This window comes from Dermacentor variabilis, chromosome 9, assembly GCF_050947875.1.
Source record: "Dermacentor variabilis isolate Ectoservices chromosome 9, ASM5094787v1, whole genome shotgun sequence".
Lineage (NCBI taxonomy): Eukaryota > Metazoa > Arthropoda > Arachnida > Ixodida > Ixodidae > Dermacentor > Dermacentor variabilis.
Genome location: NC_134576.1, coordinates 3,707,855 through 4,861,287, shown reverse-complemented (window position 1 = coordinate 4,861,287; position 1,153,433 = coordinate 3,707,855). Strand labels below are relative to the sequence as shown.

Below are 1,153,433 nucleotides of genomic sequence, written 5' to 3'. Positions count from 1 at the left end.
TATTTTCACAAGCTCTTTGTGGCTCGTCTTTCAAATCTTGCACAGAGCCTGCTCCTCATAGACTCTTCTCATGGAGCAGTTTTCTCCAGAGGAATGAGATGGCGCTACCGGTGGCACACTGCATATTGCCTTAGGCGAAAGCTTGCAAAAGCACAGAAATGCGAAGCCATTACCACTTCTGCACTACTACTGTGCGATCAGCTGTCAGAAATGCAACAGGGTGATTGCTAATGCACTGCGCTCCTTTCACGCTGCAAAATGTGGAATGGAATAGGGAAGACCTGTGCAGTAGTTGGCTGCAAGAATAGTGACTGGCATATAAAAGAATGGAATGAATCTGTGTGGCCAAGTTCACGAACCGCTGCTACACAAGGACTACCTATGTTGCCGGATCTTCACGATGCAGAGCTTTCCTCGAGGATAAAAAAATTCAATTATCTGCCAACATTGCATTTCTAACCTCTGGAAAAAGGACTTCAAGCCCGTAACATCGACAAGAACGAGTACCGCTTGTTACACAGTGACAAAAGAGTAGCACCATTGCCAGGCATAGCAAGTTCCTCGCACATCATCTATACACACACACACCCCAACACCCACAATCAGACGCGCGCCCACTCTATCGCCCACATATCAAAAATAAGCAAATGGAATCAACGAGCTGAAGCGTCTGTGACAACACCAACAACGCATGAATGTTCGAAGCTGAACGCGTCACGATGGTCCACAGGGTATCAACAAGTGACTAGCGATTATGCGTCTTTGCTACAAGCTATTACAAAGTACAGAATATCTAGGTCCCAAGCCTTGTTAGATACAGGACCGTTTCCTGAGCCTACTTCGAGTTCACCAGATCACATCGAACTGCACCACAGCTAAATAAGGAGCGCAGAAGCACGGATATCACATTCCTGAGGCGTGGCACGTGCAAACAAGTTGGCGGCCCCCACTTCGTGTGCCGCAGGTGGAGCTATTCACTGCTTGACTCTTCCCGAAAGTGAAGCGAGAGCCTGGCACTGTTGCGGGTAAAGTAGGTCCCGAAGCAAGACGGCTGTAATGCGCCGTGAAAACCTGGCAGCGTCACCCCCATCCATCTATTGTGACGGCACATTGCAAGTCAGCAAGGCAAGACCGCAGGGAGAAGTAAGCCCTTGCCAATTGGCCGAAAATGGCATCACCTGAGCGCGCTCTCCCATTGGCCAAACGTGACGTGTCTTCGAGACACCGAACGGCTTAAAAGATGCAGACCGGGAGCAGCAGAGAGCATTCCTAGAGGATTCCTTGATTCTTCTCTTTCAAGCTTTTTGCTGCGGGCCGCAGCGTCCGAGTTGCTGCCGGCCCGTAATGACTTTAAGACTGTTAATTGACTCTCACTGTAAATAATGTAAATAAACCTCCCAAGTTTTTCATCCCGACGTCCTCATCAACTCCTACAGCCTTAATTGTGCATGGAATGAACAAATCTACTGCAACTGATCCCTCCCGTGAGTGATCAGGCAGAAGAACAATGAGATAGCGACCACATTGAGGATGTTACTGAGACAGAAACATGAAAAGCCACTACTTCAAAGTGATTCGCACATAAAAACCAAGACCGAAAGACACTGTAATCCTGATTTAATTCAGAAGCTAAACGTTTGGACAAATTTGGAATACACCTATAGCCCCACTTCTAGTACAAGCACCATATACCCTGCTTGTAACATTTTGACAAGGCTTAATAGTGTAGAAAAAGAAATGTTCAAAGAATGGGCGACTGTAGAGAAGAGAAGGAGGATGAGGTGGGCCCTCGGTGTTGGAGTCAGTCTTTCGCATCTTTAATATTGTTCTGGTGCCAAAAACCCTGTGCAGACACGTCTTGTTCTCTTTGCATAAGTTGAGGGGCTCTCTACTCTGTCACAAGGGACGAGGAACAATAAACGCAGACGTGAAGATTGACTCCCGTGTAAGTCAGCTGCAAGATAGCATGCAATTTTATCTAATGGACCGGCTGAAGGCCAAATGAGCAGCCTGATGAGCGTAAAACACAAATATAATTCAGCAAGCCAGGTCTCTTTTGAATGCGCTCGATGTTCACCTCCCCAGGCTTAAAGGTATGCGTGACCGTCTTTCTTCAAGCAACGACATGCTCTCAAAAGTTGATGACGAGATCGAGGATCACATACCAGATGATGAGTTGGGAGTGGAATATGCGACTACTATTGAGGCTGCCTAGGTGCGTTTCCACAGGTTGTACCAGTGGTATGGACTGGGGCCAGCCGTGTCATGGTTTGCCTGCAGTTCATTGGCCGCCTCCCCCCTCTTCAGTCGCTGCTCCTGGCAACGAAAGGTTCAAGGTACTAGACATGAACTGGACTGCCAACTGGTCTCCCATGGGTGTCAGCCAGCTTGTGTACCAAAGGGGACATTTTAGTCTCCACTTGGTATGGGCCCAACCATTTGGCCGACAGAGAGGCAGAGATGCCCTTGCCAGCATTGCTGAAGACATGGTTGTGTCTGAGGAAGAAATCACCAACAACGTAGTGCACATCCTGATGTGATTGGGCCTTCTGTCTAGCTCACGCTTTTGCCAGGTTGTAACGAGCCAAGTCTAGGGCCACATTCAAACTTGAGCGCAGTTCCGCCGTATAGCCGGAAGAGCTGGCTTTCGTGGCATGCACCCTGCTGCTGGTCTTTAGAACGCCGTCCATGGGGTTTAGCAGCTTTCTCCCGATGTTGAAGAAATTGAGCGTCAGACGATTCACCATGGACTGCAAGGGGAAGCCTATCTCGTTAAAACAGACATCTTGATCGCTGTGTTGCCAGGCAAAGACCGCGAGCAAGGGCTTGAAGCTCTGGTTATTCCGCTCTGTTGTGTTAGCCTGTGGATGATACATGGTTGCCTTGTGGTGGTTAATGCCAAAATCTGCACACGCATTCACGAACACCTTGGCCATGAATTAGGATGCATTTTCCGATATCAGCTCCACTGGAAAACTGAAGCGGTTAAAGACCTCAGTAAACTTGTCACAGATGGTGCATGCTGTTAGCTTCCGAAGGGGAAAAAGTTCAACCCATTTCATGAAGTGATCCGTGACAGCAAGGAGAAAAATGTAGCCTTGCCGGCTTCCAGGAAAGGAACCCATAATGTTACAGACCGTGACTTGCCAGAGTAGCTGGATGTCGATTGGCTGCATGAGCCCGAGGGGTTTACCTGCATGAGACTTCACACATTTGCACATGTGGCACAAGTAGGCGCAGTGAAGAGCATCACACTTCATGCCTGGCCAGATAGCGGAGCAGGATAACTTTTAAGGCCACTGGCATGCCAGGCCAACCGTGAGTCAGGGAAATAGCTCAGTGTGGCTTTCCTTAGACCGTGGGGTATCACCACCTTGAAAGACTCCTAGGGAGCCTCCTTGATGGGATATAGCGCTGTGGAACTCCATCAACGTCAAGCAGATATATATCCAATGGGCCCGCAACAATACCAGCTCCGTTACACTCTGCGCCGACAGCAATACCAGCTGTGTGTGCGCACCTGGCGGCTTTGCTTCCCGTCTTCTTTTGGGAGCTCTGCTCCTTTAGCTCATCAACGATTTGTCGGCAAAATGGATGGCTCTGCTCAAGTAGATACAAATCAAATGTGCCCTCGATCCAGCTGCAACGCACTCTATGCCAACACAACAGCAATGCGAGCTGTCCATGTGCACCTGGCGGCTTTGCTGCCCCGCTCCTCTTTGGAGCTCGGCTCACTGAGTCCGTCAATGATTTTTTGACAAAGTGGATTGCTCTGCTGTGCCTTTAGTAGATCTTGCCTGCTGAAGACGGCACCAGAGGACGGGGTCCACCAGGTAACCGTTTGTGCCCGAGACTGGCAATACGGGGATCGCTTCGCCGTAGAGGGTCGCGTCGTTCGAGCCATTGGAAACGCAGGCTCCGGTCTCTACTGAGTGCATGGGGTTTGCGCCTTTCAAGTCATGGGAGACAAAAGCTCTAATTTTTACTTGGTGCACATGCTCATGGGAGTGGCGGACCAAAGGGCTAGATGCTGAAATGGGTGCACCCGACAAGGTGTCCACCACCATATTTAAACCCTCTTACTGGAAGCACACAACAGAGTTGTCCCACTGCAGTGTCAACACCCAGTGCACGAGGCAGCACAATGGCTCGCGCAAGCACTTAAGGAGGATTGCACATCTCCATGACAAATGACACTCCTTCACCTAAGCAAACTTCCAGAGAGAAAACAGGACAGTAAGCGGCAGTAGGTCCATTCAATGAGTGCCTGACCCCATGGGGTCAGTAAATGGCAGAGCTAGGTTGCCTCTCCGACAGGCACGTGAGCCTTCACACGACCAAAGAACAAATCGATGGCAGAGCAGGGTGGCTCATGCAAGTCAAAAATGTTACTCAGCTGTGCGTGAGGCAAGCGGTAGGCGGAAAGTGCAGCGACATTGTCGACAAAGCGGGGCGGCTCATGCTCGACCTAGTCTGCTAGCTCTGCTCAGGACAAGGAGAGGCCATCAAGCGGTTTCACACCAACAGCGAGGTAGGGAGGCTCAGCTGCAGTGCACTGGACATCGACCTGCGCTCGGGACAAAGACAGGCTAGTGAGCGAGCTCACGCCCATGGCAGAACGGGAAGGCTGCACCACAGCGTGTACATCTGAGAAAGGCGTTCGAGACAAAGGTAGGCCACTGAGCGTAATCGTGCCAGCATCTAAGTGAATGACAGTTGGCGGAAAGGCCAGCGAGTATATTCGTGCCGGCATCTAAGCAGGTGGCTCCAATGCAGTACAATAAAGAAATTCAACATGAGGGGACACTCAATGAAACTGGCAACAGGAAATACGTCACATTAGTATTAATGCTGTCCGTTAGCTGCCCCAAGCATCGGAAAAAAAGAATATGAAATGACGTTAACAGACATTGCATTATCTTTTTTAATATTTCCCGCTAAAACTAAAAAGCTTTGAGTATAAATGAACTTACACTTTGAGACTTATTTTTCTTGCGTTACTTAGCAACAAGCTAACATGCCAGATGTGCCTGATTCATGCGTCATGCGCCAGACATGCCACCGGCGCAAACGAGGCTGACTGCACATGTGAAGTTCGCCTGTCCGACACCTCACTTCTATTTTTTTTATTTAACATGCTTTGTTGGCCACCCGGTGTTTTCTTGTGCTTCTTCTGCACTTCGACAGCACCACTGCACTACTGAACTACGGAAAAGTGACAAATTTTGTTAGACAGTCTGCAATACATTTTAAGCAATTTTAGGCTGATGGCACAGAACTGAGACTTGTTACACAGTTAGCAAAAAACAGCTCGGCCATTATGGTGCAGTTAATTTGAGTTAATGACTAATACTAGATGTTTGCAACACTTTCTATGGGCCCCAATATTATGGTAACTTATTTCAGCAGTTTCTGGGCACTCTCCTCGCAACTGGCTTTGTGACACAGTTAGCAAAAAGCAGCTCGGCCGTGTGATGCAGATTCGCATGTACTGAATCTTACTGGGACAAATTCGTTATGCTTTCACTGACTCCCCAACATTATTGTAATTAATTTCGTTATGTTTTGGGATACCTTTGAGGTACACTCGCAGCACTTGGCGTTCTGATGCAGTTAGTTTGGCGTGTACTGAATCTTATTGGGACAAGTGGCCGAGCGACAACATACTGACATGTTTGCTTGTTTATCTTTCTTGAGTGACCACAATTTCACCATCTAACAAAAGTTAAATGTTATTGCTCAATGCAGGATATGCCTGCATCTATAGAAGTTTCTCGAATGTTATCGATGGTTCTATCCATTGTCTGTTGCCACTGCACATTGTGCAATCTGATTGTGTGCACGACACAAATTACGTAGTACTGGAAGAAACATGGGCACCAATGATTATTCTGGAGCCTTCAATGACTCATGCATAAAAGCCGGCACGTTTGCCCCACAGATCATATTTTCTACAATAGCCGACTGCGTTCGCCACTATTGTTGCGCTTTGAGTGTAACTTGCTTTTGTGGGCACAGGTTCGCCCAATAAAAAGCTAGTTTCGTCAATCACAGTTCTGCAACTGTTTTCTCCATCACTACAACATGACATCTAGTGCTGGTGCTTTTGCGCTCAAGTATCAGACGGCCCTGTAAACCCTACACACCGAAGAAAACACCAGCATTGCACCAGACCATCAAGCAAGCCGCAGGCTACAAAACTGGCCCCCAGAGAATAGACTTTTACCTAAGATGACAGCAAAGATAATGGCCTCATCAACAACCACAATGGCAGCCCCAGCATCGGCCGTCATGCTGCAACAGCCCAGGCAGCCATCGACCTTCCACGGGTCATCATTTGAAGACCCAGAAAACTTGCTGGAAACGTATGAAAGGGTCACTACATTTAGCAGATCATGGTCAAGCACGTACAAATAAGGACAAAGTGAGGAGTAGACAACACAAGCGCTTACTTCCAACTGATTGTGTATTTACAATATTGCACCATATGAGCACTTTCCTTCATGACGTCACAAGACCGAAATGCCGACATCAGGTGGCCATGCTCAGAAACTTAGTTTCTTTGGACGACCGAAAAACAGAAGGTATGCTGACACACGACACACCCGCCTTTCTAATGCAATCTTCTTCAATTACCTTCCTAACATCCTGGTTCTTATTTCTGGCTACTATCTTAAGCATGTTGAACAAGGGTTTACACAGCTTCTTGTTCTTTATTCCACAGTCATGACCAAGCACAGAAAGATTTCCATCGTGGTAATGCTCCTATGTTCTAGAAGTCTTTCATTCAGACACCTTCCAGTCTGACTGATATAGCTGGAACCACACTATTTGTGCGTGCTTGACCGTGATCTGCTATGCGTAACCAACTAGCCCAAAAGTTGGTGCTCTTGAGCTACATTTCAAAACTGGAACAGCAGCTGCGCCATGTCTTCTCATTGGAAAATGTAGCCAGGATGTGGTTTGAGAATCGAGAAGCCACCTTAACAATGTGGGACCTATTTCTCCATGACTTCCTACCAACCTTCACAAGCACCATTGCAAAGAGTGAGCGCAAGCTGTGCTGGAAACCCAAGGGCAACTGCCCAACGAGACCATCGCCATCTTCGCAAAAGAGATGACTTGCCTCTTCCGACACATCGACCCAGAAGTGTCTAAGGAGAAAAGACTCAGTTTCCTGATCTGCAGCATAAAACAAGAACTTTTCACTGGTCTGATCTGCAACCTCCCGAAGACTGTAGCTGCATTTTTGACAGAGGCAACGACGACCGAGAAGATGCTGGAAATGCAGAAATGAAGTGCGGCAAGATTTATGTTGGCCAAACTGGCAGGTGCCTCAATGACTGCTTGTGCAAGCACCAAAACAACGAGTACAATACGGTGCAGGGTCATCTCGGCATTCATTGCTGGGATTGCAAGGGCACCCCCCTCCTTCATCAGTGCGTGTTCTTGGCAAGGCATAGGTCACAGTTAACCCGAGAAATAACAGAAGCCGAGTACATTCACAATCTAGGTGACTACTGCGTAAGCGCCCCTTCCATTGCTCTGTCACGATAAAGTGAGATTATCTGGCCGAGCGCAGGGAAATCATGGGCACATGAAGTGATCTGACTTACCATATTTATTCAAATGTAGGCCGATGATTTTTTTCAAATAATCATATTCCAAACTCTAGGGTCGGCTTATATTTGAGGATTTTAAATGACGCGCCTGTTTTTCATTGAAACTGCTAAATATGGTGCATAGCCAGCACCATCTAGAAAAGTCAGTATCGCAGCCGCTACTAGCCGTGCCAGTAGCCAACCGTACACAAGCGAGGTCGTCATTTTGACCAGTGTCGTGTCGGCCGTATCGGTTTGCGGCGTAGCATTATTGCGATGGCACCAAGCAGGAGATGCCACAACAGTGCTGCTTTTAAGCAAAAATTGTGATAGCCACAGAGGCATCGTCGAACCTTCAAGCCGGGCGGAACTTCGGCATCGACGAGAAAAAGGTCCGTCATTGGAGGGGACAACGACAGCAGCTTCTTGCGTGCACCGCAACAAGGATGGCATTTAGCGGACCAAAGAAAGGTTGCCACCACGAAGTGGAGACTGTTTTGGCCGACTTTGTTCGGACGCAGAGAGCAGCCGCCCTTCCAGTGACAACACAAGTGCGCCGAGCAAAGGCTACGGAACTTTCGAGGGAGTGAGGCCTAACGCCAAAGGATTTCAAAGCCATCCGGGGCTGGCTTCAGAAATTCATGAAGCGCTTTGGCTTCAGCCTCCGACGTCGCACTTCATTCACCCAGAAGCTGCCAAGCGATTTTGAAGAAAAGCTGATAGCTTTTCAGCGCTACGTGCTGCGAAAGAGAGAAGTGGCAGGCTACAACCTTGGGCAAATTGGCAACGCGGACCAGATGGCTGTGTATTTTGATATGCCAGTGGCGTACACCGTGAATGAAAAGGGTGCCAAGGAGGTGAAGGTGTGCTTTGTGGGCTACGAGAAGCAGCGTGCAACTGCAATGATGTGCTGCACAGCTGATGGACATAAACTCCCTCCTTATATGATATGTAAAAGAAAGACACTGCCTGCTCGAGAAACTTTCCCAAGAAATGTTATTGTGCGGGCAAATGAAAACGGGTGGATGACGGGTGCTATGGTGGAAGAGTGGGTTAAGATTGTGTGGCGACGGTGTCCAGGAGCCCTTTTGACAAAGAACTCGCTCCTTGTCGTTGACTCTGTGGGGAGCACACGCGCCCATCTTCCCCCGCGCCGTCTCATCGAGAGCCGGCATAGACAGGGGAGAGGCGCACTATGCCCTCTCCCGATTCTCCCTCGCTCTCGTGACGCGCTCGCCCTTCCTCCACGACTCGCGGGCAGGTAGCTGACGGGCGAGGAGGACATTCCCCTCGCCCAGGTAAAAAGGTACAAAACAGCGCGACCGAGGGAGACCCTCTCTCTCTGAGGCCGGACCCCTAACCTGCCGGACTGGAGTACCTGCCGCAACCCGTGAGTGACCACGTTGCCTGACTATCCCGGGCAACGAGGCCAGCCTATTTATTACTATTACAGAGAGGACGTCCCTCTGCCAGTGTTCTTTATTGCCGGTAGCAATAAGCGTTCTTACAGTTGACGCCGCTGGTTGCCTTATTCGTTCGACCCTGACGTAGCCGCGATTTAGCCGCACGCAGAGTGGAACCCCCACAACTCTTACCGTGGGCACTTGACCAACAACGTGAAGGTTGCGTTCGCCCAAGCGAACACGGACCTCGCTGACTGGGTGGCATGACGGGCCAGTTGCAGCCACTTGGTGTCTGCATCAACAAACCTTTCAAGGATCGTCTGTGGAAATATTACATGGACTGGTTGACTGACGAAGGCCGCATGCTAATGGCAAGGGGCCACATCAAACGTGCATCGCTATCGCAGCTGGCGGGCTGGGTAACTGCAGCGTGGGACGACATCCCAGGTACTTTGATCGTGCACAACTTTAAAAAGTGCAGCAATCTAATGTGCTTGACGGTACCGACGATAGTGCACTGTTTGAAGGTGACAGTGACAAGGAACACAGCGATGAGTGTAGCAGCGACGATGACGTTGAATGAGCTCTGCATGTTCATTCAATAAAAACTGTTTGCATTTTGCAAACGCTGTCCTCGCTTTTTTTGTTCGGCCTACATTCGAGGTAATATATTATTTTTTTGTTGGCTTCGGACTTTAGGGGGTCGGCTTAGAATCGGGGTTGGCCTACATTCGAGGTAATATATTATTTTTTTGTTGGCTTCGGACTTTAGGGGGCCGGCTTAGAATCGGGGTTGGCCTAGATTCGAGTAAATATGGTATCTATGATGTGCTGGTTCTGCATATCCCCCCTTTTTCTGTGTGTTTTCCTGTTTGCCACGCATATATATTGCGACACGCTGACGAAGAAGATGTTTTAATCATCGTCGGAAGAAGGTGATGTTCTGTTTTTCGCGCGCTGTCCACCATCCTGTCAGTTGCTATAATTATTGTAAATATTCTATAAATACACGTCTGACTGTTTTTAACCCCGTAACACTTTTGGTGGAGGTTGTGGGATCATTATCAAGATGGCTTTACGCAGCGGGCGCTCCTTGGCTGCATCTACAATGCCAGCTCAAGGCGAGGATGCTTCGGGCCCGTCGGCACCCATGCCCACCATCATTCTAGCACAACCCCGTGACCCAGGAACCTTTTCTGGCACTGACGACACCGATGTTGAAGACTGGCTTCAACTATCTGAATGGGTGAGTGCCAGCAACTACTGGAACCTGACCATCATGCTCGCTAATCTGATATTTTACCTCGTGGGCACGGCACGCATCTGGTTTCAGACCCACAAGGAGGAACTTACCAGCTGGGACATTTGTAAACAGAAACTCAAAGATTTGTTTGGCAAGCCTGTTGGACATCAGCGCGCCACCCAAAAAGACCTCGCTTCGCGTGTCCAGACGTGCACTGAATCCTATCTCACGTACATCCAGGACGTGCTCGCTCTGTGCCAAAAAGTGGATCCGAACATGTCCGAACCTGATAAGGTTGCCCATGTCATTAAGGGCATAGCAGATGATGCCTTCCATCTCCTTGTCTTGAAGAATTCTTCCACTGTGCAAGCCATCATTACCATATGCCGGCGGTTTGAAGAAGCCAAGAGTCGCCGCATTGCCCAGCCATTTCCCTGCCTTCCCAACACGGCTGCTACGTCCACCTGCGAAGACCTCCGCAGTCCACCAACACCCAACTGCTCTGATGACATCCTCCATGTCATCCGACGGGAAATAGAAGCCGCATCTCCTGTCACGACCGCAACCCATGACCCCGGCAATTGCCAGGCGACCGTCTCATTGCTACAGTCCATCGTGCACCAAGAATTGGCCAACGTTGGCTTGACCAACGTCTGCTCAGTTAATCGGCCTGACTACACTCCGTCCAGCACTGTCATACGCACCCACAACCCGAATGCCCCAACGCGGTATCGCAACCCGGCTGAATGGCGTACTCCAGACAACAGGCTTACATGCTTCACTTGTGGCCGTATCGGCCATATTTCACGTCACTGCTGGTCTTCGTGGAATTCGACCCCCTGGTCTCACCACCCCCATTCCACGGTCCTCATGCTGCTACTTGGTTCGCCCCGCAAACGCAGCCAGCAAATTCTAGCGACACTTCTCTTCCTACCTGCTCCAGCTGCTCTCCTTCGCCACGTCGCCGCTTCTCCCGATCACCCCCATCTCGCCCATCACTGTCCCCTAGCTCCTTCTGGTGCACCCTTCCGGAAGACTAATGGGTGCAGCACTTGGAGGTGATGCTGCAAAACCGACCCGACGCAAAAATCCTCTTTTGACCTTGCCCACACATCGGAACCTCATTAACGTGAACATGGATGGTGTAGCTGTTATGGCTCTGATTGACACTGGCGCGCACGTATCTGTGATGAATGCTCCTCTTCGGAATTGTCTCAAGAAAGTCCTCACTCCTGTTCCTTCGCCTGTGGTCCAAGTCGCCGACGGTGAAACACCAGCCGTTATTGGCATCTGTCCAGCTCGCGTGAGTGTCGCCGGACATCATACTTCTGTTTTATTTTATGTACTAGAGCACTGGCCCTCACGACCTCATCCTGGGCCTTGACTTTCTGTTTACACATTCCGCTTTGATAGACTGTTTTGCTGGTGTTGTGCAACTTGCTCTACCTGCTGCTATTGACCCTCCCAATATTGCTCCGATACGGCTATGTTCCACAGAGCATATTTGCCTCCCTCACCGTGCCGTTACCTACATAGGTGTCTCCCCCGTTCCACCTGTACCAGACTGTGACTACATCGTATCTCCTAATCCGCATGTCCTGCTCTCGCATAACGTCACTTTTCCTCACACCGTCGTTACCATTTTGGACAACACGTCCTGCCTTCCGCTTGTGAACTTTGGACTTTGTACACAAGTACTCCCGCGCAGAATATCCCTGGCGCAAATAGCGCCAGCCAGAGACTACCGCATTTCGGCTTTAACTTGTGACTGCTCCTCGTGTTCAACTCTTGCTTCGCCCCCTGTCCCTTCAGACTTGAATGCCCTAACAAAAATGATTGCTCCCGACCTTCCTCCCCAGCGTGCTCAAGAACTACGTTGCCTCCTTGCCTCATAATAGAACATATTCGACCTTGGAGAATGCCCTCTAGGACAAACATCTGTCGTAAAACATCGAATAAACACCGGTGATGCGAGCCCGATCCATCTGCGACCCTACCGCTTCTTGCCTACTGAGCGACATATCATCGAACACGAAGTTGACAAGATGCTTTCTCGAGACATCATCGAACCTTCTTGCAGCCCACGGGACTTCCCTGTTGTACTAGTGAAAAAGAAGGACAACAGTTGGCGATTTTGCATCGATTATCGACACCTCAACAAGGTAACAAAGAAAGACGTCTATCCGCTACCACACATTAACAATGACCTGGATGGCCTGCATGAAGCACAATATTTTCCGACCATCGACCTTCGCTCCGGCTACTGGCAAATTGCCATCGATGGCATGGACCGCGAGAAGACAGCTTTTATTGCTCCCAATGGCCTGTATCAGTTCAAAGTGATGCCTTTCGGTTTATGTAATGCCCCGGCCACATTTGAACGAATGATGGACGTCCTCCTACACGGTTTCAAGTGGTCCATCTGCCTCTGTTACCTGGATAACGTGATCGTTTTTTTCTCCGACTTTTGCGACACACCTCGAACGCCTGTCGACGATCCTATCTGTTTTCCGTCAGGCAGGCTACAACTAAATATGTCCAAGTGCCACTTCAGTCGTCGTTAAATTTCTGTGCTTGGGCATCTCATTGATTCTTCTGGTGTACACCCTGATCACGATAGAATACGGTCAGTCAAAGACTTTCTCGTGCCAACGTGTGCCAAGCATGTTTGCAGCTTCTTGGGCCTTTGCTCCTACTTCCGTCGGTTTGTCCGAAATTTCGCAAACATTGTGCGCCCGCTCAATCAGCTCCTCAAAAAAGACGCTGCATTCATTTAGAGTCCTGAGCAAGCTGGTGCTTTCACAGAGCTGATTGGGCTGCTTACGTCCCCACCCATTCTCACTCACTTTGATGCGTCAGCTCCAAGAGAAGTCCGTACCGATGCCAGTGGCCACGGTATTGGAGCTATCTTGGCACAGAAACAACAAGGGCGAGAATGTGTTATTGCCTACGCCAGCCGCCTTCTTTCCTCTGCGGAGAGCAATTATTCTATCACCGAACGCGAGTGTCTGGCTCTCGTTTGGGCAGTGGGTAAATTCCGCCCCTATTTGTACAGCTGCCAATTCACAGTCATCACTGATCACCACGCTCTGTGTTGGCTATCGTCCCTCAAAGATCCTTCAGGGTGCCTTGGCCGCTGGGCTCTGCGCCTCCAAGAATATAACTATGCAGTTGTATACAAGACCGGTCGGTTACATCAAGATGCGGACTGCTTGTCGCGCCATCCTGTTGACCCTCCTGATGTTTCTGCGGCCGGAATACCTGTCATCGTTCTCTCTCTGGCTACTTTTCGTGACATTGGAGCCGAACAACGTCGGGACGCCTCCTTGCAACACCTTATTCAACGGCTCACTTCAACTACGCCTGATCCTTCCCTTCGCACGCTTGAACTTCAAGATGGTATATTGTACCACTCTAACATGCACCCGAATGGCCCTGCCCGACTCTTCGTTATGCCTGAGCATCTGCATCAGACAGTTCTCGCCCATCTTCATGATGTACCGACTGCAGGTCCCCTTGGCGTGTCACGGACTTATGACCGCGTTCGTCGGCGCTTCTTTTGGCCTGGTCTATACCGTGACATCTGCCATTATGTCGCTGCATGTGATCTTTATCAACGACGCAAAAAGCCGACCACACTCCCTGCTGGTCGCCTTCAACCACTTGACGTACCATCAGAATTATTCTTTCGTGTAGGTGTTGATCTTTTAGGCCCTTTTCCTATGTCTGCTTCGGGAAACAAGTGGATTGCTGTAGCAACAGACTGCGCCACTCAATATGCAATCACACGGGCTCTTCCGACAAGCTGTGCAACCGATGTCGCCAACTTCGTCCTAGAAAACGTCATCCTTCGCTACGGCGCCCCTCGACAGCTCCTCACCGACCGCTACTTTTTAAAGTTCTCAATGACATTCTACACTCGTGTGCAACTAAACACAAACTTGCTACTGCTTACCATCCACAAACGAACGGTCTAACCGAGCGCCTGTCCATGTATGTCTCCGATGACCATCGCAACTGGGACGTTGCGCTGCTGTTCGTTACTTTCACCTATAATTCGTCTCGCCATGATACCGCCGGCTTCTCTCCATTCTTCCTCTTGTTTGGCCACGACCCTACGCTACCTTTTGACACCATTCTGCCTGCTAGCCTGAATTCCACGTCCGAGTATGCCCATGAAGCCATACTCAAAGTTCAAGAAGCACGCCATATTACCCGACGTTGACTTGTGGAGTCGCAGGACAATCAGCGGTGCTTATATGATGCCTGCCATCGTGACGTCCATTACACACCGGGCGCCATGGTTCTCCTTTGGTCCCCATCGCGATGCGTTGGCCTTTTGGAGAAGTTACTTTCACGCTACTCCGGCCCTTACTGTGCCTTGCGTCAAGTAACTCACGTCACGTACGAAATCGCCCCTCTTGAGCCAACCATGGCTCAGTATTGCTCCGACGTGGTCCACGTTGCGCGTCTTAAGTTGTATCACTCGCCCGCCTCCCAACCAGCACTGAGCCGGTGCTTCAGATGCCGGGGGTCATGTGACACGGTGACGAAGAAGATGTTTTAATCATCGTCGGAAGAAGACGATGTTCTATTCTTCGTGCGCTGTCTACCATCTTGTCAGCTGCTTTAATTATAGTAAATATTCTGTAAATACACATCTGACTGCTTTTAACCCCGTAACAATACTATGCTCGTCCGCAAATAAAGGTCAGTCAGAAATTAGCGCATTTTACTCGTTTCTGTCCTTCCTTTCCTACTTTCGTGCGCTATGCAAACACTGCCATTATGAACCATCACGAACTCGCCGAAGCCTCTACCCTAATATGCAAAACAATATTTTGATAAAGAATGCAGTTGTCTACAAATAGTCAAATATTTCCTGTGGTTTTTGCTGGTAGCTAGTTAATTTTAAGCTTAGAAATAAAGTAGGAGCCTGAATGTTTCCTTGGGGTTCCCCCGGCCAATGGCTGTCCTGGAAATCCCATCAACTGTGGCAGTTGCCTAGTGTGCCTAGGATAACCTCAGGTTAATTTTGAGCGTGTGTCATTTTGGTATTTAGACGTTATAGGAATACTGCGTGTAGAGGCGAAACATGCAAAAGTGGTGATTGGGCAGCATTACAAACAAAAGCAAGTTGCTTTTGCGTACTTGGCGCAGTAAATACCCGACTCATCCTAAACAATACCATACATAAAATCCTAAACAATACCATACATAAAATATGACAAAAACATCCAATTTCCAAGCATTCCCGCATTCCCGGGCCTTATTTCCTGCACATTAAGAGCACAAATACATGGGCAACTGCATGTTTCCAAAACAACTTGGCCTCAGTCAACGCGATGGTATGCTATGTACACAGAGATGGCCACAACAGAGGCTCTCAGTGAGACCATGCTAGATGCTCGCAGAATGCCTTCTACTCGCACTAAAGACAAATGCATGGGTGCAAAGCCTGCTTTCCGTCATTCAGAATACAGAACTTTCGAGTTACGAGATCCTGCTTTTTGAGCTCCTTGGCATTACCTTTTGTGCGTTCTGCCAGTGCAAGCAACACGCTCCCACGTTATCACTCTTGGCAATTGCTCGTCGCGTTTTTGACAACTGTGACTACCGAAAGAAGGTATAGCGCCACATTGTAGTGATGATAAAGAAAACAGTCGCAAAACTGTGAATGGCAAAACTAACTTTTTATTGGGTGAACCTGGGCCCACAAAAGCAAGTTACACTCAAAATATGGCAATAGCAGCGAACACAGTTGGCGATCGGCGAAGATTTGATCTGTGGGGCAAGCACGTCAGCTATTACACACGAGTCAGCAAAGGTTCCAGAATAATCGCTGGTGCCTGCATGTCTTCCGAAAAGTACAACACAATTCGCGTCGTGCATATAATCAGATTATACAAGGTTCGATGGCAACAGACAACAGATAGAACCATCAGTACCATTTGGGAAACTTCCATAGATGCAGGCACAGCAAGGTTTAACCTTTTTTAGCTGGTAAAATAGCGGTAACCAGAGAAAAATAAGCAAGCACATGTGTGAATGCCCCCTTCTTAAAAAGCGTCGTCCTGATGCTATAAACATAAAAGGACAGTGAAAAAACAAAAGCACGCTTAGCAAATAAAAAATAAAAAATAAACATAGTCCCAAGGTTTGTCAGCGCTGGTAGAATGGCTTAAGTCGCACAAAATGAATTACTTCAGGTCCTGAGCAGCCCAGCTGTGACAGTGAAATGTCATTTAGTGCGACCTCATGGTCCAGTGTGCCAATTCATTGGATGAACTTGTAGGGTCTGAAGTAGCATCGCAGAGGTTTCTCACTAAGACCTCGTCGGCATATTGGGGTCCAAACCCAAACACCGGGCTGGTACTCCACGTATCCTTGTTGAAGATTGTAGTGCTCGCTGTCGGCCCTCTGCTGATTCTTGATGCGCAGGCAGACAAGCTGTCGTGCTTCTTCGGCACATTGTAGATGGGCAGCGACGTTGAGATTTCCTTGAATGGAAATCTTGAACCAGCTTGAATGGCATAATCTGCGTTGTTTCTTGCACGGCCGTGTAGGAGATGCCCACGGGCTTTTCAATGGCTGGATAATGCACGTATTATTTAACGCATGTATTAACGCATGTATTATTTGGGACCCACACACTAAGAAAAACATTGATGCTCTAGAAATGATTCAACATAAATCCATTCGGTTGATCTTTTCTCGATACCGCATGACGGAATCCCCAACCTTTATGATGCAACAAAATAATATCCAGGAACTTAAGCTACGTCGCCAAATTCTGAGATTAAAGTTTCTTTTTCACTTGAAAAACAACCATCTCGCATTAGACCCTGCTCCGCACATCCAACCTCTGATGCCACGACTGACTCGAAATCATCATGCTGAATCGATAACACCATTTAGAACATGTACTAACAAATTCAAGTTTTCATTTTTTCCACGAACGATTACAGACTATAACGCTTTGCCGCCATGTATGCTTCAGAAACAGTGACTCATTCGATGCATTAACGTCATAATGTGAAGCGCTTTTCTTTTGTTTTTTTTCTTGCAAAGGACTGTTTTTCCTAAAGTTGCCATGTTTATAATTGTTTTCATGACCATAAGGTGCACATTAATGTGCCATGTTTTTTCCCTCTCTTTATGACCTGTGATGATTTCTGTTTGATGTTTTTACCAGTGCTTGCATAAACCATTTTGATACCCCTCCTGCAAGGGCCCTAGCTTGGGCCTGCAGTATTTTGTAAATAAATGAAAAAGAAAAATATGTGCACCATTTCATAGACTTGTTGCGTTATAGCTTCATGTTTTCGCGTTGAAACTCTGTAAGGGCTCTGGTGGAGTGGTAGAGTGGATTCTTTGGTTATTATGCGATCTCGTGACTGGTCTATGTCAAATACACAATGATGTCGAAAACCAGCCTTTGTACCATTGAGGCAAACCTTTAAGCCTGCTTACTCACAGGAAGACTTGGATTTATGTTGAAGACTGGTTCCCAAACTTTGACCACCGAGGTAGGTCTGACAGAACCCGAGAGGATAAACGAATTGCTGGTTTCGACAATTTCCTTAATGTATGCGATCGTAGTGCCCTTGTTCAGGTGCTTGAACTCCTGGATGAAGATTGTCAGCATCATTTTTGCTTTTCCTCCATGCATTCGAGCTATCCCTTTAGCGACAAAAATTTAATGATCGAGCAGTAGACGTTGGTGACCCTCGTTGATGACTTGTACGTCGGCGGATGTTTTGATGTCGATGGAAATGACAGTGCTGGAGCAAAGTGGGATGCTGACTTGGTTTTTCAAGTACTCTCAAGGCACGCTGACTGGAAGTCCTCTCCAGTGGTATCGCTTGGTCTGTGGACAGCATTATCGAATTCGACTTTAGGTAAATGACTGCGCCATGTTGATTCAGAAAGCTCATGCTGAGAATCACTGTGCGTGGGCACTCTTGAAGGATAACGAAGGTCACAGTGTAAGTCCGCTCATGTACTGTAACTTTTGCTGTGCAGTTTTCAGTCGGTGTTATAAGGTGTCCTCCAGCTGCCTGGATATGAGGGCTGTCCCATGTAGTCTTCAATTTTTTCAGTTTGGCAGTGAAGTGTTCACTGATGACGGAGTGGTCAGCTCCTGTGTCTACTAGAGCGGTGACGGTGTGGCCGTCGAGAAGCACATCGAGGTCGGTGGTTCTTCGTCTTGCATTGTAATTGGGTCGTGGCGTCGCATCATGGCTGCATCGCATTGTTCTGTAGCTGGTGTGCCTCGTCCTCAGGTATTCTTTTGTCACAGTATCATTAGTTTTGAAGCGTTGTGGGGATGGTAACCTGCCATTCCAACGTCGTCGATATATATCTTGAAGCAGCGGTGGCGGCAGCAGAGGAACTTTGGTATTTCGACGTACAGCAACCGCACATCTACCAGTAGCTGCTTTTAGTTTTCCGAATATGTGTTGCAGCAATGTAGTCAGCAATATCACGAAGCCGTTTGCCAATCTGTGGACGCGGTGCGTTGATGGCGAAGCCTCGCAGTCCCAAGTCGCAGTATGGGCACCGGTGGTAGATGTAGCCCGCTTCTATGCAGTGGTAGTGGAGCGGGCGGTGGTCTGGAGCATACCATATATCCGTCTTTCTTGGGTAGCTGCGCTGGGCGACAGGAGGGCGAGCTGGCAGCTGCAGCGGCGAATGAGTGAACTGCAGTGTTACCGGGCCCTGGCACGGGCGCGGAGGGGGAGCGAGACAGCGCGCTATGGTGGCGTAAGTCATCACTTCCAAATGAGGCCATGGCAATTCGGGATCTCCAAGTGACTGCTGAATCTCCACTCAGATAATGTCAACAATGGATGCTACTTGAGGCTTCATCGAAGGGAACATCCTGCGCTGTTCTTTGCATGTGACGGTTCTAATGGTCTCTCGAAGCTCGTCTGAGCCTAGTGCTTGAATTTCGCTCTTCAGAGGAAACACTTGGCGGTTGTATTGGCAGATGCACATTTCCAGCATCTTCCCAGTCATCGTTGCCTCTGTCAAAAACTCAGCTACGGTCTTCGAGAGGTTGCGGATCAGTCCGGTGAAAAGTTCTTGCTTTACGCCGCGGATAAGAAAACTGAATTTTTTATCCTCGAACATTCCTGGGTCGACGTGTCCAAAGAGACAAGTTCTGTGAAGAAGACGATGGTCTCATTGGGTAGTTGCCCTCGGGTTTCCAGCAGAGCTTGCACTCACTCTTTGAACATGATGCTTGCGAAGGTCGGTAGGAAGTCGTGGCAAAATAGGTCCCACGTTGTGAAGGTGGTTTCTCAATTCTCAAACCAAGTCCTGGAAGCGTCTTCCTCTCCTAGGATGTTGCCAAGGTCCTTCAATACCCTTTTCATTCTCATCCCAGAAAGTTTCATATACGGACAGAAAGTGGCACCAGAGGTGCTGGCGTAAGTAGAAGGTGAAAAATCTGCCAAGCCAGATGGTCGGGCAGCACAATCAGGCAAATATTTCACAAGCACCTCTCCCACATTTATTCCAGCATGTTTGTAGCGTGAACATGCAACGGGGCTTTTGGCAAAATAATTTCATGTGCAATGAATTTGTGCTTAAATTACACACGGCACCGTTTTATGATTGACGTCACCCCCAGCCCCCCAGTGGCCTTCTTTGCATAAACTGTTTCATTCGGCTGTCTCCATTTGCACTTTGTCGAGTTAGTTAGTTGGGCAAGACAGTTATATTTTGTTACCTAGTTGTGTGCCATTAATTGATTAGTTAGTAAGATAATTACATTTGCTTAGTTATTAGTGAATATTTTGTTATTTCAGTTAGACAACTTAGTTAACCAGTTAGTTAGCTTTCTTAGTTTGATTGGTTAATTAGTTTTGTTAGTTACCTTATTTATTTAGTAAGTTTAGCAGTGTATTATTTAATAATTATTATATATTTACTTTATTGGTTGAGTTGGTTTTGTTACTGAAATTTGTTATGTTACTTATTACTGAGTTTAGTTAGTTAATGTAGTTAGTTATTAGTTTGATAAATAGTTTATTAATTAACAAGTAGTTGGTAATTAGTTTATTAATAAATTTGTTAGCTTTGTTAGTTTAGTAATTACATATTTGTTAGGCTATTTGACCAGTTCATAAGCTCCGTTGCTTTGAAATGCAGTTATTTTATGTGCAATTACATAAAAGTGGGACGTGAACTGGCTTTGTACTGATGGTTTCTAATGATGGACCAGTCCAAATGCACAATTTGAATTATGAATTAAGCTGCTGTTGCAAATGCAGTTGAACTGGAAAATGAAACAAAGCATTGTAGTTGTCTTGAAATTGTTTGCATTCAAGTTTCTGAACACTGTACAGAAACAGGGTGGTGATCTACATGGTACGTCGACAATATTCACCCTCCGATACAGGCAGTCGACCCTTGTGCAACAGCGAGCGTATGTACAAAACCCCTGACGCATCTGTTCAGCTCCAGTCCACTTATGCCAGTTGCACAATGCGTCCACTACGGCCACTACGTGAAGCTCTCCCATAGCACTGTGCGGAAGTTTCATGACCAGATAAAAAGGACCCTGCTGTCGCTAAGCATGGCTAGTGACCATAGTAGGAGTTATGCGTTGAACAAACACTAGTGCAAAAGGGGAATGAGAAAGATATGGAATTTGAACTCTAGCTATTTTATGGTGGTACACTTGTACGGATGAGTGTGATGGTCGAAGCATGTGCACATTCTGTGTGAACAATTTCCATCACTCTTGTATTTTACAATCTAAACTAAAAACATGTGTTCTGCCTACACATGATGCCCTCAATAGTACAATACGTAGTCCTTAACTGCTTCGATTGTACATGCAGAGTGGATATAGATGCTAGCCTTTAGACAAAATGAAGCAAAGCCGGCAAACCCAACCAGTTTCGCTACTCATTTACTTTAAGCTTCTTTATAACGTCTTCCCCGGGCATCCAATTTCTTGCGGGTCTCTAGAGCACTTTTTGTGATTGGTTAGACCGCAAACATAGCTCACTTGTCATGATCCTGCAAGTCACTTATAAGTAACTTGTCTAATCAGTACAAGTGACTGCTAAAATATGATTAAGTTAGAGTACTAGTTACCGACTCCGAAAAATATTTGCAAGTTACCAAGGTGCTCACAGAAGTAATTAAAGGGATACTAAGGAGGAACGTTAAAGCAGGTCACATCAATAAAGTATTCAGGTGAAACAGTATTTATTTTGCAGCTATAGGTTGAATATTAGAAGAGCAAATGAAGGTTGATATATGCGCTTTTTCAATGCCAGTACATCAGTGTGACTTCATAGACTTTAAAGCACATTCATGTAGTATGCGGCCCAGTAAGAGTTTGCTTCGAAATCTGCAGAGCTCAGTCTCTTTGAAAGTAACATGCCATGCATTTTTACCGACAAAAACTTGACTGGGCAGGTGTTGTCAAAATCCTTGATGTCATGGCTTCGTTAAGGTGCGAGCGGGTGAGAGTCACCACCTATGTATCATTTTTGGAAATTTCTCACCTACCCTCCTCACCAGCTATCTTGATGATACGGGCAATTCACAAGCACAGATTAAATACTTTTAGAGTCCCTCTAAGTTAGAGCACCTTGAGTACACTATTCAAGTTTCCTGCAAGCATGCAACCTACCATGCTGTTCATACATGCACATTATCTGCCATTTCCACAGTGCCATGAATTGTTTCTTGCTTTCCAACGAGAGGCTTCTATTTCATTTTTTAATCATAACCTTTGCTTTGGCTTGGTATTTGGTGTGTGTGTGTGTGTGTGTGCCCTGTTTACTGTTCGTGAGGGTGTTTGAATGACACCTTTGTGCAGTGCTGTACATATATGGTCGTGACGAAACATTTGAATAAACCATGCCTTTAGGAACAAAACATTACCTAGCATTGCACTGGAAGTGCCGCAACCTTTTGTGACTTCCAGAAAAAATTCTTATTGTACTGCCACCCCTTGCTTTCTGCCAAAACTGATTTTTTTGCTTCGCTCTATCATGGCTGTTAACGCGGTAGTTTGGGAGTAATTCCTGCTTCACCTAGTTTGCTGCTGCATGCTCATGCCTCCGCTTGTGCACTTTGTAATCAGCATTCGAGCGCATGTTGTTTCTAGTTACGGGCATTGGGAAAGTGATGTCTATTTTGCTACTCAGCGTTACCGTGGCTTTTCCACCGGTTACTTCATTTACAGACAGGCAGTTGCAAACTGGCGATGCTGCTGCGTGCATGTTTATTTTTTTAGAGAGGCATGAAAACCGATGGAACCATGTCTAACGATCTAACAGTTGCTACTGCAAGTTTTTCACTTACTTTGTGTTTCCCACGCATCTGAGCATACTTGCAGGTGCTCACATGGCATGCCTTGCTATGGCCACATGTACTGCCTTATTCTCTAACGATTAACTTCAGTTTTCATTCTTCGGGCACTTTGTATTGGTTTTGGCGTGGCTTGGAGGCCACTGCAGCTGTCTTTGCCGAGTCCACACCCTCGGCACAATACATAAATATAAAAAATGAAATTTAATGTTTCAAAGTACGGGTGCTAGTTGTGTCAAACCTACATAGAACATAAAACTAAGTTCCGTGAATTCTATTACATCTGTAAAAAAAAAAGAACAATTGTGCTAGTATTTTCATGTATTCAACAATAAACTGCACACTTTAAAATTTACGTTGCTTTATTGGCACCTAAAAAATTCTTTGCTTGGTTTTTCTCGAAACAAACTGTCCTGAAGAATTTAAATCTGCAATAAACAACAATGTGGCCCTGGGAGAGCGCATGTGATGCTCAAAGGGTTAGCCAATCTATCTTGAAATATAAAACTATGCACGAGCTGGAAAAGCACCGTGTGCCAGTCTTTAGCTTGTGCACATGGTAGAGGTCACTTGAAAGTAAATTCCTAGTTTGGACACAACCTTTGCAGTGGCAGCAATTACTGCAATGCATGCAGGGTGCATGGCTCACCCAGGCCTCCTCCATTGGGGGGCAAGTGATCCGCCAGTGGCTGCCTTTGAACAGCAGGCCTCCGTCGCTGGTCTGCCGACCTCTGACGTCGCCCGCGCTCTGAAACAGCAGTAAGGACAGTGGCACAACTTACCCTTCATTTAAAGCTGCGACCATCCCACGACTCCCGCTTCATGATTTGTCATGAGTGTTTATTTGTGAAGCACTTCTATTGAAGTAAGTGCATATTACAAATGGCCTTCCTGTGTGATATCCTGTGAGTGTGGCAAAGTGTACTTGCTCAAACTGACACGACAGCTTGCCCGGCACAAGGACTACACAAGCCTTGCTAAGTGCTAGGTGATATACTTGCAGTGTGCCTAGCTGTTGACACAACTACGCAAACCTGCATCGCCATCAGTTGCGCCTCGTTTCTGCTACTGGCCCTCTATATAAGCTGAAGATGCTGCACGGGGGAGTCTCCAGAAGAGTTCCAGGTCCAACAAGGACACAAGAGTGCAGTTGAAACAGCACTTAAAGATGTTTTGAGGGTAGCTGACAAACTCAAATTTAAAGGAATGGAACAACCTGCCTTTGTCACAGAACACTGTATGCATGTGAAAATTGATAATGCACAATGAATTGCAACCACACATCTTCTAGCAAAATGTCTACAAGCACGTACAACAAACAAGGTAAGTCTCCTTGGTCTAAAGAGCAAAGCACTCCTAGCAGGCAGCCTTATAAGCCATAAATATTTTTATATACTATGTCATTTATTGGGGCACATTTCAAATTGTAGAAACAACATGCTGCTTGCAAGTAAAAGGATTGAGAAAGCATGATAAACATATATTTTAATTTGAGTACTAAAGTTGGTCTAGAAATGCCATATGCCAGGGCCGGTGGTTCATCTAGGTGGTGTTGGCTAATCGCATGCCTCTCTTTCTCTTTTTTTTTTGTGTGCACGCGAATGGGGTTGCGCCGGAGGAGTTTGCGGTGTACAGATGACCAATGGATGGATAGACGAATCAGCTAGCCATATAGAGTTTTGCTGTAAAACACACACACACACACACACACAAAAAAAGGATCGGTTACTAGCGCAATCCACAGTTGCATGGTCATGCTTTATATGTTGTTGATTCAGTGATGGCACTGCTTGGAATATGTCACCCTTGAAACCACTTGAACCTGGACAACGGGTCTGGTTCAGATTGAACAATGAATGGAAATTGGGAAATATCATGTCATTTAGTCAACAGCCACGTTCGTTCATTGTTGAGGGTACTGACAGAGGCTGATATCACAGGAACCACCTAGGAGCCGCACACCTGAGTCCCGTGGACCCGGAACCTTCTTCTCAAAGGAATGTGGAAGACCTAAGACGGACGAGACTTTTCAGCTGGCACATGCACCCTGCAGCCCCAGAAGCTCTCTGCCAGCACCGGCCTACATCCGATCTGGAAGTATCCTCCAGACAGGATGGACTTGTAAAACAAAACAAAAAAGGGGGTGTTATGAATAGCAGGAGCCACTGCCCCCTATGTGCCACTGAAGTTGTGGAGGTGACTAGACTGGTGACACTGGGCAGCTTTTGGAATAATAATACAACACAACATGTCTGCCTGAAGTACTTTTCCCTTACATCCCTTACATCAGTGTTGCACCTCCACGATAAATTACTTTCTTAATGAATTTAAATTCAAATTTTCAAGTTGTTATGTTGACAGAGACTAGGTACCACAACACTAGCAATCGGATGCATTTTGACGGCTATAAAGCCTACTTTTTGGATCGGCCAAACAGGTGTAGTGGTGGTGTTGGCGTCCACTTCAATAGAAGCCATAAATGTGACTTGGTCTCTGAGTTCTGTGTAACCACTCATGATTACGAAAGCTTGATGCCAATTCAAAAATAATATCCATGGTATAATGGCCACCTGAGAGAAATACTGTCTGCTTTAATAATTTCTTTGAGCATTTCTTGAACTACGTTTCGTCTAACGGTTTGAGAGTCACCTGTGGTAGAGACTTTAACTTTGATACGTTGGGAACCAGAACAGCTAATGAATATAATTTGCTCTACTGGGTTTGTGAACGTAATTAACACACCAACGTGCACCACATTACCTTCTTGTCTTGACTCTGTTATCACAAATATTGAAACCAATGCAATGATGGAAGCAGCAGTTTGGAGCAGAAGAACCACACATGGAGCAGCACGGGAAGCAATTCATCGAGTATAGTCTTTTCCAAGCCAACGGGGAGAAAAAACGAGAAATAACAAGACTGGGCCTTAGGCGTTTGAAGTGTGTTATGTTGTGGATAGTTTGATAGTGAAGCGTAGACGGTACTTTTTTTATGTCTAAATTTTTCACCCCGTTAGCTTCGAAAAGACTATGCTCGATGAATTGCTTCCTGTGCTGCTCCACGTGTGGTTCTTGTTTGCTCATTTGATATTTTGTGCCAGACATGATTCCTGAGTGGTCGATAGATTGCTGTATTTTACTTTTAAAGTTTCGTGTGTGATTCGGTTTGATCGGCCTACATAAGGCAGACTTGTTGCGGAAATAAACTTAGTTGTGAGCGGCGCCGGTCCTGTCGTTTGTGTTCTTCTTGAGTTCAGGTCTTCTGCGCCTTGCCTTTACTAATTCAAGCTCTCTATATAAGTTAATACTTTCTGAAACATTGCATTCAATATATATTACACTAAGATGCAAGTATTTTTCTTGAAGTTGCTGTTCCATTTTATTGTTATAATATACGAGCATTACGATAAGTGTAAACTTAACCTTAATTCACAGCAAAGCAAAACGTCGTATCAGAAAAGATTGCCGTTAAAGATGTTGAACTAACCAGTAAAGTGCTCGCGGATTACTTCAACAGCCACTTTGTAAATGTAGGTATACAGGTGCGACAACTCACAGTCAACAGTCCGGTAACAGTTATATCAACAAACCATTCCTCAGATAGTATTTTCCTTGCGCCAACCAATGAACAAGAAATTTGGACTACTTTCATGAACCTAAATACAGCAGAGCACAAGAGATTGATAATATTCAGATTACATCCTAGATATTATAAGTCCTAATATTCAATATAATAATTGAGTCGGGAGTATTCCCTGACGATATGAAGAAAAGTAGGATAACAATAATATTTAAGGGAGGTAATAAAAATAATGTGTCCAACCACAGACCGAGATCAATAATAGTAATTTTTTCAAAAGCTTTGGGAAAATAATTTTCTCTTATATGTCAAAATTTTTCGATTTACAAGATGGACTGGGCACGGTGGCACTGAAAGAATGCGGTTAAACACTCTGCTGTTCTTTGTGCAGTTCTGCCTCCTGCGCACTGCATACTGCCTGGAGCACAACGTGGTCACGGCGGCTACGTACGAGCACGGTGATCTCATCTGCCATCAACCTGCTGATCAGCTTCTGTTGTCACCCATCAGACCACCTCATCATACAACGACAGCAAGCACAGAGGGTGCCACGCAGCTTCCGCAAGTGGCAACACCGTGCGGAACCAGCCACCCATTGGAATACGCGACCACTGGGCACGGTGGCACCGAAAGAATGCTGTTAAACCCTCTGCTGTTTTTTGTGCAGGTGAGAAAGGATTACGGCAAGTGTTACCGTTCAAGTGATCCGTTTAAAGGATTACGGCAAGTGTTACCGTTCAAGTGATCCGTTTCTACTAGTGCTGCCGTGCCCATGGCTGTGTTGCTTGCTTGATGTTTTTTGCCTCCAGAAGTTACTGCTTTTAGGAGGGGACATTGAAACTAACCCCGGGCCTGAAGTTTCTCAAATCTTGAAACAACTTAAAGAAATCGCAGCTGATATTAAGGATATCAAAGAAAACCGCCTGGTAGAAATTGAAAAAAAGGTAGACGCTTTATCGAAACTTGAAGATAAGGTCACTTTATGCCAAAATTGGCTTTCACATATTAATGAAGTTGTTCTGACCCCTGAAAAGAAAATAGACGAATTGGAGAACCACAGTAGAAGATCTAATTTGACTATTTTTGGCTTAACAGAACCAGAGAGTGAAAACGGCGGATCATTGGAAGCAGCCGTAAATAAACGTATCTCCCAAGAACTTCTCAAACTGAACCCGATAGCTATTGAACGAATACATAGATTAGGTCGTCCGTCCACAAATAAGAAACGACCTGTCATCTTGAGATTGTTCTATACAAGAGACAAAGCGTTAATTTTTAAACAATGCCACAAGCTGAAGAACACTACTATATCAATAAGTGAAGACTATTCACGAAAAGTTCGAGAAGTTAGGAGGAAGCTGGTGGGCAAGTGCGAAAGAAAACCGCGACAAGGGTGATAAAGTTTCCTTAGCTTTTTACAAATTATACATCAGTAGGACAGCTTATATTTGGAGCGAGGAAGCAAATGAAAGAATTCCTGTTGTAAAAAACGACGCAGAAAAACCATACCGCCCAACAACCCGTCGTCATGCGCAAGCGCAGAAATAGGCACGAGAGTTGCCGATGATCCAGACAATGTTTCAGAACTTTCGTGTTTAGAAATCTTCGAACCTACCATCCACAGAAATTCAGTTTCAGCCAAGGATAAACGTCTGCATATCATGAATTTTAATGCTCGTAGCGTGGTGAACAAGATAGATTCCCTAGAAATTAACTTGCTACAACACGATCCGCACATCGCAGTCATAATGGAACCCTGGTTGCACAGCGATATAACAAATGAACTTGTTTTTCCACTACATTACAAAGTATTTCGTAAGGATAGACTATGCAGAGGCGGAGGTATAGTGGTTCAAGTTAAAGATCAAATCGGAGCCACGCTTATCGATGATACTCCCGAACTAGAGTACCTATGCATCAGGTTATCGTGCTGGGGTCAATGCTTTGTGTTGTTTGCATTTTATAGACCACCTGATGCTACATCTGAGTACTTGAATAAACTTAAAGAGCACATGTCTCTCTACCAAAATAAGAAAATTTTTCTGATCGGTAATCTTAATTTGCCTGGTCTCAATTGGGAGCTCCTCCAAGCAAACAATAAGGCCAATGCAAATGCTAACATTATTTTTGACATTATGCTCACACATGATCTTATTCAAGTGGTTAATTAACCCACGCGTGTGCAAGGGTCATCACGTTCTATATTAGATGTTATTTTTTTAAATGGAACCTTTTCCGAAAATACTGTGTCAATCAAAGATGGCTTATCTGACCATTACCTTATTGCACTTTCCTTGCCCATTGTCAAAACTACTGTTCTTAAAACTGCCAATACCAAATCTTTTAAAGATTACACCAGAGCGGATGATGCCAGCATAGTCAACTACATGGAAACTTGTCTTACGCGCTTTGCAGATAGTGGTAGTGATGTGTCTGCACTTTGGACCGCGTTTACTACAATGTGCAGGCATTGCATAGATACATTCATACCCACTAAAACTAAGAAAGTCAACAAAAGTACGCCTTGGTTGACGCGTGGAATAGTACAACTAAAGTGCAAAATCAAACAAATAAAAAAGAAGCATCCACGCACAGTTGTTATCACGGAACTCCAAAAAAAGCTGTGATGCGCTGTGCGCGATTAAAAAAATTTTTATTTTTCCACAACATTGCCCAACTTTATAAAAAACGCACCAGATAAATTTTGGGGATACCTTGGCAATAGCAAGAAGACTATTACGGAAATTGCAGTTAATGGAACCATCCTTAACGACTTGAATGCCATCGCACAACATTTTAACACTTATTTTCACAGTATATTCTCCTGTGCACGATCAAGCCCACCTTTGAGTTCTGTAGTGTTTGAAGAGCATGAAACAAACTTTATATCTTACCATGGCGTTGTGTCTATGTTACTCAAGTTAAAAACCAAAACAACCCCTGGCCCTGACAACCTCCCGAATGTGTTTCTTAGGCGATACGCCGAAACTGTTGCCAAATTCTTAGTTGTATTATTCAGAGCATCTTTGTTATGCGCGAAAGTGCCTGAAGATTGGAAGATGGCTCGAGTTGTTCCGGTCTTTAAGAAAGGCGATCGATTATTGCTCGAGAATTGCCGCCCCATATCATTAACGTCATCTTGCTGCAAACTTTTCGAGCACATAATCGCAACTCACATTAATGTAGATAAACACCCCATATTAACAAGTGCTCAACATGGCTTCAGAAAAGGTTGTTCCACTACCACACAATTAGTAACAATAATTGATTCAATTATTGCCAAAGCTTTGGATGCCAACGGTCAAATTGATGCAGTGTTTTTGGACTTCAGTAAAGCATTCGATAGGGTAATTCACAGAAAGCTAATTTTAAAATTAAGGAACATTAACCTTCCGGACATCATAATTACCTGGATTACAGACTATTTGGATAATCACCAACAGTATGCTTCAGTTGACGATCACAACTCGGGATATCTGCCAGTCACTTCAGGTGTTCCCCAGGGCAGTGTCCTGGGTCCATTGCTCTTTCTTTTATATATTAATGACATTTTTATCGTAGGTCAAACCAGGAACACAAATAAGGCTGTTTGCAGATGACTGTGTTGTATTCCGTACTATTAAGTCCGCGGATGATTAGAAGGAACTTAACTCTAGCTTGAATAATATATTTTGTGGTGCGAAGAATGGGGCATGGCTGCAAACATAGATAAAACTGTCTCTCTTCGCATAATGCATAAAAAGAATCCCCTGGAATACACATATCAAATGGGATCTGTTTCATTAAAGCAAGTTGAGAGTTACAAGTACCTTGGCGTAACGTTCACTAATAAATTTTCTTGGAACTTTCACACTGACAACACATGTTCTTCCGCCTTTCGAAGCTAACCTATCTGCGACACAAACTAAGAAATGCTCCCTCAAACGTTAAGCTAGTACTCACTTACCTAACCTAAATCTGGCCAAAACCTGAATATGCTTGCGTTGCATGGGATCCCTATACTAAAGTCAATGTTAAGAAACTTGAGAGAATACAGAGAAAGTCTATTCGTTTTATTTATTCTAAGTTCAGAAGTTTGGATTCCCCGTCAGAGTTGATGTTGGCTAACGACATTCCTTCGCTTGAACAAAGAAGACAGAAACACAGGCTAGACTTTTTACATAATCTGATTAATCACAAATTGGCTCTGTACCCTTCACTATATGTAAGTCATCTCTCCACTATAGTCGGATACAACTTTAGAAAAAAGAGGGCGTTTACTCCTCCGAGGCAGATGCACACGAACATCCACCAATGGGCGCGCACTCTGGACCGACGTCATGCGCCAGACAGCCGGTGACCCCGCCGTCGGAGAAGATGGCCGCCCAGGCTTTGAAGTGGGCGAAGTCGCGTCAGCTGTGCGCGTTAACGCCTCGTCACGGTGAATTCCCAAACTGTTTGTGATTGTCTCTCATGCCGGAAATATTACTGCGAGCTTACGATGCGGCATTTGTGCCACGTGCGTTTATTCCAACCCATGATCCGGCGAAGAAACACTGCAGCGAGCATCGCTGACGCTGCACTACGCTTTGCCTGAAAACAGGATCCCACGGCGACCGCTGCAAGCACACATCCTGCCTGTTTGTTCCATGTCCGTTTTATTTCGCTCCCAAGTGAAGTTACGACGAGAAAAGTTTGCCAAAGTCTGGTGCCTACTGTCAGCGGCGGGTGTGTTTGTGTACTGTGTCGCTGCGTTTCTCGTCGGACGGGGTGAAGTGATGGAGCAAAACCATTCTCAGGAGAAATGGGAAAAGCGTACGCGCGTGAAACAAACCTACGAGCGTCTCAACACAAAATATTTGCAAAAGAAGCTTTCAACGCAAAGATTTGTCGCCGTCAACTTAGCGTGAACGATCGTTTTCAGCAGTGAGATGGCCGAGCGTCTAACGGTGGTGCTCGTGCGTTGTGTGGCACCGTCGATTGATTGCTTTCCACCAGTGCTCACCGCGTGCTCAAGCTGTAGAATGCGTGCTGTGGCACAGTCACGCATAAGTTGTGTTGCCAGCGCTCGATATGGTTTCCCACAAGATAGCTTTGCGCTGCTTTTAAATTCTTGTGATATGTTGCAATTAAAAATTCCCAAGACAGTGTTAAGAGAACGGTTAAAAAAAAAACATACGAGAAGGTAGGCACAGCAGCTTGTGAACCTGCTCCTATAATACCTCTACCCAGGTCTGTTTGTAAATGTGTGTATATTTTCTTGCGTTTGTCAATTTTTTCCCCACATTTCTTTATATTTGATTTTTTCTTAGTTTTCACATTTGTGTGTCTGATTCCATGCATGTTTGCGCATACTCTTATTTCTGTCCTTTTATTTTATATTAGCATTTGCTTTTGCTAGTTTTCTTTCAGCAAAGTCTTTACACACTTTCATTAACGAATCTCATTCAAAGCACTAACTCCTGTACACCGCAGGGCTGGCCTCTTCCATCTCATTAAAACCTTTCTCACCGGTCTACCTCATCTTCTCAATCTGCCTACTCGCTGTGTTTTCTGTCCTTCCTTCTTGTGTTGTTGCTTCAATGTGATTAACCAACTTGCTCAAAACAAATTTTGATCATCTGTGAAAACAGAAAGGTTTAGAGATACATTTTCTTAAAAGCGTCATGTGGGTTGCACAGCAACGTTGCCTCTTACCTCTGTTCATGTTTATGCATCAGTACATGTGGCAGCTCGCCAGAAGTGCACATGAAAGGCTGCATATTGCGAAGCAACATTTCTATGCTGTTGCATTTTTGATGCATTCAGTCTTAGTAAACAGATGGTTTCGCTGCCCATCACATATGATGGTAAAAGTTTTCAACACGAATAACATTGTGCAGTGGGGAGTCATTTCCTGTCTGACGCTTTCGTCGTTGCAAAGACATTTTTCTGTGAATGGAGCCCAGCGAAGCAGTGCACTGAGAGCTTTTGCTACTTTCACCATTTATTACTTCACAAACGTAATTGTCTGAACCTGGCTGTCCATCACTATCCCAATGGCTTGTGAATTAAATAATTGCCTCAATAAAACAAATTCAACTTCACTCAGCATTTTTTAGGACAAACAATGCTAGCAGAGCTATTCAGAGTGAATAATTGTGCTTACATTGGTGTTACTTGCCCGGTCAGATAAACAAATACAACAATGGCTGTGGCATGACTGTGATTTGATGTGCAGACTGCTAATGGTGCCTTTGAAGCGTGCCCTCGACTACTGCTATTAATAGTTACCCGAATGAGTATTTTGGGCCTAACTAAGCTAATGATGTTTGATAATTGTTCTTATTCGCAAAACTTGCCTGGGCCAGGTAACCAAAATAAGCAATGCCATCACATGAATGTGTTTTTGCACGCAAGCTGCCAACAGTGGCTGTCATTTTCGCATTGATTGCTGCCGTTTCACCAGCAGTGGCGACATGCAGACTGCTAATGGTGCCTTTCAAGCTTGCCCTCGAGTACTTCTATGAATGGCTACCCGAATGAGCATTTTGGGCCTCATTAAGCTAATGATGCTTGATAATTGTCTTATTTGCATTACTTGCCTGGGTCAGATTATAAGGTTAAACATTGCCACCATATGAACGTGCTTTTTCATGCAAGCTGCCAACACTGGCTGTCATTTTCGCGTTGATTGCTGCCGTTTCACCAACAGTGGCGATAGCATGACTGCGCTTTGACATGCAGGCTGCTAATGGTGCCTTTCAAGCGTGCCCTCGACTACACTCTAAGAAAAGTTTACACCCTTTGGAGTGCCCCTTCTGCCACACAACAATAATCGTCATCTGCTTTGATGCGTTCCCTTTCTTTAACGCTGCGAGCCCGGTACTTTCCAGTAACGAACGGCATGCGCGTTATCAGCATGATAGCATTGCTGACAGAAAAGTAGCGGGCGCAGCGTTTTCAAGAAAGGAAATGCATCAAGGCAGATGACGATTATTGTTGTGTGGCAGAAAAGGCACTCCAAAGGGTGTAAACTTTTCTTAGAGTGTACTGCTATGAATGGCTACCCGAATGAGTATTTTGGGCCTCACTAAGTTAATGATGCTTGATAATTGTTGTCTTCGCATTACTTGCCTGGGCCAAATAACCAAAATAAACAATGCAAACACATGAATGTGCTTTCGCGTGCAGGCTGCTAAGAGTGGCTGTCAATTTCACGTTGACTACTGCTTTTTCGTGTGAAGCTGAATAATGTCTGCCAGAACGAGCATTTTGGGCCCTACATATTTATTCAGGGTTAATAATTGTATTTGCATTCAGATTTTCCAGCATTTCAGCACGTTTCCATGCCAATACTTATATTGAGCACGATCTGTGCAGGATGTTGCTTTTTCAGAATTGAGCTTCCATTAAAAGGAATGTGTCACCAAATGAACTGCTTATTTATTTGAGAGGTCACGGGAGAATGCTTGGCTGCTGCGAACCCACCGGCAAAATTTGGGTAGCCCTAATAAGGGCTGTTCTTTCATTAATAAGAAGCTGTTATGCTTCATTGAGTGGCTCAATGCCGGACAGCTCGCAGTCGGAGTCGCTTTCTTCACTGTCATCTTCACCCAGCTGGATGATGATCGGTTGGATGTGGTCACTCCCAGATGTATCAAGCCTGAACTTTGCCTCCAGGTCCATCACGTGGTGAATGTTCTTCCTCCAGTCTTCTGCCGTTACATGCTTGATTTTTTCCCTCAAGACGTCTTCGACCGTGGACAGCTTGAAATCTCCGTTGTCTGCAGCGATGCCATTTTTCACCTTTGTCCACACGAGCTCAATAAGATTAAATTCGCAGTGGTACAGTGGGAGCCTGAGTACAATGCAACCGGCCCTTTCAGCTGCATTACCTAGGATGTAGCTCAGAAAGCGTGGCTTTACAGACGCTACCAACTCAAGCAGCTGCTTTTTAACCATCCTTTCACTGTAGGTGATGTTTTTGCTTTTGAGCCACTCCTGTATTTCTTCCTTCTTCCAAGCTGTCGTCGGCAATTTCTCTTCTCGCCGAGAATGGTAAGGTGCATTGTCCAAAACAATGACGATACCAGCAGGCAACTTTTGCAGAACGTTATTAAACCATCCCTCGAAGCGATTGCCGTCCGTTTCTTCGTGGTAGCCGTCCGTTTCTTCGTGGTATTTGCCCATTTTTTGGCCTCGGAATATATCTAAGCACCCGTCGACGAAGCCATCCTTGCTGCCGATGTGCGTCACAATCAGGAGCTGGCCTTTCCCAGAAGGTTGTTTCAAACCCGTCGACAGGCTATTTGCTCTAGCATATAGGCATCCACGCTTCTGCACCACGGTGTCTGTCCACACCGATCGACCGAGTGTGTCCCGCCGTCACCCATGTCTCGTCCAGGAAAAAGATCTTTCGGCCTTCCGCCCGGTGGCGCTCCACGTCACGAAGGTAGCGATTCCGCCATTCAGCTATGTCATCCCGGTCGATAAGCAGCTAATTGCGGCTCCTCTTCTCGTGCCTGAATCCGATCTCGACAAGCAGACGACGCACAGTACACCACCTCAGTGGTGAGAGATCCATACGCTTCGAGAACTCGTTAGTTATCTTCTCGACCGTCGCTATCTCGTTGCGGCGAAAGAAATCGTGCACACATGACCTCAGCGCGCACAACGTGAAGCTGTCATACTTCGTGCTGCGTCTTCTTTTCTCCGCATTTCGTGGGCGCTTTCGCGAGGGCGTCGACAGTTTGCCACCCGAAATATGTGATGCTTTGTCCTCCCTCCTCACCTTGAACACTGTGCTTTCGCTGACACTGAGCATCTCGGTGACAAACTTGGTTGCAGCCTCCACGCTGTGTTCAGGCTCCCTGTTACACCAATACGTGTAGCAGTGGAAGATCATATTGCGTGAATCGCTGTTCAGGATGTGGCCACTCTTGTTCTTGTCGAGGATCCTTGGTGGTGTGGACATCGAGGCTACACAAGGCTCGTTCGGCAACAAAGAATCGCATTCCGATGTCACCTTGTTGGGCTCCATGTCGGAAAACTCGCACGGAATGCCTTGCGCGAATTGGCGAGCTTTCAGGCTCACAAAAAAAAAAGGAAATAATTTGTGAAACAAAACCAAAAAATATAAATTTTATGCTATTTAACACCATGAGTGTTTACTTAATACGATGAATGAAGCATTTTTGTACCTTTCCTGCCTCGAGTATTCACGACCCAGGTGTGTAATGGTTGCGATAAATGCATTGTTTTATATAAGTACTTGTCCAATAGCAACTGATTCATTTTAAGCTAGGAGAAAGAGTAGTGAATGTGCCGTGTACATGTAAACAAGCGCAAAAGCCATGCAGAGCTGCTCTTTCTACTTTTGTCACTTGCAATGAAGCAAAAGAGCAGATGACAGGAAGCGTTGTGGAAGGCACAGGGTTATTTTTTTGTCATGATCCGGCATGTGCTGTAGCACATGAGAGCTCTACTAAACCAGTCATCAAAATACAGAAGTCTTTGTTTATACTGAGAATTGCGCATTTCAGAAGCACGATTTTTTGAGCGGGATTATTTTAGTCGCAGAGGCAATCGGCTGTCGTGCTTTGGTTGTTTGGGCAGGGCCAGCGGGGCCTCCCCTTTTTTCTAAAGTTGTATCCGACTATAGGTATACACGACACCATCGTCCGGATACACTGACACCTATCTATGCTAGGACAGACAGCTATAAGTTCTCCTTCTTTCCCCGGACTATTTCTGAATGGAATTTGCTGCCCGTCCCTTACAGCATGTGACTGTGTGTTATGTAAGTTTTTATTGTCTTTTTTTTTTTTGTATAGAATGTGTTCTTCCTGTTGAATAAGCGGGGCAGGTCCTCGGCTCTCAAACTCCCTTGTTTTTGATGTGCAGTTCCCTTGCCTTTGATGTGCAATTCCCTTGCCTTTTATTTACATCGTTCTGTTTACATCATTAATTGATTTAAGTATTGTGTTGTGATCTTTTTCACTAAATATTTCTGTAAGCAATATATCATTGTAAAGTCTATATATTTTATTAATGTATACGAACGTATCTTGTATGTCTAGTACTCAATGCCTGCCTGTCCTGCAAGGACTACAATGTGGTCTGCAGTATGTACTAAATCAATAAATAATAATAACTAATTCCCAATTAGGTTTCAGAAAAGGAAAGTCAACTGAGACAGCATTACTGACAATTAAAGAAATTGTACTCCAAGATGTCTATAAAAATTTCTTGACCGCAGGCCTTCTTGTAGATTTCAGCAAGGCTCCCGAAACCCTGCAGTGTATACACGGTTTTCGTGGTACACCACTGGCCTTGATGAGATCTTGCTTATGTAAGTTATTACGTGTTCGTTTCGATAATTACATGTCATCCTCTTTACCTGTTTTAAGTGACATCTCGCAAGGGAGCATATTAGGTCTGTTATTGTTTAACATCTATATTGACGACATTGTTAATATTGATAATACCACAAAATTTGTGATATACATAGATGACACTAGTATGCTTCTATCAAGCCTAGACAAAGGCAATTACTAGGTGCAATACGTTTCTGTAAAAATGATTTCTTAGGTTCCAGGGATGAATCACAATTAACACAAAGAAACCAAAACGTATAATTTTTCAAGCCATAAATAAAGAATTTCTTCTAACACAGCCATTTGCATACGCCAGTCAGGAAATCAAAATTGCCAATGAACACAAAATTGTTGGCATCACTTTTTCTTCTTGCCTGAGTTGGGACTAGCATGTCTCCAATGTGTGTAAAAAAGCTGTCTCTACAGTTGGCGTACTTGCTCGCTGTCGGTGTCTCCTCCTGATGTGACTTAGGATAGGGGCCCTTTTCAGACACAACCTAAATTATTGCAATCTCATGTTGCAAACTACGACTTAAGTGAACACTGCGAAACTTGACATTTTACAAAACAAGATTATTCGTCGTATAGCTAATTTTGGTTATATGTCGTCAACAAGACCTGCATTAAATAAGCAGGGCATTTCCACCGTTGGACACATGTATGCGTTTCATATTTTGTGTTCGTTTTATTTTGCCTCAGATGTTTCTAAGCAGTTTTTTAACAAAAAAGCATGCTTAATGCCTATTAACAAAGAGAAAATCAGACATCCACCAGTTCGCAGCAATTGCTACAAAGGAAACCCATAAGGGCACCTCGAAAGAAAAGCCTCACAGGTAAAGAAAAAGTCGTCCTGGTCCGGGACTCGAACCCGGGACCACCGCCTTTCCGGGGCAGCCGCTCTACCATCTGAGCGAACCAGACGGCTAGCAGATGGCAGGGCGAAGTCAAATTTGTCAACAACTCGAGGCAACGGCAACAGTTTTACGTACTAGTTCTGCGGAAGCCCACAAGATGGAGAGAAGTAATTAATAAACGGAAAATCAGACATCCACCAATTCGTAGCAATTGCTACAAAGGGAACCCATATGGGTTCCTTGAAAGAAAAGCCTTACAGGTCAAGAAAAATTCGTCCTGGTCTGGGACTTGAACCTGGGACCACCGCCTTTCTGGGTTCGAGTCCCAGACCGGGACAAATTTTTCTTTCTTTGTGAGGCTTTTCTTTCGAGGAACCCGTATGGGTTTCCCTTGTAGCAATTGCTACGAACTGGTGGATGTCTGATTTTCCCTTCATTAATTACTTGTCTCCACCTTGCGGGCTTCTGCAGAACTATTACGTTAACGCCTATTGTGCCTACCACGTGTACTAGAAACAGTCATGTTCCAATGTTTCCGAAATAATTATAACACCAAATATTGGACTACAACTTACCAAGCATATTAGAAGCATGCCACAAATTTCTCATTGCAAGAACTACATATGTACTTGTAAACACAGGGTATTACTATTGCTGTATTTGTGTTCTAACATATTTGAAGTGCTTTTGGCCTGGTACGTACTCATTTCTCTGTTTGTTACTTTACTTCATTTGTACAATATTTGAAAATTATGTCGTACTAGAAGTGTTTTTCTAATGTGTAAACACAGCACAAATCAATGTATATAGCGCTCAGTATATTTGTTGTGTTTTGAATTTATGTACAACAATGTCTGCTGTTCTTGCCATCTATTCATAGTAGCTTTTAGCCAGCAAACCTCTTCAGGTTTTGCTTTTTAGGAAATAAAGCAAACTGAATTGAAAAGGTATAATACTATAAAAGTTCTGGCACAAAGCTTTGTTAGTGTAATTCAAATGTAAAAGAACATATTATGGGCCCAAAGCAGGGATGGCAATCAAGTACTAGGCCACTTGCAAAATAGTGCATGACCTTGTCCATACTGTACGCAGCTATGCTTGAACTATTCAATAGAAGATTCGGTTGGGAAACAACGCTTGCTGGTACCTGGGCTGAAAGTTCAAAAAGTTTCTTTTTGATGATTGCCTTACTTTCCAGTGTCTTTTTTTCTGGTTAATTGTTTTTCTGTGTCAAGTAATGATTGAATGACACACCAATCCTTTCCGGTCCACAAATAACATGTAGATGCTGTTTTTTTGTTATAACAATTTGCAAAACTTAAATTTTGCTGTGTTGCCTAGCTGTTTTGCATTTGTGTGCCAACCAAAAGCTCTCCTCCCTCTTAGGGCAGAAGAAGTGCCAGCACAAATGCTCTCCTAGAATTCCTCTAAGAACTTCTTATTCTCACAGTTCCCTAACCCACGTCTAGCTGCCAAAAGGAAATGTTGCCATACGAGTGCCTCTGCTACTGCCAAACACAACAAGAGTAGAGGAATTTGGAGGGTATAAGGCCAAGTATGCAATGTTTAAGCATGCATTATTGTAATGCAGAGAATGACTGACAGCAGTGACCAACTGCGCTCCTTGAGAAAGGATGGGCTAACTCAAGTGAATGACCACGCTCTCGCTCTGGCTCTCGCTCGAGAAGACGATGACGTCATCGAGGTAGAAGAGACATGTGGACCATTTTAAACCTCGGAGCAAGGAGTCCATCATACGCTCAAAGGTGGCAGGGGCATTGCATTATCCAAACAGCATTACTTTAAATTGGTATAGGCCATCAGGTGTGATGAACGTGGTTTTTTCTCTGTCCATATCGTCAACAGCAATCTGCCAGTATTCAGAACGAAGATCAATAGAAGAGAAATAGCTGGAACCGTGGAGGCAGTCAAGGGCGTCGCCTATACATGGGAGCGGGTAGACATCCTTCTTAGTAATGTTGTTCAGATGACGGTAGTCTACACAGAAGCACCACGTGCCATCCTTCTTCTTAACCAACACTACAGGTGATGCCCAGGGACTCGAAGAAGGCTCAATGATGTTCTTGTCTAGCATTTTGTTCACTTCACTTTGAATTACTTGGCGTTTTGACACAGAAACTCAATACTGTTGTCGGTGAATAGGAGTAGCATCGCCAGTAAGAATCCGATGCTTGACCGCGAGCGTCTGGCCTAAAGGGCGATCGTCGAAGTAGAAAATATCTCTGTAGGATGATAATACTTGGTAAAGGTCTTCAGTCTGTGCAGAATACAGGTCCGTCGCAACCATTTTTTGTATCTTGGTATCGGCGGCCGAGGCTGGCATGATGGGCCTGCTAAGCTCGCAAGAAGCATCGGTCGATAAAGTTGCCACGTGATGGTCGCCGAGACAATCAACGTTGGCAAGGCAAATACCTTGCGGTAGAATTTGCTTTGCCAATCCAAAGTTAAAGATAGGCATGAAAGTGCGGTTCGCAGTAATAGTAAGTATACTGTGAGGCACGATAACGTCATACTGTAGTGGAATTTCGGGCAGAGGAGTGACGGGGTACTCGCCATCAGGGACTGGTGGGGAAGACAAGAGTTCAATATAGGCTATTGATTTTGGCGGCACGCGAATAAAGCCGGTGGGGCGCAGGCGGCACTGGGGTGCGTCAGAAGGTTCTGCGAGAATCGGCAACTCAAGGCGAAGGGTACTGGCAGAGCAGTCAATAAGAGCAGAATGCGTGGAGAGAAAATCGAGGCCGAGAGTGAGGTCGTGGGGGCAATGAGCAATCATGGTGAAGAGGACAGGAGTGTGGCGGCCGGCGATGCTAACACGTGCCGTACACATGCCGATGATAGGCACAGTACCGCCATCCGCAACGCGGGCGACGCATGCCAACGCTGGGGTGAGGAGCTCGTTCAGTCGTCATCGGAAGGCAGCACTCATAATAGAAAGATGTGCCCCTGTATCAATGAGTTCCGTGACAGGATAGCCATCAACATCAACGTCAAGAAGGTTTTGGTTCGTGTTTAACGTGAGCAGAGGATTTGAAGGCAGTGTCGACAACACAGCTTCACCTCCAGAAGCTGCAGTGCCTAGTTTTCTGGCTGGGCCCGGGAGGTGATAGACGGCGAAGAGAAGCGGCAGGGTTGGGGCGAACGAAACTGATGGTGTCGAGGTGAGGGCGAGCGGCTGTAGCGAAGGTTCGGAGCAGGGGCATCAGCGGCAGTGGGTTCATGGCGGGTGGCATAGGGAACAGAAGGTCCAAAGGTGCGGGAATAAGTGGCGGCGTATGTCCGAGGAGGCGGTGGCCATCGGTTGCGGCAGTGACGAGCGTCGTGGCCGATGCGACCGCAGTGGAAGCAGATTGGTCTGTCATCAGGGGTACGCCATGCGGACGGGTTGCAGCGAGAGGTGGTAGAAAAGGACTGTCGGGGACGAGGAGGGCCGGTAGAGAACTGGGGAATGCTGGGTTGAGATGTTGAACACACGGAGTTCAGACCCACGTTCTCAAATTCCTGTCTGACTACGGCCTGAATCATGGCAATCATGGTTGGTGGCGGATCGGGAGGCGTCGTGGAGAAAGCCAGCGAAGAGGCGGCCTCGAGCTCGCGGCGAACAATACGGGTAACGTCTTCACAGGTGGTGGCCTGGCGGTCGACCCTCACGTGTTGACGTAGCAGCGGTGTTGGGTAGCCACGTGATGTGGTGTGATACGGCGGCTCTTGGCTTGTTCGAGGCGACGGAATTCTTTAATGATGGCGTCGATTGTCAAGACGTTGCCAAAAACAAGCAAACTGAAAGCGTCGTCGGCGATGCCTTTTAGAACATGTGACACTTTTATTTGATTCAGACATAGCATCATCAGCTTTGCGGCATAGAGCCAAGACGTCGAAGATGTATGAAACGTACGGCTCTGTAGATGTCTGAACACGAGACGCAAGAGCCTTTTTCACAGCAACCTTGCGGGCAATGGGGTCACCGAACAGTTCCCGTAGCTTTTCTTTGAAAGTGTCCCAACTGCTTATCTCGTCGTCATGCGTCTGGTACCACACGCGTGGGGTGCCGCCAAGATAAAAGATGACATTGGCGAGCATAATGGTTGGGTCCCACCTGTTATTAGCGCTGGCATGTTCAAATAGCTTGATCCATTCGTCAACGTACTGTCCCTCCAGGCCAGAGAACCCACCAGGGTTGCGATGTTGGGCAACCGTGACGATTGGAGCAGTCGAACCAGCCGAAGCCGCTGCAGAGGCGGGCTGTTCACCGGAAGGCATGGTGACAAGCTCGATGTGCCGACCACTCCGGAGTTCCGTGGCGAGGACGGGGATCGCTGACCTCCACAAGAATGTTACGTATAGAAAGATACAGACGAAAGAGGCTATTTACAGGCTATTTACACTGGACTGGAGCCAGAGCACCAGGCTGACATTCACTCGCGCCAAGGGCACCGACCCACTTCGTCGTCGTTCTTGCGGCGGCTCGTCCCTTGAGCATCGCTCGATGATATCGTAATAATATCAAGGAAACTGAACAATGATTGTTATTTTGAAAAGTTCAGTATTCTGAAGTTCTTAGTACTGAAATATTTTTACACTGAAACTATAAGAAGTGAGCAGGGAATTTCTGAAAAGTTTGTTAATGTGGTGGTCCTAGCAACGAGATTGCCCTGTAACTAGCTTGCTTGTGATGAGTGTGATGAAAGCATAACTTGGTCCAGGGGCGTTAACGAGAGCTGGTGTGAGGCAGGCATAGTGCCGGAACGGCATGGCGGGGAAGACGACAGTGCGCTACCGGGAGAGGGCGAGAGTGGGCAGCGAGACAATGTGCCTGCGTCGTGATGATTTTGCCAGACTTGTATGTTACAGACTTGTATGTTACAGACTTGTATGTCAAGTCATACAACTTCACCACTTATAACGTAACTGTTTATAGTGCATAACTGGCTACAACGTGGCCTTTTCTGACTCCCGTTTACCCTCCCATAGAACTCCATATATACGCATACCACTTGCAGTGTAGATGTGCGTGATGAAATACCGTTTATAATGTGGCTTCTGTGGAAAAAACCTGCCGACAAGCTCGGTACCAAGCATGTCTTTCAACGAGGTGCGCTGGCCAATGGGAGATGTGCGGGTATGCTCTGTGTGCAGCTAGGGCTGAAGGTGAGCTCCAGATCTAGCCACACACAGTCGTTGTGTAGTACTCCCCAACTCGTAGCGCGTGTAAAAAAAATGTACTTGCTTGTTTGTTTATGTGCATTTCCTTTATGCGCATTTGTGAGCTTCCACGGTTCGAACCACTGCGCGCACATACAAACTTGGTTGGCATTCTTAGTAGTCTCTACAGCAGATCAACCGAGGAAACCAACTCCTTTTTGTGTTCAGGCTGGATGCCATCCTTTGAGGCATGGCCCAATATTTTTGCAAGAAATGTGCATTTTTTGTGTTGATCTGGAGACCAGCATATGCAAGGCACTGGACATTTTCATGTAATCATTGAAGATGCTGGTGAAAGGTATGGAATATAGACAACCTGCGAAATAAACAGGAAAAGATGACATTATCATCCAGATAACGAGATAACGAAGGCAGGTCTTCCATTTTAGTCCAAAAGAACACTGTCTATCATGCACTCAAATGTGGCTGGACCGTTACAACGGCCAAAAGGCAACACATTAAATTCATACAGTCCATCTAGTGTAGCGAATGCGCTCTTTGTCAGTCTCGTTTATCAAAATTTGTCAATATTCTGATCGAAGATCAAGGCTGGAGAAATACTCCACCCCCTGTAGTGTGTCCAAAGTGTCATCAATTTGAGGTACAGGATATAAGTCCTTGTGTTTGATCTTATTTAGTTCTCGATAATTGACACAAAAGCAAACGGGACCATCATTTTTCTTTACCAGAACCACAGGTGAAGCCCAGGGGCTAGATGAAGGCCTTATTTTCTTTTGTGCAAGCATGTCAGCAACCTGTTATTCAATGATCTTCCATTTGGACAGCGATACACAATAAGGGCGGCATCGTTTAATGGCAGAACAAACGGTTTCGATGCGGTATGTGGCCACGGAAGTATGGCTCAACACAGGGGAACAGCTATCAAAACAGGCTTTGTGCTTCACCAAGAGAGCCAGTAAGGTTCTCTTGGCTGTTAGGTCAGAACCGATGACGGCTTGGGGAGGGAAAGAATCATGCAAACCTGCGGTTGGTGGTGGCGAAGAAGAAGGACAAAGTATGACGACAGACATAGGTTGAGGGTTGCCGAGGGTTGCCACAGTCATCCCTCATGATAACTGGATGAGAGAAGTGGCGATGAGAATTCCGCGAGAAATACAGCGGGAAAAAGGGGTGACTAGAGCATCTCCATCAGCAATCTGACTGGACGCTATGGCTACAACGTCTTCATGACCACGCCACAGGACGTAGTCTACAGCGACAGCAAAGTTCAAGAATCAAGGTGAAGGGTCTGTAATAGGTGGAAGCATTGTATCCGTGATATGTACAACTTTCTCTGTACATGAAGGCTGAAGCAGAATGTAGGGTGTCCCAGCCCAGGATAAGTTCTTGCATACACATGGGAAGGACAATTTACTCAATGTGTGCGCAAATGCCGTCGATGAAAACACGAGCAGCAGTACACTGACCATTGGAGTGGATGAATACATTCTTAGTAGGTGTGTGCGAATATTTGAAGTTTCGAATATTTTTCTAATAGTGTTTGCTATCAATTTGATTCACACCAGAGTCTTGCTATTTGAAGTTCCAGAAAATAAACCTAACGGTTTCATTCCCTGAAAGTCAAATCGCAGTGTTTTTAAATGATGTGCACAAACCCGGTTCTCCTCACAAACTTCTACCTATCGTAAAGGTTAATGGCCACCACTGCCCCCTGATGCTATTTTAGACAAGGTAGCTTGATGAGTGCCCATAGACTATAGAGTGCAGCATAAAAGTGCAAAACAGAGCATCTGCTTAAACCGTATTTACCGTATTTTTGTACATATAACTTGCGACTGCATACAATCTGCACCCCAGATTACAACAGCCAGGAAAAAAAAAATATTCCAACATATAATCCATGGCAGTAACTGTGTACAACACTGCTCAAATCTCTGTATGAACAGCCTCCATTCACGAATGCACACCTCGCCTACGTCATCGTACCTTCAGCCAGCGGCTCTGTTTCCCCATTCTTTGGCGATGCTGACAAAGCGGACGAATAAGTTACATGATATGTGACGCAGATAGGATGACTTCGTAGCTAACACTCTTATGACAGTAGATGACAGCGTGGATGGAGAAGCCCTCGCATCAGCAATGGCAACGGCGATGGAGCAAACAGGACTGAGCCGAAAATCCCAATGGTGATTTGGCTCATCGCTGTATCATGAAGTACTTTGAGCAGACTGAGGGAGTGCCAGGGGAACGGGTGATGTACGAGTTTGCCAACGCTGTGTGCACTATTCGTTAACTACTCAACACAAAATGGCTACCCATAAAACAGAGGAGAATGGATGATTGTGAAAGAGGGGAGAAGGGAGCTTCCACACGCAGGGGTGGGGAAGAGTGAAGTTCCCTAGGCAATAACGAATCTTTGAATGGCGGAGAACCTTGCCTTGAGGCATAGTTTCACAGCAGTGAGTACCATGCTGCCGTGAAACCACACCTCAAGGTGAAATTCGCATATAATCTGTACCCCGACTTTGCTGTTAAATTTTTCGAAATTTTGGTCCTGGTTATAAGCGTAAAAATACAGTAATCGAATGCAATGTGCACACAATCTTCGAGAGTTCGAAATAAAAATGCGCCTGAATGTAATATTACTAGATATTTTTAAACTATGGCATGTCCTTGTGTTGACAATCAGAGAAAAAAGGAAAGACAAGCCCAATACATTGACATAGAATGCTTTTTGGCCGTGTTTTGCAGTGCATGTTGTTGGTAATTTGACTTGGAAGTACTAAAAAAAATATTCTATTCAATTCACACTAAAACTTCAATAATCGAATTCACATCGCACTAAACATTTTGCTATTTGCACAGCATTATTTATTATCGTCGTGCAGTATAGGACCAAGATAAGGCGTTTTTACTGTCCAGAGCTGCGAACACAGATCGCTACAAAGAACAGAAACGGCGGCACTGGTATCAACGACAGCTGACACGGGAACACCTTTAACAGTTACTTACATAAAGCATGCTTGCTGGGGAACAGGAGGAACTTGTGATGACCGACAGGAAGCAGTTTTCCCTCCAAAAACTGCAACAGTTAGTTTTCTGAGTGCTGGTCTGCAAGTTTGGCGAAGTGGTGATGTAGAGCGCTGATAGTGCGACAGAGAACGATGCCTGGCTGAACGGGAACTATGAGGTAGATTGAGGACAGCTGGATGAGACGGAGAATGCTGTTGAGGGAATGAGTACGGTCCGGGATAGGTGTCAGGTCGGTGGGTACGGTCTCTCTCATACTGAGCATAGCCTTGCCTGTCATTCTGCTGGCAAAGGCGGCTGAAACGAGATATATGGCCGGAAACCAGATGAGGTGAATGCCATTGAATGTCATAGGATGGCGCAGCAAGTGCTGTGGTACCCATAGAAGCCAAATAGTCTGTTAAGAACGGCCCGATGACATGCAAGTTTTGCCTGCCAGTTGCACCAACGGGCGTCATCTTTTCCTGGAGCGCCGCCGCAAACCTCTAGCCCCGGCGTCACCTCGTCGCCATTGTAACTAAACGGCCTCGTCATGATTGGGACTGAATGAGTTCGACGAAGCAGGCTCTGTGCCGCAACACAACACCACCAACCGGGTCGGCCACGAGCGGGGGAGTTGCCGTAGGAACATCGTCGGGGACGCCTTCCCACGCGCCGACCAAGACGCAGGGCAATGGCTACCCGGGCGCGCTACCCGGGTCAGCTCCGAGTTCTACGAAGCCCCTCTGACGTCGGCTCTGGACCGTGCACCTGTGTGTGCGCGTGTGTGTGTGTAAGCCGTCCCGGTGAGAGGCGGCCTGTTTACAATGACTGGACGAACGTTTCCGTCCCCTTGGAATCAAGGGGGGACCGAGTGTTTATAAGCCGCTGTTATGCGGATGCTCGACACTTTTCTTAAGCAGTCATGTTGGACTGAGACACTCTCTCAAGCAGTCATGTTAGACTGACGTACTTTCTCTCGAAGTCATGCTAGACTAATGAACTGCATGTAAATACTGTAAATAAACCCATATTCCTCGTTCTCGATGAGCAGTCGTTCCCTTCATCAACGTCCTCACCATGGATAAGTTGGACGACGGCATGGGCCAGCTACTTTCTAATTCATGGCGGACTCTAATCTTGACAACGGATCACGAGCGGTGGGATTGAGCCCCAATCCTGACAACTGGCTGACAGCGGTGAGATGGACTTTGCGACGTGGTTCTGTGTCTGCGGTGAGTGCTTGGTTCTTGCTTTGACTCCAGGAAAAAATGACGCCCGTTGGCGCAACTGGCAGGCAAAACTTGCACGTCATCAGGCCGTTCATGCTAAGTCGTATGTAACATCAGTAGGCACAGAGGTCATGGAAGGAGTTGGTAGCTGTGATGTGTGAATTCAATTTGGAGCTTTCCGTCTGTATGCAAGCTTTTGGCAATCTATCCATTAAGCGCAAAAACAAATTTGGCAAAAGCGTTCTCAGTAGTTGCCAGCATGTCGCCTGTGAAGCTAATCTCAGCTTCTGGTCACCATGCTAGCCAGTGACCTCACACACAATCACCGAAGCAGTTTACTGGTTCAGACATATCGAAAGTCACCTTGCCACGACGACCTGCTGCCTGCCACCATGTCAGCTGGCAGGGAATTTTTGTCACAGCCATACGACTAATCAAGGTCTAACAAGCAGTGCTTCATCAGTACTCAGTGGCAAAAGTTGCTGTTTGTTGCCAAGTCTAACAACATTTTAGTAGTGGCCGTACAACGTTCTTATGCAGTGAAATCACCACACCAGGAAAAGTGGGGGATAAGCGACAAATTGAACAGCAGGAAAATTCTTCAGAGCCGCCACGACTGTGCCAATGTGTGCGCTATGTTTGAAAAATTGACCGAGATACCATACATTGTCTGAAACTTCGGTCACTGTTTTATATTGGTAATACAGGAGAAAAGTGCAGTGTGGTTCGGCACCAACATGATCGCTCACTGCCAACTTAAAAGCAAGCCTGTCCCATAGCCTAAGCATCATGCATATGTCAGGGTGGAAGGTATTGAATATAGACAACAGCACACGAAAGAAACAGCAGTACGATCCAAACATAATTGGAGAGGCTTGACTCAGTCCACAGTGGAACTAATGCAGCCACTGTTCCATGCCATTCAACTTTCGGTGGTGCGGTAAAATGGCGCTTGAGACCTTAGTTCGCTTTTTGAAAGCGCAAGCAACCCATTTGGCACAGAGTGGGTGCAGAATTCTCATATTTTGCTGAAATGTACCACGATGTAGCAGGGTTCGCCTCTTGGTGCAGTGCCGAACTGCACTGAGTCACTGTAAATTAAATATTAAACTCCAACACAGATTCTTAAAAGTTTACCTCTTTGGTAGTCACACTTCTTTAGCTATATCTGATATACAGTCGACTTCCGTTAATTCGATCCCGAGAGGACCGACGAAACTGGTTGAGTTACCTAACAGGCCGAATTAAGTAAGACAAAACAAGTTATGCATGGCTCTGCTATTGCAAACACCGGAGCCCAGCGGAGCTGGGGGAAAACGAGTAAAGTAGTGCCAAACCGCACACAAGACACGCGAGTGCCGGCAACGCGTCCCTACGGCGTCTACTACGGCGTCCGCGATATGTGTGGCCAACGTCGTAGTAGCCACCACGGTTGTTTCCACTCTGCACAGAGCAGCAGGCAAGGAGGAAATTGAGGCCCCCAGCAGCTGCCGTACAAGAGCACCCCTCCTCCCTCGCACGCCCCCGGAGAGAGCACGCATTCAGGCCAGGTTCGTCGCTCGCGTGCACGCCGCTCCTTCTTCCCCGCTGGGCTCCACCCACCCTCGCCGTGTTGCTATGCTGCACGATGCTGTTTTTATATCCTGCTTTCACTCTCTCTCAGCTGTCTCTCCCCCAGCTCGGTGAAGCTGCAGATGTCAAGAGAAACCCAGCGAGGTTCTAACAGATCCACTGTAAAACGCCAAAACACGTCGTTGATTCACTTGGCAGTAATTGCATGTATTTGCTTTTAAAGTTAGCTTCGCCACAATATAGACATGTTGTGCGGTGAAGCATGTTAGACAACAAAAGAGCAACTTTACGGGAGATTGCACATGTTCCTTAATTTACACACGCACATACGCCATCTCCTGTCAGAGTATGAGCACAGAGACGCCTAACAAGCCTACTGGCAGGCCTTCAGAGTACAGATAGACTCTCCACTCTTTTGTTGGCCCTAAACGTCCTCTCAACTTGCGAAGTTTTTCATCTTACTGCCTTCCTTTTCACTAGCTTTCCTCAAACGATAAATGGTCTTGTATACAAGGCATGCATAATGGACGAAATGAGGGCTCAAATCGCCACGGAAACATCAGGAACAGCTATGAATGGCTGCCACTATGCTTATAGAGCATCTAAGTGCCTGTGCTGTGACCGGAGACAGTGCATCGTGTGTATAATTAAAGGGACACTAAAGGTTAATATTAAGTCAACGTGGACTGTTGAAATACCATCCCAGAAACCTCGAAACGCTTGTTTCGTGCGAAGAAGAGCCTTATTTTAATAGAAAATGCGTTCTGAAGCGTTCGTGTAGCTCTAGCGCAGTTCAAATCACCCGCCCTTCGATCAAGGAGTATTGACGTCATGGTCTCATAGTGACGTTGCGCCGTCGGTGAGTAAAGCGGCTCCCGCAGATGGCGCTACGGCTTTTCTGCACAAAACGCAAACGTGCGGCCAGATAGAGCCAGGACAGAGCCGAAAGCAGCGCGAAAGTGGAACTATGGTGGCTAGCGGAAGGGAAAGCGCACAACGATAAGCTGGTTCTTTATTTTATGACGCCAACTTCGACGCTCGTTCCAATGGATGACCCTGACAACGATACATTAGCTCGCAATGCTGGGCTCGAGTTCAGCGATTTAAGCACTGATGAATGTGACCTGCTGTTGAGGGCTCGCGCTGCCGGTGTTGTTGCGTACTACTACGACGACGGTTGCTTTGAAAGGCACTTCACGCGACTTCAGTAAGTCGGTGTTGAACTCGTAATCCTCTGGACGAAAGTGCAGCGAGCACACTACGTGATTTTTCAGCTCTTTGCCAGCGTGCTGTGGCAGAGGTACGGCACTTAACCACTTCGAACGGAGAGGTTCACTCGTTGGCACACAGTGATAAGTAACATTGGATTCGCCGCTGCAACTGCCCTTGGTAAGTTCCGCGGACCGTTCGCGCATCCCACGACATCACATGGACGTCGCATTCTCGCTGCTTGTTCCAAATGCAAGTTTCGCGAGCCAGCAGGACAACCGCAGCACGACGCGATAAAGAAACAACTGAAACTCCAAAGCGCGCGCGGCGCAAAGTCGAGCGCGCAGAGTCGAGCGAAAACAAAACCTTTCGATCGCCCATACTACTCAAGGGTAACGTCAAAATGTTATTTTTCTTAGAATCGAATAGAAGTAGACAAGTAGCATTTTCTTCCATCTTATAATCTAATGAAATGATCTTTTTAATACGAGTAGTTGAGTATAGTGACATAAATTATGATGAGGAGTGCTTTCGTCATCGGGCTAGTACCGGAATGTCACTGGGGGGTCTCAAATCGTGTCATGCATTTACCTCAATTTCTCGGTTACTAAAGCTCTGTTCGCGTTTATATTGACGCCTTAGACGTTCTAGAGCATTGTTTTATCACTTTAACTTGACTTTCTGGTAACCTTTAGTATTCCTTTAAGGAACGCATACTAAGCCCCGTGACAATGGCCCCGTTTTATTCTTGGTATGCTTCACCGAAAAACACAACTGTATTGTGGCGAAGCTGATTAGTCAAGCTGAAATTATCTGGCTAAGGCCAATTTTGAGATGGAAATAACAGAAGTTTGGGCCCATAAAAATGTGCGGGAGCCTGTAGGAACTTTTGGTCAGAATTGGATTAACTGAAAAATCGAATTACTGCAGTTGAACTAACAGTAGTCTACTGTATATAGCATGTTATTGTAACCATCATGATGTATTCAATGAATGATACTAAGTCTTCATGAAAGGACCATTGTAATGAAAGAGATAAAACACAGAACCAATAATGAAGGAAGATGGGGCAAAGACAGTATAACAGATGTAAGCTTTGTAATAGCCCCAGCAATGGCACGCTGGCCTAGGTCCCATCCACGGTGCAAGAATAGACAGGTCTCTCAACAACTCCGTCTGCGAAGCCCTGTTCGTGCTTCCTGCTGCTGGCAGCAAGGGTGCTACAATGCGTTGGAATCGCTGGAAGTGGAACATAACCCATAACCGATACAAATCTTGCATTGGCAACTGCCACCAGACTGACTTTGATGGAAGCACAGCAACCGTAGCTTCACAAGACGATGCCACAAACCACAAGAGAGCCATCACAGCAAGTGCATGAGGCGTGTATGCCCCGCTGGGGCCAAGGTTGATCAGCCAGCGGGCGGTGCCGGCTGCTGGGAGCATGAAGAAGTTTGTTAGCCTAGAGTTCATTTATTGTTTGAACAATCTCTTCTAATTTGCTAAGTTCGTTCAATAAATTGTTCTTTGTTCACATCAATTTCTGCTGCTTCTTCATGGTGAGGACTACTTTGGACCCTGCAAGTATTGAGGTCATCATTTTCTGTTGTCTGCTAGTGCCGTGAGGTGCTGTGTTTATGTATTTCCTTCAGCATATTTTGCTGCAGATGTCCTTGTAATGCACAAAGTTACTCTTCCTGAGCACTACTAGCACTTTCTGCTTGTGTATTACCATTACCCATGCTATTTACGGTAGAAAACTGAAAATGCAGGTGAAAATCACCTACAGGAGCCTCTGTTGGATCTTGATTTGCTCTACAGTCACCAATCATCACACAATGCCTTAGGTGGTGCCTTTCTCGAAGTTTTCCTGGTGCCTGTACATGTCAAGCTGTGCTTGCGTTGTCGCTGCCTTGATTATGCATCAAAGTGAGCTCTGTGGCATTGAAGCCATAGGTGCGCATTTGTTTTCAGATGTATGCTAACCCTCAGATTATCTCATATATGGGTATGGCTCCAACGAGCAGTAGTTTGTTTGCCTCTTCCGAGATTGTTGTGCTCAAAAACATTGTTTTCATGTTATTCGAGCTATCGCATGCATCATGCAAGTGACATTGGTGTCACCTGACACTGGTTGTCACCGAAACTTGTGTAATCTGATTGCATGTATGCACGACACAAATTGTGTAGTACTTTCTGGAAGACATGCGGGCACCAGCAATTACTCTTAAACCTTCAATGATTCAAGTATAAAAGCCAACCCGCTTGACCCACTGATCAGATTTTTGCCGATTGCCGGCTGTGTTCGCTGCTATCGTTGTTCTTTGAGTGTAGCCTGTTTCTGAGAGCACAGGTTCACCCAATAAAACACTAGTTCCATAATTCAGAGTTATGCAGCTTCCTTCACCGTCCCTACTACGTCACACCTGGTGGAGGTGCTTTGTGTTCATGTACCGAACAGGGTGTCTACCAAGTTGACATTTCCAAATTCCCCGAGTTTTCCAGGTTTTCCCTGAGTGCCTTTGAAAAATTCCCTGAGTGACACAGAACTTCATTTTATGTCAAGGCGTGTTGACACCATGTTGCCCAATGCTGCCACTCTCTAGTAAGTGTGTTAAAAAAAAGGAGACGCAATACAGTTTGAATAGTAAGGACTAATGTTTATTTTATTCAAACAGAAAACAGAAGGGTGGAGCTAGTAAAATGCTCAGCAAATAAAATATATTTAAAAAATGGTAAAAACCATTGCAAATCAAGTCGTACATCCTCAAATACAAATAAAAAGGAGGTGCATACAGAAAAAAATATTTCCGAATATGAGCAATTTCTATAAACTCCTAGCAAGCTCATGGGTATGAGGCCTGAACTTTGTCACAAGTGAGATTCTCTCTCAACAGTTGGTAAGCAAACCTCAACTGTCCTAACATACTCTCAGCCCACACACAACAATTCAGTGTTGTGTTTCACTGCTTTAAAGAGTTTATTTTGGTTTGGATGAGGGACACCTGCATCTCGGCTGATGCCAAAATGCAGGTGTTCTATTCTTTTTGAGGTCAAGCTCCTTCATAGAAGTTGCAGCACACTTTCTTTCCCATTCATTCCTCAATGCATAGGTAGTTTCTGTTCTCATCCTCCTTCCACTGGACATTCGTCCCATGGACCATTTGAAGCTCCCTCTTGGTCCAATTTTTTGTACTCCCTAGGGGCCGCGAAAACATCCGAAAAATGAGGCAGTTAGAAAAAAATGAATGCATGTTTTTTACTGCCCTTAAAGGGCCCTTCACCAGGCCACATATAAATTTCGGTTATATGCTGGAAGTTGTCATGCAACAGTACGCTCCCTCTAGTGTACTGCTGCAAAAATTTTTCAAACTGGTTCATTAATAGCCGAGATAGAAATATTTCAGTGCCACAAACCCATGATTTCAGGAGGCGAGGACCACTGCCAAGAGACACTCTTTCCACTTGCCTCGTCTAGCCTCCGCAAGCAAAATCCTTTCCCTGCATTCTCCCATACCGGAGTTCGAAGATCCCGTGACGCATGTGTCACGGGCTCGCCTTCCTTATTTTTCTCTATTTTTTTTCCTGTGCAGTGCACTTCTACTGACGGCGTCGCGCACGAGCTGTTGCATTTGTCTCGTTTCACGCAGCATGCAAAATCACATGCTGCGCACGAGAACACCTGACTAGCGGTACCGGCCAGTGCTACGTGAATACTGAGGAAGACACAAGCGGATCATAAAGCATGATCGCAAGCTTGAACGTTGTAGGAAATGACATACTTTCATTGTGTGCACGTGCAACTGCATGACGTGGGAACATGCAGACGAAATGGAAGTACAGCTCTCTTGCAGCAGTGTGAAGTAAAACAGGAACACGCAGACATCCTGTTTGTGTGTTTTATTATTTTTCGAAACTATATATCGTCTATTGAAGCAACAGATTACACAAATAACGGATGTTGCCTTGAATAATTCTCGAAGTCACGTGTCACTATGAGCGACGTCACAGCAGTGCGATGTCTGTAGGCGTACTTGTGCAATTATGTCCACTCTCCGACTGGGTGTAGGGCGCCCGCGAGGAGAAGGGCAGATGGCATTCGGCTTGAAATTTCAGCTCTTTCCGCGGCGCGTAGCGATGTAATACTTAGCAGACACGGTTGTTTGCGCGCATAGTACGCACGGCGCTTGTCGGCTCAAAATGGCCAGACCAGGTGAGGGGTCCTTTATGGGCTCAAATCGCTGCAGGCACATCCGAAAAAGTTCAGAAGGCCTGCCAGTGCACTAATTAGGTATGCGTGCTCGTACTGTGACAGGAGATGGCGGGTGCACACGTGTATAATTAAGGAATACTTACTGTGTCCCATGGCAATTGCCCCCGCACGACGCTTGTTATGCTTCACCGCAATACTTCCGCGTATGCTTCACCACCTAACACGGGTGTATGGAGGCGAAGCTTACTTTCAGAAACCATCATTGTGCAACGCGCCGTGCTTTCCGGGCTTCGAAACAAATCGCGAGGACCACGAAGAAGGAATGGGTGCTGTTGCTGACAACGGCGAATTCTTTCAATGAAAAACACGGCACAGAACGGCAAGAAGAATAATAGCGAATGTCGAAGCAGCTAGGCCTAGCGTTGCCGCGGTGTTGGCTACGGCTGCCAGCAGATACGCGTGCGAGAGCCCCGGTTCGAGACGGCAAGGTAATCAAAATGGCGGCGATGGTGGTGGCTTTAATTAATGCTGTTTCGGACCGGTGGTCACGGCAAAAAGTCCGAAAACTCGGACGGAAAAGGGTTCTCGCGTCCTAAATTTCAGACGTTTTCATACATTGACTCTATGGGGGACATCGTGGTGCCGCGAAGCCGTCCGAATTATCAGGCGTCAGAAAACCCTTTCCTTGAGGGCACACTGGCAACTCCTCCAGCGGATTACACGGCGTCAAAGAGGTTTCGTTCCAATTCCTCTCTTTTACTCGAGCCAGCATTAGGGCGACTTTCGTTCCATTTCAACAAAATTACTGCTTATTTCCCTGATAGAAGCACAAACTCCCCGAGTTTTCCCTGAGTATTTCCACACCATTCAAAATCCCTGAAAATTCCCGGTTTTCCCGGTTGGTAGACACCCTGGACAGACTCTCACACAAAACCATGATACAAACCCCAACCCGGAAGGCAATGCTAATGTCGCCAAGGACCAGTTAGGTAGCCGTATGTTACAAGGACTGCCCCCGGAACGCAGACTTTTGCCTGAGATGACCGGGAAGATCGTCGCCAAGTCAACAACAATCGCAGCTTCAGCGTCCCCCATCGTGCTTCAACAACCTTTGGAGCCACCTGCCTTCCATGGAGCTTCATCAGAAGATCCAGAAACCTGGATTGAGGCTTTCGGAGGGATCTCAGCCTTTAATAACTGGACCTCTGAGGACAAGCTGCGCCACATGTACTTTTCGTTGGAAGATGCTGTGAGGACATGGTTTGAGAACTGGGAGTCCACCCTTACAACTTGGGACCTGTTCTGCAGTAACTTCCTGAGAACTTTCACAAGCGTTGTTTGGAAAGAAAGCGCTGAAGTTCTATTGGAAGCCCAAGTGCACCTACCAAATGAGAATGCTGCCGTTTTACAAAAGAAATAAGCAGTCTATTTTGCCACGCCGACCCTGAAATATCCGAGGAGATGAAAGTTCGCCTACTCATGCGTGCCGTGAAGCAAGAACTTTTTGTGGGAATGATACGAAACCTACCGAAGACCGTTGAAGCATATTTTCGCGAGGCCACCACTATCGATAAAACTCTGGAATTGCTTAGAACGACCTTTGCAAAGCTGAATTGCAGAGCCGGCAATTCAAATGCTGCACTATCTCAGCAAACTGCGCCGAGGTTCAATCACGGGGCACCGATGACCTGCATGAGACCATCAGAGTGGTCGTGCGGGACGAGCTTCAAAAGTTGCTCCCTCCGTCACAGCCTCAAGTGGCTTCGATTGCCGATGCCATATGTGAGGATATCCAATAGCCACTCGGACTCCCTAAATCGCCGCAGTCTCAGCCGGAAGCAATGACAAACGCTGCCGTAGCCCGCCGTCACGTTCCCCCTTTGTAGCCATGCCAGGGCCCGGCAACGCCGCAGTTTCGTCGTCCACCGCCGCCGCCGCCAGCACGCCAACTCGTCACCCCATGCAGCATTTCAGACTGACATTTGGTGCGCCCCTGACCACCAGCCACTCTGCTATCACTGCGGAGAAGCAGGCCACGTCTACTGCCGATGCCCACACCGTGAGATGGGCGTACGAAGGTTTGCCATCAACGCACCACGTCTGCAGCTTGGTGAGAGGACACATGACATTGCCGACAACCTCGCCGCCACTCAGTGGAGCCCTCGATGACAGTCCGATTCGCCGTCACCAGAACGCTACTTGTCGCTGCAGCACCAACCGTACAGAGGACCGGCCTGTGGCAGGTCCTGTGTATGGTTTCCTGTGCTTTGTCAAGAAATTTTCATGCATCGCTAAGCCACTGACAGATTTAACTAAATGTGATATCGAGTTCAAGTGGGAAAGCACAGTTGTCACCGGTGCTTGCGCCCTTCGAAGAGGATGCCAATACAGAAATCCACACTAATGCCAGTAGCCTAGGTCTTGGTGGCATCCTAGTCCAGAGGAAAGATGGACTTGAACGAGTGATAGCCTACGCTAGCCGGTCACTGTCAAAAGTGGAAGGCAATTATTCTACGACCGAAAGGAATGCCTCGCCAACATTTCGGCTACAGCAAAATTCCACCCTTACCTATATGGCAAGCCATTCAACGTCATCAGTGACCATCACACGTGTTGGCAAGCAAAATTGAAAGACCCTTCAGAGCGCCTAGTGTGTTGGAGGCTCAAAAGGCAAGAATATGACATAACTTTAATCTACATGTCTGGACGAAAACACTCTGATGCCGACTGCCTATCACGCGCACCCACTGACCCGCCGCCACAAGATGATGAGGATGATGATGCCTTCCTTGGAACAATAAGCGTGGAAGACTTTGCTGAACCTCGTTGACTATTTGGAAGGAAACACCGACGTTGTCCCTAGGGCATTTAAGGGAGTATTGTGTTCGTTCTCACTTCAAAACAACCTACTCGTAAATAGAACTTCTCACCAGTCCGCCCAAACAACTTTCTTGTTCCCTCAATGCTGCGTCCATAAGCACTGCACGCCCTACATGACCATGCGATCGCTAGACATCTCGGATTCTCCTGGATGCTATCTAGGATACAGGATACTGGCCATGCCTGATCGCTGACGTCGCCTGTTACGTCAAGACATGCCGAGAGTGCCAGCAATACAAGACACGACCGACAAGGCCGGCGGGATTACTACAGCAGACCTGTGTCATGGCTACTGACTACCTTACCCGCTACACCGAAACGCAAGCTCTGCCTAAAGGTAGTGTTGCCGAAGTCGCTAAATTCTTTGTCGAGGACGTACTGCTGCGACATGGCACCTCAGAAGTCCTCATCACCGACAGAGGAAAGGCCTTTACTGCAGAGTTCACCCAAACAACTTTGCAACACAGCCAGACAAGTCACAGGAGGACAACTGCCTACCACCCACAGATGAATGGTCTTGCGGAGCATCTCAACGACTTTCACCAACATGCTCGCTATGTACGTCGATGACGAACACAAGATGTGGGATGCCGTCCTGCCATACCTAACCTTCGCATATAACATGGCGGTGCAAGGAACAATGGAGACCACACTGTTGAAGCTGGTTTGCAGTAGGAACCATACAACGACTCTCGATGCCATGCTGCTGCATGTCACTGACGAAGAGACTCCTGACATCGCCACCTATCTCCAGCGCACATAAGAAGCTTGACAGCTCGCCTGCCTGCGCATCAAGAACCAGCAGAGGACCGACAGCCGACACTACAACCTTCGACGATGCTACGTTGAGTACCAGCCTGGTGACAGTGTTTAGGTCTGGACTCTAATATGCCCGCAAGTACTTAGCGAGAAACTGTTATGCCGCTATTTCGGACCCTACACAATCATCCGACACATTGGCACACTGAATAGTTAAATGTGGTTTAGGGACGCAAAAACGGCTAAGGCTATGCTGCACCAAACACAGTGTTTTATAAAACTATTTAAGAGGAGAAAGGCTGTGTTAATGTATATTTTGTGTAAAAAGCCAGTGTCGTCTAGGAATTTACGCACGTCAGGTAATGGGACTATCGAATCATCTCCTAAAATTAAAGCAGGATGTCAAGGTATGTGCAGTTGATATAGGTTGTGCACAAGGTTCTTTGCACTTCCATATGTGTGCATGTGAATAATATATGCATAACTGTTAGTGGTTCTTGGCATTTCTCACATGTTGGTACGTCTTATTTTGTAAGTAAATAATTGTGTGTGAGGTGCGTGTGCCCAATGTGTAGTCGGCATAGAACCACTACTGGTAGTTACACAACTTCCACTCACCAAGTACGGGTTTAGTGAGATGTTGCTTGTTACCTGTACAATGGTCCCATTCATGTTGCCACTTTGACATTAAGGCCCTCCTAATTGCACGAATACCATCTTTATATGGAAGTGTTGTGCTTATTATGTCTTTGTACGCTGCCATTGATGCACATCTATCAGCTGCTTTGTTACCCGGTATCCTAACATGGCTTGGTACCAGCAGAAACGAATTGATCTCCCGTATTTGTCAAGCGCGACCATGTGTAGTATATCCCCTAGCACGGGTTCATACTCAGATTTCATATGTAGAGCTTTCAGTGTACTTAAGGAATCAGTGTATATGACTGTGCTTTTGTGTTTGCCCGTGATAATACCTTTAACTACAACACGTACAGCATAAACTTCAGCAGCGAAAACAGAGGAATGTTTGGTAGACAAATATTTGTTTCCCAAATTTTAGTTACGGCCCCTACACCCACGTGTTCTTTTTGTTTTAGAGCCATCAGTGTAGAATTTCATGTTGTTTTGATATTAGTCCTGAAGAGCATGAAATTCTTGTATAACGTGTTCGTGTGGGGTGTCTCTTTTCTTTAAATGTGTTAATGTCCAGTTCCATAACTATGTGAAATCGTACCACGGGGGAAATCGCTGTGGTTTTTTGGCAACCTGGAGAGCTTCCAGAGAGATGTCATACTCCCAACAATATTCCTCATATCGCAGGACAAGCGGCCTAGTTATGTTCGGTTTATTTGTGTAGTGTAAGCATCAGTCCCATTGTGCGATGATGCAGCATATGTGTTGTGGTGAGGACTGAACTTTGGGCACATAGAAAAAAGTGCGTAATGCACTGCACTGCTGTAAGGGAGGTTCATTACACTCAACGTATAAACTTGGGACAGGTGATGTTCGGTAGGCCCCATTTGCCAGTCGCAGCCCCAAGTTATGTACTCGATCAAGTCGTCGAATACTGTCTGGCTGAGCCATAAACCATGCAGCCGTAGTCTAGAATGCTGTGCACAAGAGACCGGTAGATACGTAAAAGACACGTTCGGTCGGAACCCTGATGCTTATGAGATAAAAATTTTGGGATATTTAACGCTTTATTTCCCTTAATTTTTAGTGCTTTTATGTGAGCTAGGAAGTTTAGTTTGGTGTCAAAGGTTACTCCTAAAAACTTATGGTCTTGTTTCACTGGCAGTATGGCATCATTCAATCTTAGGACTGGATCGCTGTGTAGCCCTCGTTTCTGAGAGAACAAAACAGCAACTGTTTTCTGTGTGGAGAAACGGAAACCATTTTTGTTAGCCCATTGTGTAAGTTTATTTATTGTGACTTGAAGCTGCCTTTCACAGGTTGGCAAATCTGAAGCACGGCAAGCCACTTGGAGATTGTCTACGTATACAGGATGCATAAAGACAACGGTATAATCTTATTAACTGAGTTCATTTTTACTATAAAGAGTGTTGTGCTGAGAACACAGCCTTGTGGAACGCCATTTTCCTGTGTAAATGTACGAGAATGTACTGAACCCAGATGCACCTGAAATGTTCTATTAGACATAAAATCAGCAAGGCAGTTAAGCATTTTACCATGGATGCAGAGGTCAGCCAGGTCTATTAAAATTCTATATCTCCACATGGTATACAGGCTTTTTCTAAGTTGAAGAAAACTGCAAGACAGTGTTGCAAATGTCATGTTCTAGACGGACAAGATGGTCAGTAGTTGAGCAACCCTTTTTATATCCACACTGGTGGATATAAGGTTTCTTGATTCTAAAATAAACGAGTCTTATATGAATAATTCCAAACAGCTTGTGAGGTCAATGGGTCTGTAGCTGCTTGCAGATGTTGGGGATTTACCGGCTTTTAGAAATGGAACTACAATTGTCTTTTTCCACTCTTCCAGCATTACACCAGATTCGAAGAAGACGTTGAAAAATTTTAGGAGAGCATCTACAGATGCTAGAGATAGATGAACCAGCATGGCGTAGTGAATATGGTCGTGACCTGGTGCTGTTCTTTTCCCTGCAGAAAGGACTTGTTGTGTGAGGGGGGAATTGTACAGTTCCTTTGACACGCCAGTAGTGGTCAGCTTCTGTTTTTCAGCAGACTGTTAGTACTTTAAAAATTCCTTTGTATATTTCACTGAACTGGATAAACCATAAGAATGTTCGCCAAGTATATCTGCCTGTTCTTGTGTGCCTCGACTTGTAAGTAACAGTATTGTGTAAGATAAGTAATTTCCCCGAAACTTTCCAACCTGTTCCCACATTCGTTTAGACATGACTGAACTGTTTATTGAAGATACATATTTTTTCCATGATGATTTTTCTGCCTGCCTTCGGATAAATCGTGCTTTGGCTTTGGCCTGTTTAAAGCATAAGAGGTTGGTATAGGTGGAGTGTCTTTGTAAGATTCCCCAGGCCCTATTTTGAAGCTTTTTTGCTTTTGTACACTCAGGAGTCCACCAGGGATAGATATTTTTGCACACAAGGCCAGATGGCTGCGGTATTGCCTTTTCTGCTGCTGAAATTAAAACTGCCATAAAATTCTCATTAATTTCATTTACGCTGAGTTCACTTGAAAATACTTCCTTGAGTTTTGCATGTTTCACGAAAAAGCGGCCAGTTGGCAAGATGTATTTTCCAGTGACGAGGTTTAAAATTTGTAATGGGCAGTGATGATGCGTGTTTGATGACAGCAGGTAGATTATCGCTGCCATATGAGGTGTTCAGGACTTCCCATTTAAAACCACTAAATATACATGGTGAGGAAAAGGCTAAATCTAGGCAACTAAAATTCCGTGAAGTAGGCGAGAAATAGGTTGGCATACCTGAGTTTAAAAGACACATGTTATTAGATAAAACAAAATCTTCAATAAGCTGCCCTCGTTGGTCAGTTTTATCACTGTGCTAAAGAGTAGAGTGAGCATTAAAGTCTCCCACTAAAAGAAAAGGCTCCAGCAACTGGTCAATTGAATTTTCCAGGTCTCAAGTAGCAAAATGGGTATGGGGAGGAATGTACAAGGAACAGATGGTGACAGTCTTAAATGATAAAATGGTGCCAGCTACAGCCTTGTATGGAGTATTTAGTAGAACGTTCCGTGTGGGGCATTTCGCCTTGAACAACAATAGCGACACCTTCCGATAGATGGCTGGAGTGCTCGCAGTCCTTTCGTACGACAGTAAAACTTTTAAGAAGACGTGTATTTTTGGGGCTAAGTTCGTTTCTTGAAGGCAGAATGCTACTGGTGATAACCTATTTATGATGTCTTTGATGTCACCTAGATTGTGAATTAGGCCTCTGCAATATCAATGACCAATCAGCTTACTGTCCGTTGCCTACAAAGTATTTACTAAGGCAATCGCAAATAGAATGAGGAACACCTTAGACTTCTGTCAACCAAAGGACCAGGCAGGATTCCGTAAAGGCTACTCAACCATAGACCATATTCACACTATCAATCAGGTGATAGAGAAATGTGCGGAATATAACCAACCCTTATATATAGCTTTCATTGATTACGAGAAAGCGTTTGATTCAGTCGAAACCTCAGCAGTCATAGAGGCATTACGGAATTAGGGTGTAGACAAGCCGTATGTAAAAATACTAAAAGATATTCACACGTGCACTTGCCTATCTTTATCGGGCGACCATGTTTCACCACCTAACAAATGTTATCGATGCTTCTATCCACTGTCTGTTGTCGCCGAAACTCGTGTTATCTCATTTCATCACGTGACGCGAACGGTGTAGAACTTTGTGGAAGACACGCGGGTCCCAGCGATTAGTATGGAACATTCGACGATTGCTGTATAAAAGCCAACGCGCTTGACCCGCTGATCAGATTTTCGCCGATCGCCGAGTGTGTTCGCCGCTATCGTTGTTCTTTTGAGTGTAGCCTGCTTTTGAGGGCACAAGTTCGCCCAATAAAATGCGTTTCTATAATCACAGTTTTGCTGCCTTCTTCACCGTCACTACTACGTGACATCTAGTGGAGGTGCTTTAGGTTCAGGTACTGGACGCCCCCGACAAGCCGTAATCCAAGCCCGGACCGCAATGACAACACCAACGTCATCTCAGAACATCGAGCAAGCTATCGGCTACAGCAGATGCCCCCGCAACACGGAATCCTACCACAGACGACCAAGAAGATCGTCCAGAGATGACCAAGAAGACAGCCCTAATGGAAGCCACAGCGGCCCCAATAATTCTGCAGCAGCCCAGGGAGCCACCGACGTCCTGCGGTTCCACATTTGAGGACCCGGAAAGATGGCTAGACGTATGAGAGGGTAGCTACGTTTAACAGTTGGGACAGCGACGACAAGCTGCGACATGTCTACTTCACATCGGAAGACGCCGCCAGGACTTGGTTCGAGAATCGAGAAGCCACCTTAATGACATGTGACCTGTTCCTAAGCGGCTTCTTGCAAACATTTACAAGTGTCATGTGAAAAGAGCGAGCCCAAGCTCTACTAGAAACCAGAGTGCAGCTGCCAAATGAGACGATCGCGATCTTAGCGGAGGAGATGGCCCGTCTTTTCCAGCACGCCGATCCGGAAATGTCGGAGGAGAAAGAAGTCCGCTTCCTGATGTGGGGCATCAAGCAAGAACTTTTCCCTGGACTTATTCACAACCTGCCGAAGACCATAGCTCAGTTTTCTGCAGAGGCATCGACGATGGAGAAAACTCTAGAAATGCGCACCAGGCAATATAACCGCCAGGTGTTCATGCCGCAGTACGCCTTCCAAGACGACCTTCCAGAGACCATCAGGGCCATTGTGCGTGAAGAACTGCGCAAGGTCTTGTTTTTGTCACAGCCTCAAGTGGCCTCGATCGCCAACATCGTGAAAGATGAGGTTCAGTGATCGCTTGGAGTTCCTGAGGTGCAACCTCAATTACCGCAGCCCCAGCCAGAAGCGATGACCTTCGCCGCTGTCGCACGCCGTCAAGGGCCCCTTTCGCGACCGCGCCAGGTCCCTGTAATGCCGCAATTCCATCGTCCGCCACTACCGCCGCCAGCACGCCCACCCGTAGCCCTGCGCACCTACATGAGGAAGACAGACATTTGGCGAGCCCCCAACCACCGCCCGCTCTGCTATCACTGCAGAGAAGCCGGCCATGTGTACCACCGATGCCCACACCGCGACTTGGGGCTGAGAGTGTTCACAGTCAACGCGCCGCATCCACTGCTTGGGGAGCGCCCACGTGACATCACCAACTACCTAGCCGCCACTCAGTGGAACACTCGACGACCGTCCCGTTCGCCGTCACCAGGCCACTACCTGTCGCTGCAACGACGATCGTACGCTGGCCTAGCTTTGGGCCAGTTCGTCAGCCCATATCCGGAAAACTAAAAGCAGCAACCGATGGAGGTGCGGTTGCTGTTCGTCGAACTAACGAAGATCCTCCGGTGCCGCTGAAGACACCGAAAAGACTATCTCGACGACATAACAACGATGACACACCACCGCCTCGACGAAGTCTGGCAGCAAAGAACACGCTGATGAAAGACGACCTGACGACGCGATGTTCCAGCCACAGGTCTATGCGACGCAGCCGTGATCTGACACCAAGACCTAACTGTAACGCAAGACAAAGAACCACCGACCTCGACTTACTTCTCGACGGCCACGCAGTCACTGCCTTAGTCGACACAGGGGCCGATTACTCCGCAATGAGTGGACACATCGCCGCCCAGTTGAGGAAGGTTAAGACTGCATGGGAGGGCCCCAAATTCAGACCGCTGGAGGACACCTCATTACGCCGACTGGAATCTGCACGGCAAGAATGACCGTTCATGACTGGACTTACCCTGCCACCTTCGTTATCCTCCAACAGTGTTCACAAGACGTCATTCTTCGCATGGATTTCCTGAACCAACACGGCACAATCATCGACCTGAAGTCAAAGTCAATAACGCTGTCGGAAGGTCAAGCTATACTGCCGGAGAGCCCTCATAGTCACCACGCATTGGGTGTGCTCGAAGATCAACTGAGCATCCTGCTTCGCTCCAGCATTGTTATTTCGGTCGACACCGAAACACCCGCTGACGTAGAAGGCGTCATCGAAGGCGACCAACGTCTACTGCTCGACCGTGAAATTTGCGTCCCAAGAGGGATCGCTCGACTGCGCAGAGGAAACACGAAAGTGTTGCTGACAAACTTCAGCCAGGAGTTCAAGCACATCAACAAGGGCACGGCGATCGCATACATAGAGGAAATTCTGGAGACCAGCAATGCGTTGATTCTGCCGCATCTTCCCCGACGACCGTAGTTCCCGAGCACGACTTTGACATAAATCCAAGTCTCCCCGTGATTAACCCTTTACTGCACCTTGTTGCATTTACGCAACATTCTGATGAACGGCGTTAAAAACCGAAGCAAGGTCAGTTTGGAGCTTCCTGTACACGTTGTTGCATATCCGCAACATTGGTTTGTAAAACGTGGCACTTTGTGTTGCAATCTGTGCCAATTCTTTGCATCTTCTACCAAAACAAACGCGGCGGAGGCTGCGCGCGTCCACGAGCAGTGATATAGGTAAGTTTTACAAATTGTAAATGTATTTCTCCATAAGATAAAGCGCAAAAAAATTGTTACGCTATGCTCCACATCCTTCTGACTCTGTAGGTTCAAAAAAACATTGTAATTTCGGAATAGTTTGTTCCTGGCGACAGAACGTTGCTATGTTGCACAAATGCAACAACGTGTACATGGTTTATTTTCTTCGGAATAGTGAAATGGCTCCGAAACGCTGGTATGGCCCAGCAATTCCTCCTGATAGTGAAGGCAGTGACTATTCAATTAGTCACGACAGCCACGAGTGTAAGTCCATTTCGATTCAATATGTGGACAAGATGTTCTCTGGTCAAATTTCCTTTTTTATTTTCAAACGTGCGCTGTGCCTCCGCACGTTGCCGTGTCACGTCGTCACGGGCACAGCTTTACGTCTGTGCTTCGATGTTCTGCATTTTGACAATAACCCGAAAACACTGCATTGTTTCCTGGCTGGACGGGAATCTGCATGACGTACTGCACGAAGTGTGGGAACCACCTGTGCTGCACAAGCATGTAGAAGTGCTTCTCTTTGTTCCACAGTAAATCATAGGTGCACCAATGATTGTCTCGTGCAAATAAGCATCTGAGTATGAATCGCACTAAATCTATCTTTTACTTTCAACTTCTTCTTTATTTGCACATTGTTGCAAATATGCAACATACCCTTTTTCTGCAAATTGAAACCACAGACATTCGCTAAAGTAAGTTTCCATGAGAGTACAGGTACTATTATGCTGCCCTACAACTCCATGAATAATATTTTGAGGAAACAAAACATTGTGCAGTAATGGGTTAAGCAGCAACAGCTCAGAAGTCTGCATCGATGATGAAGAAGTCTGCATCGATGAAGACTGCTTTTCGACGTAATTAAGAATTCGACAAACACCAGTTGCAAAGCATCCCATAATAACCGAAGGGTGCGCTCGACCACTCCGCAGAGCCTTCACCGAGTTTCGACGCGAGAACGCGAAGCTATAAGACAACAAGTCGACGAAATGCTACACGGCGACATCATCCAGCTGTCGAAAAGCCCATGGATGTCTCCTGTTGTTTTAGTGAAGAAAAAGGATGGAACCCTACATTTCTGCGTCGATCATCGTCGACTAAACAAGATCACGAAGAAGGACGTACACCCTCTTCCACATATAGACGACGCATTGGATCGGCTCTGCAACGCTAAATACTTCTCGTCGATGGACCTCAAGTCTGGCTACCAGCAAATAGAAGTCAACGAGAGAGATCGCGAAAAGACCGCCTTCATCATGCGAGACGGCCTCTATGAGTTCAAGGTTATGCCACTGGGACTCTGCTCAGCGCTTGCAACGTTCCAGCGCATGATGGACACGGTTTTAGGGGGATTGAAGTGGCAGACCTGTCTTGTTTACTTAGAGGACGTCGTCATCTTCGCCGGAAATTTCGACGATCACCTTAGGCGGCTTGCGACAGTACTCGAGGCCATCAAAACATCAGGGCTCACTCTGAAGCCGGAAAAATGCCGCTTCGCTTACGATGAGCTTCTGTCCCTAGGCCACGTCATTAGCAAATCCGGAGTATGCCCCGACCCACAGAGTTCGCAAAGTTCCCGCAGCCCATCGACAAGAAGGCAGTGCGTAGATTCCATGGCATGTGTGCCTACTACAGGTGCTTTGTCAAGAACTTCTCACAAATCACTGAGCCGCTAACGCATCTAACCAAATCTGATGTCGAGTTCAAGTGGTAAACGCCACAGGCCGACACATTTCAAGAACTAAAACACATGCAGTCGCCGCCGGCACTTGCACATTTCGACGAAGACGACGATACCGAGATCCACACTGACGCTAATAGCCTTGGCCTCGGTGCCGTCCTAGTCCAGAAGAAAGACGGCCATGAACGGGTGATATCTTATGCTAGCCGGTCACTGTCAAAAGCGGAAGGCAATTATTCTAGGACTGAAAAGGAATGCCTCACCATCATTTGGGCAACAGCAAAATTCTGCCCTTACCTAGAGGGCAGGCCATTCAAAGTCGTCAGCGAACATCACACGTTGTGTTGGCTAGCTAACTTCAGCTAGCTAACTGAAGAACCCTTCAGGATGGCTGGTGAGGTGGAGCCTCAGAGTGCAAGAATATGACGTCACGGTAATCTACAAGTCCAGATGAAACCACTCTGATGCCAACTGCCTATCACGCGCCCCCATCGATCCCCCGCCGCAAGATGACGAGGATGACAACGCCTTCCTCGGAATAATAAGCACAGAAGACTTCACTAAACAGCAACGAGCAGACCCAGAGCTAAAGATATCGTCGAGTATTTGGAAGGGAACACCGATGTAGTCCCTAGGGCATTTAAGTGCGGATTGTCTTCGTTCACGTTACAAAACAACCTGCTCGTAAAGAACTTCTCACCAATCCGCGCCAGCTACCTTCTTGTTGTTCTGTCAGCGCTACGTCCAGAAGTACTGCACGCCCTATATGACGATGCAACCGCTGGGCACCTCGGATTCTCCCGAACGCTGTTGAGGGTACAGGAAAGGTATTACTGGCCGCATCTGACCGCCGACGTCGCCCGTTATGTCAAGACGTGCCGAGACTGTCAGCGACGCAAGACACCACTGACAAGGCCAGTAGGATTACTACAGCCGATCAAACCTCCTTGCCGACCATTTTAGCAGATCGGGATGGATTTGTTGGGACAATTTCGAGCGTCAACTCAACATCCGGAAATACGAGGATCATCGTGGCGATGGACTATGTCACCTGCTTCGCTGAAACTAAAGCTCTACCGAAAGGCAGCGCAGCCTAAGTGGCGAAATTTTTCATCGAGAACATCCTGCTGCGACATGGTGCTCCAGAAGTCCTCATCACCCACAGAGGAACAGCCTTTACAGCAGAGCTCACCCAAGCCCTTCTGCAATACAGCTATACAAGCCACAGGAGGACAACTGCCTACCACCCGCAGACGAATGGTCTCACGGAGCACCTGAACAAGACCCTCGCCGTCATGCTAGCAATGACCGTCGACGTTGAGCACAAGACAGGGGACGCGGTCCTGCCGTACGTAACCTTTGCTTACAACACGGCGATGCAAGAAACAACAGAGATCACGTCATTTAAGGTGGTTAACGGCTAGGAATCCGACGACGACACTCGACGCCACGCTGCCACACGTCATTGACGAAGAGAATGTTGACGCCGCTAGCTATCTCCAGCGTGCCGACGAAGCCCAACAGCTTGCCCGCCTACGGATCAAGAACCAGCAGTGTATCGACAGCGGACACTACATCCTGCGATGACGCTTCGTCGAGTACCAGCCCGGTGATGGTGTTTGGGTGTGGACCCCGACAAGCCGACGAGGACTCAGTGAGAAACTACTGCGATGCTATTTCAGACCCTACAAGATCATTCGACGTATTGGCACAGTGGACTATGAGGTCGTGCCAGACGGCATTTCGCATTCACAGCGGCGCCGCGAACGACCTGACATTGTCTGCGTGGTGCATCTTAAACCCTTTTACACACGGTGAAGAATTTCCTTGTTTTGTTGTTTCTTTGCTACGGGTGTTTTTCTTTAATACTTTCGTTTGTTTGCAGCATCGAGTCTAAGCTTTATTTAAGAGGGGGGTATTGACACGTGCACTTGCCTATCTTTATCGGGCGACCACGTTTCACCGCCTACAAATCTTATTGCACAGCGCGGGACGCGCCTGCATGTATCAGAAGTTTCTGGAATGTTATCGATGCTTCTATCCGCTGTGTGTTGTCACCGAACCTTGTGTTATCTGATTTCATCGCACGATGCGAATGGTGTACAACTTTGTGGAAGACATGCGGGTGGCAGCGATTAGTCTGGAACATTCCACGACTGCTGTGGAAAAGCCGACGTGCTTGACCCGCTGATCAAATGTTCGACGATCGCCGAGTGTGTTCGCCACTATCGTTGTTCTTTTCAGTGTAGCCTGCTTTTCAGGGCACAAGTTTGCCCAATAAAACGCTAGTTTCTATTATCACAGTTTTGCTGGCTTCTTCACCTTCACTATTACGTGACAATAGCTATAGCGTCTCCACAGCCACCGTAGTCCTCCATAAAGAAAGCAACAAAATCCCAATCAAGAACGGTGTCAGGCAGGGAGATACGATCTCTCCAATGCTATTCACAGCATGTTTTCAGGACGTAGTCAGAGACCTGGATTGGGAAGAATTGGGGATAAGAGTTAATGGAGATTAACTTAGTAAGTTGCGATTCGCTGATGATATTGCCTTGCTTAGTAACTCAGGGGACCACCTGCAATGCATGCTCACTGACCTGGAGAGGCAAAGCAGAAGGGTGGGTCTAAAAATTAATCTGTAGAAAACTAAAGTAATGTTTAACAGTCTCGGAAGAGAAAAGCAGTTTACGATAGGTAGCGAGGCACTGGAAGTGGTAAGGGAATACATCTACTTAGGGCAGGTAGTGACCGTGGATCTGGATCGTGAGACTGAAATAATCAGAAGAATAAGAATGGGCTGGGGTGCATTTGGCAGCCATTCTCAGATCATGAACAGCAGGTTGCCATTATCCCTCAAGAGAAAAATGTATAACAGCTGTGTCTTACCAGTACTCACGTACGGGGCAGAAACCTGGAGGCTTACGAAAAGGGTTCTACTTAAATTGAGGACGACGCAACGAGCTATGGAGAGAAGAATGATGGGTGTAACGTTAAGGGATAAGAAAAGAGCAAATTTGGTGACGGAACAAACGCGAGTTATTGACATCTTAGTTGAAATCAAGAAAAAGAAATGGGCATGGGCGGGACATGTAATGAGGAGGGAAGATAACCGATGGTCAGTAAGAGTTACAGATTGGATTCCAAGGGAAGGGAAGCGTAGCAGGGGGCGGCAGAAAGTTAAGTGGATGGATGAGATTAACAAGTTTGCAGGGACAACATGGCCACAATTAGTACATGATCGGGGTAGTTGGTGAAGTATGGGAGAGGCCTTTGCCCTGCAGTGGGCATAACCAGGCTGATGATGATGATGAATTTCAACGAATTATGAAAGCCATTTTGTTGGAATTGAAAAAAAAAATTACTTATGCATGTGAGCTTACAAGTTGTAGGTGACATGTATTAAAAAGTTGATTACTCGCACTAAGGGCGGTAACCGTTCAGGTTACCTGTCCCTTTCTCGGCGCAGTTACAAGATGTTTCTCCTTCTTGGAGCGCTCCATGGAGCATGGCTCTTTTGACCGGGGTTTTCAGATTGAACTCCATCGCCTTTTCTAAGGCGCTGGATGATCAAGAGCCAGGTGCCGAGACGTGCGTCTCGGGCCATGGGGTTCGGTTCAACTTCGGGCCTGTGGCACTGCAGTCTGGGCATCAAAGACGTCACCGATACTTGCAAGTTCAGTGATTTTCTCGACTTGGTCTTTCTTTGTCATTTCAAGGAGGAGGTCTCCGCTTGCCATCTTTGATGGTTTGTAGCCTGATCCGATCATGTTTGATAAGCATTTGGATACTAAGAAACTAAGCATTTGGATACCTTCACTGTGAAAGGCATAGAATTTTGGCAAGGTGTCATGGTTTGGCTTCAATAGGAACTGGAATGTTGCTTTGGTGTGTCCTCATTGTTGAGGGCGATCTTGGAGGGGTGAAATGAGTTTGCCATGTAAACACTGGAAAATTCAGCAGCGATGGTAGCCACCCACCACCAAGCCCAACTAGGGGACGCTACTAGGTTTTGGAATATTACCTGCAGACGCCAGCCATGCATCGCCGCTATAACCTAATATATATATATATATATATATATATATATATATATATATATATATATATATATATATATATATCCTCTTCTTCGCACATTACCGACTGTGACAATATATATATATATATATATATATATATATTGTCACAGTCGGTAATGTGCGAAGAAGAGGACTATGATGGTGGCCTGAGAGACGACGAGGAAGAGGGTAGTTTTTTATCGCTGATTTACGCTTGTTGGCCCAGCCATTAAAAGCCATCTGTACATAGACGCACGCTTCTTCCTTCACGTAACATCATTGGTGGACGTGAGGGGCAATCACTTGTGCAAGCCGGAGCTCCGCAGCAGACGTAACCCGGCCACCATGCCATCCGAAGGAGAGAGTTCAACCACGGCCTTGTTGTCGCCACCGACGGTCATCCTAGCCCAGCCTCGCGACTCTGGCATGTTTTCCGAAATCAACAATGTTGACGCTGATGACTGATTGTAGAATTACAAATGGGTCAGCGCACATAACAGGTGGGATAACACGCTTATGCTGGCCAATATAATATTCTACCTTAAGAAAACGGCACGGGTCTGGTTCGAAACACACGAAGAAGAGATTACGAGTTGGGACCAGTGCAAGCAGAAGCTTAGAGATTTGTTCGGCAAGCCCGTCGGCCTCCAATGTGCTGAGAAGAAGGACCTTGGGACCCGTGTACAGACGCCCACTGAATCTTACGTCGCGTACATCCAGGACGTCCTTGCCCTTTGCCGCAAAGTGGATAACAATATCGCAGAGGCAGACAAGGTCAGCCACGTTTTAAAAGGCATCGCGGACGACGCGTTTAACCTGCTTGTTTACAAGACCGTAACAACGGTCAATGAGATCATTAACGAATGTCGCCGCTTTGAAGACGCGAAGAGTCGCCGCATAGTTCAACAGTTTACGCGGCTACCTAATACCGCAGCTTCATCGATGTGCGAAGAAATTTGTCCAACGTGTGAGCCCACCTCCTGCGAGAACGTTGTACGTATCGTTCGGCGAGAAATCGAAGCAGCGTCTCCTGCCACGCCAGTGACGCAGAGCTTTGACGATTCCAGGCCGCTTGTGTCTCTCATTCAGTTGATAATTCACCAAGAACTTGCCAATGTGGGTCTTCCGTCCATCTGCACTGACTTTGCTTCGTCTGCTGCCTCTGCCCCTGTTCACCGGAGCCAATACGGTCCATATCCGGGCTATCGCAACCCGGCCGAATGGCGCACACATGACGATAGACCCATCTGCTTTTACTGTGGACGTGTGGGACACATCTCTCGCCACTGTCAAAGTTCCTGGCCAGCCCACTCTCGACCAAGCTTTCCCGCCTACCGCCGCTCCCCACTGAATCCTCTCCCGCCATCACTCTCCACCGAGGTTGAAGACGCTCCTGACAACGCTCGAGCCACCGTGACCAGCCACTCGCCACCACCACATAGTCGCCGCTCCCGTTCGCCCCAGCATCGTTGCTCTCCATCCCCAGCTTACCGTCACCGCTCTCTGATGGGAGATTAACTGGGGCAGCTCCTGGAGGTGACGCTGCTCTAGAACCCCAGCCTGAAATTCCTCTGTTGACCCTGCCTACTAATCGGAACCTTCTGGACGTGGATGGTTTGCCCATTACAGCACTTATCGACACTGGAGCCCAAATTTCCATCATGAGTGCGGAGCTTTGAATGCGCTTGAAGAAAGTACTAACTCCTGCTCCGACTCGACTGCTCCAGGTCGCCGACGGTGCAACTCCGGCTGTGCTTGGAATGTGTACTGCTCGTGTCAGTGTTGCCAGTCGCCACACGTCCGTTTTGTTTAGTGTGCTCGAACCTGGCTCTCACAATGTGATCCTCGGACTCGACTTTCTGGCCACCCATTCTGCTCTGATTGACTGTTCCGCCGGCGTTGTACAACTTGACCTACCCCTACCTGTTTCCGTTGACCTTCCTGCTCAAGCTCCAACTCAGCTTTGTTCTACGGATTTTATACGCCTGCCATCTCTTGCAGCAACCTGCATCCCTGTCTTAGCCTTCCCACCTGTAGCGTACGTGACGCCGGAACTTTCGACGCATCCGAGAGAAGGTCGAGCAGAGACAGTCCAGGGATCATTACGCTCTGCAGCAACGATAGTGTCAACGTCCAGAGAGGATAATGTGCACTCGCAGGAGGAGTCGTGACTAGCCTTCATGGGAAGCGGCGATTGGGATGGCCCATCAGTGTCGGAGTGCTTTCGCCTAGAACGGTAAACCACGCGGATGTCATATTCTTGGATTCACAATTCACAATTCGATGTGAGGTATGCAAGCAGGAATATATCGGACAAACAGAGACCCCTTTTCGCCTGCGGTTCAACAATCACCGCGCGCACGTGAAAAGTCTGCATATCCATGCAGACATGCATATCCGGAGGCACGTCAGCCGCTCCGGACTCTCATTAATTCCTTTAGCGTATGTTCCAAATTTATGGATGAAAAGAGATTCTCTCTGCTTGCGTGCACAGGTGTGTTGGAAACCAGATTGGAAAAGCACAACGCTCATGCATTCAAAGGAGTGATCTGGCAGCCGAACGTGCCTGGAGAAGGGTAAATTCGGGAGACTTTTCACATGCGCGCGGTGATTGTTGAACCGCAGGCGAAAAGGGGTCTCTGTTTGTCCGATATATTCCTGCTTACATACCTCACATCAAATTTTGTACACGATGTTACTGGAATCACAGTCAAGATTTGCATTAGTTTTATATACGAAGGACGAGTTCGATGCCTCAGCCGTGTCTGTTGTTGTCATGTGACGGCATACCTTGCAACGACGTTTTCCACACGGTCGACAGCCCTTGGGCGTGTTTGACTTCTGTGTCCTCGGCCTGACTAACAAATCCCTTAAATTTTTGTTTCTTCTATACACAACCCGAGGCAGCTGCTTGAAGATAGTAGCGAGTCGGATGCTCTGTTTCGTGATATTGAAATGGCGGTTGAGAATGGCATTGACCCACGGAGCACTGGTAGTGTCTGTGGGGACCAAGTTCGGATCTGATTGTGTATTGGTATTGCTTACCCTTTCTCCCATTATATGTGCTCGATCTAAGCTGCGGGCGCGTTCAATGGCATCGTCTACTATTTTTGGAGGATATTCTTGGCATATGAGAGCAGATTTCAGTTCCTCTGCGTGTCGCTCAAATTGCGCAGATTCGGAACAGACTCTTCTGTATCTGTGGGCCTGGGAGTAGGGAATGCTTGTTTTGCAGTGATGAGGGTGGCTACTATAGAAATGAAGATATTTCTGACGATCTGTCGGCTTTTTGTACAGGGACGTGGAAATGCGACCGCCACTCAGTGACAGAGTGACGTCGAGGAAGTGAATACTATTTTGGGAGAAGTGCGTAAAGCAGATTGACGGGTGCAGAGAATTGAAATTGGAAATGAAGTCCAAGAGGCTTTGTTCATTGTCGGCCCACACAAAGAAAATATCATCCAGGAATTGCTTATAAAGTATAGGTTTTACAGCCGAGTTTGAGAGGAAGGACATTTCTAAAGATGCCATAAAGATATTTGCATAATTTGGAGCCATCTTCATTCCCATGGCAGTTCCGCTGATTTGCAGATAATGCTTGTCCTCAAACTCAAAGTGATTATATTTCAGTACTAGATTCAGAATGGTCTCAACTGGACCTTTATCTAATTGCATAGGTTGGCTGGAGCCAGCGTAAGCTGAAACTGCGTAAGCTATGCCCTTGGTGTGAGGTACGTTGGTGTACAAAAATGCGACATCCATAGTGACCAAGTAACCCCCTGCCGGTACCGTCAGGTTTGATACCTCCCGAAGGAAGTGATTCGCGTCTTTAATGTACGAGTGGAATGAAGTTGGGATGTCCTTAATGAGACTGTCAATAGAGTTGGATATTTTCTCAGTCACTGTTCCATTACTGGAAACGATAGGCCGACCGGGATTGTTTATTTTGTGAATTTCGGGTAGTAGGTAGAGACGGCCGGGGTTTCTTGGTATCAATGCTTCGAACGTCTTATCGGTTATCTGCCCTGCCTTGTGCAAGTGGTTAGGGCGTCCTTTGTTTCGAAGAGTCTGTTCCGAATCTGCGCAATTTGAGCGACATGTGGAGGAACTGAAATCTGCTCCGATATGCCAAGAATATCCTCCAAAAATAGTAGACGATGCCAGTCGATGCCAATAGTAGACGATGCCGCTACTCCCCGACCCCTTCACTTTCCGACTTACGTCTGCGACTGCGACTGCCGATATCCCCAAGGTGGTTCAGTCTGGAGGTGCCGCCTATGCGAAGCAGAGGCCGAAAAGGTGTGTTGCCTCCGCTGGGGGGCCTTAAAGGTACAAACACCCAGCATCGGCTCCACCCCCAGGATCCCCCTTTCCTGAGACAAGGCTAAGCCGTGCATGGCTACACGCTGGAGGGTCCAATCCTCGTGTGGACGCCCCTACAAGGAATGGCGCACTAGACTATCAAGTCTTGCCAGATGGCATTTTGGAATCACAGCAGCGCCGCGCATGACCTGAAGTTATCCACATGGTGCATTTCAAGTCTTTCTATGCCCACTGATGGACTTAGAGACTTAATTTCTTTGTTATTTTGTTATTGCAGCTTTTTCTTGATTGTGCGTGGTGTTGTTTTCGCTTGCGTGTTAGTAGCATCGGGACGATGCTTTTTAAGAGGAGGGCATTGTCACATGTACTTGTTTATCAGCGTTTTCACCGTCTAAGAAATGTTATTACGTAGTGCAGGACACGCCTGCATGTATCGGAAGTTTCTCGAATGTTCTCAATGGTCCTAGCCACTGTGTGTTGTCACCGAACCTTGTGTAATCTTATTGCATGCATGCGCGACGCGAATTGGGTAGTACAGTAGAACGTTGTTCATACGTTTTAGAAAAACCAAGAGAAAAAACGCACTAACCAGGAAAATGTACAATCCGAAGTAACTAAAAATTTGACAGACTCAACTATTGTTGACATCTACAGAATGCGAAGCGTCGCATGGATCATCGCATCATGAGACGCCGACGCGTGTGGAGCTGGTAGTGCTCCGGCGCCCCGAGACGTGTTTTGTTGTTTTCCTATTGCGTGGTGTTTTAAGAAGGCGACAGGAAATTAAAACGAAATTGAGCTGGTGTGTGATGCTGGATGCCGCCGAAGCGAAACGTGGTGCCCACATTGTGCCACCTGCAGCAGGGAACAGCAGCGCATTTGGATTGTCGCCTACTGAAAGCGTGCAGTACACTACCAATGGCACCATGCATCACGCACTGTAGAACAGATAGGTGAAGGTGCTTATCGCAATATGTTTGTCGGCTATAGCTGTGAATGCAGTGCGCGACGACCCGGCCAGAGATTCGCTGGTACCGGAATAAGAAACTGTGCGTGCCTCGCATCTCTTCTTGTTCAATGGGATCTAGCGACCGGAAAATGTACACGATCGCAGTCTGCAGCAAGGAACAGTGGTGCATTTCAGATATCACCTATTAAAATCGTGTGCTATGCTCGTACCGAAATGAGAAACTGAGTGAGCGTCAGCATTTTCACGTGAGGCGGGCGGGTATTGCAGTGAAGCTGCGGCAGCGGGCAGCTATACACTGTTCTCCATTGCGCACTCCTCGCAGATTTTTTTGTTTATATGGGATCTAGCGGCTGGAAAACGTATCATACGATCGCAGTTTGGCGACGTGCTGAACGCTGGTGCCGAAAAACAGTGTTTTGTGGGAACGTATAACCAGTGTGAGTGTAACCCTATTGGGTAATTTTATGTCTTCTCGATTGCGAACGTTGGCACCAGGAAAGCATACGTAACAGAAACGTATCAACGAGTTTCTACTGTACTTTCTGGAAGACACACAGGCACCAGCGATTAGTCCGGAACCTTCGATGCCCCTAGTATAAAAGCCGACTGCACTTGACCTGCTGATCAAATTTTCAACGATTGCCGACTGTGTTCGTCGCTATCATTGTTCTTTGAGTGTAGCCTGTCTTTGAGGGCACAGGTTCGCCCAATAAAACGCTACTTTTGTCATCCAGAGTTTTGCTGATATCTTTACTGTCTCTACTTAGTGACACAAGCTTTAACCTGTCGCATTGGGAAATGTAACAATTATGGAAAACTAACCAGTCACTTTGGAAAAAGATCTTGTCATAAGTAACAGTAACTCAATTGCTAATGGCACACTGTTTTGCTGCACTTGGCAGAATGCAGTCCCTGGCATTGTGTGGAGAACTTGAAGAATAGAGCAGCTGCTCTTTTATTACAACAGTGCATTTTGGCGCATTCATACAACTTGGTCATTTGAGTAAGCATACCTGATGGATAGTCACCTCTTTCTCATGCACTTCCTCTGCAAAAAAGACTTCAAGCAGGAAAGCATAAGCACAGCCTCAATATAATTGAGAAATGCTATTTAAAGAGCAATTTGCCAGTGTGACCATAAATCGCTTGGAAACTGCTCTGTGCTTCATCCCATGTGCAACCACGAAGCCTATTTAACTATAGTTTTCACACTCACCCCGCTTGATGAGGTCCCTGCCCTCGTTGACGAGGTCACCCGTGAGCTCGTCGTCAGTGATGAACTGCTCAAAGCCGAGGCAGTGCAGCAGTCGGCTTCCCAGGTGCCACCAGGTGGCCAGGCATAGCACGCAGATAAGTGTCGGAAAGTACAGGTTGAAGCCTCGTGCCACAATCGGAATCAGATCCAGGTGGCCCATGATCTGCAGTGCACCGCGTGATCAAAACTTAAATATTTTTTTACAATAAATATTGTGAGATAAGCACTTGGTATTTCAATGATGTTGGCAGCAACAACCTGATGGGGGAATCAAAATAATTTACCCTTTTTTTATGAGCCTGCCAGCTCATGCATTATGGGTTCGTCTTTGTGAATTATGAGCCCAGTTAAACCTCAATACAGTCGAATTCCTATAATTTGATCTGACGGGATCAATGAAATTGATCAAGTTTCAGCAGGTCGAATTAAACAAGATGGGGAAAAGAAACATACCACTGATTCATTTGCAGTATTTGCCTGATTCTAACATGCCTCCAAATCGAAGGTGTACCTATTTTCTATGAGTTCAAAGTTCAAAAATTAATAGTAACATTTCACTGACTAGGTTATTTATGCTTGCACATAAAATAACCTAGAAAGGACATTGCAGCTCCTAAACACAGTAGAAATGTAACAAGCATCCGATTTTTTTCGCTACGAGGATCCAGGTAATCAGAAAGGGGTAAAACCATCAAGCTTTACCTTCATAGAATACAAATTTATTTACCCCTAGTGTCTAAAACAGCACTTTAGTGCTGTCTTTGAACGATAATGCGTTCTCTGCATGGCCCATTGTTGTTCTTTGGAAATCTCCTGGGCATGCCTTTCGCTGGTCTTCTTGTGCCCATTCCCAGCATTTGCCAGCGACTTAAAGGTCAACTTGCGCTGCGTTGCTGCTTCGTTGTTCTCTCGATCGCCAGAAGAACCTGGTACATCCATAGTGCACACAATTCATAGTAACTGCGAGAGGAGGCGAACCAAGCACGCCTCCGCCTACCCTTCCTCTCTGTGATCGCCTGCCTCCTTACTGCTTCCCGCTCCACCGCATGCTCCTCTGTACATTCCTTAGCATGCGCTTCTCCTCTCCGCTTCCAGGCACCCTCCTCCCAGCTTGACGGTCTCCGATATAATCTCACTATTTTCACTGACAGGGTATATACGCTTGCACGTAAAATAACCTAGAAAGGACATTGCCGCTCCTAAATACACTAGAAATGTAACGTGCAACCAATTTTTCTTTGCTAGAAGGAACCTGGTAATAAAAAAAGGATGAAACCAGCAAACTTTACCTTCATAAAATACAAATTTATTTACACCTAATGTCCCAAACAGCACTTTACTGCTGTCTATGAACCATAATGCGTCCTCTGCATGGCCCATTGTGCGTTTGATATTCTGGATTTATTAAATGACTCTGCAACTGTTGCAAACGGGTTGGTGGCCCGCACTTAGGTTAACCACTTTGATAGTTCGTCTTGTGAGGCATGCAATTATCTGGAATGTCATAGAAAATGTGACGAGACTTGTTCCGGCTAGCTTAGCATGTTATGTTGAATTAGGTTTTGTAACTGAAGACTGAAAACGGCATGTTGTCGTGTCATGTGAGAACTTCATCTGTCACTATCTCGTGATGGTGATGACGTTGGCTAAGCTGGCTCTGAAGGTAGACTGTCGGGGTTTTTTGTTGGACTGCACTGCGATGAAAATTTTCGGTGCAATATTCTTGGAAAACAAGAAAAGGCCCATTAAAAATAGGTAGCCATTGTAATCATTCATTGTGAGCTACTGTTCTTGCTTTAAAATTTTCTTAGGGCCGATCAAAACTTGGAAAGAGATATGTGTTCAATGCATTTACTGTCCCCTAACCTCAGCCGAGACAGACACTGCCACTAAAGGGGTCGCCAGTGGAGTCACCATAAATGGGTAGAGTGTGTGCATGCTGACCGGTCAAGTTCAAATCATCTGTTGAAGGCCAATAGAACTGAAATAATGAAAGGGCATGCACAAGCATCCGCCAGGACCTTCCGTCAGGGTCAAATTAACCTAAAAATAGAACTAACCGGAACTAATCGAAGTATACTGTATAATGAAATCTTCAATGTTACGCAGTATTTACCTTTTGCTAACTTTATACCTATAGAAAAATGTGTATTTCTACCCTCAATACAGTCGAATCCGGATATATCGAATTCGACCGGGATCGGAAAATAGTTCGATATAATGAAAATTTGATTACAGATATAGGCCAAAAAAGCACTCGCGATCATAATTAATTGTGACTTACCAATTGAAACAGCAGCGAATCGCATAGCATGTGCACACAATATGAAAGTGATTTATATCACGGGAAAAAATCGCTAATTTTGGGCTGCTTTTTCCTCTAGGAAATGAAGTTGAAAACACTAGACTCAATTTTTTCAAGACTGAACAGGTGCGAGAGCCCAGTGCCTTCCATTTCACCGCAACAGCGCCGATTCAGGCTGAACGCTGACACCAGTTCAGTGGCTGTGCACGGATGCGTTTCTTCGAAAACACAGTTGCCCTCGTTGTCGCTGGAATCACCGTCTTGAACGCCAGCTATTCCGGTCACAATGTTCTCATCAACGAGGTTGGCTACCGCTTGAACTTCGCTGTCAGCATTAATGAAGTCATCAACAGTCACTTTGGATGGGACGGCGGCGGGAAAATTGGATAAGTCGCAAAATGCGTCCTCCAAGCACTCATTGTCATCTAAAGCTTCCGGGAATTCATCTCCGGCCACTTCAAGGCCTGCCTTGCCAAAACAGTTGGCGACTGTGGCCTGCTTCATGTCGCCCCAAGTGCCGGTAATCATCTGGATCGCACCGAGCAGGTCAATCCTGGGATCGGTTCCCATGCGGAGGTTTACGAGGAGCCGTTGAATAAGTCACTTTTGATAGCCTACCTTGAATGCCCTTACGATACCCTGGTCGAGGGGCTGCAGTCTCGCTCTGGTGTTCGGCGGGAGAAACTTCAGTTCGATGTGCTGCAGCTTGCAAGCCATTTGATGGGCCGAAAAGTTGTCTACCAGAAGGCAAACTCGGCGGCCCAACTTGCCCAACTCAGCGTCTCAAGCGTGCAGCCATTCAACAAAAAGTTGACGTGTCAACCAGGCCTTCCTATTACAGCCGTAGCAGACGGGAAGCTGTTTACAGTTCTTGAAGCAGCGCGGTGACTTGCTCTTCCCGATCACAAATGGCCGTAGCTTGCACGAGCCGTCCATGTTGGCTGCAAGCAGCACCAACACACGCACTTTGCTCATTTTATCGCCGTGACATGAGGTTCCACGAAGAGCGAGTGTCTTATTCGGCAACATTTACCAAAAGAGACCAGTTTCGTCTGCATTGAAGATTTCTGCAGGCGAAAACTTCGCAGTGATCTTCAGCCACTCCTCAGAAAGCCACTGCTGCATCTCCTGGCTGCTAACAGCCCCACTTTCGCCTGAAATGGCCTTTCCTACAATGCCATGGCGGTTTTTGAACCGTTGCAGCCACCCAGTGCCACTGCAAAAGTTCTCTTCGCCAAGAGCCGTAGCAAACCATATGGCCTTTTCGATTGACATCGGGCCATCCAAGGGAATATTTTTCGCACGGATTTCAAGAAACCATGTATAGAGTGCCTTCTCCACTTTGTCAAAAGCAGCAGGGCGCACATGACACACTCCTGAGCGACTTTCCTCACCTGCTTTAAGCTTGATGTCCTGCTTGCTTTTTAAACACATACTTAAAGTACACCGCGGAATGCCGAATGCGTCTGCCACGGAGGACTTTTCTCGAAACGCCGGATTACCTCAAACTTTCTTGCAAAGTCCAGATTCTTCCTCTTTTTTATGTCAGATGCCTTTTATGGCGGATGCCATAGCTCACTAGATGACCGCAATCATACATGCTACACACGGCACGTTGAAACACAGGTACACACAAGTAAACACGCGATGCGCATATGGAGCAGTCCGAGCGAAGCCTGTTCATAGAATAAAGAACCTACGTTCGAGCGGCAGTCAACGGGGTTGCGAAGGAATGATAAAGGGAAAAGAAAGAAGAGAGCGGGGAAAAAGATCGGCGGAATATGCTGTCGAAGGCGCTGTGGGCGCAATTGCTGCTTCGCTATGCTTCGTTTTTTGAGCCCTCTCTGGCAGCAACTGTGCCGACCCCTGACTCTCTCTTCCTTTCCCCAGGAAGCACGGCTTGGAAACATCGCCGCGTCTCCATGACGCGCACTCTCTTCGTTGAGCTCCATTGGCCTTGCCCAATGCAACCGTCGGCGGTACAGGAGGAGCGACAGAGTTCACGCCGGTGGGGCACAAGAGCGGGGGAAAGGCTCTGCGTTTCCGTCGCTAGGGCACGGCCGCGCATGTGCAAAGGCGGAGCCTGCTGACTGACTGCGGAAATGTTTTCCCCTGAGGACCGGACACGAATGTCTTTGAGAAAAGCGCACCTTCCAGGGGCGCGGTGCGGCGCCGCGTTTGATATATCGAATGTCCGATGAAAATGGAATTCGATATACTACGCAATTGTCCTATACTTTTACATAGTATTTTCAAGGGGGTAATCTGTCTGTTCGATATAGCCAATAATTCGAAATATGTGGGTTCGATATATCCGCGTTCGACTGCATAACGAAGTGTGTTTATCCACAATATACATATAGTTGACTCTCACTACAATGGACCCTGATAACCCGAGAAAAAACAACCATTTTATCCAAAGTCCGTAATATCTGAAATACGTCACTTCCAAAACTTTCTTCACGACGTCTAATAACTTCACTGCAAAAAGTGAGTAACAAACATTCAAAGTAAAAAACAAAACAAAAAATTGCAGTTTCGTCCGAAAGGCAAAGCAGCGATAGCAAATTAAGCAAGACAAGCATGGCAACAGCAGCGAGCTTAGTGCTGTCTGTCACTTCAACGCCAACTAAACGTCGAAAGCACAGCACATATGAAGCTACCACCACTGGGTGCACTTTGTCCACATCACAGATCTCTTTTAAGATATGGTGCCCACGTGGGCGAGCACTTTGTCCACAATGCAGATTGCTTTCAAGATACAGTGGCCGCGCTGTAAGCGGCAGCCACTGAAGTTGAACCCCTCTCTCTCTCACCTCCCTCCCCCCCCCCCCCTCCTCCGTGCCTCGAGCGCAAAAGACGACGGCGTGTTTTCGCAACGCCTTCCTCTCTCGTGCCTGCGATATTGAGTTGCAATTATCGGATGACCCTCGCAAGTCAGTTGTCTGCCCATGTCAACAAGGCAAAAGAATGTTTTATGCGTCCGATTTGGAAAAAATTGCCACTAATTTAGTCCGCTGTCGCTGATAGTCCGTTGTAGCATGGTCCGTTAAAAGTGAGCTTCGTTTCAGTAATAAAATAGGCAGAACTAAGGCTGCAATATGGTCCGGTATATCTGAAAGTCTGTTGTACCTGGGTTTGTTGTAACGAGCATAGACTGTACATATAATGAAATCTCACTACTGCCACAAAGAAAGACAGCGGCACCATTGGTCAAGTGGTTGAATTACATGTGGTCGTCTGCGAACACACCTTTCCAACTGCATACCACACGACAGACAGCAGCTGCCGAAGGGGAGAAGCAGTGGCAAATTTAGCTGGTCATGGCCTCAAAAATGCACCTCCAGATTTTCAAGACAATAAGCTGGCAAATGTAGTGCTGATCAGGGGCACTAGGGGGCCTATGTATCAGTGCATTGTCTGCGCATCTTATCATGGACTCTACAAAGCATCGCTGCATATTCCTGGTGTGCCTTGCGTCCGATTCGGTACTTTTGTTCTTGGCAAGTGACAACCAAGACTAGCTGTAGGGAAGGTAGTACAGTTAAACCTTGTTAAACCATTGTTGGCCGGAGCTTGGAAAAAGTACGTACTAAACGGTAGTACTGTTTAACTGAAATAGCATGAGATCGACCACTTACCTGTCAAAAACGGAACTCAGAGAGAGTGCATGAAAGGAGAAAAAACATGCAGTATTTATTCACTTCGCGTGACAGAAGTGCTATTTTCATTTGATGCCGCGGCGGCCTGGCAGCGACGATAGCGGCCTCAAACTTACTGAAGCTGCGAGGCAGCTTTTCAGCCAGCCCCTCTCTTCTCGGCAAACACTCGCATGGCAGATTGCTCGTTGGAGTTACGTATTCTACGTGCACGCACGCAGTAGCGCTGCAGAAGTCGCGGGGCATCTTTTTCATTGCGGGGCGCTGTTCTCGTTGCGACGATTGCATTCATGAGGCTGACGTAACGCGCAGCTTCTGCCACTGTCAGGCCTGAATCGCCCGTGCTGTCGCTTTCCATGTCGTCCTCATCACTGTTGCTAGCTGACACTTCGGCAACAACAGAGGCAACGATGGCAAAAAGTCGAACCTCGTAGCTGACGTCTCTTCGCGGTCGCAGAAGCGCTGCTGAGCAACTTCTTTGCATTCCAAATGCCACACACCGTAGTTAGTCAACAGCAGATCCCTGTCGCGTGCCAGTGCTGACTTCTTCGTGTCACGTTCGATAGCACGAAAAATGTCTAATTTTTCTTCTATGCTGAGCATCCGCCGTCTTTAGCTTCAGCATGACACGAGTCCTGGCTTACATAACGCGACAATGCTCTCTGGCACGCCACCGAAATGATATTGATGTTGATGTGGCTTCATGCGCCATCGCACAGGACGCTTGGAGGCCGTTGTTCTCATCTCTGAGGCTTGTTGTTCTGCCGGGCCGCATGATGGAGATGACACACCACCGTTGTGGCGCGACAAAAAGTGGAAACACTACGTGTTAACCGATCTATATGCAATAAGCTGGTACGGTTTATGCGGATTTAAAACACATTATGTTCAAAGCTGCCGAGTCGGGAATATGGCTTTATACTTTTAAAATGACACTACTGTTTAATCGGGTACAGTTTAACGAGGTTTTACTGTACTAAACTGGTACTGTACTGGTAGCGATCTTGCAAGCAGCACATTGAGTCTGTTACGCACTCACGCTATGAGGCACAACCACAGGCAACTTTTGATAATAACATCATCACCAGTGAGAACACAAAGAGGCTTTTAACGATGTGTTCCAAGAAACAACTACTCCCGTAAGGACAGCTGCATTCAAATATTCAGATTCAAGTAAAGATTACTTTCTTAAAGGTAAGTGTAACTGCTCTTAAAGGTAACTGATCTTAACGTTCAAGTGAAGCTCTTTAGTTCTTAACTGAAGACATCATTCAAAATCTGTGTCCACATACAGTAATCCCTCGTTATAACAAAATCAGCAGGATGGCAAAAAATTCTTTATAAGCGGTAATTCGATATAAGCGAGCACAAGAAAAAGCTAAAGCAGTCGAGCTTTAATTGTGATACAACTACGAGGAAGTCAAAATACAATATATTCTGTGAAGCAAAACTTATTCAGGTGCAAAAAAGGCAGTGAGCTTTGGCTGTTTCAAGTTCTTACCAGGCGTGAGCAACCCCTGCTCTAATTTTACCAAGCATTCAGGCTGTCTACCAAGTTGGCATTTCAAATTCCCTGAGTTTTCCAGGTTTTCACTGAGTGCCGTTGCAAAATTGTCAGAGTGATGCAAAACCATGTGCTATGTCAAAACGAGCTTAAACCATATTGCCTGATGCAGTCACTCTCTAGTAAGCATATGAAAAAAGTTTAAAAAAAAAACGACATAATCACCTTTGAATAATAAGGAGTAGTGCTTATGTTATTCAAAAAGAATATAGGAGGGAGGGGTTAGTAAAATGCACAGCAAATAAAATGCCTTCGAAAAAAAAATGCAAATAGAGTCGGACATTCTCAAATACGAATAAAAAGGAGATGCATACAGAAGCAAATATTTTCGAATGTGAGCTATTTCTATCGACTGATAGAAAGCTCAGTGGTATGAGGGCCGAACTATGTCACAATTCAGATTGTCTCTCAACAGCTCCTAAGTCAACCTCAACTGTCCTGACATACTCTCAGCCTGCGCACGACGCCTCAGGGTTGTGTTTCACTGCTTTAAAGAGTTTATTTTTGTTTGGATGAGAGACATCTACATCTCGGCATCAGGCAACACTGCTTTTTGAGCTCAAGCTCCTTCCAAACGGCGGCAGCACGCTTCCTTTCCCGTTCATTCCTCAGTGTGAAGGTCCTTACTGTTCTTGTCCTCCTTCTGACACTCGTTCACCCCACAGACCATTTGAAGCATCTTCTTGGTCAGTTGCACAGTCCACGTACGATTTTTTGAACCCAGTAGGGGCCGCAAAAACGTACGAAAAATCGGCCAGTTGGAAAAAATAAATGCATGTCATTTCCTTTAAAGGCTCAAACCACCACAGGCACATTCGAAAACGCTTTTAAGGCCTATCAGTACATGTATTAGGCATATTGGTGCTCGTACTGCGACAGGAAATACGCGTGCACGCGTATATCATTCAGGAACACATACTGTGTCAATAGCCCCTTCCCACGCTTGTTATGATTCACTGCAACACTTTTGCATATCCTTCACTAAGTAAAAGTTATGTACAAAGGCGAAGCTGACTTTCAGAAACCGACATTATGCAATGTGCTGTGCTTTATATGCTTCTAAGCCAACCGCGAGGACCAAAAAGGCGGAGTCCGTGTGATTGCTGACAGCTGCGAATTCTTTCAATAAAAAACATGGCACCCAATGGCAAAAAGCTTCATAGCGAACGTCGAAGCAGCTAGGCCTAGCATTGCCGCAGTGGTGGCTACGGCTGCTGGCGGATCTGCGTGCAAGAGCGGCGATTCAAGGCGGCTACATAACAAAAATGGCAACGGTGGTGGGTTTGATTAATGTCGTTTCGGACCTGCGGTCACTGCAAAACGTCGGGAAAATCGGACGGCGCAGAGTTGTTGCGCCTGAAATTTCAGACGTTCTGATACATTGACTCTATGGGGTAAGTGGTGGTGCCGCGAAGTCGTCCAAATTATCAGGAATCTGGAAAATTGGTCGTTGACTGTACACTGGCAACTCCTCCAGCCGACGACAGGGCATCAAAGACGATTAATTACAATTCCTGTTTGTTATTCGAGCCAGCATTACCGCGACTTTCAACCCTTTCAATAAAATTTCAGCTAATTTTCCCTGATAGAGAGACAAATTCCCTGAGTTTTTCCAGACCACCCAAAATCTCTGAGAATTCCCGGTTTTCCCAGTCGGTAGACACCCTGGCATAGCATGAGGTCGTGGTCACCGCCCATGCATTCAACCTTATTTCGCAGCAGGCATAGGTACTTCCATGTCTGTACCATAGTTGGCATTTCACGTGGCTCTTTGTCCTCACCGGGGCCACCAACTGCCAATTAGTATCTCTGCATCCGTTGCTGGGGCGACCAAGGGATCAGCAGCATCGGCCAATGCGAATGTCTCGAAGTTGCCTTCTACCTGGAAGTCCAGTCGTCATCAGGCTGGCCATCGTCAGGGTCACTGACGACGGTGCGGAAAAAGCCGGAGTGCGCAAAGGAGTTGGCGACCTTCGAAGGTGCGAGTTCTTTCCATGAAAACTACAGCAAATGGATTGCACCAAGCAAATGAATGTTGTATCTCTTGCTGGCGTCATACGATGTTAGCATGCGCTGCAAAAAAGCTTGTGGTACAGCTTCCGGGTAGTCTAATGATGTTCTGATCCATCGGTTGCAGTACCATGGTTGTGTCTGCAGGCAAAAATTCCACAGCGATCGCATTGAGGTAGTCGTTCTTCCCGTCGCTCAGACAATTGTTAATTATGAAAAGCACTTGCCGATTCTTTACGTTGAACCGTCTATCTGTGCACATAGTCTTGAAAAATAGCAGAAGTCATCCATGCTCACTTGTTACTTCTGTAGATGTATTCCTCGGGAATAGTTGCATTTTGGAAGCACCGTGGCTTCTCCACCTTCCACAGTATCAACAAGGGAAGCTACCTAGTCATCGCGTATTGCATTGGCACCAAACTGCACTGTGACACGCTCCTTGCTGTTTTCCTCCGGATGAGGACCTGCCAGAGGTAGTGAACGTGTGATTCGGTAGTATCTTGAAGAAAAATGCGTCATCTAGGTTGTAGATATCTTTGTCTTCATACTTTTCAAGTAAAGCGTGGAGCCGATGTTGGCACCATACGTCTACAGGGTCACAGTTCACTGCTGCGCTTTTGCCAACGATCAACTTCGACGTTACACCGTGTCGTTTCCTGAACCGCTTAAGCCAGCCGTTTCTGCACTTGAAATCTTTGTGGCCCCTTTGGAGGGCGAAAGCTTCGGCTTTTGCAGTAAGTGCAGGTCCATGTACGGGGAGATTTGCACTCCTGGCATTCTTCAACCACTCTAGAAATGCACCTTCCACTTTGGGGTATTTTGAAACACGATTCCTTTTTCTTTTTGCTGAGAAACTCTTTCCAAACCCATCCAGCACAGCTTCCTTGTTTTTCAATACAGTTGATAAAGTAGACGGCGGTATGTCGAATTCCTTCGCGATGTCAGTTTTCTGCCGGCCGCCTCTTTCCATTTCTTTTATCAGCAGAACTTTCTGCACCAATGTCAGACACTTTTGCATGAAAACTGACAGAGCCATTTATCACTGTAAACCACAAAATCACACACGAGGTATGCCTAGCAAAGCACTCCGAATGACACACAATCACATGGCCTGCAGCACAGATCCAAATGCATGCGCTGTTGGTGCGAAAGTGACTGAACGCGGTGGCCAACGCAGAAGGCAGATGCTTAAAAATGTCGTCAAGGCATCTTGCTTTCCTCGTCAGTGCACGCTGGTGATGGAGGGCTTGGCATCGGCTTCACGTATAGCGGAAGAAAGTCGATTGGAGTCGTGGAAACCAAGAAGCAGGAACTGCAGAAGGTGGAAGATTACGGCAGGCCAGAAGAGGGCAGCTTTGGAGGAGCAGTGATGTCAAAATTGGCAGCGAGGAGGTGAGGAGTTGACATGAAGGAGAGTGAGAGGAGTGACCAGCGTCCAAACGGCTTGCGGGCTGGAGAGCAAATGAGGTGGTGAAGGCTGTGGCCAAACTTTTATCGGGGGGTGCAGAGACTATAGAAGACTATGAGAGTACTGCGCTTGAGTCTGAGGTTGTGTTTCTTGTGCTCAAAAAACGATTAGCCGCTCCTTGTCGGTACGCAGCGCGATGGCGAAAACTGAACAGTTTTGCAGTAAGGGCTTTGCATGATCACTGGGCAATATTTTTCTGAGGTGTGCAGCCGTGAAGTTTGCAAAACAAGTTTTTGGCGCACCATTTTCGACGACACTGTGCTAACTGTATGGTTAGGGTGTCGGTGTTCAAACACCGTCACGTCTGCGCCATTGACAAATGTCTAGCAACAAAATTCGATGACCCTACCACGCATTTAGACCATTTGTCTAAAGTCGGATGGCATGAATTGAGCATGACCGACTCGAGAAAATTGTCGGGGAAACACCAGCGTGCATTGACCCGCCATGATGACAGCCTGACTTGCCGCTGGTTCCACTCAGATTTTTCATGTTTTCGGCGAGATAGTGGTCGATTTTCACCGTGAAAAGTGTAACGAAGCTAGAGGCGGTGTTTTAGTTCGATGCGGTATGATTATGGCGAGCGGAGAGCAAATTTCTAGACCGGCTTCCCCAAAGTCGTCTTTCCTATTTGTTAACGCAGCTCCTCTTGTCGAACATGGCACTTAGAATTGGAGGGGCACTCCTTTTGTGTATTTTGGCATGTTTTAGCACCAGAAGTGCTCTTTAGAGTGTTAAAACTTTGCTCATCGAGTGCACCCCATGGAATGCTATGGTGCAAGACTGCCCATGGTGTTTTGCCAACTTTTTGGCATCAAAGAGGCTGCGGTTTTCTAGCATCGCAAAGCATCAGGAAAACTTTCTTTTCGTGTGGATTCTATCACAGGAAACACCAGCAATGTGATTGTGACCGAGATTAACGGTTCGGGTGTGCTGCACCGTGGAATTTGACAGCTCCCGTTTGCTCCGCTGTAAATAGCTGGGAGCACTCGGCCCTCGCTTCATCGGCAGTATTAACTCGACACTGCATGCGGGAAAGGGTCGCTGCCGCTTGGGGGTGGCGATGCCTCCGCTCGCCACTTAGCTCTTAGCGGGTCAAGCTCTTCGTACGCTTCGAGTAATGCTTTAAAATGCATGCGTTTGGGTCAGGACTGGAAGAAATTTCGAATAAAGCGATATTTCGATTAAAGCGATTTCGTTATAACGAAGGATTACCGTGCATTTTTCATCAGAAATTTCTGGATACAAGTGATCTCTTCCTCTACCCCACTGATGAGGCAATGGTAGAAAAACAAACATCTATGACTGCATTTGCTAAATTAGCATTACCTTCACAGCCCATATGATTGAACCGCATTAAAACCCTTTAAATATACAAATTTTTAAACTAACAATATTGTAGATTGCTCGAACTTGGTTCTACGAACAGCATTTTAGGCTACTGTGAGCAAAACGCAAAAATGTGGAATGTAAAAGAAAGAAGCAACCAGTCTTTCTTCATTCATTTCCACAATTTCTTAATTGCAAGAAGAAATTTTGTTTTTGCAGAGGCCTTCAATACTGGTTGGAAAACTTAGGCCAAGTTTGAGATATGGACAGCAGCTGCCGCTAAGGGCGCCACTGCAAATGAGGAGGCTACCATTATTGGCTTGCTTTGGCAGTTTAGGCCCAATCGCATTAGGCCGGCATGATGGCAATTTCAGTCTGCTGACATCCAGTGACAGCCGTGTTACGCCAACAGCCGTGTCAGCAGGTTTGAAATTGTCGGCAGACAAGTCACATGATTTTGTTGCAGCACTGCAATGACGCAATGACCGATGTGGCTGTTGAGAAATTTTTGCTGCTGATTTCTACAAGTGCTGCTGGCTTTTCTTTCTTTACTTTTTCTCCACAATACATTTAGCATATTTGTGGCACTGAACAGTTAGAGTGCTCAGAACTTTTCATGTGTAAATAGCCATTTATCAAAGCAGAGCATTTGTTCACACTGGCACTTACAGCCACAGTTGGTTGCTCACTGCAAGCACTGCTAAAACCAAGCAAAGCTGACACAAAATAATCATGAAATATTGCAAGACATGGTGATTTGCAAATACGAGCACCATCACACTAGCTGAGGCAAGCTGCATGATATGAGTGATGGGCGGATTCAGGGTGGATTCAGGGCGGCTCATCTCTGAAAACTTAGATAGGGTGCTGTTATTGATAGCTGGTTCTCACTTCATCGTGCATGAAGTATGTTCGATGAACTTTTATTAAATAAAACTTCGCGCACATAAGTACTCAGTTAGAGAGCACCCTCTTTGAAAACACTCACACAAGTGAGTGAGGCGCGCTAGAGTATGGTGGAGGCTGTTGCCTGTTTGGCATAAGAGACAAACAAACATGTCAGCATAAAAATATCACAAACTCCTATATGAACAATACATACAAAGCTATACTCAACTTCCATTAATTCGACCATGATGAGACCAATTAAACTGATGTAGTTACCTGGCGGGTCAAATTACACAAGATGCAGAAAGAATACCGAAGCACACAATTTAGTTGGCAGTAGGTATTTCCTTGAGTTTAAGATGCCTCCAAATGAAATGTGCTCCAAGTTTGCATGTGTCTAGAGTAGAAAGCTAATGCAGAAATGACTTAAAACTACTAACCAAAGTAGAAATCTAATGTGCATCTGATTTCGTAGAATGGCAGCCAGTTTCCCAGACAGCTTTGCCTCAGGGTATTTAAGGTCAGCTTTGCCACAATACATGCAGTGTTGCACGGTAAAGCGTGTGAACGCTGCGAAGGTGGCTTTGGTTTTACAGTGAATTCTTGTTAAGACAAACGCGGTTAAGCCAAATTCTTACATATAATGAACACCATGGAAACATTTGTTTGGTCTTCCATAGACTCAATGCAAAAAAAAAAAAAAAATGCTTAAGACGAACCGCCTCAGACGTGCTTTTGGTTAAGACGAACATTCGAAGTGACTGCCACTGCTACCCATCCCGGAGGCTATGGTGCATCGATGCGCTGCGCCTGGGGGTGTGCGCATCCAGGCACCCTACTGGAGGCCTGCAATGCACATTGTCCGTGAACTGAGGCGAAAACAAGAGGAGGAAACAACAGGATGAAACAAAAAGAGACAGTGACATTTCACTTCGTGAATGCAGGTGACGCACAAGCACATGGGTGCTGTAGCGCATACGAAGCTATCGGCCCTCGGTGCGCCTAGACTGTCTGCATCGCAGATCTTATTCAAGACTTCAGCTCGCGCGGCTTCACCATACGCAGCAGCTGCCAGAGTAGAATGCCCCCTAGTCAACATCTGCTCACTAACTAGCTTAACAAGCATGATGTCAGTGCACACATGCAAACATGAACACATCACACTCGATGACCGCGGACGCTCACTGCCATAACGCTGACGTAAGAAATCATGGCAGCAGCAGCAAGCGAAGTGACCTTCGTGCTGTCTATCGCTTTAACGTAAACTAGGAGGCGAGAACGCAGCGCATGCAGAGCTACGAGCCATCGACCCACCTAGACTGCACCCCCGAAGAAGATCGCGTTCAATATAACGCCTGCGTGACCGTGAGCAGCTAAAGTACAACACCCCCCTCCCTCCCCTCCTGGTGCCATGCGCGCGATTGAAGAGGGCGTGCTCCCCCCCCCCCCCCCCGCTCCCTTCCTCCTTTGCGCACATGAGGTTGAGCTGCCATCACCGGCTCACCGTCGCATGCTTTCACTCACACACATAGCATACGGTGCGCGAGGAGGATGTTATCACGAGATGAACTCAGTACGTCCTTATTGCAAACGAAACCTGTAGCAATTGCCAGAGGACGTCAACCCAGTGTGCGTCCGCCTACCTTCCTCTTCCAGGACGCTTCACTTCGTTTCTCCTTCCCTACTTCGCTCAATGTCAGCTGGACTTTCATCTAGGTTGCGCTGCATTGCTGCGCGCTCTGTGCACTCCTTCATCTTCGTACTTTTGCTAGCTCAAAGCCTGCACTGTTGACCTGTGAGGTGGCAGAGGCCTGCTTTAGCTCCCTGGTGAAGTTTTTCCAGCAGAACAAAGGCCCAGAATGATTTTTAGGATCATTAGGTGAGATGACATTGTTTGTGCCAGCTCGCCGATTTGCACAGAAGCGCCAAATGTCCATCACAGACTGGATGAAACCAAGAAAGAGTTCCCCTTGAAAACAGTTTAGTTTTCTATTAACTTAAGCTAAATAAATGCTTTTTATGTCATTTTCCCCCCGTTTTAACTCTACTTCATCTAGCATTTTGAAGTAAGATATTTGGATGTTGCCAATTATTCTATTCTATTGACATCCCCGTAAGGAGCCTGGTGGTGGTCTCGTGCGGACGATGCCCTCTCGGTGAGCGCATATTTCCCCCCTCATCTTTTAAGAGATTCAATACATACAAGCATTTGTCTCGCAAACCAGATTTATTTCAAGGGAATTTTCCACGTCTCAATTATTTCTCTCGTCGTATTCGAGTGCTCATTGCCGTGTTATAGTTTGTTAACGAAGCTTCCCCTCAAGTCTAAATATTGTAAGGCAGTTTGTCGTGTGCGTATCATGGCCACGCATGCTTATATCGCCTTTCCGTTTCTCTACCACGGTTGCGCCTTAAAACCACGGCGCTGCAAGTTTGCTTTCTTTTCCTTCCCTCTTCTCCACCCTTAAACTGGCTCTCTTAACTACTACACGCAGAGGCAAGAAACAGCGTGCGCTTTAGATCCTATAGATGAGATGAATATTTACAATTATTATTAGGGTTATAATTATATTCGAGTGCTGATTGCCGTGTTATAGTTTGTTAACGAAGCTTCCCCTCAAGTCTAAATATTGTAAGGCAGTTTGTCGTGTGCGTATCATGGCCACGCATGCTTATATCGCCTTTCCGTTTCTCTACCACGGTTGCGCTTTAAAACCACGGCGCTGCAAGTTTGCTTTCCTTTCCTTCCCTCTTCTCCGCCCTTAAACTGGCTCTCTTAACTACTACACGCAGAGACAAAGAAACAGCACGCGCATGCGATCGCATAGATGAGATGAATACATATATATAGAAAAGCATCAGTCATAGCTCTCGAAGTATAATATAATATAATATAGAATAGCTCTCGAAGATAGCTATTCCGGCGGCTAGCTTCCCACGCTATGCGTGCCGTCCTCGCACCTGTTAAAGCTTTTCCTAGACGCTAGAACTATACTATTCCTACGCAACCTTGAGCGATCGGAAAGCGCGTTTTCCACGCCTGGCCGGCGGAGAGGGGAGGCTTCGTTCCGGCCGCGAAGCTCTCCACATCCCCGTAAGGAGCCTGGTGGTGGTCTCGTGCGGACGATGCCCTCTCGGTGAGCGCATATTTCCCCCCTCATCTTTTTAGAGATTCAATACATACAAGCATTTGTCTCGCAAACCAGATTTATTTCAAGGGAATTTTCCACGTCTCAATTATTTCTCTCGTCGTATTCGAGTGCTCATTGCCGTGTTATAGTTTGTTAACGAAGCTTCCCCTCAAGTCTAAATATTGTAAGGCAGTTTGTCGTGTGCGTATCATGGCCACGCATGCTTATATCGCCTTTCCGTTTCTCTACCACGGTTGCGCCTTAAAACCACGGCGCTGCAAGTTTGCTTTCTTTTCCTTCCCTCTTCTCCGCCCTTAAACTGGCTCTCTTAACTACTACACGCAGAGGCAAGAAACAGCGCGCGCTTTAGATCCTATAGATGAGATGAATATTTACAATTATTATTAGGGTTATAATTATATTCGAGTGCTGATTGCCGTGTTATAGTTTGTTAACGAAACTACCCCTCAATTCTAAATATTGTAAGGCAGTTTGTCGTGTGCGTATCATGGCCACGCATGCTTATATCGCCTTTCCGTTTCTCTACCACGGTTGCGCTTTAAAACCACAGCCCTGCAAGTTTGCTTTCCTTTCCTTCCCTCTTCTCCGCCCTTAAACTGGCTCTCTTAACTACTACACGCAGAGACAAAGAAACAGCACGCGCATGCGATCGCATAGATGAGATGAATACATATATATAGAAAAGCATCAGTCATAGCTCTCGAAGTATAATATAATATAATATAGAATAGCTCTCGAAGATAGCTATTCCGGCGGCTAGCTTCCCACGCTATGCGTGCCGTCCTCGCACCTGTTAAAGCTTTTCCTAGACGCTAGAACTATACTATTCCTATACTATTCCTATACAACACCAGCCCCTTTCCACATAAGTATGAGGCTCGGAGCAGGAGCTATAGCGCTTGAAAGTAACCGCTGGCTTGACGAACCAACCGACTGAGCTACCTTTCCGGGCAACATTGAAGGATCACGAGTTCAAATCACATGTTATGTTCCTTTTTTTTTTCTTTCTTTTAAGGTATTTTCCTTCCTTTTTATCACTGCACGGAAACCCTCCTAAAAAAAAAAAAATTATATATCCTCAATTATGTGTGGCCACACATGTGCAGGTCATAAATACCAGGTTCTCTAGCCGAGTGCCATCCATGCGGTATAACCGAGCTCAGATTGGTCCACCTTGACTGATCAAATACGGCGCCACTGTAGAATAAATGAGGCGTAAAACTCCTGCGGGACCCGCCGTGGTTGCTCAGTGGTCATGGTGTTAGACTGCTGAGCACGAGGTCGCGGGATCGGACCCCGGCCACGGCGGCCGCATTTCGATGGGGGCGAAATGCGAAAACACCCGTGTACTTAGAATTAGGTGCACGTTAAAGAACCCCAGGTGGTCGAAATTTTCGGAGTCCTCCACTACGGCGTGCATAATCAGAAAGTGGTTTTTGTCACGCAAAACACCATAATTCAATTTTTAATTTAACTCCTGCGGGGACGGTAGAGTATCCGTCTCCAGTGCAAGAGGACCGTGATTCAAATCCCGGTGCCGCGAAATTCTCAATTCTCCTCCGGGAAATACAAAAAAAAAAAGAAAGAAAAAACCGTGTGTTGAGAAAATTGCACAAACAGGCCTGGAGTGCGGCCTGATCCCGGTGACCAGAACCGGTAACGCACTCTCTCACCAGAGCAGGATTGGCCACCCTGGTGAAGTACTTGGCCACAACCTCCTATATGAATACAACAATCAAACCCCGGCCCTCAGTCCCCAGCAGCCGCGAAGCAACTGACCACGGCGGCGGTCAGATCTGTAACGCTGCAGAGGGTGCTAAGAATACCTGGCTCCGGACAGGCCGCCATTGGAATCTGAACCTGGCAACGTTTAACGTTAGAACGCTATCTAGTGAGGCGAGTCTAGCAGTGTTATTGGAGGAATTAGAGGGTAGTAAATGGGATATAATAGGGCTCAGTGAGGTTAGGAGGACAAAAGAAGCATATACAGTGCTAAAAAGCGGGCATGTACTGTGTTACCGGGGCTTAGCGGAGAGACGAGAACTAGGAGTCGGATTCCTGATTAATAAGGAAATAGCTGGTAACATACAGGAATTCTATAGCATTAACGAGAGGGTGGCAGGTCTTGTTGTGAAACTTAATAAGAGGTACAAATTGAAGGTGGTACAAGTCTATGCCCCTACATGCAGTCATGATGACCAGGAAGTCGAAAGCTTTTATGAAGACGTGGAATCGGCGATGGGTAAAGTCAAAACAAGATACACTATACTGATGGGCGACTTCAATGCCAGGGTAGGCAAGAAGCAGGCTGGAGACAAGTCAGTGGGGGAATATGGCATAGGCTCTAGGAATAGCAGAGGAGAATTAGTGGGGGAATATGGCATAGGCTCTAGGAATAGCAGAGGAGAATTATTAGTAGAGTTTGCAGAACAGAATAATATGCGGATAATGAACACCTTTTTCCGCAAGCGGGTTAGTCGAATGTGGACGTGGAGGAGCCCGAATGGTGAGACTAGAAATGAATTCGACTTCATACTCTGCACGAACCCTGGCATCATACAAGATGTAGACGTACTCGGCAAGGTACGCTGCAGTGACCATAGGATGGTAAGAACTCGAATTAGCCTAGACTTGAGGAGGGAACGGAAGAAACTGGTACACAAGAAGCCAATCAATGAATTAGCGGTAAGAGGGAAACTAGAGGAATTCCGGATCAAGCTACAGAACAGGTATTCGGCTTTAACTCAGGAAGAGGACCTTAGTGTTGAAGCAATGAACGACTATCTCATGGGAACCATTAAGGAGTGCGCAATAGAAGTCGGTGGTAACTCCGTTAGACAGGAAACCAGTAAGCTATCGCAGGAGACGAAAGATCTGATCAAGAAACGCCAATGTATGAAAGCCTCTAACCCTACAGCTAGAATAGAACTGGCAGAACTTTCTAAGTTAATCAACAAGCGTAAGACAGCGGACATCAGGAACTATAATATGGATAGAATTGAACAGGCTCTCAGGAACGGAGGAAGCCTAAAAACAGTGAAGAAGAAACTATGAATAGGCAAGAATCAGATGTGTGCGTTAAGAGACAAAGCCGGCAATATCGTTACTAATATGGATGAGATAGTTCAAGTGGCTGAGGAGTTCTATAGAGATTTATACAGTACCAGTGGCACCCACGACGATAGTGGAAGAGAGAATAGCCTAGAGGAATTCGAAATCCCACAGGTAACGCCAGATGAAATAAAGAAAGCCTTAGGAGCTATGCAAAGGGGGAAGGCAGCCGGGGAGGATCAGGTAACAGCAGATTTGTTGAAGGATGGTGGTCAGATTGTTCTAGAGAAACTGGCCACCCTGTATACGCAATGCCTCATAACCTCGAGCGTACCGGAATCTTGGAAGAACACTAACATAATCCTAATCCATAAGAAAGGGGACGCCAAAGACTTGAAAAATTATAGACCGATCAGCTTACTGTCCGTTGCCTACAAAGTATTTACTAAGGCAATCGCAAATAGAATCAGGAACACCTTAGACTTCTGTCAACCAAAGGACCAGGCAGGATTCCGTAAAGGCTACTCAACAATAGACCATATTCACACTATCAATCAAGGGATAGAGAAATGTGCAGAATATAACCAACCGTTATATATAGCTTTCATTGATTACGAGAAAGCGTTTGATTCAGTCGAAACCTCAGCAGTCATGGAGGCATTACGGAATCAGGGTGTAGATGAGCCATATGTAAAGATACTGGAAGATATCTATAGCGGCTCCACAGCTACCGTAGTCCTCCACAAAGAAAGCAACAAAATCCCTATAAAGAAAGGCGTCAGACAGGGAGATACGATATCTCCAATGCTATTCACAGCATGTTTACAGGAGGTATTCAGAGGCCTGGAGTGGGAAGAATTGGGGATAAAAGTTGATGGAGAATACCTTAGCAACTTGCGATTCACTGATGATATTGCCTTGCTTAGTAACTCAGGAGACCAATTGCAATGCATGCTCACTGACCTGGAGAGGCAAAGCAGAAGGGTGGGTCTGAAAATTAATCTGCAGAAAACTAAAGTAATGTTTAACAGGCTCGGAAGAGAACAGCAGTTTACGATAGGTAGCGAAGCACTGGAAGGGGTAAGGGACTACATCTACTTAGGGCAGGTAGTGACCACGGATCCGGATCATGAGACTGAAATAACCAGAAGAATAAGAATGGGCTGGGGTGCGTTTGGCAGGCATTCTCAAATCATGAACAGCAGGTTGCCACTATCCCTCAAAAGGAAAGTGTATAACAGCTGTGTGTTACCAGTACTCACATATGGGGCAGAAACCTGGAGACTTACGAAAAGGGTTCTGCTGAAATTGAGGACGACGCAACGAGCTATGGAAAGAAGAATGATGGGTGTGACGTTAAGGGATAAGAAAAGAGCAGATTGGGTGAGGCAACAAACGCGGGTAAACGACATCTTAGTTGAAATCAAGAAAAAGAAATGGGCATGGGCCGGACATGTAATGAGGAGGGAAGATAACCGATGGTCACTAAGGGTTACGGACTGGATTCCAAGGGAAGGGATGCGTAGCAGGGGGCGGCAGAAAGTTAGGTGGGCGGATGACATTAAGACGTTTGCAGGGACAACATGGCCACAATTAGTACATGACCGGGGTAGTTGGAGAAGTATGGGAGAGGCCTTTGCCCTGCAGTGGGCGTAACTAGGCTGATGATGATGATGATGATGAATTATTCTATTCTTCTGATAGGATGAACTTCTGATAAAACGAACAAATTTTCATGGTCCCTTCAAGTTCCTCTCAAAGGGAGCCTACTGTATATCCACTTGTACCGTGCAGGCAACCTTCAACCATATTTCCTTTGGAAAGAGAAGGTGCCCGTTACAATCTGGTAAATACCATAATCACACATTGTGAGCTACCATTATTGCTTTAAGATCTTCCTAGCGCAGGCCAAAAATAGTCGTTTTTGATGGGAGATGATGTGTGCTAACACATTCACTGTCCGAGCTTGATCTTTGGTCAGGTTCATAGGCACACATTAGGGCATGCATGCAGACTGGTCAAGTTTAAATTATAGGAAAATGACAATTTTAGCATTGAAATAATGAGCAAGGTACTGGCCGGTACCTTCGGTCAGGATCGAGTTAACCAAAAAATCTAATTAACCGGCATCGAATTTACAGAATTCTATTGCACAAATATATGTAGTCACATTTCGTTCATGGAAGCGCTGGCAAGTGCGATCAACAGCCTTTGATTGACAACGACGATAAACCTACGTTGGCTCTGTGCAGTGCCGCCACTTCCCACTACTTGTGTGTTCACCATACAACACTTCAAATCACTTCGGCCAAAACAAAACTAGAAAACTAGTTTTCTTCATTGCAACTGTTTATCTTTTAGTTCAGATTTGTAGGTGGTGGGTGCACGAACTCTGCTGAGCTAGGCCTAAGATTTGCTGAACAAGATTGACACAGCCTGAAACTCGATTTGAAGGACTGGCAAGGGCTGACAACTGTGCATTTCAGCTTCAGTAGCCCATTCCTACTTACTTTATATAAGGCATCCTGTTAGCCAACAGTTAAAAAAAAGAAAACACGGTCTCACAACCGAAACCATAGGTCTCATAATCATATCTTGCACCATCTCTCTCTCTTTTTTTCCTTTCTTTCTTTCTTTCTTTAACAGCTTGGCTAACATTAGCTGAAACACTTAGTATATATAAATGTACAGGTGCTGCAGCAATCACATCTGTGCAATGCTAACTTAGTGGTTGATTTTATTAATGTTTCGTCCGTTCCTCTGTAGCCGGAATGACCCTGCTGCGGACAACAGGTCTTCAGCATTGCTGTGCCTGAGGACCATTCAAGCTCCTATGCACACAAAGAAAGAGTGCATAAAGCTGCTACAGATGAACACACCACAAGTCAGCTGCTGGGCAGCTTGCCAAGTGCTGCCGTGTGGTCACTGTTGGTAGTCCATGAAGCTCTCGAGACAAAGTAGTTTCATGACCAGTATCAAAGGACTCTACTTGTACTGCGGATGTAATGAAGCCACCTCACGCCATGTCTGCACTTTGGTAGCTCATGCGAGAGATCCACGTGGCAGAGGCATGCAAAACTCACTACTGTGTGATTTTGGGCCCACGGTGTTCATGCCGAGTGTTTTAACATGATATCGTTAAGGAGACGGTGTCGCAGAAAATTCGGCATTGGCATCCCACATCGGTGTCGGATGTCGTTTTGTCGAAAAGATTTTCGAACCACCTATGCCTAGGCTCTCCAAGTGAGGCAAGGAATTTACTGAATTAAATAAATTTCTCAAGCTAAAATATGTGAAAAAATTGTACTATGACTTACACACAACCTACAGGGATGATATCTCTTGGATTGTAATTTGACTATACAAGAGAACATATTTCTGTTACGCGAAAACTCAAAGAAACCCCTTTTCCAGCGTTTCTACGATTCACAGACTAGCCGTGGCATTTGCCATTTGCATGCGCTGGCGTGCAAATGTTTTGGGGGTCACAGAGCGGTGCACCCGATTCCTTGCAGTACCTCCAGTTCCATCGCATCGCAGCCCACGCAAGAGGCCACATTTCTACCAGAAAGCCCGCCTTCGCGCATAGAGTTTACAGCCAGCATTTCCCGGCAAACATTACGTTTATATACATTCCAGTTGCCAAGAAGCGTGAGAAGCAGTCAGGGACCTTTGAATGCTACCATGTTCCACTGCTAAAGGCAAAGCTTAAGCGTCCTCCAAATTTTTTTCATTCGTGTTCACGAGGGAGGTTTGTAACAAATGAGCAGGAATCAACTACCGTAAAATTCCGAGCAAACGCCCCCACCCATGCATGCTCTTATCACGCACCACACCCAGGCAACACTGGCTTGGCACATCCACTTAATGAAAAGAAGTTTCCGTGGCTTCTAAAATTTTTTTTTTTAAGTGCGTCCCTATTACTGAAACGGAAACTCGCCGCACGCCATTTGGAGTTCGCAGACCATTGGCCAAGAGTGGTCTTGCTGGCAAAAGGCAAGATCTGCCTGTCAGACAGCACAGAGAATCTCCCTGTGGCAAAGCGACGTGGGTACTCAGCGGCAGAGGAGTGGTTGCGGCTAAGCTCACCACCGCTGATCGCTCGCCACCAATATCGTTGCTAGGTGTTTTCCAGCTCACTTTGAATCTGTAGCAGATGGCACTTCAGAACAAACCGCCGATGCTCCCAGGCAGCAATGTTTTGTTACCACTGTTGCTGCTTTACCCTCTCTTTGCAATAATTTCACACAGAGAAGAAAACATGCTGATACCTGCAGCGTCACCAGCTGCGATGCGAACATGGCAAAGCCGCGGTGCGCTGTCCGCCGTCGGTAGCCATGCACTGCAGCTGAGCTTGACTTTAAGAGCGACGAACAGCACTAACAAATCTTTGGCTTAATAAAGTTCATGTTAAATAAAATTTTTAATTTATGCCCACTGCATATTTCTTTTTGCAGGAAATTTTTGTTGTCGCCATCTTGAATTTTGGCGGCATTCTGAGATAGCACTCCTCCCCACATACTTTGCCAGTAATTTGGACTTGCTTGAGGGGGGGTGTTTGTTCGGAATTTCACGGTAGGAAATTTTGCAATGAAGGCCACTTTTGAATTTTGCAGCCTGGTTGATTCTCGTTGCCGACTGATGAGGATATTGGTTGCACATATTGCAATGGAGTCACAGGGTGCATTCATACGTGACTTACGGTATGGGTGCATCAGTGTCAATACGGTGTAGTTTTGATATAAACTGGCTTCCTACTGCACTGTTGTTTACAAGATCCCCTGTGAGGATTGCGATACCACATACATTGCAGAGAAGGGCAACTTTACACAGTGGCTGCACCAACACCAGACTGATGTGGATAAGAGCATGCAGCAACGACGTGAACACAATATAGACTGGATGTACTCTAGTCTAATTGCCCAGGAAATAAACTGGAACTCACACCTGCACCCTGAAGATACAATCAACAGGACACACGCTCACTAGAAATGAAGGAACCCTCCCCCCCGTCTCATGCGTGGTGTTTGCGTCACATGCTAGAACCTACTTAAACAGGCACTTCCATTTTATTGCCCCATTGTGAATAAGGCTTTCGTACGGAAGCCAGAACATCTTGCTATTAAAGCTTTATTTGCTCAGTGTGAGTCTTTTTTTGTCACATTTCATCTTGACCAGACGGGTTTGCATACGTCAATCCCACATCACTCAATGCAGTTTCCAACTGCAAGTACAGTAGAATCTCAATGATACAATTACAGTTGATCCGAATTTCGCAATGATATGCATTTAAAAATGCTTCAGACGCGCTACGTTATATAGAATATGCTGTGATTCAGGTTTACACAAACGGTTTCTCAAGCCTTCGTAGATGATACAAGTGCACCAATGACTGGTGCACATGAGCAGGGTGACCCGGCTGGTCTCGGAGATGGAGCATAGCCGCTCTGGCTAATGCACGGCTGCTGGCCCTTTTTGCACCCCCTTTCCTTCCCCTACAGTCTTTGCTGTTCGAGCGGCAGCGGCCCTCCTTTCCTCCTTTTCACACTCACCTCCCTTCACCTTCCCGTCGCCGCCACTAGCTGTGTAGCATACAAAGTGCACTTGGCATGAAACCTGAAAATCCAGGGGGAGACATGCGCCTGACAAGTCTACGTCATCCATTTCACGCTAGCTTGTCTTCTCACCCCCCCCCCCCCCTTTTATTGCTACGCCGCACTTTCACACAGGCGATCCAATCGGAAAGAGAAAGCCAAACTGCCATTGCCATTACGGGCTGTTGCGTGCTGCTGCATGTGTCTGTTTAGTTACAGTGTACCGGAACATGGAGAGTATCTGTAACGGCTGCACTTTCAATGCAATGAAAGTGACGTCAAAAGAACATAACACAGTTGGGGGTGCTGTGATAGGTAGCACACATGGCACCATGGTGCAGAGGTAGAATGTCTGCTTCTCATGCAAAACACTGAGGTTCAAATCTTATGAAGAAGTAGTGTTTTTCTCTCTCTTTTTTTAATACTTCATGGGTTAATGTTTTTATTTTTTATATTGTTGCGTAATACAGTACTTGCTTCCGTTGCTATGCAATGCAACAAAAAGTCAAGCATAACTTGTAGAAACAATAACAAAATACAGTTTTTTTTTTTTTTTTAACGGAGAAGGAGAATTTTTCCAGTGCCACCGCACGGGGGATCAACAAAACTACTCTAATCGAAGCATGGCCTTTGAGACTTGCATGCATATGAAAAGCTGCCGACGCCGGCCCGACAGGCTCCGCTCGCTTTGCTGGTTGTACATGCTTTCTGAAGCTGTCGACACAAAAGGGAAACGGACAGTAGCCAACGTTTAGCGACTGCAAAACGGTGCAGGTTCAAATACCGCCGAAGAAGCGATATTGTGCCGGTGCTTTCATTCTTGCTAATTATTGTAAACAGAACTGTTGACATGGTAATATGTATCAACGAAGTTCATGTGAATGAGATGTGCCCAGTGTAATTCATTAATTAACAGTATGGGGTAGCTCTCTTGAACAACCTTCTTTACTGACATAGTATTTTGACTTTTCAAAATATTTGCCGGAGTGCATGCTTCATGCATATCATCAGTGATGGGGGACCTCTCCTGTGGTGCATTCAGTGCATGAATACACATGATGTGACATCACACATGTGCTGTTGCTAATGAAAGTGCTGCCGCAGATGCAGGAAGGAAACATACGAAGCGTTCTAAGCAGAGAGACTAGAACTTGAATATATTAGGGGACAGTCAGGCATGGATGAAGAAGATAAGCGAGCAGAAAGCAGGCTGGCTACAAGCCATCTGCAGCCACTGGACACGAGGATAATTCAGAACGTGAAGCATCACTTGACATGACTTTTAGTAAGGCATCCCCTGGCAAAAATTGATCGCAAAGTGAGAATCTGTGGATCAGTCTACTAGATGCATTGCATTTCTTGGCCATGTCTTGGGACCATGTAACCTCGGACACAATCACAAACTGTTTTCACAAGTGTGGATTTTGCATGGGAATGGATGCTGCTCCGATGGGAGATAATGAAGAGCCTGATGAGGACTTGGTGAACGAAGGCTGGGAGAGTCTGGAAACTCAAGCTTTCACTCAAGTCTTTGTCACCGCTGATGACAACGTTGCAACCTGCGTGTTAAGGTCCATTTAAGGCTTGGTCGATTAAGTAAATTAAATGGAGATTGACAGGGATGGTGAAGACGCCAAATGTGTGTGAACAACTGCCGTCCACTGTCAGAAACCCCTCACGCTCTCTATGTTCTGCACTGCACTGCAAGTGCCGGCAGCCTGAGCGACAAAACTGCTGCATGATTTTATGCCTTTCAGGCGGGTCTTGTCAGCGACATCGAGGGCAGGAAGGTGCAAATAAACATTACGGACTTTTTTGGCCGGAAGTAGTGGCGCCCAATAAAGTTTGTGTTCATTTTTGTGTTCAGCTTGGCTTGTTTTGGCTCATACGAATGCAGGATGATACAAATATTTTGGCATGCTCCCAAGAAATTTGTATCATTAAGATTCTACTGTATGACGTAATGCAAGCTCATATGCACCATAGGCAACCTGAAGCTGACTCCAATAACCAAGTGGCATGGAATCACACACTCATTATCCCATTTAAATAACAAAAAAATGTATGCCCTTTATTGTCCCTCATGTCCACCTAATATACTTTCATCAATGGACAGAGGGGGCAGGCCTGACCACCCCTGGTGTCCCATGCCACTCGGTTGCAGCTATTTCTACTCGCAAAAGAGTGTTTAAATAGAAAATGGTAACCTCGGTGTAGGCGGTCTCGACACGGTGTGCCTCGGAGGATACGTGCGTGTCCAGGTGCAGCAGGCCAAGAAAGTTCAGGCAGAGTGGTGGCGTGAGCCGGCACAGCAGCATGCCCGCAAAGACCAGGCTGTAGGCATCCGTCAGGTGATGCGGTGCCAGGTAGTAATAGTTGAGAACCCGCACCCGGAACACGGTGTAGTAGGCGCACACGCACAGGTAGCCCAGGGTCACAATGCTCATCAACTGCACACAGGTCGTCAGAGTGTGCAGATCTCTTTGTTGGCATTTCTTGAAATGTCCGCATAAAAAATGAAATTTATGAACTGCCTTATACAGCTTCACTGTCTTTCATGTACGAGTTAGTCAGATTTGCATACATCTGCTAAAAGTTAATATTTCTTTTACAGCATTCTCTTTAAAAAAAGACAACAACAGAGCGCAGAGACTCATTCGACACAACTTTTTTTCTTGTCTGAAAAACTGACCATTGCAGAATAAACAAAATTTGAAGTGGAAAGGTGCTGTTTACACCAGTAAAATATCCAAGTGCCCACTCTTCAACATTGTATCTACTCAAACAACCTCACGATGAACTTGAGTCCTCAGTGCAGCTGATCCTCTCGGCCATCGCCAGTGGCAAGCTTATCAACTTAACGCTCACTCTGGTCTTAAAAAGACCCTCAACCAACAATCGCGGATACCACATCCTACTTTGAACATCTCAGCCAAATTCATGCACTGTGCATGGGGCTCACAAGTGGAGTCACCTTATTTTCAAAGCCTCTCTTTTCGATGGAACCCTTCTCCTCACTTTTTTCGGGACTGCCCTATTTCATCATATAGTAAATTCCCATACACGGCTGCTATTGGCCAATAGCTGACATCAATAGAAAAGCGTGAGCTAACTACTGTCTGCTCCCGTGTGGCCCTGCCCACCCACGCAAGAATGAAACTTTGGTCGCATGGCTTATAGCGGTGTCGTAGTCATTGGCTCTCGGTAATTTCGATTAGTCTTGAGCACTCAGCTGGCCTTGAGCTGCGCGAAGCTTAAGCACAGACCAAACGTGTACGCCATGCTTGCCATGGCTCACAGTGAGCAGCGGTTAGCATTTACAAAGGACGTGCGCCAGTGCGCGTTCACTCACGGCTGCTCCTGGCTAGGCGGGCTTCACATGGAGCTTTGTACTGAGTGCTAGAAAGTGTGCGACCTGAAATTTCCTACCATCCATGTAGAACAAACCCGGTCTGCACCACGTAGCACAGCCAGGCTGGAGCACTCCAGCCCTGCACGTAGCCACACGTAGCGTCTGCTGCACAGTGTAAGTACTGCGACTGCCGCGGCCTGCTGCGGTGTGCCCACTCGCCGTAACACCATAGGCAGCCACTCTACTGCCAATGGTGCTCCTTTGGGATGGAGGACATTGGGGGCAAATGGGAAAGGTAAATGTTGCTCTTGAAGTATCTAAGTTCGTACTAGACCTTCTTGAAAAATTATTGAAATATATTCCTAGGGGGTATCATATTCATTCAAAGACATTTTTGAGGCCTCAAAGAAATGTGGTTCAGGGCCCTTAAGTGAGGCATCACTGCACATATGTAATGGTGCAAGAACCACATCAATAAGAAAGCAGCTGAAAGTTAGTCTCTGCTGTCGTACGTTTCTTCTAAACAGCACCACAAAATGACACGAGAACGAAATGACACTAAGGACACAAGCACCATTCGTTCCGTGTTCGTGTTTTTCTGCGACACCATTTCAAAGAAATGAGGCCTTATCAACTTACCCAATTGTCAGTTTTGGTGTGGTAACTACACCAAAGCAGTTGGTAGCTTTTCATCACACTATTAAAAAGTAGACTGCTCACAGTTGGGTGTCCAATTCCAAGCTGCACCTGCAAGTGCTCTGGAATGGTTCTTTACTGGTGCTGACCTCAATGGCAAGGTAGTCGTGCCGCCGCTCAGCCGCCCGGTGGAACAGCCCAAAGAGGGACACCATGGGCGAGCGAATGAAAAAGGTCATCTCGCTCCACACAACCACCACACTCCACACACCCAGCAGGAGGGACAGCGCCCGCAGGCACACACTGCGCACCCGGCACAGCCAGTACCATTCTGCAATAGGGACCAAGATTCTTCATCGCAACTGGCACGGCCGCCTACAAATCTGCACTTTCAACCACGTAAGAGCGACTGTGATATTCCACTGATGCAAAGTGTTGCTGACAGTTTATTCATGTGATTACAGTAAAACATTGTTCATTTGACTCCCGCTGAGTGGGGGTCGAATTTGATCAGTGAAAAACGGCTGGAATGCCGGAATGCTTCATGTCTAGTTGTCTTTTTAGTCCTTTTATTGCATTTGCCACTGCGCATCGCAATGTGTTATTTGAATGCCTTTAGAACTGCACAGTCGCTATCCGTGGTCCCGTCGATGGCAACCACAGTTTCATCGACAGTGGCTGCGCCTAACATTAACTCCAAGTCATTTTGACTTGGAGTACGCATTGGACAAGTGCGTTTCAGAGCAGAGAGTTAGCATCTGTGATCGTGCCACTCGCAACCGTGGTTTCGTCCACAGCGGTTGCGGCAAGTAGTAGTTTCATTTTGACTGAGTGTGCATTCGCTGCATGCCTTCAGAACTGCTAAGTCCGCATTTGTGAGTGCAGTGTCGATAGCGACCACGGTTTCGTCTGCAGCGGTTGCGGCAAACAGTAGTTTCGTTTTGACTTGGTGCGCATCAGCTGCATGCCTTCAGAGTTGCGTGGTCACCATCCATCCATGACTGCATCAATAGCGACCCCGGTTTCATTTACAGTGGTTGCAACGAGCAACAGTTTAGTTTTGACTCAGTGCTATGCATAGGCAATACCGAAGTCTACATTACACTATACCGAAGCATGAAATCAATCGGCCACATTGCGACGGACGGATAATCTGTTGCCGACTAGCTCACTGGTGAAAAAATTACAGGGCTGTGTGTGCAGTAGCAAAAAGCATGCCTTGGGTAAAGGTGTGGGTCTTGCGGCAGGGTCACAATGCAAAAGAAGCTGCTGTGACTGCTTATCAGTCATGAGACGACCAGACCTGCAGCTTCCAAACTGCTTCTGTGCAAAAGGGATTTGCTGATTTGTTTCATTCATTCATTCATTCATTTTATTTCAGCATTATGATACATTATAGCATGTACAAAATGCTGGGGGCACAGACTAAATGCCAAAAGCTTGACGGGGTCTGTACCCGATAATTGCACTTTGACAAGGGCAACAGAAATTGTTCGTATGCGACAAGCTTATAATGCCAAAACTATACATCCGAAAAATATAAAACTAAAAGTGTTGAAATTAACAATAAAAAGGAAATATTTTACTTTGATGCACATCAAAATTTACTAAAACTTGGCAAAACTTTCCAGTACAAAATCAAAACTCAACAGCAGCAGCATTACAGAAAACAATGCTGGTTGTTTAAAAGAGTAGGCAATGTATATGCGATCATTTGTTGGCCATAGTATGGGTCCGTGGTGTACACGAAAAAGTGATTCCGCATGTATCATCAACATGCACACTTTCAGTCAAATTAGCAAGTTTTTTCAAGCACAGATTGTTTGTTTTAATGTCTTGTTAGTAGCATGTCATTAGTAAAGAATCGTACAAGTCGACAACAGGTATTACGTTTAGGTTTTTACAGATGGGCCCTGTGTGTGCGTTATACAGAGCATTGACAATCAAATGGACAGCCCTTTTCTGTAATCTAGAAAGCCTCAGAATGTTGCAAATTGTGGTGGTTCCTCAGACAAGGTAGCAATAGCACAGTTTTGAAAGGAAAAGTTTATTATACAACAACAGTTTTACTTTCTCAGGCAAAAGAAAACATGTGCGCGATAATATACCAAATGTGCGAGAAAGGCTGGAACAAACAGAATCAGACTGCAAATCCCAGGACATGTTTTCATTAAAGAGTACACCAAGATATTTCACAGCAGGAACCACCTCAATTTTTGATGTACCAAGAAAAAGCACTAAATCAAAGTTGACTTTCTTGTTTTGAACTCTAAATAGAACCACTTTTATTTTTGATGTATTTGTAGTTAGCGAGTTGTTCAAACACTAGGTATGCAATTTCGCAAGTACTTTATTTGCTCTGGTTTGAATTTCCAATAAATCTGATCCTAAAAAGAAAAACAAGCTAGTATAGTAGAGTAGAGGCCCTAGCATGCTTCCCTGCGGTACTCTGCTGTTTAGGGATCGAAAGCTTGATTTATAGTTATTAAGTTGTACCTGCTGCTGGCGATCACTCAAGTAGCTTTGCATAAGCGTAAAAAGTGCTCCACGTAATCCGTAATGCTCTAGCTTTGTGTTGATCGTGTTGATGTATTTGTTTGCTGTTCTCTTGGTAACCTTGATAATTCACAACATTTCGTTAATTCAGGCATTTTCTTTTGGTCCAATGAAATTTAAATTAACGAGGTTATCCAAATTAACGGCAAGGATTTGATGGTAGGCCTTCACTAAAACTATCTTGCTGAATATTACCGTAGCTGCTAGTTGGCAGTAAAGTTATGAATGTGAGGGAGTGGACAGTGATCAGGAAGGTGCAAGCATTGAGCACACGGTAGTTGCCGCACCAATCCCATAGGTCTCGTTTTGGTACCATGTGGAGAGCTGAGGACCAACTGCTCAATGAAGGACGGGTGATACCCAGTCGCAGCATGTGGTCGAATTCTCTCCTTGCTACGGCGAGGTGGTCAGCAGCGAGGCGTCTAGGTTGACAGAACACTGGGGGGCTTGTGGTGACATGATGCGTGACATTGCGACGTACCGGCATCTAGAGATTAGAAGGTTTTGTGATGGCTGGGAAGTCTGATAGAATTGAAGGGAACGCAGATGACGGTATTTGTGGTACCGTTCTAGTGGTTGATGGCATAGGCATGAGGATGCCTAGTATAGTACATTCTAATCGTAGTGTCCACAAGGTGGGGAGTGCGGAGGTTAACACTAAGGGCGAAGTAGGTCAGAAAATGTGTGTCCAAGGTGGCCATACATATGTCTGAAACAATGAACCCCCATCGGAAAGTGCTTCGGAGAGCCTAGTCGATTGTGAGAGAGTGCTGGCCATATGTGATGATAGAAGAGCTGTTGGCTGCTTGAAGGGGCGCATATTTTTTTGGCACATTGACAGTCTAGTCACGCGGGAGGAACGATGCTGACCTCTGAACCTGTGTCCACGAGGAAGTATTGTACGGCAATCCTGTCAGGCACGTAAAGCAGATGGCTTGTCGTACGACAAGAGTCGCCAGGCCCCATCAGTGACTGTGGCATGTTTCCCTGTAAGAGGAAGGGCACCAACGTGTGCTGGTAACAAATTTGTTGTTATACGAGCAGTATGTACCACGATGAGGGCCAGAACTGCAGCTGGACCGAGGAGGGAATCCAGAACGGCAACCGCGATCGTGCTGGTGACAGTGGACCGTAGTGAAGTAATGATCTCAGCAAGTTTGCCGATCATTTGCTCAAGGCGAGACTGCTGATCTTCAAGGTGCGACAGCGAAATGGTCATTGTTGCCACAGTACCTCTTGCTGAATAATCAGCAATGCTGTCGGCTATCTCGCCAAGATTGTCAAGGGACATGTTTTCTGGTGTGATAGCCAAGGCGACCACCAGCTTCTGCGGCAGGCGCTGAAGGAACAGTTCACACAACAGTGGGCTGTTTGCACCCAGTCTACAGCCACTGAGAAGCCGCCTCATAAGATCTAGAGTTTCCAACGATCGCCGGTCGCCGAGCTCCTCTTCGTTGAGAAGCTGCTGGAGGCACCTGCGCACAGACCGGGTTTGCATTGTAGCAACATCGCTTTGAAGTGGTGATGGGGTGGTGTTGGGGGTGCATCCACATCTTGTAACTCCTCAACCACCTCTGCAGATAGTGCCAAGACAGCGCAGAGGAACCTTGCATGCTGTGAGGTAATGTACCGAAGGTCGACGATGGCCTCCACCTGAGTAAACTAGGCTACAGGATATCGTGGCCAAAAGGACGGCAGGTGAATCTGGACCGTGGCAAGGCCCTCTGTGCTGGTCGTCAGTCTCCTGTTTGTGGCCTCGTCCATGATAACGTGCTCACCATACAATCATGTCCAGGCCACCACAATGTAGGGACCGAGGTTAAGTCAGTGAGCGAGAGACCTGATAACCATTTGGACAGATGGCAGGAGAAGAAGCTTTTTTTTTATTCTTCCCTTTCTTGTAACCTTGCAGCTCACAGCACGAGACACGCGCTGAAGTGAGCCATATATAAAAGGCGGCCAAGGAGGATGACGATGGCTGCTAGAGACAACAACCAGAATTAATTTCATCACCTTTTTTGTAAAGTTTGCTTTGGTGTATTAGTTGCAAAAGCTTCAAATAATACAACTGCTCTGCCCATAATATAGTATGCTTTGTAATGAGGGGATCGAGGTGCCTTCCCGCGTGTCATTCCTCAGCTCGTGCACTGTGCTTAACTTGAGCTCAGGGAACTATCGCCACAATGGCAACATAGCAGACACTGATAGCACGCCGGAGCTAATTCCCCATGCAAACCATGCTTCTCCCTCCTGATGTCGAGTCACTGGACCTCTCTGATTATCAGTCCCTGACAGTCCTCGACTGCTTTGGAAGCTCCCTGCCAGAATTGCGTTCGGTTTTTGCGGACTGTCGCGCAGACCCTCGGAGCTGTCAGCAGATTTTTGGTCAGACCAGTGCAAGCAGCTAGCAGACGACAGTTGTCTGAAAAAGATATGCAGGGTGTTTGCCACTACCCAGACAACACAAGACATCCTGCGGATGTTTTGGTGCTGTCAATGGAGGTATGGTGCTGTCAATGGAGGTATGGTGCTGTCAATGGAGACGTCGACAGCACCATGCCCACAATGAATTTTAAGCACATCTACAGCCAGATTCATCACAAACCTAACTTGACATATATCCAAGCAACATCCTCAGCAGGATTTCTCGGGACGTTGCTTCCAGGTGCGTTTACTTGGGGAGCTTTATGTTTGCCCAAATGAATTTGAGTACAGTTAAACCTTGATATAACGAACTTCAATATAATGAAATTCTCAATATAACGAAGTATTTAACTTTCAATCACCTCTTCTCTGTAGAACACCATATATTTAGAACCTCAATATAACAAATTGTGTTTGTACCCGACTTCAATGTAATGAAATTTCCCTGCCACCGCAAAGGAATGCCAAGACAATAAATGGAAACTTTTGTGGAGACAGACGGTCAAATGATTAAATTACAAGTGGCTGCTTGCAAATGCACCTCCCAAATCGCACACAGCGTGGCAAGAGCAACCGCTGAAGTGGAGCCACATCATGTTCCGTGTAAAGTCTAAGTGTGATAAGATCCTATCGCGCCCCGTGTACTTTAGGTGCGAGTGAAAGTGTGCGAGGATGAGATAGGAAAGACGGTAGCTTCACAAATGCTGCCGCACCGCGAGAGCATAGGTAAAGAGGGGGAGGGGAGCAAGCTCGCGATAACATGATGAAGCACGCGCAACGGGGAAGGGGGGTGAAGTGGGGGTAGGGTGGTGCATGTCTCGGCCATGGTTGCGCATGGTTGTAAGCGTGGCTGAGTGCATATGCAGCGGCGTACGCTTCGTTAGAGGTAATCTGCCGCATGTGCAAGACTGGGCATGCCGATACTGCGTGGCACCATGTAATCTGTCTTACCACGCTTTTAGTATTGGAGGTTGCATAATCTCAAGTTTCGGTGACTCGATGGAGAGAGAGGCAGACGAAGCATTCGCTTCCCGCTGCCGGCACTTTTCCTGACAGCGTCGTCCCAGTGTGGGCGACGCTATCAGCTGCAGGGCCATCATCATCATCATCATCATCATCATCATCATCAGCCTGGTTACGCCCACTGCAGGGCAAAGCTTCTCCCATACTTCGCCAACAACCCCGGTCATGTTCTAATTGTGGCCATGTCGTCCCTGCAAACTTCTTAATCTCATCCGCCCACCTAACTTTCTGCCGCCCCCTGCTACGCTTTCCTTCCCTTAGAATCCAGTCCGTAACCCTTAATGACCATTGGTTATCTTCTCTCCTCATTACATGTCCTGCCCATGCCCATGCAGGGCCATAGTGTACGCAAAAGCGTGGCTGACTTCGCTTAATTCGTACTGTCAAAAAGACAGCGTCGACATATCTGGCGTGAAAACATATAATTCGTCGTGGACTACCAATTTATCAAAATGAATTGTTTTCTCATACAAATTACCTTTCTTCAATTGCCTGATAATTTCTGCAAAGTTCTGCGGCTCCTTTCCATGTAAGGAAAGGTTGAAAGGTCGAATTTCAATAGAACGAAATTTTGATATAACAAAGCAAATTGTCTATTTTACTGACTTCATTATATAGAGATTTACCTGCATAACCAAAACAAAATACAAATGGCACATTGAAAAAAAAACGCTTATTTTGTTTTAAACACTATTATTATTATTGTAATGTTTACATGCTATAGCCACTTGTATGCCGCAACTGCAGTTTGTGATGTTGGCAACTTTGCTTGGTTCTGACAATCATGTCACAAAAGTGAACAAAGAGCGCCCGGAGCAAGCAGCTGCACCTTTTTCAGTTGAGTCAAACTGTGTGTCAGTGCATCGTCGCTTTCGTGATACAACACTGGTGAGGAGAGTGAAATTGGTGCCTAGATAACGGAATGCTATCACTGGGAGTACATCGCATATTCACCGTCAGAGCCAACTGAAGGAAAAGGACAACACCGCCCACTGGAAAGTCTGATGGGCACCGCCACAGAAGGCTACATCGAGCCATTCGGTTTATCTCGGCCGGAGGACTGGGAGGTTTACACTCAATGATTTGAGTCTTTTTAGGAAGCCCACAACATAAAAATGACAACAAGCAAAAGTTCACCTTCCTGAGCTGATACGGTCCCTTGACATTCCATTTAGCCAAAGCCCCCGTGGCAACACCACAGTTGAAGAACACCATGCTCCCAATGAAATTGCCTGCCCTGCAAGAGCATGTTGCCCCGAAACCACCCGAACTGGCAAGACATTACGATTTTCTTCGCTGAAACTAGGCACTGGAGGAGTCGGCTGCCGGTTACCTTGCGGCCCTCCGGAAGTCAGTGAAGCACTGCAATTTCACAGCCATCGACAACGCATTGCGGGACCGTGTTGTGTTTGTCCTATACAACGAAAAGGTCAAGAGGTGACTGTTAGCTAAGAAGGAGGTGACCCTCGCCAGCGCCATGGATGAGCCAGTCCCGGCAAGAGTTGTGGATCAGGAGGTTGACCTTCTGCCCCGCTCTAGCACTGCCGCAACACGAATGGAACTAGTGCACCAAGTGGGATGGAAGTGTTTATCTTCAAAAACAAACAATTTGCGTTGGTTCCTGTATTGCACCAATTTTAAGTGACCTTTATCTTGCTCCTGTAAACAGGATACTGGATGCCAAATTAGAAAACTCAAATGTAAAAAAGGTGTACAGGTACGTTGACGACTACCTTGTGCTTCTCAATCCAAGTCCTAGCGGGGAGGTTTGTCTTGATGTCACCCAAGTGCTAGATCTTTTCAACAAGTGTTTACAACCGCTCACTGTTACGCATGAAACGCCACAGGATGGTACCATGCGATTTCTCGATATAAGAATGTTTTTTGAGGGACACCAGGTGTGCTGGGCATACGAACCAAGGGCGAACAAACCGCTATTGCCATTTTCATCGGGCCACTCTAAGTTGGTTAAGAGGAGGATCGCAAAGTCAACCCTAATGAATGCGCTTCGCCGCTCATGTCCTCACAAGTGTTTGTCCAGTTTTCTGGCGCAAGTGGATCGCCTTAAACAGGCCGGTTTCCCGCAGCATATCATCCCAGCTGTAGCCGAAGGTCTCCTTAAGACTGCAAAACGCAGGCGACAGGATGAGCAGTTTACATCACCGGAAAATGTGCGAGTGAAGCAGAAACGCGCAATCATACAGTACATCCACACTATCTCGCACAGACTGAAGAAGATTGGCAATAACGCAAATGTAAGCGTCATCTTTTCAGCGCCAATCAAGCTGTCCAACTTGTGCAAGGCCAGCTACTGTGGTTCTGAGAAGCCCAGTTGCTGGACAAATCACAAGGAATGCTACGTTCATTGTGAGAACAGTATCGTGTATGAACTGCCCCTGTCGTGCGGCAAAAAATACATCGGCCAAACGGGAAGGTGCATAAATGACAGGTTGCGTGAACACACAAATAATGTGCGAACTGGAGGATTGGGGCATCTGGCTTTTCACTGTAGAAAGCATGGGTGCAGTCCCATTTATAAACAGTGCATGGTGATATTGACACGTGTAATATTTAACGGGCGACCACGTTTTCGCCGCCTAAGAAATGTTATCACACAGCGCGGGGCGCGTCTGCATGTATCCGAAGTTTCTGGAAAGTTATCGATGCTTCTATCCGCTGTCTGTTGTTGCCGAACATTGTGTTATCCGATTTCATCGCGTGATTCGAATGTTGTAGAACTTTGCGGAAGGCATGCGGGTCCCAACGATTAGGCTGGAACGTTCGATGACTACTCTATAAAAGCCGACGCACTTGACCCGCTGATCAGATTTTTGACGATCGCCGACCGTGTTCGCCACTATAGTTGTGTTATAAGTGTAGCCTGTTTTTGTGGGCACAGGTTCGCCCAATAAAAGTTAGTTTTGTCTTTCGCAGTATTTGCTACTGTGTTCTTCAACGTCACCACCACGTGACGTCTGGTGGAGGTGCTTTTCGTTCATGTACCGGACGCCCCCGACAAGCCGTGATCCAAGCCCGGACCACAAAGAGAACAGCAACGTAGTCCCGCAGCATCGAGCAAGCCGCCGTCTTCAACAGCTGCCTCCGGAGCACGGACTTCTACCTGAGAAGACTAAGAAGATTGTGGACAAGGCAACCCCAATGGCAGCCCCAGCGTCCCCCATCGTGCTGCAGCAGCCCAGGGAATCTCCGACGTTCCGCGGATCAACATTCGAGGACCCGGAAACCTGGCTCGAGACGTATGAGAGGGTCGCGACGTTTGACAGTTGGGACAGCGACGACAAGCTGCGGCATGTCTATTTCGCACTGGAAGACGCCGCCAGGACCTGGTTCGAGAACCGAGAAGCCACCTTAACGACGTGGGACCTGTTCCGAAGCAGCTTCTTGCAAACGTTTACAAGCGTCGTGCGAAAAGAGCGAGCCCAAGCACTACTAGAAACCAGAGTGCAGCTGCCAAACGAGATGATCGCGATCTTCACGGAGGAGATGGCCCGTCTTTTCCGGCACGCCAACCCGGAAATGTCAGAGGAGAAAAAAGACCGCTTCCTGATGCGGGGCGTCAAGCAAGAACTTTTCGCAGGACTTATTCGCAACCCGCCGAAGACCGTAGCTGAGTTTTCTGCAGAGGCATTGACGATCGAGAAAACTCTGGAGATGCGCACCTGGCAATATAACCGCCAGGGGCTCACGCTGCAGTACGCCATCCAAGGACTGGATTCCGGCGACCTTCAGGAGACCATCAGGGCCATTGTGCGCGAAGAACTGCGTAAGGTCCTGCCTTCGTCGCAGCCTCAAGTGGCCTCGATCGCCAACATCGTGAAAGATGAGGTTCAGCGATCGCTTGGAGTTCCTGACGTGCAACTTCAATTACCGCAGCCCCAGCCAGAAGCGATGACCTTAGCCGCTGTCGCACGCTGTCAAGGGCCCCTTTCGCGACCGCGCCAGGGCCCTGCAACGACGCAATTCCGTCGTCCGCTGCCGCTGCCGCCGCCGCCAGCACGCCCACCCATCGCCCAGCGCACCTACGCGAGGAAGACGGACATTTGGCGAGCCCGTGACCACCGCCCGCTCTGCTATCACTGCGGAGAAGACGGCCATGTGTATCGCCGATGCCCCTACCGGGAGATGGGACTGCGAGGTTTCGCCGTCAACGCTCCGCGACCGCAGCAAGGTGAACGCCCTCGCGATATCGCCGACTATCTCGCCGCTACTCAGTGGAGCTCTCGACGACCGTCGTGTTCGCCATCACCAGGCCGCTACCACTCGCCGCAGCGCCGACCATACACTGGCCCAGCCTGGGGCTGGTCAGCGAGCCCATATCCGGAAAACTAAAAGCAGCAACCGATGGAGGTGCGGTTGCTGTTCGTCGAACTGACGAAGATCCTCTGCTGCCGACGAAGACGACAAAGAAACCATCTCGACGACCTAATGACGACATGCCGCCGTCCCGACGAAGTCAGGAAGCCAAGACTACACCGACGAAAGACGGCTTGACGACGCGACGTTCCAGCTTCAGTTCAACACGACGCAGCCGTGATCCGACGCCAAGACCCAACTGCAACACCAGACAAAGAACCACCGACCTCGACTTACTTCTCGACGGCCACGCAGTCACTGCCTTAGTCGACACAGGGGCCGATTACTCCGCAATGAGTGGACACATCGCCGCCCAGTTGAGGAAGGTTAAGACTGCATGGGAGGGCCCCAAATTCAGACCGCTGGAGGACACCTCATTACGCCGACTGGAATCTGCACGGCAAGAATGACCGTTCATGACTGGACTTACCCTGCCACCTTCGTTATCCTCCAACAGTGTTCACGAGACGTCATTCTCGGCATGGACTTCCTGAACCATCACGGCGCAATAATAGACCTGAAGTCAAAATCGATAACGCTATCGGAAGATCAAGCGATACTGCCGGAGAGCTTTCGCAGTCACCATGCCTTGAGTGTTCTCGAAGATCAAGTGAGCATCCCGCCTCGCTCGAGCATTGTTATTTCGGTCGGCACCGAAACACCCGTTGACGTAGAAGGCGTCATCGAAGGCGACCAAGGTCTACTGCTAGACCGTGAAATTTTCATCGCAAGAGGGATCGCTCGACTGCATCGTGGGAAAACTGAAATGTTGCTGACAAACTTCAGCCAAGAGTTCAAGCACATCAACAAGGGCACGACGATCGCGTATATCTAGGAAATTCTAGAAAGCAGTAATGCGTTTGTCCTCTCGGATTCCGCCGCATCTACCCAGACGACGATGGTTCCCGAACCAGACTACGACATTTATCCAAGTCTCCTCGTGATTAAGCAACAGCAGCTCAGAAGTCTGCTCCGACGATACAAAGGCTGCTTTTCGACGTCATCGAGGATTCGACAAACACCAGTCACCAAGCATCGCATAATCACCGAGGAGTGCACTCGACCACTCTGCCAGAGCCCTTACCGAGTTTCGTCGCGAGAACGTGAGGCTATAAGGCACCAAGTGGACGAAATGCTGCGCAACGACATCATCCAGCCGTCAAAAAGCCCGTGGGCATCCCCTGTTGTCCTGGTAAAGAAAAAGGATGGAACCCTACATTTCTGCGTCGATTATCGTCGTCTGAACAAGATCACGAAGAAGGACGTATACCCCCTCCCACGAATAGACGACGCATTGGATCGGCTGTGCAACGCTAAATACTTCTCGTCGATGGACCTCAAGTCTGGCTATTGGCAAATAGAAGTCGACGAAAGAGATCGCGAAAAGACGGCCTTCAACGGCCTCTACGAGTTCAAGGTTATACCATTCGGACTGTGCTTGGCGCCTGCAACGTTCCAGCGCGTCATGGACACGGTGTTAGCAGGATTGAAGTGGCATACCTGTCTCGTTTATTTGGATGACGTCGTCGTCTTCACTAGAAACTTCGACGATCACTTCAGGCGGCTTGCGACAGTACTAGAGGCCATCAAGTCATCGGGGCTTACTCTGAAGCCGGAAAAATGCTGCTTCGCTTACGATGAGCTTCTGTTCCTAGGCCACGTAATCAGCAAATCTGGTGTCCGGCCAGACCCACAAAAGACAGCTGCCATCGCACAGTTCCCGCAACCCATCAACAAGAAGGCAGTGCGTAGATTCCTTGGCATGTGTGCCTACTACAGGCGCTTCGTCAAGAACTTTTGACGCATCGCCGAGCCTTTGACACGCCTAACTAAATGTGATGTTGACTTCAAGTGGGACACCTCGCAGGCCGACGCATTTGAAGAACTCAAACGACGCATGCAGTCGCCGCCGGTACTTGCGCACTTCGACGAGTACGCCGATACAGAAATCCATACTGACGCCAGTAGCGTAGGCCTCGGTGCCGTTCTAGTCCAGAGAAGAAACGGAGTCAAACAGGTGATAGCTTACGCTAGCCGGTCGCTGTCAAAAGCGGAAGGCAACTACTCTACGACCGAAAAGGAATGCCTCGCCATCGTTTGGGCTACAGCTAAATTTCGCCCTTATCTTTATGGCAGGCCATTCGAAGTCGTCAGTGACCATCACGCATTGTGTTGGCTAGCGAATATAAAAGATCCTTCAGGACGTCTATCGCGGTGGAGCCTCAGACTACAAGAATACGACATCACTGTAATCTACAAGTCTGGACGAAAACACTCCGATGTCGATTGCGTATCACGCGCACCCATTGACCCGCCGCCGCAAGATGACGAGAATGACGACACCTTCCTTGGAATTATAAGCGCAGAGGACTTCGCTGAACAGCAACGGGCAGACCCAGAGCTAACAGGCCTCGTCGAATATTTGGAAGGGCACCCCGACGTTGTCTCCAGGGCATTTCAGCGCGGATTATCTTCCTTCATACTTCAAAACAATCTACTCGTGAAGAAGAACTTCTCACCAGTCCGTGCCAATTACCTTCTTGTTGTCCCGTCAGGACTTCGTCCAGAAGTATTGCATGCCCTACATGACGATCCGACCGCTGGACACCTAGGATTTTCCCGGACACTATCGAGGATACAAGAAAAGTATTATTGGCCGCGCCTGACCGCCGACGTCGCCCGTTATGTCAGAACATGCCGAGACTGTCAGCGACGCAAGACACCGCCGACAAGGCCAGCTGGATTACTGCAGCCAATCGAGCCTCCTTGCCGACCATTCCAGCAGCTCGGGATGGACTTGCTGGGACCCCTTCCGACGTCAATAACCGGAAATAAGTGGATCGTCGTGGCGACGGACTACCTCACTTGCTTCGCTGAAACAAAAGCACTGCCGAACGGTAGCGCAGCCGAAGTGGCGAAATTCTTTGTCGAAAACATCCTGCTGTGACATGGCGCCCCAGAAGTCCTCATCACCGACAGAGGAACGGCCTTTGCAGCGGAGCTCACTCAAGCCATTCTGAAATACAGTCAGACAAGGGACAGGAGGACAACGACCTACCACCCGCAGACGAATGGTCTAACGGAGCGGCTGAATAAGACCCTCACCGACATGCTAGCGATGTACGTCGACGTCGAACACAAAACCTGGGATGCCGTCCTGCCATACGTAACATTCGCTTACAACACGGCGGTGCAAGAAACAACACAGATCACGCCGTTCAAGCTGGTCTACGGCAGGAACCCGACGACGACGCTCGACGCCATGCTGCCACACGTCACTGACGAGGAGATCCTTGACGTCACTACCTACCTCCAGCGCGCCGAAGAAGCCCGACAGCTCACCCGCCTGCGGATCAAGAACCAGCAGAGGACCGACAGCCGACACTACAACCTCCGACGACGCTTCGTCGAGTACCAGCCCAACGACCGTGTTTGGGTGTGGACTCCGATACGCCGACGAGGACTCAGTGAAAAACTACTGCGATGATATTTCGGACCCTACAAGGTCATCCGACGTATTGGCGCACTGGACTATGAGGTCGTGCCGGACGGCTTTTCGCATTCACAGTGACGCCGCGCACGATCTGAAGTGGTCCACGTGGTGCGTCTTAAACCCTTTTACGGACGCAGACGAACTTTCTTATTTTGTTGTTTTCTTTGCTAGGAGTGCTTTTCTTTTATTACTTTCGTTTGTTTGCAGCATCGGGTCGATGCTTCTTAAGAGGGGGGCATTGACACGTGTAATATTTAACGGGCGACCACGTTTTGGCCGCCTAACAAATGTTATCGCACAGTGCGGGACGCGTCTGCATGTATCCAAAGTTTCTGGAAAGTTATCGATGCTTCTACCCGCTGTCTGTTGTCGCGGAACCTTGTGTTATCTGATTTCATCGTGTGATTCTAATGTTGTAGAACTTTGTGGAAGGCATGCGGGTCCCAACCATTAGTCTGGAACATTCGATGACTGCTCTATAAAAGCCGACGCACTTGACCCGCTGATCAGATTTTCGCCGATCGCCGACCTTGTTCGCCACTATAGTTGTGCTATAAGTGTAGCCTGTTTTTGTGGGCACAGGTTTGCCCAATAAAAGTTAGTTTTGTCTTTCAGAGTATTTCCTACTGTGTTCTTCAACGTCACCACCACGTGACAATATGAAGAAGCCCCGCGCAAACAACACGTGAGATTATTGAAGCGGCGAAGATCGCTAGTTTGGGGAGCGCTTGTGTTAGCGCGCCTTCAATTGATCTTTCAAAAAAAGAATTCGATTTTTTAAACATGACACAGAGGGTGGCCTGATGGAGAGGACATTTTAATCTTGCAATCACAAAAAAATTTTTTGGCTATGCATGGTCATTCTTTCATCTTTCATATCATCTTATCTTTCCATTACACGTCTCGTTGCTGTCTCATTTGATTAGAAATCAGTACATATGCACGTGCGCACGATGGTGTGTTACCTATATATATGTGCACCGCTTCGTGGAATAAAACAATTGTTGGAAGTTAGCGCTGTGTCCGCGTCTTGCCACTCTTTCGTCCCTTTTCGTGCGCTAAAAAACCACAGTAAATAATGAATTGCCTTCTATTTACAGTGTCAAACACCAGATCCTTGGAAAATGTTCTTACATCACCCTAATATGGTCCTCCAATTATATACCTGGTATATATATTCTCAATATCTGATTGGGACAAATGGACTTGATCAGCAGCCTTTTAGTATTACTGCCGGACATCCTTAGCATGTATGAATGTCCTGATGCTGACATCCCAGAGACTTCCTGAGGATGCCTTTGCCTTGTCTGGGATATATATAAACATATTGTGAAAGATGCAGTGTGCTTCTGTATACATTGAGCATTCCTGACGGCACAATACTGTGCAGTCAGCTATCCCGTCTATTACACAATTGCTTTGATAGCCATCATGCAAGCTTTTCATGAGCCGAGAAAATACTGTAGCTTCAGTCTTCACATTTCCTTTAGTGACAAACACAGCGATCAAGCGCACAACCTTCGTTTTCTTGATATGTTTCAGTAGATATGTCATGTGAATACGCTTGCAACCTTCCATTTGCCCCAAGTGTCGTTCAGTGTGCCATCTACAGCATTGGAGCCACCCCGCTTAGATGCTGGAACGAATACCTTTGCTGCCCTCCCTTTGTACCGAGCGTCATTCACTGTGCCATGTGCAGCGTCAAAGCCACCCCACTTATATGACAGCATGAATACGCTTGCTACGCATGAATACCCCAAGCGTCGTTCTGTGTGCCATGTGCAGCGTCGCAGCCACCTCGTTTAGATGCCGGCACGAATACCCTTGCTGGCCTTCCTTTTCCCAAGCTGTGTTCAGTGTGCCATGTGCAGTGTCAAAGCCACTCCACTTATATGGCAGCATGAATACGCTTGCTGGCTTTCCTTTGCCCCGAGCATCGTTCAGTGTTCCATGTGCAACATCGGAGCAACCGTGCTTAAATGCCGGCACGAATACCCTTGCTGGCCTCCCTTTTTCCCAAGCTGTGTTCAGTATGATATGTGCAGCGTCAAAGCCACCCCACTTATATGGCAGCATGAAAATGCTTGCTGGCCTCCCTCTGTACCGAGCGTCGTTCACTGTGCCATGTGCAGCGTCAAAGCCACCCCACTTATATGGCAGCATGAATATGCTTGTTAGCTTCTCTTACCCTGAGCGTAGTTCAGTGTGCCATGTGCAGCGTCGGAGCCACCTCGCTTAGATGCCGGCACGAATACCCTTGCTGGCCTATCTTTATTCCCAAGCTGTGTTCACTATGGCATGTGCAACGTCAAAGCCACCCCACTTATATGGCAGCATGAATATGCTTGCTGGCATCTCATTACCCCAAGCGTCATTCACTGTGTCATGTGCAGCATCAAAGCCACCCCACTTATATGGCAGCATGAATACGCTTGCTACGCATGAATACCCCAAGCGTCGTTCTGTGTGCCATGTGCAGCGTCGCAGCCACCTCGTTTAGATGCCGGCACGAATACCCTTGCTGGCCTTCCTTTTCCCAAGCTGTGTTCAGTGTGCCATGTGCAGCGTCAAAGCCACCCCACTTATATGGCAGCATGAATACACTTGCTGGCTTCCCTTTGCCCCGAGCATCGTTCAGTGCGCCATGTGCAACATCGGACCAACCGTGCTTAAATGCCGGCACGAATACCCTCGCTGGCCTCCCTTTGTCCCTAGTGTTCACTGTTTCGCTTGCAGCGTCGGAGCCATCCCGCTTAGATGCCAGCACGAATACACTTGCTGGCCTCCCTTTGTCCCGACAGGGGTTCAGTGTGCCATCTGCAGCGTCAGAGCCACCTCGTTTAGATGCAGGCATGAGTACGCTTACTGGCCTCGCTTTGTCCCGAGGGTCGTTCACTGCCATATGCAGCATCCAAGCCATCCCGCTTAGATGCCGGCACAAATACCCTCGCTGGCCTTTCTCTTTCCTGAGCGTCGTTCACTGTGCCATGTGCAGTGTCAGAGCCACTTTACCCTGCCGGTTCATTAGGGGGCGTTTGCTCCAAGCACAGGCCAGTGTTGGAACGGAGCCACCCTGCTAAGGTGGCGGCACAAACTCACTCAGTGGCCTCTGTATGTGCAGAGCGCAGTTCAGTGCCCAAGGTGTTGCAACGCAACCACCCTGCTTAGATGCTGGCATGCATACGCTTACAGGCCTACTGTTTTCCCACATGGTTTTCTTGGACGAATGTGCCGTGGTGCAGCCTTCCTTCTCTACTATAGGCACAAGCTCGCTCACTGGCTTGTCTCTGTCCCGATTGCAGTTCGCCAATGACAGCTGAGCGTCCCTGCCTTGCTGCTGGTGCAAATCACTCACTGGTCTCTCCTTGTCCCAAGCACCACTGGCAGACAATTTCAAATGCGAGCCACCCCGTTTAGCCAACAATTGTGCCGCATTTTCCGACCACGACGTGCCTCGTACGCAGCTGAGCAACATTTGCAGTGCGTGAGCCACTTCGCTTTGCCACTGCTCCGTTCGTTGGTCGTGTGAGTTCTTGTGCACTTGCTGCAGAGGCAACTGAACTCCACTCCAAGCTGTTTACTGGCCCTTTAGGTTCAGGAGTACATTTGAAGGGGAAAGGTGAAACCACCGAGCATAGTCTGGAGCAAACGCCACTGCATACCGCAGCAGCACCGCTTCCGCAGCAGCACAGCTTCTCCAAGTTCTGACGAAAGGGGTGCACACGCAGCCTAGTGCTCTAAGTGAAGACCTCCAGTTCCTTCAGCCAGGCATGCCAAGCTGCCAACACATACCTCTCCCGAAGTACAACAGTTATTCGGACAACATGAGTGCTATGAAGCAACTTGGAACACTTCACCGATATCAACAGGCAATGTGGCTGAACAACAGCATGATGCTAGGCACTGTATTGCCCATCTTACTGACAGCCAAAACAGTATGGTGGCACTGACTTGTCAGCTATGAAGCTCCTTCGATGGAGGAGTTTATGATGCTCCTGTGCAGCAAATTCCTCCTTCTCGACTATGAGCCCTGCATGCATTGTGAGCTAGAGCTTTGGACCCAGCAACCTGATGAATCTCTGCTCTAGTATGTCAGGGCTATGCAAGAGCTCTATCTTCTTGCTGACACAAGCAGTGTGGTGCGAGCGGTGTGAGCTCGGGCTGGCTTGCATCACCACACTTTTGAGCCTAAGGCTACATCGCCCACCGGGACCCAACAAAGCACACAGTTTTCTGAGCGTTTCAATGGTGACAGGGCTCATTGCAATGGCAGTGGTACCTTGCTGAGCAGCACATGGCATCCAAAACCAAAACTGACCCTCAAAGTTCCCATAATGCCCTTGGTGCCATGACACTGACTTCTTTGATGTCATCCATTAAAGAGAGGCTCACGAAAGTTGCAGACCTTCATGAAAAGCCAGCTTTCTGAACAGCTTCCTTGGGGCTTCAGTGTAACAGTGGAAAAGGCATTTGGAAAAGGCATTTGAGGCTACATAAAAATGCCAAGTGCAAATATACAATCAAGCCACCTGTCATGGTCACTGCACCTTCACCATAATAACAGCCACGCCAGGGATTCAAGCGTTGCAACTATTCTATGGAAAAGGATGGTTCCTATCATGCGTTTGCGCGCGGCCCTTTTTTGAAGGCCTCACCTACGGTGGGTCCACACCAGGAACCTAGCAGGGTTGGTGAGCGCAATCGGCGTTCCCCACGGCCAGCCTCTGCGGTGCGTGCCACGTCCTCCAGGTACAGGGCCTGCTCCACCAGCAGTCGCCACTGGCAGCTGGTGCGGTTATCGTGCTGCAGAGCTCGGATCACCTGCAACAGTGGACCAGTCAGGACAATGCAGATCAAGCAACCAAACATTAAAAAAAAATTATTTATTCTTCAAGTTGCAGTGTTGAAAACTTGTAGATATATGTAATGTTAAGTGCCTACTTTAAATATGGTGTCCATTTTTGTCTATCCCATTTGGCTCTAGTTTGATGCAACTTTCCTTCAATGAATTTTATGGAAAGATTTGCAAAAAAATTAGTTTTTTTACACATCTTCCCACAAAGTTAATTAAAGGAAACTTTGATAACATTATGCTTGATACACAGTGCTTCCTGAATGCATTGAAAAAAGAGAATTGTTCTTCTCATTCACTAACAACAAATGATACACACAAAGCATTTCCCGTATTTGCTCACATTGATTTCTTGGGCTGACACTGTTAGTGCCTGTCCGTGCATACATCTGCTTACACTGTATGCCTTATTAATGTTGACACAATTCTCTTAAAAACAAGTGCAAGGAGACCCCTTCATCTGACATTTATCTGGATTACTGAAAAATTACTACAAGCAATGCACACAAAAAAGCACAAAGAAAAGAACAACAAACTAAAAAACAGCCAATTAACACAAACTTCGCTACACACTACAAGGAGCATCCCCACTATCTTTCTGAAGAATTGAAAAAAGGAAAGCAACAACATAAAAGCAAATACAAATCTCTATAACAAATAGAATGGGAAATGGTAAACACTTTCAGAAATATCTACAAGCTTGAACAATAGCGATATTTCTAGTATAATGCATGATAGAAAATTATACAGTCATACCCAGAATCTGCTATGTATTCAGCGAGTAGCAACACCTAAACCTCTGCAAATCTTCACTTATACATCTTCTGCATTCTTTTCTTCTTGTTCGAAACTACTCTAAATGGAACCATCATCATGCAGAGTTACATACAAAGTAACTACTGCTGGTCTGAATAATAAACATGCAAGCCATACAAAATTACTTGCTCGACTATCATCTGATATTTCTTGCTTACGTTGTCAACCTGTCAGTCTTTTCACGAAGCGTTCAAGTAATTACTTTCTACTGCAGCTGCCGGGCCCACATTGCTGCCTTTCCATTGTTGTTCAGTGTTGTGATGTTATTCGCTCTTTATTGTTGCTGGCGGGTGACATCGAAACTAACCCTGGACCTGATAGTCAAGCCATACTAAAGGAACTTAAAGAGCCTATCCGCAGGTCAATCGCAACTGATCACCGACATTCAAGGCCTCAAGTCTCAGTTACTAACAACTGACAAAGCAATATCCGATCTGAGCGTGCGCATGACGAACCTGGAGACCCACTACCAAAACCTAATCCCCTTGCGTTCTGATATAGAAAGCGTGAAGAGTGATGCTGCCCGTGCAGCACACACAATTCAGAGGCTGGAAGCGCGTCTTGATGATGCCGAGAATCATTCTCGGCGCAACAATCTAATTTTTTATGGTATTGATGAATCTTCAGGGTCAGAGTCGTTCGCGCAATCGGAGCACATAATCATTGACCACTGTCGCAAACATATGAGCATCACTCTTGACCCAAAAGAAATCGAGCGCGCGCACCGCTTGGGCAATCGTGCAGCTAATCGTAACCGCCCCATAATAGTGAAGTTCACCTTTCATAAAACAAAAGATCTTGTTCTCTCTAACGGCCCTAAATTTAAAGGAACAAACTTCAGCGTTGGCGAGGATTTTACGCGTCCTGTTCAATTGGCCCGCAGACACCTTCTATCATTCGCAAAAAGCAAATCAGCACCTTACTCCCTGCGCTTTAAAACTCTGTTTATGGGTAATAAGCGCTATGTTTTCGATGAACGCACACAGAGTGTGAAAGAATTGCAATAGCAGCCAACTCGACGCGGGAAACGCCCTACGGTATCGACACGAGTTAACCTCTACCTTTCCGTAATCTTTGCCAACGCACGCAGCTTCCTTCCTAAACGCGATATTCTGTCTAACCTCGTGTTGTCGTCTAACAGTAATTTGCTGATAATAACTGAAACCTGGCTCACTGACGATATTACTGATACTGAGGTTCTTGCTGACTTGCCGAATTTCTGCCTTTTCCGGAAAGACCGCGAAATCTCACGAGGTGGTGGTGTGCTAATCGCCGCGCATCACCATTTATCGTGCACGCTTGCAACCTTTGAGACTGACTTGGAAATAATATGGCTAATCTGCCGCGCTTCACCACAGACTGTTCTCTTGGGCGTTTGTTACAGACCACCACATAACACTCCTGATTTTTCGCATAAACTTAATAACATCTTGAGCAAACTTAGGGAAAAACACCCTAATGCAGAAATCCTGCTTTTCGGTGACTTTAATTTTCCGCAAATCAACTGGACTAACAATAGTGCTTTAATCATAGGCAATGAAGCTGCTAAAGAATTTGTTAATGTGTGTCTTAATTTCAGTCTAACTCAACTTGTGCTAGAGCCTACGCGGGTTACAAAAGACACATCTAATGTGCTCGACCTTATACTAAGCAGCCATCCTGACAGTCTATCATCCATAACTTACCTCCGTGAGGTAAGTGATCATAAAGTAATCCATGCCACCTTCAACTTTCAACCCATGCGACAACCAAAATCTAACAAAACTATATGCCTGTATGATAAAGGGAACTACGAAGCTATTAATTACGAGTTACGTGACTTCTTTTCTACTTTTGAGACATTATTCCATATGCGCTCGCCTCAAGAAAACTGGACACTATTTAAAAATAAAATTAATGAACTCGTAAACAAACATATACCAAGAATAACTATGCACACTAATCAAAATAAGCCATGGTTCACCAGAGATTTAAAGAAGCTTGAAAACCAAAAGAAACGTCGCTTCCGGCTAGCCACGCGTCTTGGAAGCACCGAGGCTTGGTCAAGATACTACACGGCAGAGAACGCCTACCTGAGTGCCCTTCGCACTGCTAAAAAATCTTTTTATAACGTCGACCTGCCCAAGCTACTTACTCAAAATCCTCGGCAGTTCTGGCGCATTTTAAATCCCAAAGAAGCTCGTACCATCAACGTGACGAATGCAGCAGGCGACACCGCCACGGACGCCGAGTGCACCGATATATTCAACACAGCATTTTTTTCCGTGTTTACAAAAGAAACTACCACTCCAGACTCTCCCCTACCTACTAACATAACATCACATATGCCACCCATTGTATTTTCGGTAGATGGTATACTATCAATCATTGAAAAAAACAAATTATGTACTTCTTCTGGTGTAGACGAAATTAACTCAAAGATCCTAATGAATACTAAGCATATATCCGCGGCATGTTTCACTCTGTTGTTCACGCAATCATTGTCTACAGGTACTTTACCGGATGATTGGAAAGTGGGAAAGGTCGTTCCAGTATTCAAAGCAGGTAACAAAGACTCCCCCTTAAACTACCGCCCCATTTCATTAACTAGTGTTCCTTGCAAAATCATGGAACATGTCATATACTCGCATATCATGAACTTTTTAGACTCTGAAAACTTCTTTCATCCTTCACAACATGGTTTTCGTAAAGGGCTTTCATGTGAAACACAACTAGCTATCTTCCTTAATGATCTCCACGTTAATCTTGATAACAACGTTCAAACCGATGCAATCTTTCTAGACTACTCTAAAGCTTTTGACACAGTGCCTCATAACCGCTTGCTAATAAAATTATCTAGATTGAACTTGGATCCTCTTGTAGTACAATGGATAAAAGAATTCCTTACTAATCGTTCCCAGTTCGTCTTTGTCAATAACGTCTCCTCCGAACCCCTCCCTGTCACTTCAGGTGTCCCTCAAGGCTCAGTCTTAGGACCGCTTCTTTTCCTAATATACATTAACGATCTTCCGCTGCATGTATCTTGTCCTATTCGTATGTTCGCTGACGACTGTGTGATTTATCGTACTGTGACTAACATCTCTGACCAAGCATCTCTCCAGAATGACCTTAATAACGTGCAGGAATGGTGCAACCATTGGCAAATGGCCTTGAACCCTAACAAGTGCAAATTTATTTCAATTTCCCGCCGTCGTAATCCTTATCTGTCTACTTACACAATTGCAAACGTCCCACTAGAATCAGTTCTAACCTATAAGTACTTAGGCGTAACCCTGTCCCACGACCTTTCCTGGATTGCGCATGCTACTAACGTAATCTCGTCAGCAAACAAGTCCCTTGGGTTCATGAGGCGTCATCTTCGTCATGCTCCACAGCACGTCAAACTACTCGCATACAAATCATTTGTCAGGCCACAACTGGAATATGCCGCCGCCATCTGGAACCCTCATCAAACATATATCATCAATGCACTCGAGTCGGTTCAGAATCGTGCGACTAGATTCATCCATTCTTCATATTCATATAACATCAGCGTTTCACACTTAAAGGCACAATCTAGCTTGGCATCTCTTGCTTTTCGTCGTCGCATTGCCACGCTCTCTCTTTATCACAAATTTTTTTACAGCTTACTAAGCCGCCTGCCTTACGTCACGCCATCATCTTCACGCATGTCACAGCGCACCAGCCATCAACTCCAAGTTTCTCGTCCTCGAACACGAACTGTCACTTTTCAATCATCATTTTTTCCTCGAGCTGCCAAGGACTGGAACGACCTACCCATTAATGTCGCTGCCATCACATGTCATTCACAATTTCTAGAAACTGTTGAAACTTGTATTTCAATGTAACACCTGCCTTTTCCTATGTTCACATGTTAACCACCCCTTATGTAATACCCCGAATGGGGTCTTTAAGGTAATAAAATGAAATGAAATGAACCTATATTTAAGCATGCAATTTTTTAGCATGAGTCCAAACGAGCGAGGGTGACCTCCGTGTTAAAAAAAAAAAAGGGGACCATTCCCTTATAACACATTACAGGCCCACTTCATAAGAAGCGAACAAACACTGACACCAAGGACAACATAGGGGAAATTACTTGTGCTTAATAAATGAAATAAAAAAACGATAAATTAATAGAAATTAAAGTGGATGAGAAAACAACTTGCCGCAGGTGGGAACCGAACCCACAACCTTCGTATGCCGCAGGTGGGTTCGGTTCCCGCCTGCGACAAGTTGTTTTTTCATCTACTTTAATTTCCATTAATTTATCATTTCTTTATTTCATTTATTAAGCACAAGTAATTTCCCCTATGTTGTCCTTGGTGTCAGTGTTTATTCGCTTCTTATGATATGACTAATAAAAATAGGGCCCCTCGGTCAACCCCCTTTCTTCCCATTTATTACAGACCCACTAGTATTTTATGATTCTTTAGTAATTAAAACATTGTTTGAAACATACACAAATTTAATACTCTTACACCATGTCAATATACAGCTTTCAATAAGAGTATTCAACCGACTTGGTGCTAATATCACTCATTGATCAGCTAGAATTTGCTAATATTGAAGGGAAATATAATATTCACTCTTGTACAGACTCGAGATTAAAAAGATATGCTACTTCAAAACAGCTAAGCATTGGAGAAATGCTCAGGAATGGGGAGAAAGTAAGACATAGTTTAACATACCTAGCAGAAGTTCGTAGTGTCAAGTTTGTCTACTTCAACAATCATTTGCCAACCACGGCAGAACCTCATTCACATGTTTTGAAAAAAAAAAAAATGCAAGATACAGTAAAAGCTCGTTAATTCAAATTCTGCAGGGATGTTACAAAAATTCTAATTATACAAAATTCGAACCAATGAAAGTTAGAGAAAAAAATTGCCCGGTCAAGGCGTATATATTGTCCTACATAGCGTGAGCCCACACACTCACTACTTCGCATTGGTGAGAACAATGTCTATAGTTCAAAACACTGCTGCAGCCAACGTAACTGGACATGGCCAATGTGGTCCGATGTGCCCGACGTCGAGATGGCTGTTGCTCCATCCGCGCGTTCGTTGCGTTGACTGCACCGAACCACAGTGCATGGCGTGGAGAAGAAAGTTGCCTACGCCACTTCGCCGACGGTCACAGACAGTGGTTCAAAGTCTTCAAAGTGGCACGCGGGTTGAGGATCGTTTTGCCTAGCTCTGAAGAGAGCAGCCGACGGCATGTGTGTCTAAGTCTAGAGGGGAGAGCATTTCAGCTGGCGCAGCGCAAGTGGCATAGCGTGACTGGCCGCAAACGATGTGCAGCGAAAACGTTGGGCTATAAACGCACCTTTGTGCCGCAGGAACAAGAGCTGTGCTCTAAAATGCACTCGCAAAATGCACCACAACCTGCAGCAACATTGGTCTCTGTCGTATATTTGTGGCTGCACCGGCTGCATGCTGCTGAGTTCCACTATACATAGAAACGGCGCCCACACAATGCTGGGATACATGTAATAGCCACGAATCTCAAAGGCTATGCTTTTTGGTACTGCAAGTGCCAATAAACATCATGGCCGCCACGTTTCAGACATTACCTGGTGCCAGTTCTCGGCAAAACACCACGCAGAGAAAGAACATAGCATCCAAGATATAACAAAAAGATGCAAGGATGTATAGAAAAAAAGAGAAAAAAAACATGCAATGTTGCATCCGCATTTTTATCTTTAAAGTCTTGAGAGAGGGGGAGAAGTGACCTGAAACAGGGGCGTTAACATGGCTGGCAAGGAACAAATGCATCTCTCTCCAGCCAGACCTAAACAAAGGGCTGTAGATGGAAAGAGCAAAGCGGCGTCGCCCACGCGGTGATGCCAGCACAGTCGACGGGCTTTCGTGCACTAGCACTCTCCCCAGCACTCGCAATCTCAGTGGCGGTGTGCATTTCAGTGTGAATTAGCCGGATGCATTGCACACTGCTTTCAATACATTGTTGGACGGACCGCGGTGGCTACTTCGAATTATCCGAAATTTCAAATTAGCGAGCTGTGAATTAATGAGATTTTACTGTAAAACACATTGGCTGGGAAAATGTATGATCAGAAGTCACTTAAAAATTTGGCAGTAGAAGACGCCAACACGCACCGATCTGGTGGGGCCCAAGATGACACGTGTTGTAGTTTTTGTGGCTATGCCAAGCGCTTAAGTTTGCATTCCTCGTGGGTCAGCAGCTTCTAAGGGCAGAACATGTTGGTGGGATGTGTTAACTTGCTCACTTGGTGAGGACTGTTGGTAGCAAGAAATGCCAACATCTGCCAAGCTTCCAAGTGACCCGAGATGCATGTTTGTGCTCTAAGACGGCGATGGGAAACCAAAATGAAATAGAGTTGGCAGGTAACACCATGATGCCACTAGAGTGGAAGATGACGCTCACTTTGTGCCACCTGCAGCAGAAAATGGCAGCACACCTGGGTTATCCCCTCAGAGCTTGCAGTATGCTTCTAATGGCACCACACCTAACTTATTGTGAAACAGATAGGCGAAGATGCTTATCAAAATAGGTTGGTGGCTACAGTTGTGAATGCCGACGTGCTATGACCCATGAGGACATTTGTTGGTACCAGAATAGGGGTCTGAACCTCAAGTTTGCAGACAGACGCAAGCACCACTCCTTCCTCCAGTGGAGAGCTGTGTGCCCTATCTGATGTCACTGGAAGCGTGAGGCACTCGTGATACCCACTATGCTTGCAAAATGGCTCCTCGTGTCACTGCTGCTTTGCGAAGGTTTGGCAGTTGGGTAGCCAAGGTGCCTGACACTGTTGCGTTGTGAACTGCCAAAACAGTGATAAAAATGTAATGTAAAAGAATAGACAGTTGGGCGAGCTGGTACGGTAACATGATCTTGAATGTAGCGCGAAGTGACACAGACAGATACTAGAAGCAGACACATAGCGCTCGTTCTGTCAGCTTCTAGTCTCTGTCTGTGTCACTTTGCACTTAAATTCAATATCAAGGGACAAAAACACCCAGGGCCTGCAGCTGCCTGTCATGTTTGAGTTTCCCAGGTAAATGGTATGAAAAGGAATGCAGGCATGTTTGAATAACTGCCGTTCACAGAATCAAGTAAAGTTAGAATGCGAAAGTTTGCTGTTTTACTTAATGCTATTATTCATGGCAGCGTTGTTCGTTCCCATTGTAACTGAGTTGTGACGAGAATATTGATGCAGCTCTGCTTTGACATGCTTCGAGTGACACATTGAGCGTTGGCTGATTTGTGCATGCACTGTGCTTTATCATGCTTGTTTGACAGTGTGCTTTTGATTGGTAACATTCGTATAGTGGCAAGCTTCAAACAGTTGAGTGCTTTAACACAGGTGTATAATTATGTAGCCTACTTCTAAAAAATATACAGACCATACTGTGTAGCACCTTGACTCCATGAGTTGGCTGATTCAAGAAACAAGGACTTGGCCAGAACTACTTTCCAAGGCGAGAGATGTTTTGATCGTCACCCTGTCAAGTGAAGCTCAATGCTGCATCAGCAGTGGTGCAGACGCCATGACCAAGTGTGAGCTGGATTCTTCTTGTCAGCCTATTCCTAGAGCAGCTAGTTACCTGAAAGCCAGCTCTTTGCATTTGTTACCCTCCAACAAAGAAGGAGGACGAGAAGGAGTTTGTATTGAGAGAAAGCACACAAGGCTTTGCTGTCCCGTTTTTGACATTCATAAGCAGGTCTTCCTGTCAAAAGTTAAAAGCGATGCTAAGAGGCTTTGGAACAAATTTAACCTGTTGAGGCTTGCTAAAAGCACAGGGGAGTGTAAGAACACTGCTTTAGAAATACTCTTTAGCATTTAAGCCAACAAGCTAAATTGCCCTCTAAGAGTCATAGTATCTGAAAAAGACACTTGTCAAAAGCATCTAGTCCTTTTCCTGCAAGATAAGCTGAACCTTCTGGAGGTTGACAATCCTTTTAAGGTCAAGAATTCCATGGAGGTAGTCTAGTTTCCTAGTAGGCATTCTGACAAGGGTCCAAAAACGCTTTCTGTTATCAAGAATCTTGCTAAAGTGCACTGATACAAGCATCGACAGGTTTGGGTCCATCGCATTTCAGAATGCAACAGGCATTCCAGTTGCAAGCTTTCTGCAGCTAATTTCACTTCACCTAGGTTGCACTTATTTACAAAGAGATGGGTGCTTCTACCTACAGAAAAGTGGCGTCTATATTGGGATCCTGCCTAGCCCCCATCTTAAGTGAATTATTTTTAAGCCAGGCTGACACACGCCTTTACAATTGGCTACAATAGTGCTCGTCCTGTCTCCTTCTAGTCTGTGTCACTTCGTGCTTAAGGCACGTTCAACAAAAGTAAAAGAGCTGGCGGTTATCATAAGGGGAGGCAACAAATCTAAGAAAATGGCTGCAGGATCTTGTTGGTAGGTCTAATTTGTTATAGCGCAGGTCATAGGAAACTACAACCTTGAATGTTATTTTGGCTGTGCTAAAATAAGTTAGAGTGCCACAAGGTGTGGTGTGGAAAAACTGGCAGGAGACTTCTCATCATGTACTCTGTCACTTGGTGACACTTCTTGAAGAATGTGCCGTCATTGCCATCGCTAAGAAAGAAAGGCACTCACGATTGGCGGTCATCTAAGCAATACTGTCCCCGGCAGACTTCAAAACTGCATGTGTGTTTCAAGGTGCATAATTTCCTCAATGAGAATTGACAATCCTTTTTGGAGAGCTCTTTGGGAGAATGGAATCTGCGCTTGTGTACACAAGGACAAGAAACAAAAAGCTGACGACGACAGCTTGGCAGGATTTCTGCCTTATTGGTGGTGGTATTCGAAACTTGGACTACTTGATTCAAATATGTTGTTATTCGATTTGATTCAAAAGACACTCATCAGAAATACCGGAGCCCCCCAATATTGCTGTGGGTGATATTTTAAAGTCAGCTTTGCCAAAGTGCAGCAGTTTTATGCAGCAAACTATATAACATGTATTGCGGTGAAGCATATAAAAACAATGATGATGATGATGATTTATTGGCATCACCTTTGCAACGGGGCAGTAACAAATGGTCACCTAGACTGCTTGATTTAACCAGGTATGCTGTACATGTTTTTCATTCTAGCATTTTTGTATACATCTAAATAATGTTTCTTTCTCTTCTCAAAATTTTATCTACCTTGTACCGCACGCTACCTGTGCCTGTAATGGATCCGACTGCATCAATCTCTTCCCTGCTTTTCTTTTTTTCTTAATGCGATAGTGTTAGGCGCCCCGTCTCCCAGAAAATCTAGCATCGACGTGTCCATGAGTGAAAATTCCCAAATACATTCAGGTACAGTAAAACCTTGTTATAACAAACTTGAAGGTGGGGGTCGTAATTACTTCGTTATAACCATTAGTTCATTATAGCCACTATCCATTTCTATCCAGAATTGGCAAGCAAGAGGATGTACTCACCACCAAATCTCCCAGCAGCCCGCCATGCGACAAAGAAAACGGCCGTCGCATGGAGAAAAACAAGCGAAAAAAAAGACAGCAAGTAATTGATACTTTATTCACGCCAAACACCTTATCATTGATTGATCAACAGAAAAAAAGCTGAAAAAAGTCCTTGATAGATCTTTGCCGCATCTTCTTCAGGCGAATGATGAATTTTTCAGCTGCAGCCGCTATTTCTAGCCTGTCCTCGTCGTCATCGTGAGTGCCAAAGAAGCGGCGCAGTAGGTCTGCCGCATCCAGCACTTGTGCGGGCATGCGCAGTACCGTCGCCCCTAGCTCTTGCGTACGCGTTCGTATATCAGACGCGCCAATATTAGGCTTCGGGCTGTCGTCGACACATTCGTCACTGTTGTCATTAGGCACCCCCATCACTGTGCGCACAATTTCCACTTCCACTAGCTCTTCCGTCATCATTGCGTCAGCATCGGCACTGATGTACATGCAGAAGGTGTTGCAGTCGGGCACAACGCCGGCTACAAGGAGAGCGCCCCACGACGCTAGGGCTTGGTCGCCCGCAGCACCCTCCCCCCCCCCCCCCATTGGCGGCAACACCGAGATCTTCACTGTAACCGCCGCTGCTGATGCCAAATGAGGCATGCCAGAAGCAATTGGCGATGGTGCTTGCTGCTACAGCCACCCAAGCGGCCTGTAGCATCTCGATCGCCATGTACAAGTTGATCGTGGACTAGAGCTTCATGCTCATATTGGTCGATCATACGCTTGCGGTAGCCTGACTTAAAGTTCATGATAACTCCTTGGTCAAGGGGTTACACAATCAGTGCAGTTTGGCGGCAAGAAGCATAGCTCAATGTTTTTGAGTCCAGTGGCAATGTGATGGGTTGCGCAGTTGTCCAGTACAAGGCATATCTTCCGGTTCAGCTTGCCCAGCCGCTCGTCCCACTCCCACAGCCATTGTGCGAAAATTTCTCTCGTCATCCAAGCCTTAAGGTAGGACACATAACTCACTTGGGGCTTCCATTTGCCTTTGAAGCATAGTGGTGATGCACTTTTGCCAACCACGAGGTCCGGCACCTTTTCTGACCCATCCATGTTGGTACAAAGAGAAACACAGTTACGCGGACCTTGCTCTGCTTACCGCCTCGGCAGCGTTCACCTTTGAGAACCAAGGTTTTTTGCTGCAGCATCTGGTAGAACAGGGCTGTCTCGTCTGCGCTGAACAAATCCTTGGCACTGTATTTTTCTAGCAGCTGTCCAACGTTTGTCTCCACCCACGCTGTGGTGACACGGCATATGAGCTTGACACGTATGCATGTCGGAAGGAAGAGTCGACGAGCCGCGCTCCAGGTGACGAAAGGAAAAGTCCCCTATTTATTGTGCTGGCCGATAATATACACTCTGGGGGCGTCACATGTTACAAGTAGCTTGGCACTCGCAGTGGTCGTCCAGCTATCTGTCGTGACGTTACACGCCGCACACAGGCAGGCGATAACAGCACATCCCTCTTTTTCAAGCACAGGAACATTCGCGCATACATGGTAGAGAATATATGTTATACCAGAAAAAACAAAACAGCAAACTACTCAAAGTCAAGTCGTATGGATTTCTTCATCACACAGGAACATTCGGAAATTCAAGATAGAGCACATATTTTGTACTAGAAAAACACTAAACACCAAAGCACTACTCATCAAAGCCCAGTCGGATGGGCTTCTTCACCAGTCTACCAAACCGTGTTACAGTGCGAGTGGGGTCACCACTGGCCACAGCGCGAGTTGGAGGCCCCGCTGAATCTGTTGCAGTCGCGCCATCTGGGCTATGAGCCAATTGTGCCGCGCTTGGCTGCTCCGCGGTTTGTGGAAATTCGTAAGTTTCCATGTGCGCCCTTTTTTTTTTGTGAGACGGTTAAGCATTCTCCTGTTTTGGCGGCGGTAAACGCCGTCGTCTGTTCGCACTACATATGACTGCGGTTTCGGTGCTCGTGCGAGGACTGTGGCGTTGGATTGCATGTCTGTCATCCAGACCAAGTCACCTGCTTCTAGCTTGGGAAGCCATCTGGCCCGATGGCGTCGGTTGTAGTAGCGGCATTGCTGCCGTCTCACCGTCTGGTCTCTGGCCACGACTTTCGAGCTGCTTTTTCCCGGATTTCGATGACGTGGTAGCATTGGGACTCTTGTCCTCAGTCGCCTACCCATAAGTATTTCTGCAGGACTGACCCCAAGAATGCCAGGCGTCGCCCTGTAAGCCAACAATGCCAGATAAGGGTCTTTAGAGTTTAGAAGGAGGTGCTTAACCGTCTGAACCATTCGCTCTACTTCTCCGTTGCCCTGTGGGTGCCTCGGACTCACGGTGACATGGCGAAACCCGTAGGACATAGCGAACTGTTCAAACTCAGTTGCCACGAACTGAGGACTGTTGTCGGTCACCACGCACTCAGGGATTCCATGCCTAGAAAAAATACTTTTCAGTCAATCAATGACCATTCCAGACTTTGTGGAAGGAAGAATGGCTACCTCAGGGTAACGTGAAAGATAATGCACGGAGACAAGATATGCCTGGCTGTTGATTACGCACAGATCTACTCCCACTCTCTCCCAAGGAAACGATGGTGTTGCGGTTGCTATCATGGGCTCGGCTAGTTGCTGGGCATGTTGTGCGCAAACAGTGCACTGATTCACGAACTGTGCCAGATCGGGGCTCAATCCTGGCCACCAGACAGAACCTTTAGCAACATTACGACAACGCACGATACCCTGGTGCCCATCATGTAGTTTACACAGCACTTCCGTTCTTAGAGACTGTGGGATTACAAGCCTTGTTCCTTTCAACAAGAGACCATCAATTATGCTAAGGCATGCTCTATCTTGCCAGTAAGGCATGAGGAAAGAAGGAAAATTCGGTTTCCTTGGCCAATTGGTTTTACACAGTCTGCGCAGGTGTTTGCAAACGGGATCATTAATTTGACATTCTCTCATTCTGGATAAAAAAGTGACCGTTTTCTGCGTTTGAAAAAGAACAGCTCCCAGTCCGAAAGAGGATGCGTCCGCTGAAAGGATGGTAGGAAGTGTGCATCGTACATGGCCATACACTGCGCAGAACAAATGAGCTCTTTCAGCTCGTTCAGCGCTTTTGCTTGGTCACAACTCCAGACCCATTCGCTATCTTTGTGCAAAAGAGCACGCATCGGAGCTGTAGTTTGCACCAGGCGAGGCAAAAAGCGACCTAGGTGATTGGCCATGCCGAGCAAGCTTCTCAGTTCGGTGACATTTTTCGGTGCATTTAGATTCTTAATAGTGCTGACCTTCGCTGAATCAGGCTCAATTCCGTTCTCATTCAGAAAATGGCCCAAAAATCTCAGTTTATTAACGCCAAACAGGCACTTCTCTTTGTTCAGAGTCACGTTTGCGCTAGCTAGGCGTGACATAACATCAGCTAAACGTTCGTCATGCTGGGCTTTCGTATTACCAAACACTAAAATGTCATCCATGACATTGACAACACCTGGCAGGCCACATAGGATTTCGAACATCCTTTTCTGGATATACTCGGAAGCGGACGTAATTCCGAACGGTAGTCTGGTAAAACAGCACCTCCCGAATGGAGTCAAGAACGTAGTTAGTTCTTCAGAGTCCCTACTTAGTCGGACTTGATGGAACGCCGAGAAGGCGTCAAGCTTCGAAAACTATTTCGCACCCGCCAGAGAGCCTAATGCTTGATCAATCGTAGGTAGCGTGAAGCGTTCACAAACGACGCACTTATTTAAATTTGTGAGGTCGACGCATACTCTCAGTTCCCCCGACTGTTTCGTTACCAGGACTATTCATGCGCACCAATCCGTGGGGCCGTCTACCTTTCTAATTATTCCCATGCGCACGAGTCTCTCGATTTCGTGCTTTAGCCTTTCCATGAGCGGAATTGGCACTCGCCGCGGAGCGGTTATGGCATGTGGAATTGCGCCTGGTTGTAGCCTGATTGTGTATTCTCCTGGGATGGTGCCTAGACTACGACTGATGCACGGAAAAAGTGTCTCATACGGTTGCTTGTCTGCAGTAAGCGAGTCGGTAAATTTAACGATACCTAAAGCCTCTAAGGCTGGCAGCCCGAGAAGTACATCGCGAAGAGGGCTAACGACATAGCACTTTTGTCGGACAGTCCTCTGTTTCTACGCAATCTCTGCGACAAATTTGCCTAGCACATTGAGCTTGTTCCCGCCAGCCCACTGTAGTACCTCGTCTGCGTTATCCAGGTGGGTGGGCAATCCTGGAAATGTAGAAGGTAGAACCAACACTTCTGCACCCGAATCAACTTTAGCAAGGATAGGCACAGAGTATATCAGAACCTGCACATAGCGCACTTTCCCAGCCACGTCAATCGCACCAATGAAAGTTTCTCCAGTACCACGTTCGACAGCCAAGACGCGTACCTTTCTTTGCACTGACCCAACTTTCTTAAGAAAGGCTTTCGCAATATGTCCTTTGTTACCACAGTAGTGGCACTTGGAAGCTTTGGCTGGGCACGTCGACCTCGGGTGCGCGTCGCCGACGCAGTAGGGGCACCGTCCCTCTTTGCGCTGCGGGCGTTTCTGGTGGCCCACGGCCTCCACGATGGTGCCTTGGTCCTGAAGTTCTGGCGGGCTCCCAATGTGGACATCCTCCGGTCGAAGGCTCTGCTGACGCACGGTTTCCTTGAGGCGAGCCTTGGCCAGCGCCGTAGCCAATGTCAGCTGGGGATCCATCTGCAAGGCCTCGGATAGTTGCACGTCCCGGATAGTTGCACGACAAACCTGGCCCGGATGAGTCTCTTCTTCATATCCCCAAAGTCGCAGCAGTCTGCCAGCACGTGAAGTACGGTTGCAAACTTATCCATCGACTCTTCTGGCCGTTGCTGGCGTCTGTGAAAGCAGGCACTTTCATAAACAATGTTCTGCTCTTTGACAAAATGACTGTCGAACTTCTGCTTGACGACATCATAACTTTTTGCTTCATCGTCGGTCAGCTCAAATGTAGCAAAGACTTTGCGGGCTTGGCGTCCCATTGTGTAAAGTAGCGTGCGTACCTGGGCCTCTCCCGAACGTTCGTTGAGAGCTGTGGCGAAGCGGTAGTCATCGAAGTGGTCGATCCACGTCGGCCACTCTGACGTTTTGTCAAAGTCCAGCGGTGGTGGCTGCTGAAGCCCGGGGATTACCGTTGCAGGCTTGTTTGCCATTTACTGGAAATGCTGCCGTCCACGGCTTCAGCGAGATAGTTGACCACCGCCCACTTCTGACACCATGTGGTGACACGGCATACGAGCGTGACGCGTATGCGTGTCGGGAGGAACAGTCGACGAGCCGCGCTTCAGGTGACGAAAGGAAAAGTCCCCTGTTTATTGTGCTGGCCGATAATATACACTCTGGGGGCGTCACGTGTTAGAAGTAGCTTGGCACTCGCAGTGGTCGTCCAGCTATCTGTCTTGACGTTACACGCCGCACACACGCAGGTGATAACGGCACACATGCCACCGCAGCTTCGCGGTCGACAGACTGCGCTTCCCCGCTGACAGCCCTGCCGACTATGGCGTGGCACTCCTTGAAACGCTGCAGCCAGCCGACACTCGCCACAAAATCATTGTGCCCCATGATGCACGCGAAGCCCCTCGCTTTGCGCTGCGACAGTGCCCCACTCACAGGAGTGTCGGTTGCTCTTGCATCTAAAAACCACTTGAAGACCGCCTTCTCTCCAGCTTCGAAAGCGGGGGTATGGTGACTAAAGGCATAGTGGGGGCTCGCAGCATCTTTCTGTCGCCTTTTACGCTACATGCGACAGCACTGGTGACAGCTTCTTTGCTGCTCAAAATCGTCGACAGTGTGCTCAACGCTATGCCAAAATCTTCGACCACTTTTTCTTCTTCACGCTGGACTCAACGGCTTTCAGCACAGCCACGTTCTGCTCGATTGATGTCGATTTGCGCTTCCGTTTGCCGTCGTCCATCTCTTTTCTGGCTACACTGGAAGCATAGTGCGCAAAGGATGATCCACTCTATATATATATATATATATATATATATATATATATATATATATATATATATATATATATTATAGATGGATTATATTATAATATAAACCGTCTGTGAGCCTCGGACAATCCGTCTGGTCCTGATCATTTCCCACCAGCCGTCGCAAACGAAGCGTAGCTAGGCGCAGCTGCCTCGCTTATTGGGACGTTGTGGGAGGCAGTTCGTAGGGCCATAGGAGCGTTGCGCAGCGAAGAGATGGCAGTGACTGACGTGCGCCGCTGACGCTGTGAGCGAGTCAATTGAAGGTGGCTTTGTGTTTCGGCTTGGGAAGTGCGCACCGTAATCCACTGATACCGAGCCGGCGCTTTGGCAACCGAACACCGCCCGCTCTTGCGCGGTCGCTGCCACGGAGGAGAGAGACGGGGGGGGGGGGGGGAGGGGGGGGCAGGGTACACACAGTGGCGAATGGAGGCTATGCATTTCGGCTTGGACAGCAGCACATCATCGAGATCAGCTGCCACCGAGCCAGCACTCTGATTGCCGCTGCACATGGGTGGCATTGGAGGAGCAGCGAAGAGAGTAAGGCTCGTGCTGTGCGCGAGAGATGGCGCCAGAAGCTCGCGCAGCTAGAGCAGCGCGCTGGCCCTGGCTGCGGAGCTGGTTATGGCGAGGCACAATGGCGCCGCGAAACGCAGGAACGGGTGCCAAAGAGCTGCGCTCTAAAAAAAGGTTCGCTATACCCATTGAGAGGAAATTTTAGCTTCGTTATAATGAAGTTTTCAATATATGGGCATCTATTGGAATTTCAAGGGGAATCAGACTGCTTTGTTATATCCATTAGTTCGTTATATCCTGTTTTGTTATAACAAGGTTTTACTGTATATGCCACGCCTTGCTATGTGATGTGCAGCATATGTGGGTTATATTGCCACACCATTCTATCACTAAAGTTGCTCATACCTTGTCTTACATTCTTGACAAAGTTATTCCTTGGAATTTTGAGAATCACAGCCCACAAACAAATGTAATGAAACAAAAGACTGACAGCACTTACCTTTTATGTCAAATCTTCTCATACTGAAACACTAAAAGTGCGAAACAACAACAGAAGCTTGAAAATGATGTAATTTTTTTTCCACAGCTGTGCACAGCCTCCAAGATCGGCCCACGCAAGAGGCTGCATCTCTACCAGAAAACTCACTTTCGTGCATAGCGTTCAACGCCAACGTTTCCCAGTAAACATTAATACATAAGCTGCAGTTGCTGGGAAACATAAGAAGCAGTCAGGGATCTTTGAATGCTATCGCATTCCACTCTTGGAGGCAAAGCTTAAGTGTCCTCCAAATACATCTCTTGCTTCTCTCAATTGCTGACCGGTTGATGCTTCTGTTCACTTTAAATCCAAGCACTTCTGGAATGTGTATGTTACCTACAGGTCTCAGTGAATGAATCCCTTCACAGTCCATTAGGATGTGCTGACTGGTCTCCACATTTTTTCTGCAGGATAGACACGCTTCATCTGATTAACTCTTTCGGGACCGCCCAAAAGAAGGCAATTCTGATACTTGCTAGAAAATATTTTTTTATTCAATGAAATTTTTGCACTATCTTGTTGACATATGCATCAAAATGAAGCTAAGTGATTGGACTTTTATTGTAGAAAAATTGAAATAACTAAATAGTATACATAACAGAAAAAAAATCTCAAAATGCAAATTTTTTCTTCACGTAAACAAAAGAAGTTGGAAATTGTTGCATATGAAAGTAAAAAGCAGCACTAAAAAAATTCCAGGATATACAAAATGTGCTAAAATACCTCTATGACAACTTTGAGGCAAAAAAACTTTGCAGGCTTATGTACATTCTTTTTGTGTGTGTGATTTCTCACACCACTGTTCACCCCTCACTTCTGTGCACCCTCTCTGTGCCACTCAAGGAAGCAGTTCCGCGAAGCATTGAAGCACAAATGTGCGTTGCAGTCACTGCAGAAAACAGTAGTCTTGACCTCATTCTTGGTTTGTCGATAGCAAAGTTTACAATTTTTGCGTCTCTCCACTTTTTGGGGCTTGTGAAGTGGAGGCTTTGCAGGTGGTGGTGGAGGAGCACGAGTTTGCTTGGCTCCTTCAAGATGAAGAAGCTGTTGCACCAGTTCCTCCCTGAAAGCTAAATGGTCAAAGGAAGCATTTCTGGCCAGCTCAGGGACGTCTGGATGTAATTTCCTATATTCTTGGAATAGTATGAAACTATTCACGCATGCTATGTCGATGCAGTGGAAGAAGAGAGTCTTCCACCAGCGGACACTGCGCATCAGTACATTGTAGTAGCCAATCATTTGATCTGATTTGTCTACTCCAATCATTCCAGAATTGTATTCGTGAATTAGCAAAGGCTTTGGGATAGAAATTTGGGTCCAGGTACTTCCACTTCTTTGTCTTCTTTTTGCAGTGACTGTCTCGTTGGCTGTGTGCATCGTGCTCATCATGTTCACTATGCGTCGGTCTTTCCATTGAAGATAGAGAATTTCTTGGTCACGCAACCATCTAATTTCACCTCGTTGAGCTTTCTTTTCCCAGTGCGTGTCTTTCAATTCAACAGGGAATCCGCGGCGGTCTTTTCGCGTAGTGCCGCAAGCCAATGTTTTCCGATCGAGGAGGTGACTGAACAGGTGTGTCGAGGTGTAAAAATTATCCATAAAAATTTTGTAGCCCTGATCAAAGTGTTCTGCACACAGCTGGCAAACTACATCGAAAGCCAACCCGTGGGGCCCTGGCTGCTCGCGCTTGCCTGTGTATACAGCAAACTGTACTGTATACCCGGTGACCGGGTCTGCAAGAACCCAAAGCTTATAGCCCCACTTGGTCACTTTATCCTTGATGTACTGCCGTATCCCTGATCTCCCTTTCGACTTCACCATACGCTCATCCACAGAGAGGTCTCGATGAGGCTGAAATAGCTTTGCCGACACTTTATTCATGTGCTGCAGAAGCCACCACATGAAGCGAAGCTTTCCTTTTGACATCTGAGTTACATCGTCCAAGTCGGCGACATGTAGCATCGCAAGCAGTGCTATGAAGCGACGCCGCGGCATAATTCGTGGTGGCAGCAGACCACTATAGATGCTTCCCACATTCCAGTAAAGCTTGATTCGCGGTGCTTTCAAGATGCCCATGTAGATTATGAGGCCAATGAACTTTCTCATTTCACTTGTAGTGACCTCTTCCCAAGACCCATCGGGACGGGCATGAGTGGGCTTCTCCAAGATCTTCGTGTAGGCATATTTATTGGTGTTCTCGCAAACAGTCTGGATAACATCGGCCGAGAAAAAAAGGAAAAAGAAGTCCAGGGCGGTGAGGAATCTCTTTGTGGTGCTTCGGAGTGCCACACCCACATCTTCGGTCAGATGCACACCAGGTTCCCGCTTGGGAGAAAACTGAATACGCTTCTGCCGCAGGGACAGGACGTCGTTCCCGTAGGTTGTGGAAACCCTACCAAACACAGAAAAAAATTGAGAACATATAGTGATCCCGCGTAAATACTCAAGATCGGGCGGAAAGCGAAACTAAATACTCACCTTCGGACACTAGTTGACGGTCCAGGTGATTGCAACGCTGAATCACTCTCTGAACTGAAATCGGAGCTCGAGAATTCATCTTCGGACTCTTCGCTACTCGTTGTATCAGAAAAATCCGCAGTTGAAGCAGCTGAATCGCGCGACAGACGCTTCTTTCTTCGCGCGGCCTGACGTGATGTCGACGCCATGCTTCTCAATCTCCGCCGCCGCCGCGCCCAAGATTAAAATCTCTCCTACGTCGCCGCCTGCCGCGAGAGAGGCGAATTGCACAAAAACAACAACTAGAGATGTGGAACAACCCCACTAGATGGCGACACGGGTTCCACCGCGAAAATTTCGCGTTTGAGAGCGCGCGCAATTCGATCGTGCATTTTTGCACGATATCCGGACCGCGGTCCCGAAAGAGTTAAGAGAAAAATGAGACATCCACCCTATCGTAGCAAGTGCTGTAAAGGAAACCCATATGGGTTCCTCGAAAGAAAAGCTTTTCCTTCGAGGAAACCGTATGGGTTTCCTTTGTAGCAATTGCTACGATTGGATGAATGTCTCATTTTCCCCTTAATTAATTACTTCTCTCCACCTTGTGGGTTTCCGCAAAACTATCACGTCACACTCTTGCCTTTGCTTCGAGTTGTTGACAAATTTGACTTTGCCCTGCCATCTGCTAGCCGCCTGGTTAGCTCAGATGGTAGAGCAGCTGCCCTGGAAAGGCAGTGGTCCCGGGTTCGAGTTCCAGACCAGGATGAATTTTTCTTCAACTGCGAAGCTTTTCTTTCGAGGAACCCGTATGGGTTTCCTTTGTAGCAAGTGCTACGATTGGGTGGATGTCTCATTTTCCCCTTAATTAATTACTTCTCTCAACCTTATGAGTTTCCGCAGAACCATTACGTCAAACTCATGCTTCATCTAGTTGCAAATATTTGTTCCAGTATGTGTTTGTCCCAAGGCAACCAGCCTGAGCCTCAAATAGCAAGGCACTGCCCTTTGTTGAGGAGGCTTGTGGATACTTTCCAACATGACTATGATTGCTTCAAGGAAGTGGCTAAAGCATGTTGGCGACGTAGCTGGTTTGGATTCATGATAACACAGTGCTGCGTGTCTCCTGTCGCACTGCACTGTGTTAACATGCTTCAAGAACCTAGAAAGCACTGAAAATATGAAGAAACCACATGCTTGCTGCAAGGAGCTAGAACAAACAATCCATGTCCAACAGGCGCATGCTCAAATTTGTGAACTCACGGCTTTTCTGTAAAGCATCAGTACCATAGTGGCTAATATTTATGACACCAAATCTGCAGAATATTTTCTAGTGTGGTATAACTTGGAGAAGTTGGAAACTAGGAGCATGACCCATATTTTGTATATTTCAGATTTTTTTACTCACAGTAGTTCTAGTAAAAATCTAAAATAATTCATTTTATTCATGGTTTTCACATACTCTTTAAAATTTTATGTAAGACTTCTTTAAAAACTCTCTAAGCAATTCTTTTCTTGTTTATTTCCTCACAAACTACCAAAAATTAGTCTACAATTTCATGCAGCATGGTATATGTTGGGAATAGTATCGACATGTGTACTTGTTTATCTTTTTCGGGGACCGTTCTTCACCATTTAACAAATGCTATCACTTAGCGTGGAACATGTCCGCATGTATTGGAAGTTTTTCTAATGTTACTGATGTTTCTACCCATTGTGTATTGTCACCGAACTTTGTGTAATCTGATTGCAAGTGCGAAGTGAATTGTGTAGAATTTTCTGGAATACATGCGGGCACCAACGATTACTCTGGAACCTTCGATGACTCATGTATAAAAGCTGATGCACTTGACTGGCAGAGCACATTTGCGCTGACCGCTGACTGTGTTCGCCACTATTGTAGTTCTTTGAGCGTAGGCTGCTTTTGAGGGCATAGGTTCACCCAATGAAACACTACTTTCGTAATTTACAGTTTTGCTACATTGTTCATCGTCACTACAACGTGACAATATGTCTTGAAATAAAACCTTTTAACATAACAGCATCTAAATTCAGCCCATTCTAGGTGGTAAAGAAAGAGCTAATAGTTTGGGCCACGTAAGCTAGGACACCCTGTACACAAGTGCAGCTCATCACTCGAGGATATGGTTCCAAATCACATACACATATACATATACACATTTTCCTAGTGTTCACTGATATGCAGATCATTCAACTTCTCTACATCATGTGTGCCACAAATGTCGGCCCAGCACGCCACATGCAGGGCCCAGCAGCGGCGGCGGCAGCCGGGAGGTACCTGCTGGTGCAGCCGAACGAGGGTGCGCTCCGTGACCACCGAGCCTGACAGGATGTCCACCTCGGCGTTGACTCGCTGCCGGGAATGGCCACTGACCTTGGTACCCTCAGGAAGCTGCAGAGACAACAATAAACTTATGCACATGCTGTTGCGAAGGCCGGCTCGGCAATGATAACACCATCAGTAGGCGAACCAATGATGTTAGCATTATGAAACATCGTTCCAGCGCATAAATGAACAAGGATGAGAAGAGAAAGACAACACGAACGCCAGTTTCAATGATGTTGTCTTTGAGACGCTAGTGCATCTGATGTACTTGGTGATATGACTAGTTCTAGTCGTGCTCCTAAACCAAGTCTTTATCTCGCTTTATCTCACAGTGTGATAAGGCCCCTTCTTGCTCCTCTTACTTAGTCACAGGGGGCACAATAAAGTCTGGCCAAAAATGGATGTCAATCACTCTTTCTTTAAACCTAGTAAGATCAAATGAAACACAAAGGCTTGACAAATTAACTGCTGTTATTTAACTGCTGTTATTGAGTGCACTTTTGGCATGCTCATTGCTGAACTACTGGGACATGTTCATGGGAGTGGCACTAGTAAGGTACTGTTTCTCATATCAGGAAGAGGTCGAAAGGCTGGTGTGGAGTGATATTGGGGAGGAGCGAGCTACTGCAACACTCTTGGCTTGTCATGAATAATAGCATCATGCTGAAAAGAATGTGGCAACATTACCGTTGTTACAGTTGCTGCAGAATGAAACCCAGCAAATAGTCCATTGCCACATCGTCATGTGCACCTAAAAACAACCTAATTGTGTGAAAAGTGTCTAGCACATTCTGCTGGTTCATCGTCTTCTCTACATGGTTTTCGTCTCTGTCTTAATGTCATCTGTTTTGCACTCGCTGTTTATGATGGTATGGCAATGACGGCTTGCCATAATGGCTTTGTCAATCGTTTTCTTGTGTCTTCATCGCTGCTAATGAAGTTGTTGATACTGACATCATCTGGAAACAGTGTTGTTGGCAGCACTATGTGTGCCCCCATGTGTCTGTCAGCAATAGCAGCACTGACATGATCTGCATCTTTAGGCAAATCTTGTCTAGTAATGTCAGATCTGTACATGTGCCTTCTGGGTGGCACCATAATTTGCATGCGTGAAGCAGTTCTCAATTATAGTGGCAGTTCACGCTGCAGCCACCATCTCAAGCTCCGTAAATAAGCCCCCATCATTGGGATGCATTCCTTGGCAATGTCCATTATCTTCCTGCCTTTTCATGGTTCTGATGATAATGGCCATCTTGTCCTCAAGCATCAAGAACTTTAGCTTTTTGACTGGCGGAGATATTATGGCAGGCTAGCCACGTAAGGAGCAAGTTGCCGATCACTTTGGTTATGCTGAACACCAGAGAACAGTGGGGACAGCTTTAGCACCGGCCGAGTCGCAGAGTATTGTGTTGCATGTCATCATAGGTCTGTGAAGATGTGGCCGTGCCATTTGAAATGAGTGATGAACAGCAAACAAGATGCTAGCCATGGTCAGGCCATACTCACTTTATTTATTCGTTTAGTGACTCTAGGTTCAGCTAGTGTCTTCAAATAATGGCCTTTGCCATTCCTGCTTTCGTAGAACCTGTGCATTTAATACAAACTTAAGTGCTGTTTGGAAGTTATATTTTGTTTGAGTCTACAGTGGCTGGCTTGAGAACCCCAATTTAAATCACAGTTTTTCTCTCACTCTCTTAAGCACCTAGCATATTTCACCAGGACGTTTTTTTCTGTGTAATTATTGCACCCCCCCACTTTACATCGATTTTACATGAAAAAGAGGTGCTTGCATTATGTGAATGAATACAATATGAGTTGTTTTTTTGCTTTTCAGATACTTCTGCTTCTACAGTTATTTATCTCTTGTATGCAGAGGTGCTTAGTTCAAGGAAATCTTTCATGTCTCAATAATTCCTCTTGTCGTATTCGAATGCTGATTGCCATGTTATTGGTTGTTCACGAAACTTTTCTCAAATCTCTCATTATATTAAGGAAGTTTGTTGCGTGCGTAACATGGCCATGCACGTTTATATCTCCTTCCGTTTCTTTACCGTGGGTGCGCTTTAAAACCACGGCGCTGCAATTATGCTTCAGAAATTTTTTTCATTGTTTTTTCTCCTCCCTTAAGCTCGTTCTCTTAACTACTGCACACAGAAACAAAGCAACAGTGCTCGCATTCAATCCCGTAGATGAGATGGAAAAAACAAAATATATATATACATACACACACAGAGATCACCAGTCATAGGACTCATAGTACAGCCCCCTGTGCCATTCTCTTTCGAAAGGAGTCATATTAGAGTTATTACAATTAGGTAAAGGTATTTTGCTCTCGTGAGCAGCAATCCTTAAGATAGTTACTCGGGCTAGCTTCCCACGCTAAGCGTGCCGCACTCGCAGCGCACCTGCTTAAACTTTTCCTAGTCTCCAGAGTCGCTCGAGTCCGCTCGATTCAAACTACACAATGTCCGCGCATCCTTAGGCGATAGGAATGCACGTGATCTGCGCCTGGCTGGCTGAAAAAGGGGCTTTGTTCCAGCCACAGAGCTTCATGCCTCAGTAAGGTGCCTGGTGTAGTCTCGTGCGGATGCCATCCTCTCAGTGAGCACAGAGAATATCTTGCATTCCCTCATCTTTTAAGATGTTCCATACTTAAAAGCATTTCTCTCGCAAACCAGACTTAGTTCAAGGAAATTTTCCATATCTCAATAATTCCTCTTGTCGTATTCGAATGCTGATTGCCATGTTATCGGTTGTTAACGAAACTTTTTCTCAAATCTCTAACGTTATTAAAGAAGTTTATCGCGCGCATGTGCCTTCCAACTACTCGGACTCAGCAAAAATCGACCATATCAGACAACATCAGCCTCTTTCCACATAAGTACAAGGCCCTGGACAGGAGCTATGGCGCTTCAATGTAACTTGGAGCCTGACGGACCAACCGATTGAGCTATCTCTCAAAGCAACATCCAAGGCTCACGAGTTCAAATCCCCTTCTCTCTTCCTTATTTTTGTTTTCCTTCTTCTTTTTCTTCCCCGCTTTTTAATATTTCTTTTCTTTTAGTTTATCACTGCACCGGACCCCTCAAAAAAAAAAAAAAAAATCTCCTCTATTATGTATGGTCACACATACAGGTCACAAATACCAGGTTTCTCCAGTTGAGTGGCATCTGTGCGGTTTAACCGAGCTCAGATTGGTCCACCTTGACTGATCAAAGAAGGAACCACTGCAGGTTAAATGAGGCGTACTACTCCTGCGGTGGCGGTAGAGTATCCACCTCGCGTGCAAGAGGACCGTGGTTCGAATCCCGGTGCCGCGTAATTTTCCACTGGAAAAAAAAGACTGTTGAGGAAATTGCATAAACAGGCCTGGAGTGCAGCATAATCCCGGTGACCAGAACCGCTAACGCCCTCTCTCACCAGAGCAGGATTGGCCACCCTGGTACAGTACTTGGCCACAACCTCCTATACGAATACAACAATCAAACCCCGGCCCTCACTCCCCAGCAGCCGCAAAGCAACTGACCACGGCGGTGGTCAGACCTGTGATGCAGCAGAGGGTGCTAAGAATCCCTGGCTCTGGACAGGCCGCCATTGGAATTTGAACCTGGCAACGTTTAACGTTAGAACGTTATCTAGTGAGGCGAGTCTAGCAGTGTTATTGGAGGAATTAGAGGGTAGTAAATGGGATATAATAGGGCTCAGTGAGGTTAGGAGGACAAATGAAACATATACAGTGCTAAAAAGCGGGCACTACCTGTGCTACCGGGGCTTAGCGGAGAATCGAGAACTAGGAGTCGGATTCCTGATTAATAAGAATATAGCTGGTAACATCCACAAATTCTATAGCATTAACGAGAGAGTGACAGGTCTTGTTGTGAAACCTAATAAGAGGTACGAATTGAAGGTAGTACAGGTCTTCACCCCTACATCCAGTCATGATGACCAGGAAGTCGAAAGCTTTTGTGAAGACGTGGAATCGGCGATGGATAAAGACAAAACAAAATACACTATACTGATGGGCGAATTCAATGTCAGCGTAGGCAAGAAGCAGGCTGGAGACAAGTCAGTGGGGGAATATGGCATAGGCTCTAGGAATAGCAGGGCAGAGTTATTAGTAGAATTTGCAGAACAGAATAATATGCAAATAATGAATACCTTCTTCTGCAAGCGGGTTAGCCGAAAGTGGACGTGGAGGAGCACAAATGGCGAGACTAGAAATGAAATGGACTTAATACTCTGCGCTAACCCTGGCATCATACAAGATGTCGACGTGCTCAGCAAGGTGTGCTGCAGTGACCATGGGATGGTAAGAACTCGAGTTAGCCTAGACTTGAGGAGGGAATGGAAGAAACTGGTACCTCAGAAGCCAATCAATGAGTTAGCGGTAAGAGGGAAACCAGAGGAATTCCGGATCAAGCTACAGAACAGGTATTCGGCTTTAACTCAGGAAGAGGACCTTAGTATTGAAGCAATTAACGACAATCTTGTGGGAATCGTCAAGGAGTGCGCAATAGAAGTGGCTGGTAACTCCGTTCGACAGGATACCAGAAAGCTATCGCAGGAGACGAAAGATCTCATCAAGAAACGCCAATGTATAAAAGCCTCTAACCCTACAACTAGAATAGAACTGGCAGAACTTTCTAAGTTAATCAACAAGCGTAAGACAGCTGACATGAGGAACTATAATATGGATAGAATTGAACAGGCTCTCAGGAACGGAGGAAGCCTAAAAACAGTGAAGAAGAAACTAGGAAGAAAAAAAACTAGGAAGAAGAAAAAACTAGGAATAGGCAAGAACCAGTGTACAATATGGATGAGATAGTTCAAGTGGCTGAGGAGTTCTATAGAGATTTATACAGTACCAGTAGCACCCACGACGTTAATGTGAGAGAGAATAGTCTAGAGGAATTCGAAATCCCACAAGTAACGCCAGAAGAAGTAAAGAAAGCCTTGGGAGCTATGCAAAAGGGGAAGGCAGCTGGGGAGGATCAGGTAACAGCAGATTTGTTGAAGGATGGTGGGAACATTGTTATAGAAAGACTGGCCACCCTATATACACTATGCCTCATGACCTCGAGTGTGCCGGAATATTGGGAGAACGCTAACATAATTCTAATCCATAAGAAAGGGGACGCCAAAGACTTGAAAAAATTATAGACCGATCAGCTTACTGTCTGTTGCCTACAAAGTATTTACTAAAGTAATCACAAATAGAATCAGGAACACCTTAGACTTCTGTCAACCAAAGGGCCAGGCAGGATTTCGTAAAGGCTACTCAACAATAGACCATATTCACACTATCAATCAGGTGATAGAGAAATGTGCGGAATATAACCAACCCTTATATATAGCTTTCATTGATTACGAAAAAGCGCTTGATTCAGTCGAAACCTCAGCAGTCATGGATGCATTACGGAATCAGGGTGTAGATGAGCCATATGTAACAATATTGAAAGCTATCTATAGCGGCTCCACAGCCACCGTAGTCCTCCATAAATAAAGCAACAAAATCCCAATAAAGAAAGGCGTCAGGCAGGGAGATACGATCTATCCAACGCTATTCACAGTGCGTTTACAGGAGGTATTCAGGGACTTGGAGTATGTAGAATTGGGGATAAAAGTTGGTGGAGAATACCTTAGCAACTTGAGATTCGCTGATGATATTTCCTTGCTTAGTAACTCAGGAGACCAAATGCAATGCATGCTCACTGACCTGGAGAGGCAAAGCAGAAGGGTGGGTCTGAAAATTAATCTGCAGAAAACTAAAGTAATGTTTAACAGTCTCGGAAAAGAACAGCAGTTTACGATAGGTAGCGAGGCACTGGAAGTGGTAAGGGAACACATCTACTTAGGGCAGGTAGTGACCACGGATCCGGATCATGAGACTGAAATAACCAGAAGAATAAGAATAGGCTGGGGTGCATTTGGCAGGCATTCTGAAATCATGAACAGCAGGTTGCCACTATCCCTCAAGAGAAAAGTGTATAACAGCTGTCTTACCAGTACTGACGTATGCGGCAGAAACCTGGAGGCTTACGAAAAGAGTTCTGCTGAAATTGAGGACGACGCAACGAGCTATGGAAAGAAGAATGATGGGTGTGACATTAAGGGAAAAGAAAAGAGCAGATTGGGTGTGGGAACAAATGCGGGTTAATGACATCTTAGTTGAAATCAAGAAAAAGAAATGGGCATGGGCAGGACATGTAATGAGGAGGGAACAAAACCGATGGTCATTAAGGGTTACGGACTGAATACCAAGGGAAGGGAAGCGTAGCAGGGGGCGGCAGAAAGTTAGGTGGGCGAATGATATTAAGAAGTGTGCAGGACAACATGGCCACAATTAGTACATGACCGAGGTAGTTGGAGAAGTATGGGAGAGGCCTTTGGCCTGCAGTGGGCGTAACCAGGTCGATGATGATGATGATCAGTGAAAAAATGTGAAGCACAGTTTTGTACACACAGGAGATGATCTGCAAAACACCGCAGAAAAGCAGCACTTGATCAAAAGGCCACACTTTTGAGCATTGCTGCTGTATTTATAGCAGTGCTTTTTGTGTCTGCTAGTGCTAAAACTATGGATAATCAACTCGACTTCCAAGCTTGCCATTATGGCACACTCTCTCCGATTCATAGAGCTTTCAGCTTTCATACTGGATACTGCAGAAGGCAGTCGACGCAGTGCAGTCATATTTCAAAGAATGGGCCAATCTCCTCAGCCTCCAGAAAATAATGGGCTTCTTAGAAAGCTTGGCATTCTGAGAACTCTATTTCCAGCATGGTAGCACAGTCGGACTCTTATATGGCAAATGGTACCACTGCCAATATGTGGTACTACCAGATCTGCCACCATGTTTGGGTTCTCAGCAGTATAACTTGCTCCCTTGCATAGTGAGGAATGTTTTGTTACGTGATTCTACTTTTCTCTTTAATAACCTCACAGTGATTTTCTTTGTCTACGTGTCGAGCATGAAGTCGACGTCCATGAATATAGTCATAGCTGCGTTATTCCATCAATTTGGCAGCACCTGCAGGCCCACAACAAGGAAACGGTGCATTCTATTAGGAAAAAAAAAAAAAGAAAAGAGTAGACTCATGTTCTATATGATAAGACCGCAGTTTTGATTTTGCTTGAGGAACTGTTGTGAACAGATGGAGAAGGATAACTACATGCACAGGCCATGTAAAACGAGGTTCCATTAAAGGAGTTGCACAGAGCAACTGTAACCGGCAGATCCACTTTATTCCTGACAGTATGGTGCCGTGAAACCCGGGACGGAGATTGCCGTCTACATGACCGATCAATGACCAACTATGCTGTCAGTGTGGCATCATCTGAAGTGCCACTACCCGAGTCACTGCCACCGCAACTGAAGCCTTAGAAGAAATGAAACTGACGACTACCAACTTGCAAGTGCTCTCAAACGAACTCGATGGTAAAGACCACTGCCTCACTGAAATCAATGCCAAAGTCAACGATCTTGTGACTGACAATGATGAATACAAAGCTGAACCCACCGAGGTACTTTATTACCATGAGAAGATCTGTCACGCCATTTTCCAGGTTTGTTTTCATCTTCATACCTGCGCCAAGAATGGATCCCTACCAACTGTCGCCAGCCCTATGTGAGGATAGCAGGCAGTACATCCAGTCTGCAACCTGGTAAGCAGGTGAATGTCAGTGCAAACGCTAGACCACCGACAGGATGTGTACAACAACCAAAGCTCCAGATAGAGGCAAGGGTACAGCGCCAGTTCATCCTGAACAACGATAAGGTGATCGCTGAAGAAGAGATCACAAGAAGAAGAGATGAAAAGTTCCAGCTGCCCAAAAACTCCCCAAAACTGCCTAAAGTGGACTTGAAAAATCTTGCAGAGCTTGAGAAAGAAGCCACATAACAGTTCAATGATCTGCACGAAGCAGCCGACATCAAGGTTCCCGATAGAATGCACAAGCGGGAAGACATCCTGTACCTATGGACAATGTCTACATTATACATGGTCACATGCAAGCCACTGAGCCTAAACCAAGGAGATCAAATACAACATAGCGAACCAAATCGCTATCGCTCTTGCTCCTCTCATGACTGCCACAACAGTGTGGAGGCTGATGATCACTCACTAAGCAGCTTTTGAAACCACAGCCCCCAAGTACAACTTACCAACAGCGTCGAGGCCTTCCAAAGCATTCGTATTTGATGACAAAAGGTACTCCAGCTGCCTCAACAGCTGCCACAAGGATGGCTATGTTACCGGTAAAAAGGACTACCATTTGCGGCCTCATTCAGAATTCACGTTGCCACAGAGTGAGTGCTACTTCTCCACGGAGAGAAAGACAACCACAATCCAGTCATACGTGGCAGGGCTGATGTCTTCCACCAAAGGGCTCACACTCATTGACTGACCACACTGTTTCCCATCGAGTACACCTGGGAATCTGCCATTCAGAGATGCCCACCGACTCCACGTTCGATGACATTAGAGAAAGCTGACCGAAAGTGTACAATGGCATTATGAAACATCATTCCAGCGCACAATTGAACATGGACTAGAAGAGAAAGACAACACAAATGCCAGACTTCAACTAAATTTTATTCACGGAAAACAGACCTTTATGTACACTGGGGTAGGGGGGGAAGCGGGGGGGCACCATTAGTGCACCAGACCACACAGAAAAATTTTCTTTGGTACAGGCGACAATCATCACAGGCGTCGAAACCAAAAGAAAAAGTGAAAAGCATGCAGATAAAAGTGAAACGGTGAAAAAAGGTGATAAAACCTTTTTCCCCATCATTCAAGCACAATCTTGCTCACCTCACGACTTACCTAGCTGAATCGACACACACGTTTGCCCTGAGATATGCCGACGATTACTTTGTGGTGATGAATGCGACTGATGCCGAGGATAGAGGTAGTAGTATGATCAACATTTTCGATATTTTTGCTAGCAACGCCTTTGTAATGAAGTTCTCGCAAGAACAGCCGCAGGATGGTCGAATCCAGTACCACGATGCCTGTCTTATTTTTCAAGAAGCAAGCGTGTGTGCTGGCAGTACAAGCCACGGTCAAATAAACAAATTCTTAATTATCAATCGGCCCACTCCAAGCTCGTAAAAATAGCTATAGCAAAAAACTGCATCCGCTCTGCTCTATAGAAGTCCGGTCTGCTCTATAGAAGTCCTGCGAACATCAAGTTCACGAGAGCGTCGACGTTGAGCTAAGGCGTCTGGAGAAGGCTGGGTACCATGGAGAAATCATGGCCTCTGCGGTAGAGAGCCAAATTCGAGAGGTAAAAGCTGGTGGGAGGCGCACACCAGCCCATTCTTATTCTTCTGATTATTTCAGTCTCATGATCCGGATCCGTGGTCACTACCTGCCCTAAGTAGATGTAATGCCTTACCACTTCCAGTGCCTCGCTACCTATCGGAAACTGCTGTTCTCTTCCGAGACTGTTAAACATTGCTTTAGTTTTCTCCAGGTTAATTTTTACACCCCCCTTTCTGCTTTGCCTCTTTAGGTCAGTGAGCATGCATTGCAATTGGTCCCCTGAGTTACTAAGCAAGGCAATATCATCAGCGAATCACAAGTTACTAAGGTATTCTCCATTACCTCTTATCCCCAATTCTTCCCAATCCAGGTCTCTATATATCTCCTGTAAACATGCCGTGAATAGCATTGGAGAGGTCGCATCTCCCTGCCTGACGCCTTTGTTTATTGGGATTTTGTTGCTTTCTTTATGGAGGACTATGGTGGCTGTGGAGCTGCTATAGATGTCTTTCAGTATTTTTACATACGGCTCATCTACACCCTGATTCCGTAATGCCTCCATGACTGCTGAGGTTTCGGCTGAATCAAACGCTTTCTCGAAATCAATGAAAGCTATATATAAGGGTTGGTTATATTCCGCACATTTCTCTATCACCTGATTGATAGTGTGAATATGGTCTATTGTTGAGTATACTTTACGGAATCCTGCCTGGTCCTTTTGTTGACAGAAGTCTAAGGTGTTCCTGATTCTATTTGCGATTACCTTGGTAACTACTTTGTAGGCAACGGACAGTTAAGCTGATCGGTCTACAATTTTTCAAGTCCTTGGCATCCCCTTTCTTATGGATTAGGATCATGTTAGCGTTCTTCCAAGATTCCAGTACGCTCAAAGTCATGAGGCATTGCATATACAGGGTGGCCAGTTTTTCTAGAACAACCTGCCTACCATCCTTCAACAAATCTGCTGTTACCTGTTTCTCCACAGCTGCCTTCCCCCTTTGCATATCTCCCAAGGCTTTCCTTACTTCTTCTGGCGTTACTTGTGGGATTCCAAATTCCTCTAGACTATTTTCTCTTCCATTATCGTCGTGGGTGCCACTGGTACTGCATAAATCTCTATAGAACTCCTCAGCCACTTGAACTATCTCACCCATATTAGTAGTGATATTGCCGGCTTTGTCTCTTAACGCATACATCTGATTCTTGCCTATTCCTAGTTTCTTCTTCACTGCTTTTAGGCTTCCTCCGTTCCTTAGAGCATGTTCAATTCTGTCCATATTATACTTCCCTAAGTCAGCTGTCTTATGTTTGTTGATTAACTTTGAAAGTTCTGCCAGTTCTATTCTAGCTGTAGGGTTATAGTCTTTCATACATTGGTGTTTCTTGACGAGATTTTTCGTCTCCTGCAATAGCTTACTGGCATCCTGTCTAACGGAGTTACCACTGACTTCAATTGCACCCTCCTTAATGATGCCCATAAGAATGGCGTTCATTGGTTTAACTCTAAGGTCCTCTTCCTGCCGAAAATTTTCCTATCGTTTAGTTTATTACACTCTGGAAAAGATCGTGGAATAAAAAAGAACACGGTAAAGAATTTTTCCTTGTGTGGACGAAGCTTGACAGACGGTGCGTTCTTAAAGCCGAATAACTGTTCTGTAGCTTGATCTGGAACTCCTCTATCTTCCCTCTTACTGCTAACTCATTGATCGGCTTTTTATGTACCAGTTTCTTCCGCTCCCTCCTCAAATCTAGGCTAATTCAAGTTCTTACCGTCCTATGGTCACTGCAACGCACCTTGCCGAGCACGTCCACATCCTGCATGATGCCAGGGTTAGCGCAGAGTATAAAGTCTATTTCATTTCTAGTCTCACCATTCGGGCTCCTCCACGTCCACTTTTGGCTATCCCGCTTGCGGAAGAAGGTATTCATTATCCTCAAATTATTTTGTTCTGCTAATTCTACTACAGTGAAAGCTCGTTAATTCGAAGATTAATAAGTCGAATTTATGGATAATTCGAACTTTACGATTTGGTCTGGACAAGCTCCACAGAAGTCTATGCATAAAAAAGCCTGTTAATTCGAACGCGAGAAGGTTCCGCCACGGATAATTCGAACTACGCGCCATAGTGCTAGCAGCTTGGTGCCTGGCACACGGCCAGAGAAACGGGCATACTGCCTAGACACAATGCTGGGTTGCCTCTGGAATGGAGAGAACGGAGAGAGAAGGCAAAATCGGGAAAAATATAACCGGCGTGGTGTCGGCCAGAAGGCAGCGGCGGCTGCCTTCTCTCCTTTCTACGTTGACCTCCGAGACTTCTTGCCCGTCACGAATCTCGGGGGTTTGCAAATCTTCTTTGCTGACTATGTCGACGTGGACGAGGGTGCAGTGGTGTGTGGTGCGCTGAAAGATGGAGACACAATTTCTCAGTTCAGAAGCGCTGAACCTGTCGCTGCCAGTGACGACGAGGAAGAGGAAGACGAAGCGCCAGTGTGGCCCTCCGCTGTGGAGGTCATGGCTGGATTGAATGCTGCCCCTCTCTTCTTCAGTTTTGAAGAAGGCGAAGAGGAGGCCTTCCGCCCCATTCGCTCGTTAGAGCAAAAAGTGCTAGCTGTCGCCTTCAAGGAAAAAAGGCAGACTACAATCACGGACGTTTTCAAGCATTAAATTTCTGACATGCCCTACTGCTTCCAAATCGCAATGTACTGTTGTTCTCTTTCACTTTTGTTAGTTCGAACTTTCGTTAATTCGAACTAAAGCGGTTTCCCCTTGCGGTCCGAATTAACGAGCTTTTACTGTAATAACTCTCCCCTGCTATTCCTAGAGCCTATGCCATATTCCTCCACTGATTTGTCTCCAGCCTGCTTCTTGCCTACGCTGACATTGAAGTCGCCCATCAGCATAGTGTATTTTGTTTTGACTTTACCCATTGCCGATTCCAAGTCTTCATAGAAGCTTTCGACTTCCTGGTTATCATGACTGGATTTAGGGGCGTAGACCTGTACGACCTTCAATTTGTACCTCCTATTAAGTTTCACAACAAGACTTGCCACCCTCTTGTTAATGCTATAGAATTCCTGTATGTTACCAGCTATATCCTTATTAATCAGGAATCCAACGCCTAGTTCTCGTCTCTAGCACAGGACGTGCCCGCTTTTTAGCACTGTATATGTTTCTTTTGTCCTCGTAACTTCACTGAGCCCTTTATACCCCATTTACTGCCCTCTAATTCCTCCAATAGCACTGCTAGATTTGCCTCACTAGATAACGTTCTAGCATTAAACTTTGCCAGGTTCAGATTCTAATGGCGGCCTGTCCGGAACCAGGGATTCTTAGCACCCTCTGCTGCGTTGTAGGTCTGACCGCCGCCATGGTCAGTTGCTTCGCAGCTGCTGGGGACCGAGGGCCAGGATTTGATTGTTGTATTCATATAGGAGGTTGTGGCCAAGTACTTTACCAGGGCGGCCAATCCTGCTCTGGTGAAGGAGTGCGTTACCGATTCTGGTCACTGGGATCAGGCCGCACTCCAGGCCTGTTTATGCAATTTTCTCAACATGCGGATCTTTTTTTTTAAATATCCGGTGGAAAATTGCGTGGCACTGGGATTCAAACGACGGTCCTCTTGCACACGAGGTGGATGCTCTACCTCTACTCCACCGCTGCACCCTGCACCGCTGCACGCGATGAATGTGCTGCCTAGTAAATGAATCCAAGAAGAAGCCAGCCTGCAATATAAAACACACCGAAGCCCGTGTGGAATGTGACGATGTTGTGTATAGTATTCCTCTCGCCTGTGGGAAATGCTATATTGGCCAAACCGGGCGCTGTCTGAATGAGCGCCTGCTAGAGCATCGCAGGAATGCTAGTCCACTAAGTGGCGCTGGTCATTTAGCCGACCACATTTGCCGTTGCTCGCACAAGCCAGCATGCAAGGCGTTTTTCGAACGAACACGTGTGTTGCACAAATTCAGCAATCAGAAAAACTGGGAAATTGTTGAAGCCTTTTCTATCTTTCATGAAAACGATTAATACTGTGTCAGTGCTCCTTCTGTTGTGCTTGGGAAAAAAGAACTTGATTTATCTTAGGGCAAACGCGTGTGTCGATTCAGCTAGGTAAGGCAAGATTGTACTTGAGTGATGGGGAAAAAGGTTCTATCACCTTTTTTCCCCGTTTATTTTCCCCTTTTATTTTCATTCTTTTCACATTTTCTTTTGGTTTTGACGCCTATGATGATTGTCGCCTGTACCAAAGAAAGTTTTTTTGGGTGGTCCGGTGCACTAACAGCGCCCCCCCCTTATCTCCCTGCTTCCCCCTCCCCCTATGTACATAAATCCGTTTTCCGTAAATAAAATTTAGTTGAAGTCCGGCGTTTGTGTTTTCCTTCTCTCCTAGTCCGTGTTCAATTGTGCGCTGGAACGATGTTTCATAATGCCAATCACAACCAACTAGCCCAGCTGTCCATACTTAATGTAAAACAGCTCCGGTACTGTCATGATGTACCGCATACTACCGCACTGATCTACCAGCAGATGCCTTCGTGGCGCCTACATCGACAACCAGGACGACCTGCGCTTCATAAACAGGTCCAAGAAGTAAACGAAAAAAATTTATACGATGGCTCCTCCAGTTGCCTGCGTGCCATTGCATGATTTCAGGCCTTCTGTTCCAGCTTGGTGGTTCACCAGCAGCAACTGCCATCACCCCCACAGCTTGTGCATTAGGCTGTTGTTGACCCGGAATGTGGTGACTAAAAGGCTATGATTCGCGCCGATTCAACCACCACCAGCCAGAGAAATTTATACACAGGAAGGGGTTAAGCAAGTTTGTCCAGGATGATGAGAGTCGCAGGATGATGAGAGTCGCAGAAGTTTAGAAAATGACTAGACGCTGCCGTCTTCATTGACCATCTTGCTTGCGGGTGGCTCGTGAACAGAAGGAGAAATGTGCGATAACCACATGCACAGGCCAGGAAAAACTGAGTTTCAAATTAAATGAGTCGCACTGAGCAACTGTAACCGAGGGAAGCACAATGGCTACCATGCAGGAACCTCAGCTTGATCGTGCAAGAACTTTGTTATCACGATGAACAAATTTTTTCACGGATGTCATCATGACACTGTCACATAATCACGACTGAGGAAGAATAAATTGTTGAGGTTCTTGGTCTTGCATTGCTGGTAATCAGTGCAGCAAAAAGGCAATGCACATAGGAAGAGAGTGCCTGCCTTTGTCTTCTCTTCCTGTGTTCCTTGTCTTTTTTGTTGAGCTGATTTTTCTTATCAGAACTACTGAGGACTTCGAAATTTGGAGCAAATTGGATAAATCGGAATCTTCAATTTCTTTACATATTTATTGGATTAATCTGTACATGCCACTTATCACGCCATACTGTGGTGTGCCACCATATGCACAATAATCCTACCTTGGCCAGGATGACATCCATGTGGCGTTGCAGATGGCCCGAGCTGAGGCTGCTTGACACTTGCTGGATTTCCTGCATTGTTACAAGCCTCATTGTTACTCAAGGATGGCCACTGTGGCCACCACAATGCAATGCAATATTAACAACAAGGTATTGCTGTCAAGGTATGAAAGGGCACCTTCTTCTCGGATATGCTTTCATTCCCAATAGGTTCTCATGAAGGTTCAGCCTAGAATCCAAAATCTTTGCTACCTTCTTGAACTTAGCCCTGGAGATGATCTAGATGCCAAGGAACACGAGGTGTATGCATGAATGAAACATGGCACTATGCAACACACCTATGAAACACTCAGTCTTCAACATGGCATGGTCCAAAGACATTGCTGCATAAACAATGCTTTCCTGCCCATGTAAGGAAATGAAACCATTATTTTGAAACACAATGTGTTCCAACCATGTTTACAACTTCTCACATATCCTTTCGTCAGTGGGAGACTCACCTCTCTCTTTTGTCCTTCACTTGATCAAAGCAAACTCACAGGCACTCGTGCCAACACAATTCCCTCCAACATAGTCATCATCGAGGGGTATTACAAAGAACACACACAGGCTGTGCATTCCTCCTTGGAACTATGCTGAATGCAATGAAAAAAACAAATCAGTATGAAAATCCACAATATGCACACTGAAGTAATACAGTCAACTTTCATCAATTCAACCGACAGAATTGAAAAAAAAAAAACTGATTGAATTAAACAAGGGGCAGAAAAATACAAATGCTCAAATGCACCACTGGTTCATTTGGCAGTACAGTTAACCTCAATATAAAAAAAAAGAAATGTGAACTTTATTTCATTATATTGAAATTTCCCTGCATTCAAATTCTACCTTTTATGCAAAATACAGTCGGGAGCCGTTTCTCTTTTAAACAGAAGTAGCTGTAAAGATGTCCAAATAATCAGGCAATCTAAGAAAACAAATTTAGATACTAAAAGAGAAAGTAAATTCTGCTGAACTTGAGTGTCAGCAAGTACTTTAACGATTTATTTCATAATTCAGGAGTGTCCCCAACCAAAAAAATGGATTTGTTAGACCCCATGTTTTGGAACCCACTTGGCTGGTTCTTTACGGTTCAATGACAAATGGTGGCAGGGTGCAGCTTTTAAATGTCCTTTCCTCAAGTCAGTCAAGTCGTACAGACAAGGCAAAAGCAAAAGAAAAGGCTATTACAGTGGAACCCCAATTATACAAAATTCTTGGGGCCACGCGAAAATGTAGTATAATCCGACTAGCAAAAAAACTGCGTCATAATATGCAGTTTCATGCGACGGAGTTGCGAAGAGCTTCAATTTATATTATGGGCTAATGCTCTACAGGACTCAAAAATCAAATTCGCCAGGAATTTAAATGTGAATATAATACTGCAGTTGAATTAGGAAGGAACAGCGCCAACTAAGATGATCATGAGAGGGAGAACGGCACAGGACAAGGCGCTTGTCCTGTGTCATTCTCCCTCTCGTGATCGTCTTAGTTGGCACTGTTCTTTCTTAATTCAAGTACACACCATCTAGCCCAAATGAATGTTGTCCTAATACTGCAGTGCAGCTGCCAATCACACTTTATTGGATGAATTTAGCAATTCGTTCCCGTCAGCATGCCAAAACATTCTTTTTTTACCTAGACACTTTAAACAAAAGATCGCTGCTTTCTTATAAACTTTCTGTTAGGCACAGAGCAAAAGCTACCTTTTGAACATAGCAATGTCCGCAAGGAGGATTACCTGCTGCCTCTGAATGACGTTGATGCTATGCTACAGGCACGGCAGCATCTGTAGCCTCATCTGAGGTGTGAGCCCGAGGCAACGCCTCCTCACAAATCCTATCTCATACAACAACCCACACGAAATCAGAAACCCAATAATGGACACATCTTGGGTGCTCGTGTGTAGATACAAAGCTCTGAATTGCATGCACGAACAATAAGCATATCCGATATGATCTGCGTGCCTTCCGGTGCCTAGTCAATGATTCAATGTGTGCTTTCCACAAGCGCTGGATCCATGGCTTTAGCTTTACTGTCGCAAGACTCGACTTGTTGGAGCACACGGCCAACAGTACTGTTGGCGCTTGGCAAACATAATGACTTTACGTTTTTAGCGCACAAAAAGGGACGAGAGACAGAGGTACGACACGGACACAGCATTAACTTACAACAATTGTTTTATTCTATGAAGCAGTACACATATACATAGGTCTAACAGACAACAGGGTACACATGTGCATATGTACTGGTTTCTAATCAAATGAGACAGCAACGAGACATGTGTAATGGAAAGTTAAGATGATACCGAAGATGAAAAAGCGAACATGCACAGGCAAAAAATTTATTTTGTAAGGTCTCCTTAAGACCGCGAAACGTGGGTGACAGGATGAGCAGTTCACTTCACCGGAAATTGCGCGAGTGAAGCAGAAACGCGCAATAATACCGTATATCCATGATATCTCGCACAGACTGAAGAAGGTTGGCAATAACGCAAATGTAAGCGTCATCTTTCCAGCGCCAATCAAGATGTCCAACTAGGTCAGCTACTGTGGTTCTGAGAAGCCCAGTTGCCGGACAAATCACAAGGAAGGCTATGTTCTTTGTGAGAACAATATTGTGTATGAACTGCCCCTGTCATGCAGCAAAAAATACATCGGCCAAAGGGAAGGTGCGTAAATAATAGGTTGCATGAACACGCAAATAATGTGCGAACTGGAGGAGTGGCGCATCTGGCTTTTCACTGCAGAAAGCATGGGTGCAGTCCCTTTTATAATCAGTGCACTGTGATAGGAAGAAGCACAACGCAAACAACAAGTGAGATTATTGAAGCAGCGAATATCACTAGTTTGGGGAACGCTTGTGTTAGCGTGCCTTCAATCGGTCTTTCAAAAAAATAATTCAATTTTTTAAACGTGTGACAGAGGGTGGCTTGATGGAGATGGGCATTTTAATCTTGCAATTACAAAAAAAATGTTTTGCCTAAGCATGGTTGCTTTTTCATCTTTGATATCATAGTAACTTTCCATTACACATGTCTCATTGCTGTCTCATTTGATTAGAAACCAGTACATATGCGCATGTGTATGCTGTTGTCTGTTAGACCTATGTATATGTGTACTGCTTCACAGAATAAAACAATTGTTGGAAGTTAGCACTGTGTCCGCATCGTACCTCTGTCTCTCGTCCCTTTTTGTGCGCTAAAAACCTAAAAGTTATGGAATACCAACATGCCCAAACCTACACTCTTTCAAACATAGTGAGCCTGGCACAGCGCCAAAGGTGCTGTCGTTCATACACACAGATGCGGAGTCAAGAATCTTGTGAAAGTATCCCCAAGGGAGACCGCCGCAGAACACTACTCCTGGCCCCTGCTTTCGAACTTTGCATCGTGTCTATACTACAATGTACAGATGACAGGGCCACAAAGAAAAAGCCACTAATTCGGCTTGACTTGGTCTATGTTCCTAATTGGTTTCTGGCAACATGTAACAGTATGTGCATAAATACAAAACATGAACACAGGTATCAGTAAAACAGTATAAATATAAACAATGTGTGGACAAAATGGGACAATTTATACAATGTTACTTTTGCACAGTAGCAATAACACTGAAGTGAATGCTGAATTATGCACATCATATAACTTAAAGAAGAAACAGAAAAACAATGAAACGTAGACAGCATAAATCACTTTTCATTTAAGGGTAACATTCACAGAAATACAAGATTACCTAAGTCACTGTGCAGCTGCAGCTTAAAAATGCATGTTCATCGGAAAAAACACACAAACAAAAGCACTAAAGACTACCTGGGAATAAAAACATGAACAAGTTTTGGCACCTAATTCAAATGATAATAAACATGCCGATTAATGAAGAAAGTAATGTACAGATGGCAGTGCATGGCACTGCATTTAATTCCTATAGTTTGTTCATGAATGGCATGTTCATGAACATGCCAAGTTCCTCTGTGCCGTGTACTGCAAGTGCTTGTATTTACGTTAGCCTCGACAAGTACTCAAGAAAAATTTGTGCTGCTTTTTCTTTCTGTTTAAAGACGTTTCAGTAAAATTGTATTCTAGAATGATTTTATCAGCATTATATCTAATTCATTATATTAATATATCCCCCTTTGCATAACTCCCAAGGCATTCTTTACGGAAGAAGTAAAGAAAGCCTTGGAAGCTATGCAAAGGGGAAGGCAGCTGGGGAGGATCAGGTAACAGCAGATTTGTTGAAGGATGGTGGGCAGATTGTTCTAGAAAAACTGGCCACCCTATATACCCAATGCCTCATGCCCTTGAGCGTGCCGGAATCTTGGAAGAACGCTAGCATAATCCTAATCCATAAGAAAGGGGATGCCAAAGACTTGAAAAATTATAGACCGATCAGCTTACTTCCGTTGCCTACAATGTATTTACTAAGGTAATCGCAAACCGAATCAGGAACACATTAGACTTATGTCAACCAAAGGACCAGGCAGGATTCTATAAAGGATACTCAACACTAGACCATATTCACACCATCAATCAGGTGATAGAGAAATGTGCAGAATATAACCAACCCTTATATGTAGCTTTCATTGATTAAGAGAAAGCGTTTGATTCAGCCGGAACCTCAGCAGTCATGGAGGCATTACGGAATCAGTGTGTAGAAGAGCCGTATGTAGAAATACTGAAAGACATTTATAGCAGCTCCACAGCCACCATAGTCCTCCATAAAGAAAGCAACAAAATCCCAATAAACAAAGGCGTCAGGCAGGGATATGCGACCTCTCCAATGCTATTCACGGCATGTTTACAGGAGATATATAGAGACCTGGATTGGGAAGAATTGGGGATAAGAGGTAATGGAGAATACCTTAGTAACTTGTGATTCGCTGATGATATTGCCTTGCTTAGTAACTCAGGGGACCAATTGCAATGCATGCTCACTGACCTAAAGAGGCAAAGCAGACAGGGGGGTGTAAAAATTAACCTGGAGAAAACTAAAGCAATGTTTAACAGTCTCGGAAGAGAACAGCAGTTTACGATAGGTAGCGAGGCACTGGAAGTGGTAAGGCATTACATCTACTTAGGGCAGGTAGTGACTGCGGATCCGGATCATGAGACTGAAATAATCAGAAAAATAAGAATGAGCTGGGGTGCGTTTGGCAGGCATTCTCAGATCTTGAACAGCAGGTTGCCATTATCCCTGAAGAGAAAAGTGTATAACCAGCTGTGTCTTACCAGTACTCAGGTACGGGGAAAAAACCTGCAGGCTTAGGAAAAGGGTTTTTCTTAAATCGAGGACAACGCAACAAGCTATGGAAAGAAGAATGATAGGTGTAACGTTAAGGGATAAGAAAAGAGCAGATTGGGTGAGGGAACAAAAGCAAGTTAATGACATCTTAGTTGAAATCATGAAAAAGAAATGGGCATGGGCAGGACATGTAATGAGGAGGGAAGATAAACGATGGTCATTATGGGTTACGGACTATATTCCAAGGGAAGGGAAGCGTAGCAGGGGACGGCAGAAAGTTAGGTGGGTGGATGAGATTAAGAAGTTTGCAGAGACAACATGGCCACAATTAGTACATGGTTGGGGTAGTTGGAGAAGTATGGAAGAGGCCTTTACCCTGCAGTGGGCGTAACCAGGCTGCTGCTGCTGCCGATGATCCAATTGACAAAAAGGAGGATTAGTAGGCGTGTCAAATGAAGAGTTTGAACTTGCACGGACAGCTTTCTTTTGAAATAAAAATAGAATGTTGATGTTATATCTGGTCATGTTGCCCCATACGAGATGACAAAAGTTGACATGAAATAAAAAAAGACAATCACAAAGTAGGAGCTTCACTCTTAATGGTAAAAGGAAGCGCAACCTTATTGGTATTCCAACAACTCATGCAAGTTTGTTAGCAATAATGTCAACATGGTCATTCTACAACATATTCTCTTGAAAAATTACAGGTAAACTTTTAAGTGATGATATGATGTCTACCAAAGAAGTATCCATTTTAATATGTCCATTGACGTTCTGCTCTTTGTTCGTTGACTGAAAAACCACGCCTTTTGTTTTGGTAATAGTAATGCCTAATGAGTTTAATCAGCTCCACTTGTATATTTGCGCTAGTATATCATAAGCAATATTTGACAAGTCTTTGAGGTTTTTATAAGTTATAAATAAACCACTGTCGCAGGCATGGATAAGAAATTGTGCCATGGTATTGATATACAGGTTAAACAATAGTGGACTTAGTAGGCTTCCTTGAAGAACCCCAGCGAATACAGTAGAACCTCATTGATACATTCCCGCTACGTGCATTTTCCCGGTGCCGACGTTCGCAATCGAGAACACAAGAAATTACCCTGTTTAGTTACGCTTATTTTCGACTGTATAACAGCTGTGTCTTACCAGTACTCACGTATGGGGCAGAAACCTGGAGGCTTAAGAAAAGGGTTCTACTTAAATTGAGGACGACGCAACGAGCTATAGAAAGAAGAATAATAGGTGTAACGTTAAGGGATAAGAAAAGAGCAGATTGGGTGAGGGAACAAACACGAGTTAATGACATCTTAGTTGAAATCAAGAAAAAGAAGTGGGCATGGGCAGGACATGTAATGAGGAGGGAAGATAACCGATGGTCATTAAGGGTTACGGACTGGATTCCAAGGGAAGGGAAGCGTAGCAGGGGACGGCAGAAAGTTAGGTGGGCAGATGACATTAAGAAGATTGCAGGGACAACATGGCCACAATTAGTACAATAGTTGGAGAGGCCTTTGCCCTGTGGTAAGCGTAACCAGGCTATTGATGATCATGATGATTTTTGACTGGTTCATACGTTTCCGGGAAACACGATTTTTTGGCCCCAACATTCATTACGTTGCCAAACTGCGATCATATGATACATTTTCTGGCTGCTAGATTTCATGCAAACAAGAAAATGCACAAGGCGTGCGCGATTGAGAACAGTATACAGCTGCCTGCCACGGCAGCTTCACCGCAATACTTGCCCATCCGTCTCAAGTGAAAACGCCGGCGCACACTCAGTTTCGAATTTCGGTACCAGCAAATCTTCTCTGGGATCATCGCACGCGGCATTCACAGCTACCACTGCCAATCCTATTGCGATAAGCATATTCGCCTATCACAGCGCATGGTGCCGTCAAAAGCATAGTGCACGCTTTTACCAGGCGATAACCAAAACGCGCCGCCGTTCCCTGCTACAGACTGTGATCATATACATTTTCCAGCCGCTAGATCCCAAGTGAACAAGAAAAGGTGGAGGCGCATGTGATCGAGAACAGTATATAGACTGTTTTTTCATGGGCACCACCATATTGTCATGGGTAAAAAACTATTTACATAATGTATTTACAAGGCACATATAAACAGCAGCCGAAAATCCCGAGAGGCTGTTGCCACTTCGTTGTGTTCACCGTCGACGACCTTGTCCTCTTTTTCCACCACAATACGACCCCCGGCAGAAAAATCTGTCCCGGTGCTTCAGATGGGGCTGTCGGTAAGGGCATAGCAAGGTTTCAGCCGAAAGACATGTACGATGTCAGGTGGTGTGGAACCGCGTGGCATGACGGAGTTCATGGGGACTATCACATAAGTGACATTGGTCACTTGACGTAGAACACAGTAAGGGCCTTTGTAGCACGGAAGGAGTTTCTAGGAGAGCGCCACTCGGTGGCAAGCAGACCAAAGTAGCCCGAGAGAGCCTGGTGAAAAATATGCGTCATGGTGGTGGCGATTGTAAGCATACCGTTGAGATTCCTGCAATGCTGACAGACGAGTATGGACAAGTTGGCGCACATGGTCAGCATGGGCAATGGCCTTGGACTCGGTCCTTGAATCCTGTATCAAAGGGAGTGAAGTGTACAATGGTAAGACAGGGTCACGACCAAAGAGCAAGTAAAAGGGGGAATACCCAGCAGTATCATGACGTGATGAATTATAGGCGAAAATGACATAAGGGAGAGCCACATCTCAGTCCTTGTGGTCGGGTGAAACGTATTTCGATAGCATATCAGTAATGGTCCGATTAAGTCACTCAGTGAGGCCGTTGGTCTGGGGATGATGAGAGGTAGCCATTTTGTGCTTGGTAGAATATGAGCGTAGGATATCAGCGATGACTTGGGAGAGGAAAGTGTAGCCTTGGTCAGTGAGAAGCTGTACTAAAGTAAGACGCCCTGTACTAAAATAATATCCCGGAGTAGGAAATCTGCAACGTTGGTTGCGCAGCTCATGGGGAGTGGAGTGATGGCATAGCGTGTCGCGTAATCAGTAGCGACAGTGATCCACCTGTTGCCGGAGCTGAACTCGGGGAAAGGGCCAATGAGGTCCAAACCCATGTGAAAGAATGGCTCAGGTGGAATCTCGATCGGCTGCAAGTACCCGGCAGGAGGCGTTGCTGGCTTTTTGCGATGTTGACAGGGCTTGCAAGCAGCTACATAGCGCCATATGGAGAATGCGAGGCCGGGCCAGTAGAAGCGGTGGCGCACGTGGACGTAAGTGCGAGCAAACCCAAGGTGTCTGGCAGTTGGGGTGTCATAAAGCGCCTGAAGCACGGTAGAGCGGAGGTGTTGAGGAAATACAAGAAGAAGGGCAGGACCGTCAGGACGAAAACTGCATCGGTACAATATCCCATCGTTGAGGACAAACCACCTTAACGATGGATCAGTAGGAGCAGATTCCATTTGGTCAATGAGGGTCCTCAAAGTAGCGTCATGACATTGCTCGTTGGCCAAGTCCAAAAGCTGGCGGGAAATGGAAAGAACATTTGCAAAAGCTTCCATGTCGGCATTGGCATGCGTGCGTATAGGATAACGGGACAAGCAGTCGGCGTCCCTGTGTAGGCGACCAGACCTATACACCACCGAACAGGAATACTCTTGTAGCCGCAAAGCCCATCGCCCAAGCCTCCCTGTGGGATCTTTTAAGGACGAAAGCCAATAGAGGGCGTTGCGGTCTAGTACAATAGAAAAGGGCCTGCCGTATAAATAGGGGAGGAATTTCGCCACTGCCCACTAAACAGCCAAACATTTGCGCTCATTAACAGAGTAGTTCTGCTCCGCAGGTGACAAAAGACAGCTAGCGTACGCAATGACGTGTTCATGGCCGTGTTCCACTTGTGCCAAGATGGAACCGATTCCGTGGCCACTGGCATCGGTGTTCACCTCTGTAGGGGCTGATGTAGCGAAGTGCCCTAGAATCAGCGGGGTGGTGAGCATGGTGGTAAGGTGAGAAAAGGCGGTGGCCTGAGAGGATCCCCATGAAAACGGCACACTTTTCTTCAGATCTGTGAGAGGGCGCCCTATGGTGGCAAAATTTTTAACAAAGTGGCAGAAGTAATAGCAAAGGCCCACGAAACTTCGGACATCTTTTGCAGACCGTAGAACAGGGAACTCTTTCACGGCGCGAATATTCTCTGGGTCCAGTCGGATGCCAGTCGCATTGACGACAAGTCCAAGAACAGTAATCTCACGGTGGCCGAAGTTACATTTTTTGAAGTTCTGCTGTAGACCGGCCTTGCGAGAAATGGCAAGTACAGCTGAAAGGCGCCCAATGTGTGTACTGAATGAGGGCAAGAACACAATAACATCATCTAGGTAGCAGAGACAAGTCGACCACTTGAATCCTTGGAGTAATGAGTCCATCATATGCTCAAAGGTAGCCGGAGCATTGCATAGCCCAAAAGGCATAACTTTGAAGTGGTAAAGACCATCAGGCATTATAAGGGCAGTCTTTTCATGATCTAGATCATCGACAGCGATTTGCCAATATCCAGACCGTAGGTCGATGGACGAAAAATACTGTTCCCCCTATAGGCAATTGAGGGCATTATCGATACGAGGTAGTGGGTAGACATCCTTCTTCGTGATGCGGTTGAGGTGGCCGTAATCGACGCTGTATCTCCACACGCCAGTCTTCTTTTTGACGAGCACGACAGGCGACGCCCAGGAACTTGACGTGGGCTTTAGTACATGGGTGAACAACCGGCAAAGAATGTTTGTGACTGTGATCGGTTGGTAGCTTTGGAGAAACTCTGTCTTGCCTCCTTGCTTAAGGATAAACGTTATGCAACCGTGCCGCCATACCATTGGGATCTATGCGCCTCCAAGGATGCCAGTCAGCAGTGCAGCAAGTTGTTCCCTTGCATCAGGCCCCAAGCTCTTCATTAAACGTGCTGGCATACTGTCAGGCCCAACAGCTGTGTGTGCGCTAAGGTGCACCAGAACACAATCCACCATCCGCTTGCTGACCTCCCAGCGTAGCTCTGTTGACCCCCAACTGCTACCGAGTGGAGGGGCTGCAGGCAGTGGGTTCCCACAGTCCCTATCTTCAGCGTTTTGTACGAAAGGGGCACCATACATAAGGGTCACGTGCTGAGTGAGGTGCCCCTTGAAACCTGTGATTGGCTGGCCAGTTACCGCATTCTTGAGCTGTATATATGACACCTCTTCTCTCCTGTAGAGTGACCTCACATATCAAAAAAACTTATGGGCTGATGGCTTGCCCTCCTCTAGCAAAGCCTACATGAGCTGCAGGTCACGCTGAGCGACCTTGGACTGCAGCAATGCTTGAACCTTTTGTTTAAGATACAGATATTGCGCCCACGTCACTGTACAAGCGACTGTACACACCATTTTGATGGCTTTGTGGTGCTCCCGATTAGTCTCACGTCTTGCCTGCCATTCCTCCTCTACCTCACCATACCACTATGAATTTGTAATTGCACATGTTGACCGTATATGATGAACCATATGGCCCTGCATAACAGACAACAGGGCAGACACATATTCCTCATAGGTAGTGGCCTGCAGCCTTTTTTCACTGGCCTCAAAGTTCGTGACGACCACCTCAATGGCCCGGCTTGGCAAGTATAGGTGGGATTTCTGCCGTCTTTTGCTGTTAGGGCCACGGCGGCCTGAGTGACTAAAGTCAAGCCTTAGTTGATTGTGGTGACTACCGAGGCTATATGTGCCTTCCTCCTCTATCATGCATCTATGTAGGCAGATTCCAAGGCGGTGTGAGAGAAGGGCATAGTCGATGGCTGTGCTGCTGCCACAAGCACACCACGTAAACTGTCCTTCACAGTGTGGTTCAAGATTCGCAATCACAATGTCTAAATCCTCAGCTAACTGCAGAAGGAGCTTGCCGTTTGCATTAGTACGAACGTCTAGTTCACTGAGGTGCCCGTTAAAGTCACCAATAATTATGAGCTCCTTGCCGCCCTGAAGCCTTTGTGCGTCATTGCAGACACACTCTATAAGCTGCACATTTTCTTCATTGAGACCTTGCACAGACAGGTACACAACACACAATGCAGTGGTCATGCCAAGCACGTCCCCGGCTACCTAAAGGTGGTCTCTGCAGCCCCCCCCCCCCCCATCCAGGCGTTGGCATTGAAGTGATGCCACAACGAACCAACCCCTCCCCCTTTGAGACCTTGGGTAGATATGTTCTGGCCCACCCCACACCACTCTGAATGTATTGGGTGCTCTTCAAGGTCCCACAGGTGAGTTTCTGCCACTGCATAGAAAGAAAACATCTCTACACTGACAGCACAGTATAATTCCACCCACTTTTGCTCCCAGGAAACCCCGCTGAGGTCTAAGAACCCCAATCTGAAGCACTGCCAGTATTTCCTTTTACAGGTGTGTTACCTGACCAGCCCTGTGTGCTTGGCTGAACACCGGGCACGTTGCTGGTAGGTTGGTAGGCTGTATTGCCCTGTAGTGCCGTGACCTTTACGTTGGGAGCTGTGTGATAGTTATAAAGTGTGTTCTCTGAGGCTTGCCATGTGGGTCTTATTGCACTGCCTGGTATCCCTGCTAAGTCATGTGTTGGCGCACCAGGTCGCCAACCATGCGGGCCAGGTCGAATCCCACGTTGGGCGGCGGCATTGCACGAGTTGGGGGAAGTGATTGAGGCATTGCCAAAGGTGGCATGTGGGATACTGGATGAGGCAGCATGGCCTGGCCTGTCGGGCACACCATCGACAGGCTCAGGGAGGGTTGGTTCCCAGTTCAGCAACTGAGGCCAGTGCATTGGCCTGGTGGTTGGCACTGGGAAGCACTTGAAACTGTGGCTGCAGCTCGTCCGATTTTGTTCCGGCGTAGGAAGAGCAACTAGCATGTTCCCCATGTACAGAGAACTCTGCTGCAGGCTTGAGGGAACCAATCTGGGAGCCTGGGGGTCGAGGCACTGTGATGGCTACTTTCCTAGTTGGACATTTTCTTTTCGTGGGGTGGTGAGGTTGAGAGCTTCACTCTTTTTCTTCTTCCCCAAGTACTAAAAAATGATGTGCTGCTCTCCTGATGTGACCGGAAACTTGATGGCCGGTCACATGTAATGGCAAGGTAGTGAACTCCGTCCCACACAAAATGTCCCTCTCCTTCCTGCACTTGTGTGTTGTCCGGGAACTTTGCACTAACAGAGGTACACAGCTTTCTAATTTCTGAGTTCAGCATGACTGCTCGTGTTTGTGCCTCCTTGCCCCACGTGGCCACCTCTGGCACTGAGCAAAAGATCAGCACTGGTGCGTATGCGGCCACAATTTCTTGCATGGCTGCAGCAACAACATGGGGTTGGGCTCTCTTAAGCACATCAGCCGTGCCTACATGCAGGACCAATAAAGGGAGGTTCTGACTTAATTGGCTGTTGTGGCGAAGCAGCAATCGGTGTGCATACTTGACTGTAGCGTGTCTCGCCGAGCAGGTCTTCATGCTCCCCTTCACGCCCAGTATACATTGAAGTGCCTCCGCCACTCGGGGAACATTGCCGTCACTCAGCAGCAATACCTCAAGGGGTGCGTCCGCCTGGATGGGGTCCTTGCATTGCTTGCAGCTGCCTTTCTTTCTGACATCACTGCTGTCATCAGTTGTGACATAGGCCCCGGAGATGGAGGTGTTGTTCCTGGACGGTTTACCACATTTCAATTCAGTAAGGTCTTCCTGTGAAGACAGGCTCACTTGCTGACTTACACACGGAGAAAAACTCATCCCCTTCATTATCTCGGCATCCCTAGGTGTCTCTTTTGATTAAAATTGCACTTGGATGCCTTTGGTATGCCGCTGAGGAACATTCTCCACTTGTTTCAGCGAACTAGATTTTTTGCCTCCAGTCGATCATGGCATGTTAGCTTGCATTCTAGGGGCTTCCTCCAAGGAAGAAACTGGCCTTTTCATCCCTTGCATGCCTTCACTTGGGTTTGACGTCTCCGCATCAATCTGCAGTGGCTGCTCTACAATCCGCAGAACTACAGCTCACACCAGCCGCAGCGTATCTGGAGTGCCGCCACCTATGTTTCTACGTGGTGCAGTTTCTCCTGTAGGTTTTCCACCCTTACTCTAAGCACGGCCACTTCCGATTCCGCAGCCTGTACGCTCACGTGCAAGCTGTCCACCCGAACGCACGGCTTGCACATGAAACCGTCCACCGCGTTCGCTGCTTCCACATCCTCGAAACTTGTTTTATCGAAATAGAGCTACCTATCACACCTGTCGAAGCACACCAGTGACTCATCCGCTTGCTTCCTTCTTCTTTTAAGCTTTGCCATCGCATTTGGAGCTGCTTGAACTTCGTGACGCAACACCAATGCCACCTCGCACTCACCACCTCAACCACCACCAAATGGGGACAGGTGTGTGAGCTGCGTGAGGCCTAGCAGTCATGCGTGCTCCACTGCACCACCCATTGACGACTTGTTGACCGCGCAATGATGGGCGCAGAGATTACGCTGACTTACTGACTCTCCATGAAGGGACTACTGACTACACCAAAATAGTCGCACAAAACCATCGCACTAACAGCATGGACACTGTGTACAGCATGTTCACAGACGTCAGCGAATACAAGTTAGCATGTTGCGTACACAGTGGCACCATCGATCGGCAGTTGGCATGCTGGCTTGGGCAAGCACTCCGTCTTGTGTTAGGTACACGCTCAACGCTGGTTTTTGATTATTGTTTTCGTGCTCGCGCAGTCTTAGTGTGGTGTGGCTTCTTCTACGCGGAAAACGGCTTTGCGAGACGTACTGAAGTGGTTAAAGTCAGCATGCCCAGACTGTCTGCTGGCGTTGAGACAGATGGAGCACACAGCGCGATGTGTGTGCAGGTGCTTGAGCCTACAGTCAGCCTGGGAGATCACTTGTGTATTTCTGAAAATTCCATTGTCTAATGTGACCTTATATCTGCATTCTCCTTTAGTTATAAGCTGCTGTTTAGGAGAAATGAAACATACGCGATGATCGCAACACTGTGGGTACCGTTCTTCTACGGTAAAAGTTGTGCTGTTATACTGCGAGAACCATTCAAACTGATAGCTGTAGATTACATTGCGTGACTACTTGGTTCAGTGGATGCCATCTGCACCCATGAATAATATAGTTTTGGTCAGCAATAACAGCATACGTTACAGTGTGAATTACACTTGTCCGGCAAAGCAACACTTTACTAACTGTGTGAGCGGCCTAAGCAGATGTAAATGCTGGATTACAGATATCTTTGCTTTATATAGCGCATGATCCAAGCATGCGACATCAATGTTTATAGATCTATAAAGGTTGTGCGGCATGACCATGCGAAGTCTTATTGTGCATTAGCCTGTTTTCTCTCTTTCTCTTTTCTTTTAAGAAAGAGGATAACTGATTTTTTTTTTTCCAGTTTTGTTTGTCCCATTCTCTATGATGCACTCGCACGTATTACAGAAATTTTTTTCTCACAAATAGCCGTCACATTCTTGTTATGCAATCTCTCTTGGATATTAGGGCTTTACAGGACAAAAAAAGCAATGCCGAAGCCCATAGCTTATATACGTATTATGCAGGTTCACCAACCGCAGCGATCGATGCGCTGAGCAGTGCCATCGGGCTCATACAGGAGGCTAGTGTGGACATATCATAGTGATTTCAGGTCTACTAGACTTGAAATGTGTGTGAACAATGCTGGTGTATCACAAATATTTGATAGTGCCTGGCGCTTAGACGTTTTGGAGTTGCCTTTGGTTAGTTGTACATGAGTATGCGGTCTTATGTTTTAGTTCCTGCGCCAAGCGATCACATTGTGAGCAGATTTTCCATTTCCTGGCAATGCACAGATGCCAGTTCTCTTTGTTGAATCAAAACAGATACACTCAAAATAGTTCACAACATGTACACACACCACGGCTGTGTCATAAGTAAGAGGCATGCGGTGCAGAAAGGAAGAAGAGGACGATGTGCATGTATCGATCTGAACGGCATAAGCCCTCGAGGCGCGTGACCCGAGCTGTGATCAAGGGAGAAGTGGCACCGAGCTGGGATTATCGACGTGGCTCTGGTTCAAGAAGGTTGTAGCATCAGCATCGCACTGCTGACGGGAGCCAATGAGGTCTGGTCAAGTCCACAATGCTGGCGGTTCAGGGTGTGGCTGTCGACCTCGGTGACATTCGAGTGAGGCTCCTTGGACCTGCTACAGCCTCTCACGGTAGTGCTGGGCACTCCAGGAAGGATCCTCTTTCAGAGGCAGACCAGTACGCACGATTGTCCTCGGGGCATCTCGTTGGCGCTCGAAGAAGTAGCGGCGGAACCCTGAGTTAGGCCTAACCGGTGAGGCAGTGGTGCCATGTCCCCGATGGAGTTCAGGATGCCGGCACCAGAGACGGACGAGTTGACTGACCAGCACCAAGGCAGCAACGTTTACAGAGTCGGCGAGAACACCGACTATGATTATGATCCGATACGCCACGGACTCGGAAGATACGTGCGACAACAAATTAAAATTTAAGCAAGTAAGAACGGTCCTTTCTAGTAGTGTCGCAGCAATAGGCTAGGGTGGCCTGACTTTTGTGTAGCAAATGCCAAGGACCAAAGTAGCCGGTAGTAAGGACATGTTTAGTGATTATTAAGTAGGTTGCATAAGTGTTTGTATTTCTTCATTGTGTTTTAGTTTGAGTGAGTTTTATTTTGAATTTAGGGTAGAGTGTATTTAAAATCTGTTTGCGGTGCTGCTCTGTGCCTTCCAACCCCCCATCTCTCGTAACACCCGCGCGCCCCCGAGATTGTGACACACGACAGGCTGATGGTGTGCATCACATGTTTGCACCCCCAAGAAATATTTCCGCATATTGTAGTTAGTGATGCATCGAAACATTCCCAGACGACCTTGTAGAACGGTTATTGCGTAAATTTCATGAAGTACGTGCCAAAACAGCTCCAAATCGTTCCGCAGCACACGACACCAACACTTTCATGGAGCGCTGTGCTGGATCGTACAAGCCAGAGAGGAGGAAAGGCTCGGCACACGCCCTTTCCTCCTCACCCGATGAAAAGGTCTCTAGCCGCCCATCTCACACGAAAACGACGACGGGCACAGTTTTTTATTCTGGTACCAGCAAATAACCGCCCTGGTCGTCGCATGTCGCACACACAGCTCTCGCCAACAAACCTACTGCAATAAGCATCTTCACCTGTCTGTTTTACAGCGTGTGGCACGTAGTGCCATTGGTAGCATACTACACGCTCTTAGTAGACGACAATCCAAATGCGCCACTATTCCCTGCTGCAGGTGGTGCGATGTGGGCATTATGTTTTGCTTTGGCAGCATCCAACATGGCCCACTAGCTCGATTTCTTAGTTTCCCGTCGCCTCCTTAAAACACCACACCATAGGAAAACAACAAAACACATATCAGGCTGCTAGAGCACCACCAGCTTGATGCACACGGCATCTCGTGCTGCAGCAACTGGCGCGACACTTCACATTACGTAGATTTCACAATAGTTGAGTCTGTCAAATTTTTTAGTTACTTCAGATAGTACATTTTCCTGATTAGCACATTTTTTTCTCGCAGTTTATTCCAAAACGTATGAATGATGTTTACTGTAAAGGCAAAGCACAGTGGTTACCTATGACGACGGTCTGATAGCTATACTGCAAATAACTTCGAATTAAGTTCACGAATGTTCCCCTAAAGCCATATATGTAAAGTTTTCTTTGTAGGGTACTGTGATTATTAGTATCAAAAGCCATCGAAAAATAAGTAAAGACGCCGAGAGTAACTAAATTGTCTTCAAAGCCTCGCAGAATTATTTCTTTCTTGCATAAACTACTTCCGTTACACAACCTTTTCTAAACCCTAATTCATCATCAGTCTGTTTTATGTCCACTGCAGGATGAAGGCCTCTCCCTGCGATCTCCAATTGCCCCTGTCCTGCGCCAACCGATTCCAACTAGCGCCTGCGAATTTCCTAATTTCATCACTCCGCCTAGTCTTTTGTTGTCTTCAATTGCGTTTTCCTTCTCTTGGTACCCATTGTGTAACCCTAATGGGCAACGGTTATTTAACCGGTGCATTACATGACCTGCCCAGCTCCATTTTTTCCTCTTGATGTCAATTAGAATATCGTCTATACCCGTTTGCTCTCTGATCCGAACCCTAACTGGTAATGCGTAATTACATTGTGCATTTTACAAAAACAGGTTATTTATGTATTAATCAGCTTCTCAAGACATTTAGAAACAATGGACAGGATCAATATTGGCCTGTAATTTGAGAGCTTGTTTTTGTTGCCAGGCTTGAAAAGTGCTGTTACTATCGCTATTTGCAATCGCTGAGGAAATATACTATTAGTCAAAGAAAGATTGCACACAAGCTCCAAGAGAGGACAGATTAAGTCTAGCACATGCTTTGCTGGGCAAATTCGCAACTCATCAATATCGCAACTTTTACTATTTCGAAGGCTAAAAACGTGTTGCAGATTTCACGAGGGTTAGTGGGGCTTATGAATGTACTTTCGACGATGTTTCGATTTATGTATTCTGTGCAATGAGGACTGTAGGAACTATTCACAAGGGGTGTGACTGAAGATCATTGTTCGTTTCGTGTCATGCGATTGGCCTGGACTGCACTGACGGGTGCGGCTGATGATATCGGCACCACCTAGGCCAATCATGAGAGATGAAACTGAACGCAAACTGAATGTGCATTTTAAACAACGATCTTCGATTGCGCCCCAGTGACATAATATAACTGTTAAAATTGTCAGCCAATGCCATGTCTGATCTTGGCTCATTATTTATGTCTAATTGTTCTATATTCTCTGGCTGATTGTTTACACGAATTACACTGTTTTGCTTTTTACAGGTGATACCGATTCACATTATCATTTTGACATGAAATACTTTCTCAAAATATTGCACTTTCACTACCCTTCGAATACCTTTAACTTCATTCCGGAATTTTTTGAACTCTGCTAAATATGTTGCATCTCTTTAGACTAGGAATTGTCTGTAAAGAGCATCTTCTCGTTTTATCAGTTTTGACGTACTGTCAGTAATCCAAGGATTGCATGCTTTATGGCTTTTTTGTATTGTGTTTAAATGACTGTGTAGGCGCTCTTAAAAATGAAAAAAAGAAAAGAACTCAAACGCTTTGTCACAGCCTTTTTCGTTATACACAAGATGCTAGTTTATGTGCAATATCTCGTTGCGAAATTTTTTCCAGTGTGAATGGGTAATTATCTCAAAATGTAAATTGTTGATCTTTAGAAAGACGAGAGTGAAATACAGATGATTTAGCAAGTAGCAAAATGGGTACATGGTCGCTGATGTGAGCAGTGATGACGCCTGATTAAATGTTTCATGCGTCAAAATTTGTAATGAAAACATACAGTAAACTTTCGCAGTTACCTTGAATACGAGTAGGAGCAGTAATTGTATTAATGCAAGCATTTGATTCAAACACTGGGAATGCAATGGAGAGGCATTCTCGTCTCAGCACTGAGGACGCATTCTCGGACAATCACTTTCAGTGTACACTGATTGGTTGGTTGAATAAAACTGCTAAAATCATACAATGTGCCATGTACTTCGTTATGCGAATGATTGTTCGAGAAAACGTCCACAGTTCACTCCGATCACAACTGATAAGGAGAAAACATGAATGACCCATGTACCGAGAGCAGGTACTGCTGAGAGAAATTATTATTATTATTTGATATAAAGACACACATACATGCACACTGAGGGAAATAGGGAAGGAGCAGGCTGGCAACTGTCACGAAGAGTCGTGCAAAGCCTGCCTACCCTTTAGGAAGGAAGGGATAGAAAAGCTGGTTGAAGATAAGGACAAGGTAAAGAAGAAATAAACAGCAAGATGACAGGCCACAAAGACGAAAGTAAAGCAAGGGATACATAATCAGCACTGGATTAAAGGGGGGGGCTAAGGGGGCTGCAGCCCAGGGTCTCACCTCGGACAGTAGGCGAAGGGGGCCCATTTACTCTAACCTGCTTAGTATATGGAACCATAGGCAACGGAATTTCGAGCGACATGTATGAAGCGAGAGAACCAGAATGAGCAGACGGGGTCCCCCACCTAATGTAACAGCATGCGTTTAGCCTGATCATTTGGGGAGAGCATGTTGAGCCGCAAAAACGGCAATCCCCCGCCACCTAGGTGGGGCCCTCTTTCTTACGAAGCAAGGTGCATTTGCTTGGAAGAGTTTTCGTGGTTTCCTGTCAGTCTATCTGTCCAGTGCTGTCTGGAGAGGAGGAGCAAGGGAGAAACACCTAAAACATGTAATGTGGGATGAAGACCTAAATCTTCGTTGCCCCTCGTTACCACCACGCCACCCTCCACCTCTCAAATAGTTCCGCCGCTGTCCTTCTCATAGAAAGGATGTGCTATAGGGTGTGCACAGTACCCAACAGTGCCTCCCAGTCGACTTTTCTTTACCGTAACGGTAATTTGGGCGGGGGAGGATGAGTCCAATAGCAGATGATGATGAGTCTGATGGCAGAGTCTAGGCAGGAACGGAAAGAAGACGTCACACGTGCTTTTGTCCACGTGCCGTGGGGCATGGAATGTTCACTGTTCGGGCTGGGTTGTGGAACAGTGAAGGGGGAAGTTGGAGAGCTGGACACAAAGGCCTGTCTCCAGGGCCCATTCCTGTCTAGTGGCTGCACACCCTCACGCATGGTCGACGGAAAAAGTAGGTCAGACTGGCTGCCGAACTTTCCAGAAAGAAGTAGGAACAGATGACTCAGAGGCGACGAAGGACACGTAACTTCACCCGCGCTAGGAGTCGCCCTCTCCTCTTTGTTCGCATGCTTGGCGTTGACGGGGCGAAAAAAAAATCGAGAACCTCTCAGAACAGACAATTGCTCCTAGCCAATAGGAAGACGAGACCGGAACGGGAGGAGTGAGTTTGTACGGAGAAGGAGGGAATTTGTACAAGGGACTCTATGCATATGTGAACGCTTGCTTTGGTGCTAGTAACAGACAGACGCGGCGCGCGTCTAAAAAAGGAAATTGATCGTGGGCTGCGATTGAGCCCAAAGCCGCCAGTTAAGCTTGCATAAGCCCGCCTGCTGAGAAACTCCCGGGGGACGCACCACTCTCGGCCAGCCACGAACCATTCAGGCAGTGTGCGCCAGTCATAGGGACGGCCACCGTTGGACACCTGCAGTCGCGTCTGACTGACGAAGTGGCCGATGAACAATTAGCATCCATTCATGCGAAAATGCTCGGTTGGAAGCATCAAAGTGGTGTGTCTAAATGAAAGGCGAAGTTAGAAAGAGAAGAGCGTGAAAAGAAGCTACCGAAGATGACAAAGTACCTACTGAATGCAGCTTCTGCGGAGCAGTATGATCGCTCTACCCAGAGTCCGTGTCAAACTCCCAATAGTACCGACTGTGCTTCTGTGGAGGACTTGCCAACTCTATCACCACAGTTTCCTGGCAAGAAGCAAGGTTTGACTCATCTTGGTTGTCTGGATCGTGTGAAAATGGTGCCAACCTCGGTCGTCTATATTTCTGAGCAACCGATGCTAACCGGGCCCTGTCCTGTTCCTGAGTCAGCAACGTCTATGCTACTCGGCCGGGCCCCTGCCACAGAGGTACAGGTCACCGGTCCGCCTCGCCCGATTTCTACTACTGCTGATCAACAGGTGCCAAACCTCCCCGATGGGCCTCCTTCTACTGACGAGCGCCAGGAAACAACACTCCAAGAACCGACTCACTTGTTTCCTGTTGGTTTGGCTTCAAATAATCACGTTCCCACCCACAAAGTGTGTCTCGAGAGGACAAATGAGACGGCTTCTCGTTGCGGCAACAGAGAAGTACAGACACTCCCGCAGCAAGAGGTACGTTGCGAGATTCTCTAAAGTGACCCTGCTAAGTGGCCGGACGTTACTACTGACAGCTTTCGGAGTGTATGCCTTGAGAAAGGGCCATAATATTTTCAAAATCAGGGAGAAAATTTTCCATGTTCCGAAACGCAATACAAAACTCAGAAACGCTATATGTCACCTCATCTTTTCGTGCGAAAGGCTGTAAATGTTGTGGCGTACGAGCGACACTGGTTAATGTAGTCGGAGTCCAAAGGTTCCGTTTACTGTTTCATGTGCAAACTATTTTCGATTTCAAGCAACCCCAGTGCTTTCACCACGCATGGCTTTTCTGATTGGAAAAGAGCAGAAGAAAAGGTTTGCGCACATTAAAATAGCGTCGAGCACCGGAACTATGTGGCAGCATGGCTCGCCCGCTCTAACTCGAGCAGCACAGTTGACAAGCAGCTGTCACTGAGACCACTTACTGGACAGAGGTGTTGAAGCATGAAGTCGTTGTAGTTAAGTTTCTAGCTGAGCGCAACCTAGCGTTTAGGGGCAGTGAGGAGATTTTTGGTTCACCGAGAAATGGCTATTATATGGGAGTGCTTGAGGCCATTGCCAAGTCTGATCCCTTTCTAGAGGAGCACATCAAACGCTACGGGAACAAAGGAAAAGGTCCCCCATCGTATCTGTCAAAAACTATTGGTGATGAATTTATCGACAATATGGCAAAGGCTGTCAAGGAACGTCTCGTTGACGAAGTGAAGCGCGCAAAATGCTTCTCTTTAATTGTTCATTCAACTCCAGACCTTACTCACGTTGATCAGCTGTCAGTTGTTTTACGGTACTATATAAATGACAGTGGACGAACGCTTTCTTGGATTTGTTCCAATTGAATCGCATACCGGATCGTATCTTTTCGATAGCATGATGTCCCTCTTGACAACCAATGGCATCTCAATTGATGACTGTAGGGGCCAAGCTTTATGTTAATGTGAGTAATATGTCAGGAAAATACAAAGGACTGCAAGCTCAAATCAAACACCTGAACGAATTGGCAGTCTACGTCCCGTGTGCTGGTCATTCACTGAACTTAGTTGGCGCGTGTAGCGTTGACAGTTGCCTTGAGGCAGTCAAATTTTTCACTGTAATTCAGAGACTGTGTGTGTTCTTTGCTGCCTCACCTAAGCGATGAAGGTATCTTTTGGAGAGCATGGGCGGAACTGGCTGGCAGCTTGTTTTGAAAAGTCTCTCCGAGACCAGGTGGTCAAGACACGCTGAATAATGTAAGCCCATTCTGAAAAATTTCAATGCAGTCTTGTGTTGCCTTGAAGCTATATCAAAGAACGAGGAAGAAAACGGTGACACAAGGAACGAAGTGCACTCTCTCTTCAAGAAAATGACAAAACTAGAGACTGCATTCATGGCGATTTTCTGGAGTGAAATCATGGAGCGCTTTGACAAAAGGAGCGTAGCACTTCAGAAACCAGGTCTAGACATTTCAACTGCTTTAGACCTGGTGTGCTCGCTAGAAGGCTTTGTTAATTCTTTGCGACTTCTCTTTGATACCTTCAAAGAGAGCACGCACGCTAAGTACCAATCAATATTATTAGGATGAGGGCAAACGCATCGTCTTGAGTAAGCACCCGGACGGAAAAAGGGATAGTGCGCTACAAGGTAGAAAAAGTTTATCGTAGAGACTTACAATGTTGCTTTGCGAGTACGAAAGGCTGCCTACACTGAACTCTGCGGAAGGTTCGGATTCTTAAAATTGCTGACAGAAGTTGGGAGCGAGGCCTCTCTGGCACAGTAGGCTGAGAAGTTGGTGAAAACCTACAAAAATGTTTGTTTGAGCCTCCTTGACGACAAGGTGAACTCACTTGCTATCATGTCCATTGAAAGTGACCTTCTCCGTGACCTATCCTTCGAACAGACTATATCTGATTTCACCAAAGCGAAGGCGCGAAGATGCCATTATAAAAAAGGTCTGTTTGCGCTATACATGAATAGTTTCAATAAGTTCGTTGTGTCGCCTCCCAGCCTCCACGTTGCCAATGAAACGCTGAGCAGTATAATTCAAGATATGCAAACTTCGTTGTTCATCTCTTGTTTGTTCTTCTTGTGATATTAGGCATGCTTATAACAAACTGTAGTTTTGTTGTTTTTGATAGTGTCACGTTTATTTGGTGTCCTTTTTGCTTGTCTTACCTTTAATAAAATATTTTCAAATAATGTTTTGTAATTACAGTTGGTAATTTTCATCTGTATTCTAGTGCATTTTTATGGTGTTTGTATTGCCTTAAGTATTGTATATATCTATTGCATATTTATAGAGTAACAAGTATAACGATTACTGCAGTCTGATGCTTCAATTTTAATAAAGAATGTTTCGGATAGAACCATGCGTCTCCTGACGAGATTAAACTTAGTAATGCAAACAAAGCCTAGCTTCAGAAGGATCGACATCTGAGCTGTGTTGTCTTTTCTACTTTCTTGTTCATCTTGAGTGCACTATACTTTTTCTTAAAGCTTAGCTTTTGCTGAAAACAGAATGCAGATTAATCACAAAGTGAACATATGTGTTGGTGTTTACAACAGCATGCGTTTCAAGCAAGTTTCGTTGTTTCCCTAAAATAATAACAACAATAATAATCCCATTTATCGCACTTCGTTCTTTTTAATCTGGTGGAATTAAAATGAAACATGGCATACTTCCAGTAGCGTAGCAGGCAATGGGGGGGTTACAGTATAGGGAAAGGGAGCCTGCATGCGCATTAGCCCCCCCCCCCCCCCGTGCCTCCATATTTCTTAATCCCCCCCCCCCAAAAAAAAACATGCAAATTGCATTTATTACAGAAGGATAAGAAGGATGTGTGGGAGGCGGCACAAAGAGGTAGCCAGTGTGGCCACTGTTTCTTTAGGCCGGCCGGCCATGGTGCCGTGGCCACTCAGAACGAGCGTGCTAACGTGTTCTATTCCTGCGCTACATGCATGTGAGCTGTCTTGTTCTTCATCGGCTCTGGAGGCAATACTCACGCCACTACAGGGCCCGCCTCCTAGTGCAAAGCGCACCTGCCTGCCCCGCACTGGCAAGAGTAGGCATCGCTGTGTTCACGCTGAGTGATTTAGGATGACGGATTCCTCTATGGAATTCCTTTGGGACAGTGTTCGTCTAACTTTGCTTCCCAAAAGGAAGCATTTCTCCCAGAACAATGTGTTGGTCCTTGGTGACCACATTCAACCCAACAGTAGTTGGCCCTTTGAGCTCTGGTGGACTATTTTGTTCAAAACAATTTGGACTCTTACAGTCTGACAAGGAAAATTTCTTTGTTCTGTCTGATGTGCAGTTTGCTGAAAAAGCTGCGAGTGCTGTTAAAAAAATTTCAACCCAGTTTCAATCAATCCTGCTGGTGTTAAAAAACAGGCTTTAACTCTCTTACTAGAGGTTGGCTTTGAGCGTCTCGCCTCATCCGTTAAAAAGGCAAAAGAGGACATATTCAATTTTTTCTTTGCTGAAAAAAACAAACTGAACATCCCTTTCCGCAGAATTGTTGCTGAATGCCATACCTGGCAACATGTAGTTTCCAGTCACTTCCAAAAGCACCTTCCTTCACTATATATAAAAGGTCCCTTTTATGATCCCTAGTTCTAATCACGTAACTGATTACCTGTTTTCTCGGAACCCTGGCTCTTGTTCAGCAGGAAGCTTTGATGTAGAGGACCTCTTTTACACTATACCTCATGACAAACTTATGATGTCCGTAAAATATTGCATTACTGAATGTAATGATGAACTTGCTTTTAGGAACAAGTGTGGTGTCACAGTGGAGGCTTTCTTAGAACTTCTAAATTTCTATCTCAAAGCCACATTTGTTACTTGGTATGGCGATCTAGATATTCAAAAGTCTGGCATCTGCATCGGTGATATATTCCTGTCTGTCGCCGATCGTGCTATTGAATGTGAAGTGCAAGGATTGGTGAAAAAGATTTTTCGCTACATTTATGATTTTCTTATCTTCTCTACTAATCCTTGCACTTCCCACCTTAGCGCACGATGAAGCTTTTCAAACAACATGCTTTGCTCTATCATGGAAGTGTGGATTGCCTAAGGGTGGTTGTATTCGATTTTCAGATTTATGTTTGTATTTTAAGATGCAACATGCCTGCTGGTGTTTCTCGCTGCAATTGGGAAAATCGCCTTGGAGTTCAGGCCAGCCCAAGATAGCCAAAAATAGTATTGCCTATAATTCTCTAAGTTCTGCCTTACGCAAATCTTGCTACCATTAAATGGAGCACAGCTTTCAAGAACAGTTAGCCCACCTAAGGAACGCTGGCTTCCCGGTTTGAACATTACTGTGCATTTCTTTTAGGCTGCCGAAATATTTGAAAGTGTCCCCATCTTGATTTAGTTCACACACGAGTCCCACCAATAGGCCAAAGAAATTAGCAGTAATCTCATACGTTCATGGGCTTTCACATCAGCATAAGGTCACCAAGTGTTTTGACGTAAATGTTTTTACAGCAAAGGGAAAATTCAGAGGAGCCTGAGCCACTGTAGATGAGATAAGAAAAGGTCAGTCACGGAGACACCTGTGTTTGGTCAATCATCGTAATAGTTTTTTGTTAGTGGTGCCTGTGGTGTTTTTTATAACATCCCACTATCATGTGGAAAAATGTATACTGGACAGACCGGCGCCTGCCTTAACAAAAGGTTATGCAGCACAACAAGAATTTAAAGGGCACCCCTTCATAGCCTCTGTAAGCTCATTGTCATTCATGTGGCTGTAAACTAGTTTTTGTAAAAATACATGTCATCTGCATGCACATGGATCAGACAGCATGTGAAATCATTGAAGCTCTCCACATGAAGAAAAACCATGAACATTGCATTTCTATCTATCTATCAACCTGTACAATTGTGAAATCAGTCTCCTCGAAATATGTGGCAAATACCTGTAGCGTGAGGGAGGGCGTGCATTTTTTGTATTTATCCCTTCCTGTGCACAATAAACCAATCAGTTGTTAGTTCAGCACGTGTCCTGTGTATTTATCGGTTTTGTGCTGCTGTCTTTTTGCGCTGCTTTTACGATGAAGAGCACCTAAAAAAGATTATTCAAATAAGAGCGATTTCGAAAATGAAACTCCTATTTTTGCAAAAACATTGTTCATTTTCTATTTATAACCTTCTGGCTGTTTTACAAGGTTCTATTTAAATTCTACACTACTCACTTAAAAACTATTCCACACTAATAATATTAACTCTTTCCTTACCATGCCACTAGGCATCGATCACCGGCGATCGATGTTTTTGAGCGGCTTTTAAAGAAAATCCGCCGCGCTCATAGACTCATAGTATCATCTCGGTGATTGTACACAAACTAGAGTTGTCACTTCTGCGCGGTTCACATCTTTATCATGTGGCAGAGGTCTTTAAAGAGCACACGAGCTCATAGGTTCAGGTACACTTGGGCGGCAGGATGGTGTCGAAATCTAGAACCACGCACGCTTGAAAGAGAGCAGTTTCGCTTGAGCCCGACAATGCTAGAAGCGATCTTTTGGACTCTTCAAGCTGTGATGACTCGGACATTGATGTTCGTGTCATGAGAGTTTAGTTCTAAGAAGGAAACTTCAGCACACCAGCCAGAAACATCCGCCGTTATCCGCCGGTAAATTTCGTTTCCAGCTTTTCTTTTGTTTATTGATATCTAGGCTAGTTAAATTGCCCTGTTAGTCTCCAAACTATGAATTTCTTTATTTATAGTGTGTCCACTTCATTTGGACAAGATGTGCTGTCACCAACTCAAATAAGTGTAGAGTTTTGACCCCAGCGAGATCCAGGCATTGACCTCGGGATTACGCTTCATAGAGGCTCGAAGCAGCTGACAAGAGCTCTCAATTTTTTTCGCCTGTTCTTTACGGTGGAGTCATTTATGCTATATGTGTTAACACCACAAATATGCATGGATGCATATACTTGACAAACTAACGTACAGTGAGAAAGATGGCTCGTGGAAAGAAGTAACCCCAGCGGAAATTAGGAAGTTCATTGGTCTCCTGCTGTACATGGAAATACTGGAACTGCTGCAACGGCATTTGTATTGGAGTATGGCCAAATTGTGTTCTGGATATCTCATCCCAAATATTATGTCAAGGTGATGTTTCACCGCGCTCCTTGCCATGCTGCATGTTTCTGAGCCAGAAACCAACAACGGCACTACCACACAGAAACTGAACAAGGTGTTCTGGCTTCTTCAGCACATCAATGACTGCTCCACGACATTTTTCCAGCCATATTGTGAAATTTCAAGGGACAAAAGAATGGTGAAATTGAAAGCGTGGTCTGGAATTTGGCAATACATTAAGGACAAAGTTGCCACATGGGGCTATCAATTATGGGTTCTTTCTGACCTGAAAACCGACTACACAATCCAGTTCATAGTGTATACAGGGAAGTATGAAAAACCTAGTGCCAATGGGCGGACATTTGATGTGGCGACTAAGCTTTGTGACAAATACCTTGACCATGGGTACATCATCTATATGGACCATCTACACCTCGACCTCTCTTCTTGTGCGCCTTTTAAAATGCAAGACATGTGGAACAACTTGAAAAGATCCCTGGGGATTGCCCACAGAACTGAAAGGCGTCGACAGGAAAGCTAAAAGGGGAGACATCCGCTGGCTGACAGACAAGGGAGTCCTGTACTTTCAATGGAAGAACTGACGTGTTAAGCATGCGGTTAGCACTGCACACACTGCTAACTCGCACATGCTTGCCAGAGAAAAGAAGGATGGGAAGTGTCAACAAATCTCCACAAAAAAACGACAACTCATTGACAAATATAACAAGAGTGCTTGGAGTTGATAAATCAGACCAGCTGATTGGCTCATACAATGTTTTGAAGAAATGCTAAGAGATATCTCAAAGATATAGTAAAAACGGCGGAAGAACTCTATACTGACCTGTACAGTACCCAAAGCAGCCACGATACCTTCACTCGAAGTAGTAATGAACAGGTTACAGAGGCTCCTTCTATAACTAGCAATGAAGCTAGAAGGGCCTTGCAAGACATTAAATGGGGAAAAGCAGCAGGAGAACATGGACTGCCAGTTGATTTATTCAAAGATAGAGGAGACATAACGCTTGAAAACTAGTGGCCTTTTATACAAACTGTCTATCTACTTCAAGGGTCCTAGAAAACTGGAAGAATGGCAACATTATACTAGTCTACAAAAAGGGAGAAGTTAAAGAATTAAAAAATTATAGGCCCATTAGCTGACTTCCAGTATTACATCAAATATTGACCCAGATAATCTCCAATAGAATAAGGGCAACACTGGACTTTAGTCAACAAAGGCAACAGGCTGGCTTCAGGAAGGGATACTCTACAATGGATCACATCCATGTCATCAATCAGGTAATCAAGAAATCCACAGAGTACAATCAGCCTCTCTATATGGCTTTCATAGATTACAAAAAGGCATTTGATTCAGTAGATATACCAGCAGTCGTAGAGCCATAATGTAATTAAGGAGCACAGGACGCTTACATAAATATCTTAGAAAGTATGTACAGAGATTCCACAGCTACCTTAATTCCCCACAAGAAAAGTAGGAAGACACCTAGAAAGAAAGGGGTCAGACATGGAGACACAATCTCTCCAGTGCTATTCACTGCGTGCTTGGAATTGGGCGCGGCAGAGGCACAGCGGCACGGCAGGGGCACAGCCGCTCACGAATCCTTTCCAGTTTTTCGTTCAGGCCGTGCTACATCTGCCCGACACCCCCAGCCACCAAGACATGCTGCGGCCTTTCAGCGGCTGAGACGACGGAATACTATATCTTAAGGCCTACCAGTCCACAGTGATGCGACATCAGTGACATGCTCCCAGACATGCGCACATGGGCACCGTTACTTGCCGAATTTTCCTCACCGTCATCAGTTACACCACAGTTTTGGCAGCATAAAAGTCCAGCCACTTTGCGGATTCCGGCCAGTGGTCGCGGCAGGGGCACAGCGACAATGCCACTCACGAATCCTTTCCTATTTTTCGTTCAGGTGAGAGACTATCGCCTAGCGTATACCTACCGCAGCGACAATGTTTGCCTCTTGCTTCTGCCATGCCCACGGTCATTGAGTAATATGCTTACTACGATTTACGATTGCTTTGTGAACCTACTGCCTACCTGTGGTGACGTAGACTAACCTGGCACCGTCTACTGCAGAGATGCTTCAGACCCTAATTGATGATGTTCGTGAACATAAACACACTGCGCAAGCTACTAACAGCAAGATTAACGAAACAAGTATGAAGCTATTTTCAGTTGACAAGAAGGCTAACGATATTTCTGCTACGGTGACTAATTACATGAGCAAAGTTTACGAGCTTCAGTCAGAAGTCGAAAAACTGGCTTTGAAAGTAGACGACTTGCAGAATAGGAGTAGAAGAGAGAACTTGATTGTATATGCCATAAAATAATCGTCCAAAGAAAATTGGCAACAGCTCGAAATGGTCGTGTCTAAAAGCATTCTGGCTGACACTCTAGAGGTTCCAAACGTGGCTATCGAGCGTATTCATAGAATTGGCCGCCCAGCCGAGGGCAGGTGCCGACCCGTCATATTCAAACTTATGGATGGCAGAGATAAGGCCAATATATTGAAGAATTGTAACAAACTGAGAGGCACAGCCTATAGCATATAGGAAGATTTCTCACCGCGGGTACAATCAATCTGAAAGAAGCTCTGGGCTGCTGCTGCTGAACACAGGAAGAAAGGTGCCAAGGTCATTCTGTCATTCGACAAAATCAATATTAATGGTAAACTGCTTCAATGGGATGACACTCAAGATAAAATAGTCCCGCTAGCTTCACAATGACGGCCTAACTATAACTTCGGAAAAAAGAGTCCACTTATGAGCTGCAATTTAGGCCATAAAGACACAGTTCAAAGCGAGTTCTCTGTTCTGAACATTAATGCCCGCAGCATCCTGAATAAAACTGATGACTTCGAAGGTCTTTTAACGTATGAGCCCGATGTTGCAGTGCTCACCGAAACGTACCTCCATAACATATCTGATAAGGATGTCATACCTCATTCGCACGAAATTATCCGCCATGACTGCAGTTCTAGAGGGGGTGGGGTAGCCATTGTGATAAAGAAAGGAACAGATTATACGCTTGTACCACACCATACTAGCAAAGAATGGTCTGGGTCAGACTTCATACTTGCAAACACTGCATCTTTATTGGCACTGTTTACAGGCCACCAAATTCAGATCTAGGTATGCTTGAGACGCTGTATGACTTTTTGAATGAGCACGCAAAACGATATGCACATGTGATTTTGTGTGGTGATTTTAACTTACCAAAAATCAACTGGAAATCCTTGAATGTCTCATCGTCATGCCGGCATTCTGATTTGCTACTCGATATTGCTTTTTCTTTTAATTTGAAGCAGATTGTGGTTGAACCATCGTGGGTTACTGCTACGACGGGCTCACTTCTAGACCTTGTATTTGTGTCTGATGCTATTGAAAGGCTGGGTTTCACGGTTGATATTATGCCTGGTATATCCGACCAAGATTTAGTGCTTTTCAAAACCAATATTGCACGACCAATCACACGCCAAGCAACAAAACAATTTTATGATTTCAATAACACTGAAGACTAGAGTATTTTAGATCTTCTTGAACAAGAATACGAGAATTTTTTTGCAAGGTACAGTGAAGGCCACACAAGTCCGAATGAATTGTGGTTGGATTTTAACAGTACGGTACTAAGTGTATTCATCGGTACGTCCCGCTGAGGAAAAAGAAAATTCATAGCCACAGTCCATGGATTACATGAGAAATAATTCACCTAAAATGTCGCGTAAGCAGACTTTCCCGTAACATCTCGAGGGTTTCACACAGTACTGTGGCCTCACTTCGTAGAGAGCTAAGAAATAAAATAAGGCAATCAAAATTCCAATTCATTATTGTAAAACTACACAACTTCCTCATTAATGACCCGCGAAAATTCTGGACTCATCTAACTCAAAAAAGGACCCCATACATAAATTGACAATAAATTATGTGGACGTTAGTGACAGACAACAAATAGCGGCAACATTCAACGAATATTTTTCTTCTGTGTTCCTGCATGGTGGTGGTCCGTCTACCGATTTCAGATCAACCAGCTTCCAGGTACCTGATCTTAGCATAAGCGAAGAAGGCATTTTTTCCGCCCTTCTACACCTGAATACAACGAAATCATCTGGACCAGATGATATTCCGAACACGTTTCTTTCCAGATACGCGGAATGGTGTTCAAAATTCCTCTTTATTATATTCCGTACTGGTCTACGAGAGGGTGACGTTCCCAGGGATTAGAAGCTGGCTAAGGTTATTCCTGTGCACAAATCTGGTACTAAGCTCCATGTCGCTAACTACAGGCCAATTAGCTTGTTGTGCACCGCAGGTAAAGTGATGGAACACTTTGTTTTCAAACACATCGCCTCATTCTTGGAAGACAATAATTTTTCTGAAGCTCAACATGGATTTCGTTGCGGGTTATCTAGTGTGACACAGTTAATTCACACTACCAACGATTTCTGTAAAACCCTTGACAAAGCAGGACAAATAGATGCCATTTTTCTGGACTTTGAAAAAGCCTTCGATCGCATACTGCATAGTAAACTTTTGCTAAAACTTAGACACATCTTACAGAATCAACAAATTTTACAGTGGCTTGATTCATACTTATCTCACCGGCAACAGTTCGTCCAGATATCCAGTTCAAGCTCACCCATCGCTCCAGTATACTCAGGAGTGCCACAGGGCTCAGTCCTTGGGCTGCTTCTTTTTCTTATATATTTACATGACCTAAAGCTTCACTCTCCTGTGCGGGCCCATTTTTTTGCAGACGACTGCGTAATTTATCATACAATTCTTACCGAAGGTGACCAGCTCATTCTAAATAACTACTTGTGTGCTGTTAGTAATTGGTGCCAAAACTGGTCGATGACATTAAATGTCACGAAATGCAAACAAATGACCTTAACCCGAAAGAAAGATCCACTGAAGTATTCTTACAAAATTAATAGCGCTTCTCTAGAACCAGTCGAACAATTTAAGTATCTTGGCGTAACGATCAGCTCGAACCTAAGTTGGAGCCCCCACATTAAAAACATAGTTTCAGTGGCATCCAAAAGACTATGGCTAATAAGGCACCGCGTAAAACATGCAACCACTAAAACAAAACTTGTAGCTTATACTTCGCTTGTGCGTCCCCTACTGGAATATGCTGATGTGATCTGGGATCCGCATACTAAAACGAATGTAAAAAGTATTGAGCGAGTTCAGAGAAAAGGCACTGCGATTTATACACCACGCCTACGGAAGACAGGTATCGATATCTGATCTTCTTATCTGCTGCGGTTTTCCCACCTTGGAACCTCGTCGAAAAATGCACTGTCTGAATATGTTATTTGCAATCATTAATAATCATACCAAAATAGAATTCCACACTTACATGCAGTACAACAGAACCTGACAGACTTGGCACAAACACGACAAAACAATTATAATGCCTCAGTGCAGAACCAACACATACAAGCTGTCCTCCTTTCCAAGAACGATAGCAGACTGGAACAAGTTACCCTATGATGTGGCCACCTTATCATCACGCGATGCATTTTTTTCAGCAGTCAGTTCTAGCCAATAAGCTTTGTGTGCTTGGGCTTTTATTTTTTATTTTTTGATGCTTCTTTTTCGGATTTGAATGTAACGCGTTTGCGTCTGGTTTTGTTTGTTCCTGATTTGCTTCACAGTAACCTTACTGTGTGCCTATGTGGTTCTCTGTTGTAACTGTTACTTTCTTCATGGACCATTAATATGTAAAACGTCATGTACCCACTCCTGCCCTGGCTACCAAAAGGCGGCCGGCAGTATTGAATAAATAAATACAAAATAAATAATAAAAAGTATTCAAGATATTAATCTGGGAAGGCTTAGGAGTAAGGATCGACGGCGAATATCTCAGCAACCTTCAGTTTGCTGATGACATTGTTCTATTCAGCAACACTGCAAACGAGTTGTAACAAATAATTGAGGACAGAGAGAGTGTAAGAGTGGGGTTGAAGATTAATATGCAGAAGACAAAGGTCAATAGCTGGGCAAGGTACTACAGTCTGTAGTACGTTTACCTAGGTCAATTACTCACAGGGGACTCCGATTATGACAAGAAAATTTACAGGAAAATAAAAATGGGTTCGAGTGCATTCGGCAGCCATTGTCAAATCCTGACTGGAAGCTTACCATTATCATTAGAAAGAAAGGTTTACAATCCATGCATTCTACCGGTGCTGACATAGTATGGGGCAGAAACTTGGAGATTGACAAAGATGGTCGAAAACAAGTTAAGGACAATGTGAAGAGCGATGGAACGAAGAATGTTAGGCGTAATGTTAAGAAACAGGAAGAGAGTGGTGTGGATCAGAGAGCAAAGAGGGATAGCTGATATTCTAATTCGCATTAAGAGAAAGAAATGGAGCTGGGCAGGTCATGTAATGTGTAGGTTAGATAACCGGTAGACATTTAGGGTTACAGAATGGATGCCCAGACAAGGGAAGTGCAGTCGAGGATGGCAGAAGACTAGGTTGGGTGATGAAATTTAGAGATCCGCAGGTGCTAACTGGAATTGGTTAGTGCCAGACAGGGTTAATTGGAGATTGCAGGGAGAGGCCTTTGTCCTGCAGTGGATATAAACAAGGCTGATGATGAATACTTTGGCTACGCTATGGATTGGCCATTCAGCTAGCTTCAGCTTCAACCAGTTTACGGCTGGGTGCAACAATGACATTCATGGAGAAAATTACATAAAATGCACCTATTAATGTTTCTCATGGCATTTCTTAAACATTTGCTCTCTACATAACTTTTTATTGTATTATGATTGGCAAGAAAACTGTTTCACTGCAGCTGTCACTATCGCGACATTTAATGTCATTAAATATGTACATGTAGCAGCGACCGAAATATAATGGCATTAAGAAACTTAAGGTCTTATACTTTGAATGGCATTAACCTTACCTGTGTGGCACAGGCATGAAAAAATGAACAATTGAAATGAAATTTGGTGAGGGCCAATCTTACAAACAAAATAACGAAAATTTGCGCCAACAGAAATGCATGGGTGCCAGTTGGGACACAATTAGCTTAAGAATCTAATTTGCCAGATTCAAAATAACAAAAGTCGAAGGTATGTAAAGCTCACATTTTGAGATGATCACTAAGCAGCTGTTTAAACTTCCGAGGGTCATATTCATAGAGAACTCTGGTACAATGTTCCACTCTGAGATGATTGATTAGTGATTGAAAAAAGATTGATTAGTGTGAAGAGATCAAATACTTACCCACAATCTAGGCACACGCTACAAGATAAGCAAACAGAAAAATGCATTTAAAAACAATGCCTAGTGCAGTGTATTCTGGGAATCACTAAAATGACTTGTATGTAAGTAGAATCTTGATCACACATTTCCGTTACGTATGTTTTTCCGGCGCCAACGTTCACAACCAAGAACACAAAAGATGACCAATAGAGTTACGCTCCTTTTTTACCGGTTCATACATCTCCAGAAAACAAGATTTTCTGGCACCAATGTTCAGTACGTCGCCAAGCTGCGATAGGATGATACGTTTTCCGGCCGCTATATCCCATGTAAAGAAAATGCACTAGGCGCGCGCGATTGAGAACAGTATATACCTGCCTGCCATGGCAGCTTCACCACAATGCTTGCCCACTTGTCTCACGTGAAAGCGCTGCTGCGCACTCAGTTTCTCATTTCAGTACCAGCAAATCTTCGGGGTTGTCGCACGTGGCATTCACAGTGATTACTGCCAAGCCTATTGCGACAACCATTTTTGTTGATCCGTTTCACAACGCGTGATGCCGTCGGAAGCATAGCGCAAGCTTTTAACAGGCGATAACCAAAACGTGCCGCCGTTCCCTGTTGCAGACTGCGACTGTGTATGGTTTCCGGACACTAGATCCATGTGAACAAGACATGGTACACGCCATCGAGAACAGTATTTAGCCGCCTGTCTCCCGTGAAAAGGACAATGCGCACATTTCTTATTCCGGTACCAGCAAATCTCTGCCTGGGACGTCGCTCGCCGCATTCACAGCTCTTGCTGCCAAACCTATTGCGATAAGCATATTCACCTATCTGTTTTACAGTGGCACGATAAGGGCATCACGTTTCGCCTCGGCCGCATCCCGCATCACCCACCATCTTGATTTTGATTTGGTTTCCAGTCGCCCTCTTAACACCACTCAATAGGAAAACAACAAAATGTGTCTTGGGCCACCGGAGCACCACCAGCTCGACACGAGTTGGCATCTCATGCCGCGCGACGCTTCGCATTACGTCGATGTCAACAATAGTTGAGTCTGACAAATTTTTTAGTTATTCAAATCGTATGTTTTCCCGGTTAGCACATTCTTTCTTGTATTTTTTTCCAAATGTATGGGCGAGGCTCTACTGTATATATGGCAATTTTCACTCACGGGATGCCAACAGTGGTTGGATAGTGGGATTAGTTTCGGTACTATTGGCAATAAAGCGCCGCCATGACACAGGTATCCAAAGAAAAATTCAGTAACTTTCGCATATGTGGCTTTATCTTTTCAACTTACATAGCAATAAAGTAACGTGATGCAATTTTTAGTGGAAATAAAATGGGTTTTCGGCTATTTTCTTTTTCAGCATCCTATATCTTTATTTAGTTGTTTCATTTGTAGTGCCAATAAGTGGCACTTTCGCCCTTATTGCTTCGGCTGCCGTTCTGTTCTACTGCTCCTGGTGCTTTCTGCATAGGTGCACACTTTTGCCTTCGACTGCGTGCTGCGAGGCTTCGCTTCTGTGTCAGCCAGTGTTTCAGCGATGTACGAAAAACAGAAGAACAGACACACGAAGTTCCGCATGGCTCCATGATGGGCCAATACGGGGAAGTACAGAAGGGCCACTTTTATTTTTTGCTTTCAAGAAAATGAAAGTTAAGCATGCTTTTTATGGAGTCGTTATGTAGGAAATAGCCGCCAACTTTATCGAAACAGCTATAAGACAAAAGGAAGGGTATTCCGTACACAGTAAATTTGTCTGTGGTTTGTAAATACATTGAACTTACCTATCGACAGCAGCTGCTGAACCGAGTGAGTGCTAGTAAACCCGCTGATGAAAATTGCTTTGCTGTTTGCTTCATGGAAGAATAAAAAACTGATAATTTATCGTTGGTGAAGATGTTAGAATGGTTGCCGCACAGACAAGGGGGTCATGTTAGAGGACATTGTGTTTGCCTGTTCTTGGTTAGTTGTGCCTAAAGCTACATAAGGTGTGGAAACCAATTGAAGGAGCGCTGCGCTGGCATAAAAACGACTGCAAGCTCTATTTTTGTGTTGTCTGCTATGGTGCTGGGCGCATTTTATGTTATGCAGCGAAATGTTGAGTGCAGAGAAAAAGAAACAGAAAGAAAGAAAGAAAAGAAAAAAAAACATCTGCTTGTGTATTCTTCTGTATTGGATATTGCGGTGTCGCAGCGCGAAGGGACACTAGCACGATAGCAACAAACTCGGACACGTGAATGCTGCCATGGGCTACTGACGACTGACTATCTTTATCGCACAGTGTCCTTGTATGTTACAGATCACAGCACCATCTCTGCTAGCATCACACAACCAATACAATAGATACACAATACACAATAGATATTTATTTGCGATGTGCGATGTTCACTGTCGTTAACTGACAACTAAGTGGACGAGCAGATTTTCCTGAGAACGAGCAAATTTACCTTCATGTCAAGGCGCACTATCGATCAGTACGCACAAACGTACTTATGTCGGCACTTAGTGAGCCACATGCTCTGGTGTTGCTGCACTTTTGTTCCCCCTAAGCAACACAATTTCTTCTAGAGTAGGAAATGCTCACAGACTGTTGATCAGTGGCTTACAACATTTGGGAGCTAGTCTTCCTGTAATAGGCTTCTGTAGAATGAGAAAGACAGGGGCTAAACAAAAAGGTTGAACAAGCTCATCTGCCAGTGCCTTATCGACAAGTGAAGAAATATATGGATCAAGATAATTTAGTTGTAGAAATTGATCAGTATTTTCAGACAGCTGTTGTAAAAGCAGTATTACCAAACCTGTTACTTCAATATTGTAGTAGTTAAAATAAGAATATGGATTGTTAAATGTTTGTGCCAAATTTTTATCATAACTTACACAACAATATATAATAAGAATTCACGTACATGAATCGAAAGTACCGTGTTGCAGAAACAGTCCTGAAATTTGTTCCTGCAATTGCGTTCTGTGTAAGCATGTGACTTATTACCTCCATTTTTTCCAGACCACACGCCCACCACGGACAACGCCATCTTCGCCGACTCTCTGTCTCATTTGTGTTTGGGTATGCCAAATGTGCTGGTTTCAGCCTTTCAACCCGCTTAAAGATAACTTCATTCATTTGCATTGGTGTGATTTTTACATGCAAAGCAAAATGCCATGACTTTGCTATTTAAAAAGTGTAAGAAGCTTTGTTATGTATATGTGCCTTTAGAATGTGCCGTTTGTACTGTGGATACGAGATAGTCAGGACTGCAATATTCTTTTGTGTATTGCACTTCTTGATGTACCAAAGTTGCTAATAAATATGTAAAATAAAGAACAATTCACTGCCTGTTATTGTCCTGACGAAATGCAATAGATAAGCACATGCCAAGGCATGTGGGCTCGTGTATCGTAACGGAGGAAAAATTTTAGGAAACAGTGATGCGCTGCTGGCATTTATTCAACACATGAACAACTACACATGCAAAAAAAAATTGCTGTTACAAAAAGAAAGAGGCTGAAAATGACAGCTGTTAGAACAAAACAGATTGAAGCAGTAAACGCAACTCATGCTAGTTTCTGCTTGCGTCTGCCGAGAAAATCACGCACTTGTCGAGCCCATTGCAGATGACAAGTGGGATGGCGGTCTCTCCCTCGTGTATCAACAAAACCATTGTCATAACAGCAAGCTTTATTATCTTTTTTTCCTCAGAATAATGGCCTACCAAGCACAAGGGGCAAAAGTGGCGCTCATGACACAATTCCCATTTACCTGGGAGGTATGCTAGCTGACACAGCTATGACGCCAACACCAGATTTTCTGCGACATTGAGACTTTAATGTAATCACATTTTAGAACTACTGATGTGCTGAAAAAAAAAGCATGACAGCTTGTTAACAGTACCCCTAACTGACGATCACTTGCGTAAAGATTGGTGCAACATTTGTGGTGCGAAAGTGTTGTCACGGTCACAGCGGCTTCTTTTTAAAATTTTATTCAATGGGGTTCCTTTCTCGTAAAAAGAAAGTCTTCATGAATCATAGGCTGTTTGAAATACTGTTATCGGTTATTTGTCAACATTATCTTTATATCTAAAGCTAAAGCTAAAGCTAAATCTTTAAATTTAGCTAATTCAATGTGTTCATGCACAATGAATGAGAAATATTCAAAGTGCACCATGAACAACACCCATCAAGGTACAGTGAATGCCGTTTGCATAATACCCTCTGTTAATTTTAAATTTTTGGCGACCTTCAGTCAAGATAGCAGAATACTGCAGAATAAATGTGAAGTGACAAAGTGGTCATTGCATGTTGACCAGTCTATCACATCACTTGCCAAGAAGAAGGTCTAAGATATTCTGGAAAACAATAATGTTCGCTGGCTTTCCAGTCTGCGTCATCAACCAATATTTTTCAGAAACTCTATTGTTCAGGCTTATTCACGGTTCCGCCACAAACCCCATGTATAACATCAACCAATATTTCGGGCACCTAACAATGATTTATTACAATTTCTGGACTCAATCTGCGCCAGTTGCATCGTGAGCATTGTTGCCGCAAATGCAGTTTCGGAGGTTTGCGGTTTTGCCTAACATTTCATTATGACCACAATTTGGGCACTAAGGTTGACTAAGTACGAAACATAACATCCCTGGCATGCACTCTGCGGAGGCAAGAGCCTGATTTTGTGCGGTGTGACTGGGAAGAAAATAATGTAGCCCGAGTGCAAATTTGAAAGACGATTGAGCTTGCCATTGGATATTTGTGACAAAGAAGTTTCACAAAAGCAAGCAGGTCATTTATCGGCGTGTTACATTATCATCCCGAAAAACCAAACCTGGCACAGGTATGAAATATTTAGAATGTCACACACATGGTGTTCGCCCGTTAATCGATGCAGTTGTACCAATAGAGTGCAAAATCAATGTCTAAAATGAATAACGAAACTGATGAGCTACATGCTGAGCAGACTGTATGACCTTACTTAATGATTAGTTACTTTATAGACTATCGGAGGTTATGACAATGGCGGCTTCTTAATTTATAAAAAGAAATGTACACAAGGCAGCACCTTGATGTTTCCTCACATGGTGCGATTAGGCAGTGAAGTGAACAAGGGATGGCAGCGCCAGCACTTCCATCGCACAAGCGGATACCTCTGGCACGTGAAACGCTGTCAGTGATATTCGGTCACTTCTCAGCCAGCTGAGTGGGACTGAGTCACTTGCGTTTCACGCTAAAGCAATAACGCAGCCTTGAACGTGCCCTCATCACCACTGGTAGGTCGCACATGTTGTCTCGAGGTAGAAAACAAGCATGTTGGTGCGAATATACGATGACTCATTGCATTCTCCGGGGACACGCATCCCAGCTAATGAAGCAGAGGATGGCTTGTACGCAGAAGATAATGGAATAATCACATGCTTTGATCTAGATGCTCTATTTTTACTGAGAAAGAAAACTGTTTTGCTTTATCAAGAACTTTAGGTTCAGTGCTTTCATTTCGGTCTCTTGGGCAAAACGCCAAGCTTGCGTCACATTAAGGAAGGAGCACGGAGCCACCAGCACCATTTTGTAAGCGTCGCGCCTATGTCACGCCTCAAAGAAAATGATGGAATGTGCAGAATAGAGCCCCTAGTTACAATTATGCCACCAAACACACCCACATTCCAAAGACACAACGCTGAAACAGTTTTCTCAGGCTTTGATTGCAGGGCTAAGTGCTAGCCAACGCATTTCTATGGCCATGTGGCTGCCACTGAACATGCACACCCTGCTAAGTTTGGCAAATTCATTCAAAATTCGTCTTTTGGCACAAGTTGGTGTGGCTCAATGGTTTGGCGCAAAAGGGCGCAATCGGAGCAGCACTTCCACGCCTGCTGTTGTGCATGCGGAAACACAGCTGTCACGAGCGCCCTCTACATGGCTAGATACAAGAAGCAGACGAACAACCAACACAGGCCTAGCGTGCCTTGAGACGCCGTTTTGTGGTGGCTGTGATCATGCTATTTTTGTGAGAATGCTGGCTGGCTGTGTTGCATATTACTGCACGTATTGCTTTACTGGCAAACATGGTATTAGTTTATTTCAGTTTTCGTCCAAGAAGAGGTATCCGGCAATGAAAGTAGCATAGATAAGCAACACAGGAGCCATGGCTGCATGCAGCTTGTGCTGCTTCACAGAGCCTATTCTCGATGCACTACTGGGGGCTACTGAAGTGACAGATGCCAGTGCCACAAGGCTATTTCAGCTTGCAAGCTTCAGGACGCTGTTAAATGCAGCTGCCTTTTGCCAGCAAGAACATGCAACAGCACTCAGCTTGTCTGTTGTGCACTCTTCACTGCACCAGACATTAAGAACCAGCTGACTGAAGCATCCATATTGGCACATTTGCTCTCCCTGCATGACTCAATAACCTAAAATATAAGTAGCACTTGGTAAGCTTACACCAATACTGAATACGTAGACGTTACAAAAGCTACACAAGGTTCCTGTCTTCAATCACTTTTTGCCATAATGAAGAGTGCAGCACATGGCTGCCACAGCAGAACCAGACACAAGCACGGAAATGAAACTCAATTTCCAACCATTACACGCAGAGCACTGGAGCTCTGTTTGTTGTAAGACAGGTGGAGCTCAATATATTTTGAAGATATACCGAAACACAGGACAAAACAATAATAGCAAAGGGAAGAGAAATGCAGCCATAATGAAACAGAGCTATGGGGATATAAGAGGTACAAGGTGCTCCGGGGTATGTGGAAAAGTCAAATGGTCCCAGCACTTACATTTGCTAATACAGTTGTTTGCTTGAAGTCAGGGATACAATCGGGACTCCATGGCAACCAAAGGTCAGTGGGACACCTAGCACTGCGAAGACTGCAAATGAAGCTGTGCATGGTGATACGGGCTGGATAAGTTTTGAAGTGAGGGAAGCACTCAGTAACATTGATATTGAAGAACGACTGAGGAATATGAAAGAAATTAAATGGGTTGTAAGAGTGCTTACGTATTTGTACAGGAAAACCACCGACTCACAGAGCAGGAAAAGAGCTAGGAAGCTAACCAGCAATTATTCGACCAGTACAGTAAGCAACATGGCAAAAAAAGGATGTCAAATGCCAAGTCAGAGAAGCTGAGACAATCTCATGGGTGGCAGCAATGGAAAAGAAACCAGCTATGAGTAACTACCTAAGAGGAAAAACAATAACAGGAAAGAAACAACTTATGATAATTCAAAGGCGAGCTCTTTACTTTTTGAGGTGAGATCAGGATCCCTTAGAGAGTGTAGTTATAAAGCAAGGTACACCAAAGAAAAAGCATATGCTTGCTGCTGTAAAGCTAGGGAAACGATGGAACAGTTATTAGAATGTGAAGATATCCACTCACAGCTGTCGGTTTAGGCTCCTCTAGCCTCCTCGAAGCCCACGAAGAAAGGAAAAAACCAAGGAGAAGCCCTACCACCTTCGCACGCTTAGAGAAAAGTGTGGAGGAAGGTGGTATTTTTACGCTGTAGTGGCCATGTTGTCAGGGCACAATGGCGGTTTTGTTATGGCGGTGTGTGCTCATGTGTGTGCTGCCCTGTAGTTATCCTACCATGGCAAAGGTGTCGTCAAGGCAAGGTGTCGTATGTGCAGGATTGCGCTAGTCTCTGTTTGGTTCCGCTGTTTTATCTAGACCATGCTCTCCCAGTTGTTGTGGCCAGGTGGGACTGGAAGAAGTAAAAAGCATGGAACAAGCATGCATGCATGCAAGGCTGCACATCACGTACCACGCCATGGGTGAAGTACTAGCTGGGAGTGTATTTCCCATTTTCGATGGATTCATGCTAACGTGTCATCACGGACTGAAACTGCTGTGCTTCAGAATATGTATGATCAATGCCTTGCAGGTCGGTGACAGCTGTGCAGCATTACTGTTTTTAACAGCAGATGTGCATTTGTGGCATGTAAAACAGCCATGTGGAATGGCAGGAAAGAAGTGGCTGCTGTGACTCATCAAGGTTCCTCTGCACTGCAGATATCGGTGTACTTTACGGGTGCAGGGAAGCAAACCTTGGCGGATACAAGGCTCAACAGAAAAACGCAAGCCTGTGCGCGTATCAAATGGTTGATGTCGCATGTAGATCCAGTCAATGTGCTAGCCACATGCATAAGTGCTTACATAAGTGCTTACAAAGTTTACCACAAAGCTTTGTTTACGTGAATATACCACAGGCTGCAGTGGCTGTACTTAAACACGTAACGGCGTTCTTCTATGCTGGCCTGTTCGTCAGCATGCTGTGGCTCGTCACACCTCCGCTGTGAGCGGCCACCCAAAAACTTGTCAAATAAAGCAAAATGATTCCTATGAAGCCACAACCAGCATACATGTCTGTTCTCACAAACGGCAGATGGGCTAGCCACAGGTCGTGAGGTGAGTAAAGTGCGCTGCCAGTCATCGCCTGTGGATTCTTGCAGAGCAGTAAGAATGCAAAGATTTATTTTCAGAACATGTAGAGTTTATTATGAACTCGTTTCAATGCTAGAGCACGATACTTGGACAAAATGACTTTAGTAATGGTATCGCAGTGGTATACACTGCAATTGAATCCATCGGTTGGATCATTACGGAGTGCACACGTCCGTGCAGCCTGGACTGGTTGTGCACCGAAGGCGAGAAGTGGAAACAAGAGAGGGAAATTTGCCCCGACAAGATTACGGAGTGATGACAACTTCTGGCATCACTGACCTTCACAATGAGTGATGCCAGGGCTTCCCCTTAGTTTTCCTTCCTCCATGTTGAAGCCCTTGGGCTCACGGATGGCAGGGGGAAAGTAAACATGTTCTCAATGAAGATTCCTAAGAGGCAATTGGAGGTTTGGTGGCAGAAAAGTAGGAGACCACAAAAAACAAAGGCTTCCAAAAACTAAATTCCCAATAGTCGTTCGGAAAGTTAAATGCTGGGAATTATTTGTTCTTTTGTTTGTTTTTGTTTTAGAGATAGGTGTAGGGCATTATGCAAAATAAGAACAAGAGCTTGGTGGCACTACCTACTGCCCCGTTGCAACACTCAAAGCATCCGTCCGTCCGTCTGTCCTGCTAGCTATCGTCAATTACAGACAACCAATTTTTCAGATCCCTGATAATTCAGACGCTTTCGCGGTATCACCATGTATGGCATAGAGGCAATGTATAGGCAGGTTGCGGACGTAGTTCCCGCACCTACTAGGGCACCCCTCGCGGCAGCGAGCGCGGAACCGGCAGGATACGACCGGCCCACTTGCGTTCGGAAAGCCTGTCTGTGCACTGTTTCGCGCGTAGCTGTTGCCTTTTCTGAGCAATGCCGAAGTGCAACTCGAGCTGTTGCATAGTGGACTGCAACAGCACGTGCACCAACTCACGAGGAACAAAGTTTTACAGGTTTCCAAGCTGACCGCATGAAGCAGAACGGCGTCAACACTGGATAGCGCTCGTCCGTCAGCATAAGCTGTTTTATGTTCCAGCGTTATGCCAAGTGCGATAACGCTGAATTCTTTGCTTTTACAGCAATGATGGCAGCAACGGGACACCTGCAGTGCGTACCAGGATATGCAGCAAACAAAGTAGTTTGTTTCCACACTGTACCGCAGTAAAGCTGTGGAACTCTTTCCCAATCCTCTCCCATTCAAACAGCGCTAGGGCTTGCTGAGAGATTTGCGGAGGGGTTGCAGCTGGCTAAGCTGGCGTACACCCTTCTGCGCCCAGCTATCAACAAAGGGGCGAGTTGAGATCACCAAAATTTTTGACGACGTGGTTTATTGGAACCTCCTTTGCACGCACTGAAAAATCGCAACATAAAAGTATCGCACTTCCAGTAACTTGGGCGAAAATATTTTCCCCGCATAGTCTAATGCAACTGGTAAGTTCCTCACCTTTATTTGTGTTTGGGGGGAGCAACGTTAGAATACCTCGGATAGGTTTTACGAGTCATTCGTACACCCCACGTTCTTGGATGAGATGTTTTGGATTCGCATTTGCCGTCCTGTATGTACAGAGAAACTACCGCGGCGTCCTTGTACTTCCCTGCGAAGCCAGCACGGCAATCGCAGCTCCCCGCTAGGATTTCTCTGCTGTCACCGATCTTCAAGAATCAATGTCACCTATAATTTCATGCATCCACACCGTAGATAACCAAGTAACTTACGCTGAGCTTCACGCATCTCGCTGGTGCATTATGTTTCATTTGTGGAATACACCTAGCAGTCACTTCGATCAGTGCGAGTTCAACACTTTCCTCACGTCATAGACGTGCCCCACTTCAAATAGACAACTTTCTTTCTCTAAATTCTATTCACAAAAAAAGCTGTCAAGATCTAGTGATTCCCGAAACCCAGTTAAAATTAATATCGGCACGCTGTTTCGCGCCATCGCTACCATTTGACAGGGCGCCAAACACGAAAAGCGCGAGCTGCTGACGCCGTGAGTAATCCTACCGCATTCGCGCAACTATTCGTCAGATGGCGCTAGGGGTCGGAAAGGCCGCCTAGCACTTGCAACGTGCCCATAAGAGTGTATGAAATTTCCTAAGCAAACACCCTTTGCCGTCCGATTTTCCAGATTTCTTGCCGTGGCCACAGGTCTGAAACAGCATTATTAAAAGCCACTGCCACCACCATTTTCATTATAGCACGATCTCAAACCGGCGCTCTTGCACGCCAATCAGCTGGCTGCCACAGCCACCGCCGCGGCAACGCTAGGCCTAGCTGCTTTGACATTCACTTCCAAGCTTCCTGTTGCTCAGTGCCATGTTTTTCATTGAAAAAATATTGCAGTCAGCAACGGTGCCAACTCCACCTTTGTAATTCTCGCCGATGGCTTCGAAGCGCGGAAATCACGGAGCATTGCATAATGCCTGTTCCCAGCAGCTAGTTTCGTCGCAATAGAGCGGTGTTATGCGGTCAAGCAAACACGATGTATTGAGGTAAAACATACCTAAAGTGTAAAGGGATAACTGTCACAAGGCACAAAATGTATTCCTTAATTATACATGCGCACACCCACCATCTCCTGCCACAGTAAGGGCACTGATATGCCTTATATTTATTTCTTTATTTACAGAGTACCTACATTGCTATAAAGGCATTACATAGGGGGGAACAAAATATAACCAGTAACACAGAAAAGCTTTTGGACAGATATACTCACAAACAGAAGCACTACAATAGCATTTAGAGAAAGACATACAAGTAATGTGAAACAAACAGGTTTCAATATATATAACAATATGTTTGCTTTACAAGAGCGCTGTCACAGCATATAATAGAATAGTTCGTTATTTCACACATTTACTATATCATTTGATAAACTGTTCCATTGTCTTTATTTATTTGGGGAAAAAAGAGTAGTAAAAAGTGTTCTGCAGTTATAGGCTGAGATCTTTTTGTTATCATATGTAATCTGGTTCCAGAAGATAGTTATAGCGATTGATACCTGTCTGACAGTTCTATATTCGGTGCAATAGTTTGAGCCTTAACTTCTGCCTACGTATATATAGCAGATCCCATCCTAAAGTGGCCTTCATTTTGGAAATGCTAGAGTACGGGCTGTAATTATTACAAACAAACCTTACTGCTTGGTTCTGTAGTTTTTCCAGTCTATTAATGAGGTAATCTTGATAGTGATCCCATATTACACAAGCATAATCAAGTATTGTTCTGACATGCAAGTAGTATAAACTTTAACTTTGTGCATTGCCTGTTTAAAATTTCTGCGCATAAAATGTAAAATCCTACTAGCTTTTGCTATGACAGTGTCAATCTGTTTATGCCAAGTCAGTGATTCGGTGAAATAGATTCACAGATACTCGTATTCCGATTGTATGTTGATAAGCATGCCATTGATGTTATATCGGTGCTGAAATTTGAATAATTTTCTGGAAAAACTTACGCTACTGCACTTTTTTATATTTAAACTTATGTTCCATTTTTTACACCAGATCGCTAACTTATCTAAATCTGTTTGCAATGTACCTACATCATTTTCAGTAGTAATTTCTCTGTAAATCACACAGTCATCAGCAATATATGTACCAGCAGGCCTTCAGAGCTATTTCGGATGTGCCTGTGATGACTTGAACTCTTGGGGACAGTAAAAGACATGCAATTGTTTTTTTTTGGCCTGCCGCGATATATCGGATGTTCTCACGATCACGAGGAAGTCTGAAAAATTGGACGACATTGACTGTAAGTCTAACTTCGCTCGTAAAGCGAAATCATTTAATACTGAAATAATTCTATGAATATAAAGTCTTTCAGGGCCCCTTTAAGCAGGCATATGCATATGCTGCAAGGTGGTGCACTATTTCCACAGCAAGGCACCCACAAACAAGGACCAGAGAAAACCAGACGTCTGTACATTAGAATGACAGCAAGCTGAGCTAGTTGATAAGGATTCATTATGCAAAAAGGTGAGGTGTGCAGACAGGACACAAGAGAAGCGGACAGCGTTTGTGTTGTCCACTTCTCTTGTATCCTGTCTGCATGCCTCACCTTTTTTGCCTAATGTCTGTACATTTATTTCAGTTCTTCTGGCCATTAATGCATACCAACTTGCCTAGGTTTCAGTTCTCGTTCAGCATGGTGCAATATCAACATGGATAGCTGGGCAAGCTGCCTAGTGTGAGACAAACTTGTAGAAAGGAAGCACAGGCTACGCCTAGGTAAATGCATCGTCACTGTCATCCTACATGAGTGCTGACCTGCAGGAGGTCGTCGAGGCGCTCCTGTGCCTCGGCTCGTTCGAGGCTGAGCTTGGCCGCCCGAAAGTAGGTGTGGCACAAGGTGTGTCCAGGCTGGGCCCGGTGCCAGAGGCCCCGTGGAACCTCCACCAGGCCATGGCCCAGCAGCAGCACCAGCAGGAACAGGCCCCACGTGTTGCTGGCACTCACACACACCACCTTCAGCTTGGCCCTAGTGGGGGAGAAGCCTTTCATAACAAAAAGACAACAGGGCGGAGAAGACAGTACCAAGCGTAATACTCACGCATCCAGGTTCATGCCTGGCTGCAGAGCAAGGTAGACAAGCAGCACACCAAAGATGAGCAGGTAGCTACCATAGTAGATGGCATTCTCAATCAGGGCACGCCGCAGTTTGCCGGCCATGGTGAACTCACCCGCCGTAGAGTACGACTGCATCAGAGGCAGGATCAACCTGCAACATGACCACATGGCCTCAGCAAAACTCCAGTGAGGAGTTCAGAGGCGACCTCATGAAATGAAACCTCTCACAGGATGACCCAAATCAAACTGGGATGGAAGCAGTGGACATAAGCTTTGTTAAGTCTGGATGGCTCATCAGCTAAGAGGGTTAATGTTGAAAATCCTGTCCTCAAAGCCTATGAAAGGCTGATACCAAATCTAACACAGGTGTGAAATCTACAGTCTGACATCTGGCTAGGTGGTGACCATGGCACAGCTGTGTAAAATAACGGCCACCAACCATGTAAAGGAGTTTAAAAGTAAGAAGAAAGGGCCCTGCAGCTTACACAAGGAAGACTTGTACACATGTATGATCGCTCGATGCCATGGCAAATGCTCGTCAAAAAGGCTCTTGTGTGGGAAGCTGAAACATCTTCAAGTTCTCTCTTTCTTAAACTACCAGTGGTTGTGTTTATACACAGCTGTGCCAATAGAAGTGTGAAAATACTTTAGTAATACCATGCATACACTGTTTGATTTTTTTTGCAGGCGACAAGACTTTGCCTGTGATCACTGTTATTGCTTTTGCAAGGAAGGTGTTTATTGACTGAGTTACTTATTACAGAAAACCTGAAGCACCACAAAGTCATTATTACAGGGTAATAAACAGAAATACAGGTAATAAAAAAAAGAAATGAAAAACCGCTAGTTTGGCTCAAAGTATATTATACAATGATATGATGTAAGCACAAGAATTCATGTGAATACACAAACACTAAGCAAAAAAAAGGAAAAAAAGGAGTATATGTGAGCACTACACGGCTAGTAAGTACACCTGTATATGCACTAAGAAAGCTACAAAGATCACTGAAACAAGAAATTTAGTTAATTTTAAATTGTATGGCATTCTGTAATGACTTGCAGCAACCTATTTAACACTGTAACAGTATGTGGAAAAAAAAGCTTTTAATGTGTTTATTTAACATGTTAACTGAGAACCATGGTATTCATTACTCACCCCTCATGTAATGTCTCTCTGAGACCCTTGAGGTATGAACAAACAAACAAACAAACAAACAAACAAACAAACAAATAAATAAACACATTGCTGTAGTAAAGGTACTCGTGAGCCTTCATGGAATGATCAATGGGCAGATGCAAATGTGATGGAAACGAATAAAGGTTTTATCTATTCCAACTCCGCCATTTATGCATCCACTTGTCGCCAATTTGAGAAAGCGACAGGCATGGCTCTAATGGGATTGCAAACAAAACGCAAATAATATTGAACAATGGTCAATCTTAATTAACACTGGGTGGTGCTCTGGGCTTTACAATGATGCATGCACTACTGTATTTACTTGCATAATGATCGCACTCGCGTAATGATCACACCCCTGAATTCTGTCGTCAAAGTTCGATTTTTTTTACTTCCTGTGTCATGATCGCACCCCGAACTTGCCACAGCGTTATGTCGTGTGCCAAGTCTAGCTAATAATGATCGCGCTTACCATCTGTCGAATGCTACGCGAACGACTCTTCAAGACAAACCAAGTGGTCTGCATGCACCAAACATTCTTAAGTAGATGCCTCATTTCATTACTTTCATCACTTTCCGCACTTCCATGACTAAAAAAAAAAAGCAGCAACCAAACTTGCCTTTATTATGTGTGTAGGCTTTATAATGGTTGTGGTCAACAACAACAAAAAAGGCGCCTTTCGATTCTTCTCATCTGCACTCGTGGGCATGCAACAAATCGCGAGCGGCAACAATAGTAGCCACGTTTACGCTGATACGTGAAAAGTGTACCCTATTCATACGCCGACGCTTGTAACACAACTAAAATATTCACCCACCCTTAGCGGAAACATGCCATATTAGGACAGTAGTGAAGTCAGATGCCGCAGTTTCCACAGCATAGAGTTTCTCACTATAATACCTAGAGGGAAATCTGGTGCCACTGCCTATGGGAGTTTCTTAGGGGGCGCCGTGCCGTCATGACAATGACGGTATATGTGTCTGCAAGGCTCGTGTTGGCTGGTGTTGTAAGAGGCTTCGTCTATACCACAGATATGGCTACACAAAGAACGCGTTCCTAAAGTAAAATCTGCATAAGATGTTTCCATTCACGCATATTGCATCTTCCAGTATACTCTCCTACAATGCATAGCCAAGCGAAGAAAAGCGAGAACAGACAACAAATTGTTCCAAAGCAAGCACAAATTTTGTCGCCTGTCCTCCAACTTTAGTGGCCCGCTGATACTTTTTACGTTTCATATACTTGTACATGCGATAACAAGTTCTCATAGTTAAACAAAACATGTTTTTGTGTGACAATAAAACTAACACAGCTTTTTACGTGCAGTTTTAGTAGAAAATGAATAATTGTGACAGACGGAACGGTGCTTGTCTGGCTCTGCGAGAACGATGCTAATCCGAAGTCACAATATACCGGCATTCCCATGCATACTACAGCGCAGCAGCGACAGATTTCCCTCTAGGTAATATATTGAGAAACTCTATGTTCCGCAGCATGCCGGCCATGTGTTTCTATGTCACTGGCAGTTAAGCGCGCCCATCTGTTTCTGTCCCCTCAAAGTGGACATGGCTATGTTATTGCCGCAAACTTGCCAATATTAACAATATTATTCCCTACTGATACGGAAGAAACTGTTTCAATGTAAGTAATGTACTCACGAGAAGAAAAATAAATCGCGTTCGGCTTGCTCCGCTGGCCGCCATTCTTGTTTTGGTGTCCCACAGCAAAACGCGGGACGAAAAAAAATTTTTTTTCTTTTTGTGGGAAATTTAACCCACGCAATGATCGCACCCGATTTTGCGTTAATTTTTCTGACAAAAAAGTGCGATCATTATGCGAGTAAATACGGTATATAGATACCGGTCGGGCTTGACAGAGCGATTATATTATTTTATTTATTTTACTTTATGCATACTGCATGTCGCTAGAATAGCAGCTTGGGTTTGTTGGTTTTCCATCAACAGCACAATACGTAGACGGGACACAAGACGAGAAGACGGCACCACGAGCACTGAATTTCAACAAAGTACATATGAACTAAACACGGCTTCTTATACATTTGGCCACACGTATCACAGACACATCATTGCACATCCTGTGAAAGACGCACTTTTTCACACTCAAGATAATGATTGCACGTGCAAAAGCTCAAGTTCTTTTTTTATGAGTAACAAGGACGGTGTGCTCACACATTGGTCACGAAGGTAATGAACTTAGCACATTCTTACCCCGTTTTCAGTCTGACTTCAATCAAAGATCTATCCATGATAGCTGGCACTTGTTTCACCCTTTACTGCACCTTGTTGCATTTACAGACCATTCTGATGAACGGCGTTGAAAACTGAAGCAAAGTCAGTTTGGAGCTGCCTGTACACGTTGCATTTCCGCAACATTGGTATGTAAAACGCGCCACCTTGTGCTGCAATCTGTGCTCATCCTTCGCATCTTCTACTAAAACAAACGTGGCAGAGGCTGCGCGCGTCCACGAGTAGTGATATAGGTAAGTTTTACACATTGTAAATGTATTTCTCCATAAGACAAAGCACAAAAAAAAATTCTTATGCTATGCTCCACATCCTTCTCACTCTGTAGATTCAAAAAAACATTGTCATTTCGGAATAGTTTGTTCCTGGCGACAGAATGTTGCTATGTTGCACAAATGCAACAATGTGTACATGGTTTATTTTCTTCGGAAAAGTGAAATGGCTCCAAAACGCTGGTATGGCCAAGCAATTCCTCCTGATAGTGAAGGCAGTGACCTTTCAATTAGTCACGACAACCACGAGTGTAAGTCCGTTTCAATTCAATATGTGGACAAGATGCTTTTTGGTCAAATTTTCTTTTTTGTTTTCAAAAGTGCGCTGTGCATCTGCACGTTGCCGTGTCATGTTGTCACGGGCACAGCCTTACTTCGATGTGCTTCTATATTCTAAATTTTGACACTAACTCGAAAATCTGCATTGTTTCCTGGCTGTACGAGAACCTGCACGACATACTGCACGAAGTGTGGGAACCACCTGTGCTGCACAAGCATGTACAAGTGTTTCATTTTGTTCCACACTAAATCATAGGTGCACCAATGATTGTCACATGCAAATAAGCATCTGAGTATGAATCACACTAAGTCTATCTTTCACTTTCAACTTCTTTTTTATTTGCACATTGTTGCAAATATGCAACATACCCTTTTCTGCAAATTGGAACTACATAAATTCGCTAAAGTAAGTTTCCATGGGAGAACAGGTACTGTTATGTTTTCCTACAACTCCATGAACAATATTTTAAGGAAGCAAAAAAGTGTGCAGTAAAGGGTTAAGACAAAAATTGAAGGTTTGGTTGACAGGTTTATTCCAAGCATAAATATAAGAACTAATCCCCTAAACTCTTGGTTCACAAGTACACTCAAACGTCTTGAAAACAAAAAGAAGCATCTTTTCCGTTCAGCCAAGTTGCGGCCTAGTCAGAACGCTTGGGACAAGTATTACGCAGCTGAAAAAACGTACCTACAAAACGTGCGAGAAGCCAAACACTCTTTCTTTCATTATGACCTGCCTAACATGTTGTCTACTAACCCCCGTAGAGTTCTGGCAAGTGATTAATTTCCAGAATACATGCACAATTTCCCTCACCGATGCATCAGGTGAAGGCATCTACGAATCCGAATGCGCCAACATTTTCAACGCAACTTTTTCATCCGCGTTTACTAATGAAACCGATCTGTCTGTTTCTCTAAACCCCGCAATTATTCAGGAGACAATGCCTGCACTTGTATTTTCTTCAGAGGGGATTTTGTCCCTAATAGAAAACTTAAAGCTTTCATCCTCTGCTGGCATTGACAACATAAACGCTAAGATACTGCAGAACACCAAAGATACATGTTCATCTCTGTTGTGCTTGTTATTCACTCAGTCACTCCTCACAGGCCAACTGCCCAAAAATTGGAAACAAGGGAAGGTCGTTCCAGTCTACAAATCAGGTAACAAGAACTCACCTCTAAATTTGCGTCCCATTTCTCTAACTAGTATTCCCTGCAAAAGCATGGAACACGTCATCTACACTCACGTCATGGCATTTCTCGACTCGAATAACTTTTTCAAATTTGCCCAGCACGGGTTTCGCCGCGGTTACTCCTGCGAGACTCAGCTTGCCGCTTTCTTACACAATCTGAACTCTAACCTTGATTCTAATCTTCAGTCTGACGTAATATTTTTAGATTTTGCTAAAGCCTTTGATAAAGTACTCCATAAACGCCTTCTGATAAAGCTTTCCCATTTAAATTTTCACCCTAATATTTATTTATACAATACTGCAGGCCCCAAATGGGGGCCCAAGCAGGAGGGGCAGAATACATAAATATTTACACATGCACATATATATACACATACACACATGAACAGGAAATACAAAGGCAATGCAACATATGTCAGAAGAAAACAAAATGAAGGCGTTGACTAATAAGATTAAAAGAAGGTACACTGAAGGAAGACAACTTGACAAACATTAGAACAGTACCATACGCATATACGACCACCTGCCACCATTATTGAGAGAGGGAAAAGAAGAACAAGTACTAAAGTTGAACGAGCGACCATTGCAAGATACTAAAAATAATAGAATAAGGAAGATGTGGAAAGTATCAAACAAAATTTATGTGTAAAAAAAAAAGAAAAAGAAAACAGTAACAAGGCTTTCCGACATGGCAATACCCCTAGTATTAAAGACACATGCGTTCAATAGAATCGGTGTTTATCAGTTGTAATAACGGCAGGCTGTTTACGAAAAACAGTTTGTCTTAAAAAGTGCATATAAATTAAAGGGTAGTCGAATATCGATTCAAAATGATTACTCGTGCAGCACACTAAGGAAACATAAACTCTTGTGGGATAGTGCTAAAAGTGAAAGAGGACAAGGCAAGAAAGTTCGCTTAATTAATGATAAGATCCATGTTAACAATGAGCTTTTCACATGGGATGACAGTAAGAAATTGAAGATCAAAATTGACGGCCATGTAAATACCTCGAAAAATGATTGACTTGCTTCCGCTGACACTTCCCCTGGTGCTAAAGAACTGGGAATTTTAAACATCAATGCCCGCAGTGTCGTTAATAAATCGGAAAGCCTTGAGGTAACTATTATGGGTTACAATACCCGTATAGTTGTGATAACAGAAACATGATTGCCTGACAATATTGAAGATGCTGTTGTGTTTCCTCCATTTTATCAAGCATATCACTGTGACAGGTGTACTAGAGGGGGCGGGGTAGCAGTTTTGGTAAAAGAACCTACCGTATTTACTCACATGATGATCGCACTTTTTTGTCAAGACAATTGACGTAAATTCATGGGTGCGATCATTATGCAGGTTAAATCTCCCGCGCAATGATCTTTTTTCCATCCCGCATTTGCTGCGGGATGACAACAGGTCAACAAATAGGCAGTTGCCGCTGTGTGTAGTGTGGGACACCAAAACAAAAATGGCAGTCGGCAGAGCAAGCCGAACGCGCCGAACACGATTTTTTTTTCTTCTTGTGAGTACATTACGTGCATTGAAACAGTTTCTTCTGTCTCAGTAATGAATAATATCGTTAATATCAGCAAGTTTGTGCCAATAACGTAGCCACGTCCACTTTGAGGGGACAGGGACAGATGGGCGTGCTTAGCTGCCAGTGACATAGAAACACATGGCAGGCATGCTGCAGAAACTGCAGCATCTGTCTTCAATACTATCCTAATAAGGCACGTTTCCGCTAAGGGTGGGTGAATATCTTAGGTGTGTAACAAGCGTCGGCGTATGAATAGGGTACACTTCTAACGTATCAGTGTAAACGTGGCTACTACCGTTGCTGCTTGCGTTTCGTGCCCACGACTGCAGATAAGAACAATAGGAAGGCACCTTTTTTGTTGTTGTTGACCACAACCATTATGAAGCCTACACATAATAAAGGAAAGTTTGGTTGTACCTCTTTTTGTCATGGAAGTGCGGAAAGTGATGAAAGTAATGAAATGGGGCATCTACTTAAGAATGTTTGGTGCAGACCGCTTGGTTTGTCTTGAAGAGTTGTTTGCGTAGCATTCGACAGATTGTAAGCGCGATCATTATTAGCTAGACTTGGCACACGACATATCGCTACAGAGAGTTCGGGGTGCGATCATTACACAGGAAATAAAAAAATTGAATTTTGACGACAAAATTCAGGGTTGTGATCATTGTGCGAGTGCAATCATTATGCAAGTAAATACGGTATGTCCACTACTCTGTTATGTCAGGCCGATAACTTGGAATCTGTTACAATGTTGAAGTCGTTACACTAAATTCTTTATCCCATTTTCAGGTGCAACTACATTCATGACTCAGCCGTACATAGTTTACTTGCTCCTTTTTTCATGCATTCTGTTCTTTTGCCATGTTGAATTCTAGTGTAGGCATGATTGCTTGAACTGTATATTTGTATGAATGTTCTTGTATGTTCCCATCCTGCTAAGATCTTGTAGAAGATTGCAGTATCTATAAATAAATAAATTAATAAATAAATAAATAAATAAATAAATAAAAATAAAGCTTACTTGCTGGGATAAATCATTTTTGCTATTTGCGGTTTATCGACCACCTGACTCACCCCCAGAATTTTATTGTGACCTTTTTGAACACATGATTTCATTCACAAGCGATAAAGTACGACTTATAGACAACTTTAACCTACCAGATATTGATTGGGAGAATGCGTTTCTCTGCACCGGGATTATTTCACACTTAGGTTACTTGCATGACTTCATTCTGTTTCACAATTTACAACAGGTTGTAAAACAGCCAACGCGCACCTATGGTACGTCAGCAACCATACTTGACCTCGTTTTCGTAAGTCGTTCATTAGAAAACTTTTTTGTTTCGGTTGAACCTGGAATTTCTGATCACCATCTGGTATATTTTTTGTTTTTTGGAAGTGCTTAACACCAAAAAATGTAAAACAACCACTGTTACATATTTTTCTCATGCCTGAGACGAAAGTGTCTTGGATTATTTTGAACAATGCCTTGATAACCTTCACAGTAACAATGCTACTGTGCTTTGGGATAAATTTAAAGAAATTATCACTCACTGCCTTAGCAACCTTATTCCTAATAAAACTAAAGAGCTTCCAAGACTACTCCCTGGATAACGAGAGAGATTTTGCACCTTAGAAGAAAAGTCAAGCGCTTAAGACGAAGATGTGTCTCACGTGTTTCAATTCACAAAATCTAAAATAAACTAAACCAAGAAGTACGGCAAGCTAAGCTCTGGTATTTTCACCATACATTGCCAAATTTCATTCGAACGGCACCCCAAAAATTTTGGGCTTTTCTAAACACAAAAACCAAGTCAATTGACCAAATTGTTCACGAGGCCACGTCACTGCCGAAAAACAATGTATCGCGAAGCACTTCAATAATTATTTTCCGAGTGTTTTTTTTTTTTTTTTCAAATTTCGATGGTGGTATAAACCTTAACCGCATGTCATGTAACTCGACCTCTGATATTGTTTCACAACCGGGTGTAGTGTCGATGCTGCTGTACCTCAAAGATAAATCATCTCCAGGACCAGACAACATACCGAATGCTTTTCTGCGCAGATATTCTGAAGCGTTAGCCCCTTTTCTTGTTGTTATCTTCTGTTCCTCGTTATCTTCGGCTAATCTTCCTACAGACTGGCTAACTGCACGTGTCGTTCCCATACCGAAAAAAAAGGTGACAGAACCCTAGTAACTAGTTATCGTCCGACATCATTAACTTCGTCATGTTGCAAGTTAGTTGAACATATAATAGCTAATGAAATAACCAAATTCCTAAGTGAACTAAAGTACTTTCTCCACATCAGCATGGTTTCTGGAAGGGTTTCTCTACTGTGACACAATTAAGCACAATTATTCACAACTTTGCAAGTGCTTTTGACAAGTAAAGCCAAATTGAAGTGATATTTTTTTTACTTTAAGAAAACGCTTGACCTTGTTCCTCACAAGAAACTTATAGAAAAACTACAGTCGATAGACCTTCCAGTCTATATTATTAACTGGGTGGCAGCTTATCTGTCTATTCACAAGCAGTTCGTTTCAATTCACAATTACTCTTCTAACGAACTTGCAGTAACCTCTGGAGTACCTCAAGGTAGCGTGCTAGGACCTTTACTATTTCTGATATACATAAACGACATCACTAACTAAATTTCTCATCCTGTTCAAGTTAGACTATTTGCTGATGATTGTGTGTTGTTTAACGAGGTTACATGCCACGAAGATCAATTATTGCTTAACTCTGACCTTCAAAACATTCTTTCCTGGTGCAGTCGGTGGGGCATGGAAATGAACAGAGAAAAGACTGTTTACATGTCCATAACAAAAAAAACACAAATAAAATGTCGTTTGTCGATAACCTCGACTCTGAACCACTGACCAAAGTCAGCCGGTATAAATATCTTTGAATCACAATAACCAGTGACCTCAGCTGAAATAGCCACATTTCTAACGTATGTAACTCGTCTTTCTGGAAGCTCAAACTAAAGCACGCTCCTTCTGGTACTAGATTAGTGGCTTACACTACACTCATCCGACAGAGACTAGAATATGCATGTATTGTGTGGGATCCCTATAAGAAAATTAACATTAACGCTTTAGAGATGGTCCGACGTAAAGCTGTCAGGTTTATTTTTTCTAAATATTGACTGAGTGACTCTCCTACTAGCCTAATGAATCAACGTAATATTCAAACGCTACAACTACACAGAAAAATACGACTGAAATTTCTTGCTTAAAAACAACTGTTTGTCCCTCCACTCACAGGCTCATGTTAAACCACATACAGCGCACCAAACACGGCATCGTCACACTGATTCTTTAACACCTTATAAACCCGAACTAACCTCTAAGTTTTTCTTCTTCCCGCGCACTGTAACAGATTCGAAATATACTGAAGTTGATTGAAGAATTCTTGATTAATCGTTCACAATTCGTCACCATTAATAATAGGAATTCTAATTCAGTCTGTAACATCAGGCGTCCCGCAGGGATTCGTGCTTGGCTACTTTTCCTAATACACGTAAATGATTTACCGTTAAACGTAACATCTACCATATGTATGTTCACGGACGATTGTGTGATATATCGTGCTATTACTTCCACCGCTGACCAATCTTCTCTTCAAAGTGATCTTAATGCTGTCCAGGACTGGTGGAACGAGTGGCTAATGGAACCTAACCTACGTAAGTGTAAATATTTGTCCATTTATCGTCGCCGCAATTCTCTCGTATTTCCTTACGTAATCTCTGAAGTTCCAGTAGAACTAGTTCATTCGTACAAGTATTTAGGAGAAACACTTTTGAGCGATCTTTCCTGGAATTCTCATGTCACTAACCTAATACCATCCAATTTTTCTAAATAGAATGAACCAACTTGCCCAACAATGCATCCTGCTAATATCATCCGCGAACAAGACGTTAGGATTTCTAAAACGCCATGTACATCATGCTGCTCAACGAGTAAAATTATTAGCCTACAAATAATTTGTCAGGTCAAAACTAGAATTTGCAATGCCTATTTGGAATCCTAATCAAGCATACCTAATTAATTATCTTGAATCTATACAAAATCGCGCAGCTCGATTCATCCACTCATCATATTTCTTTGATATCAGCATTACCTCCTTAAAAACTGCATCTGCATTATCCTCCTTATCGCTCCGTCATCGCATTGCCAGCCTATCTTTATTTCAAAATTTTTTCATAGCCCTATGTGCATCGCACCTTATATCCTTCCCCCTACACGCATATCTCACCGCACCAACCATCAGCTACGGGTTGCCCGTCAACAGCTCAAGCACTGTCATGTTTTGAAATTCTTTTTTTCCTCGCACAGCTGTAGGCTGGAACGGCCTTACCAAAAACGTTGCTGTCATTATGTGCCCATCAAAGTTCGTCAAAAATGTAAAAAACTTCCTGTTATTGTGACTATGTATTTTTATTCTTGCCACCCCTTATGCAACACTCCATTTATTGGGTCCTTTAAGGTAATAAAATGAAATGAAATGAAAAAGTCTGGCAATGTTGGCTGCCTCACCCGAACCAGCTTCTGAACCTGATCTCCCGAACCAGCTGGTCATTGTGTTTTTCAGCACCTCACAGAGTCTGAATTCTGCAGCACAAGCTCTAGAGGGGGTAATCCCTGACGTGGTACCAAGATTCCTGTTTACCTGCTCAACGTTAGCTTAATGTTCTTTTAGTCTTGTGTTTGTGCATCTTCCAGTTTGCCCTATATACTTGACCAATGTGACCAATGTGTTAGCATGCTGTCCTTGTTACTAACAAAAAAAAAAAAAGAACTTGGTCTTTTGCACAAACATTCATTATCTTGAGTGCAAAAAAGTGCATGTTTCACATGATATGTGATGCCGTGTTTGTGACACGTGGGCAAAGGTATAAGAAGCATTATGCAAAAAAGAGGTGAGGCGTGCAGACAGGACACAAGAGTAGAGAAGTGGACAACACGAATATTGTGTTGAATTGGTACTCTCTTTTTTGCATAATGAGTCCTTACCAACTAGCTCAGCTGTCTGTCGTATAAGAAGCCATGTTTCTTTCAAATAAACGTTGTTGAACATCAGCGCTTGTAGTGTCGTCTTCTCGTCTTGTGTCGAGTTTACGTTTTGCGCTGCTAACACCAGGATACTGCATGTGGTTCAAGCAGAAGGGGCCTTCAAATGTATAGATTACAACAAAAAGTCAACCAAACATTCAAAAGAAAAGCAGTAAGTAAAACAACAAATAGTACAAGCCAGTATATTTAGCAGCCACGAAAGTGACACTTCAGTTAGTGCACAAGATCATTAGCATCAAAGATGCAGTTAATATGTCCCACTGCACCACTACAAAATCATGGTCCTGTTATGTAGTTAGGGATCGAAGTTTCGGTGCCCCCCCCCCCAATATACTGATTGTACTTTCATCTATCTGTGGCAACAGCATGACAACGATAGAGATGCGGACTGACCCGATCGTAGGCAAGCGTATGTGTGCTCAGCAACGCGTTGACAAACTTGGGCTTTATTTTTGGACGATTAATTTCAGGGATACTTTCTAGTTTCAGCATTTTGCTCGACTGGCACCAAACACGTCGACAGACGATAGCGTTCCTGGCAGCACAGTGCCACGAATGCCATTGCTCGTAGACATCGACGCATCGGACATTGGTGATGCAAAACCCGGAGAAAGCCAACATATCCCCATAGGTATCCCCGAATATGGTAATCTGACAATGCGGCACTTTTTTTAGTCACTCGTAGAATGAAGTCACTTGTTTTCTGGCAAAGTTGGATATATTGGGCTTCTAATTATTTGGACTCTTAGGTGGTCACTGGCGAGCCGGAAGTATCAGTTGGTGATGTATAGATAACGTGAAGTTCGATTTGTTAAGCTGCTTACCATGTCTGCAGACCACTGCAGCCACAGACATATTACACAGTTGCTAATTTTGGTGCACTCAGGTGAAAAATCGTGTTTCTTTTTTTATCAGGATAGTGCAGGAAATCTCATTTGACAAAATTTGGCATATTTGGCACAAGTGTGGGAGCACTGCATTAGGCTGTAACATCGTTCTGTTGGCGTAAACCACCTTGAAGCAAAAGCAACTGTTTGGCGTTCATCAGAGAGTTGCTCTGGCAGCCAAAAGAGCTTGCATTATAGAAACCATGGCCTTGTATGCCGAATTGTACCGTTCCACATAAAACACAGCAAATGCTTCAGGTTTTCCGAGTTCTGAATGGGGCACCACATCCAATGCAGGTATTTGCAAGGCAGTGCATGAATTCGAGAACTTGTCTCTGAGATCTGTATAAGGGAATGTCCGATATGATTAATGATTTTTATGTATATGTGCAGTGCAAAAATACAAATGACAAGGAATAGATGACACATTTACAAATAGTTATAAACACTTAGGTCATGTCATGCATACCAGATATGCAAGGGTGCCAAGAAAACAAGCCATTTAAAAATTCTGTCGCTTATTGATGCAGTGAAATGGACATTTGGCTAACACATGAGGCAGAATCTATGTGCATGTGATATGCCTCGACTATCTCTCCGCTTGTTTGATTTCCATTTTTGAACAGCACTGTGGCTCGGTGAACCAGGGGGTTGCATTAGCAGCACCTGCAATGTGCAGCCAGATTTGACCTAGAATTCCTGACAGCAGTGTTGTGCTCTCCAAGATGAACATTAAAGCACCGTCCAGTCTGCCTATAGTGGACTTTGCTGCACGATAGCGATATTGTGTATACCATCCCTACTGAACACGTGTGGCGTGTGCTTGATCCAACATGAAGTTGTCGACGCCTGCCAAAGTTTGTTGACCAGACTGCACATTCTACTTAATTGATTTCTCCCTGAAAAGACCTGATATTTATTAGCAATTTTTTTTAGTCCACGCCCCATAAAGTGTGCATATGGAATAACGGCTAACTTCTTTTTTTTTTTTTTTTTGCTTCTGCTGTTGAGGGAGATCGCCTTTCTTTAAATTCTTTATAAGCCCTTAACAAATAGACATGACAGTGGATTTAGGAAAAACGGTTTTCTCTAGCCATCTTAGCTGTCACGAGAAACTGAAATTGACAACATGATGACAAGACTCTGAGAGCGCAACCTAAACACAATGCAGCTGCGCCTCTTTTTACTGAGTTTGAGTGCGCCAACGAGTAATTCAATATGGGTTTGTACATTCTAGGGTTGTACTGCCAATAAATGTGGTGGGCGGTGAACTTTAACTTCAAGTCTAAAATTTACAGGGTCTCTTAAGGTCTCTCTTAAGAGGTGAACGGTGAGGCTACAAGGTAAATATACCTGGTAGCGAAGCTTCCATAGGAGCCCATACGTTCAAAACATGGCGGTCCATAGGCGGTTCATGGGGCTTAAGCCATCTGTATGTGGTGGGAACACTTCCGGCGGAAGAAAAAATAATGTGACGCCATGTCCCTTAAAAGCAGAAGTGACGTCATTTTGTTTTCGAAGGCGCAAAATTTGTTTTGTTGTCCTGCCTTTGGAGCTATATATTGGAAGCCTCACATTGCATTGCTGTGTAAAAAGTTGAGCAAGGCTTGTTTTATGCTGTATAAATGCCGTTATTACTTCGACACTGCCACTCTGAGAACAATTTGCTTTAGCATATTCCATAGCCATCTATCCTACTGTATTGCATCTTGGGGTAATACGTATGTTTCATACGTTGAACCTATCATATTTCTTCAAAAAAGGGCCTTGCGATTTATGACTTTTTCGGACTACAATGCTAAATCAATGCCGCTGTTTCAAAGTTTAAATATACTGCCTTTTAATTTATTACTGAATCTTAAAACTATATTGCATACTCATAATAGCATAACCACTAACTGTCCTTTGAGCGTATCACATTTTTTACATTCCAGAAGCAATACACGCAGCGCACTTAAGGGAAATTTTCTCTTGCCAAAAATGCATAATGTATATGGAAGACGAAGGTTAAGCAACACTGGAGCACTCCTATGGAACAGCTTACCAACAGAAGTGAAACAAGCAAAATTTTTTTCACTATCAGTGAAAACCCATTATCACTTACTACTATTATCTGCATAGTTTTCATCTGGATTGTGTACACATGTTTACCCTTTTCACTTGCAGTGTATAATTTACTAAATACAAATTCCTTTCTGTCGGTTTCTCGTAGCTAATACACGTACCCTGCCTTGTGTTCTAATTGAATGTTTATGTATATACGACTTACTTATACTTCTTCGTATTGATGTTAAGATTGTGAATTAATAACTAGCATGGATCCCAACTAGCCTTGAGCTAGGGATCCAGATGTCCTGTACAACATTTCCTGTGTACTTTCCATTTTGAATAAACTTCAATTTCAATTTCAATTTCAATTTCAAATGCCCCGTCATTCGACTTGATCGGCGTTTCGAGCTTTCAGCGTAAAAAGCGATGCAGGAAAAGGCCAGCCGTACGGTTGTCGAAATCGCACCCCTGCACAGAACATACTTTCTTTGGAGGCCGACGAAAGCTTTAGGTGTAGAGTGCTGATCCTATTGTCAGATGCCAAGCCCGTCGGCCAGCACAGTCGCACGAAAACAACTACACAATTATCTGGCGGTCGTAACTCACTACTTTTGACTGAACAGATTAAGAAGCGATGAAGCTACCCGCGTCACCAAATTCAGACAAACTTCGACAAGCAAGAAAGCACAAACTGTGAGGGGGGCGTATTTCAAGAGGTGAGCTTTACGAGTGCGCCTTTCTGCGCATTTAAAGACGTGCATTGCATTGCGAGTGATAATGGCGTCACGCCCCCTGTAGCGATGGGCGCTGAAAAGAAATGCATTTATTAATAATAATAAAATTAAATAAACTTGTATTTTCTTAACTCATCACGAGTATATAAAATTGACTAGGAATTTTATTTTGGTTGAATGAGTCTAACTGTGTCTCGCTTGAATTAAAAAACGCATTTTTCTTTCCCAATGTTTGTTCCCTCCAAACATAGTCGCGCTTCAATCGCTGCTCCCATAACCCCCCATGCTGATGTCGGTGACAATCTGTACTGAACCGCTTTTCGCCCGAAGCTTCGCGACCTATTTGAATCGACCTTGGAGGCTATTTCAGTCACTGTTAGTCATTACTGGTCATTACTAAGAATTTTTATCTATTTGTAATGAATTGTCGTCGTTACAAGTTGTCGTTAGTCATATTGGTCATTTCGTAGTCATTACTAAGCATCACATCATTATTAGTCATTACTGCTCACTACTAAGCATATTTAGTCATTTGCAATCAATTGTGGTCATTACAAGTTGTCATTAGACATGCTGGTCATATCGTAGTCATCAGTAGTCATTACAAGTCATTTCAGTCATTACTGGTCATTACTATGCATTTTTAGTAATTTCTAATCAATTGTAGTCGTTACAAGTTGTCATTAAACATATTAGTCATTTCATAGTCATTACTAGTCATTACAAGTCATTTCAGTCATTATTAGTCATTACTGCTCACTAGTAAGCATTTTTAGTCATTTGTAATCAGTTGTGGTCATTACAAGCCATCTTTAGATATATTGGTCATTTCAGTCATTAGTAGTCATTACAAGTCATTAGTAGTCATTATTAGTCATTACTAGTCATTATTGACATCTACCAATCTCTAGTATAACATTATCATTCACTAACTGTCACTATCAATCATTCCTCATTTTTAATCTGTCTTCATATGGCGTGATGATGCTTCGGCGAACACTTCGGTGGCCACGTTCGCTGACACAAAATTCATCATGAGCCTAGAAAGGCTTTCGCCTTATAACTGGATTTCATTGTTAGATGGCAATTCATAGGTAAAGCCCAGACCCCATCCCCATCAGTAAAGGCGGAATGAATATTATTCCCTTCCTTTGGACCAATTTGCGAGCTAACTAAGCACTGCACATACATGTATATGTAAAAATGTTAACCTACCAACTCGCCCCATTTGCTGTGTTATGATTCATGAGCCCTAGCAGGCAATAAACCATTTGGCACCTTCACAGGGTGGCATATCCAGGACTGCTGTGACCTTTCCTGGGTCTGAAAAGATGCCTTGAGCTCTAATGATAACGTCCAAAACTTGAAAAAGGGACTCTGTTAGTTAATTTGTCTTGGCTGTTGAGTTAATTTGAGTGCAGTATCGCTCACAGGGCACAGCACACAAAAACACAACATACTGAAGAGAGTGGAAGACAGCAGCAGCACAGTGCCCTGGCAGTATCACTGTGCACCGCAACGGGCCCACTTTTGAGCAACCAGGCCACACCCACTCACCAGGTCAAGGCCTGGGACGTCCAGTAGACAACACGCCAGAGGCTCTGCAGGACCCCTTCTGGGACAAAGCTCCAGGGCCGCACACAGGCTGCTGAAAAAAAGCAGAAGGCTACACTATTTGGAATGGAAAGATGGGAGCTGCTTGCACAGAGAGGTGGTGAGAAAACAGAAGGACACAATGGCCAAACTTGGGGCAGCAAGAGCGTAAGGCAAGGTTGCTGCTAGTGCCATCTGGGGTGCTTCTATACAAAACCATCCTACCCCCCTAGGCACCAATCTTTGTGCTGTGTCCATTCTGAATAACTGTCACCTGTGGTTTCAATTGCTGGTATGAGACAATGATAAATTGTGTTCTTTTATGGAGCAGCAACTGCCATGTAAGACCGGTATTCTTACCAGTTTAAAACATCAAAAAATGAAAGTGGAGGATTTGTCACTTAATTGTAATGGTAATAAATACTTGTCTAAAATTGATACCTAGTATACAGGGTCCATTATTAAAGTAATGCACCTGGTTTTATTATGACGTGACTATCCATGGCAGCGCGATAATACCAGTCGGGAAATATGCCGAGTGTTCTGCCCTGCCAACGCAGCCGGTCGCCTGTTTACTTTGAGCAGTGTGAGCAGATAACACGGCGAGATGGAGCATGCGCTTGAACAGCGATACGCTATCAAGTTTTGTGTGAAGCTTGAAAAGAATGCAACTGAAATATTTCAAATGTTTCAAGAGGCCTTCAAAGATCACTGCATTTCAAGGTCACAGTCAGGGAGGTGGCACAAAGTGTTCAAGGAGTGCCGAGAGGAGATGACCGAAGAACCCCGTTCTGGACGCTCTACAATGATCAGAACTGACGAAAATGTGGATCGTGTGTGCGAAGTTTGCATTCTGACCGTCAATTGAGCATCCAGCAAATTGCTGACACCCAACATGTGCCCACATTTGCGGTACATGGGATAGTGACCAAGGATCTGCAAATGTGCAAGGTCTGCACGAAGCTTGTGTCGAAAGTGTTGACTGAAGACCAGAAAGAACTTCGAGTTTTGCGCTGTCAATAATTGTTGCATTTGATTCAGAATGAGCCGGACTTTCTTATATCTATCATAAGTGGAGACGAATACTGAATGTTCGAGTACGACCCAGAATCGAAAAGGCAGAGCAGCGAGTGGCACACAAAATGGTATGAGACAATGATGAATTGTGTTCTTTTATGTCACGACAGCTGCCATATAAGACTGGTATTCTTACCAGTTTAAAGGGACACTAAAGGTTAATGTTAAGTCAATGTGGACTGTTGAAATACCATCCCAGAAACCTCGAAATGCTTGTTTCATGCGAAGAAGAGTTATTTTAAGAGAAAATTCATTCTGAAGCGTCTGCATGCCTCTAGTGCAGTTCCAATAGCCCGTCCTATGATCGAGGAGTGGTGACGTCATGGTCTCATAGCAACGTTCGCCATCGATGAATAAAACGGCGACACGGCTTTTCTGCGCAAAACGCAAACGCGCGGCCAGAAACAGAGCCAAGACAGAGCTGACAGCAGCACGAAAGCGTAACTATGGTGGCTAGCAGAAGGGAAAGCGCATGACGATAAGCAGGTTCTTTATTTTATGACGCCAACTTCGACGCTCATTGCAATGGACGACCCTGACAACGGCACATTGGCTCGCAATGCTGGGCTCGACTTCAGTGATTTAAGCATTGATGAACATGACCTGCTGCTGAGGGCTCGCGCTGCCGGCATCGTTGCGTACTACTACGACGGCGACCTGCTTTGAAAGGCACTCCACACGACTTCAGTAAGTCGGCGTTGAACTCGTAATCCTCTGGACGAAAGTGCAGCAAGCACACTACATGATTTTTTGGCTCTTTGCCAGGGCGCTGTGGCAGAGGTACGGCACTTAACCACTTCGAACGGAGAGGTTCATTCGCTGGCACACAGTGATAAGTAATGTTGGATTCGCCGCTGCAACTGCCCTTGACCAAGTTTCACGGACCGTTCGCGCATCTCACGACATCACATGGACGTGGCATTCTTGCTGCTCGTTCCAAATGTAAGTTTTGCGAGCCAGCAGTACCACCACAGCACGACGCGATAACAAAACAACTGAAACTCTAAAGTGCGCGCGGCACAAAGTCGAGCGAAAGCAAAACCTTTCGATCACCCATACTACTCAAGGGTAACGTCAATGTTTTTTTCTTAGAATCGAATAGAAGTAGACGAGCAGCATTCTCTTCCGTCTTGTAATCTAATGAAATGATCTTTTTAATACTAGTAGTTGACTACTAGTGACATAAATTATGATGAGGAGTGCCCTAATCATCGGGCTAGTACCGGAATGTCGCTGGGGAGTCTCAAATCGTGTCATGCATTTACCTCAATTTCTTGGTTATTAAAGCTCTGTTCGCGATTATATTGACGCCTTAGACATTCTAGAGCATTGCTTTATCACTTTAACTTGACTTCACAGTAACCTTTAGTGTCCCTTTAAAACATAAAAAAAATGAAAGTGGAGGATTTGTCACTTAATTGTAATGGTAACAAATACTTGTGTAAAATTGATACCTGGGTATACCTGATACCGCCCCAAGAAAGTACGAATGAGCACGTATCGCACCAAAAATATGCTCATTGTCTTATTTGACACCCGAGGAATCGTCCATTTTGAGTTTGTACCGCAGGGAGAAACTGTCAACTCAGCCTTTTGCTTGGAGATGATCAAGAGATTGAAACGCCGGGTCGTGCACGTGAGGGCTGACATCAAAGGCACGGTCAAGCTCCACCATGACAATGCCCCCAGCCACATATCGTTCATCATTACTAACTTCCTGGCCCGGAGCAACACCTCGGTTGTCCCCCATCCCCTTACAGTCCCAACTCAGCTCTGTGCAACCCTTTTTGTTTTCCCGACTAAAGAGAGCGCTGAAAAGAAAGCATTAGGAGAACATGGAAAACATCCAAAAGCATGTTGCAGCACTCCTCAGAGACATTCCCGTCCCGACTAAAGAGAGCGCTGAAAAGAAAGCATTAGGAGAACATGGAAAACATCCAAAAGCATGTTGCAGCACTCCTCAGAGACATTCCCGTCGAGGACTTTCAGGGTGCTTCCAGGCGTGGCAGACACGTCTCCGCAAGTGTATTGATGCAGGGGGAGAGTATTTTGAAGAATTTTGACTATTTGTACAGGTCCAGTCAATAAATCTATTTTTACCAGAAAATGTGCATTACCTTCATGATGGACCCTGTAGTTGCATATACCTAATTACGTCAACGATGGACAATTCAGCCTCCACAAGGAACGTAAGTAAGTCGGAACTATCGAATGTCCAAAAAAAAATGAATGTATCCAAAAAAATATAATTTTATTTATGTTTTAAGACCCCTGTGCAAGGAATAAGTGGTCGATTCATTGCTGCACACACTTCTGCTTATGTGCATCCCTGTAAGCTTGTATCTCTGCCAGTTTTGTGCTGTTGCTGTACGACCATGCAAGGACTGCAAAGGCTTCAGTCAGATCCGCGTGTGAAGACTCCAGAGCACACAGCACATCATCATCAGTCGCTGTTTGACGGTGGGAGAACTTGCTCAATTACTTTGACATCATTCAGTTTGGCACACGAAAACACCGTGCTGTTGACGTGTGCAGTCTTCAAATGTAACAGTGGCAAAAATTGGTAACAGTGGCAAAAATTGGCACATGGCAGCCTAGCAAGCCATCAATGATGTCTGCATTTGAGCTTATTGTGGTAGGCGGCAGTTGAGGCTCTTCAGTTGCGGAGTTGGGCTCATTTGGACTGCGAGGGCACCTGCATTGGTGCCATTTGACATGGCCTGTCTATAAGTTCACAAGAAAGACTTCTTGGAGCCAGCAGAGCGGTGACTGGAATGCAAACTAAACCAGCAAGCACAGAATGTCGGTACGCTGTCTGAAAGGCACTTGTCAAACAGAATGGCGAGAGTAGGCAATGTGCGGGCAATTATTGTAGGAAACTATGTGCGGCACGGGGCACCAGCACATCAAAATTAGATTTAACCGCTCTTTCTGTGCATGTGTGAGTAGCAGTGGTTGTGAGAGAGAAATGTGGTGACTTTCTGTCCTTGAGATTTACCTTCGCATAAGCACTATGGGGGAGAACACTGTTTGCTCCGTTCATCTCTAGCTGAGGTGCCAGCACAGAATCGACAGAATTGGTGGTTGGCACAACAAAGAAGCCATGTCCAAGGTGAGTTTGTTGTGTTTTGTTGCAATGGTAGCATATTAAATTTTGATAGTCACAGGGGGATATGTTTGGAAGTGCGGTGTGTTCTCGGAGAAATTTAATTGCAAAGCATTACATCATGCATCATTGTTCATTAGTGCTGCTGAGCATACCGCACACTTCAGGAGATTTGTGGGAACAGAAACAGTTTACGACTTCAACTGTTTGTATGTGAAAGTAAGAAAACTGAACATCGCTAAGCACTTTAATAACTGTAGATCATTGTGACAGCTGTACAGCAACACTGGCAAAGCATTACACCGTGCTGATGCCTAGATGAATTGAATCATATTTTGTATCCTGAACATCAAAGTACGAAAAGTGGATGTTGCCATACAATACTTCATAGCCGCATGTAGGCCCTTGTCAAAGCTGTAGAGAAACACTGATATAGACCCTTGGAAATGCTGTACAGAAACACTGATCGACTACATGGTACAGATTCATAGTTATTCTGAGGTGCGTGTGCACTTGTATATAATTAAGGAACAGGAACCTAATTGGCCATTACAATCTTTTATACAGAGCATGCTAGGTGGGTGAGACAAGCGCTCAAATCACCACAGCCATGTCCGAAATATCTCAGAAAGCCTTCCGGCACATTTGCTGTCTGGGTTTGCATTGCGATAGGAGATGCGGCGGCGAGCGTCAGGAGTGTCACTCGTGACATTGGTCCCGTTGTGTTGTTGGTGTGCTTCACTGCATTACAATGCGTATGCTTGACCGCTAAACACCGATGCATTGCAGCGAAGCTGACAGTATGGAACCGGCATTACGCAGCTTTCGAGCCTTCTTAGTGACTGTGGATAGAAAACACATACACTTTCAGGAGGTTTTCGTCGACCTTTACACCTCTTTATTGAGTGAAAAAGATCATGCACGCCTGTGTCCGTGAGTTAAAGGATCGATAAAAACTCTGGGAATTACTTGCAGTGCATAAAAAAAAGAAAACTTAATTCATGCAAGTATGCATGCTCCTGTAAAAAAACTGCAGTTCAGTGGAGACCCTATGGAGCTGGATCCAGCTTTATGTAAAAACAGATGTCTTATGAGCCACAAAGTAGGAGTTGAAAAGAACACTCTAACGCTGACATTACACCTCATTGTAAGTGCTTAATTTGTGGTTAGCCAGTGAAAAAGGCATTGCACTAAACATTCAGCCTTAATACGCAGCGCTTATGTGGCAAACAGGAGCGCGAAAGGTGAGAACGATGTTTTGAGATGAGGCAGCACTACCTTCACCTGTGTATTGAAATCATGTTTATTATTTGTGTAACGTCAGTGCAGACCCTAGCAAAAAATCTGGTAGGATAAACTGATAAAAATTCTATCAGTTTTTTCTATTGCATTATGAAACGATACAACTGATGCACTGATAAAGTTCCTTTTAGTTCTATTCTGGACGTATCTGTGCTATTCCGCTTGTACAAGCCTGCTAGTGTATTCTCTTTATTAATGTAATAGTGTATTCGTATTACTTTGCCAGATATGTAGTCTATCAGTATCTGTGTGTGTTGTATAGGTGTAATGTGCTTCAAGAAGAAGCAAGCTTCCCCGATTGCATAAAAAATGAGTCAGAAATAATGTATTTACATTATCACAAAAGAAAATATATATAAATAAAATATGAAGCCCAGGATTTGCAAAGGAAAGATTATTGGAACAAACCTAAACAACAAATATACACCATACAACAGCTTAAAAAGAATAAAAATGTGATCACATTTAAAAGAGAAAAGATGTTTACATTGGTTCACGACAAACTAGCCTCTTTAAACAGGAGGTTATTGGCAATCAAGCTACCGAATTGGTTCACATGTACACCATGAAGATTATCAGACTTCACAATCACGAAAGCTAGTGAATGGAAGTGGTGGGTTCTTCATTATTCATTACCATGCCTTCTTGGCTGTTTGCCAGATAAGCATGTCAGACATTTCAGTTTGCTTGTGGAGGGCATCTATATACTTCTACTGTCACTTCATATGACATAATGAGATCATCTGATCTCTCAGAGTTTGTTGTGAGAACACAGTCTTTGTATGGTTTGGGTGCAATGACATACAATGTACACCAAATTCTGCACCTTCCTAATAGTGTGGCTAAACTAGGACCTCTTTGGTCGCATTCTTCATTTGTACTTGAAGGCAGAAACTGACTTCTTGTGAAACTGGTCAGCAGAGCTAATGGTGTTCCTTTATAAACATTGGAATGTTATGTACTTGCTCGAAAGAGACAGGCAGCTAAAGCTAGTTTAAATCTTTCACCAGAAGCATTCAGTTTTCTTGGTGTGCAGGAGAGGAGAGCTGGTCAGCAGACAGTTTTGTTAGGAACTGGAAAGCTGTGCCTGAACTTGGATAAAAGTGAAAAACAGGCTGTAGTCCACCCGTGGCTGTGACTCAACAAGTGTCACTGAATATTACCGAATGGTCATTAACCAAGGAACATTCTACTTTCTCCAGTACAATCGGACTACAAAGACTAATAACAGTGCATTTGTCAGCTCCCCAGGTGCGCTTTTTCTCATTTGTAGAATTCTTACTGGAGTGAATTCTTGTATAATTCTGCAATGCCAGAAACAATTTCCTGCTGAAATTCTCCATGCAAAGCACCTTTCAGTCTGCATTAGAAGAGAGGAGCCACTAGCTTATGTAACACCCAGTGAAGTTATGCGCCTTTGTGTGTTTATGAAAATAGACAATATTTTTGTATTGACAATACCAAACCTTTATGAAAGAGCCTAATTCCCATGCTCAAGACATGGTAACGATGAACAGTATGTCTTTAGCCATGGTACACAAATGTCTGGTAAAAGGTTTGCTTTCAAATACAGAAGTTGGTAACAGTGCACCACGCTTTACGGCATTCTGTAAGAATCAGCTTTTTGATGTCTGAATATATTAAGCAAGCCAGAGCCATCAAAATTCTAGAGCTTTTATTTTTCTTGCGATAGTTTCTTGTTTTCCGAATGAACCAGCTAGCCCAATTTTCCGCTCTTCATTATTGTACTCTTGTTGAGCAAGTAAGTGCTTGGGAAATTGCATGGTCCACATGTTGGCAATAGTGATGCAGCTGCTGATGAACAGTCGTGGTAGCCAAAACATGACAATATTTTACAAGACTTATGCATGGTTTTGGGTCGGTGTCCTTACATGTAGCGAAGGACCCTACTTAACCAAGTGACTGCCTTGAGTGGGTGATCCCAGTGAACAAACAGTGCTTCATTAGCAGATGGGGAAGAGGTAAAGCTTCTCAGTCTGTATGCAGAGGCTTGTAAAGCAGCTGAATCATGCCTTAAGTATGCAGTTGTGCTACTTGATACAAGAGCATCACTTTCACACCATGCATCTGTATTTCTCAATTTATTTCCTCTTTTGACTCAATGCAGCTGGTGCAAGTTTATCCATTAACTGTGGCAGCATGACCAAGACACTGTCTTTTTTATGAGTGAAAAAAAGCAAACTCTAAAATTTTATTTTAACAGTGTATTACGGTTTGAATCAAAGACTCCAAACACTATATATGAAGCCTGTTGCTGATACATCTTTTTTGCTGTTGTGTGCTGAAGGCTACACAGGTTAAACTGCTCTTACACATTTCGACGTGCGGTGGTTGATCTAGCACCTAGTGCAGAATTGTGTCTTCTGATTTTGCAATATGTGAGCTTGATGTTTGGCTGTTTTTGTCCATGAATATGCGGTTTTAGAAATGGTAAATCCATGTTCTTACTTGAAAAAGTTCTCAGATCTGTACTCACTTTTGCTTAAATAATATTGCTGTATTGTCGTTCTGATGTGTTACTGTAGATCTTGTACTAATAGCGATGCTTGTCCTGTTTCCTTGCTTCCTGTCAGTGTGCCATGCCAGTTTGTTCTTTTTGCACAAGCTCACTTGTGTTCTGTCACATATCACAACGCTTTTGGGACAAATGCAAATGTGCATGATCTGGAGAAAATAGCTTCATATGAAGTTGGAATCTGATAAAAACATTTCTTTCTTCCCACACACAATTTCAGAATGGAATGCATTATCTGCCATATTTGTTGACTGTCCAACAGTTTATTCCTTTTTTTTCTGCACTTTGTAAATAAACCATAGTGTTCATCCCTCGTTTTTACCAGTCAAATCATGATTGTCAAAAGGTTTCTTTTATGTTGTTTGTTATGCAGGTTCTTGTTCAGTGTCTGTTATCCTGTTTTATCTTATTTCATACTTGTTTTTTTGTTCCAAATGCCTACTCCTGCCTAAGGCCTGGTAACAAGGCTGGCAGTACTTGTAACATAAATAAATAAATAAATAAATAAATAAATAAAATAAACACGTGTCAATTAGACATGGCGTTCTATGCAGCATACGTAAGCACAAATGGGCATGGTGATGTTGGTACTTCAGTCTTGTGTTTTTTCCTCTAATTTGTTTGTTTAAATGTGACTAAAGTTGCTTGCTTATTGTTTAGATAATGGAGTGTAAAATAAACTCTAGTCATGTTGGCAGTCATGTCGCTTGGGTCTTGTCCTTGTTCCTTTGTGGATGCATGTGTTAGCGCTGTTATAATTTTCAACTCAAGTATGCACCAACTAGCCCAGAAAGAAGTTTTAATGAAATCACGTTGGTAGTGTCTAATTTATGGCATTCACAAACTTAGCCTGACAAGTTAGAGCTGCAGTTAGTATCCACAGTCTTAAAAGTGCTTTGTTTTGCCTTTGTAAGTAAACTTTATTGCAACAGTAATCCTGTTTTTGGATATGCATTAAATGTTAAACATCCATCTCGCAAAATTTGTAAATGCAATTTTGTATTAAAAGAACTGGAACAGGCCTGCTACAAAAATGGACTGATACTTTTCTCATGCAACTTCCCCAATGTAGTTTCACAGACAAACTAACACTGCTGTGCTTTGAAAACGTGTGCTTTAATTTATGTTGAAACATGTTTAGGGGAATATATCTGCATACAAGCCGTAAAAAGTTTTGATAATTTCACAGTTTACACAGTTCATTTTTATTATTTATTAATGACATGACGCACAACATTACAGTTCCCATCAGACTCTTCGCAGATGATTGCGTATTATATAACAGTATCGAATCACCCGCCGATCAGACGGATTTAAATTCAAAATTTGCAAAAGGTAAAACACTGGTGTGACAGCAGGCAAATGGTTCTGAACTCTGACAAAACAGTTTACATGTCTATCACAAGAAAACGAGGTATTATTGATTATGATTATTTCATTGATGGTGTCGTGCTAAAAAGAGTGTCAGCATTTAAATACTTGGGTTTAAAGCTTACCTCAGATTTGCTTTGGAATGAACACATTGATTACCTATCTACCAAGGCCCAGAAAGCCTTGTGGTCGCTTAGAAGAAATCTGTATAATGCTACCCCTGATGTAAAATGCCTGGCATATAAAACATTGATTCGACCAGTTATGGAGTATGTGAAAATTGTGTGCGACCCATACACTTCGTCTAATCCCTCTAAGCTGGATAAAATTCAGCAGCTTGCTGCATGGTTTATTTTTAACAAATATCATCGTTCCCACTCTCCTACCCAGTTATGTGAGCTTGCTGAACTTCCTTCTCTAGAGTCTAGAACTGAGTATGACCATTTGAAGTTTCTTTTTCTTATTATTCATGGCCATGTTAAAATTGATAAAGATGACTATCTTCACTTCTCTCCTAGTAACTATTTTCGCCATCGCCACAGTATGTATATCCCTCCTCCAATTACTCGCAATGATTGTTTTAAATACAGCTTCTTTCCAAGAGCACTAAAACAATGGAATCTATTATCAGACTCAATAGTAAGGACGTCATCTTTACGCGATTTTCTTGAAAATGTCAAAAGCACATGCGTACGCACACATAACTTGGCCTAATGGTTGTACTGTACACCTGGGTATTGTATTACATGCTGTATTTGCCATGGTGCTACTATCAGTGCATTCCCCAAAATGTACTTTATTTTTCTTTATCGTGTAAATATATTTTTGATTCTATTGTGACCTACCACTCCTGTAATAGCCCAAAGTTGGGCTGACAGTATCAATAAATGAAAATGAAAAAAAAATTTGAACTCTAATACCCCAACTGTTTTTGTTATTCTGTTCACGTGGCAGGCAATATGTTCGGGGTTGTATATTCAGTTCATTTTAAGAACATCTCTTCAGGCATGTGGGCACCAGGGTGTGTGCTATTTCTAACATGCTTTATCAGTGCCTCAATTAGATTTCAGTATGTTGTATGATCTTTATCTGGGTTTAAAAGACTGATACATCATCCTATTTGGTCTTGTAGGCAGCACAGTGAGATCTGTCTACTGCCTACCAGTCTGGTAAAGAGTTCTATGGGTCAGGTAGGAATATATATCATTCATAGAAGGATCTGTACAACCTATAAATATTCCTAACAGGCTTGTAGAAATTTCTATCAGTTTTTTTGCTAGGACTCACTTTCTTAAATCTAACGTTTACTGCAGCTTATAGCTTCTGTCAGTGAGTGTGCTTCTTTACGAAAAAAAAAACCTTTGAGCTATCAAATGATGTTGCCATTTTGTAGTTCCACAAGTTTTCCTCTGATCGTTTAGTATTTTTCTAAATCTGGAATATCTGGCAGAATGCATGTGTATCAGAGTTTGTCCTCCATCAGATTTCATGGTACATTTCACACTGAGATAGCCGATACACTTCCAGGATAATAGGATAATACATGTAGTTCAGCAAACATGGGCAATGCAAATTCGGCTATTTTTATGAGACACCTAACTTCTTGCTCTTGCTACTGGTGCATTCTCCATCAGCTACTGCATTTGTTTCTGTGCACATGTATCTCTGTGCACTGGCAAGGGCCAGAATAATTCATGCGGCACTCACAGTTGCCACAAACACTTGGTGCGTCGCAGACCAGTGCGAGTAAAAGTAGGACATGATGGCAATTGCTTTCTTTCATTCCATATAGCCCTGTGCTTGGCAGGCATATTTCCACTGCATAAAAGCACTTAGCCAAAGCAGTGAAGTTGGCATGCGAGTTCCTGGTGTTAGTTCCTCCTGACGTTAGATTTAAGAAAGTGAGTCCTAGCAAAAAAACTGATAGAAATTTCTACAAGCCTGTTAGGAATATTTATAGGTTGTACAGATCCTTCTATGAATGATATATATTCCTACCTGACCCATAGAACTCTTTACCAGACTGGTAGGCAGTAGACAGATCTCACTGTGCTGCCTACAAGACCAAATAGGATGATGTATCAGTCTTTTAAACCCAGATAAAGATCATACAACATACTGAAATCTTATGTGCCAATAAAGCTGGAAGCAGTCTCCCTGCCTAGTGTAACATTATGGGTAACATACTATTTTTCAGTATTCTTCATTACTGTAGAAAAGTGAATTTCTCCACATTGCAGAATAATCCTAGACCTTTGCTTTGATAGGTCGCTGTGTAAAAGCAAAAGCTCTTTAACCAAAAAACATTTATCGCACAAATGTTAACGAGCTTAAATAGACAATGCAGTGTACTTGATTTTTACAATGCTCAACCCCATTGATGGTATGCTTGCACTATAACATGCACTAACTGAACAGCACACCCAAGCGAGGAAATGGCTAGCACACCAGTCATGTCAAGTTTCGCGCTACTTGAAAACTTGGAACACTTTATGCATGGGATGGCTGGTGGCATCCCAACTCATCATATCGTCCTTGAAATGGCAACAACGATTCTATACAAGAAGAGCAGATTGATTTGACTGCGGTGCTTTAGATGCGCCTATCTTCAAGCACACAGATGTCTTTGTACGTCGCCTGTGTTGATATGAAGCCACTGCAGCTGGTGAGCAATGTGCATGCACATGGCACTCGCTTCGTCCCTTTGGGAAGCCATCCTATTGCACAATGTAGTGAAGTGAAGGCCTTTAAAGCAGTATCTGTATTTGGGTTTTTATTTACCTTTTACCTACTGTTGCTAACAGAAATAGAGTCTTCTGGTAAGCCAGATGCCTGTGAACATTGCAAGACAGTGTCAGGCAACCTTCCACAATCCTCAGCATAAAACTGTAGAAAACTGCTTTCTGGTTTGCATACATGAAATCAACGGGAAAGCAGGCTGGACAGACTTAAGGCCTTTTTGATATGTCATAAAAACTGTGTGAGCTTTCAATAAATTTTCCAGTGGGCAGTACAGTGCACATCCTGTTGTGTGTGTTTTCGATGATTGCTCTCTTCGTCTTCTTCACGCTGCTTCAAGTTTTACTCGTTCACTGAAGTGGCGGCACAAACCCTGTGGCCCATGCCCACTAATGCAAATTGGTGTTAGACGTATTTTTATTTACTAATTCATTTGAGTACCTTAAGGACCTATTAGGGCATTACATAGGGGGGACAAAAAAGGTCAAATGTAAGTGCAATGTGTCCAATGCAAATAATACAGGAAGACCTCCATTAGGAGCAATAAAAAAATCGATTTAGACGTCGGACAGAAACAAAGACAACAGAAAAAAGAGAAAAGAAAGAAAGAAAAGAGAAACAGTTCATACATTATTTGGTAGCATGAAAAACACATAAGAACTTAAAATAAAACACGATGGAGACTACCAGTACCAATGAGAACACAAGTTTAAAGATACAATTGAATGACAATTTAGTTAAACAAGCTAAAGAAATACATATAAGATGAAATGGAATAAATGTTATACAATACCAAGCAGATGAAAACACTGTTTAGGTAAATATTCAAGCATATGTAGGTCCAGACAGGTTGATACAGTCTAAAAAGCCGAGCAGTGCTGCATGAAATTATGATTCCATAAGCGACACAATGTTTGAAGGTAGCAAGTCCCATTCGGAAATATATAAAACTAGAGGCGAAGTGTGGTAAGCATTAGTCCTGGCAAATATAGGTTTTAGATTATGAACACGGTCTGCACAGGTAGGGATGTGGGGAGCGGGAAGAATATGGGCTCGAGTGAATGCAATGTTGCTATGGTAAAGACTATGGAAGAATGACAACCATGATAATTTCTTGTGCATGACTAGAGAAAGGAGATTGAGTGATTTCTTTAGGGCAGACACACCTTGATATCGAGAGTATGAAGATAAGATAAACCGCAGAGCTTTATTTTGGACTGATTCGAATAGATTCGTAAGATTAGAGTGATGGGCGTGCCAAATTATGGACGCGCATTCTAAAGAGGGCCTGAGAGAACTGTATGCGTGAAGTCTGGTATTTGTGTCCAATATGTGTAAATGCCGTTTCAGGTAACCAAGTTTTGTACATGCTATTGTGGTAATGTGTTCAATGTGAGCATTCCAGCTTAAATTGGAGGTAAACGGAACACCCAAGTACTTGATTGAAGATACTGAGTCAACAGTAATACCGCGTGTTGTATACTGGTCAGATGTATGCAGAGTAATCGAAGCAAATTTAACATGTTTCATTTTGGCTTTGTTAATTTGCATTTGCTATGTATAATTTCTATCTGCCAAAACTAACCAGTCAGTTAGCTTTGTTAAATCAGACTGCAGCACAGAGGTGTCGGCAGGGCAGGCTATTTCATTATAACGCAGCTTAGATGATTAGTCTTTACCACATCATTAACATTCTTTGAATGTTCCCATACGTGATCATTGAGGCACCTTCCCGTCAAACCAATGTATTCTTTCCCAGAGTCTAAAGGAATACGGTACACCACTCCTTCCATGCACGAAACAAACGCTAATCTGGTAAAGACTAGTCATCTAGCCACACACTGCTCGCGTTGTGGCTGTAAACCCTCGTTCGACAAAACAAAAGTGATAACTAAGAACAGAGATAGAGTCACTAGGGAGATCGTCAAGGCATTTCAATGATTAGAAATGATAAATCTGTAAGTTTCCCACCTGTGTCACTGTCAAAAAAGGAAATCATGCTTCTGCTGCGGTAGCGGCCTGTAGTGACTGATTATGCCGGAAAGAAATCTATGTTGCGATATTGGCCTGTTGTAGGATGGTATATATATGTGGTATATATGTGGATGGTATATATGCAGGCTGGAGACAAGTCAGTGGGGGAATATGGCATAGGCTCTAGGAATAGCAGGGGAGAATTATTAGTAGACTTTGCAGAACAGAATAATATGCGGATAATGAATACCTTCTTCCGCAAGCGGGACAGCCGAAAGTGGACGTGGAGGAACCCAAACGGCGAGACTAGAAATGAAATAGACCTCATACTCTGCGCTAACCCTGGCATCTTAGAAGATGTGGACGTGCTCAGCAAGGTGCGCTGCAGTGACCATAGGATGGTAAGAACTCGAATTAGCCTAGACCTGAGGAGGGAACGGAAGAAACTGGTACATAAGAAGCCGATCAATGAGTTAGCGGTAAGAGGGAAAATAGAGGAATTCCAGATCAAGCTACAGAACAGGTATTCGGCTTTAACTCAGGAAGAGGACCTTAGTGTTGAAGCAATGAACGACATTCTTGTGGGCATCATTAAGGAGTGTGCAATAGAAGTCGGTGGTAACTCCGTCAGACAGGATACCAGTAAGCTATCACAGGAGACGAAAGATGTGATCAAGAAATGCCAATGTATGAAAGCCTCATATGCTACAGCTAGAACAGAACTGGCAGAACTTTCCAAGCTAATCAACAAGCGTAAGACAGCTGACATAAGGAAGTATAATATAAATAGACTTGAACATGCTCTCAGGAACAGAGGAAGCCTAAAAGCAGTGAAGAAGAAACTAGGAATAGGCAAGAATCAGCTGTATGCGTTAAGAGACAAAGCCAGCAATATCATTACTGATATGGATGAGATAGTTCAAGTGGCTGAGGAGATCTATAGAGATTTATACAGTAACAGTGGCACCCACGACAATAATGGAAGAGAGAATAGTCTAGAGAAATTTGGAATCCCACAAGTAACGCCGGAAGAAGTAAAGAAAGCCTTGGGAGCTATGCAAAGGGGGAAGGCAGCTGGGGAGGATCAGGTAACAGCAAATTTGTTGAAGGATACCGTATTTACACGATTGTAAGTCGACCGCTTTTTTAAAATTTGAAAGTCTGAAGTTGGGGGGTCGACTTACAATCGAAACCAAAACATGGCCCCGCCAAAAAAAGCCATACCAACGAGAGCTACAACGTAGTTACAATTTTGTGTTTGCTCTATGGCCCTACCCGTATCTTTTCGCTATCCTGCGTGTTTGTTCGCTTTTCGGAAGGGTTTTTCAACATTTTTGAGAGTCTTACAGTGCATGCAATACTCATGGGGGGGTGTCGATAGTTGATAAAAGAGCCGCTGTTCCCATTTGCGGCGGCACCCTCAGAACGGCGGCGCTTGCGGGGAGTATCGGTAGTTCATGGAAGAGCAGACACCGCTCGCGGGTTTCTTTCTCTGTTTAAAGGCATTGGTATTGGTTTGACTAACTTCTTGACGCGCTCCACTTCGGCTACGTGCTACTTCTACGCTTCCCCAGTCGTCATGAGTGCTGCAGGCCCACTAATCTTTCGGCACTCGTTCAAAGCAGCGTTCAAGAGGGCTGCCATCCTTTACGCCGAAGAAACAAATCACTGCGCAGCGGGCCACAATTTCGATGTTTCTAAACGGGTGGTGCGAGAGTGGCGACTGCAGCGAAGCAAAATTTTCACCTATGTGACGGCAAGTGAGAAATTTCCCACGTGCCGAAGTATGGACGCTTTCCGGAGCTGTAGGCTAAGCTTGCGGCGTACGTCGCTGAAATGCATGATCGGTCCCTGCCAGTGAAGTGCGACGTGGTCATGAAATAAGCCCGGACCTCCGCCTTAATTTTAAGGTTCTGCTCCGCCGTGAGTACAACGAGTGGCTGGCGGCAGAAGACTGCGAAATTACGCCAACCGGACCTGTCAAAAGAGCCTCCCTGACGGCTGCATGTGGTTGGGTGCATTTGGCGTGGGCTGCTGTTCTGCAAGATGTCCTGGTGCGGTCGTTTGCCAAATTTGAAATTTCGCTGAACCACGACGCGCTGTGGGACCGCAGCAACGATGACGATGGCAGCACTAGTGAAGACGAGTAGTCCAATGACATACTAATAAATTTTCGTTATCGAATGCGCCCTCGTTTTTTTTTTTTTTTTTTCGGTCAAGCGATATGGGGGGTCGACTTACATTCGAGTCGACTTACAATCGTGTAAATACGGTAGTGGGCAGATTGTTCTAGAAAAACTGGCTGTTGTGTATACGGGGCGCTGTCAATTATATCAAGTGTATATAAGCCGTTGCCATCAGAATAAAGTCAGTTCCGTGGTTCCCCGCCAATGCATAGTCTTGTCTTATCAGTTGGCGCTTCGCGTCACAACAATCTGGCGCAGTCGGCGAAGCTAGCGAGCTAGCGACGAACTGTTTTCCCTTACCTGGCTCTGTGCTGTTCCAAGGGGCATCACCTACGAGATGGCAGCGTATGGACTACCGCCATTAACGCCTTTCCTGGAGACTCCTGGAGATGCGACAATTCCATGGGAGCAGTGGCGCGATGATTTCACAAATTTTTCTGAAGCGATGGGGATGGACGCGCAACCGCCACTACGGAAAAAGGCCATTCTGCTGCAATGTCTTGGGGTCGAGGGACGCCGTGTTTTTCGCACATTGGGCCCAAAGCCGGCACGAACGTCAGACACGACAAAAGCCGGGCCGGAGACAAGCAAACCAGCAGTTAAAGACAGTACGGAGGCAAGTGAAGGGGATAGTTACACGGAGGCGTTGGGCCTATTGCAGCGGCAGTTCTCAAGCACCGTCAACGTACTGGTCGAGCAACGTCGATTCACGTTACGTCGGCAACTGCCGAATGAGCCGATACGAGAGTAAATCAGTGCTCTCCGACAGTTAGCAAAGACGTGCGACTTCGGGCAATTCTTGGAAGCGGCTCTACGAGACAGGGTTGTTGACGGAGTACGGAGCACTGAGTTGCGACAGAAATTGCCTGTGAAGGGCTCACAACTTACGCTCGCAGAGGCAGTGGAAATGCTACAGACGTACGAGCAGGCAGCGGAGGGGGCTGCGATCTATGACCAAGGGTCGTCACAAACGAACATAGTGCAGCATGTATCTCAAGGCAGAAGCCCAGAGAGCGACGCGGCAATGACGCCGGTGTGCAAGTGTTACCGGTGCGGCTCTACAAGGCACCTAGCTAATTCACAGGAATGCAAAGCACGGGGGAAACAGAATGGGACATTTTCGAGCGGTCTGTGGCATGTCGGCGGAGCGGGACGTGCGGACGGTCCGAAACGACGGTGCTAGCGAGGAGGACGTGCTCACTGTGCTGGCGGTCAGACAAGTGGAACGAAGGACTTTGGTCGTTGACGTTGTTATTGAGAACGAGCCACTTCAGTTGCTGGTAGATACTGAGTCGTCGGTGTCTATTTTGCCAGACCACGTTTATCGAGCCAAGTTCGCCAACAGCTATCCTTTGACTGCGGCTTCAGCGACGCTGTGGGATTTTTCACACAAGAAAATTCCGGTCTTGGGATGGTTCACAGACAGAGTTGTATGCGGGAACAACTCAGCTTGCCTTCGATTTTACGTTGTTCCCCAAGGCATGGCATTACTAGGACTGGATGGGGTCCACCAGCTACAGTTGCACATCATCGGTTCTACACTGGAGTGTTTGCAAATCACGGTCAGCCCCCAGTCGCTTCCTCCTGAATTATGTGAGTTTTTCTTTCTTTTCGCTGATAAGTTGGGATTAGCGAAAAACTTCGTACATTCTGTGAAGCGGCGTGCAGATGTAAAACCAGTAGCAGTGAAGGTTCGACGTTTGCCCCTGACGTTGCGAGAGAAGGTAGCGGCTGAACTGGCAAGATTATTGGATGCAGGCATTATAGAAAAGGTCAGTGCTGCAGAATGGGTGTCTCCTATAGTGGTTGTGCAGAATAAGGATGGAACTATTCGTCTATGTGTCGATTTGCGCGAGCCGAACAAAGCAGTAGTCATTGATGGATTCCCTTTGCTGCACACGGAGGAACTGTTGCATGCGCTGAGCGGAGCAGCATGGTTCTCGAAACTGGATCTTGCAGCAGCCTACCATCAAGTAGAATTAGACGAAGAGAGTCGCGAATTAACGACGTTTATTACGCACGAAGGCTTATTTAGGTTCCGCAGAGTGTGTTTTGGCCTCGCATCGGCACCAGCCGCGTTTCAGCGAATGATGCAAGAAATCTTGAAAGGCTGCAAGGGCGTGTTGTTTTATATCGACGACATCATAGTCTTTGGAAAGACTAAGAACGAGCAAAACCGTAACCTTCGCGAGGTATTGCATCGGATCGCTGAGGCGGGGCTGCAGCTAAATCAGAAATGCTTGTTCGCTGTCAAGGAACTCTCCTTTTTGGGTCATCGTGTGAGTGCAAGTGGTCTTGCCCCACTCAAGTCAAAGGTGGATGCTGTGATTAAAGCACAAATGCCTGCCGATGTAGTCTCACTGCGGTCTCTCCTTGGGCTCGTAGGCTATTACTTACATTTTCTTCCCAATTATGCAGAGGTGGTGGAGCCGCTGCGACGATTTCTTCGTAAAGGACAGAAGTTCGTGTGGGATCAGAGCACCGAGGAGAGCTTTTGCAGGATCAAGGAGATGCTGTCATCATGCGGGGTGGTGGCTATGTTCAACGAGTCTTTGCCTGTACAAGTGACCACTGACGCCTCGGCATATGGACTGGGAGCTGTGCTACAGCAGGTAGTCGACGGAGAAGTACGTACAGTGGCATTCGCTTCGAGGACACTAACTCCTACAGAACGCAAGTACTCTACTGGGGAACGAGAGGCGCTGGCATGTTTATGGGCTTGCGAACACTGGCACGTTTATCTGTGGGGCCGCAGGTTTGTCTTACGAACTGATCATCAGGCTTTGGTGACACTGCTGTCCACAAATGGGGTTGGAAGACGCCCACTGCGTATTGAACGCTGGTGTGCTAGACTTTTGAGATACAACTTCACTGTGCAGTACACAAAGGGGAACACCAATGTCGTTGCGGATGAACTTTCTAGGTTACCTTTGACCTCTTCAGAGGACGAACCGGTGGAGGAAGTAGTTGCTGTGGTTTCCAGCATGATCACTAAGAATGAGTTGCAAGCAGAAACAGCTGAGGATTCATTACTAAATGAGGTGGCACAGCATGTTACGTCCAGATGGCCGGAAAAGGGCTGTTTAGCTGGAAAATTAAGGTTGTTTTTTCGTATAAAAGAAGAGCTGTCAGTGATAGACGGGCTACTGTTTTGGGCGGAACGGGTCGTTCCCCCATTGACACTCACTTCCAGGCTGGTCATGATGGCACATGAATCGCATCCAGGCATTGTAAGGACCAAACAACGGTTAAGGGAACAGCACTGGTGGCCCGGAATGGACAGGGATGTTGAATCACTGGTCAGGAATTGTGCTATCTGCAAAGCATCAGATAAATCTGCAAAAACCGTAATGGCCCCATTGGAGCCAGTAAAGTGGCCCGAGAAGCCGTGGGAAAAGCTGGGAATCAACATCGTTGGGCCGATGGAGCGAGCCCCTCCGGAGTGCACGTTTGCAATCACTATTATTGATTACCACAGCAAGTGGCCCGAGGTGGCATTTATGTCCAAAATCACTGCACAGGCAGTAGTGAAAGTGCTTTTGGAACTTTTTGCGAGAGAAGGGTACCCGAAAAGCATTGTGACTGACAATGGGCGTCAGTTTATGTCTACATGTTTTGAGCAGTTTTTACGAGATCGGGGAATCCAGCATTGCGTTACCACATTGTATTACCCGCAATGCAATGGTCAGATTGAGAGGTTCAACCGCGTTCTCAAGGAATATATTCAGGTTACAGCATTGGAACGAAGACCACTGAAGGAGGCAATCTGGGACTACCTGGGTGTTTACAGGGCCACCCCACATGCAATTACAGGAGCTTCACCGGCTTACCTACTGCATGGAAGAAGACCCAGAACAAGATTTGATGTTGTTGGCCTCCCAGAAAGGGAATTTTTCGAGGAGCCGCGTGCCGCCATGGAAAAGTTGAAACAGCGCGTTAAGGAGCAGCAACAACGAACAAAAAAAGTACACCGATGAAAAACGAGGTGCCAGAGCGTCTACCATTGAGCCAGGAGATTTCGTAAAAATAAAGCAAGGCGGACCAAAGACAAAACACAAGTTTTCTTTGCCGATCCAGGTGAAGAGACGAGTGGGCACGAATTCCTTTTTGCTGGCAAACGGTACGAAATGGAACGCACCAAAATTAACAGTAATTGGTAAAGTTGGGACAGGACAGGCACAAGCACTAGCTGACGCGGTTACAGCGCAACGCAGTGCGGCCTCAGGGTTTTCCTGCGACCTTGATCTTCACATAGCGAAGATGGCGGAGCAAAATACCCCTACTACCGTCGAGAATCAATCTGAAATGGTGCCATCAGAAGACATCCAGAGAAGCGCCAGCCATTCTGACGGTGCACAGCCCACAGTAACGGAGTCTATTCTAGAGATTCCCGATCAGCAGGACAATTCTCGATCGCAATTGGCCACAACCACAGCACCATCTCGCACCAGGCCGGAACGAACAAGAAGAGTGCCAGCGCGATATCAAGACTACGAGCTTACCTGACAGTAAGAACGTCGTTCGTGTCATGTGAAGTGAGTGCGCGAAAGTGGATTGATTTTATTTCCTTTCTTTTTTTTAATGAGGGGGAATGTGTTGTGTATAGGGGGCGCTGTCGATACTGAAAAATACTGAAAGATATCTATAGCGGCTCCACAGCCACCATAGTCCTCCATAAGCAAAGCAACAAAATCCCAATAAAGAAAGGCGTCAGGCAGGGAGATACGATCTCTCCAATGCTATTCACAGCGTGTTTACAGGAGGTATTCAGAGACCTGGATTGGGAAGAATTGGGGATAAAAGTTGAAAGATATCTATAGCGGCTCCACAGCCACCATAGTCCTCCATAAGCAAAGCAACAAAATCCCAATAAAGAAAGGCGTCAGGCAGGGAGATATGATCTCTCCAATGCTATTCACAGCGTTTTTACAGGAGGTATTCAGAGACCTGGATTGGGGAGAATTGGGGATAAAAGTTGATGGAGAATACCTTAGTAACTTGCGATTCGCTGATGATATTGCCTTGCTTAGTAACTCAGGGGACCAATTGCAATGCATGCTCACTGACCTGGAGAGGCAAAGCAGAAGAGTGAGTCTAAAAATTAATCTGCAGAAAACTAAAGTAATGTTTAACAGTCTCGGAAGAGAACAGCAATTTATAATAGGTAGCGAGGCACTGGAAGTGGTAAGGGAATACATCTACTAAGGGCAGGTAGTGACCGCGGATACAGATCATGAGACTGAAATAATCAGAAGAATAAGAATGGGCTGGGTGCGTTTGGCAGGCATTCTTAGATCATGAAAAGCAGACTGCCATTATCCTTCAAGAGAAAAGTGTATAACAGCTGTGTCTTACCAGTACTCACGTACGGTGCAGAAACCCGGAGGCTTACGAAAAGGGTTCTACTTAAATTGAGGACGACGCAATGACCTATGGAAAGAAGAATGATGGGTAACGTTAAGGGATAAGAAGAGCAGATTGGGTGAGGGAACAAACGCGAGTTAATGACATCTCAGTTGAAATCAAGAAAATGAAATGGGCATAGGCAGGACATGTAATGAGGAGGGAAGATAACCGATGGTCATTAAGGGTTATGGACTGGATTCCAAGGGAAGAGAAGCGTAGCAGGGGGCGGCAGAAAGTTAGGTGGGCGGATGAGATTAAGAAGTTTGCAGGGACAACTTGGCCACAATTATTACATGACCGGGGTAGTTAGAAAGGTATGGGAGAGGCCTTTGCCCTGCAGTAGGCGTAACCAGGCTCATGATGATGATGATGATGATGATGATGATGATGATGATGATGATGATGTATGTGGTAACCATGTGCAATAAAAATTCAGTTGTTAGTAGCACTGTATCTTAGTTTCCTTCTCTTGTCCTCGTGCTTCCTTGCACTTTGCCTCAAGTTATTAATCATATTATGAGAAGCCAACAAACAGACACATTAAAAAATAGGGGATAATACTTGTACTTACTAATTGAATTAAAGAAAATTTTAAATTAATGGCAATGAAAGTGGATGAAATAAAACAACTTGCTGCAGGTAGGGAAAGATCCCACGTTTTCACATTAAGCAAAGATTTCCTTGGTGTCTTTGTTTGCTGGCTTCTCAAGATATGATTAATAAAAATCTGGCCCCTTGGTGAACCCCCTTTCTTCTCGTTCTTACATAATGAGGGTCTCGAATCCAGCAACATTAATGCCTTCAGGTAGCATGTGCGAGTTTATTGACCTCGCCCAGAAAGATCACGTATTCATGACACCTGCGGCAGAAAGGATGTCCTACATCCGCCGCCAAGGTTTGTGAATGGTGGCACTAGCTAACACTGCTAAGGTTAGTTCCAGTAGTAACACATAAATACCCAAGAAAGTGGATGGGGAAAACTTGCCACAGTAGCTCAGTTAGTCAGACAGGGTGTCTACCAAGTTGACATTTCCAAATTCCCTGAGTTTTACAGGTTTTCCCTGAGTGCCTTTGCAAAATTCCCTGAGTAACGCAGAACTACGTTTTATGTCAAGACGAGCTGAAACCATGTCGCCCGATGCTGTCACTCTCTAGCAAGCATATGAAAAGCAAACTGAAAAAAAAAAAAAACTTAATCCAGTTCAAACACTAAGGAGTAGTGTTTATGTTATTCAAAAAGAAATTAGAAGGGAGGGGTTAGTAAAATGCACAGCAAATAAAATGTCTTCGAAAAAAATCACGAATCGAGTCGGACATTCTCAAATACAAATAGAAAGGAGATGAATACAGAAGCAAATATTTTTGAATACGAGCTATTTCTATCAACTGATAGTAAGCTCAGTGGTATGAGGTCCGAACTTTGTCACAATTGAGATTCTCTCTCAACAGCTCGTAAGTCAACCTCAACTGTCCTGACATACTCTCAGCCCATTCACGACACCTCAGTGTTGTGTTTCATTGCTTTAAAGAGTTTGTTTTGGTTTGGGTGAGGGACACCTGCATCTCGGCATAAGCCAACACTTTGTGTTTTGAGCTCAAGCTCCTTCAAAACAGCGGCAGCAAGCTTCCTTTCCCGTTCATTCCTCAATGCGTAGGTCCTTTTTGCTCTTGTTCTTCTTCGGCCACTTGTTTTCCCCACGAATCAATTGAAGCATCTTCTTGGTCAGTTACACAGTCCACGTCCGATTTTTCAAACTCCCTAGGGGCCAAGAAAACATCCGAAAAATTGACCAGTTGGAAAAGATAAATGCAAGTCATTTACTGCCCTTAAGGACTCAAACCACCCCAGGCACATTCGAAAATGCTGTGATGGCCTGTCGGTACATGTATTAGGCATATCAGTACTCGTACTGCGACAGGAGATACCAGGTGCACGCGTGTATAATTAAGGAATATTTACTGTGTCTCGTGGCAATAGCCCCTTCCCACGAGTTGTAATGCTTCACTGCAATACTTCTGAATATGCTTCACATTTCTGTACAGAGGCAAAGCTAACTCCCGGGAACTGGCATTATGCAACGCACCGTGCTTTCCAAGCTTCTAAGCCAATCACGAGGACCACAAAGGCAGAGTCAGTGCCATTGCTGACAGCAGCGAATTCTTTCAATGGAAAACACAGCACCCAATGGCAAGAATCTTAATAGGAAATGTCGAAGCAGCTAGGTCTAGCGTTACCGCAGTGATGGCTACGGGTGCCAGCGGATCTGCATGCGAGAGCGCCGGTTCGAGGCGGCGAGGTAATCAAAACGGCAGCAGTAGAGGCTTTGATTATTGCCCTTTCGGACCTGCGGTCACAGCAAAAAGTGCCGGAAAATCGGAGGGCGAAGGAATCTTGCGTCCGAAATTTCAGAAGTTCTGATACATTGACTCTATGGGGTGCAAGGTGGTGCTGCGAAGCTGTGCCAATTGTTGGGCATCCGGAAAGTCGATCGTTGACTGTACACTTTTATTCCTGGTTTTCCCGGTTTTTCCGGTTGGTAGACACCGTGGTCAGAGCATCGCACACATAATGCGAATACGTGAGATTGTTCTCCACCTGTGGCAAGTTCTTTTTTCATCCACTTTCACTGCCATTTATCATTTTATTTATTTCAATTAGTAAGTACAAGTAATTTCCCCTATGTTTTCTTTGGTGTCATTGTTTGTTGGCTTCTCATGATATCATTAATAAATATCAAACCACCTTTCTTCTTTCTCATTCCAGAATAATTCCCAGACAGGCACCGTGCTGTACACAGAGCCAAATCGTGCACTTTTCTGGTCGTGTGCCTTCCTTTGATACGCGTCTTGTGGTAAAGCAAGTGGCCCTTACACACACAGCAATAAAGCTTAGTAAGCTTCACACACTTGCACATTCATTTAACCCTTTCAGGGTCAATACTGCAAATATACAATGCTGCAAACACGTCCAAAAGGGTAGATGCCGTATATCTACAGCGCCATTTGTACATTATGGGAACTGCGCCATCATCATCATCGGAGCCACCGGCATCATCGGCACTCTGGCATCGGAGCCAGCAGTCGAAGAAGTACAGGACAAAGTGACTCGTGGGCGCGAGCAGTGGCTCGAGGGTCAGCTGGGCGTTCTTGGGTGTGGCCGGCCAAGACTGGGGCTTGCTGGCGTGGACTGAAGGACTGCGTCGTTCCCACATTGACGCTCGCAACGTGGGGCCCCAGCTGCATTCCAGGTCGGACCATGATTGTGGGGAAGGCAGGAAGCACCCGTTCCATGGCCAGTAGCGACGCCTGCCTGGCCTGGTGTGTGACCCGCGGTGCGAGCTGAAACTCCGGCGTTCACTGAGGAATGTTTCCGTCGGCTCCTTCTCTGTCACTGTCATTGTGTCTGGCATAGGGCACGGGACCGTTGGCGGTAAGGGAGCCGCCAAAGAATGCAAATGCAAGCTGTCCAAGAAAATGGCTTGGAAAAACCGCTCGTCAAGTAGCGAAGCCGAGAACAAGAGTGGCGCGTCGCCCTCATCTGAGCCTGACGAGGGCGAAGGCTCGGAATCTGGCGGCGGTTTCTTGGCACGGGCCAGTGGCAACGGCAGCAAAGATGACAGTGATAATGATTCTGAAGAAGAGGAGTTCAATGACGACTACAACGAGAACCTCATGGGACTTGAGTCAGTTGCCAATGGTAGTGGAAACACCACCGTTCGAGCGACAATGATCAACATCTGTGATCTTTCCCTCCTGTTAACTGCAGGGTGCAGTGCCGCATGGTCTCTGTGCAGTAGAATGGCAGCAAGCGGGCGGCAGCTACTTCCAGCGGCCTGCTGCGTGCACTCATCAGGACGAGATCGAGGCGGAAGATTGGACCAGGCGTGCCTCCGGGAATGGTTTAGGGCCTTCTGGTTCCTGCAAGGCCTGGACAACTTGGAGGCTTTACCACCTGGTCTGTTGCATCTTCGCGAAGTGTACGTCCGGGAAGCCGGCCACGTTTAAGGCCTTCGAGTTCTTGGAAGGCCTTGGTGACTTGGACGTTGCCTGCTCCGCCAATCCTCGTTGGCTGCAGTGGTCTGCAAAGTTGGCCTGCCAGCGGGGTTGCAGTGCTGCCGCTGCAAGCCGTCGTGGGCCATTTCCAATATCGCCTTCACAGAGGGAGGGGCAGTATGGGAACTCCGCCATCATCATTATCGGAGCCACAAGCATCATTGGAACTCCATCAGAGCCAGCAGTCAAAGAAGTAGAGGATGAAGTGACTTGTGGGCGTGAACGGTGGTTCGAGGGTCGGCTGGGCGCTCTTGGGCACGTCCGGCCAGGACTGGGGCCTGCTGGCGTGGACAGAGGGACCGTGCCATTCTAACAATGCTTAAAAAGTGCACCAATTTCCTAACTTTTTCTTTCCTGGCATGTTCTGCCACTATGTGGGAATACAGGGAATTTTTTTCTTGTGCCTCCCTCTCTTGGTTTTCGCTACATGGTTTGTTACATACATTCGTTACATGGTTTGTTACATGTTACATCTGCATACTACCGCTTGCACGTTGGCAAGCGCGCGGGCGGGCAGCGGTTAGTTTGGGTTTTGTTCCATGGGTGGTTTGAGCTTCTTGCACTCGCACAATTGATGGCGGCTGTTTGTTACTCACTCATTTATTGCTCACAGGGGTGTGCATACGAAGGATGCCGCATGCGTTTCCTTCCTTGGAGACTCGCGAAAACTGCTTACCTCTGGTTGGCAATAAGATGAAGACTAGTGGAAGTTTGTCCCACGTTTCGCTTTTCTGACGGGCACATAGCCACACAGTTTTCTTGAGTGCGCTCACCTATGCAGTTCGATTACATTATACGCCTAGTGCACCGCCTATAGAGGCACCACTGATAGCCACCTAGCAGGTGCTTCCAACAGTACGCGTGGGAGCAATAGCAGACAACCCTTTGCAGCAAGGACGGCCGAAGTCTGTGGTTGCGATTTCCTTTGTTCGGATGCCAGACTGCTTCTTCTGCGGTGACAGCTGTAGAGAAGATGCTGACCTGTGTGGGAGCGGGTATGAACAGAATGTTACCGGTGTTTGGGAGAACATGGTCCACATACGTGCCAGGTGCATCCCGCAGACAAATGCCATGAACCCCATCTACATGAAGTGGAGCTCATGTTAACTAGCTGATGAATTTTGTTGAGTAATGCGATGTTTCGATCATCTTTTTTTAATTCTACCCTTGCCGTAATGCTGCTTCTGTACCTCAATAGCAAGCATCCGTCATTAGTGCAGACTTATATCAAACAAATCCGCATGGTGCGATGTCTGCATATGCCATTGTGATTTTTCTGCTGATGAATGTATGTGACATTGCTGTATAAGTGCAGTCAAAGTCGCCTCAAGAAGAGTAATTGCGAATTTATTGATGGAAGCACGTACACTAGTCAACGAAGTCACCATACGCACGGGTTAATAAAAGCGCGTGTTAGCGCTGTACCGCCGATGCAATTTCGCTGCATACTCCGATGAACTGCCGTTCCCACTGCAATTTTTGCAATTTTATATTCCCCAAGGGAGCTGCTTGGAAACGTACAAAGCTAAAGTCTGACTAACTTTTCAGTACTTTCTTTTTAATGTTACTAGAGAGAGGTGCCCCATGATATATTTAAAGGCAGAGCAGCACCATCAAAGTAGAGGAGCGCCAACGGCAAGGCCGGGTTTAGTTCTCTGCGGCATAAGCACAATAAGAAAGAATTCAGTTGAGTACGAAAGTCCCATGCAAGAAGGGACTACGTTGTGAAACAAGCAAATCACTTGGCGTGTTAAGTCTGCTCAGACAGCATCGAGGTGTGATGACTTCCCAAATGTGACGCGAACTTTTCAGCGAAAAATGGAACAAAAATGCCATAAGCAGCAACTACATGTATTGGCAATTCTCGCCCTGAACTACCTACTTTTTAAACATATTTCCCAACCAAAATATCTAAGATGTGCTCGGGCAAAAAGAATAAAGCTGTTAAGGAAGCACTTGCTTGGTCTCATTCCGATAAGACACAGCATGATTTATACCCTTTACAAATGAGGCAGGTTGAAAACCTTGCAGCTCAAAAGAATCAAGCAACTAGCAACAGTTAAACATGTGCGAAGCCATGCATAAAATAGATGTAAACACATGAAGTGCGCAACAGCTGGTGCAAGGGCTTACCAGCCCACATAAAACCAACAATTTCAGTTCTTACAAATTTCAGTAGCTTTAACATACAACGCAATGCGCTCGTGCAGTTGTGCTGCCTAGCTAGCGCAAAACGGTAAAGAAGTGGAGAACAATATAAGCAGCAAACGGTATTTTGAACTTTAGTGAAATGCCTTTAAACCACATGTTGCCCTGCAGATGAACTTCATCGCTTAAGCGTCTATGATCGAGTGTAAAAACACACCGACGTGACAAAGGAAAGGATGAGAACAAGAAATTTCCCGCTGAAGCGACGATCCATTGCTACCATTGCTCCCGCTGATGAGGCTTTGTGGGGAATGATCAGAACCATATCGCCAGCACGTTTTCGCCGGTATTTGAGCCCCCCTTCCCCCCCCACCCCCCTGCAACAATTCTTATTCGACATTTCTTGAAGCTTTGGCCATCCCACACATGCGAAAGGTGCTGCCTATTTTGCTCTGAAAACATGAATAAGACAGAGAAGCACTATCAATGACAAAACTACGGTGCAAAGCTGGCTCCTCTCCCGTGTGTTCTGCGCAAGGCTGACACCAGTGGCGCGTCCATCAGCACGCACTACGCATATAGACGTAAATATTAGTGAAAGAGCAGGAACATTTGAGACTTGCGAAATATTCTCATGTGCACATTTTCTAAGCCTTGAACTATGTGTATAACAATGCATCAAATTTTTAATTCTTATAGGTTTATTTCTTTTTTTTATTGTTGTTATTCATCAATAAACGGCACATATATACCTACGCAAAATATTTTTTTTTCTCACTTTACAGTCACTCTAGAAAAATTACAGTAAATATTTTTTCGAAATAGGTCCTTTTGAAGAATTCAAACCTGCAGTAAAGAAATTGACCCTGAAAGGGTTAATGATGGTCCTTTTCAGGAAGAAGCGCACTGCAGGACCAGCTGATGAGAAAATTGTGTAATAAGGAAAGGCAGTAATTGCAATACCATGCTTTGACAGCAATCAAAAAGGCAAATCTCATGAGTGCTTTCCAGAAATTGTACCCACCGTCTGTGAGCCCGGGTCAGAATGACAGCTGCAGAAGTTTACACAATTGACAATGGCGCACTGCTTATGATCTTTGCCCTAATAATTGCTCTTAGCGATCGCCAAAGCAAAGATCATTTATCATTTTTTTAAATATGCTCTTCACGTACTAAGTGATGCTAATTGCTTTTTAACAATAAAGATCATAAGTAAAAGATGCTTAATGTTTCTTTTTCTTTTTTACACGTAACAATGTTATAATCGTGCAACAGAAATTTCTGTGATACCGTTGTCTTCTTGAAGTTATGGGATCTGGTAAGACATGCGACTGCTTTGTACGAAGCCATCGAGATCACGTGCGAAAACATCACACCCGTATTCCCATGTTTCTGAGGCAGACTAACACAAAGAATTGATCGTTTGCATACAGATGCATATACCAAAAATATGAATTGCACTCAGCACCCAAGCAATGTTATGAGTGTGCTTCGCATAGGAAAGAAATAAACGAACAGTATCCTTTTAGTTTAGCACATTGCTAAGCAGGGTGGCTTCTTCTGAATTGAACAGGCATATACATTAATGTGGGTGTTGCAGAAGATCTTGCTGCTAATGTGTGAGACCTATTTCGCCTTTGTAACTGTATTCTACGTCCACATTTTATTTGAAGCTCTAAAATAACAGGCACAGCAGATGCTGGTGCTCCTTCCACAAAAAAAGATATGTCGGACAGTTTCTGCAATATGGCACTGTAGTAGCATTTTCCAACCAGTCCACCCACTGCTGAGTAACACACAGTGCCAACGCCACAGGCAATGAATGAGAGAGTGAGGCGCGCGACGCAACTGAGCACCGTAAGCAAAGAAAGAGGCAACACACAGCGGTGCGGCGACGCAACTGCAAAAAGACACTTTCTAACACGTGGGGGCCCCGCTCTCAACAGGCGCAGATGCTGCGCCAGACCATTGCAACCACTCGCCTCATTTGGGAGAAGGGTTCCTAAAAACTCACCTTGGTGGAGAGGGGTGCTGTTGCTCATTGTTCCATTATTAGGCACTTGGCTGGCATCGTGCAGGCACTGCCGGTAGGCCGCCTGCACAGAAGAGCATTGGGGAGCGCCTCTGGGGATCTTCCAGGTTGTTGATAGGCACGGCAATTTACATAGGCCGTTGCCCTTTCTTAATTCTCAGAATGCAAACAAACAATGCTTTCCTATCCCACTCCATGTTTGTCCTTTCCTCTGAGGTTGAAGTAATCCCCACCCAATATAGACAAATGTGCCTTGCCCGATTCTCCAGATGTCCTTCCTTATGGAATACCAACATACACCAAACCCTCGGCGAAAGGGCAGGATGACAGGCATCGTTTAGACACCGTGCTTCATCTCTTAAGCACAAAAAAAATTACAATGGGGCTTATCGCAACCCAAAGTGGGCAATAAGAGGCACCACAACTGGAATTAATTTCCATCAACCAGGCTTCTTTAGCATTTCCTCAATCTAATGCATACAATATTTGAAGTAGTAACTTAGCGCAAATAAAACCATGGAAACAAGAAAAACAGACAAGGCAACCCGCTACTTCATCAGCAGAATACCAATGGCACAGCAGGGAGTAGAAAAGAATCAAGCCCTTCTATTTTTTTTCTAAACCTTCAGCTTTTCATGGCTGTTTAGGAAGGTTACCCAAATAAGCCTTCCTCAATCTTCTTGTGCGACACTTATTCTGCATCATGCCAAAAAAAAGCAGAGCCTGAAGAAGGCATTCACCTGCCTATGGGTCATTTCATGACAAATCAACAAGCGTTTTTTTCGACCACCGCAGATATAGTTGAAGAAGTTTCCACATATTCATTGAAGTTCAAAACGCATTCTCCCCGTTTATTTTTCTTCCTAAAAATTTTCAAGCATTATGGCGAAAATTTATTGTTCTTGGCCAGCTGAGTCAGAAGGACTCCATCAACATTTTCTTTTTTCAGAGGCACATTGTATGATCCAGTCATTCATCAAATGGCGTGTGTGGCAAGACAATAAAGTGATGTGACCGCCAAAATAACCAATATTTCAAATATCTGAACACACTGAGTGCTTTTGGCATCGGCAAAAGACGGGGAAATAGCGAAGTTTGAATTTTTTTCTTGGAATGCCAGAAAACCCAGAAGCCACAAATTAAATATGGAATGGTAGCCCAGTTTACATAGTATAGCCAAAGAATATTTGAACCTTTGAAGGTTCTGCCGATCACCTGAAAAATAACTCTAAAGTTATGATTTTTTGCAGAAAGCTTCATGTTCATGGATCAAGAACGCAGCTTTGGTGGTCGGCTTAAACATATATGTGATATATCATTAGATAGCTCTACCTGTCTACTATTCCTGTGAGAAGTTACAAATATGTATTATTTGTAACTGTAAATATGTAATATGTAAATAGTAATATGTAATATGTATATGTAAATAGTATATGTGACATTTTCGGCGGAGGCACTCTGCTAGTTGAGGAGGGTATTTCAGATCACCAATTAATTTTCCACTCATGGATTAAAGACACTGATAGGCAAAAAAAATGCTTCTGTGATAAAAGTTATCAAGGATTTTGCTCGGGTGGATGATGTGGCCATAATAGACTATTTGGATACTCATCTATCATCTATGCGGTCCTATAAGTAATATAGAGGCAGCATGGAAGCGCCTTCAAATTGTTATTCACCACTGTATCGAAAATTTTTTGCCACTAAATGTGCTCCATCAGCGTGTATTAAATCCATGGATCACCTGAGAAATAATTCAGAGTAAAAGAAAATTAAAACGATGGAGGAAGAAACGTAAAACAGAATCCGAGCAGTTCAGACACCTTAAAGACTATTTGTTATGGAAAGTTAGGCAAGCTAGGAATATTTTTTTCAACAACAGCCTTGCGGAGTTCATTAAAAACGATCCTTCTAAGTTCTGGCGCTACTTAGGGAACACAAAAGTCAAAAGTGTCCAAATTGAATGTCGATGGTGTCATTCAGACAGATCCTTCTAGCATAGCGGAGACTTTTAACGAGTACTTTCAAAGTGTATTTTCTGAGTATGAAGAATATGAGCCACGAACCACCGCATCGGACCTCCCACAGGGCATTCGGGTAACGCGTGAAGGGGTTTTGGCGTTGATTTTAAATGTTGATACGCGTAAAGCTACTGGGCCGGACAGTGTCCCGAACCTATTTTTGAGGCGATATGCCGAACAAATTTCTTGGTACCTAACAGAGCTCTTTAACTTTTCACTAGAAATGGGCAAAATACCTGATGATTGGCGTCTGGCGCGAGCAGTTCCCATACACAAAAAGGGCAGCCGTCTTCTGCCTTTTAACTACCGCCCTGTCTCAATGACCAGTCAATGCTGTAGGATGCTAGAGCATGTGATTGCTAAAACATAAAGTTTTATCGGTTCATCAGCACGGGTTCAGAAAGGGTATGTCTACAGTTACACAGATGGTATCGACATTGCATAATTTGTTTAGTGTTCTTGACATGACTGGCCAAGTAGATGTATTGTTTATGGACTTTTGCAAGGCATTTGGCAAGGTACCGCATAATAAATTATTGTTTAGGTTGGAGAGCATTGGACTTCCACTCTTTGTTGTTAGGTGGATTTCCGCATACCTTAATCATAGGCAACAGCTTGTACAAGTGCAGGATTTTTCTTCCAGTGTGCTGCCAGTTACCTCGGGGGTTCCACAGGGGAGTGTGTTAGGGCCATTGTTGTTCTTAATTTATATAAATGATTTAACGAAGGTAATACCAAAGGATGTCTCAATCAGATTATTTGCTGATGATTGTGTGGTTTTTAAAACAATCTCGAATGCAAATGACCCTGCCTCTTTACAAGCAACTGTTCTGGCAATTCACAACTGGTGTGAGAACTGGGGCATGGAACTGAATAGGGGAAAAACTGTTCTTCTACGTGTAAAAAGGAAAAAATGTCCGAGTACCTTCACTTACCACATTAACGGCAGCACTATAAAGGAGGTTGATAAATATAAGTACCTAGGGGTAACTCTTACCAGTAATCTTTCATGGGGTGTGCACATTTCAGACATCTGTGCGTCGGCTTTTCAAAAGCTATGTTTCCTTAAGAGGAAACTTAGAAATGCTCCTGTAAGTGTTCGGCTTCTAGCTTATAACGCATGTGTTAGGTCGAAGTTAGAGTACGCGTCTGCGCTGTGGGACCCATATGTTAAGAAAGATATAATAAAACTTGAGGGTGTTCAAAGAAAGGCTGTATGGTTTATATTCGGAAAATATAGAAGGATGGATTCACCATCGTCTCTGATGAACCGTAATAACATTACAACATTGGAGATACGTAGAAAAATAAACAGACTTTTGTTACTTCACAATTTTATGTCCAGAAAAATCGCCCTATCTGAATCAAGTTATGTTCAACCTACTGCTACTAGGAAAACAAGGCACACAGCAGAACATTCACTGAGACCTATTTTTGCGAAAACTAATTTCTACAAATACAGTTTTTTCCCTAGAACAGTTAAAGAGTGGACTGAGTTGCCACCAAGTGTTATCAAGGCCGAAGACTTTTCAGCAGAACTTGAACGTTTCTTTTGTGAGCAATATATACTTGCAATTGCATAAATGTAGGTATTTGCTGCTGGTTTAGTTCTGTTCTGTCTGTTTTGGTTCTTTTTGTTTTGTTGAAAATTGCTTCTTCATTGTGTTAGCGCTGTTGCTTTTGCCCCTTTTGCTGTTTGCGAATTTATTGCTGCTATTTATTGTTTGTCATTCCGAAAATGCCCCTCCTGCTAGGGCCAAAGAATTGGCCTGCAGTATGGTTAAATAAATAAATAAATAAATTTCTTAACCATGAAAAGTAACACATCCGCCCGCAAGGTCTTATGGAACTTCTTATGATATGAACTTCTTATGATATGACTAATAAAAATCGAGCCCCTCAGTTAACCCCCTCTCTTCTCGTTCATTACATAATGAGGGTCTCGAATTCGGCAACACTGATGCCTTCAGGTAGCATGTGTGGGTTTATTGACCGGTTGCCTTGGTAGACCGGATGCTCAATTGTCAGAGCATAGCACGCGAAACGCGAAGGTTGTGGGTTCGTTCCCATACTGCAGCAAGTTGTGTTTTCATACACTTTCATTTCCATTAATTCACCGTTTCTTTATTTCATTTATTAAGCACAAGTAATTCATTCACTCATTCATTTCTTTATACTGTCAGCCCTCTTAGGGCTATTACGGGTGTCGAGAATAAAAACAACAAAAAGAAACATGGAATGCGACCAAGTTGCAAGCTTTGACTCACAAAGGTTGTCTTAGAATGGAAAAGACGCACGAAATAAACCATACATGGGAAAATAATAAAGAAACCATTCACAATTTGGCACAGCGTCGTCATATACACAATTAAAGTCACACATGTAAAAATAAATGCATACATATTGGGCAATTCACTACGTGTTATTACAAGAAATTGTGCTTTTAAGACTTTCCAAAAAGGCAGTTATTTCCCCTATGTTGTCCTTAGTGTCAGTGTTTGTTGGCTTCTTATGATATGACTAATAAAAATCGGGCCCCTCGGTTATCCCCCTTTCTTCCCGTTCATTACATAACGAGGGTCTCAAATTCGGCAACATTGATGCCTTCAGGTAGAATGTGTGGGTTTATTTATTGGTTGGTTTCACCCATAAAGATCACTCTCTCATGACACCTGTGGCAGAAAGGGTGTTCCACATCTGCTGCCAAGATCTGAGTGGTGGCGCTGGCTAACACTCCCTTTTTCTAGGAAACAAATACTCAAGAAAGTGGGTGAGGAAACGGCGCTGCGGTAGGTCAACTGGTAGAGCATTGCGCGCGAAATGTGAAGGTTGCGGGATCGTTCCCCACCTGTGGCAAGTTGTTTTTTCACCCACTTTCATTTCCATTAATTTATCATTTCTTTATGTCATTTATTAAGCACAAGTAATTTCCCCTATGTTGTCCTTGGTGTCAGTGTTTGTTGGCTTCTTATGACATGGATCATATGATGTGTCTTCGGAAAAAAAAAATGTTGACGGATGCCTTCTGGTTCAGCTGGGCAAGGAATAAATTTTCACCAAAATGCTAGAAAATTTCTGGGAAGAAAAACGGGGCGAATGAGTTTCAAACTTCCACAAACACAAAAATTTTTTCAGGTATATCTGTGACGATCGCAAAAAGACGCTGATTGATTTGGCATGAAATGTGGCAGTTTTGTAATCCCTCACTTAGCCACCGATGCTTCTGTTCACCACCGTGGTGCAGTGAGTCAATGCAGCTCCCAAGTGACCCCAACTGTGCTGGCATGTGCTGAAACAGCCTGTCGGGACGCTTCACAACACAGGCGTATCCTCACAACATCAAAATCCAATCGCAACTTAGTTGCCTGCACCAGGCACACAAAGCCGAGATGTTCTTAATGACATCACCACTGTCGAGAAAGCTATGAAGCATCATAACTGCAAAAGAGTGTGTCTGAAGGCATGATAGTTGAGCATACCACCCCCCCCCCCAAAAAAAAAAAAAAAGCTTGTTTTATTGCTGTGCCTAACAGGTTTTTGAGCCGAACCTATAAATTTTGTTTTTTGAATTTTCTGTTCAGAATAAACATGTTTTCATTGTCATCATTATACCTCACAGATAACAACATTGACGTAGCCCTCAAACTTGCAAGGCAGAGAAAGTGCAAATGACAACTGGGTACATTTGGTTGTCTTTGGAGACGATTTCAATCACCCTGAGTCACTTGCGTCTTGATTGGAAATAAGCATCTTTCCGGTAACAACATTGATTTTCGATTGAAATGCAACTTGAACAAGGTGAAACAGTGGTTATGGGGAACAGAAAAAACATTCCAATTACTAGCAGTATGCACAGTGACACATTCCTTGGCACCCACATGATGTTGAGAGTCGCCATCTTGGATGTCGGTAAACATCATCGTTATCATAGCTGTCCCCCACGAGCACTGCCATGCCACTGTTTTTTTTTTTTTTGTACCACAGTCTCATTGCCAATGTGTTGTCGTCATGCCATTTATTACTTTGGTAAAGCCTTTCTTGTGTGCCCGAGCCAAAGAATGTTTGCTAGTCTTATCACTGCTGCTCAAAGTAAAACAAAATGTTGGAAAATGTGAGTGTGTATGTATGCACGGCTTTTGCACCCTGTGGTGGGCCAACATTGTTGCACTACAGCTTATGGTACGGAAAGGCAGGCATGCAAAGACAAACTGAAAGTACTTGTTACTCGCACCTGCCTTCCACAAACAGCAACTTCAACTTATTACAGCTCAGACCACATAATGCTTATAATGCTGGACCGGATAAAATAGTGTGATTCCCAACTCCCATTTATCTTCCCAAATAACTCAACGTACACTCTTACAGTGCAACTGATAATGATGATGTCTGGTGTCTAACAGCGCAAGGACAAGCTATAGCCAAGAGTGGCATGACATATTGTAAGGAATTGTATGTGTATTATGTACAAAATGATAAAATGAATCGCAAATGATGGTAGATGTAACGTGGCTGCAAAGAGGCATAAAGATGGGTTGCTATAAACAGCATAAAATATGTAAGCATCAAAATAATGGCAATGCCTCATGATGTGAGCTATGAGCATAAAAGTTTCGACACAAACATGTAATAAAATGTACACAAGCACTACAGCCTCCACAGCACTCTTAAAGTTACGAGCTGAGAGGCACGTGCTGTAAAACTTATTTCACTGTGGCTACAGCCTCGACGTCAAGGCTGTACTACACATGACCTGGCCAAATTATTTCTAAAATGTTAACTTCATCTAAAAAGCTAAAAACAGTTTTCAATTCAATGCATGCAACATTCAATGCAACATGCACTGAATGTTATTGACGACTGGTGTCAAAAATGGGGCATGCAACTAAATACTCAGAAAACAGTACTACTTCGTATCACCAGGAAACTAAATCCGAGCCAGTTCTGTTATACCCTTAGAAACAATAGCATCTCGATTGTAGGTAAATATAAGTACTTAGGTGTCACCCTCACAAGCAACTTAACTTGGTCAACCCACATTTCTGACATCTGCACATCTGCACTACGTAAGTTATGGTTTCTTTAAAGAAAGCTGAAATTCGCACCCTCGCAAACAAAGCTATTAGCTTATAATACGTGTGTTCGTTCTAAGCTTGAGTATGCTTCTATCATTTGGGATCCCTATTCAAAGAAAGATATCATGCAACTTGAACGTATTGAAAGAAAGGCTGTTAGGTTTATATTTGGCAAATATCGTAGACTTGATTCCCCATCCAACCTAATGCAATTAAACTGTATTTCTACGCTAGAAGCCTGCAGAAAATTTAGTCGCCTTTCATTTCTTTATAATTGTATGTTTGGTAACATAAATATAGATCTGCCTGACAGTATAAAACCCTTAACAACACGACGCACACGCCATGGCCATGAATTTGCACTAACCCCAATCTTTGCCCGATCAAAAGCTTTCAAATTCAGTTATTTTCCAAGAACTGTGGAAGAATGGAATTCTTTGCCGTCTGATATTTTTGGTTCCAATAATTTTCTCGCTGAGTTGAAGTGTTACCTTCTCTCTTAAGCTTTATTTTTTTCTTTCTTTCTTGCTTGCTTTTTTGTTGTCTGCTGCTTTGCACATTCATGTTGGATGTAACCCACACCTGCTTGGGCCACCACATTGGCCTGCAGTATTTTGAAATAAATGAATAAATAAAATAAAATTCATAAAGCTGTTCGTTGCTAAAAAAGAATACTGGGTGAAGTGGAATGTGCTGACGATACACAGAATGAAATGCAGAAAAAAAGAAGGAGGACATGGAGAAGTGTAAGGCTGCCACCACACCTTCGACAAGAGAGAGGATCTTTTCCAGTCAGTGGGTAAGAGTGAGTGCCGAAGGTACCACCCATTTTTAATCGACAGAGGACCACTTCTTCGTATTGTGCTGTTTTCGCCGATATCCAGTACCCTAATTTAGCTTTGATCAAATGCAGTTTATTGATAGCTGGGTATCCCACTATTTCTGCCAGTGCTTCTTCAACTTGTGCCGGAAGTATGGTTTGAAGTCTGCTGCTGGAACGGATATTTGTTTTGGTGTTGCTAAAAGCTACTGAATTAATGTTATCATCAGCAGCTTCATTGCCTTTAATGACACTGTGGCTAGCTACCCAGTAAAGGATGATGACTTTTAATGCGATAGCGTTAAGGGCCCTGTGTCGCAGAAAATCCAGTGTCGGCGTCAGACATCTTGCATCCAGCATCAGACATCGCCTCAGCAAAAGAAATTTCAAACTGAATTTCAAACCACGCATACCCACCCAGTCTTCAACCACCAACACTGCTCACACCTTGTCATTCATTCTTTATTACGCATACCTTGTCTTTCATTTTTTTTACAAACTTATTTCTCAGAATCTTGAGAACAGCAGCCCATAAACAAATGTAATGAGGAAAAAAAACACCAACAGCACATATGTTTTATGTTAGCTCTTCTCAGACTGAAATATTAGAAGTACGAAACAATAACAGGAAATTGACCCACACAAGAGGCCGTATTTCTACCAGAAAGCTTGCCTTCGTGCATAGTGTTCGCCGCCAGCATTTTTCAGTAAACATTATGGTTACATAAGCTGCAGTTGCTGGTAAGCATGAAAAGTAGTAAGGGACCTTTATATGCTATTGCATTCCACTTTCACAGGCGAAGCTTAAGCATCCTCCAAATTTTTTATCCATATAAGCAAAGTATATAGCAAGTCATATGCTTTGTTAAAGACTGTTTAGTAGGTAGAGCGGCTGCCCCGGGAAGGCGGTGGTAGCGGGTTCGAGTCCCGGACCAGGACAAACTTTTCTTCAACTGTGAGGCTTTTCTTTCGAGAACCCATATGGGTTTCCTTTGTAGCAATTGCTACAATTGGGTGGATGTCGCGATTTCCCTTAATTAATTACTTCTCTCTGCCTTGCGGGTTCCCACAGAACTATTATGTCAAACTCTTGCCTTTGCTTCAAGTTGTTGACAAATTCAACTTTGCCCTGCCATCTGCTAGCCGCCTGGTTAGCTCAGATGGTAGAGCGGCTGCCCTGCAAAGGCAGTGGTCCCGGGTTCGAGTCCCAGACCATGATGAAGTTTTGTTCAACTGCGAGGCTTTTCTTTCGAGGAACCCGTATGGGTTTCTTTTGTAGCAATTGCTACAATTCAGTGGATGTCTCAATTTCCCTTAGTGTTTTTATGTTTTTGTAAACTCACAAGGGCCGACTACAGTCGAACCCACTTATAACAATATTCAAGTGCCACGAAAGTTTCATTGTTATAACCGATAATTGTTATAAACAGGTTGCATGAAAAAAAAAATCAAAATGGGGGATGGCATAGCTGTTTCAAAAAAAACTATAATGGTGGGGAGGCCAGTTCTCCCCACCACCTTCCTCCACCTGGCTTCTGATTGTGTTGACTCGTTTAACTGTTTAACTTTGCTTCCAGCACGCTTTGATCGTGTGTTGCTCATACGTCGCGGCTGTCAGAGTTCAAAAATGGCACTGCTATAACAACTGCAAGGAGCTTTCCCAGATGCCAAGTGACATAAGAGCTCCACCGAGGCATAGCTTTGGTGGCCCCAAAAGGCACCTTTTAAAGAATGCGGGAAGGTTGCTGGGGCAGCATGTCATCTTCAGAAATCAAGAGCGAACGCTGGGACGTGATCACCACAAACACCTTGCCCCATACTTCCCATTGGTTTCCGCAGAATGTGGCGTGGCGCTGCCCCCCGGGCAAATCACATCAGTATAGGAAGGACTGGATTGATTGTGATTGTGAAGAAAAAAACGTTTACATGCCTCCTAGAAACACAGGTTTAGTTTGACTTTCGTTTCTATGATCTCTTTCTCATTTTTCCACAAGGGGCAATGGGCTGCTGAAGTGCAGATGTGAGAAGAGTGTTTATTTGAATTGCACTTAGCACAAGTAGCATGCCCTCTGCAGCTTTTCAATCCATACCCGAAACGCTGACACTGGAAGCTTCGAAGCGGGTTCAGGATGTATGGTCTGACACAAAGCTTACTGCAACCAGTTTCGATTGATTCAGGTAGGTTGCTAGTTCCAAAAGTAATAATTATGTGCTTAGTAGATATTTTCTTGTCATCTTACCTTAATGTTGGTCTTTGCCCTTTGACTATGTTCTGGTCTTGCCATCCTTCCAGTAGTTCGCTTTCACCGAGTTCGAGGTCATCTTCTGAGATGACACCGCACACTATGTTCATTGATCTGCGTGGGCCCACTGAAACAGAAATGTCTCCAAACACTACTGGTTTCGAGAGTTCGTAGATCGCTTGTAATTCATGAGGATGGTGTCGAGGTTGAGTAATGTCAGCTTAATGCAGTCAATGGAGACGCTGTCCTGGCATCCATTGAGCAGCCGGACAAAGTGCTTGAGGTAGCGCTTGATGACCTTGAAGCGTCCGTCGTAAGATGGTTGTAGTGACGTTTGAACTGTGTCGTGTCGCACGAAGACGTGTGCAATCATGGAGAGCACGACTGATAAAGGATGGTCGTGAATCGTGAATGTTGCCAGGATTGAATAGGAGATACGTCTCCCATGGCAACTTTGAGGCGACTGGCAGAATCGGCAACATTGAACATTAGTACCGGCGAAGGGTGAGAAAAATTGTCCAGGAAGGCTTAAGGCTATGTTGACCAACCTGGTCAACAAACTGTTGAAATGTTTGTGTGGCGCTTCATAGATTGAATGGCATATGTAGGTTCCCTTGAAACCAGCGATAATGAAATCCCGTGACTACGAAATTCTCGTGACAACAAAAGACTTTCGTATACTCAGCGAACGCCCATAGGATTCAATGCATTTGGTACCTCTCGACAACAAAGTGTCACTGTACTACAAACCTGCATCAACGAAATTTGCCAGAACGTAACCCCACATATTACCTACTCATGCAAGGCTAGCAGCCTTCAAAATGTGCTCAAATGCAATTGCTTGGCACTAAAATTGCATAAAATACCACCACATTACACTCGCATGGCCACTATCATTTTTGCTTACAAAAACAAACAAGCACCAGAAGCGATCACACAGGAAACACGTCATAGCCGCCATCTTGTTTGGTGATCGTCCGGAGCGGCAGCATGGATAGGGTGGCTAGAATTGGGAGGTGTGAAAAGTGGCCGTGGAAACCTGTGCCCAATGCATGCTGGTATGCAAGGAGTGCTGTACACAAGGCCACCCACCCCTTGCGTACAGCAAGGGGCGCACAAGATATGTTGACTGGGTTGGAAGGTAACCAAAGATCAGTAGGCCGGTTGGCTTTGGGAGCCCGCGGTAAAACTACAAATGAGGCAGTGCAGGGTGACGTGGGTTGGGCCTCTTTTGAAATCAAAGAAGCACAGAGTAAAATTAGTTTTGAAGAAAGACTCAGGAACATGGATGAAAATAAATGAGCAGCTAAAGTGCACAAGTATCTGTACTTCAAAAGCTCGGGCACAGAACGGAGGAAGAGGTCAAGAAAGCTAGCAACCAAGTACAAGGTAATTGACACTGTAAATACACAACCAGGAGTCATCAGGAAAAAATTGAGAGAAACAGAGACAATTAATTCAATGATGGAACAGCCATATCACCTTTCAGCGCAAGTCCTGGAGCAGGCAAAAGGTCAATTTAGCACAGCAGCAAGCACTAATGGTGCAGGGCCCACCACACATGTGCTTACCATACAATGCAAATTTTAACTGATATACTTGATATTTTGTGGTGACAGGCTTGCACGACGCTTATCCTACAAGCACGATCAGGAAAGTATGCGATGTTCCTCCCCACTGTGACACACAAAGGGCACTACAGCCTGGTTCATAGACACAGCAAGGCCCATCTAAATAGGCTGCGAAGCTTGGAACGAAGAACGTGCTAAAACCTATCACCAAAGGTATCAGTTAGTGGTGCACAATTGAAGTGCAACTAACTAGGTGATGGGGGACAAACATCGAAAGTTGAAAACCTACGTAACAAAAACGCTAAAAAATTTTGAATCAGATTACTGCCATTTTTTCATTTCATTGCATTTTTATTTCCCTGTAGGGGGTCTGACATCAGGGGTGGGGTTAACATGAGAAAGCAAAACATTTTTTTTCGTGATGACAGGTGGGATGTAACTTTTTCTAGGAAGGTTGATGGACAGGTGATGGCTGCAATTTCATGGGGAAGGTCATTCCAGTCGCTTGCTATTCGGAGGAAAAATGACTTGGAAAATGTAGTCGTATGGGCACGTTGGCGTGAAACTTTCAACGGATGACCAATTCGGTGAGGCGTGTGTGATGGTGGTGCGCAGATGTATGGCTGCTGTTTGAGCTGGGAATAATAAAATTTGTGAAATGGGCACAGGCTAGAAATACGGCGACGGAGGGAAAGACTGTATAATTGGGACTGTAGCTTGACAGATTAAACACTAATATATGAGTATGAGCGGTGAATGACACGGGCGGCTCTATTTCGCACAACTTCTAATGAGTCAATGAGGTATGCTTGCTGTGGATTCCAGATGGCGGATGCATACTCAAGTTTTGGCCTGATTAATGATTTATAAGCAAGTAACTTTACATTTTGAGGGGCGTCGTGAAGATGATGTTTAAGAAAGCCTAGTTTTTTATTTGCAGATGATATTAGCTCGCGCTATGTCATTGCTGATAGTGATGCCGAGGTAAGTATAGGACGGGACAAGTTCAACAGGAGAATCGGAAATCTTATAAGTAAATAAATGCGGGTTGTGATGACGATGAAGAGACATGAGCTTGCACTTATTGGGATTAAGTGTCATCAACCAGTGATTGCACCATGATTGAATGCAGTTAAGATTGTCCTGGAGGGATTCTTGATCAGCGGTATTAGTAATAGGGGCATAAATAATGCAATCGTCGGCGAACAGACGGACACGACATGATAAATTTTGTGGCAGAGCATTAATATAAATAAAGAATAGGAGAGGGCCAAGGACAGTTCCCTGAGGAACGCCCGATGTTAGCGGTAGACAGTTAGAGGAGTAGTTGTTAATAGTAACGGACTGTGAACGATGTGTGAGGAATTATTTTAATCATGCAATAATTTCTCGATGAAAGTTTAGTCTGGAAAGTTTTAAGAGTAGACGTTGATGAGGTACCTTATCGAATGCTTTGGCAAAGTCTAAAAAGATGGCATCAGTTTGTAAGTTAGCATCAAGGTTGGAATGAAGATTGTGAAGAAAAATGGCGAGCTGTGTCTCGCACGATAAGCCTTTACTAAATCCATGTTGGGATGGAGTGAAAAAATTTATGGAGTCCAGATGCTGCATTATCTGGGAGTAGATGACGCATTCCATGAGCTTACAAGGGATGCTAGTCAGGGAAATGGGGCGATAGTTGAGTGGAGAGTCTCTGTTACCTGATTTGAAAACAGGAATGAGCTTCCCCATCTTCCAGTCTTCTGGGATGATACCTGTGGCGAGTGACTCAAAAAACAAGCATAAAAACTTGGATGAAATGTCCTTAGCGCTTTTGAGAAACTTTGTGTTAATTTTGTCGGTTCCGGCTGACGATGAAATTTTCAATTTGTTGATTGTGCACGAAATGCCATTTGGATGAAAAATGATGGCTGGCATTGCCAGTTCAGAAATGGAGGGTAGTGAAAGGAATGTATCTTCAGGTTCTTTCATGAATACTAATGAAAGGGCAGTATTAAAGATATTGGCAGACTGAGCACCACTAACAGAGTCGCCGTTATCGCTAGCAAGGGTGATGTTGTGCGATTGCTGGGGATTTCTCCCGTTCCAAAATTTTCTCAGGTTAGTTATCATACTGGGTAAGTCGTCGTGAAGAAACGTTTCACGCTGTTCACTGTTGCCAAGCACGCATCTTCAGCGCTGTAGTATTTTTCCCATGCAGAAGAGCTGGGTCTAAGTTTAGCTGCATGGTACAGCCGCTGCTTCTTATTTTTTAGTCTTTTGAATGTTTTGTTGAACCAAGGATTTTGGGAATCAGAGTTGAGAGTGCACTTTGGGAATATATCTGCTCGTTAGATCACTAATTTTGCGTTTGAGATTGACCAGTTTTCGTCGACTGTATGCTGATGGAAGTGAAGTTCAAAAGTGGATAAGAGGTAGTTTAATTCAATATTTATTGCTACGTAGTCGGACTTATAGTAAAGCTTTATTGTTTTTTTGGACACTTTCCTTTGAAGGGAGTAAGTTAAATGAGGCGTGAATAACTTTATGGTCACTGATTTCCCTCAGGTAAGTAATACGAGCTAGGGTCTCAGGATGACTAGTTAGAATGAGATCAAGAATGTTTTGTGAAGTCTCTGTGACGCGTGCTGGCTCAGTTATTAGCTGTGAAAGATTAAAATTGAGACATACGTCAACAAATTCTCGAGGCTTCTGAGAAACGGTAACGTGAGGTTGGTGCCAGTTTATAGAAGGGTAGTTAGTCACCGAATAGAACAATTCGTGCGCTTGGATACATACTTGTTAACTGTAGAAAAAGCACTGTTAAACTCACGGGGGACGTTAGGGCTATTATGTGGCTGTCGATAGCAGACGCCAATTAGTGTTGTTATTGGCGCAGTGCGGCAAATGAGTTACATAATTTCAAGGTGAGATGTGATATTGACAAGTGAGAATGGTAGTTCATGATTAACGGTGACTAAAACACCCCCTCCCTCGAGAACCCTCGTGGTCATTGCGAAAGAGGCGAAAATTTGGCAAATCATGCAGAACTTCAGAATTGCTGATGTTTTCCTTGAGCCATGTTTTCATTAGTACAAGTATGTTGCTTCTGGATGACGATACAAGGTTAGATGCAAGGTCTCGTTTGGGAAAGAAGCTGTGTATATTTGGGAAAATGACGAGATGGATGGATGGACGGACGGACGGATGGATGGATGGATGGATGGATGGATGTTATGAGCGTCCTCTTCAAAACAACACGGTGAGTTGCACCACCAAGCTCTTGCTATTATACTGCAAAATGTCCTACCTAGGTTTAAAAAATACGAAAAAAAAAACACGATGAATTCCAATAACCAAATTTTCTGATTCTCTATTGCGAACTGTGCTTTTGTACGTCTTCATTTTTTGTCGTTTCCCTACGTTTCATCCACCAATTCTTCAAATCGCCTCTTACTAATCCTTATTGCGGACATGTTTACTCTTCCGCTGCTATCGTTGAACCCAAGGGCTTCAAGGAGGCCAGTGGTGCCTAAATCGACCGCTGGGTAGACGTCTTCACATTCTAATAAAACATGCTCCATAGTTTCCCTAGCTTTATCGCAACAAGCACATGCTTCTGCTTCCTTCTTATATCTCGATTTATAAGTGCATGTTCTAAGGCATCCTGATCTCCCTTCGAAAAGTAATGAGCTTCCCTTTGAGTTATAAATTGTTTCTTTCCTGATTTCGTTTTTTCCTCTTAAGTAGTTACTCATGGCAGGTTTCTTTTCCATTGCCACCACCCATGAGATTATCTCAGCTTCTCTGACTTTCCGCTTGACGTTCTTTGTTGCAGTGTCACTGACCATATTTAACAGAGAGAGGTGGGCTAGTTGGTGGTCAATACTGGAATGCATTATGTAACCGCACAAACGACAACGGACAAAGAAGGAAACACACAGTTCTTGTCCTGTGTGTTTCCTTCTTCATCCATTGTCGTTTGCGCGGTTACATAATGCATTTCAATTACTCACCATACAGGCCGCATATACTTGCTGCTTAAGCTTCCTAGTTCTTTTCCTCGACTGTGAATCAATGTTATTCCTGTACAAATACCTGAACACTCTCCCAGCCCATTTACTTTATTCTATATTCATCAGTCATTCTCCATAATTATTTTACTGTGAGCTTCCCTCAGTCGAAAACTTGTCCAGACCATATCACCCTGCACAGCTTCATTTGTTGCCTTCCCGTGGGGGCCCAATGCTGACCTTTGGTTGCTATAGAGGCCTGATTGTAACCCTGATTTGAAGCAAACAACAGCATTTCTAAATGTAGGTCCTGGAACTATTACACCTTTCAACATTCCCAGGAGCACCTCGTACTTAGTGTATCCCCATAGCACTCTGTATTTCATTATGGTCACATTTCTTTTCCCCTTTACTGTTACTGTTTTTTCTTGTGTTTCTATATATCTATTGCCTTTGTTTATCTATAAAACAAGGTATTCATATTCTTTTAAGCGAGGCATTTCCTGGTTCTTTATTGTCACTGTCTGTTTGCTGTTTTCATTGAATACCATAACACTTGATTGTATGACGCTAAATTTCGAACCTAACTTATCGCCTTCCTGTCCATGGATATTAGCCAGACGGTGCGTATCACTTTGCTTGTTAGCTAGCAACATAATGTCCGCATAAAACAAACCCCGAAGCTGCTGCTCTACTACTGTACCCGCCTGTTTGTATGAGAGATTAAACTCGATATTACTTCCTTCTAGTGCTTTCTCCATCCTCACCATGAACATCAAAAACAGAAGTGGGGATAAAAAGCACCCCTGCCTCAGTTTCTTGTTGATATCAACTTTCTCTTCACTCCTCATCCCTTCCCATTCAAAGCAAATGGTATTTTCTAGGTAAGTCTCTCTCAAAAGCTGTAGACAATCGTAGCATAAGCCTTCCCCTTCCAGAATATCCCACAAAATGTTGTGGTCTACGTTGTCATACGCACCTGTAATGTCTAAAAAGGCCACATATAATGGTCTGCTTTCTACTCTTGATATTTCAATACTGTAAGTAAGAACAAATAAGTTATCATCCAAGCATTAACCTATTCTGAAAGCCATACTGAAGTTCTCCCAAAATTCCATTATTCTCTGTCCATGCTTGCAGTTTCGAATTAATCGCCTGCATTTCTAACCTGTATATTACCAATGTAATGGTCAACAATCTCTACAAGTGATTTCTATCTTTCTCCCGCTTACCTTTATAAGTTAACTTCATTCTATTTTCTTGCCAACTGTTTGGCATTCTTCTATCTTTTAAAGCTTTTCCACTGCTTTCACCAGAGCTTCCTTACTTTTTGGTCCTAGTTCATTAATCAACCTAATGGGAACCTCGTCTAGCCCTGTGGCTGTGCGCTTAGAAATTTTCTCTTCGGCTTTTTTCTACTTGAAGTTTGTCAGCCCTAGCTCCTTTTCCAGCTGGTTCTCTTTCATGCTCTTTTTTTCTTCAAATACAACCTCATCATTGCCTTGGAAAGATTCAGCTGTTATTTTTGTATGTAATTTAATGCCGCATTCCCTTCCAGTTTGTTTTCATCTTCGTCTGAGATATGTTGTATTTTTCCAGACTTCCTACCTAATAATTTTATGTGGTTCCAAAATATTCTACGTGCGGCCTTCTTTTTCTCACGTATTTCTGACAACCAACGTTCATTTCACCTTTTATCTTTGCACTAGTATTCAAACCGTAAATTTTTTTCTCCCGGTATATTTCAAATTTTCTGGCTACTTCATCCTGCGGCAACTGTGTTTTTTTTGTTTCCAATCTTGAAGCTGCGAAACTTCAGCAGTAAATCGAGGATGTTGGGGTTCAAATTCGGCCCTGTCCACAAGACGTCATTGAGTGAAGGCGAGTCAGAAGCAAGAGAAGAGGCGTCGAATACCACTCATACTTTAGTCATAGTTCTGTCGCATTGCACTACTGCTCGATGTGGCGTAGTACATGATATGTTCACTTGTACTGTCCGTTGTGACCTTCTCAGCAAGTCTTTGTTACATGTTCCTATGGGTGGGCAGCGCAACCCAGACGAAGGACGTCTTTGTTACAGTAGTTCCTAATGGCAGTGTCATATTCCTTCTGAAACTCTGGTTTTCTATGTAGCGTTCTATGTGAGGACTCCAACCTCTTTAACGTGACACCCTGGTTATTTTTAAGCTGGGAACAATTGCTGTGCCATGGCAGTTCAACTTGATAGCGACCGTTGTTTCTAATAGTTGATTCTACGAAGTTCTTCAAGATGTATTCGTCGTCTTTCGAGAGTCTCTATCCGTTAGTCAGTCCCAGATGTTCTACTTCCCAGAAAGACCTCAGTTCCTAGGAAACATTGGCTTCCGTTAGGCATACGTTAAAATTCCTTATGGTTTCCGGCTTGTAGAACTTCGGTGGATATCTGGTGCCTCCATGAAGTGTCCATCTTATGATAGTTTCGATGGCCGTCAAGGAGTCGTCGAGTCAATGAATTCTTCCACTGACAAGCTGCCAGTAATAGTCTGTACCTGAAGCATGCTTATTCCAGGCTCAGGCGAGACGTAAACTGCGTTGACGTCAGCCAAACGTATGTTCTTGCTTTTCAACTTTGCAAATACATTTGTCTCTGTCAATGCTGACAAGTCAAGCCCTTCCGCGTACGCGTACTCCAGCATGAACACTTTAGCAGGTTCTGGAACAGCATCAGGCACCTCTGGCAGGGGCAGGCGGCTCAGGGTATCAGCATGTCCCAGGTCCTTTGCCGGACGGTAAACCAGCTGGTAACTGTAACCTGCCAGCCACAAGGCCCAGCGTACCAGTCGAGGTGATGCCTGCGCAGGAATTGCCTTGTCAGGCCCCAGCAGCTCCAATCGCAGCTTGTGATCCGTGACCATCTCGAACTTCCGGCCCCAAAGATACTGGTGGAAGCGTTCGACACCAAACATGAGGGCCAAGCCTTCTTTGTCCAGCTGGCTGTAGCGTTGCTCTGCAGCATGAAGCCGACGTGAAGCAAACGACACAGGGTGTTCAAGGCCCGCCCTGTCCCTGTGTGCCAGGATGGCTCCCATGCCGTACGGCGACGCATCTACGGTAAGGACGACAGGCTTGGCAGGATCGAAGTGCACCACCACTGGAGCCTTGGTGATTGGCTCCTTGCTGTGCTCGAAGGCCCGCTCCTGCTCCTTCTTCCAGACACATTGCTGACCATCTCGAAGCAGAAGATGAGCGGCTGTAGATGCTGCAACAGGTTCGGCAGAAAACTCCTGCAGAAATTGATGAGACCAAGGTAGCTCTGAAGCTCCTTCTTGCTCGGGCCTTAGGCGCCTTTGAGCACAGCATCAAATTTGCGGAGAGCCGGGGCAAGGCCAGCCTGGGAAATGACATGTCCCAAGTACTCAACACTGGGAGCCAGGAAAACGCACTTTTCCAGCTTGAGCTTGAGACCAGCGTCCTGCAGCCATGCCAGGAAGTTGTGCAGGTTTTGCAGGTGGTCCCCGTCGTCGCTGCCAGTAACCAGGATGTCATCCAAGTAAACCGCCACATGCCTCATGCCCTTGAAGATTTTGTCCATCTCCCTCTGAAATATGGCTACGGCTGAGGCCATGCTGAACGGTAAGCACGTGTACTGGAAAAGCCCCAAAGTTGTCGATATTGTGACATACTTCCGGGAAGCATCCAGGCGCACCAGCTGCTGGTAAGCATCTCTGAGGTCGGGCTTGGTAAACTTCTGTCCACCAGACAACGCTGACCAGAGATCTTCTGAGGGGCAACAGGTACTTCTCGATGGTAGCGACAGGGTTGATGGTAACCTTAACATCCTCGCAGATTCTGAAACTGCCATCCCGCTTGAGGACTGGTACAATGGGAGCGGCCCATTCAGTCATCTTGACGGGCACCAGGATGCCCTCTCACTGTAACCGTTGCAGCTCCTGGGAGACCCCGTCCTTCAGTGCGAACGGCAGTGGGCGAGGCTTGAAAAAACAAGGCTGACCTCCCTCAGGTACATAGATGCCAGCCGTCTTGCCGGCGTATGTGCCCACCCTGGCTGAAACAGGGACTTGAACTTGGCCAGGAGGTTGGGGACGTCTTTGACCACATGCACGCTGGCTTCTTTATACTCTGGCAGACGAACGCCCAGTGCATGAATCCAGTTTCGGCCCAGCAGCGTCGGCGAGGACCCCCTTGGGGACGGCGCCGACCCCAAGGGAAGGGTTGCCTCCCTGTCGCCAAAGCGAACGCTGACCTGTGCCTGACCCTGGACCTGGGAGAGCTGCCAAGACTAGCTGCACAGCATCACGCCCAAAGCCTCGACAGCCACGCCGGGGAAAGTACTCCTGAAGAGTTTCCCGGCCATGACCAACACACTGGCCCCTATGTCCAGCTCCATCGAAACGGGGTGCCTGTAGATTTCGACGGTCAGCATGTACGGCGGCACAGACAACGGTACAAGGCCCGTGTGCCGCATGTAAAAAATCGGCGGGTCCTCAGCCACGTCATGGAGCCTAGCTGTGGAAGAACTTGAGCCTGCTGCCGCACGCCCCCACCACATGCTCTTGCGACAGCTACCCTGGCCGCGGGCTTGTGTGGTAACTGGGCTTGAACCAGGCTGCTGCTGCTGTTTGCTGTTCGCCCTCCCCCTTCAGCATACATGTGCCAGGTGCCCAGTTTTCCCGCATGTGAAGCATTGTGCTTGAGAGAACAGGCACTGTGAGGGGGAATGGGCACCACCACAGCGACCGCAGGTACTGCCCTTTGTCGCCAACTCGTTGACCGACGCTTCCGCTGACGGTGAGCCAGTTGCACGGGCAATCTCGCCGGCGTCCTTGGCGGCAGCTTCCATTGCCAGCGCTTCCTTCACAGTGTCGTCCAGCCAGGGGTCGGGAAGCCCCAGGAGTTGCGTCTGCATGGCGGGGTTGTTGATGCCGCAGACGAAACGGTCCCGGAGCAGCGAGTCCAGCTGGTCCGCGAAAACGCAGGCACTCGCTAACCCTTGTAGCGCAGCAACGAACTGCTTGAGGGTCTGTCCTTCCCGGCGGCTCCGGTTGTTGAAGTGGAAATGCACCATTAGTGTGGGCAGCGCTGGGTTGAAATGTGAGCGCAGTATGGCAAGCAGCTCACCCAGCGTCTTAACATGTGGCATGGCTGGCTTGAGAAGGCCAAGCAGGAGATTGAAGATGCAGGTCCTGCAGCTGGCCACGAAAATGTCCCGCTGTTTGGCCTTGGGTGTGTCGTTTGCCCGGAAGAACATGTGGACTTGTTCCTCATAAATTGGCCAGAAGGACCCATCTTCCTCGAACGACTCGATCCTTCCATACAGCGGCACGGCAGCAGCAACGGGGGGCAGCATGGGACGATATGTGGGTATCCGTCACCAGTGTCACCGTCCGCCCGGGTTCGTGAACGAGGGAGGGCTCGAGGCACCCTCCATTAGACAGATGCTGTGCAGCGTGGTGGTGACGAACGATGACTGAGTGCCAAGCAGCTGTGCTCGTCGGTGTTAATTGGGTGCAGTGCCCAATGTTGCCTACCGAGCATGGCAGGCCACCGAGCCTGACGGGCCAACGAAGATTATGCCCGAGGGGGTGTCACATGCTTGTTACGGAAACAGTTGTCTGCATTTCTGTATTCTATTGATTCCATTTTGGGTCACACATTGTGGTGATATGTCGCCCCTTGCATTTCGCACAGCTTAGTCCCTTCAAGCTTCGGCATTCCTTAGCTTTGCGAAATTGTCTAGCGGAGGGGAAACAGCATCCTAATTTGCGTAGTTTCTCTTTTTTGTCATCTAATGTTAGTTCCGTTGGGCCGACATCCACCGAGTGATCTTTGTCTCCGCATAGCATACAACTCTCTTTAGTCAGTTTCACGATTAACATAGATGCAGAACCTTGGAAATGCTCATTAGATTGTCATTTTGCGGCTGAGGCTTGTTCTCCCTTGTCAGAAGTCATCATTATAGCCTGTTCCTGGCTTCTTACTTCAACGCTGAAGAAGTCTAGAAGAACAGACATTTCATTTAGCCTGTCACTAGTAATGCCTGTATTTGTCGAAGACAAGATGCGCTGAGTATAACAGAGTGCCATTTCTTGCGGAAGATCTTGTATTATAGCAGTTTTCAAAAGCACTCCATATTCTTTCTCTTCAACGCCAAGGTTATGCAGGGATCTCACGCAAGTCTGCACTTCTTCATGCAACCTTTGAAGCCCTTTGAAATCTTTGCAAGAACGAACTTTACGTAGGTTTAGAAGATGACGCATGTGGTCGTTAACAATCACCGACTTCTGACCGAATCTTTCTTTGAGAAGTTCTATAGCTGTGCTATAGCTTTCGTTAGTTGTCGACAGGCCGCTGATGACACCTTGCACTTTACCTATCAAGTAGCTCAGAAGATAGTTATATTTACCTACGTCTGTGATATATCAGTTCTGGTGAACGGTAGACTCATATTTATCCCAAAATTCTGGCCATTTAATGGGGTCACCATGAAACTTTGGCACATCGAGCTTAGGTAGCTTAATGTGTGCGCATGCTTAATGAAAGTCATTGTGAGATGCCTGCGTAGTTATTTGCAGAGCGGATAAAATGCGTTCGGTGCGGGATTTCAGGAGGAAGATAGATTCTTGATACTGTCCGACGCTTTGAAGCTCATGCTCAAGGTTGTCATTGGTAACATGGTCTTCTACTTGATTATCAAGGTCCGTAAGCATAGTTTCTTTTATCTTCAATAGGTTAAGATGGTCGGTCAGCTCACCAGATGGTGCTGGTTCCATCTGCATAAGAGTTGTCATGTCGTTGATGATCCTGGTGACCGCCGCTCGAACGGTAGCCCGCTTCCGTTGTAGTCTTTCCATGTCGTCCCGTCGGGAATCGGAGGCCTCATAATGACGTGGATCATTCTGCAATCCTGTCGCAGTGCCGTCACGTTGATCGCGTCGGTCAGTTGTCCTCTTCAGGAAGCTCACTTCATCATCAGGGGTCTTCTATTGTAGATCTGAAATCCTGGTCACGGCACCATGTCACTGAAAACCAGGAAGCGAGGTCGAAGTAGAGAACGTCTTGTTTATTTGACACTTGCAAAAACAACTAAAAGAAATTCAGGTGTGCGCTCGTGTCCACGCTCGCTTCTAACTTCGTCTTCTTTTCTTCTTTTTCGGAACATAACATTTTACAGCGCTCCTTGTTCTCTTTCCCAACTGTATATCCCCTTTTCGAAATGATGCGTTTATGGTGCCTCCCTATGCTGCTATACCCTTCCTCGTCAATGACCATTTCTCTCCAACTTATCATAATTTCTTCTGTCATCAGACAGTAATCAATGGTTGATTGCCGGTTTCCCACTTCCCACGTGATCTGCCCTTCACACTTAGGCCCTGTATTCACGATAACAAGGTCATGTTGCTCACAAAGGCCTAGCATTGACTTCCCGTTGTTGTCGGCATAGCCATCTAAATCCTGTATGCGGGCACTCATGTCACCTAATAGGATAATTTCAGCCCCATTCCCGAAACTCTTAATATCAGTGCTTATGCATTCCACTAACTCTTTATTCTTCTCTGTGCAATTATTTCTGGTTCACAAATACGTAACGCCCAGCCAAGTTCTTTTCCCATTCATTGTACCTGATAACCCAACATGCTCTTGACATTTTGAATTTTTTCTTTTCCATTTGGCTCCCTGATGGATGAGCTTTCCGACTCTCCCTCTCTTTCTTTCCGATTTAGTTTTGTTGCACCCTTCCAAAACATAATTCTCAATCCCTGGCGGCTCTTCCTAGTCTTTAAGGTGCGTTTCTGTAACTGCATATACCCCTATTTGTTCTTTATTTAACTTCTCGTCAATTTCTGCCCACTTTTCCTTTCTTTTGCCGCCCTCCATGTTTATGTAGCCTATTGCATGGCGAGCTCTTTTTCTTGCTTTCCTCCTGTTTCTGTTATTGATGGCGATGCTGTTCTGAGATTCCCCTAGGGGACCTTCTTCATTACTACCTGGTCTCCTCAGTGCCCATGGGCTCCCTAAAAAAATCAACCGTGCAGCCAGCAAATCACGAGCAGACTTCTTATCCAAACCTGTAATTGAAGTGGATCCTGTCTCGTTCAAAACCACCACACTTTCTCACTTTCCTGTTTACTTCTACAACCTTGAAACCTTTATCTCAGCTCATTGTCCATATAGCCTCATTAGCAGCCACTACAGCTCCTTGTAAGTGACTGTCATGAACAAGCACCTCCAGCACCGTGCACACCACAATTTGAACCTGAGGGGACAGCTCACGCAAGTCGTCTACCCCGTTCGCCAAGTGCTGGGCTAGTTCTGTCCCTTTTTTGTTTAGGATGTCATTTAGCCCACTTGCTACTACGACGAAATTGCGCCCGTGGGCATTTTGCGGAAGCTTTGCTTTTGCTTGCTCTATGACAGCACCTAATGTCCATGGAAATGTACCTACTGCCACTCTTTTGTGACCTTTCACCCTCTCCACAATTGCCTCTGAACACCTAGCCAGGTTTGAGTCGCCAGTGATATCCACCCTTTCACTTTCTCCTACTGCCGCCTCTCTCTCCCTGCTTCCCTTTGTCATCCTTTTCTGTGTGATTTGGACTTGACAAGGGGCATTGACCCCTGCGTTCTGCTTTTTCTTTGCGGCTGCATCAAGTTAGGTGCAGCTCTTTGCCACTAACCCCTCCCCACGTTGCGCACATTCCATGTGCTTTGTTGACACTCCCTCTTCTGTCACATCGGCAGACTGAGTTCTATTGTGATGACCATTCTCGTTCACGATGGCGGCGCTGTTCAGCTTTCTTTAAAACTGATGGTGGAGCTAAAAGACCTCGGCTATTTGAAGTCTTTCGACCACCTTCCATGCATCACGCTCCATATTTATCTAATTTTTGAGTTCTTTGACCTGTTTCACAAGCTCATGCTGGAAATCCTCCATTTTCTTTAGCCTAGCATCGACATCACAGTGTCTGCCGATTGACTCAATTTTTTCTCCATTCTCATCCTTTCCCTCGTCTACCTCTAAGGACCCCTCGCACATTGCACTGCACGCTTTGCTGTCTTTCTTGCCATGCGTTGCACTTAGCTTTTTCTAATGCAAACACCGAAGCTTTCAGAGCACATGCCTTCCAGCAAAAGCCAATACGCTCAGTATCTAAACTCTTAACATGTTGCAAAGTAATTATCAACAATGTTTTAGAAGCAATGAATGATGCACACAGTTAACCCTTTGAGGGTCGATTTTTTTTGCCATATGCAGCCGCCCAGGGTAAATTTTTTTATTGCAGATTTCAGTTCTTCTGAGGGACCCATTTCAAAAAAAGTTTACCATAATTTTTCTAGGGTGACCTTAAAGTGAGAAAAAATATTTTTTGTTGGTATATATGTACTCTTTATTCATGAATAACAACAATAAAAAAAGAAAATAAGCTTATAAAAATTTTAAATTTGAGGCATATTATAGTTCAAGGCTAAGAATATGCGCATACGAAAACATTTCGCAAGTCTCAAATGTTCCTGCTCTTACACTAATATTTATTTCCATAGCGTAATCGAACTGCATGGTTGAGTGAACTCAAGAAAACTGTGTGGTTGTGTGCCCATCAAAAAAGCAAAACGTGTGGCAAACTTCCTCTAATCTTCATCTTATCTGAATCAACACGGCAAGCTGGGCGAGTTGGTGATTGAACATGTTCCTGCGCTCATATTGCGTACTTCTTCTCATCTTTCGTCCGGGTTGTGCTGCCCAACCATAGGAACATGTTCATCTTATCGCCAACCAGAGGCAATTAGATATCGCGAGTCTCCCAAAAGAAAGAAGAGAAAATGAAACGCATGCACGGCGGCATCCTTCCTATTCACCCCTGTGAGCACTAAATGGGCAACGAACAGGCGGCCACCCTTTGAGCAATTACTAACGAGATAGCCATCAGTTTTGCAAGCTCCAGAAGCCAAAACCGCCTCCCGCCCATGCGTGTGCCAATGCGCAAGCGGCAGTATATAGATGCACCAAAGCAAACCAACTCTAAAACAAACCGTGCAATGAGAACCAAGAAAGGGAGGGCGAGAAAAAAATTCCCTGTATTCCCACATAGTGGCAGCACATGTCAGAAAAGAGAAAGTTAGCAAATTGGCGCATGTTTTAAACGTACAGACAGTGCCGTAAATATACAGCATTGACCATTTTGGACTTTTTTGCGACGCTGTATATTTATGTCATTGACCTCAAAAGGTTAAGGTACAAGACGTATTCGCATGTGTACAGCCACACGGCCACGCTCTCAATATCCTACCAAAGCAATATTCCTGATACCAATGCACACACAGTAAAACCACTAATAGCTATTAGTCTTGCCACTTCCATACTACTATTTAAAGGCTATAAAAATTTGACATCTCACACAGTTGCACATGCTGAAGCACGTGGTGCAAAAGGACACTCCGACTATCATGCAAAACCAAATACACACAAAACACACCAGTGCACTGAAAATAAAAGATAAAAATAAAGCTAGCCAGTTAATACTTATATGCTAAAATAATTACTACCAAATCAAAAACAGGAACAAGCTCAAAGCATGCACAAAAACTTATGTTTTCGTTGCTGCTACGGAGCACTGAAAAAACACATCCGTTCGCCACAAACATCCCTAACACATCTTTTTGCAAAATAGTGAGTGCCATCTGGCACACAATAGGTGAAGCTGCAGCACTCTGTGTGCGAGAGTATGTAGCTAGAAAGTAAGTTTCGTTTCTCGGCTTCTGCCTGGCCTCTGCCGTGGGAACCCCAGGTGTTCACTGCAGCAAGAATAATTGAAGATGCCTATTAGGCCGCTCATCTCTCGAGCATGCAGAATGGACGGTGTAGGGCTGGCTGCATGATTGTTTTGTACATACTTTTGCAGTGCCGCGAGTTGCCCATGTGTTTTGTGAATAGAGAGGTGTCCACTCCACAGCGTGTCGGGCAGCAACCGTTTCTGTTTCTGAGGGGTCGGACAGCCCGCGTGGTGTCGGGTGACGAGCCGCGGCACGCGCCGCGGGGGGGCACGGTGCGGATGCGGAAAACGGATTCGGAGAACGGGCTCTTACACGCGATGTGTTGACATTCCGCCGATGGTCACAATAGGTCCACGCAGACAAACCTCGAGTGGGACGGCGGTATACGCGACGTTGTGGCGCCGGCTCCTGAGTCCCCTGCTGGTTAGAGATGCAGCCGAGGTTTAGGGGCACTTAGCAATGTGGACCACGTGTTGCGCGTACGGAGCGGGGGTCCACGCCCCTACGCATCCGGGCGGCAGCCACGTGCATCTTGTTCTGAGCGCTGAGGAGAGCCCGCTTGGTGTCGAGTTACAACTTGCAGTGCGTGCCGTAGAGAGAGGCGCAGTGCGCACGCGGAGGCCGCGTTCGAAGAACGTCGTTTAAGAACACAGAGTCCGGATGCCACCAGCGGTCATTATTTTCCTACGAGGAAAGACCTTGATGGGGACTGCGGTACGCGGTGTTGGGACACCAGCGCCCGAGCCCCCAGCTGGCTAGAAACGCCACTGAGGTGCGAGATGGCCTCAATAAATCGTGCGTGCCTGGCGTGTTTGCCGAGGCTGTCACTGACCACGTGTAAATAGGAGAGGGAAGCGAAGCTGTGGGAAGAGGGAAAACAGGGTTGTTTTCCAATACATTTACTTTTGAGAGTAAGCCCATCCCATTGGGTTGTGGCTTAAGAAACTGTCAACCCTCATTGGCAACTGCTTCCGTGGGATGGGCTAACAACCCTACCACCCATTTTCTTTGTCTCTTCCAACTATAACAATCGAGACGAGGTGCTTGGTCCTCAGTCTAGGCTGTAATCCCTAAACCTGGTAGAACAGTAAGACTCCGTACGATGCAACGCTAGTCTGGGCCGTAACCACTTAGTGGTAGAACAGTGAGACTCGGTTGGTCGTATGTAGTGACAGTTGTCCTAGGCTCTAACTTAAGAAAAAGTAGAAGAGTAAGGCACTGTTTACTTGTATGTTTTGCATCAGTGTTCTTTTGCTAACTCTGTATTTGGCTATGTAAATATTTCCGTTGCAATATATCTTCAAGTCTTGTTACCTCCAACCTGCCTCCTGCTTCATCAACGCCGATAATCACCTCGAAGAGACTTTGGTCGACTTCAAGGAGAAAAGAACACAAAACTTAACTATGCCGTCACTCCATTCCAGTTTACGTACATGACATGAACCTCAGACTTCTCGAAGTGTACCATTCAAACAGATCGCGTGTGGCAGTATCCATTTGTGGCAAGAATAACTGAAGACGCCATCACCCCTTTCCAGTTTTCGTAAATTACATGAACCTCAGACTTCTCGAAGCGTACCATTCAAACAGATCGCTTGTGACAGTATCCACTATTCGCCAAGCTCATCAAGGCTCTGCACTCAAGCAACAAGATTACGTTAAAAATATTGTATATTCGGGGAGTGCCGATGCCAGCACAGGACTGATGCAAGCGACATGCACTCCTTCAAAAAATAGCGGATAGACTGCCGATGTGTCCCCGAGTGTCCACACTTGGTTTCGCAGACTGGCCATGAACAGCGACCACCGTGCAAGGCAGCTCGCCTTATATGCTCTATGTTGCTGACAGAGTATATAGAGAGAACCAACTATACATTCATTATACAGTCGCCAACCATTTATTCGCACCACACGGAGACTGCGGAAATGTCCGAATAAACAGGTGTCCGAAAAAGCAGATTAAGAAAAAAAATGAAAAATTTATTTATTTCCACGCACTTCTTTGGGCTGGCAGTAGGCTTGAAGAAATCGTGAATGTGCCGTTGCACGTTGTTCTGTTTACGCGCAATTATAAGCCTGAATCTCGGAGAGGGTCTTATGGTCACTATAGGCGGCTGAAAGCACAGTCACTGCTTGTACTAGCTCCACATGTGATGGCAGTGTAGCACATGGTGCGTCATCTTCTGACTCTGAGTCATTGTCCGGCTGTGCAGCAGAAACCTGACGAATGATCTCGCCGTCATCGAGTTCTGCGCATGTCAGTACAGCATGTCAGCACCTGTGAAACTGTCAAATGAGACAGTGTCCGGAATCGCAATGCAACCGCTGCGCAGGTCCCCGCAGAACATTTTCAGCGTCAGTAGAGAGCACATCGGAAGGTGACAAATCATAGGCCTCCCAGCACCCGCTTGCCGGCATTCCCCAGCGCAGTCTGCGCGGTCAGTGTCTGCGCCATTAGACACTTGCCGTGATGTTTCCGTATGCCGCGTTGGATCACGGCAACCTACAGCACACAAAGCGAACACCACCATGCCATCACGCCGACACCAGTCGCACAAACGAAAAACGTAGCCTACTTGCAGTGTCATGCACGAAGAAACAAACAAATCAGCTGCTGGATTGTCTTGACATGGCTTACTAAGCTGAGACCGGAACTGCTGTAACAACTCTATTGAACCAGGTAGAAACGATGATGATGTGCGGGAATTTCCAGTAGCGCCACTTCGTGGGGCAGCAAGGAGGCTCCGTTCAAAACAAAAATGACACTCAGCTAGTCGAACCATGCACCGGTCAGAGTCGGTGCACGGTTCTCTCGATCGAGTTGGCTCAAGGAGTGTCCGAAAAATCAGACGAGAGGTTCCAAGGTGTCCGAACTTTCGGCAATTGTTATAAATTATGGTCTATGGGGAGAATGGCAGTGCCGCGAAGCAGATGGAATAATAGAGCATGTCCGAATTTTTGGAGTCCGGAAAATCAGTCGGCGACTGTACATGCAGGAAACAAGTTTATTTGAACTTTGCAGTGAAAAGCAATCTACAGAACACAGGGCTTAACCCGCTTGGCTTTCTTTTCGTTCTCCTTTTGGTTGACTCCCTCCAAAAAGAACTAAACCTGTGTTAGCCAATAAAAGCGTACAAGAGATCGTGTTAGTGCAACAGCATGCTCACTGCAGCCGGCCTCTGATGCCTGCCCCATCTTTTGCCACATGTCTACAATAGACTTGGCATGAAGGTGAGCTGTGCTAAAAAAAAATTGGTTAGCTTGTTCTCAAGCATCTGAGTCAAGCCATGTAGAGTGCGTAATTCATAAAGGAGTCCACCAAGGTCCTACTGCAGAGACGCATCCACTGGCAGAATTGTGGGCCCACTGTCTTTGGTGATGAGGCAGGCTGTCTTGCATCGTTCACAATTGATGCACAGAATTCGCTTCCTTGCCACATGGCCCGCTATGTGATAGACTAGTGGACTTGGAAGTACGGAATGAGCACGGATGCTGATCAAATTTTCTCTGATCACACAGGTTAGTGACAAGCATTTAGTCTCTTCAGTTAGAGACAACGTAACATTAACGGTGCTCTCAAGCCCACAAAGCTGTGTTGCTATTTTGCGGGATTGTTTTAATGTTGTCCGCTTAATGTTACAAACATCCGGAGACGTGGAACAAAATCCAGGCCTGGACTCTGATTTGGATGAATGTTCGCAGTGGGAACTAATGAAACGCATTCTAAGAGAAGAAAAGGAAACGAACAAAACACTGAAACAACTGTCTTCAAATATCAAGCACGTGGAGACAATATTTGCAGATTCGCAAGAAAGAATGACAGTTATTGAGAATGAAAGGGGATTATGGAAAGAATGCGAAGACAATATAGTACACTGCGAGGAATCTTGTAAATCTACCATGACGCAAGTAGAATTTCTGGCATCGAAGGTCGATGATTTATAAAATAAAAGTGGGCAGAATAACCTAGTAATTTATGGATTAAGTGACAGCTCTGATGAAGATGTTAAAACACTTGAAGCAAAAGTGCGAGACAGTATGATTAAGAATATCCTAGGAATCGAAATTAACTCAATTGAACGAGTTCACAGAATCGCTACAAAGCAAAGCCAAAGGACACGCCCCGTTATTATCAGGTTAACTTCGCTGAGAAAAACAAAATATTACCAAGCTGCTTCAACCTGAAAAACGCCCATATTTCAATATCTGATGATTTCTCGAAGAAAGTAAGCGACACACATGCTAAATTATGGCGTTCTGCATAAGTGACAAGGCGAAAGGGGAAAAGGTATCGCTGGCATTGGATACACTAAAAATAAATGGCAAAACCTTTATATGGAATGAATGTGAGGACCAAAGAATTGAACTATTAAACCGATAACTGCACACGCTGGCCGAGCAGCTCATGATGGCACGTGACGACAACAACGTACTGAATGTATCGGAGTGTTATCGCTGAATGCGCGCAGCATAGTCAATAAGTTCAGCCTACTTGAAAGCATAGTTGCAGCCCATCAACCGCACATCATAGTCATCACGGATACCTGGCTTCATGAAAGCGTCCAGGATTCCAAAGTGTTTCCACCTTTTTATCAGCTCATACGGAAAGGCAGAGAATCGCTGGGGGAGGTGTAGCAGTCGCAATTAAATCTAACATAAAATTAACAGTTTTAAACAGCGTACCTGACCATGAAAACGTATGGTGTAAACTTACATTTAATGGAAAAAGCATATTTCTGGGTGGTGTGTACCAACCTCCGAATGCGCTCCCCGAATACCTAGACGTTATGCACGATTACATTGCACAACACACTAACTCACATTCCAATATTATCATCACAGGTGATTTAAATTTACCAGGAATCAATTGGACTAATCTTTCGCACAACAGCTCTGATGCAAAAAGTGCTGAATCACTATTGTTTATGTCATTTACTTTCTTTCTAAACCAGCTAGTTTCCGAACCGGCTAGAATAGCTGGTCCGTCATGTTCTGTGCTTGATCTGATGTTTGTAAGCAGCCTATTACAAAATAACACATTAAACATTGAAAATGGCATTTCGGACCATAAAATCATTGTATTCTCCTGCCCAATTTTAGGAAACCATGAACATGTTAAGCCATTGATTGCTGTTATCGGGGATTACTCAAGAGCGGATGACAATGCTACCTCAGAATGTTTGAATGCGTGCTTTCTACAGTTTTCATTACTTCATGACGTAAATGAATTATGGTTACGTTTTAAGCATATTTACATTTTTGTGAAGAACACTACATTCCCTCCAGAAAGAAACAGGTGAACAGAGAATATCCTTGGGTATCGCACGAAATAATACATTTAAAACGAAAAATTAAAAAGAAGCGCAGAAAGGAAACCACAAATGACCTTCAGAATCTCATACGCTTGCTACAAGATAAGATCTAAACGGTTAAGGATCATTTTATCAATGTTACTCTGCCTTCTTACATGAGGAATAAGCCACAAAAATTGTGGCGCTACCTATCGAGGGAGCGGCAGACCGTATTGCAAATTACAGTTTCAAACGAAACAGATGTTCCGCCTGACGTCATAGCAAGCAAATTTAATGAATTTTATCAATCTGTATTTAACAGAACTACCTTTAACGGCCCACTATATCAGTTCAACAATCCAATGCCTGAAATAGATATCGACCAAGAAGAAATTTTTCGACTCTTGCAAAAACTGGATGTAAAAAAAATGTGGCCCTGATCTTATATCAAACGCATTTTTGCAAAAATATGCAGTTTGCACGTCAAAATACTTATACGTAATTTACAGGTCATCTTTGAAAATTTCAGTGATACCTGACAACTGGCAAAGGGCCAAAGCAATACCTGTGCACAAATCTGGCTCTAAACTCAACGTAAGTACCTATAGACCTGTTTCATTAACATGTGCATCCAGTAAACTGTTCGAACATATTATTTATAAGGCCATAATATTGCACGTAGAGAATAATAACCTACTATACAGCTGGCAAAATGGATTCCGTTCAGGTCTAAGTACTATTACTCAGTTAGCTGAGATAAACCATGATATAGCTACAGCAATAGAAGCCAAATAGATGCCATTTTAGACTTTTCAGAAGCCTTTGATGTTGTTCCTCATCCAGATCTCATTACTAAACTAACTGCCATTGGTGTACACGAGAAAACATATCAGGGTCAAGAACTATTTTGAAAACAGAAAGCAATGTGTAGCTGTGAATTATATTATGTCTGATTATATCAACATTTTTTCTGGTGTTCCACAAGGCTCGGTTCTTGCCCCCCTCCTATTTCTGATATACATCAACGATATTCGGTTTTGCACTCAGCCGCCTATTCAAATGCGCCTATTCGCTGATGAATGCGTAGTGTACACAATGGTGAATACCAGAGAGGATCAGGTAAAACTAAATGATTCGTAAGCCGCTATACAAAATTAGTGCAACAAATAGGGGATGAAACTGAATGCAACAAAAACTACCAGTATCTCCTTCACACACAAGAAAAATGCGCTTCAGTTTACGTACACAATAAACAATATACCACTAAGAAAATTCGATGAGGTCCCATATTTCGGGGTCACTCTTACAACGAAATTAAATTGGGAAACTCATAAATAACATATATGACAAGGCGACAGGTAAACTACATTTCTAGAGAAGAAAACTTAGAAACACACCTCCTAGTGTTAAATTAAATGCATAGAGACCCTCATTAGACAGCATTAGAGTATGCTGACATTATTTGGGCCCCGCACCAGAACTATTTAACTGACAAACTAGAGCGCATACTGTTACGGTTGGCATCTGGCACTACGTGCAGAAAGGAATTTCACCGACCTTCTCTCACCATGCCTCGTCGAAATGAGGCATGACTTCTGCTACAGTTGGCGTCCTGCACCTCCTGCAGAAAGGACTTTCTGACACCCAACCTTTTTTGTCGAAATGAGGCGTGACTTCTGCCACGGTTGGCGTCCCACACCGCATGCAGAGAGGACTTTCTCTCACTTGACCTTTAGCCACCAGGCCTCATCGAAATGAAGCGTGACTTTCTAATTCACCATGACCATTTCGAGTGTCTGCCGGTCTGGCAGAAGCCCGGCAGTGTTTACAGGCCTCTTTTGTGTGTGTGTGTGTGTGTGCGACTTTAGAGGGACGGTCAAACTCTACAGGAGAACTTCCATGAACCAGCAACGCGCAAAAGAGACGGACAAGCATCTACAATTCCAGGAAGCGGGACGTCCTCCTTCTTGCAGCAGGCTCGGTATAACCAGAGGAGGAGGTGCCCTCTTTTTGTGCCGGTCACACGACGTCGACGGAAGCAAGATCCCTCCCACAATTGTAGAGAGCCTATTTAAGGGGCTTCGAAATGTACTTTTGATCATTTCATTCTCTTATCATCTTTCATCGACCTTTGAATAAACCGTGCAAGTTTCGCAGTATAAATCGTGTCGTCCTTGCCCGGTCGCCATGGTCTACCGGGTGCCTGCAGCCCGCCGACAATGCCACGCTACCCAACAGTAACGTCGGTCGAGCTTCGATAGGCAGGCTTCGTTACTGCTCGGCAGCAGTATGATACGCTATACCCTGTAGTACGCAACAAACTGACTGGCAGCGATTGAGATACGCAACCCTGGAGACCCCAACTTGGACCACAACTACGAGATCGTAGCCTCTTCGTCCTGGTGACAACGTTCGGAAGGAAGGAGTCTGGATTTATGACTGCATAAGGTGAGTGCACGGCTTTTCTTCACTAAGATATCACTTGGCTTTACGTATTTTTTGGAAAGTAGAGTGTAGTGATTTTCTTTAACCATTGACGGAAGTTTTGAGTATGTCAAGGTTGTTATAGAGTAAAGGGTCAGCATCACTAAGGGCAGCCATGAACTTGAAGGCACTAAAGAAGCCGGAATTGTTGAGCTTGGCCAGAGAGTTGGGCCTCCAAATTGCCGAATCAAAGAAAAAGCCAGAGATCATTGCGGTGATCGAAGCGACCGGGGCAGACGACAATGAACTGAAGCAATGCCTAGAGAGCATTGCAGAGGAAGAGCGTAAGCGCCTAGAAAAAGAAGAAAACGCAGAGCACGAGCGGGCAGCATGTGAGGCCAAAGAGCGCAAGTGTGCTGCACATGCGGCCAAGGAGCGCGACCTTGAAATGAAGCACCGAAAGATTGAGCTCCTGAAAGCTCAAAATACTGGAAGACCTAGCACAGAGGCACGTGAAAGCGAGCGCAGAATGACAGCATTGATAGCACCCTACGCAGTAGGAGGGGACATAGGTCTTTTTCTGGTACAGTTTGAGTGCACGTGTGAGAAGGCAAAATTCGCGAGAAACACGTGGCCACAACGCTTGCTTACGTTGCTGCCACGTGAGGTAGCTGATATCATTGCCCACATGGGGAAAGAAGAAGCAGAGGATTTCGATGAAGTCAAAGCGAAGCTGCTTAAAAAGTACAGATTGTCAGCGGAAGCATTACGGCAAAAATTCAAGGAAGTCGAGAAGACCAAAAGTGAGTCATATTCAGATTTTGCATACACCTTGGAGGTAAACCTGAAGGAATGGCTCAGAGAAGAGGGTGCACTCGGCAATTCCGAAAAGACAATGCAGTGCGTTGCTTTGGAATAGTTCTACCGCCGGCTGCCAGTAAACATAAAGTATTGTGTTCAGGATAGGCCATACGTAAACGCTATCACGAGAGCGGCCGATCTCGCTGAGGAGTACATAACTCACCGTGAGGACGAAGGCAACGAAGCTCCTAAGAAGGAGATCAATAAACACAGACCCAACAAGCCAAGTGATGGCCAAAGTCAAGTCGGTATAAAACAATGGAAAGGTCAGATTCAGTGAAAAGTAGTGACGAGGACAGCGAGGGAGAGAAGGAACCACCCGAGCGGAGTGCAGAAAGGCAGAAGGAAAAAACTTTCGAGGCAAAGAAACCAGTAGTTTGCTACAACTGCCAGCAAACGGGACATATCTCCGTGGGGTGCAGAAATCCCAAACTAGTACTGATGTCACTAAATAGTAACGAGGAAAATCTGAAATTGCTAGAACCATACATTCGAGACCTCGTGGTAAACGGCAAACTGTGTAGAGTGCTTTGCGACTCAGCAGCCACAATGGACATAGTGCATCTGTCGTACGTAGAGGAAGGCCAATTCACAGGAGAATGTGCTTCGATAAGGCTGTAGAGGCCTCCAGTGTTTGTCTCCCTGTGGCCAAAATTCGTATCGAAGGCCCTTTTGGAGTACTGGAAACTGAAGCCACCGTCTTGGCACACTTCCCACCGCACTATCCATATTTGTTTTCTAACAAACCAGAGGATATGCTATGACGCAAGGGAATCGGGTTTAGTGAGGGAACAGTGCAAGCCCTAACTCGTTCCAAGGCAGGGGAGCTCGCGGCCAAGGCAGCGTATGAATGTCCAGTGGAGGAGGAAACAGGTTTGACGGAGGATTCGTCAACCAGCACCAAACAGGACAGCCCTATAGGGGATAATGCAGAAAGTGCACCAGATAAGGAATAGGTCAGGCAAGCACCGGAGCTTGAAATGTCTCAAGAGGCAGAATGCAGGACTAAGTTGCTGAACGTAAGCCCTGCCACAATGTTTGCTGAGCAGGAAATGCGTAAGGCACAAAGCAATACTAAGCATTACTATGACAGGATGGCTTGCATGTGACGCTTTGAAGTTGGGGAAAAGGTAATGATCCTGAAAACCTACCGGCAGAGGGAAGCCATTGTGAACATGTCCCTTAACCAACCTGAGGAGATGCCTGTCGACTTTTAAGAGTTAAGTGCAGTGACGGAGGCAAAAGACATTCACGAGACCTTTGACAAGTTAGTAGAACAGGCGAAGTTGAATCCCAATCAAAGGGCCGAACTGAGAGAACTCATGTTTGAATTTAAAGACATATTTTCAGACATACCGGGCAGGACCACTGCGATCGTTCACGACAACGAGTTAATCTCATCGGACCCAGTTCATTCGAAAGCTTATCGCGTTTCACCTCGTCAGCGTGAAGTCATGGCCGCTGAAATAAACAAGATGTTAGAGCTAGGTGTAATCGAGCCAGGAGAGAGTGATTATACCTTGCATCTTATCTTAGTTGAGGTCTCAGGAAAGGAGCCGCGATCATGTATCGACTACTGCAGGCTCAATTCAATCACAAAGGACCAGACTTATCTAATACCGCACATCGAGGAAAGGCTTGAGAAAGTGAGCAGTGCTAATTTCATCTCTACACTCGATTTAGTCAGAGGGTACTGGCAAGTTCCGTTGACTGAGAAGGCAAGCTGGCTTGCGGCATTTATTTCCCCGAAGGGAACCTTTCATCTGAAAGTCCTGAGCTTTGGATTGAAGAATGCGCCATATTGCTTCTCTAGCCTTATGGACCAGGTGCTACGAGGAATGGAGGACTTTGCACTTCTCTATCTCGATGACATAGCAATCTTTTCCTTATCATGGACGGACCATATGCAACACCTGCGAACCGTGCTGTGTTGTCTACGAGAGGCCAACTTAACTGTTAAGGCTCCCAAATGCCAATTAGGGCGGACGGAGGTAGCTTATCTAGGTCATGTAATAGGGCAAAGCCATCGTCGGCCTTCCGAGGTTAAACTGACCACAATAGACAACTTCCTGCAACCACGCACCAAGCGGGACATCAGATCATTCCTTGGCTTGGCGGGTTATTACCAAAGATATATCCCGTGGTATTCTGAGATTGCGAGTTCTCTAACGGATGCTCTCAGAAAAACAGAACCACAAACGGTAAAGTAGGATGATGCATAAGGCTTTTAGTATGCTGAAGAACGCCCTAACGAGTCAGCCAGTGTTGAACACGCCTGACAACTCTAAGCCATTCATTCTTCAGTGTGATGCCAGCGACAGGGGTATGGGGGCGGTGCTCTGTCAAAAGAGAGATGATGAGAACGAACGCCCTGTACTGTACACCAGTAGAAAGCTTTCAGTTCGTGAGGAAGCATACAGTGCATCAGAAAGGGAATGCACCTGCGTAGTATGGGCGGTGCAGAATCTAGCTTGCTATATCGGTGGTTCAAGGTTCACCATAGGGACTGACCACTGTCCCCTCACATGGCTGCAGTCCATGCCTACGAAAAACGGTCGTCTTTTGCGCTGGAGCTTGGCTCTTCAACAGTACACCTTCGATATTCGCTACATGAAGGGTAAGCTTAATGGCAATGCTGACGGTTTGAGTCGTTGCCCTTAGAGTAATGAAAGCCTCATGCTCACCCAGGTTTCCGTGGCATTTTTACGTTCGTTCTTAAGTTTTTTTTAAGTGTAGTCGATTGTTAGCTGATCTTAATAACAATGTCTCAACGCTCTCAAGAAATGGCTGTTTTTAGTGTTCAGGGGGAGAAGACGCACGTAAGGAATGGGAAAGGTGTAGTGGGTTTTCTTTTTTTTTAAAGCCTGGTGTGTCTAAGAGGATGATGGCCTTGTGCTCGCTGCTTTGTGGTTGTGGTTCCGGCACTGTTCTGGAGTGATTGCTTGCCCATGCAGGAGACGAAAAGTTGCGAGCCCTGCTTGCAAAACCAATTTCACCAGACCGGACCAGGGAGGAAAGTCCCAAGAGCCCCACGAGGACTGACAACTCCCAGGAATCTACCAGCTACGAACTAAGGGTTTGTCACTTCCAAGGGAATTCTGCTACTTAAACGCCAATCCCTCGCAAAGCGGCTGCTGGCCCCTACACGTCGGGATCTTCCTCCCCCGCTGGAGATGCTGTTACGGTTGGCGTCTGGCACCACATACAGAAAGGAATTTCACCCGACCTCTCACCATGCCTCGTCGAAATGACGCGTGACTTCTGCTACAGTTGCCGTCCGCACCTCAGGTAGAAAGGACTTTCTCTGACCCGACCTTCTTCGTCGAAATGACGCGTGACTTCTGCCACGGTTGGCGTCCTGCACCTCGTGCAGAAAAGACTCTCTCACCCGACCTTCACCCACAAGGCCTCGTCGAAATGAAGCGCGACTTCCTAAATCGCCATGACCATTTCGAGTGTCTGCCGGTCTGGCAGAAGCCCTGCGGTGTTTACAGGCCTCTTGGGTGTGTGTGTGTGTGTGTGCGACTTTAGATGGACCCTTTCCTCAAACGGTCAAACTCTACAGAAGAACTTCCACGAACCAGCAACGCGCAAAACAGACGGACAAGCGCCTACAATTCAAGGAGGCGGGACGCCCTCCTCCTTGCAGCAGACTCGATATAACCAGAGGGGGAAGGGCCCTCTCTCTGTGCCGATCACATGACGTCAACGGAAGAAGATCCCTCCCACGATTGTAGAGAGCTTATTTAAGGGGCTCTGAAATGTACTTTTGATCACTTCATTCTCTTCTCATCTTTCATCGACCTTTGAATAAACCGTGCAAGCTTCGCACTAGAAATTGTGTCGTCTTTGCCCGGTCGCCGTGGTCTACCGGGTGCCTGCAGCCCGCCGAAAACGCCACGCTACCCAACAGTAACGTCGGTCGAGCTTCGATAGGCAGGCCTCGCTACAACCCGGCCGCAGTACGATACGCTACCCTGGAGTACGCAACAATACAGATTTTAGCATTGAGATTTATATGTTTACAATATTCGCGTTAACATTAACGCAAGTTCATGTCATCTTAGTTGAAATCAAGAAAAAGAAATGGGCATGGGCAGGATATGTAATAAGGAGGAAAGATAACAGATTGTCATTAAGGTTTACGGACTGGATTCCAAGGGAAGGGATACTAGCAGAAGCAGCAGAAAGTTATGTGGGCGGATGAGATTAAGAAGTTTGCAGGGACGACATGGTCACAATTATTACATGACCGGGGAAGTTGGAGAAGTATGGAAGAGGCCTTTGTCCTGCAGTGGGCGTAACCAGGCTGATGATGATGAATATTCACGTCAAACAAGTATTACGAGCCTGCGCATCAAGGCTAACGTTCAACCACTGGCTCACCATAGAATGATTTCCAGACTAAAATTTCTATACTTGCTTTATCACGGCTCCTATCGAATACCACAAGCAACATACATTAGAGCGCCATTCAGACTTTCGGTTGAACGAATCATAATAGATCAATACGCCACCATCCCAGCCATAATAACACTCACAGGTACTCTTTATTCCCACACGCCATTTCCCATTGGATCATGCTACCCTCTAGGGCCATAAATTGCTCATCTGCCAACGCATTTATTGACAGTATTGAGAATCTGGAATCCGAATAGTGAAGTTACTGTATTTCAAATGCAGCCTCTGTCGATGCATACTTATGGTAAACATTGTTTTTCCTGCTTCACGAATCGCTCATTTAAGCAGAGTGTATGTATTTATTGAGTATATTCATTTTTGTGTGTGCAAATGCTCTTTGTTTTGGATAAAGTAGTTTCACTTTCTTCTTTTTTTTGTACTGTATTCCATGTTGTAACCACTCCTGCATGGGCTCGACAAGGGCTCGCAGTATTGTGAAATAAAAAAATAAATACTAGGCGGGCATCACTCTCTTCAGCGACTAGGAAACATGGTCCACAGACATTTCCACTACATCTGACGGGACATTTGAGTTGTCCCCAGCCTCGGACTGCTCATCGCTCTCAGGAAGCAGCTGCTCTACAAACGTTAGGGTCTCCAGTACACCATCAGACACGTTAACGTCTTTCGGACTTCTCGCCAGGCTGCAAATGCATGAGCCACGTAAAATGAAAACCATATAAAAGATAAAGAAAAAACGACGCAGCAGCACCCCTGTGACAATGATGCATTATCCTATGGGGAATCTGCAAGGACGATGGCGGTACGGCTCAGCACCCCTGCAGCAGTGCCCCTAACAGCAACACGCCAAGGGACTCTGTCTGGCAAGCAACCTGTCGCGCTTTTCACACGTCCCTACTAGCCACCCTAGCATGGAGGAAGGAAAAAAACTGAGGAGATGCCCTACCCCCTCTGAGCACTAGGAGAAAAGTGAAGAGGATGTCACGCTGTATTTCCTCCACCTTTGTTTTGCGTTCTTTTACTGTAGCGGCCATGTTCTTGGGCCACAATGCTGGCTTTGTTATGGTTGTGTGTGCCCACACATTGCTCCGTAGGTTTAGTACTGTGGCAAAGGCGTAGTGTGCGCAGGATTGCATTAGTCTCCGTGTTTTGTTCCGCTGTGTTATATAGACTGCTCTCCCAGTTGTTGTGGCCAGGTGGGACTCAAAGTAAAAAGCGTGAAATAAGTACATATGCAACACCGTACGCCACATACGGTACCTTGAACGAAGGACGACATGTGGATATATTTCCTGTCTTCGGTAGACTCATGCTAACGTGTCACCACAGAATGAAACTGCTGTGCATCAAATTATGTACGATAAATATCAAGCATGTCATTGACAGCTGTTCATTGTTCCTGCTTTTGACAGTGGATGATGCAAATGTGGCACGAAAATGGCCATGTGGAAGGATGAAAAGGAAGCAGCTGCTGTGATTAATAAAGGGATGAACCCTCTTTACTGCAGTAATCTTATCTGTGCTCCAGCTGCGCAGGGAAGTGAAGGTTGGTGGATGCAGTGCAAGAGTGAACAAGGCTAAACAAAAGAAAGCATGTCTGCACGCACATCAAACGGTTGATGGCATGCACATACTTATGTCATCATCATCATCATCAGCCTGGTTACGCCCACTGCAGGGCAAAGGCCTCTCCCATACTTCTTCAACAACCCCGGTCATGTACTAATTGTGGCCATGCCATGCCTGCAAACTTCTTAATCTCATCCACCCACCTAACTTTCTGCCGCCCCCTGCTACGCTTCCCTTCCCTTGGCATCCAGTCCGTAACCCTTAATGACCATCGGTTATCTTCCCTCCTCATTACATGTCCTGCCCATGCCCATTTCTTTTTCTTGATTTCAACTAAGATGTCATTAACTCGCGTTTTTTCCCTTCCCCAATCTGCTCTTTTCTTATCCCTTAACGTTACACCTATCATTCTTCTTTCCATAGCTCGTTGCGTCGTCCTCAATTTGAGTAGAACCCTTTTCGTAAGCCTCCAGGTTTCTGCCCCGTAGGTGAGTACTGGTAAGACACAGCTATTATATACTTTTCTCTTGAGGGATAATGGCAACCTGCTGTTCATGATCTGAGAATGCCTGCCAAATGCACCCCAGCCGATTCTTATTCTTCTGATTATTTCCGTCTCATGATCCGGATCTGCCGTCACTACCTGCCCTAAGTAGATGTATTCCCTTACGACTTCCAGTGCCTCGCTGCCTATTGTAAATTGCTGTTCTCTTCCGAGACTGTTAAGCATTACTTTAGTTTTCTGCAGATTAATTTTTAGACCCACTCTTCTGCTTTGCCTCTCCAGGTCAGTGAGCATGCATCGCAATTGGTCCCCTGAGTTACTAAGCAAGGCAATATCATCAGCGAATCGCAAGTTACTAAGGTATTCTCCATTAACTTTTATCCCAAATTCTTCCCAATCCAGGTCTCTGAATACCTCCTGTAAACACGCTGTGAATAGCATTGGAGATATTGTATCTCCCTGCCTGACGCCTTTCTTTATTGGGATTTTGTTGCTTGCTTTATGGAGGACTACGGTGGCTGTGGAGCCGCTATAGATATCTTTAAGTATTTTTACATACGGCTCCTCTACACCCTGATTCCGTAATGCCTCTATGACTGCTGAGGTTTCGACAGAATCAAACGCTTTCTCGTAATCAATGAAAGCTATATATAAGGGTTGGTTATATTCCGCACATTTCTCTATCACCTGATTGATAGTGTGAATATGATCTATTGTTGAGTAGCCTTTACGGAATCCTGCCTGGTCCTTTGCTTGACAGAAGTCTAAGGTGTTCCTGATTCTATTAGCGATTACCTTAGTAAATAGTTTGTAGGCAACGGACAGTAAGTTGATCGGTCTATAATTTTTGAAGTCTTTGGCGTCCCCTTTCTTATGGATTAGGATTATGTTAGCGTTCTTCTAAGATTCCAGTACGCTCGAGGTCATGAGGCATTGCGTATACAGGGTGGCCAGTTTCTCTAGAACAATCTGTCCACCATCCTTCAACAAATCTGTTGTTACCTGATCTTCCCCAGCTGCCTTCCCCCTTTGCATATCTCCCAAGGCTTTCTTTACTTCTTCCGGCGTTACCTTTGGGATTTCGAATTCCTCTGGACTAATTTCTCTTCCATTATCGTCGAGGGTGCCATTGGTACTGTATAAATCTCTATAGAAATCCTCAGCCACTTGAACTATCTCATCCATATTAGTAATGATATTGCCAGCTTTGTCTCTTAACGCATACACCTGATTCTTGCCAATTGCTAGTTTCTTCTTCACTGTTTTTAGGCTTCCTCCGTTCCTGAGAGCATGTTCAATTCTATCCATATTATACTACATACTTATGGTCAATGGTCAATGCACTAGCCCCACACATATTGACGCGTGTATTCTATGCAGACAACGACAACAATTGGAGCACCAACGGACTGCACCTAGTGGGTCAGAGTGAGATTGGGTGATGACGAAGAAGACGTGTCTCTGCTCTGTCTGTTTTTGAACATATTGTCCTGTTTTTGAACATATTGTCCTGTTGTTCATGAAGAGCGTTTCACTGTGTTCTGTCCGCATTGTACCGCGACACTGGTGGAGGTGCTGGGTACTGACCACGTCTGATGTGTCGGAGTCCTTCTGGGAGTCGTTCATCTAGCCCGGACGCACTGTCACCAGTTACGACACCCGTGCATCGCTTTAGTCGTCGACGGCTAGGCCTCGCCCCAGAGTTCTCCACTCTTCAACCACCTCTTTCCAGGAGCTGCACACATCTTGAAATGGCCAAAGCCAGTTCACCACAAGCACACCAAAGCAGTCGGTTTTCCAGTCCACAACAGGTAACCGTTCTGCATCCGTTGGTTCCCAATCGCTATCGCGGTGCAGTCTTCGAAGACATTGAAGACTGGCTGGACAAGTATGAACGCGTTGCACAGATTAATCAGTGGACTGAGCAGCAAAAGCTTTCCCACGTCTAATTTGCCCTGGATGACAGTGGCCATACTTGGTTCGAGAACCGCGAAGGTAGCCTCACGAGCTCGCATGACTTTCGGCAGAAGATCACGGATACCTTTGCGAGTACCGACCGACGCGAGTGCACCCAGCAAATGATGGAGCTACATATGCAATAACCTAATGAGTCGGTCACAATGTTCGCCGAGGACATGGCCCGCCTCTTTTGTAGAGCCGACCCGAACATGACCGAAGATAGGAAGTTGCGCTACCTCATGCGAGGTGTAAAAGAGCAGTTGTTCGCAGGGCTTGTGTGCAATCCACCAGTCAGTGTCGCTGAGTTTATCAAAGAGGCTACGGCTACTGAGCGGGCCCTTCATCAAAGATGCAGGCAATACGATCAACTGTCCACCAGCACTACAATCAATGGCGCCGCAGTGACTGCCGAGTATCAGAACTCTTTGTGTGAGTTGGTAAGAGAGCTCATCCGAGAGGAAATTCAAAATATTCTGATACCAACATATTCTGATACCAACACTAGACAGACCCGTCGCATCAATCGCCGAAGTAGTGTGTGACGAAATTCGGCAGGTGTTCCCGGCAACCGATCTTCAAGACCACCAGCGACCCCTGAGTTACGCCGCTGCTGTCCGATATCCACCACCGGTTGCAACCACATCGCCGTACCACCAGCTTCCTACAGCCACTCCTTGGTCGCCGCCACAAGAGGAGGCTTCGAAGCGTGCAGCCGTTATGCCGCTTCAGTCATACCGCCAGCTGTCGTTCGCCGTGTCTTGGTCACCGCCACAAAACGACGCTACGGGACGGCCGCAACTTCGGAGAACCGACGTATGGCACACTGGTCGATAGGAGCCCACTCTGTTTTCACTGCGGAGGTGCCGGCCATATTTCGTGTCATTGCTGGCATCGTGACACATCATTTTGACCTCTTCGTCTGTGGTCCTATGGTCGACGTGCAAATTACGACGCCATGCTACGCCGCGATGACGCTGCTTTTCAGAGCCCCAATAACGCACCCGAGTGATGAATCTGTGCTCAATAATCAGTCCGATTTTGGCCGTCGGTCGCGCTCTCCAACCCCTCCACGTCAGATGGCTTCATCTACTGCACATACTTTTGTGGAGCTCCGAGGACGAAGGTCGCCCAACCCCCGTCGAGGAAAGTGAAGGCGGCGATCTCTGGGGGCAAGGTTGCAGGCCCGCTGCAAGACACTAAAAAGCCCCCAACATTCTCGCTAGAGAATGACGTGAAGCCGATAAACACTGAAGAAATTGTGAGCGCCAACATTGATGTTTTCGTGGATGGGCAGCCGGTGAAAGCGTTAGTCGACACTAGTGCCGACTTCTCTATAATGAGACAGGAACTCATCCTCCGCCTGAAGAAAGTAAAGATGCCATGGACGGGACTTCACATAAGGACAGCAGGCAGCCAATTACTGATGCCTACTGGAAGATGTACTGCTAGAGTAAACATCGGGGATTCTTCTTTCGTGGCCGCTTTCATCGTCCTTTCTGTATGCTGCAAAGATTTGATTATTGGAATGGACTTCCTAAAAGAATATGGCACCGTAATTAACATCCCGGACTGCATGGTGATGTTTTATAAGAGCTCCGGATTAGGTCACTGTTTATCGCCGCAACACAACTCCTTTCGTCTAACAGAAGACGACGACGTCATCCCCCTCGATCGTGTGCTCTTGTTTCGGTAGCATGTGACATACCGTTTCATTGCGAAGGAGTTGCCAACCAAATAACCACATTGTTGTTTACTCACGGTATCTCGGTCACACGAGGAATCGTGAATGTCACCGACGGGCGCACAAACCTGTTGCTAACAAATTTTAGCACAGAGCGAAGGCACCTACCCACTAGCACGGCTGTGGCTTATTTTGACGGCGTTGTGGATGTTCGTGGCTGCTGTTCACTACTCGAAGAAGCGCCTACACAAGAACCAGCTTCTGTACTTGACGTTAGCACTGCTTCGTCGCAGCACGAAAGAGAGCGGCTTCTTACAATATTGGCCAAATTCAACGACTGCTTTGCGTTGACGTCCAGCATCGGTCGGATGCCTCTAACAAAGCACCGAATAATTACAGAGGATACGGCAAGACCAATTCTCAAAATCCATATCGTGTGGCTCCTAGAGAACATGAAGCCACACAAATTACAAAAATGCTTGAAGATGACGTGATCCAACCATCGAGTCCCTGGGCATCTCCTGTAGTTCTGGTCAAGGAAAAAAAGACGGCAGCTTGCGTTTCTGTGTGGACTACCGAAAGCTAAATAAAGTGACAAAGAAAGGCGTATACCTGCTTCCCCGTATAGATGATTGACTCGACAGGCTTCGACAGGCACGTTACTTTTCTTCAATGGACTTAAAAAGCAGATATTGGCAAATCGAAGTAGACGCGAGAGACTATGAAAAAACTGCTTTCGTGATGCCAGATGGCCTGTACGAATTTAAAGTCTTGCCTTTCGGCTTGTGTTCTGCCCCTGCTACTTTCCAACGCCTCATGGATACTGCACTTTCGGGTCTGAAGTGGAAAACCTGCTTAGTGTATCTCGACGACGTCATCGTGTTCTACGCAACGTTTGAAGAGCACCTCGAACAGCTTGAAGCGGTTCTGCAGTCCATACGGTCCGCCGGCCTCACCCTGAAGCCGCAGAAGTGTCACTTTGGCTTCGCGGAACTGCAGTTTCTCGGTCAACGTTGTCAGCCAGGCAGGTGTCCGGCCAGATCCTGAAAAAATTGCAGCCGTCGCAATTTCCCGTACCGTCCGATAAAAAGGCTGTCAGGCGCTTTCTCGGCCTCTGTGCCTATTACCGGCGGTTTATTGCAGACTTTGCGCACATTGTGTCACCATTAATTCACCTGACGAGAGACAACGTTGCTTTTGTATGGGGCAACGAAGAGCAAGGTGCATTCAACGACTTGCGGCAACGTCTCTAGACATCTCCAGTGCTTGTTCACTTTGATGAGAGCACTCCTACATTGCTCCACACTGATGCCAGCAATGTTGGCTTGGGAGCTGTTCTTGTGCAGCGGCAAGAGGACTCAGAAAGAGTGCTTGCCTATGCAAGTAGCACAATCTCACGTACAGAGGCTAATTACTCCACAACCGAGAAAGAATGCCTCGCCGTGGTATGGACGGTTACGAAATTTCAGCCATATTTGTATGGCCGCCACTTCAGTTATCGGCGACCACCGTTCACTATGTTGGTTGACAAACCTTAAAGATCTTTCTGGATGACTGGTGCGTTGGAGCCTAAGGCTGCAAGAGTTTGACATGACTGTCACATACAAGTCGAGGAAACGACATATGGATGCTGACTGCTTGTCTCGATCGCCGATAGAGTCACCTGCTCCGCCCGAAGAAGAAGACTCAGCATTTCTTTGTGTTATGGACACATCCGCCATCGCACAACAACAACGGGACGACCCTGAGTTGCTTGAACTAATCAATTACAGTGGAACCCCGTTCATACGTTTTTCACCGGACCGGGGGAAAAAAACGTAACAGCCGGGTAAACGCAACAGTGAGGAAAGCTCCGAAAATTAATGAAAAAAGTGCAGCTTCAACTATAGACAATTTATTTCCACAGAGTGCGCTTAGGAGTTAAAGAATTCCAGAATGGTGGCTTGCCGTTTCTTTCGCTTGCTAGAAACCACCACATGTTTCTCAATAGCCTGGAAGGCCGCATTGCTGTCAGCGTCGCTGTGAGGTGCGACGTACCTGCAGAAAAGGTCCAGAGCCGCGACGGCTTCCCCAAAGCTAGGATTTGGCAACTCCCCGGCATCATGCGGCTCGTGCTCCTCGTCATCACCGCGCCACGGCAATGGCAATGAACGAAGGAACATCCGCGGGAAATTTTGTCCTATTTGGCATGGTCATGCTAACGTGCTAACGATTGTTTAGTATTGCTGCGGTTCTGCGGAGTATTGCTGCGGTTGCGCACGGCGCGGGGTGGTTTCGCAAGAAAAGTAAACAAGAGAGGAGAGCTGGCCCGATAGGCGGAGCAACGCCAACTTCTGGCTTTACTTTAGCTTCACAAAGAGTGACGTGTGGGCCTCTCCGCCTCCCCCAAATTTCTTTCCTCCGTGAGTCGACCCGTCCAAAAACCACGCGATGACTGTAATCACAGTGATGATAGTGAGAGCATTTTTCACGAATGGCCACTTAGTGGCGGCCTCTCGAACTGGCATGCGGCTTCTTGAAGCCAGTTTTATAGCCAAGCCCGGCCAAGCCTGGCTAAAACTCGTCAAAAGCCAAAATGGCGGTTGGAGCGCGTTGCCTACTTTAGCCCAGGATGGTTCGGGGTGCTAAGTTGCGACGTATCATGCAGGAGCGTTTTCAAAGCTACTACGTAACAGCGGGGTTCCTTATACATTGGATCCTATGGAAGCTACGCCGGGACCGGATGAAAACGACATAGCAGCCGGGAAAACGCAGCAGTGAGGAACGTAACAGCGAGGTTCTACTGTACTTGGAGGGAAGATCTGCGAAACCACCTAAAGTTTTCGCAAGAGGACTGTTGTCGTTTTGTTTACGGTCCAAGGTCCTTTACAAAAAAAGCTTTTCTTCGACTGGGTCCCCCTATCTGCTTGTCATTCCTGCAGCTCTTCGTACGGAAGTACTTCAAACTTGCTACGAGGTGACTTCTGGTCACTTGGGCTACACGCGAACATTAGCCAGAGTGCAGCAAAGGTACTACTGGCCGAGACTAAGCACCGCCTTGAAACATCACGTTCGCACTTGTCTCGACTGCCAGAGGCACAATTAGCCTCCGACGAAAACAGCCGGCCTCCTACAACTCGTCCAGGTCCCTCAAAGACCATTTGATCAAATTGGAATGGATACTTTGGGCCCACTTTCTACTTCTACAGCAGGGAATCACTTTTTTGTCGTCGCAACCGACTATCTCACACGTTACGCTGAAACAAAGGCAATCCAGAGCAGCCCAGCAGCCGAGGTAGCGCGCTTTTCATTGAGCATGTGGTGTTGAAACACGGCGCGCCAACTGTGGTAATAACAGACCGAGGAACCGCATTTACGGCTGCACATTTAGATCATGTCTTGCTACTAAGTGTAACGGCTCATCGGAAGTCAAGCGCCTACCATCCACACACCAACGGATTAACAGAACGCCTAAACAAAACAATTGCAGACATGCTCTCTGTGTACGTGGACGTTGAACAGAAAAATTGGGACGACATCCTACTTTACATCTCCTTTGCATATAACACGGTGAAACAAGAGACGCGCATGACTCTGTTCACCCTTGTTCATGGACTGGATGCACGAACGATGCTGGATGCGATGCTTCCACTCGACTTTGACGACACTGATACGGACGCCGATGTGTTTACGCAACGCGCAGAAGAAGCTCGGCAGCTCACACGCTTCCGATCTGCCAGCAGCAAGACTGCGACGCCGGCGGCTATGATCTTCACCGTAGAATAGTTATCTATGAAGTCAGCGACAGAGTGTGGGTTTAGACACCCATACGGAAACGAGGCCTCTCCGAGAAACTGTTAAGGCGATACTTCGGACCATATCGGGTATTGCGGCGACTCAGTGATGTTACCTACGAGGTCGTTCCCGATAATTCCAACTGTACACAGCGCTGCACACATCGTCCTGAACTTGTGCACGTTGTCCGCATGAAGCCGTATGTGAGCGAATGACTATGCTAGCGGCCTTTACTTCCGCAAGTGACATTTCTTGTCTAGCATCGAGACGATGCTCTCATAGGGAGGGACAAATGACGTGTGTATTCTATGTAGACGACGACGACGATGGGAGCACTAACGGACTCCGCCTAGTGGGTCAGAGTGAGATTTGGTGATGACGAAGATGACGTGTCTCTGCTCTGTCTGTTTTTGAACAGATTGTCCTGTTGTTCGTGAAGAGCGTCTCACTGTGTTCTGTCCGCGTTGTACCGCGACAATATGCACTTATTGTTCGGTGCTGCCACAGCTTTGTTTCTGTGAAGCTTCACTTGCCGTGAGAACAAGACACCTCAGGTAGCAGTTGGTGTATTTAAAGGCGTAATGACGTTCTCCTCTGCCGGACTGTTTGTTAGCACGCTGTGGCTCGTCACACCTCCGCTGCAACTAGCTGCCCAAAACGTGTTGAATAAAGCAAAACGATTCCAATGGAGACACGACTAGCATATGTGTTTGTTCTCATAAATTGCGGATGGGCTAGCCATAGGTTCTATCACGATGGAACACACCACGATTGGACCATTGGTGAGATTGCTATGGCGTGCAACAACGACGGTCTGCACACAAGCATGCAACCGCGCAAGCTTATGCGCAGCCCGGCATGGTTGCACCTGCATGTGGTTGTGCACCAAACACAAGAAATATAAACAAGAGAAGAGAAATTGGCCGAACACAATGGCGGAGTAACGCCGACTTCAAGCATCACTTAGGGTCATAAAGAGTGACAACAGGCCCCCTCGTTATGTTTCACTTCCTACATGAGTGGCAGCATGTTGCTATGTACATGTGACGATGGTTTTTGCATACCAAGTGCAGTGCGTAATGTGCACCTTGGCAGGAAAAATGCGGCAAAAACAAAGAAATCCCAGTCCCACTGACGTGGAATTGTTGATGGTGCTTGAGATGGCAGTCGCAGCATAGGACTTTGATTGAGCGATCGTCCAGGAATAGGAATTCCTTGCTTCAAGAACGCTGGTTTTGGTGCCACCCGACAGGCATCACGTGCAGACTTGGCACCGGATGTAGATTTGCACGAAAAAGTCGTAATCTCTATGCACAGCCTTCAGGTATACGATACGATTATGGTCTGTAATGAAGAAGAGCACAAGGACAAGGCCAGCCAGATCGTCTGTTCCGTGCCTGCAGTGCAACCAGTGGGCCAGCCGGATCGCCATTGCTTAGCACGAGCGTGAGCCGTTTGGGCAACCAGCTGCTGTTCCTGCTCTGCCTGACCTGCCTTCTCGATTACGAACAGCACTACCCACTGAACTGTTCAAAATACCCCACTACAGGTCTATAATATGATTTATGGTCTACTGAGCAATATGAACTGCAATGTGAATGTGAACAGGCCGCCATTGGAATCTGAACCTGGCAATGTTTAACGCTAGAACGTTATCTAGTGAGGCGAGTCTAGCCGTGCTATTGGAGGAATTAGAGGGCAATAAATAGGATATAATAGGGCTCAGTGAAGTTATGAGAACAAAAGACGCATCTACAGTGCTAAAAAGCGGACACGTCGTGTGCTACCGGGGCTTAGCGGAGAGATGAGAACCAAGAGTCAGATTCCTGATTAATAAGGATATGAATGGTAACATGCAGGAATTCTATAGCATTAACAAGAGGGCGGCAGGTCTTGTTGTGAAACTTAATAACAGGTACAAATTGAAGGTCGTACAGGTCTACGCCCCTACATCCAGTCATGAGGACCAGGAAGTCGAAAGCTTCTATGAAGACGTGGAATCGGCGATGGGCAAAGTCAAAACAAAATACACTATACTGATGGGCGACTTCAATGCCAGGGTAGGCAAGAAGCAGGCTGGAGACAAGGCAGCGGGGGCATATGGCATAGGCACTAGGAATAGCAGGGGAGAGTTATTAGTACAGTTTCCGGAACAGAATAATATGAGCACAATTAATACCTTCTTCCGCAAGTGGGATAGCCGAAAGTGGACGTGGAGGAGCTCGAATGGGGAGACTAGAAATGAAATAAACTACATACTCTAACCCTGGCATCATACAAGACGTGGACGTGCTCAGCAAGGTGCGCTGCAGTGATCATAGGATGGTAAGAGCTTGATTTAGCCTAGACTCGAGGAGGGAACGGAAGAATCTGGTACATAAGAAGCCGATCAATGAGTTAGCGATAAGAGGGAAAATCGAGAATTCTGGATCAAGCTACAGAACAGGCATTCGGCTGTAACTCAGGAAGAGGAGATTAGTGCTGAAACAATGAACGACAACCTTACGGGCATCATTAAGGAGTGTGCAATAGAAGTCGGTGGTAACTACTTTAGACAGGATACCAGTAAGTTATCGCAGGAGACTAAATCTGATCAAGAAACGCCAATGTATGAAAACCTCTAACCCTACAGCTAGAATAGAACTGGCAGAACTTTCCAAGTTAATCAACAAGTGTAAGACAGCTGACATAAGGAAGTATAATATGGATAGACTTGAACATGCTCTCAGGAACAGAGGAAGCCTAAAAGCAGTAAAAAACTACGAATTGGCAAGAATCAGATCTATGCGTTAAGAGACAAAGCCGGCGATATCATTACTATTTGGATGAGATAGTTCAAGTGGCTGAGGAGTTCTATAGAGATCTATACAGTACCACTGGCACCCACGACGATAATGGAAGAGAGAATAGTGTAGAGGAATTTGAAATCCCACAAGTAACGCCGGAAGCAGTAAAGAAAGCCTTGGGAGCTATGTAAAGGGGAAAGGCAGCTGGGGAGGATAAGGTAACAGCAGATTTGTTGAAGCATGGTGGGCAGATTGTTCTAGAAAAACTGGCCACCTTGTATACGCAATGCCTCATGACCTCGTGCGTACCGGAATCTTGGAAGAATGCTAACATAATCCTAATCCATAAGAAAAGGGACGGCAAAGACTTGAAAAATTATAGACCGATCAGCTAACTGTCCGTTGCCTACAAAGCATTTACCAAGGTAATCGCAAATAGAATCAGGAACACCTTAAACTTCTGTCAACCAAAGGACCAGGCAAGATTCCGTAAAGGCTACTCAATAATAGATCATATTCACACTATCAATCAAATGATAGAGAAATGTGCAGAATATAACCAACCCTTATATTAGCTTTCATTGATTACGAGAAAGCGTTTGATTCAGTCGAAACCTCAGCATGAAGGAAAAGAATAGTCATAAAACACAAAGGACAAGCGGAGAGGTTCACACCACAATGGCCAGTCATTGTGATGTGAACCTCTCCTGTTCTCCTTTGTGTTTTTTGACTGGTTTTTTCCTTCAAGTATGTACCAAGTCACCTAGATTTCACCCCTTCTGCAAACCTCAGCAGTCATGGAGGCATTACGGAATCAGGGTGTAGCCGAGCTGTATGCAAAAATACTGAAAGGTATCTATAGCGACTCCACAGCCACCGTTGTCCTCCATAAAGAAACCAACAAAATCAAAATAAAGAAAGGCGTCAGGAGATACGATCTCTCCAATGCTATTCACAGCATATTTACAGGAGGTATTCAGAGACCTGGATTGGGAAGAATTGGGGATAAGAGTTAATGGAGAATACCTTTGTAACTTGTGATTCGCCGATGATATTACCTTGCTTAGTAACTCAGGGGACCAATTGCAATGCATGCTCACTGACCCGGAGAGACAAAGCAGAAGGGTGGGTCTAAAAATTAATCTGTAGAAAACTAAAGTAATGTTTAACAGTTTTGGAAGAGAACAGCGGTTTACGATAGGTAGCGAGGACTGGAAGTGGTAAGGGGTAGGTAGTGACAGCGGATCCGGATCATGAGACTCAAAAACAGAAGGATAAGAATGGGCTGGGGTGCATTTGGCAGACATTCTCAGATCATGAACGGCAGGTTGCCATTATCCCTCAAGAGAAAAGTGTATAACAGCTTTGTCTTACCACTACTCACGTACAGGGCAGAAACCTGGAGGCTTATGAAAAGGGTTCTACTTAAATTGAGGAGGACGCAATGAGCTATGGAAAGAAGAATGATGGGTGTAACGTTAGGGATAAGAAATGAGCAGATTGGGTGAGGGAACAAACGCGAGGTAATGACATCTTAGTTGAAATCAAGAAAAAGAAATGGGGCATGGGCTGGACATGTGGACAGGCGGGAAGATAACCGGTGGTCATTAAGGTTTACGGACTGGATTCCAAGGGAAGGGAAGCGTAGCAGGGGGCGGCAGAAAGTTAGGTGGGCGGATGAGATTAAGAAGTTTGCAGAGACAACATAGTCACAATTAGTACATGACCGGGGTAAATGGAGAAGTATGGGAGAGGCCTTTAGTAAAACCTCGTTAAACCGTACCCGCTTAAAGAGTAGTTTCGTTTTAAAAGTAGTAAAGTAAATCCCTGACTCAGCAGCCATGGAACATAATGTGTTTTGCATCCGCATAAACCGTACCAGCTTATTGCGTACGTGTCGGGTAACACGTACTGTTTCTACTTTTTGTCGCGCAAATACGGCAATGCGTCGTCTCCATCGGGCGGCCCAGCAGAACAAGAAGCCTCAGAGATCAGAAAAACGGCCTTCAATTGCTCTGTGCGTTTGCGCGTGAAGCCAAATCAACATCAACATCATTTCAGCACCGTGGCAGAGAGCGCTGTGGCAGCGTGCAAGCGAGGACTCGCGTCATGCCGAAGCTCGGATGAAAAAGACGGCGGATGCTCAGCATAAAAAAAAAATTAGACATTGTCCGTGCTATCGAACGTGACACGAAGAAGTCGGCACTGGCACATGACAGGGATCTGCTGTTGACTATGATGTGTGGCATTTGGAATGAGAAGTTGCTAGGCAACCTCGCTGTGACCGCGAAGAGATGTCGATTACGAGGTTCAACTTTTCGCCATCGTTGCCTCTGTTGTTGCTGAAGTGTCGACTAGAGACAGTGACGAGGACGACACGAAAAGCGACAGCACGGGCAATTCAGGCCCGACAGTGGAAGAAGCTGCTAGTTATGTCAGCCTCATGAATGCAATCGTCGTTTACGAGAACAGCACCCGGCAATGAAAAAGGCGCCCCGGGACTTCTGCAGCCCTACCGTATGCATGCCTGAAGAATACGTAATGCCAGCGAGGAATCTGCCATGCGAGTGTTTGCGAAGAAGAGTGGGCTGGCTGAAAAGCTGGAAAACAGCTTCAGTAAGTTTGAGGCCACTGTCGTCATGCTAGGCCGCCGCGGCATCAAACGAAAATAACACTTTTGTCATGCCAAGTGAATAAGTACTGCATGTTTTTTTCCCCTTTCATCACACTCTCCAAGTTCCATGTTCTATTTTCGACACGTAAGTGGGCGATCTCATGCTATTCCGGTTAAACAGTACTACCGTTTAGTACGTACTTTTTTCGAGCTCCAGCTAACTACGGTTTACTGAGGTTTCACTGTGTCCCATTTAGTGGTTGCACTAGGTGCAAATCCAACTCTTTCGGTGTTGCCAGCTCTTCCGGTGTTGACACTCCCAAGGACAAGAGAATGAATGGTCCTGGCTTGCGGTCCCATACAGTAAAGAAGTGTCCGTACCTGGGCCTCGTTGCTGGAACTGTGGAGGCCAGCCACGAAAGCGCAATCCTTGAACGTCAAAATACACGTTGGCCATTCTTCTGGGTTTGAAAACGTGAAGTTCTCCGGTGGGCACAGACCCGATGCACCAGCGTGAATGATGTGCATTTTTGGTTCAGTGGTTTAAGTAGGGGTAGATTCCATGTCAGGCATGTCAGCATTAACGGCGGGACCCCACTCCTGACACCACGTTCTGCACAGGAGCCGAGGGACAAGGAGGACTAACGGCAAGGTGGAAACCAAAACAATGTTTATTCCCACTCTCCAAAGCCCCTTATAAACAAGGTCCTTTCAGATTGTAGCGCCACCTTATATACACAGGTGGCGACCTCTACTTCTAGTACTGTCTGAAGCCGCCTCAGCTGATCTTTGAAATTCATGGCAAAGACTACAACGTCATCCAAGTAGACAAGAAGCTTGCCACTTCAGTCCTGCCAAACCTGTGTCCATATCACGTGCTGGAATGCTGCAGGTGCAGAACGAAGTTCGAATAGCATCACTTTGAACTCGAAGAGGCCATCTGGTGTAATAAACGTTGTCTTCTCTCGATCCCTTTCGTCGATATCGTCAATTTGCCAGTAACCAGTCTTAAGGTCCACTGACGAAAAGTACTCAGCATTGTAGGGTGGTCTAATGCGTCGTCTATTCGTGGGAGGGGCTTACATCCTTCTTAGTGATTTTGTTCAAGCGGCGATAATTGATGAAAAAGTGCAGATTTCCATCCTTCTTTACTGAGACCACAGGAGATGTCCACAGGCTTTTCAATGGCTGGATTATGTTGTCGCGCAGCATTTTGTCAACTTGTTCCCTTATAGCTTCAAGTTCTCACATCGGCACTCGGTAAGGGCTCTGGAGTAGTGCTCGAGCGCACTCTTCGGTTATTCGATGCTTTGTGACTGGTGTTTGCCGAATCTTCGATGACGTCGAAAAGCACTCTTTGTATCGTCGGAGAAGACTTTCAAACTGTTGTTGCTTCCTCATGGGGAGACCTAGATTTATTTCGAGGACTGGTTCAGGAACTATGATCACCGAGGTAGATGCAGCAGAATTGAAGAGGACAAATGCATCGCTGGTTTCCATAATTTCCTCGAGGTATGCAATCGCCGTGCCCTGGTTGACATACTTGAACGCCTCGCTGAATTTGGTCAGCATCACTTTCACTTTTCCTCCATGCAGTCGAGCGATCCCTCTTGCAAAGCAAATCCCTATTGGACGCTCCGGTTAGAAGGTGTGACCGCAGATTTCCTTGACCTAGGGATCTAGGGAGGACCAAAGGGGTTTAGGCGGACTGCTGGAGTGTGCGAGTGTGCTCTGATGTGTGCTTGTCAGAAAGATGTGGCCTTCTGACCTGTAGCTCATGCTATGAGAATGATGTACTGTACTCCGTGCTCTGGCTAGTACGATACCCCTTATTCTATGTAAGGTTTGCAATTCCAATGTAAATAAAACCCCTGTTCCATTCCTCACCCTCTCGACCTCGTAATCTTCCCAAAAGAAGCAACCCTCGTCAAGCAAACTTGGACGAGGGTGTGGGCTCGCTTAGCCTCCGTGCAATGCCCTGGTAGCGTAGGCCAGCTGCCCATTATGAGACGCACAAGTGGCATAGGCTAGAGAGCAGCCCTCTGTGTCATGCCAGACTGCAAGGCCACGACTCCCAGCTCCTACACCATGCAGGCTTAACTTTCTTCAACTGGGTTGCGATGGGTACACTCATGACTGAGTAGTCGGCTCCTGTGTCTACTAAGGTGGTGACAGCGTGGCCGTCGAGAAGCACATAGAGGTTGGTGGCTCTGTCTTGCATTAACACGGCAAGCTGGGCAAGTTGGTGATTGAACATGTTCCTATGGGTGGGCAGCGCAACCCGGACAAAAGACAAGAGGAAGTATACGATACGAGAGCAGACTAATAACTGGTTTATTTTTTTCAAACAAGGGAATAAAATATACAGAAAATGTAAACACATGTGAAGTGACGCTTACAAGGGTGAAAGGGTGCTAGCCTATCTTGCCACTCAAAAACTCAGTTTCCTTATCCTGCAGAGTGATAGAAGTCTGGCTGACGCATGCACCTGAGTTTACATGCATGAAGTAGGCTTCCACAAATTCGCGGATGATTTGATTCATATTTTTATACAATATTTTCGTTTATTCAAACACAGGTTTGCATAAGCAAACTCTACAATGCGCGGCCAGGTTGGAACCTGTTGTGTTCCTGATCGCACCTTGGTGCTCCCTAAGGCGGATGTTAAGGCAGCGTCCCACCTGCCCGAAGTACTTTTTTCCGCACAAAAGTGGAATGACGTAGACCACTCCCACCAAGCATGCCACAAGCTGCCCCCAGTGCAAGTGCCCCAAGTGTGCCGCGTCAAACACATGTGGCAGCTTGTGGCATGCTCGGTGGAAGTGGTCTACGTCAAAGAACAACGATAGCGGCAAATAGTCAGCTATCATTGAAAATCTGATCTGCCGGTCAAGCGCGTCGGCTTTTACAGATGAGTCATCGAAGTTTCCAGAGTAATTGCTGGTGCCCACGAATCTTCCAGAAAGTACTACACAATTTGCATCCCGTATATAATCAGATTACACAAGCTTTGGTGACAACAGATAATACATAGAACCATCAATACCATTCCAGTACATTTCCATCATGCAGGAGCATCTTGCGTTGAGCGATAACTTTAAGTTGTTAGTGGGTGAAATGCAGTCACTGAGAAAAGGATAAATAAGTACACGTGTCAGCATTGTTTCTTTCTTTTGCTCCTTAATCATGTCAGACAAGTGCTGAAGGGCAGGGACACAGACAGGCACAAACTTTCAACTAATCTTATTTAAGTCACAGTCATCAATACGTACATCTAAGAATATTGTCACAGCCTAGTAGGAGATGGGAAAGCCGGTGTAGAGGACATCTTATATGCCACATCCTATACGGTCGCTGCAAGTAGGTGCCAGGCGATGAAAACGATGCTGAAGTAGCGCACAAGTAGAAAAACAGAGACAACAACGACGTCACGTTGACTGCTCTGATAAAGTGCTTTCATACGTCCTCTACACCGGCTTTCCCATCTCCTACTAGGCTGTGACACTGGCGGAAGTGCTGGGTAGGATTGCCTCATGCTTGGCTCCCCTTCGCAGAGCCATATGTCGAACGCGGAATCACCTTCGTCCTGTTCACTCCTGTCCACCAGTGTCACAGCCTAGTAGGAGATGGGAAAGCCGGTGTAGAGAACGTATGAAAGCACTTTATCAGAGCTGTCAAAGCGACGTCGTTGTCGTCTCCGTTTTTCTATTCGCATGCTACTTCAGCATCGTTTTCATCACCTGGCACATAACCGCGGCGACCATATAGGATGTGGCAATATTGTTATGGGAAGAAGCATACGTGTATTTACAGATAGCTTTTAATGACTGAGCCAACATGCGTAGCAAAGCGATCGCCAAAATCTTCTTCATTGTCTCTAAGGCCATAACTCATGTCCTCTTCTTCCAACATTACAAACATTACAACACTCTCACACAGGTGCAATAAGACAGCACCACATTCAGTAAAAAACACACACACGCGCCACTAAAATATAAGCAAAATGATTGCATCACTGCAACATGCCATGCAAAAACCTCTCCTCACTACCAAACAAAGACATAATTGCACAGTTGAACCCACTCATAACAAGGGTCACGAAAATTTCATTGTTTTAACCAGGTTGCATGAAAAGATCAAGATAGGGAGATGGCAGAGCTGTTCTGAGAAAACTATAATGGCAGGGAGGCCAGCGCCCCTCTCCACCACCTTCCTACATGCAGCTGCTGATTGCGTTCACTCATTTTCATTTCATTTCATTTATTGATACTGTGAATCCCATCAGGGATTGTAACAGGAAGGGCTGTATGTCATACATAGGAACATGGTATAAGGTGTTACTTACTAAATCTCATACAATAAAAAACTTGGGCATATAACAATTTGATTACGTGATTATACAAGAGAATAAATAGAATGGAGATGTTATGACAACGATAATTGCAGTTACAGAAACCAGTTACAGGGTCAGTATTGAGGTAATAACAATCACGCAACAATCAAGGTTACAATAATGCCAACAAGAAAAGAAATGTATTGCATCACCGCCGTAATTATAGTCAAGCACAAACCCCGTTAAAATAACAAGGCAATAAGAAACTACGTAAATAATGTGAAGAATTATTGCTGCAAAGCGTATAGTTGATCCGCAATCAGGGTACCAAACGTATCTAAGGATGAGCTGTCAGTGATACTTGTGTTAAGATTATTCCATTCTCATGTCGCCCTTGGAAAAAATGAGTATTTGAAAATATCAGTGCCGAATGAAAATTCGCTTAATGTGTGTGTGTGTTTATGACGAGTTAATCTATTCGAGGACGTTGATAAGTATTTCATGATAGGCAGTTTAAGTTGATTGTGTACTAACTGATACATCATTTTTAGTCTAGCAAGCTTGGCTCTGTTATGCATGGTTAGAAGTTCTGCCCGTTTCAGTAATGCTGTTGGTGAGTCTGTGATGGAGTGTTTATTATATATGTATCTCAGCGCTTTTCGCTGTACCCCTTCAAGTTTTTTAATCAGCTTGTTAGTAAACGGGAACCAAACGGTGTTGGCGTACTCTAGAACCGGTCTTATAAGTGTTTTATATGCGATTAACTTTGTTTCAGATGGTGCTAGTTTAAGGCGTCTGTTAATGAAGAATAGCTGTCTTATTGTGGTTGATGTGATATTGTTAACGTGAGAATCCCACCTGAAGTCAGATGTTAGTGTCACACCAAGGTACTTATGCTCATGAACAGATGCAAGAGGAATGTTGTTAAGGGTGTACTGGAACGCTGATGTATGTTTTTTTTTCTGGTTATAGATAATAGAACGGACTTTTTTAGATTGATATCCATCTGCCAGTACTTGCACCACTGGAAAACTGCTGTTATGGCGTTATTTAAAGTTCTATGGTCATCAAGGCAGTTAATTTCCTGGAAAAGAACGCAGTCATCTGCAAAACGTTTGATATTCTGTGAAGCATATGCTGGTAAGTCATTAAAAAAGATTAAGAATAATACTGGGGCTAAGACACTTCCTTGGGGTACTCCTGATGTAACGTTAGTTGTCGCGGACCTCTCGTTGTTAATTTCAACAAATTGTGTGCGATTACTAAGATAGTTTTTAATCCAATCAAGGATAGGGCCGCTTCCCAAGGTTAGTTCTAGTTTTGCAAGAAGTTTAGTGTGTGACACGCGGTCAAATGCCTTCGAAAAGTCTAAAAATATGAGGTCTATTTGTTTCTGGTTATCAATGCTCTTGGATATGTCATGTGCTAATTCAATTAATTGCGTAATAGTAGAAAGGCCTTTACGAAAGACGTGCTGACAAGGGGTTAGGATATCATTTACTTCTAGATAAGCATTTACGTGTTTTAAAATAATATGTTCTAATAACTTGCATACTGTACTGGTTAATGATATGGGTCTGTAGTTTGAAGGATCACATTTATTTCCTGATTTGTGTATTGGTGTTATTTTGGCAGTTTTCCATTCCGTAGGAAGGGCGCAGGTGGATAATGATTTGTTAAAAAGGAGGATTAGAAATTTTGCCATCCACTCGGCATATCGATGAAGGAATATGTTAGGGATGTTATCTGGCCCTGGTCCTTTTTTTGTGTCGAGATTTAGTAAAAGATTTAGTACTCCTGTTTCTGTTATAGTTAATGGTTCCATCTTCACACCAGTGCCGGAGGTTATTCCTGGTAGTTCTCCGTTATCAGATGTAAAAATAGAGCAGAAATAATTATTCAAAGAAGTCGCAGCGTTTTTGTTATCCGCAGGAGATGTCGTTCTTTTATCTCGTTTTTTAGGGTTTAAATAACGCCAGAATTTTTCGGGAGCATTCTTTATAAAGTTAGGAAGTGTGTTTGTAAAATAGTGTGATTTGGCCTTCTTAATTTTTGTTTTCAAATTGTCCACGGCGTAAGTTAATTGTTGAGCAGTTCATTGTGAGGGATGGGATTTTTTGTTTCTTCCGATTCGGCGAACTTTCCTTTTTGCATGAATAACGGTCCGAGTTATCCAGGGGTTATGCTTATGAGTTTTCTTAGTTTTCAAGGGGACGTAGTTACTGATGCAATATGACACAACGGACTTAAATTCGTGCCATAAAATTTCTATGTCAGTGTTTCTATCATGTGCGAGTTGATTGAATGACGATAGATGAAATGACAGTGTATCAATGATGCTTGTATCATCAGCTCTGCTGTAGTCTTTATACATTTTTGTTGGTTGTGAAGAGGGTAGCGAATCTTGATACGGCACCTCACACAATACTAGTTTGTGATCTGACAAGCCGGTTGAGACTTCGAATTTAGCGTTATGGGTGGGAAAATGATTGCCTAAAAATACTAGGTCTAAAATGTTAGAACAGGATCCTTGTACACGCGTGGGTTCAGTTATTATCTGGGTTAGGTTAAAAGAGAGCATAATGTCGAAAAGAATATCTGCGCAAGGTGAACGGTGATGCAGTGTGTGCCAGTTGATATCAGGGAGATTAAAGTCGCCTAGTAATATGAGTTTGGTCCCCTTCACATGCTGCTGCATATACACGTGCAATGATTGCAATACATTCAAATCAGTAGAAGAACTACGGTAAATGCATCGAACAATGAAAGTGGTATTGGCAAAGCAAAGTTTGCAAAATACAGCTTCAACCCCCTCAACGTCAGGCAACTTAACGTACGGAATTTCCCTTTTTATCAAAATAGCAACGCCACCGCCTCGTGTTGGCCGATCTTTGCGAATAATGACGTAGTTTGGGGGAGTAATTTCAAAGTCTTTGACGTCTTTGGTTAGCCAAGTCTCTGTTATGCCTATAAATTCCGGTTGGAAAGCTATTAACATTGATTCGAGGGGTCCGAGCTTACTACTAACACTTCGAGCGTTAATATTACCGAACGTTATTTTGGATGTTGGGGACGGCGGGGACGCAAGGTTCGCGTACCGACGTCCTGGTTTTTTGTATCGCTTGAAGTGGACGTAATGGAGGTCACCTCATTATTTTTCTCGTCCCAAGAATAAAGGCAACTATTAATCTTTAGTTTGTCGTAGACCAGGGCCACTTTATCACCGGATTCCTTCCTTGCTTTTCCATACTGCCATAGCTTCTTCCTAATATCTCGAACTCGCGGTGAAAAGTCTTCGCTGATGGCGTAAACAGTATCCTTGAGTTTTTGACAGTTACGCAAAATTTTTGTTTTGTCTCGGAAGTCTAGGAGCTTAAAGATTATTGGTCTTGTTTTGTTTGCCATTGGTTTGCCTAGTCTGTGGATGCGTTCTATTGCTACTGGTTCTAACTTCAAAGTATGCCTAATGACCTTTTCATTCACTGCGCGTTCCAGAGATTCGGTATTTTCTTTTGTGTCTTCCTGCATACCATACACAATAGGGTTCGACCTTCTGGATCGATTCTCTAGATCGTCTAGCCTTAATTCCAAGGACGACACAGTTTTTTGAAGGCTAGCGATTTGTTTAGTGCAAGCTGAAACATTGTCTTCAAGGCCCGATAGACGTTCTAGTTTTTTATCTATCGATGTCAGTCGTTCTTCCTTTATTGTCTTTATGTCAGCGGCGATTTGGGTTAACTGTTCGGCAAGGCCCGAAAGGTCAGGCCCGGGATTTGTCTCCACATCTCCGGCAAGCAATAACAACTTTGCAAGGTACACCATGTCATACAGAGAATCGAGAAGCACCGTAGGGCACGGCAGCACGACGAGATAGCGCTCACTAGAGCGAAAACATTTTCCAAAACGCCTTCTTACCTGCACAAAGAAGACAAGCGGGTGAGCCATCTGCATGCAAGCCCTGCTGCCGTGCCCTTTGGGATGTGCTGGGTTGTCGCTGGCTTTTATGCTCCGGGTAAGGTGAGGGGCCGTGCTGGATGGCTTCAAGAAGGTTCTTCCGCTGGAGGTAGACGATAACGGGTCCCCTTCCGCAAATGGTAGGAAAGGAAACGACGAAAAGGTGTCGTTCTGAAGCACATGCGCGTCGAGAATCACGAAAGGCTGATTTGGTTCTTGATGTCCCGCTGGTATCAGCAGCAGGCTGGCGATAGTCTGCATAAAGAAGACAAGCAGGTGAGCCATCTGCGTGCAAGCCCTGCTGCCGTGCCCTTTGGGATGTGCTGGGTCGTCACCAGCTTTTATGCTCCGGGTAAGGTGAGGGGCCATGCTGGATGGCTTCAAGAAGGTTCTTCCGCTGGAGGTAGACGATGACGGGTCCCCTTCCGCAAATGGTAGGAAAGGAAACGACGAAAAGGTGTCGTTCTGAAGCACATGCGCATCGAGAATCGGGAAAGGCTGATTTGGTTCTTGGTGTCCCACTGGTATCAGCAGCAGGCTGGCGATAGTCTGCATAAAGAAGACAAGCGGGTGAGCCATCTGCGTGCAAGCCCTGCTGCCGTGCCCTTTGGCATGTGCTGGGTCATCGCCGGCTTTTATGCTCCGGGTAAGATGAGGGGCCGTGCTGGATGGCTTCAAGAAGGTTCTTCCACTGGAGGTAGACGATGACGGGTTCCCTTCCGCAAATGGTAGGAAAGTAGCTGCTTCGGCGGTCAGTCATCGTTTATCACCACCTCGCTGCGGAGTGTCTGTCTGACGGAGGGTGCCTCGAGCCCTCCCTTGTTCCCGAACCCGAACGGGTCGTCACACTGGCGACAAATTTCCACGGTTAGGGGGCGAAACACTGCCCGCCATAGCTGCCGCCATGCTGCTGTACAGAAGGCTCGAGCCATTCGAGGGAGATGGGTCTACGAGGAACAAGTCCACGTGTTCTTCTGGGCAAATGACGCACCTAAGGCCAAATGGCGGGACATTTTCCTGGCCAGCTGCGGGACCCGCGTCTTCAGTCTCCTACTCAACCTTCTCAAGCCACCCACGCAGCATGTTAAGACGCTGGGCAAGCTGCTCGCCATACTGCGCTCGCATTTCAACCCAGCACCGTCCACACTAATGGAGCATTTCCGCTTCAACAACCGGACCCGCCGAGAAGGAGAGACCCTTGGGCAGTTCGTTGCTGCGCTACGAGGGTTACAAAGAGCCTGCATTTTCGGGGACCTGCTGGAGCCGCTGCTCCGGGAGCGTTTTGTCGGCGGCATCAACAACCACGCCATGCAGACGTGACTCCTGGAGCTTCCCGACCCCTTGCTGGACGACACCATGAAGGCAGCGCTGGCAATGGAAGCTGCCGCCAAGGACGCCGGCGAGATTGCCCGTGCAACTGGCTCACCGTCGGCGGAAGCGGCGGTCAACAAGTTGGCGACAAAGGGCAGTACCTGCGGTCGCTCTGGTGGTGCCCACTCCCCCTCACAGTGCCAGTTCTCTCAAGCACAATGCTTCACGTGTGGGAAAACTGGGCACCTGGCACATGTATTCCGAAGGGGGAGGACGAACAGCAAACAGCAGCAGCAGCAGCCTGGTTCAAGCCGAGGTACCACATTAGCCTGCAGCCAGGGTACCCGTTGCAAGGGTATGCGGCGGGGGCGTGCGGCAGCAGCCTCAAGTTCTTCCACGGCCAGGCTCCACGTCGTGGCTGAGGACCTACGGATTTGCCGCCGGGGGTAGTGCTACGGAATAGTATTTCCTATGACGAAGAGCCGAGCAGTAAGAAGACGACGACGACGATTGGAAGCTAACGCGGGCTGTTACCTTTTGGCCAACTGCGGCGTATTGCCTTGTAAATATACTTGTAAATAGCTTTTCGTCGGTGTCTTCCTACGTAACAATATTATACTTCCTTATGTCAGCTGTCTTACACTTGTTGATTAACTTGGAAAGTTCTGCCAGTTCTATTCTAGCTGTAGGGCATGAGGCTTTCATACATTGGCGTTTCTTGATCAGATATTTAGTCTCCTGCATTAGCTTACTGGTATCCTGTCTAACGTAGTTACCACCGACTTCTATTGCACACTCCTTAATGATGCCGGTAAGGTTGTCGGTCATTGTTTCAGCACTAAGCTCCTCTTCCTGAGTTACAGCCAAATGCCTGTTCTGTAGCTTGATCCGGAATTCTCGATTTTTCCTCTTATCGTTAACTCATTGACCGGCTTCATATGTACCAGATTCTTCCGTTCCCTCCTCAAGTCGAGGCTAAATCAAGTTCTTACCATCCTATGATCACTGCAGCGCACCTTGCTGAGCACGTCCACATCTTGTATGATGCCAGGGTTAGCGCAGAGTATGTAGTCTAAGGAACACCTTAGACTTCTGTCAAGCAAAGGACCAGGCAGGATTCCGTAAAGGCTACTCAACAATAGATCATATTCACACTATCAATCAGGTGATAGAGAAATGTGCAGAATATAACCAACCCTTATATATAGCTTTCATTGATTACGAGAAAGCGTTTGATTCTGTCGAAACCTCAGCAGTCATAGAGGCATTACGGAATCAGGGTGTAGAGGAGCCGTATGTAAAAATACTTAAAGATATCTATAGCGGCTCCACAGCCACCGTAGTCCTCCATAAAGCAAGCAACAAAATCCCAATAAAGAAAGGCGTCAGGCAGGGAGATACAATATCTCCAATGCTATTCACAGCGTGTTTAAAGGAGGTATTCAGAGACCTGGATTGGGAAGAATTGGGGATAAAAGTTAATGGAGAATACCTTAGCAACTTGCGATTCGCTGATGATATTGCCTTGCTTAGTAACTCAGGGGACCAATTGCAATGCATGCTCACTGACCTGGAGAGGCAAAGCAGAAGAGTGGGTCTAAAAATTAATCTGCAGAAAACTAAAGTAATGCTTAACAGTCTCGGAAGAGAACAGCAATTTACAATAGGCAGCGAGGCACTGGAAGTCGTAAGGGAATACATCTACTTAGGGCAGGTAGTGACGGCGGATCCGGATCATGAGACGGAAATAATCAGAAGAATAAGAATCGGCTGGGGTGCATTTGGCAGGCATTCTCAGATCATGAACAGCAGGTTGCCATTATCCCTCAAGAGAAAAGTATATAATAGCTGTGTCTTACCAGTACTCACCTACGGGGCAGAAACCTGGAGGCTTACGAAAAGGGTTCTACTCAAATTGAGGACGACGCAACGAGCTATGGAAAGAAGAATGATAGGTGTAACGTTAAGGGATAAGAAAAGAGCAGATTGGGGAAGGGAAAAAACGCGAGTTAATGACATCTTAGTTGAAATCAAGAAAAAGAAATGGGCATGGGCAGGACATGTAATGAGGAGGGAAGATAACCGATGGTCATTAAGGGTTACGGACTAGATCCCAAAGGAAGGGAAGCGTAGCAGGGGGCAGCAGAAAGTTAGGTGGGCGGATGAGATTAAGAAGTTTGCAGGCATGGCATGGCCACAATTAGTACATGACCGGGGTTGTTGGAGAAGTATGGGAGAGGCCTTTGCCCTGCAGTGGGCGTAACCAGGCTGATGATGATGATGATGATGATGATGTAGTTTATTTCATTTCTAGTCTCCCCATTCGGGCTCCTCCACGTCCACTTTCGTCTATCCCGCTTGCAGAAGAAGGTATTCATTATCCGCACATTATTCTGTTCTGCAAACTCTACTAATAACTCTCCCCTGCTATTCCTAGAGCCTATGCCATAATCCCCCACTGACTTGTCGCCAGCCTGTTTCTTGCCTACCCTGGCACTGAAGTCGCCCATCAGGATAGTGCATTTTGTTTTGACTTTACCCATCGCCGATTCCACGTCTTCATAGAAGCTTTCGACTTCCTGGTCATCATGACAGGATGTAAGGGCGTAGACCTGTACGACCTCCAATTTGTACCTGTTATTAAGCTTCACAACAAGACTTGCCACCCTCTCGTTACTGATATAGAATTCCTGTACGTTATCAGCTATATCCTTATTAATCAGGAATCCGACTCCTAGTTCTCGTCTCTCCGCTAAGCCCCGGTAGCACAGGACGTGTCCGTTTTTTAACACTGCATATGCTTCTTTCGTCCTCCAAACTTCACTAAGCCCTATTATATCCCATTTACTGCCCTCTAATTCCTCTAATAGCACTGCTAGACTTGCCTCACTAGATAACGTGCTAGCGTTAAACATTGCCAGGTTCAGATTCCAATGGCGGACAACAGGTATAACCAGCATAAAATATGATGTCAAGAAAACACAAGGTTCCGTGTTTGGTAGATATGTCATGCATTAGTGACGAAGGTTTAAGACACCTCCGAAACAGCAAAAGCTTGGTCAAGGTTAAAGTGATTGTCAACACATTTGGTTATAAAAACACGGCAATCTGTCTCACCGTGGACACATCCAGAGGCAGGATGAAGATGATGGTGAAAGAAAAGTACCAGGCCACAAACACGCTGACTGTGACCAGCAGTGGATGCTGGCTGAAGTTGCCATACCGGTGCAACAGCACAGCCGCTAGCACAAAGGTGAAGCACACCTCGGACACCAGTGGGCCCACCACCATCTTCCACCTGCAAGACATGCACACCTGGATCCAAACATGGCCTTTTTATGGAGGCTTTAGTAGGGTATGGAAACACTATCATGGTTAAAATAACATACCATAATGAATAGTAAGATAACGAAAACATATTTTCTAAAAAGATAAACTCCTAAGAGTTGTGACTCGGGTGTAATGTGTAATATAATTTGTGCAAAAATAAAGTTCACTGAAAAGTGCACAGAATATTTACAATGTTATGCTGATAACATGAAAAGATAAAATGAGAACTTATTCATGGATATACATGCTTGGTGCAATTTCCTACACTGCATAAAAGCTTCAATATTCTAGCTCATAAGAGATGTGAGCAGCAAAATATGCTTTCTGCCTAGTGGAGACTCTCTGGCATGTGCCACAAATATAGGGCTAGACATTACATTCACCTACTGGGCAGTGGCACCTACATTCACCTACAGCAGTGGCAAAACTTTGCCATGTACTGTAGAGATACACTTCTGGTAGGGTATGTGGGATAAGACTAACTATGAACTCCAGACTTTTGAACACACTATTGACATGCGCGCTTGTTTATCTTTATCTGGTGAACACATTTCACCACCTAACCAATATTAAGGGTAATCACTTACCACGAGACGTGCCTTTCCATGTCGGAAGTCTCTCAAATGTTATAAATGGTTCTACCTGTCGCCTATGTCATCGCTAAGCCTTGTGCAATCAAATTCTGTGCATGACATAAATGCTGGTGTGCATTCTAGAATTGATGTGAGCACCAACAATTGTGCTGGAAGGTTCACTGAACCACATATAAATAGCTGACCTGTTTGATCCACAGAACATACTCACTGTACTAAGGAAAACACGGGGAAGGTGGGAGATGGAAAGACAATGAGCAAAACAAGAACCAGGTGAAAGCAGGAGCCAACGTTTCGACAAGTGGACATGTCCACTTGAAGAAGACAAGTCCACTTGTCGAAACATGGGCTCCTGCTTTCATCTTGTTCTCGTTTTGCTCATCATCACTGTACTGTCACTTATTTTGCTGGGCACAGATTCGGACAATAAACAGTTAGTTTCGTGACTTGCGTTGCACCACTGTGGTTTTTCACTGTCACTCAATGCAATGTGACAATAGGTGGACGTGCTGTTGCGTTGTGCCTGACACTCCCGTCAAGCCGAAACATTGAAGAAAACGCCAACATTGCCCCAGGCCATCTATCTAGCCACAGACTACAGAACCTGCCCCCAGAACACCGACTTATGAAACAACCAGGAAGATTGTAGCCAAGACAGCAGCCGCAATGACAGCTACAGTGTTTCCTGCTCCCATAATCCTGCAGCAGCTAAGGGAGCCTCCTATTTTCTGTGGATCTTCATCGGACGACCACGAAACCTAGCTCAACATGTTCAAGAGGATCTCTATCTAAGGATCTCTAACTGGAATGCAGAGCACAAGTTACGCCACGTATACTTCTACCTAGAAAACATTGCAAGGACTTGGTCAGAGAACTAACAGATCATCATTGAGATGTGGGACCTGTTTCATGAGAACATCATGGAGGCCTTCATAAATGTTGTACAGAGAAAAAGGGCCTAAAAAGGTCCGTTTCTTGATGTGTGGTGTGAAACAAGAGCTTAACCCTTTCAGGGTCAATGACGTAAATTCACGGCGCCGCGAACAAGACGAAAATGGTTGATGCCGTATATTTATGGTGCCATCTGTATGTTAAAAAGCGCGCCAATTTCCAAATTTTTTCTTTCCTGACATATGCTGCCGTTATGTCGGAATACAGGGAATTTTTTTCTCGCGCCTCTCTCTCTTGGTTTTTGTTGCATGGTTTGTTTTAGAGCTAGTTTGCTCCGGTGCGTCTATATTACCACGTGCGTTTATTTCGGCTTCTAGCGACACGAGCTACCCAGCTCGCGTCGCTGCAATGCAAGCGGCGTCGCTTGACGCGTTTCGATCATGGACGCGAAACGTATAAATACGGGACCACCGCCTGCGCTGGCTGAGTCCGACAAACGCCCCAGACACGCTTGCTGCTTTCGCCGTCACCGCGTTGTTCGCTTGAGTTAGGGCACAAGTTCGCCCATTAAACTCTCTTTAAGTCTACCGCCGATGCAGTGTCTCTTTCTGTCTGCCTGAGTGCCAGGTAGCTCACAGTCACCTACGTGACATTTTGGTGGAGGTGCTTATGCTTCGGACACCCCTCAAAGCAGTGACACCAGCCCAAGTGCATCTGGAGCTGGCGACGTGGAAGACAGCTCCAGAGAAGACAAGAAGGAAGAAACCCAGAGCCGCCGCCGACTACAAGGACTGCAGGCTGAATTGGGACCACTACCTGGCCCTGGTCGCTGTGTGAACCACCACTCGACGTCACCAATGCAAGCCGCCACCACACCTGCGCCGCTTGTCGTCCAGCAGCTGCGAGTACCTCCGCTTTTTAGCGGCTCCACTTGCAAAGATGTGCAACATTGGCTGGAACGTTATGAAAGAGTTGCAACCTTCAACAAGTGGTCTGACGAAGACCAACTTCGGAACATCTTCTTCTCTCTCGAAGAATCTGCTAGAACCCGGTACGAGAACCAGAAGCTGTCCCTGACAACGTGGGAGGCTTTCAAAAGGCACTTATCTGCAACTTTTGCAAGTATTCTGCGCAAAGAATGAGCTGAGGCCTTGCTTCAAACTCGCCAGGAGCATCCGAACAAGTCCGTAACCATCTGTGCGGAAGAAATGCAAAAGCTCTTCTGCCACGCAGACGCCAACATGACTGAAGACAAGAAGCTTCAGTACCTTAGGAGGGCTGTCAAGGAGCAGCTTTTCGTTGCTCTCATTTGCAACCCGCCGAGGACCGTCGCCGAATGGATTAGCGAAGCGGCCACTATAGAGAAGACGCTCGAGCTTCGCGCAAAGCAATACGACCGCAACTTACGCGCTCCTCCGTCAGACTGCGACGACTCCCGAAGTGCCTTCGCAGTGGCCCTTCGAGATACCATCCGTGCCATCGTGCGCGACGAGCTGCGCAAGTTGCTACTGGGTGCACAACCACAAATATCCTCGCTCGCCGACATTGTAAGGGACGAGGTACAGCAAGCGCTGGGCACACTTGATCCTGCCTAAACGGCACCAACCCTATCGCCACCTTGCCAGGAACCACGCGTTTCAACTTACGCCGCCGCTCTGCAATGCCAAGCGAGGCCAGCCAGCTAGCGACGGGAAACGTATGCGCCACCTCAACGCAGCCAAGCCTACCCACCACCACCGCGCCCGCAGCAGGCCGTCCGCTCAAACACGTTCCGACAAACCACCACGAGAAAGACTGACGTCTGGAGAACCCCAGATCGACGACCACTTTGTTTTCACTGTGGTGAAGCCGGCGACCTCCTATGAGAGTGCCCCTACCATCAGATGGGCCTCCGCGGGTACAACGTCGACACCCCGCGACCCCTTCCTGGCCAACGGCCTCGAGAAATCGAAGCCCATCTTCGAGCAACCGAAGATGCCGCCCCACGTAGCTTCAGGTCCCCGTCACCCTACCCACACCGTTCGTCTTCACCGTACCAATGGTATGCGAGGGAAAGGTCACCGAGCCCTCGTAGGGGAAACTAAAGCCAGCGACGTCAGGAGGTGACGCCGCTCTCGAGCGAAGACCGAAAAACCCTCCTACAACCATGACGCATTCCGCCGCCTCGACGCATGCCGATGCCTCGTTGCATTCCGACAACACGACGCGACCCGACGCAGCGAGGCCACAAAACACGAAACCACGACCAGACACCACAAATTCGATGGCGCAGCTGAAGGCCACAACAGCACCTTGCCACGAGGCTTCCACCCGATGCAGCCGCGACCGTGCGAAGCGACAGACCGCACAGTTGGTAACCGATCGACATTGAACGCGAACACCAAGTGCCGACTTACAAGTTACCCTAGATGGACATCCAGTGGTTGCCCTCGTCGACACTGGGGCCGACTACTCCGTCGTTAGTGGACGATTTTTGTCACAACTCAAGAAAGTCAAAACCGCATGGGAAGGTCCTCAAATACGCACAGCAGGAGGCCACCTCATAACCCCGACAGGACGACGCACTGCGCGAGTGGCTGTTCACGGTCACACCTACCCTGTGAACTTCATTATCCTACAGCACTGCTCTCGCGACATAATCCTCGGGATGGACTTCTTGAATGAAAACGGTGCAGTGATCGACCTGCAGACGAAAACCATAACACTGACTACAAAATGGTCAGAAAGAATGCAAAGCAATCATTATCATCGCGCCGCGTTCACCATCCTCGACCATCAAGTGAGCCTCTCGCCAAATGCTGGCGTCATGGCACTCGTTGAAACAGATGCGTTCTCAAGCGGTGATGCAATTGTCGAAGCGAACTTGCAGCTTCTTCTGGATCGCCAAATTTGCGTCGCACGCGGTGTCGTCCACCTGCGTGAAGGCAGAGCGGCTGTGCTAATAACCAATTTCAGCATGGAACACAAGCACCTCAACAGGGGTATGACAGTCGCTTTCTTGGAAGAGTTCGCCGAAATAAGCGACACATTAGCGCTCTCCGAGTTGTCCTATGAGGTGTCGTCGACGGTGGCTGATGAGGTGAACTTCGACATTAACCCCGCCCTGCCTCAACAAAAGCAAGAAAAGCTACGTCGCCTTCTTCTGCGATATTCCGAAATGTTTTTCTAAGTCGTCGAGAATCCGGCAAATGCACATATCTAAGCATCGCATTATAACCGATGAATTGACTCGTCCCGTCCGCCGAAGTCCCTACTGCGTTTCAGCGCGAGAATGTGAAACAATCAAGACACAAGTTGACGAAATGCTTCGCGACGACGTCATTCAGCCATCCAAGAGCCCATAGTCTTGATCCGTGGTGCTTGTAAAGAAGAAAGACGGTAACCTACGATTTTGCGTCGATTATAGGCGTCTCAACAGCATCACGAAAAAAGACGTCTACCCGCTTCCGAGAATCGACGACACGTTAGATCGTCTGTGCGGTGCCAAGTATTTTTCGTCGATGGACCTCCGGAGCGGCTACTGGCAGATTGAGATCGACGAGAGGAACCGTGAGAAGACTGCCTTCATCACGCCAGACGGTCTTTACGAATTTAAAGTCATGTCATTCAGACTATGCTCAGCGCCGGTGACATTTCAGCGTGTCATGGACACCGTGTTGTCTGGGCTGAAATGGCAGATATGCCTCGTATATCTCAACGACGTAGTCGTTTTCGCATCCACCTTCGACGAGCACCTTAATAGGCTGGAGACCGTGCTATAGGAAATTAGGGTGTCGGGACTCACTCTGAAACCAGAGAAATGTTGTTTCGCCTACGAAGAGCCTGTTCCTCGGTCACATAGTTAATCACGAAGGCATGCGTCCTGACCCCAAAAAGACGGCAGCCATTGAATGTTTCCCGATACCCAGTTAAAAGAAAGCTGTCCGTAGATTTTTGGGGCTCCGTGCGTATTACAGGCGTTTTGTCCGAGATTTCTCTTGAATCGCAGAGCCTCTCACTCGCCTTATGAAAGCCGACGCGCAGTTCACATGGAAGAAGCCCCAAGAAGACACTTTTCGCGAACTTCAAAGACGCTTGCAGTCACCGCCAGTACTCGGCCATTTTGACGAGAGCGCTGACACAGAGATCCACACGGATGCAAGCGGCATAGGACTCGGTGCTGTGTTGATTCAAAAGAAGAACGGCCTGGAGCGAGCCATCGCCTACGCGAGCAGATCACTGTCGAAAGCCGAATTGAACTATTCGACGATCGAAAAGGAATGCCTCGCTGTCGTTTGGGCGGTCACAAATTTCGGCCGTATCTTTATGGGAAGCACTTCAAGGTCGTCAGTGACCACCAAGCTCTGTGCTGGCTCGCTAACCTGAAAGACCCGTCAGGTCGCCTCGCTCGTTAGAGCCTGCGACTACAGGAGTTCGACATCACCGTCGTGTATAAGTCAGGCCGAAAGCACACAGACGCCGACTGCCTTTCGAGAGCCCCTGTTGAATCCGCCCCGCCCTGCGACGATGACGACGATGCTTTCCTTGGGACCATAAGCTCTAACACCTTTGCACAAGATCAACGTGCCGATCCTGATCTACGCTGTGTAGTTCAATATCTCGAAGGGAAGACTGATTCAGTGCCAAAGGCATTCAGACGTGCGCTTTCATCGCTATGCCTGCGCGACAATGTGCTTGTGAAAATGAACTTCACGCCGTACAAAGCGGCATATCTACTCGTGCCAGTCAAGCTAAGGCAATAAATTTTAGAAGCGTCTCACGATGAGCCGACAGCAGGGCATCTGGGATTCACTCGAACTCTCAGAAGAATTCAAGAAAAGTACTACTGGCAGGGCCTAAACGCAGACATCGCACGCTACGTGAAAACCTGCCGAGATTGCCAACGTCGGAAAACACCGCCTACAAGGCCGGCCGGCCTCCTGCAACCAATCGAGCCACCATGGAAACCATTCCAGCAGATATGCATGGATCTGCTTGGCCCCTTCCCGACGTCTACTTGCGGGAACAGGTGGATAGTGGTAGCAACGGACTATCTGACGCGCTATGCCGAGACAACGGCGTTAGCATCGGGAAATGCAATCGAGGTCGCCAGATTCTTCATGAACATCGTTCTCCGTCATGGTGCACCCGAGGTCCTAATTACGGACAGAGGTATGGCATTCACAGCTGAACTTACACACCAGATTCTACACTTGAGCCACACAAGCCATCGGCGCTCTACAGCATACCACCCACAGACAAACGGCCTTACGGAGCGTTTAAATAAAACCCTTGTCGACATGCTCCCCATGTATGTCGACGTCAGGCACAAGACTTGGGACGAAGTCCTTCCGTACGTGGCGTTCGCCTACAACACCGCGCCACCGGAGACGACGCAGGTGACGCCATTCGAGCTTGTCTTCGGTCGCCAAGTCGCCACGATGCTTGATGTGATGTTGCCTCACATTGAAGACGACAACATCTATGCAGACGTTGCCGGCTTCCTTCAACGTGCCGAGGAAGCTCGCCAGCTAGCCCGAATGCGTATTAAAGAGCAGCAAAATGTCGACGCCCGACTTTACAACCTACGACGACGAGACCAAGAGTACGCACTTAGTGACCGCGTTATAGTGTGGACACCGATTCGTCGCCGCAGGCTTAGTGAGAAGCTCCTGCGCTGTTACTTCGGGCCCTACAAGATAACTCGACGACTTGGACCGCTGGTCTACGAGGTTGTGCCCGATGGAGTGACGCAGTCACAGCGACGTCGCGCACGACCTGAGATGGTGCACATCGAGCGCCTCAAAAGGTTTTTTAAGCGTTAGCGGACTAACAGACATTCTTTTTTTTCGTTATCTATGGCTGATTGCATGCTTACAAGTTTCTTGTTTTCTTTAGCATCGGGGGGGTTATGCCACATGCATTTATTTTGGCTTCTAGCGACGCGAGCTACGCAGCTCACATCGCTGCAATGCAAGCGGCGTCGCTTGACGCGTTTCGATCATGGACGCGAAACGTATAAATACGGGACCACCGCCTGCGCTGGCTGAGTCCGACGAACGTCCCAGACGCGCTTGCTGCTTTCACCGTCACCGCGTTGTTCGCTTGATTAAGGGCACAAGTTAGCCCATTAAACTCTCTTTAAGTCTACCACCGATGCAGTGTCCCTTTCTGTCTGCCTGCGTGCCAGGTAGCTCACAGTCACCTACGTGACAATATGCTAATGGGCATGCACACGGGCGGGCGGCGGTTTGGGTTTTGTTCCACGGGCAGTCTCGGCTTCTTGCGCTCGCAAAACTGATGGCTATCTCGTTACTAATCGCTCAAAGGGCGGCCGCCTGTTTCTCACCCGTTTAGTACTCACACAGGTGAGCATAGGAAGGATGCCGCCATGCATGCATTTGCTTCTCTTCTTTTTTGGGGGGGGGGGAGACTTGCAATATCTAATTGCCTCTGTTTGGCGATAAGATGAAGATTAGAGGATGTTTGTCACACGTTTTGCTTTTATGACGGGCACACAACCACTTAGTTTTCTTGGTTGCGCTCACCTACACAGTTCGATTAGGCTATGGACGTAAATATTAGTGTAAGAGCAGGAACATTCAAGACTTGTGCAATATTCTCACGTGCACATATTCTAAGCCTTGAACTACAACAATGCAACAAATTTTTAATTCTTATAAGTTTATTTCCTTTTTTTATCGTTGTTATTGATGAATAAAGAGTACATATATACGAACGCAAAATATTTTTTTTCTCACTTTACGGTCGCCCGAGAAAAATTACGGGAAATTTTTTTCGAAATAGGTACCTCCGAAGAATCGACCCTAGGCAGTGGAATATGGCGAAAAAAATCGACCCTGAAAGGGTTAAGAAGCATGTGTGGTGCAATGTTAAAATCAATGAAAGATTTGGGGAGACCGAAAAAGAACCAAACTTGCAACTAATTTTATTCCAGTAAGTACCCAATACATAGGGAGAGAAGATACATGTGCAGAACCATTACACTCACTGCACATGCAGAAATGCTGACAAAGTAGTTGAAATCGCAAGACAGCTATCACAAGTCTATTTGCAAACCGAATCTAAAATTTCAAATTTGCTGATGGAACGCTAATGCAGGAATCACGTTTTTTTCTTTATGTGAAAGGCTTCTAGAATTTCTCGAGCCAGCACCATCTCACCTCTTTCCTACCAGCCACATGTTATCAGACTGCAGCACGCAGCCCCATGAGGCATAGTGGAAGGGCAGGTGTGACCCCATTCCATTGTTAATTGATAAACTATGTTCCCTTAAACAGCCATTAGTGCAGCGTCTTATTTGGCCACTATACACTCTGCCAGAGGTATATTGGCCAAAGGTAGCTCAGTGGTATCTCATAGATTGTGCACACAGCGCAATGCGGAAAGGCCTGGTGTGCTTCTTTTCACACACAGGCTTAGCATTTTGCAATAACATGACGGCACAAAACCTCGAGAGTCTGCCTGGAGCAGAAATGACCACTTTGCAACCTTTTTCAGGTAATGGTATATTCAGTGGATGTATGGCACAACTTGTGGTCATTTCCTTATTTTTTTTCTGAAGAGCCTTCTGCTTTCAAATGAGCTGAATCAAAGAGTAGTAAATCTTTGTACAGTCTGGGGTAAGCTTCCACCACTGATATCACTCGCCTAGTGTAAGTTAATGTCTAAAAACGGCAAGTGCTTGTCATCAGGTGGTTCATGGGCAAAGAATAGGCCTTTCCCATGCTGTCTGAACAAGACTAAAACCACATCCAACTCAAGAGAGGTAGTCACGGAATCGTATTATTTTAAAATCACAAGAAAATCATCATCACACCTAAAAAATTTTATGGCTTTGTGAGGGACAATTATACCTGTCAATGTACGATCAGCAGAGGAAAGTAATATGTTACATAAAACAGGCACATCTTTATTGTGTTGGAAGCACCCTATATACTGGGTGCTTGCTGGAGTAAAATTTGTTGCAAGTTTGGCGCTCCTTCTGTCTCCTGTTGTTTATTACATTTAATTTACCTTGCGCCACGCATCCTTAAGCTATGCACCAACCAGCTCAACATAGTAACTCTGAGAAACAAGAGCTGTCCAGCAGATTGGTACGGAACCCGTCAAATACCCTTGACGAATTTGCTTCGGAGGTCCCAATGATCAAGAAGACACTCGGCATAAGGAACACACAAAACAACCGCCGGACACTGATGGGAAACTACGTCAACGCTCAAGCACTAGGCTATGATGACTGGCGCGAGACCATCAGAGCAATCATGTAGGGGTTGTTCCCTTTGTCGCAGCCTCAAGTGTTCTCGACTGCTGACACTGTTCGAGAGGAGATTCAGCAGGGCACCGCATCCACAGCTTGCCGAACAACTTCATGAAATCAACTACGTCACCGCCACTCAGTGGAGATGACCTTCTTGTTCACTGTCATCAGGCGGCAATCGTAGACAGGCCCAACCTGTAGCCGGACGCTTAGCACTTATCTGGAAAACTAAAGACAACAACTAATGGAAGTACAGTTTCTGTTCATTGAAATTCCGAAGATCCTCTGCTGACAACACTGCAAGAACCATTTTGACAATGCAGCAATAACACACCGCCATGCAGACAAAGGGTCCATGCAAAGAAAACATCACCAAGACAAGATTTGATGATGACATATAACAACAACAAGACAATGTGACACAGCCGCTAGCAAATGCTGCGACCTAAGTGCAATGCAAGATAAAGAGCCACCAACATCAACGTGCTTCTGAATGGCCACGAAGTCACCACCCTTGCAGGCACAGGAGCCGTCTATTCCGTGATCAGTGAATTGATCTTCCCTACCAAATTGAAAACAAGTCACGATTACATGGGACAGCCCCCAAATCCGGACAGCTGGAGAACACCTGATAACAACTGGAAAAATTGAAAAGTCAGGACTGCATGGGATGGCCCCCAAATTCAGAGAGCTGCAGAACACCTGATAACACCAACTGGAATCTGCATGGCAAGAATAACCGTTCATGAGTGGACCTACCACATTTACTCAATTTTAACGCTCCCTCAATGGTAATGCGTACCCGTTTTCTGTGAGAGAAAAAAAAAACAATAAAAATAGAAAACAAAAAGAATGCCCTCGATTGTAGCATGCACCTGTTTTCCGTGACCAAAAAAAAAAAAGTTTTTTTACCTCATGCTCATGCTTTCATACAGAAATACAACTTTCTTTCTTGGAAAAACGATTTACTCACAATGCCTTAAAGTTGCGAGGAATTAAAAAAGGTTGAAGTTTTACCCGAAAGGCGAAGTATCACTTGTGATAGCATATTAGCAGACAGCAATACGAAGCAAGGATAGTAGTTTTATCGGCCCTATAAACTTGTAAACATTCACTTACTAACAATTGGTTGTTGTTTGCATTGTTTTTGTATTTTTTGTAGTTGTTGAATTTCCTGAAAATTGATTTTCTCCTCTACTTTTTGTATGGAATTGATGCCACTGTACGCCATGCTATGGTGCACAGACCCAGTCAAGCCTTTTCAGGCTTTTTGTTCGTGCTCCAAACATCTGGCAGATGTTGAATAAAGCTGAATTGAATTGAACTAAATTAACAGGCATGGTATCAGGAACGCACAAGCAAACACGAACATGTCTCACTCGATGACCACGGAAACTCGCTATCAATATGCTGGAGTGAAGAAGTGTGGTAGCAGGAGCGAGTGAATTGACCTCTGTGCTGCCTCTCGCTTCAACACAAACTAAGCGATGAGAACACAGTACACATGAAGCTATCCGCGCTTGGTGCGCCTAGACGCATGCTGTCCCCATTGCAGATCACTTCAGAGATAGGATCCTCGCGCCTGCGCCATACACAGCAGCCGCTGGAGTAGAAAGCCTCTACTCCCGTTTCTGCCAGTCCCCCCCCCCCCATGCAAGTTTCGGGTACTCCGAATGCCCGTGATGCAGCCCAATTTCCGTCTGTCTCCGCACACATGATCACTTTCCTTTTAATTGCAGCATCATGATGAACTCAGCATGTTTTCGCAGTTAGCACTTCGATGCTGACGGAGCAAATGCACAAAATGGGTAGATAGGTGGCACACTAACCTAGGGCTCTATTCTCGACATGCATGGCGAATGCACGGCTACCATTACCCACCACGTTGACTTTCTGATTGGCTGTCGAAAGAAAGGCCACTTGTTTTGATATTTGTGGCGGGAAGTGGAAGTTTTGCAAAATTCAATATTGCGTTTTCATCATCAAGATGACAAAACGTGATGTGGAACTGCAAATTTCATCAACTGATACTTTTTTCTAGTCCTTGGCAGCGCTTCAGAAAGAAAGTGTGTAGTAGTGTGCAGAAGCCCATTTAATGCATCTTCCACTTCACGAATATGTGGTGGCAATCCAAGATAGCTGCCATGCAAGTTTGCTGATTGGCTGAAGGAATATTCCATGAGGAGTGTCACAGGAAGGGCCGTTTTGTAAACGTCCATTTGACATTGCGTGACATTGCACTGGACCGGCATTACAGAGATTTCTCACCTTAATTTGTGGTGCAACGACGAGCCATGCGAATTATGCTAATGAGCGGCCATATGCAATCGTGTTCAAGAGGCATGCGTATCCTCACATTTTCCCTGTCATTTGGGGCCATGAAAATCTTTTGTGCATAATGCGTGCTCATAGTATTTTCATCGCTCTCGGGTGGATGCTACCATTTGTGTTCTGGGTCAAATTTTTTTTAAATACATTTATTCCTAATAAATTAGTTGAACATTAATAACCTTCTGCAACATTTTTCACTTTTAGCTACTGCATTTGTATTGTAATCAAGATTAATAACTTTTCACATCATCAGAGGTTATGACAATGGCGGCATTTTAATTTATAAAAAGATATGTAGACGCCTATGTAGACGCCTTGTAGTTTCCTCACGCACTACGGGTAAGCAGCGGAGTGAACAAGAGATTGCAGTACCGGCGCTTGATAGCGCCGGTACGTCTGGTACATGCGGATACGTCTGGTACATGCAACGCTAGCAGTGATATTCGGCCATTTCTAAGCCAGCCAAGTTGAGCCGAGTGACTTTCATTTCACAAGACAGCAATAACGCAGCCTGGAACGTGTGCTCATCACCACTGATAGGTCATGTATGTTGTCTCAAAGTAGAAAACATGCGTGTTGGCACCAATATATGATGACTCATTGCATTTCCTGGGGGAGCGCATGCTAATGAAGCACACGACAGCTTGTATGCAGCAGACGACAGGAGCGAGAAGCTTTTTCTATGTAATAATCATACGCTTCGAGGTAGATGCTTTATTTTTACTGTGGAGCAAAGCTGTTTTGCTTTATCAAAAATGATAGGCTCAGTGCCTTCATTTCAGCTTCTTAGGCAAAACATCAAGTTTTGTCATGTTACAAAAGCAAAACAGGGCCATCAGCACCATTGTGTACGCATTGTCTTTATGTTATACATCGAAGAAAATGGCGGAATGCCCAGAATAGAGCTCCTAAGTGCACAACTACAGCACATGGAGTAGGCTACGGCTACTAGGCTCGTAGTGCTTATGAGGGGGCCATTCTGAAATTCCGAAGCCGATATACTGACGCAAATGTAGGGTCGTACTCGATTCTAACATGCACACGATTCTGGGCCTGAGCGCTGGTAGAAAAAAAGCAAGTAAATTGAATTAACCCCCTGCATGCTCAGCGTGCCTTCATTTCACTCCCAATGTACTCTGTACTACGATATTGCTACCACTTTGCTGTAGGTACCACTACCATGTTTGACGTGGCGTTTGACATGACACATCAAACATGGTAGTAACTGCTGCAAAATGGTAGCAGTGTAGCAGTACGGAGTACACTGGAGTGAAATGAAGGCAAACTGAGCATCAAGGGGTTCAATGTACCTGAAGCATGTAGTCAAACCCTGATTATACGACTTTCTCAGGACCGCGAAAAAGCGTCATAAAAATGCGGGCATTGTAAAATCCGAACATAAATTATGCCTACATAAATACTACTTATTTTGCACGACGGCTTTACGAGAAACTTCTTATCGCCTTCTTATCGCTGCAGTACAGGCACCAATCATGCTTTATTCAAATGAACCTTTATGGCACTCCACTGCCCACTGCCGCGATTCCCACCAGTGGGCACAAACTTTAAAAGAAGTCGGTAAGTTTCTTTTGGACTTTCTTTGATCCGTGAACCAAGAGTTTTTGCTCGAGTTGGGCAACGTCCAAAAGGAGGTGCTCTGTGGCATTGCGTGAACAGATGAAGTTCTGGATGAAGTTCTGCTGTAGCCAGCGTGTGCATTTGGGCAGAAAAAAAACAACCTTTATGTTTCTCAGGCTGGACGTAACAGGTGGATGGCACGGTGTGTTGTCCACGAAAAGCAATATTTTGCTTTTTATGGACAACGAAACAAGGATGGTGCTCATGCGCCTCGTTCAAACAATCAAATTTCACATGCATGTAGCAATATTTTCCTCGCCTTGGCAGCCATTTTGTTATCCAGCTGCTGCAAAAAAATGCTGAAGAGCAAACACGTCATCCACACCTTTTTGTTGAAGTTGTAGCTGCATGGCAGCGTCTTCAAGTTCTTAAAGCACCATGGATTTCCAATCTTTCCAACGAGCACGGGCAGCCCCTCGGAATCATCCTCGTTAGCACAAAATTGTGCCATCACAAGCTCTTTACTACCATGACAGCTGTCACCCTTAAACACAAGGGTTTGCTTGGGCTGCATATGGTAAAAAATACTGCTTTCATCGGCATTAATAATGTTTCAGGGCTTGTATGCAGCAATCATCTCCAGCAGTGACTCCATCCACTCGTTCACTATCGAAACGTCCACGGAAGTGCTTTCTCCGCAGGAGCGGCTGTACACAATCCTGTTTAGTTTTTTAAAACAATCCAGTCACCTGTTCGATGCATGAAAGTCGTTGATGGCCGGACGCAATGCCACAAGGTCCGCTTTTTCTCTTAGAATAGTGCCGTCAACATTGATCGCAAAGCTCCATGCTTGATGCAGCCATTTGACAAGAACTTTTTCTAACTTATCATGCTGTCCTTCTTTTGCCGCTTTCCACTTCAGCCCGAATTTGTTGGCATTCTGCAATATCACTGCTTTGTTTGCCAGGATCATCTTAAGCGAAGATTCGGGTATCTTAAGGTCCCGGGCAATGCTGGCTTTCGTGGCTCCATGCCGATTTGCCACTTCCTCGATAATATTCAGCCTATCGCCGAGCGACAGAACTGTCCGCTTTCGGGACATCATGCGTCGCGTTGCTCCACACAACTCAAAACCTCCGCTGACCGCTGGTCGCTAGGATTACGACGAAGAACACATGCGATAAACCTAGGCCTCTCTGCGCTACCTTGCCGGCGATCTGCTGTTGGGAAACTGGAAGGAGAGAAAGGCTTCCCCAACGTGACGCCACCGAGGAGAGAGGGAGAAAGTGATTGTGGAGAAAAGGCACTATTTCAGCACAGCGAGCATCGCGGACGGCTGCTGGTGGGGGAGAGAGAAACAAACGATGAGACAAGGCAGGGAAGAAAGCTACGCCAGAACAAACCAGCCGAGCGGTGTCAAGTGCTCCGCATGCGGAGAGACGGAGAAAGGTAAGAGACCCATGGCACTTTTCTTTCATCTGCCGCTCCGTCCCGCGCTTCGCGAGGGTCGTCGTATAACACAGGTCACGCGTAAAATTGCGTCAGGTAATTGGGGTTTTTAATGCATTGCTTCTATGGGGACTTTGCCGGGACTGCACCAATCCTTCGTAAAATCCGGGTCGTCACAAAACTGGGAGACGTATAACCGGAGTTCCACTGTAATTATATCGTGCATGTGCTTCAAGCCTTTGAGGCAGGGAAGAAAGCTACACCGGAACGAATCAGCCGAGCGGTGTCAAGTGCTCCGCATGCGGAGAGACAGAGCGAGGTAAGAGACCTGCGGCACTTTTCTTTCATCTGCCGCTCCGTCCCGCGCTTCGCGAGGGTCGTCGTATAACACGGGTCACGCGTAAAATTGCGTCGGGTAATTGGGGTTTTTAATGCATTGCTTCTATGGGGACTTCGCCGGGACTGCACCAATCCTTCGTAAAATCCGGGTCGTCACAAAACTGGGAGACGTATAACCGGAGTTCCACTGTAATTATATCGTGCATGTGCTTCAAGCCTTTGAGGCAGGGAAGAAAGCTACACCGGAACGAATCGGCCGAGCGGTGTCAAGTGCTCCGCATGCGGAGAGACGGAGCGAGGTAAGAGACCTGCGGCACTTTTCTTTCATCTGCCGCTCCGTCCCGCGCTTCGCGAGGGTCGTCGTATAACACGGGTCACGCGTAAAATTGCGTCGGGTAATTGGGGTTTTTAATGCATTGCTTCTATGGGGACTTCGCCGGGACTGCACCAATCCTTCGTAAAATCCGGGTCGTCACAAAACTGGGAGACGTATAACCGGAGTTCCACTGTAATTATATCGTGCATGTGCTTCAAGCCTTTGAGGCAGGGAAGAAAGCTACACCGGAACGAATCGGCCGAGCGGTGTCAAGTGCTCCGCATGCGGAGAGACGGAGCGAGGTAAGAGACCTGCGGCACTTTTCTTTCATCTGCCGCTCCGTCCCGCACTTCGCGAGGGTCGTCGTATAACACGGGTCACGCGTAAAATTGCGTCGGGTAATTGGGGTTTTTAATGCATTGCTTCTATGGGGACTTTGCTGGGACTGCACCAATCCTTCGTAAAATCCGGGTCGTCACAAAACTGGGAGACGTATAACCGGAGTTCCACTGTAATTATATCGTGCATGTGCTTCAAGCCTTTGAGGCAGGGAAGAAAGCTACACCGGAACGAATCGGCCGAGCGGTGTCAAGTGCTCCGCATGCGGAGAGACGGAGCGAGGTAAGAGACCTGCGGCACTTTTCTTTCATCTGCCGCTCCGTCCCGCGCTTCGCGAGGGTTGTCGTATAACACGGGTCACGCGTAAAATTGCGTCGGGTAATTGGGGTTTTTAATGCATTGCTTCTATGGGGACTTCGCTGGGACTGCACCAATCCTTCGTAAAATCCGGGTCGTCACAAAACTGGGAGACGTATAACCGGAGTTCCACTGTAATTATATCGTGCATGTGCTTCAAGCCTTTGAGGCAGGGAAGAAAGCTACACCGGAACGAATCAGCCGAGCGGTGTCAAGTGCTCCGCATGCGGAGAGACGGAGCGAGGTAAGAGACCTGCGGCACTTTTCTTTCATCTGCCGCTCCGTCCCACGCTTCGCGAGGGTTGTCGTATAACACGGGTCAAGCGTAAAATTGCGTCGGGTAATTGGGGTTTTTAATGCATTGCTTCTATGGGGACTTCGCCGGGACTGCCCTAATCCGTCATAAAATCCGGGCCGTCACAAAACTGGGAGACGTATAACCGGAGTTCCACTGTAATTATATTGTGCATGTGCTTCAAGCCTATGATTCAATACTATTCATGCAAGAACAAGGAACAAGAGCAAGAACAGTTGGCGTGTCAGCTGGCTCCTGGCAGACGTTGTGAACCTGATTCTGTCTTTCATGCAGGCACTTGTACTTAGCACATCGCGGATGGCCAGCGCACACGAGGAGCTAACATGCTTCGACACTGCAACCTGCAGATATGAGTAACTACACCTCCCGCACTACATCACACTGCTACATTCAGCTTCAGTGCCACCATCGACCGCTATAAGATCGTTCTACCAGCTATATGTCAGTGGGTGCATCAGCTGGCTCCCAGCAGATGCTATGAACCTGATCCCGTCTTTCATGCAGGCACTGCTATTTAACGCATCACAGATGGCCAGCGCACGCGAGGAAACAACATACTTTGTCACTGATGCATGCTTCGACACTGGAACATATGGATATGAGCAACTACACCTCCTGCATAAAGTCACAACACCGCGTTCAACTTCGGCACCCCGATCGACCGCTATAAGATCATTCTACCAGCTACATGTTGGTACCAGCCACATGTCGGTTGATGGCATCCGCTGGCTCCAAGTGGATGCCATCAACCCGATACTGTTTTTCACACAGATTAGTAAGTATTCCTCGGTCAAAACTAGTGATCTGTACTTTGTCCAGCTGATGTGACGGCACTGCCCGAGTGCTTTTCTATCATGCGTGAGAAATTTTGTTTTGTCATTGCTTCTGGTCTGTGGCACTGTGGAACTAAATCCTGGTCTTAGTGGCTAGGATTTACTCAAGGAAATTCTTGAGGGTCAGAAAAGCACGCTGAAAAGATTAGACACAATAGAATCAAAACTCAAGAATGTTGAAGAATCTGCGGCGAAGTGCATAGAATTTGGAGCAAAGCAGGCAAGATAGAAATGAGTATTCAGACATTGGAAAGAAAACTTGTTGATCTTGAAGACCGATGCAGATGGAATAATCTGATTATATATGGCATTGCAGTGAATGAAATTGAGACGACCCATTCATTCACAGACAAAGTTGTTGAAGAAATATATAGGGAAACGTTGGGTGTACAAGTGTCCTCAGTTGAACGAGTGCATAGAATGGGGCATAAACATAAAAACCGTGTACCGTCATGAAGTTTCTAGACCACCGTGATAAGCTAAATGTACTAAGAAATTGCTTGAAGCTAACAGGAAAAAAAGCTATACCTATCTGAGAGGACCTTTCTGTAGCCACAAGACAAGTCAGAAAGCAATTATGGGAAAGTACCACTGATGAAAGAGCATCAGGAAGCGAAGTGCAGCTCTTTAATGATGAGATCAAGATCGATGACAACGGACGCTTACCCTTTACCACGAATCGACGACACTCTTGACTGTCTTCACGGTGCCAAATACTTTTTGTCCATCGACCTTTGATCTGGTTATTTGCAAATTTCCATCAATGAGCAAGACCAAGAAAAGACCGCTTTCATCACTCCAGATGGCCTCTACCAATTCAAGGTTATGCAGTTCGGTTTATGCAATGCCCCCGCCACATTCGAACGGATGATGGACCTTCTGCTTCAAGGTTTCAAATGGTCAACTTGCCTTTGTTACCTCGACAACGTTCTTGTGTTTTCTCCTACATTTGAGACATACCTTGAGCGCATCGCAGCTACCCTTGACGTCTTCCGCAAAGCTGGGCTCCAATTAAACTCATCGAAGTGCCACTTCGGGTGCTGACAGGTTACAGTGCAAGGCCATCTCGTCGATGCTTCTGGCGTACAACCCGACCCGGAGAAGGTTCGAGCAGTAGTGGCTTTTTCTGTACCTCAGTCTGCCAAAGACGTCCGGACTTTTGTGGGGCTCTGTTCTTATTTCAGACAGTTTGTGAAAGATTTCGCAGCAATCTCTCGACCACTCACCGAACTTCTGAAGAAAGATGTGCCTTTTACGTGGGGTCCCCTCAGGGTGCCGCATTTTCACACGTTATCACGATTCTCATCAATCCACCAGTCTTGGGCCACTTTGACCCATCCGCACCTACAGAGGTCCGAACCGATGCCAGTGATTATGGGATCGGCGCCGTCTTATCACAATGCCAACACAGACACAGCCGCGTTATAACCTATGCTGGCCGGCTCCTGACGATTGCAGAGCGCAACTATTCAATTACCAAGCGTGAATGTCTTGCTCTCGTCTGGGCTGTTTCAAAGTTCCGTCCATATTTATATGGCAAGCCCTTCTCAGTAATCACAGACCATCATGCGCTCTGTTGGCTTTCATCGCTCAAGGATCCTACTGGCCAGCTCGGTCGTTGGGCTCTCAGACTACTACAAGAATATCCCTACACAGCGACTTACAAGTCGGGACGCCAACACCAGGACGCAGATTGCCTCTCTCGCTACCCTGTCGAAGAGGCAATATCTACGTCTGATACTGACACCGACGCCTGTGTTCTATTTTTACACTGCTCCATGTTGCCGACGAGCAACGCCGTGACCCATCCTTCCATTTTATCATTGACTGCCTGGAATCGTCACTTGCTGACAGTTCCCTTCGCTTATTCACACTTTAAGATGGCGTACTCTACCGCCACAACGTTCACCCAGATGGCCTTGCATTACTCCTTGCAGCTCTGTTCGAAGATACGTAGCTGGATGTGAGAAATGCCAGCGACGCAAGACACCATCGACGCTCCCTGCTGGGTACCTTCAACCACTCGACATTCCCGAGGAACCATTCTTTCGGGTTGGTTTGGATTTACTTAGCCCTTTGCCCCTTTCTATCTCTGGGAACAGGTGGATCGCTATGGCCACGGGTTACGCCATGCGCTACGCCATCACCCGAGCGCTTCCTACAAGCTGCGCCACAGCTGTCGCCAATTTTCTTCTACATGAGGTGATTTTATTACATGGAGCTCCACGACAACTTCTCACTGACCGTTGCCAGATATTCCTATCAAAAGTTATCGCGGACATCCTGCAGTCCTGTGCCAGGAGGCACAAGCTATCCACGTCATACCATCCACAAACAAATGGCCTCAAAGAGTGTCTCAATCGCACTCTCACGGACATGCTCGCAGAATGTCTCTTCAGACCACACTGATGGGGACCTCGCTCTGCCCTTTGTCACATTTGCTTATAATTCCTCCCGCCACGACACAGCCGGTTATTCCCCCCTTTTCCTTCTCTTCGGCCGAAAACCAGCACTGCCCCTCAACACAACCCTCCCTGTTCACGCGGCACCGACCAGTGAATATGCACTTGACGCCATCGCCCGCTGTGCCCACGCAAGGAAAATTGCCCGTGACCGCCTTCTGAAATCCCAAGAGAGTCAAAAGTTTGTATGACCGGCAACACCGAGACATGCACTTCGCGCCTGGTTCTTTGGTGCTTCTATGGTCTCCGTCGCTCAGGTCGGCCTTTCAGAAAAACTGCTGTCTCGTTACACAGGCCCAACCGAGTGCTTCGTGCAGTGACTCCCGTCACCTACGAGATCGCCCCTGACGCCCCATCTGCTTCCCAGTCCAGTGATATCATGTATGTCACATGATGAAGCAGTATCACCCTCCCAGTGATGACATTTAGATGCTCCAGGACGTTGCTTCTGCCCCCGAGAGATTATGCTACACGCGGGTGGCATTTACTTGTTTGGGTGCGGCGTGTGGGCACCATCACTCGAGAAAAGAGAGGGAAGAACGAAATGAGCTCGCGCGGTGAATCTAACCGGCCAGCATTGCAACCGCTTTTGTAAATATAACCTGTAAATAGCTGCTCGTCTTACTGACTCGTCCTTCGCGTAGCAATATGTGCATGTCGGATGCAGTGGCGTAGCCAGAAATTTCATTTCGGGGGAGGGGGGGGGGGGGGCTGATGTTGCAGGTCAGCCTCCTCCTTATAGAATTTGTCGGGGGATTAAATATGTGAGTAATAACTGCATTGCCATTGCCAAAGATGCTGCAAACGAATTCTTGAACGCTGTGCACTGTCAAAACAAGTAAAATATGTATTTCTTCATAAAAGATTATACTCGTATGTGTCAAAAATTGTGCCCAAAATAACTGATATCAATGCTTCCATATTTTCTGTCTGTTTATAGGTAAAGATATTACACGAACTTTAGAACTATATCAGTTTGAAACCAGCAAAGCAGCGCATGCCGCTGATATGAAAAATGTAAAGGCTATGAAATGAACAAGTTGAGGACAAATATTCTAACGAAACTTAGTTCTTCAAGAACTTTCTTTACATTTTTGTACATATGACACGGCCAGGGAAAAATCTCAATGACGCTGTCCTTTGTTCCAATGTATTGCGCAGGAGCAGCTTATCACTGGTCGTGTATTTTGAGTAATTGTACTGCAATTATGGTCGCAACAGAGAGCACATATAGAGAGCAGGAGTTCTGCAAGATATATGAGGGCGAGTCAAATGAAAGTGGGCGAATGCGAATATATGGGGGGGCAAATGGCCAGTGCTATATTAAAAATTAGTCTCCATGAGCATTTAGACATTTGTCCCACTGACTAATGAGTCACAGGATTCCCGTGTCATAAAACTCCGTGGGTTGCTGCTTCAAAAATTCTGTAACTGCCTCTTTCATGTCATCGTCCGACACGAACCTGGTTCCCTTGAGGTGTTTTTTGAAATGCCCCAAAATGTGAAAGTCACAAGGCGACAGTCCTGGGCTGTATGGCGGATATTGCAGCGTTTGGCTCTTGAACTTTGCCAGTTTATGTTAACCACATCAGCGATGTGGGGACAGGCATTGTTGTGGAGCAAGATGACCCCCTTCCTGAATTTTCCACGTCGTTTGTTCTTGATTGCGATACGCAGTCGATCCGGCGTTTCAATATATCGGAAACAATTGATAGTCTCTCTAGGTTTAGCAGATTTGAGCAGTAATGGCCCCTGATGATCGAAGAAAAAAAATGTCAACAACACCTTTCCGGTGGGAATGAGGGCCTAAGGCCGTCATTTCTGAAGAAAGCAAATTTGCTTTCTTTGGGGGCAGTGAATTGGAATGTTTCCACTGTAAGCTTTGCCGTCGTGTTTCAGGTTAGTAGTAGTGGCATCATAATTCGTTCCCGGACACGATGGCAGACAAGAAGTCGTCACACTTATTGTGACACCAGCTCAGATGAGTCAAAGCAGCACCGAACTTCTCAGTCTTCTGGCGGTGGTTCAAAATGTTGGGCATCCATTGCATGCACAAGAGGTGATAACCAAGATGTTAATGAATTATGGTGTGAACCGAACTATTACTGATGTTCACACACTCTGCCGGTTCATTGATGCTTATCCTCCGTTATTGTCTAATCAGCTGATCAACCTTGGAAACTGTGTTGGGGGCGATTGCACGGTGGCTTTGGCTCAGTCTTCGATATTATTTGCAACGTTCAGGTCCTTCTTTGAACCTTTTGCTCTGGCGCTTCAAAGTGGCCAATGAAATGCAATGTTCAACGTACACAGCAGCTATACAGCGACTACCATATAGTGCGGAATATAGGTCGAGATCTTTTCCAAAAAATATTACTAGAAGGTCACCCCTCGACTTATATACCAGCCCTTGGCACAACATGAATAGTCGTCTTGCAACATGTAGGAGCGCAGACCTTTCGGCATCCCCATCATTATTGCCCCCTTGGAGACCGACGCGGCCCAACGTTAACGCGGCCTACGCAGTTGGACCATATGGTAGGAACGACGCCACCTTCTCTTATAGTGCAGCGATCGTTCCTGGCGTTGCTAATTTCCCGAGAACCTGCAAAATTAGTATCGACGTCAGTTCACCGTGGCATTTAAAAAGAAAGTTATAGAATATGCTGAAATGCATGGGAACATGTCTGCCCAGCGGCAATTTGGCGTGTCGAAAAAAAGTGTCCGGTACTTGCGAACGCAGAAAGTCAAGCTGCCTGCAACGCGCAGAGGATGTCCTTTCGTGGGCGCCGTGCAGTGCACCCGGAGTTCGAAGACAAGGTGGCGGATTTCGTCCGTGAGCATCGTGCCAGATCTTTGCCAGTGACAGCGGAACTCATCCGCATCAAAGCTATCGAGATCGCCCGAGACTCCGGACTGCCCAAGGAACAATTCAAGGGCTCCATTTATTGGGTTCATCACTTCATGCGACGCAAGGGATTCGCACTTCGATGGTGCACATCAATCTGTCAGAAGCTGCCAGAGGCATACGAGGACAAGCTGGTCGAATTCCAGCGCTATGTTATCCGTCTCCGGCAGCAGCATGGCTACATGTTGGGACAGATCGGCAACGCCTCTCTCCACTGTGGCCACATCGGTGTCGCAGGCTTGGCGCTCGCTGCCCGACGATATGGTGGTACGGGCATTCAAGAAGTGTTGCATTAGCAACTCCTTGGACGGAACCGAAGATGACATGTTGTGGGACGCAGCCAGTGATAAGCAGTCGTCTTCAGACGAGAGTTCAGACAGCTCAAACGAATGATCAGGTGACGAGTCTGGCGGCACCACTGAATAAAACGAAATTTTGTGCCATATAATTTTTATGTTGACTTCTTTGCTTCAATGTAAGGGGGTCGACCTATATTCCACCTCGACCTATATTCCGCATTATATGGTAATTTCTTTTTGGGAAACATCAGTTGTCAAAAGCCTCATGATACCCCAGTGTTCAGCTTTTGGAGTGTCCATTATGTTACGCAACCATGTTCAACCCATTGAATGAGAGCATTAAAAAACCTTTATCCTCACACCTGCGTGTCACTTTTGTAAATGAGGATGCCCCTGCGCTATGTGCATGCCTCGCACATAAAGAACTGAACCATTATTGTGTGGGGTGGGTTAGCTCATTTTCATTGAACTCATCCTCGTACATTAGAAATTAGAAGTTACAATGGAATATACATATGTGAAGATACAGCTTGATAAAGTGCCAGAGAATGTCACTGGAAACAGAGTTCACTTCACGTATAGAGAAAACCTCGCAACAAGATATTTAAAAATTCATATAAGTCTCCAATTAATCTATGCATTTATGAAAAAGTCACTGTATATAATGCGTCAAACAAGGCAGGTAGACATGTTGCGAAATCAGAGATACAAAGATCACAACACCCCCTCCCTCCACTTCGCTTGATGTATCGCGTGCGAAAGGAGGCAATGCGCTTCCTCCCTGCTTTTTTGCCTTGCACACACAAGACTGAGCCCCCATCGTCAGCTCAACCCATGCCACCCCCATTCCCTTAGCTTTCACTCGCACATAGAGCATGCTTCGCACGGTCAGAATGTTATCGCCCTTGGACTTTATATGGAGCATGAGGGCAACGGCGATGGCAGGAATGTGCCTGCATTGTCCATATAATTGCTACCGCAATAATATAGTAAGAGTATCCCGCAACTCAAGCGTCTCGTGGCCCATTACTTTCTGCAAAAGAAGAAGTAACAAAATCGAACTTTCACCATGTGACAATTTGCGGCACCGCAACAATACTTTCTTTTTCCTTTGCAGGGGCGAGGGAACAGAAATAAAAAGCGCAAAGGAAAGCATGTTCGCCACTATCGAATGCCTAGTTTGGGCGCCTAATGTGGCTACCCAAGTAATATAGAAGAAAACGTGAGACACTTTGTCCACAGAGATCCATACACATACTGTTCGGTATCCTACACCGGCGAGACAAAATTTTATGGAGAGGTTGCACTCAAGCGAATGCATTCCAAGCCGTCGAGTCCCCGCAGTGATGGCAGAGAGCGACCACTGTTTCTTTTTCTGGTCTGCTAGCTAGAAAGCATCCAAAACACTGCCAGGCCAGAGAACAACGAACGCGCACCAAAGTGCGCCATGCGGTGGTTGGGGAACACGAGAAAAACGCATGCGCTCTGGCTGGCTCTGGCAGCCCGCGGGTAGCGAGAACAAAAAAAATGCAGAGGCTCAATGTGTCCTCGTGAATAAAAGTCAAAGTAGAAAAATAAATAAGAATGTAGTTACCTTTCCTGGCTTTAGTGTCTTGACATGAATGCCTTGGCGCAGGTGAGAAAAAATGTTTGATATTCTTTTCTGCAACATGACGGCAAAAATGAATACCACAATGCTTCGTCTCATCAAACATCGGTGCGTGCTTTGTCAACTACTCTGATAGTGTGTTCATATGGCTTGTCCAGTTGTATGGTACGATATACGACTTTAAAAAAGTCAATCCATCTTTGGCATCAAATGCTAATAACATCAAATCCCCAATGTTCTGCAATTTAAAATATAAATAAAGCACGACTTTGTAAATGTCAGTGCACCTTCGCATTAAAAGTTTATGAGAACTTTATACCCACGAAGATTCGTAATTGAAATTAATGCACTCCGTAGATTCCGCGGCCTCTGCGAGGCACCGCGACGAGCCCCCTCGCCATCAAAACACCCTTGAAATTTTGCTCGGATGGGGCTCTATGTGTTATCTGCGTGTTGTGTTATATGGTGTGTGGTGCATGTTGTGACTCCCGGTACATGTGCGTTGCCGCAAAATCCAGCCCGATTTTGCAAAGTTCGTGCTGAAATGTCTTTTCGAGCATGAGAACGACATTCTAGACAAAATCCAGCATGATTTCTGGCACCGTGGGTTGTTTTGGTCGGCGGTGAATTCCCTTACCACTTCCAGTGCATCGCTACCTATCGGAAGAGAACAGCAGTTTACGATAGGTAGCAAGGCACTGGAAGTGGTAAGGGAATACATTTACTTAGGGCAGGTAGTGATCACGGATCCGGATCATGAGACTGAAATAATCAGAAGAATAAGAATGGGCTGGGGTGCGTTTGGCAGGCATTCTCAGATCATGAACAGCAGGTTGCCATTATCCCCCAAGGGAAAAGTGTATAACCAGCCGTGTCTTACCAGTACTCACGTACGGGGCAGAAACATGGAGGCTTACGAAAAGGGTTCTACTTAAATTGAGGATGACGCAACGAGGTATGGAGAGAGGAATGATGGGTGTAACGTTAAGGGATAAGAAAAGAGCAGATTGGGTGAGGGAACAAACGCGAGTTATTGACATCTTAGTTGAAATCAAGAAAAAGAAACGGGCATGGGCAGGACATGTAATGAGGAGGGAAGATAACCGATGGTCATTAAGGGTTACGGACTGAATTCCAAGGGAAGGGTAGCGTAGCAAGGGGCGGCAGAAAGTTAGGTGGGCGGATGAGATTAGGAAGTTTGCAGGGACGACATGGCTACAATTAGTACATGACCGGGGTAGTTGGAGAAGTACGGGAGAGGCCTTTGCCCTGCAGTGGGCTTAACCAGTCTGATGATGATGACGAATGACGCCACGGAAAAATTTCAGGGGGGGGGGGAGTACTGAAGCCCCATAAGCCCCCACCCCTCATCAGGCCCTCATCAGGTCTTATGACCACCAAGTGGATGCAAGCTTCGAAAAGCAAGTAGCCAGGCTGAAGCTCGCAGGTTTCCCGGCACCGCTTTTAACCGTTTGACGGTCAATGACGTAAATATACGGTGCCGCGAACAAGTCCGAAAATGGTCGGTGCCGTATATTTACGGCGCCATCCGTACGTTTAAAAGCGCACCAATTTCCTAACTTTTTCTTTTCTGTTATGTGCTGCCACTATGTGGGGATACAGGGAATTTTTTTCGCGCGCCTCGCTCTCTCGGTTTTTGTTGCATGGTTTGTTTTAGTGCTAGTTTGCTCCCGCGCGTCTATAGACACACCCCCCCGCGCGCACGCCAATGCGTGCGCGCGGGTGGGTGGCCGTTTGGGTTTTGTTTCACGGGCGATTTCGGCATTTTGCGCTTGCGAAACTGATGGCTATCTTGTTCCTAATCGCTCAAAGGGCGACCGCTTGTTTCTAGCTCGTTTAGTGCTTACAGGGGTGCGCATAGGAAGGATGCCGCCGTGCACGCGTTTCTATTTCTTTTCTTTTTTTAAGACTAGCAAAAACTAATTGCCCTAGCTGGTTGGCGATAAGATGAAGACTAGAAGTTTGTCACATGTGTCGCTTTTTTTGATGGGCACACAATCAAACAGTTTTCTTGAGTGCACGCACCCACGCAGTTCGATTACACTATGGACATATGTATTAGTATTAGTAATTGTAATTTTCTCCCCCTGCGCATACCTAATTCTGTTGATTCTGTGGTTTGAGATAGCGGTGGAGTATATATATATGCTGACTGAAGGAATAAAGACACTTTGGTTGTTAGAGCAGGAACATTTGAGGCTTGTGAAATATTCTCGTGTGCGGATTTTCAAAGCTTTGAACTATTTGCATAAAAATGCATCAAATTTTTAATTCTGATAAGTTTATTTCCTTTTTCATTGTTGTTATCCATGAATGAAGAGTGCATATATACCAACGCAAAATATTTTTTTCTCACTTTACGGTCACCCTAGAAAATTGACAGTAAATTTTTTTCGAAATAAGTCCCTAAGAAGAATCAGAATCTGCAATAAAAAAATAGACCCTGGGTGGTCGCATATGTCGAAAAAAATCGACCCTCAAAGGGTTAACCAGCACCGCTGAGTCTCCCAACAAGGCTTAAAAGAAAGCATTCGGCAGCTTCTCAATCTGAGAATTGCTCACGGCAGATGGTTGTGGTTATCCCATATGCGCACCAGGTTGCACATAATCTCAAGAAGGTTGTCAGCAAGGCAGGCGTTAGGTTGCTGTTGACTGCCAGAAATAAGTTAGGTGCCCTGTGCCATCAATTCAATCGGGTGACCGAGAACAACAAAAAAAGTTGTAAAAAGCAGCACAGACAGAGATTTGTTGGTGACTTTTGTGGTGTATGAGATTCCTCTTTCATGCAAGCATTTTTATATCGGCCAAACGGGGCGGCGCATCAATGACCGCATGCGTGAGCACTCAAACCAAGTTCAAAAACAAGCTAAAGATAGTCAGTTACCACTACACTGTAATGAATGCGGCTGCAAGCCATCTTTTAAAGATGTGACCTACCTGTCAAAATATCGCGATGACCGTGCACGTCTTATTTCCGAAGCTTTCCACATTCATGTTAGCAGCGAAGTATGTGTAAGCTTTCTCTCCATTTCTCTCCTTCCGAAGGAGATTGCCTTCCAATCGCATTAATTGCAATTTTCCCCCCCTGCACATGCCCAATTCTGTTGATTCTGTGGTTTGAGATAGCGGCGGAGTATATATATATGCTGACCGAACGAATAAAGACACTTTGGTTGTTAGTCAGCGCTGTTGTTTGTGTCTCTCCTGTGGCTCGTCCTGTTCTTTAGCGCTGTTTTTGTTGCTTGTAATCATGAACCAACCAGCCCAATGCGTACTCTTCTAGAATTTTTTTGCTGCTGATGCCTCCCCTTCGAGCAACGAGGTGATGGAATGCACCATCCTCTCAACACATCCCCTTTCTTAAATTTATTAGATGTATTGTATTGGGTATCATGCATGCGGTGCTGTGCGGACTGCCACCGCTGCAGCGCGAGACCCGTGCTCGGGCTGCTTATTTGAAAGGCTAGGACTCATGATCAAGAGCTACTTGCAGTCCTTTGAATGAGCTGCAATAAACCCCATTTCATTTGGTAGAGCTGCTGGGTAACCTCAGAAACTGGAACTCCGAAACCGGACAATACCGACTGCTTCGACCATGCCTGATGAAACCACCCAGGAGGATGCACCACAGCCTCTGGTGGTCATCGTTTCTGGTGTGTTGCGCCAGCGTGATCCTGCCATCTTTAGCGGCACCAATCATGACGTGGAGGACTGGTTGTCGTCTTACAAACGAGTGAGCCAGCATAACAAGTGGGACGTCACCAAATTTCACAACGTGCTGTTCTACTTAACCGGCATCGCGAACGTCTGGTTCCGAAGCCACGAACATGATTTTACAACATGGAGCGCATTCAAGACAAGTTTCGCAGAAATGTTCAGGCGCCCGGCTGTGTGCAAGCTTCGCGCAGAACAATGCTTACGGGGGCGTGCGCAACATCACGGCGAAACTTTCACAAGTTACATCGAAGATGTCATTGACCTGTGTAAGTGTGTGAATCCATTAGCGGCAGAACAGGACAAGATAAAACACATTATGAAAGGCATTGATGAGGATGCCTTTCAAATGTTAGCGAAGGATCCGCGTACTGTGGCCGAAGTTATCAATTGGTGCCAAAGTTTTGACGAGCTACGGAAACAATGCATCTTAGCTTGGCGCCCACCACCTGTGGAAGATTTGTTAGCAGCATTAGTTATTGGCGACAACCACGCAACTTTGCTGACGCAAATAAAAGAATTTGTGCGCGAGGAGGTCGCGCGACAGCTCTCGATTTTGCCGACCATGGAGAAGCATTCTCAATATTTGGCTCCACCGATGCGACAGGTAATTTAAGAGCAAGTGACCGAAGCTCTTCCACCTCCGTGTTAGCTGACTCCCGTGGCAGCGCCTCTGACGTGTGCTGAAGCCGTTGTACGGGCTTCAGCCCACGTCACATTGCACACGTTGTACGGGCTTCAGCACATGTTGTACAGACGTTGCACGTTTGCCGGGGTTCTCTCCTCTGCCTTCAGCACCTCGCCCGCCGGTGTTCTCTCCTCCACCTTTGCCTCGCCAGCCAGTGGCTCCCTTTTTCAGTGCACAGCAGCAGAGTACAAATCCTTGGCGCACTGCTGACAACCACCCAATATGCTATGCCTGCGGTACACCGGAACATGTAGTGCGCTTCTGCCGCCGGCGCTTTCCGGCCTTCGTGGGCACCCCACGACCGCCCAGCTCCGGCTTCCGACCATTCCGTATGCCTTAACTACCACCACTGGAAGTTTACGCTGCTGATGACACACCAGCACAGCTCACAGCTGTCACAGCTCTACGGTACTCGTCGATAACCTTCCCCTCGTCGGCACTCACTCTCACCCATGTGTCATAGGCCCAGTGCCAGTACTACTGAGGCGAAAAATTGATTTACACAGTTCCTGAGGCACGAACTGCGTCATCATTGGAACATCAAAGTCCTCGTTTTTCCCCCGCTAACGTTATTGAAGTGTCCGTTGATGGCATCAAATCTCATGCTCTTGTCGATACAGGCGCTGCTGTATCCGTGATTAGTGAGAAGCTTTGTCGTGCATTACGGAAAGTAACCATGATGCCTTCGGTACCATTGCTTAGAACAGCCAGTGCACAACAAGTTCAGCCAGTCCCTATGTGCACTGCCAGGGTGCTGATTCGAGACATTTTGTATTCAAATGATTTTTTTGTGTTAACTTGTTGCTCCCACGGTGTGATTCTTGGTTCGGATTTTCTGTCGTGCCATCATGCCGTCATTGACTGTGCACGTGCCGAGATTCAGTTCTCCATTCTGTGCGATTTGCCATCTCACGACTTTCAAGTTCATGATGTTAGCAGGATCTGTGTAGCTTCAGATACTGATCTTTCTCCTCACTGTGCTGTATTTGTCCCTCTCTCATGCGCATCGCTTGCCGAAGCGACGGTCATGTTTACACCCGCTGCAGTCTTCATTCGCCGCCTGCCTATATTGTTGCCTTTCGCCCTCCTCATGGTTCACCATGGTGCTGCAGAAATACTGATTTTGAACCTAACTTCGTATACTTTGGCTTTGCACTGTGGCGAGACTATTGGTACCATCGAGACTGTGGACGCTGACGTTATTGTGCATTTCCCTGTTGCCGACGACGTGGATACTGCCAACGCAACAGCACTGACACCCCATGTGCCAACTAACCGAGTGTCACCGGACATTTTTTGTCGCTGCATTGCCGATGACCTCGTGCCGACACAACGTGAGCGGCTAATAACTCCATTAAATGATTTTCGCGCCTCTTTTGAGTGGAACCAAACATCATTAGGCCGCACAAGTACCGTCTCTCACCGCATTGATACGGGACATCACGCACCATTACGCCAACGTCCGTACCGCGTGTCATCCACCGAGCGTCGTGTCATCACCGACCAAGTTGAAGACATGCTTGAACGTGGTGTTATCAAGCCATCCTGCAGCCCTTGGTCGTCTCCCATAGTAATCATTAAGAAAAAAGATAGCTCGATTTGTTTCTGTGTGGACTATCGTCGCCTCAACAAGATTACACAAAAAGATGTCTATCCTCTACCGCGCATAGATGCCACACTGGATTGTCAACATGGTGTACGATTCTTTTCTTTGGACTTGCGATCCGGCTATTGGCAAGTGCCAGTGGATGAATCCGACCACTGGAAGACAGCTTTCATTACGCCTGATGGTCTGTATGAGTTTACAGACCACCAGAGTTTACAACATTCGAAAGGACGACGGACAATATTCTGCGAGGCTTCAACTGGAAGACTTGTCTGCGTTATTTAGACGACGTGGTAGTTTTCTCCCCTGATTTCACCACTCACCTCTCTAGTCTACGCGAAGTCCTTACTTGCCTTGCCACCACCGGCCTTCAACTTAACTTGAAAAAGTGCCACTTCAGAGCCCGCCAGCTGACCATACTTGGCCATGTCGTTTCCAAAGGCAGCGTCCTTCCCAACCCAGACGAACTTTGTGCTGTCTCAGAATTTCCGCGGCCGACTACAGTGAAAGAGCTCTGCAGTTTTGTCAGTCTTTGCTCTTATTTTCGACGCTTTGTGCGAAATGTTGCCTGCATCATCGACAGTGGCGTAGCAACGAGGGGGCCGGGGGGCCATGGGCCCCGGGTGCACAGGGCCAGTAGGGGGGGAGGGGGTGTCATATAAGTCTGAAGACACCCGAAAATTGTTGATATCCTCGCCTTCCTCGACTACACCCAAGGGGGGGGGGGGGGTGACAGAAGAGCTATTGGCCCCGGGTGCCAGATGACCTAGCTACGCCACTGATCATCGCTCCCCTGACAAAGCTCCTGGCTGGCCCTGGTGGCCTTCACGATTGGATTGCAGCATGTGACCAAGCCTTCACCACTTTGCCTCGTCTGCTTACCTCACCGCCTGTTCTACGCCACAACGACCTGAGTGCACCGATTGAAGTTCATACGGATGCCAGCGGCGTTGGTCTTGGAGCCGTCCTTGCACAATGCAAGCCTGGCTATCCAGAACATGCGGTTGCATATGCGAGTCGTGCCCTCAAGAAGGCAGAATCCAATTATTCTGTCACGGAAAAAGAATGTTTGGCTATAGTTTGGGCCTTGCACAAATTTTGTCCTTTTTTGTATGGCCGTTCGTTCGACGTTGTGACAGACCACCATGCGCTCTGCTGGCTTGCGTCACTGAAAGACCCGTCGGGGCGTCTTGGACGTTGGGCTCTTCAACTCCAAGAATTTGCCATTCGAGTCATCTATCTATCCGGGCGTCAACATTCTGATGCAGATGCGCTCTCCCGATCACCCATGCAATCCAACGAAACGCCATCCTCATCCATAGAGTGCCCGGTTGCTACGCTTGCCGTTAATGGCATGCCGTCTGAACAGACAAAAGATCCGTGGATTGTCTCTCTCATTGACATTCTTAACAGTTCTTCAACGGCTACATGCCCTCGAGCCCTTCGTCGCCAAGTCACCCATTTCGTGCTACGGGACGCCATCTTGTATCACCGAAACTATGAGCCAGACGGTCGCAAATGGCTGCTAGTCATCCCTCGCCATTTACATTCCGACATATGCACGTATTTCCACGCCGACCCACAGCAAGCTCATGCTGGCGTCCTGAAAATCTACGAGCGACTCTGCCAGCGGTACTACTGGCGTGGCATGTATTTTTATGTCCGCAAATACATTCAGTCATGTGCAGCGTGTTAGCGACGCAAGACACCTCCTCATACGACAGGCCCTGTGCAACTTTTACCGTGTCCTGCACGTCCTTTTCATCGGGTTGGCATTGACCTTTATGGGCCTCTTCCATGCACTGCTAATGGAAATCGTTGGATAATTGTCGCCGTAGACCACCTCACAAGATATGCCGAAACTGCTGCACTTGCTTCAGCTGCTGCTCGCGACGTCGCCGCATTAATCTTATGGCATTTCTTCTTACAGCACGATGCACCGCGAGAACTGCTCAGTGACCGAGGCCGTGTCTTCTTGTCCGAAGTTATTAATGAGCTACTCACCGCTTGCCGCACTATTCACCGCACCTCTACGGCATATGACCCACAGACTAACGGTCTAACGGAACGATTCAACCACACTCCTGGTGCCATGCTCAACATGTATGTTGCATCTGATCATACCAATTGGGACGATGTCCTCCCTTTTGTGACGTACGCATATAATACCCCCGTTCAGGCTACCACAGGCTTCTCACCATTTTTCCTTCTTTATGGCCGTGAACCATCCACTACCCTCGACGCCGTACTACCATATCATCCGTATGCCTCTGAATTCACCCCTCTTTCTGAAGTTGTTCACCATGCTGAAGAGTGCCGCCAACTCGCTCGCTCATTCACGTCGGATACCCAAGGAATCCACAAAGATCGCCACGACAACGATCAGCCCACACAGTCCTTCGCCGTGGACTCTCACGTCTGGCTCCGGCTGCCCTTCCAAGCTCCAGGCCTTAGCCCAAAGCTTGCACCGTAATATCACCGCTGTCTGCAGGAAAACCCGTCATTGCCAGAAATTCTACTATAACTGCGGCTCCAGACAGCTGCCTCCCCCTATCGCAGGTGAAACAGGTAACAGCGTACGACACTCTTCACTGGACCTGGGCACCTGCTGTCTTTCTAAGGCCAGTGGAAGCACCACATTCAGCGATGTTGAGAACGGAAGATGGCCGGGAGATCAGGCAGACCCGAGAGCATCTACGCGACGTGGCCCCACAACCGCACGATCCTCTAGAGTCTGATGTCCCAGACATCGAACCACCTTTCCCAGAGCTAGGACGACGCACACAGCAACGTTGCAAGCCTTGTCTGTACACATTGCCTGAAAGATGTTGAACTAATTGTCTATAAAAAAGATGGGATGATGTGGCAGAGTTGCCAGCAATGCAGCATCGTGACCTGTGACGTCACGCTCCTGTTCCAACATATACCAGCGTCCCACCGGCAATAAATGTTGTTCTTCACTGACAACCGGCTTGCCTACATCATCCATTCTTTTCTAGCCTTCCTATACTTTTTATAGTTTGTGTCGAAAATGCAGTGTCATAGCGTTCTAATACTTTTTTAATAAATACATCATACACACAAGATAAGTCTGCTTCATAGTACACGTCAGCCCAATTGACAGTAGACATCAAATTACAAAAGCAGGTGATACTGTTCTTATGATAAACTCTCCGTGGGCATGTGGGAGCATTCATTCTCGCTTTCTTCAGAAAGAGCGAAAAAAAGGGCAAATTATCATCAATTCCAGATGAAAATACACCTCACATATTGCAATCCGGAGGGTAATTAGTAAAACACAGATCTATTAATGTTTCCGAGTGTTGTGATATGCGCGTGGGCAAATTAATAACATTCCCGCAGCCATTTGACAGCATTGTTTCACTGAACCAAATATTTTGGGCGTTACCTTCAAGCAAGTTAATATTAAAATCACCTAACGCAATGATGCGCCATTTATTAAGGTTTGCATGCTTCACAAAGGAATCAATCGACCGAAAGAAGTTATCTAAATTGCCTTGAGGCGAACGATACACAACTATTATGGCCTCTTTACAATTAACAATGCAGACTGTTTCAAAGTCATGATGAACGAGAGAATAACTGGACAAAATATCGAAGGACAATCGGTTATGAACATATAAAGACACGCCACCACCTCGCTTTGCGTCTCAAAACAATGAGATGGGTTTGTAGTCAGCAAATTGTATGACATCTGAACTTGAACAAAACCATGTTTCTGTAAAATCAACAAAATCAAAAGTAAAGGACAGTTTCTGTAACTCAGTACTGGTTCTGATTTATTTCTTAAGCTCTGACAGTTTAAATGGCACAAGAATTACTCAAATGATATTGTGCAACAAAAAACACATATGTAAGAGAAGACGACACACCAAGCGCCATCTTCTACGTCCATGTCGTTTTTTGTAGCCAATATCATTTCAGTAATGGATTACCAACTTGCCCGGAATGCTGCTCTCATTAAGGTACAAGGATAATGTGTTTCGCAAATTGTAAGCACCAATTTTTAACATGTCAGAATATGATTCGGAAGTGAAGTATGCCATTGCTAAGCAAGTGTATTGCGCAGCCCTGCAGCTACATGCTCTTAAACAACCTTATCAATGTCCTCCTCACAAGCGATACTAATGGCTCATGCTCCTGGCTGCTTTTGAGCATAAGTCTTTCTTTCGTTTGACCAGACGAAGTCGTAGTTCATTTCTTTAGCCTTTGTTTTAGCGAGCCACAGTAACTTCTTGTTGAAAGCGGTCAGGTTATCAAAGAATCTGACGTCATCGTTGCATTCCCTTCACTTTGGAAACCAGCCACGCTGTTGCCACCATGAAGAATTTAATGTGCAATACTAATAACACTCATTTTGCATCTAACGGTTATTTATTATTGCCATGTTTGTATAACAGTAACAGTTCAAGAACTCTGCATGTCATTTACTGCTATTGTTTTGGAAATGCCTACCACCGCACATAAAGTCGCTAACATCAGTATTTTCATTTAAAACTGCTATCAAGCCATTTCTCCTTAATGCACAAGTATCAATCTGCATTTCCTTGTGTGCATTGTTCTGCACTGTTTCCCGTTTTAAATTCGGGCACGTTGCACAGATGTATATGTATGTCTGATCTTAACATGTGTTTCATCTTGTTTTTTTTTTTTCGTGGTGTTGCTGCCTTATGTAAACTTGCTACAACAACCTCGATCGTGGATCCCGCTGCAGTCCTAGGACTACGGAACCCTAGTCTGTAACGTTTTAGTGCGTATTTTACATGTGCTTTGTACTAGTGATAATAAATAAAATCAATCAGCGTGTGTAAACCACGCTTTTCCACTGCTTTTCACTTGCCACCAATGTAGCTCGGAAGCAACACCACTGATGTTTGCTTTCTACCTCACCCTTTTATACGCTTCATATAAGCTCACTGCAATCTACACGGCAGCACAGACCAGCTTCTTACTTCATAGGTTACGTATGTAACGTATTCGCAAGTGTGCCTACCTACATTAAGGAATCGCAGCACAGACCAGCTTCTTACTTCATAGGTTACGTATGTAACGTATCCTCAATTGTGCCTACATTAAGGAATCGATTACGCTGACAAAAAAGGTGAGCCCTCCCAAGATTTCGTCCTCGTGTGCGGGAAGGCATGTTTGGAACATCGATGACCGGAACGGGAGTCCATGCGCAGGTTGAATAAATGCGCTCGCTGAACACGTTTCGAAAACATCCTATTTCACAAAGCAGGTACGCCTTGTCGCGCCTGCCAATCTCCCAACGGTAATACGGATCTCCTCTGCAGCACTGTGCGGTGTCGTACGTAGCTAACACCTTCAATATTGCACTTTAGGTGTTTCGGTAGGCAACGTACGAGTGTCACTTTTCATTGCGCAAAAGCAGTCGCGGCCAACGGCAATACTGTTTCGCTATAGCACGTTAATTTTGGAGGCAGGCCGGGTGAAGGCAAAGCATGCAAGCGATTGCAAAGTACGTACCTTGGCGATCTAGTCAGTACGAGATGAGCACGCACCGAGAAAAGCGGCAGACAACTGCGCACAAGCGGCGGCGCGATCAAAATGCGTCAGGTCGTCTATGATCACCACCGGTGCTCGGTAAGGCTACTATGACCATCTCTATCAATAAATGCAGACCTTCGGAGAAGTGCGGGGAGTAGCGCTAGAACGGGATCGTGAAATTTAGAGTGGCAACATAGAGGCCATTGCGGCACCCTGCGATTGGTGTGTGTGCTTCCCTGCGACGCAAGATGTCCCAATGTTGCCCACGGCAAGTGTGCACCCGCCGCCATAGAGTTTCTCACTACATTACCTAGAGGGAAATCCGGCGCTGCTGCGCTGTGGTATGCATGGGAATGTAGGTATATTGTGGATTCGGATTGGCATCGTTCTCGTAGAGACCGGACACCATGAAGAGAGAGAGAGAGAAAAAACATTTATTCGGACCATCTGTGTGGTTGCTCTTGAGGTCGAGTGGGTGGTGTCCTCATTCCAGGACTCCACTGGCCATGGCTGCTCGACGTACTTGCTGGACGAGAGCTTCTTGTCCCGCCAGGGTATCGCCGGTCAGCTGTACCTCCCACCGCTCAAATGACGTGCTAGGAGTCTTTAAGTGTTGAGGTTTGCCCTCGCACCCCCACGAGATGTGAAAGAGTGTAGGGCGTGTGTCGCCGCACCAGGGGCAGATGCCGCGATATGTATGTGGGAACATTTTACTGTATCTGTGTAGGTTTGGAAATGTGTTGGTCTGTATAAGTCGGAGAGCTACGGCATCTTCAGTGCTGAGCTTTTTGTGAGGCGGAGGATAAATCCTGCGGTTGAGTCGCTGGATCTCGAGTCGGTCGCAGTAATTGGATGGCAGGGGCATGAAGGTAAAGGGTGGGGATTGATGAGACGATTGGTCTTGCCCCGCTCGGTTGATTAGCGCTCGAGCTAGGGCGTTCGCCCTTTCGTTCCCCTCCAGACCCGCGTGACCCGGCGTCCACGTGATTTGATGGTATTCTTGCAGCCTCGGGCCTAGAATCTGAGCCGCCAGCAGCGGTGTTCGTCCGTTCGTAAAGTTACGGCAGGCCTGTTGCGAGTCGGTAACGACATGGACTTCCCTGCCTACCCTGTCTTCTTGCTTTATTACCAGCGCCGCGGCTATGGTCTCAGCCGCATCTGGGGTCTCTGCCCTTACGGAGGCCGCGAGGGTCAAGGAGTTGCCTCTCCCGTTCACGGCGGCTACCGCGAAGAGGCCCCCTACAGGGTACGCCGCCACGTCCACGTACGTTACGTACGGGTCACCCTTGAATTGTCGGCGCTGTCTATCGACGCGAGCCTTGCGTCGTCCTTCATGGAGTTCATGACTCATGTGCTTCGGTATCGGGTTCGCCTTGATCTTACCATGAAGACGCGCTTGGCAAATACCGTTCCGTCTGTCACAATGATTCACTTTCTACTAAAACAGCACGTGAAAAGCTGTTTTAGCTTTATTATTACGCGAAAACATGTTGTGTTTAACTATGAGAACTTGTTATTGTGTGTACGACTACATGTTACGTAAAAAGTACCAGCGGGCCGCTAAAGTTGGAGGACAGACGACAAGGTTCGCGCTCGCTTTGAAACAGTTGGTCGTCTGTTCTTGCTTTTCTTCGCTTGGTCATGCATCGTGGGTGAGTAAAGATGTAATATGCGTGAATGGAGACATTTTATGAAGATTTTACTTTGAGAACGCGTTATTTGCGTAGCCATATCCACGTTTTAGACGAAGCCTCTTACAACACCAGCCAACACGAGCCTCGCAGACACATATACTACAGATCACGACCTACTGGAACTCCAGACCTGCACAGATATCCGGCTTCTATGGGAGCAGCTTGCGCCCACTTTCGTTCAACCGACGGCCGTAGGTGGCGCTTTTATAACCTGTTCGTCCGCTACGCGGTGGGCGGCTGTGCGGCGTTGTAATTAGTACGGCAGCTGTTGTGTTGTGACGAACTGCTTGTCTAGTTGATGATTTTTGCTAACACAGTGATGTCACAAGGCTTTGATCGGTCACTTGGCTCCAAAAGTTGACTGCCCGAACCTAAAAGATGTCGGAGCGTGTAGTCCGCTGCTCTCTAAAATAGCGTTAAACAGTCGCTCCTATTGCCTTTTTCAAGCAGATTATTATAAATCACATTGTGTATAGAGTTCGCAAAGTACACAACAGTTTCATTCTACACGTTCTACAATTCGCTTCTGCGCTCTTTAGAAACTTGAAACCACCGTAATGTTCGACGACAGAACGATTACCACTCATTTGAACTCTTAAAAGTTGTCCGTGAATGCGTCGTGAGTTCAAAAAGTGAATTACACACAGTTTCACTGCGTACGTATCTTAAGCACCACCGTTATGCTGCCGCCGTACCACGCAAAAAAGCTAGCTTTACAGTTTGAAGAGAGTCCCGTGAGACGATTTTAGGCTTGCAGTGCAGCACGTTTTATACCACTGGGATCGCTTTATTTTTTGTAAGCGTTCTACTGAGCTAGGCAACCAACGACAATAAAAACAAGGTATGCTCACCTTTCCTTGAAATAGAATCGATCAACATATTGCACATATCGGGCGGAGGACTTATACTCGTGAATACTTTTACTATATACTTTTACCAGGTCATCTGCCGTTCATTACGACACACAGCAGTAAATTCTCATGTCATCTACGACACTAGGCTATCTGTAAACAACTAAAAAAAACTAGATTATCCTATGAATCTTTTTAAGACAATTTTTCCAGTCTCTTATGGAGGCTAGGAAAGGGAAATTTATGCCGTCGATCTAGCATTGCAGCTGCCACCTATGCTCGTTCTTTACATTTCTTGCACCGCTCCTCCTCTTGTAGTTTCACTATTCAAGCGCAAAGCATTCGCAAATATGTTTTCTTTTGTATATTTGTGAATTTATACATTTACCGCCAATACAAGAGCTTTGTGCCTGCCGAAATGGCAAGACAAACGCTGAACAGATCGCAGAAGCAGACGACAGCGAACAGGTTATAACTAGCGCCACTCCGCTCGCACGTTCTTTCCCTAGCGGCGAAAGGGGCGAACTAGACCAGGCGTGCTGGAGGAGGGAGATCTGTGCAGGTCTGGAGTTCAGTAGGTCGTGCTACAGATGTAGTGAACTAGAAGGCATTCTACTAACTCTATGCTAGAAGGGGGTAGTGGGATCAGGGAGAGCCCGCGGGTGTGGCATCTCACGTCGACGCCGCCAGATGGCGCCACTAGAGCATGGGCATGGACCCCCACGTGTGGCGGCGTGCGTCTAATTGTCGTACAAAAATCCCTCACGTGACCTGATACTAGGTGCCTAGGGACAGGATCGTTTAGGGACTTTTGAGAAGGCGTGATGGTTGCGCCGAGCGACGCCGTGGCGTGTTCGTTCTCGGCGTGATCGTTCACCGGCTCGCGCGGACCGCGCGTTGTTCAACGTTGCTTATGTGATTGTGCTTGCGTTGCTTGTGTGTTGGTTGTACGTACTTAGTGGGAAAGCCGCGAGTAGTGGTGATGCGACAGTGCGGCTTTCGCGATCTGTGCTTTCGCCTCGGTGAGCTCTGGCAGTACAGAATCTGCGTTGTGTGACCCGTGCTTCCTTGACAATTGAAATGTCGAAGTGGCCTAGCGCCTCGGCTGCGAAGTTCTGCGAACCGCGATGCCGTGGCGTGCGTTGAATCTCCGGCCCACGCCGACCGCTGGTCGTGTGTCTCCGCAGTGGGATCAGTACTTGTTGGCTAAAAGTCGCGCAGTAGTAGTGGTGTGGCATGTCGGCTTTAAGTCTCGGTGAACTCTGGTGGTGTGAGATCCGTATTTCTGAAGAATTCATTGGTGCTGACGATTGAAATATTCAAGTGGCGTAGCGCCACGGCAATGCAATTTGCGAACCGGCGCTGTGCAGCAGCGTCGTCGTGTTCGCCCCTTTTCGGCAGTGTCATCACATCGCACGTGCACTTTTACTTGACGGGACTCGTAGGCGGAGGTATTGCACGTGTTTTTCGCCACGACTTACGTAAGTAATATAATGCATAAGGTGGTCTTTGCTCACAACTGTTCACGCGTCCTTGAAATAGGGCAGCGCATGTTTTCAATCGTGTTCAGCGCTAGTGCACTATCCGTCACTTCATGTGATTTACTTTTATCGTGGGCTTTACGACAATTATCGCGTAGTGCTGTGAACATAACGGAGCTTTAGTGATGTCACATGATCTGCCAGAATTCCACGAAATGCAGAGTAGATGTTTAATATTATTCGTACTAAGGGCGCGATAAGCACAGTGAGGTGGAGCCTAATATTGTGCCCTGTAATCTTCAGCTGCATTTGTGCCCGTTTTTCGCGCTCTTAGTTTTAGCAACGGGACGCAGGGTTCGGTGCAAAGTTGGGACGAATGAATGTGTATATACGTCTGCAATAACTTCACCGCAACACATTTGTTACCTTGAACATACTGCCCCGCCCGCTTTACTATAATCTCAGGTGCTCTCGAACTCTCTATTTGCCGGTACTTTTATTTTCACGTGCTGAATGGTCCTACCGCAATACATATATATAGTGAGGTGAAGCTAATTAATGTTGCCAAGTGCTTTGACAGTGTCAGATCTAACAGTTATAGAATGACATGGCCAATACAACAGCTCACACCTTCACTTTAACAATTCTATTAGGACTGTCAAACTAATCTTACAGCACAGAAAAGCAACGTAAACACCTCAAGAGTTGATTAGCAAGTAATACTGGAAAGTTCAAGTCTAGTGACCAAGGGTGTGGTGAAGTGCTTTAAACATTCAACCAACACACCTTAAGTGCTTAAAAATTTCTAGCATATTGATGCAGGCTGATCAGACTTACTTTGATATTGGTTGTTTTACAATGAAAATAATAGTACTGCATAAGAGGACGCAAGCGACTCGTGTGCTGCTTGGTTATGCAAACCACATGGGTGCCAGAAATACCCAAACATGGTGCTTGTTTACACACGCTGCTTGCGTCCACTAATCTAACGCTCTCTAATGTCAGCAGTATAAAGAGAGGCTGTAAAAATATGGCTTTGAATTTCACAACTCCAATTTTGTTTCTTCTGTACTTGTACAACCTATGGTTTTGTGACAGCATCTGCCTAGCTCATTGCCACATTTTGCGACAAAAGCAGTGATGATTCAATCAGAGTTGCCTGTCCTAATATTACTCCAATAATTCTTTAAACAGTTCATTTTTTAAGCACAAAGCATGTCATGCCCAACTAGAAAATTAACCATGCAATAATCTACTAGAAGTGGCTAAAAAATCAGCAGTCTTCTGAAGTCAGCTTGATTTGCAGCTGCTAAAATTGGCTATTATTGAATTAGGGCAAGGAAGAAACGGCTTGAATAAACATATGTCTCATCAGAAAGTTGCGGTGGTGTGCTGCAGGCTAAAAGCCGTTTTGGCATTGGTCTACCTCTGTCCCAAAACCAGGCACCACAGCCAAGGCGACTTCACTTGGCTTTGACAGCTTCAAATTCGCTTTCACAAGCACGTAATACTCAGTCGAGGTGAGCTCAATGCACATCACCCGCACTGGGGATGCAAAGACATACGGCCAAGAGGATGCCACCTTGACGAAGCAGACACCACAGAGTGCACATGGCAAAGATGGAGTCATTTTTCAGATGTTGAGGAATCTTGCCGAAACAAGGAAGCAAGCACTATTGCTTATAATCAATGAAATCTGGAATATTGGAATTCCCCACAGAGTGAAAACGCTTGGTCATGATGCCACTACCGAAACTAGGCAAGAAACCTGACACCATAGACAACCTTTGATCAGTCTCACTCACATTGACAATGTGCATATTGACTGAAGGAATGTGCCTCGCGAGGCTCAACCAGCATCTGGGAAAGACAATAGCCTCTTTCTGCATCAAACCATCGTCAATGCCAGCCGCTTTGGAGGAAAGATGTATGGGTTCTTAGTCACAGTCCAACCAAGAAGGATGTTGAGCACAGTCTGCAATGAGGAGGTACTGGTGGCCTTTCGTGAAGCCTGCCCAGTCATTAGTGGTGTGAAAGCCTCTAATGCAACCATATGTTTGAATATGAAGTTATAGTAAACAGCCAAAGACTTTTACCAACTGCACAGGTGGAAATGCAGGTAAAACCCGGACCAGCACACTTGGTTGCAGGAGTGATTTGCTGATGAGGTAAGAAGGTGACTTAACAGTTGGTGATAAGGTACACCGAATGCAGGTATGCGCAATATGTATACATACTGTTAGGCTGAAACAGATTAATTTTCTCCAAAGCAATATCAAAAGCTCAATTTTGTTTAGGATGCCACTCGTGCTTAAGGTAAGTGTGGACATCATCATCATCAGTCTGGTTACACCCACTGCAGCGCAAAGGCCTCTCCCATACTTCTCCAACTACCCCGGTCATGTACTAATTGTGGCCATGTTGTCCCTGCAAATTTCTTAACCTCATCCGCCCACCCAACTTTCTGCCGCCCTCTGCTACGCTTCCCTTCCTAGCAGTGTGGACAGGGTTATATACAGCGGCATAGGCAAATGATACAACTAGATACAGCTGTTATGCGTAATATTTTTTTCTGGACTAAATTCTTGCTCCTTGAACTCATTCGAGATCATTAACTGTAGCACCAAAGTAGTGGAACACTACCAGAACAAAGGCATGTAGCGTACACATCTCAATTCTTCTGCCAGTCTTCTTTTTTACACCAATAGCTGCTATGGGCCAACTCCCCTGGTTCTGATGTCTACTGGTGTTGTCACTAATTCCCAAATTTATTGCTAGAATATTGCAGATAAAGTTCTCATTGTGATTCATTCAAACATATGATCAAAAGATTGGCAGTCCACAATTCTACATTTCAGCCACTCTGCTGAAGGTACAGTCGTGGCGAATACCGATCCTGGAGAGTGCGATCTAGCCAACAGGTGCCATGATTGGCTAACACCTGTTCAATGTTTGCGTGCTGTATATAGAGCTGGCGTCCACGCCTTCAAATTTTTACTCATCACTTTCCCCACTTGTGAAGGCAGTACTATGTTAATTTTTCTTCTTACATGTAATGACAGTGATTGGGTGCATCTGCTTTATTAATCTTCTAGTGCTTGGCTTCTCAGATTTGCTGGATGGGGCTGGTTGATGGGGCAGAGCGCGAGACCTAGCAATGGGTAGCTCAAATATAGCTTTGAGAAAACCAAATTAATTCAGCAGTAAGAAGCTAAAGGGTTGTTTTTCTGGAGACCAGAGACCAAGTCTGGATGTGAAAGAGGAGGAAGAAAACTAGTCTTGCCACCCCTGAACCCCATCAAGGACATAACAAAGTTTTATCTCTCTCTCCACTTCAACACTGGGAGGCACAACTCCCACTTATTTTACTTCTTTAAAGGAGATTACCGACTTGCGCTGGCAAGTGTTCACTTCAACAAACACCGAATGAAGCAAGCTTCCTGCGCATATTTCACCATTTATTGCATCACTTTCACAGTATGAGTGGAACTCCAATTTTCGTTATGCCACAACTTGCCCAATCTTGTGTTTTGCAGTAGGATTTTAGCAGTGCTATTAAGGCACTTACATATTCGTGAATAGTAGTAGAGAAAAAAAGTAAGAAAACAGTGGCTCTTCGTGCATCGACTATGCATGCACCTGGTGCTCTCATGTCCATTTTTTCCGCTATCTGCTAAACCGTTCTAAACAAGAAAAGCTCATACACAATTATTTTGCAGAGTCAGACAACTAAACCAGTATCCTTGGTAAGCAAGGTTTATTTATTTGGTGACATTTTCTGTGGCCCTGCTATTGGGCTTTCTTTTCATCCTTTTCCGCTGTGCAGATTCATTAAGAAGTGACAAGACAGTTTGACAATTTTAATCATTGAAAGACTTAGCGAAACCTTTTTTGGGTTGTTTTTCCTTGCTTTCAGACTCTGCACATTGCCTTTTAAGGCATGTTTTAAGTGTTTCTTTTTTTATGGAGAGGGCATGTTAACATCTTTTACACCATGTCAATTATGTGGTGCCATAGTGCATTCTTGGATGGAGTCTTGCCCTTTCATTCAGTAAAATATAATGTTTTTTGTGTCATAGGCTGTTTTACATTTGAGTATGAGTGTAGCATTTCGCTAAGTTTTGCCTCTGTCACCCAAGCTTGCTACCCACTGTTGTTGACATGTGACTTTTGTTCAATAAAAGGAAGTCTGTCACTTATCCTGTGCACTGGTTGTCTTTTTGAATTACGATTTGTTGCCTATATTAGTTCTTTTGTTGTATCTCAGATTAGGAATGGCTATCAAAGTTGACATCATTTAATCATATTGCACACAATGTGGATGATATGTACTTGCAATATATGGCCACCATAAATAGAAGTTAATTCAAGAATAGTGCCTTTGCATGGTGGGGCAGCCATGAATTGTAGCTATAAGTTACCAGCACTGCAAGTAGCACTGTTTGTGCAGAATATAGTTCAACTCTACTACTTTCAAACATCATTGTTTTTATCTGCATTTGTATAGCTCCAGTTCCTGTGAACAACACGCATCTGGCGGAAGAGTGGCTTGCACCTGCAGTGGGGCCCAATGAATAGCCAAATTTCTGCCCGTTTTCATGTTATTAGCATATTAGTTGAGGCAGTCGTTCTTATAGTAAACTGTTTGCGCAGTGTAGAAGCCACTGCGGGTGTCAGGATCTTGTACACATCTTCAGCTTTGCAGGGGACACAGCCTCTGGCACATAGTTTGTCACAGGCCATGTTTTTGGGGCAAGTTGGGTTTACTCACTTGCAAAGAGAGAACCAAGCTTGTTGGATATGAATTAAACCGCCTGTACACTCGGTAGCCTTCTTCATTTTGTGTGACATATATGGTTATAGCTACCCTTGCTTTATGCACTTCTTGTCCGGCAGCAGTTTTGCTTTTGAAACACTCAGGATAGCTTTCTGCAAGCTGGACAGGAATAGCACTGAAAAACCAGCAGATGTTAATTGTTGCACTTGTCATGCGAAGCTTCCTACAGTATGATGAGGACGGAAATTAATGAAGGTGTTCCTCAAGGCCTTCTAGCTTGTCATGAGTTTGGAGCAACATGATGTATAGCACTTTTCTGATCGCATACTATAGGTTCAGCAGGTGTGGCCATGGTTGAAGTGCAGTGCAAGGTCAAGAAAACAGATATCTATGAGCAGCACACTGGTAAAGGAGACGCTGGGAAAACTAGTGGGAAACCTGTTGAACATCTAATTGACCAAGTTGCTGGCTTCATCAGGCAAACTGTGATAAAGAGAAGGAAGTCATCAACACATCAGAAGGTTTTTGCGTATAGACACTGCTAAGGTTCTCAGGCACATCTCTTGTAACACGCCAACAAATCTTAGTGCGCAGGCTATGCATGACCAACTACATATGCCTTCTGTTTGGACAAAGAACTGCTCATTGTAATTGATGAAGATGGAGTGGACAAAAAAAAACGGCAGCTCCACTAATCTGGTTTCACTGGTATTAGCAGTGCTTTGTAAGTATGCATCGCCATACTCCCCACTGCCTTCTTGGTTGACATCAGCAAGGACCGGCTTGAGGCAAGGGGTAATAGAAATCTTTACAAGCTAAAAATGCATGCATGCATGGAGAGCACGTTGTGTCCAAAAAGTAGGCACTTCACAGGGGCATTGGAGAAAAAACAGATTATTGATAGTGGCCAAAGGCAAGCTTATCTGCTACTAAACACCCAACACTGTTGCCATGTGACACCTCTGAAACAATCCTTCTGAAAGAAGAAATCATCCTTGTGCATCCATAAAGAGGGCGGATAGGCAAAGCCCCTTCAGCAATGCGGCCAGCTTCAAAAGGCCCACTTGGCACATCCTGAATGCTTCCTTCTTAGACTTTGCTGGGTGCAAGCATTCTACTGTCCAAAAGTTGTCATTGAGAGCACTGTTGGTTCGGTGGCAATACAGTTCAGAAGCGATTGCAAGAAACCTTTCTTCCGAGTTGGTCTGGAGGCTCATGGTGCTCACAAAGCGACACCATGAGACAAGCAAGGTGACCGGATGCCTCCAAGCCCTTGTTCGTGTATCACACTGTTCTGTTAGTAACAACCATCAGATCTGAAACCAACAAGCTCAAGTTCAGCACTCGTGTGGTTACTGTGGAGGATCCATAATAGAAAGCACAAAACAGAAAACTGAAGGGAAAGGATAAGGCACCACTTAACACCTAGTATTGCTGCAGCCCACCCCCTTTTATTTTGTCTGGTCATGCTACATTTTTTTCTATATATAGGCATGAACTTATCCTGTGCACAGCTTATTGCAGGGAGCATAGGTGATGTTCCCAATCGGTGTCCGATTTTTATATACACTATATGCTGGCTCAAAGAGGCTCGAAACACTGCAATGGAAGCTTCTATTAGAAAAGGTGCCTGGAAGAAAAAAAAGCTGTGCTGCAACCATCTTGGCAACATCTTGTCCCCTTAATAAAAATTGTGCTTCCGTATAAACTTCAGCCCTCCAGTTTAGAGTAAAGTACCAGTGCACTTATGCAAAACGAATCAATTCTCAAAGAGCATGTGCAGTCCAGCCAGAAGCATAGGTATGAATCCGCATTGTGCTCCTGCATTGAAGGTGAATACTGCATTACAAAATGACGAATGTGCCTTAGTAAGCTTCCCTGCAATATGAATTTGTAATGTACAAAGAATTGTCAATTAAGCTTACCAAGAGCACAGATGCACTTGCAAATTATATCACAATTGAAAATAATGAGCAAACCTATGTGCCCTTTCCACTATTAGTATGCTTTACTGCACAATGCTTATTTCCACCTCTGTATTGCGGTGTAGCAAGCTACGAAAGAAACGTTGCATAATTGAGCTTTTTAAGATTAACTTTTTTGCAATACACCTATGTTCTGCGGTGAAGCCTAAGCAATGTACTGCGTTGAAGCATACTAAAAGTGGAAAGGGGCCACTGTCACTGGACATAAAAAGAGTTGTTTAATTATACCCTATGATTATACACTCGCGCAACCGCCGCCTCTCAGGTCGCCTGAGTGGACATACTATGCTGGGTGATAGCGGCCCCCTCCCACTTTTAGTATCCTTTACCGCGTAACTAAAATGCACTGCGGCGAAGAAGCAGTACATTTGTATTGAGTGAATAAACAAATGCTTTTTACAACAGTACAGAAATAAACGCGCACCATGCATCAGTCTACCACATGGAAGAGCGTCGCAACAAAAGGTAGCTGATTCACACAGGCTGTGTAGCCCACTTATCAGTCGTAAAGGCTATTCTCGGTAATTCATAATTTCACACACACAGAAATATGTTTATATGTTTACGTTCGTACTCCTTGCGTAATAAGACTTCCAGAACTTCCACAACAGGTAGTAATTTACAACACACAAACGAAAACAACAGATACATATGCCTTGTTTTCAACTCGGTCGTCATGCAAATGACATATAGCACGGAAAAACGTGAACATGCTGTGTGTTAGCATCGTAAACTTCATACTAGGCAAGGAGCACACCACAATCCCGCGACAGCCGCTAATGAGACCAAAACGGGAGCACATATCTGTGAACGTGCAAATGGAGACCCTAAGCCACTCTGCTCCTCCACCACCCCCCGCTGCACGGCTGAACCACTCGTTTCAAGCACAGCACACCTAACACACATTCAGCACTGAACAGTGGGCGGTCGACGCAGTCGCATTTACATGACTTGTAGCGAGCAGCACATCCCTCGATGTCCGTTAAAAGTCGGACACGGCGACGCCACATCGCGGTTCGCAGAACTTCGCTGCCGATGCGCTAGGCCACTTCGACATTTCAATTGTCAAGCAAGCACGGGTCACACAACGCAGATTCTCTACTGCCAGAGCTCACCGAGGCGAAAGCCGCACTGCCGCACCACCACTACTCGTGGCTTTCCGCCAAGTAACGCAGAACCTACAACCAACACACAAGCAACGCACGTACAATCACATGAGCAATGTTGAACAACGCGGGGTCCAGAGAACGATCATGCCGAGGACGAACACGCCACGGCGTCGCTCGGCGCCAGCATCGCGCCTTCTCAAAAATCCCTAAACGATGCAGTCCCTAGGCACCTAGGATCAGGTCACGTGAGGGATTTTTGTACGACAAATAGACGCACGCCGTGTGGCGGACGGCGGTACGGACGCTCCTGTGGTCGAGGCTTCAGCGACTTCGTTCGTAGCTAAGTACCTTTTTATCTTTATTAGCTAGTGTTTTGAAGTATTTTCTGTTGCATGGAGTAGGGGCGCAAATTTTGAATTCTTGGTAAGAGTAGCAAACGCAAACGCACCGGCTTTGTCTAGGTCTGGCGGCTCCCCGTTAGGCCTAGTTGGTAGGAGGGACCTATTGATAGGCTTCGTTAATTATTTCAGCTAGCTCCTCAGATTCTTGCATGGGGTAGAGAGTGACAATTCTTTATTTTAGTTTGGGATAGCGGTCGAGGTCGGCTTTGCTTGAGTGATTTGGCGAAGTTCCTCGTTGGGCCTCGGGACGTAGGCCTAGCGATGAAATCGAAGAACGCGAAGGCCGCGGGGGACGGGGAGCAAGTGCAGTGCGACGAGTGCCTGCGATGGTGCTTCCTCGACGAAACTAAGTTCCAGAATTTAGCAGACGCGGAGGGGTCTAGCTTCACGTGCAGGTCGTGCGAGGGCGTCAGGGAAGCCGTCCAAAAACTGGAAGGGAATTGGGCGGCTAAGTTCGACGAGCTTAAGGCAAAGGAAAAGGAAACTAAGGAAAAGAGGGAGGAACAGGAGAAGCGGGTAGCACTGCAGGCGAAAGTTGACAATTTTGTCAAGGTGGAGGCGGCCCAGGCCGCGCAGTTAGTAAGGACCGTGGCCGAGCTTGAGGCAGAAAAAGAAAGGAGCGCCGAACTGGAAAGGCGGCTCGACGCGCTGGAGACGCGGGCAGCGGAGAAGGTCGGGTCAGGACAACAAAGTGTTGGCAAAAACTCGGAAAGTAGGGTAGACCCTACAGGCGAAGTGGGAGGCAGGGAGCCAAAGCAAGCCGTCGTCAGCTCGCCGCCGGTGAAACGGCGTAGTTATAGTGAAGCTGCACAACGCGCCCCGAGTGAGGCGACGCTGCAGCCACAGGGGCGCCAGCGGGCGCAAAGGGAGGGGCAGGAGGCACAGGCTGCAGTCGAACGGTTTGCACGTAGAAGGGTCCTGGTGATAGGGGACTCCAATGTGGGGAGGGCCGAACAGGGCGTGATGGCGAGAGTGAAGGCGGACGGGCGAGTACAGGTGGAGGTGCAAGCGGGCAAGGGTATGGCGGAAGCAATGACCAAGGCGCGGGAAGTAATTGGGGTCAGCACGGAGAGCGACAGCTTGGTCATTATGCATTCTGGGCTCAATGACGTGCTTAAGGGGAGAAGCCAGGACCTCGAGAGGCACATTGAGACTGGGCTGAGTAAGCTTAGAGAGGCCTCCGGGAGGGTGCATGTGACCATATGCACTATCCCAGAGGTCCAGGGCCAGGCTTACCAGGTAGAAAGGAGGGTGGTTGAGGCCAATCGGGTCATTAGGAGTCTGAGCGGACGACTCGGGTACAGCGTGATGGAGGTCAACAGGGACGTGTACGGAACCGGCTTCCGACCTTTTGTGCAGGATGGTATTCACTACAGTGGTGCCACTGGCAAAAGGATAGGGGGCAGGATGGGTCGCCAGGCAACAGCTTTTTTAGGGGGACCCAGAGCCCTGAAAGAAGCAGTGTAGGCGTGGAAGATTCGAGGCAGGAGCCACAAACACGCGAACATCGGTACTGTAGGAGAGGTGACAGGAATAAGCGCAAGAGCCAAATTAAGTCAGACATAGGGTTCATTAACATGCAAGGTGGCAGAAATAGGCTAAAATGGGAGGAAATCGAAGAACAACTAAGGCAGGAGAACTTAATGGTTTATGGGTTTGTAGAGACACATCTTAGGGACATGGAACAACCGCCCTGTAACCCTGATTATGCATGGGAATACTGCAACAGAGAGCAGGGTAGCAGAAAGGGTGGGGGAATTGGAGCATTCATTCATAAAAATACAAATTGGCAAAGGGTCAAACAGGAATGCAAGGAGCATTTATGGCTAGAAGGAAAAGTAGCAGGGGCGAAAACACTTCTGGGCTTTGTATACCTTTGGACAGGATCAAATGCTAAAGAGGAAAACAAAAAAATGTTGGACTGTATAGCAGCGGACATCAATGAGCTAGGAAAAGGATGTGAAGTAATTGTATTAGGAGACATGAATGCGCATGTTGAAGATATGGATGGGTACACAGACTCCACAGGTAACATGCTGCTGGATATGTGTGAGAGGCTTAACTTAGTTGTCTGTAACTCTACTGAAAAGTGTGACGGGATCATAACATGGGAGGTAGGGGGTCGACACTCGACAATAGATTATGCGTTGATGTCACATAGGATGTACGATAGATTAGGAGCCATGATTATAGATGAACAGGACTCCAGAAGTATAGGTAGCGACCACAAACGTATCAAGTTGAGTTTTAAGAGGGAAACTAAAGCACGAACGACGCGCGAGGAAACGCCAGATGTGATTTTTTACTCAGAAGACGAAGTGGAAATAGCGGCCAAACAAATTGAAGAGGAAATATCAGAGAGTACTGAAACCGATTGGACTTACCCAAAGTTAATGAGACTATTTGAGCGTGAGCTAGGTAAGGCGCGAGTCAGGAAAACAAGGCAAGGGATACGAAAACTCAAGAGCTGGTGGGATGAAGAGGTTAAGAAGGCCATAAAGAAACGTCAGGAAGCCTCCAGGGAACACAGGTATTCCAAAAGTAAGGGAGAACCTGAAGCAGAAGTGGAGAGGAAATGGGTAAACTACATAAAATGCAAAAGGGAAGCATCTTATTCGATCAACGAGAAAATCAAGACAAAAGGATCCCAATGGCTGTCAAAAATAAGCAATAAAAAAGATAAACAGGCAGCTAGAAAATTCTGGCAACATCTGAACTCCCTGGGTAATAGGACAAGCCTAGAGCAGAGGCATATAGTAACAGCTCAAGGTACTCGGTTAGAAGGAGAGGCGGCAATGGAGCATATTGGAACCATGATGAGGGAAAAATTTACAGAACAGACAAATGGTACATGCAGTACGTCGGAGAGGGATAGCCCGGTCAACCCACTGCTTTCGCTTGGACAAAAAGGTGGGAAAGGGCGGAGAAGAGGGTACCAAGTAGCACATCGGCAGGCCCCGATGGTATTCCAATTATGTTAATAAAGAAATTGGGCCCGAAATCTAAGAAAGCATTGAGGGAGGTGGTGAGCAAAATGCTAGTGGATGGTAAAGTACCTGACGAATGGAGGCTAAGTAGGATGAGAATGATATATAAGGGAAAGGGGGACAAAGCTGACATAAATAACTACCGGCCTATAACAGTGACGTCAGTGGTTTACAGGGTGGTTATGCAGATTATAAAGGACAGACTGCAGGCATGGGTAGAGAACGAGGGGGTACTTGGAGAGCTACAGAATGGGTTCCGGAAGCATAGGAGGCTAGAGGACAATCTGTTCTCGCTAACACAGTGCATTGAACTAGCTGAAAAGGAACACAGACCCCTATGGCTGGCTTTTTTGGACATCAAGGGAGCCTATGACTGTGTACTTCAAGAGGGCTTGTGGGGCATTCTGGAAACTTTAGGAGTGCAAGATGGAGTAACCAATTTCTTAAAAGATATCTATAAAGGTAACCGGGTGATTATACAATGGGAAAAGCAGGTTTCGGAGCCTGTGATGATTCGGCGGGGGCTTAGGCAGGGGTGCCCATTGTCACTCCTGATGTTTATGCTGTACCTACAAGGTCTAGAGGCCAAAATACAGCAAAGCGGACTCGGCTTCAACCTATCATTTCTCAAGCAAGGAAAATTGATTGAACAGTCATTACCAGGACTGATGTACGCGGATGATATTGTATTAATGGCTGACAATGCAGAAGATCTGCAGGAATTAATGGACATATGTGGTACAGAAGGAGACAGGTTAGGCTTGAAGTTTAGCAAAGAAAAATCAGCAGTCATGATTTTTAATGATAACAGTTGCGGCGAGCATAAGATACAGGAGGCCACGCTGGAGATAGTCGATAAATACAAGTACCTTGGGGTGTGGATAAATAATGGCATTGAGTATCTGACAGAGTACGAAAAATACCTAACGACTAAAGGTAACAGAAGTGCAGCGATTATGAAGAGTAGGGCACTGTGGAACTACAATAGGTACGAGGTAGTACGAGGGATATGGAAGGGGGTAATGGTACCAGGCCTGACTTTTGCCAATGCCGTTCTATGTATTAGAACAGAGACCCGGCAACAGTTGGAAATTAGGCAACTGGTGTGGGTAGGCTCGCTCTGGGAGCACATGGCAAGACACCAAATCTTGGAGTGCAGGGGGATCTGGGATGGTCTTCTTTCGAGGGCAGAGAGGCTAGTAGCAAGATAGCATTTGAGGAGCGATTGAGAAAAATGGGGGAAATTCGGTGGGCTAGTAAGGTTTTCAGTTACTTATACACGAGGAATGTTGACACGAGGTGGAGGAAGCGAACTAGAAAATTGACAAGCAAATACTTGGGCAGTAGCGGGGGAACAAGTAAGGAATCATCTGTCAAGAAAAAGGTTAAGGAGGCAGAGAGGGGTATGTGGAGTACAGAGGTGCAAACCAAATCGGCATTGGAGACATACAGGACGTTTAAGCAAGAAATAGCCAAAGAAAATATTTACGATAACTCTAAGGGAAGCTCATTGTTGTTCGAAGCCAGGACAGGTGTACTGAGGACTAAAACGTACCGAGCCAGATACCAGGAGATAGATTTGGTGTGCGAGGCGTGTAGAGAGGAGGAGGAAACGGCGGAACACGTGATACTTGCTTGTAAACAACTTCACCCTGCAGTTGAATCTAACGGGGAACTATTCAAAGCCTTGGGTTTTAAAGACAGTGAAAGTAGAATAGACTTTGAACAGGTAGAAATAACTAAACGGAGGCTATCTGGTTGGTGGACAATATCAACGCAAAAGTAAAGGAGTAAATACATAGGTATGCATGCATATAGAACCATTAAAGGCTAGGTGGCGCGCGCCGCCGCCGCCCGATTCAAAGGGTTGAGCCACAATCATCCATCCATCCATCCATCGACAGTAGGGTGGCTAGAAGGGGAGGTGTGAATACCGGCGGCGAAAACGTGACCCCACAGCGCACCGATGCCGCGTGGCGGCGCTGTTGACCGAGGCGGGGGAAGCAGCCAGACTAAATGAGCGCCTCGCCAGCCTCGCGTCGGCTGCATCTCTAGAACCGAAGTGAAAGTGAGCCGGGCCCGTTTCAGATATCCCGGGCTTTCTGCGAGCGTCAAAGAATAAATATTTATCATGAAAACGATCTTACGTCAGACCACATCATTACTCCTGTGAAATTTTACGGGCCCAGTTCGCACTGTATAGAGATTCAAACGCGTTTTGTCTGTGCACATTTCGCGAAGCGGCTCATGGTGTTAAGGGCTAGTGGGGGGCTTCGAAGTAATTTCGACCACTTCGGGTTCTTTAACGCGCACTCGCATCATACGGCACACGGGCGCCTTGCATTTCGCCTCCCTGAAAATGCGACCGTCGTCCTCTAGATCAGCGCACTCGATCACCTTATGCGTGACGCACGCATAGTAGTCATTCACCCTATGCAATCACCCTATGACGTAGTCACGCACAGTAGTCAATCACCCTATGCGTATCAGGTAATGTCTCCAGATTAAGAGACATTACCTGATAATTCGTCTCGACGTATTTACAAGCCACTTTCTGTCTGCACTTGCACACCTGTAGCATGTTATTTTGACGCTCATATAAGCAATTTGCCATGACTGCAGACAGTGAAGCAACAGATCTGGTCATGAAATCGTTTATTTACAAGTGAGGAAAAAAATAGTGAAAACTTTACAACACACAAGGTTTCAGTGTTTTCCATTTCTTCTCACTGCTCTGATGATTGACACCTTTAAGCAAAAAGTGAATCCTTGTGAGGCAATAAAAACGTGTAACTGAGGCTGTCAGGGTAGCAGAATGGTCCGGGCAACCAATTTTTGGCATATCACGAATTGACTGCAATATTTCGGCCGCAGCTTTGGCTATGCAAGCGTGTTACATTGAATGAACGAGTGAGTTTCTTTTCAGGGGCATTTACCATGCAGCTTAATTATAGGACGATTCTGGGGGATATAAAATGCCCCCAAGGTCCCGCTCTTTGGATGCCTCTGATGGAAGTTCTCTGGGGGTATTGCCTTTATCACTAAGACATGCTGCTTTGCAGTCTTCACAATGTGTGGGCAAAACACGCCTTCTCGCCACATAACCTGCAATGTAATAAACTTTAAGCCGTGCGTCGCTGCGGTGCTCTACATAACTTTGGTGGTCCACAGCCACTTGCACGGCATCTGTTGGCACAGCCTTCACGCTGTCTTCACTGTGGCTTTCTTGTTCAGCCAGCACCTCTTCAACAGATAACTCCAGGACATCCGAAGACACATCGCCGTCCTTGGGGCTCCTTGTGAGGCTCTAGAAGCTAAGACACCTGGATGTGCACAAGCAACATTAGTTACTTAAGCATGCCGAACTTCTGCAAAACATTGGTACTATTTACCAAGCTTGCACGTATACATACCTTATGACTAGAATGAATTGAGGTGGGGTAGGATGATTGTTTGCCCCACTCGCTTGTCTCACAACGCCAAAACATTGCTCCAGGCGGTCTTGGCTCAGTTTCGAAGTCATCATGTACATGATGTCAGCATTGTCGGTAAGGTACTTTAGAAGGTGTTTTGTTGAATGGATGGTCATCGTCAGCCCCTTAGAAGTACTGTTACTAAGAAAGCCGAGCCCATTGGAGTGAGCCTCCCATTCATCAAGAAACGGAAGAGTTTCATCAAGGGTGGCCTCTTTCTTGCTGCCCCGTCTGAAATACCAAAGAGAACAATCATGCACCGTTTTGAGGGAAAAACTATGTTAAAATAACCTCATGACTTCTGCAGGGAACCTCGACGTCCTATAAGCTGGTAAATGCCCCTGAAAAGAAACTCACTCGTTCATACAGTGTAACACGCTTGCGTTTGCAGGCAGGGGCACGGAAGAGATGCCTTTCCTGTGGTTTTCTTGCACCCAGTATCACATCCGGGCACAAAGCTCCGTCTTCTTTTTCGCTGCCGACTGCATCTCGCCCTCGAATTACGGATTGTGGCGAGGAACACTCCAAAAGGGGCGCCGAGACCAACTGACAGCGGAGGCGCAGGCCAGCACGGCTACGAGTCCCCCGCCGCGAGCGGCAGCGCCACATTCCCCCTGGTGGCATCGGTGCGCAAGGGGGTCACGCGCGCCCGAAGGAAAGCGCCACCGGTATTCACACCTCCCCTTCACCTAAACATCGCCCACGAGTGCTCCGTGATCGCTGCGCATGCGTGAGCTGAGAGAAGGTGAGAAAGGAGAACAACTCATTTTCGCAGGATGTGACGTCACATTGTTGCTTGCTTTTACTTTTTTGAAAGAGCTACTCTCGAACGTAGATTAGCCATTGCCGTCGTGTCGGCTGCAAGACGTTCTGCGCGCGGATGGCGCGCTTTTGTGCGTGTCGAAAGCGTATAACGTGCGCGATATTCGTGCGAGCGCAGTTCGACTTGAGCAATCGTGGGCTTGGACTCCGTGACATTTGCTTTCGTCATATGCGAATTAGGGGCTCGCCGACAGGTAAAACGCCGCTGCACTTAGGTGAATACCTTGTTTTTCGTGGTCATGAAATAAATAGCGCGTCGCTGCGATGGTGACTTCAATCGAGTGCGGCAATTGCTGCGCATTACGGGCCATTTAATTGCACAATACGTGCTGCATTATCGGTGCAGATAAAGAAAACTTATCCTGTGAACCTTACTTCCGTCAGACAGTCGGTTAGATGTTTCGCTCTTATCCAGTGCACATTTCTTGATATCCACTAGCGATCTGCTTCAAATACCGACGAAGTGTCTATTGACCGTGCAGATGTTTTTTTTTTTTTTTTATTATTCACACAACTGGCGATGGGCAGCAGCGTTACGGCCGTGAGTTTTCCTTTCGAGCAAACCTTTTGAAATTGATCGATGTTTTCGCTCATGTTCGCGAGATAGCAAAATTTAAGTGTTACACGGCCGCTGCTGTATTTTTCGATTCCATGTGACCTAGATTTAAGCTGCCTCAGGTTGTATTAACGCGCGCAGAGGCTTTTAGAAAAATAGTTTTCACCTGAGAAATCAATGCAGTGTGCCAGTTCTTTTGGAATGGTGCTATTTGTGAAATTGATCATATTTCCCCTAGTCATGCTCAACTACTTACTGGTCAGATGCTTGAACTCCCGAAGAAGTATTTGTAAAGTTTCCCTTCCAACTCAGCATTGTAACCAACGCTTCTCGGAAGTATGAGTGGTATTTGCCCCTGCAACACTGCCATGAGTTCAAGTTCAAATTCTGCCCACCGACTGTCTATCTATGTGCCACTAGAAAGCAAAGAACTCATTTCTCAATTGTCGCAACATTTCTTTTTCATTCCATGTTCACGAAATTTGTTTACTTCTTTTCCTGCAGTCATTGTGGACTTGCACACATTGAAGTTTTGGATAGTTTGGCAAAAGCATTGCATAGTGGGCCTGTAGGTTTTTTTTTTTTTGTATTTAGCGCATTGCCCTTCTGACTGGACAAATTAAGTAATTGAACGAAAAAACCAGTCAAAAACACAAAGGACAAGAGGAGAGGTTCACACCACAACGACTGGACTATCAACTGAGGTTTATTAGGATCGGTGTAGTCCCAGCAAGGCCAGCAGAGCATGCGCAACTGCATCATTGCTAATCACATAGTGTGAAAAGACAAGAAACGCTTCTATCGTGACCGACTTAGAAATTCAAATTTTTTTTCAAGTAAGCGCACCGAGGTTGTACTAACGCAGTCATCACCTAATAAACTGATGTAGTACGCTTCCAAGATTTCCCGCTCTTCTTTGCCCTTGCCCCTACCAAGAATCGTCACATTGCTAAACAAAGGATAACAACCACACTCATTGCAATGGCGAGGCAAGTTTGCACTGTTATCTGACCCCAGGGAGGAGTGGTGCTCACGCAGGCGGTCATTAATACATCGACCGGTTTGGCCTATGTAAAATCTTTCGCACGTGAGAGGGAACTTATAGACAACCCCTGCAGCACATGCCGTAAAACGGTTTTCATGCTGCGTTGTGCAATCGTGGTTCCTTGCCCTGCCTCGAGAAATGCGCGAGCACAGACCCGAAAGCTTACAAGGGGCAGAAAACACAACACTTACTCCCTGCTTGGCGGCAACCTTCTTGATATTGTGGCTCACTTTATGCACATACGGCATAACTTCAAGTTTCCTACGTTCAGTTGCCCCACCATCTGCCAGCTTCGTACATTCCTTCTTTAGCCTCTGAAGCAGCGATTCAGCCACCGCTTCCCTCTCACGTGCGAAAGATTTTACATAGGCCAAACCGGCCGATGTATTAATGACCGCCTGCGTGAGCACCACTCCTCCCTGGGGTCAGATAACAGTGCAAACTTGCCTCGCCATTGCAATGAGTGTGGTTGTTATCCTTTGTTTAGCAATGTGACGATTCTTGGTAGGGGCAAGGGCAAAGAAGAGCGGGAAATCTTGGAAGCGTACTACATCAGTTTATTAGGTGATGACTGCGTTAGTACAACCTCGGTGCGCTTACTTGAAAAAGAATTTGAATTTCTAAGTCGGTCACGATAGAAGCGTTTCTTGTCTTTTCACACTATGTGATTAGCGATGATGCAGTTGCGCATGCTCTGCTGGCCTTGCTGGGACTACACCGATCCTAATAAACCTCAGTTGATAGTCCAGTCGTTGTGGTGTGAACCTCTTCTCTTGTCCTTTGTGTTTTTGACTGGTTTTTTCGTTCAAGTATGTACCAACTGGCCCAGATTTCAACCCTTCTGCAAATTAAGTAACTGCATTACAAATATTTCACTTCCTTGGAATGTCTGTTCCATGTGCCTCATAACAGTACACGGTTGAATTTGGCACATGCACCTTCATATGACCAAGTGTAGGTTTGTATTGGAATGGAAATAAGAACATGAGTGCTTCAATTGTCTTCATCACATTGCTGATGCCTTCAATGTGTGAAAATGGCTTGTAACAATATTGCTGTGTTTCATGTGAGGATATGGAATAAAATAACTTTCTTCTTTTATGCTGAAGGTATTCACCCCTTTTGCCTGTTGGGCTTCAAATCTTGTAGAATATGGTGTGAGCAGCCTGGGGTGTGCCTGAAGAGCAATGCTAGTTTGTGCATGATCATATTGTTGCTGCTGGGAAGATGACATCTTAGGCACATTTTTTTCATACAGTTAACATATATGTTTCCATCTTTCCCCTTGTAGCTCCATCGTAGTAGACCTGTTCGTTTTTCAGTTACTTTGTTGTTTATTTTTGTTACATATCAGTATTATGTACTATCAAGTTAGTGGGAATATAAAGCTATTTGATGTTGTATTCATGGGGAATCCTAGCCGATCCCTCGTCATGGGTCTGTGCCATATATCACAGGCAACAGTCATTCTAGTCTCTCTTCTTGTGGTAAAAGTATCCCAAAGCCTATTTTGTATGCTTGCAGATGAGTTGAGATTTACACATCAATGCCAGCTCACAAAGCATCTTATACGGCAGTCAGCCAGCCACTTCCGCAGATGGAGAATTCTGCAGTTTCCGAACATACTGTTTCTGTTGTCCTTGGCAGAGATGTTGATTGTACACAGAGGGAATATATTGTTGGACAATAAAAATAACTTGTCATGACAAGGGCAATATATGGTAGAAATTATAGTAGACTATGACCAGCATTAGCACAAGCCCTGCGGTATCTAAAAAATGATTAAAGTGCTGGTTTTCATATGCTATGGCTGCTGTGTGCATTAAGCTCACAACTCCCTTCTTGGCAACATCACCCAGGAATGCCCACTCCAAACACTCTGTCACATGCACTTTGACAGCATCTGCTTTGATCTACCTAATTGCATATCAGTAAAGATGGGTCTAGTTCACTAAAGACTGACAATGCTGCATTCGAATGGAACCAAACTGTTCTCGAAAAGTTCTTGAAACCAGTCAAGCAGGTTTTTGAGAACTTTTGATCTGGCAAAATGACAAAATGAAAGTTATTTGAAATAAGTGATGCAATGCTGATGAGGTTTGGGCATGCATTTCAAGGTGCTTGGCCTTCATTATCTCTAATCATAGTGAACCTGCCAAATTGGCAAGGATCTTGAATGAATTCTTCACTAGGCCCAACTATTTTGTTGCTGCCCTATATTGTCTCTATAGGAAGAGTGCACAACAAAAATCTTGTGGCTTCCTGTTATCATAGCACCCTATAACTTCCTTAGATGTAGGGCCCATTTGATATTCACCAATAAATACTTCCACAGGATTTAGATGATGCCTTTAAAGATGTGTCCCTCATGCTTACATGTAAAGGTGCTCTGACATTAAACTCTTGGACTGAATTTTTTTATATTAATCTGGTTCCAAATGGCAGCTTTTGTGACCACACCATGCCACTGAAAGCTGCGTGTGCTTTGAGCGATTCTTAATGTGTGCTAAGACTTGCTTCACTAAATAAATTTTCTTATGACTCTTCTCAAACATCTAAATTAAAATTAATTTAATTCTAGTGTTCTATAAGTCACAACCACAATACGATTACGAGGCATGCCATAGTTGCAGACTCCGGCTCAACTTTAATCGCCTGAGGTTTTTAACATGCACCCACTCCACAGTGTGCACCAAGACAGAAAGACCAATGTTGTGCTGCATAGTGGTCCTAACATGCTCAGTTTTCAATGACCTAATAATGGCATGGCTTACTCATGAACAACTGCAGCATGCATCATTTGTTTGTGACCTACCATGCAATGTTGTCACCAGATTATGGGGCCACACTGCCTTTGGCACATGTTTAAATGTTGACGTTAAGGATATATTTGTTGCGCATAGAAGGAATTTGAAGTTTTGTAGTGTAGTTAACTGAATGACAGCTACACACGCATAAGAAAAAAATTGTGCCAGGACTACTTAAACTCTGCAGTGTTTGAGTTTGACCAATTCTTGTGATTTTGCACATTTCGGATGACTGCAGGTCATTCATTACAGCTATACCAGCTTTTGTACCTTTAGACATGCTGTTTGCTCCGGTTTTATACAGTGATCATAGATAGCCACACCACACCATGTTGGTAGAAGAATTCAGAATTTTAGTAAGATGGGGTTGCTCCATGTTGAGGTGCACCAGCATGTCATAGTAAATAGAAGCCAGAAGCAGCAGCATTTTAAGGTATTGTGCCACACCGTGTAAAGTCAAATTATTGTGCCCCCCTCCACTCTCGCAGGCAAAACCTGCTGGTGAAGCATTGTGAGCAAGCTTTCGAAGTACGCTGCGCTCTTTCCAAAACAGCGTCCGAGGCGGCCATCTATTTTGCCTACAGGACGAAAAGTCCTTGGCCAGGAGTGCATCGAACATACGGAAATAGCTGTCAATTGTGCTGCTGAACTTCTAGAGATTTATAGTTTTGACCTCAGGTTGCAGAACACAGCAATGCTATAGCAAGCAGTGTGGTGAAAGCTGTTTCAGGGCTCTACCACGGCATAGCCAGCACTGCATGCATATACTATACACAAGCACGAGGTTTTAGCAGCAATACTTAACAGTAAATTGTATTTGTACAACTTCACTCTGTCTTTAACACTGCCAGGCTTTAAAATACATGAAAAGAGGTCACTGTCTTTCATTTGATGTGTTTATACAGAAAAAGTGTGGGCATGGAAGGGGTTAAGGCTCCTTTGTCAAGCCAATGCGTCAAACAAATGCCATCTCCTCTCTGAAATGCCTATTTTTGACCCACCCAAGAAAGATTTTCAAGCAGTAACAGTAGCTGACAATGTCCGATTGTGGTACTTATCTGATTCTAACGAACACGTTTTGTTTTCGAAGGACATTGAGACGAAAATTGCCTAGCTGTGCAATCGATTGCGAAACTAAAACCGTGGTTGTAGCATTCATATGCTTTACCACATATCATGGCTATAATACGGCGAAGCTGGCTTTAGAAAATCAGCTGCCATTCTAAAAAATCAGGTACGCATAGGTATCTACTTTGGTTCGGAGTTAAGTCATTTCTACTTTAGTTTTATACTATGGACAAATAGAAATTTGATGCATGTTCGTTTCAGAGGCATGTTACTCAAGCACATGTTGCCAAATGAATCAACGGTGCTTCAGCAGGTTTTTGCATCTTAATTCGACCCGTCAGTCTCGTGAGGGTAGAATTAATGGAAGTTGATTGTATAAATTGCGTGATGAAGCGCCAAGAAAGTTACCTTGCTCAGGTAGTGAAAAAGCATGGAAAAAGTGCTTCACACAACATCCACCGATGTTCTGTTGCAGATGCAAAAGCTGCCTCCCTTGTCTGGAACAGAATAAATTCCTTTCGAAGGCAAAATAAACAACAGAAAGAGAAGTCATCAAGGCATTCCACATCCATCTTATTCAGTCTTTACAGTGTAGCTACATCACCATTTGCTTAGCCTCCTATGCCAAAAAAAATTGTAGAAAATAAAATGACCTGATTCCCATGTTTTTCAACATCCAAGCAGTGTTTACTGTCAATTATTACTGCTTTCTGTAACCTCACTTGTAAATACTGTATGTTAACCTGTATGTTAACACTGAGCTATACGATAAGCTTAGTGAAAGTTAAAAAAGAATACTGGATGTTCATTTGTTTTTTTTTAGACATAAGAAAGGGTGCTTAAAAGCGAGCCACATTTACAAAATGCTTGAATAAACAGCAACTACCCCGGTCATGCGCTAATTGTGGCCATGCTGTCCCTGCAAACTTCTTAATCTCATCCGCCCACCTAACTTTCTGCCGCCCCCTGCTACGCTTCCCCTCTCTTGGAATCCAGTCCATAACCCTTAATGACCATCGGTTATCTTCCCTCCTCATTACATGCCCTGCCCATGCCCATTTTTCTTGATTTCAAGTAAGATATCATTAACTCGCGTTTGTTCCCTCACCCAACCTGCTCTCATCTAATACCTTTAACGTTACACCCATCATTCTTCTTTCCATAGCTCGATGTGTCGTCCTCAGTTTAAGTAGAATCCTTTTTGTAAGCCTCCAGGTTTCTGCCGCGTAGGTGAGTACTGGTAAGACACACAAGTTATACACTTTTCTCTTCAGGGATAATGGCAACCTGCTGTTCATGATCTGAGAATGCCTGCCAAACGCACCCCCAGCCCATTCTTATCCTTCTGATTATTTCGGTTTCATGATCCGGACTCGCGGTCACTGCCTGCCCTAAGTAGATGTATTCCCTTACCACTTCCAGTGCCTCGCTACCTATCGTAAACTGCTGTTCTCTTCCGAGACTGTTAAAAATTACTTTAGTTTTCTGCAGATTAATTTTCAGACCTACCATTCTGCTTTGCCTCTCTGGGTAAGTGAGCATGCATTGCAATTGGTCCCCTGAGTTACTAAGCAAGGCAATATCATCAGCGAATCGCAAGTAACTAAGGTATTCTCCATTAACTCTTATCCCCAATTCTTCCCAATCCAGGTCTCTGAATACCTCCTGTAAACAGGCTGTGAACAGCATTGGAGAGATCGTACCTTCGTGCCTGACACCCTTCTTTATTGGGATTTTGTTGCTTTCTTTATGAACGACTACGGTGGCTGTGGAGCCGCTGTAGATATCTTTCAGTATTTTTACATACAGCTCATCTACACCCGGATTCCGTAATGCCTGTATGACTGCTGAGGTTTTGACTGAATCAAACACTTTCTTGTAATCAATGAAAGCTATGTATAAGGGGTGGTATTAAAATTAGATCTTTCATCTCCTGCGATACCTTACTGGTATCCTGTCTAACGAAGTTACAACCGACTTCTATTGCACACTCCTTAATGATGCCCATAAGATTTTCATTCATTGCTTCAACACTAAGGTTCTCTTCCCGAGTTAAAGCCCTATACCTCTTCTGTAGCTTGATCCGAAATTCCTCTATTTTCCCTCTTACCGCTAACTCATTGATCGGCTTCTTATGTACCAGTTTTTCCCTTTCCCTCCTCAAGTCTAGGCTAATTCGAGATCTTACCATCCTATGGTCACTGCAGCGCACCTTGCCGAGCACGTACACATCTTTTATGATGCCAGGGTTAGCACAGGGTATGAGGTCTACTTCATTTTTAGTCTCGCCATTAGGGCTCCTCCACGTCCACTTTCGGTTATCCCGCTTGCTGAAGAAGGTATTCATTGTCCGCAAATTATTCCGTTCTGCAAACTCTACTAATCACCCTCCCCTACTATTCCTAGAACCTTTGCCATATTCCCCCACTGACTTTTCTCCAGCCTGCTTCTTGCCTACCCTGGCATTGAAGTCGCCCATCAGTATAGTGTATTTTGTTTTGACTTTACCTATCGCCAATTCAACGTCTTCATAGAAGCTTTCGACTTCCTGGTTATCATGACTAGATGTAGGGGCGTAGACCTGTATGACCTTCAATTTGTACCTCTTATTAAGTTTCACAGCAAGACCTGCCACCCTCTCGTCAATGCTACACAATTCCTGTATGTTACCAGCTATATCCTTATTAAACAGGAATCTGACTCCTAGTTCTCGTCTCTCCGCTAAGCCCTGGTGGCACAGCATGTGCCCGCTTTTTAGCACTGTATATGCTTCATTTGTCCTCCCAACCTTACTGAGCTCTATTATATCCCATTTAATGCCCACTAATTCCTCCAATAGCACTGTTAGACTCTCCTCACTAGAAAACGTTCTAGCGTTAAACATTGCCAGGTTCAGATTCCAATGGCGGCCTGTCCAGATTCAGAGATTCTTAGCACGCTCTGCTGCATCACAGGTCTGACCGCCCCAATGGTCAGTTGCTTTGTAGCTGCTGGGGACTGAGGGCCAAGGTTTGATCGTTCTATTCATATAGAAGGTTGTGGCCAAGCACTGCACCAAGGTGGCCAATCCTGCTCTGGTGAAGGAGTGCATTACCGGTTCTGGTCACCGGGGTCAGGCCACCAGGCCTGTTTATACAGCTGTATCAACATGTGGATTTTTTTACCCAGTGGAAAATTGCGTGGCACCGGGATTTGAACCACAGTCCTTTTGCACATGAGGCAGATGCTCTACCTCTACGCTATCGCATCGGGGCACAAGTAGTAAGTAATTATACAGAAAGCGTTTTATTTACTGTAATTGGAGGATTGGAGTAGATTAGTTCGACCACTCAAGGAGTGGGAATGGTTCAACTGTCAGAACTCCGACAAAAGGACTGGAATCACATAAACCACAACTCTGAAGGAATAAAGTGGGAATAGAATGGAGCGCCCCCACTCTGCAATTCTGCACCGTGCCGATACATCCTGTTCTTGGGCAATGCCAGCGCAGCTCTAGAACCACAGGGACGACTGCGCTACCAGGGCGAAACACATCGAAGGCCCGTCAGCTGCTGCATGAGCACGTGCTGCCAACGAGCAATCCTGCACAACATATTATATATATATATATATATATATATCTATACATATACACGCGCAGTGCACAGACTGGTACCCTAGGTAGGGGCTAGGACTCGCACAAACTATAGTGTTCTCCACAAATGTGACGAGTACCAGGCCACCGAACTCCTTGCCCTGTGCACGTTGCTGTCTATTTTCATGAGCCTAGATCCTGATGCAACCACTGGTGCCACGCTGCTATTTTTAAAGGCTACCACTAGGTGAAGCGCCAGGGACCGCCCAGGCCAGGGGACATCGGCTTGGTCCTATACACAAACGACAGTAAACTTCGAATTGACAGGACTACGAATTGTATTAGTAAATTCTTAACTGACCGGTACCAATTTGTAACTACTAATTAACTTTCTTCTCCGCGTTCGCTAGTAAGATCTGGTGTGCCACAAAGCTCTGTATTGGGACCAATTTTATTCCACCACAAACATGGCTCCACACAATAGTTTTGTTTGAAAACATATGTGAGTGCATATGCTTGTATTGGACAGCGAGAATAATTAAGAGTCAGTAAGCAATGTCAAATAGTACATGCAATCTGGCGTACAAGACAAAAGGAACCGGTCACTATTTAGTAATAGTTTTCCTTTGTGTGGAACAACTTCACCCTTGAAAAGTTCCTCATTCTACAAAGGTTTATATAGTGAAATATAGAAATATTTGGATGTATTTGAGTTATCACCTGGCCCAAGGAACTTCTAGTGGCAGCCTCTCTCGATCTCGCAATTCCTGGCACTGCCCAATATACAGCATGCCTGACTGCTGCAGTGGTCAAGTGCTCTGCAGCTGTAGGAAACCGAGGGATAAGGGTTGATTGCACAATTTATGGCATTTCCAAATTTTTAACTTAGTACGATCTCTATACTATGTCGACACTATATGCCACAAGACCATTGCTGTGCTCCAGTCATCATAATATTAATTCGTAAACACAAGCTATACAACTGTTTAGGCAAAATTTTAAACTGCGCGAGGAAGAGAGGACGTGAACTGAAACATAGACGCACACAAAGCACAGGCTTCCAACTGGTTTTATTTTGTGAAAGCAAAGAATATATAAGGTACTTCAATATAGCAAAACAAGGAGCAATTGCAAATAATTTGTGCACGAGGTATTGATGAAAAATATCAAGGCCATGTATGCCTTAAGAGTGCAGGAGAGTCTTAATGTGCCCATCTAAGACTTTCTTTCCTTGAGAATCTCCTCTTGCAGTGCAGGAGCTGCGACAGCAAAAGCTGCCTGCCTTATGAGGAACAGAATAAATTCCTTTCGAAGGCAAACTCAAGAACAGAAAGAGAAGTCATCAAGGCATTCCACATCGCTAAAAGGTGTGACAACTAAGTTAGCTCACCTTCTTGATCCCTATCAAGGAAAGAAATAGAATTCTTAGATGGGCACATTGGGACTCTACTGCGCTCTTAATGCACAGGTGGCCTTGCTATTTTTTGTCACTGCCTCGTGCACGATTTCATTGCGAATGTCATTTGTTTTGCCATTTTGAAGAACCTTATAAACTCTTTGTCTTCACCAAACAAAGCCAGTCGGAAGTCTACACTTTGTGCATGCATCTATGTTTTTGTTCATGTCCTGTCTTCCTCGCAGAGTTTAAAATTTTGCTGAAGCTACGAGCTGACTAGCCCGAAACATGCCTTACTTCAGTGTACAGCTGGGCTTGTTGGTAAAGCTACACAATGCAGCTCAAGTGTGTGTCTGCTCTTCTGTGTGCTCATGATGTGGCTCAGCCTTGAGTGCATGTGTAGTTTCAATACTGGCTACTATATTTTAACGACTAATATAATTTCTATCTTCAACTTCCAGTCAGACAGAGTACCTCATACTACATTCTGAACATTGCTGCAGTGTAGCAGGATTTCTGTCTAATGCATTGGCCTTTACCACCAAATGCCTGAGAAATTAAAAAAAGTTATCTAGATTACAAGCACAGTGGGGATTCATGTTACAGGAGGCATACTGCAGGTAAATGGCTACATAGTGTTAGTTCGGGTTCTTCCAAACATTGCAGTGTTGACCAATGTGTTTGTGTATGGTGAGTGATTGCATATATGACACAAGCTTTGTGAGGAGAGTACGATTGCAAAGGCATGGTTTCTTTGCCTCTTTCCTAACACTTTGTGGCGGCTGCTGTTTTGACGAGTGGAAAACTTGGCTTATGCAGTATGCGCAAATGGGTTTGAGACTTTTAAGACTAATTTCCTTGAGGCAAAGTTTAGCATGGAGCCAGTTTTGTCACAAGGAAGTTATTCCTACTCACACGTGCCTGTTTTGTTCTTTGTTCTTTTTCCCTTTAGTTTCCGGTCCACCTAAATTATTGCCGTCATGACAGCCGTCACATATAATATGGTAGCATCAATCTTTGTATTAATCATTCGAGTATTAAAATCTAAAAGTTTGCAGCAGTGTAAAAAGACAGGAGGACAAGAGGAGAGAGGAGAAGAGAGGTTGTAGTGTAACAGAAATAGGCAAGCACTAATTGAGCGACAAGACCACTGAACACAGGAAAAGCAGATTTAGCTGAAACACAGCAGCCTGTAAGGAAGACACGGAACATAATTCTTTGTGAAGCTTAGTCTGCATCACAGTTTTATATACCATCGGAGATCATGAACATGCCAGAGGCAAAGCATACTGTTACGGGGATGTTGGGAGTATAGAAAGACTGTATTTACAATATATATTGTCACGTGGTAGTGACGGTTGAGAAGGCAGCAAAACTATGATTAACGAAACGAGCATTTTATTAGGCAAACTTGTGCCCTCAAAAGAGGCTACACTCAAAGAAAGATGGTAGCGGCGAACATGATCGGCGGTCATCGAAAATCTAATGAGCGGGTCAAGCGCGTCGGCTTTTATACATCTGTCGTCGAATGTTCCAAAGCAATCGCTGGAACCCGCGTGCCTTCCACAAAGTTGCACATTATCCGCGTCGCGCACACATGCAATCAGATAACACAAGTTGCGGTGAAAGACAGTGGACGGGACCATCGATAACATTCCAGAAACTTCTTTTACATGCAGGCGCGTCCTATGCGATAACATTTGTTAGGCGGCGAGAAGTGGTCGCCCGATAAAGATAAAGAAGTACACGTGTCAATATACAAGATGAGGCAGAGTAGTTACGATGGCTGACCAGCAACAGCACGCAGCAGCCAGCATGCTGCGGTCTTCTTCCTCTCTTTTTTCATCCTTCCGTAACAGGACCCGCGGGTGGTGAAGCGCCGTCTCGGCTCATGGTAGGCAAAGAATCGCGAGCGAAGTATGGCTTCAGCTGTGAAACATGCAAGACGTCAACAGGCGTCAGACTTGAGGATGCATCACACTGAAGTGGCGAAATCTCGTAATTTACATCGTTAACTTGACTCAGGATTTCATAAGGCCCTGTGTAGTGAGAGAGAAGCTTCTGGCAGAGGCCAACCCGACGACATGTTGACCAAAGGAGCATCCAAGCACCTGGTGCGAACTTAACATCGCGATGGCATCAGTCATAACTCTTTTGGTATATGCTGCGGGGCTAGTAAACGAGATCGGGCGACTTGACATGCCCTGTGAGCGCGATCAATGACTTCATGAGCATGGTCAGTTGCAACACGTGGCACAGAAGGGATTATGATGTCAAAGGGCAAAGTGGGGTTGCAACCATACAAAAGATAAAAGGGTGAATATCCTGCAGTGTCACGTCGGGACAAGTATACACAAACGGCACGTAGGCCAGCGTGGTGTCCCAGTCGCGGTGATCGTTGGAGACCTACATCGACAGCATCTCTGTGATTGTTCGTTTAAGACATTCCATAAGACCGTTTGTTTGTGGGTGGTAGGCGGTGGACAGCTTGTGCTCAGTGGCACAAGAGCGGACGAGGTCGTCGACAACTAAAGACCAGAATGAGCAGCTGCGGTCTGTAATAACTGTCGAGGTGCACCATGGTGGAGAATGACGTCGTGGAGGAGAATATTGACGACGTCTGTTGCACAACTAGTCGGCAACGCCTTTGTTATCGCATAGCGTGTCATGCAATCAGTAGCGATGGCAATCGACTTGTTAGCTCCAGTCGTCGTCGGAAAAGTGCCAGGTAAGTCAAGGCCTAAGCGAGAGAACGGTTCACAGGGAACTTCAACTGGATGGAGTCATCCGACAGGTGGTAGGGGAGGTTTCTTCCGGCACTGACACAATTCGCAAGTTGCGACATAACAGTGCACAAAGCAGTAGAGACCTGGCCAGAAGAACCGGCGTTGTACATGATTGTATGTATGCAAAACTTCAAGGTGTCCCACCGTCGGTGCATCGTGAAGTTGTTCAAGAGCAACAGATTGCAGATGATGAGGACGGCCAAGGAGCAACTCAGGGCCATCAGCGTTCATATTGCGGTGGTAGAGGATGCCGTTGCGCGGCAAGAACATGCGGCATGTGCCGTCAGTGCTGTCAGAGTGATAGCACTCCGGCAATGATGGACTGTAAGGACTCATCGCGTTGTTGTTCGGTGCGCATGTCAGTCATGTCAGTGAAAGCCCTCACGCAGGTCACCGGATCATGCACAGAAGGATCAAGTGGATCCACGGGGTGACGAGAGGCAGTTAGTGTCCTTGTGGAGGCATCCAGTCTTGTAATTGACAATAAATGAAAATTCCTGGAGCCACAAAGCCCAGCCACCAAGCCGTCCTGTCGGGTCCCGGAGGGAAGACAGCCGGCAGAGTGCGTGGTGGTCTGTAACGACCGAAAATGTACGGCCGTACAAATATGGCCGGGACTTGACGACAGCCCAAACTAAAGCGAAGCACTCCCACTCAGTGATGGGGTAATTTCTCTTGGCAGGTGACAGCAGGCGGCTGGCGTAAGCTATCACGCACTCCGTACCATTCTGTTGTTGATCGAGGACAGCGCCGATGCCATGGCCGCTTGCGCCAGTGTGGACTTCGGTCGGTGTAGATGGATCAAAGTGGGCAAGTATGGGAAGGGTGGTCAGAAACCTGATGAGAGCGGCAAACGCATGAGCATGCTCCGGGCCCCATGAGCATGGCGTGTTCTTCTTTTTGATCTGTCAAAGGCCGAGCAATGTTGGCAATGAATGAATAGAATTTATTGATAGGAAAGACAGAGAGGTCGACCTGAGCCAGTGCGCTCTAGTCTGCTACTCTGCACTGGGGAAGAGGGAAGGGGAGTGAAAGTATTGGGATGGATGATGATGATAAGAGAAGTGGTGAGTGCTTATGTACATGAGACAGTTGCCTCGCTAGAGCCGCTCATCTAGCTTGGTGTCCTGCAGGAACTTCAACAATACTTTTGTTGCACGCATTGAAATTGCAGTGTCAGGCCATGGGCCGAGGATAGCTTCCTCTGACAGTAGTTGTCTGCCAACGCTGGCTAGGAAACTGTCTAACGTCCTTCGCTCCAGCATATATGCTGGGCAGTCGCACAGTACATGTTGCAGTGTTTCGGGCACCTGGCAGTGAACACAATCAGGGCTGTTCGATTGGCCGATGAGGTGTGTGTAGCGACGGGTGAAAGCAGCGCCGAGCCGCAATGTTGGCAAGGTTTTTGATGAAACGATGAAAGTAAGAACACAGGCTGAAGAAGCAGCGCACATCAGAAGCAGAATGTGGCACAGGAAAACTGCGTATGGCACGCACTTTTTCCGAATCTGGTTGGACACCGGATGCGTCAATGAGGTGCCCCAACACGGTAATCTGACGGCGCCCAAATTGACACTTCGTGGAGTTGGAGGCCAGCTTTTCAGAAGACCGCAATAATGGCAGTTAGTCGGGTAAGGCGGCTGTCCAACATGGGAGAAAAAACAGCTTCGTCAAGGTAACAAAGACAGGTGGTCCATTTGTAGCATCGTAGAAGAGAGTCCACCACAAGTTCTAATGTCGCAGGAGCATTGCATAGGCAAAAGGGCATGACTTTGAATTGATATAAGCCATCCGGTGTGATGAAGGCTGTCTTCTCCAACCATTTCATCAACTGAAATCTGCCAGTAGCTGGATCGAAGATCGATGGACGATAAGTATTTAGCTCTGTGCAAGCGGTCCAAGGCGTCATCGATGCATGGTATTGGGTAGACGTCTTTTCGCGTGATCTCATTTAAGTGGCAATAATCGACGAAAATATGCCAGGCACCATCTTTCTTTTTTCACACGGACGACAGGCGTAGGGCTGGCTGATGGCTCGATGACCCTTTTGCGGAGCGTTTTGCCCACCTCTGATTGGATGACTCGACGTTCAGCATGCGATGCACGATAGGGACGCTGAAAAATGGGATTTGTGTCTCCAGTGTTTATATGGTAGTGAACAACAGATGTTCAGCCTAAAGGCCTGTTGCCCAAATCAAAGATTCCACTGTACGATTCAAGCAGGAGACGTATGTCCCCGGCCTGTGCAGAGGTGAGGTTAAGTGCAGTCATTTTCGCAAAGTCGTCCGTTAAGGAACCAGAGCTGGCCGCTGCGATTGGCACTAATAAACGACTCTCAGAATTCAGACTCTCAATATCAAATTCAGAACCACTAGAAACGCTGTCCAAGAACATGCTGGCCGGAATCACTTGAGGGCACAGGCTGAAATTCAGAAGAGGTAAAACAATGTCATTATTAGTAACCGTGACCGGTTCAAAGCACATCAATGATGGGGCGAAGCACATATTCACCATCAGGAACCTGTGGCTGGGCGGTCAAAGTGACGTAAGTAACTGCTTCGGGTGACAGACGCACATCACGAAGCGAGCACAAGTGCGGTGGGGCGGTGCTCGGAGCATCGGCGAGTTGAGGCAGTTCTAACTGAAGAACGCCGGCCGTGCAGTCGAGGAGAGCAGAATGAGTGGATAAAAAGTCAAATCCTAGGATAACGTTGTGCGGGAAGATGTTGCTCACAGCAAAGAGAACAGAAGTAGGGCGGCCAGCTATACTTGCAGTACACATTCCAAGAACCAGCGTTCCACCGTCAGCCATATGAAGCACTCGGGCAGCTGCTGGGGTGAGGACCTTCTTTAAACGACTAAGCAGGCTAGCACTCATCACAGGTATGCGGGCTCCACTGTCAATGAGTGCTTGGACAGCTATGCTGTCTATTTGAACGCCAATTACACTTCTCCTTGTGTGCATAGACAGAGGATTTGCTGCAGCATTAGGCAATGCACCTCCTCCGAGGGCTGCATTTCTTACTTTTACGAACGGGTGCGGCCAAACACCACAGGGCACGAAAGGCGACGTGGCTGTGGCGAACGCGAAGATGGGCGACGTGTTTGCGGTGAACGAGACTGGTGTCCGTGCGGCGATGGTGAGCGACTGTACCACATGTTCCTAGCAGAGTTGGCTCTGTTAGATTCGGCGGTGGGCGAAACATTGCGGGCCTTTTCATCAAAACGGCTCAGGTTGGTTGGCATGAGAAGTGTTAAGGGCCATGAGTTGTGACAGTATCAGGCGACATGACCAATGCGGCAGCAGGTGAAACATATCGGCTGGTCGTCCGCAGTTCTATACTCAGTCGGGTTGCGATAACGCGGAGAGAAGCATCGGGGTGGAGCAAAAATAGCAGAAGGGCGTTTGTTAGCTCTGGGATTAGCAACAGCACAGACAGAACGTAAGCCAATGTTTTCAAGTTCCTGGTGAATGATGGCTTGTAAGAAGGGGACTGAAAATGTTGTAGCATCAGGGATAGGCGAACAGAAATGCAGGCGCCATTGCATCCAATTCACGTCAACGATTCGCACCACATCTTCCGATGGCAACGTGTGCTGCTGTGTGGGTTGATCTTCACATGTTGGCATTGCAGCAGTAGTGGGAAGTGTGGCGAATGGTTGCAAGACGCATCGGCTTTTGGCATGCTGGAATTGTCGGCACTCTTTAAAGATAACATTAAATGTAGAGTAGCTTTTGCACATGAGCAGATTAAAGGCGTCGTCAGCAAACCTTAAGCACATGCCCGACCTTCTCAGCTTCTGTCATGTCGTGATCGGGTTTGCTTTACGACAAAGTGCAAGCATGTCTTGGATGTACAAGAGATAGGACTCCATGGGGGATTGGGCACAGGAGGCCTGTTCCTGTTTTGCGTCAATTTTACGGCCGGCTGGTTTGCCAAACAACTCTGTCAACTTCTCTTTGCATTGGTCCCAGCTGGTTAGCTCCTCTTCGTGGTTTTCATACCACACCTTTGCCGTGCCTCTTAGGTAGAACAACAGGTTAACTAGCACACGCGTGGGGTCCCATCTGTTGATTCCGCTCACACGTTCGTACATAGCCACCCACTTTTCAACATCGGTGCCATTGGTCCCACAGAAAGTTCCAGGATCCTTGGGTTGCACAACCACCACCTTGGCTATGCCCGATTACAAGGTACAGCAAGATGCTACTTTACCACCAGATGTCACCTCTTATGACATTTCAAGGCAGCGAGACTGAGACTGCACTGTATTCAGCGGCACTGACAACCATGATGTAGATGATTGACTTTCCCCCTATGTACAACACATCAGCAGAATAAGAACAAGGAAATGCCCCACACAGGTGCATGGCACTAAACTGGACGCACTACCTGCTGTATGCAAGAGAGAATGAGGAAGAATGAGCTTCCCGTTACTCCTGAGCACCTACCTACAACTGCTTTTATGGGCACAGCATTGAAGCTGCAATTGAGGTAATGCCTAACACCACATGAAATACAAAGCACACTACGTCAACACAGAGAAACCAAAACAACTGCACACACTTCTCACCGAAATAGACACAACACCTGCTTTGTTGCATCTGAGCTGAAACGGGTGAATCCCAAACTCTGTGTCACATAACATCTGAAAAAATTAGCTGCTACGAGAGAACCAATGAGATTATAATCTGGCGCGCTATGCATGCATCTTTAGCCTAACGGGCAAAGAATTGGGCTGCTGCACTAAGGACCCTGATTAACGACCCACCATCAGGCACATTACTAACTATTATTGAGCCTATCTGACTGGATGTACGAAGAAGCCAGGAGACAGCTCATGATAATGCTTTGCATAAGAGACAACGAAGCTGAACCCACGTTTTCTGCCTTGTGCTTGCAATGCTCTACCAAGTGAGCTTCAACGGCAGTTGTCCCAATGTCAATTTTCTTGGATAGCTGCGCATATGTACTGAGCATAGCCGTGGGAGTGCTAGGCAGCAGCACTCACAGTTATGATGGCAGACGTGTAGCATCCTTTAAAACACCCACATTACAAAGCACATGATCTTAGAAGCTGACAACTGGCTAATAAAAACTCGTTTTCTACCATGAGGCCCCAAGGCAGCCGAAATCAAAACATTTGTATCTTATGAGCGAGAAAAATCAGGGGAATCATACAGCTCAATTTTTTGTTTATAACAACCATGAGATGGCAACAGACAATGAAGCAACAGTGACTATATAGAAAAATGGGTTAGACCTGACGACAATCATTGGCAGCTCACACTATAATGCTTTCTCTACAATTTATTGTCTCAAGACATCTGGCAGCAAATCCTCTGGATTCTTCTTCTACTATGTCTTTTGCAACTGAAATTTTAAATGTGCGTAATACTTCATGGCAACTTAGAACACTTAAATGGTTAAGCATCTCCATACTTTAAATTTGTGGACCAGCTTTGTCACCTTTCTAGAACAATAACTCTCTGGTGTCATACATCACTCAAACCAACTAATTCTCGCTCAAACCACTACTTATTAAATCTACCTTTAGATGCAGCAGTACCTGCATTAGACGCAGCTGCATACCCTTTTAGCAAATGGATATACATACCACGCTCAGACTGAGTAAACCAAACAAACCAACAGCAACCAGTACTTGTGTCCATTTGTCTTCAACGAGGCAGAGACAGGCCAGGTCTCGATAAACGCAACAAATATAAGGTGCACGCAGAGTAAATAAGCAGAAGCTGTAAAGACAGCAGCAAAGTGAAACAAATTAGACAAGTTTGCACACAGTCAGCGATCTGGGCCGAAGACAATTTACAACGTTACTGCCACAATTAGAAGCAAATGTTCTTCATGCAACAAGAAAGAACACGTACGTTTTAGCTGTAAACAGCACGACTGCGCGGAGTTGGTTGATATTCTAAAGACAGCACAGGCAACAATTAAAGCGGACACATTACTTGTGTCATCTGTCTTCTTGCTGTTCTTACAATATCGGTCACGGTTGCAAAGCTACGCACATGATCTATGAACGAAAGCAACGGCCGTGCATATAAAGCTTGGTGAGCCGATTCATACTAATATATATATGTTTAATTTTGAAAGTTCCCGTAAAAGTGATAGTAGCAGCAGCAGCAGTGAAGTGGTTTCATTTACCAGCTCGCTCACAACGTACGCATTGTATGATTTAACTCCACGGCTCGCAAAGGAGCTACTAAGAAGCTTTAAGCGAAGGAAGTACGCTTTCGTTATCTCACTGCAATGAATGAAAGCCTCTGACGCCCATACCGCGGTCAGCAGTGAGAAAGGTAATTAAATGCAGCAATGCGCTGCATGGGTAAATAAGAAGGGCATAGCGTAGTCATCCTATAGAGATGGAGAAAAATAGACTTAAGAACGCGATAAACATCATAGGACGACATCCACGCTAGTTGACTGCATGCATTTCTGGCGCGTGGAAGATGTCGCTGTTTTTTTGTTCATTTTTTTACATCACTGCAACGTGTAGGAACTGCAGTGTTGAAGGCACGAACGAATAAATTATACTGCGATCACTGCGGGACCTGCGACAACCGTTTCGTGTTCCTTCGAATTTCGAGATCACATCGACCACAGCTCGAATGCGCAACCGGTTTTTTTACGTGTCAGCAAGAGAACGGGTAATCGCACAACACTTACCGTTGCTCCAAGTACGTTGCGGTAGCACCAGCAGCTGGGCAACAAACGTCATCAAGCCCTGGCCCACCGCAGTGTCCGCAACTTGACGCTTCTAAGCATTCGCCAAAAACTAAAAGCGCACCACATCCATACGTACGCGCGCGAACGACACGCGAGCCATGCCGTCTGAGTTCGAGAGTAGTTATTTCATAAAAGCAAAAACAAACAACAATGTGATGTCACATCCGGTAAAGTCAACTTCTCCTTTCTCAACTTCTCTCAGCTAACGCATGCGCAGCGACCACGGAGCCCTCGGGGGCGATGTTCAGGTGTCCGACACCTGCGAAAGTGGTGGCGGACGCCACCTGTGGACCATAGAGTTTCCTACAAAATTTTGTAGGAAACTCTATGCTGTGGACGGATGGATGGATGTTATGAGCGTCCCCTTTGGAACGGGGCGGTGGCTTGCGCCACCAAGCTCTTGCTACTATGCTGCCCAATATCCTACCTAAGTTAACCAATGAGAAACAAAAAAAAAGACACTATGAACTACCACGTCCAAATTTTCTGATACCCTATTGCGAACTGTGCTTTTGTACGTCTCCGTCTTTTGTCGTTTCCCTACTTTTCTTCCACCAATCCTCCAATCGCCACCTGTTGTACAGCGCCACCTGTGGTCACATACTTTAGTTCACGACGCCACCGCTACGCTTATTTCCGTAGCACTGTGGATGGTACCATAGAGTTTCTCACTACATTACCTAGAGGGAAATCTGGCGCTGCTGCGCTGTGGTAAGCATGGGAATGCCGGTATATTGTGGATTCGGATTGGCATCGTTCTCGTAGAGACAGGACACCTTGAAGACGCGCTTGGCAAGTACCGTTCCGTCTGTCACCATGATTCATTTTCTACTAGAACAGCACGTGAAAAGCTGTTTTAGCTTTATTATTACGCGAAAACATGTTTTGTTTAACTATGAGAAGTTGTTATTGTGTGTGCGACTACATGTTACGTAAAAAGTATCAGCGGGCCGCTAAAGTTGGAGGACAGACGACAAGGTTCGCGCTCGCTTTGAAACAGTTGGTCGTCTATTCTTGCTTTTCTTAGCTTCGTCATGCGCTGTGGGTGAGTGAAGATGTAATATGCGTGAATGGAAACATTTTATGAAGATTTTACTTTGAGAACGCGTTATTTGCGTAGCCATATCCACGTTTTAGACGAAGCCTCTTACAACACCAGCCAACACGAGCCTCGCAGACACATATACCGTCATTCCCATGACGGCACGGTGCCCCCTTAAGAAACTCCCATAGACGGTGGCGCCAGATTACCCTCTAGGTGTTATAGTGAGAAACTCTATGGATGGTACAGTTTCCCTTCTCTAAATTTGTATAAATGTTCTGTGACCACGGGTGTACCACGGGATGCGCAGGTTCTCTGGTTCGCAGGTTCTCGTTCTCTGGACCGCGCGTTGTTCAACATTGCTCATGTGATTGTACGTGCTTTGCTTGTGTGTTGGTTGTAGGGTCTGTGTTACTTGGCGGTAAGCCGTGAGTAGTGGCGGTACGGCAGTGCGGCTTTGGCCTCGGTGAGCTCTGGCAGTACAGAATCTGTGTTGTGTGACCTGTGCTTTCTTGAGAACCCGGCGGTGGTGACAATTGAAATATCGAAGTGGCCTAGCGCCTCGGCAGCGAAGTTCTGCGAATCGCGATGTGGCGTCGCCGTGTCCGACTTTGCTTAACGGACATCGAGGGATGTGCTGCTCGCTACAAGTCATGTAAATGCAACTGCGTCGACCGCCCACTGTTCAGGGCTGAACGTGTGTTTGGTGTGCTGTGCTTGAAACGAGTGGTGCAGCCGTGCAGCGGGGGTGGCGGAGGAGAAGAATGGCTAGGGGCTCAGTTTGCGCGTTCACAGACGTGTTCCCGTCTTGGTCTCATTAGCGGCTGTCGCGGGATTGTGGGGTAACACTGAACTTAGTGTCACACATTACTTCCCCCTTCTCCTTTGGCTTCTGGATTGGATTGGCGCGGCTCGCTACGTGCTTGCACGCGCTTTTTCAAGCGCAGATTGATGCGCGCCTGGTTTCTGCACTAGATATTTACACCATCACTTTTCCGAGCGCAGATTGGTGTGTGTCTGGTTTTTGCACTAGGCTTTTATACGATCGCTTGTCGCTGCCTTCCTTTTCTCTGGTTTGATTCAGCGCGGCTAGGTGCAGGCGCGCATATTTGGTGTGCGCAAGCTTTCTTGCGCTGGTCTTTGAACACATCGCTCGCTGCTCGCGCTTATATACGGTACGCCAGCGCTGCTCGCGCTGGCGTACCGTGTACGTAAGCGCGCAGCAATGCCGGGAAACATTCATACAAAAGCAAAGGGTCAGAACCCTGCGCTTTGTTTTTCATTACTTTGTCATGTACCTTCACACTGGGTAGCGCCGAGCGATCGCTTCTAACAAACGCAGAAATGAGTCTTTGCAGCCCGTGTGGCCATTAATTGACTACCCAACACAGCCATGTGAGGTGCGACTCCAGGCGGAGAGGAGGTGGCGCTTCACTTTCTGCATGCCAATAACTTTCCATTTTTTGCATGTGAACGCCCATGATCGGGTCCACAAATTTCATGCTGTCTGGTTTAGTTTCCCATTGAAGATTGAGGCTCAATCCGTTAGCATCCACTAAGTTCGGGATGCAGTTGTATGCGGCCCATTCATCACTGTGGATGGTGGTCCCCGGTTCAACGTTGGCTGCAATAATGGGGCCTAGCGTCGCCGCGTCTCGTCTGTCGACCTTGAATATTCGGAACTGCCCGGTGGTCACGCAGGTCATGCCGAATACCCATGGTCCAAGGTCTGCAATGCCGCCGTGATTTTGCCTGCACGGCGGAACCTTGTCGCCCGTCATCAGGTGGCCTCGATTGTGTTTTCGCTTGCCGCGAAGGAGGCATTCATCAATTTGCACAATCCTTCGGGGCCACCGAGTGGGTGTCGCGCCAGCAGCTCGTCCCGCACGACCTCACGAGCTATCACGGGCGTTCACATGCAAAAACTAGCAAGTTAATAAACTGAAGCGCCACCTCCTCTCCGCCGGCTGCAGGGTAACTGCACCGCTGCTGGAGTCGCACCTCACATGGCTGTGGTGGGAGTCAATTAATGGCCACACGCGCTGCAAAGACTCATTTCTGCATTTGTTAGAAGCGATCGCTCGGTGCTACCCAGTGGTAAGGTACATGGCAAAGTAATAGAAAACAAGGCGCAGTTTTCTGGCGCGCTTACATACACGCTACGCCCGCGGCGCAGCACTTCCTTATATATAAGCGCGAGCAGCGGGCGATGTGTTCGAAGACCAGCGCAAAAAAAAAAGCAGGCGCACACCAAGTATGCGCGCCTGCACCAAGCCGCACCGATTCAAGCCAGAGAAAAGGAAAGCAGCGACAAGCGATCGTATAAAAGCGCAGTGCACAAACCAGACGCACATCAATCTGCGCTCGAAAAAGCGACTGTATAAAAGCCTAGGGCAGAAACCAGGCGCACATCAATCTGCGCTCAGAAAAGCGCGCGTAAGCACGTAGCGAGCCGCGCCAATCCAATCCAGAAGCCAGAGAAAGGGGGGAAGTAATGTGTGACACTAAGTTCAGTGTTACCGGATTGTGGTGTGCTAGCTCCTTGACTAGTATGAAGTTTGCGACGCTAACACACAGCATGTTCACGTTTTTCCGCGCTATATGTCATTTGCATGACGGCCGAGTTGAAAACGAGACCTATGTCCGTGTTCTTTGCATTTGTGTGTTGTAAATTACGTTCTATTGTGGAAGTTCTGGGAGTCTTGTTACGCAAGGAGCGCGAACGTAAACATAAACACATATGTGTGTTTGAAATTTTGAATTACCCATAATACCGTTTACGACTAATAAGTGGGCTATACGGCCTGTCTGAATCAGCTACCGTATGTTGCGACGCTCTTCCGTGTGGTAGACTGATGCATGGTACGCGTTTATTTCTGTACTGTTGTAAAAACCATTTGTTTATTCACTCAATACAAATGTACGGCTCCTTCGCCGCAATACATTTTAGTTCCGCGGTGAAGCATACTAAAAGTGGGAGGGGGCCGCTCTCAGCCAGCATAGTATGTCCACTTAGGCGACCTGAGAGGCGGAAAGTGCGCGAGTGTATAATTAAAGAACTCTTATTATGTCCAGTGACAGTGGCCCCTTTTCACTTTTAGCATGCTTCACCGCACTACATTGCTTAGGCTTCACTGTGGAATATTAGTGTGTTGCGAGAAAAATAATCGTAAAAAGCCTAATTATGCGTTTCTTTTGTAGCTTGCTACACCGCAATACAGGGGTGTAAATAAGCATAGTGCAGTAAAGCATACTAAGAGTGGAAAGGGCACATAGGTTTACATTGTGCTCATTATTTTCAATTGTGACATAATTTGCAAGTGCATCTGTGCTCGTGGTAAGCTTCATTGCAATTCTTTGTACATTACAAATTCCTATTGCAGGGAAGCTTACTAAAGCACATTTGCCATTTTGTAACATTATTCACCTTCAATGCAAGAGCACAATGCGGATTCTTGCCCCTGCTTTTGGCTGGACTGCACATGCTCTTTGAGAATTGATTCATTGTTCATAAGTGCACTGGTACTTTACTCTAAACTGGAGGGCTCAAGTTGATATGGAAGCACAATTTTTATTAAGGGGACAAGATGTTGCCGAGATGGTTGCAGCACAGCTTTTTTTTTCCTTACAGGCACCTTTTCTACTTGAAGCTTCTATTGCAGTGTTTCGAGCCTCTTTGAACCAGCACATATTGTATATAAAGATTGGACAGTGATTGGGAACATCACCTAAGTTCATGCCTATCTATACTAAAAGATGTGGCACGACCAGACAAAATGAAAGAAGGAGGTGGGCTGCAGAAATATTAAGTGTTAAATGGTGCTTTATCCTTTCCCTTGAGTTTTCTGTTTTCGTGCTTTTTATGGATCCTCCGCTGTAACCACGCGAGTGCCGAACTTGAGCTTGTTGGTTTCAAGTCTCATGGTTACTAATAGAACAGTGTGATAAACAAAAAAGTGCTCCAAACTAAGCGCTCCAAGCAAAGCAAGGGGAAGTTTTTAGGATGGATGGATGGATATTATGAGCGTCCCCTTCGGAACGGGGCGGTGGATTGCGCCACCAAGCTCTTGCTACTATACTGTCCAATATACTACCTAGGTTAAATGAAAAAAGAAAAAAGAACACTCTGAACTACCACGCCCAAATTTTCTGATTCCCTATTGGGAACTGTGCTTCTGTACGTCTCCGTCTTTTGTCGTTTCCCTACTTTTCTTCCACCAATCCTCCAGTCGCCTCTTACTAATGTCTATTGCGGACATGTTTGCTTTACCACTGCTCCCTCTGAACCCAAGGGCTTCAAGGAGACCAGTGGTGCTTAAATCGACCGCTGGGTAGACGCCTGCACATTCTAATAAAACATGCTCCGTAGTTTCCCTAGCTTTACTGCAGCAAGCACATGCTTCTTCTTCCTTCTTATATCTCGCTTTATAGGTGCGTGTTCTAAGGCATCCCGATCTCGCTTCGAAAAGTAATGACCTTCCCTTTATCATAAATGCTTTCTTTCCTGATTTCGTTTTTTCCTCTTAAGTAGTTACTCATGGCAGGTTTCTTTTCCATTGCCGCCACCCATGAGATTAATTCAGCCTCTCTGACTTTCCACTTGACCTTCTTTGTTGCTGTGTTGTCCACCCTACAGGTCGCATACTTGCTGGTAAGCTTCCTAGTTCTTTTCCTCCACTGTGAATTAACGTTTTTTCCTGTACAGATAGCTGAACACTCTCCCAGCCCATTTACTTTCTTCCATATTCCTCAGCCGTTCTTCATACTCAATTTTACTGCGAGCTTCCCTCACTTCAAAACTAGTCCAGCCCATATCCCCCTGCACAGCTTCATTTGTAGTCTTCCCGTGAGCGCCCAATGCGAGGCGACCCACTGACCTTTGGTTCCCGTCGAGTCCTGATTGTACCCCTGATTTAAAGCAAACCGCATTTCCATAATTAAGTCCTGGAACCATTACCCCTTTCCACATACCTCGGAGGGCCTCATACCTATTGTATCCCCATAGCGCTGTGTGCTTCATTATGGCTGCATTTCTCTTCCCCTTGACTGTTATGGTTTTTTCCTGTGTTTCCATATATCCATTGCCTTCGTTAATCCATATACCAAGGTATTTATATTCTGTTACCCGAGGTATTTCTTGTTCCGGTGCGCAGTGACGACCCCCAGCATGGATGCAACAAGAACAAGAAGTGTATTCAGGGATGCTTACAGGTATATATAGCTTTGGCTGACTGTCCGATAACAGACACGTGCTTCGTTGATTAGTCTAATCGGAAGGGGCCGTTCCAGGAGCGCATGCGCGACCTGACGATACATCTTCCCCCGGGATAATGTTATAAGTTGAGAGTAAGATACGAGACTTGTTTAAAATCCCGGCCGTATTGCAGACGATTGGGTTGCTGTCTTTGCCGGGTGGATCGCCTTGGCACCGCTTGCGTGGGCAGCATTGTTGACTGTGAAGCAGCTGTCGTTGCTTGAAATGTCGTAGTTGCGGTTGATTCTGATGGCGACGCCCTCCTAGGCATCTTCGCCTGGGAAACCTCCTCGCTCTCGGATTCATCTTCTCCCAAGTCCGTCTGAAAAAGCTCACGTGTGGCTAGAAGGTGTTGCCGGTTGCGTCAGAGTATTTGGTTGTCCTCTGTAGCGACGTGATAGGACCTCGGCGCCACCAGGTCCATAACTCGAGCCTTGCGGTCCCACGTGTCTCCCCGTACTCTTACTACTGCATCTTTCTGGAGTTCGGGTAGGGGTTTCCTGCTTGACAATTGTCTAGGTTAGCGCCTAAGTGCTTGTTTCCTGGGGCACGCCGAGAAGTCTGGCAGCCGCGTACGTAACCTTCTGCCCTGAAGCAATTCTCCTGGGGAGCGGCCGTCTTCAAGAGGGGCCGCACGATAGGAGAGGAGACCCAGCCAGAAGTCCTCCCTCGTTTCACTTATTTTCTTCATGATCGTTCTGACGATTTGGACACCCTTCTCGGCGAGACCATTGGACTGCGGGAACCGTGGACTTGACGTCACGTGTTTGAAGTCGTATCTGGATGCGAACAGGGTGTCACAAAAGTCGCGTTATTTCTTCAATTCTCCGCCCCCGCATCCTATGTATGCACGCCTATTAAGCCTCCCTTCTTTAAGAGTGGGCCGCAAGCCTACGTGCCGCACAGTTTCGCAAACGGTGGTGAACGTGAACTTGGGTACATCCAGAGCACGTTGAGCTATGTGTTCGTGACTGCTGTAAAGTGTGTGATTAATTTGTTCGCCGGAGAAGGTGACCGCTTGTAGGGTTGAAACCTTGGTGGCTACACACCCGGGCTACGTGAGGCCGGGTGCATCCGTGGCTGTTGTTTTGTGTGTTATTAAATTGCTTGCCAGTGAAGGTGACCGCAAGCAGAGTCTAAACCACGGTGGAAGCAAGCCCGGCCTACGTGAAGTCGTCTTCGTCCGCAGCTATTGTTTTGTGTGTGATTAAATTGACTGCCGGTGAAGGTAACTGCCAGTGGAGCCTGAACTACGGCGAGAACCAGTGTGCGCGTGTGTGATCCATGTCTGGACAACAAGAGGTGAACGCCGGCGCCTCGAGAGGTCTATAAAAGCGCGCCAATCCTACACTTCACCAGTCTGCTCCGGGGACGATAAACGAATGCCGAGAAACTCCCGGGCAAATAAGCTGCCGACATCACGCCCCGACACCGAACACCGCCAGCCGCCGACGTCGAGGCGCCGACTTCAAGGGTCACTTACGGGCCGCATCGGTTGGGACGGACTGCCGGCGCGCCCGGTTGACTGTATGTCGCTTTTGATTCTGTGGACTGTGGACTCTAAACATTTGCCTTCTCAATTACTGTTTAGGAATCTAGTTGGAACTGATGTTCATTATTCCTGTTGCGATTACACATAGTAATTGTTTAACTTGGTTACACCTGTTCTTTGGAATTGTAACTTTACTGTTTCCGTCTAACATATTCATATCCATTACTTAATAACGTCAGTTTATTTTGTTGCTGAGCAATCACATTAAATCACTGCTTTTGCTTGATTTCATCAGGCCTTTGTCTCGTTCACAACGGTAATTGGCGAAAGCCAGGCACCAGACTCCACCCCCTTATGCCACCACTCAGGAGGAGCTAACGCATCGACGCTGAGTCGTGACATTATCTGGCGTCCGCGACAGGACATCTGGTGCAAAGTAGCCGCCTTGAACGGGGTGAGGACCTTGGTGAATGATCCCTTTCATTAGGAGGGACAGTTCTAGTTGAAAAGGAAATATTTTTCAAAAGGAATTTTTTTAACGCTTCTTTGCATATACCCTAACTTTCTGTTCTACCATGGAGTTAGAAAAGCTGGTATCTATCGGCACTCAGTTCGGTCTCTCAGGAGCGGAGCTGAAGAAGTGGATAGAGGAGGAGCAGGCGAGACAACGACAGGAAAGGGCTTTGGCTCGAGAGGCATCAGAAAGAGAACGAGAAGTAGCGGAGAGAGAACACGCCGCAGCACTCAAGGCAAGCGAGCGTGAGGTGGAAGCGTTGCGTCGTAAGCTGGAGCTTCGAAAACTGGAGAGGGAGAATCCGAGTAATGTTAGCAGCACTCAAGAGAGGGATGCCGACAACGGTTTGAGACTTAATGCGAGCAAACTTCTCATCGTATTCGACGAAAGAAAAGATGACCTTGATGCATATATACGCCGTTTTGAGGGTCTCGCTAGGAGCCAGAGGTGGCTGGAGGAGCAGTGGGCTACAGTATTGAGCACATGTCTGAGCGGGGAAGCGCTAAGTGTCTTTGGGAGATTGCCACCGGAAGATGCGTCAAGCTACCCCAAGGTCAAGGCCGCTCTCTTGAGGCGTTTTCGATTCACCATTGAGGGCTTCAGAGAAAAATTCAGGAATGCAAGATCAGCAGACGGCGAGACCGCTGCGCAATTTTCGGCAAGGCTGAGTCATTATTTTGACCGATGGATAGAGATGGCCGAGATAAGGAAGGACTACACTTCGCGAGATTTTGCGACTCAGCGTCGATGCGTTAGCTCCTCCTGAGTGGTGGCATAAGGGGTGGAGTCTGGTGCCTGGCTTTCGCCAATTACCGTCGTGAACGAGACAAAGGCATCAGTTCCAACTAGATTCCTAAACAGTAATCGAGAAGGCAAATGTTTAGAGTCCACAGTCCCCAGAATCAAAAGCGACATACAGTCAACCGGGCGCGCCGGCAGTCCATCCCAACCGATGCGGCCCGTAAGTGACCCTCGAAGTCGGCGGCTGGCTTCCACGGCGGCTGGCGGTGTTCGGTGTCGGGGCATGATGTCGGCAGCTTATTTGCCCGGGAGTTGCTCGGCGTTCGTTTATCGTCCCCGGGTGAATACGAGTGAGCATCTCAGCTCTCATGAGCTTTGGGATAACAACCTTTAATCCCTTCATCACCTTGCCTTGTACTTCTGATCGATAACTCAGGGGAAACCGGTTTCATCGCGCCACTAATTTCTTCGCCGTTCCTAAGGCAGCACAGCACAATTTGCAAGTCGGGGTCAGCGGCTGTTGCTTCTGCTGGTCTGTCTAACATTTTCTTGCTCACCAATTCTGAAGCCACGCCCACTGCATGTATGTCGACGTCGTCTGTGAAGCTATCCACGCTGCGGGGAGACACAGGCGCCGATCTGGATAGCATATCTGCCAGGAGCAGTTGTTTCCCTGGGACAAAGTGAAGGACATAATCGTATCTTAATAAGCGCAAGAAAAAACGCTGTAATCTTGGAGGCATGTCTGCAATGGCTTTAGCCGCGATAGCTAGCAATGGTCTGTGGTCGGTTTCAACGGTAAATTTGCGACCGTACACGAAGTGAAAAAATTTGTCGCACCCAAATGTTATAGCCATTGTCTCCTTTTCTATTTGGGCGTATCTTTGTTCCGCCTCGGTCATTGTCCGGGAAGCGTAGGCTACTGGCCGCCCAACTGTCACCATACCGCTGAAGTAGGGCCGAGCCGATCCCATTCTGTGATGCGTCAGAAGAGATTTTAGTTGCTCGGGTCGGATCAAATATGGCTAGCAGTGGCGCACTGCTTAGAATACGGCAGATAGCTTGCCACTCGTTTCAATGGTTTTGAGACCACTCAAAGACCGTGTCCTTCATTAGGCTTCGCAGTAGCGTTGTTCTTTCTGCCAAGTGGGGTATGTATTTACCGAAGTAGTTTACGACCCCCAGCATTCTTTGGGCGCCTGCTTTGTCGCTTGGCTGAGGCATTTCGCTTAATGCTGAAGTCATTGTTGGGTTCGGACTTATTCCGTGTTGGCTGATCACATCGCCCAAAAAGTCAATTTTAGTCACCCCAAATCTACATTTTGTTGCATTAAACGTTAGGCCGGCCTTCCTTGCTAAATTCAGGACAGTACGGAGGTGGCTATCATGCTCTTCCCTCGTGCTCCCCCATACGAGTGTGTCGTCGATATATATGCGCACATCTGGGGCCTGGTCAAATATTTCATTCATGGTTTTTTGGAATACTTCCGGTGCGGAAGCGATTCCGAAGGGAAGTCTCAAGAAGCGATAAGGACCAAACGGCGTTCCAATTGTGCATATCCTTGAAGTGGCATCATCAAGAGGGATTTGATGAAAACCCGAGTACGTGTCGAGGCGCGTAAAAAATGTTGCCCCGGCCAGCTCTGCCTCAATATCTTCTCTTTTTGGCAATTGATAGTGCTCTCGCTTTATGCCTGCGTTAATGCGCCTGGGATCAATGCATATGCGAAGTTTGCCATCCTTTTTCCTTGCCGTGACAAAAGGGGCTTACCCAATCCGTCGGCTCGCTGACTTTGACGATAATGCCTGCACGTTCCATGCGGTCCAACTCTTCTCGGAGGGGCTCGCGCAACCCGTCGCACCGGCTGGACCACCGGCGTTGCTTCCTCCCGCAGGACCATGTGGTACGGGCGTGCCAGGCAGCCGATACCCTGAAACAACTCTGGCAATTCCTTCATCATTTGGTCAGTACTGTTCATGTGAACAGAACCCACAGTACGCGACACCAGTCCTAAAGTTTCGCTCGCCGACAGCCCAAGGATGGCTTGGTTGCTCTTCCTGACGATAAAAAAAGTTAAAGTACTCACTCCGGTTGTTCACAGTCACTGGTAGCGTAGCCACGCCGATATGCTTGATGACGTTGCCACTGTATGAGCGCAGAACAGAGGGGCTTGTCTTCAAAGATTGATTCACCTTGAGCCTTTGAAAGATGGTGTGAGGCAGCAAGTTGGCTTGCGAGCCCGTGTCTACCTTCAGAGACACCAGTTGGGACGCGACTTGGGCATCAATAACCCAATCAGCTTTGTTGCCCACGCCAACATCTAGGATTTGAAAATCGGCGTGCTCGTCCCTCACAGCGCTTATTCGAGGACCTTTCCTACAACAAGCCGAAAAGTGGTTAGCGCCACGGCACGAGAAACATTTTTTTTCCAAAGGCTGGGCACCTTCTACGTTCGTGGATGCGGTTGCACTTGGAACATTTGAATTGCCTCTTTGTTTTGATCTGCGCTACTTCCGTTTCAGGTTCAGCGTAACTTTGCTCGGAGCCTGAGGCAAGTTCCTCGCGCGCCAGACATTTGCACTGCGCACGCTGAACATTAGAACTGCGCATTTCGATTGGTGCCACTTGTTTTTCTGCTTGAACCCATGCGTTGTTTTGCTCGGCACATACTTCCTCCGCCTTGCAGATTTCTTCAGCTTTGCGTAATGTAAGGTCCTTAACCTTCAGCATTTTCTTTCGCAATTCCGGGTTAACGGTGCCGAAAACAATCTGGTCTCTACCATAGAATCAGTTAGGTCCCCGAAATTGCAACTTTGGGCTAGCTTCCTCAGTTCTCGAGCGAAATGCTCAAGAGGCTCCCCCTCAGCTTGAGTCCTTGTACGGAAGACATACCGTTCATGCACCTCGTTTTGCTGTTGCCGACAATATTCTTCAAACTTTCTCGTCACTGTTCCATAATCCTCTTTACTTTCATCGTCCGAAAGCGAAAAATTGTTGAATACCTCTAGGGCGTCCTCTCCGGCAATGGTGAGCAGGAGCGCAGTCTTGGCTGGCTCGGACCTCGGTGCCTTCGCCGTTTCCGTTGCTTGCAAGAACAGCTTGAATCTCTGCTTGAACAGGCACCAATTCCTTGCGGTGTTCCCGGACAGCACCAGCGGTTGCGGCGGCTGCACTAAATCCATCTTGTCGGTTCACCGAGACGCCCGCCTTTCGATGCGTTACTGCTTGCTCAATTCTATCCCACTTCTTACACCATGTTCCGGTGCGCAGTGACGACCCCCAGCATGGAGGCAACAAGAACAAGAAGTGCCTTTATTCAGGTATGCTTACAGGTATATATAGCTTTGGCTGACTGTCCGATAACAGACACGTGCTTCGTTGATTAGTTTAAACGCAAGGGGCCGTTCCAGGAGCGCATGCGCGACCTGACGATACGGCCCTGTATTTCCACTGTCTGTTCACTGTTTTCATTGAATACCATAACACCTGATTTTCTAACACTAAATTTCAAACCTAAATTGTTGCCTTCCTGTCCACAGATATTTGCCAGACGTTGCAAATCACTTTGCTTGTTAGCGAGCAACACAGTGTCGTCCGCATAAAATAAACCTGGGAGTTGCTGCTCTATTACTGTACCCGCCTGTTTGTATGAGAGATTAAACCCGATATTACTTCCTTCTAGCGCCCTCTCCATCCTCACCATGTACATCATAAACAGCAGCGGGGATAAAGGGCACCCCTGCCTCAGTCCCTTGTTGATATGAACTTTCTCCGCGCTCCTCATCCCTTCCCATTCAACGCAAACAGTATTTTCTAGGTAAATCTCTCTCAAAAGCTGTAGACAGTCGTTACCTAAGCATTCCCCTTCCAGAATATCCCACAAAATGTTGCGGTCTACGTTGTCGTAAGCTCCTGTAATGTCCAAAAAGGCCACATACAACGGTCTGCGTTCTGATTTTGATATTTCAATACACTGAGTAAGAACAAACAAGTTATCATCCAAACGCCTACCTATCTTAAAGCCATTCTGAAGCTCTCCCAAAATGTCATTATTCTCTGCCCATGCTTGAAGCTTTAATTTAATTGCCTAAATTGCTAGCCTGTATATTACCGACGTAATGGTCAACGGTCTATTCCAGTGAATTCTGTCTTTCTCCCCCTTATCTTTATAAATTAAATTCATTCTACTTTGTCACCAACTGTCTGGTATTCGTCTATCTTTCAAAGTTTTTTCCACTGCTTTCACCAGAGCTTCCTTACTTTTTGGTCCCAGTTCATTTATCAGCCTAACGGGAACCTCGTCTAGCCCTGTGGCTGTGCGCTTAGGAATTTTCTCTTCCGCTTTCTTCCAGTTTAAATTTGTAAGCACTAGCGCCTTTCCCCCTTGGGTCTCTTTCATGCTCTTTTTTTTTCTTCAAATACAACCTCGTCCTTGTCTTTGAAAGATTCGGCTGTTACTTTTTGGATGTAATTTATTGCTGCTTCTCCTTCCAGTCTGTTTTCATCTTCGTCTAGGATATGTTGTTGTATTGTTGTTGACTTCCTGCCTAATAATTTTATGTGATTCCAAAATATTCTAGGTGCGGCCTTCTTTTTCTCACGTATTTCTGACAACCAACTTTCACTTTCACCTTTTAATTTTGCTTGCACCAGTATTTGAACCATAGACTTTTTCTCCCGGTATATTTCCCATTTACTGGTTACTTCATCCTGTGGCAACTGCACCTTCTTTGCCTGCCTGTGCTCTCGAGATGCCTTCTGTCGTTCGGCGATCGCTTCTCGTATCTCCTTGTTCCACCAGCTTTTCGGTTTCTTTTTTCCTTTCCAATGAACATGTTGTTTCTCTTTCCGTATTTCTGTCGTTACTACACTTAGAAGCTCACCATATTCCCACTCCTTACTTGGCCACTTGCTAAGTTCTTCCTCAACTCTAGTGACTATATTTGCTATTTGTTCAGCGTTCAAATTTAAACTGGCCGTTGTGCTTTCGTTGCTCTCTTTCCCAACTACATATCCCATGTTCAAAATGATGCGTTTATGGTCACTCCCTATGCTGCTAAACCCTTCCTCATCGATGACCATTTCTCTCAACTTATCATGAATTCCTTCTGTCATCAGACAGTAATAAATAGTCGATTGCCGGTTTCCCACTTCACACGTGATCTGTCCTTCACACTTGAGCCCTGCATTCACGATCACGAGGTTGTGTTGCTCGCAAAGGTCTAGCATTGACTTCCCGTTATTGTCGATGTAGCCATCTAAATCCTGTATGTGGGCATTCCTGTCACCTAATAGGACAATCTCAGCACCATTCCCGAAACCCTTAATATCAGCGCTTATGCATTCCACTAACTCTTTATTCTTCTCTGTGCAATTATTTCCGGTCCACAGATACGTAACTGCAAGCCAAGTTTCTTTCCCACTCATTGTACCTGATAACCAAAGATGCTCTTCACATTGTGAATTTACTCTTTTCCATTTGGCTCCCTGATGGATGTGCATTCCGACTCCCCCTCCCTTTCTTTCCGACTTAGTTCTGTTGCACCCTTCCCATAGGTAATTCTCTAACTGGCGGCTCTTCTGAGTCTCTAAGGTGCGTTTCTGTAACCGCATACACCCCTATCCCAGGTAGCACACAAAGTCTTGAAAACGTCGTATTAAGGGATTCAACGTCTGAAACGAATTTTTGACCAAAATCGACGCATCAAAGACGTTCCAAACAAGATAGCTTAAAAACGAGGGGTGAATACGTTTTGATAACGTTGGAAGCCAGACAGCTTAAAAACGAGGGGTGAATACGTTTTGCAAACGACTCAAAACGCCACGCCACGGCGCGTCAGCCTCTTTAGCGGCTTCTACAATATTCAACAACCCATCAACGCGATCCAACCTTGCGCAAGGTGGCGATACCGTCGTCAAATCAGGTGACCAAGGTGGCCACGTGATTCGTGATGCCGGGCAGCCGGGGCATAGTCGCGTCGTCATGGCGTCGTCACGTCACCGCACTCGCATTGCGCTGTGGTGTGTTTGCGGCTCTTCTGAACGTGCTGCCGCTGCCCTTTGCTATGTAAGTGTTGCAATGTTTTGCTGTCAAGAAAACGATATTCTGTGATCAGTTTGGGTTGTGCGATGTTTGTGTGGTTTTAATTTGGAAATCAGTAGTGTTTTCAATTGTTATTTGATCAAGGCGGCCACGTTATTCGTGAAGCCGGGCATAGTTACGTTATCGCACTCGCATGGCACTATGGTCTGTTTGCGACTGTTCTGAATGTGCTGCCGCTGCCAGGCAGTTGATTTTTTTTAAATTCGATTGTTGAAGCTGCTTTTTAGTCATAGCGTCAAGGTTTTTGTACTTGATTAACCACCGACAGCCGACAGCCTATTGGTATCGATGTGTTTCCTGGCCGTTGGCGTTCGAATACTACGGCGGTAAAACATTTTCGAAAGCATGCTGGTTTCGTCTGCGAGTCACTACATAGACTTGCTGTAAAGAGGTCTACTCTTGGCAAAAAATAGTGCCTCATTTTGTTTAGGCGTTGATTATCATAATGAATGCGGCGGAGGTTGAGGGAGTACGCTTGAAGGTACGTTTTTATGCCGTTGATCTCCATAACACCGTAAGTACGCAAACCGATGTCACAGAACACTCGATGCATCACTGTGTGTTCTCCGTCATCGCTTGTTTGCTGTACGCCTACTAATTCTTCATTTCTTCTTCAAGTGTTGTATCCTCCTTTTGTCCTTGTTCTCTTGTGCTTCACTTACAGTATGTCGTTCCGTCAGCTGTAATGCGCATTTGCAAAACCAATACGTTTGATAAGACGCAGTGGTTATCATAATTTCACTACACATGTATTAAGCTGGCACATATGGTTCAGATACAGATACCTGTATGCGGACTTGCACGACGTTGATGCGGAGATTAGGATAATTATGACACCCGTAAGGAAGAGGCAGCTGACGGCCGTAAGCTGTTGCGTTCTTTCCGCCAAACTACCCGGCCTGGTAGTGCTGTAAAGATGCTGTATAAAAGTGACACGCGGTGACAGGGAAATTATTATACTTAGCAGCTGACCATACGTTTTGTAGCTTAGGTCTTCTTGTGCGTTTGTGCTACCCTTATTAATGAGCCATTTCTTGACTATGTAACCGCGTTTGTGTGGATGCGTAGACGTGTGCTTTTTGTTGTACTTGCAAAATGCAAATAAAATATTTTCAGGCTTACTCAATCTTTGGTGTCGTGTGCGTTTATTCCAGTCTAGGCCATCGTGCCACCTGGAAACCGCATTCTGTCAGTAGCCCTACACGAAATGCAACAGCTGGAGCGCGGCGGCACAACTCGGGGTAACGGCGGCGTAATAAACGAAAAACCGCTCGGGATGCCCTTAAAAGTCAGTTGAGAGTGTGCCTTAACTCGATATGACTCAGCGCTACATGTATTCTGCTGCGCCTCGATCGTGTTCCCGCCAGTTTGGTTGCTGTGTGGCAAACGTAGCGCCTACTTGCATATGTAGGCGTTACGTTTGCCACACAGCAATTAAACTCGCGAGAGCACGATCAAGGCGCAGCAGCCAGAAACCCAGCAAAGCCACAGAACACCTGGTAAACTGTGCAAAACTCCGTTTCCGTTTCCTGTTGTACAGCGCCACCCGTGGTCGCATACTTTAGTTCACGACGCCACCGCTACGCTTATTTCCGTAGCACTGTGGAAGGTACAGTTTCCCTTCTCTAAGTTTGTATAGGTGTTCTGTGGTATTACCGTGTACCACATGTGTCCATATATTGTGTCCAATGTATGAAACGGCCAAATTCGATTTTATTTGACGCCTCAAATGGTAGTAATGTATTGAGTCCCTTGTAGCTTTGTGCTTGTTATCAATTTTACTATTTGGCGAATGGATACAGCAAGTACGCTGCATAACTCGCTTGTGCATACTGCATACGTGAGTCGAGTATGCCCTTGGTATAAAATAACTTGTATGCTTTAGGTAGTACGATTGTTTGCAGTTTGGGACATGTGTCGGAATGTACGCTGTGCGCCCTTCGCGCTTTACGGCGGCCTGCCGAGTTCGTGCGGGTGCCGTGTGTGCACATGGAGTTCGCGAAGCGCTCTCGCAGTTTTTTTTAATATATATATACATGTGTTCTGTTCGCGCGCTTCGCACAACAGGGCATGTCGCAGTTCTTTGTCCTTGTGCAACACATTTTCCTAGCGTACGTCTGTGCATTATTTGGTACCGGTTTCACACGGGGCTCTTTTAGCCGCTATCCAGTCCGTTACAAATCGAATTTCTCGGTCGTGATGGCTCCTCTGCGCAAGCTACGAGAGTGAGCCAGTCGCATCGATAATTTCGATCCGGATCGGGCTTGATCGCGATCGAGAGTGGTCGTGTGACACCGGTTTTACACATGGCTCCCACATAGGGAACACTTTAAGTTCAATGCTACTGAGTGAAGAGCAAGTGCATATATATGCCAGTGGTGGTATGTGGGCAAGTCTCTCTGGTGAAGCCAATACTTGTGCATTCAAAACATTTCAATTACCAGCGTAGTGCATCAATGTGTCTACTTCGACAAAATGGAGCACCAGTGCAGATATCTGAACATACCTGTCCAGGGCAGCAATTGTGTCTAGATTGAAAGCACTACCAGCATGTGCGGCAGTTATATTTCCAGCAGCGGGACTGCACAATAATCAGTAGGGTGCTCTCAAGCTGTTTATCTATGAAACTCAGCCTGGACTGTGTGCCAAATATTTTTGGACGTGAAAGTGGGGGTGAATTGGTAAACATCAGTGGAACTGTGCCTGGACTTTGTGGCAAATGTTTTTGGATGTGAAAGTGTGAGTGAACTGGCAAAGAATTTGCTCTGGGCTACATGTGTTAAACGTTTTTCTCATTCAGAGTGCTTTTTTTTACTTTAGGAGACTGGAGATGTGCGCTAAGTGTGACATGTCAGTGTGCTAATTAATGTATTTGCTGGTTTGCAAATTATTCGTTGCAACTTTATTTTTGCCAGAGAGGTACAACTTTGCCTCTTGTAAAGGGCTTTTTAGATAAAACACTTACTATTTATTATGACCATTGCTTCCTTTGTTACGCAAATGCAGATTCCAGTGCATTCCAGTTTATCTCCATGTTTATGTAAGTTTCTAATATGAGGCTTGCATATTCATTTCTCACGTTCTGGAGTGGCAAGATGCAGCATTACTGTCTCATCGTTCGCTGTACTACAGTAGTGTTCACTTGTTACACTGAATCCCCCGTTTAAGTATTCTGTACTAATTTCACTTTATTGCTTTTTTGTTGTATGGTTATTTTTTTCTCGCCATTACATTCTTTGATATATCCTAAAGGCAATATTTCCAATTTTGCATTGTTCCCATTTTTTTTATTTCTGTCCCAGAATTGTTTTATGATGGTATGCGGTGGTATTTCTTTTTGTGCTCTTTTCAAGCTTCTAGATGATTGGTAACATTGCTTGGAGGCAGTTACCATCCAATTCATACTCTTGCATTTTTCAGTCTACTTCTTCCATTCGCTCCGATGTCACTTCTGCATAACTCTAGTCCATCTAATAGCACGCGCACTTTACTATGATAAATTAGACACTTTAGTACACTCCAGGTTTTTCTGTTCATTTTTGTATGTGTACTTGGAATTTTGTTTATGTGCTAGTGAATGTTCACTTTCGAGTTCATTACGAATCCTTTCTGCGACTTTTGTCATTGTTGATGTACTTTTATTTCTATTTGCATTTCTCACACAGTTTGTTCGAAACTTGCATAAGCATTACATTTTAATAAAGTGTTCTTGCTTTGTCACAATGTTCTCATTTCATGCACTCTTGGCATGAAGGGCTTGGTCTGGCCACCTGCCAAGACGTGGCCATTTGTTCTTTGCAGGATGTCATTTCCATTGTGGTTGTAAGCATCGTAGCTTACTAAAGGCGGTGTTAAGGATTTATTATTTCTAACAGGCTCATTTTCGTGCGACTTGGTAGACGATGTGCCGGCCAGGCGGGGAACAGTGCTTGGCACTGCGCCATCGCTCTTACAGTCAACACCGACGCTTCTACTCATCTGGGGCGCGATTGGAGATCGTTGTTCGAAACGCCCGATCAGTTTCACCTCACGCGATTGGCCTAGGCCGTGCCAACGGGTGCGGCTGACGACGTCTGCGCGGCATAGGCCAGTCGCGTGAGGCGAAACTAAACGCGTGTTTTGAACAACGATGTCTCATCGCGCCCGTCACCCGCGAAAATTAGCTTCAGATGATCGTAAACCTTTCAAGACCGCTTCTAGACCAGCTTTTTGATAACGTCCTAAAAACGTTTAGAAATTGGTTACGAATAGTTTTGTCAAAGGGATTACTTGTCTTTCCCAATCCTATTTCTAGACCAGCTTTTCGAATACGTCTTGCAGACCTGTTCTAGATCGTCTCAAGAAAGTAATTAAGCCGGACATTAGCAGAGATATCCGACGTTTTCCCGCCGAAGTTCTCTCATTCGTGTCTTCTTTAACCCGTTTTTATCGTCTTGGATAAACGCTACGAAAACGTTACGTATCTCTTTTGTGCTACCTGGGATTTGTTCTCTATGTAACTGCTCCTCAATCTCTGCCCACTTTTCCTTTCTTCTGCCGCCCTGCATGTTTATGTAGCCTATTGCATGGCGAGCTCTCGTTCTTCCTTTCCTCCTTTTCCTGTTATTGATAGCGATGCTCTTCTGATGTTCCTCTAGGGGACCTTCTTCATTACTACCTACTCTGACCTCTTGAGCGCCCGCGGGCCCCCTAAAAAGGCAACAGCGCGACCCCCAAGTCGCCAGCCCACTTCACGTGCTAGCCTGTAATTGAAGTGGATCCCATCTTGTTTAAAACCACCACAACTTCTCACTTCCCTGTTTACTTCGACAACCTCAAAGCCCTTCTCTCGGCTCATTTTCCATATTGCCTCATTGGCAGCCATTACGGCTCTTTGTACGTGACTGTCACGCACAGGCACCTCCGGCACCGTGCACACCACGATCTGCACCTGAGGGGATAGCTCGCGCAAGTCGTCCACCCCCTTCGCCAAGCGCTGGGCTAGTCCTGGCCCTTTCCTGTTCAGGACGTCATTTAGCCCACCTGCTACTACGACAAGGTTGCGCACGTGGGCATTTTCCGTGAGCTTTTCTTTTGCTCGCTCCATGACAGAACCCAGTGTCTGTCCTGGAAATGTCCCTACCGCCACTCTTTTGTCGCCTTTCACCCTCTCCACAATTGCTTTTGAGCACCCAGCCATGTTTGAGTCGCCAGCGATAATCACCCTTTCGCTCTCTCCTACCTCTCCCTGCTTCCCGGCTTCCTGTGGCTGCAGCGTCGCCTCACTCGGGGCGTGTTGCGCTGCTTCGCTATAGCTACGCCGATTTACCGGCGGCGAGCTGGCGACCGCTTGCTTTGGCTCCCTGCCTCCCACTTCGCCCTCGCTTTGGTGTCCTGACCCGACATTATCCGCTGCCCGAGTCTCAAGAGCGTCGAGCCGCCTTTGCAGTTCGGCGCTCCTTTCCTTCGCCTCCCCAAGCTCGGCCACAGTCCTCACCAACCGCGCGGCCTGGGCCGCCTCCACCTTGACGAAATTTTCAACCTTCGTCTGCAGTGCTACCCGCTTCTCCTGCTCCTCCCTCAGGTTTGCCTTAAGCTCTTCAAACTTAGCCGCCCAATTCTCTTCCAGTTTTTGGACGGCTTCCCTGACGCCCTCGCACGACCTGCACGTGAAGCTAGACCCCACCGCGTCTGCTAAATTCTGAAATTTAGTCTCGTCGAGGAAGCACCAGCGCAGGTGCTTCCTCGACGAGAACAAATGGCCACGTCTTGGCAGGTGGCCAGACCAAGCCCTTCATGCCAAGAGTGCATGAAATGAGAACATTGTGACAAAGCAAGAACACTTTATTAAAATGTAATGCTTATGCAAGGTTCGAACAAACTGTGAGAAATGCAAATAGAAATAAAAGTACATCAACAATGACAAAAGTCGCAGAAAGGATTCGTAATGAACTCGAAAGTGAACATTCACTAGCACATAAACAAAATTCCAAGTACACATACAAAAATGAACAGAAAAACCTGGAGTGTACTAAAGTGTCTAATTTATCATAGTAAAGTGCGCGTGCTATTAGATGGACTAGAGTTACGCAGAAGTGACATCGGAGCGAATGGAAGAAGTAGACTGAAAAATGCAAGAGTATGAATTGGATGGTAACTGCCTCCAAGCAATGTTACCAATCATCTAGAAGCTTGAAAAGAGCACAAAAAGAAATACCACCGCATACCATCATAAAACAATCCTGTGACAGAAATAAAAAAAATGGGAACAATGCAAAATTGGAAATATTGCCTTTAGGATATATCAAAGAAGGTAATGGCGAGAAAAATAACCATACAACAAAAAAGCAATAAAGTGAAATTAGTACAGAATACTTAAACGGGGGATTCAGTGTAACAAGTGAACACTACTGTAGTACAGCGAACGATGAGACAGTAATGCTGCATCTTGCCACTCCAGAACGTGAGAAATGAATATGCAAGCCTCATATTAGAAACTTACATAAACATGGAAATAAAATGGAATGCACTGGAAGCTGCATTTGTGTAACAAAGGAAGCAATGGTCATAATAAATAGTAAGTGTTTTATCTAAAAAGCCCTTTACAAGAGGCAAAGTTGTACCTCTCTGGCAAAAATAAAGTTGCAACGAATAATTTGCAAACCAGCAAATACATTAATTAGCACACTGACATGTCACACTTAGCGCACATCTCCAGTCTCCTAAAGTAAAAAAAAGCACTCTGAATGAGAAAAACGTTTAACACATGTAGCCCAGAGCAAATTCTTTGCCAGTTCACTCACACTTTCACATCCAAAAACATTTGCCACAAAGTCCAGGCACAGTTCCACTGATGTTTACCAATTCACCCCCACTTTCACGTCCAAAAATATTTGGCACACAGTCCAGGCTGAGTTTCATAGATAAACAGCTTGAGAGCACCCTACTGATTATTGTGCAGTCCCGCTGCTGGAAATAGAACTGCCGCACATGCTGGTAGTGCTTTCAATCTAGACACAATTGCTGCCCTGGACAGGTATGTTCAGATATCTGCACTGGTGCTCCATTTTGTCGAAGTAGACACATTGATGCACTACGCTGGTAATTGAAATGTTTTGAATGCACAAGTATTGGCTTCACCAGAGAGACTTGCCCACATACCACCACTGGCATATATATGCACTTGCTCTTCACTCAGTAGCATTGAACTTAAAGTGTTCCCTATGTGGGAGCCATGTGTAAAACCGGTATCAAATAATGCAAAGACGTACGCTAGGAAAATATGTTGCACAAGGACAAAGAACTGCGACATGCCCTGTTGTGCGAAGCGCGCGAACAGAACACATGTATATATATATATATATATATATATATATATATATATATATATATATATATATATATATATATATATATATATATATATATAAACTGCGAGAGCGCTTCGCGAACTCCATGCGCACACACGGCACCCGCACGAACTCGGCAGGCCGCCGTAAAGCGCGAAGGGCGCACAGCGTACATTCCGACACATGTCCCAAACTGCAAACAATCGTACTACCTAAAGCATACAAGTTATTTTATACCAAGGGCATACTCGACTCACGTATGCAGTATGCACAAGCGAGTTATGCAGCGTACATGCTGTATCTATTCGCCAAATAGTAAAATTGATAACAAGCACAAAGCTACAAGGGACTCAATACATTACTGCCATTTGAGGCGTCAAATAAAATCGAATTTGGCCGTTTCATATATTGGACAGAATATATGGACACATGTGGTACCCGGTAATACCATGAAATACCCATCACGTGGGTAAAGGGGGCGAAAACACAATCGAGAACCTGAAGCGCAAACGATAAAAGCACGGTATGGTGCACGCAAAATTCTGTCAGTGCGCTGTAGCGCGAGGGAAGAAAATAGGGCGAGCACTTGACCTCACCTTTTGGGATACCGCACTAGTAGTGAATCATTAAAAAAAAGCCTGTTTGAACCAGTTCCCTTGTCTGCAACACTCTTGCTAAACGGGAGACTAAAATACCACGATGATGGCTCTATTGCGGAGATCGGCAAGGTGCGCACAGACAGAAATTTTGCCGCCGTTCTTCGCATTCTGCAAAATGCTTTCTTGTTAGGATCACGCATAGCGGCCGACCCCGACGCTAGGGACACACAGGCACGATTTCGTCCCTCTAACTTTCGTCCTTATACTGCCCTTAACGCCTTAATTACAGCGTCAGTGAAAAGGCGCCTCACATAACATGACAGTGAACTTGAAGAGCTGATTAGTGCCCTCCACTCCGCGCCCTCCAATTGAAAACACTACTGATTTCCAAATTAAACTACACAAACAGATCGCACAACCCAAACTAATCACAGAACGTCGTTTTCCTGACGGCAAAACCTTGCAACACTTACATGACAAAGGGCAGCGGCAGCACATTCAGAACAGCCGCTATCATACCACAGCGCAATGCAAGTGCGATAACGTTATTATGCCCGGCTCAAACAGATCGCACAACCCAAACTAATCACAGAATGTCGTTTTCTTGACAGCAAAGCACTGCAACACTTACATGACAAAGGGCAGCGGCAGCACATTCAGAACAGTCGCAAACAGACCATAGTGCCATGCGAGTGCGATAACGTAACTATGCCCGGCTTCACGAATAACGTGGCCGCCTTGATCACATAACAATTGAAAACACTACTGATTTCCAAATTAAAACCACACAAACATATCGCACAACCCAAACTGATCACAGAATATCGTTTTCTTGACAGCAAAACACTGCAACACTTACATAGCAAAGGGCAGCGGCAGCACGTTCAGAACAGCCGCAAACACACCACAGCGCAATGCGAGTGCGGTGACGCGACGACGCCATGACGACGCGACAATGCCCCGGCTCGCCAGGCTGCCCGGCATCACGAATCACGTGGCCACCTTGGTCACATGATTTGACGACGGTATCGCCACCTTGCGCAAGGTTGGATCGCGTTGATGGGTTGTTGAATATTGTAGAAGCCGGTAAAGAGGCTGACGCGCCGTGGCGTGGCGGTGGCGTTTTGAGTCGTTTGCAAAACGTATTCACCCCTCGTTTTTAAGCTGTCTGGCTTCCAACGTTATCAAAACGTATTCACCCCTCGTTTTTAAGCTATCTTGTTTGGAACGTCTTTGATGCGTCGATTTTGGTCAAAAATCCGTTTCAGACGTTGAATCCCTTAATACGACGTTTTCAAGACTTTGTGTGCTACCTGGGCTACTAACTCTTGGAGTGGAGTTGTAACTACGTCGATGTCGGGGCGAACCGTGCGGAGGCTGACCAAAGAGTTGGCAGCCGCCGCATAAATGGTGGACGGGGTACCTGAGCGAGGAACACAGTGGGAAAATGTGCTCTGCGAAAACAAGCGGAGTCGGGTGCTAAGGAAAAACGAGGTAAAGCTTCGAGTCAGGAGCATATCCGAGTTAAGAGCTACCTGGGTCCATCTGACGTGTAGTGCAGTAGCCACGATACCCAGGTCGGGAATTCCGAGTCCTCCCTTATCCCTGGGTAACTTGAGCACCTGCCTAGCTACACAACCATTTGTACCCTTCCAAAGGAAGCGAAAGAGAACCCTCTCCAGGATGAGCTTGGTTCGGGTTGGAACAGGAGACACACACGCCACATACGTCAGGAATGAAAACAAAAGTGAGCGCAGGATTGTCGCTCGAGCAGTCAATGGGCATGACAACGCGCTGAACTCCTGAATCCTGGTTTCAAGCTTCTCCTTAGCCTGTTGCCAGTTTTCAGGAGACAGACCATCTGGTTCGAATTGGAAGCCTAGAATGCGCAGCCGCGTTTTCACGGGGAGACCATGAACGGGCTGCGGACTGGATGGAGTGGAGTTCAAGTACATGGCTGCACTTTTCGACCTATTCAACCTTGCACCACTCGCCCTGCAGTAACTGTCCATGACCTCCAAGACGCCGACACGACCGGCCGCAGACTGGATACTGAAACGGGCGGCAGCGCCTCTGGCGGGGGCCAGAGCAGTCGACGCTGAGTGCGCCACGGCGACGCGGCGCAGGGATGCGGCAGTGAGCACACTGCCCCTATTCTAGTCATGGTATTCACACCTCCCCTTGTAGCCACCCTAGCTGTCAAAGGCTGTGCCGCGTACTCGAGGACAGGTTTACTCGGGCATTTAGCACTACGCGACTGCACGCAAAAGTTGTAAAGAATTTATTGCTTCTAGCAGCCAATGTGGCACATATTTGCTGCAGGAAGCATTCCGCTGATCTAACAGGATCGGTGTCTATAGGTTTTATTGTATAACACGTATTCACTTTTTAAAAATCAGTGTGTCATCCACAACAAAGCCAAGAAGGTTAAGCCTTGTGTTTTGTAAAAATGTGATATGCAATTATTGTGTTATTTCCAATAAACATGTATTAAGTCGCAAGCGCTTTGCACTTTCTAGAATTTCTTCACCACAATGCTGATATATTGCATGAACTTCTTCCAGTTAATGTTACAATCCCAAATATGTGACTTATGTGCGGGCGACACATTGAAGGTTATTCCAATGCGCTGGCCTTGCGCGGCGGTTCCTATGAACTATACTTTCGGCGAGGCATAGGCGCGCTAATCTCGGCAAGATGTGGTCGCAAAAACCGTTGCTGTGTCCGCTGCGTAGTCGGTGCTCGCTGTTTCCATGTGGAATGAGAGCAGCGAAACATTAAATTCTCTCAGCAGCGACGCCGACGAGAACGAGGAGAAAGACTCAGCAAGGGGGCAGCAAGGGGCAGGCCACCACTGTCGCAACGCCTACGCCGACCACAAGCCAACGGAATCCTCAAGAGACGCTGGTTCAGCACGGACCGTGAGGGCTCTGCATCACCAGACGGGGCCCGCTCCAGGTCCCGATCCAGTTCCCGATCCAGGTCCAGCTCCCGAGACCACTCCAACTCCAGGGACAGTGGCCAAGAGAGGGGCCAAACAACAAAACAACAGCAGAAGAGCAAGAAGACGCTGAACAAGGAAGGCAAAACCAAGGTGAGCTGGGCAGCAATCGCCTCCCAACCCCCACACCAAACAACACAACTCACACGCCTAGAACGCGAACTAGAGCTAATGCGAGTGCGAATAGGAGACCTAGAAAGAAAAAATAGGCAATTAAAAAAGCAACAAAAGCAGCAACCACAACAAGAACCTAAACCAGTCCAGACAGGGCAGAAAGGACAAAAACTACCGAATTTAGAAGGCGACACCGTAATTACCTTGTCGATATTGAAAGAAACCATAAAAGAAGTTATACCCACAGTCATAGAGCAGGTGATGATTCAGGTAGATCGAAAACTAGAAGCTCTGGACAAGAAAATCCAGGCACAACAAATAGAATTTACGAAAGCATTGAGAAAACATGCCACAGGCAGTAGCATAAGAGAAAAAGCAGAGAAAGTATACAACAGGCCAGGCCTGTCGGCCATGACCCAGGCGACACACAATGCCTAAACATCAAAAGCACGCTTCCGAAGAGTGCGAAATATGGCAGTGGAACTGCCGCGGGTTCCGGCGTAAAATGGGACAACTGTCGCAGCTGGTGATGACACAAAAAATGTCACCAGCTATCATTGCATTGCAAGAAGCCGGAACAAACCCAAAATTACAGGGATACGAAACCTTCAATACCGAAGGTGAAAACTGGAAGGTCGCAACATTGGTCGACAAGAAAATCACAGCAATATGTCACAAATCCATAGAAGGAACGGACATTCCGCATATAATAACAGAAATCACATATAAAGGCACCAGAGGAAAGAGTGCCTTCATAATTAATGTCTACAGCCCGCCGAGTCAGAAAAGAGCAACGTTCGACAAACTATTTCAAGAGACAGCAAAAATGGCGAAGGGGAGACCTCTAGTGACAGTTGGGGATTTTAATGCCAGGCACTCAAGCTGGGGGTATCCAACCCAGAACAATAAAGGCAAAAATATGGGACAAATAGAAACACTCGGAATGACACTTCTAACAGACCCTGCAATGACAACAAGAACAGGGAATAGTATCTCCGCAGACACAAGTCCGGACCTAACAATAACCAAAAATTGTCCAAATGCGGAGTGGTGCAACACCCTCGAAAATCTAGGAAGTGACCATTGCATTATAAGTACCACAATCCGCACAGCTCAAATCCGCAAACAAATATGTACAGCTAAAATAACAGACTGGCGGGCGTACAGAGAATCGCTGAAAGAACAAACCACGGACATAAATGATTTAGATAATTGGTGCGAACGCATACGAAATATAAAGCAGAAACATACCAAAACGATCACCAGGACGGACAAAACACCTGAAGTGGACCCTCACCTATTGCATCTGTGGGATGCAAGACGAGGCCTGACCAAAGGATGGAAGCGACAGAAATGCAACCGCAAACTCAAAATGAAAATCAAAGAAATAACCAAGAAGGCCGAGGAATACGCTAACCAACTCACAACGGCCAACTGGGAACGCTTCTGCGGATCACTTAATGGAACCCTAGGGACGGCAAAAACGTGGAACATCCTCAGAGGAATGATTGACCCGCTCAAAACCAGACGCGAAGGACAAAAGAACTTGGAGAGATTGCTACACTCGTACCCAGGCACAAAAGAAGAACTCCTTCAGGCAGTCCATAGAAAATGCTTCGGTAACAAAGCCCCGATACCCCCATACCAAGCTGATTACACCGTACACCCAAACCCAGAAATGGATGAACTCTTCACGGTGGCAGAAGTTAGAGCAGCGATCGCCAGTACAAAACGGAACACAGCGGCAGGGGCGGACCAAATATCAAATACCATGATTAGAAACATGAATGATGAAGCCATAACAGCCCTTACGAACTTTATAAATGACCATTGGGTCAAAGGAACGATACCACAGCAATGGAAACACGCCGTAATAATCATGATTCCGAAACCAGGGAAGAAATTTACTTTAGACAACCTTAGGCCCATCTCTCTTACATCATGTCTAGGAAAGGTGTTCGAAAGATTAGTAAACACTAGACTCCAACGACATCTTGAAGAAAACAACTTAATGCCTGACACCATGTTTGGCTTCAGACCACATCTGTCAACACAGGACATACTCCTGCTTTTAAAAGAGGAAGTATTGACGAACGTCCCCAAGGCAGGAGAACACATTGTCATGGCTGTCGACATAAAAGGGGCCTTCGACAACGTAAGTCACAAAGGGATACTGGATGGACTTGCAGAGACCAGCTGCGGTCAAAGGACGTACCAATACATCCGAAGCTTCCTCAACCAGAGAACAGCTGTTATCAAAGTAGGAAACGATCAATCTGAAGTCATCCATCCTCCTAACAAAGGAACGCCACAGGGTGCGGTGATTTCGCCTACACTCTTCAACATAGCCATGATTGGACTAGCTAAAAAACTCCAAGAAATCCCCGACGTCCGTCATTCCCTGTACGCGGATGATATAACGATATGGATAACCAAGGGCAACTTGGAAGAGAAGGAGGAAAAGCTCCAAAGGGCAGCCAATATAATAGAAAACTATACGCAACAAAGAGGACTGCAGTGCTCTGCGGAGAAGTCAGAACTCATTCGCCTCACAAAAACCAAAAAACAAAGAACTGACCCGAGACTCAAACTCGAGATCAGGCTGGAAGGGAAAATTATTCCTGAGAGGTCAATAGTAAGAGTGTTGGGGATGTGGCTGCAGTCTAATGTCAGATGTTTACACACTTTAAACACGATCAGAAAAACAACGCAACAAATTAACCGGATGATAGCCCGTGTGGCTCATAATCGGACAGGAATGGGGGAACAAGACACCCTCAGACTTGTGAAAAGCCTGGTCATTAGCAGACTAATGTACTCCCTACCTTACCATACCATGAACAGGGAGGAAGTAGAAAAGGCTGATAAAATAATAAGGATGGCATATAAGACAGCCCTGAGGTTGCCACGCAACACTTCAAATGAGAAACTTCTAGCCCTCGGCCTCCACAATACATTTGATGAGCTGGCTGAAGCCCATCTCATAGCGCAGAGGAGTCGATTGGCGCAAACGACAGTCGGCAGAGCTCTTCTTCAAAGAATCGGCCTTGGAGAATGCATACAAATATATCAAAACGCCAAAGGTCTACCCTGCCAGATTAGAGCTTTATATGGGGTATCACCAATACCACAAAACATGGATCCGACATTACACGCAGGAAGGAGAAAAGCTAGAGCAGAATACATAGACAAAACTACAAAATACTTGGACACTGCACGATTCACGGATGCTTCACCATATCAGGCCAACGCAAAGAACATGGTGGCAGTTGTCGTAAACCGTAAAGGGAAAATCACGGCCTGTGCTTCGGTTTCCCGAGCAACCATTTTAGAAGCCGAAGAGATAGCCATCGCCTTAGCTATAAGAGAAGGCATAGAGCGCAATGCTCCACTAACAATAGTCACGGATTCTCAGGCCGCATGTAGGAACTATTAGAGGGGACAAATCGGCGCGAAGGCACGCCGGATACTTACCGAAATCAACAGAGACCTTGACATCAGGTATACCCAAACGATAACATGGGCCCCGGGACACGAGGGTGTTACTGGGAACCTCCATGCAGATGAGGCGGCTCGAGGTTTCACTAATTGCCGAGCTGCCCATGGCAACATCGTAGAGGACCCGACACCCATCGATCCAAATTATAAAGCGATCTTGCAACACTACAGGGAATTCAGAAGGCTCTACCCAGCCCCACATAGGAACCTTTCAGCCGTGGACTCAGCGACGTTACGCAGGCTCCAAACGGACACATACATAAACCTACATAAATTGCACATATACTACCCAACAGCATACAAGGACATATGCCCGTGGTGTGGGAGCACACCAACGCTCTACCACATCACATGGGAGTGCACAGCTCACACAGAAGAACAAGAAGATAATAACACGAGAGCAAGGTGGGAGGCATTGCTATCCAGCTCCGCCCTCGGGGATCAGCTCAGGCTCGTCCGGAGGGCAGAAAGGATGGCGAGGGCCAACCTTGCCTTGGAATAGGGGCCCGACCACACGGCGTTACCCCGTTTTAGGGGCAACGAAGTTCTTTCTACTAATAAAGTTTTGTTCTTCTTCTTCTCAGCATCTACAATGTAGAGAAAAAAGTCTGGTCAGATTCTAACGCATTCAAACGCTAAAACTAAGCGCTACCAAATCATTTTCCCGCCCGGAGGTACGCAGACGCCGCGAGAAACTACGGATGGATGGATGGATGGATGGATGTTTTGAGCGTCCCCTTTGGAACGGGGCGGTGGCTTGCGCCACCAAGCTCTTGCTACTATGCTGCCTAATATCCTACCTAGGTTGACCAATGAGAAACAAAAAAAAAAAAAGACACTATGAACTACCACGTCCAAATTTTCTGATACCCTATTGCGAACTGTGCTTTTGTACGTCTCCGTCTTTTGTCGTTTCCCTACTTTTCTTCCACCAATCCTCCAATCGCCTCTTACTGATGTCTATTGCGGACCTGTTTGCTTTACCATTGCTCCCGCTGAACCCAAGGGCTTCAAGGAGGCCAGTGGTGCCTAAATCGACCGCTGGATAGACGTCTTCACATTCTAATAAAATATGCTCCGTCGTTTCCCTAGCTTTACCGCAGCAAGCACATGCTTCTTCTTCCTTCTTATATCTCGCTTTATAGGTGCGTGTTCTAAGGCATCCCGATCTCGCTTCGAAAAGTAATGAGCTTCCCTTTGAGTAATCATAAATGGTTTCTTTCCTAATTTCGTTTTTTTCCCCTTAAGTAGTTACTCATGGCAGGTTTCTTTTCCATTGCCGCCACCCATGAGATTAATTCAGCATCTCTGACTTTCCGCTTGACCTTCTTTGTTGCTGTGTTGCCCACCCCACAGACCGCATACTTGCTGGTAAGCTTCCTAGTTCTTTTCCTCCACTGTGAATCAATGTTTTGCCTGTACAGATACCTGAACACTCTCCCAGCCCATTTACTTTCCTCCATATTCCTCAGCCGTTCTTCATACTCAATTTTACTGCGAGCTTCCCTCACTTCAAAACTAGTCCAGCCCATATCCCCTTGCACAGCTTCATTTGTAGTCTTCCCATGAGCGCCCAATGCGAGGCGACCCACTGACCTTTGGTTCCCGTCGAGTCCTGATTGTACCCCTGATTTAAAGCAAACAACCGCATTTCCAAAAGTGAGTCCTGGAACCATTACCCCTTTCCACATACCTCGGAGGACCTCGTACCTATTGTATCCCCATAGCGCTCTGTGCTTCATTATGGCTGCATTTCTCTTCCCCTTGACTGTTATGGTTTTTTCCTGTGTTTCCATATATCCGTTGCCTTCGTTTATCCATATACCAAGGTATTTATATTCTGTTACCCGAGGTATTTCTTGGCCCTGTATCTCCACTGTCTGTTCACTGTTTTCATTGAATACAATAACACCTGATTTTCTAACACTAAATTTCAAACCTAAATTGTTGCCTTCCTGTCCACAGATATTAGCCAGACGTTGCAAATCACTTTGCTTGTTTGCGAGCAACACAATGTCGTCCGCATAAAATAAACCTGGGAGTTGCTGCTCTATTACTGTACCTGCCTGTTTGTATGATAGAATAAACCCGATATTACCTCCTTCTAGCGCCCTCTCCATCCTCACCATGTACATCATAAACAGCAGCGGGGATAAAGGGCACCCCTGCCTCAGTCCCTTGTTGATATGAACTTTCTCCGCGCTCCTCATCCCTTCCCATTCAACGCAAACAGTATTTTCTAGGTAAATCTCTCTCAAAAGCTGTATACAATCGTTACCTAAGCCTTCCCCTTCCAGAATATGCCACAAAATGCTGCGGTCTACGTTGTCGTATGCTCCTGTAATGTCCAAAAAGGCCACATACAACGGTCTGCTTTCTGCTTTTGATATTTCAATACACTGAGTAAGAACAAACAAGTTATCATCCAAACGCCTACCTATTCTAAAGCCATTCTGAAGCTCTCCCAAAATGCCATTATTTTCTGCCCATGCTTGAAGCTTTAATTTGATTGCCTGCATTGCTAGTCTGTATATTACCGATGTAATGGTCAACGGTCTATACGAGTGAATTCTGTCTTTCTCCCCCTTACCTTTATAAATTAAATTCATTCTACTTTGTCGCCAACTGTCTGGTATTCGTCTATCTTTTAAAGTTTTTTCAACTGCTTTCACGAGAGCTTCCTTACTTTTTGGTCCCAGTTCATTTATCAGCCTAACGGGAACCTCGTCTAGCCCTGTGGCTGTGCGCTTAGGAATTTTCTCTTCCGCTTTCTTCCAGTTTAAATTTGTAAGCACTAGCGCCTTTCCCCCTTGGGTCTCTTTCATGCTCTTTTTTTTTCTTCAAATACAACCTCGTCCTTGTCTTTGAAAGATTCGGCTGTTACTTTTTGGATGTAATTTATTGCTGCTTCTCCTTCCAGTCTGTTTTCATCTTCGTCTAGGATATGTTGTTGTATTGTTGTTGACTTCCTGCCTAATAATTTTATGTGATTCCAAAATATTCTAGGTGCGGCCTTCTTTTTCTCACGTATTTCTGACAACCAACTTTCACTTTCACCTTTTAATTTTGCTTGCACCAGTATTTGAACCATAGACTTTTTCTTCCGGTATATTTCCCATTTACTGGTTACTTCATCCTGTGGCAACTGCGCCTTCTTTGCCTGCCTGTGCTCTCGAGATGCCTTCTGTCGTTCGGCGATCGCTTCTCGTATCTCCTTGTTCCACCAGCTTTTCGGTTTCTTTTTTCCTTTCCAATGAACATGTTGTTTCTCTTTCCGTATTTCTGTCGTTACTACACTTAGAAGCTCACCATATTCCCACTCCTTACTTGGCAACTTGCCAATTTCTTCCTCCACTCTAGTGACTATATTTGCTATTTGTTCAGCGTTCAAATTTGGACTGGCCATTTTGCTTTCGTTGCTCTCTTTCCCAACTACATATCCCATTTTCAAAATGATGCGTTTATGGTCGCTCCCTATGCTGCTAAACCCTTCCTCATCGATGACCATTTCTCTCAACTTATCATGAATTCCTTCTGTCATCAGACAGTAATCAATGGTCGATTGCCGGTTTCCCACTTCCCACGTTATCTGTCCTTCACACTTAGGCCCTGTATTCACGATCACGAGGTTATGTTGCTCGCAAAGGTCTAGCATTGACTTCCCGTTATTGTCGGTATAGCCATCTAAATCCTGTATGTGGGCATTCATGTCACCTAATAGGACTATCTCAGCACCATTCCCGAAACCCCTAATATCAGCGCTTATGCATTCCACTAACTCTTTATTCTTCTCTGTGCAATTTATTCCGGTCCACATATACGTAACTCCAAGCCAAGTTTCTTTCCCACTCATTGTACCTGATAACCAAAGATGCTCTTGACATTGTGAATTTACTCTTTTCCATTTGGCTCCCTGATGGATGAGCATTCCGACTCCCCCTCCCTTTCTTTCCGACTTAGATCTGTTGCACCCTTCCCATCCATAATTCTCAATAACTGGCGGCTCTTCTGAGTCTCTAAGGTGCGTTTCTGTAACCGCATACACCCCTATTTGTTCTCTATGTAACTGCTCCTCAATCTCTGCCCACTTTTCCTTTCTTCTACCGCCCTGCATGTTTATGTAGCCTATTGCATGGCGAGCTCTTGTTCTTGCTTTCCTCCTTTTTCTGTTTTCGACGGCGATGCTCTTCTGATGTTCCCCTAGGGGACCTTCTTTATTACTACCTACTCTGACCTCCTGAGCGCCCGCGGGCCCCCTAAAAAAGCAACAGCGCGACCCCCAAGTCGCCAGCCCACTTCTCGTGCTAGCCTGTAATTGAAGTGGATCCCATCTCGTTTAAAACCACCACAACTTCTCACTTCCCTGTTTACTTCGACAACCTCGAAGCCTTTCTCTCGGCTCATTTTCCATATTGTCTCATTGGCAGCCATTACGGCTCTTTGTACGTGACTGTCACGCACAGGCACCTCCGGCACCGTGCACACCACGATCTGCACCTGAGGGGATAGCTCGCGCAAGTCGTCCACCCCCTTCGCCAAGCGCTGGGCTAGTCCTGGCCCTTTCCTGTTCAGGACGTCATTTAGCCCACCTGCTACTACGACAAGGTTGCGCACGTGGGCATTTTCCGTGAGCTTTTCTTTTGCTCGCTCCATGACAGAACCCAGTGTCTGTCCTGGAAATGTCCCTACCGCCACTCTTTTGTCGCCTTTCACCCTCTCCACAATTGCTTTTGAGCACCCAGCCATGTTTGAGTCGCCAGCGATAATCACCCTTTCGCTCTCTCCTACCTCTCCCTGCTTCCCGGCTTCCTGTGGCTGCAGCGTCGCCTCACTCGGGGCGTGTTGCGCTGCTTCGCTATAGCTACGCCGATTTACCGGCGGCGAGCTGGCGACCGCTTGCTTTGGCTCCCTGCCTCCCACTTCGCCCTCGCTTTGGTGTCCTGACCCGACATTATCCGCTGCCCGAGTCTCAAGAGCGTCGAGCCGCCTTTGCAGTTCGGCGCTCCTTTCCTTCGCCTCCCCAAGCTCGGCCACAGTCCTCACCAACTGCGCGGCCTGGGCCGCCTCCACCTTGACGAAATTTTCAACCTTCGTCTGCAGTGCTACCCGCTTCTCCTGCTCCTCCCTCAGGTTTGCCTTAAGCTCTTCAAACTTAGCCGCCCAATTCTCTTCCAGTTTTTGGACGGCTTCCCTGACGCCCTCGCACGACCTGCACGTGAAGCTAGACCCCACCGCTTCTGCTAAATTCTGAAATTTAGTCTCGTCGAGGAAGCACCAGCGCAGGCACTCGTCGCACTGCACTTGCTCCCCGTCCCCCGCGGCCTTCACGTTTTTCGATTTCATCGCTAGGCCTACGTCCCTAGGCCCAACGAGCAAGTTCGCCAAATCACTCACGCAAACCCGACCTCGACCGCTATCCCAAACAAAAACAAAGAATTATCACTCCCTACTCCATGTGAGAATCCGAAGAGCTAGCTGAAAGAACTACCCCCTAGGCCTAACGGGGGAGTCGCCAGACCTAGACAAAGCCGGTACGTTTCCTACTCCTACCAAAAATTCAAAATTTGCGCCCCTACTCTATGCAAAAGAAAACACTTCAAAACACTAGCTAATAAAGATAAAGGAGTACTTAGCTACGAACGAAGTCGCAACTACACCAGCAACGGAATAGAACGGCACGGGAACGGAGACCACGGTGGTTTAGCTCGGAGGGAGGACAAGACAGGTCACGGAGCCGCTCGCGGAACCAGTCGTGGGACCGCTCGCAGAGCCGCTCGCGGAGCCGCTCACGGAGCCGCTCACGCAGCTGCTCCAGATCATCCCCGCCATTGGTGCCCCCGGCCACCAAGGACAAGGGCCAGCAGCAGCAGAAGATGCCCAAGAAGAAGCCCAACGGCGGCACAAAGGTGAGCTGGGAAGCAGGCCCTCCCAAATCCCTTTTTCCGCACTCGGACAATCAAAATCAAAACATTATAAGCAACAGGGAAAAACAACTAGAGGAGGAAAATAAGGTCCTCAAAAGAAAACTCGAAGAGCAGGACGCGAAAATTAATAGACTAATCCAAGAGATGCAGGAGCTAAGATCAGGTAGCTCCCCTAGATCGCTCACGCCACCAACCCCCCCACCTAGCCAACCTGAGATAACAAACCAACCGGACTTTGCCCAATTCATGGCAGAAATGCAAAAAGCAATACAAGAAATGAAACAGCAAATTATGATGCAGGGTACGGAAATCCGCACCATGCGCAAACAGAAAATTACGGAGGGAGCCAAAGACAAGTTTAATCAGAGACGCCCAATGCTAGAAAACTACAGTACGAGAGACGACTCCGAAATATAATCATGGATAGTCGAGCCAAAAGAGAGAAAAAAGAAGAAAAACTAGAAATATGGCAGTGGAACTGTAGAGGTTACAAAAGAAAACAAGGACTACTACAACAATACATTAACAAGCGATTAATACCTCCGGACATAATTGCGCTACAAGAAACAAACGTAGAACCAAAATTACAAGGCTACACGTGCTACGAAAATCCGGACGAAGAACGGAAAAGGACAGCGATCCTAGTTAGCAAAAGCCTCACGGCCCTACACCACGACAGGATAGCTGACACGGACGTAGAACATGTAATAGTCGAAATAATTCCGAAAAAGAAAAGGGCAGGAGGAAGCATATTCATAGTCAATGTATATAGTCCTCCTAAGCAAAAGAAGGCCAAATTTGAAGAGCTATTTAGAGGAGCAAACAAAATCGCAAAAGGCAATGCGCTGGTTATATTAGGCGACTTCAACGCCAGAGAGGAAAGTTGGGGGTACAAGACATCAGAAATAAAAGGTAGGACAGTAGCCGACGCGGCGGATAACACGGGGTGCGAGCTAATCACCGACGCCGAAAACCCGACAAGAACCGGGAACAGCGTAACCGAAGATACCTGCCCAGACCTCACCTTCGTCCTGCGAACAAAACAAGCAGAGTGGGAAAACCTAATGGAAAACCTAGGAAGCGACCACTATATAATAAGAACACAAATCACGACATCAGATACTATCAGACGGCAAATAGGCAAAGCCAGCATCACGGATTGGAGAGCCTTCAGAGAGTCGGACAGCGACACGACAAGAGGGGAAATCCAGTCGATATCCGAATGGGGAGAAAAACTCAAAGAACAAGTAAGGAAGTTCACGAAAGAAGTAGAACGCACGCAGCAAACACCGGACGTGGACTCTAGGCTACTCAGACTGTGGGAAGCAAGAAAGGGACTCACGAAGAGGTGGAAGAGGCAGAAATTTAACAGAAAGCTCAAAATAAAAATAGCAGAGATCACAAGGAAAGCGGAGGAGTATGCGGAGCAGCTTGCGAGACAAAACTGGCAGCAGTTCAGCAATTCACTGAACGGGACCTTGAACACAGCAAAGACGTGGAGCATACTCAAAACCCTACTAGACCCGACCAAAACCACGTCAGAGAATAACAAAGCCATCCATCGACTGGTTCACCAGTATGAAGGGACGAATGAAGAACTGCTAGAAAAAGTACGCAAGAAATGCTTTGGCGACAGCAACCCGGCCGCTTACACAGAAAGATATAAAGGGCAAGAAAACGAAGCATTGGACAGGCCCATAAGTAAGGAAGAAGTTTATGCGGCAATAAGAAGAGCAACAAGAAACACGGCAGCGGGTGCGGACAAAATTAACAACGCACTTATCCGCAACCTCAGTGACGAGTTAGTCGAAAAATTAACCGACTACCTCAACAAACACTGGGGAGCGGAAACAGTTCCAGAAGAATGGAAACACGCTGAAATCATCATGATTCCAAAGCCAGGAAAGAAACTCCAAGTAGAGCACCTCAGACCAATCTCTCTCACATCATGCTTGGGCAAGATATACGAGAGAGTGGTTACGAAGAGACTTCAAGACTACATGGACGATAACGAATTATACCCGCACAGCATGTTCGGCTTCAGAGCCAAGCTGTCGACTCAAGACGTGCTGCTGCAGATAAAGGAAGAAATACTCAGCGAAATCCCACGCTACGGAGAAAATATCATCATGGCACTCGACATCAAAGGCGCCTTTGACAATGTCAGTCACGAAGCCATACTAACGGGCCTAGACAACCTGAACTGCGGCAGAAAGACACACGGCTATGTCGAAGCATTCCTGTCGGGCAGAACAGCGACCATCGGGCTAGTAGAGCTAAGATCACAAAAGTTCAGCACTTCAAACAAAGGCACACCGCAAGGGTCAGTTATCTCGCCCATCCTTTTCAACGTGGCAATGATAGGACTGGCCAAACAATTAGAGGAAATTGGGGGTATACGTCATGCGATGTACGCCGACGATATCACCATCTGGGCGCAAAGAGCTCCGTTAGGATACCAAGAACTGAAGTTGCAAGAGGCCGCAGCATGCGTAGAAACATATGTCAGGGCAAGAGGACTCGCATGCTCAACGGAGAAATCTGAGCTCCTGAGAGTACGCCGGAGACGCAAGGCCAGCGACGAGGCCGAGCCCCTGAAAATCTACCTGGAGGGACACCAGATCCCGGAAGTGACGCAATGCAGAATACTAGGGATGTGGGTGCAAACAAACCAGCGTTGCACATACGCCCTGGCACTAACCAAGACTGCAGTCAACCAAGTCGCCAGAATGATAAACCGGGTGTCGAAAAGAAGATATGGCATGAAGGAGGCAGATACACTCAAGCTGATAAACAGCCTAGTAGTCAGCAGAGTGGTGTACAGCCTACCGTACTACAACTGTGTCAAAAGCGAAATCCAGCAAATCGATACCATCCTAAGGAAAGCACTCAAGACGGCGCTTCAAATACCCCAAACAGCGTCGACCGAGAAGCTGCTAGCCCTAGGGCTGCACAACAGCTTTGAGGAACTGCAAGAAGCCCAAAGGATCGCACAATTCCAAAGACTACAGCAAACTGAAACCGGTAGAAGACTTCTAGTCAGGTACGGCGGCGAATCAACCCTACGAGAAGTACAAGATAACATGACGATCCCGGACGAGTACCGCAGTACCATCAGGGTAGCACCAATACCCAGAAATATGGACCCGAACCTGCACAAGGCACGCAGGGAGGCGAGGGCAGAGTACGTGCAAAGGACACTGGCCATCCGGAACGAAACGGTGTATGTTGACGCCGCAACATACGCCGGCAAAGGAGAAGGCAATAAGCATAAAGTGGCGACGGTGATTGGCCCGGACCTCAGGGAAATCACCAGCGCGTCAATACGGAACTGCACGGTAGTTGAAGCCGAGGAAGCGGCCGTAGCTCTAGCGGCAGTGGAGGGCTATCGACTAGGCAAATCCCTAACTATTCTAACAGACTCGCAAACAGCATGCCGGAATTACATGAATGGCAGGATCAGCCGCAAAGCGCTGAACATTCTCCGCTCTAACGGCCGACCCACAGACAAGCAAAGCAAACACGCGATAGTTTGGATACCGGGACACACGAGTGTCGAGGGAAATCTGGAGGCAGATAGGATAGCTCGAGGGTATGCAACAAACCGGGCGTCCAAGAACACTGCCGCCATAGAGGACCCAGAACCGGTAGGCCAAACATACGCTGACACGCTAAACAACTTCAGGGGCGCCAGAATGAGATACCCGGCACCAGACAAACAACTCAACAGAGAAGAAGCCGTAATCTGGCGGCAACTACAAACGGGCACATACCCGAACTTATACATTCTAAACAAAATTTACCCTACCCAATATGAGAACACATGCCCCTGGTGCGGGGACAAGCCCACGCTATATAATATCACGTGGGCCTGCCAAAAAGCAAAAGAAATAACCGTAATAGAAAACCCGAGTGCGGAACAGTGGGAGAGGATGCTTTCCAGCGACATCCTGAAAGTCCAGCAAGGGCTAGTAAGGCGTGCTCGCACGGCAGCTACCCTCAGTGGGGCCCTGGACTAGGGGCACCAACCCTGCAAATCAAGATGGAAGAAGCCATCTGACGCACCGCTAACTCCATATGTAAATAGAGCAAATAAACGTTTTTCACCACCACCACCACCACCGGAGGCCGGTCTTCACACCTCCCCATTCTAGCCACCCCTGCATGTTGACGAACCCCACATTCACTGCCGTCTTCCTCCTCCGTGCTCCTGTCCTCCCCTGTCATTTATATGTTTTGGCATGCAGGGTTGCCCTGCGTGCCTGCAAAAAAAGCCTGAGCCCTACGACCCACCCTCGTTCCTTCCTGCCATCCCGCAGGTGTAGTGTATATATATATATATATATATATATATATATATATATATATATATATATATATATATATATATATATATAGTGAATGCCATAGAGTTAGTAGAACAACTCTAGAGGAAAAGCTGGGCCGGAAAAGTGGGAACCTCTAGGGCGCCGCCCTGTTGCTACTGGTCAATGTGGCCAGCGCAATTACTATTGAAAGAGCTGAAAGCAAGTACAGGTCACCTTATGCTTTCTCATCTAAAATCGCATACCTGATGGCTTTATGAAGGTGGTACGTTAATATGAAGTTTACAGAAAGAGCTCGCTAAGTCCGCGACTTATGTAAATCACGATGTACGCTTTCTTGCAATAAAGGATGACACGAATTTCGGTTTCGGATCTGTTTTTTGGATGCGTAGTAGTTTCGTACAGTTTGGGTTTGACATGCGATCGCGCGTCGACATCGGACGCTATGGCACACCAATGCATTGGGCACACACACTCGTGCCTTGTGTGCCACCGAAGTACTCTGGCATATACCTTGACATGTAAGTAAACGAATGTATCTCCTTGTTGAGAATATCACGCGAGTAGGCAGCTCTTGTGGTGCATCGCAATCGTTTGAGAAGCGTCACAGTAGAGCATTTTTCTGCATGCGGAGCGGTGTTTTTGTTTGCAAGTTTCCCTTCAGTAGGAAATTGCTGGACAGGCGGACCAGCGCACCGGAATTGTACTGGCGAAGCCGCAAGCAACTCAAAGAATCTGTTTAATTGTTGCACTTTGTACAATCATGCTTCTACAAAGGCCACAGCAGACAAACAGTCTGATGCCGAGTATATCTCTGCCACGAAGTAATCAAGAGGCGAGTGCCTAATGCGGACGAAATCGAGTGCATCGAGACTTAGAACGGCAGAAAGCTCAGCTACTTGGTAAGGATTCATTATGCAAAACAGAGGTGAGGCGTGCAGACAGGACACAAGAGTAGAGAAGTGGGCGGCGCTCGTGTTGTTTGTTTGTAAATACTCTACTCTTTGTGTCCTGTCTGCACGCCTCACCTCCGTTTTGCATAACGAGTGCATCAACCCACATATTAATAGCGTAGGCGTTTTATTAACTGTGCAATATTTTCAACACTTCCTTGCATGCCATTTCATGTGGAATATCTTTTCTGGTCACAAATTTGTGCAGCGAATCTATTTGCATGATTGACTCCGGGCCTGCGGGAACGTTCACTTGCACTTGATGCTGAGTCTTTTACATGTATCCATAAACTGAAGATATGCACATCGGATCCCTGCGAGCATTTTCAAAATTTAATTATTTTAGACAACAGGCACATATGCAATACTGACATAATCCCGAGCACCACTAAGCAGCTGGGACACATTTTTGTTGTCCATACTCGCAGGTAAAATAAGTAGATCATGTGGACAGCTCCAGCTCATTCTCCTTAAAACAGTGTGTACAAGGGGTATGCAAAGATAATTTTTTTCTCGCGCACCGATTATTTTGCTGTATAAGCAAGAGAACCCACCACGTTAGTGTAACGTATCTTGCACATCACACTAATATGTGCTTTAATTTACCAAGTGAGATGAGTTACTTTTATGGCTCATTCAGTCATATCACACTGCAAGCTGCATTCATCAATCTTCAATTGGATTTTGGAAATGTTTAATGAAACATGTTTCCCTTTTATGCAGATATGCAATGGCAAGCCCTTCCGTGTGTTCCAAAGGTAAAATTTAAGCTCTAAATTAAAAAAGACATTTTTAGTCAGAAACAAGCAAAAATGGTGAATGCAGAGTATCGAAGCCCAAGGTACAGAAATTATGAGAAGTGTCGAATGGTTTTAAGGAAAGAGTCGTATTTGCAAATGCAACTCTTTAGTGGAGGTCAAGCAAGTCAGTATAGGTAGAATACTCTGCAAGATTATGCGAGTGAGGGGATGTCAAACAATGGGTCAGGAAATGCGTTGTTTTTCTGCAAAACAAAAGCTATGATTGTCATTACATAAGTCATTTTAGCATCATGAGACTGGTGCTTGATAAATTCAGAAATAAACCGAAAAACAAGACAAGCAAAAATAAAAAAAACAATTTAATGATGCTCTCTCCACTCTGGGATAAATAAAAATAAACACATCACATCTAATGTGGACATATCAGACGCCTTGTGAAACACGAAAGGAAAAATTCAGTTTCGAGCTATGGAACTTGCCGCATAGATGTGGGGGGCCTTGCACTAATAGTGATAGTTACCACTGCATTTAGAAATTGAAAGCATTTGTGCAGACAAGGATGATTCTTTATATTTTTGGCTACCACTTCAAATACCTCCACCAAGTGTTACAATGCTGCACGCAGCCATACTAAGGATCTCGCAGCAACACCTGCAGCTAAAAAGCAGAAGCAGTCAAAGTCCTGGTGTGTACTGGACACCATATTTGAAAATTTTTGGGCAAGAAGAATGCAAGAAGCAGACATAACTGCATTGATTTCAATAATTTCCCATTTGAATGGCCTTTTCTTTTTGTTTAGACAATGCCTACGCCTAGCCACAGCAGCTCCCTCATACAGACTCCGCAAGCCAAGAGGCCGTGGAGGCAAATGCAGGTAAGAGGCAAGAAGCAATAGCACTGGTATCGACATTCATCTAATTTCTTTCTTTTTCTTTCGTTTAGGCAGCCAGCACACCTCGAACAGCCACCTTGACTGTGGGTGTGTCACCCTAGTCGTAAAGGAAACATTTGAGGGAAAGCGGCAGGCAATGTGAACAGCCACTTCTCCATGTAAACGATACTCTTTCTCTCGGATGACTCCTACGCCTCTCCACGCCAGCACACTTGTGCACAAAGATGCCGTGGAGGCACGTGCAGGTCAGAGGCAAGAAGCAGTGGCACTGGTGTCGACATTCACCCAATTTCTTTTTCTTACACTGAGGCAGCCAGCACACCTCGAACAGCCACCTTGACTGTGGGTGTGTCAGTAGATTCCTGTTGTACATATGCTCATAATAAACTTCAGTAAACTTGAACTTGATAATAAACTTGAAGGCAAATGGGACATGGATGCATTGTATTTTTGAACATTTATTGTACACATACAATATATGTTACACTTTGCAGTGCTACAGAGTGTATTTTGAAGCTTCCCCCTATATTTTGCACCTTTAATTACGTATGTGTTGTGTGGCCCTCAATGCAGTTCATGTTGTAGCAGCTGCTTTGTGTGTGTATCGCACATTGGCTTAAGCTCGTGATATCCACATACTTCTCTCACATATACAAAATAAAGTTCTATGTAGTCCTCAGTGTTACAACAAAAAATGAAAGTAAACAATCCGATCGTGGAATTGTGTTTAATACAGTGATTCCTATGACAGTTACTGAGAAGTTGACAACTTGAACTGGTCAATTGGTCCATAGCCTCCTCTATTTTTCAAAAATAAAGGAGGCAATGGATCCGTCATGGCAAGGAATTGTATGTATACATAAAAAGAGGGGGGTATGTGTGTGTGTGTTTGTAGTAGGGGGTATAGGATTAGGGCGGTACGAAAAAATGTACCAACACCGTCCTCTAGACCCATTGCGTTAAGGTACCGTAACAAAGCGTATTATGCATAAAGTTCACACAACCAACTCTGATATTACTGCACACGCCAGGCGACACGAGCTACATTTGTCATGACGCATTCGCGACTGCACCGGATGCCCTCCATATTATTCTCTTTAATCGTGCACACTGCACCGAGGCAAAAGAAAGATCATGGGCGCAGGTGCCTTTTCTCGACCTTGCGAGGCTCTGCTGCGCGTGCCAGGGTAGCTGTCTGTGCGAACACTCCCTGGCACACACACCTGCCTTGGCGGCCCCAACCTACGTACCGTTCTGCTTCGAGCTTTGATCCGCCCACTGTTACTTCGATGCCCTGGAGTTCTTGCGCCGCCTGCTTTATTATAATCTCAGGTGCTCTCCTGATACTTCCGTTTGTCGGTTACATGTGCCCTACAGCTGGATCAGTACTCATAATAATAAAAAAAAAAACGATCTATCGTCGCGACGATAGATCGCGAAAGCGGCTTTTGCAACGTACCGCGCCCGTGCGAAGAGAATTACGGAACGCCAACGAGGAATCTGACCACAGCTTCGAGCTCGTAATCTCGTCGAGTAACACTCCTGCAACAGGCGTGACCGCTGAAAACCGCATACCGCCGGAAACTTCAACAGGATCATCCCTCGGTTGCATAACTGCCGCCTGTACGGCCAACATGGACCACACCCGCACCGTCCCGCAAGATAGAATAAAGAACCAACTTGTAAAGCCCAAACACACGGCTGCATGCACACATCACGAAAGTACAAGCGAGACGCCATGCTGCTACGCTGCTACTGTTGCCGGATTAAAACTGACTACTGTCACCAAGTCTAGCAAGCGTCTCAGGAGCTGGCAACCTCGGCGCGTAGCAACATGGCGGCGCTCTTGCGGTTCCCGATTTCAATGCATGGGCCCTATGGGTAGCTTGTCCTCTAGAGTCAGTATAGTAACTCTATGGTGAATGCCACCCGGACCGAAAGGGGGGAAGTTTCTCCCCCCCCCCCCCGATCATTCCGTTCACATCCACCACATATCACACCTGAGGGCTCGCCCCAACTCCCGAATCATTACATTGGCCGTCACTACCTGTTCTTCAATGAAGGGGCCCTGTCCCCTGACCTCTGGGACAGTACACAGGGCAATGTGCACCGCCTCAGATGTCGCGCCACTCCCTGTTGAATCTGTCCAGCATTCGCCCCCTACACTCTCCATAGAGTTTCTCACTATTGTGTTTATAGTGAGAAACTCTATGACACTCTCAGGTCTCAGGACGACATTCAACTCAGCATGCAAAATTACTAGGTTTATTCCCTCCCTATTTTCTTTCAGTTTGTTTTTGGCTTTCTCCGCCACAGCTTTGAATCGCGCACCCGGCATGCATTCGACCTTCACCCGTCTGTCGTACGGAACTGTTCTGAGGAGTGCTGATTGCATTCGCGATACGCTGGAGCTTCCAACGACCCAGATCTTTCTGTCTTCAAGCAAATCGTGCCTCCCTCCTGTCTCTGTCCGCTGGGTCTGGCTGGGTCCTCCCTGCCTCCTCGCCCCACCCTCTGTACCTGCGTCTCCCGCGGTCCCCACGTTAACGTGTCCGCCCCCCATTCTGCTCTACTGGGTAATTCTCCCGCTTCCGTTTCCTTCAATTCCTTCGATCCCTCAAATGAACGTCTCGTCATGGTTGGCTACTTTTGAACTATTCGAAATGTTCGTCTGTTTTGGCGACATCACTTTGCACCATCTGGCAACACTGCTCCGACAGACGTCGAGCACTTTCGTGATCCTATTTGCGCGATCGCACCCCTACAGTCGCTGTACCCAAGCCGCCCAAGCCTCGATGCTCTGTAAGCTAGTACTGTGTGCCCGTAGTGTGTTCCGCTGATCCTCATGCGCGGTTTTTCTTAGCTCGGAAAAAAAAAAAAACATTGAAGCATGAGGACCGGATTCCACCGAGTCGAGCTGAACAAGACGGTATGGGAGGTTCCCGTCCGCTACAACAACCTTTCGCCCATCGGCGTCGGCGCTTACGGACAAGTTTGGTGAGTGCTTCTTCTAGGCTTAGACAATAGCGCAGTCGGTGTTACGTTACGCGACAGCTCGTCACACATCACTAGCGTTGGTCGGTAGCGCGCCTCACAAGTTGTGGTGAATTCTCATGCCACACTTCGTGCAGTTCGTGCAGTTCTGCTGGCAGAGCAAGGGACGCCTTGTTGGTTGTGCGAGTCCTGCGGCGCCTTTCTTAAATGCTACGTTTCTTGGAGATGCGCATTCATCCAGCGCGACCAAGGCGCAGGGACCTTCCCTCGTTGCTGTACTCGACGGTGCAAAGCTTACACGCTAGGAAAGTGCAGCTTAAACAAAAACGCTATGTCGGACAGGATCCCTGTCGCGCGACAAGTGTGTTAGCTGCAGGGGGGCAGCTATTTGTGCTCTTGTGTGGTCTACATGTACATATACTGAGTATACGTGATCTTGCGGCTGTTGTATTCCTTCATTTATTCTCACCGCTGCAAACCGCACTGGCTGCTACCGTTTCGTTTACGATATCAATTGCAAACCTGATGACCCATGCACATTTTAAATTTCACCAACGTTTGACTTTAGTTGATGCTCTATTGCTTATGATCGACATTCGTGTCATACGTATTTGGTTTTACATGCAATATCTTGTAAAGCCTTTGTTAACAAGAACACAAGAGCCCTTTTTAACAAGAAAGGAAATTGATTTCATACTTTCCGCCGATCCCAGCATAGTGCAAAATGTAGAAGTGTTAGGTAGGGTAAAGTGCAGTGATCATAGGTTAGGGAGGGGTAGGATTCACCTCAATTCGAAGAGAGAAAGAGTAAAATTGGTCAAGAAGAAACAGGCCAACCTACATGCAGTAAGGATAAAAGTGGACCAATTCAAGCTGGTACTTGCAAACAATTTATGCAGCCTTAGAACAGAGAGATGAAGATGATATAGAGGTAATGAATGAAACCATATCTAGGCTGGCTTCAGAAGCAGCAATTTAAGTGAGAGGCAGTGCACCAAGGAAACCAGTAGGTAAGCTCTCCCAAGTAAGAATGGACCTAATAAAGAAAAGACAAAGAATGAAAGTGTCAAACTCAAGAGACCAGATAGAATTTGCAGAGCTGTCAAAACTAATCAGCAAGGAGAAAATAAGAGATATTCGAAATTATAATGTGAGAAAGACTGAGGAAAAGCTGTAAAAGGTGGATGCAGCCTGAAATCAGTGAGAAGAAAACTTGGCATCAGACAAAGCAATATGTATGCTCTGAAAGATAAGCAGGGTAAAAGCATCAGCAATCTCGAAGATACAGTAAAAGAAGCGGAAGAATTCTATACTGACCTGTACAGTACCCATAGGAGTCGGGATACCTCCATTAGGAACAGTAATGAGGATACAGAAACTCCTCCTATAACTAGCGATGAGGTCAGAAGGGCCTTACAAGACATGAAACGAGGAAGTCCAGCAGGAGAAGATGGAATAACAGTCGATTTAATCAAAGATGGTGGAGACATTGCTTGGAAAACTGGCAGCTCTTTATACGAAATGTCTATAGACAGACTGCAAGTGTCCCAGAAAACTGGAGAAATGCAAAAATTATACTAATTCACAAAAAGGGAGACATTAAAGAATTGAAAAATTATAGGCCCATTAGCTTACTCCCAGTATTATATAAAATATTCACCAAAGTAATCTCCAATAGAATAAGGGCAACACTGGACTTTAGTCAACCAAGGGAACAGGCTGGCTTCAGGAAGGGTACTCTACAATGGATCACATCCATGCCGATCAGGTTATTGAAAATCCGCAGAGTACAATAAGCCACTCTAAATGGCTTTTATAGATTACAAAAAGGCATTTGATTCAGTAGCGATACCAGCAGTCATAGAGGCATTACGTAATCAAGGAGTACAGAATGCTTACGTAAATAGCTTGGAAAATATCTACAGAGGTTCTACAGCTCCCTTAATTCTACACAAGAAAAGCAGGAAGACACCTACAAAGAAAGGCCTTGTTCAGACAGGGAGACACAATCCCCCCAATGCTATTCACTGGTTAGTGGCTTATTAGGCTAGTTGGTACGTGGTTATACTAGGAGAATGCCAGCCAACTTGAGAACAGCCACCGTCCTGTCTCTTTGTCTATGTTTTTTTTTTCTACTCTCAAGTTTGCTGGCATTCTCCTAGTATAACCACGTACCAACTAGCCTAATAAGCCACTCTCTGAGCTATTCACTGCGTGCTTGGAAGGACTATTCAAAGCTAGGAGTAAGGATCGACGGCGAATATCTCGGCAACCTTCGGTTTGCCGATGACATTGTTCTATTCAGCAACAATTCAGAAGAGTTACAGAATGGGTGCCAAGAGAAGGGAGGCGCAGTCGAGGATGGCAGAAGACTAGGTTGGGTGATGAAATTAAGAAATTCGCAGGTGCTATCTGGAATCAGTTGGTGCAGGACATGGGTAATTGGAGATTGCAGGGAGAGGCCTTTGTCCTGCAGTTGGCATAAAATATGCTGATGATGATGGTGTAGATAAAACAGGAGAGCCGTTACAGCATATACACAGGATGTGAATTCAAGAGTGTGCAAACAAGCACTTCCTAACCTATAACTGTGCATAACAGATGTATAGAAAGAAACTGTTGGTTACAATGGGTGCACTACACATGGTAGCAAAGTGCATCATTTCTGAGCAGAGAAGCAGTTGGATTATCTACTCCTTTGAGGGTGGGTGAGCTGAGCACCATTGCAATGGAAGGAAGGACAGAACAGCCCTTGAGTGCTTGCACTGTGATACTCCCCTAAAGTTCGCCGCACACATTGCTTGTCTTGTTGTCTGCTGATAGCCAGCGACTACCCGTTCGGAAAAATGTGGAGAGCAGGCTGAGAAAAAGGAATTCCTGGCGGAGTGCTCTGGCAGCCTGCGGGAAGTATTAAATTTAAGAGGGTCATCTGTAAAAATCCTTCAGGATGCCTTGTTGCATTTCTCATGGCAGTTGCTAGTGTAACTTCTAGTAGAATGCCTGCAGTAGAGTGAGCCGTCCCAAACGAGGTGCAAGCTTTTCAGTTCACCATAAGGACAAAACTGGAATCCTGTACAGTTTGTGCGTGGCATCGGAGCCCGTCTCATGGTCCAGCATTCCTGTGAGGCTACCCATGCTTCACACCACTTGGGAACTCGTACAAGAAGACTCGTGATCACCGTATTTCGGGCATTAATGTCAGCCCTCACCTTTGCCTTCGGGGGCAATTTGGAGGTGAGGCCATTTTTAGCCCTTACCCACGTGAACGCCTGCTAATGCCATTGCTTACCTGCTAATGCCATTGTGAAGGAAATGCAAAGAAAAAATCACCGCCTGTTCACCGATCCAGATGTTAACTGTCGCCAACTATATCTGTCTGAAAGTTTATTTGAACAGCGAGGGGCAATTATTGTTACTCATGAGTTGATGCGCCATGTTGCTTACGACCAAAATTCATGTCATGCGGATTTGGTTCTATACGCAATACCTTGCAGATCCTTTCTTCGCTATCTTTAGATCCATCCAATTACAGTGGTCCGCTATGAGTGCATAGCATTCCAAGGCACATTGTGGTCGAAGCAGTATGACAGCCTCTGCTTTTTTTTATGCCCTGACTTTGGGCGACTGAAGTTGCACTGAAAGAGCATTCTTTCACGCATTTTTATCTGTGGTTTGCAGCTTGGCAGCACTTGCCAGTAATGAAGGTAATAAAGTAAGGATTGGGGGTGTGCACATTATTTGAACGTGCCAAGTTTCAAACTCTCACAAAAGTACTTCCGAGGGAAGGCAGCATAGATAACGCCAGTGTGGCACAATTTCAAACCTTAGGCTATATGATAAAATTTGATAGGAGATAAAATGACAACTGCAGAACAGGTGTGGTTGCTTAGTGCCTATGCCGTTAGCATAACATATAGGCGGGTGGGTGAGGCGATGACTGAGGGTGTGGTGCGCTAAATTTCAAACTAAAGGCAAGAGCACTTAGTTAATTTTCATTAGATTGCTCAGTTTTTTTCTTTTATTATTGGATTGTCAATAATATTCCAACCTCCCTTTCACCCATTCCTTTTGATCTTTATTTATATACTTATTCTTACTTGAAGAAAAGAGCGCTACGAAGATGCGGACTAAAAGAGGAACATGTACGACGGACAAGGCAGTACTTCCAACTAAATGTTTTTTTGAAGAAACAGGATTTTAGATAGATACAACCTAGAATGGCCCATTGTGACATCATGACGTCCCTATCTCATGAGAAAAGCTATCTCTTTTTTGGTAAGCATCACTGAAGGGCAGCTAATGTGCATGCCCTCAGCCTTTGCAATGTAGAAAGCTTCTAATATCTCCGGTTCTATTCTATCTCTAGTCCGTGCCAGAAACCTGGTGTCATGAAGATACAGACGGCAATTGTGAGGTTTACAGTATTCTGCCAGATGGCCCCCTGCATTGTTACTTATGGCCCAGTTGTGCTCAGGCGCCCTTTCATTAAAACACCGTCCGGTTTGACCGATATAAACCTGCTGGCAACTTAGGGTTATCTCATACACGGCATTACTTTTTAACTGTAATATACTTATTCTTTTTTTTCTTCCATGAGCACTATTTTCTGCCTCTACTTTTAATCTCTCTTTTAGAGAGACGATAGTTCGCTGACCTCCAGCAGAGCAGATAATCCCCCCCCCCCCTCGTCGTCCGGGCCCCTTCCATGAAAAGAGGAACCTACAGTGACGCGTGAACTGGCAGACACAGGGTGCTACCTCACATTCCTCCACTGACGTTCGGTAGCAAACCTTTCAATTTTCTACCTTTGCCGCTACCACACCCTCGGTCATTGCCTCGCCCACCTGTCTTACCCTCTCCCCCCTTTAGAAGAACCGTACGTATGCGTACTTATGTGCTGACTGAAACTTGGTTACATGATGAAATTTTTGACAGTGAATTCGTACCTGCTGGCTACAATGCTCTCCGTAAAGACCACATTGGTAGAGGTGGTGGCATCTGTATTATCTACAAAAAATCAATACGAGTTTTCAGGATGCCTGACGTGTCAAATGTCCAGTGCATTTTTAGTAAACGTTATTGTGGTCGAATCAGGTACATCATAGGCGTGATGTTCCCTGTCAGTTTTAGGTGATTTAAAAGTTTACATGAATACATATATAAAACCTGGCGATTGGATAATTCTTGCTGGCGATTTCAACCTGCCTAATATTGACTGGTCCACAATGTCCCTCGTAAACCATAATGACAAAACAGGTGATGCTATGTTGGATATAGCATTTGCTTTTGATTTATCTCAGGTTGCTGGCGAATACACTAGGATACACGACAGTTCTAAATCTATGCCATACCTTTTCTTCGTGAGCGGATCTATCAGTACTCAATCAAAATGCGAAATTGTCACGGGAATCTGCGATCACCAGGCCGTACTCCTTACCTTATCTGATACTGCTATCGACAGAAATCGAAAATGCTCTTGTTTTTCTAACTAGTCACACGCAGATGACACATCGATAATTGATGTCTTATCCTTTCATTTTGATAGTTTTTCTAAGTCAACAGCAAATGTAGACGATTTATAGATTTCCTTTAAGGATCTCGTATTGATGTGTATTGACCGTCTTGTGCCAAGCATTATTAAAAAGGGGAAACCTGAGAATCCCTGGATTTTTCGTACTTCAATACAAATGTGCAGAATATTAAAACGATTGAAAAAAGAAAAGCAAGCAATAAACCGTCCTAGGTGTCTGCAAGAAAAAATTTCCCTTCTTACCGTTAAATATAAAAGTCAGGCAGCACTCAATAAAGAAAATTATTTTGGGAACTTGCTGCCTAACTTCATTTCAACTTCACCAGAGAAATTCTGGTGCACAATCTCTCTGGTATCCAGAGATTATCATGCGTTTGAAGTCAACGGCACTTTAACCCAAGACGAAAAAGAAATATAATCCACTTTTAACGAATACTTCAAATCTGTTTTCACTAATGATAATGGCGTATTGCTTGCTTTCGAAACGTGTTTACCTCCAATGCCTGATCTTGTCATTAGGGAGCAAGGAATTATTAAAATGCTTTTGAATCTCGATACCAAGAAGTCCTCCGGACCCGATAACATACCAAGTCGATTCCTATCTAGGTATGCAGAATGGGTAGCCAAGTACTTGAGTTCAACCAGTTAATAAATACGATAACAAGCAGTGCATCCATAATTATAGGCCAATCTCACTAACATTGACAACTTGCAAAATGGGTAGCCAAGTACTTGAGTTCAACCAGTTAATAAATACGATAACAAACAGTGCATCCATAATTATAGGCCAATCTCACTAACATTGACAACTTGCAAAATTATGGAGCACATAATACATACCCACATCTCTGATTTTCTTGAAAAACAAGCTTTTGTTACAAATCTTCAGCATGGATTCCGGAACGGTTATTTTACATGCAATCAATTAGTCCAAACTGTACATGACTTTGCTAACTCTATTAATAACGGAAGCCAGACAGATGCCATTTTTATGGATTTTGCAAAAGCATTTGATAAAGTTTCTCACAAGAAGCTGCTTTCCAAAATTAATAGCACAATAAAAAATGACAAGATTGCTAATTGAATTTCAACCTACTTGAGTAACTGTCAACAATATGTGACTTTTTGTGATCATTCATTCGGTCTCTTTCTGTTGACTCTGGCGTCCCTCAGGGTTCGGTGCTTGGGCCTCTTCTATTCATCATTTATATAAACTACAATGTAAAAAACATACCAGTTCATATTAAATTGTACACGGATGATTGCGTGCTCTACTCAGAAATTAAAGCTATATCAGATCAGATAATACTGAACGAAGCCTTCCAAAAGATTACTGAATGGTGTGATGTCTGGCAGATGGCGATAAATTTTCAAAAAACCGTTTATATGAGAATAACGCGCAAGAAAAATCACCTCATATTCCAATATTCTTTTGCTGACAATATCCTCTCCGAAGTTGCACAATACAAATATCTAGAATTATAGAGTACTAACGACCTTCATTGGACTAAACACATTGATCATGTGATAGGCAATGCTGACCGTAAACTTTTTTTTTCAGGCGAGCACTAAAACTTTCCACACCCAGAGTCCGGCTCCTAGCTTGCAAACCGGTTATCCTTCCAATATTTGATTATGCAGCGATAATTTGGGATTCATTTACTAAAAGGAACATTAATAAAATTGAAAAAGTACAAAAGAAAGCAGTTCGTTTTGTTTACAATAACTATGGATGCACATCAGTAACTGATCTGTTAAATAGGGCTGGTTTGACACCTGTATTCGAAAGAAATCGCATTTCCCTACTTAAGTTTTTATACCAATTAATCAAAGGCCACCTTAAGATTAATATTGACGGACTAATATCCTTTTCTTCAGGTTACACTACAAGACAATGTCATAATCTCACAATCACCCCTTTTCATCAGCGTAACGATTGCTTTAAATATTCATTTTTCCTAGAACAGTAACGTAATGGAATCAGCTTACTAACGATCAAGTACTACAGCAATCTCTGACGTCATTCACCAGAAGCCTCAGTGTCCATTAACGTCTATTTTCTGTTGTATTCATTCCCTGCTGCCCATATAGTTACCAATTTCTTATTGGTACCAACTTTATGCCCCTTACATTTCATATTAATGTATTCACTCAATATTTTATGTGTTCCTGAATAATTAAGATATGCCATAAACCTTGCTGTACTGCTATGTCTACTCCTATGTTGCACTGCCATCGTTGAACTTCCTTGTCTCCAATGCTGATCCATTTTGTTTGTTTACTAATCATTTGCGGCCTTTGTTTATTTCTGGAATATTTTGTAAATATTTGATCAGTGCTTGTATCTGTACGCCCACCCTGCGAAAATCCCTTCCTGGGATTGCAGTATCAATAAATAAATCAGAAAAATTAAATTATATAGACTGTGCAGAGGAAAGCATATGTCACCTTGAAAAAAAAAAAAAAAGACAAGTCCACTTGTCGAAAAATTGGCTCCTGCTTTCACCTAGTTCTCATTTTGCTCGTCATCAACCCTACAATATAGTTTGAGCCCACCTGGAACAATTTTGAGAAGGTGGTGACGGCGAGGAGGTGTGTTTTGGAGTTCATGAATGCTATCGCCAGGACTGACCATGCTGCACATGCAGGTGGGTCACCTTGACTAAAGCTGGCACATGCCACAAGGCGGTAAAAGGAGGCGTGTCGTCAATTGCTATACTGCACATATCATCTATCATCTACACATCTATCAAAAACATAAATGCGGATTTGTCTCATGTTAGGGAACATCAGAAGAACACTCGGGCTAAGCCATTGTATAGATGAGAGAATGAAGTGTCGTTAGCTCTTTTTTTCTAATGCAACAAAGGCATATTACACAGTGAAACCAGAGTACCTTGTAAGACAAACTGTATGCCTTTGGATTGGGAGGCCATTTTTTGGCACTTTTGTGGTAGCATTATTCCTGTCTGATCTTTGCTTTGGGGGCAGTGGAGATTGCAGCTATCGTGATGTCTAATGAAATCTTTTGAGCCTCGATTTTATTGCCAGTATATCCAATGTTTGAATCGGTGATCAATCGGTGATATCAAGCTTTGCATAATACTACAGGTTTTCCCGCTCAGTTTAATCCAAACGTCATTGAAAATAATCCAGGTGCCGGCCAATTTAATCTGAGCGCCAGCATTTTTAATCCAAGTGCCAATAATTTAATCCAGACGCCACCACATTTAATCCTAACGCCATCCGAGTTAATCCGCTTGCCAACTCATTTAATCCTTGCGCCAGCCATTTTAATCCAAATGCCGCACATTTTAATCCCAGTGCCAGTCAATTTAATCCTGTTAAAAATTGATTGAGAAACAAATAATTCTTGCAGAAGAGCTCGTAACAGGCATCATGAATGCCGTCTATTCATTCATGTGATCACCATATTGGCTTCAGCACTATAGGAGCAAAGTTTCCATGCTACCGCTCTCGTCATGGCTGCTTCAGAAACACTCCCGTGTGTTATACCGCTCGCTCATTTCCTCCTTTACGAGTCGCATTTCTGAGTGACAAGAGTGACCCACATAAGTGAGTCAGAATTGTGATGGATATTACGCGAATTGGGTTGCGATCATGACATGCGATTTCCTTCCCGATCGTCTTGCATATCGATCGACATCGTTCGCAAGGGTAAAAACTTGCTCACCATTACTCAGGCACTTGACATAATCACTAAGCGATTCAATATAGCTCATTAAGCTTGTGTCTTGCATACACTCTTATGCTTCCAACATGCATATCAAATGAAATGGTTCTCAGAATGTAACAGCTTCTTCTTGAGTGACATGACTAGGTCACTAGTGACCTACTCGAAGTCACCGCCGTCGCACATCTTCTAACCTGCCTATAACATATCGAAGGAAATCGCTTTTTAAGCTTAAAAACCTGCTCCCTATCATTGACTCAAGTGACGTGATCACTAGTGACTTGTGACGTCACCACGCTTCTCACGCATGCACTATCCTAAACTGCCGGCATGTTTTTCAAACGACAGTGTCCCTACCGAGTATCTGCGACTGAAATACGCGTTATGAATGACCAGGTGAATGGTGTGCTCAAACGCGGTCTCATCCAGCGTTCTAGTAATCCTTGGGCATCACCAGTCGTTCTAGTTAAAAAAAGAAAGAAGGCACCATACGATTTTGCGTTGATTATCAAAGGCTTAACAAGATTACCCCAAAGGATGTATACCCGTTGCCACGTATTGACAACGCACTTGAGTGTTTGCAAGGAGTGGAGTTTTTTTTCCGCCTTAGATCTCCGCTCTGACTACTGGCAAGTGCCCATGGCTGATGCTGACTGTTGTAAAACCGCATTTGTAACACGAGACGGCTTGTATGCATTCACTGTAAGGCCGTTCGGTCTGTGCAATGCGCCCGCCACCTTTGAACACATGATGGACGGCACCCTGCGCGGCCTGAAGTGGCATACTTGTCTCTGCTACCTCGACAACGTTGTCGTCTTTTCCTCTGCTTTTCCGACCCATCTTCGCCGTTTACATCAAGTTTTCACCTGTCTCCGGAATGCTGGCCTCCAGCTTAACTTAAAAAAATGCCTATTTGCAGCTCGAAAATGGACTTATTAGGCCACATTGTCTCCAAAGAAGGCATTCTTCCTGACCCTGCTAAACTTTGCGCCGTATCCAAATTCCCAAAGCCCACTAACTTAAAAGCACTACGCAGCTTCATTGGCCTATGTTTGCAATTTCGCTTCTGTGATCGCACCATTAAACCAACTTCTCCAAGGCGACAATGAACTTTCTACTTGGTCGGAAGCCTCTGATGATGCCTTTACGACTCTTCGTCGCCTGCTCACGTCTCCACAAATCTTGCGCCATTTTGATTCAAGCACACCTACAGAACTTCACGCTGACGCCAGTGGTGTCGGCCTTGGTGCCGCACAACATGAGAACACTAATGCGGAATAGGTGGTCGCTTATGCCAGTAGTGCCCTCGCGAAACCTGAGGCTAATTACTCAGTAAGAGAAAAAGAGTGCCTGGCTATCATATGGGCTCTTCAGAAATTTCGCCCATATCTCTACGGCCGACCTTTTAACATTGTGACGGATCATCATGCTCATTGTTGGTTGTCTAACCTCAAAGACCTGTCGGGCCGCCTCACTCGGCGGGCCCTCCGAATCCAGGAATATGGTATCTGTGTTGTCTATCGCTCTGGACGCAGACACTCCAACACCGATGCCCTCTCGCGCTTCCCAGTTACTTCAGACAGCAGTATTAGTTCTATCTACAGACATGATATCTCGCCACTTGACATCCTGGACATGGCCTCGGAGCAACGAAAAGACCCATAGATCGTCATGATATTCTATTATTTGGCAAATCCTCTGGCAGCTTTGGCACCTCGGGCGTCACGCCGGAAGGCTCAACATTTCTCCATCTGTGATGGACTTTATGCCGCCACATTGGGTAGTATACATTTATGCTACCATAATAATGGCCACACATGGCTCTTAGTAGTGCCCCGCCACCTTCGAGAAGATTTATGCTCCACTTTTCACTCTGACTCGCAGTGTAGTCATGGCGGAGTGTCAAAAACCTACACACGGCTTCACCTACGATATTATTGGCGAGGTATTGGCGAGGGATGTACAACTTCGTCCACAAATAAGTACACTCCTGCATAGCCTGCCAATGACACAAATGCCTCCCTCATCTCTCCACCACACCTCTCCAGCCACTTCCCTGCCCAGCTCAGCCATTTGACCGTGTCGGCATTGATTTAAACGGGCTTCTTCCATCTACTGGTGTTGGCAACCGATGAATTGTTGTCACCGTAGATCATTTGACATGATATGCTGAAATCGCCGCCTTCCCTGCCGCATCAGCAAAAGACGTCGCCTTGTTCATTCTAAACAACTTTGTTCTCCGCCGTGGCACACCTCGTGAACTGCTGAGTGGTCGGGGTCGCGTGTTCCTCTCTGGCTTAACAGCCAGAGGCTAAGCCAATGGCTTAACAGAACGATTCAACAGAGCTCTTGGTGACATGCTAGCAATGTATGTTGTGTCTTACCACTACAACTGAGGTCTTCTACTTCCATTCATCACATACGCACATAACACTGCCTCTCAAGCCACTACCGGATTCTCGCCATTCTTTCTGCTTTATGGCTGCCATCCCTCCAGCACCATTGATACGGTTCTCCCGTACTGGCCGCACCCTGCTGAATGCTCACCTGTTTCTATGGTTGCTCAGTACGCTGAGAAATGCCAACAACTGGCCCGTTCTTTGACGTCTGCTCAACAGTTCCACCAAAAAGAGTGTCATGACCTCAGCCCACACACTCACCTCTTCCCCATCGACTCACTCGTGTGGCTTTGGGTCCCGCCTGTTGCTGCTCCTTGCCTTTCGTCTGCGCTCCTCCCAAAGTACCACGGGCCCTACCGCGTGGTTGTGCAACCATCACCAGTTAACTACAGGGTCGAACCTGTATCGCCATCTCCCGACAAATTGCAGTAAAATATGTTTTGATGAATGGTTTCAACCGGGATAATATAAAGACCTTTTCCGTTGAGAACAGTACCCATGTTCATGGTCGGAATGGCCTGCACACATATTGGTGAGGCTCTTCCAAATGTATTATGCTCCATAATTTCTCAATGAGTTACCTGTTAACCTTGCACAGTAGCTCACTGCTTTCATGTAAGAAACATAAAGTAATAGGCAGCTTACTTACGTACTAGAGACTAGAGTCGGGCGAGCCTGTATCGCACACCACCTATGGAAGACTTCTTCTCTTTAATCCAGAATCTTCATGTACTATCTGGTTTAGATTTATCATGAGATTTAATAGCATAAACTCTCATTTTAAGCAAGGATTACTTTCCTACCCTTCATTCATATCATCTCGTATTGACCATCGTTATACAGTGTTTGTTCCTCGTTTTCACACTAACCAACACTTTCATTCTTTCGTTCCTCAAACTTGTAATGATTGGAACCACTTGCCTGCCGCCATTGTATCTATTAGTATTACGGACCCCAGTGATTTTGAAAATGCACTTGAATATCTTACCTAATATTTTCTGCGTGTGTGCCTTTCTTTTATTGTTACCACTCCCTTCTGTAATGCCCTATGGGCCCTGAAGGTATTCAAATAAATAAATAAATAAATAAATAAATAAATAAATAAATAAATAAATAAATAAAAGGAGTGCACAGTATCTTGACAATTGATTCCTCTGAGCAGCCGATGTCATCACTTTTTGGAAGGCAACGGTAGTTTATCATCTTTCCATGTAGTTGTGGGACCACAAAGTGGCGATTCTCAGCATAAAGTAACATATTGCTACACGCGTGTGGTATTTGATTGTTTGAACGAGGCGCGTGGGCGCCATTACTCGAGAAAGGAGGAGGAAGAATGAACTGGGCTCATGCTGTAAATCTAACCGGTCAGTGCTGCAACTGTTGTAAATATAACCTGTAAATAATTGCTCGTCCTTCGCATAACATTGTGGTGAAGGTGGAACATTCCCCGTCGTCGCCATGGAGCTTCGAAGCGGCCGTACCGTCCTCTTCTCAGCCATGGCTTCCGATGGAACCACCCCGTCTCCACCTACACTTGTGGTGCCAACCACAACGTACGTTACGGTTACTACTCTCCATGATCCTGGGAGATTCTCCACAAAAAATGCCGTTGACGTAGACGACTGGCTCTGCATGTATGAGCATGTTAGCCAAAGCCACCACTGGGACCTAACATCATGCTTGCCAATGTGATCTTTTATCTGGATGGGACACCGCATGTCTGGTTTCACACACGTGAGGTCAAGCTCTCCAGCTGGGAAATTTTCAAAGAGAAGCTTCGCGACCTATTCGGCAACCTTTCAGGTCGCCAACAGGCCGCGCGAAAAGAGCTTGCCACCCGCGTCCCGTCGTCGACCGAATCTTATGTCTCCTACATACAGGAAGTGCTCGTGCTATGCTGGAAAATCGACGAGCACATGACCAAGGTTGATAAGGTGGGCCATATCCTAAAAGGCATCACGGACGACGCCTTCAATTTGCTCGTCTATAACAACGTTTTACGACAACGTTAACAACGTTTTATCGTAGCCAAAAGCAGCTGCGTCGTCCAACAGTTTTCCCGGCTCCCAAACACCCCTGTCCCGTCCTCTTGCTCCGCTCTTACCACCACATGAGTATGTCAAGAGAACATCAGACGTATTGTTCACCGTGAGATTGAAGCGGCGACTACCTTTGACCAAGCGACCCCCACTATTTCCGTTATTCAAGCAGTTGTGCGGCAAGAAATTGCAAACCTTGGTGTCCTTACCGCCTGCTCTGTCTCCCGACTTGATTCGGCACCCATTCCCATGTCCACAACCTGTAATGACCAGCATTTCGCTCCCAGACCACGCAATCCTGCTGAATGGTGAACCCCAGACGACAAGCCGATCTGCTTTTGCTGCCACCGCGTTGGTCATGTATCCTGCCACTGCCACACCACCTGGATGCTGCCGTGCTGGAGCCCATTCCCTGCTCCTCGCCCATACGTCGACGCTCGCCGTTATTCACCTCGCCGTCTGTACCCTACTTCTGATTTGCCTGACAGCTGCTCCTCCGTGCGATCACCGTCGCTCCCTGTCACCCCAACCTCGCCGCTTTTCCTTACCAAACCAACGGACGGAAAACTAGGCCATGCAGCTCTTGGAGGTAGTGCTGCATCACGTTAATCCTGTCCAAATCCTCCTTTGACACTCCTCACCAACACGAACCTAATTAAAGTAGACGTAGATGGTGTTCCGTTGACGGCATTAATTGATACTGGAGCCCAAGTGCCCATAATGAGCACTAACCTATGTCGTTGCATCAAAAAAGTTCTTACGCCTGCCATCACTCGAGCCGTACGTGTCGCCAATGGCGCCACTGTTGCCATCAGGGGTATGTGCACAGCTCGCATAGGAATTGCTGGCCGCCAAGTTTCAGTCCTGTTCACCGTGTTGACCAGTTGCCCTCATGACGTAATCTTTGGGCTCGACTTTCTGATGACTCATTCCGCCCTCATTGACTGTTCCAGCTGTGCCTCGAGCTTCCTGTTCTTTCAGATGTTCGGCCCAAGCAACCGAACACCCTCTGCACTACAGCGTTTGTTCGCTTACCTCGAAAAGCCCTAACCTTCGTAGAATTGGCCTCAACGGCAACTGTGCCTGATGGCGACTGTCGTCGCACTTATTCGTGATGTCCTTCTGGTGCGCAACATCTCTGTGCCACACTCCGTTGTAAACCTTGCTGCTAATCGGATGTGCCTCCCCGTTATCAATTTTGGCTTGACGAAGCAAGTGTTACCTGAAGGCGTAGCGGTGTCCATGCTCCGATCAGTGACAGACGACCATGTCACTGTTTTTGCAGCCGACGCATCTCCAGATCCTCCTGATTACCCACAGGATGCCTTGAACCTCGACGGCCCATTACGCCCCATGGTCGCTCCGGACCTCACACCTGACCAAGAAGCTGCCCTATATCGCCTTTTTCTTTCCCACCACGACATATTTGACACTGACAATCGACCACTTGGTCAGACATCCTTTGTTAAGCATTGGATAAACACTGGTGATGCTGTTCCCATTTACCGCCGACTGTATTGCGTGTCCGCGGCAAAGCGGCAAGTTATCCAGCAGGAAGTAAACAAGATGCTCGCCAGAGGCATTGTTGAGCCCTCGTCGAGTTCTTGGGCATCGCCGGTCATGCTCGTCAAAAAGAAAGATGGCATGTGGTGCTTCTGAGTTGATTACCGCCACCTAAACCGAATCACTAAATATGACGTTTACCCATTACCACGAATTGACAATGCTCTTGATTGTATTCATGGTGCCAAATACTTTTCGTCCATCGACCTTCGATCTGGTTATTGGCAGATTTCCATCGATGAGCAAGACCAAGAAAAGACCGCTTTCATCACTCCGGATGGCCTTTACCAATTCAAAGTTATGCCATTCTTTTTATGCAATGCCCCCGCCACATTCGAACGAATGATTCAAGGTTTCATATGGTCAACTTGCCTTTGTTACCTCGACGATGTTCTTTGTGTTTTCTCCTGCATTTGAGACGCACCTTGAGAGCGTCGCAGCTATCCTTTACATCTTCCGCAAGGCTGGGCTCCAATTAAACTCATCAAAGTGCCACTTCAGGCGCTGACAGATTACAGTGCTAGGCCATCTTGTCGATGCTTCCAGACTACAACCTGACCCGGAGAAGGTTCGAGCAGTAAGGGCTTTTCCTGTACCTCAGTCTGTCAAAGACGTCCGGAGTTTCGTGGGGTTCTGATGGTTCGTGAAAGATTTCGCAGCAATCGCTTGACCACTCATTGAACTTCTGAAGACATGCGTTTTACGTGGGGTTCCCCTCAGGCTGCCGCATTTTCACACCTTATCACGATTCTCGCCAATCCACCGGTCTTGGCCCACTTCGACCCGTCTGCACCTACAGAGGTCCGAACCGATGCTAGTGGGTATGGGATCAGCGCTGTCTTATCGCAACGCCAACACGGACATGACCGCGTTATAGCCTATGCTAGCCGGTTCCTGACAACTGCAGAGCGCAACTATTCGATTACTGAGCGCGAATGTCTTGCTTTCGTCTGGGCTGTTTCAAAGTTCCACCCATATTTATACAGCAAGCCCTTCTCAGTAATCACATACCATTATGCGATTTGTTGACTTTCATCACTCAAGGATCCTACTGGCTGGCTCAGTCATTGGACCCTCCGACTACGAAAATATCCCTACACAGTGACTTACAAGTTGGGATGCCAACACCAGGATGCAGATTGCCTCTCTCGCTCCCCAGTTGAAGACGCAACCCCTACGTCTGATACTGACACCGACGCCATTGTTCTCTCTGTTTTTCCACGGCTCCATGTCGCCGACGAGCAGCGCCATGACCCGTCCTTGCGTATCATCATTGACCGCCTGGAATTGTCAGTTTCCGACAGTTTCCTTCACTTATTCACACTTCAAGATGGCATACTCTACTGCCACAAAGTTCACTCCGATGGCCCTGCATTACTTCTTGTGATCCCTAAACACCTTCACTCGGCTGTTCTCCACGAACTTCACGACCTCCCCACTGCCGGTCACCTGGGTGTGCCACGTACCTACGACCGGATCCACAGACTCTTCTTTTGGCCAGGTCTTGCTCGCCCCGATTGAAGATACGTAGCTGCGTGTGAGAAATGCTAGTGATGCAAGACACCATCGATGCTCCCTGCCGGGTACCTTTAACCACTTGACATTTTCGCGGAACCATTCTTTCAGGTTGGTTTGGACTTACTTGGCCCTTGTCCTCTTTTTACCTCTGGGAACAGGTGGATCGCTGTGGCCATGGATTACGCCATGCGCTACGCCATCACCTGAGTGCTTCCTACAAACTGCACCACAGAGGTCGCCGATTTTCTTCTACGCAACATGATTTTATTACATGGACCTCCACGACAACTTCTCACAGACCATGGCTGAACATTCCTATCAAAAGTTATCGCGGACATCCTGCAGTCCTGTGCCATGAGGCACAAGCTATCCACGTCATACCATCCGCGAACAAATGGCCTCACGGAGGAGCATCTTAATCGCACTCTCAGACATGCTCGCGGGATATGTCTCTTCAGACCACACTGACTGGGACCTCGCTCTACCATTTGTCACATTTGCTTATAATTCCTCGCGCCACGACACAGCCGGTTATTCCCCATTTTTCCTTCTGTTCGGCCGAGAACCAGCACTGCCCCTCGACACAACCCTCCCTGTTCACGCGGCACCAACCAGTGAATATGCACTTGACGCCATCGCCCGCTGTGCCTAGCAAGGGAAATTGCCCGTGATTGACTTCTGAAATCCCAGGAGAGTCGAAGGTTTTTGTATGACTGGCGACACCGAGACGTGCAATTCTCGCCTGGTTCTTTGGTGCGTCTATGGTCTCCGTCGCGTCAGGTCGGCCTGTCAGAAAAACTGCTATCTCGTTACACAGGCCCATACTGAGTGCTTCGTGCCGGAACTCCTGTCACCTACGAGATCGCCCCCAACGCCCCATCTTCCTCCCAGGCCAATGATATCGTGCACGTTACACGCCTGAAGCAGTATCACCTTCCAAGCAATGACATTTAGATGCTCCGGGACGTTGGTTCCGCCTCGGGGGGATTATGCTACACGTGTGTGGTATTTGATTGTTTGAATGAGGCGTGTGGGTGCCATCACTCGAGAAAGGAGGAGGAAGAACGAACTGGGCTCGTGCTGTAAATCTAATTAGTCAGCGCTGCAACCGTTGTAAGTATAACCTGTAAATAATTGCTCGTCTTACTGACTCGTCCTTCACGTAACAATGTGCTGGTTAACACAACTAGTTGAGCGAGCATTGCAGGCATGTGCACCTAAGTGACCAGGACAGAAGGATAAGACTCACATACTTTCAACTGATTTATTTGAATTCCTGTTGTAATCAAATGCGACATTGAGCATGCGTATTGCACCCATGTGGCATCCAAAAAGCCAAGTTTCTTTTTCGTCAATGTCATGGAAGCTTCACTGACACATTTTTCTTTTTCTTCGCACATCATCTTCGCCTCGATAATGATTCTTAGCCATTGATTACAAGCATTGACTACAAGCAAGAACAGTACTGCCAAAAAAATTGGAGAATGCTGGTGCACGTTTTTCTGTCTGTGACAGGATGTGCATTAGTTCTGATCATGACATTGTTCCAGTGTTCCCTGAGCCGCTCATTTAAGCAGCGACCGGTTTGCCCTGTATGTGCACTTTCACATGAAAGCAGCACTATGTCAACTTTTCTTGCACTGAACAAATTTCTCTTTGTGGTTCACAATGCAATCTTTTTGTGGAGCATGGAGCAGTTAGGTTGTGCAGTCTGGACAGCTTCAGGTGGCGGAAAGTAACACCTTGACATTTGACCATTGTGCTACTTTTTTAAGGTTGTGTAAAGCCTGATAAATGTACAGAATGACTGCTACTGTTTTCTTTGATTTTTTGCATCACGGCTGGCAGGAAGACTTCTTGCTTCTGCCTCAGCCACTGAAATTAAAATGTAGTCCAGGTAGCCAGAAGCCTTCAGGCGATCAACTTGCTCTAAAAAACCCGGTTGTGTGAGGTGAGGGCATGATTTCTTAAGAACGTTCCTAAATAGAAGTTGGTGATGACTTTTTTGATGAGCTTCGAACCTGATCGTTTTGCTTGATCTTGGCTGGTAAACCCAACATGTTTGCTCTTTATGAAAAAGTGATATTTAAGTCTAAAAACTAGTGGACTCATTTATTGGAAGATCATGAGTCACTCGCAATGGTTCTAAAATGTGCTGAAAGGCTGTCAAGGTTTCATCTATATCAAATTGTGAGCCAGCTGAACTTTTGTTGAAAAATACTAAAAGCTCATCGCGTAAGACCCAAGTATGCAGTTTAATCAGCACACTCAGCTGGAACTGCTTTCCATGGTCAGAAGTTTCGATTCTTGCCCAGTTGAGTAAGAAATGCTGTGTCAGTATTGGTGCAGATGCTGTGACCATGTGTGAACTGGATACTTCTTGCCAGCCTACTCCTGGAGTGGCCTGTTTCATAAAAGGCAGTTCTTTGCATTTGTTATCCTCCATCAAAGAAGGGGGCTTTGCTGTTCATTTTGACATTTGTGAGGAGGTTTCTCTGGGGAAAGTTAAAAGCGATGCTAAGAGGCTTTGCAACAACTTAACCTATCGAGGCTTGCTAAAAGCATAGGGCAGTGTAAGAACAGTCCTTTAGGTGTATTCTTTAGTGCGTAAGCTCACAAACTAAATTACCTTTTAAGAGTTATTGTAAAAAAAAAAATTAAATAATGGTGTTTTACGTGCCAAAACCACTTTCTGATTATGAGGCACACCGTAGTGGAGGACTCCGGAAATTTCAACCACCTGGGGTTCTTTAACGTGCGCCTAAATCTAAGCACACGGGTGTTTTCACATTTCGCCCCCATCGAAATGCGGCTGCCGTGACCGGGATTCGATCCCGTGACCTCGTGCTCAGCAGCCCAACACCATAGCCACTGAGCAACCACGGCGGGTTGAGTTATTGTATCCGAGAAAGATGCTTGACTAAAGAATCTAGCCCTTTTCCTGCAGGATAAACTCAACCTTCTGGAGTTCGACGATCCTTTTGACGTGAAGAATTGCAAGGAGCTAGTTGAGTTTCCTAGTAAGCACTCTGACGAGGGTCCAAATACCCTTTCTGTTAACATCAAGAATCTTTCCTATCAGCAAGACTTGCTAAAGTGCATTGAGGCAAGCATCGACAGATTTGGGTCCATCATGGTTCAGAATGCGACAGGTGTTCCAATTGCAAGCTTTTTGGAGCTAATTTCACTTGACCTGTGTTCTGCTTATTTACAAAGAGATGGGTGTTTCTACCTACAGAAAAGCGGCATTTGTATTGGATCCTGCCTAGCCCCTGTCTTAAGTGAATTATTTTTAAGCCAGGCTGATGCACGCCTTTACAATAAGTTTGAAGGCTCCAATGTTTTTAAAAATGTAGGTTTGTCGATCACTTTTATTATTTTTTGGCAAAAGTTTGGCTGGCTTACAATTTGGTGTAGACAAGACCTTGACAACCTTTCAGCAGAGCTTGGAACCATTGCAAGTGACTCACAAACTTCATTAAATGGACCCATTAAGTTTTTAGATTTGAATGTCACCTTTCATAAACAGCAAAGGTGCTGTGGCTACCACTGAAGATCAAGCAAAACCATTCTGTTTTATGTGTTGGCTCATTTGAATCTCCTCAAATGATGCATCGGTAATCTGTGTTTTAGGAACGTTCTAAAGAAATCATGCCCTCACCTTGCACAGCAGTGTTTTTCAGACCAAGTTGATTACCTGAAGGCTTCTGACTACCCGGACCACATTTTAGTTTTAGTGGCTGAGGCAGAAGTAAGAAGGATTAGAAAACAGCCTTCCTGCCAGCATCAACGCGAAGAACCAAAGAAGAAAGAAGAAGTGGTGGTAATTCCATATTCATCAATTTTCGCACAACCTTAACGTATTAGTGCAATGGTAGAATGTTAAAGTCATATTTTTCACTTGTCTGAAGCTGTCCAGACTATGCAAGCTAACGATCCATTGCTCCAGGAAGCCACCTGATTGCATTGTGAACCATAAAGAGAAATTTGTTCAGTGCCATATGGGTGTAATTATGTAACTGTAATGTAATTATTAATTAATAATTATGGTATGGTTAAGCGATGTAATTAATAACAGTAATTATGGTTGTAATTATGTAACACTCCAATTATGTTAAGAACAGAACTGATGCACATATCATAGTGCTCTGCAAAAACTGCACCTGCACCCCCAAATTTTATAGCTGTATTGTTCTTGCCCGTAATCACAATCAATGGCGGGGAATTATTAACGAGGTGACGATGATATGTGACTAAACAATAAAAAAATATGTCACTGTAGCTTCTGTGATGTTGATGGAAAACGGAACTTCGTTGTTTGGATGCAACATGAGTGAAGTGAGCATGCTCAGTTGGCGCAGTTGATAGTGTATGTATACCATATTTATTTGCATAATGATCGTACCACTGAATTTTGTTGTCAAAATTAAATTTTTCTCTCTCCCTTGTAATGATCGCACCCCGAACTTGCTGCAGCGATTTGTCGTGTGCCAAGTCTAGCTAATGATGATCGCGCCTACCGTCTGTCGAATGCTGTCGAATGCTACGTGAACGACTCTTCAAGACATACCAAGCGGTCTGCATGCACCAGACAGATTCTTAAGCAGCTGCCCCATTTCACTCCTTTCATCACTTTCCGCACTTCTATGAGAGAGAAAAAAAATCTGCAACCTAACTTGCTTTGGCTTTACTATTTGTAGACTTCATAATGGTTGTGGTTAACAACAACAACAAAAAAAGGTGCCTTTCGATTCCCCTCATCTGCACTCACAGGCACGCAACAAATCGCGAGCGGCGACGGTAGTAACTACGTTCACACTGATATGTTAGACGTGTACCCTATTCATACGCCGATGCTTGTAACACAGCTAAGATATTTGCCCACCTTTAGCGGAAACGTGCCGTATTAGGATTGTAGTGAAGACAAATGTAGTGAAAACGGACTGGATTCCAAGGGAAGGGAAGTGTAACAGGGGGCGACAGAAAGTTAGGTGGGTGGATGAGGTTAAGAAGTTTGCAGGGACAACATGGCCACAATTAGTACATGACCGGGGTAGTTGGAGAAGTATGGGAGAGGCCTTTGCCCTGCAGTGGGCGTAACCGGGCTGATGATGATGATGATGAAGACAAATGCCGCAGTTTTCGCAGCATGCCCGCCATGTGTTTTTATGTCACTGGCAGCTAAGCGTGCCCATCTCTGTTTCTGTACCCTTAACCCTCTGACGATCGATTTTTTTCGCCTTATACGAAAAGGGTCGATTTTTATTTCGTCCAGGGTTGATTTGTTTTATTGCAATTTCCAATTCTTCTTAAGGATTTATTTCGAAAGAAATTTACCGTGATTTTTCTAGGGTGACCGTAAAGTGAGAAAAATATATTTTGCGTTCGTATATATGTACTCTTCATTCATGAATAGAAACAATAAAAAAGAAAATAAACTTATAAGAATAAAAAATTTGATGCATTGTTATAGTTCAGGCCTTTGAAAATGTGCACACGAAAATATTTCGCAAGACTCAAACGTTCCTGCTCTTACACTAATATGTACATCCATATCGTAATCGAACTGCGTAGGTGTGCACACGCAAGAAAACTGTGTGGTTGTGTGCCCATCAGAAAAGCAAAACGGGTGACAGACTTCCGCTAATCTTCGTCTTATTGCCAATCAGAGGCAATTAATTTTCGAAAGTCTCAAAAAAAAAAAAGAAAAAGAAAAGCAATGGAAACACATGCATGGCAGCATCCTTCATATGTGCACTCCTGTGAGCACTAAGCAAGCGAGAAACAAGCGGTTGCCCTTTGAGCAATTAATAACAACATAGCCATTAGTTTTGCAAGTGCAGGAAGCCAAAACCGCCCGCGGAACATAACCCAAGCTGCCTCCCGCCTGCGCGCGCGCCAATGCGCAAGGGGTAATATGTATATAGACGTGCGGGAGCAAACTAGCACTAAAACAAATCATGCAAAGAAAACAGAGAGGGAGGCACGCAAAAAAGGTTCTGTGTATTCCCACATAGTGGCAGCACATGATGGAAAAGAAAAAGCTAGGAAATTGGCGTGCTTTTTATATGTACAGACGGTGCCGTAAATATACAGCATCAACTATTTTGGACTTGTTCGTGGTGTTGTATATTATTACGACTTTGAGGTGGTCCTGTAGCGCTCATCACCCGTTTCGTGACAGAGCGTTGGTAGCGAAGACTCCGAGTCAGGCATTGGTGAGAATAACGAAAGGGACTTTATACACTATATACAGGTCATTATACAGGACAAAATCGGATCGGCACGGGGGCCGAGAGCTAACAGCAAACGCGACTGTTCCCGCTCGGTGACGTCCATTGAGACTCCAACGCGTGACACATCTCACTCCACTCGAGAGCGGCACTCGGCTCCCGGTGGGTCGGTGGATCCGGTTCTCCCGGTGGTGGCGTCGGGGCTTATAAAGCCCCGAGAAACGATTGTTACTCAAACGGTCCAATACAAAGCCAGCACTCGACGGTCGTCCGAGAGGTCCAACCAGCAACCGCGCTGGCCACCCGCTTCAAAGTTGCCGTGCGCGGTGACCTCCAGGGAAAAGGAAATACGGCGCCGGGCTGTCTAGCACTTTGTTGCACGTTTTGACATGTCGCTTGCCGATGCTTCTCCTCAGGACTCCGCTGCCTGATGGCTCAGCATCTTGACTTGTCAAGGGAGAGTTAGGGCGCTGTGCCTTTCGGCGCAGCCCCGGGTTTGTCCAAAGGGCGTTCGCAGGATAAATTCTGCATCTTGTAGATTCGGAATCTGGGCTGGTGGTAATGGCACAACAGTATTTAGGTCATTGACCCTCAAAGGGTTAAAGTGGACATGGCTACATTATTGCCACAGACTTGCTGATATTAATGATATTATTCATTACTGGTATGGAAGAAACAGTTTCAATGCGCATAATGTACTCGCAAGAAGAAAAAAAGTCATGTGCGGCTTGGTCCGCCAGCTGCCATTTTTGTTTTGGTGTCCCGCTCTGTTACAGCGGCAGCCGCATGTTGGTTGACCTGTTGTCATCCTGCAGCAAACACGAGATGAAAAAAAAATTTTGCTCTTTTTGCGAACAATTTACCCCATGTAATGATTGCACCCCGAATTTGTGTCAATTTTTTTACCAAGAAGTGCAATTATTATGCGAGTAAATATGGTGTATTGTAACGGTAACAAAGAACATCACTTGTAAAAGAAGAGGAAGCAAAGGGCAAGTAGAAGGATAGAGCAGCAGTGGGTCAGGGGAATAGGTTTTTGAAACGGCTGAGATTTGGGGTGTGTCGTGTATCGCTTCGAACTTATCCGAGGCGCCGGACTCCTGTTACACTTTGGTGGCAGCAGTCATGTTAAGCCACAGCAAGATGTCCCCCAGTACAATGCCTTTGCTCTCATTGGTGCCGCAGTCTATGCTGGCACCGTCATTGGACACTGAAATGGACCACGCCCCCCTTTCCGCGATTGACGCCACTACTATGCAACCGTCGCTGCCATCTCAGGTTTCAGATTCTGGTACGATACCTTCAAACATTCACCGTGCCGGTTTGGATTCCACTTGCTGTCAGCCTGCGCCCGACCTAGCAGGTCTCCTGGATTCTTTTGAAGCACGCCTTAACCAGCGACTGCTCATTCATTCTTCACAAGCCTCGTCGTGTTTCTGCTTCTGAATGTGCTGAAACTCAAGTGGAAGATACGTCACAGTGTGGCACCATATCTAGCTCGTTCAGGCCTTCGTCGTCCCCATTAGTTTTCGTGAGCAAGAAGGAGAGTGCTACATGATCTTGCATAGACTGTTGCCGCCTAAACAGCATTACCAAGCCGGATGTATACCCTCTTCCCCGCCTCAACGACGCCTTAGATCGGCTTCACAGGGCCAGATTTTTCGCTACACTTGACCTCCTCTCCAGCTAATGTCAGGTTGGGCTCGACGAGAATGACACAAAGACTGCTTTTGTTGCACCGGACGGCCTGTACCATTTCAACTGCCTTGCTTTAATGACTAACCATTTTAACGACTAATAATGGGCGGGGTCATTGGACACTTGAAGTGGTCGATGGTGTTGGTGCATTTGGATGACTATCATTTATGCTCTCACGTTTTCCGAACACTGTTTCCGATTGGAGCTCATCTTGCGTGCCCTAGAGGATGGTGGGCTCCACCTAATGCCTTCAAAGTGTTTCTTCAGCTATTCATAAATTACCTACTCGGGTCATGTTGTGAGTGCGCATGGCACTAGGCCTGACCCTTCGAAGTTCCAAGCTTTAGGAAGCATTCTATTGCCTAAAATGGCCAAACAAGTTAAAAGGCTTTGGGTTGCACTTCTGTGTTTTGTTCCGGGCTTCGCCACTCGCACTGCACCCCTCAGTGAACTTTAGAAGAACAATCAGGAGTGGCATTGGGGCTCCGACCAGAAATCAACCTTCCAGAACATTAAGGTGGCCCTGATGACTCCACCGACACTCGCATGCTATCAAAAGGACGCCCCTAGCATCATCCAGCGGTCTTGGCCTTGGGGCGGTTTTTCTACAATCCGACTCCGAAGGGAACGAGAAACCCATTGCCCATGCCAGTTGCCACCTCAGTGAACCAGAGGGTCGGTACCACACTTCAGAACATCAGTGCCTTGCGGCAGTCTGGGCCATTAAGATGTTTCAGCCTTACGTCTATGGCCAGCATTTTACTATTGTTACTGACAATGTTGCACTGTGCTGGCTCCAAACAAAAAGAAGAGATAAATGCCAAGCTTGCCTGGTCGGTCCTCAAACTTCAATACTACAGCTTCACGGTCCTTCATTGTAGTCGTTTTTGCCACCGAGATGCCGACTACCTTTCACGTAACCCTGTCATTACTAACTACTCTGCACCAGCATTTGTAGTATTTGATCTTCGAGCTGCACAATCAAAGGATACCGAAATCTGCGAATTGTCCGGTGTCTCTCTGGTGATACTAGTACACCTATAGTCGGATACAACTTTAGAAAAAAGGGGAGGCCCCGCCGAGATGACCGAAGCACGACGTTCGATTGCCTCCGTGACTAAAATAATCCCGCTCCGAAAATCATGCTTCTGAAACGCGCATTTCTTGGTATAAATAAAGACTTTTGTATTTTGATGACTGGTTTAGTAGAGCTCTCATGTGCTACAGCACATGCCGGATCGCGACAGAAAAATAACCCCGTGCCTTCCACAACGATGCCCGTCATCTGCTCTTTAGCTTCATTGCAAGTGACAAAAGTAGGAAGAGCAGCTCTGCATGGCTTTTGCGCTTGTTTGCATGTACGTGGCACATTTACTACTCCTGTTCCGAGCTTCAAATGAATCAGTTGCTATTGAACAAGTACTTATATAAAACAATGCATTTATCCCAACCATTACAAACTCAAGATGCTCGGTGTCAGCGAAAGCACAGTGTTCAAGGTGAGGAGGGAGGTCAAAGCTTCACATATTTCGGGTGGCAAACTGTCGACGCCCTTGCGAAAGCGTCCACGAAATGCGGAGAAAGGAAAACGCAGCACGAAATATGACACGTGTGCGCCGAGGTTGTGTGCACGATTTCTTTTGCTGCAACGAGATGCTGACAGTCGAAAAGATCACTAACGAGTTCTCGAGGCGTATATGGTGTTATTTTTGTGCCCTGGAGTTTGCCGGATGGAAGGCCAGTGCTATGGTGTGTCGACCGTGGAGGCAGCATTCATCCCCGCACGGTGCCTGCTTCGAGCACAAGGCTACGTGCACGGCTCGGACTTCCTCGTGGCTGCACGGCGTCCACGACGGAAGCGGCCACCGGATCATGGTCTGCTATTCGGCCCCTCCCCGTGCCGGCATCAGTGCAACCCCCACTCCTTTCTCCGGCGGCGCCCACACTACGAACGACTTCCGCTGTGTTCGGGACGGTTTCCAAAGGAGGGCTGTGTTTTGACCCCGTGCCTTGCAGTTGGTTCCCTTTGTCCTATGTGGGCGATAAAACTTCCCCGGTGCACCATTCTGACCGACCGCCAGATCGGCCCGACACCGCAGCGCGGTTCGAGGAAGCATTGGCCACCGAGAGCGGTGTTAGGACCACGGAGGCTGCCTGGACCCTCTTTCTCTCGACCTTGTTCCATCCTTAGGGACTGTTTGGGGAATCTGGAGACTGAGGGGTGCTATTTAAGCAGCTTGCAGCTGCTCTATTGGTCTCTCTCCTGATAACGCCGAGAACATGTAAACATTTCTAAAGAATTCTTCTCCAAGAAAGCTCTCCTCGTCTCTGACTCTGCGTGAAGTGGGGTCCAGACCTCCTGCCGGCCACACATACCTCGGCACATGCAACAATGGATCTCCCATCACTGAAGCATTGTACTGTGCATCGCCTGCTTGTCGAGATCTGATTCAAGCACGTGAAGAGGAGCTGCAATTCGCTGCTTATCGACCGGGATGACATCGCTGAGTGGCGGAATCGCTACCTTCATGACGTGGAGCGCTACGAGCAGAAGGCCTAAAGATCTTTTTCCTGGACGAGACATGGGTGATGGTGGCACACTGGGTCGATCGTGTGGACAGACATCATGGTGCAGAAGCGCGGATGCCTATATGCTCGAGCAAATGGCCTGTCGATGGGTCTGAAACAACCTTCTGGAAAAGGCCAGCGCCTGATTGTGACGCACATCGGCAGCGAGGATGGCTTCGTCAACGGCTGCTTAGATATATTCCGAGGCCAAAAAACAGGCGACTACCACGAAGAAATGGACAGCAATCGCTTCGAGGGATGGTTTAATGACGTTCTGCAGAAGTTGCCTGCTGGTAGCATCATTGTTTTGGACAATGCACCTTACCATTCCCGGCGAGAAGAGAAGTTGCTGACGACAGCTTGGAAGGAAAAAGTACAGGAGTGGCTCAAAAGCAAAAACATCACCTGCAGCGAAAGGATGGTTAAAAAGCAGCTGCTTAAGTTGATAGCATCTATAAAGCCACGCTTTCTGAGCTACATCGTAGACAATGCAGCTGAAAGGGCCGGTTGCATTGTACTCAGGCTCCCACCGTACCACTGCGAATTTAATCCTATCGAGCTCGTGTGGGCAAAGGTGAAAAATGGCATCGCTGCGGACAACAGACTTCAAGCTGTCCGTCCACAGTCCAAGACGTCTTGAGGGAAAAAATCAAGCACGTAACGGCGGAAGACTGGAGGAAGAACATTCACCACGTGATGGACCTGGATATTTACTATGCGCTAAATATTTTACTATGAATTCGTGCCAACTTGCCCAACTATAGTTCTGCTGCAAAGTTCAGGCTTGATACGTCTAGAAGTGACTGCATCCAGCCCATCATCATCCAACTGGGTGAAGATGGCAGTGAAGAAACCAACTCTGACTGTGAGCTGTCCTGCATTGATCCACTCGGTGAAGCATAAAAGCTTCTTATTAATGAATAAACAGCCCTTATTAGGGCTACCAAAATTTTGCCGGTGGGTTCCCAGCAGTCAAGCATTCTCCCGTGACCTCTCATATAAGTAAGCAGTTCATTTGCTGACACATTCTTCTTAATGGAAGCCCAATTCTGAAAAAGCAACATCCTGCACAGATCATGCTCAATATAAGTATTGGCATGGAAACGTGCTGAAATGCTGGAAAATCTGAATACAAATACAGTTATTAATCTTGAATAACTATGTGGGGCCCAAAATGCTCATTTGGGCAGCCACTGTCCAGCTTCACATGAAAAAGCAGTAGTCAACATGAAATTGACAGCCACTCTTAGCAGCCTGCATGCCAAAGCACATTGTGCTTTGTGTACAGTTGTGCTGCCCCTACTGTTTTTTCCAGCCTGTTGAGATAAATAATGCCAATGTCAGAAGGCCCAAAATACTCTTTTGGGCAGCCACCTACAAGCATGATGAGCCCTGTGATGAAATAACACTTGTCAGGGCACGCTTGAAAGGCACCTTTAGCATCTGCACTTCAAAGCGCAGCCATGTCGTAGCCATTGTAGGTGAGTAGTGAACGTGGAATTGGCTGCCACTTTTAGCAGTTTGCATGCAAAAGCACATTCATGTGGTCGCATTCTTTATTTTGGTTAAATGGCTCAGGCAAGCAATACTGATAAGAGAACAATTATCAAAGATCACTAGCTTAGTGAGGCCCAAAATACTCATTCGGATAACTATTAATAGCAGTAGTCGAGGACACGCTTGAAAGGCACCATTAGCAGTCTACACGTCAAAGCGCAGTCAAGCCGTCGCCACTGTTTGTGAAACGGCAGCAATCGAAGCGAAAATGACAGCCACTGTTGGCAGCTTGCATGCAAAAACACATTCATATGGTGGCATTGTTTATTTTGGTTACCTGGTCCAGGCAAGTAATGTGAATAAAAGAACAATTATCACACATCATTAGCTTAGTGAGGCCCAAAATACTCATTTGGGTGGCTAATAATAGCAGTAGTTGAGGGCACGCTTGAAAGGCACCATTAGCAGTCTGCACGTCAAAGCGCAGTCAAGCCATCGCCACTATTGGTGAAACGGCAGCAAACAACGCGAAAATGACAGCCACTGTTGGCAGCTTGCATGCAAAAACACATTCATATGGTGGTATTCTTTATTTTGGTTACCTGTACCAGGTAAGTAATGTGAATAAGAGAACAATTATCACACATCATTAGCTTAGTGAGACCGAAAATACTCATTTGGGTAGCTAATAATAGCAGTAGTCAAGGGCACGCTTGAAAGGCACCATTAGCAGTCTGCACATCAAAGCGCAGTCAAGCTGTCACCTCTGTTGGTGAAACGGCAGCAATCAACGTGAAAAAGACAGCCACTGTTGGCAGCTTGCATGCAAATACACATTCATGTGGTGGCATTGTTTATATTGGTTACCTGGCCGAGGCAAGTAATGCAAATAAGAGAACAATTATCAGACATCATTAGCTTTGTGAGGCCCAGAAAACTAATTTGGGTAGCTATTAACAGCAGTAGTGGAGGGCACACTTGAAAGGCACCGTTTGCAGTCTGCACATCAAATCACGGTCATGCCGCAGCCATTGTTGTATTTGTTTATCTGACCGGGCAAGTAACACCAATGTACGCACAATTATTCACCTTGAATAGCTCTGCTAGCATTGTTTGTACTAAACAATGCTGAGTGAAGTTGAATGTGTTTTATTGAGGCAATTATTTAATTCACAAGCCATCGGCATAGTGATCGACGGCCAGGTTCAGACAATGACATTTGTGAAGTGATAAATGGTGAAAGTTGCAAAAGCTCTCAGTGCACTGCGTGGCCTCCATTCACTGAAAAATGTCTGCAACGACGAAAGCGTCAGACAGGAAGTGACACCCCACTGCACCATGTTATTTGTGTTGAAAATTTTTACCATCATATATGATGGACAGCGAAATCTTCTATTTACCAAGACTGAATGCATGAAAAATGCAGCAACATAGCAAGGCGTTGTTTCGCAATATGCAGTATTTCATGTGCACTTCTGGCGAGCTGCCACATGCACTGATGCGTAAACACGAACAGAAGTAAGAGGCAAAGTTACTGTGCAACCCACATGACGCTTTTAAGAAAATGTATCTCTAAACCTTTCTGTTTTCATAGGCGATCAGAATTTGTTTTGAGCAAGTTGGTTAATCACATTGCAGCAACAACGCAAGAAGCAAGGACAGAAAACACATCGAGTAGGCAGATAGAGAAGACGAGGTAGACCAGTGAGAAAGGTTTTAATGAGATGGAAGAGGCCAGCCCTGCTGTCAGAATCAGAATCAGAATTTCTTGTTAGAAGTTGGGTCAAATTACAAGTATTTAGCATGCAGGAGGAGGTCCCATAGTAAAAGACTGTATCGGGACCTGTGTACAGGAGTTAGTGCTTTGAATCAGATTGGTTAATGAAAAGGTGTAAAGACTTTGCTGAAAGAAAACTAGCAAACACAAATGCTAATATAAAATAAAAGGACAGAAATAAGAGTAAGCGCAAACACGCATGGAAGCAGGCACGTATTCACACACAAACGCGGAAACTAAGAAAAACTGAAATATAACGAAATGTGGGAAAGAAAATTGACAAACGCAAGAAAACATACACACATTTACAAACAGATGCGTGTAGAGGTATTATAGGAGCGGGTTCCCAAACTGCTGTGCCTACCTTCTCGTATATTTTTTTTTAAGCTGTTCTCTTAACACTGTCTTGGGAATTTTTAATTGCAACATATCAGGAAAATCGAAAAGCAGTGCGAAGCTATGTTGTGGGAAGCCATATCGAGCGCTGGCAACACAACTTATGCGTGACTTTGCCACAGCACGCATTCTACAGCTTGCGCACGCGGTGAGTACTGGTGGAGAGCAATCAATTGACGGTGCTACACAACGCTCGAACACCGCCGTTAGGCACTCAGCTATCTCACTGCTGACAACGATCGTTCATGCTGACTGCGACAAATCTTTGTGTTAGAGGCTTCTTTTGCAAATATTTTCTGTTGAGATGTTCGTAGGTTTGTTTAATGTGCGCACGCTTTTCTCATTTCTCCTGAGAATGATTTTGCTCCATCACTTCACCCCATCCGACGAGAAACGCAGCGACACAGTACACGAACACACCCGCCGCTGATAGTAGGCATCAGACTTTGGCAAACTTTTCTCGTTGTAACTTCACTTGGGAGCGAAATAAAAAGACATGGAACAAACAGGCAGGATGTGTGTTTGCAGCGGTCACCGTGGGATCCTGTTTTCAGGCAAAGCGTAGCGCAGCGTCAGCGATGCTCGCTGCAATGTTTCTTTGCCGGATCACAGCTTAGAATAAACGCATGCGGCACAAATGCCGCATCGTAAGCTCGCTGTAATATTTCCAGCATGATAGACATTAACAAAAAGTTTGGGAATTCACTGTGACGAGGCATTCACGTGCACAGCTGACACGACTTGGTTCAGTTTGGAGCCCGGGCGGCCATCTTCTCCGACGGCGGGGTCACCGGCCGTCCAGCTCATGACGTCGGTCCAGAGTGCGCGCCCATTGGTGGATGCATGTGTGTATCTGCCTCGGAGAAGTAAACGCCCCCCTTTTTTCTAAAGTTATATCTGACTATAGGTGCCACCTCAGGCCACTTTCATCAGCTTATACAGTCCAAGATGGCATCCTTTATTATCGACGTACAGGAAGTGAATCATACCTACCTGGGTGCCTGTGGCCATGCAATCATCGATATTTTCATGTGTCATGACGCCCCTTTCGCTGGAAAGCTTTTGGTGGTCTGGCATGCGCACCGATGTCTACCTGTACATGTCATCCCGCACAATTTGTCAGGCTCACAAGGTCGTTACAAATTCACAACCTGGGCCCTTACAACCAATCATCCCTCCTAACGAACCGTTTGATATCATAGGCGTTGATCACATGGGCCCATTTCCTTGCAGCAAGTGTGGCAACAAATTTCTCTTTGTGGCCATGGACTCCCTGACTAAGTGGGTAGAAGTTCGAGCCGTCCCTGATTCTGCATCTGCTCATGTCATAACCTTTATTAAAGAGTGCCTCATATTCTTGCATGGCGCACCGAAGTTACGGATTTCTGACCGTGGCATGGTATTTATGCTGCATGCCTTCAAAACTTTCTTGTCAAACATGGAATATGACACACTGCACCGTCCCCTCAGCATCCACAAACAAATGGACAAGTCGAGTGCACCAACCGCACCATAAAAGACGTCATGTCTTCCTACATCTGTTCCTCACACGATGACTGGGATGTCTACGTTGTTGCTGTGATTTTTGCTCGAAACAGGTCCCAACAGGAAGTCACTCGCGCCATGCTGTTTCATCTGCTCTATGGGAGGATGCCAAGGTTACCGCAAGAATGCTTTGGCGTTGACATGTCTCTGCAAGAAGGCCCTGCAAAAGTGGACTCCAGCGAGACTCTGTGCAAGGCTCGCCTCCGAGCTCGGCTAGCAATACTTCACGAGCAAGCGCAGTTCAATACGTCTTCTCAGCGAAGTTCTGCTCACTCTTTCGAACTTGGCGAATTTAGTCATCGTTCGACGGGCACTGCACTGTGAAAAATTCTTACCACGGTTTTCTGGCCCTTTCCATGTTGTGGAAGCTCTGGGTCATGTGATATTTCGTTTAGCTGCGATTCCCGAACTTGATCACAACCGTCGCAAACACACTTTTCATGCTCATGCCAGCCAGATGAGGCTTTACGTCCCTCTCAAAACCTTTACTAAACTGCTGTCTCACTCCTGTACGAACTCGAAGGGAGAGGGGGCAGTGAGTCTAACAGTAACTATGAATGCTGCAAGTGAAAGAAGAGGAAGAGAAGGGCAAGCAGAACGATGGAGTAGCAGTGGGTCAGGGCAATAGTTAGTTTTTAGAATGGCTGAGATTTGGGGTGTGTCGTGCACTGCTTGAAACCCGTTCAAGGCACCTGACTCCCGTTACAATATGATGACAGGAGTTCAAATGAATCAGTTGGAGGGATGTGCTACATGTGTCTTGTCCGAATTTTTCGTCCTTGTCTCTTGGCGCATTTACATTCTGATCATATGCTGATTTAATAGTTTACTAAATAACTAGTGTTAAGCATGTTAAATCATTGTCGATGGAAAGCGGCAGCTATGGCTAGGAGCACATCTAGTCAAGCAGTTCATATGGTGTGCAATGGCTTTTCAGTAGTACACAGCCTGCTTATATCTGTTGCTGTTATCGAGGCCAGTGATGTGTGCAGGCATGGAAGGTGTGCCTCGCTGGACGAATACAGTGAGGGCCTTGGCAGAGCTATGCATGCAGTTGTGGGGATTGCCATACATACAACACAGAGTGCAGCAGAAAGATTCCATTACTTTCATTGTTTATTAGTGCCAGAGAAAGTTCACCATCCAACAGCTTCATTTTACCTTCCCCTGCGGTTGTGCAAAAACAAAACATCTCCCTTACATGACCAGTTTGGTCAAGGCACTCCTAATGTAGAAAAATTGTCAAGGTGGTTCTACTTTCTGTTCTGTCAATGGTATTGCTGGTAATGCCATCTTGGAATATTAGTCTCTTGCTTGTCCTACAGAGCAAGCTAGTGCTTCAGACAGATCTTTTCACAGCATCTGAAGCTGATGATTTAAATGGAATATAATTATGGGTTACCCACCGCTCACGCTAATACCTTGCGACCTTGCCAGGGCAATCTGCAGGACCACGTAAACCACAATTCACGCAATATTCACAGTACCTTCTCTCAAATAGCAAAATTCCGATAGAATGCATCTTGCTATGAATTTCAATGTTAATGAGATTAGCTTTAAAGCAATGCAGTGACACATCGAATTGCCGAAGTCGAAATACATCGTGTATGCGGCATCAGCCGGATTCCTCTCTTCTCACAGCCCTTACTATAGAGCGACCAATGAATCCGTTGGACGCGTGGTCACAATAATCTTTGCTCAGAAAATGCTCTCATGCTTCCCACTAGACACGCTGCACCATCTAGAAGAGGCAAGGTTGTTTGACAATATATATTATTTATTCAAGGTCCTCACAGACTCTTAGGTGGAGTGCCGCATGAGGAGGGCTAGGAAAGGTTAAACCTACCGAAAAGGAGCTTAAGTTAACTCTTTACATAAAGTTGAGCTGTATGAAATGAAATGTTATTCAACAGTTAGTGACACAAGTGACAATTTTCGCTTATACATTGTTATGCTGCAGAAAATCAATAGGTGTGGAAATTGCGCATGCAATTCTTACTCGCATGTCATTTATGAACAAATGTATCAAGAAAAACCTACCCATTCCTAAGCAGACACCACTGATGCAATACATGAACATTAAGTAAAGAGACTGCTTACTTCATTTCTAAAAGTCACAGGATCAACAATGTTTGTAATGGTGTTGAGAAGATCATTCCGATATGCAATAGGTTGTGGCAGGGCAGATGAAGTTAACGCATCATCAGCCTGGTTACGCCCACTGCAGGGCAAAGGCCTCTCCCATACTTCTCCAACTACCCTGGTCATGTACTAATTGTGGCCATGTCGTCCCTGCAAACTTCTTAATCTCATCCGCCCACTAACTTTCTGCCACCCCCTGCTACGCTTCCCTTCTCTTGGAATCCAGTCCGTTACCCTTAATGACCATCGGTTATCTTCCCTCCTCATTACATGTCCTGCCTATGCCCATTTCTTTTTCTTGATTTCAACTAAGATGTCATTAACTCGCGTTTGTTCCCTCACCCAATCAGCTCTTTTCTTTTCCCTTAACATTACACCCATCATTGTTCTTTCCATAGCTCGTTGCGTCGTCCCCAATTTAAGTAGAACCCTTTTCGTAAGCCTCCATGTTTCTGCCCCGTACGTGAGTACTGGTAAGACACGGCTGGTTATACACTTTTCCCTTGGGGGATAATGGCAACCTGCTGTTCATGATCTGAGAATGCCTGCCAAACGCACCCCAGCCCATTCTTATTCTTCTGATTATTTCAGTCTCATGATCCAGATCCGCGGTCACTACTTGCCCTAAGTAGATGTATTCCCTTACCACTTCCAGTGCCTCGCTACTTATTGTAAATTGCTGTTCTCTTCCAAGACTGCTAAACATTACTTTAGTTTTCTGCAGGTTAATTTTAAACCCACCCTTCTGCTTTGCCCGTCCATGTCAGTGAGCATGCATTGCAAATGGTTCCCCGAGTTCTTAAGCAAGGCAATATCATCAGGGAATTGCAAGTTACTAAGGTATTCTCCATTAACTCTTATCCCCAATTCTCCCCAATCCAGGTCTCTGAATACCTTCTGTAAACACGCTGTGAACAGCATTGGAGAGATCGTATCTCCCTGCCTGACGCCTTCTATTGCATACTCCTTAATGATGCCCATAAGATTGTCGTTCATTGCTTTAACACTAAGGTCTTCTTCCCGAGTTAAAGCCGAATACCTGTTCTGTAGCTTGATCCGAAATTCCTCTATTTTCCCTCTTACTGCTAACTCATTGATCTGCTTCTTATGTACCAGTTTCTTCCGTTCCCTCCTCAAGTCTAGGCTAATTTGAGTTCTTACCATCCTATGGTCACTGCAGCGCACCTTGCTGACCACGTCCACATCTTGTATGATGCCAGAATTAGCGCAGAGTATAAAGTCTATTTCATTTCTTGTCTCACCATTCGGGCTCCTCCATGTCCGCTTTTGGCTATCCTGCTTGCGGAAGGTATTCATTATCCGCATATTATGCTGTTCCGCAAAGTCTACTAATAGATCTCCCCTGCTATTCCTAGTGCCTATGCCATATTCCCTCACTGCCTTGTCTCCAGCCTGCTTCTTGCCTACCTTGGCATTAAAGTCGCCCAGCAGTATAGTGTATTTTGTTGTCACTCTACCCATCACCGATTCCACGTCTTCATAGAAGCTTTTGACTTCCTTGTCATCATGACTGGATGTAGGGGCGTAGACCTGTACGGCCTTCAATTGTACCTCTTATTAAGTTTCACAAGAACTGCCACCCTCTCGTTAATGCTATAGAATTCCTGTATGTTACCAGCTATATTCTTATTAATCAGGAATCCGACTCCTAGTTCTCGCCTCTCCGCTAAGCACCAGTAGCACAGGATGTACTCTCTTTTGAGCACTGTATATGCTTTTTTTGTGCTGCTAACTTCACTGAGCCCTATTATATCTCATTTACTGCCCTCTAATTCCTACAATAGCTCTGCTAGACTTGCCTCACTAGATAACGTTCTAGCGTTAAACGTTGCCAGGTTCAGATATGATTTATCAAAGAGGTATTGAAAACGATAGTCACTGTGCAAACTTCTTGATGTGGTGTATGGACGAAAAAGGGTTAAGGATGGTTGCGCGAATTATTTTGTGCAGAAAACAGAGTGGTGCAATAATTCTAAAAACAGAAATGCTAACCCCTTCTTGATGTTAAGGATGTCAGATTGTATGTACGCTTTAGTCTCTGATGATGACTCGTGCGAATTGCTTGAAAGTCATAGCACAAGAAGCCAATAAAGACACCAAGGACAGCATAGGGGAAATTACATGTACTTGTCAACTGAATAAAAGAAATGATGAATTAACGAAATTGAGTCAATTTGGAATTTCGAGTATGCTGTTCTTGGTGTCTTTGTTTACTTCTTATGATATGACTAATAAAAATTGGACCCTCAGTTTCCTTTCTTTTCATTGAAGGTTATAGATTAGATCAGCCTGGTTAAGTGAGCAAATAGGGGCGGCATATTCAAGTTGAGGGTGGACAAATGCTAGAGATGCAAGCTTGCATCTACACTTAGGAGGGCCATGAAAATTGTTTTAGATAGCCTAGTGTATGTGATGGTTCTGCTGTAATTACACTGATATGAGTTGATCATGTGAGAGTGAGCGTGTCGTGGACTCCTAATACGAGGATGTGCTGGAAAGACAGTGCTTGCTAAGAGTGGGCCTCTTCAATTTTCGGAGTTCTGGCAGCCCGCTGGCCACTCGCCCTCACCTCGACGCCATCAGTCTCGTTCGCCCCAACCCTGCCGCTTCTCTTTGCCGCCTATCACCTCCCGGACCCAGCCGGAAAACTAGGCACTGCAGCTTCTGGAGGTGAAGCTGCGTTGTCGACCCTGCCCTCAAATCCTCTGCTCACGTTACCTACGAACCTAAACCTTCTTGACTTTGATGGCTATCCTGTCACTGCACTCATTGATACAAGCGTACATCTTTCTATTATGAGTGCTGCCTTCCGACGACGACTCAAAAAGCTCCTCACCCCAGCATCAGCATGCATCGTCCGCGTTGCGGATCGCGGTACTGTGCCTATCGTCGGCATGTGTACGGCACGTGTCAGCATCGCCAGCCGCCATACTCCTGTCCTCTCCACCGTGATTGCTCATTGCCCCCACGACCTAATTCTCAGCCTCGACTTTCTCTCCGCGCATTCTGCCCTTATTGATTGCTCTGCCAGTACACTTTGCCTTGAGTTGCCGATCCTCGCAGAACCATCTGACGCACCCCAGTGCCGCTTACTCCCCACCGGCTTTCTTCGCCTGCCGCCAAAGTCAGTAGCCTTTATTGAACTGTTGTCTTCTTCACCAGTTCCTGATGGCGAGTACCTCGTCAATCCTCTGCCCCACATTCCACTACATTAGGATGTTACCGTGCCTCACACTATACTTACTATTACTGCGAACCGCACTCGCGTACCTATCTTTAACTTTGGATTGGCAAAGCAAGTTCTACTGCAAGGTATTTGCCTTGCCAACATTGATTTTCTCAGTGACCATCATGTGGCAGCGTTATTAATCGATGGTTCTTGCGAGCTTCACAGGCCCCTCGCACCAGCCTCGGGCGCCGATCCCAACATCAAGAAAATGGTTGTGACGGACCTGTCCTCTGCGCAGGCTGAAGACCTTTGCCAAGTATTATCATCCTACCGAGATATTTTCGACTTCAATGATCGCCCTTTAGGCCGGACACTTGCAGTCAAGCATCGGATTCTTACTGGCGATGCTACGCCTATTCACCGACGACCGTATCGAGTTTCTGCATCGGAACGGCAAGTAATTCAAAGTGAAGGGAGAAAAATGCTAGATAAAAACATCATTGAGCCTTCGAGTCCCTGGGCGTCACCTGTGGTGTTGGTTACGAAGAAGGACGGCACATGGCGCTTCTGTGTAGAGTACCGTCATCTGAACAACATTACTAAGAAGGATGTCTACCGGCTCCCACGTATAGACGATGCCCTTGACTGCCTGCACGGTTCGAGCTATTTCTGATCTATTGATCTTCGTTCTGGATACTGGCAGATTGCTGTTGACAATACGGACAGAGAAAAAACCGCATTCATCACACCTGATGGCCTATACCAATTTGAAGTAATGCCGTTTGGATTATGCAACGCCCCTGCCACCTTTGAGTGTATGATGGATTCCTTGCTCCAAGGTTTCAAAGGGTTCACATACCTCTGCTACCTCGACGACGTCATCGTCTTCTCAACAATGTTCGACACTCACCTTGAGCGTCTAACAACTATACTTGATGTATTTCGAAAGGCGAAGCTGCAACTTAACTCGTCCAAATGTCGTTTTGGCCACCGTCAAATTACTCGTCTGGGCCATCTCATTGACGCTTCCGGAGTAAAGCCTGATTCTGACAAAACTCGCGCTGTCTGAGACTTTTTGGTTCCGAAGACAGCCGCAGACGTCTGAAGTTTTGTAGGACTATGCTCGTACTGTCGTCGTTTTGTTCCAGATTTTGCAACAATTGCTAGACCCCTCACTAATCTTTTGAAGAAAGGCCTACAATTCTCGTGGGGCACTTCAGAAGCCGCCGCCTCCTCTCGTCACTCTTCTAACCTCCACCACCCATTCTCGCCTGCTTCGACCCTGATGCCCCTACAGAATTGCGTACAGATGCCAGCGATCATGGCCTAGGTGCCGTCTTAGCCCAGCGTCAGCGTGGCCAGGATCGCGTTATTGCTTATGCGAGCCGCCTCCTAGCAACATCAGAGTGCAACTATTCCATTACGAAACGAAAAAACCTTGCTTTTGTGTGGGCGGTTACAAAGTTCCTTCCTTACCTTTACGGTCACTCTTTTTCCGTTGTCACTGACCTTCATGCTCTCTGCTGGCTCTCGTCGCTAAAAGCTCCTACAGGCCCGCTTGGTCGATGGGCTTTGAGGCTACAAGGATTTTCATATTCCGTGGTCAACAAGTGTGGCCGCCTGCACCAAGACGCTGACTGCTTGTCGCATTACCCTGTTGACGACCCTGACGACCCGACCCTGACGACCAGTGCTGCTTGTGTATTCTCTGTATCACAGCTGCTTCATTTCACCGACGAGCAATGTTGTGATGCCTACATCGCAGCACTCATCGCCCGTTTTGAACGCTCTCCGGCCGATGCCACTCTACGCCTCTTCGTCCTCCGCGAAAGTACTCTGTACCGTCGTAACCTTCATCTGGACGGCTCCGAGTTCCTACTTGTCATACCTAAACATCATCATCATCATCATCATCATCATCATCATCATCATCATCACCACCACCACCACCACCACCACCACCATCACCACCACCATCAGCCTGGTTACGCCCACTGCAGGGCAAAGGCCTCCCCCATACTTCTCCAACAACCCTGATCATGTACTAATTGTGGCCATGTCGTCCCTCCAAACTTCTTGATCTCATTTACCCACCTAACTTTCTGCCGCCCCCTGCTACGCTTTCCTTCCCTTGGAATCCAGTCCGTAACCCTTAATGACCATCGGTTATCTTCCCTCCTCATTACATGTCCTGCCCATGCCCATTTTTTTTCTTGATTTCAGCTAAGATGTCATTAACTCGCGTTTGTTCCCTCACCCAATCTGCTCTTTTCTTTTCCCTTAACATTACACCCATCATTGTTCTTTCCATAGCTCGTTGCGTCGTTCTCAATTTAAGTAGAACCCTTTTCGTAAGCCTCCAGGTTTCTGCCCCGTACGTGAGTACTGGTAAAACACAGCTGTTATACACTTTTCTCTTAAGGGATAATGGCAACCTGCTGTTCATGATCTGAGAATGCCTGCCAAACGCACCCCAGCCCATTCTTATTCTTCTGATTATTTCAGTCTCATGATCCAGATCCGCGGTCACTACTTGCCCTAAGTAGATGTATTCCCTTACCACTTCCAGTGCCTCGCTACTGATCGTCAACTGCTGTTCTCTTCCGAGACTGTTAAACATTACTTTAGTTTTCTGCAGATTAATTTTTAGACCCACCCTTCTACTTTGTTTAACATGGATAGGCAGGCTAGTTGGTGGTCGATATTGGAACGCATCATGTAACCGCGTAACAACAAGGGACAAAGAAGGAAACGCACAGGACAGGCAACTTCAACTTCTGTTTCCTTCTTTGTCCCTTGTTGTTGTGCGGTTACATGATGCATTCCAACTTCTACTTTGCCTTTCCAGGTCAGTGAGCATGCATTGCAATTGGTCTCCTGAGTTACTAAGCAAGGTAATAGCATCAGTGAATCGCAAGTTACTAGGGTATTGTCCATTAACTCTTATTCCCAATTCTTCCCGATCTAGGTCTCTGAATACCTCCTGTAAGCACGCTGTGAATAGCATTGGAGAGATCGTATCTCCCTGCCTGACGCCTTTCTTTATTGGGATTTTGTTGCTTTCTTTATGGAGGACTACAGTGGCTGTGGAGCCGCTATAGATATCTTTCAGTATTTTTACAAACGGCTCGTCTACACCCTGATTCCGTAATGCCTCCATGGCTGCTTCGGTTGCGACAGAATCAAACGCTTTCTCGTAATCAATGAAAGCTATATATAAGGGTTTGTTATATTCTGCACATTTCTCTATCACCTGACTGATAGTGTGAATATGGTCCATTGTTGAGCAGCCTTTACGGAATCCTGCCTCGTCCTTTGCTTGACAGAAGTCCAAGGTGTTCCTGATTCTATTTGTGATTACCTTAGTAAATAGCTGGTAGGCAACTGACAGTAAGCTGATTGGTCTATAATTTTTCAAGTCTTTGGCGTCCCCTTTCTTATGGATTAGGATTATGTTAGCGTTCCTCCAAGATTCCGGTATGCTCGAGGTCATGAGACATTGCGTATACAGGGTGGCCAGTTTCTCTAGAACAATCTGCCCACCATCCTTCAACAAATGTGCTGTTACCTGATCCTCTCCAGCTGCCTACCCCTTTGCATAGCTCCCAAGGCTTTCTTTACTCAGGGTGTCTACCAACCGGGAAAACCGGAAATTTTCAGGGAATTTGAACAGTCTAGAAAAACTCAGGGAAAACTCAGGGAATTTGTGCTTCTATCAGGAAAAATTAGCTGCAACTTTATTGAAAGGGTCGTGTTGATGCTGGTTCCAGTAACAGGGGAATCGCAATGAATCGTCATTGACGCCGTGTCATCGGCACAATGTATTGCCAGAGTAGTTAACGACCTATTTTCCGGACACTTTTTCGGACATACCCGATAATGCACGGCTTTGCGGCACCACCACGTACTGCATATAGTCAGTGTATATTGCCCTGACTGCAGGTCTGAAATGGCATTAATCAAAGCCGCCACCGTCGCCATTTTGATTATCGCGCCTCCTCGAACTGGCACTCTCGCAAGCAGATCCACTGGCAGCCGTAACCACCACCGCGGTAACGTTAGGCCTAGCTGCTTCTATGTTCGCTATTAAGCTTCTTGTCGTGCGGAGCCGTGTTTTTCATTGAAAGAATTCGCTGCTCTCAACAATAGCACCGACTTCGCCTTTGTATTCCTTGCGATAGGCTTCGAAACTCGCAAAGCACAGCGCATTGCGTAATGCCAATCTCCGAAAGTTAGCTTCGCCTTGGTATAGAAGTGGTACGGAATGAAGCATAACAAGCGTGGGAAGGGGCAATTGTCACGGGACACATAATGTATTCCTTAATCATACATGCGTGCACCCCCGTCTCCTGTCACAGTACGAGCACCGATATGCCTAATAAGTGTACTGGCAGGCCTTAAAAGCTTTTTCGCATGTGGCTGTGGCAATTTTAGTCCTTAAGGGCAGTTAAAGTGATGCATTCATTGTTTTTGGACTGCCCGATTTTCAGAATGTTTTTGTGGCCTCTAGGGAGTCCAAAAAGTAAGACGTTGACTGTACAACTGACCAAGAGGATGCTTCAAATGATCCATGGGGTGAAAGCGTGGCAGGACGATGAAAATGGAATGGACGGATGCACTGAGGAATTAATGGAAAAGGTAGTGGGCCGCCGCTTTTTTGAAGGAGCTTGAGCTCAAAAAACTCAAAAAACAAAGTGTTGGCTGATGCCGAGATACAGGTGTCCCTCATCCAAACCAAAATAAACTTTTTAATGTAGTGAAACCCAACACTGAGATGTTGTGTACGGGCTGAGAGTAGGACATTTGAGGTTGACTTCCCAGCTGCTGAGAGAGAATCTTAGTTCTGACAAAGTTCAGGCCTCATACCGATGAGCTTGCTATCAGTTGATAGAAATAGCTCATATTCATAAATATCTACTTATGTATGCATCTCCTTTTCATTCGTATTTGAAAATGTTAGACTCAATTTGGAATGGGTTTTACCATTTCTTTCTCTGCGCATTTTACTAACATCTTCCTTCTGTTCTTTTTAAATAAAATAGATATTACTCCTTACTATTCAAACTGGAGTAAGTCACTTTTTTTGTTTCAACATGCATACTCTAGAGTGAAAGCATCAAGCAACATGGTGTCAGCCTGTCTTGACATAAAACAGTTCCGGCTCATTCAGGGAATTTTGCAGAGGTGCTCAGGGAAACCTGGAAAACTCGGGGAATTTGGAAATGTCAAATTTGTAGACGTCCTGTTACTTCTTCCGGCGTTACCTGTGGGATTTCGAATTCCTCTAGACTATTCTCTCTTCCATTATCGTCATGGGTGCCACTGGTACTGTATAAATCTCTATAGAACTCCTCAGCCACTTGAACTATCTCATCCATATTAGTAATGATATTACCGGCTTTGTCTCTTAACGCATACATCTGATTCTTGCCAATTCCTAGTTTCTTCTTCACTGCTTTTAGGCTTCCTCCGTTCCTGAGAACATGTTCAATTCTATCCATATTATACTTTCTTATGTCAGCTGTCTTATGCTTGTTGATTAACTTCGAAAGTTCTGCTAGTTCTATTCTAGATGTAAGGTTAGAGGCTTTCATATACTGGCGCTTCTTGATCAGATCTTTTGTCACCTGCGATAGCTTACTGGTATCCTGTCTAACGGAGTTACCACCGACTTCTATTGCACATTCCTTAATGATGCCCACAAGATTGTGGTTCATTGCTTCAGCACTAAGGTCCTCTTCCTGAGTTAAAGCCGAATACCTGTTGTGTAGCTTGATCTGGAATTCCTCTATTTTCCCTCTTACCGCTAACTCATTGATCAGCTTCTTATGTACCAGTTTCTTCCGTTCCCTCCTCAGGTCTAGGCTAATTCGAGTTCTTTCCATTCTATGGTCACTGCAGCGCACCTTGCTGAGCACGTCCACATCTTGTATGATGCCAGGGTTAGCGCAGAGTATGAGGTCTATTTCATGTCTAGTCTCGCTGTTCGGGCTCCTCCATGTCCACTTTCGGCTATCCCGCTTGCGGAAGAAAGTATTCATTATCCGCATATTATTCTGTTCCGCAAACTCTACTAATAACTCTCCCCTGCTATTCCTAGTGCCTATGCCATATTCCCCCACTGCCTTGTCTCCAGCCTGCTTCTTGCCTACCTTGGCCTTAAAGTCGCCCATTAGTACAGTGTATTTTGTTTTCACTCTACCCATCACCGATTCCACGTCTTCATAGAAGCTTTCGACTTCCTGGTCATCATGACTGGATGTAGGGGCGTAGACTTGTGCAACCTTCATTTTGTACCTCTTATTAAGTTTCACAACAAGACCTGCCACCCTCTTGTTAATGCTATAGAATTCCTGTATGTTACCAGCTATATTCTTAATCAGGAATCCGACTCCTAGTTCTCGTCTCTCCGCTAAGCCCCAATAGCACAGGACGTGCCTGCTTTTTAGCACTGTATATGCTTCTTTTGGCCTCCTAACTTCACTGAGCCATATTATATCCTATTTACTACCCTCTAATTCCTCCAATAGCACTGCTAGACTCGCCTCACTATATAATGTTCTAGCATTAAACGTTGCCAGGTTCATATTCCAATGGCGGCCTGTCCGGAGTCGGGGATTCTTAGCACCCTCTGCTGCGTTGCAGGTCTGACCGCCGCCGTGGTCAGTTGCTTCGCAGCTGCTGGGGCCTGAGTTTGATTGTTGTGTTCATATAGGAGGCTGTGGCCAAGTACTGCACCAGGGTGGCCAATCCTGCTCTGGTGAGGGAGTGCGTTACCGATTCTGGTCACCGGGATCAGGCCACACTCCAGGCCTGCTTATGCAATTTTATCAACACGCGGATTGTTTTTTTTTTAATTCGGTGGAAAATTGTGCGGCACCGGGATTCGAACCATGGACCTCTTGCACACGAGGCATGTGTTCTACCTCTACGCCACCGCTGCGCTAAGGTCCTCCAAACAACTCCGCTCAACCGTTCTAGAAGAGCTTCACAACGCACAAACTTCACGATACACCTCGGCGTATCTCGAACCTATGACTGTGAACGTTGCCGTGTTTTCTGGCCGGGCCTTGCCCGTTACGTACGACGTTACGTCTCTGCTTGTGAACTTTGCCAACGATGCAAGAAGCCTTCCCAGCTCCCCTCTGGTTACCCGCAGCTGCTCGACATCCCTGCCGAGCCCTTCAATCGTGTTAGCTTAGACCTTCTTGGCCCATTTCCAGAATCTACATCAGGAAGCAAGTGAGTTGCATTCACGGCTGACTACGCAACCCGCTACGCCGTAACCCGCGCTCTTCCGACCAGTTGCGGAACTGATGTTGCGGACTTCCTTCTACATGATATCATTTTGATGCATGGTGCTCCGTATCAATTGCTAACAGATTGTGGCTGTACGTTTTTGGCCAAAGTCATTGACGACATCATGCGGGTCTGCTCCATACAGCATAAGTTTACCACCTCCTACCACCCTCAAACGAACGGCCTCACTGAGAGTTTGAACCGAACCCTTACACACATGCTATCGAAATATGTTTCAGACAACCACTGTGACTGGTACCTGGCTCTGCCTTACGTTACCATTGCGTACAACCCTTCCCGTCTCGAAACTGCTGGCTTTTCCCCGTTTTACCTCTTGTATGGCCGAGAACCGATGCTACTGCTAGACACTGTGCTTCCGTCCACCGCAGCTTCAACTAGCGCTTATGCCCGTGATGCAATCGCCCGTGCTGACCATGCTCGTCAACTTGCGCGCTTTCGTCTACAAGTGTCTCAAGGCAAATAGAAGCAACACTACGACCTCCGTCACACAGTAATGTTCATTTTGTGCCCGGCACCCTCGTGTTGCTTTGGTCACCATCGCGTAAAGTTGGCCTTTGTGAGAAACTGCTTTCATGTTATACAGGCTCATATTGCGTGCTCTGCCGAGTGACCGATGTCACCTATGAAATTGTTCTAGCCACGCCCACTATGTCTTCCGCTGTGACAACCAGTGACATTGTCCACGTCGCCCGACTCAAGCCCTACAACTCTCCATGCGTCTTGGATAGTTAACAGCACCGTGACGATGCTTTTGCCGCTGGGGTATAGTATTATGATATTATCGGGAGATACTCAAGAGACGAGCCGCCACGAGAACAATGAAGTTGGTCTGTGCCTTGGCGCGGGTCTGTCGGCCTGGCTGTCTGGTTCCAGTGTAAATAGCCTGTAAATAGCCTCTTTCGTCTGTGTCTTTCTACACAAAACAATATGAGTTGCATAACTTTATTTATAGTAAAAATTGCAATGTAAGCAAATGTATTTAGAAGCCATGCCCACTTTCACGAGTGGGTATGCATGAGAGATGGAATTTATAAAAGCTTGTGGTGCAACTACAAGCGTGCCACTTGCTGGACATGTTCTCCATAGAATGAAGTATTTATTGGTGCTACTATTGAAAAAATCTGTTTTGGACAGATTTTGGGTACCACAGATCTTTTTTTGGTTTATTGAGGAGCAGCATATATCCAGTAGCACATAGCCTGAGGCTCAAGTTGGCGTCAGAGAGGTTTATTGAATAGCAACATGCCCAGTGTCATATCTGGTGAACCAAGTTGGTTTAACAGTTGGTTCGAATTGAATTGGCAAAGCAGCCCAATGCTCTACCCATTAGACAATGGACAACCGGTGAGCCATGTTAATGGTACAATGCTTAGACAGACACCGGAAAGTGCATGAAGTTTCCTCAGAATGCTAATTGCATTGCAAAAGTGTCACAATCACATAGGCAGTGTGCCCACCTGAAAGGGCAGCTTTTGTGGTTGAGTGGTGACAATCAATCTGTTTGTAACTAGAGGAAGCATCTCTTTGTATGGATATTCCTCTCATTTCATTTTTTTGTGTGCCATAATACTTTTCATGTTTCTTGCATTTCTTCATTTCTTCCACTGCTTTAAAATTCATGAAAGTTTACTGCTCCGGTCGGTCTTTTGTGACATGTGGTGTAGCAAGTTGTCGGGAAATCAATAACAATATTGAGTTCTGAAAAGGAATACAGTGAACTCTCACTTGAGTGAACTTCAAGGGACCGAAGGAAATAGTTCACTTAACTGAAAGTTCACTAAACTGAATATTCACTAGACCAACATAAGACATGGCATACAGAGTCAAAAGTTTGAAGTGCGATTCATGTAGCAAAAGACATGGCATCCATAGTGTTAGAAATGTGTGAAATGGAATTTGTACATATTGTCACGTTCGCCTACAATTCCTCGCGCCATGACACAGCAGGCTATTCCCCCTTCTATCTCCTCTTCGGCCGTGAGCCAACTTTGCCATTCGAGACACTCCTCTCGACCACGCTCGATTTGCCGACAGAGTACATTCGGGATGTCATAACCACAGCGACCCAAGCACGCCAGATTGCCCGCATTCGTCTTTCTGCTTCACAGACACGCCAGAAGTGCCGTTACGACCAGCGCCATCGCGACATGCATTACGAACCAGGTGCTCTTGTGCTAGTCTGGTATCCAACTCGGCGGAGAAATTCCTCTCGCGATACCATGGCCCTTACCGCATCCTTCGCCGGGTGACCCCTGTCACATATGAAGTGTCTCCGCTCGATGCCACGGTGCCTTCACCTCTCTCTGACGTCATCCACGTCAGCCGTCTCAAACCTTACCTTTCTCGGACAGATGGGCCGCACCAATAAGGTGTTTTTTCCGACGGGGGTGATTTCACAGTCGGTAATGTGTGAAGAAGAGGACTATGATGGTGGCCTGAGAGACGACGAGGAAGAGGGTAGTTCTTTTATCGCTGCTCTACGCTTGTTGGCTCAGCCATTAAAAGCCATCTGTAAATAGACGCACGCTTCTTCCTTTCCGTAAAAATATCATTGAAAAACACACCACGTGGGTCGTTTGTGTGCACACGCGGAACCGGGGAGATGGGAAAAAAAAAAAGAGACGACGACCATGCCACGACTAGCCGGTCAGAAAAAAACACACCACGTGGTTTGTGGTGTGACAGATCGCCGCTTTGCTCTGGCAGCGTTGTAAGCGCCAGCGATGTTACTTTGTTCATGGCCTCCAAGATTACATGCTTGCTCGTTTTGTGCAGGCAATCTCGGAGGCCATGCCTCCGAGGTTCGTTTTCCACGCCGCCGCTTTGCCCCAGGGGCGCTGTAGCGCCAGCGACGTTAGTGCCACTGAAGCGGTGGTTTGATGAGGGTGGGCATCGGTTGCGCCTGCAGTGCAGTGCAGTGCAAGCCTTGGTCCTCTGAGCGAGTTTGTTAAACTGAAATATTGACTGTTCCGAAATTCGTTTAAGTGAAACATTTTTGCATAGAATCTATAAGAAAACTGCCGGGGATTTTTAAAAAGTTCGTTATTCTGAAATATTCGATAAACCGACGTTCGTACAACTGAGAGTTTACTGTATATAGCATAGTTTATTTTGCTAGTCAACTCATTAGCAATCTGCTGCTTCACTGTACTTATCTATGCATGTTCAGTTGTTGACATGACTTTAGTCATTTCAGGAAGGACTCCATTTTGTGTTGAGTTGTTGAAAATGTCAGTGAAGGGTAGTATGGAACCACTGTTTCATGCCTGTGACATATTTCTGGTGCAGTTCGGCATTTGACAAGGAGCACAAGCACAAAGTGGCCATCAAGAAGTTGTCACGGCCCTTCCAGTCTGCCATCCATGCCAAGCGCACCTATCGAGAACTGCGACTCCTCAAGCACATGGACCACGAAAATGTGAGATGGCCGTTTTTGCTGTCGCAGACTGCAACAGTAATCAGATAGTATAAAATGGGCATCTGCTTCTGTGCATCATCGCACATTAAAATGATGCACTCGGTCTAACTTCGGGACGATACATGTCCACCAGTTCTGGTGATGGTTATAGTTTTGACAGTTTCCTTCATTTCCACTGGTAGCTGCAGTCACAGGGTTCATACGAGCTGGAAAAGTGGAAATTCTTAGCACCTGGAGAATCCATGGAATTGTGAGGTTTTATGGAGTAAAATTATGGAAAATTACTGATTAAACTCTTCCAAGTTACAAACTCATGTAGGTTGGTTCCCTGCAACAATATTAGGCTCTTTACAGCACTGCACATAAACTGCACAGAGCACTGGCTTCTGGCTCAATGGAAGTGCATGTTTAGCCCCTGCATGCACTTGCAAGACAGCACAACCTTCTACTGCAGTACAATTGTTTATACGCAGGGCGTTTCATATGTGAAGCATCTTGTATGTTGTAGTGAAGGATATTGATAGTGGCAGGGGTAAACCTGGCACGTATACAGCATACATTTATACTTTAAGTATGCAGTGCTTAGTTGGAAAATGCAATAGGAGAAACTTCGTGCTCCCACTCTTGTGCCAAATGAGATTTCCTGTGCCGAAGTGCACCAAAGTTACTGTGCAAAATGTGTGACCACAGTGGTCTCCAGACATGTGTGGTGCGCATGAATAAAGTGGCTTAATAAATTGAAGTACCTGTTGTCTATACGCTGGCAACCGATAATTCGTGCCAGTGGGGACTGCCTTGAAGTCTGAATAGTCAGGAGTCCAAAATATTTCAATTCATCAGACAAGTGACCTTATTCCACAAGTGGCTAAAAAAGTGTCATATCTCGGATGATCACTTTCGTGGATACTTCCACAACGTTTCTTACGACTAGCATCAGACACCTCTGTGTCAACAAGCGATGGCGTTCTTTGCAGTGTGCCAGAAACACTGTTGTCGGTCAATGTGCCTGGTGTTAGCCAGGCAAAATGTTGTGAAAGTGAAAGAATCCCTGAATCATCCTCAAAGGCCCAAATTTGTCAACGCATTGCTGAGCACATGTACGCTTGCCTACACTCTGTTTAGTCCGTATCTCGGCCATTGTCATGCTGTTGCCACAGATACAATCATTGCACGCACTGAATATTCAACCTCTGGCAACATAACAAGGCCGCAATGTTGTGCAATGCCTTTTCCGTGCCACTCCTTTTCATGCTTCATCAGGGGTAAGAGTGGCACTCTGCCTTCCTAAGCGATAGGATAAGCTGACCAGCAATGGTGGGTGATAAGAACGCCATATAGAATCAAGCGGAAGGCACCGCTTCAAAATTGCTGCCCAGAAGTAGATCAAGCTGGAATAGCCAAATGACAGCATTATTTTTTAGCAACAGTCATTGTCCAGCGGTTGCATCACTTAATCACTGTCCTCATTGGTGCAGACATCGAGGGTGCAGTTGGCAGCTCTTTAACAACTTAAAATCAGTGGGACCGTGTCGCTATTGAACATGTGATTAACAAATGCTGGACACACGGAACTAGCACCTCGGCACTAGCATGAGCATTCAGCTTTAGAGCTGCTTGCTGAGGATTGCTTGCCTTACGGCTTGGGTGTGGTCGATTAGATTAGAGTGACTGTATATGCCATATACATTAACTCTTGGTTGGATCACCTGGGCTTCGCTAGTTTTGCTTTCAAGCAGGTGCCGTCAACATGGCCAATGACTATGCCGCAGTGATACCAGCGATGTATCAAAAGCAAAATATAGCTATTTCCACTCAACTCGCCAGTCAAATTGGCATGTGAGTGGACACCGAATTATTAAACAGCATGTCCTGGGGTGTCCGAAATATGGGTCATCATGATACATTTAACTTTATGAAACAGTGATGGTGCCGTGAAGCAGTCAGTCGTGAAGACAGTGAAGCGCCTTCCTTTCTTCTGTCCCTTTTCAAGAAATATATTTTGCGCCACAACGTATACCTAGGAAATCTAAGCACCAGCTTGCCCAAGAAGAAGTCCTTTTGGAAGCAGTCTGAATAATGTAGCATGTCTGAATTATCGGTATCTGAATAATCACTCGGCATAATTTGTGAACCAGCCAGTTGCTCATTACAGGCTTGTACTATATGAGGAAATGCAGACCATTGAAGAGGGCCTGGGTGTCATCTGAAGCAGTACAGTGGAACCCACTTATAACAGTACCGGTTTCAACAAAATATTCGTTATAACAATGAGAAGCTGCTGCACCGTCGACTTTTGTATGTTTTCCATGGTGAAATAACCAGCTTACTACAATGCCCTGATGCCGCATTATTGGTTAAAACGATGAAGCCTAGCTGCTGGGTGTCCGAGCCGAAAGGTAATGAAATGTGAAATCCTTGAAAAGATAAAGAAAAAACAAGAAATTCGAGCCGCTGCACGATGGGCTGCTGCTCCAAAAGCCGCCATGCGCTCATAGCCATCTCCGTGCGGCTCTCTCCCGTCGCCCTTCCACTCCTCCAAACGCGATGGGCTGCGCCTGTAGCTCTACGCTGCCCCACCCTCCGAAACACAAATGGACTGCACCAACTGCGCCGCAATTGCTCGCATGTTGCTCGATGGCTCCTCATCCAGTGCAGTTCTGCAAACAGCTTAATCGCTCGAGTTCGTTTTTGTTGGTTGTGTCGAAGTCGTCTGGCCATGTAGTTTCTCAACTTCGCTTGACTCGCCGCTGAAATGGCAGATGGCTGATCCGCTCGCTTATCATCGGCAATGCATGACATTGCTGGTGAAAAGAAGGCGCATGGCTATAGATTCGGAAACTAAATGCTTCTAACCGATGAGATGATCATTGCGAATGTGCTTGCATTGGACAGCGACGGCGACGACGGCAGCGATGACACGGCAGGGCAGGCTGCCTCAACGTTGTCCTCACATGAGGCTTGGCATGATTCAGTCCCTCCGGGGCTTCGTTTTCGCGAGAAACCTTAGGATGTTGGCAAGCTTTGCGTAAAGCATGCTTGGCTGTTGGACATAGGCTTTTCTCGTGCAAGCCAGTGAGAAGTACTTGATGAGATGCTTGTGGTGACTTCTCCGCAGCGTTTCTTCTGGATTTCTCAAGCTTACAGGCTGCCGCCGCAGCCTTCTCGCAATTTTTAAAAGGCCCCTTTTGGGACCACCAAAGTGGTGCCTTGGCGGTGCTTGCATATCGCTTGCCACCTGTGACACCTCTTTGCAGTTGTTATAGCACTGCCATTCTTTAACGCCGACAGCCGTGGCCTGTTACACGCGATCGGAGCGCCCAGGAAGTAGTTAAGCAAGTGAACACAATCAGCAGCCGGGCGGAGGAAGGTGGTGGGGAGGGGCACTGGCCTTCCTGCTTATATGGTTTTCTCACATCAGCTATGCCATCTCTGTATTTTGATTTTTTCATGCAGCCTGATTATAATAATTATCAGTTATAACAATGGAATTCTCGTGGTACTTGATTATTGTTATAAGTGGGTTCGACTGTAGTTGAGCATTACCAGAGGTTCATCAAGGTTTGCTTGGCTCAGAAGAGCATGCATGACATTGAATCTGGCCAGGCGTTATTGGCTGATGCTAACTATAGCCTTGCTCAAAACATTGCTATGCTGGCAGCTGTCAATAAAAATTTATGACATGTGAAAGGCAACGATGTCTAAGCAGCTTCACTCAATTGGAAGTAAATGAATTATAGCAGAAAAGGACGTCTTGTTCGGCGAGTTGGTCACAGTTCATCTTTGGTACTAGGCGCGAACATACACAATAAACAAGGAAGGAGACGAGACAGAGAACCACTTACAACTGCTTTATTCGGAGGCACACGACACACTTATATAGTTGTCTTGGATGCAACGAACACAATCAGATCAAGATTGATGTGGAAGTGAACGGGTTAAATATTTCTTTTCAGCCATAGGGTGCAGCGGTGGCGTAGAAGTCCGTGGTTCGAATCCCCGGTGCCGGCAATTTTCGACCGGATTAAAAAAAAAATATCTGCGGGTTGATAAAATTGCATAAACAGGTCTGGAGTGTGGCCTGATCCCGGTGACCAGAACCGCTATCGCACTCCCTCACCAGAGCAGGATTGGCCACCCTGGTGCAGTACTTGGCCACAACCTCCTATATGAACACAACAATCAAACCCCGGCCCTCAGTCCCCAGCAGCTGCGAAGCAACTGACCACGGCGGCGGTCAGACCTGCGACGCAGCAGAGGGTGCTAAGAATCCCTGGCTCCGGACAGGCCACCATTGGAATATGAACCTGGCAACGTTTAGCACTAGAACGTTATCTAGTGAGGCGAGTCTAGCAGTGCTGTTGGAGGAATTAGAGGGCAGTAAATGGGATATAATAGGGCTCAGTGAAGTTAGGTGGCCAAAAGAAGCATATACAGTGCTAAAAAGCGGGCACGTCCTGTGCTACCGGGGCTTAGTGGAGAGACGAGAACTAGGAGTTGGATTCCTGATTAATAAGAATGTAGCTGGTAACATACAGAAATTCTATAGCATTAACGAGAGGGTGGCAGGTCTTGTTGTGAAACTTAATAAGAGGTACAAAATGAAGGTTGCACAGGTCTACGCCCCTACATCCAGTCATGATGACCAGGAAGTCGAAAGCTTCTATGAAGACGTGGAATCGGTGATGGGTAGAGTGAAAACAAAATACACTGTACTAATGGGCGACTTTAAGGCCAAGGTAGGCAAGAAGCAGGCTGGAGACAAGGCAGTGGGGGAATATGGCATAGGCTCTAGGAATAGCAGGGGACAGTTATTAGTAGAGTTTGCAGAATAGAATAATATGCGGATAATGAATACCTTCTTCCGCAAGCGAGATAGCCGAAAGTGGACGTGGAGGAGCCCAAATAGTGAGACTAGAAATGAAATAGACTTCATACTCTGCGCTAACCCTGGCATCATACAAGATGTGGACGTGCTCGGCAAGGTGCGCTGCAGTGACCATAGGGTGGTAAGAACTCGAATTAGCCTAGACGTGAGGAGGGAATGAAAGAAACTGGTACATAAGAAGCCAATCAATGAGTTAGCGGTAAGAGAGAAAATAGAGGAATTCTGGATCAAGCTACAGAACAGGTATTCCGCCTTAACTCAGGAAGAGGATCTTAGTGTTCAAGCAATGAACGACAATCTTGTGGGCATCATTAAGGAGTGTGCAATGGAAGTCGGTGGTAACTCTGTTAGGCAGGATACCAGTAAACTATCGCAAGTGACAAAAGATTGATCAAGAAACGCCTGTATATGAGAGCCTCTAACCCTACATCTAGAATAGAACTGGCAGAACTTTTGAAGTTAATCAACAAGCATAAGACAGCTGACATAAGAAAGTATAATATGGATAGAATTGAACATGCTCTCAGGAACGGAGGAAGCCTAAAAGCAATGAAGAAGAAACTAGGAATTGGCAAGAATCAGATCTATGCGTTAAGGGACAAAGCCGGCAATATCATTAATAATATGGATGAGATAGTTCAAGTGGCTGAGGAGTTCTATAGCGATTTATACAGTACCAGTGGCACCCACGACGATAATGGAAGAGAAAGTAGTCTAGAGGAATTCGAAATCCCACAGGTAACACCGGAAGAAGTAAAGAAAGCCTTGGGGAGATATGCAAAGGGGGAAGGCAGCTGGGGAGGATCAGGTAACAGCACATTTGTTGAAGGATGGTGGGCAGATTGTTCTAGAGAGACTGGCCACCCTGTATACGCAATGGCTCATGACCTCGAGCGTATCGGAATCTTGGAAGAACGCTAACATAATCCTAATCCATAAGAAAGGGGACGCCAAAGACTTGAAAAATTATAAACCAATCAGCTTACTGTCAGTTGCCTACCAGCTATTTACTAAGGTAATCACAAATAGAATCAGGAACACCTTGGACTTCTGTCAAGCAAAGGACCAGGCAGGATTCCATAAAGGCTACTCAACAATGGACCATATTCACACTATCCAGTCAGGTGATAGAGAAATGTGCGGAATATAACCAACCCTTATATATAGCTTTCATTGATTACGAGAAAGCGTTTGATTCTGTCGAAATCGCAGCAGTCATGGAGGCATTATGGAATCAGGGTGTAGACGAGCCGTATGTAAAAGTACTGAAAGATATCTATAGCGGCTCCACAGCCACCGCAGTCCTCCATAATAAAAGCAACAAAAACCCAATAAAGAAAGGCGTCAGGCAGGGAGATACGATCTCTCCAATGCTATTCACAGCGTGTTTACAGGAGGTATTCAGAGACCTGGATTGGGAAGAATTTGGGATAAAAGTTAATGGAGAATACCTTAGTAACTTGCGATTCGCTGATGATATTGCCTTGCTTAGTAACTCAGGGGACCTATTGCAATGCATGCTCACTAACCTGGAGAGGCAAAGCAAAAGAGTGGGTCTAAAAATTAATCCGCAGAAAACTAAAGTAATGTTTAACAGTCTTGGAAGAGAACGGCAATTAACAATAAGTAGCGAGGCACTGGAAGTGGTAAGAGAATACAGTGGAATCTCGATGATACGAATCTCACGGGGTCACGAAAAATATTCGTATTAGCCGAAATTCGTATCATCGAAACAATTGAAACTAGCTAAACTAAAGATTCAGAGATGAACTCATTCAGGCACGTGCGTAAAAAGCCTTTATTTCTTGAAGAAAAAGTCTCTGATGTCCTTTTGCCTCTTTTTCTTTGTCAGGTCACTTAGCAAACTTTGTTCAAATCCATAAAATGCGTGCACATGTCATCGCTGATTTCATCCGCGGCCATAGCATGCCTCAGAACTTCGAGCACGTGCAGCGTTTCAGCTGCCGATGGTGGACCTTTGCCGTCGCCCACGTCTAACACAAACAACGCGGTCCGAAGCACAGCAGCTAATCTGTCCGATGGCATGCGGAAAAGGAGGAAAAGCACAAAAGCAACAAAAGCGCCACCGCTGCAAACTCTTCGCGCCCAGTCGCGGCCTCCGCGCTGTCCGGTGCCGCGTCCGCGCCTCCGCACCAAAAGAGAAAGGGAGAAATTGCGCGACTGCGTACTGTTCTCTTTCGCGGCCGTCGGTGGGGCACCGTTTATTAAAGCGAAAGCCTTTCATGGCTCATGCTCGCGGTCGCGTCTGTCCGTGCGCTGGAATCGTGCCAACTGTAACCTCTCCCCCGCGCAGCGGTGCAACCTCCTCCCCTCCTTAGCAGCCGGTGGGGGCACCGCTGCGCATAGCAACCGTGACGTCACACAGTAGCGACATTGCTTTCTATATAGTAGCGATAGAACGAGCGCGCGTGCGTCGGCGGTGGCAGCAGCCTTGCCGCTCCTTCGCCAGACGCCTCGTTGCAGTCGAGTGAGTGTGACGCATGGCTCCGAAGTGGCCCTGTGATTCCGCGCCAAGCGGTTCGGGGAAGCGGCAGCGGACGCCGGATTTCCCCAACGCCAGAACAAGGAGCGAATGCGCATGCGACGACTGAACATGTCACCAGGTGCGAAAGCAAGGAAGGCAGAACAGAAACGCCAACAGCGACTGATTAGATAGCCGGGTACCAAACGCAGGGAAGCAGAATGAAAGTGGCAGCAGCGACAGGCGACATCGCCGTACACCAAAGCGAGTGAATTGGAGCGCAGACGGCAGCAGCATCCGGCTTTCGCCTAGCCCACTTTAGAATTTCCAGTGGCTTCGGTAATATTTGTATCAACCGACGCGGGTCGAAAATTGATTCGTAACAACTGTTCTCTAGCACGTTGCAAAGTAATGGGGCTTGGCCAGGGCTACAGGAAAATTCGTATCATCCGGAAATTCGTATTAGCCGTGTTATATCATCGAGATTCCACTGTACATCTACTTAGGGCAGGTAGTGACGGCGGATCCGGATCATGAGACTAAAATAATCAGAAGAATAAGAATGGGCTGGGGCGCACTTGGCAGGCATTCTCAGATCATGAACAGCAGGTTGCCATTATCCCTCAAGAGAAAAGTGTATAATAGCTGTGTCTTACCAGTACTCACCTACGGGGCAGAAACCTGGATGCTTACGAAAAGGGTTCTACTCAAATTGAGGACGACGCAACGAGCTATGGAAAGAAGAATGATGGGTGTAACGTTAAGGGATAAGAAAAGAGCTGATTGGGTGAGGGAACAAATGTGAGTTAATGACATCTTAGTTGAAATAAAGAAAAAGAAAAGGGGGGGGGGGGAGGGACATGGGCAGGACATGTAATGAGGAGGGAAAATAACCGATGTTCATTAAGGGTTACGCATTGGATTCCAAGGGAAGGGAAGCGTAGCAGGGGGTGGCAGAAAGTTAGGTGGGCGGATGACATTAAGAAGTTTGCAGGAACAACATGGCCACAATTAGTACATGACCGGGGTAGTTGGAGAAGTATGGGAGAGGCCTTTGCCCTGCAGTGGGCGTAACTAGGCTGATGATGATGATGATTCAGCCATATATAAAGATATTGACGGGTCGCTGATGCACATGCTTTCTTTCTTGTGTGTTCGGCCCTAGTACCCAAGATGAATTGTGACCAACTCGCCCAACAAGACGTCCTTTTAAGCTCTATTTTGCATACAGTGGGCCTTTCTATATGTGTGACATCTCTGTGTTCCATGGATCAGTGGATTTCATCTGCTGTCGCATATACCTGTCGCGCAAGGAACATCGCCTTTTGTATCAAGAATGGACTGGCACCAGCTGAAGTAAGTGCTCTACCCTCCTGGTGACATGTGAAGCGCATAAGTAGGATCCTCAGGTCTGAACTCTGGCGTCATACTCGCCTGCTAAATGATCTTCTATGCATCGCCTGTCAAAAACAAGACCCTACCTGGCTAGCTGAGAAGAATTTTCGGTCCGTTAAGCGGTCAGCTTTGAGAATGACTGAACAGCTCTGGGTGTGCATGCTAGTCAAATTGCTGCAGGAAAGAAGTAAGAAGAAGAACGAAATGAGTGGGGGTGGGTTGGGGGTTGAAGGGGACATTCACCTACCTGACGAGACGTCATCTGTTCTGGAAAAAGGACCCAAGTATGGACTTGAACCGCAAGTGTCGCCGCATGAGCTGCTTGCCATCAATCAATGAATTGCCAGCAAGGCCGTATCAGAGGAACAAGAGACGTGCCTTCTGGAAGGGGTTAACTGCCTTCTCAAGTCCTGCAATCAGGGGCGTTCACGTCGCAAGGAAACAAGGGTCGTGGCAGAAGGAGCTAAGCCAGTTCTTGTTGAAACATTTGAGTACACTTGAAGTGCACGACCCATTTCTTACAAAGAAATCTGATGAAGTTTGTGACTTCCCAAAATCACAATGTGATGTTGGGCATGCCTTTTTCGTAGACAGGGTGGACTTTTATTTTACTCTGTTCCCCACAAGGCACTGTTTGCTGCAGTCCGAGAGTGTATAAAAAAAAACGAACCCATTTCCTTTCAGAACAATGTGGGAATTTCCATTGACAATTTTTTAACCCTTTTAGAGTTTTACTTGCAATCTACTTTCATTACATTTGACCAGCAGTGTTTTCTGCAGAAAGTCGGCATATGTATAGGATCCTGTGTCGCGCCACTATTGTGTAATATTTTTCTCTCACAAATGGATCAAGTTTTACATCAGGTTTTACCGGCTAGGCACGTTTTTAAGGTATTTAGATACGTGGATGATTTTTTGATGTTTTTTAGAAAGGACGGAAGTTTGAACTTCGAAGAGAATGTGCATGATAGTTTATCCATATTCCAACAAATGGAAATGGCTTGCAATTCACCATTGAAATGCCTGAGGGTAACTGTCTACAGTTTCTAAATATAAATATTGAGTTTTGTGAGGATCAGATTTGCTGGGCAGATGCACCTCGTGCAAAAAGAGGGCTTCTGCCATACGACTCCGCCCATTCGAAGTTAATAAAAAGGGAGATTGCTTCACTTTGTCTGAAATCTGCCCTCGGAAAATCGTGCCCTCACAGGATGCAGTTTAGTTTCCATAACCAATTGGCCAGGCTGTCTTCAGCTGGATTCCCTGATTCGATTGTGATGGCAGTCGCTGAAAGCCTACTACAAAAAATGAAGAGTGTGGCTGTAAGAGCTGGGGAAGATCCCCCTTGAGAAGAGGTGGTGTGAGGCCTGTGGTGGTGCCCTGTATACACAAGATGGCCCACAATTTAAATAAGGTTGCTAGCAGACATGGGGTGCCACTTGTGTTTTCAGCCCCCAAAAAGCTCGAAAGCCTTTGTTCTCGTATCGAAAGAATATGTGAAGATAAAAACGGATGCGGCACCAAGCATGGGCAGCCGTTTATGAAGTGCGTCGAAGGTGTCGTGTGCGAAATCTCCCTCTCATGCGGCTGCTCCTACATAGGGCAAACTGGGTGCTGTGTTAACGACCGAATTAGGGAACATGAAAGAAATGTAGAGCAAGATAAAGAAGGGCCAAACATACCCAAGCACATTAAGTCCTGTCTGTCACGCTCTCCTGAGCCATGTTTTCCAGGGGCGCGGATTCTAGCAAAGAGTAAAGATACAAAAGCTTGGGAAGTAATTGAAGCTTTCTTTATCAGAAAGAAAGGAAGCATGTGCGTCAGTGACCCGTCAATATATTTATATAGGGCTAAAAAAAAATATTTAACCAGTTTGCTTCCATATCAATCTTGATCTGATTGTGTTCCTTGCATCTAAGATGGCTATATGAGTGTGTGGTGTGCCTCTGGATAAAGCAGTTGTAAGTGGCGCTGTGTCCAGTCTCCTTCCTTGTTTCTTGTGTGTGTTCGCGCCTAGTACCCAAGATGAATTATAGCAGGTTGTGCGAATAGGAGGCTTGTTGTCTTCATTTATATTAAGCGGTTACTCAAGCTTAGGTTTGCTTTTTGGTATTTAGAAGCGGAGTAGCATTGTTTTGCAGCAAACAGATACTTTCTGAAATGAAGCTTGTTTAAGTGTTCAAAAGTGGCTAAGATATGTCCTGCAGTTTGCATTTATTCGCTCCAAAGGGCTCCAAAGTCTGTTCAGATGCTCCAGACTGCTCAAAATTTAACATTCCGCTGCTCCAAAAATTGCCTCAAATCCCTGTTTGTCAGTGGCGCTACTGAAAACTAAGTGGCAGTACAGTGAAAGCCACATGTCCAGCACACCTGCAGCACTTTCGTATTATCATCATTAGCCTGTTTTGTGTGCACTGCAGGACGAAAGCCTCTCCCTGTGATCTCTAATTACCCCTGTCCTTCGCCAACCGATTCCAACTAGTGCCTGCGAATTTCCTAATTACATCGCTCCACCTAGTCTTCTGCTGTCCTGGACTGCGTTTCCCTTCTCTCGGTACCCATTCTGAAACCCTAATGGTCCAACGGTTATCTAACCAGTCAACGCATTACATGACCTGCCCAGCTCCATTTTTTTCCCCTTGATGTCAGTTAGAATATCGTCTATACCTGTTTGCTCTCTGATCCAAACCGCTCTCTTTCTGTCTCTTAACATTATGCCTAGCGATCTTCGTTCCATCGCCCTTTGCGCGGTCCTTAACTTGTTCTCAAGCTTCTTTGTCAGTCTCCAACTCTCCTCTGCCCCATATGTCAGTACTGGTAAAATGTGCTGATTGTACATCCTTTTCAATGATAATAGTAAGCTTCCGGTCAGGAGCTGACAATTTCTGCCGTATGCGATCCAACCCATTTTTATTCTTCTATGAATTTCCTTCTCATGATAAGAGTTCCTGGTGATTAACTGACCTAGGTAAATGTACTCCTTGACAGACTCTAGAGGCTGACTGGCAATTTTGAACTCCTGTTTCCCTTGCCCGGCTATTCATCATTATCTTTGTCTTCTGCATATTAATCTTCAACCTCACTCTCACACTCTCTCTGTTAAGGTCCTCAATCATTTGTTGTAATTCGTTTGCATTGTTGCTGAATAGAAGAATGTCATCGGCAAACCGAACGTTGCTGAGACATTCGCCGTTGATCCTTACTCCTAAGCCTTCCCAGTTTAATAGCTTGAATACTTATTCCAAACACGCAGTGAATAGTATTGGAGAGATTGTGTCTCCCTGTCTGACTCATTTCTTTATAGGTATCTTCCTGCTTTTCTTGTGTAGAGTTAAGGTAGCTGTGGAACCTCTGTAGATATTTTCGAAGGTATTTACGTAAGCGGTCTGTACTCCTTGATTACGTAATGCCTCTATGACTGCTGGTATCTTTACTGAAGTAAATGCCTTTTCGTAATCTATGAAAGCCATATAGGGAGGCTTATTGTACTCTGTGGATTTCTCCATAACCTGATTAATGACATAAATATGATCCATTGTAGAGTATCCCTTCCTGAAGCCAGCCTGTTCCTTTGGTCAACTTAAGTCCATTGTTGCCCTTATTCTATTGGAGATTATTTGGTAAATATTTATATAATACTGGGAGTAAGCTAATGGGCCTATAATTTTTAAATTTCTTAATGTCTCCCTTTTTGAGGATTAGTATAACGTTTGCATTCTTCCAGTTTCTGGGACCCTTGCAGTCGATAGACATTTTGTATAAAGAGCTGCCAGTTTTTCATGCATTATGTCTCCTCCATGTTTGATTAAATTGACTGTTATTGCATCTTCTCCAGCCGCTCTTTCTCGTTTCCTGTCTTGCAAGGCCCTTCTGACCTCATCACTATTTATAGGAGGAGTTCCTGTATCCTGTTCATTACTGTTTCTAATGGAGGTATCCTGACTCCTCTGTGTACTGTAGTGGTCAATATAGAATTCTTCTGCTTCTTTTACTGTATCTTAGAGATTGCTGGTGATATTACCCTGCTTATTTTTCAGTGCATACATATTGGTTTGCCCGATGCCAAGTTTTCTTCTCACTGATTTCAGGCTGCATCAACCGTTTACTGTTTTCCTCAGCCTTTCTCACATTATAATTTCGAATATCCCTTATTTACTCCTTTCTGATTAGTTTTGACAGCTCTGCGAATTCTATCTGGTCTCTTGAGTTTGAAACTTTCATTCTTTGTCTTTTCTTTATTAGGTCCATTCTTACTTGGGAGAGCTTACCTACTGGTTTCCTTGGTGCGTTGCCTCCCACTTTAATTGGTGCTTCTGAAGCCAGCCTAGTTATGGTTTCATTCATTACCTTTATATCATCTTCATCTCTCTGTTCTAAGGCTGCATAAATTGTTTGCAAGTACCAGCCTGAATTGGTCCGCTCTTATCCTTACTGCATGTAGGTTGCCTTGTTTGTTCTTTTATTTATTTTATTTATTCACATTACCCCTAAAAGCCCTCCAGGAGAGGGTATTACATAGGGGGGCGCGATACACCTTCTAATAAATGTGGTACATTTCAGTAATAAGTGCAATAAAACATAAGGCATAACACAAAAAGGAAAAATGAACACAAACAAATACAGCAAACTTTACACATTTCCGTCACAGCGAAGAAACTCTTGGAATTTTATGATAGTTTCTGTGGCGATGGCTGATAGTAAATTATTCCATTCGATGATAGTACGGGGAATGAATGAATTGGTGTAAAACGATTTTGAAAGAATGGTCACGGCGTGGAAAGATGGCATGAGGTGACTGAAACAAATCACTTTGAAGGGAGGGGTGGTGATAAAGCCTATGGAAAAGTGCTAAACGAGCAAGTTTGCGGCGATATGACAAATCTTCCAGTTCGGCATGTTTTTTTAATGCTGTAACACTTGTGAAGGGTGAGTAGCCTGAAAATATGAAGTGAACAGTGCGATTCTGCAAGGATTTGATGTTATTGATAACGTAGGCTTGCTCAGGGTCCGAGATGGCCGCAGCATATTCGATTTTAGGGAGTATTAAAGTTATATAAGCCAGTTTTTTAACGTGCATAGTGGCTTGTCTGAGGTTACGTTTGAGAAGGACAAGTGAGTGGTTAGCAGACGCCAGGGTGAGGTCGATATGGTGATGCCATGATAGGTCAAACTGAAGGTGCACACCAAGGTGCTTGTATGTTGTTGTTAGTTCTACAGTATTTTCGTTAGGAATATAAGTGGTTGGAATGCTATCTGTTCGATGAGTGAAAGATATCTGTTTTGTTTTAGAAAAGTTTAATGACATCAGGGTGTCTACCAACCAGGAAAACTGGGAATTCTCAGGGATATTGAGTAGTCTGGAAAAACTCGGGGAAAGCTCAGGGAATTTGTGCTTCCATCAGGGAAAATTAGCTGTAATTTTATTGAATGGGTCCAAAGTCGAGGTAATGCTGGCTCGAGTAACAGACAGGAATCGTAATAAATCGTCTTTTACGCCCTGTCGTCGGCTGGAGGAGTTGCCAGTGTACAGTCAATGACCGACTTCCCGGATTCCCGATATTTTGGACGACTTCGTGGCACCACCACGTACCCCATAGAGTCATCGTGTTAGAACGTGTGAAATTTCGAACGTAGGAACTCTTCGCCGTCTGATTTTCCGGAGGTTTTGCCGTGATCACAGGTCCGAAATGGCATTAATCAAAGCCACCACCGCTGCCATTTTGATTACCTTGCCGCCTCAAACCGGCACTCTCGCACTCAGATCTGCTGGCAGCCGTAGCCACCACAGCGGCAACGCTAGGCCTAGCTGCTTCGACGTTTGCTATGAAGCTTCTTGCTGTTGGATGCCGTGTTTCTTATTGAAAGAATTTGCTGCTGTCTGCAATGGCACTGACTCTGCCTTTGTGGTTCTTGCGAGTGGCTTAAAAGCTTGGAAAGCACGGTGCGCTGCATAATTCTGGTTCCCGAAAGTCAGCTTCTGCTCCGTACACAAATGTTACTTGGTGAAGCATATACAAAAGTATTGCAGTGAAGCATAATAAGCGTGGGAAGGGGCTATTGCCATGGGGCACAGTATGTATTCCTTAATTATACACGCGTGTACCCTGTGTTTCCTGTCACAGTATGAGCACCGATATTCTAATACGTGTACCGGCAGGCCTCCAGAGCGTTTTCGAATGTGCCTGTGCCGGTTTGAGCCCTTAAGGGCAGTGAATGACATCATTTATTTTTTCCAACTGGGCAATTTTTCTGACGTTTTTGCGGCCCCTAGGGAGCTTGAAAAATTAGCTGTGGACTGTGCAACTGACCAAGAAGATGGTTCATGTGGTCCGTGGGGCAAACGACTGGCGGAAGGAGGGCATTGTCGGGACACTGCCGCCGTTTTGAAGGAGCTTGAGCTCAAAAAACAGAGTGTTGGCTGATGCCGAGATGCAGGTGTTCCTCATCCAAACTGAAACAAACTCTTTAAAACAATGAAACAAAACACTGACGTGTCTTGCGTGGGCTGAGAGTATGTCAGGACAGTTGAGGTTGACTTACGAGCTGTTGAAAGAGAATCTCAATTGTGACAACGTTCGGGCCTCATACCACTGAGCTTGCTATCAGTTGATAGAAATAACTCATATTCAAAAATATTTGCTTTTGTATGCATCTCCTTTTTGTTCGTATTTGAGAATGTCCGACTCGATTTGCAATTTTTTTCAAATACATTTTATTTGGTGTGCATTTTACTAACCCCTCCCTTCTATTCTCTTTTTGAATAACAAACACTACTCCTTATTATTCAAATTGGACTAAGTAGTTTTTTTTATTTTTTTCGTATGCCTACTTGACAGTGACAGCATCGGGCGATATGGTTTCAGCCCGCCTTGACAGAAAACATAGTTCTGCATCACTCAGGGAATTTTGCAAGGGCACTCAGGGAAACCTGGAAAACTCGGGGAATTTGGAAATGTCAACTTGGTAGACACCCTGGACATTAACCAGGATGAGCACCATAAGCTTACTGCATTGAGATCAGATTATAGGGATTGGCGGTCTCTGTCACTAGTAATCATACGGTAAATTACGCAGTCATCAGAGAAAAGTCGAATCCTAGATGTTATACAGGCATGTAAGTCATTAATATTGATTAAAAAAAAGCAAAGGTCCGAGCACACTTCTTTGTGGTACACCAGATGTCACATAAGCAGAGGAGGAGTTAGAATTATTAACCGAGGTGAACTGTGTTCTAGATGACAGAAAGTCCTTAATCCTAGCCAGCACGATAGGGTGGATGTTAAGCTGTGCTAGTTTCAGTAGAAGTCTGTGATGAGGAACCCGATCAAAAGCCTTGAAAAATCAAGAAACACTGCTTCGACCTGAAAGCCCGCATCAAGTCATAATTGTAAGTCCTTAACGAAACCAGCTTGTTGAGTGTCACATGGAAATTCCTTGCGGAAACCGTGCTGATAATTGAAAATAATGTTATGATCTTCGAGGTAGTTAACGACTTAGCTGTGAACGATATGCTCAAGAAGTTTGCAAATGGTGCTGGTTAACGAGATGGGTCGATAGTTCAATGGAGAGGAACACTCACCTCATTTAAATATAGGTATTACTTTGGCTATCCGCCAGTCATTAGGAACTAGTCCGTGTGATAATGATTGCGAAAACAAACAGGACAACACAGCGCAAATGCTTTGAGGTTTACTCTTAAGTATCTTATTGTTAAAGCCGAGGTGATCCGAACTACTAGTAATTTTAAGATTGTTTAATAAAGCTACATACCTGTTTCATTAATCACAATTTCAGGCATGCGAATGTCATGGATTGTATTTTACAGGGGATGAGCTAATGTTTTCTTTAGTGAATACTACTGAAAAGGTGTCATTAAAAACCTGAGCACATTCAGACTCATTAATTATGACGCCGTTACTGTCGGTAAGCAAAATGTCCAGATGAAAGCTAGGATTTATATGCGCCAGAACTTATGAGGATTGTTGGTTAGCCGTGATGATAGGTCGTGATTGAAAAACTGGCGTCGAATGGATTTTAGGAGTGACTGGTAGTCCTTGTCGCATTTCTTATACTTGTCCCACGCGCTTAGAAGACCATTTTTTAGTGCCTGCCGGAAAAATTGCTTTTTCTTATCATTCATACGTCACAACTTCTGATTAAACCATGGTGCACTGCTGCTACATCGGATGGTCATAAGTGAAACGAAGTCACCAACAAGTTTATTAAAGGTACTCTTGAATAAATCCCAATTCTGCTCAACAGTGTGCAATAAATATTGATTCATGAACTGGGTGGTGAAATAATCTAATTCGGAATTTATTTTTTCATAGCTCTGTTGTAACACCTGATTGGTTTAATAGTAGTTTTCTTTTCGTTAAAGGAACCGGTAATGCGTCTTGTTATTACGTCATGATCCAAAATGCATCTAGATGAATAATGTCTGAACAAATATCAGGATTATTCGTTAATATCAAATCTATAATGTTGGCGGTACACAATGTGCGACACGTGGGATCGGTAATAAGTTGTGCGAGTAAAAAATCAAGACATGACTGAAGAAACATGTTAGCTTCGGTTTCACTTGCTGTGACAGATTGTGAAAACCAGTTTATACTAGGGAAGTTGAAGTCTCCAAATATAAGTAAAGTACAGTTATATTTCACACAGAATTCGATGAAATTCAGACGAAAAACCATCATTCACATTAGGAGGACGGTAAACAGCACCAATAATTACATCAGTTGAACAATACTTAAAAGAAACCCATACACATTCAAGAAAAGAACTAATCATCACAGGCACGGTTAGCAAATCATCCCTTATCCCCAAGAGTACACCACCTCCTTAATGGTACAGTCTGTTGCATTGAAAGATGTTAAAACATGTCTGGCTGACAAAAATTGAATTATCAAGAATAAGATCAGTGAGCCATGTTTTGGTTAGCGCTACGAGTGATACATGAATCGATTAGTGAAGAGATAGCAACATCCTTTGATACAACACTTCTGATGTTAGTGTAAAGGAAATATATGGTTTTGGAAGCATTACATGGTGATCTTTGAGGAAAATGGAAAGCTGGGGTCTGATTTGAGGGAGTGACAGACAAACATCATTCTTGCATGGGATGCCGAGAAACACATACTAAGTGAGCAGCCTCAGTGTCTCATACATAAGTATCGTTATTAATGTGAAGCTTGTTGAATGCGAGACGAATAAGGTCACCTTCTTGTTTTTGCAGACCTCCCGTACTGCCAGAGATGACGGCGCTTTTGTCAGACAGCCTCAGAATAATCACGAGCGATGCTGAAGTCGGTGTCCTTCAGCCTCGATCCGTTGCTTAGCACAGATTCAACTTCTTTATTATTGTAAAATTTAGCAATGATTGGTCTCGCCTTACTTGTAGAAAAACGGCCCAAACGATGCGCTCTCACAATTGAAGTTGTGACGACACCAAGTTTGCTGGAACAAAATTCATTCACGAGCTGCGCCAAAGTCGAGCAAGTTTCATTGTCTGTATCATGGATTCAATAAAAAAGAACATTAGACCGTCTAGACCAGTTTTCTAAATCATCAATTTTGTCCTGCATTTTAGACAATTCTAAGTTTGGGGTTAACACGGACTGTGCAGATGGCGCCAATTCAGTTTTAGATTCCAATTCAACGACACGCTTAGTTAGGGCATCCAAGCCATTCTTGAGGCGGATATGAATGTTTAGGATCTTATTCAATGACTCCAAGACTGTAGTATGGCTAGCTTCCAAACGTTGGGCCACAAGAGCCACATTGTCTAATTTGTCCTCTTGTGCCTTAGTCATAGGCCCAGGGTTCGATTCAACATAGCCACCGAGAAGTAGAACGCACCAAAGGTACATCAAAGCAGTGCGGGCACATTTGAAAGAATTGGGTGGCCATGACACCATGAAAAGGCAAACATCGTTGTTACGGTAACACAAAGTTTCATACCGACAGACCTGGAAGAACATCAGCGGTGAGTGTGGCATCGTAACTGTGGTGCCATGGCCCGTTGCGTTGGTGAAATGTGCGAGTTTTTGAGCGGCTAGGTCAGCTGACGCCGTTCCATGTTGCCAAACTGCATACTCAGTAGTGTCCAGAACTGGCAGTGGTGGGTGAGGTGATGCGGTGCACTTGGCTGAGAATCGAGTCGCATAATTCCTTGCGGCATCAGGACACCAAGAAGGTTGAGGCAGGACCAGCCGTAGCGGTGCCGGCGTGACGGGAGACAGCTGGCTGAAGAATGATAGCAGCTGCACCTGGAAGAGCATCAGCGGTGAGCGTGGCATCGTATCTGCGGTGCCGTGGCCCCAAATTGACCAATTGGCCAATTTGACCAATTGACCACTTTTACTCTTTCTCTCTTCAGATTGAGGTGAATCCTACCGCTCCTTAAGCTATGATCACTGCACTTTACCCTACCTATCACTTCTACATCCTGCAATATGCTGGGATCAGTAGAAAGTATGAAGTTAATTTCATTTCTTGTTTCTCCATTAGAGCTTTTCCAGGTCCACTTTTTGTTACTCATCATCATCATCAGCCTGGTTACGCCCACTGCAGGGCAAAGGCCTCTCCCATACTTCTCCAACTACCCTGATCATGTACTTATTGTGGCCACGTCGTCCCTGCAAACTTCTTAATCTCATCCACCCACCTAACTTTCTGCCGCCCTCTGCTATGCTTCCCTTCCCTTGGAATCCATTCCGTAACTCTTAATGACCATCGGTTATCTTCCCTCCTCATTACGTGTCCTGCCCATGCCTATTTCTTTTTCTTGATTTCAACTAAGATATCATTAACTCGTGTTTGTTCCCTAACCCAATCAGCTATTTTCTTATCCCTTAACGTTGCATCCATCATTCTTCTTTCCATAGCTCGTTGAGTTGTCCTCAATTTAAGTAGAACCCTTTTTGTAAGCCTCCAGGTTTCTGCCCCGTACGTGAGTACTGGTAAGACACAGCTGTTATAAACTTTTCTCTTGAGGGATAATGGCAACCTGCTGTTCATGATCTGAGAATGTCTGCCAAACGCGCCCCAGCCCATTCTAATCCTTCTGATTATTTCAGTCTCATGATCCGGATCCACAGTCACTACCTGTCCTAAGTAGATGTATTCCCTTACCACTTCCAGTGCCTCGCTACCTATTGTAAATTGCTGTTACTTGCCTAGACTGTTAAACATTACTTTAGTTTTCTGCAGATTAATTTTTAGACCCACTCTTTTGCTTTGCCTCTCCAGGTCAGTGAGCATGCATTGCAATTTGTCCCCTGAGTTGCTTACTTAGCAAGGCAATATCATCAGCGAATCGCAAGTTCCTAAGGTATTGTCCATTAACTGTTATCCCCAATTCTTCCCAATCCAGGTCTCTGAATACCTCCTGTAAACACGCTGTGAATAGCGTTGGAGAGATCGTATCTCCCTGCCTGACGCCTTTCTTTATTGGGATTTTGTTGCTTTCTTTATGAAGGACTATGGTGGCTGTGGAGCCGCTATAGATATCTTTCAGTATCTTTACATACGGCTTGTCTACACCCTGATTCCGTAATGCCTCCATGACTGCGGAGGTTTCGACAAAATCAAACGCTTTCTCGTAATCAATGAAAGCTATATATAAGGGTTCATCCGTACATTTCTCTATCACCTGATTGATAGTGTGAATATGGTCTATTGTTGAGTAGCCTTTACGGAATCCTGCCTGGTCCTTTGCTTGACAGAAGTCTAAGGTGTTCCTTATTCTATTTGCGATTACCTTAGTAAATAGTTTGTAGGCAACTGACAGTAAGCTGATCGGTCTATAATTTTTCAAGTCTTTGGTGTCCCCTTTCTTATGGATTAGGATTATGTTAGCGTTCTTCCATGATTCTGGTACGCTCCAGGTCATGAGGCATTGCGTATACAGGGTGGCCAGTTTCTCCAGAACAATCTGCCCACCATCCTTCAACAAATCTGCTGTTACCTGATCCTTCCCAGCTGCCTCCTCCCTTTGCATAGCTCCCAAGGCTTTCTTTACTTCTTCCGGCATTACCTGTGGGATTTCGAATTCCTCTAGACTATTCTCTCTTCCATTATTGTCGTCGGTGCCACTGGTACTGTATAAATCTCTATAGAACTCCTCAGCCACTTGAACTATCTCATCCATATTAGTAATGATATTTCCAGCTTTGTCTCTTAACGCATGCATCTGATTCTTGCCAATTCCTATTTTCTTCTTCACTGCTTTTAAGCTTCCTCCATTCCTGAGAGCATGTTCAATTCTATCCATATTATACTCCCTTATGTCAGCTGTCTTACGCTTGTTGATTAACTTCGAAAGTTCTGCCAGTTCTATTCTAGCTGTAAGGTTGGAGGCTTTCATACATTGGCATTTCTTGATCAGATCTTTCATCTCGTGATAGCTTACTGGTATCCTGTCTGACGAAGTTACCACCGACTTCTATTGCACATTCCTTAATGATGCCCACAAGATTGTGGTTCATTGCTTCAGCACTAAGGTCCTCTTCCTGAGTTAAAGCCGAATAGCTGTTCTGTAGCTTGATCCAGAATTCCTCTATTTTCTCTCTTACCGCTAACTCATTGATTGGCTTCTTATGTACCAGTTTCTTTCATTCCCTCCTCATGTCTAGGCTAATTCGAGTTCTTACCACCCTATGGTCACTGCAGCGCACCTTGCCGAGCACGTCCACATCTTGTATGATGCCAGGGTTAGCGCAGAGGTCTATTTCATTTCTAGTCTCGCCGTTCGGGCTCCTCCATGTCCACTTTCGGCCATCCCGCTTGCGGAAGAAGGTATTCATTATCCACATATTATTCTGTTCCGGAAACTGTACTAATAACTCTCCCCTGCTATTCCTAGAGCCTATGCCATATTCCCCAACTGACTTGTCTCCAGCCTGCTTCTTGCCTGCCCTTGCATAGAAGTCGCCCATCAGTATAGTGTATTTTGTTGTATTTTGTAACTCATTGATCTGCTTCTTATGTACCAGTTTCTTCCGTTCCCTCCTCAAGTCTAGGCTAATTTGAGTTCTTACCATCCTACGGTCACTGCAGCGCACCTTGCTGACCACGTCCACATCTTGTATGATGCCAGAATTAGCGCAGAGTATAAAGTCTATTTCATTTCTTGTCTCACCATTCGGGCTCCTCCATGTCCGCTTTTGGCTATCCTGCTTGCGGAAGGTATTCATTATCCGCATATTATGCTGTTCCGCAAAGTCTACTAATAGATCTCCCCTGCTATTCCTAGTGCCTATGCCATATGCCCCCACTGCCTTGTCTCCAGCCTGCTTCTTGCCTACCTTGGCATTGAAATCGCCCATCAGTATAGTGTATTTTGTTTTCACTCTACCCATCGCCGATTCCACGTCTTCATAGAAGCTTTCGACTTCCTGGTCATCATGACTGGATGTAGGGGCGTAGACCTGTACAACCTTCATTTTGTACCTCTTATTACGTTTCACAACAAGGCCTGCCACCCTCTTGTTAATGCTATAGAATTCCTGTATGTTACCAGCTATATTCTTATTAATCAGGAATCCGACTCCTAGTTCTCGTCTCTCCGCTCAGCCCCGGTAGCACAGGACGTGCCCGCTTTTTAGCACTGTATATGCTTCTTTTGGCCTCCTATCTTCACTGAGGCCTATTATATCCCATTTACTGCCTTCTAATTCCTCCACTAGCACTGCTAGACTCACCTCACTAGATAATGTTCTAACGTTAAACGTTGCCAGGTTGATATTCCAATGGCGGCCTGTCCGGATTTCAAATGCATACGGTCAAAACTGAAGTACCAGAGCAGCTTTGTTCATCCTAATGACGTAAGGCAATGTCTGCTGGTAGCACAAGCACAAATGTGGGCACTGTGCTAGGCTGAAATTCAGCTGAATGCAATTCACATTGGCTCAAACTGTGTGTGTCTGGCAAGTGCTGAAGTTTGTGCAGCCAACAACACAACACCACTTGCTACTCATCACTTGCCCTTCCACAATGAAGGTAATTTTTCGCTGCAGCAACTTTTCCCGCCAAACACTAGCCATATATAGCTCACAATTGTCAACTTCTTGTCGCTGTCATCAGCCATTAATTCCCAGCATGCTCTGCGTATACCACCATTTAATTCATCACACAATGTGGCCAGTAACCGTGGAGGGGGAAAGCAAGTGGTTCAAGCAATTAATGAAATTAATTTGTGAAAAATCTGCACACCTCTCAAGCCTGCTGTCTTGAGGATATGATGGAAATGTGGAGAGGAACACACCCAGTGAATTTCATTGACATTTGTTGGCCTTTAAAATTCGTAGAGTTGCCCTTTAATGGTTGCACTTAAAATAGGTCAACTAGGAGGAGTCCACATGAATGAACATTTTGAATTTTTGCTAAGATCAACTTTAGTTGAGGCAGCATCCAAGCATCTTGTTGTTTGTGTTCCCATAGTATGAGCATTTTGTCTCATTGGTATTTTAATGGTTTTGGCTTTGAGGTCCTGCTGCTAGACCGAGGGGCCTCAGCCTATCATTGCCAGCCCTCCCAGGGCACTTGCAAGAATGGCGTTGCAACCTCTGCCCTCAAGCACTGCTTTAATTTAGAAGGGCATCCCTTATACACGTTTGCTGTCCTTGATGCACAAGTTGCTCAGATTGGCATACATCTGCGAATTTTTTTTTTATAGCCGACATTTTCGTAAAGTTGCAAATATCATACCTAAGCCTATTGCAGGCCACTACTGAGGCCTGGGCTTGCCTACCAGGCCCGAGCCCAGCCCGCGGGCCTTTACTGGGCTCTACTCAACACCATTTGGATACACTGTTGCACGTTTTGACGGAGCACTACTGTAGCAGGCTCATGGTCAGCAGTGTGCTAGAAATGCACAGGCTGTCAGGCGACTATTTACATGACTACTATGTGATGAAGCCACCTGTAGTGAGTGGGGTAAAGATATAGGAGCAGGAAAATATTACTTTCTAAGGAGTTAAGATTGGCACAATATAAAACTAGATGTAAACTGCGCCAGGACGGTGAATGGGGAAAGTTGTAAACTAAAGCTAGATGTAAACTGAAAGCAATCTCTGGCACAGGGAAAAAATATTGTTCAAGAATGTATTCATCTTCAATCAATAATCGGTCAATAAGCCCACATTCTCAATAACTTGGGTCAACCGCACACATATTCTAATTATACAAATTTTGTTTGGAATTCGAACGTTACGTTCATCAAGTGCGACGAGTTTCCAAACTCATAATTTTCCTCGTATTGTTGCAGTTCACTCGCACAAGCCCTACTTTATGGTGCATTCCAGTGGGCAAACAGGAGCACTCAAAAGCATCCCCAGAGTGGTCTGTCAAGAGTAGCTGCCCTTCAATGAGTGAGCAGGAGTATTGTGCTTCAATAGCAGAATGGGAGCAGTTTGACGATGCTGAGAGCAGTCAAGAGCAGTTCAAACTGCTCCTGCCCGAAAAGCGGAGTACGAAGAAAGTCACGTGATGCAAACACATCATATCCTTTTATTTTGGTTATGTTTCTGTCGTTTCGGCTCAGTGTGTGGCAGCAATGGCAGCAGAGGAGCGAAGTTCACGTGATAATCATTGCAGGAAGGTGTAAACAACCTGGTCATATGATACACCTTTGCGCCTGCTGCTCTGGGAGGAGCACATGCAACGTTTCAATGAGGGAGCAAGCAGTGGTACTCTTGCTGCATCGCTGGTCTTTGCCTCTGCTCCTGTTCGACCACTGGAATGCTCCATGAGATTGTTGCATGAAGAGTGCATTGGAGGTGAAAATGTGACAAAATAGAACAGAAAGGAGAGATGGATGAAGTGAGTTGGCATCCTCCCTGCATGGCATCTTAGTTCAAGTGCTGGCTGAGTCACTGTTGGTGGCGATGTCTGCGTTGCCAGTCCTTGTTAAGTGGACTAGTGTCGGCAGTGATTTTTGAGTCTGTTTGTCTGATCTTTGCCTCGCTGCAGCATTCTAATGGCTCATATGCTTACAGGTGATAGGCCTTCTCGACGTGTTCACACCCTCAACTACACTGGAGGACTTCCATGATGTGTGAGTTTTACTTTTTTTTTTGCTCAGTGTTAGAATTAAGAGTGTTCGAATAACAAAATTTCTTAATTGAATCAGATTCCAAATACTTTCTCATTTCTAAACAACGTCAAGTATAAAGTTGGCGTGGAATCTATTCGACGAAAAAAAAAAGGCTTACTTACATTTAGGGGTGTGTGAATACTGAATAGTAGATATTCAATTGAATATCGAATTGTATAAAGAACAAAAAAAAATGAATATGGAATTGAACATAAAAAAATATTTCACAAAATTTAGAGGGATCCTGAACCACCCTCTCGCTGATGGCATACATTGCTGTGAACATGTCAGCTAAATTTTGCAGTCGTGTTCGGTGCATGGAGCTTGCAAGTGGAGCGCGAAGTCACCCTTTTCTAAACGATCTTTTCAACAGAAGCCTTTTCCTCACTCTTCTTGGGCTGCCTTATTTCATAATATTGTTATCGCATATGCTACACCCCTCCTCACAGCAGCGGGGTGCAACTATTCGATTACAGATCGTGAATGCCTGGCTCTCGTCTGGGTGGTTTCCAAATTCTGCCCGTACTTGTATGGCATACATTTCTCTGTAATCACGGACCACCACACGCTCTGCTGGCTTTCCTCACTCAAGGATCCTACCGGCCGGCTTGGTCGCTGGGCTGTGCAGCTGCAAGAATATTCCTATTCAGTAAAGTACAAGTTGGGCCAATTACATCATGGCGCAGACGGTTTATCACGCTATCCAATGGATGAACCACCCGCCAACCCGGACCCCAATACCAACGTTTGTGTTTTCTCAGTTTCTCAGCTGCTACATGTCGCCGACGGGCAATGCCGTGATGCCACTTTGCACGCCATCATTGATGGCTTGGAATCTTCGCCTTCTGATTCGTCCCTTCACTTGTTTGTTTGCCTGGATGGTGTATTATACCGCCACAATGTACGCCCTGATGGTCCTGCTCTACTCCTTGTCATTCTTAAGCACCTCCGGTCAGCTTTTCTCCAAGAACTTAACGATTTACCAACGGCAGGTCACCTTGGCGTCTCCTGCACCAACGACCGGATTCGCCGATGCTTCTTTTGAACAGGCCTTGCCCGCTCCGTCCCGAAATATGTTGCGGCTTATGAAAAATGCCAGCGCTGAAAAACACCATCAACGCTCCCTGCCGGGTGCCTTCAACCGCTCGAAATTCCTTCGGAGCCGTTCTTCCGCGTTGGCTTGGACTTACTTGGCCCTTTCCCTTTATCCACGTCTGGCAACAAGTGGGTCGCTGTGGCGACAGATTACGCCACGCACTACACCATCACCAGAGCGCTTCCAATAAGCTGCGCCACAGATGTCATTTTTCTTTTATGTGACGTGATTCTGCAGCATGGTGCTCCACACCAACTGCTCAAAGACCGTGGTTGGACATTTCTTTCTCAAGTCATCGCCGACATCCTGCAGTCCTGCTCTACCTAGCACAAGCTGACTACATCTTACCTTCCACAGACAAATGCTCTCACAGAGCATCTGTATCGTACCGTAACAGACATACTTGCAAAGTATGTCTCGTCCGACCATACTGATTGGGACCTTGCCCTACCCTCTGTCACACTGCCAGTTATTCCCCATTCTTTCTGTTGTTCGTGAGAATCCACATTCCCACCGGACGCAACCCTCCCATCCACCACAGTAGAGACCAGCGAGTATGCACTTGACGTCATCACCAGGGCAGCCCAAGCACGCGAAATAGCCTGCGCTCGCCTCCTGACCTCTCAAGAGAAGCAACGGCGGTTGTACGATCACCAACACAGAGATTTCCACTTTTTGCCTGGATCTCTGGTACTCCTGTGGTCCCCAACTCGTCATGTTGGCTTGTCATAAAAACTCCTGTCTCGGTACACAGGCCCATATAGAGACCCGCGTGCCATGACTCAAGTTATGTACGAAATCGCCCCAGTCAGAACCAGTGCCTCATCTGCTCCAAATTCCACTGATGTTGTGCATTTTGCACGCCTCAAACCATAATACTGTGCTGTTATCACCGATATTTAGATGCCCAGGACGGTGCTTCTGTCGCTAGGGGTAATGATACATGCATATCGCGTGTTTCTTGCGGACGATGCATGGGGGCGCCCCGACGAAGATGACGAACGCTCTGTGACTCCTAAACTGTCGGCTGAACTGGCCAGCACCGCAGTTATCCTTTGTAAATATACTTTGTAAATAGTCTCCAGTCTTAACCCTTCGTTCGCGTAACAATATAGCAGATCCGATACGTGGCTGCTATTGCCCAATAGCTGAAATCGCTCAAGAAGGGTGTTCGGATCAGTGCGATACTTCCTACTGTTACTGTGTATATTTATTGATGCAATTTAATAAATAGGCTAAAGTAAGCGAAAGTGCGTGTTTCGAATTTAGATAGTAATTACGTACTTCCAGAAGTGCAACTATCATACTATCGCTGACTATAATCTGGCACCGCTTGGCTGCACAATCTGCATAGGAATGAAACTTATGCCGCATTGCTTATCAGTGTTGTAGCTGTCAGGTCTTGCTAATTTCACTTAGTTTTGAACCTCGACCCATGCGAAACTCAAGGTCAAACGACACGCATGCTTTACGGCGTGTGCTCACTCCTGACCGCTCCTGGCTGCTCCTGGCTAGATGCCTTAATTAACAGACATGCTTCGTATTGACACGTGGACTTGTTTGTCTCTTACGGGTGAGCACTTTTCATCATCTAACGAATGTTATTGCTCAGTGCGGGACGCGCCGGCATCTATCGGGAAGTTTCTCGAATGTTATCAATGGTTTTGTTGTCACCGAAGCTTCTGTAATCTGATTGCACATGCGTTGCGAATCGTGTAAAACTTTCGGGAAGAAACGCAGGCACCACTGTTTACTCTGGAACCTTTGATGACTCGTGTATAAAAGCCGACGCGCTTGACCGGCAGATCAGATTTCGACGATCGGCGATCGTGTTTGCCACTGTCGTCATTCTTTGACTGTAGCCTGCTTTTGTGGGCACAAGCTCGCCCAATAAAAGTTAGTTTTGTCCTTCACAGATTTTGTGCTGTATTATTCACCGTCACTACTATGTGACACCTAGTGGATGTGCTAGTGTGTTCATGTACTGAATACCCCCGCAAAGCTGTGAACCAAACCCCAGCCACGAAGACAACACCAACGTCACCAAGGACCAGCGAGCTAGCCGTAGGCAGCAAGGACTGCTACTGGAATATGGACTTCTTTCCAAGAAGACCAGAGGGAATGAGCCCAAGTCAGCAACTCCACTGGCTGCCCCAACATCCCCCATTCTGCTGTAACAACCTCGGGATCCACCATCTTCCATGGATCATCATCTGAAGACCCAGAAATCTGGCTGGAGACGTACGAATGAATCGTGACTTTCAACAACTGAGACCCCGACGACAAGCTACGTATACTTCGCCTTAGAAGACGCTGCCAGAATGTGGTTTGAGACCCAGGAGTCGACCCTGACAACCTGGGACCTTTTTCGTAGTGGCTTCCTGCGGACCTTTACAAGCGTCGTGCACAATAAAAGGGCCAAAGCCATGCTAGAAGCCCGAATACAACTACCCAACTATAACATCGTGATCTTCACCGAGGTGATGACGCGCCTGTTCCGCCACGCTGACCCAGATATGCCTGAGAAGAACATTCGGTTTCTCATGCATGGGGTAAAGCAAGTGCTCTTAGCTGGATTGATATGCAACCCGCCCAGGACTGTTGCTGAATTTGTTTCCGAAGCAATAACCATTGAGAAGACGCTCAATATGCGGACAAGGCAATGTAACCACCCAAAGTACACCGATGTTCAAGCACTTGGCAGTGATGACATGCGAGAGACCATCAGAACGGTTGTTCTCGAGGAACTGCAGCTCTTCCCAAGGTCACAGCCTCAAGTGGCCTCAGTCGCCGACATCATCAAAGAAGAGGTTCGGCGATTACTTGGGGTTACTGAAGTGCAACCGCGGTCGCCACAACCCCAGTCAGAAACGATGACATACGCCGCCATCGGCCGCCACCAGATTCCCCCTCCACACCCCCACCAGGGCCCATTACGCCGTGAATCCGTCGACAGATGCCGCCACCGCCGCCGCTGTCACCTAGCTCAGCTGTAGGCCAGCGAAATGCCCCGAGGAAAACAGGCATTTGGCGCGCCCCCGACCACCAGCCGCTCTGCTATCTTATTTTTGAAGTAGTAACTTAGCACGATAAAAACACGGAAACAAGAAAGCCGGACAAGAACAAGGGCTCTGCTACCATTGCGAGAAAGCAGGCCGTGTATACTGCTGACGCCTGTACCGCAACTTGGGATTGCAAGGGTTTATTCTTGAGTACCTTATAGGCCCTATGGCAGGGCATAAAGTAAGGGGGGGATTTTGAACAGTGAAGATATAAAAAGTACAAATTTCCAACTGGAACAGTGCTATAAAAAGATTGCCGTTTTATACAATGTTCAAGGCACAGGGAATACAAAGCAATATCTGAAGGCACACGAACACTTGTTTCCATTGACAGAGCAAATGGAATACTGTTTATGAAAATAATATAAAACACTGCAAAAATGCGCAGTCATATACACTAGTCTGGGCATTCGTGAATGGTATTAAATGGGTAAAGCATGAGTAACTGACAGTGGAATGTGGCATCTGACGTCGAATATGAAAATTGGAATCTGACAGCGGAATATGGAGGCTATGTTATCAGGGTGGTCATTCCAAAGACGAATGGCACGAGGTAGTGCAGATGAATTAAATGCATTTGTTTCACCGTGTATGTGCATGAAACTGAACTGATTATGTAATCTGCGTGAAAAAGAGTGGGGTATTTGCAGTTGTAACCGGTTTCGTTTATTAGTGTATTTAGTATTTGTTGTATTATTAGTATTAGTATATTAGTATTAGTATGTTGTATTAGTTTAGTAATTGTATTAGTATTTAGTATTTGTGGAATAAGCCCCCGCAGGGGCATCTGCGTCAGCAGACGTTTGGTGTGTTGCGACACCACGTACCCGAGCACACGAGGGTTGGACCCTCCCGCGCGTAGCCATGCATGGCTTAGCCGTGTCTGGGGAAAGGGGAATCCTGGGGGTTGAGCCGATGCTTGGCGTTTGGACCTTTAAGGCCCCCCGGCGGAGACAACACACCCCTTTGGCCTCTGCTTCGCATAGACTGCACCTCCAGACTGACCCACCGGGAGGAAATCAGTAGTCGCCTTTTCCTGTCCTCCTCTCTAGTCTTCGTCTTTCTCTCCCACTTTTCCATCTTTCCTGTCTCCTCTTCACTTCTTATTACTTCCGTATTTCTTGGCGGCAAGGGTTAACCGTGTGTAATATATATCCAATCTTGGGTATATATATTAGGTTATAGCGGCGATGCATGGCTGGCGTCTGCAGGTATTCTTCCAACCTTGTAGCGTCCCCTTGTTGGGCTCGGTGGTGGGTGGCCACCATCGCCGGCGAATTTTCCAAATTTTTATGGCTGAAGCTTTTCCCCTATTACCTGATCGCTCCCTGAAGAGGGGGCGCACCGATGAACAGTTTAACTTTTTCATGCAACCGAAAGTGTCCTTTCCTAAATACCACATTGTCCACAGTCAGCACGAAACCAAGACAGTCTGAATGATATCACCATTTCTTGTAGCTAAATCTATCACTGAAGCAATACGCCCAGGTTATAAAGTTACGAAGATGGGAAGTGGCTATCTTCTACTAGAAGTTCGCGACAAGCCACATTATGACAAACTATCAAAACTTGTAGCGTTTGGGGACATTTCCGTTTCTGTAGGACCACACAGGTCGATGAACACAGTGCGCGGTGTCATCTCAGAAGATGACCTTATCGAACTTACCGAAAGTGAATTACTAGAAGGATGGCAAGAACAGAACGTCGTCAAGGTACAAAGGATAAAAATAAGGCGAGATGACAAAGAAATACCAACCACGCACATAATCATCACTTTTGGAACTAGCAACTTACCAGATTCAATAGAAACAGGATACTGCAAACTGCGGGTAAGGCCATACATTCCTAACCCACGCCGATGCTTCAAGTGTCAGCGGTTCGGGCACGGTTTGGGCACGGTTCGCAAAGTTGCCGAGGGCGCACTACTTGTGCAAATTGTGCATCAAACGAGCACTCGTCCGACACTTGCACTTCCGCCACACATTGCGCTAACTGTGAGGGGGATCACCCCGCATACTCTCGTTCTTGCCCATCATGGAAAAAAAAACAAACAAATAATTGAAATCAAAGTCAAACTTAACCTTTCCTTCCGAGAGGCGCGCAAGCGCTTCTCGTTGAACCAATCTAGTCCGTCCTACACCGATGTGGCGCGCCGGAGGGCAGCGCTACATCATTCGGCAACCGCCCAAGTCACACGGAGTGTGACGGCGGTCACGCCATTAGCCCCCCCGGCCGGAACAACCAGCGCTGTTCCAGCCCCCGCAAAGGAGGAACAGCAGACCCTCGGGCCTGTTGATCCCAGGGCCACTGCTCGTGCAGATCGGCCCACCACTCCCGCGAAAATCCCCGCTCCGCGGGCAGTATCCACCGCCTCAGACGAGGTGATGGATACGAGCACAAATCCGGCGTCTCAGATGCCCAAGGAACGGCGCAGCTCCCTCGAGCGCGCCGGGAAGAAAGAGAGAGCTCGCATCAAGGGGCCTGCAAAGGCCTCGTGAGCTAAGCTATATTTCTTAGACACACAGCACAAAACACATACATTATGGATACACAGATAATAGAATGGAATGTCAGGGGTTTACTCCACAACCTAGACGACATTAAGGAACTCTTAAATAAGTACAATCCAAAGGTGCTGTGCGTCCAGGAAACACATCTTAATCCTTCACGCACGAACTTTCTCCGGCAGTATGCCATATACCGAAAATACCGCAACAACGCCCTTGCCTCGTCTGGCGGTGTGGCAATAATTGTAGGTAAGGGTATTGCATGTCGGTAATTACAGCTTAAAACACCCCTAGAGGCAGTTGCAGTCCGTGCGATATTGTTTAATAAACTAGTAACAATTTGCTCACTATACATCCCCCCGAACTGCCATCTTTCAAAAACGGAATTACAAAGCTTCATTAATGAACTGCTCGAACCCTATATTGTCGTCGGAGATTTCAATGCACACAGCACCCTTTGGGGAGGTTGCCGGTGTAATGCCAGGGGACGCTTAGTAGAAAGCCTCCTCTTCACTACAGGTGCATGCTTACTAAATAATAAAGAGCCTGCATTCTATAGCGTGACAAACAAAACATTTTCATCGATTGATTTGAGCATTGCATCTGGTACACTCGTACCATATCTAGAGTGGAACGTGCTTAAAAACCCATATGGGAGCGACCATTTTCCAATTCTCATAAAATCAACAAAACATGATCAATGCTCCCCATGCGTCCGCCACTGTATAGTCGAGTCAGCCGACTGGAAGCGTTATAAAGAGCTCACCCGCATGACCTGGGAAGACATTTCTGCACTTTCTATTGATGACGCCGTGGCATATCTGACCGCATTTATTGTTGATGCGGCGTCACTGTGTATCCCTGAATCAAATGGATCATCCAATAGGCGACGTGTTCCCTGGTGGTATGCGGAGTGCAAAGAAGCTCGTAAAAATCAAAATAAGGCTTGGAGTCACCTTCGCGAATCTCCAACTGCCGAGAATCTTATCAATTTCAAGAAAATAAAGTCACTAGGCAGAAGAAAACGCCGCCGGGCCAAACGGGAAAGTTGGCAAAAATACACCAGTAGCATCAATTCATATACAGACGAACGGAAAGCCTGGAATAGGGTCAACAAAATAAAAGGCCGCCAAACTCACCCTCTACCTTTAGTAAACACACAAGGAGACACTATTGAGGACCAAGCTGATTCGCTATGGGCACATTTACAGTACATCTCGAGCTTATCCCATTATTCAGATACATTTCTAAGATATCAGCGACAAGCGGAACGACAGCCTCTGAACCGGAAAGGAAATAAAAATGAAGCTTACAACCGGCCATTTAACATGGTGGAATTTCAGGCTGCACTGAACTGTTGCAATAAATCAGCTCCTGGAGGCGATCGAATAGTTTATGAGATGATTGGACACCTACACGCCGAAACACACAAAACACTACTATCACTCTTTAATTCCATATTCTCTGCCACACACATTCCATCTGCCTGGAAGCAAGCAGTCATAATTTCCATTCTTAAAGAGGGCAAGGATCCAACTTCGGTCTGCAGCTACAGGCCTATAGCCCTGACAAGCTGCCTATGCAAACTCTTTGATAGAATGGTAAACAGGTGCCTAATCCATTATCTTGAAAGTAATAAAACACTAGACCCCTTGCAGTGTGGTTTTAGGGAGGGTAAATGTACGACAGATCACCTTGTCCGTATGGAGGCGAATATCCGAGATGCCTTCGTGCACAAGCAGTTTTTATTAGCTGTATTTTTAGATATGGAAAAGGCATACGACACAACCTGGCGTTATGGAATTCTTCGTGATCTGGCTTGTATGGGTGTCAGAGGCAATCTCTTGAATCTGATCCAAAGCTACCTCTCTAATCGTATGTTCCGTGTGAGGGTTGGTAAAGTGCTATCTCGTCAATTTACACAGGAAACAGGTGTGCCTCACGGAGGTGTACTGAGCTGCACGCTCTTCATCGTAAAAATTAATTCCCTCTATAGCGTCATACCACGAACAGTGTTTTATTCAGTGTATGTGGATGACGTACAGATAGGATTTAAATCATGCAATATTTCTATCTGTGAGTGACCTATACAGCTTGGCCTAAACAAAATAGCTAAGTGGGCTGACGAGAATGGGTTCAGGTTAAACCCCCCAAAAAACCACATGCCTTCTATTTTCTAAAAAGAGAGGTATATTACCTGACCCTGCTATCTATCTTAATGGACAATGGCTATCTGTCAGCCACGAACATAAATATTTAGGAATCATCTTAGACTCGAAATTAACATTTGTCCCTCACCTTAGGTATCTGAGAGCGAGATGTCTGAAGACAATGAATTTACTAAAGCTCTTGTCCCGCACATCTTGGGGAAGTGACAGGAAATGCCTTTTGAGCCTCTACAAAAGCCTTATACAGTCCTGCCTCAACTATGGAGCAATAGTATATAACTCTGCTGCGCCTAGTGCTTTAAAGATGCTAGATCCCATTCAGCACTTGGGTATACGCCTGGCTACAGGCGCTTTTAGGACAAGTCCCGTAGAAAGCCTGTATGTGGAGAGTAATGAATGGTCATTACATCTCCAAAGGACATATTTAACTTTTTGCTATGCTCTGAAGGTCAAATCAGATGTGCACCATCCATGTCACTCATCTATTCATGAAGTGTCTACAGCCAGAATATTTCATAACCACCCAGCTATTAGACCTCCGTTGAGCCTTCGTTTGACAACACTGACAGAAGAAACAGGTGTCTTAGTCCCAGAGAATGTCCTAATGGCACCCACCCGCCTGCTCCCACCATGGGAATGGCAGACCATTGAATGCGACGTCTCTTTCGTTGAAATATCTAAGAGGGCGCCAGAAGCACATATACAATTCCATTTTCGTGAACTTCAGGAGAAGTACTCCTGTACAGAATACTATACAGACGCTTCCAAGTCCACTAAAGGAGTTTCCTACGCAGCTCTGGGACCTTCATTTTCAGTATCCGGAGCACTAAATCCACACACAAGTATATTTACAGCTGAAGCCTACGCTATACTGTCGGCTGTTCAAAACATAAGGCTCACAAAACTTGCTAGGGCTATTGTGTTTACAGATTCACTAAGTGTAGTCAGAGCCCTACTTAGCCCAAGAAAATATAAAAACTCAGTTTTTAGTGAGCTGTACAGTCTGTTGTGCTCCCTATATATGTGCAATCAAGTGATTGTCATATGCTGGGTACCTGGTCACAAGAGTATAAAAGGCAACGATGCTGCTGACCAAAGCGCTAGGGCAGTAACTTTTAGCGATGCAGATTCAAATATCCCCATCCCTGCTACAGACCTAAAGCCTTTTCTACGCACTAAATTGAGGAACCATTGGCAAGGCGAGTGGGATTCACAAGCAATGAATAAGCTCCACATAATAAAACCAAAATTGGGGAACTGGATAAATTGAAAAATAGCAAGGTACAAGGAAGTACTTCTTTGCAGATTAAAAATAGGCCACACATACGGTACCCACTCTCACCTCTTGACTGGGGGCGATCCTCCAACTTGTGTTAAGTGCGGCAATAGTCTCACAGTCCATCATGTCCTAATTCAGTGCCCTGCAATAGAAACAGACAGGAAAAAGTATTTCCCTGCTGCATATCGGGAGAATTTACCCCTTCACCCTGCATTTTTTCTTAGCGATGAACCGCTTTTTAATCTGCAAACAGTCTTAGAGTTTTTAGCCGAAACGGACACCCTGAAAATCATCTGGCCAGGCAACTTTTAGCACACGACTAACAGCCCTGCATTCAAGGGCTCTCTTGAAACTCTGTTGTCAGTTAAGTTTTATTGCATCATGTTTTAACGAAAGCCCATTGCCATAGCCCACATCACATCCCAGTCACCGTCATTATTTTAGCACCTATGTATTCTACTCCACTTACAGCGGAAGTTTTTAGGCCCTTTTACAGCCATTTCTCATCTACCATGATGAGATCATTGTGCACGTCATCCACAACACATCGTCAATATTACCACCTGTCATGGCGCTCTTTGGCCAAACCTGGCCCTTGCACCATAAAACACCACACATCATCATCATCATCATCATTTGTGGAATAAGCACAGAAGAGCGATGTTATGGCGGGCATATAATGGCGGCAGTTTAATTTGTGTAATGCTTGAGTTTATACTGTAGTTACGCGATATGAACCGGGCTGCTCTATTTTGTATCCTTCCCGTCATATACATCATCGTCATCATCATCCTGGCTATGCTCATTGCAGGGCCTAAGGCTTCTCCCATACTTCTCCAACTACCCCAGTCAGCATGTTGTCGTAATGTCATTCCGTCATATTGATTAGGTAATTTGGTGAGGGGACCAAATTGAGGAGGCGAATTCTAACTGTGTGTAAAATGAATGTTTGGAAAGCGAGTTTTCAAATGTTTGTTGGGGCATTTCGCAAGTTGTGTCGTGGATAGCCAAGAGAACATGATGCTTTGGCGCATGTAGAAGCGATGTGTGGGACCCATTAAAGATGCTCTGTAAGAACAACAAGGTACTTGTATGATGAAGTGTGGGAGAGCATAGTGTTACTAAGGTGATACGAAAATTTAGAATTTACACAATTTTGGCTGAAGCACATCACCTCGCACTTTGTAAAGTTTAGTGTCATGAGCCATTTGTTACACCAGTTAGCGATAAGGTTCCTTTCCTAATATTGTTTATGTATAATCTTTTGTACCACTCCTGCAATGTCCCAATTCATGGAATAGCAGTATTTGCAAATAAATAAATAAATAAATAAATAAATAAATAAATAAATAAATAAATAAATAAATCTGCTTGAAGTGCGAAGTGATCGTCACCTGTGTGAATAGGATGGTAGATTTATGCAGTTATTGGCAAAAAGGCACATGCAGGAAGTAATTTGAGTGGGTAAGTCATTAATGTAGATTAAGAAGAGTAAGGGGCCGAGGACGCTGCCTTGTGGCTTTAGAAAAGCTTTAGAATAGTCAAGAAAGATACAGTCAGTTTGAAGGTTGCAGTTCATGTTAAAGTGCAAATCAGCCATTAGTTCAAATAATTGTGTGTCACAGGAAAATTCCTTCCTAAAACCATGCTGATTCGAAAAAAAGAAATTGTGAGCTTCTAGGTAGCTGTGCACGTGTAAAGTGATTATGTGCTCAAGCGTCTTGCAACATATGCAGGTTAAATATATGGGCCGATAGTTATCAGGCGAGTGAACATCTGCAGATAAGTGAATTTGTATTATGTTTCCTATTAACCAATCAGTGGGTAACTTTCCAGAGGCTAAGGATTGTTGAAAAATATGGCATAAGATCTTGCTTGAGGCAGTGACGGTGTTCATTAATACCTTGGAATTAATGTTTTCAATACCAGCTGAAGTCGATATTTTGAGGTTACTAATGAGTAATTTAACTCCTTAGTAATTACGAGAAAGCGTTCGATTCAGTTGAAACCTCAGCAGTCATGCGAACATTGCAGAAGCAGGGTGTAGACGAGCCGTATGTAAAAATACTGAACAATATCTATAGCAGCTCCACAGCCACCATAGTCCTCCATGAAGAAAGCGACAAAATCCCAATAAAGAAGGGCGTCAGGCAGGGAGATACAATCCCTTTAATGCTATTCATAGCGTGTTTACAGGAGGTATTCAGAGACCTGGATTGGGAAGAAATGGGGATAAGAGTTAATAGAGAATACCTTAGTAACTGATTGTTGTGTTCATATGGGAGGTTGTGGCCAAGTACTGCACAAGGGTGGCCAATCCTGCTCTGGTGAGGGAGTGCATTACCGGTTCTGGTCACCGGGATCAGGCCACACTCCAGGGGTGCTATGCAGGTTGCGCTGAGTTTCTCGTTCACCCGAGTTTTACCCAAGTTTGTTCGACGGCAGCCAGTGAACGGGGATAGCGCGGAACGCTCAAAAGCTACAGGCAAAAAAATATGTAGACAAAAAGCCGTGTATAACAACCTGAGTGCACCCTGCGCGGCACGCTGCTTCCGCGTTTCAAGCACAGAAGGCTGCACAACGAAACGCGCCAGCGCCGCGTGCTGTTATCAACGGATTATTGCAACTTATCAATACCGTGACTGTACCGCCGTCTGTCTGCACGCTTGCCGTGAGCCGCTTGCCGTGAGCCGCTTGCCACGCCTTTCCCGGACGCGTCAAGGGCGTTCCTCCTCTTTCGGGCACTATCTTTCTATCCTCCATCGAATGCGAACAGGGTACATGCGGCGCATTCTTGCACCTACACTTTCGCTCAAACGAATACATTAAAATACAACAAATAAAATAACGGAAATATTTGTTTCTTTAAGTATCTGTTTTTTTGTTTTGAAGGCTAGAAATTTCTGATGACACACGGAGATCAAACAAACTAATAAATTTTGCACTTCTTGCCATGAGTCGCGACGGTGAGGCAAAAGCTTAGAAGCGGATACATTGAGAAGGTCGCACTCACGAGGGAGTTCATACGGTGAGAAGTTGCCTAGGGGCGCTGCAGTGCTATTCTCAATAGTAAGTAAGAGGCGACTGGAGGATTGGTGGAAGAAAAGTAGGGGAACGACAAAAGACGGAGACGTACAAAAGCACAGTTTGCAATAGGGGATCAGAAAATTTGGGCGTGGTAGTTCAGAGTTTTTTTTTCCTTTTTTCATTGTTTAACCTAGGTAGGATATTAGGCAGTATGATAGCAAGAGCTTGGTGGCGCAACCCACCGCCCCGTTCCAAAGGGGACGCTCATAATATCCATCCAATAAAGTCACTCATGACCATGCTCATGACCCATGGAGGGTCATGATCACTCTTTCTCTCTGAGGATGGATGGATGGATGGATGGAAGGTAGGAGCATTTCCTTTGAAATGGGGCCATGACAGTTACCACCATGCTCAGATTTTTATTTTGCCTTTTATTTTTATTTTTATCTGTGTTGTGTGTTATTGAATTTCTAGATTTTCTTTAAATACATCTTCTTACCCTTTTAACCTTATGTCACCTCTCTTCTTTTGAGCCACCAATCCTCCAGTCGCCTTTTGCTAATTTCCACTGCATATTTATTTACATGACTATTATTATCTCTGAAACCTAGGGCCTCAGGAAGGGTGACTGTGGCCGCATCGACATTGGGCTTGATACCATCACATTTTAGTATGAGGTGTTCCATTGTTTCTACATATTTACCACACACAGTGCATGTGTCTTCTTCGTTAAATTTCTTTTTATAGCTCTGCGTTCTAAGACACCCTGACCTAGCTTCAAAGAGTAGGGCACTGCGTCTTGAGTTATCATAAAACGCTTCCTTCCTGATTTGCTGTTTCCAGTATCGATATAGTTCCACACTATGCTTCTTTTCCATTGAATTTATCCAATTTTTACCTTCCGCGTTTTTAACCTGTCGTTTAATGCTCTGTCTTTCTTCGTCCTCATGTCTGGCATACTTACTGGTTAGCTTCCTAGTTCTTTTCCGCCAATGTGAGTCAACGCTCTTTCTGTATAGGTATTTAAACACCTTAGTTGCCCACCTGTTATCGTCCAATTTCCTCAGATGTTTTTCGTATAGGATTTTACTCTGAGCTTCCCGTGCTTCGAACGATGCCCAGCCCATATCTCCCTGTACTGCTTCGTTTGTGGTTTTCCCGTGGGTACCTAGTGCTAACCTTCCCACAGCTCTCTGATTTACTTCTAGTCTCGACTGAACCTCTGCCCTTAAACACAGGACTGCATTCCCGAAAGTAAGCCCCGGCACCATTACTCCCTTCCAAATACCTCTCAGCACCTCATACCTGTTGTACCCCCACAATGCCCTATGTTTCATTATCCCGGCATCTCTTCGCCCTTTTGCCATGAGAGACTGTTTGTGCTTTTCCGTGTACATCTGCCCTTTGTTTATCCATACCCCGAGATATTTGTATTCTCGGGGAATAGAAACGCAGGGGAATAGAAACGCAGCACCGCGTTATGGCTGTTCATCGCAGGCGTTTCACTAGGCTATTAGGGCCCCGCTTTACCGACTAAAAACGACACATTAGTCATAGATACGGGAGCAACGGCTATCGCTGCAAAATGGCGTTACGTTATTTTAGGGCCCTTAGTGACGCAGTTCAGTGAAAATGTACCAGTTTATCTTTGTGCGCGAAGCCTCTGCGATGCATTGCGAAGAAGTGCGTGCTTCCCAGCAGCACAATTCATCGCTTGTCATTGCTTGCGCAGTGAAGGTGCCTCTGAGCGCGCGTACGCAGTATTTGAGTGTGTTGTGCACTCCAAGGTGTTTGCGGATTACCTCTGCTGGAGCCAGCGGCAATCGCAGATAGATATCGTAATGACACCGCAGCAATCGCATTTTGGCAGGTGAGGGCTCTTGTGTGCAGTTATGAAATGAGACTGTGCGCAGTGCTTGTGATGAAGAAATGCCATTGCACTGGGTCAAGAAGAGCGAGCGATTCTCGGACGCTGATCATGTTTACGTCGCTGTGGCTCCGATACATCACCGATGACTGAGCAGCCATCTCAAACGACTGCTGCGATACGCACTCCTCAGCATCGTCGTCACCCTCGGCGCATCGACGCCTTGCAAGCAGCTACAGTGACGTGCCGATAATTATTTACTGTGCGCTATGTCGCCATAATGCAGGCAATGAAACCGTGTTGTGGGGACATCTCAGCCCGATAAGATGTATGCATAAGCCAGCGACAGTCAACGCTTTGTTTTTGATAGTGGTGCTCAGTACATCATCGATGACAGTGCGTTGTGCGTGTTTTATGTCGGCGGTCAAGATTGTTGATGCCTCTCAGCCCGGCACCACGTCGCTGTTGCCGAAAAATAAGTTGGGCGTGGCCCAACTGTGGTGGGTGCGCACACAAGAGTTACATGCCTCGCGCGGGCCGTGACCTCTAGTTTTGATTGACAGGTGAACTCGTGCTAAACTCGTACATCGCGAAACCCCCTCCGAGTTCAACTCGAGAACATGGCGGCGGCAGTAGCAGCCTGTGTCATTGCATCCAGCGGCAGCAAGCGTGAGTATGACCGTCTGGACCCGTTCACCTTCATGACCGACGTGTAGTTTCAGCGTCATTTTCGCCTGTCGAAGACGCTGTGTGATCAGTGCGCTGGCTGTGTGACGAGCTAGGTGAAGACTCTCGTCTGCGCAGACAGTGTGGCGGGCTTCATTTGCTCACCGTCGTAGAGCAAGTCATCTGCGCCCTCCCGTTTCTACGGGACTGGGGGTTTTCAGGGAAGCGTCGGCGCCAAGCGTTACATTGGACGTCATCAAACTACTGTTAGCCGCTGCATGAGAGATGTGTCTGACACGCTTATCGATGCGGCAGTGCGTAAGCGGTGGCTAGCTTTCCCGGAAACTGCGGCCGAGCGGGCATATATAAGGGCCGATTTACGCTCACGCTGCACCGCATGCATGCGGTTCGTGAAAAACGGGCGGTCGTCGCGATCGGTCACAAAATTGCATTTACGCTGAAACCGCATGATGTGGTGCGGTTCGCATGCGCCCTCTGGTTGTCCAAATAGGTAACCAGCAACTGGCAACATGCATCAGCGAGTTGGCAGCCTTGAGTGCTGGCGACCAGCAATATTTTGCATCGTGCCAGGATATTGTTATTACGTTTGCTGTATTATTAGTTATTTTTTTATTAGTTAACTCGAGCGGTTCGAATGCGCCTGCATTCGCACTTCGGTTTGGGGACGCGACGTCTGTTGAAAGCTGGCAATCATTTGGCAGTGCGCAGAGCAACACTGTTCGAAGTCGGCAACTATCGCCAACAGCAGACGACACTAGCATATTTTTGTCGATGTAGGTTGAAGCTTCCGCATCATGGTGAGAACGCGACTCCTGCACTGTCACATTCTGTGCAGCATGTGTGGCATTGACGGGGTGGCCCACCTTTGGAACACTATGCAGTCATCTTACCTGTGACGTTTTTTTGTTATTTGTTTATTGCTACCGCATAATGTTGCGACAACATACGTCACTATATGCTCGGTTGTGTACGGCGTGCTGGCGCACTTTTTGTAGCTGTGCTAGTGAAAGCTTGTGTTGTGGACAAGCGATGCACCATCGCTCCTCGGCTGGACGAAGCACCAGCGCGAAGAAACGGGAAGCGAACCCATCCCGAGTCGAGTTGTGAGAATCCTCCGTTGCCCTCAGCGTCTCGGCTACCGGACAGGGACCGAGAGTTTGCCCCCTCGAACACGTGCAGCTTTCGCCTGTGTCTCTTGTAGAAAATAAACGCAGTCTGTTTTCTGCCTACAACCGATGCGCACTCCTTTCACGGATGGGGCCAGACCCCGTACGTAACACTGACGATAAGGCAGGAATTGCGAAGCAGATCTATAAGTTTTTGAAGTTAAGGCCATGGCTAAAGGACGACTGCACGGCGCTGTCGAGCCTTTCCCGGGCAAATCATGGGAATCGTGGATTCAGCGCCTCGACTTTTACTTCGTGGGGAGTGACGTCAGCGAAGAAGCGGGCACTTCTCCTCACGCTTTGTGGAGCCGACACTTTCGAACACCGTGTGCGCGCTGATAGCACCGAAGATTCCGGCAGAAGTCAACTTAAATGATTTAGTGACGCTTCTTAGGCGGCACTTCGACACCAGGACATCCGAGCTTTAGAGCCGGTACGTGTTTCAAAGACCCGACCAACGGCCAGACGAGTCGACCAGCAGCTACGCTGCGGCCCTCGGAACCTTGACAGCCCACTGCAACTTCGGAGCGCTGCCTTCGGCTACAATATCGACGATGTCACCCGACACCCAACCGACCGCTTCAGCGGCGAACCCAACTATGCCGTCCCAAGATGTGATGCTGCGGGACAGGTTTGCCCGTGGCGTCTGGGACGAACATCTTTCGCAGAGACTGTTCGCAGAAAAAGCCTGACATTTCAATGCGCTGTGGACTTTAGCCTTGTCAGCGGCAAGTGTGCCAATGCATCAGCGAGATATCAAAGGAGTGGCAAACTCGGGGGAAATTTACAGGACATCGCAAATCAAGCCAGGAGGCAAGCATACGTCAGCGCGACGTTGCTATCGATGCGATGGCTTGCACGACTCTGAAACATGCAAATTCAAGACAGCCGAGTGCCGTTTCTGCTCCAAGGAAGGTCATGTCGAGCATGCTGTTGTAGCTTAGACGGGGCGGCAGGACGAAAGGTTTACGGCATGAGGCCTAAACGGCCGGGGCGCGCAGCGCCGCAAGAAAGAGCCGGACTGCTCCAGTCAGGGACCAAACCAAGAATCAATGTTTATTTTCTGAGGAGGCAACTTACAGCGTTTGGCGCTGAGTGGCGCCCTGATGTAAAGACCCAGAACCGAAACCAGAAGTTACGGATACCACATCACCTCTCCCTTGAAAGGAAAAATGCTCTGCTCGCTCTCCTCGCAACAAAAGTAAGTCACGAGTCAAAGAACACATGTTAGCACTGTAACATACACAATTAGTGATGACATCTGTACACAATAGAAAATGATATCTCTGGCTTCCCCATTAAAAAAAAAAAATACGCACATGAACACTGAATATGAGTTATTGCACTCCAGTTCTGTAGTTCCAGTACCCGTCTTGGGAGGATGATGAGATGCAGCCTTGCACACACACGATAACAAAAAAAAAAAAAAAAATTCACGAAGTGCGAAAGTAGACAGTAACAAACATCTGTGTGCCCCCTGGGACAGCACTGATGGGTGGCTCATTCGCCCTGAGCCTGACTCGAGACAGTCTCTGTGGCTGTCGTGGATTGGGCATTGTGCATAAAAGCACTTTACTCTCCATAGTCCCCCTGTAAGAATGTAAGAACTTTTAATGTTAAAAACCTTTTTGGCATGAAAGACAAATTCGTATGGCGGTCAGCACCGTAGTAATGACGTGCGTACTGCACGATTACGTTACAAGAAACATAATGTATCCCCTATACCAGTAGTAACTGGAAGAAAAGGTGGGAGACAATCATCAAGGGAAGGGTAGTCACTGCAGTGACTCTTTTAAAGTGAATTTTCCAAGAAAATCCTGTAGTGCAGGGCATTTCACAAGTTTGGATGCATTCCATCGTTTGCCATTTTCAAGCGTGAAAGTATTGCGACCTAGCCTACGGTAAATCTTAAATGGTCTCGAGTATTTAGGATCGGACTTTCTCGAGTTGCGTACTCGGACAAGATCTCCTGGACGAAATTGAGGGCATTTGGATGCACGACGACGGTCCACGTACGTCCTAACACTTTTGGCGTAAGAGCCGAATTCGTATGCAATTACCTCCTTAATTGTCTGGAAGCTATACTCTGTATCCTGAACCCAGGCTAACGGTTTTCCTTGCTTTAGCAGTTTCTTAAGCGGCTCTACCAATTCAGCGTACTGCGGGATCAGTTTAGCATAGTGTCGCGTGACACCAAGAAATGAATGCAGCGACTTCTTGTCAATTGGCTGCGGTGCCTCAACAACTGACTGAACTTTGTTTTCCAGGGGCAAATACCGTTTGCAGCGCAGGCATGCTCATGGAGAACCCGAGGTTGAGGACGCAGTTTCGCCGAGACTGGTTGCATTGAAGCTCGAAGATGAACGTCGTGGATGAAGTCCTTTACAAGTCCCGATTGTCCTGAGTACAGCTGGGCGAACTCCGAGGGAGCGTTGTGCGGGAGAGACGGAAACTGAACGCTTGCGTCAGCTGGAACTCCTGACACCTGTTGGCATGTAGCGAAATGAAGCTGCGTACGAGCAGGGGACAGTCGATGCTTTCGGTTCCTCGAACGGCAAACTGAAGCGAAATGTCCTACTTTTCCGCACGCACGGCAGGAAACGTGCTTGGCTGGACAGCCTGGATCAGATGCGATGTAGTGAGGTGAACCACATCGGTAGCAATGGCCTGCAATGTCTCGACTGGCTTCGCGGAGTTCGGGCCGCGCGCCATGTTGGCCGGCTTCCCCAGGTCGCGACTTTCCGCCATGCCGCTGAGCACCATTTTGAATCCGCCGGGTCGAGGGAGAAGGGTGGAGGGAACCGCCATCTTGCACGCCCGGGCGAGGAAGGTGATGGCTGTTGACGCCATCTTGGCGTTGCGTCGAGACGCGCTGAACAGACGAGCTGTTAAAGACTTGAAGTTCTTTGTGAACTTGCTGTACGGTTCGTCCGATTTCCTGGGCCTTCTTGAGCATGAGGGACGCTCCTTCGTAGAGTAACCATTCTCGTATTCTTGTTGATGCGATGCCTTGGAGGATTTGGTCGCGAAGGGACTCGTCATGCCAAATGCCGAACGCACAAGCAGGCGCTAGCCTTTGTAGCGCGGTGACGAAGTCCTGAAAGGTTTCTCCAGGTAGTTGCTTCCTGTCCCGGAAGATAATGCGGTGCACCAGGGGATTGGTGCATTCTTCGTAGTGCTGGTCGAAGATGCGGAGAACGTCTTCGAACGTAGTAGCCGTCTGGTCCGTTTGCGACGTGAGGTCGTAGTAGAGACGCTCTCCCTCGAAGCCTAAGTTGCTCAGTAAAATGGCTTTCTTCCTCTCGTGTTGTAATGCCTCGCCTCCGGTTGCCTCGAGAAACGTGCAAAAGTACCGTTTCCATGTTGAGCAACGGTACCGCAGGAGTACCGGGTAGCGCCAGGAAAGGCGGCATGGGGGTACGAATGCCATGCTGGGCACCGAAAATAAAGGCGGAGGAGACGTAGTTGCGTCGTCTTGCATGCCGAAAGCAGGAGGAGGAGGAGCAGAAGTACGGCAAGGGCACGTAGGAAGCAGAGTAATGGTTTACCTCGTCGCCAGTTTGTTGTAGCTTCGACGGTGCGGCCGCACAAAAGGTTTACGGCATGAGGCCTAAACGGCTGGGGCTCGCAGCGCTGCAAGAAAGAGCTGGACTGCTCCAGTCGGGGACCAGACCAAGAATCAATGTTTATTTTCTGAGGAGGCAACTTACAGGAGGCAACTTACAGCGTTTGGCACTGAGTGGTGTCCTGATGTAAAGACCCAGAACCGAAACCAGAAGTTACGGATACCACACATGCCTGCATCTCAAAGAAAAAGAAAAACACGGAACCACGCTCCGACAACTAGCAGCTACGGGCACACAGTGTCAAACCACCACCTGTCAGCAAATCCTGCTGTAAGCTGCACACAGATAGTGTACATACACACTGACCCAAGTTCCTCGTGGACTTGATGGTGGAGGGAAAGCCAGTCCAGTTTGAGGTGGGCACAGGTACGGCATGCTTTCTGATAAGCGAGGACACGGACTACAGAAGGTGAAAGAAAAACACTCCGTGGCTTTCATGTGAGCCGCTCGATTTGTGCACATGGTCAGGTAAACAATTACACGTCCTGAGCTCCGCACAAGTTCATGTGATGTTGAGATCAAAGGACTATCTGCTGCAATTGTTGGTTATGAAGGGCACCGGGTGCAACCTCCTAGGAAGAGATTGGTTTTTGGCACTTCAAATTCAGGCGAAGGGGATCAACCCATTGGAGAGCCAGCACTAGAAATTACAGAGGACGTGGGATGACACCCAGATGTCTTCAAGGAAGACATTAGAAGCTATACAGGTCCTTTAGTTCACCTGGACTCGAAGACGGTGCGACAGCAATGTTTTGCAAGGCTCGTCCGATTTCAGTGGCGCTGCAGGCGCTTATGGAACATCAGCTGAACCATCTACATCGCCAAGGCATCCTAAAACCAACGCAGCATACTAAATGGGCAACACCATTGGTACTTGTTCAGAAGACTGACAGTACACTCAATGTCTGTGGTGACTACAGGAGTACTGTTACAACTGTTACTGTTAATGCAGCAGCGAAGAAAGCATCTTACCCGCTACCAACTACAGATGAAGTGTTTGCAAACCTACATGGTGGAACCTTCTTCTCAATGTTGGATCTTTATCAAGCATTTCAACAACTGAAAGTTGATGAAGAAACAGCAGCACTGCTCACAGTGAACACCACAAAACGACTATTCAGGGTGGAATGCCTCCCGTTCTGAATTTCTGGGGCACCAGCTATCTTCCAGTGCCTGAGGGAGACAAAGATACCTGGAATTCCAAGGGTGAGTGTTCACCTTGACGGCATCATTGTCAATGGGAATAGTGCAAATGAGCACGCACAGTGTCTGAATCAGGTTCTGTCGAGACTGAGAAAGGCTTACGCCTCAAGAAAGAAAAGTGCAGGTTCGGAATTACATCAGTTTAGTTTCTGGGACATCGAATTGATGGCTGTGGCGTTAGCAACACCGAGAAAAAGGTTGAGGCTATACTTCAAGCACCCAAACCATCTGATAATTAGGACATCCCTAAGGGCTTTTCTGGGCCTTATTTAATTTGTTGACTGCATTTTGGAGAACAGAGCAATGGTTGTGGTGGAATTGTATAGGCTCCTAGAGAAAAACACGCCCTGGAAGTGGAAGAGCAAGCATCAAGCCAATTTCGAGGCACTTAAGGAGATGATTCGTGCATCTACAGTGCTCGCTCACTACGACGGGACGAAGCCCCTTCTTTTGTCTGTAGACGCATCGCCGTACGACGTTGATGCCGTCCTCGCTCGGGAAGATGCTATTTGCCGAGAGGCGCCCATTGCATTCAGTTCATGAACACTGGGAAGTGCTGAAAAGAGCTACTACCAGCTTAACAAAGAAGGTGCAGCAGTAATCTACAGAATCAGTCATTTTCATAAGTACATAGCTGGTTGGCATGTGACCATAACAGATCGCCAGGCATTGATTGGAATCGTGAGTGAAACAAAGCAAGTATCCCGGGTCTTTTCATCAAGGATTACGCGATGGTGCCTTAAACTAGCAACGTACGATTACAAGTCGCTGTACAGGCCTGGCCTACTGCACCAAAATGCGCGCACTCTAAGCTGACTTCCACTACCGGCACAAGTTGAACCTTATATAAAGAGACGTGCTCATGTTGGCTACCATGCTCAGCTTCGAGCTTTGACTGCATCAACTAGCACGAATGAATCGAGAGGACTCAGTTCTGTCCCAAGTGCTGGAGGCTGTTTCAAACGGTGAAGTGCATAAACTGCCAAAAGAACAGTTTTCATCGTGCCGGAAACTGGAGATTGAGCTTTCAGCGCAGGAAGGGTGTCTTGTTAGAGGCTCCCGGATGGTAACTCCAAAACAAAGGTGAGAAACTACCTTCTTAAACTCGCACCTGCAAACCACCATATAATTGTGATCATGAAGGCATGTGCACGAAGGTACTTTTGTTGGGCATGCATTGACGCAGATATCGAATGGCTCACTAGAAACCGTGCAACTTGTTGTCAACGCCAAAGGACACCAGCCAGGGCACCAGTGCCCAAATGGGAACGCACTAGAACGCCTTGAGACGCAGTTCATGCAGACTTCGTTGGTCCCATAGAAGGCAGAATGCTGGCTAATTGTTGTGGACACATACCGCACATTGTTGGAAGTGTGCTCCATGCATAATACACAGTCTGCCACATTGATTGAGGAACTCCGGAACCTTTTCACAGCTTTTGGGCTCCCTAAAAAGCTTGTGACTGATAACAGGCCATCTTTCATTTCAGTAGAAGTTGAGAGCTTCCTAAAGAAGAATGGGGTGACCCATGTAACAAGCACATCGTACCATCCTACAACAAATGGCCAAGCAGAAAGGATGGCTTTTGAAACAAAATGAGCATTAGCCAAAAACAAGCACGGAACATTCGCGTGTAGGCTGGCCCACTTTTTCTAGAGCAACACACCACCATCTGCACATCAACGGGTGAAATGCCAGTTGCACTTGGGTTCGGGCGTGAGCTGGATACAGCTCTCACGTGCATTCAGCCCCAAGCAAAAGCGAACAAAATTCATACCAACTGCAACAGGGACACAAAGTCGAGAGTACTTGCTGTCGGACAAGCAGTTTTCTTTCGAAACTTCGGAGAGAATTCGATCTGGACAGAGGGAACGATTTTGGAAAAGCTAAGCCAGAGATTGTGGCTCATTAAAGGCCCCAACAGGTTAGTGCGATGACAATGCGACCACATCAAGCCCGGTGTTTTGAGACACACCACAGAAGATTCGGCGACAAAGGATAAGGGCTGTACGCTAACCGCAAGCAGTGTCCCGCTCCCATTTATGCTTGTGATAAAAGCAGATAACTCCACGTCGTCAGAGGCCACTCTCTCAGGAATGCTGAAGCCTTCTCAATCATCGGTGACCAAACCAGAGATTGGCACTGCCCCTGAGACCGTGCCAAACACAACTGCAGAGTCACGCCGCAGCGGGAACGACACCCTCTGGATCACTACGGCGACTCCATCTGAGAAGGGAGGAAAATGTTGTGTACAAGCGATGCACCACCCCTCCTCGGCTGGACAAGGCACCAGTGCAGACGAAACAGGAAGCGACCCCGCCCCAAGTCGAGTTCCAAGAATTCTCCATCACTCCCAGCATCTCGGCCACTAGACAGGGACCGAGAGTTTGCCCCCTCAAACACATGCGGCTTTCATCTGCATCTCTTGTAGAAAATAAACTCGGTCTGTTTTCTGCCACCAACCAATGCGCATTCCTTTCAAGGATGGGGCCAGACCCTGTACGTAACAGCTTGGAATAATGCGCATACACGAACACACAGGTGTATCTAAGCCAATGAGCAAGGGATCTGTCACAGCAACAGCTTAGCCTGCAGAAGGGTTGCAGCATTATCTATTAACATACTCCTATACAGATGGTTCTGTTATCACGGAATACAGCTGTGTTGATTGACAAGTCACTTCGTCACCGAGCACGCATGTGAATCATCAACAGTGGCTTGTTGATTCAGTTGCACTTTGCTGCTGAGGTCTCTTTAGTAGCTGTCACGTTAATAGTGAGCCTACAATTGCTTACATGATGTAATATCGCATCGCACTTCTGAACAATGATGTAACACCGAATGAACGTACAGGAGCGCACAGAGCTAGCATTTGTTCATTCTATGTTACGTCATTATTTCAAAGTGCACTGCCATGTTAAGTTATGACTAAACAACTAGCCATCAGTACATCTTGAGCAATTGATTACAATTATGACATACATAAAAGTGATATGTACATATCACAGTTACTTCTTCAGGCAGAGATGCTTGTCAGATATGTTTTCAAGAGAAGAGTGTTTGCATGAAAACAAATATTAATTCATATTGCTGAAAAGACACCCCATATAGGGGTGAATTCACCTAATGTTTCCATTTCTTCTTGGTGCTAAAAATGTCCCTGCCAATAGAAGTAGTGTTATGTCATTCATGCCTTAAGAGATGACAGAGGTTTACAGGGCACACAAGGCAGCAATGCCCATGCATAAAGGCCTTGGTGGCCAATCTGCTGCCCCTTCACTATTTATCCATACCTCTATCAGCATTTAAACAATGTACAGCCTGTGGTCAAAGTGAATTCAGGCATGCTTGCTCTCTCAGCAACGGCGACAATCAAGGATGATTGCCTTGAGACCGTTTGCTGCTGTCAACATCATTTGCGCATGCATTCTCTTTTTATTCTTTTCCCTAGATAAAAAAGAAGCTTGCACAGTCAGTGAGCTATAGCAAAGTAATGTTATTTGATAGCGTTGGGCATGGCCCTAATCTCATTCATGTAGTGACAACCTAGCTAGCTAATGCACAGCCACATTAAAAAAAAAAAAGAGAAGTGCATAGGCTAACAAACAGGTGCACAGTACGTGTACTTCATCTCAAAGCAAAGCAAGATTATCAAGCGACTGTAGAGATCTAGATTAAAAGGATGCAAGCAGTGAGGCCCCCTAGTACTTCGAGCCTCAACGATCGCATCCCCCTGATCTAAAACTCTCTAATAAGCTATGCAATGAGTGCAGTGATCTTGCATGCGAAATGGTTGATGTAGTAAGTCGTTTTATATTTGCCTTTCTGAATCAATAACAGCTTAAACAGGTACACGACAATGAAATGAAATGCTGGCTCATATGGTGCGCAAGACAAAAGTAGGGGAGAACATTTGCCATGCCTGCTGTAACACCAATTCCAACATGCAGTAGCTTGTAGGCAATGAATGCATGTTGATTGTGTCAGGGCAACTTGCACCTACCCCTAATGAAAGAACAGAATGTCTGCATTGCAGACATTAGTTAATTAGCAGCATGTGCGGGGCAGCACAAGAAAGTAAGGGAGTGTTTGTTGCCATTTTTGTTTTCATAACCAACAGACAGTTTCTTGGGTGGAGCTTTATGATGAATTCTTATTATGTTCTGTGTAAATCTGTAATGTGAGCATGTTCTATTATCCAATCACTTCATAAGTCGTCAAATGAATGCAGGTAGCCCCATAAACACTGTGAAACGGAACGCAGAAATTTCCAGTTAAGAAGCCATAGTGACTCACACTCTGTGCTGAACATAAAATAGAAAAAATGCGTAGTGGCAAATTGGGTGCACATTCTCATCTGCCATTCAAATCCATATATTACAAGTAATCTTTCACTCATTCTCGTATTGCTTACAGTTGCACGAACCTTACTGCAGCATCCTCTGTGGAGTAAAATAATCTTGCCAGTCACAGCTACTTGTTCACTCTATTAACATATATTAGCCCCCAGGCTCTCCTGTATTCCTTCATGTGTGCTACAGTAGCATGGCTGTGCTCAATCACCTCTTTCCATTCCACTGAAATGAACATGGCATATATTTGTTACCAAAATATGCTCTAAGGCATAACTGTTTATCATTCTTTAAGCCTCTGAGAAGTAAGGATGGATGTTCAGCCTTGCTGTTGTGGCATTTCATAGGTTCTCACCCACCGTCGTATTTCTAAACAAGCAATGATGAAATTACATAATCAAGCCAGACCATTAGTACAACTGAGGTATTGCTTTCCCAGGGAGTCTCACTGCCACCTCCCCAATTTCGTAAATAATTAGACATGTTGACAACCTCGACATGTTGAAGTTACCTTCACAGCCTGTGTTTTAACACGACAAATAAACCAGATCAACCAAACAGCCCTTACATCATTCTTTTAATCACTTGAAATACTAACTAGCACATGGCATTATAGTCATATTGTATTCTTTTTGTATGTTTGGTGAATTGCACAAATAATTTTTGTTGCCCTTACAGCCTAGCTGATACTGTCTTTCTTTATAACAATGAAGCAACCACCTTACTTGGTGCATTGCTGGGAGAACTATAACTAGCTTCACAGTAGCACTGCACATGTACCCTCAGACCACATCATAGACATCCTTCTGTACATACTAGAGGCTAGCCACAATCAGCATAATTTTGAAATCTAGATGAACAGGGTGCGAATTCATGTGTATCAAATAAATGTCTGTTCCATTGAGAGGCTGTGTGTATGCGATGTAGTTATCAGTTCACTATACTTATGGCGGAAGAACAGAATACACAGAACAACAAAATCAAGTTCTCTCTGAAAAGCTACTTTTTGCCACTATTATATGCAGCAAAGTTAAACTTCAGAAAGCACAAATATGGCTTAGAACGACAGAAAGCTGAGCTAGTTGGTAAGGATTCATTATGCAAAAAAGAGGTGAGGCGTGCAGACAGGAAACAAGAGTAGAGAAGTCTACTTCTCTACTCTTGTGTCCTGTCTGCATGCCTCACCTCTTTTTTACATCACAAATATGGCTTGGGCGCATCTTCGTGCATTGTGAGGTGGGCGAATGTTAATTTTTTTCAAACAGAAATTTAACAAAAATAGTAAGTGTCAAATATTGAATAGTGACACAATGACGTGAGTACTTGTAGTAGCAATATATATTTCCGTATATTTAGGTACTACATCTTAACCAACTAGTGCGAAATAGAGCTAACTATTGGGGACAAAGAATAAGTTTTAAATGCAAGGTTACTAATGTTATATAAAAAAAAATACTTGAATAGTGTATCAACAACTTCAGAGCCTCGTTGCAAAGAAGCTTTCCAAGAAATAATGGCTGCTGTATGAAGAGCTTCAAAAAATGCAAAATAAATTGTTTAAAAAACAAACAAACATGAAAGTTGTAAAAAAACAAACATAATGAAGGGCCAATGTTTTGCGGACACATGTAAAAGGACTTGTTGCAAGGAAAACAGCACAGACTTCTCACATAAAAGATAAATCTGCTAGATCGAGATGGGTGGTTGGATTTAGGCAAAAAAAAGCCTATGGGAAAGTTTTGTGCCAATACGGCTAAAAGATACATTCGTTACCGTGCTTGCCTTTGGAAGGCTGCATACACTTGTTCACATGCAAGTACTTGTCACATATTCGTTGTTAAAAAACTTCCAATTTATATATTGACACAAAAGCCTCCTGTGATCACTGAAAAGGAATAGCATTGTCATATAGTATACATAACATTTAGAATATCGGGCTACTGTTTTTCACATTACGCAAATACTCATGAAAGACAAAACTGCAAGAAACAGCATAACACTTTGGCATAATCCGTAACTGATTATATCAACGAGTTTCCCATTTCATGAGGCAAAGTTGCATAGGGCAGATGGGATGTGATATCTGTCATTCAGAGATGCGTTATTGTATCTCAGCACAAGTATTATAGAACTGATCATTGTGGGAATAAAGAAATAACAGGCATTGATTACCAGTATGTCATCATGTCACTTCTATCTGAAAAGTGACTATCATATCAAGTCAAACTTGCAACTGGCAAACTCTCATTGAGAATCATGTTTATGTGCCCATATATGTGGGCCCCATGAACCGTTGCTTTAAGTTATGACCAGTGTCATGTCATTCCTGTATGTAAATGTGGTTTCGCACTACCTACCTATAAAACTTTTGATCAGCATCCTAGTACATTTGCTTGAATTTGCACCACAGGCTTTCTGTCGCAACACCCTCTTCGCACCCATGATAAATGCTGCAGTCAGTAGAATAGAGCTTCAGATTATTTCTTAAACTGCTTTCATTCCAGCAAGGAGGCGCCGAGCAGACGCTGCGCCGCGAGTGAAAATTTATGAGGGCGTTCATACTTGCTGTTTATTAAGGTGGCTGCAAAGTAAATGGAGGGAAAATGTACAGGTGAAGCGAAGCACCGCTGTCACATGCACGTAAAAAAGCTGCTGGTTATGGCGTCAAAACATTTTTTTCATCAATCCTCCAACAATGGAGCATGTACTGACAGGATGGAAAGCAGACACCGAGCAGACGGTGCGGTGCGATGAAGACACCTTGAGGGTCATTCAGCCTTCCTATTAACTAAGGAGCCCTGCAGCTTCCCCAGTGCGGCAAGGAACTACTGAGATGGAGTACAGCTCACAGAACAAATTGTTAGTGTGAAAGGTTGGTGCCGTGTTCCAGGGCTTCTGTGAACGAAGAGGCAGACTGAACTTGAAACATGTTTTATTGCATGGCAGCAACTTAATGTGGCAGAATGACAGTCAAAGAATGTAAGGACAAAAAGTACACCACAGCTTGGCGGCCAACGATTATATACACATAGTGAGTGAGGGTGATGTGATCGCAATATGGCCTGCATGACAGAAAGGGAAACGCTATCACGCATGTACACGTGTACAAATATGCGACAGTTGGGCAGTGGCAGAGAAGGTGTTTTGCTGTGTCGCCACATGTGCAAAAGATTGCATCAGGAGCACTTGCATAGCTTACATTACAGCACATGACACCTAGCACAAAATGAATAATCGCAATACGTGGAGCAGTGATATAACTTCTAAGCTGTTCCCTAGCCTCCCCTCTTCATAAAGTGTAAAATGTACAGAGACAGCTCTGGAAACAAACATGTACAAAGCAAGGAATCTGCTTTGATACAATACCTATATTGAGAGGCATAAGAGCATAAGCGAACAGCGATGCTTCTGCAATGTTTATTACTGCAGAGCATATGCAATTGACAGAAAAAAATCACAGACAATTACGATACTCCCTAATACGAAATTTTAGTGCAGCTCTACATGTGTTGTCATTTCGCTGGCAAGGACAATCGGTCTCGTGTAGCATGTTGCAAACGGAGCGAAGTGTGGCGCCCCTGCCTTTGCCGATCTGGAGATCGCGTGAGCCAGCGCATGGGTGACGCGTGGGCGTGCTTCACAGAAGCCATTGCCAACAAACCTCCCAGACATTGCATGCTACTCTGGCACCATCTCGTAGCTACCGTCACTGCACTTCGCTTTTATTCGCACACTTTTGCCATACACTCCTCTCCTTTCTGCCTCATGGTTATGCTGCACCTTCCTATCCACTTTCCTCTTCATGCCTCTTCTTACTTGGCGATTTTTTAATCTCCCACTGCCATGCTGCCTTCGCTCTCATCTTTTGCTGAACTCGTTCACTCAGTTTAACCGAGCGAACGAGTGGTCCTCACAGCACGACAAAAGCTAAAGGAAATGTGCTCAAAAGTAAATGGAATGACCAGCGAAAGGAATACCCTGAATGCATGCACTACAAACCACCTTAAAGGATTGACTGAATGCACTATAGACATGGTCTACAAGATACCTTTGACACGTGGGGCTGATTACATGCGCCAAACAGGCAGGTGCGTAAATGATTGACTGTGCGACCATCTATACAACTGCAGTCTGATACAAGCACCCAGAGACCTTGCCATACATTGTGCTTCATGCTGTATCTTCCACAGGATGGGGATCTTGCTGAAATGTAGTAACCAAAGAAAAAGAAGTCATGGAAGCCCACAACATCAAGATGACCCCATGTGCCATCTATATCACTCAGCAAAGAGATTAGCTTAATGAATGACAATAGATGGCGTGGTTAGACTGGGAAGAACATCCCTGAACATGCGAGTAGGCTATATGAAGGTCTCATTTTCCGAAAAATAAAACAGTTGTTAGTTTGCACTCGGGTGTCGTGCATTGTTTTTCTCTCTTAAGTCCTGTCCCTTTGTCACTTTGCGCAACAATGTTATGTCGAACCAACTAGCCCACTGGGAAATTTTCTTTAATTATATGTAATATGCTCTGAGTGCACATTTATGTGAGTCTTGTTTGCAATGCACATGTGAAGGACAGCACAAAAAATATGCAATATTAGAGGTGAGCAAATAAGGATTTTCAGGACCGAATAGTATAGTGCAAGAAGCAAATTGAATCAAATACTTTTCTAAAAATGAATAGCCATCATCACAATTAACATAAACTGATGTTTATATCCCTGTATTTTTGAAGTTAGTAAGTTTCTGTAATAGTATAGTACCTTACTAAGTATTGTATTTGAAAAACACAAACTGAGCATACGAGCAAACAAGTACTTTATTCGCATGCACAGGGCTCTTCAGAGGATGCAAATAATCACTGTAGAGCCTGTAAAGTGTGCCTGCCTGAGTTACCTAGCCTGCTCCTCTACGCAAGTTCTCATGTTTTATGCCTATAGCACGCCTGTCATGGTGAAAATTTACCGTACTTTTCTGCAATTTATTGTTTATGTGGGTGCAGTTGGCATTTTGAAATACCCGAAACGTATGAAAAAAATATTCTCATTTACAAAAAGTGACCACCGAATCGAATAGGGCACTATTCGATGCATAATTACAAAGTTGCAAATGTTCACACATCCTTATGCAATATCAACAGCTTAAAATAATGGTTTCAACACTTACATACACACTACATGCTCCAGCAGCCAACAGGATATCATATATTGGCAAAAGGGTGTTTAACTGGGCTACTTGGTTATTCTTCGAGGATTGTAGCCGCAGAACTTAAGGAACATGGACACAGAAGGAATGACTAGACGAGTACGCAGCTACACTGTCGACTGATTTCTTGATTGAAATTCCCACTATTATTGATTTCATCGCCATATCTCTTCTCTTATACATCTGAGGCTGTCTCAAAAAGGTGACTTCCTTTCTTGTCAAGGCCACTGATGGTGTGCTTACACATTACGCTCCTGTTTTACTTATCTCGAATGCCTCAAGGATCTCCTGAGTTAACCTATCGTCATTCCTTTTCAGGACTTGTACTTTATGAAATTATGAGTTACAACGAGAAACGTTTGCCAAAGTCTGGTGGCTACTGTCAGCGGCGTGTGTGTTCGTGTAGTGTCTGTGTTTCTCGTTGGATGGGGTGAAGCGATGGAGCAAAACCATTCTCAGGAGAAATGAGAAAAGCTTGCGCACATTAAACAAACCTACGAACATCTCAACAGAACATATTTGCAAAAGAAGCCTCTAACACAAAGATTTGTCGCAGTCAGCATGAACGATCGTTGTCAGCAGTGAGATAGCTGATCGCCTAACGGCGGTGTTCGAGCGTTGTGTAGCACCGTCAATTGATTGCTCTCCACCAGTGCTCACCGCGTGCGCAAGCTGTAGAATGCGTGCTGTGGCAAAGTCACACATAAGTTGTGTTGCCAGCGCTCGATATGGCTTCCCACAACATAGCTTCGCACTGCTTTTCGATTTTCCTGATATGTTGCAATTAAAAATTCCCAAGACAGTGTTAAGAGAACAGCTTAGAAAAAAAAAAAAACATACGAGAAGGTAGGCACAGCAGTTTGGGAACCCGCTCCTATAACACCTCTACACGCATCTGTTTGTAAATGTGTGTATGTTTTCTTGCGTTTGTCAATTTTTTTTCCCACATTTCTTTATATTTGAGTTTTTCTTAGTTTCCGCGTTTGTGTGTGAATACGTGCCTGCTTCCATGCGTGTTTGCGCTTACTCTTATTTCTGTCCTTTTATTTTATATTAGCATTTGTTTTTGCTAGTTTTTTTTTTAGCAAAGTCTTTACACATTTTCATTAACCAATCTCATTCAAAGCACTAACTCCTGTGCACTGCAGGGCTGGCGTCTTCCATCTCATTAAAACCTGTCTCACTGGTCTACCTCATCTTCTCAATCTGCCTACTCGCTGTGTTTTCTGTCCTTGCTTCTTGTGTTGTTGCTGCATTGTGGTTAACCAACTTGCTCAAAACAAATTTTGATCGCCTATGAAAACAGAAAGGTTTAGAGATACATTTTCTTAAAAGCGTCATGTGGGTTGCACAGTAACTTTGCCTCTTACTTCTGTTCATGTTTACGCATCAGTGCATGCGGCAGCTCGCCAGAAGTGCACATGAAAGACTGCATATTGTGAAACAACACCTTGCTATGCTGCTGCATTTTTCATGCATTCAGTCTTGGTAAATAGACGATTTCGCTGTCCATAACATATGATGGTAAAAATTTTCAACACGAATAACATGGTGCAGTGGGGTATCATTTCCTGTCTGATGCTTTCGTCGTTGCAAAGACATCTTTCAGTGAATGGAGCCTGGCAAAGCAGTGTACTGAGAGCTTTTGCAGCTTTCACCGTTTATTACTGCACAAATGCCATTGTCTGAACTTGGCCGTCGATCGCTATGGCGATGGCTTGTGAATTAAATAATTGCCTCAATAAAACACATTCAACTTCACTCAGCATTTTTTAATACAAACAATGCTAGCAGAGCTATTTAGGGTGAATAATTGTGCTAACATTGGTGTTACTCGCCCGGTCAGATAAACAAATACAACAATGGCTGCGGCATGACTGCGATTTGATGTCCAGACTGCAAATGGTGCCTTTCAAGCGTGCCCTCGACTACTGCTATTAATAGCTACCCGACTGAGTATTTTGGGCCTAACTAAGCTAATGATGTTTGATAATTGTTCTCTTATTCGCATTACTTGCCTGGACCAGGTAACCAAAATAAACAATGCCACCCTATGAATGTGTTTTTGCATGCAAGCTGCCAACAGTGGCGACAGCTTGACTGTGCTTTGACGTGCAGACTGCTAATGGTGCCTTTCAAGCGTGCCCTCGACTACTGCTATTAATAGTTACCCCAATGAGTATTTTGGTCCTCACTAAGCTAATGATGTTTGATAATTGTTCTCTTGTCCATATTACTTGCCTGAGCCATATAACCAAAATAAAGAATGCGACCACATGAATGTGCTTTTGCATGCAAACTGCTAAAAGTGGCGGTCAATTTCACGTTGACTGCTGCTGTTTCACCTACAATGTCTACGATGTGGCTGTGCTTTGAAGTGCAGATGCTAAAGGTGCCTTTCAAGCATGCCCTGACGACTGTTATCTCATCACAGGGCCCGTCATGCTCGTAGGTGGCTGCCCAATAGAGTATTTTGGGCCTTCTGACATTGGCATTATTCATCTCAATGGGCTGGAAATAACAGTAGGGGCAGCACAATTGCATGCAAAGCACAATGTGCTTTGGCGTGCACATTGGTGTGGCTGTCACTTTCACGTTGACTACTGCTGTTTCGTGTGAAGCTGGACAGCGGCTGCTCGAATGAGCATTTTGGGCCCCACAGTTATTCAGGGTTAACAACTGTATTTGCATTCAGATTTTCCAGCATTTCAGCCCGTTTCCATGCCTATACTCTACTTATATTGAGCATAATCTGTGCAGGACGTTGCTTTTTCAGAATTGGGCTTCCATTAAAAGGAATGTGTCACCAAATGAACTGCTTATTTATTTGAGAGGTCACGGCAGAATGCTTGGCTGCTGCGAACCCACCGGCAACATTTTGGTAGCCCTAATAAGGGCTGTTCTTTCATTAATAAAAAGCTGTTATGCTTCATTGAGTGGCTCAATGCCAGACAGCTCGCAGTCTGTGTCGCTTTCTTCACTGTCATCTTCACCCAGTTGGATGATGATGGGTTAGATGCGGTCACTTCCAGACGTATCAAGCCTGAACTTTGCCTCCAGGTCCATCACATGGTGAAGTTTCTTCCTCCAGTCTTCCGCCGTTACATGCTTGATTTTTTCCCTCCAGACGTCTTTGACCGTGGACAGCTTGACGCCTCTGTTGTTCTCAGCTATGCCATTTTTTACCTTTGCCCACACGAGCTTGATAGGATTAAATTCGCAGTGGTACGGTGGGAGCCTGAGTACAATGCAACCGGCCCTTTCAGCTGCATTGTCTCCAATGTAGCTCAGGAAGCGTGGCTTTACAGATGCTACTAACTCAAGCTGCTGCTTTTTAACCACCCTTTCGCCGTAGGTGATGTTCTTGCTTCTGAGTCACTCCTGTATTTTTTCCGTCTTCCAAGCTGTTGTCGGCAATTTCTCTTGTCGCCAGGAATGGTAAGGTGCATTGCCCAAAACGATGACGCTACCAGCAGGCAACTTGTGCAAAACGTCATTAAACCATCCAAGTGATTGCTGTCTATTTCTTCGTGGTAGTCGCTTGTTTTTTGGCCTCGGAATATATCTAAGCAGCCGTCGACGAAGCCATCCTCGCTGCCAATGTGTGTCACAGTCAGGCGCTGGCCTGTTCCAGAAGGTTGTTTCAGACCCTTTGACAGGCCATTTGGTCGAGCGTATAGGCGTCCGCACTTCTGCACCACGATGTCTGTCCACACGATCGACCCAGTGTGTACCGCCGTCACCCATGTCTCGTCCAGGAAAAAGATCTTTTGGCCTTCTGCCCATAGCGCTCCACGTCACGAAGGTAGCAATTCTGCCATTCAGCGATGTCATCCCGGTCGATCAGCAGCGAATTGCGGCTCCTCTTTTGTGCTTGAATCAGATCTTGACAAGCAGGCGGCGCACAGTACTCCGCTTCAGTGATGGGAGATCCATTGTTGCGTTTGTCGAGGTATGTGTGGCTGGCAGGAGGTCTGTACCCCACTTCACGCAGAGTCAGAGATGAGGAGAGCTTTCTCGGTGAAGAATTCTTTATACAATGTTTACATGTTGTCATTGTTATCAGGAGAGAGACCAACAGAGCAGCTGCAAGCTGCTTAAATAACACCCCTCAATCTACAGATTCCCCAGACAGTTCCTAAGGACGAAACAAGGTAGAGAGAGAGAGGGTCTGGGCAGCCTCCATGGTCCTAACGCCGCTCTCGGTGGCCGGCACTTTCTCAAACCGCGCTGTGGCGTTGGGCCGATCTGGTGGTCGGTCAGAATGGTGTTCTGGGGAAGTTTTATGGCCCGCATAGGACAAAGGGAACCAACTGTAAGGCACAGGGTCGAGACACAGCCCTCCTTTGGAAACCGTCCCAAACACAGCGGGAGTCGTTCTTAGTGCAGGCGCTGCCCGACAATGGAGGGGGGGTTGCATTGCTGCTGTTACGGGGAGGGGCCGAATAGCAGCCCGTGATCAGGTGGCCGCTTCCGTCGTGGACCCTGTGTAGCCGCGGTGAAACCCGAGCCGTGCATGTAGTCGTGTGCCCGAAGCAGGGACCATGCGGGGATGAATGCTGCCTCCACGGTCGACACACCATAGCACTGGCCTTCCGCCAGACAAATCCCAGGGCACAAGCATAACACCATATACGCTTCGAGAACTCGTTAGTGATCTTCTCGACCGTCGGTATCTCGTTGCGACGAAAGAAATCGTGTACACGACCTCGGTGCACACAACGTGTCATACTTCGTGCTGCGTGTTCTTTTCTCCACATTTCGTGGACGCTTTCGCAAGGGCGTCAACAGTTTGCCACCCGAAATATGCGAAGCTTTAACCTCCCTCCTCACCTTGAACACTGTGCTTTCGCTGACACCGAGCATCTTGAGTTTGTAATGGTTGTGATAAATGCATTGCTTTATATAAGTACTTGTTCAATAGCAAATGATTCATTTGAAGCTCGGAACAGCAGTAGTAAATGTGCCATGTACATGTAAACAAGCGCAAAAGCCAGAGCTGCTCTTTCTACTTTTGTCACTTGCAATGAAGCTAAAGAGCAGACGACGGGCAGCCTAGTGGAAGGCACGGGGTTATTTTTCGGTCGCGATTCGGCATGTGCTGTAGCACATGAGAGCTCTGCTAAACCAGTTATCAAAATACAAAAGTCTTTATTTATACCTAGAATTGCGCGTTTCAGAAGCACGATATTTTTTTAGTGGAATTATTTTAGTCACGGAGGCAATTGGACATCTCGCTTTGGTCATCTGGGCGGGGCCTCCCCTTTTTTCTAAAGTTGTATCAGACTATAGTCGTTCCTTCTGTGTCCGCATTCTTTAAGTTCTTCTGCTACAATCCTCGAATCATATATTGACCATACCACTTGTGTTGTCATCTTCATGCTTTGTTACATGCATATGGCTTTTTATCAAAAAATGCAAATTGTCAAGAATCAAAATGAAGTATCTAGTTTTCACACATTATATGCTTATCATGCTGTGCCACTGGTGTTGGCACTAACAGTGTGTACTCAGGCACTAACAAGAAACAAGCAGCTGAATTTCTTGCACATGCAAGGCGCTCACATCTCTCAGTATAAGAATGTATACTTTGCTTAATCTAGAAATACGCCTCAGGATTTCTGCTGTTTACACCAATGTCCACATGACAAAAATGAAGAGTACCCGAAATTTGCGTTCATGAGAACAGTGCACACGCGTGTCCACATTTCACGACAGCACGCATGTGCTCATCTAACTTTTAAGCTGTTTCTTATATTTCCCTCACCGATTATAAACACCTTCATAGCACAGAAATAACATCTGAAAAACACACAAGATACGTGAACGAGGCAGAAAGGGCCGGAAGCAAAACTCGCCCGCAACGCTTATGCACTGTTCACTTCAGAACATATGCATATTGCATGAAACGAACACTTATACGCCTAGCACCACTGCGACACATTGCACGTACATATCACAGTACACTTACGCTTCGTAAAAAGTAATAAGAACCCTAGCGCTCGAACATTCTGTACGTGTTCGCGGTCACCAATGCACATCGCAGCCGGCAAAACAGCTCACACGAAGCAAGACACAAACAGCGCATTACGAATGCCTGCAATGAGACGACAACGAAGCTCATCGCTACACATTGTGTCATCACTTCTGAAACACAAACCAGCACTGCACAAACGTGCAATCTTCGTATCGATGAAGTGCGCACAGACACCTACAAACACCATATTCTGAGGATGGCGATCGCAATCTTTTTATTTTGCCGCATAGCGAACTAGTGTCATGCTTAGAATTCAGGTGTATGCGATGGCCTTCGCGTTTGTAATGCACATGCAAAAAACGGCAAAACACACGAAATCGCCGGCTTCATTCCTTCCGACGCTCGCGTAAACACAACACACATCCGTCTGTTTCCTTTGGCGATTGCACGGACTGAAGAGGTCAAGAAGAGTACAGCTGCTTGTTGTGTTAGACAAATATCTTTGCAGGTGCTGAATAGCTCTTGCAATGATCAAAATAAACCACACAGAAAACAAACTGCCGCTGCAGCCTAACGGTCTAGGCCTCGCGCTCCGCTTCGCTTCGAACCAGAGCCATGTTTATGCGGTCGCCGCACGGAGGCGAAAGTTCACGACCGCCTCTCGTGACGTCACGTCGGCTATTACTGGCGAACCGCTCACTTGCGGTGCGGCGTGCGGCCATGGGCGGTTTGAGCGTAAATCGGCCATAAAGGAATGCTTCCTACTTTGCGGGAACATTACGAACGTAGTCGCATGTTTCGACGTAACGTACGTAGGAATTAAGGCGCCTTCAATGTCAGCGTTACTGTGATTAGCATTGAAGCAATGTCTAGACACACCATATCACCAAATTTGTCACTTCTGTGTAGTCGACTTAAATGTGTTACCGACATCTCGCATGCGGCTGCCTATGATACTGACTTTTTCGCTGGTTGCTGACTTTTTGCCAATTGTTCTACTTGTCTGTCAGGGTGCCTTCCAAATGGCTCACTTTCTTGGGAAAGAGATTAATTAGGTATAAATAGATAAATGGATATCACAAATTGTGTGAAGTAACCTATGAAGGCTAATCTCATAAAGAACTTAGGGTACTTCATTGGTGAAGTTACTTAGTATGCGTAATGCTGAATTTTGGTCATGCATCATCTATCGGCTGCACTATGAAACAGTGAGGCATTACACAATTTGTTGCAGCGCGAGATGCGGATGTTGCGCCAAGCCGGTTGTGGCTATGCATGTGTGGTGAAATGAAAATGCATTGAGAATCTTAGTGTGCTGGCTTGCATGAAGAAAATACTTCAGAGTGTTTGCTCTGTTCACTGTTGATGCATGTGCCAGAGGTTCAGTGTACCTCTTTTGGGGGGGGGGGGGCAGTGTTATTCTGTATGGACAAATTATATGTTTTCGTCTAATAATGCGGCTCTAAATCTCAAGCAGTATAACAATGCAGATCCAATGCTCTGCAGAACTCGGTGTGCGGGAAGATGTCGTGAACCACCAAGGCAAAATTACATATCGGGAGAAATGTGGTGCAGATGCCAATGAAAAGTGGGTCTTTAACCCGCCATGATAAAAATAAAAATTGCAGAGCAAATAATCCTTCTGTACAGCTTTAGAGAAATGATTACAGAAAACGGGATATGCTCAAACGCGTAAAAGCTTGCCGCAATGCCAAAGTAGGATGAGCGACATGCAGCATATTTTGGCATTGAACATGTCTCGTAACCGCTATTTTTATTGTAAGCCTCGCTGTCACGCCTTTCCCTCCGGCACTCCCTTTACTGAAATGTGGCACTGTCTTTCCATTGGTGTCATGGTGATGATGGTAACGGCAGCAGTAAGACTGGTTAATGCTTGCCCATTTGATTCCTGTGAGTTTAGTGGTAAGGAATATGGCACGTGCATACACCTGTGCTTCAAAATTTTACGCTTGTGGTGATTTTTTGGAGAGCTAATTCGTGTTGGGACATTTCAAAGATGTGCGCCATTGTGGCCTAATAACTAAAGCATTGGTGAGGTTGAAGACTGGGTGTATTGGTAAAGAAGCCTGAAGTTGAATTGCACAACAATTCGACGGGACACAAAGAAGAGAAATACACACAGCAGAGCGTTCTGCTATGTGTGTTAGTCTTACTTGTGTGCCGTCGAATTGTTGTGCGATCCAACTTCAAATTGAGCATTGGGCTTCTTTGGTGCAGGCCCTAGGAAGTGTGCGCTATTCGACAACATGCCAGTGCCTTGCCACACAATTATGGAAGTCTGAAGGTTTGCAAACAAAGCTTTGCTTTCAAATCCACCTGCTCATGTAATACAAGCACTGATTGAAAGAACTGTCATACAAAAATAATGGTGATATCAATGGCCTGTGAAAAGTGCAATTTGTGTATTGGCACTGTTAACATAATAGGTGGCATACCGACCTCAAAGTTGTACTCGACAGAGCAGTTTGTTTCCTGTGTGAAACACAAGCTTCCATTACATGCTAAGCAGATAACCAAGCTCAGTTTGTTTTGACGTGGTAGACAACATTCACTGTAATCTGTTTTTGATTCTGAAGAAGTGCCAGACACCACTGCTTTTTCAAGAACGTCATGGGAATATTTGGCGAGACCTTTTTACAGCCCCTCATAATGGAAGTGGGGCCAGCCAGCTTTACTTGGATGCCTTTATAGATTTCTGTTCCTGATCATTGTGTGCTATCAAGTTGCTAAAGTCTATGCAACTGGTGCAAGGCATTACTTGATTCTATAGTCAGATACAACTTTAGGAGGCCGTGGAAAATGCACTTTAAAGGCAGGTGAACACAAGCCTGCACCAATGGGCACACATTCTAGACTGATGTCGTGCCGCCGGACGCACTAATACCCGCTTGTTGGAGAGGGACTATTTTAGACGTGGAGGCAATCGGCTGCTGCACTTTGGTCATCTGGGCAGGGCCTGTCCTGTCTTCTGAAGTTGTATCCGACTGTAGAGGATGTTGCTCTTCATACAACACAAAAGGACAAAGTGTACAATTATTTGGCCTATGAAATGGATAGATCAGAAGTGAGCTATGCAAGGGCTTAAGCTGTGTGAAAATTAGTACATGCAAATATATGACATTGTTAAGGAATATGTGGTATTGAACATGCATGTAATGGCACGTTTGAATCGGGGTATGTTGCAGTCATATGCACAGTCTATAGGTGATAACATTATGAAGCTCCTGCTGTTTCCTGTCTTTTCATTGTGAATTACACACACTGTTCATCTTGTGGCTAATCAACACGCACTGTATTCTTGCACATAGAAAAAACAAACAGCACAATAACGTGTATGCTGCATTAGTGTATATTTAATTTACATGGTCCAAGAGTGGCACAGGTTGTCTTACGTTTTTTCCTATTTTGAAGAGACACCAAGTGCATGTTACAAGTGTCCTAATATGAACAGCACAATGTTTACTGCAATAATTTTATTCATGTGCTTGAATAATAAACAAAATAATAAACTGAAAGTTCCTTTATAAGGTGTCTTCTGGGGGCTCGACTGGAGAGCAGTGAGGGCACTGATACTACTGTTGTAGAGCAGCCCTCTGGACCTCTGCCACAGTCTCAAAAGCATGTGCCTGGCACTTGCCTTCTGCCACCAGGCGGTTGAGCGCCTCCAGCAGCAGAATGTTTTGCTGCAAGAAAAGTGGATTATCGGATTCATTATGCAAAATAGAAGTGAGGCGTGCAGACAGGACACAAGAGTAGAGAAGTGGACAACGTGTTGTCCACTTCTTTACTCTTGTGTCCTGTCTGCACGCCTCACTTCTATTTTGCATAATGAATCCTTACCAACTAGCTCAGCTTTTTGTCGTTCTATGGATTATCGGAATGAATCAACCGCATATAAACCATTATTTACAAAGAAAAATGCTCGTTGCACTATTGGTACTAAGTGCCATTAACTGTGGAAGCCTTTAGTGTAGTATGCATATTAAAACAATGTGTTGGGACGTTGCTTTATTTTTCATAACTGGGGTTGTCTTTTTCAGAGCCAATTGTCATGTTGATTTGTGTGCCAGCAGCTGAGGTGTCTCCGCACCTTCATGAGTCTCTACTCTCAGCACCACAAACCTATTTTTGTTCACTGCAAAACAAATGTCTCTCCCTACAATCCCATCTTATATGAGCTGATTGCATCCTATGCCTACAAACATCATATTTTTGTCCCATTATGCAATTTTCTACCATCCTCAGCTGGAGTTCTCTCTACTTGACATCCATTCTGTCCCGCTTATGTAATCACCTGTTATGAACTGGCAACAAGTGATTGAAGACGTGCATGGCCAGCCTGCCGATTCCTTTCTTTTTCTTAATCTCAACTAGCATATCAGTTGCCACGGTTTACTACGCCACTGTCTTCCTGCCTTAATGCTATATCCAACAATTTTTGTTACTTTGCTTTCTGCACAGTCCTCGACTTCTCAAGTTTATTTGTTAACCTCCAGGTTTATGTCCCATTTTGCATAATCGGTACAATGCAATGATTCTAAACTTTTTTCAAGGATATTGGTAACGTGGCGATCACGATTCAGTGATGCCTTCCATGTGCTGTTCAACCCATGAAATGTTTGTATAAGGTTCCTGCTTTATATCAGTACCTGCTATTCATACTTCACCTGGATAAAGATACTCTTCCATAGATTCTGTGAGCTTAATGTCACTCATGAATTTCTGTTATTTCGCCAAGTTAGTGAAGGTTACCTTCATCTTTTCCATATTTTCGCGGGCCCACGTGCATGTAAAAGTACGAACACTCATTGTTTCTCAATGCCTTTTTTAAACTGCTGGATATTAAATTCGTTACTACGAAAGTGACTTAATCCGTGAAACAGTATAAATATACTTATCTGCAGTTTGTCAATGTCTCCTTCACTGTGTTCGTAGCGAGATCCATTGTCAGCGCCACCTCCTTGTCGCATCTTAGCTATATAGGCTGTCTTCCTTTCGCACACACTGTGTAATATTCGTGACCCTCACAGCCACACAGAGTGGAGGAACACAGCGCACTCGCAGAAGCAGCACCGGACAAGTTGTTTCTTCAGCATTGCACCGTGAGCAGTAGGTGCGCGTTGCGATCTGTAAGATTGCCGAAGCTATTGGCAGTCTTACGGGGTGCATAGAAAGATTGCTCACGGAGGAACAGAACTATCCAATAAATAGTGGTCATCGTCGAGCCTGATCACTACGTCGCACACTGCAAGCTCGTTGTACGAGTTTGTTTACACTGGGCCTCTTCGATGCTTAGCCGCCATGCTCGCCCGGTGAATGGACGTGATGTCGCCACCACAGCGTTCCCTCGTGGTATAATGCGAAGTGTACTAAATTACATATTAGTCTAATACACATTCAGTGTACATCTTGTAAGCTTTAAAATTATTCTAAGCCACGTTAAAGTAACTAATATTGTACTAAATGCACTTGTTTTATAACATGCTTGTGCATGTAATGCACTCGGTGGAACGACAAACAAGTGAAAGAAGGCACGACCATGCACCAACGGTATGATCACGTGAGCCCCAGTTTGTCGACCGCCCAGAAGGCAACGCCCAAGGAATGATAGCCACCCAGAGTGAATCTAGATAAACCAATGAAACTGGAGGCTTGTCGAAAGATAAATTGTGTTTCGGTACCATTTGTGCTCTCATCTTGGGGTGTCGCCAGAGCTCGTGAAGATCCCAAGTTTCGCCAAACTTTGCGCATCCTGCATAGCACCCCAGGCCTGTTTGTGCAATTTTATCAACATGCAGATTTTTTTTTTAATCCAGTGGAAAATTGCGCGGGCACCGGGATTCGAACCACGGTCCTCTTGCACAGGAGGCGGATGCTCTACCTCTACGCCACCGCTGCACCTCACACAGAAACTTCAGTCGAAACCTTAGCAGTCATGGGAACATTGCAGAATCAGGGTGTAGATGAGCCGTATGTAAAAATACTGAAGGATATCTAATGCGGCTCCACAGCCACCGTAGTCCTCCATAAAGAAAGCAACAAAATCCCAATAAAGAAAGGCGTCACGCAGGGAGATACAATCTCTCCAATGCTATTCACAGCGTGTTTACAGGAGGTATTCAGAGACCTGGATTTGGAAGAATTGGGAATAAGAGTTAATGGAGAATACCTTAGTAACTTGCGATTCGCCGATGATATTGCCTTGCTTAGTAACTCAGGGGACCAACTGCAATGCATGCTTTCTGACCTGGAGAGGAAAAGCCGAAGGGTGGGTCTAAAAATTAATCTGCAGAAAACTAAAGTAATGTTTAACAGTCTCGGAAAAGAACAGCAGTTTACGATAGGTAGCGAGGCACTGGAAGTGGTAAGGGAATACATCTACTTAGGACAGGTAGTGACTGCGGATCTGGATCATGAGACTGAAATAATCAGAAGAATAGGAATGGGCTGGGGGGTGTGTTTGGCAGGCATTCTCAGATCATGAAGCAGCTGTGTCTTACGAGTACTCATGTACGGGGCAGAAACCTAGAGGCTTACAAAAAGGGTTCTGCTTAAATTGAGGACGACGCAATGAGCTATGGAAAGAAGAATGATAGGTGTAACGTTAAGGGTTAAGAAAAGAGCACATTGCTTGAGGGAACAAATGCGAGTTAATGATATCTTAGTTGAAATCAAGAAAAAGAAATGGGGGGCGGGGCATGGGAAGGACATGTAATGAGGAGGGAAGATAACCGATGGTCATTAAGGGTTACGGACTGGATTCCAAGGGAAGGGAAGCGTAGCAGGGGGCGGCAGAAAGTTAGGTGGGCAGACGAGATTAAAGGGACATTAAAGGTTACTATTAAGTGAATGTGGACTGTTGAAATACCATCCCAGAAACCTCGAAACGCATGTATCGTGCCAAGGAGAGACTTATTTTAAGAGAAAATGCGTTCTGAAGCGTCCGCGTACCTCTAGCGCAGTTCAAATCGACCGCCCTCCAATCGAGGAGTACTGACATCATGGTCTCATAGTGACATTGCGCCATCGGTGAGTAGAACGGCGTCTGCAGATGGCGCTACGGCTTGTCTGCACAAAACGCAAACGCGCGGCCAGAAACAGAGCCAAGACAGAGCCGACAGCAGAGCGAAAGCGGGAGTATGGTGGCTAGCGGAAGGAGAAACGCGCGACCATAAGCTGGTACTTTATTCTGTGACGCAAACTTCGACGCTCGTTGCAATGGACCCTGACAACGACAGATTGGCTCACGATGCTGGACTCAACTTCAGCGATTTGAGCACTGACGAGCGCGACCTGCTGCTGAGGGCTCACGCTGCCGCCGTCGTTGCGTACTACGACGGCGGCCTCGACACCGGCTCTCCGGGGCGGGAAAGCAACGAGGGCTTCCCATGACATCACAAGGACGTGGCATTCTCACTGCTTGTTCGAAATGAAAGTTTCGCGAGCCAGCAGAACCCGCACAGCACGATGCGATAACGAAACTACTGAAACTCCAAAGCGTGCGCGGCGCAGATTCGAGCGAAAATGAAACCTTTCGACCACCCATACTACAGAAGGGTAACGTCAAAATGTTATTTTTTTCTTAGAATCGAATAGACGTAGACAAGTAGCATTTTCTTCCGTCTTATAATCGAATGAAATGATATTTTCAATACGAGTAGTTGAGTATTAGTAACACAAATTATGTGGAGTGCTTTCGTCATCGGGCTAGTACCGGAATGTCGCTGGGGGGTCTCAAATTGTGTCATGCATTTACCTCAATTTCTCGGTTACTAAAGCTCTGTTCGCGATTATATTGACGCCTTAGACATTCTAGAACATTGCTCTACCACATTAACTTGACTTTCTGGTAACCTTTAGTGTCCCTATAACAAGTTTGCAGGGACAACATGACCACAATTAGTACATGACCGGGGTAGTCGGAGAAGTATGGGAGAGGCCTTTGCCCTGCAGTGGGCGTAACCAAACTGATGATGATGATGACCTTAGTAACTTGTGATTCGCTGATGATATCGCCTTGCTTAGTAACTCGGGACCAACTGCAATGCATGCTCACAGACCTGGAGAGGCAAAGCAGAAGGGTGGGTATAAAAAATTTATCTGCAGAAAACTTAAGTAATGTTTAACAGTCTCAGAAGAGAACAGCAGTTTACGATAGGTAGCGAGGCACTGGAAGTGGTAAGGGAATACATCTACTTAGTTAACAGACGTTTGGGCGAGTTGGTAAGACATATTTAACAGAAAAAAAAAATAACCATACATATATCCACAATCATTCCTACACGCTGCACTGAACAGGGGAGATACCTGTAATCATCATATCCCCCCCCACTAAGAATGCTAGTTCTTTGGACGTAATGGATAAGGAGGGGCTACTGACGCATGCGTATTTTGACCAGGTGATGTGCGCTGCTTCGATGATTTCACGTGTTAGCTGGTTACTATATTTACTTAAAATTTGTGTTCTAGCGAAGTTCTAGCTTTACCAGACGATCAAACAGATAGTCTGATAAAGGCTGGTTATCCCAAGCAGTTGCTAGTTTCAGTTTCAGAAACTGTCCTCAGTAGTTTGAGCCAAAACAGAAAAGAACAAAGGGTAGATTGGACGACAGGAAAGGGAAAAGTAAGAACCACTGTAGTGCCTTACATTCATCATGTCTCCCATAGAATAAAAAAGATAGCTAACAGAGCATGTGTCAGAGTAGTTTTTCTCGGCGCCGGATAAGCTTGGGAAGATGTGCAAAAATGTTTAACAATGAATTCGTTTCAAGAGAGTGCTTAACATGAAAAATCAATTCGTCTCTTGTAAAGAGGGAGTTGTCTACACCATTCCGTTGTCATGTGGCAGACTTTATGTCGGTCAAACGGGGAGATGCCTTAATGAATGCCTGAAGGAGCACAACAACAATATGTATAATACAGTAAAAAGGGCATCTGGGCATCCACTGTAGAGACTGCGACACTAGGGCCTGCTGTTAATAGCGCAAAAATGTAGACAAGAGACTAGACAAGAAGACACCACAAGCGCTGACTTTCAACAACCGCTTGTGGTGCCTTCTTGTCTCGTCTCTTGTCTACATTTTGCGCTGTTAACAGCAGGATGGAAAACTAACAAGCCCAAGCTGCTATTCTAGCGAGACACTAGGGCCTGCCACCCTGACTTCGCTAGAACACAAATGATAAGTAAACATAGTAACCAACTAACCCGTGAAATCATCGAAGCAGCGCACATCGCCTGGTCAAAAGACGCATGCGTCAGTAGCCCCTCCTTATCTATTACGTCCAAAGAACTAGCATTTTTAGCGGGGGGATATGATGATTGCAGGTATCTCCCCTGTTCAGTGCAGCATGTAGGAATGATTGTGAGTATATGTATGGTGTTTTTTCTTTTTTTCTGTTTCTTCTGTTGGTTGGAGGTGCTATATATGCTTCGTTTCAAGCAATAAACTTCAGTTGCAAGTCAGCACTCGTCTGTGTCGTTTCTCCCTGCTTGTCCCCGTGAATACCGCGCTGGTCTGTTTCATATACATCTACTTAGGACAGGTAGTGACTGCGGATCTGGATCATGAGACTGAAATAATGAGAAGAATAAGAGTGGGCTGGGGTGCGTTTGGCAGGCATTCTCAAATTATGAAAAGCAGGTTGCCATTGTCCCTCAAGAGAAAAGTGTATAAGCAGCTGTGTCTTACCAATACTCGCGTACGGGGCAGAAACATGGAGGCTTCCGAAAAGGGTTCTACTTAAATTGAGGACGACGCAACGAGCTATGGAAAGAAGAATGATGGGTGTAACGTTAAGGGATAAGAAAAGACCAGATTGGGGTGAGGGAACAAATGCGAGTTAATGACATCTTAGTTGAAATCAAGAAAAAGAAATGGGGGGGGGGGCATGGGCAGGGCATGTAATGAGGAGGGAAGATAACCGATCGTCATTAAGGGTTATGGACTGGATTCCAAGAGAATGAAAGCAAGCAGGGGGCAGCAGGAAGTTAGGTGGGCGGATGAGGCTAAGGAGTTTGTAGGGACAACATTGCCACAATTACCATATTAACGGGGGTAGTTGGAGAAGTATGGGAGAGGCCTTTGCCCTGCAGTGGGCGTAGCGAGGCTGATGATGAATTTAACGCCTTCAACAGTGATAATGGTTTCTATGTATGCGGCGTCAAGTTCTGGAAAAGTTGGAACCTTGGGAGAGTTCTGAGTGAAAACAGATGAAAAAAACGTACCGAATACGGTAGGGCAATCGGCACTAGAAATATATATGTTTTCTGTTCCATGTAAAGTTATGGTGTTAGTATCTCTTGTCGGAGATATGGTTTTCCAAACTTTTTTGGGATTGGAAGTTAGCAGCGATGGTAGGTCTTGCGAGTAGTATTTATCTTTAGTGGAAGATATCGCTGATCAGTGTTTAAACAGTTACTGCTTAAACAATTACTGTTTAAACAATTACTGTTAATTGTTTAAGTAATTGGCCATCAACACACTGTGCCCACAGCTTGGGGAGCGGCCTCTTGACATCTCTGACTACCTTGCTGCCGCTCAGTGGAGTTCTTGACGACTGTACCGATCGCCGTCACCAAGCAGTTACCTTTCACCACAACAACGACCATGCACTGGCCCAGCCTGGGGCTGGTCTGCGAGCCCATATCCAGAAAACCAAAAGCAACAACTGATAGAGGTGCAATTGCTGTTCGTCGAACTGACTAGGATCCTCCGCTGCCGCCAAAGACGCCGAAAAGATGATCTCGATTATATATCAATGGGATGCCACCATTCTGACGAAGCCTTGAAGCAAAGAATACGTTGACAAAACAAGACCTGACGATGCGATGTTCCAACCACATGTCAACTGGATGCAGCCATCATCCGATACCGAGACCTAACTGCAACGCAAGACAAAGAACCACTGACCTCGATGTGCTTCTCGATGACCATCGCCTTAGTAGACACAGGAACCCTGACGACCATAGATCTTGAACCAGACATAAATTCAAGTCTTTCCCTGAATAAACAGTAACAGCTCAGAAGTCTTCTCCAGTGATACAAAAACTGCTTTTCGACATCATCGAGGATTCGAAAAACAACAGTCACAAAACATCACATAATAACCGAAGAGTGCGCTCGACCACTCTGCCAGAACCCTTACCGTGTTTCGACATGAGTGCGTGAAGCTATAAGACAACAAGTCGATGAAATGCTGCACGGCGACATCATCCCGCCGCCGAAAAGCCCATGGGCATCCCCTGTTGTCTTGGTGAGGGAAAAGGACGGAACCTTATGTTTCTGCGTCAATTATCGTCAACTGAACAAGATCACAAAGAAGGATGTATACCCCCTGCCATGAATAGATGACGAGTTGTATTGGCTCTGCAATGCTAAATACTTCTCGTCGATGCATCTCAAGGCTGGTTGCTGGCAAATACCAGTCCACGAGAGGGATTGCGAAAAGACTGACTTCATCACGCCAGGTGGCCTCGAGTTCAAAGTCATACCATTCAGACTGTGCTCAGCGCCTGCAACATTCCAACGCTTCATGGAAATGGTTTTAGCAGAACTGAAGTGGTAGACCTGTCTTGTTTACTTGGATGACGTCGTCGTCTTCGCCGGAAGTTTTGATGATCACCTCAGGCGGCTTGCGACAGTACTAGAGGCCATCAATTCATCAGGGCTCACTCTGAAACCGGAAAAGTGCTGCTCGCCTTCGATGAGCTTCTGTTCCACATCATCAGCAAATCTGGAGTCTGCCCTGACCCGCAGAAGACAGCTGCAATCGCAAAGTTCCCGCAGTCCATCGATAAGAAGGCAGTGCATAGATTCCTTGGTATGTTTGCCTACTACAGGCGCTTTGTCAAGGACTTTTCACACATCGCTGAGCTGCTGACACATCTAACCAAATGTGATGTCGAGTTCAAGTGGGAAATGTCGCAGGCCGATGCATTTCAAGGACTCAAAAGACTCATGCAGTCACCACCAGTTCTTGTGCACTTCCACGAGGACGCCGATACCGAAATACATACTGACGCCAGTAGCCTAGGCTTCGGTGCCATCCTAGTCCAGAGGAAAGACAGACTTGAACGGGTGATATCTTATGCTAGCCGGTCGCTGTCAAAAGCAGAAGGCAATTATTCTACGACTGAAAAGGAATGCCTCGCCATTATTTGGGCTACAGCAAAATTCTGCCCTTACCTATATGTCCGGCCATTCAAAGTCATCAGCGACCATCATGTGTTGTGTTGGCTAGCTAATTTAAAGGACACATTAGGACGGCTGGCACGGTGGAGCCTCACACTGCAAGAATATGACGTCACTGTAATCTACAGGTCCTCACGAAAACACTCTGATGACGATTGCCTATCACACTCCGCCATTCACCTGCCGCTGCAAGATGATGAGGATGACGACGCCTTCCGTGGCATAATAAACGCGAAGATTTCATTGAACAGCAACGAGCAGACCCGGCGCTAAAAAGCCTCGTCGAGTCTTTAAAAGGGAATACCGACGTTGTCCCTAGAGCATTTAAGAGTGGATTGTCTTCGTTCGTGCTTCGAAACAACGTACCGTAAAAACCGGACTATAGGTCAGACTGGAATACAGGTAGATCCCCCAACTAACGAATTCTGAGAATGAAAATCTTTTCCAATGGCAAAAGTACCGAAAGACACCCTTGCCTTGAAACAAATGCGACTCAGCGGGTTGCACAATGGTGACAGTATTTATTTAAACGCTGCTCGCATGTGCACCTGGTCAAGTTTTTAACAGTATCGCGCGACCATCGACCCGCGTGCTTGTTAGCACCTTATTAACGGCGCTGAGTGGCAAAAAAAACGAGATATGTGCATGTGTACACATGCCCTTTAATACTTTCGTTATTTCGCTGTTCTGTGCCGTGATGATAATGTGCTGACAAACACGCGGGTCGATGGTCGTGCGATACTGTTAAAAATTGGCCAGGTGTGCAGTACACAGAAGGGCACGAAGTGCGCAAGCGCTACTCTGAATCAGAGCAACGCCTTTGATCAGAGTCGTCCGAACTAGAGTCGGATGACGAGTGCTTCTCGCTGCCCAGTCCATAGGCGCGCATGCTCTCTAGCGCTTTCAAACGGATGCATTCGGCAGTCACAGGCAGCGATCTTACACGCAGCTCCCGGACGAACTCCGCAACCTTACCTTCCAGTTCTGTGGTCCGCTGCGATCCGCCCACGAAATGACGTTGTAGCAAGCATGTGATGCCCCCTCAGGCATAATGTTCGTTGTGCCTTGTGACGTTTTCTTTTGGTTGCTGCAAGTTGTAATATGTTGCTTTTGCCTCTGCCACTACTGAATGCTCTTTTCAGATACTCCAAGTTCGCGCTGTGCCGCCAGGTTGCCACGGGCTTCCGTGTACTCAATCGCCTTTTTCTGGAAGGCAATGGTGAATTGACGTTGGCTTCCACCACGGAGTAAGACATTTAGGAGGTGAAACTCTCGTCAGCGCGAGCGAGCGCGGGCGACCAGATAAGGTCACAGTTATTGTATGCTCCGACGGGGCCGTATACAGTGGCGGCGCCATGCGGCGCGTCGTAGTAGCCGCAGCGAAAAAAAAAAAAAATGCAGCGCCCAGGCAGGCGGTTTCGGCGCGCTCTCAACGGCGGTAATTTCTTTCCAGGCCGCCAGCACGATAACTGCTCCGCGGGCTTGTGACCTTTTCTGGTCGCCGCAAACAGCGGAGTTTCCACTCCTAAATGTTTCTTGCTTCGTGGCTTCCGCTCATTTTGAAACAATATGTCAAAACACAGCCTTTAACCAATATAACTTTGTGACAATGGAAACGCAAAATGCCGGTGCCACAATGTTGCCACACCGCGCTGCTGCTGATGGCGATGGCGAGGGCAGCTGTTTACTTCATCCGCCCATTGTTGCAAGACTTCCGTAGTTTTTCCGCCAATGTCCGGTATATAAGACAAGGGTCGACTTCTCGCGATGTTTTTTTGAAAAAAAGTTCGACCTATTTTTTGGTTTTTACGGTGCTTGTGAAGAATAACTTCTCACCAGTCCGCGCCAACTACCTTCTTGTTGTTATGTCAGTGCTGTGTCCAGAAGGACTGCAGGCCCTACATAATGATTTGACCGCTGGGCATCTCAGATTCTCCTGGATGCTATCGAGGAGACAGAAAAATTATTACTGGCTGCGCCTGACTGCCGCCATTGTCCGTTACTTCAAGACATGCCGAGACTGTCAGCGATGCAAGACACCACCGACAAAGCCAGCGGAATTACTACAGGTGATCAAGCCTCCTTGCCGACCTTTTCAGCAGATTGGGATGGAATTAATGGGACCGTTTTGACGTCAACTTCCGGAAATAAGTGGATCGTCCTGGCGATGGACTACCTCACCTGCTTTGCTGAAACTAAGGCTCTGCCGAAAAGTAGCGCAGCCAAAGTGGCAAAATTTTTCATCGAGGACATCCTACTTTGACATGTTGCCGAAGAAGTTCTCATCACTGACAGATGTACGGCCTTTACTGCAGAGCTAACCCATGCCATTCTGCAGCATTGCCAGACAAGCCACGGGAGGACAACTGCCTACCGCCAGCAGACGAGTGGTCTCACAGGGCGCCTGAACAAAACCCTTGCCAACATGTTGGCAATGTACGTCGACGTCTAGCACGAGACGTGGGACACGAGACGTGGGATGTGGTCCTGCCGTATGTAACCTTCGCTTACAACATGGCAGTGCAAGAAACAACACAGATCACGCCGTTTTATGCTGGTTTAGGGCAGGAACCCGTCGACTGCTCTCGACGCCATGCTGCCGCACGTCTGTGATGAAGAGAATCTTGACATCGCCACCTGTTTCCAGTGTGCTGAAGAAGCCTGAAAGCTGGCCCGCCTGCAGATAAAGAACTAGCAGAGAACTGACAGCCGACACTACAACCTTCGATGACGCTATGTTGAGTACCAGCCTAGCGACCATGTTTGGGTTTGTACCCCTATACGCTGACGAAGACTTAGCAAGAAGCTTTTATGCCGCTATTTTGGACCCTTCAAGATGATTCGACGCATTGGCGTGCTTGACTATGGGGTTGTACAAGACAGCATTTTGCTATCACGGCGGCGCCGCTCACGGCCTGAAATAGTCCAAGTTGTGAGACTTAAGCCGTTCTACCAGTACTAATGAACATTGGGATTTTGCATAGCTTAACTTTGGACTTTGCATAGTGGAACTTCAGACTTTTTTGGGACTGTGTTACTTTCGACTTTGTTTCTTTGTTGTTTTGTTGCTTTTGTTTAATAAGCATTCTTTTGTGTTTCACTCTCCTGTTATGTTTGTAGCATCGGGACGATGCCTTCTGAGAGGGGGGTAAACGTGAACTTATCGGGTGACCAGGTTTCACCGCCTAAATGTTATTGCTCAGCACAGGACATGCCCATAATGCATCCGAAGTTTCTCGAATGTTATCGATAGTTCTTTTTGCTCTCTGTTGTCACCGAACCTTGTGTAATCTGATTTCATGTATGCGCGACGTAAATGGTGTAGAACTTTCTGGAAGACCTGCGGGCACTAGCGATTACTCTGGAACCTTCGATGACTGATGTATAAAAGCCGACGTGCTTGACCCGCTGATCAGATTTTCGTCGATCGCAGACTGTGTTTGCTGCGGTTGCCGTTTTTTTGAGTGTAGCCTGTTTTTGAGGGAACAAGTTCGTCCAATGAAACGCTAGTTTTGTGATTCCCAGTTTTGCTGCTTTCTTCACTATCACTACTACGTGACAATATCATTAAAAAAATAGGCCAACCTCTCAAATCATACCTCTACCCATTCTAATGTATTATTACGATATCATCGAGCAATGCTCAAGAGACGAGCCGCCGTGAGAACAACAATGAAGTTAATCGGTGCGCTTGGCGCGAGCGAGTGTCGGCGTGGCTGCCTGGCTCCAGTGTATATAGCCTGTAAATAGCCTCTTCTGTCTGTGTCTTTCCACACGCAACAGTATGAAGCTTCATTCCAAAACAAGAACAGGCAACAGTTGTCGTGCTCTGCTGTCAGCACCACATCAGAATTAAAGGGGCAGGGACACCAAACTTTGAGGCTATAAAAAGCATGTTGTAGGCTGCTTCTGTATGCAAGGACACCCAGAACGAGGTATTGGACGCTGCAAAGATTTCAAAATAATTTTAATTCAGCTCCAAAAAGTCATTAAAAACTCCTTCTCGTAGTCGAGACCCATCGCTAGCGCAGCAGTTACTACGTCACAGAGGAGGAACGAAAATATTGACGTCATAGCACAGTAGCACAAAAACGTGACGTATGATGAGTAGCGATGAAATGCCGATTACGAAGCCTGCTGAGCCGAGCGACCGAGCATAGCCTGCACTATGACCGAGCTACAGGCATAGAAATCCTTTCTTAATGCAAAGAAGGGGTAAGGCGTGCAGACACGGACACAAGAGGAGAGAAGTGGACAACACGAACGCAGCACGGCGGCCCGCGAACGGCAAACTGCGTGCGGACTACACGTTTGAGTGTAAAGGCTCATTAGCCGGCCGACTCCGAAAGGGACCATAATCGCATAGTTCGGTGGCAGCTCGGAGCGGTGTCTTGTTCACTTGGCCTTTCTCAATCTGAGGGCCCGTCCATGGTGCCAACACGGAAACTCGCCGCACGCCGTTTGCCGTTCGCGGGCCCCCGTGCGACGGCGGTTTTGCTCGCGAACGGCGAGATTTCCTTGCCGTAGAGAGGACGGGCCCGGGTCCCATTTGTGCAGTGGCCGTACGGCGAAGCGGCCAATCAGCGACCGAGGAGTGGTCACTCTGGCACCGACGGCAGCTTCACCGCCTCTGATCGTTCGGCGCCGCCGATATCGTCGCTAGGCCTTTTCCGGTTCACTTCAAAGCTAAAGCTTCGGAATGAATCACCAACTCACACAAGCAGCAATATTTTCTTACCGTTGTTGTCGCTCTTCGCAATAATTATAATAATCGCGACATGCACTTCGAGTCGCCAGTTGTTGACCTCTGCTGGCAGAGCACGCGTGTGCGGGAGCAGACGACTCAGCATAGTTTTACGTCACTATATTTTGTGGCCCACGTGACCAAGCCATGTTGCGCTTCTTCCTCTGTGACGTCACAGCATCCCCCGGAGCCCAGAAACCGAAATCGCTCAGTATAATAATGCTATCATTAAATTATTTATCGGATGCATACGAATCCCGCTGTGTGTATCGTGCTCCCTGAAGCATGACGCAACATTTGAATCAACAAACGCATGAACGAAAATTTTGATGTCTCCACCCCTTTAAGTACTATTTGATATGTACGTGAGTACTCACGTATGGGGCAACCCGCCGTGGTTGCTCAGTGGCTATGGTGTTGGGCTGCTGAGCACGAGGTCGCGGGATCGAATCCCGGCCACGGCGGCTGCATTTCGATGGGGGCGAAATGCGAAAACACCCGTGTGCTTAGATTTAGGTGCACGTTAAAGAACCCCAGGTAGTCAAAATTTCCGGAGTCCTCCACTACGGCGTGCCTCATAATCAGAAAGTGGTTTTGGCACGTAAAACCCCAAATATTATTATCACGTATGGGGCAGAAAGGGTTCTACTTAAATTGAGTATGACACAACGAGCTATGGAAAGAAGAATGATGGGTGTAACGTTAAGGGATAAGAAGAGAGCAGATTGGATGAGGGAGCAAATGCGAGTTAGTGACATCTTAGTTGAAATCAAGAAAAAGAAATTGGGGGGGGGGGGGGGGGCATGGGCTAGAGATGTAATGAGGAGGGAAGATAACCGATGGTCATTAAAGGTTACGGACTGGATTCTAAGGGAAGGGAAGCGTAGCAGGGGGCGGCAGAAAGTTAGGTGGGTGGATGAGACTAAGAAGTTTGCAGGGACAACATGGCCACAATTAGTACATGATCGGGGTAGTTGGGGAAGTATGGGAGAGGCCTTTGCCCTGTAGTGGGCGTAACCAGGCTGCTGCTGCTGCTGCTGCTGCTGCTGATGATGATATGTCATGCCGCGACACGATCTGTAACTTAAGGTGCATGTTATAGGCAGTCTCGCAAAGTGGAGCTTCTAATCTAAACAATGCTCTAAATGTTGTTTGCTTTCGCAGTCCTAATGTCGGCCTCCTTCTTTTCGGAAAGTTTAATTTCTCAGACATTGTCTGGTTCAACACAGTACCTTCTCTGGTAGATGTCTGAGCATGCATCTATGGGAGTACAAAAATCATCTGAAAGGTTTCATATGTTCGCATTTGGTTATGCATTCCTTACTTTTGAGGACGGCAATGCATTCCTTAAAGGGGCCTTGGAACACTTTTCTAAGTAATTGTAGGATGATGTTCTAATCCTGCATCAGAGGAGTGTGGAAGGCAAAAGAGAAGCGGCGCAAGGTTTTTGGGTGATTGGCTGTTTCAAACCTTCCTATCTCTTCTCACCCTTTTCACTGTAAATATGTACATCCGTAACAAGTGGTAGAGGTGCTGGGTACTGGACACCTTGGTCAACCCAGTGCTCCAAGATCTTCGAAGAAGGAGAGGCCTGGCTGGACTACCACCAGAGTCAACAAGCATGGCCGGCGCCCAAGCAGGCTGGTCAGCAAATACCATCAAAGAAGGCATTGTTCAAGTTAGCCAGAGACCAAGGCAACCTAGCTACTGGACGCCGGAACCACACATATTCCGAGGTAAAAGAGGTGAAGATGTGGATGACTGGATGAGGCACTACGAAAGAGTAACCCGGCACAACAGGTGGAGTACGTGAGCGCAGCTTATGAACGTTGCATTTTTTCTCGCCGGTACTACTCTACTTTGGTTTGACAATCATGAATGTGTGCTGACCACTGGGGAAGCTTTTGTCCAGGAATTGAAAGCCTGCTTCAGTGACTCCAATTCCAAAAAGAAGAAAGTGGAACACATGCTTTCGCGCAGAGCCCAATTGCCTGGTGAAATGCTTACAACCTATATTGAAGAAATATTGAAGCTATGCGAAATTGTAAACGCGAATATGTCGGATGGAGACAAAGTAGGACATCTGTTAAAAGGCATCGCGGAAGACATCTACAATTTTTTAATAACAAAAGAAAACCTGAACACTCCTGAATTCAGGCAGCAATGTCGTGTGTTCAAAGCTCTGAAGAGGCGAAGGATCTTACCAAAGTTCGGGCGCTTGGACAACATCACCGCAGGTGCGAGTATGGACGTCGCTGCCTGCGATGACATTGCCTTGATCGTGCGTCGAGTGGTTCAAGAAGAGCTAGCATGACTTCAGGAAGTAGACGCTGGTTATCAGTGCACATTTGACGAATGCATTCCCCAACCACCATCCTGGTCACTAGAACATCGCATTGTGCGCCAACCACCTTCTGAAGAACTACACATAAATAACATGAGAATCCACTATATTTCCAACACACTAGTTGGGGGCCCCCAGGCAAAAAGCTGTCGCAGACAGCTTGACGGGACCTGGGGGCCTACAGAGAGCAGCAGGCAGTGGATTTCACAAATTCGAACAACTGTATATACATATAGACATTATGAAGAGGAAGTGAACTTGTTTCATACAGATGCAGCATACAGATTATGACATTGCAGCATACTGTTGCAGCATACAGATACAGACATTATGAAGAATAAATTAACTTGTTTCATACAGATGCAGCATACAAGGTGGACACTATCACAGAATGCATAAACGGTGCAGGAAAATGTAGCAGCCAGGGGAAAAGAGAAAAAGTTCATTGCTTCATCAGGTAATCACGCACCTCCGATTTAAACGTGCCAAGTGGGGCATTGAAATTAATGTGATTTTTTAAGAGGTTATATTAGTGTTGGTATGCAGTAATCCAGCCTAGATCTACCGTAATTTGTACGTGTACGCGGCACTGGTATTAGCCTGTTACGTATGCTGTAGTCATACGGGGAATGTTGTGTATAGTGTGGGAGTTTATTTTTATACATATAGAGAGATAGTTTATAGTCATATAACTTAGACGCTTTAAGCATATTATGGTTAATGAATAAGGGACCAGTGGGTAATAGGCTGGGGTGTTCATTAAAGTTCTCAAAGATTCTTAATACCTTCTTTTGGAGCCGCTCCAGTTTGTTATAGTTGGTGGTTGTTGTAGTGCCCCAAACTAAAGTGCAATATGAAAGACGTGAGTAAAAATTAGCATAATATATTGCATTCTTTAGTCTAATTGGAATTAATTCCCTCAGTCTGTAGAGGCAACCAACTGCTTTGCCTAATTCAATCGTGAGCTTAGTAACGTGCATGTTCCAAGACAGTGTTTCTTCGAACCAAACCCTCAAAAACTTTTCAGATGCAACGCGTTGCAGGGCCATTCCTTGAAAGTTTAGGGTGAGTTCGAAATCGCTTTGTTTGTTGAGAGGTTTAAAAATAATATATCTAGTTTTTTTAATATTTAAGGTTAATCTGTTAGAGTTCAACCACTGTTCAAGCTTAATTAGGTAATTGTTTATTGTTATGTTTAGGTGGGCTAAAGTTGGTGCGGAAAAGAAAATATTAGTATCATCAGCATACATGACCAGTTTGGGAGAATTAGGCACATCACATAAGTCATTGATATAAAGTATAAACAATAAGGGCCCTAGAATTGACCCCTGAGGCACTCCATGTTTTACCACAGTAGTCGGAGATGACAAGCCATCGACTTTTACACACTGCTTTCTATTGTAAAGATAGTTCTTTACGAGATCATGGGCGACGCCACGTATGCCGTAGTCATGCAGTTTTGACAGCAGAATATTATGATTTACACGATCAAATGCTTTTTTTAAATCAATGAACAATCCCACAGTAAAAAGTCTGTTTTCTATATTGCTAAGAATTTCATTCTTGAATAGTAATAGCGCCATTTCGGTAGATTTCCCTTTCTGGAAGCCATATTGTGAATCATTTACAACGCGGTATTTAGTAAGAAAGTTTTCGAGCTGTGTATGAATGACATTCTCAAAAACTTTGGACAAGATGGGCAGAACAGATATTGGTCGGTAGTTTGCTATATCACTGACGGCTCCACCTTTGTGAACAGGGGTTATACGTGCCAGTTTAAGGTCAGAGGGAAATATACCAGTCTCTAACATTTGATTAATTATGAATGTCAGCAGTAAGGCTATAATAGACGCCACATGCTTAATAGGGACAGCACTCAGGCCATCCAACACGGTGGCGACGTTGTTTTTAATTCTGGAAATGAAATTTGTGACTTCTTGTGCAGTAACCGGTGAAAGAATAATTGAATTAGCCAGTATTGTACGTGCAAACTGTGGCGTTTTAGTACAATCACTATGGCTATGCGGAGACACGTAGTCGCCAACGTTGGAAAAAAATTCGTTCATTTCTGTTAGGGCGTCTTCATCCGTCTTGCCTTGAGCAAAAGCTGCAATATTAATTGAGTACTGAACCATAGAGTTATTAGACAAATTATGGATTTCCTGCCATAATTTTCTTGGACTGTTGTATATTTTAGCAAACAGGGACTGATAGAAGGAGATCTTAGCCTTTTTTAAATCAGCGTTTAATTTATTATGATATGATTTGAATTCTGTAAAGCAAGGCAGCATCACGTGATTGAACGAATCTATGGTACATTTTGTTTTTGGCTTTTATTCTTTTATGCAAGCTGTTTGTAATCCAAGGCTTGCGTATTCTTTTGCTTCATTTTGTGTTATGTATCAAAGGGAAATGTTTTTCATAGCAGGCTATGATTTTCTTGAGAAAGATACGGTAGGCCTGATCGGGATCACTTTCGGCGTAAACATTGTCCCATGCAATCATTTCAGTATCAGAATAAAAATTGTTGAGCAAAGCGGATTTAATGTCGCGATAACTTGGGTTGTTATTTTTGTACTTTTTGGGAGCTACCGGTATAAACGTGAAAATCGGGAGATGATCACTGATATCAAGGGAAAAGACACCTGTTAAGTACTGGTCGCAAGGAAGGCTGGCGATGCTGATATCAAGAAGTGTGGCGCTAGTTCCAGTAATACGCGTAGGTAACGTAATCAGATTTGCGCAGGCAAAAGTACGAAGGATGTTTTGAAAATGTTCACTGGGTGCGTCACCACTGAGCATACTGATGTTCACATCGCCCATTACTAGAAAGGATGTGCGCATTGAGTGTAGACTGGGCAGCAAAGTTTCCATGAACTCAAAGAATTCAGACTTAAGTCCTAATGGTGGCCTATAAACTGCTGCAATAACAACATTCGTAAGTCTTACTACTAGACACTCTACATTGGCTGTAATACAAGTTAGTTCATCAACAACATCACAAGCAATACAATTTTTGATGTACAGAGATATACCTCCTCCACGGTTAGTGGACCGCGTAATTCCGTGATAATTATATCCTGGTATATTTGGTGGGTTATCGTTTGCAGAAAGCCAGGATTCTGTGAACAATATGGCATCAAATTTTATCGATAGGCTATCCAAAAACATGCGTAAGTTGTTCATTTTATTTTTAATGCTACGAGCGTTTAAATGGAATGCACTGTAGTAAGTAGACGACACGTCAGTGTTGAATTTTTCAATATCATAGTATCTACATTCTGACATGGCAGCCATGACTGTTAGGTTATACCCAAAAAACAAATGTTATATCAACGCCAACCTTAACGTTGCATTTTATCCAGATCTTCTCGGCAGGCAATCTTTAGCATGTCTGATGATTCCGATTTCCTTGCGAAGATTTTTCCGCCATGCGTCCAAACGAATTTCCATCCTACTTCTCGTTTTTTTGCATTTGCGGCTCCCAGTAACTGCTTACCCTGCCTTGTTAGATGCTCGTTGACATATATAGGCCCAGTTGTCCTAAAGCCAAGTACTGTCGTAGACAGGCGTGCCTTCTTCGCCTTGGCCAGCACAGCATTTCGCTTGTCCCGCCGCACAAAACGTACCATAATGTTCTTCACGCCAGTCTTATTTGTTCCAACTCTGTGGCAAATATCAACCTCATCACGTGCCAACGGCTCACCCACGGCTACACAAATCTTTTGGACAGTGTCAAAAGGCTCTCTCTCATCAGGCACGCCTTTAATTTCAAGGTTGTTCGCCCGTGAGTATTGCTCCAATTCTTCAATTTTCGTCTGTAGTTGTTTATTTTCACCAGCGAGTCTTTCGTTGCTGTTTCGCATTGCGACAAGTTCTTCACGTAAAGTCTTCATTTCCAAGGTGAGCGCATTCACACTATCACAGCTTTCACTGCAATGTTCCACACTTTGTTTGAAGGAGCGAAGTTCAGCACGGATTTCACGTTTGAAATCCTCGAATGCTTTACCCAGATCTCTCCCGCTTGCCATGACAAAATATTCAAGGGAAACAATGTTACTCCTGTTTGGCAGCAGTGCATGCAGCAACAATGGCAGGACTTGAAAAGGTAATACGATCTTACCTGTACAAAAAATGACTGGTGAGTGTTGTAGAACCCACACGCACTGCCGCCAAACTGGAGGAAATACGCAGGGCAGTCAGTATATGTAGGCAGCGTCCGGTAGCTTGGTGGGTCACAGCGCAGACGCGGGGACGTCGGCGTACACTAGCTGATCCTGGTGGATAGCAGTGCAGAGATAGCCGACGAAAACGGCGCCTGTCCTCGTCAGGTAACTGCCTTCCTTGCGCAGTTTCAGCCACGCAAAAGCTGATGGATCGCGCCGAGCAAGAATGCACCTGTACAAAAAATGACTGGTGAGTGTTGTAGAACCCACACGCACTGCCGCCAAACTGGAGGAAATACACAGGGCAGTCAGTATATGTAGGCAGCGTCCGGTAGCTTGGTGGGTCACAGCGCAGACGCGGGGACGTCGGCGTACACTAGCTGATCCTGGTGGATAGCAGTGCAGAGATAGCCGACGAAAACGGCGCCTGTCCTCGTCAGGTAACTGCCTTCCTTGCGCAGTTTCAGCCACGCAAAAGCTGATGGATCGCGCCGAGCAAGAATGCACCTGTACAAAAAATGACTGGTGAGTGTTGTAGAACCCACATGCACTGCCGCCAAACTGGAGGAAATACGCAGGGCAGTCAGTATATGTAGGCAGCGTCCGGTAGCTTGGTGGGTCACAGCGCAGACGCGGGGACGTCGGCGTACACTACCTGATCCTGGCGGATAGCAGTGCAGAGATAGCCGACGAAAACGGCGCCTGTCCTCGTCAGGTAACTGCCTTCCTTGCGCAGTTTCAGCCACGCAAAAGCCGATGGATCGCGCCGAGCAAGAATGCACCTGTACAAAAAATGACTGGTGAGTGTTGTAGAACCCACACGCACTGCCGCCACACACATACACATAGGCACTACACATAAATAACATGAGCTTTCAGTCTCTCCTGGCGAATCTCAGTCGCCACCATTCCTCACCAGTCTGTCATGACACTACTGAGTACTACCCAACACCACAACGTGTTCCTGTGGAATACCCGATGCCACGACATGCTCCCGTGGAATCGTACCCGGTGCCAGCCGTACCTGCTCCATTTAATTTCAACCGCGACCTACCCGTCTGCTACGCCTGCGGTTCCTGAGGACATATTGCGCGCTTTTTGTCCCTGCTGCCTGCAGCAAGCACCACGTTTCTCGGCGTACACAGCCCGTATGCACGAAGATGCGCCTGCGCAATTTGGAGTCCATCCTCTGTGGCAACAGGGGTCATACAATCGCACAATGAGTCCCCTGTCTCTGAGCGCAGACTTACACCGCCGCTGACCTGACTGCGCCGTTCTCCATCCCCACGCTGTTGCCTGTCGCCTTCCCCGCCGCAGCTGGGAAACTAGCTGGTGTGGCCGATCGAGGTGTGGTGGCGGGACAGTCAGACTCGCCAATTCTTCCGTCTGTTATGCTGAAAAACAAGGTGTGTGTGTGTCTGTGTGTATATAGACGGGAGTAAATACTACTGCTCTTGTCGATACGGGTGCTGCTATTTCTGTTATGAGCCTTCACTTCAAAGATTGCTTAGGACAAAAATTATGTTCATGTGGGATTGCAAAGAAACTTTATGTGTAATTGGAGGTGAAATGTTGTGCCCTGTTGGTGTTTGTTTGGTTTTGGTTGCTATCGGAGGATAGAGCCTTAGAGCTGAGTCCGCTGTATTGGTTCACGCAACACATGGTGTTATTTTAGGCATAGATTTCTGACGGGAATACAGCACTGCACTTGGCTGTGGGACTGGAGAGATTTTACTAAGGAGCACATTGGGGGGGGGGGGGGGGGGGGGAGGGGGCAGTCGCCATACATGATAGTTTGCAAACCGATCAAGCCGACGTGTTTTCGCTGTCTGAAGATGTGTTACCGCCTGGTCAGACAGCCATGTCTGTTCCCGGGAGTTCTTCACTTCACTTCATGGATGGGATCATGCAGCGAGCTTGTCGAGCCAGTTCATAACAACACGATTAAGAATATGTTGGTCCCTCTATCTATTGTCCAGGCCATAGACAGGCGTGCTTTCTTGTGGACAGTGAACGCTTCTGCGGAGCCTGTTACCCTGCCAGTCGGACTTACATTGACAACATTTGAGGAGCAAGCCACAATTGATGTACGAACAGTTGCAGCGTCTTCAGACATCAGTCAACCATTGCCCAGTTACAGTCGAACCTACTTATAACAATATTCAAGTGCCACAAAAATTCCATTGTTGTAACTGTGTTGCATGAAGAAATCAAAATAGGTGATATGCGAAGAGCTGATATGCGAAAACTATATAGACAGGGAGGCCAGTGCCCGTGCCCACCACCTTCCTCTGCCTGGCTGCTGATTGTGTTCACTCATTTAACTGCTTCCTGGGCACTCCAATCACACATAACAAGCGGCGGCGGTCGGCGTTAAAGAATGGCACTGCTATAACAACTGTGAAGAGGTGTCACGGGTGGCAAGCGATATGCGAGCACCGCCGAGGCATCGCCTTGGTGGCCTCAAAAGGGGCCTTTTGAAGAGTGCGGGAAGGCTGCCGTGGCAGCCTCTTAGCTTGAGAAATCTAGAAGAAATGCTGAGAAGAGATCGCCACGACCATCTCACCACATACTTCTCACTGGCTTGCACAAGAAAAGCCTATGTCCGTGAGCCATGCATGCTTTACACGAAGCTTGCCGACATCTTTCTCTAAGGCATCCAAACGCTCCACGTAGTGCAGTGGAAGGTTCCTCGCGAAAACGAAGCCCCGGAGGGACTGAATTACGCCGGGCCTCCTGTGAGGACAACGTTGAGGCAGCTTGCCCTACTGCGTCATCGCTGCCGTCGTCGGTATCCAGTGCAAGCATGTTCGCGACGATTGTCTCATCGGTTAGAAGCACTTAGTTTCCAAATCTGGTAGCCGTGCGCTTTCTTTTCACTGGCAACGTCATGCATTGACAATGATCAGCGGGTGAATCAGCCCTCTTCCGTTTCGGCGGCGAGTCAAGTGAAGTTGAGAAACCGCATGGCCAGGAATGACTTCGACACAACGAACAAAAATGAATGTGAGCGATTAAGGTGTTTACAGAACCGCACTGAATGAGTAGCCAGCAAGCAACATGTGAGCAATCTGCTTGTGGCGCAGTTTGCATGGTTCATTTGTGTTTCGGAGGGTGGGGTGGCGTAGAGCTATGGGCACAACCCATTTGTGCTCGGAGGGGTGGAAGGGCGATGGGAGAGAGCCGCGTGGAGATGGCTGGAAAATGAGCGCACGGCGGCTGTTGGAGCCGCAGCCCATCATGTAGCGGCTCGAATTTCTCGGTTTCTTTTTTTCTTTTCAAGGATTTCTCATTTCACTACCTTTTGGCTTGGACACCCAGGTAGCAGCGAGACTTCATCGTTATAACCGATAATGCGGCATCGGGGCATTGTAGTAAGGGGGTTATTTCACCATGGAAAACATACAAAAGTCGACGGGGCAGCAGCTTCTCAATGTTATAACTAATATATTGCTAAACTGGTGGGCGTTATAAGCAGGTTCAACAGTATTTGAATCACTTGCGACATATGATAAACAAGTAGTTGTCGTCTTCCGAGCAGAACGTACTCCAACAAGTGCTCGCCTGCTACACGTCAGTATTTGATTTTACTCAACGCAAGCGTTCTTGAATGTTGCAGGAATTTATTTATTTATTTATTGTGCTCGATAATTCCACATGCACCATCGCATCAACACAGAACAAGTGACGCCGATACATTAGGAACCCTATCGCATATCTCCCACGGAAAGAAAAGTGAGGACATGCTGCAGAAAGGCGTTATTCAGGAGTCTTGTAGTCCTTGGGCAGCTCCTGTTATACTAGTGAACAAGAGAGACAACTTGTGGAGATTTTGTGCCACCTACCGCCACCTGAATACTGTCGCAAAAAAAGACTTGTATCTCTTACCATGCATTGACGATGCTGTTGACTGCATTCACTCCGCATCATATTTTCATCGGTTGACCTCCAGTCTGGGTACTGGCAGATACCGATGCACCCGTCTGACATAGAAAAGACCGCTTTTGTTACGCATGATGGATTCTATGAGTTTAACGTCATGCCGTTTGGCTTATGTAATGACCCAGCAACCTTCGAACAATTTATGGACTCCATCCTCCGTGGTCTCAAATGGGAGATTTGAATGCGTTATTTACAAGGTCTTGTACTTGTAGACCTTGTAAACTCGTAGACAAGGACGGTATATGGCCAGATCCCCCAAAAATTTTTGCTGTTTGCGACTTTAAGCAGCCAAAAACAGGGAAACAGTGAAAGACCTCAGAAGTTTTCTGGGCTTTTGTCCTTATTTTTGCAGTTTTATTAAAGACTTTGCCCTGCTTGCTTGTCCAGTGACTGACCTGCTCCAAAAGGACACTCCCTACATATGGTCTGCTCAGTGCCAGACTGCTTTCCAGTATCTGAAGTTTTTGCTCACCTCTGGGCCACTTCTCCACCATTTCGATCTGGAGGCGTTCGCCGAACTGCGTACTAATACAAGTGGTGTGGGCATTGGTGCTGTGCTCGTGCAATTTCATGACGGATGCCAACACGTCGTTGCGTACACAAGTCGTACTTTGATGAAAGCAGAATGAATACAGTCACGGAACTGGAATGTTACGGATGTAGAATGGATTTATTTACAGTGGAAAGGGTAGGGAAGACATGGGACGGTCCGAAATAGCCGATCACCCAAAAACCTCATGCCACTTCTTTTTTCTCTTCCACGCTCCTTTGATGCGGCATTACATTTTCCTCCGGGGCAGACGAAGCTCACTGAGTGAGTCAGAGTGGCGTTGGTTTCAATCGTGCAAAGTGCGCATGACTTGCGTTTTGTGTGAACTTCAGCCATCACTTTAGCAATGGCATAGGTCACTTCACTCAAGCATTTCAGAATGACAAATGGGCCCGACTAATTGGAGAGAAGCTTTTTGCAAAGTCCCCTTTTCCGCACCGGTGTTCACAGCCACACAAAGTCACAGGCAGCAAATCTGATGGGCAGATGTTGTGCGTCGTAGCATGCCTTAGCATGAACATGCTAAGCCAGGGTTCTGAGCCGAGCAAGTCGATGTGCTTCTTTGGCACAACACAATATCTGCGTGACAGAAGCATTGTCGTTAGGTGAAAAAGGAAGTATGGTGTCGAGAAAACTTTGACGATGGCGAGCGTAGAGGAGAAAAGAAGGTGTGTATCCTGTGGTGAATGGTAATACGGCATCCCAGTTCTTATAATCTGCTGGAACATACATTGAAAGCATGCTGACGAGGGTATGATTGGGGCATTCAGTTAGACCGTTGGTTTGCGGATGGTAAAGCGTGGAGTGGCAATATTGCTGGGTGTTACAATATTGTTACGCGAACGAAGGATTAAGAACTGGAGACTATTTACAAAGTATATTTACAAAGGATAACTGCAGCATTGGCCAGTTCAGCTGACAGCTCGAGCGCCAAAGAGCATTCGTCGTCTTCGTCGGGGCGCCTGTGTGCATCGTCCACAAGAAACACGCAGTATGCACATATCATTTTCCCCGGTGGCAGAAGCACTGTCCCGGGGCGTCTAAATATCGGTGGTAACAGGACAGTATTATGGTTTGAGGCGTGTGACATGCACAACATCAGTGGAATTCGGGGCAGATGAGCCACTGGTACTGACTGGGGCGATTTCGTACGTAACTGGAGTCATGGCACGTAGCACTTGATATGGGCTTGTGTGTGTACCGAGAGAGGAGCTTAGAACGACAGAAAGCTGAGCTAGTTGGTAAGGATTCATTATGCAAAAACGGTGAGGCGTACAGACAGGACACAAGAGAAGTGGACAACACGAATGCTGTTCAACACGTTCGTGTTGTCCACTTCTCTTGTGTCCTGTTTGCACGCCTCACCTTTTTTTGCATGACGAGACAGGAGTTTTTCTGACAGGCCAACATGACGAGTCAGGGACCACAGGAGTACCAGAGAACCAGGCGAAAAGTGGACATCTCTGTGTCAGCGATCGCACAAACACCGTTGCTTCTCTTGGGAGGTCAGGAGGCGAGCGCGAGCAATTTCGCGTGCTTGGGGTGCCCTGGTCATGGCGTCAAGTGCATACTCGTTGGTCGCTGCTGCGGCGGGTAGAAGTGATGCGTCCAGGGGCAATGTGGATTCTGGCGAACAACAGAAAGAATGGGGAATAACCAGCAGTTTCGTGATGCGAAGAATTATATGCAAAAGTGACATAGGGTGGGGCAAGGTCCCAATCAGTATGGTCAGACGAGAGGTACTTTGCAAGCACGGCTGTTAGAGTGCGACTCAGACGCTCTGTGAGACCATTACTCCGTGGATGGTAAGACATAGTCAGCTTATGCTTGGTTGAACAGGACTGCAGGATGTCGACAATGACTTTAGAAAGAAATGTCCGACCACGGTCTGTGAGCAGTTGGTGTGGAGCACCATGCTGCTGAATCGCGTTGCGTAAAAGAAAATCGGCGACACCTGTGGCGCAGCTTGTTAAAAGCGCTCTGGTGATGGCGTAGCGCGTGGTGTAATCTGTCGCCACAACGACCCACTTGTTGCCAGATGTGAGTAGAGGGAAAGAGCCAAGTAAGTGCAAGCCAACGCGAAATAACCACCCCGAAGGAATGTCAAGCAGTTGAAGGCACCCGGCAGGTAGCGTCGATGGTGTTTTTCGGCGCTGGAATTTTTCACACGACGCAACATATTTCCGGACGGAGCTAACAAGGCCTGGGCAAAAGAAGCATCGGCGAATCCAGTCATAGGTGCGGGAGACGCTACGGTGACCTGCCGCTGGTAAACCGTGAAGTTCTTGGAGAACAGCTGACCGGAGGTGCTTAGGAATGACGAGGAGTAGGGCAGGACTATCGGGGCGTACATTGTGGCGGTATAATACACCATCCCAGAGAACAAACAGGTGAAGGGACGAATCAGAAGGCGAAGATTCCAAGCCATCAATGCTGGCGCGCAAAGTGGCATCACGGCGTTGCTTGTCGGCAACGTGTAGCAGCTGAGAAATGGAGAAAAAGCAAGCTTTGGCTTCGGGGTCAGGGTCGGCGGGTGGTTCATCAACTGGATAGTGTGGTAAACAGTCTGCATCTTGATTTAATTGGCCCAGCTTGTATGCTACTGCATAGGAATATTCTTGCAGCCACAGAGCCCAGCGACCAACCTGGCCAGTCGATCCTTGAGTGAGAAAAGCCAGCAGAGCGCATGGTGGTCTGTGATTACAGAGAAGTGCGTGCCATACAAGTACGAGCAGAATTTAGAAACTGCGCAGACAAGAGCCAGGCATTCATGATCTGTAATCGAATAGTTGCACTCTGCTGCTGTGAGGAGGTGGCTAGTGTATGCAATAACACGATCTTGACCCGTTTGCCACTGGGCTAAGACAGGTCCGATACCATGACCACTGGCATTGGTACACACCTCTGTAGGAGAAGACAGATCAAAAGGGGTAATCATTGGTGGCATGGTGAGAATGTTGGTGAGGTGGGCAAATGCAGCAGTTTGAGCGGGGCCCCACTTAAACGGCACGTCCATCTTCAGAAGGATGTGCCACAGTAAGTGGTCGAGCAATTGCTACGAAGTTTTTAATGAAGCATCGGAAGTAGAAGCAGAGTCCTACAAAGCTTCGGACATCTTTGACAAACTGAGGTACAGGAAAAGATGTGACAGTATGAATTTTCTCCGGGTCTAGTTGAATACTGGAAGCGTGGTGGCCCAGCACAGTAATCTGCCAACGACTGAAGTGACACTTCGATGTATTTAGTTGGAGCCTACCCTCGCGGAAGACTTGAAGAACAGCTCGTAAGTGCCCAAGGTGTGTCTCAAATGTAGGCAAAAATACAAGAATGTCATCTAAGTGGTAGAGGCATGTTGACCAATTTGAACCCTAGAAGCAATGAGTCCATCATACGTTCGAATGTTGCTGGGGCGTTTCATAGACCAAATGGCATAACTTTGAATTGATATGGACCATCAGGGTTGACGAACGTGGTCTTCTGTCGGTTTTTTTCATCCACAGAAATTTGCCAATAACCAGACTGATGGTCTGTTGATGAAAAGTAGTTGGCACTGTGGAAACAATCGAGGGCATCGCCAATGCGAGGCAAGGGGTAGACGTCTTTCCTGGTAATGCGGTTTAAGTGACAATAATCTACGCAGAAACGTCATGTGCAGTCTCTTTTTAACGAGCACCACGGGCGACGCCCAAGGGCTCGACAAAGGTTCAACAATGCTTTGGGAAGCATCTTGTTCACTTCATGTTCAATAACCTTATGCTCTGAAACAGAAACTCGATATGGTCTGAGATGAATAGGACTGACATCACCAGTATTTATGTGTTGCCTAACAATTGAAGTCTGGCCCAAGTGGCGATTGTTAAGGTAGAAGATGTCGTGGTAAGAAACCAAAAGGCAATACAGAGCTGCTGCTTGTTCAGGCAATGGGTCCGCGGTAATCATGGGACGAAACGTTGCATCAGGGCAAATAGCATCCTGTGGACATAATAAACAATCTGAGCAGATGTCTACAGAAAACTTGCCGTGGTCATCTCCATAGCACACAGCGTTGCAACCAATATGCCTTGGGGTACAACTTCCTTTGTCAGGCCAAAATTGATGGCCGGGAGGCATGCCCAGTTATCGGCGAAAGTGACGACCGGGTGGGGCACAGTGATATCGCACAGCAAAAGGACATCAGGAACAGGTGCGGCGACGTAATCACCATCGGGCACAGGAAAAGACGAAGGTCAAGGCTTTAGGCGGCAGGGGGACGACGGCGGTCAGACTAAAGTTGTTCAGCACGAATATGCGCAAGTAGAGGAAGTTCGAGGCAAAGGGTACCGGCAGAACAGTCGATCAAAGCTGAATGCATCTTAAGAAAGTCGAGTCTGAGGGTTAGGTCATGGCAACAGTTGGTCAGCACTGTAAAAACAACAGGAATGTGGTGGTCGGCAATATTTATACAGGAAGTACACATTCCAGTGACGTCAACAGTACTGCCATGGGCCACGTGTACGGCTCATGCAGTAGCAGGCATGAGGACCTTCGTCAGTCGACGACAGAGGTTACAACTCATTATGGACACCTGGGCTCCAGTATCTATTAACGCCATCAAAAGGACACCGTTGAACTGAACATCAAGTATGTTCTGGTTCGTTGGGAGCACCAATGAAGGATTTTGACACGACAAAGATAATGCAGCACTACCTCCAAGATCTGCATGGTCTAGTTTTTCATCCGGGAGGGTCCATAATTGGTCGGCGACAAATAGCAGCGCGGCGACGGGGATCGACGGCGCTGAGGTGATGGTGGCCGAGCTTTCATCGACGGATACGTCAGAGGTAGGAGGCATACTGTGAGATGAGTAACGGCACAGGTCAGCATATGGGCGAGGAGACGGGAAAAAGAAGCTCGAATACGGCGACGTCCAGGAGGTGCGGCAGTGGCGAGCGATGGGGCCAATGCAGAGGCAATGGAAGCAAATGGACTTGTCGTCCGAAGTTCTCCATTCTCCATTCGGTGTTCTCCAGTGGTGTCGTCTCCCTTCCGTGCTTGTTTGCTGGCGCTAAATATGCTTTCGGTAGGGTTGTGGTATCTTGGAGGGGAATACAGATCTCTGTGAGCCGTAGCAGTCGGCACCGGTCGGGCATCAGGTTGGGAGATGTAGCAGGTAGCAGGCAAACTTAGGCTTGCAAATTCTTGCCGCACTACTGCCTGAATGAGAGAGATCGCTGGGGCTGGTTGGTCTAGTGGGCGTGGATGAAACGGCACGGGACTTGTAGCCTCGAGCTCACGGCGAACAATATGTATGACATGCTCATTTAAGGTTGGTGAAGTGTTAAGGTTGATGCAAGATGACGTCGCAGCTGTGTTAGGGAGCTGGGAGAACTGTGGAATAACGCGGTGGCTTTTGGCGAGCTCAAAGCGGCGGCATTCCTTGACATTGACATCAATGGTGGACACATTGTTGAAGACCAACAAGTTGAACACATCTGCGATCCCTTTGAGTATGTCACCGTCTTTATCAACCTCGGCCATTTTCTCGTCAACTTTTCAGCAAAAAGCGAGCACATCTTGTATGTACGAGACATACGATTCAGTAGAAGACTGAACTCGGGTAGCAAGCTCTTTTCTAGCAGTCAGCTGCCAACCGGCGGGATTTCTAAATAGGTGACTGAGCTTCTCTTTAAAAGCACCCCAGCTAGAGATCTCATCCTCGTGTGTCTGGAACCGGACACAAGGAGTTCTGCCCAAGTAGAATAGGACATTCGCTAGCATAATAGTAGGGTCCCAGCGGTTGTTTTGGCTAACACGCTCATACAGGCTGAGCCAGTCATCAATGTCGACATTATCTTGGCCGGAGAATATGCCAGGATTGCTGGGATTGTTAATCGTAACGTACATTGTTGTCGGGGTTGCAGGAGTAGAAGGAGGCGAGGTGTCATCAACAGGAGCCATGGCAAAAAGCAGAATGGTGCGGCCGCTGCGGAGCTCCGTGGCGAGGATGGGGAATAGCACCCTCCACCAAAATGTTACGCGAACAAAAGATGAAGAACTGGAGACTATTTACAAAGTATAGTATTTACAAAGGATAAATGTAGCGCTGGCCAGTTCAGCTAACAGCTCGAGAGCCAGAGAGCATTCGTCGCCTTCGTCGGGGCACCCACATGCATCGTCCACAAGAAACACGCAATATGCATGTATCAATATCACTATTAAGTTACGTCACCCCACGAATCCCCTGCTGCAAAAATTTTTTTGAATTTTTCAAGCACAATTGAAGTTTGACGTAGTTATCGGAGTGATGAGTGCCTTTTTTTCTTGTTTCATTTCCCCTAGCATGGTAGCTGTGTAGTACAAGGGAGCTGCCTCTGCCTAAAGCTCGTACGCCTCAGTGGAAGAATGGCTTGTACCACCACCCCATGGCGATCGTGGTACCTTTGCTATGCGTTTCATTTTGGAGGCCGCATACAGCAGACGCAGCAACACGCAGCTGTAATTTGTATACAGGCAGTGTAAAGATGAAATGGTTGTTCTCTCATTTTCAAATCGCAGATATACATAATCCTTACTTTTTCAACTCAAATGAGTAATACACTACAGTGAAACCTCATTGAACCGTAGTTGGCCGGAGCTCGGAAAAAGTATGTACTAAATGATAGTACTGCTTAACCGAAATGGCATAATATCGCCCACTTACTTGTAAAAAAACGGAACTCAGAGATAGTGCGATGAAAAGGCAAAAACATGCAGTATTTATTCACATCGCGTGACAAAAGCCTGTTAATTTCGCTTGATGCCGCGGCGGCCTAGCAGCCAGCGGCCTGAAACTTGCAGAAACTGCGAGCCAGCTTTTCAGCCAGCCCCCTCTTCTCGGGAGATGCTCAGATGGCAGATTCCTCGTTGACATTGCATATTTTCTGTGCAGAGGCACGGTAGTGCTGCAGAAGCCGCTTGATGCCTTTTTCATTGCGGGGTGCTGTTCTCGTCGCGATGATTGCATTCATGAGGCTGACATAACACACAGCTTCTGCTACTATCGGGCCATAATCACCCATGCTATCACTTTCCATGTCGTCTTCATCACTGTCGTAGACGACACTTCTGCAGCAGAGGCAACGATGGCGAAAGGTTGAAACTTGTAGCCGACATCTTTTCGCAGTCGAAGTTGCGCGGCTGAGCAACTTCGCATTCCAAATGCCACATACCGTATTCAGCGGTAGATTGCTGTCTTGTGCCAGTGCCGACTTCTTCGTGCCACGTTTGATAGCACGAACAATGTCCAATTTTCCTTCTATGCTAAGCACCTGGTGTTCTTTATCTGAGCTTCAGCACGATAAGAGGCCTTGCTTGCACCATAGAGTTTCATGCAATAATTATTAGAGGGAACTCTGGCACCAGTGTCTATAGGAGCTCCAATGGGAACGGTTGCACCAGCATGGGAATTATGGATTTGCTAAACTTCGTTCTTTGTAAAATGACTTTGTAAACTCGTCATTTTCAACAATGTACTGTGTAATAAGTAATTAAATAAACATGATTAAACTTGTCCAATGGCAGGGTTCGAACACAGAACCTCTGGCACAGAAGCCAGATATTGAAACCATTAAGCCATGGACGCATGTATCGACAACGTATGTGAAATGCCCTTATGAATTTATTGCGGGCATGCCAGTGCCTTGAGACTCTTGGCACGTTTTGGCTACCTCGACAAGCTCAATCGTTGCAATTAGTAGCGATTGTGCATGTTCACGACTAATAAAGAGTCATCATCATCAGCCTGGTTGCGCCCACTGCAGGGCAAAGGCCTCTCCCATACTTCTCCAACAACCCCGGTCATGTACTAATTGTGGGCATGTCGTCCCTGCAAACTTCTTAATCTCATCCGCCCACCTAACTTTCTGCCGCCCCCTGCTACGCTTCCCTTCCCTTGGAATCCAGTCCGTAACTCTTAATGACCATCGGTTATCTTCCCTCCTCATTACATGTCCTGCCCATGCCCCATTTCTTTTTCTTGATTTCAACTAAGATGTCATTAACTCGTGTTTGTTCCCTCACCCAATCTTCTTTTTTCTTATCCCTTAACGTTACACCTACCATTCTTCTTTCCATAGCTCGTTGCGTCGTCCTCAATTTGAGTAGAACCCTTTTCGTAAGCCTCCAGGCTTCTGCCCCGTAGGTGAGTATAAAGAGTGTTCCTGACATATTCTGCACTTCGATGAGTATAGAGTGCTCTGAAATTTACAATAAGATTTATGCAGCGTAATATAGAAAGTCACAAGAACGTCTGAATCCACAAGCACGAAGATCAGACAAATCCATGTACTTCCCATCATTCCCATGGTAGGAAAATTACTGCAGCACCAGAGTTCCCTCTAGTATATTATATGAAGCTGTCATAGAGTTTCTCACTATAACACCTAAAGGGAAATCTGGCACCACCGTCTATGGGAGTTTCCTAAGTGGTGCTGTGCCGTCATGGGAATGACGGTATATGTGTCTGCGAGGCTTGGGTCTGGAGGGGAACAAAAGGGCGAACGCCCTAGCTCGAGCGCTAATCAACCGAGCTGGGCAAGACGAATCGTCTCATCAGTCATCACCCTTTACCTTCACGCCTCTGCCGTCCAATTACTGCGACCGACTCGAGATCCAGCGACTCAACCGCAGGATTTATCCTCCGCCTCACAGAAAGCTCAGCACTCAAGATGCCGTAGCTCTCCGACTTATTCAGACAAACACATTTCCAAACCTACACAGATACAGTAAAATGTTCTCACATACATATCGTGGCATCTGCCCCTGGTGCGGCGACGCACACCCTACACTCTTTCACATCTCGGGGGGGTGCGCGTGCAAACCTCAACACTTTAAGACGCCTAGCACGTCATTTGAACGGTGGGAGGTACAGCTGACCGGCGATACCCTGGCGGGACAAGAAGCTCTCATCCAGCAAGTACGTCGAGCAGCCATGGCCAGTGGAGTCCTGGAATAAGGACACCACCCACTCGATCTCAAGAGCAACCACCTCAATGGTTCGAATAAATGTTTTTTTTCTCTCTCTCTCTTGTGTTGGCTGGTGTTGTAAAAGGCTTTGTCTAGAATGTAGATATGGCTACACAGTTAGCGCATTCTCAAAGTAAAATCTTCATTAAATGTTTCCATTCACGCATATTACATCTTCCAGTGAAGTTTACTCACAATGCACAACCAAGTGAAGAAAAGCAAGAACAGATGACAAACTGTTCCAAAGTGAGCGCTAATATTGTCGTCTGTTCTCCAACTTTAGTGGCCCGCTGATACTTTTTACGTTTCATATAATTGTACATGAAATAACAAGTTTTCATAGTTAAACAAAACATGTTTTTGTGTAGGTAATAAAAAAGCTAAAACAGCTTTTTACATGCTGTTTTAGTTGAAAATGAATCATTATGACAGACGGAATGGTGCTATCCAGCAGTTTCTTCAAGGTGTCCTGGCTCTCCGAGGATGATGCCAATCCGAAGTCACAATATACCGGCATTCCCATGCATAGCACAGCGCCGCAGCGCCAGATTTCCCTCTAGGAAATATAGAAAGAAACTCTATAGAAACTCTTGACATGCATAAGAATGATGATGATGATGAAATTATATTGATGTGGCTTCATGCACAAATGCACAGGGCACTTGGAGGTCGTTGTTCCAATCTTGGAGGCTTGTTGTTCTGACGGGCCACCCTATGGGGATGACGCACCGCCGTGATTGCGTGACGAAAAGTGGAAACACTATTCGTTAACCGATATGTACGCAGTAAGCTGGTACAGTTTATGCGGATACAGAATGCATTATGTTCGATGGTTGCTGAGTCGGGCATTTGACTTTACTACTTTTAAAATGAAACTACTGTTTAAGCGGGTGCGGTTTAACGAGGTTTTACTGTACTGAGAAATTTTTCGGGATCAAGAAATCGGCAAGTGGCTGTTGGTTGGCCCAGCTGCTTGCAATGATGCGGCACGATGACATTGTGAACGAAAGAGCAAGCAATTTTTCACTGCTGTTGACATGAAATTGTGAATTCCCTGCTGCATGCAGTGTAATAACATTTAGCTCACTTGTTTCCCGGAAGCTTCGTTATCAGATCAGCAGTGTTTTCTTACCATGCTCAAGAAGTCTTTCATGGCCCCTTTTAAGCTTTCCTAACACTACTAGATTGCGAAATATCACCTTTAGAACATGTTTTGCAGAATGAGATGCTGGGATTTCAAAGTGCGTATGCGTTAATTAACCACATGCTTGTGCACAATAATGAAAATTTTAAATTGGTCGATCGAAAGTTCTTTATTAGAGAATGGGGAGGCACAGGTCCTCTGTGGGGATGAACGGGGCGTTGCCAGACTACAAAGTCATTCACATGGTCAGGGTTTCCAGTCATTTGAGTGATAGTCCTTGTGCTGAGGCTGTGTACGGTCAGGACCATGGTTTATCAGTCCCCCTAAACCACTCTGACCAGACCGCTCTGACTGCCATATTTGACAAATAATAACTGCGTGTTAGGATCAGTGAGCTGTGCTCCACGGTAGGTTGTGCATTGTAAAGCCTGTATGGGCATTCTTCCTGTATCGAACGCAGAACATTGTCATATTAATTGATGGTCTGCATGGCAAGTAAAACACTTGCTTGGGCTAGTTGGTTCATGCTTAAATGAGTAAAGGCAAGATGCAAAAGACCAGGACTAAAGAAGGACACAAACGACAGGACGTTTGTGTCCTTCTTCAGTCGTGGTCTTTTGCGCCTTGCCTTTACTCATTCTGCATGGCAACGCAGCCCACAGTAGGTGCACATCATTGTCGTTTATCAGGTTTTTGCCATTTTGCTATAGAGTATGCTGAGTAGGCTAAATTTGCAAAAACCTTATTGACGAAGACTTCTTCAGAGTGTGAAAGGGGACGCTTGCTCAAAAAGAGAAGAGGGCAGGTGGGGTAGCCTGCTGAAGACGCTGTTTACTTGAAATATGCAAGGATATACGCATATAGTGCATGGTGGCTTCCCAGGGAGCCATTTGGCTTATGAGCTCATACGAGTTCACCCTGAGGGGTGGGGGCAGAGAAAAATTGGTTGACCCACCTGCGGAAGCAGCTGTGGCGTGCGCTGCCATATTGCCCCTGGGCACACCCATATTATTTTTCTTTTTATTTTAATCCGGTGGAAAATTGCACGGCACCAGGATTCCGCATGTTGATAAAATTGCATAAACAGGCCTGGAGTGCGGCCTGATCTCGGTGACCAGAACCGGTAACGCACTCCCTCATCAGAGCAGGATTGGCCACCCTGGTGCAGTACTTGGTCACAACCTTCTATATTGACATGTGTACTTATCTTTATCGGGTGACCACGTTGCGCCGCCTAACAAATGTTATCGCACAGTGCGGGACGCGCCTGCATGTATCCGAAGTTTCTGGAAAGTTATTGATGCTTCTATCTGCTGTCTGTTGTTGCCGAACCTTGTGTTATCTGATTTCATCGCATGACTCGAATGGTGTAGAACTTTGTGGAAGGCACGCGGGTCCGAATGATTAGTCTGGAACATTCGACGACTGCTGTATAAAAGCAGACGCGCTTGACCCGCTGATCAGATTTTCGACGATCGCCGACCGTGTTCGCCGCTATCGTTGTGCTATAAGTATAGCCTGTTTTTGTGGCCACAGGTTCGCCCAATAAAAGTTAGTTTTGTCTTTCACAGTATTGCTACTGTATTCTTCATATGTCACTCCACATGACATCTGGTGGGGGTGCTTTTCGTTCATCTACCGGATGCCCCCGACAAGCCGTGATCCAAGCCCGGACCGCAAAGAGAACACCAACGTAGTTCCGGACCACCGAGCAAGCCGCCATCTTCAACAGCTGCCCCCGGAGCATGGACTACCTGAGTAGACCAAGAAGATTGTGGCCAAGGCAACCCCAGCATCCCCCATCGTGCTGCAGCAGCCCAGGGAGCCTCCGACGTTCTGTGGTTCAACATTCGAGGACCCGGAAACCTGGCTTGAGACGTATGAGAGCTGTTTAAGGCTATTAGCGCAGCTCAGGACGAGAAAAAAAGGAAAGAGGTAGGGGTAATCAAAGGACAACTCTGATCGAGGCTTTCATGTCTTCTCCGTCGATGTCAGGGACCTCTACTATTCTATTCCTCACAATGACCTGATGTCAGCTATTTCGCAGACAATTGATGAATTTGGCGTCACCCGTTTTCAAAATACTGCTGGGCTGTCTAGTGATCACTTTTTAGAACTTTTGAGCTTTTATTTGTCATCTACGTTCATTACTTGGAATGACACCATCTATTTGCAGAAAAACGGAGTATGCATTGGTTCCTGCATTGCCCCGCTCCTCAGTGATTTATTTTTAGCTCGCCTAGACGTCGCCATGTCAGTCAACCTTTATCAGACTAACATTTTTAAAATATTTCGTTACGTGGACGATCTTTTGTTTTGTGTGCAGTGTTCACCGGCTGACCTTGAGACTGAGGTTGCCTCGGTTATGCCAATAATCCAAGAATGCCTTGCGCCCCTCGACGTTACCTACGAACTCCCACAGGATCATAAGATCCGGTTTTTGGATTTGCGCTTATCTTGTTCTGATATTCATACGTGTTGGTACTATGAACCTCGTGCTAACAAACCACTTCTTCCGTTCCATTCCGCCCATTCTAAGTTGGTGAAGAGAGGCATTGCTAACCTTTGCCTTAATAATGCTTTGAAAAAGTCGTGCCACCATAGTGTTTCGTCTAGCTTTGCCTCTCAGTGCGAACGGCTTTCGCAGGCTGGTTATCCCGTGTCCCTACAAGTGTCAATAGCAGAATGAATTCTTAGACAGTGTAGAAAAGACAACCAGCACGCAGATAATCCTGTAACTACTCGGGGTAGGACTAGCGTCATCCCTTATATTCACACCGTCTCACATAATCTTAAGAAAATCGCCCAGCGAGCGAATGTTCATGTAGTATTTTCTGCCCCCAATAAGCTCATGAGGATTTGCAAACTCACTAATCCGAATAAGGTAGCTCCTCTTTCCTGCGACAAGAACCACAAAAATAAGTTTGTTAATTGCGCACATTGTGTTGTTTATTCTTTTCCACTCAAGTGCGGAAAACGTTACGTAGGTCAAACTGGCCGATGCCTGAATGACAGGCTGCGCGAGCATGGTTACAATGCCAAGAATTGTATTACAGCTGGGGGGTTTCTCGCGCAGCACTGCAAAACGTGTGGTTGTGAACCTGTCTTAGAGGAATGCGTCATTCTTGGTCGCAGTCGTAATCAGCTCACAAGAGAAAGCATTGAAGCAAAGGCTATCATTGGTCTGGGCCATGCATGTGTAAGCTCACCCTCATTATCATTATCAAGAAATGAATTGGCGTATCTCCGACTGCAGCCACAGGCTGTATGAATGTGTTGCTACTTGGTTGCTAACGGTTTTCTTGCTTGGTTTTCTTTGTTGATGTCACATGGTTTGCGAATGTATAAGTAGTCTTGTGTCACGAAATAAACCTCAGTTGGAAGTTAGCGCTCACCCTGTTTTCCGCTCCCTTTGATTACCCCTACCTCTTTCCTTTTTTGCTCGTCCTGAGCTGCGCTAATAGCCTTAAACAGTTATGACATACCAACTCGCCCAAACTGCCACGCTTTTGACGTATGAGAGGGTCGCTGCATTTAACAGCTGGAACAGTGACGACAAACTGCGACATGTCTTTGCGTTGGAAGACTGTGCCAGGATGTGGTTCGAGAAACGAGAAGCCACCTTAATGACCTGTGACCTTTTCCAAAGTGGCTTCCTGCAGACATTCACAAGCGTCGTACGCCTAGAATGAGCCCAAGCACTACTAGAAACCTGAGTGCAGCTGCCTAATGAGACCACCGCGATTTTTACAGAAGAAATGAGCTGCCTATTCCGCCACGCCGACCCGGAAATGTCCGAGGAAAAGAAAGTCCGCCTACTGATGCATGGTGTAAAGGAGGAACTTTTCGCCAGTATGGTACGAAGCCCACCAAAGACTGTCAACGAGTTTCTTCGCGAGGCCACTAGCATCGAGAAGACACTGGAAATGCGGAACTGGCAATTCAACCGCCGCACGGACTTGACAAGCGATGCCGGAGTTCAGTCACTGGTCACCGACGACCTGCGCAGGACTATCCGAGCGGTCGTGTGGGAGGAGCTACAAAAGCTGTTCCCATCATCACAGCCTCAAATGGCTTCGATTGCCGACGCCGTACATGAGCTCCAACAACAACTAGGAGTAGCCCCTGAATGACCGAAGCCTCAGCCGCAAGCGACGACATACGCCGCTGTAGCCCGCCGTCACATTCCCCCTCCGCGCCCATGGCAGGGCCCAGTGACGACACAGTTCCATCGTCCACCACCACCCCCGCCGCCAGCATGCCAACCCGTCACCCCACGCGGCATTCCAAGGAAGACTGACGTTTGGCGCACCCCCGACCACCGTCCGCTTTGCTATCACTGCGAAGAAGCCGGGCACATCTACCGCCAATGCCCATACCGGGAAATGGGACTACGAGGGTTCGCCGTTAACGCGCCAAGACCACAGATTGGCAAACGACCTCGCGATATCGCCGACTACCTCGCCGCCACTCAGTGGAGCCCTCAACGACCGTCCCATTCGCTGTCGCTGCAGCGCCAACCATACACCGGCCCAGCCCAGGGCCGTTCTGAGAGCCCATATCGGGAAAACTAAAAGCAGCAACCGATGGAGGTGCGGTTGCTGTTCGTCGAACGGATGAAGATCCTCCGCCGCCGCCGAAGACGATGAAGAGACCATCTCGATGACATAATAAAGACATGCCGCTGTCCTGACGAAGTCAGGAAGCCAAGATTTCACCGACAAAAGACGATTTGACGACGCGACGTTCCAACTTCAGTTCAACACGACGCAGCCGTGATCCTACACCAAGACCTAACTGCAACGCCAGACAAAGAACCACAGACCTCGACGTGCTTCTTGATGGCAACGCAGTTACCGCCTTAGTAGACACAGGGGCTGATTACTCCGTCATGAGTGTACACATCGCCGCCCAGTTGAAGAAAGTTAAGACTGCATGGGAAGGCCCTCAAATTCGGACCGCTGGAGGACCCCTCATAACGCCGACTGGAATATGCATGGCAAGAATAACCGTTCATGACCGGACTTACCCTGCCACCTTCGTTATCCTCCAACAATGTTCACGAGACGTCATTCTCGACATGGACTTCCTGAATCAACACGGTGCAATCATCGACCTGAAGTCGAAGTCAATAACGCTGTCAGAAGATCAAGCGATACCGCCGGAGAGCCTTCCTAGTCACTGCGCCTTGAGTGTGCTTGAAGATCAAGTGAGCATCCCGCCTCGCTCCAGCATTGTTATCTCGGTTGGCACCGAAACACCTGCTGACGTATAAGGAGTCATCGAAGGCGACCAACGTCTACTACTTGATGGCGAAATTTGTGTCGCAAGAGCAATCGCTCAACTGCATGGAGGAAACACGAAAGTGTTGGTGACAAAGTTTAGCCAGACCCCGCAGGGGCGTCTGCGCAAGCAGGCGTTTGGTGCCTTGCGACACCACGTACCCGAGCACACGAGGGTTGGACCCTCCCGCGTGTAGCCGTGCGCGGCTTAGCCGTGTCCGGGGAAAAGGGGATCCTGGGGGTTGAGCCAATGCCGGGTGTTTGGACCTTTACGGCCCCTCGGCGGCGGCAACACACCCCTTTGGCCTCGGCTTCACGTAGACGGCACCCCCGGACTGACCCACCCGGGGGAAATCGGTAGTTGCCTTTTCCTGTCTCTCTCTTCCTCTAATCTTCGTCTTTCTCTTACTTTTCATCTTTCCTGTCTTCTCCTAGCTTCCGCTTACTTCCAATTTTTCCAGGCAGCAAGGGTTAACCTTGTGTGAATAACCAACCTAGGTTATCTCATATTTGGTTATAGCGATAACGTAAAGCTGGCGCTTGCAGGACCTGTTTTTACAGTCCCTGTAACGTCCCCTTGTAGGGCTCCATGGTGGGTGGCTGGCGTTGTTGCCGAAAATTCAATTCCTTTATGGCTAGCTCCTTCCCTCCGCTTCCTGATCGCCCTCACAAAAGAGGGCGCACCGATGAAGTTTTTCAGTTCCTTGGACGACAAAGACCAAACTTCCCACAATACCATGTGATCCACTCAGAAAAATCCGACAAACAAGTACGAAACATTTCCCCTTTTCTAGTTTCAAAGTCCTTAACTGATGTCCTTGGTCCAGGCTACAAGGTATCAAGGCTGGCAAGTGGTGATCTCCTGCTAGAGCTCCATGATCAGAAACAGTACGATAAGTTGCCCAGTCTAGTATCATTCGGAGATGTTCCATTAACAGTGACTCCACACCGCACGCTCAACACCATCCGCGGCGTTGTCTCGGATGACGATTTGCTCCAGCTGACAGAGGCTGAGCTCCTGGAGGGCTTCAGTGATCAGAATGTTGTCAATGTGAGGAGAATTAAGATAAGAAGGGATGGAAAAGAAATTCAAACAAAGCACCTGATACTCACATTCGGTTCAAGTATTCTGCCCGAGTCTGTAGAGGCCGGGTACATAAAGCTCCGTGTCAGACCATATGTGCCAAATCCCCTAAGATGCTTCAAATGCCAGCGTTTTGGCCACAGCTCGCAGAGCTGCCGAGGCCGCCAAACATGCGCCAAATGCAGTGCCCTTGAACACGCCACTGAAGCTTGTGCGAACACTCTCCACTGTGTAAACTGTGATGGGGAGCACGCCGCGTACTCGCGGTCGTGCCCATCGTGGAAAAAAGAAAAGGAAATTGTAACAATAAAAGTAAAGGAAAATATAAGTTTCAAGGAGGCACGTAGGCGGGTATCGTACCTTCCCAGGAAAACCTTTGCCGATGTGGCGCGTCAGGGGGCAGCGTCACAACGGCCTCCGGCGGCTGTCCGACCCACAGTCAGTGAGTCGACAGTTACGCCATCTGCCCCCACGGTGGTTGCAGCTAGGGCTGCTCCGCCAACCGAGCAGACGGAGCCATCGACCCCGAAGGTGGGCGCAGCCGAGGCTGCCCCAACTTCCGAGGCCCCCTCCAGCGCTGGCAACGGCCAGCGCAGCCAAATCCCTCAGGGAGCCCCATCGACCTCCGGGCTGGTGGGCGCAGGGGTCTTGCCCTCGAAGGCGGGACTCCCTCTGAAAACCTCTCGCTCGCAAGAGCGCCTGTCCGGCGTCTCACAGGAGGCAATGGACACTACACCTGTCCCCAAGGCGCACCAAACGCCTAAGGAGCGTCGAGACTCGCTCGAACGCTTCAAAAAGAACAAAACACCTATTACAGGGCCTCGAAAGGGCTCTGTAATGTAACACATCTCTTCCGTTTCCGTAAGCACAGCACCTATATTTCTTTAAATATGGATACACAAATCATTCAATGGAATGTCAGAGGTCTTCTTAGGAATCTTGATGATGTGCAAGAACTCATCCATACACACAATCCAAAAGTGCTGTGTTTACAGGAAACACACTTAAAATCAAAATACACAAACTTTCTTCGACAATATGTTACGTTTCGGAAAGATCGCGATGATGCTGTCGCATCATCGGGCGGTGTTGCAATTATAATTCAAAAAAGTGTAGCCTGTCAACGTTTACAGCTACGAACGCCCCTTGAAGCAGTGGCGGTTCGAGCTGTTCTTTTAAATAAACTCGTCACCATTTGCTCGCTTTATGTACCCCCACACTTCAAATTAAACAAGCATGAATTTCAGTCATTTATAGACGAATTGCCAGAACCTTATGTTGTTCTTGGCGATTTCAATGCGCACAGCTCCCTGTGGGGCGACTCTCGTACAGACGCGCGAGGTCGTCTTGTTGAACAGTTCCTCTTTTCTTCCGGTGCGTGCTTGCTGAATAAAAAGGAACCCACATATTACTCTCTAGCAAACAGAACATTTTCTTCAATAGATCTTAGTATAGTTTCCCCGTCTATACTGCTCGAACTTGAATGTGAAGTTACGAAGAATCCTTACGGGAGCGACCACTTTCCCATACTGATAAGAACATCTAAAGAAAACGAATATCCTCCGCAAGCTCCTAGGTGGAAGGTAGACACAGCAGACTGGGAGAAATTTCGAACTCTCACTAACATCTCATGGGCCGACATGTCTTCTCTAGAAATTGATGCTGCTGTAGAGTATCTAACATCATTCATAATAGATGCCGCATCAAAATGCATATCCGAAGTGAGTGGTCTGGCATGCAAACGACGTGTACCGTGGTGGAACAGCGAATGTAGGATCGCCCGTAAGAATCAGAACAAGGCGTGGGCGTTGCTACGCGCTTCTCCCACTGCAGAGAATCTTATAAACTTTAAAAAAATAAAGTCCCAAGGCAGGCGAACCCGCCGACAGGCCAGAAGAGAAAGCTGGCACAAGTTTTTATCGAGTATTAACTCGTTTAGGGATGAGGCCAAAGCCTGGAACAGAGTTAATAGGATTAAAGGGCGGCAAACACATTCACTCCCCCTGGTAAACACACAGGGCGATACACTACAAGACCAGGCAGACTCACTTGGGGAGTATTTTGAGAACGTGTCAAGTTCATCAAATTATTCACAATCCTTCCTCAAATACAAGCAAATAGAAGAACGTAAGCCTTTCAACAGAAAATGTCGTCAAAATCAACCATACAACCGTCCTTTTAGTATAGCAGAGTTCAGAGCTGCCTTGAGCGCATGCAAGAGCTCTGCACCGGGATCTGACAGAATCATGTATGAAATGCTGAAAAACTTACACAATGACACGCAAGTTACACTACTTACACTTTTCAACACTATCTGGGACGCAGGGTACCTTCCGACTGCATGGAAAGAAGCCATTGTGGTCCCTGTTTTAAAACAAGGCAAAGATCCTTCCTCAGTGGCAAGCTACCGCCCGATAGCCCTCACAAGTTGCATGTGTAAGGTATTTGAAAAAATGATAAATCGGCGCCTCATCCATTTCCTTGAACAGAACAAAATACTTGATCCTTATCAGTGTGGCTTCAGGGAAGGGCGCTCCACAACTGATCACCTTGTACGTATAGAAGCAAACATCCGTGACGCATTTGTACACAAACAGTTTTTCCTATCCGTATTCCTCGATATGGAGAAGGCATACGACACAACGTGGCGATACGGAATCTTAAGAGACCTGTCAGAAATGGGCATTCATGGTAATATCCTAAACCTCATAGAAAGCTATTTGTCCAATCGCACATTCCGTGTAAAAGTCGGCAATGTACTGTCACGTCCTTTTACACAAGAAACTGGTGTACCCCAGGGAGGCGTCCTTAGCTGCACGCTCTTTATAGTGAAGATGAACACGCTCCGTGCTTCATTACCTCCGGCCATTTTTTACTCTATCTATGTGGACGACATTCAAATAGCTTTTAAATCCTGTAACCTCGCAGTGTGCGAGAGACAGGTACAGCATGGTTTAAACAAAGTATCAAAATGGGCAGAGAAAAACGGATTTAAAATCAATCCTCACAAAAGTTCTTGTGTACTTTTTAAACGAAAGAGAGGCCTGGTCCCGGATCCTTGCTTAGAACTGTGTGGACAACAAATTCCTATCAACAAAGAGCACAAATTCCTAGGTATTATACTTGACGATAGACTCACTTTCATTCCACACATCAAATATCTCAAAGAAAAATGTCTAAAAACAATGAACTTAATAAAACTTCTATCCAAGACTACGTGGGGAAGTGACAGAAAGTGTCTAATGAATCTCTACAAGAGCCTAATACGGTCACGATTGGATTATGGGGCCGTAGTGTATAACTCTGCCGCCCCGAGCGCGCTAAGGATGCTGGATCCTGTCCATCATCTAGGTATCCGCCTAGCCACTGGTGCTTTCAGAACAAGCCCGATCGAAAGCCTATATGCCGAATCGAATGAGTGGCCGCTCCGCTTACAGAGATCATACGTCAGCTTTACTTATTTCCTTAAAGTGCATTCCATTCCTGAACACCCATGTCTTAATACCATTACCGATATGACGTATGCTACACTTTTCCGCAACCGTCCGTCTATAAGACAGCCTTTCTCGCTGCGTGTGAAGGAGCTTAGCGATGAAATGCATGTCCCACTCCTGGAGCACCGCTTAATGCGCCCAACCAAGCTATTACCTCCTTGGGACTGGCAGGTCACAGAATGTGACGTATCCTTTCTAAAAGTTTCAAAGCATGCTCCAGATGTAGAAATTCGAATTCATTTCCTAGAACTTCAGTACAAACACTCGTGCACAGAGTTCTACACAGACGCTTCCAAGTCACATGCCGGAGTATCTTATGCAGCCGTCGGTCCTTCTTTTTCGGAATGCGATGTACTACATCCAGAAACAAGTATCTTTACGGCAGAGGCCTACGCTATATGGTCGGCTGTAAAGCATATAAAGAAAGCAAAACTCCAAAAAGCCGTAATATATACAGACTCCCTAAGTGTGGTGAAGGCCTTAATGTCACCCTACAAACATAAAAATCCTGTTCTTACTGAGGTCTATTCCGACATATGCAAAACTTATCTATCTAACCAGCAAATCATCATATGCTGGGTACCCGGCCACAGGGGAATCGAAGGTAACGTCTTGGCAGACCAGATGGCTACGTCAATTGCACTCCCTGCTGTTAATAATACTGATTTGGTGCCTCTCACAGATCTGAAACCTTACATACGAAAGAAACTGCGAAACCACTGGCAACGCATGTGGGACGCAGAGATAAATAATAAACTGCACGTTATAAAGCCGCAGTTAGGTTTTTGGCCCTCCCCAACAAAATCTCGGAGAACAGATGTCCTATTCTGTCGCCTCAGAATAGGACACACATTTGGCACCCATAATTATCTGCTTACTGGAAGTGAACCTCCAATCTGTGGTAGATGCGGTGAGGTGCTTACTGTCCTCCACGTGCTCCTGGAGTGTCGGGAAGCCGAAACGGAGAGAAAGAAACATTTTCCGCTTGCTTACAAACATCACACCCCTCTACACCCGGTTATGTTTCTTGGTAAGGAACCGCTTTTTGACAACAAGACAGTCCTAAGCTTCTTAAATGATGTCGTACTACACGTTATATGCCCAAGAAATTCGTAGAGCATCCTCGCTCCAGAGGATGCCGCTGCGATAAGTTTTGCCTAGCACATGCCTCCAGGCCCTTGTTTTTTCAAGGGCTCTAAGGAGGCAGTAGTGCTCGAGCATATCTTATAACCTTAGATATTTTACGCATCGTATCATTCTATTTAAATGTATCTTAATGTTCACAGTACACGTCATAAGTCATCGCCATAATCTTATTATACAGATTTTGCGCGCTTTAGCGCGACCGTTTTTAAGGCCCCTCTACAGCCACGTCACACCAACTTCATCGAACTCATAATTTCACTGCAAGCCCATTAACACGGACATGGCGCTCTTTGGCCATACTTGGCCCTTGCGCCACAAAACATCAAACATTCATTCATTCAAAGTTTAGCCAGAAGTTCAAGCACATCATCAAGGGCACTATGATCGCATACATCGAGGAAATTCTGGAAACCAGCAATGCGTTTGTCCTTTCGGATTCTGCCGCATATACCCCGATGACCACAGTTCCCGAACCAGACTTCGACATAAATCCAAGTCTCCCCATGAATAAGCAACAACAGCTCAGAAGTTTACTTCGGCGATACAAGAAGTGCTTTTCGACGTCATCAAGGATTCGACAAACGCCAGTTGCAAAGCATCGCATAATAACCGAAGAGGGCGCTCGACCACTCCGTCAGAGCCCTTATGGAGTTTCTATGCGAGAACGTGAGGCTATAAGGCACCAAGTCGACAAAATGCTGCGCGACGACATCATCCAGCCGTCAAAAAGCCCGTGGGCATCTCCTTTAGTCTTGGTGAAGAGAAAGGACTGAACCCTACGTTTCTGCGTCGATTATCGTCGTCTGAACAAGATCACGAAGAAGGATGTATACCCCCTTCCATGGGTAGACGACGCATTAGATCGGCTCAGCAACGCAAAATACTTCTCGTCGTGGGATCTCAAGTCTGGCTACTGGCAAATAGAAGTCGACGAGAGAGATTGCGAAAAGACTGCCTTCATCACCCCAGATGGCCTCTACGAGTTCAAGGTTATGCCATTCGGACTATGCTTGGTGCCTGCAACGTTCCAGCGCGTGATGGACATGGTTTTAGCAGGGTTGAAGTGGCAGACCTGTCTCGTATACTTGGATGACGTTGTCGTCTTTGCCGGACATTTCGACGATCAGCTTAGACGGCTTGAATCAGTACTAGAGGCCATCAGGGCTTACTCTGAAGCCGGAAAAGTGCCGCTTCGCTTACGATGAACTTCTGTTTCTAGACCACATCCTCAGCAAATCTGGAGTCTGCCCCGACCCGCAGAAGACTGCTGCCATTGCAAAGTCCTTGCAATATGTGCCCACTACAGGCGCTTTGTCAAGGACTTGTCACGCATCGCTGAACCGCTGACACATCTAACCAAATGTGATGTCGAGTTCAAGTGGGAAACGCCGCAGGCCGATGCATTTCAAGAACTCAAACGACGCATGCAGTCGCCGCCAGTACTTGCACACTTCGACGAGGACGCCGATACCGAAATCCACGCTGACACCAGTAGCCTAGGCCTCGGTGCCGTCCTAGTACAGAGTAAAGACGGACTTGAACGGGTGATATCTTATGCAAGCCGGTCGCTGTCAAAAGTGGAAGGCAATTATTTTACGACTGAAAAGGAATGCCTCGCCATCATTTGGGCTACAGCAAAATTCCGCCCTTACCTATATGGGAGGCCATTCAAAGTGGTCAGCGACCATCACGCATTGTGTTGGCTGGCTAACTTAAAGGACCCTTCAGGACGACTGGCACGCTGGAGCCTCAGACTACAAGTCCGGACGAAAACACTCAGATGCCGTTTGCGTCCATTGACCCGCCGCCGCAAGATGACGAGGATGACGACGCCTTCCTTGGAATAATAAGTGCGGAAGACTTCGCCGAACAGCAACGAGGAGACCCGGAGCTAAAAGCCCTAGCCAAGTATTTGGAAGGGCACACCGACGCTGTCCCTTGGGCATTTAAGCGTGGATTGTCTTAAAAACTGTAGCAAGCAAGTGAATCCCCCTCAGGCATAATGTTCGTTCGCCGCCAGGCTCGGTGGCCTGCCAAGCTCGGTAGGCAACATTGGTCTCCGCACCGCAATAAAAACCAACGAGCACGGCTGCTCGGCGGTCAGTCATCGTTCAGCACCACCACGCTGCGGAGCGTCCATCTAACGGAGGGTGCCTCGAGCCCTCCCTTGTTCACGAACCCGGGTGGATCGTTACAGCACTGCACCACACGAGTCTCAAGCCTTCGCGTTGGCCTCGTGAATAAAAGGAACAAAGCGAATCGAAAAATGCACCACTCCGCGTCTCCGCACTACTACAAGCCCAAGCTGCACTGACCTCGTTCGTCCCGCTGCGCAAACGGTGTCAGCCAACCAAAACACAGGAAACTGCCGCCTGCGGTCAGCGTGGTTTCTCCCTCCCGCATCCCTTTCACACCCAATCGCACTCCAAGTGCACCTTGTCACGTGCATTTTACCCACACGCCCCTTTCTCAGAGTGCGGGGCGGGGCGCGTGAGATCGCGGCAACATCGCGATAGCTTCGTGAGGAGAAGCGCATTGCGGGGGTGTTATGCGATGGGAGAAGCGCACTTGCAGTGGCGGGGTATGGTGGGAGAAGCGCAATTACCGGGGTGCAGCTCAGCACGGAGTTCGATACATCGATATGCCGGTGCACGGGAGTTCTATATACGCGAACAATAGCGCTATACTTTTGCATGGGATTTCGAAGGGGATTTTTCAACTGTTCGATATAGGCAATAATTCGATATATCCGGGTTCGATATATCCGGGATCGAGTGTATATGTTTTCGGGCTCCCTACGATCTCCACTCCAATTACCTCTGTGTTGCACCAACCGATTCCAACTAGCCTCCGCAAATTTCCTAATTTTATCGCCCCACCTAGTCTTCTGCTGTCCTCGACTGCGTTTTCCTTCTCTTGGTACCCATTCTGTAACCCTGATGGTCCAACAGTTATCAAACCTGCACATTACATGGCCTGCCCAGCTCCATTTTTTTCGCTTAATGTCATTAGAATATTAAGTGCTTGTGTATCATATTTGTTGGGGTTTGAAAGGTAAGCAGTATCAGCACTGATTAACACTCCTTGAGCTATGTATCCAGTACATAGACACACAAGCACAAAAAAAAGTTGACAGGAAAATTTATCAGCGCTGGACCTTTCAGCGCTGCCAATTTAGGTGTGGTAAATTCCTTAGCAGCTACGGTGTTGTAGCGGGGTAAAATCTCGGCCGCATTTTGATGGGGGCGAAATGCAAAAAAATCAGTGTCCCATGCATAATTAATCCGAAGTCCCCTGACTACGGCGTGCCTCATAATCAGATCGTAGTTTTGGCATGTTAAACCCCATAATCCCGTCATGGTAAGTTGAAGTATCTAGCCATTATTAGTCCTGTGTTGATATTTACATATGTACACAAAAATGTGCATAGATGGTTTAGAAACTCTCTTACAGATTGCAATCCACTAGGATGGCTAAAGTCATACAGACACTGAGCCCACATTTACTAACCACGTGTGGGTTTGCAGCCATGTACTATGCAAACAGATGGCCCAGTAGAGAAAGGGAGATAAATCTGGTTTGCCACTGAGGGGAGACATTCAGGTGGCCTGAAGAACACAATGGATTGAAGGGCCTGATGACTGACTCTCCGTATTATTAAAAAACAAGAAATGCATGCCACTGGACATCAAATGGCTTTGCTACACAAATGATCACATGCATGAGTTGGTAATCATTTATGTAGTCAATCCAGTTCATGTCCTATGCATCTCGTGCTTGTGTTTCATCTTGCTTAGTGCTGCAACCATGTTTCATAATAACCAGCTTTCAGCAATAATAACAGAACCCTTTCTACGTGGTGCAGGTACCTGGTGAACCATCTGATGGGCTCTGATCTGAACAACATAATCCGGACTCAACGATTGAGTGACGACCATGTTCAATTTCTCGTCTACCAGATTCTGAGGGGGCTCAAGGTCAGTGCCAACAATTGGCAACTCTTCCAAAAGTGCATCTTCACTTACTGCACCATTATCCACAAAAAGAAAAAAAAGAAGCAGGGCTGCATTTGAGGCAATGTAGATGGATGTAGATAGGGACAGGTTGTGCACATGATGCACGTTTATAATTCCTGAGCATAATATTAAAAAAGAACCACAGGGAGAAAAAAAGCAGATAACCTTGTGTTACAATAAACATAAGAGCCAACTATGCAGTTCCACTTGTTTAGCAAGTCCTGACTGTTGAATGGTGCCATGGCACAGGATTGGGCTGGGGGTCATGTGGCTGCACAGCCAGACAGCAGTGGGGCCATGTGAGGTGGGCTGCCCTCTGTGGTACCCACTTCTCCCATTTAATTTTTAACTTATGGATTCTGGTGGAAACATCTTCACCAATCGGCTTTGCTTCAAAATAGACTGGCTGAAAAATTGAACCTTTCAGTGAACAAACAGCTTTCATGTTGCGCTGAAAGAGGCTTCACTCACCATGCCAGACATGTGCACAGCTGTGCCAGTGCTGCTAACGTTAGGGAAATTTTCTAAATCTAGGGATATTAGACACTGGTTAGAAAAAAAAATTTCACATCTAGGGAAAATTTGTGCAAGGACATATAGGAAAGGAGATGTGAGAAACCACTGCAGCGACACCGTGATGATCAATACATGAAACTGCTGACGTGATAGCATAGTTTGATTTCAGTCAGCACAAGTTACCTTCACATTAGCATGCGAAATATGACTTGTTGTCTATTGCAGCTGTGAGGTCTCACACATGCTCTTGGGACAAAGAAATTACAACACAGTAGTGCAAACAATCACAACGGTATTTATTACGCCTTTCGTACACTAACGCCTGCTAGACTAATTACTATCCACAGAACATGCTGATGGGTGTGCGGCAAATCGGGAAGTCCAATTCACTGCAACTGGATAGTGAGTGAATATTTTCGCCCGCATGCTGGACAACAACACCTAATCGCTCACGCGTATGGTCACGCAAAAGGTGGTGCGTTTGAATGATCGTGTTCATTCATTCTGGTGTCGTTTTCCTGAGTCTTTCCCAGGGTGGTCCCTTGAAGCATAGATCGGTGCATGCCCACAACGTCCGTGCCGCTCAAGCCGACCCGACCCGAAGAGGAAGAGCCCTGTCGTGCCCAAGTAACCCCACTGTTAAGTGGTGTTAGCAGCACAACACTCGTGCCATCTCTCGTAGACGCTGCAACCACACTGACCACTGCGGTGCTTAGCTACAGGGAGAAGTCAGATTACAGGAAACGTGTGAGCCACGCAGGGAAAACAACATCAGGAGATGCGTGAGAGTCGAGCATCCCCACGCAGCACAGTGTACACATCTCCCCATGTAAATGACAATGTATGGATGTCCTGCGCTCAATAATGGAGCATAGCTATACTGTCAACCGACTTAAGCACTTCGAATGAAATATTTATTTGTAACAGGCAAAACGAACATATTGTCGCAACGTCAAGAAAGGGGTCGTATAGCAGGGCACAGCAACAGGTCGCCGTTTTAATTATGAGTGCAACCGCGAATTCTTCTTCCTCACTGCACCTTGACAAATATGCTCATGCCCACTTGCGTTGTCCTCTTCTTCAACAGAGTACAGGCGTGGCATTTGCGTCCCTCCAAAGGAAGCATTGTCCCGATGCGCAATTTAAGCGTATGAGGGCAGTGTATAACAGCGCAGAGTTAAAGATGCAAAAAAAAAAAAAAAAAAATCAGAAGTTAGTTCGGCAGGCACGGCTTCATCTTTACCACATGCACCACTTCAGGTCAGTGATTGCGGCAACTGGAACGATTGTCACCGTCAGGGACGACCTCGTAATTCATATCGCTCAGGCGGCGGATCACTCTGTATGGCCCAAAGTACCGTCGTAGGAGTTTTTCGGAAAGTCCACGACAGTGTATGGGTATCCAGACCCATAATTTGTCGCCGCGAGTGTAGAAAAGGGATCTGTGTTGAACATTGTATCGTTTCGCATCTTGGTCTTGCTGAATGCAGATACGTACGTGGGCAAGCTGTCTGGCTTCTTCGGCACGCTGGGTAAATTCAGCAACATAGGTAGGTATGTCGTCAAACCCGTGCGGCAGCATGGCATCCAGCATCGTCGTGGCTTCGCGACCGTGGACTAAGCTGAACGGTGTCGTTCCAGTAGTTTCTTGTTGAGCGGTGTTGTAGGCGAAGGTAACGTAAGGCAAAATCTGATTCCAGTTGTTGTGTTCTACGTCGACATACATGCAAACCATGTCTTTGAGGGTCTTATTAAGACGATCAGTTAGTCCGTTCGTCTGGGGATGATATGCGGTTGTTTTCCGGTCGTCTTTACCACTGAGTCTGAGAACCGAGTCAAGGAGTTGGGCAGTGAAGGCAGTTCCCCTGTCTGTGATGACAACTTTGGGGGTGCCGTGCCTCAGGACAATGTGTTCGATGAAAAAATGAGCTGCTTTGGCTGCTGTGCCTCGCTGGGTAGCTTTCGTCATCGCCCAATGCGTCAGGTACTTGGTGACAACAATGATCCATCTATTGCCAGCTGTAGAAGTTGGAAATGGGCCCAGGAAATCCATTTGAACTTGGGCGAATGGCTGGCCTGGTACCTCGACCAGATATAAGAAACCTTCAGGCTTACCGGGAGGTGCTTTGCATCTTCTTCTGGATGTTAAAGGAGCGTACGATAACGTAACGCACGAAGCGATTTTCAACGCGTTTCAACTACATCACTACATCAACCAGTTCCGGCGGCGCTCTAGTTATACCAGCAATGAGAATAACCAAGCGGTTCAAGACTTCCCATGTCACTACGTCTACAGCTGCAGAGCTCGCGGCTCTCCGCGACGCGCTTCAAGTGATAAACGCTGAAAGTCCTAGAAAATGGGCAGTCTTCTGCGATTCAAGGCCGGCCTTGCAATGTGTGCAGTCGTTTCTCCGACATGGAACTCGTGATCAGCTCACGTGCGAAATCGCGGAACTTGTTCATCACTTAATAGCAAAAGGCCATGATATCTCTTTTCAGTGGATACCAGGTCATTGCGGTATCATTGGAAATGATGACGCCGATAAGGCAGCTCGGACGTCAAACCAAGAAGACCGCTGCATCCCTATTCCTCTCTCAAGGACCGACGCTGCGAGGCAACTTGGCATTCTAGTACGCACGATCTCCTTGGCAGAGTGGAACACCGCACCTACAAGGCGCACAAGACTGCACAGACTGAACCCGTCACTTCAACTCAAACCTCCATCGGGTCTACACCGACGTGAAGCGTCTCTTAGTGTCGGTTATGGCTTGGAGTTGCCTTCACGAATGCCTACTCAGCACTAATTGGAATGGCTAATACTCCTGCATGTGATGTTTGTGGATGCGAGGAGAACATTGACCACTTATTGTGCCATTGTCCACAATTTCAAGCACAAAGACAGTCTTTGTCCAACACATTGCGGAAACTAGACGATCGTCCTCTGAGTGAACAGACCATATTAGAGCACCGTCCCGACCGATCATCGGCTCAGAAGGCAGTGAAGGCACTTATGTGTTTTCTCAGAACTTCTGGTTTGCTCGAGCGACTCTAACTGAAGGGCTGTCCGTACACGTATCTATGCCTTCTCTCTCCCTTCTTTCTCTTCCCCTTCTCCCATCCCCCAGTGTAGGGTAGCCAACCAGACTATTGACTGGTTAACATCCCTGCCTTTCCTGAATTCTCCTCTCTCTCTCTCTGGCACATGTTTGCACATTTCTCTATCCCATGATTTATAGTGTGAATATCATCTATTGTTGAGTAGCCTTTACGGAATCCTGCCTGGTCCTTTGCTTGACAGAGGTCTAAGATGTTGCCGATTCTATTTGCGATTACCTTAGTAAATAGTTTGTAGGCAACTGACAGTAAGCTGATTGGTCTATAATTTTTCAAGTCTTTGGCGTCCCCTTTCTTATGGATTAGGATTATGTTAGCATTCTTCCAAGGTTTCGGTACGCTCAAGGTCATGAAGCATTGCGTATACAGGGTGGCCAGTTTTTCTATAACAATCTTTCCACTATCCTTCAACAAATCTGCTGTTACCTGATCCTCCCCAGCTGCCTTCCCCCTTTGCATAGCTCCCAAGGCTTTCTTTACTTCTTCTGGCGTTACTTGTGGGATTTAAAATTCCTCTAGACTTTTCGTTCTTCCAGTATCGTTGTGGGTGCCACTGGTACTGTATAGATCTCTATAGAACTCCTTAGCCACTTGAACTTTCTCATCCATATTAGTAATGACATTGCCGGCTTTGTCTCTTAACGCATACATCTGATTCTTTCCTATTCGTAGTTTCTTCTTCACTGCTTTTAGGCTTTGTACCTTTATATATAGCTTTCATTGATTACGAGAAAACGTTTGTTTCAGTCGAAACGTCAGCAGTCATGGAGGCATTACGGAATCAAGGTGTAGACGAGCCGTATGTAAAGATACTGAAAGATATCTGTAGCGGCTCCACAGCCATCGTAGTCCTCCATAAAGAAAGCAACAAAATCCCCAAAAAGAAAGGCGTTAGGCAGGGAGATACGATCTCTCCAATGCTATTCACAGCATGTTTACAGGAGGTATTCAGAGACCTGGAATGGGAAGAATTGGGGATAAGATTAAATGGAGAATACCTTAGTAACTTGCGATTCGCTGATGATATTGCCTTGCTTAGGAACTCAGGGGACCAACTGCAATGCATGCTCACTGACCTGGAGAGGCAAAGCAGAAGGGTGTGTCTAAATATGAATCTGCAGAAAACTAATGTAATGTTTAACAGCCTCGGAAGAGAACAGCAGTTTACGATAGGTAGCGAGGCACTGAAAGTGGTAAGGGAAATTAGGACATCAACTTAGGACAGGTAGTGACCGCTGATCCGGATCATGAGACAGAAATAATCAGAAGAATAAGAATGGCCTGCGGCGCATTTGGCAGGCATTCTCAGATCATGAACAGCAGGTTGCCATTATCCCTCAAGAGAAAAGTGTATAACCCAGCTGTGTCTTACCAGTACTCAGGTACGGGGCAGAAACCTGGAGGCTTACGGAAAGGGTTCTACTTAAATTGAGGACGACGCAACGGGCTATGGAAAGAAGAATGATAGGTGTAACATTAAGGGATAAGAAAAGAGCAGATTGTGTGAGAGAACAAACGTGAGTTAATGACATCTTAGTTGAAACCAAGAAGAGGAAATGGGGGGGGGGGGGGGGCATGGGCAGGACATGTAATGAGGAGGGAAGATAACCGATGGCCATTAAGGGTTACAGACTGGATTCCAAGGGAAGAGAAGCGTAGCAGAGGGTGGCAGAAAGTTAGTGAGTGGATGAGATTAAGAAGTTTGCAGGGACAACATTACCCCAATAAGTACATGACCGGGGTAGTTAGAGAAGTGTGGGAGAGGCCTTTTCCCTGCAGTGGGCGTAAGCAGGCTGATGATGATGACATGTTTGCACGTGATGTTTTACAGCAGCGGGCAGCTTCGGCCAGTAATACTCTCATCGGAGTCGGGACAATGTTCTCGTGTAGCCTAGATGACCTGCGATGCTTTCATCATGGCATGCATTTAGAATTTCTTTTTGAAATGATGCCGGTACGACAAGCAGGTACATGCTACCTCTGGCAGAAAAGTTCTTCTTATAGAGAACACCGTTCCGGAGACAAAACGATGGCAGTCCTCTGGCGTAAAGTCGCGGAACGTCTTTACTTGGGTGGGGGGGGCCTTCCAAGAAATAAATTAGTGGGAGCAGCTCTGGGTCATGGTACTGCTCCTGTGAAATGGTGACGGCATTGACAACGCCCAAAAATGCAGCGTCCACGTCATCGGTAACTGCGGACTCGATGGGTGAACGCGAGAGGCAGTCGGCGTTGGTGTGCTTCTTCTATGATCTGTAAATAATGGTCATGTCGAACTCCTGAAGCCTGAGACTCCAGCACCCAGATGGCCAGATGGATCTTTCAGGTTATTCAGCCAACAAAGAGAATGATGATTGCTGACAAGCTTGAATGAACGGCAGTACAAATAGGGGTGAAGTTTGATAACTGTCCGCACCATGGTGAGGCATTCGTTTCTGGTAGTCAACTAGTTTTCCTCCGTACGACTGAGAGTTTGGCTAGCGTAGGCGATTACTTTTTCGGAGCCGTCTTGCCACTGCACTAGTATGGCACCCACACCAACATTGCTCGCATCCGTGTGAAGTGCTGTAGGAGCATGCTGGTCAAAGAGTTCGCTAAATGCTACTTGTTCATTTTCCTCCCACAGAAAGGGAACATCGTCGCGTGTCGGGCGTGTTAACAGCACAGCACTACATGAAAAGTTTGCTATAAAGCGCCGGTACTAGGCGCACAGCCCCAAGAAGCGCCTCACTGCCTTCTTGTTGGACGGTGTGGGGAACTAGGCCACAGCGTCTATTTTGGCTGGATCAGGTGTCGTACACCCTCGCGACTGACGATGTGGCCGAGGAAGCACAATTCACTGAAACCAAAATGACATTTTTTGGGTTTTAGCGTGAGGCCAGTCGGGCGTATGGCTTGGAGAACAGTGAGTAACCGGCCTATGTGCTCCTCAAATATAGCTGAGAGCACTACAACGTCGCCTAGATAGACCAAGCATGTTTGCCACTTCAGACCTGATATTATGGTGTCCATTAGACGCTGAAAGGTGGCAGGCCTCACTGCCTTCTTGTTGGACGGTGTGGGGAACTAGGCCACAGCGTCTATTTTGGCTGGATCAGGTGTCGTACACCCTTGTGACTGACGATGTGGCCGAGGAAGCACAATTCACTGAAACCAAAATGACATTTTTTGGGTTTTAGCGTGAGGCCAGTCGGGCGTATGGCTTGGAGAACAGTGAGTAACCGGCCTATGTGCTCCTCAAATATAGCTGAGAGCACTACAACGTCGCCTAGATAGACCAAGCATGTTTGCCACTTCAGACCTGATAGTATGGTGTCCATTAGATGCTGAAAAGTAGCAGGCACTAACCACAAACTGAACGGAAGGACCTTAAATTCGTAAAGACCATCAGGGGTCATGCAGGCAGTTTTCTCATGATCTCACTCATTGACCTCGATCTGCCAATACCTGCTTCGTAGGTCCATTGATGCAAAATAATGTGCATGCCACAGCCTGTCCAGCGAATCGTCGATGCGTGGCAGCAGGTAGAAGTCTTTCTTCGTGACCTGGTTTAATTTGCTGTAATCGATGCAGAATTTCAAACTGCCGTCTTTCTTTTGGACTAATACCACGGGTGACACCCAGGGACTTTTCAAAGGCTGTATCACACCTTCCTCGAGCATCTTCACTTGTTCTTGAATCTCTTCACGTTCCTTTGGAGTTGCACGGTAGGGATTTTGTCGAATGGGCCACGTAATATCATCTGTGATGATACAGTGCTTGGTCAGTGGTGGTACACTGTTTGACCTTTGATGTAGTCAAAAAGCAATCTTCGAACTGGTGTATCAGCTCCAATAGGCGCTGCCGCTTCGAATGCGACAGGGTGGAGCTAACGTCGACGGCAAAGGTGGCGAGGGCAGCACGATTGTTTCTTGTAGAGCGAAACAATCTTTCATTTGGGTGATGTTGTCGCAGTACACAATTGCGATACCCTTGTAGATATGATGGCGTTTGTTGCTGAAGTTTGTGAAAAGGACTTCCGCATGCCCATGAGTCATGCCGAGTATGCCTCTAGCAATGGAAATGCCTTCCGTGAGCAATAGTGCAACAATTTGCTCCGCAATCACATCCCCGTGGTAGGGCTTCTTGCATGATACAGAGACAAGGTGGCAGGATCACGGCTGAAGGGTCACATCGTCGGTGATTCGCAAACACTCATGTTTCCTGTCATTCATCGTGTCACCATATTGGCTGGCAGAAAACGTCACCATTCGTTCTGGAATGTTTATGACTGCGCCGTGATCTCGCAGAAAATCCATCCCCAAGATGAAGTCTTGGCGGCAGTCGGGGAAAATGACGAAAGTGGCAACGAAGCTGGATTCACCCATGTGAATTTGGGCGGTGCATGTTCCCGTTGGTGTCATAAGCTGACCCTCAGCGCTTCTTATGTGGGGCCCTGTCCACTGTGTCTTCACTTTCCTAATGCGGTCGACCAGCTCCTGCCACATAATCGAGAAGTCTGCGCCAGTGTCATCAAGTGCGGTGACGTAATGTCCATCCACCAGAATGCTGAGATCGGCACGGGCAACATCGTCGGCGTGAGTATTCGTCGTCATCATGTCGTCTTGGTCGGCGTGAGCATTCGTTGTCATCATATCGCCTTTGTAGGGAGCGTGGGAGGTATCTTTGGCGTCTTGATACAAGGCAACCTTCCCCCCTGGAGGTTGCTGCCATTAGTGTCCCTGGTGTGGACTAGGGGAGCAACCACCCATGCCGACATCAGTGGTGAAAGTCTGGTGGTTTGGGGAAGTGTAACACACAGGCGCTGGCAGTCACCAACATTGTGAGCCTCGGCGATTTCCCTTGTCAATTGGCTTGCGTGTTTAAAAATGAAATTAGTTTAAAAAAAATATGTCATTTTTAAACACGCAAGCTAATTTACAAGAGAAGTCGCCGAGGCTCACAATATAAAGATAAGGGACAAAGCATGTATTAGCGAACCGTCTATCACTATTCGTGATAAGGAACTGCGTTACCTATGTCAATTTTAATTATGCGTCAGATTGTCACAGTTGCCTCGATGCATCTCTGTGTCTCCTGCATGTCATGGTTATCAACTGGCACCTATATATGTTATACATATCTTCAATAAAATATCAGTTGAGATTCAGCGCCATGTCGTTTTATGCCTTCTTGTGTCCTTGTCATGTATTGCGCTGTAACGAACCTTACTATGAATCCCAACCAACTGGCCCAACTTGCCGTTTTGATGTTCTCAGGTGTCCTGATCTCGCTTAGAAAAGTAATGAGCTTCCCTTTGAGTTATCATAAATTGTTTCTTTCCTGATTTCATTTTTGCTCTTAAGTAGTTTATCAAGCCAGGTTTCTTTTCCATTACTGCCATCAATGGGAATATTTAAGCCTCTCTGACTTTCCGCATGACATTCTTTGTTGCTGTGTTGCCCACCCTACAGGCCGCATACTTGCTGGTAAGCTTCCTAGTTCTTTTCCTCAACTGTGAATCAATGTTTTCCTGTAAAGATACATCAACACTCTCCCAGCCCGTTTACTTTCTTCCATATTCCTCAGTTCTTCATAATAAATTTTACTGTGAGCTTCCCTCACTTCAAAACTAGTCCAGCACATATCGCCCTGCACAGCTTCATTTGTAGTCTTTCTGTGAGCGCCCAGTGTGAGGCGTCCCATTGACCTTTGGTTCCCATCAAGTCCTGTTTGTACCCCTGAGTTCAAGCAAACAACCGCATTTCCAAAAGTAAGTCCTGGAACAATTACACCTTTTCACATACCCCGGAGCACCTCATACCTATTGTATCCCAATAGTGCTCTAAGCTTTATTATGGCTCTTTCTCTTCCCTTTACTGTTGTTGTTTTTTCCTGTGTTTCCATATGCAGTCGAACCTGACTATATCGAACCTGTTTACATCGAATTATTCTACATATTGAACAATTTCTGGACACGGTATAGTTACAGTGAGTATATATAGCAAAAATTATGCTAACATCGAACAAAAATAGCAGCGACTCTCGATATATCGAATGTCAAGCAGTGGAAAAGTGCCCCCGAAGTTGGCTTTCCCTCGTGGTGGTGGGGAAACCAGCGGCGCGGCTTCATCCAACTGCTCTCCCTACCGTGACTGCGCTGCATGGACGAGCCGTCGACACCCCCTTGCAAAAAATTATCCTGGCCCATCCGCAGCGCTTGCTCAAACAGCCAATCAGAGGCTCTTGCGCCTTCGTCGTGCAAGGTGGCGAAAGCGCGAGTTGTCTCGCTTCTTTTCTGGTTCATTGTGTGTGCGCCTTGTGGGCCTTCTCCCGCAATGTTGCCGTGATGAAGCTGCAGAATTCGCCTTTTGTCGTGAAGCTCGAAATCAGAATCGGGTCGAATGTGGTGAGAAGTTGGATGTCCTCGCAGGGTGCAAGATTCCAAGGAGCACTCTCTCAGCACGATCTTGAAGAATAAGGGGGAGATTAGGGCTAAAGTGGTCAAACTCGCAACCCAGTGCCTGTGGCGTCCGACACGTACACACGGCCATGCACGAGTGGTTTTCATTTCATTTCCTTAAAGGCCCAGTAGTAGGGGTATTACATAAGGGGTGGGGATGCAACATATACAAGTAAGTGTTATAATGCATTCAATTCTGTCAACAAAAAAAGTTGTTACTTCTTGAACAAATTGTGAAAACCAATTTAGGTTCATCCGAAATTGCTTCAGCCAGGCCAGCTTCCACGTGCTTGGTGATGACTGTAAATTTTGATGAATGCGACGAAGCCATTGCCGGTGTTGCTGAAGTTTAGAGCGAGCTATCAGAATTTCCGGAAGCTGTTGACGAATCAATGGTGGACAAGTTTGTGAGAGCAAATGATGTCGCAACCATGGGAGAGCCCGAAAACGAAGACTACATTGCCGACATAGTATCGAGCTCAAGTGAAAGTGGGCACAATGAGGAAAGCAACGATGGTCCTTTGGCCACATCCTCCGAAGTGATTGGTGTGCTCGCACTAATCCGGTGCTTCTGTGCCAATGCGCACTAGCACTGCTGCTCCGACCTTTAAGGTCCAACCACACGCTGTTAATTGTGCGCACCTGGCTACACGTCATGCGTCTGTGAGGCCATGCACGCCTGTCCTATGCGTCTAGAGAAGGGAGACGCGCAGGAATCGTGCGTGTCAAGGAGGTCTTGATCTTAGTCGTCATTTTGAGCGTACACGACGAAAGTGGCAGCTTGTGCACCGAAGTCATGTGGGCCGCATGTACACTTCCGGCGGTTCGGAAACATTGTTGAAGTTTCAGAATCATGCGGAGATGCCGGGAGTCGCTGCTGGTTTCATGTCGATAGAGCACAGAGGCTATGGAGGCAATCAACAACGAAGCGCTGATCGCCTGCGTTGAGGCTCGACCTGCGCTTTGGTGGCAGGCGAAACACAAGCGCCACAAGAACAAGCACATGACGAGGTGGTTGTGGATTGTCATGCCCAATGCTGCCTAACAGGTGAGTGCTCGGAATTTTATACGGGTGTCATACTGGAGCAGTTTCAATCGCGATCGATCCTGATCAGGATCGGATTTTGTGATCACGATTGCCTGCACTGCGCAATCTGTGTAGAACTAATTGTGATCAAGAAAATTGATCGCGCTCGATCGCAATCAAAAGCCTGTGTGACACCGGTATAAGCTGCCTCTCTCATCAGCCGACTCGCAGATGTGGAAAACGCGTTTCATCTGTGCAGATGACGTTATCACAGCGCTGCAGAAGTGATGGAAGTGCTTGGGGAATATTGCATATTTCGTTAAATGTGATCCGGTAAGGGGACATATAAGCAGTACAAGGATAGCTTTGTATATTTATTTATTTAGGTACCCATAAAGCCAGTTTGGCTTTGCAGTGGGGAGCAGAGAAAGCAGAAATACAGGTACAAAAGAATGAGTAAAATAGCACATAAAAACTAAACAATAAAGCATAAGACAGAAGTACAGAGAGTATCACACACAAACTAGCAGGATGAATAAAGAAAAGGACTTGCATGATGCACACACAAAAACAAAACACAAAAGATGCAAGTAGTTTTTTGATTCTGTGCACTGATCATAAAAGTCAGCATGCAAGTCAATGAGCAGTATTTAGCCGAGTATTGAATGTTGCTATATTCACATGTGTCTTGGGCACTGCAATGAACAGCTCTAATTTAGCATTTTGTTGCTTGCCAGCAGTGTGCAAATTGGCGCTTCATCACAGATCCTCAAATTTTACCTAGCTTGCTCAGGGATTCATTCAGTGTCAGCTAGGTGCCAGAGTACCATAGGTACTCTGGCACCTAGCTACAGATCTTAATCTCTCCCTCATCACAGACCCAGCTTATCCCACCAGGTGTGGTACATCTACATGCAGGGACTCCACCCCAGACCTTACTTTTGTATCAAACTTAGCGAACGCTGGCTGGAATAACTCCAGTATTGACCTGGGTAGTGATCATTACATATTACAAATACTATTGGAAACACCAAGTAATGAGATAAAGCACTTTAACTACATTGACTGGGATCTTTTTCGGAAAGCAAGGAAAAGCAGAGCTGAGACAGAGGAAGGACAAAAGAAAACACTCCAAACTTGGACCACTCAGCTCAGGGAAGATGTAAAGGCGGCAACGAAGGATATTACCACAGAGGAGGATATCGAAATCATGGACAGTAGGCTGGCGCACTTGATTGAAGCGAAACAATCTATGTTAAATAGATGGAAAACGCAACGGCTGAACAGGAGACTCAGGAAGCGCATAGCATTGTTGAATAGGGAGATTGAAGAACACTCCAGAAATTTACAGAAACAACAATGGGATGAGCTTTGTAATTCCATAGATGGTCGAATCAGACGTGGTGGGAATTGGAACTTACTTAGACATTTGCTTCATGAGAACGACACGAAATCTAATAGGAGAACAGCAGTAGCACGACTCGTCCATCGTGAGAGTCAGGACACAACGGAGGAGGCCATTCTGGATCGGCTCGCAGCTAAGTATTTACCACTTAAGGATAGTGATGAGAGTACAGACCTGCCTGAATATACAGGGGAAGACTGTGAGCCTATGGATCAAGACTTCACAGAAAGCGAAGTTCGTGCAGCCCTGTACGACCTCAACAGTAGATCTGCTGCCGGTCCAGATGGCATTTCCAATAGGCTGTTGAAAAATTTGGACGATCATTCCATAAAATATTTAACAGAGTATTTCAACGAACTCTGGAAAAATGGTGATTATCCGAAGGAATGGAGAATTGCTAACAAAATTCTTATTCCCAAACCAGGCAAGCAACTCAATCTAGATAACCTAAGACCCATATCATTAACATCATGTCTGGGCAAAACCATGGAGCATGTCATACTCAATAGACTGACTAAGTATGTAGAAAACAGAAATGTTCTTCCGCATAACCTGATCGGTTTCCGTCCTGGACTTTCGACTCAAGATGCAATGCTTTTAATCAAGCATCACCTTATCCTTGCTAGCCCGCTACATACGAGAGCTCTTCTAGGCCTAGATGTAGAAAAGGCCTTTGATCGCATCGAGCACAGGGCCATATTGGATATCCTCTCGGAGATGGGATTGGGTAAACGATTGCACAATATAGTCAAAGCCTTTCTCGGTGGCCGTTCTGCTTGTCGCAGGTTAGGCGAACTCCAATCGACAACCCTGGAACTTGGGAATCGTGGGACACCACAAGGGTCTGTCCTATCTCCCATGTTATTTAATTTGGCAATGTCAAAAGTGGCTTGAGGTCTCGCGCAGATTAAGGGTATCCACTTTGCTATATATGCAGATGATGTAACAATCTGGAGTGCCGAAGGTAATATGGGACAAACAGAGATCAACCTACAGGAAAGCATTTATGTGGTAGAAACAACACTTGAGGGTATGGGACTGAACTGCTCTGCTAAAAAATCAGAACTATTGGTATTACGGAGCAATAAGCGTGGGCGCAGGCCGAACGGATATATCCCAGAGGAAGAACCCCGCATTGACATATGCGCCAAGAATGGAGAACCAATCAGGCAGGTGGAGACTATTAGAGTGTTAGGACTTCTCCTGCAAGCGAACAGATCTAATTGCAGGATGATAGAATACAACTCTAACAAGTCAGAAGAAGTCATTAGGCTTCTGCGTAGAGTTACCAACAAGCATAAGGGGCTAGGAGAAGACAGTGCCATAAGATTGGTACATGCATTCGCCTTTTGCCACTTCTCGTACGTGGCTGGCATGCTACAATGGACACAGGCTGATAAGAACAAGCTAAACGCTTTAATCAGACGACTTATAAAGACTGCACTAGGACTTCCCATCAGCACGGCCAATGATAGCTTATTGCGCCTAGGGCTGCATAACACACTAGAGGAGATAGCTGAGGCTCAACAGGTGGCCCACCAGGAGAGACTAATGGGGACACGCCCTGGGAGGGCGCTACTTGAAGAAATTGGCGTAGAAATTAACAACCACACCAACGAAGGAGAATTATTAACACAATTGCAAGCGGGACTACGAGAAACAATAAAGACGACCCCGTTCCCTAGGAACATGCACCCGACACATAACCTCGAGAGACGGAAGGCAAGGGCGAAGGCACTCCTTCAAGACATAGATCAACATAAGCAGCAGGCGGTGTTCGTTGACGCTGCCTGGGTTAAAAATAAGGATGCGTATACCTCCGTTGTCGTAGACACTCAAGGTAACATACAGGATGCCATCACCGTCTATACCAAGGACCCCACAGTAGCAGAACAAGTAGCAATCGCCTTAGCCATCCGGGCTAATCGGTGGACACATATTTACAGCGACTCTAGAACAGCCATACGCAACTTTACCAACGGATATGTGACACGGATAGCAACAAAATTATTAGAGAAGGTCAAGAGTGAGAGGATCGAAATCCGCTGGTTTCCTGCACATCTGGGGGTGGTGGACGGAGCTCGGAGAAACCTCAATGAGGTGGCAAATGAAGCAGCACGAGGACTTTCTAGCCGTGCTCTTCAAGACCGAGCAACTTACACTTCACCCGGGGAACACAGGGATCGATTATTAACATATAACGAAATCACGAAGCATTATTATTTAAGCAGAAGGGAATACCCATTGCCACACGGTAAGCTTTGCAGAGCCCAAGCGGTCACATTACATTTGCTACAGACAAGAACATACCCAAGTCCATATTTTATTAACAGGATCTATCCGGAGAGGGAAATTCAAACCAACTGTAATAAGTGCAATGACATCATTACTCTTGACCACATGCTTTGGCAGTGCCCCGCGGTCTTCAGAGACCGTGACAAGGAACAAGAATGGTGGCGGCAAATGCTACACAGTGAATCACTCTCTGACCAATTACGGGCAGTCCAGAAGGCCCGCGATGTGGCTAAAGGGCTCGGCCTGACAGTCCCAACATGGGAGCGGCCCGCGTCAACGTATGGTTGACCTTTAGGACCCAATAAAGTTCTCCATACCATACCATACTGATGACATTGTCAGCTGTGTAATTAATAATTCTTGTTTTTGTGTCTGCTCAGCAGTGTCATGACCTAATTATCAGCCTGCAGTTATTCTGCAGATCCCAAGTGCTGCGGTTACTGGTTTAAGCGAAGCTTTCAAAATGTTTGTGGAGAACGCTGTTCCTGCTTAGCAAAATTTCCAAGGAAAGACTAGATGATCTAGTTAAACACATTCGCACTGTTCAAAAAATGATTATTGAAATTTTACATGCCAAAACCACAATATAGTTACATTATTATAATCAGTATTTGCACTATGTCCGGTACTGGTCACTCGTACAAGACAGTAGCCAGTAGTCAGCTGGGATGACAATGGTTCGACTACATTAATATCAGTCTGAGGCATTCAGTAAGAGTTATTTCGCAAGACAGTAGGAGCAGCAATAGGAAAGTCCAGAGAAGAGGCAAAAGAAGCTTAGCTTTAAAAAACCTTTTGGAAGGGTTTGCTTGCTAAGATCAGCTTTACTGGGCCAAAACACCCTTTACAAGGCAGATGGCAAGATGACAAACATTATTATACGTAACTTCCTAAATACAAACAACAAATGCACTGACTACTACGTACACAGCTTCACACTGTGTTTATACATAAAAACAGTTTAGAATGAGATGAAGTTTAAAAACAAATGAAAAGAAAAACAAAGTTACAAGCCAAGAACGTTTCAGGTAGAAAAACTGGAACAAGACAGAGCCTTATGGTAAAGCAAGACCTAACAACACTACTACTCTATGTTTAGAAAGTGCAAGCATAGGTCATTCAACATGAACTTTACTAAGTGGTTTTACTGATGAAATGTAGTGGAGTGCTTGCTGCTAACTATTTCGAAACTGAAACATTCCAGATATGCACTGTTTCAAGTGCAAGGTGTCACTAGGCTTTAGGTATGGAGATCTCATAAGAAAAATGCATCAGAAGCAAAATCAGAAAAAATACAAAAGCTACACTTAAGTGCATGGTATCAATCGTCAATACCAATTAGCCCGTACCCAAACCTTACTTAAGTGCATGCAGAAACTGTTCATTCTGGTTGTGTAGGCAAGCCACTTTTGTCCCTACAAAACTGACTCAGAGCTTCGTCATTCTCTAAAAAAATGACGCCTTAAAGCAAATGTGGACGGACTTGAGCCTTCATATATTTTTGCATTCAGGCTGTCACATTATTTACACATTGACAATATTGTTATGTAGGAAGGCGCAGACGAAAAGCTATGTACAAGTATATTTACAAGAAAATACGCTGCGCTTGGCCAAGAGGCAACAGCCCGCGCTAGCTTCTAATCGTCGTCGTTGTCTTCACACTGCTCGCCTTTTCGTGATCGCACATATTGTTCCGCAGCACTACCCCCGGCTGCAAAAGCGCCGTCCCGGAGCGACTAAATATCAGACTCGGAAGATGTAGTAGGCCTTGAGCCTACTGACATGCACGACATCACTAGATGCCAGAGCAGAGGACGAGATTGAACCCGCAGGAGCAATTTCGTAAATCACAGGCGTCACCTGGCGCAGCACCCGGTAGGGCCCTGTGTATCACGAAAGGAGCTTCTCTGAAAGTCCGACGTGACGGGAGGGCGACCACAGGAGCACGAGCGCACCAGGCGAAAACTGTACGTCACGATGGCGGGCGTTGTACTGACACTGCTGAGTGGTTTGTGAGACCATCAGTCGAGCACGGGCAAGCTGGTGTGCATGGTCAGCAAGGGCGATGGCGTCGTGCGTATACTCACTTGTTGAGATCGCAGCAGGAGGAAGTGCCGTGTCTAGGGGCAAGGTAGGTTCGCGACCGTACAGTAGATAAAATGGAGAAAATCCGGCGGTGTCGTGCCAGGAAGAATTGTACACAAATGCTAAGTAAGGAAGGGCAATGTCCCAGTCGTGGTGGTCTTTTGAAACGTACTTAGACAGCATATCGGTAAGAGTACAATTTAACCGCTCTGTCAGGCCATTGGTTTGAGGATGGTATAAGGTAGTCAGTTTGTGTTGAATGGAGCAGGAACGCACAATGTCAGCGATAACTTTCGAGAGGAAGTTTCGACCACGGTCAGTAAGCAGCTGTCGCGGGGCGCCATGAAGCAAGATAATGTCATGCAAGAGAAAGTCTGCGACGTCAGTGGCGCAACTGGTAGGGAGAGCCCGAGTGATAGCGTATCGGGTGGCGTAATCAGTCGTGACGGCTACCCATTTGTTCCCAGAGGATGACGTGGGAAAGGGACCGAGCAGGTCTAAGCCAACACGGAAGAACAGTTCCACAGGGACGGTGATTGGCTGGAGATGACCGGCAGGTAGCACCGGAGGTGTTTTCCTATGCTGGCAGGGATCACAGGCAGCGACATAGCGTCGAACGGAGCGAGCGAGACCAGGCCAATAGAAGCGGCGGCGGACACGGTCGTACTTGCGCGTTACTCCAAGATGTCCTGCAGTGGGTGCGTCATGCATCTCAAAGAGCACAGTCTGTCGTAGCTGTTTTGGCACGAGAAGAAGATCAGAGCCGTCAGGGAGGAAGTTCCTTCGATACAGAATGCCGCCCTGGAGGACATATCGGCGAACGGATGCGTCGGTAGGTGTAGAGCGCAGACGCTCGATAAGTGCTCGCAGCGATAGGTCTCGGTACTAGTCATCGGCGATGTTAGCGAAGGCAGACACAGAGAAAATGCCGTTGGCGCTACTACTGTTGGCGTCGTCAGGCTCGTCGACCGGGTAGCGAGACAGGCAGTCAGCGTCCTTGTGTAGTCGGCCAGATTTGTAGGTGACAGAGAACGAATATTCTTGGAGGCGTAAGGCCCAGCGACCAAGTCTTCCCGAAGGGTCTTTCAATGAGCATAACCAACAAAGCGCGTGATGGTCTGTGAGAACGGAAAAGGGTCGGCCATATAAGTATGGGCGGAACTTCGCAACCGCCCAAACTAGGGCCAGACACTCACGCTCAGTGATGGAATAGTTGCGCTCCGCGGGCGAGAGGAGCCTGCTGGCGTAAGCGATAACACGGTCGTGGCCACGCTGGCGTTGTGCCAGTACTGCGCCAATTCCGTGACCGCTGGCATCAGTGCGGACTTCGGTAGGCGCAGAAGGATCGAAATGGGCCAGAACGGGAGGCGTTGTGAGAAGATCGATGAGAAGCGAGAATGCAGAGGCCTCGTTATCGCCCCACTGGAAAGGGGCGTCTTTTTTCAGAAGCTCGGTTAGTGGTCGTGCTATGGCGGCGAAATTTCTCACGAAACGGCGGAAGTACTAACAAAGGCTGATGAAGGTGCGCACATCCTTGACACACTTCGGAACAGGGAAGTGCGCAACAGCATGGATCTTGCTTGGGTCCGGTTGCACTCCGTTCGCGTCAACGAGATGTCCAAGGACGGTAATCTGGCGACGGCCGAATGGACACTTCGATGCATTGAGTTGCAGACCGGCTCGATGAAAAATGTCCAGGGCCCGCTTGCACAAAACTGTTTAGTCCGGTCTTATTCTGATATTCAGGCTCAATCGAATCTTGTTAGAGGCTTAATCTTCCCTAGCCGATAAGTCGCTTGCACGAAAGAGACTAGACGGGAACAAGGGGCCGCTTGCACAAACGCCAGCCTCTAAGTCTAGACTTAAATCCGAATCTTGTCTTATTGTAACCTAAAATAAGACTGGACTTTCCGGCCATCATGTTTCGCTTGCACGAACTGACGAGACTGAACTATAGTCCGGACTTATTGAAGACGTTAGGTACTTTTAGTACCTAGGTGGGAAATTTCGCCGTCAACAGGGAAAGAGATGGGGAATGGGCCGGAAGTTGGTTGCGGCGGCGACAGGCGTTCGCGCTGTCCAATAGTTGACCGCGATTCGATGTCAACATCCGGCTGCACTCCCGCGCTTGTCACCCCTGCAGAAGCAGCCGAACCAGCTCCAAACGTTGACGGTACGCGCGTGTTTTCAAGCATGTCTTCGCAACCGCCCGCAAAGCGACTCAAGAGCCATCACTGGAGCGAAGATGAAAAAATAGATTTGGTCCATATCATAAGCGAGAAAACCACTGCCTTATTTAGTAAGTTCAACGTTTATGAAGTGATAAAAGAGGCGGTTGACGTAGGCTTCTTCATGCTCTCCAGGAGCCTGTATCCGGACATGCGTGCCGTCAATTGCACCCAAGACGCGCGGAAAGCCAGCGACAGCGTAGAAGCAGCCTTGGACTTCCCGCACCTGTCTAGGCGACGGCCAACTGGAAAGAAAACGAGGGTGGTCACCTTTAGATTCACGCCGATGTCATGCGCGGTCTTGCACGCAATGACACGCGCACATATTCAGGGAGGCACACGTATATAGTGTTAATCTCGTGCTGACCATCACACAGCTGCGCAGGACGTCGGCTTGAAAGAACAAAATGACGAACTGCTCACTTGAGCCTGGAAACGTTATTCACGGAGAGCGACACCTTCGCGGTACGTGCAATCAGTTAGCTTCGTTGCAGTCGAGTAGGTGCAAACATTTGAGACATCGTCAGCTGATGTTCTGGCAGCGCAGCTTGTTAAAATTTAAAGTTCGATGAAGCGGGAACGCAGCCACACGTTACATCACATTAACGAGATCAACAGAGCCTAGTTCCACCGATGATTCGACGTGCTGGCGGACGGGGCCAATGCGCTCCGACGCGCCTGGCGTCTAACGCTCGCCCTCTACGCACGTAGGCATTTCGCAGCACTAAATTCCTAACGTGACACACGCTCCTACGTTCCGCAAAGCACTTGCGTGCGGCGTATTTCTCGTCATGACGCAGTACTAAAGCTGTCTACTAAAACACAGGCAGTGGAAAATAAATGGTTGGGGAGAGGCTTACCTGATCCAATGTCTGCTGCGACGGACGAGGGTGAGAGCAACCCGGCGTACCGTGCGGCTTGCTGTCGATTCGTGGGCGCCGATCATATCTCCGAAAGTAATCAAGAAGCAACCGGAGGCAAAAAATTTCAGCGTGAGCATCACCAGCAGCTCGGCCCCCAAAGCACCGCTCCGACACGTCGGGTGCTCGATCTCGGAGCGAAGGAACTCTACAAGAAATGCTATGCCGTCCCGCCCGAAGCGTACGCGCCGCTCCAGCTCCTCCTCGCTGAAGGCGTCCAGCGGATTTGTCCTGTCGCGAAACACGCGTTCGCGGCACAGCAAGTGCTCGGAGAGCATCTCGAGGCGGGCCAACCGCAGGGCAGACATGTTGGAAAAGACTGAATAAGTTTTAGATAAGCCAGCTAGAAGCAGCCTATATTCCAGTCTCATTTCAATCTTCATATTGTGTCTTGGACTGCTGAGAGGCGCTCGAGGTGCGTAGCGAACGTTGGGGAGAATATAATAACGTCGTCGAAGTAGCACAGGCACGTGGACCATTTGAAACCGTGATGAAGGGAGTCCATCATGCGTTCAAAAGTGGCAGGGGCGTTACATAGACCGAACGGCATCACTTTGAATTGATAAAGACCATCGGGTGTTACAAAAGCAGTCTTCTCGCGGTCGAGATCGTCCACGGTAATCTGCCAGTAGCCGGAGCGAAGGTCAATAGAGGAGAAATAGCGAGCACAGTGGAGGCAGTCAAGGGCGTCATCAATCCGAGGTAGGAGATACACGTCCTTTTTGGTAACCCTGTTAAGGTGCCGATAGTCCACGCAAAAGCGTTATGAGCCATCCTTCCTTTTGACCAGTACAACAGGTAACGCCCATGGACCATATGAAGGTTCAATAATGTTCTTGGCAAGCATTTTGCGAACTTCTGTTTGAATAACTTGACGCTCAGCTGGTGACACTCGATACGGGCGGCGATGAATAGGAGGGGCATCGCCGGTATTAATGCGATGTTTGACAGCTGTAGTTTGGGCCAAAGGACGATCGTTAAAGTAAAAAATATCGTGGTAGGAAAACAGAATGCGGTAGAGTTCACAAGCGTGCTCGGACGGCAAGTCGGGCGCAATCATTTTCTGTAAGTCAGCGATGGTACAATTTTCCGACTGCGATGGTAGAGGAGTATCGGATGAAGTGTCATCTACTGCAATGGATGCTACTGAGTGATCCTCAAATGAGCAAAGCTGGGCCAGAGACATCCCGCGTGGCAGCACTTGTGTCGTCAAGCCAAAGTTGACCACTGGCAGGCAGACGCAATTCGCCGTAATAGATAGAACTGTATGAGGTACTGTGATCCCGTGTGTAAGGAGGACGTCTTGCATAGGAGCCGCGATGTAGTGACCGTCAGGGACTGGTGGGTTGACACTAGGTCAACGTAGGTCGGTGCCGAAGGTGGCAAGGGAACGAAGTCGACGGAACTGAGGCGACTGGGGTGTAGTTCAGCAGGATCCAGAACAGGCAGGTCAAGGCAGAGAGTACTGGCGGAACAATCGATGAGAGCAGAATGTGCGGAGAGGAAGTCTAAGCCGAGGATGATGTCGTGGGGACAGTGGGCGATGACGGTGAATAGCACGATTGTTGAGCGATCGGCGAAGGAGACGTGGGCGGTACACATACCAATCACGGGGGCTGTTCCGCCATCGGCGACATGGACAACAGGCGTCGTGGCGGGCGTGATAATTTTCTTGGGCCGGTTACGAAGGCCAGCGCTCATTATGGACAAATTCGCCCCAGTGTCTATGAGTGCAGACACAGAAACACCGTCGACTCTCACGTCAAGAAGGTTCAGATGAATGGGCAACGTCAGTAGAGGATTTGGGGGTGTAGGGAGCAATGCAGCGTCACCTCGAGGCGCTGCATCGTCTAGTTTTCCAGCTGGGAGCGGCGTCCGAAGGGAGTCGGCGAATAGGAGCGACGGGGCTGGGGAGAGCGAGATTGTCGTCGTTGGGGCAAAGGTGAACGAGAATAGGAGCGGTTCGGTGCAGGAGAATCAGTGGCGGCGGTATCGGAGCGTGCGGCATAGGGACGAGAAGGGCCACCTGGGGGGCGAGAGTAGGCAGTATAAGTAGACTGGGTCGGGGAACTCCAGCGACTGCGATAGTGCTGAGAAATGTGCCCGATTCGATGGCAGTGGAAACAAATGGGCTTGTCGTCAGCAGTGCGCCATTCAGATGGGTTGCAGAAACGTGGTGGGTAAGAAGATGTGGGACGGGGCGGAATCGAAGAAGCCGGGCGGGTATCAGGACGATGGGCCGAGCAGATGGTGTGAAGACCCATGTTTTCGAACTCTTGGCGGACAACTGCCTAGATCAGTGAGACCGTGACTGCAGATGTGTTGGTGGGACTGCAGTCGAAGGCAGCCGGATAGGCGGCCTCGATCTTACGCCGGACGATCCTGGTAACATCGGCAGTGTTGTTGGGACGAGGAGCGTCGGCACAGGAAGATGTCGCTGGGGTGCTGGGCAGATGGGCAAACTTCTGGTCAATACGTCGGCTTTTAGCGAGTTCCAGGCGGCACTCTTTTATAACGGCATCCACCGTCGCTACGTTGTTGCAAACGAGCAAGTTGAAGGCATCATCGGCAATGCCTTTGAGGATGTGGGAAACCTTGTCTGACTCAGTCATGTGGGTGTCAACTTTGCGGCACAGAGCCAAGACGTCCTGAATGTACGTGACATGGGGCTCTGTTGACGTCTGCACACGGCCGGAAAGTGCCTTCTGCGCGGCACGTTGGTGACCGTAGGGGTTGCCGAACAAGTCTCGGAGCTGTGTCTTAAGTGAATCCCAACTGGTGAGCTCATCTTCGTGCGTGCGATACCAAACTCTAGGTGTGCCACCGAGGTAAAAGACTACGTTGGCGAGCATAATAGTAGGGTCCCACCGGTCATTGCGGCTGACGTGTTCATGCAGGCTGATCCAGTCATCGACGTCTTCCCCATCTTTGCCCGAGAATACGCCAGGATCACGGGGAGCGGGGAGAGTGATGTAGGTCGTCGAAGTGGCAGCGGGTGTCGGAGCCGGCGGAGTCGGGTTGTCGGAGCCGGGAGCCATGAAGGAAGGCTCGACGTACCGTCCACTGCGAAGCTCCGTGACGAGGTACAGGGAACGTCCACCTCCACCAGATATGTTACGTAGGAAGACGCAGACGAAAAGCTATGTACAAGTATATTTACAAGAAAATACGCTGCGCTTGGCCAAGAGGCAACAGTCCGCGCTAGCTTCTAATCGTCGTCGTCTTCACACTGCTCGCCTTTTTGTGATCGCACATATTGGTCCGTAGCAATATGTGCAAACCCTGTGCTCACATGCAGGATGTCCACCAACCTTCCACCAGTGCCCCCATCGGGTGAGGAGGGAAGCGCTGCAGACATCTTAACGAAAGATGTGCCAGTTTTCTAATCGGGCAACACTTGGAAGTGCCACCGCCATCAGGTGAAGAGTCACAAGCTCCAGCATCGACTCTGCCTTCGGCGTCGCAAGAGTCTGTGGAGTCTCAGGACATTTTGGAATTTCTTGAATCACCAATGCTTCAAGAAGCTTTGGCTTCTGAGGCACACCACAGCAGGCCGCAGTCGCAAGCATCACTGGCTTCAGCAGGCAGTCGCAGGCTGGATATGTTGGGAAGCATTACTTCTGAAGCGACAACGTCAAGAGGGAGGAAAGGGAAAAAGAAAGATGAGAGTCAATTAATATTAGAGGAATTAGGCAATGTTTCAAGTGCAATCAAAAGATGCAAACCACAGGACGACCTCAAACTTTTGCTGTCTCTCTGCTCAAACACATGAGAGAGGTCAGTGCGGATAAGCATCTCAATATGAAAATTAAATTGATGCAAGTAGTAAAGTAATTCAAAGAGTGTTTTTTAATGTATACATTTTTTATAATAAAGCCAAGAGACAATGAAACAAAAGGAAATCAATGATGAATTTAATTACTTTATATTGAAATGGAGAAATAAGGAGGAAAACGAAAGTATTTGAAAAGGTAACTTCCCTTTGATAGGAGACGAACCCACAACCTTTGAATTATGCTTGCATTGCTTTACAGTAGAACTGCAGCAATGGCTATCCCTCTGCAAACTTTCTTGAGCATGTATGTGCATGTACCAGATCTCGCCCTGGTAGTATTAGCCAGTGTTACTCGTGCAAGAACACTCCCAGATCCTAATCTAGTACACATAAACATTCTAGAAAATTTATGGTGGAATAGCTTCCACTGTAGCTCAATTGGTTTTGGGTTTAGCTCCCACCAGTGGCAAGTTATATTTTGTCCACTTTCATTTCCCTTCTCCTTGTGATGTCGACATTATAAATAAAACGACAGTTATTTTCCTTTATGCTCTACTACGTTTCCTAGTCTGTTGTCATATCAAAGCCCCTCAGCTATTCTTTTTTGTTCATTTTACATTGTGTTGTATTCATATTTTTTTGCGTTATTATTCAAGAATTTCATAAAGTTGATATCTGTGGGCCTGGTTGGTTGGCCATTGCTGCTGTAGGGATGTGTGAACATGTTTTAGCAACACACCTACGATAGAGAAACAAGCACTGACTTGCAACTAAAGGTTTGTTGTTGCAAGACAGATGTTTATCGCTTTCATCTGTTCTTACTCATTCAGCCTGTCTTGCAGCAGTGAACCTTTTTGAGTTCACTACCTGTACATGTATAGTTTGTGCATGCATCTACAGATGCCTGTACATGCCTGTAAAGATAAATGCAATGGACCTTAACCAGTCCCCAGTGAAAATTTTGGTTATATGCTGCAAGTTGTAAAGCGTGTCGGGACGATTAGCAGTGCAAGCATTTTTCAAATTGTTATATTATTATTAAAAGAGGTAGCAGAAAGGGAAAAGTCTTGCCACCACCTAGCCAGGAGGCGAGGTTCATTGCCAACATAGACAACCTCTACCTCTCCCACAACTATCGTCCACAAGCCACATTCCTTGCATTTCTTTTTGTGTGTGTTGCGTGGCTCAGTTCCAGAGTTGATTTTGCATGTTCTGCATTGGATGTTTGGCCAATGTCTTTGTACGTAATCAGTGACATTGAACGCAGTGCGTAAATGAGACATTTATACGTATGACCCTGCCTCTCTGGCAGGAAGCAGGGCTACCTGACGGGAGCCGTGAACAGCATGTGAAATTTAAAAAAAGTTCTTAAGCTAAAAGAAATGTAAGGAATTTCTGCTGCTGTCGTGCTGTTCTGCAGTTGTTTAGTACTTTGCAGGCATGATCGCCACAATACGACCTACACACCATTGCAGGGTCTAGCCGCCTCAATCCCCTCACAGTAAGCCAAGGCAACGTCTTTTATGTCTTGCCCGGATGGCAAGTAGCTTGAATGCAACTTGAAAAAAAAATTTGTACCTATTTCTCAATTATTTTCATATTAATTATGATGACATGGCTCTTCCTGACAATGATCTCCATGGCTGTGGGGGCCCTTTTTGTCTGACATACGATCAAAATTCATTTGTGTAGGTTAGCTACCACCTTCGTGTAATTCTACATGTGCAAGCATTCCTCAGTGCATGTTTTACAGCTTGTGCAAGGTCAAAAGCACTGAGGTAGCTTTTGTGCGATGCCATTTGATGGCAGTTTTTTTTATTAAAGGGACACTAAAGTGAAAAACGATTTCTTCTGCATCAGTAAATTACCGTTCTACAACGCCATAAACACCGCTCTTACAACAATAAGGCGTTTGGTAATCCAGAAAAAGCGCAAGAATTAAATACGGGTGGCGACGCCTACTTAAGTTCCCGTACCTGTGGGCTGTGACGTCTTGGATTTTGATGGCATCTTCTAGGGCCTACTAATTAAATATAGCGGTACAGATTGACTACATTGTGTTCTAAATGAACCAAATATTAAACATGGCAAGTTTCGGGAACCTTTATTCAGCCAACGCGGCCCAAATGCGAAAACATACTTTGGAATCCCTGACGTCACACTGACGTAGTGGCGCTGGGGTTTTGGCGCGAAATTCAAGTACTAATGCTTGGACCTTCATTTTCTCATCTAATATTCAAACCATTTTCTTAAATGACTGCCTGCAGGGTTCTCAAACAATGGTTCATTAGTTTAAACTGATTTATTGTTTCGCTTTAGTGTCCCTTTAAGTTAGCCATAACTGCTACACTGAGGATGCACTAAGTGGAAACTTTCAGTCTCTGTGATCATGTGATAATTTTTTTCTGGTATTTCTTCTCACGCGCATTGTCAGTACCTTCATTACTATTTCTCTTGTTTTGTATCAGCATTTTGTGCCACATTTTTTATTTGTTTATGAGTTAATAAATATTTAGTTGTGTATAATGAACTAGATTATGTATTAGTATTTTTTATGCATGCTCATTGTTAGTTGTTTCATTCTTTCTTTTGTTTTGCTTCAATGTTTTGTGACCCCTTCCTGAATTGGCTGCCAGAAGGTGGCAGGCAGTATTATGTAAATAAAATAAAATAAATGATACATTAAATGACAAAGATACGGTGTTCTTCTGTATTCCTCCAATCGCACATTATTACTCTAGGGTCAACTATCCTTTACAAACCTCAATGCTACAGCAAGTCGTTCTCCAGGCTCCAGGGGTTTTTCAAATGTGGTGCTGCCGTGTGAGGTCCTCTGCAACAAAGCTCAATAGCTTGTCAAAGAGCTGCGGCGTCTTGCGAAAGAACTTGTAGAAAAATACGTGGTCATCCTGATGTATCCGTTGCATCTGTAAAAAATCGTGCATTATTACCTGGCAGCAAGACCACGCCCTGCCCACGTACATGGGCAGGTATCAGGAGCTGTACACTTTTCACTGACACACACGCATTGCCACTAGCCATGATTAACTTTACCCCCTGCTTTGTTTATATGCTTGAATACAAACAGTGTGTCGGCAAAACAGGAGAGCCAGTCAACGGTATATTACAGAAAAATTGTGCGGCTACTGCCAAGAAACTTTCAAAATTAGTTGCACAGCATTTTAACCTGCCAGGTCACAATTTAATTACATTACACTTTATATTCTACAGTCACACTTCTGAGAGACAGAAAATATAGGAAATTATATCTCATCCACAAGCTTCATATATGACAACCAACACGTGTAAAAACGTGTTCTTTAATCTATGTGATTTACTAATGGCACAAATAAAACTAGCAGTCCTTAACTTTTTGTAGGGGTGTGCTAATACTGAAAAGTAGATTGAGAATCGAATATCGAATCAAATGAAGAAAAAATAAGCTGGATATCAAATAAAGTATCGAATAGCAGAAAATGTATTACAAAACTTAATGCTTACCAATTTTGTGCAAGGAGCGAGGGTGCTACACAAGCTCTGTATAAATAGTATGGTCTACTGTTAATAATGAAGGAAGCTCCAAATTAGTATTACAGATCATCTGTTAAATAGAATCAAGTGCTTCTTCCCCTCTGAAGCTGAAGAATTAGTGACGGTATGTTGTACTGCCTACGCGGGTTAGACAGGCTGCTGTTGAAGCGTTGTGAGGTTTTGTCACCACGTATCCAATATACGATCTGTGTGCTTCTGGCAGCTAATCAGCCCGATCTTCGCCTATGCTTTCGCGCTTTCCGGACTACACCCTGCTCTAGTCGTTCCCTCTGTTCGTGTACGTCACATTATCGTTTCGATTGGTGCTGTCAACCTGTACGAACCTTGTACCGATGACGCGATACTGTTCTGCGAATTGGGCATTTGCGCACTGCGAGTACGATTGCCGCATTACTACTTTAACCCTTTCATTTATTTCTCCTATATGTGCTCACTTAAAAGTGCTGATAAGCAATTGCTTTCCCGACGAAGTCCCCATGTCCAAACACTGGCTCCTATTTCTACCACTGTAGATCATCGAAAGGAAAGAAGTTACTCAGAGCCGTAAAGTCCTTCTTCTTTACGCCATTGAAAGACTGGCCGGACCCACCAACGTCGCCGCAGACGCTTTCTGAGCTCCTGCCGCCTTTGCTAGAGCAGCAGTAGCAAAAGCTTCTTTCTCATGTGGTACATTGCGGGAAGAGAGCGCCGATGCTGGCGAAGCAAGCAGCTAAGCAAAAGCTCGACAGCAACGTCATGTGTGGTCGTGCGCAGATGTCAGCTGCAGTCGTGAGCAAGCAGACGCTATCGCGCGTGATGTTGATAATTGATGTAGCTTTTCTTGCCATAAGGATCTGTAAATACAAACGGCATGCATTTCTCAACTTCAAAACAGTGTACTAGCTCTAACATTGATAAATTAAATAAAAATAGCTAGCGATAATGAAATTAAGAATTGCCTTTTCTCAAAGCCAAAAACGAACGTTTCCGCCATCGCTGGTCGGTCAGCCCTGTGCTACGCGCAGCGAAGCGCGCATGTGTGCACGTATCGTGTGGCTGGCCGCCCTTCCCTTCATCACCCGCCTACGCACACGCAGATGCGTACGCTTACGTGTACACACAGCGAGACGCGTATCCCATGCTGCGTGTGGTTGGGCCTTTAGACAAAGGCCTCAGCTGCTCAGACTCCTTGGACAATGTGCAGAAGTGCGTGCATCGGAGGCAGCGAAATTACCCAAGCAGAAGGAAATGCAGGACTATTTCATGCGAAACTAAGCTAGTTTCATCAGTAAAGTGATTTTATAAATGGTATATACTTTTACGGCATCCAAATATTTAGCATGCTTATATCGAATTATTCTTTATATCGAACTGATGGGCGTTTTCTTACGAGTTCGATATTGCAGGATTCGACTGTATCTATTGCCTTCATTATGCAAAAAAGGTGAGGCGTGCAGACAAGACACAAGAGAAGAGAAGTGGACGACATGAACACCGGCTATCCACTTCTCTTCTCTTGTATCCTGTCTGCACACTTCGCCTTTTTTGCATAATGAATCCTTACCAACTAGCTCAGCTTTCTGTCGTTCTAAGCTTCATTTCTATTGCCTTCATTTATCCATATACCAAGGTATTTATATTCTTTTACCCGAAGTATTTTCTGGCCCTGTATAGCCACTGTCTGTTCACTGTTTTCATTGAATACCATAGCACCTGATTTTCTAACACTAAATTTCAAGTCTCAATTCTCGCCTTCCTGTCCACAGATATTAGCCAGACGTTGCAAGTCGCTTTGCTCTTTGGCTAGCAACACAATGTCGTCCGCATAAAATAAACCTGGAAGCTGCTGCTCTACTACTGTACTACTGTACCCGCCTGTCTGTATGAGAGATTAAATCCGATATTACTTCCTTCTAGCGCCCTTTCCATCCTCACCATGTACATCATAAACAGCAGTGGGGATAAAGGGCACCCCTGCCTCAGTCCCTTGTTGATATCAACTTTCTCCTCACTGCTCATACCTACATGGGAATTCAACGCAAACTGTATTTTCTAGGTAAATATCTCTCAAAAGCTGTAGACAATCATCACCTAAGCCTTCCCCTTCCAGAATATCCCACAATATGTTGTGGTCTATGTTGTCATATGCTCCTGTAATGTGTAAAAAATGTAAAAAAGAGACATTTAACGGTCTTTCATATTGCTAGGCATTGGCGCCTTCTATGAGCAGTTGGCATGCTGGCTTGGGTGAGCGCTCCATTTTACATGGCAGGTATACGCTCAGTGGTAGTTTCTGCCATTTGTTTTCGTGCTCATGCGGTCTATTTAGTATAGCGTAGCATCTTCTACGTGGAAAGCGGTTCTATGAGACGTACTGAAGTGGTTTGTCGGTATGGCTGGACTTCCTGCTGGTGTTGAGGCGGACGGAGCACGCAGCACAATGTGTGCGCGCATGTTTGAGCCTACAATCAGCCTCGGAAATCAATTGTGTATTTCTGAAAGTTCCATACACTAATGTGATCTTATTGCAGTATTATCCTCTAGTTCTAAGCTATGGTTTAGCAGCAATTAAACATGCACGATGATCGTAACAGCGTGGGTGCCATTCTGCTACAAATAAGAGCTATGCTGTTATGCTTTGACAAGTGTTCAAACTGTTAGCTGCAGATGACATTGCATGAACACTTGGTTTGGCGGATGAGGTTTCCACCCACAAATAAAATACTTTTGGTTAGTAATAACAGTATACCTTACAGTGTGAGCTATACCTGTCCAGCAAAGCGACCATTTATGAACTGCGCGAACATCCTAAGCAGTGCTGGATGCTGGATTACAGATATCTGTTCTATATAGTGCATGGCCTAAGCATGCGGCATCACCGTTTATAGATCTATAAACGTTATGCAGTGTGACTATGCGAGGTCGTACTGCAGCGTTAGCCCGTTTTCTTTCTTTTTCGAGAAAGAGGATGATAACCAAATTTTTTTTGGTTGTGTTCATTTCATTCTCTACGATGCGCTCACACATATTACGGAAATTTTGTCCTCAAAAATAGCCACCACATTCTTTTTATGTGATCCATCTTGGATATTATGGCTTTACAGGGCAAAAAGGCAATGCTAAAGCACATAACTTATATATGTATCATGCTAGTTCACCAACTGCAGTGATTGCTGTGTTGAGCAGTGCCATCAGTCTCATGCAGGAGGCTAGCGCTGACATCATCATCACCATCATCATCATCATCATCATCATCAGCCCAGTTACGCCCACTGCAGGGCAAAGGCCCCTCCCATACTTCTCCAACTACCCCGGTCATGTACTAATTGTGGCCATGTTGTCCTTGCCAACGTATTAATGTCATCCGCCCACCTAACTTCCTGCCGCCCCCTGCTATGCTTCCCTTCCCTTGGAATCCAGTCCGTAACCCTTAATGACCATCGGTTATCTTCCCTCCTCATTACATGTCCGGCCCATGCCCATTTATTTTTCTTGATTTCAACTAAGATGTCATTTACCCGCGTTTGTTGCCTCACCCAATCTGCTCTTTTCTTATCCCTTAACGTTACACCCATCATTCTTCTTTCTATAGCTCGTTGCGTCGTCCTCAATTTCAGCAGAACCCTTTTTGTAAGCCTCCAGGTTTCTACCCCATATGTGAGTACTGGTAACACACAGCTGTTATACACTTTCCTTTTGAGGGATAGTGGCAACCTGCTGTTCATGATCTGCGAATGCCTGCCAAACGCGCCCCAGCCCATTCTTATTCTTCTGGTTATTTCAGTCTCATGATCCGGATCCGTGGTCACTACCTGCCCTAAGTAGATGTATTCCCTTACCACTTCCAGTGCCTCGCTACCTATCGTAAACTGCTGTTCTCTTCCGAGACTGTTAAACATTACTTTAGTTTTCTGCAGATTAATTTTCAGACCCACCCTTCTGCTTTGCCTCTCCAGGTCAGTGAGCATGCATTGCAATTGGTCTCCTGAGTTACTAAGCAAGGCAATATCATCAGCGAATCGCAAGTTGCTAAGGTATTCTCCATCAACTTTTATCCCCAATTCTTCCCACTCCAGGTCTCTGAATACCTCCTGTAAACATGCTGTGAATAGCATTGGAGAGATCGTATCTCCCTGTCTGACGCCTTTCTTTATTGGGATTTTGTTGCTTTCTTTGTGGAGGACTACGGTGGCTATGGAGCCGCTATAGATATCTTCCAGTATTTTTACATATGGCTCATCTACACCCTGATTCCGTAATGCCTCCATGACTGCTTAGGTTTCGGCTGAATCAAACGCTTTCTCGTAATCAGTGAAAGCTATATATAAGGGTTGGTTATATTCTGCACATTTCTCTATCACCTGATTGATAGTGTGAATATGGTCTATTGTTGAGTAGCCTTTACGGAATCCTGCCTGGTCCTTTGGTTGACTGAAGTCTAAGGTGTTCCTGATTCTATTTGCGATTACCTTAGTAAATACTTTGTAGGCAACGGACAGTAAGCTGATCGGTGTATAATTTTTCAAGTCTTTGGCGTCCCCTTTCTTATGGATTAGGATTATGTTAGCGTTCTTCCAAGATTCCGGTACGCTCGAGGTTATGAGGCATTGCGTATACAGGGTGGCCAGTTTCTCTAGCACAGTCTGACCACCATCCTTCAACAAATCTGCTGTTACCTGATCCTCCCCAGCTGCCTTCCCCCTTTGCATAGCTCCTAAGGCTTTCTTTATTCTTCTGGCGTTACCTGTGGGATTTCGAATTCCTCTAGGCTATTCTCTCTTCCACTATCGTCGTGGGTGCCACTGGTACTGTATAAATCTCTATAGAACTCCTCAGCCACTTGAACTATTTCATCCATATTAGTTACAAGGTCCTGAATATTTGGCTGGGAGCAAGAACTCATCGCTGCACTGTTCTTGCTCAAATTTTGCAGAATGATCACATATTGTTGTCTGCTTCGTTTAGTATAACACTTCGGATGATTATTCGTCGGTTTTTTATGACAAAAATGAGAAACTGTTTTCTCCTATGGAAAAAGTGGCATCTCAAAAGCCGGCCCTAGCAGACTTGTGTCGCCGCCTGCCGGCAGCAGCAGGAAGGAGCTGCTTTGCCGACAAAACGGCATCTTGAAATCGACTGTTTACACGGCGGGGTCAGAGGAATGCTTGTCGGAGGCACCACTGCATGATTTAGTGTGCTGCTGAGTGCATTGTCAGAGTGTGGTATGTTCGAATTGACCGTCGCAAATGCTTGCACGTATGAATTACCAGGTGGTTTTCGCCCATTTTCGCCAACAGAGCACATTTATTCAAAAGAACCTTACAGACCCTATGGCAGGGCATAAAGTAAGGGAGGCATATTAAACAGTGAAGGTATAAAAAGTACAAATTTCCAACAGGAACAGTGCTATAAAAAGATTACTGTGTTACACAGTATTGAAGGCACTAGGAATACAAAGCAATATCTGAAGGCACACGAACACTTGTTGCTGTTAACAGAGCAAAGGAATACCATTTATGAAAATGATGTACAACATGGCAAAAATGCATGATAACAAACACTAGATTGGTCACTCGTGAACGGTATTAAATGGGAAAAGCATGAGTAACTGAGAGCGGAACGTGTCGGGATTAGATATGGAGGCTATGTTATCAAGGAGGTCATTCCAGAGACGATTGGCACGTGGTAGTGCAGATGAATTAAATGCATTTGTTTTACTGTATATGCGCATGAAACTGAACTGATTACGTAATCTGCGTGAAAAAGAGTGGGGTATTTGCAGTTGTAACCGGGTTCGTTTATTAGTGTAAATATATTTGTGGAATAAGCACAGAAGAGCGATGTTGCGGCGGATACCTAATGGCGGCAACAGTAGGTCTAGTTTAATTTGTGTAATGCTTGAGTTTATACTGTAGTTACGGGATATGAACCGGGCTGCTCTGTTTTGTATCATTTCCGTCATATTTATTAGGTAATTTTGATGAGGGGACCAAATTGGGGAGGCGAACTCTAACTGTGGTAAAATGAATGTTTGGAAAGCGAGTTTTCGAATGTTTGGCGGGGCAGTTCGCAACTTGCGTCGTAGATAGCCAAGAGAATGTGATGCTTTGGCGCATGTAGAAGTGATGTGTGGGGCCCATGAAAGATTCTCTGTAAGGACAACACCAAGGTACTTATATGATGAAGTGTGGGAAAGCATAGTGTTATTAAGATGATACGAATATTTAGAATTTACACATTTTCGGCTGAAGCACATCACCTCGCACTTTGTAAAGTTTAGTGTCATGAGCCATTTGTTACACCAGTTAGCGATAAGGTTAAGATCTGCTTGAAGTGTCAAGTGATTAACAGTCGTGAATAGGACGGTAGATTATGCAGTCATCGGCAAAAAGGCGCATGCAGGAAGTAATCTGGGTGGGTAAGTCATTAATGTAGATTAAGACCAAGGACGCTGCCTTGTGGCACACCAGAGCTAACAGAAGAAGGCAGGGAAGAGAAATTGTTAACAACAGTAAACTGTTCTCGAAAAGAAAGAAAATTACGAATCCAGGATAATGTTAAAGAGTCAAGTCGTAGGGCAGATAATCTAGAAATTAGGCGACAGTGGGGCACGCGGTCAAAAGCTTTAGAAAAGTCAAGAAAGATACAGTCAGTTTGAAAGTTGCAGTCCATGTTAAAGCGCAAGTCAGTCGTTAGTTCAAACAATTGCGTGTCACAAGAAAAACCTTCCTAAAACCATGCTGATTAGAAAAAAAGAAATTGTGAGCTTGTAGGTGGCTGTGCACGGGGGAAGTGATTATGTGCTCGAGCATTTTGCAACGTATGCAGGTTAAAGATATGGGCCGATAGTTGTCAGGTGTATGAACATCTCCAGATTTGTGAATTGGTATTATTTTTCCTATTAACCAATCGGTGGGTGACTTTCCAGATGCTAGGGATTGTTGAAAAATATGGCATAAGATCTTGCTTGAGGCAGCGATGGTGTTCTTTAAAATCTTAGAATTAATGTTGTCAATACTGGCGGAAGTAGATATCTTGAGGTTACTAATGAGTAATTTAACGCCTTCAACAGTGATATCGATTGGTTCCATGTATGCGGCATCAAGTTCCGGAAAAGTTGGAACATTGGAAAAGTCCTCCTGAGTGAAACAGATGAAAAAAACGTTGAATACGGTGTTCCGCACATTTCTCTATTACCTGATTGATAGTGTGAATATGGTCTATTGTTGAGTAGCCTTTACAGAATCCTGCCTGGTCCTTTGGTTGACGGAAGTCTAAGCTTTTCCTGATTCTATTTGCAATTACCTTAGTAAATACTTTGTAGGCAACGGATAGTAAGCTGATCGGTGTATAATTTTTCAAGTCTTTGGCGTCTCCTTTCTTATGGATTAGGATTATGTTAGCATTTTTCCAAGATTCCGGTACGCTCGAAGTCATGAGGCATTTTGTATACAGGGTGGCCAGTTTTTCTAGAACAATTTGCCCACCATCCTTTAACAAATCTGCTGTTACCTGACCCTCCCCAGCTGCCTTCCCCCTTTGCATAGCTCCCAAGGCTTTTTTTGCTTCTTCCGGCGTTACTTGTGGGATTTCAAATGCTAGATTATTCTCTCTTCCATTATTGTGGGTGCCACTGGTACTGTATAAATCTCTATAGAACTCCTCAGCCACTTGAACGATCTCATCCATATTAATAATGATATTGCCGGCTTTGTCTCTTAATGCATATATCTGATTCTTGCCTATTCCCAGTTTCTTTTTCACTGCTTTTAGGCTTCCTCCGTTCCTGAGAGCATGTTCAATTCTATCCATATTATACTTCCTTATGTCAGCTGTCTTACGCTTGTTGATTAACTTCGAAAGTTCTGCCAGTTCTATTCTAGCTGAAGGGTTAGAGGCTTTCATACATTGGCGTTTCTTGATCAGATCTTTCGTCTCCTGCGATAGTTTACTGGTATCCTGTCTAACGGAGTTGCCACCGACTTCTATTGCACATTCCTTAATGATGCCCACAAGATTGTGGTTCATTGCTTCAGCACTAAGGTCCTCTTCCTGAGTTAAAGCCGAATACCTGTTGTGTAGCTTGATCTGGAATTCCTCTTATTTCCCTCTTACCGCTAACTCATTGATCGGCTTCTTATGTACCAGTTTCTTCCGTTCCCTCCTCAAGTCTAGGCTAATTCGAGTTCTTACCATCCTATGGTCACTGCAGTGCACCTTGCCGAGCACGTCCACATCTTGTATGATGCCTGGGTTAGCGCAGAGTATAAAGTCTATTTCATTTCTAGTCTGGTCATTCGGGCTCCTGCACGTCCACCTTCGGCTATCCCGCTTGCAGAAGAAGGTATTCAATTTGTACTCTTATCTTACCTTATCTTACCTTTAATTTGTACCTCTTATTAAGGTTCACAACAAGACCTGCCACCCTCTCGTTACTGCTATAGAATTCCTGTACGTTACCAGCTATATTCTTATTAATCAGGAATCCGACTGCTAGTTCTCGCCTCTACGCTAAGCCCCGGTAGCACAGGACGTGCCCGTTTTTTAGCACTGTATATGCTTCATTTGTCCTCCTAACTTCACTGAGCCCTATTATATCCCATTTACTGCCCTCTAATTCCTCCAATAGCACTGCTAGACTTGCCTCACTAGATAACGTTCTAGCGTTAAACATTGCCAGGTTCAGATTCCAATGGTGGCCTGTCCAGATCCAGGGATTCTTAGCACCCTCTGCTGTGTCGCAGGTCTGACCGCCGCCGTGGTCAGTTGCTTCGCAGCTGCTGGGGACTGAGGGCCGGGGTTTGATTGTTGTGTTCATATAGGAGGTTGTGGCCAAGTACTGCACCAGGGTGGCCAATCCTGCTCTGGTGAGGGAGTGCGATACCGGTTCTGGTCACCGGGATCAGGCTGCACTCCAGGCCTGTTTGTGCAATTTTATGAATACGCAGATTTTTAAAAAAAGATCCGGTGGAAAATTGCGCGGCACCGGGATTCGAACCACGGTCCTCTTGCATGCAAGGCAGATGCTCCACCTCTACGCCACCGCTGCACCATGATCACTTCACCTTCACTTGATTATAGCTTGGTTTAAATGAATAAGTTCGTCATAATTGAATGATGAACTTATTCATTCAGTCATAAATGAATGAATAAGTTCGTCATAATTGGTGTTGCCCTGAAAACTATTGATATCACCGATGCATTTGTGACCTTTAAGTGCACATGTTCAGGATGGTCACATTTGGTTGAGTAAAGCAACTTCATAAACATGCTTTGCCTTAGTAACAGCAATCTTCTTCCAAGTTTTCAAGTCACGGTTACACGTTTTACATATCTGTCTTCTTGTAAACGCTATGCTTCATAAAACCCGCAATGGTTGCTTAGTGGGTATGGTGTTGGGCTGCTAAGCACGGGGTCGCAGCATTCAATGTGCGCCTAAATCTAAGTACATGGGTGTTTTCGCACTTCGATCCATTGAATCCCGGCCACACCGTCCGCGTTTCAATGGTGACGAAGTGCAAAAACACTCATGTGCTTAGATTTAGGTGCACATTAAAGAATCCCAGGTGCTCCAAATTTCCGGAGCCCCTCACTACAATGTGCCTCATAATCAGAAATTGGTTTTGGCACGTAAAACTGCATAATTTTTTTTAGTTATGGGTTTAATAATGCTTTGTAAAGTGATGGCTGCAGCCATTTCTTTAGGCACAGCTGCAGCCATCGTGGGCCTTTAGGAGCAGGCAGCTTTTCCTTATTATTTCAACATTCCTAATTAAAAACCAGAGTTTAATTTCCTTTCGGTGACACAAAAATAGGGCCCCTTGGTTCTACCTTTCCTCTTGTTCGTGGTTAAAGCATGGTAACACAAACAGGGAGTAGCTGACATGGATAAAAAAAAAGAGGTAACAAATCAAAACAAGTTTATTGTGTGTGCCATGTTGCAAGTCTTGCTGACCTCCGCTGCCCATTGTCATCTCTTCTTTTTCTTTTCAGTACATCCACTCGGCTGGCATCATCCACAGGGTGAGTCTGCAGTCTATTGTGTTTGTTTGCATACAGTCTCAAAATCGACAGGCTGGGAACCTTTGCAGTGGCTTTGGTGGTCTGCTGATGAGCTGTGGTTTGATTTTTTGGCTTTGCCATTCTGAGGAAGCTGGAAAGCGTTGGGTGCACACTTTAAAGAGCCCCCAGATTTAAGCCAGAGTAACGCACTGTACAGTTTTAGAATGTTGAACCCCGCAATTAAAATTTTTAGCAGCTTCTGCAATGAAGCATTTTGTTTGATGTTTAATTTGTGACTTTAAACAGTCAGCTGACTTTGCAGAAAGTGGTACGCAGTGTGCATGACTAATGCTGTGTGCAAGTACTAGTGCCAAAAGGCAAACTGGTGTAGCCAAGTGACAGAATGGATGTCAAGTTAATAATAGCGTGCTCACTCGCAGCAGCCAAGGGGGTCATCTCTAGAAGAAGTGCTTGTCCCTTGGTGATTAGGATGAAAAGCCACAGCTTGTAACCTCCCAGCATTTGGCTTGGGGTTGGACAGTTGTCAAGGGGCCTTGACATTGCAACAGTGTGCTTGACATGCTCCCCTCGGTGCCTGTGTTGGTCTTGATGTGCGCACAGCAGTGCTGCTGAGGTTGCTCTGGTGACAGCTGCTGCTAGGGTCCCGGGGTGGTGGCGTTGTCACTGTGTGCTCACATGGCGTGGCACTCTCCGTTTGATGCCTAGTGTTAATAAATATATATATCAGCATTATGAGGCCCAAGTATTGTTATCCTTTTTATGTAACAGCCATTGAGGTCATGAGCAAAACGAGAACAAGGTGAAAGCAGGAGCCAACATTTCGATAATGGACTTGTCTTCTTCAAGGCGACATATGCGAATATGTCGCCTTGAAGAAGAGAAGTCCACTTGCCGAAACGTTGGCTCCTGCTTTCACCTTGTTCTTGTTTTGCTCATCGTTCTGAATTTCCATCTAACGCTTTCCCTGTGTTTTCCCAGCCATGGAGGTCAACATCATGATCTTGGGACTCGGTTCATGAAACATCATTCTGAGCGAGTCCACCAGCTTTGGAACCACAGCACAACTCAATTGCAGAATGTGTGTGTTCACTAAGTGACACTTTAGTTGAGCACAAAATGTACGTTTTGCTCCACTCATTTGGCGCTCCTCTTAAAGCTATTACTGACAAGAAAAATCGCATAGTTTTCGGGGATGTGCAAATGCTCAAATATTCAATTGCGAATTGAATAGTGCATGTTCAAATAATTTGAATCAGTTTTTTGATGATTTGGTATATTCGCCGAAAGACCTGGCCCTGGTCGATGCCTCGACGCATGCAGCATTCCCATGGTGTGCGACCTCTGTAAGTACAAGGTTTGTCCAAGTCGATGGGTCCAATGGAAACAATGGACGCAATGTTGACAGCAGGAAAAACAAATGCAGTGCGTATGGAAAGCATTTAGAATAACAGCTAACACGGTGAATACACTAGATTTAGCCCTCGCTAAACGACCAGACATAGTATCGCCTGTAAAGTACCTGCCAGGAATTAGCAACCACTTGCTTCTACAGTTTGATATTAAACTAGACCGTCCAAAAACTAACAAGAAGAAAAAGAATTATGTGAGACTACTACAGAGCAAATTATCAAGCCATAAATAATGCACTATCTTCTTTTATCAGAGTTTTCCTTGATTGCTTTGACCACCATAGTGTACAAACTAAATGGAACATGTTCACAGCTACAGTCACCCATCTGACTGAACAGTACATTCCTCAACGTACCATTACAACTCGCACAAACTCTCTCTGGTACAATAATCACATTAAGTGTTTATCAAATAAAAAGAAGCGCCTCTACCACATTGCAAAATTTTCACCCACAAGTGAACGCTGGGCATCGTATACTGCAGCCTCAAACTCTTATGTGAAAGCACTCAAAGACGCCAAAATGCACTTCCATTCACATGGTCTGCCTTCAATGCTTACCACCAATCTAAAAAAATTTTGTCATGTAATTATTCCTTTGACTGACAACAGCCTTGTCTTAACCGACTCTTCCGGTGTTCCAATTCTTTCCGACCTTTCTGCCACCATACTAAACCGTACATTTTCAGAAAATTTCACAGCCACATCTAGCAAACATATGTCAAGTACACAGCACTTTAACTATGTTAACATGCCCTCCATAATTGTTGCTCCATCTGGTGTCAGTAGGCTTATTATAATGGACTATGCATTCATACTGTTCCCAGATACGATTGTATTAACTCAAAATTCTTAAAAAACACTTCAAATCAATCTTTCATCATACTATCCAAACCAGCAATACTTTCCAGCAATCCCTTGACCATTGTATGCTACCTAATGAGTGGAAAATAGGCAAGGTGATTCCAGTGTATAAATCCGGCAACAAAGCATCCCCTAATAATTATCGTCCAATGTCTCTCACCAGTACATGCTGTAAAATGCTCGAACATATTATTTTTACTAACCTGGCTAATTTACTTGAATTGAACTCATTTTTTACATCAGCACAACACGTTTTTCGGAAATCTTACTCCTGTGAAACCCAATTAATATCGTTTATGCAGGCACTACACCATATTCTTGACCAATCATCACTAGCTGATTGTGTATTCTTCGCCTTTTCAAAAGCTTTCGACAAGGTGTTTCACAAATTATCGCTTCACAAACTTAAACAACTTAACATTGACTGTAACCTTTTGAAATGGATTGAGTGTTTTCTTCTCAACCACTTGCAGTTTGTTTGTGCTAATGGCATTAACTCCAGTTTTACGGAGGTCTGTTCAGGTGTTCCACAGGGTTCTGTCCTTGGACCCCTATTGTTTCTAATTTCTGATCTTCCCTCGCTTATCAACTCCCATATCCATTTGTTCGCTGATGATTGTGCTGTTTTTAGAGAAATTGCTAATGCTAATGACATTGATTTACTTCAGTAAGACCTTACCACTATAGGGAACTGGTGCAAAGAATGATTAATGGAGCTAAATATTAACAAATGCAAATTCATGCGTGTGTCTAGGAAAACATCTACCATACCGTCGTACTACATTGACAGCATGTCATTGGAATCAGTTTCTTTATATAAATATCTCTGTGTTTACATCGCTTCTAATCTCAACTGGTCTCTTCATACTGAGAACATAATTACAAATGCTAATCGCATGCTTGGCTACCTGCGTCGCAACTTTTTCAACGTACCTGCTAATTTGAAACTTTTTTTTTGTTATTTAAAACTTTAATACGGCCCAAACTCGTATACGTGATTCCGGTATGGGACCCTGCTCATGAATACCCAATTACTGTTGTCAAGATTGTTCAATATAACTCTGTACATTTTGTTCTTGCCAACTATAAATGCACAGTGAGTATAACTAACATGAAATCTAATCTTCGTTTCCCATCGCTGGCATCTTGCAGAAAAGTGTTTTCTATTGCCCTCTTCCACAAGTTGCACCATCATTATACTCTACAAGACCACCTCATCTCCTATCCAATTTATGTATCCCGTCGCATTGATCATCAGTACAAAGTCGGCATTTTGTCATGCAACACTAAAAGTTTCTCACAATCATTCCTGCCATGAACCTGACGTGACTGGAATCATCTTCCCGCTGAATTTGTAGGCCTTACTAATTATGAACAGCTCTGTGACGCCTTAGCTAATATTGTATATATAGGTGCAATATAAACATTCATGTAACCAACTGTGTTTGTCTTCTTCATTCTTTTGTATTTACCACTCCCCCTCGGTAATGCCCTTGGCCCTGAGAGGTATAATAAATGAAATGAAATGAAAGCATGTGTAAAGATCGGGCCAATTAACTACCAGATGGCATACAGATCATACCATATACATGTGTTCATGCAAGCACAGATGAACCTGGCATGTGGGCTCGTGGTAGTTGCTGGCCGGTTGCCTGTAGACCCGACAGTGGGTTAAACGGCCATCAGTCGAACCCCTAGGCACGATCTCACGATTAATCACTGGGGAGCCACCCACAGAAACATGTTAGTGATAAGTTTTCAGCGATAGCTTGCGGCCCGTTATAACATTGGCTGGCGGTGAATTTTCATCACGGCTACATCTAGCTCGTTTAGTCTTAAAGCCCCTTGATTTTTGAAAGGAACGACATTCTGCTTTCCAAGCTTGCGCATGGCACACTTTTCCTGCTGCCAGTGGCTGCCGGGCACTGTGGAAGTGTCAACGCGTGCTCTTGTATTGGTTGTTTGTAGGGCTATTGTGAAATTATTGTTTCATGGGGGCAGTTACCGGGCTCTCGAGGTGCCAACAGCTTGTTCAGAGAGGTACGTTATTCTAAAAATGGCTCACAGATAAACTAGCAAAAGTGCTGTAAAAATGGGTGTTGAGGAGTGGTTCAGCAGGTCTCTTCCTGGTTTCTGCATGCAGCTCTACATGGCGCAGCGAAGTGTGAAGAATCATCCACGTTTTATGTATGATGAGCAAAACGAGAACAAGGTGAAAGCAGGAGTGAACGTTTCGACAAGTGGACTTGTCTTTTTCAAGGCGACATATACTTTCCTCGCCACAGTATATATAGGTAGGGTTTTTCTAAAGGGGAGAGGGAATAAGGTGGGTGGGTGTGGCAACGAGCAAAGGTGTGTTAGCGGCAAGAGTGTAAAATTGAGAATAAAGGATTGCTGTGTACAAGGCTGGTGACACAGCCGTCTGTCAGTTATGTGTCAATGACTGCGTGTCAGCTGGCATGCACAGCACCCCTCTATTACCTGTTTCGCTGGTGGTCGTGGGCTATCGTGTCTGAAAGAGATAATAGAAGGAGCGGCAGAAACCGGTGCTTGTGAAAAAAAAAGATTATAATAGAAAATACTGAAATGGAATAAATAAATAAATAAAAGGGAAAAATGGAAAGAAAGAAAAAGAAAGAAAAGAGGATGAAAAGAAACACTAAGCAACCAAACTAAGTGTTGTTGCCTATAGCTTGCAATTGCAAGCTATAGGCAATAACACTTAGTTTTGTTGCTTAGTTATGTTAGTGTTGTAACAATAGCTCTAGCATTTAAACACAAAATACTTAGATTACCAGTACTTGGTGGGAGTCAATGAAAACAAAAGGTGTATTAGGAACATGACCAGAATCACGCTTTAAACTGTCAGTACTAGTGTCCCATGTGTAGCGAGTGTTATCAATGTAGGCATGATCGTAGCAAAGTTTTACTTTAAATCCATTATCATGAAAACTTGCTTTTGTGTCCGCCAGTTTCTTTCGTAAGGCCCGCACATTCAGTGATAAGTCTTCAGTGATGTACAAACCATACCCTTTCATTTGCTGTGACATAATTACTAGTGCTAACAAGACTAATGGAAAAAAAGTTGGGACAGGATGGAGCGCTACGTGGGGAGAGGGAGAGGACAGAACAGGACACTAGCGCTCTGTCCTGCCCCATCTTTTTTTCTATTAGTCTTGTTAGCGCTAGTAACTATGTCACAGCAAATACATCAACACCAATTAGCCCAACTTTCTGCGTTAATCAGGTCCTTTCAGTTTTGTAACATTTTTCATAACTACAATTTTTTCCCTAAAGTCACAAATTTTCATTATGACAAGACGAGGTTGCCCTTCTTATCATCTGCCTACACGACAGTGCTCAATGTCTGGACACTTTATCTGAAGGTGCTCTGTTAGGGCTTGTGTTAAAGAGACAGTATTTTCATCACATGTTTCCGGTAAGCTGTGCAAAAGAATATTGTTCCGGCATGAAGGGTTTTCTAAATCATCGGTTTTTGAAGTGAGTTTAGTGAACGATTCCTGAAGCGAGACAATTTCAGAGTTAAGCTTTCACACACTGCACTACAATCAACAGCTGCTGTAGAAGATTCGAGCGAAGATACACATGTTTCAAGGGCTTCGAAGCACACATGAAAAGTTTCCTTGATATCGGCAATGCCACTTGCAATTTGTTTCTGACCAGCCAACAATTGTGCGAGAAGATTAGCCGTCTCTGGAGGGGAACTAGTTGACAGTGGTGGGAATGCTGCGCCAACTGCGCCAATCTACACTGACTGAAAGTTGCAGCTCCATGCTGCTCCAAAGGTGTTTTTTTTTTACCTAAATTGTGCCACTGCTGTGCCACAGTGTAGTTTCGGCAGTGTGAAAATTGGGAAGCTACCATGCAATACAAGAACTGTATCGCCATTGCATTCATTGGCCGCATTCGTTTAGGGCGTTACAGCCAGTGATACTGGCGCTGTGACAGGTGACAGAATTGAATTGATTCCTATTTTTATGCACCAAATGTGAGGCATGCATGAGGATACAGCGAGTAGGGTGGCCATGCTAGCTTTGCAATGGCATGATGAACGCAGTAGTTTTGTGCTTCGAGGACTGTTGTGCAATGGTTTCTTTATAGACAAAAAGGGGATCAGTGTACACTGTACTTATTCACGTTGCTTGCTTGCAACTTTGTTAGTTGCACTGTATTACTTCTTTCTTTCAAGAAAACTCGAGGTTGTTGAATTCAGCATTCGGCATTACAACCAAATGCACGGTGATTAGGTATGCTTCTTGTCAACTATGTCTTGTAATATATGGCATATCTAACATAATATTGCTACGGGGTAGTATTCCCAATGACGAAGAGCCGAGTAGGAAGAAGACGAAGACGACGATTGGAAGCTAGCGCGGGCTGTTGCCTCTTGGTCAACTGCGGTGTATTGCCTTGTAAATATACTTGTAAATAGCTTTTCGCCGGCGTCTTCCTACATAACATATTTGGTGGAGGTGCGGGGTGCGGTGTGGAGGTGCAGGACCCAACTCCGCCGGCTCCGACACCTGCTGCCACTTCGACGACCTACATCACCCTCTCCGCTCCCCGTGATCCTGGCGTATTCTCGGCCAAAGATGGGGAAGACGTCGAGGACTGGATCAGCTTGTACGAACACGTCAGCCGCAATAACCGGTGGGACCCTACTATCATGCTCGCCAACGTCGTCTTTTACCTCGGTGGCACACCTCGAGTTTGGTATCGGACGTACGAAGATGAGCTACCAGTTGGGATTCGCTTAAGCAAAAGCTTCGAGACTTGTTCGGCAACCCCTACGGTCACCAACTTGCCGCGCAGAAGGCGCTTTCTGGTCGTGTGCAGACGTCAACGGAGCCCTACGTCACGTACATTCAGAACGTCTTGGCTCTATGCCGCAAAGTTGACGCACACATGACTGAGTCCGACAAGGTCTCCCACATCCTCAAAGGCATTGCCGATGACGCCTTCAACTTGCTCGTATTTAACAACGTCGCGACGGTGGATGCCGTTATAAAGGAGTGCCGCCGCCTGGAATTCGCTAAAAGCCGACGTATCGACCAACAGTTTGCCCGTCTGCCCAACACCCCAGCGACATCTTCCTGTGCCGACGCTCCTCGTCCCAACAACACTGGCGATGTTACCAGGATTGTCCGGCGTGAGATCGAGGCCGCCTATCCGGCTGCGTTCGACTCCAGCCCCTCCCCTGCACCTGCAGTCACTGTTTCCCTGATCCAGGCAGTTGTCCGCCAGGAGTTCGCCAACATGGGTATTCACACCATCTGCTCGGCCCATCGCCCTGATCCCCACCCGGCTTCTTCGATTCCACCCCGTCCCGCACCTTCTTACCCACCACGTTTCCGCAACCCCTCTGAATGGCGCACTGCAGACGACAAGCCAATTTGTTTTCACTGCCATCGAATTGGGCACATTTCTCGGCACTGTCGCAGTCGCTGGAGTTCCCTGAACCAGTCTACATAAACTGCCTACTCTCGCCCCCCAGGTGGCCTTTCTCGTCCCTATGCTGCCCGCTCAGATAATGCCGCCACCAATTCTCCTGCGCCGAACCGCCCTTATTCTCGTTCGCCTTCGCCCCAACGACGACAATCTCGCTCTCCCCAGCCCCGTCGTTCCTATTCGCCGACTCCTTTCGGACGCCGCTCCCAGCCGGAAAACAAGACGATGCAGCGCCTCGAGGTGACGCTGCATTGCTCCCTACGCCGCCAAATCCTCTCCTGACGTTGCCCACTCATCTGAACCTTCTTGACGTGCAAGTCGACGATGTTCCTGTATCAGCTCTCATAGACACTGGGGCGCATTTGTCGGTAATGAGCGCGGATCTTCGTAACCGGCTGAGGAAAATAATCACGCCCGCCACGACGCCTGTTGTCCGTGTCGCCGATGGCGGAACAGCCCCTGTAATTGGTATGTGTGCCGCCCGCGTCTCCTTCGCCAATCGCTCCACTACCGTGCTATTCACAGTCATCGCTCACTGTCCCCACGACATCATCCTCGGCCTCGACTTCCTCTCCGCCCATTCTGCTCTCATCGATTGCTCCGCTAGTACTCTCCGCCTCGACCTACCTGTTCTGGATCCCGCTGAACAACACCTTACTCGCCTCAGTTCCGTCGACTTCGTTCGCTTGCCACCTTCGGCACTGACTTACGTTGACTTCGTGTCATCCCCACCAGTGCCAGACGGTCACTACATCGCGGCTCCTATGCAAGACGTCCTCCTTACACACGGGATCACACTACCTCATACTGTTTTATCTATTATGGTGAATTGCGTCTGCCTGCCAGTGGTCAATTTTGGCTTGACGACACAGGTGCTGCCACGCGGGATGTCTCTGGCCCAACTTTGCTCATTCGAGGATCACTCTGTAGCATCGATTTCAGTAGACGACAATTCAACCGATCCTCCTCTACCATCGCAGTCAGCAACTTGTACCATCGCCAACTTACAGAAAATGATTGCACCCGACATGCTGTCCGAGCACGCTCGTGCGCTCTACCGCGTTCTGATTTCCTACCAAGATATTTTTGACTTTAACGGTCGTCCTTTGGCCCAAACAACAGCTGTTAAACATCGCATTAATACCGGAGATGCCCCTCCTATTCATCGCCGCCCGTATCGAGTATCACCGGCTGAGCGTCAAGTTATTCACACCGAAGATCGCAAAATGCTTGCCAAGAACATTATTGAACCGTCATGTAGTCCATGGGCGTCACCGGTTGTGCTGGTAAAAAAGAAGGATGGCTCATGGCATTTTTGCGTGGATTATCGGCACCTTAACAGGGTTACCAAAAAGGACGTGTATCCCCTACCTCGGATTGATGACGCCCTTGACTGCCTCCACGGAGCTCGCTATTTCTCCTCTATTGACCTTCGCTCCGGCTATTGGCAGATTGCCGTGGACGATCTCGACCGCGAGAAGACTGCCTTTGTCACACCCGACGGTCTTTATCAATTCAAGGTGATGCCGTTCGGCCTATGTAACGCTCCTGCCACTTTTGAACGCATGATGGACTCCCTTCATCACGGTTTCAAATGGTCCACGTGCCTGTGCTACTTGGACGACGTTATAGTATTCTCCCCAACATTCGCTACGCACCTCGAGCGCCTCTCAGCAGTCCTGGACGTTTTTCGGCGAGCCGGTCTGCAACTCAACGCATCGAAGTGCCAATTCGGCCGTCGTCAGATTACCGTCCTTGGACATCTCGTTGACGCGAACGGAGTGCAACCGGACCCAGGCAAGATCCATGCTGTTACGCACTTCCCTGTTCCGAAGTGTGTCAAGGATGTGCGCAGCTTCATCGGGCTTTGCTCGTACTTCCGCCGTTTGGTCAAAAATTTCGCGGCCATAGTACGACCACCAATCGAGCTTTTGAAAAAAGACGCCCCTTTCCAGTGGGGCGATAACGAGGCCTCTGCATTCTCGCTTCTCATCGATCTTCTCACAACGCCTCCCGTTCTGGCCCATTTCGATCCTTCTGCGCCTACCGAAGTCCGCACTGATGCCAGCGGTCACGGAATTGGCGCAGTACTGGCACAACGCCAGCGTGGCCACGACCGTGTTATCGCTTACGCCAGCAGGCTCCTCTCGCCCGCGGAGCGCAACTATTCCATCACTGAGCGTGAGTGTCTGGCCCTAGTTTGGGCGGTTGCGAAGTTCCGCCCATACTTATATGGCCGACCCTTTTCCGTTCTCACAGACCATCAGGCGCTTTGTTGGTTATGCTCATTGAAAGACCCTTCAGGAAGACTTGGTCGCTGGGCCTTACGCCTCCAAGAATATTTGTTCTCTGTCACCTACAAATCTGGCCGACTACAAAAGGATGCTGACTGCCTGTCTCGCTACCCGGTAGACGAGCCTGACGCCGCCGACAGTAGTACTGCCGACGGCATTTTCTCTGTGTCTGCCTTCGCTAACATCGCCGATAAGCAGTACCGAGACCTATCGCTGCGAGTACTCATCGAGCGTCTGCGCTCTACACCTACCGACGCATCCGTTCGCCGATATGTCCTCCAGGGCGGCATTCTGTACCGAAGGAGCTTCCTCCCTGATGGCCCTGATCTTCTTCTTGTCGTGCCAAAACATCTACGACAGACTGTGCTCTTTGAGATGCATGACGCACCCACTGCAGGACATCTTGGGGTAACCCACACGTACGACCGGGTCCGCCGCCGCTTCTATTGGCCTGGTCTCGCTCGCTCTGTCCGACGCTATGTTGCTGCCTGTGATCCCTGCCAGCGTCGGAAAACGCCTCAGGTGCTACCTTCCGGTCATCTCCAGCCGATCACCGTCCCTGTGGAACCGTTCTTTCGTGTTGGATTAGACCTCCTCGGTCCCTTTCCCACGTCATCCTCTGGGAACAAATGGGTAGCCGTTGCAACTGATTACGCCACCCGATACGCTATCACGCGGGCGCTACCTACCAGTTGCGCCACTGACGTCGCGGACTTTCTCTTGCGTGACATTATCTTAGTGCATGGCGCCCCGCGACAGCTGCTTACTGACCGTGGTCGTAACTTCCTCTCGAAAGTTATCGCCGACATTGTGCGTTCCTGCTCTATTCAACACAAGCTGACTACCTCATACCATCCTCAAACCAATGGCCTGACAGAGCGGTTAAATCGTACTCTTACCGACATGCTGTCCAAGTACGTTTCGAAGGACCACCACGACTGGGACGTTGCCCTTCCTTACGTCACCTTTGCTTACAATTCTTCCCGGCACGACACCGCTGGATTTTCTCCATTTTATCTACTCTATGGTCGCGAACCGACCTTGCCCCTTGACACGGTACTTCCTCCTGCTGCGACCTCAACAACCGAGTATGCGCGCGACGCCATCGCCCTCGCCGATCATGCACGCCAGCTTGCCCGTGCTCAACTGACGGACTCGCAAACCACGCAGCAGCGTCAGTACAACGCCCGCCACCGTGACGTACAGTTTTCGCCTGGTGCACTCGTGCTCCTGTGGTCGCCCTGTCGTCACGTCGGACTTTCCGAAAAGCTCCTTTCGCGATACACAGGGCCCTACCCCGTGCTGCGCCAGGTGACGCCTGTGACTTATGAAATTGCTCCTGTGAGCTCAACCTCGTCATCTACTCTGGTGTCTAGTGATGTCGTGCACGTCAGTAGGCTCAAGAGCTACTACACTGCTTCAGAGTCCGGCCTTTAGTCGCTCCGGGACGGCGCTTTTGCCGCCGGGGGTAGTGCTACGGGGTAGTATTCCCAATGACGAAGAGCCGAGTAGGAAGAAGATGAAGACGACGATTGGAAGCTAGCGCGGGCTGTTGCCTCTTGGTCAACTGCGGCGTATTGCCTTGTAAATATACTTGTAAATAGCTTTTCGTCGGCGTCTTCCTACGTAACAATATATATAACGGCCTTTATGACATATCTGTGACATGGTGGTCATCTAATGGGGCATTCTCACGTGCTGCCTCCACTCAATGCGCAGGAAAATAGGGCGCAGCAAATGTGAGGACGAGGGCAGCGTGTGGCTGAGGATGAGGCGGCAATGATCTAAAAGTCGCTAATTTCCAAAGTAAAGGCGCTTTACTTAGGCTTAATCGGAGTTGCGTCGTCGGGTGTCCGTAACTAAAGTTGCGGTTTGGTGCGGAATCAATGCTGATCTGTTCGCCTTGGTCGCACGAAGCTCGGAAAGTTCACAAACTGCCTCACCAATGAAAGCTGTATGGAATGAGCGCTGTTCATGGCCACCATCTTTGTGAAACACCAATTAGTGGCCCTTCATTCCAAACGCTGCTTGTTGGCACACATCAGTCTCTTCTACTTCTCATAGCTTCGAGCAACCGGTCTCAAGACCCGCTTTGTATTCACATGGCAGGCTCTAAAATGTTGTACAACAAGTGCACTGGCCACCCCGCTCAGAAAGAATTTACATGGATGGAAGATGGGTGCATATGGAAGGAAAGGGGCGGGGGCTGGCGTCCCATGCACTTGCTATGGGCCTCTCGATTGGAGGGCCTACGACAATCGCCAAACAATACGCCAAACTCGACAGCGAAAAGGCACCCACATGTAATCACCCGTGTGTGCTGCACCTATGCCTGTGCAAAGCGGTGTTGAATCATGTGATGCACAGCCCCTTGTCTGTCATGCAGATTGGCCTTAGTGAGCAGATGAGAACTTCCAGAAACCACCTGTCATAAAGATGGAAAAGCTTTTATTTTCTGAATGAAAACTGCAAAGAAAACTTTCTAAGCAATAAAGGATTATCATAGTAAGAATTGAATTGAATGAATTTATTTTCATAAATATACAAGTTTATGGAGGATAAATGGAAAAAAGTTACAAAAGAGCAACTTGACTAGTCCTTAATCCTTCTCGTGACAGCAGCAGCAGAAAACAAACACATGGCAAAAAAAAAAGGAGGAGGGCAAGAGAGAAAGAACAGAAACAATAAACATTCTCATACAAGTGTTCACACAGCAGATAGCACAGTACGAGCCCTCTATTCAGAAAAACATAACTTCGCCATTTCTTCAGCATCAGAGGAAAAAAGAAACACTTTATTTGATCGAACAGACATGATATTAGCAGGAAATATTTTTCAGGCCTTCGTAAATTAGTGTCATTCGATGCTAAATCAACCAGCCTTTTTTCGACCATCACAGATATAATTGAAAAAATTTCCATACATTTGTTAAAGTTAGAAACCTATTCTCAACATTTATTTTTCTTGCCAAAAATTTTCTAGCATTTTTGCGAAAATTTACTGTTCTTGCCCAGCTGACCTAGAACGCACCAATCAAAATATTTTCCCAAAGGTATGTGTATGATCCAGACATGCAGAGGCTGTCTCTGGCAAGACAGAAGTTTTGCAACTTCTCACATACATAACAGACATGCACATGATGCATCTGATGATGCATCACATATATTTTTAGGCCAACCACCAAAGTAACATTTTTAACCTTGGAAATGAAGCCTCTTGCAAAAATATTCAAATTTACTTTCTTTTTCCGGTGATATCCTGAACCTCCAAAGCTTCAAATATTTTTGAGCTATACTATGTCAACCAGGCTACCATTCTATATTTAATTTATGCCTTCTGGATTTTCCTGCATTCCTAAAAAAATATTCAGACTTTGCAATTTTAATTGCTTTTGCTAGTGCCTAAAGAACTAAAACTATCCAAATATTCGAGAAATTGGCTATCTTGCTATACAGACCATTTGAATTACTGGGTTATAGAATATGCCCTTGAAAAAAAAATGTTGATCGATGCCTTCTAGTTCAGCTGGGCTGGAAAAATAAATTCTCGCCAGAATGCTAGAAAATTTTTTGCAACAAAAATAAACATGGCAAACGAGTTTTGAACTTCAACAAATATGTGCTATCATAAGAAGCCAACAAACACTGACACCAAGAACAACATAGGGGAAATTACTTGTGCTTAATAAATGAAAAAAGAAACGATAAATTAATGGAAATTAAAGTGGATGAAAAAACAACTTGCCGCAGGTGGGCACCGAACCCACAACCTTCGCATTTCGCTTGCGATGCTCTACCAATTGAGCTACCGTGGCGCTGTTTCACCATCCACTTTCTTGGGTATTTATGTGTACTAGTAGAACCCTGGGAATGTTAGCCAGATATGTACGAATTTTTCAGCTATATCTGTGATGTTCTAAAAAATGCTGGTTGATTTGGTGTGGAATGACCCTTTACAAACTGAGTTGTTATCAGTGTCGGCATATTAATATAGTGCCCCTTTGATGGTGGTAGACCATACTTCATTCATTCATTCATTCATTCATTTATTAAAATGCTTTTCGAGTGTGAAGGCATTACAGAAAGGAGTGTAGTATACATGGACAACAAAGGCATATATGTGCAACAACAAGGTTCTAATACAATGAGTTGTTTACGGCTGTATTGAAGCTTGCATTGTCTGGAATAGTGGTGATGGAAGCAGGCCAGTCGGTTCCAATCCAGATTTGTTCTTGGAATAAAGGAATCCTGGCACAACATTGTTCGACAAGACGCTGCACCAACTTTAAGGTTGTGATCATGACGGGATGACAGATGCGTTGTGGTTTGTTCATTTAGAGTGGGACTGAAATGACAGGCCTTGTAAAAGAGACACAACATTTTTGATGGGGTGAGAGTTCAGGTAGACTACGGATAAATTTCATAATGTAACACTGGCGTAACGAGAATAATTGGACAATAAATATAAAACGAGAAACACTTTCAATGAGTTGTATTAGAGTACTAGGTTGGGAAGGGTCCCAGATTGCCGGAGCATACTCTAAAGCGAAGAAGTGTTCTGTAGAGGGTTAGTTCAAGTTCACTCTGTACACTTTTAAGGTTATGGTGTAGGTACCCTAGTTAACAATTGGCATTGTTAATCATGTATTCAAAATGTATGTTCCATGTAAGGTTATTAGTGATATAAAGCCTAAGATACTTGTAGTTGTCAACAGAGTCTAGTCTGGTACTATTGATGAAATAAGGAAGTGGATTTGTATTGCTGTTTAGGCAATGAGATACATCCATAGATTTAGATTTGTTAATTTTAAGATTCATGTGGCAGTTATTACACCATGAAGAAACGATGTCAAAGTCACTGTACTCCACGAAAGTCATCAGGGCTATCAATTTTGTGTTAGGTCACACAGTCATTTGCAAATAATTTAATACATAGTAGAAAACTGAACACTGTCTGGTTAGTCATTAATAAAAATAAAGAACAGGGGCCCTAGGAGAGACCCTTGTGGAATTCCAGATGTTGCAGGTGCACAAGAGGAAAAATTGTTAGCGAATGCATCCTGTGAACGACCTTGTAGAATGCTTTTAATCTAAGGAAGCGCATATTAGTTAAGGTGTAGTTCGTTAAGCTTTATTTATTATTTTTATTTGGTACATACTGCCGGCCTGAGTGTCAGGCCTTGGGCAGGAGTGGGTATATATGAAACAATACAAGAATAAATGATCAATACAAGAATAAGTGAAACAATGCAAGGATAGGAAAATTCCGTATAAACAGTATCCTAAAGTTGCGCGTGACAGCACTCGGCACTGCGCATAACAAATCTGTTTGTTTTATTTATTCTAAGTTCAAAAGTTCGGATTCCCCGTCAGAGCTGATGTTGGCTAACGATATTCCTTCGCTTGAACAAAGAAGACAAAAACACAGGCTAGACTTTTTACATAATCTAATTAATCACAAATTGGCTTTGAACCCTTCACTATATGTAAGTCATCTATCCACTATGTATACACGACACCATCGTCCGGATACACTGACACCTATCTATGCTAGGACAAACAGCTATAAGTTCTCCTTCTTTCCCCGAACTATTTCTGAATGGAATTCGCTGCCCGCCCCTTACAATATGTGACTGTGTTTCATGTAAGTTTTTATTGTCTTTTTTTTCTGTATAGAATGGTGTTCTTCCTGTTGAATGAGCGGGGCAGGTCCTCGGCTCTCAAACTCCCTTGCCTTGGATGTGCAGTTCCCTTGCCTTTGATGTGCAATTTCCCTTGCCTTCTTTTTTTACATCGTTCTGTTTGCACCATTAATTGTATTGTGTTTTGATCCTTTTCACTAAATGTTTCTGTGAGCAATATATCATTGTAAAGTCTATATATTTTATGAATGTATACGAACGTATCTTGTATACGTCTTGTACTCAATGTCTGCCCATCCTGCAAGGACCACAATGTGGTCTGCAGTATGTACTAAAAAAAAAAAAAGTGAGTATTCGATACCACAGCTCAGAACGAATGCACATGAATGAAAACGCATGAAAAAAAAAAACTTGATAAATAGAAGGCAATTTCTATCGCAAACGATCAAGTGCGCACATGAAAGACGAAATAGTGGTGCTTTCGACCACCTCAGCGGGCAGGTCGTTCCAGTTACGGATTGTATGCGGGAAGAATGAGTATTTAAAAGCATTTGGTTTGGCCAAATATTCACCGACTTTCCTGGAGTGGAAGGATTGAGTTTGCCATCGCTGGTACTGGTTGAAAGTATAAATTCTTACTTATTCCTAATTTGTCATGATATAGTAAATAGAAGAGTTTTAGTCTATCACGATACGGCCTTGTCTCCAAGTTCTCCAAATTGGCTGTCTGTAAAAGGGCTGTAGGGGATGTTTTCCAACTATAAGAGTTATAAATAAATCTGACCGATTTCCTCTGTACTTTCTCGAGTTCTTGAATGTTAGTTTCTGTATGGGGGTCCCAAATTACTGCGGCGTATTCAAGGATTGGTATTACATAAGTTTTATAGTTTAATTTCTGTCGTTGATTTACCTAAAAATCTGCGTAAATATCCTAAGCGTTTCACAGCTCTCTTAATTATGTAGGTCACGTGATTATTCCAACGAAGATCACAATTAACTGATAGTCCTAGGTACATATAACTCGATACTTCAGATAGACTGGTATTATTGACGATGTAAGTGAACTTACGATTGAACCTTATGTGTTACTTGCATTGCCACTGTTTTCTTAATGTTAATACTCATTAGCCCCGTGAACCACCATGTCTGTATGCAATTTAATGCGTTTAATAATTCCTGATCTGCCGGAGTGCAGATTTCTTTATAAATAATGCATTCTTCTGCGAAAAGACATGCCGCAACAGGAAGATCCCTAACCAAATCATTTATAAAAAATCTGGAACAATAAAAGCCCTAGTACAGAGCTCTGAGTGATTCCAGATTGCACAGTGGCAGATTTAGAAGTTGTGTGGCCAACGGTCACTGCCTGGGACCTGTGGGATAAGTAGGCTGCAAACCATGTGAGTAACGAATCATCCTTGAGTATTGGTCTTAATTTTGAGAGCAGTTTAGAATGAGACATGTGGTCAAAAGCTTTCTCAAAGTCTAAAAATATGATAGCAATTTGACTTGACTTGTCGATTCCCAACGTAAGGTCATGAATAGTTTCGAGTAGCTGAGTAATGGTAGACATACCCTGGCTAAAGCCATGCTGATGGTTGTCAGTTATGTCATTTTGTTCAAAGAATGTCAACTGGTGTTTGGATATGATATGCTCAAGTGTTTTAGCACAAATACAGAGCAAGGAAATAGGCCTATACAATGACACAAGTGACTTGTCGTCTGCCTTTGGAATGGGAGTAATGATGGCTTGTTTCCAATTGTGTGGTAGTTCAGTGCTGGTGAGTGATGTTCCAAATATTAGGCATAGGTATTTCGAGCACCATTCAGCGTATAGGTGGAGAAAGACAGTAGGGATACCATCAATACCAAGCGACTTTTTGATATCCAAGTTAAGCAAGAGCGAAAAGACGCCCTCTTTGCTTATATGAACATTGTCAATAGGTGGTTTGTCGTCAAAACCAGGAAAGCATAGAACATTGCTGTCATCACTGGTAAAAATCGAGTAAAAGTAATCGTTGAACACATCAGTGATTAGCGCCTGATCAGTCATAGCTATCCCTTGCAAAAGAAGACTGATGGGTGGTTTTTTCCTGAGGGATAGATAACGCCAGAACTTGTGTGGCGAGGAAGCAAGAAGCCCTTTTTAGTGAACGGTTTGGTTGTGGTCTTTATCCTTTTTAATGGCGTCTTTCAAGTTTACGCGTAGCTGAGACAGCATATCAACGGTAGACATTGAAGGCATAGCTGGTGCTTTTTTCGAGCCTTTTTAACCCTGCACCTTAGACGAACAACCTCCCGCATCATCCAGGTGTTAGAAGGACGTTTCATGTAGCGTTTTGTTGGAACAAAGTTGTTTATGCACAAAGTAACCAGATTTTTGAAGCGGTTCCACAAAATGTTTACAGAGGCGTTGTTTTGGTACTCAGAAACGAAATTGGAAAAGGAACTGTCCAGTGCATCTAAAATATCTGTATCACTGGCACGTGCAAACACAGGAATGAGTCTTTCTTCGTGTTTTTCTTTGGAGACAGGATTAAGTTTCATTGTCAGGCACACTGTTTTATGGTCAGATATTCCATCAAAAAGGCTGACAATTAGATCGCAAGAGAGAGTTTTTGAATTGGCGAGGAACAAATATAAAGTTAATGAATATCCGCTCTGAACTTGTGTAGGCAGCTTGACCAATTGTGACAGATCGTGAAGCAGAACGATGTCGACAAGGTGTTCGGTCGTTGGTGAAAGTGCCTCGGGAAATTCGTCTGACTAGTTTACATCTGGGACATTAAAGTCACCGGCCAACAAAATGTAACTCGAATGATTCCTGTGCCCACACAAAAACTCATTTAGGCTTTTAAAGAAATTGTTTCTAGCGGTTGGAGGGCAATAAAAGGTTCCAATAATGAAACACAAATTCTGCAAGTTGGCCTTCAAGATAACACATTCAATTCCTACACTATCACGCAACCAAGACACAGTTAATGACTGAACAAAAATTATTGCAACACCACCGCCTCTGGAATCTTGGTCTTTTCTGTAAATGCCGTAGCCAGTAGGTGTAATCTCGAAATCGGCGATGTCTTGATGTAACCATGTCACGGTGATAACTGTAATGTGTGGTTTGTGTGCAATAATGAGACTTTCAAGGTCGGCCCTTTTGTTGACTATGCTTCTAGCATTTATATTAAGGGAACAGAATGTTGTGAGATTCGCGGGTCATGGCGTCTGGTCGTGAACAGGTGCTTCCCTGAAGGCACATACTCTTTGCGTTTTGGAACAGTCCCATTGAAACACATCACTGCCAATTTTAATTCTGTTGTAAACGAGTTTTACTTTGCCATCCTCTTTCCTAATGTCAGCTGTGCTATGCCAAAGTTTCTTCCTAATTGACCTAGTGGTAGCAGAAAAGTCTTCTGATATGGATATGTTCTTTCCCATTAGCTTGGAGCTGTTTTTCAACACGTTTACTTTTTCTCGGTAGTCAATTAGCTTCAATATTATCGGTCGTGGTTTGTTCTACCTTTTCCTGCCAAACCTATGTATTCGTTCAACTGCCGAGCATGTTCATAAATAAGTCAGTAACCACGGTATCTGTCAGGGATGCCGTTGTTTCTTCTGTACACTCAGGAATGCTAAAGAGAATAAGTTTATTTCTGCGGCTTCTGTCTTCCACATCCATTAGTTTTCTCTCCACGTCTTGTATAGCTTTCTCTAGGCGACAAACTTTCGCCCTCGCTTCCTTCGTTATTGCCACAGATGCCTCGACCTCCTTTAGTTTAGCTTCGATGTTGTCGAATCTTTGATGACTGCTCTTTTGACCATCAGTATGCTGTTTTAGCAACTGTTCCGTAGTGGGGTCTCGGTTGGGTTCCATGTCACCACACAACTTGAGCAGTGAAACGTAAATTTTTTGCACATACAAACAAAGGCATAAAACACTATGGGGGCACGTCAGCTGGACTAAGCAACAATTACTTGTTTTAGTCGTAGAACTAGTGTTAATGACCTGCGAAAAAAGCAGCAGTGAATTTATCATGATCCCGATGCGAGGCCAGCTGATGTGCCCACTGAAGTGATCCCTTAGTGACGAGCTTCTTATAAAGGCAGGCGCCGAAGAACATGAAGGCGGTGGCATCCACGTGAGCCGATATCGGGGTGTATCAGGTGTGCAAGCTCTGTCTAAGGCAGCGCGAAAAACCAGCCATGAAGAATCCTTGTCAATAGCGGCCGCTCCCATTGTCTGCTAGGAGCAAAATCTGCAAAAAAAGCAGCAGCGGGTTTAGCATGATCCGGACGGGAGGCCAGCTGACGTGCCCACTCAACTTAAGGCATGAGAAACTGTCAAAAGCTTTAGTGAAGTTGAGAAAATTACAGACATTATAGAAACTAGAATCTACGTTTGCAAATAAGTCATTAGTAAAGGACAGTTGCGTTTCACACGAAAACATTTTTGTAACACCATCTCGACAGGAATTAAATAATGAGTTTGAATCTAAAAAGTTTAGAATATGGGAAAAACTTTTGTGTTCGAAGATCTTACATGGAATGCTAGTAAGAGAGATTGGATGATAGTTTTTTGGGGATTGGAGATTACCTGGCCTAGTTCAAGTGGCTGAGGAGTTCTATAGAGATTTATACGGTACCAGTGGCACCCACAACGATAATGGAAGAGAAAATAGTCTGGAGGAATTCGAAATCTCACAGTTAGCGCCGAAAGAAGTAAAGAAAGTCTTGGGAGATATGCAAAGGGGGAAGGCAGCTGGGGAGGATCAGGTAACAGCAGATTTGTTGAAGGATGGTAGACAGATTGTTCTAGAGAAACTGGCCACCCTGTATACGCAATGCCTCATGACCTCGAGCGTACTGGAATCTTGGAAAAACGCTAACATAATCCTAATCCATAAGAAAGGGGACACCAAAGATTTGAAAAATTATAGACCGATCAGCTTACTGTCAGTTGCCTACAAACTATTTACTAAGGTAATCGCAAATAGAATCAGAAACACCTTAGACTTCTGTCAAGCAAAGGACCAGGCAGGATTTTGTAAAGGCTACTCAACAATAGACCATATTCACACTATCAATCAGGTGATAGAGAAATGTGCGGAATATAACCAACCCTTATATATAGCTTTCATTGATTATGTGAAAGCGTTTGATTCAGCCGAAACCTCAGCAGTCATGGAGGCATTACGGAATCAGGGTGTAGATGAGCCATATGTAAAAATACTGAACGATATCTATAGCGGCTCCACACCCACCGTAGTCCTCTACAAAGAAAGCAACAAAATCCCCATATAGAAAGGCGTCAGACAGGGAGATACGATCTCTCCAATGCTATTCACAGCGTGTTTACAGGAGGTATTCAGAGACCTGGAGTGGGAAGAATTGGGGATAAAAGTTGATGGAGAATAGCTTAGCAACTTGCGATTCGCTGATGATATTGCCTTGCTTAGTAACTCAGGGGACCAATTGCAATGCATGCTCACTGATCTGGAGAGGCAAAGCAGAAGAGTGGGTCTAAAAATTAATCTGCAGAAAACTTAAGTAATGTTTAAGAGTCTTGGAAGAGAACAGCAATTAACAATAGGTAGCGAGGCACTGCAAGTGGTAAGGGAATACATCTACTTAGGGCAGGTAGTGACGGCGGATCCGGATCATGAGACCGAAATAATCAGAAGAACAAGAATGGGCTGGGGTGCATTTGGCAGGTATTCTGAGATCATGAACAGCAGGTTGCCATTATCCGTCAAGAGAAAAGTGTATAATAGCTGTGTCTTACCAGTACTCACCTACGGGGCAGAAACCTGGAGGCTTACGAAAAGGTTCTACTTAAATTGAGGACAACGCAACAAGCTACGGAAAGAAGAATGATGGATGTAACATTAAGGGATAAGAAAAGAGCAGATTGGGTGAGGGAACAAACGCGAGTTAATGACATCTTAGTTGAAATCAAGAAAAAGAAACGGGGGGGGGGGGGGGCGCATGGGCAGGACATGTAATGAGGAGGGAAGATAACTGATGGTCATTAAGGGTTACGGACTGGATATCAAGGAAAGGGAAGCATAGCAGGGGGCGGCAGAAAGTTAGGTGGGCGGATGAGATTAAGAAATTTGCAGGGATGACATGGCCACAATTAGTACATGACCGGGGGTGCTGGAGAAGTATGGGAGAGGCCTTTGCCCTGCAGTGGGCGTAACTAGGCTGATGATGATGATGATGATGATGATGATGATGACCTTTAGATTATAATGACGTCCCCTAACTTCCAGTCACTGGGCAGGATTGAGCATTGCATCAATCTAAACGTCGCAGGCTGAGTGTACTCGCAGACGAGTACACTCCGGTGGGAGTGCATTCATGGAACGCACTTTGCTCGTCGAGTATGTAGCCTCGCTGCCAGCGGTTTCAGCGCTACAAAATGTAATGCATAGAAAAATGACACAGAAGTTAATTCTAGTTGTTGAACAGCTTGTAACAAAACAATCACAGCATAACTCGCTGATATTCTGTTCTAGCAGGATGAAATTCCACCTCGTCGCACGCCACCATCTTGTTCTGGATTGGCTAGGCATTCGTCTTGGCCGGCCTTGACTTGCAACACTCTTATGATAAAAATACTTTCGGTTTTTGTTGAATAAATATAGATTACGATTATTTTTTATTTATAATACAACTAAAGAAATTGCTTTTTAGAAATGTTTGTTTATTTTAACCTACATCTTCAAAAAACATAGTTTTAATCTGTCGTATCTTTCTTTTAGTGCGAATGCACTCTGTTTTCCCATTTAGCACCGCAAATACTTAAGTGTCACTCAATGTCCCGAAGTGCGCTCCCTGTAAGTGCACTTAACTTGTAGTCTCAGGTTGCAGCTGCTCTGAAGCTTGCTTACTTTATCTGTGGTAAAGCAGTATACACAAGTTCTTTGGTTGATTGTGAGCTTCTAAAAGCACAAAGAAATAAGGCCTTCCAAATTCTATTTCTTCTTTGCCGCATTGTCCAACCGAAATCCTCACCGATACTTGCACCTGTACCCTCCAAACTGTGTTTTTCAGGCAGTATTCTTTCAGCTTTAAAGAACAAAACTTTGACATAAAAATTGTAACAGCGCAAACACATGCAACCACAAAGTACCAAGGACGAGACACCCAACAAGCTGGCACAGTTATGCCCACGTATCTGCAACTCGAAAAAAAGAGGTTGTCAGCTAAAACATGAGAAGCCATTCATCAAGTGTTCCACAGGAGTGGTAGACGCCATTTCCTTGAAGTGTGGAAAGGCTTATGTCGGCCAAACCGGCCGCTGCATTAATGAATGCTTGGGGGAACAAGCCCGAAATGTAAGTAACTTAAAGGACAAGTACGCACATTTGGTTTCGTACGTAATTGCATGCACAGGTTTAGAGGCTCGATTGGGAGAGACGAAGATTCTCGGTAAGAGTGCAGACGCGACAGCGCGGGTCAGTTTGGAAGCGTTTCACATACAGAAATATGGCAGCAAGTGCGTAAGCACCCCCTCTGTATCGCTTTTTGCTGCAGAGCTTCAGTTTTTGGAAGCGACCGTTTACTGATTGACTGTATCTTAGTATCCATCGCCTTTTTTTCTACTTTTTTATTTTTTCTAGTTTTTTTCTAGTTTTCTTGTTTTCCTGCGCCTGATTCTGTTGTCTGCCGGCACATTCGTTCATTGATGCGCAGTGTCATTTTCCCAGATTGTATCACTCCCTTCCCCCTTCACTTTTCCCCTTATATAAGGTATCCGTATTCCGTCAATAAAATTTAGTTGACAGTCAGTGCTTGTGTCTCGACCTTGGTACTTTGTGGTTGAATGTGTTTGCGCTGTTACAATATTTATGTCAAGTATGCACCAACTCACCCAGAAAGAAGTTTTAATGAACAAAACTTTACTACAATAGAACGAGTTCTGTTGGCCACGAATGAGCCAAGCTGATGTGCTTTGGCTTAATTCATTTTTTGTATGACGACATTCACGCTGCCCTCAGGTGATGGTCCCGGTGCTATGCGTGGTACTGGCACTGCCAAGGGAGATGGGCAGTTGTATAGTCTGGTCACCTGTATGGCTCCTGTGGCACTTCTTGATCCGTGGAAGATGTTGAGGAGCCTGGTTCCCGCAACAGAGGTCTGAGAAGGGCAAAGCAGAGGGTTTTTCCCCATGTAAGGATGAACCCAGAGCACAGCCTGTGCAGCAGCAGCTGCCCCGACGGGAACACTCGCACAGAGCTCCCGACTGTGTTGGTTGGCTGCTGCTCTTAGAGCTCTGTTTGGGTCGTATGGCGATTCAGTTGTGATGCCACTTGTGCTGGTGGTGAGGGATGGTGAAGGATCCCGAGACAAATTGCAGTTAGAAAAAAAGTGTGTGCACTGTCCTAGTGTGCACTCTCATTTGCTGGCACTCTCATACCCCGGTGGTCACCTGGGATCCAATGCAGTGTCACAATGACCCCTGCACACCTGCAGACCTGCTCGACAAGGAGTACTGCAAAAGAGACTGTGTGCTGAGACTTGCAGGCATGCAGTGCACATTGTGATGCATTGTGTTTTGCCTGCATACCGGTTGAAGCCTTGTCTATGGCCCAGGCTATCGCCTGATGTTCATAAGTAAGATCTTGATGAGGGCTAGTTGGTTCATACTTAAAACTGAGGTTAAACAGTGCGAAAAAGACAAGGACACAAGGAAACAAATACCGCAGACAAGCGCTGACTGCCAACTGGAAGTTTATTTGAAATTCACCCGACATTTATACCTTTTTCAGCATAGGCATGCGCACACCAGTCGCAAAAACATCTGTAAATCAGGAACAGCAGCATATATATGTTAAAGTGTCATTTTCCATGTAGACCATTAGCACCTTGCCTTGTCTAGTGTGCTTTAGACGGTCCTCATGGCTTGCCTTCGATGGCTTCAAAGTTCAGCGAAGTGCATGCAACTTTGTATATTCATGTAGTATGTATGTTTTGGTAGCCCTGTGGGGGCTCGGAGAGCTGCTTTGTAAAATGCGCCTAGTTGGGTCTAATGCTGAGCAAGTGGATGATAACAGCGTGCTCTGTATATCGCTCAAGATTTCAGTAATGCAGTTCCAAGCTTTTGGCACACACTGGTAGCAGCACCACCCGTGCAAAAGCAGATCCGTTTCCTGAGGTGCATAGCTTTGAGCCACGTCTCATGAAGGTCAGCGAGCCATGCATCTATTGTGCCTGCATGGTCAATCAGCATAACAAGAATGCACACTGGTTTCCCCGCTCACTGCAGTGTCTCACCTCCTAGAGTAAGTGTGACAACTGCTTTGTCTTATGCTGGGCTTTGGATCGTCACATACGTTGTCTAATCTGGAAGTGATCACATACCGGTTTGTGGCGGTAGTGGTCAATAATGTCAATTGCCACCTGCAGTGTCTCTTGCCAATCGTTGCTGGGTCGCGATGCAGTCCATAACGTGACGTCATCTGCGTAAATTGTGAAGCCCAGTTCGGAGATGGCCTCCAGTCACTGAGCCAGACGTACCATGGTTAAATTAAAGAGCAGGGTTGAGAATATGGAGCCATGTGGGACTCCCACTGTGGTTTGGCTCCCACCTCTCCATCTACTTGCACAGAAAAGGAGCGCTCAAACTTGAGGGGGCGGACAGTGCCTTGATGATGGCCTCATGCATCGCTGTTTACTCTTAAAGCATACAATGCCCGAAACAGTTCCTGTTGTTTCATGTGCACTGCAGGGACCAGTCCTTGGGCTGGTATTGTTCCTAATTGCTATTAATGACGTTATGACTAACACTGATTCCAGTATTTTAAAGGCTTTTGCTGATGACTGCATTATTTACCAAGAAATGGACATCTTTGAGTACGTCCCTTAACATATAATTGAGTTGTGCAAGAAGTGGCAAGTGTCAATTAGCATAAAAATAATTTAGTGGTCTGTAGCATCAAAAAAAAAATATTCACATAGGCAATTATAATGGCACAGCCCTAGCTAAAGTATATGAGCATAAAGGTGTTACACTAACAGCACATCTTATATGGCACATTGGCAGCATTATTGCAACCTCAATATGTAAAAATTTTTTTTAAAGATGTCGTGCCTACACATAATAAATTACTAACCTACAACACATATGACCTATCCCTGAATATGCAAAAGTTGTTTGGTTTCCTCATGCTTGAAATAATGTAACAAAACTAGGCGTAAAAAGAAAAATTGTAATATCTATAAACAAATAGTGCAGGAGTACTGATTCACCCACTAACCTACTAGCTGGTTCTGGTCTTAAAGCGCTGTCAGAGTGTCATGAGTCACTGGAAAAGCACATGTGAATACGTGAAGAAGACAACCAGGGTGGTCGGCGAAATGGAGAGTTGACATGTGTTGCGAGAAGCACGTGAAGCATGAGAGAAAAATAAATAAACAAATAGGAGATGAAGGCGGAGGAGCGGGCATTGCTGATGTGGATGCGAACCAAGGCAGTCACATATCCAGCTGCGCTCCGGAGACGGGAAGCAATAGTTTCGGGGACCACGGACTGTAGATGGGATGTCCAAGAGTTGGCCGGCAGGGGCTCCTGAGCCCCAACTAAGTTGCCGTGGCTGTGCTACAGTCCTTGTACGGCCCCGGTCCTTGGTCCAGTACGGTCCTTGTATGGTCCCTGGTCCAGCCGAAGTTACCACCGTCCTGTGTGTTGAAGCCCTGGCCACATTAGCAGCCTGACTGGCCACATCCTGTGCCACCCGGCTCTCGGCGGAGGACCACAACCCTGGCTCGACGTTCGCTGCTACTGTGACAGTCAGAACATTCAACTCCTAGGGACTATGTGTCACTTGGCCAGTCAAAGTAGGAACAGTATGTATACAATATCTAGCTTGCATTTTTCTTGGCTAGTTTTGTCAATTTCTCATGTGTGTACTGTCAAACCCGTTTATAACCAATTCAAGTGTTCCACGAAAAGTGGTTGTTATACAGCAGTTCGTTATATACGGACTAGTCCTTAAAAATTCTTAAGAATTAATCGCACCGAAGCTGGCATAGGCATTTGCAATTCGGCAGCGCTTTGGTCCAAAAACCAGATTTTCGGTGTCATTTTTGTTCCAGCAGCAGACTTCTGTTAAAAACATCCATCTAAAGAACGAAAAATGTAATTTGTGGTTTACGAAAAAAGAAACGCCTTTTCTGGGTTGCAAAGCTTAGAGATCAACCACATGCATGGGAGAAATATTATGAAGCAGATAAAAACTACCTTTCTACTCTATATCAAGCAAAGCACTCTTTTTACCACTTAGAATTGCCCAAGCTACTAAAACCTAATCCCAAACAGTTTCGGAAAACACTAAAGCTGACAAATCACGAGAAATCATACTCACCAGTGATCTGAATGAAAGGATTACAGACGTGGATTGTGCGAACTTGTTCAACACCATGTTCGCTACTGTCTTCTCTGATGGAGTGACCGCACCCTCCTGTTTACCTTTGCTTGACTTTTATTGTGACATGCCAGTGATCAATTTCTGTGAAAATGGAATTTCATACATAATAGAAAATATTAAATTGTCATCTTCAGCTGGAATGGACGAAATTAAGGCCAAAATCTTGAAAAACACCAAACACAACGTCTCACTTTACCTCACCCTAATTTTTTCACAGTCACTTTCTTCAGTAGTCATTCCAGACGACTGGAGGACAGGGAAGGTCATTCCGGTTTTCAAGTCAGGTAGCAGAAATTCCCCACTTAATTACCGCCCTATCTCTCTAACAAGCGTCCCTGTAAAATCATGGAGCATGTGATCTTCTTCCACAAAATAAATTTTCTCGACAGTAATCACTTTTTCCATCCTTCACAACATGGCTTCCGCAAGGGGTTGTCATGTGAAACACAGCTTGCAGTTTTTCTACATGACATCCACACTAACCTGGATGGTAACGTACAGACTTAACGCAATCTTCCTTGATTATGCTAAAGCATTTGATAAAGTGCCTCTCTAATGATTACTTGCGAAACTCTCCCAGTTAAATTTACATCCTACTGTCTTAACATGGATTACACAACTTCTAATTGATCCCAATATGTTATAAATAACCACCTATCCACTCCGGTTCCAGTAACGTCAGGCATCCCCCAGAGATCGGTTCTTGGCCCGCTCCTTTTCTTAATCTATATCAACGACTTACCTTTGCATGTATCCTGTAATCTACGCATGTTCGCGGATTACTGTGTTATTTACCGCATCGTACTTAACACTTCGGATCAGATAATCCTACTTAGTGACCTTGCTAATATTTCAGAATGGTGTACCACTTGGTTGATGACACTAAACGGTAAGAAATGCAAAAGCATGTTGTTCACTCGCCATAATCCTCGGACGTTTGCATTCACAATAATTTCGCTCTAGAATCAACTGACACTTATAAATCCCTCAGTGTCACTGTATGAGACGACCTCAAGTGGCATGCGCATGTGCATACCATCATTTCAGCTTCTAACAAAACTTTAGGTTTCTTAAAACGTCATTTGCAGAAAGCCCCAAATCACGTAAAATTCCTTGCCGACACATCACTTGTACGACCGAAACTAGAATACGCCTCAGCAGTCTGGAATCCACATCAAGCATATCTCATCGACGCTCTTGGTACATGGCATTGACGTTAATGATATCGGTTTGTAGTTACCGCAGTCATCGCAATTGCCCAATTTGTAGATGTGAATGACGTGCGCGAGTTTGCAGTCATATGGCAGGGTACTGTATTCTATAGATTGCTGAAAAAGCATACACAGAAGAGGGAATGAGGGTGGAGTAGTAATCTTTAGTAATTTAGAGCATATATCGTCAGGACCAAGACTCGATTTATTAGGAAGACGGTTTATGGCCTTCAAAACTCCCTCTGGAGTCACAACCACATCTGGCATACTAACACACTAAAATGAGGCAAGATGCATGGTGAGGGCATGTTCCTTTCACTAGTAAACATGCTGGCAAATGACTTGTTGAGTTGGTAAGCGGTCTTGACGGGGGAGAGCTGCTGGCCTGTGTCCTGTAAGTTAGGCTGAGCTCTAGACTTTCCAGGGTTAACTATTTTCCAGAAGTTCTTGGGAGGAGTTTTTAGAATTCCTGGTAGTGTGGTATTAAAGAATGAATCCTTAGATATTTTTATTTCAGTTTTACTAAGACCTGCAATATCACTGTACTTAGCCCAGGTGTCAGCCCTGTTAGTATGCATAGCAGTGCGGTAAGCGCGTTTTTTTTTTTCTTCTTCCTGTTAAGCATTTCAAATGCCTGGTAAACCAAGGGATTTTCAGGCTGAGACAAATACAAAGTCTTGGGATAAATATGTCCCTTATGGACAAAATTATGTTCTTAAATAGTGACTAGTTTTTCTGAACAGAACGGCTTCTAAAGTCATGCTCTAAGGGTGACAAGGAATCGTTAAGAAACCTGCTGATTGCGGAGGTATTTGGTTTATAATAGTCATAAATATATTTTCACTGGGTTACTTTCTTGTGGAAGTTAGCACTAAATATATAATTAAACTGGATTAACTTGTGATCACTGATTACTTCTAGAACATTGGCAGAAATAGCGTCAGGATGCATGGTACATACAAGATCAAGAATGGCGGTGTCGCGTGTTGGTTCTTTCATGATCTGGGGTAATGAAACAGGTTCAGAGTGTGAAGAAAATTGTGACAATCTGTTTTGTAATAGCTAGAGCTGAAAACGGAATTATTGCTCCAATCAATTCCAGGGTAGTTGAAGTCTCCTGTTAAAATGATAGGGAGGCAAGAAAACCTGTTTCGAATGTCTTCTAGTTCCGAGGTTAAGCATGGTATGAAATCACCTTTAAGGTGACCTTAGCAGCTACCTCCACCCATGATTCCTTGACCTGGTGAGGCACTCCTTTGCTGCCATGCCTTTGCAAGACCAGTGATGCTACCAGTGCTGCATACTGCTACATTTTGGCACAATATGAGAAATCTGCACCTGCCCTGCGCTAAAAAGATTGCTTGGGCTTTTAAAATGGAACCAAGTCCTCAAGTGCCATTTCTCTGTGCAATTGCTTGATGGAAAGCGGCATGGCACGGACCAGTGACTGCATTAGCTCTGTGGTAGACCAATTCAAGCCTCTACAATTAAGCCTGTTTTTTTCTGTGGGCTATATTCAATACCTTCCACACCGCCGCATGCGGGTTGCTTAGGCACAGCTTCACTTTTCAGGCAGCAGTGAGCGGCCGTGCTTGCATCGAGCCAGACCCTTTGCTGACCCACATGAAATGGTGACCAGAGTTTCAGACACTGTATAGTGTATTGCTTGATTTTTGGAACGTAATGCACACAATGTAGCAGACATGGCAGCTGGGAACAATTTTTTTGCTACTCAATTTGTTGCCTATGCCCCACTTGTGTTGGTAAGGCGATTTCGTGGCTTATAAGAATGACATATAGCCACTACTATGATTAGGCCCTGCTTCATTGTAAGGCCGTGACAAAAATTTGCTTCATGAGGGTTGCAATGTGGGCTTGCTGGTAATGCATCTAGCGCTGTGTGTGTCACTATGTGTCTTCTTTTGTCCCGTCTTTTCATCGCGCTACCGTACTCCCCTTGAAAAATATGCTGCCAACTGACATGATAATCAGTGGCAGGTTGTTGTGGCAAGGTGGCCTCCAGTATGCTCAGACCAGTAAACCGCCTCAGTGATTGGGTGTAAGATCGTGGGCTATACTGGTGGCAGGGAGCCGATATTGGGTCTGTGGGCAGCAAGCCAGCAAGGGCCACAAAAACTTTTGCAATGCTCGTTTTTGCACTTACCGGACAGAATGGCAAAAGCTTGCCTGTAGGCAAAAAGCTCCAAACTGGATTTGTACACCACATCCTGATCTCACTGCGCTACACAGTCAAAAGGTCAAGCGCATATATCTGCACATTGTATGCATATCGAGCTAGCGATGAGCGAAAACAAACTGCCCCCACTGTTTCAGTCATCACTTTATTTCAAATAGATGGTATAATAGTGAAGCACAACACAGGGCAAAATTCATAGCGCTGACATTGTAAAAAGCAATGAATTTAATTTTACTGTTCAAGTTGGCATTTTCAGACTGCCTGCATGGTTATTAAAACGTTATTGCGAGTAATTTGAAAAACCAATTGGCAAGTGTTTTCATCATCAAGTTTGACACTCGATCAGTGGGCTAATCTTATATTCAGACGTGAAACTTCTGACAAAGACGAGCGAACCATGTGACTTAGGTGATTATGTGGCACGCCAGCCTAAAAGCTTGGGAAAGCTTACAGCAGCTGCGCTAACTGCCTCTCCCGACTGATTTTTCCCCACAATAAGCTACCTTAATTGGAGTTCATATCAACAAAGGACTGAGGCAGGGGTGCCCTTCATCCCCACTGCTGTTTATGATGTACATGGTGAGGATGGAGAGGGCACTAAAAGGAAGTAATATGAGCTTTTATCTCTCAAACAGGCAGGTACAGTAGTAGAGCAGTAGCTTCCAGGTTTATTTTACGCAGACGACATTGTGTTGCTAGCTAACAAGCAAAGTGATTTGCAACATCTGGCTAATATCTGTGGACAGGAAGGCAACAATTTAGGTTTGAAATTTAGTGTTAGAAAATCAGCTGTTATGGTATTCAATGAAAACAGTGAACAGACAGTGGCTATACAGGGCCAGGAAATACCTCGGGTAACAGAATATAAATACCTTGGTATATGGATAAACGAAGGCAACGGATATATGGAAACACAGGAAAAAACCATAACAGTCAAGGGGAAGAGAAATGCAGCCATAATGAAGCACAGAGCGCTATGGGGATACAATAGGTACGAGGTCCTCCGAGGTATGTGGAAAGGGGTAATGGTTCCAGGACTCACTTTTGGAAATGCGGTTGTTTGCTTTAAATCGGGGGTACAATCAGGACTCGACGGGAACCAAAGGTCAGTGGGTCGCCTCGCATTGGGCGCTCACGGGAAGACTACAAATGAAGCTGTGCAAGGGGATATGGGCTGGACTAGTTTTGAAGTGAGGGAAGCTCGCAGTAAAATTGAGTATGAAGAATGCCTGAGGAATATGGAAGAAAGTAAATGGGCGGGGAGAATGTTGAGGTTTCTGTACAGGAAAAACTGATTCACAGTGGAAGAAAAGAACTAGGAAGCTTACCAGCAAGTATGTGGCCTGTAGTGTGGGCAACACAGCAACAAAGACGGTCAAGCGGAAAGTAAGAGAGGCTGAAATAATCTCATGGGTGACGGCAATGGAAAGGAAACCCGCCATGAGTAACTACTTAAGAGGAAAAACGAAATCAAGAAAGAAACAATTTATGATAACTCAAAGGGAAGCTCATTACTTTTCGAAGCGAGATCGGGATGCCTTAGAACACACACCTATATAGCGAGATATAAGAAGGAACAAGAAGCATGTGCCTGCTGCGGTAAAGCTAGGGAAACTATGGAGCATATTTTATTGGAATGTGAAGACGTCTACCCAGCAATCTATTTAGGCACCACTGGCCTCCTTGAAGCCCTTGGGTTCAGCGGGAGCAGTGGAAAAGTAAACATGTCTGCAATAGGCAATTATTAAGGTGGGATTGGAGTATTGGTGAACGAAAAGTAGAGAAACGACAAAAAACAGCCGTACAAATGCACAGTTTGCAATAGGGGATCAGAAAGTTTGGTTGTGGGAGTTCATCATGCTTTTTTTTTATTGTTTAACCTAGGTAGGACATTAGGCAGGATAATAGCAAGAGCCTGGTGGTGCAACCCACCGCCCCGTTCCAAGGGGGACGCTCATAACATTCATTCATCCATTCTATTTAATGTATAAATGTATATATAGTAACCATCAAACATAGTTAACATGTAATTTTTGGCAAAATAAGCAGGTAATTGTTTTTATTGGACTTACGCTATTAAAGCCTGTGTTTTATTACTTTAATAAAGGTTTTGAGACCTCAATGACGTGTGATAAGCAGCAGCCCACTGGTATTGATTGCAGTCCGTGCTGTTTATCGATTCAAATTGTATGGTGGTCATATTTGCAAACGGAGTGGTCGTTTCCTTTGTACAGCATCACGCAGGTTTGTTTCATTTAGACCACAATGATATCCTAGCCAGTTTATGCGTCCAACATTGGGTAGCCACTACAACGTGTTTAAAAACAGTGAATTTTATCAGCTGTGGCGTTTCACTGGCATAAGGGCTACACACACGGCTTCCGTCATCAGCGATCTGCCGCGTCTGGCCGCGTAATGACGTGTTGTTTGAAAAAAATGTCCTAGCTAGCGTGAAAACTCGTTGCTGGAACCGAGCACAGTCTGTTTGAAAACTACCCAAGAAAGCGGATTAACCTTGCAGCCCCTGGGTGTGTACACCGGTGAGTACAAAAACACTGCTTCGCCTTTGCAACAACGAATTTCTTCGTTTGCGAGGCATATAAAACAGATTCCTGTAGTGATCTTTTTTTTAAAGTGGAAAATTATAATAAAGTTATTGCTCTTCAAAGACAATTCAAACAAGGCTCCTGTTATTATGTCACTTGCTAAAATTCCGAACACGGAGCACAGTATAAAAATAGTTTTGGCTGTGTCTGCATGAATGACACACTGTGATAAATTCACTGGACATTAGTGCAAATGTACTTCTGGTGGTACAGTTTGATTAATAGCATTTAATCCACAATAAAATTACGGTATTTATTACCTACTATCTGGCAAAAAAAATTTAATCGAGGCTTCACTAAGCACAGCCCACACAAGGACACCACTGAAAGAAATGCACACTCAAAACAGTGTTGCGTGTGTGTGTGTTTGTGCTTTTCTGTCATGGAGCGTTTTGTGCACTGTTCTTAGTCTTGCATGAATCACAAACTCACCCACACTTCCACCATAGTAATTGAGGCTCTTTCTTTTTTTGCCTCCAGCTTTCAAGACGCTGCTTATATTTGATCACCCCTTTGGACTCTATTGCCTCTGAATGTAACAGTCAATGTGTCACCACAGAGCCAGAATCCTCGCAAGGTATGTTTCTGGACACTTCAACTAGAACCGTGATTTGTTCATTTATTTGACTAATGTTTGTTTCACCCTTTTCTGCTTACACGTTTGTCATGGTTTCATCATTTCTCTTTTCAGTAAGATGGACAAAAGAGAGATTATTGGTCTGCAAGCTGCCCACGCCAAGCCATAAGAAGCTAAGCGGTCACCATAATGAGAACAGGTCCTCTTGAACGATGTGGCTCACAATGAAATGTTTGAAAAAGTTTACTAGGTAGAGGGCTGTGAGCCCTATCACAAAAGCAGCAGTCTATAGTTTTGTATCATACCCAGCAGGAATGCTAAAATTTGACATACACGCTTACTTGCATTTAAAGCCGTTTTATGACAATCGGAGAAGTAACATGTTTAGTCCCAACTTGTTTCTTTTCTCGTCATTATAGCCATGACGATTAGAATAGAAACAATGTAGCAAGCTCCTACTTGCTAATGAACAAACTCTGTCATCTGCTATTTGCAAATCAGATTGACGGGCAACACTACCAAGTATCACATGCTCTTTCATAGGGTTAACTTGTTACATTCATTTGATTTCATTTTGTTACTTTAATGGCCCCAATAAATGGAGCGTTACATAAGGGGTGACAAGAATAAAAATACATAGTCACAATAACAGGAAGTTTTTTACATTTTCGATAAACTTCGATGGGCACATAATGACAGCAATGTCGTTAGAAAGGCCGTTCCAGTCTACAGCTGTACGAGGAAAAAAAGAATTTGAAAATGTGACAGTGTGTGAGCATGGACGGGCAACCTGTAGCTGATGGCTGGTGTGGTGAGATATGCATGTAGGAGGAAGGATATAAGGTGTGATGCGCATAGGGCTATGAAAGAATTTGTGAAATAAAGATAGGCTGGCAATGCGACGAAGGAGCGATAAGGGGGATAATGCGGGTGCAGTTTTTAACCCTTTGAAGGTTTTCGCCGTACATGTACGGTGGCGGTTTTCTGTCCCGCAAGGTCTTTGCCGTATGGATACGGTTCCGACCCTCCGTTTGAAATTTCGCGCCATAATGACGATGCGTGCTCACCGGGAGGTGCTGCCACCTCTTAGCACTTACATGAAGCATTTGAAATTGGTGCTACCTTCTTGGGGAGATAAGCAGAGCTGATTGCTAGCTTCAGCGCGTCGCTAGACTGCGGCAACGCCCCTTTGGCAGTTTCGGTTTCGCCGCGTAATCGCAATGGAGGCGCGCGAAATGTCATTTTCTTTGTCGGAACTCTCTTGCAGGGCGGTGGAAGTTGATTTCTATCTTGATTGGCGCTGCTCTTAGCTTGTTTATAAGCGCCGTTCGCGAGGTGTTCTCACTCTCAGTGGCAACGCGGTTTCGGTTCCGCCGCGTGATCGCAATGGAGGCGCGCGAAACGTCATTTTCTTTGTCGGAACTCTCTTGCAGGGCGGTGGAAGTTGATTTCTATCTTGATTGGCGCTGCTCTTAGCTTGTTTATAAGCGCCGTTCGCGAGGTGTTCTCGCTCTCAGTGGCAACGCGGTTTCGGTTCCGCCGCGTGATCGCAACGGAGGCGTCAAAACGTGGTTTTTCTCTTTGTCGGCACGCTCTCACAGGGGCGGCGGAAGTTGATTTCTATCTTGATTGGCAGTGCTCTTAGCTTGTTTATCACCAACGCCTTAGCTTGTTTATCACCACCGTTCACGAGGTATTCTCGCTCTCTGTGGCAACACGCTTACGCGAGAGGGTGCATCAGACCTCTGCCCAAGGCAGCCGCACGCAGAGATGTCGTGTGCGCCAACGCAACTCCTCACTCCAAGAGAACAGACACGCATTTTTAGGTGTGCAGACTGTGATAAGGCACTGTGTGTAGACCCGTGTTTCAAGGAGTACCACACTCGGAAATACTATTGAACATTTTGCAGTTCTGAGTGATGCTGACACCAAAATACTGTTCCTAATTATTTTTTAGTATTTATTCCCGACTTTATACATTTTGTACATTCAAGATCCGCAATAAAGTAATTTGACCATCTGGGAAAGTTTTTTTCAATATAATTCGACCCTCGAAGGGTTAAGGAGGAAACGCTGATATCAAAGGAATATGACGAGTCGATGAAACGAGCGGCGCGATTTTGTACAGATTCAAGATCATTAATTAGGTATGCTTGATGAGGATTCCAAATAGCCGATGCAAATTCTAGTTTTTACCTGACAAATGATTTGTAGGCTAACAATTTTACATGTTGAGGAGCATGATGTAGATGGCGTTTTAGAAATCGTAACGTCCTGTTCGCCGATGATATTACGTTAGTAACATGGGAATTCCAAGAAAGAATCAGTCGAAAGTGTTACTCCTAAATACTTGTACGAATGAACTAGTTCCACTGGAACTTCAGAGATTACTTAAGAAAATACGGGAGAATTACGGCGACGGTGAATGGACAAATATTTACACTTACGTGGGTTAAGTTCCATTAGCCACTCATTACACCAGTCCTGGACAGTATTAAGATCACTTTGAAGAGAACATTGGTCAGAGGTGGAAGTAAAGTAATAGCACGATATATCACACAACCATCCGCGCACATACGTATGCTAGATGTTACGTTTAATGGTAAATTATTTATATATATTAGGAAAAGTAGCGGGCCGAGCATGGAACCCTGTAGAACGCCTGATGTTACAGAGACTGAATTAGAATTCCTATTATTAATGGTCACGAATTGTGAACGATTAGTCAAGAATTCTTCTATCCACTTCAGTATATTAAGGTGAAAGTTTAAGCGGGAAAGCTTTATCAGAAGGCGTTTATGGGGTACTTTATCAAAGGCTTTAGCAAAATCTAAAAATATTATGTCAGACTGAAGATTACAATCACGGTTAGAGTGCAGATCATGTAAGAAAGCAGCAAGCTGAGTCTCGCAGGAGTAAACGCGGCTAAACTCGTGCTGGGCAGGATTGAAAAAGTTATTCGAGTCGAGATATGCTATGATGTGAGTATAGATGACGTGTTCCATGATTTTTCAGGGAATACTAGTTAGAGAAATGGGACGGTAATTTAGAGGTGAGTTCTTGTTACCTGATTTGTGGACAGGAACGACCTTCCCTTGTTTCCAATCTTTGGGCAGTTGGCCTGTGAGGAGTGACTGACTGAATAACAAGCACAACAGAGATGAACATGTATCTTTGGTGTTCTGCAGTATCTTAGTGTTGATGTTGTCAATGCCAGCAGAGGATGAAAGCTTTAAGTTTTCTATTAGGCACAAATTCCCTCTGAAGAAAGTAAAAGTGAAGGCATTGTCCCCTGAATAATTGCGGGGTTTGGGGGAACAGCCGGATCGGTTTCATTAGTAAACGCGATGTAAAAGCTGCGTTGAAAATGTTGGTGCATTCGGATTCACAGATAGTTTCACCTGATGCATCAGTGAGAGAGATTGTGTGTGTATTCTGGGGATTAATGACTTGCCAGAACCTATGGGGGTTAGTAGACAACATGTTTGACAGGTCATAATGAAAGAAAGAGTGTTTGGCTTCTCGCACATTTTGTAGGTACATTTTTTCAGCTGCATAATACTTGTCCCAAGCGTTCAGACTAGGCCGCAACTTGGCTGAACGGAAAAGGCGCTTCTTTTTGTTTTCAAGACGTTTGAGTGTACTTGTGAACCAAGAGTTTAGGGGGTTAGTCCTTATATTTATGCTTGGAATAAACCTGTCAACCAAACCTTCAATTTTTGTCATAAACAAGTACCAGTTATCGTGGATAGATCTTTGATTAAAGTCAGACTGAAAATGGGGAAAGAATGTGCAAAGTTCATTATTTATGGCAGTATAGTTTCCTTTATCATAAAGTCGGATGGTACGTTTGCTAGTTGTCCGTGAAAATGGTTTAATTGTGAAGTCGACTTGTATGACTTGGTGATCGCTGACACCTGGTAGATGCGTGATGGAATGAACGTATTCCGTATTATCCGTTAATATTAGGTCGAGAAGGTCGGTGGCATAGAGGTAGAACACCCGCCTCGCGTGCAAGAGGTCCGTGGTTCGAATCCCGGTGCCGGCAATTTTCCACCGGATTAAAAAAAAAAATCCACGTGTTGATAAAATTGTACAAACAGGCCTGGAGTGTGGCCTGATCCCGGTGACCAGAACCGGTAACGCACTCCCTCACCAGAGCAGGATTGGCCACCCTGGTGCAGTACTTGGCCACAACCTCCTGATCGGGGTTGTTGGAGAAGTATGGGAGAGGCCTTTGCCCTGCAGTGGGCGTAACCAGGCTGCTGCTGCTGATGATGTTAGCGCAGTCCTCAGTTACATGGGTTGGCCACAATATAATTTGAACAAGATTAAAATTAAGGCAGACAACAAGAAATTCGTTAGCATCTCTATTACCTGTGGTAGTTAGATTATGCCAATCAATACTCGGGAAATTGAAGTCTCCAAATAAGAGAGTACAGGTGTTTGGATGCTTCGTTTTAATTTCATTTATTGCATTATTCAGTTTTGTGGGAAAATCCGAACTGTTAGGAGGCCTGTAGCAAACACCAATCAAGACTGACTGAGGTGAAGCGTGACATAAGACCCATAACATTTCTATGTCTGATGAAATATTAATGGTTAAACAGCCATGATAGTTCATGCCTGTTTGCTATCTGGGCGATCCTTGCGGAAGATGCGAAAATCAGGCAAGTCGGCAAGGACTTCACTATCGCAGGTGTCGCTGTTTAGCCACGTTTCCGTCAAGATTAGTAAGTTGCTGGCGGAAGACGATATTTGAAATAATGTCGCGCTTTGAAATGAAACTGCGCATGTTAGAGAAGACAGCTGACAATGAAAGTGCTTGTTGTTGAACATGCTTAGAATGGCCTGTCCATTGACGGTGAGATGATTGCTATTTCAGTTCTTTTACTGTTTGTGAAGCTTCATAAAATATGTAGCGTTTCGGACCAATGTGTAAAGTTTTGAAGTGCAGGGAGAACTTATCGAATACCGATCTGGCATAGGCTACAAGGTTTTTGCGAGCGTTACGGACAGAAGCGGAAAAGTCTTTGCCAGTGTTGTAGTTCGTGCCTTTAAGTTTATAACCACATGATAAAATGCGTTCTTTAGTTTTGGACGATGTGAATTTTATGATGATAGGCCTGGTACGATTAGGTGAGTGACATCCCTAGACGGTGAGCACGCTCTATTAAATTAGGGTCGATGTCCAAGCCTAGCTGTTGAGTGCAATGGCGAATTACAGTTTCTTCCGAGTCTGCAAAGGTTTCAGCGAGTTTAGTGTCCGGAATATTTAAAAATAAATTGGATTGTTATGACGGGAGCGATTTTATGCGTCGTCCACTCGTGCTTCCAGTTTGTCGACCTTGCAGGTAAGTTCGGTTGTTAAAGTTTTCAGAGTGTCTATTTCAGAGCGGAGAGCAGAAAGGGTAGTGTAGTGAGATTCCAGAGCGTCCATGCGTTTGTTTAGGTCGACCAATGTTGTGTCAGAAGTTTTCAGCTGTTTAATGTCTTGTAAATCAGACAATAACGTGGTTTGCCCGGTAGTTAGTTTCTGGAGCTCGGCAAGTACGGTGTCGAAACGGTCGGGGCCTGGGTTAGTTTCTACGTCACCTGACAATAGCAAGAGAATACGAATAACATGCGAACATTCGGCAACAATACAGGCACAGCACTGAGGGCTCGGTAGCTGCATTAGGAAAAGATTACTACTTTTTTTAGCGAACAGAAAAAATTTATTACCAACTTGCATCGTGAAAAGCAGCGGATTAGTAGACTGCACTGTCGCGCAGCTACTGGGCCCACAGATCGGTGGCGATGAGCGCACGGGTTTTATAGCAGCAGCGGATGATGTCCCTGGTGATGGGGTTGTCCACTGATGATCCAAGATGCAGTAGACTGATGGTAGTGTTGGCAGGTGGAGCACAGATGACGTTATGGGTTGATCCAAAATGTATTGATTGTGGTAGGGCAGGTTCACGGAAGGCACAGATCCACGGGAGGCAGATGGTGGAACGGTTAGGAGTAGGTGGACGGCGAGAGCAAACACCTGCATCCTGAAAAGCAGCGGATTAGTAGACTGCACTGTCGCGCAGCTACCGGGCCCATGAAACTGGAAAGAATTTTAAAACCTTCAAGCCCACTCAGTGCAATTTTGTTGAAATTATGCTTCATGTTGACAAACTCTGGCACTCACTCTTCACTTTATTATTTAAAGTACACTCAGGGCCATATGCCATTAAAGAGGGGAGTAGTTACAAAGCAGTAGAGTAAAACAAACAGACAAGAGCAGTGAGTTCTGGTAATGCAATGATTCTCCTGATTATACAATGTTAGCTAATGTTTTGCAAAAAAAGTTGCTTATTGGTGATGGCTACGATACTTGAGGGAAGGTCATTCCATTCCTGAGATGTACGGGGGATGAAAGAGTGAAAGAAAGACTTCATGTAACAAGAATCAGTTCCTGCCTTATTGCGACGATCGATGCAGTGTGAAATGTACTTGAGGTATGAAGTTGTTGTAAAGTGTGGTATGACAGAAAATTTTATGAAATAGCGAAACACGAGCAACTGCGGTGGTTAGCTAGGGGAATAAGTGCTGGTCAGTATCATTAAGGTTGTACTCCCGGTACGGTTATATATAGAAAGAATGAAACGAGCAGAGATATATTGTACTAGTTCAAGTGAAGTAAAAGATGACTGTGACTAGGTTCCTATACTGCAGATGCATATTCAAGTTTTGAGCGTATTAGAGTCTTGTAAAGGTGTAGTTTTAAAGTAGACAGTGCTTTGGAAAAGTTGCACTGCAAGTACCCGAGCAGGTGAATAGCATTGGTAATGACACTCTATATTGGTCCAATTTAAGTTATTTGTATTTATAGGACATGATGAAATCTAAGCAAACGTTGTTGAGATGATAAGTGCTAGAATTAGAATTAGATCTGGATATTGTATTATTGTCCATTTGTTAACACAAAAGGCTCATGTGCAGTTTGCATGAAATCAGTAACTATGCTAGCCCTGTACCGCAAGAGTTGGCTAGAAAAGGCAACTCTTGCCTTGTTGTCTTCACACAACTGGCCTACTTCACACTTCTCAAACATGACAAACCAATAAAATAAATTTTTCTTTCTCTTCAAACAGCAGATGACACACCTGACGACAGTGAGTTCACAAAAAGTTTTTGAAATATACTCGAAGTTTGGCTTAACATTCAGCCAATCAACAGTGGACATGCAAGGGAAGCTTCAGCATGGGAAGTTGTCTGCATCAACACCCACACAAATATTGTCACATGGAGTGACGTATGAAAAACACAGTAGCAATACTGTGAAAGAAGAAACTAACTTTTATTGGGCGAACCTGTGCCCACAAAAACAGGCTACACTTAAAGAACGGCGAAAACAGTGAACACAGTCGGCGATCGTCAAAATCTGATCAGCGGGTCAAGCGCGTTGGCTTTTATACATCAGTCTTTATTTGCGGTCAATATGATATGCAGTAAATACCAACTAGGCGAAAGTGAAGTTCTTCTGAAGCATACATCAGTCGTCGAATGTTCCAGAGTAATCGCTGGGACCCGCATGCCTTCCACAAAGTTCTACATCATTCGCGTCGTACATGCAATCAGATTACACAAGGTTCGGCGACAACAGACAGCGGATAGAAGCATCGATAACATTCTAGAAACTTCCGATACATGTAGACGCGTCCTGCGCTGAGCGATAACATTTCTTAGACGTTAAAAGCGCTCCCCCGCAAAAGATAAACGAGTTCACGTGTCAATATGTTGGATTGTTGAAACATTGGCTACAAGCTGAGGCTTCCCTTGCTCACCTCTGTTGCAGAAGGATTGAAGTCTGGGCCAGCTGGTACATACTTGAAGGAAAAAACCAGTCAAAAAACACAAGGACAAGAGGAGAGGTTCACACCACAATGACTGAACTATCAGCTTGAGGCAGGGCAAGGAACCACGCTTGCACAACGCAGCATGAAAACCGTTTTACGGCATGTGCTGCAGGGGTTGTCTACAAGTTCCCTTTCACATGCGAAGGATTTTACATAGGCCAAACTGGTCGACGTATTAATGACCGCCCGCGTGAGCACCACTCCTCCCTGGGGTCAGATAATGGTGCAAACTTGCCTCGCCATTGCAAAGAATGTGGTTGTTACCCTTTGTTCAGCAATGTAAGGATTCTTGGTAGGGGCAAGGGCAAAGCAGAGCGAGAAATCCTGGAAGCGTACCACATCAGTTTATTAGGTGACGACTGCGTTAGTACAACCTCGGTGCGCTTACTTGAAAAAGAATTTGCATTTCTAGGTCGGTCACGATAGAAGTGATTCTTGTCTTTTCATGCTCTGTGATTAGCGATGATGCGGTTGCGCATGCTCTGCTGGCCTTGCTGGGACTACACCGATAAGCTCAGGTGATACTCCAGTCGTTGTGGTGTGAACCTCTTCTCTTGTCCTTGTGTTTTTTGACTGGTTTTTTCCTTCAAGTACTCACCTCTGTTACTCAACTGAAGTGTTCAACTCCTTGTAACCTTTTTGCATTGTTTGAACACAAAAACCGAGATGTTTTTTTCAACATGAAACCACAAATTGGATTTTCCAAGGATCCATGAGCATTCATTTGGTATAATTATATGCTTATTTAGTGTCCTTGTTTATACACAATATTTGCAGAAGTCCTTGTAAGCGCTGTCGTATTTATAATGTTCCTCGCCCCCTAAGAGTACTCCACATGTGTCAAAGCCTTTACTGCTGCACCTGAACACTACATGTGCAGCAGAAATATCAAGAACAGACAATATGTAATCTAAAATTTAGCATAACATTGTTTTTTTCCTCTACACTTCGCACGTATTGCCAATGTGTTATAAAAACAATGTGGCATTGCAGCTCGAGCTTACCTTACTGACAGTACATCTTTGCCAAGCACTTCTTATGTTTCTTTTTTTTAATCTAGCTGTAATCCTCAAAGGCAGACAATATGCATATAGCGTGAACCACGTCGAACATTATTGCACGCAATACAAGTAGGAGTGTAGCCGAGCACAAATATAGTTGTCTGAAACTGAAACATGATGAGAAAACTTCGCTCGATTGCAGCTTTCCGTTCCATTAAATAGATTAATATCTGTGTTTCTATATGTTGTAAACTCAGTGACTGACAACATTAGCTTCACCTGACCTGTACGAAAATTGCGGGCATGTATTGCTTCATTCACGACTGACAATAAACAATGTAAGCTTACTTGTCTGACGTGCTTTTTTGCCAGTTGACGCCTCTCGGTCACCTGGCGATATAATAAAGGTGTCTGTAGTCATCTTATAGCACCGTGCACACGAACACCGCCTGGAAAGTGGTAGCAAAACGCCCAAAACCAGCGGGCAAGCAGCACAACGAGCCCCACCAGCCACTACCGTAGCAGCCATATTGCTCACTATGTAATGATGATGATGTTAGTTTTGCTTTTGCCAGCGCCATCTCTCGGTCGCATACCTTAGTTCACAATGCCACCGCTTCTCTTATTTCTGTTGCACTGTGGAAGGTACAGTTTCCCTTCTCTGAGTTTATATAGGTGTTCTGTTGTCCGGTTATGCTGGCTGCACCAGTGTGTTGAACGCTTGGTCTAACCAATACATTGGTCTAACAACAGACGCTGTTGTTCTCGCCAACATGATGTACCATGTGCACGCGCTCACGCTACGTCAGACTACATTTAGCTTGCCCGCTCTCGCAGTCGAGGGACACCGGAGATCCCGATGGCGTGTTAGGTCTAGTCCCCTGAAGTGCTCCTGACAACGGCTGCGTTTCATCAACGTTTTGGCACAACGCTGTTCTGTAGTCAAAATTTTTGTGCCGTATTGACAGTGAAGCTCAAGGAAAACTTTAAGCATTAGCGTCAACTCCTGCTACTGATAGAAAATCGGAACTACTAGATCGCAGTGATGACACTGCTGCCAGGACAAACGAGATGCTGGCTACGTCTGCTGAAAACTTGCAGTGGGTACTAGCCAGACAGACTACATTCCTGGAAGCCACTAATGCAATAGCGCTTGTATATATTCAAATATTTTGTGGTGTTCTGTTATAAAAATAAGCTCATTTTATTCACGAGGGTTGCAATGTGGGCTTGTTGCGCTACCGTACTCCCCTTGAAGACACATTTTGTTTCTTCAAGTTTTCTGAGAATCTCATTTTGCTGTATTTTAAACTTGCCGAAGCGCCATCTCAGTCTTCAGGGCACATAGACGACCGCACGCCAAGTTTCATCCTAGACGCCAGCGCTCGTTTCTCCCCTGGCGGAGCGATTTCATCTCCAACGGGTGTAAGTTTCCGTCGCCGCTTCCCTTCGCGGTCGCGCCCGCGTTCAGTTCGCGCTGCGCGCGAAACGTCTCTTGTTTGCGACGGCGCCTTTCGAATAACCGGAAATTATTATTGTGTTGTTAACTGTCACGACAGCAATGTAAACATGATATGGTTGATGCCACCAGTGAAATTCTGCCGATTCACAAGAAAATGGTACGAAAGAAGCAGGCGACAGACATGGATTACTGCCGTGCGCCGAGCGAAGTAAACAACTGGCAAACGAAGCGAGCTCGTTCATTGATCACTCCTGAGTGTATGACAGTTTCTATATGTAACTCACGTGAATTTAATAATTACTCGGTACATAATCCTTTTATTGATATAAAAACTTTAAGTTCAACGAGCGCTTGTCCTGTCTTCTTTCTCGTGTTTCGTTTGTGTGTGCGCTGCCCAAGAATGGAAACCACGTCTGTTGTATGCGCTAGCAGTGGCCGAAGTTCACGCGTGCCGAGAAATTGAATATGTGCATGATGCATTGAACATGACCGGAGTTCATTCCCGCTTCACCACTGCACCGATCGATCGGGTTACTGGACAATACACACCCGCGTCTTGGTCGCGCCGGCATTGCTGAAGCAGGAATGATTAATAATACTGTCAACTTCCGTCTCTTGAGTACTGTTAAAAAATGGCCAAGCTGTCTACATTGCTGCCTCTATTCCATATTGTAGGAGACGTACTAGTTAAAGTTGTGTGCGCATGTCGTACTTGTGCTATGCAGCGATATATCTTGTTTATTTCCGCACAGTGTCGATAGAAGTCCGTTGTCGCCATCAGATACAACACGGATTTGTAGCAAACATAATGTGAGAAACTGCAAAAATGACTTTAGCTTGTAGGTGCCGTATGTATGTGCCGCATCGTATGTGCTGACGATTTTTCCGGCGGCACATACGATGTCGTTTCCAATTACCTGCTCAACGTCACTTACATAGTTAAGCAGACGCTGCCCTTTCGCCGCATTGCAGCCATAAAAATAATCGTCAAGCGTACCGACCTTAATTCTTAAAGGCAAATATAGCGTGTGCAGTTTGTTTCACACTAAGGGGAAAACTCAGAACGTATTGCATCGCGATACGGCAAGCAATGGAGTCGTGCGGCGGCAGCAGCTCGAGCAGGCGCACACGCTTGAGGGGCGGTGTCGTGATCTGCGTCGTCTGCTACGGCGGCGCGCGCTGGCCGCATTTTCGGGAAGCGTGGTACTTTCAGGGGCAGTGCACCGATTTCATCGGTAGTGCGAGAACTGAGCTGATATTCTTTACTAAACGTTGTGCGTCGCCAAACTCTGATCCTTCATTGGCGATAATGGAGTTCCACAAACTTCTTTTGACAGCATGGTTCATTTGTTCTTTCGAAAGGCCGGAGTACTGAGCGTGTGCACGTATATTTCTTCACTGTGTGTGTGCTACCGTAATGAGCAGCGACAAAACGCACCAAGATGTGCGCGCAACGTGCTCAGTCTTTGTTTGGCTCGAAAGGAAAACGGCACTCAACAATGGGAGTCGAACACGATGAAACAAACGGATACGATTAAATGAAAGTTTTAGGTTCAGACAATGAGCTGGAAGTGATTTTTCTCGACAACCATTCGCTACACCAGACAGACCCTGCCCGCCGCTGGGGAATTGGACACGTCACGCTCGGAACTTCAGTTAGTATCTCGTCATGTCCCCAGCGGCAGCGATGACAGCGCTCATCCTGGAAGGCAGTGAAGTGTAGAATGATTTGATCAGGGATGTGTTCATTCGCAGCACGTCTCAGTCACTGACGATGGTGGATCGAAGCCTATCCTCGGGCGACTGATAGAGGGGATGTTGCGACAACGATACTTTCAACGAGCCCCAGACATTTTAAATGATGTTGGCGCCCGGGGATTGAGGCGGCCGCTCCAAGAGAGTGACTGCGCGCTCTTCTAGCAGTTCTTGCACAGCACGAGCTGTGTGGATCGGCGTCATATCGCGTTAGAATATATAGTCGCCTTCCAGAAACGGGCCGTCAAGAATGTATGGAATCAGTACGTCGTCTATGACTGCCCTGCAGCGATGAACTTACATTCGCGGCGTATCAGTGGGCGTCGCGCAACGCTTAGCAAAGAATACCGGCTCATTTCACGCAGTAACGATGTGATCGGCGCCCTGCACCTGACAGTAGAACGTTTCCCGACAATGCGGCCAGCGCGCGCCGCCGTAGCAGACGGCGCCGTTCAAGATCCCGCCCCTCGAGCACCTGCGCGAGCTGCTGCCGCTGCCTGACTCAAGCGCTCGCCGCATCGCGATGCAATGCGCTTCGAGTTTTCCCCTAAATGTGAAACAGACTGTACACCGCCTTTCGAAGGAAATGTCCACGCGCACACACGTAGGCACACACCGCGCGTGGCACGAAACGTGCCCAAACACGCGCAGTGCAGGAGGAAATCAAGGCGGCGCGAACGAGAGATGGGAGAGGGGTACCACCCGCTAATAGAATTTTGCTTCGCATGCGGCGCTCTCATGGATGGATGGATGGATGATTGTGGCTCAACCCTTTGAATCGGGCGGCGGCGGCGCGCGCCACCTAGCCTTTAATGGTTCTATATGCCTGCATACCTATGTATTTACTCCTTTACTTTTGCGTTGATATTGTCCACCAATCAGATAGCCTCCGTTTAGTCATTTCTACCTGTTCAAAGTCTATTCTACTTTCACTGTCTTTAAAACCCAAGGCTTTGAATAGTTCCCCGTTAGATTCAACTGCAGGGTGAAGTTGTTTACAAGCAAGTATCACGTGTTCCGCCGTTTCCTCCTCCTCTCTACACGCCTCGCACACCAAATCTATCTCCTGGTATTTGGCTCGGTACGTTTTAGTCCTCAGTACACCTGTCCTGGCTTCGAACAACAATGAGCTTCCCTTAGAGTTATCGTAAATATTTTCTTTGGCTATTTCTTGCTTAAACGTCCTGTATGTCTCCAATGCCGATTTGGTTTGCATCTCTGTACTCCACATACCCCTCTCTGCCTCCTTAACCTTTTTCTTGACAGATGATTCCTTACTTGTTCCCCCGCTACTGCCCAAGTATTTGCTTGTCAATTTTCTAGTTCGCTTCCTCCACCTCGTGTCAACATTCCTCGTGTATAAGTAACTGAAAACCTTCCTAGCCCACCGAATTTCCCCCATTTTTCTCAATCGCTCCTCAAATGCTATCTTGCTACTAGCCTCTCTGCCCTCGAAAGAAGACCATCCCAGATCCCCCTGCACTCCAAGATTTGGTGTCCTGCCATGTGCTCCCAGAGCGAGCCTACCCACACCACGTTGCCTAATTTCCAACTGTTGCCGGGTCTCTGTTCTAATACATAGAACTGCATTGGCAAAAGTCAGGCCTGGTACCATTACCCCCTTCCATATCCCTCGTACTACCTCGTACCTATTGTAGTTCCACAGTGCCCTACTCTTCATAATCGCTGCACTTCTGTTACCTTTAGTCGTTAGATATTTTTCGTACTCTGTCAGATACTCAATGCCATTATTTATCCACACCCCAAGGTACTTGTATTTATCGACTATCTCCAGCGTGGCCTCCTGTATCTTATGCTCGCCGCAACTGTTATCATTAAAAATCATGACTGCTGATTTTTCTTTGCTAAACTTCAAGCCTAACCTGTCTCCTTCTGTACCACATATGTCCATTAATTCCTGCAGATCTTCTGCATTGTCAGCCATTAATACAATATCATCCGCGTACATCAGTCCTGGTAATGACTGTTCAATCAATTTTCCTTGCTTGAGAAATGATAGGTTGAAGCCGAGTCCGCTTTGCTGTATTTTGGCCTCTAGACCTTGTAGGTACAGCATAAACATCAGAGGTGACAATGGGCACCCCTGCCTAAGCCCCCGCCTAATCATCACAGGCTCCGAAACCTGCTTTTCCCATTGTATAATCACCCGGTTACCTTTATAGATATCTTTTAAGAAATTGGTTACTCCATCTTGCACTCCTAAAGTTTCCAGAATGCCCCACAAGCCCTCTTGAAGTACACTGTCATAGGCTCCCTTGATGTCCAAAAAAGCCAGCCATAGGGGTCTGTGTTCCTTTTCAGCTATTTCAATGCACTGTGTTAGCGAGAACAGATTGTCTTCTAGCCTCCTATGCTTCCGGAACCCATTTTGTAGCTCTCCAAGTACCCCCTCGTTCTCTACCCATGCCTGCAGTCTGTCCTTTATAATCTGCATAACCACCCTGTAAACCACTGACGTCACTGTTATAGGCCGGTAGTTATTTATGTCAGCTTTGTCCCCCTTTCCCTTATATATCATTCTCATCCTACTTAGCCTCCATTCGTCAGGTACTTTACCATCCACTAGCATTTTGCTCACCACCTCCCTCAATGCTTTCTTAGATTTCGGGCCCAATTTTTTTATTAACATAATTGGAATACCATCGGGGCCTGCCGATGTGCTACTTGGTACCCTCTTCTCCGCCCTTTCCCACTCTTTTTGTCCAAGCGAAAGCAGTGGGTTGACCGAGCTATCCCTCTCCGACGTACTGCATGTACCATTTGTCTGTTCTGTAAATTTTTCCCTCATCATGGTTCCTATATGCTCCATTGCCGCCTCTCCTTCTAACCGAGTACCTTGAGCTGTTACTATATACCTCTGCTCTAGGCTTGTCCTATTACCCAAGGAGTTCAGATGTTGCCAGAATTTTCTAGCAGCCTGTTTATCTTTTTTATTGCTTATTTTTGACAGCCATTCGGACCCTTTTGTCTTGATTTTCTCGTTGATCAAATAAGATGCTTCCCTTTTGCATTTTATGTAGTTTACCCATTTCCTCTCTACTTCTGCTTCAGGTTCTCCCTTACTTTTGGAATACCTGTGTTCCCTGGAGGCTTCCTGACGTTTCTTTATGGCCTTCTTAACCTCTTCATCCCACCAGCTCTTGAGTTTTCGTATCCCTTGCCTTGTTTTCCTGACTCGCGCCTTACCTAGCTCACGCTCAAATAGTCTCATTAACTTTGGGTAAGTCCAATCAGTTTCAGTACTCTCTGATATTTCCTCTTCAATTTGTTTGGCCGCTATTTCCATTTCGTCTTCTGAGTAAAAAATCACGTCTGGCGTTTCCTCGCGCGTCGTTCGTGCTTTAGTTTCCCTCTTAAAACTCAACTTGATACGTTTGTGGTCGCTACCCATACTTCTGGAGCCCTGTTCATCTATAATCATCGCTCCTAATCTATCGTACATCCTATGTGACATCAACGCATAATCTATTGTCGAGTGTCGACCCCCTACCTCCCATGTTATGATCCCGTCACACTTTTCAGTAGAGTTACAGACAACTAAGTTAAGCCTCTCACACATATCCAGCAGCATGTTACCTGCGGAGTCTGTGTACCCATCCATATCTTCAACATGCGCATTCATGTCTCCTAATACAATTACTTCACATCCTTTTCCTAGCTCATTGATGTCCGCTGCTATACAGTCCAACATTTTTTTGTTTTCCTCTTTAGCATTTGATCCTGTCCAAAGGTATACAAAGCCCAGAAGTGTTTTCGCCCCTGCTACTTTTCCTTCTAGCCATAAATGCTCCTTGCATTCCTGTTTGACCCTTTGCCAATTTGTATTTTTATGAATGAATGCTCCAATTCCCCCACCCTTCCTGCTACCCTGCACTCTGTTGCAGTATTCCCATGCATAATCAGGGTTACAGGGCGGTTGTTCCATGTCCCTAAGATGTGTCTCTACAAACCCATAAACCATTAAGTTCTCCTGCCTTAGTTGTTCTTCGATTTCCTCCCATTTTAGCCTATTTCTGCCACCTTGCATGTTAATGAACCCTATGTCTGACTTAATTTGGCTCTTGCGCTTATTCCTGTCACCTCTCCTACAGTACCGATGTTCGCGTGTTTGTGGCTCCTGCCTCGAATCTTCCACGCCTACACTGCTTCTTTCAGGGCTCTGGGTCCCCCTAAAAAAGCTGTTGCCTGGCGACCCATCCTGCCCCCTATCCTTTTGCCAGTGGCACCACTGTAGTGAATACCATCCTGCACAAAAGGTCGGAAGCCGGTTCCGTACACGTCCCTGTTGACCTCCATCACGCTGTACCCGAGTCGTCCGCTCAGACTCCTAATGACCCGATTGGCCTCAACCACCCTCCTTTCTACCTGGTAAGCCTGGCCCTGGACCTCTGGGATAGTGCATATGGTCACATGCACCCTCCCGGAGGCCTCTCTAAGCTTACTCAGCCCAGTCTCAATGTGCCTCTCAAGGTCCTGGCTTCTCCCCTTAAGCACGTCATTGAGCCCAGAATGCATAATGACCAAGCTGTCGCTCTCCGTGCTGACCCCAATTACTTCCCGCGCCTTGGTCATTGCTTCCGCCATACCCTTGCCCGCTTGCACCTCCACCTGTACTCGCCCGTCCGCCTTCACTCTCGCTATCACGCCCTGTTCGGCCCTCCCCACATTGGAGTCCCCTATCACCAGGACCCTTCTACGTGCAAACCGTTCGACTGCAGCCTGTGCCTGCTGCCCCTCCCTTTGCGCCCGCTGGCGCCCCTGTGGCTGCAGCGTCGCCTCACTCGGGGCGCGTTGTGCAGCTTCACTATAACTACGCCATTTCACCGGCGGCGAGCTGACGACGGCTTGCTTTGGCTCCCTGCCTCCCACTTCGCCTGTAGGGTCTACCCTAATTTCCGAGTTTTTGCCAACACTTTGTTGTCCCGACCCGACCTTCTCCGCTGCCCGCGTCTCCAGCGCGTCGAGCCGCCTTTCCAGTTCGGCGCTCCTTTCTTTTTCTGCCTCAAGCTCGGCCACGGTCCTTACTAACTGCGCGGCCTGGGCCGCCTCCACCTTGACAAAATTGTCAACTTTCGCCTGCAGTGCTACCCGCTTCTCCTGTTCCTCCCTCAGTTCTGCCTTAAGCTCGTCGAACTTAGCCGCCCAATTCCCTTCCAGTTTTTGGACGGCTTCCCTGACGCCCTCGCACGACCTGCACGTGAAGCTAGACCCCTCCGCGTCTGCTAAATTCTGGAACTTAGTTTCGTCGAGGAAGCACCATCGCAGGCACTCGTCGCACTGCACTTGCTCCCCGTCCCCCGCGGCCTTCGCGTTCTTCGATTTCATCGCTAGGCCTACGTCCCGAGGCCCAACGAGGAACTTCGCCAAATCACTCAAGCAAAGCCGACCTCGACCGCTATCCCAAACTAAAATAAAGAATTGTCACTCCCTACCCCATGCAAGAATCTGAGGAGCTAGCTGAAATAATTAACGAGGCCTATCAATAGGTCCCTCCTACCAACTAGGCCTAACGGGGGAGCCGCCAGACCTAGACAAAGCCGGTGCGTTCGCTACTCCCACCAAGAATTCAAAATTTGCGCCCCTACTCCATGCAACAGAAAATATTTCAAAACACTAGCTAATAAAGATAAAAAGGTACTTAGCTACGAACGAAGTCGCTGAAGCCTCGACCACAGGAGCGTCCGTACCGCCGTCCGCACTATACCTGATCTACCGCCGGCGCAGCAGCGCCGCTCTCGGTGCCGTTCTTGTCTATAGAACCATAATTTTAACAGCGGCACATGTGCATACTACACAATGCTCGGAGCAGATTTTTTAATTTCGCTTTTGTGAATTTTAAAATCTGGCTACTGATTGGACCACATGACTGCCATGTCTGGAGATCGAACTTTAAATTGCTATAAAATTGGTAATACGTGCAATACAAAAGAAGTAGTCCTACAGTTGTGTTGCTTACACTTTGTTGTATCCAGCCATATGTCTTTATAAACATTCTGGCTGATACTCTTGTTACAGTTGTTCAGATAAACAATAGGCAAATAATTTTAATTATATCTGGAACCACTCAGTCAATTTAAAATGTAATTATATTTTCGAAATCGGCATGAAAAAGTCTGTCTGAGTGACAATTTTTATTAAATGTAGTCAAAAAATAAAGTTTGTAAACCCCGCTTCCCAGACCCTTAAGTAAATTAGAAATAAGGGTAAATGATTATTTAAATAGATTGGGAAATTGGTTGATGGCAAATAAGCTAAGCATGAATGCTAATAAAACTACACACATAATATTTAGGCCAATCAACACTACTGAACGAAGTAGTGTAGTTATTAAATATAAGAACAATCTCATATAACAAGTTGCCAATCATAAGCTTGTAGGTGTTTGGTTTAATGAAAACCTTTCATGGAATGTTCATGTTTTTAATTTAGTAAAAGATTTGAGTAATGCTATAGGATGTCTTTATAAAGTTACTAATTTAATACCCACATGGCTCAAAATTTATGTACTGCGCTCTTTTTTATTCCAAAATATCATATTGTACTCTTGTGTGGGGAAACACTTCATCTGGAAACTTAAATAGGTTGTTTGTTCTGAAAAAAAAAAAAAAAAAAGCCTTTAGAGCCATTGAAGGTTATCATGGCAGACAGTGGGATTTGCCTACAGAGCCCTTATTCAGGAAATATACAATTCTACCAGCACATCACATTTCTTACTATCATCTACTCCAATATATTCCCCAAAACAAATTTTACACCGCTCTACCCGACAGGCTTGCCGTAACATACCATCTGAGAACACACAGAAAATTAGTATGTATCACCCAGACAAGCTACGGGAAACAAAGACTAACCTTTCAGGTATTATTTGTCATCATTCAAACTTCACTAGATGTAGAATTCTCAACTTCAGCAAAGGTGTTTAAAAATAATATCAAGCAATATTCGAATGAATACCCTAATTAGTTGCACTCACTGTGGTATTGTACATGGTTTAGGACAAGGTTTTTTTGTGTGTATGATCTTTTCTATGTATATTCAGTTATTGTATGGATGCCTCATCATAGTTGTTTTCTATGTACATAACCAATGTATTTTCTTGCTTTTTTATGTGAAATTGTGTATTTGATTTACACGCATATATTGTTATATATGCAGCGGATGTGTGTGCTGCTGTCAGTAGCACGGAGCCAAGTCAGGCCTACCACCTTTTACCTTGGCTTCCCCAATCATGTGAAAGAAATAAACATAAAATCAAATAAAAAAGTCTAGCCATATTGAGGTGAAAAGCACAGAGCATACAGTGCACGATAACAATGGTGTCTGCAAAGTATTACATGGCTACGCACAGCGGAAAGGTCTGAAATTTCAAATCGAATGCCATTTTTCCTTCTCCTCGCGGCCGCCGTGCTACAAGCCGGGGGATGGCAAACGTGTGCTAGTTTGCCTATGTACACGTGTTCGTGCTGTGACGTCATTCACGGTGACTTGTGACTTCGAGAATTATTCAAGGCAACATCTGTTGTTTGTGTAATGTGTTGCTAGAATAGACGAATTAAAACTTCAAATAATGGAACACGCAAACCAAATGTCTGCATGTTTTTGTATTACTTCACACCGCAGAATGAAAAATGTACTTTTGTTGCGTCTGCTGGTTCCCTCGTCGTGCAGTTGAACGCGCAGACACCGAAAATAGGTCATTTTCTACTGTGTTCCAGCACGGGATCATGCTCCGTGATCTACTTGTGTCTGCCTCAGTATTCGTGTAGCACAGGCTTAACCCGCTAGTCAGTTGACCTCATGCGCGGCGTGAAAAATCATGCGCAGCGCAAAACGAGACAATTGCAACTGTTTGCCTGCAACGGCATCAGCGGAAGTGCGCCGCAGTGCAACAAAGCAAGGAGAAAAAAAGAAATGAAGGCGGGGCCCGTGACGTATGCGTCACGCGATCCCTGAGGTCCGGTATGGGAGAACACAGGGAAGCAATTTCGCTTGCAGGGGCTAGGCAGTGCAAGTGGAGAGAGCGTCTATGTTTGCAGTGAAGCTCGCCTCCTGAAATCGTGGGTTCACAGCGCTGAAATATTTCAATCTCAGCCATTAATGAGCCCATTTGAAAAATTTTTGCGGCAGAAGGCACCCTAGAGGATGCGTAACAACTTCCGGCATGTAACCGAAGTTTGCTGTGTGGCCTGGTGAGGGGCCCTTTAAAGTACCCTAAGCATACTGATGCTATAACACAATAAGAATACCTTTTTTTAATGCATTAGCATGCACTTTCCGGGGCTGTGTGTGTGTGTGTGCACACACCTAACCAATTTCTTGCCTACCTTGGTCACTGGATAGTCCATAGTCGAATGAGTTGCACATTGGGCTGCTGTGCTGAGGTTTGAAACCACCCGTCGAACCAACTTGGGTGACTGAGCATGGGGCAATGTGTAAGTATGTGCACTCCTCAATGAACTTATTTCATGCCAACATGGGTCTCTGTGGATGCGAGCTTTTTTACACCAACTTGGGTCATTCGGTATATGCCAGTAGGTGTGTGCAAATCTTCAATGACGAAGAAGGTCTCTTACGCCAACATGGGTCTCTGTAGATTCGGGACTGTGTAAGTACCGCTGTTCAATGGAGCTTTTTTACACCAACTTGGGTGACTGGGTATGAGCCTGTAGGTGTGTGCCAATCTTCAGTGACGAAGAAGGTCTTAAATCCCTTCTCTGTTGTATGGAATCAAACCATGCCACGAGGGTGTTTCTCAAGCACAGCAACCTGTTGCTTTAGCAGGCTGGGCCCCAAATGGCCCAAGTATGAACTGCTTTCCAATGTGTCTGTCACACCAATGTTTTAGCAAGCTGTGCCATAAATGCACTGGGTATGTGCCACTCTCCAGTGAACCTCTCGCCAACTTGGGTCACTGCCACTGGGCTTGTGGCAACCTAGCAGCCATTCGCAGGTGCATCATGCTTCTCATCTTGGAGGCTGTGTGCAGACTTCTTGGCAGTGCCACTAGACGGCGCAGCAAGTCAGAGAAGCGTAAGAGCTTGGTTGCCGCATGATGCGCTTCTCAGCATTCGTAGGCACTGGAGCGCCATGTACTTCGGACACCATGCACAAGCTTTGCAGTGGCACCACAAGGTGGTACAGAGCATTCTTGGGGAAGCGCGAAAGAGGAGTCCCACTACAGTGCATGCCTCACACAGCTTGTGTCGACGGTGGCGGTACATTGTGTCGCTGTCTTGAGTCAATGCTAAACGCATTACTGTAGACAGTTTCTGTAACATGGGTTCTGCCAAAATTCTTTTAATTGTTGATATGACGAATTCGTTTACTCTCAAGGACATTTGCTATTAATTGCACGGCTATTTGTAAACAAACTTCAATGCCTTGTTAATTACTATTTTATGATTGCCTGTCACGAAGTGCTGGTCACAGAAACACTTCAGCACAATGCGTTGGCGGGCTAGTTGGTGCAAATCCATGAATACTTTGTTTAGCGCAAAACAACAGACACAAGAAGCACCTTGTCCTGTCGTCTTTCTTGTGTCTGTTGTTTTGCACTAAACAAAGTATTCACAGAAACACTTCCTTGTTCCATTGATGTTGGACTTTGCAGTACTTATCTGAACAAACTGCGGTCGATTAGATAAATAATCCTTTATTCATTGTACGATGTGGCGCTAAACTATTCATGGCGCTAAACAGTCTTTCTTTAATGCCGAACTATCCAAGATCCTCAACAGTGACACAAGAAAGTTCTGGAAAATAATAAGCCCTAGGAGCACTTATGCTATTACCCTTACTAACACAGTGAGCGAGGAAGTCAGTGACGCTCATTATGCTGAATATTTTAATGTTGCTTTTTCATCCGTATTCACAAATTAACCTGGCATCACATCAGCTCCTCCAACCACTGCACTTCCACCCTTTCCCTCTATAACATTCTCCAGTTGGTGTCCCAACCCTAATCGAAAATATTTATTTATTTATTTATTTTATGATACTGTCAATCCCATCAGGGATTTTACAGGAGTGGGTTAGAAGGGTCTGTAGACATTGTAGTACAGGCATTTACATAAGAATACAAAAGGGTATTTAGTAAGTGTGGAGTTTCATGGACCTATGTTAACAGCAATAAGTATGGCAAAAACATAATGCACGAAGAGCTTATTTCAATTACATATGATGTTTTTCAAAGAGACAAAAAGGAAGAAAAGAAGGATAAGCATATGGTTATACAATTGATAGCATCATCCATTATTTCACATCACACATTTCCAAAAAACATTTGGTAACTAATACAATGATAAAGACAATGTTGACAACATCATTTAGTTGTGATTGACAGTACTGTTGGGCCAACAAATTCAACAAATTTGCCAACAGTGGGCTGTGCAACTACCGTCTGGGCTAAAGCATTCCAAATTCCAATCGCGAACAACTCGTGGAAAGAACTAAAAGCTGAATGTATAGTTAGTGCAAGAATATTCTTGGAGTGTAGGTGATGCTTGTGATGGGTTTCTCTGGATGTGTTATAGGAAATATAGGTGTTAGAATCCACATGAACCTTATTATGCAGGATGAGATACAAAAATTTGAGTCGGTACAGCATCGCACGACTGCTTAGTGTGTGAAGGCCGATCTCGGATAGCATCTGAGTAGGCGAGTTGGTGCGTCGAAATCGGTTACAGCTAAACCGTGCGGCTTTTCGCTGGACACCCTCAACAGTAGTGATTTGATTTTGGGCAAAGGGAAACCACGCCACGTTCGCATATTCTAAGACAGGACGTATGATTGTAACATAGGCCAAGAGCTTGGCTTCCATCGTAGAGTATCACAGGGCCCGTTTTAAGAACATAAGCTTTCGCATCGCTTTGCTTTGCTACGTGCTCTACATGAGCCGACCATCCTAAGTCTGATGATATGATAACGCCCAAGTACTTGTACTGAGTGACAGTGTTAAGTATAGTGTTATCACAGCCGTATGAAAAAGTAAGCTTGGATTTCTTTTTTGTTACTGACATTGAAACTGTTTTATCGAAGTTGATGGCCATTTACCAGTTTTCACATCATTGGACTATCAAAGAAAAATCCTTGTTAAGACTAATTTGGTCTTTTCGGTTTAGTACTTCTCTATACAGGACGCAGTCGTCTGCAAATAACCTAATTTTGGATTCAGTCTGATTAGTTATGTCATTTATGAACAAAAGAAACAGGATAGGGGCCAAAACGGAACCCTGGGGTACACCAGAAAGTACTGGTACAGTTTCAGAAGCGTGGGAGCCTAACTGAACAAACTGGCGGCGGTCAGATAAGTAATTGCTAATCCAACGAAAAATTGGCCCACCTCCTAGTATATGTTTAAGCTTTAGAAGTAGTTTAGCATGGCAGACACGATCAAAGGCCTTTGAGAAGTCTAGGTAAATTACATCTATTTGTTTCTGGTCGTTAAGTGCTTTGGCGAAATCGTGTAGTATCTCAACGAGTTGGGTAACGGTAGACAGACCAGTTCTGAAGCCAAGTTGGCATGGATGGAGGACATTGTTTGCCTCAATGAACTGTGTAACGGATTTTAAGATAATATGTTCCAAGATTTTACAGCATGTACATGTGAGAGAAATAGGCCTATAGTTGACTGACAAGAAATATTGCCCGATTTGTAGACGGGCACTATTTTGGCAATTTTCCATTCTACTGGGATACATTGTTCAGAGATTGATTTATTGTAAATAAGGCATAAGTATTTGCTTACAGGCTTGGCATAACGTTTCAGGAAACAGTTCGGGATTCCGTCAGGACTGTTGCACTTTTTATCGTCTAAATTTAATAATAGTGCGAACACGTCTGCTTCAGTTACGACTAGAGCACTCAGTGTTTCGTTGTGCTTTTAATTTTCTGGCGTGTAAGCATGCGTAATGCCATTGTCGGGGGCAAATACGGAATGGAAGAATGTGTTAAACGCTTCCGCTTGTTTCTTTTCTTCTGTCGGCAATAATGGCTTTGTACGGTTATCGTTGTGCCTGACATAACGCCAGGATTTCTGGGGTGAGTCTTTGATAAAACTGCTTAGCGTTGTACTGCAGAAGCGCTGTTTTCCTACCTTTGTTGCTTCCTTTAGTAGTCTGTTTAACGAATTTATTTTTTGACAGAAGTCTGGAACTGGGCATAATTCGTTAGATTTCTGCAACCTTTTTATTCTACGTTTTAAATGAATTACGTCACATGTAATCCATGGGTTGTGCTTATTGGTGTTCTTTTGTATTTGTGGGACAAATTGCCTTAAGCAGTGCATAACATGTGCTTTGAACAGCAACCAAATTTCGTCGATGTTGGCCGAGCCCTTTCAGATTAGCTTGTTAAAGTCGTAGTACTCGTGGGCAAGGTAGGTCATAATGGCGTCATCGTCTGCTTTGTTAAATGCGTACACGTGCTTTCTAGGTTACGTTGGCAGATTCAGTTTGGAATGGTGAACATGCAAAAAACCATGTGATGATCCGATAGTCCTTCAAGAATATCGACTTTGTTATCTTCTTTGGAAAATAAATCGCCTACGAAAATAGGGTCTAAAATGGAGCTTGAAGTGCCCTGGACACGGGTGGGCTCGGATACCACTTGGGTCAGGTTGAAGGTAAACAGAAAGCTCAGCAAGGTATCGTTTGTTACATTGGATGGGCTCAGAGAGTCCCAGTTAATCTCTGGAAGTATAAAGTCTCCTCCCATTATTATGGATTCCCCAGCATGTGTTGATACATGTACTCTAGAAGCTGCTCGAGATACGAGACTTCGGCTTGGGGCGGTCTGTAGGGGGTGCCAGCATAGTTGTGGGCCTGGCCCAGCTGAATTCTACGCCAGACCGCCTCCACACCAGGGATATCTGGCATCACTGAGTAATTTATGCCTTGGCCTATGAGCAAAGCAACACCACCACCTCTGGTTGTTCTGTCTTTTCGGGCGATGGAGTAGCCCGGAGGGGCTACTTCATGTCTCATTCACACAGATAATGTCAGGTTCAAGAGCGATCAGAATCGCTTCTAGCTGTTCGATTTGTTCAAAAGGCTGCGCGCATTAACATTGAGAACAACTAGGGTCGACGGCGGTTTCGAGTTCGCGTGGCTGGTCCGTTGTGCATGCTTTTGTTTTTTGCAACTTCCACTATGTCTTTCGCTTGATCATCCCAGGTGTTCAGGCGATTATTTATTTTGACTTTATCGTTGGACAAAAAAACTATCTCTTTCTGGTCTCGATTAACTTTCGTTTTTTCCCATAGCTTCTTTCTAATTTGTCTTTCTGCAGGCGAATAATCCTCACTAATTGAATATTCAGTTCTTTTTAGCTTTCTGCAATTGCTCAGTATGTTAGCTTTATCCTGGTACTAGTCAAATAACTTCAAAATGACAGGTCTGTGCTTGGGATTATCAATTGTTTGTTTTCGCCCAAGACGGTGGATTCTTTCGATGCCAGCCGTTTTTATTCCTATTGTATCTTCAAAGATTGTTTTCTCAACAGCATCGAGCAGATCTTGGTGGCTCTCATTTTCGATTTCCTTAACACCGTATACAACAAGGTTACACCTGCGGCCTCTGTTATCTAATTCGTCAACTTTCTAAGTCAAGGACAGTACCAGGTGATCGAGTTTGTCAACCCTTTCCACGCATTCCAAGATCTGCTTTTCCATTTTGCCTATTTTTTCCAGCTTTTTATCTATCGCTCCAAGTTTTTGATTGGTCACCAGTTTTTCATTCTTTATCTCTTGGATGTCTTTTGCAATCATTTTGAGCTGCTCTTCAATTGTAATGTCACTGGGCCCAGGATTAGTCTCGACGTCCCCTGCCAGCAACCACAGGAACTGCAAGGAATTCGACAGATCACAGAACCACTCAAGCAAAACGTGTGGGCACGGCAGCAAAACAAGGCAAACATTACTGCTATGAAAGGATTTGCCAAACCGCTTCCTCACCTGGATGGCAAACAAGAATGGATTTGACCAATGCATCTCGGCACTGCTGCTGCACCCACTGAAGGATCCCTCGCAGAAGCAGGTCCTTAAATAGCATTCCCGTAGCGTCATGGTCTTGTCCTCTGATAGGGTTGAACTGGTCGGGGGCAAGTAGCCTCTGGCACCATCTGGTGTCCGACGATAAGGCCAGTCACGTACCGGGATATCAGGTAGGCGGAACAGTTGCGTCGACGAATTCCCTGGTGAAAGTCCGGTTACAGTGAGCAGCAAAAACCACGCGTAACCTGGATGGCAAACAAGAATGGATTTGACCAATGCATCTCGGCACTGCTGCCGCACCCACTGAAGGATCCCTCGCAGAAGCAGGTCCTTAAATAGCATTCCCGTAGCGTCATGGTCTTGTCCTCTGATAGGGTTGAACTGGTCGGGGGCAAGTAGCCTCTGGCACCATCTGGTGTCCGACGATAAGGCCAGTCACGTACCGGGATATCAGGTAGGCGGAACAATTGCATCGACGAATTCCCTGGTGAAGGTCCGGTTACAGTGAGCAGCAAAAACCACGCGTAACCTGGATGGCAAACAAGAATGGATTTGACCGATGCATCTCGGCACTGCTGCCGCGCCCACACAATATGAAGTTCTTGTCATCAGCTGGCGTTGATGAGATCAATACCAAACTGGTAAACAACACTAAACGCATCACTATTGAATATTTGTCATTGTTGTTCATGCAGTCAATTTCTACAGGTATCCTGCCAAACCAGTGGAAAGTGGGGAAGGTCGTTCCAACATACAAATCAGGTGACAAACAATCTCCCCTTATCTATCGCCCCATTTCTTCAACCAGTGTGCCATGTAAAACCATGGAGCATGTCATTTACTCCCAAATCATGAACTTCTTGGATGCTAACAATTTTTTTCATCCTTCACAACATGGCTTCTGCAAAGGCTTCTCCTGCTAAACCCAGCGTGCACTTTTCGTCCATGATCTACATGCTAAACTTGATCGTATTATCCAAATGATGCCATTTTCTTAGATTTTGCAAAAGCATTTGACACTGTACTTCATGCGCGTCTAATACTAAAGCTGGAGAGGCTAAATTTCCTCCCTAACGTCCTCGCATGGATCAAGAAGTTTCTAATTGTTTGCAGTTTGTTTCTGTTAACAACCAAATTTTACCATCCTCGCCGTAACTTCAGGCGTCCCTCAAGGATCTGTCCTTGGACCATTGTTGTTTCTTATCTATATTAATGACTTACCAGAGCATCTAACATGTAATGTTCGCATGTTTGCCGACGATTGTGTCATTTATCGTACTGTGACTAAAAAAATCTCAAAAAGCAGCTCTTCAAAATGATCTTAATCGCGTTCAGGAGTGGTGTGAACAATGGCTCATCAAACTTAATGTTAATAAATCTAGACTTGTCTCCTTTCACCGTCGCCAACAACGCCTCGTATTTAACTACGTTATAATGTCCTCCATTGGTGAGCTTGTATAGTCTTATAGATACCTTGGCATAACTGTTAGCAGCCATCTTTCTTGGTGTACTCATATCACTAACGTCATATCATCGGCAAACAGATCTCTAGGATTTCTGAAATGTCACCTACAACATGCACCAAAGCTCGAGTATGCATCTCTAATCTGGCAGCCACATCAAACTTATATAGGTAACGTGCTTAAGAGGAAGCTTTAGCTCGAGTGCTCCTATCTAAATACATGTAAAAGGAGAATTCGTTTTTCTCGGCAACCACTGCACCAAATTTGACGAGGTTTGTTGCATTTAAAAGAAAAACTTAAAATCTAGTGACTGTTGGTTTCGAATTTTTGAGTTAGGTCGTCAATCGTTTATTAAAAATTGGCAAAAATCAAAAATTTTCAAAAAACGAAACTATCAATTTTACAACTCTGTAACTCAACCAGTAAGAATGATAATACAATTCTGTGAATTGCATCTAAAAGTACATCCATAGCGGACAAAATTGATATGTTACACATGAATATAAAAAAATGTAATCATAGGGAAAAACAACTTTTGTAAAACCGTTGTAACCAACGTAACAAATTCATGTAAGATGTAAGATGACATATTGAATTTGTCCGCTTTGAATGATCTAATGGATGCCGTTTACAGAACCGCGATATCAGTTCTTGATGCATAGCTATCAATTTGTAAACTTCGTGCTTCTATTTTTTTCAAACGGTCAAATATTTGAAAATCGTTTTAAGAAAATTCAAGCCCTAAATCGAAATTCCACTTCCAACAGTCACTAGAATTTAACTTTATCTTTCAGATGCAACAAATTTCATCAAAATCGGTGCATGGGTTATCTCATAAAAACGTTTTTGCGTTTTACATGTATTTGAATAGGCCGCGTCGGAGTTGGGCCCGAGCTAAAGCTTCCTCTTAAAGCCTTGCAGAATCGCGCTGTCAGATTCATCCATCATGACTGCTTATTTAATTCCAGCGTAACTGCATTAAAACTTCCATCAGAACTTTTGAACTTCGCCACTCGTTGTCGGATCGCTAGCCTTTGCCTCTTTCATAAGGTATTTCACAGTTCACTAAATCCTCCCCATACATAATCCCATTGTGATGCATATCCCACCACACTTTACATCCTTTTCATACTGCTGGCCACTAACCAGAACAGCTACGTTTACAGGCTCATTTTTTCCCCCTGAACAGCTATAGACTGGAACGGCCTTCCTCACAACGTTGCCACCATCACCTGCCCCTCGACGTTTGCAAGTACCATGAGTTTCATATGCAAGAGTTGTGATTGGCCTTTACATGGTTACCCCACCCTTTTATTTCCTTAACCCTTTGAGGGTCGATTTTTTTTTGCCATATGTGACCGCCCAGGGCCGATTTTTTTATTGCAGATTCCGATTCTTCTTAGGGACTTATTTTGGAAAAAAATTACCGTAATTTTTCTAGGGTGACCGTAAAGTGAGAAAAAAATATTTTGCGATGGTATATATGCACCCTTCATTCATGAATAACCACAATAAAAAAGGAAATAAACTTATCAGAATTAAAAATTTCATGCATTTTTATGCACATAGTTCAAGGCTTTGAAAATCCACACACGAGAATATTTCACAAGCCTATATTTCAGATGTTCCTGCTCTTACAGTAATATATATGTACATAGCGTAATCGAACTGCGTAGGTGCGCACACTCAAGAAAACTGTTTGGTTGTGTGCCCATCAAAAAAAGCAACACATGTGATGAACTTCTGCTAATCTTGATCTTATCGGCAACCAGCTAGGGCAATTAGTTTTCGCAGGTCTTAAAAAAAAGAAAAGAAACGGAAACGCATGCACGGCGGCATCTTTCCTATCCACATCCCTGTGAGCACTGAACGAGCGAGAAACAAGCGGTCGCCCTTTGAGCGATTAGGAACAAGATAGCCATCAGTTTTGCAAGCACAGAAAGCCGAAACCGCCTGCGAAACAAAAACCAAACGATCGCGAGCGGTAGTATATAGATGCGCAGGAGCAAACTAGCGCTAAAACAAACTATGCAACGAAAAATGAGAGAGGGAGGCAGGTGAAAAAAATTCCCTGTATCCCCACATAGTGGCAGCACATGACAGAAAAATAATTCAAATGAAACGCAGAATAAAAAGATTGTGCAAAAATAAAAGGTTCCCGATAGAAATATCTCGTGCAAAAGAAAACTTGAAGGCAAAGATGGCACAGTCTAAAAAACAATTTTTTAATAACACCCTCACTAACTTTCTGAAGAGCTCGCCACGAAAGTTCTGGCTGTTTTTTAAGGAAACGAATGAAGGAATTGAACAGATTGTAGAAGGAACGGAAGTAATTACAGAAAAGTCTGATATCGCTGACAGATTATATCGATACTTCCAGTCAGTGTTCTGTACGGACCAGAATGACAACAAAGAATATGAATCAGCTCCTACATTGCCACTTCAAGCAGATAATATTAACATTAACCGAGAAGGCATATTTGATGAGCTGCTCCTTCTGGACATGAAAAAGTCATGTGGGCCTGGCGGTATACCGAATGAATCTCTGCGATGATTCGCGGAGTGGTTGTTGTATTACCTAGTAATTGTATTTCAGAAGTGTTTAAAATGCCACTCGTTACCTCGAGATTGGCGTAGACCAATTGTGGTTCCAATTTTTAAAGGCGGCAATAGAACATTGTTTAGCCTATGTCTCTCACATCGGTGTGTTGTAAAATATTTGAGCAGATAGTGGCAAAATACATTGGACAATTTTTGGAACAAAATGACTTATTATGTCAATTTCAGCATGGATTCTGCAGCGGCCTTTCAACTGTAACGCAGTTGATCAAAACGATTCATGATTTCTGTGTTGCTATAGATGCCTGTGTACAAGTCAATGTTATATGCATAGATTTTGCGAAGGCTTTTGACAATGTGTCACACCGTAAACTGCTTTTCAAGCTTTGCAATGTCGGTCTTAGTGCGGATGTTCTCGATTGGATAGGTGTGTATTTAAATGATCGCCAACAAGCTGTCAGAGTGGCAGATACTATGTCCGGAAATCGTGAGGTGTATTCGGGCATGCTGCAGGGTTCCGTACTAGGGCCCCTACTTTTTCTGCTGTACATTGATGATATCTCAGCGGTTGTCCAATCACCTGTAAAAATTAAGCTTTTCGCAGATGATTGCCTAATTTATTGTCCGGTAACATGCAGGGAAGGTCAATTTAAACTTAATCAGTACCTTCAAAACTTAAGCTCGTGGTGTCAAAAATGGGGTGTGGAAATTAATTTAAAAAAAAAACTTACACACACATAACAAAAAGAAAGTGCTCTCATTCACATATAATATTGCTGATAATATAGTGGTAAAAGTATGTAGTTTCATATATTTGGGTATAACCATAACAGATAAATTGAACTGGTGTCCTCATGTTGGAAATATTTGTCAATCAACATATCAGAAGTGCTACCTGCAAAGGAAATTGCGCCAGGCGACGAAAGAAGTCAAGTTGATTGCATACAAGACATATATCCATCCGAGCCTAGAATACGCTGGTGCTGTGTGGAGCCCCCATGAAAAGGTTTCAAACATAAACTAGAACGAATTCAAAGAATGTCAGTTCGCTTTATCTGCTCTAAATATCAACGACATGACTTGGTAACTTAAATGTTAAAAAATATGTAACTTGGGATCAAGAAGACAGAAGCAGCGATTGAAATTGCTTTTTCAAATACTGCACGCAGATGTGAAAATAAACAAGGATGATTATCTAACGCTCTTTCACAAAAGGTTACTATGAACAACACGCAGTACATTCGTGCAACCAATAATAGCTCAAACAGACTTATTCCGCCTTTCTTTCTTTCCTGACACTATTAAAATGTGGAATGAATTACCGAATGATTTAATACAAAAAAATGCTATGAGTGATTTTGAGGTTGGTCTTGAGAAGTATTTCGCTCAAACTGTATAGCTTATTATTTGTTCCTTGCATGTAGCTGTGTTTTTTTTTCTACAAATGTTCTATGTCTTTCAAGTGTTCTCCTATAGATGATCTTCAATGTTTGTTCTATGTACAATTCAATTACTGACCCTTCCTGTAACGACCCCCAAGTGAGGGTTAACAGTATGACTAAATAAATAAATAAATAAAGAAAAGAAAAAGTTAGGAAATTGGCGCGCTTTTTAAACGTACAGACAGCGCCGTAAATATACGGCAGCGACCATTTTCGGACGTGTTCACAGCGCCGTATATTTACGTGATTGACTGTCAAAGGGTTAAAGACCCTGAAAGGTGTCCTTAAGGAAATAAAACGAAACAGAACATCACCTAGTATCAAGCGAAATTTTGAGTTTACTTCTTTATGGGGATAAGCAGTCAGATGCCTTTGAGAAATCTTGGAGTAAAGGTTCTAGTACTTGTTTGTCTGTGGTCATGGATATAGTATCGTGCTGGGTTACCATAGACCATCACAAACTGCTTTGGGATGGAGACAGAATTTATTTTATTTTATTTCATAATACAGTAGGCCTGGAATGAAAACTGACCCTTGCAACCTTTCACACCTGAACTCTTTTGAGTGAGGCTAACTAAGCAGGAATCTTTGAGGAACTATCAGGCATTGTTTGGGATAATATTGGCCTTAGTGAGGTTAGAACTGGTGAGGCTTATATAGTGCCGATTAATGGCCACATCCTCTGCTATAGAGTTCTCCCAGGTTGGAAGCAATGCTGGGTAGGATTCCTGATACATAAGGACATAGCGGGCAACATTAACGAATTCTACAGCATTAATGAGAGGGTAGCAGTAGTCCTAATGAAACTTAAAAGAAGGTATATATTGCTCCAACCTCCAGTCATGATGATGACGAAGTAGATCAGTTTGATGAAGATGTGGAATTAGCCATGAGAAAAGTGTAAACTTATTATACTGTAGTAATGGGCGACTTCAATGCAAAAGTGGGGGAAAAAGCAGGCTGGTGAACAAGCAATTGGCAACTACAGCGTCGATTCTAGGAATGCTAGAGGAGAGATGCTGATAGAATTCGTAGAAAGGAATAAGCTGAGAATAATGAACGCCTTTTTCAGGAAGTGTAGTAACAGAAAGTGGACTTGGAAAAGCCCTAATGGTGAAACAAGAAATGGAATTGATTTCATACTTTCTGCCGGTCCCAGGTCCCAGCATAATGCAGGATGTAGAAGTGTTAGGTAGATTTAAGTGCAGGGATCATAGGTTAGTGAGGGCTAAGATTAACCTGAATTTGAAGAGCGAAAGAGTAAAATTGGTCAAGAATAAACAAGGTAATCTAGATGTAGTAAATATAAAGGTGGACCAATTCAAGCTGGTACTTGCAAACAAATATGCAGCCTTAGAACAGCGAGATGTAGAGGACATAGAAGTAATGAATGAAACCGTAACTAGGTTGGCTTCAGGTGCAGCAATTGAAGTGGGAGGCAATGCGCCAAGGGAACCAGTAGATAAGCTCTCTCAAGCAACGAAGGACCTAAATAAAGAAACTACAAAGAATGAAACAATCCAACTCAAAAGATCAGATGGAATTCATGGAATTGTCAAAATTTATCAACAGGGAGAAAATAAAGGATATTCAAAATTATGACATAAGAAAGACTGAGGAAGCAGTAATAAATGGACGCAGCATAAAATCAGTGAGAAGAAAACTTGGCATAGGACAAGCCAAAATGTATGCACTGAAAGATAAGCAGGGTAATATCATCAGCAATCTCGGGGAAGATATAGTAAAAGCAGCAGAAGAATTCTTTACTGACCTGTACAATACCCAGAGCAGCCAGGATACCTACATTGAAAGTGGTAATGAACAGATTACAGAGGCTATAAGTTGCGATAAATTTAGAAGGGCTTTAGAATACATGAAACAAGGAAATGCGGCAGGAGAAGATGGAATAACAGTCGATTTAATCAAAGATGGAGGAGACATCATGCTTTAAAAGCTTGCGGCACTTTATATGAAGTGGTTCACGACCTCAAGGGTCGCAGAGAACTGGAAGAATGCTAACATTACACTAATCCGCAAAAAGGGAGGCGTTAAGAAATTGAAAAATTTTAGGCCCATTAGCTTGCTTCCAGTATTATATAAAATATTCACCAAGATAATTTTCAATAAAATAAGGGCAACACTTCAGTCAACCAAGGGAACAGGTTGGCTTCAGGAAGGGATACTGTACAGTGGGTCACATCCATGTAATCAATCAGGTAATCGAGAAATCTGCAGAGTACCATCAGCCTATCTACATGGCATTCATAGATTACGAAAAGGCATTTGATTCACTAGAGATACCAGCAGTCATAGAGGCATTACGTAATCAAGAAGTACAGAACGCTTACGTGAATACCTTGGAAAATATCTACAGAGTTTCTACAGCTGCCTTAATTTTCCACAAGAAAAGTAGGAAGATACCTATAAAGAAGGGGGTCAGACAGGGAGACACAATCTCTCCAATGCTATTCACTGCATGCTTGGAAGAAGTATTCAAGCTATTAAATTGGGATGGCTTAGGAGTAAAGATTAACGGCGAATATCTTGGCAACCTTTGGTTTGCAGGTGACATTGTCCTGTTCAGCAACACTGAGGAGGAGTTAGAACAAATGATTGAGGATCTTAACAGAGAGAGTGTAAGAGTGGGGTTGGAAGATTAATATGCAGAAAACAGATAATTATCAATAGCCTGGCAAGGGAACAAGAGTTCAGGATTGCCAGTCAGCCTCTAGAGTATGCAAAGGAATATGTTTACCTAAGACAATTACTCACAGGGGACCCTGATCATAAGCAGGAAATTTACAGAAGAATAAAATTGGGTTGGAATGCATATGGCAGACATACTCAGATGATTACTGGAAGCTTTCCATTATCACTAAAAAGAAAGGTGTACAATCGGTGCATTCTACCTGTGCTAACATATGGGGCAGAAACTTGGAGACTGGCAAAGAAGCTCGAAAGCGAGTTATGACTGCTCAAAGAGTGATGGAACAAAGAACGATCGGCATAATTTTAAGAGACCAGAAGAGAGCGGTGTGGATCAGAGAGCACATGGGCATAGCCGATATTCTACTTGACATTAAGAGAAAGAAATGGAGCTGGGCAGGTCATGTAATGTGTAGGTTAGATAACCGGTGTGCCGTTAGAGTTACAGAATGGGCGCCAAGAGAAGGGAAACGCAGTCGAGGACAGCAAAAGACTACGTGGGGTGATGAAATTAAGAAATTCGCAGGCGCAAGTTGGACTAGGTTGGCGCAACACAGGGGTAATTGGAGATCGGAGGGAGAGGGCTTTGTCCTGCAGTGGACTTAAAATAGGTTGATGATCTGCAGAAGCGTACTGTGATGCCTCTAATATGGGGCAAAGGTTCGTGTGCTCAATGGTTCGGTTAGTTCTCTTAGGCGGAGCCTCCGAGAACCCAATTGAGGACAAAGCCGTTGGTTTGAACACACACACAAACTTTTAATGAAACAAAAGAAAGCTTAGAATAAGTAGAAGAAAATAGCAAACATAAAAGAAACACTCAAATAGACATAATCGCAGAAAGAAACACACATGGCGCTTGCATGCGGTTAACGAGTACGCGAGTCCGGGCTTGCCACGAGAGCAGGGACGCGTAACAGTCTCGACACGGCGACGCGGCGGCAGGCTAGCGAAAGGAGTGGCGCCGGTCTCACCATAGGTCGCGGTACAAGCTGATCGACTGGGCGAGCGACATGAGCGCGCCAGCTCTGGCTAGGCGAGGTAAAGCGGGCGGCTTGGTGGCAGGAGTAGACGGTGGCGGCGTTCTGGCCGGGCCGCTGGATGTAGATCTCGGGCCCGTAGCCCGACTGCTCTTGTCTCGCCCACGGGCGCAGAAGCTCGAACGCCGGCCTCGGGCAGCAGGCGGCACGACAGACGGGGGTGGCGTTCTGGCCGGGCAGCTGGCGTAGAACTCTGGCCCGTAGCCCGACTGTTCTCGTCCTGCCCACTGGCACAGAAGCTCACCGGCCTTGAGGAGCTGGCGGCACGCTCAGGTAGACGGGCGACGCACAGGAACAGGTTGGCAGGAGGCCCCGGTCGGGTGAAGTCCTGGTGGGCTCGGGTCCGGAACCCTACGGCCCGTCTTCAACGCCCGCTCCGGTGGTTGACCTCCTCCTCGCGTCGCTTCCTAGGACTCTCCTGGCGCCTCCCCTGCGTCTCAATCAATCAATCAATCAATCTTTATTTAGCATTCATTCATTTACAAAAAATGAACACTAGGACAAGAACTAAAAGCTGCTTTTTTGCAGCTTGACAAGGTTCTTGCCCCTATCTATGACAACGGGGACAGAATAATGTTTGTACACTTTAGTGTGTGCAATGCACAAATGTATAAGTGAAAAACTTGTGAGGCTCAATGTACAATCAGTGATACAAGATGATACAGTACAAATGACATATATGAATATACACTATATAACAGAAATACATATTTATTTTCAACTGCTGTAAAATTCATCATAGAACGTTTTCTTGACATGCAGAAACATAGATAGCAAATGAAGATGTGCGTAAATTTCTTGCAGGTTACATCCTATATGCGAAAATGCCATCAAAATGAAAAACTACCTAATTTAAAGGAGCCAAGTAGTGACTTCCCCTAGCCAAAGTAACGTTAAAAAAAAATAATAATTACTCAGTTTGAATTAGGAAGTCTCGTAATGTTTTCCTAGTAGTGTCAGTTATCTCTATACCGTTTTCATGAAGTTTATTTAATAAGGATGGGACGCGACTGGCGTGTCTCCTTGCGTGTCCTCTGCGTCTCCTTGCGTGTCCTCTCATTCTGCCAGCGCACCATGCTTTTTCTTCTTTCTGGCCGATTAGGCATTCTCGGATTGGCTACCTGACGCCCCGTGGTCTTTTCTAATTGGTTTGCTTTTCTTTTTGTTGTTTTTCATGCGCCGCGCGTTCTCGTGCCGGACGCTCTTCGGCGTCGTTGTTTTCCTTCTTCCAGCACGGAATCTGCCTCGGCGCGCATGCACTCATTGTCGTCTGCCCCTGACCGTCCCAATCACCGCACCGTGTCGCGCACCACACGTACGCATTTTGCTGGTTGGTTCATGATTGTTAGCAGAAAACAGCACTAAACAACAGGACGAAGAGAAGGACACAGACCACAGTGCTGACTAACAGCCAAGTGTCTTTATTCTTTCAGTCAGCATATATATACGAAGAAAAATCGCGAAGAAAAAACAAAACACAAAAGGCCTTAGACACAAACAAGCTTTAAAAAGAAAGCATTTGGCAGCTGCTCAATCTGAGAATCATTCACGGCAAATGGTTGCTGTTACCCCATATGTGCACCAGGTTGTGCATAACCTCAAAAAGGTTATCAGCAGAGCAGGCGTTAGGTTGTTCACTGCCAGAAGGTAGCCTGTGCCACCAAGTCATTCGGGTGGCTGACAACAAAAAAAGTTGCATAAAGCAGCACTGGCAGAGGTTTGTTGTGGATTCTTGTGAATGTGTGGTTTACAAGATTCCTCTTTCATGCAAGCATTTCTATATCAGTCAAACGGGGCGTACATCAATGACTGCATGCGCGAGCACTCAAAGTTCAAGAACAAGCTAGAGACAGTCAATTGTCACTGCATTGTAATAAATGTGGCTGCAAGCCGTCTTTTAAAATTCCACTCACCAGGCCTCATAGTAAATTTTGGTTAAATGCTGGAAGTTGTTACATGTCCTCCACGGAGCCTTCTGCCACAAAAATTTTCAAATCGACTCATTAATAGCCGAGATAAAAATATTTCAGTGCTGCGAACCCATGATTTCAGCAGGCGGGCTCCACTGCTTGGCGAGACTCCCCTCTCCACTCGTCCTGTCTAGCCTTTGCAAGCGAACATTCTCCCATGCTGGACCTCGAGGATTGCGTGACATATATGTCATGGGCCCTGCCTTCACTTGTTTTTTTCTTCTCCTTTTTTTTTTCTTGGTGATGCGCACTTCAGTTGGTTTATCTGCTGGCTGCGTTGCGCGTGAACTGTTATCGTTTCACACAGCGCACGATTTTGCGCGCTGTGCACAAGGACATGTGACTAGCGGTATAATTCAGCGCAACACGAATACTGAGGCAGAACAAGCAGATTGCAGAGCATGACCATGCGCTGGAACGTGGTAAAAAATGGCATAGTTTCGATACCTGTGCACGTGATTGCATGACCGTGGGAACAAGCAGACGAAACGGAAGTACATTCCTCTTTCTTCGGTGCGAAGTAAAACAAAAAAACAGACAGACATTCCATTTGTGTATTTTATTATTTCTCTAAACCTCAATTAGTCAATTCAAGCAACGGATCACACACTAATAACAGATGTTGCCTTGAATAATTCTTGAAGTCATGTGTCACCACGAGCTACGTCACACTGCGGGCATGATTACGTAGGCGCAGGAGCCCAACTATGTCACCGTCCGTCTCCGGGCGGATTCGCCGTGAGTGAAGAGGGAAACGGCGCCCAATGGAAATTTCATGCCTTTCCGCGGTGCGTAAAAATGTAATTCTTTGCAAACATGATCGTTGGTGTGCATTGTATGCTATGCGCTTGTCAGCTCAAAATGGCCAGACCTGGTGAGGGGCCCTTTAAAGATGTGACCTGTGCCAAAATACTGCGATGACCGCGCACATCTTATTTCCGAAGCCTTTCACATTCATAACAGCGGCGAAGCATGTGTAAGCCTCCCCTCCATTTCTCTCCTTCCAAAAGAGATAGCCTTCCTATCTCATTGATTGCAATTTATTGCCCCTGTGCATGCTGAATTTCTCTTCCTTTTGCGTTTTTTTTTCTTCTGCGTGATAGCAGTGGAGTATATAAATGCTGACTGAAAGAATAAGGACACTTGGTCCCTCTCTTTGTCCTGTTGTTCAGCACTGTTTTCTGCTCGCAAGGTTGTTGATGAGACAGAACCAGGCTACCACAAAACACCATGTTCTATCACCAAACCACACAATGGCAATATCAATGTTACCATGGTGAGCTAAAAATGACAATACTGCCAGCAATCAATAGATCAAAAAAATGACGTGCTTCTGATATATGTATAGAGAATAAAAATATACAGGGAGGTACAATACACGGCATACCTTGCACAAGTTTAAAAACATTATGGTCATTAAAAAAAAAATTCTTATGCGCATGCATAAATCATTGCACTGGGAGAACAGTATTTTGCTCCAAGGATGTGGTTATGTGTTTCAGGACTATAGTCTTGTTCTCTGTCATGATGTTGTCAAATTAACTTATAGCGACGAAGGCTCACTGGCATGTACGGATGGGCAAGCTGTAAAATTGATGCTTGGTAATTTCCTGGTGGTGCAATGCCTTAGCTACTTTTTTTGACAAAAACAAGAAAACATGTGAGCAACAAATGGGAGTTTTAAGTCCTGTGAATGGGTACTGCATGCTTACAGCTTTACAGTTACTGGCTTTAAGAGCAACGCTCGTGTTCCTTTTTATATTGGTGTAGTCTAGCACAAGACCCCTTGTTGCTTTCTCAAAGTGAGATGCCAGAAAAGCATTTTTTCTTCTCGCAGGATCTGAAACCAAGCAATATTGCGGTGAATGAGGACTGTGAATTGAAGGTATGTGACAAACAGGTGCTTCTTGGAAAGGCAACTGCTGCATGCATCTAGGCATTTGTTGACCTATGGCTCTGTTCCAAGCTGGGGCTTACTTTTCCCTTGTGGAATGTGGGACACTGTATATGTTTGCTTTAATTATAGAGAAATAATATGGGGGCTGCCTTGTTTGGTGGTCCTCACTGCGGGCTTCTAAAGAAAACTCGTGCCTGCACCATTCAAGATGGGACTTGTGATGTGCCAAGCCTAAACCGAGGGTCACACACTCCAATAAAATAGGATTTAAACATTTATTAACTCTCATAGCTGAGAGAAAGTGCTCCTTCTTGCCCTCGCTGTGTGATGGCTGGAATCGCATTGTACTCCTGCACCACCTGTGTCAGCAAATGTTTCACAGCTCAACCTAGCTGTTGACAAACCACACGGGGTGTGAGTGTGCCATCGATCGAGCAGGCGTTGTATGGCATGGCTGGCGCACAGTTCTTTGCACACATTTGACTGGCACCTCAATGCTGCTGTCGAGAAAAAAACGACTTCAATTAAAAAAAGATGTTAGTCTGTGCCTTTAAATTTACCTTTATTTATGCATTACCTGCTCAACAATGGTATTCACAAAAATTTCGACTGGGAGCACCACTAGATGTTTTGGTGAATTAATCTGCTAGCTCTGTAGTTTTCTTCTTATTGTACATGTTGGCAATATTTTTTTCACTCCAAAAATTTTTTCCTTTCTTTAAGCAAGCTCTTATTTTTCATCTGCATAGAGCTGCCACTCAAGAACACACATTGTCAAAGTTGTTTTGCAATTAGATATTGTGTAGGTGGTGCACGATGACACTCGAAAAACCAGTTAAGAGGAAGCTTTAGCTTGGGCCCAACTCCAACGCGGCCTATTCAAATTAGATGTAAAACGCAAATATGTTTTTTTGAGAGAATCCCTGGAATGATTTTAATGAAATTTGTTGCATTTGAGAGAGCTAGTTAAATTCTAGTGGCTGTTGGAAGTGGAATTTCGATTTAGGGCCTGAATTTTCTTTAAATTTTCAAATATTCGACAGTTTGAAAAAGATAGAAGCACAAAGTTTACACATTCATAGCTCTGCATCCAGTACAGATATCGCAGTTCTGTAATGCGCATCCATTAGATCATTGAAAGCGGACAAATTCGATATTTCATTTTACATCTTATGTGAATTTGATACATTGTTTACAAGGGTTCTGCAAAAGCTGTATTTCCAACAGTCACCAGATATTAAGTTTTTCTTTTAAATGCAACAAACCTCGTTAAATTTGGGGCAGTGGTTACTGAGAAAAACGAATTTTGTCTGCTTTAGATGTACTATTAGGTGCAAGTCACAGAATTGTAATATCATTTTTCATTGCTGACTTAGAGAGCTTTAAACTGGATAGTTCGTTTTTGAAAATTTTCTATTTTTGCCAATTTTTAATAAAAAATTGACGACCTAAATAAAATATTCGAAACCAACAGTCACTAGATATTAAGTTTTTCTTTTAAATGCAACAAACCTCATTAAATTTGGTGCAGTGGTTACTGAGAAAAACGAATTCTCATTTTTCATGTCTTTAGATAAGAGCACCCGAGCTAAAGCTTCCTTCTAAAAGTTGAGGCAAGCTTTTCGTGCCATGCAGCAGACGCAGAGCCTTCTGTGGCCTCTATGAATTCCGGGCTAATAATAGTTAGTGAATATTGTATTTACATGAAATAGAGAATGTCAGTTGCACCTTTCAAATCATGCGTTGTGTGAAATAAAAAATAAAGATGATGCAGACATCATAACGGCAACAATGTTGCCTCTCCCTAGTTGTGAACAAAATGCTGTTCAGCATTTACCAAGTCAAGGCGTTCTTTTAAGCGAAGCCAAGCTAAGTTTCTGAAAATGACATTACACTTTTACACGTGATGCACAGTTCAAAGCATGTTGTCACACAGCCACGTGTTCATCCTTGATTTCGGTCGCATGGCACTTCTCGTGGCAGACCACAGAGAGTGCGGTTACTAACTCGCAAGCTGGCACACATGCCAAGTGCCGTGCAGTGAGGAGAGATGGTCTGCCATTCCACTCGTTGCTGCAATGCCACTGGTTAGTGTGAACCGCATAATGCTCGTAGAATAAAATGCAAACACCTATGTAAAGTAAAGAGCTGCAATTTAGCCTGCAATTTTAAACAATACACGATCAACAGCCAACTTACATACTGTAATCTGTGTGCATCCATCTCTAGTAGCAAGGTTTCCCTACAATTTGGCACCAGCATACCATTTTACACTACTTTTTGTGACAATTTAAAATTTTAATTCCTACTGAAATCGCAGAATTCGATCATGAATTCAATCATATCACTGCAAATAATGGTCTCTTCATTCCCACCAATGTCTTGTGACACTTTCTGGGCAGCTGGTGGTCCCCTTAATTAAGGGACAATAAATGATGATGATGGCAACATGGTAGCCACTGTATGTTTTGCGAACCCAGTTTGGTGTGTCTTTTTAAAGGATCTTTTCTCTGCGGAGCAGAATAATTGGCCAACATCCTATTCAACTCATCTCTAAGCTTCAGCACGGTTCTTAGCATGAACACCTTGTGTAGGGCATCTTGATGGGGTCCTGTGTTCTTTCCCATCCTTCATTGTTTGTGCTGCCAACATGTCTTCGAACTGTGCCGTCCAGATCCTGGACTTTGGCCTGGCGCGCCATGCGGAGGTGGAGATGACTGGCTATGTGGCCACACGGTGGTATCGAGCACCCGAAATCATGCTCAACTGGATGCACTACAACCAGACAGGTGCGTTGGTTTAGTTTGAATTGGTAGATGTTTTTTGACAACATGGGTTTTGTATTTGACTTGGTTCGAGCCACGTGAACAAGTCCTCTGCGTTCAGGCTGGGCTAATGCAGTGCACCTGTGCCTTCTCGTTTTTTGCTCTACCTGTGCTCATCGTTGGCTTTTTTTTACTGACGACCCTTGTTCTTGCTGACGTAAGACTAGCATGCAGAGGTAAAGTAAATGGACGTAGTGCCATCTACTGCACAGTTTCAAACCTGTTCGAACAAAGAGACTGCGTTAGACCGAATGTGTTTTGCCTACAGATGACAGAAACTTTAACGGTCACAACATGCTATTCTAGTATTCTGGAGAGGCATTCGCCATTTGTTGGCGATCATTGAGAGTGCTGCTAGTTACCATCTTGTGCCAATTAGCCCAACCTTCCTGGAGAGTGGAGCCATTTTTAAATTATGTAAAGCTCAACAAACGAAGGGGTGAATTTAGCTCGCCATACAATGTACAAGCACAGTAAGTTTAGCCCAGTGTACATAGGCTGCAGATGCCTGGCATGTGTATTGAAGAGAATGCTATTTACTTATGTGTTTAGGGCCTTCATGTTTGCTTGTGTCTAAATATATCTCATGACGGCTACCAATTCACGCCTTTGCAACACATTTTAATGTGAAACTGTTGAGGGACACCCAGCACTGGCAGTCTTGATGTGCGCTCTTTGTACCAGCTGACCACAGTCTCGAGCATTTTGTAGAAACTCTGCTCAGCTCTTGTGAAAATTTCTTGGCAGGAAACAATAATGGCACTTGGTGAGGAAGGAGGAGGCATCATGTACTATGATTGCTTGAGGCTGTGACAATGGGCAAACGAGAAGTGTGTTTAGCATGATGAAACTAGTGCTGTGAGCACCGTGTTTTATGAGAGCTTGGATTTTCAAAGAGGCCAAACCATGCATATCCCACAACCTGTAGAGTAACTGTCCCTGTCATTGTATACTCGTAAGCTTTCCTCTCATATTTGCCTGTTTAGCCTTTATAAGGATGTGCTCATAGGTTCCATTCCTGGCCGCTTGTCTACCAAGCTTTTGAACTCCAGGTAGACAAAAATGATTCTCCCAAGTCCCGCATGACCAGACTAGCGCTTAAACCTTAGTTTTCTTCACTAGAGTCTTGCCAACCATTTACTTAACTCTGTTTCAAATCCTGCATTGTTGTACTGACCTTTTGACTTGCAAATGAGTGTAGAGATTGAGAAACATTTAAGATTAAAACAGCACTAGTTGCCGAAGCACTGTGATGTGCTTGAGTATGACACCCTTTATTGCATCTCCCCGATGTCTGAAGCCGACAGTCACCACGTGGAACTGTCTCAACATTGCCTGAGGCGATCTGGTGCACAAGTCCCGAGTATCTGCGGTAGTGGCATCCTAGCGGAAGCTGGATGTGGTGGGTGGGATGTGGCGGGTGGGTGGGTGGGTAAAGCGTGGAACACATCACAGAACAAAATGTGTGCTCCTCGTCTGGCAGTCCCGCTCCTGGCCTTCAGTCCAGTAATTACAGCATTAGGGTTAATGTCACGTTATTTTCTATACTGCTGACCCTAAGCAGTGCGGAGGGATGACGAATACGCAGGCGCCGTACTGAGGTATTTTGGACAAAAAAAAGAAACAGGTGGGACCATCTGCAAATTTTACGCTGAAACTTTCTGCTCCCTGCAAGTTAGATAGATTACGTTATTTACTTGAATCTAGGCCGACCTCGATTCTACGCCGACCCCTTAAAGTCCGAAGCCAAATATATATATATATATATATATATATATATATATATATATATATATATATATATATATATATATATATATATATATATATATATATACATATATATATATATATACATATATATATATGTTACCTCGAATGTACGCTGAACAAAAAAAAAACGAGGACAGTGTTCACAAAATGCAAACAGCATTTATTGAATTTGAATGTACAGAGCTCATTCAATGGCGTCGTCACTGCTAGACTCGTTGCTGTGTTCCTTGTCACTGTCACCTTCGAACAGTGCACTATCTTCGGTACCGTCAAGCGCATTAGATATGCTGCACTTTTTAAAGGCGCGCACAATCAAAGTACCTGGGATGTCGTCCCACGCTGCAGCTACCCAGCCCGCCAGCTGCGATAGCGATGCACATTTGATGCGGCCCGTTGCCGTGAGCATGTGGTCTTCGTCAGTAAACCAGTCCTTGTAATATTTCCGCAGACGATCTTTGAAAGGTTTGTTGATGCAGACATCAAGTGGCTGCAACTTGCCCGTCATGCCGCCCGGTATGACAGCGAGGTCCGTGTTCGCTTGGGCGAGCACAGCCTTCACGTTGTCGGTCAAGTGCCCACGGTAAGAGTCGATGACAAGGAGCGAGTTCTTTGTCAAAAGGGCTCCTGGATGCCGTCGCCACACAATCTTAGCCCACTCTTCCACCATCGCACTCATTTTCATTTGCCCGCACAATGACATTTCTTGGGAAAGTTTCTCGAGCAGGCAGTGTCTTCCTTTTAAATATCATATAAGGAGGGAGTTTATGTCCATCAGCTGTGCAGCACAGCATCACAGTTGCGCGCTGCTTCTCGTAGTCGCAGAGCGCACCTTCACCTCCTTGGCACCCTTTTCGTTCACGGTGTACGCCACTGGCATATCAAAATACACAGCCGTCTGGTCCGCGTTGCCAATTTGCCCTGGGTTGTAGCCTGCCGCTTCTCTCTTTCGCAGCACGTAGTGCTGAAAAGCTATCAGCTTTTTTTCGAAATCGCTTAGCAGCTTCGGGGTGATTGAAGTGCGACGTCGGAGGCTGAAGCCGAAGCGCTTCATGAATTTCTGAAGCCAGTCCCGGCTGGCTTTGAAATCCTCTGGCATTAGGCCTCGTTCCCTCGAAAGTTCCCTAGCTTTCGCTTGGAGCACTTCTGTTGTCACTGGAAGGGCAGCTGCTCTCTGCACCCGAACAAAGTCGGCCAAAACTGTTTCCACTTCATGGTGACGGCCTTTCTTTGGTCTGCTAAGTGCCATCCTCGTTGCGGCGCATGCAGAAAGCTACTATCGTTGTCCCCTCCAACAACAGACGTTTTTCTCGTCGATGCCGAAATCCCGCCCGGCTTAAAGGTTCAATGATGCCTCTGCGGCTATCACAACTTTTTGCTTGAAAGCGGCACTGTAGTGGCATCTCCTGCTTGGTGCCATAGTGATAACACCACGCCGCACACCGATATGGCCGGCGCGACACAGGTCAAAATGGCGACCTCGCTTGTGTACGGTTGGCTACTGGCATGGCTACTAGCAGCATGCGACAACCGCTGAACATCTGGCGAGTCGTCAGAGGCATTCGCAAAGAGCCACAACAGCTTTATCCTTTTATCACCCTCTCATTACATGAGCGTGCATCCCTGAAAGAGGTGGCAGAGCAGTACTGCAGGCGCCTTTTCAACGGGGCACAACCTCTTTGGCAAATTGCAAGTCATCAGCCTAGTCCACCTCGAGCTACCCATCCTGACTTAGAATTACCATTCACGATCGAAGAGCTCACGGCAGCAATTGGCGACGTAAACAAGCGATCATCACCTGGCCATGACGGTGTGAGTTATGAAGCGCTCGCAAATCTATGCCACACATCTCACCTATGCCTTCTGGAGTACTACAACATCTCATGTGGGGAGGGTGATAACTGGGGAGGTTCCTACGAAATGGAAGTTTGCGAAAGTTATTTTTATATTGAAGCCAGAGAAGAAGCCAAAAAATAACGCCTCCTTCAGACCCATATCTCTGCTTAGCTGCGTAGGGAAGCTATTCGAAAAAAATGATCTACAAACGACTAAATTGGTTCCTGGAAACTACAAAAGTTTACCCAGAGGAAATGAATGACTTCCGGCAAAATAGGTTCACAATTGATAATGTCATTGCCTTGGTCTCATCAATTGAAGAGGAATTGGTCTCTGGAAACATACCTACTGCATTATTTTTGGACATTAAGGCAGCATATGATTCGGTCTATCATAAAGCAATACTTGACGCTTTGGAAACCCTTGGTCTTGGAGGATGGCTTTACGCATGGATTGAAGATTATCTTCAAGGACGCCAACTTTTCATGGGTACCCCGGATGGCCCCACAGCGCTTTATGCCGTCGAAAAGGGCGTGCCACAAGGACTGTGTTAAACCCGGGATTATTTAATTTAGTCCTCATCCATCTGAGAAGAAACCTGCCCCGCGTCGTCAAAATCACACTGTATGCGGACGACATCTGCATTTGGAGTGCGGCGCGTTCCCACAGTACCACCCAACAACTTCTCCAGAGAGCGCTAGCAAATATATCAGCCTACCTAAGTCCAAGGGGTCTGAAATTGTCCCTTGACAAAAGCGGTGCCATGGCTTTCACGCCGAGGTGTATAGAAAAATACCCACTAGTGTTGGGTGGTCGTGCCCTTCCATACGTCAAGATGCAAAGGTTTCTTGGAGTGACGATGGATAGGAAACTCACGTGGTCGTCCCAAGTGAAAAAGCTGAGTGAGATGATTTCCTTGGTGTCGCACATATTCTGATTTTTAGCCGGATCACAGTGGGGCAGCAACTGTCGATCAATGGTGCTCCTCCATAAGGCCTACATCGACGGAACACTACAATATTACTTCCCGATCCTGCACAAAATGTCTCCCACAAGCAAGAGAAAACTTGAGGCAGCACGAAACAACTGCCTTCGCATATGTCTTGGCCTTCCGAAGGGGTTGTCCTGCTCGAGAACTGTAGCAGAAGCTGGATGCTTGCCTCTCGAAGTGCTATCTTCGCAGGAGACACTTCGGATTCACCTCCGCCGCGTCATTCTTACAAAGGCTCACTTTTTAAAGGATATTTCTAGAACCCATGCTACATCTAGGTTTGGGCAGGCCGTCGGAAGCATATCTATTTTTTGATTCCTGCTCAGGCGTCACAAATTATGCCACGAAACATTTCACCATAGACACTGTCCCCACTGGAAATCGTGCCATATATTCCTGGAATCAGTGCGAAAAAGAAAATGCCTCAAGCAGCGACTTATCAGATAGCTTTGGAATATATGCACAAAGAATATGCAGCCTTAACGCACATTTTCACAGATGGCTCTACAACTCCACATTGTTCATCATGCGCACTTTTTGTTCCCTCTAGAGGGCAACGATTCTCGTTTTGTCTTGAGTGAGCGACATCATCTACTTCAGCGGAACTATATGGCATTAAGGAGGCCCTTGTATATGTACTTCGACAGCAGCTGCCAAAGACATGGGTGATTTTCACAGATTCAAAAGCAGCCCTACAAAGTATATGGAACCGACACAAGCGTTGCAATTATCATGCTGCAGCATTTGACATTGCTTATCTTCACCACAGGGCTAAGATTGCTGGGCATTGCATAAAGTACCAGTGGATACCTGGAGATGCCGGCATTTCGGGATATGAAAGAGCGGATGAAGCTGCCATAAATGGACTCCAATACCGCAAGTTCAAAAAAACATCTTTTACAAAATCCGACGCTTCAAACATGGCAAAAAAATATGCCTATCAAGAAAAAGATCGCATCTGGAATCTGCCGCTTCACCAAGATAACTTCCTGCGTTACATCGACCCAGAAATGAGACCGAAAATTCCACGACCACTTCCTCGACACTTAGACACATTGTATCATCGTCTTCGACTGAACGTGGCATACACAAACAATTATCTGTATCGCATAGGGCTTACCACTAACCCATTCTGTGATAACTGTTGCAACTTAGAGACAATGGAGCACATATTACTAGAATGCCCCGTGTACTGCGACGAGAGACAATTTTTTGAGCAACAAATGGACATGATTTGCCACGAACCGTTAATGTTACTGAGCATCTTAGGTCCAATGCCTGGCCCTTCAAAACAGCGACGGGTTTTGGATCTATTGTTCAAATACCTGTCAGAAATTGGTCTAATAGGAAAGCTTTAAAGATTGCACACGTCATATACAAAAGCCAAAATTTACCCGCCATGTCACCTGTAAATATTAGTATCAGGTCCACTCGGACATTTCATATTTATTTTTATCCTCTTTTCCTCGCATTCTCTTCTGGAATCTTTTAATCCCATTCCCCATTCCTATATAGAGTAGCATGCCAGCGGTTATATACGCGCTGGCAAAATCCTCTGTTTTTCTAATAAAGAGCTCTCCCTCTCTCTCCCTCTCTCTACTAGTGGCTCCGATACTGACTTTTCTAGATGGTGCTAGCTATGCACCATATTTAGCAGTTTCAATGAAAAACCGGCGTGTTTTTTCAAATCCTCGACTCTAAGCCAACCCTAGAGTTTGGAATGTGATAATTTGAAAAAAATTATCGGCCTAGACTCGAATAAATACGGTATGTAGAATCAGTAACTTCACCACTGATAGAAGAATTGTAACAAACATCATAGAACATACTTTGTAAACTGCAGAGATTGTGTTGTGTATAAATTCCTCTTTCATGCAGAATGTTCTAAGGAATACTTATTCTCTCTCTTGAATCTACTCTTATGAAGTTGTGCCCTCACGCCATGCAAGCTAGTTTTCATAGCCACTTGCTGAGGATTATTCCAGCCAGCCCCTCCAAAAGATGAAGGGCACCCAGCGAAGAGTGGCCAGCTCTCCCTCCAAGAAACATGCAAGGCTGCTGTAATGCCGCATGTCCACAAGCTTTCCCACAACCTTAAAAAAGTCGCAAGTAGATATGGTGTGACTGTTGGCTTCTCAACGCCACGCAAGTTATCTGGACTGTGTCCGTGCATCAACTGTGTTGACAAGAAGCTCACATGCCAGGAGAAGCATGGTAGACCTTGTGTAAAATGTACGACAGGCATTATATACGAAGCGCCGCTATCCTGTGGGAAGAGCTATAGACAAACTGGATGCTGTGTTAATGGCCAAGCTTTGAGAAGTCAAGGCAGGAGTAGTATAACATGTTCGCACGAGAGTTGTTGCAGGCATTCCATATCAAGAAGAGAGGCGCGAACTGCATTAGCAATACTTCTGTTTATCTATTTTGGAATTGGATGCACTTGTTTGACACATTACTATGAAATTTTGAAAGGACCATTGCATGCATGTGCATTTATTATAATGTTTGGACACTTCTCTCAGAATAAAGCAGTTGAAGTTTAGTGCCAACTGTGTTTCTTTCTTCTTCCTTAAAGTCTTTCTTTCCTCGTAGCATTAGTATGCATTCTTTTGTAAAGAACGAACTCGCCCTGCAACAAGCTTTAGTGAACTCTATACTTTTGCATATAATTTCTAAGAGAACATTGTGACTGTTTGATTCAATAAGAGTTTGATATATCAGCGTTTGATATATCCAAGATAGACTCTATTTGCATACTGACACATTTATTTGGACACAGCCTGGAAATGGACGCAGCCTGAAATCATTGAGAAAGAAACTTGGCATAGGACAAACCAAGATATATGCACTGAAAGATAAGCAGGGTAATATCATCAGCAATCTTGAAGATATAGTAAAAGCAGTGGAAGAATTCTATACTGCCCTGTACAGTACCCAGAGTAGTCAGGATACCTCAATTAGAAACAGTAATGAACAGGGTACAGGAACTTCTCCTATAACTAGCGATGAGGTCACAAGGGCCTTGTAAGGCAGAAAACAAGGAAGAGCGGCCAGAGAAGATGGAATAACAGTCTATTTAATCAAAGATGGAGGAGACATAATGCTTGAAAAACTGGCGGCTCTTTATACAAAGTGTCTATCGACTGAAGGGTCCCAGAAAACTGGAAGAATGCAAACGTTATACTAATCCACAAAAAGGGAGACGTTAAAGAACTGAAAAGTTATAGGCCCATTAGCTTACTCCCAGTGTTATATAAAATATTTACCAAAATAATCTCCAATAGAATAGGGGCAACACTGGAATTCAGCCAACCAGTGGAACAGGTGGGCTTCAGGAAGGGATAGTCTACAATGGATCACATCCATGTCATTAATCAGGTTATCGAGAAATCCACAGAGTATAATAAGCCTCTCTATATGGCTTTCATAGATTACAAAAAGGCATTTGATTCAGTAGAGATACCAACAGTCATAGTGGCATTATGTAATCAAGGAGTACAGAACGCTTACGTGAATACTTTGGAAAATATCTACAGAGGTTCTACAGCTACCTTAATTCTACACAAGAAAAGCAGGAAGATACCTATAAAGAAAGGGGTCAGACAGGGAGACACAATCTCTCCAATGCTATTCACTGCGTGCTTGTATTCAAGTATTCAAGCTATTAAACTGGGAAGGCTTACGAGTAAAGATCGATGGCAAATATCTCAGCAACCTTCGGTTTGCCGATGACATTGTTCTATTCAGCAACAATGCCGACGAGTTACAACAAATGGTTGAGGACCTTAACAGAGAGAGTGTAAGAGTGGGGTTGAAGATTAATATGCTGAAGACAAAGATAATGATAAATAGCCGGGCAAAGGAACAAAAGTGCAGGATAGCCACTCGGCCTCTAGAGTCTGTGAAGGAGTATGTTTACCTAGGCCAATTAATTACAATTAATTACAGGGAACCCTGATCATGAGAAGGAAACTCACAGAAGAATAAAAATGGGTTGGATCGCATATGGCAGACGTTGCCACCTCCTGACTGGAAGCTTACCATTATCATTGAAAAGGAAGGTGTACAATCAGTGCATTTTGCCAGTGCTGACATATGGGGCAGAGACTTCGAGACTAATGAAGAAGCTGGAGAACAAGTTAAGGACCGCGCAAAGAGCGATGGAACGAAGATTGCTAGGCATAAAGCTAAGAGACAGAAAGAGAGCGGTTTGGATCAGAGAGCAAACGGGTACAGACGATATTCTAATTGACATCAAGAGTAAAAAATGGTGCTGGGCAGGTCATGTGATGCACCCGTTAGATAACCGTTGGACCATTAGGGTTACAGAATGGGTACCAAGAGAAGGAAAACGCAATCGAGGATGACAGAAGGCTAGGTGGAGCGATGAAATTCGGAAATTCGCGGGCGCTAGTTGGAATCAGTTGACGCAGGACAGGGGTAATTGGAGATCGCAGGGAGAGCCCTTCATCCTGCAGTGGACATAAAACAGGCTGCTGCTGCTGCCTTTTAGTCTTTGTGACCTCGGACTTTTCAGTCTTTGTGACCTCGAGGATGCTTTTTTCAGGTTTGATAAGGTTAGGCCCACTGTGTGGATGAATCTATGAACTAATAATAATAGAAGGGAAATATCACGGCGAGTAGGTAGTGAATATCATAATGACCGCAAATAAAGATGGGGACAGCGGAAGAGAACACAAAAACAACATGGGCGGTAACATTAAACGAGTTTATTCACGACCACCCGTGGGCATATATAGACAAATAGAACATGTGCAGAAAACAGCAAGCAAGAACACTCATCAGCCTAGCCGAGCAACGAATTATAAAAAAAAAGTCTATCTCTGATTGAAACAACCTAATGGAAGTGTCACTAACAAAGTCTTGGCCTTTCTTTTTTATGTGATATGCCTCCACCAGTTCGTGTGCAGTCTGGTCCTGGCTTCTCCCCAAAATCTTTATCTCCTTTAAAAGTGGTGCACAGGGGCAGGCATTGCAATGTGCAGGCAAGTGCTCCACTTCGTCTTTCACCCGCCATGGTTGCTCAGAGGCTATAGTGTTGGGCTGCTGAGCAAGAGGTCGCGGGATCGAATCCCGGCCATGGCGGCGGTATTTCGATGGGGGCGAAATGCGAAAACGCCCGTGTACTTAGATTTAGGTGCACGTTAAAGAACCCCAGGTAGTCGAAATTTCCGGAGTCCTCCACTACGGCGTGCCTCATAATGAGAAAGTGGTTTTAGCACGTTAAATCCCATAATTTAATTTTTTTTTAACTTCATCTTTCGTTAACTTTTGTTCATGTACTGTGGCTCTACCATTCAGGCACCGTCCTGTCTGCAGTATGTAGGACTTAAACGAGAAGAAAGGGGGTTAACCGAGGGGCCCGATTTTTATTAGTCACATCATAAGAAGCCAACAAACACTGACACTAAGAACAACATAGGTGAAATTACTTGCGCTTAATAAATGAAATAAAGAAACGATAACTAAATGGAACTGAAAGTCGATGAAAAAACAGACGATGATGGGGAACGATCCTACAACCTTTGCATTCCTGTGCGATGCTCTGCCAATCTATCTACAGTGGCGCCGTGTTCCCATCCACTTCCTTGGGTATTTTATGTTCGTTGTCGAACTGTGGGAGTGTTAGCCAGCACCACCACTTACAGACCTTGACGGTGGACGTAGAACGTCCTTTCTTCTGCAGGTGTCACGAGAATGTGATCGTTTTGGGTGAAAGCAACTGGTCAATAAACCCACACATGTTGCCTCAAAGCATCAATGTTGCCGGATTCGAGACCCTCATTATGTAATAAATGAGAAGAAAGGGGTTAACCGAGGGGCCTAATTTTTATTAGTCACATTATAAGAAGCCGACATGCTCGGCAATGTGCACTGCAGTGACCATAGGATGGTAAGATCTCAAATTAGCCTAGACTTGAGGAGGGAACGGAAGAAAGTGGTACATAAGCCGATCAATGAGTTAGCAGTAAGAGTAAAAATAAAGGAATTCTGGATCAAGCGACAGAACAGGTATTCGGCTTTAACTCAGGAAGAGAACCTTAATGTTGAAGCAATGAACAACAATCTTATGGGCATCATTAAGGAGTCTGCAATAGAAGTCGGCGGTAACTTTGTTAGACAGAATACCCGTAAGCTATCGCAGGAGATGAAGGATCTGATTAAGAAATGCTAATATATGAAATCCTCTAACCCTACAGCTAGAATAGAACTGGCAGAACTTTCCAAGTTAATCAACAAGTGCAAGGTAGCTGACATAAGGAAGTGTAATATGGATAGAAATGAGTGTGCTCTCAGGAACAGAGGAAGCCTAAAAGCAGGGAAGAAGAAACTAGGAATAGGCAAGAATCAGATGTATGCGTTAAGAGACAAAGCCGGTAATATCATTACTAATATAGGTGAGATCGTTCAAGTGGCTGGGGAGTTCTATAGAGATTTATACAGTACCAGTGGCACCCACGACGATAATGGAAGAGAGAATAGTCTAGAGGAATTCGAAATCCCACAGGTAATGCCGGAAGAAGTAAAGAAAGCCTTGGGAGACATGCAAAGGGGGAAGGCAGCTGGGGAGGATCAGGTAACAGCAGATTTGTTGAAAGATGGTGGCAGATTGTTCTAGAAAAACTGGCCACCCTGTATATGCAATGCCTCATGACCTCGTGCGTACCGGAATCTTGGAAAAACACCAACATAATCTTAATTCATAAGAAAGGGGACGCCAAAGACTTGGAAAATTAGACCGATTAGCTTACTGTCTGTTGCCTACAAAGAATTTACTAAGGTAATCGCAAATAGAATCAGGAACGCCTGAGACTTCTGTCAATCAAAGGACCAAGCAGGATTTCATAATGGCTATAGCTCAACAATAGACCATATTCACACTATCAATCAGGTGATAAAGAAATGTGCGAAATATAGCCAATCCTTATATGTAGCTTTCATTGATTACGAGAACGCGTTTGATTCAGTCAACACCTCAGCAGCCATGCAGGCATTACGGAATCAGGGTGTAGAGGAGTTGTTTGTAAAAATGCTGAAAGATATCTATAGCGGCTCCACAGCAACCGTAGTCCTCCATAAAGAAAGCAACAAAATCCTAATAAAGAAGGGCGTCAGGCAGGGCAGATACGATAGAGATACGCAGGGCAGGCGTCAGGCAAGTACAACTCTGAAATGCTATTCACAGCGTGTTTACAGGAGGTATTCAGAGACCTGGATTGGGGAGAATTGGGGACAAGAGTTAATGGAGAATATCTTAGTAACTTGCGATTCACTGATGATATTGCCTTGCTTAGTAACTCAGGGGACCAATTGCAATGCATGCTCACTGACCTGGAGAGGCAAAGCAGAAGGGTGGGTCCAAAAATGAATCGGCAGAAAATTAAAGTAATGTTTAACCGTCTTGGAAGAGAACTGCAGTTTATGATAGGTAGTGAGGCACTGGAATTGGTAAGGAAATATACCTACTTATGGTAGGTAGTGACCGCGGATCCGGATCAAGAGACTGAAATAAGCAGAAGAATAAGAATGGGCTGGGGTGCGTTTGCCAGGCATTCTCAGATGATCAGCAGCAGCTTGCCATTATCCCTCAAAAAAAAGTGTATAAATCTGTGTCTTACCAATACTTACCTATGGGGCAGAAACCTGGAAGCTTACGAAAAGGGTTCTACTAAAATTGAGGACGACGCAACGAGCTATGGAAAAAAGAATGATGGGTGTAACGTTAAGGGATAAGAAAAGACCCCTAGCAAAGGGGTCTTTAAAGGGAAGCTGAAACACTTTTAGAAAAAAATGAGTTCCCTGCGGCATTCTACAGTTTTGAGTCCACTGAACACGAATATCTCGTTTAAAAAGGGCGGAAACAAACGCAAGCTTCTGTTTTTTGGAAGAAAACGCGCACCAGCGGCTCAGGGCATCGCGCGAACGCCGCTGTTGCCCGTGATTGGTCGGGACCGCTTTGACGTCATTCACGGGGATCGTTGGTCGGCGCCGCCATTTCAGAGCGTAGCACGCTGTTCTGTTCTGGCTTCACAGCTGAGTTGTAAGCATTATGGAACGTTCTCGTTGTCTCGGAGAGCTTGTATTTTCGCCGTACATGTTCGAGCCGGCAGCCGATACAGAAAACGATGGCGGCATCGGGGGCAACAACGATGTTGAGTGTGCCAACAGCGAGAGCGATGTGTGCACCTTCTCGCGCGTTGGAAAACTTAGTTGGTACATATGTCTTTTCATGTAGCTGCACGTTCTAATGACGGGAGAAAAAAACTCGCTAAAGTGTCACTGGGAACTTGCTGCTGGAAGAATGCCGAAGCACTAACATCTCATTAGATGGTAAACACGGGTGCAATTCCACGATGTCATGCACCTTGCCGCTGCTTGTCTAAAGTTCCGTGGTTTTGTGCGTGTTGATACACGATCGCGAACATAAGTGCCATGTTTGGCTACTTCAAACTCTTCAACATTATCTGCCTGTGTCACACTGGCTGCTACAAACTCTTCAATTGGTGATGGTAGTGGAACAGTTTCATCAGGGGCTCGGTTCTCAAGGTGCTCTGCTAGAACCTGAAATAGTGCAAGGCATGGATGTCATGAATTTCAGCATATCATTTACATACTTACAGTAATTGAAATACTTTTTTAGTAATTTATGTGATAGATTAGTTGTCTAGTGATTTAGTAATGTGAATTATTTTGCATCTGTAATTTCATGGCTAAAGTAATCTATTAATTGCGTTAAATATGCACCAGTTAGATGTGTACGGCACCAGAACGTCGGTAGTGTCATAGGTGGTCGTGGAGGCACATGGCGGGAGGGCATGAAATGTTGGCAATTGTATGTTACCTTGAAGAAAGGTTGGCGTCCATTTATACTTTGCTTTTTGCTTCTTGTGTGCCTGAAAACTTTTTGGAAGCAATCGTAAAGTAATACCATTACATTTTTGAAAGCAGTAATTGGTAATGTAGTTCAAATCGATGAGCGTAATAAGAAAGTAATGAGTAATGTATTATATTTACTTTCAAATAATAATTTTGCCATGCGTGATGCATAGCTAGTTAAAGGCAAGAAAACATTTTTTGTGCAGCAGCGATGCCTGTGTTGGGCTAGACCACGTCGAACGTTGACAAGTTCAACACCTCACAACGTTGCTTCATTATTTGAGGCCGTTCGCCTTGCCACGGGCGCGGCTGTGCCGACGCTCGTTTTTGCGGCACTTCGCTGCTGGTAGCAAGCTGTGAGTGCGAAATCTACGGAACTAGGTTTTTACATGACGAGTTCAACTACTCTAACGCGAGCATGAAAATATTACTGTAACGCCGTATGTCATGCGATTTGAACACGAATGCTGAACAGCTAAACCTGCAGGCACTGCGTGGTAGGACGAATAACAAATATCACTGAATGCGCAAGCGTAACCCCGGCCTGTTATTTCACCGTACCAAAACAGCGCCGAACAAACAGCTGTAGTACAGTGTGCCATGACAAAGCGGAGTGGAAAAACAGGATGAAAACGGCAAGCACTTTGCACGCATGTGCATATTCCCGGCTGTGCCTCCACCTCGCTTCATCATAGACCGCTGTAAGGCCGTTTGTTCGGCACTGAGGTGATCATCCGTTTAAAAAATTGCCCGTGTGCACATTAAAACCCTTACCTCACCCTTTCTCCTCTTGGCGAAGGCCGCTCTTGGAAGTGGCGAGGTGTTTCTCTTGTGGTAGTCGGTGGTAACTCCGTTAGACAGGATACCAGTAAGCTATCGCAGGAGACGAAAGATCTGATCAAAAAACGCCAATGTATAAAAGCCTCTAACCCTACAGCTAGAGTAGAACTGGCAGAACTTTCGAAGTTAATCAACAAGCGTAAGACAGCTGACATAAGGAAGTATAATATGGATAGAATTGAACATGCTCTCAGTAATGGAGGAAGCCTAAAAGCAGTGAAGAAGAAACTAGGAATTGGCAAGAATCAGATGTATGCATTAAGAGACAAAGCTGGCAATATCATTACTAATATGGATGAGATAGTTCAAGTGGCTGAGGAGTTCTATAGAGATTTATGCAGTACCAGTGGCACCCACGATGATAATGGAAGAGAGAATAGTCTAGAGGAATTGGAAATCCCACAGGTAACGCCGGAAGTACTAAAGAAAGCCTTGGGAGCTATGCAAAGGGGGAAGGCAGCTGGGGAGGATCAGGTAACAGCAGATTTGTTGAAAGATGGTGGCAGATTGTTCTAGAGAAACTGGCCACCTTGTACACGCAATGCCTCATGGCCTCGAGCGTACCGGAATCTTGGAAGAACGCTAACATAATCCTAATCCATAAAAAAGGGGACGCCAAAGACTTGAAAAATTATAGACCGATCAGCTTACTGTCAGTTGCCTACAAACTATTTACTAAGGTAATCGCAAATAGAATCGGGAGCATCTTAGACCTCTGTCAAGCAAAGGACCAGGCAGGATTCCGTAAAGGCTACTCAACAATAGACCATATTCACACTATCAATCAGGTGATAGAGAAATGTGCGGAATATAACCAACCCTTATATATAGCTTTCATTGATTATGTGAAAGCGTTTGATTCAGCCGAAACCTCAGCAGTCATGGAGGCATTACGGAATCAGGGTGTAGATGAGCCATATGTAAAAATACTGAACGATATCTATAGCGGCTCCACACCCACCGTAGTCCTCTACAAAGAAAGCAACAAAATCCCAATAAAGAAAGGCGTCAGACAGGGAGATACGATCTCTCCAATGCTATTCACAGCATGTTTACAGGAGGTATTCAGAGACCTGGAGTGGGAAGAATTGGGGATAAAAGTTGATGGAGAATAGCTTAGCAACTTGCGATTCGCTGATGATATTGCCTTGCTTAGTAACTCAGGGGACCAATTGCAATGCATGCTCACTGATCTGGAGAGGCAAAGCAGAAGAGTGGGTCTAAAAATTAATCTGCAGAAAACTAAAGTAATGTTTAACAGTCTCGGAAGGGAACAGCAATTTACATTAGGTAGCGAGGCACTGGAAGTTCAAAAGGATAGACAGTTGGGCGAGTTGGTACGGTAACATGATCTTGGCTTGTAGCGCGAAGTGAACACGGACACAGAAATGAGCAGACAGGACGAGTGCTATCTTGGCTTGTCTAGCGCTCGTCCTGTCTGCTCCTTTCTGTGTCCGTGTTGATTTCGCGCTACAAGCCAAGATCATGACTGGAAGTGGTAAGGGAATACATCTACTTAGAGCAGGTAGTGACGGCGGATCCAGATCATGAGACGGAAATAATCAGAAGAATAAGAATGGGCTGGAGTGCATTTGGCAGGCATTCTCAGATCGTGAACAGTAGGCTGCCATTATCCCTCTAGAGAAAAGTCTATAATAGCTGTGTCTTACCAGTGCTCACCTACGGGGCAGAAACCTGGAGGCTTACGAAAAGGGTTCTACTTAAACTGAGGACGACTCAGCGAGCTAGAAAGAAGAATGATAGGTGTAACGTCAAGGGATAAGGAAAGAGCAGATTGGGTGATGGAACAAACGCGAGTTAATGACATCTTAATTGAAATCAAGAAAAAGAAATGGGCATGGACAGGACATGTAATGAGGAGGGAAGATAACCGATGGTCATTAAGGGTTACGGACTGGATTCCAAGGGAAGGGAAGCATAGCAGGGGGCGGCAGGAAGTTAGGTGGGCGGATGAGATTAAGAAGTTTGCAGGGACGACATGGCCACAATTAGTACATGACCGGAGTCATTGGAGAAGTATGGGAGAGGCCTTTGCCCTGCAGTGGGCGTAATGAGGCTGATGATGATGATAACAGTTCTAGTTCTGTGGGTATATTTCAGATTCACTAATGCTTCAGTTTAAGAGAATTGAACCAAACACAGGAAAATATGCAATTTAGATACCTGTTGATGCTGTACATTTAGGCTTTGCAGGACACATTTATCTGCCGCACCCCACTTGTCCTATTTTTGCCAGCACCATGATAGACTTGTAAAGAAGCACGAGTGTCGTGCAGAGCACTTCTCAAGAGATTACGAACCTCTCCCGCATAACTCATTAATAAGCAGATGCCAGCTCCTAACAAAGTATTCATGCTCTGCACTGTAATACTCAGAAGTCCCTCTCTAACATATTGTGATAAAGGTAGCTGGTTTCAAGAATCTGCTGCAACATTTCTAACACCATATTTGCTCAGCACAACTGCAGCCCACAGGCATGAATGGGACTGTGCTGTTCAGTATGTGTGTTGGGCTTATTGTACAGTTCAATAGGTAATGGCGCCTCTCTGAGACAGGTGAGCATCACATTGTCGCTAATTTATCACTTAAGGGTGTACCATCATGGAACTGCTGAGTTTATGTCATGTGACACTATGCCAGGTACTCCCAGGTAGACATGTTCCAAAGAGCAATGAAGAATAAGCCATTTTATTGAAGATGCAAACTGGACACGTGCATGCATCACAAAGTTTCATGTCCTAGGGCCAACTCACTGTCAATGAAAACTTATAGTAACTTCCTGCACCGTTTATTGATCATGGATTTCTCTTTAAGATGCAAGTGTCTCAAAATCTCACTAACATGATGCATTGCAGCAGGGAGAACGTATTCGGGAGTACTAGGACCACATGCTTTTCGTTCAGCCATCATCATTAAAAACGATTTCATAACTTGAGAGGATTGTCAGACAAAATGCCTATATTTTCCTGGCACCCTTATCATGCCTGCTTTATAAGCACAAACTATTGGTATGTAAACAAGTTAATTTTGCATTTATCATGCCTACAAATGCCTCTTTTGATATTTGTACCTATATTGCCTTTTCAGCACCTAAAAATTCCTTTTTTCGTTGTTTTCTCATGGCTCCATTTTGTTTATGCTGTTGACATGGAAGCAAACAAACCACTTCTTCATCTGAACAGTAATGACGAAAGCATCATGTGAAAACCTGCAAGGTGGAGCGAAGTAAACAAGAAATGTAAAATGAGTCGTCCACCTGGCTGTAGCAAACTGCTACAAAGGAAACCCACACAGGCTTTCTGGAACATTTTGACAGACTGAACACATGCCTCAGACTGCCCCCATGATTCAGATGAGTCTGGGATAACATGCAAAAATAGGTTGTCACATCGCAATCTATACTGTACTTCATGAAGTCTTGATTCCAGAGAGCCATGCCATGTCAAACACTATAAGACTTGATAAAGGCAGCTTTTAACGACTGGAGCCACTTCCTGCCACCATCGCTCTTATCCCGGAGTCTGCCAAATTTAAACCTGCTGTTCACAATGCCTTTTCTTGAACAAATTGCATATGTATCTTTTTCTCTCCCACTCCTCTCTGTAAAGTGATCTGGCTTCGAGAGTATTTGACATAAATTTTATTTCATCCAATTATTTAGTTTACTTATTCTTCAAGAATATCTAGCTTTTTCTGAAGGCTGCTAACTGTTGCTTCATTATTGTCCACACTGCTGACCGATATGCAGGTATCATCCATGTGCTAGACAGTGTGGTCAGCAGGCTTTCCTTTTCTATGTCAACCAATCTTTCTCTCTCTCCACTTTTACAATCAAGTCTGCCTGACCCTTAGTGTACTGTATAGAACGAGAACAATTTTTTTTTAGGAAATGGACAAGCACTTGCATCTCTTGGAAAGGATGTCCAACTAAATTTTTGAATTCCTGCAGTCACAATGAACATGCATCTCTGTCCCAGTTTCCAGGTTTCTAAAACATGCCATTAGGAAGATCAACACAAAGCAGCTATACTTTCAGACAGTACTTGTGGCTAAGGGAGCATATCAAGACATATTAAAGGTGGTCTCTTTTTTTTTTTTTTTAGATGCAAGAAGCACTGTGCACACACCTCTCAAGCTTAAAGGGGCCATGTGTGAGCCATGATGCTTCAGTGGCTTGCATGCACAATTGCCCAAAAGAAGGCAGGCCTTGTGTAAAATTCTCTTTTTGGAAATTTAGTTTGTTATACAGTCGAACCCGTTTACATCGAATTATTCTATATATCGAACAATTTCTGGTCACGGTATAGTTACAATGAGTATATATAGCAAAAATTACGCTTACATCGAACAAAAACAGCAGCGACTCCCGATATATCGAACGTCACGCGGCGGAAAGTGCCCCCAGAAGTTGGCTTTCCCTCGCAGTTGCGGGAAAACTCGACTGCATGGCTCCATCCAACCACTCTCCCTACGGTGACTGCGCTCCCTCGGACGAGCCGTCGACACCCCCTATAAAGAATGGTCCTGGCCCGCCCGCAGCGCCTGCTCAGACTGCAAATCAGAGGCTCTTGTGCCCTCGTCGTGCAAGATGGCGAAAGTGCGAGTTATCTCGCTGCTGTTCTGGTTCATTGTGTGTGCGCGTTATGGGCCTTCTCCCGCAGTGTTGCCCTGATGAGCGGCAGAATTCGCCTTTTGTCGTAAAGCTCAAAATCGTAAATTGGGTCAAACGCGGTGAGAAGTTGGATGCCCCCACAGCGTACAAGATTCCGAGGAGCACTCTCAGCACGATATTGAGGAATAAGGGAAACATTAAGGCTAAAGTGGGCAAACTCGTGACCTGGTGCCCGTCGCACCCGACGCATACGCATGGCCGTGTACAAGTGGTTTATCCGAAATTGCTTCAGCCGTGCAGACTTCCACATGCTCGGTGGTGACTGTAAATTCCGATGAATGCGACAAAGCCATTGCCGGTGTTGCCGAAGTTTGGAGCGAGCTGTCAGAATTTCCGAAAGCCATTGAAGAATCAACGGTGGACAAGTTTGTGAGCGGAAATGATGGTGTCGCGACCACGGGAGAGCCCAAAAACGAAGACTACACTCCTGACATCGTATCGAGCACAAGTGAAAGTGGGTACAATGAGGAAAGCGACGACAGTCCTTTCTTAAGTGATTGGTGCGCTCGCACTAGTCCAGTGCTTCTGCACGAATGCGGAAGGTTGCGGCCTCACCTGCTCTGACTCCTTAGACAATGTGGAGAATTGCGTGCGTCGCAACCAGCGAAATTGCCCAAGCAGAATAAAATGCAGGACTATTTCGTGCGAAACTAAGCTAGTTTCATCAATAAAGTGATTTTATAAATGTTATGTGCTTTTATGACATCCAAATCTTTAGCAGGCTTATATTGAATTATGCTCTATATCGAACTAATAGGCATTTTTTTGCGAGTTCGATATAGCCGTGTTTGACTGTAGTTATTTTATTTTGAAACACTTCATTGCAAAACCATGCAACTTCTGGCAGTGTCTTGCAGAGCACAAAAACTTTAAAAGAGAGTACTAAATTGAAATGGCAACACGAACAAAACATTGGCATCCACCTTCTGCAATGTAGGAGAGAGTGACACTGGACTCGGTAATCTAAAGTTTAGGCCATACTTATGCATAGTCTACATGCTCAGTGCTGATGCCTTAACTTTAATTGGAACTAAAGCATGGCATCCACTACTCTGCTGTGTCATCAAAGACCATTTCATATTGCCACAGGCTCTTTATCCGCTACCTGAAAAGAAGACATCATTGCGTGATGATGACAAAGCTGAGATGCAACGGAGGAAAATTGGTCTGCCACCTTATTGGCCAGCCACTGTATCTCCGCACGGCTTTGGCCAATACCTGTAATTAGTGCAAATATACAATGTCTTTGCACTGTTTCCCACAACATCTTTGGTGAAGGTACTGGGTAACAATATCTCACTCACTAACAAATTCTGCAAATTATTGTTATTTTTTAAAACAAACAACATTTCTAAAGTGAAGCTTTCTTTGCCTCTTTCTTCGACTTTCCCACTGCTGCTGCTGCAATGGGCTGCTGTCGCGCACACCGCCTGCCTTGGGAAGGGGGGTTCAGAGCCTGTATATATATGACAAGCGCGAGTAAGGGAGGAAAGGTGACAACTTGTTTTCACCCCACGGCGTCGAATGTGCACAATGCCCTCTGGAGCTCCCTCGCCATCACCACATTAGCCACTTGACAGCTGTAATTATCCATGACTCCCCTCAGAAGCATTGCAGAAACTGCAGTACTTCCCTTTCTACTAATCTGTGTGGCCAGAGGGGATGCAGATAGAACTATAGAGAGCAGAACCCGAGAAGAAGGATAGCGAGGAGAAGAGGCAGTTCCCATATAAAAGAGGGGGAGGAGGTAATGTGAGAAGACAAGGAAACCCCACTACTATACGACAGCAGTTGCATGGAAACAGGACAAGCTTAAGTTCAAGGTATGTGCAGTACGTTGCTGCTATTTCTGGAAAATAAACGCCCTGCTAATTTGTCAAGCGGGCTACTTACGCAGGGCATGCAGAAGCAGAGCCGCATTAACTAAAGCGCACTGCAGGGTCCAGGAGACACTAGGAAGCAGTTGACCATCAAATCAACACTTCTGTGCCCGCCGCATTAGCCTTGCAGCTATGGCATTGCTAGAAGCCGTGGATTTGATCCCAACCGCGGCAGCCGCATTTCGACAGGGGCAAAATAGAAAATGCAGCACGACCACTTAGACCACAGTGTCAAAATTAATCCGGAGTCCGCCACTACAGCTTGCCTCTTAATCTGAGTGTGATTTTGGCATGTGCAGCCCCATAATCCAATTCCAGTTTAATACTTCTGCCACAATGTGATGTGCCATGTGAGAAAATGACAATGCTCAACCCTCTCAGAGGTTATAAAATATAGCGCACAACAATGCCTCACGCAAACATCTCTCCCTGTGTGTTCTGTGTACTACGCAGACAAATGCATGCGAGGTAACGTTTAACATCAACTCACCACTTTCGTGTTAGCCTAAATAATGAAGAAATTAAGCTTTAGCCATCAGCATCACCGCTGATTATTGTCAATCAAAGCATCCAGCACAGAAAGCTTCGCTTACATCGAGTCCCACAGTGCGTGGGACCTGCTTAATTTTTGTACCTATTTCACCCAGTGCTTTCACCAAAGGTGTTTGAACACTTCCTCGCCGGAGTACAAATGCCATCATTGCTTTCACATTGACCACGTGACAAAAACATACGTATGACGACGGCTGTGCACACTGTCGCTGTTCTCGTCACAATCACGCATTCCTCTAGTTAACGTCCATTCAGCACCCGTGTAGAACGAAACAATAGAGTCGCACAGCCGCAGTAGAAAACGATGGTCTTCAACGGGGCTGTCGTCATGCTGTTCGGGCTCAAAAACGCATGACACGCACAAGTCGAATGACACGAACACGTTGTTCCACTTGTATTGCTTCATTTGATCCCAAACAATGCTAGGCACGAAAAATTCGTCACACACACAGGTCGATTTGCAGAAACGTGTTCTACCTTTTATCGCTTCGTTCATCGTCCTGTTTTCGCAATCACAAACAAGGCGCGCACACAACTCTATTTACATATACAAGCTTTGAAGAAATAAAACGAAGGACACCGACCAACATAGAAGTGCTAAAAAATGAAAAAAATTTAAAAGACGTTTCGGCTTCGCTACGGAAGCCTTGTTCACAATGGGATGACGGAAGGTTCATGGAAGCTTATGTATGCTTTAGAATGTGACGTAAGCAGCGCGTGTATGACGGGGGGAGGGTTCCCTCATTTCGATTAAGCGTGTGACGTGTTTTTTGGATCTCCAGTGATTCCAGATACAGACGCGATTTTTGGTTTCTTTCTTGGCCGATAATTCTCGAGCGATCCCAGTCTATATTGTCATCCCATTGTGAACAAGGCTTCCGTAGCGAAGCCGAAACGTCTTTTAAATTTTTTTTTTTCATTTTTTAGCACTTCTATGTTGGTCGGTGTCCTTCGTTTTATTTCTTCAATGCTTCATCCCGACCAGACGGGCTTCCGTCGAACCCTCGATTTCACATATACAAGCTGTTCCATCACGCATCGCTTCCTTTGATTTCGAAACTGCTAGGCGTTGCGTGGGCCACGCGGGCGACGTCTGCGACGTTTCTCTGGGGGCTCGACTGGCTCAACGGAGCTAGGTACGTTTCGCACGACCTAGGAACCCCTAGGGCGGAAAGTACCTATATGAGCAGTTCCAATAGGTGACGCACGGGCCGCTGCAGTCAACCGGCTGTACGGGCATGCCAATGTAAATGCACACAGCAGGCAGGCGTTGAATGCTGCATATTTTGTAAAGTTGGTCGGACCAGCGTGTGTGCGATACAAGAAGTTGCGTCTGTGCAGCAGTGTCGACTCGTATGCGCTACAGCAGGGAACAGACAACGATTGACATTTCTGTGTTTCCGGATGTTTCACACGGTGACATATTGAATTATGTAGTGTTCAGCACCAGTTTTGTTAATAAAGGCTACAAGGCACTAGAGGTGCACAACTACTTCACCAGTGGCTGGGTGAAGTAAATGGAAAACCAGAAAGTCATCCTCCTCGAAGAGGTAAGCAAAAGAGCTTTTTGCTAGCTAGTTCCTTTCTTACCCAGGCATGCACTGTCAAACTGCCAACGGCCCTAAGGTCCTGGCTGAGGCAAAATTCGCTCGTGATTGGGCTTAGCTACCAGAAGTGTGTAGCGAGATTTTTATACGGTCATTTCCTACTTTTCACGACGCCTCCAACCATACCTCACACATACTTACTCAGATATCTCGTGTACGCATCGCGCCGTAGGTATGTTTGAATGCATGCACATTTCTATGCAGCCTCTGTAGCATGTTCGTCAAAAGCATCTCTGCTCACTTTTAAACCCTTCATGGCAGATTGACATTGAGTTTGTTTAAATGAAGATATAAAATTAAACCAAGTGTGATTTAGAACCATTTGGCCGTATTGCAGGGCAGTTGCTTAAATCAAATATTTTACACCATTTTCTGCCATGTTTCAGGTGAACTACTCTCAGAGGAAGAGGGATTGACCCCTTTATGTGTGCCACAAAATAAAACAGTTCTTGTAGCCCATTGTATGTCCATGGAAGGAACAGGCAAAGCATGTTCCCACCTTGGCACTTGCCTGTTTGCTGTCAGCATGGGCATCCAAATGCAGAAAACAAAAGCTGTACAGAAAAGCAGAATGTTTGGCTTCCTGCTTATGTTGGAAAGGTTTAGTACAAGCGGATCAAAGGCATTGATTTTACCTACCCGAATGGAAAGAAGCTGCAAATGGAGTAGGGGATTGTGAACAACTCATTGGCAGTGCTGCAGAACAAGTGGGATGAAATTGCAAGACCATCACCAGGCGAGCAGAGAGAATTCATCACCCCGCTTGAGAACAGCTCAACAGTATTCTTCTCTGCTACCAGAGTACAGCGATAAGCCCGTACAAACACTACCGGCCCATCTAAGAAGGCTTTGCAATGAAGAGATGCTTGCAGCTTAGAGACACTTAGCACAAAGGCCAGCAAGTCCATGACCACTTACAACATTAGTGAGGCCACTGTTAATTTGGAGTCATTAACAAGGCCAACTGCATGGACTGGTTTCATTACAGGACTTGCACTGGCGAGGAGTATGTGTCACACTAATGCTGACCAGCCAAGTGTGTCATTACTCAAAAGCAATCTGCTGCCATCCATCCACCACTGGGGCTTGACACACGAGGCAGATGCTTTGAGGGCCTGTGAAGCCAAAGAATTGGCAAGGCACCAAGGTTTTCAGTGTAAAAGGCTCCACCTCTGTTCTAGGCATGTTGGGGGGACACCCGATGCCCTTGTCTCGGACTGTGGCAAGGGTGTTGTAGTGTTGAAATGCCCATACCTCCTCTGGGATGCCCATGATGTTACTGCCATGAAGATGTCTCACAAATGGTGTGCTGAAATTGCAGAAAGAGCATGCCTACTACTAGTATCTGATACAGACGCAGATGCCTGTCTGCAACGTGGAGTCTTGTGACTTCATTATGTGGGCACCAAAGTTCTACCACAGAAAGAGCATGCCTTCCAACAAGATAAATTTTGCAATGAAATTTTTGGTGTTGCATGAGAGTTTTTTGTAAAGGCCATGCTGCCCAAGCTCTTCAGCTGTTACTTCACTAGGCAATGAGAAGTTGAGAGAGACAACAAACCAGACAGTGCAGTTTACTGCTTTTGTAAGGGCCCAGAGACTGGGAAGATTGTTGCATGTGACAACAGTGCATGCTCCTATAAGTGTGTTCACTTCTCGTGTGTTTCATTGAGATGAGCACCAAAAGCCAAGCACTGGTATTTCCCAGACTGTAGAAAAGCCAAGGAGAATTAAACACTGTTATGGTTAGGCTGAAATTCAGTGTCGCAAGTCCGAGCATCGTTCCAGCTCACCCGCCTTTGTTGAGCTAATTGCCCTCCTCTTCAAGAAAATGTCACCCCTATGGCCCCTGTTGCACACTGGGCAGACCCGGGCAATCAAGCAAGCCATGAAGGCCAGGAGGCCATTGACGTGACAGGTCGCCAGCAGAACCAAAAGCCTGAGGCGAACACTCGGGCACTTCCATGGGCTTGCACACAGCTGACTTTAACAACGATCAAACCACAAGAGGTAAACAACACTTTTAGTGGAGAGCAATTGGCGGAGGATAGCTATAGGGGCTTGTTGGTACGGCATATCTTATTTTGTTGTAGCGCAAGCTGAATGACAACAGAAAGGCACATCTGAGACACACAGCACTAACTTTCAACAGTAGATTTATTTCCAGTTCTTGTCGCTATATATATACACGCCCAAACGTCATACAACACATGTAAAACCTCGGTAAACATGAACAAAAACCAGGGAATCACATGCAAGCACTTTTTTGCCACACAGATTGATAGACATGTACACGTTCAACGTGAACAAAGATAATGAGCTCTTTTGTGGATAATGGAATGGAAGGCTCACTGACGCATGCATCACCAAGTGTTAATATGTGTGTAGCTTGTGTTACCAAGCGTGTTATCTCGCTCCTCCTTCTACTCATGATGACTGTTTCTTTAAATCTTCGTTTGCAATGTATGGCAAGAAAGCCGTCGGCAGCCACGTTGTTTACTTCGTTATTGTGTTTTCGTAGCTTGTCATTTATGCATCTACCTGTTTGACCAATGCAGGATCACCCACACCCAAGAGGAATGCAGTATACCACACCCATGATGCAATTAATGAATTTGTTTTTATGTTCCTTTTCGCGCGCAGTACGTGTGATTCTCTCTGGCCTTGTGTTTCTACACAGGCTCGCCAATTTATTAGTCACTGAAAAGACAACATTGATGCTGCTCCGAGATTTTACATATGTTTTGAGGTTGTATCTATAGCAACGAGAACTGGAAATAAATCTATTGTTGAAAGTTAGCGCTGTGTGTCAGATATGCCTTTTTGTTGTCCTTGTCGTTCAGCTTGCGCTGCAACAAAATAAGGTATACTTGGGAGATTACTTAAGGCCATCCTGGCTCCCAAGTTAACCAGGACCACTCGGGACTCTGGTGAAGCCACTACCTTGTACAAATAATGTAAATGTATTTCGTTTCATTTTTAACCTCATGATACCCGGCTTCGTGATCATCTCCTGATTCCTGTAGTGAAACCTACCTCACCCGGTCTAGATCGTATTGACACCAAGGGAGTGAAACACTCAAGGGAGTGAAAATCACTGTGCCATTTCTTGAAATAAAATAATGAAAACATGTTATTGGAATAAGAAACCACATTGTGTATTTTGCCACATTCTCAACACTAATTAGGCTGCATGTTTGTAGCATGAATCCACAGATTGGTGAGCTTTCTTGTTGTTTAACTTTTACTTCTGGCAACCACACTCTTGTGAATGCTTTCTAAAATGAATATGTGCGAGTTCCTGTTAAACTCATCTAGAGTTTCTACAAAGTTTTCGTATTTTAGTTTGTGATAATGAGTTTTCGTTTGCTGTAACTCATTATCACAAATAGGAGACAGAATGAAAAACATGCAACTTAAGCTATCAGAAGTTAGCACCTTCATTAAATAAAATTTGGAGTTTTAGGTGTCAAAATTACGATGGCTATAAGGCACGCTTTAGTGGGAGATCAACTGGGCTTCTTTAGAGCTCACCACAAAGCATGGTACACTGTTATTTTTACATTTGGCTTCCATCGAAATGTGGCTGGTATTTGATCCTGCACCCTTGGAGTTAGCTTTGCAACACCAAAGCCACCATAATAGGCTATAACACCCTCATTAACGTCTGCAAGAGGGGACCCAAGCTCAGCACTGGTCACCCTCTGTGTTGCAGCAATACATATTTGACAGAGCAAAGCACACAGTCACTATTTCGTCCAATGGCACAACTATGTCTGCATTTCACATAGTTGCCCAGTACAACTGATTTCAGATAGAGAAACTTATTTCTTATGAAGCCGATAACTCTCTCAGCATGAATTTGCACATTGGCAAATTTTCTTGTGCTTTCAACTTCTATTGCTGACAACTGCTTTTTGCCTTTCATGAAAACTGGTATGTGCAGATCTGCACACTAGAAACTAATGCTTCCTGCCACATTAAGGGGGGTGAGGGTCATGAAAACTTTTTTTTTTAATTTTAAACATATGTTGCTTAAATTTTGTGTGCAGATATATGTTGTAGAATGCTGATTTCAAATATGTATTTAGATTTCAAATATCTCATTTGAAAGAAAAGATATGACAGAATGCAGTAGTCCTAATTAGGTCATTTCTTAAGGCCCTTTGTAGTAATTTCTCATTAAAATAAAGTGTTTTTAAAAATATGCAGACATTTCCAAAGGCCCACTGCACATCCTAAAAGCAAAGCAAATACCAATAAATTAATTCTGATTATCAGAAATAAATACCAAAGTTGGGAAGAAAAAACAATATGGCAATAATTAGCCTACATTTGATCTAATTAATAATCTATCACATTTAAGAAAAAACTGAAAGCTTTAGGATGTAGCTGATATATTACTAAAAAATATATCTAGTTCACTGAAATCAGTTGATGCAAACATTATCAAAACTTCCTGAAGGCAAAAGCACTTGGCAAAAAAAAAAAAGAAAGTTGAGAAAATTGCATTTAAAGTTTTACTGCCTCTACCTCTTTTGTCTATTAAACATATGGAAAACCTTTAGGCTCTAGCATGGTGCCCAGGTGAAGCTGAGCACAAGAACACCAAATTTACTGAAATCGATTCATGAAAACTTTATCAATCCTTTCTTAAAGGGCCCCTGAAATAGTTCGGGCAAATTTTGTAGACGCGTAGGGTACAGCTTAAGTAGAACATTCGCACCACAATTTAAGTGAAGCGTTACGTATTTATGGAGCTACCAGCGATTAGAAGTTACCCTCCTCCCTAGCCATGCTTTTCCTCCTCAACTCGTTCGCCGAGCGAGCGGGTCTAAGCTCAGCCTTCACTGGTTCAGCGTCACGATGCGACATCACATCGTCCACTTTATGTTTTGGAGCCAGCCCCCGCCCGCGCGAGACCGCTCCGCTAGCCGCTTGGCCGTCGACCCCAAGCGAGAGCTATCGAAGCAGCGTGCGTTGCGAGCATTCTGTCGTAGCGCCGAACGTGTCTTGTATTCCGGTAACCACAGGCAAGCTGGTCATTTCGGCAAATGACTGTAGGCATAAACTCAAGCTGATGAAGGAACTTTAGCGTAGACGTACGTGAGCGGCCTGATCGGTCTGCACGGTCCATACACTTGTTGGTGCAGAGCTTTACCAGCCAAAGAAAGCGCTAATATTGCTCTAACCAAGTGTAAGACATTTTAAACATTTATAAAAACAACCGTGTTCATGATTACACTCCTGCGAAAAATACACACCAGCAGCAAAGAAGAATACACTTCGTTGCTGCAACTGTGTATGGTTGAGCTCTGTGCCACCAGGTGGCTGCACCATGCAGACCATTCGCATTTGTCCTTCTGCTGATCTCATGGCTCATCCCGTTACGGCAAAGTCAAGCGGCCAGACTCTGTCCTCTTGCGCTTTCGTTTTCCCTAATACCGGACTCGGGAAGCGCTATTGCGTTAGTATTCTTCCGGTGTAAAGTGACGGCCACAAACGCGCAAATCCTGGTGCCGATTGGATAGCGGCAGTCCGGTGCGCAGCAGCCAGTTCGCTCGTACGCTGCCTTGCAGAGGGACACGATGTCGCAGCTTGACATATTGCCAGTCGCTACATTTGCAGTCCACAAGGCAACAAAGTCGAATCATAGTGCTTGTGAAAAGACTGAGACCAACTCTCACCGCGGAGCTCTCTTCAAAATGGAGTACGTTGTAACACAAGCAGACGACACACGCTGTGTGCTGGAAGTGCTTAAGTGTACTGAAAAATTATTCTTGTGCATCCTCTTTATGTTACTTTCTTTTCATAAAAACAAATTAACTAACATTCCAACTATTACGAAGATCATTTGTTTATCATAAAACTGGAAAAATTATCGATCACGCGCCCTTGTCAGCCAATCGGATAGCTCGCCCCACTGACGTCGTATGGGTGATTTCGGTCATATGGGTAGGGGCGGCTTAAAATTCCGCCGAGCAGTGTGCTGCGATCGGCAGCGATGTGCATATTTAAAACCTTATAATAAATTACACGCTTTACGCGGAGCACTTAGATGTGTCAATTAATGATCAGAAGGACCTACTCTAACGACTCAATACGTTTGTAGAAAATCGTCAAAAGCGTTTCAGGGTCCCTTTAAGGCAAAGGCACTTGACGAAAAAACATATCAAGAAAGTCACAAGTTTTCGAACACTCCCACGAGTTCACACAAGACCTGGGCAGTAGTCTCGCGTCCTGTGAGGCTTGTGCTTCTTGGCCATTCCCTTAATCTGTTCAATCTCTTTGTGACCCTTGTTAGACCTGTAGAGCCTTTGTCCTTCTCAAGGCTCCTTCAAATGAGAGAGCTGCCAGGACTATAGCCAAGCTGCACTACAACAGCCTTGCTGGTTTGTGTCGTTCCCTGATTGTAGCGGGACACTGCTTCAGCAACAGCCCTTCAGCAACAGCAATGAGTCATGACTGTATTTGGAGCTTTGGGTGCAGATCACAGAGTGCAGGCACTCAATGGCATTTTGTCTCATGCCATCACTGCAGTGCTGTAAGAGGGCCTGGTCACTTAGCCTCGCAGAGTGGCTTTAGTGCACTGCGAATAAACCTTGGAAGAGGGTTTTTACATGGTGGTGGCTCCTCTTTGTTGGCCAGGGAGGGGCACGGTTGAAGAGGCACCACGAGTCCCAGGAGTCGTCACCTTCAGGACAGGGACAGAATCGGGGGATTCGTCCGTTAAAGTCATGTGCAACAGTGTGGCCTGCACTGCCTTATTCAGTGCAGGAGCGTCATGCCTGTGGCTCCTCAGAGCATACCCATAATAGTTTTATCTTTTTTATTTTATCCTGGGTAAGTCTCCCTTTCCCACCAAAATACTCTCCTTGGGCTTTCTTTTTCCCCACCAAGGTGCAACAAGCTGTCCCCATTCGCTTATGGACATGGTTCAGACAGTCTTTTCTTTTTTTTTTTCAATATTTAAGTATCCGAAGATGCCGTCTTGAGTCAGGGCATAAAAAGTGCTGCTCTCGCCATCAGACGGAATCATTGTGCAGTGCAGTCCATTCTTCTGCATGGACTGCCTGAACAGGATTGGTGGTGCTTCTGTCTCCATCCGTCCAGCATTGCAGACAATGCTTTTTTTTGACATTTGTGGGTCATAGCCCAGTCACCGCAGCCATCATTATCATCATCGGGGTCTTCTTGGCAGCCATGGCAGTACCGAGAAAGGACAACGTGGTCCAGCACCAGGCCTGTTCAATAATGTATTACACAGCTATGCTTGAATTGTGGCCGCGGGTTTTCCAGGTGCCATTAAAAATGATGTCCATGTTTCCTACAGGGTTGAGGAAGTCCTTGTAGAGGATTTTGACTACTTCCACGCTTGCTGCCTCTGTGGCTGTAGCTGCTGCCTGGCAAGTTCGCACCAGGGTGTTCATGTGTCCCCTGAAGGTCTTGTGGTGAAGACGTTGGTGGGAGAGGTTCAGGGTGGCACGAAAGTTCGCTGGGGCTGTCATTCCCTTTCCAATGCTTTGTATGCCCTTCATTGCCCTGAGGTTGACCTCAAAAAGCATGGTGTTTGATGCTCTGGTGACTCGTGGTGATGAAACGTGCTGCTCTGCGAAATTGCAACTTGAGCACGTAGCAGTAGCCTCACTGCTATGCCGTACTGTCTCCCATTGCACTTTGTAAGCTCAATAGTAGCCATCCTGCACTTGCTACACGTTGCGGATGCAAAAAGCATCTGCAAAACTTTCATGTCCACGGTGATGTACTCCGTGCCGCGATTGTTGTCGTCACTCACCGTGCTGATGCCTAAAAGCTCAAACTTCCACGAAGTCGCACGCTTTTTTGTCAAGGAAGACGTTGTGTTGTGTGTGCGTTCTTTGCGCTCCAGGTACACTCAGCCTCCGTGTAAAATGGCATGTGTTGATGCGATGTGCACGCAAGCTCGATCCAGCTGCGCCCACCGGCGATGCCGAAGTTGAGTGTCTCGAGCAGCTTGAAGCAGCTGCGTCGACCTGCAGTGCCATGGCTTGCAGCAACACCGAAGTTCTCAAGGAGCTTGGAACAGCTGCGTCAATCCGTGATACGATAGCTTGCAGCAACACCAAGCTTGACATTCTCTATGAGTTTGGTGCAGCCCCGGCGGCCCACGGTACTTTATAACACTGAATAGGACATTCTGAATGAGCGTGGCGAAGCCGCTTTGATAGGTGCTACTATGGCTTGTGATGACACTGAAGCTGCCGTAGTTGTTTTCGATGATGTAGTGATCTTGTGCTAAGCACGTCTCCTTTTGCTGGCCGCTTTCCGCATGCTTGCTTTCAAATGTGAGTCCCACACCATCAAAATATACAGCACAAAAATATGCATGCATATACGCATGGCACGCCAGCCTGGCAAATAAATGTAGGAACGAAAATGCAAGCTGAAAGGGAGTGAATTAACAATGAAAATATTTACACGAACGATGCAAAAAGAGGCTGTGGGGTTCGAAATACTGTACAACAAAGAGAGGCATCAAGCACACGCAGACAACGCGAAGGCACCACACCGTCAGCAGGTGGCCGCACCGGCTCGGCAAGAAGAGGAGGCGCGTGCTGGGGCCAATTAGAGGGCTGCACCTTGGAGAAGTGCGTGCTTCACCCAATCAGCGTCACTCTTACGGAATTGCACCCCTGGAATATGCCGCCGATGCTGTCGCTCCCAGGATGCCTTTGTCATGTTCTAAGGCGCCGAAATGAAGCACGGGAAACCAGCTTTCAAATGAGATCAAGATGGTGGTAATCGACTTGCATCATCCAGAGCTTTGGCGGCTTGAAATTGGAGCAAATTTTCTAGCTTGACGTTCAATTCAGGCCTACCGACGCTTACAGATTGCCATTTTTTTAATACTTAGAGAAGGAATTGAGCAGTAATCCTTTGCAGGGTAATACTTTTGACAATGAAGACTTCGAAATTGCATTTTTTTTTAAATTTGCATTTTTTGTGTGTGTGTGTTTTGCGATTTCAAGACTCGCATCTCCCCTACTATCCGTCAGCACAACATCCCCAGGAATGTAGCGAGTGTCACACGAACTTGTCGCCGGGACCTTCTCGGGCAGGTGGCAGATGAAGCAGCGGCACTTGCTCTCTACGCATGTCCCGTAGCTGTGTGGTCTGTCGTGCAGATTGAACCCACTTGTCATAAAAGTTGAGATACCCCTTCTGTACTTTGGAGAAAAACTGGAAAGCAAGCTTTCTATGCGTTAAGTAAAAGATGACGAAAAACACAGATCCACCATACAATAGAGAACCTCATTGATATTTGGTACGATGGAACATTGCTAATTCATTAGTTGAAGAGGAAAATAAGCACTTGATTATATGCAACATAAATTCTATTGATAAATAACAATATTTTGTAGGCCTTCATATACTAGAACTGAGCTGTAATCAGTGCTGGCATACTATTTGGTGTTTCCGGAAAGTAGATTGTGCTGTATATCTTAATTTCTGTGTACATAAGTTACTGATAGCATGCTACATTCTTCTTATGCACTGCTAGGACACTACTGAACATATGCAGCACTGTTCTTTCTTTCCCAAAATTTCTATGCAATAAATTTCGTGAAAATTTTTCTCGTACTCAATATTTGGCTTTCTTTTCTTGATTCGATACGATATTCAGTTCGAGATCTACTATTCTGTTTTTGCACACCTTTTCTCGAGAGTTGTAGCATGTTGCGTCCAGAGCTGTCAAGGCCAACCCTATTGCGATAGGCGTCTTTATTCGTTATCAAGCTCGTTGACTACATGTGCGGTGCAGTGCCATTAGAAGCATACTGCACGCATTCAAAAGGCGATAACCGAGACACACCGCTGTTCCCTGCTGCAGGCAGCACAAAGTGATCTTTCGCTCTGGCGGCTTCGCATTCTGGCCTTGTCCAGCATCTCTTATTCATTTCAGCTAACTGTTGCCATTGCGAAATAGAAAAGCGACAAAGTGCACGTCGGGTTGCTCAGGCTCCACCAGATCAATGCGGGCGGCTGTCGCTCTCCAAGCAAGTGCGTCAAAGCATTCTTGCCAGAATTTTGGGCTGAATTCGAGGAGTGCAAATGCAAGCTCTGCCAACGCCACAAAATTAACTGTGCCGGGCTGTGCGGGCCCCGCCAGCTTGGCGTGCGTCTATATCTCGTGCTGCAATGCTTCACTGTATATAGATATCGAGTACACTTCTTTTTTTCCTTTGGATCGTAGGTTTTACAGGTTAGTACGTTTTTCTCACATATTTTTTTCCCAAAATGTGGTTCTACCGTATTGGTACACAATGCTAGAAGAGCATTCAGTTTGGTCTGTTTTGTATTTGTGCCTGCTTGTGCTGATACAGTAGACTTTATTTGTTTGAGCTTTCTCGTGATTTTTTGGTTAATTTGATCCTAAACGAAGGTCTCTGCTGGCGACTATGGGCCAAAACTAACATTATTTCGATACTGAAATCGGCCCCTGCCAGGTGATTCTACTTGTGTTTGCAAGCCTTCCTTTCAGAACCACAACAGATTCGAGAGATTTCCTGCTAAGCTAGTAGTAACAAGGTCACATCAAGGGTCCCCAATAATTTTGTTTGTTGTAGGATGAAGTTGCCAAGTAGCTAGTCTAGATGTGGGGGCCACTGTCCCATTTGCAATTGTTGCAGTGTCGTTTGACAAATTCAGAATATCAAACACACTGTGGACCGTACGGAGGTGGACTTGGTGTCCATAGACAGCGATAAGGTGCTGTAAAGATGACAAAGTGCCGATGACGGGCTTTGAGTGTAAATAAATTCCCGTTCTCATTTTAGTGGTTTCGTTTGTTTCTGATTGTCATGATCAGAGGTATGCTGCATTTTTCTTTATTAGGGTGTGTGTGTTAGTTTCCTGCCTGCTCGAAAACATAAGGAGTTGGTGTGCATTAGGTCTGGGCAGACACTTCTAAAAGTGTCTGGGCATTTTTTCTGCTTCAACTCAACCCGACAGATAACTGGATCTATTTTGTTGGTCAAGTGTATGGAATTTTAAGTGTATTTCATTGTTAGAATATGTTTTAATTTTTATTCAGAAACATAGCTGTCATCCCTGTTTTGAATATATGACTTCATATAAGCTGAGCTAGGGTTGGTAATGCATGTGCCTTCTCTTGCCTTGTCCAATAAAGAATTTCTGCCTGTGAGTTGAGACTAAAAAAGAGAGTTTCAGCATCTTCTTTTGTTTTTCTATCCTTATAGATATGTTCCGTGGTGTGTGAGGTTGTCATAATCTTGTACACTCGTGGTATACTTAAAGCTGACAGAAGCCTTGTAGTTGACCTTCCTCTAGGTGTATTGCCAAAACCAACAGAAAAATGACTCTTCCCTCAGTCTTTCAATTCATGCTTATTCACGTGTATCCCCCACAAACTTGAACAACGAAAACAGCTGAAATGACTGCAGCAACGAAACAACTTATTGAGTGAGCAAGTTGCAAAGCAAAATAAAAATGAGAAAAGCTACTGACATTGCAGAATAAAGGGAATGTGAACTTGAAACTAATTGGCAATGTTAATTTGTCAATGGCAAGCCTAGGTCAGTGAACAGAAAAGAAGGCTGCAAGCATGCAGAACTTATCTTGACAGTGAGAGCAGCTTCCCCTTGGGATACTAGTATAGTAATATCCCAAATAAAATGGATGTAAAACATACATACAGCACACACTGTCTTAGCCTTGCTTTGTCCAGCGTGTAAAGTATTTGTGCTGCAGGTAAAGTGCAGCAAGAGTCGTGTGGAATTCAACAACCACTGAATCTCTGTTGTGTTTTCAATAAAAAGTTATTTCTCCAAGTGCCCCAAAAAAGAATAGTAGGCTGTTTGTGTGAACCATTCCTCTGTATTGGATATGTGTAAATAAAAATTTTGCTTGTCCAATAAGCTTGTGTAAAAATATTGTAAAGATATTCAGTTTGAGGGTGTCAAGTAATTTTTTTACTGCCCATATTAGCTGTGCACTTAGGTGTTGATCCGGTTCCAGTTAAAAGTTGCACTATGGCACTTGCAGTGGACATTTGGTCAGTGGGCTGCATCATGGCTGAGCTCATCACAGGCAAGACACTGTTTCCTGGCAATGACCGTATCCTTTGACGCTTTATATTTTGGTAAAAGAGTTTTTTCTCTGAAGCCACTGCTTTGTGTTGATCTTCACAAGTGTGAAGCAGGTGTTGCAGGCAGAGAGAATGTTGCCTCTCTGATGCCTAAGAAGAAAGGCGGGCATTTGCTGAGCAGGGCTCAGTGCGTTTTGGCAGCAGTGGCATGATGTGGCAGATTTTATGGCCTTCTACAAAACAAGGCAAAAAAAGAAGAATGTGAATGTTACTATTTAGGTTGAGGCCACAGTAGACGCCATGACTAAGTAGTTGTTGCCGCTGTAGTTGGTGCAGGCATGTTTACACTTTCTCGGCCCTCGAGAGGTGTGATCTTAAGATAGGGTGCTGCAGGACACAAACAGCTTTGCATGAACATGACGAAAGACACGGTGCCCCAGTCAGCCCCTGGCTGTGCCAGTCGGATGTGGTCATATCTGTGGTCTGCTCAGCAGCACGAGCCCAGCACCTCTGGATGTAGAGCAGAGCAGCAGTTTGGGAACTAAACTGTGCAAAATGCTGGCCGTCCCCTGCTCACTTGCTATTGCCACCATTGTGAGAAATGTGTTCCAGTAAGGTGTCGGCGATCATTTCACCCGAGACAGAAACAAGGTGTGGCCGAGGCTGTGTACACAATAGCCGTGAGTGCAGGCCATTGGTGGTGACAGCTTGAGGAACAAAGGTGGACCACTTCCACTGAGGAAGTGCTTTGCTTCCTCGCAGATGTCACACGAGTGACAACTAGATGCCCCGAATGGCCTCACTCCAGTGAGAGGGCAGCCCAGAGAGTGTGGTACAGTTATTAGAGGCATCTCTTATAGCAGGTGCAGTGTCCTACCTACAAACTAGGCTGTTGAGACTGGCCTGCCCTATTGGGGCAGGCCCTGGAATAGAGCATGTGCAGCAGAATAGAGCATAGAGCATGGAATCTTGTCCTGGACAGGCATTCTTGAAAACCCTGCAGGTAAAGACTGGTAAGGAATTCGACAAAGGACGAATGCAGACTTGCTACTGAAATTATTGAAGTGAAACATACAAAATATGTAGGATGGCAGTACCTCGTATGTACACCACTGGGTCACTTGTGAACAGAAGAAAAAGCAGCAAACAGTACGATTGTTAATCACTTATGTGACACGTGCTTCAAAGATGCAGAAATTTCTTGTCTGTTAGTGATAATGATGGCTTGCCTGTGCCTCCAAGTATTCCTATATGAAATTTCATTTCATTTTATTTATTTCCTGCTTCAAAGAGCAGTGGACCTCGGGAAAAAAAGCCGTAGCTTGACAAGCTCCTGAGGCCTACAAGGTTCGTTGACAATGACACCATCGAGCATGTCGTACAAAGGTGGGATGCAGAAACATAATTCACATTCTAGTAAAAAACAGTACTTCTGCGTTACTAAACATAAAACACCAAGTAAGGCAGCAGCATAAGATACACACAAAACAACAAATAAAATACAAAATTTAAGGGCTTGAAGAACACAACTTTAGAAGAATATATGCAGGAATAACAGCACTAATTTCATTGTAACAAATACATTGGCTCTGAGTTTAGGTAAAAAAGAAAACGATGACAAGGTTTAATGCACACAAGTGTAAAAAACGAAGACAGTATACAAAAGCATAACGAGATGCTCCCAACTCATGCTGCATTGCAATGCAGCCCGATTTGTTAGCACACATGATCAAGATGTGATGTTTACCTACTGGCATGAAGAAAAAAATTGTGAGCATAAATAATCAAGATATGATGTTTACTCACAGGAAGGTTTCACTACATATTTCCGCAAGCTACATATTTCACTTTTAACCGGTACTTCCGCAAGGATCAGTGAAACCATACAGAAAGTGAAAAAAGAAAACACTTATCAAAAGAATGCACAGAGGTTGATATTGCTTCACCTGTTGATATCAAAGGACATGCATAAAGGCGGTTCAATAACACTGGAAGACAATATTTAAGCATCTGTTGCCCATAGTTAGTCTGTGGTGTGTTAACAGTGTAGTGCCTTGGATTGCGTAACAGGTATGCCGGCAATAGCAGTTCTAAATTAGCTAATTCTGACAGAGTTGAAACGTTGTCCGGAATTTCCTGCTTGTAGTGTAAGCACAGACGTATATCGAAAATACTGAATATTCACAGTATATTGCTGTCGTGGAAGAGGTCTGTGGAGGGGTGATCATAAGGCTGGTTGAAGGCAACTATTAAAGCCTTTTTCTGAAGGAGGTAGACTTTTTGTGGTGTACGGAGCAGTTCCCCACTCTAGGTTATAGTAATGCAGATGCGACATGAAAAGCATTTGAAACAGAAGCAGTTTAATTTTAGGCAAGAAAAAAATGGCGATAACGAGCGAGTATGCCGACCGCACGAGCAACCTTAAGGCTTACATGATCTACGTGGGTATCCCAAAGCAGTTTTTCCGTAAAGCAGATTTCTAAAGATTTAAAACTCTTAGCAATTTCTATTGTACTCGAGGCATAGCAGAGTTTTATGGAGAAGCTTAGTGGCTTTCCTTTTGGTCGAAAGAACATTGCTATCGTTTTTGAAATGTTTATTTGTAAAGCATTAAATTTTACCCAGTGGGCAAGCACTGAAAGAGTTTCATTTGCAAGGGTAATGAGGTCGTATGGGCGGTCCCCGCTAAAGAAAATGCTTGTGTCATCCCCATATATAATAAAATATGCATTCTTATTAACAATAATGATATTAATGTATAAATTAAATAGAAGTGGGCCCAAAATACTTCCTTGTGAGACGCCAGCCTTAATTTGTGTTATGCCCGAGTAACTCTCATTGATATCGACGTACTGATATCTGTGTAATAAATAAGAGCATATTAGCTCCAGAAAATGACCTCTGATACCGTATTTCTGAATTTTCGCAAGAAGAGTGTCATGGCTAATGCTATCAAATGCCTTTTTGAAATCTATTCTTTTGCTTCAAAGTTTTGTAAAATAAGTTCTTTCTGGGCTACTAATGCAGTTTCGGTGGAAAATCATTTGTGAAAGCCGTGTTGAGAACGAGTGATACAGTGTAATACTTTAGAAGAGTTAACTGCCGGGCTAGTTGGTGATCTTGCATACTAAAAAGACATGATTTTGGCTTCTAGCGCGAAGTGAAACACGGACACAGAAAGGAGCAGACGGGACGAGCGCTAACTCTCAACTAAATTTTTATTAAATCGAAGAACATATATATAGCTGATTGCGAAAAACGTAGCATAAGAACATGACAAGGTAAAAAGCATCAGTTAAACATATCAGGGGGTATGGAAGTCAAAGAACAAAAATTACTTCAGATTAGTACACGTATTGCGAAGGTACTGAAATTCGCAATCTAACAGAGACAACGAAGCATGACTGACGCAAGTGTCTCCTAATCTTTTTATGTGGAATGCCTCGATATTTTCCCGCGTGGTTTGGCATCTGTGTCTAGAAAGAATTTTTGTGTCTTCAAAGAAAGGTTTGCAACCACAATCGAAACAATGTGCCACTAAATGTAATGCATTACGGTTGTTTAATGAATGTTCGTGTTCTTTTAGTCTAATGTTAATGCACCTGCCACTCTGTCCAATGTAAGCTTTCCCACACTCGAGTGGAATCTGATAAACTATACCCGTGTTGCAAGGCACTAAAGGGGACACATGTTTAACTCCGCAATCATGTTTTCTTTTTTTGCCTTCCTGTTCAAGTCTCCTATTTATCAAAGGGCACATGTTAGACAACTTGCGTGGGGCCGAGAAAATGGTACTGACGTCATACCTATTGGCGAAATTCCTTAAACCATGGGATAATCTGTGTATGTAGGGTACTACGGCAAACTTTGTTTCTTTTTTCTGTTTTTCTTGTTTCTTACCGGGGCTTTTTACCCATTTTACAAGTTTTTTGCAGGTTAGTGATAATAAATGCACGGGATAGCTAGCCTTTCGAAGCCTTTCTATCTGTTGTGAAAAACTTTGTTGCATATTGTGCGGACATGATTTAGTAATGGCAGACCTAAGAGTTGAATAAGCTATCCCCTGTTTAACAAGTTTAGAATGGCAAGAAGAAAATTCTAGCAGTGGCTTCTTGGCCCTAGGCGAATAATGCCAACAGACATGCTCATCCTGGAACGTTAAGCACAGATCTAGAAACTGTAATTTGTTGCCCTGGATAATCTCTAGCGTGAAACCTAGGCCCCCACCACATTCCCTAAAAACTTTTAAAATATCCGTAGCTTTTTTGGTGTAGTTATCGCGAGAACAAAACACCAGATAGTCGTCTACGTATCTAAACACATGCACAGCCAATTCCTTAAGATTGTTTTGTAGTTTTCTATTAACGCGACTTAGATAAATGTCACTCAAAACTGGCGCAACTTTAGAACCAGTACAAACTCCCGATTTTTGTACATACATAGAACTACCCCATTTTACAACGGTATTCCCTATGTAAAACAACAAAAGTTCTAAAAAATATTCCACTAGCATCCCACAGTCCTGAGTAAACCGGAACTCATCATTGTTGAGCGTCAGTGCTTCTTTAACACTACACAGTAGTTCCGATTGCGGAAGCGAATAAAAAGGTCTTTAACATCAACACTGATCGCTGAGCATTTACCTGGATTATTTTCTGTTAGGACGGCTACAATTTCTTCCGAATGTCTTATCAGGAAGGGGTCATTAAGACGAACTGAAGACAATACATTATGCAAAAAAGTTGAGACTGTGTACTGCCACGTTCCTTTTTCAGATGTAATGGCTCGAGAAGGAACTTCCGGCTCATGTGTCTTAGCACTAAAAAATATGTCGAGGTGCAGACCCTTGGAATGTTTAACTCCCGACGCGAGGCGCTCCAGACCAATTTTTCAGGCAAATCAATTGCAGTTTTTTTCACTTTCTTTAAATTGGTAATTTTTGGAACAAAATTTTTGTCAATAGGGGTTTTAGCTTTTTGTGCGTACAATTCTTCAGGAACAACAACAAAGAAACCTTCTTTGTCCGCAGTAACCAACCTAAGCTCATGCTTGACGAAAAAACACGACACAACAGTTAGGTTGTCTGACTTACTGGACTGAGGTACAGTCCTCGCGATCACATCAACACACTCAGTCACACACCTTGGTCGAAAGTCTTCATTGACCCAACGAGAAATGGATCTAGACAAGCTGACCTTTTCCGGAGGTGACAGTTCAGGTTCACAGGCAAACTTTGGTCCCTTGCGCAGAGTGCTTTCGATGTTAGCTGGGAGTTGTTGACCGCCGAGCACAAGCACTTTTTCTTGGTCCCGTGTAGTCTTATCCTTCTTCGGTAACGAAAGACGAGCATCGGCCCATAGGAGTTCCGTGGCCTGCTCTGCGATCCTAATCCATTCCCGAAAACATCGTCTTTGGCCTTCCGCAGATGGGGCTTTCCCGCACAAAACCAGTAGCCTGTCCCTGAAGAAACGGACCTGCCGCCAGAGTTCCGAGTTCAGGATCCGGGCCATCCTTCGGGAGTGTCCTGTTGAAGGTTTCATGCTTCCAAAGAAGCTTGAATATCCGGAGGACAAATGCCGGTTCTGCTGTACCATGATATTCAAGCAATCTTTGCTTTTCAAGCCCCATCTGCAGAAGGCCAACGAAGATGTTTTCGGGAATGGATTAGGATCGCAGAGCAGGCCACGGAACTCCTATGGGCCGATGCTCGTCTTTCGTTACCGAAGAAGGATAAGACTACGCGGGACCAAGGAAAAGTGCTTGTGCTCGGCGGTCAACAACTCCCAGCTAACATCGAAAGCACTCTGCGCAAGGGACCAAAGTTTGCCCGTGAACCTGAACTGTCACCTCTGGAAAAGGTCAGCTTGTCTAGATCCATTTCTCGTTGGGTCAATGAAGACTTTCGACCAAGGTGTGTGACTGAGTGCGTTGATGTGACCGCGAGAACTGTACCTCAGTCCAGTAAGTCAGACAACCTAACTGGTGTGTCGCGTTTTTTCGTCAAGCATGAGCTTAGGTTGGTTACTGCGGACGAAGAAGGTTTCTTTGTTGTTGTTCCTGAAGAATTGTACGCACAAAAAGCTAAAACCGCTATTGACAAAAATTTTGTTCCGAAAATTACCAATTTAAAGAAAGTGAAAAGAACTGCTATTTATTTGCTTGAGAAATTTGGTCTGGAGCGCCTCACGTAGGGAGTTAAACATTCCAAGGGTCTGCACCTCGACATATTTTTTAGTGCTAAGACACATAAGCCGGAAGTTCCTTCTCGAGCCATGATATCTGAAAAAGGAACGTGGCAGTACACAGTCTCAACTTTTTTGCATAATGTATTGTCTTCAGTTCGTCTTAATGACCCCTTCCTGATAAGACATTCGGAAGAAATTGTAGCCTTCCTAACAGAAAATAATCCAGGTAAATGCTCAGCGATCAGTGTTGATGTTAAAGACCTTTTTTATTTGCTTCCGCAATCGGAACTACTGTGTAGTGTTAAAGAAGCACTGATGCTCAACAATGATGAGTTCTGGTTTACTCAGGACTGTGGGATGCTAGTGGAGTCTTTTTTAGAACTTTTGTTGTTTTACATAGGGAATACCGTTGTAAAATGTGGTAGTTCTATGTATGTACAAAAATCGGGAGTTTGTACTGGTTCTAAAGTTGCGCCAGTTTTGAGTGACATTTATCTAAGTCGCGTTAATAGAAAACTACAAAACAATTTTAAGGAATTGGCTGTGCATGCATTTAGATACGTAGACGACTATCTGGTGTTTTGTTCTCGCGATAAATACACCAAGAAAGCTACGGATATTTTAAAAGTTTTTAGGGAATGTGGTGGGGGCCTAGGTTTCACGCTAGAGATTATCCAGGGCAACAAATTACAGTTTCTAGATCTGTGCTTAACGTTCCAGGATGAGCATGTCTGTTGACATTATTCGCCTAGGGCCATGAAGCCACTGCTAGAATTTTCTTCTTGCCATTCTAAACTTGTTAAACAGGGGATAGCTTATTCAACTCTTAGGTCTGCCATTACTAAGTCATGTCCGCACAATATGCAACAAAGTTTTTCACAACAGATAGAAAGGCTTCGAAAGGCTAGCTATCCCGTGCATTTATTATCACTAACCTGCGAAAAACTTGTAAAATGGGTAAAAAGCCCCGGTAAGAAACAAGAAAAAAAAGAAAAAAGAAACAAAGTTTGCCGTAGTACCCTACATACACAGATTATCCCATGGTTTAAGGAATTTCGCCAATAGGTATGATGTCAGTACCATTTTCTCGGCCCCACGCAAGTTGTCTAACATGTGCCCTTTGATAAATAGGAGACTTGAACAGGAAGGCAAGAAAAGAAAACATGATTGCGGAGTTAAACATGTGTCCCCTTTAGTGCCTTGCAACACGGGTATAGTTTATCAGATTCCACTCGAGTGTGGGAAAGCTTACATTGGACAGAGTGGCAGGTGCATTAACATTAGACTAAAAAAACACAAGCATTCACTAAACAACCCTAATGCATCACATTTAGTGGCACATTGTTTCAATTGTGGTTGCAAACCTTTCTTTGAAGACACAAAAATTCTTTCTAGACACAGATGCCAAACGACGCGGGAAATTATCGAGGCATTCCACATAAAAAGATTAGGAGACACTTGTGTCAGTCATGCTTCGTTGTCTCTGTTAGATTGCGAATTTCAGTACCTTCGCAATACGTGTACTAATCTGTGTTGTATGTGTGGTTTCGGTTCCGGTTTGGGGATCACCTGCCGCCAGAGGCACCAGTGTAGCTATGTGTATATATATGACTGTATGTGGCTATAAACCGGGGATTGTTTGGTTGCTAGCAGTTCGTGTACTTGGGTGGCACACGCCGCTACAACATTGGCGACGAGGATGGGATCATTTCGGGGGGCGTGACTTTCGCCGCTTGCTTTCCGGCGCCATGAGCATTTCTGGACTCGCGCCGCCGCCCCCGTTCCTGCCTGTGCCTGGTCGATCTGCTGTTGCGTGGCCGCAATGGTTCCGCATCTTCGAGAACTACCTGCTTGCTTCGGGGGTCTCTGACTGCACGCCGGATCGTCGCAAAGCACTACTTCTTCAAAGCCTCGGCGTAGAAGGTCGGCGCATATTTTATACATTACCACTTCCATCGTTGGACAACGTCAAGCTCGGTGAGCAAACTGCTACTGAGAAAATGTCGGAAGATAGCAAGGGCACAGGCGACACAAGGCCTGAAGTATCGTCGTACGATATCGCAGTCGCCGCTCTGCACGCTCATTTTTCCGCAACAAGCAATGTTGTTGCCGAACGGCATCGTTTCAGTAGGCTAGTTCAGCAAGCTGGTGAATCAGTGAATGAGTACATTACTGCATTGCGGGAGCTTTCTGCTACATGCTCTTTTCCTGTCGAAGAAGATTCGCTGCGTGACCAGTTCGTTGCTGGTATTTCGTCTCGGAGCTTGCGCGAGCGTCTTCTGCTTGAAGGATCGTCTCTCTCGTTCGCTAGAGCAGTACTACTGGCAAGGCAGTTTGAGCAGGTGTACAATGATCTGCAAGAATTTCCTTCTGTAGATGTTGGACGCATAAATACTCGTGGAAATACGCCTAAGCAAACACCAGAATCCGACGAGAGCTCGAAGCGGTCGCACAACCGCCAGTCTCATTGTTACCGCTGCGGTTCATCCCAGCACAATGCAGCATCAGTTCGCTGTCCAGCCAAAAGCAAGCGTTGTCACCATTGCGGTGTCGTGGGTCACTTCCGCTCTGTTTGCCAGAAACGAGGCTCCGCTCCGGTGCGTGAGGTAGACAGTCAAGACTCTCCGAGCGAGGAAGTTTTGAGCATTCTGGCTGTGACGACGGCCGTTTGCTCCGCTGTTCACATCACAGTTTCGATTGGCCGTGCGGACATAACTTTCCTTGTAGATTCTGGGTCGTCAGTTTCCATTGTTGCACACGATCTTTTTAAGCAGTATTTGGAAGGCCAAGTACTTTTGGCCCCGACTGTTCGGTTACTGGACTATTCAAAACAGCCAATTCCGGTTCGTGGCTGTTTCTTCGCTGACGTTACGTACAAAGCTAGCACAACAAGCCTTCTTTTCTACGTCGTAGAACAAGGCACCTCACTCTTGGGTATCGATGCCATCAAGGCCCTCGGTCTACAGATTGATGGGTCATCTCTGCAATGCCTTGAAACGACGCTAACTCCTAATTCTCGAAGGGAACAGCACCCTGACCCGACGAAAGCCGTGCAGGATAGTAACCTCCCAAAGGAATTAGTTGGCGAGTTTGGATCTCTTTTCGATCCAGGCCTTGGCCTCGCGAAAGGTTTTGTGCATCACGTCAAAACGCGATCCACGGTGCAGCCAGTGCAATCCAAACTTCGGCGCCTTCCGCTCTCGCTACGACCATTGGTCTCGGAAGAGCTCCATCGGTTGGAAAATCTGGACGTGACAGAGAGGGTGGAGGCATCTGAATGGGTGTCACCCATTGTGGTCGTTAAGAAGAAAGAGGGAGGTATTCGCCTCTGTGTAGACCTTCAACAAGCAAACAAAGCTGTCGTAATAGACAGCTTTCCCCTTCCTCATACAGAAGAGCTATTGCATAGTTTAATGGGGGCTACAAATTTTTCTAAGCTAGACCTCGCATCAGCTTACCACCAGGTCATGCTTCACCCTGCGAGTCGCGATTTGACCGCATTTATAACTCACGAAGGCCTCTTTCGTTTTAAATGAGTGTGCTTCGGACTGGCTTCCGCGCCTTCTGCATTTCAGAGTATGATGTCCAAAGTCCTGCAAGGATGTAAGGGCATGCTCTTCTATATAGATGACATTATAGTCTTCGGGCGGGGCCGGCAGGAGCACATAGATAACCTTGCAGTAGTACTTCAACGCATTAAAGAGGCAGGACTCAAACTGAACAGCAAATGTATCTTCGATACGCAGGAACTTTCATTTTTGGGTCACAGGATCACAGCAAGTGGTATTGTTCCGCTGGAGGAAAAGGTTGCTTCCATCAAGGATACACCGGCACCCACCAATACAGCCAGCCTTCGATCGTTCCTGGGACTGGTCGAATACTACTCTAGGTTCGTTCCCAACTTTGCCGATATGGTTGAACCGATGCGCGTTCTGCTTCGAAAGGGGCAACCATTTGTTTGGTCTGGCGAGGTAGACTCCAGTTTTCGAAAGATCAAAGAGGCACTTGCATCCAACATAGTCCTGCGGATGTTCGATGCATCTCTTCCAGTTGTTGTTTCCACTGATGCTTCAGACTGTGGGCTTAGAGCGGTTCTCCAACAGGTGGAGAGAGAGAAACTACACTCTGTCGCCTTTGCTTCTCGAGCGCTTTCATCTGCAGAAAGGAGATATTCAGTAGGAGAACGCGAAGCGCTTGCGTGTGTTTGGGCGTGCGAGAAGTGGCATGTTTACTTGTGGGGACGTCATTTCACGTTGCTTACTGACCATCAAGCCTTGGTCGCATTGCTGTCTACTCAAGGGCCAGGAAGGCGTCCTTTGCGGATAGCACGGTGGGCGGAGCGCCTACTGCAGTAGAACTATACAGTAAAGTACCGGAAGGGTTCGCAAAATTGAGTAGCAGATGTGCTCTCTCGTCTCCCTGCGTCACCTCCTCAGGAAGAAGAGACTTTACCAGATGAAACTGTATCAGTTGCCCTTATATCTTCTTGCATTACCAGGGAAGAGTTTGAACAGGCCCATTCGGAAGACAGCACACTGCAACGAACCAAGGCCTGCATTGAATCGTCCTGGCCTGCGCAAAAATCTCTGCCGGGTGAGCTTCAACCTTTCCTCAAACTCCGCGATGAACTGTCAGTGGTGGACAATTTGATTTTGCGTGGTGAACGCCTTGTGGTTACCGCATCACTTACAGCGCGGATAATTACCGCTGCTCATGAGGCTCACCCTGGAATTGTACGAACGAAAGCACGTCTGTGAGAAAAATTTTGGTGGCCAGCCATGGACAGGCAAGTCGAGCTAGCTATTCAAACGTGTAGTATATGCCAGGCAGCGGACAAGAGCACGAAGGTTATGGCTGCACCATTGAACCCGGTCCCCTTACCAAAGGAACCGTGGCTAAAGCTTGGCATGGACATTGTTGGCCCATTTGAGAGAGCACCACACGATTGTCGATATGCGATCACGCTGGTCGACTACTTTTCTAAGTGGCCTGAAGTATACTTTTGCAACCAAGCCACAACACGCACAGTAACAGGCTTCTTGGTGTCAGTGTTCGCACGTGAAGGCTACCCAGAGGAAATTGTTTGTGATAACGGGCCACAGTTTGCATCTCGAGAGTTCCAAGCTCTTCTGCAGGATCGCGGCATCCGCTTGCGGCATTCGTCCGTATACTACCCGCAAGCAAACGGACAGGTAGAATGGTTCAACAGAGTTTTTAAAAGCTTTGTTCAAGTGGCTACACTCGAGCAGCATCCCTTACGCCAAACGGTAACAGAATACTTGGGCATTTACTGTTGTACGCCACATGCCACAACTGGAGTTGCTCCAGCACTTCTCCTGCATGGACGTCTGCCAAGGACTCGGCTCGATGTCGTTGGGTATCCGTCAGCAATATTTGCAACTGACCCTACTTCAGAGCTCCACCGCCTATGCGAGCGGGTGAAGCAAAAGCAGCAATCCAGTAAACTATACACAGACGCTCGCAGGGCCGCAAGGGAAACCAAAGTGAATGTTGGTGACCTTGTACGAGTACGCAGACAAACAACTGCTTTTAAAGGTGACCTGGCTTTTAGCCGCCCAAGAAAAGTGATAAGAAAGCAGGGGCAATCGTCTCCTACTTGATGATGGAAAAACGTGGAACGCTTCAAAGTTGTCAAGGATGCCGCGAGCTTCTGCATCTATCTGTGGGTGGGGGGAAAGGAGTGATACAAATGACACCGCTAGGGAAAGCAGCTCACCGCCTACCTTGGAGAGACCCGTTTCAGAAGCGCCAACCGGAACTTCAGCTGTGGCTGCTGCGAAGCAGCCGCCTATGCCACCAGTGACCGGCTGTGAGCCGGAAGAGACTTCGCCTGCCGCCAGTGGTTTCTCAGAAGCATCGGGACCTCAGCGTAGGGTACAGCCATCAAGGAATAGACGACCTCCAGACCGCTATGGACACTAAGTACAGAAAGACACGTTTTGCAGTGAACATGAACCTGTCACAATCTGCACGAGTGTTGAGTTTGCTGACGTTGTGAAATATGGACATAAATGGAGTTGTATCTTGTTTTCCTCTTTTTGTTTTATATTTTTGTATTAAGTGCATAAGACAAGCACATTGTTGTTACTGGAAATATAATTCTGTAAAAGAGCATTAACGTACTACCACTACTAAATCACTAACCCACGTAGCTGTCTTTTTTTTTTTATAAGAAAGGGAATATGTTGTATATGTGGTTTCGGTTCCGGTTTGGGGATCACCTGCCGCCAGAGGCACCAGTGTCGCTATGTGTATATATATGACTGTTTGTGGCAATAAACCGGGGATTGTTTGGTTGCTAGCAGTTCGTGTACTTGGGCGGCACACGCCGCTACAACAGCGAAGTAATCCGAAGTAATTTTTGTTCTTTGACTTCCATACCCCCTGATATGTTTAACTGATGCTCTTTACCTTGTCATGTTCTTATGCGAAGGTTGTGGGTTCGGCTCCCCCCTGCGGCAAGTTCTTTTTTCATCCGCTTTAATTTCTAGTAATTTATCGTTTCTTCAATCCATTTATTAAGCACAACTAATTTCCCCTATGTTGTCCTTGGTGTCAGTGTTTGTTGGCTTCTTGTGATATGACTAATAAAAATCGGGACCCTCGGTTAACCCCCTCTCTTCTCGTTTATTTACATAACGAGGGTCTCGAATCCGGCAACATTGATGCCTTCAGGTAGCATGTGTGGGTTTATTGACCAGTTGCCTTCACCCAAAAAGATCACGTTCTCGTGACGCCTGCGGCAAAAAGGGCGTTCCACGTCCGCCACCAAGGTCTGTGAGTGGTGGCGCTGGCTAACACCCCCAGGGTTCTACTAGTACACATAAATACCCAAGAAAGTGGATGGGGAAACAGCGCCGCGGTAGCTCAATTGGTAGAGCATCGCACGCGAAATGCGAAGGTTGTGGGTTTGGTTCCCATTTGCAGCAAGTTGTTTTTTCATCCACTTTAATTTCCATTAATTTATCGTTTCTTTATTTCATTCATTAAGCATAAGTAATTTCCCCTATGTTGTCCTTGGTGTCAGTGTTTGTTGGCTTCTTGTGATATGACTAATAAAAATCGGGACCCTCGGTTAACCCCCTCTCTTCTCGTTTATTTACATAACGAGGGTCTCGAATCCGGCAACATTGATGCCTTCAGGTAGCATGTGTGGGTTTATTGACCAGTTGCCTTCACCCAAAAAGATCACGTTCTCGTGACGCCTGCGGCAAAAAGGGCGTTCCACGTCCGCCACCAAGGTCTGTGAGTGGTGGCGCTGGCTAACACCCCCAGGGTTCTACTAGTACACATAAATACCCAAGAAAGTGGATGGGGAAACAGCGCCGCGGTAGCTCAATTGGTAGAGCATCGCACGCGAAATGCGAAGGTTGTGGGTTTGGTTCCCATTTGCAGCAAGTTGTTTTTTCATCCACTTTAATTTCCATTAATTTATCGTTTCTTTATTTCATTCATTAAGCATAAGTAATTTCCCCTATGTTGTCCTTGGTGTCAGTGTTTGTTGGCTTCTTGTGATACGTGTTTCACTTCGCGCTAGAAGCCAAAATCATGTTACCGTACCAGCTTGCCCAACTATCTATCCTTTTGCATACTAAAAAGATTTTGCCCCAAAACAACACACACAAGAGAGACGATGACACAACAGTTAAAGTAGTGCCTGTGGTGTCATCGTCTCTCTTCTGTGTGTTGTTTTGGCGCAAGATCGTTTTAGAATGTAATACTATGGTGATCCGAAAATCGGTGTAGGCATTTGTGATTATTTTCTCAAGTCCTTTGGAAAAGACCGGTAAAAGGGATATTGGGCCTATAGTTAGCGATATTATTGCTATCACCTTTTTTAAACAGTGGTATTACTCTGGCTAGTTACATTTGCGTGACAAAAATACCACTTTTGAGGCAAAGGTTAAAGATGTGAGTCAATGCAGGTGAAATTACATCTATAACATACTTAACAGGTGCGATCTGAAGTCTATTCGCATCCCTCGAGGTACTGTTCTGTAAACCCACAAAAACTGCTTGAATTTCTGCTTTGTCAACTGGAGTGAGGAAGGCACTGTGGGGGTTGTGGCGATCAAGATATTCAGTCGGGTTATATGGGGACGGCAAGTTATCAAGGAATGAGTCATTAAATGCATTAGCTAAGTTGAACTTACTTAGTTCATCACCACTCACCGTTAAATTATCAGGAGTTTTCGTCGCGCTAGAAGGGTTAATGATGTTGGACAGCTGTTTCCATATGATATGTATGGCCACTACTACTCTAAAATATGTCAGTGTAGTATCTGTCCTTACCAGTTCTAATATCACTGTTTAATTTGTTGTGATAAGCTTTGTACTGTGTCCACTGATTGGGCTCTCTCGTTTTAGTAAATGTCCAGTAAAATTTTTTTTTCCTGAATACGATGCAGCATTGCAACTGAAATCCATGGTTTTCTAACTCTCCATTTTCTTACCTTTGTATAGGGAAAGCTATTCTTATACAGGGCCATAAACTTGCCTAAGAAAGTGTCGTATGTGTTGTTCGGACACATTATGGAACAGATGTTGACCCATGACTCATTTTCTACTGCTCTGCGGAAATTCTGAAGTCTATTCTCCATGATTACTTGAGGATAATAACCCTGATCAGGCAATCTCTTTGCATCATGCTTTTCTATACACATATATATTCCCATATGGTCACTGATGTCACAGCAGATTACACCTGTTTTAATTTATGCTACATCAAAACTAGTTATAAAAAGGTCAAGTAATATTGCCATGGTAGCAGTAATGCGAGTGGGCTCTGTTATTACATTTTAGCAGCCATTTGAGGCAAGAACAGTTTCAAAATTATTTTTGATAGCATTATTACACAGCATATCAATGTTAAAGTCACCGCCCCACGCAGTATTATACTTGTCATTAATGAACTGAAATATTGTATCCAGGCATTCCAGAAATCCATTCTCATGCAATTCTCATCATGATTCTCATCACTGTTTGGAGGACGGCAAAAAACTAAAGAAGCAGTACAGTTGCAGAGAACTGTCAAGACCTCACAACAATCAGTAATGAAGCTTAGTTCAGGCAGAAATTCACATTTCACAGATTGGTTCACGAGCAGGGATGCGCCACCACCTTTCCATCCATCTTGACGATTTAGAAAAAATGTTTCATATGAGGGCAGCGTGAGCACACAGTCGTTGACATGCCGAGTCTCGGATATCATGAGCACATCAGTCAAAACCAAAACTTTCCAGCAGGGTAGAAAAATCATCAATCTTATTGCAAAGAGACCGGGCATTAATATGAAAACATTTCAAGAGTGCGTTGGACAGATATGGAACTCCAAGGTGAGTTTTCAAGTCTGCAGGAACGACCTGATCAGGCATGTTTGTGCTTTTTGAAGTTTTCAACGGTTGTCACCTGCCCCTCAAGAGGAGCCCTGATCACTACCAGGCGTCATCAGATCCAAGTCATGCACTGAAGTTATTCATAGAACCGTGGACGATGCGCTTCGCGTTGCAAAAATTTTGCCATTGCTCGTCCATACGAACTTCCAACCTGCTACTTTCTTATGGGCAATGACCGCACCAAGCAACTGCTTATTCGCTCGAGCGTTAACAAATGCCGACTTGTTAGGGCCATCAAATCCAAGGGACTCAGTCCTCAGGCGTGTCTTCTGTGCCTTTCCTAAGATGATATTTCGTTTTGACCAGCGAGTGAGGCGGATTATCACATTTTTTTCTTTTGGGTTTTATACTTTCCACTTTGTAGCAGATGTCACTGTCTGCATATGTAAATCCCTCATCCAATTTCTCAACTATGCTTTCAACTGCAGCGACTTCGTCACAGTCTTCAGGTAGTCCTTTAACTTCCAAGTTGTTTGACCTTTGGTACTGTTCTAGCTCGTCCACTCGTGCCTGTAATGGCCGATTTTTCCCTTCAAGTTCTCTGTTTTTAAGAATGAGCTTTTTCATAGCTGGCAGTGATGTGGTGGTAGCCTTAAAACGAGGTGTCCCAAAGTGGCAACTAAGCACCCTATGTGTTGTCATCAACTTTCACAGCCTTCATCAACTTTGCCTTTACCGTATACTCACTCCAGAGAACCCCATTTTGTGAAAGCCATGCCTGAATTTCTTTTTTAAGGCTACTTATGCGGGGAACTTTTTCTTGCCTCACCTAGTGGTACAGCACGTTGTCCAGGACTATCACACTGTCCGGGGGAAGACATGGTAGTAGCATTTCTTCGAACCATTTTTCATAATGGGACCCGTCCATCTCTTTGTAGTAGTCTCCTGTGCCCTTTTTCACTTGCAATATTTTTCCGGAGCCTTGCACAAAGCCATTCTTATTTCTGCAGTCTGTCATGATCAATGGGGCCCCCTTACCACTTGGGTTCTGCAGGCCAACTGAGAGAGAGAGAGAGAGAAAACATTTATTTATGATGAGTTTGGGCGACTCCCTCGCAGGGTGGAGCCCTTAGTTCAGGGCCCCATTGGCTTGCGCCACTCCGCGTGCCCGCCGGATCAGCCGTCGCTGCTCTTGCGGGCCTGAGCTGGTCAGTGCAGTCTCCCAGGAGGAAGGGGAAGGTGAAGGAATAGAGGAGTAGCCCGGAGGGTGTGGGCATTCCCAGGTGCAATGATATACTGTGGGCTTTGGTCCACAATAGGGACAGTATGAGGGATATTGTGTGGGGTGGAAGAGGTGAAGATAAAAGAGGCAGGGAAATGAATTAGTTTGAAGCTGTCGCCATGCGACGGCATCTTCTCGATTATGTTAGCCCATGTTTCATCAGTATAGAAAATGGGCCTACGTTGGCACCGCAATTCTGTAATTTGCCTCCTTGCGGCAGCACTCAACTATGTGGATAGCCTCAATAAGTAGGGCGTTGCGGGACCGTTTATTAAAACAAAAACTTATCTTCTTGAGCATGCGATGCATTGTTGCGGGTGAAAATGAAGGCAGCATTTCATCCTCGTTGAAGTGAGAGGCATGCTTTGGCACTGTGAGGATTTTGTTCCTCTTGAAATAGTCATGTACTACTTGTTGCAGCACGTTAAGATTGAAATCGTCGAGTTTCTTTTTCCTTTCGCAACTTCTACCACCACGGGAAAACCTCTTCGGGGATGCCGCCTAGCCATTTCTTTGATGTTCAGAAACCCAATGGTACAGAGGGGGTTCATACTGCCACTTTTACAGAGTTCTTTTTTGACCGCACCAAACGCATTTAGGGCTAACACTAACCTTGCTTCTTTTGGAATATAGTACTTGATCTTTGACCTTTAGTGCTCCCGAAATTCATCCGACACTCTTCCAGTAGTCATCATGAACTGTGCTAGAGCGGAGTAGCAAATTATTGGCAGAATGGACAATTGGGCTTTTCGAGCTTTCCACATCATCAATGCATCACCGGTGCTGGTGTGGTGCCACCTGCTAAGTTGACATGAAACCACTTTCATGGCTCGGCACCGCCTTGGTAGTCCTGTCAGCATCAAAACAAACAACTTGTATAAATAATAACAACAAACAATACCCCATGCTATGTCCTCAGCATGAGTTGAGACTAAGTGATAGATTTTACCACTTATTTCTTGCTTTCTGGGTGGGGAGCCAGTAACAACATCTTGAAAGGGCGGTGCAAGACGACGAAGACAGAAGGCAGTAACACACAGGACAGCTATAATAAAGGAAGTTACTTGCAAGTTCAGTGCTGTATGTTGCTGCCTTCTGTCTTCGTCATCTTGCGCCGCCCCTTCAAGATGCTCAACCAATACCAAGTAGCCCAAAATGTCGATCCTTTTATAGCCAATAACAAGCACGAATTCAGATTGAAGTGGACCATCTGCGCTGTATGTGGGCAGTGTGGGCAGGCTGCCATGTTGCTGTACGTCATTGTAGTTACAGTGCCTATTACCGTTACCGACCAGTAACTGCCACAATAATTCAGTGTATGTGACATGCATGTGCGGAGGGTCTAACGTATCTCTGTAATGCATCTTGCAAGAAGCCAAGCTAAAACCCTCTTATCTCGTTAATAATGAGACAGTTACACCCAGAATTATGTTCTGCTGCACAAGGATATTGCCTGTGTACACCTCGTACCTTCGGCAATGTTGCAAGTTAGTTATAAGATGCAGTACGGAGGGGTTTGTTGCTGCATAGCGACAGGTTACTGTGGCCCCGCTGTGCTTGATGAACATCCCTGGCATAGAGGCTACCACCAGGAGGTCGCCATCAGAGAAGTTCTTGTTGGCCCCATGCACTAAGCTCGGTTGGCAGGGGACTGCAATGTCTGCCGACTCTAACGTGGCTAGCAGGTTTTGAAGGCACCTGGGCATGCCTATGGCTGCGATGTTCGGGCATTTGTTCGCCCACGTCTCGATTGCATGAGGAAACTCTTCAAACGCTGAGCAATCCTGAGGTGAGGGAAAACAATGTGCCAGTTCTGGAACAGAGCTGTTACAGCGATGTCCTGGGCCTTGTTGGATGCAGCTGGGAGGGCCTATCATGGTGGATGAGAATCCATCGGGAATGCCCGCTCACGAAAAACACAAGGCAGACGCAAAGCATTTATGAAGGACCTAGCGAGCATTCCACCGAACGCTGTAGTCTTGAGGTGCCGACACACTAGGAAGATAGAAATGTGGATGCATCTGCCCATGACGGCACCTACAAAGGCTCTCTGATGCCCAACTTGGTGGCAATAAACATGCGAAGCATCAACAAAATACAAGCAGTAACACCACAACTTTGAGGCTATGACACTCAGCTTTGCCAGCTGAGTATCAAGGAATATTGTTTCTAGACGTGTCATAGTCTTAAAGTTTCAGTGTTTTTGTTTGTTTTTGTTAGTGCTTTGAGTGTTTCTTGCCACAAGGTTGGGTATCACCCTATATATATTCTCCTGCCTTCAATAAAAAATTTCAACCAATAGTCTCTGCCCTGAGTGTAGTAAATGAGGGTCTTGCTGTTTTGTTTGATTTTCCTGTATGGTTGCAAGTGCTCATTCATTTATGTGTCTTGAAAAAAATGGTAGTTTTCATGCAGATTTCAGGCAAAGGCAAACGAAGCTAATGGATGTTTTCTCAAAACAATATTGGTGGATGCAGCTGAGACTTGTCCGCTTTCTTGGACCTTAAGAATTATCTATTTTCTTCACATTTCTCTCCAGCACCACAGAATAGGAATGAACAAGCCTTTGGTGGAGTTGAAGCATTAGGCAGTGATGTGCCCTCTGTTTGAACCTATGGCCCTTAGCAAATGGTCTCCTGCAGACATCCACCTTCTGAACATGATCATTCGGCTCTTGGGCACCCCATCTGAGGAGTTCCTCGAGAAAATTAGCAGTCTCAGTGTGAGTGAGTGGCTTGCTGAACCTTGAGCTGAGAGTGAATTTTTTTGAGTGTGTTCGTTGTTTCACAAAACATGCACGACCTGCAATGCAGGGGTGCCACCAAGTTTTGATGCCGTGTGTGCTTCCTAGTTTTGCACCCACTGATGGGTGTCACGCATTGCTCGGGCAGCTCTGCTCTGATGCAAGGCTCTTTGCCCTTGACTCTTCCCTGGGGGGGCGGGGGGGGGGGTCGTGCAGACATTGACCAACTCATGCACATCATGAGCATCACAGGAACGCCTGATGATTCTTTGCTCATGAAAATGACCAGTGAGGAGGTAGATGGACTTTTCTTCTGGCTTGCGTTGCTGCTCGGTCATGGCTCTGTCTTGACTACTAACTGCCTGCCGCGACTGCACAGTGAGCAACAGTGTGGCATTTCTGTTTGCGTGTGCACCATGTCATTGTGTGATATGCTTTTCATTATCTGCAGTTATGTGTGATTTCTAGTCAAGCAGGCAGCAAAGGGAAGATTGCAGCATCGGCTGTTGACCTGTATACACTGCTTGGGAATCTGGTTTCAATAGAATAGAACAGGGCTTCTCAAGCATGTTGGTCCCAAGGAGCCCCGCTAAGCTCCATGAAGTGCCATGACCCCCCCCCCCTCCACTCCCTCCCTTCCACCTCTAATAGTGAGGCTAGGCATAGCGCACCGACATGATCCAAACTGGGTACATTCGTTACGTGCCAAGTCAAGAAGGTATCACAACCAAGGCATGCCGAGAAAGAATGACAGTTTTCAGTGTTTATTATGCAGGGACAATTCTAACATGTCATCACTGGATGTCTTAGAATTGGTGCCGACTCTACTTTAAGTACAGTCATCATCATCATCAGCAGCAGCAGCCTGGCTACGCCCACTGCAGGACAAAGGCCTTTCCTATACTTCTCCAACTACCCCGGTCATGTGCTAATTGTGACCATGTTGTCCCTGCAAACTTTTTAATCTCATCCACCCATCTAACTTTCTGCCGCCCCCTGCTACGCTTCCCTTCGCTTGGAATCCAGTCCATAACACTTTATGACCATCGGTTATCTTCCCTCCTAATTACATCTCCAGCCCATGCCCATTTCTTTTTCTTGATTTCAACTAAGATGTCATTAACTCGCGTTTGTTCCCTCGCCCAATCTGCTCTTTTCTTATCCCTTAACGCTACCCCCATCATTCTTCTTTCCATAGCTTGTTGCGTCGTCCTCAATTTAAGTAGCACCCTTTTCGTAAGCCTCCATGTTTCTGCCCCGTAGGTGAGTCAGTACTCACCTACGGGGCAGAAGACACAGCTGTTATACACTTTTCTCTTGAGGGATAATGGCAACTTGCTGTTCATGCTCTGAGAATGCCTGCCAAACGCACCCCAGCCCATTCTTATTCTTCTGATTATTTCAGTCTCACGATCTGGATCCGCGGTCACTACCTACCCTAAGAAGATGTATTCCTTTACCACTTCCAATGCCTCGCTACCTATTGTAAACTTCTGTTCTTTTCCGAGACTGTTAAACATTACTTTAGTTTTATGCTGATTCATTTTCGGACCCACCCTTCTGCTTTGCCTCTCCAGGTCAGTGAGCATGCATTGCAATTGGTCCCCTGAGTTACTAAGCAAGGCAATATCATCAGCGAATCGCAAGTTACTAAGGCATTCTCCATTAACTCTTTTCCTCAATTCTTCCCAATCCAGGTCTCTGAATACATCCTGTAAACACGCTGTGAATAGCATTGGAGAGATTGTATCTCCCTGCCTGATGCCCTTCTTTATTGGGATTTTGTTGCTTGCTTTATGGAGGACTACGGTGGCTGTGGAGCCGCAATAGATAGCTTTCAGTATTTTTACATACAGCTTGTCTACCTCCCGATTCTGTAATGCCTCCATGACTGCTGAGGTTTCGACTGAATCAAACGCTTTCTCGTAATCAATGAAAGCTATATGTAAGGGTTGGTTATATTCCACACATTTCTCTATCACCTGATTGACAGTGTGAATAGGTGTATTGTTGAGTAGCCTTTACGAAATCCTGCCTGGTCCTTTGGTTGACAGATGTCTAAGGTGTTCCTGATTCTATTTGCGATTACCTTAGTAAATACTTTGGAGGCAACGGACAGTAAGCTGATCGTATATAATTTTTCAAGTCGTTGGCGTCCCCTTTCTTATGGATTAGGATTATGTTAGCGTTTTTCCAAGATTCTGGTACGCTCGAGGTCATGAGGCATTGCGTATATAGGGTGGCCAGTTTTTCTATAACAATCTGCCCACCATCCTTCAACAAATCTGCTGTTTCCTGATCCTCCCCAACTGCCTTCCCCCTTTGCGTAGCTCCCAAGGCTTTCTTTACTTCTTCCGGCGTTACTTGTGGGATGTCAAATTCCTCTAGACTATTCCCTCTTATTATCGTCGTGGGTGCCACTGCTCTTGTATAAATCTCTATAGAACTCCTCAGCCACTTTTACTATCTCATCCATATTAGTAATGATATTGCCGGCTTGGTCTTTTAACGCATACAGCTGATTCTTGCCTATTCCTAGTTTCTTCTTCACTGCTTTTAGGCTTCCTTTGTTCCTGAGAGCACATTCAATTCTATCCATATTATACTTCCTTATGTGAGCTGTCTTACGCTTGTTGATTAACTTGGAAATTTCTGCCAGTTCTATTCTAGCTGAAGTGTTAGAGGCTTTCATACATTGGCATTTCTTAATCAGACCTTTCGTCTCCTGCGATAGCTTACTGGTATCCTGTCTAACGAAGTTACCATCAACTTCTATTGCACTCTCCTTAATGATGCCCATAAGATTATCGTTCATTTCTTCAACACTAAGGTCCTCTTCCCGAGTTAAAGCCGAACATCTGTTCTGTAGCTTGATCCGGAATTCCTCTATTTTCCCTCTTACCGCTAGCTCATTGATCGGCTTCTTATGTACCAGTTTCTTCCGTTCCCTCCTCAAGTCTTGTCTAATTTGAGTTCTTACCATCCTATGGTCACTGCAGCTCACCTTGCCGAGCACGTCCACATCTTGTATGATGCCAGGGTTAGCGCAGAGTATGAAGTCGATGTCATTTCTAGTCTCGCCATTCGGGCTCCTCCACGTCCACTTTCGGCTATCCCACTTGCAGAAGAGGGTATTCATTATCCGCATATTATTCCGTTCTGCAAACTCTACTAATAACTCTCCCCTGCTATTCCTAGAACCTATACCGTATTCCCCCACTGACTTGTCTCCAGCCTGCTTCTTGAAGTCGCCTACCAGTATAGTGTATTTTGTTTTGACTTTACCAATCACCGATTCCTTGTCTTCATAGAAGCTTTCGACTTCCTGGTCATCATGATTGTATATAGGGGCATAGGCCTGTACCACCTTCAATTTGTACCTTTTAAGTGTCACAACGAGACCTGCCACCCTTTCTTTAATGCTATACAATTCCTGTATGTTACCAGCTATATCCTTATTAATCAGGAATCCGACTCCTAGTTCTCGTCTCTCCGCTAAGCCCCGATAGCATAGGACGTGCCTGCTTTTTAGCACTGTATATGCTTCGTTTTTCCTCCTAACCTCACTGAGCCCTATTATATCCCATTTACTGTTCGCTAATTCCTCCCATAGCACTGCTAGACTCGCCTCACCAGATAATGTTCTAGCATTAAACGTTGCCAGGTTCAGATTGAGTACAGTAAGACATTGTTAATACGGATTTGACGGGACCGAAAAAAATGTCTGAATTAACCGAATGTCGAATTATTGAGGCATCAAGTAAGCAAAAACAGTGCTTACTAAATGAATACATTTTTATTTACTGAATAAATTGGCAAATCCTATTTCTATTTTGCGCAAGAGCAGTGTAAAAGCAGCAATACTCATCACCTCGGGACTGATTAGTGCTCACAGCAGCTAAGGCCTTGCGACTTCCTTCGCAGCATGGCCACGGCATGTGTCATCATCTGAGACATGTTGCGCACATCTCGATTTTGTTTGCCAGTTAGCTGGTCGCCAACAAATCATCCATCCATCACGATATAGCCTGTGTTGTTCATCTTCGACAGCTTTGCACTGCGTCAAAGAGAAACTACTGTTTGCCACAACTTCTGTGGACTACACTGCGGCCACTATCGGCGCGATCATGGACGGCGACCTTGCGGTTCTGAAGGCCGGCAGCCGGTGCATACGCCAAGTCAAAATGAAACTACCATTTGTTGCAACAAATGCAGACAAAACCATGGTCATTATTGACATGATCATGGATGGCAACTATGTAGTTTCGTAGGCATGCGGCTGATGCACGCACCAAGTCAAAACGAAACTACTGTTTGCCGCAACTACTGTGGACGAAACTGTGGTGGTTATCGACGGGATCATCGGCGGCGACTACACAGTTATGAAGGCACGCAGCCAGCTGCAAATGTTGTTTTATGCGAGGTGATAAACGCAAGAATAAAGGCTTAACAGTACAATTAGGCACGAAGCGTTCCGGCGTTGCTGTCAGTCGCATATTGCGCATAATTTTAGCTGATGACTATGTGGAGTCTATGGCTTTATCTCAGTTGGATGCTAGCACTGTTCTTGCTTATTGCGTCATGTATTGGCAGTGCTCTGCGCTCGCCAAGCTACCGCACCAGAACGAACTGGGTTGTGCTGCTCCGTGGTTTAACCCTCCGACGTATACGCCAGTGCGCACACTATCGGCACCTATCTGCATATGGCAGAAATGCGCATGGTTCGTCATCTGAGCCATTTGGCGAGTTGCAGAACGAGGGAAAATTTATCAATGGCTCGTGTAACCCACTTTGAGAACTCGTGGAATAGAAGAAAGTGATCTAATATCTGCACCACAAGATTTGATGCCCCTCCTATTGCTGCACAATGTTGCTTACATTAACATACTTGAGAAATTTGGTCTCTGTGTTAGTGATAGTGTGATAGTGATATTGCCTAAGGAAATGTCTTAATTGGTAGCTATAGCAACTTCGTACAGCATGTGGAGATCAGCCTATATCACCTAATTATTTTCATTTTAAACTTTTCTGTAACTGTGCATGTCCCCATGATGTCCACTGCCAAAATATGTGTAATAAATCTGCCAGAGTTAACATCCAAGTGTAATACACTCGAAGCTCATTACAATGAAACAAGACATGATAGATGTTATTTGAACAATCGTGTACGAATTGTGCACGACACTGGCAAAAAGGCATAAATGCCTAACAAGGTGCCAGCTACCCGTAAGCACAACACTCAACATAACAAAGGAGAAAACAGTCATCACTAGTCAAACAATGGATATCGCAAAGTAAATGAAATTGGCCTTGAAATCCTCATAGGGATCTATGTATGTATTTAAAACCTCATTTTAAAGAAGTGAAATCGTCCTGCCAATGGCTATAACGAAAAGTAGATTCATCTCTGAAACCGAGAAATACCTGACTGTTGCATGCTGAGTGCATTGCTTTCTGTGTGGTTCAGCAATCGTTTGCTGTCCCAGTTCAAAACTGCTGTGTCAAATACACCGTCGAGCAACACTGGTCTTTCTCACTATTGTGTGCAGCTGCGCACAAGTAACAGCTCACTATCACACTTCCCCTCTGTCACCTCCCTCTCTTGCCTGTGCCTGGCTGCGCGAGTACTTGTGGCATTGCGAAAGATTAGTGCGTTCACTTCTCTCTTGCTCTGCAGCGTGTGCCACACAGGCAGGTGCATCTGGGCCTGGCCTCCAAGATCTTCCCGGTGCAATCCCAGGGGCCCGTGCAGCAGTACTGCTTACCACAAAGCCATGTTCTTATTTCCACACCGTTGGGCATATCTTGTAGTACATTGCAATAATGAATATAACAAATTAACAAGTATAACAAAGTATTTTTGGCTCCCCCTTCAACTTCGTAATAACAATGTTTAAGTACTGGTTCTTGCATGTGATGAGGACAGAACAGTGAAATAGTTTATATTTTGCCTAATAACTCAAACATCTTCATTTATGGAGGTCCCTCTTACGTTCGTTTTATGTATGTGGACATTCATTAATGTGCAGTGTCCCTTTGGACATGCAACACAGATGTCTCTGCAATAGGATGTTTGTATCTTATCCAATGTACTGCCTTAGATCACACTTGGGATACATTGGTTCCTCCTCCTCGGTGTGTCCCCTTGACTTACCTGGGCGCTAGACTTAAACCAGCTGAACAGGATCATGGAGCTGTGTGGCACACCTGATGGAGAGCTACTGGCGAAAATCTCTAGCAAGGAGGTGCGTGCCTCTTGTGCATGATGTCATCCACACCTGAAGTTCCACTCCTGAAGGCTCTTCTTCTACTGCATGTCATTGATGGCATAGAATTTTCTGAAACTTCATTTTGCATGTTGAGCCTGGCATTTGTTACCACTGGTAGCATGGCTTGAATGTCTCCATTCTGGATGTCGGCAGGCACCACCTTGGAGCAAGCATCTTTTGTCGCACCAAGTGTTCCCTCTGTGTTCTTTGGGGATGGGTTCTCAGTGGTGCTTTGCAAAGCTAAGCACCTTAATTCACTGTGGAATGCATTTTGAACAATGTTGGGCATCAGAAAGGATTAGACAATCACAATGCTCCTGCCAGCAGTTTCATGCTGCTGAATGCCATGAATTATTAGCCAGCCTCATTTCTCCATGTGCCAGCAGTAGTTAACAATAAGGGTGTGACCAGATGGCTTGCCTGCTGTTTTTGTGGTGGTGGAAGCACTTGCCGGCTGGATGGCTATGGCTTAACGGTGGCAGTCTTGTGCACAGCTGTCCTTCTTGCACATTAGCACTCTTATGCACCAGGAGCCATTTGGGCTTTGCCACAACCAGGGCTGACCTCCACAGCCTGCAAGAACGCATTCCTTGCAGATTCGTGCAATTATAGTGCATGCGAGATGTTTGTTGCATGTGCATCCGAACTCAAAGGAACTGTATGGTAGCTCTACCTGCCGAGACCAGGTGTGTTGGAAGTGGCAAAAGCATTTGCAGCTTGTGGCTCCCCTTATGACTTTGGTTTCTTTTTTAGTGTGTGTGTGTATACTACTCTTGTACTTTTTTTCATGTTTATACCTGGCAGGGCTTGAGAAATGTTATGAAGGCTGGAGGACATAATAAAGCTGTGGACTGTGCACGGCATGTCAAATGAGGAAGATGAAAAGGTCACATGACATGCTGTTCAAAAATGTAGTCCTCCTGTGCGATTTTTACCCCTTTGCTGCACCAACACCTGGAATGTGTGCCGAGCTAGTGTGTGCTCTTGTTCCCTCTCCACCACCAACTGAAGGCTGGCGGGTGAAAGTAATTGAGTCTAGAATGCTTTTCAGCTAGCGCTTGTCAACTTTGTGCATCCGGCATTTTGCTTGCAACTACAGCTTTGAAGTTTATTTCACTGCTCGAAAGAGAATTGGAGCGCTTCTACAGCACTTTGATTAAACCAATTTAATTTCATTTTCTTGAAACACATTCTCCACCCGTAAAGTTGCATGACTGATTTATTTTCTTCTCTAGAAGCGATTTTCCAAAGCATGTGTTGGCATACGAGTCTAGCACTGTTTCCTAGGACTAACTTGTGTTGTTTTTGTTGGTTGCTGCGACAGCCACTGGATGGCGCTACATGGGGCAAAGATCCATTGCTGCAAGTCATTGGCGCATTCTACTGTGGGTGACTGTGTACAGATGGGGGTCGTCCACCTTGAACAGCATGTGAAAGTAAAATGTTGTGTGAAGCTTGGCAAGACTGGCACACAGGCGTATAAGCTTCCCCGTGGCATTTACGGCAACCAGACATGAGTGGCACAAGTGGTTTCTCTTGTAAGAAGGGGGAGAGGTTCATGTTGCCAGAAAAGCTGAGTGGAGACTGCAAAGGATACTACTTCAAAGGGGAACTGCACAAGTGAGCTAAATGTTGAATTTATGGACTCAGTCTTGGAACTTTACAGACAAAGGTTGCACAAGAAGATGACCGGTTACAAAAAGCCACATTAAACAGCCACTTTACTAGGCCTTCCAATCTTGTATTCGAATGCACCTACATTTTTTTTCGCCGAGAGTTCGACGAAGGCTTGTCGGATTAAGTAGCATGTTACTAAAACAGAATTATGGTCACTGATTAAGTCAAAATTAGTTTCGGCGTCTTGTAACCCGTTCGAGTTCCTTGTTCACAATGCAGCGGACTAGGGTTGTAGTTGGTTTATGTGAATAGTGCATGAAGAGAGGGAAGACAAACTTGGGGGGCATGGTGCCATCCGGATAGTGTTGCCATCAATGTAGCTAGGTGTTTGGGTGTAAACTTACTTGGAGCGCCCACATCCATTACGTCTGCACTAAAACATTTAATCAAGTTAGCTTTCTTTGAAAAAGTTTAAAGGGTCTCTTTATAATGTCAAGCTGGAAGCATGTCACCCTTTAGTTTGGCCAGTGCTCAAGTAAGCTGCAGTAGTTAGGGATTCTTTCCATGCTCTCGTTATTGCAAAGTTAGAGTCAATTCAGCATTTGGCTGCTCGCTTTATTTTATCGGATTATAAGTTTACTTCATCAATAACCAGTATGATAGAGCGACTGCAGTTGCATCCGCTGCAACTTCGCATATAATTGATAGAATTGGGATTCTTTTTACGTGGTGTATCAGAATAATATTGGCTTGAATGGGGAACCACCTGCATACACAGGATCTTCGACAACTCTCAAGTTGTATGCCCATACTTCTCACAAACGAAACTTTTCCAGCGCACCTTCTTTTCTCATTCAATTGATTTTGATGAGTATTGATGCTTTCAAACACTGTCTACTAATATCTTAACCCTAAACTGCCTGGGAAGCTAGCTGCCTGCAGTATTAGAAAATAAATATGCCTGTTTTTGCATGCCCATTCTGTTATCAGGATTCTCTCTTTCCTTGTGTTCTGTGATAAATGCTGTCAGCTTCCTTCCTAGTGCTTTGCCCTTGATCACGCACCATCTGGTGCAGGAATTCTCCCTTCGTCTCTCTCAGGCATTCAGCCCCAATCGTGTTTATTATTTGGTTTGCTGTGCAACTTAGCAATATTGGCACGTAGGAAGATGCAGACAAAATACTATATACAAGTGTATATCTACAATAAAATACGCCGCACTTGGCCAAGAGGCAACAGCCTGCACTAGCCTCTCGTCGTCATCGCAAATACTGTTCCGTAGCACCGTACAGTATATTGGAGAAAATCTGGCAGTGTCGTGCCTGGAAGAATTGTATGCAGGAAGGGCAATGTCCCAGTCGTGCTGGTCCTTGGAAACGTACTTGGACAGCATATCAGTAATAGTACGGTTTAACCGCTCTGTCAGGCCATCGGTTTGAGGATGGTATGAGGTAGTCAGCTTGTGTTGAATGGAGCAGGAACACACAATGTCAGCGATAACTTTCGAGAGGAAGTTTCGACCATGGTCAGTAAGCAGCTGTCGCGGGGCGCCATGAAGCAAGATAATGTCATGCAAGAGAAACTCCGCGACGTCAGTGGCGCAACTGGTAGGGAAAGCCCGCGTGATAGCGTCACTGACACTGCTGAGTGGTTTGTGAGGCCATCAGTCGAGCACGAGCAAGCTGGCATGCATGGTCGGTGAGGACGACGGCGTCGCGCACATACTCGCTTGTTGAGATTGCAGCAGGAGGAAGTGCCGTGTCGAGGGGCAAGGTTGGTTCGCGACCATACAGTATATTGGAGAAAATCCGGCGGTGTCATGCCTGGAAGAATTGTATGCAGGAAGGGCAATGTCCCAGTCGTGCTGGTCCTTGGAAACGTACTTGGACAGCATATCAGTAATAGTACGGTTTAACTGCTCTGTCAGGCCATCGGTTTGAGGATGGTATGAGGTAGTCAGCTTGTGTGGAATGGAGCAGAAACACACAATGTCAGCGATAACTTTCGAGAGGAAGTTTCGACCATGGTCAGTAAGCAGCTGTCGCGGGGCGCCATGCAGCAAGATAATGTCATGCAAGAGAAACTCCGCGACGTCAGTGGCGCAACTGGTAGGGAGAGCCCGCGTGATAGCGTATCGGGTGACGTAATCAGTTGTGACGGCTACCCATTTGTTCCCAGAGGATGATGTGGGAAAGGGACCGAGGAGGTCTAATCGAACACGAAAGAACCGTTCCACAGGGACGGTGATCGGCTGGAGATGACCGGCAGGTAGCACCTGGGGTCTTTTCCGACGCTGGCAGGGATCACAGGCAGCAACATAGCGTCAGACGGAGTGAGCGAGACCAGACCAGTAGAAGCAGCGGCGGATGCGGTCGTACGTGCGGGTTACCCCAAGATGACCTGCAGTGGGTGCGTCATGCATCTCAAAGAGCACAGTCTGTCGTAGAGGTTTTGGCATGACAAGAAGAAAATCAGAGCCGTCAGGGAAGTTCCTTCGATACAGAATGCCACTCTGGAGGACATATTGGCGAACGGATGCGTCGGTAGGTGTAGAGCGCAGACGCTCGATGAGTGCTCGCAGCGATAGGTCTCAGTACTGCTCATCGGCGATGTTAGCGAAGGCAGACACAGAGAAAATGCCGTTGGCGCTACTACTGTCGGCATCATCAGGCTCGTCTACTGGGTAGCGAGACAGGCAGTCAGCATCCTTGTGTAGTCGGCCAGATTTGTAGGTGACAGAGAACGAATATTCTTGGAGGCGTAAGGCCCAGCGACCAAGTCTTCCTGAAGGGTCTTTCAATGAGCATAACCAGCAAAGCGCGTGATGGTCTGTGACAACGGAAAAGGGTTGGCCATATAAGTATGGCCGGAATTTCGCAACTGCCCAAACTAGGGCCAGACATTCACGCTCAGTGATGAAATAGTTGTGCTCTGTCGGTGAGAGGAGCCTGCTGGCGTAAGCAATAAGACGGTCGTGGCCGCGCTGGCGGTGTGCCAGTACTGCGCCAATTCCGTGACCGCTGGCATCAGTACAGACTTCGGTAGGTGCAGAAGGATCGAAATGGGCCAGAACGGGACGCGTTGTGAGAAGGTAGATTACATGCGAGAATGCAGAGGCCTCGTTATCGCCTTACTGGAAAGGGGCGTCTTTCTTCAAAAGCTCGGTTAGTGGTCGTGCTATGGCGGCGAAATTTTTCACGAAACGGCAGAAGTACGAACAAAGGTTGATTAAGCTGCGTACATCCTTAACACACTTCGAAACAGGGAAGTGCGTAACAGCATGGATCTTGCCTGGGCCCGGTTGCACTCCGCTCGCCTCAACGAGATGTCCAAGGACGGTAATCTGGCGACGGTTGAATTGGCACTTCGATGTGTTAAGTTGCAGACCGGCTCGACGAAAAACATCCAGGACTGCTGAGAGGTGCTCGAGGTGCATAGCGAACGTTGGGGAGAATACTATAACGTTGTCCAAGCAGCACAGGCACGTGGACCATTTGAAACCGTGAAGAAGGGAGTCCATCATGCGTTCAAAAGTGGCAGGGGCGTTGCATAGACCGAATGGCATCACTTTGAATTGATAAAGACAGTCGGGTGTTACAAAATCAGTCTTCTCGTGGTCGAGATCGTCCACGGCAATCTGCCATTAGCCGGAGCAAAGGTCAATAGAGGAGAAATAGCGAGTACCGTGGAGTCAGTCAAGGGCATCATCAATGCGAGGTAGGGGATACACGTCCTTTTTGGTAACCCTGTTAAGGTGCCGATAATCCACGCAAAAGCGCCATGAGCCATCCTTCTTTTTGACCAGTACAACAGGTGATGCCCATGGACTACATGGGGGTTCAGTAATGTTCTTTGCAAGCACTTTGCGAACTTCTGCGTGAATAACTTGACGCTCAGCCGGTGACACTCGATACGGGCAGCGATGAATAGGAGGGGCATTGCCGGTATTACTGCAATGTTTAACAGCTGTAGTTTGGGCCCAAGGACGATCGTTAAAGTAAAAAATATTGTGGTAGGAAAATAGAACGCGGTAGAGCTTATGAGCGTGCTTGGACGGCAAGTCGGGCGCAATCATTTTCTGTAAGTCGGCAATAGTACAAGTTACCGACTGTGATGGTAGAGGAGGATGGGTGAATTGTCTTCTGCAACAGATGCTACTGAGTAATCCTCGGATGAGCAAAGCTGTGCCAGAGACATCCCGCGTGGCAGCACTTGTGTAGTCAAGCCAAATCTGACCACTGGCAGGCATACGCAATTCGCCGTAATAGATAAAACTGTGTGAGCTACTGTGATCCCGTGTGTAAGGAGGACGTCTTTCATAGGAGCCGCGATGTAGTGACCGTCGAGGACTTGTGGGGATGACAATAAGTCAATGTAAGTCAGTGCCGAAGGTGGCAAGCGAATGAAGTTGACGGAACTGAGGCGACTGGGGTGTGGTTCAGGGGGATCTAGAGCAGGCAGGTCAAGGCGGAGTGTACTGGCAGAACAATCGATGAGAGCAGAATGTGTGGAGAGGAAGTCTAAGGTGAGGATAATGTCATGGGTACAGTGGGCGATGAGTGTGAATAGCACAATAGTGGAGCGATCGGCGAAGGAGACACGGGTGGTACACATACCAATTACGGGGGCTGTTCCGTCATCGGCGACACGAACAGCAGGCGTCTTGGCGGGCGTGATTATTTTCTTGAGCCGGTTACGAAAGTCAGCGCTCATTACCGACCAATGCGTCCCAGTGTCTATAAGAGCAGACACAGAAACACCGTCGACTTGCATGTCAAGAAGGTTCAGATAAGTGGGCAATGTCAGTGGAGGATTTGGCGGCGTAGGGAGCAATGCAACGTCACCTCGAGGCGCTGCATCGTCTAGTTTTCCAGCTGGGAGCGGCGTCGGAACGGAGTTGGCGAATAGGAGCGACGGGGCTGGGAAGAACGAGATTGTCGTGGTTGGGGGGGGGGGGGTGAAGGCGAACGAGAATAGGGGCGGTTCAGTGCAGAAGAATCAGCGGCGGCATTATTGGAGCATGCGGCATAGGGATGAGTGGGGGGCGAGAGTAGGCAGTATAAGCAGACCGGGTCGGGGAACTCCAGCGACTGCGACAGTGCTGAGAAATGTGCTCGATTCGATGGCAGTGAAAACAAATGGGCTTGTCGTCAGCAGTGCGCCATTCAGATGGGTTGTGGAAACGTGGTGGGTAAGAAGATGCGGGACAGGGCGGAATCAAAGAAGCTGAGTGGGTATCAGGGCGATGGGCCGAGCAGATTGTGTGAAGACCCATGTTTTCGAACTCCTGGCGGACAACTGCCTGAGTCAGGGAAACCATGACTGCAGATGCGTTGGTGAGGCTGCAGTCGAAGGCAGCCGGATAGGCGGCCTCGATCTCATGCCGGACGATCCTGGTAACATCGGTAGTCTTGTTGGGACGAGGAGCGTCGGCACAGGAAGATGTCGCTGGGGTGCTGGGCAGACGGGCAAACTGCTGGTCAATACGTCGGCTTTTAGCGAGTTTCAGGTGGCGGCATTCTTTTATAACTGCATCCACCATCGCCACATTGGTGCAAATGAGCAAGTTGAAGGCATCATCGGCAATGCCTTTGAGGATGTGGAAAACCTTGTCTGACTCAGTCAGGTGTGCGTCAACTTTGCGGCACAGAGCCAAGACGTCCTGAATGTATGTGACATAGGGCTCTGTTGACGTCTGCACACGGCCGGAAAGCGCCTTCTGCGTGGCAAGTTAGTGACCGTAGGGATTGCCGAACAAGTCTCGTAGCTTTTGCTTAAGTGAATCCCAATTGGTGAGCTCATCTTCATGCGTCCGAAACCAAACTTGAGGTGTGCCACTGATGTAAAAGACTATGTTGGCGAGCAAGTTAGTAGGGTCCCACCGGTTATTGCGGCTGACATGTTCGTATAGGCTGATCCAGTCATCGACGTCTTCCCCAACTTTGCCCGAGAATATGCCAGGATCACGGGGAGTGGGGAGAGTGATGTAGGTCGTCGAAGTGGCAGCAGGTGTCGGACACGGCGGAGTCGAGTTGTCGTCGCCGGGAGCCATGAAGGAAGGCTTGACGTACCGTCCACTGCGAAGCTCCATGACGAGGTACAGGGAACGTCGACCTCCACCAGATGTGTTACGTAGGAAGGCATAGACGAAAAGCTATATACAAGTATATTTACAGTGAAATATGCCGCACTTGGCCAAGAGGCAACAGCTCGCGCTAGCCTCTCATCGTCGTCGTCACCTTCACACTGTTCGCCTCTTCGTCATCGCAAATACTGTTCTGTAGCAGTATTATTGCAATGCTCTGTGGAATATTATTTTTATTCGCAGTGCAACGTCATTAACCCTACTCAGCATGTTTATGCTCTCAGTTTGGGGCTGCCCACACATTTCTCAGTTATGGCCACGGCTTTACTATTCCAATACATTAACTGCTGTCTGCAGCTCTTCCATTTCCTCACTCTCCTGTCCCCTCTCAACAACAGTGGTTTGCTTAGCGAGTCAGCACAACCGACTGCAGGAAGTGCTTCGTTCAATCCTCACCACTGGGCACCCACCGGTTTATAAGACTGGTACAAGCAGTGCCACCCCCCCCCCCCTTCCCCAGCCAGGCATGCGACTTTCCAGAGGTACATTGCTTGGTTGCTTGGGAGAGGTTCGTTAAGACCGCTGTGCTTGCTGTGCAAGAACGAACGCAAAGAAAATGTCATAACTCTTCAAAACGGAGCCTGGTAGTCCAGCACCGCCAACTTCCCACTAGGTGGGAGCCCTTCCAAGCGTCTGCAAGTCCTGCAATTGCCAAGCATCAGGCTGGGAGTGTGCTTGTACCGGTAGGTGCCCAGTGGCAGCACTCCTCTCACAGCAGCAGCAGATGCTCGACTGTTTCACCAAAGCAGTGGTGGGGACAAGAGGTGCCCAAACACTCGCAAGTCTCCATCATCGTCATCATCATCATCATCATCATGTTTTATGTCCATTGCAGGACGAAAGCCTCTCCCTGCGATCTCCAATTACCCCTGTCCTGTGCCAATCAATTCCAACTAGCGCCCGCAAATTTCCTAATTTCATCGCTCCACCTTGTCTTCTGCCGTCCTCGACTGCATTTTCCTTCTCTTGGTACCCATTCTGTAGCCCTAATGGTCCAATGGTTACCTAACCGGCACATTACATGACCTGCCCAGCTCCATTTTTTTCTCTTAATGTAAATTAGAATATCAGCTATACCTGTTTGCTCTTTGATCCAAACCGCTCTCTTTCTGTCTCTTAACGTTATGCCTAGTAATCTTTGTTCCATCACTCTTTCTGCAGTCCTTAACTTGCTCTCAAGCTTCTTTGTCAATCTCCAAGTCTCGGCCCCATATGTCAGCGCTGGTAAAAGGCTCTGATTTTACACCTTCCTTTTCAATGATAATGGTAAGCTTCCGGTCAGAAGCTGACATTGTCTGTCGTATACGATCCAATCCATTTTTATTCTTCTATAAATTTCCTTCTCATGATCAGAGTTCCTGGTGATTAATTGACCTAGGTAAATGTACTCCTTCACAGACTCTAGAGGCTGACTAGTGATCTTGAACTCTTGTTCCCTTGCCCGGCTATTTGTCATTATCTTTGTCTTCTGCATATTAATCTTAAACCCCACTCTCACACTCTCTCTGTTAAGGTCCTCAATCATTTGTTGTAATTCGTCTGTATTGCTGAATAGAAGAATGTCATTGGCAAGCCGAAGGTTACTGAGATATTCGCCGTTGATCCTTACTCGTAAGCCTTCCCAGTTTAATAGCTTGAATACTTCTTCCAAGCATGCAGTAAATAGCATTGGAGAGATTGTGTCTCCCTATCTGACCCCTTTCTTTATAGGTATCTTCCTGCTTTTCTTGTGTAGAGTTAAGCTAGCTGTGGAACCTCTGTAGATATTTTCCAAGGTATTTACGTAAGCGGTCTTTACTCCTTGATTACGTAATGCTTCTATGAACTACAGAAAGCTGAGCTAGCTGGTAAGGATTCATTATGCAAAAAGGTGAGGCATGCAAGGTCACAAGAGAAGAGAAGTGGCGTTCATGTTGTCCACTTCTCTTGTGTCCTGTCTGCACGCCTCACCTTTTTTGCGTATTGAAGCCTCTACGGCTGCTGGTATCTCTACTGAATCAAATGCCTTTATGTAATCTATGAAAGCCATATAGGGAGGCTTATTCTACTCTGCGGATTTCTCGATAACCTGATTAATGACATGAATATGATACATTGTAGAGTATCCCTTCCTGAAGCCAGCCTGTTCCCTTAGTTAACTGATTAATGGCATGGAGCAAGGTTAGGGTACGGTCTAGTTGATATTCCATGGTATCAATCGTCACTTACAGCGCATACGTAGACGAGGGACAAAAAGGACAACGAAGGCAAGTGCTGTCTTCCAACTGATTTTTCTTTTGAGAAACAAACGCATATATACTGAGACACCAAGACAAAAGCACCACCTACAAAGCGTCAACCCGACATGAGTATGCTTTCAAAATTCATGACCTAAGATGAACGATAGCGCATGTGCGACCTCAGAAAAACCAGCTCTTTGTCTGTTAATGCAATTGATGGCTTGCTAGCTGTGTCACTATCGGCAATCACTGCTGCTTCAGTGATAAGTCAGGTGCATTCATTAGAATGCCTAGCTAAGATAGTGGTTTCTTCAAAATTGGGACACAGCCGCATTGTGCGCAATGAACATCAAGAAACCCTTTCCACCCCCTTGCGCACTTTATTGCTGTGTTCTTGTAACCTAACGTTAAGACATCTACCTGTCTGCTCTATATAAGTCCTGCCGCATTTCAGAGGTATCTTATACGCAACACGTTTCGAACAAACTGTATACTTTTTTCTATGATTAATACTGCAAATACTACGTTCCTTAGCAACAGGATTAGTTCTGACACAAAGCTGGGCAAGTTTCTTTGGAGCAGAGAAAACAATGTCGATACCTGCTCTTTGTCCTATTTGTCCGACAAAGGAGCGATAGAAGGAGCGATTTGAAGGAAATGTTTTCCTTCAAAAAAGCGGGATATGTATAGGGTCATGTATTGCTCCTTTGTTGAGCGATTTATTTTTGGCTTACCTAAACATGAACATCATGTCACGGATGGGCAATACAAAAATCGAAAAAGCCTTTTGTTATGTCGATGATTTTTTGGTTCTGTTTAATTGTGAGGCGACCTCTGTTTGTCAAACGTTAGATCTGTTCGAAGAATGCTAATCTCCGCTCACACTCACGCATGAGCTTCAGGTGAACGGGTCACTCAGGTTTTTAGATTTTAAGTTGTCTTTTACCCGGCAACATGAAAATGCTGGATGTACGAGCCGCGAGCCAACAAGCCTCTGTTGCCGTATGCATCTGCCCATCCAAAACTCGTTAAGAGAGGTATCGTTCAGGCTTGCTTGCATAATGCTCTAACGAAATCATGTTATCATTTGATAGAACCCAGTTTCAGTACGCAGATAGCTCGGTTGAGGGCTGCAGGGTACCCGAGCAACCTTCTGGTCTCAGTTTCGGAAAGCCTGGGTAATAAGGTTGGTATCGTTCCTCACAGCTTTGAGTCTCAGGTACATGAACGAAGTAAAAACACAGCTGTTATCCCGTACATCCATGGAATATCCCACAAACTTAAGAAAATAGGACAAAGAGCAGGTATCGAGTTTGTTTTCTCTGCTCCAAAAAAAACTTGCCCAGCTTTGTGTCAGAACCAATCCTGCTGCTAAGAAAGGTAGTACTTGCAGCATTAATCATAGGAAGAAGTTTACAGGTTGTTCGAAAGGTGTTGTGTATAAGATACCTTTGAAATGCGGCAGGTCTTATATAGAGCAGACAGGTAGATGTCTTAACGTTAGGTTACAAGAACACAGCAATAAAGTGCGCAAGGGGCGGAAAGGGTTTCTTGGTGTTCATTGCGCACAATGCGGCTGTGTCCCGATTTTTGAAGAAACCACTATCTTAGCTAGGAATTCTAATGAATGTACCAGACTTACATTGAAGCAGCAGCAATTGCTGATGGTGACTCAGTTAGTAAGCCATCAATTGCATTAACAGACAAGGAACTGGTTTTTCTGAGGTTGCACATGCGCTCTCGTTCATCTTAGGTCATGAATTTTGAATGCATACTCATGTCGGGTTGACGCTTTGTAGATGGCGCTTTTGTCTTGGTGTCTCAGTATACATACGTTTGTTTCTCAAAAGAAAAATCAGTTGGAAGTCAGCACTTGTCTTCGTCGTCCTTTTTGTACCTCGTCTATGTATGCGCTGTAAGTGACGATTGATAATGGCATGGGTATGATACATTGTAGAGTATCCCTTCCCTAAGCCAGCCTGTTCCCTTGGTTAACTGAAGTCCAGTGTTGCCCTTATTCTATTGGAGATTATTTGGTAAATATTTATGTAATACTGGGAGTAAGCTAATAGGCCTATAATTTTTCAATTCTTTGTCTCCCTTTTTGCGGATTGGTATAATGTTTGCATTCTTCCAGTTTTCTGGGACCCTTTTGCAGTCGATGCACACTTCATATAGAGAGTCCAGTTTTCTGGGACCCTTTTGCAGTCGATGCACACTTCATATAGAGAGTTGCCAGTTTTCTAAGCATAAGGTCTCCTCCATCTTTGATTAAATCGACTGTTATTCCATCTTCTCCTGCCGCTCTTCCTAGTTTCATGTCTTGCAAGGCCCTTCTGACCTCATCGCTAGATATAGGAGGAGTTTCTGTATCCTGCTCATTACTGTTTCTAATGGAAGTATCCTGGCTCTTCTGGGTACTGTACAGGTCAGTATAAAATTCTTCTACTACTTTTACTATATCTTCCGAGATTGCTGATGATATTACCCTGCTTATCTTTCAGTGCATATATCTTGTGTATCCTTGTGTTGCTCCTTTTCTTCGTCCCTTTTTGTTTTGCGCACAAAGTGTTTTTTAAAATGAATCTGTTCCAACCAGGCCGACTCGCAGTTATGCTTGGTTTGTCCAATTCCAAGTTTCTTTCTCACTTCCCAGTTTTCAGGCTGTGTCCATTTTTTACCGCTTCCTCAGTCTTTCTCACGTTATAGTTTTGAATATCACTTATTTTCGCCCTGTTGCTCAGTTTTGACAATTCCGCGAATTCTATCTGATCTCTCGAGTTGGACACTTTCGTTCTTTGTTGTTTCTTTATTGGGTCCTTTGTTACTTTGGAGAGCTTGCCTATTGGGTGCCTTCTTGCCTTGCCTCCCACTCCAATTGCTGCCTCTGAAGCCAGTCTCGTTACGGTTTCATTCATTACTTCTATTTCATCATCATCATCACTTTGTTCTAAGGCTGTATGTTTGTTTGCAAGTACCAGCCTAAATTTGTCTGCTTTTACCCTTACTGCCTCTAAGTTGACCTGTTTTTTCTTGACCAATTTTACTCTTTCTCTGTTCAAATTGAGGTGAATATAAGCCCTCACTAACCTATGATCACTGCACTTTACCCTACCTATCACTTCTACATCCTGCACTATGCTGAGATTGGCAGAAGGTATGTAATCAATTTCATTTCTTGTTTCACCATTAGGGCTTTTCCACATCCACTTTCTGTTGCTATGTTTCCTGAAAAAGGTGTTCATTATTCTCAGCTTATTCCTTCCTGTGAATTCTACCAGCATCTCTCCTCTAGCGTTTCTAGAATCAACACCGTACTTACCAGTTGCTTGTTCACCAGCCTGCTTTTTCCCCACTTTTGCATTGAAGTCGCCCATCACTGCAGTATACTGAGTTTGCACTTTTCTCATCGCTAATTCAACGTCTTCATAAAACTGATCTACTTCATCATCATCGTGACTGGCTGCTGGAGCATAGGCTTGTGCTACCTTTAATCTGTACCTCTTATTAAGTTTGATTACGACCGGTCAGACCTGCCACGCAGCAGAGGGTGCTAAGAATCCCTGGCTCCGGACAGGCTGCCATTGGAATTTTAACCTGGCAACGTTTAACGCTAGAACGTTATCTAGTGAGGCGAGCCTAGCAGTGCTGTTGGAGGAATTAGAGGGCAGTAAATGGGATATAATAGTGTTCAGTGAAGTTAGGAGGCCACCCGCCGTGGTTGCTCAGTGGCTATGGTGTTGGGCTGCTGAGCACGAGTTCGCGGGATCGAATCCTGGCCACGGCGGCCGCATTTCGATGGGGGCGAAATGCGAAAACACCCGTGTGCTTAGATTTAGGTGCACGTTAAAGAACCCCAGGTGGTCAAAATTTCCGGAGTCCTCCACTACGGCGTGCCTCATAATCAGAAAGTGGTTTTGGCACGTAAAACCCCAAATATTATTATTAAGTTAGGAGGCCAAAAGAAGCATGTACAGTGCTAAAAAGTGGCCACGTCCTGTGCTACCAGGGCTTAGCAGAGAGACGAGAACTAGGAGTCAGATTCCTGATTAATAAGGATATAGCTGGTAACATACAGGAATTCTATAGCATTAACAAGAGGGTGGCAGGTCTTGTTGTGAAACTTAATAACAGGTACAAATTGAAGGTCGTACAGGTCTACGCCCCTACATCCAGTCATGATGACCAGGAAGTCGAAAGCTTCTATGAAGACGTGGAATCGGCGATGGGTAAAGTCAAAACAAAATACACTATACTGATGGGCGACTTCAATGCCAAGGTAGGCAAGAAGCAGGCTGGAGACAAGGCAGTTGGGGAATATGGCATACGCACCAGGAATAGCGGGGGAGGGTTATTAGTAGAACTTGCGGAACGGAATAATATGCGGATAATGAATACCTTCTTCCAAAAGCGGGATAGCCGAAAGTGGACGTGGAGGAGCCCGAACGGCGTGACTAGAAATGAAATAGACTTCATACGCTAACCCTGGCATCATACAAGATGTGAACGTGCTCAGCAAGGTGCACTGCAGTGACCATAGGATGGTAAGAACTCGAATTAGCCTAGACCTGAGGAGGGAACGGAAGATACTGGTACATAAGAAGCCAATAAGTAAGTTAGCGGTAAGAGGGAAAATAGAGGAATTCCAGATCAAGCTACAGAACAGGTATTCGGCTTTAACTCCAGAAGAGGACCTTAGTGTTGAAGCAATGAACGACAATCTTGTGGGCATCATTAAGGAGTGTGGTAACTCCATTAGACAGGATACCAGTAAGCTATTGCAGGGGACGAAAGATCTGATCAAAAAATGCCAATGTATGACAGCCTCTAACCCTACAGCTAGAATAGAACTGGCAGAACTTTCGAAGTTAATCAACAAGCATAAGACAGCTGACATAATGAAGTATAATATGGATAGAATTGAACATGCTCTCAGGAACGGAGGAAGCCTAAAAGCAGTGAAGAAGAAATGAGAAATTGGCACGAATCAGATGTACGCGTTAAGAGACAACGCCGGCCATATCATTACTAAAATGGATGAGATAGTTCAAGTGGCTGAGGAGTTCTGTAGAGATTTATACAGTACCAGTGGCACCCATGATGGTAATGGAAGAGAGAATAGTCTAGAGGAATTCGAAATCCCACAGATAATGCTGGAAGAAGTAAAGAAAGCCTTGGGAGCTATGCAAAGGGGGAAGGCAGTTGGGGAGGAGCAGGTAACAGCAGATTTGTTGAAGGATGGTGGGCAGATTGTTCTAGAGAAACTGACCACCCTGTACATGCAATGCCTCATGACCTCGAGCGTACCGGAATCTTGGAAGAACGCTAACATAATCTTAATCCGTAAGAAAGGGGATGCCAAAGACTTGAAAAATTATAGACCGATCAGCTTACTGTCCATTACCTATAAAGTATTTACTAAGGTAATCGCAAATAGAATCAGGAACACCTTAGACTTCTGTCAACCAAAGGACCAGGCAGGATTCCGTAAAGGCTACTCAACAATGGACCATATTCACTCTATCAGTCAGGTGATAGAGAAATGTGCGGAATATAACCAACCCTTATATATAGCTTTTATTGATTACGAGAAAGCATTTGATTCTGTCGAAATCTCAGCAGTCATGGAGGCATTACGGGATCAGGGTGTAGACGAGCCGTATATAAGTATACTGAGAGGTATCTATAGCTGCTTCACAGCCACCATAGTCCTCCATAAAGAAAGTAACAAAATCCCAATAAAGAAAGGTGTCAGGGAGGGTGAATGCTATTCACAGCATGTTTACAGGAGGTATTCAGAGACCTGGATTGGAAAGAATTTGGGGTAAAAGGTAATGGAGAATACCTTAATAACTCTCGATTCGCTGATGATATTGCCTTGCTTAGTAACTCAGGGGACCAATTGCTATGCGCGCTCACTGACCTGAAGAGGGAAAGCAGAAGGGTGGGTCTAAAAATTAATGTGCAGAAAACTAAAGTAATGTTTAACAGTTAGGAAGAGAACAGCAATTTACAATAGGTAGCGAGGCACTGGAAGTGGTAAGGGAATACATCTACTTAGGGCAGGTAGTGACGGCGGATCCGGATCAGGAGAGGGAAATAATCAGAAGAATAAGAATGGGCTGGGGTACGTTTGGCAGGCATTCTCAGATCATGAACAGCAGGTTGCCATTATCCCTCAAGAAAAAGGTGTATAATATCTGTGTCTTACCAGTGCTCACCTACGAGGCAGAAACCTGGAGGCTTACGAAAAGGGTTTTACTTAAATTGAGGACGACGCAACGAGCTATGGAAAGAAGAATGATGGGTGTAACGTTAAGGGATAAGAAAAGAGCAGATTGGATGAGGGAACAAACGCGAGTTAATGACATCTTAGTTGAAATCAAAAAAAAGAAATGGGGGGCATGAGCAGGACATGTAATGAGGGGGGAAGATAACCGATATCATTAAGGGTTACGGACTGAATTCCAAGTGAAGGGAAGCATAGCAGGGGGCGGCAGAAAGTTAGGTGGGCGGATGAGATTAAGAAGTCTGCAGGGACGACATGGGCACAATTAGTACATTACCGGGTGCTGTTGGAGAAGTATGGGAGAGGCCTTTGCCCTGCAGTGGGCGTAATCAGGCTGATGATGATGATGATGACAGCTATCCTCATTAATGCTGTAGCATTCGTCAATGTTGCCTGCTATGTTCTTATGGATTAGGAATTCTACCCCGTATTGCTTTTTATCTGGGAGACCTTGTGGGAATGCGCGACTATCGCGCGCCCCCTGATATGTTTTTCCCGCATGTCGCGTCTCCTGTAATCCGGCGTCGCCGCGTGGCCTGCGTGATGCCCGCGGCGGTCGATGTGGTTGGGGCGCAGTGCGAGAAATGGCGCGAGTGTTGCGCTGCTAACGCCGCCTCACGGCAGGGTTACTTGGGGGCGCAGGGGAGAACAGGTTGGCTCTTCCCCGGCGGGTCGGCGAACCGCGTGGACGACCCGCGCGCCGCCGACCCATGCTTCTGCGACACCGCCTCGCGTCTCCGTCTCCGCGCCACCGTCCGCGTGACCGTACACGCGAATGACCAGGCGTTAGGATCCAGCATGGGGCGAACATATTCGCTCGCTATCCGGTCGCGGTGAGTCGGACTTCTAGATTTGTCGCGCGCCCATCGGCATGTTTTGTGGATAGCAACTCGGCTAGCAGACCTTGATCTATGAAAGGTGCAATAAATGCCCTTGTGATTGTTTGCACTACTGTGTTGTTGTTCCTTTGTCCCAAGAGCACGGAGGAGAACCCCACAACCTCTATTTATTTATTTATTCAAAATACCTTACAGGCCCGAAAAATGGGCATTGGGTAAGGAAAAAAAAATTTACACAGCATAAAGAGCAAGCAATTATACAAAATTATACAATCATACAATGCTTTGTTAATAATAATACAACGAAGAGGCAAGTTTATACAAACTAAAATTCTAAGATAAGCAGAGGACATGTTCGTTCAGCAGTGTATAAGCCTCACCAGTTCTAATCTCACTAAGGCTGATGATATCCCAAACAATATGTGATAGTTCCTCAAAGAGTCCTGCTAAGCTAGCCTCACTCGACAAAGTTAAGCAATTAAAGGTTGACAGGGTCCGTTTTCGTTGGCAGCCTGTCCGGACCCAGAGATTCTTGGCAGCCTCTGCTGCATTACAGGTCTGACTGCAGCCTTGGTCATCATCATCATCATCAGCCTGGTTACGCCCACTGCAGGGCAAAGGCCTCTCCCATACTTCTTCAACAACCCCGGTCATGTACTAATTGTGGCCACGTCGTCCCTGCAAACTTCTTAATCTCATCCGCTCACCTAACTTTCGCTGCGGAGCACCTGACCAAGGAGCCTTGGTCAGGTGCTCCGCAGCTGCTGGGGACTGAGGGCCAGGGGTAATTGTAGGAATCAGTCGGGAGGTAGTGGCACAATACTGCAACAGGGAGGCCGATTTCTGTTCTGGTGAGGGAGCATCTTTGTTGAAGCATAGTGGGCCTTCCTAGTTTGGTTAAACCTGGATTAGTATAGCTCCACTTGCTCTCTGCATCTTTTGCCGGTGTCAGGCGTCACTCCAAGCCTGCGGATGTTCTGCACTGGAGGAGGTGAATTTCAAGCTCACCATCATCAAATTAAAAAAAAAATCTTATAGAAGGATTCAAACTTGATCTATATAGTTTCTGTAGTCTCTATAGGGCCCACTTTCACGATTAAAACCCACATGAATAATCAAGCGTCAGGTCGTGGTGCATCTCTACCCATTAGAAAAAAAGAATGAGTGGATTTTCGGCGGCACCAGGATTTCAAATACTTGCATATGAAGCAAGTATTTCACCACCACGGCAGTTTTGTTTTTTGGCAACCTTTCTTTCTAGAACTTGGTCATGCTTTGCTGACATCATTATGATGGGTACTTGAATACAGTCTGCTTTATTGATCAGCAGCAGCTATAAGGATTCCAGTTTGCTATTTGTCCAGTGCACCAAGACATTGAGCAGGGTATTTCATATGGCCTGAACGAATGTCGCATTAGCTTCTCACTAGGTCCACATCATCATATTAATAGCCAAACCCAGACACACTCACTAGGCTAGTATTCTGCGTAGCGTTGTCTAAGATTGTAGTGCCAACTGTCAGTCTGGTTTTTGTTGAGGAGGCAGGCAAGCTGTTGGGCTTCTTCACTTGCAGAAGGTAAGCGCCAAAGTCAAAATTGTCTTTATCGCCGATGTTCAGCAACTAGGAATCAAGTATCATTGCCATGTAACTTCTATAAACAAGCTTGAATCGCATCATCTGTGTTGTTTCTTGCATTGCTGTGTTGTAAGCAAAGCTTGCATATAGAAGGAAGCATACGGTACCACATCTTGTGTTCTCTGTCAACATACATTGTAAACATATTGGTGATTGTCTTATTCAGGCGCTTCGCAAGGCCACTCGTCTGCGAGGCAGTTGTCCTGTGGTGACTGTACTGCAAGGCCTCTTGTGTAAGCTCCTCTGTCGGCGATAAGGACTTTTAGGGAACCACATCGTATCAGGATGAGCTCCTCTGTCGGCGATAAGGACTTTTAGGGAACCACATCGTATCAGGATGTTCTCGACAAAGAATTTTGCCACTTTGACCACACTGCTTTTGGGCAGGGCTTTCATTTCAGCGCACTGGGTAAGGTAGTTGGTAGCCATGGCGATCCATTTATTTTCTAATGTGTACACTGGAAAGGACCCAAATAAATTTATCTCTATCTACTGGAACAGTCGGCAAAGAAGTTCAATAGGCTATATCAATCCTGCTGGCCATGGTGGTGTCGCATTTTTGGGCACATCTTGACATAATGGGTAACATCAGTGGTCAAGTGCTGCCAGTATTCTCTTGTATCCTCACGAACCAGAACCCAGTGTGCCCAGCTATCAGATCATCTTGCTGGGCATGCAGAACCTCTGGCTACAGTGCTGAGAGCACGAGAAGTCAGTTGGCACATCCTGGTGACAAGTGCATTGTGAGGATGTCATTTTGCAAGGAAAATGAAGACAATCCACGTTTAAATACCCTGAAGACAAAGTCGGTCTTGCCTTCCAAGTACTTGACAAGTGCTGTGACATAGTTACGAGCGCAAATGAAGCTAACATAAAAAAGTTAGAACAGGGCAATGCGCTGGACTTGAACTGACAAAATTTTATTCAGATGACATGCAAAGAAGCCACTAGATGCTCAAATAAATGTTCATAGACGAAAGTGCCACAAAACAGGTAATCAAAAGCACAACAAAGTGGATAAGTGCCCACAAACAATGTACCATTACAAATCGTTGCTGGTGTTGCACTTCAGGGGCGGTCCCACCGTTAGCAACCAGTTTGTTGCGTTTGTAGGCGATCCCACCGCTAGCAACCTGTTTCTTGCGTACTCCAGGGTAGCGTACCGTACTGCTGCCGAGAAGTAGCGGCGCCTGCCTATCTAAGCTCGACCGACATTACTTATTGGGTAGCGTAGCGTTGTCGGCGGGCTGTAGGCTTCCGGTAGACCATGGCGACCGAGCAAGGGCGAGACGATTTGCTAGTGCGAAACTTGCACTGTTTATTCAAAGGTAGTTGAAAGAAAATAAGAAAAGCATGAAGTATGAAGTCTGAAGTATATCAAAGTACATTTCGGAGCTCCTTAAATAGGCTCTCTACAAGTGTGGGCGGGATCTTGCTTCCGTCGATGTCACGTGACAGGCACAGAAAGAGGGCCCCTCCTCCTGCATTACCGAGCACGGGAAGGAGAAGTCGATCCTCTTTTCGACGAATCCGGGGAGAAGGTCAGGTGAATGACCTGTCACCCGTGGGCTCCGTCCCAGAGGGTAGGGGGAATGACCTGTCACCCGTGGGCTCCAACCAAGTAGAGGGTAGGGGGATGACGTATCGCCCGTGGTGTCCGACGCCAACCCTAACACTGGTAAGGTTCTTCTCAAGGTACAATGCTTCTTTATCAGAAATGGTACGCATTCATCACCAGCTGGAACTCGCATGTCGGGCTGAATTCCTGTGGGTCCAGTGTCTTCCATCGACGTGCACATGGAAACGAGCCTGCAAGGGGGGAATGCGGCCCCTGCGTCTGGAATTGGATGTTGCAATGTGCCTAGCAAGGTTCATGATGTGTTACAAGACAGCCCAAAATTTTGTAGTGAACCAATGAAATGCCCTTAGGTCTTGTCAGTGAGCCGTTCTACTAATCCCGAGGAACAAAGTAGATGTATTTCGGAAGGTGTTGACTGCCTCTCCTCTGGTGTTTGCATTACGAATATTCATAAGGCAATTAAGCAGTCTGTTAAATTTCTAATTGAATATAACTTGTGTTTGTTTTAATCCAATAAAGAAGGGGGTATTGTCGTCATGTTGCAGTCATGTTTTCATGAGAAGATGTGTGCAGCTGTGAATAAGAACTTTGTACACTCGGATAATGTTTCAATGAGGGTGAAGAAGAATGTCTTGACTATATGCCAGGATATCCATATTGATGGCCTCGGGAAGCATATGCTGGCCACAAAGAGAGGCACTTCCACGATGTTCTTTCCTGCTAAGATGCACAAAGCAGATGTCCCTCTCAGAGCAATTGTAACTGACAAAGAGCCTTGGCAAGGAGAAATGTCAAAATTTCTTCAGAAAGCCTTTCAAATGTTGCCTGTCGGCGACCCATTCTTGTTGCGCAATTCCATTGAGCTGGTTGACTACCTATCGGCACATGAAAACACTGGGGAACAGTTATATGCCTTCTCGATTGATGTAAAAGAGCTTTCTTCCTCCTTCCCTCAAGCTGAGCTTTTAATTTTCGTTGGGGAGAATATTGGGAGTACAGCCGCATCGACTTTCAAAATGCTGCCGGCCTCTCTCTTGACAATTTTGTTGAAATGCTAATATTTCATCTTTCTCATACCCTTGTTGATTTTTACCAGGACATTTTTGTCCTAAAAGATGGTTTGTGCAGAGCACCTGTTTTAAGTGATTTTTTTTTATCTAATGTTGATAGACGTATTCTATTGTTACGTGACAATACTTGTGTAGCTAAAATTTATAGGTATGTCGATGACTTTCTTGTTGTGCTGAAAGGAATACAACCTGAAGGGAGAGACCTTGCTGTACAAGATATTCAGGGTGTTTTTGAAGAATGCGCAGTAGGGCTAAAGTTCTCTCTTGCGCTGCCAGTAGATGGCCGCTTACAATTCTTACATATTTGTATCATTCTAAATGTTAGCTCCTTGTGTTGGATTTACTTTCCTAGGAGCAAGAATCCCTTGCTGGACTACCAATCTGCACATTTGAAGTTAGTTAAGAAAGGCATAGCTACCAACTGCCTGAGAGCTGCTCTTAGGAAATCCTGTGAGCACCAGGTTTCCTGCATTCGTTCAGCAACAAGCGAGTCATTTATGTGGGGCCAGGTGTCTTGAATGTCAGTCTCTGAGAGCCTCAGAAAAGTTGACCTGGCAGCTGCTCAGTGCAATGACGCATGTCCCAGCGGGCACCCTTGGGGCTGTGCTGTTCATACACGGGATGTCCCACTGCCAAAAAAAAAAAGTGGCAAGCAAGTGCAGGGTTGGTGTTGTTTTTTCAGCGCCACAAAAGTTCGCAAGGCTCTGCCGTTTGTAAACAACACTGGGAAAAAAGATGCCTACACAGAGAAGCTTGCCCCCCGCTTTGATAACTGCAGTGTGACTTTTTAAGGCTTGTAGCGCAGCGCTCACTCTGTTTTCTGTTCGCTTTCATCATCCCTACCTCCTTCCTTTTTTGCTCTTTCTGAGCTGCGCTACTAGCCCAAAAAAGTCATGACATACCAACTCGCCCAAACTGCCACGCTTTTGAACTGCAATGTGGTTGTGGTCTGCAAGGTTCCACTTTCTTGTGGAAAATGCTATACTGGGCCAACAGGTAGATGCCTCTATAACTGGCTTGGGGAGCACCAGACTGCTGTGAGCGCTGTAGCAGCCACTGGCCACATGGCTGACCACTGCCACCACAGATGTGTTTGCTCCCCGTGTTTTCATAAAATGCATGTGCTCCGATGGTGTGTCAGGCAGTTAGATAGAGAGCATTTCTGAAGCGTTTTGCATTTTAAATGCTGGTGATGAATGTGCAAGCATACCATCTCTGGCACTCACTGATAAAGAAGTGTTCGATCTTGAAAGAAACCTTGTCATCACTGATTTGTAATGGCATGTTGTGGACGCTTATCTGCTTCATTGCACTTATCATTATCTTCTTTGTGGCACTTTTGTCTGTGCAGAAGGGTTGAAATGCGGGCCTGTTGGTGCATGCCTGAAGGAACAAACCGGTCAAAAAACACACGAGGAGAAGTTCACACCACAACGACTGGTGGTGCACTGCCAGTCGTTGTGGTGTGAACTTCTCCTCGTGTGTTTTTCGACTGGTTTTTTTCCTTCAACTTTTGTCTGTGTTTATCTGCACATTTATTTGAGCACCTGGTGGCCTCTTCACTTGACAAATAAAATTTTGTCAGTTCAAGTATAGCACTCTATCCTGTCTCAACTTTTTTGCATTAGTTTTGTTCGCACTAGTAACTATGTCAAAGCAATTGCATCCACACCAACTCGCCCAACTCTCTTTGTTAATTACTTGACAGGGCTTCTTACTTCCAGGTCTGCTCATTGCTGTTCGATGAAGCAACCTGGTTTTATTGTCCCCAGGATAACTTATGTTTTAAATTAGCTTTCCTATTCAAAAACTGAAAGTGGTGCATCATCATGCTACACGAGAACTTGTTCTGTTGCCACCTTGTGATAGCAATGGCGATGGCACTGGCTAGGCTGACTCTGGCAGTAGATTGCTATGAACACTGGGAACATGGTTTTGGTATTGTATGTGATCGTAACATGCAAGCAATTTTTGAACCAGCTTTCTTAAAAAAGGTGCTAGTTGGAATTGAGTGAACACTATAATCATTCATTGTGAGCTATCATTTTGGCTTGGAAAGTCTTTCTTGGGCAGGCCGACAATAGGCGTACATATTCAGTGGGAAGGCAACGTGCTCACTGTGTCCCCTGGCACTGCTATGACAGGCACTACCACTAATGGGCAGTTTGAAGTACAGGATGGAAACAATTAAATTTGGGCCCATGGTTGCTGGCTGGGACCTTCAATCAGAAGGAAATTAAACAATCAAATTAACTGGAGTAGAATTAACAAATTTCTACTGTATTAGATCCAGGGTGTCAGATAAATCTAGTGGTACACCTGGGTTGAGTGACAAGTTGAGGTAGTATTCTTTTGTCAAAACAGAGTAGATTAGCCCAGTCGATTGAAACAGTGGAGGATGATAGCATATACAAAAAACCATGCAACATAACCAAGTCATTCCATACATTTGCTGGCATGCAATTGAGTTGATGTACAGTTCCCCACTGCCATATGTGTTATTGTCCATATTATTATGGCGGAATAACGGAATAGATGATGGACAAATTGAACCAAGTTTCAGTTGTAATGGATCCTTTTCACTGGCCAGTTCACTCATATGTAAACAGGTGGCTTGTGTTGTGCCTAGCCTCAAGACTTCATGGCATTGCAATTCCTAGTTGTGGAATGAAAAAATGTACTTGGCATTAGGGGCACATTAAAGCACACCAGAGAGTCTAAATTAATCTGCATCCCTCATTACCCTATGTGCTGTTTGAGGACTTTAAAGTCTGTTAAATGCACTGCGTGTGTGCATGATTTGGCAAGGCTGCTTCCCAGTTAGTGGACCTGAGGCATTTGCACTAAACACTGATCAGCTCACCTTCACATGGAGAAGCACTGAAGAAGGACTCATTGATGGTTAATGCTGTTAGCCCTGTTTTGCTGTCCTCTTTCTTCATCCCTGTTTCATTGCCCCACAACCCCAGAGTAGAATGTCAAGCCATCATTCTACAAAAACCAACATTTTGCAATGGCAAAACAATTTTGTGATTGTTTTTATCAAAGGCAAAGGTCCTGGAGAAATATGATAGTCAGATACAACTGTAGTACACACTAGCTCGTAACTCTCCAATGTCGGGGGTCCCATGCACTGAAACTCACCGAGACCCAGTCAGGTGTTAGATATGAGTGCACTCATTACAGAGTATGTCGACGAAGGAGTGGTTTACATATGTTACGTAAAAATTTTCAAGGTTGAACATTTAATCGCGAGCCACAATCTGAACAAGTGATGAACAATATTATGTATTTCATCAAAACTTGAAGACATAGATATTTTAAGCTTGGAGTGTGGCATGAAGAAATCAAGTCCAATCGACACATTCACATGCGATTATGTAGAAAATAAATTATGTAATGATATCGCACCAAAAAACATTACTGAAGCAAGAAGTGTGTCTTTCGAGCCATTAGCTAAAAGAAAGAAAATGGTGAGTAAATGACTGTAATTATGACTTAATACTGCGGCTGAAAATATGTACCACTGTGTCTTGGAAAGTGATTTCTAGCTCTTCCTTCTAGTATGCACACCGTGTATGCATCATAGGGCAGTGCTCCCACTTCTTGGACAAAGCGTAATGAACCTGGGAGGACTGGTGTGTGGCATGTTCACTCGGTTGGCAGCAAAAGCCCAAAGAGCATGCTGCGCCACACCGGCTTCGTGCGCTGCCATTGTAGAACAGGGGCCCAGGCCAGCAAGGCACCCATCTCGGAGAAAGGCACTACAACTTTGGTGGAGTTCCGGTCCATGACACGACATTGCTCAGTGATAGTCGCCAGGTTTGGAATTGTGCTGCTATGCCTGAGGGTGCGGGATCAAAGAAGCCTGGATGAGGTGGTGGCATTACAGGGGGTTGGCAGAGTTACCCGCATTGGCGTGCACCATATCGTGGTTTTGGCATGTAAAACCCCACAATTTAATTTTTAATGACCAACGGATGACGCTTCTTGTTTCTTGTTTGAGAATGACGCTATATATTTTAGTAAACAGGAATGACAATGATGTGCGAATTTGTTGTGTGGGATTCCTACGTGGTATTTCCAAATGTTATGATTTATTTAATGCTATTTATTTGTTCTTCATTGGCGAACGGAATTATCACAACTTAAACTGCACGTTTCAACTCTTCCAAAACTTGTCATCATATACTGTGCTTTCAATTCCTGTATGATGCCAAATATTGGTATGGTACTGGTATATTCAGAATAATCATACATTAGAGAATGCATTCCCAAGATGTCTGTCCTGCCTCTTTTCTATTTAGTTAGCAACTGTGTACATGTTTTTTATTTCGGCACACATGTAATATGGTGTTAGGACACCATTACAATGAAGTAAGTGTGGGCTAGTTCACGCAGTGCATGCTCACTTGTGCAAAATAGTAGCCACACGGCAAGGTTGTGTGCATGACATTGAATTTGCCCTGCTTGTGTCACATGGTCAAACCATGGACTGCACGAAGTCCAACCTGGCCATGGCCTTCTAAAATTTTTTAGATCTTCACATGCCTGTCATTTGGAACGAGTATCTGACACTGGTCTCCTCGGAGAGCTGAGTGCACAGGAAGTGGCATAACAAGAATGGCTTCATCCAAACTGATGCAGCCAAATTCCATCTCCCAATGTGATGAGACGTCTGGCAGAATCCTGTGTGCATGTGCAGGGATGCATGTTTTTCACATCTTGATTTTGGCTGGATGCTGCTGTACATGCCGATACGTTTGCCGCTCATGATGCTCTCCAAGGCTTTTCATGTGGCTCCGCATGACAACTGGTGCTCGATCTTCACAGTCTGTTTTACCAATTCTTATGTCTTACCATGTTGATTAAAAAGAAATTAAGCAAGTGGAAACTTAAATATCTAAAGTTGTGCATTCATTCTTGCTCCATATTTGATGATTACACAGCCATAATGAGTTGTGTTTGTGTGCTCAGGCAAGGAACTACATCCGCAGCCTGCCTGTCATGAAGAAGAAGAACTTTGCTGAGGTGTTCCAGGGGGCCAATGAGAAAGGTGAGGGTGCAGATGACCTATAGTATTGGATTGATTGTTTTGCCACTTTAATGGCCATTTGAAGCCGATGAAAGCATATGGGAAACAAAGGCACTTTTGGTAGTAAAAGCAGCGCTATTAATACTTTATTATGCTTCACTATAGAAAAAGGAAAAGGCATCGTCATAACTGTCCCACTTTCCAGTGGTTGCCTGAACTTTTCTGCAGCCGTAGAAAATGGGCATGGTAAAAAGCGATAAAGGGTAGGGACAACTTATAAACAGCCACATTATTGAAGTTTACAATAAAGTTGTATAATGAAAGTGCGAATGATTACATAATTGGGAAACACCTGGTACTGACCATAATGTAGCACTTGAATCCCACCATGATGCGATGTCCACTTGGTGCAAAACTTGATGCGTGGAGCTACACATAAATAAATGTAAAATTACGTGTGACCGAGTCACATGAAACATTAAATACATGATACCTTGACATCTCTTCCTTTTTATATATCGTCATCACCTTATCATAAAACTTGAAGTAAAAGATGGACTTGATAATCAGCAGTGCCAGCAAATGCTTGCCTTCTTGCAGGCTCCTCAGACATTATAAAACACTAATTTGTTCAAAGCTGGATTATGCCACCTCAGCTTGTGACCCATTTTACTTTGGACCATTTTGACAGGCTCACTTAGTGGTCCCAAGTAACTGGAATCCTGCCGGTGTGCGCGGTCATGTCTCCCCACCAGACCTTTCACTGGTCTTTCATGAACAGCACGAAGGTCTTTGTTGGCCAGGTTGCATTGCGAGTTACTGAGAGAGGGTCCTTGGACCAAGTGTGTGCATTGCATGTGCAAAGTGTTATTGACTTGTCAGTGAAATTGCTGAGCCCCTGCCCACCCCTTCTCACTTGACATGTGTGACCTATTTTATTCTACAGTCAAAACCCGCAATAACGAAATCTCGCGACTACGAAATTCCCATCACAACGAAATATTTTTGTATTCCTGGCGAACGGCCATTGGATTCAATGCATTTCGTACTTCTCGACAGCGAAATGTCACTGTACTACAATCCCGCATCAACAAAAGTTGCCAAAATGTAACCTCGAATATAACCTACTCGCACAAGACTAGCAGGCTCCAAAATATGCTGAAATGTGATTGCTTTGCACTAAAATTGTATGAAATACTACCACATTATACTTGCATGGGTGCCACCATTTTTGTTTACAAAAACAACCAAGCGCCAGAAACAGTTGTACTGAAAACACGTCATGGCCGCCATCTTGTTTGTCGATCACCCGTTTAGCGCCTCCTCTAAATATAAGGAGGCGTTGGCTTGTTTGAAGTGGCAGCATGTTGCACTGACATGTGACGATGGTTTTTGCACACCTATTGTAGTGCGTACTATGCGCCTCGGCGAGAAAAATGTGTCAAAAAACAAGGAAATCCACATCCCACTAACGTGGAATTGTTTATGGCGCTTGATATGGCAGTCACAGCATGGAATGCCATGCATCGGGCTGTAATTGAGCAATCGTCTGAGAATATGCATTACTTGCTTCAAGAACGCTGGTTTTGGTGCCATATATACGAGATAGAATCACTTTCGTGCTCGGCACTGGACGCGTCATTGCCTATAGGCGACAGTGTGCACTGGAGAAATGCTGCTGCATGCATGGAGCGCTGTTGCTCTGCATTTGGTGCCGAGTTACGCAATATCTCGCAAAAGTCATCGTATCCCCGAAAGCAACTGACCGAAGATAGTGCTCCATGGCAATGCTGCCACTGCTGATCGACGCATACGGCGCACTTTGTGCACTCAGCCATGTGGTTCTGTATCCTTGCAAGCTTACTGGTACGCCCACACTAGCGACAAAAACGCGCGCGACACGCTGCACGCGGCAAGCGCCCGCGCGGCAGACGCGTGCGGGCAAGTCCATAGTCGCGTTTTGCAGCACGCGGCAGCGGCCCGTGGAGTCCCGCGTTGTCTCGTTCCATTCAATACTTCTCGTGACAACGCGCTCGCCGTTCTGCCCATTTCGTCTTCCATCGGAAGTGTCTGTGTTTTTTTGCGCCACTGCCGGCCACGCTCAGGCATGTCGGATACGGGCGAGGAGCTGCTGGTGACTGTGAACACTATAATACTTGTTTGTTCTTTACTTGTGTGACGCTGACGTGCCAGAAAGCGGACGAGAAAGTTTTGGGTGCGGTACAGGGACACTGAGGGCCAGGCGCACACTCTGTTTCCCCGCCTTCACCAATTACTCACCTGTCATGCCAAACTGCTGTCCATAATGTGCCAGCAGTTGGCGCGCAGCTCCTTGTCCGACGCTCGATTTATCATAGAGGCACGCATATCCGCGAACGGTTTCCAAAAACGCCTCTATTGCGAGGCGAATTCTTCGTCGACGCCTCAGTGGCGGTGTGGTAAGGCTTAACAAAAACAGCCATTTGACTGGAAATGGCCTCTGAGATTTTACGGCGCGCGTGTCACTGTTCAGTCTCAGAGCCCATAGATTATGATTCTTTGCTTATGCGACAGGTGGCGCCACAACAGCACGGCTTGTAAAGCGGCTCGCTTCTGATTGGTGGTCGTTTTGCGTCTGCCGCGAAAAATGAGTCTCGCACCCATTCGCGCGTTTGCCGCGCGTTGCTGCCGCTTTTCGTGAATCTTGCCGCGCGCGACAGCACCGCTCGCCGCGCGCGGTGTGTCACGCGCGTTTTTGTCGCTAGTGTGGACGTACCATACCAAAGTAGGCTAACAGAATTTTGACAGTAAGGTGGCGTTCTGCGACGCATTACCTGTCTGTGCTGTCTCATTTCACAACAAGGAAATTCTCGCGAAAGTGAATTTTTCTGCATTCTAGGCCAATTTCGTTATTGCAAGGTTCAGCTGTATTTCAAAACCAGATCTGTTCAGAGCTGTCAGAAATTTTACTGAAGAATGTGGCCCAATGTCTTTAACTTTGCACTTTTAAGTATTGACAGCTTTCTTTAAACGCTCGGCTTTTATCTTCCACTTTTATCGCCTTATGTGATGAAACTGTTATTCAGAACAACTGTGTTTGTATTGGTTCACATGTAGCACCATTTTTATTTGTTTTTAGCTGAATGTGATAAGCACATATAAATGCACAGATTGACAAAACCAAAGTAGATGTACGTTGGTGATTATCTGGTTATACTGTACTTAAGTTGGGTGTTCTTGGTCACACACTTCTGAACAGTTTGTGTTGGAGCGCTGTGCAGCAGCTCTTGAATTCACATACAAGATGCCTGTTGACCACCTCATAAGAGAGGTCCAGGGAACCGAAAGAAACAGGCACCATGACTTGGACAGATAACTATGCAGTTGGGCCGTATATACACCTTGATATAACTAAATTCTTGATATAACAAAGTACAATAAAACCTACTTAAACGGTACCTGCTTAAACAGTAGTTTCGTTTTAAAAGTAGTAAAGTCAAATCCCCGACACAGCGGCCATTGAACATAATGTATTTTGTATCCACATAAACCATACCAGCTTATTGCGTACGTGTCGGTTAACACGTTGTGTTTCCACTTTTCCTCGATCAAATACGGTGGGGCGTTGTCTCCATCGGGCGGCCCGTCAGAACAACAAGCCTCAGAGGTCGGAACAAGTGCCTCCAAGCACCCTGTGCATTTGTGCGTGAAGCCACATCAACATCAACATCATTTTGTCGCCGCGCCAGAGACATGGGGATGAATCTCCGCATGGCTGCCATTGGCATTGACGCTAGCGCCAAGGTCCCTTTCAGTTACGGCCCTAACCAATGGGCGACGCAGAAGCAAAATGGCAGCTCACACGATTGTTTACGTTGTCATGGCAACAGGAATAGCAGCCTCGCGGCGCCTCCTCTAACAAATGTTTTTCTTTTCTTTTGGTTTTTGTTATGCCGACCCGCTCCGCTTACTTTCACCCTTTCCCTCATGCCGCGCACGTGCTGCTTACATTTTTTTGTTTTTACCTGTACGTAGAGCATTTTTTTTATTGCGCACGTGCTACGGGGCACCACGCGCCAGCTCGCAAGCAATGCACGCGTTACGCAGCGCATTGGCATTGCTTGGGAGCTGGCGCATGGTGCGCCGTGGGCTATGCGTTGGCACACAAGCAGGCTTGCCCATACTTATATTATACCAGCATGTGCCGGGACATGAAAAAAATTCCACTTCCAACACAACAGATGTTTAGTCCCGCTTTATTGACTTCGTTTCCGAAAACAGATTTTTCTTATAACGTGGTGTGATACATGCTCAAAAAATGAGCAAAAGTGAAAGGTGCATGACATATACAAGAGTACTAATTCTAAACACAAAAGTTCACAGACGGTGAAATAACAAAAGAAAGCGCTAGAAAACGCGAAGGCCGTTTCATCTACACACATAAAAAAAAGAGAAGATTTTTATGTAACGCCCTCAAGACTGAAATGTAGACGAGCTTCTGATATATGCATTAAGATATTGCACAAAATTGGACGACCTGTATGACATAGTCATGCCAACTATAAAAAGGCATAACTCACTGGAAATGGCAAAAACAATGACATGCAAAATACCTAAAATATAGAATAAAATGCTAACATTGTTTGATTGAGGACCATACCAAAAAAAAAAAGAGAGCTTACTTATAAATCTGCACGAAAGTATGTGAAATGCGTGACATGTTCATTACTGCTGAACAAATTGAAAAAGACATGGCAGAACAAAAATTTGAAAATATGACACTGCTGTATTGGTAGTCTAATGTGCTGTAATGTAACTTAATTGCTGTGCTGTAATGTAATGTAATGTAAATGTGCTGCAATGGCATTAGCTGAGGGGCAGCTGCATTCCACATTTACATGAGCGTTTCACAAAGTGTTTACTATGCTGTTGTAAATTTAAATATACTTTCCATTTTGAAGATGTGAAGTGCCTGTTAATTCTGGCGTTCCACTAGGATCTGTGCTTGGACCACTTGTGCTGGACCATTGGACCATGTATGCTGTGCATAAATTCATTGATTAATTTATTATTACTGTCATACATAAATGGTACAATTAAGGGAAAATGAAACATCTGCCCAATCGTAGTAATTGCTACAAAAGAAACCCATGCGGGTGCGTCGAAAGGGAAGCCTCACAGTTGAAGAAAAATTGGTCCTGGTCCAGGATTCGAACCCGGGATCACCACCTTTCCAGGCCAGCCACTCTACCATCTGAGCTAACCAGGTGACTAGCAGATGGCAGGGCGAAGTCATATTTGTCAGCAACTTGAAGCAAAACTTTCGCAGAACTATTACGTCAAACTCTTATGCAATCTCTTTTTCTGAAGCGGTCTTTTATAGAAGCGGAGTTCATCTATCTCTTTTACGACCGAAAAGGAGTAGCCTCGAAACGAGCGGGCACCAGAAATTATCATATATTAAAAAAAAGCAAATGCATGTTTTTCTGTAGCCTAGGTTCATCATAAAAAATAATTGTATGTCTGGCAGAAGGTGTAGTAAACCCTGTAATACTCATTTCTTTCTGTACTCTCAGAAGCAGGTTGAATGGGCCTTGTAAGCAGGCTGAACGCTCTTTAAACTACTACAATAAATCTTTACATTAGCGTTTCTGAATATGGCATTTTTAAATTTATTTGAAAACCGTGTAATACATTAAGCTTTAACTTTATATTTTGAGGTACATCAGTTTATTTTGGCTGATTTTGTTTTGAACGCTAGCGCCATGCTTTCGGTAGCGTGTCCAGAAGGAAACACTAAGAGATCGTCGGTACCGTGTGTCTGCTGCTCAACACCGCTTCATTAAAAAGTTTTTCAACTTTATGAAAGACCGCTTATGTAAAAGAGTTTTTGCGTGCTCATGTGACAGAGGTAAAATAAAGAATTCGCAATCCTTGCTCATTCCATGCACGGTGTAATCCTTAGGATCAACCTTTTTGGAAGAGCATTGTGCCACTGTTAAGTGTAGATTAATAAAGGGAGAATGAGGCATTCACCCAATCGTAGCAATTGCTACAAAGGAGGCCCATATGGGACTCGAACCCAGGACCACAGCCTTTTTTGGGGCAGTCGTCTGAGCTAGCCAGGCGACTGGAGTGGGCTGTTCAGCCACCCTGTTACCATCAAGACTCGTACGTCAAGATGCCCTTCTGCTCACTTGGTCTGCAGCCAGCATGGAAGCTTCCAACGCAAGTTCATTTTATGCTGTGGTTGAGCCTTTGCATTGTGTGAAGAAAAATATTCTCATACAGTGCTGTATGGTTTCTCTTACCAACAGAAGTGCTCTGTTATGTTAAACTGTCTGCATTGGAGTTCAAAGCAATGTGACTACGTCAGGCTCCACTGATGTTTGCATTACAGAATCGGAATTCATTAATAGGCAATAACCCGAATCTGCCACCGCTCCCTGCTGCAAGCAGCCTGAAGTGGCCGTCATGTTTCACTCTAGTGGCATTGTATTCTGGACCGCCAACTCGATTTCATTTTGGTTTTCCATCACCGTCTTAAACCCTGCCAGCTCAATGCGCGACGGCGTCTCAGGTGGAGCAGCAATGTGCACTGATGTCAACACCTCCCCCGCACATGCCTCGCTCAAAGAAGCTGTTGATGCAGGCCGAATTCGAGGAGTGTATACATAAGCCTGAAGCCATAAAAACGACAGTACAGGTCTGGGTCCACTCGGACACCATGAGCTCGGTGCATTATAGCATCACATCCTGCTACAAATTGTGTAACGTTTCACCTTACGCACTGGTCAACTACAGCTGAGTCTTTCAAATTTTTTAGCAACTTCACATCGTACATTTTTCCAGTTAGTACATTTTCTTAAGCACGTTTTCTTAAGCATTTTCTTAAGCACGTTTGAATGAGGTTCTACGGTATTGTCAGAATATTGTTACGAGGTTAAAAACGGTCAGACATGTATTTACAGAATATTTACAATAATTATATCAGCTGACAAGATGGTAGACAGCGCGCGAAGACCAGAACATCGTCTTCTTCCGACGATGATCAAAACTTCTTCTTCGTCAGCGTGCAACTCGCTCTACCTGCTGCTATTGACCCTCCTGAAAGTGCTCCGATACGGCTATGTTCCACATCCGAGTACGCCCGTGAAGCCATCCTGAAAGCACAAGAAACACGCCATATTGCTCGACGCCGACTTGTGTAGTCGCAGGACAATCAGCGGCGCTTATATGACGCCCGCCATCGTGACGCCCATTACACACCGGGCGCCCTGGTTCTCCTTTGGTCACCGTCGCGACGCGTTGGCCTCTCGGAGAAGTTACTTTCATGCTACTCCGGCCCTTATTATGTCTTGCATCAAGTAACTGACGTCATGTACGAAATCGCCCCTCTTGAGCCAACCGTGGCTCAGCATCGCTCCGACGTGGTCCACGTTGTGCGTCTTAAGTTGTATCACTCGCCCGCCTCCTAACCAGCACCGAGCCGGTGCTTCAGCCGCCGGCGTTCATGTGACACCCTGACGAAGAAGATGTTTTAATCATCGTCGGAAGAAGACGATGTTCTGGTCTTCGCGCGCTGTCTACCATCTTGTCAGCTGATATAATTATTGTAAATATTCTGTCAATACACGTCTGACTGTTTTTAGCCCCGTAACATTTTGTTTGGCAATGTTTGATAAGTTTGCAACAGGACGAGGTCAGAAAGGTTGGGCGGTAGTTGTTTACACAGAGTCAGTCATTATTTTATGCATAGCGATTTTTGCTTTGAGCCAGTCAACTGGCAAAGAAGACAAAAAAGTGCAAAATATTTCGGATAAAAAGCAAGACAATGATTCTGCATATTGTCATGTTGTAGTGACGATGAAGAAAACAGTCGCAAAACTGTGAATGACAAAACTAACTTTTTAATGGGCGAACCTGTGCCCACAAGAGCAAGTTAGACAACAATAGTGGTGAACACAGTTGGCGATCATCGAAATCTGATCTGTGGGGCAAGTGCGTCGGCTTTTATACATGAGTTATCGAAGATTCCAGAACAATCGCTTGTGCCCGCGTGTCTTACAGAAAGTACTACACAATTCGTGTTGCACATACTATGAGATTACACAAGGTTTGGTGACAACAGACAATGGATAGAACCATCGCTAACATTCAAGAAACTTTGTAAATGCAGATGCGTCCTGTGCTGAGCGATAACGTTTAACTTTTGTTAGCCAGAGAAAAAGCGATCACCCGAGAAAGATAAACAAGTACATGTGTTGATATTGTCGCAAAAATGCATTAGGAAGGCCAACTAGACCTATCGACAATTTTTATTCAATTGAAGTAGCATTTTAGTGACACCCTCTTCAGAGAGTATGTCAACAGGATCCAAAGAATCGCAAGCCAAATCATCAATATTTCAACAAACAGCTTAAAAACTGGACACTGAAAAGGAGCACACGACATGAGAACTGACTTCCAACAGATAGTCTGCACCTGTGCCGTGTGCTCCTTTCTGCATCCCATTTTTGCGCTGTTTGCTGAAGTATGTGTTCATACCAACAAGGGCCTGGCTAGCCACCACTTAGATTTACGTCATCAGTTGTAAATGCAAAGTGGATGTAAGTGTTGAAACGTGTTACAAGCATTTTTTTTGCATGCGACTTCCATTCACGACCGCTTGGGTAATCGGCTTATGCGACTCTCTGGTGTGATTTAGCCTGATTACGTTTGTAGAAGGGATTTGGTGAAGCGCCATTTCCTGGTGGATCCAATATTAGAAGAAAGTTAGTATAACATATGAGTTTGGACATTTGACCTTCCGTTTCAGGTGAATAATGTGGCAGTTAACCCATGGATTCATTTTCTTTACAAATTTCTTTCTTGTCTAGAATGAAAATATGCAAACAAAATTCACAGCGCTCCTTGAAAGTATTCCATAAAACTGAGACTTCACTACCCCGAAATGTATAAAAGCAATATCTAGATAATCAAGCACTGACTCATCATTTGCATGCAAAAAATCTTACAAGTTTATGCAGACCTTTATATGATCTTTCGCATGGAGAAAGCAGTAGAGATACAAGTACATGTTTGTGATCTGATAATCTTTCCAGAACAGATGGCGTGTGCACAGAAAACAAATAGCTAATGAATACCAAGTCTAAGACGGAACTACACATCTCTCGAACCCTTGTCAGTTCAGCTACAAGTTTGTTAAGATCGTGAACAATTATTAAGTCCGAAATTATGCCCACATATTCAGATAGTTGAAAAAACCCACTAGGCCAATTCATACTTAAAATATTATTTCCCCTTTGCTTTCATTTGCTTCATTGTCTGTTGGCATCATGGTTGTCACTAAATTTCCAGCCCTTCAGTCGCCCTTGTTTCTGCTTTCTTCTCGATTGTTTTTCTTTTGAGAAACGTACTGCCACATGCATCATGACTTGGTCATGCTGAAATCGTGTTTGTTTCCACACATCATGCTCGCTTTCTTGGTTCGTTTAAGGGGATGCCTGCACAAATACACCTGGCACACATTAATCAGTTTAAATCAGTTTATCATTATTATTATTATTACATTGTAGGTTTATTACAGCATATAAAATGTGCAGATAAGGGTCCCAAAGTACAAGACTGCAACAGGACCCTTGGTGAAGATTGCACATAAATAATGCAAGGATTAGCAGCAGTGTGAACAAAAGAACCAATATATCAACTAAGAAATAACAGTAAGCATAACAAAATAAAAAACATAACGTTTTAAAGCAAGAAACAATGAACTTGAGAAATAAATACAGTATATAGAAACACAAATCTAGTACAACTAAAGAAGCACGAACATCAAAAATATAACAAATAATCTTTTGATGAATCTGAATGCAATTAAAGAAACTTCGGATTTTAGAGGCATGGTTAAATGATACCATAATGTGGTCGCACAAAAGGCTGAGGATGATTTACCATAATTAGTAGTAACCTTAGGTAACAAAAGATTATTGCTACCAGCAAACCTGGTACAGTTGATATGTACTGAAAGCTCAGAATCAAATTACTAGAACGTTGATGTCATATCAGAAGAAGCCAACAAACACTGACACCAAGGACAACATAGGGGAAATTACTTGTGCTTTAATAAATGAAGTAAAGAAACGATAAACTAATGGAATTTAAAGTGGATGAAAAAACAACTTGCCGCAGGTGGGAACCGAACCCACAACCTTCGCTTCGCATTTTGCCGCAATAACGAGACTGCTGAAACGCAAAAAAGTGGGCAGGGAAGAGTAGAGAAAATGAAACCTTTCAACCGCCTGTGTCCTTGTCAAGGGCAATGTCAGTAGGTTATTTTTTTCTAAAAATGAAATAGAATTGGACAAGCAGCATTTTCTTTTATCTTACAATTCAATGCAATAATCTTATTGTGAATACTAGTGACAGAGTTATAATGAGGAGTGCCTTCTTCATCAGGCTAGTAGTTGAATGTCCAGGGGAGTCTAATTGTGCATTGCCTTTACCTCAATTTCTCCATTACAAAATTAAGCCCTGTTCACAATAAAGTTGAGGCCTTAGACATTATCGAGCACTAATCTATCACTTTAGCTTGACTTATGTGCCTTTAGTGTCCGTTCAAGTCTTGGGTTAGTATGTGAGCTTGCACATAATAGATGGCACATTGCAAAGATTACGTTTTAGGTAGCTTAGCATATAGAATGCATCAGCAGTGCCAGTGCGAATGTCTTAGCATTTGTAGGAAGAAGTCTGGGTTGTTATTGAAACAAGAGCAAAGTAACAAGAGTAGAAGAAAGTGAATTAAGAGAGAACAGGTGTGAAACATATGCACAACAACCACGGAAAGAAGACGAGAGAAAAAAGGGCTTGTGTTACAAGGATTGCCTTCCATGGTTGTTGCACATCTGTTTCACACCAGTTATCATGTACTAAGCCCAGCAGCAAGTTTTACTGAATTTTGACAGTAAGAGTGAAACATGGGTGAAGGTCAGCATTTTTCTGTGTTGGACGACAACAATTCGTAATGCAGTCGAAGAAACCTTGCTGGAGAGTGACCAGATTGAACAGTGAGCGAATGATAACATGGCTTATTTGGTCCTTGATGAACCTTGAAACCCATTGAACTCAAATATCAAGTTTTCAAGGCCTTCAATGCCTTTGAATGTTTTAGGGTCCTTGAAAACCCTGGAATATTAAGCATTTTCAAGCATTGACTATATTTAGTAGATTTTCTGAAATTACTGAAAACATTGAAGCACTTATTTCAGTGCAAATCTATTGTGTTGTGTCTCTGTGCTTAAGTGCAGGAGTGCATTCCACGCTTGTAACATTACTGGCTAGCTGCTGCAGTGGCTGCATGAAGACTTCTCCCAATGCATTGTTCGTGACACTGGGACTAGTACAGGTGACATCCTGAGCACAGAGATGACAAGAGAACCGAGGAAGTCAGTGGCCTCCGCAAGACAACATTATTGTTCTGTTTTGGAAGCAGAGAAGCAGCAGCTTGTAGTAACAATGGGTCTGAACAAGCGCCACCTCGAGGCAGAAATTTTGAAAAAAGCAAAACAGTAAACATGAGGATGTTGGAGGCAGCAGTGACTGTGTGTGTTAACATCTTCTGCAGGCACCTGTGCAAGGACAGCAGAGAGTAAATGTGACTTTGCTTGCATTGATAAATCAAACAGCATAAGTAAGGCTGTCAGAGACAAAGCCCAAGAGATTCTGAGCATCAGCTAAGAACTTGAAAACCAAGAGGTAGCGTGGGCCTGTTGCACCCATGTTTTCTGTGGCATTACTATAGACGGCATGGTCCATAAATATATTGTTACGGGGATGTTGTGAGCATAGAAAGACTACATTTACAATATATATACAGGATGAGTCAGAGTAGTTAAGATGGCTGACCACTAACAACACGCAGCAGCCAGTGTCAGCGACCTTCTTCTTCCTCTCTCTTCGTTCATCCTTCCGTAACAGGACTGCTGGGTGGCGAAGCACGGTCTCGGCGCATGGTAGGCAAAGAATTGCGAGCAAAGTATGGTTTCAGCCACTAAACGTGCACGACATCAACAGCCATCTGACTTGAGGATGCATCAAAGTGTAGTGGCGAAATCTCGTAATTTACATCATTAACTCGGCATAGGATATCTAAAGCCCTGTGTAGCGAGAGAGAAGCTTCTGGAAGAGGCCAACCCGATGACATGGTGAGCGAATGATAACATGGCTTATTTGGTCCTTGATGAACCTTGAAACCCATTGAACTCAAATATCAAGTTTTCAAGGCCTTCAATGCCTTTGAATGTTTTAGGGTCCTTGAAAACCCTGGAATATTAAGCATTTTCAAGCATTGACTACATTTAGTAGATTTTTAGTAGGTATGCTGCGAGGCTAATAAACGAGATCGGGCGACTTGACATGCCATGTGAGTGCAATTGATGACCTCACGAGCGTGCTCAGTTGCAACACGTGGCACAGAAGGGAGGATGCTGTCAATCAAACGGCAATGTAAGATTGCGACCATACAAGAGATAAAAGGGTGAATATCCTGCGGTGCCATGTCGGGACTAGTTATACACAAACGTCACGTAAGCCAGCGTGGCGTCCCAGTCGCGGTGACCGTTGGAGACATACATCGACAGCATCTCTCCGATTGTTCGTTTGAGACGTTCCATAAGATCATTCGTTTGTCGGTGGTAGGCGTTGGACAGCTTGTGCTCAGTGGCACAAGAGCGGAGGAGGTCATCGACAACTCGAGATAAGAATGAGCGGCCATGGTCTGTAAGTAAGTCGAGGTGCGCCGTGGTGGAGAATGACATCATGGAGGAGAAAATTGGCGACGTCTGTTGCAAAACTAGTCAGCAACACCTTTGTTATCATGTAGCATGTCAGGTAATCAGTAGCAACGGTGATCCACTTATTGCCTCTAGTTGTCGTCAGAAAAGGGCCAAGCAGGTCAAGGCCTACGCGAAAGAACGGCTCAGAAAGCACTTCAATTGCATAGAGTCATCCGACAGGTGGCAGGAGAGATTTATTTCGGTGCTGACACAATTCACAAGTGGTGACTAACGATGCACAGAGTGGTAGAGACCCGGCCAGAAGAACCGGCGTCGTACGCGATCGTATGTACGCAAAACTCCAAGGTGTCCCACCGTCAGTGCATCGTGAAGTTGTTCAAGAACGATGGATTGCAGATGACAAGGAAGAACAAGGAGCAACTCAGGGCCATCAGGGTTGAAGTTGTGGCAGTAGAGGATGCCGTCCTGCAGCATGAACATGCAGCACGTGCCGTTGGTGCTGCTAGATTCCACTCCGGTGATGATGGACTGTAAGGATGCATCGCGTTGTTGTTCAGTGCGCTTGTCGGTCATGTCAGTCAAAGCCATCACACAGGTGACCAGATCATGTGCAACAGGATCTGGAGAATCCACGGAGTGCTGCAAGAGGCAGCCAGCGTCCTTGTGGGGGGGGGCATCCAGTCTTGTAATGGACACTAAACGAAAATTCTTGGAGCCGCAAAGCCCAGCGACCAAGCCATCCAGTTGGTTCCCGAAGGGAAGACAACCAGCAGAGTGTGTGACAACCGAAAATGTGCGGCCGTGCAAATAGGGCCGGAACTTGGCGATAGCCCAAACTAAAGCCAAGTACTCCTGCTCGGTGATGGAGTAATTTCTCTCAGCAGGTGACAGCAGGCGGCTGGCGTAACCAATCACGCATTTGGTACCATTCTGTTGTTGTGCGAGAACAGTGCCGATGCCATGGCCGCTTGCGTCAGTGTGGACTTCGGTCAGTGCAGATGGATCAAAGTGGGCAAGCATGGGAGGGGTGGTCAGAAACCCGATGAGAGCGGCAAATGCGTGAGCCTACTCCGGGCCCCATGAGGATGGCGTGTTCTTCTTTAGAAGATCTGTCAAAGACTGAGCAACGTCAGCAAAGTTTTTGATGAAACGGCGAAAGTAAGAACACAGGCTGACGAAGCAGTGCACGTCAGAAGCAGAACATGGTACAGGAAAACTGCGTACGGCACGAACTTTTTCCGGATCTGGTTGATCGTTGACACCGGATGCGTCAACGAGGTGTCCCAACATGGTAATCTGACGGCGCCCGAATTGACACTTCGTGGAGTTAAGTTGAAGGCCGGCTTTTCGGAAGACCGCAAGAATTGCAGCGAGTCGGGTAAGGTGGCTGCTAAACGGGGGAGAAAAAACAATAATGTCGTCAAAGTAACAAAGACAGGTGGTCCATTGTAGCCTTGCAGAAGAGAGTCCATCATATGTTCAAATGTCGCAGGAGCATTACATAGGCCAAAGGGCATGACTTTGAACGGATATAAGAAATCCAGCATGATGAAGGTAGTCTTCTCACAGTCCATTTCATCAACTGAAATCTACCAGTAGCCATATCAAAGATCGATGGACGAGAGGTATTTAGCTCCATTCAAGCAGTCCAAGGCGTCATCGATGTGTGGTAGTAAGTAGACGTCTTTTCATGTGATCTTGTTTAAGTGGCAGTAATCAACGAAAAAACGCCAGGTACCATCTTTTTTTTTCACAAGGACGACAGGCGAAGCCCAACGGCTGGCTGATGGCTCTATGACCCCTTTGCGGAGCATTTTGTCCACTTCTGATTGGATGACTCGATGTTCAGAATGCGATACACGACAGGGACGCTGACGAATAGGAGTCGGGTCTCCAGTGCTTATATGGTGGTGAACAACAGATGTTTGGCCTAAAGGCCTATCGCCGAAATCAAAGATGTCACTGTATGATTCAAGCAGGAGATGGATGTCCGTGGCCTGTGCAGAGGTGAGGTCAGGTACAATCATCTTCGCCAGGTCATCCGTTAGGGGACCAGAGTTGTGAGCTACAATTGGTGCTAAGAAAACGCACTCGCAATTCAGACTTTCAATATCACATTCGAAAGTATTAGAAATGCTGGCCAAGAACATGCCGGCTGGAAGCACTTGAGGGCACAAGCTGAAATTCAGAAGCGGTAGAATGACGTCATTATTAGTAACCATGACCAACTTATGCGGAAGAGCAATGTTCCGGTTCAAAAGCACGTCGATGATAAGGTGAAGCACATATTCACCGTCAGGAACCTGTGGCTGGGCGGTCAAAATGACGTAAGTAACTGCCTCTGGTGACAGACGCACATCGTGAAGCGAGCACAAGTGCAGTGGGGCAGTGTTCGGAGCATCGGCAAGTTGAGGCAGTTCTAACTGAAGAATGCCGGTCGCGCAGTCGATGAGAGCAGAATGAGTAAATAAAAAGTCCAATCCAAGGATAACGTCGTGAGGGCAGTTGTCGATCACAGCAAAGAGAACAGAAGTAGCGCGGCTGGCTATAATTAAATGCGCAGTACACATTCCAAGAACAACCAGCACGCCGCCGTCAGCCACACGAAGCAGTTGGGCAGCTGCTACGGTGAGGACCTTCTTTAAACGTCTATGTAGGCTAGCACTCATCATAGATACGTGGGCTCCAGCGTCGACGCGTGCTTGGACAGGTATGCCGTCTATCTAATGTCTATTACACTTCTCCTTGTGGGCACAGACAGAGGACTTGCTGCGGCAGTAGGCAATGCAACACCATCTCAGAGGGCTGCATTTCTTAGTTTTCCAAAAGGGTGCAGCCAAAAGCCACAGGGGATGAAAGGAGACGAGGCTGCGGCAAACGGGAAGATGGATGACGTGTTTGCAGTGAACGAGACTGGTGTCCACTTGGCAATGTTGAGGGACTGTACCACATGTTCCTAGCAGAGTTGTCGGCGCTATTAGACCCGGCGGTGGGTGAAACATTGCGGGCATTTGCATCAAAACTGCTCAGGTTGGTCGGCGTGCAAGGTGCTGAGGGCCACGAGTTGTGACAGTATTGGCGACGTGACCAATGCGGCAACAGGTGAAACATATCGGCTGGTCGTCCACAGTTCTCCACTCCATCGGGTTGCAATAACACAGAGAGAAGCGTCGGGGTGGAGTGAAAATAGTAGAAGGGCGTTCGTTAGTTCTGGGATTGGCGAGAGCACATACGGAATGTAAAGGAATGTTTTCAAGTTCCTGATGAATGATGGTTTGTATGAGAGGAACGGAAAAAATGGTAGCATCAGAGCTACGCGAACAGAAAGCTGCGGGTGCCGTCGCATCCAGTTCATGTCAAACTATTCGCACCACGTCCTCTGATGGGGATGCATACTGCTGTGCGGTTTTATCTTTACCCGTTGACCTTGCGGCAGTATTGGGAAGTCTGGCGAATGGGTGCAAGACGTGTTGGCTTTTGGCCTGCTCGAATTGTTGGCACTCTTTAATGATAGCATCAACTGTAGAGCAGCTTTTGCACATGAGCAGATTAAAGGCGTCGTCAGTAATGTCCTGAAGCACGTGCCCGTCCTTCTCAGCTTCTGTCATGTCGTGATCGGCTTTACGAGAAAGTGCCAGCACATCGTGTATGTACGAGAGATAGGACTTCGTGGGGGATTGGGCTTTGCTTTGTGGCAATTTGACGGCCGGCTGGTTTGCCAAACAACTCTGTCAACTTCTTTTTGCTTTGGTCCCAGCTGGTTAGCTCCTCTTCGTGGTTTTTGTACCACACCTTTGCCATGCCTCTTAGGTAAAGCAAGAGGTTAGCTAGCATTAGCGTAGGGTCCCATCTGTTGATTCCACTCTTGCGTTCGTACATAGCCACCTACTCTTCGATGTCGGCGCCATCGGTCCTGCAGAAAGTTCCAGGATCCTTGGGTTGCACAACCACAACCGAAGATGACAGCGACGTAGCTGGCGACGGTGATGTTGGAGGCGGCGACAACGTTGATCCGGCATGCTTACCATCACCCATGGTGCGGATGGTGATCCGACGTCCACGGCAGAGCTCCGTTTCTAGCTGTGGTACCCTGCACCTCCCACTAATATGTTACGGGGATGTTGCGAGTATAGAAAGACTATATCTACAATATATATACAGGATGAGTCAGAGTAGTTAATTAAGATGGCTGACCACCAACAGCACGCAGCAGCCAGCGTCTCCAATCTTCTTGCTCTCTCTCTTCGTTCATCCTTGCATAACAATATAATGACTTGACCTTGAAAGTTCTTGAAAATCATTGGAATTTTTTCCTCAGAAGCATGGGTAAACTATGCAATCATTGACAGAGAGCTGAATGAATGACGTAATATCAGATGATAGGTCGTTGAAGAAGATTAGACACGTACTAGGACGCTCCCCTGGGCAACACCTGATTATACTTAACTGAGGGGGTAAGAAATGTTATTGAGAACAGTGAATTGTTTACTGAAGGACAATTCCTAAACTATGAGGCTGTTAGGCAGAAATAGTTAATTAGTAAAGTCTACTGTATTTACCCATAAATAATGCAACCACAAATATAACACGAAGGGGGACTTTCAATCTCTGAGAACAGGGAAAAAATATATATTATGGTTATAAAATTTATAATTATTATGAAATTAGGAAGTTCGTGGGTGCTAGTTGGAATTGGTCGGCACAGGACAGGGGTAATGGAGATCCCAGTTAGAGGCCTTCATCCCGCAGTGGACATAATATAGGCTGCGGTTGCTGATGATGATAATGCATTGTGATACTGCAGAGAAACAGAAAATGACTCAGAAAGGCAGATGCCTGCAGGGCGCTTAATTCATTATTACTGCAAACTGCATGTGTAGGGATCAAGGGGCTTTCCTGTGCCTCATCCCCCAGCTTGGCGCTTAGCTTGATCTCTGGGAACCATTGCCCCAGTGACAACATAGTGGACATTGCTAGCATGCTGGAGCAAATTTCTCGCACAAAACATTCTTCTTCTTTCCGGTGTCAAGTCACCGCACGAGCACACGTCATCAGGTCCCACCTTGATCGGGTCCAGCCTTTGGCTGTAATCGCCCTGATGTCACATTGTGCTGTATCTTGGAGTAATAAACCTGTGTTTTTTGATATTCTGATTCTGGAGCCTTCTCTGCACCATGTCCGAGATTCGACGAACCCTGCCATGGTGTCCTTGTGTGTTTCGGAGTGGAGGAGCATTGTGCCCTTTCCTGACCATTGCTCGTAGGGTGAGCCTCATGCAAACCCATCTCCACAGGTTTTAATTTGAGCACATGCTCAATTTACTTGTCACTGTTGGTGTTGTCGTCACTGTCTGCGAGAATAGCATCCTATTCCATGCCACCAAGTTTTGAGCATGGCTCAGTACATGGTAGCGATTGTGGTGGTGCCTAGTTGTTTAGCTCGCTCACACTGCAGTTTGAAGCAGCAGAAAAAAAAAGGGGGGGGGGGCATTATATCCATGTCATGAGCCCGAATATAATGCAAGGCATGTCCTGAGGCCAGAAAGTTAAATAAATGACGTGTTGTGCTAATGCGGTATTTACGTATTTTCACATAAAAACCCTTTTTGGAAGCCATGACTTAGTGTAGCGCACCGTTGAACAAAGGAGAACAATGAAGTTCAGAGTTTGACGGAAGCCCATCTGGTCGGGATGAAACATCGTTAAAAGGTAAACAAAAACCCGGGTATGTCACGTGTTCAAGACTATTTAAGCAAGCTGCTCGAACACCTTTGTTTATTTTGCCTGGGAACAAGGCTCCCGTTTGGGAGCCGAAATGTGTTCTTTTCTTTTAAATCTTACTTTGGTCGGTGTAGTGCCCTGGTTTTTTTTTACCTTTTAACCAAAGGAGAACAATGAGTTCCTTTTCCGAAGTGATGTTGGTTAGAAAGGAAAAAACTCTTAACTTCTGAATGTGATGCAATGATGTGTTTGAGGACTTTGCTTGGAAAGCTGGTTGGGGACATGAGACACTAGGTAGATGATGTGCTTTTATCTGCTGAGCTGAAAATGACCTTGACAGCTTTCCACTCATGAGATCTCATCTGTCTCTAATGATGGCTGGAAAATAAGACAAAGAATGGCACTAGAGAGAACTACAGTGTGCTTTAATACCATTGTTATCTATCCCAGAAGACTGCAATTTATACAATGAGCCTTTGTGTAACGTTCTCGTACTTTGCTGTTGCAGTCATTGCTTCAGGCAAAACTGCAACTTTTTGGCACTGCTCCCCTAGATTTCACACCTTACACAGGAGCGGGTAAACTATACAAAAATAAGAATTGCAACACACATCTAACGTGTAATGTGCAGCATAGAGAATTTGCTGTCATGAGCGTGTGTGATGCATTGGGTGGAGACACCACAGTGGGTCATGTGTCCTCGCTGCTGCAGCCATTGACCTGCTGGAGCGCATGCTGGAACTGGATGCAGACAAGCGGCCCACTGCCACTGAGGCTCTGGCACATCCGTACTTGGCCAGCCTAGCGGACCCGTCAGACGAGCCATCAGCTGAGCCCTGCGATCAGTCCTTCGAGGATCGTGATCTCAGTGTACACGAGTGGAAACGTGAGTGGACAGGTTACAGTGATAAAAGGTTGTAATGTGCTTGAGCATTATTGTTTCATAAAGTGCGGATACATTGCCTTACTGTGCCAAGAAGTTGAACCTAGACAGTTAGGCAAAATTTCGATTTGTGCCCAGTCAGGAGGTTGTCTTTGGCTGTCTTTCAAGAGAAAGTAGAAAATACTGCAAATTCTGTTGTTAATTCTCACTGCCATTTCGTGTGGTTGTGAAAGCAGGCAGGATTTAGAGCTAAAGAAGAGGTACTGATAATGCGCTGTCACGCACAAGCTTTGTGGTGTGGTACAACGTCCTTAAAGATTGATGGCTATGTATACTACAATGTAGTATTTATATCATAAGAAGCCAACAAACACTGACACCAAGGACAACATAGGGGAAATTACTTGTGCTTAATAAATGAAATAAAGAAACAATAAATTTATGGAAATTAAAGTGGATGAAAAAGCAACTTGCCGCAGGTGGGAACCGAACCCACAACCTTTGCATTTCACATGCGATGCTCTACCAATTGAGCTACCTCGGCGCTGTTTCCCCATCCACTTTCTTGGGTATTTATGTGTACTAGTAGAACCCTGGGGGTGTTAGCCAGCGCCACCACTCACAGACCTTGGTGGCGGACGTGGAACGCCCTTTTTGCCGCAGGCGTCACGAGAACGTGATTTCTTTTGGAGAAGGCAACTGGTCAATAAACCCACATATGCTACCTGAAGGCATCAATGTTAACGGCAGCAGGTTAACCGAGGGTCCCTCGGTTAACCCCCTCTCTTCTCGTTTAATGTAGTATTTAGCCACACCTGCCAACTCTAATCTTTAAGAAATGTGGTAGTTGAAGCCAAAACAACACAAAAATTTGCTGAAATACCCTAAAAATATTGATTTATCTAAATTGTGACTTTCGCATTCACTATATTAGCTTAAAGGTCCACAGGATTGGGGGTATTACATAAGTGTGGGGTAGTGGATATAAAGCAAAAAACTAAATACTGGAAAAAAAATGCGTTTAAGTACACATCTGCTCACTGTTGAATATGTTATACAGTTGAAAAATATGCATAGGCAGGTGATTGCTGTGTGATTCTCGTGTGAAAGGCCATTCCAGTCCGAGGCTGAATGTGGAAGGAATGATGAGGCAAGTGTGCACACGTGGCCGGGCAACTGGAAGGGTGGACTGATGTGCGGATATCGTATGAGGAAGTGAATAACTTATGATATAAGTGCATACTAGCGAGCCAGGGTTGTTTGGCCAGGCTGTGCTTTTAACGATGATATACTGGCATTATATGAATAGCAAGAATGAATTAAATCTTGTGGCACGATATTGTACTGATTCTAGCAAGTTTGTTAAATATTTTGGTTAGGACTCCAGATGGCAGAGGCATATCCAGCTTAGAGCATACGAGTGACTTGTAAGAAAGCAATTTTAGGCTTAGTGGCGGATGACATTGATGATGTTTTAAGAATCCAAGACTTCTGTTAGCAGATGATATGGCTTTAGTGACATGCACTGTCACAATCCGCCTGGGTTCGTGAACGAGGGACACCCTCTGTTAAACACATGCTCCGCAGCATGGTGGTGACAAATGATGGCTGACCCCGAGCAGATGTGCTCCCCGGTGTTTATTGGTGTGGTGCCCAATGTTGCCTACCGAGCCCGGCGGGCCAATGAATATTATGCCCGAGGGGGCGTCACATGCTTCTTACATGCACATTCCAGGTTAGATCATTGGACAACGTTACACCGAGGTATTTATAAGACTGTGTTAATTCTATCGCAACATGCGAGATTGTAAATGCAACAAAAGAGGATTACATTTTCGGTTAAATGACACGATTTTTCTTTTATCGGGGTTTAGTTACATGAGCCATTACCTCTCCTGGATGCAATTTCAGTCAGTTTGGAAAGCTTGTTGATCAGCGGGGTTATTAGCTGTGCAGTAGATAACACAGTCATTGGCAAAGATACAAACGTTACAGGAGATATGCGTTGGTAGGTCGTTAATATGTATTAGAAGTAGGAGGGGGCCAAGGACTGATCCTTGCAGGACGCCTGATGTTACTGGAAGAGAACTATACCATAAGAGTCCAACAAACAAAGATACCACGGACAACACAGGGGAAATTACTTGTACTTGCTAATTGAAATAAAGAAATGATAAATTAACGGAATTAAAAGTGGATGAAAAAACAACTTGCAGCAGGTGGGGAATGATCCCATGTCTTCGCATTACGCGTGCGATGCTTTACCAATTGAGCTATCGCGGCGGCATTTTCCAATCCACTTTCTGGGGTATTTATGTGTCACCACTAGAACTAATCCTGGGAGTGTTCGCCAGCTTCACCACTCACAAACCTTGACGGCGGATGTGGAACATCCTTTCTGCCGCAGTCGTCACGAGGACGTAATCTTTTTGGGTGAAGGCAACTGGTCAATAAATCCATACGTGCTACCTGAAGGCATCAATGTTGCCGGATTCGAGACCCCCGTTATGTAATGAACAAGAAAAAAGGGGTTTTAACCAAGGGGCCCGATTTCATATTGATCATATCTTAAGAGGCCAACAAAGAAAGATACCAAGGACAACACAGGAGAAATTACTTGTACTTACTAATTGAAATAAGGAAATGATAAATTAGTGGATGAAAAAACAACTTGCTGTAGGTGGGAAATGATCCCAGGTCTTCGATTATGCGTGTGATGCTCTACTATTCAATCAGCTTTTCACCGTGTGCATTGAAGCACACAGGAAGATTAAGATTGCCGTTGCTTGCGTGTCAAGTGTTTAGCGATGGGAAAATGAAGATGTTGTGATGCAGAGGTGTATTAGTGTTTATTGTCTTGCTTACTTGGCAGGAGATATTGTGGTTCCGCATAGTAATGAACGACAGCACACATTGTCTCTCAAAGAGAGTAGTACTACTGGTACAGTCCACTGGGGAAGAAGTAATGATATGCACAGCCCGCTTTTGTAAATGGAGTAACGGTGTTAGGCAAGTTGCATATGTTTGACCCTACAATTCGCAACATTAACTAAGGTGGCAGTGAAATATGCTGAAATACAAAGATTTTAGCAAAGTCCATTCAAAGTATTGTGCATTGAAAGTATTGTGTACGTATGAGAGTGTAACAGCTGAAGGACAACTGTTTACAAACGGCATGGATTTGGTCTTTCGGATGAAGGTTGCTATCAACTAGAATTCCCAGATATTTAATGCTGTGAATGCGTTCATTTGTCGAATTGTTTAGTGACATATTTATTAAAACGCAGTTAAGGTTTTTCATTCGTGAATGGAAAATAATGTATTTAGTCTTCTTAACATTTAATAACAGTTGATTGTCACGAAACCACATTGAAACAACTAGCAGTTTGTTGGACACAGTGTGTTGCAGAGATTCAAGTGTACGCCCTGTAGATAATATTGCATGCATTAAATTATTAACCCTTGTGGCGCACCGCATGCGACATTTCTCGATGCGAATGGAAACACATTGATTGTGCCTTTTGCTTTCGTGATTTCAGATAATTAGAAAAGAAGTCGCGAGAGCCACTAACAATACCGTACCACTTGAATTTTTATAACAATGCCGAGTGTCAGATGGTATTAAATGCCTTCTTTATATCGATGAAAATTCCGATAACAATCATTTGATGGTTAAGGGCAGAATTAATGGGATAGAGTGCTCTGAAGAACAATGAGTTGTTTGTGGCAAGTCTTCTGTGCCACCACGAGTGCGAGACGGTAGAACACGTAACCCTCTCTCGTTGAGTGTGGGGGAAAACCAGCCCTTGAGGAAGTGGGCAGGATCCCCCCACTCACTGAGACTCTGTTGTTGTGGTTGTCTCTCCTGCCTCTTCCTCCAGGGCTGGTGTACGAGGAGACCACTAGCTTTGTGCCGCCTGCTGCCAACTCTGATCTGTAACACCTGGAGGCCTCGTGGAAGCAAGTGTCCTCTGGAGGGGGCTCTCCTTGTCTCTTCTGCCCTCAGTGAAATAGAAGCCACTTTCTGTGCACAGCTTTCTTTCTTGCTGTCAGGCTCACAAGACCTGGCTGCTTCACATTTCTCTGAAAGCTTGCTACCCACATTTCTACCCGCTTACAAGTGCCCCAGTTTGTGCTTTGAAATCCTCAAAGCATTGCAGTGGGTGGTAAGCAGATTCAAGGTGCCTTTCGAAACCGTCCATTTCTTGTTTTCGCACCCGCTGCTCGCTGAAATACTTGGAACAAGCCACCTGCTGCCACACAGGGATGTGACTGCTTGCAGCACCACTCGGGTCTTACTGCACAAGTTCAGAGCCCACTGTGGTGTGTTCACCACTTATTGTTGGTCTTTTTTAGCCAACTGGCACAAACCACCACACCACGAGACAAATTTTTATTGAATTTGTCTCGTGGCAATTTGCAGGAACCATGTTTCTTACAGATAACTTTGGGGAATATCTTTCAGGAATATAACTTTCGGTTAGGTATGATTTGTTAAGCCAGTGATGAAACACCTATTGCTCCTGTGAGGCATTGCAGAAAAGTGGAAGCGTCCCTAAAAGTCATTGACTCGCAGGAGTTGTAAAACATGCATCTTGGTCGTTCCATTATGTTTACTGTCTACAGTATTTTCAGAACATTACGTGTAATTTATTTCCTTAATGTATTGCAGCCTTTGTGTTTGTTTTTATGAGTGCTGTTTGAATATTGTGCAAAGCAAAGAAAGTGGGTATTGCATCTGATTGTCATAAAAGACCATCTCACATGCCTATGATTTTAAAAATCTTGCTCCATGATGTAGAGACGCTTCTGTTTAGCATTTCAACATAATTCATTAAGGTAGGTCACCACCTTCGAGAAAGAATTTTACAGTTGTAGTCCAAAAGTTGCAATTATATTTTTGGCTTGTAAAGCTTAGGTAGTTTGTGACTTCAAAATGATGAAATTGCTAAAAATGTAAAGAAATATATATATAGATCAAATTGTGCCAAAATATACATGTTGTGCCAACAGCCATAGCTACAAAATGGTAGGTGTGATTCAAACGCAACTTACCAGGCGCATAAGGAGGACAATAACCTGTGCATCTAACCACCACAATCATGACATCTCTAAGCTGAGGTGCGTTATCATAAAAATACTGATAAAGTTGACATCTGGCAGGTTTGCTTTTCACACAATTGACTATGGTATAAAAAATTACTACTCGTTTTCAGTCACCCTGCTTTAATGCACAGTTCCAGATATAAAGAAATAGCACACAAAATTTCTTGCGAGAAAATTTTTTAGAAGGAAAGTTATCACTGGTTTGTGTAACTGTAGGATGCAAAAAATCATGTATTGAGAAAAATGGCTTTAAAGATTTTAACCGAATGTCCGTGTAATTAAAAAAAAAAAACATTCAGTAAGTCTAAAATCCACCAGTCTCATAGCTTTGGCCCTCTTTGGAAGCGGCACAATCTCCTTTTGAGCGAGCTGAAGCACTAACTTTTCTTTTATTTTTTACATTTATTTATTACATACCTGCATCGCCCATGCGAGCATTACAGCAGGGGGGATTACATTTTAAAAGAAGAAACAAGTAATCACATGCATAGAGAGCAATAAAACGCATCATTGTTTTCAATATTAACATTGTCAGGTGAAAGAGTATTCCATTCTCTGATAGACCAAACAAAAAAAGAATACCTAAAGACGTCACCCCTGAAAGGAAACTCGCGGACTTTCAGTGCGTCTTGCGTCTCCAGCTGACTCACATGCAGCCTTTCTCGCATGGCAACAGTCACTGGTCAAGCATCGTGTAGTGGCCAAGTTCGGTGCATGCCTGCTTAGTACGCTCCTGTTTCTATCGTTGAACTGAGTAACAGAGCATCATACAGCCTGAACAAAAGAATGGGCAGGCTTACATATGCACCTTTCAGAATCCTCTGCCAAACCATCCTGTTGGAATACTCGTTAGCATTTTGCCGTGCAGGCACTTCTGTAAAAGTTCATCACAGCAAGGATCACTGTACACGGCTTTCACCTGGCTGAGGATTTCGGTGGGAAGTTCTCCCCGAGTGCTCTTGCTCAGTTGAATCAACTATCAATTCCCTGAGGGCAGCGGCCATGCTCCATGGAGCTACAATGAAATAGGCTTGCGAGTGTGGCTTTCTTCATTGCTGTGAGATTTCCAACATTAGCCCTGATGGCAATTCCGTAGTTAATTTTCAGCTGATCAATCAGGACATCTGTCCTTAGGCAGCAGTTGACACGTTTCTGCACATGTCCTATACATGCAAGCTTCTTGACGCTGTCTTTCCCATAAATATCTTTCACTGCAGCATGACTTTTGGAATCGCCATCACCATTAAACTGCACGTACTTGAGTTCCCCTGTTGCTTCTGACCTCTCAAACATGTGACATAAGCCGACTGCTTCCATGGCGCCAGCAGTACCACCATGGTTGGCGTGACAGTTTGTACAATCGGCTTTCCATTTGAGGTATTCTTGGCTCGAAGTACTCAGCTTACGTCTCAATTCACAAGCTCTACACTTGCTGGAGAGTCCTTCTATGTTGCTGACATTGCCAGTATCGACAGAAATCAATGACACACACCCATTTGGTGACGAATGTCCGCACTTCTGCCAGGTGCGGTCCCCTGACGCACCACACTCGTTACTCTCGACGAGATGACGCATTTCAGAAGCAGCATTAGCCATATACTTTGTGGCAACCATTTGAGCAGCTTGAGAAAGCTTTGAGGACGTTTACTCGTATGCAGAATGCCAAGGAAGTGGCAGCATGTTGGTGACCTTGCAGAATGTGACGGCGCCTTTGTGTCCTTTGCCAAGTTGTCCCATAGCAAAGACAAGGCGGACATTGTTTTCCACTGTGCGGCAAGTCATTTTTGAAGACTGGAATGCACATTCAAAGCCACACAAACCACACATGACACCATACGTAAAGGAAACGCCACAGCGGGTGCATTCGTTGAGGTTTAGTGAAGTGCTTGTGCATTCCGGACAGGTCAAAGATAAAATAACGGAAGCAAGGATTTCAAAATTAATGATCCTGTTACCTTCAAGGGGGGAATCTTGCAGTGGGATGTCACTGTCCCACTCCACATTGCCCAGTTTTCAAGTACTCGCCAAAAGAGTAGCGTCCACATGCCCCACGGCGGGTCCACGTGTTGATTCCCTAAAAACTTGCGTTGACGCTTCCTTTTTGTCCAGTGCTTTGCCATATTTCATGAAGTACTATAACTTTCTCTTTGAAAGGCTAGAAATAAATCCGCAAGCTCGAAATGGCATACGAGAAACCACAGATGGCACAGACAACCCAGACGCAAACGCAACCCAACACAAACAATAGAGTTCCGCAGCGCCTGGCAGTGGAAATTTTTTAATAAATCGAAAATCGTCATGTCCCACAAAATATTTCCAAAAGCTTTAGAACATACTCAAACAGATTGGCATTATGTAATATGTATGTGAAGAGACATTTATAACGAAATGGCAGATGTGAAATCAGTTTCAGCAGTGGATACATCTAGGAGGGGTTGGAAAAATGGTCATAACTTTTGAACAGCTTAAGATAACAACATAATTCTTTTTGTTGAATATTCTTGAATAGACAGGGAGCCTGAAAAATGCTCAATAGAAAAAATCATTTTCCTTCTTTTTTTTTTCCAAAAATGCGTTTTTGAAGGTGCTGACCTACCTTAAAACTGTGTTTTTCTTGTTTCTTGACACTGAAGAAAAAATTATCAAATAAGGGAGGCCTTGCCCCTACATTTAGGGAAATGTTGCGAAAGGAACCCCCATGCATTGGTCACAAAGCAAGTTTTGCAGTTGGAGAAACAAGCACGTGGTCGGGGACCACTGAACTCACTCTTTTGTTTCTAAGGAATCCGTGTGGCATTATTCTTTTTTTCTTTGTGGGACTTAAAGCAACACTAGTTCGTAATCACTGTCTGCCCTCATGGCCACCATTGCTCTCCAAAAGGACAGGCCGGTGCATAGAACCTCCAGCGCCACTACCGAAGGGCCGCAAAAGATTTTCTGCCACATGGTCATTAACGAGATAAGTGCTTTCTCAAATGTATCTCAATGCTAGTCCATCATCACTGATGTTTTGCCGACAAAAGTAACAGCACAACAATCGTCATCAACGTTTTACGAGTGTGCTGGCAGAGCATTGCAATCCTCTGATTTCGTGCACTGACACAAGTGTATCTCTGAGCTGGTGCCCAGCAACGAGTGTTGGCACGTTCAGAAAATGTCATTATAAGCAGAATCATCATGGAGAGCATATTTTATAACAGTCGGCTTGATTTACCATTTCCTTATTATGCCGAGTGGCTGATCCTAGTGGCGATGATGGAATGAGCCAGGGAGCAAAAAGAATGGGAAAGCAAAATTTGTCTTTATAGCACGTAGTCCCATGATTTGGGCAAATCTCTCGACTACGCATGTGCAGCGTTAGCTGAAGCACTCGTGACCCGCAAGTCCCAGGTGTTTAAATCCGGCACACGACCAGGGGTTCTTGGGCGATGACTTTTGTGTGACATAACGATTCGAGCAGTTTTGCTCAATCAGCCAATCAGTCCACACTAAAAGCAATATTTCCAAAAGTGACTGTCCGAGGATACCATATTTAGACGAATCTGGTGCAGACCTTCTTTCCGAGTAAATGGGTCTGAAAATTCTCTGCACATTACATTTGGATTGGAAAGCAAACCACATTCGTGGCGTTGGCAATAGCCCAACATCAGAGTCAATGTCTATGAACACTTCTCATTTTCCGAACTCCTCTGAGGGGAGTCTTTCAGCAGCAGGTGGCTCCCCACTGCCGTGCTGTGCCAAGCATGCGAGCGTCGTCTGCTGTAGCCTGGCACAGTCATTGTCGTTTGTTGCGTAGCTTGAGCATTTACGTGAGGCTCGCTGATTGAAGGAAGCATCTTGCTCCATGACTTTTTATTCTGCTAGGCACGAGAAAACCTATCTGGGAGGCTAGGTGTTGCGTCTCGTTCAAGCCCTATAAAAGCAGTGTATCCCATAAGCCATCCTGCTTTTTAATTAAATAAAAGAGATCTTCGGTGCTCTGCGTATTAACCATTCGCTGCAGATAAACACATCATCCTGCCACGACATAAGAGAGCTGAAATGGGACCTTTGTAGTCATGTAGTCATACGCAGCTGTCATTAATTGCCGCATAATCGCCTGTGCACCAATAGCATTACATCATCGCTATCCACTGGCAGAATGGCTTTAGTGCATTTAGTTCAGAGCTGCAAGCTCGCATATTTTTTATGTGCTTCCGTTTGCAAATGCCCCCGGCGAACAAGCATTTTGCCAATTTGCATGCACGGTTATAAACACTTATTTTCTGTTTAAAACACGTCATTGAGCTAAAGGGAGGAATGCTCTCTCACAGGAGGCCGAACTGTTGCCCTGTTCAGACAACAGCTGGCTATTCCCAAGCACTGGAGTGGGGCTTCTTATTGTCGAAATTCAAAGGCTGGTACACTTGCTTGTCATAAAGTACTGTAAAAGTTAACCCCACGATTTGAATGTGCATCAGAGCTTTTAAATGTCACATAGATACACTACATGCACCAGCTACACGCCTTGTATCCAACTCTTAGCTCAACAGTATTCCAACCTTCACGTTAAAAACAAAGTGTCCCACCTTTACCATTTGCACACAAGTTAAGGAGCACTCAGAATGGGAAATATGTCACCTTTATTAAAACAAAGCACTCACCACTACCACACAACAGTCAATGGCTCTCGCCAAGTATATTGTTAAAGTTTGGCCTTTTCACGCCCTTGCTACACTTTAAGCGCATGGTCATTTTCCTGGTGTTTGATTTGTGTGAAAAGTGCATGCATGTTAAAAACAGACAAGATCCTGAATTTGCCAACCTCGACTTTTAGGCACGCTGGAGCACAGCACTAGTTTTGACCCGTTTTTTTTTTTTTTTTTTTTGTCTGAAGCGAACATTCAAAGGAAGGGTTGACTCTTGCGGACGGGCCGCAACGTGATTCTACTACTTGCTCACGCACAAATTTCATTTATCGTGGCAACCTTTGACCTATTTGATGAGAGCAAAAGCATATTGGAACGTTTGGAAACAAACAAGGAACTGTGCATCTTCCTTATGCATACCCATGACCCACACTACTTTTAATGACCTCGCCACTTGCAAAATGTGTGACATGACTTTGGTTATGTCACCTTCTCGAAACTGTACATAAAAACCTCGCATGATTTTCTCCAGACCATTCTCCAATGCAAGAAATGGCTCTTTGCAACTTCAAAAGTAACAACACAGGGCTGATCGCAGGGGAAATTATGTCCTGTTGTGCATAATTATGCCCCAAATTATGCCGTGTACCTGCTGGCTGAAACAGCCATGAAACGCGACTGCATTGTGTCATGTAGTTCTATAACATGATTTAGAATATGGTACCAGGAGTAAGGGTTATTTCAGGAGGCGAAAGAAAGGGGGCCTAAGAACAAACGTGTGCGTGCGATATCAGCACTCAGTGACTCGCATGTTGCAGGTACTCGTGTCTCCATGATTGCAGCACTTGAATCGGAGGATGCCTCGACAGCTGGCAGAGTGCAAGCGGACAGTGATGAGGCACACACAGTGAGAAAATGAAATAGGCTACCAGCACAAGACGCAGTGTAAACAACTGCAGCTAGCGTTCATATGCCAGAAGAACAGTACTTGGCACAAAGCTCGACCACAGTGTCCTCACAGTCCGTCGGAATAGGTTGTGCCAGGCTTGAGAGGAGGAGTTGCGAAACTAAAAAAATATCTGAAACCGTTGGTCAGAGCCGTCACAAAATGGCGACAGAGCATGATTTTGTGAAAGTTGCTATTCAGTTCAATTTGTGCTCGACTAAGATCTTCAGTGTCTTCAACCAAATAATTTTCAGAGATATGATCACTTTTGCGAGATTTTATGTGACTCGGCACCAGATGCGTTGGTGTCTCTGCTGCTGTGCCCAGCTCGCTAACTGTGCACAGTGCAAGGAATGCTGTCGGATGCATACTTAGGCAAGTCTGATAGAGAGCCTCGCAAAACTTGTTGTTGCATCTCTAAGTGATTGTCGAGAATACCACCCGTGTGTGCATCTGTGGCCAGTGAAGTGCAAATGGCGACAACGATGTGCAGCTTTCATTTTGAAAGCTCATCGATAAAAAGATAAAAATTCCATCTGTAAAGGTAAATTTCTTTTTTCCTCCGATGGTGAGCCCGAGGGCATGCTATATTTTTCTTTTATGAATTGGCAATGTGTTACAGTCAGGTGCACGGGTAAATCTGGCACATCCCCAAGGTGCACTGAATGTTTTTCTTTTGTGGGTGAATCGTCACGCACAGGGTGGGCTCACTGTAGGCTCTGTTGGAGCAACTGCTGCATCAGAGTATCATCACATACGCCCAATCTACAAATGTTCTTGCATTTATTTATAGGAAGCTTTCGTTGAGGTAGAATGATACTCTAAATGCATGGATTTCTCTGGGAACTTCAAGGGAATTGCAATTAGTGCTTCGTTATTTGTTAGACTGTGCTTTGTTATGACAAGCTTTGACTAAGTCTCAAATTGTTCACTTAAAGTGAAAATATGCAGGAAATGAAAGGAATGTTAGAGGCTGTGCAACATGCACATAAAAGCTGGATAAAGTACTTTACAAAGGCAGAAGATGTGCAAGCCGTGTGCAGTGAATAGGGAAAATTATCTATATTTGTTGCCGGGCATCCCGAGTATGCTTGTAGCGCACATGGACAGACACAAGTTCCATAGTTTCTTCTTCAAGCATATTTGGACAGAGCACTGTACAATTGATAATAGATGAAGATCAATTTGCAATAAGCTAAAAATTGTATTAGAGTAGAAGAGAAATCAACGAAAAGACAACAGTGACACTTTTCATGGAATTGAGCTGCACCAACAAAAAGTGAGTGTTGTTGGAGCCATGGTACGTACAAAACACTAGAAACAGCTTAAACCATTCCAAAGGAAACCTGCTGTCAGTTTATATTCATTGTTTAAGCACTACCAAAAAAAGTAATGAACCATCTCGAACCCTGCCCAGCCTACCACCTTTACATAGCCATGAAAAATCCAACACCCCCTTCTCTCCCTCTCCCCCCTAGCCATACACTCGGAAGACATGGACCATTCAAAGAAGCCAAAATTCTTACAACCGAGACCAACCAACAAAAACGGCAGTTTAAACCGTTAAAAAGAAAACCTGCTGTCAGGTTATATTCACGACAAGCACAGAACCGTTTCGGACTGTGCCTGACCTACCACCCTCAAGTAGTTAAGAAGAGTTCTAACATCCCCTCCGTTACAAGACCTTGAAAGCTTAAAGGCCTTGACATCTCTGTTGTCATCCCCTCTGAAGAAGGAGCAGAGTTGGTTTCGAAGTGTCGGGAAAATAAACCTCATTTTTTGTTTGGAGCCACTTGAAAGTCATAGCATCCGACTAAACATTTTTTTCTGACAGTAAGCAATTTTGAGTCAACTGCTGCAAAAATATCCTACGAGATGCTCCATCCACCATATTTCTGCTGTGCTCCACTGTATACCAATGTACAAGTCAGCACAAATTTTTGTGTAACTTTGCCTGTTTTCCCTCAATAGTTTTGACTTGTATGACAATTAAATTTTTGAAATATTGGTTGCATTTCTTCTAGAATGCACATTATTGCACCGCTCGCTAGAAAAAGAAATTGTTTTTTTTTTTAGTTTCTTGGTGGTCAAGAGCAAAAGAAAAAAATTTTAGCGAATTGAAATCAAAAGGCAATCTGTCATACTTTTTTTTTTTCAGAATAATAGGCATCGAAGATAATTGTACAGTTTTTTATGCCATGGAATATTTCTGTCACGCTCTAAATTAAAGTGGTATTTATAAAGCCAAAAGATCTATGGGCAGTACATCTTGAGTAGGACTTTGTATCACAAAGAAACACACCAATGTTTTCTTTTCAAAAGGAAACAAGAATCAGTGGGAGCTATTTGAGGTAGAGTAATTTGTCTGCAGTCATACCTCGTTTTCATGTAATCCCTCTTCCTCCCACTGTCCCTGCCTTGGTGCTTTATTATGGTGATGACATCGGTCAAATCTCTGCCGTTTGGGCTTTGACTTTTCGAGCTTGCCTCTCTACATATGCTTTTGTTTAGTGCACTCGAGACGCACAAGTTGGTGTACTACTGCAAAAATGCACTGGCCTTTTTGTTTCAAACGTCATGTCGCCTTGTATTTTCATTTCCTCTCACATGGGGAGTTTGTATCAAGAATAAATGTCTGAGTGCAACTTCATTTTTTGAATGCATCAGTCACAGTGGCAGGCGTATAACCTGTGATAAGAGAGAGTCACCTCGTTAATGGCAGTGCGACATGTTTTTCCAGAGTTAGTGTGCCCCTCTGAATCTTAAAAGCCTTTGGCACAATTGTTTGCTGTAGCAGCACACAGGACACAACACAGAGGTAACAAGTGCTGTCTGTATTGGAAAATGTCATGCAGGCGAAGATTTAGGTCTGTTAGGTTGCATCAGTGCAAGGCCAGCCTTTGTGCTTCCTGTGTGCTGCTACCAACTTCCAATGCTTGTCATTCTATGTTTCCATGTCGTCTGGCCAGTTCGAGACAGAAGGCAAAATGTAATAAATTGTTAAAGGCAGACTATGTGTGACCTTTGTTGTTGCAAACATTCAAATTCTCTGCACATTCAACTTCAGCGAATGCAAGGGGTACAAATTGCAGTTTCACTGCACTGCAATCAATTAATGCACACAGAAAACATGGCAGCAAATGAATATCGTTCGAAAAAGATGACAGCAATGAAGGAGGACACGAGCACGAACTTTCAACAATTTCTTTTTCAATCAAATCAAACATTTTTTTTTTACAAAGTATGATGCAACAAGAAGGATATGTAGAAGAGGCTCTTAAGGTCACCAAACCTTACCGGGACCCTCTGTGCATGATTATTGGATGCAAATTACAAAACTAGGAGAGAAATATAGAATTGACCAAACCAATAGAAGAAATTGGTACATAAGTTAATTACACTGACAAAAGATGTTAATAACCAGTTTATATATACATAAATCTGATTTGTGATAGCATAAATATCGTATTTACTCGCATAATAGGTGCACTTTTTGTTTTGTTTTTTTTTTCGGAAAACCCGGCTCAAAGTTCTGGGTGCACCTATTACGCGGGGTAAAATTTACAAAATTTTTCAATTCGCATTCTCACACTTTAAATTTCAACATATGTCAGGAATATGGCTACTCTCACATAATTTACCAATAAATCCAACATCAAAGGTAAAATAAAAGCTACCTACCTACCTTTTCATTTCATTTCATTTATTATCACCTTGAAGGCCCGAAGGCATTACACAAGGGGGGGGGGGAGGGCAATACAAACATGTGTAAGAGTGGTTTCTTGCAAAACAATGAGAAAAAAAAAACACATCGCTGATTTTGTACGAGTTTAAACAATCAAAGAAAAAATTCGAATTGAAAGAAGTAACATGGCAATACATTCGCAGTAAAAGAAACAAAAGAAAAAGACTAGGTGGAAGGGTTGGCAAGGGTAGACTATTCCGAGTGGTTTATGATGGGTTCATGAACGATGTACACTGGGAACAGAAAGTTATTCAAAGTGATTTGTTAGGTATTCACGAAATTTTTTGCGGTCAGTACAGGCGAGAGACGTTGACTGAACACACACGTAAAATTTATCAAGACTATTCAGAGTCCGAGTCGGAGAGAACATACTCATCACCGCCGGGTGAAGCCTCGTCTTCCTTGTCTGAGCTCCACAGCATGTCGTCTTTGCTCGCATCCAGTGCATTGGAGATCCCAGTCTTCTAGAAACTTTTCCTGACGACGTCATCGGAGATCTCTCGCCAAGCTTCCACGATCCAATCACACGTTTCCATAGGCAGCCTCCTAATTTTGCCACCTGGGGTTAGTTGACACTGTCCTCCAGCCATCCAATTGGTGTACAGTCTTCGAACGATGTCCTTAAAAAGCTTATTTAGAGAAACATCCAAAGGTTACAGCATGGAAGTGAGGCCTCCCGGAATCACGGCAATATCCGTACGCAGCTCTGACAACTTCTCTCGTACACGTTCTACAAGGTGCTCGCGAAAACTGTCTAAAACGAGCATGGCCGGATACAACAGGCCGCCCGGCTGCCAGCCCCAGACGGTCTTGACCCAGTCCACCATCAATTTCGCAGACATCCAACCTTTCTCCTGGACCCTCACGTAGATGTCACGTAAATGCTGACCTCGCCAGTAGTGAATGCTTGTTTCTCCGACACTGACATGCCTGCTTGCAGCACGGTGCCCCTGCTCGAGTGCATACTGCATTGCTTTCAGTTTGAATGCAGCCGTGTAGCTGCCGCACTTGCCCATGGCGGAATACGTGACCACACGAACCGCTTGCAAAATGGCGAGATGTGGCGTCTTGTCTGTTCCTTGCTTGTGTCAGCCTGTGTGGAGCATTGATGGCAATGGCACTGTCGCTTGTGTTGAGCCGCCCGGCCTCCAAGAGTCGCCCAGCTTTCCGAGCTGCCTAAGCGAAGGTAGCGAAAAGCTTACATCCGCGCGGCGGTTTGGAGGGGGTGTTATCGATAGTTGATAGAAGAACTAATTTTCGTGATGTTGTATGTGCTGTGGGTCCTCAGCAGCTGCGACGGCAGCAACACTAATGAGAACTAGTAGTCCAGCGAAAACGTTAATAAGATTGGGTTGTGGAATGTGCGTGAGTTTTTTTTTTTTCACCCGAGATGGAGGGGCAGGAGGGCGTCGGCTTGCAATCGTGTAAATGCGGTACTGATCACAGTGCCAAGTCCGGGGTGCACCTATTCTGTGCGGAAATAAAAAATCAGATTTTCCGCAACCAAACTGGGGGTGCGCCTATTATGCGAGTAAATACGGTATTTGATAAAGAAATACAAACTCACACTAACACTGAATATATGTAAGGAAAGTTAACATGAACAGTAAAAATCCATCAGTATCATGTAAAATAATTACAAAGCTAAGTTACAAAACAAAAAACAAAACAGAATTTGTACAATAAAGAATTCATAATTGTTTATTTAAAAGATGGGTTATAAGAGTATATTTAAATGCAGTAAGAGATGATGTTTTGATGGGATAGGAAAGACAATTCCACATTCTAATAGCGCAGAATGATGCTGTCATTTTGCTGTAATTAGTAAGAGCTTTAGGCAGCCAGAAATTATTTTTTTGAGCAGAATGAGTACGGTTAATATTCTTCAAGGAATAAAGAAATAAAATTGTGCGTGAGGTCTTGGTTAATCAACCTGAAAAGCACGGCAATTTAGTTGAGTGCGAATAAATCCGTAGTCAACAATTTATTCTCCATGTGTGTGATATTAATACAGTCGACTCTCATTACAACGGACCCTGATAATCGAACAAAAAACGTCTGTTTTATCTGAAGTCTGTAATATCCGAAACGCCTCACTTCCAAAATTTTTGTCGCAATGTCTAGCAACTTTATTCTAAAGAGTGAGGGACGAACGTCCAAAGTGAAAAGCAAACAAAAGTCGCAGTTTCGCCCGAAAGGAGAAGCATCGATTGCGATAGCAAATTAAGCGAGATAAGGGCAGCGGCAGCAAACCAATTGACCGTCATGCTCTCTCTTGCTTCATCATCAATCAGCCTGGTTACGCCCCCTGCAGGGCAAAGGCCTCTCCCATACTTCTCCAACTACCCCAGTCATGTACTAATTGTGGCCATGTTGTCCCTGGAAAATTCATAATCTCATCCGCCCACCTAACTTTCTGCCGCCCCCTGCTACGCTTCCCTTCCCTTGGAATCCAGTCCGTAACCCTTCTTGCCCATCGGTTATCTTCCCTCCTCATTACAAGTCCTGCCCCCCATTTCTTTTTCTTGATTTCAACTAAGATTTCATTTACTCGTGTTTGTTCTCTCACCCAATCTGCTCTTATCCCTTAACGTTACACCTATCATTCTTCTTTCCATAGCTCGTTGCTTCGTCCTCAATTTGAGTAGAACCCTTTTCGTCAGCCTTCAGGTTACTGCCCCATACGTGAGTACTGGTAAGACACAGCTAGTATGCACTTTTCTCTTGAGGGATAATGGCAACCTGCTGTTCATGATCTGAGAATGCCTGCCAAACACACCCCAGCCCATTTTTATTCTTCTGATTATTTCAGTCTCATGATCTGCATCCGTGGTCACTATCTGCCCTAAGTAGATGTATTCCCTTACCACTTCCAGTGCCTCGCTACCTATCATAAACTGCTGTTCTCTTTCGAGACTGTTAAACATTATCTTAGTTTTCTGCAGATTAATCTTTAGACCCACCCTTCCGCTTTGCCTCTCCAGGCCAGTGAGCATGCATTGCAGTTGGTCCCCTGAGTTACTAAGCAATCAGTGAATCTCAAGTTACTAAGGTATTCTCCATTAACTCTTATCCCCAATTCTTCCCAATCCAGGTCTCTGAATACCTCCTGTAAACAGGCTGTGAATAGCATTGGAGAGATCGTATCTCCCTGCCTGACACCTTTCTTTATCGGGATTTCGTTGCTTTTATTGTGGAGGACCGCGCTGGCTGTGGAGCCGCTATAGATATCTTTCAGTATTTTTACATACAGCTCGTCTACCCCCCGATTCTGTAATGCCTCCATGACTGCTGAGGTTTCGACAGAATCAAACGCTTTCTCGTAGTCAATGAAAGCTATATATAAGGGTTGGTTATATTCCGCGAATTTCTCTATCACTTGATTGATAGTGTGAATATGGTCTATTGTTGAGTAGCCTTTACGGTATCCTGCCCGGTCCTTTGCTTGACAGAAGTCTAAGGTGTTCCTGATTCTATTTGCAATTACTTTAGGAAATAGTTTGTAGGCAACTGACGGTAAGCTGATCGGTCTATAATTCTTCAAGTATTTGGTGTCCCCTTTCTTATGAATTAGGATTATGTTAGCGTTCTTCCAAGATTCCGGTACGCTCGAGGTCATGAGGCATTGCGTATACAGGGTGGCCAGTTTCTCTAGAACACTCTGTCCACCATCCTTCAGCAAATCTGCTGTTACCTGATCCTCCCCAGCTGCCTTCCCCCTTTGCATGTCTCCCAAGGCTTTCTTTACTTCTTCCGGCATTACCTGTGGGATTTCGAATTCCTCTAGACTATTTTCTCTTCCATTATCGTCGTGGGTGCCACTGGTACTGTATAAATCTCTATAGAACTCCTCAGCCACTTGAACTATCTCATCCATATTAGTAATGATATTGCCGGCTTTGTCTCTTAACGCATACATCTGATTCTTGCCAATTCCTAGTTTCTTCTTCACTGCTTTTAGGCTTCCTCCGTTCCTGAGAGCATGTTCAATTCTATACATATACTTCCTTATGTCAGCTGTCTTACGCTTGTTGATTAACTTGGAAAGTTCTGCCAGTTCTATTCTAGCTGTAGGGTTAGAGGCTTTCATACATTGGCGCTTCTTGATCAGATCTTTTGTCTCCTGCGATAGCTTACTGGTATCCTGTCTAACGGAGTCACCACCGACTTCTATTGCATACTGCTTAATGATGCCCGCGAGATTGTCGTTCATTGCTTCAACACTAAGGTCCTCTTCCTGAGTTAAAGCCGAATACCTGTTCTGTAGCTTGATCTAGAATTCCTCTATTTTCCCTCTTACCGCTAAATCATTGATCGGCTTCTTATGTGCCAGTTTCTTCCGTTCCTTCCTCAGGTCTAGGCTAATTCGAGTTCTTACCATCCTATGGTCACTGCAGTGCACTTTGCTGAGCATGTCCACATCTTGTATAATGCCAGGGTTAGCGCAGAGTATGAAGTCTATTTCATTTCTAGTCTCGCCGTTCGTGCTCCTCCACGTCCACTTTTGGCTATCCTGCTTGCGGAAGGTATTCATTATCCGCATATTATGCTGTTCCGCAAAGTCTACTAATAGATCTCCCCTGCTATTCCTAGTGCCTATGCCATATTCCCCCACTGCCTTGTCTCCAGCCTGCTTCTTGCCTACCTTGACATTAAAGTCGCCCATTAGTATAGTGTATTTTGTTTTCACTCTACCCATCACCGATTCCACGTCTTCATAGAAGCTTGCGACTTGCTGGTCATCATGACTGGATGTAGGGGCGTAGACCTGTACAACCTTCATTTTGTACCTCTTATTGAGTTTCACAACAAGACCTGCCACCCCGTCGTTAATGCTATAGAATTCCTGTATGTTACCAGCTACATTCTTATTTATCAGGAATCCGACTCCTAGTTCTCATCTCTCCGCCAAGCCGCGATAGCACAGGTTGTGCCCGCTTCTTAGCACTGTATATGCTTCTTTTGGCCTTCTAACTACACTGAGCCCTATTATATCCCATTCGCTGCCCTCTAATTTCTCCAATAGCACTGCTAGACTTGCCTCACTAGATAACGTTCTAGCGTTACACGTTGCCAGGTTCAGATTCCAATGGTGGCCTTTTAGGACCCAGCTATTCTTAGCATCCTCTGCCGTGTCACAGGTCTGACCGCCGCTGTGGTCAATTGCTTCACAGCTGCTGGGGACTGAGGGCCGGGGTTTGATTGTTGTATTCATATAGGAGGTTGTGGCCAAGTACTGCACCAGGGTGGCCAATCCTGCTCTGGTGAGAGAATGCATTACCGGTTCTGGTCCCTCCAGGCCTGTTTTATGCAATTTTATCAACACGCAGATTTTTAGATTTTTTTTAGTCCGGTGGAAAATTGTGCGGCAATGGGATTCGAACCACGGTCCTCTTGCATGTGAGGCGAATGCTCTACCTCTACGCCACCGCTGCATCCTTTTCTCTCGCTTCAATGCGAACTAAACGTCGATAGCACAGTGCTTACAAAGCTACTACCACTGGGTGCACTTTGTCCACATCACAAATTGCTTCGAAGATGAGATCTGCGCAGCCGAGCACATAGTTCATATCGCAGCTCAGATAGCCAGATACATCCATTAGCTGTGCATAATATGGTACACCTTGGACATTCAGTACATCCATTTAGATATCCAGATTTATCCAGAAAACTTATGGAAGTACTGTGGATTATCGCAAATGCATCCAGACCTTGTAAATGGTACGTTGTGGGGATGTCAGGGCTGGACATGTGCAACTTCTAATAGACATCAACAGCATCCTGTAGATATATTTATTACATCTAATAGATATCCACAACATCCAATAGATATTTACATCTAATGGATATTAACATATTAACCACACTTACATCCATAGGACAACCATTGTACTATGTATGCCTGTAACTGCAACATCTAATATATATCCACATTGATATCCACTAGATGTGCCTTGTACTATGTTTGGCTGTTTGTTATATTCGTCACGCATGCATGCACTGGGCCTTTTCAATTTGTTGTCCCAGACGGCTTGAGATGCTATTACAGCCAATGATTGTTGGCTTACGCAGCTTCTTGGATAGTCCTGGACTTGTTGGGACAACGAATCAAAGTGCCACTATTACTAAGCCAAGAAAAACTGAAGTTGTCACTACCAGCATCTTTATCGTGAAACCTCTTATTTGTGTCAACCGTTTGACAAGTATGTAATTAATTACACATTATTTGCAGTGAAATACAATGGCAGACTGCAGACATTACAGGCAAACTAAATCGTTGTACATAATGGAAAACTGCCTGTCTCATGAAAATAAAGTGAACACTAAAAGTACAACATAATGCAATCTCTTGGTTTCTGAAAGGCACAATGAGCACTTAATAATGCACAAACCAATAAAAAAATATCACATATGCATAACAGCTAAGCATAAACATACGAAAGGATAAACAGTAAATAAATAAGACATTAAAAGCAACACTTAAAAAGGAACACTTCGCTCATAAAAGACGAGAAGTTCTTAGGAGCAACAGCGCAGTCTGCTGCATTAGCTGCATTCTCTCCAGTAAAATAAAACTCAAAGGTCGCATTGTGAGACTTCATTCTCATGAAAACAAAAAAAGGCAGAATTCACATATGGAAACATCAATGCATTATTCCAATGCACTATCGAAAGTGGTGGCTGAATCATTGCTTCAGAGGCTGAAGAAAGAAAAAGCTGGCAGATTTTGGGGCAACTGAACGTAGGAAACTCGAAGTCATGCCGTGTGTGCATAAAGGAGCCACAACATCAAAACGGTTGCGGCCAAGCAGGGAGTAAGTGTACTGTTTTCTGCCCCTTGCAAGCTTTCGGGTTAGTGCTTGCACATTTCTCGAGGCAGGGCAAGGAACCATGTTTGCACAATGCAGCACGAAAACCGTTTTACGGCATGTGTTGCACGAGTTGTGTATAAGTTCCCTCTCACATGGGAAAGTTTACATAGGCCAAACCAGTCGATTATTAATGACCGCCTGTGGAGCACCACTCCTCCCTGGGGTCCGATAACGGTGCAAACTTGCCTCACCATTGCCATGAATGTGGCTGTTACCCACTGTTCAGCAATGTAACGATTCTTGGCAGGGGCAAGGAAAAGAAGAGTGACAGATCCTGGAAGTGTACTATATCAGTTTATTAAGTGACGACTGCATTAGTACAACCTCGGTGCACTTACTTGAAAAAGAATTTGCTTTTTTAGGTAGGTCCGATAGATGTGATAACTTGTCTTTTCATGCTCTGTGATTAGTAATGCTGTTGTTGCGCATGCTCTGCTGGCCTTGCTGGGACAACGCTGCTCCTAATAAAGCTCAGTTGATAGTCCAGTCGTTGTGGTGTGCACCTCTCTTCTTGTCTTTTGCGACTGGTTTTTTTTCCTTCAGCTGCACTATTTGACTAGCCTTGTATACAGCAAAAGAAAAAAGAAAGAACAGAAGCAACGCAGTGAAACATAAAGGAGAGCAACAGCTGAAGGTCTAAAACAGCAATATATTGACACGTGTACAAGTTTATCTTTATCGGGGGACTGCGTTTCACCGCCTAACAAATGTTATTGCACAGCACAGGACGCGCCTGCATGTATTGGAAGTTTTTGGAAAGTTATCGATGGTTCTATCCACTGTCTGTTGTCACCAAACTTCGTGTAATCTGATTTCATTGTGTGACGCAAATGGTGTAGAACTTTCTTGAAGACATGCGGGTCCCAGCGATTACTCTGGAACCTTCGATGACTGATGTATAAAAGCAGACGTGCTTGACCCGCTGATCAGATTTTCAACAATCACTGGCTGTGTTCATGGCTATCGCCGTTATTTGAGTGTATCCTGTTTTTCAAGGCACAGGTTCACCCAATAAAACGCTAGTTTCGTCGTTCCTAGTTTGGCTGCTTTTTTTACCGTCACTACTACATGACATCTGGTGGAGGTGCCTTACGTTCATGTACCGAATGCCCCCCTGCAAAGCCGTGATCGAAGTCCGAAACCCGAAGACAACACCAACATCACCAAGGACCAGCGAGCAAGCAGTAGGCAGCAAGGACTGCGATTGGAATATGGGCCTCTTCCCGAGAAGACCAGCGGAATTAAGCTCAAGTCAGAAACCCCAATGTCTGCTCCAGCGTCCGCAATTCAGCTGCAACAACCTCAGCACCCACCAACCTTCCATAGATCATCGTCTTAAGACCCAGAAACATGGCTCGAGACATATGAATGAATCGCGACTTTCAACAACTGGGACTCTAATGACAAGCTGTGGCATGTACACTTTGCCTTAAAGGGAAGCTGAAAGCTTGTCCAGAAAAAATGAGAGAAGAGCACTACATCATGGTTTTCAACCTTCTGAATTCGAATATCGCATCGAAATTGAGCGAAAGAAAGCGCAAACAGATTTTATTTCGACGAAAAGTGCAGCAGCAGACTCGGGGCAGCTTGCGTGCCCCGTTTCCGCTTGTGATTGGTTGGGCGTGTCGTGACGTCAACAATGGTGTTCGTCCGGACCGACTGCTGCCGCTACATATGAAGCACGGTGCAAGGTTGTCTGGTGCTGTTTTGCTGAGACGGTCATGGAAAATTTCGAGAGCTTGCGTTTCTCTGAAGAGTTCGGCCTTAAGTACAAACCCCACGAGAGCGATTTTGCGCGCGACGGCGACGGGCGACGGCTTCGAGCGACAAAACAAGGCATCTCTTGAACAGATCGCTCGGTGTTGTCGCTCGATCACTTGTTTCTAGAAACCTAGAAATAGTCGCTCGTCGCCCGGTAGTGCTACGAGCGACTAGCCAATAGTACGAAGCCGGAACTGGATGTACGTAACTCAAATACTACTGTTTGTCGCAAGGAACAAGCAAACTATTGAATTCTACATGTGCAAGAATAAGAACCTAGTGCAAGACCTTCAGAAATATTTATTCTCCTTCTTACAGTAAAATACATCAACTTAAATTGATAAAGCATGCATCACGCTAGTTTCGGCGCGTGTATTGCTGCCCTCATACCGAGAAATCGTCACTCGCGTGGAGTTCGGCTTGTAGGCGACGAGTGAACGCGACAGCCATCGCCTCGCTTGTCGCTGTTGCGTGCAAGATCACTTGTATGGGGTTCGTACTTTACTCCCTACATGTACAAGCCGATTGCGAAGAACCGGCCTCTCCAAGAAAAGAAATGCTGGTGCAAGCAGTGCTTTCCACGCGAACGAAGGCGAAGTGTTAGCATCTCTTTGTGTTGGAAATGTTCTTTGGCGACTATGTTGTTTGCTAAGCTGCATTCAGCGATCCAGTGACTGCGTTTCCGGGCAAACAACTATAGTGTTATGTTCCTGCATGCCTCCTCGTAGAACGTAAGCGGTCATGCGATCTTCACCATTTGTGCGCTGCCCCAAAGCTGCCGGCAATCTACACAGACAGTTTAAATGCAGGAAAAGTTTACCGGCTGCTGTAGCACGTGTAGTATAGAACCTTCGATCATCAGCGCGCCATCCGCACGCTACTAGTAACCGGCGAATTCCATCGGCTACGTGAGATGGTCGGTTTCTCTATGTGTGCGAGAGAAGGGGGAGCGCAGCGTCCTGGCGTGAGCCAGCTTTTCAACACATGCAAGCTTTATACTTGCACTGCATTATGGTAGCTGCATGCAGGGTGTTTCACAACACATGTGCGAATAGAAAATTCACAGCTCTTGGCGATGAAACCTGCGTCAAGAGTGGGAGAAAACATGCACCTTCCGTTCAGCGTGCTAACACGAAGGAGAACCCAAAGCACGCATTATTGATAAACTCTGGTAGTAATCGTCGTCACGGAAGTGGTTAGAGCACAGCACTGTTGTTCTTGAGCGCTTGAAGTTCTTTCGCTTCACAGCAGCCTCCCACTTCGCTGAAAGCTTCTTGTCTTGCGGGAACTAATGGAACATCGGAACATCGTCGCAGCCGCTGGGGTTCATGCAGCCGTAGGCTGCACAGAACGCCAGCATGATCGGCCTACAAGTTCAGTTGATGCTGCGTACGTCAACTACCGCTCTATATACACACAAACAAAGGAATGTAGGGTCGAGCGAAGCAGATTAGGACGACACGCACGCAGAAATAAGCACGGTCAGGCACGGTCGCGGAGACTGCGAAGGAACGGAACACTAGTGCTGACATCACTACGCCGCGGTTTCCGGTCTCCGCTCGCATCGTCGGCGTCAGCAGCAGCGCAGCGCTCGATGGGGGGTAGAGCTACAGTGCAATTTTAACCGACGATTACATCGCTCCTAAGTGAAAAATCCCCCCAAAATTTTACCGGCATGGTTTATAAGGTTCCCGCATCCATATATGAGCATCTTATTGAATTCGACAGACTCTTCAGCTTCCCTTTAAAAGACGCTGCCAGAATGTGGTTCAAGAACCTGGAGTCAATGCTGGCAACATGGGACCTCTTCCGAAGCGGCCTCCTGCAGACATTTGCGAGTTTCATGCGCAAAGAAAGGGCCGAAGCTATGCTAGAAACTAAAGAGTACAACTACCCAATGAGAACATAGCGACATTTACCGAGGAGATGATGTGCTTGTTCCGCCACGCCGACCCAGATATGCCTGTGGAAAAGAAAATTCGCTTCCTCTTCGCTGGATTGATGCGCCACCCACCCAGTACTGTTGCTGAATTTATTTCTGAAGCAACAACCATCGAGAAAACTCTGGAAATGTGGAACTGAAAATTCAACCAACGCACGAACTCGTTCGCCGTTAACATGCCACAACCACAGCTTGACAAACGACCTCGCGACATCGCTGACTACCTCGCCGCTACTTAGTGGAGCGCTCGGCGACCATCCTATTCGCCATCACCAGGCCATTACCTGTCGCCGCATCGCCTGGGGTTGGTCTGCAAGCCCATATCCGGAAAACTAAAAGCAGCAACCGACGGAGGTACAGTTGCTGTTCGTCGAACTGACGAAGATCCTCCGCCACCGCCAAAGATGCCAAAAAGACAATCTCGACGATATAGCAACGAGAGGCCACCATCCTGACGAAGCATAGAAGCAAAGAATACATTGGGAAAACAAGACCTGACGACGCGACGTTCCAGCCACACATCAACATGACGCAGCCACGATCCGACGCAGAGACCTAATTGCAACGTAACACAGAGCCGCCGACCTTGACATACTTCTTGAGGGCCATGCAGTCATCGCCTCAGTGGACAAAGGAGTCGACTACTCCATGATGAGTGGACCCCTTGCCACCCAGTTGAAGAAAGTTAAGATTGCATGGAAAGGCCCTCAAATCTGGACAGCTGGAGGACACCTGATAAGGCTGACTGGAATCTGCACAGCCCGAAATACCATTAATGACCGCACCTACCCTGCCACCTTCGTTATCCTTCAACAGTGTTCACAAGACGCAATTTTTGACATGGACTTCCTGAACCAACACGGCGCAGTCATCGACCTGAAGTCGATCATGCTGTCGGAAGATCAAGCGATACCACCAGAAAGCTCTCGTAGTCACCATGCCTTGACTGTGCACGAAAATCAAGTCAGCATCCTGCCCCGCTCTAGCATTGTCATTTCCGTCGGCACCAAAACAACTGCAGACGTAGAAGGCATCATCGAGTGTGACCAACGTCTACAGCTCGATCATGACATTTGCTTTGCAACATGGATCACTCGACTGCACGGACAAAAATCAAAGTGTTGCCCACAAACTTTAGCCAGGAGTTCAAGCACACCAACAAGGGCACGACGACTGCTTACATAGAGGAAATTCACGAAACCAGCTATACGTGTGTCCACGGATTTTGCAGCATCTACCTCGACGACCATAGTTCCCGAATCAAACTTCGACATAAATCCAAGTCTCCCCATAAGCAAGCAGCAACAACTCAGAAGTCTTCGCCAAGGACACAAAGACTGCTTTTCGATGTCAGCGAGGATTCGACAAACACCAGTTGCAAAGAATTGCATAATAACCAAAGAGTGTGCTCGACCACTCCACCAGAGTCCATACCAAGTTTCAATGCGAGAACATGAAGCTAAAAGACAAGTCGACGAAATGCTGCGCGACGACATCATCCAGCCGTCGAAAAGCCCGTGGGCATCTCCTGTAGTCTTGGTAAAGAAAGAAGACGGAAGCCTATGTTTCTGCGTTGATTATCGTCGATTGAACAAGATTAGAAAGATATGCCTGCTTCCACGGATTGACGACGCATTGGATTGGTTCTGCAACGCTAAATACGCCTCGTCGATGGATCTCAAGACTGGCAAATAGAAGTTGACGAAAGAGATCGTGAAAAGACCGCCTTCGTCACGCCCGATGGCCTTTACGAGTTCAAGGTCGTGCCATTCGGTCTGTGCTTGGCGCCTGCAATGTTCCAGCTCGTGATGGACACAGCTTTAGCAGGGTTGAAGTGGCAGTGTGTCTTGTCTACATAGTGAAATATTTAGCGCGCACAACTGACAAGGACATAGTGAAGGGGGACACACGAGCGCTTACTCACAACTACGTTATTTTCAGAAAGATACAGAACATATATATACCCCAGCTATCAGCGATGAGCATGCGCAACGAGAGTGGTCAGTAAAACAGAAACAGATTAAAAACAGATTAAGAAGGTTCATCCAGTATTTAAAAAAGCAAATTCATTTTCAGTGATTGCAACCGGTGGTTGGCTTATGCATTTTTCAGCACACTTTTTCATATGAAACGCTTCTGTGATTTCACGTGTTTGTTCTTATAAAAAAAAAATGTCAGTGTAAAAAAATAGTGCATCATAATGACATAGATTACAGTGGTTCGACAAGTGCGAATAGTTTTCTTTACCGAGAAAACGTTCATGTTCTTTTAGACGGGTGTTTATGCACCAACCGGTTTGTCCCATTGACATGTTGCCACAGGTTAACGGAAGCCGGTACAGAACACCTATTCTGCATTTTGTGAATTTTTGATCTTCTTTAAGACCGCAGCTGCATTTTCTTACCCTATTGTCAAACTTATTTGAAATAGCTTGGCACAGTTTTTGCACCTTGTTAGCAGCGCTGAAAACCACTTCAACGCCATACCGGCTGGCAACATTCTTTAGCCCATGGGAAAAATAATGGACGTAAGGTACAATCCTTCACTGTGTCCTTGTCAATTGTGCGCACTAAATATTTCACTATAAGAATGTTGCCAGCCGTTATGGCGTTGAAGTGGTTTTCAGCACTCCTAACAAGGTGCAAAAACTGCGCCAAGCTACTTCAAACCCCACACGACGATCCAACCGCTGGGCACCTCGGATTCTCCAGGACGCGATCGAGGATACAGGAAAAGTATTACTCACCGTACGTGACCGTTGAAGTCTCCTGCGATAGCTTACTGGTATCCTGTCTAACGGAGTTACCACCGACTTCTATTGCACACTCCTTAATGATGCCCACAAGATTGTGGTTCATTGCTTCGACAGGTCCCTTCCTGAGTTAAAGCCTAAATTAAATTTAAATTTAATTAAAGTTAAATTTTGCTTAAGCGTGTATTACTGGCCGCGCCTTATCACCGACGTTGCCCGGTACGTCAAGACATGCCAAGACTGTCAGCGATGCAAGACACCACCGACAAGGCCAGTGGGATTACTACAGCCGATCAAGCCTCCTTGCCGACCATTTCAGCAGATCGGGATGGACTTGTTGGGACTCTTTCCGACCTCAACATCTGGAAATAAGTGGATCGTCATGGCAACGGACTACCTCACCCGCTTTGCTGAAACGAAAGTTCTGCCAAAAGGTAGCGCAACTGAAGTGACAAAATTCTTCGAGAACAACCTGCTACGATATGGCACTCATGGCATTCCAAAAGTCCTCATCACCGACAGAGGAACGGCCTTTGCAGCGGAGCTCACCCAAGCCATTCTGCAATACAGCCAGACAAGCCGCAGGAGGACAACTGCCTACCACCCGCAGACTAATGGTCTTATGGAGTGCCTGAATAAGACCCTCGACGACATGCTAGCAATGTACGTCGACGTCGAGCACAAGACATGGGATGCCATGCTGCCATACGTAACTTTTGCTTACAACGCAGCGGTGCAAGAGACTATACAGATCCCGCCATTCAAGCTGGTTTACAGCAGGAACCCGACGACGACTCTCGAAGCCAAGCTGCTGCACTTCACCACCAAAGAGCCTGACGTCGCCACCTATCTCCAGAACCCCGAGAAAGCCAGACAGCTCGGGATCAAGAATCAGTAGAAGACCGACAGCTGACACAACCTTCGACGACGCTGCGTCGAGTACCAGCCCAGCTACCATATTTGGACCCCAATATGTCGAAGAGGACTTAGCGAGAAGCTTTTACACCGCTATTTCTGACCCTACAAAATCATTCAATGCCTTGGCGCACTCCACCATGGAGTCATGCGAGATGGCATTTCGCTATCACAGCGGCACAACTCACGACCTGAAAGAGTCCTCGTTGTGCAACTTAAGCCATTCTACCTGCGCTAATGAACTTTGGGACTTTACGTAGCTGACCTTTGGATTTCCTTTCTTTTGGACTGTGTTACTTTGGACTTCATTTCTTTTCATCGTTTTGTTTAATAAGTGTCCTTTTGTGTTTCACTCCCTTATGTTTGTAGCATCGGGAAGATGCGCTTTAAGAGGAGGGCATTGACACGTGTACTTGTTTGTCTTTTCCGGGTGACCACTTTTCACCATCTAACAAATGTTACCGCACAGCGCAGGACGCGCCTGCATGTATCGGAAGTTTCTCGAAAGTTATCGGTGGTTCTATCCGCTGTCTATTGCCGCCGAACCTTGTGTAAACTGATTTCATCGCGCGACACAAATGGTGTAGAACTTTCTTGAAGACACGCAGGTCCCAGCGATTACTCTGGAAGCATCGATAACTTTCGTGAAACTTCTGACACATGCAGGCACATTCTGTGCTTTGCAATAACATTTGCTAGGCGGTGAAATGCACTCCCCCAATAAAGATAAACAAGTACATGTGTCAATATCCTATAGGAAAAACAATCTGAAAAATCACCAGTACAATCTTATAATTATAATTACAATTATAAATTGTGTAAGAGAAGCAGGCAACCCCCTCCAGCAGAAAGGTGTCAAATTAGCTTCTCCATAAAGTAGAAAAATTTGGACGACAGCTGCTACAAAAAAAAATTGTCTTAACATATTGTTCTCTCTTACAAATTAAGACTTGCAAATGGCACAAAGCTGTTACAACTAGGAATTATCTTCATTTTTGCCTCGTTTTCCTTGGAAGTAAGCAAGCATGCAGCCCGGTATCTACAAATTATTTGAGTGGAATAACTATACCGTGTTTCCATGCAAGTGAGACTACAGCCAATTCGTGTGTAGATTATTGGATCATAAGGAATGTCAATGTAATTGCAGTTAGTGGTTACCTGGTACCACAGCACACTTTGTAGGCACTAGTCAACCATGTGCAGTGGCACCATGCTACACCATGCTGCTGAGAGTGCTGAGTCACTCTTAGTTCTATCAAATCAGCCCTTTGCTTTTAAACCATCTTAATGCTTTCCATACACTCAGCCCGACACGAAGTAACAGGATTGTACATTTGTCACATTTTTGAAAACATACAGCACTCCTTATATGCAATCAGGCACCATGAAAGGCCAAAGCATTCAGTCAGCTGGTGCTGGAGAGGAGCTGCTACATGTATATCTTCATAGCATTATTCGGTTGGTGCTCATACACTGAGTTCAACATAGCAGCTGTGGTTAATTGCACTGGGCCCTGCAGCAGTGCTACCAAGGAAACATGTTGTAGTGAGTGCTCATCTTAAGGTTGCCACTCAAAGGGAACATTTTTTTTTGCAAGCTGAAGATAGTTAGGTTTAGCCTTGTAGTCATTACCGTGATTACAAGTTAGACTGCTACCTGTTTCAAAAGAGGAAGAAAATTTGTCGGCACTCCTAAAGGCACATGATACGATGCTATATGGGGCTGGAGGGCGAATCGTCCTTGGGAAGACCACTCCCTTGCTGGCTGGCTTGAGCATCCTATATATGAAAAAGAGGACAGAATCTTTACAACTATGCAAGCACATCACTTATTACTTACTCCGCATTCAGATGTGCACCCTTGAAGCCCACGCTTGATTTTGTCACTGTAATGACAGGCGTGAAAGTGTCCGAGACACTCATTGCCTTTCCTTGGGCGTGTTTGCATCAGACTTTATCTTGACCAAATCAAGCATGGGCTTTAAGTTAGGCACATTTCTTAAGTGGGGGGTAAGACATACGAAGTAGCCTAAGATGCATAAAGTAACCGGTTTTCAGCTTCTCTAAATTCAGTGATTACGTTGAAATCCCAGAGTAGAAATCCACAACTATAGCATCTCCTTTATCATGGAAGCAGGCCCGAGGCATCTACTTAAATAGTACCACTGACAATGAAATTTATCCTTGCAAGCAGTAGAGCACAGCAAAGCTTTATATAATGAGCAAAAAGATTAGCTGTTCAAGAACATGTGGAAGTTCATGGCTTGTGCCTATAAATAATACAAGCACATAATACTGCACGCTATGCACAGGAGCTATGTAAACGTACAGAGGTGCAATAAAGCGTGCAAAAGATCACTTGGCTCTACAGACAGCCCTTATTACAAAAGACCTCCACCGGCAGACAGAACAAAAGCAATGCATGAATGGTGACTACCTCACAAAATCGAGCACCACTATCGAAAATGTGTGCCAGAACCACTGAAACCATTGTGCCGTTGTGCACAAAACATGCAGACCACGAGAAGCACAGTAAAAGGAAGACCAAAACAAGTATGAGAAGCTGAGCTGAAACACGGGACAAAGAGAGACAGACAAGAACTTCGGTTGTCTATCCCCATTTGTTTCGGGTTGCAGTTGAGCTGTTCAAACTAGTCTTTAGAATAGTAAGCTGTCGGGCTAGTTAGTTTGACATGATTTTTGCAAAGGGGAGTGCATAAGCATTGCGGAAAAAAGGGGACGTGGACAAATCTGCTGGCAAATCGCCCAGTGACAAACGGGATCAGTGTGTCTCCAACGGTGTCAATATTTTACGAGCCGCTCCACCAGGCGGTAGGGCTTTCCATTCTTTGTGGCACCGCAGCATTTTTGAAAAAATCTGATGTAGTGACAACGGAGGAGCCTTTATTGTTCTCCCGACGCCCATGTTCAAAGAGAAGGCTGCTGCTGCTATAATAAGAGCGTATTTCCTGTCCATGTCTCCTTTCTTCCGCAATTCTGCTGCGCTCCTCATTGCAATAATTAAAACTAGTCTTACCCATGTACCAATTCACTCAGTTTAATGCTACCCCAACAAGAAACACTGCCAACCTACCTGGAAGGGTACTGCCGAAACTGGTTGTGCATTTGCATTGTGCATCAGTTCTTCCGGCCCATGCTAAGCATTCATTACCAGCGTAAAATAGAAGAAAGTACAAGAACGAACCGCCGATATACCTTGAAAAGCATGTGCCTGCTGATGACTAGGCACCATTGCAGACAGGGCGAGAACAAGAAATGAAGTGTCACAGCATCAGCACCGCAACCTAAAGGTGGTTCGTTGTGAGAAAGGAAAGGTTGGCGCTATCTTGCAGCCCTTCAAGGAGCACAGCATAGAGGAGCACGGCTCAGCGCCAGCCACAGGTTGGCAGTGTGGGAGAATACTCACTCACCATAACTTTTCCAGGCCCAACGCTCGCTCACATTCACGCTCGCCTCCACTCAGACTCGCAAGTGCCCGCTCATGCTTGCACCCACTGGCACTCGCGTCCGTTCACACTCGCCTCCACTCACAATCACTGGCCCTCACCTCTGCTCACTGGCATCTCTCAAATTAGTGCCAGTGAGTGCACTGGATGGAAGGTAGGAGCGTCCCCTTTGAAACGGGGGGATGGAAGCTTTGCCTTTTACTTTTGTTTACTTGTGTTGTGGGTTATTCAAATTCGCGATTTTCTTTAAATACGTCTTCCTACCCTTTTAACCTTATGTCACCTCTCTGCTTTTGAGCCACCAATCCTCCGATCGCTTTTTGCTAATTTCCACCGCATATTTGTTTACATGACTATTGTTATCTCTGAACCCTAGGGCCTCGGGAAGCGTGACTGTGGCCGCAACGACATCGGGATTGATACTATCACATTTTAGTATGAGGTGTTCCATTGTTTCTACATATTTACCACACACAGTGCATGTGTCTTCTTCTTCGTTAACTTTCTCTTACAGCTCCTCTTTCTAAGACATCCTGACCTAGCTTCAGTGAGTAGGGCACTGCCTCATGAGTTATCATAAAATGCTTCCTTCCTGATCTGCTGTTTCCTGTCTCGATATAGTTCCACACTATACTTCTTTTCCATTGAATTTATCCAATTTTTACCTTCTGTGTTTTTAACCTGTCGTTCAATGCTCTGTCTTTCTTGGTCCTTGTGTCTGGCGTACTTACTGGTTAGCTTCCTAGTTCTTCGCCATTGTGAGTCAACACTCTTTCTGTATAGGTATTTAAATACCTTAGCTGCCCACCTGTTATCGTGCAATTTCCTCAGATGTTTTTCGTATAGGATTTTACTCTGAGCTTCCCGTGCTTCGAACGATGCCCAGCCCATATCCCACTGTACTGCTTAGTTTCTGGTTTTCCCGTGGGCACCTAGTGCTAATCTTACCACAGCTCTCTGATTTACTTCTAGTCTCGACTGAACCTCTGCCCTTAAACACAGGACATCATTCCTGAAAGTAAGCCCAGCACCATTACTCCCTTCCATATACCTCTCAGTACCTCATACCTGTTGTACCCCCACAATGCCCTATGCTTCATTATCCCGGCACCTCTTTGCCCTTTTGCTATGAGAGACTGTTCTTGCTTTTCCGTGTACATCCGCCCTTTGTTTATCCATACCCCGAGATATTCGTATTCGGCCACTCGGGGTATTTCATGGCCTTGTATTGTAAGCTCCTGATCAGTTGTATCGTTGAAAAACATCGCACCGGACTTAGCTGCACTAAAATTGAAACCTAAACTGTCTCCTTTGTCTCCACAGTAATTAACCAGAGTTTGCAAATCTTCCTGGCTATCTGCTAACAGTACAATATCGTCCGCATACATTAAACCCGGTAGTCGTTGCTCAACAACCTTTCCGCCTTATATGTACGACAGATTATACACCCTAGATTGCTTCCTTGTAGCCTTGTTTCCGTACTTACCATATAAAGCATGAACAGCAGCGGCGATGTAGGGCAACTTTACCTTAATCATTTGTGTACCTCGACAATTGTCGTAGTCTTAATTACTTCCCATGTTATTTCAACATTATTTTCTCGATATATTTCCTGTAGAAAATCAATTACCTCATGACCGATAACTTCATCTTTTAATATGTTCCACAGGAGTTCCCTGTTCACGTTGTTGTATGCACTGCTTATGTCCAGGAAGGCTGAATACAGAGGTCTATTTTCCGCCTTAGCTATTTCTATGCACTGGGTAAGCACGAACAGGCTATCATCTAAGCGCCTACCACTTCTGAACCCGTTCTGAAATTCTCCGAGTATTCTATTACTTTCTACCCATGACTGCATTTTTAATTTCACTGCCTGCATCGCCAGCCTATATATAACTGATGGTATCATAATTGGAATGAAGGATTTTATGTTCTTCTTATCACCTTTCCCTTTATAAATCAAGTTCATTTTACTCTGTTTCGAGCTGTGCGGAATTTGCTTATTTGTTATGACTGCCTCCAATGCTTCTATCAGCGTTTCCTTGCTTCTTGGGCCAAGTTCATTAATTAACTTGATTGGAATTTCGTCTATACGCGGACGTGCATTTTGGAACATTTGCTTCTGCCTTTTTCCAGTTAAGATTGGTCAGTTCTAAGCTGTTTTCTATTATGCTATACTGTGTTGCTCTCTCATTTGGGGCGATACCCTATCGTCTTTCCTAAATAACTCTGCTATAACTGAACCGATGTAGTGCACAGCGTCATCTCCCTCTAAACTATTTCTTTCGACATCGTGAATCTGTTGCTGCTTTCTATGATTTGCTTTACCCAGCCAGCTTATATAGTTCCAGAATTTTCTTGACCTCCCTTTATTAGTTGGATCGTGAACTTCAGCCAGCCAGCGGTCAGAGGACTGCTTTATTTTAGCCTGGACGAGTGCCTGCACTTGTTTCTTTTGTTGATAAGATTTCATTTTTGGCCTATTTCCTCTTCAGATAATTGCGCCCTCTAAAAATGCTTCTCCGTGTTCCCGAGATGCCAACCATCGTTTGATGGCCTCCCTAATTTCCTTATTCCACCAACTTCGTGGCTTCCTCTTTCCTCTCCAGCGGTTTACTCCTTTTACTTCTTTTATTTTTGTACTAATGAGTAGTTCTAACTGATTATATTCCCACCTTTCCATGGGATGTTTCTCTATTGCTTCCTCTATGCCGGCCGCTGTTTGCGCTGTTTGTTCGTCATTTAATTTTGCGTACTCTTTTTGACTTCCCTGCATTTCTCCTTTGAGCAGGGCTCCCAACTGTAGACTAATACGCTCATGATCACTTCCGAGGCTGTACTTCCCCTCTTCGTCTATTTCCATTATTGCGAGCTTGCTATACAACCCCTGCGACATTAAGCAGTAATCAATGGTCGTTTGTCTGTTACGGGACTCCCACGTGATTTGTCCCTCACACTTAGTTTCTCTATTTACTATAACTAGGTTGTGTCGCTCACAGAAGTCTAGCATCAACCTCCCATTACAATCTGTGTATCCATCCAGATCCCCGATGTGGCCATTCATGTCACCCAGCAGACAAATATCAGCACCTTCTCCAAACTGCTTTATATCGTCATCGAGACACTTCACTAGAACCTTGTTCTCTTGCCTGCATTTGACCCCTGTCCCTAAATAAGCTACTCCTAGCCATGTCTCTTTACCGGCAATTGCACCTGACACCCAGACATGTTCTTTGCAAGTTAACTTTATTCTTTGCCAATTTGTTCCTTGGTGTATGAGCATACCTACTCCTCCTCCCTTCCTCTCCGTTGTTGTTCTATTGCTCCCTTGCCATACGTAGCCTTCAATAAACGGTGGGTCTTCTAGATCCCCGAGATGTGTTTCGCATAGCGCGTATACACCTACTTCTTCGTCCTTTAACTGCTGTTGTATTTCTAACTACTTCGCTCTCTTTCTACCGCCTTGCATGTTTATGTACCCGATTCTGATGTTAAATTTATTTTTTGTAGTTTTCTTCGTGGACCTCCTAGTGGCCATTTTATTGGCGTCAGCCTCTATTGTTGCACTTCATACACTGTTTCTATCTGCCCCTACGCCCTGAGGCGCACGGGACCCCCTAAAAAAGCTCAGGAGTGAGTGTGCTGCCCTCTGCCGCTCACAATTCGTGTATATTATGAGAGGTGTGTGAACAGCACCCATTCCAGCATACCAGTTTTGTGTACGCTTCAGGCAGGTTCCTGAAGATGGCGCGCTCGTGTTGGGGCCATAAGCGAACGACCACAGCGAAAGAAGAAAGAGTGAACGCGGAGCGGGAGAATGAAGACGAGAGACCAATAGGCGGAGACCAATGACCCTTCAGTGACGTGCGCGCGGCACACTGGTGTTTAAAAAGAATTATGGGGTTTTACGTGCCAAAACCACTTTCTGATTATGAGGCACGCCGTAGTGGAGGACTCCGGAAATTTCGACCACCTGGGGTTCTTTAATGTGCACCTAAATCTAAGTACACGGGTGTTTTCGCATTTCGCCCCCATCGAAATGCGGCCGCTGTGGCCGGGATTCGATCCCGCCCTCTTGTGCTCAGCAGCCTAACACCATAGCCACTAAGCAACCACGGCAGGTACACTGGTGTTATGCGGACCCGCCTGACCGCTCGTTTCATACCATAGAGTTTCTCACTATAACACCTAGAGGGTAATCTGGCGCCACCGTCTATGGGAGTTTCTTAAGGGGGCATCGTGCCGTCATGGGAATGACGGTATATGTGTCTGCGAGGCTCGTGTTGGCTGGTGTTGTAAGAGGCTTCGTCTAAAACGTGGATATGGCTACGCAAATAACGCGTTCTCAAAGTAAAATCTTCATAACATGTTTCCATTCACGCATATTACATCTTTACTCACCCACGATGCATGACCAAGCGAAGAAAAGCAAGAACAGACGACCAGCTGTTTCAAAGCGAGCGCGAACCTTATCGTCTGTCCTCCAACTTTAGCGGCCCGCTTATACTTTTTACGTAACATGTAGTCGTACACACAATAAGTTTTCATAGTTAAGCAAAACATGTTTTCGCGTAATAATAAAGCTAAAACAGCTTTTCACGTGCTGTTCTAGTAGAAAATGAATCATTGTGACAGACGGAATGGTACTTGCCAAGCGCGTCGACTTCAAGGTGTCCTGTCTCTACGAGAACGATGCCAATCCGAATCCACAATATACCGGCATTCCCATGCATACCACAGCGCAGCAGCGCCAGATTTCCCTCTAGGTAATGTAGTGAGAAACATACTATCGATCGTCATCATGCACTTGTTTTGTTTAGTTGGTTTAGTCTCGTTCGCGCTTGTTTCTATTGTCATGGTGAGAAATAAATGGGTGCACAGGTTCACAAAACAATTAATACCGCAAGAAACTGTGCAAAAGCAACACACGTATACCAGCGCAAAGCACAGAAGTGTTCGCAACAAACGTTGCTAATAACTGCGTGTGGCTACAGTGAACTAGAAGGCTTTCTAGTGGCACGAGCGGCTTCCTGCGAGCAGGCCCAAGGTCGATTCAAATAGGTCGCGAAGCTTCGGGCGAAAAGCGGTTCAGTACAGATTGTCAGCGACATCAGCATGGGGGGTTATGGGAGCAGCGATTGAAGCGCGACTATGTTTGGAGGGAACAAACGTTGGGAAAGAAAAACGCGTTTTTTTAATTTAAGCGAGACACAGCTAGGCTCATTCAACGAAAATAAATTCCTAGTCATTTTTATATATTCGTGACGAGTTAAGAAAATACAAGTTTATTTAATTTTATTATTATTAATAAATGCATTTCTTTTCAGCGCCCATCGCTACAGGGGGCTTTGACGCCATTATCCCTCGCAATGCAATGCACGTCTTTAAATGGGCAGAAAGGCGCACTCGTAAAGCTCACCTGCTGAAATACGCCCCCCTCACAGTTTGCGCTTTCTTGCTTGTCGAAGTTTGTCTGAATTTGGTGACGCGGGTAGCTTCATCGCTTCTTGAGCTGTTCAGTCAAAAGTAGTGAGTTACGACCGCCAGATAATTGTGTAGTTTTCATGCGACTGCGCTGGCCGACGGGCTTGGCATCCGACGATAGGATCAGCACTCTACACCTAAAGCTTTCGTCGGCCTCCAAAGAAAGTATGTTTTGTGCAGGGATGCGATTTCGACAACCGTACAGCTGACCTTTTCCTGCATTGCTTTTTACGCTGAAAGCTCGAAACGCCCATCAACTTGAATGACGGGGCATTTGAATATATAGCTCCAAAGGCAGGACAACAAAACAAATTTCGCGCCCTCGAAAACAAAATGACGTCACTTCTGCTTTTAACGGACATGGCGTCACATTATTTTTTTTTTTTCCGCCGGGAGTGTTCCCACCACATACAGATGGCGTTAAGCCCCATGAACCGCCTATGGACCGCCATGTTTTGAACGTGTGGGCTATAGTGTACTAGAATAATGTCCTAGTGGCGCGAGCAAGAGGGAGGGACAATGCGCCGGCTGAAGCAAATGCCAGTAGCCGCCGTCGGTGGCGCTGCTGTGCTTTTTTCTAGCTGCTGGCGCGCGGTCGAGCCGGCTCAGACGCGCTCTGCGACTGTTTGCTCCGTGTGTTTTCCGAGCCGTGTTACGTTCAACGTGGCCATGCTTGTGAAAAACAGTGGATGATTTGAAAAAAGAAGGCGTATCCCTGCATCTACTGCAGCACAGGAGGTTCGATGCCAAAAAGAAAGACGGACACCCATTTATACGCTCCGGGCATGCCGCAGTGATTATCAGGGCGCTCCTAAAGCGTCCTTGTTCGCCGCACCAACGGAAAATGAACTTGGGAAGAAATGGGAGAGCGCAATCTGCGAACAGCAGACAAGCATCTCACGGAATCTTCAGCGGTATTTCATTAAAACTTCTTTCTGGGCGAGTTGGTGCATACTTGACATAAGAATTCCGTGCTGGTGTCTCGTCCTTGTTACTTTGTGGTTGCATGTGTTTGCGTTGTTACAATTTTTTATGTTCAGTGGTATGTGAGCGCCACTTTCAGCCTCGATACATTTGGAGGGATTACGTCGGCATCATCAATAGCACCGAAGTGCGACTTCCACGTGGGAAGCTGTCGCTGGCGCCTGGCGCGGTGCCTACCCTTCTGCCCGACTGTACGTCCTACCTTTCTGTCGCACCTGTTGAAGAGAGGCCAGAAAGGAAGAGGCCAGCCGTAGAAAGTGCACTGATGGTAAGCACGAAGCCACGTAAGAGCGCACGGACCGCACAAAATGAAGAAAGAGCGGGAGAGCGTCAGCTCCGCCAACCACTTCGCGAGATACTGGTCGAGTCTGCGTAAGATGAAAACGGACAGTTTGCGGAGAATGAACCATTCGCAATTAGCTCGCCCCAAGTAGTGAATGTTCCCTTAAGCTCTGGTGCCACTTTAACTGTGGCAACGACTCAACCGTAGTTTTCGCGACAACGTAGGTACAAAAGCAAGAAAGGCTCGAGATATTGCATGAGAAAGTTCTGCATTTCAGTGGGCATGAAGACGAAGTGTCTGCTCAACTGTACTTTAGAGGTGGGCTGTGCCAAGACATATTTGTACGCTCCCTTGCCGCTGCGAACCATTTGCTACATAAACATAAAAAACATTAAAAATTGTAACAACGCAAACACATGCAACCACAAAGTAACAAGGACAAGGACTCTGAGAGCCGCATCATCTGCCAAGGAATAATGCCTCAAAGTGACTTTCATGACCTTTTACGTGTTTTAACTCGAGGTTGCAACCTGCTGCTGTGGTATTTCGGACTACAGCATCCAGTGACAGCCGCCTAATTTTCTATATCGCTGGTTGTGGCGAGAAAGTGCATTTTAAAGACAGGCTGTGAAGCCTGCCTGAACTTACTATTTATCAGAAAATGGGCAGCAGGAAATTTGAGGCTTGCAGAGTTTGCCATATGAAAGACAACGGTGGTTTGTCATATCGTGCCTCCCCTATATACAAGTTTATGATCAACTTGGACAAAGACTTCATAGTTTGTTTTAGTCTTCTTGAGTTGCACGCAGACCGTGTTTTAGATGTTTTAGCTAGGTTTTGTTAAAGCCAGGCTGCAGCATCAACTTGGCTGCCCTGTACACTTCGAATCCATCACAGCAGAACTCACTGCTTTCTACATCACAACCAGGCTACATTTCTTCACAGAAAGCGTGAAGAAGTGTAATGAAAGAAGGCGCCCTGCAGGCATCAAAATATATTAAGCTAAGTTGATGTTCCTAGAACTCCATGCTACAAGGTGTTTTTTGGTCATGTGTTTTAACAGTAATAGTTACTTATAATGGGATTTGATGCTCGGTGTCTAGGGAAGGTTCACTTTAGGGTTCCATTATAGCTGTGCTATTTTCATTGTGAATAAGTAAAAAAAGAGTAACCTGGATTTCTTTCGAGCGTCACTCTGACAGTATGGGCTGAAGATGCGGCGGATTTCTTAGGAGCTAAAATTTCGGGAAAAATTGTGAGTTTGTATGTGCGCAACTGCATAGTCAAAAATGAATTCATTCCGGGGTTTAATGTGTAAAACACACTAAGATCTAATTATTAGGCACGCAGTAAAGAGGGGGGGGGGAGGGACACATGAATAATTTTGACCAACTGGGGTTTTATAACCGGCAACACGGACATGTTTGCATTTTCCCGCTATGAAAGTGCAGCCAACGAGTCCATTATTTAATCCTACGCCCTCGGGGTTAGCAGCGCAACGCCGAAGTCGCTACGAACTGTCCTGTCATTTGCGATAAGCACGCGATTTAAATGGGGTGGTAAATATAGCTCCACAGAAGCAAGGCAGGCCCAGATATATTGGCTTTCGAGCAGTAGATGAGCAACAAGAAGCTCAGTGAATTGCCAGCTGGCACATGCGATACGACGAGCGCAATGAAAGCGCCGTACTGTGCGAGAATACGCTAGCAGACGGCATTGTCGATACTATGGTCTCGATGTAGCCTTCAAGATCTTCCTTTACACAATACTTTGTTAAATACAATCCTGTTCTGTTATAATGAAAGAACCATGTCCTTAAAGAACACTTAATAACACGGACCGCCTAAATAGCAACGAAGATGAGAGCAGCCGGTCTGCTAGAAAAGGTCGCAGTGGCGACACCTGGTGGCGTCAACGGAAAGAGGCACGCGCGCCCCTTTCCGGTCGTGTCACTAGGACATTATTCTAGTACACTATAGTGTGGGCGCCTATGGAAGCTTCGCTACCAGGTATATTTACCTTTGCAGACCTTTCAGCGTGGAACGATGCGGCGGCGCTGGCGTCGACCACTCTTGACAAATGCCGCCGGCTGCACTGCAGCCTGCAGTGGCACGTACAACATTGTACCAAATGGGGTTTCTTAGGAGAAACTCGCTAGCCAGTACTTCGGAAGGAAAAATAAAACGGCCATACGCGCGGACAGAACGAAGAAATGTTGGCCTGTCCCGTGTATCAGTGCGAAGCTAGGAACAAAAACGGGGCGCGTTGGTTTAGCGCGTTCCCTGTAGTTCAGCTGTCCGTGAGGAAAGCGCATCAACAGCAGTGCACTCGTTAGTGGGAGGTGCCTGAAGTATATTTAAACAGCTTGGCTGATTACTTCAGTGCTATACGCAAATGGAGCTGTTACAGTAACCGGCACCGCTATATGCTTGTGGCACTCGGAGGCGCGTCACGTATGAATGGCTGGGTGGTCATTGCCGTGCATCCATCAGACATTCTATCATATTGACACGTGTACTTGTCTATCGGGCGACACGTTTCACCGCTTAACAAATGTTATCGTACAGCGCAGGACGCGCCTGCATGTATCGGAAGTTTCTGAAATATTATCGATGCTTCCATCCGCTGTCTGTTGTCGCCGAACCTTGTGTAATCTGATCGCATGTGTGCGCGACGCGAATCATGTAGAACGTTGTAGAAGGCACGCGGGTCCCAGCGATTACTCTGGAACATTCGACGACTGAAAAGCGGACGCGCTTGACCCGCTGATCAGATTTTCGACGATCGCCGAGTGTGTTCGCCGCTACCGTTGTTCTTTGAGTGTAGCCTGTTTTTGAGGGCACAAGTTCGCCCAATAATACGCTCGTTTCGTTAATCACAGTTTTGTTGCCTTCTTAACCTTCACTATACCACCACGTGACATCTGGTGGAGGCGCTAGTGCGTTCATGTACCGAACGCCCCTGCAAAGCCGCGATCCAAGCCCGAAGCCCGAGGACAAAACCAACATCGCCCAAGAACAGCGTGCTAGCCGCAGACTGCAAGGACTGCCCCCAGAGCACGGACTTCTACCTGAGTCGACAAAGAAGATCGTGGTCAAAACAACCCCAATGGCTGCCCCACCCTATTGGAAAATCTAGCATGGTGGGTACTGGAAATAATAATGGGTATAATGGAAATCATTACGGGCATAATGGAAATCATGGTGAAAATAGTGGGCACTGCTGGGAGGCTGTGGTGGGCAATGCTGGGAAGCAGCAAACATTAGGTGGGTGTAGTGTAAAGGATGGTGGGTAGCGTTCTACTATGCTGGGAGGCTGTGCCCACCATTGCAGGCATGCTGGAAAGGAATGGGCGGCGTCCCCCGTTACCCTACAACAACCTCGGCACCCACCGACCTTCCATGGAGCAGCGACTGAAGACCCGGAATCCTGGCTGGAGACCTACGAACGAATCGCGATTTTTAACTGGGACTCCGACGACAAGCTGCGGCATGTATACTTTTTCTTGGAAGATGCCGCCAGAACGTGGTTTGAGAACTGGGAGTCGACCTTGACAACATGGGACCTCTTCCGTAGCGGTTTCCTGCGCACCTTTACGAGCGTCGTGCGCAAGGAAAGGGCCGAAGCCATGCTGGACGCCCGAGTGCAGCTACCTAACGAGAACGTTGCCATCTTCACGGAAGAAATGAACCGTCTGTTCCGCCACGCCGGCCACGCCGACCTAGATATGCCCGAGGAGAAGAAAGTCCGCCTTCTCATGCGTGGTGTGAAGCAAAAACTTTTCGGTGCAATGATACGAAGCCAACCGAAGACCGCATAAGAGTTCCTTCGCGAGGCCACCAGCATCTAGAAGACACTCGAAATGCGGAAACGGCAATTCAACCGCCGTACAAGCTCTACCCACTACGCAGGAATTCAATCACTGGCCACAAACGATCTGCACGAGACCATCAGGGCCATTGTGCGCGAACTGCGCAAGGTCTTGCCTTCGTCGCAGCCTCAACCCACGAAACACGCAAGCAGCTATTTGATGTCTAAAAGATGTCTTGAACGGCTAATTCAAAAGCCTAGTAGCTGTCTTGATCAAGACATTTTGTAGCCATGGACGTCTAGAAGTACTTCAGTAAGCCCTGCTAACGTTACGCTAAAAGTTGGCTAATGGACAGCTTGACAAGAACAACTGAAGACTTTTATTAGACATTCCCTCAAATTTTTGCGGCAGCTGTTACAGTAACACGACGTTTGCCCACAGTTACAATTTATTTTAAACGAGGCATGGACATCAGAAAAAAAAAAGTTTATATTGTCGGATAGAGTAATGCAGACGTAGTTTTTCCAGATGTGAACCATGGGAATAGTGTAGTACAGCCTCATAGGTCAATTTGTGCTTTTTAATTAGACCAATCAATTGAATGCCACCTGTCAGAATTATTTTGCAAATAAAACAAGATCTGTATTGTATGCTGATATAATTCCAATGTTCACTCATTGACCTAAACAAGAACATCTCTGCGTGAAACGTCATTATTGACAAAACTTCACCCTGCTGGGTCTCCACCAAATTGAAATAGTTTCTGGCAAAGAAAAATTTTGTCAGTGATGCTGCAGTTCAGGCAAAAATTACATCCTGGTTTCAGCTACAGGGGGCACAATAGCCTTACACCAGTATACGAAACAGAACACTGTGCTGCAATGAGTTAAGAAATAAAGGATAGTACACATCTGGAAAAACACTCTGCGAACCACTCTAACTAGCAATATAAATATATTTTTTCTGATGTCCATGCTTCATTTAAAAGTAAATTGTAACTTACTTTCTGGGTGCCTCTTGTAAGGTAACGCCGCATGCTTGCACAGCATCACGCAGAAATAATGGCGAGTTCTTCGGCATACCATCCATTAGTGAATTCCTTGTACGTTGCATGTTACAAGAACTGAAAGATAAATCATAATATGCTGTTATTTTTTTCATAAACTGTATGATGAGCTTTTCATGCATAAAAGGTGATTGCAAGCGAAAATGCAGCAAGGCATCAACTTCACACCATGTTACATACTCATACCTTATTACCTAATAAATTAGAAAAGATGCAGAAAGTGTAATTAACAAGAGTGACAAATAGCAGCAAAGGTGATCATGGATAAATCTTGAAGATGATTGCCGCCGCTGCCAGAGTAGGCCAGCCTTCGTAGGAAAGCACTGGCTGCCCACAAAAGCTTGTTGTCACAGGCCACGCGTGATGGTTCTTGTAGACATAGGAAAGCAATACCTGCACAGAACAGGAAAAAAAGGGCAAGGGAGGAAATGTAATGTTAAAATTGGAACTTCAATTAGCAATATGTGGTAAGTAAGAAGTTTGGTTCACATTAAAAATAAATTTAAGCACTCCTTTCTCTTAAATTACGGGTATCTTAAGGTATGTATGCGATGATGTTTAATATGACTAGTATATTTCCTATCATAAGAAGCCAACAAACACTGACACCAAGGACAACGTAGGGGAAATTACTTGTGCTTAAAAAATTAAACAAAGAAACGATAAATAATGGAAATTAAAGTGGATGAAAAAACACCTTGCCGCAGGTGGGAACTGAACCCACAACCTTCGCATTTCGCGTGCTATGCTCTACCAATTGAGCTACAGCGGCGTCGTTTTCCCATCCAATTTCTTGGGTATTTATGTGTCCTAGTAGAACGCTGGGAGTGTTAGCCAGCGCCACAACTCAGAGACCTTGTTCCTGGCATATAGTCATTAAGTTGCATAGCAGAGTCAAAGTCAGCCTTTAATTTATTGTATGGTGTTTTGGTGGCTAAAAAGCCACTTATCAACCTGTCAAACAAGTCTGAGAAGCTTCCTGCAAAATATAATCAGTTTAAAACAGTAATTCATTCTGCAGGTAAATGTTGCACTAACTTAATTAAAAAGTTAAATAGCGTTTTATATTGTTGAACTAAAAGCAAGTTTGGCATTTTGCGCTGCCTAGCTGTTGCCTTTCTTTCAAACTTAAACATGACACAGTACAGAGTAAGCAGGTAGCATGCAAAGGAGGACTGGTGATAAAGTAGTGTTCCAAAGCAACACTCCTAGCTGGATCAATCACTTTTGTTGATATATTTTCATGTGACCCTAATTGGCTTGGGGCAATACCTCACACAAATGACGCAACACCTTGGATGATGCGTCATACAAAGTTGAAAGTATCTCAGGATGTGATCAAACGATAACATTGCCCACTGACTTGGAAGTGTTAACATGCTGTTTGCGTGAGAAAGTGCAAAGTGATTCGTATAGGTGGCAAATTCATCAGTGTATCTATCATCATCATCATCATCATCATCAGCCTAGTTACGCCCACTGCAGGGCAAAGGCCTCTCCCATACTTCTCCAACTACCCCGGTCATGTACTAATCGTGGCCATGTCGTCCCTGCAAACTTCTTTATCTCATCCGCCCACCTAACTTTCTGCCGCCCCTTGATACGCTTCCCTTCCATTGGAATCCAGTCCGTAACCCTTAATGACAGTCGGTTATCTTCCCTCATTACATGTCCTGCCCATGCCCCCCCCCCCCCATTTCTATTTCTTGATTTCAACTAAGACGTCATTAATCGCGTTTGTTCCCTCACCCAATCTGATCTTTTCTTATCCCTTAACGTTACACCCATCATTGTTCTTTCCATAGCTCGTTGCGTCGTCCTCAATTTAAGTAGAACCCTTTTCGTAAGCCTCCTGGTTTCTGCCCCGCATTTGAGTACTGGTAAGACACAGCTAGTATACACTTTTCTCTTGAGGGATAATGGCAACCTGCTGCTCATGATCTGAGAATGCCTGCCAAACGCACCCCAGCCCATTCTTATTCTTCTGATTATTTCAGTCTCATGATCCAGATCCGCAGTTACTACCTGTCCTAAGTAGATGTATTCCCTTACCACTTCCAGTGCCTCACTACCAATCGTAAACTGCTGTTCTCTTCCGAGACTGTTAAACATTGCTCTACTTTTCTGCAGATTAATTTCTAGACCCACCCTTTGGTTTTGCCTCTCCAGGTCAGTGAGCGTGCATTGCAGTTGGTCCCCTGAGCTACTAAGCAAGGCAATATCATCAGCGAATCGCAAGTTGCTAAGGTATTCTCCATTAACTTTTATCCCAATTCTTCCCAATCCAGGTCTCTGAATACCTCCTGTAAACACGCTGTGAATAGCATTGGAGAGATCGTATCTCCCAGCCTGACGCCTTTCTTTATCGGGATTTTGTTGCTTTCTTTATGGAGTACTACGTTGGCTGTCCGCTATAGATACCGTTCAGTATATATATATACGGCTGGTCTACACCCTGATCCCGTAATGCCTCCATGACTGCTGAGGTTTCGACAGAATCAAACGCTTTCTCGTAGTCAAAGCTATATATAAGGGTTGGTTATATTCCGCACATTTCTCTATCACTTGATTGATAGTGTGAATATGGTCTATTGTTGAGTAGCCTTTACGGTATCCTGCCTGGTCCTTTGCTTGACAGAAGTCTAAGGTGTTCCTGATTCTATTTGCAATTACCTTAGTAAATAGTTTGCAGGCAACTGACGGTAAGCTGATCGGTCTATAATTTTTCAAGTCTTTGGCGTCCCCTTTCTTATGGATTAGGATCACGTTAGCGTTCTTCCAAGATTCCGGTACGCTCGAGGTCATCGGGCATTGCGTATACAGGGCGGCCAGTTTTTCTATAACAATCTGCCCGCCATCCTTCAACAAATCTGCTGTTACCTGACCCTCCCCAGCTGCCTTCCCCCTTTGCATAGCTCCCAAGGCTTTCTTTACTTCTTCCGGCGTTACTTGTGGGATTTCGAATTCCTCTAGACTATTCTCTCTCACATTAACGTCGTGGGAGTGACTGGTGCTGTATAAATCTCTATAGAACTCCTCAGCGACTTCAACTATCTCATCCATATTAGTAATGATATTGCCGGCTTTGTGTCTTAACGCGCACATCTGATTCTTGCCAATTCCTAGTTTCTTCACTGCTTTTAGGCTTCCTCCGTTCCTGAGAGCATGTTCAATTCTATCCATATTATACTTCCTTATGTCAGCTGTCTTACGCTTGTTAATTAACTTGGAAAGTTCTGCCAGTTCTATTCTAGCTGTAGGGTTAGAGGCTTTCATACATTGGCGTTTGTTGAGCAGATCTTTTATCTCCTGCGATAGCTTACTGGTATCCTGTCTAACGGAGTTACCACCGACTTCTATTGCACACTCCTTAATGATGCCCACAAGATTGTGGTTCATTGCTTCGACAGGTCCCTTCCTGAGTTAAAGCCTAAATTAAATTTAAATTTAATTAAAGTTAAATTTTGCTTAAGCGTGTATTACTGGCCGCGCCTTATCACCGACGTTGCCCGGTACGTCTAGACATGCCGAGACTGTCAGCGACGCAAGACACCACCAACAAGGCCAGCGGGATTACTACAGCCGATCGAGCCTCCTTCCTGACCATTTCAGCAGATCGGGATGGATTATTTGGGACCATTTCCGACGTCAACAACCGGAAATAAGTGGATTGTCATGGTGACAGACTACCTCACCCGCTTCGCTGAAACGAAAGCTCTGCCAAAAGGTAGCGCAACCGAAGTGGCGAAATCCTTCGTCGAGAACATCCTCATCACCGACAGAGGAACAGCCTTTATAGCGGGGCTCACCCAAGCCATTCTGCATTACAGTCAGACAAGGCAGAGCAGGACAACTGCCTACCACCCACAGATGAATGATCTAACGGATCGCCTGAACAAGACCCTCGCCGACATGCTAGCTGTATCGGGTGTGGCTATCACGTACGCAAGCGGCCTATCACGTACGCAAGCGTCCCTCGTTGCCGCTGCAGCTATAAAACGAAGCGCAATAAATGGCCAGGGGTTCTTTTTCCTGGCGTAGCCTACTGATGTGTCGTGGCTCTGCTTGAAGCGAACGATACATGGTGTCCATACATCAGGATCGTTCCCGTGGCCAAAGCAATGAACATCGTCAAACCGCCGGGAGCGCTTCGGCTGACTGGAAATGACAGAAGGAACTGGCTTGTCTTCAAGCAGAAACTGCAACTGTTCCTGACAGCGACATCGACTGACAGCTCAAAGACGGCAGCGGTAAAAGCGGCGATCCTTCTCAGTGCTGCTGACGACGAAGCACTCGACATCTGCAACTTCAGCTTCACGGAAGGTGAGCGCAAAGATGATTACGACACGCTGCTCAAGAAATTTGTCAGTTACTTCCATGAAAAGGCAAATGAAGTATACGAAGGCTCGTGTTTCGTATGCGTGTGCAAGATGAAGCTGAACCATTTGAGCCTTTTGCACGAGACCTGAGGACTCAAGCTAAGCTCTGTAATTTTGGCGGCCTCGAAGAATCTATGGTACGTGACCAGATTACTTTCGCCACTAATAGTACGGCGCTCTGAGAAAAGATGCTCAGAGATAAGTCTCACATTGCAGAGAGCAGAAGAAATGTGCAAGGCCGCGGAGGTTGCCTAGCAGCAAAACGCTACATGGTGGCGCAAAGAAAGTCTGCAAGTAGACTACGCCGTAAGAAATGAGCCTGGCAAAGGAAAGCAGATTCGTTGCAATCACTGCAGCCGGACACACGCGCCACGACAATGCCCAGCTTACGGGAAGCGCTGCTACGCATGCAACATAATGAATCACTTCTCGGTATGCTGAAGAAATCGCCAATTCAACCAAGTACACGAATAGCTGGAAGGTGATGAAAAGTTCCCAAGTTTTGGATGTCGGCATATGCGGTATCAACAAGCAAGCAGGGCTAGATTGGATGGTGTGAGGCCAGATTTCCGGATGCCAGGTCAGCTTCAAAGTTGATTCAGGCTCCCAGGCAAATCTCCTCACCCTCAGCATTTTTCAATGCATCCGCGGTACAACGTCCCTGCCCAAGAGTACAGCGCCCCTGACTGCCTACAACGGCACCGTTATCAAGCGCGTCGGCATTGCCACAGCACCCCTGGTCATGAACGGAGCGAAGCACGAGACAAGCTTTTTTATCGTGAAAAAAGGCCGACAAGCAATCCTTGGCTTTAACAGGTGCTTGCAATTTGGCCTCAGCTCAATAGCTGTGGACGCCGTTAAACAAGACGGGCACGAATCACCAGAGCACTGTCCCGCACCTTTTCCGTAGAATCGGCTGCGTGAAACGACACTGCAAGATGGTGTTACGGTCGGATGCGGTTCCAGTGGTACAACCAGCCCAGAGGGTACCCTTTTCGCTAAGGGAACCACTACATGAAGAGCTCAACCGCATGGAGAAGGCGTCCATCATCAAAAGGGGTAAGTCCATTGGTCATAGTGCGTAAAAAGAATAGAAGCCGCCGGGTGTGCATGGACCCAAGAGAAGTGAACAAACACATCATGCGTGAACATTACCCAATGTCCGCACGTTAAGATATTGAGTGCGAATTGTGAGGGGCGCGACTTTTTTCCACCTTGACGCGAACTCCGGCTTCCATCAAATTCCACTAGATGAAGCCATATCGCGGATATGCACATTTGCGACTCTGTTCGGGCACTACCCATTCCTTCGTCTCCCTTTCGGGATTTCCTCCGCCAGTGAGGTCTTTCAGAAGACGTTCACAGAGATTTTTGAAGGCCTGCAGGAGTAAATATCTATGTTGATGTCCTAATCTGGGGTAACAGCAAACAACTTCATGATGAGCGCCTGCGCGTCTCACTGAAAAGGGCAGAAGAAGCTGGACTCACGTTCAACCGTGAAAAGTGCGCCTTCGGTGTAAAAGAAATAAAATTTCTTGGTGACGTCATCAGCGAACATGGCATATGACCGAGTACTGATCTAGTTTCAACCATTCGAGCTACGCCGCCTCCGAATGACAAAAACGCAGTACTATCAGCGTCAAATGAAAGTGAAGTATGAGCATACGTGAAGATTTAGTGCGCGCCGTCCAGTCGTCACGCGCGACAAGCGCGCACATCCGGTTTGTCCGCACTGCGCGATCCCCCCTAGGGAGATAATTTCGCTTCTGTTCTGGTTTTTACACTTGAAAGGAAGGAAATCAGAAATCTAAATGAAGCTAAAATATTGCAGTTTACGGCGAGTCTTGTCGCACAGATCGCCGAAACCACAAGTGCCGTCGGCGCGAACAGCGGTGCGCGTGGTGCAGCTTGCACCGTCATCGCAAGGTAAATTCGTCCGCGCGGCGCGGGCGAATCTACCTGAAGCTTTGCTAATTATCATCAGCATCAGCCTGGTTACGCCCACTGCAGGGCAGAGGCCTCTCCCATACTTCTCCAACTACCCCGGTCATGTGGCCATGTTGTCCCGGCAAACTTCTTAATCTCATCCGCCCACTTAACTGTCTGCCGCCCTCTGCTACGCTTCCCTTCCCTTGGAATCCATTCCGTAACTCTTAATGACCATCGGTTATCTTCCCTCCTCATTACGTGTCCTGCCCATGCCCATTTCTTTTTCTTGATTTGCACTAAGATATCATTAACTCGCGTTCGTTCCCTCACCCATTCTGCTCTTTTGTTATCCCTTAACGTTACACCTATCATTCTTCTTTCCATAGCTCGTTGCATCGTCCTCAATTTAAATAGAACCCTTTTCGTAAGCCTCGAGGTTTCTGCCCCGTATGTGAGTACTGGTAAGACAGCTAGTATACACGTTTCTCTTGAGGGATAATGGCAACCTGCTGTTCATGATCTGAGAATGCCGGCCAAACGCACCCCAGCCCATTCTTATTCTTCTGCTTATTTCAGTCTCATGGTCCAGATCCGCAGTCACTACCTGTCCTAAGTAGATGTATTCCCTTACCACTTCCAGTGCCTCAATACCTATCGTAAACTGCTGTTCTCTTCCGAGACTGTTAAACATCACTTTACTTTTCTGCAGATTAATATTTAGACCCACCCTTTGGCTTTGCCTCTCCAGGTCAGTGAGCATGCATTGCAGTTGGTCCCCTGAGTTACTAAGCAAGGCAATATCATCAGCGAATCGCAAGTTACTAAGGTATTCTCCAATAACTCTTATCCCCAATTCTTCCCAATCCAGGTCTCTGAATACCTCCTGTAAACACGCTGTGAATAGCATTGGAGAGATCGGATCTCCCCGCCTGACGCCTTTCTTTATTGGGATTTTGTTGCTTTCTTTATGGAGGACTACGGTAGCTGTGAAGCAGCTATATATATCTTTCAGTATTTTTACATACGGCTCGTCTACACCCTGATTCCGCAATGTCTCCATGACTGCTGAGGTTTCGACTAAATCAAACGCTTTCTCGTAATCAATGAAAGCTATATATAAAGGTTGGTTATATACCGCACATTTTTCTATCACCTGATTGATAGTGTGAATATGGTCTATTGAGTAGCCTTCACGGAATCCTGCCTGGTCCTTTGGTTGACGGAAGTCTAAGGTGTTCCTGATTCTATTTGCAATTACCTTAGTAAATACCTTGTAGGCAACCGACAGTAAGCTGATCGGTCTATAATTTTTCAAGTCTTTGGCGTCCCCTTTCTTATGAATTAGGATTATGTTAGCGTTTTTCCAAGATTCCGGTACGCTCGAAGTCATGAGGCATTGCATATACAGGGTGGCCAGTTTCTCTAGAACAATCTGCCCGCCATCCTTCAACAAATCTGCTGTTACCTGATTCTCCCCTGCTACCTTCCCCCTTTGCATAGCTCCCAAGGCTTTCTTTACTTCTTACGGCGTTACCTGTGGTATTTCGAATTCCTCTAGACTATTCTCTCTTCCAATATCGTCGTGGGTGCCACTGGTACTGTATAAACCTCTATGGAACTCCTCAGCCACTTGAACTATCTCATACATATTAGTAATGATATTGCCGGCTTTGTCTCTTAACGCATACATCTGATTCTTGCCAATTCCTAGTTTCTTCACTGCTTTTAGGCTTCCTCCATTCCTGAGAGCATGTTCAATTCTATCCATATTGTACTTCCTTATGTCAGCTGTCTTACGCTTGTTGATTAACTTGGAAAGTTCTGCCAGTTCTATTCTAGCTGTAGGGTTAGAGGCTTTCATACATTGGCGTTTCTTGAGCAGATCTTTTGTCTCCTGCGATAGCTTACTGGTATCCTGTCTAACGGAATTACCACCGACTTCTATTGCACACTCCTTAATGATGCCCACAGGATTGTCGTTCATTGCTTCAACACTAAGGTCCTCTTCCTGAGTTAAAGCCGAATACCTGTTCTGTAGTTGGATCTGGAATTCCTCTATTTTCCCTCTTACCGCTAACTCATTGATTGGCTTCTTATGTACCAGTTTCTTCCGTTCCCTCCTCAGGTCTAGGCTAATTCGAGTTCTTACCATCCTATGGTCACTGCAGCGCACCTTGCTGAGCACGTCCACATCTTGTATGATGCCAGGGTTAGCGCAGAGCATAAAGTCTATTTCATTTCTAGTCTCGTCATTCGGGCTCCTCCACGTCCACTTTCACCTATCGCGTTTGTAGAAGAAGGTATTCATTATCCGCATCTTATTCTGTTCTGCAAAGTCTACTAATAACTCTCCCCTGCTATTCCTAGTGCCTATGCCATATTCCCCCACTGCCTTGTTTCCAGCCTACTTCTTGCCTACCTTGGCATTGAAGTCGCCCATCAGTATAGTGTATTTGTTTTGACTTTACCCATCGCCGATTCCACGTCTTCATAGAAGCTTTCTACTTCCTGGTCATCATGACTGGATGTAGGGTCGTAGACCTGTACAACCTGCATTTTGTACCTCTTATTAAGTTTCACAACAAGTCCTGCAACCCTCTCGTAATGCTATAGAATTCCTGTATGTTACCAGCTATGTTCTTATTAATCAGGAATCCGACTCCTAGTTCTCGTCTCTCCGCTAAGCCCCGGTAGCACAGGACGTGCCCGCTTTTTTTTTTAAATTATAGTCTGGTACAACTTAAGAAGGCAGGAGCGGCCCCGCCCCGATGACTGAAGCGCGACAGTTGATTGTCTCCGCGACTAAAGAAATAGTCCCACCTACCCGACTCGGCCCAGTTGGAAGCGCCGGATGCCTTGTTCTCGGTTGGCGAGGTCGCCGGCCTTACGACTGATGACGTCAAACTAGAGGGCGCACCCATTGGTGGAGGCTCGTGTGCATCCGCCTTTGGTGGGCACATGCCAGGGCCTTCTAATGTTTTGCCCGACTATAGTCGACCTGTATTTCTTGTATGGCCCGCTTCTTCGGGTAATCCAGCCCAAGGACTAGAAATTACCCATGCATTGCCTAGATCATAAATGCAGGCCTCTGCTCAATCAGGTTAAGATCCTGCGCAAGTGCAGTAACGAAAAAGCACGGGAACTTCTAGAGGTATACTATATAAAAAAGAAGGGACAAGCATGCATCAGTGACACATCGTTCTTACTTTACAATAGGGAGGCACGTATCCTAGAAAATAGGATTAGCTGAGCCCCGCCATTCGGTTTTTTCTGATTTTTCAGATTTTGTGGTTTTTCTCCTCTTATCTACTGCGGATACCCTGATGTGCCCGCGCTGGCATGAATTGATATTTAAGTGTTTCCGCCAAATAAACCTTAGTTGTTAGTTTGCGCCTGTGCCGTCTTTTTAGAGCGCAGCTCTTTGGCGTCCGTTCCTGGGTTTCGCGTCGTCGTCGGCGTTGTCGTCGGCCTCGTAACCAGCTCCGCCCCCCTTTCATCCCCCCAGCGTTAGCAGCGACCGACTGATACCGCTGGATGCCGCTGACGCTGCTAGAGAGTCAAGATAACGTGACTGCATAGAACACCGTCGCCGCCATGCAGAAAGAGGAGGAAAGGGTCCCCCCCCCCTGTTCTTGTGTGGCGGATAGGGTGCTCTTCAGTTGCCGACGCGCCGGTTATTTCACGTAGGCCCCGGCACGTCGACGAATACGTGACCACCTTCCCACGGCTAGACCTGGTTCTTGGCGCTGCGGAAGCGAGGGTATCATATTGTTTGTGTCGGCATCGGCGGCGTTGTCCCTGAAACCAACTCCGCAGCTGGGGTTGACTCACTATCGGCGTCAGCGGCATCAGTCAGTCGCTGCTATCTCTTCCCTCCTCCCTTTATCGTGTTGTCCGCTTGCTGCGCGCGCTTCTGCCCCCATCGTTTGCCGCTGGGTGTACACGCCGCCCCCCTCCCCCCTCTTCCTGCGAGTCTCCGGTTGTCAAAGCGCCGACTCGAACTTAATTCCTTTCTTCGCTCCTCCTCCAATGCAACCCCTGTGCGGTGGCAATCAGAGAGCCAGATCGGTGGCGGCGGACCTGTATATGTGCACCGCCCGAGCCGAAATTGCCGCTGCCGTTCGCCCTGTGCGGTGGCAATCAGAGAGCCAGATCGGTGGCGGCGGATCTGTATATGTGCACCGCCCGAGCCGAAATTGCCGCTGCCGTTCGCCACTGCGAAATTATCTGCCAGTTCTTTCTGAGCCATGAGCGAGACGACCGATGGAAGTCCTCCGTCTGCTGCTGCTGCTGCTGCTGCTGCTGCTGCTAAACGAGCTGCCAGAGCAGAGGCCCAGCGCCGTCGCCGTCAGAATCCAGAGGTGCGTGCCGCCGAAGCAGAAGCTTACCGTCGCCGCCGTCGAGATGATCCAGGAGTACGGGAAATATAAAAAAAAAATTCTGTGATAGCGCATACATGTGTTGCTCGATTTCTTTGCCTCAATCTATCGAAAAGGTGTAACAGCTTATTTGCTGCGCTCAAATTTCGCATTAGGAAGTAACGTAATCGTCGGTAATTTTTTTTTCTTGTGATCGTCTTCAAAGCGCATCCAACCTTTCCAAAAAGCAGTAGTTCTGTTTGTCCATGCATTACTTTGACGAGACTTCTGGCCGTGGCAATACCTTGAGGGAGCAAAAGCGTAATTATCCGCTCGGCAATATCTTCCCCATCGTACTCTGTGTCGCACCTGACGGAAAGAAGACGGCAAGGTAACGGTTGTACGGTTACGTCGTCTATGGTGCGCAAAGGCTTGCGTTGTAGTTCTGCAATTTCGTCCCCAGAAAAGGTTAGTATACTTTCTGGTATGTTGATGACGGTTCCGTACTCGCTTATGAAGTTCATACCTAAGATTACATCTTTGCAGCAGTCGGGGAGAATAACAAAATTTGCGACGAATGACGAATCCTCTATGTTGACCCTTGCAGTACACTTGCCAGTCGGTGTCAGTAGCTGGCCTCCAGCACCTCTAATGTGCGGCCCTGACCATTCCATTTTCACTTTGCGATGTCTGTCCGCCAGTTTTTCTGTCACTACTACTACTACTGCTAATAATAATAATAATAATAATAATAATAATAATAATAATAATAATAATAATAATAATAATAATAATAATCTTTATTTCACTCAGGAAGTGAGGGAGCGCGGGAAAAAAAGCTGACAAGTCAGTTCGACTAGTTCCCGGCTCCCCGGAGTACAAAATACAAGAAACAGAAAACTTCTCGCATGAAAACATAAAAACCACAAACACATAGTAATAAATAGTAGCGCCGTCACGTCGTGGCCGTCAATTGATACAGTAATATCGGCGCTAACAATCTCGTCTGTCGTCAAATCATCCGGCTGTATCGACTTCTCGTTCGACGGCAGTGGGGGATTTTCGGCACTTATTCGGCGTGTGGCAACCTTCCCCCCTGAGGTCGCGGCCTTCAGTTTCCCCGGCGTGGGCTGGGAGATCGCCCTCGGGCCACGTCGGTGGAACTGCGTCTTGCAGCTGGGAAACGATGTCCCGGAGAAGGGGAGCGCGACCGGTAATTAACCGGGAGAATCGGCTTGCCAGCTTGTCGAATTCGCGTCGATGTTCGCTCGGCTGCCGTCAAAAGCACGACGAGAAGCAGTGGATGGAAACGCTTGGTATCCTTCGACTCGATAAGGACAATGACGGCAGATGTGGCCCGCTTCCCCGCAGTGGAAGCACAAAGGCCTGTAGTCAGCTGTGCGCCAAATGATGGTTCTACGAAGCGGTGGCCGCGTATGTTCCCTATGGTACCAAGATGATGCCGGTGCTGACTGCTGGTGATACTGCGACTTCGGCATCGGAGGTGGTGGTCCACGGACATCTGCGCAGTTGGGCTGCCACGACTGGGAATGTGCCTGCGCTGTCGGCATCGGAAGTGGCAGTCGATGGACATCTACGGAGCTGGGCTGCCACGTCTGGGAATTTGGCTCGGGAGCCGCAAACGCTTGCTTTATTTCTTGGCGCACAAATTCAGCCACCAACGCAGCTGTGCATTCATTTGGCTTGGCAGTGAGCTTCTTAATTTCTTAATCAAGGAACCCCCTTCTGTAACCGTCACCGCTGCGGCGCTTGCCGGTCCAGGGCTGGTCAGGTGATCATACTGGCGGCTGCGTAGGTGTAACGCACGCTGTATGGCCGTCGATTCTTTAGTAAATTCATCGACGCTCGTCGGCGGGTACTGCACAAGACCGGCAAACAGCTGCTCCTTTAGGCCGCGCATGACGTGTCTGAGTTTTTTTGCCTCGGGCATATCGGGATCTGCACGACGACGAAGACGAGCCATGTCCTCAGCGAACAAGGCAACAGTTGCATTAGGCTTGTCAATCCGTGATTCTAGGAGACGCTGCGCGTGGTCTCGCCTTTCGGTGCTCCCGAACATATGGCAGAACTGGCCGCGGAACTCATCCCAGCTTGGCCAGATTCCTTCGCCATTTACTAACCACGTGCGGGCACCGCCTTGAGAGAAATACACAAGGGATAGCTTCTGTCCAGCATGCCACTCATTATACTTGGCTACGCGCTCGTATTCCTCGAGCCAGTCTACTACATCCTCGTAGGCATTGCCGTGGAAGCTCACGGGAGATCTAAAAGTAAAAAAAGTCATCTGTGCAGGCCCTGGGTCTGCCATGGATTGGGCACTCGTGGTAAGAAGTAGACCTCCTGGTAGGGGACCAAATTCTGGGCTTAGGCCTAGTACCTTAACAAACCAAGACAAGCTTGCGAATTTAGTTTCGCATGTGTTGGTTTGCGAGTGTGTGCCACGGTTCAAAGAAACAAAGATTTTGGACAGAAGTGCAAGCGCTAAAGCTAGAGTTTTGCTGGAAGCTTTCTGCATACAAAAAAAGGCGGGTCTGTGCATCAGCGATGTTTCGATAAATTTGTACTCAGCTGAGCGCACACTTCTCGAAAGATGTGTAAAACCGTAACATATGGCGTCTGTCCGTTGCTGTCTTTTTCTTTTTTGTCATTTGTTTCACTTCTTGCTGCTTGGTTTTTTATCATCTCACTACCCGTGACTGCCTGCGATATTGCGATATCAGTATTTGTAAAAGAATGCTGGCGCAGTTCGGTTGTGCGCATGTGTTGTGCTTGTCTTAAATTTGAACCCTTTTCAAAAATAAACCAGTTGTCACTAGCGTTCCCTTGTCTTCGTGTCGTCTTTTCGCCTTGTGTTGGTCCTTTTTAGCGCTACCATCAATTTTAAAGGCCTAGTAGGTGATGGCTAGCGCGGTGAACGGGTGTTTCGACACGCGGAAAATGTCCTGGGTATGATATGGGGCTATTGACAGGCGTTCCAAACATTTAACCCGCGCCTCCACCAGTGTCACGATTCACAAGCAGCAGTAACTGATAAAAAGAGGACACTTTTTCTGCAGGCCAACTGAAAATCGATCGCGCAGGGTCTTCCGCAATGCGCGAGATCTTGGACTTCCTCTAGGTGCCGCGTACTGGATATGGCAATGTATTAGCAACAATGCTGTCGTTTTTATGGAAGGAGGTTATATACTTCTCGAGTGCTAGTCCCAGCCGCCGCCGCCTACGGGAGCGCGTGAAGCCGGCGGCGGCGGCCAGAGGAGCGCGGCCGCGGTACACGCGCGGCCCTCCCTGTACACGCTTGCGGTTCTGCGATGAAAAATGAAAACCCTTTAAGAAGTATAAAAGTCTGCTGCTGTGTGTCGCTTTGTCAAAAAAGTGTCAGTGTGGCGTGTGTCTCGTGTTCTGTGTATAATAATTGCGAGAACCGAAAAACAGTCGTATTTTCTGTTTTCATCATTCCGTAACCTGCCGCGTGCATCGGCAGTGTGATGCCCTTTCGTCGATACGTGGTGCCGGCACGTATTGGCAGCGACGTGATCTCGAAATATAGTATCCTTATTCCATTTCCTAAAACATCACCTTTTGTGTGAATGAGCGTTCAAGTGGCTGATGATGAACCTTTTGCTGCTTTGAAGTTAAGAATGAGCGTTTTGGTTTAAACGTACAAAGCATGAACAAGATTACAACGCTAGGTCTCATTTTTGTCCGGCGTTTCAGTTTTAACCGAGAAGAGTCGGCGAAAGCAAATTTACAATAAAGCTAAGGCGACCGGCGATCTGCACGCAGTCGCAAGCCTACATGCGCTCCAATGAGAGCAGCCTGCCGAAGTTAAGTTCATGTATCAGCTAGTGGCTCAAGCAATCTTTCGTTTCGTTTCTGCGTCCGTTTTGCCTGCGTCTGCAACGATATGGAGAAGTGGGAAGGCAGGTAAACAAAAAGTGGTGGGGGGAGGTGGTAGCGTAGGTTAGCGTGCCCAGCTCCCAAATGCGGAATGCTGCGAATACGTGGGCTCAAATCCCGGTGATTTCTTTGTGAAGACAGCCTTCTGTGCTCTCTGGTGACAGCGAAGCTCAGATGAGGCGGCAGCCTAACGACAACGGTCGCCGTCCGCGTAACAGAATAAGCAGGCACGCAAAGTCACACCTAAAGCCGAAACTATATTAAGAGGAAATACAGTATGCTCCTGTCAACAAAAAAAAGTGAAGAATAACGAGCGGTGTGGTTGAGCGAGGCTGTAGACCGATAATGTCACCAAAGACAGGACCACGCTCCTACCCCATTGATCACCGGAAATGTACACCGACAGCATGTCAACTCGCCTGTAATTGGCACTTCATTAAGGTCGTTGCCTGTTTGTGTTGTGTCTAGCACGAGCGAGTAGTGTAAGAGAGGACACTGGAGAGAAAGCGGTGAGCGAAGTCCGCAAAAAGTACTTGAGGGTAGCCATATTGAACGTCAACGCCGTGTCGAAGAAAGCCTGCGACTTCAGCTGCTCACGTCGCCAGAAATGCTTGAGTGGTAGCATACCGTTAGGCATATTTGGTACCCACAGCGATAGACGCACACTTTGCGGAAATAAACAGCAAAAAAGCCCAGTTAGTTGGACGGCCTTTTCGAGCTCTGGCATAGATTGAAAAATGAATCTGGCGAAGTATGACTGTAGCAAGCATGTGACGCCCCCTCGGGCATAATCTTGGCGCCAGGCTCGGTGGCGTGCTAAGCTCGGCAGGCAACATTGGTCACCGCATCGTAATAAACACCGACGAGCACGGCTGCTCGGCGGTCAGTCATCGTTGAGCACCACCACGCTGCGGAGCGTCCGTTTAACGGAGGGTGCCTCGAGCCCTCCCTTGTTCACGAACCCGGGTGGATCGTGACACTGGCGACGAGTACCCACGGATCGTCCCACGCCGCCGCGAGCGGCGAAACACCGCCCCCTAGCTGCCGCCATGCCGCTGTACGGAAAGCTCGAGCCGGTCGAGGAAGATTGGTCCGCCTGGGAAATTTCCGAGGAGCAAGTCCACGTGTTCATCCGCGCAAACGACACACCTGATGCCAAACAGCGGGACATTTTCCTGGCCGGCTGCGGGACCCGCGTCTTCAGCCTCTTGCTCGACCTCCTCAAGCCAGCCACGCCTGCACGTTAAGACGATGGGTGAGTTGCCCGCCATATTGCGCTCGCATTTCAACCCAGCACCGTCCACACTAATGGAGCGTTTCCGCTTCAACAACCGGAGCCGACGGGAAGGAGAGACCCTCGCGCAGTTCGTTGCTGCGCTACGAGGGTTAGCGAGTGGCAGCGTTTTCGGGGACCAGCTGGACTCGCTGCTCCGGGACCGTTTCGTCTGCGGCATCAACAACTCCGCCATGCAGACGCGACTCCTGGAGCTTCCCGACCCTTCGCTGGACGACGCCGTGAAGGCACGCTGGCAATGGAAGCTGCCGCCAAGGACGCCGGCGCGATTTCCCGTGCCACTGGCTCAACGTCGGCGGAAGCAGCGGTCAACGAGTTGGTGACAAAGGGTGACCACCACCTGCGGTCGCTATGGTGGTGCCCACTCTCCCTCACAGTGCCAATTCTCTCAAGCACAATGCTTTACGTGCGGGAAAACTGGGCACCTGGCACGTGTATGCCGAAGAGGGAGGACGAACAGCAAATAGTAGCAGCCTGATTCAAACCCAGGTACCACACAAGCCCGCGGCCAGGATAGCCGTCGCAAGCGTATGCGGCGGGGGCAGTAGACTCAAGTTCTTCCGCGGCCAGGCTCCATGTCGTGGCCGAGGACCCGCCGATTTTTGACATGTGGCACACAGGCTGTGTACCGTCGTCTGTGCCGCCGTACATGCTGACCGTCGAAATCTGCGGGCACCCCATTTCCATGGAGCTGGCACAGGGGCCAGCGTGTCAGTAATGGCTGGGAAACTCTTCAAGTCTACTTTGCCCGGCGTGTCCGTCGAGGCTTCGGGCGTGATACTGCACAGCTACTCCGGGCAACTTTCCCAGGTTCAGGGTCAGGCACAAGTCAGCGTTCGCTTTGGCGACAGGGAGGCAACCCTTCCCCTTTACATAACGAAGGGGTCGTCGCCGACGCTGCTGGGCCGAAACTGGATTGATGCACTGGGCGTTCGTCTGCCAGAGTACCAGGAAGCTAGCGTGCATGTGATGAAAGACGTCCCTAGCCTTCTGACCGAGTTCAAGTCCCTCCTCCAGCCAGGAGTGGGCACATTTGCTGGCACGACGGCCAGCATCTATGTAACTGAAGGAGCCCGGCCACGTTTTTTCAAGCCTCGCCCACTGCCGTTCGCCTTGAAGGACGGTGTCACCCAGAAGCTGCAACGGTTACAGCGAGAGGGCATCCTGGTAATTCAGATGTCAAGACATCTGAATGGTCTGCTGCCATCGTACCAGTCCTCAAACGAGACGGCAGTTTCAGGATCTGCGGGGATTTCATGGTTACCATCAGCCCCGTCGCTACCGTCGAGAAGTGCCCGCTGCCCCGGATTGAAGATCTCTGGTAAGCATTGTCCGGTGGACAGAAGTTTACCAAGCTCGGCCTCAGAGATGCTTACCAGCAGCTGGTGCTTCAGGATGCCTCTCGGAAGTATGTCACAATATCGACAACTTTGGGGCTCTTTCAGCACACGCGCTTACCGTTTGGCGCGGCCTCGGCCCCAGCCATATTCCAGAGGGAGATGGACAACCTCTTCAGGGGCATGAGGCTCGTGGCGGTGTAATCGGACGACATCCTGGTTACTCGCAGCGACGATGGGGACCACCTGCAAAACCTACACAACGTCCTGGCACGACTGCAGGACGCCGGCCTCAAATAAAGCTGGAAAAGTGTGTTTTCCTAGCACCTAGCGTTGATTACTTGGGACATGTCATTTCCCAGGCAGGCCTAGCCCCGGCTCCCCGCAAAGTTGATGCTGTGCTCAAGGCACCTAAGCCCCAGAACAAGAAGGAGCTTCAGAGCTACCTCGGCCTCATCAACCTCAATAGGAGTTTTCTGCCGAACCTGTCGGAGCATCTACAGCCGCTCCATCTTCTGCTTCGATATGGACAGCAATGGGTCTGGAAGAAAGAGCAGGACCGGGCCTTCCAACGCAGCAAGGAGCTAATCACCAAGGCTCCAGTGCTGGTGCACTTTGATCCTGCTAAGCCTGTCGTCCTTACCGTAGATGCATCGCCGTACAGTGTGGGAGCCGTGCTGGCACACCGGGACAAAGATGGCCAGGAACGCCCTGTGTCGTTTGCTTCTCGACGGCTTCATGCTGCGGAGAAACGTTACAGCCGGCTGGACAAGGAAGGTTTGGCCCTCATGTTCGGTGTCGAACGCTTCCACCAGTATCTGTGGGGCTGGAAGTTCGAGGCGGTCACGAACCACAAGCCGCTGTTCGGGCGGCTGGGGCCTGACATGACCGTTCTTGTGCAGACATCACCTCGAGTGGCAGGCTGGGCCTTGAGGCTGGCAGCTTACAGTTACCAGCTGGTTTACCGTCCGGGAAAGGACCTAGGACCTGCTGATGCCCTGAGCCGCCTGCCCCTGCCAGAGGTGCCTGATGCTGTGCCAGAACCTGCTGAAGTGTTTATGCTGGAACACGCGTACCCGGAGGTGCTCTCCAGATCTCCGGTATCTCAAGCGACCAGCCGCGACCCAGTCATGTCTCAGGGGGCCAAGGCGGTGTCCCGTGGAGAAGAATTGCTGCAGCAGGCCTATAACCACAAGGCCGCTGAGCTGAGCTTGCAGCAGGGCTGCCTGCTGTGGAGTTATAGGGTGGTGATCCCACAAAGTCTCCGGTCCAGGGTTCTGCAGTTGCTGCACGCGGGTCATCCTGGCGTAGAAAAGACCAAGATGGTGGCCCGGCCCCATGTTTGGTGGCCTGGCCCGGACCAGGACATCGCTTACTTGTTCCAGAGCTGCCAAATCTGCCAGGAGCATCAGCGAGCCTCGCGTCAGGTGGAAATCAACCTCTGGCCGTTCCCACAGAGACCCTGGTCCCGCCTACATGTGGATTTTACGGGACCCTTCAAGGACCATTACTTCCTGGTGGTGGTGAACGCTTTTTCAAAGTGGGCGGAGGTTCTACCTGTCACCTCTCCATCAGAAGGCGCGACATTGCAGCGCTACGACAGGTCTTCGCCGCCCAGTGGTTGCTAGATGTCATCGTGTCCGACAATGGTCCTGCTTTCGCCAGCACAGAGTACCTGGCCTGGCTGACGAAGAACGGATTCCGCCGGATGATGGTTCCACCGTACCACCCTGCTTCAAATGGTGCAGCTGAGCAGGTGGTGCAAACATTCAAAGACAAGCTCAAGAAGAGCCAGACTGGGGATTTCCGGACGCAGATTGCCCGGATACTGTTTCAGTACCGGAACACGCCCCACGGTGTCACTGGCCGTGCCCCCTGTGAGCTCCTGCTGGGTCGGATGGTCAAGGCACCCTTGGACGTCTTGCATCCGGACCTCCGATCGACAGTGCTTTTTAAGCAGCTGAAGCAGAAGCTGGCTGCTGACCAAGGGTGCCGTCCAGGGCCTTTGCCAGAGTCGGGACCTCCAGTTTTCGCCAGGAACTTCCGTCCTGGCCCACCCTGGTCTGCCGGACAGGTGGTATCTCCTGCCAGCGCTTTATCGCTGCTCGTCCGCATGCCAGACGGGGCCATGTGGCACATACACACCGACCATCTCAGGCCTCTCCTCGGGACCTGGCCAGCACCCTCGACTGCCACTTCAGAGTTCCAGCCCGCAGGAGGACTAGTGGCAGCACCAGTCGCTCCCAGCGGAGCACCACCCACCTCGGAGGCGGCAACCGTTGACGGTAGCGCGGCACCCGTTGAACCGGTGTCGAGCCCAGCACCACTCGCAAGGCCGACCACTACGGACCCTCCGTATGAAGCGAGGCTGGCTCAAGCAGCACCCGGCGTTGCCACACCCGACCCATCAACACCGGTGCCCAGGCGGAGTAATCGACGGCGGAGGCCGCCGGACCGTTACTCGCCTGGATAGCAGGCACCGTCGACCTAGCTAGGATGGAGGCAAAGCCTCTTATTTTGAACATGGATGTTTGTTTCTTTTATTTAACAAACAAACTGGGGGTAAGGGGGTGTAGCAAGCATGTGATGCCCACTCGGGCATAACCTTGGTTCGCCCGCCATGCTCGGTGGCGTGCTAAGCTCGGCAGGCAACATTGGCCACCGCACCATAATAAACACCGACGAGCACGGCTGCTCGGCGGTCAGTCATCGTTCAGCACCACCACGCGGCGGAGCGTCCGTCTAACGGAGGGTGCCTCGAGCACACCCTTGTTCACGAACCCGGGTGGATTCGTATAAAAAAAATTCGTATAACCAACCCAAATAAATCAGCGTGGTCATACTTGCACGACGCGCCATGGTGGCCTGCCACCAGGACATCATGGAGTGGCGGCAATCACAGTTTACATCTGGTGCTTGAGAATAAAAACGAGCCCATTAGAAACGTCCGAGGGACGTTTCTGCGGTAAAAGAACATATCCCCTTAAAAAAACACAAAAATAAGCTTGCGAATAGGGACATCATACATAAGACCGCGTAATATACTATACGGCGCTTTTTGGTCTTGTTCAGCATGACGTCAGTTTCATTCAGCGTTTATTTCTAAGAAAACGAGTTCAAGTTACGGTTATTTGCATCACAATGACGGGCGTAATCAGGCATAAACCGGAAGCATTTCATTAGGGGGTGCCTGAGTACTCTGTGTGGATTACGTACGACAGTGATAGCAACAATACAACATTACTAGTGAATATATTTCAAAATTGTACAAAGACGCAAAGCTGCAATTAGTTACTACTGAAGTGGTCGCACGTCAAATCAACACTTTTGCGCCCGCCGCGGTAGCTTGACGGCTGTGGCATTGCTCGCGAGTTCGATCCCTGCCGTGGTGATTTAGACGAACACAAAGACGGCCGTGCACTGATTTAAGGGCACGGACGCCAGGGTGTCAAAGTCAATCCGGAGTACGCCACTACGGCGTGCTTCATAATCCCATATTAACAGAATTTAGAATGTTTCGAGATAGGTTGAATAAAGATATAAAAAGATCAAAAAGCGAATATTACAAGCCTGTATTTGACAATTGGTTGCGTGATAGCGGCAAAGTGTGGAGTAAAATTAACGAGGTATTAAACAAGAGCACTAAAGATGCCACGATTGACAACCTTGTTATAAATAAAAGGGTTGGTGGAAAGGAACGATTTCTTTGTTGAAATTGGCACTAGTACATACTGTCACGAAGCTACTAATCATATTCCGAGATTATTCCACACAATGTACTTACTGCCAACATCCATCGCTGGAGTAACAACATTGTATCAGAAGCTTAAAAATAGTCTTAGCCGTGATGTAGATCTAGAAATAAAACCAATCAAGTACGTCATAGGTTTAATTGCGCCAGCGCTTACACACCATATATAACGTCTCTCTTTCGACGGGAATTTTTCCAAACAACATGCAGGTAGCAAGAATTTCAGTAATCTACAAGAATGGTGACAAAAATTGTTTAGGTAATTACCGCCCGGTGTCAATCTTGCCTGTATTCTCTAAGAGACTCGAGAAAGTGATAAATTCTCGTATTGAGAAATTTACTAGAAAATATAACCTCTTAACGGACTACCAATTTGGTTTCAGAAAGGGACGCTGCACTGAGACAGCACTTCTAGCTCAGAAGGTAGAAATATTAAACAATTTTGAGAATAAGTTAATGACATTGGGTATACTCTTAGACTTTAGCAAAGCCTTCGATCGAGTCAACCATCCAATATTGTTGGATAAGTTAGAGCATTATGGGTTTCGTGGCACAACACTACAACTTATTAAATCTTACTTGAGTGCGCGCCATCAATACGTCGAACTAAATAAGCATAAATCTCACCTCCGGTCTGTTGAATTTGGAGTTTCACAGGGCAGCATACTGGGACCAATTCTCATTCTTTTCTATATTAATGACATTGTAAAATATATGAGGATTGTAGATATGTTGTTTATGCCGATGATTGCTCGGTACTCGTTAAGGGAAAACATTGATACTGTAAGACAAAAGGGAAGTGCGTTCTGTCACAACTTGCAGATTTGGTGCCAGAAGAATAGGCTCATTCTTAATGAGTCAAAAACTAAGTGTGTTGTTTCGCACCCCAGGCACCTTAGAAAATATAGACGACCATATTGCTCTCGGGCCATTGAAAATTAAAATAGAAAAGGTTGTTAAAATTCTAGGTGTCATTTTCGCGGAAAACATGTCTTGGAATGAACATGTGAAAACTTTATTACCAAAATTAAGTAGAGCCGCCGGTGTATTAAGCCAGAGCCGTCACACTTTTCCAGTCAGCATTAAAAAGATGTTATATTTTTCACTCTTTAACTCTCACTTACATTACTGCATGCTAATATGGGGAAACACAACAGCATCGAACTTGCAGAAACTCTTCCTCATTCAGAAAAAAAGCACTTAGATCAATAGAAAATTCCTCGTTCTTAGAACACACAGAACCACTCTTTCACAAACATAAAATTATAAAAATCCACCAATATATACAGATACAAATTATTAAGAACCTATAAAAACTCCACATTAGGTATGGCGGAATTATTCGAAGAATTATCAAATCTCAGGAAAAGTACAATTTCCTACCCTTTCCGATATCAACCGCCATACTACGTTCCCTTCTCGCGCACCCATTATTGGAAAGAAAAACTTGACTACGCTCTAGCGACTACACTAAATGAGCTAGACCGGAAAAATGTGGAGGTTCTGGCGCTTACTAACAAAACCTTACTTGACCTGTTTGACTGTATTAAAACTAGTTATGCTTCTAATTGTTCATTGAAATATGTATGATGTGTAATTGTTCTTGTAATTGCCGTTTGTGATGGAAGTGTGTGACCGTTTGTTTATTTGCTGATGGTTACATAACTGAATCCTTATACCAAATCGTCGTGTCACTGCTGCTGTACGGGTGGCTAGAGCTTAGTCAAGCTGCACAGATTCAGCTTCTTTCTTTGGCCCCCTATTTTCGCAGTAACAATGTACTGTCTGCGGCGAAAATAAAACTTGCAAACTTGGTTGATAGTGTTTTGGCACGTAGAGCACCATAATCTTGCCAACACGTCGACCTCGATGCGATATGCCATGTGAAGCAATGACAATGCTCAACCCTCTTAGGTTACAAACAATAGCACACAACAACGCCTCAAGCAAACACGACTCGCTGTGTGTTGTGTACTACGCAGACAAAGAGCAGCAGTGCACGCAAGGTAACATTTGCCATCAACTCACTGCTCCCGTATTGCACTACACGCTGAAGAAATCATACATTCGCAGTCAGCATTACCGCTAATTAAAGTCAATCAAAACAAACAACACATCGATCGGCACAGTGCGTGGGATCCGCATAATTTTTTAGACTACGAATTTATATACTTATGAATGCCGCTCATTAATGCAATATTTTCATTCGCAGTGAGCAAAAGCGGCTGTCGTATCTACGGTAGAATTGATTTAAACGGCTTCAATCCTATGGCCATTACATCATTGCCTACTTCCGTGTGATCGTAGTTGTCGAAATGCGATGCAAGTGACAGGGAAATCAGGAGGTTGATGAATGGCAAGAAGGCGGAAGCTTGCACAAGACCTGAGGGAAATAAAAGGACTTTTTGAGCAGCGTGGTCAGGGCGCCGTGCTATGGTTTCAACTTCTATTAAAAATGCTCGAAAATATGAACAAAGGCCTACAAAAATGCGGGCATTTTGGGAAAGGTGAAACTGCTGTAAATCTCAGGACAGCATCAGCTTGAATATTAAAGTTGACCTAAAAATAAGAAACCATAACGTTGACAGGGTGGCCAAATCTCGGCACAAATAAATTGACTTTTGAAGCGGTTCAGCTGAAACCTGACAGTGCGAAATAAGGCGAAAATGTCGGCAAGTGTTGGAGAGGTCAGGTGCGTAGGTCCTGTGGCCAACGCTAGCGCTCGGGTCAGGTGACTGTCAGGTGACTGCATCTATAAGCGATATGCGTGGTCGTCATTCGTTACAGGGTGACTCGGGTGTGAAATAGTGGACGCGGACTCCATCACATTAAATACAGTGCACTCTACGGTGTCATTTTTCGATGGCTCGTACCGATTCTCGGGCAATGAGGATGGGAACAAATTGTCTCACGTGCCGACTGTCACCTTCCTCGAACAGCCACCATTCCTTACCCACCATAGCTGCTTAGTTTTTATTGGGTTTGGCTGCTAATCACGAGGTCGCGGAATCGAATCCCAGCTACAACAGCCGTATTTAGATGGGTGTGAAATGCGAGAACACCCGTGTACTTAGGGTTAGGCGCACGTTAAACAACCCCAAGTGTTCCAACTTATTCCGGAATCCCCCACTACGGCGTGCCTTATAATCAAATCTTGGTTTTGGCTCGTAAAAGCCATAATTTATTATGTAACATTCGTTAAAGATGTCCTTGGCAGTCGCAAAACTCTTGAATACAAGTCAAGAGTTGCGCGCGAGGTCTTTGAGTATCTGGGTAGCCTTTATGGCGTTCGACACCTATATATGGTCCATATTGCGGCTATATTATAAAGGCGGAACGGCAACATGGCAGGCAATATGGAGAACAGACAAATTCCGCATATATTGCTGCACAATAATTATAAATAGGCGTTTTCCTTCACGCACGTGGATAACCGCGACAGGAGACTACTTTGGGAACTAACTGCAAGTACTGTATATGTCATACCCAAGGGTGTGCCTGGCCGTCACCTCCGAGAATTTGCAAGGCTGGCTCACAACCTCCTCTCCCAGCCGCCTACGTCACGGCCACGGGATGGAGGGTGACGGCCGAGTGGTGTAGTACGCTGCGCCGTGCTCCCATATGGGCTGCAGAATTTAGCGTATTTGCCCTCTCCCAAATCACGAAGATTGGGTGAGGGAACAAAGGCGAGTTAATGACATCTTAGTTGAAATCAAGAAAAAGAAATGGGCATGGGCAGGACATGTAATGAGGAGGGAAGATAACCGATGGTCATTAAGGGTTACGGACTGTATCCCAAGGGAAGGGAAGCGTAGCAGTGGGCGGCAGAAAGTTAGGTGGGCGGATGAGATTAAGAAGTTTGCAGGCATGGCATGGCCACAATTAGTACATGACCTGGGTTGTTGGAGAAGTATGGGAGAGGCCTTTGCCCTGCAGTGGGCGTAACCAGGCTGATGATGATGATGATGAAATCACGAAGAAGAGTGGTGCGGGGACCGCAGTCGCTTTGGGGGTGGCTGCGTTGGTGCAAACTTGTCATCGAATTCCTTCGTGTTGGTTGTCTTTGATATAGGAGCCGTGTGCAGGCACACATCAAAATGCCTGGCTCATGTTGTGCCCCGAATTGCAAGTCTAGCTACGATGTGAAGTGCTCAAGTGTCCGCGTCTACAGGTTTCCGAGCGACCCGCAGCAGAGAGCGGCGTAGACAAAGGCCGTTTCTCGGGAAAATTTCACGTCAACAAAGCATACTGTGGTAAGCATAGCTTTTTAAAATAAACGCTTTTCGTTATGTTTGTTGTGTTTATTGCGACGCACTAGATCTTTCTCCTGTAGGTATTTGTGTAGTCTGTGTTCATGCTCGCTTCGACCGTTTCACGTAGGCGTCCATAGAACTATACATTCCTTTTTTTCAGCTGTGCGAGAAACATTTTGTTCCGACAGACTTCGTCAGAAGGGCAAGGTACACAAACGCGCAGACCGGCAAGGTGATTGAAGTGCCGCTAGGGCGCGTTCGCTTAAAGCAAGCAGCATTGCCCAATGTGTTCGCCGACTGTCCGAAGTATATATCCCGCCTAACAGCGACCGCCCGGGACGCGCCAGAAGAAGGCTCGTTTAGAAGCTGCATCTTTGCGAAAAGCTGTTGAGCTTTCTGTTGCCGCACAATCAGAAGAAAACCGAAAGAACAAAGTAGGCAGTTTTGCGATGCTCATTCAAACTTCTCGATTTCCGACTTCTGGACCGTGACTGTCAAAGGTTCAAAGGTCATATTCTTGGACCTAGCGCTTCAACAAGCTCCCGCTGTGCGCAGTTCGGGGACAGTGTCAGCAGAACTGTGCGTCCAAGTGGTTATAGGAGAATCCCGCATCGATAACTTTCCCAGTGTGAATGTGCCTTCACAGTTGCAAGGCCTCAGGCAGCTAAATGATGTAATGCAGTGTGTTGAGCAGCTACAAAGTAGCTGCTTTGCGGATGAAAACCAAAAAGTTCACCGTCTTCTGGAAACTGTTGGTGCTGCTTCATGATGTGTGCGATGAATACCAGCAACAAGAAGTTCAGGCATGGCACTTGGAAGTACTCAAATTTGTAAGCAATGAGGTAGAGCTTGTTTTGAAGAATGCTTTACGTTATTCTTCAGATGTGCTTGTTTTTGCGGGACTCCTGTACACAATCTCACCGCATGCATGTAAGTTTATCCGAAGTTCTGTGAAAGTGAAGCTGTCCCACCCTTTAACCATAAGGCGTCTCTGCTCTTCATATCTGGTAAACCCTGCCCTGGAGCAGCGCGACTATTTCTTCCTTAGCTACACGAAGACAGTGTTGAGTATCGTGAAAGAACATGAGCGGACTGTTACTCTGATGATGGACGAGATTCATATCCAAGCCTACCTTGATTACAAAGGTGGCTTCATCACAGGTGCTGCAGTCAACAGCTCAAGTCCAGCCAAAACAGCTCATGTTTTTATGATTCAAAGCCTTCTTCCATACCACAAAGATGTTCACATTCTACCCGTAGCTCAGACTGATGCGAACACTCTGCATGAATTCTTACAGAAACTAGTTATTGGTCTTGAATCACTTGGACTGAAGATTATAGTAGTTGTCTCAGATAACAACTCAATAAATCGAAAGGCTATGAAATTTTTCGCAAATCCACCAAACTCCAGCATTGCTTATCAACATCCAGCTGATTCTTTTCGGCCACTGTTTATCATTTTAGACCCAGCTCATGTGCTGATAATAATAATAATATTTGGGGTTTTACGTGCCAAAACCACTTCCTGATTATGAGGCACGCCGTAGTGGAGGACTCCGGAAATTTTGACCACCTGGGGTTCTTTAACGTGCACCTAAATCTAAGCACACGGGTGTTTTCGCATTTCGCCCCCATCGAAATGCGGCCGCCATGGCCGGGATTCGATCCCGCGACCTCGTTCTCAGCAGCCCAACACCATAGCCACTGAGCAACCACGGCGGGTCTCATGTGCTGAAGTCGGTACAAAATAACTGGCTGAACCAGCGTAACACTGGTAAATCTATGTATTTTCCCGACTTGAACAGCGTCGAACCGAAGCAACCTATTCTGACAGCATCTTTTAAAGTTTTGCGCGAGCTGCACGATGCAGAGCACAATGAGCTGTTAAAGATTGCACCAACCCTGTCGTTAAAGGCACTGGACCCATCTAATATGGAGCGACAAAATGTGAAGCTCGCACTGCGAATTTTCAATTAGCATACAGTGGCTGCACTCAAATCTACTACCATACAGCACGCAAAAAGGAACCACAGAGTTCATTGCCACTATTCTAACTTGGTGGCGGATAGTAAACGCAAAAACCTCAAGGAAAGGCGAGCGCCTGCGGGATGAGATGCAGTACCCACTGAGTTCTACATCATGCTCTCAATTTGAATTTTTGAAGAACATACCCGAGTGGCTTGATTACTGGGCCAGCCTTAGACATGATCAGTGCGTTTCACACCAGAAACACATATGGCTCTCGGACACACAAGCCATGCTCTGCATGAAGTTTCATTGTATTCCTTGCAGGAGCTAGGATAAATATATATATATATATATATATATATATGATGTCCTGCCTGGAAAATTCCAGACAGGCTGTCTAGAAGAGAGGTTTGGAAAACATCGCCAGCTGAGTGGTTCTCGGTACCATGTCTCAGTTCGGCAGATTTATGAGTGCTAGACCAAGCTGCGGCTCCAAAAAGTCCTGGAGCTTCCCGACTTAGATGTCATAGCACAGCTAGTATCGAAGACATCTGCCAGTTCAATTCATGAGCAGTTTCGAGTGAGAGTTTCCACCGGAGACTTGGAGAAAAAAACTTCAATGATGCCAGTTGTGACCTACGTTGCTGGGCATTGTGCACAGGTTGCGCTGAAGAAGCCCATGTGTGCATCTTGTAAAGAAATGCTTGTTTTAGAAAACACAGGTTTGGACAAAGATGAAAACGCACTCATTGCAGGCATGACAAAGGGGGTATTGAAATTTCCCCAACCAGTGGTCATTAATACAGTGCTGTTCACTGAGATCTTCCTTGACAAGCTGAGAAGCCAGCAGTATGTTTCGCAGTTTCTTGCGCTGGCTAATCAAAAAGAGGCACTGGTGGCACTTGTATCTCGTGCTCTTGATAGTTTTGAGGTGCCTGACTACTGCGACTCGGGGTATTCCCCGCAGGAGCTCATGCATCACATCCAGAGTGCGGCAGCCAATACGCTGCTCAACAATCTCTGCAAAACAGTAAATGACAAACTTACTATTCTGAAAGGAAAGCGAAAGCTGCAAACTGTGCAGAAATGAAGTGACTGCATGTATTAATACCGTCATTATGCTTTCCTTTAGTTTGAAACTATTTCAATTCTTTAAATGTATTTCTGTTATGCTGTTAAAAATGTATAACAACTCTGTTGTTTCATCATGCTGAGATTATGTTGCATTACATTTCCTTTGCTGAATTTTGTGTTGTTTACTGTAATAAACCACTCGTTTCTTGAAAAACTGTAGCCTTTCATTCCTAGCTGATATTTCCTTCTGCGCCGTCACACAGTTGTGTGCTTACATTGTATTAAATACCGTGTATGGCTTCTTTGGCGACTGAATTCATATTCTGTGATAAATGATCTGACGAGATTTTCATGCAAACGCCGCGGCGAAATTTACTTCTCTAATATCCCAACATTCAGCGCAAGGCATAATCATATATGTATGCGCTAAAGAAAGCCACAAAACTAAAAGTAACCATGTCTCTTTCGGGAAAGTATTTTGTAATAGTAGCTCTTATTAATAATACTGGTCCTTACAAGACCGAAACGGTAGTACCGACGGCCTCGGGATAAGGAGCGCGCTGAAGATCCGTCGAGGAACACCACGCTTGCAATTGTTGTTACTTCATAGCCTCCACCCAGAGCTGTAATCGGACATTTAGACACAAGGAATGGTGAGATCATCCTCACCATATTTTCTGGTAGATCAGTATGTATGACGTGAAACCGCGGGAAGTCTTGTGTCTGGTTGCCAAAAAACAGACTTCTTCGGTGCGCCCTCGTTTCTGAGGGCGATCGGGAAGTTTTGGAAAAGAAATCTCCACAAGTGTGTTTCCGGTTTCGGCAGTAACGGCAGCCACCTACCGCGGAGCCCAACAAAGGGACGTCGCAGGACTTGTAAGAAGCAGGTCCTGCGAACGCCAACTGTACTTTTCGCTATAACCAAATCTGTTATAACCAAGGTTCGCTATCCTACACAAGGTTAACCTTTGTTGCCTGGAAGATCGGAAGTAATAAAGAAGTGAGTAGGAGATAGGAAAGATGGAAAGTAATAGAGAAAGACGAAGATTGGAGAGGAGGATAGGAAAAGGCAACTACCGATTTCCCCAGGGTGGCTCAGTCTGGGGACGCTGTCTGCGTGAAGCCGAGGCCAAAGGGGCTTGTTACCACCGCCGAAGGGCCTTAAAGGTACAAGCACTCAGCATCGGCTCAATCCCCAGGATCCCCTATTCCGCGGACACGGCTAAGCCGCGTACGGCTACACGCGGGAGGTCCCAACCCTCATGTTCTTGGGTACGTGGTGTCGCAACACACCAAACGCCTGCTGCTGCAGACGTAGAGATTTTTTCTTTCAGGGGGGGGGGACGAACTTGAAAACTTGAGTGAGCAGCTTCTGGAGCTCCGATTCCACTAACTTCGTTGGATCCCTAATCAGCTTATTATAGGTTGGCGTGTCCTGGAGCAACCTATTTATCTTGTTGACGTAGTCCACACGGTCCAAAACCACAGTATCATATTTCTTGTCCGCTGGGAGGATGACTATGTCCTCGTTTTCCTTTAGCCGTTTTAACGCGCTTCTTTCTACTGCCGGCAACGTCCGTAGGATTTTCCCTCTCAACTTTCGAGCCGACCTCAATTGCATGCGAGCGAGCTTCTTCCCGTAGACTGGGCTCAACAAGTCGTACCACTTGTTCCACGGTGCAAGTCAGCTGGCCGGCATTTGGTCGTGTGCTGATTTATTTATTTATTTATTTCGGATACTTTCCTGGCCCGAAGGCATTACAGAAAGGAGTGGTAAGTGAGAAAAAAGTAAATAATTATACAATAATAGGTATTACAAAACGGCAGAAAATACAGCAGTCTTGAAATTGCCAACGTCAGAAATGGCAGCGGTGGAGGAAGGAAGGTCGTTCCAGTCGGCGCTGGTTTTAGGAATAAAAGAACCATGACACATCTTTGTTCTAAAATATGGAACACCAACTTTAAACATGTGATCGAAACGGGATGAAATGTATGAAGGGCGAGTAATAAGATGATCCTTTAATAGTGGGTTGTGGTGATACAGCCTGTGGAAAAGACACAGCCTAAAACATTTACGGCGCTATGAAAGCTCCGGTAATGTGTATTTTTCATGGAAGTAATGCTGGCGTAACGGGAATGGTTAGATAAGATGAAACGTGCTGCGCGATTCTGGATGGATTCTAGTGTGTTTATCAGTGTGATTTGATGGGGATCCCATACGGTGGATGCATATTCTAGCTTTGGTCGCACTAATGTTTTGTAGAGGGTAAGCTTTATCGGCATAGACGCAGCAGAGAAATTTCGACGCAGGTATCCAAGAACCCGGTTAGCGTTATTAGTGACGTGTTTGATGTTCGTATGCCATGATAAGTTACGTGAAATATGGACACCTGGGTATTTGTACGAGTTGACGGATTCAAGAGAAGTATCGTGAAGTAAGTAAACACGCGTGTTGTCAGCGTTAGTGCAGCTTGATACATGCATTGTTTTACATTTATTAACGTTTAGTCGCATGAGCCATTTATCGCACCAGTTGGATATGCTTCTAAGATCGTCTTGAAGCTTATCAGAATCAGAATCAGTGTGGTTAGTTATTTTGCGATAAATGACGCAGTCATCTGCGAAAAGCCTGATAGATGAATGGGAAATGCATTTAGGAAGGTCGTTTATGTAAATCAGGAAAAGCAGGGGTCCCAGTACCGATCCCTGTGGTACACCTGATGTTACGGAAGTGCGAGAGGATGAACATTCATTAGCTGAAACGTACTGAGTTCGATTAGACAAAGTTTTTAATCCAGTTTAGTACATTATGGTCAATGTTAAGCATGCTAAGTTTAAGAATGAGGAGATCATGTGAAACAGTGTCGAAAGCTTTTTCAAAGTCCAAAAACACGCAGTCTACATCGAAGCCCATATCAGTATGGGTAAATAGGTCATTAGTAAAACATATGAGTTTCGTTTCTCATGAAAATGTTTTCCTGAAACCGTGTTGTTCAGTCGAAAGAAGAAATTAGACTCAAGAAAATCAATCAGATGAGAATGTACAATATGCTCCAATATTTTGCATGGTATACTTGTCAGTGATATAGGACGATAGTTATCGGGAGAATGAGTGTTACCTGATTTAGGGACCGGAACAACCTTGCGAACCTTCCAATCGCTTGGAAGAACTGAGGAACCTAGAGACTGGGAAAAGAGCATCGAAAGCATAATGGAAGAATATGGTTCAGTAATTTTAAGCATTTTACAGTTAATTGAGTCTTCACCTGATGAAGAAGATATTTTCAGGTTTTCAATCAACTTTTGTATGCCGACCCAATCTATATAAATGGAGTTCATTGGTAAATAGGAGCATTTAGTTACCGACGGTAGAGTGGCAGGAGCACATTTGTGAAAAACAGAAGCAAATACATCATTCAAAACGGAACAGCACTGGTTCGGAGGGATCGCGACATTGTCAGAACGGGCTAGTTGGATTGTATTGCTTTCTTTGCCACCAACAATATTCCAGAATTTACGTGGATTAGGCTGCGAAAGTGATGGGAGGGTGTTATCGAAAAATATCTTTTTTTTGCATTTGTAGTAGCGATAGTATATTCTGCGGGAATGCTATGATATGCTGCCCAGGGTTCGGGAAGGTTATAGTTGTTTTGGCGCGACGAAAAATACGTTTCTTTTTGTTGCGCAGACGGCGCAGAATTCCAGTAAACCATGGCGAGGAAGGACTCGAAACAATCTTTCTTTTAGGCACATAGCGATCCATTAGTGTTAGCAGTTTGTTCTTGTATTCTTGTAAAGTTTATTCTTGTATTAGTGACCAGTTCTCTTCAACGGTACGTTCAAAAAAGTTGACTGTGAGTCAGTAATGAATGATTCTAATTCATTTAAAATGGATGTGGCATCGGCTGCATTGTAATCACATATAGTTTTAACGGTTTTCTTCGGGCGAACTTTCTTCTTAAGTGTTAAGTGGAGAAGCGAGTGGTCAGTTATTACTTTAAGGTATGTTGGAGGAGAAACCAAATCTGGAGCTGTTGTAAAAAAGATCTAAAGTATTAGACGAAGTGCTGGTAGTGCGTGTGGGTTCATGAATCAGCTGGGTTAGATTAAAATCAGCGCAGATGTCTAAAAAATGGGCGCACTCGGAATATGACTGGTTAAGGGAGGGAACACCGTTTTGCCACACTATGTTTGGAAAAATTGAAATCACCTAGTAAGAACAAATGTGATTTTGAGTATCGAACAACTAATTTGTTAAGGACATCATGAAGGTCAGTGCATAAATTGGTAGTGGAGGATGGGGACCTATAACACGCGCAAAAGATGAGGTCGCCAGTGGGAAAAGCAACACGAGTGCAAACTATTTCTAATGGTGAGTCAATGCAAATAGTGAAGGAATGGATAGCAGAGCTCACGGCAATCAGTACACCTCCGCCCGTACGGAAATCGCGACCGTACCTGTAAAAGTTATATGTTTTTTGACAGTCTAGTATTTCGCTATTTTTTATTTTTGCAGAAAGCCATGTTTCGGTGAGCACAACTATATATCAGCTGAGCATGCGTCGATATGTGATGACAGTGATGTACATTTGTTGCTGATACTTCGGACATTTGTACAAAGAAGTGGTAAGCAGTTTGCTTGCTTTTGAACACGAGATAGCTATGCTGCGCCCAAATGTGAAGATTGTGGACCCGACGGTTTGTTGCTTGTTTGGGGTAATCGCGCTCCTAGCTGGTCCGATCTCGCATACTTCATCTGTACCTGCGCAATAAACGCAACATTTTTTACCTATGATTAGTTTGTTATGTCTCAAAGAAAGGGACTGACTGCTGGTCTTGCCAAAGTCATTTAGTGCTTTCCGCGATCGACGAGTGGCTTTGCAAAAATCTTCGCCGATTGAAATACCATCTGCTTTAAACTTTGCTTTTTGCGAGAGTATATGGTCTCTCATTTTGGAAGACACAAACTTAGCTATAACAGGCCGTGTCTTGCCGACAACGTATGTGCGTAACCTATGAGCCCTATTGATTGACTTCCGAGGAATTGATGTTGAGACACTTTCCAAGAAAGTGATGGATCTGGACTTCTGATTGAGCCCACTTTCTGATACGTTGTCTGAAATCCCATAGAAGATCAAGTTGTCGCGTCTTGAATGGTCCTCCAGAACGTCTAGTCTTGACGCGAGCGCAGCGCTTTCATTTGAAACTGCTTCCTGGACTGCGGTAGCAATGTCACTTCCTGAAGGCATACTTTCAAAAGACTCAACCGCAGCTTCCACGGCAGTCACTCTATTGGAAAGGTCTGAAACAGCCCCAGTAAGGTTTTCTTGGTTAGCCTTTAGTTCAGCTATGGCATTCATCATCTCGGCATGTCGTGTGTCAAATTTTAACGACAAAGCAGCTATGGCGGCCATAACTTCATTGTGCTTATGTTGAGCTCCAGTATGGGGACCAGGGTTTAATTCTACATCCCCGGAAAGTAAGAGCAACATAGCAACAGAGACACAATCACTCAGAGTGGCAGCCAGCACTTGTGGGCAAGGGAAGAGCAGCAAACCGACATTGTTTGTATGTTTACAAAAAAGCGATTTGGACTGACTAACCTGCACAAGAAAGCAGAAAGGAGAGCTTAGCAGCGACCGCTGTTACGACATCCCACCGCTGCCACCACTGTTACGACTTTGCACCGCTGCCACCACTATTACGACTTTGAGGTGGTCCCGTAGCGCTCGTCACCCGTTTCGGGACAGAGCGTTGGTAGCGAAGACTCCCAGTCAGGCGTCGGTGAGAATAACAAAAGGGACTTTATACACTATATACAGGTCATTATACAGAACAAGATCGGATCGGCACGGAGGCCAAGAGCTCACAACAAACGCCACTGTTCCCGCACGGCGACGTCCGGCGAGACTGCAACGCATGACACATCTCACTCCACTCGAGAGCGGCACTCGGCTCCCGGTGGGTCGGTGGATCCGGTTTTCCAGGCGGCGGCGTCGGGACTTATAAAGCCCCGAGAAACGATTGTTACTCAAACGGCCCAATGCAAAGCCAGCACTCGACGGTCGTCCGAGAGGTCAAACCAGCGACCGCGCTGGCCACCCGCTTCCAAGTTGCCGTGCGCGGTGACCTCCAGGGAAGAGGAAATACGGCGCCGGGCTGTCTAGCACTTTGTTGCACGTTTGGACATGTCGCTTGCCGATGCTTCTCCTGGGACGCCGCTGCCTGACGGCTCAGCATCTTGACTTGTCAAGGGAGAATTAGGGCGCTGTGCCTTTCGGCGCAGCCCCGAGTTTGTCCAAAGGGCGTTCGCAGGATAAATTCTGCATCTTGTAGATTCGGAATCCAGGCTGGTGGCAGCTACACCGCATAGTAGCTGCTCTCCCGTGCCCACTGGAAGCGCCTTGCTGATGCCAGTTGCTTAAATCTGAGTGCTGCAGTGCTGCCGCTGGCGGCAGTGTCCGTGTCCCACTTGATACCGGCGTGAAGATGATGACGTCTTCCATGCTCAGATAATCAAGGCTGTTGTCAGCTGCTTGTTGCGGTGGATCCAGCAGGAAATTCGATAGAGATGTAGACGTAGCACACGTGCTAGACGGTGACAACTATGAGCCGAAAACAGCAATCTGCACAAGAAAGCAGAAAGGAGAGCTTAGCAGCGACCGCATGGTAGCTGCTCTCCCGTGCCCACTCTGATGTACCTAAGGCCGCGGCTGAGCAGCGCTTGGTCTGCCGGGCCGAGTCTGTACGAAGATGGGTTCTGAAAACCTAGTGTGCCCAAAGTAGCGGCATTTCTTCGTAAAGGAAGAGAGCTTTGAATCCTTGCACGCTGACCTTCTTTCCTGCGTGGCGGCGGCAGGCGTGAAGCAGAACATTTCCTCGAGCACCTAAATTCCTTCAAGCCGAGTATACAGTTCACTGCTCATAAGGAAACCAATGGGCACATTCCCTTCCTGGATGTCCTCGTAGAGAGGACTTCAAGCGGCTTTAGGACTAGTGCGTACAGAAAGCCAACGCACACGGGAAAGTGCTTGAGTTTTGATTCGACGCACACAATTGGGCAAAAGTGATCCGTCGCAGCAGCACTCCTTTCCCTGGCATTCGGCGTCTGATCCAGCCCCACGAAACGTAGGCAGGATCTGCAGGTTGTGACAAGGGACCTGTTAAACAATGTTTACCCTCTACAACTGCAGAGAACGCATGAGCGAAAATCAGCGAAGCCTCGCCGTGAAACGGTGAAAGAAACAGTGACGCGCGCGGCGGTACCTTACACAGTGGAAACAAGCGAAGCCCTTCCCAGAATGTTTAAATGCTACGGTGTGCAAATGGGCCACGTGCCCTCCCGGAAACTTGACCAACAGCTGGTTCGCACAAAAGACCCTTTGAAGCACACGGACTACCCGGGAGTGATCTACAACATACCATGCAAGGAGTGTGACGTGTCGTACATCGGCGAGAGCGGAAATACTAAACGGCGCTTGAAACAACACATGAATGACGTCGCCGATGGCCACACTGATGCGAACGCCCTGGCGGGGACTCGGCAAACATCATCGCAACGGAGAAACACTTATCTGCCCGTTTGATTTTAGAATCGTACTACATTCAATCAACTAGCTGCAATATAAACAGGACGCGGGGAAAACCTTCCCGAGATATACACCCGTGCGCCACCTCACCCATAAATACCGCGCCCCCATGCTTATAGTTTCATTGTGATCAAGGGACCCGTACGGTGCCCGAAACGTCATGTTCTTTATTTCTTTTGTATTCTTGGCGAGTGCACGTTTTTTTTTTTTTTGGCATCAAGTTATCATCATCAGCTGCCTCCGTCTTTCTAGTGGATGTGCGTGACGCCTTGTTCGGCTCAGTAAATCTCTGTTTTGTGGCATATTGTCACGTGGTAGAGACGGTGAAGAAAGCAACAAAACTGAATGGCGAAACTAGTGTTCTATTGCGCAAACCTTTGCACTAAAAACAGGCTAAACTCAAAGCACAACGATAGCGGCGAGCGGAGTCGGTGATCGTCGAAAATCTGATCAGTGGGTCAAGCGCGCCGGCTTTTATACATCAGTCGTCGAAGGTTCCGGAGTAATCGCTGGTGCCCGCGTGTCTTCCAGTAAGTTTTACACCATTCGCGTCGCGCATAGATGAAATCAGATTACACACGGTTCGGTGGCAACAAACAGTAAAAAGAACAATCGATAACATTCGAGAAACTTCCGATACGAGCGAGCGCGTCCCGCGCTGAGCGATAACATTTGTTAGACGGTGAAAAGGTCACACGAAAAAGACAAACAAGTGCACGTGTCGATGCCCTCCTCTCAAAAAGCATCGTCCCGATGCTGCAAACCAAACAGGAGATCTAAAAACAAAAAGCACACTGATTAAACAAAATCAACAAAGCAACAAAGAAGCAAAGTCTAAAGGAACAGAGTAACCCAAGCGCAGTCGCCGGGCTGGTACTCGACGCAGCGTCGTCGATGGTTGTAGTGTCGCCTGTCGGTCCCCTGCCATGGTTTTTGATCCGCGGGCGGGCGAACTGTCGGGCTTCTTCGGCGCGCTGGAGATAGATGGTGACGTCAAGGTTCCCTTCGTCGGTGACGTCCCGCAGCATGGCGTCGAGAGTTGTCGTTGGGTTCCTGCCATAAACCAGCTTGAATGGCGTGATCTGTGTTGTTTCTTGCACCCTCTTGTTGTAAGCGAAAATACGAAGATATGAGAGCTAAAAACGGACGGCATCCTAGGTCTTGTGTTCGACGTCGACGTACATTGCTAACATGTTGGCAAGGGTTTTATTTAGGTGCTCCGTAGGACCATTCGTCTGCAGGTGGTAGGCAGTTGTCCTCCTGTGGCTTGTCTGGCTGTATTGCAGAATGGCTTGGGTGAGTTCCGCTGTAAGAGCCCCTCCTATGTCGGTCATGGGGACTTATGAGGCGCCATGTCGGAGCAGGATGTTCTCGACGAAGAATTTCGCCACTTCGACTGCGCTACTTTTCGGCAGAGCTTTCGTTTCAGCTAAGCTGATGAGGTAGTACGTCGCCACGACGATCCACATATTTCCGGTTGTTGAGGTCGGAAATGGTCCCAACAAGTCGATCCCTATCTGCTTAAATGGTCGGCAAAGAGGCTGGATCACTTGTAATCCCACTGGCCTTGTCGGTGGTGCCTTGCGTCGCTCACAGTCTTGGCATGTCTTGAAGTAACAGACAATGTCGGCGGTCAGGCGCGGCCAGTAATACTTTTCCTGTATTCTCAATAGCGTCCGGGAGAACCTGAGGTGCCCAGCGGTTGGATCGCCATGTAGGGCGTGCGATAATTCTGGACGCAGCGCTGAGGGAACAACAAGAAGGTAGTTGGTGCGGACTGCTGAGAAGTTCTTTACGAGTAGGTAGTTTCAAAGTGAGAACCAAGACAATCCCCCTTTAAATTTCTTAGGAGTAACGTTGGTGTTCCCTTCCAAATACTCTACAAGGCTTTTTAGTTCCGGGTCTACTCGTTGCTGTTCAGCGAAGTCTTCCACGCTTATTATTCCTAGGAAGGCGTCGCCATCCTCGTCATCTTGCGCCCCCGGGTCAATGGGAACGCGTGATAAGCAATCGGCATCAGTCTTTTAGTCCGGACTTGAAGGTTACAGTGATGTCATATTGTTGCAGGTTTACGCTCCACCGTACCAGCCGTACTCAAGGGTCCTTTAATTTCGCTAGCCAACGATGGCGGGGCATTCCTTTTCGGTCGTAGATTAATTGCCTTCAGCTTTTGACAGCGACCGTCTAGCGTAAGCTATCGCCCGTTCAAGTCCGTCTTTCCTTTGGACTAGGACGGCACCGAGGCCTAGGCTACTGGCGTCAGTGTGGATTTCGGTATCGGCGTACTCGTCGAAGTGCGCAAGTACCGGAGGCGACTGCATGCGTTGTTTGAGTTCTTGAAATGCGTCGGCCTGCGGCGTTTCCCCACTTGAACTCGACATCACATTTAGTTAGATGTGTAAGCGGCTCAGCGATGCGTGGGAAAGTCCTTGACAAAGCGCCTGTAGTAGGCACACATGCCAAGGACACATGCCACTGCACTCATGCCAAGGCACACATGCCACTGCCTTCTTGTCGATGGGCGGCGGGAACCTTGCGATGGCTGCAGTCTTCTGCGGGTGAGGGCGTACTCCAGATTTGATGATGACATGGCCTAGGAACATAAGCTCATCGTAAGCGAAGCGGCACTTTTCCAGCTTCAGAGTTAGCCCTGATGGCTTGATGGCCTCTAGTACTGTCGCAAACCGCCTGAGGTGATCCTCGAAAATTCCGGGGAAGACGACGACGTCATCCAAGTAAACAAGAGAGGTCTGCCACTTCAATCCTGCTAACACCGTGTCCATCACGCGCTGGAACTTTGCAGGCGCCGAGCACCATCCAACTGGTCATAAAGGAATACAACAAGAGCGGACCCTGCCATAGAGCCCAGCGGCCGAATTGACTGCAGCGCACCAAGCCGTCGGCGTTAATACCTCAACCAAACCAGACTTCCGGTTTCGGTTGTGTGCGCGCGCGTTTTGAACACCGTCTGGTGCGCGTCACGCTGGCTCCGCTGCTTTTTTTCTCTGCAGCTCAACCGCGCGCGTTGTTCACGCGAAATCGTTTTATTAAGTAGAACTGATTGCGAACGATCTTCGCAAGCCTCCATCGAATATGTTCCGCGTGCAATTTCATAAAGACGCAAGACGAATTGTGAAATGAGGAAATGTTTATTTTATTCTTTATAAATGCTCGTTGCGGGCTTTTCGTGCATTCAACCAACGTTGTGGCACCAGGTAAGCAGGAGTAGTTTCCGTAGGAAGAGACGACGTCCGCTGAGAAAAAAATAAATTATAAGCAAGTGTTATTTTGGCATTAACATGTACTAATGCGTGTAGAGGCGAAGCGTGCCACAGTGGTAAATGGGCGGCATTACAAACAAAAGCAGTTTGTATTTACACACACGGCGTAGAATATACCCGACTCATCCCCAACAATGCCGTACATACCACGAAAACATTGTCTTTCCAAGCATTCCCCTCCTCCCGGGCCTTATTTCCTGCACTTTGTGGCACGAATACACGGGCTACTGCGTATTTCTAGAACTTGACTAGAACCGACGCGATATAGTACGCTACGAATACACAGAGGCGGCCACAACACAGGCTCTCAGCCAGACCATGCTGTGCGCTCGCATGTTTCCTTCTACTCGCACTCAAGACAAATACGTGGGTGCCGTTCAGAAGACGGAATTTCGAGTTACTAGTTCCTGGCGTTTGAGCTCCTTGGCGTTCTCTTTTGCGTGTTCTGCCGGCGCAAGCAGCACACTGCCGTGTTATCACTCTTGACAGTTGCTTGTCGCGTTTTCGACAAGCGTGAGTCCGAAAGAAGGCTTAAATTGTTGCGGGGCCATAATTGTGGCAACCTTGTCGCAGTAACATTCAGTACGCACCAAACTTTGTCACCACGGCCTAGCTACTTTTCGCTGCGTCACGACAGGCGCGGTGTGCATGCCTCATGAGTAGCAAAAAAAAAGTACCGAAAATAATTTTCAACAATCTTTGGCGTCAGAGAAAGCGCCAGGAACTTGTCAGTGCACATCACGGCCGAGCTGCTTTTCGCTAACTGCATCACAGCGCCAGGCGCTCTCACTGTGCTTGAAAAGTACCACAAAAACCAACGAAATTAGGTACAATAATGTTGGGGGCCAGAGGAAGCGCCAAAACTTGTCGCAGTAATCAGTATACGTGAAACTGCGTCACAGCACCCTGTGCGACTACGTGCCCAAACACTACCGAAATAAGTTGTATTGAGGCTCATAGAAATCGTCGCAAACATGTCCCAATACGATTCATTAATTCAGATTAACTGCGCTATGACGGCCGCGCTGCTTTTCGTTAACTGCGTCAGAAGTCTAGCCTAGGTGCCGTGCCGTAAGCCTAATTGCTTGAAATGCGTCGCCGACTGTCGAACAAAATTTCTCACCTTGCCATAGTCCAATAGTGCAGCGGTGCCATGTCTAAGTTCACAAGGAACACAAGAATTCGCCTGGAGCCCACCAAACCAGGCTAAACCCAAAATAGAAAAGCAGGCAGACGGGTGAACCAGCAGGCCAAAGCTCAGATGAGCGGCCGGTCTCTCTCGCTTCGGCGGTGTGTCTGACGAATGACGCAAGCATCTGGCTCGGCATGCGCCGATTCGCCTTCGCTAGGCAACGGAAGTAAGCCGCAAAGTTTAATTGAATTTATGCGCAGATATTTTTACTTTTCCCGAGAAAGAATAAAAAAAATTAAACAATTTCTGTTAATCTCATTCCACATTTTTTTTTTCGATGCTCGCGGCATCAAACAGTCGGCGTTAATACTATAGCGTGGCGTATTTCCTGTTTCCAATTTCTGCCGAGTGTCCGCTCTTGTCATATTCCTTTCTCTATGATTCAGTTTGCAGGCTCCCGCGCGCGACCCCCTTCCGCTCACCACGCGGTCGCTGCCGGCCCGAGGCACTCGGCAGCTGTTGCGAGAGCCTTCTCTGTTGGCCTTTTCAGAGCTGTCACGTTTAAACTTCAGTCTCGTGGTTCTTTGGCCTGAGTGGTAAGGGTGAGATAAAGAGCAGCGCAGAGTCGCGAAGAACTGATCGTTTAATTTCTTCGCGCTTCGTTTATTGCACGCACTTCCGACGTTTACCCCGAACAATTTAGTGTTTGTTAGAGTATCCCTTATTTGGAAGAATGCACAAAACAATAAGGAAAAGCTTTAGTTAGCTACGTTCCGTTCTGTTTCTAGTCCACAGTCATGAAATTCCGCGCTCTGTTGCCGACGCATGGAGCACCGCACAGACAAGAGCAGGGTTTTGCATGGTAATTTTAATATGGTGATTTCAGTCAACACAAACAAGAATTAGATGAAGACAAACTTAGTCGATAGCATGGAGGGAAAAGCTACAGAAGAACAGTTGTTTTATTTGCAATGGCGGCCTTTTCTCTGTTTTCCAGCCGGCGATTCACGTCTCTCGCATAAATATGCATGCGAGTCACAATGACTAAATACCGCACCTAGCATGTAAAAGTGGCCATGTGCTCGTCACATCCGAGTCGATCAAGGTTTAGCTATTTCAGCTCGTCTACCACGTCCCAAAAGATATCCCCCCAAAAGGGACCCTCTCGAAAGCAAATAGAAACTGCTTTGTTTGCAGTATTTGTAAACTTTAGCACGTTTTTGGTGGGATGCTTTAGGCGTTCTTGCTTGAAGCTCTTGTACATCGTATAGTATGAGTCACTGCCAACAACTGGCACTGGAAAGCTTCCATACAGGAAGGACAAGTTGCGCTTTTGGAGAGTTAGCGCACCACATATTGTTTTTATTGAAATGGATATTAGGAGAGAATGGCGCCTTTATGGCTGCAGCGGCTACTCCTTGTCACTTAGCAAAGGAAACAAATATGAGCAAAAAGGGAAAATAATGACAATATATGGCACTCAGTAGAAAACCATACGAATAAAAACTATGCAGTCTAACAGTACAATAATCGTAAAGCTTTGTGCATGAGTTCAGTACACATTTGCATATATAAAGACATATAGTTTGAACAGCCAAACACACGTAATTACATTGCAAGCACAGAACACACTCACACACTGCGTAGAAATCACGATCACCACATAAATCAATCTTTAACCCAGAACAACATCCATATCACTCGTGTAGTTTATTAGGATCAAGTGAAACTTAATATTTCCCCAAAATGTTGGTGTCTTCGAAAAACTTCTTGAAAGCAAGAAGTGCTCCTTTCTGAAGGCGCGCAGTTCGCCATGGACCAAGTGTCTTTATTAGAGCGAGCGGTCTTCTGTCTAAAAGCAACAAATTTGCTTGCAATACGCTTCGTTGTGGATCGTGCTTACTGCACTTGTGTGCTTGGTACACATCTTCGTCTGGATGGCCACGAGAACACTGGGGACTAGAGGCACGTTTTAACTTGTATAGGAAGTGTCTCGTGGATGATCTTGGATTGTAGCGCGAAGCGACACGGACAGACTAGCAGCAGACAGGACGAGCGCTAACTCTTAACTAAACTTTATTGAAACTAACAACATATATATAGGCGATTTCAAATACAGCAGCACATGACCATGACAAGGTCTAAAGACATCAATTGAACATATCAAGAGGTAGAGAAGCCAAAAAGCAAAACAACAAAAACACACTACTTGAGATTAACACGTGCTGTGGAGATACTGGAATTCGGATTCTAACAGAGACAATGATGCGTGGCTAACGCAAGTCTGTCCTAATCCTTTGACGTGAAATGCCTCAATTATTTCCCGTGCGGTTTGGCATTTGTGTCTTGAAGGAATTTTGGTGTCTTCAAACAAAGGTTTACAACCGCAAATGAAACTGTGTGACGCTAGATGTGAAGCATTAGGGTTGTTAAGTGATTGCTTGTGTTCTTTTAGTCTAATAATAATGCACCTGCCGCTCTGTCCAGTGTAATTTTTCCCGCACTTAAGTGGAATGTGATAAACTATACCAGTGTTACAAGGCACAAGAGCGGAGTGGATTGGGCGAGTTGGTGTTCCATGGTGTTTGTCTCCTCCTCTTTCTGGTCCTGTCGTCTAGCGCTGTTTGGATTTTATTGTTACCACGAAAGGGGACACATGTCTAACGCTGCAATCATATTTTTTTTTTGCCACCCTGTTCAAGTTTCCTGTTTATCATAGGGCACATGATAGACAATTTGCGGGGGGCCGAGAAAACTGTATTGACGTCATGTCTATTGGCCATGTTCCGCAAAGCATGGTATAACCTATGTTCATAGGGCACCACAGTAAACCTTTTTTTGTTTTTCTGTTTTCTTGTTTCTTAGCGGGGCTTTTTACCCATCTCGAAAGCTTTTCGCAGGTTAGCGCAACAAATGCACAGGATAACCAGTCTTCTCGAGTCTATGTATTTGTTGTGAGAAACTGTTGCATATTGTGGGGACGTGACTTAGCAATGGCAGACCTAAGAGCTGAGTATGCTATCACGTGTTTAACAAGTTTCGAATGACAAGAAGAAAACTCAAGCAGTGGTTTCTCTGCCCTAGGCAAATAGTGCCAACAGATGTGCTCCTCCTGGAACGGTAAGCACAGATCTAAAAACTGTAATTAGTTGTTCTCGATAAGCTCAAGCGTGAAACCAAGACACCCACTACATTCCCCAGATATTTTTAAAACATCCGTAGCTTTCTTGGTGTAGTTATGACAAGGACACGACTTAGATAAATATCACTCAAAACTGGTGCAACTTTTCAACCAATGCAAATTCCCTATTCTTGTACATACATAGAACTACCCCATTTTACAAAGGTATTCTCTAGTTATAACAACAAGAGCTCTAAAAAAGATTCCACAGGCATTCCACAGTCCTGAGTAGACCGGAACTCATAATTATAGAGCGTGACTGCTTTTTTTAACGCTACACATTAGTTCCGTTTGCGGAAGCGAATAAAACAGATCTTTTACATCAACACTGATCGCCGAGCATTTACCTGGATTATTTTGGGTTAGAAAGTCTACAATTTCCTTTTTTTTATTGTACCCGCAAGACCGAAGTATTACAGAGGGGAGTGGGTAAAAAAAATATACGCAAATAAATAACACAGCAGCAAGAACTGCTTCGTTATTACAGCAAAATTGATTAGTTAATTGTATCCGGGAATGATGATGTCGGATAAGGCCGTACAAAACTTTGGGTTGTCCTTGATTGCGACAACTGCGCCGGGAAGGTGGTTCCATTCCTGAGAGGTCCTTGAAATAAATTATTCGTTACAGATTCTGGTGCGGCATTGAATGATTCCAACCTTATGGCTGTGATCAATGCGAGAGGAAATGTAGGTAGGGGATGATATAAGATTATCGCGCAGGTAGGAATTGTGAAAATATTGTCACGTGGTGGTGACGTTGAAGAACACAGCAGCAATACTGTGAACGCCAAAACTAACTTTTATTGGGCGAACCCGTGCCCACAAAACAGGCTACAAATATAGCACAACGATAGCGGAGAACACGGTCGGCGATCGTCGAAAATCTGATCAGCGGGTCAAGCGCGTCGGCTTTTATACAGAAGTCGACGAATGTTCCAGACTAATCGTTGGGTCTGTAATAGTTGGGAGCCGCATGCCTTCCACAAAGTTCTACAACATTCGAGTCATGCGATGAAATCAGATAACACAAGGTTCGGCGACAACAGAAAGCGGATAGAAGCATCGATAACTTTCCAGAAACTTCGGATAAATGCAGGCGCATCCCGCGCTGTGCGATTACATTTGTTAGGTGGCGAAACGTGGTCGCCCGATAAAGATAAGTACACGTGTCAATACCCCCCTCTTAAAAAGCATCGACCCGATGCTGCATACAAACGAAAGTAATAAAGAAAAACACCCGTAGCAAAGAAAACAACAAAATAAGGAAGTTCGTCAGCGTCCGTAAAAGGGTTTCAGACGCACCACGTGGACCACTTCAGATCGTGCGCGGCGCCGCTGTGAATGCGAAATGCCGTCTGGCACGACCTCATAGTCCAGTGCGCCAATACGTCGAATGACCTTGTAGGGTCCGAAATAGCTTCGAAGTAGTTTCTCGCTGAGTCCTCGTCGGTGTGTCGGGCTCCAAACCCAAACACGGTCGCCGGGCTGGTACTCGACGAAGCGTCGTCGGAGATTGTAGTGTCGGCTGTCGGTACGCTGCTGGTTCTTGATCCGTAGGCGGGCGAGCTGTCGAGCTTCTTCGGCGCGCTGGAGAAGGGTAGCGACGTCAACATTCTCCTCGTCAGTGACGTGCGGCAGCATGGCGTCGAGCGTCGTCGTCGGGTTCCTGCCGTAAACCAGCTTAAACGGCGTGATCTGTTTTGTTTCTTGCACCGCCGTGTTGTAAGCGAATGTTTGACGTAGTAGTTCTGCGGAAACCCGCAAGGTGGATAGAAGTAATGAATAAAGGGAAAATGAGACATCCACCCATTCGTAGCAATTGCTACAAAGGAAACCCATACGGGTTCCTCGAACGAAAAGCCTCATAGTTGAAGAAAAATTCGTCTTGGTCCGGGACTCGAACCCGGGACCACCGCCTTTCCGGAGCAGCCGCTCTACCATCTGAGCTAACCAGGCGGCTAGCAGATGGCAGAACGAAGTCGAATTTGTCAACAACACGAAGCAAATGCAAGAGTTTGACGTAGTAGTTCTGCGGAAACCCGCAAGGTGGAGAGAAGTACTGAATAAAGGGAAAATGAGACATCCACCCGTTCGTAGCAATTGCTACAAAGGAAACCCATACGGGTTCCTCGAACGAAAAGCATCATAGTTGAAGCCTCATAGGTGGATGTCTCATTTTCCCTTTATTCATAAGCGAATGTTGCGTACGCAGGAGCGCATCCCAGGTCTTGTGTTCGACGTCGACGTACATTACTAGCATGTCGGTGGGGGTTTTGTTCAGGCGCTTCGTGAGACCATTCGTCTGCGGATGGTAGGCAGTTGTCCTCCTGTGACTTGTCTGGCTGTATTGCAGAATGGCTTGCGTGAGCTCTGCTGTAAAAGCCGTTCCTCTGTCGGTGATGAGGACTTCTGGAGCACCATGTTGCAGCAGGATGTTCTCGACGAAAAATTTCGCCACTTCGGCTGCGCTGCCTTTCGGTAGATCTTTAGTTTCAGCGAAGCGGGTGAGATAGTCCGTCGCCACGACGATCCACTTATTTCCGAAAGTTGATGTCGGAAACGGTCCCACCAAGTCCGTCCCGATCTGCTGAAAAGGACGGCAAGGAGGCTTGATCGGCTGTAGTAGTCCCGCTGGCCTTGTCGGTGGTGTCTTGCGTCGTTGGCAGTCTCGTCATGTCCTGACGTAACCGGCGACGTCGGCGGTCAGACACGGCCAGTAATACCTTTCCTGTATTCGCGACCGCGTCCGGGAGAAACCGAGGTGCCCAGCGGTTGGATCGTCGTGTAGGGCGTGCAGTACTTCTGGACGCAGTGCCGACGGAACAAGAAGGTAGTTGGCGCGGACTGGTGAGAAGTTCTTCTTCACGAGTAGGTTGTTTTGAAGCGTGAACGAGGACAATCCACGCTTAAATGCCCTGGGCACAACGTCGGTGTGCCCTTCCAAATACTCGACTAGGGCTTTTAGCTCCGGGTTCCCTCGTTGTTGTTCGGCGAAGTATTCCGCGCTAATTATTCCAAGGAAGGCGTCGTCGTCCTCGTCGTCCTGCGGCGGGGGATCGATGGGGGCGCGTGATAAGCAGTCGTCGTCAGAGTGTTTTCGTCCGGACTTGTTACAGTGATGTCGCATTCTTGTAGTCTGAGGCTCCACTGCGCCAGTCGTCCTGAAGGGTCCTCTAGGTTAGCTAGCCAACACAACGCGTGATGGTCGCTGACAACTTTGAACGGCATGCCATACAGGTAAGGGCGAAATTTCGCTGTAGCCCAAAGGATGGCGAGGCATTCCTTTTCCGTTGTAGAATAATTGCCTTCCGCTTTTGACAACGACCGGCTAGCGTAAGCTATCACGTGTTCATGTCCATCTTTTCTATGGACTAGGACGGCACCGAGGCCTAGGCTACTGGCGTCAGTGTGGATTTCGGTATCGGCGTGCTCGTCGAAGTGCGCAAGTACGGGCGGCGACTGCATGCGTCGTTTGAGTTCTTGAAATGCGTCGGCCTGCGGCGTTTCCCACTTGAACTCGACGTCAGATTTAGTTAGCTGTGTCAGCGGCTCAGCGATGCGGGAAAAGTCCTTGACAAATCGCCTGTGGTAGGCACACATGCCAAGAAATCTACGCACTGCCTTGTTGTCGATGGGTTGCGGGAACTGTGCGATGGCAGCTGTCTTTTGCGGGTCTTGACGGACACCAGATTTGCTGATTACGTGTCCTAGGAACAGAAGCTCATCGTAAGCGAAGCGGCACCTTTCTGGCTTCAGAGTGAGCCCTGATGACTTGATGGCCTCTAGTACTGTTGCAAGCCGCCTAAGGTGATCGTCGAAATTTCTGGCGAAGACAACGACGTCATCCAAGTGAACGAGACAGGTCTGCTACTTCAGTCCTGCTAAAACCGCGTCCATCACGCGCTGGAACGTTGCAGGCGCCGAGCAAAGTCCAAATGGCATAACCTTTAACTTGTAGAGGCCGTCTGGGGTGATGAAGGCGGTCTTTTCGCGATCTCGTTCGTCGACTTCTATTTGCCAATAGCCAGACTTGAGGTCCATCGGCGAGAAGTATTTAGCGTTGCAGAGCCGATCCGATGCGTCATCTATCCGTGGGAGGGGGTATACGTCCTTCTTCGTGATCTTGTTCAGACGACGATAATCGACGCAGAAACGTAGGGTTCCGTCCTTTTTCTTCAGCAGGACAACAGGGGATGCCCACGGGCTTTTCGACGGCTGGATGATGTCGTCGCGCAGCATTTCGTCGACTTGTTCTCTTATAGCTTCACGTTCTCGCGGCGAAACTCGGTAAGGGCTCTGGCGGAGTGGTCGAGTGCACTCCTTGGTGATTATGCGAATCTTGGCGACTGGGGTTTGTCGAATCCTCGATGACGTCGAAAAGCAGTCTTTGTATCGTCGGAGCAGACTTCTGAACTGCTGCTGCTTAATCACGGGGAGACTTGGAATAATGTCGTAGTCTGGTTCGGGAACCATGGTCGTCGGGGTAGATGCGGCGGAATCCGAGAGGACAAACGCATTACTGGTTTCCAGAATTTCCTCGATGTACGCGATCGTCGTGCCCTTGTTGATGTGCTTGAACTCCTGGCTGATTTTTGTCAGCAACGCTTCACTTTTCCCTCCATGCAGTCGAGCGATCCCTCTTGCGACGCAAATTTCACGGTCTAGCAGTAGACATTGGTCACCCTCGATGATGCCTTCTATGTCGGCAGGTGTTTTGTTGCCGACGGAAATGGCAATGCTGGAGCGAGGCGGGATGCTGACTTGACTTTCGAGTACACTTAAGGCATGGTGACTACGAGAGCGCTCCGGTGGTATCGCTTGATCTTCAGACAGGGTTATCGACTTCGACTTCAGGTCGATGACTGCGCCGTGTTGGCTTCGGAAGTCCATGCCGAGAATGACGGCGCGTAAACATTGTTGGAGGATAACGAAAGTGGCAGGGTGAGTCCTGTCATCAACGGTAATTCTTGCCGTGCAGATTCCAGTCGTCGTAATGAGGTGTCATCCAGCGGTTCGAATTTGAGGGCCTTCCCATGCAGTTTTAACTTTCTTCAACTGGGCGGTCATGTGTCCACTCATTACGGAGTAATCGGCCCCTGTGTCCATTGAGGCGGTAACTGCGTGGCCGTTGAGAAGCACGTCGAGGTCTGTGGTTCTTTGTCTGGCGTTGCAGTTAGGTCTCGGCGTCGGATCACGGCTGCGTCGTGTTGAACTGAAGCTGGAACGTCGCGTCGTCAGGTCGTCTTTCGTCGTCGTATTCTTTCCTTCCAGACTTCGTCGGGACGGTGGCGTGTCGTTATGTCTTCGAGGTTGTTTCTTCGGTGTCTTCGTCAGCGGCGGAGGATCTTCGTCAGTTCGACGAACAGCAACCGCACCTCCATCGGTTGCTGCTTTTTGTTTTCCGGATATGGGCTCGTAGAGTGGTCCCGGGCTGGGCCGGTGTATGGTCGGCGCTGCGGCGACAGGTAGCGGCCTTGTGACGGTGAACGGGACGGTCGTCGAGGGCTCCGCTGAGTGGCGGCAAGGTAGTCGGCGATATCGCGAGGTCGTTCGCCAATCTGAGGTCGTGGCGCGTTAACGGCAAACCCTCGAAGTCCCATCTCCCGGTATGGGCATCGGCGGTAGATGTGCCCGGCTTCTCCGCAGTGATAGCAAAACGGACGGTGGTCGGGGGCGCGCCAAACGTCAGTCTTCCTTGGAATGCCGCGTGTGGTGACGGGTTGGCGTGCTGGCTGCGGGGGTGGTGGTGGACGAGGGAACTGTGTCGTCACTGGGCCCTGCCGTGGGCGCGGAGGTGGAACGTGACGGCGGGCTAGAGCGGCGTATGTCATCGTTTGCGGCTGAGGCGATTCCGGCGCTACTCCGAGTTGTCGGAGCTCCTTACGTACGACATCGGCAATCGAAGCCACTTGAGGCTGTGATGACGGGAACAGCTTCTGTAACTCCTCCCGCACCACCGCTCGAATAGTCGAGCGCAGGTCGTCGGTGGCCAGTGACTGAACCCCGGCGTAGCTTGCCGAATTCGTGCAGCGGTTGAATAGTCGGTTCCGCATTTCCAGTGTCTTCTCGATGCTAGTTGCCTCGCGAAGAAACACGTCGACAGTCTTCGGTGGGCTTTGTACCATACCGGCGAAAAGTTCCTCCTTTACACCACGCATCAGTAGGCGAACTTTCTTTTCCTCGGACATTTCCGGGTCGGTGTGGCGGAATAGGCGGCTCATTTCTTTTGTAAAAATCGCGGTGGTCTCATTAGGCAGCTGCACTTGGGTTTCTAGTAGAGCTTGGGCTCGTTCTCGGCGTACGACGCTTGCGAATGTCTGCAGGAACCCGCTTCGGAAAAGGTCCCAAGTCGTTAAGGTGGCTTCTCTGTTGTCGAACCACGTCCTGGCAGCGTCTTCCGATGCGAAGAAGACATGTCGGAGTTTGTCGTCGCTGTTCTAGCTATTAAATGCAGCGACCCTCTCATAAGTCTCGAGCCAGGTTTCCGGGTCCTCGAATGTTGAACCGCGGAACGTCGGGGGCTCCCTGGGCTGCTGCAGCACGACGGGGGACGGTGGGGCTGCCATTGGGGTGGACTTGGTGGCAATCTTCTCGCTCGTCTCAGGTAGAGTCCGTGCTCTGGGGGCAGTTCTTGCAGTCGGCGGCTAGCACGCCGGTCTTGGGCGACGTTGGTTTCTTCCTCGGGCTTCGGGCTTGGATCGCGGCTTTGCGGGGGCGTTCGGCACATGAATACACAAGCACCTCCACCAGATGTCACGTGGTGGTGACGTTGAAGAACACAGTAGCAATACTGTGAAAGACAAAACTAACTTTTATTGGGCGAACCTGTGCCCACAAAACAGGCTACAAATATAGCACAACGATAGCGACGAACACGGTCGGCGATCGTCGAAAATCTGATCAGCGTGTCAAGCGCGGCGGCTTTTATACAGCATTCGACGAATGTTACAGACTAATCGTTGGGAGCCGCATGCCTTCCACAAAGTTCTACACCATTCGAGTCACACGATGAAATCAGATAACACAAGGTTTTGCGACAACAGACAGCGGATAGAAGCATCGATAACTTTCCAGAAAGTTCGGATAAATGCAGGCGCACCCCGCGCTGTGCGATAGCATGTGTTAGGCGGCGAAACGTGGTCGCCCGACAAAGATAAGTACACGTGTCAATATAGTTTATGAAATAAAACAAGGCGAAAGCACTTACGCCGGGCTGAGAGAGGAGCAAGCAGCAAGGAGTTTTTCATGGCAGTTACGCTTGATGTGCGGCTGTAATTGCTATGAAGGAAACGTGCGGCATTGTTTTGGATTTGTTCAAGTGATTGAGTAAGGGTTTCGAGGTGCGGGTCCCAGATGGATGAGGCGTACTTCATTTTACTCCTAATAAGTGTTTTGTATAGGATTAATTTTAACGAAGTAGGAGCAGACGAAAAATTTCGCCGAAGATACCCTAGCATGTGATTGGTATTGGTAATTACGTTGTCGATGTGCAAATAACCAGAAAAGTGACAGAGTTATGTGGACGCCTAGGTATTTATAGAAAAAAACGGGGAAAGGTATTTACAGGAGATTACGACCTCTAGAGGAGTATCATTAAAGTAATAGTTCGGCGGAGGAATATTGCTGCGAGTTACACGCATACATATACATTTAGTTACGTTAAGTTGCCTTAACCATACGTCACACCAGTTAGAGATATCGTTTATATCGTTTCGTAAGAATTTGTCAGATTTGTCCGAGATTTCACGGAGGATAACACAGTCATCTGCGAAAAGGTAATTAAAACAAACGCCATTGGGTAAATCGTTAATGTAAATTGAGAAAAGAAGAGGGCCTATAACTGATCCTTGGGGCGCACCAGAGCCTACAGGATTAGATGGGGACATATGATTGTTTGGCACAACATACTGGGACCTATTAAGGAGAAAATGCTCAAGGCATGCAAACAGGTTAGGATCTATATTAAGTTTACTAAGTTTATATAAACGCAATTTATGACGCACTTTGTCTAAGGCCTTGGCGAAATCAAAGAAAACACAGTCTGCGAAAGAACCTTTGTCGAGAATAAGATGAAGGCTGTGAGTAAAAGAAAGAAGTTGAGCCTCACAAGACAAGTTTTTTCGCAAACCATGTTGTGTTCTTGTGGAAAATGAATTATTCTGTAAGTGCTTTGCTAAATGTGAGTACAAAATATGTTCAAAAACCTTGCAAGGAATGTTGGTGAAGGAAATGGTGCGGTAGTTGAGGGGCGAATGTTTGCTACCGGACTTATGTAGTGGGACCACCTTCCCGACCTTCCAATCTGTAGGTAGCTGATGGGTATATAAGGATTGCTGAAAAATTTTCGAAAGCAGAACAGATGAATAAACAACAGTATTTTTCAGAAATTTTGCGTTAACCATCAGCACCAAGACTTGATAACTTCAGTTCTTTAGTTACATTTTCGACCCCAAGAGGTTCAATGATAATAAGGTCCATAGGTGGGTAATTGCAGCACTTGAGAGTTGGATGCACAGGGTTACTACTTATGACAAAGTTGCTACAGAACACAGAATTAAGGATATGAGGACATACATCTTCGGGTACCGGTGAACCACTGGAATCAATCAATGTGACTGAATTATCTTTGGAAGGGGTAATAACACGCCAAAACTTTTCGGGGTCATTCGCAAGCATTGTGGGTGAAGTGTGTACTTCGAAGGCTTTTTCGGCAAGTTTTATAGCTTCTGTGTAAATACTGTTCGCATCATTATAAGCATCAATTTCGTTGCCAGTGAACTTTTATTCGCTGTTCGATACAGTCGTTTTTTCCGGTTGGAAGGCCTTTTTAACTTTGAATTGAACCAGGGTTTCTTAACATTGCAGGATATTACACTTGACGGAACAAACCTGTCGGCCAGCTCATGTATTTTATTTTTGAAAACAGTCCAGTTCTCATAAACTGTGCGATCGTCAAATTGGGTTAGTGAAGGATCAAGAAAATTAGCTAGCTTAACATTAATAGCGTCAAAGTTTGCCCTATTGTAATGGTATTTTTTTCAACAATTGGTTTTATCACAGGAGTTAATATGTTGAAAGAAAGACCCAGGTGATCGCTTAAGCCCGGTAAGTATGAAACATTGGTAAATATGTCAGGATGAGAGCATAAGATTAAGTCAAGGAGGTTAGCAACGCTTTCCGAGATCCTAGTTGGTTCTAATACTAATTGTGTTAGGGAAAACAAAGAGCAGAAATCAAGAAAGTCGTTACTTTTTGAAGAAAATCGGTAACAGTGCGGAGATTCAGTAGTCCAGCATATGTTGGGGAAGTTGAAATCCCCCAATAATATAATGGGGTTCCAAGGATACCGCAAAGTAAGGATGTTAAGCACATCGTGAAGCTCAGCGGTGAAAGTGGATGGGTAGGGTGGAGCGCGGTAGCAAACAACAATCGTAATTTTACGGTAACGGATATCAACGCACGCGCGCACAACTTCCAGGTTACAGTGAATCAACGCCTCCTATAATATACTATGCCTGGAACGTGAGCCGCAAACGCGCTGCCCTTCCCTCGCCTGTACTCTTCTCCTTTTGGTACGGTGGCCAGCGCCTCTTGCGGCCAGCCCTTGTAAACACGCCGGTGGCGCGGTCATAGTGGTAGTGAGAAACTCTATGGGGGCGGCTACCGGGAGCGACGTCGGCAGCCAAGCGGCTGGCGCGTCGTGAGCTTTCGGCGGCGGCGGCTGTGGTTGTCATGGGGACCGGTACGGTGGCGCGCGCCGTCCTGCGGCGCATGGTCGCAAAACTCGGCAGAGAGCTTCCTATGGAAAAGAGAGCGACGTTCCAGGCATATAGTTATAGGAGGCGTTGAGTGAATGTGGACTTGATGACATTGCAGGGATATTGAAATAGCGAGTAGTACGCCTCTGCCTTTGCGATCAGTGCGATCGCAACGAAAGATACGAAATCGAGACAAGCCGAAGATTTCACAATCTTGCACATGGGACTGTAGCCACGTTTCCGTTAATGCAGCAATACCAGCATTACAGCTATCGATGAGTGATTCAAGTTCCTCGCGTTTGCGAAACACAGTTCTAGCGTCTGCAACAAGCACGGAAGCTTGTGGTGTTAAAAATACGCCATTGACCTTTAAGCATTGCTATGTGGTAGGATGATGACGCATATTGTCAGGTGTGCTAGCGTGATCTGTAACACCACTTTTAACTTGCTTAACGCTGTCACTTATTGGATCGTACATGAAACACTGTTTATCAATGAAAAGCTTGTTAAAACGTAGTTTAAATGAGGGGGAATTAGACTGGTTTTTACCAAATTCGAGAAGCTTTTTTCGAGCGAGCATTGTCGCATGCGAGAAGACCTCAGATATTGAAATGTTACTACCTTTAAGCTGGCTGTGCGACGAAAGTAAGCTCTCCTTAATTTTGAAGTTTGATACTTTCGTTATAACTGGACGACATGTCGTATTTGAAAAAGTCTTAATTTGATGCGCCCGTTCAACTGAGTCTGGTGGCAAGGCATTTTATTTCCCACCACTGACGACAGAGCATCCAGAGTTTTCTGTTCAGTTTGCAGCCATGACTCATGGGAATCTGGCATGCCGTAAAAAACCAAGTTATTGCGCCTTGATCTATCTTCCAAGTTGTCTAAGCGCGATACTATGGTGCCCCGGTGCTTTTTCAACCACTCAGCGCTTTCTTGAAGTATGGTGAAATCATTGCAAAATGTGTCTAGTGCTTCGGATTTATTTTCAAGTGATTCAAGGCGGCGGAAAATATCGGTTAGCTTGCCTTCAATTGAGTTTTGGCTTTCACATCCTTCATATCAGATTTCGACTCGGACTGATCTTTAGTAAACTTGACTGTCGACTTATTTAGGTCTTTTAGCAATAATAAGATGGTACTCATCTGATCAGACTGGGATTCGGGAAGACTACTCGAGGCAGAGTAATCTTGAGCCGACCTCTGCACCCTTGGAGGCCCCAGGTTTTCCTCGACGTCACCGCATTGCAACAACAACAGCGCCACGTCGAGACAATCACACATAGTAGCATATAAGACAAGTGGGCATGGGAGCAGCAAAAGTGAGCGATTATCACTCCGTTTAGCATACAGGGTCAAATTGTTACGCACCTGTGGAGAGAAGAAAAGTTGCGCATGAGGCATAGTGCAACGAATGCTGCTCTCATGCCTACTGAAGGAGTAGTCCGTCAACAAGCTGCTTTTGAAGGGGCTGGGAAAGGGCGGTAGATCAGCCGGTGACGTCGCCCCGGAAGCAATGCGGTGTCCGTCTAGCGGTACATCCAGGAAGGATGGAAGATAATGGAGACCACACGTGCGGGCCCTCGACGGTTTTGGACAGCATCGACGCACACGGCAAGGGCAGATGTGGATGGGCGCAGAAAGTGGAACAAGGGCCAGCATCGGGAAAATCTGTGGAGCGAAGAACAGTTACACATTAGGCACGTCCTGAATGCGTTATCAGGAAGGGGTCTTCAAGATGAACTGAAGATAGCACATTACACAAAAAAGTTGAGACAATGTACTGCCACGTTCCTTTTTCAGAAATAAGGGCTCGTAAGGGAACTTCCGGCTTATGTTTCTTGGCACTAAAAATTATGTCGAGGTGCAGTCCCTTGCAACAGTTTTTCACAACAGATAGATAGGCTCGAGGAGGCTCGTTATCCTGTGTAGTTGTTATTGCTAACCGGGGAAAAGATGTTGAAATGGGTAAAAAGCCCCGCTAAGAAACAAGAAAAACAGAAACAGTAAAGCCGATTTGATGGGGTGTTCTATGTACAGTCGCGGACAGAATAAGATGGACCATGGCGGAGGTGGCCGGAGCGGCTGCGGGGCCGCGCCACGGCGCTGCTATCGCGCTTCGCGCGCTCAGGGCCGGTGTATTGTAGCGATGCCTTTTCCGATTCTATGCTTTTTCAGGCTTTTCGCGCTTGGCCACTGGTCAGAGCGACGGTCTGCCCACATTATCAACGCGATCAGGCGGCCGTGTGTGGTGGATGATAAGAATAGCATATAATAAGGCATAAGGCATCGCTACAAAATAGCGGCCCAGGACGAGAGTACCTCGAGTGACGTCAAACTTCTCCGCATCCTCGCTCTCGCGCTTGTGCTTGTCATGTTTGATAAATTTCTAGTGCGCCGATCGGCTGCTCTGCTGCTGACGGTCGGGACGAAGGGGCGCGTGAATCGCCACTAATTCAGCACTTTGCGCTATCGCCCAGTAGCGGATGGCCGCAGGCCACCAAACCGCCGCGCTGTCAAGGAATCAGAAGCCGATTTTTGTTTTGTCGGAGATTTGCACTCACGGACACAATAAAATGAAGCATGGTTTCCATTAAAAAACGCGGAGCAGTGCCAACTAGTGAAAAAGGCGTCTGGTGTCGAGACGTCTGCCCTCGCATGCGCGTCCCTTTTCGCTCGCAGCCTCTCCAAACCTTTGGCATCGGCTTAGCGCTATTTAATCGTAGGGAGCAGCGCGAGATGACACCGCTATAGCCGCAACGTCTGATGCGTTGCCGGAAGGGGTTGTCGGGAGTGCGAGAGTGCGATAGTTATCTGCGCCCAGCTCACGCTGCAGCTGACGGCTGCGACCTTAAAGCCGCAGGCCCATACGTTTTTTTTTTTCTGTCGCTTGACCACGTTACCGCGTAGGCAAAGGATCGCTGCGGCGTCTCGCCTGCTAGACTCAGTATTATCCGTGCGCGACAGGTTGTTGGAATGACGGCGCGCGACCCACTCTTTACATTTGCCCATGGTTTGCCGCACTGCTAGGTTTGTTCGCAGAAGATGAAGCGCCTTCGGTAAGCTTTCTCTGATAAGAACTCCTATCGTCCAATCTGGTACGAACAAATTTTAATGCCATGCGCCAAAAATAGAAGTAATTAAATTCAACGTGGTCAGGGGGGGGGGGCATCCTAACAAGGCCCTTTCAGTGCAACTATCGCCTGGTAGATGCTGGAGTAAAAACATTCCGCCAGCAAGCTCACGACACCGGCCAAGCAGGCTGCTAATAGCGAGCCGCCGGTGGTAGAGCATCAAGCCACACGGTTTGCACGGCGTCAAGCACTCCACGTTGCAGCAAAAAAGAAAAAAAAAAGCAAAGATTCGACGATGGCAGTTCTTATAGGAAAAAAGCCTGCCGAAGCCCACTTCATCTATTGCGAATAAACGCAGCAGCATCCAGCAGTGCGAGAAACCATGGGCAAATATAAAGAGTGGGTCGCGCGCCGTCATTCCAACAACCTATCGCGCACGGATAATTCTGAGTCTCGCAGACGAGACGCCGCAGCGATCCTTTGCCTACGCGGTAACGTCGTATCGTGGTCAAGCGACAGAAAAAAAAAACGTATGGGCCTGCGGCTGCGGCGGCTTTAAGGTCGCAGCCGTCAGCTGCAGCGTGAGCTGGGCGCAGATAACTATCGCACTCTTGCACTCCCGACAACCCCTTTCCGGCAACGCATCAGACGTTGCGGCTATAGCGGTGTCATCTCGCGCTGCTCCCTACGATTAAATAGCGCTAAGCCAATGCCAAAGGTTTGGAGAGGCTGCGAGCGAAAAGGGACGCGCATGCGAGGGCAGACGTCTCGACACCAGACGCCTTTTTCACTAGTTGGCACTGCTCCGCGTTTTTTAATGGAAACCATGCTTCATTTTATTGTGTCCGTGACTGCAAATCACCGACTAAAAAAAAAAAATCGGCTTCTAGTTCCTTGACAGCGCGGCAGTTTGGTGGCCTGCGGCCGTCCGCTACTGGGCGATAGCGCGAAGTGCTGAGTTAGTGGCGATTCACGCGCCCCTTCGTCCCGACCGTCAGCAGCAGAGCAGCCGAACGGCGCACTAGAAATTTATCAAGCATGACAAGCACCAGTGTGAGGGCGAGGATGCGGAGAAGTTTCACGTCACTCGAGGAACTCTCGTCCTGAGCGCGCGAAGCGCGATAGCAGCGCCGTGGCGCGGCCCCGCAGCCGCTCCGGCCACCTTCGCCGTGGTCCATTTTATTCCGTCCGTGACTGTACATTGGTTATCCCATGGTTTACGGAACCTGGCCTATAGATATGACGTCGATACAGTTTTCTCGGCCCCCCGCAAATCGTCTATCATCTTCCCTATGATAAACAGGAAATTTGAGCAGGGTGGCAAAAAAAAAAAAAAAAGATGATTGCGGCGTCAGACATGTGTCCCCTTTTGTGCCTTGTAACACTTGCATAGTTCATCAGATTCCACTTAATTGCGGGAAAGCTTACATTACAGAGCGGCAGGTGCATTAAAATTAGATAAAAGAACACAAACAATCACTTAACAACCCTAATGCTTCACATCTAGCGTCACATTGTTTCATTTGCGGTTGTAAACCTTTGTTTGAAGGCAAAAAAATTCTTTCAGAACACAAATGCCAAACCACACGGGAAATAATCCAGGCATTTCACATCAAGAGACTAGGAGAGACGCGTTTTCCACGCATGATTGTCTCTGTTAGAAGGCGAATTCCAGTATCTTCACAGCAAGCGTGTTAACGTGAAGTAGTGTCTTTTTGTTGTTTTCTTTTTGGCTTCTCTACCTCTTGATATGTTCAACTGATGTCTTTAGACCTTGTCATGGTCATGTGCTGCGGTATTTGAAATCGCCTATATATATGTTAGTTCCCATAACAATTTAGTAGAGAGTTAGCGCTCATCCCGTCTGCTTCTAGTCTGTCCGTGTCACTTCGCGCCATAATCCAAGATAATATTACTGTACCAACTCGCCCAACTTTCTATCCTTTTCCATTACATGTCTCGTAAATGCAGTTTCAAGCCGCAGGCGGTGCACAAGTGTCCCAAATTTTCTTTGTCCCTTAGCTTTTCCGGGATTGATAGGTTTAGACATGGGTCTATAAAGTATAACTCCGAGTTCTTAGATTGCTGATCGAACGAAGTACTTTTGCTGAGACGACAGGAAATATCTCTCAGGAGCAGACGGACTTCACTACGCAAAAGGCGAAGGTAGACTGCATCTGCGTTATTGTGCGCCCGATTCGCAGCTGCGTCCGCTGCAATATTACCACGAACATTTCAGTGCCCTGCTACCCACTGAAATGCAACTACGTGATTCATTGCGCTTGCTTTTGTATGTTCTTTCTGCGTCTCATACAAAAGCGAGGTGTTCAAAGAATTTTTCTTATTTCTTTGTAGTAATGTGAGTGCGGTTTGCGACTAGCTAAAAATAACCCATTTTTTTCGAATTCCTTTCTAATGTTAGGAAACGCAAAGCACACAGGATTGCGTACAGTTCTGCCACAGTGGAAGATGGCTCTCGGGATAATTTAAATGTTTGCTCTAGCGCCAAATGTGGAATGACGAATGCTGAAGTCGAGGAATTTTTATGACACAAACCGTCTGTATATATCTGGATGCACTGCTCCTATTCTTAATCTGTCATCAGCCTGGTTACGCCCACTGCTGGGCAAAAGCTTCTCCTATACTTCTCCAACTACCCCGGTCATGTACTAATTGTGGCCATGTTGTCCCTGCAAACTTCTTAATCGCATCCGCTCACCTAACTTTCTGCCGCCCCTTGCTACGCTTCCCTTCCCTTGGAATCCAGTCCGTAACCCTTAATGACCATCGGTTATCTTCCCTCCTCATTACATGTCCTGCCCATGCCCCCCCCCCCATTTCTTTTTCTTGATTTCAACTAAGATGTCATTAACTTGCGTTTGTTCCCTCACCCAATCTGCTCTTTTCTTATCCCTTATTGTTACATCCATCATTCTTTCCGCAGCTTGTTGCGTTGTCCTCAATTTAAGTAGAACCCTTTTCGTAAGCCTCCAGGTTTCTGCCCCGTAGGTGAGTACTGGTAAGGCGCAGCTATAATACACTTTTCTCTTGAGGGATAATGGCAACCTGCTGTTCATGATATGAGAATACCTGCCAAATGCACCCCAGCCCATTCTTATTCTTCTGATTATTTCCGTCTCATGATCCGGATCCGCCGTCACTACCTGCCCTAAGTAGATGTATTCCCTTACCACTTCCAGTGCCTCGCTACCTATTGTTAATTGCTGTTCTCTTCCAAGACTGTTAAACATTACTTTCTGCAGATTAATTTTTAGACCCCCTCTTCTGCTTTGCCTCTCCAGGTCAGTGAGCATGCATTGCAGTTGGTCCCCTGAGTTACTAAGCAAGGCAATATCATCAGCGAATCTCAAGTTGCTAAAGTAATCTCCATTACCTTTTACCCCAAATTCTTCCCAATCCAGGTCTCTGAATACCTCCTGTAAACTCGCTGTGAATAGCATTGGAGAGATCGTATCTCCCTGCCTGACGCCTTTCTTTATTGGGATTTTGTTGCTTTCTTTATGAAGGACTGCAGTGGTTGTGGAGCCGGTATAGATATCTTTCAGTATTTTTACATACGGCTCGTCTACACCCTGATTATGCAATGCCTCCATGACTGCTGAGGTTTCGGCTGAATCAAACGCTTTCTCGTAATCAATGAAGGCTATATATAAGGGTTGGTTGTATTCCGCACATTTCTCTATCACCTGATTTATAGTGTGAATATGGTCTATTATTGAGTAGCCTTTGCGGAATCCTGCCTGGTCCTTTGGTTGACGGAAGTCTAGGGTGTTCGTGATTCTATTTGCAATTACCTTAGTAAATACTTTGTAGGCAACGGACAGTAAGCTGATCGGTCTATGATTTTTGAAGTCCTTGGCGTCCCCTTTCTTATGGATTAGGATCATGTTAGCATTCTTCCAAGATTCCGGTACGCTCGAAGTCATCAGGCATTGTGTATACAGGGTGGCCAGTTTTTCTAGAACAATCTGCTCACCATCCTTCAACAAATCTGTTGTTACCTGATTCTCCCCAGCTGACTTCCCCCTTTGCATAGCTCCCAAGGCTTTCTTTACTTCTTCCGGCGTTACCTGTGGGATTTCGAATATCTCTAGACTATTCTCTCTTCCATTATCGCCGTGGGTGTGACTGGTGCTTTATAAATCTCTATAGAACTCCTCAGCGACTTCAACTATCTCATCCATATTAGTAATGATATTGCCGGCTTTGTCTCTTAACGCATACATCTGATTCTTGCCTATTCATAGTTTTTTCTTCACTGCTTTTAGGCTTCCTCCGTTCCTAAGAGTATGTTCAATTCTATCCATATTATACTTCCTTATGTCAGCTGTCTTACGCTTGTTGAATAACTTGGAAAGTTCTGCCAGTTCTATTGTAGCTGTTGGGTTAGAGGCTTTCATACATTGGCGTTTCTTGATCAGAGCTTTCGTCTCCTGCGATAGCTTACTGGTATCCTGTCTAATGGAGTTACCACCGACTTCTATTGCACACTCCTTAATGATGCCCACAAGATTGTCGCTCATTGCTTCAACACTAAGGTCCTCTTCCTGAGTTAAAGCCCAATACCTGTTCTGTAGCTGGATCTGGAATTCCTCTATTTTCCCTCTTACCGCTAACTCATTGATCGGCTTCTTACGTACCAGTTTCTTCCGTTCCCTCCTCAAGTCTAGGCTAATTCGAGTTCTTATCACCCTATTATCACTGCAGCGCACCTTGCCGAGCACGTCCACATCTTGTATGATGCCAGGGTTAGCGCAGAATATAAAGTCTATTTCATTTCTAGTCTCGTCATTCGGGCTCCTCCACGTCCACTTTCAGCTATCGCGTTTGTGGAAGAAGGTATTCATTATCCGCATCTTATTCTGTTCTGCAAAGTCTACTAATAACTCTCCCCTGCTATTCCTAGTGCCTATGCCATATTCACCCACTGCCTTGTCTCCAGCCTGCTTCTTGCCTACCTTGGCATTGAAGTCGCCCATCAGTACAGTGTATTTTGTTTTGACCTTATCCATCGCCGATTCCACGTCTTCATAGAAGCTTTCGACTTCGTCGTCATCATGACTGGATGTAGGGGTGTACACCTGTACGACCTTCAATTTGTACCTCTTATTAAGGTTCACAACAAAACCTGCCACGCTCTCGTTAATGCTATAGAATTCCTGTACGTTACCAGTTATATTCTTATTAATCAGGAATCCGACTCCTAGTTCTCGCCTTTCCGCTAAGCCCCGGTAGCACAGGACGTTCCCGCTTTTTAGCACTGTATATGCTTCACTTGTCCTCCTAACTTCACTAAGCCCTATTATATCCCATTTACTGCCCTCTATTTCCTACAATAACACTGCTAGACTCGCCTCACTAGATAACGTTCTAGCGTTAAACGTTGCCAGGTTCAGATTTCAACGGCGGCCTGTCCGGCCATTGGCCTGCAGCGTGGCGTAGAGGTAGAGTATCCGCCTCGCGTAATAGAGGACCGTAGTTCGAATCTTAATCTCTATCAACGACTTAAAATGACGTCTTGTTGTGTGAGTTGGTCACAGTTCATCTTGGGTACTAGGCGCGAACACACCCAAGACACAAGGAAGGAGACGGTACAGAGCTCTCTATCTCGTCCTTCCTTGTGTCTTGTGTGTGTTCGCGCCTAGTTCCCAAGAACAACGACTTACCTTTCCATGTATCCTGTAATATACGCATGTTCGCGGAGGACTGTGTTATCTACCGCGCCGTACTTAACACTTCGGATCAAATAACCTTACAAAGTGACCATGCTATTATTTCAGAATGGTGTATCACTTGGTTAATGATAATAAACGTTAACAAATGCAAAAGCATGTCATTGACCCGCAGCCATAATCTTCGGTTGTTTGCGTTCACAATTAATATTTCGGCTCTAGAATCAACTAACACTTCTAGACACCTCGGTGTCACTGTCAAACGACCTGAGCTGGCGTACGCATGTGCACACCATAATTTCAGCTTCTAACAAAAATTTAGGTTCCTTAAAGCGTCCTTTGCGGAAAGCTCCAAATCACGTAAAATTACTTGCCTAAACATCACTTGTACGATCGAGACTAGAATACGCCTCCGCAGTCTGGAATCCGTATCAAGCATATCTCATCGACGCTTTTGAAGCTGAACAAAACCGCGCCGCTTGGTTCGTCCGCTCATCATACTCACATGACATCACCGTCACGTCACCGAAATTACTACCTGGGCTTCGAGACTTCGTTTTACGTTGGCGCATCACGTCATTACACAATTTTTTTAGCAGTCCTACCCTCCATCAAGCACCCTATATCACTCCCGCAGCGCGCATATCATACCGGACCAGTTACTGGCAGCGGGTTTCACGACCATGTTCACGAACATCAACATTTTTAGCCGCGTTTTTCTTCGCATTACGACAGGCTGGAAGGCCCCCCTACCCCTGCCGTCGTCAACATAACCTGCCCATCCGTATATTTACATCTGGTCTCTGACCTTCTCCACCTACGCTGTAGTTGATTTTTCCTTATATATGTTGTTTGTATTTGTATGCGAATATGTATATGTGCCTGTGTAGGCGGTGTGTATACATATATGCGTATATTTGAATACCTATGTGTATATATATGCGTGCATGTTGACACGTGAATTCGTTTTTCTTTTACGAGTGAGTGCTTTTACCGTCCACGAAATGTTATCGCTCAGCGCAGGACGCATCTACACGTATCGGAAGTTTCTAGAATGTTATCGGTGCTTCTACCCGCTGTCTGTCGTCGCCGAACCTTGTGTAATCTGATTGCATGTATGCGCGACGCGAATGGCGCAGAACTTCGTGGAAGGCATGCGGGTCCCAGCTATTACTCTGGAACATTCGACGACTCATCTATAAAAGCCGACACGCTTGACCCGCCCATCAGATTTTCGACGACCACCGACTGTGTTCGCCGCTGTCGCCGTTCTTTGAGTGTAGCCTTTTCTTGAGGGCACAAGTTCGCCCAATAAAACGCTAGTTTCATCTTTCCCAGTTTGGCTGTTTTCTTTGCCGTCACTACCACGTGACAATATGTTACTTCATCATCATCATCATCACCATGACTTTGAACGAACGAGTGTGAATTCGAATCTTGTACATTATGTCGCACATGATCAGATTACACAAAGTTCGGTGACAACAGAACCATCGATAACATTCCAGTAAGTTCCAATCATGCGGGCGCCTCTTACGCTAAGCGATAACTTTAAAGGGAAGCTGAAACGGTTTTCAATTTCCATGAATTGCTGGGAGTGGGAAGAACAGACCTAATAATTTACGGTTCCGAAATTTTTTTCTTCGTTTTGTTAACATAAGGGGCGGAAATCGCTTTCTAAATCACCCCCGCGGACACGCCTCTATAGCGCCGGGTGAGGTGGTTGCCAGAGGAGAGGACCGGCGAGAGTGACGTCATTCGCGGGGACCGAGCTGCCTGACCGGCGTTCTGGCATGCCTCTTTCCGTCCTGCTCTTTACTGAACGACGCTACGAGAGATCTGCCGCCGCCGCCGCTCACGTTTGTTTTCTTTTGCGATTTTCGTAAACTGTTCTTTCCTTCTGTGCTGCGTGAGTGCCTAAAGCCAAGGGCGCCCAACATGCCCTCGTTCTGTGCAGCATTCGGCTGCGCGAACACAGGCGGGCGAGACGATGTGGTGTTTCACAGGTTCCCAAAGGACAAGAAGCTTGCAGCGCAGTGGGTCCGTGCGGTGAGGAGAGATAAGTTCGTGCCGACGAAATCAACTGTGCTGTGCTCGGACCATTTCCGCGATAGCCGAATAGCCTTACGACGAATGCGGAAACGCGTTGTTGCTAGCGTTGCTATACGCCGCTTCATACATCAGGTGCAACGCTGTGGAGGCTTGAGATACTTCTTGCAGTGGCTGCGTTCGCACTTAGAAAAAGTTCGGTGTTTCTTGACCCGATTTTTGAGAAAATTTTACATATATGAGCTCAGTTCTGAATGAAAAAAAAAAAGACTTTACCCATAGAAACAATCCGTGTACTCATACGGCTGCTAACACGTTCTTTTAAATCAATTTTCTTTTCGGCATTTTTTAATTGCAGCCCGTCGCGGCAGCTTCACGTGCATGCTCGCGCGAGCAAACGCCGCTGGCACGCTGCGAAGCATAGACGGAAACGCGCGCAGTAATAAATTTTGGTGACCGGACTTCGTGCGTAGCTTCCACAGCGTTGCACCTGAGGTATGAAATGGAGTATAGGCTTGCCTAGTGACATTCGACGTTCGGTTGCAGTTATCGTGTTTACCACACGGCGGTGCTAAACCGCCTAATATCTTTATGTCAACACTAGCATGGAGCACGCATACGGATTCTTGATCGAGCCACAATCGCAAAGTCGTCGAACCATAGTATGAATATTGCACATATAATACCTCAGGCCCTCTCTGCATGTGTATGATAAGCAACTTCCGTGACTGTCCCTCGCAGCACGGCGTGTGCGCGCTTTCAAACGCAGCACTTATGTTCGCGATCGTGTATCAACACTCAAAAAACCACGGGACTTTAGACAAGCAGCGGCAAGGTGCTTGACATCTCGGAATTGCACCCGTGTTTACATCTAATGAGAAGTTAGTGCTTCGGCATTCTTCCAGCAGCAAGTTCCCAGTGACACTTTAGCGCATCTTTTCTCCCGTCATTGGAACGTGCAGCTACATGAAAAAAAAAAAAGATACGTACCAGCTAAGATTTTCAACTCGCGAGAAGGTGCACACATTACTCTCACTGTTGACACACTCAACATCGTTGTTGCCGCCTTTGCCGCCATCATTTTCCATATCGGCTGTCGGTTCGAACATGTGCGGCGAAAATACAAGCTGTCCGAGACAGCGAGAACGTTCCATAATGCTTACAACTCAGCTATGAAGCCAGAACTGAACAGCGTGCTACGCTCTGAAACGGCGGCGCCGACCGGCGACTGCCGCGAATGACGTCACAGCGGCCCCGACCAATCACGGGCAACAGCGCGTTCGCGCGATGCCCTGAAGCGCTGGTGCGCGTTTTCTTCCAAAAGCAGCCGCTTGCGTTTGTTTCCGCCCTTTTTAAGCGAGATATTCGTGTTCAGTGTACTCAAAACTGTAGAATGCCGCAAGGAACTCATTTTTTTTTCTAAAAGTGTTTCAGCTTCCCTTTAAATTGCTAGCGGGTGAAATGCTGTCCCCGAGAAAAGGACAAATAAGTACACATGTCCCCCTCTTACAAAGCATCGCCCCGAGGCTACAAACAGATCCGAAAGGGAAAACAAAACCTCGCACAATAAAGAATGAACAACAAAGAAACGAAGCTCCTTATGTGATACCCCTGAAGTCGGGGGTCGTTAAGGAAAATAAACTGAACTAATGTTTACATATATTGCATCTCCGTCTGTGTTTATTACGTAATAGTGACGGGGAAGAGCACAGCAGCAAAACTGTGAGAAACTTAACTTCTTACTGGGCCGACCTGTGCCCACAAAAGCAAGTTACACTCAAAGCACAACGATAGCGGCCAACACAGTCGCCGATCGTCGGAACCTGGTATGCCGGTCAAGCACGTCGGCCTTTATACATGAGACATCGAAGCTTCCAGAGTAATAGCTGGTGCCCGCGCGTCTTCCAGAAAGTCCAACGCAATTCGATTCGCGCATAGGATCAGATTACGCAAGGTTTTGTGACAACAGAACCATCGACCACGTTCCAGTAAGTTCCAATTATGCGGACTCGTCTTACGCTGAGTAATAATAAATTATTCGTGGGTGAAATGCAGTCCCCGAGGAAAGGATGAACAAGTGCACGTGTCCTTAGAAAGCACCGCCCCGATGCTACAAACAGATCCGAAAGTGACAACAAAACCACGCATAATAAAGAAAGAACGACAACAAAGAAACGAAGTTCCTACGTTCGTCAGTGGGAGTAAGAAGTCTTAAAGGGACAGACAACTGCTGAGAAGATGAATTGAGATAACACCGCTGATGGAAGGATTGCCTACCGCAGTGGCTTAAACGAGCCATGTTTCTCTCATTGAACTTGGATTTGTATTTTTATTCACTAAGAGTCGCGAAATATGACCTCTGGCGCCCCACGCGGCAAAAAACATGAAGGGGCATAAGAGGCTTATCACGGGACCTTTTATTAGTGTACGCGGTTCCTGGTCTTTTTATTAGTATTGAAATGCAGTGAAACATTTTCTGCTATAAGGTTTTTTCTAACTTGCAATGGCGCAGACAGGCTTTGTTTGCAGTGAGTAGAAAGGTGGCGCTGCCTTCGCCTTCGATGAGTTTGGCCACGACGGGTTCCAGCTAGTCACGACGCAGGCGCGTACTTGGGGAAAAACACGCTACACATGTAAGAAATGTCTTTACAACAACGCCAACTTATTGTACCAACTTTTTATTTTCGAATGTGGCTGAAAAGGTCAAAATGTAGGTGGTTAACCACAGTTGCGCTCACTTCTGTCAAAGCAGAACGATGGGGGCTTTCACAATTTGCGAGTCGGGCGGTCGACATCACTCTCACTTCTCAGCGTTGCTGGAGGAGCGACTCTTACTTCTTTAGAGGCTGCTGTGACAGAAAATTTCTGCTTACTAAATATCCACGCGCTTTTGGAAGTAACCGCTGCAGGTGTAAACACTACCTAGTATGAGCATTGCGCTGCGCCATAAAAAAGCAGGTCCTTAAATATTGGCTGTCAGTCCCTTTAACGTACCACGTGGACAACTTTAGGTCGTGCGTGGCAATGCTGTCATTATGAAATGCCGTCTGGCACGGCCTCATAGTCCAGTGCGCCAATACGTCGGATGATCTTGTAGGCCCCGAAATAGCGTCGCAAAAGTTTCTCGCTGAGTCCTCGCCGAATCTGTGCATTGGGGTTCAAACCCAAACACAGCGGCGGGGCTGGTACTCGACGTAGCGTCGTTGAAGATTGTAGTGTCAGCTGTCGGTCCTCTGCTGGTTCTTGATCTGCGGGCGGGCGAGCTGTAGGGCCTCTTCGGCGCGCTGGAGGTAGGCGGTGACGTCTAGATTCTCTTCGTCGGTGACGTTCGGCAGCATGGCTGTCGCGTGTCGTCGTCAGGTTCTTGCCGTAAAAGAACTTGAACGGTATCATCTGCGTTGTTTCTTGCACCACCGTGTTATATGTGAAGGCTTACGTAAGGCAGAACGGAATCCGACATCTTGTGCTCGACGTCGACGCACATTCGTAGCATGTCGGTGAGGGCTTTGTTGAGCGGCTCCGTAAGACCATTCGTCTGCGGGTGGTAGAAGATTGTGCTCTTGTGGCTTGCCTGGCTGCAAGCCATTCTGCTATTGCAGAATCACTTGGGTGAGCTCTGCTGTAAAAGGCCGTTCCTATGTCGGTCATGAGTACTTATGGGGAGCCGTGTCGCAGAAGGACGTTCTCGACGCACAATTTCGCCACTTCGGTAGCGCTGCTTTTCGGCAGAGCTTTCGCTCCAGCGAAGCGGGTGAGGTAGTTTGTCGCCACGACGACACACTTATTTCCGGATGTTGACGTCGGAAAGGGCCCCAACAAATCAATTCCTATTTGCTGAGACGGTCGGCAAGGCGACTCGATCGGTTGTACTAATCCCACTGCCCTTGTCGATGCTCCCTCGCGTTGCTCGCAGTCACGGCATATCTTTACGTAGCGGGCGACGTCGGCTGTCAGGTGCGGCCACCAGTGCTCTTGCTAGCGTACGGGAAAACCCGAGGTACGCGGCTGTCTGATCGTCGTGCAGGGCGTGCCAGACGTGCCATAATGCATCATCTGCCGAACCGTTCAAGTTATGACATTTTGCTTTTAAAGAGGGTCACGGAAGTATCACTAACACTTTCTTTCTCTCTTCTTTATATGGAATGGCTCCAAAACCTCACGTGCCTTTGTATCTCTCCTTCTGCCAGAATATTTATTTCTTAGAACCGTGGTTAACACTTCTTGTAGTAGAGGCATTGTTTCCGTGGAGAATGCTCTGCCGCCCGGTCACAAGGTTTTGCAGATGATGCATTATGGTCCTTGCGCGCATGTCTGTGATTTTCCTTATATTTGCTGATTTTTCGCTGAATAAAGATAGATGAAGTTGGCGCTTTTCCTGTGTCGTTCTCCCTCTCGTGGGCGTCTTAGTTGTGGCTGTTCCTTCCTAATTGAATTTAGGTATACATTCTTCGTTATTTTGTTCAAGCGGCGATAATCGGTGCAGAAGGTAGAGTTTCACGTTTCTTCTTCACTAATACCACAGCAGACGCTTTTATGTTTCACTGTGTGCGGCGGTGAAGAAAACGGATGCCAAGCGCCTGAGATATGACGCGCCTAATGGTTACACTCGCCAACGTGACAAGACTTGTCTGTCGGTTGTGTGCGACGGGATTATGCGCCAGTGCAAATCCTGCTTCTCCTTTGTACTACGTTCACTTTAGTTCGTTCAGTTTTTCGCCTGCGAATTTCTGTGTGTGGTTTGACCAGTGCGTTCACCCCACGCGACCTACGCTCCCGACCTCTACACCAGTGAGTGGGTTTTATCCGTACTCCTCTGTGCGGATTGCCAGGGAGTGGTCTTTCTCCGTATTCCTATGTGTGAACTGACCGCTGTGCCGACAAGGCCCTCTAGCAGGGAACAAGAGAGAATGCGCTTAGTGGGTCAGAAGGCGAGCGAGACAGCCACGGATCTCCGCCCTTGCGTGCAGGAGAACGCACGTGGAACATTTCTGTACTTCTTGTCTTGAGCTCACCCGTAACGATGTATTAAACTTCTGTTATTTTCACATAATCTTATCTTCCCTGCTGGACTCTCTCCGGCGGTTAATCTAATTCGAGCTCCAAGCAGAAGCTGTTGAAGGTCGCGAAAGCGCATCCCTGTAGCTACTGGTGGCAGCCGTAACAACGCCCACAGGCTTTCCGACGACTCGATGATGTCGTGGCACACCATTTCGTCAACTTGTTGCCTTATAGCTTCTCGCTCTCTTATCGACGCCTGGTGGAGTGGTCGAGCGGACTCTTGGGCTATTATGCGATGCTTTGCAACTTCTGTTTTCCGAATCCTTGATGACGTAGAAAAGCAGCCTTTGTTTCGACGGAGAAAACTTTCTAGCTCGTGTTCCTTACTCATGGGGAGGCTTGGATTTATGTCGAAGACTGGTTCAGGAACTATGAACGTCGAGATAAGTGCGGCAGAACCCGAGAGGACAAGCGCACTGCTGGTTTCCACAATTTCTTCGATGTATGCGATTGTCGTGTTCTTGTTGACCTGCTTTAACTCATGGCTGAAGTTGGTCAGCACCACGTTCGCTTTTTCTCGATCGAGCAGTAGACGTTGGCCGCCCTCGTTTTCTCCGTTGGTGGGCGTTTCGGTGCCAACGGAAATGACGTATGTTGGAGCGTGGTGGGATAGACAATTGATCTTCGATATGAAGTGAGCATCTGCGTTGTTTCTTGCACTGCAGTTCCAGGTAGCACAAACCCATCTAGAAGACACCTATAGTTGGGCTTGTTCAAGCCAATAAGTTGTCTACAATCGGGCTTCTACAAGCTGAGCAACAGCCCTAGAAATCCGCAAGCACCCTTCAAGCCAAGCTAATTCTCCGTCCGTATTCGTCTTGGGAAAGTCTTGGCAAGCTGTTTGTTAGAAAATGTGTTGAACGCGCTTGTGAAGGCTTATTTTGCTTGCCCGAGCAAATACAGGGTGTTTCAGTGAACGTTCCAACTTTCTTTTTAATTTCCTGTGGCAGATAGCGTAATTCTAGTCCCTGAACTGGTCTACTCGAAAAAGGGGACATTACTTGCAGAAAAAAATAGAAATGCAAAATCGACTAAGTAACAAGAAATACTAATTAAGTTTTAAACTAATTATGTTATGGCGCATATTGTAATTTACAAATTCCAGCGGGGAAGACTACAAGGCCTATTCACTTGAAAATAATTGCGTGGATGACACAATTTCGAGATATGCGCCGTCAGACGTGCGGTAAAAATGCACAGTCGTTCCACTTTATTTCCCAACAAAACGTCGTTTTATGCATTGCAGTACAAAAGTGACTGGAAGACCAATGCATTTCTACGCAAAGTTCGGCAATTAATATCCCGAAACTAGTGTCATCCTGAGAATTCATTCCAAGTGGATCCGCCTTGCGAACTCTCCTGCTAGAATTTGTAATAAAAAATTGTCATCTGCCCAATGGTAGCTACCCTGGTTGCATGAAAGTTTTCTCTTTAAAATGTGTTCATCAATTTTCGTTTTGTTTTTTCATTCCGAACACCATGAATTTGGGTGGTAAGAATCACTGCACTTATGCCTAGTCAAACAACAGCCCTCCAAATTGACCTACAATGACACTGTATACATGAAAATCAGAGGCTCCTTTTCTGCCACTGGACTTGAGTGCTGAAGTTTCCACCCAAGCTGTCTGAAAATACTGGGTAGGATGTCCCCGGTGAAGCATCTTAACTACCAGACGGCTCTGAAAAAACATGAGAGGAAAAGGAATTAAAAGCTAAAAACACTAACATACACAATGTGCCTATTACAATGGCTGCCGTAAGACAGGAATGAAAGCCCCAGATAAGGTAAGGCAGAGCAGCAAATGACACTGAATGATTATGCATTCCCGAGAAATTATCATTGCAGCAACATTTAACCACAAGAACTGCAAGATGTAAACAGCAATAGTATAAGAAAAGTTATAACTGAACCTACTGTGTATACAACTCAAATACATGAAGCCACAAACTGTCAAATAATACCTTCAGGTAGTTTGTGTGGGTTTATTAACCAGTTGCTTTCACCCAAAAACATCACGCCTTCCTGACGCCTGTGGCTGAAAGGATGTTCCACATCCGCCGCCAAGGTTTGTGAGAAGTGGCGCTAGCTAGCGCTCCCAGGGTTAGTTCTAGTAGCAAAACATAAATAGCCTAGAAATGGATGGGAAAACGGCGCGCGGCAGTTCAATTGGTAAGAGCATCGCACGCGTAAGGCGAAGACGAAATGCGAAGACGTAATGCAGGATCGTTTCCCACCTGCTGCCAGCTCTTTATCCATTTTAATTTCCATTAATTTATCATTTCTTTAATTCATTTGGTAACTAAAAGTAATTTCCCCTATGCTGTGTCTGGTGTCTATTGGTAGACTTGTATATGATTAATAAAAATAAAGACCCTATGTTCCCTTTCTTCTCGTTAATAAAATAATGAAGCCAGTTGAACATGCAAATAACATTTTCATGACTCGTCTCAGGCGCAATTTTTTAGTTGCACCTGGCACTAGTTATAAAAATGTGCTCATATTCTAAATTCATAAAGATTTACAACTTGCCATCGAAAAACAGGATCGGAGCTCAACCTGGATTCTAATGTGGTCACATCTTTTTAATTCTCCAAGGGCGTCTTATAATTGGACATTGTCATTCTGTCAGTTGCATTGGGAACACTGACAGCTGCTAGGAGCCTTTTATCTAGATGTCCCACAGTCTTCCCATGTCTTTCATTAGTACGCAGATGTTTGAAAGCACTTAGAAAAGGAGTCGTGAACATTTTGACAGCTTGGGCGGTAGCTAATAACATGACGCACGACGCACCCTCAGCATGCATCTCCTATATCTCTTTAGTAAAGCAATCTCCTATATAGCTGCGCATATTCGATTCTGGTGACCCAAGCTCTTGGGAACTAGTCTCATCATTGGTGCAACCTGGCTCGAGACTGTATCACTGCGGTACGTATTCTTCACTGAAACTCTTGCTTCACTGCACCGGGCAGCGTTGATCCGGAGGAGTGCTTGTGTTGGGCAGGGTGTCGAGCTTTTGCTGTTCTTAGGCCATGCGTACTGTTAAAAAAATGCATGAAAGCGTACTTTACACAACGGACAACATAGGCGTTCGTACGAAGTCTCATTTTATTGTGGTGCGCCACGTTGCTTTTTGTTCTCGTTCACAAAATGAGCGCAGCGGGCACCGTGAACGTGCATGCTTAAGTGTCGATGCAATTAGTGGGAGGAGCGCAGATATATTATTCGCATCGTGATGCGGTTTTCAGACTGTCAACGAAGTAATATATCTCAATAAACAGTATAGCTCGCGTTTACATAATTACAGTACCAGCTTAAAAAGTAGGCTCGACCATGAGGAAACTACAAGGGGACACGGCGAGAATCGGTTCCCGATGTAACAACACGGAGAATCGATACTAACGGCGTTGAGTGATCCTCAAGGCTGAGGATCACCCAATGCCAAGTATCACCAAGCAAAACGTAATCTCAACTAGATGAATTTATTAATTGTGTCGCAAGCCGCAAGGAAATTCGAAAGAGTAACCGACATGCACGAATTGATGCGAAACAATTAACGAAGTTGGTCATGGGGCTGAAATCGTGCAGCAGAGCTTTCAAAAGAGGCAAGAAGTTCGATCACTTACCGAAATGAAGCTGTGCTTTCAATGCAGAAAGACACAGAGCAGGCGATGCGCACACAAAACATGCCCGTTGAACACGTCAAATCGCGGTAGTCGATCGGATGCAATGCACGGGAGTATGGGAGTGCCAACGTTGGAAGCGGCGAAGCCACAGTAGCACACCTACTGTGTGCCAAGCCATGTTATATTAGCTTGTGAAACTTTATTCGAATACTTTTATTAAAACTTTCACGAATTCGATGGTAACTTCATTCATTTTTGTTGAAGGCTGCCTTTGTATTGCGATCAAGGGCACACGAAACTTGGAGTTGGCTTTAGTTTCGGAAAGCGCTGTAAATTTGAACTGGCGCGCTCTCGCCGACAGCGGTCTTTGCGAAATCGTCTCGTGCGTAAGCCTTGCAGTACACTGGTTTATTATTGTATATTGCGGAGCGCCGTTGGATAACGATAACATATATCGATATAATCATTCCACTGATGGTGTTGGACCAATCATTGCAAGCCGTATGTAAAAAAAATGCGCGCAGATGTTTCTTGGCGGATTTGGAGATCGACTTTGAAAACTTACTAGAGCCTCTACGTCTCCATCAGATCTTACAGCAGAAGTCTTGAAGACATTTAATATAAGCTGTACAAAAGACGTCTAATTTGGAACTTAGCACCAGCTGGGCCAAGCCGAGTCTGGAACGCTTTTAGCCGATTTTCCTTCCTAAAATGTTATAAGCGTGGTGCTTGATCACCACGCTTATGGGAGAATTGGAGGATATTTACTTCCTCTAAATGTTCACTAAACCATTCAATCCATAGTAGTGACAGGCGATGTGGACGAAGGGCAGGGACATAATCAACGCGAGCTTGTGAGTAGAGCTTACTGGCAATACCTCGTTCAAGGGAAGCAATTGGAATCCCCAATCTCAATCGCAAAATAAGTTCCACGGTTTAGCCAGTCTCTTCAAAAGGGATAAGTACACGCTGCTGTCTTCTCTGTAGCGCGCGTGCGGACATCTGAGGATATCACAGGCCGGTTTTTATTGCTCTGTTTCGTGCAACTAGGAGCCGCTGGTGAGATGGTGCTGGGAACCCCGCACCTATTTGATAGGCTAGAGTCTCGTACGTTATCGGAATTAGCCAGGCAAATCGGCCATGCAGCACCATCCACCGAATGAAGAAAGAGCTCTCAACCTGTCAATCCTCCCATAATGCTCACGCACCACTCAAGGTGTGGTGACTACAAGGCTCTCCGACTATCTGAAGATAACGCTATTTTAAGATAGCGTTGTCGACTTCTACTTCAGGTCGATGATTGTGCCGTGTTGGTTCGGGAAGTCCATGCCGAGAAATACGTCTCGTGAACACTGTTGGAGGATAACGAATGTGGCAGAGTAAGTCCGGTCATGAGCGATAATTCTTGCCGTGCAGATTCCAATCGGTGCCATTAGGTGTCCTCCACCAGTCCGGGTTGTAGGGCCTTCCCACGCAGTCTTAACTTTCTCCAACCGGGCATCAATACGTCCGTTCATGAGGGAGTAGTCGATGCTGTGTTCACTGGAATATTCCTTGCATAATTATGGGCGATATATATATTGACCTCTGCTCCAATGATCCTTATGCGAAAGAATTTGGAACGCTTTTGCTTACATATGTAAGTGCAAATTTTATAACATTACCTACTAGGATTACATTGCTTGATATTTGTGCTTCACATTTAAATTCGCAGAATATAAAAACCGGGTTTTTTCGTATGATATAAGTGATCATATGCCCATCTTCTTTCTGGTATTATCTACTTCTCACCTCTGCATACCAAAAACCTCGACATTTCTTCATCGATATAAAAACAGAAAAACTCGGGGAAATTTTTTTCACTTAGTTCAGAACCTGGATTGGAGCACTGTTTATAGGCAAAATAACCCCGATGAAGCTTATAACGCCATCCTAAAGCTGTTGCGTGCTAGTTATGACGCAGCATTTCCAGTAAAACACGTTGTGGGGCTAGATGGTGCATAGCTTTCAATAGATTAAGCGCCAAAAGGGACAGCACACAAGGAGAAATACAGACAGGACAAGGCGCTACTTGCAACTGTTTATTGAAATGACAGGTGGCTGATTATATTGTCAAGGTAAATATACCTGGTAGCGAAGCTTCCATAGGAGCCCATACGTTCAAAACATGGCGGTCCATCGGCGGTTCATGGGGCTTAGCGCCATCTGTATGTGGGGGGAACACTTCCGGCGGAAGAAAAAATAATGTGACGCCTTGTCCGTTAAAAGCAGAAGTGACGTCATTTTGTTTTCGAAGGCGCGAAATTTGTTTTGTTGTCCTTCATTTCGAGCTATATTTTCAAATGCCCCGCCATTCGACTTGATGGGCGTTTCGAGCTTTCAGCGTGTAAAGTGATGCAGGAAAAGGCCAGCCCAACAGTTGTCGAAATCGCATCCCTGCACAGAACATACTTTCTTTGGAGGCCGACGAAAGCTTTAGGTGTAGAGTGCTGATCCTATTGTCGGATACCAAGCCCGTCGGCCAGCGCAGTCGCACGAGAACAACTACACAATTATCTGGCGGTCGTAAGTCACTACTTTTGACTGAACAGATTAAGAAGCGATGAAGCTACCCGCGTCACCAAATTCAGACAAACTTCGACAAGCAAGAAAGCACAAACTGTGAGGGGGGCGTATTTCAACAGGTGAACATTACGAGTGCGCCTTTCTGCCCATTTCAAGACGTGCATTGCATTGCGAGTGATAGCGGCGTCAACGCCCCCTGTAGCAATGGGCGCTGAAAAGAAATGCATTTATTAATAGTAATAAAATTAAACTTGTATTTTCTTAACTCGTCACGAATATATAAAATTGTCTAGGAATTTTATTTTCGTTGAATGAATATAACTGTGTCTCGTTTGAATTAAAAAACGCGTTTTTCTTTCCCAGTGTTTGTTCCCTCCAAACATAGTCGCGCTTCAATCACTGCTCCCATAACCCCCCATGCTGATGTCGGTGACAATCTGTACTGAACCGCTTTTCGCCCGAAGCTTCGCGACCTATTTGGATCGACCTTGATATTGTCACGAGGTGGTGACGTTGAATAACACAGTAGCAATACTGTGAACGACAAAACTAGCTTTTATTGGGCGAACCTGTGCCCACAAAACAGGCTACACTTAAAGCACAACGAGAGCGGCGAACACAGTCGGCGATCGTCGTAAAATCTGATCAGCGAGTCAAGAGCGTCGAATGTTCCAGACTAATCGTTCGGACCCGCGTACCTTCCACAAAGTTCTACACCATTCGCGTCACACGATGAAATCAGATAACACAACGTTCGGCGACAACAGATAGCCGGGTAGAAGTATCTATAACTTTCCAGAAACTTCGGATACATGCAGGCGCGTCCCGCGCTGTGAGATAAGATTTGTTAGGTGGCGAAACGTGGTCGCCCGATAAAGATAAGTACACGTGTCAATACCCCCCCTCTTAAAAAAGCATCGACCCGATGCTGCATACAAACGAAATAAGAAAAACACTCGTAGCAAAGAAAACGGCAAAATAAGGAAGTTCGTCAGCGTCCGTAAAAGGGTTTCAGACGCACCACGTGGACCACTTCAGATCGTGCGCGGCGCCGCTGTGAATGCGAAATTCCGTCTGGCACGACCTCATAGTCCAGTGCGCCAATACGTCGAATGACCTTGTAGGGTCCGAAATAGCGGCGCAATAGTTTCTCACTCAGTCCTCGTCGGCGTATCGGTGTCCAAACCCAAACTCGGTCGCCGGGCTGGTACTCGACGAAGCGTCGTCGGAGGTTGTAGTGTCGGCTGTCGGTCCTCTGTTGGTTCTTGATCCGCAGGCGGGCGAGCTGTCGGGCTTCTTCGGCGCGCTGGAGATAGCTAGCGACGTCAACATTCTCTTCGTCAGTGACGTGGGGCAGCATGGCGTCGAGCGTCGTCGTCGGGTTCCTGCCGTAAACCAGTTTAAACGGCGTGATCTGTGTTGTTTCTTGCACCGCCGTTTTGTAAGCGAAGGTTACATACGGCAGGACCGCGTCCCACGTCTTGTGCTCGACGTCGACATACATTGCTAGCATGTCGGCGAGGGTCTTGTTCAGGCGCTCCGTGAGACCATTCGTCTGCGGATGGTAGGCAGTTGTCCTCCTGTGGCTTGTCTGGCTGTACTGCAGAATGGCCTGGGTGAGCTCTGCTGTAAAAGCCGTTCCTCTGTCGGTGATGAGGACTTCTGGAGCACCATGTCGCAGCAGGATGTTCTCGACGAAAAATTTCGCCACTTCGACTGCGCTGCCTTTTGGTAGAGCTTTAGTTTCAGCAAAGCGGGTGAGATAGTCCGTCGCCACAACGATCCACTTATTCCCGGATGTTGACATCGGAAACGGCCCCAACAAATCCATCCCAATCTGCTGGAATGGTCGGCGAGGAGGTTCGATCGGCTGTAGTAATCCTGCTGGCCTTGTCGGTGGTGTCTTGCGTCGTTGGCAGTCTCGGCATGTCTTGACGTAACCGGCGACGTCGGCGGTCAGACGCGGCCAGTAATACCTTTCCTGTATTCGCGACAGCGTCCGGGAGAAACCGAGGTGCCCAGCGGTTGGATCGTCGAGTAGGGCGTGCAGTATTTCTGGACGCAGCGCTGACGGTACAACAAGAAGGTAGCTGGCGCGGAATGGTGAGAAGTTCTTCTTCACGAGCAGGTTGTTTTGTAGCGTGAACGAAGACAACCCGCGCTTAAATGCCCTAGGGACAACGTCGGTGTTCCCTTCCAAATACTCGACGAGGCCTTTTAGCTCCGGGTCTGCTCGTTGCTGTTTAGTGAAGTCTTCCGCGCTTATTATCCCAAGGAAGGTGTCGTCGTCCTCGTCGTCTTGCGGCGGGGGATCGATGGGGGCGCGTGATAAGCAGTCGGCGTCGGAGTGTTTTCTTCCGGACTTGTATATTACCGTGACGTCATATTCTTGTAGTCTGAGGCTCCACCGCGCCAGCCGTCCTGAAGGGTCCTTTAAGTTAGCTAGCCAACACAACGCATGGTGGTCGCTGACGACTTTGAATGGCCTGCCATAGAGGTAAGGGCGGAATTTAGCTGTAGCCCAAATGATGGCGAGGCATTCCTCTTCAGTCGTAGAATAATTGCTTTCCGCTTTTGACAGCGACCGGCTAGCATACGATATCACCCGTTCAAGTCCTTCTTTCCTCTGGACTATGACGGCACCGAGGCCTAGGCTACTGGCGTCAGTGTGGATTTCGGTATCGGCGTCCTCGTCGAAGTGTGCAAGTACCGGCGGCGACTGCATCCGTCGTTTGAGTTCTTGAAATGCCTTGGCCTGCGGCGTTTCCCACTTGAACTCTACATCACATTTGGTTAGATGTGTTAGCGGCTCCGCGATGCGTGAAAAGTCCTTGACAAAGCGCCTATAGTAGGCACACATGCCAAGGAATCTGCGCACTGCCTTCTTGTCGGTTGGCTGCGGGAATTTTGCGATGGCAGCTGTCTTCTGTGGGTCGGGGCGTACTCCTGATTTGCTGATGACGTGGCCTAGGAACAAAAGCTCATCGTAAGCGAATCGACACTTTTCCGGCTTCAGAGTGAGCCCTGATGACTTGATGGCCTCTAGTACTGTCGCAAGCCGCCTCAGGTGATCGTCGAAATTTCCGGCGAAGACGACGACGTCATCCAAGTAAACGAGACAGGTCTGCCACTTCAATCCTGCTAAAACTGTGTCCATCACGCGCTGGAACGTTGCAGGCGCCGAGCACAGTCCGAATGGCATAACCTTGAACTCGTAGAGGCCGTCTGGGGTGACGAAGGCCGTCTTCTCGCGATCTCTTTCGTCGACTTCTATTTGCCAATAGCCAGACTTGAGGTCCATTGACGAGAAGCATTTAGCGTTGCAGAGCCGATCCAGTGCGTCGTCTATCCGTGGGAGGGGGTAGACGTCCTTCTTCGTGATCTTGTTCAGACGACGATAATCGACGCAGAAACGCAGGGTTCCGTCCTTTTTTTTCTCCAAGACTACAGGAGATGCCCACGGGCTTTTGGACGGCTAGATGATGTCGTCGCGCAGCATTTCGTCGACTTGGTGCCTTATAGCTTCACGTTCTCGCGTCGAAACTCGGTATGGGCTCTGGCGGAGAGGTCTAGCGCCCTCTTCGGTTATTATGCAATGCTTTGCGACTGGGGTTCGTGGAATCCTTGATGACGTCGAAAAGCACTCTTTGTATTGTCGAAGTAGACTTCTGAGCTGTTGTTGCTTAATCGTGGGGAGACTTGGATTTATGTCGAAGTCTGGCTCGGGAACTACGGTCGTCGGGGTAGATGCGGCAGAATCAGAGAGGACAAACGCATTGCTGTTTTCCAGAATTTCCTCGATGTATGCGATCGTCGTGCCCTTGTTGATGTGCTTGAACTCCTGGCTGAAGTTTGTCAGCAACACTTTCGTGTGTCCTCCGTGCAGTCGAGCGATCCCTCTTGCGACGCAAATTTCATGGTCGAGCAGTAGACGTTGGTCGCCTTCGATGACGCCTACTACGTCAGCGGGTGTTTCGGTGCCGACCGAAATAAAAATGCTGGAACGAGGCGGGATGCTCACGTGATGTTCGAGCACACTCAAGGCGTGGTGACTACGAGGTCTCTCCGGCGGTATCGCATGATCTTCCAACAGCGTTATTGACTTCGACTTCAGGTCGATGACTGCGCCGTGTTGGTTGAGGAAGTCCATGCCGAGAATGACGTCTCGTGAACACTGTTGGTGGATAACGAAGGTGACAGGGTAAGTCCGGTCGTGGATGGTAATTCTTGCCGTGCACATTCCTGTCGGCGTAATCAGGTGTCCTCCAGCGGTCCGAATTTGAGGGCCTTCCCATGCAGTCTTAACCTTCTTCAACTGGACGGCGATGTGTCCACTCATGACTGAGTAATCGGCGCCTGTGTTGACTAAGGCGGTGACTGCGTGGCCGTCTAGAAGCACGTCGAGGTCGGTGGTTCTTTGTCTTGCGTTGCAGTTGGGTCTTGGCGTCGGATCACGGCTGCGCGAGTTGAACTGAAGCTGGTACGTCGCGACGTCAAGTCTTCTTTCGTCGGTGTAGTCTTGGCTTCCTGATTTCGTCGGGACGGCGGCGTGTCGTTATGTCGTCGAGGTAGTTTCGTCGGTGTCTTCGTCGGCGGCGGAGGATCTTCGTCATTTCGACGAACAGCAACCGCACCTCCATCGGTTGCTGCTTTTAGTTTTCCGGATATGGGCTCGCTGACCGGCCCCGGACTGGGCCAGTGTATGGTCGGCGCTGCGGCGACAGGTAGCGGCCTGGTGATGGCGAACGGGACGGCCGTCGAGGGCTCCACAGAGTAGCGGCGAGGTAGTCGGCGATGTCACGTGGGCGCTCTCCAAGCTGTGGACGCGGCGCGTTGACGGCGAACCCTCTCAGTCCCAAGTCGCGGTATGGGCATCGGCGGTAGATGTGCCCCGCTTCTCCGCAGTGGTAGCAGAGCGAGCGGTGGTCAGGAGCGCGCCAAATGTCCGTCTTCCTCGCGTAGGTGCGCTGGGCGACGGGTGGTCGTGCTGGCGCTGGCGGCGGCGGACGACGGAACTGCGGCGTGACAGGGCCCTGGCGCGGTCGCGGAGGGGGACCTTGACGGCGTGCGACGGCGGCGTAGGTCATCGCTTGCGGCTCAGTCTGGGGCGATACAGGGGCTACTCCAAGTTGTTGTTGGAGCTCCTCACGCACGGCGTCGGCAATCGAAGCCACTTGAGGCTGTGATGGTGGGAACAGCTTTTGTAGCTCCTCCCGCACGACCGCTCGGATAGTCTCGCGCAGGTCGTCGGTGGCCAGTGATTGAACTCCGGCGTAGTTTGTCGAGTTTGTGCGGCGGTCGAATTGCCGGTTTCGCATCTCGAGTGTCTTCTCGATGCTGGTGGCCTCGCGAAGAAACTCGTCGACGGTCTTCGGTGGGCTTCGTACCATTCCGGCAAAAAGTTCCTCCTTCACACCACGCATCAGCAGGCGGACTTTCTTCTCCTCGGGCATTTCAGGGTCGGCGTGGCGGAAGAGACGGCTCATTTCTTCCGTGTAGATCGCGGTCGTCTCATTAGGTAGCTGCACCCGGGTTTCTAATAGCGCTTGGACTCGTTCTCGGCGTACGACGCTTGCGAATGTCTGCAGGAAGCCGCTTCGGAAAAGTTCCCAGGTCGTTAAGGTGGCTTCTCGGTTCTCAAACCACGTCCTGGCCGCGTCTTCCAAAGCGAAGAAGACATATCGCAGTTTGTCGTCGCTGTTCCAGTTGTTAAAGGTAGCGACTCTCTCGTACGTCTCAAGCCAGCTTTCCGGGTCCTCGAAAGTTGAACCGCGGAACGTCGGAGGCTCCCTGGGCTGCTGCAGCACGACGGGTGACGCTGGGGCTGCCATTGGGGTGGACTTGGTGGCCATCTTCCTAGTCGTATCAGGCAAAAGTCCGTGCTCCGGGGGCAGTCCTTGCAGCCTGCGGCTACCTCGCTGGTTCTTGGCGACGTTGGTGTCTTCCGAGTGCGGGCTTGGGTCACGGCTTTGTGGGGGCGTCCGGTACATGAACGCAAAGCACCTCCACCAGATGTCACGAGGTGGTGACGTTGAATAACACAGTAGCAATACTGTGAACGACAAAACTAGCTTTTATTGGGCGAACGTGTGCCCACAAAACAGGCTACACTTAAAGCACAACGAGAGCGGCGAACACAGTCGGCGATCGTCGTAAAATCTGATCAGCGAGTCAAGCGCGTCGGCTTTTATACAGCAGTCGTCGAATGTTCCAGACTAATCGTTCGGACCCGCGTACCTTCCACAAAGTTCTACACCATTCGCGTCACACGATGAAATCAGATAACACAACGTTCGGCGACAACAGATAGCCGGGTAGAAGTGTCTATAACTTTCCAGAAACTTCGGATACATGCAGGCGCGTCCCGCGCTGTGCGATTACATTTGTTAGGTGGCGAAACGTGGTCGCCCGATAAAGATAAGTACACGTGTCAATATAGCCATGAGGAGAGGAGAACGAAAAAAGAGGGAATATACACTGAATATGTGTATGCGCACGTGCGAGAACACTGAAGATAAAGGGGATCACGCTTAATCTAAATATAAAACTTATCTAAAAACATGCCTTCATTCGTGTATATATTCAAAGACGGGGTACTGACACAATTGTCCCCTCTTTTCTTAATCTCGTTGGCCTCCAACAATTCAACAGTTCCTTTCTGCTAGCGTTGTTTTAAGGTCATTTAGGTGGTGGATATAATCGTGGTCTTCGCTGCAGATTCTTCCTATGCGTTTCGCTTGTCCGACAAAAATTCCTTGCTTGCAATGTCGCGGGTTATGACTGTTGTAGTCTAAATATTGCTGGCTATTTGTAGGCTTCCGGTAAAGTGTCGTTCTCAGTTTTCCGCTTTTTATGTAGACCGTCGTGTCCAGGAAGTTGATCTGGCTAGGAGAGTGGTGAGCAGTAAAGTTAATACTCGGGTGAAAACGATTGAAATGGCTAATTAAGTCGTTTAAGGCGCTTGTGCCGTGTTCCCATATTATAAGTATGTCGTCAATGTAACGAAGATAGGTGTGGGGTTTTAAAGGATAGGATTTCAGCAAGTCTGCTTCAAGCTGTCCCATGAAAATGTTGGCATACGTGGGAGCGAATGGCGTACCCATGCTAGTGCCGAAAATTTGCAGGTAGTGTATAGAATCGAATTCGAAATATTTGAACGTGAGAACTAACCTAAGGAGCGATAAATAAACTTCAGGAGCGTGCGCTTGGGGATTGATTGCGAGGGATCTAGAAACGGCTTCAATTCCTTCACTTATGGGAATGTTGGTGTAAAGGGCAGAAACATCCAAAGTGACTAGAATAGCGCGGTCGGAAAGGATTTGGCGTTCCTTTGCTCTCAATTCGACACGCTGACAAAGCTTCCCTCGTTTCCGCACCCTCCCGTCTCACACCCTCTCCCCTTTAAATGAACCCCACCTATATATACTGTGGCGAAGAAAGCGTACGTCACCTTGAAGAAGACAAGTCCACTTGTCGAAACGTTGGCTCCTGCATTCACCTTGTTCACGTTTTGCTCATCGTCTTGAATTTCCATCTCCCGCATTCCCCGTCTTTTCCCAAGACATAAAAGTGATTTAACTTCAGACACAAGGAAGGCTAAAACTAACTACTATAAAAAGTTATTAAAAAAATGACAACAGTCGGAGGAAATTATGGGAAGTCATAAATGGGCTTACGAATAGAAATAAAGGCTGTCATAGGACTCGGGACCTAACAATTAATGGCGAAACACTCAGCCGGGAAAGGTTGGCCAATGTCATGAACGAACACTTTATAAACGCGGGCTCCTATGTTGCAACCGATGGAAATACGGAAAGTGCCCCAATTTCCGATAAGTGTACTGTGCCTTATTCTATTTTTTTTTTTGGCACCAACAGATCCGGTTGAAGTGGAAAACTTAATCAGAAAGCTTAAAAGTAATGTTGCATCAGGGATTGATGAAATAGACTCTGCTGAATTGAAATTGATGTCACCATTGTTATGGGATGTATTTTCCTGTATTAGCAACCATACCCTCACTGCCGGTGCATTTCCGGAACAGTAAAAGGTGGCAAAAGTCACTGCAGCGCATAAAGGTGGTGATATCAATAATTCAGCAAACTATCCACCAATATTTCTGCTTCCAACAATATCAAAATATTTGAAGGAGTAATTTACGATATACTTGCATCCTTTTTGATAAACATCAAATAATAACAAAGAGTCAATATGGGTTTGAAAAAAATGAGTCAGCGGAAGAAGCTCTATTGTATATCAAAGATAAGATAATCGACCATATGGAAAAGGAAAAGTACACCCTTGGGCTCTTTCTTTATCTTCAAAAAAGCATTTGACTCCATACGATTCCAACTATTAATTCATAATTTGTCGAGGTATGGAGTGCGTGGAGTTGCACTTCAACTCTTCAATTGTTACCTTGAAGATCGCTATCAATTCGTGGAAATTAATAGCACAATGTCTACAAAGGTAAAGTTAAACCAAAGAGTCCCCCAAGGGTCTATAATGAGGCCACTGTTGTTCCTTGCTTATATAAATGATATTGTAGAAATTCCTGATTCCCCTGAACTTATTATGTACGCTGATGATGCAAACGTTTTCTTTTCATCGGACAATTTAATATCACTTGAAGTCAGTGTAAATAACTATTTATGGTATCTTTCAGAATGGCTAAGGCAAAATAAGCTAAGCTTAAATGACAAAAAAAAAAAACTATGTGATATTATGACCTATAAACAAGCCTATAAGTAAAATAAGTGTCACATTTGAAGGAAATTATATTACACACGTTAGGGAACAAAATTTTTTGTGTGTGGTTTCAGGAAGAATTAAACTGCAACACACATGTAAACCACCTGATTACCGCATTAGCGCGAATAGTTGGTTGTTTTCACAAAACAGTACACTTAATCTCATTAAAGTTAAAATTAAATATGTACTATGCACTCTTTCATTTTGAGGTAACTTATGGGATATTAGTCTGGGGAAGAACATTGTAAAGAAATTACCATAGACTTATTACTATGCAGAAGAAAATCTTGCGCTGTATCGAAAAATACAGGGGAAAATTACAAGACCTGCCAACTGCTCCACTGTTCATAAAACATTCCATGCTCAGGGCTTATCAGTTGTACTGTTTTAAATTGCTCCAAGTAATTCAACAAAATAAATTATATGAACAAAGCCGCATCGCAAAACCATACTACTGTTTACGAGAACTAAGGATACGAGCAACTAAAATAAGAACTAATTATAGTAAACAAAGTGCTGCGTACCAGACACATCATGTTTTGAATATCCTTGCAGATAGATTGAACTTTAAAGCTAGTAGTGGTGCAATTAAAAAACAAGCAAAGAACTTATTAATTACCACATGTATACAGTATCAACATTAACGTGTGGATTTTCATGCCTTGATCAATGCTTAAATCATTCACGAATTAGTATTCTATAGTGTTTCCATGTATAATGTAATTTCATTGCATCCTCATACATTGTACGTTTCCAATTGTTTGGAATTTATATTGTGTAGCTGTATATTTTGGCGTGTATTCCGTACGATTATTTAAAGATGTGTTGTAAACTTTTTATCTTGTTTATGTGAATTATGTGCACTCTTGCAAGTTGCTAGTTGTCTATTTTCCTCAAACTGATGTACTGCAATCCTTTTTTTTACTTTGTTGAACTCGAAGCATGCGAGCTGCCACGAACTGCGGAGGGACAGGGGCCTTTGTCAGGCTTGATTGCCTTTAGCCCCTGCCCCCGCAGTGAGCTTTGTGTATTGCTAAATTGCTAAATAATATACGCTGAGTGCAGTGATGGCGTAGAGGTAGAACACCCGCCTCAGGTGCAAGAGGTCCGTGGTTCGAATCCCGGCGGCGCGCAATTTTTCACCGGATTTTAAAAAATCCGCGTGTTGATAAAATTGCATAAACAGGCCTGGAGTGTGGCCTGATCCCGGTGACCAGAACCGGTAACGCACTCCCTCACCAGAGCAGCATTGGCCACCCTGGTGCAGTACTTGGCCACAACCTCCTATATGAATACAAAGATCAAACCCCGGCCCTCAGTCCCCAGCAGCTGCGAAGCAAATGTCCACGGCGGCGGTCAGACCTGCGACGCAGCAGAGGGTGCTAAGAATCCCTGGCTCTGGACAGGCCGCCATTGGAATATGAACCTGGCAACGTTTAACGCTAGAACGTTATCTAGTGAGGCGAGTCTAGCAGTGCTGTTGGAGGAATTAGATGGCAGTAAATGGGATATAATAGGGCTCAGTGAAGTTAGGCGGCCAAAAGAAGCATATGCAGTGCTAAAAAGCGGGCACGTCCTGTGCTACCGAGGCTTAGCGGAGAGACGCGAACTAGGAGTCGGATTCCTGATTAATAAGAATATAGCTGGTAACATACAGAAATTCTATAGCATTAACGAGAGGGTGGCAGGTCTTGTTGTGAAACTTAATAAGAGGTACAAAATGAAGGTTGTACAGGTTTACGCCCCTACATCCAGTCAAGATGACCAGGAAGTCGAAAGCTTCTATGAAGACGTGGAATCGGCGATGTGTAGAGTGAAAGCAAAATACACTATACTGATTGGCGATTTCAATGCCAAGGTAGGCAAGAAGCAGGCTGGAGACAAGGCAGTGGGGGCATATGGCATAGGCACTAGGAATAGCAGGGGAGAGTTATTAGTACAGTTTCCGGAACAGAATAATATGTGGATAATGAATACCTTCTTCCGCAAGCGGGATGGCCGAAAGTGGACATGGAGGAGCCCGAATGGCAGAAACCTGGAGGCTTACGAAAAGGGTTCTATTTAAATTGAGGACGACGCAACGAGCTATGGAAAGAAGAATGATAGGTGTAACGTTAAGGGATAACAAAAGAGCAGAATGGGTGAGGGAACGAACGCGAGTTAATGATATCTTAGTGCAAATCAGGAAAAAGAAATGGGGGGGGCATGGGCTGGACATGTAATAAGGAGGGAAGGTAACCGATTGTCATTAAGGGTTACGGACTGGATTCCAAGGGAAGCGAAGCGTAGCAGAGGGCGGCAGAAAGTTAGGTGGGCGGATGAGATTAAGAAGTTTGCAGGGACAACATGGCCACAATTAGTACATGACCGGGGTAGTTGGAGAAGTATGGGAGAGGCCTTTGCCCTGCAGTGGGCGTAATCAGGCTGATGATGATGATACTTACTAAATAAAATGTTAAATGAAAGGCTTACTTACTAAGGCGGTGATTGCGTGGCCGTCGAGAAGCACATCGAGGTCGGTGGTTCTTTGTCTTGCGTTTGGTGTTGGCGTCGGTTCACGGCTATGTTATGTTGACCTGTTGCTGGAACGTGGCGTCGTCAGACGTTCTTTTTTCGTCGTATTTTTGGTTCCAGGCTTCGTCATGACGGTGACGTCTCTTTCATATGTCGCCGAGACAGGCTTTTCGGTGTCTTCGTCGGCGGCGGATGACCTTCCTCATTTCGACGAACAGCAACGACACCTCCACCGGTTGCTGCTTTTAGATTTCCGGATACGGGCTCTCAGACTGGGCTGGACCAGTATGTGGTCGGTGTTGTCGGGACAGTTAGCGGCCGGGTAACGGTAAACGGAGCGGTCGTCGAGGGCTCCACTGGTGGGGGCGAGGTAGTTGGCGATATAACGAGGCCGTTCACATTGCTGCGGGCGCGGTATAAGGCGAGAGCTTTTCCGGAAGGCTTCGTCGTCCGAGGCGGAGACGACACCGTGCCCACGCACGGTGTCGACGGGCACGCCTTAGTAAGTAAGTATTTTATTTAGCAATTTATTTAGTAAGTATATTATTTAGCAATTTAGCAATATACAAAGCTCACTGCAAAAGCTCCTCTCTAGCTTTTTTTCGTGCCCATACCGCGTGGCACGCGCGTCTCTGCCGACCTCTTCTTCTGGTCATCGAAGGTTGAAGATTCGCTGGTGCCTACGTGTCTTCCTGAGAGAGCACTGCACAATTGGCGTCGCGCACACGATCAGATTGTACAAGCTTCGGTGACAACAGACAGCGGATACAATCATCGATAAAATTCCAGTAAGTTCCCATCATGCGGGCGCCTCTTTCACTGAGCGATATCTTCGATTTGTTAGTGGGTGAAATGCAGTGCCATAGGAAAGAATAAAAAGTACACGCGTCAATATTTCTTGCCAAGGAGCACGGTGGAGGCGGGGGGGGGGGGCACGATTGAATATATAGAAGGTGCGAATTGCCCCCGGGCAGACTGAAAACTCTGCGCTAATATATATACCATTCTTTCTCCTATATAATTTGTTGTCAGCCTCTGGATTTTACTCTTCGTGAACCATACCCGGTCAGTAAAACACTCGTAATGCTTCAGACACGGAACGCGTGACCCTGTATGCGTTAGGATTTGTCTTGTTAACTTGACAGCAGCATAGTTCCCGTGGCTTCAGGATACTGCTCGACTGGTCGTAAATGACATATGATCTCCGATGGCAGATTTATTGACATTGTATTACGCAAAAACTACAATGAACCTTGGGTGTATAAGAAAAAAAGAAGTTAGCATTTCACATTTCGTTCAGTCAACTGCTTTTTGATTACTTCAGAAGGGCTTCAGCTTGGCTTAGTTGGTGTTTACTGCGTATCATATTGACCGCAAATAAAGACGGGGACCGTGTCGCTGGTGTTCTCTTCCGCTGTCCCCGTCATTTGCGGTCAATATGGCAAGCTTTTTTTTATTAGATGCAGCTGCGGGCACCTAAGTTTCTGAACGATGATAAAGAAATGGTACCGAATTCGGCGTCGATCTTTCTTAGGGCTGATGACCGTTTTATTAGTTTTGCCATAGTTTTACTTATGCCCGCAATTGTTACGGTACTATCCTTGACTGCATCTATCTTCGCTATGTATTTCTTGTTTTATTTCGAAATTGTCATATGTTTTTTGTGCCTGTGTGTGTGTAAGTACACCCCGGTCTCTTTATTCCTGTTTTTTGTGGCGCGAATGGTGGCGGACCCAAATCTCCACGCAGAGATGGTGCACAAGGAAGTGGTGATGTTCCAGCCCAAGCTGCGCCAGATCAGCGCCGGCATCTCGGGCCTCGCCCAACACCTTCAGCGCAGAGCGAAGGTCCCCTAGGCTTCCCTCTCGTGGCATCGAGTGGCGATGCCTGTAAGGGTGCTTTGATTGTTAGACGAATGGTGTGCTCGTGTTCGTGTGTACAGAAAGACATTAAATGAGCGCGTGGTGGCGCACGCAGCTACGCACCTGCGAACGTGCCCGTTATATGGAGGTCAATGTGGGATGCTATAGAATCTGCATGTATAAATTTGTGAAAATAAAACAGTGTTCGTTCTTATAGGAAAGCGTAACTACCAGCTTGTTCATTTGGGCCTGTTGTTGGTACATATCTTGTTAAAGCGCAGCTTCAACGAGCGCGGTACAGGAGACGGCGAAAGAGCCACAGATGAGCGCACTGGCTAACGACCAAATGCATTATTTCCAGCATCGGTATATAAAGGCATGAGGAAGCAATACACATGAAAAGGAAAAAGAAGGATGAACACGACAGAAGCTCCGTTTGTTGATATAGAGATAGGGATAGAGAGCCTGCGTATCCGCGTGCATAGGTGGCTTCTCGCGTGCGCGGTACTTTTGAAACGAACAGCTTTCCTTGCGCCCGTGGTTGGTGGACACCAAGGCGTCGGTGCAGAGCTCTTCTCGCGCGTGTCGCACGGGCATTGACGTATAGAAGTTCTTGTGGTCCGCCGGGCCCATTCGCCAGTGCGAAGCAAGTCCCGGACGGCAATGGTTCCTTTGCAGGAAGTTCCATACGTTCAGAGAAATCTCCGGATTTTTTGCTTAGGAATATTGCTTCTACATACGCCTTTGCCTAATCTTTGTACATTGTTTGCTCGGAAATCTCGCTTCTAAATGGCTCTTTGCGAGCGATTCTGGAACCGAAAGGGGAGAGTGCTCGCCCTCCCCCTTTCCCGGATATGTTCTTTACGGGGCTCAGCCCGCCACGCTCCCCCCCCCCCCCCCTCGACTGCCTCTGTCTGTCATTCCCGCTCCCCCATTCCTGTTATGGCTCCGTTTACTGCTTATTGTCGGCATGTGGGATGAACAAAAACTTGGTGATGAATCCATCCCTCCCTTTCGTGTCTCTCGTGTTATCTGCCCCTTCTCTCTGATGATGCCGGTGGGTCAGATATGCAAAAAATTGTGTTGGATCTACCCTCAGACATGTAGGGAACAAAATTTGGCAAGCACCCCACCGTATCCAGATTTCTGGACACGAGGGATGGATGGATGGATGGATGGATGGATGGATGGATGGATGGATGGATGGATGGATGGATGGATGGATGGATGGATGGATGGATGTTATGAGCGTCCACTTTGGAACGGGGCGGTGGGCTGCGCCACCAAGCTCTTGCTATTATACTGCGTAATGTCCTACCTAGGTTAAAAAAGAAATAAGAAAACCGATACGAACTCCCACAACCAAATTTTCTGACCACCTATGCGAACTTTGCTTTTGTACGTCTCCGTTTTCTGTCGTTTCCCTATTTTACTTCCACCAGTTTTCCAAACGCGTCTTACTAATCTCTATTGCAAACATGTTTATTTTTCCTCTGCTATCGCTGAACCCAAGGGCTTCAAGGAGGCCAGTGGTGCCTAAATGAACCGCTGGGCAGATGTCTTCACATTCTAATAAAACATGCTCCAACGTTTCCCAAGTTTTACCGCAGAAGACATCGTCTTCAAGGTGGCACGACACTCCTGTCCGATCATATAGGATGTCGCCCCCTAGTTGGCGCCTGAAATGTTGACGCTTGCCTGTGCCGACATCTTGCGCGCCTGGAGCACGCGGGAGGAAGGAGTGGCAACGCTCAGGGCAGCACATGCTTCTTCTTCCTTATATCTCGCTTTATAGTTGCGTGTTCTAGGGCATCCTGATCTCGCTTCGAAAAGTAATGAGCTTCCCTTTGATTTATCATAAATTCTTTGTTTCCTTATTTCGGTTTTTTTCCTCTTAAGTAGTTACTCATGTCAGGTTTCTTTTTCGTTTCCGCCACCGATGAAGTTTCTTCAGCCTCTCTGACTTCCCGCTTGACTTTCTTTGTTGCTGTGTTGCCCACTTTACAGGCCGCATACTTGCTGGTAAGCTTCCTAGTTCCTTTCCTCTACTGTGAATCAATGTTTTTTCCTGTACAGATACCTAAACACTCTCCCAGCCCATTTACTTTCTTCCATATCGCTCAGTCGTTCTTCACAGGGTTTAGTTCGTGAGTGCCACCACGTGGCGTACTGACCTTAAGCTTTTCAAGCTTCCCGCGGTGACGCGTGATGACGTCAACAAAACAAAAATAAAATAATTAGAAGCTATTCCTGCGCTTATTTATCTTATTTTATTACTTATTTATTATTTATTTATTTATCCACTTATTTCCGAAAGTTGATGTCGGAAACGGTCCCACCAAGTCCGTCCCGATCTGCTGAAAAGGACGGCAAGGAGGCTTGATCGGCTGTAGTAGTCCCGCTGGCCCTGTCGGTGGTGTCTTGCGTGGCTGACAGTCTCGGCATGTCTTGACGTAATGGGCAACGTCGGCGGTTAGGCGCGGCCAGTAATACCTTTCTTGTATCCTCGATGGTGTCCGGGAGAAGCCGAGGTGCCCGGCGGTCGGATCGTCACGTAGGGCGCGCAGTACTTCTGGACGCAGCGTCGACGGAACAACAAGAAGGTAGTTGGCGCGGACTGGTGTGAAGTTCTTTGCGAGCAGGCTGTTTTGACGCGTGAAGGAAGCTAATCCGCGCTTATATGCCCTGGGGACAACGTCGGTGTGTCCTTCCAAATATTCGACGAGGCCTTTTAGCTCCGAGTCTGCCCGTTGCTGTTCAGCAAAGTCTTCCGCGCTTATCATTCCAAGGAAGGCGTCGTCATTTTCGTGATCTTGCGGCGGCGGGTCAATGGGGGCGCGGGATAGGCAATCGGCATCGGAGTGTTTTCGTCCGGACTTGTAGGTTACAGTGATGTGGTATTCTTGTAGTCTGAGGCTCCACCGCGCAAGTCGTCCTGAATGATCCTTTATATTTGCTAGCCAACACAATGCGTGATGGTCGCTGACGACTTTGAATGGCCTGCTGTAAAGATAAGGGCGAAATTTAGCTGTAGCCCAAACAATAGCGAGGCATTCCTTTTCGGTCGTAGAATAGTTGCCTTCAGCTTTTGACAGCGACGGGCTAGCATAAGCTATCACCTGTTCGACTCCGTTCCTCTTCTGGATTAGAACGGCACCGAGGCCTAGGCTACTGGCTTCAGTGTGGATTTCGGTATCGGCGTCTTCGTCAAAATCTGAAAGTACCGGCGGCGACTGCATGCGTCGTTTGAGTTCTTCAAATGGGTCGGCCTGCGGCGTTTCCCACTTGAACTCAATATCACATTTAGTTAGACGTGTCAACGGCTCCGCGATGCGTGAAAAGTCCTCGACAAAGCGCCTGTAGTAGGCACACATGCCAAGGAATCTACGCACTGCCTTCTTGTCGATGGGTTGCGGGAACTGTGCGATGGCAGCTGTCTTTTGCGGGTCTGGACCGACACCAGATTTGCTGATTACGTCGCCTAGGAACAGAAGCTCATCGTAAGCGAAGCGGCATTTTCCTGGCTTCAGAGTGAGCCCTGATGACTTGATGGCCTCTAGTACTGTTGCAAGCCGCCTAAAGTGATCGTCGAAATTTCCGGCGAGGACAACGACGTCACCCAAGTAAAGGGGACAGGTCTGCCACTTTAATCCTGCTAAAACCGTGTCCATCACGCGCTGGAACGTTGCAGGCGCCGAGCACAGTCCAAATGGCATAACCTTGAACTCGCAGAGGCCGTCTGGAGTGATGAAGGCGGTCTTTTCGCGATCTCTTTCGTCGACTTCTATTTGCCAATAGCTAGACTTGATGTCCATCTACGAGAAGTAGCCGATCCAATGCGTCGTCTATTCGTGGGAGGGGATATACATCCCTCTTCGTGATCTTGTTCAGACGACGATAATCGACGCAGAAACGTAGGGTTCCGTCCTTTTTTTTCACCAAGACAACAGGAGAAGCCCACGGGCTTTTGGACGGCTGGATGAATGTCGTCGCGCAGCATTTCGTCGATTTGGTGCCTTATAGCCTCACGTTCTCGTGTAGAAACTCGATATGGGCTCTAGCGGGGTGGTGTAGCACACTCTTCTGTTATTATGCGATGCTTTGCGACTGGCGTTTGTCGAATCCTTGAGTCGAAAAGCACTCTTTGTATCGTCGAAGTAAGCTTCTCAGCTGTTGTTGCGTAATCATGGGGAGACTTGGATTTATGTCGAAGTCTGGTTCGGGAACTACGGTCGTCGGGATACATGGGGCAGAATCCGAGAGGACAAACGCATTGCTGGTTTCCAGAATTTCCTCGATGTATGCGATCGTCGTGCCCTTGTTTATGTGCTTGAACTCCTGGCTGAAGTTTGTCAGCAACACTTTCGTGTTTCCTCTGTGAATTCGATCGATTCCTCTAGCGACGCAAATTTCATGGTCGAGCAGTAGACGTTGGTCGCCTTCGATGATGCTTTCTACGTCAGTGTGTATTTCTGTGCCGACCGAAATAACAGTGCTCGAGCGAGGCGGGATGCTCACTTGATCTTCGAGCACACCCAAGGCGTGGTGACTACGAGAGCTCTCCGGCGGTATCGCTTGATCTTACGACAGCGTTATCGATTTTGACTTCAGGTCTATGATTGCGCCGTGTTGGCTCAGGAAGTCCATGCCGAGAATGACGTCTCGTGAACACTATTGGAGGATAACGAAGGTGGCAGGGTAAGTCTGGTCATGAACGGTAATTCTTGCCGCGCAGATTCCATTTGGCGTAATGAGGTGTCCTCCAGCGGTTCGAATTTGAGGGCCTTCCCATGCAGTTTTAACTTTCTTCAACTGGGCGGCGATGTGTCCACTCATTACGGAGTAATCGGCCCGTGTGTCCACTAAGGCGGTAACTGCGTGGCCGTCGAGAAGCACGTCGAGGTCGGAGGTTCTTTGTCTGACGTTGCAGTTAGGTCTCGGCGTCGGATCACGGCTGCGTCGTGTTGAACTGAAGCTGGAACGTCGCGTCGTCAGGTCGTCTTTCGTCGTCGTATTCTTTGTTTCCAGACTTCGTCGGGACGGTGGCGTGTCGTTATGTCGTCGAGGTTGTTTCTTCGGTGTCTTCGTCGGCGGCGGAGGATCTTCGCCAGTTCGACGAACAGCAACCGCACCTCCATCGGTTGCTGCTTTTAGTTTTCCGGATATGGGCTCGCTGGCCGGCCCCGGGCTGGGTCAGTGTATGGTCGGAGCTGCGGCGACAGGTAGCGGCCTGGTGACGGCGAACGCGACGGTCGTCGAGAGCTCCACTGAGTAGCGGCGAGGTAGTCAGCGATATCGCGAGGGCGTTCACCTTGCCGCGGGCGCGGAGCGTTGACAGCGAAACCTCGCAGTCCCATCTCCCGGTATGGGCATCGTCGGTAGATGTGCCCCGCTTCTCCGCAGTGGTAGCAGAGCGGGCGGCGGTCAGGAGTGCGCCAAACGTCTGTCTTCCTCGGGTAGCTGCGCTTGGCGACGGGTGGGCGTGCTGGCGGCGGCGGTGGTGGTCGACGGAATTGCGGCGTTGCGGGGCCCTGGCGCGGTCGTGGAAGGGGGCCCTGACGGCGGGCGACGGCGGCGTAGGTCATTGCTTGCGGCTGAGGCTGCGGCGATTCAGGGGCTACTCGGAGTTGTTGTCGGAGCTGCTCACGAATGGCGTCGGCAATCGAAGCCACTTGAGGCTGTGATGATGGGAACAGCTTCTGTAGCTCCGCCCGCACGACAGCTCGGATAGTCTCGCGTAGGTTGTCGGTGACCAGTTACTGAACTCCGGAGTAGCTTGTCGAGTTCGTGGGGCGGTCGAATAGCCGGTTTCGCATCTCGAGTGTCTTCTCGATGTTGGTGGCCTCGCGAAGAAACTCGTCGACGGTCTTCGGTGAGCTTCGTACCATTCCGGCAAAAAGTTCCTCCTTCACACCACGCATGAGTAGGCGGACTTTCTTCTCCTCGATCATTTCAGGGTCGGCGTGGCGGAACAGACGGCCCATTTTTCTCCGTGAAAAGCGCGGTTTTCTCATTAGGTAGCTGCACCCGGGTTTCTAATAGCGCTTGGGCTCGTTTTCGGCGCACGACGCTTGCGAATGTCTGCAGGAAGCCGCTATGGAAAAGTTCCCAGGTCGTTAAGGTGGCTTCTCGGTTCTCGAACCACGTTCTGGCCGCGTCTTCCAATGCGAAGAAGACATGTCGCAGTTTGTCGTCGCTGTTCCGGTTGTTAAACGCAGCGACTCTCTCATACGTCTCAAGCCGTCTCAATCGGAGTTTTCGGTTATCTGTCCTCCAGCAAATCTTGGGTCTGTTTGGCGTAAATTGTACCTAGGCAAAAAAAAAATAAATATCATAGTCTTTGTTCTCTACCATCCACTTGCACCTCACCTGATAGCATTTTTCTTCTCGCTGATTACATAAAAACGCACAGTTTTCATGCATCTAGTTTAATTCTAACGGGAGACTTTAACACACCAGATATTCACTGGCCCTCACTATCGCATCACAGTTGTTTAGGTAGCGAACTAATTAACTTTTCTTTATCTTTTGAGCTTACACAAGTAGTTGATGGCACAACAAGACAAAACACACTTCTTGACATGGTGTTCATTAGTTCAGACCTTGTTGAGAAGCTGCCTGAGAGTGAAATTACTGATGGAATTTTAGATCACAAGGCAGTGTTTATATCGTTAAATTGCACAGTTGGTAAACCGCGTGCCGAAATTCAAACTTTTTTCTACTTTAATCGCTCTGACGACACGTCTATTCTTGATGCCTTGTCAGAACGTTTTAAATCGTTTTGCACACTCATTAAAGATTGTGACGCGATACATTAGTTCGCCAATTTGAAAACATTACAAAGCTGTGTATCCAACGCTTTGTTCCGTTAAAAAGTAAGAAAAAAAATCGTGCCCTTTCTTGGATGACTAGAGAAATTTTGCAGTTATCACGCCGCGTTAGAAGACTGAGACGCTCAAAGCGCAGTAATGACCCTGATATGACTGCTAGATTCACCTCTGCCAAAGAGGAACTAAATTTGAAAATGAATATGGCCAAAGATTTTTTCTTTCAGGTCGAGCTTACTAAGAATTCCGAGGATTACTAAGAAATAATCCTCGGAAGTTCTGGCGTTCTGTCATGCCTACTACTGATTCTTCATCTTCATTGACTATCAATGATGAAACTATAAACGATCCTGCACGCATCTCCAATGCATCCAGTGAATATTTCCATTCGGTGTACGCAAACGATTCTCATGTCTGCCCTGCTTTTGATAATGATTCAGATTTTTCTATTTCCGGCATTTCAGTTGATGTTAATGGCGTTCTTAATTTTATTTTAAATTTAGACACAAAAAATTCTAGTGGCTCCGACGGTATTCCGAATTCGTTTTTACTTCGCTATTCACAATGGACATCACGCTATCTTGAAATTATATTCAATAAGTATCTAGATACAGGAATCGTTCCTTCATCATGTAAACTTGCAACCCTTGTATAAACAGACAAGAAGACAGACGTAACGAATTACAGACCAATTTCTTTAACTTCCCAATCGTGCAAAATGCTGGAACATATTATTTACAAACACATAATAGATTTTCTTGAGTCGAACAACATTCTTGCTAATGTTCAGCCCGGCTTTAGACGAGGCCTCAGTACTATCACGCAGTTAACCGACTTCACCCATGACACTGCTTATCAATTGGATCTCGGTAAACAGATTGACGCTACCTTTATTATCTTTTTCTAAAGCTTTTGATTCACTACTTCATTCTCACCTCTTGCAAAAATTCAATACAATACTAAAAAATTCCCGTCTGGTCGATTGGATTGCTAGTTTCCTTTCTAACCGGTCCCAACACGTCGACTTTAGTTCTGCAAGGTCATCCATACTTGAAGTAGGCTCCGGGGTTCCTCAAGGATCCGTCCTGGGTCCTTTATTGTTTTTAATTTATGTAAATGACCTCCCAAAACATGTTTCCTCCAATATTCGTCTTTATGCTGACGATTGCGTCTTATACGACGTGATTGACTCTGCAAATAGTTTTAAGCGATTAAACGATTCCTTTGTCTCTTTCGGTGCTTGGTGTGAAAAATGGAAAATGAACATTAATTTAAAGAAGAACAGTTGTTTTGTCCTTCACGAGAAGAGCGGCACCTGTAATTGCGACATATTCCTTAAATGGGTCACCTTTAACCAGAGTTCGGCATTACAAATACCTTGGCGTAACATTTACTCACAATCTCTCATGGTCTACACACATTGACCAAGCATGTTCGAAGGCCCTAAAACAACTTGGATACCGACGTCGTAGTATGCAAATGGCTCCGAAGGCAACTAAACTTTTAATGTATAAAACTCTTGTTCTCCCTGTTATCGATTATGCCGCAACAGTCTGGTCACCACATAACCAAAACAACATAATCAATCTAGAAGCAGTTATAAAAAAGCCGTCCGTTTCATTTTACACCGGTATGACCGCTATTTCTCACCCTCGTCTGCTCTCCCTACTCTGAAACTAACATTACTTTCAGTATGTCGCGATGTAGAATCATTAAAATTTTTGCACAACATAAGTAACAAGTTCTATCACACTTCGAACACTGCTATGCATATGTTTCGGAACAATATAATAAGACTATCCGGCAACTGAAGCGTCCCGTGGCCCATTACCTTCAGCAAAAGAAGTAACGAAATCGAACTTTCACCATGTGACCATTCGCTGCGCCGCAACAATGTATTTTTTTTCCTCTTGTGGGGCAGGGGCACCGAAATGAAGAAACGCAAAGGAAAGTATGTTGGCTGCAATCGAATGCCTACTTTGGGCACCAAATGTGGCTATCGAAGGAATATCGAAGAAAACATGGAACGCTTGGTCTACCGAGAACCATACGCATACTGCTCGGTATCCTACTCCGGCGAAACAAGACTTAATGGAGAGGCTGCGCTCAAGCAAACGAGGTGCAATCCGTCGAGTCCCCACAGTGCTGGCGGTGAGCGACCATTGTTTCTTCTTTATCGTCTGCTAGCCACTAATTGTCCAAAACTACCAGGTGAAAATCCACTCGGCCAAAGCAAACCGAACGCGCACCGAAGTGCGCCGCGCGGTGGTCGGGGCAACACGAGAAAAACGCATGCGCTCTGGCTGGCTTAGCAGCTCGCGAGTAGAGTAAAGAGAAAAAAAATTAAAGAGGCTCAATGTGTCCGCGCGAATAAAAGTCAAAGCAGAAAAAAATAGGAACGTAGTTACCTTGGCTGGCTTTAGTGTCTTGACATGGTTGCTTTGGCGTAGGTGAAAAAAAAATGTTGGTATTCTTTTATGTGACATGACGGCACAAATGACTCACCACAACGCTTCGCCTCATCGGACCTCGCGGCGTGCTTTGTCAAGTTGCCTGATAGTGTGTTGATTTGCCTTGTCTCGTTGTATGTTCCGATGTAGGACATTAGAAAAGTCAATGCCCCTCTGTCGTCAAATGTTTATAACAGCATTAAACCCACAAAGTTCCGCAATTCAACATCTAAAGCACAACTTTGGAAATGTCAATGCACCTTTCAGATCTAAAGTTTATGACATTTATACCCATGAAGTTTTGGAATTGACATACATGCGCTCCGTAGATTCCACAGCCTCCGCGAGGTGCCGCGGCGAGCCCGTTTGCCATCAAAAACTTAGTGCTCCTAACCCTTAGTGCCCCTAACCCTTAGTGCCCCTTAGTGCAAGGGCGCAAAAGCTTAGCGCCCTTGAAACTTAGTTCCCGTACTGGGCTCCTTGCGTTATGTGACTTCCGGTACATTGGCGTTGCCGCGAAATCCAGCCCGACTTCGCAATGTTCGCGGTGAAATGCCTTTCGAGCGTGAAAAAGACATTCCAGACAAAATCGAGAATGATTTCCGGCGCAGGGGGTTGCTTTGGTCGGCGGTGCAAGGACAGCACTAAAAAATTTCGGGGGGGGGGGGGAGGGTGTGTTTCCGGAGTGTGAGACGGAGACGCTACCACTCAGCCATGAGTTCGATGGTTCGAAGTCGGACAAAAGCGTCTCTAGTGAAGGCAGTGTTGCCTTAGAAACGTGCCGTAGAAAGTTATACTGTTGTGTATATCGGTAATTATGAGCATGTAAATTACAGAAGTCGCATGTAAACGCGTAGCGAAGTAGATTTCCGCTACATTTCTTCTGCGCTTTCCGCACACGCAGAGCCATCTTGCGGCAAACACAGAAGACCCCCTCCTCGCACTGTACGGGGCTGCCCCGACAGGTGGCGCGCCACGCGCGCATTGGGGCTGTGCGGGGACTGGTGCGAGGTGCGTCGCGGCCCGGCTGTCCGCGCCGATCCGCGCCGTTTGGCTCGCGTAGATCGTGTCCCCCACCAAGACACCGAGTTCTTTGGTTCGTTCCGCTTGCTCAGGCGCACGTTTCGTTGCCGCGCCGAACGCTGCGTTGCTGGACGCTCACCGCGTGATTGGTGGGTGCAGAGTACGATGCGGGGCGTCTCGTAAGTGATCGCTGCGCCGTAGCGCATTGTCTTACACCCCTTGGCGGGTTGACGGCCACGCTGCCGCGTTCCGCTCTTGAAGGCGAAGCTTAAGCGTCCTTAAATTTTTTAATGAATTCATTCACTCATTTATTTAATCCTAAATTGGTGCAGAAGGTAGCCTCTCTTCATCTCCATATTCATCCTCTCTTTCACCTGGAATCTGCCATCGCAAAACAATGCTGCTGTGTTGCATATGACTGGGCGTCGCATATAAGTTTTCTATGAATGGCCAGCAGCGCCGCATGCAATTTTCGGTGGGTGACGAGGCAGTATAGAGCACCTCCTCTGCCACTCAGTGCTCTGCTCCGTGAGTAACTATTACCCGGTTCGAAGGCAGCCCACTATCAGAGAAAAATATCCTGGGAGCTTGGTCGAAACATTATTTGATTCACAAGGTCACAAAAGGCCAACTGTGCTTCTTTAAAGTGCCTGCAGTGTGTTTATTGCAGGGTTCACTCTCGCTACCTCTTCATTCTTTCCCCTAATCTCTCTGTTTGTACTTTAATATTTGACAGTAGGATTGTTACCGTGGAAAAAAAAAGTTGAAGCATGTGAAATTTGGCAAGCTGGTCACGTGGGCGAGGTAGAGAGGAGATGGGACCGCTTAGAAAAGTATATATATATATATATTGTGACGAAGAAGTCGCGTGGCACGTACCCAGTGCGTTCGCTGGCTGCGCCCTACCTGCTGGTGCTGAGTTTGTCGCTGCTGCTCTACGAGCCGAATAAACCCCCTTTACAATTGGTGGAGCTGCTGGGTACGACCAGAATTCTGGAACTTCGTAATCTGACACTGCAGCCCGTCTTCATAATGCCGGAAGAAGGACCACCACAACCACAACCCGCTGCCCCGGTGACTACCGTGGTCTGCCCCGGCCCGTTGCGGCAACGCGACCCACCCATCTTCAGTGGTACAGAAGACCATGACGTCGAAGACTGGCTCGGTGACTACGACCGGGTGAGCATCCACAACCACTGGGACGACACCAAAAAACTTAATTACGTGTCATTTTATTTGAGCGGTGTCGCCAGCGTGTGGCACTGCAACCACGAACGTGATCTGACGATGTGGACGGCCTTCAAGACTAACGTGACAGAGGTATTCGGGCGCCCCGCGGTTCGCAAGCTTCGCGCCGAGCAACGTTTGCGTGGCCGTGCGCAACAGTGTGGGGAGACATTTACGAGCTATATAGAAGATGTTGTCGACATCTGCAATCGCGTTGACGTCGCAATGCCTGATGCCGAGAAGATCCGCCATATCTTAAAAGGCATTGAAGACGACGTCTTCCAGATGCTGTTGGCGAAAAATCCCTCGACAGTCTCTGAACTCGTCAGTCTGTGTCAAAGTTTTGACGAACTGCGCAAACAACGCGTAGCCACCCGCCAATCAACAACTCAGGCCACTTCAATGTCGAGCTTGGCTGCTGCCCCGGATAACACTTCGCTGCTGCTACAGATCAAGGAGTTCGTCCGTGAAGAGGTGGCTCGTCAGCTTTCCTTGATTCCACTTGCACACAGCCAGCCGAGTACTCCGTTGGCGCCCGCTCTCCAATCTGTCATCAAGGAGCAGGTAGCCGACCACATTCCGCCTTCTCTTCAGCAGGCTCCGACGGCCGCTCCCCTGACGTACGCCGAAGTCGCGATGAGGCCTGCGCCACAGACCTACGGCCCCCTTCGCCCACCTTCGCACCCACCCGTATCCCCTCCAGTCCGTCCACTGGTGAACTATGCACGACCTCAAGACCATTGGCGCACGGAAGACAACCGTCCGATTTGTTTTTATTGTGGCCGTCCTGGACACGTGGCACGTCACTGTCGCCTGCTTACACCGAATTTCCCGAACAATGTGCGTCCGTATGCGACACGTTTTCAACAACGCCGCAACTATTCGGACGCCTTTGAATCTCCTTCTGCCGTCGACACCGCATTCTCCGCCGCTCGCCGTTCACCTTCTCCTCGCCGCCGCTCGCTTTCCCCCATGCACCGGCGGCGGAGCCCTTTGCGCCAGGAAAACTAAATATCGCAGTTCAGGAGGCGAGAACTGCGGTGCCAGCGAAATGTATAAGGCCTCACACTTCCCCGAAGAATGTTATTGAAGTCGCAATAGAAGGAACATTGACGCTAGCACTTGTCGACACCGGCGCTGCACTTTCAGCGATAGATGCCCGTATTTGCCGCAAGATCGGGAAAGTGACGACGCCGCTTTCTGGACTGTCTCTTCCAACTGCCAACGCGCAGCACGTCGAGCCATCCGGCGCCTGCACTGCTCGCTTCGTAATTCAGGAGGTCCTCTATATCATAGAATTCATCGTGTTGCCATCATGTTCACACGACGTCATATTAGGTTGGGACTTCCTCTCCACACATCATGCGATCATTGACTGCGCCCGCGCTGAAATCGAGCTGTTTCAGTTTTCGACCGATATTATCACTGACCATAAGGACCATTGTCGCAAAATCGCTGTTTCAGACGACACCGTTATACCTGCCTGGTCTTCCACTCTTGTCAGTATCTCTTGCGAATCTGTAGACGATGGCACAGTACTCTTCGCTCCGTCTGAACTCTTAGTTCGCCGCCGTTCACTACCACTGCCGTTCGCCGTCCTCGAGTTCAAAGCTGGCGCCTCTCTCATGTGCGTCTCCAACCCATCGGCTGAACCAATTACTTTACGCTGCCGTGAAAGCCTTGGCAGAGCAGAGCCACTGACCTCATCTTCAATATTTGACACGATGGACGACTCCACTTATCTTGCTGCTCTCGAGGCATCGCCTCCTGAGTCACTGCCGCGTTCTTTTACGCCAGCTATTGCCAGTGACCTTACGACGACGCAGCGCGACGAACTTCTTCGCTTGCTCCAAGGCTTCTCTTCGTCTTTTGACTGCCAAGCAACATCACTCGGCCGCACAACGACTGTTTCGCACACTATCGACACTGGGAGCCATGTACCAATTCGACAGCGTCCCTACCGAGTATCGGCGACTGAAAGACGCGTTATCAATGACCAGGTGAACGATATGCTCAATCGCGGTGTCATCCAGCCTTCTAGTAGTCCTTGGGCATCACCAGTCGTCCTAGTTAAAAAGAAAGACGGCACCATACGATTTTGCGTCGATTATCGAAGGCTTAACAAGATTACCCTAAAGGATGTATACCCGTTGCCACGTATTGACGACGCACTTGACTGTTTGCAAGGAGCGGAGTTCTTTTCCTCCTTAGATCTCCGCTCTGGCTACTGGCAGGTGCCCATGGCTGACGGTGACTGTTCGAAAACCGCGTTTGTAACACCAGACGGCTTGTATGAATTCACTGTAGTGCCGCTCGGTCTGTGCAATGCGCCCGCCACATTCGAACGCATGATGGACGGCATCCTACGCGGCCTGAAGTGGCATACTTGCCTCTGCTACCTCGACGACGTTGTCGTCTTTTCTCCTGATTTTCCGTCCCATCTTCGGCGTTTACATCAAGTTTTGACCTGTCTCCGGAATGCTGGTCTCCAGCTTAACTTAAAAAGTGCCGATTTGCAGCTCGAAAACTGACTATATTAGGCCACGTTGTCTCCAAAGAAGGCATTCTTCCTGATCCTGCTAAACTTCGCGCCGTATCCGAATTTCCAAAGCCCACTAACTTGAAAGCACTACGCAGCTTCATTGGCCTATGCTCTTATTTTCGACGTTTCGTTCGCAATTTTGCTACAGTGATCGCACCACTTAACCAACTTCTTCAAGGCGACAATGAACTTTCTGCTTGGTCGGAAGCCTCTGATGATGCCATTACGACTCTTCGTCACCTCCTCACGTCTCCGCCAGTCTTGCGCCATTTTGATCCAAGCGCACCTACAGAACTTCACACTGAGGCCACTGGTGTCGGCCTTGGTGCCGTGCTCGCACAACGCAAGAACACCAATGCCGAATACGTAGTCGCCTATGCCAGTCGTGCCCTCACGAAACCTGAAGCCAATTACTCAGTAACAGAAAAAGAGTGCCTGGCTATCGTATGGGCTCTTCAGAAATTTCGTCCATATCTCTACGGTCGACGCTTTGACGTGGTGACGGATCATCACGCTCTTTGCTGGTTGTCCAACCTAAAAGACCCGTCGGGCCGCCTCGCTCGGTGGGCCCTCCGAATCCAGGAATATGATATCCGTGTCGTCTATCGCTCCGGACGCAAACACGCCGACGCCGATGCCCTCTCGCGCTCCCCAATTACTTCAGACAGCAGCACTTCTACCGACAGACATGACATCTCACCACTTGACATCCTGGACATGGCATCGGATCAACAAAAAGATCCATGGATCGTCATGATGTTCGACTTTTTGTCAAATCCTCCTGCAACTTTGGCACCTCGAGCGCTACGCCGACAGGTGCAGCATTTCACAATCCGGGACGGACTTTTATACCGCCGCAACTACCACAATGACGGCCGCAAATGGCTCTTAGTAGTGCCTCGCCACCTGCGACAAGAGTTCTGCTCCGCTTTTCATTCTGACCCGCAGTGTGGTCACGGCGGAATGTCAAAAACTTACACACGGCTTCGCCTACGATATTATTGGCGAGGGATGTACACCTTCGTCCACAAATACGTGCGCTCCTGCATTGCCTGCCAGCGACGCAAATGTGTCCCGCATCTCTCCACCGCACCTCTGCAACCACTTCCCTGCCCAGCTCAGCCATTTGACCGTGTCGGCATACGGGCCTCTTCCGTCTACTGGCGCTGGCAACCGATGGATTGTTGTCGCCGTAGATCATTTGACACGGTATGCTGAAACCGCCGCTTTGCCTGCCGCTTCACCAAAAGACATCGCCTCGTTCATTCTAAACTTCGTTCTCCGCCATGGCTCACCTGGTGAACTGTTGAGCGATCGGGGCCGCGTATTCCTCTCAGATGTCCTGCAGTCACTCCTATCTGAATGCCAAATTATTCACCGCACTACTACTGCTTATCATCCACAGACCAACGGCTTAACAGAACGATTCAACAGAACTCTTGGTGACATGCTATCAATGTATGTTGCATCTGACCACTCCAACTGGGACCTTGTACTTCCGTTCGTCACTTACGCATATAACACTGCCTCTCAAGCCACTACCGGATTCTCACCATTTTTTCTGCTTTACGGCCGCCATCCCTCATGCACCATTGATACGGTTCTCCCGTACCGGCCGGACCCTGCTAAATGCTCACCTGGTTCTACGGTTGCTCAGCACGCCGAGAAATGCCGCCAACTGGCCCGTTCGTTGACGTCTGCTCAACAGTGCCGCCAAAAAGAACGCCATGACCTCAATCCTCCCCCTCACCCCTTCCCCGTCGACTCACCCGTGTGGATTTGGGTCCCGCCTGTTGCTGCTCCTGGCCTTTCGTCTAAGCTCCTCCCGAAGTACCACGGGCCCTACCGCGTGGTTGCTCAAACATCACCTGTGAACTATGTGGTCGAACCCGTATCGCCATCTGCCGATCTGCGTCGTCGGGGGCGAGAGACTGTGCACATTGACCGGCTGAAGCAGTATTACGCTCCGCCCACCTCTTCCTAGGTCGCCAGGATGGCTGCTCTTCAATTCCGGGGGTGATTGTGACGAAGAAGATCGGCAGGCTGAAAAGCCCCGTTGCCATCGCGTGGCACGTACCCAGTTCGTTCGCTGGCTGCGTCCTACCTGCTGGTGCTGAGTTTGTCGCTGCTGCTCTACGAGCCGAATAAACCCCCCTTACAATATATATATATATATACATACATATATATATATATATATATATATATATATATATATATATATATATATATATATATATATATATATATATATATATATATATATATATATGCTGTAGTGGGTAATATGCATGTGACACAACAAGCGTAAGACAGCTGACATAAGGAAGTATAATATGGATAGAATTTAACATGCTCTCAGGAACGGAGGAAGCCTAAAAACAGTGAAGAAGAAACTTGGAATTGGCAAGAATCAGATGTATGCGTTAAGAGACAAAGCCGGCAATATCATTACTAATATGGATGAGATAGTTCAAGTGGCTGAGGAGTTCTATAGAGAGTTATACAGTACCAGTGGCACCCACGACGATAATGGAAGAGAAAATAGTCTAGAGGAATTCGAAATCCCAAAGGTAACGCCGGAAGAAGTAAAGAAAGCCTTGGGAGATATGCAAAGGGGGAAGGCAGCTGGGGAGGATCAGGTAACAGCAGATTTGTTGAAGGATGGTAGGCAGATTGTTCTAGAGAAACTGGCCACCGTGTATACGCAATGCCTCATGACCTCGAGCGTACCGGAATCTTCGAAGAACGCTAACATAATCCTAATCCATAAGAAAGGGGACGCCAAAGACTTGAAAAATTATAGACCGATCATCTTACTGTCCGTTGCCTACAAACTATTTACTAAGGTAATTGCAAATAGAATCAGGAACACCTTAGACATCTGTCAACCAAAGGACCAGGCAGGATTTCGTAAAGGCTACTCAACAATAGACCTATTCACACTGTCAATCAGGTGATAGAGAAATGTGTGGAATATAACCATATAGCTTTCATTGATTACGAGAAAGCGTTTGATTCTGTCGAAACCTCAGTAGTCATGGAGGCATTACGGAATCAGGGTGTAGACGAGCCATATGTAAAAATACTGAAAGATATCTATAGCGGCTGCACAGCCAGTGTAGTCCTCCATAAAGAAAGCAACAAAATCCCAATAAAGAAAGGCGTCAGGCAGGGAGATACGATCTCTCCAATGCTATTCACAGCGTGTTTACAAGAGGTATTCAGAGACCTGGATTGGGAAGAATTGGGGATAAAAGTTAATGGAGAATACCTTAGTAACTTGCGATTCGCTGATGATATTGCCTTGCTTGGTAACTCAGGGGACCAATTGCAATGCATGCTCACTGACCTGGAGCGGCAAAGCAGAAGAGTGGGTCTAAAAATTAATATGCAGAAAACTAAAGTAATGCTTAACAGTCTCGGGAGAGAACAGCAATTTACAATAGGCAGCGAGGCACTGGAAGTCGTAAGGGAATACATCTACTTAGGGCAGGTAGTGACGGCGGATCCGGATCATGAGACGGAAATAATCAGAAGAATAAGAATGGGCTGGAGTGCGTTTGGCAGGCATTCCCAAATCATGAACAACAGGCTGCCGTTATCCCTCAAGAGAAAAGTATATAATAGCTTTGTCTTACCAGTACTCACCTACGGGGCAGAAACCTGGAGGCTTACGAAAAGGGTCCTACTCAAATTGAGGACGACACAACGAGCTATGGAAAGAAGAATGATAGGTGTAACGTTAAGGGATAAGAAAAGAGCAGATTGGGTGAGGGAACAAACGCGAGTTAATGACATCTTAATTGAAATCAAGAAAAAGAAATGGGCATGGGCAGGACATATAATGAGGAGGGAAGATAACCGATGGTCATTAAGGGTTACGGACTGGATCCCAAGGGAAGGGAAGCGTAGCAGGGCGCGGCAGAAAGTTAGGTGGGCGGATGAGATTAAGAAGTTTGCAGGGACGGCATGACCACAATTATTACATGACCGGGGTGGTTGGAGAAGTATGGGAGAGGCCTTTGCCCTGCAGTGGGCGTAACCAGGCTGATGATGATGATGATGATGACAGTGCAGACTGCCACCGCTGCGGCGCGGGACCCGAGCTCGGGCTGTTGATGCGAAGCGCAAGGACTCGTGATCTAGAGCTACCTGCGATCCCTCGAACGAGCTGCAATAAACCCCATTTCATTTGGTGGAGCTGCGGGGTAACCTTGAAAACTGGAACTCCGAAGCCGGAAGCTACCGACTGTTGTGACCATGCCTGACGAAACCACCTAGGAAGATGCACCACAGCCTCCGACGGTCATCGTTTCCAGTGCATTGCGCCAGCGTGATCCTGCCATCTTTAGCGGCACCGATGATCATGACGTGGAGGATTGGTTGTCATCTTACGAATGGGTGAGCCAGCATAGCAAGTGGGACGACGTCACCAAGTTGCACAACGTGCAACTTGGTGACTTAACCTAACTTGGTGACTTTTACTTAACCGGCGTCGCGAACCTCTGGTTCCGAAACCACGAACACGATTTCACAACGTGGAGCAGATTCAAGACAAGTTTCATAAAGTGTTCGGGCGCCCCGCTGTGCGCAAGCTTCGCGCAGAACAACGCTTACGGGGGCGCGCGCAACATCACGGTGAAACGTTCATAAGTTACATCGAAGATGTCATTGACCTGTGTAAGCGCGTGAATCCGTCAATGGCGGGACAGGACAAGATAAAACACATTATGAAAGGCATTGATGAGGACGCATTTCAAATGTTGTTAGCGAAGGATCCGCGTACCGTGGCCGAAGTTATCAATTTGTGCCCAAGTTTTGACGATCTACGGAAACAACGCATCTTAGCTCGGCGCCCACCGCCTACGGAAGATTCGTTATCAGCATTGTTTATTGGCGACAACCACACAACTTTGCTGACGCAAATAAAAGAATTTGTGCGCGAGGAGGTCGCGCGACAGCTTTCAATTTTGCCGACCTCGGAGAAGCCTTCTCAATATTTGGCTCCAGCGATCCGACAGGTAATTCAAGAACAAGCGACCGAAGCTCTCCCACCTCCGTGTCAGCCGGCTCCCGTGGCTGCGCCTCGGACGTATGCTGAAGGCGTTGCACGGGCGCCTCGTCTGCCGGGATTCTCTCCTCCGCCTTCAGCGCCTCTCCAGCCGGTGTTCTCTCATCCGCCTTCGCCTCGCCAGCCGGTGGCTCCCTTTTTCAGCGCACAGCAGCAAGGCAGAAATCCTTGGCGCACTGCTGACAAACGCCCAATGCCTGCGGTGCACAGGGACGTGTAGCGCGCTTCTGCCGCCGGCGCTTGCCGGCCTTCGTGGGCACCGCGCGACCACCCAGCTCCGGCTTCCGACCGTTCCGTATGCCTCAGTGACGTCCACCGGAAGTCTACGCTGCTGATGACATACCAGCACCGCAGTCACAGCTCTACGGTACTCGTCGCTCGCCTTCCCCTCGTCGGCGCTCACTCTCGCCCATACGTCGTAGGCCCAGTGCCCGTACTACTGAGGCGGAAAAATGATTTCCGCAGTTCCTGAGGCACGAACTGCGTCATCGGCGGAACATCAGAGTCCTCGTTGTCCCCCCGCTAACGTTATTGAAGTGTCCGTTGATGGCACCAAATGTCTTGCGCTCGTCGATACAGGTGCTGCTGTATCCGTGATTAGCGAGAAACTTTGCCGTGAATTACGGAAAGTGACCATGATGCCTTCGGTACTATTGCTTAGAACAGCCACTCGCTATGTGCACTGCCAGGGTGCTGATTCGAGACATTTTGTATTCGATTGATTTCTTTGTGTTAACTTGTTGCTCCCACGATGTGATTCTTGGTTGGGATTTTCTGTCGCGCCATCACGCCGTCATTGATTGTGCACGTGCTGAGGTTCAGTTCTCCGTTCTGTGCGATTTGCCATCTCACGACTTTCAAGTTCAGGATGTTACCAGGATCTGTGTAGCTTCAGATACTGACCTTCCCCCTCACAGCGCGGTATTTGTCCCTCTTTCATGCGCATCGCTTGCCGAAGCGACGGTCATGTTTTCACCCGTTGCCGTCTTCATTCGCCGCCAGCCTATATTGTTGCCTTTCGCCCTCCTCACGGTTCACCATGGGGCTGCAGAAATACTGATTTCTAACCCAAATTCGTACACTCTGGCTTTGCACTCTGGCGAGACTATTGGTACCATCCAGACTGTGGACGCTGACGTTATTGTGCATTTCCCTGTTCCCGACGACGTGGATACTGCCAACGTAACAGCACTGGCACCCCATGTGGCATCTAACCGAGTATCACCGGATGTTTTTTGTCGCTCTATTGCGGATGACCTCGAGCCGACACAACGTGAGCGGCTTATTATTCTTTTAAATGATTTTCACGCCTCTTTTGACTGCAACCAAGCATCATTAGGCCGCACAAGTACCGTCTCTCACCACATTGATACGGGACATCACGCACCATTACGCCAGCGTCCGTACCGCGTGTCATCCACCGAGCGTCGTGTCATCGCCGAGCAAGTTGAAGAAATGCTTGAACGTGGTGTTATCAGGCCATCCTGCAGCCCTTGGTCGTCTCCCGTAGTACTCATTAAGAAAAAATATGGCTCGATTCGTTTCTGTGTGGACTATCGTCGCCTCAACAAGATTACACAAAAAGATGTGTATCCTCTACCGCGCATAGATGACGCCCTGGATTGTCTTCATGGTGCCGAATTCTTTTCTTCTTTGAACTTGCGATCGGGCTATTGGCAAGTGCCAGTGGATGAATCCTACCGCTCGAAGACAGCTTTCATTACGCCTGACGGCCTGTATGAGTTTACAGTAATGCCATTCGGCCTCTGTAATGCACCCGCGACATTAGAAAGGATGATGGACAATATTCTACGAGGCCTAAAATGGAAGACGTGCTTGTGTTATTTAGACGACGTGGTAGTTTTCTCCCCTGATTTCACCACTCACCTCTCTCGTCTACGCGAAGTCCTTACTTGCCTTACCACCGCCGGCCTTCAACTTAACTTGAAGAAGTGCCGCTTCGGAGCCCGCCAGCTGACCATACTTGGCCATGTCGTGTCCAAAGACGGCGTCCTTCCCGACCCTGACAAACTTCGTGCTGTCGCAGAATTTCCGCGGCCGACTACAGTGAAATAGCTCCGAAGTTTTCTCGGTCTTTGCTCTTATTTTCGACGCTTTGTTTGCAATTTTGCCTGCATCATCGCTCCCCTGACGAAGCTCCTGGCTGGCCCTCGTGACCTTGGCGACTGGACTCCGGCATGTGACCAAGCCTTCACCACTTTGCGTCGTCGGCTTACCTCACCGCCTGTTCTACGCCACTACGACCCGAGTGCACCGACTGAAGTTCATACCGACGCCACCGGCGTTGGTCTTGCAGCCGTCCTTGCACAACGGAAGCCTGGCTTTCCAGAATATGTGGTTGCATATGCGAGTCGTGCTCTCACGAAGGCAGAATTCAATTATTCTGTCATGGAAAAAGAATGTTTGGCTATAGCTTGGGTCCTAAACAAATTTCGCCCTTACTTGTATGGCCGTCCGTTCGACGTTGTGACAGACCACCACGCGCTCTGCTGGCTTGCGTCACTGAAAGACCCGTCGGGGCGTCTTGGACGTTTGGCTCTTCGGCTCCAAGAATTTGACATTCGCGTAATTTATCGGTTAGGGCGCCAACATTCTGATGCAGATGCGCGCTCCCGTTCGCCCATGCGATCCGACGAAACGCCACCTTCATCCATAGAGTGCCCGCTTGCTACGCTTGCTGTTACTGACATGCCGTCTGAACAGAGAAAAGATCCGTGGATTGTGTCTCTCATTGACATTCTTAGCAGTTATTCAACGTCTACATGCCCTCGAGCCCTTCGTCGCCAAGCCACCCACTTCGTGCTACGGGACGCCATCTTGTACCGCCGAAAGTATCAGCCAGACGGTCGCAAATGGCTGCTAGTCATCCCTCGCCATTTGCGTTCCGACGTATGCACGTATTTCCATGCAGACCCACAACAAGCTCATGCTGGCGTCCTGAAAACCTACGAGCGGCTCCGCCAGCGGTACTATGGCGCGGCATGTATTCTTATGTCCGCAAATACATTCGGTCATGCGCAGCCTGTCAGCGACGCAAGACATCTTCTCATACGACAGGCCCTCTGCAACCTTTACCGTGTCCTGCACGTCCTTTTTGATCGGGTTGGCATTGACCTTTATGGGCCTCTTCCATGCAGTGCTAACGGAAATCGTTGGATAATTGTCGCAGTAGACCACCTGACAAGATATGCTGAAACTGCTGCACTTGCTTCGGCTGCTGCTCGCGACGTCGCCACATTAATCTTATGGCATTTCTTCTTACAGCACGATGCACCGCGAGAACTGCTCAGTGACCGAGGCCGTGTCTTCTTGTCCGAAGTTATTAATGAGCTCCTCACCGCTTGCCGCACTATTCACCGCACCTCTACGGCATATGACCCACAGACTAACGGTCTAACGGAACGATTCAACCGCACTCTTGGGGACATGCTCACCATGTATGTTGCGCCTGATCATTCCAACTGGGACGATGTCCTCCCTTTTGTGACGTACGCATACAATACCGCCGTTCAGGCTACCACAGGCTTCTCACCATTTTTCCTTCTTTATGAACGTGAACCATCCACTGCCCTCGACACCGTACTACCATATCACCCGGATGCCTCTGAATTCACCCCTCTTTCCGAAGTTGCTCGCCATGCTGAACAGTGCCACCAACTGGCTCGCTCGTTCACGTCAGATACCCAAGGAATCCACAAACATCGCCACGACAACGATCAGCCCACACAGTCCTTCGCCGTGGACTCTCACGCCTGGCTTCGGCTGCCCTTCCAAGCTCCAGGCCTTAGCCCAAAGCTTGCTCCGAAATATCAAGGTCCGTACCGAATTGTTGCATGTAGTTCGCCTGTGAATTATGTGGTCGAACCGGTGACGCCATCTTCGGACAAACGCCGCCGTGGCCGCTAGACCGTTCACGTCAGCCGCCTGAAGCCGTACCACGACCCCCTTATCGTATCATCACATTAGGTCGCCAGGATGGCTCCTCTTCGCCGCCGGAGAAGTTGTAGTGGGTAATATGCATGTGGCACAGTGCAGACTGCCACTGCTGCGGCGCGAGACCCGAGCTCGGGCTGTTGATGCGCAGCGCTAGGACTCGTGATCTAGAGCTACCTGCGATCCCTCGAACGAGCTGCAATAAACCCCATTTCAATATATATATATATATATATATATATATATATATATATATATATGCATGGTGGTATGCTCCAGACCCCACCGTCGGTGACACTTCGCTCCTATAGAAGAGACAAGACGTGTGTCGAGTGAGGTACTGAACAACACTGCACTTCAGTAAACTTGGTATAAATCATGGATCCGGGACCTCAGAGAGGTGCGACGTAATGCTTACCTCGTTTCTCTCGCATTTACCGCTAAATTACCATTAATTTTTTTCCCTCCTCATATGTGCGGTAGCCAATCGGGCACATCCAAGGCTAAACTCCTTGCCTTTCGCACTTCCATTATCTGCCCTTTTCAATAGTATGTCGCACATTCTTTTTTAAAGCGAAGGCTTTACTGGCCGCGAACTTGCGAGTTCACCGTGGCGGTGCTTCGAGGAGGCACATGACGTCGCAACACGCGCCTCGCCGCGGATATTTCTCTCTCTCTCGCCCCCTAGTCACTACTGCGCATGCGCCACTACTAGCACCGAGCCACAGGTGTTCCGCCTGAGCGCGGCGCCGCGCCTTTCGTCCGCTGCCGTTTGGCATGACGTCACACCACGTTCCTTGTCGTTGCGCTCGCCTCCGCTCGCTTCGCCAGCTGCGTCGCATGCCTGATAACATGCTGGAGGATTGAAAGGAGAGCTCGCGCGCGCCGCAATCACAGTTGAAGCGGCAGTATGGATGGCGACAATTCTGATAAGCATGAGGAGGCCTGGAATCGACATCGGAACGAGATGAAGAGGAAACGAATCGCCCAGGAAACAGACGAACAGAGCTCCGATCGACTGGCTAAAGACCGCTACGTAGCTAGACAACCAGACTCACCTGGATTTGCAATCAAGATTAACCAAGGCTAACCATGCTATGCCTTAGCTTTCGCTACGTATATCCTGGCATGGCCGAGCTAAGCCACTGCCAATTTTTGTCGGTGGCCTGCCTCATCTCTCGCAGGACGAGGTACAAAACAAAAGAAACCTAGCTGCGTTAGTCGAAGGCAGGTTTTTTCGGATTCCTGATGCGTCAATTTAAGATATATTTCCTATCCAAGCCTAAATGATAGCGATACAGGCAAGGGGAGTTACGGTAGCTCGTGGGTTTTGACTAGTGACGCTACTCACGCAGAACTTTTGTCCTTTGCATGGCTACGAACCGGCGTAAAAGGCAGGAGGGTAACACGCCTTCCTGAAATGAAACATTCGGAATGACCCTTTGTTCAAAGGTTGGACGTATGTCAAGGACCCACAATATGAAACACCTTCAAGTGGGCATCAGCTTTCTCAGATGTAACGATGAACTCAGATGTAACGTTTTCAAGCGGAAAGGCTTTTAATTATCCTAATGGTATTTTATAGAAATTTCCTTCCTTGCCATCAGGCGAAAGCAGACTAATAAGCATTTCAATTTTCTTTATTCTTGCGACCTTCTGTGAGTGTCCAGGTTGCTGTCAATTACAACTTCCTAGATTAAAAAGTCATTTGTGAATAATAAATTATTTGTGTGAATGAGTAAACGCGCACGCAACAAAAATCCTAGTCCATTTCTCAGATTAACTCAATAAAAATGCAGCACGTCTACCCTGTCAAGTTGTGATGTGAAGAACAAGGCTGTTCCAAAAGAATGAGTAACGAATATAACTCATTATAAGGCGAGCTTGCGCTGGAAAAGGAAATAACAATCAAAGCACAACGGTGGCGCGCAAAATAGTGCTTCCTCTCAATCTGATCTACGAATTAAGGCATCGGTTCATCAGTTTGGAATGGTCGTATATTGCAGCGCAATCGCGGGTGCTGAACTGTGATCGAGAATGTAATACCAGTATTCACTTCACTCAGACGGGGAGATATCTCCACCCTACTTGTAGTGCAGGTGCAGCTGCGGTAACCCCTGATAATCGCATGGAGGAGGACGACAACACTCCGCCACCTAAGAGAAAGGCTCCGGTTGTTAGCAGCCAAACCGGATCACAACTGGCAGACCTAGGACGGAAATTAACGGAACTGCAAAATTTACTCAAAGAACAAGCGGAAGCCGTCGGCAACCTCAGGCTGGTGGTCTCGACCATAATGTCGAGACTTGACAAAATTCGAAAACAATGTGGCCAACCTAAGCCTTAGGGTAGCCACACTGCTGCCAGTTACCACCGCAGGGGCCCCCATAACTGGGGTCGTATCTAATCAATTCCGCGACACCACTGCAAACACCGCAGTAGCATCTGGGGTCGTTCAGACCCCACGACCAGACCAACATAGGCAAACACGGTAAAAGAGGCGTGCTGACGATATGGCAGTGGAATTGCAGGAGTTACGCCTAAAAAAAAGCGGTCGTGCAACAACACCTTAAAAGCAAATCGAAACCCGGTGTAATATTGCTGCAAGAGACACACGAATGAGCAAACCTACCCAGTTATCAAGCTATCGGTCTCCCATCCGGGAAGAACCGCGCGGTAACTACTTTGGTCAGAAAAGACTTAGTGCTCGTTCATCACGACATTAAAGTAGCGCAGATAGAACAAGTATTCGTAGAAATTGTACCCAAAAGCAAGAGCAAATCTAGCAGGTTTATCCTCAATCTATACAGCAACCCCGCGCGCATACGACAGCGTTTCCTTACTTTTTTTAGGAGGGCCACCGACATTGCGGGCTCCCATCCCCTACTAATCGGGGGAGATTTTAACGCCCCGCACGGAGCGTGGGGCTACGCCTATACGAGAGCCAAAGGCAAGGCTTTATGGCTGGATATACAGGAGATAGGCCTGACCCTCATCACCGACCGCTGCTCCCCAATCAGAATGGGAACCGCGCTGACAAGAGACACCCCGCGGGATCTAACATTAGTGAAGAACACGAGAGGAGCGACTTGGAATAACACGTTCGAAGACCTTGGTAGTGACCACAGAATTCTCGAAACGAAATTATTGGAGAATTTAGGGATCGAACCCAACAAAACCTTGAAATGGACGGACTGGGACCAGTTCCGCAAGAATCGAGCCGGAACGACGCACGCGCCCATCAAAGACATTCAACAATGGGCCGAAAAAGTGATGGCTGACGTCAGTAAAGTAACAAAGACCGTGATGCCAGAACTTCCCGTCGAGAAGATCGACAGCCGCGTGGTGCACATGTGGGACGCCAAACCATCGCTTCAAGCCAGGTGGTAGAAACTAAGACACAATAGGAAGTTGAGGAAACGCATAGCGTTACTCAACAAACAAATAGAAGAACAGTGCAGAACTCTTAGTAAACAACAATGGGATGAGATCTGCAACGTGATGGACGGACGGATTGGCACCGGTCACACATGGCGCCTGCTCCGACACCTGCTAGACCCGACCAAGATCAAGGCAACACATAGGGAAACCATGCGCAAGGTAATACACACACACGTCAAGGACGAGGAAGAAATGTTTTCTTAACTCTGCGACAGATACGCCCTGCAGAACCCGACTATTCAATACGGGGAATACACGGGAACACCCAATTTCGCTCTGGACAGAGACTTTGGTGAGGCGAAAATCTGGGCCGCTTTGCAAAAGCTCAACATCAAGTCCGCTCCGGGACCGGACAGCGTAACTAATAAGACCCTTCGTAACTTGGACAACGAGACCATCTCCGAACTGACCAAGTACATTAACGATTGCTGGACCCGAGGATGCATCCCCGACCAGTGAAAAAGGGCAAAAATGGGGCTCATCGTCAAACCACGGAAACCCCCAGATCTCGCCAACCTTGGACCAATATCTTTTACGTCATACGTCGGCAAGTTGATGGAACACGCCTTCTTCAACCGGATCAACGCACACTTGGACGACGTGGAAGCATATCCGGACACCATGCTCGGGTTTCGAGCTCATCTCTCCACGCAGGATGCAATGTTACAAATCAAACACCAGATACTCGACAACAAGACAAGAGGTACCAGGGTCATTCTAGGATTAGACCTCAAGAAAACCTTCGACAACGCAGCTCACGCAGCCAGACTATGCAGCATTGGCGCATTCAAGCTGGGAGACTGAGCTTACAGCTATGGTCAGGATTTCCTCACAAACAGGAAAGTCTCCTTAACGCTGGGCAAATTCGAGCGCATCCGAAGACAGGAACATGGGCAGCGTCGGCACCCTGCAAGGCTCGTTCATCTCGCCGATGCTCTTTAATCTCATCATGATCGGCCTCCCCGAGCACCTCAACGCCATTGAGGGAGTGCATCACACAATATACACGGACGACATTACGGCTTAGGTGTGTGAGGGAAGCTACGGAGAAATCGAACAGCGATTACAGACCGCGGTCGAGGTGATGAACGAGTACCTCGTCGGAACCGGTCTCGTATGCTCACCGGAAAAATCGGAGCTCCTCCTCTACCGCCCGACTCTTAGGGGAAGACCCCCCAAGGCTTACATCCAGCATGCTGCATACGAAGAAATTTGCATGCGCACCAAAGACGAACAAGAAATACCCAGGGTGAAGCAGATTAAGGTGCTGGGACTCACCATAGAATCGAACGGCAACGACGGGCAAACGGTCAGGCATTTGGAGACTGAAATCACGAAAAAGATGACGCTCATCAGAAGAATCACCAACAGACATCAGGGTATGAGGGAGGCCAGCGTCGTCACACTAATACACTCCTTCGTTATTAGCCACATTACCTATGTGGCCGCCTACCACAACTGGTACGCTGCCGAATATGCCAAACTGAACACCCTCATTAAGAGAACTCGCAAGATGGCACTGGGCCTTCCAGACAGCACAAGCTCGGAACTTCTGCCACAGCTAGGGGTCCACAACACGCTCGAAGAGTTAATTGAGGCACACCAAATCTCGCAACTCGAGAGACTAGTGAAGACACAAACTGGCAGGAGCATCCTGGACAAACTCGGGATAAGTTATCACAAGCAGTACGGCAAGACATCCCTTCGAAGCGTGATCAGGGAAAAGCTGCAGGTGGCTAATCTACCAAAGAAGGTGAGCCCCGAATTCAGTCAAGGTCGAAGAGAGAGTAGAGCCAAGGCTTTACTGCAACCCTTCGGTAGGTACAAGGAAGCGCTGTTCGTAGACGCTGCAGAATACGAGAAGGGACGTGCTTTCGCAGTGGCCGTCCTTAATACCGACAAACAATTGGTCCGTTCTTGTAGTATACGTGCCAAAAACCCCGAGGTAGGGGAAGAGGTGGCGATAGCCCTTGCCATCATTAACCCCAGTTGCAGATACATACACAGTGACTCGCAGACGGCGGTCAGAAACTATGCACAAGGCAGAATTTCGCCGAAGGCTGAGGCTATGCTAAAAGCCAACGCGAACTATGTCACCTCCGAGGAGACGGAGAAACGACATATTATATGGTTCCCGCCTCACACGTCCCCCGACACCGCCGTACCCAACCTCAACGAGGAGGTCCACCGCGTAGCACGAGGTCTCGCATTCCGCGCCCACGTAGAAGGATCCTCTCTTGGGGTTGGAAATCCAACAGAGGCATGGACAGAGAAGGACACAATGACCAGGTACTGTGATATTACAAAACTTTATCAAAACTATAGGCGTCTTTATCCACCCCCTTACCCCAAACTCGACAGGGCCCAAGCGGTAGACTGTAGGCAGTTACAAACCAAGACATTCCCCAACCCCGTCCATCTCAGATAGATATATCCAGACATCTACTCAGACGATAACTGCAAACTATGCGGCAGAACTCACGCATCTCTCAGACACATTCTCTGGGAATGTGAGGTTATATGCAGAGAAAATGCAATTTCCCCAGAAGAAGCTGCGGCGCGATGGACGGCCTCGTCGCGCCGCTCAGACCTCCAAAATCAAATATGGACCATTCAGCAAGCCCGTGAGGCGGCGAGGAGACAGGATCCGCGTACCTCCTCGGGGGCGGCCTAGGCCCAGGCCACGAATTTGCCGGATTGTCAATAAAGTTGTTACCGCCACCACCACCATTCGCTTCACGTGCGCAATCTAATTAGATAACTCACTTTCGCTATTGAACTCGTGACGACATTCTGGATACTTTACATATATCAGCAATAAGTGTCACAAAATCACGGTATTTACTTTTCGGGGTCTTAACATTGGACAGACAAAATATATGCCGCAAACACTCATCCTAATGCATTAGCACTTTTGTTTCTAACGTATATGTCCGGCGGTGCTCCATCTGTTGTAAAGTACTGAGGAATATGTGCAATGCATTCCCCCAGGCAGCTGTTCTAACGCGAAAGCGTTAAGGGCCCGGTGTCTCAGAAAATCTTGTGTCGGCGTCGGCGGCGTTGTCAGTGAGCAAACATTTTCGTACATATTTCGACATATGTATATGCCATGCCTTGCTAGATCGACAGCGCATAGCTTTTACGTTAAATCTGTAAAACTGAGAAAATGGGTGGTTTTTTATGACTCAAAACCGGCATACAGTGCACGAAGTCAGTTCTCCGACGCGGTTCTCATGAACAGCTGACATACGAAATCGTGAAACTTCACCATCACGTCCAACAAAAAGGTCACCAGGTCGTATTTCAATGGGTACCTGGCCCATTGTAGAATCAGTGGCAATGATTCAGCCGATCACGCTGCTCGCACATCACTCCAAGAAGAGTACAGCGTTCCAATTCCGCTTTCGAGGACAGACGCCGCAAGGAAGCTTCGACACCTGGCACACAGTCTCTCACTTATCGAGTGGCACTCGCCAAACTTATGACTTACACGACTGAATCGATTAAGCCCCTCGCTGCAACTCCGACCTCCATTCGGACTTCCTCGACGTGAAGCTACGCGGCTTTTTTTATTTATTCATACTGCAGGCCAACATACTGGCCCATGCAGGAAGGGTAATACAGTTGACAAGGTCATAACAATGCAACAAAGGTAATAATGATATATATATATATATATATATATATATATATATATATATAGTAATATAGTAGTATAGTAATATAGTAATATATATATATATATATATATATATATATATATATATATATATATATATATATATATATATATATTGACACGTGTACTTATCTTTATCGGGCAAACATGTTTCACCGCCTAACAAATGTAATCGCACAGCGTGGGACGCGCCTGCACGTACCCGAATTTTCTGGAAAGTTATCGATGCTTCTATCCGCTGTCTGTTGTCGCCGAACCTTATGTTATATGATTTCATCACCTGACGCGAATGGTGTAGAACATTGTGGAAGGCACGCGGGTCCGAACGATTAGTCTGGAACATTCGATGATTGCTCTATAAAAGCCGACGCGCTTGACCCGCTGATCAGATTTCCGACGATCGCCGACCGTGTTCGCCGCTATCGTTGCGCTATAAGTGTAGCCTGTTTTTGTGGGCACAGGTTCGCCCAATAAAAGCTAGTTTTGTATTCCACCGTATTGCTGTTTTCTTCAGCGTCACTACCACGTGACATCTGGTGGAGGTGCTGGATAAGTCCGGTCATGAATTGTTATTCTTGCCGTGCAGATTGCAGTCGGCGTGATGAGATGTCCTCCAGCGGTCCGAATTTGAGGGCCTTCCCATGCAGTTTTAACTTTGTTCAACTGCGCGGCGATGGATCCACTCATGACGGAGTAATCGGGTCCTGTGTCCACTAAAGCGGTGACTGCGTGGCCGTCCAGAAGCACGTCCAGGTCGGTGATTCTTTGTCTGGCATTGCAATTAGGTCGTGGCGTCGGATCACGGCTGCGTCGTGTTGAACTGAAGCTGGAACGTTGCGTCGTCAAGTCGTCTTTCGTCGGTGTAGTCGACTTCCTGACTTAGTCGGGACGGCGGCGTGTCGTTATTATGTCGTCGAGATGGTCTCTTCGTCGTCTTCGTCGGCGGCGGAAGATCTTTGTCAGGTCGACGAACAGCAACCGCACCTCCATCGGTTGCTGCTTTTAGTTTTCCGGATATGAGCTCGCTGACCGGCCCCGGGCTGGGCCAGTGTATGGTCGGCGCTGCGGCGACAGGTAGCGGCCTGGTGACGGCGAACAGGACGGTCGTCGAGGGCTCCACTTAGTAGCGGCGAGGTAGTCGGCGATGTCACGAGGGCGTTCACCTTCCCGAGGGCGCGGTGCATCGACGGCGAACCCTCGCAATCCCAGGTCGCGGTATGGGCATCGGCGGTACACATGGCCGGCTTCGCCGCAGTGGTAGCAGAGCGGGTGGTGGTCGGGGGCTCGCCAAATGTCCATCTTCCTCGCGTAGCTGCGCGGGGCGACGGGTGGGCGTGCTGGCGGCGGCGGCGGCGGTGGACGACGAAATTGCGGAGTTACAGAGCCCTGGCGTTGTCACGGAGGGGGACCTTGAAGGCGCGCGACGGCGGCGTAGGTCATCGCTTCCGGCTGAGGTTGCGGTGATCGTGGTTGCACCTCAGAGACTCCAAGCGATCGCTGAACCTCTTCTTTGACGATTTCAGCGATTGGATCCACTTGTGACTGCGTCCTTTGGTAGAACTTCTGCAGCTCCTCCCGTACGACCGCTCTGATTGTCTCTTGTAGATCGTCGGTAGCCTGTGATTGAACCCTGGCGTAGTTTGTAGAGTTCGTGCGGTGATCGAATTGCCGGTTTCGGATCTCGAGTGTCTTCTCAATGTTCGTCGCCTCACGAAGAAACTCTTCGACTGTCTTCGGTGGGCTTCTTACCATTCCGGCGAAAAGTTCCTCCTTTACACCACGCATCAGTAGGCGGACTTTTTTCTCCTCGGCCATATCCGGGTCGGCGTGGCGGAACAAACGGCTCATTTCTTCCGTAAAGATGGCAACGTTCTCGTTTGGTAGCTGCACTCGGGCGTCCAGCATAGTTTCGGCCCTTTCCTTGCGCACGACGCTTGTAAAGGTGCGCAGGAAGCCGCTACGGAACAGGTCCCACGTTGTCCAGGTCGACTCCCTGTTCTCAAACCACGTTCTGGCGGCGTCTTCTAAGGCGAAGTAGACATGCCGCGGCTCGTCGTCGGAGTCCCAGTTGTTGAATGTCGCGATTCGTTCGTAGGTCTCCAGCCATGATTCCGGCTCTTCAGTCGCTGCCCCATGGAAGGTTGGTGGGTCCCGAGGTTGTTGTAGGATAACGGGGGACGGTAGGGCAGCCATTGGGGTTGTCTTGACCACGATCTTTGTCGTCTCAGGTAGAAGTCCGTGCTCTGGGGGCAGTCCTTGCAGTCTGCGGCTAGCACGCTGGTCTTGGGCGATGTTGGTTCTGTCCTCGGGCTTCGGGCTTGGATCGCGGCTTTGCGGGGGCGTTCGGTACATGAACGCACAAGCACCTCCACCAGATGTCACGTGGTAGTGACGGTGAAGAAAACAGCAATACAGTGGAATAGAAAACTAGCTTTTATTGGGCGAACCTGTGCCCACAAAAACAGGCTGCACTTATAGCGCAACGATAGCGGCGAACACGGTCGGCGATCGTCGGAAATCTGATCAGCGGGTCAAGCGAGTCGGCTTTTATAGTGCAGTTATCGAATGTTCCAGACTAACCGTTCGGACCCGCTTGCCTTCCACAAAGTGCTACACCATTCGCGTCAGGTGATGAAATCAGATAACATAAGTCTCGGCGACAACAGACAGCGGATAGAAGCATCGATAACTTTCCAGAAACTTCGGGTACATGCAGGCGCGTCCCACGCTGTGCGATTACATTTGTTAGGCGGTGAAACGTGGTAGCCCGATAAAGATAAGTACACGTGTACACGTAGCGTCGGGACGATGCTTCTTAAGAGGGGAGTATGACGTTGACAGAGGGGGGTAAATGACATTTGACATCTTATGTGAGTTTCTTACGTTGTGTACAAGGGTTTCGCAAAAGCTGTATTTACATATTACTAAATTCTTTAGATTCATGTGTAAAATATCGATTTTGTCCGCTTTAGATGTAGCATTCGATACAATTCACATATTTGTCACATAATTTTTCTTTGCTGAGGTACAGCGTTGTAAACTTCATAGTTTCGTTTTCTGAAGACGTTCGATTTTGCGACTTTTTCATAAAAATTGACGACCTAAATCGGAAATTCGAAACCAACAGTCACCAGAGTTTAAATGTTTCTTTGAAATGCAAGAAACCTCGCGAAATTTGCTGCTATGGTTGCCTATATAAACGAATTCTCCTTTTACATCTATTTAGAGCACCCGAGCTAAAGCTGCTTTTTAAGGTTGTTTATTCCAAGGCAAGCAGTTCACAGTTTTAATATGAATGTACTAGCGAATGTGTGCCTCCGAAAGCTTGCTTCTTCGTAGAAGCGACGCATGATGCAATGATGGTGCAGGTTTAGCGCGTGGCTGAAAAAGTGAGCTCCCGCCGTGGGAAGGAAGATAACGAAGCTGAACAGCTAGGTAGCGGCTCACGGAGCCATGTCGATCGTGACGAAATCTGGGGCGGCGATATTGACCGCAGAGCTGTCTTTTAACGCGACAGCGTTAAGGAGCTCGTGTCGCAGAAGAGCCGGTGTCGTCGGCGTTGGCCGTGAGCGATAAATCCCGGGAGGCCACTTCATGAATAAAAACAATTGCAAGATGGGCTGAGTGGGAATCGAACCAGGGTCTCCGGAGTGTGAGACGGAGACGCTACCACTCAGCCACGAGTTCGACGCTTCAAAACGGTGCAAAAGCGCATCTAGTGAATGCGGTGTTGCCTTAGAAACGGGCCGTAGAAAGTTATACTGTGGTTATACCGGTAATTATGAGCATGTAACTTACAGAAGTCGCAGTTACACGAGTAGCGAAGTACGTTTCCGCCACATTTCTTCTGCGCTCTGCGCACACGCAGAGCCATCTGGCGCCAAAGAAGACCCCCCTCCTCGCAATGTGCGGCGCTGCCCCGACACGTGGCGCGCCACTCGCCCGCTTCTCCCCTTCGGGCCGTGCGGGGACCGGTGCGAGGATGCCCCACTACCCTTGCGTTTAATAAGTTTTCTCGCTCTCTCCCCTTCCAACTTCACTCGTCACTCGAACCCTCGTGTTTTGGCGACGTGGCTCCTCTTTCCGCTCACAGCGCGATTCCTAGGTGCAGCGTCCGATGCGGGACGCCTCTGTCGTGATTGCTGCGCCGTAGCGCGTCTGGTGGGAAAGCGTCTCCTGCGACGTGTGCCGAGCTGCTTCCGAGGAGTCATGCGTCTTCATGGTGCTCCCAAGTGAGATAGAGGATGGTCCCATCGAGGCGTCAGCCCCACTATCGCGTCGGCCTTCATGGCGCGTCGCGGCATGGCTTTCCGTGCCGATCACGACGTTTGGCTCGCGTAGATCGTTTCTCCCTCCGAGACACCGAGTTTTTTGGTTCGTTCCGCTTGCTCAGGCGCACGTTTCGTTGCCGCGCCGAACGCTGCGTTGCTCGGCGCACACCGCGTGATTGGTGGGTGCAAAGTCCTATGCCGAGCGCCTCATAAGTGATTGCTGCGCCGTAGCGCAATGTCTCACACCCCTTGGCGGATCGACGGAAACGCTATCGCGTTCCACTTTTGAAGGCGAAGCTTAAGCGTCCTCCAATTTTTTTCTTTTTTGCCTTGATTTCGCTTTCAGAAAGAGATAGTGCCATAAATGCAGGGTCATTCGTTCTTGTCTTGTAGATTTAAATACGGGCTGAAGTAAACTCTATCCCATTCATCCCTGAGAATAGGCGTAAGCGGGGTAGTGCTCACACACACGCGCACACACGCACACACACACACACACACACACACACACGCACAAACACACACACACGCACACACAGAAATGCGAGACATATTCGCCCGCATTTACATTTAAACGAATCCACGCGTCACACACGCACAAAAATTTACGCACGCAGGCATGCGGAACTGCACGCACACACAAATGCACGCATCCTCGCACACGCATCCACGCACTCGTGCGCACGCACATTCATATACGGAGACACAAATGCGCGCACACGCAAATGGAAGTACACACGCACGCACGCTCAAGGTGCGTACTGTTAGGGTTGGCGTCTCACAACACGTGGCGACAGGTCATTCACCCGACCTTGCCTGAACCGGAGCCCACGTGCACCGGAGGAGTCATTCACCCGACCGTCTCTGAACAAGAGCCCACGTGCACCGGAGGGGTGATTCACCCGACCTTCTCTGAGCAAGAGCCCACGTGCACCGGAGGGGTCATTCACCCGACCTTCTCCCCGGATTCGTCGATGAGAGGATCGACCTCTCCTACCCGTGCTTGGTATTGCAGGAGGAGGGGCCCTCTCTCCGTGCCTGTCACGTGTCATCGATGGACGCAAGACCGCTTACACTTGTAGAGAGCTATTTAAGGGGCTCCGAAATGTACCTTGATATACTTCTTACTTGAGACTTCATACTTCATGCTTTTCTTATTTTCTTTCAACTACCTTTGAATAAACAGTGCAAGTTTCGCACTAGCAAATCGTCTCGCCCCTGCTTGGTCGCCATGATCTACCAGATGCCTGCAGCCCGCCGACAACGCCACGCTACCCAATAAGCAATGTCGGTCGAGCTTAGATAGGCAAGCGCCGCTACTTCTCGGCAGCAGTACGGTACGCTACCGTGGAGTACGCAACAAACTGGCTGGTAGCGATTGGGATACGGAATCCTGGAGACCCCAACTTGGACGACAACTACAAGATCGTAGCCTCTTCGTCCTGGCAACAACGTTCGGAATAAAGGTGTCTGGATCATGACTGCATGTGGTGAGTGCACGGCTTTTCTTCACTGAGATATCACTTGGCTTTTACGTGTGTTTTGGAAAGTACATAGCAGTGATTTTTCTTTAATCCGTTGACGAAAGTTTGAATACGTCAAGGTTGTATAGTGTTAAGGTTTAGCAGCACTAAGGGCAGCCATGAACTTGAAGGCACTAAAGAAGCCGGAATTGTTGAGCTTGGCCAAAGAGTTGGGCCTCCAAATTGCCGAAACAAAGAGAAAGCCGGAGATCATTGAGGCGATCGAAGCGACCGGGGCAGACGACGAGGAACTGACGGAATTCCTCGAGAGCATTAAAGAGAAAGAAGAAGAGCGTAAGCGCCTCGAGGAAAAAGAGGAGCGCGAGCTGGCAGCACGTGAGGCCAAGGAAGAGCGCGAACTCGAAATGAAGCGCCTAGAGATTGAGCTTCTGAAAGCACCAAATAGCGAAAGACCTAGCACAGAGGCACGTGAAAGCGAGCGCAGAATGACAGACTTGATGGCACCCTACGCAGTAGGAGGGGACATAGGTCTTTTTCTGGTGCAGTTTGAGCGCACGTGTGAGAAGGCAAAATTCGCGAGAAACACGTGGCCGCAACGCTTGCTTACGTTAGTGCCACGTGAGGTAGCTGATATTATCGCCCGCATGGGGAAAGAAGAAGCAGAGGACTTCGATGAAGTCAAAGCAAATCTGCTTAAAAAGTACAGATTATCAGCTGAAGCATTCAGGCGAAAGTTCAGGGAAGTCGAGAAGACCAAAAGTCAGTCATATTCAGATTTTGCATACACCTTGGAGGTAAACCTGAAAGAATGGCTCAGAGAAGAGGGTGCACTCGGCGATGCCGAAAATACAATGCAGTGCATTGCCTTAGAACAGTTCTACCGCCGGCTGCCAGTAAACATCAAGTATTGGGTTCAGGATAGGCCAGGCGTAGACACTGTTTCGAGAGCGGCCGATCTCACTGAGGAGTACGTAACTCGCCGTGCGGACGAAAGCAGCGAAGCTCCTCAGGAGGAGATGAATAAATGCGGACCCGACAAGCCAAAACGACGGTCAAAGTCGAGTCGGTATAAAACAAAGGAAAGATCAGATTCAGGGAAATGTAGTGACGAGGACAGCGAAGGAGAAAAGGAGTCACCCGAACAGAGGGCAGAAAAGCAAAAGAAAAAGGCTTTCGAGGCCAAGAAACCAGTAGTTTGCTACAACTGCCGGCAAATGGGGCATATCTCCGTGGGATGCAGAAATCACAAACTAGTGTTAATGTCACTAAGTAGTAACGCAGAGAATCTGAACTTGCTCGAACCGTACATTCGAGACCTCGTGCTAAACGGCAAACCGTGTAGAGTGCTTCGCGACTCGGCAGCCACAATGGACGTAGTGCATCCGTCGTACGTAGAGGCAGGCCAGTTCACGGCGGAATGTGCTTCGATAAGGCAAGCCGTAGAGGCCTCCAGTGTTTGTCTCCCGGTGGCCAAAATTCGTATTGAAGGCCCTTTCGCAGTACTGGACACTGAAGCCGCCGTCTCGGCACATCTTCTGCCGCAGTATTCGTATTTGTTTTCTAACAAATCAGAGGATTTGCTACGACGCAAGGGAATCGGGTTTAGTGAGGGAACAGTGCAAGCCCTAACTCGTTCCAAGGCAAAGGAGCTCGCGGCTAAAGCAGTGGATGAAAGTCCAGTGGTGAAAGAAACCGGTTTGACAGCTGATTGGTCAACTAGTACTGAACAGGATAGCCCTATAGGGGATGAGGCGGAAAGTACGCCAGCTAATGAAAAAGCCAGGAAAGCAGCGGAGCCTGAAATGTCGCGAGAAGCAGAATGCAGCAAGTTATTGAACGTAAGCCCTGCCACAATGATTGCCGAGCAGGAAATGCGTAAAGCACAAAACAATGCTGAGCATTACTATGACAGGAGGGCTCGCATGCGACGCTTTGAAGTTGGGGAAAAGCGAATGATCGTGAAACCCTCTTTGAATAACCAAACTGTGGAAATGCCTGTCGACTTTCCAGAGTTAACAGCCGTGACGGAGACAAAAGACATTCACGAGACCATTTATAAGTTAGTGGAACAGGCGGAGTTGAATCCCAATCAAAGGGCCGAACTGAGGGAACTCGTGTTTGAATTTAAAGACGTATTTTCAGATACACCGGGCAGGACAACTGCGATCGTTCACGATATCGAGTTAACCTCGTCGGACCCAGTTCGTTCGAAAGTTTATCGCGTTTCGCCTCGTCAACGTGAAGTCATGACCGCTGAAATAAACAAGATGTTAGAGCTAGGTGTAATCGAGCCAGGAGAGAGCGATTATACCTCGCCTCTTATCTTGGTTGAGGTCCCAGGAAAAGAGCCGCGGCCATGTATCGACTACCGCAGGCTCAATTTAATCACGAAGGACCAGACTTATCCAATACCGCATATCGAGGAAAGGCTTGAGAAAGTGAGCAGTGCTAATTAATTTCTACGCTCGATTTAGTCAGAGGATATTGGCAGGTTCCATTGACCGAGAGGGCAAGCAGGCTTGCAGCGTTTATTTCCCCGATGGGAACCTTTCGTCCGAAATTCCTGAGTTTTGGATTGAAGAATGCGCCATATTGCTTCTCTAGCCTTATGGACCAGGTGCTACGAGGAATGGAGGACTTTGCACTTCCCTATCTCGATGACATAGCTATCTTTTCTTCATCATGGGCGGACCATATGCAACAGCTGCGAACCGTGTTGTGTCGGCTACGAGAGGCCAACTTAACTGTTAAGGCTCCCAAATGCCTATTAGGGCGCGCGGAGGTAGCTTATCTAGGTCATGTAATAGGGCAAGGCCATCTTCGGCCTTCCGAGGTTAAACTGACCGCGATAGACAACTTCCCACAACCACGCACCAAGCGGGACATCAGATCATTCCTTGGCTTGGCTGGTTATTACCAACGATATATTCCGCGGTATTCCGAGATTGCGAGTCCTTTAATGGATGCTCTCAGAAAAACAGAACCACAAACGGTAAAGTGGGATGACGCGAAAGAAAAGGCTTATAGTATGCTGAAGAACGCACTAACGAGTCAGCCAGTGTTGAACGCGCCCGACTACTCTAAGCCATTCAATCTTCAGTGTGATGCCAGTGACAGGGGTATGGGGGTGGTGCTCTGTCAAGAGAAAGATGACGAGAACGAACACCCTGTGCTGTACGCCAGTAGAAAGCTTTCAGTTCGTGAGGAAGCATACAGTGCATCTGAAAAGGAAAGTGCCTGCGTAGTTTGGGCGGTACAGAAGCTAGCTTGCTATATCGCTGGCTCAAGATTCACCATGGAGACTGACCACTGTCCCCTCACATGGCTGCAGTCCATGTCTACGAAAAACGGTCGTCTTTTGCGCTGGAGCTAGGCTCTTCAACAGCACACCTTCGATATTAGCTACAAGAAGGGTAAGCTTAACGGCAAGGCCGACGGTTTAAGTCGTTGCCCCTAGAGTATCGAAAGCCTCATGCTCATCCGGGTTTCCGTGGCATATTTTTCGTGCATTCATATGTTTTTCCGAAGTGAAGCCGATTGTTAGCTGATTTTCATAACCACGTCTTAACGCTTACAAGAAATGGCTGTTTTTAGTGTTAAGGGGGGAAGGACGCGCGTAGGAAACGGGAAAGGCGTAGCGGGTTTTCTTTTTTTGTTGTTAAAAGCCGGGTGTGTCTTGGGGGAGAGTGGCCGTGTGCTCGCTGCTTTGTGGTTGTGGGTCCGGCACTGTTCTGGGGTGATTGCTTGCCCTCGCAGGAGACGAAAAGTTACGAGACCTGCTGGCAAAGACCAATTTCACCGGACCGGATTAAGGAGAAAAGTCAAGAGCGCCACCAAGGACGGAAGACCACTCCCCGGAATCTACCTGCTACGAACGAAGGGTTCGTGACCTCCACGGGGAATCCTGATACCGAAACGCCGATCCCTCGTACAGCGGCTGCTGGCCCCTACACGTCGGGATCTTCCTCCCCCGCCGGAGATGCTGTTAGGGTTGGCGTCTGACACAACGTGGCGACAGGTCATTCACCCGACCTCTCCTGAACCGGAGCCCACGTGCACCGGAGGAGTCATTCACCCGACCGTCTCTGAACAAGAGCCCACGTGCACCGGAGGGGTCATTCACCCGACCTTTTCTGCACCGGAGCCCACGTGCACCGGAGGTATCATTCACCCGACCTTCTCCCCGGATTCGTCGATGAGAGGATCGACCTCTCCTACCCGTGCTTGGTATTGCAGGAGGAGGGGCCCTCTCTCCGTGCCTGTCACGTGTCATCGATGGACGCAAGATCCCGCCCACACTTGTAGAGAGCTATTTAAGGGGCTCCGAAATGTACTTTGATATACTTCTTACTTGAGACTTCATACTTCATGCTTTTTTTATTTTCTTTCAACTACCTTTGAATAAACAGTGCAAGTTTCGCACTAGCAAATTGTCTCGCCCCTGCTTGGTCGCCATGATCTACCGGATGCCTGCAGCCCGCCGACAACGCCACGCTACCCAATAAGCAATGTCGGCCGAGCTTCGATAGGCAGGCGCCGCTACTTCTCGGCAGCAGTACGGTACGCTACCCTGGAGTACGCAACAGTACATGCATATACACTCCCTCTCCTTCCCTGCTCCCTCCCAAAAACATGCGCGTGCCAACAGACTGAATGACACTCGTTCTGCAATTACCGTTCAAACTCCCCCAGTCAAAAAATCCGACAGAGCGATCTTGTTGGACCCACGGAGCTCTTGATGGTCCTTCAGGATTTCTTTTTGGCACCCTTCAACACCGATAAGATTCCTGAGAGTCCCTCAGGACAGCCTTTGGGAACGCTTCCCACACCAATAAGATTCTTGAAGGTCCCTCAAACCTGCTGTTGGCGATCCTTCGACAGCAATATGCTTGTTGGATCTCCCTCAAGGCTTTCCATGGGCGCGCTTCCCATATCAATGATTCCTGAAGGTCCCTCAAGCTTATAGACGACCCTCCAACAGAAATATGATTTTTGAACATGTCGCTTCAAGACCGCTTTCAACAGCAATACGATTGCGGAATCATATATGTGCCTGGTATATGCTGAGCCCTTTGGGCTTCTTAAATGCGTTTGACAAACAAACTAGTAGGCAGACCACTTAATGTGGTCATAATAGGCCGACAACGACGTGACTGACGAACGCGAGTTCTCGCAGTATGCGGGCTTCAGCGAACTTCCATGCAATGCCGACGAAACTGCCGATCGACTGCCGTATGAGATATCAACCGTTTATTGACAGCGCAATTTTCACAACACACGGCGTGGTGGCGCGGTGGGTATGGTTTGGGCTGGTGAGCATGAGGTCGCGGGATCGAATCCCGGCCACGGCGGCCGCATTTCGATAGGGGCGAAATGCGAAAACACCCGTGTGCTTAGATTTAGGTGCACGTTAAAGAACCCCAGGTGGTCGAAATTTCCGGAGTCCTCCACTACGGCGTCCCTCATAATCAGAAAGTGATTTTGGCACGTAAAAACCCATAATATTTAATTTCCACAACGCCTCCGCGTATACTTATACTTTCTCAAGCCCTGAAAGAATGGAACCATTCCTCAAGAGTTGGAATGGACAAACTTCGATCAGGCTTTTTACGTTCAGTGAAGGATATATATGTAGCGCAGTCAACGAGTTCGTACGCGCACGCCACCACCTGATTAGAACTGAAAACTGCTTTTATGATTCAGTTTGCATTCGTAGCGATTTGAAAAAGACCACATCTTCCTTCGCACGGTGCAAGCGAGGAGCGGCGACACGGCGCGGTGCCCATGCGGCCGCTTCAGCGAGAGCCGCCGGCACGTCGCGCTCGAACGAAATGTGGCTGTGTTTGTGCGCAATTTTATGCTGACACGCTTAGCTTTTCAGATAGAGTGGTTGCTTTTTATTATACGCGAAACAGTCAGCAAGAGACGGTCATTTGACACAGCAGCCTCGCTCGTCCGAAATAAGTGCGCTCGTGAAAACCACTACGATCTGAATGTTAAATTTCGACTCGATCGAGCACGCACTTCTACGACGCAGAGCTACTATAGATGGCATTGTTTTGATGTTTCTCTCACGTTATCGCGCAAGAAACTGACGTGAACGAGCTTGTTTTATTCGCGCACTTGCTTGCACTTTCTGATTGCGCAACGCTGCTGATGTGCAGCTTCGTTGACGATCTCAGCGGGCGTCAAACGCGCCAGGTAGCCGTGCGATTCCCAGGGAGCACTGCCAGAGAGACTACCGTGATAATCGTACCTTTGCGGTATCGATTTTTCAAATAAACCGTTTTCGAAATTTACGCCGTTTACATATATTGTGCGGCATCTATACGTCCGAACTGCAGCCAGCGAAGCATGAAAACACTTAATGACGCTTAACAACTTGGCAGTGGCGTAGCTAGGTCGTCTGGCACCAGGGGCTACCCGGGGCCCATAGGTCCTCTGTAAGTGCCCCCCCCCCTCTCGGTGTAGTCAGGAAGGCGAGGATGTCGAATATTTCCGGGGAGTGTCGGGTGGTGTTTTTTTATTCTTTATTTAATTTAATTTAATTCCAATCTCAGTTTCTTGCGGCGGGCAGAAAGAGATTCCCATCCTAGCTCAGCCTTCACTTACGCTGGATATTATGTCATGATAAAACTCAACTAGTTGTGTTGTGCAAGATAGTCCCCTACGAAATCCATGCTGCTCGTTAGTTAGTGCCTTATGCTTACTTAAATGATTTAGTATTTGTTTATATAAGATATGTTCAAGTATATTTCACGGGATAGACGTAAGTGATATTGGCCTGTAGTTACCAACGTCTTTTTTGGACCCACCTTTATGAATCGGAACAACGTGTGCAATTTTCCAATCATGTTATAAAATACCTGTCGATAAAGATTTTTCAAAATTAAGTAAAGGTACATAGAAATATGCCCTGCGCAACGTTTGAGCACACGTGGGGAAATTCCATCCGGACCACTAGATTTACTGTCATCAATATCCTTCAATAGCTTTTCAATTCCATTAACACTACGCTCAACAGGAAGCATAGGCGAAATATTTTTTGTAGGTGGATGAACATGACAGGTGTGGTTGGGTAAGAATACCGAATGAAAAAAGTTGTTTAGGCACGCAGCTTTATCCCTGTCTTCCGTAATTATCTTACCATTATAATTTAACTGCTGTATTCTGAAGGAATGTGAACCACACTGTTTTAAGTACTTCCAAAACATTTTAGGGTTTGATTTCATTTTCTTGCTCAGCTCGGTGAAGTAGACATCTTTAGCTTTTCCTATTTTTAGCTTATATTCGCGTGTAATCGTATGTAGTTTTGAAAAATGAGCAGCTGATTTGCTTTTCTTGAATGCGTTAAATGCCCTCATCCTTTTTTTCATAAGCTTTAGTATATGTGTTGTTACCCATGGCTGTTTGTGCTTTTTAAGCCGTGAAGAATCAACATTGGGGATATGTGCACTTACCAGCTCGAGTCACATATTCTCAAAATTGTCCAACGTATCGCGCACATTGCGCTCCTTAGCACCGGCACATCGTTTCGGCACCAGCACAAGTCGCCTTGGACCCTCGCCTTTTCGCTTTCGTTCCCGGAAATCGCTAATGTAGCAGTTATAGAGGCTGTTTTATTTTCCACGTCAAATAGCACAGGGCGCTGCACTGATAACTTGCGATAGGCGCATTTTCACATCTACTGACAGACAGTGAGGCTTGGCAGCCAATACAGATAAAGCTTTAATTAGCGATTTTACAGGCAGTATTGTATTTGCATAATTGAAGCCCGGCACTCACATGTTGCCCAACAACTTCACAAAAATCGTCGTAGGTGTACTACGGCGTGCAGTATATTGGCTGTCACCAGCCCTGAACCAAAACGAAAATTATATAGCGTCTCAGTGGCGCTTACCTCCCCACACTATCAGAAAAAGCCACCTGCTTCCTTTGCTGAGCAGGTGCCAATGCTATGACAATCACGAGTTCCCTTCATTATGCTCCATAAAGCCTTTCTTTATTTGCTGCTATTGGCAAACGTGATCATCCGAGCTGCGGTACCGCCACAAGATTGGAAACAGAATAGAGCACGTTCCGCGTTGATTCCTGGCGTCACCATGCAAAAAACTAGAAGGCCACCGTGATGGCCGTGCTAGAGAAAGCTTGTGTTAATGTTGGTCTGCACTGGCAATGGAGAGGATAGAGAGATTGACGTTACTGGCGCGCTATTTCATTTTTCTTTCGGGAATTCTATATTGGACTGCCCACAGTGCCAATGTACTGCATACTTTAGCACCCAAGACGTTATTGTTTAGAGAAGTTTTTGTTAAGTTCATGATATTGTCACGTGGTGGTGACGTTAAGAACACAGTAGCAGTACTGTGAAAGGCAAAACTAGATTATATTGGGCGAACCTGTGCCCACAAAACAGGCTACACTTATAGCACAACGAAAGCGGCGAACAGAGTCGGCGATCGTCGGAAATCTGATCTGCGGGTCAAGCGCGTCGGCTTTTATAGAGCAGTCGTCGAATGTTCCAGACTAACCGTTCGCACCCGCGTGCCTTCCACAAAGTTCTACACCATTCGCGTCAGGTGATGAAATCAGATAACATAAGTCTCGGCGACAACAGACAGCGGATAGAAGCATCGATAACTTTCCAGAAACTTCGGGTACGTGCAGGCGCGTCCCACGCTGTGCGATTACATTTGTTAGGCGGTGAAACGTGGTAGCCCGATAAAGATAAGTACACGTGTACACGTAGCGTCGGGACGATGCTTCTTAAGAGGGGAGTATGACATTGACAGAGGGGGGTAAATGACATTTGACATCTTATGTGAGTTTCTTACGTTGTGTACAAGGGTTTCGCAAAAGCTGTATTTACATATTACTAAATTCTTTAGATTCATGTGTAAAATATCGATTTTGTCCGCTTTAGATGTAGCATTCGATACAATTCACATATTTGTCACATAATTTTTCTTTGCTGAGGTACATCGTTGTAAACTTCATAGTTTCGTTTTCTGAAAACGTTCGATTTTGCGACTTTTTCATAAAAATTGACGACCTAAATCGAAAATTCGAAACCAACAGTCACCAGAGTTTAAATGTTTCTTTGAAATGCAAGAAACCTCGCGAAATTTGCTGCTATGGTTGCCTATATAAACGAATTCTCCTTTTACATCTATTTAGAGCACCCGAGCTAAAGCTGCTTTTTAAGGTTGTTTATTCCAAGGCAAGCAGTTCACAGTTTTAATATGAATGTACTAGCGAATGTGTGCCTCCGAAAGCTTGCTTCTTCGTAGAAGCGACGCATGATGCAATGATGGTGCAGGTTTAGCGCGTGGCTGAAAAAGTGAGCTCCCGCCGTGGGAAGGAAGATAACGAAGCTGAACAGCTAGGTAGCGGCTCACGGAGCCATGTCGATCGTGACGAAATCTGGGGCGGCGATATTGACCGCAGAGCTGTCTTTTAACGCGACAGCGTTAAGGAGCTCGTGTCGCAGAAGAGCCGGTGTCGTCGGCGTTGGCCGTGAGCGATAAATCCCGGGAGGCCACTTCATGAATAAAAACAAACGTGGTTGCCCGATAAAGATAAGTACACGTGTCAATACCCCCCTCTTAAAAAGCATCGTCCCGATGCTACAAATATAAGAGAGCGAAACACAAAAGGACACTTATTAAACATAATTAACAACAAAAAGAAACAAGGTCCAAAGGTCAGTTACGCGAAGCCCGAAAGTTCATTAACGCTGGTAGTAGGGCTTTAGTCGCACAACGTGGACTATTTCAGGTCGTGAGCGGCGCCGCTGTGATAGCGAAATACCGTCTGGCACGACCTCATAGTCCAGTGCGCCAATACGTCGGATGATCTTGTACGGTCCGAAATAGCGACGCAAAAGCTTCTCGCTCAGTCCTCGTCGGCGTATAGGGGTCCAAACCCAAACACGGTCACCGGGCTGGCACTCCACGAAACGTCGTCGGAGGTTGCAGTGTCGGCTGTCGGTCCTCTGCTGGTTCTTGATCCGCAGGCGGGCGAGCTGTCGGGCTTCTTCGGCGCGCTGGAGGTAGGTACGGACGTCAAGGTTCTCCTCGTCAGTGACGTGCGGCAGCATGGCGTCGAGCGTCGTCGTCGGGTTCCTGCCGTAGACCAGCTTGAACGGCGTGATCTGTGTTGTTTCTTGTACCGCCGTGTTATAAGCGAATGTTACGTACGGCAGGACGGCATCCCAGGTCTTGTGTTCGACGTCGACGTACATCGCTAGCATGTCGGCGAGGGTCTTATACAGCCGCACCGAAAGACCATTCGTCTGTGGGTGGTAGGCCGTTGTCCTCCTGTGCCTTGTCTGACTGTATTTCAGAATATCTTGGGTGAGCTCCGCTGTAAAGGCCGTTCCTCGGTCGGTGATGAGGACTTCTGGGGCGCCATGTCGCAGCAGGATGTTTTCGACAAAGAATTTCGTCACTTCGGCTGCGCTACCTTTCGGCAGTGCTTTTGTTTCAGCGAAGCGGGTGAGGTAGTCCGTCGCCACGACGATCCACTTATTTCCGGTTATTGACGTCGGAAAGGGTCCCAGCAAGTCCATCCCGATCTGCTGGAATGGTCGGCAAGGAGGCTCGATTGGCTGTAGTAATCCGGCTGGCCTTGTCGGCGGTGTCTTGCGTCGCTGACAGTCTCGGCATGTTCTGACATAACGGGCGACGTCGGCGGTCAGGCGCGGCCAATAATACTTTTCTTGTATCCTCGATAGTGTCCGGGAAAATCCGAGGTGTCCCGCGGTCGGATCGTCATGTAGGGCGTGCAATACTTCTGGACGAAGTCCTGACGGGACAACAAGAAGGTAATTGGCGCGGACTGGTGAGAAGTTCTTCTTCACGAGTAGACTGTCTTCAAGCGAGAAGGAAGATAATCCGCGCTTAAATGCCCTGGGGACAACGTCGGTGTGCCCTTCCAAATAATCGACGAGGCCTTTAAGCTCCGGGTCCGCTCGTTGTAGTTCGGCGAAGTCTTCCGCGCTTATTATTCCAAGGAAGGCGTCGTCATCCTCGTCATCTTGCGGCGGCGGGTCAATGGGGGCGCGTGATAGGCAATCGGCGTCTGAGTGTTTTCGCCGGACTTGTATGTTACAGTGATGTCGTATTCTTGTAGTCTGAGGCTCCACCGTGCCAGCCGTCCTGAGGGATCCTTTAAATTCGCTAGCCAACACAAGGCGTGATGGTCGCTGACGACTTTGAATGGCCTGCCATATAGGTAAGGGCGAAATTTCGCTGTAGCCCAAACGATGGCGAGGCATTCCTTTTCGGTTGTAGAATAATTGCCTTCCGCTTTTGACAACGACCGGCTAGCGTAAGCTATCACGTGTTCATGTCCATCTTTTCTCTGGACTAGGACGGCACCGAGGCCTAGGCTACTGGCGTCAGTGTGGATTTCGGTATCGGCGTGCTCGTCGAAGTGCGCAAGTACGGACGGCGACTGCATACGTCGTTTGAGTTCTTGAAATGCCTTGGCCTGCGGCGTTTCCCACTTGAACTCGACATCACATTTGGTTAGATGTGTTAGCGGCTCCGCGATGCGTGAAAAGTCCTTGACAAAGCGTCTATAGTAGGCACACATGCCAAGGAATCTGCGCACTGCCTTCTTGTCGGTTGGCTGCTGGAATTTTGCGATGGCAGCTGTCTTCTGTGGGTCGGGGCGTACTCCTGATTTGCTGATGACGTGGCCTAGGAACAAAAGCTCATCGTAAGCGAATCGACACTTTTCCGGCTTCAGAGTGAGCCCTGATGACTTGATGGCCTCTAGTACTGTCGCAAGCCGCCTCAGGTGATCGTCGAAATTTCCGGCGAAGACGACGACGTCATCCAAGTAAACGAGACAGGTCTGCCACTTCAATCCTGCTAAAACTGTGTCCATCACGCGCTGGAACGTTGCAGGCGCCGAGCACAGTCCGAATGGCATAACCTTGAACTCGTAGAGGCCGTCTGGGGTGACGAAGGCCGTCTTTTCGCGATCTCTTTCGTCGACTTCTATTGGCCAATAGCCAGACTTGAGGTCCATTGACGAGAAGTATTTAGCGTTGCAGAGCCGATCCAGTGCGTCGTCTATCCGTGGGAGGGGGTAGACGTCCTTCTTCGTGATCTTGTTCAGACGACGATAATCGACGCAGAAACGCAGGGTTCCGTCCTTTTTTTTCACCAAGACTACAGGAGATGCCCACGGGCTTTTGGACGGCTGGATGATGTCGTCGCGCAGCATTTCGTCGACTTGGTGCCTTATAGCTTCACGTTCTCGCGTCGAAACTCGGTATGGGCTCTGGCGGAGAGGTCGAGCGCCCTCTTCGGTTATTATGCGATGCTTTGCGACTGGGGTTCGTGGAATCCTTGATGACGTCGAAAAGCACTCTTTGTATTGTCGAAGTAGACTTCTGAGCTGTTGTTGCTTAATCGTGGGGAGACTTGGATTTATGTCGAAGTCTGGCTCGGGGACTACGGTCGTCGGGGTATATGCGGCAGAATCAGAGAGGACAAACGCATTGCTGTTTTCCAGAATTTCCTCGATGTATGCGATCGTCGTGCCCTTGTTGATGTGCTTGAACTCCTGGCTGAAGTTTGTCAGCAACACTTTCGTGTGTCCTCCGTGCAGTCGAGCGATCCCTCTTGCGACGCAAATTTCACGGTCTAGCAGTAGACGTTGGTCGCCTTCGATGACGCCTTCTACGTCAGCGGGTGTTTCGGTGCCGACCAAAATAAAAATGCTGGAGCGAGGCGGGATGCTCACGTGATGTTCGAGCACACTCAAGGCGTGGTGACTACGAGGGCTCTCCGGCGGTATCGCATGATATTCCGACAGCGTTATTGACTTCGACTTCAGGTCGATGACTGCGCCGTGTTGGTTGAGGAAGTCCATGCCGAGAATGATGTCTCGTGAACACTGTTGGAGGATAACGAAGGTGACAGGGTAAGTCCGGTCGTGGATGGTAATTCTTGCCGTGCACATTCCTGTCGGCGTAATCAGGTGTCCTCCAGCGGTCCGAATTCGAGGGCCTTCCCATGCAGTCTTAACCTTCTTCACCTGGACGGCGATGTGTCCACTCATGACTGAGTAATCGGCGCCTGTGTCGACTAAGGCGGTGACTGCCTGGCCGTCTAGAAGCACGTCGAGGTCGGTGGTTCTTTGTCTTGCGTTGCAGTTGGGTCTTGGCGTCGGATCACGGCTGCGTCGTGTTGAACTGAAGCTGGTACGTCGTGTCGTCAAGTCTTCTTTCGTCGGTGTAGTCTTGGCTTCCTGATTTCGTCGGGACGGCGGCGTGTCTTTATGTCGTCGAGCTAGTTTCGTCGGTGTCTTCGTCGGCGCCAGAGGATCTTCGTCAGTTCGACGAACAGCAACCGCACCTCCATCGGTTGCTGCTTTTAGTTTTCCGGATATGGGCTCGCTGACCGGCCCCGGACTGGGCCAGTGTATGGTCGGCGCTGCGGCGACAGGTAGCGGCCTGGTGATGGCGAACGGGACGGCCGTCGAGGGCTCCACTGAGTAGCGGCGAGGTAGTCGGCGATGTCACGTGGGCGCTCTCCAAGCTGTGGACGCGGCGCGTTGACGGCGAACCCTCTCAGTCCCAAGTCGCGGTATGGGCATCGGCGGTAGATGTGCCCCGCTTCTTCGCAGTGGTAGCAGAGCGGGCGGTGGTCAGGAGCGCGCCAAATGTCCGTCTTCCTCGCGTAGGTGCGCTGGGCGACGGGTGGTCGTGCTGGCGCTGGCGGCGGCGGACGACGGAACTGCGGGGTGACAGGGCCCTGGCGCGGTCGCGGAGGGGGACCTTGACGGCGTGCGACGGCGGCGTAGGTCATCGCTTGCGGCTCAGGCTGGGGCGATACAGGGGCTACTCCAAGTTGTTGTTGGAGCTCCTCACGCACGGCGTCGGCAATCGAAGCCACTTGAGGCTGTGATGGTGGGAACAGCTTTTGTAGCTCCTCCCGCACGACCGCTCGGATAGTCTCGCGCAGGTCGTCGGTGGCCAGTGATTGAACTCCGGCGTAGTTTGTCGAGTTTGTGCCGCGGTCGAATTGCCGGTTTCGCATCTCGAGTGTCTTCTCGATGCTGGTGGCCTCGCGAGGAAACTCGTCGACGGTCTTCGGTGGGCTTCGTACCATTCCGGCAAAAAGTTCCTCCTTCACACCATGCATCAGCAGGCGGACTTTCTTCTCCTCGGGCATTTCAGGGTCGGCGTGGCGGAAGAGACGGCTCATTTCTTCCGTGTAGATCGCGGTCGTCTCATTAGGTAGCTGCACCCGGGTTTCTAATAGCGCTTGGGCTCGTTCTCGGCATACGACGCTTGCGAATGTCTGCAGGAAGCCGCTTCGGAAAAGTTCCCAGGTCGCTAAGGTGGCTTCTCGGTCCACAAACCACGTCCTGGCCGCGTCTTCCAAAGCGAAGAAGGCATATCGCAGTTTGTCGTCGCTGTTCCAGTTGTTAAAGGTAGCGACTCTCTCGTACGTCTCAAGCCAGCTTTCCGGGTCCTCGAAAGTTGAACCGCGGAACGTCGGAGGCTCCCCGGGCTGCTGCAGCACGACGGGTGACGCTGGGGCTGCCATTGGGGTGGACTTGGTGGCCATCTTTCTAGTCGTATCAGGCAAAAGTCCGTGCTCCGGGGGCAGTCCTTGCAGCCTGCGGCTACCTCGCTGGTTCTTGGCGACGTTGGTGTCTTCCGAGTGCGGGCTTGGGTCACAGCTTTGTGGGGGCGTCCGGTACATGAACACAAAGCACCTCCACCAGATGTCACGTGGTCGTGACGTCAAAGAACACAGTAGCAAAACTGTGAAAGGCAAAAACTAGCTTTTATTGGGCGAACCTGTGCCCACAAAACAGGCTACACTTAAAGCACAACGAGAGCGGCGAACACAGTCGGCGATCGTCGTAAAATCTGATCAGCGAGTCAAGCGCATCGGCTTTTATACAGCAGTCGTCGAATGTTCCAGACTAATCGTTCGGACCCGCGTACCTTCCACAAAGTTCTACACCATTCGCGTCACACGATGAAATCAGATAACACAACGTTCGGCGACAACAGATAGCCGGGTAGAAGTATCTATAACTTTCCAGAAACTTCGGATACATGCAGGCGCGTCCCATGCTGTGCGATTACATTTGTTAGGCGGCGAAACGTGGTTGCCCGATAAAGATAAGTACACGTGTCAATATGAATTTGGTCCTCAATTCCCAAACTGCAATGTTTCCTCTATAATTGCTAATTAAGCAGTTATTTAAGATACATTTATTAATTATTTGCCATATTTTGCATGACACCGAGTTCCTAGTGGCCATAAAGACATATAACCTGATAGAACACCGGGAGATATCCTTACAAAATTCACCTTTTTGTAAAAAGCAGGCCACTGTATTTGTGACATGAAGCCACACAACAACAAGAGGAGGTAGAGGAGGCAAAAATAAGGAAGGAAATATAGGAAGGAAGGTCAACCAGACGCACGTCCACTTTGCTACCCTAGACAGGCAAAGGTGTTTAAGGGAAGAAAAGAAAGGAGAAGGAGGGAAGAAGGTACTGTCAGTGTGAATACGTGCTATGTACATAACCTCGCACCTATAATCAGTCACTCAGGCCAGTCGATTTCATGAAACGTAGCAGTGCCCGCATCGCTTTGTGAGCCGGCCAAGTGTAGTGTTTATTGTTTATTGAGTGCCTGCATCGCCTTGGAAGGCATTACAGCAGGGAGGTACATACATATCTACATCAATTGACACTCATTTCAACACACAAAGCGCGGTAAAACTTTTCATTACATTGTATACCTACGATAAGTTACGGGACAGCATTCCACTCCCTCGTGGTCCTATAAAAAATTAATAAGCAAGGTGTCACCTTTAAAAGGAAGTCCATGGAGTTTCAAGGCCTGGTCTCTTTTCAAGATTCAAGATTCATTTATTTCTCCAAGAGAAAAAGGCCGGGGACAAAAAGCTGCCTTGAAGCAGCTTGACGGGGTCCGGGGTCCATTTACAGAATGGCAGCAGTGAAGGGAAAAACAAGTACAATTTGACATACATCATGAATCAAAGAACCATACACAATGCAGAATTACAAATAAACTTAATGTAATACAAAGTAAAAATTCAAATATACAATGCACTGAGAAGTAACAAAAAAGCATAATACAGCGGTATAGCAGAAACAGAAGGAGTAAAACGTAATTGCATTTCAAGACTACGACATAATATATCAAGCTCAAACAATACATAGCAGCATTTCTTTTTATACAATGGCAAAAAAAAACACTATTATCCTAATTTGGGTTTGAACCCACCACATGCTCAAAAAATTGCTGAACAATTGTTTTTCTGTTTAGGTTCATATTTTCTGTGTACCATTTGTTTGTGTTAAGGGTGTTCGGAACCAGGAAATGCAACATTTGGGAGCCATACGTTGTGCGAAGTCGGGGTAGATGCCATTTCTCTTTGCGTCTGGTGCTTGTATGAGTGTGCGTTTGTGTCACCGATGAGAGTTGGATTATGAAGCGAGATATACGACGGTAATTTAATATATTACGAGAGTTGGATTATGAAGCGAGATATACGACGGTAATTTAATATATTTGTTCCTCTCAATGCCTGCTTTAGAATAGTAAACACTGTGAACAAATTTGAGTCTGAGGCTATTTCTTCTGTCTTTTAGACCCTGCCAATCAAGTATGCACTTGCCTTCGGTGATACTGAGGTTCTGGTCGTAATTCCCCGGAACGAATCCAACCGCCCTATTCTGAATTTTTTCAAGTAAATCGACTAACTGACATGTAAAAGGACCCCAGCAGATACAAGCGTACTCAAGTACTGGACGTACGTGAGTAAAGTACAGCCGTTCTTTGAATTTGCTAGGTAATTGGCCAAAATTTAGACGGAGGAAGCCCAACTTTCGTGCCGCCTTCCTTCTTCCCTACTGTACATGCCTGTTCCACCTTAAATCCGAGGTAAACCAAACTCCCAAGTTTTTGCATTCCGCAACCCTGCTTCGAGTAATGCTATTTAATTTGTACTCGTATGTCTTGTATGAATGTTTCCTTGTAAAGGTGATGTTTAAACAATTTGACGCGTTAAGCGGCATTTCCCATTTCTCACACCAAGATGAAAGTTTATTTAAATCACTCTGAAGTGCATACAAATCGCAATCACTATCAACAACCTTATATACTACGCAGTCGTCTGCGAACATCCTGAAAGATGACGTAATACCACTAGGGATATCATTTATATATAATAAAAATAAGAGGGGGCCCATGACAAAGCCTTGGGGTACTCCAGAGGTCACTGCAGCAAGATCAGAGGAGATGCCATTGAGAACATTGAGACTGTTGTATATGTGAAAGATATTCAGATATCCATGCAATTACCTTTTTGTGCAACTTGTAGGCGTGTAATTTGCTAATAAGTATGTCATGAGCCACAACGTCAAATGGTTCACGAAAATCTAGAAAAATGCAATCAATTATGTGCCCTTTGTCTATTGCTAGGGCCAAATAAAATAGTGAGTGAATTCTACAAGCTGCGCAGTACAAGAAAAACCCTGCCGAAAACCGTGTTTGTTTGCATTTAATAAATTATCTTTAACTAGCTGTGACATAATACAACTATATATAACGTGTTCCATTATTTTACATGTAATACTAGTCAAAGACACTGGCCTGTGGTTCTCAGTGCAGTTTTTAGGCCCACTTTTGTATACAGGCAGAACATTTGCCAAGTTCCAGTCGGTAGGTACAGCACCCATGTCAAAACATTTTTGGAAAAGAGGGCATAAATGCAGGCATAACGATTCACAACAACTACTGAGCATTGCTGCTGCTATATCGTCTGGCCCATTTGGGAGGAACATTGCTAATACCCTGCGTACATCTTCCAAAGCAAACTCAATTTCGGGCATTTCTTCATTGCAAAGCGAGAAATCGAGACTTACAACCCGAAACTGGCGATTATTAAATACGGAAAAAAAATAACTACTAAATGCTTCAACTTTGCGCTTGTCATCATCGACTATAACCTGCCTAAGTATTAGAGACGAGGGACAGAATTGTCGTTCTGTCCATTACGCCGTATATACTTCCAAAATTCTTTGGGATCTCCTAGCAATCGTTTCCCAAGACGAGCGCAAAATAATATTCCTTAGCCGATTTGCCTGAATTCTCAAAATCAAACTTTATCCTCTTTAGTTTGGATAAGTTTTTCTGGGACCTGTGTTTTTTATACTTTAAGTATACCCTCTGCACCCTGCGCAGCAAGATGCGATGTTCCTGCCGAAACCATGGTTTATATTAATCACATTTAGATGAAAGCATCGGAGCCAGAACGAATTCATCTCGAAGGTAGAAGAGGTTTTCTTTAAAGCTTTCCCACAACTGTTTAGCGCAGAAATCATCCGATAATGTGTCAAACGTTGGGAAGTACGAATCTAACGACTGATTTATAGAACAGTAATCAGCCTTACTATACAAGAACACTTTTCTAGATGGTTTCTTTACCATTGGCACATTTGTAACACTAACGTCAGCAATAAAAATGTTATGGTCACTCAATCCAGGTAGTGCATGAACGTCTGATACAATACCAGACCCATTACACAACAGTAAGTTCAAGACATGGCCCGTACCATCGTCACGCGACGCACTGAGGACATATTGTTCAAATGCATGAGTATCCATTAGATCAAAAAATGAGGCGTACAAACAATCACGCACGGAAAGCCTGGGAACTGCACCTGATCAGTCAAATTCAGGTAGGTTAAATTTCCCTCGATCAAGACACGGTTAGTGTTGAAACACTCCAGAAAGTCAGGAAGTTTGATGAACTGCTCATATCACACGCTTGGTGGACGGTTGTAGGAGCCAAACACTATGCTTTTTCCATTTACCAGCCGAGTCCTACAAAAAACTGCCTCAATATCAAGTAGTGGGCTTGCCACGTGAACGCAATGTATACTACAATTTACAAGAATAAAGACAACTCCACCGAGAGAATTTCGATCGTGCCGAAAACAGTGGCAGCTTGCCGGAAAATTTTCAGAATAAAAAACCGAAGAATCCAGCCATGACTCAGTGCCCGGCACCAGAGTGGGCATGACAGCAGCCTCAGCGGCAACATGCTAAGGAATCCCTTTTGTTTCGTACTACAGAAGGGATTAGGTTGTGGCAGTTCTGCTGCAAACCGAGCCATCATCATGCAGTTGTTTCCCCGCTGCACCACGCAACAATTAAATCCTGGGGGCGTATCCGATGTCATCGACACGTGCCGGTGACATTCGCCTCGTGGAAGATTCCTCGCCGCCAACTATCATCACCGCGTCTATGCAATCTGCGTTTACGTCGGACCACATGACCCGCTTCCCCGCTATAAAAGGCCAGACCACACCGAGCTTCACCAGTGGGCATGGCAGCAGCCTCAGCTGCGCTAAGGAATGCCTTCTGTTTCGTTCTGCAGGTTAGTCAGTACTTCCCTACTAAATGCTATCGAAGCGATAATCGCTTCTTAGTGCTGCTGCCCTGCCCACTATCTTTTTCAAATGTTTTCAGTTATGTCATTTCTATGCCAAGTGACTTGCTGGTGTGTGGCGATATAGAAGCAAATCCGGGTCCTACAGAAAAAGAAATGCTTTCCGCATTACTGATCGGCCAGGGCAAGTTGACCACATTTGTGGGAGCCTTGCAGAGTTCTCAAGACAATATTGAGAAGGACATTTCAGCACTGACCAAACGCATAGAAGGTTTTGAAAAACAGCTGTCTGGTTTGAACACACTGAACAACCGTGTGAAAACAATGGAGGACACTGTTGCGAAGGTTGATAAAGAGTTATCTGCTCTCATTTATCTATCGAAGGTTGATAAACAGTTGTCTGCTCTGTAAGTCGATGACTTACAAAATAGGAGTCGCAGAAACAATTTAGTTATATACGGGCTAACTGACGATGATGAAGAGACAGCAGCTGTAAGGTAGTGACTGAGGTCTTTCAGGCCAAATTAGAATTGACTGTCTCTGGCGTTGAGAGGTGTCACAGAATTGGTCGCAAGTTTAAAGATAAGAAACGCCCTGTGATACTCAAATTTTTAGACTATTGAGATAAGGCGTCAGCAGTGAAATCCGCGCACAAGCTAAATGGTTCCGAAATATCAATCTTTGAAGACTTTTCCACCAGAACGCGAGAAATACTAAAGCACCTGTGGAAGAGTGCCGCGCAAGAAAGGGCGCGGCCAAGGTGAAACTAGTTCATAATAAATTGTCCGTTGACAATGTAATGTACGGCTGGGATGAAGTTAAAGTTGCCCGTTATAAGCTGAGCAATAAAAATAAATGACAGCACAAGCCCATTCCTAAATCACTAAAAATATTGAATGTAATTTGTAGAAGCATATTAAACAAAATTTGGGATTTGGAAGGAATTTTTTTTGCGAAGATCCTGACATCGGGGTCTTAACAGAGACAAGGTTAAATGAAACCATTTACGATAGTGAATTTGTGCCGGCATCCTACACTGTACTTTGGAATTTCCGTGGTGGTAAAGGTGGAGGAGGTGCCATATTCGTCAAAGAATATTTAAATATATTGAGCATGCCTGAAGTGCCCAATATTGAATTCATTTTCTGTAACGCATACCATAACAATATCCGGTATGTTGTAGGAGCACTGTATAGGCCGCCTGGATCGCCTGTCACAGTCTTCGATAACCTAAAAGATTATATGACAACCTTTATTAAGCTAAATGATCACATTTTAACAGGCGACTTCAGTTTGCCGGATATTGACTGGTCAACGTTCGCACTCAAAATTCATGGTGATGAATCAAGTGGGGCAATGCTTGATATAGCTTTCTCATTTGACTTGACGCAAATTGTAGAGCACCCCACCCGATTACAAGGTAATTTAAAATCTATTTGAGACCTCTTCTTTGTTTCTCGAACAATTTCCGATGCAACTAAGTGTGTAGTGATACGTGGTATCTCCGATCACCAGGCCGTTCTCCTGACGCTTTTCGGCATGACTCTTGATATAATTTGCGCTCAAATGCATTCTAGAAACTGCTCCCGTGCTAACGATGTTTCCATTATTGCTGTTCTTTCCTTTAATTTTTATGCATTTTGTAATAACACTGCAAGTGTTCAAGAACTTTGGGACCAGTTTAAGGTCATTGTACGTGAATGTATTGAATGTCACGTGCTGGTTATTGTTAAAAAGAAAGCAAAAAAGCCCATGGATTTCTCGGGTGACACTGCAGCTAAAAAGAAAACTGAAGCGCATGAAACAGAAAAGAAAAACAAACATTCTTACTCCGGAGTCGGAACGAAATATAACTTTCCTTAGTTGTCAGCTCAAGAAGCAAACGGTCATTGACAAACAGCATTATTTTGAAAAATCTTTTCCCAAATTTATGTCAGAATCTCCTGAGAAATTATGGCGTTCGGTTTCCCCAGCCTTAAAGACCCATGATGAGTTTGAAATCAAAGGTGTTCTGGTCATTGATGCACAAGAATTATCTGATGTCTTCATTGAAAATTTTATGTCCGTATTTACTTACGACAATAACATCTTTCGAAAATGTGAAGCCTTACTGCTGCCTTTGGAGGATATTGCCATTAGTGAGCATGATATCTTAAGTATGCTGCTTAACCTCGAGGTAAATAAATCACCTGGACCGGACAACATACATATTGCCTTTTTGAAAAGATATGCACAATGGACGTCTAAATATTTGTTTGTTTTATTTATAAGGTCCTTGTGTGAAAGTCAAATCCCGAGAGACTGGGGGACTGCCAGAGTGAAACCGCTTCACAAAAGTTGAGACAAGAGATTGATCAAGAACTATCGCCCAATTTCGCTAACATCGACTGCTTGTAATCTACTTGAGCACATAATTCACAATCACATATCAAACTTCCTCGAAGCTAACAGTTTCTTTACTAAATATCAGCATGGGTTCAGGAGGGGTTACTCAACTTGTACACAGCTAGTAGAGACTATACATAATTTTTCCTCTTGAATTAACAATGAAACGCTGATTGACGCCGTATTTATAGATTTCTCGAAAACTTTTGACAGGGTCACTGACGAGAAGTTAATTTATAAGTTAGACACCATACTTCATAACAAACAATTAGTAAAGTGGATTTTAGCCCACATTTTAAACAGAGAACAATTCGTCGTTTTTTTTACACTCATTGTTCTGACAAGCTTACAGTTCACTCTGGCTTCCCTCAAGGCTGTGTTACTTGGCCTTTATTGTTTTAAATATATATTAATGATATTTTGTCTAACAATCCTGTGAAAATTAGGTTTTACGCTGATAATTGTGTCATTTATGCAGAAGTAAGAAATGTCTCAGATCAAATACTACTGAATAGCGCGGTGCAAAAAGTTTATGCATGGTGTGAATCATGGCAAATGTCCATTAATTTTGAAAAAACTGTGTTGATTAGCATTACTCACAAAAATAATGCCTTACCGTTTGATTACAGTATCAATGATGTGACACTTGCAGAAGTAACAGAATATAAATATCTAGGGCTCTGAGTCACTAAGAATCTCAGCTGGAAGAAACATATTGATTTCATAACGTGTAATGCTTTCGCAAGTAGTTTTTCTTAAGACGGACATTGCGGTTATCCACTCCATCTGTCCGCCTCCTTCCTTACAAATGTATTGTTTTGCCTACCTTAGATTATGCTGCTATCATTTGGGACCCATTCACTAAGACTAGCTTAAACAATGTAGAGAGGGTTCAAAGGAGGGCTGCTCGATACATATATAATAATTACCGACGTACATCGATAACACATCTTTTAATTAAAGCTGGTTTCCCGACAATAAATGTTCGAAATCGTTCTACAAAACTTAAATTCATGTACCAATTAATTAACGGACACTACACAACTGAACTCACCCATTTAGTTCATTTTTAGTCTGGGTATGAGACCCGACAACGACATCAACTAGCTTTAACTCCTTTTCGCATCCGTATTACCTGTTTTCAATGCTCATTCCTACCACGAACTATTACCGATTGGATTAACCTCACTAACAATGAATCGTTGCAACCGTCACTGACGTTATTCGCACAACCGATTACCTAGTCTGTGTTACTGCATTTCATCACTTTACTGTTCTATTGTGTATTTTATTTTTACTGTTCGATGTCTTGTTCAAATATATTGCTCATGCTGGCTGCAGAGCTTCAGTCGGCACCCTTATTTCTTTTGTTTACATTGTGCCAGTCTTGTGAAACTGCTTAATTCTTTTTCCCACCCTGCTATAATCCCGATACCGCTATTGCAGTATCAATTTGGGCACGGCGGCACTCACGGAATGCGGTCAGCTAACAGTCCGCTTATCTTCATCCTACAGCTTGTGCCCGGACTGCTGCTCCATGCCAGCACGAGTATCGAGCCACCAGGACAAGTCGGAACGACGTGCGTCGTGAATGCCACCACTATCAACCTAAAACGAAATTCCGTGCTGCATCACTCGTCATCCACCTGCGCGGACGCTGGGAGCATGGGCTGTGCGCATGACCTGTGCCCAGCGCCACCACTCAACCCTGCTATAAAAGACCACCTCAAGCAAGGCCGAGCCATTGGGCACGGCGGCACTCACGGAATGCGGTCAGCTAACAATCCGCTTATCTTCATCCTACAGCTTGTGCCCGGACTGCTGCTCCATGCCAGCACGAGTTTCGAGCCACCAGGACAAGTCGGAACAACGTGCGTCGTGAATGCCACCACTATCAACCTAAAACGAAATTCCGTGCTGCATCACTCGTCATCCACCTGCGCGGACGCTGGGAGCATGGCTGTGCGCATGACCCGTGCCCAGCGCCACCACTCAACCCAGCTATAAAAGACCACCTCAAGCAAGGCCGAGCCATTTGGCACGGCGGCACTCACGGAATGCGGTCAGCTAACAGTCCGCTTATCTTCAGCCTACAGCTTGTGCCCGGACTGCTGCTCCATGCCAGCACGAGTTTCGAGCCACCAGGACAAGTCGGAACAACGTGCGTCGTGAATGCCACCACTATCAACCTAAAACGAAATTCCGTGCTGCATCACTCGTCATCCACCTGCGCGGACGCTGGGAGCATGGGCTGTGCGCATGACCCGTGCCCAGCGCCACCACTCAACCCAGCTATAAAAGACCACCTCAAGCAAGGCCGAGCCATTTGGCACGGCGGCACTCACGGAATGCGGTCAGCTAACAGTCCGCTTATCTTCAGCCTACAGCTTGTGCCCGGACTGCTGCTCCATGCCAGCACGAGTTTCGAGCCACCAGGACAAGTCGGAACAACGTGCGTCGTGAATGCCACCACTATCAACCTAAAACGAAATTCCGTGCTGCATCACTCGTCATCCACCTGCGCGGACGCTGGGAGCATGGGCTGTGCGCATGACCTGTGCCCAGCGCCACCACTCAACCCTGCTATAAAAGACCACCTCAAGCAAGGCCGAGCCATTGGGCACGGCGGCACTCACGGAATGCGGTCAGCTAACAATCCGCTTATCTTCATCCTACAGCTTGTGCCCGGACTGCTGCTCCATGCCAGCACGAGTTTCGAGCCACCAGGACAAGTCGGAACAACGTGCGTCGTGAATGCCACCACTATCAACCTAAAACGAAATTCCGTGCTGCATCACTCGTCATCCACCTGCGCGGACGCTGGGAGCATGGGCTGTGCGCATGACCCGTGCCCAGCGCCACCACTCAACCCTGCTATAAAAGACCACCTCAAGCAAGGCCGAGCCATTGGGCACGGCGGCACTCACGGAATGCGGTCAGCTAACAATCCGCTTATCTTCATCCTACAGCTTGTGCCCGGACTGCTGCTCCATGCCAGCTCGAGTTTCGAGCCACCAGGACAAGTCGGAACAACGTGCGTCGTGAATGCCACCACTATCAACCTAAAACGAAATTCCGTGCTGCATCACTCGTCATCCACCTGCGCGGACGCTGGGAGCATGGGCTGTGCGCATGACCCGTGCCCAGCGCCACCACTCAACCCTGCTATAAAAGACCACCTCAAGCAAGGCCGAGCCATTGGGCACGGCGGCACTCACGGAATGCGGTCAGCTAACAATCCGCTTATCTTCATCCTACAGCTTGTGCCCGGACTGCTGCTCCATGCCAGCTCGAGTTTCGAGCCACCAGGACAAGTCGGAACAACGTGCGTCGTGAATGCCACCACTATCAACCTAAAACGAAATTCCGTGCTGCATCACTCGTCATCCACCTGCGCGGACGCTGGGAGCATGGGCTGTGCGCATGACCCGTGCCCAGCGCCACCACTCAACCCAGCTATAAAAGACCACCTCAAGCAAGGCCGAGCCATTTGGCACGGCGGCACTCACGGAATGCGGTCAGCTAACAATCCGCTTATCTTCATCCTACAGCTTGTGCCCGGACTGCTGCTCCATGCCAGCTCGAGTTTCGAGCCACCAGGACAAGTCGGAACAACGTGCGTCGTGAATGCCACCACTATCAACCTAAAACGAAATTCCGTGCTGCATCACTCGTCATCCACCTGCGCGGACGCTGGGAGCATGGGCTGTGCGCATGACCCGTGCCCAGCGCCACCACTCAACCCAGCTATAAAAGACCACCTCAAGCAAGGCCGAGCCATTTGGCACGGCGGCACTCACGGAATGCGGTCAGCTAACAATCCGCTTATCTTCATCCTACAGCTTGTGCCCGGACTGCTGCTCCATGCCAGCTCGAGTTTCGAGCCACCAGGACAAGTCGGAACAACGTGCGTCGTGAATGCCACCACTATCAACCTAAAACGAAATTCCGTGCTGCATCACTCGTCATCCACCTGCGCGGACGCTGGGAGCATGGGCTGTGCGCATGACCTGTGCCCAGCGCCACCACTCAACCCAGCTATAAAAGACCACCTCAAGCAAGGCCGAGCCATTTGGCACGGCGGCACTCACGGATTGCGGTCAGCTAACGATGCGCTTATCTTCATCCTACAGGTGAGGAGGTGATATGGAAAGTGTATCCGCTCAAACGACCCCTTTTTGCTTGTGCTGCCGTGCCCACGGCTATGTGCTGTTGTGATTGAGCATGCGATGCACGTACATAAACTCTTATTGCTTGGCGGAGACGTTGAGACGAATACAGGCCCTGAAATCAGCCAACAATTAAAGGAAATAGCTGCGGATATAAAAGAGATTAAGGAAAGTCGCCTGGCTAAAATAGAAAAGTAGAAATTAGACCTACTAACAAGACTAGAAGAAAAGGTCGACTGTTTCAAGAACAAATAGTAAACACGAATATTCTTATCAAAGACATGCAAGAAAAAATCGACGATCTAGAGAATCGTAGCAGGCGAACTAACCTGTTAATATATGGCTTACCGGAGGTAGCGGGAGAGACACCCTTGATACTTGAAAGTGCGGTGAATAAAAACATAATTGTAGATACTCTAGAATTAAAACTAGTAGCAATCGAACGTATACACCGAATTGGTAGAGAAGTGCCGAACAAGGTTAGGCCTGTAATTCTTAAGCTACTTGACTCAAGAGACAAATCTTCAATACTAAAACGGGGATACAAACTTGAATATACAGGCCTATCCACTGGAGAAGACTTTTCGAAACGCGTACGCGATATTCGAAGGAAACGTTGGAACAGTGCGAAAACAAACCGACAAAGAAATTAGGAAGTTTCCCTTGTTTTTGATAAGTTATATATAAACAACCGAGCATATGTTTGGAGCAATGAGAAAGAGGACAAGGTACCACTTAATGAAAAGCGTGTAGAAGTAGCTACTGCAAGTACAGCAAAAGCGGTGACTGCGTCCAGCGACCAAACAAAAAAGGGTGCTACTACTCGTCGCACTGAAAAATTAGCGAACCAACACTCTTCACGGTGAATGCAAGAAGCGTCATCAACAAGAGTGAATCACTTGAAAATCTGATTATTGATCATGAACCTGACCTAGCAGCCATAACAGAAACATGGCTCACACCTGATATTTTTGATCACGAGTTCGCACCGCCCAACTATTCTGTGGTCCGGAAGGACCGCCCCACGCGTGGTGGTGGAGTGGCATTATTGATAAAAAAGGGCCTTTCCTTTGTGGCTCTTCCAGAGGTACAAGGCGCAGAGGCCATTTTTTGTAAACTACTTTGTGACGGCACGAGCATATTCATAGGTTGTGTTTATCGGAGTCCAAACTCTGGTGATGCCTCTATCAGTGTCATTCATGATTACATAGAACGCCACGTGTTTGGTTCCCGTGTTGTCCTCTTGGGTGACTTTAATCTGCCAGACATTAACTGGAATAGTATGTGCTACTCATCAGCTTCGGATGCATTGTTTGACCTCGTGCCAACCTTCAATCTTCATCAGATCGTTTCATGCCCCACCCGCTCACAGGGAAATACTCAGAACATGCTAGATCTAATCTTTTTCAGTAACTACTTCGACATAAATCGCATAAAAACTTATGCAATTCATGGTATATCAGACCACGTCGTACCAGTGTGCATCGCGCCTCTTGGTGGCAGCATAACCACTCATTCTTCTGTATCTGTAGTAACAGACTTCGAAAACGCTGACGATAACAGCATACTAATGCACCTCGCTCATGAATTCCAGCATTTTTCATAAATTGGCTCCGATGCTTCAGTAGATGTAAATTACCTTTGGTTTCACTTCAAATTGGTTGTACTTTACTGCATCACTCACTACGTACCTACAAAAACAAAGCGTCCTCCAAAAATAATCCATGGATCACGCGAGAAGTTATTCAAGCAAAGCGACGTTTGAAAATGTTACGTAGGGCAATAAAAACAAAAGGTGGTGGAGAATCCACAATTCAGAAATTACCGGACGCCATCGCGGAATTCAAATTTAAAGCTAAACGTGCTCAACAGCACTACTTTGATGTAACACTACCTAATTTTCTTCTTAATAACCCTCAGGTTCTGGAATTACTTTCGTACTAATAAAAATGCTACATCACATTCTCTTCCCGAAGAAAAAGCTGATAAGGCTAACGCATATAATCATTTTTTTGGTCAGTGCTTACTATAGATGATAACATTATTCCCGCATTTGCAACGCAACAAAACGCGAAAATCGCTAAACTAGGCATTACGGATGCCGGTATTTTCAATCTATACTGCTTAAACTTGACCCCAAGAAAGGTAGTGGCCCCGACGACGTACCTAATACTTTCCTCAAAAGATATGCAGAGTGATGTAGTAAATATCTTGGCCTAGTTTTCCGGAAATCACTTAAGACTTCACAACTACCTCATGATTGGAAAATTGCAAAGGTAATCCCGATCCACAAGGGAGGTGACACAAGATTACCTCCAAGTTTCAGACCCATTTCCCTAACTTGCACGTCATGTAAACTTCTAGAACACATAATCTTAAAGCACATGACCGTATTCCTACAGCGCATTGATTTTTGCTCACCCAACCAACACGGTTTTTGCAGCGGTCTATCGACAGTAGCCCAACTAACAGAACTAGTTCACGATCTTGCTGTTACAGTTAATAACCATGGTCAAACTGACTTGGTTCTACTCGATTTGTCCAAGGCTTTAGACTGTGTATGTCACAGCAAATTAATGGCTAAAGTTGAAAAGGTTTTTGGTACAAGAAAACTTTCTGCTTGGATAAAAGGTTTCTTAAGTAACCACTCGCAATTTGTGGTTTACGAAAAAACGCTTTCTAACACAGTCGCAGTAACATCCAGAGTACCCCAAGGGTCTGTGCTCGGACCATTGCTTTTCTTATTCTATATTAGCGATATCACAGCTAACCATCAATTGCAATATAAAACTATTCGCAGACGACTGCGTCATATACAGAGAAATTGACAATTACAAAGATCATATTAAATTAAATGATTCTCTAGCTGACATAGATGATTGGTGCTCCAAATGGCAGATGCAAATAAACATACAGAAGTCCGCGATCATGACAGTAACCAGGAAAACGGTACCATCAATCTTTATTTACGCAATTAAAGGCACTCCACGCAACAAAGTTGAAGAACACAAATATCTAGGCGTTACATTAACCTTGGAGCTCAAATGGGACAAACATATCAGTAATATAATCTCAAAGGCTTTGCGCAAACAGTTTTTCTTAAAAATAAGCCTGGCGCTCGCAACCAAGTCAACGAAGCTGCTAGCCTACACATCATTTGTAAGGCCTGTTCTCGAATACGCTAACACAGTCCGGTTTCCGCATACACTAACAAAAGTAAGCTAGAATCAATACAAAGGAAAGCTGTGAGGCTCATCCATAACAAATATAGAGGTACAGACTCGCCAACACATCTTTTAACCCAGTCCGGTTTGCGAACGCTATCCACAAGAGTGAAACACGCTCGCTTAAAATTCCTGTTTCAACTAATAAAAATAACTATAGGATAGATACCTCCCATTACATTTCATTCTCCGAGGCTCTACCTATACGTAAGAAGCATGCGCACACATTGACAGAATACGCATGTAAAAATGACACATTTATGTATTCTTTTTTCCCGCTCGCAATAGCAGAATGGAACCAAATAGATCCTACTATCACCAACATTGAATCATTATCCGAATTTATCTCGCAAATAGAAAAAAACTGTGTGTGAATAACAGTACTTATTATGCATGCATTGTGCTTACAGATTGCTTTATTCGTTAGGAAATATTAATAAACACTCTAATTTTCGACAGCTTATTCCTTTCCCATAATGATTCCCAAACACTCGTAGTTTATTTTAGTTACTTCTGTTTTATTACTTGCCCTTAGTAATATCTGTGGTATTGTTATAAAGCATCTTGCTCTTTTACATTTCTTTTTTTATTATTTACCATTCCGTTTAATCTTAGCATGGTTTACTTGTATAGTACTGTACATAACTTGCGCTGCTTACGTCGTTTCTTACTTTTTGTACAATCTATACTTTGATTTCCTTGCATTGTACAGCTGAATTGTACTGCCCAACTGCCACGCTCTCGAAGGAGAGCAGCAGTATTGAAAATAAATAAATAAATAAATAAATCAATCAATAATAACACTACTGTGGGCTGTAGGGTACGTAGCAGACTTTCAATTTTGTCAATTTTATTCTTTATGCTCCTGCAATTTATGGTTAGAACCCTGAAAGGCAATCATGTTGTACGCTTATGCGAAGGTCACTGCTGAACTAAAATCTCCCGTTGCCCTATCGAGCCGAAAGCGCTTTCCCGCAGATAAAGCGTAACATGCTTCAAAACAGCCTTGTACCCTTCCCGCTTGTTCAACTTCGCATAGTCCCATAGTTTTTCTTTTGTCCCTGACAGATTGTGAAAAATCTTCAGATATGTTGTAACTGGTGCCTTTGAGTTTGTAGCATTCAACAGCACCGACTGACCGGATTTACAGGAACAAAATTTTGCTATGACTGGACGCGGCTTCCCTGTCGTATATGTCCCTATGGTATAGGAAGTGTCACAGTTTCTTTATGGACTGACCGGACGGCATCATCATCAATGTCATTTCCGACGATGCCACGTTGCCCCGGAAGCCATTGGAAGACGATGTCATGTCCGTTTATGAGGGCTTGATGGAGAACCTCTCTGGTCTAAAACACCAGTTGTTCAAGAGTCTTGTGTCGTAAGGCTGACTGCAGAATCTGAAGGGCTGCCTTGGAGGCACAGAAAACGACCCATTTTCAAGGTTTGCTTTGTGCTATGTAATTAACAGCGACATGTAGACCGCAAGCCCTGTTGCCGTAGGCACTTTCAACATAATTGTGATTTGTAAGGCCGGGATGATAGCAGCGCCTGTGGAGCTGGTGGCTGAGACAGATCAGTCAGATGAACATCTGCATTTCATGTTCATATGTCTCCTTCAGTAATGAGTGTCAAGTTCTGTTGCCGTAGAGGTCGTTATATGGGACACTTTCAACGCAATTGTGACTTGTAAGGCCGGGATGATAGCAGCGCCTGTGGAGCTGGTGGCTGAGACAGATCAGTCAGATGAACATCTGCATTTCATGTTCATATGTCTCGTTCAGCAATGACAGTGTGAACTGATGTAGGGCCACTTTGATTGACGGGCCTTCTTCGTAATTCCCGGAATCGTGAGGCGTACTTGTGGATGTCGTAGGCACCAGAGCGGTAGCAGTGGTCTTGCTGCTGGGTATAAAGCCCGACGGAAGGTAGCCTTGAAGTGTCGCAACAAGTTTCGTAAATGTGACTTCAGGTCTTTGTACTGGCAAAGCAGCAATATAGTGACTGGGTAATGTGTGCTTTAAGCTTGTCCGTCATTATATATGTTGGAACCAAATAGTCTCTAGTAAGCATGAGTGTTGCACGAGTCGAGGCACATTGTGGTAGTTCAAGACATGTCCGTAGAGCCTGGCCTTGCAAACTTTTGAGGGTACGAACGTTTGTTTTACACGTGTTTGCCAAAACCAGGCAAGCTGTACAGTAAAGAGCCCAGAAATAGTACTCTGTTTACCGACGTGCCCCTGGTTTTTCCAGACAGGAACTTCATTATATATACTGTCGCGAGGTTCTTTGGGCAGTAAGTGTTCGCGACTAGAACGGCAGAGCAGCGAGAGGTAGTATAGCCGATCGAGCACCGAAGCAAGGTTCTTCTCTCTCGTTGTCGTTGTCTCTCTCATACATAACCACAGCCCCACTGCTCCTTATTTTACAGTACAGTTATCTCCCCCGCGGAAAAGGAAGCCGTCCCGGCGACCTACGGGTAGGACAACACAGGCGGATCATAGTACGGCTTGAGACGCTGGACACGCACAATTTCGCGTCCTCGACGGCGATGATCCAAAGGTAGCTCGAGGGGTTCCACGATATAGTTGACTGGCGACGTTTGGTTGATCACGCGGTATGGGCCCTGGTACTTCGACGCGAGTTTAGGTGACAGTCCAGGGGTAAGGGTTGGAACCCAAAGCCACACTAGCGAGCCGGGAGCATAGGATACAGGAGCATGGGAAGTTTCTCGACGGTGCTTCTGGCGTTGCTGGTCTTCTGACGTAAATATACGGGAAAGCTTGCGACACTCTTCTGCGTGTGCAGCAGCTTCGGATAAGGTAGTGGTTTCCGTGGTGTCAGGGCGGTACGGAAGGATAGTATCCATCGTGGTAAAAGGTTCGCGTCCGTACAGGAGAAAAAAAGGGTGAAAATCCCGTGGTAGTCTGCGTGGCGGTATTGTAAGCGTAGGTCAGAAAAGGTAGAACATGGTCTCATTTTGTTTGATCGGATGCAACGTACATGGCCAGCATGTCACCAAGAGTGCAATTAAAGCGCTCGGTCATGCCATTAGTCTGCGGATGATACGCAGTAGTGGTACGATGAATGATGCAGCATTCTTTGAGGAGAACCTCGATGACTTCGGAGAGCAAGACGCGGCCTCTGTCACTGAGTAATTCCGTGGGAGCTCCTTGGCGAAGGATGATGTGGCGCAGGAGAAACCAGGCGACGTCATGTGCAGAAGCGCTGGACAAAGGGGAAGTTTCCGCATAGCGTGCGGTAGGTGGCCACGATTACCCAGCGATTGCCGTCTGATGTGGTTGTCAGAGGTCCATAAATGTCGATGCCTACTCGATCGAAAGCACGTGCTGGGCAAGGCAAAAGCTGAAATGGGGCGGTTGAACGACGAAGGGGATCTTTACGGCGCTGGTATACGAGACAGAAGCGGACATAATGACGGATGAATCGATACATCCCCCGCCAGTAGTAACGCAGGCGTAAGCGCGTGTATGTCTTGAGTACACCTGCATGCGCGCACTAGGGATCGTCGCGGAACGCTGCACAAATATCAGAACGCAGTTGCGGAGGGACGACAAGCAGCCATTTGCGGCCGTCCGGGAGGTAGTTATGACGGTACAAGAGCCCGTTGCGAATGGAGAAGTGATGCGTCTCTTGTCCACCCCATCGACACCGACTACCAATCGCGCATTACGTCGCCAAGCGCATTACTTGTCCATTCGCAACGGGCTCTTGTACTGTCGTAACTACCTCCCGGACGGCCGCAAATGGCTGCTTGTCGTCCCTCGGCAACTGCGTTCTGATATTTGTGCAGCGTTACACGACGATCCCGAGTAGTAACGCAGGCGTAAGCGCGTGTATGTCTTGAGTACACCTGCATGCGCGCACTGGGGATCGTCGTGGAACGCTGCACAAATATCAGAATGCAGTTTCCGAGGGACGACAAGCGGCCATTTGCGGCCGTCCGGGAGGTAGTTACGATGGTACAAGAGCCCGTTGCGAATGGAGAAGTGATGCGCTTGGCGACGTAATGCGCGATTGGTAGTCGGTGTCCATGGGGTGTACAAGAGACGCATCATGGACACAATCCATGGGTATTTCTTCTACTCCAGAAGAATGTTCGTGGCAGCAAGGGAAGGCTCGGACAATGAGGCCTTCGGGGAGCTAACCTCGTCTGTTAGTGGCGAACGAGACAAGGCATCCGCATCCGAGTGTTTTTGGTCAGAACGGTACGACACTCAACTGTCGCACTCCTGCAGTCGAAGGGCCCATCGAACAAGACGACCGGATGGTTCTTTTAAGGACCACAGCCAGCACAGCGCATGGTCATCAGTTATCACCTCAAATGGGTGGCCATAGGGATACGGACGGAATTTGGTTGTGGCCCAAATGATAGCCAGGCAGTCTTCTTCTGTTACAGAATAGTTCGATTCAGATTTAGTGAGTGCACGACTGGTGAAGGCAACGACGTACTCATCGAAGCCAACCTTTCTCTGAGTGAGGACGGCACCAAGGCCAACGCCAATAGCATCCGTGTGTATTTCAGTTGGAGCACTTGGGTCGAAATGGCGCAGGATTGGTGGTGACGTCAAGAGACGACGCAGCTGTGTGAAGGCGGCATCGCAATCCGGTGACCAGGTCGAAAGGTTGTGGCCACCACGGAAAAGCTGTGTTAAAGGTGCTACAATGGTGGCAAGATTGCGGATGAAACGGCGGAAGTATGACGCTATCTCAATGAAGTTGCGCAGTTCTTTCAAGGTCGTTGGTCGCAGAAATTGGGCGAGTGCTTGTAGTTTCGCCGGATCAGGGAGTACACCTTCTTTCGACACGACATGGCCGAGGATCACCAGCTGCCGGGCAGCGAAGCGACAGTTCTTCAAGTTAAGCTGAAGCATCGGCAATGCACTTGAGGACGCGTTCAAGTCGAAGTAAGAGGGAAGAAAAGTCCGGGGAGAAGATAACGATGTCGTCCAGATACTACAGGCATATCTGCCATTTGAGGTCGTGCAAGATGTTGTCCACCATTCTTTCAAGTGTGGCAGGCGCGTTACACAGGCCAAATGGCATCACGGTGAATTCAAATAAACCGTCAGGTGTGATGAAGGCCGTTTTTGGATGGCCTGACTCAGCCACTGGCACTTGCCAGTACCCGGATCGTAAGGCTAAAGAGGACTGGAATTCGGCGCCTTGGAGGCAGTCTAGCGCGTCGTCAATACGGGGTAGCGGATAAAAGTCCTTGCGGGTGATCTTATTGAGTTGCCGGTAGTCCACGCAAAAGCGAATTGTGCCATCTTTCTTTTTTACCGACACTACAGGAGAAGCCCAGGGACTGCGCGAGGGTTGTATGACGCCGCGTTGGAGCATGTCTCCAACTTGCTCAGCGATGACGCTACGCTCCGTTGCGGATACACGATACGGCCTGTGGCGTAAAGGCTTATGGTTTTCGTTGTCGATGTGATGGACAACAGGGGAAGTACGGCCTAAGCGAGATTGGTGTAGGTCGAATGACGTGCGAAAGCGGTCTAGGAGATCGACGATCAGGACGTGCTGCGCTGGAGTAAAGTTTGGATCAACACACCGGGAAAATATTGGGGCGCACGGCGGCGTGGGAGGAGAAACTTCAAGGGCCAGAGCATCAATCGGAAAAGAAGCCGTGCCGTCAGGCACATCGTAAAGGAAGTTTGGTTCGGTTTTGTCGGCATAACCAAGACACTCATCGTGGGGCAGGCTAGCAGGTCAAGGTAACAGGTTCGATACATAAAGTGCGCTGGAACCTTGTCGAATGGCAAGAAGGGCAAAAGAAAGCAAGAAGAGATGACGGCGAGCAATAAACTTAGACAGCGAGAAAATAACTGTGGAGTCGGACAACCCAACGCAGGAAACGGGTACAAGTGCGGCAGAGCATGGAGGAATCTCGGTGTCGGCGGTGACGAACACACGACTGGAAGCGTCATCAGTATCTTCAAAAACATTGGTGCCGAATGGCGACAGCGCGAGTTCAGCACGGGCACAATCTATAACGGCCTGATGAGAGGACAGAAAGTCCCACCATAAAATCAGGGCATGGGAGCAGTGAGGCAGAACAACGAACTCAACATGGAACTCAACCTCTGTCAAGCTTACGAGCTTTTAGTCCTGCATCCTTCTCTGTCCAAAAGAAAAATAAAGACTGATTTGAATTGAATTGTATAAAGCGCCGCTTATACAATTCAGAAGCATAGTAAAACAAGTGGAACTCTTGGAAGGACTGTTACTAGAACACAATCCCGAATATAGTGGCCATCACTGAAACCTGGCTATCCCCAGATATCTTCAGTCACGAGATATTTCCACCAGGTTACTCTGTTATTCGTAAAGATAGGCTGTCACGTGATGGCGGAGTGGCCCTGCTCCTCAAGCATGATATCCCATTCGTTCCACTCCCTGAGGTCTCCAACGCGGAGGCTGTATTTTGTAAAATACCGTACAATGACACCGGTATATTTGCTGGTTGCGTCTATCGAAGCCCTACTAGTGGATCCGAAGGCGTGCTTGCCTTGCAGGAGTATATGCAGTTCCACGTTCGTACCAGCAGAGCAATCCTCATGGGGGACTTAAATTTACCAGACCTGAACTGGAGTACCATGCACTGCACTACAGCCACATCCTCAGCACTTACGGATATAATGCTAAATTTCACCCTTTACCAAGTAGTCGACCAGCCAACTCGCTCACAAGGCTCTACGAATAGCATACTTGATCTCATACTCATAAGTAACCATTTCCCACTTCACACAATTGAGATGGCAATAGTATATCGGACCACGACATACCTAAATCTAAGCTCTCGCTTGAAGGCAACATAAAGAAGCTAAACATAGAGCGTACTGTACTTGATTTTCGTAGGGCAGCTCATGACTGTATTCTCACTCACCTGGCGCACGAGTTTGATGTTTTTCTCTAAGCAGCTTCAGAAACGTGTTGTGACGTCAACAATTTGTGGCATCACTTTAAGTCAATCGTGCTACACTGCACAACAAACTTCATCCCGACGAAACGTTGCAAACCACAAAAGAAAAACCCATGGATATCGAGTGAGGTCCTTCAAGTGAAGCGTAAAGTAAAAAGACAGACATACTATTAAAAGAAAAGGGCCGAATGAATCTCTGAAAGACAAACTGACCTCCGCTCTAGCCGACTTCAGAGGAAAGTTAAAGAATGCAAAGCATCACTATTTCAGCATAACATTCCCCGACTTCATTACCAACAATCCACACAGGTTTTGGAAATACTTTCGCCCGTGTTCAGGTGTGTCACCTGAACGGTCTGTAGAAGAGAAAACGGCTCGAGCAAACACATTCAATAACTTTTTCTTTTCGGTTTTCACTTCAGATAATGGCTTAATTCCCTCGCTACCATGTCCACCTAAAACCGTCGATTCATTAAGCATTACCAATGCCGGAGTTCTTAATCTATTGCTTAATCTTGACATCAAGAAAGCTAACGGGCCAGATAATATCCCGAATGAGTTTTTAAAAACGTATGCAGAATGGTGTAGCCAATACCTTGCCATTATATACCGCAAATCACTTGCGTCCGCACAACTACCAAATGATTGGAAAAATGCGAAGGCGAATCCTATACATAAATCTGGCGACAGCAACGAACCTTCTAACTACAGGCCAATCTCACTTATCAGCACATCTTGTAAAATATTGGAACATATTATCTTCAAACACATCACTATGTTTCTCGAGCAAGAACATATATTAATACCTCAACAACATGGCTTTAGAAGTGGCCTCTCAATGGTCACACAACTAACCGAAGTAGTGCATGACCTTGCGCTTAACCTAAAAAACCAAAGCCAGACAGGCATGATCCTCCTCGACTTCAGTAAAGCATTTGATTGTGTAAGCCATGTAAAATTAGTTGCAAAACTAGAGGCTACAATCGGGGACGTTCAGATTACTGCATGGATCAAGAACTTCTTATCGCATCGAACACAGCCCGTCATTGAAGATAGCACCCATTCCAGGTCTGTAGCTGTGACCTCCGGTCTTCCCGAAGGGTCAGTACTGGGCCCATTGCTATTTTTGATCTTTATTAACGACATTGCTGCTAACATTGAATGGGACATTAAGCTCTTCGTGGATGATTGTATTATTTATAAAGAAATTGTCAGTTACGCAGACTATTTATTATTGAACAGAGCACTCGATTTGGTGTCCAATTGGTGTAAAGAATGGCAAATGTCAATTAACACCAGTAAATCTGTATGCATGTCCTTTACAACAAAAAAGAAGCCTTCGGAATTTACTTACACCCTCGGTGGTATTTGCCTGAATAAAGTAAGTAACCAGAAATACCTAGGTTTGACATTATCTTCAGACCTTTCATGGAACTTGCATATTGATAGTATTACCTCAGTCCCATTACGCAAGCTTTTTTCTTAGACGATGTTTACGCCTTGCGCCGAAGCACACCAGACTACTAGCCTGTACAACTTTTGTTCGCCCTATCTTAGAATACGCTAACATCGTCTGGTTCCCGCACACATCAACTAACATATAGAAACTAGAAAAGGTGCAAGGAAAAGCTGTGAGGTTCAGTTTTAACAAATACAGGCCCTATGACTCCCCAACAAACCTCTTAGCTAACGCACGTCTTAATACGCTATCTGTTTGGGCCATAGAAGCCAGCTTAAAATTCATCTACCAACTAATGCATGGCAGTTATAAGATAGACCGAACTAAGTACATTACTTTGTCTACATCACGTCTATCGCGAAAAAAATCATCCGTTTACACTAAACCAGTACACTGTTCGCAATGACACGTTCAAATTTTCACTTTTCCCACGTGCGATCAAAGAATGGAATCTCCTCCACTCAGACATGGTTTCCTCTCCGCCACTTTCATCATTTATCAACCTACTAGACACATCCAAGAGAGAAGACGCCACTTAACGCATCCACATATATTAAACTGTAATACTTACTTCTGCGCGTGGAACGTCTGCACTTCAACCCCCAAACTGGCCGCTTCAGCGCGGTTATCTGTTAGCTTTATAGCTTCTCTAATCTTACATGGGTCATTTATTCGCTAATTTTTATATAAATTCTAGTAATACTATATTCTTATATTGTTACACCAACTCTATTGTTATATTGTTATTGCCATATTGTTGTACCAACCAAAAGTATAGTACTTCACATCGTCATTGGTGATTTCTACAGTAGTTAAGGAAGCTTTTTCTCTTTTCTTTCTTTCTTTTACTGTACCATGTATAATGACCTGTTTGTTTCTTTTTGTAAAACTGTGCCCCCCTGCCTTGGTCTCACATAGACTAGCAGTATTGCAAATAAATAAACAAATTGAGAAGAGGCTTATTGGCGGCTCCTAATGCAAAAGCGCAGCGACCGGGAACGGCGAGACAGCCCGAAGCACTGTCCAAAAAGACGACAGTAATCAACAGCGCGAGCGGAGCCGAGCCGCGCGTTGGCGATGCGGCTGTGCCGCGAGGCGCGTCTTCTTCTTCACAATCTCCCCCCGGACAAAAAGAGCCATCCTGGCACCTTAAGAATCAGGAGGCAGAGGGTCGTGGTAGGGCTTGAGACGCGAGACGTGGACAATGTCACGTCCACGTCGGCGCCAGTCTTCAGGTGGTGACAGTGGCTCAATTAGAAAATTCACCGGAGATGTTTGCTCCAAGACTCGGTAAGGCCCTTCGAATTTTGGGACGAGTTTCGAGGAAAGCTCCGGAGTCTGGAAAGGGACAGACAACCACACAAGAACGCCTGGAGCGTAGGTGGTGTTTGGAAGCGTGTCGGTGCGGTTTTCTTTCTGGCGTTGCTGTTGCTCTGCCGTAAAGGAGCGCGCTAGCTGGCGGCATTCTTCGGCTTGTCGGGCGACGTCGGACACAGGTAGACACTCGGAGGCGTCAGAACGGTATGGAAGGAACGTGTCGATGGTATGCGTAGGTTCGCGGCCATACAGGAGCAAGAAAGGTGAAAATCCTGTAGTGGCCTGGATCGCGGTGTTGTACGCGAACGTGATGAATCGAAGGATGCGGTCCCAGTTACCATGATCAGATGCCACGTACATCGACGGCATGTCATCAAGTGTGCGGTTAAATCGCTCTGTGAGCCCGTTAGTCTGGGGATGGTATGCCGTGCTTGTCCGAAGAATAATACGGCAATCCGAGAGCAAACTTTCGACGACTTCGGAGAGGAAGGCGCGACCTCGATCGCTGAGGAGTTCTCGAGGTGCGCCGTGTCGAAGCACGAAGCGATGTAGGACGAAAAAGGCTACATCCCGCGCTGTAGCACTTCGTAAAGCAGCAGTTTCGGCGTAGCGAGTCAAATGGTAAACAGCAACTACGATCCACCGATTGCCGTCTGGCGTCATAGGAAGCGGGCCGTATAGGTCGATGCCGACGCGATCGAAGGGAGTGGCAGGGCACGGGAACGTCAGCAAGGCACCAGACGGGCGTAAACGCGGCGATTTGCGGCGTTGACAGTCAAGACAGCACCGAACAAACTTTTGTACAAAATTGTACATGCCGCGCCAGTAGTAGCGGTGGCGAATTCGTTCGTACGTCTTGAAGACTCCGGCGTGGCCACACTGCGGATCGTTGTGGAAAGCGGCACATATTTATGACCTTAAGCTGCGGGGAATCACCAGATGCTACCGACGGCCTTCAGGAGAGTAATTGCGTCGGCGGAGCAGCTGGTCACGAATGGGAAAATGAACTGCTTGGCGTCGGAGGGTTCGGGATACAGTGATGGTCGATGATCCAGATAGATAGTCGAAAAGAGAAGCGATCCATGGGTCACGACGTTGTGCGGTGGCAAAGGAGTCCATGTCGAGAAATGACATGGATTGTGCGGAAGTTGTTCCACAGGCCAAGTCTGGACGTGAAGGTGAACGAGAAAGGGCGTCTGCGTCGGAGTGTGTTCGCCCGCTGCGGTACACGACGCGAATATCGTACTCCTGGATGCGTAATGCCCAACGGGCTAGGCGGCCAGTGGGATCTTTCAAGTTGGCAAGCCAACAAAGCGCGTGGTGATCTGTGACCAAGTCGAATGGGCGCCCTTACAGGTATGGTCGGAACTTGCCAAGTGCCCATACTAATGCCAAGCACTCTTTTTCGGTCACGCTGTAATTGGCCTCAGGCTTCGTCAGCGCGCGACTCGCATAGGCGACTACGTATTCGGGGCAGCCGGGACGGCGCCGAGACCGACCCCGCTGGCATCTGTGTGTACCTCAGTTGCAGCTGACGGGTCGAAATGGCGAAGAATAGGTGGAGAGGTGAGAAGACGACGCAGCGTAGCAAAGGCGGAGTCGCATGCAAGGGACCAGGAGGAGAGGGTGGTGTCACCGCGCAGAAGCTGAGTCAATGGCGCCATGATTGATGCGAAATTTCGAATAAAGCGCCGGAAATATGAGCATATGCCCACAAAGCTTCGAAGTTCTTTGATGGTCTGAGGCTTCGGAAACTCGGCGACTGCTCGAAGTTTTGCGGGATCGGGTAGAACGCTGTGCTTGGACACAACGTGGCCTAAAATGGTGAGCTCTCGTGCGGCGAAGCGCCACTTCTTGAGGTTGAGTTGGAGGCCAGTGTTCGTTAGACAGGTCAAAACAAGTCTGAGGCGGAGCAGGTGAGTCGGAAAATCAGGCGAGAAAACCACGACATCGTCGAGGTAACACAGACATATGGACCACTTGAGGCCACGCAGCGTGTTGTCCATGAGTCGTTCAAAGGTGGCAGGGGCGTTACAAAGCCCGAACGGCATTACGTTAAATTCATATAAGCCGTCAGGCGTAATGAATGCGGTTTTCTGGCGATCGGCTGCAGCCATCGGTACCTGCCAGTACCCTGAACGCTAGTCAAGGGACGAGAAGAATTCTGCTCCCTGAAGACTGTCGAGGGCGTCGTCGATGCGCGGCAAAGGATACACGTCTTTGCGCGTTACCTTATTTAGCCGACGGTAGTCGACGCAAAAGCGAATAGACCGTCGTTCTTGCGAACGAGAACGACAGGAGATGCCCAGGGACTGTGCGAAGGTTGAATAACGTCACGGCGCAGCATATCTTCGACTTGGGTGACACGACGCTCTTCGGCAGAGACGCGGTACTCGTTGACGTAACCGCTGATGCGAACCGGTGTCGATGTAGTGCTGCACTTCCGACGTACGGCCCAAGTGAGGTTGTGAAACGTCGAATGAACTTCTAAAGTGGTGCAGCAGATCAAGTTAGTCGGCGCGTCCGGCAGGTGTGAGGGTATCGGCGACGGCACTCGAGAATTCATCCCTGGACGTCTCCTCAAGCGCGGAAATCGAAGATGAGTGGCCGGAGTCGACATCAAAAGAGTCTCCGGGGACGTCAACCAAAGACGAAGAGTCGAGGAGTTCCACGAAGCCAAGGCATTCACCAACGAGCAACGTAATAGGCGCACAGAGGGGATTGCAAAAGTATATATTGCTGCACCCGCCGGCCATGTCAAGTGTTGCGAAGGGTAGTGGGAGAAACTTACGGCTCATGAAGACGTCGGACGGTGTGAAGAGGACCGTTGCATCAGTGATGTCATCGCAAGAGACGGGTACGAGAGCAAAGGAGTCAGGTTGAATATCGGTGTCCTCACACACGGTAAGTTTGGAAGGGCGGCCACAATCTTCGTGCAAGGGTGCGTCACAAGGGGAAAATGCAACTTCGGCGCGTGCGCAATCGATCACGGCTTTATGACGGGATAAGAAGTCCCATCCGAGGATGACGTCATGCGAGCAGGTGGGAAGAACAATACAGTCGACTATGTAAACAATGCCGTGAATAAGCACACGTACAGTACAGGCTGCGTGCGGAGTGACGTGCTGCGCGCTTGCCGTACGAAGCGACAGCCCAGAAAGCGGCGTGGTCACCTTGCGCAGTGAACGGCACAGTTTGGCGGCTATCACTGAAACGGCTGCGCCGGTATCCACAAGAGCGAATGCAGGAACACCTTCTACACAAACTTCGACCACGTTAGCAGGACAGGCGCGAGGACTTGGACAGTTCAAATGGGGCGCAGTTGTTGCCTCGTGAACTGCGATGTTCAGTTTTTCTGGTCAGGTGGTGCGGGTCTCCGACGCATTGGGGAGAGCGAGCGTCGGCGAGGGGATGGCGAGCGATGCGAAGGAAATTCTGGATGGTCAGCACGAGCATACGGTTGGGAGGAAGGAGTGGCGTATTGGCGAAAGGGCTGGCTCCCGTACTGGAAGGGTCAAGGGGCGTCGCCGAACGCTTGAGGCCGACGGCGGCAATATCGGGCGACGTGTACAGGAGGGCAGCAAGAATAACAGATGGGACGATTGTCAGGCGTCCCCCAAGGATTACTTCTCGGTGCGGTCCAAGATGTAGCATGGGCTTCCGGTGGCACCGGTTGGGAATGGGTCGCGAAAGACGCTAGCGGAGGCCTGCGTACTGCCTGCGAGTACGTTAGAGGCGCGGCCACAGGCAGGACTGGCTGCGCATAAATGAGATTCGCGGCTGCAGGAGGCTGATGGTGTGCGGAAGGGACAACTTGAGCGACCTTTTCGGAAATGAGAGTGCGGAGCGTGCTTGGAAGACGGGAGGTGGCCTCCTGAGTGAAGGGGACTAAGGAAAGTTGGCGGGCAACTTCCTCACGCAGGAAGTTCTTGACCCGTTGAAATAATGAGCAAATGGTCGTACATGCTGTCAAGACTTGCCACCAAATCATCGCTTCCCAGAGCACGCCGAGTCGAAGCGCTTTGCTTCCTTAACTCATCATAACTTTGGCATAGGCTGACGACTTCGGACACACTGCGCAGATTCCTGGCTAGGAGCATCTGGAAAGCGCCGTAATCGATGCCCTTCAGTATATGGTGAATTCGCTTAGCTTCGCAGGAAATAAATGAGGTCTTGAGGAGTTCGTTGAGATCGCAGTTCTTGCCTCCGAAACTGCGGTTCTTAGTTTTCCTCTCGGATAGGTTCAGGGCGACGGATAAGCAATGACAGAGAACGCCGACGGGGAGACGGAGACCGACGGGTATTGAAGTTTCCGGAAGCAGGAGGGGAGGCTTCGAAGGGCTGAGCGGCAGTAGCGGAACGCGACGGAGAGTCGAAACTGTTGCTTTGTGCCCTCGGAGAATCCGAAGGATACCATCCGCGCCAGCGGCAAAGCCGTGCTACATGCCCAGGTAGGCCGCACGAATAAGAGATAGGCCAGTTGTCATGGGTGCGCCATGGATTGAGAACAGCTGGCGGAGACTGATGGACATATTGGCGAGGTGGCCGCACGGGCTGCTGTGGCGGCCAGTAGCTGACTGTGGGGGGGGGGGGGGGGGGAGGGTAGGCGCATATGTTGCCGCTGCTTGCGGAGGTGAGGGAAAGGCGCTGATAAGTCTGGATTGAATACCTGCAGACGGAGGCCTTGGATTCGCGACAACGGCAGCGTACGTAAGTTGAACAGGCGTAGGAGGCGGTTGATGAGCAAGTGGTACTGCTTAAGCGACTTGCTTTTGTATCACCTGACGGCGATGGGGAGACGAGGGCGACTCGGAGACGGGACTGACTGGCGTGCCACTTTTTCTCGTACAAATTGCTTGATTTGGTCGAAAATTGCTAAACGGCAAGGAGTAGCACTGACACCATCACTCAGAGCTGAAAGCGCGACTTCCGGAGCAAGAGCTCGGCGCGCAGAAAGCCGTTGTTTGCGCAGCTCCTCATACCTCTGGCAAAGCGTTATGAGGTCGTTGACAGCCTGAGGATTATTTGCCAAGAGCATTTGGAAGGCGTCATCTTCTATGCCTTTAACATGTTCTTGACCTTGTCATCTTCGGACATATCTTGGTTGATGCGCCGCCAAATGTCAACTACATCTTTAGTGTAGCTCGTAAATGTTTCTGCCGTTTGTTCTACCGAAGACTTCTCGAAGTGTCGTTCGGAATGCTGTACAGGTGGAAAAGTCAGCCTTATGGTTATGGAACCAAAGATGGGCGACCCCGGAAAGGTAGAATGGAACGTAACCAAGCTTGTCAGCTTCAGACCATTTGTTGTGGGCACTCACTTGGTTCTACGATGACAGCGAGTCCTCTACGTCATGATCGTCAGTGTCATTGAATATGGGAAGATACCGCTGGCGTGGCGCACCAGGACAGACGACCGGAGGCGGTGCCATGGGTGGCTCGGCAGGACTAGTCTCCTCAGGCATGGGAGATGTTACAGGGATCGTCCGGCTTCGGAGTTCCAGGTTTGCAAAAGGTCCAGCACCTTCCACCAAATGTTGCGAGGCTCTTTGGGCAGTAAGCGTTCGCGACTAGAACGGTAGAGCAGCGAGAGGTAGTATAGCCGATCGAGCACCGAAACAACGTTCCTCTCTCATCGTCGTGGTGTCTGTAATACATAGCCACAGCCCCACTGCTCTTTATTTTACAGTACAGTACAATCGAAATTATTCTCCAGTTCAGGTACATGCAGTGGGGGCTCCATGAAAGGTCCCGGTCAATAATCACAGCCTAGAAGAAGTGATACTTCCGATATTTGATACCCTGGCCATTGAGAGAAACAGGGTGCAGTGCCATGAGTTTGCGCGTAAACGCGATTAACGCGCATTTTTCGATGGACACATTAAGTCCTTGTTTGTGGACATACGAACAAGTTCGAGTGGCTGCCCGCTGAATTCCTGTGCACACTTGAAGGCGAGTCACCGCGGAAGGCCAAAGACAAATATCATCAGCGTACATTGGTGAATTGTCTTGGGTAATATTTCAGCAAGGCCAATCATAGTTAAGGTAAAGAGAATATGGCTCAATACTCCGCCCTGTGGGACGCCACCGTGACAACACAATGACAGAGATGGTTAGCTATGACTGTTAGCTATGAGTGTTCGTGTTTAATACTGGGAAACTGATGCAAAGCTAATATGAACGATACAAAACTGATAAATGTAACACTGTATAGATATTCACGACACAAAAACCATGGTGGGACATGAGCGCATCGCACGAGCGCCCCGCACATGAACCGTTCCGCCACCAATTACGCCCAGTCAAGCCGGCATATATGACAGACATATGTGACACTCCACCTGGCACCTGGTACCAAAGGCCCACAGTCCCCCGGCCAGTGCCGTTACTACGCCACTGCAACTTAATATTTTATTAATTGCATAAGCCTTGCCAGTGCACTTAGACATTATACATTTATCTAGTTTGTTGAAACAAAGGTGATTTTCGATGAACAGTATACTCTTTGCTCAGCACCAACACAATTCAGCCATATAGCATGCAGTTTAAAACCATTAATGTAGCGTTAAATATACTATCAGGTTGTGTAGACATAATAGATGTGCATCTATTATACAATCAACATTTACATATACAAACCCACTGTTCCTTCAGCCTAAGTATTACATTCTCGTTCTTTTTACACTCTGCTGAAGTGCCTGTCAAAAGAAAAGTATACTTTTACTGAAACAGCAGATTTGGTTTAGATATGTTCAGTAATGGGTGCTGCATACTCTTCATAAATCAAACTCCCGCACAATCTCGAGATAGCCAATTCAGCATTTACGAGAATCTGCACCAACCCTGTCCGAGATAACAACTGTCAAGCACAATGTTCTATAAATCTATGAAGCAAGGAAATAATTTGTCTATGCTAAAGTACACGGATAAATGAATTTTGAGATTTGCACCTTATTGTATGTAAAATAATGTCACTACTGAAATATGTTTCATTAACTCCAATTTCACATAGTCAGCCAGCAGCCACCTATTCTGTGAGAAGGAGTACAACCTTTGGCCTCATAATCAGCCTTTACCTACTAAACTGTTTTATTGATGTTATTCAGTACTCATGCAGTCTTTAGCTTGCCTCATGTTTTCATGTAACTTTTTTGTGATGTGTAGCAACCGTGCAACCCATTCGTCTACTGCAGCAACAAGGCCTTTTCTGGCCATCTCCTTAACACCCAACTTGAACCCGCATACTCAAGAAAATAATTTTTTGAGTTTGCATATATTTATACCTCATGCACCTTACACGTAGTAAACAGTGTAAGAAAATGGCGGTTGTCTTCATGATTGAGTAAAAGAACTACGCCATCGAATATGTTGCAACAGAACTGCTTGTTGGCCTAGTTGGTGTTTGCTGAAAGACATGTTTTTTGCCGCAATTGAACACACACAAAAGGACGACACAAGCCGCCCATGTTGTCTTTATGTGTCTTCCTATTGTGTGTGTTCAATTGTGGTAAAAAACATGTCCTTTAGCCATCAAATAGGCAGATTATCAGCACATTGCAGCATGTGTGTGCTTCCATTTGGTAAAGGAATGCACTACTCAGAGCGAACAGGGGGATCTGCTAATATGAGGATTCACAATACCAAAAAGATATCACGTTCACGAGATGTCCCTGCCAGCACAGTGCCAGTTGCTTTATTAGAAGAATTATCATTTCATACGCATCGGCGTGATAGTTTGCTTAGGGGATCTCTCTAATATACTCTACCAAATAAATTTATATTAGTGTTGCGTCTCATCACTTCTGCCTGTTCACCTCGGTGTTTTTCATGCTGTACAGAGACCTATGCCTTATCACTAGGCGTGCCAATACATACCTCGTGGTAGAAAGACTGCCAAACAGTGCTGCTAATAAGTTAAGAGCTTTGTAGTATACAGCTGCTTTGCATAATGCGCTTCCAAAAAAACCCCGCAGGGGTGTCTGCGGCAGCAGGCATTTGGTGTGTTGCGACACCACGTACCCGAGCACACGAGGGTTGGGCCCTCCCGCGTGTAGCCGTGCGCGGCTTAGCCGTGTCCGGGGAAAGGGGGATCCTGGGCGTTGAGCCGATGCCGGGTGTTCGGACCGTTAAGGCCCCCCGGCGGAGGCAACACACCTCTTTGGCCTCTGCTTCGCGTAGACGGCACCCCCGGACTGACCCACCCGGGGGAAATCGCCAGTCGCCTCTTCCTGTCTCTCTCTCCTCAAACCTTCGTCTTTGTCTCTCACTTTTTGATCTTTCCTGTCTTGTCTCTTCCATTTACTTCCTTTCTTCACGGCGGCAAGGGTTAACCTTGTGTGGCTATCCTGCCTTGGGTACACCATATTTGGTTATAGTGACGGCGTACGGCTGGCGTCGTGCAGGCTTGAACACAAGCTCTGCCACGTTCCCTCGTTGGGCTCCAAGGCGGGTGGTCGGCGCTGTTACCGACCATACACATTTTCCTATGGCAGCGCAGGCCTCTGTTTATGATCGGCGTCTGAAAAGATGCCGCACCCAAGTACCATTCCAATTTTCCTTTCGAAGCAACGCTCCATCTTTCCCCAAGTACTATGTAGTCCACAGCGAAACCAACACGCCAATAAGAAAGCTATCTCCATTCCTTGTAGCCAAATGCCTGAAAGATAAAATTGGAGTGACATGCAAAGCCTCCAAAATGTCTAGCGGGGACCTCCTCCTAGAACTGAATGATAAAGATCACGCAGAGAAGCTCTCTGAACTTACGAATATTGGCGACGCGACAGTCACAGTTTCAGCCCACAGAACACTTAATACAAGCAGGGGAGTAATATCTGAAGAAGACTTTATTGGTTTAAGCGATGAGGAGCTGCTGGAAGGTTTCCAGGAACAAAATGTTACTAAAGTACAAAGAATAGTAATCCGCAGAAACTACCAAGAAATTCCCACCAAACATGTTATACTCACCTTCGGAACAAGCGTAATGCCTACTTCACTCGACGCAGGTTATGTTAAAGTCAATGGGAGACCATATATCCCGAACCCCAGACGATGTTTCATATGCCAAGCGTTTGGACATGCTTCACATGCATGCCGAGGACAAACAACTTGTCGCAAAATGCAGCTCCAATGATCACCAACCTGAGAATTGCACCTCTTCACCACATCGTGTTAACTGCAAAGGAGATCATCCCGCTTACTCATGGTCTAGCCCTGGCTGGAAAAAAGAAGTAATTGCACTAACTGTTAAAGAAAAAAACCTTCTTCTTTGAAGTCAGAAAGCGACTGTCAACCTTTTGCGACGTAGTTATGCCGATGTGACGAAAGTGGGGGCATCGTCACAGACGCCCGAGGAGTCCTGCGAGCCCACGCACAGTGGTCCCGTAGTGACGCCTCCCGTCCCCGTGGTGGAAGCAGCCAGTGCTGCTCCATCATCTTCGAAGGCCCTGCAGACACCAGTCCCGCAGGGCCCTAAGATCAAACGCACCGGAAGGCCCGATACGCGTGTTGCGGTCTCTCGGTCCTCCAGCGCTTCAGAGAGAGCGATGGAGGTCGACCCCAGAACCCCGGTGTCATCGACGCCGAAGGACAAGTGCTCTCTCGAGCGCGGAAGGAGGGACAAAATCCTAATAACCACCATAACTAAGAGAGCCATAACCTAAAGGTTACAGCTCTCTTGTATTAGCCTTCTTTAGGTCTATGTCACCTCAAATCTTTCTTATATTCACTCGTTAATGTCATTTTTTACTTTTCAGTTTCATAATGGCTGTTAAGATCCATTGGAATTGTAAAGGTCTCTTACATAACTTAGGTGACATCATAGACCTGTTATTTAACTTCTCTCCCGTGGCATTATGCTTACAGGAAACAAACCTAGGCGAAAAACACAAAAATATTTTAAAAGGTTTCACTGTTGTACAGCGAGACTATACACAGACGAACCGGCTGTCAGGTGGTGTAGCCATTGTTCTGCAGGGTGGTATTGCAGCCAGAGAAGTTACTATTATCAGTCACATAGAAGCTGTTGCTGTCACCGTTTTAGCTCATAAAACCATCATCATTTGTTCAGTATACATTCGGCCGCGTTCACATTTTACCGTAAAAGATCTAGAATTAAATTTAAACCAGCTACCTGAACCATGTTTAGTAGGCGGTGATTTTAACGCACATAACACGTTGTGGGGTGGTAAAACAACTGACACCAGGGGTCAAACACTTGAAGATTTTATCTTAACAAACGACATATGCCTTTTAAAACACCGGTGCGGCAACTTACTACTGCCCAAGCACAGGAGCTATGAGTTGCCTAGGTTTGTCACTGTGCTCTCTCTCTTTTTGGCGATCTTCAGTGGAGTGTTATCGAGAACACCTATGGTAGTGACCATATGCCTGCTATCATTAAAAGAGCATCTCCTTTTCCTACTATCCCAGCGAGGCCACCCCGTTGGAAACTCCATCTAGCAGACTGGCCTCTCTTTACCGAAAAAGCCACTCTGGATAACATATCAGATGAGTTAACCATAGATAAAATGAATGACAAGATCACCGCCTGTAAACTTGCTGCAGCAGCAGAAACAATCCCACGATCGTCTGGCTTCCCAAGAAAAAAATTTAAAACCCTGGTGGACGAAGGAATGTACGCAAACAAAAAAAACTACAAAACAAAGCGTGGGGTATCTTTCGGCGATACCTAACACAAGATAATCTACTCTCTTTCAAAAAAGCGAAAGCCAGGTACACACGCAGACAAGCAGAAAGACAGTCCTGGAAAAATTATGTCTCGTCTATAAATAGCTCTATAACATCCAAACGAATGTGGGATCAGCTTCGCAAGTTTAGAGGCGATTGCGCTTCTTAGACTATCCCCATACTGTCACATCCAGGCAGTTTTCTCGTCGTTTCCTCGTCGTCGTGTCGCCTTTTCATCGTGTGTCCGTCCTTTTTAGCGCTACCATCAGTTTTAAAGAATGCATCACCAACTAGCCCAGCACCAAGTTTTATTGAAATATAGAAGAACAAGCAGACATATTAGGGCAACATTTCCATGATATATCAAGCTCGGAAAACTACTTTGCTGCATTCCTAAAACATAAGCAATTAGCAGAAAAACTAAAGCTTCCGACCACAGTAAGTTCAGAAAGACTGTATAATGCCGCTTTAACACTTCCAGAAATCAACAGGGTAGTTATAGTGGCAAAAATAAAAACAGCACCCGGTCCGGACAGGATACATTATGCAACGCTAGCTCAACTATCCCCTAAAGCAGTTGAGACCTTGCTTCATTTCTTCAACATAATCTGGGAAACAGGAAAAATGCCCAAAGAGTGGTAGAAAGCCATCATAATCCCTTTCTTGAAAGCTGGAAAACCTCCCACAACAGCAACCCATAGCACTCACAAGTTGTCTTGCAAAGTCCTATGAAGCCATCATCAACATAAGATTGACATACGCCCTTGAGACGGAGAACCTGCTAGATAACCAATAGTGTGGACACAAGAAAGGTTGCTCCACAATAGACCACCTAGTCCGGCTAGAAGACGAGATACGTGCGGCCTTTCTACACCAAAAATATTGTCTCACCGTTTCCTTTGATTTAGAAAAGGCGTACGACACAACATGGAGGTTTGGTATCTTGGGGGACTTGGCAGATTTGGGAATCCGAGGTAGAATGCTGAAATGTCTAGCCGATTTCATGTCGGACCGAACATTCCAGGTGCGTTTAGGAGCGGCGCTGTCACGTGTATTCATTAAGGAAAATGGTGTGCCACAGGGATGCGTACTAAGCACAACACTCTTTGTTGTAAAAATGAACTCTGTTAACAAAGTCATTCCCCCCTCTGTTATGCACTCCATATACGTCGATGACCTGCAAATAGCGTGCTGTGCCTCAAACTTACGAACACGTGAAAGGCAGCTGCAGATAACAATTAATGAACTAATGGAGTGGGCTGAGAAAAATGGCTTCCGCTTCTCTACTCAAATAACTGTTACAGTGCTATACTCGCAAAAACGAGGATTGTACTTAAACCCGGTTCTAAAATTGAACGATGTCGCACTGCCGGTAAAACAAGAATATAAATTCTTGGGAGTAATCTTTGATAGAAAACTGAACTTCCTAACCTACATTAAAACACTAAAGATTAAGGCAAATAAAGCATTGAATATCCTCAAGGTGTTATCTAATTAGCGCTGGGGTTCTGACCGAACCTGTCTTTTCCGTATTTACCGGTCTCTTGTGCGTAGCCTTTTAGACTACGGCTCCGTGGTTTACGGCTCAGCCAGGCAGTCCTAAATCCAACGACTTGATCCAGTACATAACCTTGGATTGCGACTGGCAAGTGGTGCCTACAGAACGTCACCTATTCAAAGTTTATATGTTGAGTGTAATGAACCCTCATTACAGCAGCGCAGAGCATTACTCACATTCTCTTACGTACTCAGAATTCAGTCATCACCGCAACACATATGCTACAACGTCGTCACACAGTGCAACTCACGCTTAAACTACCCAAATAAACCGAACATGATTAGGCCACTTGTCCTGTGTATGAGCAATACTGTCGGGATTATGACATTTCCTACGAAGTCCTCCAGGTTGCCAAGAAACACAACGGTTGAACCCGTGGTACGGTTCCACACACTTGTGTGATTGGACGTTAACACATTTAAAGAAAACAGACACCCCACAGGAACACATCATACAAGAATTCCGTGCTCTTCAGGACAAATATCAAAATCACATGGAATTCTACACGGATGGCTCCAAAACAAAAGAACACGTGGGTGTAGGGGCTGTAACAGAAAATTGGGCAAGAAGTATTCGCCTACCAAAACATGCCTCTGTTGTCGCTGCTGAAGTTTATGCTGTGTGGGTTGTAGTAAAAAAAAATTATCACTGGCAAGCACAAAAACACAGTCATATACACTGATTCCTTAAGAGCACTGAAGGCTCTAGATCTGAAATCTGAGTGTGAACCCTTGTTAGGGGACATACTAAACATGGTCGCGCTTAACAAATACGGGAGATCAATCCGCTTCTGCTGGGTACCAAGTCATGTTGGGATGCCGGGTAACGAAGCAGCCGATAGATGTGCATTGATGGCAGCATAGAAAGACATAATAAACACAACACTTCCATATAAAGATAGTATCCGTGCCATTAGGAAGGCCTTAACGTCAAAGGGGCAACACAAATGGGACCATTGTAGAGAAAACAAGCTACGTCCCACTAAACCCGTACTTGGTGAGTGGAAGTCGTGCAACTACCAGGAGCAGTTCTTCGAAGTAGTTCTATGCCGACTACGCATTGGGCATACACACCTCACACACGATTATCTACTTACAAAAGAAGACGTGTCAACATGTGAAAACTACCAAGAACAACTAACAGTCATGCATATATTACTCACATGCACACACATTGAAGTGCAAAGACGAAACTTCTTGCACAACCTATATGAAATGCACATACCTTTACATCCTGCTTCAATTTTAGGAGATGATTCGATAATCCCATTACCTGACCTGCGTAAATTGCTAGACGACACTGGCTTTTCACACAAAATATAGATTAACACAGCCTTTCTCCTCTTAAATAGTATTATAAAACACCTCGTGTTTGGCGCAGCATAGCCTTAGCCGCTTTTGCGCCACTAATTCATATTCGACATCTCGAATTTCCTGCCACAAACACAGCCAGTATTTAAAACCGACCTTTGAACGAACAAATCTTCTCAAAAACTTTTTTTTCCGAAAACAATCAATGATTGGAATGCCCTATTTGGAAATTGCCACTGGTTACAACCGCCCACTTGATGAATCTTATTGACTGTAACCTATGTATATATTTGTATGGTTCATTTTTTTTTGCATTTGCTCACGTAGCCCCCTCCTTCTTGGACAGATGTCCGCAGTATTGTGAAAAAAAATTAAAAAAGTAACTAACTACCAAAAAAATTCAACATTAAAGCAGCACACTTTTCTGAGCTTTGTTTTTCTAGCAGCTAGTAACGAACATTCAAGCAACAGACCATGGAACTATGGACCTTGAGTAAAGTTTCCCAACTGTCCATAGTCTTAGAGATCTTACCGAGCAACAGAAAAGCATGAAAATAATCATTTATACCTTACCGCTCAAATTCTTTACATTGCTTTGTAGAGTACTACTGTACTGATAAGTTGGCACACTCTTCAAGCTGCTGAGCTCCTAGGTAACTAGCGCAGCTACTAGCGTAAAAGCTAGTACCATTGATAATCTAAATGATCATGTCATGAGACTTCAATACACTATCATGCAGCAACAAAGTAAGCTTACTGCACTGGAGGACCGAAATCGTCGAAATAACTTGGTAGTCTTTGGAATTACGGAGCAGCCGAATGAATCTGAAGAGGTACTTCCGGGCATAGATATAAATGAACTTTTTTCTGATAGACTTGGAATAAATTGCGAATCGGTAGCTAGAATTCACCGGCTTGGGAAATCCTCGTCAAACCACCCGGTGATTTTTTATTTTCAGAAGTATCTTCAGAAACAGAAGGCGCTAAGCAGATCTGGAAAGTTAAAAGGGACGAACATGTTTACCCAAAATGATCACTCTTTGGAAACCCTAAGAAAAAGAAAACAGCTATAGCAAACTACGAAGCACGAGAAAACGGGGAGGAAAGTGTCACTCGTAAATGCTAAACTTCGCATTGGAAAAACGCTTTACGTATGGGATGATGCAACTTCCACATGTGTTCCAGTTGTAGCTGCTGACAGCAAGCATCCGAATCATAGCGATCACAGATTTCTGAAAAAATTTTGCGTATGCTTTCTTTAAATGCCAGAAGCATTGTCAAGAAAATAGATAAACTTGAAATTTTGTTACTTACTTACGACCCTCACTTGATAGTTTTGAGTGAAACCTGGTTAAATGAAAATATTTGTGATAGTGAAATTATTCCGCCTGGTTTTAGCATATATCGACGCGATCGTGCTTCACGGGGTGGGGGAATCGCAGTGATTGCTAAGTCCGGAATAGATGTTCATGTCATGCAACAGATCGAAGATCATGAGAGCTTGTTTCTAAACATCACAACAAATTGGTTGTCGTTTGTACTCTGTGCGGTTTACACGGCGCCTGATGCTGATGTGTCTTTTCTTCCTAGATTGTGTAATCAATTGCTTAAGTTTTTCAAGCAAAACATTATAATAACAGGAGACTTCAACTTGCCATCCATAAACTGGAAACATTTGGCATGCGGTGAGTGCGCTAATATGGGGGCTAGTCTTGATATAACGCTTGCTTTGAATGTTGAAAAAATTGTATGTGATGTTACTAGAGAGCAAGTACTTCTGGACCTTTTTTTGTCAGTGAATCTTTCTCTAAGTCTACTATTGCTGTTTAGCCGGGTATTTCAGACCATAAATTGTTGTTTTTCACCTGGTCGTTTCCCAGGGACTCCGGATACAGTTTGTCTAGTGCGACAAATCATTGAGATTTTGAACGAAGTGATGATACCTCAATGTTTGATTATTTAGAGAAAACGCTAGTCATTGATGCTCATTCTGGAAATGTTACCATCATGACACCATGACCTATGGTGTCATCTTAAAGAAGTAGTGTCATTCTATACTAAAAACGTTGTATCTATGAGGAGGGCTATTAAAAATCGCAAGAATCCGTGGGTTAGTCGTGAAATCATCCACATTAAACGTAAGCTAAAACGATTGACAAAGAAACAGAATGTGTGTAAGAAGACCCTCATGAAACTGAGGAATAAATTGGAAATTAAGGTGCAACACGCAAACCATAATTACTTCACTTTGTCACTTCCAGAATTTCTTAGAACTGATCCATCAAAATTTTGGCGTTACCTCGGAAAGACAAATGAGTCTATTAAAAAAATTTGAGTAAATAATCACCTTGTCGAAAACGCAGCTGATATAGCTTACGCATTTAATGTATATTTTCATAGTCTTTTTTTCCGTAATGACAACTACAGCATACATAAGGAACTTTGGAAGACAGATCTACCAGTGATAACAAGCGAGGGCGTTTTATCTATGGTACGTAAATTGTACGAGAAAAGTAAGGATGGCATCCGTACTGCATTCATGAAACGGTTTGCAGAGCAGATTGCAGACTACTTGGCAAATATTTTTCAGCTTTCTTTAACCACTAGTGAGCCTCCTGATGACTGGAATATAGCACGCGTTGTGCCGATTTTTACGAAAGGCGACAAGCTTAACATTTTTGTAATAAAAAACAAATTATAGGCGCGTGTCGATTATATCTACTTGTTCGAAACTTATGGAACACGTCATAGCTGGACATATAAGGTCTTCCTTGTGTAATAATAAAGTTTTGCCCCCTTATCAACACGGATTTACCAAGGGAAGATCTACTACGACTCAATTACTCACCACTTTAATGACCTTATAGTGACATTGGACCGCGCGGGGCAAATAGATGCATTCTTTATAGACTTTAGCAAGACGTTTGGCAAGGGGCCGCATACGAAACTAATACAAAAGCTGAAATTAACCGGCCTTCTCTGCTGCTTAGTGAAAAGGGTTGAAGCATACTTACATAGAATAAAATAATTTGTTGTAGTTGATGAGTGTGAGTCTGATAGGCTCCCTTTTTCTTCTTGTATACCTCAGAGCAGCGTACTCGGACCCTTGCTTTCTTAGTTTATGTGAATGATCTCATTGAATTTTTATCTGATACAGTGTGTATAAAACTTTTTGCTGGTGACTGTACTATATACAAAGAAATATTGTGTGAGAGGGATCAAGTTGTGTTGCAGGACCAATTGTTCCATATTGAGCAGTGGTGTAGAACTTGGGATATGGAAATTAACGTGCAAAAACAGTCTTATTAACAGAGAAAAGACGGGGAATGCGGGAGATGGAGATTCGTTTGACCTATTAACAGTTACACGTAAATTACAGCCTAGTTCTTATTCCTATACTCTTTGTAACCATGAAATAGCAAAGGCCACAAGCTATGAATATTTAGGCGTTGCACTTACTTCTATATTAGCCGGGTCCGGTCACGTTTCAGATATATGTGCATCAGCATTTAAGAAGTTGTGTTTCCTAAGAAGGAAACTAAACAACGCTCCAGCAAAGTTAAAGTTCCTAGCGTACTACTTACATAAGGTTGAAATTAGAATATGCTTCCGTAATTTGGGATCCCGAAACTAAGCACGATATATAGAAACTTGAGATGTTGCAAAGAAAAGCAATCAGATTCATTTTTGGTAAATATAAAAGGTGTGACTTCCCTACTAAACTTATGCAACAACACAGGATTACAACATTATAGGGGCGTCGAAAATATGCTCGGATAGTGCTCTTGCATAACATCTTGAAAGGTAAATTTTACATGTCCATACCTTCATATGTAAAACCCTTAGACACCAGAAAGACTCGACACAATCATGACGATGCACTGAAACCGATATTTGCTGAAACTAATGCATTTAAACACAGTTTCCTTCCCCAGACAATTTCTAACTCGAACGCTATTCCTAAAACCTTTTTTGAGGACGCTCATTTTCAAACGCCACTGAAAAAATTGTTGTTTTAGTTTTCTTTATTGCTTGTTACCAAGTGCGTATTATATGTGTAGTGATGTAACTCTGTTTGATTGCGAATGGCATTATTCATTTTTAATGCCGATTTATACTAAATATATTTTGATTTCCCCACTCCTGCTTGGGCCTGTCACGGCCTGTAGTATTGTGAAATAAATAAAATAAAACACTGAAGAATTGCCATCTTCTAGCTGTAGATTTCAATCGCTATGCAATGCCTGAAAACCAAAGCAAATGTTAAAAACTAGGCCAGCAGTCTCATAGAGTTCATTATGCAAAATTAGTTTTACTTGATTTTTCAGTTTTATCCATACAGCAAGAAATATAATGCAGATCCCATGTAATGGGGGAATCGATGTAAGCGAAGTTTCTGTGCAATTTGCTTTGATCAACGATAATGTGACAAGGTGACAGCTTCCGTAGTGTCGCCTTGACCCTGAAGGTGTGCTTTAATGTGGCTCTGCTTCAGCACACCCCGAGTAAGTTGTCAGCTTGACAAATTTGCATGGTGTTTATTTTTCAGAAATAGAAAAACATACCCTACCGTACCTTGAACTTAAATTTATACCATTTGCCTGCACTCACTGCCATGTCTGGCGCTGTATGACGCCAATGTATGAAAGCCTCTAACCCTACAGCTAGAATAAAACTGGCAGAACTTTCCAAGTTAATCAACAAGCGTAAGACAGCTAACGTAAGGAAGCATAATATGGATAGAATGGAACAACCTCTCAGGAACGGAAGAAGCCTAAAATAAGTGAAGAAGAAACTAGGAGTAGGCAAGAATCAGATGTATGTGTTAAGAGACAAAGCCGGCAATATCATTACTAATATGGATGAGATCGTTCAAGTGGCTGAGGAGTTCTATAGAGATTTATACAGTACCCGTGGCACCCACGACGATAATGAAAGAGAGAATAGTTTAGAGAAATTTGAAATCCCACAAGTAACGCCGGAAGAAGTAAAGAAAGCCTTGGGAGCTATGCAAAGGAGGAAGGCAGCTGGGGAGCATCAGGTAACAGAAGATTTGTTGAAGGATGGTGGGCAGATCCATAAATACTTCGTTTAGCGCAATACAACGGACACAAGAAAGGTGACAGGGCAAGGCGCTACTCTCGAGTTGATAGTAGCACCTTGTCCTGGTCGCCTTTCTTGTGTCCGTTGTATTGCGCTAAACGAAGTATTTATGAATCCGCACCAACTAGCCCGCCAACGCATTGTGATGGTGGGCAGATTGTTCTAGGAAAACTTGCCACCCTGTAGACGCAATGCCTCATGAATTCGAGTGTACCGGAGTATTGGAAGAACGCTAACATAATCCTAATCCATAAGAAATTGGACGCCAGACTTGAAAAACTATAGACCGATCAGCTTACTGTCCGTTGCCTACAAAGTATTTACTAAGGTAATTGCAAATAGAATCAGAAACACCTTAGACTTCCGCAAACCAAAGGACCAGGCAGGATTCCGTAAAGGCTACTCAACAATAGTCCATATTCACACTATCAATCAGGTGATAGAGAAATGTGCGAAATATAACCAACCCTTATATATAGCTTTCATTTATTACGAGAAAGCGTTTGATTCAGTCGAAACCTCAGCAGTCATGGAGGCATTACGGAATCAGGGTGTAGACGAGCCGTATGTAGAAATACTCAAAGATATCTATAGTGGCTCCACAGCCACCGTAGTCCTCCATAAAGAAAGCAACAAAATGCCTATAAAGAAAGGCGTCAGGCAGGGAGATACGATCTGCCCAATGCTATTCACAGCGTGCTTACAGGAGGTATTCAGAGACCTGGATTGGGAGGAATTGGGGATAAGAGTTAATGGAGAATACCTCAGTCACTTGCGATTCGCTGATGATATTGCCTTGCTTAGTAACTCAGGGGACCAATTGCAAGGCATGCTCACTGACCTGGAGAGGCAAAGCAGAAGGGTGGGTCTAAAAATTAATGTGCAGAAAACTTAAGTAATGTTTAACAGTCTCGGAAGAGAACAGCTGTTTACGATAGGTAGCGAGGCACTAGAAGTGGTAAGGGAACAAATCTACTTAGGACAGGTAGTGACTGCAGATCCGGATCATGAGATTGAATTAATCAGAAGAGTAAGAATGGGCTGGGGTGCGTTTGGCAGGCATTCTCAGATCATGAACAGCAGGTTGCCATTATCCCTCAAGAGAAAAGTGTATAACTGCCGTGTCTTACCAGTACTCACATACGGGGCAGAAACCTGGAGGCTTACGAAAAGGGTTCTGCTGAAATTGAGGACGACGCAACGAGCTATAGAAAGAAGAATGATGGGTGTAACGTTAAGGGATAAGAAAAGAGCAGATTGGGTGAGGCAACAAACGCGGGTAAATGACATCTTAGTTGAAATCAAGAAAAATAAATGGGCATGGGCCGGACATGTAATGAGGAGGGAAGATAACCGATGGTCATTAAGGGTTACGGACTGGATTCCAAGGGAAGGGAAGCGTAGCAGGGGGCGGTAGAAAGTTATGCGGGTGGATGAGATTAGGAAGTTTGCAGGGACAACATGGCCACAATTAGTACATGTCCGCGGTAGTTGGAGAAGTATGGGACAGGCATTTGCCCTGCAGTCGGCGTAACCAGGCTGATGATAATGATTATGACTGTCATGTCTGCAGCAGCGTTTCCTTGCTTTTCCCTAACCCCCATTCCCTTGTATGGGAACCGCTAGTGAAGAGTGGCAAGGCTCGTTTCGCGACTGCATCAGTTCTTTCTTCTCTACCACGCTTCTTCCATGTATATACACGCTCTCAACCCCTCCCCCCATGCAGTGTGCCAGGCAGCAGCAGCAGCTGCAATGGGAAAGTTAATGGAAGAGGCAAAGAAAGCTTCACTTTAAAATGGTAGAAGGCCGATGCAAGTCTCAGCTGATTCTCGGATAGGCACCTTCAACTTTAACTCTCTACCCGCCTTTTCTAACCCTGGAGCTAACCGCTGCTGCCCAACACATTGCATTGCACCAAGTAGATGTCAGCGAGTATGGCTAGCTTCCTTAGTTACTGCTATTTGCTCCATAAACCAAAACAGGAAAGCCTAAAATGCCACTTGGCTTCCACCATACACTTCCTTAAGCATACAGAAACTTTGAGGCCTCTCCTGTTCTTTCCTTCCTCCATAATCCCAACACAGTGCATATATATGCATTTGTTTATGACAATGAATTCCACAAGCATTTTCGTCATAACGCCGCTGTCAAGCTCTAGTCGGCAGTAGTGTCTAAAAGAGTAAGTGAATCAAAACTGCTGAAAAAGCAAGCATTTCACATTTGTCATTCTCATCGTGTATTCTCACAGAAAGGTATCTTTTTCAATATGCACCTGAGATTACGCAAAAAAGAACACTGGTGGAGACATCAATTCTTACACTCAGCGGCCACTAATCAGGCATCAAAAACTGCCAGCAGGACAGCACAAGTAGGAATCATACATGTATACAATAAGCACAGTCACAGTGAAGTCTATGGCAGAGCATCTTCATCCGAGACTAATTCCGAGAATGATAACAGAAAAACAAAATTACACATGAAGAAGGTTCACAGCCCATTTATTACCGCAGCAATGCTGAAGAACATAGTTCTACACTAATTACTTATAAAATATAGTAAATAATAATAACTGCAACTTCACCATTTCCAAAACCATTGTATTCAAGTACTTGAGGAAAAGTGGCAAATTAGTTTAACAGAAATGCAAAAAGGGGAGAACGTTCTGTAATAGCAAAAAGTCATTCAACCAAGAGGAGCACAAAGCTTCACGCTACTGCCAGGTGGGTGACTTGCCTCTCATTATCCAAAAGGCATGATGTCCCACTATGTAATGTTAGAGTATGGCGACTGATTTGGTTGGTAATGTATGCTTGCTGAAAACGTTATAACACTTGTGTGTAGAGTACAGAAACACATACTAAACACTGATCTCAGAACAGCAAATTTTTTTTCTACATCAATCTTTGCATTCGTGCCTAAGTGCAATTAACAATATCAGGATTGAGGTGGACAATTCACTCTCAAAACTAGGAATTCTAGAATTCTGGGCTTTTACGTGCCAAAACCATGATTCGATTATGAGGCATGCCATAGTGGGGCATTCCGCATTAATTTTGACCACCAGCACACTTTTAACGTGCCCCCTACCCGCCGTGGTTGCTCAGTGGCTACGGTGTTAGGCTGCTGAGCACGAGGTCGCGGGATCGAATCCTGGCCGCGGCGGCCGCATTTCGGTGGGGGCGAAAACACCCGTGTACTTAGATTTAGGTGCACGTTAAAGAACCCTAGGTGGTCGAAATTTCCGGAGTCCGCCACTACAGCGTGCCTCATAATCAGAAAGTGGTTTTGGCACGTAAAACCCCACGATTTAATGTTTTCTTTAACGTGCCCACAATGCATGGGGCCGGGGCCCGCGCATCTCGCCGCCATCGAAATGCAGCTGGCGTGGCCGGGATAAAAAACATTCTTCACATCTTCGATGCACTTTTACTATACACAGACCTCCTATACGATCTTTGTATGAATGTCGTTCAAAATACTTCCTAAATAGCATTTTCTTTACTGCTTCTGGCACACATCACACAGCCAGGTGACAGGCCCGATTAATTATCTGTTGAAGCCATAAATCCACAAACCTGCCAAGCAACACTGGTTTTAGGTAGCTGTCTCTTTTATTGCGACATCGTGCCTTCTGTCATAAAAGTAATATTTAAACGTGTAGACACACGCCGGATTCTCGGAGGAAGTCCAGCAATGTCCGGTGGTGGGGCCCCAAGATACAACTGTCTACATCTGGCGGCCGACCTGGGGGTTGTCCACATCGAAGCAGGTGTTTCTGGCGGAGGGCATGTAGAGAAGGGCAAGTCCAGAGAAGGTGCCCAGTGTCGACCTCGCAGACAGGAGCGGGACAGAAGGGGCAGGAATCGTTGATGGAGGCACGGTACTGAGCCGACCAGGTTACCGCAGGGGTGAGGGCGACACGGAGGCGTAACCTTCGTAACAAGACCTCTTCCCAGCGCGCTAAGCCGCCAGGGAGGTCGGTGCCACACGGTGGGAGAAGTGCTCGCGTGGCGCGCCGAAAGTGTTCTTTTTCTGTGAGGAGCCTTGTCTCCGGAGAGCTGGGGGCCAATTGAAGTGGACGAGAAGTTTTGTTATGGCTCGCTGCATCCACTAAGGCTTGTGTAGGATGTGCATTGCGACATATCCATTGTACACGTACTGTAACGGGTAATTTCTCCACTCTGTCCTGAATCTCCTGTGCCAAAACGTCGGAATTCAGAACACGCCGCAGACAACGGATGGCAGCTGAGGAATCGGTGAAGATGTCAATGTGTCTACCAGACGGCGGAAGCAGCGGACAGAGGATGGATATTGAGTCTCGGACTGCCAATAGCTCCGCCTGTGTGTGTGTGTGCCTGTGTGTGCCTGCTCGTATGCTTGCTCGCCAGGCAGGCGAGCAAGCATACGAGCAGCGTCGACATACGCTACATGTCTGCACGAAGAGTTTGCACTCGTAGCTGATCATCTATTTGCTGTTATACTCGACTCTCTAAGGTGGCCAATGGATCGTGTGCGTATGCGAGTCAGAGGCCGATTGTCCGTAACTTGCTGATAAAGCCATGGTGGTCGTGGCGAGCAGGGATCGCAGGGCGTCACTGAACCGTCTGCCATATACTTCTCAAGAGCTGCAGCTTCAGGGATATTATGGCACTTTGCGGAACTAGCTTGGCGACGCTGGTGGACCGATTCATCTAGCGTATTTAATTGCGCTTCGGCCTGGAGTGCGTGAATGGGCGTAATTTATGAGAGGCCCGTAATAACCCGCATTGTTGCTCGATTGATAGATTCCAAGCGGTTCCACTCTGCTCGTGTCATGTGATGAAACTGGGCTTGGTATATCAATCTTGGCTGTAGCACAGTACGTATGAGGAGGCGAGCGATGGTGGCTGTGGAACCACCTGACTTTTGAGAAATCCTACGGATGAGCTGCAGTATTTGGGATGTCTTCTGACGTGCTGTGCGAATCCAGAGGCCGGTGGAGCCGGAATTGTACAGGTCCAGGCCGAGAACTCGGAGTGAGTTGACGATTGGAATTCTGCTTCCGTGCAAGAGAAGGACGATAGGCGTGGTGTTAAACGCACGGCGGCCGCGCGCGTTCGCGGCCGGAAGCAGAGCCGTCTTTTGAGGCGACAACGTGAGTCCCAGAAAAGAACACCATTGATCTGTAATTTTAAGAGCGAGCTGCAACCTTGTGGCTTGAATTTGGAGAGACAGGCGGACGGTCCATACTGTGATATCATCCGTGTAAATGAGTGCGTGCAGGCCAGCAATGTCGCCCAATCGCCATGCCAAGGGTAGGGGGCTAATGTTGAAAAGTATGGGGGCCAGCACTGACCCTTGCGGTACACCGCGATGTGGCCGAAAGGATCCCACATTCTCCTGGTTGATGCGGATGGCGAATTCACGAGATGTAAGAAAGGTGTGAATAAACTTGCATATGTGGGCGGGTAAGTGTATCCAGCGTAGTACTTCAACGAGGGCAGCGTGGCTGACGTGGTCGTATGCCTTGCGCACATTCATGCCGAGCACGGACCTCACTCGGGTCGATCGGCCACCAATCAAAACCTAGGCAAGTGACCTAGGCCGTCTTCTGCACCAAGGCGGGGGCGGAAGCCAACTTGCGACGGATGATACCAATAATGTACGTCTAGCCACCACTGGAGACGGTTAGCCACCATGCGTTCCAACAATTTCCATAATGTACACATAAGAGAAATTGGTCGAAGATTTGATATGTTGTCATGAGGTTTGCTGGGCTTTGGGATGGCGATTATAGCTGCTTGCAGCCAGCACTCCGGTACTTCTCCTGACAGCCATGCAGCGTTTAACGAGCTAAGAGCATCTTTCAAGGTGGCTCCTTCTAGGTTTTTAAGCACCTCATAGGTCACGCCGTCAGGACCCGGGACAGTCTTCAATTTGGCTTGGTCTATTGCAGCTAGAAATTCAGCCACCGTGAACGGAGACTGCATTCCAGTGATAGCGTGAGCTGATGGGAGTGCTCCTGCACTCGGTGGAAGCGTAAATGGGGCGGAGACCAAAGGCGGCTGCGTATCATAACCTGGAAATAATGCCTGCGCTATGTCAAATGCAAAGACGTCTGCGGTTTTGCAAGACGCGAGGCACGCGCTGGAACCCGGGTGAGGAGAGTGTCCACCAACTTCCATTGCTTGGAACGTTCTCCAAATTGAAGCGGCGCTAGTGGTTGGACCTAGCGAAGGGCACCAGGCCAACCAGAGTTGACGTGAGAGGCGGCGTTCGTGGCGTCTAGCTGCAGCTGTCAGCTGACGGTGGCGGAGTTGAGCCTCCACGGAATCTGGGTGTCGGCTGGCATGAACCTCTGCCTGGCGACGCTGGGCCCAAAGCTGTAGGAGTCGAAGATCTGGCGTCGGACGAGATTCCTCGACCCATGACGTTAAAGTGGCTGTTTTGACTGCCGATTGTAACATTGGGATGGGGTCGCATAGAGGGGCGAGAGCGTCCCTTGATAACGAAGCACGAAACGTAACCCATTCGATCACCCTACATTGGCGACGAAGGCGGTCGGTTTTCTGAGGAGCTAAGCCGAGCCGAATGGGATGGTGATCACTCCCCCAGCAGTCCGGTTCCCGATGCCAGGTAACTGTCTGATGGCCCAACCACCGGGCCAGGTCCGGTGAATACAGTGGCATTCGTGGGTGGGTGCAACGTCGTGTAGGCATGGATACGTCATTAATCAGATTAAAGTTGTTCTGGGGGAGAGTATCAATGATGAGACGTCCACGTTCACTAGACACAGAGTACCCCCACTCACGGTGAGCAGCATTGAAATCACCGACGATGAGAATAGGACAGCCAGGATGATGCCGACGAAGCCAGGTGATCCACCCTAGACGGAGATGGGGTGCCTGTCCCGAGTGAGGACGCACATAACACGACACAAGCACAATAGCACACTGAGAGAGTTGCACCTTTACAGCCACGACCTCATGCCACGCAGTGCATCATGTCATCATAGGTATAGCCGTCTGAACGAGGGAGGTACGAACATATATAGCTGCTTTGCCTGGTTTTTCTCCTGACAGGCACGCACCGCGATCTAGGATGGAAGGTGTTGCGTAGCTAGTAAACCCCGAGATTCGACGAAGAGAGTTCTGCTCCTGCAGGAGGAACGCCCAAGCTCGAAGTGAGCCCAAGCGAATGCGTTCTCGGAGCTCGCCAACCTTGTTAGCGAGACCCCGACAGTTCCATTGAATTGCATATGAAGGCGGGTTGGAGGCCATTGTGGCAGCCATCATAATAAGTGCTCTGCAAGAGTGGCAGTTAGGGCCTATAACTGTTCCACAACATAACGCAGAAGCGATGCCGGGTCGGAGGCGAGTTTAGGTGAAGGTTCACGCACAGACGCAATACCTGACGCCGGCACTGGTGAATGAGACTTATGAGGCGTTTGTGCCGCCGATGACCTATTTGTTGTCGACGAAGTGTTCGCAGTGACAAGGCGGTTGCGGCGAGAGTTGAGTTTGGATAATTCCGTTTGCAATCTTTTGATGTTGCGATCGATCTCATCCAATTCCTTCTGAAGTTCCTCGTGGGCCGTTGTAGACGAACGATGCCTGTGACGAGTCCGGCAAGTAACATCGCTGTAAGTTGCCTGAGGAGTAGGTACCTCCTTAGATGATGAAGGGTAATCTTCCTCGATGGCTCCATCCTCTTCTGTTAGCGGAGCGAAGCGGTTGGGAGACACCAACAGGTCCTGGGTATGTGGAGTAGGGTGAAAAGTGCGAACGCGGCGTTTACTTTTCTGAGCCTTACGTTTCGTTGGGCAAGCGCGATCCGTTATTGAATGGTCATTGGATTTGCATAGACCACATCGGAATGCTTGGGAGGTGTTTGGCTCATTTGTCGGCACCGGAGCCGGGTTAGGGCACGATGCACGCATGTGGCCTTGTTGTAGGCACTGGTATAGTATACTACGCTTGGGCGGTATGAACGAGGTCGAAGGACGCCCCCATTGTAGATAAACCGTTTGGGTGGGGTTGCGGGTCCTGAAACTGTTACCAGGCATGTGCGACCACGTCCTAGGTAGCGGGCTAGCAGCACATGATGAGTGTCACAAGTCAAAGTATCACGTAGGATTTCCGGCGGTTCGTCGGGATCGACCACTGTTACCACGTAGCAAGAGATGTCCGTGCCAGAGAGCAGGTATGCTTGAACGGGCAAGACGCGTCCATTGGGAAAGGTGATTGCTGTGAATGTGCACAGGGCACACACTTTCTCTGAGGACGGCACCCACATGGACACCGTGTTGGAGGCCCGGTGATATGTGTAGCCTGAGAAGCCCGTCGCGGTGACGCAAGAAGCGACCGTCTTGTGAAGGGTCCTCGTAGGGATGTCTTCTATTTTGTAGCCTTCCTTTGGACGGATGGCAACTTTGTACGATTCAGGGGGGGCTGTTAGATGGGCGTTCCGGGAGAGCGTCTGGATTCAGCCGACACGGACGCTTCTGGACAGTAGCAACTGACGAGGCAAGCACTGGAGACGCGCCCTGTGATGCAGCGTTGCACAGAGACTCCGGTGTTCGCGGGTCCTCTACCTCGTCTTCCATCTTCTCTTCGTTGGTGGCGGTAACCGACTCAGCAGCGGGAGTAGTCGCCATGATCTCCACAGTTAACTGCCGCCGCATCTGCTCTTTCTTGCGTGGCGTTATTGCGCCTTGGCGGGATATCTGTTCGCGTGATGAGGTGGCTAAGCCTAAAGCATCCTGACTCACTTTAGGCGACGCTGTCTTGCGCCCGGGAGCATCCCGGGGGCCGTCGATGGCACGGTTCGGTGCCACAGGGGGACTGGCTACGAGGAGCGGCCAGAGGTGGCGGAATTTCACAGTTCCAAAAGAAAAAAAAACACTTCAAAAGCCGGAGCTGCAGGAACACACGTCCGACGAAATCAAGCGCTTGCAGCTCCCTCCTTAGGTAGCTGTCGCGAGTGCGGCACGAGCAGGCTCTAGTCACAAGGTCACCTGCACTGCCTTTGCTTTTATGTTTAGCTCCATGTTTCTAGTGGTCCTCCAATGAAATTTTACATGCCCACCTACTGCTGCAAGCAACTATGCAAGCAGTGCACTGCCGTCATTAGACAACACAAACATGGAGGCAAGCGGACCACGTGACCGTCAGCGTGATTAAACAGAACCAGCTGGAATAGAGATGAAACTACAGCCGGGCATACGACACCTGCAGCATAACTGATAGTTGGGCGAGTTGATACGAATTCACAGTGAAATATTTAGCGCGCACAATGGACAAGGACACAATGAAGGGGGACAGACGAGCGCTTACTCACAACAGTTTATTTTCAGAAAGATGCAGAACATATATACGCCAGCTATCAGCGCTGAGCATGTGCAACAAGACTCGTCAGTATAAACAGAAACAGATTAAAAACAGATTAATAAGGTTCAACCAGTATTTAAAAATGCAAATTTATTTTCAGTGATTGCAACTGATGGTTATCTTATGCATTCTTCAGCACACTTTTTGATATGAAACGCTTCTGTAATTTCACGTGTTTGTTTTTATTTGAAAACAAAATGTCAGTGTCAAAAATTACCGGATCACAATGACATAGAATACAGTGGTTCCACAAGTGCGAATCGTTTCTTTATCGGGAGAACGTTCATGTCCTTTTAGACGGGTGTTTATGCACCGACTGGTTTGTCTTATGTACATGTTGCCACAGGTTAACGCAAGCCGGCACACAACACCTGTTCTGCATTTTGTGAATTTTTGATCTTCTTTAAGACCGCAGCTGCAATTTTTTTACCCTATAGTCAAACTTATTTGAAATAGCTTGGCACAGTTCCTGCACCTTGTTAGGAGCGCTGAAAAGCACTTCAACACCATACCGGCTGGCGACATTCTTTAGCCCATGGGAAAAATAATGGACGTAAGGTACAACCACAAGGCACTTTCTGTTCATGCTAAGCCTGTTCCTTGAATCTGTGGTTTGTACACCCGAGTACTATTTTTATTACCTTTTCGGCCACTCTGACTATAATGTGCTCCGGGAATCCCACTGAAGCTCGTCTTGTTACCTGATTGGCAAAGCTTTCTTTTATTCGGTGGCAACAAGGTTTTACTAAAGCAGCCCTAAGGCAATTGACACCGCAATTCCGCTTTTTACAATCTTCTGATGTCCTGATTTGTACTCTAATATGGGATTTCTCGATCTAGGGCTGTACATACAGCATGTGTGGTCGGGTAGCAATCACAGAGACAAATCTAGAAACTGTAGTTTGTTTTCTTTGGCAATGTCATGGGTAAACTTAAGGCCTAGGCCACATTCACGAAACACTTTTAGTACATTGACCACATTACAGCCATGTTCATTCCCATCGAAAATAACAAAAAGAGCATAAACTAATCGGAAAAGTTTTGTCAAGTTTCCTAAAGCACTGTGAATACTTTGGTCTACACAAGCTAGAAAAATGTCGCTTAGTATTGGGGCTACCTTAGAACCTACACATATACCTGCTTTTTGCACATACATTGCTTCATTCCAACTGCCAAAAGTAGAGCTAAGATATAAGAGTAGTACTTCCATAAAGCCTTGCACGGGTACTCCGCTGTCATTTCTAAATTTTACTTCATCATTATCTTCGGAAATACACATTTAAACATTTTTAACAGCTCTGTGTGGGGAATGGAGTAAAATAAATCTTCTACGTCAACGCTGAAGGCGCTGCATCCGTTCGTTTTGTCTTCCTTCAAATATTGTACGACTGCCCCAGAATTACAGGTTGCTAACGGATCGGAGATTCTTAATGAGGAAAGCTGTTTCTGGATAAACGATGCTACCTGCTGCTACCAAGTGCTTCCTTCAGTAACAATGGCTCTGAATGGCTCTCCAGGTTTGTGCTTCTTACATGAGAAAAACCCTTCAAGATGTAGGCCCTTTGCTTTCTGACTGAGGCACATATGCTTTCTAAATTGAGGGAACGAAGTAATCCAATAGCACGCTGTTTTCCTTTGGCAAGTTTAACATCTATTCTCTTGAAATTTTCATCCATAGCTTCACAAGCTTTTTGACGAAACATACCATCAGGTAGGGCAACAAAACATCCTTCTTTATCGGCGGTAAGAACATGTAAACCTCTAGAAGCCAAGTTTCCTGCCACTAGGTTGAGCAGGTTGGGACTCACACATGCAGGTTTTGCCTTCGCAATAGCGTATACACATTCAGGAACACACCTTGCACGTCCTTCTTCAGGAAACAGTCGGGAGACGGCTCTCGATGTTGCCAGCTTCGTAGGTGGACACAGTGCCGGTTCCAGGGCGAACTTTGGCCCAGCTGCAGAAGATTGTTGTCCAGAAAAACCCTTCTGAACTTATGGAGGAGAATGGCCGAATGAGTTCAGAGTCGTGACGAGGATGTGACGAAGTACGTCCGAGAAAAGGAAAAAGAATGTGTGCCAGGTGGAAGCTAACTCTGCCCGATACAATTGTCGAGATTATCAGATGTCTCTGGTCGACTGAGATGAGTTTCGCATTACGAGACAGAAGCTATAAGAGTGCGGACGAGTTACTTCAAGCTATGGGAATCCATGAAAACCAGAGAAAGCCGCGAAAGACAATTTCCATCGGCACAACAGTTCGACAGCCAAAGCTGATGGAGTAGTGGCCATCAGCCATGTCCTGCGTCAACATGCGTAGACGATGCAGTACTCAACAGTACCGTGCAAGAAAGAGGGCGCCGCGCGGATGGGGTAGGTTGCTACAACTGCTAACAAGCGGGCCACACGTCGAGTCAGTGTCCTGAGCCACGGTGCCCACTCGATTGCATGAAATGTAACCGCGATGGGCCCAGCGTGAAATTGTGCCCAGATCAGGGCTGCTCAGATGTGTCGACTAACACTGTACGGCTCACGTCTTCAAAACCGTGTACGAAAGCAGTTGTATTGACCGCGAAGGGATGATAGCCCTTCTAGATACGGGCTCCGATGTGAGCTTGATAAAGCTGACGCGTGCAGTGCAGCTGAACAGGGAGCTTACGGCGCTTCCCGGAGCGGCCATACACGGATTCGGAGGAAAGCAGCCATTCCTCGGCGAACTACATTTAATGGTGGACGTTGATGATGTTACACTTCCTGCCGTCCACTTCTACATAGTCAGTGACGACACCTTTGTTGGACTGGACGTCATCATTGGCACTGACGTGATTGACTTGCCTGATCTGCTCCTGGTCTGCACTGGTGGATGTACCAATTTGCTGAACGAAAGGCAAGAAGAAGGGCTGACAGGTATTGTCGCAGAATTGGAAAGACCGAGAGAAGTCGTCAAGTGTTGCCAAAGCATTGAGGCTTCCCCGTGGATGGTTCTGTCTGTATAGGGAACGCCTTCTCTTGATGCACCTGCTGTTTTCAGCGTCCCTGTTGCGAAGTACAGCAATGTCAAGTTGCACATGAAGCACGGACAAATACTCATGTGTCCACCCGCTCCTTGCAACATGTCAGAGCAAGTTTTACGGACCGCCAGTGAGGAGGCCCATGCGCTGATAGTGATAAACCGAGACAATAATAATGTAGGCTCGATCGTCTATGGCGAGGAGAAAACACAACCCTGCACGTTGTTAACAAGCATTGCTGCGCCCTGCGAATCGAAGAATTGGGGTGCACCGGCATCGCTGAGAAGAAAATCGTTGAGCTCCGTCGAAGCAAGCCAGTTTACCAGCCACCATACCGTAGCTCCTATTACCAGAGGCGGGCATGGAAAGAGATTGCTGGTGAGTTGATACCACATAGAATAGTCTGTAATAGTACTTCCGAGTACAGCAACCCTGTTCTCACGTGGACGAAAGGATGGCACATAAAAGAGGGTGGTCGGCTACCTCCGCCTCCATAACCACAACACCTAATTATCAGTTTTACAATTCACTTCAAATATGAAGTTTTGACCAAAATGAATGCGATATAAAAATCAAAATAAAGAAAGAACATTGTAAATTAAAAACAAGTTACATTATTTTGTTTGTAAGGACAATACTACAGGTGGTAGAAATGAAAGCTTCGCCAGAACACAGCAATGTGCTAAGAAAAAGGGACATCGGGGTAAAAAGAAAATGCGCAAGGCTCCGACTTGCCTAAACTTGACCATGATTGTGACAGAAAGGCAGTTTTGACCTTATGGTTAATACATATACATAAAAGTGCGTTAATCATAATTCGCTTTAATGGGAATAAAGAAGCGTCAATATAACCTTTACGTAGCTCTTTTATTTAACAGCATATGTGTGCAGCTTATGGCATAGATAATTTTAACGAAGGTTTGTATTTCCTTGCGTGCTACAGAATTAACTGTTAGCTCTCTGTGAATGTGCACAGGTAACAGAATGTACGGCAGGTGAATGCCTCTAAACATGTCACACTGGTCATTATATAAACGTCGTTATATAACCTAAGATGCGGTGGTGGGAGTGGCAATGGTGCTGGTTAGGGCAGTGTTAGCTGGCACATAGTTCCAGCTGCCAGGTGCCTAAAACTGCAAAAACTACCCTTCTGTGGCAATCATGGTCAAGTTTAGGCAAGTCAGAGCCTTATGCATATTGTTTTTATGCTGATGTCCCTTTTTTGTCTGATTATGTCTGATGTTTAATAGTACAAGGGCCTGGAATGACTAAATAATGCCATGAATGTTGCATGATACATTTAACACTTAAAAATGGATTGCTATAAATAATAAATATTGGCTGTATACAGGCTTAAAATTACTAGCTGTCTAGGAGTGTAAAATATATCTGCTGTTAAAATTACAAGCCCATAAGTGATGTTTGTCTTTGCTAAAATGCATGAGGAGATGAGAAGATAAAGCATTTGAACTGGTGTGGTCTTTTACCAAGCACTCTGGGCCTTTCCATGGCCATTACGCACAATGGTTTGGAAGCTGGCACTCCATGTGCACTGCAGCATTGCAGCTTAAGCCTTCAACTGGAGGCAATGCTATGATTTAAGACTTTGAAGACACTGTATATATATCCAGCATACACCATTGAGATAAGTACCTGACAATTTTGTTATTGAAAAGTAGATTGGTGCCAAGGAAAAGGGCTGTACTGAAAGGTAAACAGGTGTACATTATATCGCACTTTCTGTCACAGCCTATGCAAGGCTGATAGTATTTGCCAAATAAATAAATAAAAACAAAAATATAATGTAATAATAAATTGTTGTTATGCTGTTTTATGGATAGACCTATTTTATAGACATGTTTTATGGCTAGGCTACCCGTTCTCCATAAAGACATGGAGAACAGGTGGACCCTCCAAACTTGTTGCATGTTGATGACTCACTGCTCATCAGAACGTAAGAATGTGTACATGCCATCCGTTTTCATTCTCCACATTCCAAATTCCAGCCACCTTGCTTGTCTTTCCATTGGGATCAGGCTGCACTAAGTGTAAAAAGGTAAAAACAAAAAAGCAAAATCTGATTGCCAAACAAAACATGCGTCCAAGTGTGTATGCTGCTAACTAGACTTGGTATACCTGATCCCGTTATCTTGTGACGAGGTGTAACATGAGAGTGCAGAAGCACCACCCTCCATTCACTTCGTCTCGGCTGCCTTACTATTTGGCCAGTTACTGTCACTCATGTGGATGTAACCCCATGCTCAATCACACACGTATGCTTTCCCATCATTGTAACAAATTAATGAGTGAAATAATTGAAACATTTTGTATCAACAAATTACGAGAAAAATGTATTAGCCAGGCTTAAATTTTGACTCTAGTAACCAAGAAATGCAATTATCTAGATGTGTGTCCTAGAGTGAAATGAATTATTGTTACATTTTTATTTTTGTACATGTCTACCATTCTCTAACATTGTTTTGTTATCACGTGGCTTTGTGAATCTACTTTTGCGATTTATTTTTCTCGTTGTGTATAGTGTTGCTTCATGACATACATATATCTATGTATATATTAGCGCTTTCCTTAAACAAATATTTTTCTTGTGTATACAGTGCCAAATCTTTACTTTCTTCACCTCTCTTCTTTTGTCTGTGTTACATCGTGCTGCCAAGCAAGGCATCACTATAAATCTGCCCCCCCTTGCCCATCTTTCAGTTATTCTGCACTGTGTGTAATTCATTACTGACCTTTATATATTCCATGTATCTTGCAAATTGCTTCTGAACATTTTACGCAAGAAAAGCTTTAGGTCCGTGAATGAAACGTGAGCTCCACTTTCAGGGCCTCTATAAGTGATGGATCCTTCTTCCTAATCTGTGAGCCAGAGATGTATCCTAGGCAGCCTCTACAGGGGGGCCCACGTCAAAATTTGCAAAAGAGAAGGGAGACCTCACTGCACACTACGAGTGCTAAAATGCCAGCATTCTCAGGGGAAGCCTGGGCCCTCAAGACTCGGACTCTGCCGGTGATGCAAGCTCATTTCATTCTAAGCCACGGCGAGCAGGCACCATACGCAATTAGGCCATGCACAGATACTTGTGTAACTAGCTTAGTACCACGTTTTTGTGGCTTATATGTTTTCATTACTTTCACTGTGCTAAGGCAGTCAATGTGTAGTAATACAGCTTTATGAATGCTTGTGCCTATAATATATTTTATGGGGAAAATAACTGTTAGTGATTTGCGTGTAAGGATGCTTGTTTGCAAATTAACAGCCTCACATGCATTAAAAGAAGGTCCCAGTGCTGCAAACAATACTCTTGCTTGTGATTTTGAGGCGTCAGTGATGGAACTCTGAGCATGTATACTTCTATTTCAGTTCTAAGTATTGCAATTGCATATATGCACACCTAGCACATGCTTGGAAGCTTAAGGAATGAGGTGTAGCACTCTTTGCATTGTTACTGTTGAGGTGGCAAATGCTTAGCATAGGTCGTTAAACGATTTCCAAGGATCGATCTGTCCAAGATCTGGCAACAATGCTCTTAACATGCATTGTGAATGGCAGTCTGCATGTTGGCCGTGTAAATAGCTCAGAGTATTTGACATGCCATCTACTACAGTGGGGCAACAGTGTTCAGAATCTGAGTGAATGTTAGCATGAGGCTACTAAGTGGCGCACTTGATTGGGGATGCAGAGGTTGAGAGAGTAGAGGGGAGGTGGGAGAGTCGGGGCTTTGCCAGCCACATACAGGCATATTGGGGAAGGGGGGATGTGTCCTTTGTGCCCCCCCCCCTCTGTATATGCCACTGACGTTGCTACAGGAGTTGAGCACTTGGGGCACATTTCTTAGTCAGCTTTAGGCGATCCCTAAGCCCAAGTGATGGATTGTCTAAGGGCTGCTCCCGGACAAAATCTCTGAAGAGATATTTCCTGTGTCCGGGGAAGGTCACAGGGGAAGGTCACAGCAGACTTATCGGGGAAGTAAGGCACATATATACGTGTCCCACCAGAGGCAAGATTCCAGTGCGTTGTGAAGAGCATGGGGATTACAGTTAGGTTAGATGGAGGAATACAGTTAGGTGTCACAAATGAGGCAGTTGATTGAGCCAATTGGTATATATTATAGGCGCAAGCATATACTATATAAAGGCTGAACCATTATATAAAGGCAAATGGTTGAACCAATTCCATCTGTGCCCTTGTACTCAGTGCACCTCAATACTGAGATGTAAGCAAGTGTAGAGTCTGTGAATTTATTGACAGATTTGTAGCATTCTTAACTGTAACTTGTTTGAGCTGCTTCACTGCAGTAAGCGACTGAATCTTTTATCATAAGTGATAGAGGGACTTGCACTATTGTGATGTTGGGTGCTGTACAGATGGACTAGATGGCATCATGAGAGGCTTGCAATGCAATTCAAGTATTATGGTGAGTTGGCCATTTCTGCCTTGTACGTGACGAAAAAACCAATAGCGGGGCGAGATGGGCTCACATAGTTTTATTGTGCTCAGCATGTCACAGATGCTTATTTCTGGTAAGCCTCACAAGATTCCATAGTGCCATGTTGTGTAACAAGAATTTTTTATATCTGCAAATATGTAGTTAGAAAGAACCTGATGGGGCTCAGTGTATACCGATTGTCATTGATCGTCAACTTGCCCTCCCTAAAGCCGCATTGATACGGCTTACTTAGCTTTCTAGAGAGCGTACGAGATGATGCGATTTATCATTTTCTCGAAGACTTTGCATAGACAACTACAGTATCACAGACCTGTTGCTAGCTGCCAAAGATGCATCCTAATCTTGCTCCTTGAGAAGAGGAATTACAATGGATTTCTTTTTTATGCAGAACGAAGATGCCTGAAATGACTGCAGATTTTGTTTTATAATTTAAAGAATCATTAGTGTTTCAGGATGCAAGTGTTTTAATATCTTGTGTATGTATACCATCAAGTGCCAGGGGCAGACTTATTACAGAAATTTAAGGAGGCTTTAAGCTCAGAATGATAATAGCTATAATGTGGAGCATATTTGAAGTTTACTTTTTTTCGTTCAGAAATTTCACATAAAAGAATCTTAATAATGTGCATCACTATAGGAAATAGGCTCGAAATGTGAAGCTCCCACCCTCCCCAGGTGCATTCTTTGCCTGACCTCGTAATGTGTTCCCTTAATTGGTAATTGGCCAATGGCAAAGCATGGGTTTGCTTCTGTTTAAGCCTTCCAAGCTCAACAAGCAACCACGACTGGGTCACCGTACCTTTCATTATACATTATCTTGAATACATATTCAAGATCTTCGGGACCGGCCCAGCTTACTATTACTCTTTCAAGGATCCGCTCAATTTACACGACGATAAGCACGAGGACGCGGCTAATCCCGGGAACGCAGGAACAGAAAGCTTCTGTTTATAATTGAGCACAATGGTGGCGGCCACATCGGTTTCTCCGCGATCCGAGTCAGTAATATTTGCGCAGCTATGATGACATTAAGACGCACGGCGCTGCAGGAAAAGGGGTGTCAAAACTGGTTCACTGGTTGCTTCGATCTCGAAAACGAATCGTGGTGACCGACTTTTGTGGTAGACAGCTAGCAATGAACTCGTATGGGCCCGACCCTTTGAGGAAACATTCAAATGACAGTGCGAAGACTGCAGTTTCACGTATCCGTCACACTGCTGATGTATATAAATCCATATTGCGGCGTTTGGAGACTGCTGTAAACACAGCGTGTGGCTATGTAAACGTGGGCATGTACGCTTGCAGCGCTTGTCGTCTGCTGCTCCAGAGAGGAAACGGGGGAGAAGCGTGCGTGTGCTTGCGGCCCCACCACATTCCTCGGGCTCTCGGGCGACGCACGAGACGCTCAAAAAAATTGCTTTCCATCTCTGCAGACACCTGATAGATAGCATAATATTTTTCTGCCTTGTAATATTGAACACTGACTATTATTATAGAGAAACGCATGACAGTATAGTTGAAATCATTTTGCGTTGATGTCTTTAATCAAAATGTGTACATTAATGAACGCATAAGAGAACTTTCTTTTATATCTTTGCAAGTTAAACGCATTGTTTAGTAAGATTTGATATATTTCAATTGTTTTTAGTTCAATTTATTAAAGTGACGTCACTTCCGTGCGTTGCAGGAGTCGATTCTGTGTGGAGTCGTCTGGGGAGCACCGCGTTGCACGAGACGCTGCCTTCTTTATTCCGTGACCGCGGACCATGGAGGAAGGAAACTGAGGAGAAGCCCTACCCCCTCCGCGCGCTAGGAGAAAAGTGTGGAGGAAATGACGTTGTAGGTTCTCCTCTTTTTTGCTGAATTTTTATTTCTTTGCCGTGGTGGCCACGCCTTTCGGGCCACAATGACGGCTTTGTTTTGGTTCTGTGCGCTCACACGTGTTGCTCCGGAGGTTTCGTACCGTGGCAAAGGCGCCGTGCGGGCAGGTTGGCGTTGGTCTCCGTGTTTGGTTGCGCTGCGTTAGCTGGACCGTCCTCTCCCGGATTTTGCTGTGGCCAGGTGCGACAGGAGGGACTGAAGTTCATGAAATCAGCGCGCATGCAACGCTGTACGCAATATACCGCACCACGGCAATGGCAACGGACATCCGTGGAAAATATTGCCCTCTTTGGCGGAATCATGCTAACGTGCTAACGATTGTTTAGTATTGCTGCGGAGCGCGCGCGTCCGAGCACCACGGTTGCGCGAGAAATGTAAGCAAGAGATGAGAGCTGGCCCGATAGGCGGAGCAACGCCATGAGCAATGCCAACTTCCGGCTTCACGTTAGCTTCACCAAGAGTGACGTCAGGGCTTCTTCCTGAGGTTTCTTCCTCCGTGCCGCGGACCTGAACATCGCCCCCGAGTGCTCCGTGATCGCTGCGCATGCGTGAGCTGAGAGAAGGTGAGAAAGGAGAACAACTCTTTTTCGCAGAATATGACGTCACATTGTTGCTTGTTTTTACTTTTTTTTGAAAGAGCTACTCTCGAACGTAGACTAGCCATTGCCGTCGTGTCGGCTGCAAGACGTTCTGCGCGCGCTTGGCGCGCTTTTGTGCATGTCGAAAGCGTATAATGTGCGCGATATTCGTGCGAGCGCAGTTTGACTTGAGCAATCATGGGCTTGGACTCCGTGACATTTGCTTTCGTCATATGCGAGTTAGGGGCTTGCCGACAGGTAAACCGCCGCTGTACTTCGGTGAATACCTTGTTTTTCGTGGTCCTGAAATAAATAGCGCGTCGCTGCGATGGTGACTTCAATCGAGTGCGGTAATTGCTGCGCATTACGGGCGATTTAATTGCACAATACGTGCTGCATTATCGGTGCAGATAGAGAAAACTTATCCTGTGAGCCTTACTTCCGTCAGTCAGTCGGTTAGATGTATCGCTCTTATCCAGTGCACATTTCTTGATATCCACTAACGATCTGCTTCAAATATCGGCGAAGTGTCTATTGATCGTGCAGATGTTTTTTTTTTTTTTATTCACACAACTGGCGATGGGCAGCAGCGTTACGGCCGTGAGTTTTCCTTTCGAGCAAACTTTTTCAAATTGAAGTTTTCGCTCATGTTCGCGAGTTAGCAAATTTAAGTGTTACACCCGCTGCTGTATTTTTCGATTCCATGTGACCTAGATTTAAGCTGCCTCAGGTTGTATTAACGCGCGCAGAGGCTTTTCGAAAAATAGTTGTCACCCGAGAAATCAATGCAGTGTGCCAGTTCTTTTGGAATGGTGCTATTTGTGAAATTGATCATATTTCCCCTAGTCATGCTCAACTACTCACTGGTCAGATGCTTGAACTTCCGAAGAAGTACTTGTAAAATTTCCCTTCGAACTCAGCATTGTAACCAACGCTTCTCAGAAGTATGAGTGGTATTTGCCCCTGCAACACTGCCATGAGTTCTAGTTCAAATTGTGCCCACCGACTGTCTATCCGTGTGCCACTAGAAAGCAAAGAACTCATTTCTCAATTGTCGCAACATTTCTTTTTCATTCCATCTTCAAGAAATTTGTTTACTTCTTTTCCTGGTCATTGTGGACTTGCACACATTGAAGTTTTGGATAGTTTGGCAAAAGCATTGCATAGTGGGCCTGTAGGTTTTTTTTGTGTATTTAGCGCATTGCCCTTCTGACTGGACAAATTAAGTAACTGCATTACAAATATTTCACTTCCTTGGAATGTCTGTTCCATGTGCCTCATAACAGTACACGGTTGAATTTGGCACATGCACCTTCATATGACCAAGTGTAGGTTTGTATTGCAATGGAAATAAAAAGATCAGTGCTTCAATTGTCTTCATCACATTGCTGATGCCTTCAATGTGTGAAAATGGCTTGTAACAATATTGCAGTGTTTCATGTGAGGATATGGAATAGAATAACTTTCTTCTTTTATGCTGAAGGTATTCACCCCTTTTGCCTGTTGGGCTTCAAATCTTGTAGAAAATGGTGTGAGCAGCCTGGGGTGTGCCTGAAGAGCAATGCTAGCTTGTGCATGATCATATTGTTGCTGCTGGGAAGATGACATCTTAGGCACGTTTTTTTCATACAATTAACACAAATGTTTCCATTTTTCGCCTTGTGGCTCAATCGTAGTAGACCTGTTCGTTTTTCAGTTACTTTGTTGTTTATTTTTGTTACATATCAGTATTATGTACTATCAAGTTAGTGGGAATATAAAGCTATTTGATGTTGTATTCATGGGGAATCCTAGCCGATCCCTCGTCATGGGTCTGTGCCATATATCACAGGCAACAGTCATTCTAGTCTCTCTTCTTGTGGTAAAAGTATCCCAAAGCCTATTTTGTATGCTTGCAGATGAGTTGAGATTTACACATCAATGCCAGCTCACGAAGCATCTTACACGGCAGTCAGCCAGCCACTTCCGCAGATGGAGAATTCTGCAGTTTCCGAACATACTGTTTCTGTTGTCCTTGGCAGAGATGTTGATTGTACACAGAGGGAATATATTGTTGGACAATAAAAATAACTTGTCATGACAAGGGCAATATATGGTAGAAATTATAGTAGACTATGACCAGCATTAGCACAAGCCCTGCAGTATCTAAAAAATGAGTAAAGTGCTGGTTTTCATATGCTATGGCTGCTGTGTGCATTAAGCTCACAACTCCCTTCTTGGCAACATCACCCAGGAATGCCCACTCCAAACACTCTGTCACATGCACTTTGACAGCATCTGCTTTGATCTACCTAATTGCATATCAGTAAAGATGGGTCTAGTTCACTAAAGACTGACAATGCTGCATTCGAATGGAACCAAACTGTTCTCGAAAAGTTCTTGAAACCAGTCAAGCAGGTTTTTGAGAACATTTAATCTGGCAAAATGACAAAATGAAAGTTATTTGAATTAAGTGATGCAATGCTGATGAGGTTTGGGCATGCATTTCAAGGTGCTTGGCCTTCATTATCTCTAATCATAGTGAACCTGCCAAATTGGCAAGGATCTTGAATTCTTCACTAGGCCCAACTATTTTGTTGCTGCCCTATATTGTCTCTTGAGTGCACAACAAAAATCTTGTGGCTTCCTGTTATCATAGCACCCTATAACTTCCTTAGATGTAGGGCCATTTGATATTCACCAATAAATACTTCCACAGGATTTAGATGATGCCTTTAAAGATGTGTCCCTCATGCTTACATGTAAAGGAGCACTGACATTAAACTTTTGGACTGAATTTTTTTATATTAATCTGGTTCCAAATGGCAGCTTTTATGACCACACCACGCCACTGAAAGCTGCATGTGCTTTGAGCGATTCTTAATGTGTGCTAAGACTTGCTTCACTAAATAAATTTTCTTATGACTCTTCTGAAACATCTAAATTAAAATTAATTCTAGTGTTCTATAAGTCACAACCACGATACGATTACGAGGCATGCCATAGTTGCGGACTCCGGCTTAACTTTAATCGCCTGAGGTTTTTAACATGCACCCACTACACAGTGTGCACCAAGACAGAAAGACCAATGTTGTGCTGCATAGTGGTCCTAACATGCTCAGTTTTCAATGACCTAATAATGGCATGGCTTACTCATGAACAACTGCAGCATGGGCCACACTGCCTTTGGCACATGTTTAAATGTTGGCGTTAAGGATATATTTGTTGCGCATAGAAGGAATTTGAAGTTTTGTAGTGTAGTTAACTGAATGACAGCTACACACGCATAAGAAAAAAAATTGTGCCAGGACTACTTAAAGTCTGCAGCGTTTGAGTTTGACCAATTCTTGCGATTTTGCACATTTCGGATGACTGCAGGTCATTCATTAGTTATACCAGCTTTTGTACTTTTTAGACATGCTGTTTGCCCTGGTTTTATACAGTGATCATAGATAGCCACACCACACCATGTTGGTAGAAGAATTCAGAATTTTAGTAAAATGTGCTTGCTCCATGTTGAGGTGCACCAGCATGTCATAGTAAATAGAAGCCAGAAGCAGCAGCATCTTAAGGTATTGTGCCGCACCATGTAAAGTCAAATTATTGTGCCCCCCTCCACTCTCGCTGGCAAAACCTGCTGGTGAAGCATTGTGAGCAAGCTTTCGAGGTACGCTGCGCTCTTTCCAAAATAGCGTCTGAGGCAGCCATCTATTTTGCCTACAGGACGAAAAGTCCCTGGCCAGGACTGCATCGAACATACGGAAATAGCTGTCAATTGTGCAGGTGAACTTCTAGAGATTTATAGTTTTGACCTCAGGTTGCAGAACACAGAAATGCTATAGCAAGCAGTGTGGTGAAAGCTGTTTCACGGCTCTACCACGGCATAGCCAGCACTGCATGCATATACTATACACAAGCATGAGGTTTTAGCAGCAATACTCAACAGTAAATTGTATTTGTACAACTTCACTCTGTCTTTAACACTGCCAGGCTTTAAAATACATGAGAAGAGGTCACTGTCTTTCATTTGATGTGTTTATACAAAAAAAGTGTGTGCATGGAAGGGGTTAAGGCTCCTTTTTCAAGCCAAAATGCTTCCTGGCATGATAAAGTGAAGCCTTGTGCATTTCAGTCTGCAGTTGCTCACTGCACTTTCAAAAGCACAATCAGCACAGAGAGCACAGGAAAACACACAAGCAATGGTTCAGCAATTTATTCGAAACAAACGCAACTTTGTTTTACAGAAAGACCACATTCCAAAAAAAGCAACCACATGCTATGCAGACAATACAGCCAACTTATGTTAATTGTACAGATGTTAACATGCCCCGCCTTTATATGTGGAAATGTTTCAAGTCTCAAAGTGTGCCCCTACTTTGTAGCTTGTCCTTGGAACAATGGATGATTCAAACAAATGCTAAATTTAGCACCATTGCCACACTGATAGAAGAAAATTACATATTAAAATGGCAACTTCTTGGAGAACAGAAAAGCGTGTATAGTAAGCTTCCAATAATCTGACTCCGGTTAATTTAATTTCTTTCAGTTAATTTGAACCTGGCCGACGCCCATGCAATTTTATGGGATTAAACATTCATCATTTCGATCCTAAAACTGGCATTCGCCGGATAATGCGAACTTGACCAGACCCCAATAATGACCCCTTTCAGTGGCAGCGCATGTCTCAGTAGAGCTTAGGCGACAGTGAATGCATTAAACAAATGCCATCTCCTCTTTGAAATGCCTATTTTTGACCCATCCGAGAAAGATTTTCAAGCAGTAACGGTAGCTGACAATGTCCGATTGTGGTACTTATCTGATTCTAACGAACACTTTTTGTTTTTGAAGGACATTGAGACGAAAATTGCCTAGCTGTGCAATCGATTGCGAAACTAAAACCGTGGTTGTAGCATTCATATGCTTTACCACATATCATGGCTGTAATACGGCGAAGCTGGCTTTAGAAAATCAGCTGCCATTCTAAAAAATGAGGTACGCGTAGGTTTCTACTTTGGTTGGGAGTTAAGTCATTTCTACTTCAGTTTTATACTGTGGACAAATAGAAATTTGATGCACGTTCGTTTCAGAGGCGTGTTACTCAAGCACATATTGCCAAATGAATCAACGGTGCTTCAGCAGGTTTTTGCATCTTAATTCGACCCGTCAGTCTCGTGAGGGTAGAATTAATGGAAGTTGATTGTATAAATTGCGTGATGAAGCACCAAGAAAGTTACCTTGCCCAGGTAGTGAAAAAGCATGGAAAAAGTGCTTCACACAACATCCACCAATGTTCTGTTGCAGATGCAAAAGCTGCCTCCCTTATCTGGAACAGAATAAATTCCTTTCGAAGGCAAAATAAAAAACAGAAAGAGAAATCGTCAAGGCATTCCACATCCATCTTATTCAGTCTTTACAGTGTTGCTACATCACCATTTGCTTAACCTCCTATGCCAAAAAAAATTGTCGAAAATAAAATGACATGATTCCCATGTTTTTCACCATCCAAGCAGTGTTTACTGTCAATTATTACTGCTTTCTGTAACCTCACCTGTAAATACTGTATGTTAACCTGTATGTTAAAACTGAGATATACGATAAGCTTAGTGAAAGTTAAAAAAGAATACTGGATGTTAATTTGTTTTTTTTAGACATAAGAAGGGGTGCTTAAAAGCGAGCCACATTTGCAAAATGCTTGAATAAACACCAACTACCCCGGTCATGCGCTAATTGTGGCCATGCTGTCCCTGAAAACTTCTTAATCTCATCCGCCCACCTAACTTTCTGCCGCCCCCTGCTACGCTTCCTCTCTCTTGGAATCCAGTCCAAAACCCTTAATGACCATCGGTTATCTTCCCTCCTCATTGCATGCCCTGTCCATGCCCATTTTTCTTGATTTCAAGTAAGATATCATTAACTCGCGTTTGTTCCCTCACCCAATCTGCTCTCATCTTATCCCCTTAACGTTACGCCCATCATTCTTCTTTCCATAGCTCGATGTGTCGCCCTCAGTTTAAGTAGAACCCTTTTTGTAAGCCTCCAGGTTTCTGCCCTGTAGGTGAGTACTGGTAAGACACACTAGTTATAAACTTTTCTCTTCAGGGATAATGGCAACCTGCTGTTTATGATCTGAGAATGCCTGCCCAACGCACCCTAGCCCATTCTTATCCTTCTGATTATTTCAGTCTCATGATCCGGACTCGCGGTCACTGCCTGCCCTAAGTAGATGTAGAAGTAGATGGATTCCCTTACTATTTCCAGTGCCTCGCTACCTATCGTAAACTGCTGTTCTCTTCCGAGACTGTTAAAAATTACTTTAGTTTTCTGCAGATTAATTTTCAGACCTACCATTCTGCTTTGCCTCTCCGGGTCAGTGAGCATGCATTGCAATTGGTCCCCTGAGTTATTAAGCAAGGCAATATCATCAGCGAATTGCAAGTAACTAAGGTATTCTCCATTAACTCTTATCCCCAATTCTTCCCAATCCAGGTCTCTGAATACCTCCTGTAAACATGCTGTGAATAGCATTGGAGAGTTCGTATCTTCCTGCCTGACAACCTTCTTTATTGGGATTTTGTTGCTTTCTTTATGAAGGACTACGGTGGCTGTGGAGCCACTGTAGATATTTTCAGTATATTTACATATGGCTCGTCTACACCCCAATCCCATAATGCCTGCATGACTGCTGAGGTTTTGACTGAATGAAACACTTTCTTGTAATCAATGAAAGCTATGTATAAGGGGTGGCATTAAAATTAGATCTTTCATCTCCTGCGATAGCTTACTGGTATCCTGTCTAACGAAGTTACAACCGACTTCTATTGCACACTCCTTAATGATGCCCATAAGATTTTTGTTCATTGCTTCAACACTAAGGTTCTCTTCCAGAGTTAAAGCCCTATACCTCTTCTGTATCTTGATCCGAAATTCCTCTAGTTTCCCTCTTACCGCTAGCTCATTGATCGGCTTCTTATGTACCAGTTTTTTCCATTCTCTCCTCAAGTCTAGGCCAATTCGAGATCTTACCATCCTATGGTCACTGCAGCGCACCTTGCCGAGCACGTACACATCTTGTATGATGCCAGGGTTAGCACCGGGTATGAGGTCTATTTAATTTTTAGTCTCGCCATTAGGGCTCCTCCACATCCACTTTCGTTTATCCCGCTTGCGGAAGAAGGTATTCATTGTCCGCAAATTATTCCGTTCTGCAAACTCTACTAATAACTCTCCCCTACTATTCCTAGAACCTTTGCCATATTCCCCCACTGACTTTTCTCCAGCCTGCTTCTTGCCTACCCTGGCATTGAAGTCGCCCATCAGTATAGTGTATTTTGTTTTGACTTTACCTATCGCCAATTCCACGTCTTCATAGAAGCTTTCGACTTCCTGGTTATCATGACTAGATGTAGGGGTATAGACCTGTACGACCTTCAATTTGTACCTGTTATTAAGTATCACAGCAGGACCTGCCACCCTCTCGTTAATGCTATACAATTCCTGTATGTTACCAGCTATATTCTTATTAAACAGGAATCCGACTCCTAGTTCTCGTCTCTCCGCTAAGCCCTGGTGGCAAAGCATGTGCCCGCTTTTTAGCACTGTATATGCTTCATTTGTCCTCCCAACCTCACCGAGCTCTTATATCCCATTTAATGCCTGCTAATTCCTCCAATAGCACTGTTAGACTCTCCTCACTAGAAAACGTTCTAGTGTTAAACATTGCCAGGTTCAGATTCCAATGGCGGCCTGTCCGGATCCAGAGATTCTTAGCACGCTCTGCTGCATCACAGGTCTGACCGCCGCAATGGTCAGTTGCTTTGTAGCTGCTGGCGATTGAGGGCCGGGGTTTGATTGTTCTATTCATATAGAAGGTTGTGGCCAAGTACTGCACCAAGGTGGCCAATCCTGCTCTGGTGAGGGAGTGCATTACCGGTTCTTGTCACCGGGGTCAGGCCACCAGGCCTGTTTATACAGCTGTATCAACATGTGGATTTTTTTTTATCCAGTGGAAAATTGCGTGGCACCAGGATTTGAACCACAGTCCTTTTGCACGTGAGGCAGATGCTCTACCTGTACGCTATCGCATCGGGGTGCAAGTAGTAAGTAATTATACAGAAAGCGTTTTATTTACTGTAATTGGAGGATTGGAGTAGATTAGTTCGACCACTCAAGGAGTGGGAATGGTTCAACTGTCAGAACTCCGACAAAAGGACTGGAATCACATAAACCACAACTCTGAAGGAATAAAGTGGGAATAGAATGGAGCACCCCCACTCTGTAATTCTGCACCATGCCGATACATCCTGTTCTTGGGCAATGCCAGCGCAGCTCTAGAACCACAAGGACGACTGCACTACCAGGGCGAAACACATCGAAGGCCCGTCAGCTGCTGCATGAGCACGTGCTGCCAACGAGCAATCCTGCACAACACACGCACGCACGCACGCACACACACACACACACACACACACACACACACACACACACACACACACACACACACATATATATATATATTGTTACGGTTAATGTTAAACCGGCTTTATTTAAGGGACGAGATTGATGGTGAAGTCAAGATGGCGTCCCGAGGCTGCACACGCTAACGTCTGCTTCCTCTTCTGCTCGCCCGGCTCATGCTGTAGCAATCCCCGGTTGCCAGACGAAGCCCGCTGGGCAAGTCCAACTCACTCGGAAAGCGCAGGGTGAAACCGCTTAAGACGGGCAACATGTACTAACTGGGTCCGGCTAGACCGACGACCAGCGGACCTCAAGTGTGCCACCACGTACGTCAAGTCACTCAAGCGATCTACAATGACGAATGGGCCCGTGTACTGGGGTAAAAACTTTTCGCATAAGCCACGTTTACGTTCCGGAGTCCACAACCACACAAAGTCTCCTTTAGCGTACGAGACAGACTGGTGTCGGCTGTCATAGCGCTCTTTCGATCGGTGTTGCGATGCCACAGTACGAAGGCGAGCGATACGCCGGGCTTCTTCGGCAAGACAAAGCGTCTTGGCAACAGAGTACTCGCTGTGAAAGTCAAACGGTAGTATAGTGTCAATGCAGCTTAGCGGTGAACGTGCATAAAGGAGATAAAAAGGACTGTAATCGGTCGTCTCATGCTTTGCAGTATTATAAGCATAGGTGATGAAGGGGACTACGTCATCGCAGTCCTTGTGATCGGAAGATACGTACATGGCCAGCATGTTAGTTAGAGTTCTGTTCGTACGTTCTACAAGCCCATTTGTCTGAGGGTGATAAGGCGTTGAATGACAGAACTGTGAACTGCAGAGACGAAGCAGTTCTTCTACGGCGTCCGCAACAAACTGACGACCGCGATCGCTAATGATGACACGGGGGGGACCATGTCGAAGAATAATGAATCGAAGCAAAAACGTTGCAACGGACACAGCTGTTGAAGATGGTACGGCCGCCGTTTCCGCGTAACGGGTCAGATGGTCGACACATACGATCACCCATCGGTTGTCGTTAGATGATCGGGGAAATGGGCCCAGAAGATCGATACCCACTTGTTCAAATGGCAGGCGAGGCGGCGGCAGAGGTTGGAGAAGATCTAGCGGAGCGGTCGTAGGGCGTTTGTAGCGTTGACATTGTTCGCAACTGGCGACGTAGTGCTTGACTGTGTCCCGCATTTTGGGCCAGTAAAAACGCTCCTGTGTCCGGTTCAAAGTTCTGATGAATCCTAGATGGCCAGAGGTCACATCGTCGTGCATGGCTCTCAGTATGTCCGTTCGCAGACTCTGCGGCACCACCAGAAGGAAGCGTGCGCCTTTAGCTGAATAATTGGTCTTGTAAAGCAGGCCGTCGCGGACACAAAATCGGCCAGTGGCTCCAGGACGCGATGCGGCTACAAATAGAGGTTCCAAACTAATATCATTTTCCTGCTCTGCTTTGAAAGTCGTCGAGTCTGGGAATGTAGAAGAAATGGGAGCAAAACAGTTATCAAAATTGTCTGCGTCACACTCCGTCGTCGTCAGAGGAAGGCGGGAGAGAGTCCGCATCTGCGTGGCGACGCCCGGACTTGTAGAAAATAACGAAGTCGTACTCCTGCAGTCGAAGAGCCCAACGTGCCAGTCGTCCACTCGGGTCACGGAGATTCACCAACCAGCATAACGCGTGGTGGTCAGTAACGATAGTGAACGGGCGTCCGTAGATATAGGGCCGAAATTTGTGGACAGCGAAAACAGCTGCCAAGCATTCTTGCTCGGTCACAGTGTAATTGCGTTCCGCCTTAGTCAAAGAGCGACTAGCATAAGCCACAACGTGTTCAGCTCCGTCATGACGTTGCACTAGTACGGCACCGATGCCGATGCCACTGGCATCAGCGTGCACTTCCGTAGGTGCGGATGCATCGAAGTGACGCAATACGGGCCCTGACGTTAGTAGAAATTTTAGCTGGCGGAACGCGTCGTCGCAAGCCGATGTCCAGTTGAAGGGGACGGCTTTTTGGAGAAGACATGTTAGGGAGTACACCACGTCAGCGAACCTTGGGATGAAGCGCCGAAAACACGAGCACAGGCCCAAGAAACTCCTCAACTCCCGCACTGACTTCGGTGCTTCGAAGGAGCTGACTGCCTCAATCTTCCGTGGATCTGGCCTCACACCGTTTTTGTCGACCAGATGCCCAAGTACTAATGTCTCCGTTTCCCCGAAACGACATTTCTTGGAATTTAGGATCAAGTCGGCTTGTTTGACACAATCCAGAACAAGACTGAGACGGCTGTTATGCTCACTCAATGTGCTGCCAAAAATCACCACATCATCGAGGTAGCACAAACAAATTTCCCATTTAAGTCCTCGGAGGATAGTATCCACGAATCGTTCGAATGTTGCTGGCGCGTTACAAAGGCCGAACGGCATAACGTTAAATTCATAAAGACCATCTGGCGTCACGAAGGCCGTTATCTCCTTATCGTCTGGGTGCATGGGTATCTGCCAATACCCTGATCGCAAATCCAGTGATGAAATGTAGGCAGCGGAATGTAAACAATCGATGACATCATCAATTCTAGGAAGTGGATACACATCCTTTTTGGTGACTGCATTCAGTTTCCTGTAATCAACGCAAAACCGCCACGATCCATCCTTCTTCTTTACTAAGATTACTGGTGCTGCCCACGGACTAGAGGACTCTTGAACAACACTTTTCCGCAGCATGTCTTTCACCTGTTCAGCAATAACTGTCCTCTCTGTTGCAGAAACTCGGTAAGGCTTTTGCCGAATGCGATGCGCAGATCCGGTGTCAGTTCTGTGGCGAGCACGAGAACGAGGGAGTGAAGCCTGCTTGTCGCCTTGTGCGAAATCGTATACAGAAAGATGTGCCCACAAAACTTCTGCGAGAACGTGGCGTTCATGTGAGGGCAGCTCCTTGTTGATCATCCATAGGATCTGCTCTTCAGAAGTGCTTTGGTGAGGATCGCTAGTACGAGACTGCTCCTCCTCGCTTAGAACTGTAATGGAGCTGTAAGTAATCTCGTCAAATTCAGCGAGCTTCATATCACGTGGAAGAACAGCAGGGACGCAAGAACAATTGAAAGCCCACAAATTTGAGACGCCATTCACTACTCTCACGACAGAGCGTGGTACGAGTACATCTTTCTTTGCGCAGCTCGACGTAAGTGGCTGGACTTGCGCGTCAAACGATGAAAGGTCGGCAGCAGCGAAGTTGACAGGGATACGTGACAGCGACCAAGGCGGTACCAGCAAATCTTTCGAAACAACACAATAGTTTGTCACTGGTAAGGATGTGTCGGCAAGGGTGGCGAGAAGCGCGCTATTCAAAGTAATTTCGCCTGTGCCACAGTTAATGGAGGCACCACAATCCTGAAGAAAGTCAATCCCGAGAATCACGTCGTGAGTGCACCGCGGTAGTACGAGAAATTCTGTTATAAGATCTTCTCCTCCGAACAAAACACTTGCAACACAAATACCAAGGGGAACTAGGCACTCTCCACTGACACCACGAAACGTCACACCACCATTCCACGGGAACATAACTTTCCGACCCAGCCTCTCTTTGAATGTCACACTCATGACGGAAACGGTAGCACCAGTATCCACTAATGCTGTTGCAGGTATACTATCAATTAACACACGCACTTTGTTCTTCATCATCATAATAGGCAGAGGAGTATTTCGCAGAGACGCAGACTGTCCGGCGACCTTAGCTCCATCGGTCGCGCCGGCTAGTTTCCCGACGGCGGTGGTGACGCAGCACGTCGCCGTGGTGACGGTGAACGGCGTTGGCGACTGGTTGGGGGCGTCAGGCTACGGTCTGAAGCTGGCGAGCCACTCCTTCTACTATATTGACGGAAGGTATTCCGGGGTGGCGCGCCTGTGGTGTTTGCACTATCAGGGTCTGTCGGCCAACAGTTGTCATAACTGTCACGTTCAAAAGTAGGCCAAGTTGGTGGTGGGCCATATCTTGTTTGTCGGCGCCGGCGACAAAAACGAGCAATGTGTCCCGAGGCGCCACAGCTGTAACACACAGGCGATGCGCGACCGACGTTGTAAACCTCGGGGTCAATCCTGGGACGCTGCGAATAATAAATGCGATCTTCCGAATTCCGATTCGTGGTGGTAGCTCGACGAGTTCGTTGATCGTGCGTCACGTCGTCGGGAAAGGTACGTCGGTGCTGTCGCAGCTGATCTACTCGACACTCTGCAGTGCCTGGCATGGCAGACAATGCGGACACAGCAGATGCATGTTCTTGAGGTTGGTTGGGAGCCCACCCAAGCTGGTCGACATCCGCCCCTTTGGTGTGTCTTTCAAGTTCTTCGTGAACAATTTGCCTTATAGTTGCTGCAAGGTCTAGTTGAAAACTGTAGTTGTCATTGTCTTCAACGCTTGCCACCATTGTCACATTTGCTAACCTTCCGAACTTAGGCGTGATACGGCGCAGCTTCAAGGCCTCAAATGTGCGGCAATGCTTGATGAGGTCGGCGACCGAGGCGAGACTCTCCTTTCCAATTAAATAATTGTACACATCCTCGGCTATGCCTTTAAGAAGGTGTCCAACCTTGTCCTCTTCGGACATTCGAGGATTGACCGTTCTGCAAAGCTTCAGGATTGCCTCAATATACATAGTACAGGTCTCACCTGGGACTTAGCGCGCTGAAGCAATGTCTGCTCCGCCCGCTTCCTTTTCGTGGTGGAATCGCCGAAGCACTCAGTAAGGTGAGTAACGAAGCTGTCCCACGTTGTGCAGATATCTTCATGGTTCTCGAACCACACTAGCGCAGTGTCTGTGAGGAACAGAACCACATTGTCGAGCTGAGCCGTGGAGTTCCAGCCGTTCTACTTGCTCACACGCTTGTAGTGGGTGAGCCATTCCTCCACGTCCTCGCCGAATTTTCCTGAGAAAGGGCGGGGCTCCATCTGATGCATCCAGGCGCTGGTTGTTCGAACTGGAGCTGCCAGAGAAGGCTGTTGGTCACCGCTGTGGGACATCGGGATCTCAAGTGGTGTTGGGGGCAGTCGAGCGAGGCGTCGGCTCTGGCGTGGTGCTTGCTGCAGCAGCTCCGTCGTCTTGGTCGAAGTACCCAGCACCTCCACCACAAAACTGTTACGGTTAATGTTAAACCGGCTTTATTTAAGGGACGAGATTGATGGTGAAGTCAAGATGGCGTCCCGAGGCTCCACACGCTAACGTCTGCTTGCTCTTCTGCTCGCCCGGCTCATGCCATAGAAATATATATATATGTACACACACACACACACATGCAGTGCACAGACTGGTACCCTAGGTAAGGGCTAGGACTCGCAAAAACTATAGTGTTCTCCACAAATGTGACGAGTACCAGGCCGCCGAACTCCTTGCCCTGTGCACGTTGCTGTCTATCTTCATGAGCCTAGATCCTGATGCAACCACTGGTGCCACGCTGCTATTTTCAAAGGCCACCACTAGGTGAAGCGCCAGGGACCGCCCAGGCCAGGGGACATCGGCTTGGTCCGATACACAAACGACAGTAAACTTCGAATTGACAGGACTACGAATTGGATTAGTAAATTCTTAACTAACCGATACCAATTTGTAACTACTAATTAACTTTCTTCTCCGCGATCGCTAGTAAGATCTGGTGTGCCACAAAGCTCTGTATTGGGACCAATTTTATTCCACCACAAACATGGCTCCACACAATAGTTTTGTTTGAAAACATATGTGAGTGCATATGCTGGTATTGGACAGCGAAAATAATTAAGAGTCAGTAAGCAATGTCAAATACATGCAATCTGGCTTACAAAACAAAAGGAACTGGTCACTATTTAGCAATAGTTTTCTTTTGTGTGAAACAACTTCAACCTTAAAAAGTTCCTCATTCTACAAAGGTTTATATAGTGAAATATAGAAATATTTGGATGTATTTGAGTTATCACCTGGCCCAAGGAACTTCTAGTGGCAGCCTGTCTCGATCTTGCAATTCCTGGCACTGCCCAATATACAGCATGCCTGACTGCTGCAGTGGTCAAGTGCTCTGCAGCTATAGGAAACCGAGGGATAAGGGTTCATTGCACAATTTATGGCATTTCCAAATTTTTAACTTAGTACCATCTCTATACTATGTCGACACTATATGCCACTAGACCATTGCTGTGCTCCAGTCATCATAATATTAATTCGTAAACACAAGCTATACAACTGTTTAGGCAAAATTTTAAACTGCGCGAGGAAGACAGGACGTGAACTGAAACATAGACGCACACAAAGCACAGGCTTCCAACTGGTTTTATTTTGTGAAAGCAAAGAATATATAAGGTACTTCAATATAGCGAAACAAGGAGCAATTGCAAATAATTTGTGCACCAGGTATTGACGAAAAATATCAAGGCCATGTATGCATTAAGAGTGCAGGAGAGTCTTAATGTGCCCATCTAAGACTTTAATTCTTTCCTTGAGAATCTCCTCTTGCAGTGCAGGAGCTGCGACAGCAAAAGCTGCCTGCCTTATGAGGAACAGAATAAATTCCTTTTGAAGGCAAACTCAAGAACAGAAAGAGAAGTCATCAAGGCATTCCACATCGCTAAAAGGTGTGACAACTAAGGTAACTCACCTTCTCGATCCCTATCAAGGAAAGAAATAGAATTCTTAGATGGGCACATTGGGACTCTACTGCGCTCTTAATGCACAGGTGGCCTTGCTATTTTTTGTCACTGCTTCGTGCACAATTTCTTTGCGAATGTTCTTTGTTTTGCCATTTTGAAGAACCTTGTAAACTCTCTGCCTTCACCAAACAAAGCCAGTCCGAAGCCTGCACTTTGTTCATGTCCTGTCTTCCTCGCAGAGTTTAAAATTTTGCTGAAGCTACGAGCTGACTAGCCCAAAACATGCCTTACTTCAGTGTACAGCTGGGCTTGTTGGTAAAGCTACACAATGCAGCTCAAGTGTGTGTCTGCTCTTCAGTGTTCTCATGATGTGGCTCAGCCTTGAGTGTATGTGTAGTTTCAATACTGGCTACTATATTTTAACGACTAATATAATTTCTATCTTCAACTTCCAGCCAGACAGAGTACCTCATACTACATTCTGAACATTGCTGCAGTGTAGCAGGATTTCTGTCTAATGCATTGGCCTCTACCACCAAATGCCTGAGAAATTAAAAAAAATTATTTAGATTCCAAGCACAGTGGGGATTCATGTTACACGAGGCATACTGCAGGTAAATGGCTACGTAGTGTTGGTTTGGGTTCTTCCAAACATTGCAGTGTTGACCAATGTGTTTGTGTATGGTGAGTGATTGCATATATGACACAAGCTTTGTGAGGAGAGTACGAATGCAAAGGTATGGTTTTTTTGCCTCTTTCCTAACACTTTGTGGCGGCTGCTGTTTTGACGAGTGGAAAACTTGGCTTATGCAGTATGCGCAAATGGGTTTGAGACTTTTAAGACCAATTTCCTTGAGGCAAAGTTTAGCATGGAGCCAGTTTTGTCACAAGGAAGTTATTCCTACTCACACATGCCTGTTTTTTTTTGTTTTTTTTTTTAGTTTCAGGTACACATAAATTATCGCCATCATGACAGCCGTCACATATAATATGGTAGCATCAATCTTTGTATTAATCATTCGGGTATTGAAATCTAAAAGTTTGCAGCAGTGTAAAAGGACAGGAGGACAGAGGAGAGAGGAGAAGAGAGGTTGCAGTGCAACAGAAATAGGCAAGCACTAATTGAGCGACAAGACCACTGGACACAGGAAAAGCAGATTTAGCTGAAACACAGCAGCCTGTAAGGAAGAGACGGAACATAATTTTTTGTGAAGCTTAGTCTGCATCACAGTTTTATATACCATCGGAGATCATGAACATGCCAGAGGCAAAGCATACTGTTACAGGGATGTTGGGAGTATAGAAAGACTGTATTTACAATATATATTGTCACATGGTAGTGACGGTTGAGAAGGCAGCAAAACTATGATTAACGAAACGAGCGTTTTATTGGGCGAACTTGTGCCCTGAAAAGAGGCTACACTCAAAGAAGGATGGTAGCGGCGAACACGATCGGCGGTCGTCGAAAATCTGATGAGCGGATCAAGCGCGTCGGCTTTTATACATCTGTCGTCGAATGTTCCAGAGCAGTCACTGGGACCTGCGTGCCTTCCACAATGTTCCACAGTATTCGCGTCGCGCACACATGCAATCAGATAACACAAGTTGCGGTGAAAGACAGTGGACGGAACTATCGATAACATTCCAGAAACTTCTTTTACAGGCAGGCGCGTCCTGTGCTGTGCGATAACATTTGTTAGGTGGCGAGGAGTGGTCGCCGAATAAATATAAAGAAGTACACGTGTCAATATACAAGATGAGGCAGAGTAGTTAAGATGGCTGACCACCAACAGCACGCAGCAGCCAGCTTGCTGCGGTCTTCTTCCTCTCTTTTTTCATCCTTCCGTAACAGGACCCCTGGGTGGTGAAGCGCCGTCTCGGCTCATGGTAGGCAAAGAATCGCGAGCGAAGTATGGCTTCAGCCGCGAAACATGCACGACGTCAAGAGGCGTCAGAGTTGAGGATGCATCAAACTGAAGTGGCGAAATCTCGTAATTTACGTCATTAATTTGACTTAGGACTTCATAAGGCCCTGTGTACTGAGAGAGAAGCTTCTGGGAGAGGCCAACCCAACGACATGGTGACCAAAGGAGCATCCAAGCACCTGGTGCGAACTTAACATCGCGATGGCATCAGTCATAACTCTTTTGGTATATGCTGCGGGGCTAATAAACGAGATCGGGCAACTTGACATGCCCTGTGAGCGCGATCGATGACTTCATGAGCATGGTCAGTTGCAACACGTGGCACAGAAGGGATTATGATGTCAAAAGGCAAAGTGGGGTTGCAACCATACAAAAGATAAAAGGGTGAATATCCTGCAGTGTCACGTCGGGACAAGTTATACACAAACGGCACGTAGGCCAGCGTGATGTCCCAGTCGCGGTGATCGTTGGAGACCTACATCGACAGCATCTCTGTGATTGTTCGGTTGAGACATTCCATAAGACCGTTTGTTTGTGGGTGGTAGGTGGTGGACAGCTTATGCTCAGTGGCACAAGAGCGGACGAGGTCGTCGACAACTAGAGACAAGAATGAGCAGCTGCGGTCTGTAATAACTGTCAAGGTGCACCATGGTGGAGAATGACGTCGTGGAGGAGAATATCGATGACGTCTGTTGCACAACTAGTCGACAACGCCTTTGTTATCGCATAGCGTGTCATGTAATCAGTAGCGATGGCAATCTACTTGTTAGCTCTAGTCGTCGTCGGAAAACTGCCAGGTAAGTCAAGGCCTAAGCGAGATAACGGTTCACAGGTAACTTCAACTGGATGGAGTCATCCGACACGTGGTAGGGGAGGTTTCTTCCAGCACTGACACAATTCGCAGGTTGCGACATAACAGTGCACAAAGCAGTAGAGACCTGGCCAGAAGAACCAGCGTTGTACATGATCGTATGTATGCAAAATTACAAGGTGTCCCACCATCGGTGCATCGTGAAGTTGTTCAAGAGCAACAGATTGCAGATGATGAGGATGGCCAAGAAGCAACTCAGGGCCATCAGCATTCATATTGCGGTGGTAGAGGATGCCGTTGCGCGGCAAGAACATGTGGCATGTGCCGTCAGTGCTCTCGGAGTGATTGCACTCCGGCAATGATGGACTGTAAGGACTCGTCGCGTTGTTGTTCGGTGCGCATGTCAGTCATGTCAGTGAAAGCCATCACGCAGGTCACCGGATCATGCACAGAAGGATCAAGTGGATCCACGGGGTGACGAGAGGCAGTTAGTGTCCTTGTGGAGGCATCCAGTCTTGTAATTGACAATAAATGAAAATTCCTGGAGCCACAGAGCCCAGCCACCAAGCCGTCCTGTCGGGTCCCGGAGGGAAGACAGCCGGCAGAGTGCGTGGTGGTCTGTAACGACCGAAAATGTACGGCCGTACAAATAGGGCCGGAACTTGACGACAGCCCAAACTAAAGCGAAGCAGTCCCACTCGGTGATGCGGTAATTTCTCTCGGCAGGCGACAGCAGGCGGCTGGCGTAAGCTATCACGCACTCCATACCATTCTGTTGTTGATCAAGAACAGTGCCGATGCCATGGCCGCTTGCGCCAGTGTGGACTTCGGTCAGTGCAGATGGATCAAAGTGGGCAAGAATGGGAAGGGTGGTCAGAAACCTGATGAGAGCGGCAAACGCATGAGCCTGCTCCGGGCCCCATGAGAATGGCGTGTTCTTCTTTTTGATCTGTCAAAGGCCGAGCAATATTGGCAAGGTTTTTGATGAAACGATGAAAGTAAGAACACAGGCCGAAGAAGCAGCGCATGTCAGAAGCAGAATATGGCACAGGGAAACTGCGTATGGCACAAACTTTTTCCGAATCTGGTTGGACACCGGATGCATCAATGAGGTGCCCCAACACGGTAATCTAACGGCGCCCAAATTGACACTTCGTGGAGTTGGAGGCCAGCTTTTCAGAAGACCGCAATAATGGCAGTTAGTCGGGTAAGGCAGCTGCCCAACATGGGAGAAAAAACAGCTTTATCAAGGTGACAAAGACAGGTGGTCCATTTGTAGCATCGCAGAAGAGAGTCCATCACAAGTTCAAATGTCGCAGGAGCATTGCATAGGCAAAAGGGCATGACTTTGAATTGATATAAGCCATCCGGTGTAATGAAGGCTGTCTTCTCCAACCATTTCATCAACTGAAATCTGCCAGTAGCTGGATCGAAGATCGATGGACGATAAGTATTTAGCTCTGTGCAAGCAGTCCAAGGCGTCATCGATGCATGGTAGTGGTAGACGTCTTTTCGCGTGATCTCATTTAGGTGTCAATAATCGACGAAAATATGGCAGGCGCCATCTTTCTTTTTTCACACGGACGACAGGCGTAGGGATGGCTGATGGCTCGATGACCCCTTTACGGAGCGTTTTGCCCACCTCTGATTGGATGACTCGACGTTCAGCATGCGATGCACGATAGGGACGCTGACAAATAGGATTTGTGTCTCCAGTGTTTATATGGTAGTGAACAACAGATGTTCAGCCTAAAGGCCTCTTGCCGAATTCAAAGATTCCACTGTACGATTCAAGCAGGAGACGTATGTCCCCGGCCTGTGCAGAGGTGAGGTTAAGTGCAGTCATTTTCGCAGAGTCGTCCGTTAAGGAACCAGAGCTGGCCGCTGCGATTGGCACTAATAAACGACTCTCAGAATTCAGACTCTCAATATCAAATTCAGAACCACTAGAAACGCTGTCCAAGAACATGCGGGCCGGAATCACTTGAGGGCACAGGCTGAAATTCAGAAGAGGTAAAACAATGTCATTATTAGTAACCGTGACCGGTTCAAAGCACATCGATGATGGGGCGAAGCACATATTCACCATCAGGAACCTGTGGCTGGGCGGTCAAAGTGACGTAAGTAACTGCTTCGGGTGACAGACGCACATCACGAAGCGAGCACAAGTGCTGTGGGGCGGTGCTCGGAGCATCGGCGAGTTGAGGCAGTTCTAACTGAAGAATGCCGGCCGTGCAGTCGAGGAGAGCAGAATGAGTGGATAAAAAGTCAAATCCTAGGATAACGTTGTGAGGGAAGATGCTGCTCACAGCAGAGAGAACAGAAGTAGGGCAGCCAGCTATACTTGCAGTACACATTCCAAGAACCAGCATTCCACCGTCAGCCATATGAAGCACTCGGGCAGCTGCTCGGGTGAGGACCTTCTTTAAACAACTATGCAGGCTAGCACTCATCGCAGGTATGTGGGCTCCACTGTCGATGAATGCTTGGACAGCTGTGCTGTCTATTTTAACGCCAATTACACTTCTCCTTGTGTGCATAGACAGACGATTTGCTGCAGCATTAGGCAATGCAGCACCACCTCCAAGGGCTGCATTTCTTAGTTTTACGAACGGGTGCGGCCAAACGCCACAGGCGACGAAAGGCAACGTGGCTGTGGCGAACGCGAAAATGGGCGATGTGTTTGCGGTGAACGAGACTGGTGTCCGTGCGGCGATGGTGAGCGACTGTACCACATGTTCCTAGCAGAGTTGGCGCTGTTAGATTCCACAGTGGGCATAACATTGCGGGCATTTTCATCAAAACGGCTCAGGTTGGTTGGCATGCGAAGTGTTAAGGGCCACGAGTTGTGACAGTATTGGCGACATGACCAACGCGGCAGCAGCTGAAACATATCGGCTGGTCGTCCGCAGTTCTCTACTCAGTCGGGTTGCGATAACGTGGAGAGAAGCATCGGGGTGGAGCAAAAATAGTAGAAGGGCGTTTGTTAGCTCTGGGATTGGCAACAGCACAGACAGAACGTAAGCCAATGTTTTCAAGTTCCTGGTGAATGATGGCTTGTAAGAAGGGGACTGAAAATGTTGTAGCATCAGGGATAGGTGAACAGAAATGCAGGCGCCATCGCATCCAGTTCACGTCAACGATTCGCACCACATCCTCCGATGGCAACGCATGCTGCTGTGTGCGTTGATCTTCACACGTTGGCGTTGCAGCAGTAGTGGGAAGTCTGGCGAATGGTTGCAAGACGCATCGGCTTTTGGCATGCTGGAATTGTCGGCACTCTTTAAAGATAACATCAACTGTAGAGCAGCTTTTGCACATGAGCAGATTAAAGGCGTCGTCAGCAACCCTTAAGCACATGCCCGACCTTCTCAGCTTCTGTCATGTCGTGATCGGGTTTGCTTTACGACAAAGTGCCAGCATGTCTTGGATGTACAAGAGATAGGACTCCGTGGGGGATTGGGCACAGGAGGCCTGTTCCTGTTTTGTGTGAATTTTACGGCCGGCTGGTTTGCCAAACAACTCTGTCAACTTCTCTTTGCATTGGTCCCAGCTGGTTAGCTCCTTTTTGTGGTTTTCATACCACAGATTTGCCGTGCCTATTAGGTAGAACAACAGGTTAACTAGCACATGCGTGGGGTCCCATTTGTTGATTCCACTCCCACGTTCGTACATAGCCACCCACTTTTCAACATCGGTGCCATTGGTCCCACAGAAAGTTCCAGGATCCTTGGGTTGCACAACCACAACCTTGGCTATGCCCGATTACAAGGTACAGCAAGATGCTACTTTACCCCCAGATGTCACCTCTTATGACATTTCAAGGCAGCGAGACTGAGACTGCACTGTATTCAGCGGCACTGACAACCATGATGTAGAGGATTGACTTTCCCCCTATGTACAACACATCAGCAGAATAAGAACAAGGAAATGCACCAAACAGGTGCATGGCACTAAACTGGACCCACTACCTGCTGTATGCAAGAGAGAATGAGGAAGAATGAGCTTCCCGTTACTCCTGAGCACCTACCTACAACTGCTTTTATGGGCACAGCATTGAAGCTGCAATTGAGGTAATGCCTAACACCACATGAAATACAAAGCACACTACGTCAACACAGAGAAACCAAAACAACTGCACACACTTCTCACCGAAATAGACACACCACCTGCTTTGTTGCATATGAGCTGAAACGGGTGAATCCCAAACTCTGTGTCACATAACACCTGAAAAAATTAGCTGCTACGAGAGAACCAATGAGATTAATCTGGCGCGCTATGCATGCATCTTTAGCCTAATGGGTAAAGAATTGGGCTGCTGCACTAAGGACCCAGATTAACGACCCACCATCAGGCACATTACTAACTATTATTGAGCCTATCTGACTGGATGTATGAAGAAGCCAGGAGACAGCTCATGATAATGCTTTGCATAAGAGACAACGAAGCTGAACCCACGTTTTCTGCCTTGTGCTTGCAATGCTCTACCAAGTGAGCTTCAACGGCACTTGTCCCAATGTCAATTTTCTTGGATAGCTGCGCATATGTACTAAGCATAGCCGTGGGAGTGCTAGGCAGCAGCACTCACAGTTATGATGGCAGACGTGTAGCATCCTTTAAAACACCCACATTACAAAGCACATGATCTTAGAAGCTGACAACTGGCTAATAAAAACTCGTTTTCTACCATGAGGCCTCAAGGCAGCCGAAATCAAAACATTTGTATCTTATGAGCGAGAAAAATCAGGGGAATCATGCAGCTCAATTTTTTGTTTATAACAAGCATGAGATGGCAACAGACAATGAAGCAACAGTAACTATATAGAAAAATGGGTTAGACCTGACGACAATCATTGGCAGCTCACACTATAATGCTTTCTCTACAATTTATTGTCTCAAGACATCTGGCAGCAAATCCTCTGGATTCTTCTTCTACTATGTCTTTTGCAACTGAAATTTTAAATGTGCATAATACTTCATGGCAACTTAGAACACTTAAATGGTTAAGCATCTCCATACTTTAAATTTGTGGACCAGCTTTGTCACCTTTCTAGAACAATAACTCTCTGGTGTCATACATCACTCAAACCAACTAATTCTCGCTCAAACCACTACTTATTAAATCTACCTTTAGATGCAGCAGTACCTGCATTAGACGCAGCTGCATACCCTTTTAGCAAATGGATATACATACCACGCTCAGACTGAGTAAACCAAACAAACCAACAGCAACCAGTACTTGTGTCCATTTGTCTTCAACGAGGCAGAGACAGGCCAGGTCTCGATAAACACAACAAATATAAGGTGCAGGCAGAGTAAATAAGCAGAAGCTGTAAAGACAGCAGCAAAGTGAAACAAATTAGACAAGTTTGCACACAGTCAGCGATCTAGGCCGAAGACAATTTACAACGTTACTGCCACAATTAGAAGCAAATGTTCCTCATGCAACAAGAAAAAACACGTTTTAGCTGTAAACAGCACGACTGCGCGGAGTTGGTTGATATTCTAAAGACAGCACAGGCAACAATTAAAGCAGACACATTACTTGTGTCATCTGTCTTCTTGCTGTTCTTACAATATCGGTCACGGTTGCAAAGCTACGCACATGATCTATGAACGAAAGCAACGGACGTGCATATAAAGCTTGATGAGCCGATTCATACTAATATATATATATGCTTAATTTTGAAAGTTCCCGTAAAAGTTATAGTAGCAGCAGCAGTAAAGTGGTTTAATTCGTTTACCAGCTCGCTCACAACGTACGCATTGTATGATTTAACTCCAGGGCTCGCAAAGGAGCTACTACGAAGCTTTAAGCGAAGGAAATACGCTTTTGTTATCTCACTGCAACGAATGAAAGCCTCTGACGCCCATACCGCGGTCAGCAGTGAGAAAGGTAATTAAATGCAGCAATGCGCTGCATGGGTAAATAAGAAGGGCATAGCGTAGTCATCCTATAGAGATGGAGAAAAATAGACTTAAGAACGCGATAAACATCATAGGACGACATCCACGCTAGTTGAGTGCATGCATTTCTGGCGCGTGGAAGATGTCGCTGTTTTTTTGTTCATTTTTTTACATCAGTGCAACGCGTAGGAACTGCAGTGTTGAAGGCACGAACGAATAAATTATACTGCGATCACTGCGGGACCTGCGACAACCGTTTCGTGTTCCTTCGAATTTCGAGATCATATCGACCACAGCTCGAATGCGCAACCGGATTTTTACGTGTCAGCAAGAGAACGGGTAATCACACAATACTTACTGTTGCTCCAAGTACGTCGCGGTAGCACCAGCAGCTGGGCAACAAATGTCATCAAGCCCTGGCCCACCGCAGTGTCCGCAACTTGAAGCTTCTAAGCATTCGCCAAAAACTAAAAGCGGACCACATCTATACGTACGCGCGCGAACGAGACGCGAGCCATGCCGTCTGAGTTCGAGAGTAGTTATTTCGTAAAAGCAAAAACAAAAAATAACGTGATGTCAAATCCGGTAAAGTCAACTTGTCCTCCTTTCTCACCTTCTCTCAGCTAACGCATGCGCAGCGACCACGGAGCCCTCGGTCAAATCCGGTAAAGTCAACTTGTCCTCCTTTCTCACCTTCTCTCAGCTAACGCATGCGCAGCGACCACGGAGCCCTCGGTCAAATCCGGTAAAGTCAACTTGTCCTCCTTTCTCACCTTCTCTCAGCTAACGCATGCGCAGCGACCACGGAGCCCTCGGGGGGCGATGTTCAGGTCGGAGTCCAAGCCCACGATTGCTCAAGTCAAACTGCGCTCGGACGAATATCGCGCACGTTATACGCTTTCGACACGCACAAAAGCGCGCCAAGCGCGTGCAGAACGTCTTGCAGCCGACACGACGGCAATGGCTAATCTACGTTCGAAAGTAGCTCTTTCAAAAAAGTAAAAACAAGCAACAATGTGACGTCACATCCTAAGAAAAAGAGTTCTTTCTAGCCTTCTCTCAGCTCACGCATGCGCAACGATGACGGAGCCCTCGGGGGCGATGTGAAGGTGGTGGCGGACGGTGCGGACGGCGGTACGGACGCTCCTGTGGTCGAGGCTTCAGCGACTTCGTTCGTAGCTAAGTACCTTTTTATCTTTATTAGCTAGTGTTTTGAAATATTTTCTGTTGCATGGAGTAGGGGCGCAAATTTTGAATTCTTGGTAAGAGTAGCAAACGCACCGGCTTTGTCTAGGTCTGGCGGCTCCCCCGTTAGGCCTAGTTGGTAGGAGGGACCTATTGATAGGCTTCGTTAATTATTTCAGCTAGCTCCTCAGATTCTTGCATGGGGTAGGGAGTGACAATTCTTTATTTTAGTTTGGGATAGCGGTCGAGGTCGGCTTTGCTTGAGTGATTTGGCGAAGTTCCTCGTCAATTGGGCCTCGGGACGTAGGCCTAGCGATGAAATCGAAGAACGCGAAGGCCGCGGGGGACGGGGAGCAAGTGCAGTGCGACGAGTGCCTGCGATGGTGCTTCCTCGACGAAACTAAGTTCCAGAATTTAGCAGACGCGGAGGGGTCTAGCTTCACGTGCAGGTCGTGCGAGGGCGTCAGGGAAGCCGTCCAAAAACTGGAAGGGAATTGGGCGGCTAAGTTCGACGAGCTTAAGGCAGAACTGAGGGAGGAACACGAGAAGCGGGTAGCACTGCAGGCGAAAGTTGACAATTTTGTCAAGGTGGAGGCGGCCCAGGGCGCGCAGTTAGTAACCGTGGCCGAGCTTGAGGCAGAAAAAGAAAGGAGCGCCGAACTGGAAAGGCGGCTCGACGCGCTGGAGACGCGGGCAGCGGAGAAGGTCGGGTCAGGACAACAAAGTGTTGGCAAAAACTCGGAAAGTACGGTAGACCCTACAGGCGAAGTGGGAGGCAGGGAGCCAAAGCAAGCCGTCGTCAGCTCGCCGCCGGTGAAACGGCGTAGTTATAGTGAAGCTGCACAACGCGCCCCGAGTGAGGCGACGCTGCAGCCACAGGGGCGCCAGCGGGCGCAAAGGGAGGGGCAGCAGGCACAGGCTGCAGTCGAACGGATTGCACGTAGAAGGGTCCTCGTGATAGTGGACTCCAATGTGGGGAGGGCCGAACAGGGCGTGATGGCGAGAGTGAAGGCGGACGGGCGAGTACAGGAGGAGGTGCAAGCGGGCAAGGGTATGGCGGAAGCAATGACCAGGGCGCGGGAAGTAATTGGGGTCAGCACGGAGAGCGACAGCTTGGTCATTATGCATTCTGGGCTCAATGACGTGCTTAAGGGGAGAAGCCAGGACCTTGAGAGGCACATTGAGACTGGGCGGAGTAAGCTTAGAGAGGCCTCCGGGAGGGTGCATGTGACCATATGCACTATCCCAGATTCCAGGGCCAGGCTTACCAGGTAGAAAGGAGCGTGGTTGAGGCCAATCGGGTCATTAGGAGTCTGAGCGGACGACTCGGGTGCAGCGTGATGGAGGTCAACAGGGACGTGTACGGAACCGGCTTCCGACCTTTTGTGCAGGATGGTATTCACTACAGTGGTGCCACTAGCAAAAGGATAGGGGGCAGGATGGGTCGCCAGGCAACAGCTTTTTTAGGGGGACCCAGAGCCCTGAAAGAAGCAGTGTAGGCGTGGACGATTCGAGGCAGGAGCCACAAAAACGCGAACATCGGTACTGTAGGAGAGGTGACAGGATTAAGCGCAAGAGCCAAATTAAGTCAGACATAGGGTTCATTAACATGCAAGGTGGCAGAAATAGGCTAAAATGGGAGGAAATCGAAGAAGAACTAAGGCAGGAGAACTTAATGGTTTATGGGTTTGTAGAGACACATCTTAGGGACATGGAACAAGCGCCCTGTAACCCTGATTATGCATGGGAATACTGCAACAGAGTGCAGGGTAGCAGAAAGGGTGGGGGAATTGGAGCATTCATTCATAAAAATACAAATTGGCAAAGGGTCAAACAGGAATGCAAGGAGCATTTATGGCTAGAAGGAAAAGTAGCAGGGGCGAAAACACTTCTGGGCTTTGTATACCTTTGGACAGGATCAAATGCTAAAGAAGAAAACAAAAAATGTTGGACTGTATAGCAGCGGACATCAATGAGCTACGAAAAGGATGTGACGTAATTGTATTAGGAGACATGAATGCGCATGTTGAAGATATGGATGGGTACACAGACTCCACAGGTAACATGCTGCTGGATATGTGTGAGAGGCTTAACTTAGTTGTCTTTAACTCTACTGAAAAGTGTGACGGGATCATAACATGGGAGGTAGGGGGTCGACACTCGACAATAGATTATGCGTTGATGTCACATAGGATGTACGATAGATTAGGAGCCATGATTATAGATGAACAGGGCTCCAGAAGTATAGGTAGCGACCACAAACGTATCAAGTTGAGTTTTAAGAGGGAAACTAAAGCACGAACGACGCGCGAGGAAACGCCAGATGTGATTTTGTACTCAGAAGACGAAGTGGAAATAGCGGCCAAACAAATTGAAGAGGAAATATCAGAGAGTACTGAAACTGATTGGACTTACCCAAAGTTAATGAGACTATTTGAGCGTGAGCTAGGTGAGGCGCGAGTCAGGAAAACAAGGCAAGGGATACGAAAACTCAAGAGCTGGTGGGATGAAGAGGTTAAGAAGGCCATAAAGAAACGTCAGGAAGCCTCCAGGGAACACAGGTATTCCAAAAGTAAGGGAGAACCTGAAGCAGAAGTAGAGAGGAAATGGGTAAACTACATAACATGCAAAAGGGAACCATCTTATTTGATCAACGAGAAAATCAAGACAAAAGGGTCCCAATGGCTGTCAAAAATAAGCAATAAAAAAGATAAACAGGCAGCTAGAAAATTCTGGCAACATCTGAACTCCTTGGGTAATAGGACAAGCCTAGAGCAGAGGTATATAGTAACAGCTCAAGGTACTCGGTTAGAAGGAGAGGCGGCAATGGAGCATATAGGAACCATGATGAGGGAAAAATTTACAAAATAGACAAATAGTACATGCAGTACGTCGGAGAGGGATAGCCCGGTCAACCCGCTGCTTTCGCTTGGACAAAAAGAGTGGGAAAGGGCCGAGAAGAGGGTACCAAGTAGCACATCGGCAGGCCCCGATTGTATTCCAATTATGTTAATAAAGAAATTGGGCCCGAAGTCTAAGAAAGCATTGAGGGAGGTGGTGAGCAAAATGCTAGCGGATGGTAAAGTACCTGACGAATGGAGGCTAAGTAGGATGAGAATGATATATAAGGGAAAGGGGGACAAAGCTGACATAAATAACTACCGCCCTATAACAGTGACGTCAGTGGTTTACAGGGTGGTTATGCAGATTATAAAGGACAGACTGCAGGCGTGGGTAGAGAACGAGGGGGTACTTGGAGAGCTACCAGATGGGTTCCGGAAGCATAGGAGACTAGAAGACAATCTGTTCTCGCTAACACAGTGCATTGAAATAGCTGAAAAGGAACACAGACCCCTATGGCTGGCTTTTTTGTCATAGGATCAAGGGAGCCTTCGACAGTGTACTTCAAGAGGGCTTGTGGGGCATTCTGGAAACTTTAGGAGTGCAAGATGGAGTAACCAATTTCTTAAAAGATATCTATAAAGGTAACCGGGTGATTATACAATGGGAAAAGCAGGTTTCGGAGCCTGTGATGATTCGGCGGGGGCTTAGGCAGGGGTACCCATTGTCACCTCTGATGTTTATGCTGTACCTACAAGGTCTAGAGGCCAAAATACAGCAAAGCGGACTCGGCTTCAACCTATCATTTCTCAAGCAAGGAAAATTGATTGAACAGTCATTACCAGGACTGATGTACGCGGATGATATTGTATTAATGTCTGACAATGCAGAAGATCTGCAGGAATTAATGGACATATGTGGTACAGAAGGAGACAGGTTAGGCTTGAAGTTTAGCAAAGAAAAATCAGCAGTCATGATTTTTAATGATAACAGTTGCGGCGAGCATAAGATACAGGAGGCCCCGCTGGAGATAGTCGATAAATACAAGTACCTTGGGGTGTGGATAAATAATGGCATTGAGTATCTGACAGAGTACGAAAAATATCTAACGACTAAAGGTAACAGAAGTGCAGCGATTATGAAGAGTAGGGCACTGTGGAACTACAATAGGTACGAGGTAGTACGAGGGATATGGAAGGGGGTAATGGTACAGGCCTGACTTTTGCCAATGCAGTTCTATGTATTAGAACAGAGACCCGGCAACAGTTGGAAATTAGGCAACGTGGTGTGGGTAGGCTCGCTCTGGGAGCACATGGCAAGACACCAAATCCTGGAGTGCAGGGTGATCTGGGATGGTCTTCTTTCGAGGACAGAGAGGCTAGTAGCAAGATAGCATTTGAGGAGCGATTGAGAAAAATGGGGGAAATTCGGTGGGCTAGGAAGGTTTTCAGTTACTTATACACGAGGAATGTTGACACGAGGTGGAGGAAGCGAACTAGAAAATTGACAAGCAAATACTTGGGCAGTAGCGGAGGAACAAGTAAGGAATCATCTGTCAAGAAAAAGGTTAAGGAGGCAGAGAGGGGTATGTGGAGTACAGAGATGCAAACCAAATCGGCATTGGAGACATACAGGACGTTTAAGCAAGAAATAGCCAAAGAAAATATTTACGATAACTCTAAGGGAAGCTCATTGTTGTTCGAAGCCAGGACAGGTGTACTGAGGACTAAAACGTACCGAGCCAGATACCAGGAGATAGATTTGGTGTGCGAGGCGTGTAGAGAGGAGGAGGAAACGGCGGAACACCTGATACTTGCTTGTAAACAACTTCACCCTGCAGTTGAATCTAACGGGGAACTATTCAAAGCCTTGGGTTTTAAAGACAGTGAAAGTAGAATAGACTTTGAACAGGTAGAAATAACTAAACGGAGGCTATCTGATTGGTGGACAATATCAACGCAAAAGTAAAGGAGTAAATACATAGGTATGCATGCATATAGAACCATTAAAGGCTAGGTGGCGCGCGCCGCCGCCGCCCGATTCAAAGGGTTGAGCCACAATCATCCATCCATCCATCCATCCATCCGGAAACGGGGTTTTGCACAGTATGGTCGCTTTACCTACTGGGTTCTGGCTGCTGCGCATCGATCGTGCTCTCGCCAGTTATGGCGTTTTTCACTGGTCGATTCGGAGCAGTATTTCTTGCTCCGCGGCAACGAATCCGAATTTCACTGGTCGATCTGGAGCGGGTTCGCGCGTTCCACTGGTCGTTTCGGATCAACTCGCTCCGCGCCGGATCGCTCTCACTTGCTCCGCCGACGAGGCGCGGATTCGGGCGGAAATAGCTCGCGTCACTTCCGTCTTCAAGCGAAATCGGTACCCGCTTGGTACGCACAACATTGTGTTGCTTCGCAAAATGGCTGCGTTCGGTGCTGCTGTAGCGCTCGCGAGCGATGAGAGCCCGGACGACAGCGATTACGAAGTGACGCAGGTGCTGTACGAAGACTTCTGTGCACGTTGTCCATGCACAATCCTTGCGGGCGCGACATGGAAATGACGGACTATGCGACTGCCACGGTCAAATTACACAAGGGGAACGGCGAGTTTGGTTGCCGTGGAAACGTACAGAACGGAAGTAGGGCATGGTTTTCGGAACCGGTTCGTGCGACGTGTACGCAGACTTCCTGTGTGATCCGCCGCGGAGCGTTCTTGCGCTTCTCTGGCCGATTCGGATTTGTGAAACCCGAGCGCTCGCTCGAGGATTTCGGCGGCCGCTCCAGATCGACCAGTGAAAAACGCCATTAGGTTGCTGTGTGGCAAACGTAGCGCCTACATATATATGTAGGCACTACGTTTGCCACACAGCAACCAAACTGGCGGGAGCACGATCAAGGCGCAGCAGAATATATGTAGCGCTGAGTCATATCGAGTTAAGGCACACCCTCAACTGACTTTTAAGGACATCCCGAGCGGGTTTTCGTTTATTACGCCGCCGTACCCCGAGTTGTGCCGCCGCGCTCCAGCTGTTGCATTTCGTGTAGGGCTACTGACAGAGTGCGGTTTCCAGGTGGCACGATGGCCTCGACTGGAATAAACGCACACACCAAAGATTGAGTAAGCTTGAAAATATTTTATTTGCATTCTACAAGTACAACAAAAAGCACACATCTACGGATCCACACAAACGCGGTTACATAGTCAAAAACATAGTCAAGAAATGGCTCATTAATAAGGGTAGCACAAACGCACAAGAAAGAAGACCTAAGCTACAAAACGTACAGTCGGCTGCTAAACATAATAATTTCCCTGTCACCGCGTGTCACTTTTATACAGCATCTTTAGAGCACTACCAGGCCGGGTAATTTGGCGAAAAGAACGCAACAGCTTACGGCCGTCAGCTGCCTCTTCCTTACGGGTGTCATAATTATCCTAATCTCCGCATCAACGTCGTGCAAGTCCGCATACAGGTATCTGTATCTGAACCACATGTGCCAGCTTAATACATGTGTAGTGAAATTATGATAACCACTGCGTCTTATCAAACGTATTGGTTTTGCAAATGCGCATTACAGCTGACGGAACGACATACTGTAAGTGAAGCACAAGAGAACAAGGACAAAAGGAGGATGCAACACTTGAAGAAGAAGTGAAGAATTAGTAGGCGTACAGCAAACAAGCGATGACGGAGAACACACAATGATGCATCGGGTGTTCTGTGACATCGGTTTGCGTACTTACGGTGTTATGGAGATCAACGGCATAAAAACGTACCTTCAAGCGTATTCCGTCAACCTCCGCCGCATTCATTATGATAATCAACGCCTAAACAAAATGAGGCACTATTTTTTGCCAAGAGTAGACCTCTCTACAGCAAGTCTGTGTAATGACTCGCAGACGAAACCAGCATGCTTTCGAAAATGTTTTACCGCCGTAGTATTCGAACGCCAACGGCCAGGAAACACATCGATACCAATAGGCTGTCGGCTGTCGGTGGTTAATCAAGTACAAAAACCTTGACGCTATGACTAAAAAGCAGCTTCAACAATCAAATTAAAAAAATCAACTGCCTATTTGCCTGAGGTAAAAAAACATCCTTAGACACCTGGATTGTTCATGTCAATGGTTTGTGTAAATTAAAAATGGATGGATGGATGGATGTTATGAGCGTCCCCTTTGGAACGGGGCGGTGGCTTGCGCCACCAAGCTCTTGCTACTATGCTGCCTAATATCCTACCTAGGTTAACCAATGAAAAAAAAAAAACACGAACTACCACCAGGCCCCGCACACTCTCAAGTTCAACAAATGGCCACAGAGGGCGAAAAATCAATCGAGGCGCGTTTCAGCGTAAGCACGCAAGTGGAGCTACTGTAATTTGGTCGAATACTTTAATTGGTGCTTTCTCTGCTAGGGGCGCTGAACATGCTGATTTTTTTAATTTACACAAACCATTGACATGAACAATCGAGGTGTCTAAGGATGTTTTTTTACCTCAGGCAAATAGGCACTTGATTTTTTTTTTAATTTGATTGTTGAAGCTGCTTTTTAGTCATAGCGTCAAGGTTTTTGTACTTGATTAACCACCGACAGCCGACAGCCTATTGGTATCGATGTGTTTCCTGGCCGTTGGCGTTCGAATACTACGGCGGTAAAACATTTTCGAAAGCATGCTGGTTTCGTCTGCGAGTCATTACACAGACTTGCTGTAAAGAGGTCTACTCTTGGCAAAAAATAGTGCCTCATTTTGTTTAGGCGTTGATTATCATAATGAATGCGGCGGAGGTTGAAGGAATACGCTTGAAGGTACGTTTTTATGCCGTTGATCTCCATAACACCGTAAGTACGCAAACCGATGTCACAGAACACCCTTTGCATCATTGTGCGTTCTCCGTCATCGCTTGTTTGCTGTACGCCTACTAATTCTTCACTTCTTCAAGTGTTGCATCCTGCTTTTGTCCTTGTTCTCTTGTGCTTCACTTACAGTATGTCGTTCCGTCAGCTGTAATGCGCATTTGCAAAACCAATACGTTTGATAAGACGCAGTGGTTATCATAATTTCACTACACATGTATTAAGCTGGCACATGTGGTTCAGATACAGATACCTGTATGCGGACTTGCACGACGTTGATGCGGAGGTTAGGATAATTATGACACCCATAAGGAAGAGGCAGCTGACGGCCGTAAGCTGTTGCGTTCTTTTCGCCAAATTACCCGGCCTGGTAGTGCTCTAAAGATGCTGTATAAAAGTGACACGCGGTGACAGGGAAGTTATGTTTAGCAGCCGACTGTACGTTTTGTAGCTTAGGTCTTCTTTCTTGTGCGTCTGTGCTACCCTTATTAATGAGCCATTTATTGACTATGTTCTTGACTATGTAACCGCGTTTGTGCGGACCCGTAGACGTGTGCTTTTTGTTGTACTTGTAAAATGCAAATAAAATATTTTCAAGCTTACTCAATCTTTGGTGTGTGCGTTTATTCCAGTCGAGGCCATCGTGCCACCTGGAAACCGCACTCTGTCAGTAGCCCTACACGAAATGCAACAGCTGGAGCGCGGCGGCACAACTCGGGGTAACGGCGGCGTAATAAACGAAAAACCGCTCGGGATGCCCTTAAAAGTCAGTTCAGAGTGTGCCTTAACTCGATATGACTCAGCGCTACATATATTCTGCTGCGCCTCGATCGTGCTCCCGCCAGTTTGGTTGCTGTGTGGCAAACGTAGCGCCTACATACATATGTAGGCGCTACGTTTGCCACACAGCAACCTAACTGGCGGGAGCACGATCGATGCGCATCAGCCAGAACCCAGTAGGTAAAGCGACCATACTGTGCAAAACCCCGTTTCCGTTTCCTGTTGTACAGCGCCACCTGTGGTCGCATACTTTAGTTCACGACGCCACCGCTACGCTTATTTCCGTAGCACTGTGGAAGGTACAGTTTCCCTTCTCTAAGTTTGTATAGGTGTTCTGTGCTACCACGTCCAAATTTTCTGATACCCTATTGCGAACTGTGCTTTTGTACGTCGCCGTCTTTTGTCGTTTCCCTACTTTTCTTCCACCAATCCTCCAATCGCCTCTTACTGATCTCTATTGCGGACCTGTTTGCTTTACCACTGCTCCCGCTGAACCCAAGGGCTTCAAGGCATAGAGTTACTATACTGACTCTAGAGGACAAGCTACCCATAGGCATAGAGTTTCTCACTATAACACCTAGAGGGTAATCTGGCGCCACCGTCTATGGGAGTTTCTTAAGGGGGCACCGTGCCGTCATGGGAATGACGGTATATGTGTCTGCGAGGCTCGTGTTGGCTGGTGTTGTAAGAGGCTTCGTCTAAAACGTGGATATGGCTACGCAAATAACGCGTTCTCAAAGTAAAATCTTCATAAAATGTTTCCATTCACGCATATTACATCTTTACTCACCCACCATGCATGACCAAGCGAAGAAAAGCAAGAACAGACGACCAACTGTTTCAAAGCGAGCCCGAACCTTGTCGTCTTTCCTCCAACTTTAGCGGCCCGCTGATACTTTTTACGTAACATGTAGTCGTACACACAATAACAAGTTCTCATAGTTAAACAAAACATGTTTTCGCGTAATAATAAAGCTAAAACAGCTTTTCATGTGCTGTTCTAGTAGAAAATGAATCATTGTGACAGACGGAACTGTACTTGCCAAGCGCGTCTTCAAGGTGTCCTGTCTCTACGAGAACGATGCCAATCCGAATCCACAATATACCGGCATTCCCATGCATACCACAGCGCAGCAGCGCCAGATTTCCCTCTAGGTAATGCCGCCCCCGCACCTGTTTAAGCTTTTTCCTAGACGCTAGAGCTATACAATATCCGCGCAACCTTGAGCGATCGGAAAGCGCGTTTTCCACCCTGGGCCGGCGGAGAGGGGACATTTCGTTCCGGCCGCGAAGCTCTCTACATCTCAGTAAGGTGCCTCGCGGTGGTCTCGTGCTGAAGATGCCCTCTCGGTGAGCGCATATTTCCCCCCCTCATCTTTTAAGAGATTCAATACATACAAGCATTTGTCTCGAAAACCAGATTTATTTCAAGGGAATTTACCACGTCTCAATAATTTCTCTCGTCGTATACGAGTGCTGATTGCCGTGTTATAGTTTGTTAACGAAGCTTCCCCTCAAGTCTAAATATATTAAGGCAGTTTTCCTAGTCTATAAAGCCGCTCGAGTTCACGCTGCTCCTCTGGCGGCCATTTTTCAAAGAAATTATGCCTTCCAACCACTCAGAATGCCGGTGACAACTTCACGTTTGATCAATTCTGGATATTGTAAATAGTAAACAGCTACTTTTGCTTACATGATCGGCCATGACATTGAAATTGCTGATACAACGGAAAGCATTGCACCGGATGCACGTATATAGAACTGTGTATGTTGAGCGAGATAAGAGCTGCACTATAGGCATCGCAGGCAGTTTTAACTGGAGGCAAACTTGGCAAGTGCGCCTCGAATGATAAATTGTTTTGTCTAAACCGAAACAGCGCGAATTGGTAGGCTGCATGAAAGAGAGGCATTCTTATTGAATGACAGGAAGTTATTCGGCATATATCTGGCGATCACTCAGGAAATGGTTGTTGTGGAACGACGAGTCGGTTCTGATGTACTTCGCTATAAAAACGCGCGAGATAGTGTCGAGCAGCCTATATTGGCTTTTGTGTGTGTATATATATATCAATTCTAAATATTGTAAGGCAGTTTGTCGTGTGCGTATCATGGACACGCATGCTTATATCGCCTTCCGTTTCCCTACCACGGTTGCGCTTTAAAACCAACAGCGCGCGCATGCGATCCCATAGATGAGATGAATACATATATATAGAAAAGTATCAGTCATAGCTCTCGTAGTATAGCCTTCTGAGCAGTTTCCCTTTTCTTTTTCTTCTCTTTGAAAGAAGTCCTATTAGGGTTATTATAATTACACGAAGGTATTTCGCCCTCGCCAGCAGCAGTACTTGAGATAGCTATTCCGGCGGCTAGCTTCCCACGCTATGCGTGCCGCCCCCGCACCTGTTTAAGCTTTTTCCTAGACGCTAGAGCTATACAATATCCGCGCAACCTTGAGCGATCGGAAAGCGCGTTTTCCACCCTGGGCCGGCGGAGAGGGGAGATTTCGTTCCGGCCGCGAAGCTCTCTACATCTCAGTAAGGTGCCTCGCGGTGGTCTCGTGCTGAAGATGCCCTCTCGGTGAGCGCATATTTCCCCCCCTCATCTTTTAAGAGATTCAATACATACAAGCATTTGTCTGGCAAACCAGATTTATTTCAAGGGAATTTACCACGTCTCAATAATTTCTCTCGTCGTATACGAGTGCTGATTGCCGTGTTATAGTTTGTTAACGAAGCTTCCCCTCAAGTCTAAATATATTAAGGCAGTTTTCCTAGTCTATAAAGCCGCTCGAGTTCACGCTGCTCCTCTGGCGGCCATTTTTCAAAGAAATTATGCCTTCCAACCACTCAGAATGCCGGTGACAACTTCACGTTTGATCAATTCTGGATATTGTAAATAGTAAACAGCTACTTTTGCTTACATGATCGGCCATGACATTGAAATTGCTGATACAGCGGAAAGCATTGCACCGGATGCACGTATATAGAACTGTGTATGTTGAGCGAGATAAGAGCTGCACTATAGGCATCGCAGGCAGTTTTAACTGGAGGCAAACTTGGCAAGTGCGCCTCGAATGATAAATTGTTTTGTCTAAACCGAAACAGCGCGAATTGGTAGGCTGCATGAAAGAGAGACATTCTTATTGAATGACAGGAAGTTATTCGGCATATATCTGGCGATCACTCAGGAAATGGTTGTTGTGGAACGACGAGTCGGTTCTGATGTACTTCGCTATAAAAACGCGCGAGATAGTGTCGAGCAGCCTATATTGGCTTTTGTGTGTGTATATATATATCAATTCTAAATATTGTAAGGCAGTTTGTCGTGTGCGTATCATGGACACGCATGCTTATATCGCCTTCCGTTTCCCTACCACGGTTGCGCTTTAAAACCAACAGCGCGCGCATGCGATCCCATAGATGAGATGAATACATATATATAGAAAAGTATCAGTCATAGCTCTCGTAGTATAGCCTTCTGAGCCGTTTCCCTTTTCTTTTTCTTCTCTTTGAAAGAAGTCCTATTAGGGTTATTATAATTACACGAAGGTATTTCGCCCTCGCCAGCAGCAGTACTTGAGATAGCTATTCCGGCGGCTAGCTTCCCACGCTATGCGTGCCGCCCCCGCACCTGTTTAAGCTTTTTCCTAGACGCTAGAGCTATACAATATCCGCGCAACCTTGAGCGATCGGAAAGCGCGTTTTCCACCCTGGGCCGGCGGAGAGGGGAGATTTCGTTCCGGCCGCGAAGCTCTCTACATCTCATTAAGGTGCCTCGCGGTGGTCTCGTGCTGAAGATGCCCTCTCGGTGAGCGCATATTTCCCCCCCTCATCTTTTAAGAGATTCAATACATACAAGCATTTGTCTCGCAAACCAGATTTATTTCAAGGGAATTTACCACGTCTCAATAATTTCTCTCGTCGTATACGAGTGCTGATTGCCGTGTTATAGTTTGTTAACGAAGCTTCCCCTCAAGTCTAAATATATTAAGGCAGTTTTCCTAGTCTATAAAGCCGCTCGAGTTCACGCTGCTCCTCTGGCGGCCATTTTTCAAAGAAATTATGCCTTCCAACCACTCAGAATGCCGGTGACAACTTCACGTTTGATCAATTCTGGATATTGTAAATAGTAAACAGCTACTTTTGCTTACATGATCGGCCATGACATTGAAATTGCTGATACAACGGAAAGCATTGCACCGGATGCACGTATATAGAACTGTGTATGTTGAGCGAGATAAGAGCTGCACTATAGGCATCGCAGGCAGTTTTAACTGGAGGCAAACTTGGCAAGTGCGCCTCGAATGATAAATTGTTTTGTCTAAACCGAAACAGCGCGAATTGGTAGGCTGCATGAAAGAGAGACATTCTTATTGAATGACAGGAAGTTATTCGGCATATATCTGGCGATCACTCAGGAAATGGTTGTTGTGGAACGACGAGTCGGTTCTGATGTACTTCGCTATAAAAACGCGCGAGATAGTGTCGAGCAGCCTATATTGGCTTTTGTGTGTGTATATATATATCAATTCTAAATATTGTAAGGCAGTTTGTCGTGTGCGTATCATGGACACGCATGCTTATATCGCCTTCCGTTTCCCTACCACGGTTGCGCTTTAAAACCAACAGCGCGCGCATGCGATCCCATAGATGAGATGAATACATATATATAGAAAAGTATCAGTCATAGCTCTCGTAGTATAGCCTTCTGAGCCGTTTCCCTTTTCTTTTTCTTCTCTTTGAAAGAAGTCCTATTAGGGTTATTATAATTACACGAAGGTATTTCGCCCTCGCCAGCAGCAGTACTTGAGATAGCTATTCCGGCGGCTAGCTTCCCACGCTATGCGTGCCGCCCCCGCACCTGTTTAAGCTTTTTCCTAGACGCTAGAGCTATACAATATCCGCGCAACCTTGAGCGATCGGAAAGCGCGTTTTCCACCCTGGGCCGGCGGAGAGGGGAGATTTCGTTCCGGCCGCGAAGCTCTCTACATCTCAGTAAGGTGCCTCGCGGTGGTCTCGTGCTGAAGATGCCCTCTCGGTGAGCGCATATTTCCCCCCCTCATCTTTTAAGAGATTCAATACATACAAGCATTTGTCTCGCAAACCAGATTTATTTCAAGGGAATTTACCACGTCTCAATAATTTCTCTCGTCGTATACGAGTGCTGATTGCCGTGTTATAGTTTGTTAACGAAGCTTCCCCTCAAGTCTAAATATATTAAAGCAGTTTTCCTAGTCTATAAAGCCGCTCGAGTTCACGCTGCTCCTCTGGCGGCCATTTTTCAAAGAAATTATGCCTTCCAACCACTCAGAATGCCGGTGACAACTTCACGTTTGATCAATTCTGGATATTGTAAATAGTAAACAGCTACTTTTGCTTACATGATCGGCCATGACATTGAAATTGCTGATACAGCGGAAAGCATTGCACCGGATGCACGTATATAGAACTGTGTATGTTGAGCGAGATAAGAGCTGCACTATAGGCATCGCAGGCAGTTTTAACTGGAGGCAAACTTGGCAAGTGCGCCTCGAATGATAAATTGTTTTGTCTAAACCGAAACAGCGCGAATTGGTAGGCTGCATGAAAGAGAGACATTCTTATTGAATGACAGGAAGTTATTCGGCATATATCTGGCGATCACTCAGGAAATGGTTGTTGTGGAACGACGAGTCGGTTCTGATGTACTTCGCTATAAAAACGCGCGAGATAGTGTCGAGCAGCCTATATTGGCTTTTGTGTGTGTATATATATATCAATTCTAAATATTGTAAGGCAGTTTGTCGTGTGCGTATCATGGACACGCATGCTTATATCGCCTTCCGTTTCCCTACCACGGTTGCGCTTTAAAACCAACAGCGCGCGCATGCGATCCCATAGATGAGATGAATACATATATATAGAAAAGTATCAGTCATAGCTCTCGTAGTATAGCCTTCTGAGCCGTTTCCCTTTTCTTTTTCTTCTCTTTGAAAGAAGTCCTATTAGGGTTATTATAATTACACGAAGGTATTTCGCCCTCGCCAGCAGCAGTACTTGAGATAGCTATTCCGGCGGCTAGCTTCCCACGCTATGCGTGCCGCCCCCGCACCTGTTTAAGCTTTTTCCTAGACGCTAGAGCTATACAATATCCGCGCAACCTTGAGCGATCGGAAAGCGCGTTTTCCACCCTGGGCCGGCGGAGAGGGGAGATTTCGTTCCGGCCGCGAAGCTCTCTACATCTCATTAAGGTGCCTCGCGGTGCTCTCGTGCTGAAGATGCCCTCTCGGTGAGCGCATATTTCCCCCCCCTCATCTTTTAAGAGATTCAATACATACAAGCATTTGTCTCGCAAACCAGATTTATTTCAAGGGAATTTACCACGTCTCAATAATTTCTCTCGTCGTATACGAGTGCTGATTGCCGTGTTATAGTTTGTTAACGAAGCTTCCCCTCAAGTCTAAATATATTAAGGCAGTTTTCCTAGTCTATAAAGCCGCTCGAGTTCACGCTGCTCCTCTGGCGGCCATTTTTCAAAGAAATTATGCCTTCCAACCACTCAGAATGCCGGTGACAACTTCACGTTTGATCAATTCTGGATATTGTAAATAGTAAACAGCTACTTTTGCTTACATGATCGGCCATGACATTGAAATTGCTGATACAACGGAAAGCATTGCACCGGATGCACGTATATAGAACTGTGTATGTTGAGCGAGATAAGAGCTGCACTATAGGCATCGCAGGCAGTTTTAACTGGAGGCAAACTTGGCAAGTGCGCCTCGAATGATAAATTGTTTTGTCTAAACCGAAACAGCGCGAATTGGTAGGCTGCATGAAAGAGAGACATTCTTATTGAATGACAGGAAGTTATTCGGCATATATCTGGCGATCACTCAGGAAATGGTTGTTGTGGAACGACGAGTCGGTTCTGATGTACTTCGCTATAAAAACGCGCGAGATAGTGTCGAGCAGCCTATATTGGCTTTTGTGTGTGTATATATATATCAATTCTAAATATTGTAAGGCAGTTTGTCGTGTGCGTATCATGGACACGCATGCTTATATCGCCTTCCGTTTCCCTACCACGGTTGCGCTTTAAAACCAACAGCGCGCGCATGCGATCCCATAGATGAGATGAATACATATATATAGAAAAGTATCAGTCATAGCTCTCGTAGTATAGCCTTCTGAGCCGTTTCCCTTTTCTTTTTCTTCTCTTTGAAAGAAGTCCTATTAGGGTTATTATAATTACACGAAAGTATTTCGCCCTCGCCAGCAGCAGTACTTGAGATAGCTATTCCGGCGGCTAGCTTCCCACGCTATGCGTGCCGCCCCCGCACCTGTTTAAGCTTTTTCCTAGACGCTAGAGCTATACAATATCCGCGCAACCTTGAGCGATCGGAAAGCGCGTTTTCCACCCTGGGCCGGCGGAGAGGGGAGATTTCGTTCCGGCCGCGAAGCTCTCTACATCTCAGTAAGGTGCCTCGCGGTGGTCTCGTGCTGAAGATGCCCTCTCGGTGAGCGCATATTTCCCCCCCTCATCTTTTAAGAGATTCAATACATACAAGCATTTGTCTCGCAAACCAGATTTATTTCAAGGGAATTTACCACGTCTGAATGATTTCTCTCGTCGTATACGAGTGCTGATTGCCGTGTTATAGTTTGTTAACGAAGCTTCCCCTCAAGTCTAAATATATTAAGGCAGTTTTCCTAGTCTATAAAGCCGCTCGAGTTCACGCTGCTCCTCTGGCGGCCATTTTTCAAAGAAATTATGCCTTCCAACCACTCAGAATGCCGGTGACAACTTCACGTTTGATCAATTCTGGATATTGTAAATAGTAAACAGCTACTTTTGCTTACATGATCGGCCATGACATTGAAATTGCTGATACAACGGAAAGCATTGCACCGGATGCACGTATATAGAACTGTGTATGTTGAGCGAGATAAGAGCTGCACTATAGGCATCGCAGGCAGTTTTAACTGGAGGCAAACTTGGCAAGTGCGCCTCGAATGATAAATTGTTTTGTCTAAACCGAAACAGCGCGAATTGGTAGGCTGCATGAAAGAGAGACATTCTTATTGAATGACAGGAAGTTATTCGGCATATATCTGGCGATCACTCAGGAAATGGTTGTTGTGGAACGACGAGTCGGTTCTGATGTACTTCGCTATAAAAACGCGCGAGATAGTGTCGAGCAGCCTATATTGGCTTTTGTATGTGTATATATATATCAAATCTAAATATTGTAAGGCAGTTTGTCGTGTGCGTATCATGGACACGCATGCTTATATCGCCTTCCGTTTCCCTACCACGGTTGCGCTTTAAAACCAACAGCGCGCGCATGCGATCCCATAGATGAGATGAATACATATATATAGAAAAGTATCAGTCATAGCTCTCGTAGTATAGCCTTCTGAGCCGTTTCCCTTTTCTTTTTCTTCTCTTTGAAAGAAGTCCTATTAGGGTTATTATAATTACACGAAGGTATTTCGCCCTCGCCAGCAGCAGTACTTGAGATAGCTATTCCGGCGGCTAGCTTCCCACGCTATGCGTGCCGCCCCCGCACCTGTTTAAGCTTTTTCCTAGACGCTAGAGCTATACAATATCCGCGCAACCTTGAGCGATCGGAAAGCGCGTTTTCCACCCTGGGCCGGCGGAGAGGGGAGATTTCGTTCCGGCCGCGAAGCTCTCTACATCTCAGTAAGGTGCCTCGCGGTGGTGTCGTGCTGAAGATGCCCTCTCGGTGAGCGCATATTTCCCCCCCTCATCTTTTAAAAGATTCAATACATACAAGCATTTGTCTCGCAAACCAGATTTATTTCAAGGGAATTTACCACGTCTCAATAATTTCTCTCGTCGTATACGAGTGCTGATTGCCGTGTTATAGTTTGTTAACGAAGCTTCCCCTCAAGTCTAAATATATTAAGGCAGTTTTCCTAGTCTATAAAGCCGCTCGAGTTCACGCTGCTCCTCTGGCGGCCATTTTTCAAAGAAATTATGCCTTCCAACCACTCAGAATGCCGGTGACAACTTCACGTTTGATCAATTCTGGATATTGTAAATAGTAAACAGCTACTTTTGCTTACATGATCGGCCATGACATTGAAATTGCTGATACAACGGAAAGCATTGCACCGGATGCACGTATATAGAACTGTGTATGTTGAGCGAGATAAGAGCTGCACTATAGGCATCGCAGGCAGTTTTAACTGGAGGCAAACTTGGCAAGTGCGCCTCGAATGATAAATTGTTTTGTCTAAACCGAAACAGCGCGAATTGGTAGGCTGCATGAAAGAGAGACATTCTTATTGAATGACAGGAAGTTATTCGGCATATATCTGGCGATCACTCAGGAAATGGTTGTTGTGGAACGACGAGTCGGTTCTGATGTACTTCGCTATAAAAACGCGCGAGATAGTGTCGAGCAGCCTATATTGGCTTTTGTGTGTGTATATATATATCAATTCTAAATATTGTAAGGCAGTTTGTCGTGTGCGTATCATGGACACGCATGCTTATATCGCCTTCCGTTTCCCTACCACGGTTGCGCTTTAAAACCAACAGCGCGCGCATGCGATCCCATAGATGAGATGAATACATATATATAGAAAAGTATCAGTCATAGCTCTCGTAGTATAGCCTTCTGAGCCGTTTCCCTTTTCTTTTTCTTCTCTTTGAAAGAAGTCCTATTAGGGTTATTATAATTACACGAAGGTATTTCGCCCTCGCCAGCAGCAGTACTTGAGATAGCTATTCCGGCGGCTAGCTTCCCACGCTATGCGTGCCGCCCCCGCACCTGTTTAAGCTTTTTCCTAGACGCTAGAGCTATACAATATCCGCGCAACCTTGAGCGATCGGAAAGCGCGTTTTCCACCCTGGGCCGGCGGAGAGGGGAGATTTCGTTCCGGCCGCGAAGCTCTCTACATCTCATTAAGGTGCCTCGCGGTGGTCTCGTGCTGAAGATGCCCTCTCGGTGAGCGCATATTTCCCCCCCTCATCTTTTAAGAGATTCAATACATACAAGCATTTGTCTCGCAAACCAGATTTATTTCAAGGGAATTTACCACGTCTCAATAATTTCTCTCGTCGTATACGAGTGCTGATTGCCGTGTTATAGTTTGTTAACGAAGCTTCCCCTCAAGTCTAAATATATTAAGGCAGTTTTCCTAGTCTATAAAGCCGCTCGAGTTCACGCTGCTCCTCTGGCGGCCATTTTTCAAAGAAATTATGCCTTCCAACCACTCAGAATGCCGGTGACAACTTCACGTTTGATCAATTCTGGATATTGTAAATAGTAAACAGCTACTTTTGCTTACATGATCGGCCATGACATTGAAATTGCTGATACAGCGGAAAGCATTGCACCGGATGCACGTATATAGAACTGTGTATGTTGAGCGAGATAAGAGCTGCACTATAGGCATCGCAGGCAGTTTTAACTGGAGGCAAACTTGGCAAGTGCGCCTCGAATGATAAATTGTTTTGTCTAAACCGAAACAGCGCGAATTGGTAGGCTGCATGAAAGAGAGACATTCTTATTGAATGACAGGAAGTTATTCGGCATATATCTGGCGATCACTCAGGAAATGGTTGTTGTGGAACGACGAGTCGGTTCTGATGTACTTCGCTATAAAAACGCGCGAGATAGTGTCGAGCAGCCTATATTGGCTTTTGTGTGTGTATATATATATCAATTCTAAATATTGTAAGGCAGTTTGTCGTGTGCGTATCATGGACACGCATGCTTATATCGCCTTCCGTTTCCCTACCACGGTTGCGCTTTAAAACCAACAGCGCGCGCATGCGATCCCATAGATGAGATGAATACATATATATAGAAAAGTATCAGTCATAGCTCTCGTAGTATAGCCTTCTGAGCCGTTTCCCTTTTCTTTTTCTTCTCTTTGAAAGAAGTCCTATTAGGGTTATTATAATTACACGAAGGTATTTCGCCCTCGCCAGCAGCAGTACTTGAGATAGCTATTCCGGCGGCTAGCTTCCCACGCTATGCGTGCCGCCCCCGCACCTGTTTAAGCTTTTTCCTAGACGCTAGAGCTATACAATATCCGCGCAACCTTGAGCGATCGGAAAGCGCGTTTTCCACCCTGGGCCGGCGGAGAGGGGAGATTTCGTTCCGGCCGCGAAGCTCTCTACATCTCAGTAAGGTGCCTCGCGGTGGTCTCGTGCTGAAGATGCCCTCTCGGTGAGCGCATATTTCCCCCCCTCATCTTTTAAGAGATTCAATACATACAAGCATTTGTCTCGCAAACCAGATTTATTTCAAGGGAATTTACCACGTCTCAATAATTTCTCTCGTCGTATACGAGTGCTGATTGCCGTGTTATAGTTTGTTAACGAAGCTTCCCCTCAAGTCTAAATATATTAAGGCAGTTTTCCTAGTCTATAACGCCGCTCGAGTTCACGCTGCTCCTCTGGCGGCCATTTTTCAAAGAAATTATGCCTTCCAACCACTCAGAATGCCGGTGACAACTTCACGTTTGATCAATTCTGGATACTTTTGCTTACATGATCGGCCATGACATTGAAATTGCTGATACAACGGAAAGCATTGCACCGGATGCACGTATATAGAACTGTGTATGTTGAGCGAGATAAGAGCTGCACTATAAGCATCGCAGGCAGTTTTAACTGGAGGCAAACTTGGCAAGTGCGCCTCGAATGATAAATTGTTTTGTCTAAACCGAAACAGCGCGAATTGGTAGGCTGCATGAAAGAGAGACATTCTTATTGAATGACAGGAAGTTATTCGGCATATATCTGGCGATCACTCAGGAAATGGTTGTTGTGGAACGACGAGTCGGTTCTGATGTACTTCGCTATAAAAACGCGCGAGATAGTGTCGAGCAGCCTATATTGGCTTTTGTGTGTGTATATATATATCAATTCTAAATATTGTAAGGCAGTTTGTCGTGTGCGTATCATGGACACGCATGCTTATATCGCCTTCCGTTTCCCTACCACGGTTGCGCTTTAAAACCAACAGCGCGCGCATGCGATCCCATAGATGAGATGAATACATATATATAGAAAAGTATCAGTCATAGCTCTCGTAGTATAGCCTTCTGAGCCGTTTCCCTTTTCTTTTTCTTCTCTTTGAAAGAAGTCCTATTAGGGTTATTATAATTACACGAAGGTATTTCGCCCTCGCCAGCAGCAGTACTTGAGATAGCTATTCCGGCGGCTAGCTTCCCACGCTATGCGTGCCGCCCCCGCACCTGTTTAAGCTTTTTCCTAGACGCTAGAGCTATACAATATCCGCGCAACCTTGAGCGATCGGAAAGCGCGTTTTCCACCCTGGGCCGGCGGAGAGGGGAGATTTCGTTCCGGCCGCGAAGCTCTCTACATCTCATTAAGGTGCCTCGCGGTGGTCTCGTGCTGAAGATGCCCTCTCGGTGAGCGCATATTTCCCCCCCTCATCTTTTAAGAGATTCAATACATACAAGCATTTGTCTCGCAAACCAGATTTATTTCAAGGGAATTTACCACGTCTCAATAATTTCTCTCGTCGTATACGAGTGCTGATTGCCGTGTTATAGTTTGTTAACGAAGCTTCCCCTCAAGTCTAAATATATTAAGGCAGTTTTCCTAGTCTATAAAGCCGCTCGAGTTCACGCTGCTCCACTGGCGGCCATTTTTCAAAGAAATTATGCCTTCCAACCACTCAGAATGCCGGTGACAACTTCACGTTTGATCAATTCTGGATATTGTAAATAGTAAACAGCTACTTTTGCTTACATGATCGGCCATGACATTGAAATTGCTGATACAACGGAAAGCATTGCACCGGATGCACGTATATAGAACTGTGTATGTTGAGCGAGATAAGAGCTGCACTATAGGCATCGCAGGCAGTTTTAACTGGAGGCAAACTTGGCAAGTGCGCCTCGAATGATAAATTGTTTTGTCTAAACCGAAACAGCGCGAATTGGTAGGCTGCATGAAAGAGAGACATTCTTATTGAATGACAGGAAGTTATTCGGCATATATCTGGCGATCACTCAGGAAATGGTTGTTGTGGAACGACGAGTCGGTTCTGATGTACTTCGCTATAAAAACGCGCGAGATAGTGTCGAGCAGCCTATATTGGCTTTTGTGTGTGTATATATATATCAATTCTAAATATTGTAAGGCAGTTTGTCGTGTGCGTATCATGGACACGCATGCTTATATCGCCTTCCGTTTCCCTACCACGGTTGCGCTTTAAAACCAACAGCGCGCGCATGCGATCCCATAGATGAGATGAATACATATATATAGAAAAGTATCAGTCATAGCTCTCGTAGTATAGCCTTCTGAGCCGTTTCCCTTTTCTTTTTCTTCTCTTTGAAAGAAGTCCTATTAGGGTTATTATAATTACACGAAGGTATTTCGCCCTCGCCAGCAGCAGTACTTGAGATAGCTATTCCGGCGGCTAGCTTCCCACGCTATGCGTGCCGCCCCCGCACCTGTTTAAGCTTTTTCCTAGACGCTAGAACTATACAATATCCGCGCAACCTTGAGCGATCGGAAAGCGCGTTTTCCACCCTGGGCCGGCGGAGAGGGGAGATTTCGTTCCGGCCGCGAAGCTCTCTACATCTCAGTAAGGTGCCTCGCGGTGGTCTCGTGCTGAAGATGCCCTCTCGGTGAGCGCATATTTCCCCCCCCCTCATCTTTTAAGAGATTCAATACATACAAGCATTTGTCTCGCAAACCAGATTTATTTCAAGGGAATTTACCACGTCTCAATAATTTCTCTCGTCGTATACGAGTGCTGATTGCCGTGTTATAGTTTGTTAACGAAGCTTCCCCTCAAGTCTAAATATATTAAGGCAGTTTTCCTAGTCTATAAAGCCGCTCGAGTTCACGCTGCTCCTCTGGCGGCCATTTTTCAAAGAAATTATGCCTTCCAACCACTCAGAATGCCGGTGACAACTTCACGTTTGATCAATTCTGGATATTGTAAATAGTAAACAGCTACTTTTGCTTACATGATCGGCCATGACATTGAAATTGCTGATACAACGGAAAGCATTGCACCGGATGCACGTATATAGAACTGTGTATGTTGAGCGAGATAAGAGCTGCACTATAGGCATCCCAGGCAGTTTTAACTGGAGGCAAACTTGGCAAGTGCGCCTCGAATGATAAATTGTTTTGTCTAAACCGAAACAGCGCGAATTGGTAGGCTGCATGAAAGAGAGACATTCTTATTGAATGACAGGAAGTTATTCGGCATATATCTGGCGATCACTCAGGAAATGGTTGTTGTGGAACGACGAGTCGGTTCTGATGTACTTCGCTATAAAAACGCGCGAGATAGTGTCGAGCAGCCTATATTGGCTTTTGTGTGTGTATATATATATCAATTCTAAATATTGTAAGGCAGTTTGTCGTGTGCGTATCATGGACACGCATGCTTATATCGCCTTCCGTTTCCCTACCACGGTTGCGCTTTAAAACCAACAGCGCGCGCATGCGATCCCATAGATGAGATGAATACATATATATAGAAAAGTATCAGTCATAGCTCTCGTAGTATAGCCTTCTGAGCCGTTTCCCTTTTCTTTTTCTTCTCTTTGAAAGAAGTCCTATTAGGGTTATTATAATTTCACGAAGGTATTTCGCCCTCGCCAGCAGCAGTACTTGAGATAGCTATTCCGGCGGCTAGCTTCCCACGCTATGCGTGCCGCCCCCGCACCTGTTTAAGCTTTTTCCTAGACGCTAGAGCTATACAATATCCGCGCAACCTTGAGCGATCGGAAAGCGCGTTTTCCACCCTGGGCCGGCGGAGAGGGGAGATTTCGTTCCGGCCGCGAAGCTCTCTACATCTCAGTAAGGTGCCTCGCGGTGGTCTCGTGCTGAAGATGCCCTCTCGGTGAGCGCATATTCCCCCCCCCCCCTCATCTTTTAAGAGATTCAATACATACAAGCATTTGTCTCGCAAACCAGATTTATTTCAAGGGAATTTACCACGTCTCAATAATTTCTCTCGTCGTATACGAGTGCTGATTGCCGTGTTATAGTTTGTTAACGAAGCTTCCCCTCAAGTCTAAATATATTAAGGCAGTTTTCCTAGTCTATAAAGCCGCTCGAGTTCACGCTGCTCCTCTGGCGGCCATTTTTCAAAGAAATTATGCCTTCCAACCACTCAGAATGCCGGTGACAACTTCACGTTTGATCAATACTGGATATTGTAAATAGTAAACAGCTACTTTTGCTTACATGATCGGCCATGACATTGAAATTGCTGATACAACGGAAAGCATTGCACCGGATGCACGTATATAGAACTGTGTATGTTGAGCGAGATAAGAGCTGCACTATAGGCATCGCAGGCAGTTTTAACTGGAGGCAAACTTGGCAAGTGCGCCTCGAATGATAAATTGTTTTGTCTAAACCGAAACAGCGCGAATTGGTAGGCTGCATGAAAGAGAGACATTCTTATTGAATGACAGGAAGTTATTCGGCATATATCTGGCGATCACTCAGGAAATGGTTGTTGTGGAACGACGAGTCGGTTCTGATGTACTTCGCTATAAAAACGCGCGAGATAGTGTCGAGCAGCCTATATTGGCTTTTGTGTGTGTATATATATATCAATTCTAAATATTGTAAGGCAGTTTGTCGTGTGCGTATCATGGACACGCATGCTTATATCGCCTTCCGTTTCCCTACCACGGTTGCGCTTTAAAACCAACAGCGCGCGCATGCGATCCCATAGATGAGATGAATACATATATATAGAAAAGTATCAGTCATAGCTCTCGTAGTATAGCCTTCTGAGCCGTTTCCCTTTTCTTTTTCTTCTCTTTGAAAGAAGTCCTATTAGGGTTATTATAATTACACGAAGGTATTTCGCCCTCGCCAGCAGCAGTACTTGAGATAGCTATTCCGGCGGCTAGCTTCCCACGCTATGCGTGCCGCCCCCGCACCTGTTTAAGCTTTTTCCTAGACGCTAGAGCTATACAATATCCGCGCAACCTTGAGCGATCGGAAAGCGCGTTTTCCACCCTGGGCCGGCGGAGAGGGGAGATTTCGTTCCGGCCGCGAAGCTCTCTACATCTCAGTAAGGTGCCTCGCGGTGGTCTCGTGCTGAAGATGCCCTCTCGGTGAGCGCATATTTCCCCCCCTCATCTTTTAAGAGATTCAATACATACAAGCATTTGTCTCGCAAACCAGATTTATTTCAAGGGAATTTACCACGTCTCAATAATTTCTCTCGTCGTATACGAGTGCTGATTGCCGTGTTATAGTTTGTTAACGAAGCTTCCCCTCAAGTCTAAATATATTAAGGCAGTTTTCCTAGTCTATAAAGCCGCTCGAGTTCACGCTGCTCCTCTGGCGGCCATTTTTCAAAGAAATTATGCCTTCCAACCACTCAGAATGCCGCTGACAACTTCACGTTTGATCAATTCTGGATATTGTAAATAGTAAACAGCTACTTTTGCTTACATGATCGGCCATGACATTGAAATTGCTGATACAACGGAAAGCATTGCACCGGATGCACGTATATAGAACTGTGTATGTTGAGCGAGATAAGAGCTGCACTATAGGCATCGCAGGCAGTTTTAACTGGAGGCAAACTTGGCAAGTGCGCCTCGAATGATAAATTGTTTTGTCTAAACCGAAACAGCGCGAATTGGTAGGCTGCATGAAAGAGAGACATTCTTATTGAATGACAGGAAGTTATTCGGCATATATCTGGCGATCACTCAGGAAATGGTTGTTGTGGAACGACGAGTCGGTTCTGATGTACTTCGCTATAAAAACGCGCGAGATAGTGTCGAGCAGCCTATATTGGCTTTTGTGTGTGTATATATATATCAATTCTAAATATTGTAAGGCAGTTTGTCGTGTGCGTATCATGGACACGCATGCTTATATCGCCTTCCGTTTCCCTACCACGGTTGCGCTTTAAAACCAACAGCGCGCGCATGCGATCCCATAGATGAGATGAATACATATATATAGAAAAGTATCAGTCATAGCTCTCGTAGTATAGCCTTCTGAGCCGTTTCCCTTTTCTTTTTCTTCTCTTTGAAAGAAGTCCTATTAGGGTTATTATAATTACACGAAGGTATTTCGCCCTCGCCAGCAGCAGTACTTGAGATAGCTATTCCGGCGGCTAGCTTCCCACGCTATGCGTGCCGCCCCCGCACCTGTTTAAGCTTTTTCCTAGACGCTAGAGCTATACAATATCCGCGCAACCTTGAGCGATCGGAAAGCGCGTTTTCCACCCTGGGCCGGCGGAGAGGGGAGATTTCGTTCCGGCCGCGAAGCTCTCTACATCTCAGTAAGGTGCCTCGCGGTGGTCTCGTGCTGAAGATGCCCTCTCGGTGAGCGCATATTTCCCCCCCTCATCTTTTAAGAGATTCAATACATACAAGCATTTGTCTCGCAAACCAGATTTATTTCAAGGGAATTTACCACGTCTCAATAATTTCTCTCGTCGTATACGAGTGCTGATTGCCGTGTTATAGTTTGTTAACGAAGCTTCCCCTCAAGTCTAAATATATTAAGGCAGTTTTCCTAGTCTATAAAGCCGCTCGAGTTCACGCTGCTCCTCTGGCGGCCATTTTTCAAAGAAATTATGCCTTCCAACCACTCAGAATGCCGGTGACAACTTCACGTTTGATCAATTCTGGATATTGTAAATAGTAAACAGCTACTTTTGCTTACATGATCGGCCATGACATTGAAATTGCTGATACAACGGAAAGCATTGCACCGGATGCACGTATATAGAACTGTGTATGTTGAGCGAGATAAGAGCTGCACTATAGGCATCGCAGGCAGTTTTAACTGGAGGCAAACTTGGCAAGTGCGCCTCGAATGATAAATTGTTTTGTCTAAACCGAAACAGCGCGAATTGGTAGGCTGCATGAAAGAGAGACATTCTTATTGAATGACAGGAAGTTATTCGGCATATATCTGGCGATCACTCAGGAAATGGTTGTTGTGGAACGACGAGTCGGTTCTGATGTACTTCGCTATAAAAACGCGCGAGATAGTGTCGAGCAGCCTATATTGGCTTTTGTGTGTGTATATATATATCAATTCTAAATATTGTAAGGCAGTTTGTCGTGTGCGTATCATGGACACGCATGCTTATATCGCCTTCCGTTTCCCTACCACGGTTGCGCTTTAAAACCAACAGCGCGCGCATGCGATCCCATAGATGAGATGAATACATATATATAGAAAAGTATCAGTCATAGCTCTCGTAGTATAGCCTTCTGAGCCGTTTCCCTTTTCTTTTTCTTCTCTTTGAAAGAAGTCCTATTAGGGTTATTATAATTTCACGAAGGTATTTCGCCCTCGCCAGCAGCAGTACTTGAGATAGCTATTCCGGCGGCTAGCTTCCCACGCTATGCGTGCCGCCCCCGCACCTGTTTAAGCTTTTTCCTAGACGCTAGAGCTATACAATATCCGCGCAACCTTGAGCGATCGGAAAGCGCGTTTTCCACCCTGGGCCTGCGGAGAGGGGAGATTTCGTTCCGGCCGCGAAGCTGTCTACATCTCAGTAAGGTGCCTCGCGGTGGTCTCGTGCTGAAGATGCCCTCTCGGTGAGCGCATATTTCCCCCCCTCATCTTTTAAGAGATTCAATACATACAAGCATTTGTCTCGCAAACCAGATTTATTTCAAGGGAATTTACCACGTCTCAATAATTTCTCTCGTCGTATACGAGTGCTGATTGCCGTGTTATAGTTTGTTAACGAAGCTTCCCCTCAAGTCTAAATATATTAAGGCAGTTTTCCTAGTCTATAAAGCCGCTCGAGTTCACGCTGCTCCTCTGGCGGCCATTTTTCAAAGAAATTATGCCTTCCAACCACTCAGAATGCCGGTGACAACTTCACGTTTGATCAATTCTGGATATTGTAAATAGTAAACAGCTACTTTTGCTTACATGATCGGCCATGACATTGAAATTGCTGATACAACGGAAAGCATTGCACCGGATGCACGTATATAGAACTGTGTATGTTGAGCGAGATAAGAGCTGCACTATAGGCATCGCAGGCAGTTTTAACTGGAGGCAAACTTGGCAAGTGCGCCTCGAATGATAAATTGTTTTGTCTAAACCGAAACAGCGCGAATTGGTAGGCTGCATGAAAGAGAGACATTCTTATTGAATGACAGGAAGTTATTCGGCATATATCTGGCGATCACTCAGGAAATGGTTGTTGTGGAACGACGAGTCGGTTCTGATGTACTTCGCTATCAAAACGCGCGAGATAGTGTCGAGCAGCCTATATTGGCTTTTGTTTGTGTATATATATATCAATTCTAAATATTGTAAGGCAGTTTGTCGTGTGCGTATCATGGACACGCATGCTTATATCGCCTTCCGTTTCCCTACCACGGTTGCGCTTTAAAACCAACAGCGCGCGCATGCGATCCCATAGATGAGATGAATACATATATATAGAAAAGTATCAGTCATAGCTCTCGTAGTATAGCCTTCTGAGCCGTTTCCCTTTTCTTTTTCTTCTCTTTGAAAGAAGTCCTATTAGGGTTATTATAATTACACGAAGGTATTTCGCCCTCGCCAGCAGCAGTACTTGAGATAGCTATTCCGGCGGCTAGCTTCCCACGCTATGCGTGCCGCCCCCGCACCTGTTTAAGCTTTTTCCTAGACGCTAGAGCTATACAATATCCGCGCAACCTTGAGCGATCGGAAAGCGCGTTTTCCACCCTGGGCCGGCGGAGAGGGGAGATTTCGTTCCGGCCGCGAAGCTCTCTACATCTCAGTAAGGTGCCTCGCGGTGGTCTCGTGCTGAAGATGCCCTCTCGGTGAGCGCATATTTCCCCCCCTCATCTTTTAAGAGATTCAATACATACAAGCATTTGTCTCGCAAACCAGATTTATTTCAAGGGAATTTACCACGTCTCAATAATTTCTCTCGTCGTATACGAGTGCTGATTGCCGTGTTATAGTTTGTTAACGAAGCTTCCCCTCAAGTCTAAATATATTAAGGCAGTTTTCCTAGACTATAAAGCCGCTCGAGTTCACGCTGCTCCTCTGGCGGCCATTTTTCAAAGAAATTATGCCTTCCAACCACTCAGAATGCCGGTGACAACTTCACGTTTGATCAATTCTGGATATTGTAAATAGTAAACAGCTACTTTTGCTTACATGATCGGCCATGACATTGAAATTGCTGATACAACGGAAAGCATTGCACCGGATGCACGTATATAGAACTGTGTATGTTGAGCGAGATAAGAGCTGCACTATAGGCATCGCAGGCAGTTTTAACTGGAGGCAAACTTGGCAAGTGCGCCTCGAATGATAAATTGTTTTGTCTAAACCGAAACAGCGCGAATTGGTAGGCTGCATGAAAGAGAGACATTCTTATTGAATGACAGGAAGTTATTGGGCATATATCTGGCGATCACTCAGGAAATGGTTGTTGTGGAACGACGAGTCGGTTCTGATGTACTTCGCTATAAAAACGCGCGAGATAGTGTCGAGCAGCCTATATTGGCTTTTGTTTGTGTATATATATATCAATTCTAAATATTGTAAGGCAGTTTGTCGTGTGCGTATCATGGACACGCATGCTTATATCGCCTTCCGTTTCCCTACCACGGTTGCGCTTTAAAACCAACAGCGCGCGCATGCGATCCCATAGATGAGATGAATACATATATATAGAAAAGTATCAGTCATAGCTCTCGTAGTATAGCCTTCTGAGCCGTTTCCCTTTTCTTTTTCTTCTCTTTGAAAGAAGTCCTATTAGGGTTATTATAATTACACGAAGGTATTTCGCCCTCGCCAGCAGCAGTACTTGAGATAGCTATTCCGGCGGCTAGCTTCCCACGCTATGCGTGCCGCCCCCGCACCTGTTTAAGCTTTTTCCTAGACGCTAGAGCTATACAATATCCGCGCAACCTTGAGCGATCGGAAAGCGCGTTTTCCACCCTGGGCCGGCGGAGAGGGGAGATTTCGTTCCGGCCGCGAAGCTCTCTACATCTCAGTAAGGTGCCTCGCGGTGGTCTCGTGCTGAAGATGCCCTCTCGGTGAGCGCATATTTCCCCCCCTCATCTTTTAAGAGATTCAATACATACAAGCATTTGTCTCGCAAACCAGATTTATTTCAAGGGAATTTACCACGTCTCAATCATTTCTCTCGTCGTATACGAGTGCTGATTGCCGTGTTATAGTTTGTTAACGAAGCTTCCCCTCAAGTCTAAATATATTAAGGCAGTTTTCCTAGTCTATAAAGCCGCTCGAGTTCACGCTGCTCCTCTGGCGGCCATTTTTCAAAGAAATTATGCCTTCCAACCACTCAGAATGCCGGTGACAACTTCACGTTTGATCAATTCTGGATATTGTAAATAGTAAACAGCTACTTTTGCTTACATGATCGGCCATGACATTGAAATTGCTGATACAACGGAAAGCATTGCACCGGATGCACGTATATAGAACTGTGTATGTTGAGCGAGATAAGAGCTGCACTATAGGCATCGCAGGCAGTTTTAACTGGAGGCAAATTTGGCAAGTGCGCCTCGAATGATAAATTGTTTTGTCTAAACCGAAACAGCGCGAATTGGTAGGCTGCATGAAAGAGAGACATTCTTATTGAATGACAGGAAGTTATTGGGCATATATCTGGCGATCACTCAGGAAATGGTTGTTGTGGAACGACGAGTCGGTTCTGATGTACTTCGCTATAAAAACGCGCGAGATAGTGTCGAGCAGCCTATATTGGCTTTTGTTTGTGTATATATATATCAATTCTAAATATTGTAAGGCAGTTTGTCGTGTGCGTATCATGGACACGCATGCTTATATCGCCTTCCGTTTCCCTACCACGGTTGCGCTTTAAAACCAACAGCGCGCGCATGCGATCCCATAGATGAGATGAATACATATATATAGAAAAGTATCAGTCATAGCTCTCGTAGTATAGCCTTCTGAGCCGTTTCCCTTTTCTTTTTCTTCTCTTTGAAAGAAGTCCTATTAGGGTTATTATAATTACACGAAGGTATTTCGCCCTCGCCAGCAGCAGTACTTGAGATAGCTATTCCGGCGGCTAGCTTCCCACGCTATGCGTGCCGCCCCCGCACCTGTTTAAGCTTTTTCCTAGACGCTAGAGCTATACAATATCCGCGCAACCTTGAGCGATCGGAAAGCGCGTTTTCCACCCTGGGCCGGCGGAGAGGGGAGATTTCGTTCCGGCCGCGAAGCTCTACATCTCAGTAAGGTGCCTCGCGGTGGTCTCGTGCTGAAGATGCCCTCTCGGTGAGCGCATATTTCCCCCCCTCATCTTTTAAGAGATTCAATACATACAAGCATTTGTCTCGCAAACCAGATTTATTTCAAGGGAATTTACCACGTCTCAATCATTTCTCTCGTCGTATACGAGTGCTGATTGCCGTGTTATAGTTTGTTAACGAAGCTTCCCCTCAAGTCTAAATATATTAAGGCAGTTTTCCTAGTCTATAAAGCCGCTCGAGTTCACGCTGCTCCTCTGGCGGCCATTTTTCAAAGAAATTATGCCTTCCAACCACTCAGAATGCCGGTGACAACTTCACGTTTGATCAATTCTGGATATTGTAAATAGTAAACAGCTACTTTTGCTTACATGATCGGCCATGACATTGAAATTGCTGATACAACGGAAAGCATTGCACCGGATGCACGTATATAGAACTGTGTATGTTGAGCGAGATAAGAGCTGCACTATAGGCATCGCAGGCAGTTTTAACTGGAGGCAAATTTGGCAAGTGCGCCTCGAATGATAAATTGTTTTGTCTAAACCGAAACAGCGCGAATTGGTAGGCTGCATGAAAGAGAGACATTCTTATTGAATGACAGGAAGTTATTCGGCATATATCTGGCGATCACTCAGGAAATGGTTGTTGTGGAACGACGAGTCGGTTCTGATGTACTTCGCTATAAAAACGCGCGAGATAGTGTCGAGCAGCCTATATTGGCTTTTGTGTGTGTATATATATATCAATTCTAAATATTGTAAGGCAGTTTGTCGTGTGCGTATCATGGACACGCATGCTTATATCGCCTTCCGTTTCCCTACCACGGTTGCGCTTTAAAACCAACAGCGCGCGCATGCGATCCCATAGATGAGATGAATACATATATATAGAAAAGTATCAGTCATAGCTCTCGTAGTATAGCCTTCTGAGCCGTTTCCCTTTTCTTTTTCTTCTCTTTGAAAGAAGTCCTATTAGGGTTATTATAATTACACGAAGGTATTTCGCCCTCGCCAGCAGCAGTACTTGAGATAGCTATTGCGGCGGCTAGCTTCCCACGCTATGCGTGCCGCCCCCGCACCTGTTTAAGCTTTTTCCTAGACGCTAGAGCTATACAATATCCGCGCAACCTTGAGCGATCGGAAAGCGCGTTTTCCACCCTGGGCCGGCGGAGAGGGGAGATTTCGTTCCGTCCGCGAAGCTCTCTACATCTCAGTAAGGTGCCTCGCGGTGGTCTCGTGCTGAAGATGCCCTCTCGGTGAGCGCATATTTCCCCCCCTCATCTTTTAAGAGATTCAATACATACGAGCATTTGTCTCGCAAACCAGATTTATTTCAAGGGAATTTACCACGTCTCAATAATTTCTCTCGTCGTATACGAGTGCTGATTGCCGTGTTATAGTTTGTTAACGAAGCTTCCCCTCAAGTCTAAATATATTAAGGCAGTTTTCCTAGTCTATAAAGCCGCTCGAGTTCACGCTGCTCCTCTGGCGGCCATTTTTCAAAGAAATTATGCCTTCCAACCACTCAGAATGCCGGTGACAACTTCACGTTTGATCAATTCTGGATATTGTAAATAGTAAACAGCTACTTTTGCTTACATGATCGGCCATGACATTGAAATTGCTGATACAACGGAAAGCATTGCACCGGATACACGTATATAGAACTGTGTATGTTGAGCGAGATAAGAGCTGCACTATAGGCATCGCAGGCAGTTTTAACTGGAGGCAAACTTGGCAAGTGCGCCTCGAATGATAAATTGTTTTGTCTAAACCGAAACAGCGCGAATTGGTAGGCTGCATGAAAGAGAGACATTCTTATTGAATGACAGGAAGTTATTCGGCATATATCTGGCGATCACTCAGGAAATGGTTGTTGTGGAACGACGAGTCGGTTCTGATGTACTTCGCTATAAAAACGCGCGAGATAGTGTCGAGCAGCCTATATTGGCTTTTGTGTGTGTATATATATATCAATTCTAAATATTGTAAGGCAGTTTGTTGTGTGCGTATCATGGACACGCATGCTTATATCGCCTTCCGTTTCCCTACCACGGTTGCGCTTTAAAACCAACAGCGCGCGCATGCGATCCCATAGATGAGATGAATACATATATATAGAAAAGTATCAGTCATAGCTCTCGTAGTATAGCCTTCTGAGCCGTTTCCCTTTTCTTTTTCTTCTCTTTGAAAGAAGTCCTATTAGGGTTATTATAATTACACGAAGGTATTTCGCCCTCGCCAGCAGCAGTACTTGAGATAGCTATTCCGGCGGCTAGCTTCCCACGCTATGCGTGCCGCCCCCGCACCTGTTTAAGCTTTTTCCTAGACGCTAGAGCTATACAATATCCGCGCAACCTTGAGCGATCGGAAAGCGCGTTTTCCACCCTGGGCCGGCGGAGAGGGGAGATTTCGTTCCGGCCGCGAAGCTCTCTACATCTCAGTAAGGTGCCTCGCGGTGGTCTCGTGCTGAAGATGCCCTCTCGGTGAGCGCATATTTCCCCCCCTCATCTTTTAAGAGATTCAATACATACGAGCATTTGTCTCGCAAACCAGATTTATTTCAAGGGAATTTACCACGTCTCAATAATTTCTCTCGTCGTATACGAGTGCTGATTGCCGTGTTATAGTTTGTTAACGAAGCTTCCCCTCAAGTCTAAATATATTAAGGCAGTTTTCCTAGTCTATAAAGCCGCTCGAGTTCACGCTGCTCCTCTGGCGGCCATTTTTCAAAGAAATTATGCCTTCCAACCACTCAGAATGCCGGTGACAACTTCACGTTTGATCAATTCTGGATATTGTAAATAGTAAACAGCTACTTTTGCTTACATGATCGGCCATGACATTGAAATTGCTGATACAACGGAAAGCATTGCACCGGATACACGTATATAGAACTGTGTATGTTGAGCGAGATAAGAGCTGCACTATAGGCATCGCAGGCAGTTTTAACTGGAGGCAAACTTGGCAAGTGCGCCTCGAATGATAAATTGTTTTGTCTAAACCGAAACAGCGCGAATTGGTAGGCTGCATGAAAGAGAGACATTCTTATTGAATGACAGGAAGTTATTCGGCATATATCTGGCGATCACTCAGGAAATGGTTGTTGTGGAACGACGAGTCGGTTCTGATGTACTTCGCTATAAAAACGCGCGAGATAGTGTCGAGCAGCCTATATTGGCTTTTGTGTGTGTATATATATATCAATTCTAAATATTGTAAGGCAGTTTGTTGTGTGCGTATCATGGACACGCATGCTTATATCGCCTTCCGTTTCCCTACCACGGTTGCGCTTTAAAACCAACAGCGCGCGCATGCGATCCCATAGATGAGATGAATACATATATATAGAAAAGTATCAGTCATAGCTCTCGTAGTATAGCCTTCTGAGCCGTTTCCCTTTTCTTTTTCTTCTCTTTGAAAGAAGTCCTATTAGGGTTATTATAATTACACGAAGGTATTTCGCCCTCGCCAGCAGCAGTACTTGAGATAGCTATTCCGGCGGCTAGCTTCCCACGCTATGCGTGCCGCCCCCGCACCTGTTTTAGCTTTTTCCTAGACGCTAGAGCTATACAATATCCGCGCAACCTTGAGCGATCGGAAAGCGCGTTTTCCACCCTGGGCCGGCGGAGAGGGGAGATTTCGTTCCGGCCGCGAAGCTCTCTACATCTCAGTAAGGTGCCTCGCGGTGGTCTCGTGCTGAAGATGCCCTCTCGGTGAGCGCATATTTCCCCCCTCATCTTTTAAGAGATTCAATACATACGAGCATTTGTCTCGCAAACCAGATTTATTTCAAGGGAATTTACCACGTCTCAATCATTTCTCTCGTCGTATACGAGTGCTGATTGCCGTGTTATAGTTTGTTAACGAAGCTTCCCCTCAAGTCTAAATATATTAAGGCAGTTTTCCTAGTCTATAAAGCCGCTCGAGTTCACGCTGCTCCTCTGGCGGCCATTTTTCAAAGAAATTATGCCTTCCAACCACTCAGAATGCCGGTGACAACTTCACGTTTGATCAATTCTGGATATTGTAAATAGTAAACAGCTACTTTTGCTTACATGATCGGCCATGACATTGAAATTGCTGATACAACGGAAAGCATTGCACCGGATGCACGTATATAGAACTGTGTATGTTGAGCGAGATAAGAGCTGCACTATAGGCATCGCAGGCAGTTTTAACTGGAGGCAAACTTGGCAAGTGCGCCTCGAATGATAAATTGTTTTGTCTAAACCGAAACAGCGCGAATTGGTAGGCTGCATGAAAGAGAGACATTCTTATTGAATGACAGGAAGTTATTCGGCATATATCTGGCGATCACTCAGGAAATGGTTGTTGTGGAACGACGAGTCGGTTCTGATGTACTTCGCTATAAAAACGCGCGAGATAGTGTCGAGCAGCCTATATTGGCTTTTGTGTGTGTATATATATATCAATTCTAAATATTGTAAGGCAGTTTGTCGTGTGCGTATCATGGACACGCATGCTTATATCGCCTTCCGTTTCCCTACCACGGTTGCGCTTTAAAACCAACAGCGCGCGCATGCGATCCCATAGATGAGATGAATACATATATATAGAAAAGTATCAGTCATAGCTCTCGTAGTATAGCCTTCTGAGCCGTTTCCCTTTTCTTTTTCTTCTCTTTGAAAGAAGTCCTATTAGGGTTATTATAATTACACGAAGGTATTTCGCCCTCGCCAGCAGCAGTACTTGAGATAGCTATTCCGGCGGCTAGCTTCCCACGCTATGCGTGCCGCCCCCGCACCTGTTTAAGCTTTTTCCTAGACGCTAGAGCTATACAATATCCGCGCAACCTTGAGCGATCGGAAAGCGCGTTTTCCACCCTGGGCCGGCGGAGAGGGGAGATTTCGTTCCGGCCGCGAAGCTCTCTACATCTCAGTAAGGTGCCTCGCGGTGGTCTCGTGCTGAAGATGCCCTCTCGGTGAGCGCATATTTCCCCCCCTCATCTTTTAAGAGATTCAATACATACGAGCATTTGTCTCGCAAACCAGATTTATTTCAAGGGAATTTACCACGTCTCAATAATTTCTCTCGTCGTATACGAGTGCTGATTGCCGTGTTATAGTTTGTTAACGAAGCTTCCCCTCAAGTCTAAATATATTAAGGCAGTTTTCCTAGTCTATAAAGCCGCTCGAGTTCACGCTGCTCCTCTGGCGGCCATTTTTCAAAGAAATTATGCCTTCCAACCACTCAGAATGCCGGTGACAACTTCACGTTTGATCAATTCTGGATATTGTAAATAGTAAACAGCTACTTTTGCTTACATGATCGGCCATGACATTGAAATTGCTGATACAACGGAAAGCATTGCACCGGATACACGTATATAGAACTGTGTATGTTGAGCGAGATAAGAGCTGCACTATAGGCATCGCAGGCAGTTTTAACTGGAGGCAAACTTGGCAAGTGCGCCTCGAATGATAAATTGTTTTGTCTAAACCGAAACAGCGCGAATTGGTAGGCTGCATGAAAGAGAGACATTCTTATTGAATGACAGGAAGTTATTCGGCATATATCTGGCGATCACTCAGGAAATGGTTGTTGTGGAACGACGAGTCGGTTCTGATGTACTTCGCTATAAAAACGCGCGAGATAGTGTCGAGCAGCCTATATTGGCTTTTGTGTGTGTATATATATATCAATTCTAAATATTGTAAGGCAGTTTGTTGTGTGCGTATCATGGACACGCATGCTTATATCGCCTTCCGTTTCCCTACCACGGTTGCGCTTTAAAACCAACAGCGCGCGCATGCGATCCCATAGATGAGATGAATACATATATATAGAAAAGTATCAGTCATAGCTCTCGTAGTATAGCCTTCTGAGCCGTTTCCCTTTTCTTTTTCTTCTCTTTGAAAGAAGTCCTATTAGGGTTATTATAATTACACGAAGGTATTTCGCCCTCGCCAGCAGCAGTACTTGAGATAGCTATTCCGGCGGCTAGCTTCCCACGCTATGCGTACCGCCCCCGCACCTGTTTAAGCTTTTTCCTAGACGCTAGAGCTATACAATATCCGCGCAACCTTGAGCGATCGGAAAGCGCGTTTTCCACCCTGGGCCGGCGGAGAGGGGAGATTTCGTTCCGGCCGCGAAGCTCTCTACATCTCAGTAAGGTGCCTCGCGGTGGTCTCGTGCTGAAGATGCCCTCTCGGTGAGCGCATATTTCCCCCCCTCATCTTTTAAGAGATTCAATACATACGAGCATTTGTCTCGCAAACCAGATTTATTTCAAGGGAATTTACCACGTCTCAATAATTTCTCTCGTCGTATACGAGTGCTGATTGCCGTGTTATAGTTTGTTAACGAAGCTTCCCCTCAAGTCTAAATATATTAAGGCAGTTTTCCTAGTCTATAAAGCCGCTCGAGTTCACGCTGCTCCTCTGGCGGCCATTTTTCAAAGAAATTATGCCTTCCAACCACTCAGAATGCCGGTGACAACTTCACGTTTGATCAATTCTGGATATTGTAAATAGTAAACAGCTACTTTTGCTTACATGATCGGCCATGACATTGAAATTGCTGATACAACGGAAAGCATTGCACCGGATACACGTATATAGAACTGTGTATGTTGAGCGAGATAAGAGCTGCACTATAGGCATCGCAGGCAGTTTTAACTGGAGGCAAACTTGGCAAGTGCGCCTCGAATGATAAATTGTTTTGTCTAAACCGAAACAGCGCGAATTGGTAGGCTGCATGAAAGAGAGACATTCTTATAGAATGACAGGAAGTTATTCGGCATATATCTGGCGATCACTCAGGAAATGGTTGTTGTGGAACGACGAGTCGGTTCTGATGTACTTCGCTATAAAAACGCGCGAGATAGTGTCGAGCAGCCTATATTGGCTTTTGTGTGTGTATATATATATCAATTCTAAATATTGTAAGGCAGTTTGTTGTGTGCGTATCATGGACACGCATGCTTATATCGCCTTCCGTTTCCCTACCACGGTTGCGCTTTAAAACCAACAGCGCGCGCATGCGATCCCATAGATGAGATGAATACATATATATAGAAAAGTATCAGTCATAGCTCTCGTAGTATAGCCTTCTGAGCCGTTTCCCTTTTCTTTTTCTTCTCTTTGAAAGAAGTCCTATTAGGGTTATTATAATTACACGAAGGTATTTCGCCCTCGCCAGCAGCAGTACTTGAGATAGCTATTCCGGCGGCTAGCTTCCCACGCTATGCGTGCCGCCCCCGCACCTGTTTAAGCTTTTTCCTAGACGCTAGAGCTATACAATATCCGCGCAACCTTGAGCGATCGGAAAGCGCGTTTTCCACCCTGGGCCGGCGGAGAGGGGAGATTTCGTTCCGGCCGCGAAGCTCTCTACATCTCAGTAAGGTGCCTCGCGGTGGTCTCGTGCTGAAGATGCCCTCTCGGTGAGCGCATATTTCCCCCCTCATCTTTTAAGAGATTCAATACATACGAGCATTTGACTCGCAAACCAGATTTATTTCAAGGGAATTTACCACGTCTCAATCATTTCTCTCGTCGTATACGAGTGCTGATTGCCGTGTTATAGTTTGTTAACGAAGCTTCCCCTCAAGTCTAAATATATTAAGGCAGTTTTCCTAGTCTATAAAGCCGCTCGAGTTCACGCTGCTCCTCTGGCGGCCATTTTTCAAAGAAATTATGCCTTCCAACCACTCAGAATGCCGGTGACAACTTCACGTTTGATCAATTCTGGATATTGTAAATAGTAAACAGCTACTTTTGCTTACATGATCGGCCATGACATTGAAATTGCTGATACAACGGAAAGCATTGCACCGGATGCACGTATATAGAACTGTGTATGTTGAGCGAGATAAGAGCTGCACTATAGGCATCGCAGGCAGTTTTAACTGGAGGCAAACTTGGCAAGTGCGCCTCGAATGATAAATTGTTTTGTCTAAACCGAAACAGCGCGAATTGGTAGGCTGCATGAAAGAGAGACATTCTTATTGAATGACAGGAAGTTATTCGGCATATATCTGGCGATCACTCAGGAAATGGTTGTTGTGGAACGACGAGTCGGTTCTGATGTACTTCGCTATAAAAACGCGCGAGATAGTGTCGAGCAGCCTATATTGGCTTTTGTGTGTGTATATATATATCAATTCTAAATATTGTAAGGCAGTTTGTCGTGTGCGTATCATGGACACGCATGCTTATATCGCCTTCCGTTTCCCTACCACGGTTGCGCTTTAAAACCAACAGCGCGCGCATGCGATCCCATAGATGAGATGAATACATATATATAGAAAAGTATCAGTCATAGCTCTCGTAGTATAGCCTTCTGAGCCGTTTCCCTTTTCTTTTTCTTCTCTTTGAAAGAAGTCCTATTAGGGTTATTATAATTACACGAAGGTATTTCGCCCTCGCCAGCAGCAGTACTTGAGATAGCTATTCCGGCGGCTAGCTTCCCACGCTATGCGTGCCGCCCCCGCACCTGTTTAAGCTTTTTCCTAGACGCTAGAGCTATACAATATCCGCGCAACCTTGAGCGATCGGAAAGCGCGTTTTCCACCCTGGGCCGGCGGAGAGGGGAGATTTCGTTCCGGCCGCGAAGCTCTCTACATCTCAGTAAGGTGCCTCGCGGTGGTCTCGTGCTGAAGATGCCCTCTCGGTGAGCGCATATTTCCCCCCCTCATCTTTTAAGAGATTCAATACATACAAGCATTTGTCTCGCAAACCAGATTTATTTCAAGGGAATTTACCACGTCTGAATAATTTCTCTCGTCGTATACGAGTGCTGATTGCCGTGTTATAGTTTGTTAACGAAGCTTCCCCTCAAGTCTAAATATATTAAGGCAGTTTTCCTAGTCTATAAAGCCGCTCGAGTTCACGCTGCTCCTCTGGCGGCCATTTTTCAAAGAAATTATGCCTTCCAACCACTCAGAATGCCGGTGACAACTTCACGTTTGATCAATTCTGGATATTGTAAATAGTAAACAGCTACTTTTGCTTACATGATCGGCCATGACATTGAAATTGCTGATACAACGGAAAGCATTGCACCGGATGCACGTATATAGAACTGTGTATGTTGAGCGAGATAAGAGCTGCACTATAGGCATCGCAGGCAGTTTTAACTGGAGGCAAACTTGGCAAGTGCGCCTCGAATGATAAATTGTTTTGTCTAAACCGAAACAGCGCGAATTGGTAGGCTGCATGAAAGAGAGACATTCTTATTGAATGACAGGAAGTTATTCGGCATATATCTCGCGATCACTCAGGAAATGGTTGTTGTGGAACGACGAGTCGGTTCTGATGTACTTCGCTATAAAAACGCGCGAGATAGTGTCGAGCAGCCTATATTGGCTTTTGTGTGTGTATATATATATCAATTCTAAATATTGTAAGGCAGTTTGTCGTGTGCGTATCATGGACACGCATGCTTATATCGCCTTCCGTTTCCCTACCACGGTTGCGCTTTAAAACCAACAGCGCGCGCATGCGATCCCATAGATGAGATGAATACATATATATAGAAAAGTATCAGTCATAGCTCTCGTAGTATAGCCTTCTGAGCCGTTTCCCTTTTCTTTTTCTTCTCTTTGAAAGAAGTCCTATTAGGGTTATTATAATTACACGAAGGTATTTCGCCCTCGCCAGCAGCAGTACTTGAGATAGCTATTCCGGCGGCTAGCTTCCCACGCTATGCGTGCCGCCCCCGCACCTGTTTAAGCTTTTTCCTAGACGCTAGAGCTATACAATATCCGCGCAACCTTGAGCGATCGGAAAGCGCGTTTTCCACCCTGGGCCGGCGGAGAGGGGAGATTTCGTTCCGGCCGCGAAGCTCTCTACATCTCAGTAAGGTGCCTCGCGGTGGTCTCGTGCTGAAGATGCCCTCTCGGTGAGCGCATATTTCCCCCCCTCATCTTTTAAGAGATTCAATAAATACAAGCATTTGTCTCGCAAACCAGATTTATTTCAAGGGAATTTACCACGTCTCAATCATTTCTCTCGTCGTATACGAGTGCTGATTGCCGTGTTATAGTTTGTTAACGAAGCTTCCCCTCAAGTCTAAATATATTAAGGCAGTTTTCCTAGTCTATAAAGCCGCTCGAGTTCACGCTGCTCCTCTGGCGGCCATATTTCAAAGAAATTATGCCTTCCAACCACTCAGAATGCCGGTGACAACTTCACGTTTGATCAATTCTGGATATTGTAAATAGTAAACAGCTACTTTTGCTTACATGATCGGCCATGACATTCAAATTGCTGATACAACGGAAAGCATTGCACCGGATGCACGTATATAGAACTGTGTATGTTGAGCGAGATAAGAGCTGCACTATAGGCATCGCAGGCAGTTTTAACTGGAGGCAAACTTGGCAAGTGCGCCTCGAATGATAAATTGTTTTGTCTAAACCGAAACAGCGCGAATTCGTAGGCTGCATGAAAGAGAGACATTCTTATTGAATGACAGGAAGTTATTCGGCATATATCTGGCGATCACTCAGGAAATGGTTGTTGTGGAACGACGAGTCGGTTCTGATGTACTTCGCTATAAAAACGCGCGAGATAGTGTCGAGCAGCCTATATTGGCTTTTGTGTGTGTATATATATATCAATTCTAAATATTGTAAGGCAGTTTGTCGTGTGCGTATCATGGACACGCATGCTTATATCGCCTTCCGTTTCCCTACCACGGTTGCGCTTTAAAACCAACAGCGCGCGCATGCGATCCCATAGATGAGATGAATACATATATATAGAAAAGTATCAGTCATAGCTCTCGTAGTATAGCCTTCTGAGCCGTTTCCCTTTTCTTTTTCTTCTCTTTGAAAGAAGTCCTATTAGGGTTATTATAATTACACGAAGGTATTTCGCCCTCGCCAGCAGCAGTACTTGAGATAGCTATTCCGGCGGCTAGCTTCCCACGCTATGCGTGCCGCCCCCGCACCTGTTTAAGCTTTTTCCTAGACGCTAGAGCTATACAATATCCGCGCAACCTTGAGCGATCGGAAAGCGCGTTTTCCACCCTGGGCCGGCGGAGAGGGGAGATTTCGTTCCGGCCGCGAAGCTCTCTACATCTCAGTAAGGTGCCTCGCGGTGGTCTCGTGCTGAAGATGCCCTCTCGGTGAGCGCATATTTCCCCCCCTCATCTTTTAAGAGATTCAATACATACAAGCATTTGTCTCGCAAACCAGATTTATTTCAAGGGAATTTACCACGTCTCAATAATTTCTCTCGTCGTATACGAGTGCTGATTGCCGTGTTATAGTTTGTTAGCGAAGCTTCCCCTCAAGTCTAAATATATTAAGGCAGTTTTCCTAGTCTATAAAGCCGCTCGAGTTCACGCTGCTCCTCTGGCGGCCATTTTTCAAAGAAATTGTGCCTTCCAACCACTCAGAATGCCGGTGACAACTTCACGTTTGATCAATTCTGGATATTGTAAATAGTAAACAGCTACTTTTGCTTACATGATCGGCCATGACATTGAAATTGCTGATACAATGGAAAGCATTGCACCGGATGCACGTATATAGAACTGTGTATGTTGAGCGAGATAAGAGCTGCACTATAGGCATCGCAGGCAGTTTTAACTGGAGGCAAACTTGGCAAGTGCGCCTCGAATGATAAATTGTTTTGTCTAAACCGAAACAGCGCGAATTGGTAGGCTGCATGAAAGAGAGACATTCTTATTGAATGACAGGAAGTTATTCGGCATATTTCTGGCGATCACTCAGGAAATGGTTGTTGTGGAACGACGAGTCGGTTCTGATGTACTTCGCTATAAAAACGCGCGAGATAGTGTCGAGCAGCCTATATTGGCTTTTGTGTGTGTATATATATATCAATTCTAAATATTGTAAGGCAGTTTGTCGTGTGCGTATCATGGACACGCATGCTTATATCGCCTTCCGTTTCCCTACCACGGTTGCGCTTTAAAACCAACAGCGCGCGCATGCGATCCCATAGATGAGATGAATACATATATATAGAAAAGTATCGGTCATAGCTCTCGTAGTATAGCCTTCTGAGCCGTTTCCCTTTTCTTTTTCTTCTCTTTGAAAGAAGTCCTATTAGGGTTATTATAATTACACGAAGGTATTTCGCCCTCGCCAGCAGCAGTACTTGAGATAGCTATTCCGGCGGCTAGCTTCCCACGCTATGCGTGCCGCCCCCGCACCTGTTTAAGCTTTTTCCTAGACGCTAGAGCTATACAATATCCGCGCAACCTTGAGCGATCGGAAAGCGCGTTTTCCACCCTGGGCCGGCGGAGAGGGGAGATTTCGTACCGGCCGCGAAGCTCTCTACATCTCAGTAAGGTGCCTCGCGGTGGTCTCGTGCTGAAGATGCCCTCTCGGTGAGCGCATATTCCCCCCCCTCATCTTTTAAGAGATTCAATACATACAAGCATTTGTCTCGCAAACCAGATTTATTTCAAGGGAATTTACCACGTCTCAATCATTTCTCTCGTCGTATACGAGTGCTGATTGCCGTGTTATAGTTTGTTAACGAAGCTTCCCCTCAAGTCTAAATATATTAAGGCAGTTTTCCTAGTCTATAAAGCCGCTCGAGTTCACGCTGCTCCCCTGGCGGCCATTTTTCAAAGAAATTATGCCTTCCAACCACTCAGAATGCCGGTGACAACTTCACGTTTGATCAATTCTGGATATTGTAAATAGTAAACAGCTACTTTTGCTTACATGATCGGCCATGACATTGAAATTGCTGATACAACGGAAAGCATTGCACCGGATGCACGTATATAGAACTGTGTATGTTGAGCGAGATAAGAGCTGCACTATAGGCATCGCAGGCAGTTTTAACTGGAGGCAAACTTGGCAAGTGCGCCTCGAATGATAAATTGTTTTGTCTAAACCGAAACAGCGCGAATTGGTAGGCTGCATGAAAGAGAGACATTCTTATTGAATGACAGGAAGTTATTCGGCATATATCTGGCGATCACTCAGGAAATGGTTGTTGTGGAACGACGAGTCGGTTCTGATGTACTTCGCTATAAAAACGCGCGACATAGTGTCGAGCAGCCTATATTGGCTTTTGTGTGTGTATATATATATCAATTCTAAATATTGTAAGGCAGTTTGTCGTGTGCGTATCATGGACACGCATGCTTATATCGCCTTCCGTTTCCCTACCACGGTTGCGCTTTAAAACCAACAGCGCGCGCATGCGATCCCATAGATGAGATGAATACATATATATAGAAAAGTATCAGTCATAGCTCTCGTAGTATAGCCTTCTGAGCCGTTTCCCTTTTCTTTTTCTTCTCTTTGAAAGAAGTCCTATTAGGGTTATTATAATTACACGAAGGTATTTCGCCCTCGCCAGCAGCAGTACTTGAGATAGCTATTCCGGCGGCTAGCTTCCCACGCTATGCGTGCCGCCCCCGCACCTGTTTAAGCTTTTTCCTAGACGCTAGAGCTATACAATATCCGCGCAACCTTGAGCGATCGGAAAGCGCGTTTTCCACCCTGGGCCGGCGGAGAGGGGAGATTTCGTTCCGGCCGCGAAGCTCTCTACATCTCAGTAAGGTGCCTCGCGGTGGTCTCGTGCTGAAGATGCCCTCTCGGTGAGCGCATATTCCCCCCCCCTCATCTTTTAAGAGATTCAATACATACAAGCATTTGTCTCGCAAACCAGATTTATTTCAAGGGAATTTACCACGTCTCAATCATTTCTCTCGTCGTATACGAGTGCTGATTGCCGTGTTATAGTTTGTTAACGAAGCTTCCCCTCAAGTCTAAATATATTAAGGCAGTTTTCCTAGTCTATAAAGCCGCTCGAGTTCACGCTGCTCCTCTGGCGGCCATTTTTCAAAGAAATTATGCCTTCCAACCACTCAGAATGCCGGTGACAACTTCACGTTTGATCAATTCTGGATATTGTAAATAGTAAACAGCTACTTTTGCTTACATGATCGGCCATGACATTGAAATTGCTGATACAACGGAAAGCATTGCACCGGATGCACGTATATAGAACTGTGTATGTTGAGCGAGATAAGAGCTGCACTATAGGCATCGCAGGCAGTTTTAACTGGAGGCAAACTTGGCAAGTGCGCCTCGAATGATAAATTGTTTTGTCTAAACCGAAACAGCGCGAATTGGTAGGCTGCATGAAAGAGAGACATTCTTATTGAATGACAGGAAGTTATTCGGCATATATCTGGCGATCACTCAGGAAATGGTTGTTGTGGAACGACGAGTCGGTTCTGATGTACTTCGCTATAAAAACGCGCGAGATAGTGTCGAGCAGCTTATATTGGCTTTTGTGTGTGTATATATATATCAATTCTAAATATTGTAAGGCAGTTTGTCGTGTGCGTATCATGGGCACGCATGCTTATATCGCCTTCCGTTTCCCTACCACGGTTGCGCTTTAAAACCAACAGCGTGCGCATGCGATCCCATAGATGAGATGAATACATATATATAGAAAAGTATCAGTCATAGCTCTCGTAGTATAGCCTTCTGAGCCGTTTCCCTTTTCTTTTTCTTCTCTTTGAAAGAAGTCCTATTAGGGTTATTATAATTACACGAAGGTATTTCGCCCTCGCCAGCAGCAGTACTTGAGATAGCTATTCCGGCGGCTAGCTTCCCACGCTATGCGTGCCGCCCCCGCACCTGTTTAAGCTTTTTCCTAGACGCTAGATCTATACAATATCCGCGCAACCTTGAGCGATCGGAAAGCGCGTTTTCCACCCTGGGCCGGCGGAGAGGGGAGATTTCGTTCCGGCCGCGAAGCTCTCTACATCTCAGTAAGGTGCCTCGCGGTGGTCTCGTGATGAAGATGCCCTCTCGGTGAGCGCATATTTCCCCCCCCTCATCTTTTAAGAGATTCAATACATACAAGCATTTGTCTCGCAAACCAGATTTATTTCAAGGGAATTTACCACGTCTCAATAATTTCTCTCGTCGTATACGAGTGCTGATTGCCGTGTTGTAGTTTGTTAACGAAGCTTCCCCTCAAGTCTAAATATATTAAGGCAGTTTTCCTAGTCTATAAAGCCGCTCGAGTTCACGCTGCTCCTCTGGCGGCCAGTTTTCAAAGAAATTATGCCTTCCAACCACTCAGAATGCCGGTGACAACTTCACGTTTGATCAATTCTGGATATTGTAAATAGTAAACAGCTACTTTTGCTTACATGATCGGCCATGACATTGAAATTGCTGATACAACGGAAAGCATTGCACCGGATGCACGTATATAGAACTGTGTATGTTGAGCGAGATAAGAGCTGCACTATAGGCATCGCAGGCAGTTTTAACTGGAGGCAAACTTGGCAAGTGCGCCTCGAATGATAAATTGTTTTGTCTAAACCGAAACAGCGCGAATTGGTAGGCTGCATGAAAGAGAGACATTCTTATTGAATGACAGGAAGTTATTCGGCATATATCTGGCGATCACTCAGGAAATGGTTGTTGTGGAACGACGAGTCGGTTCTGATGTACTTCGCTATAAAAACGCGCGAGATAGTGTCGAGCAGCCTATATTGGCTTTTGTGTGTGTATATATATATCAATTCTAAATATTGTAAGGCAGTTTGTCGTGTGCGTATCATGGACACGCATGCTTATATCGCCTTCCGTTTCCCTACCACGGTTGCGCTTTAAAACCAACAGCGCGCGCATGCGATCCCATAGATGAGATGAATACATATATATAGAAAAGTATCAGTCATAGCTCTCGTAGTATAGCCTTCTGAGCCGTTTCCCTTTTTTTTTTTTTCTCTTTGAAAGAAGTCCTATTAGGGTTATTATAATTACACGAAGGTATTTCGCCCTCGCCAGCAGCAGTACTTGAGATAGCTATTCCGGCGGCTAGCTTCCCACGCTATGCGTGCCGCCCCCGCACCTGTTTAAGCTTTTTCCTAGACGCTAGAGCTATACAATATCCGCGCAACCTTGAGCGATCGGAAAGCGCGTTTTCCACCCTGGGCCGGCGGAGAGGGGAGATTTCGTTCCGGCCGCGAAGCTCTCTACATCTCAGTAAGGTGCCTCGCGGTGGTCTCGTGCTGAAGATGCCCTCTCGGTGAGCGCATATTTCCCCCCCTCCTCATCTTTTAAGAGATTCAATACATACAAGCATTTGTCTCGCAAACCAGATTTATTTCAAGGGAATTTACCACGTCTCAATCATTTCTCTCGTCGTATACGAGTGCTGATTGCCGTGTTATAGTTTGTTAACGAAGCTTCCCCTCAAGTCTAAATATATTAAGGCAGTTTTCCTAGTCTATAAAGCCGCTCGAGTTCACGCTGCTCCTCTGGCGGCCATTTTTCAAAGAAATTATGCCTTCCAACCACTCAGAATGCCGGTGACAACTTCACGTTTGATCAATTCTGGATATTGTAAATAGTAAACAGCTACTTTTGCTTACATGATCGGCCATGACATTGAAATTGCTGATACAACGGAAAGCATTGCACCGGATGCACGTATATAGAACTGTGTATGTTGAGCGAGATAAGAGCTGCACTATAGGCATCGCAGGCAGTTTTAACTGGAGGCAAACTTGGCAAGTGCGCCTCGAATGATAAATTATTTTGTCTAAACCGAAACAGCGCGAATTGGTAGGCTGCATGAAAGAGAGACATTCTTATTGAATGACAGGAAGTTATTCGGCATATATCTGGCGATCACTCAGGAAATGGTTGTTGTGGAACGACGAGTCGGTTCTGATGTACTTCGCTATAAGAACGCGCGAGATAGTGTCGAGCAGCCTATATTGGCTTTTGTGTGTGTATATATATATCAATTCTAAATATTGTAAGGCAGTTTGTCGTGTGCGTATCATGGACACGCATGCTTATATCGCCTTCCGTTTCCCTACCACGGTTGCGCTTTAAAACCAACAGCGCGCGCATGCGATCCCATAGATGAGATGAATACATATATATAGAAAAGTATCAGTCATAGCTCTCGTAGTATAGCCTTCTGAGCCGTTTCCCTTTTCTTTTTCTTCTCTTTGAAAGAAGTCCTATTAGGGTTATTATAATTACACGAAGGTATTTCGCCCTCGCCAGCAGCAGTACTTGAGATAGCTATTCCGGCGGCTAGCTTCCCACGCTATGCGTGCCGCCCCCGCACCTGTTTAAGCTTTTTCCTAGACGCTAGAGCTATACAATATCCGCGCAACCTTGAGCGATCGGAAAGCGCGTTTTCCACCCTGGGCCGGCGGAGAGGGGAGATTTCGTTCCGGCCGCGAAGCTCTCTACATCTCAGTAAGGTGCCTCGCGGTGGTCTCGTGCTGAAGATGCCCTCTCGGTGAGCGCATATTCCCCCCCCCCCTCATCTTTTAAGAGATTCAATACATACAAGCATTTGTCTCGCAAACCAGATTTATTTCAAGGGAATTTACCACGTCTCAATCATTTCTCTCGTCGTATACGAGTGCTGATTGCCGTGTTATAGTTTGTTAACGAAGGTTCCCCTCAAGTCTAAATATATTAAGGCAGTTTTCCTAGTCTATAAAGCCGCTCGAGTTCACGCTGCTCCTCTGGCGGCCATTTTTCAAAGAAATTATGCCTTCCAACCACTCAGAATGCCGGTGAAAACTTCACGTTTGATCAATTCTGGATATTGTAAATAGTAAACAGCTACTTTTGCTTACATGATCGGCCATGACATTGAAATTGCTGATACAACGGAAAGCATTGCACCGGATGCACGTATATAGAACTGTGTATGTTGAGCGAGATAAGAGCTGCACTATAGGCATCGCAGGCAGTTTTAACTGGAGGCAAACTTGGCAAGTGCGCCTCGAATGATAAATTGTTTTGTCTAAACCGAAACAGCGCGAATTGGTAGGCTGCATGAAAGAGAGACATTCTTATTGAATGACAGGAAGTTATTCGGCATATATCTGGCGATCACTCAGGAAATGGTTGTTGTGGAACGACGAGTCGGTTCTGATGTACTTCGCTATAAAAACGCGCGAGATAGTGTCGAGCAGCTTATATTGGCTTTTGTGTGTGTATATATATATCAATTCTAAATATTGTAAGGCAGTTTGTCGTGTGCGTATCATGGGCACGCATGCTTATATCGCCTTCCGTTTCCCTACCACGGTTGCGCTTTAAAACCAACAGCGTGCGCATGCGATCCCATAGATGAGATGAATACATATATATAGAAAAGTATCAGTCATAGCTCTCGTAGTATAGCCTTCTGAGCCGTTTCCCTTTTCTTTTTCTTCTCTTTGAAAGAAGTCCTATTAGGGTTATTATAATTACACGAAGGTATTTCGCCCTCGCCAGCAGCAGTACTTGAGATAGCTATTCCGGCGGCTAGCTTCCCACGCTATGCGTGCCGCCCCCGCACCTGTTTAAGCTTTTTCCTAGACGCTAGATCTATACAATATCCGCGCAACCTTGAGCGATCGGAAAGCGCGTTTTCCACCCTGGGCCGGCGGAGAGGGGAGATTTCGTTCCGGCCGCGAAGCTCTCTACATCTCAGTAAGGTGCCTCGCGGTGGTCTCGTGCTGAAGATGCCCTCTCGGTGAGCGCATATTTCCCCCCCCTCATCTTTTAAGAGATTCAATACATACAAGCATTTGTCTCGCAAACCAGATTTATTTCAAGGGAATTTACCACGTCTCAATAATTTCTCTCGTCGTATACGAGTGCTGATTGCCGTGTTATAGTTTGTTAACGAAGCTTCCCCTCAAGTCTAAATATATTAAGGCAGTTTTCCTAGTCTATAAAGCCGCTCGAGTTCACGCTGCTCCTCTGGCGGCCAGTTTTCAAAGAAATTATGCCTTCCAACCACTCAGAATGCCGGTGACAACTTCACGTTTGATCAATTCTGGATATTGTAAATAGTAAACAGCTACTTTTGCTTACATGATCGGCCATGACATTGAAATTGCTGATACAACGGAAAGCATTGCACCGGATGCACGTATATAGAACTGTGTATGTTGAGCGAGATAAGAGCTGCACTATAGGCATCGCAGGCAGTTTTAACTGGAGGCAAACTTGGCAAGTGCGCCTCGAATGATAAATTGTTTTGTCTAAACCGAAACAGCGCGAATTGGTAGGCTGCATGAAAGAGAGACATTCTTATTGAATGACAGGAAGTTATTCGGCATATATCTGGCGATCACTCAGGAAATGGTTGTTGTGGAACGACGAGTCGGTTCCGATGTACTTCGCTATAAAAACGCGCGAGATAGTGTCGAGCAGCCTATATTGGCTTTTGTGTGTGTATATATATATCAATTCTAAATATTGTAAGGCAGTTTGTCGTGTGCGTATCATGGACACGCATGCTTATATCGCCTTCCGTTTCCCTACCACGGTTGCGCTTTAAAACCAACAGCGCGCGCATGCGATCCCATAGATGAGATGAATACATATATATAGAAAAGTATCAGTCATAGCTCTCGTAGTATAGCCTTCTGAGCCGTTTCCCTTTTCTTTTTCTTCTCTTTGAAAGAAGTCCTATTAGGGTTATTATAATTACACGAAGGTATTTCGCCCTCGCCAGCAGCAGTACTTGAGATAGCTATTCCGGCGGCTAGCTTCCCACGCTATGCGTGCCGCCCCCGCACCTGTTTAAGCTTTTTCCTAGACGCTAGAGCTATACAATATCCGCGCAACCTTGAGCGATCGGAAAGCGCGTTTTCCACCCTGGGCCGGCGGAGAGGGGAGATTTCGTTCCGGCCGCGAAGCTCTCTACATCTCAGTAAGGTGCCTCGCGGTGGTCTCGTGCTGAAGATGCCCTCTCGGTGAGCGCATATTTCCCCCTCCTCATCTTTTAAGAGATTCAATACATACAAGCATTTGTCTCGCAAACCAGATTTATTTCAAGGGAATTTACCACGTCTCAATCATTTCTCTCGTCGTATACGAGTGCTGATTGCCGTGTTATAGTTTGTTAACGAAGCTTCCCCTCAAGTCTAAATATATTAAGGCAGTTTTCCTAGTCTATAAAGCCGCTCGAGTTCACGCTGCTCCTCTGGCGGCCATTTTTCAAAGAAATTATGCCTTCCAACCACTCAGAATGCCGGTGACAACTTCACGTTTGATCAATTCTGGATATTGTAAATAGTAAACAGCTACTTTTGCTTACATGATCGGCCATGACATTGAAATTGCTGATACAACGGAAAGCATTGCACCGGATGCACGTATATAGAACTGTGTATGTTGAGCGAGATAAGAGCTGCACTATAGGCATCGCAGGCAGTTTTAACTGGAGGCAAACTTGGCAAGTGCGCCTCGAATGATAAATTGTTTTGTCTAAACCGAAACAGCGCGAATTGGTAGGCTGCATGAAAGAGAGACATTCTTATTGAATGACAGGAAGTTATTCGGCATATATCTGGCGATCACTCAGGAAATGGTTGTTGTGGAACGACGAGTCGGTTCTGATGTACTTCGCTATAAGAACGCGCGAGATAGTGTCGAGCAGCCTATATTGGCTTTTGTGTGTGTATATATATATCAATTCTAAATATTGTAAGGCAGTTTGTCGTGTGCGTATCATGGACACGCATGCTTATATCGCCTTCCGTTTCCCTACCACGGTTGCGCTTTAAAACCAACAGCGCGCGCATGCGATCCCATAGATGAGATGAATACATATATATAGAAAAGTATCAGTCATAGCTCTCGTAGTATAGCCTTCTGAGCCGTTTCCCTTTTCTTTTTCTTCTCTTTGAAAGAAGTCCTATTAGGGTTATTATAATTACACGAAGGTATTTCGCCCTCGCCAGCAGCAGTACTTGAGATAGCTATTCCGGCGGCTAGCTTCCCACGCTATGCGTGCCGCCCCCGCACCTGTTTAAGGTTTTTCCTGGACGCTAGAGCTATACAATATCCGCGCAACCTTGAGCGATCGGAAAGCGCGTTTTCCACCCTGGGCCGGCGGAGAGGGGAGATTTCGTTCCGGCCGCGAAGCTCTCTACATCTCAGTAAGGTGCCTCGCGGTGGTCTCGTGCTGAAGATGCCCTCTCGGTGAGCGCATATTTCCCCCCCTCATCTTTTAAGAGATTCAATACATACAAGCATTTGTCTCGCAAACCAGATTTATTTCAGGGGAATTTACCACGTCTCAATCATTTCTCTCGTCGTATACGAGTGCTGATTGCCGTGTTATAGTTTGTTAACGAAGCTTCCCCTCAAGTCTAAATATATTAAGGCAGTTTTCCTAGTCTATAAAGCCGCTCGAGTTCACGCTGCTCCTCTGGCGGCCATTTTTCAAAGAAATTATGCCTTCCAACCACTCAGAATGCCGGTGACAACTTCACGTTTGATCAATTCTGGATATTGTAAATAGTAAACAGCTACTTTTGCTTACATGATCGGCCATGACATTGAAATTGCTGATACAACGGAAAGCATTGCACCGGATGCACGTATATAGAACTGTGTATGTTGAGCGAGATAAGAGCTGCACTATAGGCATCGCAGGCAGTTTTAACTGGAGGCAAACTTGGCAAGTGCGCCTCGAATGATAAATTGTTTTGTCTAAACCGAAACAGCGCGAATTGGTAGGCTGCATGAAAGAGAGACATTCTTATTGAATGACAGGAAGTTATTCGGCATATATCTGGCGATCACTCAGGAAATGGTTGTTGTGGAACGACGAGTCGGTTCCGATGTACTTCGCTATAAAAACGCGCGAGATAGTGTCGAGCAGCCTATATTGGCTTTTGTGTGTGTATATATATATCAATTCTAAATATTGTAAGGCAGTTTGTCGTGTGCGTATCATGGACACGCATGCTTATATCGCCTTCCGTTTCCCTACCACGGTTGCGCTTTAAAACCAACAGCGCGCGCATGCGATCCCATAGATGAGATGAATACATATATATAGAAAAGTATCAGTCATAGCTCTCGTAGTATAGCCTTCTGAGCCGTTTCCCTTTTCTTTTTCTTCTCTTTGAAAGAAGTCCTATTAGGGTTATTATAATTACACGAAGGTATTTCGCCCTCGCCAGCAGCAGTACTTGAGATAGCTATTCCGGCGGCTAGCTTCCCACGCTATGCGTGCCGCCCCCGCACCTGTTTAAGCTTTTTCCTAGACGCTAGAGCTATACAATATCCGCGCAACCTTGAGCGATCGGAAAGCGCGTTTTCCACCCTGGGCCGGCGGAGAGGGGAGATTTCGTTCCGGCCGCGAAGCTCTCTACATCTCAGTAAGGTGCCTCGCGGTGGTCTCGTGCTGAAGATGCCCTCTCGGTGAGCGCATATTTCCCCCTCCTCATCTTTTAAGAGATTCAATACATACAAGCATTTGTCTCGCAAACCAGATTTATTTCAAGGGAATTTACCACGTCTCAATCATTTCTCTCGTCGTATACGAGTGCTGATTGCCGTGTTATAGTTTGTTAACGAAGCTTCCCCTCAAGTCTAAATATATTAAGGCAGTTTTCCTAGTCTATAAAGCCGCTCGAGTTCACGCTGCTCCTCTGGCGGCCATTTTTCAAAGAAATTATGCCTTCCAACCACTCAGAATGCCGGTGACAACTTCACGTTTGATCAATTCTGGATATTGTAAATAGTAAACAGCTACTTTTGCTTACATGATCGGCCATGACATTGAAATTGCTGATACAACGGAAAGCATTGCACCGGATGCACGTATATAGAACTGTGTATGTTGAGCGAGATAAGAGCTGCACTATAGGCATCGCAGGCAGTTTTAACTGGAGGCAAACTTGGCAAGTGCGCCTCGAATGATAAATTGTTTTGTCTAAACCGAAACAGCGCGAATTGGTAGGCTGCATGAAAGAGAGACATTCTTATTGAATGACAGGAAGTTATTCGGCATATATCTGGCGATCACTCAGGAAATGGTTGTTGTGGAACGACGAGTCGGTTCTGATGTACTTCGCTATAAGAACGCGCGAGATAGTGTCGAGCAGCCTATATTGGCTTTTGTGTGTGTATATATATATCAATTCTAAATATTGTAAGGCAGTTTGTCGTGTGCGTATCATGGACACGCATGCTTATATCGCCTTCCGTTTCCCTACCACGGTTGCGCTTTAAAACCAACAGCGCGCGCATGCGATCCCATAGATGAGATGAATACATATATATAGAAAAGTATCAGTCATAGCTCTCGTAGTATAGCCTTCTGAGCCGTTTCCCTTTTCTTTTTCTTCCCTGTGAAAGAAGTCCTATTAGGGTTATTATAATTACACGAAGGTATTTCGCCCTCGCCAGCAGCAGTACTTGAGATAGCTATTCCGGCGGCTAGCTTCCCACGCTATGCGTGCCGCCCCCGCACCTGTTTAAGGTTTTTCCTGGACGCTAGAGCTATACAATATCCGCGCAACCTTGAGCGATCGGAAAGCGCGTTTTCCACCCTGGGCCGGCGGAGAGGGGAGATTTCGTTCCGGCCGCGAAGCTCTCTACATCTCAGTAAGGTGCCTCGCGGTGGCCTCGTGCTGAAGATGCCCTCTCGGTGAGCGCATATTTCCCCCCCCTCATCTTTTAAGAGATTCAATACATACAAGCATTTGTCTCGCAAACCAGATTTATTTCAAGGGAATTTACCACGTCTCAATCATTTCTCTCGTCGTATACGAGTGCTGATTGCCGTGTTATAGTTTGTTAACGAAGCTTCCCCTCAAGTCTAAATATATTAAGGCAGTTTTCCTAGTCTATAAAGCCGCTCGAGTTCACGCTGCTCCTCTGGCGGCCATTTTTCAAAGAAATTATGCCTTCCAACCACTCAGAATGCCGGTGACAACTTCACGTTTGATCAATTCTGGATATTGTAAATAGTAAACAGCTACTTTTGCTTACATGATCGGCCATGACATTGAAATTGCTGATACAACGGAAAGCATTGCACCGGATGCACGTATATAGAACTGTGTATGTTGAGCGAGATAAGAGCTGCACTATAGGCATCGCAGGCAGTTTTAACTGGAGGCAAACTTGGCAAGTGCGCGTCGAATGATAAATTGTTTTGTCTAAACCGAAACAGCGCGAATTGGTAGGCTGCATGAAAGAGAGACATTCTTATTGAATGACAGGAAGTTATTCGGCATATATCTGGCGATCACTCAGGAAATGGTTGTTGTGGAACGACGAGTCGGTTCTGATGTACTTCGCTATAAAAACGCGCGAGATAGTGTCGAGCAGCCTATATTGGCTTTTGTGTGTGTATATATATATCAATTCTAAATATTGTAAGGCAGTTTGTCGTGTGCGTATCATGGACACGCATGCTTATATCGCCTTCCGTTTCCCTACCACGGTTGCGCTTTAAAACCAACAGCGCGCGCATGCGATCCCATAGATGAGATGAATACATATATATAGAAAAGTATCAGTCATAGCTCTCGTAGTATAGCCTTCTGAGCCGTTTCCCTTTTCTTTTTCTTCTCTTTGAAAGAAGTCCTATTAGGGTTATTATAATTACACGAAGGTATTTCGCCCTCGCCAGCAGCAGTACTTGAGATAGCTATTCCGGCGGCTAGCTTCCCACGCTATGCGTGCCGCCCCCG

At 46.1% G+C, this 1,153,433-nt stretch overlaps 4 protein-coding genes, 5 long non-coding RNA genes and 1 pseudogene across 35 annotated transcripts in view; 7 read left to right on the top strand and 3 right to left on the bottom strand.

Moving 5' to 3' along the window:
- Window positions 1-359,913, bottom strand: part of LOC142558589 (G-protein coupled receptor-associated protein LMBRD2) — a 397,689-nt gene extending 37,776 nt beyond the window's left edge. For 13 of the 21 annotated variants that reach the window (XR_012823026.1, XR_012823030.1, XR_012823023.1 and 10 more), the window contains exons 1-13: window positions 359,648-359,913; window positions 323,018-323,198; window positions 255,910-255,991; window positions 225,962-226,052; window positions 208,920-209,087; window positions 208,637-208,847; window positions 161,427-161,498; window positions 146,691-146,804; window positions 124,397-124,562; window positions 106,021-106,202; window positions 104,091-104,333; window positions 76,825-77,026; window positions 23,236-23,334 (exon numbers count right to left, since the gene is read on the bottom strand). Coding sequence is in view for 8 of the 21 variants with exons in the window: in XM_075670721.1 (XP_075526836.1) it covers window positions 23,236-23,334; window positions 76,825-77,026; window positions 104,091-104,333; window positions 106,021-106,202; window positions 124,397-124,562; window positions 146,691-146,804; window positions 161,427-161,498; window positions 208,637-208,847; window positions 208,920-209,087; window positions 225,962-226,052; window positions 255,910-255,991; window positions 323,018-323,191 (1,804 nt within the window). In the remaining 13 variants the exon portion in view is untranslated. Of the gene's footprint in view, window positions 1-23,235; window positions 23,335-45,366; window positions 48,470-76,824; window positions 77,027-104,090; window positions 104,334-106,020; window positions 106,203-124,396; window positions 124,563-146,690; window positions 146,805-161,426; window positions 161,499-208,636; window positions 208,848-208,919; window positions 209,088-220,674; window positions 220,747-225,619; window positions 225,691-225,961; window positions 226,053-255,909; window positions 255,992-314,032; window positions 319,139-323,017; window positions 323,199-348,095; window positions 348,165-359,647 lie in introns of those variants that run through there. The other 8 variants (XR_012823027.1, XR_012823031.1, XM_075670728.1 and 5 more) reach the window with 8 other exon arrangements.
- On the top strand, window positions 125,467-126,423 carry LOC142557865 (uncharacterized; annotated as a pseudogene).
- On the top strand, window positions 329,994-330,518 carry LOC142557938 (uncharacterized). The gene has a single exon (XM_075670128.1). The coding sequence runs from the start codon at window positions 329,994-329,996 to the stop codon at window positions 330,516-330,518; it is 525 nt and encodes a 174-aa protein (XP_075526243.1).
- A 17,680-nt stretch (window positions 359,914-377,593) lies between the features above and the next one.
- LOC142558574 (uncharacterized) lies at window positions 377,594-399,315 on the bottom strand. The gene is made up of 5 exons (XR_012823021.1): window positions 399,173-399,315; window positions 398,100-398,235; window positions 385,133-385,239; window positions 378,367-378,657; window positions 377,594-378,276 (listed from the first exon to the last, which is right to left on the bottom strand). It is a non-coding gene; the product is annotated as an uncharacterized LOC142558574 (long non-coding RNA).
- LOC142558575 (uncharacterized) lies at window positions 379,182-385,404 on the top strand. Its single transcript, XR_012823022.1, has 2 exons — window positions 379,182-379,463; window positions 385,200-385,404. It is a non-coding gene; the product is annotated as an uncharacterized LOC142558575 (long non-coding RNA).
- Window positions 399,316-440,433: 41,118 nt separating the features above from the next.
- LOC142558514 (uncharacterized) lies at window positions 440,434-442,206 on the top strand. The gene is made up of 2 exons (XR_012823020.1): window positions 440,434-441,756; window positions 441,825-442,206. It is a non-coding gene; the product is annotated as an uncharacterized LOC142558514 (long non-coding RNA).
- Window positions 442,207-444,479: 2,273 nt separating this feature from the next.
- On the top strand, window positions 444,480-960,697 carry p38b (p38b MAP kinase). 7 transcript variants are annotated; one of them, XM_075670640.1, is made up of 12 exons: window positions 444,486-444,771; window positions 493,166-493,295; window positions 518,059-518,117; window positions 608,340-608,451; window positions 645,820-645,849; window positions 718,681-718,728; window positions 721,415-721,529; window positions 756,681-756,752; window positions 776,506-776,585; window positions 808,931-809,009; window positions 828,194-828,367; window positions 960,404-960,690. In XM_075670640.1, the coding sequence occupies exons 1-12, from the start codon at window positions 444,665-444,667 to the stop codon at window positions 960,508-960,510; spliced, it is 1,113 nt and encodes a 370-aa protein (XP_075526755.1). In that variant the 5' UTR covers window positions 444,486-444,664; the 3' UTR covers window positions 960,511-960,690. The 7 variants fall into 7 exon arrangements, with proteins under 7 accessions (XP_075526759.1, XP_075526755.1, XP_075526754.1 ...); XM_075670639.1 differs by lacking the exon at window positions 776,506-776,585 and adding an exon at window positions 776,189-776,268 and having other exon boundaries at window positions 444,488-444,771; window positions 960,404-960,688; XM_075670638.1 differs by lacking the exon at window positions 776,506-776,585 and adding an exon at window positions 782,455-782,534 and having other exon boundaries at window positions 444,489-444,771; window positions 960,404-960,687.
- Window positions 667,797-685,468, top strand: LOC142558452 (uncharacterized). The gene is made up of 2 exons (XR_012823016.1): window positions 667,797-679,548; window positions 679,663-685,468. It is a non-coding gene; the product is annotated as an uncharacterized LOC142558452 (long non-coding RNA).
- Window positions 685,243-689,374, bottom strand: LOC142558451 (uncharacterized). The gene is made up of 2 exons (XR_012823015.1): window positions 688,787-689,374; window positions 685,243-685,586 (listed from the first exon to the last, which is right to left on the bottom strand). It is a non-coding gene; the product is annotated as an uncharacterized LOC142558451 (long non-coding RNA).
- A 26,828-nt stretch (window positions 960,698-987,525) lies between the features above and the next one.
- LOC142557935 (uncharacterized) lies at window positions 987,526-987,858 on the top strand. Its single transcript, XM_075670126.1, has one exon. It carries the CDS (start codon window positions 987,526-987,528, stop codon window positions 987,856-987,858), a length of 333 nt encoding a protein of 110 aa, XP_075526241.1.
- The last annotated feature ends 165,575 nt before the right edge of the window (window positions 987,859-1,153,433 follow it).

Bases quoted from the DNA above. Each gene is read 5' to 3' on its own strand.
- LOC142557938 (XM_075670128.1), top strand. From the start codon at position 329,994: ATGCTCCCCATGTATGTCGACGTCAGGCACAAGACTTGGGACGAAGTC.
- p38b (XM_075670640.1), top strand. From the start codon at position 444,665: ATGAGGACCGGATTCCACCGAGTCGAGCTGAACAAGACGGTATGGGAG. The intron at 493,296-518,058 runs GTGAGATGGCCG...ATATGCTTACAG, and splicing joins AGCACATGGACCACGAAAAT to GTGATAGGCCTTCTCGACGT. The intron at 756,753-776,505 runs GTATCCTTTGAC...GGGGTCGTGCAG, and splicing joins ACTGTTTCCTGGCAATGACC to ACATTGACCAACTCATGCAC.
- LOC142557935 (XM_075670126.1), top strand. From the start codon at position 987,526: ATGGGGCTCATCGTCAAACCACGGAAACCCCCAGATCTCGCCAACCTT.